General features: G+C 40.0%; 41 protein-coding genes and 4 long non-coding RNA genes across 94 annotated transcripts in view; 22 read left to right on the forward strand and 23 right to left on the reverse strand.

Moving 5' to 3' along the window:
- Positions 1 to 9155: 9155 nt before the first annotated feature.
- On the reverse strand, positions 9156 to 12069 carry LOC107219592 (cdc42 homolog). Of its 6 annotated transcripts, none has more exons than XM_015657852.2 (6): positions 11981 to 12069; positions 11137 to 11338; positions 10701 to 10810; positions 10153 to 10350; positions 9917 to 10067; positions 9156 to 9376 (listed from the first exon to the last, which is right to left on the reverse strand). In XM_015657852.2, the coding sequence occupies exons 2-5, from the start codon at positions 11312 to 11314 to the stop codon at positions 9978 to 9980; spliced, it is 576 nt and encodes a 191-aa protein (XP_015513338.1). In that variant the 5' UTR covers positions 11315 to 11338; positions 11981 to 12069; the 3' UTR covers positions 9156 to 9376; positions 9917 to 9977. The 6 variants fall into 6 exon arrangements, with proteins under 6 accessions (XP_015513338.1, XP_046592667.1, XP_046592666.1 ...); XM_046736711.1 differs by having other exon boundaries at positions 11137 to 11334; positions 11861 to 12038; XM_046736710.1 differs by having other exon boundaries at positions 11137 to 11361; positions 11861 to 12038.
- Positions 12070 to 13846: 1777 nt separating this feature from the next.
- Positions 13847 to 19490, reverse strand: LOC107219576 (sodium/potassium/calcium exchanger 4). Of its 2 annotated transcripts, none has more exons than XM_046737460.1 (9): positions 19444 to 19490; positions 16515 to 16736; positions 15998 to 16185; positions 15775 to 15922; positions 15282 to 15383; positions 15160 to 15210; positions 14868 to 15080; positions 14651 to 14752; positions 13847 to 14444 (listed from the first exon to the last, which is right to left on the reverse strand). In XM_046737460.1, the coding sequence occupies exons 1-9, from the start codon at positions 19445 to 19447 to the stop codon at positions 14110 to 14112; spliced, it is 1365 nt and encodes a 454-aa protein (XP_046593416.1). In that variant the 5' UTR covers positions 19448 to 19490; the 3' UTR covers positions 13847 to 14109. The 2 variants fall into 2 exon arrangements, with proteins under 2 accessions (XP_046593416.1, XP_046593415.1); XM_046737459.1 differs by lacking the exon at positions 19444 to 19490 and adding an exon at positions 19038 to 19297.
- Positions 19491 to 24105: 4615 nt separating this feature from the next.
- On the forward strand, positions 24106 to 32550 carry LOC107219596 (sodium/potassium/calcium exchanger 4). The gene is made up of 9 exons (XM_015657860.2): positions 24106 to 24237; positions 28237 to 28410; positions 29034 to 29221; positions 29495 to 29732; positions 29929 to 30063; positions 30346 to 30561; positions 31223 to 31324; positions 31505 to 31932; positions 31990 to 32550. The coding sequence occupies exons 1-8, from the start codon at positions 24213 to 24215 to the stop codon at positions 31846 to 31848; spliced, it is 1422 nt and encodes a 473-aa protein (XP_015513346.1). The 5' UTR covers positions 24106 to 24212; the 3' UTR covers positions 31849 to 31932; positions 31990 to 32550.
- Positions 32551 to 36650: 4100 nt separating this feature from the next.
- Positions 36651 to 43898, forward strand: LOC107219587 (voltage-gated potassium channel subunit beta-2). 5 transcript variants are annotated; one of them, XM_046736216.1, is made up of 10 exons: positions 36651 to 37670; positions 37776 to 37891; positions 38359 to 38585; positions 41027 to 41240; positions 41526 to 41653; positions 41739 to 41945; positions 42040 to 42137; positions 43104 to 43160; positions 43316 to 43564; positions 43640 to 43898. In XM_046736216.1, the coding sequence occupies exons 2-10, from the start codon at positions 37779 to 37781 to the stop codon at positions 43739 to 43741; spliced, it is 1395 nt and encodes a 464-aa protein (XP_046592172.1). In that variant the 5' UTR covers positions 36651 to 37670; positions 37776 to 37778; the 3' UTR covers positions 43742 to 43898. The 5 variants fall into 5 exon arrangements, with proteins under 5 accessions (XP_046592172.1, XP_015513331.1, XP_015513332.1 ...); XM_015657845.2 differs by having other exon boundaries at positions 36651 to 37891; XM_015657846.2 differs by having other exon boundaries at positions 36651 to 37891; positions 43355 to 43564.
- Positions 43899 to 48419: 4521 nt separating this feature from the next.
- On the reverse strand, positions 48420 to 58142 carry LOC107219578 (sodium/potassium/calcium exchanger 4). The gene is made up of 6 exons (XM_015657835.2): positions 55735 to 58142; positions 52792 to 53228; positions 50510 to 50738; positions 50235 to 50426; positions 49838 to 50143; positions 48420 to 49741 (listed from the first exon to the last, which is right to left on the reverse strand). Exons 1-6 carry the CDS (start codon positions 55823 to 55825, stop codon positions 49416 to 49418), a joined length of 1581 nt encoding a protein of 526 aa, XP_015513321.2. The 5' UTR covers positions 55826 to 58142; the 3' UTR covers positions 48420 to 49415.
- On the reverse strand, positions 58131 to 65148 carry LOC107219570. The gene is made up of 13 exons (XM_046737978.1): positions 64988 to 65148; positions 64660 to 64732; positions 64516 to 64568; positions 64076 to 64111; positions 63210 to 63309; positions 62716 to 62780; positions 60192 to 60317; positions 59810 to 59885; positions 59653 to 59705; positions 59473 to 59508; positions 58560 to 58659; positions 58376 to 58445; positions 58131 to 58276 (listed from the first exon to the last, which is right to left on the reverse strand). Exons 1-13 carry the CDS (start codon positions 65042 to 65044, stop codon positions 58264 to 58266), a joined length of 858 nt encoding a protein of 285 aa, XP_046593934.1. The 5' UTR covers positions 65045 to 65148; the 3' UTR covers positions 58131 to 58263.
- A 2956-nt stretch (positions 65149 to 68104) lies between these two features.
- LOC107219590 (solute carrier family 35 member B1) lies at positions 68105 to 70017 on the reverse strand. The gene is made up of 2 exons (XM_015657848.2): positions 69434 to 70017; positions 68105 to 69063 (listed from the first exon to the last, which is right to left on the reverse strand). The coding sequence occupies exons 1-2, from the start codon at positions 69827 to 69829 to the stop codon at positions 68485 to 68487; spliced, it is 975 nt and encodes a 324-aa protein (XP_015513334.1). The 5' UTR covers positions 69830 to 70017; the 3' UTR covers positions 68105 to 68484.
- Positions 70018 to 70058: 41 nt separating this feature from the next.
- Positions 70059 to 72388, forward strand: LOC107219588 (formylglycine-generating enzyme). 2 transcript variants are annotated; one of them, XM_046736752.1, is made up of 4 exons: positions 70059 to 70827; positions 70923 to 71097; positions 71340 to 71523; positions 71846 to 72388. In XM_046736752.1, the coding sequence occupies exons 1-4, from the start codon at positions 70284 to 70286 to the stop codon at positions 71879 to 71881; spliced, it is 939 nt and encodes a 312-aa protein (XP_046592708.1). In that variant the 5' UTR covers positions 70059 to 70283; the 3' UTR covers positions 71882 to 72388. The 2 variants fall into 2 exon arrangements, with proteins under 2 accessions (XP_046592708.1, XP_015513333.1); XM_015657847.2 differs by having other exon boundaries at positions 70073 to 70827; positions 71772 to 72388.
- On the reverse strand, positions 71109 to 74641 carry LOC107219577 (SAP domain-containing ribonucleoprotein). The gene is made up of 7 exons (XM_015657834.2): positions 74404 to 74641; positions 73856 to 73952; positions 73678 to 73739; positions 73269 to 73499; positions 72973 to 73101; positions 72808 to 72879; positions 71109 to 72723 (listed from the first exon to the last, which is right to left on the reverse strand). Exons 1-7 carry the CDS (start codon positions 74452 to 74454, stop codon positions 72628 to 72630), a joined length of 738 nt encoding a protein of 245 aa, XP_015513320.1. The 5' UTR covers positions 74455 to 74641; the 3' UTR covers positions 71109 to 72627.
- A 1592-nt stretch (positions 74642 to 76233) lies between these two features.
- On the forward strand, positions 76234 to 78887 carry LOC107219572 (male-specific lethal 1 homolog). The gene is made up of 4 exons (XM_015657829.2): positions 76234 to 76889; positions 77342 to 78105; positions 78188 to 78406; positions 78595 to 78887. Exons 1-4 carry the CDS (start codon positions 76437 to 76439, stop codon positions 78683 to 78685), a joined length of 1527 nt encoding a protein of 508 aa, XP_015513315.2. The 5' UTR covers positions 76234 to 76436; the 3' UTR covers positions 78686 to 78887.
- A 1375-nt stretch (positions 78888 to 80262) lies between these two features.
- Positions 80263 to 82946, reverse strand: LOC107219581 (actin-5C). Its single transcript, XM_015657837.2, has 5 exons — positions 82440 to 82946; positions 82227 to 82361; positions 81722 to 82100; positions 81160 to 81395; positions 80263 to 81096 (listed from the first exon to the last, which is right to left on the reverse strand). The coding sequence occupies exons 2-5, from the start codon at positions 82350 to 82352 to the stop codon at positions 80707 to 80709; spliced, it is 1131 nt and encodes a 376-aa protein (XP_015513323.1). The 5' UTR covers positions 82353 to 82361; positions 82440 to 82946; the 3' UTR covers positions 80263 to 80706.
- Positions 82947 to 83402: 456 nt separating this feature from the next.
- On the forward strand, positions 83403 to 95267 carry LOC107219586 (protein shuttle craft). 3 transcript variants are annotated; one of them, XM_046738597.1, is made up of 11 exons: positions 83403 to 83630; positions 88939 to 90327; positions 90426 to 90599; positions 90818 to 91207; positions 91331 to 91612; positions 91822 to 92112; positions 92185 to 92648; positions 92755 to 93285; positions 93372 to 93478; positions 93582 to 93722; positions 94843 to 95267. In XM_046738597.1, exons 1-10 carry the CDS (start codon positions 83612 to 83614, stop codon positions 93691 to 93693), a joined length of 3759 nt encoding a protein of 1252 aa, XP_046594553.1. In that variant the 5' UTR covers positions 83403 to 83611; the 3' UTR covers positions 93694 to 93722; positions 94843 to 95267. The 3 variants fall into 3 exon arrangements, with proteins under 3 accessions (XP_046594553.1, XP_046594554.1, XP_015513330.2); XM_046738598.1 differs by having other exon boundaries at positions 95103 to 95267; XM_015657844.2 differs by lacking the exon at positions 83403 to 83630 and adding an exon at positions 88652 to 88797.
- LOC107219594 (histone acetyltransferase KAT2A) lies at positions 84313 to 88630 on the reverse strand. Its single transcript, XM_015657855.2, has 5 exons — positions 88536 to 88630; positions 86925 to 87922; positions 86250 to 86810; positions 85447 to 86171; positions 84313 to 85374 (listed from the first exon to the last, which is right to left on the reverse strand). Exons 2-5 carry the CDS (start codon positions 87893 to 87895, stop codon positions 85181 to 85183), a joined length of 2451 nt encoding a protein of 816 aa, XP_015513341.1. The 5' UTR covers positions 87896 to 87922; positions 88536 to 88630; the 3' UTR covers positions 84313 to 85180.
- A 1700-nt stretch (positions 95268 to 96967) lies between the features above and the next one.
- LOC107219595 lies at positions 96968 to 101708 on the reverse strand. Of its 7 annotated transcripts, XM_046738600.1 has the most exons (11): positions 101435 to 101705; positions 101219 to 101336; positions 100709 to 100919; positions 100475 to 100583; positions 100232 to 100333; positions 99679 to 99943; positions 99401 to 99562; positions 98716 to 99318; positions 98155 to 98588; positions 97854 to 98061; positions 96968 to 97742 (listed from the first exon to the last, which is right to left on the reverse strand). In XM_046738600.1, the coding sequence occupies exons 4-11, from the start codon at positions 100556 to 100558 to the stop codon at positions 97513 to 97515; spliced, it is 2088 nt and encodes a 695-aa protein (XP_046594556.1). In that variant the 5' UTR covers positions 100559 to 100583; positions 100709 to 100919; positions 101219 to 101336; positions 101435 to 101705; the 3' UTR covers positions 96968 to 97512. The 7 variants fall into 7 exon arrangements, with proteins under 7 accessions (XP_046594556.1, XP_046594555.1, XP_015513344.1 ...); XM_046738599.1 differs by lacking the exon at positions 101219 to 101336 and having other exon boundaries at positions 96968 to 97733; positions 101435 to 101707; XM_015657858.2 differs by lacking the exon at positions 101219 to 101336 and having other exon boundaries at positions 101435 to 101706.
- Positions 101709 to 102565: 857 nt separating this feature from the next.
- Positions 102566 to 104682, reverse strand: LOC107219574 (ribonuclease P protein subunit p20). 2 transcript variants are annotated; one of them, XM_046738604.1, is made up of 4 exons: positions 104482 to 104682; positions 104023 to 104191; positions 103911 to 103948; positions 102566 to 102994 (listed from the first exon to the last, which is right to left on the reverse strand). In XM_046738604.1, exons 1-4 carry the CDS (start codon positions 104656 to 104658, stop codon positions 102986 to 102988), a joined length of 393 nt encoding a protein of 130 aa, XP_046594560.1. In that variant the 5' UTR covers positions 104659 to 104682; the 3' UTR covers positions 102566 to 102985. The 2 variants fall into 2 exon arrangements, with proteins under 2 accessions (XP_046594560.1, XP_015513317.1); XM_015657831.2 differs by lacking the exon at positions 102566 to 102994 and having other exon boundaries at positions 103735 to 103948; positions 104482 to 104681.
- On the reverse strand, positions 103175 to 103700 carry LOC107219575 (transmembrane protein 203). Its single transcript, XM_015657832.2, has one exon. The coding sequence runs from the start codon at positions 103698 to 103700 to the stop codon at positions 103287 to 103289; it is 414 nt and encodes a 137-aa protein (XP_015513318.1). The 3' UTR covers positions 103175 to 103286.
- A 120-nt stretch (positions 104683 to 104802) lies between the features above and the next one.
- LOC107219573 (cleavage stimulation factor subunit 1) lies at positions 104803 to 107825 on the forward strand. The gene is made up of 4 exons (XM_015657830.2): positions 104803 to 105015; positions 105577 to 106474; positions 106654 to 106747; positions 107027 to 107825. The coding sequence occupies exons 1-4, from the start codon at positions 104945 to 104947 to the stop codon at positions 107269 to 107271; spliced, it is 1308 nt and encodes a 435-aa protein (XP_015513316.1). The 5' UTR covers positions 104803 to 104944; the 3' UTR covers positions 107272 to 107825.
- Positions 107826 to 108134: 309 nt separating this feature from the next.
- LOC107219593 (putative uncharacterized protein DDB_G0271982) lies at positions 108135 to 114316 on the forward strand. Of its 2 annotated transcripts, XM_015657854.2 has the most exons (4): positions 108136 to 108312; positions 108950 to 109057; positions 109781 to 110494; positions 111473 to 114316. In XM_015657854.2, the coding sequence occupies exons 1-3, from the start codon at positions 108256 to 108258 to the stop codon at positions 110459 to 110461; spliced, it is 846 nt and encodes a 281-aa protein (XP_015513340.1). In that variant the 5' UTR covers positions 108136 to 108255; the 3' UTR covers positions 110462 to 110494; positions 111473 to 114316. The 2 variants fall into 2 exon arrangements, with proteins under 2 accessions (XP_015513339.1, XP_015513340.1); XM_015657853.2 differs by having other exon boundaries at positions 108135 to 108312; positions 109781 to 114316.
- Positions 114317 to 124487: 10171 nt separating this feature from the next.
- LOC107219571 (cadherin EGF LAG seven-pass G-type receptor 1-like) lies at positions 124488 to 204626 on the reverse strand. The gene is made up of 8 exons (XM_046738489.1): positions 204111 to 204626; positions 200913 to 201123; positions 159834 to 159939; positions 131725 to 131984; positions 129684 to 129785; positions 129209 to 129395; positions 127077 to 127163; positions 124488 to 126868 (listed from the first exon to the last, which is right to left on the reverse strand). The coding sequence occupies exons 2-8, from the start codon at positions 201089 to 201091 to the stop codon at positions 126815 to 126817; spliced, it is 975 nt and encodes a 324-aa protein (XP_046594445.1). The 5' UTR covers positions 201092 to 201123; positions 204111 to 204626; the 3' UTR covers positions 124488 to 126814.
- A 17680-nt stretch (positions 204627 to 222306) lies between these two features.
- LOC107223928 (cationic amino acid transporter 2) lies at positions 222307 to 263758 on the reverse strand. The gene is made up of 14 exons (XM_015663786.2): positions 263011 to 263758; positions 249205 to 249355; positions 246023 to 246176; positions 243826 to 244056; positions 237254 to 237462; positions 234926 to 235097; positions 233377 to 233560; positions 232301 to 232425; positions 231988 to 232238; positions 231668 to 231913; positions 230170 to 230314; positions 229693 to 229786; positions 229183 to 229310; positions 222307 to 228639 (listed from the first exon to the last, which is right to left on the reverse strand). Exons 2-14 carry the CDS (start codon positions 249349 to 249351, stop codon positions 228299 to 228301), a joined length of 2427 nt encoding a protein of 808 aa, XP_015519272.2. The 5' UTR covers positions 249352 to 249355; positions 263011 to 263758; the 3' UTR covers positions 222307 to 228298.
- Positions 262492 to 268414, forward strand: LOC107223924 (RPII140-upstream gene protein). 3 transcript variants are annotated; one of them, XM_046738490.1, is made up of 4 exons: positions 262492 to 262532; positions 265582 to 265836; positions 265949 to 266197; positions 266315 to 268414. In XM_046738490.1, exons 1-4 carry the CDS (start codon positions 262507 to 262509, stop codon positions 266433 to 266435), a joined length of 651 nt encoding a protein of 216 aa, XP_046594446.1. In that variant the 5' UTR covers positions 262492 to 262506; the 3' UTR covers positions 266436 to 268414. The 3 variants fall into 3 exon arrangements, with proteins under 3 accessions (XP_046594446.1, XP_046594447.1, XP_015519267.1); XM_046738491.1 differs by lacking the exon at positions 262492 to 262532 and adding an exon at positions 264828 to 264927; XM_015663781.2 differs by lacking the exon at positions 262492 to 262532 and adding an exon at positions 265083 to 265360.
- On the reverse strand, positions 266589 to 274169 carry LOC107223927 (twinfilin). 2 transcript variants are annotated; one of them, XM_015663784.2, is made up of 5 exons: positions 273876 to 274160; positions 273595 to 273672; positions 272535 to 273194; positions 272288 to 272406; positions 266589 to 267775 (listed from the first exon to the last, which is right to left on the reverse strand). In XM_015663784.2, exons 1-5 carry the CDS (start codon positions 273898 to 273900, stop codon positions 267605 to 267607), a joined length of 1053 nt encoding a protein of 350 aa, XP_015519270.2. In that variant the 5' UTR covers positions 273901 to 274160; the 3' UTR covers positions 266589 to 267604. The 2 variants fall into 2 exon arrangements, with proteins under 2 accessions (XP_015519270.2, XP_015519271.2); XM_015663785.2 differs by lacking the exon at positions 266589 to 267775 and adding an exon at positions 268671 to 271698 and having other exon boundaries at positions 273876 to 274169.
- A 713-nt stretch (positions 274170 to 274882) lies between these two features.
- Positions 274883 to 303932, forward strand: LOC107223926. Of its 4 annotated transcripts, none has more exons than XM_015663783.2 (14): positions 274883 to 275055; positions 275154 to 275217; positions 288391 to 288504; positions 288829 to 289028; positions 289124 to 289594; positions 289709 to 290216; positions 290343 to 291528; positions 291802 to 292146; positions 292337 to 292713; positions 292848 to 293144; positions 293338 to 293373; positions 293839 to 293999; positions 297853 to 302308; positions 302371 to 303932. In XM_015663783.2, the coding sequence occupies exons 3-14, from the start codon at positions 288407 to 288409 to the stop codon at positions 302456 to 302458; spliced, it is 8223 nt and encodes a 2740-aa protein (XP_015519269.1). In that variant the 5' UTR covers positions 274883 to 275055; positions 275154 to 275217; positions 288391 to 288406; the 3' UTR covers positions 302459 to 303932. The 4 variants fall into 4 exon arrangements, with proteins under 4 accessions (XP_015519269.1, XP_046594440.1, XP_046594439.1 ...); XM_046738484.1 differs by having other exon boundaries at positions 291802 to 292125; XM_046738483.1 differs by having other exon boundaries at positions 274883 to 275048.
- A 154-nt stretch (positions 303933 to 304086) lies between these two features.
- On the forward strand, positions 304087 to 304865 carry LOC107223925. The gene is made up of 2 exons (XM_015663782.2): positions 304087 to 304411; positions 304571 to 304865. Exons 1-2 carry the CDS (start codon positions 304170 to 304172, stop codon positions 304728 to 304730), a joined length of 402 nt encoding a protein of 133 aa, XP_015519268.1. The 5' UTR covers positions 304087 to 304169; the 3' UTR covers positions 304731 to 304865.
- A 109-nt stretch (positions 304866 to 304974) lies between these two features.
- Positions 304975 to 307930, forward strand: LOC107223923 (spermatogenesis-associated protein 6). Of its 3 annotated transcripts, none has more exons than XM_015663779.2 (8): positions 304975 to 305529; positions 305599 to 305958; positions 306024 to 306143; positions 306224 to 306324; positions 306491 to 306556; positions 306658 to 307071; positions 307202 to 307276; positions 307455 to 307930. In XM_015663779.2, exons 1-8 carry the CDS (start codon positions 305482 to 305484, stop codon positions 307594 to 307596), a joined length of 1326 nt encoding a protein of 441 aa, XP_015519265.1. In that variant the 5' UTR covers positions 304975 to 305481; the 3' UTR covers positions 307597 to 307930. The 3 variants fall into 3 exon arrangements, with proteins under 3 accessions (XP_015519265.1, XP_046594444.1, XP_015519266.1); XM_046738488.1 differs by having other exon boundaries at positions 306542 to 306556; XM_015663780.2 differs by lacking the exon at positions 306491 to 306556.
- A 118-nt stretch (positions 307931 to 308048) lies between these two features.
- LOC107223929 (nitric oxide-associated protein 1) lies at positions 308049 to 311182 on the reverse strand. Its single transcript, XM_015663787.2, has 5 exons — positions 309595 to 311182; positions 309183 to 309479; positions 308753 to 309059; positions 308427 to 308644; positions 308049 to 308233 (listed from the first exon to the last, which is right to left on the reverse strand). The coding sequence occupies exons 1-5, from the start codon at positions 310889 to 310891 to the stop codon at positions 308052 to 308054; spliced, it is 2301 nt and encodes a 766-aa protein (XP_015519273.2). The 5' UTR covers positions 310892 to 311182; the 3' UTR covers positions 308049 to 308051.
- A 173-nt stretch (positions 311183 to 311355) lies between these two features.
- LOC107225318 (MAP kinase-interacting serine/threonine-protein kinase 1) lies at positions 311356 to 406549 on the forward strand. 3 transcript variants are annotated; one of them, XM_046738486.1, is made up of 6 exons: positions 311356 to 311517; positions 366699 to 366789; positions 392744 to 392878; positions 398498 to 398854; positions 398955 to 399525; positions 399668 to 406549. In XM_046738486.1, the coding sequence occupies exons 1-6, from the start codon at positions 311500 to 311502 to the stop codon at positions 400116 to 400118; spliced, it is 1623 nt and encodes a 540-aa protein (XP_046594442.1). In that variant the 5' UTR covers positions 311356 to 311499; the 3' UTR covers positions 400119 to 406549. The 3 variants fall into 3 exon arrangements, with proteins under 3 accessions (XP_046594442.1, XP_046594443.1, XP_015521229.1); XM_046738487.1 differs by lacking the exon at positions 311356 to 311517 and adding an exon at positions 354727 to 354794; XM_015665743.2 differs by lacking the exons at positions 311356 to 311517; positions 366699 to 366789 and adding an exon at positions 382222 to 383751.
- Positions 352511 to 353816, reverse strand: LOC124294178. The gene is made up of 3 exons (XR_006904093.1): positions 353617 to 353816; positions 352760 to 353184; positions 352511 to 352581 (listed from the first exon to the last, which is right to left on the reverse strand). It is a non-coding gene; the product is annotated as an uncharacterized LOC124294178 (long non-coding RNA).
- Positions 406550 to 408255: 1706 nt separating the features above from the next.
- LOC124294177 lies at positions 408256 to 411167 on the forward strand. Its single transcript, XM_046738492.1, has 3 exons — positions 408256 to 408753; positions 409397 to 409541; positions 410419 to 411167. Exons 1-3 carry the CDS (start codon positions 408597 to 408599, stop codon positions 410552 to 410554), a joined length of 438 nt encoding a protein of 145 aa, XP_046594448.1. The 5' UTR covers positions 408256 to 408596; the 3' UTR covers positions 410555 to 411167.
- An 858-nt stretch (positions 411168 to 412025) lies between these two features.
- Positions 412026 to 416087, forward strand: LOC107225319 (S-phase kinase-associated protein 2). Of its 2 annotated transcripts, none has more exons than XM_015665744.2 (6): positions 412026 to 412244; positions 413382 to 413705; positions 414285 to 414570; positions 414655 to 415091; positions 415200 to 415327; positions 415459 to 416087. In XM_015665744.2, the coding sequence occupies exons 1-6, from the start codon at positions 412165 to 412167 to the stop codon at positions 415803 to 415805; spliced, it is 1602 nt and encodes a 533-aa protein (XP_015521230.2). In that variant the 5' UTR covers positions 412026 to 412164; the 3' UTR covers positions 415806 to 416087. The 2 variants fall into 2 exon arrangements, with proteins under 2 accessions (XP_015521230.2, XP_015521231.2); XM_015665745.2 differs by lacking the exon at positions 412026 to 412244 and adding an exon at positions 412396 to 412513.
- A 651-nt stretch (positions 416088 to 416738) lies between these two features.
- Positions 416739 to 419093, reverse strand: LOC107225320 (eukaryotic translation initiation factor 3 subunit G). The gene is made up of 3 exons (XM_015665747.2): positions 418937 to 419093; positions 417781 to 418230; positions 416739 to 417393 (listed from the first exon to the last, which is right to left on the reverse strand). Exons 2-3 carry the CDS (start codon positions 418226 to 418228, stop codon positions 416978 to 416980), a joined length of 864 nt encoding a protein of 287 aa, XP_015521233.1. The 5' UTR covers positions 418229 to 418230; positions 418937 to 419093; the 3' UTR covers positions 416739 to 416977.
- A 168-nt stretch (positions 419094 to 419261) lies between these two features.
- LOC107225321 (calcium homeostasis endoplasmic reticulum protein) lies at positions 419262 to 424557 on the forward strand. Its single transcript, XM_015665748.2, has 8 exons — positions 419262 to 419506; positions 420428 to 420598; positions 421286 to 421958; positions 422094 to 422165; positions 422392 to 422788; positions 422871 to 423277; positions 423435 to 423809; positions 424036 to 424557. The coding sequence occupies exons 1-8, from the start codon at positions 419488 to 419490 to the stop codon at positions 424328 to 424330; spliced, it is 2409 nt and encodes an 802-aa protein (XP_015521234.1). The 5' UTR covers positions 419262 to 419487; the 3' UTR covers positions 424331 to 424557.
- On the reverse strand, positions 424520 to 426295 carry LOC124294179. Its single transcript, XR_006904094.1, has 2 exons — positions 426190 to 426295; positions 424520 to 424887 (listed from the first exon to the last, which is right to left on the reverse strand). It is a non-coding gene; the product is annotated as an uncharacterized LOC124294179 (long non-coding RNA).
- Positions 426296 to 428161: 1866 nt separating this feature from the next.
- On the forward strand, positions 428162 to 429274 carry LOC124294180. The gene is made up of 3 exons (XR_006904095.1): positions 428162 to 428609; positions 428930 to 429005; positions 429076 to 429274. It is a non-coding gene; the product is annotated as an uncharacterized LOC124294180 (long non-coding RNA).
- A 9709-nt stretch (positions 429275 to 438983) lies between these two features.
- LOC107227032 (transcription factor cwo) lies at positions 438984 to 466003 on the forward strand. Of its 4 annotated transcripts, XM_046738750.1 has the most exons (5): positions 438984 to 439730; positions 454107 to 454236; positions 463039 to 463222; positions 463850 to 464083; positions 465134 to 466003. In XM_046738750.1, the coding sequence occupies exons 1-5, from the start codon at positions 439666 to 439668 to the stop codon at positions 465682 to 465684; spliced, it is 1164 nt and encodes a 387-aa protein (XP_046594706.1). In that variant the 5' UTR covers positions 438984 to 439665; the 3' UTR covers positions 465685 to 466003. The 4 variants fall into 4 exon arrangements, with proteins under 4 accessions (XP_046594706.1, XP_046594708.1, XP_046594707.1 ...); XM_046738752.1 differs by lacking the exon at positions 454107 to 454236; XM_046738751.1 differs by lacking the exons at positions 438984 to 439730; positions 454107 to 454236 and adding an exon at positions 461489 to 462331.
- An 857-nt stretch (positions 466004 to 466860) lies between these two features.
- LOC107227033 (elongation factor 1-alpha) lies at positions 466861 to 479311 on the reverse strand. 4 transcript variants are annotated; one of them, XM_046738748.1, is made up of 3 exons: positions 479187 to 479311; positions 468829 to 470196; positions 466861 to 468306 (listed from the first exon to the last, which is right to left on the reverse strand). In XM_046738748.1, exons 2-3 carry the CDS (start codon positions 470143 to 470145, stop codon positions 468238 to 468240), a joined length of 1386 nt encoding a protein of 461 aa, XP_046594704.1. In that variant the 5' UTR covers positions 470146 to 470196; positions 479187 to 479311; the 3' UTR covers positions 466861 to 468237. The 4 variants fall into 4 exon arrangements, with proteins under 4 accessions (XP_046594704.1, XP_015523538.1, XP_015523537.1 ...); XM_015668052.2 differs by lacking the exon at positions 479187 to 479311 and adding an exon at positions 471159 to 471357 and having other exon boundaries at positions 468829 to 470190; XM_015668051.2 differs by lacking the exon at positions 479187 to 479311 and adding an exon at positions 471159 to 471356.
- Positions 479312 to 483642: 4331 nt separating this feature from the next.
- Positions 483643 to 487336, forward strand: LOC107220834 (actin-binding Rho-activating protein). 2 transcript variants are annotated; one of them, XM_015659596.2, is made up of 4 exons: positions 483643 to 483904; positions 486140 to 486270; positions 486526 to 486775; positions 486876 to 487336. In XM_015659596.2, exons 1-4 carry the CDS (start codon positions 483887 to 483889, stop codon positions 486996 to 486998), a joined length of 522 nt encoding a protein of 173 aa, XP_015515082.1. In that variant the 5' UTR covers positions 483643 to 483886; the 3' UTR covers positions 486999 to 487336. The 2 variants fall into 2 exon arrangements, with proteins under 2 accessions (XP_015515082.1, XP_015515091.1); XM_015659605.2 differs by lacking the exon at positions 483643 to 483904 and adding an exon at positions 485536 to 485678.
- Positions 487337 to 492633: 5297 nt separating this feature from the next.
- On the reverse strand, positions 492634 to 783101 carry LOC107220827 (agrin-like). 10 transcript variants are annotated; one of them, XM_046738739.1, is made up of 28 exons: positions 722874 to 723915; positions 671062 to 672550; positions 656821 to 656856; positions 620099 to 620131; positions 571409 to 571618; positions 517048 to 517284; positions 510512 to 510727; positions 510147 to 510388; positions 509164 to 509350; positions 506532 to 506629; positions 504345 to 504459; positions 503414 to 503650; positions 502913 to 503206; positions 502248 to 502397; positions 501875 to 502135; positions 501543 to 501689; positions 501169 to 501405; positions 498511 to 498705; positions 498259 to 498432; positions 497151 to 497490; positions 496859 to 497086; positions 496174 to 496799; positions 495684 to 496095; positions 495359 to 495612; positions 494486 to 494582; positions 494096 to 494206; positions 493506 to 493680; positions 492634 to 493422 (listed from the first exon to the last, which is right to left on the reverse strand). In XM_046738739.1, exons 2-28 carry the CDS (start codon positions 672185 to 672187, stop codon positions 493165 to 493167), a joined length of 6696 nt encoding a protein of 2231 aa, XP_046594695.1. In that variant the 5' UTR covers positions 672188 to 672550; positions 722874 to 723915; the 3' UTR covers positions 492634 to 493164. The 10 variants fall into 10 exon arrangements, with proteins under 10 accessions (XP_046594695.1, XP_046594693.1, XP_046594698.1 ...); XM_046738737.1 differs by having other exon boundaries at positions 498259 to 498705; XM_046738742.1 differs by lacking the exons at positions 671062 to 672550; positions 722874 to 723915 and adding an exon at positions 781529 to 783101 and having other exon boundaries at positions 498259 to 498705.
- A 39365-nt stretch (positions 783102 to 822466) lies between these two features.
- LOC107223830 lies at positions 822467 to 825379 on the forward strand. The gene is made up of 7 exons (XM_046737979.1): positions 822467 to 822573; positions 823072 to 823191; positions 823375 to 823692; positions 823776 to 824008; positions 824272 to 824430; positions 824873 to 825037; positions 825137 to 825379. The coding sequence occupies exons 1-7, from the start codon at positions 822467 to 822469 to the stop codon at positions 825289 to 825291; spliced, it is 1257 nt and encodes a 418-aa protein (XP_046593935.1). The 3' UTR covers positions 825292 to 825379.
- A 1370-nt stretch (positions 825380 to 826749) lies between these two features.
- Positions 826750 to 833739, forward strand: LOC107223831 (sodium-coupled monocarboxylate transporter 1). Its single transcript, XM_015663649.2, has 12 exons — positions 826750 to 827683; positions 828805 to 828856; positions 828940 to 829007; positions 829144 to 829298; positions 829774 to 829914; positions 830004 to 830112; positions 830286 to 830395; positions 830800 to 830986; positions 831073 to 831159; positions 831250 to 831338; positions 831440 to 831559; positions 831928 to 833739. The coding sequence occupies exons 1-12, from the start codon at positions 827216 to 827218 to the stop codon at positions 832172 to 832174; spliced, it is 1833 nt and encodes a 610-aa protein (XP_015519135.1). The 5' UTR covers positions 826750 to 827215; the 3' UTR covers positions 832175 to 833739.
- A 7246-nt stretch (positions 833740 to 840985) lies between these two features.
- Positions 840986 to 843830, reverse strand: LOC124293850. Its single transcript, XM_046736448.1, has one exon. It carries the CDS (start codon positions 842616 to 842618, stop codon positions 841746 to 841748), a length of 873 nt encoding a protein of 290 aa, XP_046592404.1. The 5' UTR covers positions 842619 to 843830; the 3' UTR covers positions 840986 to 841745.
- A 40-nt stretch (positions 843831 to 843870) lies between these two features.
- On the reverse strand, positions 843871 to 873719 carry LOC107216923 (period circadian protein-like). The gene is made up of 11 exons (XM_046736443.1): positions 873465 to 873719; positions 870224 to 870304; positions 866871 to 867064; positions 846783 to 846992; positions 846320 to 846690; positions 846042 to 846235; positions 845775 to 845932; positions 845436 to 845683; positions 845147 to 845338; positions 844714 to 845040; positions 843871 to 844273 (listed from the first exon to the last, which is right to left on the reverse strand). Exons 1-11 carry the CDS (start codon positions 873554 to 873556, stop codon positions 844190 to 844192), a joined length of 2151 nt encoding a protein of 716 aa, XP_046592399.1. The 5' UTR covers positions 873557 to 873719; the 3' UTR covers positions 843871 to 844189.
- Positions 873720 to 878992: 5273 nt separating this feature from the next.
- LOC107224324 (receptor-type tyrosine-protein phosphatase epsilon-like) lies at positions 878993 to 894030 on the forward strand. The gene is made up of 18 exons (XM_046737980.1): positions 878993 to 879053; positions 879167 to 879273; positions 879393 to 879591; positions 880804 to 881348; positions 888203 to 888510; positions 888720 to 888990; positions 889076 to 889169; positions 889689 to 889765; positions 889861 to 889995; positions 890097 to 890237; positions 890472 to 890669; positions 890784 to 890980; positions 891051 to 891157; positions 891271 to 891482; positions 891626 to 891757; positions 891899 to 892053; positions 892297 to 892432; positions 893670 to 894030. The coding sequence occupies exons 1-18, from the start codon at positions 878993 to 878995 to the stop codon at positions 893742 to 893744; spliced, it is 3150 nt and encodes a 1049-aa protein (XP_046593936.1). The 3' UTR covers positions 893745 to 894030.
- Positions 882879 to 885983, forward strand: LOC124293852. Its single transcript, XR_006903725.1, has 9 exons — positions 882879 to 882964; positions 883033 to 883445; positions 883550 to 883727; positions 883997 to 884106; positions 884195 to 884409; positions 884495 to 884637; positions 884725 to 884879; positions 885057 to 885192; positions 885398 to 885983. It is a non-coding gene; the product is annotated as an uncharacterized LOC124293852 (long non-coding RNA).
- A 321-nt stretch (positions 894031 to 894351) lies between the features above and the next one.
- LOC107224336 (RNA-binding protein 45) overlaps positions 894352 to 897873 on the reverse strand; it is a 5142-nt gene continuing 1620 nt past the window's right edge. The window contains exons 3-6 of one of the 2 annotated variants that reach the window (XM_015664348.2): positions 897095 to 897873; positions 896521 to 896774; positions 896129 to 896260; positions 894352 to 894491 (exon numbers count right to left, since the gene is read on the reverse strand). The exon at positions 897095 to 897873 is cut by the window's right edge and continues 18 nt beyond it. In XM_015664348.2, the coding sequence (XP_015519834.1) occupies positions 896147 to 896260; positions 896521 to 896774; positions 897095 to 897873 (1147 nt within the window). In that variant the 3' untranslated portion in view covers positions 894352 to 894491; positions 896129 to 896146. Of the gene's footprint in view, positions 894492 to 894869; positions 895996 to 896128; positions 896261 to 896520; positions 896775 to 897094 lie in introns of those variants that run through there. The other variant, XM_015664347.2, reaches the window with a different exon arrangement.

The raw sequence follows: 897873 nt of genomic DNA on the forward strand, positions 1-897873 counted from the left end.
TATGTACACCACAGGTTTGTCGGGTAAAATCTAATTAAGAATTAACCGTATAAATCCAGTTCTCGTTTCATCATTACCAGGTCTTAGGCTTACCTCGGGCCCAAGTTTGTGTTAGACCTCGCAGTTTGGTTATTATTTGTTTTTTTTTTTTTTACATTTATTTTCTCAAGCAGAATCACAAAATAACGCATTAGAGAATTATACTTGGAATTCTCGCGAGTGATTATAATTAGGGTTTCCGAATCGATTCATCCGAGAACGAGAACGAGCGGGAACGAGACTCGTGTATGTGCAAAAGCTCGAAGGATTTCCGAGAGGATTTACGCTATCGATTTTGGTATTATCGCCGGATAACGTTGTCAATACCATTATCATTGTTACAGTTTCAGCCATGTTTTCGAGTTGGAGAAGGGATGATATAGGTAGGTTATTAAAATCTTACCGCGGGTAGTTTCACTGCAGAGGTTGCAGGTCTTGAAATGGATTGAAAATCATTAACTTTAATACAGAGGGTATGCAATGTAAATATCTGTAAAACGCATTACACTCAATCCGAATGATCACATAAAAATCGCACTATACCAAATTGAAGCGTTACTTATCGTTAGCGATCAGATGATCTGGTTTTTGTACTTGGGGAAAAAAAAGAAGGATTTCATTTATTGTCACCAGATATCCGTCGATTTGATGCCGAAAAAACGGGTCCACGCTTTTAGTCCTCGTGTTCAAGAGCATTTTCTGACGTCCGATAACATAACGGGTGTATAAAAGATGCGAAGAATAAGAAAAATATCCGGGTAAATATCATCTTCGCCGCGTTACTTTATATCCAGTCGAACCTGACGAACTCTGCCTTTTCTTAATTCCTAACGATCAGTGATTGCTCAACATCGCGTGCGGACGTAAAAGGCGGGATATATAGTGGTTTGTTTTTCAAAATGTATAATAATTCGAAGAGCTGCAGGGTATAACTCGAAGTTTACTACCTAAGTCTGCGATTAATCTGGCCCCACGCACATTCTAGAAGAGTGGGCGTCGTATATTGTAAAGCCGCGGTAAACACGCATGTTTGATGCATAAATTATTACACGCTTGCATGTGTGTAAAACACTTCGGCCATGCGGGTTATAATTTCTCCTCAAACATCGCCCGACACCATTCGCGAATCTTTCTCGTATCTTCTTAAGATTAGCACGATTCGTGTGGGATATAAAAGTAAATCGCAGACGATATCATTCATACATGTGTTCCGGTACAGGCATAATTAATTGCAAGTAAATTTGAGAAAGATTGTGAGAGAAATTTTTAGTTCCAGTTACCGGTCAGTCCTTAACTATTTTCATTTTTCACCACAATCGAAATATATAGTTCTAGGTACGAAATGAAAATTAGCTTTGTAGCTTTTACCGGAAAGTCTGCTATCCGTTACTATTCTTTCTCATAACGATCACTGTTGCTACATGCAACGATAAATTGACATTAAAGCCTTATTTAACTAAAAAAAATAGAGTGAACCGAACGAACTGATTTTGCGTTGCAGTAACCAAAAAAGGATCGACAATAGCGCAAAATTGTTACGCGTACCTCGTTTTTCGTAATTCCAGTAATATTCAAACAGTTTTCTTAACGATACCTGTTTCATTGAATTTTTCTAGTTACCGTAACAAATGAAATTTTTCTCAGTGTAGCATTTCTAATCGAACACCTTTTTCTACTTTCAACCAAGTTTACAGCTGGTGTACTCTGTTTTATGACAGGAATGTCTTTCCGTTATCGAGAATGCACTTGTACGCATTTTCACTGTATACGGTTACCTTTACAGACTATCCGAATAACCGTCGGATCCGAGTTTCTAAATTAACCCTTCAGTAAAATACTAAACTTACAAGTTTAAGACTACAAGATTAATTGTGTTTAAGAAATGAAGAATTTTATCGGTTTGTATCGGCGTTGCATACGTTATAATCAAGTACACGGATATGAAGCCATTATTCGAAATCTGTATACATACCTCAATACTTTTGGGCTCTGTTTGCTGAAAGATTTTGCAAAACTAGTTAGAAATACGATTTCGATTCGATCCAGTTTGCGCACTATACTCCTTCACGATCCCGTGCATCTTATAGGTACTGTAATTTCCGGCTAGATAACGCGGAGAAGCAAAGACGGTAAATAGGCAGGTGAGAAATGAGGGAAAACGTCACCATTTGCATGCCTGCAGTTATACATAGACAACTTACGCGGGTCGTGGTAAATGGAAAATTTACGGTCCCATCTCCCTCTTTGAAACCTAAATATTGCACGGTGTTAAATTAGGTTCATGGTCGCCGCAGCTGAACCTACCTAATGACACTTAACTTCCGTCTACTTACTTCTTAATTAGGGTCGGAGTGCAAGCTCGAAGACCGAGCCAGTATTATTCGGTCTTTTTTGGCCGAACCGTGTTACATAGAAAGAGAAACCAAACCGAAACCGCAGTCAAAAGGAAACAATTATTCTTAAGAACGGTAAAACAAATAAAGAACCAGGACGATGAATGGATTTCGTCCATGTCGAAGCATCTAGCTAGTTACAAGCAGTGAAAATAATAACACGAGATTTCGCAAGCTCAGTGAGTCTTGGCCGGCATCCCAACTGCGGGAGTGTGGACCGTTGCCAGAAGCATTGGACTTTTCAAATTCTGATAGAAATATGGTAAAGGATTCTCATTTTTTCACTTTATTTAGATTCCTCGCCCCCACCCCCTGTTCTTGTTCTTGTTGTTATTATTATTACTACACTGAGAGAAATTTTTATTTACGGTTACCGCTCAGTCCTCAACTGTTTTCATTTTTTACCACAACCGAAAAATATAATTCTATAGGTGCAAAATAAAAATTAGTTTCGTAGCTGTTACCGGAAAGTCTGGTATCCGTTACTATTCTTTCTCATTACGATCACTGTTGCTAGATTTTCTTGCAACTGTTGCGAAAATTTAATGCTTGTGCAACGATAAATTGATATTAAAGCCTTATTTAACTAAAAAAGTAGAGTAAACCTCAGAAACTGATTTTACGTTGCATTTAACAAAAAGGATCGACAGTAGCGCCAAATGGTTACGTGTACCTCGTTTTTCGCAATTCTAACAATATTGAAACAGTTTTTTTAACGATACCTGATTTACTGAATTTTTCTAGCTACTGTAACAAATGAAATTTTTCTCAGTGTACTGTTTAGTCGCACGTACCGAGGCCTTTGCGGTTCAGAGCTTCGTTTTGTTTATATATAATTGTAAGAATATTGCGGATACATTACAAACTGTGACAAAGTTCGAGATTATTCACACTTATTCGGCAATGCGGCTTCTGTGTTCTTATCATACGCATACCTACACATGTAATAATTTTCATCATAGAAAAGAAAAAATTAAAAATAATACTACATTGTGATGTGAATTCAAAGAAACCAGGTATAACATGCACAAACTACATTATATAACAGGATATAAACCTATGCATATACATATAGGGCCTTGTCGCAGGCTTATCCTGCGCCAAGTGTAATAGTTGTAACGATAATATATTATAACATTTATAGTAATAAGAATAATTCGAGAAAACATAATAATGTGTATGAAAAGACAAAAAAAAAAAGCAAAAAAAAAAAAACAAAAAAACTGTATCTCATAATACATTATAATACCGTATAACTTTGTTACTTCATAATATTATAGAAAAAGAGAAAATAGAATTTGGGACCTTCCGTAGAGATATGATACTCTTGTAATAAATCCGATTCTGGGGAGTGTAGGCGAAAGGGCGAAACAAACATGCAGCATTACATACATATATATATTATATATGTGTGTGTGTGTAATTCTTGATTTACTTTTTCTTATCGCCCGTACCTTGTATACCATATAAACAGTATGTTGTGTTAGTAAACCCTTGGAAAACGAGATTTAGTTGGATACACCTTCAAAGCGACATCTCATATTGGCGAGTAAGAGAGAATTATTGATCCAATTTACTGCAAACTCTTCAAAAGGAACACCTTTGATCTTAGCCCCGCAGCGAACCCCTTCCCCCCCACACAGAATCTGTATAACACTACACGCATACACAAGTTTAGTGTGAAATGAAAAAATATAATAGAAACCAACAACATTTTACTAGGTGATATTATAATTAGAGTAAGAAAAAATATTGCGTCATGCCTGATCGTACGAAAGGTATTATTTTATCTACTACTTAAATTATAAGTATAATTGTAAGCGTATAATGTTAAATACACCATAGTTATATACTCGTTCGTCAATGTGGGTAAATGGTGTGTTAGGTTTTCAATCATCTGTAGTGAATCCTCGATATATATACATATATAATATATATGCATATTATATATATATTAAAGTATGATATCCGTATAACTAACATGTATTTGAAAATATGCATGGATGGATGCGACGTGTAAGGGAATCTTTCCTGAAAAAATTTTCCCAGTAGAATGATGGCTAGTTTGAATTACCGGTGTGTTACCCGTTTATATAGTATATTATGATGAATATAAGGAGTTGAGGCAATGAAAAAAAATTACTTAGTGAATAACACATTTATTACAGATAAATCGGATAATTAGAAGACCTTTGATGCACGGTGAAGTTTTTCTCTTTATACGCGACTGCAGATTTGTGCTTACTTGAATCGTATAGTTATATACGGTAAAACCGTATTACACGGTGCCAACTTTAGTTTAATCTTGTTTTAAAGATTTGGATTTTGTGAGAATTACCATGTGTTATTAATAACAATTATTGTTATTATTGCATACATATATATATATACTTATATACATACAGTAAACTAAAAGGTGCCAAAAATTTCATTAGTGGGGTGAATTATTATACGGGGGGTTGAAAAGGGAAAAATTGCCCAGAGAAGCCTGATGTTGAATTTCGTCTGCTTTTTTTTTTTTTTTTTTTTTTTTAATGAATTTTAATTAACACACTGCAGACGCAAATGCGTCCGTCGGTTAATCAAGTACTTTATATAGTCTTTGACTTTATGGTACGGTATATATGAGACGTTTAATAACTGCCGTTTACCTAAACTGATATTACCTCCAGTACAACTAATCACAGACAATAATTGACCGACGGTCGTTTAACTAATTGCTTGCTTGTTATATGAAAAAAAAAAAAATATTTGTATTATAGAATTATTTCTCGATGTTGTTTACTTATTTCTAAGGCAATCCTTGTTCCACGTGCTGAGATGATTTCATACAGGGCAACCGATAAGATCGTGCGTTGCATACTAAATTTAACGAAAAAGAGAAGATTTCTTTTTGTAACAGCGTACAAGCTAGTCAAGAAGCAACAAAGAAAAATTAAGAAAAATGATTGAACAATACCAGAAATTTTATCGTTCAACCTGACGTAGATATATCTAGACAATTTTTAAAGTTACCGTCATCGGAAAAGCAAACGACGAATTTTTGTATACTTTCCGAGGCGGGAGATGTACAGCACAGTGTCCGATTTTAATTCCTATTTTTCTTGCTCTTTATTACATAGAAATTACAATAAATCTACGACGCATAGAAAGGATGGAAAGTTCTACTGTCATTGTGATAATATCTGGCAATGAGTCCGTATCACAGCCCTTAGTGTGATGCAATTGTAATTTTATCTTCAAGTATACAATTATATTAATTAATACACTTTTGAATAATTATGTATCATTTACAAGACATTTTAGACGTTATATAAACTATACGTATACTTACGCGTGGGGCAAATATATGATGACCAAGGAAAACGTTGTTCAATCGAGATTTCAGTGGAATTGTAACGAACGTCTGTTAAAGGTAGTGATTATTACATAACATCTAATAGCTTACGATTAAATTTTACCGTACGTTAAGCTGTATGCGTATAATATATGTATACATATATATTTATATATATGTATTATACATATGCAGGCACATAATAGAGCAATTCAGATATTCTATGATTTATTGTATTATGTTATATATATATATTATAGAATATAGAACATTGATATATATTGTTACGTATAAAAATGTTAATTTCAACACGAATCAGACGATGTTACGATCAATGGCCAAAGACGAAATGAGTTGTGTATATACATATATATGCGTATATATATATATATATATATATATATATATATATATACACACAATACAGATGTGTATATGCATATATATATGTATATATATATACATACACACATCGACGTACATAAATATATAATATATCCATTTAATTGTTAAATGAAATTTAGTTGTTAGATTGTAAATAAAAGCTTTAAGTATACATACACACGAAAATTGAATGTTGCGTTTAAGAAATCTACTCGATATAAAGCACATGTGACGTGTAAATAAACTGCGGCAGTATTTTCGAATGAAAATTATTTTCAAAGGGAATATAAAATCTTGTGCAATTCTGGCGAATCGGAATACGGGCCCTGTGATCACAAATTTTCCGAGCAAGCTACTCTGCACATAGATTCCACGTTATACATATACGTATATCTACATACCTGAATCGCAACGATGAGAAATGGGAATCACTAGAGTCGGCTTTTCAATAGCCGAAGCCTTAGAAAGCGACGCTTATAGTTGCGGAATGTGGATGTAGGATAATAACGAGTTTCGAGTCGAGTCGAGTCGAGTCATCCCCGAGCATAACGCAGAAAAATGAAAATATGTCAAACTAAACTTCGATACCGGCGAACGATAAATTCCAAGCCCACGTATTGATTCTTTCCGGTTCAACAAATAGTGTAAATTGACGTTGCATAAACGATCAATGCGTGTGTAACATACGTGTTTGATGAAAATATAAGTACTTCGGACGGATAAATAAATGAATAATTTTGCGTAATAATGATAAATGTAACAAGCAATGTTGCCCAAGTAAGTATTTGAAAAATATCTTTGTTTCTTAGCAATTAACGATTCCAGATCACGCAGGTAAGATTTTTTACACTAATAAAGATTATTAATTTTTAATTAATGGCATCTTAATTGCGAATCGAGGTATTTTACAAAGATTAATCATTAGAGGGATATAAAAAAAAAAAAATGTGACGACAGAAATGGAAATCATAACGAGCAAAGTAATTTAACAGCCACTATCGCACAAATAATTTGTTCCGAATAAAAAGTAGGCTTCCTTTTTAGTTATTCGCATGTATTTGTTTATTAATAATTGCGACAAAAATTGCATGGCATTTTTTTTTTTTTTTTTTACTCAGTGAGGTCGTCTCGTTTTTCTATCGTCCCGATTTTTTGTTTGGTTTTTTTTCGTTACATAATGGTTATTTACAAATTTGTTAGTATAAATTTTCACGTGATACAGATATTATTAATTATTAGTTGTAATATAGTATATATATAATATATATATATATGTACTATGTAGTATACATTGGAAAACATGTAAAACAATTTTTTTTTTCTTCTTGTTCGTCGTTTACATGTTGTTAATTCTGTATAATCAGATATTGGTTATACCTATTTTATACATAGGTTAAGTATTGTATAAGTTCACTGCGTTGTGTCAATAAATTACCGTATTCAGTATATCGCATATTGAATACAGATGTTCAGATATGGCGATTTTCATTCCGTTCATCTTCGTTAGTATCTGTAACCTTTTGCTCTCCATCAGATTTATATCAATATATTTTTCAATACTTCACGCGTATATAATCAGTCATTTCAATATACAATTATTTGATAGGATATTTGCCCAAATTACATGCGCATATTGCGTGTCGGCAACGAACAATTGTTACCTGCAGCATTTCATTATTCTTTTTCGCTATAGAGAAAAAATAACAAAAATATAGCGAGAAAAATGAAGAGCATTGATGAATTTATAAATGCATCGCTGACGTGAGAATGTCAAGAATGTGAAGAAAAAGAAAATATACATTTACTTGGCTTGTCGTATTCTTAACATCTTGACTGAGGATTTTCCATCGGAGAAGTGGTCAGAATCCAACAAGCTTAAGGAGGCTCCACCTTTTCTTATGGTGAACCACGGGTATCAATATTTTTTATCAACATGATTTAGTAATTAATTTTTTTTTTCATTAGCTCGTTAGTTGAATTAATTTTCTCGACTAAAAAATGTTGACTCATTGGTTGGAGACATCTTCTGGCGCACTTAGATTGGTATTTTACAAGTGCTAAACCTCCTTAAGTATAAATGTATTAAGATAAGCGTTATAATCGTAATGCGTAAGTATATAAGAAACTTTGAGGAAAAATATTGATATTTCTATGAGAAGTGATAAATTTATAAATTTTATAATGTACAATGGTATTTATGTATCATGTATAATATGCATTGACGAGTTCAAACTAAACTAATTTCATCATTTTATTATCAAAGTCACGATTTAAAGCGCTGTTTATATAAAGGTAGTCAAGTTACATTTTTATGTAACATGTTTGGGAAAAGAAAGATATTTCACGAAACTTGTATTATATATTTTTTGAAATTTCGCGTAGTTTTTTAATAACGATTGAATATAGTAACGATTTTAAAGTGCGACTAGGATCGAAATAAGGTATGCAGGAAATGAATAAAATGTGGTAAGACTGAAATTCTCTGTGAGAAAATGCTTCGTAATATTTAAAATATTGGAGTATGATAATTAGTGAAAATAGTGTTATTGGTTTTCTCGTAAATGCACGCGTCGATCACGTAACCGTGTAATTGTGAGTAAGTTATAAGAAATCGATAAGACGAGCGACACTGAATTCAACATTTCTGATTGAACAAAGTTATACAATGCAGATAATATACACGCTGTGTTAGATATAATATACATGATTTATTTAACTTACAAGATACCAGCACGGACGTACGAGGGAAGGGCATTCATAATACACACGCGCGATGTATTAATCGACAACTGAATCGTAGGTGTGTCTCGTCAGTCGTTTTCATTGTGATTCGAATAACGACAAACGCGACAATCATCGTGGCTTTCAACGTCAAGTGACAAGTGGACATTAACATTGTCACCGGCCGCAAAATTGCTCTATCGGAATCATAACGGAAACGGTAAAATATTCTCTCTGGCGTCCGTGCGCTTTTTGATCAAGAAAAAAACGGATTTACTTAATTGTTTCTTTCATTATTAATTTATTAAAAAATTCACATTAGTAACTTATTATTAAAAATGCCTTATTGATTACTCAATATTAGAGTGGCGTGGCTCCCTATTTAGAACTCATGGAGGATTACTCCCGTCCAGGATGGCTGTTTCATTTCATGTTTATGTGTTTATTGTTTTTGTTTTTATAGGATCATGAAAGGTATTCACATTTAATACCGTAGTCCATCCTAAACAAAAAGTAATTCATTATCTCACGAAGGATATTAATCTATCTTACCTGAGTATGGTTACCCTCAAATATATATCTAAATATTATGTATAATGTATAATGCGTGTTTGTAAACTAATTGCACTATAAACGTTCAGTGTTACATTTTTTTTCATTTTTTTCTATTTCTTTTTATAAATCGGAAAATACTGTCTCTTCCTCAATCTGAAGCAGCCTGACGAATACAAATCAGGCAATGCAGGGGGCCCGTCTTTGTCTCAAATAATTTGATAATCCTAGCCAACATCTGTTCCCCGTGAAAATTATTTCCATCGTTTTTCCGGAGAACCATTTTATTCCTAACATTCATATACTCATTCTTGATAAACTTGTGAATTATGATGCCAAGACGTATTTAGCAAGATTGCTGTTCATTTTGAATACATAAATACCTAAGCGTCTGGTTCCTTGGAATATCTTATGCCAATTGATCAATGGATACAGCATATATTGTTCAAGGCCTGTACCATTCTATTTTGATAGTATATTTAAAACTTACAATGTCGGGCACTATCAGCCGTGCTCGCGTAGTAGTGGGATGGAGATTAAAAATATCCTCCCTACAAAAGGACACACTTTCTTCTCCTAACAGGTTCTGGAGGTTCAAGTGCAGCCAGGATTGCTTCATCGAACACGTTCTTCAATCCTTTCTGTTTATGTACAATGTGAATATTTTAATTTTACAAATACATGAGGATTGACGAGATTTTGTTATGAATGTTAAATGACCCATACTTGCGTTAGAGCACTGCACTCGACGTATTTCACAGCCTTAAGCTCCTTGGCCAACTTTTCTCCTTGTTCTCCTGTTATCGGTTTTTGTTTATTTTTTGCAAGCTTTTCAATAGTTACTGCATCATCTCGCAAATCGATTTGAGTTCCGACCAATAGGAAAGGCGTCTTCTGACAGTGGTGCGTTATCTCTGGTACCCACTGATAAGACATAAGTACATGTTATTATTTTCAAATACACTCACCGGACAATATCAATAAAACGTATATTCTTGTCTATAAGTATTCGAGTATCGTGTAATTCACAAACACTGGAGAGCCTCGACAAAACTGCAAGTAGCGACAACATTTTATATGAATTATAAAGCCGATAATATTCGATACTGAGCAACAATCTGAGAAGTCTTTTTGCATCATAGTTGGGGTAAATTTTGATTTAAATGTCACTGCAAACATTTCAGGGTTGGCTACCGGTTCTGTTTTTTCGCATCAACTAAAAGCTCGCTATCACTCTGATATTCGTAAGAAGAGAATGAAAAAAAAATTCATACCTTCTCTTTAACATTTTCAAATGAAGATGGGGAGACGACTGAAAAACAAACTAGAAACACATCCGTTTGAGGATAACTCAGTGGTCGTAGTCTGTCATAATCCTCTTGGCCTGTAAAATAATGAAATTTGTGTTCGTATAAGCATTGAATAATCGGGAAAGTGATTTAGTGGCATAATTGAACATCGGTATTATAAATTTCTAACAAAAACTTGCTTTGAACAATATTTCAGTATCATTTTATCCATGGTAATCTATAGAACTTTTTGTAAACAAAGTTTCTCAGCAATTATCGATTTGTTTCCAATTGTGAATCTTCAAATCTAGTCAAAAATTTATCCTTCCAAAATCTGCCGTGTGAAGAACGATTCGGAACAAAAATTTCAAAATGCACTACAATTAACCAATAGAGAAATGAAGTTTGAAGTAATACTCACCAGCGGTATCAAATAATCCCAAGGTATATGGTTCTCCACCGATCATAACCGTAACTGCATAATTATCGAATACAGTTGGCACATACTCGGAGGGGAATTTATTTGTGGTGTACGAAATAAGGAGGCAAGTTTTACCCACGGCTCCATCACCGACCACAACACATTTTATTGTCTGCATTTTTGTCTTCTCGCTCTTTGCTACCTGTCAATAGACCGAATCATGAACTGGAATTTGGAATAGATAAGATATAAGTCTACTAAACCGTGCTTACAGGCAGTTTAGGAATTCGAAGGGTGATTCAGAGATGAAATAAAGGCAGAAATAAAAAACAAAGGGGGTGGTGAATAGACAAACAGTGTAGGGGAAAAAATAAAATAAAATAGGTTTCCGCGTGACAGGACTGACTAATGCTTGAAATTGCCACACAGCTGAGGAGGACGTACAATCATGTGAGCAACTCTCCTATACGTGAGATAGTAATAGAGTTAGGGGATAGCAATGCGATTGTCACGAATTATTGCATGCGTATTCATTACGAGCTGTAATTAAGTATAGAAATGAGAGGGAGATTGCGGAGTAGTTCCGGGAGGCTGAGACGCCGCTTGTGTACATCGGTTAAACCGAGGTTCTAATTGGAGAAAAATACGCATATGCATGGTGAATGTGTTTTTAGAGTGGCCATTTTGCTGGGTACAGGTACATTGTCAATTCCGGTCAACGAACCTAGGCTTGTACCGAAGTCAGATGTAACCAACGTCTCGTATGCAGTTGTGATATTGTTACGCTACACGCCCGACACTGCGGGGCGGTTGATATTTGATCAAGTAAATCCGAAAAACTCACAAGTAACTGGGCGTCGACAACACTTCACTGTCAGAAGACTATGTTCTTCATAAGAGAAGAAACTTTGGAAGAGAAATGGGCGCCGATCGGGTTTGCCAACTTCGCGCCATCTGGTGGGGTTACTGTGAATCAGGCGCGATGACGTCATCGGCTAACTGTGGCGAGAATAGCAAAGACCGTACATCCGCTCGCATCATCGTTTGCAGAAAAGGCCTGTGCTTGTAATAGAAAACGATTATCATTCGACCTAGTAGTTACAGTTTCAGCGTTGACTGAAGAATATAAAGACGGATACCCCTGGGTAAATTTTTGTGACCAGTTTTCGGCGGGCAAGTGGGCCCAGGTGGGCCTGGGAGCTTAGGAGGGTTTGTTCTATCGACTCTACCTAACGGGCTCGCACCGACATTTGTAGCAGTCAAAGTTGTGTCGGTATGGAAGCTTGAGAATGAGTCGGTACAAAGTGAGTACGTAAGACTACTTGTCGACTGCAACTTAGAATTGTCGATCAATTCGATCGTCCCCGTCCTACCACTTCCTACTACCCCACCACTACCAGCGCCTACCACTTCCTACCACCCCCTACCACCTCCTACCAGCGCCTACCACTTCCTACCATTTCCGAACACCTCCAACCACCTCCGACCACCTTCGTCCCCCTACTCCTCCATGTATTCTATAACATTAATATTCATAATTATCCCAACAACTTTTCATTTGCTCTCTCAATCTTGAATTTTCGTAGGCATACAATCGAAACGCTGTTTTAGCATGTCGCAAGTGAAGTATTTACGTAAGTAAGTACTGGCTTGGGCTTACCACTGCGAAGACTGTGTTACTCGGAAGGTGAATGCAGCCAGCATCATGTCGAAATCGGTAACTCTCTGATGTTCTGCAATAAGCTCTCAACTCTACCGTTGGAACATCTCAGGGGGTGCAAGCGCACGACGATATAAGGTTGTCACACCAAAGCCTATTAGGGGTAACTGTGTTTATATTCTTCAGTCAACGTAGGAGCTGTTTGGAGGTGGTTGGCGGTATCTTTACATTCTTCAGTCAACGGATTCAGTAAATGGTGGAAACGACCGATTCCTGCGGTTTTTTTATCGAATTAAGCTGGGGAAAGAAACTGTTACCAATTACAATCTAGTCGGTAGATGAAGGAAATTGGAGGTTGCCGGAGCCGCTGGATTGTCGGTCACTCAAATTTGTCCAGCAGCTTCAAACTGTTGAACGAAATAACCATGTAGAGTCGTATTAATATGAATTATAAATCATAACGCGTAGATAATTGAAAGAACAGACACTACTGGACGGAGCACTCTGTACCTTAAGTTGCTTGCAGCTAGGCGTATATTTTTCTTACCATCAGAGTATGCTGACGTTTGATTGCCTTCAATAAGGCGCACGGTAATTGATAAATTTTGTCTCATGATAGATATTTCAAATTCTTTTCCTCGCCAATTGTACAATGTATCATAGTTAGATGTCGGTAGTCAAGACTTATTGGTGTCCAATTTCTAACTTTGATTGGTGTGTGCAATCGTATTAATTTCTCATTATTCCTGAAACACATCGTGAATTTAATCCAAACAATTAAAACCGATTTATGTTTTGTTTTTGATAAGATTTTTGTAAAACATTTCACTTACCGAGATTGATGGAGATGCTAAAAATATTTCATCCTACAGTTTTTCTACAAGCATATAGCTTCTAATTTAAACATTAGCATTTCCCTCAATTTATGTATTTTTTCATGAAGTACGTGCACAATTATCCGTCGAAGTGATGAAGTTTAATTGATGTTCATTTATTCATTTTTTTATTTTTTTATTTAGTATTGATACAGACGATCGATGACTCTGGATAATGTTTCATTTTTTGATCAAGGGGATGACAACACGTTAAATAATGATTAATATTATCTAATAGATCACTACTTTCAAGATTAAGTTGTAATACTAGATCAGGGAACGTGAAATAAATTAAATAGGCATCGCGTGGTAATGTATAATTGTCTTTTTAAGATGCAAAACATATTTTATGAGACGACACAACATGCATTAATATATCAAGCCATAATATTTTGAGAAATAAAATTTGAGTATTTTTATACGTAAATGGTGCACGGGTCAGTGAATACACGTGGGTAAATTAACTGGGAAGAAAATATTGAGTTCGATTAGAGATGCGAGGATCAGAAATGCAGCATACATGACGAGACAGTAAATGCCAACCTTACGATCGAGCTTAAACTTATTGCATATAAAAGCACCGTATAGTATTACTAGCGTAGAGAGAAGAGAGACAGAACTATAGACGAGTCCCTCGGAGTTTATTTTCACGAAGTTCTCACCGGGAAACTGGGGCAAAAAGGCCGCCTTTACAAACCAGGGCAGGCCAAGGCATAGCAGTACGTCGAAGATGTTCGATCCTATCGAATTGCTTATCCCCATAGATCCGTGACCTGAAAGTAAAAACGTGGTGATAAGTCATTTGCAAATGTGACAAATTGATGACCAGGTTCAGCGATCCAATTTGACTGGATATAGCTTTGCGTCCTGTCAGACGTTTTTAATTAAAAATTAACTACGTTAAAAGCTTTTTTGAACACAGAAGTAGGCATGATGTACGTAAAAATTCCGACACTAGTTGAAACAACGTTTTCTTTACCTTGATTGGTCACGATCACACTTGACACAGCTTCAGGTACGCTCATTCCTGCAGCTAAGAAGGTCAACCCCATTACCGAGTCAGGGATTTCTAGAGTATCACCTGTGCAAAATGAAAATGTCGTTGCTAGGTTGGCACAAATTGTGAAATTTGGGTATGCGATATTTCAATGGTATAATTAACGACCTTTTATCCTGCGCTGCCTCTGATCTCTTACCAATAATAGTTATGAGCCACGACACAATGTAGGACATGGAACCGATCCATACAATGCACATCGCGAAGGTGTACGGGTACCAAGTCCTTAAGGAAGGTCGCCTGCAATCAGGTACTGTAATTAAGAGCATCAGGTTGATGGGCCACGTCAGGAACCACCAAACCTTCTCCCATCCAGCCTCGGGCCATTGTGTCAGATTCACTATCTCGTCCTCTGGGCAATAACAAGGTTCGTAATTAATTTGCAACTGAAATAGAATCAGCGATCGAGTTAGCGAAAATTAATAGCGTACCTTCCGTATCGTCATCCATGTTGTAAATTAAGGAGCTGCTCTTCGCTTTTTCTGTCAAAAGGTTGTCGGTTTCTTTGTTACTAATTCCTCGGCTCAATTACTTTTCACAATCTAATTCTTACCTGTTACAAGGAGCGGACTTTCTTCCGATAAATTTTTAAACATTGTTTTCCGCCCACATAATCCCTTTATAAAGGCGCCAAGTCGGCGGTTGAATATCATGGCTGTAACAGAAGTGGTGTCTTCGTAAAACTGGTTATCTTAGTCAAGGATCTACTTAGGAAAGTAAATATACGTTCAAAGTGGGTAGCCTGTTTGGTAGGATGGGAAGACACCGACTAAATATAGGATATTTGAAAATCCTTAGTCTCGCCGGGAAATGTAACCTGGTTACTAAGAGATACTGGTAATCAGTTTCCGATGGGATCAAACTGGCTCCACTTGCGGGGAAAAGTTTTCAACTTTGCCCAGAAGTTCCATAATTATTTCGAGAATGTTCCAAATGAATATGTAATCTCAATTTACCTCCGAGACGTGAGGTAGCAAAACAATCTATCGCAGTTAGGGAAGAATTTCTCGAACGACATGTGAGACGTATTGGGGTACTTGACTAACCGCAAATGTACACAAGGTAGAAGATAACGAGAATCAGAGCCTCGTACCACTCAATGCGACCGTCTCGAAGGGTCAGGATGAGTAGCACAACGGTGACTGCGTATGCCAATGAGTCGCGGCTTATCGGCCACCAGTCCAGCTTTAAAACCTGAAAGTCAACGGGAGTGTAACGTCGTCGAAGACCTCTAACTGACAATGAACCGGTCGCCAATGAAGTACAAACCTGGGTTGCAAACAGCCCGCAACAGGCGGGTACAGCAAGGATGTTGAAGACCGCAGACCCGACGATCGTCCCAACCCCGAGATCTCCTTCCGTGACGAAGGTCCCCACTATGTTGATGAACAATTCGGGACTGGATGTAGCCGCGGCCATGAAGGTCGCTCCTGCGACATCCTCGGTCATTCCCAATTCTGCGAGGAAATTAATGACGCGCGTGTAATTGGAGCACATACATAGGTATACATGTATATATAGCGGTGATTGCGGTCGAGATTAACAGTGGAAATATGCTAACTGAGTTAATAATATTCAATGTACTGAATTTAGATCGAGTTCCGGTTACACTCTGTGATGAGTATTCAGCGATAGGTAATTACAATTATGCCGATGGGGGATGTTCCGTGATGGCGACAGCTTGAGGAATTACAACTGTCCGTAGTAATACTAGAGAAATTACGGATCCCATCTACCTGCATTACGGAACGGTTGAAGTACCTAGTAGAATGGGCTGATTACTAACTGTCGCATATCATTTTGATCGATGGTACGAAGAAATCGTCGCAGACGACGGCGAGGAGGAGGAAGAGGTACGAAGCTATGGCGAAATGAATGGCAACAAATCCGTGCTGGCGTTGTTCCCGTGTGAAACCGTCCGGTGGAAATTCTTGAATAGCCGGTGCTGAGCAGTTGGCAGTTCCGAGTAGAGGATCCGCGCTGTCCATCCACAGGAGCTTCCGAGATCCTGAAAAATGGTATAATCGGGCGATGTGTGTATAATGTACGGCTCTGATCGTGAGTCACCGGCAGGGAACGATCGCACGGGATAAAGATCGTGCCTAAGAGGTAGGCTTTGGAATTCAGTAATTGGAGATTAAGCTTCCAAGAGACCGAAGTGAATAAGACAAAGCCGCTGTGGGCGATACCAGATTATTGAACGGATGAAATGATAAAGCTGCAGACAGTCGCGCTATTGTCTTAAACGGCTCTGTTGTGACATCCGACTTACATCTCACGTGTCCTGCAGGCCATTAACTTCCGCCCCTCTTCGAGGCAATTTCTTACCGCGCAACAGCTTGGAGTTCTTATTTTCTTGAACTGAACCTTAATTAACGCGTTCGGGACTGCCCACGATCGCAAACTGGCGCATACTCGCAAATCGTACGTTTATTTTCATCCATTCCGTAAAACGAATCGAATCAAAGGACATAGGAAAAACAAGATTCAGAAATAAGACTCGTCCTTCGATCGATTATAGCTGGTCAACACTCAAAATGTACTTTAATCGGTAAACACGATTATATGACTAACGTTTACAGATAATTCCACCATCTCGGTACGTATTTCAGATTGTTATTTGTGACAGATTATTATCCCAGAGATAGGTATTCTATTATTACGTATTGTTATGAATTTATGATAATTTCACGTGCTGCAATATACATATTATGTTTGTTATTAGGCATTTAATCCTTGTCCCCTCAGCAGATTTCACACATTGATTTCATTAAAATAGTGCCAAGGTGATTAAAAATACATAGACATCAGTTAAAACGCTCAACTGTAAAACGCCAGTTATTGTCAATAGTATCGTAACGCTATATCATATCGATGTGTACAGACATTGATATTATATTCAAGGACTCTCCCGTTATCGGCGAGTATGTAGGGCACAATTCATTGATCAAGGTCCGAGATTTGTTTGATTTTCAGGTGTGCGACATAAATGATAGTGACAAGTAGGTTCACTGTACTCCCACATACGATAAAACCTGCGAATAGTCAGATTATTATTACTGCAGATTTCAAAGAATATTTTATACGTGCCGATTTGCCAGTCTGTAGATTTATAATCATTAGGTAAACTTGATTCCTCGATAGGCGGCCTTATCGACGCGTCAAAACTACATTGCAACCTGTGTATATTTGCGCGAGCTTACAATGTGAAGTAAGAAAGGAGGTAAACACACACTGGACGGTAAATAGATAAATAGACAACCGAATGCATCAAGCGCCTTGCATTTCAACACCATATTATCCCTTCAACTGTATTAATTTTTATGACGCTAACGCATTCTTCGCAAAAACAATGAACGCGTATCGATTAGATTTTAAGTTAAGATATTGTGATGTATTCCATCACAGATCTTTTGATTTACGATTAAACTATATGACACACCAATTAGTTTCAATATTCTATCGATTTTCGATCAAACTTTCTGTACAGATTTCTCAACTGTTACGGATCACATGTAATCGGGTCATTGGCCTAGTCGGGAAATTACAGACTACTTATAGAATTCCATTGTGTTATTACCATTTAAGTGTCACTACGCGGTTCCGACTAATTGTCACGTTTGATTGATACAAATGTGACACGACAAAGTGCGCTGGAGTGATTGAACATATGTTTTCCAATTTTTGAGTAGCAAAAAGAAATAGCTCACTACTTTTTTTTAGCCTGCATTATTTTCGGGTGATAATGCCGAATGGACAATTACAACAATGACTGAATTTTCTATCCATATTCGATTGAATTTTCGATTCAAGGCTCATTTTCTCGATAATCTCAGTTCCCAGCTACACATCTATTATTATTACCGCCTACACACCCTTCCGGGTTTTAGCTATGCCTTAGCGATATTTATGGCTTTTGCAATCGGTAAATCAGTGTCGTCGGACTCTAGACTCGTAAATTTTCATTAATCCCCGAGAGCGGTGTGAAATATCGCTTCTATCAGAGCTTAATAATCTACTTTCCCTGCGGTTACAGCAACAAATTACTCCCACGATATTGGCTTTCTCGAGACGTAACTCGGCAGTTGACCACGATATAATTGAAGCTTGTAAAACAGAACCGAGGCGAGAATCGTCAATCTGCAGGGTTTGCCTCGTATGCGGCAATAAATATCATATTCCAGAAGTGTGCGGCTGAAGCCGGTCTCGCCTAGCAGTCTCATATCCTTTTTCAACGCGATATCCACCAGCAGCATGCTCGGCAACGCGTAGTATTTAACATTAATGAAGTAATTATTTAGTCACTCACCCAACGTGTCCTGATTTTCTGGACCTGACTCGGTGGCAATGAGGTGTGAAATACTGACGCAGAGAAAGTACATCGACGGGATGACCAGGACCAAAAGGATCCTGCATCCCACCATATGTCTGTGTCGCCTGGCCATGCAGAAGTATTCTCTCAGCGTAACGAGACTCGTTAAGTCAAAAAGAAGCACGTATGAAGGAAAGAAAAATAAAAAAAAAAATCGAAATGAAATTACAAGATCGTCCAGGAGCTTTAGAGATGCTGACCAACCGACGGCGCTTCTGATACTGTTCCCGATACATCGATACGTCGCTCAATAATACCTTTGAATATGAGCACTATCTGGGAGATAAGATATTGACTCGAATGAGCCATTTATTTAATATATGATAAACGGGACAATATTTACCCATAGTCGGAGGTTAGTTTGTGCACATTGGGTGCTACGTTGTATATCCATGCATACACCCATGTTACTTGCAGCTTGATCACCGATCTCCAGACGCCTGGAATTACTGAACAGAGATCGTCAATTTTGCAACATGTACGTTTCGATGAAAAGATTTTTTTTTAAATACGATATCGATAGACACACACACACACACACACACACACACACACACACACACAAGTTTCATTGAAAAATTGCACCGACATACGATTGAAGATCAATATTTTTCTCCTTACTTGGCAAAATATTGACGCGACTCGGTGAACGGGAAGCGATTTATACATATATATATATATATATATAAAAACCTTGCTTTTCAAAAGTTATCGACTAAATCTCCCTCCTTACACGTGACCTCGCCCATACCTTGTACCGCAGGACCTGGTTTTTTCCACGTTTCAGCTGTGGAAATTTTACGCCACTGAAGTATATACACATGGATCGTATTTAAAAAGGGTAAACCTTTTTATCTCAAAGAAATAATAAAAAATCTCAGAAGATACGAACGATTGACGGTAAATAATATACATGCATATACATACTGACTAAGCACAATACGATGCTCTGATTGTGACCGTATAATCCGTATTTTATAAATTTTTTGAAATTCTCAATTTCCTCCTTGTTTTTCTGTCCATCAAGTAAATGGTGACGGTTTAGCATAATATCTGAAAAATTCAAAACCGGCGTATTTATGACCCCCGTTCAGATCGGACAATTTTTTTTCCACTGACCTTTGACCCCGCGAGTTTCGACAGTCCGAACGGATTATACCTATATTGCTGACAATATGCAGCAGCATGCAACAGATATTATCAATCTTGTAGCGATTAATTTCATGCAGTAAGAATTTTATGAGGCCCTTAAAGGCCGAGTTTAAAAAAACATTCTCCTATTATAAGTTGTAAGGCGGGATGGAATCAGTTGAACTCGTTGCCCCCTGTAGAGTATAATTCAATTTACTTATGACCCTCTGTTGCGACGAGACAACCTCTTTTTTATTTCTTTCTTTCTTCGTCACCGCGGTTATACTAGTGCCGCATCACGTGTATAACATGTACAACGTATATACGTTGTATTTGTGTGTTCATACGTAGGTGCATGCGTTACATACGTTTCTACGGAGTATAAGTGTAACGTACTTATGTTGAGATTCACGTCTCCAGTCTTACAGGATGAGGTTGTTGTGCGTAAACACGAGCGTCACTTGGAAAGAGAGAGAGAGAGAGAGAGAATAAAATCAAGACGAATTATCGTTACAGTAATCCGGTAAAGTGCTTTTCAACAACTGGGTTGATCGATTACGAGGGAAAGTTTGCTCAATGATACTTTTTTTCCTCTTCATTTTTCATCCCACAAGCTCGGTCTACGTGTGAATCTGTTTGCAGACTGCAGTTGCGGACACACCTCATGAACCGATTAAACAGTCCTGTATCACAAGTTATACCCTCGTTGAAACTGTGTAACTTTGATTGCAACATTGTATGTACAGTACCTTATACTCGACTCGACTGTCAGGGACGAAATTAGAGCACCGTAAATCGGGCCCATATAGCAGCTGCTTTCATGATTGCGAGCCTTCCACTTAAGAAGAACAATTATTGTACGAGTGTGTGTATTACAATGCGTATATAGGATAGAAAAATAAGACATTTTTCTCGTAGGAATGTGAAATTCGAAATATGAATAATTACGCTCGCTTCGTGTAGTTACGTACAAACTTGACAAAAGGAGCAGGACAAATGTAAGGGGGAATTTTTCTCGAACCTTTGTCATCTTCCTCATCAAAGAGCCTCGGGCACGGCCAATATTTTCTGCCTTTTTTCAGCCGAGGGTACAAAGGTGGATAGGTATGCAAAGTGCCCGAGGATCGCTCGGTCTCTGCTCTCCTTGGTCCTGCCGGTCTCCCGTTATCCTGTTTTCTACCCAACGTAATATCTACGTCAGAGCATGACCGTTTGAAGAGACCGCGGGTGTTATCCTCCTTCTCCTTCTCGTTGGTCGAGCCCTTCCTCCCATCGTTAAAGTACCCGTTGCACCCACACCACCGAGTGCACGAGTGCACGAGTACGAAGGAGGGAATTCGAACGTGTGAGCACGTGTCGAGCCGTGCGTTACATTACCACCACCTTGGTGTGCATAAACGGGGGTGGGGTTGAAATTCCTGGTGAGAAAGGTATTCGCGAAGCACCAAATTCCGAATTATCTGCCGGCGAAACTTTAAGTAAAGAAATCAAACTTTGACGAAACATCAAAGTTTCGAACGGTACGAAGCCCAGAGCTCAAAGTTTCGAAGGGACAAAATGCCCAAAGGGCGTAACTCCGACAAGTCAAAGTTCCGAAAGTGCCGAAATGAGAAAATTTGGAAATCTGAAATGTCGAAATTTCGAACGACCGAACATTTTCAGTTCCATAACTTTCCGGCTCGGGGATATTTCACCACCTTGACATTTCTTTTCGTCGGGTAAACTACGTTGTTTCAGCATATTTTAATTTTCGGAATTTTACTCTATCGAAATTTTATCTTTCGCAATTCTGCTCTATCGGAACTTTGCTCAATCTTAGCTTGAATTTTCGGAATATTGCATTTCGGAACTTTGAGCCATTGGCTTTCCGATCGTTCGAAACTTTCTCGTTTCTTCAAAGTTTATTTTCTTTACTTCAGGTTTTGCCGCAAAATAATTCGGAATTCGGCGCTTTCGAAACTTTTCAAATTTTGAACTTCAACCCCGCCCCCATAAAATAAATCTGTGATTCTGCACTGTACCAAATCTTTTGCCATCGAGCCGATCCGGCAGGGCATCGGCTAACAGTCCCCGTTTTCAATATAAGCTCGACGCGTGTTGACGAGAGGTCATCTGAACCTTCTCGAACCTCGAAAGCTCGAAAGCTCGAAGGCTCGCCGCGCCGGGTCGAAGTTTAACGGATCGTCGGGGTCATCGGTCATCCGAATCGATTTGAAGGATGATGACGGGCAGATAATGCAGATTTCTTTCGCAAGCTCGTCGTAGTTTTAACCACTTTTACGCGGCAAGGATTTTAATCTCACAGGAATCAGCTGACCCTCTGAATTAGACTGATCATATGAACTCGAGGACCGCGACTTTGATCCTGCAGCTGGTGATATGCAATGGAAACCGGTACAATTGGCTGGCGTTGTAATGCATCGGTTAACGGAGTTTTTATCATCCGATCTGATTGATTTCCTGCGGCGGTCGATTATCGTCGAAATCACTCGAATCGGTCGTTGACCGTTAGACGTGTAATTACATTATACAATATTTCACACTAATAGCCTTGCAGTGATTGGAAATTATATCGGATAAGGCCCAACAACCATAAGCATGTATAGAGTATGAATACGAATCTAATTACTGTCTGATAAAAAAAAGATCTGATTTCGTGTATTGCAGTCATTCAAAATATGCAACTAACGTATACCGATCCTCCGAATATCATTCATTGTACAAGGAAAATTAAATGGATTACCGTGCGGGGGATTTGCGTCGTGGAGAAATAATCGAAAGAAGTATAAAGGAAAAAATTTAAAAGTACTGTAAACGTTATATATTTTTTCGACCGAAAGAAATATTCGATTGAAGAGAACGCAGCGATCGGTAATACAAATTTCTATCACCAAGTGAAACATTATTTATTCGAATTAGAAAAATATTTCTTTCGCCATACCTGATAAAGTCGACAAAATTTCTTTTTTGTACGAACAGATGTGGGCAAAGTGTAGGTGGTGCTTTTCCGCCTACGTCGCGCAGATGCAAGAGTTGAAGCATTATGTATATATGTATTCTTATCAAAGAAGCTTGCAGGAGAGATAAAAAAAAATAAGGATAGAGGAACAGCGCCGGCGATTTGTAATTTTTTCAAGTGCGGAATTTGTTACAGAAGACGGACAGAGTTGTTTCCTTATTCCATCAGGGTTATATGGTATTTTGATTTATATTATACCTGTACTTTCAAAACACACTAGCCTCATTTAGATCTAATTTTTCAATAAGTTAAAAAGTAACTTGAAGGTCAACATTTCACTTATTCATGATGGAGTTGCGATCCATTTCTGTCACCATTTTTGCACGAACGCTACAATATGAATCAATCTGTAGATAGAGGAAAGAGTCAAATAACCATCGAAGAAACAATTTAAATTCTTGATGCAAATCAATGAGTAGAGTATTTCATAGATACGCAAACACGCTGAAAATCCTGGGTAATTGACTCACCGACTTGATCGTAACGTTCGAAAGTTTTTTGGTACTTATTGTCGTTTAGTTTTTAATTTTATACCATTAAAGTCATCGCCTAAGAATTTTTTGCTACTTTTTCCAGGCATGGAAATTCCGTACCCCGTTCACATCAAGTGTGGATCGATCCAAATTGACAACAACGAAATCACCGGCGGTGTAGCGGAATAAATAAGAGTGCCGAGAGTTTGACGGGGAGTCAAGTTTGGTTTTGTATCGTTTGATTCAGTTTGTGAAATTGGTGGATCCACTTGCAGGGGTGGCCGGTCGGGTATTTAGATACGTATCCCACACACGTATCTAGTAATGCGACAGAGCAGTTTCATGTTTTCTATGCCAGTGTAAAAGTTTGTATAGTATTGAATCGAGTCGACCAATGCGTTCGCTGGGAGGGGCAGACGATTCAACAAACGATGTCGGAGTTCGGAGTAATTGTTAATGTAGTATGTGTGTGACAACGGGATTGACAACATGGATACGTCTGACCTAGGAGGAGGTTGGTTCGAACTTTTTTAGAATATAAATTGTATATTGCGTAGAGAATAACCGAGAGCCGCGTTATATTGAAGAAGATGTTTAACCTGGGATCGTTCGGCAAAGTAGTGTGATTAGTTTATTTGAAAATTTCGCGTCGATCGAATCCGAGCCCGGGACGAAGAAGCTCGTTAGCAGAGAGGAGCGCACGAGCACCGAACTAAAACTGCGCCGCTGAATGTTTCTCGGTTTTGTTCTATCACGTGTGCTGGTACATCCTGGAAGCGATAAGCGTAAAAAACGCTCTGATCGATGAAGAAAGAGATCGTGGTCAAGAAAGTGTCCTTCCTCTGCCGCAATCGACTCGAATCCCGATTGCCCGATTTTCAAGCTACGATTTCGAACGCCATCGTAGGACCTACGAGGCAGGAGACGATTTTCTAGTTTCAACGAGAATTAATCTAGTCAAATGGGTAAAATTGGTAAGGGATAAACAAAATAAATCTATCTGTGCTGTGTGTGTTTCTTTAAAAATGTTTTTCGTCCTCTTCGTTTCATATTCAAATTTTCTAAATTTCCATTCAAAATCTATTCGACAACGTAACAGCAACACACATCTTCGCAAGAAGTTTGCATCGCTCTACAGATCTTTGATAAAATTTAATCCCTCTCTGCTTCGACAAGTCGATATTAAATATCACGTACTTCATATTCTTTAACAGTTTATACTTAACATGTATGCTAAATTTCCAAACTTTTCCACTGACGGAGTAGTGCTTGAAGTGTCATCGAGCCGTCACGAATAAAAACGCGCTTGAATTAATTAATGCATTTATACCAGTTCTCCAATTGCTGCAACTAACCTCCGTATCAACTCTATGTCTCTGTGCAAGTAAATCTGAATCCATGATTAATACCGTTTGAAGAATGTATTTTCAACCCTGGGACGAGATTCGCATCAGCGATTCTTTGTTCGTGATCTAGGGCCTGAATGACGCGATTAACGACGATGGTCTTGCAGATTTTGGCTTCACAAGTTGTACAATGAACAAAATATGTCAATCGAATTGAAAAGTCGCAAGTGTTTCAAAAGATTCGCATTAACCATCGCCTGATACGTATTTCGGTTGCGTATTCTACCGCGTATTGTTCTCGGATACGTAAGTGCCGCGATTACAGCTGATGGCGCACATACGAAAGGAGTATGGCAAAAAAAAAAGAAAAGAAGGATAAGAAATATAAAATAACGGTAGAATAATCAGTAAATTACGATCGTCGGTTTTTGGGCAATAAAACTACAGAGCTCCAAGTAGATCTATTAAACGATTAATTGAGCGGGAATTAAGAATAGCTTAAGATTGTAATAATTAAGAAGTGAGTAGCTAGTTGAGAGAGCGGTAGCTGGTGTTATGTGTTACGTGTTATACTATACCTACACTTCATGCGGCGTACATTAGACATGAATGGCATCTACTATGCTCGGTTGAATGAGAGCAATTTAACTTCTTTAGGTTGCTTAATCGGTAGGAAGTCACATCAGTCATGTAGGTATAACCTACACAAGTCATCCGTACATCAGGGTATCCGTACGTAGCGGTATGTACCTACTTATGCCCCGCACACGCACACGAAAGCACGCACGCATTCGCGCGCACGCAGACGCGGAGAAGTCCCTGTAAGCTCCCCGTGCTGCAAGTCCGGCCACATCCAATGGCTCGGCAACCAGCTCGAATCGTCGGCGTAGTTATTATTTACTTATTGTTTATCCATTCGTACGGCCGGTCCAATTTCCACGGCCTCTCCGCCGGAGAAGTGGCGAGCCGCGAGGCTCGGCGTCGCTCATTGTCGGAAGAATCTGAAAATTCGAATACCGTGCATGAAATATTCCCGCCCACGCGACATTTCGCGTCGCTACGACACGCCAAAGACTCGTCTCTCAGAACAGGACATCATTCTCGCATTTCGAACCCTTTCGCGGTGTTCGGTGATCCTGGAAATGTCCTTGAATTTGTTAGGGATTTTTTTACCAGAAACCGTACCTTTCAGCTTTCAGCTTCGCCCGCTAGGCGGCGACGCGTTCCCGTAGGCGAGTTGATTCGTATAAAAAACGCGTTTACGCCTCAAACTTGAAAAGAAAAATTACTCTGAAGCCATTGTCGAGCGCAATTGATACTCGGTCGGAATAACTGCGCGTTGCTGTGAGCGGACCTGAGAACATTGCGACTTTAAACGAGCATTCTCGTGTTCCTACCGATTACGGAGCTGGTCACGCGGCACTTCGCACGGTTAAATCGTGTCGTGGACGGTTTAGCTTTAGACTTGAGCTGTACCTACCTTCGGTCTCAATCTAGTCTCCTTTAATCGCGCTTCAAGCAGCCGCTACCGAGAGAGTTACACTTTATGGCGGAGATGCCAAGGGGATAAATCCTTCTCAGGGCCTCTCAGAGCTTTGACGAAAGACTGAAAACTCTCCTTAAGCCTCGAGCCTTGGCTACCCGACGGAGGTGAACGAGATTGGTTATTTTCTTTATCAGACGATAACAACCTGTTCACAGCCTAATGCTTAACGGGGCATTACGTAAAACGGTGATATTTTACGACTCTCCGCGGTGATGGGAGTGGTGCATCCGGAACATGGACCCGACTGGCCGTTAACAATATTATAATTACTTAGCGAACTACCGATCCTCGCCGACAGTTTCCGATGGAACGTTAACGCTCTATGGCTCGCTGAGTACTACGATAAAATTAAAATGGTACCAGCCGTACCCTATAATCGTGAATGTACTCTGCGATCCGGGTCGATTACACAGACGACCTGGTTTTTTTACAATTAACCTGCTTTCTCTTAACCATCCGCATGCGATAAAAATTCTCAAACTTTTTACCAATTCACCGCAAGAATTATGCCTTGCAGTTTCAACGTTACACTCAACTTATCCCATTATTTGCGAATTGTCGGAGGCACGATGTTTTGCGACAGAATTGTATTGGCAAGGTGTGGACCTTTACAAGTCATTTCAACTTCATAATCCTAGGGTTCGATACGTACCAATGGTATATTGACTTCAAACGAACCTGTGACATTCAAATGGCGTCACAGAGTGACGAATTATGACGAAAATATAGTTTACAACTACCAGCGTATTATACGTACAAAATTTCAATGCTACGATAAAGACGTTAGATTTCACACGCAGCTCTTCGGTCTGAGGAACCATGATCTAAATTGTCGTCAATTTCAGACATTTGATTATATTCTCACGCGACAGAGCTGAGGTGTAAATGCGATTCGCGCTATCTGAGCTCCACGCCATACTCTACATTACGTGTAATTGATACGATAAGTTAATGAGATAACCAATAATGATAACGGGATCAAACGGCTCGACCGTTCGTAAGCACGCGTTAGTGATTGTCGCAGGCTGTTCTGTTCACTTGTGATAATATCTTCTTCGTGTAATGGTCCACTGCGAAAATTTCTGTGCAGTTATTTGGAGCATGAAATACTTATCCGCAATTTCGCCTCAATTTCACTCAATTGTCGAATACACGTGTTTGTACAAGACGTGATGTGCACCACGCGATCACTTGAATTTGAAATATAGTGTGCCAAGGTCGCAATCTCGTGTTAATCCACGTTTCGTTTCGCCGGAAAATTCTTAATCCAAAAATGCCCGACGACAGAAAAATCTCGAACCCAATCCAGGTAACAAATACTATTCGACAATATTCCCCGGTAAACAATGTTATTCCGACTTAATGGCACTTGTCTCTCTACCATTTAAACAAATTTCCCTAACCTTTTTTCCTCTGTTCTACGCAATCGAACCAACCGATCTTGACAAGCTTATAGCCAGGATTCTGATTTCAGAGACTTGTACATATTATGCTGAATTTGAATCGTATGCCAAGCTGTGACTCAAAATATATACGTACATGTACGATGGATGCGAATGATAATTTTTATACGATACAGCCTCAATGTCAAGGATTAAGATTGTGCTGGATTAATTTATAGGTATTAATTGCACACCACCCGCAATCGAAGACTTCCCATACGACCTCTTCAACGAGAAGCAACGCCAAGATGGGGCTGTGGTTGTTCACGTCATCGTCTCCCTGTACCTTTTCATCGCCTTAGCTGTAGTATGCGACAAGTTTTTCGTACCCGCAGTAGAAAAAATATGTCACGGTAAGCAAACGCTTATAAGTTTTTTCGGCGCGGATCTTCATTGAAAGATAAAGCCTTTGCCCGGTACTAAGATAACCCAATTTTAACTCAACAATAGTAAACGGAAGTGAGCGAAGACTGTCGGTAATTTCGTAAATTGAAATTATTTTTATACGTACATATCTCCTGTCTTTTAACGTTTTATTCACCTAATATGACACAAATTTTCAAAGCGAATCTGGTACAGTGCACATAACCGTGAGTTTATCGTTTACGTGCATGAATCGCGGTGAATTTGGTACGTATAAAAAGTTGCGCCAAATTTATTTTAATCACTTCTGCAAAGTTGCATTTTATTCGATTTTTTACTAGTACCAAATAAGGTTGGTGTTTTCAAATTGCAAGTGCGAAATAAAAAAGCGAGCTTCTATCAAGTACTTGCGGAAATCAGGACAGTAATTTTTTCTTCACCCAACTCTCAATTGAAATCACTCGACATCGTCGGTGAAATTTTTTTCTCCCAATTGACCTCGAAGAATTAATTTTCGTGATAACAGTGAGCTGACATTATGATTTAAAAAAAACTTTGTCAGAAGTTACGGTACCTGTTTGCGACCGATTGCATGTCGGAATTATTGTTCCAGCACTTTCAATGTCGAAAGACGTTGCCGGCGCGACGTTCATGGCAGCGGCGACATCTGCCCCGGAGCTTTTCGTGAACGCTATCGGAACCTTCATCACCGAGGGTGACATTGGCGTTGGAACCATTGTAGGGTCGGCCGTTTTCAATATCCTTGCGGTTCCAGCTTGTTGTGGGATCGGAGCTGGAATGGTGGGTATAACGTTCCTCCTATCGACCCCCTCACCCCAAACACCCCATCCTTCATCCCTTATCCGTCGATCCGCATTCCCCGTACACCCTCCCGACCCTTCCGAAACCATCGATCTAAGAGTTCCCCCTATATTAATTTCATCTGGGTTTACAACAAGTTCGGCATGTCCTTCGACATTTCAGATTCACCGAGTCTTTTAAGCGTCGCTTATTGTTGAAAAATACGGGAATGTAGACGGAGACGTTGGACGTAATCGATGAGCGATTTTTCAGGTCGTTCCCTTGGACTGGTGGCCAGTGAGCAGAGACTGCCTGGCCTACGGTGTTACCGTGGCGATCTTGATCTGCATAATCCACGACGAGCGGGTCGAGTGGTACGAGGCTTTGACGCTGGTCCTCCTCTACATCGTCTACATCGCCGTAATGTACTGGGACAAATCGTTCCAACGTTGCGCCAGGTTTCGTACGAAGAATAGTCAGCTCTCGTCCGAGGACAGTCACATACCCACAGGTGAGATGATTGCACGACAGTTTCATCAGCGGTCAACTTTGCTAGCGCGAATAGCGCGCAGTCAAAGGTCCACGAGGCGTCTAGGACGTTGGGCACAAGGGACCAGGAATCAATTGGCGGATGAAACTTGCACTTTCGGATGTGAAGGAGGAAAGAGGTATATACGTTAACTTGGTGAAATTCAATTTGTCCCCAGGAGATGCCGGCGAACTTCACTTATCAAGACCGGATAAACTTCAATCGCCAGGAGACCGTGGAGAACAGATTGCGACGATCGAGGTCCCCCTTCAGAACGGAGGAACTAAAACACAGGAAGAGAACATTGAACCGGGTGAGTGACGTCAATTCCAACCGACGGCGAACATTGAGCTCAAATTTTTTCATTCTCAGAGACAATCGGGAGTCACGGACAATGGGTGAACCGAGATTCACGCACAGTTTCACGCTGCGTAGAATAGCGTTCACCAAAGACCATATATATATATATATATATATACATGTATAGCCGAATTGACAAACGTAACGCGGCTAAACGATTCTGGTCGTTTGATCGCACCACGTTTTCATTCGGAATCCGGATTCACAGACCAGAACCGCGTTCGATTTTTTACAGAATACGAATACGAACTGTTAGTTTGGCCGGCACGTGGTGGATGGATAAGAAAGACTGCCTGGATCCTGACGTGGCCCATACATCTGGTCTTCATGTGCACCATACCAGACTGCGAGAAACCCAGGTTCAAAAACTGGTTCCCGATCACCTTCCTTATGTGCATCATATGGATAGGATCACTGAGCTACGTCGTGGCGTGGATGATCACGATAATTGGTGATTACGCTTGGAAATATATAGCATATATGAGGAATAACGTATTATGATGTCGCGTGGTGGCGTACTTGCCGTATTTAAGGTATTCCTTGCACGAACTTGAATATTTTACAATTTAATGATTTTTGTCCACGACAAAGAACGGATACGTGCCATTGAATTAGAAAAATTTCAAACCAAGTTACCGAACATTTATCCGAAAATTACGACTTTGAAAATCGTTAAATTTATACGGCACTTTACGGAGACGCGGTGCTGGTCACATTTCTATCTAATAATTTGTATACCGAATAATTCCAGATGCCTGATACAAACTGCCCTGTACGCGTGTAAAAGACGTTAAATAATCGGTAACGACGACAAAAACAGAAGCTCACCGAAATGCTTAAGAGGACAATAATGATAAAACTTGCAAAAATCTCGCAAGTATAAGAATTTTTGTAACCGCGACTTTTCGTTAGAAATTTTCGATTCTAGCTCATCGTTAGTTGTAACAATATAATTAATTATAATTCATATTCATTACGAGTCGGTCTAATTCACGTTATTATCGAAACGGGGCCCTACTTACGCCCCGGTAAAATACCGCCCTCCGCGCAAGGAATACCTTAACAGATCCCGTTTAATTCACCACCGATACAATTTGTTATCCCTTCATCAGGGGACACGCTGAAAATACCGGATTCAGTTATGGGCATTACCTTCCTGGCGGCAGGAACCAGCGTACCGGAAGCTGTATCCAGCGTGATCGTCGCTAAGCAAGGTAAGTAATCTCTTGTTCCAGCGGATGGGACAAGCCTGCGCGAATGTGTACGCGTTGTAGGTGAAACTAAATTCAGCACAGCGATGAAATTTCCCCTCGACAAGCATTCCGGGTGGTATAGGTAGACTTATAGGGCGAAAGAGGTTTCAGTTTTAACCAAAGTTTTGTTAAAACCCGCAGGACACGGCTCGATGGGAATCAGCAACTCAATAGGATCGAACACCTTCGACATTCTTCTATGCCTGGGTTTGCCATGGCTGATAAAGTCCTCCTTCTCGCCGACACAGCCTGGCAAGCATTACATCAGCATAAACTCCGGCGGGCTTGAGTACAGCGCGATTTCCCTACTATCGACATTGATGCTCCTCTACATAGCGTTCGCCTCCAACAAATTTCAGCTCGACCGGAAGGTTGGTCGGGCCTGCCTCTGCATGTACGCGGTATTTCTGATCCTGGCGTCCCTTATCGAGCTCAACGTCTTCTTCAGGGTGAACCTCCCCACCTGCCAGAGGACGGTCAATTGATCGCCATTTTCTATCCTACACCCGTCGATCAACTTCATTTTCATAACATAGTTGTTGTTATTATTATTATTATTATTATTATTATTATTATTATTATTATTATTATTATTATTATTATTATTATTATTATTATTATTATTAATATTAATGTTATTAATATTAATATTATTGTTATTATACTATCTTCGTAAGTTTACGCAACCAAGCTTACGGGAGAGACACGTTTTAAGTGGAGGTGCTTATTATTGACTACATGAGATTTTTTGTGTGTACAGTTCTAATGTTACGTAAATGAGGTATGTTAAACGAACAAAAACAAAAAAAAAACAAAAAAACAAACAGGAGAAAAAAAACGACGAGGAGGTTTAAGAAAAAAAAAAAAAAAAAAGACAAAAAACTACACAACAACAAAATAGAAAACAGAACATTTTGTACGTTTGTCATGTAGCGTAATATCGAGTGTAGATCTATCGCATTATATTAAATTATAACACTTTATATATATTTAGTCATATATGTATATGTATATACATATACGTGTGTATATATGTATATGTATATATGAATTCTTTAGTTTAAAATTGAGATGAAAAAATTGCGTAAGAGAAAGAAAACGGAATTGATTCCTTATGCTTTTCTTCTATTCGGAAGAGTTGTTCGCGCGGTTAAAGTTGCGAGATTAAAATCACATCGTTTCACTTGCCCGACTCTCAAGCAATATTCATTCTTCACGTATGGTAAGGTGGTCGATTTCTCCTCCTCCTTCTCCTCCTCCTTATCCCGAAGGACGAAAAGATACAGATAAGGCAGCGTAACTTTGCCAAGGAACAAGAAGCATGCTGTTTGGAGAAAGAGAGAGGGTAAGGGGCGAGATGGAAATCCAATAACGTAGATTCGTACGCCTCCCGGATTCAGAGTGTATGTGTAACTTATATTCCGAGTGAGCTGCAAAGTCAGACCATCAGAGTATGGAAAAGTTTCGCGTTATTTGCCAAAACGTACATACAAGCCTAACAAAAGTTCTGGATAAGCCTGCAGCTGTTCATTTTTATACTACTTTCTTGTAAGACTCAAACATTCGTTTATTTATCATTCAAGAATTTGGCAGCTTCTTGTCAACATTATTTAAACCATCTGCAAGAGATATTATACGCTAGTTGTGAAATTATGTAAAAACTGTGGGTTGAATAATTGACGAGCGTGACTCGACGTTTCGAATTTTTATCAAACGTCAGGAATTCAGTGCAAATTCGATACGGGCTCTTCGGAGTAAAAATTTCTGTAAAGTACGTATTACGTTTTTTTTTTGCATGTAAAGAACGATAATTAGTTGGCACGAATAAATGAGTCAGTATACGTAATGGAAAATTTCTCGACGCGATTGCTCTGTGAAAGAATTTTTAGTTTTTCCTTCTATTGCGTTTTGTATAATTTTGAAAGATCGAATCATGCGACGTTTCACAGTTGCACAGCTGTGTTAAGGAAGACTCTCTTTCAAAGGCGGAATCTGTTTCACGTCCACCTGGATCTGGGACGGTAAATACTTAGTTTTATTTAGTTAAAGAGAGCGTGGCTCTTACGTTTCTGCGCAGAAAACAAGAAAACTAGAATAGCTGAGTCGCCCCTTGGAATTCCTTCGTTCATTCAATTTCTCTGGCGTCAGTTTGTCTGGAAGCTACTTCCTCTGGCGCAGAACGAGCCATTACGAAGAGAGAGAGAGAGAGAGAGAGAGAGAGAGAGAGTGAGAGAGAAATTTGGATAAAGCGGAAGTGTGAAACAGGGAAAGTAGGAAAAATAAATGGTGGACGATGGATAATTATGAAGGTCGAAATTACAATGCCAAATACGTATACACGCGTTTGATTACGACTTCCAGACTTATCATATTTAGAATTAACATTAGAGAACTATGATGTTCCAAAGTTCCATGATTTTGAGACTGAGGCTAATTAAAATAATTAATAAACTATGTCAAATGAAAAACATACCTGCAATATGGTAAATTGTTACAAAATAAGCATGATGAATTGAAAGAAAATTTGTAACTCATTGTACATTAACGTTTCTACATTTGGATTCCAGCTAAGAGAATGTGAGGTGTATAACATAAAATACGGTGACTAGGATTTTAATAACGCGACTCTTTGCCGAACGGAGTAACTCGGCGTTGATTCTGTAAGCCGGATCGATATACTAAACGCATCTTTTCAGCAAGAGACCCAACACTCTACACCGCTTAAATACACAGGAATTAAAGCGTAAATTTGTTCGGTGGGTAATTGGAAAAAATTCTGTGTAAAGTCGAATGTTGAAAAAGTGCAGAAATTAAAGAAACATACGTCAACCGTACCGGAGTCGAGACCCGGGCGTATTTTCGCGAATTCTCGAGAGAACGCGAGCATAAAAAGCTCGGCGTTAAATCTTTTCCTCCTGGAAACGTCGGAGAGAAATCCAGCCGTAGATACTGGCGTAATCCGAAGCCGGTAAAAATTTCGTCATCTCTTTAAAAACGACGAATCCCGCGTCGATAAACGAAATGATCAATTTTTAATCTCATCATATCCTCAGGCTCTCTCGCTCTCACATTTTCCTCAACATCTTTGTCGCGAACTTCGCCGTTCCGCTTCTTCCGCCGTTTCTCTCCCCCCTCCCTTTATTTCCGTTCAATTGATCATCTCCCGACGATTTGTTAACCTGCAGATTACGCAGGTGAGTATAATCTATAGGCGCGTGGAAGGCCCGTCGCGGATTTAAAGTGGCGCTTTAAATCAAACCGGAAATCGAACAATGAAAACGAGTTTCCGTCAATCGGTCGGAAAGTCGTCAGGGAAATAATTTCGTTTGTAATTTCATTTCTCTGCATGTCGGGTGTTTTTTGTTAAGCTCGACGTTCGTCGTCTGCAACGGATAGGCAACCGAAGCCACGCTTTGTAACCACTGCATATTCGAATTGGCATATTCAATAATATTCATGCAGTTGGGGCGTTGAATGTCGAGTTTTTGAGAAAAAGCCCCGGGAGGTAGGTATTGCAGTTCCGCAGTCTCGTCGATCCTCGTTCCACCGTCCAACGTCACGGCCATATTGCCCCACATTTTCTCTCCGGCACGTAGCCCGGCACCCCTCAAGCTGCGTGCATGGCAATGAAATTTTAAGCTCGTCAGGCCGACATGAAAATTCAGGAATGCGTCAGACCGGCAACATTGTGAAACGAATTAGTTCGCCTTGAGTGTCTGCAAAAGTGTTTTGCAGCTGGGTTGCGGATCCTGACTCTCGGTCACCTTCCGAACCTTTGACCGGCGAACAATTGTTCGAAAATTGGGGTCATTGATGAAGGTATCGCTTTTTGGAGCTATGTTAAAATCAGCCATAGCCGCTCTGAATTTCGGGGACAGAAATAGTCTGAACACGCGATAAATGGAAATTCAAACAGCTCGCACGTAAGAGCTGTAAGAAATAGAGAAAGAAGGAAAAATATAAGCTACGCGGAGACTCGAGACAAGCCTATTTCTGATTGACCTGGAATTTGGCCAACCCAACAGTGCGGGCGGCAAGAAAAACCCGGAACACTCTTGACTCGACGACTAATGGTTGGACAGCTGATGACGGTCTAGCAACAATACAAGATGCCCACTAAGTTGTTAGCCTACCTTCAACGGATCATTTTGGCAAAGATTATATGTGTAGGTACGTGATTCACAGCCTGGTTCTACCTTCCGAGGCATGTTTCATCCAGAAAGTGTAACATTTTTTTTGACAACATTGTATCGCGACAGCTGCTATACACGTTGATACATCTACATTTCAGCGGATCGTCGCTAGATGGCGCTGAGGGCCGAGTTCTCTCGTGAGCAAAGAAATTACGAAGACGGGTGAGGTTAAACGGTACAATCGATCGGTAATTCGTGCATATCTCATTGAACGTAGGTGAAAAACGGAATCACGGTGACGACCGGTTTCGCGTTGTTCCCATTATTTTTATTTATTTTTTTTTGATCACTCATTCTTTTCCTTGTTTTTTCTCCATCGCCTGAACATTCTCATCGACCTCGGTAATTTCGGGAACAAAGGCGTAAGGCGAAAATTGGGAATAGGCCCCGATGCTCGATTGCACGGAAGCTGACAGCGAATTCAGGTCCGCATTGCGGTGCTGCCGTACGATCGTCGGCTCGCCCAACCACCTTTCGCCTGCCTTCCACCTTCCACCTTCTCACCTACAACCATCGGACCGACACGACGGTTTCCGTGTGGCCGCGAGGTTGGAACGGTGTGTGTTCCACGGGCAAAATACAGGCGTAAGAGGCCGCGGAGAGGCCGGGAATGCGAGTGTATGCCGTGCATGGACGGTACAGTTGCACGTACGCGTATTGTACGTATCTGTGTATTACGGTTACACGTAGACGCCTCGAGTCGATCCATGCGCCGTAGACTGGCGGTCGTCATGCGCTGGGTCACGTGATCCCTCCCGCCTTTCCTTGCACCCCCGCCCCAGCCGGGTAGACGCAACCCTTAGCGGGGAGGATTGCCGGCGCAGTGTTGCCTACCGCGCAAGGGACACAACACTAGCCGTTAACAAATATTTTTACTAAACTTTTCCTTTCAAATTTGTGTGTGTTTCTTTCTAAACCCATTATCGCAATTGCTGCACCTTGTATTAAAGATAAAGGAAACGAAACAAAACTAAAACAAAAAAAAAAAAAAGAAAAAAGAAAAGAAGACGAAGAAGAAGAAATAAACGATAATATAATATCTTTAAAATAATTTATTCGACTACGTTGTTATAACTCTATCCCTCGTATCTGTACATATGCATATGTATATACATATATGTATACGTATGTATATGTGTATGCGTATGTATATACATGCGTGCGATGTATAATGTAATAAACTTAATACTATACGAATCGTCGAATTGTTAAACGATGTATAAAAATTGAAAGAAACAAAAAAAAAAGAAGAAAAGGGAAGAAGGAGAAGAGGGAAAAGAGCAAGAAGGCAAAAGGAATAAATAACACATGACACACGTGTCGTGTGTACATATGCACGTATAAGATACATGCATATGCACGCATAACTTTATTGCGTAGGTGGTGCAGTACCGACGCTGTTCGTAGGTGTACCTATACCCTTAAAAACCCGCGGGGCGTATTAATAGTGAGACTCGAATGAAATCGTGTCACATATCTAGGCTCATATCGACCATTCGTTCCAAATAATTTAATTCGTATAAACCGTTAAGGTTCGTATAAATACAGTATATATATATATATATGTAATATGATAATATTATAGTTGCTAAGGAGATTTCTCTTATATGCGGTGCCTAAAATGATTCAATAAACTAGTGCCTAAATCGTACGTGCAATACATTAATTAATTCGTTCGCTTAAATCATTCTCGATATAACTATATATACATATACGACAAGTATATTATACATATAGGCGCATACATTATTTTAGTGCTGACATAGTACCTAAGCCTTGACGATTCTCGTTATAAAGATTCAAATTTTAAAATAGAATTTAAAATAATACTAATAATAATAATAATAATAATAATAAACGTAATCAATGCTTGTAACTATTCGCTTCAAAGATTCCAATGAATTATTTATTAATATTGATAAGTGCGGAGTGCAGCTGATCAGACGGTAAAATTGATTCATAATACAATTAATAATTTTAAAAAAACTATTTGAAGAAAAAAAAAACCAAAAAAAAAATCAACAACACCGTCGTACGCAGTAAAATAAAAATCATCCGAACATGAGACGATAAATTGAAGAAAGCTGCGTGTCCACCGCTTACATCGATATATCGTAACTATATAATATATGAGATTCGAAATTTGCTGAAAAGCAATTCAACGTCTTTGTGAGAGTTCTGCTAGAATTGGAAAATCATTAAATATAACAATGTCACAGCTGATGCTGTGCAGCCTTGGAAACAGTTCGAATGCCGGGAATGACACGAATAATAACGCTAACACAAACAGCAGCATGGAAGACGACGACTCGTATCCGCTTCCAACCATATACAGGTAAGGATATACCGCCAACGATATGTAATAATAACAACCGCAAGGTCCAAGTTCCTAATCCCGTAGTCAGAAATCGAAACCGCTACGTTAGAAAAAAGAAAAAAACGAAAATCTTTCTTTTTCTCTCGCTCCTTCGTGTAGAATAACGAATAGTGCACACGTACAAAAAGACCAAAAGAAAAAAAATAAAAAACGAAAATCTTTCTCTTTCTCTCGCTCCTTCGTGTAGAATAAATAGTGCACACGTACAAAAAGACCAAAAGAAGAAAAAAAAAAAACAAAAACGATACTATCCACGCGACTCCACGAATGCCGAATGTTCGACTTCCGTTTCTGCGTGGGAAAATCTCGGCTATAAAATGGATAATGGATACATAAGTGCAGAGGCCGAAAGGTCGCGTGGCCTGTATAAGTTAGGCAGTGTTCGATGCGGAAGAAATTCTACCCCATTTATGATGTTGTGTCAGATGCCGAGCCCCGATAGCGAGCTTGGACTGCATGGAAGAGTTCAACAGCGGGGGCGGCGGGGGCGGCGTCGAGGGGCTTGGGAACTGCGGTCCGACCGCTGGAACCAAGGAGCAACTTCTTACGAACTGCATCGCGGCCCAGGCGCACCGACTCCAGCATCCATCGCCTGGGATCCGGTACCGGAACCTGGGAAAGAGCGGTCTTCGAGTCTCGAACGTCGGTCTGGGTGAGCGTCGATGCGGGGGCGAGGAGAGGGATTTTAATTTTTCCAATTCAGGTCACCGGTCGAGAAGCGACGTATGCGTGTATTGTTATATATTGTTATAGTAAGGCGCAGTGCGTGATAAAACTGTACCGGCTTTTACACAAAGGCGACCGTAAACCGTCTCTTAGGAGCCGGATCACCGTGTTGCAGTGTAATCGTGTAACACGTAACATATCAACATTCAACATCCTCCGACTATCCGTCATCAGCCATCAACTCGGCAATTAAAATCTTTGCTCATCGCCGGCTCTATCATACGTCTGTTTATTCCTCTAGGTGGGTAGGTGGGTGGGTATCTGAGCGCGGATGCAACCTTGTTTGTATTTATTACTCGGCCCAACGGCCCGGCACGCAGCTCATCTCTGCACCAGCAGCCTCTCTCGTAATCGACACACCCACGAGATGTACATGACACTCGTATACGTATATTATACGTGTATACAGTGTATACAGTGTATACTGTTCAGAGCGGAAACATATTTACACTAGCGAGTCGTCTAGCGTTTGTTCGAGTGTTAACTGACGGAGTTTAAACCGCGACTCGAATCTGGATACCTTCGTGCTGTGCTCGGTGCTCTGTGTGCACTTGTGTAGATACACGCCTGCGACACTTATCCGGAATATATAGCCAACACGAGTCGCGAACATCCGGCCGAAGTTCAGACTTCGTTTTACTGTACCTGTCGAATAAGACTCATTTTACAAAGCCTAGGGCTTGAGGATGTACAGGCGTGTAGATTGAAATCGTCCTAGATCAATGCGAATTACATATATTACGAGGTCTGAGCCGATGTAGCGGAGTTATTTCACCTTTAACTTTTCGTTATTTTACATTCATTCTTATGGGAAAGCGTCAGGCTCACGCTTGTAACAGCGGTAATACAAGTGTTTGAAAATAAAAGTGAAAAGAATTTGCATGGTTTTCATTGAGCTAGCATGATTTTGAACTACACGCCTAAACAGCTCTGATCACGTCCGACCATTTTACAGCTGCAGTACAGATTTTTTAATTTATATCTTTGTCGATATTTAGTAGCTATAGGTCTGACAGGCGATATGTTATACAGCAGTGGTAACGCGTTCTCCAACTCGTGGATTCGGGGTTTTCTTTTACGACCCAATTCCACAGAAAAGTTACGGGGAAACTGACGAACATCAACGTTTCGACACTGATTTTAAAAGCGGATCTTACAACTGCACACGTAACCTAGTGATTTTCATAACTCGAATTCCCGGCTTCCAGGCTTTCGTTCAAGGCGAAATCACAACTGAACTATTCTTGCCGTAGTTTCGTTCGGCGTGAAATAGAGTTTGATAACTGATGAGTGCCGAGAACGATCGTAAAGCCGATATTAAATTGCAGGCGTATAATCGATGGCGACGCCATGTTGATCGTTACATCAGCGTTTTCTGATCTCCTTTTTTTTTCTCACATCTTCAGCCAAGTTTGCAGCTGTCCCAGCTTATTTTAAGCCAAACATTGGGAACTAGATAATCACTTTATTGCACTACGGTTACGACAAGTAACTTCGAACCTCACATATCCAAGATTGAATAGAATGACTTCGGCAGAATTGAAAAAATACGACCCAACATGCGGCGTGACGAAAGGTAGCGAAACCGGCTCAACGAACGTCACAATATTCAGTACTATAGGGCTTCGTATTTTCTTGCATGCGAGAATTAGAATTCCTTCCGTAAGCTGCTTATCTAGAGCGGCTTAGATTGAAATTGAGGTGGCTGAAGACGCCGGCAAGTAACCACCGTATATACCATCCGGAGCCGGTGTATGTACGTGTTGTAAATGATGCAGGAGGTTGATAAGGAACCCATTGCACAAAATCGACGGCCGTATCTGAGACTGCTCTGCTCCACTCAAGCAGCTTTACGAATCCCAAACTAAAACGCCCCGGTTTCTCTGCAATTAAGCCAGATTTTCCAGCCTTTACATCCGGATCCGACTTAACTTGAAGTAAATTATTACAATATGTCTGACAGTGAATTACGTTTCACCATAGTTGGCGTTCGTTTTTCATCGGTTCGTCAAAACCTTGACGGTCTATTTTCGGACCAGCCTCGTGTCCGTACTCGCGAAATGTCAAACGCAGAGATCAATGGACCTTGTAAATCTCTTGGACAAGATTTAGGTTCTTCTTCCATAACGACCATCCTCCTAGCGTAACTTATAGGAAGAGCCACTGAAACAGAATTGACCCATAATTTACCCGACAGCTTATCTGGCCGGTCCGAAAGCCAGAAATTGCTACTTTCGTCCGGTTCTTCGCTCCGACCAGCTTGCCTGCTGTGAATTCCATCCGAGTCGGTCTCTTTTTGGGGAATATTCCTCTAACGAAAAATATCCATACAGAGCACATCGCATTGAGTGGGTGATTGATCGACAGGTACCTGGACTACTTTTGGGGTTGGCAGGGGCGGGAACGAGGAAACCGCCGAAGCCGTGATCGCCCTGGCCTACGACAGTGGGATCAATGTGTTCGATCTGAGCGAGGCGCACAGCGGGCATCGAGCCGAGACCCAACTGGGCAGAATATTATCCCGCAGAGCCTGGAACAGAACGACCTACGTTGTTACGACAAAGATATACTGGAACACCAAGTGCGTTTTCCCGATCATTTATACACACCTGCATAGATTTACTCGATATGGAAAGAATTTCCGGTATGGGGGAAGTCGATGGTGGAATACGCCATCCTTATTGGGTGGCGTACTGCAGGTTGAGAAACAATGCTTCAGGTAAAGCCCAAACTTTAAATAAACTTTGGAGGGTACTACTAACGTCCAAAACGCCTTCCCCCAAAACCTGAAAAACCAGAAGTATAGTCAACGCACAAACGCTAACATTTCTGGTATTGGTTCCATTGCTGTAATCGTTCTTGGCAGGACTGAAGGACGAGGTCTCTCCCGTAAACACATTATCGAATCGGTTCAGGGCTCACTTTTACGGCTTCAGCTTTCGTACATCGACATCGTAATGATCCACAAGGTTGATCCGATGTGCCCGATGGAAGGTACGATTTAAACTGTGGTGGAAGTTTCAACGCGGTACCTGCCACCCGATTTTTCACGACATTGGTAAATCTCTGCTGCTTTCAGAAATCGTTCGGGCGATGAATTACGTGATAAGCAAGGGCTGGGTCATGTACTGGGGCACTTCTCGATGGTCTCCCGTTGAAATAATGGAAGCCTACACGAACTGTAGACAGTTCAATTGCGTCACACCGATCGTCGAGCAGGCGGAGTACCACCTTTTCTACAGAGAAAAGCCAGAACTCTACATGCCGGAGCTCTACAACAAAATTGGTACGTACGATATAGCAAGCCAATGGAAACTCTCCTGGCTCATCAATTCAAATCGCCAGTACGTCGAGTGTTGCATATGTTTAACGTTTTTCAGGAGTCGGACTCATGGCCTGGTCGACAGTCACTATCGGAATGGTGTCCACCAAAAGCGAAGACTGCGGAATGTCTTTCCTCTCCAGATCTTCCTACAAAGTAAACCCCAGATTGCCGATTAATGAAACTAATCAAAGCATTGCGTTTCACAAATAATACTATTTTTTTTTTTTTGCTGCAGTTGCGGTTTCAAAGAGTATTTTTTTATTTAAACATAACATCTACACACTACAGTCTCCTTACATCGTGCATGCAGAGAAGAAATTCTTACTCAGTATTTTTTTACGTTTATCAACATTCCACGTCACTCGGACATCGCTTTTTCTGCACTATGTCTCGTCATAGAGACTGAGAAATTCTCTACATGTTGAAATTCGGTCACTGATTCATTTATATTTAAACCGAAACATGTGGAACTGCAGGCAAACTCGTCTTCAACTGCATTACTGGTGGATTCAATTTGAATCGCACGAGTTCAGACATCAGAGCAACGATTATGTCAGAGTCCACGCAAAACGTTACTAGACACTTTATAATGCCACCTATAGATCAGTCGTATCATCATCATAAATATATCAAGAATAAATTTGCACTGAAATATTCTTGTCATGCCAGCACGATTAGCAACGCTTAGATTACAAAAATCAATTCAACTCATGCGGAGTTCGCAATATGAAAATACTTACCTATCCAAGCTCGCAGGTCTAGTAACGTTTACCGCCACGTGTTGTACTTAAAACCCATTTACTTATCTGCAGATCCTCGTTTCCCGTACTAACTTATAATCCTGGCTTCGTTCAATATCGATTACACGACACGAAGATTGAACGTGTGTTATTCTTGAGATGATTCTTCTCTCTTTTTTTCCACAATCAACCCGACGGTTCTCATTTAGTGCGGTTGCAAAACCTGCGCAAAAGAACTTCCAAATTGAACCTGCAATTTCATACCGCTATTAATATGCTTATTTTCAATTTTCCGTCTCACTTTAAAGATGTACTGTAATAACGAGATAGTTTACACCAAATCTGAGTCCCACGGTAATTTTACGGATTGTCGTTTCAGAACAAATACTCCTCGTTCAGTTGGACGGAAGATGAAACCCAGTCTCTGTACAAGGAGGTGAGTATAATAAATGTGTAGCTGTGAACTTGAAAGGAGGTTAAAAAAAAATGAAGCATGAATGTCGAGCTTATAGCGCACGTGCAGTAACCGATGTAGCAGCCTGCTTCACACCGTCTTTCTGTTTCCGCTCGAATGCTCTCCCAATGATGCAGTCCGATAAGTCAATGTCTAAACGCAACGAGTTTCCGCAGCAGGAATACGGCTGGAAGGATAAGTTGGCGGACGAAGAGACCCGAAAGTACTCGGACAAGTTCAGGGAGGTTTCGGCATTGGCCGAGAGGATGGGCTGTTCCTTCGGGCAGCTGGCGATCGCTTGGTCATTGAAAAATGAGAGTGTCCAGTGCCTTCTGCTCGGTGCAGCGAACACAGATCAGCTGTACGATAGTCTCCAAAGTTTACAGGTGAGATTATCACCAAGGAGACGATTATTCGGCGACGATTAGGCACTATCTATGAAACGATTAATTTTCTTCCAGCTAATCCCGAAGCTCAACGCGAGTATGATGAGCGAAATCGAACGGATACTCGACAACAAGCCGTCCAGGCCGCCAATGGTGTCCACCTTGGCACTCAGATGACAATCGATTTGCCCCCACGGAAGCAGTGGGGGATCCATCGAGGAGGGTGGCAGCCCGAAAAGCGAGGGTGGCAACAGCCAGGACCAGGAACAGACCAAGGAGACGACCAACAAACTTTCCTTCTGCGAGATCCAGTGACAGTCGGATCCATCCCCGACTCAAGCTTCCGATTCTGCAGCCCAGATACGACTTCCCGAACTGGCGTCTAACTGCAGTCAATGCATATGCCAGTAAAGGTCCAATTTCTTTGGTTCGAATGCGTTTCGACGAGATCGAATTTGCGGGCATGTGTACGGGCACGGGGGTGTAAATGATACTGCACCGAATCAAATTCGCTAATTATTAATTACCATTGTAGAATCGGACGCGAAATTCCATTGCCGAAAATTTTGGTTATACCTAGACTTGTATGCCTGTATGCAATAAGGCTGCGAGTACTTACATCGATAGATACCGGAACAATCTCTTGAAACTTGAAAGTCAATCATGCATGCGCCGAATAATTAAATCTCATTGGTCAGCGAAATCTTCCCGCAGCGAAATTCTTGTCTGCGATACAGGCCGGCCAACCTACGCAAAATGTCTACGTTTGAATTTTCAAAGAGCCTAAGCATTAAATTCCCACCGTTTTTTGAAGAATCAACTTTCCGACCCAATAACGAATGCTTCCCAAACCTTTCCGAGTCGCTACCTCAATTATTTGAGATTCTAACCTCGAAAATTCGCGTCAACCACATCGCCGCCAGAAAGAGTTTGACGGCTGAACCTCGTGATGGCCAGCCTGCAGGAACAGCCGATAAAACTCGCGCATGCGCGGTTCATTTTCAAGTTTAAACAGATTGTCCCGGTATATCGGATGTATAAATCGGCACAAATTTTACAATCCAACATTCGGGGATGGTTACGACGAAATATGACAATTCAATTGTCGTATAATTAGATCTGGTTGTGCATTGTATTTAAATACGATACCAGAATTATACGTATGTATAACGTACTGTGAAATATACAACATAATACGGACTTTTTCGCTAGAAGCGATTCTCTTTGAATAAGTATAACGTTCACGCGCTAACGTATATAATTTTAAGATCACAAATAATAGTTATAATGATTGTCAACAATGATTGTAGCTTTTAAGTTTGCAATATTGCCTATTATTTAAATGAAACGAAGAGGGAAGAGGAAACAAAAATACTTGTACAGTACGATCCATCCAATTTAAGCGACCTAATATATAAGTCGATAAAATGTGTGGGTGAATTTTTTGTATAAGTTCACCTCAATCTTAATATTACGATATCGACAACATTATATACGTATAAACGCTCAAATAAAAAACATAGAGTCTATTTATATGCTCAAAGTGAAAAAAGAACGCATGCAGATTTAAATCAGAAAAAAAACTAAAAACTCTGGTAAAAAATAATTGGAAATAAAAAAAAAAAAAAAATGAAAATTTATCTAATCTTTGAAAAGATTATTGTATAGATCATCTCCAGATAGGGCTCTACATCAGAGACTGCAGGGTCGAATCTAAAAATAAAAAATTGTTCTTGTCAGTACAGCTGTTGGAAAATGGCTGCGTACAGCAGGTAATACTAATTAAGGCACAGAAATTACAATCGCTAATTACCTCATTTGATACGCATCCGTTTTCCATTTGCTGATTAATACATAAGATACATCGTCAGATGGAGAGCAGAAAGGATCTTTTCGGGAGATCCAGTGATAGCATTCCGCAGGTTATAGATACATGTAAATATAAAGGTAATTGATGAATTTTTTCCGAAATTTTATCAAAACCCACACGATCGATTCCGAAATCGTTTCGTAAAAGTAAGATAGAAAAAAAAAAAAAAAAAAAAAAGATAATAAATAAATAAAAATAAACAAATTCAATGCCAGTGGCCTGAAAAATAGGTATTTCCAATTATATCGTTGTTTCTTATGAATCGTCTTCGACAAAATCTTGGATAAAAGTGAAAATAATTTTTAATAATACCTTATACAGATACCTGAATACGATCTACGGTTATTTCAACGTTCAAAGTCTATCTAACTATACGTGTTTAAACACCCAATGAAACATATTCCGTAAACAAATGCAAACTTTCCAACAAGGGGTGATTCCACCTATACATATACGTATAAATTTTTTGAATAACGAATGGCTGAATTTCCGCATATCGTCCTGTGTATATAATTACAATAGGAATAATATAGAATTTATCGTCCGGTTAATTTCGTTATTTATAACATACGTTACATAAATATTTAATATCAAACACATATATACATATACGTCGTAGTATATTTGCACGTCGCATCCATCATTATATAATTGCCTCTAGTGTATATGTAATGAAAGAGAAAAAAAAAAAAAAGAAAAGAAATCAATCGCTCATTCGATTAATTATTATAGAATTATGCAGATTTGAATACCACTAATAATCACCTTAACGATATTACTTAATGAACATTGACACTTCATCAAACTCTTATAATTATACGTACACTCGATACCCAAATAAGATAGTCATAATCAATAATTTGAGAGCAACATACTCATCACTCACGATTGTACCTAGATGCGCACGTGATCGTATAATAGGCAATTATATCGCCTGATCTTTTGACATTCACGATTATTACGCGTGAAATTTTCGTAACCAAATATGACCTAAGAAATTTCAAACATCGGTTCCGGTGCACATTGCGTACAATCGGGCACCTTTGAAAGTCTCTATATATGCATGAGGATATCACTTTTTTCAATAATTCTTAAAAAACTTTTACTTAAATTTCGATTTGCTCAAGTTCGAAATCAAATTGTGTACACTAATCGCCAGAGTATAACTGATAAAAAAAAAAAAAAGAAAGTAAATAGTCAAATTGGCTTACATTTTGATTTAGCTTGTATACATTTTATGGTGCAATATCGTTTGTTCTAGTTTTCTTCAAATTTTGCGTGAATTTGTGCAATAATAATGTGAATAAATTTAATAATAAAAATAACAATAACGACAACAACAACAACAATAATAATAATATTAATAATAGTAATAATAATACTGATATTGATGATAATAATACCAACAGCAACAAAAACAAAAATAATAATTATAATTATGTAATAATATTAACAACGGTATTATTATACAGTATACTTTTCCACCAAGTTTACCGCGAACGATTTGACGAAGGAAATTGAAAAAATAAAAACGAAAAAAAAAAACCAAACAAACAAAAAGAAAAGAAAACCAAAAATAACTAAAGAAATGAAAATTTTTGGTATGAGTATGACGAGAGTTTCGGAGTGCGCGGACCATCGGCCATATTATTATGTGACAATACGATGTTGTAATAAAAGTGGCTCCGCACCGGCTGTGATTTAGCTTTTGTGATTTGCGCGAACGACATAAAGAGCTGAGCAAACTATATCAGCTGTAAATAATATCGGAGAGATCGGAACGTTACCTAGACCATAGAAAATAGTATGCATTGTATATGTAATTAATTGTTGTAGGGTGCAATTAATATGGATCAGGTATTTCCGTCATATGATAAACATACAATTTGTGATTTTTCGGTGCACTCCGTTTTAAGATTATTATATAGAATATAATATCTGATTGTTTCTATCTTGTTAATTGAAGATGCAAATTGTTTTAATAAAAATTTCAATTGCTAAATATACGTATATGTATACTCTATACATATCCGTATATTACATGCATCATTTTCGAACGCAGTGACGTCATTTTATTTCGTCACCCCCCCCCCCCCCCCCCCCCGCAGCGTGTGTATATAAATAATAAGTATACGTCGTGCAGGTATATTTATAATTAAAGGAGAGGAGGTGCGTTTTTACGAATCACGTCGCACAATTTCAGACGAGAAGATTTACTCGAAAGAATAATTAAGATATTTAGTCTTATTGTTAGAGGCGAACGTTGACCCGGCTTTCATTCGATCCCTCAAATTGACAGGTGTAGAATTTATTAGATCTAAATTGTTTATCATTGTTGCCAGGCTGAATTAACAAAATTCCAATCTTAAATATATCGATAATTATCGTCACTGCAACAGGCTGATCATCAAGATTGTATCCAAATAATGAATTAGATTAAAAATAAATAGAACCTGACACACGCGTGTTGAAACAACCGCTGGTTTAATTTTCACTTGCAAATTCCACCGAGTAAATATTTGTCTAAGTTGAACGAATGATTAACTCGCAATTGGCAAACTCAATCACTCAAATTGTTTTCTTTCCTTCACTTGTTTATATTCACATTATACTCACCTTATCTACCTCGTATCGTTTCAATTGATAATGTTTCCCACGCGTGCGACATACGTGTCTTCGTTGGATTGTCTATGATAGATCGAAGTAAAACTTAATAAGTCAAAATAATTGATACCGCGCATCGTATAGGAAATAGACAAAAAATCGTAGCTCTTATAAGTTTCCAGAGTATTTATACAACGTAATTAAACCTATCTCTCTCTATCTAGATCGAAATACGAATAAAGGCAGGTGCATGATTTTAACAGCCGTCTGAGCGTGATCAGAAAATCTTTCCCTGCAAGATAAGTATTTAGGACTTCTCCAGGTGATGAAAAATAAATTCGTTACCGTTGTGTTAATAATTTGATAATAATGATAATGAGAGGTTGAAAGTAAGCTTCAGAATTTTTTTCAAACGGACAAACGAGGCGTAGGTAATAGTTGTCTTGTGAATTAAAATCGAGTCTCCTTCATCTTCACAGTACACCCGAAGAGTGATATATTTGTCCGACGAAACAATTCCTTATATACAGACTTATTCTATATTCTTACCGCATTAATATTAATTAATATTAGCTACATACATCACAATGCTTACTCGAAACATTGAATCGACTTGTCCTGCACAATATTGTGAAAGCACATTTTTCATCACAATGTATAAAAATAAATTACTGTCTTACAATTGTTCTACACATACACACGGCGGTTGATCGTATAACTTTTATTCCTATTCTTAAATTTTTCATAGAGTATTTATCAGTTAAGATTATTTCCGCGTCATTTTAAATTGATATCATTATTATCATAATTATTGTGCATTTTATGACCATTCTTAAAACATTACGAAATAAAAATGTAGCGAGACGTTTTATTCTTAAATATATGAAACGTACACCGCTGCCATACGCGTGGGATACACGATCAGTGAAAAGCACGGCTGATCGAAGTGCATTACCTCGGAATTACAGAGAAGGGCAATTAGAGACGTAGACTAGAAGGCAGCGCAGACTCGAAGGAAATTCGGGGATAAGGATTAAATGACAGCTGAAACGTGACCGAATGGACCAAGGGGATCAGGTGGCAAATGTAACGAGGTACGAGATAACATAAAGGATAAGAGAACTTGGTCTGCCAAGTTCGTTTCTCAACCATTGCGGACCGCAGGATTTGACCGACCTTCCAGCACTGGATACCTGCAGAACGATTCCAGCCCTTTTCGGGTTCCTCGACTTAGAGCCACACGGCAAAAGAGGAGCGAGTTTCAAGCTCGTGGTGGGATCGGGGAACGCTGTAAAGACAAATCACTACAGCTGGAGTGGTCGTAGTTTCTCCTTCACAGATTTGTCACCGCTGTACACGCGTGTCTCGGCTGAAATTTCAATCTGTCGCGTCACACATTGGCCAGTTGACGAAGAAGAAGACGTTGGACTCGAGGAGAACCGCGTAGACCAAAAATGCGATGTACATGACGGCGCAACCGACCCCGACCTTCTTGTTCAGCCGATAACCATTCGCCGCAATAACGCCGTAAAGCAATACCACGGTCACCATCAGGGTGAGAAAACTGTAATTAAGCGTCGCAGATATTATTTCAATGTTCGTTCCCAGTACCGTGGTCTTTATCAGCCACGGCAGACCCAGGCAAAGAAGAATGTCGAGAGTGTTTGCTCCGATCGAGTTGCTCAGGCCCATCGCACCGTCGCCTGTGCGAAGCAAAAAGGAAAGAAAAGGAAAAAACATTAATCTTTGGAGATGATTTTTTTCGCAAAACAGACAGCTTCGACCAAGAGGAGACTCACCTTGTCTGGCCATTATCACACTGGACACCGCTTCCGGCAAACTTCCTCCACCGGCCAAAAACGTGAGTCCCATAACAGCGTCCGCGATTCCTATCGTGTCGCCTACCACCGTTATCATCCAAGAAACGATGTACGACGTCACCGCGATCCAGAATATGCACATGAAAAACGTGAGCGGGTAAAATTTTCTCACTCTTTTATATCTGCAGTCCGGAACGGTGACGAATAGCAGCAAACGGAGCGGCCACAGAAAGAACCACCATATCTTTCCGGGCAGTGGTCTTTTCGGAATGGTGAACGGTGTGCCTGTTGGATAGATTCCGGTGTTCATGAAAGAACTTCACTTCGATCGACAATGAGAAGACGATGTATGCTAACGCGATAACGCGTGTGATACCTGGTTCCACATACTCCTCGACCGGCTCAGCGGCCTCGATTACTTTGATCGAAATTCCGTTGGTCGGTGGCTTAGCCATCGACGTTCTTACGGAAAGACTGTGTCTGTATTCGATGACCAACTCGCCGTGAAAATACGGCCGATAAGTACCGAAGGTCTCATTTTTCTCCGGAATATCCTTGGCGGGCGTTTCTAAAATCAGATACCGCGCTCGTCACTCAATGTTCTCAATTTTACTCCTGCCGCAGTGTTTATGTGGAAGGACCTGCGGATACCTGCGAGAGTCTTGTTCTTCTTCGTAATCTTTTCGATGCATTGATTAGCCCAACGCGAGGTCGTCTTGTCGCAAAAGAGAATGATGAAGTAAACGAAGTACAGGACCATCAGTAAGGTAGCTTCACGCCATGTAATGATACCGTCCCACATCATTGTTGCTAACAGTGCGATGGACAGCGAATAGATGATGCAGTCTCGAGATAGCGGCCACCATTCCATTTGAATACCCTGTTTTTAATAAATCGCTAAAGTCGTAACAGAAATCGGATTTGATCGGAGAAACATTTCTTGGGATCAAGATGTCAGTCGTCAATCTATTCTTGACTGATGTTCTGACGCACGTTCATTACGACCCCTTACCGTTTAACGTTACGATATCATCTCGCCTTCGATTGGTCTGCAGTGTGAAATTATACGGAGCTGTTATATTCTTGGGCCACCGAAGATACGATAAATCTATCACGTTTTTTCATCTCTACTTCAATCTGGCTAATAAGACGCAAGTGCTTATAAACGTGCGTCATAATTCAAATCAGAAGTTACCAATCAGTGATACCATCTAAGTTATTTTATTGGCCTGAATTATGTTGAGTAGATCATATCAGAGAAATTTCGCAGCATTCGGAAGTAGTGATAATTATATTAGGTATCTGCAGTGAAGTTGGACCCAAAATTGTTGCAACAGTTATCGCAGCTTAATATATTCCACAGATAAAATTCGTATATGAGTCATTTCGTGTTATATATCAAACACTTTGGAGGTAAGATATCGAGGAACATTTGTTATTTTCCTGTAATTTTTTTTTCTCTCTAACGCAAAATTTACTTTCGTGTTCAGTGTTAAAAAGGTAGTATAAAGATTTTACACATTTTAGAATATAACTTCTACTTTCAGATTTGACGCTCGATTCAACATAATGTTTTCTCTTATAACCATATGAGCGTGAATTTCATTGGTTGAATTGTTTTACTTTACTAATGCTAGTTGGAAAATTTTAACAAAAATATCCTAGCGTATACTGTAAACTGTTTTTTTTTGAAATAACCGAATATTGATATATCATATATTATTCTTTATTTGTTTTACGAAACTATCTTCCAATCAAAGTGGAATGGTTAACGATATATTTTAGAACCGCACGGTTATATTACTATTTTGAGAATTCAAGAAACGTGTATCGCCCAGACAAGGTCACATTTGTTAAAAGAAAGATATACGTAGTTTATTATTGAACTAGCATCTAGCGATGCCACAGCAACGTCAAAGATGTTCCCTGCTAAATGGCAGTTTTCCGATATGTGAGGCCACGCGTAGAGACATGATTGCAGTATACCAAAGTCTACAGTTTATCAGATGTAATGCCACTGAATAATCATGATTACATGATATTGCCGATATTTGAACACAAAAATGATAATCGACACTATATGATACCCAATTGTGTTTAGTGAAAAATAGTTTGGCAGGCATAATAATTTGTTAGCTAATTGATGAAAAGTATGAACATGATTGATGAGGTGATAAATGGGATAAAAAAATAAAAAATAAAAAAAAAAATGGCGTACAACAGTAAACCGTTTATACATTGACGTCAATACTTGAAAGAGTGATTGAATAGTCGAATGGCATAACTTTCGAATATATCAGGCATATCAATTATATGCAGAATTATCGAAATGATTTTTGATCTCGTTTAATATTGTTCGTGCTGTTATTTTCAGTTGTAAAAAACTTTGTCGTGAAACATAAGAAACGTATACATAGATCGAGGTTTTGTGAGCATTATAGAAACATCCAGCGATAAAAAAATCCGATTTGAAAATATACGATCTTATTTCAGGCGCTACCTAATTGGTTCACATGATTACTTTTTATCTCGGATATTTAATATTGATTTCGCGAGATTAACTTTGATTTAACATGAAAATTGCAAGAACTCAGAATCGATTTAGTTCTGATTATGAAATTTGCAGGCTCAAATTGCAGTTCTTGAGACTGTTTTCAAAAGTAAAATTATAACTGAATTAATCGTGCCATCTTTTTGTTTGGCGTGGCATAGCGCTCAGCAGCTGGGAAATCCCGAAAATAATTTTAGATCCGAAATAAAACGGCAAGCGCGTCAACGGCGGCCATGTTGATTATTTTCAGCACTTGAATTCCCCTGTTAAACGTTTGAAAGGCGTTTTTCTTCCAACCTTAGTTTTGTTTCTGATCGATACTACGCCCGATTTGCTATAGTGGATAATGATTCACTTTAAAAAAAAAGTAATTGTCTCTCACCCCAACTGCGGCCAAGCCGCCACAAGCAGCAACCCCGAAAGTGTTGAATACACCGGATCCGACTACCGCCCCAATTCCGAGGTCAGATTCGGTAAGGAAAGTTCCAATCAGATTTACGAAGAGTTCGGGTGTGCATGTCGCAGTAGCCATGAAAGTGGCGGCTGCCACATCCCGGCTGATCTTCAAATCCGTGCAAATGCAATCAACGGACGGCAAGAAGTAATCGTTGCAGACAAGGGCGACCATGAAAAATGCGTATACACCGGCAAAAAAATGGAGTGCGGCAGCTCCCTGTTCCCGCTGTGCTCTCGTGAACAAGTCGGTCGGAAAGTCATAGAATGATCTCTCCGTACAATTTTCGGACGTCGTTACCTCGGTCGTGTCTGCGTAGTCGGCGAAGGCCTGGAACCCGTCGCGAATTACACTCCGAGCATCGTCTGGAAGAAAAGGATACCGAATTAGCGCGGGATGGAGACGAATTAGTAAAATTTCACTCATCGGATTGCAACTTTCAAGACCATCGGCCATTTTTCATACAAATTTCGGTTCACTCATCTTTTTAAATTACCCACTTTTTCAAAGAGTTCCCGCCAAAGGAATGGCGTAGGGAATCACTCCATTTATTAATGTTATCTATCTTTATGTACCTACTACAGCTATTGGCCCAAAAATACTTTATATACAGGTTTTCCCCCTAAAGGCTGGCGGACGACGTTTATTACAATGTTATAACCTCTTCGTGATCCATGAACTACCATCAAAAGATGATAAGAAAATGGTGAATTTATGCACCTCGATAAGGGAGCCTGACAAAGGTATTCCGCGTCATTTATCTCACCCTTCGTACACACACTCGTCTTCCTCTATTATATAGGCCCCGGTTTCGAATTGCTTGGGACGAAATAAGCGCGAGGATATTACATATATGCGCCAGTGCGTATATGTGTGCATATTTATCCTGTATCATGGATTACTTAAGAGGGATGGGTACACTAGAATGACAAAATTTCACATTTTTCTTTATTCATTTTTCTTTGTATTTTCACGTAGCTCAGATCTTTGTCTAACCCCTTCCCAAGTGAAAGGTTAAAATTTTCAAAAATGACGGTGTTACAAAGAATTTTTAAATTCCAACTCCGAGCAGCTGAATGTATCGGGGTATCGACCACTGTAAGGTGTGAGGTATTTGTTACCAAATTGCCATTTCAACTGCTGTAAATAACGCAAATGTTTGCTTGAGTTGAAAAAAAAAACTTTGTTTTGCCGCAGTAAAGCAATCCTGAAACTTAACTCGATAACTATTTAGCCGATTCACTTGAAATTCGGACAGCATGTGCTGAATTCCTTTATCTTGGAATTGAGCCGACCAGATTTTGGATAGATTTTTTTTTCCACTTTTAAAACTGAAATGACTGTGCAAAAAACTGATGAATTGGTGTTTTTTTTTTTTATTTTTGTTCATACGGTCGTCATTTCTATAAATTTACGAAAATCCAAAATGTGTTCGACCGAAGTTCTAGTTTCATATCTTAACTTCAAAATGACGTTTGGTTTTTTTTGGTTCAGACTAGCCATTTAGCCGGAAGGCTGTACACCGCTAAAAAAAGGTTTTCCTTTCAACCAACTGCGACGGGCGCCATTTTGAATATTTTCTGATAAAAAATTGTCTTGGCAGATTGCGAAAAATTGGGAGAAGTACAGAGCCGTTGGAATTAGTGTACTATTGATACACTGTTAAAAATCTTGAGTACTTTTCGTGTGAAATTTCCCACGTTTCGGTGCGAAAATGGCAATTTTCTTTATTCAATTTCAGTCCTTAAGCATTTGCGTAGAATTTGCACCAAGTCATGTAAAGTTGCGGAAAATTTTGTGATTCGGTTTGATATTCGTGTAAATTTTATCAGCTTAAGTACAATTTGCACTTTGCCGTACGGACTTCAAACTACACGAAATTTATAACAATTTTTTTGCAGTTTAGTCAAGTAATTTGAGATTGATTGATCTGAAGATATGATACTCATCAAAAATATTATCAACTGTTGATATTTGATAGAGAGATATTGTTTTCAAACAACCACAAAAACTTCACTATTTCAGTCAGTTTAACTGAATAATTAACTCATAGAAATTAATTTTTGAATTGAATTAAGGTTTTGGTTGCTGCACAACGAGCACGTACATCGTATGTTGTGAAAATTCGCCTAGAATGAGTCCAAAAAGTTTCCCTACATTGACTTAAAAATTAATGAACAATTTATGCTTGATAATGTAATTCGTCCGATAATTTTAACCATTCAAGTTTCTTTCTTTCAACTTATAATGTGATCTTATATAAAATTTGAAGAAATAAACGCCGCAAAAATTTTCTTAACAAATCATTGCCACGAGTTTGATGTAAGTGGCACTGTTTTAGCTGCAATTTATGCTGTCAGTTCACAAACCGAGCCTCAATTTTGAGTATCTTATCCAATAGGAGATTTCACGCTAGATTTCAAACTGCATTTAAGTAGAAACAAAAGTGTGTAATCCAAATCACATTTATCTCTACAAAGAAATTGAAAAAGGGAAAAACAAATCAAATTCATCATACTTGCATTGAAAGTTAATCGCTGACAGGCCGGTTTCTTTTCAACGTAAAACAATTGCACAAGGCTTTCCGGCGATCGACACTCCGGCCTCTGCAATGTTTACATCAAAGTGCAGATAACTGCGATAAGCAAACGGTGTTAATTCGTCTGCAAGCCGAGTTTTACAACCTTGAAACAATTGTTCAACGTTTGAGAAGAGGAAGAAAAAAAAAAAAAACAACAACAACACGAAGGAAATCCCTGCAATGTTCTTTTCACCAGCCACCTCGAGTTCGGGAAAAGAATAAGTTCCAACGGGTTCATAGAAATTAAGCGTTGTACCGGTATAACGGATTTAAGATGGTGTAAGACTTACCGTAATCCGAGAAATCAACCGCAGCTGCCGCCAAAACGCCGGACGTAACGAGGGTGAAGAATACACTCCAAACGAAAGCACGAAAATCCATAACGAGGCGTGTGAATTGAACGGAACAGGTGAAATTAACAAGAAGTAACGGTGAAAAGGGAAGAAAAGAAAAATTATCACCATAAAAGTAAAATGATGAATTTTTATGTGGTTTCAGAATACGAATGGTAAATAATAAATATGCAGTATGTATATGTATATATCTATAAGTCTAAAACTAAGTAATTCGGAACAATGGCATCCTGTTAACGCATGCCATCGAACTGTCGGTTCTACGGAACTTAAGCATCTATGATAAATACGACTGATTACATCTTCCCCCACCGTTCAAATCTCATACATAATCTTTATCTCGCTTCGATGTTCACAGAGTGTGCAGCTGACATGTAGATAATGTGATTTTTAGATTAAAAATTATGATCGTTTTACTTTCGATGCAATCTATAGTACGCGTGAGTTAGAACGCTTTGCGATGAGACTAATCTCTGATGAACCGAGTACCGCAGACAGTGGCAAAGAATTGATTGAATCGACCATATAAACGGATTAAGTCGTTCAAGTGCGCGGAAACCCGGTCGCCTTAATTAAAAACAAGTCTCTCTCCCTATAGTTAATCAGACAAACAGTGTGCACGAATCTTCGCTGATGAACATAATGATTCGCCATTGACGTTGCATGGACATGGAAATGGGCAGAATTCGATCGTTTTCTTCGGCACAATGAGTCGTCCATGAAATAGATGCTTGCGTCAAGTGCTTGATAAAGGCCAAACAGTGTAAAAGTATTCAGAACGCGTTTGCAGTGAGTGAAGAATACGCTGCAGTGTTGTTGTATCTACAAACAAAGTTAAAATCCACCGTTTAGGTCTTCAGGCTCGTAAATTTTATCATCAGCCACGTGGCTCGAGCACCAAGAACTCCGTCGTTGATGCACAGGCCTGCTATCTTCATGATACACGTATGAAATACTAGCTGGTCGTGTACATGTGGTATTATTGTAAGTCAACCTGACGGGCAGAAATGACAGTGAACTTAAAACGAAAAAAATTAATAAACTACGACTGGTAGGTACATAATCAACGAAATTTATCGATATCTGGACATCGGTGTAAGCTGAGATTTTTTTTTTCAATCCGTTAATTCACAGGCTAGTTTGTCAACGTCACAGATTCGTATGATCTGTTTTTTTTTTCTTTTTTTATCAACCTGTCAACCACTGCCACGGACTAAACAGAAGACGTTATGGAACTGATTCCGGATTAGTAGATCAATATTTTGCACATTAAACGCGTCACGTTGGATAACAAAATATTTTTGCGACAATTTTTATCTTCAAGGAAAAGACAGTTCAGTTTCCAGATTATGCAGGAAAACATAGTAAAAAAGTAATTTAGTATACTGAAAAAAACATTCACAATGTTTGCGAGGAGGGATTATTTTAATCATGACGACGACAATATTTTTCCTTACGGGTATGTCATGACTATTAACTGATTGGTACATATAATGCTGTTATTATGCAAAATCTTGGAATTAACTTGTAAAAGAAGAAGCGGGGTTCCCGGTGAGAAGTTTCGATTCAAACCTTCGGTAAACTTTTGTTTCCTTATTTGTTATCAATACGTCTTAAAAGTGTTAATCTCATCGAAAAGAACAAAGACAGTATTTCCCAAAATCAGTGCAATTTGTGCACAATACATCGATGCATAACACCGGTCAACACCAATTTTGAGTCTGGGTTGTAGATGTCAAATTTTGATTTCTTCTACGTCGGTAATAATAAAGTTTGTTTCTGTAGAAACCAGAAGGATATTTACAATTTTAAGAAAAATTACCGATTTTCTCAAACATTTATTGGAAATAACAATCAAGCGAACTTCAGTTCTACGCTTAAGTCACATTTATTCAAAAATAATAATCAATAATAAACTAGAAATGTAAAAGAATTGATAAACAAAGTTTAAAAATGAATATTTTTCGTACTTCTTCTATTTTCGTATGGACTTTCTCGTATCAAACCCCAAATGTAATCTCCCATCACGCTCTCATTATTAATACCGAATCTGATAATGTTAATAACGATAAAGTCCATCGCATCTTGGTGAAAACATCTTCGTTTTTCTTGTGAACATAGACACCCATATATTTAGCTGTCAATCAAAAACTTCAAGACTTTATGAACGTAGAAGAGACAAAAACAAACTTTATAAGTAATAAATAAAGGTTTTGGTTATTATTCGATGCATAAAATCGAAATTTATTTATCTCAATAGAAACTCAAAAAAATGGTTTCTCACGATACACGTTAGTGATTGAACATATTATACTACATTTGAAAACTCGTGTCTATCACCTGCAGGGAAAAACTTGATTCACAACTCAGTACGTATCTATTCTTCGAAAAATAATCCTTATCAAGATTTTCTTCCATCGAAGGAGATTTCCGAGAATTCGCTGCAGTGAACCGTGCGAAGTTAGATCAAAAAGTACACCTGAAAAGAGGTAAGGGAGGCTTAATATCGTTTCAACACTTGCCCGTATCTAATTTCACAACTGTAAACAATACAAATTCGATATTTCTGCATACTCACATCTGCAATGGACTTTTGTCGTAATAGCATTTGTTAGTCTGGTATACCGAGTCGCAATCATCGGTACCCTCTGAAGAGGAAAAAATAAAAATAAATACAAATTATATTATAAATAGGCCATTGATATGGCGAAATTGCCTCCATCTCCAATTAGTACGTATCATTTCAATGTATAGATATTTACTGATTGTTCCACAGCTTCGAAGCACTGGTTCAGCCTTGCCCAATATTTCCTCTGGTAACATTGCGACGAGCGTGTCTACGTCGATTTCCCCGTCATCGAACTAAACATTAAACAATTAGTAGGTTGTGGTGTTATTTTTCTTTTCTTTTTCTCTCATCAAAACTATTAATATAAGCATAATACGCTCGTACGCGTTGCAAGTAATCATTGTGAAACGTATGTTGTCTTGTTAAATAAAATCTAGTGGATTATTGTTAACTCTTGTAAGCTAACTTTACTGACTCGAGACTTGTAAACTCAGATGACAATATACGACTCATTGGCGTGTTAATCTCTTTGACTCGAGTTTATTTATTTATTTATTTATTTAACCATCGTTAGCTGCCTTTAAATACCGCCACTCTACCAGTTCTCATGCAACGGATTTTATAATTATAATTATTATCGTACCCTACCGTGTCTTTTGTATAAAAATTGACGCTGAAACGTCTGGTGCCCTACGAGTATTTTTTACTACTGTTCATTTGAATTCAGGCTAGTTAGGGATTCACGCCGAAGTGTGAACTGTAAGTTTGTTTTACTTTCTGTAAAACTTGACTCTGATGTCATATGCCGGTCAATAAGGAAGAGCGATTAAGGATTGTATTACATCTAACTGAGACATTTTGCGTGATGAAATTGTTCCAATTAATTCATGCAACAGGTCGAATTAACGAAAATTGTATACCGTTCAAGATTAGTGAGGAGAATAAAAGCAATTTTCTTTCGAAAAGACTGAGTACAGCACGAAAATTGACGCTCATTTTTTTTACATTTGAAAAGATCGAAAGTCACGGAGCGTGTTGAGTGAATACCAATAAAAATTACCACGTAGCAAACGTGAATGTGTATAAAAATAATGAAATTCACTTACAGCAGAAATTTGATTCAACAGGCACAGCATGTAACACTGAAACAGAATCGTTGTAATTACCAAAAGCTAATAGCGATAGAAATAGAAAACAAATCCCTTGACGTTCGGTTTAAATGACTATACATACGAACGCTACAATGGAACTGCAAATTTAACAGAAAATCATTAGTTTATTAATACCTTCAACTTTGGGTCGTCTGTGAAATCGCCAGATCTGCACTTGATGATCAAGTCTGCAAGAAATAAAAAAATAAATGAAACATCAATCACCACGCGTTGACGCGATAACACGAAGATAAATTATTTTCAAATCGTTTAATCGCGTGATTTCACTTACCCTCGGCGACGCCTGTCTCTGCGACGCATGTGTTATGTAGCATTTGGGCCATTTCCTGCATTTCATCGCTCATTGCCTGTTAGGAAATTGTTCCACGTACAATTTGCAGATTCGATTTACAGCTGAGATTTCCGACCATTGGGAATCCCGTTACAGGAAAAAGATAGAGTTGATACGACAAAGAAGAACTGCAGTTTCGTGTAATGTTTTTTGAAAATTTTTCACAAAATAGGAAAATATAGAAAACTGGGCAATCTCCTTGCGAAAATTTAAATGGAAGATCGAAATGAAAGCAGAAACGTTAACGTGATCGCGCATTGTATAATCTGTACAGGAATTCGCAGCGGGCGAAAAGGGATTTATATATGAAATGCAAACTCACCATCGATTTGCCAAAAAGAAATATCGCGATAACAAGACCGTAAATAAGCGTGGACATTTTATCGCCGTTACGATACCAAACGATATTAACTATAATTATTTCTGATTCGGTAATCAAATACGACGAACATCAAACGTTGGATCAGACTTGCGTGACATTGATCAGGCATCTCCTTATATAGACGAGGGACATCCCTGCATCTACTTGATCTAATGAACAGAGATTAATTTAATGACATTTACGGCTTTCCGAGTGCAGCCTCAAGCACGCTTAAACCCCATCATTTTTATGAATACGTAATCGAAAACTGTATGATTACTGAAGCGATGCAAGTTCTCTCCACCAAGGCAATCCGCATCATCGATATCAACACTCATCGTCTCTTCTTCACCATTCCGCTGCACGTTGCAATTGCTTTGTTTTCCGAGATAGCGAATTTCATTCTTCATATTGAACAGTTGGAAATAATATTTCGAAGGAAGTTTAATATTGACGGAAAACTTCTCTTTCGGATATAAGTATACTTCACAATTGGGGGGGGGGGGCGAGGAAATGTAGATTATACTTTACATAACACTGATACAGGTAACGTGCATGTGTAGAATAAAATGATGATAAGGTGATTATCATCCGAGAATTGTTAGCAAAAAATACCGTTCAAGAATCTTTTGATTAATTTCACTAATAAAAACGCAGCACATAATCTCGAGAAATTCAGAAACCATAAAGAAAATAAATTTGCAACTGAATGCTGTACGAAATTCTTACCGTTCATACCAACGAATGGATGAAGTTTGAACTTTAATTTAAAAACTAGATTACTTGAAATTTTTACTTGTATTAAAGCTATTCTATTATTATTGTAAAATTTTCTGGGATTTCATCAACAAGAAAGTATTTCAGCATTTGTAGATATCTCTTTCGGCATCCTGGGATCGCGGGTTCGATTCTAAACTATTCAATTACATAAGTAAACGAACATCCGCAAAAACAGTACTCCTTTAATCACTACCTAACGAATGCAATGCAGAGTCCGTGTACTTATCTACGTAGTTACGTAAACGACATTTGATTTCTCTATTAAAAACGCTTCGTTCACTACTTGATAATCCTCTGCTCTGTTTACGGGAACAACAAATTTCTTTTAGAATATTTTCCGCCCCTCGTGTACCAATGTTTCCTTTGTATGCAACTGTACGCAGTTGACGACTGAGGTTTTATTTTATATTAATTACATTTAATTATGACAAGCCTCACAATCAGTAATATCACCAATTTACATTTATGTTCATCTTAGCAAGTGGCTCCAAGATGGAAATTAAGAATTTTGAAAATAAACGAACCGAATTTCTGTATGTTTTACGCAGCCTAGCGAAATTCTAAAGAATTATTTTGCAACTGTGAAATCGGGGTTTGTTATGTGTCATAAATATGTCGTCAGAAATTCCAGGGCGACGCAGCTATTATTATTGAAATAAACGGAGGGTATTTTTGCTAATTATTAACGCTTATATTGTGCCTAGGTCCGAATATTCCAAACAAAATTTCGGTTTACCGACATTTAATCATACCAATGCAATCGTCAAGCAATAGCATTGTGGTCAATTCAATATTGCACCTGATTCTACTTAATTCACCCGTTCATTACCCTGCACTAAAATCAGTTCCTCATATTTCCGCCCATATGGCGCCATCTTCTGGACTATTTGATAGCTTCATTGAACGTCACCGAATATGCATGGATCACAGAACTGTTACACAGGTTGCCTACCATTAGGCGCCCACACCTAAATCATTTGATAGCTTCATTAGTCATTACCGAGTATTCACGGATTACAGAACTGTTACACGGGTTGCCTACCATGAGGCGCCCACACTAACGGAACATTCACAGTCATTTTCTCAAGATATTATTTTTCCCTATAGGTATGATAACTGACCAGTATGCTGTTATTACAGAACGATCGAATAGACTCGAGTATGCAAAGAGGCCGGATTTCTGGTTGCAAGTTCTCATTGAATCCTTCGGTAAACATCTAGTTGTTTTCTTCTTTATTACCAGTACAGTTATATTTTGCCAATATAGTTACAGAAGTGCCAATTCAATTTTGAAGAATGACGTTATTTTTTGAAATCATTACAAAATATGTTACATACGTGTGTATACATGGGAACATACTATATTCTGTGAATTTTGGGAACTGATATGCACAGATGTTTAGGACAGCTGCATTAATTACCACGTTGAGGAGTGAACATATGATTACATTCAAAAATTTGCAATCTCACCAACAAATACTTGATACAAAACATATAGTATGCCTATTTCGGATATAATTCACAGTAAGGTTTTTCTCCTTCGAAGGAGGCTCCCGGAAATCGCTGCGAGTCGAACGAAATTATGCCAACATGTACAGCTGAAAACAAATGAGAAAAGCGTAATTATGCGTTAGTACTTGCCTATTTTAAGTTCCGCAACAATGAAAAATTATAAATTCGATCCCCCGCCAATCACCATACTTACGTCTGGTAATCCATTGTACCAACACTTGTTCGTCTGGAATGCCGTATCGCAATCATCGGAACCCTCTGCGAAACGAAAGAAGAAACATGAATGGGAAAGTTTCATGGAACAAGTATTCCAACTTTTATACGGGTGCATAAAGTAGAGTTTTTTTTTTTTACTTCGGTTATAAACGATAATTGTAAGTGTTACTTGCAATTAAATGTCAGTTTTATTTTTATAAGTATGATGATGTACGTAGACATTATATGTGCAACTACTTTGGATACGGCTTACGTTAAACAGCACTTCTTTAAAACTGCTGATAATTTGCTTTAACTTCGTTCATCGAATGAAGGAAGAAAATAATTATAATAACGAATTTATTCTTTACGAAACTAGTGTAGAATATGAATTTAAAAAACTGCCATCGAACTTTCCTACTGTAATAAGCCTTTAATGGTGATCGGTTTAGCTGGACCTCCCATTACTACGGATATCTTAAACATACTCACTGACTGTTCCACAGCTTCGAACTACTGGCTCAGCGTCGCCCACGACGTGCTCGGGTAATACTGCGACGATAGTTTCTACGTCGATGTTGCCGTCATCAATCTAGACATGGAACAATTAAATAACGTTTTGGGTGTTCCAACAAACGTGTCACTGTAAGTGAAGCTGATAATAAATCATCGAGGCGTGTTTAATATTGTCACACAGAATCCACCGGTTGTCATAATTTTTTCGATTTTTATATTTCATTATAAAAAGTTCAGAGATTGGTAACAGGATCAGTCGGACTAGGCGAAATTCTCTGGGCTTTATTCCCGCGCTACTCAATGGCTGTGGATACGGTGTGAGATGTATTTATACTGGGTTATAATTGGAATAATGGTCTTGCTATGTGTGTTTGAAGTTTGCGTTCATTGCGTGGTGTTAAACAGAAAAAAGGTGGATTATAAAGAAGTCTCTTTTAATAGCTATTGTGTAAAACGAGATTATTTCGCAATGAAATCGGTGGATAAAAGTTTTAAACCGTACGAAATGACTCGATATAAACTGACAATATCCGCAATCGTACGCGCAATCTGTAGTTGAAAGGATTTCAAGTCATATAAAATTATACGAAATCAGCCAAAAATATTTGTAACCATGCTTATGTAGGTCTTTCGCTGGAACTGACGAAATTCTTCATTTTTGGTACATTTTTTTTTTTTTTTTAATGACACCGTTCGATTTATAAAAAATGCCCCCGAAGTTTCAGATTTTCGTCTGAATTTCTGTTCGTGTTATAAGTTTTCAAAAAAACTAACGAAACGTAATACATTTATAACCATACTTCTATATTCTATAATTGATAAAAATAATGAAATTCACTTACACCGGAAATTTGTTCCAACAGGCACAGCATGTAACACTGAAATAGAACCGTTGTAATTATCATAAGCGAATTGCAATGGAAATAGAAAACAAATTCCTTGGCGTTCGATTGAAATGACTACACAAACACTTGCAATTACATGGAAAATAATCGAATGCAGGGTCAAATTTAGCGCAGGGTGCCAAGGGAGGCACCCCGAAATCTCTAGATAATAGAGGCCTCCATAATTAATTTTCGCAAATTTTGAACATTTTTTTTAATAATAAAATTTGTTTATGTGACCAATGAAAAATTTTTTAACTCAGAAATATTACCATTTATATTTTTATTCACTTCGATTCTGTTTAAAAAAAAACTTTCAGAAACAAGAATATCGAGGCGAAGGCCCGACTCGCCTAATTTCGATTTACCTAGCAGCTGGATTACAAATTATTGGTTACCTTCAACTTTGGGTCATCCGGAAAATTACCGGTTCTTGCCTGGACGATCAAGTCTGTAAGAAAAAAATATAAATGACCATCTGGTGATACGATAAAACGAAGAGAAATTATTATCGGATTGTTTAATCGCACAAGCTCACTTACCCTCGGCGACGCCTGTCTCTGCGACGCATGTGTCGTGTAGCATTTGTACCATTTCGGCCATTCCATCATCTGCCTGTTAAAAGTATAATCCACAAGTCTGAATTTAGATATGAAATTTCCGATCTTTGCGAAACAGGCGTTCGAATAAAAATCAGCTAATACGACGGTCAAAATTTGCATTCTTAAACAATTAGAATAGCAAAGTAAAATAAAGAAAAAATTTCAACGTCAAAGAAAATTGGAAAAGAAGCAGAAAGCTGCACACCATGAATCAAAGTTGGAATTTGCAACAACGAGTAGAACGAATTTACGCAAAATCAAAACTCACCATCGATTTGGCAACGAAAAATATCATTATAACAAGACCGTAACTAAGCTTAGACATTTTATCGTCGTTGCAATAAAAAAAAAACTAGGTCTACTAATTACTTCCTGATCGCTAATCGAACGAAATAAACCGCGCGTACTGGATCAGACTGGGGTGGCATTGCTCGGGCAACTACTTATATAGGCGAGGAAGATTCCTGGATCTACCTGAACTAATGAACAAAATTAAGCTAATGACATTTACGTGCTGCCGAGTGCAGCCCCAACCGCGCCTAAACCCGTCATTTTCATAAACACACAATCCAACACCGTGTGATTAGGTACTGAAGCGATGTAAGTTTCCTCCATCAAGGCAATCCGCGTTTGAGACAAGACAATTGGTAATATCTGATAAATGCTTTCAATTTCAGTATGTATTTAAAATGTGGAAATGACGTTTTACATATTCCAAAACAAGCAGATTTGAACGAGCACACTCTATTTTCTATTGAAAATGGAAAATAGTAGGTATGCATGGCATTAACAATTTGACAAATACCTCTATTGAAGTACTTTCGACTTTTACGGGAATTTATAGTGCTGTCAGTGCTATTCTTTCATTATTGCGACATTTAAACGGAGACAATTTTCCAAATAAAAAATCCCCGTTTAGTCTCATAGTAAATAGTATAATCAAAACAGGCAGGCTACTTGTTAAAAATACCGGGTTTTCCTAATTTTATTAACATACCTGTATCGTTGAAAGTATATACGATATATCCGGTAATTACATGACCGAATGGAGAGTTTTATTTTCTCGATTGGAGAATAGTTGAGTTTATACTACGTATCGAAATTCTCGTTCCGTACGACAAGATCGAAGGTTTATTTCTGAACCATCGCGAAAAACAGTTGCACACAATGAACTCCTTTTTTTTTTTTTTTTACTTACTAGTGTTAGTGATCGTTTGTTTCTATATACATAGCTTATGTTTTACTTTTCATTATTACTCTAATTTTATTATATGTTATTAAGGTTGTTCCGACTCGGTATCAACAATGTTGTAATTATGTTTCAATAGATGCATTAAATATGTCCTGAGGATGACTCCAATCAGGGTCGAAACGTTGACGGCAAAAACTTGTTGTTAAATAATGACCTACATTTCCAAGATCCACAACAGAACTCCCTTAATCACTACGTTAGTGAGTGTAACAAGGAATCCGTGTTTAACGAAAGTGGTTTCGTAACTAACATTCGGTTTCCTTAACGAAAACGCGACGATAACCTTTCTGTATTTCTTTCCACTTTTTACGCTGGAATCAAAATTCTTTGCAAATTTTGAACGTCTCGTGCGAGAATCTTCCTTTCAATCCATATTCGGCTTTCAACTGTGATTTGGTGTGAGGCTAATAATATGTAATTGTAACAAGAAACAGAATCACGAAAAAAAAAAATCTGCCCGATCAGGGCAAAATTTCGTTATTGCATGCACATGGAATTACGCAAGAATACACCTATGGCTGATTGTAAGACAATTACACGAAATTATATACCTATAAATACGGGCTGCAGTTGGTAAATACAGCTTCTAACGAGAATAACACAAGTTTGCATTTATATTTACCTTCGCAAGTAGTTACACGGTTCGATTCTCTCCATTGTTAAGTGGAAACCGAAATATAAACTATGTGCACGTTGCAGAATTATTAGCCGAAATTATGCATTCTTTACGATCCTCTATAAAAATCTGAAGAATGTTGTTGCGACTGTACAATAGGTGTTGTCTTTTTCGTATATCATGAATCTGTTGTTAGAAATTCCAGGGCGACACACAGTGGGGAATTTTCATGAAATCGTGGAATTAAATCAGGGCATCATCAGAATTTTGTCAAATTTGGTATACCAACGTTTCTGGGATTGCTGATTACGAATATAATATCAAAATTTGGTAAACAAAACGGCGGATTAAAACATGAAGTTCGTAATAAAATCGATGTACAGAAAATCCACTTTCCCTAGGTTTTCGGGAACGCTGATTACGAATCTGATATCCAAAATTGGATAAAATGTAGTACTGAAATTAGCTCGCCGGATGTCACCTACATTATTATTTTATGAGTATACAATTAACAGTTTTTGCAGAAATTAAACACTCGTCATTCTTTGTGGCATTTATTTATCAATATATCTTATAACTATATGTACCGTATATAAGTATTATATGTATAAGAAAATATTAACGAAAGCATATTTATTGCAGACTCAACCGCAACGGCCACTTTACTGATCTGAAAAGTGGGCCAAAAGTAGCGTATGATTCCCTCTGATACTTGTTCCTGCATTTGCGGGGAAAAAGTAGCACTTTTCAAGTCAATAGTAATCACAGTTAAGTCGGTAATAAAATCCTGTATGCAACATGCGAATAAACCAATTATTCCGTTGTTAGGTAACGTTCTATTTAGCGTATAGATATGCAGTGATAGACTTTTATAATATTTATACCCATTTCAATTTTATTTCTCTTTATTTTTGCTCTTAGTAAATTTGGCTGAGAGAAAATTTTATATACATATAGTTTGCGGATCGAAATATGTATGTAAAAAATAGTCGCCATCTAATTTTCTTAAAGGAGTATTCTTACCATTAATCGGAAAAACTTGATAATTGGAAATGTTGGAACAACGCTATAATCGTAAGTACTGTACAAATAAATATGTATAAGCCATATACATAAATGAATTTGAGCGCATTGCACTAAACGTTGTGATGTATAATCTGTATTATGCATATTTTGTGTGAAATATATATATATATATATATATATATATATATATATATATATATATATATATATATATATATATATACATAGTTCACAATCTATACGTATATAGATTGTGATCCAAGTAATTCCTTATATCATGTTCCAAATTGAAAATTTATACGTACTGATTATGAGATATACACACGGTTCTTACTGGAAGGAAAAAAATTACCAATGACTATTGTAATTTGTAACTAGGAAAATTTCAATTAAAAATTACGAACGTAATAGTTAGTATCGATTTTTCTTGGAACGACAGATTACATTTGTAATTTTATTAGAAACCAATTAATTACAAAAACGCCCAACACTGATCGAACTTTATAAATTTATTTCTGTTCGCTGATAATGTTCATCTATTCTAGACACCTTTTCGTCGCGTTATCAATTGTACCTAAAGGAAGTATAAAGGTGAAGTTGGTAACGAGACTGTAACGATGTTTAGGAAAAATTGTTATTTTACACCATGAAGTTGAATTTTAGTAAACCATGATAAACAAAACATACTCTCATTTTGAAAAGCTGACTCCTTCAAAGTGATCATAATTATATATTTTTAAGTATATATATTTTTCCCTGACGTTTCGTTGCAATTATTTTACTAACTTCAGCCTCATAAGAACCTGAACTAAATAAAAATTCAGAACCTCCAACATAATTCATCTATCATACTATGATAATATAATTAAAATCATTCAGTAGTTTCCTTTAATGGTACTTTAGTCTTGCCGTACATGGCGTCTAAGAATAACCCTGAGAAGACTGTAATCGTTGCCAGCCATTGTCTGGGTAATAAATTATTACCAAATAATAAAACAGAACCTAGTACAGTAAAGAATTTCCTAGTAGTAGTCATAACGGAACATGGAAGAGGGCCGAAATCTGACACTGTTAAGAATATGAAAAATTGTCCAAACGCTCCTGCTAAAGAGAAGGAAACGATGTGCCATAGGCAGTTTGGATGTCTCTGCATAAATGACAAGAATTGTACAAGCTCTCCTGACACTAGGATAACCGAAGTACTGAATATAAATGACCAGAAATTCATGTTCAGCATCATGTGGCCAGATTTAGATTTGTGCTCTGCTCGCATTCTTTCCTGTACCGCTCCAGTCAGTCCATCCATCGTCAATGACAGCAGCAGCAAAAACTCTCCAAAGCCCATTTGGCTTTCGGTCTGCTTGGTATTTGCCACATTGTCTTTGTACATGAAGAGAGCAACGCCCACAACGATCAGTAACACGAATAGGTATTTCCTCAATGGATAAACCTTAAATGAAAAATTAACCATATTTTTAGTTGAACGACACATCTTTGGTTCGAGATAAGAATTATCATTATTTTTTATCATCTCACCTCACAGACCAGTCACTCTTAAATTTGAATAAAACAGTATTGCGAATGTTGTTGAGAAAATTATGAACGAATCATGTTTTTGCTTTGAAAAAATCTTGATTAATACCTTGGTGGACAAGAGGAATATTTACAGTAGTTTTAATCTAATCGACTAGAAATAACAGACTTTGATGGGGCATCGACGTGTTGCTTTAAACATGACAGAGTAATACTGATATGAATAGGTAAGAGAACTATTGCAAAATCTGTAAAAGGTTTGAATAATCGACAAGTTAAAATCTCACCTTCCTTCCGAGCAGTACACCGAGTATCATAACAGGAATAGGCTTGCCAGCCTTGCCGACAACCTGAGTAGGATAGCTGACAAATTGCAAAGCCATAGTACTACAAACCATAGCGAGTAGATAAGTAAGCGAACTGACAGCATAATAAATTGTACGAGTAGAGTCTTCGCCTTGTTTCATAACAGTCAATAGTATAACTTTGGCAAACATGTAGTTGAGCAAACATTGGACAGAAACCAATGCGAACGCGAATGTGAATTTTTCGGGTTTGTCGGCATCTCCGTACTGTCCTCTGGTTATTTTTTCTTGAAGAACACCGAAATAAAAGTAACACACGAAAATACCAGCTGCACAAACGAGCAACTTTATTTTCGACGATTTCTGACTACCAGTCATTATTGATCAGTTTCTGTCAAACAATATCTACATGTATTCCAAACGGTATTAGAACCGCGACATATGCTCATCGAGGTTATACCGGACACGTCCACGTCTCGTCCACTTTAACTATTTCTTGCGGCTTTGCACACGCGACTGAACCCGATTGCACCGCGCACTTATTGCTCAACGCGCGGTTACAGTTTCAACTTCAACTGACGTTTCGCCAAGTGTCGCCTCTTTTCGTGCGACACGACGATAATGCGTCCGAACCATTGATAACGCGAGTTTGTAGATCACCAAATTCTACGCGGCCAATACTAGTTAGCCATCGATTCAGGATAATTTGTACCAAAACAATTGACAGCGGCGTTGACTGAAGAATATATCTTCAGTCAACGACAGCGGCGACGACGATTTCCATTCGCAGCGTCAAAAAGGGTTGTTGACGTCAGTCAATTGTTTTTGGAAAATGCGTGCCGTGTTTGTAGCAGTTTTAATCGTCCATACTTTCCTTATCAAGGCTGCAGAATCTGAGGGAACGGATTGTCAATGCGGTAAAGTATTGAATCGAAAAACAAACGATGATCAGAGCGGCAAAACTGAAGGTTTCTGTTCCGCCGGTGAGAGTGAAGCTTGCACTGTCAAAGAGAATAAGTACGAACAGAGAATCAACGCTCACGATGGAATGGCGATGATAAATTCGGGCACCTTTGCCGTCGGTACAAACCAACCGATATTCGTGGCCGACGGTGAGGGTCCAAGACGAAACGTAACTCTGGACGATTTCTACATTGATGTTTACGAAGTTAGCAACAGAGATTTCGAGGAGTTTGCCAAGGCTACGGGGCATCGAACAGAGGCTGAAAAATTTGGGGATTCTTTTGTGTTTGAGGGATTATTGAGCGAGGAAACAAAGTCTAAGATAAACGAGGCGGTTGCTCAGGCACCTTGGTGGCTACCGGTCAAAGACTGTAACTGGCGTCATCCTGAAGGTCCTGATTCCGACATACTGGGTGAGGTTTTCTTCTATACATAGGTAGTCCAAGAAAATTGGTGAGAAGTAGACGCGCTTCGATCATCACAATCTTAAACACGTTCTCTATGACAGACAGAATGGACCATCCTGTGATTCACGTCTCTTGGAACGATGCCACAGCTTTTTGTAAATGGCGAGGCAAACGACTGCCTACGGAATCTGAATGGGAAGTTGCGTGCAGAGGCGGACTTGTAACTGAACGTCTTTTTCCTTGGGGTAACCGCCTCACTCCAAAGAATCAACACAGGTAAGCTAGTATTGGAATTACGATTGTTCGATTAATTTTTATTTCATTACATCCTCAAATTCGGCGACGCACATTCATTTTTAAATGAAAAATCATTGACAATTGCTTGATTATTCTTCTTTTTTTTTTTGACAAAATACGCACAACACATTTATATGATTCTGTTAAGAAACATGTTACTTATCAATTATTTCTTTAATCTTATTACTAGTATAGAATTTTAATTTACTTTTTCCGTGCAGGACCAACATTTGGCAAGGAGTTTTTCCTAGCAATAATAGTGCTGAAGATGGATTTGTGGGGACAGCACCAATCACAGAATTTCCACCAAATGGTTACGGACTTTATAATATGGTTGGAAATGTCTGGGAATGGACTTCCGATTGGTGGGTAACTGAACACAGTGATAAACCTGCAAAAAATCCTGTAAGTATAACTTTCCTGTGATAACATACACCCAATACCCTTGCAAAAATGAATTCTATTCTAACACAGGAATGTTGCAATTGAAAAAAACTCTCAAAAAAGCTATGATTTATTGCTAAATGATTGTCCTAAGTCAAGATACACAATTTCGAGTACTGGTATTCTTAATAGTTTATGCCAAGCACCTACATTCCATGTAATAATTGTAGTTAAATTTCTCAAATTCATGATCAGTCAAAATTTTGTAGGTCGGACCGTCAAGTGGTACAGACAAAGTTAAAAAAGGAGGCTCATATCTGTGTCATGAGAGTTACTGTTACAGATACAGGTGCGCTGCGCGCAGTCAAAACACACCTGATACTTCTGCTGGCAATCTCGGCTTCAGATGTGCTATGTCGATTTAGCAATATCTGAATTGTACTTAGGTTAAAATATTTTGTAAATACTGGTACACATACGCATGATTGGATAAATTTTTATCAAAGTTTTGATTCTATTTTTAAGCCAGGTCCAAGTCTTCCAGAATAATGTTTGACGTTTAGTATACGTGTGTAAAGAATCATTTCGAAATATGAAGGGTTTACATTATTCCTCAGAAATTACGAACACGATTTTTGGAGCTCGAGATACAGATTTAAGTAGATTGTGATTGTAACCTCAGGTAAACTGTACGTATGGAAAAATGGTAATAAATTTTTCAGAAATTCCCAATCTATTATCAATGTTTCATTCAACGCAAGCACATTTTTGTGACAGCGATCAGCAGGTTATTTTGATTTTATAGGAGCCTCTGGACTTCATTTCCTATTACTAGAATTTATTTTCAGAGATTCCATAATTTTGGAATTATACATCAATAATGTTTGGCAATGAAAAAATTACCAATGCTATAATTTGATTTGATGTTTTTATTTTTTTTTAATTTATAAGTAAAATACTCTATTAGAAATTGATTAATCAAAAAATGTAAATATTTTCGATCCATATTGAATATTGAAAATTTCGTCTACTTTTTAATGACTGTTTGACTATTGGTTTCATTGAAAAAGAATTTCTTAAAATAACCTTAACCTAAAGTATTGTTTGAGTGTATGATATCGAGTATCATTTTACTATCTTAATTTTTTTTATGGGTTTTTCAATCGGCTTAACCTCACCAAATCTCGCTCGCCTCTTTTCTATTCTTGACTCCATTTCAGCCTATAAACAATAAATTATATGATTCATTTTAAAGGCATTTCACAGTAACTGATACACTGCATTGATTAAAAAACTGACACATACTTTTTCCATCACACTAGAAACCGAAGCGCCGAACCTTTCAGCTCTCTTTTTCAGCACCTCAAAGGTCGTATGCTGAAATTAATTATTCACGAGATTTTAATATCATCCCCAAGTTATAAGTGTTCCACGAATCTAACTGTCAAGCTGATTTTGTTCAAAACTTACCACTGGAACGTTTATAGATGCTGCTGACTTACTATTCTGCGTGTTTGAATTAAACCTGGCCGACCTAGCTTCTTTCTTTGCAGACTCAGATAGAGGGACACCAAATTTCTTAGCTCTCATTTCCAGTCTCTGTTCAAAAACGATAATTATCAGATGGTGGATGGATGGAGTATAAAATTTGCAAAATTAATTATTTTTTAACAAGTGCAATAGATGAAGATATTTAGAAGCTGTGAATTTCAGTTGAAAATGCAGGTATGTGACAATCACAAAAAACGTGTAGTTATCATTTTTACCTCCTTAACGCCCAGTTGAGAAAGTTTGATAACCTTCTTTTCAGGTTCACTTGTATCTGATTTATTATTATTCTCTTTTCCAGTTAGCTCACTTTGGATATCTTCGAGAATTGGATTACGATTCAGTACTATTTTTTTGGAATTCGCTGAGTTACTTTCTGTTGACAATTTTCGCTTTTTGCCCACTTCCTGTGAGTCGGGTTTACTAGAAAGTTCCTCTATCTCTTCATCCTACAGGTACATATCATTCATTTATAAAAACGGGAACAGATATACAAACTTGATTCAGACCTGGTAATGCATTATTATTTTAGTGAAGAAACATAATAAACCAATACATTTCAGAGTCTTATATTCGGAATATTATCAATATTTCTGAAAGCTAAAAGGACGTAAAAATATAACTTACTCCGAGAACAGCATCCTCATCTAATATTTCATCCGTAGTCTCGTCAAGTGATAAAGTCGAATCTGTGAAACAAAATATCGGTGGCTGTCAAATATTGAGTATTATTTAATGCAATTCATTAATCCTGGGTATCCTGTAATTAAGCTAACGATTATGGTTTGCATTTTCATAATCCTACCTCCATGCATTGCTAATTGAAGTCGTTCTACCAGCTCGGTTTTATTTCCAGTCGTGGGCAGTCCTCGTTGCTTCAACTCCAACTTTAAATCTGCTACCTGTAATGAATGTCATCAATTGATGCATCAAAATTATTCCCTGCTATAATTAAGTACCTCTCAACTATCGAGAGGTTGGAAAATTGTATTCAAATTTCGAAGAATCTATAATCAACGTTATAAATAAAACCTGACACAGTTCAATCCATAAAGGATAACAGTACCCTTTTTTACAGTAAAAGATCTTTGAGACTTGAATTACTAGAATTTTTCAAGTTTGATTAGTGCACCTTCGAAGCAAAACGTGTTCAGCAATTTGACAACTTTCGGGATGACGATGGTTTCATATATGAAAGTTAAAACATATTACTATTCGAATGACAGAACTCAAAGTAAACTTTCTCCAAAATATAATCATTCAGGGTGCAATAAGATGGTTGGATTCGTTGAGGTTAACGTAAATATTAAATACACAATCGCCGCATGAAACAGTGCTAATGTATGCGCATACCTTCATCTTGGATAACTCGGTTAATCCTTTCTCGTAAGAAGAATCAGCCATAATGAATTATTTTTAATTACTAATTTTCACAAGCGGCAAAACTTTTCGTATTTTATCTCATTTATCACAGAGTTTTGGTACAGGTAAACGCAACAGAGCAAGCCAACCGAAATTCGTAATCACAGTTCGTAACTGTGAAATGTAAGAGGATACGAAAGACCGGAGGAACAATGGCGAAATATAGTCACGCTGATCCCGCCAGTCTCGACCAGTGGCATTTAGCCACACTGATTCAGCCCTGTTTTATCGGTGGCGCGCTTTCCGGCTTGACTGAATTTCCGTATGGCAATGCCGTACTCCATACTGACCAACGGAAATTAACCTCGTTTCAGTTTTTCAAGTGAAATCTATTTTCCTTGTAGTACCGGGTCTGTTACGAAGATTCTAATTGCCAAAATCAATGTTTTTCGGAAGCTCAAAACAAAAACACTGTAACATTTAGAAACGTCGGGCTTTTCTCTGGCGCATCTGGCGGTTGATTGAAAAATAAATTTAGGCCATCTCTCAGCAATGTAAATAAGATAATTTGAGATTTGAAATCTGCGATAGATATTTCATCATTGGTAATTGCAAAAGTTATTCGAAAAGCAATATCTCGAACGGAAATCGAATTGAAAAATCGAAAGAGTGAATCAGTTCTAATGATTATGTATTTTCAACTAAGGTTGCACGTATTGCATTGATCGTGCCTGCGAATTCACTCGCTATATTCACAAAACAGCACTGATTTACTGCTACATGAAAGTCACGTAAGGCACGGATGAACAGAGTAAATCATTTGGTCTATAATTTGGAGTGAGATGACAGTCAATGAAAATTATTACACCCACAACTATTTGTGGCGATAAAAGTTCCAACCGCAAGTGTCGTGCCGATTTATTTATTTATTAACTCTTTAATCTCTTGCCGTTATAATACAACGCCAGGTGCAGATCCGTCCACACGGTGAACGTCAATTTTCTGATATTTTTTGATAAACTAAGTTCTACATAACATTAATATGATGTTTACACAAGCCGCCAAAAATTCGCTCGAGAATTACGACAAAGCGTTTCATCGGCACGCTTTTTACGTAACCTTAGCTGAACCCATGTCACACGACATCCACACTGGTCGGCGGCGTCGCATTAGGAATTGGCGAGCTAAGACGAGACACAGTCTCAAAGGACAACGGTTTATGTACGTGACGCGACAAACGAAATAAACGAAAATGCTGCTCCAATTCACAACCACAATCACAGATCAAGCGGAACGTATCTTGAGACCGTTCCTCGGCATCGATATCGAATTGAAATTCGCATTTCATTATAATATAGCTGTCTTGTAAACGTAATATTTCCGCATGAATTGTAGTAATTGAGTCTTATATGTATATAGTAATGACTTTAATAATTACTCATTAAAGTACGGCATATTTGATTAATAAAAAACATCGCGCTAAAGACTGATGATCTGGAATGTGCTGCACTCTATGCGAAGCTATCAGTGAACATCCTTCTCAGCAGTTGTAGATTTACCTTGCTGTAAAATTTCTATTGAAAGGCATATCCGGAGTATTTTTTTCGTCCGAGCTTCCAACAGCTTGATTAATGCATCGAATAGGTTGTCCATTCGTTACGATTATTCGTAAACGTGGAGAGCGGGAAGAATCTCGTCGGATGAATTCAAATAAACGGGGCCAGCCGTGATTGACGGGTACGGAAATCACGTGGTTGCAATGGCGGGAAATCGTTGGAGTATTTCGAGCCGCGTACGCTTGGTGTCTCTACTGTGAGAACGCCGTCGGCAGAGTTTTGTCAGTAAACATCTCGAGCCAGGGTTAAAATTGAGGGTGATATCGTGAGAGTTTGTCTATTTTGTAGAGTGAAAAGATCATCGGAGTCTACGTAAGATTGTTTAATGAGTGTGGTTGGGCGCGTGGTACGCTCACTGCGGCCACAAATGATCAGGAAAGTTCTTAACGAGGTTGTCACGGAGGGAAAATGTCAAACACCTCGCCAGTAATAAATGGTGAAAACACTGGGAGCGTGGATTTTCGGGAACTGCTTACGGCACCTGGAACTACGGCTAGTGGAGTTAACGCGGCCGCGGCTCGTGCGGCATACAACATGGTTGCAGCAATGAGCGAACATTTATCAACTAACGTGAGGCAAAACGAGTTCCAAACCGCTGCCGAGGATAGCAAGGCGGGCATATTAAGCTTCCCCTGCGACTTCGACCACATGTACGCGAGTATGACAGACGGCGGTGCCCCGGCGACATCGGCACTCGGTGTCAGCCCCCTCCGCGGCAACGAGGCTCGTCACCATGACCTCACCGAGGTCAAGCACCTCAAAGAACTACTACTTTTACATCTGGACCTGATACAACAACAATCCGAGCAAATCGTTACCAAGGATAAACTATTAGCGGCTCTCAGGCAGGAGAATGAAACGGTATACAAGCAGACGTTCACTAGTACTAATTGAAGTGTCAGTATTTATTTACAGAGATATAACCGTATCGCTATTTCCCTACAAGTGACGCTCCATGTCGCTAAACATGCCTTGGACAACAAAGTTGTCACGCACATGCTGAAATGTCATTCAATAATCTCGCTTCACCGTCAAGGTCATGCTTCATGTACCTGCCGTTGGGTGGCGTTGTAACCGCTACGTACATTTGTACACATTACAATATTCACGTCTCTGACGCGTTTCCGATGACATTGCTCTGTCGGTAATGTACTCTCGCTCGGTACCGATAGCGTTTCACGCGGAATATTTGGCTACCTAAATTTGAACAACTTTGTTGAATCTACTGAAAATTCAACTTTTGTAGGCTTGAAAGTCCTCATTCCTGCTCAAAACTAATATTTCCTACCACGTCTTGATTTTGTGTATTTCAGCTGAAGTTGCGTTTGGAACGGATGGATAGACGAGTCAATCTACAAAAACTACGATCAGATGTAACTGAAAATTCTGTATTACCTGATCACGCCGGGGCTTGTTCTCCTACCAGTCTGAATTCACCAAATACGGCATCCACTAGTGATCATCAGAGGAATACTGAGTCCGAGAATAGCAGTCCTGCATATAACGAGAGTTTTAAAATACGTTTGAATACAAGCGGAGGTATAACTACAGTTAAACAAGAGCCGAGTGAAAATCATGTCAAGAATGAATCCAAGCATGAAACTTTTCGACAAGAATCGAGTAGCGACTCTCGACATGATTGGGAAATTAAGAAGAAAAGGAAGTCCGAATCTAGTACAACATCAATTGGAAAACGCAAGAGAGGTGTATCCTGCTCGTCGACAGTCAGTAATGACACAACTTCCACGATACCAGACAACAAGAGCGTGACTCACGAGAATGTTAAGAAGACGGATAAAAAGGGAAAATCCATTACTAAAAAGGAATCCTTTCTAACAACGGAAGAACATTATTTTACATCCATAGGTGAGCCCAACTACACGTTAAGTCTGTCGGAACCTGTGCCTTCAGATAATAGTGCTTCTCTGGAGGTCCCAAACTGGAGGGTTAAAGTTTACACCAGCTGTTACACAATGGAGGGAACAGAAAACTTAGATGATGAAATATTTAACAAAAGACATCTCAAGTTGGAAAATGATGAAAGGCGTCGAAAGAGATGGGACTTTCAACGGATAAGGTAAGTGACAAATATTTTCCTACTTTGAATTTATATACGAATGGCAAGTTTTTTTTTTTAAACATTCAATTTTGATTTGCAGGGAACAACGGCATATCGAGAAGCTAAAACAAAGACAAGAACGTCAAAATCATCAGGCAACATGTTATAATACGAACCACACCGGACCATGCCCAACGCTACCGGCAGAAGAGGCAGTAAGCACATTGTGGCCAGAACCAGAGCAAATTCAGGGACTTCAAGTTGACTCACGACTGCCAGTTACTGCGTTTGGTGTGCCCATTCCCACCTTTACCCCAACGTAAGTTTCCTTGTAGTGCTAGAAATAGTTTTGATTTCAAATATAGTAACAGCAGTGATCCTAGATTGTACGACTTAACTTTAATCATTCATCTAGAGTCAGACTGAAAGTTAATCTGTGGAAAAACAAAAAAACAGGCCTAAAGCATATACTATCTTGTTAAAGTTCATTTACTGTTTGAATTACAGTGAATTCTCTTTACCATGGCTACATACAGCGAGGTCGAAGAATCGACGCACCAAACGATCTACAGGTAGAAGAAAATCTTCTAGAAGATAAGCTGGCACAGCGACAGGCTGAACTTGTTTTTAATCTAATTACTATTTTAAAACATAGCTGTAGCGACGTCTTCTTAATGATTTGTTTTTAACTCTGAAGTGCGTTATTCCTGCAGTGTTAAATAGGGCACCAAAGATGTTTTTACTCTTTATTTTTAATGAACGCAATGTACTAAATCGATAAACTACTGTTATCGATTCAATTTTCTACAATTTTCTTCATTTACAATCACGCCCACCTGCCACTCATCGATGCGTGTAACTCAACGCACGATTAAGATCATTTAATTTTACAACTTGATTTAGGTACCTAACATTTATCCATTTATTTGTAATATCTTGACGTACGTCGCAAAAATTTGATAAACTGATGTTCATATTCGAATGTAACTTTTCTGTAAAGCTTTGTAAATTATTACTTTTATTGTTGTATAAAAAACATATCATTTGTTTTAAGCTCTTTGATTCATTCGGTACATTTTAGACAAATTTGGCTTCATCAATTATTACAGTATCATTTTTTTTTTTTTTTAACTTTAACACATGTATAAAAGATACAAATGAAACTATATAGTATTAGCATACTATACACGTGAGAAAATAATGTAATGATTAGTGGTTAGAAATGGTCGTAACTAATTAAAATACAAAATTTAATATTTATCGCACCCTTTAAATTCTTTTAAGACGTAATGTTTATAATAATTTCTCATGATGAAACTCAATTCCCAGTTACTGCAAACAACGACAGTCATCCAAATCATAAACCAGTATCATGAAATCAACATTACAGAGGATTTTTTAACAATAATTCCATATTCTTACACGTGATAAGATTGGATGATACAAGTTCTAATAACGTTGGTTGTTTTTGTTGTCTTCAATAATTAAAATATTTCAAAGTGGTACATCATGAGGAGGGATTGCAACTGTTACCTCTGGCAATGTCAGTCGAAGACGACAAAACTGAAATATTCATGTTCAAATTTTATCTTGTAAGTCTTACCTCTCATATTCTTTTAAAGCACTTTTTTCCCAAGTAATAAGATTTGCAATTTTTATTGTTAAAAATCGAAATGCTGGGCTCAAACTAAGTTTAAATGACTCAAACTGTGTTAATGTAACTGATTATAATTTTCACACTGGATTAACAGGACAATTGGACAATGGACCATTGAACTACCAAAAATCATAACTTATATGACTATAACAATGATCAAGACGTGTATTCAAAACATACAAAAACTGGAATCAGTATTTCGACTATATAATTATTTAATATTCTCAAATAAATCGGTCATTACTGTTCTACAGAAAACATGACCTGACTAAAGGGAGGGGGTTAAATTCGTAGCATACAACTTGACATCTAAAAAAATCTATACAGATTATCTGGTGTGGTTAATTATGTTAGTATGATAATGTACTAATCAGAAAACAAGTTTTAATTTAGTTTCAATATAAAATACAATCTATACGTTATGTAAATAGAGTAAACTATGATGAAAGAGTAAAGCCATACATAAAAAAAAATTATTCGGGTCTTGTGCATAAATTTATAAAATTTTTATTTTTTTTATCATATTGTTTATTGGTTCAAATTTTCATATGCTGTATAAAATCGAAATCAATGAATATAATAACCTGAGGTGTTGACGTGTAACAATATATGGTGTGTAAATTTCAGTAATAAAAAATATTGCAGCAAATTTTTGATTCCCTGTAGTAGATTAAACTTTACTGATGTTATAAATCAAACTGTCGATTAACATAAAAATTGCGAAAACTAATCCTTGTTAAGGTAATCAAGGTTTTCTTACGTTAATGAAGAAAATATTTCCTCTTCACAAGTAAAAAGTGATATTAACAATGTGCAACAGGATAAACAATTGAATTTTTCATACAAGAATGTCATTCGCTGCTGCATTCGAAATTGGGTTTTCTTACATAATATACATTTTTATTAGGTACACATTGCTAACTTCACTGTACAATTGATAACGAAACAAGAAGAATTGAGCCTTAAAAACATTTTCGATGTACAATAGATGCACCTGATTCATCATATTCCTGTTTAGATATCCACATTTGTTGGAAGGTACTCAAGCTTGCAAGAATAGATCCTCCGATCCATACCGAATACTTTCTTTCTGGTGGTGCAATTATCTTTATTTTCATAGTCGACGGAGCCAGAGCAGTGATCTCCTTCTGCATTCTGTCCGCGATTCCAGGATACATTGTTGTGCCACCAGACAGTACAGAATTGGCATAGAGATCTTTACGAATATCAACGTCACATTTCATAATGGAATTATACGTAGTTTCATGAATACCACATGCCTCCATCCCTAAGAAACTTGGTTGGAACATTGCTTCCGGGCAACGGAAACGTTCGTTACCGATTGTTATGACCTGGAAAATAGAGTTCCAAAACAGTGTTCTATTTCAGCAGTTTCTATACTGGCGTTATCTTACCTGTCCGTCGGGCAGTTCGTAACTTTTTTCTAAAGCACTGGACCCAGCAGCTGTTGCCATTTCCTGCTGAAAGTCTAGAGCTATGTAGCAAAGTTTCTCCTTAATATCCCTCACGATTTCCCTCTCAGCAGTTGTTGTAAAGGAATATCCTCTTTCGGTCAAAATTTTCATCAGATAATCGGTTAGATCGCGCCCAGCCAAGTCCAAACGTAAAATTGCATGTGGCAGAGCATATCCTGTATTACAACGCAAGTTATTCATTGCAACATTTATATCGACACAAACTAATATTAAGATGTAAGAACTAGCATTACTCGTGATCGACATTATAACTCTAAGCCAATGGCGCTACACCAACTATTATTGCTCTTGATACTACCTTCCTTTTATAATGGCAACGATCACATTGGATTACATCTTATAATAGAATCTAAACGTTATAGAAGATAATTTTAAATTACTGTACATGCTGATTTAGAAAGTTAAGAATTACAATGACATTGAAAAAAATGTTGAAATTGTAATTTGGTTTATGTAACTATGACTAAACACTTCTTCTTACCCTCGTAAATAGGGACCGTATGCGATACACCATCTCCGCTATCCAACACTATGCCTGTGGTCCTTCCTGACGCGTACAGAGATAGGACAGCTTGGATAGCGACGTACATGGCTGGTGAGTTGAAAGTTTCGAACATGATCTGTGTCATTTTTTCGCGATTTGTTTTCGGATTTAATGGGGCTTCTGTGAGAAGTACAGGATGTTCTTCCGGGGCGATTCTGAGTTCGTTGTAGAATGTATGATGCCAAATTTTTTCCATATCATCCCAATTTGTAACAATACCATGTTCGATAGGATATCTTACTGTGAGTACCCCTCTCTTACTTTGAGCCTCATCTCCGACGTAACTATCTTTTTGTCCCATACCGACCATTATACCCTGGAAATATTGTAATAGTTGTTCATGAATAGACAAAAATGTGCAACATTACAGTCGAATCATTTGATATGATGTAGACTATTTGAATTTGAATACTACTGTGAAGTATTGGCAGACCAATGTTACCTGGTATCGGGGTTTTCCAACGATCGATGGAAAAACAGCCCTTGGAGCATCATCTCCGGCGAATCCTGCTTTGCACATGCCTGATCCATTGTCGACAACAAGTGCAGCCACATCGTCGTCACACATTTTAAAACACTAGAATATATAGATAACGTTTTAGTGAGACTCTGGGAATGTCAGTTAAAAAGTCAAAAAACATACTTCTCAACTTACATCGCGTTTGTTTGGGACTAATGAAACCAACTGACTAGACAGTACACGATCCTTGTGGTATGTTAGTCTCTCGTAGAGTGCGGAATTGCAGTTGAGAAAGGAGTTTTATACGATCTCCCTTCTCCTGCTCAAATGCTGTTGCTGTAATCAGGTCTCATCCTGTCTCTTGATTCTTGTATGCTCCAAATATCAGGATCATCATTTTCAGCATACTTATGTGACGAACAATTATTTTCCATAAGCGCGAATTAAATTGTGTAAAAAGATTCATTTCTGTTTTGTTCACTGCAACTGGTGTACAATTGTATGATTGTTATTTGAAAAATTGCTTAGTAGTCAAAAGCTGTAAGTTAAGTTGCAGTTGATTGATGAATTATTTGAAAAAATGAATTATCGTTGCTGAAGCTGCTGTACAACTAGAAAATAATTATAAACACTATTAAATTTGACTGTCTTACTACCATATTTTCGTAATGATGCAATAGTAGATGTGACACAAAATTGATAGGGATCCCAACGACTATCTTTAAAAAAGTACAAAATAGTATATGCACCAATTAGTTAATTGCACTTTACCATATCGCACTGATTGAACGCACAGTGCCTGAAGCAACCAGAGCATGCAGAATATTTTCTTTCCCTGCTTCACCTACTGGGTGTAAAGAGAAATTTATCGGATTCACTTCACATATTTGAGATAAAGCGTTTCAATGTAACAAAGTTATTGCTATTATTTTTCATCCATTTATCATTATCTTCTACAAATTGATCATATCAATCTGTACTAAACTGAAAAAAATTCTTTATTCTGTTTTCATTCACTGTTTACAGATATTGCACCACATGTAGAAGATGGGCAAGCTGATTGATGACTATTCGCGATAATGACCTTGAATCTGGTAGACTTATTGCTATTGTCAGCTTATGAAGGAGGTGAAATTTCAAAGAGAACAATTGGTGTCAGTTTCAATACTGAGTTACTAAATACGATTACGTTTCATAAATTCTGGTATGTAAAGTTCTTTCTGATTTCAAGTTCATGATAACATCTGACGCCCTCCAACCATCTCGTTAACTGTTCTACCTGCTATAATTGTATCAGAAGTCATATCAGTACTAATTTAGTGACTAACGTCATTTGACAATGCTGATAATTGCTATTTCTGTGACATATGTGCTTGTTAAAATATGGTAAGTATGTAGATAGAACTCAGTTTCATCGGTTGCGTGGCAGAGTTTCCCATTGCTGTGAAACAATGATAACAGCATGAGCTTTGTTGATAAAACACGATACTATTGTCTCGAAAAATCACTATTGTTATAAAAGTATAAAATTAAGTTGGGTATTCCCCGGTGCCAGGAAGATACATCTGCATTATATATCTTCTTCAAACATCCGGTTCGATTTATGTTATAGATACGCGAAAACCTGCATATTTGCACAAAGTGATCTGACAATTTTTCTGCATAAACTTTTTAAAACTCCAAAACTAGTTTTCAGTTTTTTGTAGAAAGTTATAAAATTTTTTTTCGAATACTGGAAAAAAAAAATATCCAAGACTTGTAACATCTGTTCAGAATCTGTTTCAGAAACGCAAAAAATGCAAGAGTATTATAAATCTTCCTACCAGAAAGAGATAAGAAACTTTCTCAAAGTAATTGGAACCCATTGCTGACCACAATAGAATAATTTGACTTTCTTTTTATATCTATTACTCGAATACAAATTTGCGATAATAATAAAAGAAATTCGTTTATTTCGTCTAAATAATGAATGAATCACGAGCAGTAGGAAAGTTTTATTCAAGCAACATATCATGACTGCTATCGTGAACTTGAGAAAAGCAGTGTTCCAGAGACTGACCATGAAGAGAGGCATTATTATAATCACTGCATTACATTAATTAATTACCTATTTGGCTAGTTACATTAATTAGACCATGAAGCAATGTAGTTGAACTCCAATGCAATGGTTGAAAATACCGTGCCCAAGTAAATTCTTGAATGTTTTACTCAGTCAATTTTTTCGGCAATAGTATTCAAAACCTGAGTTGTACATCGATTCATACGAAAATTCCTGGGACTGATTATATGAATTTCTCTCTCCTGCCGTAAATGTGTCTTTTAAGGAATTTCCAAATTGTCATTTAATCGATAGAAATATATTTACAAAAGTCAGTTATCTTTATTTAAACATATATTGTATGTATACTACATATACATAAGTATGTATATCCATGGATTATTCACTTGCAGCACCTGACCAACATTGCTTAAATCGAAATTGAACTAATCAGTAGCTAATCTTAATTCAAATTATTCTCCAATTTATGATAATATATACAGACGGCAAATTGTGGAATCACATTTTCGTAGTTCTTTACTTTGTGAGGCCCCTAGCTCTAAGAACAACTCAGATTAAACATATGTTTTACATCCTTTTGAAACCCGAAATATTTACCTACACAAGTCATTGACAAATTAATTAACGCAGATTTTCGAAACCGTATTCATTTGAAAACGATTTTCTCCTAAGTATCATAGTACGCAATAGCATACATCGGGTAACTCATAGTTTAGCATAATAAATAATAAAAGTGTTTAGTGCATAAAGCACAACGCGTCATAAAATCAGTACTCAGCCATCAGTTAGGTGAATATCAATGAGTTTGCACTGCATAATTAATACGATGCTGTAGAATAAATGGGGAACAATCACTCTAAACTTGATGAAGTCATCATTATTTATCCCAAAGACCTATTTCCTTCATTCTTGTTTGAAAATATTTTTCCAACGCATTGGCACATCTATAATATTCCGTATCCGGGCTGTTGTACAATCGACAATTTGTAAATATTCGTGTCATATCAGCTATAAACAATCGCCGAGTTACATAATATCTGGCCTTAAGACGGTCGCTCATAGTTTTTAAGTCTGAAAATATGACAAAATCATTAATCATCATTATCTTTATTACAATAATCGATGCATATGTAACATATTTACCCATTGGATATTTGATGTGATCATAATAATCAGGGACATCATTTTTATCAACAGGCTTTAGGAACGGCCATGCAGTGCTATTATTTTTCACAGTATTCAAAACACTTTTTAAGGCGTTGTATAATGAATCTGTCACATCCAAACAAGCCTCCATTGGCTCTGGTCCCTGCGTTCCTTTCGCGACGCCTCTCGTTCTTGTTTGAGCATAACTTTTCCATCCAGTTTCCCGTATTCCTGGGATAGATTCTACAGGAATTCCTCGCACACCCTCTTTGAAGCAGGTCAGGCCAGGATGCACCTTTTGTATTTCTTGTTGCCTTTGATATATCAATTTTTTGATTATTTCTTTCTGTTTTCTTATAACTGCAGTGAATTCTGTGTACACAATTTTAGCGTTAAGTTCACAGTGCATCAGAGTAGCACCTTCGTAGTCTTTGATATACCCTTGGTACATGGGTCTAGACATTTTTATGTCCTTGCTAAAACCCTGCTTCTTGAAGTACCCGATCGCAAATTCATCAGCAAACGTTAAAAAGTGCAGTATATTGTTTTTTATATGATAATCCTTGAGCATGTTCATCAAGTGTGTACCGTATCCTTTGACTTGCTCTTGACTTGTCACAGCGCAAAATACGATTTCCGTAAATCCTTGGGTTGCAAACATTCGGAAACAAATTCCACCAATAGGCCTACCATCTTTGATAAGCGCCAAAGTTTTATGTTTTCTGTTTAAAGATATTAAAAGAGAACCAGAAGTAAGAATGAAACTTGAAAGTTTTGTAAAAGAGATAAGAATTACTCACGGATCGAAGACTAGTTGAGATATATATTCTTTTGGCATTCTGGGTAATTGGTGACTGAAAACGTTGTGTAATCCTATCAACCAGAGCATAGTTTGCTTCGATACTGGTTGTGTCAGGCTGTTTCCAATGACATGGAACTCTATAATCTTTCGACTTTCCTCAATTTTTGCAGTTTCGTCTCTCGGCACATTTGGTGGGAAGACTGCGTCAGGTCCGCACATGTAGTTAGGATCATTTATCGTCGCTACAATTTCTGCTACAGTTTCTTCCGGCAAGTCTTCGAAAGCTTCTTCATTTTTACGTCTTTTCAAATCAGGCCTTCCCTCTGAGTGAGATCGTTTTTCAGGAAGTTTTTTTAGCCCTGGGCTTATATTTATTGTCGTATAATTGTCTTTGTCATTGTGCGCTACACTGATTTTCTCGAATTCACCAGGCCGTCGTGAGTGATTCCCCTTTGATTCTAAGGCAGCTTGTAAATGTGATGGCGGTACTTGTTTGAACTCTGGATCCCATATAGGAGAGCCATCAGAGTATATTTCTACTTCTAGCATAGATAAAAACCTGTGGATCAGAAAATGTGGCATGTAGTGATTTGGAATATACATTTGGAATTAGTACAATCGAAAGTTTCTGTCTGTTATAAATCTAAGATTTAAGGAAAAACGTTACACATACTTGGGAAAGTGCGTCAGGACTAGAACTCTCTTTTCAGGTGACATTCTGTCTCGTTCGCTATGACATTTGTCCATGAGTTGTCTGCAGACTGATTTGAATACAGCTTGAAGTAAAGTTCTTCCAAATACGAGTGTAGTATCGTAATGTGGTAAAGAATCGCAGAAAGCTGGTACATGACAAAAGACAAGCCAGCGTGTGTAGTTTATTTTATATGCGGGTGCTTCTTCGGCGTTACCAGCAGTTCTTCTAGCACTTGGAGTCTCGAAATTCCAATGATTTAAACAGTGCAAAAACATCTTGGCTAAATCGTACATCGCTTGCCATTCGCGTTGGGATAAATGGCCAAATTTGTAGAGCACAAAATTAGTTATAGCCTTGGCTATGCTAGGCCTCTCAAAAGGCGGCTGACCCAGAGGTCCCTCTATTGTCGGTTTAGTCATAGACAGGATACATTTTCGCAAAAGTTTAAATAAATAGTAATAGACTTTTTTTGTATCCGGATCCTCCTCCCTGTGCATTCCCATGAAAATGTTATCAACATCGATGACCATGCCGAGTAGTTTGTTAATTTCGTCATCGCTTTGGGATTGCAGATGTGTGATATGCTTTTCAAGCACATGGGTGCAGCTTCGACATGGATCGGAAAAGTTAGCAGCTGGTTGCTGCATGTCATTCTTTGGACACTTAGTCAATGGTTGAGCGTTCTTCCATCCGTTGCATTTGCACTCGTCGGCTTGGCATGAGCTGTAATTTGCCAGTTTCAATAGCTTTTTTAACTGGGGCCAATTAAAAACTTGATGTTTGCGTTGCTGAATCCTCTGCAAGTTGTTCTGGCGACTAGCTTGGTCCGTACCTCGTGGCGAACTTGACTCTGCGCTGTTACTGCTCACGAGGTTTTGAGATGTACTTGTCACGGACTGCACTCGATCCTCAGACGACATACCTGACATGGTTCTGGTAGTTTCATCCATTGAAATGATTTTCTAAAATTACTACACCTGAAAAATATCAAATTTATGACAATGTTTATGTTCAATAGCATGTTTCTTGATTTCCCAGATTTGTATAATGAATTATCAGTGGGAATTAAAATGTGTATTACTTTGGATTATATATTCAAATCAGAAATTATCGTATCTATGAATTAAAAATCAATTACTGATTTTTTACCAAGAAATAGCTGGTTATCGACTCTACTCATTGAAGGAAAATTGAATTTTGAACTTTGCGAGAAGGGTAAATTCAAGGTTACGCAGGCCGGGTAAATTGTTGACAAAACATTGAGACAAAGTACGTGATGTGAATTTGAAATTGAAGTCAATGCGACGCAAAATCGTTACGAAATAACCGAGATTTTCATTCGTGAGATACCCGATGAGTATAATTATCGTTGGCGCAATGTCCTTTTTGACAGTTTTAATTTTTCGCGCAAATATCGATGGCTGTGGGTTGTGCGTACAGCTGAGAAAAAAAATACTCTCAAGTAGGGATTATTTAATCATTTATCATCACCACGTCGAGGGTATTCCAAGTGCGGATAATTAAACATGTATGATAAATAGGTCTAAATTTACGACAAGAACAATAATGAATTGTAATATGTTTATTTACCAAAGCTTCCGTTCACATATTATTGTAACGCTGCGCCTCCATTTGTTACGTGATTTTAGTTCGTCCGAACGCCACGTTCTCAAGTGATTCGCACGGAGCGTTTGCCTACTTTTAATTTTGATTTAACGCTGGTAAGAAATAAGTAAAAATATTCCACCTTACTTTCCTTATCAATATTCGCAACGCTGCGCTAGTCGTCGGATTGAAATACCCCAAACACCCTTAACTAACCCGCGCACAAGTCGACGACGCATTTTATCAGGTATGTGCGTAAATTTACTCCGTTAAAAGATATTGGTTAAACTATGGAGTTTGGTTAGTTCGTTTGAGATCAGCTTATAACCAGATCATTGCACCATATTGCCCCACTCTTGAAGTTTGCAATCCTTCAACTCATTTCCAGAAAGTCGTTGGAGGCAAGCCACCCTCTGGTGGAGTCAGAAGCCGGGGAAGTCCCTTTGCCATTGCGGCATTGCCATGGCAAGCTGGGATGGGTCTTATTATGGGCCTGAGGACCCAAATTTTCATCGGTATTCGGACCAGGGGAACGTGGCGCGCAACTGGAGCTATTATCCTGAGAATGGCTCCAACGTGCAGCCGAGTATCTCGAACCTGGGTCAACAGCACTTAGCCAATGCCTATCAGGATCCGCAAATGGCTGGTGGTACTCAGTATGCAAGGCCACAGCCTTTCTTTGAGAACAATAGATCGCAGCTTAATCTTCCGCCATTCAAATGCAAAAGTGGGAACCCGAATGACAAACTTAAGAAAAAGAATTACCACGGTAAATTACCGTTTGTCCCTCAGCAAACGATTGATCCCAGTGTCGTTGAGAATTCAAACCTGCATGCAACCGCTGGTGAGTTTATACCTAGCTCCTTGAAGGCGCTGCAAACAGCTGGGACAAACTCGTCTGCCAGTAGTAGTGAAAATAATGGCAGAATTATGCTGGAAAATTATGATTCCTCAACTCAGCATTCGGGAAATTTGACCTTCCACGATTCGAACATGCCGAAAGTTGACCATGTGGATATTAGAAATAAGCGAGATAAGAAGGATAGGAAATATGATGCAAATAAAAAAGGCGATAGTTATAAGCAGAGGGATACTCAGGATGCTCAATATCAAAATACCAATTTGTTTAAGAATTCTGTCAGGAATCAGAATCCGAAGAATCGCAGATTCCAAAATGATAGGTATTCTAACACCAGACATTATTCGGATAATAGTTCTAATTATACGAGCGATAAGGATAGCGATAGAAGAAAATGGACAGGTAATTCCAGTGTTCGAGAAAATTTTGAAAACGGTTCATATCACGGTGAAGAAGACGCAACTCAATCTGTGGAGGGGACTGTTAATAAGCACTATAAAACCTCTAGACATGATAATACCCGACAATCTGGTGGTTCAGCCAAGTATTACGGCGATCAAAATTATTCTAGTCACAATTCTGAGATGAAGTACAGTCAAACGGGTGGTAAGAGTGTTAGAAGATATTTTAATGAAGATCGTGGAGAACGGTATCGTGATAAAAGAGACAGATACAGTGATAAGTATGAATCTGGGATCAGGGAGAAGAAAACTAGCTATGCAGATTACAATGGATACAAAAATAATTATGAAAGAGAGGAAAGAGGGGAACGGAGCAGAGACAAGGATAAATCTAAGGATAAGGATAATTCAAAAGGTATCAGGGATAAAGAGATTGAAAATTGGCGATACAAGAATGACGAAGATGTCAAAGGAGGAAGTAACATGAAGCGATTGAGTAACAAAAGATCGGAGAAAGGTAAGAGATCAATCACCCTTACTTTTGGGATGACATTTATTTTACAGTGTGTCATATCTGGAAATTACTTACACTCATTTTTTTCATTCTATGCACAGATGATGACGCCAGTCAAAGAGAACGTCTCACTGAACAGTTAAACCGAGGACAATTGGAATGTTTAGTTTGCTGTGATCGTGTCAGGCAGCAAGATGCTGTGTGGTCATGTTCAAATTGCTATCATGTGCTTCACCTTAAGTGCACCAAAAAATGGGCAAAATCTTCACAAGCTGGTAAGTAAACACTAGGTTCGCTGTGAATGAGCATTTCGTTTCTTTCAAACCCTTCGCTGCATATGTTTTACTCTACGATTTTTAATTGCAAAAGCCAAATTGTTTCCGTTTCTATGCATAATTCCTGAAAAGAATACTATTCCAATGAGTGATACAAATTCAGTCTAGAAATTATCACAATGATCTCTGACATATATGAATTTGCTATTTTGATACAGAAAATGGATGGCGTTGTCCCGCTTGTCAAAATGTGACAGCAGCTATCCCAGAGGATTACTTTTGCTTCTGTGGTAATACTAACAATCCAGAATGGAATCGACGAGATGTTGCTCACTCGTGTGGCGATGTTTGTGGCCGTCTCAGATCAAAATCAAACTGTGTACACAAATGTAATTTATTGTGCCATCCTGGACCTTGTCCACCTTGTGTTGCAATGGTTACAAAACATTGCGGCTGTGGCAGAACTTCGCAAACTTTAAAATGTAGTACTGGTACACCATTAGTCTGCTCTGCAACTTGTGAGAAACTTTTGAACTGCATAACTCATACCTGTGAGCGAAAATGTCATCATGGAGATTGCGGAGACTGTGAAAAACTCATCCATCAGGGTTCGTAATTTATGTATTTGTATCAACGAATAAAATAGAAATTAGTTATTGGAATTATGGTAATTTAATAAGCTAAACAATGTAGTGTTTTGAACTGATTACCTTCATCTCATGTGTTCACAGAATGTTACTGCGGGAAAAATTGTCGTGATGTTGCTTGCGTTGCTGATGTTGTAGCAAGTTACAGCTGCGAATCTATTTGTAACAAATTATTAGAGTGTGGTAATCATAACTGCAAAGCTTTATGTCACCCAGGGCTTTGCGAGCCATGTGTACTCAGACCAGAAGCTGTATCTCATTGTTGCTGCGGACAAACACTTTTAACTGAGCCACGAAATAGCTGTTTGGACGAGATTCCAGTTTGCGAAAAAAAGTGTTGCAAGCGTCTCAAGTGTGGGCAACCTAGTAAGTTGGCATACTTTTACACCTGACATTAATTTTCTCGTCTCTACGTATATGTGTTCGAAAATAATTTATGTATTATGTTATACTATTGTCAACGACAATGATATTCACATGCAGAAAACAAGCCATTTCTTAACTATAAATCTTGGATTATTTCTTAAGAACATATAATAATTGATAACACATGATAATTTCAATTTTTTCCTCAGGTAATCCTCACATGTGCAAATCCAACTGTCATCAGGGAGAATGCCCTGAGTGCGAATTGACAACAAAAGTGAAATGTCGTTGCGGCAACATGGACAAAGAGATCCCGTGTAAAGAATTGACGACCAAGGCAGATGATGCACGATGCCAGAAGCGATGCATAAAGAAACGTTCTTGCGGAAGGCATAAATGTAACCAGATGTGTTGCATCGACATTGAACACATCTGCCCGTTGCCTTGTACGCATTCTCTGAGTTGCGGAAGACACAAATGCGAACAGACTTGTCACAAGGGTAAGTGCCTGAAACTTTTTCTAGTCAAATTCTAATTGCTACATTTAACAATGTTAAATTTAAAAATCTTAGGTAGATGTCAGCCTTGCTGGCGAAGCAGTTTTGAGGAACTTTATTGCGAGTGTGGAGCCGCTGTAATCTACCCTCCTGTACCATGTGGGACGAGACGCCCAACGTGCGACAGGCCTTGCTCACGACAGCATGTCTGTGATCACCCTGTGCTGCATAATTGTCATAGTGAGCCAACGTGTCCGCCTTGCACAGTACTCACGCAAAAATGGTGTTATGGTAAACACGAACTGCGAAAAGCAGTTCCCTGTCATGTTAACGAAGTTTCATGTGGGTTAGCATGTAATAAGCCTCTTTCATGTAAGAGGCACAAATGTATAACCATTTGTCATCCTGGGCCGTGTGAAAAACCGGGGCAAGTTTGTGCTCAGCCATGTACAACTGCAAGAGAATTGTGCGGACATAGTTGTTCAGCACCATGTCATGAAGGAAAATGTCCTGAAATTCCATGTAAAGAGATGGTCAAGGTTAGCATAATTAATAAAAAGCATTCGCGATTCTATTTTAGAAATTCGTATGGCTCGTTCACCCATTGAGTTAATTTAAAAAAATTGTATATCTCCTATTTTCAAGGTGACGTGTCAGTGTGGACACAGAACTATGAGCCGAGCCTGCGCAGAGAATTCTCGTGAGTTTCAAAGAATAGCTAGTGGAATTCTGGCTAGTAAAATGGCTGAGATGCAGCTGGGACATTCCGTAGATTTGGAAGACGTTCTAGGACAAGGTGCAAGAAAGCAAAATCAGTTAAAAACTTTGGAGTGTAACGAGGAGTGTAAGATGATTGAAAGAAATCGAAGATTGGCGTTAGGACTGCAAATAGTCAATCCGGATCTAAGTGGGAAATTAATGCCGAGATACACTGAGTTTATGAAGCAGTGGGGTAAAAAAGATCCAGTCTTTTGCCAGATGGTACATGACAAACTAACTGAACTAGTTCAACTGGCAAAGATTTCTAAACAAAAATCTAGGAGCTACTCGTTCGAAAGTATGAACCGTGACAAACGTCATTTTGTTCACGAATATTGCGAACACTTTGGATGCGAAAGTCAAGCGTATGATCGAGAACCCAAACGTAATATTGTTGCTACTGCTGTGAAAGATAAGGTATACTTAATTATTCGCTACCTGTAATATTTTGCCACTTCACAAGAGCTATTCTATTTTGTAATGTGTAATTCATTCAACTTCAGTGCTGGTTACCAAGTTTAAGTTTACTTGAAATGCTACAACGAGAAAGTGGTCAGAGGAAAGTACCAGGACCAATGTTGAATTCTGCAACAGCTTCAAGCTCTCTCAGGTAAAATAACGAAAATTCTCTCAGACGAACCTAATATTGAGATGCTACGATTCTTTATCTAATTCAAGTCCATACACCAAATATTTGAACTTGTGCATTACAGGAACGTAGAAGTATTACCACTGCCTACTAAAAAAAGTCCCAAGGTCCAGTCTGCACCAGCGACTTCAAAATCACCTGAGCCTGAAATTGATTATTTTGACTATCAGGGTTGATCGGTTGGGTTCTGTAACTTAGTTTATAGGTATGTATAATAGTCGGTAGGCGGCTGAATTCCAATTCTAAAATTACTTGAACTTAAATGGAATTCTGTTGCAGTTAAGTCTTTTGAAGTATAGATAATAATCAAATTGGTAACGCAATTACAGTCCAGTAATTGAAATGAATTTGTAACAATGATGTTAATTATTTCCAATGATTCTTTTAGTTAGTCATTTAACTGGACATTAATTAAGTCTAATTCTCTGAAAGTTTCTGCGTATATAACAAAATATGCTTGGCTTGCTAAATTTGCGTTGGAGGTATGATTCATTGCACATGTTAAATTCTGACATATAATATTCAGTTTATCGAGGTTGGCTTTCATGCTATTTGATCTGGAATTATGTTGTCGCAAAATTTAAAAATATAATAGACGACTAATTCTCAGACATTAATCTCACTACTTATTAGTATTAATGAATGATACATTGATGATTAATAATTTCGGTTGTATCAATAATTGCGTCCTGACGTATATTTTGCATTACACTTTTTCAAAATATTTTTATCAAATCTTTACTGAAAGTTTGAACGTATCAAATGTATGTGCTATGAAATTATTCCAAGGAGACATTGACTTAAAAATTCTTCTCTGTACTTCTGCATTACTTAAGAAATCGGGTATCTGCGGTATTAGCTGCAATTAAGCAACCAATTTCGGAATCGTAACGTTATTTGAATATTGCATTGGATGAGTTTTATTTACTTCTTGCACAGTAAGTTTTTGAAATTTGACAGCATGAAATCAGAGACCGTATGAAAAAAATTGAACTTGAAACAGACTTATTTTCTTATTTGCTCTGGAATGATTTGTGTAAAATAATCTCTATATCATTTATTACTTGTATCATAAATAATGAATAATTAGGTTTAAAACTTTTTCATAAAATCCAACACAGTTGAATCGTTACTCTTGAAATTGCTTTGAATGCCACAATAGTACCAATGTAAACTTGAATTTAATGAATAAGAAATGTGTTACTTTTATGAAATGCAAAGAGACTAAAAATACTGTGTGTATGCCAAATAACTTCCAAAAAACATTGGCAATTATTACGTGGTATTACCTCTTCGTTGGTATTTATTGGTTTTTTTTTTTACAGTAGTATTGGATAATGAAATTAGAAACTCTCACTCAAAATTAGAATGGCTATTGCTGGGGCTGCTGGAATAAATTATACAACGGTATTATTTTGTAAAATTTTATTTCGTTTATATCAACTATATTGTACTTATCTGACTGATTCTCAGAGATAAATTTGGCAAGAAAATAGTAAGCCAACTAGCTTCTACCATTTCTAAGTTGTGCTACCATTATGTTTCGTTACATCCTGACTTTACAATTCACACTTTGTAACCACAGTATTGAAAACAAATTGGCCGAATGACAGCAATAGAAGGAGTTCAACATTTGGAGCAGTGACGTCAAATACATGTGTGCTTCCTATTTTGAAGCAATTAAGTTTAATGTCAATATTTATGATATTAGTATCACGAACAATCAATAAAACTTTGCTGTAACTTGGAAGCATATATTACATGTTACAATGAAAATATACCTTGCCCTCGAAATGTGTTGGTTGAGTGGGATATGTACTCGATATGATAATCTGGTGAAATACTTTGAAATCGTGCTATTGTAAACGCGCAATGAAAAGTCATTATTGTATCATTGAATACTGCTGAATTTTCTACTATTTACATTATATATGGATTCATTTAGAAATTGTAAGTTATGATATTAATTAGGAAGGGTCTCTAGTCCTTGATCCTGATGTCAGTAATCAACAACGCACATTTTACTATTACTAAGAAGCTACTGACGATTATATTTTTGATACTTTTTTTTGTGTTTAATTTCACATTTGTTCCGTTGCAATAAGCAGTAAAGTTGTCAAGCCAATGTTTTGTTACATTGTTGATTGCTGTATTAGAAATTAAGTAAGAGCGAAATAACTCTGAGATTTTACCTAATACGTGTATTATTATTATTGAACTTGAATAATTCAAGCAATAGAAAATATTATCAATAACTTTGAGATCTTGAAATACTGATATTGTTTGTCCACTGACAGTAATACTTATTTACATGCTACCTCAAATTGTGCGAATCCCTCCGAATGATATACTTTCATCAATAATTTGAAGCTCACATCGATCATTTTACATAAATAATTATTCATAGGAATAGCTTGAATGTAACATTTTTGTGATAATAATTTTCTTCTGCTTTTGTTTTCTTCTACAATACTAAACTCATTTATCGTAAACATTTAAAATAGATAACACGAATATTTGGCACATCAAACATTGATCATATATTTTTACCTAATTTACTATGTCTATACCCTACAAAAAAGACCCAGATCTTTTATAATCATGTAAGATTATAATTACAAAATTGTGGTTGAAAAAATTGTCATCTCCAATAGCCACAGAAAAATTCATCGTTATAGCATACTATTTGATGGTATCAAAATATCTGTAAGGATCGAGTGTAATTCCTTTAGATGCAATCTGTTCGAACTTCTTTTAGAATTTCTTCGTTCCAAAGGTGAAGACAAAATCTAGATCTAATTTTTACACCAACAAATTGGAGATGACTAAAATTTTACAATCTTACACAGGCATAATGAGGCCTTTCATAGTAGACATTTAAACGCATATCACATATAGGATCACAACACAGTTACAAGTTTCATTTGTAGTTTTAACCACTTAAACATCAAGTTTTAGTATTAAATATTTTTGTTGAACATTCAAGAATAGGGCACTTTCAAAGGGACTGCCTAAGGTGTAAAGGATATTTTGTCACATGATATTACTCCCTTACTCCCTACCAGTAACTAAACTAAGTTAAAGCTTTTGGGTTATATACAGTCTATTACCATTGCGGCTGTAACAAAATTATAACAGAATTATATAAGTGAACCGCAATAGTTCTGGAATGTCCGTTAACTCGATGGCAATATTATTGAAAAAATTTGTTATCATTTATTAATTTCCTTTTTTTTTTCATTTCGCCTTGGACCACCAAAAGGTCATAGAAAAATTAAAATATACACACTTACGACTGCGGGAAAAATATGTTTTATATTTCGTAACTAAACCTAATGTTAAAAATATAACTATCGATCAAAATAGATTTCTTGAAAAAGACTTTATGTATGAAGTGATATATTCTTTTTTCTTTTTTTATTTTTAATCTTTGTCAGTTGAACACAGTCACTGTTTTAAAACGTCACATGTAACTATTGCTATAATTTGGCTATTCAGTGCTATTTTCAGTTTTTCAATCTTCCATGGTTTCAACTTTTTTTTTTTTAATATTGATAAACATTTTACATACATCATATTGTTTTGTGAATCGTCAAGTTGGAAAAGTACAGTCTCACTCAGTGGGTGGTTTATATTTTTTAACAATTTAGGAAATCGAATGAACCAATTTGGAAGATAGTCATATCAGCAATTACTGTTATTTCATGCCACTCATCTTTTGAATTTTAAGTCAGAATTACTACCGGAAATTCGTAAAAGCCTCAAGAACTTTGTTACGTGCAATGATTATCTGTAGCAATAGTGCTTGAATTCAACATTTTGTTATTTATTTTTCAACATGAATGTATTTTTTTCAACCTTTCCACAAAAATAACAATTTCCTATCGGCGTAAACAACTTTCAAAGTCCTAGAGAGTTTTTGAATATCTACAGGCAGTTGAGATATACTTTCTCTTTTTTCTTCAGTCTATTTCAGAATGAAATTGAGTATTGCTTCATATGTAAAGATTTTCTCTTTGTTTCATGCGTAAGCTATAGCTGGGATAGGTATTCAGATACTGATGACGTGGGCTTACCGATGGCTGTTTAGTTATACTCGCCATAGCGCATCCCATTATGAGTTCCAGTGCTCGGCACAAGGTTTGATATAGTAGCCAGGGCCATGGCTGTGGAATTTGTGCTGGATTATGCCTTGTGCCAAACGTAGCTGTTTCTGCTAGAAGTCCTAAAAATATTAATCGTACAAAAGATGCAAGTGGTTAACCTCGCATTCAAAATTTGCTGGCAAAAGTCTATATTAGCTTAAAAGAATAGTATTAACATTTCTCAATCTTACCGTAAGGACCAAATATCCTACCAATATCTGCAACGCACAAAATTATTCCTAAAATTGCTGTAGCGTAGGTAACATTCAAGACTTTTCGTATCTGTAACTTTCGTGCTGCTGCTGTGTCAGCCTCCGGTATATGCAGCGGTGTATCAGACTTAGCTCTATTTACATATGCAATATGATTTAATATTGAGTGAAGTGTAAAATCAGCCCCCTGAAAGACATCTTATTTCGTTTATCGGAGATCCCAATATTATTAAATTATTTCTGGATTCAACAATAAGTCAACTTCAAATCTGTACGTTACCGTGATTCTGCCTTCCGTTGTTGCATTATCTGGCAGTAAACTGCTTTCTGCTGTAATCTCTTCGGGATCGTCTTTATACTTGTCATTTTTCCATGACAAATTTTTTTTCCTCGTCTTAGTAATTTCATCCTTTTCATTGCATTTGTTGTGTGTCAGTTTATTATTCATCAATGCCGCCTTCTCGTTGCAATCTGGTTGATCAGAATCGGATTCTGATTTTTCTTGTAGCTCAGGATTTTCAGGGACAATGCTATTATAGTGTGTCGGACTTTTATCCAGTGTTCTAATACTTATGTCACTACTCCGACGATTTATTATCAAAGGCTTGATCTGGAAAAATTCGGAATTCCTTCGACAGGAGAATTCTGAGTTTCTACGAGAGTCTAATTTTGTTGTCGTCATCAAACTGCCTATGTCCGAATTCCGTCTCGAACCTGTAATATTATAAAAATTAACAGCCATGAATTTCGATACATAAAAACTGCCTTCTTCCTGTGTTTTAAGAAATTTTACTTTGTACTTGAATTCAGCATTTCTGTCAATCTTTAATATTAATTTTACCTGTAGGGCTATGATCCAGCACGCTAGGCAGTCTCTGTTCTTCAGTTAAAAGCAATCTTTTCGGTGTTCTGTTACCAAAGTCACTATTCCGTCTCAACTTGGTTGCGAATTGGGAGCTGCGATTTTTTTCGTGAGTGAAATCTGAGCATCTTCTCAGGTCTTTGGTGCTACTAGCAGGTGTAATATTTTCTGAATGTCTCCGTAATATACTTTCCGGTGTCCGTGGTCTTTCTGAATTGGTTGGCTGCTTAATGTTGAACTCCGAATTGCGTCGTGATTCTGTAGAAGGTGATGTCTGTTCTTCGTTGATGAATCTAACGCTGCACTCAGAGTTACGTCTAGATGACCCAGAAATGTCGCTCCCTCTCCTACTTGCCAATGAACTTCGTCGGCTTGGGCTTGAAACTGTAATGATCGGTAGATTGGCAGTTGACGGTGTTGGAGTTGGTGGTCTGACATAAACTTCCGGTACGGTAGATATCGCTGGTATTGGTTGATTAGCTTGCGTTGACGGTGGTAACTGAATACCCAAAGCGGTTGATGAAGCAACTGGATCTTTGCGATTAGATTCCAGGTTCTTTGTTGCTATGTTTGTCGGGTGAGCTGAAAATATATGTTGTCACATTTATTTGGATCGATTAAATACTCACTGTCCTCGGTCCCTCTAGCGCAATGCTACTACTACCTTTCAAGCTTTGATTATGCTCAGAATCTTTAGCTATACTTCCAGGCACATTATTATCGTCAGACGCTCGCAGCTTTGGCCCAAGTAGAGTTGGTACAAGCGCCGCGGCCACAGAGGTAGCTAAATTATTGTAAGGCGCAAGCATAGCAAGCTGCATTATTCCTACAATAACATGTAAGATTACTAAATAGCTATTTTGCATACATTCGACTGAGATCAATGTTAAAAAAGACATTATGCTTGATTATATATTACTAATAATTGGCTCGATAACAAACCTTTTTGATTCATGTGAGAATTATCCCGCGTTAGCATACTATTTGGCACAGTTCTTAGTAAATGCATGACTTTGTAGCCAGCATGCAAAAAAGTCAAATACAGCATAATACTCCATACAAGGAATATAGTTTGAATCACATACTTGGCTATGTAATGATTGTGAAAGGCAAGGACGCCATCGCTTGCTATAATGCAGGAGAAATGAGCCGTAATTATTAGACTTAGACAAGATTCTTTCTGCAGCTTTTCAGGACCAAACTTGAGCTGAAAATTAATATGTATGCATATTTTTAATTACTTGACAAGGATTTACGTGAACATTTGAAGGACCGGTTTCAAACATCCTGTTCTTCGATGATATAAGCATACAACATAAGGCAATTAAGTCAACAGTACCACTAATATATCTCTATCAATAAACTTGTGCTGTTGCATTAACGACAAATGACAAAGACTGTTTGTATATTTAATAGTCAGCGTCTCCTGTAATTGCATAAGTTTTATCAGCTGAAGCACTATGCTCTTTGAGATACTGTAGAACGAATGTATCACCTGTGTTAGTTGAAGAAAAGCCAGTTGTATCAGGCAAAAAGCAGAAGTCACACATGGAAATCCGATGTCCCACATTATTGAGCCAATAACTCGAGGCATGGTCTAGAATGATTTTTTAAAGTTTTCCTCTATTATGAAAATAAGGTATGTACGTTGGCTAAGCCTAAATGTTTAGGGTGCCAAAAAAATGTTCTCATGACTTTCTGTTGAATCATTTGTATTCTAATATTTATCATCACTCACCTCTTTAAGATTGTATGGATCTATGAATAGACAACCAGACCTCGAAGCACCGAGTAAGCAAAGGAATACATTTATAGTTGACATAAAGGGGCGACTTGAAATAAGAGATCTGAAAAATATGAGATGATATACATTCTATGTACACTTGCGCGAATATTTTTACACCCTATTTACAAAAATAATTATACATTTGAGAAGGAATTACAATTAACGAACGACTGATTGTAATAATACCTTAAATTTAGTATGGAGAAAAATGTGTAGAAGCTGAGGACAAAAAAGAGGCACGCAAAACCATAGGTGTGTAATAAGAATATCCATCGTAAATCCTGGTTCACCACCACCAACGAAGGTGCGATGATCAATAGCTTGTCAACTGGTTCTGAACTTGATAAACTGGATACGCTATTTCTCCCTGGTACTGGTGTTGTCACATTGATAATACCTGTTCACAATATCGAGATGATCGTGTTTCACATGAATAGTTCACATGCTGCCACGAATCTTACTTCTTATATCAAGTTTATAGAGTACAGAAAATTGATATTCTTGCATAATTTCATATCATGGAACTCTCTTACGTACCTCCAGCGAGACGATAGGATAGAAGTATTTGATTTTGATTCTACCCTGCTAAGCCACTAGAATAACTTTAATTTCATGTTTGTCTAAATTTTATTAGCAGCATTGATGAAATATATGCCAATCAGTAAGGAGTTGCAAATAGTAAAATATTGAACTCACAAAGAGATAAATTGAACAATACTATGCTTTTTCATAAACTAGTTTGCCAAGCCAGAGTTATGGTTCCAGCGAGCTATCACACTTCTGCTTGTTAATTCTTTGCTTCTTATTCGATTTTCTAAAAGTGGCATACATACTTAAATGATAAATAAAAGATGTTATATTTCGTCAGTGTAAGAATAAAATAATAACAATGTTAATATGCTACAAACTCACCGTTGGTCCAATTACCCAGGTTGTCCATAATCTTTTGATATGAGCTCACCACACATCACTAGTCTTTATTGTCGCTCTTTTTTCAAACTCAATCAAGATTATCTGCCCAGTTAAAACTTTCTCAGCCAAGACAGGTTCAAGTATGCTAGCAGCAACAGGCTTTGGCTATAGAGTGCTTTGATTCACACCCCTTCCACATCACGTTGGGGTTTTCCGTCTCCCTTTGGTTAGGAATATTGATCTTGGTTGGAGAAGGGTAGGAAAGGGAAGTAAAGGGAGGCTGCAGGAAAGAGGGTGCTTGTCGTCACAGGCTACAACGACTAAATTGTTTATTTTTGGGATTGGAGTCGAGGCATTGTTAGGATCAATTTCCCCTGTTTAAACACTGACCGACAACCTAGGGTCAAAATGAATGATTATCAGAATAGAATAATTAACTAAAACTTAATTAGTTCTCAAATATGAATGAAATATGAAAGATAACAGAAATTATAATTATTATGCTATAATAATCAGTAATAATTTTACATCATCAAATTTTTTTAATTAGGCAAACAAAATGATACATTTACATCATTTTATATCGAGAAGTTGACGCATTTCTGATAATTCAAAGATAATTTAATGACTTGATTGATCGTGAAAATTTGCTTAATTTTGCTCATTAAACGAGACTAAATGGGATGTTTCATTCAATGTATACTGTAGTTGAGTATTGAATACCTGGTGTGTGTCAAGTACTGTTCACCACAGCTAACAAGCTCTATGTTTAGAATAGAATTAATCAAATCATTATTGGGGTATATTGGCAGAATATGGTATCAGAGATGATAACTGTTATTATAGCAAATACATTCATATTCATGTATAAGCCTGATTATATAATATTGCACTCCAAGTATTTCAGATACAAAATACTCATAATGAGACCATGATGGATTTTAATAATTTTTACCTTATTAACATGTAAGTTTTAGTAATACTCGCTTTTTACTTACTTTGTAATTCAGTTCCTAATGTTGTCAAGAACCTACCTTTTTTATTAGCAGTTTTAAATTATTGGCCTAATGTGATTGTTTTTTTTTTTTAACTATAGGTCGAAAATTGAACTAAGTATAACTGCACAAGTTATCCAATATTTAATTTACTTTTATTCATTGTATTTACACATCATACTTTGCAGGAATTTTGTATCTTCGGTTATTTGTACAGCTTCTGCTACATACGCATTTTATATTTGATTATATAAAACCTAAGTAAATTAAGATTAATCCTAATCTAATTTACATTATACTGCATTATTTAATTCACTGCATTGGGCCACAGCTAACAGTTGCGCAATATACATTAAAAAGAATCAAATGCGAAATAAACGATGTAATATTTATGCATAAATTTATCACGTATAAATACTTTTAGATTTTAATATCAGTGTACCAAGCTGGGATACTCGTTTTAAAATAATGTAATGTAATTTTCAATAGCTCCAAAAGTTAAAATTATGCCAAGCAGTGGTTTGGAACTTGAAGCATTTGACAGTCTCTTTCACTTCTAACAGCACTGAAATAAGAGATGAATATTTGACGAATAACAAACGTAATTATCTATCTGAGATATCATGATAATGCTTAAGGAAAAAAATAAACACAATTCTTACTTAAAATTAGTTTGAGAAATTTGTTTGAATACGCACTTAAGGGAACTATTTATGTCCATAAATAAAGTTTTGGTAGACACTAATGCACTTTACATCAGTTTATCGTATTGTGTACATAAGCTCAGTTGCAACATATACAGAAGATTGTTGTAAAGAAAATTCTATGACAGGATCATTTCTATCTAAAGCCCTGGGTCAGTGAAGCTGACAAGCCCTGACAGCAATAAGTTGTAAGAGAATAAAAACAGGGCTCAAAACTTCAGAATATTCCAGACTGCTTTGACCTGACAATTTTTTGCAAAGTAAATACTTGAAAACAAAAACTAACAAAAGAAAAGTCAAACTCCATAGTGCTCTAAGTATAGCACTTTTCATTACTCCATCCATTTGCATTCTTATGAAAATAATTGCACAAAAATATGTGTTCAAGCCATCACCGATAAATAATGGCGAGAATATAATCCACCAGCCTCCATTGCCTGCGAAATAATTGTTATCTATCTTCATGGCTAGCAAAATCGTAAATATTGTCAATGATACAAGATTGATCCATATTTCAAATATCGTTAAACCCAGCCAGTGCACTAATTCGTTGAGGGAAAATATCATCTTGAGGAAGTTCACAATGAAGAAAAAACAAATATCAAATATGGAAATTAAGCTTCTTCATTGTCTCATAAAATATAAAGCTTACATCCAAACACTACCTCAGACTGAATAAACTCACTTAAAATTAATAGTATGTGTTTATTTGAATGTCTCAAACAATGCTGTGCGGAACACTCGAATATGAATGGCTGAATTTTGCCGTTGATTTACCTCATAGTCAGCGTCATCTGTGATAGGCTCAAAATCATCTATAAAAGTCAAATTAATTATACCATTAATACTCAACAATTCAATGTTCAAATCCTAGCCCAGCTTTACCTACCAGTTATATCTACAGTCGACGTATTTATGTCCAAATCGACAGTGCCATGGTGATTTTCTTTCAATTGTAAGGCCAAATTGCAAGCTCTGCTTACCGCAGCACCAAGAGCATGAATAACAATTTCTTGTTCACCGGAATCCAGTAGTTTTTCACATTTGTTCAGCTGAGCCTTAAACAGAGTCGATAGTATTATGAGAAATCATGCATAATTATATTCTTGTTTACAATGAAGCAACAATCGTGCAAAATATAAGCAAGAATTTATAAATTCTGATAGCTGGAGCGTTGGAAATTGTAATTACCAGAAACAAGCTGAAAAGAGAAGGTACGAGACTGGTTTACAGTGTTTGTCAGTTTTCCAACTCCACACCATGGATATTTATATAAAATAATTGAAAAATGGTACGGAACATCATGTGATTTAAACGCACCAAATGAGGTTAGGGTGCCTGAGGTTACCTTGAAGTTTGTTTTGTTGGTGATATAGAAGTCCTTGTCACTTTTCGGTAAACGTGGCGGTAATCTCTTTCTTATAACATGTTCGTAGGTGGGTCGCAGTTTGATCTTAGAGTCCTTGATTGAGCTTTCTGTCAAATTTTGTTGACTCGATTCAACTTCGCTTTTCGCAGCAGCCATTGTGGCATTTCTCCTGTATCCTGAGAGGAGGTTATGCGATTGGCAATTCCTATGGAGAGAGTTGAGATTCTGATTACGATATCCAATCGTGCGACATGCGTGCGACTAACTTCGACAGGCAAAATGCATCAACATAACATAACCTCTCACCTCGCAGAGACCACGACGGTGACAGAGGCGAATCACGAATTGTCGTTGGTCGTATTTTCGGATTCCGTTTTGTGCCTGAAAAAATAAAACCAGCAAAATTCAGTCGCCGAAGGAGAATAGAGATTATCATTCAAACATGAAGGAGCCAGATTTGGATCCGAAGAATATTATTAAAAGCAGAGAATCGCTCTATCGGCTTATGATCAGGTAAGCAAATCTCAAATTTTTCACTACTTCAAACTTCTCATTACACGTTTTCGTTATGTTCAGACACCATTGCTTCAATTTGTGTTTTCGTAAAAAAATTACGGATAATTAACTAAATGGTTATTCATATCTTATTGCAAAACTAGTCATTTCATACGTCCCTTAGAGGGTTTAGAAAAACTGATTTGACAAGGTATCCAGCAATGAAAGTTTATACACCATAATTAGGGATATCGGAGGAATCGGATTTTTCTAAGAAAATTTTCAGATATAGAATATTTGCGAAAAATACTTCACTAATTTGCTAAGTTTTCCCAACTCCCAGTGACATCTTGAAACACCTTGCCTAACAATTACAGACTGTGATATCACAATATTAGGCAGAAGTTGATTTGATTTTCTCTTTCATTTACATATCAAATTGTAAGAGGCACAGTCTCACAAATCCTGCTGTTTACACATTTTTACATAAGCGTATGACTGGTCATTTTGTCGAAGTAATGAAATTGTGTTTACTAATCTATAAAGTGGTCTTAGTTATATGGAAAACATATTTTTCAGCCAACTTTTCTATGATGGTCATCAAACTCTGGCGGTTCAATTGTCGAACATGATACAAGCTGAGCCGCCTTGCCCACCTTCAGATAGATTGTTGCATTTGATGTTAATCGGTGCTGCGCATGAGCCAGATCGTACAAAAAAAGAAGTAAATAATCTACCGACATTTTCCAATGTCGATAATACTCTTGGTCCTGGTTTAGATTTAGAGTTTGAAACAGAGGCTCAGACGCAGGCACCAGAACCGGCACAATATGAAACGGCGTATGTTACATCGCACAAAGGAAATTGTAGAGCAGGAGCATTTTCGGCGGATGGACAGCTAATTGCCACAGGCTCCGTCGATGCCTCGATAAAGATTTTAGATGTTGACAGAATGTTGGCCAAATCTGCACCGGACGAAATGGCACCTGGTGATCAAACTGGGGGGCATCCAGTGATCAGAACGCTGTACGATCACTTGGAGGAGGTGACTTGCTTAGAGTTTCATCCCAGGGAGCCAATACTTGTTTCCGGGAGCAGAGACTTCTCAGTCAAGCTCTTTGACTTCAGTAAAGCAAGTGTTAAGAAAGCTTTTCGTACTATAACAGACGCCGACCAGATCAGATGCTTGTCGTTTCATCCGACTGGTGATTTTCTTGTTGTTGGAACAAATCATCCTGTCGTTAGATTGTACGATGTAAATACGGCACAGTGCTTTGTATCTAGTATACCCAGCCATCAGCATACGGCAGGTATAACCAGCATTAAATATTGTCTGGACGGTAAGACTTACGCCTCTGCTGGTAAGGATGGAAGTATTAAATTATGGGATGGTGTATCCAATCGGTGTATAAATACTTTTGTCAAAGCACACGACGGGTACGAGGTTTGCTCCGTGACGTTTACAAGAAATGGAAAGGTATGTTTCTTCTTTAATTTATAAATTAAACTGACGTCAATAATCGTGACTAAGGCAAACACAGCTGAGAATTATATTTACACTTTGCTGTCTTTGTGAATTTCAGGGATGTCCTTTCCCATGTCACTAAAGTGTCTTGGTAAAAAATATGAATATAAATTCTTGATATTCATTTTCAGTATTTACTCTCATCTGGAAAAGATTCTTTGATTAAATTGTGGGAACTGTCAACGAGCAGATGTTTGATTGCTTACACAGGTGCTGGTACAACAGGTAAAAGGTTTTCGAGTCTCTTTGATCTGGCACTTGAGATGTTAATCATAATTCTTGGTACATGTCAAAGTTTTTCATTTACGCGTGATCCACATTTACCAATAGATTAAAATTGTAACTACTTACAAAATAAAGGTTGAATGTAGTGGTCATTGTCATTTTCAGTCAAAATCGAAGTGTAAATCACGCTTATGTCTGCGAAACGAAAGTTCGTGCATTTTTGAAAAAAATCATAACTTGTGGTCATTTTTAATTATATCTTGTATTTTTTTCTCACAGGAAAACAGGAGCACAAAGCTCAAGCAATATTTAATCATACTGAAGACTATGTGATGTTTCCGGATGAGGCTACAACCTCTCTTTGTGCTTGGAATTCCCGAAACGCTTCCAGAAAGCAGCTTTTATCATTGGGTCACAATGGCCCTGTCCGTTTAATTGTACATTCTCCGACTGCTCCGGCTTTCTTAACATGCAGCGATGACTTTAGAGCAAGGTTTTGGTTCAGGCGAATGCCTACGCATTGAGGTGCGAGTACCAAAAATTAAATTAGGACCTTACCTTATTTATCATGGGAACATAAATATTCTAAGGAAATTTCACCCTTCGACATTGAAGGTACTGATATTTCTTTGCACGTTAGCATTAAGATCGTCATAAAATCAATGTCATTATTTTTCCTTCATTTTTTATTCGCAATTGATTTACTAAATTCATTGATTATTTTCGCTTTTTAAGAGACGCAATTCTTGGCCCGAGAACGTATATGAATCTTAATCTCGGTATTAATTGCTGAATTGAATACAGATAAAGCTTTGGATTCATCCCACTTATGTAGACAAGATGAAAATGGGAAACAGAGTTTCACCAGAATAATATATTTTTTCTGATTTCCCTCCACATCTATTTGATGAAGCCAACTTTTCCATAAATAAAATGCAAATATTTGTGAACGAAAAAAAAAACAATTATTCCTAGGAATAATCAATATCGTAAGTTAATAATTTGAAGTTATTTCGTTTTATTGTTGTTTTTTAAATTTTTTTTAGAGATAAACAAATGTATTTTTTTTCGATAACTATACAGTAAAAGTATTCGCAAGTACATAACTAGTTTTCGAAGTATTCACGAAAATTTTGAAAAATATGTTTAAAATACTTTGTACACCATTTGAAAAAGAAGCGTCAAAAATATTCACATTACTTCGCAGCTCTTACTATTTTTAAGTACGAATGATAAAGCGGCGCGGGAAAAAGCCGCATGCGGGAGCTGAAATGATGTTTGAAATAGAAATGTTTGAATCGGCGCAAGCGAACCCGCGGGTGTTTATAGTTCAGGAACGCGATGGGTGGTGGCGCGGCTCTCGTCCCGCTCTACGTTTGACGAGGTCACGTGACCCACGCTACCCGCCATCTTTGCTTATCGTATAAACAGTGCGACCGGGCTCCTTGCGATTTCTAGTAGTAAATCAGTGGTTTCCGTGTGTTTTTGAGTGATTCCGACACGAAGAAATGTCTGAGATTAAAGCAGAGACCAAGAACGATAACAGTGTCGACGATGTGTCTAAGGTAAGTACGTGAAAAGCAGTGAAAATCCTTCGTCAAGCCGAGTTTCCATGCCAAGGCGGCGTGTAAGTCCCTCAAATACGGGGCGACGCTCGGTATCTCGAAAATTCTCAACTCTCCAGTATGCGGGTATTAAGCAATTATAGGCTCGCTGTGAATCGTCTAGATGCAGAAGATTAATATTATTCGAGAAGCTCCTCTTAATACGCGTGATGTCATATTCAGCGATTTTTCAAAGCCGTACTATTTGTCCTTTAGTGGCAAAGATGGAGGATGTTTTTTTTATTTGCGCCTTTCGTCCGGAGTAGTCGGTGCACGCCGGCAGATGATTAAAAAGGCGGGAAATCGTTTATATTCCCTCTACAACAATTTTCCGTTAGCAAAGTCTAACAATGTTGAGTTCATTTTTTGTACCATACTCGTTGCGCTACAAGTATTTTCGTGGTAAAATCAAAATGGCGGGAAACAAAAAAGAAAGAAAACCAACGACATACATTGAAACAAACGAAACTCTTGTCTCTGTCCAACTCGCTTTAATCTTATCGCTTCAGTCAGTCACTAGCGGTTTCACCAGCTTACTTCAGAGACACCTAATCCCAATGATAAATAAACTGATGCATTTGTCCTCTTGTTTTCCCAGGACCAAACAGTCCAGGATAAACCAACTCCGACCAAAAATAAACGTGGAGGTTCAAAAAGGCTGTCGACCTTAGAAAGAACAGCCCAGGAAGGCGAGGCCATATTAAAGGTATTACTTAGTTGGGTTAAATTAACCCAAATTTTTTGCATAATCTACAGGGAATTTTCCTAAGATCCAAGAGGCCAAGGTTACACCCCCTTGCCTGATCAGTTCCCTCCATTTTGCCTCCCCGCCGGCTTTGCCTACGCGAACGTTGGCGGGGTAAAAGTGGGGGTAAAGCCCCAAGTGGGGGAACTAGAGGGAGAGGTTTCCCCCACCGCTTGCCCTACAAGCGCTCTTTATGAATTATCCTCGTATCATTCTGCCAGATTTATCTTACGATATACGCACGTACAGCACTTGAACTATAGTTTGTAGATAAATGCAGGTAAACTAGTAATCAGATATAGACAGTTGGTAACTTGAGGAAATCTTAGATTTGATTTTTTACAAAAATGCCAACTGCTAATCTGTCTTTTATCTTCTTTTATAATAAATTTTTAATTATTGAATTAAAAAAAATTATGTAAACTTATAACGGTAAACACGTACTCGGAACTGACTTATGGTTATCATACAATTTGCGATCAAGTAAATCGTTTGGCTTTCCGTTATGAATGTTTGTGTCGCTCGTCGATCTCACAAACTTTCAATTTCGATTCATTTGTGTGAGGAGTATCGAAGAAGAAATGTGAATCAGTCAATGTAAGAAATCTTCGAAGTTCTTTCCATGCTTTATAGTAAATTAAGCTGACTTGTGCCGCTTATCAATGATGATAAATTTTTTTAAAGGGACTAAACACTTCCGTTGGAGAGGTTGAAGGTAGAAGACGTACTCGCAGCTCAGTTCGTGGACTGGGGATACCAACGCCTGCTCCATCTCCTCCAAAAAAGGAGAAAAAGGAAACTGCAGCCAAGGGAACGGGCCGTGGACGCGGGCGACCGAAAAGGCAAGATAAAAACAATGAAAACAATGCGGAAGAAGAGACTGTGAATAATCAAAATGACAAGAGTTCCGTGGACGAATCGACAAAAATGGAAGTTGATGAAATCAAAGATGACGAAGTCGACAAACCATCAAGTGAAGAAAAGAGTCCCGAAGAGCCGGTAGAGAGCAAAGAGGTAACGGTAGTGGAAAAGAAACCAGAGCCAAATTCCAAGGATGAGAAAACGACGGAGGAGCCAGAGGATTTACGGGAAAACGCCAAGAGCGAAACAGATGCTAACTTAGTGAAAAAAGATGATAAAGATGACGAAATTAAGGACAGTTCGGACTCAAGCCAAGATGCGACGGATGCGCCAGCCGATGTTCAACCTCCTTCTTCACCTTCTTCGGAACCTCAAAAATCTGCTCCAGCTGCTACCTTGAGCCCGGCAACCGTTTCGCCGACCACCGCTGCTAACACAGCCACCACTCCAACAGGCAATACAACAACCATCACTTCTACCACCAATGAGGATAAGAAAGAATAACCTCCCTCCGCCTACTTTAACCACATCTTACATGTGAGTGTTGGACTGATTTATCATCTTTGTTTTTCAACTCTCGAGAGTTATTGGCCTCGTGTTTGAAAATCTCGATGGAAAATGGAGTAGAAATTTTGTCAAGATTGGTAAAAATTTGGGAAAGTGTGTTACGGCGTTGGAACGAACAATTTTGTAACTTTTCAGTCTCCAATGTAATTGGATTTTTATTTAAAATGTAAAACTTGTCGCGATTACGAAATTAAACGGTTCTGATCATTTATTGTTAGTTTCATTTATCATCATTTCAAGTTTCTAGTAAGTTGTGTGTTCAGATGCCGTAATATGGGTGGGGAGGTCTTTTCAATGATTATATCATTTCTAATCATTGTGAAATAGGCGTTTCATGTGCATACCATAAGATAAAGGGACAACTGATAGTTTAATCGAATTGAATTATTCAGTCGGTCTTTAACGTTTTGGAATTTATAAAACATGATCCCATCTTTCCTCGAGCTTTTCACAGTACACTCTATGAATTGTGTAAAGTTTTGAGTTGTATCTTTCTTTTAATGGATTCGTAAATTGTTGACCAGTCCTTTTCTTTTTAATTAATTTTACACGTTTTGTTCCGTAGTTTCACGAATAATTGAAAATTAAAAACAATCAAATACTAACTGTACAATGTTTATATGGAAATAATTGGTACCCAAATTCTGACATTAGGTAAATATATGGCTAGATAAGTTTAATTACAGAGAAAAAAAATCATACGGAACATAGAAAGGAAAACAGGCAGTTTTATGCTTGATTATTCATATCGTATAATTATACATTTAATTAAAGTTTAAAGACATTACTACTTTGCCACAAATCACTTTGCTGTGAATGCTCTACTAAATACTTGAAATGTGATGTTACAATATTAGATATTATTAACAATATAATTTAAAAATTGTACTCTTTGTTAGCAGGTAATTGCTTGGTTGAAAAAATTCTAAGATTGTAATGTTTTAACAGGTACCAAGGCGGCGCACACATCGGGGTTCACAAATCCAGTCCCCCTCCTCTATTTTAACTAAGTGACACCTTACTGTTAATCGTCATTCTAATCAGCGCATCTTTATTATCATAATATTACTATAATTATTATAGATATTGTTAATTTCTGAAATTGAGCATCTGAAAAGCAGTCGCTTTAGATCAGGGATGTTGAATCGGTCAATCGTGGCTATTAGGCCAGAAAATATATTTTATTTAATTCTGTGGTAAAGATGTGAGATTTTTAGATCGCACAGAGTCTCGACAGTGAAAGGTAGATCTCGGGATTGATCACGTTGTCCATTCCTGCTTCAGATGCTTATAAAATTTTATTCTTTTTTTTCTTCAGATGTAACTCAACTGAGGAGAAATAATAGATATTCACTTTTAAATATAAATTTGCATACATAGAGGTTCAACTTCTCGAAAACAACTTTATTGCTTGCCAATATGTAACACCTTTGATCACGATAGTTGTGCTGGTTAGCCGGCGTTAACAAAGTATGGTGTAGAGCATACATTGTTCATGTACAATGATAATATTATTGTAAAATATATTTAATATGGACTTATATAGATCCGCTGTTTTCAAATCCGAGCTCGGACCGGAGTTTTTTATTGAAAAAAAAATAAATAAAAAGAAAATATAAAGATAAAAAAAAAAAAAACTAATTAATCTCCGATCGTGGCATTGATCTGAAAATAGTTTTAATTAATATCTTTGTAGAAAAATTATTATAATATCTTACTTATGTGAATTTACGATTGAATGAAACTGAGTATATGAATATTATATGGCGAGGTGATCTGTCTGGGTCTTTTTTTTGTTTTTCTCCCTTCTCTTGTCATAGACAGAAATAAAATTTCTGATCATATTATTTGAAATGATACATCTGATTTATAGAGAAACACTTACCTGTTACGTCATTAAATCGATTTATTATCTTCGAGGATTTTTCTTTCCTTATTTCGTTCTCTATAGTAGACAAGTTTATTTTTTGAGGATAGTTTTTTACTCTATCGATAATCCGTTACAGTACTACCGTGCGTAAAACGTACATGATAGTGTTACAGAAATAGTTACATAATATTGCTTTTACGTCTTGTTTGTCGTTGCTTATTTCTTTCTATCTTTCATTTCCTCTCTCTCTCTCGTTTCGTTTTCTTTCGTAATATTAAGAAAGCTAAACAGTTTACGAAATAATATAATAATATTAATGATCTTTTAGACAAACGTTGAGAAAAAAAAAAAAATACTTTTTCGACATCACTTTGCTATCAAATGTATAAACGCATATTGTACTGTAAACATTACGTTACTTTTATATAAAAGAAAAACTAACAAAAAAAAAAGTGAAAAAATATCTAAAAATTCAATCAATTCTCAATTTTGTTGTCTGTCCTGGTCCAATATTAAATATGTTGATATTATTGTGTATCTGAACGGTTGTGAGTGTACAGATAGATTATATGATGCACTATATCCAGCAAAGAAGACCGCACGTAACGAGAACTTCCAATCACGTTGAGAATCAATTATTCTGTTGTTATAGTTGATAATTGTTGAACAGTTTTTAAATTAAGCGTCAATGAATATTGCAATATATATATATATGTATACACGTACCTATTGTTTGTATTCTGAACTTTGATAATCAACAATATCAATCATGTTTTTCTATTATTCGTGCGATTACCTCGCGTGGCTTCTTAAAAACATTCCAACAAGAAATAATATTTACATCTCCGTTTATAAATAGATCTTAAATAAATTAACGAATGTATCAGCATTCGTTAAACTAAATTGAGGACAATCGTGTTTTATAAATTGGAAAACAGATAATGGAGAGAAAGTAAGAATTGGAAAAAATCTTGTTTATAACGAAACTTGCTCGAGATGGTTGATAAAAAGGAGTAAGTCTAGTTTCTTAAATAATCGCTGTACTAGGACCTTATAGATATTATCATAGCCCGTGTAAATAGTGATAGCATGATGAAAGAAAAATGATGAGTAAGGCAGATTCAGAATTTGCTGACAATGAGTGTGAAATTAGGTAAGGATAAAATTTTTTGCATGTATCGCGGAAATTAAGGATATTTGATTGATACTTTGAAAAGAAACAAATGAAAAATTCGTCTTGTGGTCTCGTTGGGTGCGGCTCAGATTTAGCAATTAAGTATAGCGTTAACATATTAATTGAATGATTATTATATGAACAATATTGAATATAAAAGCTGATACCGTCGAGTTGACAACTCGCTGTATAAGTGTTAAGAAGTAATGAAATATATTAGCATTTTATCATATTAATATTAAACTTGACAAAAATAACATTACACGCGTATGAAAAAAAAAAGAGAAAAAAATATCAAATCATTAACGAATGAATTGTGGATGTAAGACATGCAATAGTTTTTATACATATTTTCCTTTGGGTTCGAAGCAAACTTTTTAACGAACTTTATTGTGTAGCTTTTTTCGCCGTTTGTTAATTCTTTCTAGGTATGGGTATTTGAGACGTACCTAACAATAAGTACTCCTCTGTTTCTGTTGACTTTATTGCTATTATTTTTATAGTAGGAGTTAATTGATGACGAGGATGATGATCATGATTAATCAATTGGCGATTGATAGACTTTTGTAACGAAATTGCTTCAATCAATAAAATCATTAAATAAGTTTTAATCTCACTCATATGACACGGTCCATCTGTGCCGGTCGATCAATGTTTATACATTACCGGAACCAACTTATCTGTTATCTGTTGATTATCAAGCGAAAAATTAGACTGCAGTGCAATGAACCGAGATTCAGTAAATTTTGGTTACGAGCCAAGTAAAAAAAAACAAAAAAAACAACGAAGTCAGTTTTCTATAGATTTAATATCCAAAAAGTATGTGACGTCTGAATTATATTTCAAAATCGATATAAAAACTAATTAGGACAATGATCATCAACCATTATTTTGTTTCTACAGGAAAATTGAATTGCTCAAATTTTCTATCTAGCTATAGATATGTGTAGATATGTGATATATGATAGATAACTGCTGTAGCGAGGTTTCGGTTTTTTTTAATCTCTTGATAAACGCTAAGCTTATTACTGTACAAGGAGGGGAAAATTGACGATGAAACGTTCTTTTTTTTATGACGCAAGTGACGAAAGACATCGCAACATTTGATGTTTCCTTCCTCTTTTTTTTCAATCAGTACAACAAGAAGACTAATATTGAGAAGCAATTCTTGTAGCAAATTCGACATTAAATTGGGTCGAAGTTATAACGTACAGGCCGTAGCTGCAAATTATACAAATCACAATAGACGGGTTAAGATTATCCCAAGTAACGGTTCAGCGGATAGCCGATAATTTATCGCATTCGAAAGGCTGCCTTCTCAATTACTATTGAATATACATACACGGATATGCACTGCGGATAATTTGGTTTGGCGTGTAACTACGAGAAACTCGTGTGCGTAGGCAATTCAATACTAAAACCATTGTCTCGAGACAAGCGCGTAAGTGTCGAAATGGGGATAACGAATACACTCTTCTTGACCGACTGAACATCACTACATTCATTCATTTCACACATGGGAAATCACGTCGTGTCTATTCTCCTTGTACGACCCACAATATTGTAATAAAGATCCCTAATATCGAAACGATATTTCATTTTTACGCTTTTCACGCTTTGTTAGCTGATTTCCACAGGACACGTAACGTGATTCGGGTTGAACTCTAGCGGCTCAGCAGCCTGTTGTTATCACACAATTAACGGTAACGCGGAAACTGTTAGGTAAAGTTTCACTGACGGTGATGCTGTGTAACAAAAACATGCTCGTCCAACTTTACTTAGGATGTACCGCCATCCGTACCCTCGACGTAAATTATTCTGATTGATGAACCAAGTTGCGTATGTACCGCGGAAGTTTTCTCCGGAACTCAACACGTAACGCCGGAAAATAGGCAGCTCTAGTTACATGTCAAACACGAAGCAATACAAAATTTAGCTTTCGTTCAACGCCCACTAATAGGCAACCGTAGCTGTAATTCGAATACGTAGCAATACGTCACGTAGCTTCGGTTGCCTACGTACTAACGCTCAGAGGGTAGTCTCACAGAAAACTTCCGTTACATATATATATATATATATATATATATATATATATATATATATATATATATATATATATATATATATAGGGGCCTAAACGTGGAAATGTGGAGTATAAGGGTACATAGAATAACTACCGTGGCGCTGATTGATACAAAATTGAATGTTGAGGTTATTTACACAGTTATACTTATTATATTTTAAACCAACTTCAGCTAACTTCGGATAGGCAATTTACGTTTAATAAGCGCCACCCATATTTACATCAAAAATCAGCTCACTTTTTATAAACCTAAGATATCTCTCCTTCTGTACACTCCATACGTGCATACGTAGAAACAAGACACTTTGGCGCCTACAGATAGGCTACCGGAGTTACAATTTGCCATCCCACGAATGAAATTGTAACCCTCGGTTGCCTACGTCTAGGCGCCGAGGTCGTTGTTCCCACGTTTGAGCCCGGTATAATAAGGTGTAACTCGGGTTGCCTGCCTCAGCCGCATGGGAGGATCCAACGAAGGAGAAACCGGCGTTATATATCTGTATAGGGGCAGAAAATTTTATCCACAGGGAATCCTGCTTCTCTTATCGTTAGTAAAAAGTTTACCGTTGGAGAGTGTTTTTCGTTGCAAAACAAGAAATCTCAAGAAGTAAAAGAACAACAGAAATGGGGGGGAAAAAAAAAAATGAAGATGGCGAAGAAAGAGTTTTCTTCTTCTCGTAAGCGAGTTACAGTACTCGCGGCTATAAATCAGAGCGAAGGAGAAGAACGTAAGCAGAAAATGAGGTGAACTCTGTACGAACACCTGCTGTGCTTCAGCCCCGTGAGCCTTGCGGTCTTGAGAAGCTCCATATTTCACCGGTCGTCAGATTTGCAGCGGACTGGCGTTACTCAAGAGTTGAAATCTTTTTTCGCACCACCGTTTCTCATTTTCTCTCTTCTGTCGCACGGCTTTTATCCACTCCGAGGAGAAATCTTCTCTTTTCAACTTATTTTTCATCATCACCCCTTTTTGTTAGTTCATCCTACAACTTCGGTCGCAGTTATAAAAAAGAAAAATTTCTCACACGTGTCTTGCCTTAGAATTTTTGAAATGTACGATTATGTTTACACAGTTTTGAACGGACTTCATTTCGCTCGTGTCATTATTTCTGTCCACTCGAGTAACAATATTGAAGTTCAAAAATCTGTACACCAACTTTTCTTTCCCAGCTCTATAGTCGTTTTATAACCAGATTGGACATTCAAGAATTTCGTTGAATACGTCAGCTTCCTTTTTGATAAAGTTATCACAATACCTATATATCTATATTTTTCTTGCCGGGTTTCGCACTTTTCATTGTGGCTCGTCTGTATGTAATAATCGAAAAAGTTTGAGCAATCAGAAGTTCTGAATAAATAGTTCACAGGTCACCACGAAATATCTCGAAATATACCTATAACGTAACTTCCATTCGCGAAAGTTTCTGCCCTTTAATTTCATGATTTGTGTACTTCGCAGATGGCAAAAACGAAAAAAGCTACCATAAATCCTCCTTTCATCCGTATCTACGATTTAAAATGCCGTGGGATGATGTATCGGAATTACCAAAAATGGACGGTGTAAAGGAACTGAAATCATTTTTCAAACCATTACAATGAAACTGTAAATGATCGAAACTTAATTTTTATGCGATTCGAAATCTTCAACATATACAATGACCACGCTAATTAGTAAAATTTATGTCATTCTACTTTTCATAAATTTTTAGAAATTTTCACCTCGCATTACAGAGCCGCGCAGTAAAATTTTGCACAATTCCGTACATTTTTTGTCGGTCTTTAGCACTTCTCCTTTAAAACCTACGAGACGATGTATATAAGCTCTGCGAAATCGTGAACGCGGTCGTTCGATCAATTTCCGGGCTTAAAGTGCACTTTGTGCACTTGGAAAAGCCGTCAATAAGTAGAGCTGAGGTATTTCTCTCGTCGAGTTTTAACGGTTAAAGCATTTTACGTAAAGGGTCATGGATGAAACGCGATTCGGCAGGTCTTTCGCACGCTGCACTATCCAACCTTGTAAATATTTAAAACTTGAGATTCAATTCCCCGGAAAGCCATCATCTGATAAAAGGTGAAACAGATTTGAAGAGGAAGAAAAGGAAAAGGCTGGGAGAGAAAAAAGCCTCCGCGCGGTGCTTTCTCCGCGTACGTTCTCAGCTTTCGCGCTTCGGATTCTCTCCTGGAAGCTGCGGAAATTCCTGAAAGGCCCAGGGCGCTGATATAAATCATTCGCTTCTGCCGCAGGTTCACTTTACAAGTCGAGAAAACTTCGTTTCGGAATACATACAAAGTAGGGTGACAAAAGTTCTTTTCTCCTTCTTGAGTTTCGCGTACTGTTGAGCTCGCACGAGTCGAAGAAATCGTTTTATATTTTATATCCCGGCTCTGTTCCTGCGGGATTTCATTAAATTATTTTTACTTTTATTATACTCGTTTCGCAATCGCATACAATTTGCTTTCTTATAGCCACGGTTCTGAATTGCGTTCTAGCTATCGTTTTGTTATTCGGCTTTGAAACTGATTCGTTTCCTACTAAAATTTCGAAAGAAAAAGAGGAAGAGAAAAGTAAGCTATGAAATTTTTCACTACCTGATGTCTGTATCGTCGCGAAACCACCACATCAAATTCTGCGTCGTCTCTCCACCGGCAAATACGCTTTTACTCGTCACGTCGGCCAATTTTCACTGAGACAGTTAATTCTGTTTGAATTTCATTTCATTTCTAGATTCAACCCGCCGCCCACTCCGGTTCCTCGTGTTATCGTTACCGAGAAACAATTCAAGGATATCAAACTTTCAACTCGCCCATCTGCCTCTGCGAAGTTCAAATAACGCATAATAATAATCTCTCGCAACAGCCTCACGTATAACACGCGATTTTTGCTACATTTCATTCGATCGAACATTTTCAACAGATCCGATAACTTTTGTGCCCTTTATAATTTTTGCAGTTTTCACACATACAAGTATACCAAAGTATTATACTTGTAATATGGCTCACTTTACAATACGACTTCTCGACGGATGATAATTTATATTCACGAAACGAACTGTACGTCCGTGATATATCAATCTGGGGTGAATTTAATCTTCAAATTGAATTATTCGCTCGTTATACTTTTGTCGCGGCTACGGTATAATTTGACGATACATCTCCTAGCAACGCAGAATCGTTTGACGCCACTTCTAGAGACCGAAATCGTTGGAATCGTTCTTTTGAATTTATTATACACGTATAATAATAATAATTTAATTATAAATTTAAAAATCTACCGTTTTTGTTAAAATCGACGTGATTAAAACTGTTAAAAAAAAGTGACGTACGGGCAATCGTTTTACTTTACGCTTGAGGTATTTTTATCCCACGTTTTCGACTCCGCTGTATATTTTTTTTTCTTTGCGTAGGTACTTTTTTCTTTCACATTCCGAAGCACGCGGGCTGCGTTTGATAATTACACCGCGAATCGTAGAGGACAGAATTTTTCTGCTGGACAACCCACGCTCGTTATTGAACAGCTGAGAGCTTACTCGAACTACAAATGCCACTAGCAGATGAAACGTACCGATGAGCTCGCGTCAACGTGATAATATTATTATCTTTCTAATACCCGAGAGACGAAAACTCAGATAGTAGTCATTTTTCGCAATATATAATTTTCAAAAAATTTTATACAGTTTCTATACATATCTTTGATGTTGAACCCTGTACTTTAAACGTCGCGAGAACAAGAAATGACTCGCAAGTAATTATACAGCAATCCGTACTACCGATGTTTACGTTAATAATAATAGTATTCGCAGTTCGTGCGGAGGAAACATTTCGTGCAAAATTCATTTCCATTCGCTGTGAGTTTTTTTTTATGCATTGTAAGATTGGAATACAGGCACTGAAGTGATGTGGGTATTAAACGAAAGGTCGAGGCTTTTCACCGCGGGAATATCAGCTAAATCAATAAACCATGAATAAACATAACGATTGTTTCGAAAAAGAAGGTATAAGAAAACAAGCAGAAAGAATAAATGTGAAATAAACTTTTACTCAGCCCGGTATTTTATCAGAGATTGTTACACGCGTTTACTTTGACGGATGTGGAAGAGAAAACTCGCAGACTCGCATCGTCGCAGTAATAAAAATTTTCTTACAAATTCAACTTCCGGTGCAACAGCGAAAAATCAGTTTAGCGTTATTCGGTTAATTGGCGCGTAATTGCGGCACAGTTGCTTACAAAAGAACAATCGATCGTTCCTGATTTCGCGAAACCAAATTGCGCCGATTAAGATTCAGCGAATTCAAAACATTTATCGAACAACGAGCCGTTAGTGCGGGATTTGTCAACTCGACGTTGTACGAAGGTTACACGTCCCGAGAGCTTAGAAGACGAAAGACTCGCTCAACTGATGAGGGTCCTCAGAGTTCGCCGAGAGGATCCTGCCGGTCGTCTGCAGGATCCTCGAGGACTTCGTCGAGTCCGTCCGCCTGCCTCCGGCGTAATAAAGACGCCTTAGAAATTTCGCGCAATTTTGGCGAACCGCCCGCGCCGTCCTTAATTGGCAGGGTCATCGATCATCGTCTGAAATACCGCTCGCTATCATAATAATACGTAGGTGAAGAGCTGCGGTGTGCAAATTCGATCGGGCGTTACACCCACGCCTGTAAGTAAATGTGCGCGGTGTGAGATTATTAAACGTGGGGAATTCTGGATAATCGGTCAAGCGGCGGGTCGCGGTTTATTGAGTTATTAAATTCACCTCTCATATAGGTATAGGCACTGTACAAGTCCCGCACTTCTGAACCTCCATTAATGTCAAACGCAATGATTCACAGATAGTTACGGTTCAGACGCGTCTCAAGAAAACCGCTTCGCGATATTTGCTCGCAGCTTTATTTTACTCGATCACTAAAGTTGTTGTTCAAATTTTTTCCCATTTTTCCAAGCTTGCAGTATCGACTTAATCAAATTTCAATCTCACGGTATTGAAGAAATGCTCGACTTGCATGATTACTTGGAAATGAGCTTTTTTAATTTTTGCACTTCGTTTTTAACCAATGAATTATTTATCAACTTATTGCACGTTAAATCAATTACTTTTTGCCAAAATACGTTCATTATATTCGATTGTCATTATGTTAGATATACCGAGTGTTTATTTCGAATCAACTGAAATTGAAGAATTCAGCCCGAGGGCGTTGCGGAATTTATAAACGCGGTAAAGAGCCGAGAGTGCGAATCACGATTATCTTTAATTTGATTAAGTTTAAACAAGACGGTTGCAGAATCGGGAAATTCTGTAATTTCTGCATATAAATCACCGCGAGCTGTGGAATGTAATCTTATCTTTGGCAAACTTTTCCCGATCGATCCTACCCGGGAAATAGAAGGAATCATTTTTTTTTTTGGGTTCGAAAATTGCCCGTCCTATTATATCAAAAATTCAATCGTCATTAATACCTCTCTTTTATTTATTTATTTTTTAAAATTATTTCTTTTAAATTTTTCGTGAAATTTTCTCTGCGGTTACAAGTATAAAATATTACATTCTATTATTTCTACAACGTGAATTTCACAGGCGAATTCCTCGCTTTTGAATTGTGCAATTATTCTACAACCATGATCGCGATCGCTGTTATACAAAATAAAAAATCTTTCCAAATATCCACTATCTATAGTCTTCTCGTTGCGTGTTCAGAAGTTTCGACAATCTCGTGCCAACAAATCCAGGCTCGCAATCAGTTTATATCTAAGTGTTTTGAAAACACGACTCTTCTTAAGTCACGGCTGAACGCCTGGCTAAATGAGGTGTGTACGCAAAACCGGAGCAAAAGCTCAGTCAGTGCTCGCAGCTTCGCTGGTGTCGTGACGTGATGAAGCGGTGTGATTGGTTTTGAATCGTATAGTGGTTGTGCAAGTAAGTTATAGAATTGAAATACTTGGCGGCGAGACTGAGTCGAAAAACATTAAAAATCGAACAACAAATACTTGAAAAGTTTAATCCTTTTAAACGATCTATAATAATTTAAAAAAACGCTTCTAATTCTCAAATTGTCATTAATACGTCGCGTCAGTTTGCGTTATTCGAATTTGCTCAGATTCATTCCTCTGAAATTTTGGGGATGTTTTTCATCAGTTCCCGTTCACTTATCATCGTTGGAAATAACGATAAAGGTAATGGAAATTTTAATTTCGGAAGGTATATCCTCTTCTCACCTTTCCTCGTTTCGAACTTTTTTTAACGGCCGCTATTCGTACCGAATTCACGGACGAAATTTTTCCCCTCGGATTCGCATGACGTCTTGACTTCCGTGACGCGCAGATTTCGCTCGACCTTCGCGTTCTCCAGGCGTGTTTTGGTTGCGTCAAACCAGCTGCTTTAGCTACCAGAGAGGGAAAGAGAGAGAGTGCGAGAGCCGCTGGATGTGCAGGTCGATGAGGAGGCTCCAGACGTCCTGGCGCCAAAGCTCTCCGGTTCTTTTTTGGCAACACGCGACTGAGTCACCCGGAGATATTCCAGTCCACAAGGATCGGGTCGTTGAAAATTACATCGCATCGCGTTTTCGCGTCTATCTCAAGCGATTCGTCGACGCGATTATTTACAATACTTAACGACTAGTGCAGCGCACTATGAACAGAATCAGCCGTCATCTGTAAACACCGTTTAATAAATTTTTTTTACACATCAGGTATTCGTCGCTAATTCATTCAACTCGCTTTTGGATCTTCGTGCATTTGATAATTATTTATAGCTTACTCTTCAATTTTCAATTACAATTCGCCTCTGTTAACGATCCTGTATAACTTTTACACCGACAAGTTCGTTGCTCACCCGGGTATATAATTGGCTTATAACTTTACACAAACAGATATTTGCACGGCGATATTATCGCGTCGTCTCGGTTACTTGTGCTCATTTCTGATCCTGTCAACGGTCTCGGCGTCCTTCGTCACCCTCAATATTCGTGGGTTGTTACGCTGTTTGAAATATTTTTTTATCGCGTCAAACTCACCTTTTACCCTAGCAAAAACCGAATCGGTCGTATCGTATTCAATTCTACATTCATTCCAGTTTCGATTTCTTGCTCGATGTGTTTTCTTGCAGAGTATTTTGATTTCGTTAAATATTACGTCCACCCTCGATTTTAACGTACCTTATAAAGATATTACCTTTCACACATTTTTCTTTTCCCGCCGTAAACTGAGGTTAATACATTCATCTCAGACGATGCGTATTTATTGCTATGCGAAAATCCGTTTTATGCGACGAATGAAACAAATAAATAAAAAAAAAAATAAAGACAATTCAAGAAACGACGCAGTTATGTAATTTCTCTGATTAATTCGGCTTTTTTAACGTTTAAATTGGTGGCTTTGAATTTTTCTCTCTTCCCGACCGCGTCGAATGAGATATTCTTACAATTGAGCCGGACTTGAGCAGAATCGTTTTCCGTCAGAGCTTTTCAACTTTTGTCTTGTGATTTTTTACCGAACATCCTGAGAGAGCCGAGGCTGTTCTGAAAGTTCCTACACGATCAAGCCATTAGACTTTAGGGTACTTCGCGATACTGTCAACGGTCGCTAGCGTAGCTGCAGGTACCTTTGTCACCGCCTTTACTTTCCGCCGTTATAATCCAGGGTTGAAAGGGAGATTTCCCTCGAGTAAATCTTATTAGTATATACCCATGTACAGGTGTGAGTATAATACGGGTGTACAATTTGTACAGGTATGTGTCACGGTTACGCAGCCGCGCTTTGTGGGCATGGAAAATCGGCGCTAGGGGGGGATGAAATTCTCTGTAACGATGATAAAGAAACCCTTGTACGATTATATACGCGGTGAATAAATGACGAAGACGACGATACGAGCCGGGCGATGGTAAATTTGGTTTAAGATTATCCGGGCGATTAAACGTAAAGATGGTGAAGAAAGTTTCTTCTTAACCCCCTCCCTTCGCTTTCTTTCACTTTTTTCTTCCCTCATTTATATACTTTTCTCGTCTTATTTACCGTGCGTTTATTTTTATTTTATTTCATTCGTACCGGGTGAATACAACGCGGTGTTTGAAACGCAGCTCTGACGTAGAAGGTTAGTCGAGGAAATGAATTTTCTTCCCCGACTGTCGCTGTATAGGCGGGAATAAAAATTTCCCTAGTTCTCTGAAGCCTCGAGACTTATTCTTCTTGTTACATTGGTGTGAATGAAATTAGTTACAAGTTAATAATAATGGTAATCTTTTGACAGCCCGCAGGCACGTAATCACAGGTTTCTTGTTTCAGGCACGAAATATACCAAGTTAATTCGCTCACTTACCTCTGACCGCGTTCGTTATTAACGCGGTGTAATTTTACGTTAATTCTTCGTTTCACCCGAAGTCAGAATTTAAATTAAAGAAGGGCTGATGATTTATTTCTGTAACACCACGGCGTGACGAGAGATATTGGAACATGAAACAATATGGCGTCGAGAAGCGCGATCAGCTGATCGTTTTTCCGATATTCCAACGCGTTTATCAAAGCAAGCGAATCCTCGTGCAAGCTGTCAGACTTGCGATTCGCCCCATCCATTTCACAAGAAGTAAAACACGGGTGAAAAAACGATTCTCAAAATTAAATACGGCGAGTCGCGAGGCTACGTTCTCCGCCATATTGAATCGCAATGGGATTCCGGAGTACACTGAGAAAAATTTTCATTTGTTACAGTAACCAGAAAAATTCAGTGTTTCTTTAGAAATTCTTTGGTAAAATATGAAAATAGTTAAGGACCGAGCGTTAACCTGAACTAAAAATTTCTCTCAGTCAATGTAGGTATACCAATAAGTTCTGACGTATGAAAACTGCGCTTCGTTGAAGTTTCAAAATATTTATTAATCATTACCGACTGTGTAATAACGTAAGTACGTATTATATGCGTATATGTATAAATTATACATAGGTATATATTTATATCTATTTATACACCTACTCCAAACCGAACTCAACGGTCGAGAAAGACACAGACTCGAGTTCAGGCTGCTGGTTGGAAGTAGGTATGCGTTTATACCCGCACTAACACACATCGACATAGAGGGGTGTGTTGCGTTGTATATTGCATGTTTGCCGAGCGGTTGTGCTTATTGTACATATGGCCGGTATTGTACGTTCGGTACGTATTTACCTAGGCATATATTGCACACACAGTATACACTATAAACATCGTCGCGGGAAACACACATGCGTGGAAACTTGTTTGCTTGCCTCTCTTGCGCATGGAACATCGCAACGGTCGCGCAAGGACAAAAGACCCTTTTCACACGGAACTTACATCTACACTTTATATAATACGTATAGATGTATCTTGCTTGAAGCCAGTAATAGACACTAGTCGGTAGTTTTCTCGTTCTTTTATATTATCGCTCTCTTTTTGTTTCCGCGCCCGCCGGCGGTAAATTTGAAAAGTCAACTTTATTAACTCACTGAAATCCGCGGAGTCGGATACAATGCTTAGGTTGGTGTACGGGCTTATCGGATAATTAACCTTTGTCCGTATGACGCATTGTGTCGCTGATTTGCTACCTTTATCAATTTCTCCTATCAGCTTATACCAAACTTCGACGTAACGTATCTCGGGTCTGAATCTTGGGTGTATACTGTACGTCGTTTCCAATATTACATCACGATTATTTGTTACGATGATTACCGATGTAATTCCAATTCGAACGAACCGGGGTTTTCATCGATTGTAGTTTATAATTATTACTGATACGTACCTAGTTTTTTTTTTTTTTTTTCTTTTACATCGATCCGACACACGCGCTTAATCAAGCAATCATAATATTGTACAATAATGTTCGATCTATCATCGATCCAATTGTGAGATTATTTTTACGATTATTACCTACTATCCATCTTTTCATGGGTAGATTTTCTCGAGTTATTAACAGTGATTATAGTATAAATGAATAGAAAAATGCTTAAATGTTTATAATGTAGCTGCAGCGGTTCCTCTCGATATGAATTATTAATCGCTATAATATAACAAACAACTTGTATCAATTATACATCCGGGGATCTTAGAAATTTTGATCAATTAAATTTTTGTTTTTTTTTTGCTTCTTGGCTATAATGTATTCAATATATTTTACACTGATATGTAACCCTATATTTATTTTTTTAATTTTTATTTTTCAGTTTTTCATTTTAACAACTATCATATATACTTTTCCATTATCTTCTTATTCCTCATAACAATTGTCGTTTATACATACATGTATAATTTTTTCTCGGCAAGTAGCATTCGCAACGTCTTAATTACGACGCTGTTTGATCTATACGCTCTTCTCTGCGTAAGAATATCTTTGAACATAACGTATATAATTTATTTCACGGCGTCGGAGTTTAAGGGTGGAATGGAATCTTTTGCTCTCTCCTCTTTACGGACCAGTCGCTTCCTCTCTTTACTTTTTTAATTTCTTTCTTTATTTTCTCAAGGCTCCGTTCCGTCGCGTTGTACGTATTATTATTGGGAACGAATGAAAATAAATTTTCTATCATACTTCGAACTTGAGGTACAATACACCGGTTGTCAAATAAATTTAGTTTCTGCAGGAACATTTCGTTTATATATACGCATACCTCTATGCGTCTACAAAAACTTGAGAATCTGGAAAAATCTTTCCACGTATTATATTCGCAGTGTTTAATATTTCAATTGTTAAATTGTTAATTTCACCGCTCCTGCGAAGAGTCAGATCCATTTTTCATTTCTATTAAGATATAGAGCGGTTGTCATACTACACGTAAAAACTACTCAGAGTCGATACAGACATGTTTCAGCAAACAATTTGTACGTGAATTTTTCAAATTCGATCCAACCATTTTCAACAATACAGAGTGCAAAGGTAGGAGAGCGAGGAGAATTCCTGTCAATTATTGAGCAGCCTAAGCCGTCAGGTTGTGCAAGCGGGACTAACGATTGAATACAAAGATCGTGAAAAAATAGGGGTATAGATATAATTATTATGTAAGGGGCTGGATCGGCAATTATACTTGTGATATAATATACTCTCTTTCTCTCTCTCTCTATATATGTATATATATATATATATGTATATATCTGACAGGATAAAAATGTGTATTCTCTTTCCTAATCATGTATCATATTTTTTTTTTTTGTGCGACAATGCACTTTTCTTTTACACCGGATCCGGTGCCGGAGCTAGAAGTTGCATACTCGACGACTTGGCGATCTGTGAAACAAGAGAGAGGAAAAATATATCTTGAAATAGGTTCTGTATAATTAACGAAAGGAATTTTACAAAATGGAAGTTGGAAATATTTTCGTCAACCACTTGAAATTGATAGTTGCCAAGAGAACAGAAAGAACGGAAACTGAAATCTAAGCGTGGCTTTCGAAACGAAATTATTTCCGCGACAATTCAAGAGATAATTAATTACCTGCTGTTTTGGTTGCTTGTGCGCTCGCCTTGAGTAGACTTTAAGAACTCGGCAGTTGCAGGCAACTGACAGAGCGACGGCCAATCCCTGCGACAACAATTTAAGCAATTAACAGAGAGTGGAAAGCTTTGTGGCTACGCCCACGTATACCTATAGAATTGCGAGCTAGGCGAAAGCTCGCATTGGCAAAGCTCGGTCCCCCATTGCTATATCTATGTAACACCGCGAGGATCGCGAGACAAAATGCTGCAACTTTGTTGCGACTCTCTCGAGCGTTGCGATCTTGCAGAATTTGCGGATTTATACAACGTGTCAGGTGTAAAAAACCAGCAATTTTTCATGCCCATCATTTGATCGTAAAATTCTCCAAGTTTCAATTTTCTTCATCAATCCATTTCCGAGATCATCGCGGGAGTTTGTCGGTGAGACCGACATTTTCCTCAAAACCTGTTGTTCGGATTCTAGAGTTTCGAAAACGTAAAGATTCGGCGAAATTCGAAAAAGTGATTTTCGACCGAAATCAAGACTTTTTTTGATCTAACAAAAGGTGATGAAGAGCGTAAGTAAAATTTCCCCATCGCACGTATCGACAACAAATTGGGACAATTTTATTCCTCACTCTTTCGAGACATTATTACCCACATATTTCCTTGCCTACGATCGGCTTGAAATTTTCTTAATCGGGGATTTTTAAGGCAGGGAAATCACACCGAAACTTTCCTCTTCCTATTCTCCTCTCAAAATCACGGAGGCGAAGCTATCTCTGGGGATTTCTGAAATGTTCGGTTTAACTCTGGATCGTGCAATTATTAATCGTTATTATAGTCATATAACGTCGATCCCGAGGGAATTGTGAAACGTCGCGTTATCTGTACCCCCGAAAATGTTGAAAATGATATTCTTCTTTTCTTCCACTTGTCTCTTTCTTTATCTTATTCCCCCCTCCTTTTTTTTTTTTTTTTTATTCATCCTCTTTCCGCGAGATATCTCGACGAGCGATATTAGGGATATTTTCTTTCCTCTCTTGTTTGCCCACCCCTCTATCAGCTCCTTAGAATCGAGAGCTTCAAAGCCGTCAAATTTACCGATTGGCACGCCTCACTGTAGGCGTATAATCGTTGAAATTCAACGACCTTTGACTGCCGCTCTCTCTCTCTCCCTCCCTCTTTTCTCGGATGAATTTCGGCCTTCTCTTCGAGCACTGCGTATTATTAAAAACGAATTCGCTCCGAGCGATTCTCCGTATTTATCTTGATGACTTTCACCCTCGGGATTAGAGAATCGCGGTGAGGGGAGAGGAAGATTGCTCTTTACTCGGTTTTGCTGCATGAACGATAAGACACGTGGGTGCGGATTCTTCTCTTTTATTTGTTTTATTTATTATTTACATTATTTTTAGTTCTGCATAAACTCGTACCTTTGTCGCATTTTTGCTCGATGAGGTACAACATTCTTTTTGTTTTTTTTTTTTTATTTCTTCGAAATTGAAAACACAAAAATGAGAGAAAACGCTTTCACAAATAGTCGTTGCATTGAGTTGCTTTGAATAATAACAATAATGACACTGAACTGCAACATGAAATTGCCTTGGTAAATAAATGAAGATATTTATTTTTCTTTTTTTTTCACACACTTACATTGTGATAACGAGTAAAAAAAAAAAAGCTCGATGTAGCCGCGATTTTCAGACATTCGTAGTAAAAAAGATAGAAAAATTTTAGTCAATTTTCAAGGAATATAATATCCCGCCCGATTCGCGTTCGTTGTTTACTTTTTTCGAGTTTCTCTGAGATTTTCCTAACTCGAGCTTTATTTTTATATCAACCATTTAACGCTTAATAATGAGCTGATATTTTTCGTCACTAGGCACAGATTTAAGCTATACTTTCAGCCTGAGTCGAGCTTGGAAAACAATAAAAAGAAGTGAAATCACGCGGTTTTTTTGGATGTTTAAATTCGCACATCCGAAAGTCTTGTTGCGATAGGATTTTGGACCGTGCTTTGCCACTTTAAAATATAAAACTCGCATCTTGTCATCGCTACGAGTTAAAAAAAAAATGGTTTTTTTCGTGACATGCGAGAGCACCGATTGGTAATGATAATCAGGCACGCGGACAGCAGGTTTTACATACCTGCAAGGAGTGACCTGTGCAGAACATGGCCCACAGGAATGGAATTTCCCAAATTCTCGCCGCAACCCCGCAACCAGCGACCAAGCCAACAGTTAAGCAAACCTTCAGGAACAAAACCAGCTGGAGAGTTCGCCTCTTTTTCATTTTCTCCCGCTGCTTTATCTCAAGCTGCATGCTGCACGTGTACCTTTTTTTACCACGGAAAGATACAAAATAGGGTGTCAACGTTTGTTTAAAAAACATCGTGATTAAAAAATTAAAAAATAAAAACAGAACACCAACGTATGAATCTCTTCAAAGTTATACAAACAAACGAATCTCTTGTTTATACTTTTTTAATTATAATTATTCGTCATACATTTTTGTGCTACCTTGCAAATCCTGATTTTATCAATAGTTTGAATATACAACGTTCTTTCGTACATTTTTAAGTTGAAATGTTTTTATTAAGCATTGACGATGCACAAATACTCACCTTGCAACAATGGCCGCCTTGACGAGATAAAATCCGGAGAGTAGGAGGAGAAAAATAACTGGTAATCCGTAAGTGTAGATCGTGGCTTTTTTTCCTAGAAACCTAAAAAAAAAAAATAAACGAGACAAATTTCGGTGAATAAATTAATAAACTCGTGGAATTCAAGACAGACGAGACCTGCCATCCGATAACGCGAATATATATCCGAACAGGGTTTGAGAATGTTTTTTCCCCCGCCTTCAATCCATCCGTTTTTTCCTCCACTTGTCTTGTATTTCCGCTGTTTGTTATATGTACAATATACGGCCGACGATAAATTGGATTGCGCGCAGCAACGTTTTACGGAAATTAAAAATCTAGCGAAATGAAAAAAATCAACAAAAAAATAAAAAAAAATCAACTAGGAACGAAAATTCACTTCCGTTTCTCTTCTGCCTTGATATATCGTTGTTTTTATTTGAGAGAAATTTTTAGTTTCGCTTACCGCTCAGTCCTTAATTATTTTCATTTTTTACCACAATCCGAAAAATATAGTCCTAGGTACAAAATGAAAATTGGTTTTCTAGCTGTTACCGGAAAGTCTGGTATCCGTTACTATTCCTTCTCATTACGATCGCTGTTACTATATTTTCTTGCAACTGTTGCGAAAATTTAACGCTTGTGCGACGATAAATTGACGTCAAAGCCTTGTTTAACTAAAAAAGCAGAGTAAACCTCGGAAACTGATTTTGCGTTGCGATTAGCAAAAAAGGATCGACAATAGCGCAAAATGTTTACGCGTACCTCGTTTTTCGTAATTCCAACAATATTCAAACAGTTTTTTTTTATCGATACCTATTTTACTGAATTTTTCTAGTTACTGCAAGAAATAAAATTGTTTTCAGTAAAGGCATAAAAAAAAAAATCGCGAATTTTTCGCACGTTTTCATTCTATCGAAATTTTTCAATGTACAATCTATGAAATCTATATTTCATCTTCTTCCCAACGACTTGTGAGAACTGATTTGATCATCGAGGTTTGTACCGTGCTGCATCAGTCAGTCCAATCGAGCAGATTTTCTTCTTCTTGCTCCGAGGTTCTTCGTCCTCATTTGTCACTTCCTACAAAAAGAGTTTCCTTTTTTTACGTACTTCCGTTCTTCCCTTTCCATTTTTTTTTCTCCTCCCCCTTCCACGTGTTATACGTTCTTGTTTCATTTTCCGCCAGGCTTCGCATCTTTTCGCATCTTTCGCCCTGATATCAATTCGATTGCAAATTTTTTTCTCCACACTACTTTTCGTACAGCTTTAAATTTCCGCGAATGATATGCGTTATGGAAATCGATACTGTCCTGAACCCACGTAATTTCGGCGCGTCTTTGAGGAAAATTGATCTATGAATGAATTTGGGGAAAAATGTGAACCTGCAGAGGTGCACGAATTGCGAATTCGCGATTAAGTGTACCAGGACCAAATGACCCAGAAGTGATAACTCAAACAAAAATAACACGTGTAAAAGTTGATTCAATTTAATATAGTTTAAGTTTTTCGTAGTTTTTTGTGTTGGGTCATTTTTGTACTGAGTTATTTTTCTTTTCAGTTATTATTGTTTTCGGTTATTTCTGTTTGAGTTATCTTTGTTCGGATTATCTATGACACATTATTTTTGTGTCGGGTGTTTTTGTCTTGCGTTACTTGTCTTTCCTTTACATTTATCTTAGGTTATCTTTGATTGGATTATCAGGTTATTTTTTGTTGGGTTATTTTCGTTTTGGCTGTACTTGTTTGGGTTATTTTTACATCGAATTACTTTTGTCTTGGGTTATTTTTATCTCGAGTTATTTTTGTCTTGGGTTATCTTTATTCCGAGTTATTTTAGTCTTTCCTGATTTTTGATCAGATTATTTTCGTCACGGGTTGCCTTGCTATTTGGTTAATTTTGTTTTGGCTATACTTGTTCGGGTTATTTTTCTCTTTGGTCAAGTTTATACCGAATTGTCTTTGCCTTCGATTATTTTTACACGCGTTGTTAAGGTCGGTCACCACGATCAAGGCGTCTCACCAGCAGTTGAACGGCGTCAAGTCGGTTACGTTCCAAAGGTCGCCAGACTCTTGGCTTTGTATCATCGTGGCGCCCCCGAGGCTGAGAACCGGGGCTCCCCAGGCGAATATGCTGTACTTTACGTAGGCCGGGGGCTCGTCTCGAGAGGGTATCGAAGCCACGGTCGCGTAAAGGTGGTGGCACATAGCCGCAAGCCAACAAACCACGCAGACTCTTATATACTGCAAGCTCAGGCCCAGCGAGATGCAGAGCTCAGCGTCCTGGAACACAGAAATTTGCGATTAGGATTATACTGCAGTTACGACTTAACGTCGCTTGTGTCTTCTTTTTTTTCTTCTTAAAAGTTTCAGAAATTACGAAGTTGCATAGAAATGTAAAAAGTTAAACTACGTTAGAATTTTTTTTCCCTTATAAGAACATTTTCTTTCCATTTAAAATCAAGTGTCTCGATTTTATTTCGAAGAAATCACCGACTATACTCTTGTTGTTGGTTTACTCATATTATCTCTGGGGTTAACGGTAAACCCTGTGACTGTTGAAACGTATAATTTTGAAAAACTGGTAAATTCGAAAAATTTAAAAAAAAAAAAAAAACCCTGTGACTGTTGTTACTTTCGGCTTGATAGGGAAAAAATTCAATTCATGCCACTGGAGCAATTTATGGAGCTTCCTTTATTCGAGTAACACGTTTGTTTGTTCTTATTTACAATTTTTTTATTCGTGTTTTCTGTAACTCGAAAATTCGAACATGAATGCAGCGGGTATACCATGATTAAAAGTTGAATGTCATAGTAATAACAACAACAAGTAACAACCGTGTTCCTAAAAAGAAACTACATCAAGTCTACGTAAATATAGGATGTTAAGTACAATATATAACGTCGTAAATAGGTAAGGAAAAAAAAAATATCTAACCGTGGAAAAATGAAAGGCGATTTTATTTTTAGTGCTTCAAGCTTCTCATATTTATATGAAATAACGTCATATCGTATAAAAATTTATATCACGTCTATAATATTGTTAATTTTATAGTAAAAGCCTTTTTATTTTGCTAGCCGTATAAGGCGGTTTTTACGACGGCTGCCCTTTAGTTGTAAAACGAGCTGGACGATGTATGCACATTTTTATATGTTATTTTAGTGTGAAGGTAAAAGCGAAGGACGCTATTGCGTGTATGTATAATATTATCTTTAAATGAATATCGATGAACGAAACTTTTATAATATGTTTTACCGTGTATAACTAATGACACAATCGTGTTTATTTATACCTATATGTTCACCGAGAGAAATTTTTGGTTCCGGTTACCGATCAGTCCTCAACTATTTTCATTTTTTCCCACAATCGAAAAATATAGTTCTAGGTAGAAAATGAAAATTAGTTTTCTAGCTGTTACCGGAAAGTCTAGTATCCGTTACTATTCTTTCTCCTTACGATCGCTGTTGCGAAAATTTAACGCTTGTGCAACGATAAATTGACGTTAAAGCCTTATTTAACTAAAAAAGCAGAGTAAACCGAAGAAACTGATTTTGCGTTGCAATAACCAAAAAAGGATCGACGATAGCGCAAAATGTTTACGCGTACCTCGTTTTTCCTAATTCAAAGAATATTCGAACAGTTTTTCTTTTAACGATACCTGTTTTACTCAATTTTTCTGGTTACTGTAACAAATGAAATTTTTCTCAGTGTATCAATCTAACTCTGCAGTTTGCTCAACGGTTGTCACGTTACAAAATAGCGATAGAAGAAAATATGAATAAAAAACTGCAGCGTCTTATCAACGTTTGTACAAAATCTACAACAAATCTCCGCAGAAGAAACACCGAATCAAATAACGTTCGAGTTTCGTACGTGCAGGTTTAGGATTTTTTTCTGGCGCGTCCTCCCAGATCAACTTTAAGTAATTTAAAAACAATGCTCTAATTTTTTCAGTCCTTCATCTCAACTCTAACCCGGGCCTATAACAGGATGGATTTCCCCATTTAAAATACACTTATTTCGGACACATTCTCGGCATATATTTTATTGTAAGAGTAATAAAGTTCAAAAAAATCTCTGTAAGTGGAAAAACGCGGACTCTCGTCAGACGGAGAAATATTTCCGAAAATCTGTGCGAACGTCGATTTTCAACAAATCTGTATTTTAAGAAAATGTAAACGCGAGACGTATCATCTGCAACAACAACAACAACAATAATAATGATACAGTAGCAAGGAGTATTTTTTAAATCCGGTGTGTATTTTTACTATGTTGCTTAAACGGTGCGACTAATTTCAGAATTTCTTTCAGATGTCGCTTGTAAGACAGAATCTGAAGAATTTATCGTTCTTCCCGACTTCAACGCGGAAGGTGATTCCGGTTTCAAGTGGGACCGAGCGAAATAGCTGACGTGAGAAATGGTGAGTGACAAAGATTTGAAAAAATTATCGAAATATATTCCTAACATTTAATTATGTCATTATATCAATATTCGATTTATTTTCATGCGATGATATACGTCGTATTTAATAATCAGTACTGTTCGCTCGTAAAAAAATTTTTTTTTTTACATTTGACAATCGAATGAAACAAATGTACTTCATTCGCTTGTAAACCGGAGTGAAAATGAAATATTCCCTCAGGTTTGTTATACATATAACCATGTATATATACATATATATATATATGGGTGATTTCACCATTTGTAACAATATGTAAGCAACGAGAAGGAAACTTTAACGGAATAAATGAATCGTCGACAATCTTGAAGGCGGCGTTTTCTATCAAATTGCAACGCTGGCAAAAAAAAAAAAAAAAAAAAGAAACACGACTCCCCTTCTTTTGTACAAGCAATCTTAGCCGCTTGATGAAATTCATACCTTACGAAGAGATCTTCGACGATATTCCGAAACGTCTCCGTTTGTAAAACTTGAAATAATTCAGTTTTGCAATCAGTTACTTTTCTCGCCCGCGGTACGAACGTCCCAAGGCTTTAGACTGATTTTTCTTTTTTCAACTATTTCTATACAACAAATATTTATACTCATCGCCTCTCGCTTGCTCCACATTCGTCTGAAAATAAAACTACCCTATATTAATTTACGATTGATTGATCGAACTCGACACTTTCTCAAAGCGTATCGACAACGAACGACTTTGACGATTCTTTTAACGTTGTTTTTTATTTCTCGTATTCTCAGAGATTTATTGAAAGGTTTTCTCGTAACGTTCGGTATTTGAACAATAGAAGTCAGGATCGAATTTTCAATGAAAGGCGAAAGTGAACAAACGAAGAGTTTTTTTTTTTTGTTTTTTTTTTTAAACAAGTTGCGAAATTGTCTCGCATCCTTGCAGCATTTGAGGTGGAATTTTCCGCACGATCGATAATATAAATAATATTGGAAAATGCACTCCCGTTGGTATCTAAAGAATTTTCTCATCGCCGTGTGCAGCAGCGAGTTTGTCGGGAAATTTTTCCCAACCTCTGGATTTCTCAAGAGTTACAGTGTGGGTAAGATTTTTTCGATCGCGTGTGCGTTTCTTACTGTATATGCAAATACATGTGCATTACAGGTAGCGAGTTTCAATACCGAGATTTGATGTGAAAAATTCTTTCGAAGATCAACCGAGCGGAGGCACGCTCTATGCAATTTATCGTCGAATAGAAACAAAACAGGGAGAAGACTAAAGGAAATATGTTCTAGAATGAAAAGAGGCGAGTTGAAGGAAAGGAAGAGAATGAAAAAAAAAGTTTTATGATAATTGTTTGCCAGTACCAGATGCATTTCGTCGTATTTGTTATACGCTTTTCGATACAAATTCAATTCCCCGTGTATAATAACGCGGATTGTGCTTTTTGTATTTTTCTTGGCTTTTTTTTTTTATTATTATGGAAAAACAAAGAAGAAAATAGTCGTCAACTCGCAATCAATTTTATCAGCATTAATATACTTGCAAACGTACACACAGGTGTTATAACAACCAATATTAAATCATAAGATCGATTTCAACAGAATATAAAATTTTGTAAGACAAAAGTACGTTTTTCGTACACCAGGTATATATATATGTGTATACTAGGGTGAGCCGAAAAAATTTAACCTATCGAATTTATGGTTTTAAAAGGACATGTTTAGTAAGAAAAGAATTCCCCCGTCAAATTCCCCGAAAAATTTTTAGCTCAATTTTAAAAAGTGTCGGTGGTCATTTGAAATTTCCCATTTAAACAACGCGCAAAAATTTTTTTTCCATTAAAAATACTATAACTTTTGTACCGTTTGAGATAAAAAATAGTGCAATTACATCGCCAGCAATATCCTGGGTGTAACAAACTAAGTTTCTTTAACAATTAAACAGAATATTCATGTTTAAAAATGTAATAAAAAAAATTAATAAATGATTTAAAACTCTACTCCTTTGACGAATCTAATTTATAAACAACATCTTTCACACAGCTTATTTCATTTTAGTTTCAGTTTTTTCATTTAGTATGGATATTTCCAATCATAGAGCCCTAAAACCGCATATTTCTACTTTTCTTCGAATTCCACGGTCCGTAAGTATACGAATTTTTGAGTCTGAAAAATCAGCTCCGGGGTCTTTCTTTGGAGAATTTAATGCCCTACAAGAATATTCGTGGAAATTTTTTTTCATCTCAAACGGTTCAAAAGTTACACCATTTTTGATGAAAAAAACTTTCCTCGCGTGTTATTTAAATGGCGAAATTTGAAATTGAAAATTTGAAACACCGTTTAAAATTCAGCGAAAAAATTTTCTCAACGGGAGAATTTTTTTCTCAGCAAATAGGTCCTTTTAACATCGTAAATTCGATAGGTTAGTTTCTTTGGCTCACCCTAACGTATACGTACGGACACATAAAAAATACGTAGCTTATACTCCCGGACGTGGTTAAAGGGAAGAACCGAGCCGGCTCGTGTGCCTAACTTATTGCCAATTAGCCCGGTCATATCTTTTGAAAAATATGGTATGATGAGAATGGTGGCTTCGGTTCAGAGCCGCCGTTTCCGGCTTCTTATTAAACACGTACGTTACGCTCGTACCTGCGGTAGAGAATTGCTGTGATCCGTCAAAGAAACTCGTCATGTTACATATATGTGTATAAATTGGGGTGAAGTCGTATAGCTACCGCGATGAAAGAACTAAAGAAAAAAGGGAGAAGAACCGAGCCGAGAAAATTATTGCACGCACTTTCTGCACTTGTCGGTAATATTAAATCTATGATATTCCTGTGTTTAATAATTTGTTCAAGACGGGTAATTAGAACTTTTCCTTTTTTACATGATAATGAAAATTTCCATCTTCTTAACGCTGCAGTTATATCAGCGTTCTTTTAAATCACGATTAATCGCGCGGGGTGAAAGATTTTTACAAAGGTAATTTACAAGCAATTCCAAGTCTCATCTCAACTCGTTTACAAGTCTTATACGTATATTTACAGTTACATTCGCACGTAACTTTGGAAATTCAAGTTAACCCTTCCTTCATCACCCAGCGGCGGTGATTGTAATAAAAAAATCCTTATGAAAATTAACGCCAAGACACGTTATTCCCCATTTTTCGATGTCATCATTTCTTATTTTGCAAGGAGAAAAATATAAGCGTGAAAACTGAAAAATTGCAAAAACAGAGAAATAATGTTTTCAACAGGTTGAATAATCGCTGAATTTTACAAAATCGGTGGAAGAATTTTTCGATTGAAGAGGATTGTGTATATTAATTACTCTCAAATTTCCATGTTAATATTATACCCTCACTACGTGACGAACAACGCTTTTAATTTATCGGTTATTCGTTAAACTGTGCTGCGGCACGTGAATTTTCATACCTGTGTACCTCGATTCTCCCAACCTATTCCCATGAAATGTACGCTTTCAACGGTTATTTATCGTTTCGATATGAGCGGACAACCTTGTTTCAAAAATCGTTCAGTGGCCGCCGAGCTGTGACCGACCGAGAAAATGGGTACGTAAAATTTTTCCTCATTCATTTTCTCCCTTCGCAATATCCAGCGAGGTCGTCATATTCATGAAGATATTTCTGCAGCGATTTCTCAAAATCCTTACACCGCGAATCGGCTCGACATGATTTTGAAACAGGGAGAAGAAAGAACCAAAATTTCCGAAGTTAACGTATTGTATAATATAATATAACAACGCGAATATTTTCTTGTCTAAACTTTTTTTGGTATTCTCTGAATTAGTATTATTTTTTCTGCATGTTAACCAACTTAATTGATTCATAACTTGGGATAAAAAATAATTAAATCATTGCGACTATTGAACGAAGTTTGCATCTGCAAATGTTAATGAGAAATGTGGTCATTGATCGACTCGATTTTGATCATTTTTATACTTACCTTGTTTTTTATTCCTTATTTATAGAAGAAAAGTATTATGGAAAGGGTTTCTTTCGCGAAAAGAAAGGATAAGTAAGGGAGGTGCAGAAATCGATGTTACATCGTTCGGGGCAGGGTTGAAGTTCCTAATTTGAAAAGTTCCGAAAGTGCCAAATTCCAAATTTTTTGCTGGCGAAACTTAAAATAAAGAAATCAAGCTTTGACGAAGCATCAAAGTTTCGAACGGTCCGAAACCCGAAGCTCAAAGTTCCGAAAATTCAAGTTAAGATTGAGCAAAGTTTCGAAAAGTAAAATATACTCACGCAGCGTAGTTTACTCGACGAGTGGGTGTAATAAATCAGAAAAACCGAAAATCAGAATTACCATGATTCCGAACGTAAAAATATCGAAAATCCAAAACAAAGAAGATCAAAGCGGTCAAGTTTCATCGAACCAGAAATTCACGGAATTAGAAATCTTGGATCATTCAAGATTTTGATGTTCCAGATTTTGATATTTTCTCATTTTGGCATTTTCGGAACTTTGACTCGTTGGAGTTACGCCCCTTTGGCATTTTCTCCTTTCGAAACTTTGAGCTTCGGGTTTCGCAGCATTCGAAACTTTAGTGATTCGTCAAAGTTTGATCTCTTTACTTCAAGTTTCACCACCAAATATTCGAAATTTGGCGCTTTCGGAACAATTCAAATTTGGACTTTCAACACCGCCCCCATTGTTGATCCTGCAAATAATAAAGTACAACAAGGGAATCCGTTCGTGTTTCGTGAAACGGGAAACGTGAAACTGTACAGTGTACACAGCGCCGGAAAATGAGAAACTCAGGGCTGGAAGAAGGCCACAAGGGGACCTTGCTGGGAGTCAAGGTTTTCCTCCTCCTATTTTTCTTCTCTTTCTTCTCTTTCCTCTTCATCCTCCAGCTATTCCACCGCTTCTCCACCCCTTCGGCTAGCTTATCTCGTCTTACACCCGCGTAACACAGGGAGCTTCGCCTGTTATAGGTATGCATTGAGTATTCTTTATTCACGATCGCGAGAGACGGAGGGTCGTAAAATCCTTTGCACATATCGGTTTGATATTACATGTATTACATCCGAGACGCGGGTTTACTCCTCCTCTTCCTCCTCCTCCTCCTCATCCACGATTTTACGCCTGTCTCAATACTTGCAGTATATATAGTATTATATAGGTGTGTATATATATGTATATATATATATATATATATATATATGCAACTGCTGTGATTTCCCCGTCGAATTATTATCTCGATTCGAAATATTTAATACGCGGTTTAACATATCATCCTGCACCGAATGTTTATCCTCCCGAAGTTTTCCCAACACGTCGATGAATTGGCAAAATGTCCTCATTTCGAACAGTAGAATTGCGAAATAATATTGCCAAAATCGGAACAGGTTTTCGATATTTGCATAAAAGTTGCTCATGATCTGGTCCAACGTAATCCGCATGAATAATCAAACGACAAAATAATATATATATAATATATTGCAATATCGTACACTTGGAAAAATTTAATTTGTTACAGTAACTAGAAAAATTCAGTAAAACAGGTATCGTTAAAAAAACTGTTTGATTATTGTTGAAATTACGAAAAACGAGGTACGCCTAATCATTTTGCGCTATCGTCGATCCTTTTTTGGTTGTTGCAACGCAAAATCAGTTTCTGATGTTTACTCTGCTTTTTTAGTTAAACAAGGCTTTGACGTCAATTTATCGTTGCACAAGCGTTAAATTTTCGCAACAGCGATCGTAACGAGAAAAAATAGAAACGGATGCTAGACTTTCCGGTAACAGCTGGAAAAATAATTTTCATTTTCTACCTAGAACTATGTTTCTCGATTGTGGTAAAAAATGAAATTAGTTAAGGACCGAGCGGTAACCGGAACTTAAAATTTCTCTCAGTGTAAATTATACACGTAATGTATCATTCGTTTATAAATCTATACGATGAGAATAATAATAATACATCGAAATATAATTATAATCGAAAATTGCAAACCAAATGCACAATCGGTATTTCAAAGGCGCATTGTATAAACATATAATAATATACAAAAGGCTATTCAGCTTTGAGTTAATTCGTGCGGTATACACATCGTGTAAACATATATATATATATATATATATGCATGTGTGTAAGGTATGATGTATTATTCAGCATCAAATTGGATCGCGGGGTATATTGTTGAAAGTTATTCGCGAATCAAGCCTCAATAATTACTCGGGTATGAATATATCACGTAGCAGAACAATGTGGGCGTAATACGCGTGTATGATATATTATTATTGTTAAAGTTTACAAATATGCACAATATCCGGATATTAAAGCACACTGAAATATCTCACAATTATTTCACCGGACTTACAAGCGTTCGAGTGTGAGTTAAAAGAAGAGAGAAATATAAGAAGAAAAACGAAAGAGAGAATGGAGGAAATGGCGAAAGGTTTTACGTACTTATTTACCTATGTATAGTTATGTACATACCTGTCTTAAACGTTCATACCGGCAGTTAGTTTACTAATAAAAGAAATAAAACTTACAACCCCGAGATTTCTGGAACGGTGATATTTTGTAATACTCGACAATTTTTCATTGTTTTTCCTTTTGTTTTAATCTGTTTTCTCTTACTTTTGTTTCGTTTTCTCTCTCCGTCTTCACCTTCTGCCTTTATCTTCGTTGCGTCAATATTTATTTATTCGCTTATTTGTTCATTCTTTATTTCACAGGGTGAAACACATTTTCAATATTTAAAGATACTTTGGTATCTTCACTACGTCGTGTATACGAATATTGAATTCTCCGCTGTACAAGCTACCGGAAGAAGCTTTCCTTCAAATTTTTTTTCTGCGCAAATCTAAATACGAATGTACGCACATTTGTTTACTCTCTGGAAATTTCATCAGTTATACATATAAATATAAATCAGGATTTACTTTTATTTTACATCCATGCAATCAAGTTTAGATTGAAAAGCTGAAAAGCTTTCGTCTCCGAAATTTGACTGAATATTTTTTTCCGAAATTCCAGTAAATATTAAAGGCGTAATAGAATTGGCACAGAATTGTGACGATCGTCAAATCGTCAAGTCTCGTTAGTTTTTAATATCGACTGGATATCAAACCTGTAGTTACGTAACACATACTTTCTTATTTTTCCCCATTACTTTCAAAATCAACCCATTTTTTCTTTCCCCTTTTCATTTCCCGTAATACAATATCGCAGATTTGTCCGCGTGGTTGAAATTTATTTGCAAAGTTCGCGTTGCGTTGCGGTGCTAATTTGAATTTTATCAATTCACAACAGTCATCGATTCGATGCTTCGCCTCGGTGTGATTCACGGATTATTGTTAATCCGACGTTGTTCCGATTACTAATTACTCGCTAACGCGTCTACGCGACGCAACGAATTGTTTCTCAACATCGTGACAAAATTTTTGCTAACCATTTCAATATTTGCGATAGCTTTTTTCTTCTTGTCTTTTTTATCGACATTCATCAAGAAAGAATAATACCGATCAAAATATTCGCGAAAGTTTTGCGATAAATTTTTAAGACCGTAACACGATTGTTGAATAATTAATTTTATCAACATTACAATATATACGCATGTCAATAAGTAATTTTCTTTAAAACTCTTGATTTTTAAATTTTTATCAAAACTTGAATATTTCTTTAATTTTAATATGTCGAAACAAATTCGTTTCATCAAGCTCACACGTGTTCCAACTTTCCATATACCTATATTCATATATTATAGGTAAAAAACATTTTCCATCAAGGGTGACGGAGAGAGAGCTTTTCGATTTCTATTTGTATTACATTATTTTCACGCAATATTTTCGGCTAATTCTTTCAGGCAGTGATTAGTTACGGTCGTGAGATCCTGAAACATCCTTTTCGCGGAAAAACAACAGGGACAACCGAGCTACGTTGTAAGAAGCTTAGGGAATGTCTATAGTATTATATGCAATAGAGCTTTGGCTCAACGTAACAAGATCCGACGAAGTCTTTCCCTTGCGAACACTGGAAAGAACTTTGCAGATGTTTCCATATTTTTATAGGACGGCGCTGTATTACGAATCCCGGTGATCTTATCCTGTGACGATCTTTTCACCACCGCACGGTGAAAACGGCTTTACATCAATTATTTCCAACGCCAAGCGGTTAAAACGCCCTCATATTACGCACGCGTCGTTTATCCTCGTTTATAGTCGAGCCCACCGTAATCCTTCGTTGTGCAGCTGATATCTTAACGCTGACCCCGATAATTCATCCGGCAACCTCAACCGGATTTTGCGCGAGGCGGCAAAATTTATTTATTTATTTATTTTTCTCCTCTTGCCAATTTCGACGAGTAAGCTTTTCTCGTAAAATTTTGAAATATGTTATTCATCTTCTTCATTTCCTTCCGACGTGATATGTTCATTCGTCGTTTTTTGTTTGAAGTAAAGTTGCTTATCTTCAATCAGGTTCGTAGTAAATTCCGTTTGAATTTATACGCTATACACATATATGGGAAATTCCATGCGAACCCAACGGACGGAGGACCCTCACAATTTTTGATTTTGTTTAAAATTTGTTCTGCAATTGCCCCGACTCTCGATTGTTTTGGATTTTTAACTCAACTGGTTAATTATTTACACACATTGAGCGTGGTTTTGAAACGGACCTTTTAAGTTCTCACAAAATGTTTTAAAACTGTATTTTGTTCTCCAAACGTTTCAATACCGGGCTAATCATGGGCCGATATTTTTTTCTATTTTGTTTTTTAGATCAACTAAAACGTTGTTTGAATGGTCTGGTAATTCCCAAAAAATCCTCAAACCTTCTATTTTTCACTAAGAACATTTCTAGATCGGTTTCATTATGAAGATGATAAAAATGTTGAACGTGCGAAAAAAACGGACAAAAATAGCTTCATAATGGAAACGATCTAAAAATGTTTTAAATCAAAAAGAAGAGTTTTGAGTAATTTCCAGACCGTTCAAACAATATTCTAGTTGAACCAAAAAATCGAAAGTGCTGGAAAAAAATTCGGCTCGTCGCATCGGCTCCGTCTCGAAATGTTTGAATTTTTATCAAGAATTTTAAACAAGATCATTTTTAAAATCACTAAATATTTATAAATGATTGAGCAGTTGGATGAAAAATTTGAAAAAATTCAGGCTACTGTTTCAGAGTTGGGACAATTGCAGAAAAGTTTTTAAATGAAATCATAAATGATGAGGATCGGATGTTGGTCGGGTTCGCATGGAATCGCCCATATATCGTTATACCCACATATTGAGAATGATATTTAAGATGAAAAGAAAACGGTTGGATATTATTAGACGGCCGAAGAACTTGATTTACAAACCGCCGTCGGGATCCTATTCCGACCTAATATTTTTCACCGACTCTCGAGATCCGTGAAGCATCGAGTGGGACTCTTGAAATTTCATTCGCTGTAGTATTATTCTTATTTCTGGAGGAGTTGAAATTTCGTAACTCCGCGATCCTCGAGTCTTATATTTCAATAAAACGAAATTTATCAATCGTCGATATTTTTTTACGCTCGAGACGACGACGAAGCAGAAATTATTTCCACCGTTTGATTATATTTTTCCGCAATTGTAAATTTATCAGCGTTTTAACGAGCTACGGAGCTGAGTCAGAATCTGTGGGATTCAATTTTCCGGAGGGCTTAAGGAAACCTCGGAAGCTCCGATTTCGCCCACCTTATTAATCCGCAGCAATCCGCAGGGCGGTTTCTGTTACTCACGATCAGTTGGCCCGAATTGCTGAATCGAGATTTCGATTTTCAACACTCGGCAAGCCGGCGGAAACTCTTATTGCGGGCTAACGAACACTTGGTTGGCCAAAAACCCATATCTTTTGTTATAATTCTATAACTTATAATATGAACTATTATAATATTAAGATACAGAAATCTTTCAAGAATTAGAAAAATAGGAAATATTGAAATTATGGAGAAAACTAGCTTTCGATATCGGTGATTTGTTTGAAAAAAATTCACTTACAGATTCGTTCGTGAAATCCAAATCGATGCAGGCTCGCATCTGATTCCGAAAATTATATATTATCTTCTACAAATTCACCGAGACACTTTTTCTTAGCACGTTAGCATCTTTGTACATTCAATTTTAAATCATTTCACCGATATTCATTGCACTGAGAATAATTTCATTCGTTACAGTAACTAGAAAAATTCAGTAAAACAGGTATCGTGAAAAAAACTGTTCGAACATCGTTGGAATTACGAAAAACGAGGTACGCGTAAACATTTTGCGCTATCGTCGATACTTTTTTGATGATTGCAACGCAAATTCAGTTTCTGAGGTTTACTCTGCTTTTTTAGTTGAACAAGGCTTTAACGTCAATTTATCGTTGCACAAGCGTTGAATTTTCGCAACAGTTGCAAGAAAATCTAGCAACAGTGATCGTAATGAGAAAGAATAGCAACGGATACCAGACTTTCCGGTAACGGCTAGAAAACTAATTTTCATTTTGTACCTAAAACTATATTTTTCGATTGCGGTAAAAAATGAAAATATTTGAGGACTGAGCGGTAACCGGAACTAAAAATTTCTCTCAGTTTGTGATCGATAAACGGCGATATTGATAATTGACTACCGAAAGCAAAGAAAATCCGATTCAGCGACTTTGCAGAAATTAGTTTTTTTAATAAATTAGTCAATATTTCGCCACATTTTTAATCACAGCTTGAGACGATCTGAAACAAAGCATCCATATTTACGCTTCAACTTCTAATTCCAGTATTTCATACTTTTGTTTGTTGAATACTTAATGTCGGCTACCTTGTAATGAAATTAATGAAAAGTATCGAATTTTGGTAAACCAACTTCCTTGCAGAAAGGATCCTTTCCAACCCATTTCAGGACATGCGAGTCTCGACGTCGCACATTGTAGCATCCATGTAGTACCTAAGTGCATTCATGTGGTTACATAAGAAACCATAGACGAAGCGTGACGGGGAAAAGTCTCTTTCACTAAAGTCATACAGAGTCGGGATAAAATCGACGCGAGACGGTATTGAATGCATTTCTTTGAGGGTGGAAATCAACTTCGCCTATTCGACGGGCTCTTAGAAGGCGAGCTGCTACTCGTTTCAGTCCATTTCTCACGTGCATCCACAGATCGGGATCTGCGAAGCCACGTATCCACCTTTACCGCGGTTTCTTCGTCGTAAGCCGGTCCGCAATCTCGACGAACGGAATTGAGCGAAAAGAGAAGACGCCGGTATGAAAGGTGTGTGGAGATTCGATGCAAATTTTGTGAAATCTCCACGGACTCTGACGCTGATTGTGAGCTTATAAATATTTAGTACACAACTTAATTGAATTCTGATAAAAACTCTCGGAAAGTCTTTTGCTTTTTTAATAAAATCAATTTGTAGACGCATTTTGTCGAAAATTTTCTAGCGCGAATCAAACATTTTGCTGTGGCTACCGAAATTGATCGAATAATCGTTTTCAAATTGCAATATGTTGTTTCCGATTTTCTATTAATTATACACTGAGAGAAATTCTTAGTCCTTAGCTATTTCATTTTTTTACCACAATCGAAAAATATAGTTCTAGGTAGAAAATGAAAATTAGTTTTCTAGCTGTTACCGGAAAGTCTGATATCCGTTACTATTCTTCCTCATTACGATCACTGTTGCTATATTTTCTTGCAACTGTTGCGAAAATTTAACGCTTGTGCAACGATAAATTGACGTTAAAGCCTTGTTTAACTAAAAAAGCAGAGTAAACCGAAGAAACTGATTTTGCGTTACAATAACCAAAAATTCAAACAGTTTTTTCAACGATACCTGTTTTACCGAATTTTTCTAGTTACCGTAACAAATGAAATTTTTCTCATCGCAAAAAAACGAAATCTCCATCAGCACGAGCATCAATCGTCCGATAAACCCGTTAACGCCGCACCCTTGAATTTATATCCGCGTCCTTTCAGCCGCGTTATAGTTATACCTCCACACGTATACCTGTAAGCCGATGGCTGATGTGCATTGCAAATTCTGCAAGCTCTTATACGAAGACCACTCACTGGCTGCGGGCAGAGCCGATCAATTTGAAAGCGCTTCATCCTGACTGACTGCCGTTTATAATTAATAATTCAACGGCAGGCCACGCGATCAAGTGCAACCTCGGCAAACAGTGATTCTGGAAACTTTACACAGCTGTATCTCTACCTACATACGTACCTCTGTACAATTTATGCGCGGCATTCCACGTCAAATAAGCCCCCTTCGATTATAATCATTTTTTAGGACGATCTTTTTACCGATCCAAAAGGGTCTAGGAATTATTTACAGATTTTCGTAATACGAAAACGCCATTGTTAAAAATTTGAAAAAATGCACAAAGACGCTACAATTTGAAATATGATTTTTAAACATCACACGATAATGGGATCTTAATATTTCCTACTTTTCTCGCAAGTTTTTAGACTTTCCATGCCGGAATTGGAGTTTTTTGTTTTTTTTTTTTTGATTTTTTTTCCTATTCCTTAATCTAAATAGATCGCGGTATCGTAAAAATAATATGGTTTTGCAATCCGTTCAGATCGAGACATCTGAAAGAAAGGAAAAAAAAACAAAACAATTCCGACATGGAAAAGCTCCAAAGTTGCGAAAAAGATGGTAAATATTGAAATCCCATTATCGCGTGGTGTTCAAAAATCAAATTTGAAATCATAGAATTCTCGGAATTGGTTTCGCGATTTTTTTTAATAACTTTCACCATCGGCCAAAGGAAATCATCTTGATCAAATCATGTTGATAGGAACATCGTCTTGAAAAATGATCAAAATCGAAGCAGGTGAGGTACACGGGCTGCTAATTTGACGTGAAATGCCCCATATGCAGGGTATAAAGAGGACTCTATACGTTCTGGCCATTAAGACACCCGAGAGGTTTTCAAATGCTTAACAGTCACGCGATTCAACGATATCCGTGTCATGTATTTGAAGCGAAGTTTCTTTACGATATTTCCTTTGGTAGCAAAATTTTTCTTTTTCTTCTTTTTTCTTCGCTTTTTTTTCTCTTGTTCGCTCTACTATCGTAGCAATAAAAAGACGTCCCCTACAAACCGACGAAAAAGTTCATAATTATGCTTGATCGGAGAATCGTTTGAAATTCCCGTGTAAAAGTGAAAAAAAAAAAAAAAAAAAAAACTGAGGGATCAGAATTTTCGGTCAAGTCGAGCCATTTCTTTTCTTCTCGTAATTTTTACGCTGCAATATTTAAATCTAAATTTTCTCTAATTACGTTCTTTGAATTGCACCGCTCGATATAATTATGTAACATTTTTTTTTTTTTTACACAAAGCAAGCATCATATATGCGTAATTGTGTATCATATACATTACGTGTTTCCGGGTTAAAAAATTATCGCACCGCAAGCTGTTGGTGAAATTAATTAATTTGTCTCTGAGGAGGCAGAGAGTATAAATAAGAACGGAAAATGAATGAATGCGGGAGTTGGTTTAATTCTGCTGAAAAGTTCTTTCCTTAGCGTGTTCTGAGTTTTTCCTTTTTTTTTTCCTTTTTTCCTTTTTACTTGTTTCTATTCTCCTCTTCTGCACACGTAAAAAATCGGATCTGTCGATCTGACTACAAATTACTGCATTACACACTACGTATTGGATTCCTGCAAGCTCATGCTCTATCCACGTTGCCACTAAAGCTTTGTTCTTCTCGTTTTTTTTTTATAAATGTAACACTTCCCTTTTTTTTTCCGGTGCACCGTTTTAGCCGAAGGAAACGGATCGGAATTTAAATTGTCTAGCATTGAATTATTCATGATTCTTCGTATCGTATCGTGAATACAAAAGGAAGAAGATCGTAGAGGAAAAGACGAAAAACAAATTGAAATATCGAAAAGAACTATGCTGCATAACGCACTTCGTACAACATGTAAGGTTCGAAAATCGGATTATGCGGTATTGTTAATATACGGGGCATTCCACGTCAATTCGATCAGAGTTTGATCCTGACTCTCTTGGATTTGGTTCCCGATTTTTTACACTGTCATTCAAACTCTAATTCCAATATTTTCTCCCTCCCAGCGCCCCCAGAACTCCTCAAACGATGGTAATTGGACAGCGATTGCGACATTTTTGGAAATTGTCATAAATTCTGTGGCCAAAACCAATAATATTTCAACCAAAATTGAAGCTGGCAGACAAAACGGTAATTTTGTACTCACTTTTTAACTAATTAATAATTTTTCTTTTTAGTCATCTTGTTGTTTTCTTTCTGAATTGTCAGAATTCGATATATCTTCCCTAATGAAACAACGACAATCTGGAGATTTTTATTAAAATATAAAATTAAAAATCAAAATGAATAAAAAAAATGACGTAGGACTTTTTATTTTTCTTTGAATTTCAATCGAAATTGGAGGTAGGGGGGATGTGAAATAAAATCGGAATGATTTTTAGAGCTGGAACAAGGGTATCAAAAATCGCGGATCAAATCTAAGTTGGTGAGGTTTAGACTCTAGTCGAATTGACGTGGAATACCCCATATATACATTATTTATTTATTTTTTTTTCAACAAGAATTACTCGTGCATGTGTGTGAAAATGGGATTACTTTTTGCATAGATGAGAGGTATTCTCGCAAGGTTTAGGTATATACTTAAATTTATAAGGTGTAATATAATAAAGTGTTTCGCCGTTGATCGAGTGGAAAGAACGCGATGGAGCGAAGAGATTTGTAAATAACGCGGTGAAAATGTATATAATACAAAGTTACGTTCCTTGATCAGAAATTTTCTACGTGTGTTTATGTGTGTGTGTGTGTGTGTTTTTTTCTTAATTTTTCATTCTCTAGCTACCAAAAATTGCAAAACTTGGAGAGTTTTCAAGCTGAATTCGACCTCCGTAATCCCAATATTCGAATTATATTTCCACGCACCGAAGTATTTTTGTATATAATTACCCGAATGCGTTATGAACAACGGCAACAACAACAGCAATGATAAAATGAAAAAAAACAGAAGGTACAAAATGATTTGTTTCACTTTTTTACTCTGGGAAATTAGACCTTGGAAAAAAGTAAAGTACATGTACAGCATGTAGCAAATTTGGCACTTTTTTTCTGCAGGCGAAAAGCCTTTAAACGTACAGGAAATCATAGAAGAGAGAAAGAGAGAGAGACAGAATATAATAGAATTGAATGGTGTTTATTAATGTATAATGTGTCGTACAAGAATGAAGTGGAGATTAAAACTGGGAGAGTTAATAAAAACAACAAGCAAATACCAGCGAATGTTCGAAATTAGTTGAGGAACAAGTAGATTCAAGGCCCTAGCTCATCATAGAAGTAGTAAAGCACAATATATATTCTAAAGAGTGCAAATAGAGACGGAGAGATAGAGTGAGAGTATGTATGGGAGAAAGAGAGAAAGAAAGAGAGAATTGAATTATCGCCTGTGACATGTTCGCAAACGTCTGACGGAGCGATGTACGCGACACTTGGATTTTTTGTGACAAAGGGTGAGGAGAAATTGAGGCGAGAGAGCTTTTAAAAATAATGGTATAAATCGCGTTGGTCATCGCAGTCTCTGACTTGTCCTTGTTAAGAGTAAACTTTTCTGAAAAATGTGATTAATTAATTTTTTTTCAATCACAATGTAAAGTATTGAAAACGATGTTTGCCATTTTCGTTCGTTAGCGTTGTTTGACGTTTCTTTGAGATTCTCTATTAACGTGACTAAATTTTCTGGATCGTTGGGACACCGATACACTTATCGGTAATTCAAGAACCGTGTGCTTTCTGTAAAAGACTGTACACAACGTATCCACTGGGACCGGTGAATTTTCAATTCATCTCGGGCAGAAAGCATGATTAAAAAATGTATCTGTAATGACTAAGAGACGAGTATTTAATAATAGCACATTATGTCACAAGGGAATAAAGTCAACTTTTATTCCTGTGTTAAATATTGGACTTTATTTTCCGACTCAACTCTGGCTGTAATATTTATTTGAAAATTCGGACTTTTAAATTGGCTTCGTATTCTCCGCAAACGCGTCTTAGGGAAAAACGTGCCACTTTCGTCCCGCTTTTGAGGTCAAAAATGTTAACTCTATGGTCGAGTCGGGAATAAACGAATATTAATCACACAAGGGCGAAGACTTGAGTTTTATTTTTAAATCAACTGTAATAAATTCGCCCTAACGGGCTGATTTTTTTCGTGAAAAGCAAAGATTTAAGCTTCTTTACTTTAAGGTACAAGTTCACATCTCATCCAAGGTTTTTGTACTCTTAAATTGGAATATCTATGGTCCTCTGCTGGCGTTTTAACCGGATCCTGAAAATCCTTATAAAATGTTTTTCTTCTCTTCTCTCCTTTGAATTGCATCTCGTCAAGATTCCGAGTTGGAAAAACGATTTATTGTTTCGTGCAGCGTAATTAACGAGCTTGATTTTTCTCCTCCCACTCGTCCGGTTTCAGACGTCGTCTACCTACTGTTTGGATAATAAAAGGATTGCCTGTTGATGCAAGGAACCACGCCTCCTGAGTAATGGTCCTTTATTGTCCTCGGACCGAGAACACAGGCATCCTGCAGAGTCGGGCCATTTTTCCTCCCCTGCACGGGTCAGGGTTTCATTTTTTTCTCGTTAATTTTTTCATTCCGCGAAAATTCCTCCGAGGATTTCTATTCCCCGATTCTACGACGCAACTTTCCGGTTTGTGCATTTCTATTATAAGTATTATATTCGACCAATGTTTTTTTTTTCCAATAGACTGAGAGAAATTTTTAGTTCCGATTACCGCTCAGTTCTTAACTATTTACATTTTTTACGACAATCGAAAACTATAGTTCTAGGTACAAAATGTAAATTAGTTTTCTAGCTATTGCCGGAAAGTCTGGTATCCGTTACTATTCTTTCTCATTACGATCACTGTTGCTATATTTTCTTATAACTGTTGCGAAAATTTAACGCTTGCGCAAAAATAAATTGACGTTTATGCCTTGTTTAAGTAAAAAAGTAGAGTAAACCGAAGAAACTGATTTTGCGTTGCAATCATCAAAAAAGGATCGACATTAGCGCAAAATGGTTAGGCGTACCTCGTTTTTCCTAATTCCAACAATATTCAAACAGTTTTTTCAACGATACTTGTTTTACTGAATTTTTCTAGTTACTAAGAATGAAATTTTTCTCAGTGTAGGTTTGATCATCCCTGAGGGTTTCAATTTTCAACAACTTCTGGGGGTTGTTGCCCTAACACCTTTGGCGAATTCTGTTTTCTTGTAACGGTATGACAGAGATAGAGAGAGAGAGAGAGAGAGAGAGAGAGAGAGAGAGACAGAGTTGGAGTGAAGTAAAAAGGAAAGTCAGAAGGGACAAACGGGAAACTTAATACAAGCGAGTCCTGCCGACGCCTAAAGGATTCGACCCTGCAAGGAAAATGAAATCTGTTCCGAACCAACTGAATCTAGGCTGTTCTTATAACTGCACGGATCCAACCTAACCCGATATAAATTTTTACTGAAATATCGTTCCCTTATAAGTCGGGTAAAAAAAAATTGCGAAGAAAACCTCCGGAGGCTAAAAAAGTTGGGAAAATGGAATTGAATCAACACAAGTCTCAACAACTACGTAAAAATTCAAAGCTGTGGATACAATATAATTCGATACACAAGTTATTTGCTGGAGCAAAAAATTTTAGCGCCGATAAAGATACGGTGAGAGAATTTTCCGCAACGGCAAAAATTTTGCAAGCTCAACCAACAGGTTTGCTACTACTTGGCTGTGCTTGCAGAATCTTTGCCGTCTCTATATTGACAGAAAAATTTTCTGCTTTATAATATCTTCTTCGAAACTCAATGTAATGCTCGATAAAGTATATTTTTCTTCATCGATCAAGCATCATACTTCCGTTTTGCGAAAACTTTTAGTAGAATGGAAAGTTTTCCCGCAGACGGATAGTTTTCCGATATATCAAGCTCGTTATTGGCAGGTGTATCTGTTTGTGCCGTAATCCATTTACGCGAAACCCATTCCGGGGCACCGAGTTAGGATGCATTGCACCGAAACTCCTCATTGTACCTACAACCCACCTTTGTTGCTGAAACGACGTTGTAGCCAGACGGTGAATTATCATTCCGATCTACCAGAGGACGCGTCTATTGTTTGCAGGAAACCCGAGTATCTTCAGAGCTCAGACGACGCTTCCCTTGCCTCGATTTATCGCGGACGTAAATGACAAATTTTGTGTTTTTTTTTTTTTTAGTCAATTTTTGTTTCGCGAATTTTTTCTACTCCGTATTACAGCCCCCAGTTTGTAAGGCTGCAAAGAAAAATCGCGGGATGACATCGAAGGTGTTTATATTGCAAAATACGATTATACGACATGATGTTTCGTCGCATTACATACCTCCACGGGTAGTTTACTCGTTAGTCAAAAATTAAATATTTATAACGTTACAGCGGTCGATTATTAGTCAGAGCAGCAACACGTCGTACAGCGATGAATATTACACGCTGTTTCAAATTTCCCGAAAATTCTTAATCGGAAGGACTTAATTGAACGGTGTGATTAATTTCCGTTGAAAGTGCGTCGCACGGCGAGGGGTGATTTAGATCTTTCGAAAAGGTGTGTGTGTGTGTGTGTGTACATATATTGTGTCATGTTTATCATCCGCGTTCTCCCGCGGGAGGAAAGTCAATTTCGAATCTTATTTCCTCTTCATAAGTAATTCCCCACCTCGAAGTTGGGTCTCGCCGTAGGAATTGCCGGATTTTTATCACCACCACCACCACCACCACCACCACCACCACCATCATCATCACCATCGTCATCACCATCGTCATCATCATCATCTTCATTTTCACGGTGTGCAGGTAAACGTAATACATTTTCCTCGTATAAGTTCCGGTTATGCAAACATATATGCATATGTATATAATGTATATAACATATCCATCCATTCTCCGTTTTCCAGAGCGTGAAATTACGCTTTTCTCTGTTTGTTTTTACACCCATGAACACATTGAGAGGATCTCGGTTGGTCTCTGGAAAATACACGACAAGCCGCGAGGAACTTGACACGAATATATCTTCGCCCCGGCGTCGTTTTTCACCGCTGCACATGCACCGACTCACCGAAGCTTAATTCCTCCTCCATGCATTTCATATGGAATTCACTTTTGACACCCTCCCGCGAGTCTGCACGCGACTTGACTCACCTCGGCTTGGCTCGCACACACCCTCGACGGAAATTTGTACATGCGAAAATAGCCCGCCCGTTTGCATTCCATTTAGCGAATTGTCGAGGTTATTTGGGAGAATTCAAGTAAATTTTTCTCTCAATGCAGAGAATGTCGATATCTCGTGCTTTACTTTTCATCATCTTTGGTGATATAAAAGAGTGTTGATTTCGGTCGAAAATTACTTTTTCTAATTTCGCCAAATCTTTGCGTTTTCGAACCTCTGGAATCCGAAAAACAGGTTTTTAGATAAATCTCGGTCTGTCCGACAAACTCCCGCGATGATCTCGGAAATGGATTGATGAAAAAAATTGAAACTTGGAGGATTTTACGATCAAATGATGGGCATGAAAAATTGCTGGGTCCCGTTCAATTTGAACTTTCCGTTCTACCGGAAATGAATAAATTTTCAATGTTTTACCGACAAACGTATACTTTTTCTTCCTTACTACTTTTTCCACATAAACGATCATGGTTTTCCCAGTTTATAAAAGAACTTTTTTTTTTTAATTTATCAATGTTTTGTATTTCAGAATTGTTTTCTAATTTTTTTTTTTTTTTCCCAAGATCTCTTCATCGTTCTATCGAGTCTTATCAGTTTCAGATTTTTCACTCGACCGTCTTCGAGATGATCTCGGAAGTTTGTCGGACAGACCGACAGACTCTTCCCTTTACACGATGATGAAAAGTATCGCGAAGAAGCTATTTTTTCCGGTTTGTTTTCATCGAAGAGTATTCGAAAGTACAAGATGCGCGCCTCGATTTTCTCCTTCAGATTTTCAATTCGAGTTTTCGAGTCGTCACTGACGTTGACGTTCTCCTCTAAACTCGTTACAAGTTTTACGCTGCAGACTTTGCGATATTTCTGTAAATGACGAGCGACGTTCAACTCGTTGGACCCGTTCCTTCAGCCTGGTTCTTAAATCATCCCCCCTCACATCGCCCTTCAACAATCTTCCACTCCTTCTTTCATCCCTCATCCTTACCATTTCACTCTTCCCCCCGCCCCAGGTCGCTTGTACGCCTCTTATCCACCCTCGTTAAATACCCTGCGACGCCCCTTTAGCACCTCGTGCTTTTCGTCTTCCGCACTATTATTCTCCTTATTTTTCATCTATATCGTATCATCACCTATCTCACCCGTGCCTTCAAGAACCACTCGACAAATCCACCTCGTTTTATCGACCAAACAGGAACGTTTCAAACGGGCTCGAGCCGTGCATTGCAACTCGTGATTCGAGAATTTATACATATACTTTTTCATCAATTTTGTTACCAAGTTTACGGTCTTCGCGTATTTAGTAGGTACTTGTCAAATTTTGTGTTCTTGTTCTTGAGCCGCGATAATTTTCCTCGCGAAGAAAAGTCGAAAAAAGAAAAAAAACAAAAATTGAGAAACCTCAGTTTGGATCAGATCTTTAATTTTCAGACTTTACCAAGCTGTGAGAAAATCTAGTATCTAATATAAAGTATATACATATATATTCTAATCTTAGTTCGGATTTCACTATGGAATTGCTAGTGATGATTAATTGCCACTCAGTTTCTTGCAAATCCTTCTTTTGCACCTTACTATATCAATTTATGTATATCCATGTACGTATGTACAGAGAGTGAGAAGAGTTTGGGTCGAGATGGTTTAGTATATCTACGTAGTTCGAGTATATAAGACGCGTGACAACGGTGAGTTGAAGCGTAAATCCTGGCCAGGTAAAAATTTTAACTTAATATAGGACCGAGAATACAAAGACTCCAATCACAATCTTTTTTATTCATTTTTAACATCGTCACCGTCTTCCATGTATATCTATATATCTGACTCAAAAAACCTCTCTCGTCTCAATTTTATTTTACGGACAATTTTCTCCTCACTCCTCGTTTCATTTTTTTATTTCAACATATGTGTGTTCTTTGTTATATATTTATTACGTGTGTGTGTGTGTTTTTTTTTTAATTATCAGGATAAGTTTGTCAGACCTGCGACGAGTAGTGTCCCTTTTATATCGAAACCATAGAATAAGGAACTTAAGAAAGGGTGGAGAAATAAAAGAAAAAAAATAAAAGTTTGCCTACACTGAGCAAAATTTAATTTGTTATAGCAAGTAGAAAAATTCAGTAAAACGGGTATCGGTAAAAAAAACCGTTTGAATGTTGCTGGAATTACGAAAAACGAGATACGCGTAACCATTTTTCGCTATCGTCGATCCTTTTTTGGTTATTGCAACGCAAAATCAGTTTGTGAGGTTTACTCTACTTTTTTAGTTAAACAAGGCTTCAACGTCAATTTATGGTTGCGCGAGCGTTAAATTTTCGCAACAGTTGCAAGAAAATCTAGCAACAGTGATCGTAATGAGAAAGAATAGTAACGGATACCAGACTTTCCGGTAACAGCTATAAAACTAATTTTCATTTTCTACCTAGAAGTATACTTTTCGATTGTGGTAAAAAATGAAAATGGTTAAGGACTAAAAATTTCCCTCAGTGTAGATTGTAGAAGAAACCAAAATCGGTACAGTACCAGGTATCATCTTACACGCTCTTCGAAATTAGACTCGCTTTTATGCCACGTAAAGCGTCGATGTGATTCGGTTCATACGCGTGTCGCGAATAATATCTCAATTCCGCGTTGCACGTATTCGAGAATTGATTGGATCAACATCGCGATTGGACTCTGTATCTCATCGGGGTTCGTGATTGGTCGGCAGCTTTGCGTGTTGCGCGTCGTTCCGCTGCCGCACATGAAACCGCAATCACGAGTTGCGATAATGTCTGTCGCCTACGATGAGAAAAGCGATATTCCCGGCTGTCTGTGCAGCAGGCCGAACTGTTCCAGTCGTTTGTAAGCTCTGAAAGCTGTTAAGCTACAAGGAAGTTCGGCCGGCGATCAACCATAATCGTTGGATCAGTGACGGAACTTTTTTTCGTTGGATTAAATTTTCAAAGTTTACGAAGTAAATCGTTCCATCATCCGTTCGCTCAAAGTTTGAAAGATGTATCGTATTTTTAAGGGGAAAAAAACTTTATGCTTGGATTACAGACGTCGAATTACCAAAAACTTGGGAGTTTCGAAGATGTTGGCAAAAAAATTTGAACAAGGAAAAAAATTTAATTAAATGGGGAAAAGGAAAAGAACAAAGATTAGTAGGAAGAAATTCTTTGTTCAAATTTAAATTAGACGGACCGGAAAATTCTCCGCCCCTTTTTTTTTTGTTGTCACTTGGTTTTTCGCCCCTTCGACTGCTTTAATGAAATTTATCATTCTTTGTTTTCTTTTCATCGATTTCCTTGTATCTCCAAGCATAGTTCACCGTGGTAAAATTTTCATTGTTTAAAGTTGGTATTCAATTTTAGCAAGGTTGGTATCGTTATCAAAATGAATAGTAACGTGTACTAGATATTTTGGTTACAGATACGAAACTGTCTCTAACTTTTTACCTCGAACCATATTAAATAAAAATATCTAAGGATTTTACACTGACCATAAGATTCTTGCTCTTTGTCGAAGAATTTTCCGCGTACCCTTCGTGAGAATCGATTTGCCGCAGGATTGTTTCATTGTATAATTTATGTAAACAATGTTCAACAGTTGGTTACTTGCCATGTAAATTTATACACCGGAAGGTTGCAGATAACATATTTTGCAGCATTCCGCACGTTTTCAACTGCCGATGAAATTTTCCACAAGCACAATTATACGCAATGAAATATATTAAAAAATCTCCAATTATCATGGATTAACAGTTGTTCGTTTTTCGGTCTTTGGGGTTTTCCGCAAATTAATATGCGAAGACTAACAATACGTAATCAGAAGACCGCGCCTCCGACATTTACTAACAATTTTTCTCCTCCGTTTAAATAATTATACTACTGTTACGAATCCGATTTCAATCAGTTTTACGAAATTATTCGAGTTGGTGATTGATTTCCCAAAGCTGGCTGGTATTTACAATCGAAGTGAAAATACCTGTGATTGCGCTCTGTGCATTGAGTGTATAAATTATTCGTAACAATCTGCGTGGAAATCAGCAGTCCGTTTCACAAACAGAAGCCGAATTACCTTCGCTAATTTTCTTCGTTAAAAAAATCTCGGGTACCGGTGAGTCATTTTTTTTCTCGTTTCCTTTTGCGCTTTTCGTTCGTTTTCTTTTTTCTTACCACTTTCTTCATCCTTTTCATAATTCTGGGGACAAAAACTTTTGTTGAACTTTTCGGGTGTCTTGCAAAAATTGAATTCCTTCTAACCGTACGTAATACGGCTTCTTCTATTTCCACCGAGCTTTAAATGTTTTTTCCCCTTACCCTTATAGAAACTTTCCTAATTGAGGTAAGCTGAAAATTTACAAATTCCGGGAATGTTTGGAGAAAATTGAAACTACGCTGACCGCCGCGAACCCATTCGATGTATTTACTCACTTCGTACGCATGTTCTTCGTTTCTTACGAGTGTAATTAAGCATGTAATAAATTGTTGTTGCAATCAAGCGTGGCAGTTAATTTTTTACGAACAAATTTCCTAATTTGAAAATCCAAAAATTAACGTTACCAACAGTTTTAAACATCGTTTGAAATAAAAACATTTCCTTAACAACACTGAGAGAAATTTTTAGTTCCGGTTACAGCTCGGTCCTTAACTATTTTCTTTTTTTACCACAGTCGAAAAATATAGTTTTAGGTAGAAAATGAAAATTAGTTTTCTGGCCGTTACCGGAAAGTCTAGTATCCGTTACTATTATATTATATTTTCTTGCAACCGTTGCGAAATTTTAATGCTCGTGCAACGATAAATTGACGTTAAAGCCTCGTTTAACTAAAAAAGTAGAGTAAACCTCAAAAATTGATTTTGCGTTGCAATTACCAAAAAAAGGATCGACGATAGCGTAAAATGGTTAGGCGTATCTCGTTTTTCGTAATACCAACGATATTCAAACAGTTTTTTCAACGATACCTGTTTTACTCAATTTTTCTAGTTAGTGTGACAAATGAAATTTTTCTCAGTGAACAATTTGCTACGAACAAGATGCACGTGATAGGTTATTTCGGAAAAAGAAGTTGCAAATTTCGTTAGATTATTAATATTATTGTCACTATTAAACATACGTAAAAGGAAAAGTGACGCGGTGTTGAAATTCGGTGCATGCAGAAGTCTTCGAGCGAATCACTGCAGGTGAAAAATCTTCTCTGCAATTCTGAGGAAGAGAGTGTAGCGAGGGGAGTGGGAAATGCGTAACGAGGAAAATGGTTACTGCAATCATTTGCCTTGGCGTCGGAGAGCCGTTGTGAATATTAAATTCCGAGGCTGCTTGCCGAGGAGCCGACAGCGCGGATTTCACATGCGGGGATTCCGCGCCGCCTAGGAAACCTGTAAACGAGGCTGGGTTGACGAATAAAAATCACCAACAATCGAGAGAAATTTAATAAAAATGTAAATTATACACAAACTTTACACGTAGGTGCCTGCGCATACTTGTAAACCTATAAACGCGGGGCAATTGGTATTTGTGCAGAGGCGAGAGAAGCCGACGCGTTGCGGGCTTAATTAAAGTCGCTTGTCAACCTCCGTCTATGTATATATACATACACGTGTATTATCTATTATGCGCATAACACGTAACACACACACCTTTGTGGTATTTATCGTGTTATATGCAATCGGAGAAGACTTTTTGCTTTTTTAAAAAAAATCTATTTGCAGACGCAGTTTGTAGAGAATATTCTTGTGAGAACACAATATTTTGTTGTGAATACAAAAATTGACCAGATAATTGTTTTAAAATGGCAAAAAATTTTTATCGAATACAATATACTTGTGAATACGAAATCTCTATTTTAATTTATTCCATTTAATGAAACAACACACTTTTCGTGGTATTATCATAATATTGAAGACGCTCCGGTGGATTCAACTGAATCGCTTCGCATAGTCCACAAAATCTATTCGGTGGATGAAGATTGGTAAAATTTACGAAATCGTGAGAGCTATTAATCGGTTACCGCTATCAGATAATATCTCGCAAAGTTGCAAAATACTCTCTGCAACGCGTTAAAAATCCTTTATCGCTAGAGAAGTGAGATGAGCGGTTGTTAGGAGGGACTCAGGCATCTGTACAATATAATCAGCGGAACTGAATCATTCGTGGTCTGATACCATCGAAATTTTAAGCTTCAACAAATACCAACCAACCTCATATACTGGAAACGTGACCTAAAATCTTTTTTCTTCCAAAACTCAGCCGAATTGAATAATATTAAAATATTTCGAGCCACCCGTTTTTCCAACATTTCGAAGACTAAATTTTTTCATTACACACCTACCGTTCAGGTTCCAAAAGCAAAGTGAGCGTGTTTCTTTCGTCGTTGCGACGTTGAAATTCTCCAACTCGTAATTACAGCGCTTTTCGATCGCGGATGAAAAGGGAGCAGAAGGAAACTGGCGAACAAAGCTAGAAGTAATTAGGGAGTGAAATTAAACAGGTATTGTCGAGATCCTTACCTGAACTCCCCCGACTCCGATGATGAACAAGAGCTGAACCATGAAGAGGGCTGCTAACAAATTCATCAGCGTCGTACCGGCGAGGCTTCGCAGGTCTGAGAATAAACTGAAACAAGGAATAAGTATGAACTTTTCATTAGCGCTGCGCCAAGTGAAAAAAAACGACTGAATTTAGAGGCAGGCAGTCGGTTTATCGGTTTGATTCAGGAAGCCGAAGGAATTTCGAGTAATTGTTTATATCGTAATTAAATTTATCACTTCTTAATTTCCGTTTCGATCCTTCGTTCTCTTCTCATTGTTAGTTTCGCATCGAGAAATTCTCCAGCTAATTATTTCGCGATATAAATTAACCGCTCGATGGAACCTTTGTTCCGTTTCGGACCAGTGAATTTTGTAGAAATTTTGTCTCTTCTCTTTTGTTTTAAGATTGATGAATCGACTGGACCGTCTGAATCAAAAGTTAGCAAAAACATTAGAATCGAATCGTAACAAAAATAGAGCTTTAATCAATTTGAACGTTCTGAGTATACAAACTTTTCTCAAGTCGTTTACGTAATATCTTAGCTTGTGTTATTGGATGTTGCACGGATTCATCAATTCTAAAAATACCGCGAATGTTGTTTCATTCGCGTAAATAACGTCGATTACGTTACACGTTTTTCTCGTTCTTTCCTCCCATTGTGATATTTAACGAATCGCGAATCACGCCAGGTATTCTTCGATAAATTCTTCTCAACGTTTTCGTGTTTTTTCTCCGTCACGCTAATCGCAGAACTGTAACCTCCGATTCTTTACAGGCGATGGAAAAAATTAGCAGACCGTGTTTACCGCGGCTTGAATAGAATTAATTGAGTCTGGGTATCGGCTACAAGTAATTGATCGGTAATTACAAGGCACTGACTCGTGTTCCATCCAAAGATTCGATCACCCTCATGCATACTGGATTCCCTAGCTGAAGAAGCGTATTCACTAAAAACCGCATTAGCTGATTGCCACGAAACTTTTTACTTCACGCCCATTCGTTGCTTGAAACAACGATTTGTCCGGCGCTTCGTCTCCGTTCACTATTTTTTCACCATGCAGTCATAGGCATAGTTAGTATACGATTGTCAGTTTTATAATTATCTGTATTAGGTATTCTTATATCCGGAAGTTCCGGAAGCGCCTAATTCCGAATCATTTGCTGGCGGAACTTGAAGTATAGAAATGAAACTTTGAAGAAACAACAAAGTTTCGAATGGTTGGATAGCCGACGGATCAAAGTTCGGAAAAGTAAAGTTTCGATAGTGTAAAATTCCGCAAATTAAAATATACTCGCGCAGCGTAGTTTACTCGACGAGTGGGTGTAAAAAATCGGAATAACCATGATTCCGAACGTAAAAATATCTAAAATCCAAAACAAAGAAAGGTCAAAATGCTGAAATTTCACGAAGCCAGAAATTTGTGGAACGGAAAATTTTCGATAGTTCCGAATTTAGATGTTTCGGATTTTCAAATTTTCTCATTTTCGTACCTTTTTCGGAACTTTTTAAATTTCGAATCCCCGCCCCTTGAAACGAGAATTTGAATCGGCGCGGAGTTCATAGACTTATCGCAAAAAATGAATTAATACAAACGTTTTGTTTCGGAGTTATTTTTCACTCTTTGCATGCACGCATTTTTTTTTTTTTTTTTAATTTACTTACTTCGTCGTCCGGGAATTTGGTTCGTTGAACTATTTTTTTCGGCGTGCATTATTCAGAGTTATTGTTGTAAAACGAGTATCACGTACCGGCAGCAGATGCCTATCCTCAAAACTTTATCACTACATCGTATGAATAATTTCAGGATCGTAGTTAATACCGTGCTTTGAATTAATTATGACCAATATACATGCGCGCAATACTAGAGAGAAAAACACAATTTAGTGAACGATTCGGTTTCTTCCCCCTTTTTTTACCGCAAGGATTTCACGTGACTGTATAAATTTTTTGCCACTGTTGTAACGAGAAAAAGATCCTCGACGTCAAAACGACCACCGCGGTTTTGAAAGAGGAGAATATGAAATTCATAACCGACTCTCTTGCCTCTCGCCATTCGTTAAATAGCTGAAATAAGTCTGGAAATGTCCAAGTCTCGTCACGGGTTTTCGATAACTGCTGTAAAATTTTTTCTTCCTTTTCTTTTCATACGGATATGATCGCTGAATATATGAGAATATTTCTCGTCTTTTCTCTCGCTGTTCCTCGAACTAATAACCTTGCAGTAGTTTTCAGATGTTGGTATCTTGCAGGAATATTAAACACGGGCAAAAACTTGCGCGGTAAATTAAATGTTGAATTTCAATTTGGAAAATGAAATAAATTTTGGGTAAAATTTTCGTAGGGGAGGAAAGGAAAAGAGTTATTTTCTTTTTCAATTTTATTTCCTATATTCAGAGATGAAGTGATACAAATTGCTTGGCGGCCTAGGAGAATAAGAATAATCCTCGGTGTTGTTAATCTTCAAAGCTTACGGCGATCGCCGCGCTCCAGAGTTCGGAGGTTAATTCAGTTTTCTCTCGGAGAGTTGTCGGTAGAAAGCTCAGAGACGAATTGCTGCCTGGGACTTGTAATTGGGGATTCAGATTTTGCCGGCTTAACCACGGGACGTAATCCACAACGGTTTTATCCATGATTCGAAATTAGTTCGGAGGAAATTTTATTATTATTTTTTTTTTTTTCATTTTTTAGACAAAGAAAAGAACGGAAAAATTAATTTCAATTCATGCAGTAGCGGTCGCTGTTGGTACCGATAAATATACGATGAACTTTTATCAATTTTGCCGGTATTAATACAACGCAGTTTATGTGTTTATATTTTGTGTTGAGCTGATAATGAAACATGAGAGAGAGAGAGAGAGAGAGAAAGAGAGAAAAAGAGACAAAGGTGAGCCTGATATTTCAAAGGTACGTAATAATTGAGCGGTTAAATTCTACCGTGCTGTATTTTTATCCAATGAATTGTTCGCCGAAGGGAATTAAAACTACCCCTTAACCGTGTCTCCTGTTTTTGCAACAAGTCAAATAAATTAGCCTCGTGTAATAAAAAAAACAAAAAACGCGAACCAAAAGTCCAACAAATCGTTATAATATTAATCCTTATTCAACATACCTCTGTAGAATTACTCACTTGACACACCGGGGTCGTTTGTGACCCAGTGTCAAAATTCGTTGTGAAAAATAAACTATTAAATATTTGCACTTGAAAATTAATTTTGAAATTCTTTAAAGGTGACTTGTCGAAATTTTGAAACTAATGCCAGATGGCGCCGCAGACCCGATTTTTTTATACTTAGATACTTTAAATACGAAAAAAAAGGCGTGGGGTCGTTTGTACCCAAGAGTGTCAAACAAGGGTTAAAGATAATTTGTAATTTTGAATTTGTTTCCTTCAACTGACAGGATTTATTCTGCTAATTTGACTTTAAGATGAAATCTACCCTCCCTTTGTCCTCCGTATCTCGGCACACTTTCATGCATTCGCAATATTCAGGACAAAAATGAGACGGAAGCAAAAAGAGATGAAACAGAATTTAGAAAAAAAAAAAAAAACAGCATGAAATAAAAATTGCGATGTTTAAACAGAGCGAAATTCATTCCGTTTTCGTTATCTATCTCGATACGAGGGGAAACAGTCCCGAGACAAATACACCTATATATATATATAATATACGCTTCGCGGATGCCTCGAGGCGTCGACATATCCTGCGGGATTCGGGCCGGGGAGCCTTGTGTGGAAAAAAGTTGAACGGCCCTGAGCACTTTGCGACTTCGAAGAGGTTCGGAAGACGGGATTATGTCGTTTGGAGCGGAACGAATAGGAGAGGACAGCGTGGCATAAGAATAAGAGGACCGCGGAGAGTGAAAGCTTATAGCATCCTGGAATAGAAACGACGCGAACGGTGAAAGGAGGTGAATTTTCCGGGGACTATACTCGATGCGACGAGGGAATCTCACCGTGTTTTAGTACATAAGGTTCGGGCTTCTGTACTTATGTAACGTGCCTCGTACCTACGTGGCGTATATTTATTACTCCCGCTTTGAAAGTCCATTAGCAAGATAATTGCAGCGAGTGCTAATAATAACGTATCAGGCGAAAGCGGTAATCAACCAGCTCTGCAGGTGAAATTAAGTTTGAAAATATGGGTCAGGGTCCGATTGTAATTATATCGCCTATCGTGCAAGATACGAAAGACGACGAGAGGAATTCGTTTGGTCAATTTGTAGGAAAATACGGATTGAGAATTATGATGCAAAATTATTTTCATACCTAGTCTTTCTTTTTATTTCAATTTTTCTCTTATTTTATTTTTTCTTCCTCTTGTTCCGCTGCTTTTTGTTATCCTTGTATTCCCAAATCGAGCGTTTGGTTCGAATTTCAACCTCCGTAGGGCAGCGATGTTTTGTTCGAGTTTTGAACGACCTGCAGGTGAAAATCTCTGTGGACTGAAATAACGACCGTCTCAAACTATCGAGCACACCCTTGTGCATCACCATTTTTGAAAACCGTACCGGAAGTGAACCTTGGAATGTACAGTCTGCAATTTTTTTTACAAAGAAGAACCAGTCGATTTTTATCTTATTATACTTGAGCAAAAAAAGATTCTTAACAATTAGAATAACAAGACTCTGTGTGAAATTGCATTTTTATACCTTATAGTTTAAGAAAACGAGTTTGTAAAAGTTTACGGAGATATAATTATCGGATCGAATACGGGACGCGACGCGCGGAATTCGGTGATTTTAATACGAATGAAAACATAAGAAAATGTTGAAGAAAATTCTATTAGCCGGGAAGTTTTTATCGCGAAAGCTTTTTGGACGTATAAAAAACGCCTTTGCTCTGACGATCGTGGGATCGAATTTCCGGACGGATGAACTTACGCAGATATCTGAATCGGGCCTCGAATCGAGCTGGCCTGCAGCGTTTACTCCGAGGTGTATTGGTGACGTATTCGATAGGCACGGCTGATTCCGTTGCGTATAATTAGCTTCTGTACACGTAAACCGGCCTGGCTGTTGTGTCTCGTTGGTTACGAACCAGCCCATTACCTTTGGGGTTGCGAATTCTCCGAGAGTCGGAAATCAAGACGAACACGAGCCTCGGGGCTTTGAACCAAGCGTCGTCTGCTCAAAGAGGATGGTTTGAAAAAATTATTGCACTTGCGCAGGTACAAGGAGATCTCTTTGATGATACAATTGGAAGTAAAAAATTTTCACGCGATTATAAACGAAAGTTTATACGATAAATATCAGTGCTTTGCTTCGAATCGTCTTAAGATTATTAGAAATCTAGTAGCATTTGGTCGGTTTCACTTCGCGACGCTTCAGGCTTTACTCGAACAACTATTTGCTACAAAATCGATCCTGAAATCGACCTGTTTTTTGAACAATGTTTTTTAACAATGCCAAATTGCTGAAAAAATTTTGGCGCTGCGGTAAATTTGTAGAAAATATTCGTTTCCATGAAAAGCGTCTATCGTAGGATGAAATTGAACGGATATGCGAGATTTTTAACGGTTTCCAAACGATTTGAAACCGAGCATTGATGTCTAACAATAACCGTTTCTTCATCATTCCAGCATCTTCCATTTGTGCATTTTTTAACCTTTCAACCATACGTTTTTCCTTGCAGTCAAATACCTTGAAACTGGGTATATTATAAGGGTGCTCGAGGTCGCTGGTTTGAAAAAATGAGGTCAGATCTGAGAAATTTTCAAAATTCAAAATGGCGGATCTGACATGAGCGAGTAAGATCAATGTTTATATTTTCAGCTCGTCCCGTCGGATCCGCCATCTTGAATTGTGAAATTCTGACGTCAGATTCGTTCTCAGCGACTCCGAAAATCCAAGATTACCGAGTTTCTCTTTTCTAATCCCCATAACCTTCCCACAATTACGTATATTCTTTAAAAACAGGCACTTTCAACACTTGGTTTATTAATATCGCTCACTGTATTCGCGGAATCATAATAACCACTTTTAATACATCGACATTGACGTCTTAGAAGTCGGATTATGAACAAAAACAAAAAAAAAAAAATGCCTGCGACAACTCAAAAATTTAGTATAAATCTTGAACAACCGATTCACAAAAGGTGTCCGATATACGAAACGCTGTGTCGTAAAGGGTTGAGAGATCTTCGTACCTTACGATCGTAATAATTCTGTAAATAGTCAACGAGCGACTATATCTTGTAACGAAATTTACAAAAAGTCTCGACTCTCAGCCAACTGCTAACCTTCGATTGATCCCCGCGTTTCAGTATAGCGCGAATATGCCTCTGCAGGGTGAAAAGCATATGGGCGGTTACCCGCCTCTCAAACTTACCCTTCGAATGAATTCTCTCGGATCGACCCTTTCAATTCGTCGATGTAGCGACGATTGGCTCGGGCGCGAACTTCCGGCACCGCGTGCCGCCTCATGGACCGGCCTAATCAACTCGAAAACGCTTTTACAATCCCTACCCGCAAATGCCTTTTATCAGTGTAGGGTTCTCCTCTTGAGTCCCTTGATGATAATCACCACGAGCCTCTCAATTTACCTCGGGAACTCTGATTATCCATCCCGGAGAACCGACTGGATTTGGAACTGAACCCTCCGGTTTGAGAGTAAATTTGCAGGCTGGCTAATTTTGAATCATCTGCATTGCAATTTTTACACCCGGGATGTAATTTAACTTTCACGCTTCGTTGACTGCTGCCATTTTTTTATTTTTTTTCCTTTTTTTCTTTCCCGCTACGTTGCAGACTCTCGCCCTTAACGATCAACAAGCTCTTAATCGATCACTTGATTAATTATCCTGATCTCTGGTCGGGCTCTTCGTTCAAAGCAGAAACGAACGAGCCAAGCAGCAGTTTTGCACGGTTCGTGTAAATGCGGGTTTGAGTTCGAGAGTCTCGTTTACCTTCGTTGGATTTCGGGCATAGCGGATTTCTCTTTTTCCGGACGCGAATTATCACCGTTTACGAAAAGCTCCGCTGCATCCGGGAATTTCCCTTTCGTCCACGGGCTTTTCGTTATCATCGTCAACGTTCCCAAGGGTGGAAAAAACAGAATCGTCATTGTTCTACCCCGTAACTTTTTACCCTCGGACGCGGTTCGCTGTTACATTTAAACAAATAATAATAATAATAATAATCGTGGACGAGGCGCCGTTTCCGGTCGAGAGTAAAACCCTCGAGTGCTTTCGTCTCGTTTCCGCGAAGCGCTCGGACTATCAAGAGGCGAATTCACCCGTCGGCCTGAATTTCAAAACCACTTTTCATCCCCCCGAAGTGTTTCGTGTGTTCTGCAATCTGTACCGCGAAATATGTTGAGAATATATGAGGAGGTTGTTAGTAAAAAATAAAGTACGAACGGTATGAAATTAAAAAAGTATACGGTTTGAAAACAAGCACGTTTTTATCGCGAATTCAATTCCGAAACTCTAAGAATCGAGCTTTCACGATTCGGTTTCAATGATCAAAACTTACAGATTTGTCCTTATACGGACGATGGGTGAAAAACTTGACAAGTACGATGAAAAGGGTGCAACGATGGCTCGTGTTCTAAAATTTCTATCCTCGACTATTGGCACGGATCGGAGTGTCGCGAACCAGTTAATGGAGATAGAACTTAGAGTGGGGGTGGATTCGTTGGGGAAAAAGTTGTAATTAGATTCTGGCTGTCGGAGCTGGAGAAACGGGAAAACGGCTCGATCGTATTGGCGATCCGAGTCCGACACCATTAGTAAGGCCGCCTTTCAACCCCTGAGGAAAAAGCGGCGATGCGGTCGGGTCTCTGGTCGCCGGGTCCATTAATCCATTTGCCACCTCCTTTAATGGTCCGGTCGGCGGCCCAGAAACCGAACGGAACGAAACGGAACGGAACGGAACGGAACTGTGCCTGACTTCTCGACTCCAACCCCGAAAGAGGCTTCTCCGCCCCCTTGCCGCTCCGATTTCCGCCCCTTTCAACCTTCGACCTTCGCCCTTCGTTATTCATGAATATTATTCATTCGCGGGAGGCGAAAACTCGAGCGAGCCGTTACAACGAAAAAATTTCTGACTGCACTGCGGTTACTGCACTGAGAAAAATTTCACTTTTTTATAGTAACTAGAAAAATTCAGTAAAACAGGTAGCGGTAAAAAAACTGTTTGAATATTGTTGGAATTGCGAAAAACGAGGTAGGCGTAACCATTTTGCGCTATTATCGATCCTTCTTTGGTTATTGCAACGCAAAATCAGTTTCTGAGGTTTACTCTACTTTTTTAGTTAAACAAGGCTTTAACGTCAATTTATTCTTGCACAAGCGTTAAATTTTCGCAACAGTTGCAAGAAAATATAGTAACAGCGATCGTAATGAGAAGGAATAGTAACGGATACCAGACTTTCCGATAACGGCTAGAAAACTAATTTTCATTTTGTACCTGGAACTATATTTTTCGATTGTGGTAAAAAATGAAAATAGTTAAGGACTGAACGGTAACAGGAACTTGAAATTTCTCTCAGTGTGTACAGTCCTTAACTAGTTTCGTTTTACAACGTGTTATATGGACAAAGTGAAAATAAGGATTTGTGGAACTGAGACCAGAATATTCACAGCTTTATACTTGGACATCCTTTTTCGTCACGAACACTGATCATATCGGAATTCGATGTTCGCGCTACGATAAATTCACGCTGTAAGGACCCTGTTTGATCGAAGAAAGTAGTTAAACACGGAAAAAGATTTAACGTTGCTGTAACAAGAAAATTTACTGTCGACAATTGTAATCAGAGTAAAGTGTTACTTGTACGCCACATTTTCCTGCAATTGAAACGTTATTGTAACGATACAGATTTTATTCGAATTTCCGAGTAAGCGTAAAAAATGAATTCTCCTCAGTGTGCAGGTTTGAACTTTGAAAATCGGGTTCCTTCTTCTACTTATTAGCCCGATTTTAGCGTGCCCGACAATTTATATTAGACCTGATTTTTTTTATACCCCGTGAAATATCGTCCCCAATATTCTCATCTCGTTTTCATTTTACTTCTGGATTAAATCCTTGAATTGTTAATTTACTTTCTCGACGAGCAGTATCCGCGAGAATCGATTTACCGTGCCGTGTTATATGGTTTAAACTTTAACCTTGCGCTTAAAAAAACATTTTATAAAATTTACGATCGTAGTTCGCGTTCTTCCCCCGAGTCTTTTCGTTTTTAGGATTTATGTACATGCGGCGTTCGCTCCGTAGAAGCTCTCTTACTTTCCCTCTTTTACACTCCAAATCTGATCAATATTTTCAAAGAGTCGTTATATTTTTTTCCCCAAGGTTCAAAAATTTCTTGTCGGCATTGTTTACACTCGCATTTGTTTACGCAGTTTCCGACATAAATTCGTTCGCCGGGTTCCAAATTCTATATGTTACGATAACATGTGTAAATATGTATACCTTACCTTTACAGTAAGTACCTAATATAATATATTTAGTATCACGTTCCGTTACAGAAATCCAGAAAACCGGACAAACTGAGGAAATCGAAATCGAATGAAAAAAAATAAAAAATATCTGCGATATGAATGACAGGACAATTTCATTTCATTTCTTGTGGTTGTTGTTTTGTTTCATTTTCCTTCAATTTTGCATAATTCCATTCGAAACAGCTGCAGCCTCAGTTTAACCGTGAAGAGACTAGCTGCGAGTCGGGAAGAGAGAAAAACGACGGCTTGAAATTCTTCAGCATTGCAGCTCCCGGCTATCTGCGGTTGTTCAGGCAAGCGCAGAGTTTCAAAAAATGGTTTCATATTAGTTTCACGTCCCAGAGACAAAACGTCGTCTCAACCAGCGGAATGACGCGATTCTTCAGGGGTTTTCAAACACCGACAAATTTTTCACCGTGTGTATGTGCGGCAATTTCATCGATTCTTTGCTGCGGCGAGGAAATTTTTAGCTTTTCATCCTCTTTCCCGTCTCGCTGTAATACTCAGCTTCAATTTTGGTAATGGAATTTTATCATTTTTTTCACCGAATTATCATCCCGCGAAATAACTTTCGGTAGATTTTCAAAGTTAGGCAATTTTCCCCAAATGTTCAACGAGGATTTTGATACACCCTCGTTTGGTTTTGTTTCGTTTTGTTTTTTTTTTTTTTATTTTTACCCTGAGGTATACTTACACAACCTACACAATCTCGGCATCCGTTCCCATTTCTTATCGCAGCAGATATTCACGCTGCAGGAAAATATATGTACAACGTCGGAATTGCACATCAAGTTTCCCCCTCTGGGATAAATGAGTTGCGATGATATCGTACTGAGAAAATTCTTCCAGGCAACGCCGGGGCGTGAATCTTATATATAAAATCATCCCTCTTCGTGATAAAGGTAATGAAAAAAAAAAAAAAAATAAATAAAAAGAGCCAACGATCAATATTGATTGACCAATTATCGTATCTCGTTAGCGAAGCTCGGCTCATTTTTGGAAAGAATTTCAACGATTTTCACGCCCACTGCGAGACACGGTATAATGGCTGGTGGATATTTTAATTTGCGTAGCTTTTTATACATCGCTGTTATATGACGTGTACACTTGACGCGATCGTCTGCCTAAGCGAAGAAGAAGAAAATAAGTCAAAACGAGAAACGAATCTAAAGAGAACGATCCAACGAATAGACAAAGCATTTATCATTCTGTCGAGGATTATATATCGTCAAGTTAATCCGAAGAGCGCAGAGCGCGGAGAAAAGTTTTTACTACTACTTTACGCACTATAAAATCAACTAAAATTTTTGGTTATGTGAAAATCCTGTTTGGTCGAATGTGTATTAACCCTGAAACTTCGTTCCCAGGATCAAATTTTGTTCCAAGTGAGTAAATAAAAACTAAATTAAGAATTTGAGGGTGTCTGGGTGGAGAATTTTTTGCTAAAATAAAGATGACGGGGTTATCAAGTTATGCCCATCTTCCAATCGTGCGAAATTCTTTTTTTTCGCCAATTACTCGACAAATTTTTATCAATCTTTCCCTCTCTTCTATACACCGCAAATGTGACAATTAAAATTCACCCCATTCACCGCTCAACATGTTTTATAACAGGATAAATTGCTTTCCCGATAATTTCAATATCAAACAACAGTGGTTCATCTTGCCCAGGATTTTCAAAAATCCGGTTAAAAATACGACCGTCTCGATTATACTACATTCCTGCTTTTGGTTAATTTTGAAAGTGTGAGACAGTTTTGGCAAATGAAAAACGTTCAGATCCTCTCGCTATGCCTTTACAATTTTTCAGCATAATTAAATTTCCATCAGGCTAATGAATTTCATTCGTTTTTACACAGCAGTTTGCGACTGTTCGAAAGAAACAGTAAAACAAATATGTTGGCGGTAAAACATTTTGCCGGGCAAAAAAATCTTTCCTAAAATAATGAAACGCGAAATTAGCGGAGTAATTATATTTCATTACATTTCGTACGTGGTACATATTCAAAAAAAACACAAAACACATTAGGTAAATTAAAAGAATTGATCGAGAGATTGTCATGAGAGGAAAGCATCATCCTCTTAAACGAGTAAAAAATGAGACGATGTCTCGAGGGGAGGAGAAAATAAGCGGTGGCTGAGTAACTTGGTAGCAATTTAAACAAACTGAAATAACTTTGCGATGACAAAGGTTGAACGGTAGGTTGGCTTTTCCTTCCCCGCGTTCAGTTACAAAGTTTTAAGTCGAAAGTTGTGGCCTGCCCAATTTACCTATACATCGTTGTACAAGAGAATGCTGTTTCTTGATTCGTAAATAATTGGACGAGTATATCTGCGCTGCGTGAATCCGTATTACCTTAAATTCGTTGCTTTTATATTCATACTCGTTCGTTCGTTCGTTGCCGGAGGTGTAAAAAGGAAAGAAGTCGCAGATATTGTGCATTAATTAATTTGCCCTTTGAAAGTGCTCGTCCCTCGATTCTCGGTTCACCTGAATAATAATAATAATAATAATAATAATAATAATAATAATAATAATAATAATAATAATAATAATAATAATCACCGTATCGTTTCAAAAAGCCGAGCCGAAGAGAAAGAGAAAAAATAGAACGAGACTCGGGCGCGGTGATTCAATTAACTTTTCCGCCCGATCCCGATTAATGAACCAAATAATTGTTTCCACGATCGTTTCAGGGTTTTATGTTCTTCCGATTTAATTCACGGGTATGCGTACGTATAATATAATCAATCTCGTGCCTTCGAAATCTCATTACGCGATTTAATCGACCTTTGTTTGTAAAATACATCTTTGGGTGTTGTCGGATACTTTTTGCAAGTAGGTTAATCGTTCGCAGTAAATTTTTGGCCCGTAATGAACCGTGAACCTGCGGAGAATCGGGTGAAACGATAAAAAAGATATTGAACTTTGATCGGACTTTCGAGTTAAAATTCGTATTCAATCCCTGACTCGAAACTTGATAAATTTTGGAACGAGACTTTGGGCAAGCCGAGGAAGTGGATTTCGAGTTTTTTCCCAACCCTCCAGGATCATTGTACGTTGATATATGGGGCATTCCACGTTAAATCGACGTGTCACCAGCTTGATCCCCTGAGATTCTGATCTTCAATGAATTTTTTGATTAATTTCGGTCAAAAATGATAGCAGTAATTATTCGAAGTTCTTCCGCCACTTTGTAAAAGTTTAAAGCGACTTGAACTATCTTTGAGAAGAAAACGGGCACTTTTAAAGTCGATGAAACTTTTTTGTAAAATAGGGGACTCGAAAATACATCTTTTCGTCATGATTCGAAAATGGGATGAAAATGCTGAGTATTGTGCAAAAAAAAAAACCATTTTCCTGGAATTTATTTTTAACGACGGTGTCTTGTAGCAAAATATAAAATAAATGGAAGCTTTATCGTTATGTAATTTTATTTTCTTTTTAATTCAAGAGTAAAAAAGAGAACACGAATTAATTTTTTTCGTATTAAGCACCGTTTCTTTCATTTTACTCTTGAAAAAAAAAAAAAAGGAAATCGAATTTTAATTTGTTTTTTTACTACAAGAAACCGTCATTGCAAATAAATTTCTGGAAATTTTTTTTTTTTTTTGAAAACGAAATATCTCTCGAAAACAATATTCAGCATCTTCATCCCGCTTTCGAATCATAGCCAAAAGATTTGTTTTCGAGTTCTTTATTTTACAAAAAAAGTTTCACCCATTTTAAAGAGTGTCCATCTTCTTGTCAAGGATATTTTCGGTCGTCACACTTTTGCAAAGTGGTGGAAAAATTTCGAAAAATTAGAGGTATCAAGTTTCACCGAAACGAACAAAAAAATCCATCGGGCATCACAATCCCAGGGGTTCGGGCCGATGACCCGTCGATTTAACGTGAAATCTCCCGTATATACAGGTACGCATGTCTGTATGTATTATATTATATAAATATGTACACATACATACGCTTCATTCGTCTTCAATTCACGCGGATCAATTTTTCACCCTGTGGATCAGGCAGGTCCGCTCTTTTCTTTATCAGTCGAGACTTATTTTCTTTAGAGTAAAATCCTACGTCTAACTCTCACCTTCCGTCTCCCTCGCACTCACCCCGAGTCATTGTCAGTTCACGGCAGAAGCTGACACGTGAAAACTCCTTTACCAAACACAATTCTTACATCGCGATGGACGTCGAGATAAGCCGAAGATAAGAATCCCGCTGGCTTAGAGATCGAGTATTGAGTCGTGGGTGCGTACCTATGTATGTTGTACATATGTGAAACCTTGTACCTACATACCGCGGTATTTTAACACGTGTATACCTACTTTTGTTTTTCTTCCTTTTCTGTTTCTTTTTCTTTTTTGTTCTTTTTTCTTTGTTTCTTTCTTCTCTCTCTCTCTTTTTCATATCTCAGAACGATGAGTTATCGATAAGGAAAATTTGTGCGTACCTGTGCGTCGTATATGTTTTTGTTATTCCGCGAAATGTTCATTGAAAGCATCAAATATTTGCGTGTGTATTGAGCAAATATTCCCGAAAGTTATTTAGGTAATTTTAACAGAATACACAAACCGCAGCTTCGTCTTCCGAATTTTTTCTTCAAACGAAGGAGACGGCTGATGAGAAAAGAGGAGTCGCGAAAGAAACAAAAAAAAAAAATAACAAAACGAAAAGACGAAGAAAAAGAAAGACTGGCTTTTAATTTTTCCTCTTGTTATATCGGGATTTGAAGTGAAATGAATAATTATAACGAGCAGTAAGCGATAGAATATTTTCACACGACAAAGTCCTAACACGGCTTATAAATTTTGTATCCTTATTTAACAAATTTTGAACAATTTCATAAGATTTTGGAAGTATTTTATTGAGATGATTTGTTAAAGAAATTTGGTAAAATTTGAAATAGAGAAAGAAAGAAAGAAAAATTTCATCACCTTTAAAAAGCTTTCAAGGATATATATAATAAATTCTATTCCGGATATAAAATGAACTTCGGAACGAAATCGAGAGAATAAAATTCATTCGTTCTATACTACGGCTACTTTTCTTACCCTTCCGGTGGAGAATTCCAAGCTTTATATCACAGCTGGAGGTGGAGATATCTCGACATGGTTGCACGTACGATTGCAGCGCTCTGATAGCATAATACTTGCGACAACGCTCGAGAGCTTTCAGCTTTAAGCATGACAGGGACGAAGTCAAGTCAAAGGGGATCAGAGCTATCTCGGGTTACTTACGACTGGATGGGCGCATATATAGAATAATACATGAGCTTGCACCAACGGGGGCCCAGACAGACATATTTTCCCGATTTTTCATCCGCCGACGCGTTACGTACGGATAAAGTATGCGCACGGTGCCAGAGCATTACGCACGCGTGTAATATTACATCATGCGCGAAACGCGTCTCTGAGAGGGAAGAAGCCTGTAATTCGAGTCCTGGGGTACAAGACGAGCCGCATCTTTCAGATTTATGGATGTATATGAATATGTGGTATACGTGGAGGGGCGGGGTTGAAATTCCGAATTTGAAAAGTTCCGAAAGCGCCTAATTCCGAGTTATTTGCTGACGAAACTTGAATTAAGGAAATCTGACTTTGAAGAAACGCCGGAAACACGACGGCTCAAGGTTCCAAAATTCAAGTTACGATAGAGCAAAATTGCGATAAATAAAGTTTCGATGGAGTAAAATTACGAAAGTCATAGTATACTCGCGCAGCGTACTTTACTCGACGAGTGGATTTTAAAATCAGATAAAAACGACTATCAGAATTACCAGGATTCCGAACGTAAAAATATCGAAAATCCAAAACAAAGAAAAGTGAAGGTGGTGAAATTTCACCAAGCCAGAAATTTAGGGAACTGACAGTCTTCGGTCATTCGGAAATTCGATATTTCAGATTTCCAAATTTTCTCATTTTTACAGTTTCGGAACTTTGACTTATGGGAGTTACGCGCTTTCGACACTTTGAGCTTCGGGCTTCGTACCTACCATTCGAAATTTTGGTGTTTCATCGAAGTTTCATTTCTTTACTTCAAGTTTCTCCTCGAAAAAATTCAGAATTTGGTGCTTCCGGAACTTTTCAAATTCTAAATTTCAATCCTGCTCCAATATATACGATTCACCTTCTCTGCATCCACCCAGCAGCCACATTTCAAACCCCTCAATCTTTCGACGATTCGTTTAATTAAAGAGAAACGCCAGCCTTCAGAGATCGTTGTACAGTCGGGAAATCTGAAGCCGCAATTTACACACATACATATATTCCTAAAATACTCACATCACGCATGCATATACGCATGTAGGTATGTGTATATATATATAAATATATATATAAATGTATATATAAACATATATATATATAGGTAGACCAAAAAGCTCAGGCGTCAAAGAGAACTCCGTTGGCCATTTAACATTTCACCTTTGAGTTTTAATTAAGCGTATGCGCACGATGTGAGGATTTTAAAGGAATGTTACGTTTTTTTTTTCATTTCTACGAAAATTATACATTTCATACTTTTCACCTCACGGCTTCGGGCTATCTTCAAAATTCATTTTCTCTCGCTGATTTCAACCGCAGAATTCGTGTGATCCCGAAACGGCAATGAAAAATAAAGTATACAATTTTCTTTTCAGGTGCAGATTTAAAATTCATTTTCGTTTCGATTATGATAAAAAATAAAAGTAGCTTAAAATATCGTTTAAATAAAATATCGAATGGTGAGTAGAGTTACAAATTTGTACGTTCAGACTCGAAAATATCTCTTCCAATTCCCGTGCACCGAAACAGTTGCAATGCCGTCGCCCCGACCGAGTAACGAATCACATTTCGTCTTACCTGAATCGATCTTCTCCTCAAGAAGCGTTGAAAAAGGGCGGCGAGCTAAGAATCTGAATAATTCATGAATGTAAGGAATCGCGGTCAAGTCTAGGAGCAGAACACGTGATCGCTATTGCCTCTCGATGATTGCGATCTGACGAGACACGTTTTTCCGGCGTTTTAGAAATTTGCGACATCACGATTATTTGCTTATTTCGGTTTATCACGATACTCGGTACAAGGGAACGATTCGTTTCGATCCCCGTTATTGCCACGGAATTATATTTTTGCCGTTTCGTCGTCTTCCACGCAAGAAGCGATAATCGCGCACCGCGATGATCAAAGATCCGTAAAACGTGGAATTTCGTCTTACGTTACACGTGTAAAAACGAAAGCTCGATTTCTTCAAGAATATTACGCAGGAGAGAAACGAACTTTGCTCCAAGAAGAATACTCGGTGAGAATAAATTCGCTCCCCGAAGGGTTGAGGGACGAAACTTCTACCGGATAATCTAATCGTATCCATGCAAAACGAGCCTGGAAAAGTCCCATCCTCATCCAGATTCGATATGTGAGTAGGGAAAGGCGAGACGCTCTTATTACGTGATATTTATTCAACACTGTAGCCCGTCGGTACTTTCTTACACCTGAGGAGAAATAAGAAATGCAGTCGAATAAAGAGTCGTCGTCACATATTTTACGCTATGGTAAAAAAGAAACTATACGCTTATGGTATACAAGGAGAGAAATTTTAAGTTCCGCTTACCGCTCAGTCCTTGACTATTTTCATTTTTTACCACAATCGAAAAATATAGTTCCAGGTACAAAATGAAAATTAGTTTTCTAGCCGTTACCGGAAAGTCTAGCATCCGTTACTGTTCTTTCTCATTACGATCACTGTTGCTATATTTTCTTGTAACCGTTGCGAAAATTTAACGCTTGTGCGACGATAAATTGACGTTAAAGCCTTGTTTAACTAAAAAAGTAGAGTAAACCTCAGAAATTGATTTTGCGTTGCAATAAACAAAAAAGGATCGATAAGAGCGCAAAATGTTAACGCGTACCTCGATTTCGTAATTTCAACAATATTCAAACAGTTTTTTCAAAGATACTTGTTTTACTGAATTTTTTTAGTTACTAAAACAAACGAAATTTATCACACGCGAAACAAATAAAACAATATCAACAATAAAAGCAAAGTCAAAGTCAAAAGAACAAAAAATTAGAAGAAGAAAAGAAAATTATCCTCTGAATTGTCAACATCACGTTCAATTCTTTTTTACAAACCAACAACTAACGAATATCACATAATCGAATATTATAGAAACAATAGAAGAGTAAACGTTTTTTCCGAAATCGGATCTACCTCCGATCTCATCAAGCTTCTAGATTCTCGGTATAATGTTTATGGTACATTTCTATACGTATAGGTATACACATCGAGCACGTGACGAGATGTTCAAACGTCGGCAAATCCGGCTCGAGTTCGTACTGATCGATTCACGTAGGTATTATATTTTCTCGCAACGTATCATATTATCCGCAACTCAATTTCGCTGCTCTGCATCCGTAAAACGACATCAGAATCCGAGGCTTCGTTTTTACTGACAAAAAAATTACGCGAAAGAATTTCGACCACGTATCGATCGTAGACCACGAATGATTCGGTTCTGCCGATCATACCGGAGAAACGCCTGGAGCCCAGTTTTTTCACGCGATTAATCTATTAATCGTAAACTGGAATTGCCTTTTCAAATAATCAGGAATTTCGATTAATTCTCTTTTCGATCGATCGGTTAATTTTCCTTTTCAATTATTCAATCGTTTTTCCAGTCAATGATCTTTTTTCAATTTTTTGCGTTCCCGACTAATGGTTTTTCCCATTAACCTAATTTTCCTTTTAACTAATCCGTCGTTCACGAATTTTGACTCGTCTGAATCCGATTAATAACAATTGATCCAAGCCAACGATTAACCGATTAATCGCGCAGCCTGCCTGTAAGCTTCGATCGCTCGTGATTTAGAAAGAAACGTACATAAATCACGGCACTCCAGAGAGTTCGTACAGCAGCGCAGCCCTTGGCGTAAATCACGCGCGTCTGCACGGAAAAGAAAAGAGCTGAGAATTTTGTGGCAATGCAATTCGTATTGAGAATAAATCGGCCCGGCGAGTATTTGCGTATTTAATGGGCCAGTTGCTACCCGGCTATAAAATTCGGCTGTCGGCACAGCTTTGATCGAAAGCGGTTGCTCGGTAAAAAAAAAGTTTGTTACAAAACTTTTCGGGATGAGGAATCGAGTATATACGTGGCGAGTTAAACAAATGCAGGGGAGTCAAACTTTCGCGTACGAAACAAGGCCGGGCTTCTCGCTAATTTAAATGTTTACAATGCCGGAATGTCCTTTTTCCCCACCTCTCGTTCTCTCTCTCTCTCTCTCTCTCTCTCTCGGCTTTTCCTTTATTTCCTCGTCCTTTTGGCTCGCCGACTTGACGTCACGTTTGCTTTGCTCGACTGCGGCCGCACCGTCGAGCTTTCCGGAGCTTTGAAACGAACGGATCGCCAATTTGAGCCGAGTAACGATGCGGAGAACGTCGTTTTACCTCCCGTTTGGCTTTCCCTAATTTATTTTCATATTCGTACAAATTCTCCCGACTCGCTTTCGGTGGGCATATATATGTATGTCTAGACACATATGTCAGGGTACTTGAGAAAAAAAAAATTATTTGCCACCTTCCACCATGGCACCTCCTAAAAAGTTTGTTTATGGTAAAACATAGATTCTGTCAAAAGATGAGCGTTCTAAGTTATGTGGAAGATCACGCTTAGTTGATTTTCCACTTTGGTACATTTTTAAAGATTACATTTTATTTTCATCACTTATATCAAGCATAATGTAAATTTACGTCACGAAGAAGACCAAAAATTATAATAAAATGTCTACAGTTGATGTTTGAGAAGCGTATCGGACGACTTTTTCATTATTAATTCACTCTCATAAATTAGTCATAATTCAATATGAATTTTCAATTTAGGAGAATAAGATTCTCGGTTGATATATCGTTGTGCTATGGATCGTGATATTTGGTTTGAATAATAAATGTTATGAAAGAAATAACAATCAAAGTGCTACAACGTGTTTCTTCAAAAATTCGAACAAATGTGTGAAAAAAGTGTAAAATAAAATGAGTCTGATCTTCCACATACACTGAGAAAAATTTCATTTGTTACAGTAAGTAGAAAAATTCAATATAACAGGTATCGTTGAAAAAACTGTTTGAACATTGTTGGAATTACGGAAAACGACATACGCCTAACCATTTTGCGCTAATGTCGATTCTATTTTGGTAATTGGAACGCAACATCAGATTCTTCGGTTTACTCTACGTTTTTAGTTAAACAAGGCTTTAATGTCAATTTATCGTTGCACGAGTGTTATATTTTAGCAACAGTTGCAAGAAAATCTAGCAACAGTGATCGTAATGAGAAAAAATAGTAACGGATACTAGACTTTCCGGTAACGGCTACAAAACTAATTTTCATTTTCTACCCAGAACTATGTTTCTCGATCGTGGTAAAAAATGAAAATAGTTAAGGACTGACCGGTAACCGGAACTAAAAATTTCTCTTAATGTCAGTGTAACGTAGAACGCTCATCTTTTAACAGAAACTTTCTTTTGACCTTAGCACACTGTTTGAGGAGTGTCAATGTGAAAATTCGCAATTTTTTTTCTGAAACACCCTAATACATACATGTATATATATATATAGGTATGTTTCTAAGGGGGAAAAATTTCACCAACGATCCGCGTAGCGGTCACATCGCAACCGCTGTTTTCTTCTAATCGGATTTAACCTCGGGTCGAATAACCTGTAAAAGTTAAATGAAACAATGCTCATCTAACGAGAATGAAATTACTTTTTCTACAATTACGTTTTACCAGAGTCTCGAAACTCTCTGAGGAGATATTATACATAATACAACAATATCGTGATTAGACTTTAAAACTGGCGCGAGTTTCTTGGTAGTAACTTTTCCAAATACAGGTATGTTTCAAATTTTTATATTCAACGAAGTCCGGATTATTTTTATCCTAAATTAATTAACCTATTGATATCATATTGATATAATTTTTCGTAAAAACTTCTCGTTTGAGTCCGTGACGATTATGCGTTGTAACATATTTTATGTCGGTAGATGACACGATAAAGCAAAAATAAAAATTATTCGTATTCACTTACACAAAAATTGTACTCGAGAATCCTTTGAAAATTTTTAAAAACGTTCTTTTCAAAATTACTTTCAATATTTATAAATTATTCAACAGTTCAATAAGAAATCTGAAAAAATTCAGGGCACTGTTTCAGAGTTGGGAAAATTGGGGAAAATTTTTTATACAAAATTTGAAATGATGAGGTTCGGACGTTGGTCTGGCTTGCGTGTAATTCCCCATATATATGTGAATCCGGAATCCATGTTTTGATAGAATCTCAATCTGGGACAGATTGCTTTCCTTCAACGCGACGGAAAGTCTCTCTTTGAAATTAGAGTCAAGCCTCACGCTAAGTCAACTTGGAATTCAGTTCAAGCTAAGCTATAGACAAGAGGATTATTGAATCGCGAGGGGAAATTACGGCACTTAAACGGAGGACTAGATTGGCTCGGGAACAAGTGACGGATCCTAAATCTTATCTAGTGATAAAAACTTGCGTGTAATACGCGTAATACTTGCAAAAAAAGTTTAACAAATTTTCAAAGATAACGAAGTCCTTCGGGATTTTTTCCTCGCGTAGTTTTGCGGCATAAGCACAGTGAGAAGACCTGATTGATTTGGCTCTCGGTCGTTCGGTCGTTTTATCCTCCGATTCGTTCTGTTTTTCCATCCCGTGATACCCGCAAAACACCTGCTCCGCCAATAAAAATTCTCCACTTTATCTCAAGGACGAGAAGAGGACACGGAGCATCGGTTTCGCGACTGAAAAGTAAAAGAGAGAAGAAAAGCGGAGGACGACCAAGGGCAAAGAGGAAAGAATTTCTTTGGACGAAATTCTTCCTCAACTGATACAAATGTCCGCGGTATTTTATTCACCGTCTCCATGTTTCGTAGAACACGAGACACGTCGCTGAGTCGAATTCGATTAACTTTCAAACGCTATTATTTCCGACATACTTCAGATACCTTTTTTCATCGAACACTTTTTTTTTTTGCTTATCGTTTAACCGACGAGCGGAAATTTTCTACCGTCGTTAAAGAATTGAACCCGGTTAAGGATGGGTCGAATCCACCGTCTGCGCGAATCAAAAGTTGGAAAAAGAGAGGAGACGACCTTATTGAAAAACTTACGGGCGATAACTTTGCGTGATGAATAATGAACGAAATAACCCAAGAACGTTAAAGACGGATGAAAAACACTGGAGACCGATCGTTTCTATGATTATTATTATGAAATTTTCACTTCTGACATTCGAATTTGGAACGAACGGCGAAAGTTCAACAAGGCAAGAGTGTCCTTCATTCTTGGGTCACGGTTGAGTAATCGGCTCAGTTTTTACGAGATAAAAAGTGTCGACCCGTGTGTTCCATCATCGTTATCACCGTCGACGCACTTTCGTCCTGGGGTTTAAATCCACTGACAAAAAATACCTCTCCGACGATGACCGGAACCTTTTCAAGCGTCCCGAGGGATGCACGAGGGTCTAATATCGGCGATTAGGACTCGCGGATTCGCAATTTCGTTCAATCGGGTCTCAAGTATACGAGCATTTGCCGCAATTTTTTCACCCACACTGTGAGAAATTTCAAGTTTCGGTTACCGCTCAGTCCTTGACTATTTTCATTTCTTACCACAGTCGAAAAATATAGTTCCAGGTAGAAAATGAAAATTAGTTTTCTAGCCGTTACCGGAAAGTCTAGTATCCGTTGCTATTCGATAAATTGACGTTAAAGCGTTGTTTAACTAAAAAAGTAGAGTAAACCTTGGAAACTGATTTTGCGTTGCAATAACCAATAAAGGATCGACGATAGCGCAAAATGGTTAGGCGTACCTACCCCCTTTTCCGTAATTCCAACAACGTTCAAACAGTTTTTTCAACGATACCTGTCATACTGATTTTTTCTAGTTACTGTAAGAAATGAATTTTTTCTCAACGGAGGTTACGCCCCCCCCCTCCCCGCAGGACTCATCGATCCCTTTTCTCACGTGGGTATCTACGTGCATGGCAGAGTTCTTCAGGGCCAAGAGCTGACTGAAATCAACGAGTGTCGAGCTCGAGGTCGAGAGACTTTCGGTCAATAAGAGTAAACTTCTTCAGCTCTTGCCGGCTGCGTTTCTTTCTCCGTCACTTCGAGCCCGTCTCGCTAATGGGACTGGCAGATCCGGCGGTCCCGTAAGGGCAAAAAGCACGGTCGAGAGTTCTCCTGTTCTCCTTTTATTTATTTTTTTTTTTTTTATTTCTTTTACTTTCTCTAACGGCGGTTGTAGTGCCACTTGTACACGAGGATGTTGGCCCCCAGATACGATGTTGTGCCTGACAAGATCGAGTAACCTTTGAGGTAACAGGGCGCGATATTTCACCCCCTTATCCGATCTCTGCCACATTTTCTTTCCTTTTATTTTTCCAACCCTCCGAATCCGCCACCCGAGTCAGGATTTAAGAAGGGGGAAAGTGCTTACTTATAAACTCCCTGGCTTCCATCCTGCAACTCTGCAACGGTGATAACTATAACTCGTGTTCCGAAGTGCCAATCGATTCCGATACTTATATACCTGCATGCGTTATGTATGTATAAAATATATATACATATGGGTTTCTTATACCCTCATTTATTTCTGGCCTGTCATTCGATCCCAGGATTTGACCGTATGGCGATGGCGTCTGACAAGGATGTGTATCGTTCAGAGAAATATACTTTTAGACACATTTTATAGCACATCTTGTCGCGGAGACACAGCATTTTGTTGTGAATAGCAAATTTAACGAAATGATTGTTCTACAATCGCTAAAAAATTTAATTGAATACAATATACTTGTAAATACGAAATCTCTATTTTAATTTATTCCATTTAATGAAAAAACACACTTTTCGTGGTATTATCAAAATATTGAAGACGCTCCGGTGGATTCAACTGAATCGCTTCGCATAGTCCACAAAATCTATTCGGTGGATGAAGATTGGTAAAATTTACGAAATCGTGAGAGCTATTAATCGGTTACCGCTATCAGATAATATCTTGCAAAGTTGCAAAATACTCTCTGCAACGCGTTAAAAATCCTTTATCGCTAGAGCAGTGAGATGAGCGGTTGTTAGGAGGGACTCAGGCATCTGTACAATATAATCAGCGGAACTGAATCATTCGTGGTCCGATACCATTGAATCAGCCTGTCAATTCACAAATTGCATATTTCTTTGTCGTCGTTTTAATGTGACACTGATTCATCCAGCATACCTAAATTACAATCAAAAGATAATTGTTTCAGTCACAACAATTAAAGAACCATTTTTCAATCCTCATAAAATTATTTCACCGTGTACATCTGATTTCGCAATCGCAACAGAATCTACGGGATTGTGTTGACAAACCTTTTCTCAGACGTTGTTCAAACATTTTGTTTACCGCGTACTGTAAAATCAATTAAACTTTTTGGTTATGTGAAACTAATATTAAGTCGGATGTATATTAATCCTGAAATTTCATTTCCAGGACCAACTTTTAGTCATTGCGGCCAAATTTTTTCTCTGACTATAGTGAAATAATATCTGTGAACGAAATAATTGTGAAACAAAGACCGAACAACTGCGGCTGAGGTTTGTCAAGTATAATTAGCGGGGAGAAAAAAAAAAATAAAAATTACGAACCAAAATGTAAATTTCATTTTATAGGAAGAAAATCGATTATTGTCATTCGTCAACTAAAACTGTGATTAGTCTCAGATTGTTAATTGCAAACTCACGAATGAATAATTTCTATAAAAATTTACGGTTAATTTACCTTTTTTTTATCCACATCGCGGGGATTGTGGTTGTGACAAAACTTGTGAAAACTGAAATTAGGCATCGATTCCAGTTCGTCTGTAATGCTCATCCTGTAAATCACGTCCTATATACTATATATGTATAATTGTATATATCGCACCCTCCCATGTTGCTCTCGATCATGGATGAGAGTAAACGCGTTTCTTATAGATGCCCTACCGAAACAATATTTACTCCGAGGTAAAACCGAGATTTCAAGGCTGAACATATTCGTCGATTAGATTTTCCTTGTACCGCTCGGAGGTAGATGTGTAGCAACTTACGGCGAACACTCAGCGCAGCTTTGCATCTTATATCTCGAAGAAATTTCATCCCTTGAGGCAATCGTTTTTTTCCCCCTTTTTCCCTCTTTTATAGACAGGGGAATTTGCAGTATAACAAGTTTGCAGAACTTCCACTCCTGCTGCAGGTGCGGCGGAAGTAAACTAAATTATTGTAACCAACCCGCTTAAGGGAGGCAAAATGCTATTCGGAGTGAGAGATATTCCTAATGCACGTACCTACCTCCTTAATACACCGCATCTTCTCACATCCTCGACATTTTCTCACCGCCAACACAATATTCCCCATCCAAGGATACGTCGATTCCCTTTTCTCCTTACCCACATCGTACGTCATAGGCTAAAATTGTCGTTGTTTCGATTCACTTCAAAGTCGTACGCAAATTTCCGTGGGAAAGTAGTAATCGCGGGGATGAAAATAGGAATGACGTAGCGCGATGCGAAACTTTCCTCCCTCCGACCACTCACTCCATATATATCCATATCATATTCCAGCCCACGCACTGTGAAGGAAAAAACACCGACCAGACAGCGCTACGCGTTTCGGTCAATGACGTATTATACAAAATGGATCCGACCGCTTGTCGTTGAATGGCTCGAAATTACACGGAGCCGCAAGCCGCCCGCTTCTCTTGCACGGTTGAATTATCCACCCCGTTATGAAAAGAGAAGTTCCCCGCACAGCGCTCGCTAATTGGAGTTAACGTATTTGTCGAGGTCGCCGAGAATCGAAGGACCGATTGATTGGTTTCTTGTTCTCAACATCTCGCCCAGCCACTTGTTTCTTCACCCCCTTTACTACCCCTCGTATCGGGGTCAAACGATTCGAAAAATCTTGTGAAACTTGTCGGGAATATCGACTCGGCCGATCGTCTACGTTACGTTTGACACTAGACTGATTGTGAGAGAAATTTTCAGTTCCGGTTGCCGCTCGGTCATTAACTATTTTCATTTTTTACCACAATCGAGGAATATAGTTCTAGGTAGAAAATGAAAATTAGTTTTCTAGCCGTTACCGGAAAGTCCAGTATCCGTTACTATTCTTTCTCATTACGATCACCGTTACTAGATTTTCTTGCAACTGTTGCGAAAATTTAACGCTCGTGCGACGATAAATTGACGTTAAAGCCTTGTTTAACTAAAAAAGTAGAGTAAACCTCAGAAACTGATTTTGCGTTTCAATAACCAAAAAAGTATCGACAATAGCGCAAAATGTTTACGCGTACCTCGTTTTTCGTAATTCCAATAATATTCAAACAGTTTTTTTAACGATACTTGTTTTACTCAACTTTTCTAGTCACTGTAACAAATGAAATTTTTCCCAGTGTCCAACAACGTCCAGATTCATGAAATCAATGTCATTCGATGTTGCCGATGCGTCTGGCCGATCAATTCCTGCGGCTTGTTGTTTATTTCGCGTGGATGTGTAGCTGAGTAAATTTGATATTGACTTGGAATTTCTTAAAATCAACAAGCCCGCCCTCGGCCCGCTAATTGCCTATTAGGTGGCGCAGTTTTAACCCGGTTAAAGGTGAACGAAGTTAAGTCTTCCTCCTCTCTCCACTAGACATCATCGTCGACCATCAACTCCCTGTAACTTGGTTACCAGCAACCATTTGCGACAACGAATAAAAGCGTATCTTCGTCACTGTCGTATTTTTAGAAGTTTATAGTTTGAAGAATATTTTTAAATTTTTTCACCGAAGTTAATAACAAAATGGCTGCACGGCGCATACAAGCAGCGAACGACCACGTTTTCAACCCCGTGGCGCAGATTTCTCGGTCAATTTTTGTCTATTCGACTTGAAATTTTAACACGATCTTTGAAACTTGTTTATCGATTCGAGCTGCTTACTAGATTTTTAAATCTCAATACCAACATTTTTTTTTATCGTAATCCTGTATAGTTGAAAACAAAAGAATTTCCCCAGCATTTGGGCAACGTTCGCTCGACTATGAAAAGGTATTTTTAACTCTCGAAAAAATTTCTATCCATAACAAGTTGCACATTAATGTCAGGAGATGCGCCACCGCCAAAGCCCTCGATTTCAAAGTCGTTCGCTGCTTGTACGCGCCATGCCGCCATTTTGTTAACAATATCAATGAAAAAATTCCAAAATGTTCTTCAATCTATAAATAACAAAGCCTTCGCACTCAAATTGTTCTAAATGTTTTCATTTTCTTGAAAAAATAGATGTGATTTTAGACCGTCCAAGCTGTACCCCCCCCTTAATTCGACAAATTCCCGCAAAGGGTGAAGAATGATGATTTATAATAATTGTTCGGGGTCGAATGTTGCTAATTCCGTCGAATCGATCACCGGACATTTATCGCGAAGTTAAGCCAAGCGAACGTTTTCATCTTTCGAGTATTATGGATTTTTCGTCAAACTTTCGCGCTCTATCAACGCCCCACAATTGTTCTATAATACGAATCCCCGGCAGTCACGTGCGTGACCTAGAAAATCCGAAAGCTCTGCAGGCAAGTTTCACGGCTAGTATTGCTGCACAGAGCAAGCTTTACGACTCGATTCTGCGAATATTGATTATACCATCTCGTTCTAGTCGTCCATTATACGTAGGGTACGTGTGTCAGACGGATACACGCTCGCACACATGCTAATCCCGGCATATTTCGCACGGATAACATCGCGATGTACGTTGTTTTGCTCTTCCGTGGTAAACACGGGATGCGGGATAAGCTCTGAGAAAGAGGAGAAAAAAAATTAAAAAATTTTAACAGATCCTCGTTACGATGATAATGTTCCGGTGAAACGAGGTTCATTACTTCAAGAATCAAGTGCGCCATCGTGGGAAAAAAAAACATCGGGAATCCTCCCCCTCTTGGGTGAAAAAAACACACACACACACACATACACCCGCGCAAGTACGCACTGAAAGAGGAAGAAGGATAAGAACGAAAGATTCAACTCACTGGAATTAAGGTACGCGTTTCTTCGAGAGAATAGACGATGCTCCTCTACAATCCCGGACCACGGAGGGAGGATGAAAAAGGAAAGAGAACTCGGGAAGTTACAACTTTCGCGGCTGCAGGCTTGTTCGAGTTTTGGTCAGGGGGCATCGATTACCTGGGGAAAAACACCCCGAGACCGGCTGTTCGTGGCCTTTAAAACAGGAACAATAGACGTCGGGGGCATTTGGATATATCCGGGAAGGTTCCGACCCGGTAAACCGAGCAAATTTGACCTTTATAAAAGGATACGTGTAGCTATGAACACACGATTGTTAAGTTGACCTTTTCTTTCGTGGGTCACGCATGCCGCACGCCTTGTTCTCGGTTCAAACATACATATGTATAGGGGTACGTTATTACGTTTGGACACACGCGCGTCGATGATAATCTTTGCTAAGCTATATGCGTACTGACAACGAGTGAGATTTATAGTTCCGGTAACCGCTCGCAATCAGTCCTTGACTATTTTAATTTTTTACCACAATCGAAATATGTAGTTCTAGGTACAAAATGAAGATTGGCTTGGAACAATCAGCTGTGGGATTGGTTTGAATTTTTAAAAACTGGTTTTAAAGCTTTTTTCCTCCGATGCCGGGTGGATCTCTATTTTTTACCCATTTAACCGACCTCAGAAGCTCTCCCCTTTAATTCTTTTTTCTCAGTTTAACTACCTATGTCAGCCAGCATTCGTGCGAGGTGATTCTACCTAAAATGTATATATATATATATATTTTTATATAGTACCTACCCGTAGTCGCCATTTTTTTCCGACTCCGCAATTAGCGAGAAAGCCTTTTGATTGCCGATGAAATGTTAATTACGGCTTAAAGAGAAGGGAATTAAGCGTTCCCGCACCTCCGCGGAATAAAATATACAGTCGAGGATAGATTATTGATCAGGGCACGGAAAACGATGAGAGCGGTAGAAAATTCTCGAGTGAATTGCATTTATTTTTAACTTTTTTACAAGACTCATTTTGTACGAATGAATTATAAAGTGTGTCAAATGGGTAAGCGTAACAAGTTTTCACCCAATTCCATACATCGATCGATTTTTTAAAAGCGAGTGTCTTTTTTTCTTTCCTCGTGTGAAGTTCTTTGAACGAAACACACGATTTGTATCATCCTTAATTATCCTGAATAAATTGAGAGGATATTCAAGCTGAACCAATTTTTTTATGTGAAGGAGGAATTTTGCTGAGTAGCTTTCACGACGCATTCTTGGATATAAAGGGTGAATCGGTATGGAATGGCGAAGGAGCTGATTGGCTGAAGGGGTCGAGTCCCATCCAATCATTCAGGATCCCATGGGGCGGTGAATAGATTCGTCGGTTTTAATTTTCCCCCATCGAACGCGGTGTGATGAATAATTTTCAAGAACGGCGGTAGTTTTATCAGCGTGACGCGACGCGCACGGAACGTGGGTTGGAGTCAAAATTCCGAAAGACCAAAAAGTCTGCCGGTGGAAAATCGAAACTTTTAACATACGAATTTTGAAACAACGAACGATCAGGGCAACGACATTGCGATTTTGGATAAATTACCCGGTGCGATAAATGTTTTCTTGTGAGTTAATTTAACCGAAAGTTCTTTTATCCCATAAAGTATTTTCAGAACAGTCTGAATTACGAATGAACAATGCACGGAATGTAAAGATGTAGAAAAATGAAAGTTCCAAAATTAAAAATTGATAGCGGCCGATTATTCGAACAGTCGTAAAAACAAAAAAATTATTTGTCGAATATCAAAGTTCAGAAGGAACAAAATTTCGATCCGCAAAATGCGGAAGGACCAGAATTCCGAACGGACGAAATACCGAATGTTCTGTGAATTCGGAATTTGTGGAATTCGTCAACTCGATGCTAGTTTTATCCAGATTATCTCCTTATATCGGACAATCGTTTGTGTCATCTAAAAAAAAAAAACGATCTTGTTGATGAATTCGGGTTCCTAAATTTTCGAAAAAGGCACGAGTCTGACATTTGAAAAGTCGACTTTTTGACTGTTCGGTATTTTTGCAATTCCAAATTTTCCCCGTCTTAATCTTGCCCATTCGCAGAAAAACAAAGTCGGGTTAAATTTATTTATACATATTTGCGATCTCAATTTTTATTCTTTTACAAAACAACTTTTCGTATTTACGGTCCTTCAATGTTTTCAACTGCCGTTAATTTGACTTTCAGGTATTCGCGCCGTCGAATTTTACGGTCTTTCGCACTTTCTCACCCCACTACTCTGTCATACGAGTACAGTGCAGACATCCGAGGAGACGAAACGAGCGAAAAACGAATTCACGGTTCTGTGTTAACCGACTAAACTGCGGCGCCGCAAACTCGTGCAACTATTTTTAATTTAGTCAATTCGCAAGCCTCGCTTAACGCGCCGAGCGGAAATAAAACATCGATAAACTCTCCGACAGCTCGTCTGACAGAAACGCTCGATCATCGTATGGACACTCGGTGCCCTTCGATCCCCTTGGAAATGAATGAATAAATGATGGAGCTTACGTGTCAAGGTCGAAGAAAGCTCGCCATCTTTCATATATATATATATATATATATATATATATACACATATATATTTGTACACGCGATATTTCGCTTTATCCAAACGCTGTTTTTTCGTCCTTTATTCACCGTCAGTGTAACAACGGCAAGCTCATGGATGTAGAAGTAAAGAGCTGGACTCGAAAAGAATGGGCATCAAAGTTCGCGAACTATGAATTATACCTACATCGCATGTAGGCGTACGGAGGGCGCGGTTTTTCAGTACGATGCGACTTTCAAGGATGAAAATAAAAAAAAACGTTGTTCAATTTAGCTCTGTACAGCTCGTTTATTACATGAGACACGTTTTCTCTCTCCGTACTAATGAAAATTAACTCGTTGCCTCGTTGATTTACGGCTCGTGGTAGTTCGGTGAAAATTTGCGGCGAGGTTTAACAGCCGATGTTGCTAATCGGCCACACCGCGATATACGAACAACTTGAGCAAATGTTTTAGCCGGCGTGTTGCACAAGACATTTGCACCGACACGCATACATGGACCCGGATATTACGTCACAGTCGCAATGCGGCCTCTTACAATTTTAGCTTATCCTCGACCGCGTCGCATCTTTCATTCGCTGTGTACACCCAATTTAAACTCGAGGATCCTACCTCGAAAGCTCCGAACGCCCCGACACGTGTTCGAAAGAATCTCGCGCATTCCGTTTAGGCATAAATCCTGGAGGGGTGCGTTTCAAATTGCTCGTATTAATTATTATACGGAACGGATGAGCTTTCCTGAAAGCTGTTCGTATTACAGCGTGGCTTGATGAGGACTGACGGACTCGAGCTTTAAAAGTAGGTACCTCCTGTATATCTGCCGAGCGTGGCATTAAAGTCAGAACATGGCCGGTTTATCGGAACGCGGAAAAACGGGGCGGGGTTGAAATTCCGAATTTGAATAGTTCCAAAAGCGCTAAATTCCGAATTTTTTTGGTGGCGAAACTTAAAGCAGAGACGCGAAACTTTAAAGAAATGTCAAAGTTATGGTTGGCACGAAACCCAAAGCTCAAATTTTCTGAAGGACAAAGTTACGCTCTTCCAGAACGTAACTCCGACGAGTCAAAGTTCCGAAAGTTCGAAAATGAGAAAATTTGAAATTCTGAAGCATCGATTTTCCGAATTATCGAACATTTTCAGTTGCGCGAATTTCTGGCTTGGTGAAATTTCACCACTTTGACCTTTCTTTGTTTCGGATTTTCGATATTTTTTATTCGGAATCCTGGTCATTCTGATTTTCGGTTTTTCTGATTTTTTACACCAACTACGCTTTGTGAGTATATTTTAATTTTTCCAATTTTACTCTATCGAAACTTTATTTTTCAAAACTTTGCTCTATCTTGACTTGAATTCTCGAAATTTTGCGCCGTCAGGGTACCGACCATTCGAAACTTTGTTGTGTGATAAAAGTTTGATTACTTTACTTCAAGTTTCGCTACCAAATGATTCGTAATTAGTCGCTTCCGGAGCTTTTCAAATTCGGAACTTCTGCTCCAGAAAAATGAGCTCGGTGGATAAAAGGCACTGCAAACCATTCCGAAGTTTCACCGCGACGGTATTCGCTGTGATGATTTTTGTACGCATGTGCGCAACTGTAATCATTCGAAGATACTGACTTGGAAGAGGCAACGAGCGTTGGTTCATCTTCAATATTCCATGAGTTCAACCATGCTGCTCTGTTCTAGAACTTTGGTGCTTGGGATCCCTTATGCATAAGTTGTACAATCTATACATACATACCCACGTTATGCAAACGTACATTTCCCCCCCATTTTCGCTTAATATTTCAGCCCTCTGGTCATGTTTATAAGATGCTTTCTTAGCTCGGGGAGATGCTCTAGATTCTCAAAACTTACGGAGAAAATTTACGCGTATTGAACATTTCAGCTTGTATAAAGTAAACAATAAGACGAGATTAAATAAATTCTGAACTTTAAGAAATTTGGTGTTGAAATTGGTTCGTGCGAATTTCTATTGAACAATTTCCGTGCTCAATTCGAAAATCTATTAGAAGTCAGTGTAAAAATATTATTAACAGTGTGAATCTGTTTTTTAAATTCCGACTTTCTTACTTTTCTATTCAAATTTTTCCCCCTGCGTTCGATCGATCAAGCGCGAGGATGATTGATCGATCGTTTTTAATTCAAGGGTAAATTCACGATCGCCTAACTAGGCCATTCGCTGTCTGGAAATTGAGTGTAGGTAGCAACGATCTATAGATCTATATACCTGCACGTAACAGCAGTTACGGAACCTTGATGTTTTTCATCACGCAAACGAATCGTTGCCTTCCCGTTTCCCCTCAAACGAGGAGATATCGTCGTCTGAATAATTGCAAAAGGTTCCTTGATATTACTCCGTCAACTCGGAGCGAAGAAGGGCTCAAAGGTTTCGAGATATCTTCGAGGCGAACAATAAACGCGCGTGCTAATTAAAATTTAGCAATTAAACGAGCAATAAACTGAGCAGTGGAAATTGTAAAAATTCGACCAAATAATTCCAGGGTATAATACTCGATTCGCAAGGGGGCGGGAATTTTCAAACCGTCGAATTACGGACTCGTTCAAAGCTTGTTGATTTGAAAAATGACGCCTACCGCCTGCAGCGCGTTATCGTCCGAAATAAAAAATTCAAGACAATTACTTCTCTCAAAGAGTATACGCACGATTTGAATCAATATTTGCAACGATATTGTTTGGTTACATTGCTGTAATTTCATAACTGACGTGGAAATTTTTCGTTAAAATCGTTTTTGTTTTTTTTTTTGTTTTTTTCTTTTGCCACTGGTACAACTTGGCTTACATTTTTTTTTTTTTAATCAGGTTCAACTCGAGCGTACAGTATTTGAGAAATTGAATTGTTCTGAATTTTTGATTTCAATTCAACACAAATCATCGCGCGAACGATTTCGTGCCAAACAAATGAATTTATATTTACTGCGATAAACTTTTTTGATAACAGAAAAGATTGATTTTTTTTCGCTCAAACTTACGGTAGAATACTGTGAAACATTTTAAAGGATCAATTCCTAAAAATCAGCTTCTTTTCAGCGCGTCAAACGGGTCTCTCCTTTCAAAGGAGACTTTAAAAAGGCATCAAGCACCGCGCAGTTTTTACAGCTCGTTCAAGAAAACGTGTTGAAAAGCGTAAATTAACCCGAGGCTATGATCCTTATCGAACGGCCGGAAGCACGGATGCGTCGTGACAGTTTGTTTTGTCCGTACGTGCACAATCTACGTGTATAATCGCCCGATTACTGGAAGAAGACGAAGAGGAAGGACGAAGTCGAGGAAGAAGGGTTCGTTGTTATACTACGTTATACGGGAACAGGTTGACTTTGTAACTCCGGCTACAAGTTTCGGTCTTCGAACGCAACGTCAATTTGCTTACGAGGCAGCCAACACTCCTGGATCATAAATCACCTCAGACTATAGTTTCCCGTACTCTCTGATTTATGTAGCGAAGGCTAAGCCGAGCCGCTGCGCAATGTCCTTCCATCCTTTGTATACCTAATCCCTCATCGCCGGTACGTGTGACACAAATGTGCACGCGTGTGTTCGCCTAAAACGTACGTCGCAAAATACCGCAAGATACCTTGATCTTAGAAGATTTTTTCGAGATCGTTTAGGATCAGTATCCGACATTCGAGATTCGGAAGTAATCGTGGAGAGATTCGAGAGATCGAGGTTCTAATTACACAAGATACCGGAAGTCGTTCACTGATCCTGAGAGAAATCTTTAGTTCCGGTTACCGCTCAGTCATTGACTATTTTCATATTTTATCGCAATCGAAAAATATAGTTCTCGGTAGAAAACGATAATTAGTTTTCTAGCCGTTACCGGAAAGTCTGGTATCCGTTGCTATTCTTTCTCATTACGATCACTGTTACTAGATTTTCTTGCAACTCAACTAAACACTAAAAAATTTAAGTAAAAAAGTAGAGTAAACCTCGGAAACTGATTTTGCGTTGCAATTACCAAAAAAGGATCGACGATAGCGCAAAATGGTTATGCGTACCTCGTTTTTCGTAATTCCAACAACATTCAAACGGTTTTTTTAACGATACCTGTTTTACTCAATTTTCTAGTTAATGTAATAAATGAAATTTTTCTCAGTGCGCGAAGTCACTCTTAGGGAGGCTGATAAGTGAGTAAGGAGCTTTTTGAACATCGATTTCAGGAAAATGCTTGGTCGAATAAACCGCAATTACCGCGATATAATTATAGAATTTCAGGTAAACCGAACAAACGTGCGCTCGGAAAAAAATTTGGTTGTAATGACCAAACTTTGGTCCTGGCAACCAAATTTCAAGGTTAATGTACATCCGACCAAACATTATTCTCATGCAACCAAAAAAAGTTTAGTTGATTTTCTAGCGTGCGGAAAACAAAATGCTCTAATAATGTCTAAACTGTTTGAAACCACAATCCCATAGATTTTGTTGCGATTGCAAAATCGGATCTACACGGTGAAATTATTTTGAAAAAATTATCGTATTACTGTAATTTTAAAAAAGTAATATTCCATTAATTTTGGTAATAAAAAGAAAATACCGTTCTTCCACGAGAATATCTTTGATAAAATTTGTCCAGAAACTGACTTTTCTAAAAAGCAAAAATTTTCCTCCGAACGTGGGATTTTCATTGGTGTGTCTACTTTAATCGCCCGAATACGTAAACGTAACCGAACCCATTACGGTAGGTATAAAAAGTCAGGTCTTGAACTCAGGTGCGTACACTGAATTCCCGAACGATCAACCCCTCGGGAAAAGGTGTCCGTGTCCCGCCGCCCCGTTCGCACATTTATCTCGAATAACGGCGAAAAGGCGCCTTTTTCACTCTCAAGGATAGAGGCTGGATGGAAGGGAAAGAAGCTGCAGGATTGGGACGTGAGGCAGGCAGCGCGGCTGGTTTCACGAAGCACCCGGTTCATCACGATCCTCTTTTCACCGGCAGTGCAGCCACGGTTTATTGCAAGCCGGTTAAACGAGCTGCAGGGGGGAAAATCAAGCGATCCATAAAAGCTCGGATTGCAGCTGCAGTCCGTGCCCTCATAGATCCTGCTGATCTGGTCGAAAGGAAGGGAGAGAAAAGCAGACTCGATTCTTTCTGTCGTAGCGAGCTGAACCTTGGATAAGGCAGGTGTACCACACTGAGAAAAATTTCATTTGTTACGGGAACTAGAAAAATTTAGTAAAACAGGTATCGTTAAAAAAAAAATTTCATTTTGTACCTAGAACTATATTTTTCGATTGTGGTAAAAAATGAAAATATTTGAGGACCGAGCGGTAACCGGAACTAAAAATTTCTCTCAGTGCAGTTATCGACACGTTCAGACCCAATCATCGGACCGTTTACTTTCAAAATTTATAACTCGACGGCACAAATTGTGAACTTCACGATGACTAAAATCAATTGCTGGAGATTTCGACCCTGGGAATGTGTTTTTTGATCATTTTAGAAGCAAGGATCGAACAGATACAACCAAAAAAGTTCGATAACTGGAACACTCGCCTCGGTAAAGTTTTTCCTTTTCTCAACCAATTCTCGGCACTGGATATTATTCTACAACGGGAAAAGAAAACGACGCGGAGGTTCTTCCAGGTTCCAGGTCGAATCCGCCTATGAAAGCTTACTCTTTCATTTCCCGTCAATTTCCGCATTAGGGCACTCGATCACAGAGCTTTCTACCCTTCGCGTCACCGCTTCCGTCAAGTGAGAAAAGAAAATAAGTGGAAGAAGAAGGAGAAGAAGAAGAAGAAGAAAGACGGAGCCGAAAAAGTTGACGCGAGAATTTCCTCCGACTCGCGGGCAAAATTTTGACCCGTTAGCCGTTTTCGTTTTTGCGAAAATTCCGTCGAACTCCTTTTTATTAATTTCCTCCTATATTCACTTACCCGTCTCTGCGGTGTCTCCGTCATGTTTCGGCACTTCAACTTCATAACCTAACCGGGCACTTAGGTTATACCTCGACGTTTCGCTCGTCATCCCGAAAGGTTTCGAGACCCCCGCGAAAGCTAAGCTTGCAGCGAGGCGCGTGGAAACTCCGGCACTTCCAGCTCGGCGCCACCCTTCAATTTGTGTCACTCAGATGAAGGAGAAGCTCGCACACCACGTGCGTTATTGCCTATCCAACCTAACGTCACCTAACGTCACTTAATCAACCTCCGACCCCCTGACCACATTCTATTAACTATTACCTGAATTGTTCCCCGTTAATCGAGGGAGAGAAATTTCACCGAAGGTCCCTGACGCCCGTTATTATTTACGATACAGGCACGAATGCGTATTGTTAAGAAAATCCGTACATCGGGGCTTTTATAATACAGAAATTGTGCGAAATTCGCTGTCGTGTCTGGAGAAAAATTTACAGTCAATTAAACAGGGTGAATTCCTCGGTATAATTTATTGTTATAAATCAATTTTGTTTTAGAAAAATATGTATTAAATGTATATATATATATATATATTTACGTTGGTATGTAAGACAACACTTTGATTTTTCCACCGCAGTATTTGGTGAAATGAGATAGCGATAAGCAAGCATCGTTTGTAAGAAACCCGGCATATTAATAACACATGATTGGCCGATTATCCTTTCCCGGGTTTTGAAATGCAAACGATACAAATGTGTAATGTGGAATCGAAGGCGGTGGAATCTCTGAATATTTCTATCCCCGCCTTCGCTTATTGTTAGTCAAACTTATTGTTAGATATATATGTATGTGGTATAAACGTGACCTGTTTCAACTGTTTCAATAAATATATGCGGATTATATGTATTCTGGTATATAAGGCGTTAATTAAGCGAGATATTGGGTAAATCGGTTTTGCGACTTGGAAGTAAATCTTTCAATTTTTTAAGAAATCCTTCGGCTCTGGCGAGCCGCATCTGCTACCATTTCTTCTCCCAGTTTACATGTAAATTTTTTTTTTCCAAAATTTATCAATGTTTTATATTTTAGGATTTTTTTTTTTTTTTTTTTTCGAGCTTTTCTCAAAACTTTTTCATTCCTCCGCAAAGTACCGTCAGTATCAGATTTTTAACTCCGCCGTCACCGAGATAATCGCGGAAGTTTGTCGGACAGACTCTTCCTTTTCCATGGCGATGAGAAAATATCGCGAAAAAACCGTTTTTCCGTCTTATTTTTGTTTCTCCGTGGAATTTTCATCCGAGACTCGTGCGAAAATGATCAAATGCCCGAAGCAAGAACCGAAGCGATCGATCATCCGCGAACGGGAGTTGAAACTCCGAAGGTACACAGACGAGCGATCTGTGCCGTATAATAGTGAGAATGTTAAGATCGGCGATGATAACTTCGATCATATTTCACGCCCGATCCTTATATTCGACGGTTATATATCACACGTGCGGTAATTTACAACGGAGTAGAAATTTTTTTTCACATTTTCCTTCTCTTCCTTTCATCCTTTTCGCGGTTTCCCGAGCGCCGCGTGAACAAAGCCGGTTTTATAACAGTCACGGGGATGCCGATCGTTTGAATGGGAAACGCGCATGATGTATGAGCCCCGGACCGCGATGAGGTACATACGTCAGTTTTTTCAAATCTACCTTATACCTCCCACATCCAGCGCGTCTGGGGGACGAAAAGACGCGGTTAATGTTCCCGGAATTCAATTCACATATCATCACCCCGTAATCATGATCTCCTGGCGCGTCACTCGGCGCCCTCAGGATTTAATATACGTATACAGCCGCAGCAGCCCGGCGCCTGGGTTAATTTCCCGTAAAAGAGGTAAAAAAAAAAACAAAAAAAAAAAAAACGAAAAAAGAGAAACAAAAAAACTAAGCAATAACGAACGGCGTAATTCACCCCGAAAATTATCCCCGCTCGCGGATCTACGTCTGGAATATTTTTTTGGTTAAACATAGTACATACATACATATACATATATATATATATATATATATGTGCAAGAAAACCGCCCGAGCAGATAATTAATTACCATGCGGGAGTAAAAATTTCACCGATATAACCCCGGGTTATTGCCAGAAATTGCTTGCTCAGGTATCAGGAACGAAACGTCCAGGGTAAATGTGTACACGTATTAACGGATCCGTTAACTTTCGTCGAGTTCTTTTTTAATGTAGAGTCGAAATTTCTAACGGGCTGCAGATAGGTATGAAAATCCTTTAATTCTCGGGCCCTTATAGACCTCGCCCTGATCAATTTTATCATCTTTTCGAATCGGACCCCCGACATTGAGTTGGAATTCTGATCTTTTCCGATCGTGAAATTCGTTTCAATGCGAGTCCTCAAGATCTGCAACAAATAAAGAAAAAAAAAAAAAAAATATAAATAAAAAACGAAACGTCCGTTTCGACATTTTCATCGTTTTCCGTGCGCATGCGAAGGGTTAAAAAATAAACGGTTTCTTATTTTTTTTTTCTCTCTCTCTCTCGCTTTGTTCGAAGAAGTTAGTCGCTTCGGAATGTAAGCTCAAATTTTGTAAAGTATACGATGAAGATGAGATGAGAAATAAATTTGTATGAATATTGAAAAGATACAGAGTGTATTCGGAAAATTTTACTTTCAATACATATAAATACGATAATTTTTATTGAATAAACGCGATGATCGGGCAATTCAAAATCTCTCTCTCTCTCTCTCTCTCTCTCTCTCTCTCTCTCTCTCTCTCTCTCTCTCTCTCTCTAACTTCTCTAGAACGGCGAAGATTTTCCGGAATAACACGTGATTCGACGCCGAAAACACCGACGCAGAATAGCTCCGTTTTTTGCATAGTCTCTCGGAGAATGAACGCCAGCGAGAGAAATCCCGGAGCAGATCCTCGGCCTATTACACCGACCGCGGGAAATAAAAGCGGTCTGAGATCGTATCGAGGGGCAAAGAAAGGGAAGAGGAAAAGAGAGAAAAAAAAAAAAAAAAGAAACAGAGTTAAATACTCGCTAATTACGAGACGGGAGAAAATTGGTTCCCTTCGCGCTTGCAAGAAGTCGTTTTCCTTTTCCTTTTCTTTTTATTCTTCTTCTTCGTGATTCTTCGTTTCGTCCGTTGCGGAAACAGGAGGTGTACAAGAGGAGAAACGAGCGAGGAGAAGCTTCTAACTAAGTACAGAAATAAAAGTCGTATTAATGGAATTTCGTTTACGTGTACGGGCGCCGTGATTCTCGATTTCGGTTGCCGTATACAAAGGCCTTTGTTAACCTGCGGCGGGAGCTTCTGAAGTGACGAACCGCTCTGTGCTTACAGCTTAGCTTATCTATTCCAAAAACGAACCGTCGAGGCACCCTGCCGTCGACCAATTTGTTAAACGAATCACGCTTGTTGCAAACGTCGATTCCTCGAAGCAAACTCAAAGTTAAGGCACGAGTCTTATTCATTCGTTATCCCAACGAACAACCGGGCCGAAAGCTTCTTCTGTAAATTGCTGGGAAACAGGGGCGGAAAATCCTGCGTGCAGAGGTGCAAGAATTTAATCCTTCAAATTCGTATATCGTAAGGTAACATTTATCGTATACGGATGATATTTATGCCGTTGTAGACACAGGGCAATCCATTCTCACAGCAGCGTGACAGAATGTGAAACGGAATTTACGGATGAAAGAGAACGTGTTTTTTTTTCTTTTTTTACTATCTACTTCTATTCCTCTCTTCATTTCGCTGCTCGGGCTTTCAAAACGTATTTTGTCTGAGCACCTGGATTTCAACGAGTCAGCAGCTGTCGTTTAGCAAAAACGGTTCAACAATACCTACGCGCTCGCTTTTAGCTCTCCTCCTCTCACTTTACTTTTATTCTCTTCCATTATTTTGAATTTTTCATCTATGTATAATGTATACATATATACATATATATGTGCCTAGATAGATGCCATACGTACAGCAAAGAATAAGGTCCAGCCGTACGAAGAAACGTCGCAATTTCGTCGCTCACCTATCTACCTATCTACATATGTATACAGATGTGCTTTCCGCACTCGAATGAAAAAGAAATAGAAGAAACTCCATACGAGAAGCTCCTGCGTATAAATCGGCCATTGGATCGATGGACATTTTCTTTTCTCAATCTTGGAGGCGACGATTTTCGTTTACGTCATCTTCTCTTGCAAAAATATCCTCAAAGCTTGGTCCAAAGTGCATTATAAGCATGTAAATACGTATTAGGCGTACGTGTAAGCTGTCACACACAAGCAACTTTTTGCCCCGCTAAATCCCACGGATAAATAATCCGGCCGTTATTTTCTACTTGCACCGACCAGAGAAATTGTGATAATGATTCGGCTACTCCGTGCAACTCTTTCAAACACACGTTTTATCTTACAGGTATAATTTGCTATTTTGGATTTAAAAATTAACAGCCGCCCGCGTGAGTTGAATACAATTCCCTCGACCGATGTGGCAGATGTTTTTGATAAGGACGATTACAGTGAGAAAAATTCAGTAAAACAGGTATCGTTGAAAAAAACTGTTTAAATATTGTTGGAATTACGAAAAACGAGGTGCGCCTAAACATTTTGCGCTATCGTCGATCCTTTTTTGGTAATCGCAACGCAAAATCAGTCTCTGAGGCTTACTCTACTTTTTTAGTTAAACAAGGCTTTAACGTCAATTTATCGGCGCACAAGCGTTAAACTTTCGCAACAGTTACAAAAAAATATAGCGAGAGTGATCGTAATGAGAAAGAACGGTAACGGATACCAGACTTTCCGGTAACAGCTAGAAAACTAATTTTCATTTTCTACCTAGAACTATATTTTTCGATTTTGGTGAAAAATGAAAATGGTTAAGGACTGAGCGGTAACCGGAACTAAAAATTTCTCTCGGTGTACACGATCCATTCGTCCTTATTTTCAGGGCCAATGAAACAGCGCAAGCATCGTTGAATTATCTACTTGGACGTAAATTCGAGTGAGTCAAGAAGATCGCCGGAACGAGGTCCGAGGATACATCGAATTGAATATCGGACGATTTCGTACCTGTAAGTGATAAACGCGAAGACCAGCGCCACAAGGGAGAGACTTCCTCCCAAAACCACGATCAGGCTGAGGGCTCCGTCTTGGTCCAGGGCGCCTCCAATCCCCCCGGAAATTCCTCCCCCCGCCAATCCCTTCGCCTGAGGGAAGCCGTGCACAACCCCCGTGTAAAGAGTCTCCATCTCGTGTAAATTGATCGGCTTCAATTCGTCATCTGAAATTTAAATGATCGAGAAAATTGGCGGGTAACGAGTATTTATAAGGACACGTTTCGAAGTCCTCCGTTTTTAGGGATTTCGCGTGTGGTGGAAAGAGTGTATAAAGATTGGAAAAACAAGTGTACCGCAGTATCGAATTTTCGAAACTTAGAACGGCCAGAATATAGAAAGCATCGCAATGTACAGAATCATTGGAACGAGTGAAAATATAGCAGACTAAAAATGATTCAACATCGGGGCTTCAATGTTTTCACCGCGTTCATCCACTTTGTAAATTTACAAGATTCTACAGATATTCGCGTCTTTGAAAACCCGACATTGTGATTCTTTAATTTTCCGATCTTTCGAAATTTTCACACCCTGGACCTGAAATAAATGGTCGATCCCAAATTGACGGTGTAAATGCATCTCGAAGCAATAATTGAACGATATTAAATTCTCCAAAGATATAATAAATCGCAGGTAGAATATAACGGTCAGGAATAAAAAAGCAGCCTGGAATTGTAATAAATCATTCTCTCTCTCTCTCTCTCTCTCTCTCTCTCTCTCTCTCTCTCTCTACTACAAAGCTATGAATAGCCGGTGCAGGACGTTTCGGGAACTGGATAAAAGGCCCCAATCGAAGGAAAAGGAGCACAGGTGGTACCTATATACCTCTAGATATAGCTTTTGGAAGGGGGATCGAGCGGCCGAGAAATATTGCCAATAGATTCGATTGCTCCTTCGTCGAACGTTGCGTGACGTGTAGGAAAAATTGGGGGGAGGGGGGAGGGGGGAGGGGGGGGGGGGGGGGGGGGGGGTGAGGAAAAGGGTTGGTTATCTTTGCGGTGATAAAGATTATCGGAACGCGCGGCGCGGAAATATCGTATTGATGTGACCGGATCGGGAGTTGCAGGGCATTGTGAAAGGGTTTCTTTGTCAAGTTCGATATTACAGCGTCGAGATTACTCCGGCTCCCATTATAACATACGTACATATTATATATACATACATACGTACTAGGACCGTTCGCTTTTCGCTAACAATTACCAAAACTAATCGATTTTCGATCGTTATTTGCCCGATTAATCGAACGCCTCGATTGTTTTACCTCGTAATCGGCTTTTTATTTTACTCCCACGAACGACGAAATACTAAGATTCCTATTTTCTAACAATGAGTGAAAGATAAATGAATATTTTCGCCATAAATTATCGAAAAACTTTTCCGCTATTAAGACTACGCGCGTACTATTTACGAAATGTTGGTTTCAAATGCAGCGTTTCAAAAAAAAATACGAAACAATCGATTAATTTTTACCGAGTCAATCGAGTCGTGTTCGATTATTTTTTTTTTTTTTTTTTGGAACCGATTAATCGATGCGTAGATTATTTTGCGCCGGTTTTAAAAAGTATCAGGGAACCCATCGCGAAGGGATTACTTCGCGCAATTCCGTTACAACGTCTGTTTTGCGAGGGTATAATTTTATTGACTTTCGCGAACTGAATATAACACAACAACGGTCGTTTTACTTCCGCAATGTTTTACTTAAACTTATCTTTTTCTTTCCTTCTTTCTTTCCTTTTTTCATCCCTCCAGCCACATCTTCGGAAAAAAAAAAAAAAAACAAAATCAACCCCTGAAATAATAAGGGAAGGTAAAAAGAAGGCGAAAAATCTTTTTAGGATAAAATATCCCGACAGACTACTGACTTTTTCTTTCGTTTTCTGCTCCAAACTCCGTCGACTATACATAATGTATGTAACTCGGGTGGAAGGCGTATAACGCGAAACGAAAATTCATAGAACATCGCAGGATATAACGCTATATGATATTATATTTATCCGCAGAGTTGAAAAAATACCTCACAAAATTCAAAAGCAATTATACATTTTTCTCGTCGTTTTTTCCTCTTGCAATCAAACAGAGAAAACAAACAAAAGTTGTTTTGTTCATCCTCCTCTCGTTCCTTTTCCCCTTGTTTTTCTTCGAACGAACCGTATTAACGTAACGCAACGAAATTGAACCTTCTCGCATTTTTATTACGAGCTCCTTTTCTCCGGCTCTGAGGGAGATTTTTTCTAATGTTTTTTTTTTTCCTTGTTTTATTTTCAAATCTTGCAATTTCCGTTCACCAGCCGAGTCTGTTTTTGCCTTGCACGTTTTAACGAATATTTCCTCTTTATTTTTTGTCCTTACCTTTCCTTACCTTTCCTTCCGCTTCTTCGCACCGCCAATTAACCACTCGGTTGTTTAATTACCAAGCCAAAAGTTACGATATGGAAGTTACACAGTTTTAATTATCGGAAGCAGCCCCCGAAAAACTTTTCCAATATTTCTTCCCGTCGCCAGTTTTACGACCCTGGGATGCATAAAAAGTCTGTTTCTCCTTTTTGCTTTTCGTTTTTTATTTCTCTCTCAGTTACACGTATACGTACATCTGTCAAATACGAAAATTGGCGGTGAGAGTGTAGCGGAAAATGATAAAAAAATCTTTGAAATTTTCAAACTCATTAACACCGTCTTTGCTCATTTGTTTACTTCTTTATTTTACAACGATGTTGTGATTTCTGTTCACAAATTATGCGTGATCTTCTTGTAAATACGAGTATCGGGCATTGAAATTGGCTGCTACGCGGCTAGTCGATCAAACGGGTCGTCTCGGGAGGAAAATTCGAATTCGAATTCCATTCGAAGGACAATTCGGATCAGTATTAGGCGATACTAGAACAGGAAATTCAATCCCGATACCCGGGATCGGTGCGATTAGAGCACTCGCTTCGCGTCGGGGGAAAAAAAAAAAATTGCATGCAAGGTACATCGAGGCACGTGCGGAATTCCAATTGTACAATTGTACGCGAGGTGAGTTTTTATCGAGGAATTATGAGGAAACGAGAGGAGGTAGTGGAAAAAATAGGAACATTTCTGCAAATAGTTGAAATTTATTTTCTCAACGAAGCGATTAATTAAGCTTTATTATAATGCAAGAGTTCAGGTCGCTTACCATGCGAATTAGATCGAGAGCCGACGGTCGAACTTCAAGAACATAAAACGAAAGAAATTTTCACCCTAAAAGAAAGTTCGCACCTCTCGCGATACTTTTTATTCAAAAAAATTGGCAATTTTTCCCCGCCCTCTGCACGTGTCGGTTAAACAATTATCAGCACGTTTTCGCATAAGATCCGTTACTTTTCAAAAATTGAAACTGTTATTATCGTGGAATCTAGGAAAATTGTGAGAAGTGAAAAAAGAAAAAAAAAAAAAAATAAACTTCGTTACTACGAGATTTGACCAAGATGTTATTTACAATCTACCGCAATTAAGACGCGACGAAAATGAAGTAAAATTTAATTCTCGCGTAATTTTCCCGCTTCGTGTATTCTTTTTTTTTTTTTTTTTAATTTGTAAAATTCCCGCGAACGCGACCGTTTTCTCAGACGTTGGTGGAAAAATTTTCCTTAAACCTCGAGCGCATCGACGAATCGGAATGAAAAGCCGCGAGTGTCGGCTGTGCGGTTGGCGTGCGACGCGCTACTGAAGCCTGTATCGCGTTTCCCCAAGTTCATCGTGCGCATGTTCATTCGGAAGTGGACAGAGAGACCGACACGTCTGACTGCCAGACATGCCGACGCGCCTACAGGGACGTGCATGCACACATACCAGGAGCGCGAGAATTCCGCGCTTCGTCGCATCGCCGGCGTCGAATTCGAAGGACAAGTTTTCAACTCTCAAAGTCAAAGACGTGCGTCGCGATTTTCGAATTACAATAAATTACGCTCGATTGTGGGCGATCTTTTCTGAAGTAAAAAAAGAAAAACGAAACAAAATAAATATTCTCCATTTTTTCACTAGAATTTTAGTTACTTGAACGGCTTCTCTCCCCGAACTTAATTCTGTCGGTGAGAACCGACAGCTGGAACGAGTTTCACGAAGTTTGAAAGCTTTCATTTCCGTCATCGCGATTACTTTTCAACTCTGAGAGAGAAACTGATTTCTTTTTTTTGTTTTTTGTTCCACTGAAATAATCCACAACGCGTGTCTTTCTATTCTTAAGAGAAGGCTCCGGTTGTCCTGGTCGGTTTCAACGTTGACGTACCTGCATATATATATATATATATATATATATATATATATATATATATATATATATATATATCTCCAAATAGCTAAGTCTACGTATCTCAAACGCAAAAAGGGCTTGACAGCCCCATTCTATATTCACATTTCTGAAGAAAAACACTCCAATGCGTTTTTATTTCAGGCTGAAATAAAGAAATGGCACGGACTCTACGAATTTGCTACACTGAGAAAAATTTCATTTGTTACGGTAACTAGAAAAATTCAGCAAAACAGGTATCCTTTAAAAAAACTGTTTTGAATATCGTTGGAATTAGAAAAAACGAGGTACGCCTAACTATTTTGCGCTATTGTCGATCCTTTTTTGGTTATTGCAACGCTAAATCAATGTCTGAGGTTTACTCTACTTTTTTAGTTAAACAAGGCTTCAACGTCAATTTATCGTCGCACAAGCATTAAATGTTCGCAACAATTGCAAGAAAATATAGCAACAGTGATCGTAATGAGAAAGAATAGCAACGGATACTAGACTTTCCGGTAACGGCTAGAAAACTAATTTTCATTTTCTACCTAGAACTATAATTTTGGAAATAAAAATTTCTCTCAGTGTATCGCGATTTTGTAGAATCCGTACCATTTCTTTATTTCTGCGTCAAACGAAAATCTGTTCTAATGTTTTTGTTCAGAATTGTGTATAGAATAGGACTGGTGAGCCCGTTTTCGCGTTTCAGAAACGTGGACTTATTGTTAAACATTTTCGATGCGCGGAAGATAGCAGATTTTATTGAACTCACCTTTTTTATTTAGGGGTCCGCGATGATTCGTCGGAATTAGAGAAGGGGAATAATAATATCGGTATAACCTGTAAAGTAGGTCGGTCGTGGAAATTAAAAAGGGGAAGGTCTGACCTCGGTCGAATTCCTGTCGGAGAGATGCGTTAATTGCCTGTACTTTACTTCTATGCCTATAACAGAACCGCTCTGTTTCTCTCCCAGACGAAAGTGTAACGAGAAACTCTGCGAACCACGACCAAGGTGCCCTAAAATTCGTCGGAACAAACTCGGCTGTCCGTCGATTCCGTTGATTTGTTTTCCTTGTTAATTATCCGGAAAGTGCGCAGTGGAAGAGTAAAATATAAGAAATTTTCAGTTCCGGTTACCGCTCAGTCGTTAGCTATTTTCATTTCTTACCACAATCGAAAAATATAGTTCCAGGTAGAAAATGAAAATTAGTTTTCTAGCTGTTACCGGAAAGTCTAGTATCCGTTACTATTCTTTCTCGTTACGATCGCTGTTGCGAAAATTTAACGCTTGTGCAACGATAAATTGACGTTAAAGCCTTGTTTAACTAAAAAAGCAGAGTAAACCGAAGAAACTGATTTTGCGTTTCAATAACCAAAAAAGGATCGACGATAGCGCAAAATGGTTACGCCTACCTCGTTGTTCGCAATTCCAACAATATTCAAACAGTTTTTTCAACGATACCTGTTTTACTGAATTTTTCTAGTTACTGTAACAAATGAAATTTTTTCTCAGCGTATGAAAAAAAATACTTCAGATCGACGGAAGTTTTTTTTTTCTCTCTCTTTCCAATCGTGCATTAATATTCCAAAATTCATTACTAGCTTAAAAGACGATTGAAAGCTTTAAATAGAATATTCAATTCCAATGAGGCAATCGGAGGAGAAAATCGGGTAGTGTATTTTTGGAATTTTGAATATTATCGGCAGCGTGACATCGAGAACGGAAGTGTCTTCGGTTCGATTTTCACCTCCCCTGCAGTTGAGTGCGAAACACGGTAATTTGTGCAGAGTTTTCGAGGGTGAATTTATGAGCCGTTTGTTAGCCGATATTACCCGGGACACAGTGTAGGTATAGTCGTGAATTTATTCGACGGAAGGACACGGACGGCTAAACGGCGAGATGAAATTCTCGCATCCCACATTCATCACGTTGAAAATATTTTCATAGATCGTCCCGTCTCGCGTGCAGCATCGCCAACTCGACGTTCCTCGAATATCAAATCCCCTGGCAAACGACACGACTGCCGGGTGACGGATATTCGTCAACCGGATCATCACGGAATGCCGAGAACACTTCGACGATGCTCGAGGCCGGCGAAGGGATTTCGGGATAATCGCCTAAACAAACGCAAAGTTAAACTAGGAAGGTCCTGTCGCCTATCTTCATCCTCTCACTTAAAGTACCGACGACGTACATCCGGTCTTATCATCTCAAGTTGCGTCGATCGGCTGCTGACGTTTCGGAAAGACGGAGGCAGCTTGGAAATCGAATAAGTTATTCCGAATCGTTAACGTCGCTTTTCACTGATTTTTATCGATTTCCATCCTTTCGTGTAACTTGCACTGATTGCAAACCGCAAACCTGATTCTCAACGATTTTCGGATAGGACTGAATTACAAGATATCATTGGAAATCGATACGGAAATCAACGAAAGGACACGATCAGACGGAACTCGGGAGAATTTAGATGAAATCACATGAAACCATTCGAGGTTTACGGTTTTTATGATTTCTTCAACCTTGTCGTGTATAATTTCAAAGGATCCTCAACGATTTCAGCTTTTTATTCACCAGGCGCCTCGTTTTTTTTTTCAAGAAAATTCGAATCATTCGAGTTTCTGGGATTTAAAATCTGACTCTGACCTTGTAAATTTACTATTTCCTTTGATAAATGGTCGCTCGGTTGCAGGACGAGGCTAAAACGTGATAAGGTTTGCAGGCTGAGAAACCCGAGCCCAGATTTTGGAAACTCCCAAGAGTTTCGATTCTCTTTGAAATCTGATCGGGAAGTGTTACGCTTTGAAATTCGATAGAGCAATCCTTTTTTCACATCTCGAAATGAGATGGTACTGTGGAGATTTTTAACATCTCTTGAAAATCTCGAGAGTACTTAGCTAAGGGCGGAAATTTTCTCTGCAACGAGTAAAAATTTTACGCGAAACCCTGAGCCTTTAAAAAAAATCCCACAGGCGTAATCCTCGATGAAAGGACTCTTCGAGTACCTTGAATTGTGGACGCAGACTCTGTCTGAGATGATACCAGGTGAAATCGGAGACGAGTCTGACTTCGTCTTCTCAGGGCGTTCCTGGGATTCTTAAGAAAAAAGCCCCTCATCCCTCTGCGGAATATGTACCATAGAACTCGAAAATCCTGGCGTGTCCTGTTCGGTTTCGGAATGTCTTGCCATTCTCTCCTCTATCCGAAACTGATCCAACCTTGTTACGATAAGTCTAAGTTATAAGAATACGTGAGACGGTGAAACCATTTTTATTTTACCTGGTTCCGGAAAAGCTCTCGCGCGAATATTCAATGAAATATGTTTTCCTTTTTTTTTCGTTCAGGCCAGAGTAAAAACACATGGATTCTTTTTTCACGATTCAAAGAGCGTTTTCTCCTTTCCTCGTTTTTATTTTTCCTTCCTCCTTTTCCCGCCGTTAATTGTTGTTCAATTTTGCCCCGTTCCTCGTTTCCATTCCACCGAGTCATAATTATCTTTGACAACGATCCAATTTCATCCTGCAGCGTGAATAAATTAACGCTCGGTCGTCGTTTCGAATTTACGCATCGAGCTTTCCGCTGTCACGTCACAACGATATTGCTAAATAGGCAGACGTCTCAAATGCTCGTCCCAATCGGTTTACATGATATAATCTACACATAAATACGAATCAGAAATATTCTTCCGTTTCGCTTTTAATCGCGTTTACGATAAAAATGTATAGAAAAAATATCTCGCGAGAAATTCGGTGACAAAAAGAAAAAAACAATAAAAATTTATCCTTCCGCGTTGATTAATTACGCATTCTTTCGCGTGTTGTTTTCGTTGTTCTTCTTCTTCTTCTTTTTCTTCAGCTTCTTTTTTCGTTGTACACACCGCGAAAAGAGAAGAAATAAAGTTTGTCTCACCGCGCGCGTCGATTTGTCACCTTTATCGCGTACCTACAACAGATAACGTTCCGCGAATATACGAAAGCCGTGTAAGTACGAAGTGAGCGGATTCGGCAGCGGTAAAAAAAACGTTACGATCAGACTCGGCGAAAGGTTGGATTTGGCCGCGTGTTACGAGGTGTTAGTACAACTCGGTAGAGAGAATGTTGCGTTGTTTCGTTCCTGTATAGGTGATAGGAAACGATACATTTCCGGTCCTCACCTCACCCGCGGTAATGGGGAAGGCGATAGGATCCTTCGTTCCCTGCAGGATTCCTCTCTTACCTCAAGGATAATAACCCGAAGATTTCGCATCGTGAAAAATAATGATTCGGTACGTCCGGAAATTCCCGACGTAATTTCGTCGAATTAACTTTTATACTTTTTTGACTCGACACTCCACGTTACGAATCTTGATGGAAAATTATTAATCACGCTTCGTTATTCTTGTCCGAGGATTTTTTTTTTGACCCGTGAAAATCGTCTTCGGCACAAATTATTCCGTTCCTCCTTCTCCTTGACATTTTTTCACCTTTCGGATCCCCGGCGTACTTCGTTTTGCCACATGTACGGAATATCGCCTGATTATCGCGTTCGTTTTTAGCATCGATGTTGATTTTGACATTTGAGCGATCGCCGAAGGGTGCCGATGAGGAGCTGATTTTTAATGCGATGAATAAATCACAGCGGAAAAAAAAACCCGCGCGTTCCAATTATTATCCTTGATTGTCAGAATTGCTGCAATATACCTGATTCGACCTATCACTTAAATTATCGGTATTTACAATTTCCCGAGAATTAATGCCATGGGTACACATGTACGCATAAATGTATTTGCCCAATTTATCGATGAAGGCCCTGCGAATCAATATCGTGTACTGAGCTCAGAGCTTGGAGCTTTTTCCGGCCGGTTTTATCGCCGAAATTAATTATTCCACCTGTACGTAATGTCGAACCGAACTTGGTTATTTGCGGGGAAAAGTTTTCGCCGCAAACGAGGCCAAGCATAAAACTATACTCGTTCGTTTTCGCAACTCTTCGTGTGCATATTGTTCAACACTAACTGCAGGAGTAATTTCTGTGATCATTATTCCTTGCAATTAGGCACCCATTTATCACGTAGCCCTGACGCATAGCTAGCCGGTTCAAAGCAATTATAAAAGCTACGATACAATGTGAAATGATAACAAGATGAAACGAATGATAGAGAAGAATATTGAATTAATTACTGTCTGAGGCAAAGAAACAAATTCGCTTGGCTTCATTCAAGCGATGAAAATCTTCGAAGATTCATTCCTCGTGTAAATTTGAATTGTTTGAAAATTGTTGAAATTTAAAACTTTTTTTTCTTAGTACCAATTCGAAAATTGAATGGATGAAAGATACCCCTAAAAATTACCAGCAGAGATCAGTTTTTTTTTACGATTTCTCGACAACGACGTAAGTCAGAGCGGTTTTTTTTTTTTGGTCGGTACTACAAAACATCGCAGAATGAAGAGGATCGGTTCATAAATACACCTCGAGTACTTTCCTCGTAAATGCAGATGGAAATAGGAGAAATATGAAGAGAGCGTCTTGCGTTCGGCAAATATTATTCCTAACATGGTTTCAAAATCCGTGTGTAAGCCTTCTCGGTGTAAGCCTCTGTGTGTGTGTATAGTGAAAACGATTCAATCCTTTGCAAATATCGTCAGCGACCGGGAATGCTTCGTAAACAATTTATGCGTCCGACGTGCTTTGCATCCGAGGTAAATTAATCAGAACGCCTTCAGGGCTTACCGGACGAACTTCGGGGGCGTAATCTTTGACCTAGCGTTGAAAAGCTCGACTGGTCCACAGAGTCGGAGGGTTAGCCGGAAAATAGAAGCACGCGTTACCCTTCGTCAAAAGGATCTTACAGTCGCCAGACGCGACCGACACAAAGGATGCCGTGTTAATGGTTTTCCCATTTCTTCTACCTTCTCAGTTTCTTTCGCATTCTTACCCCGTCAACGTACTGCAGCCGTTTTTCAATCCTCGAGTTTCTAAAAACCACAAACCCGCTTCGCTTAGGTTCTATTTTCAAGTTTCGTCCTATTCTCGTCGCAGTTTCTCTCCGAGCAATAAGATGTGCTAAGAAAATTGAAAATAATTCCATCCAAAGCGCAGTCTTCAAAATATCTCGAAATTTCACTGATCCCTTTCTCTACTAATTAATGCGTGTATAAGTGAAAATTTTACTTACCGGATATCTGGATAAAAATGTCCGTGATGCATGGTCTTGGATTTTGATGTTGAAAAGGAGCGTAAGTTACGACTGTTGAAATTTTTACCAAGACCTTGTATAGAGGATAATTATGTGGCGCTTGGTTGGAAGTGTGAATAAAAAAACCCCCGCTTAAAAAAAAAAAAAAAAAAAAAAGCAGGTAATTGGCACGATTCTGCAAAGGAAAGTACGCAGTGCAAAGAAGAAACGAGGTGGTGAAATGCGTTTATAATGCAACCGGCGGAAAGATCTCGGCGAAGCGCCTGCAGCTGTTACAGTAGAATTTCATTATGAGAACGTCGTCGCTTCTGTCAACTCTGGCCCATGGAGAGTGGGTAGGTACGCGGTTATACAGAGAGAGAGAGAGAGAGAGAGAGAGAGAGAGGCGTGCAGGCGTGCGAACGAACCTTACATGTATCCGGACGGCTGGGTGGAACATCGCAAGCTGTGCTTTCGGGTACCGGTGAGACGGTAGATTGGAGTTTCACTTTAACGAATGTCTTCCGCGCTAAATCAATTTCATGCAGAATGGTAATTAACGCTAACCGAGGTAGAGCGGGGGCGGGGTGAAAGAAAGGGAACTTGATTGCGCGGAGTCTACTGATATCAGGGGAGTGTATAATAACCGCGAACAATTCGCCCGGAGCCAATTTCGTAGGTCAACTTCATCCCTCAACGCTGATTGGATCCAGAGATCATTTCGCGCTATTCTTTCTCACAGTATCTGTGAATGAGCGTGAAATAGACAAAAGAAGAAGAGATGTGAAAAGAGGCGTGGGGGGGGGGGGGATCACCGAGGGTACAAACTCGCCTAACTTCTATCCTAACCGCGCGTTAGCTTTTTCTCAATTTCCCGAAACTTTGTTCCCTGAAAATCTTTTACGGACCCGGTTGACGATAATCGATTCGAATCAACTTCCCGTCTCACTCGGCGTCTGTATATTTGGATTTTCAGCGTCGATTCCCGCGACGCTAAGTCCAACAAAAAATTCCCACGAGTCGGTTATAACTTCGCTCGGTCAGCCCGGCAAGTCTTGTACCGCACAAGTTGGCTGTATAAGGTAGAAGCAAATGTCTCCCTGGGGCTGTTCCAAATGTCACCCCATCCGTTCGTCTCTCCCAAGGGTGGGGGGCGAAAGCTACGCAATCCTAGGAAGACCGGCTTCAATGTTTCACGTGACATTCGCGTTTGCCCGGCTGAGTAACTCCCTTTCCATGTACTTCAATTTACATCCCCCACGATTTCCATCCACCTCCTTTACTCGCCGGGTAAGCAAACAATCACGAATTCTGACCCAAAGGTACCTATTCGATGTACTTTGCACGTCCTATATGGATTCATTTGCACACGCCCCTTTGCTCAAACTTTCCTCCCAAACAACGACAACTAATTTCAACCAAAGGTTATTGACCATCCTTTTTGCAAACCTTCCGCAACTTCGCGCTCTCTGATGTCTTCGACCATTTTTCAAAATTCTTTTTCCACACGACAAAAACCGCCAAAAACGTTCACAATTTTCATTCAAGAGAAGTGTAAGAGAGCAAAGTGTGACGAACCAAAAGTTTAGAAATATTTCCCTAAAGCCAAATTAGTTACATATTGCTATAGGAACAAACCCCCGTTATAGATGATAACTAATTTTAAACACCGAGTTTTAATCGTCTCATTGCATTAACATTACGTTATTATACTCATACATTTCAGCTGAAAAATCCAGATCGCTTGTCTGATTCCAGTGAATAATACCTCGATTTATTCATAAATGAATTCTGTTCCAATCAAATCGTCTGACAAAAAGTTAGTTTCGGGATTTCAATACTATAATATTCGATCATTTTTACATACGATTTATTTTTTCGTCTCTTTCTTACGTAATTTTATCAAATTTAATTCGATCAGTAGCTCGAGTTGCACTTCTCGAACTCTTGAATATTCTCTCGCGTTTTTGTTCCTCCAGATTTTCGTCCTGCCCGTATGTTTCATACAGCCTTATATAACCTGGCGTAAAACCGCATGCGTCTAACCGCAATCAGACCATAATTCAATCAAAGCCGCAAGAAGGTTAGACTCCACCCTGACTCTTGAGTAAATCCAGCGAAAACCGTTGGCCGTCGCGCATTTCCTCCGAGGTCTCGATTAGGCTGAATATTTGGTATCGACCTGGCATAAATGTAACGTAAATCCTGAGTGAATATACCCAAGGATCGTTATTACGCCGTCTCTCGGTTGTCGAGGTGGGCATAAAAAGCGAAAAAATTGGCAGATTTCACGCCAACCGGGTGAAACGTTATTGTCACGGGTAGGAATGACGTCTGTTAAACTGTCATTTCACTCCTCGACAAGTTGAAAAGCTTGCTTCGTACTCCACGGTTCCTCGTATATTTCACGGATAAAGAGTTCCGTTTTACGCTTTGACGACTCGCTTTGAATTTTGTCCCTGTCATGCATCCGTTTTCGCGGTTAAAAAACCTAAAGCCAATTATAAGGGTACCGATATGTCGTGGAAACGGATTATTACCCGAGGCAAACATCGATTTTCTCCCCGAGTACACCACAAATACCGACTGTTTCGGAAATTTCGTTCTTCGCGTTTGCTGCTTTATATACGTGAAAAGACGCACTTTACTAACAATCAATTCACGACAAGGACATAATCGTTAGCTCGTAGGTCCATTCTTCGGGAAAACCAGCTGCCGTTTGTCGTAAAGTTGAAGGTAGAACTTAGCTGGTATAATGTGACTTTGCAGAGCACTGTTCCTCTTAGAAACCGTGTCACTTTAGCCTGAGTTTCGAAATCTGCGAAAAACAAAAACTTGTCGGTAGATTAAAAACGCAATGTCATTATTTTCGAACCAACTCACGACCAGCGAAGAATGAATGGTGAAAAAAGCGCCTCATTCAAATGGAAGTGGCACGTCTACCGAAGATATCGGTACTTCGGGCAATCTCAGGAAGTTGGTGATGCAACCTGAGAACCAAATTCCGACTCTGTGCCACCGAAGCTACAGACCTAGACGCCGTGTAAACGGCGAAGGAAGAGGGTCCATCTTAGAAGCTCCTCTTTGATCGTGATCAAAGACGCAATAACAATCCTTGCTGCTGTCGTTACCCACATGTCCCTGGGGCTTGCCTAAACCCGAGTCACTAAAACAGGATACATTAAATCGCGGGTATAGGCGAGGCTGTCTGTGCTTGAGAGGCTGTTCGACAGCTACTGGATAATGCAGGGATTGACATAATTACTGCCAGAGTTTGCTCAATGATTGCCCTGCCGCGTTAGGAGCATCGCCAATACGACGAATCCTTGCCTTGATTACCTCAGACGGGGATGAAAGTATGACACGTCAATTTTCGTCAAACGCCAACGGGATGCAGATACTGGAAAGGGCAGTTCCGAAGGTCCTTTATTATTGTTCTTGGACTATCGTTTCCGAGCTTGATCGTTTTTAGCCCTCGAGGAAACCACGGAGGGAAAAACTTGTCGTAAAATAATGCATAACGTAGCCGGATGGCGATATTCGTTTTTCCACCCCCTAAGTTGGCAGAAACTTTCGGCCACATTCGTCTCGCTCCTGTAACGGGGTCAGGGTTCCCGTAAATAAATAGTGGCCCTGTATTTTGGCTGGTTCTTACGTCACTCGTTACTCGACCCTGGCCATTGCTGGCATCGATCGCCCCTAAATCATTTATTCCTCGTTCCCGTCTTCGGACGACTCCTAGACGAATTTCTAACGGAGAATATCGACAAAAAAAAATTCACCTTCTCGTCCAGCGATTTTCGCGACTGACCTAAATCAACAAGTGATAGGAATCTACAGCGACGGGCTGCCAATAAGTAGGGACAAGATTGAGAGACACGCGTGTGCGCCAAGATGAATAACCGCGATCTGCTTTCTCGGCGACAAATATTGTCTCCTCAATACGCGGAGATTTCGAAATTCCTCGAGAGATTGACCTCGCTCAGTCTGACCTTATTGACGGAATATTGTCTCTCACTGTTTGCACGCTCGAAGCAATCTTCTGCGGAGAATTCGAATTCGAATACCTTGAGATCTCTCCTTCCCTTTTCCACTGTTCCACTTCGCCTCGATGAAGATGCAGTATTCAACTTCAAACAGCCGCCCGTTCACCAATTCAAACTTCGAACCAAATCGCGACTCACAAACGGGACTATGTGAGAAGAAATCTCGAAAGTGGAAGTGGATTCCTGGATTTGAACCCTACGTGCACGCAATTAATATTTATACAACCGAATCATTCATTCCAGGGGTGAACAAAAAAAAAAAAAAATATTCTTCTTATAAATTTCTATCGAGATAAGTGAATTTCGATCTTGTACATTGAATAATAACCAAAACCTTTATTTATTACTTATAAACTACGTTTTTGTCGTTTTTACGTTGATGTATAAGTCTCGAAGTTTTTGGTTGATAGCTAATATGAGTGCCTATTTGGAAGAAAAATGAAAATGTTTTCACCAAGATGCGATGGACTTTATCGTTATTAACATTATCAGATGCATTATTAATAATGAGAGCGTGATGGGAGATTACGTTTGGGGTTTGATACGAGAAAGTCCATACGAAAATAGAAGAAGTACGAGAAATATTCATTTTTAAACTTGGTTCATCAATTCTTTTACATTTTTAGTTTATTATTAATTATTGCTTTCGAATAAAAGTGATTTAAATGCAAAACTGAAGTTTGCTTGGTTGTTGTTTGCAATTGATGTTTGAGAAACTAGGCAATTTTTCTTAAAATCCAAAATATCCTTCTGGTTTCTACGAAAACAAACTTTATTAAATAAAACAGTTTTTCCATTCATCAGTTACGTAGAAGAAATCAAAATTCGACATCGACAACCCAGGCTCAAAATTCGTGTTTACCGGCTTTAATCGTGCGGAAAAAATCAAACTCTTTACAGAAAAGTTATTTTCTCCCGAGGCCCAATTAGCTCGAGCGTAATATGACACGGAGATTAACGACCGATCTATTCTTCCGTATGATATTAGGTAGCGAATATTAATCGGCCAAACTTTCACTTCGCATGAGATATCAGAGTACACTGAGAAAAATTTAGTAAAACAGGTATCGTGAAAAAATCTGTTTGAATATCGTTGGAATTGTGAACCATTTTGCGCTATCGTCGATCCTTTTTCGTTAATTGCAACGCAAAATCAGTCTGTTCGGTTTACTCTACTTTTTTAGTTAAACAAGGCTTCAACGTCAATTTATCGTTGCGCAAGCGTTAAATTTTCGCAACGGTTGGAAGAAAATATAGCAACAGTGATCGTAATGAGAAAGAATAGTAACGGATACTAAACTTTCCGGTAACAGCTACAAAGCTAATTTTCATTTCGTACCTAGAACAATATTTTTCGTTTGTGGTAAAAAATGAAAACAGTTAAGGACTGACCGGTAACCGGAACTTGAAATTTCTCTCAGTGTAGATGACGACGACAGGGACCTTCGGGGGTCCTAAAAAATTTACCGAAATTTCATATTCCAGCTGTCAGCGACGGTCCCTGACAAACGAAGCATTTAATCCGACATGTGGGTACTCGCATGTTCCGACCACCTGCTCTCCACTCATATTGCACACAGGGAGCTTGAATTGCGATCCCCTTCGGCTGTTTTCCGCCTCGCGGTATAATAAGTTTCGACCTACGCACATCCGGGTTCCGCACACGGCAGGATTCATGTTATAACCTGTATCATGACTCGCAAACCTGCAGAATAGTCGCGAAATTGACGGCGCAGTGCTGTGGCTGCTGAAAGAGGAAAGAGAGGAGAACGAAGGAAGGAACGAGGTAACCAGGAAGGAAAACATCAGGGTTTTGTGCCAAGGAAAAATAGCCTGAGATGGTCTCCTTCGACGCTTGCATTTGGTAACCATTGTACGAATCGACAAAAAACTGTAAGCAATCTTCAAGAGTGTTAATAATTGTAACAGTGCTGACGAACGCCATGAAATACCGTGTCTACTATATGCTAAGAAATTAGAAACGGATAAAAAATACCACAGTTTAACCGTCTCGAATCTTCCCATACTGAGAGAAATTTCAAGTTTCGGTTACCGCTCGATCCTTAACTGTTTTCATTCTTTACCACAATCGAAAAATATAGTTCCAGGTAGAAAATGAAAATCAGTTTTCTAGCTGTTACCGGAAAGTCTGGTATCCGTTACTATTCTTTATCGTTACGATCACTGTTGCTATATTTTCTTCCAACTGTTGCGAAAATTTAATGCTAGTGCAAGAATAAATTGACGTTGAAGCCTTGTTTAAATAAAAAAGTGGAGTAAACCTCACAAACTGATTCTACGTTGCAATTACCAAAAAAGAACCGAAGATAGCGAAAAATGGTTGGGCGTACCTCGTTTTTCGCAATTCCAGCAATATTCGAACAGTCTTTTTTAACGATACCGGTTCTACTGAATTTTTCTAGTTAGATACTGTAACAAATAAAAATTTTCTCAGTGCACGGTCAAAGTCTTTCTCAGGTTCGTTGCTGTTCCATTCGCGTTCGGCATCGTTGGCATAAGAAACACCGGAGGATATTCTTTGAACGGTTTTTCTAAAACTCGTTACACGTACGTGAAATCTCTTCCACCAAGGTACACGAAATTCTTGGGTGTTCATTGCTGCGCAGCTGTGGAAGCTTCTTATTTTTTGATTATCATTAAGCCTTATTGAAGCGAATGAAGAGAGAAAAACGGCGCTGTCAAATCATCACCTTTCTCCGTCCGCGGTGAAGTTAGCGAGCTTTTCATACTTCAGGTATAATACATCGTATTGTGAATGTTCGTCCGGGCGTGCACGAGGTAAAAACACTCGAAGAATACGAAATAGGCTGCCGATTCTTCGCCGCCTCCTCTGTTCTCTTCTCACCTCATACGGATGAGCGCGAAATTTCATTTCGCGAAATTCGGGAGCGGGGAATTGCGTTTCGGTGTTCCTATTTATCTCGGTTCTTTTTTTTTCTTTTTTTTTTTTACGTTTTGTTTTTTCTTCCCTTGCAGATTGAATCAAAGCTCCTCGGGCATTTCGCGTATCCGTTCGACGCGTAGAGCTAATTTGAAAACCGCCGAATTAGAACCAGGGTTCGGAGTCAAATGCCAAGCGTAAATACACATGGGAGTCTCGTGTTTATTCAAACTGTTGAAATTGTCGAGTAGTGTCCCCGAAATTCGTCAAACTGGAAATGCCGGCTTGAACGTCCCGACGAAGATTGACGCGAAACCTCCGGACGGGTCGAGCTAGATTCAATTTGTCATTCGCCAATTTCGGCACTGTTTACCCGTGTTTACTCACTTCGGGACAAGTGCCAGCTGCGCGCAAGCCGCCCGAAAAACCCGCTAATTCACTCCCTGCGTTTCTTTTCCAACTTTTTTCACCCTCGGGAAAAAGAATCTCAATTTTCGTGTAATTTAAGGGCACAGACCTAATCCCGGAAACAATTACACACGAGGTGTGGTAATTGATGGGAAATTCGATCCGACAACATCCAACAATTTAACCGGGGAAACAATTATCGAACTAACGAACGACTTTCCTCACCATTTAAAACCTTTCACCTTTCATCCTTTCTAGTCGAGGTTTTTTCGGCGAGCCTCTCTTGTTCAGTGGCTACTATTAACCGGTGTAATTGTTAGGCACACACACTTTTCACCCACACACGTATTATATATACTCGAGTACTCGTCAAGTGCCGGGAAATTAAAAAGGCCGCTTAAAATGCGTAGTTAATATAAAGCGAGGAAAGCAATTACTTTTCACACCTCTCGGAGCTTAACCCTTGTAAACATGTTTACAGATAAGTTCTCTTGTCGAGAGTTTAAGAGCACCTTGATTTTGATCTGTGCTAACTTTCTGCCTTTTCTTACACTCCTTATTTTTAGCACAAAAGTTTTTCGCACATGGAATTTGTAGGAGGCGGCTAATGACTTGCAAATGTTAACACCCGTTTTTCTACTTTACGGTATAATTTTATTCTTCGAGAATTCGTAGGCATTTTTATGCTGCCAACTTTCAACTCCGTTTACTTGGAATGAAAATTTTTCTGATCCCGGGAATCCCCGATAATTACCCCTGGTGAATAACTTTGCTAATTAAGAACGATGCAAAGAACATCAAAGTAAGTAAATACCAAATTTCGCCTAGGGTGTTAATAATGTGTCGATGAAACGAAATTCCTGACGGAAACTCGCTTAGCCACTTTTCACCGGCTCGTTTTCACAGCGCTCCTGTTTACTTTCGTTCAATTTAATATCGTCGCGGAGTTGTGCGTTGAAGCTGTTCGTTCCAAGTCTCCAAGCGTTATATAATGATACGAAAAATTGTATATACTAACTGGGCAGAAAGGTGCGTTTGGAAAAATACAACTCACGCATTGCGCAAATGTGTTTCGCAGACGAGAAGTAAAATTGAAATGATAAACAAGCAACTTTCCCAAGAGTCACTCTACGGCGAAATGAACGCAGTTTAGAAAAAAAAATTTGATAATCGAGTTTGCATTTCGAAACTGTAAATGACGGGAAGGAAATTAAAATTCAACCCCACCTTTCCACCCATGTCTGCAAATATTGTCCTTTCCACAACGGTCTTAAAAGCCTTGTATTTTGTCATCGTCATTTCGCGTCCTTTGAAATTTTCGACGATTGACCAATGCGAATGCGAAATTTGGCGAACGAGGGAACCCCACTTTACTTCAGAGAAGTCTAAGCTTTGTCACCTTCTGTGAAATTACGGTAATCAGCGAGAGCAAATCACGGCTAATTTTAGCTCGCGAAGCTTTCGTCGTGAATGGAATTCGAACTGGTTGAAAACATGTCGCGAAAGTTTTCTCGAAAAACGGCTTCTGCAAATGGCCAAATTTGTCGTCCGGATACTTCGTTCTCTCTTGAGAAATCATTTGCAACTTGTTCATGTCAAGCATTTCAATCTCGTTCCGTCTATCGTACGATACGTTCTTCTAAATATATAAACAACTGTGGCGAGCAACAATATTTTACTCAACGATGGTGACCAACTCTCCACTTTATATACAAAATAATCACGATGGCCGGGATTCGGGTGAATGGAGATTAACTTTATCACTTGAAAATATTTTTCAATAATCACTTTTATTTTCTATACCCTTATTGATATTAAATAACGTAATTAGTTAGTTACACAGGGTATATATATATACATATATATCGTATATATATTTTACATGGAAAATTCTATCCCCTTTTTATTCACCTTCCGTAACATTTCGAACGTAATTTTTATCCATTTTCTTTTTCTTGCCTACCACATCATTCGCTTATATATTTATATCTCATAAATTTATCTTGTTATACCTTTCAGCCACAATACTCCCCAAATTACTATATTCATTTCTGTGCATACACGGTATGATGCTCGCGGCATATTTATCAGTTATAGTGAAGGTAGCTGAAGGATATAAATACCATACCGATCGTTGTTATAATTCGTACGGCGTTGATTAATCGATCGACATCGATCCAAGCTTCCTGGCCAAATTACAATATATATGCGTATTATATTATATATCGTTATAATACGTGAGTATTAGTCGCGTGCGAATGAAATTTTCCTCCTTTTCTTAAATCCAATATATTATAGGTACAGGATACAAGTTACGTTACGTTACGTTACGTTACGTTACGTCAACGTTGACCTCGCGTACTTCGAGCGAGTTTAGATTCACGAAGTATAATATTGATAATAAATTTATATTTTAAATTTGAATTTAAATCTATTCGTAATAACGGTAAAATGTTGCAATACCTCGCTTTAGTAATAAATTATAATATACAAGGTTTAGTACGTGTCTATACAACAACCAGTTAGAGAGAAAATTTTCTTATTGTTAATTTTTTTTTTTTTTTGTTTTTTCTCCTTTCCGTTTTTCTATTTTTTCCCACAGATCGTTATACAAATTTTATAATTTTGCGTCTAGCTTAAAATCCACTCATCTCGAACGATTCGTAAGTTTTTAGTTTTTGTTAGTCGTTTTTCTTTCTTTTTTCTTTCTTTTTCTCTTCGATTCAATCTTTACCTTGCATTTCAATTGGAAGATGATTTTTATGTCGATGCGCCTTTGAATTAACCATAACTCTCGCATAACTTTTCATCGCCAATTAAAGTTACAGTTATTTCAAAATACAAATAACATATACATACATGCACGGCATCCCCTTCGAATATCACGTTAAATTTTATTCGAAAAATTGGTCAATTCGATCTGTAAAAAAAATCATGACGTTGGTCAGTGCGGATAATTAAATATTCGATTCGTAAAAAGAAACGAAGAGACAACAAACGCGAGAAGACGTAGAAAGGAAAACGGAAAAAAAAATTCCCGTTTGCTTGTAATTTTATCGGACACCCTGCATATATACATAGGTTAGTATATTATGACAGGCCTTTTCCTCCTATCTAAGAATTTGAAATTCTAACTAAAAAGCAAAGAGCGTTTTTTTTTTTATTCATTATCATTGTTGTTATCACTATGTGTAAATAATAATTTCACATCGTAGATTGTTCTCGCCTATGCGTGAGAAGAAATAACGACGTAATCTTTGATGAAGTTGAATAATTAATTTTTTCTCACTTTCGCGATAAATTCAAAGAATCAACGCAGATACAAATATAATTCTTTTTTTTTTTTTTTATCTATAATATAAATTCTTCCGTTTTATACAAAGATAAGAAATGAAAGAGGGAAAAAATTGTCAATGTAAGAAAGTACAATGTGCTGTGAATTTTGCATGTATTACTCGAACTTCAAGGGTATAATAAAATGATGAATATCGTTACGTTAAATATATGTATATTTTTTTTAATGCTTGTCATAAGGGCGGAGAAATTAAGTTTCATACTTTCAGAAAAATAGATCGTTATATGTATATACCTTGTAATTTTCCACTACATCTTTGAAGTTTCGAAGGAATCTAATATTTATTATGTTTTTTTTTTCATTTTTTTTTTTCTTCACAATTCTTTCTAGCGTCTGGGGTACAGGCACTGTTCTTGATAAAATGTAATATACGTATAGGTATATATGTATGTGCTAATAATGTATGTTCTTACTTGATAATAGCAATAGATTAAAAATGAATTTATTACATCGTTTTCAGGTTTCTATCTAAGGAATCTAATATCGCATCATTTTACCAGAATATTCTTGTCATAACGTTCTTCTGACGCGACGTGATTGTAAAATTCTGTAGCACGCCCATAATACAAATTATGTAACATACTGTAATCGATATTATGTATGTGTACATATATATATAATATATATATATTGCACGGAAGTCGTCCTCATTTTTATTACGTGCATAGGTATGGTTCATTTTGTTTTTTTTTTTCTCTTTTTTTTTCTCACCGCGGTTATCAAGAAACTAAGAACATTGGCGCTATTCGCACTAGACACTTACACACGGAATGAAATTTTTTAATAAATTAAAGCTACGCTAAACTTGAACTATGTAATCTATATTAAAAAAAAAAAACTTCGAAGATTGAAATAATTATGCACGATATACAGCGAAAGAACTATACATATGTATATATTATACTTATACATACAATATTTATGTATAATAAAATTAAATACAAATATATTGTGTTATATTTACGCACGTATTAGCTCATATAAGCTTTGATGTAATATTACTTTTCAAAAATCTTTCGGTTGGTTTCTTTTTTATCATTGTTTCAACTAGATTCTTTTTTTTTTTTTTCTTAACAATTAAGACTGGATTCCTTGCGCTCCTCGTCATTTCACACGTTATTAAAACAGCAGCTCCGACAATCTTAACACTATATTTCTATAAGTATTGACGAGATTTTAATTATAACAAATCGTCGTAATTTATTTGCTTCTTTTTTTTTTTTTTTTTGTTTTGTTTTTTTTTTCAGTTCTTCTACTCTTGAATCGTCATAAATTGTAAAGTTGCGCATTCAAAATATTCAACAGTGTAATATACATTTACAATAATTTATCAGGTAATTAATGTATATATGCGTACACAGGGTGTTTAACGTACAATTTTAGACAACCTTTGATTTGCTTAGCCTCTCACTCTCTGGTTTTCTATCTTACATGGAAAAGAAGCGTGTATTCATACGGGATATTCGGTACAGGAACGGAGAAACCGAGGAAAAATAAATGCGAGCAAGTCATAAACTCAGTGCTTGTGAATCATAAGAAAAAAGCGTCTAAGCTTTGCACTGGTATTTAAACTACTTTTCGAGAGCCAACTATTATTCCGACTATTTATAAATTTGCAGATTTCCGAGTCTAGCCGAATGTTATTTGGTACGAGGGTCAATAATCGCGTTTCGAATCTTATATAAACTTTTAATGATATGTATAACGATTAAATATATATATAATGTAATAGTAATCGTTGGTAATATATGTATTTTATAATAATAATAGTGACAAGAGTCAGAAGGACCAAAAGCACTTTTGCGTGATATGTTGTCGAACTATGTAAACCGCTAATTACACATCGAACGTCTAGGTGTATAATATAATATATTATGCATTATATAATATAACAAGTTTTTGCTTTAATTAAATTGCAATTGTATATTAATATCACCCTGATAACGCTTATATGCACAACAATATACATATGTAAGTATACGCATAGCGAATCTACCGTCTACTAAACAACAGCTTAAACCTAATATTATTAAAATTATTAATCCGATTAAAAAAAATTCCAACGGTCGTCTCTTTGAGCCCATAATTTCTCATTCAATCCGCCGCTTTCGCTCCATAATATACGTAACATCTAAGCTACATCTTACGTAATCTACGCTGTTACGTATGCTTTTCATATTGTGTATATATTGCATTGATTAGTACCAGGTATGATATAGGATCGAAGAAGCGTAATTACTTCGAATTAATTAAACACACTAATTCGCTGCGAATTTTCTAATTAGGTGTGCGACGGCTGTTGTTCAATTTCAGCGAGTCGTCACATTTACAAGCCATCTGTTTCCGTACTTTCTCGCTTTACGTTGACGATCGTTTCATTTTACGATTATACTTACGCGATCGGGTGTAATGAACCAAGTGTCGTGTAATTGATCCTCCGCGGTGTTCGAGGTGTTGCAGGTTTGACAAGGGTGGCATGCGAGGATATATTTGTTTTTCAAGCGCCGATACCTGTCTTTTAACCGCAAAGCGGAAAAAATGAAAGAAGATCGAAATGCATTAATTAACTGTGTATATAGGTATGTATACGGATAGAGGGAAAGGTTAATAATTTTCGTGTATATTTGGTGGGGGAGAAATCTAAATAATCCGAAGATGATTCGAACGAATCTCATACCGTAATTTTTTCTTTAAATTTGTTACACATTGCAGGGTGTGGGTGTAATATTGATGAAAACGTAGCTTTTCTCTTTCTTCAATAATTAAACGTACATTTTATATAAACGTGGATGTAATGGAAGAGTATATAACCGTATTTTTCTTTTCGATTTATTATTATCGTTTAATTTCATCTTCGTCAACACGTTTCACAAAGTTAGTCGGAAAAGATTTCAACAAGTTTCTTCCGGCTAACATATATATCATATATATATATATATATATATATATATATATATATATATAATAGCAAATTGAGTAGAAGAAATTTTTCAAGAAATGCGTACAGTCGTAAATTGTGTAACTGACGTATCTACCGAAATTTTGGTTTAATAAATCATTTTTACAGCACTTCAACCTCATTATATTGTTTATTGTGTAGGTAGGTATGTATGTTGTATAGGTAAGTATATATATATAGGTATAAGTTTGTTTCGAGGTGAGACGTATAGACGATGTTACATAAAGGTTTAAGCTTTAGGATTGTATAACAATGTTGTAACATTAGGGAAAGACTAGATTTAGGCGATATTAAGTGGCTCTCCTATAATTATAGGTATAATGCATATTGTATATACTTACAATCTTGACTGTTTTAAACTAGACAGTGAACTTAATGAAATTACATGCGTAATTATGAGTTAGGTATAATAAGATGATCTTGCGTATTACAGGTATAACGGAAAACTTGAAGTTTTTTTTTTTTTTTTTCTCTCATGTCCTACAATACAAAATAGTGGGCGTTTCTTCATTTCTTTTTTTCTTCGTGTACTACAAGTTAATAATTATAATAACATGACCTATATCAACAGCGCGTGCTTTCACATTATTTTCCCTTTTTCCGTCTACTGAATTTAATTCTATCCTTGTTGTTTTTTTTTTTTTTTTTTTTGTTTTCATTGTTTGTCACATCACGCGTCCAGGCAATTTTTTCCTTTTCCTTGCTTTCTATGTAATATGTTTCATGATATATATATATATATATATGTATATAAGCAACGAATTCGTTAGTTATAAACTCGCGCGCTTATAGCTTTTTGCTTTTCTTTTTCGTCTCTCTTTTCATCATCAACAGTTGTACACAATGATAATATCATCGATCGTAATCACAATTATATTTCATAATAATAGTATGTCAATATCATATTCATATATATGACGCGTTCCATGACATCTCGATCGAGATTCTACGTCGATATATCAGATTAGCTTTATAATTTTTTATCGGAAATTGTACGACGAAAAACGTAATCGCAATTTTTTTCAGAATGTTTCGACCCAGCGTATCTGAAGTACAATTTGAAAACTTTAAAATAAAACACTTGCTTTCTGAAATTTGATAAAATTCAGAAAAATCTCATTAAATGTAACAACATTTTTGTAAACCTATCGGAAGATGGAGATTTCATAACTTCAAAAAATCAATAAGAAAAATGAAAGAAACAAAAATTATTATTATTGGATTGCATTTTTGACATAAGGAAGAAAATAAAAGCTCATTTTAATATGGGCCGAAAAATATCTATTCAGAGAGATCTGAGTCATCAACGCAGAATCTTGATCGAGATCTCATGGAAGGCCCCATATATATACTCGTATATATGTGAGGGTGGTTCAAAAAAGTCGACAAATTTTTTTTTTCAACGTCACAGCATTAAAAGTTGTAGGAAGAGGAAAGATTTAAGATGCCTGTTAAAAATTAAGCCCTTAATTTGACTATTCAGTGGTTCCAGAATGCCGTTTTTCATTTTCCATTTCATTAACACGCGAAAATAATTTCACTTTCATTCTGAATTTTGTAGCTCAGTAACGAGGCAACGTACGTAAATGTCCGCTGCATTTCTTTTGTATAAAATTGAATGTTCTAGAAAAAAGGTCTGTTATAATTTTTCGATAACTCAACTCTTTTCAAAGTTATTCAGTTGAAGTTAAAATCATGTGAAAATTCACTTTCTCTCGAGATCAACAACGAAAATACTAGACTTATCACAGAATATTGTGATTTTTCTGTGCAAAGCATTACAAACGCTATAAAATCATGTCATTAAATTAATTTTTAATTCGAGAAAATTTATTTTTTGCTCAAAAACGGTACTTTTAAAGTAGAATTACATATAATACGTATTATTACTTGCAATAATTGGAAAAGAAATTTGCCTACCTTGAAAATTAATCGAATGACATGATTTTACGGCGGTTTTAATGCTTTGCACAGAAAAACCACAATATTCTGTGATAAGTCTAGTATTTCCGTTGTTAATCTCGAAAAAAGTGAATTTTCGCATGATTTCGATTTTAATCTTGAATAACTTTTGAAAGATTTGACTCATCGAAAAATTATAACAGACCTTTCTCCAGGACATTCAATTCCTTCGAAAAATCATTATCGGATATTTATGTACATTTCTTCGTTACTGAGCTACAAAATTCGGATGAAAGTAAAATTATTTTCGCCTGTTAATCAAATGGAAAATGAAAAATGGCGTACACTAAATATTGACATTAAGGGTTTAAATTTTAACAGGCATCTTATTTCCTATTCCTTCAGCTATTTAAGGTGTGAAATTGAAAAAAGAATCAACTGATTTTCTTGAACCATCCTAATGTACATATTTATATATCGAAGTAATTGGATCAGGGAACTCGGGGAAAGTGCGACCTAGAATTTTCCAATCGCAATCAGAAAATTACATAACTGTTTACTTTTAATAAGTATGCAGAAGTAAAATTTGTATTCCGTACAACGTACGATTCGATTGAATTTTACATCGAAAAAACAAGCTAACAAAATTTCGGTTACACTAACTCCGGTTCACCTTGGTAATAATAATAATAATAATATTAATAATAATAATAATGATAATGATGATAATAGTATAACAGTAACATTCATAATGACGATGAGAATTCAATAATGATAATATTATGTATGTATTAATGTATATATTGCCGCAATTATTTACGCTATCATCTGTCCCGACAGACTTTTACAGTACAATCAACAAATTACACATCTTTTGGAGAATCGTCGTAACCCTTTGATGTAATATTATAAAATTGCAAAAAAAAAAATACTCGCAAGATTGTACATTTGAGCAATTAAAATTGGTCTATACAAACGGCCTGTGTGTGTATAAATACTTGACAATTGTAACGCTAACGTAAATAAATTATATACGAACGAATACGCCGGCTGTGTGTATATGAACCTTTTTTGCGGCAATAATGAAGCAGAAAATAAATCGATTCTCACAACGCTTGTCATAGTTTCCTTTCGCACCGACGCGAATATGATTCACGGTTTATCCCGATTATGTCGGGCGAGTATGTACCAACAATTTACCCGAAAGAATCAGCCAATGGGATATTGTGTAATAATATGAACAATAATATTGATAATCCCGCAATACCTCTAGCAGTGTAATATTATTATTTCATACTGCGGCGTATCATTTTTCATGTTTCCTTCGTTCTCAACGGTATTCTACGTGAAATAGACGGACGCCGGCTCTCTAGTCGTCCCAAGTCGGGAAAGCCTGCTCCGATACGAAAAGCACGTTCGCCTCTCCGGCGTTTCCTTGCGGATTCGTTTTCGCAACGTGACTCGGTGTCCCCCCGAAATTCGTGCTGCCGAATACCGGCTGACCGAAAGCGTCGAGCTGCTGGCCCTCGTAAAATCCACGCTCCGTTCCCTGGCTGCTGTTGAACGTAAAGCTCGAAGCTTTTTGTTGCTCGGTCACCTTCAGCTCTATGTTTCCGCCGACGGAATCTCCGCTCTCCGCCGCGTGTTCACCGCATTCCTGCTCCTCGAGGGTGCTGTGCTTTATGCCGTAGTAAAAGTACATTGCGAAACCTGCGGGAATCGAGAAGAAGCGGAGGAAGTCAGGATTTGCGATACCGACGCGAAACGCCGGGGCGGGGTTGAAGTTACGAAGGTGAAAAGTTCCGAAAACGCCTAATTCCAAATTATTTACTCGCGAAATTCGAAGTAAAGGAATCAAACTTTCAAAAAACAACAAAGTTCCGAAATCCAGGATTCCGATAATTCAAGTTACGATAGAATAAAATAGCGAAAAATCAAGTTTTGATAGAGTGAAATTCCGAAAGTCAAAACATACTCACGCAGCGTAGTATACTCGACGAGTTGGTCGGAATTTCGATGTTTCAGATTTTTTAAGTTTCTCATTTTCGCAATTTCGGAACTTTGACTTGTCGGAGTTACGCCCTTTCGGAACTTTGAGCTTCGGTTTCCGGACCATTCGAAACTTTGATGACTTTCAAAGCTTGATTTCTTTATTTTAAGTTTCGCCACCAAAATATATGGAATTTGGCGCTTTCGGAACCTTTCAAATTTTAAACTTCAACCCTGCCCCGAAACGTCTCTCGTTCAACTCACCGATTATCATCCAAATCGTGAATCTGACCAGTGTCAGGATGCTCAGCTTGAATATTAGGTACATGTTCACCGTCACCGCGATCGCCGGCACAAACGGAAGTCCCGGAGTCATGAACATCAGGCTATTCCTGAAAATAAAATAATTTTGGATTTCATGTTACTTTCATTTCACTTCCATGTCTGAACTGCTCCGGTATAACAACTTCATTATAGATCCATGATCGAGTGTGAGAGAGATCATTTAGAAAAAAAAAGAAATTAAGGAGACAATTGTAACGTTCGGCTAAATATGTACATTGAAATTACAGTGTTTTCTTTTTTTTGTTCTCTAGACAGCAGAATTTGACTTCGCACTAATGTGATTTTTGTTTTTTTTTTTTTTTTGGTTTCTGACCAATCACGAATCAGTCCCAAGATTTACCGAATCAGCGAATCACTTCGCATCTTTGCGGCGTATTTACGCACTGCTTAGCTGATTTTGTATAATAAAGTAAAAATGACAGGTATTACCTGTTTTGGGGTTTTCTGCTGATGGCCAGTAGGACTCCGATTATTGCAAATAGGAAAATGAAGGTCAACAGCGTCGTGAAGGTCCCCATATTACCTGCGGGCGATTGATTTGAAGAAGATAATAAAATCGTATCTACGATCCTGTCGTACACTGATTAATTATTATCGAAACAAATCCCTTGTCAATAAATTTACAGTTGCTAAAAAATTCTGTCAAACGCGTACCTATCGTTACAGAAACGTTCCAAATATCGTTAGGGTTACAAGTAAACCTGGTACAAGTAACTAGACATATAGAATAAATATATTTAGAGAGATTAGCGTTTCGAATGATCGCACAGTAATTAGCGCGACTAATTTATACGAAATTTCAAAGGCAAAGAGCTGTAGTTACGGATCTGCAATAACCGCGATACGACGATTCCATGAATTTCGCACCCTCTAGTTGCTTTATTGCTTTGAGTTAGTAAAACTCACCCATTCCGCAGACGATGATCAAGTCGAATATCAGAATTAATATATACAGCACGCCGACCATCTTCATAACGTAACGACCGGAGGCCTCAGTCGCTGGCCCCCTGTCAACCCAAGGGAATATCGCTGGACAGAGGTACTGCGCTGCCTGAGGGATACGGAGAGAGGAAGAGAGAGAGAGAGAGAGTGAGTTTAATTAGCTTAATTATACCAAGCCTCCATCGACACGGCTCTAATTGCGACACTCCGTATTTTCAAGTAAAACACAGCCCAAGAGAAAACTGCGTGCTGTTACATTTGAAATTCAATGTCACGGTGTAACTTCTTTGTTTTCATGTGGGTGCTCCTTGAAAAGATGATTTTTGAATTTCTACCAGTTCGTTCATCGAATCGGTTACAGATAGTTAAAAAATGATTCCTTAATTATTTCACATTTTTGTCCGAACTCTAACCCGTACCTGTAAGAGGGTGAATTTCCCCATTTAACCATTTCAGGGACACATTAAATCTACTCAACGGATTTTGATGAAAATTGCTACAGCGGGGATTCTTCGGTCGCTGATTATCAATTGGAACTTGAAATTTGAAAATTCTAAACGTCGGATCGAATGTGGCAGACCAAAATTCAAAATTTCATTCCATTTTGATGAAACTCCATATTCAAGGGTTTTTGAGGTCACTGATTACGAATCTGAACTTTTATTCCCAAAATTGAAAACCGTGGATTCAATATGGCAACATCAAGTGACTATTGGGTTTTTTGTCCCTCATATTGGTTCCGTCGTTTTGAATTTTGTAATTTCGAGTTCAGATTCGTAAATGGCGACCCAAGGAATCTCCTCAAACCGAATTTTATCGAAATCTGTTCGGTACATTTAATGTACCCCCGAAATGGTCAAATCGGAAAATCCGCCCTCTTGCGGGCACGGATTAGAGTTGAGATAAAAATCTGAACAAATTAGGGAATCATTTTTGAATTATTTGGAGCCGATTTCGGGCCGGGCCGTTCGAAATTCAAAAATGACCTCTTTAAAGACCACCCTAGTGCACATACGGATATGGTGCCTACATATTATGCACACACCTAACAAATAACGTCGAAGACTACTTGAATTCCCAAATTTTTACGAACATAACGCACAGCCTATCCACCCAATTTTCACCGCACCTTAATCGATGAAATACGGAGTCACGTAGTTGGGTCGTAAGGATAGTATATATAGGTATATATATATATGTATGTATACGATAATCATTCGCTATTCATAAATTCATGTATTCACAAATGCAAGGTATAATATATTAGCCTATGTATACGAATTGAGCAAAAATGCTCTGAAATTTATTATTACAGGGAAACGAGGTAACGAAATTATTCGTAAAAATCGGAGGCCGAAGTTGTCGAAGCGGAAACGATCAAAGTCCGTGTATAAAATACGAGATTTCGCAATTTAAAATTCTGAAATGCCCCGCTGAGTCGAGAATCGAATGACGCGAATACCTGGAGACGACGCTGAAGGTAGCTCAAGGGTGGTCCGATTATCGGCGTGTTCCCGGGGTACTGATGACTGCTTCCGCAACTGGAGCCGGCAGCAGCGGCGTGAACACTGCCGTAGAATTTGTTTTCCGTGCGATCGCTGACGAGATACTGATCGTCCTTTCCCAGCCCTACGTCGTCCTCCTCGCCGCCGTAAGTGTCGTCGGAGTCTGGGGATGAGCTGTTGCACCTCCTCGTGATCCTCCGTACCTGCGGTGAAACGACGATCAAAGATCGCATGCACGATCGAAGGGCAATCACACGGTCACCCGAAAACCCCTTACCATAACACGCTGGTTGTTCCCGGGGGCGGCTTCCGCCGGTGCACCGGAAATCGGGTTCAGCGCCGTCGTCAGCTGATCAGGCCTGAGGTCCTTGCCATAGGCCACCTGGCCATTGGACTGGGCTTCCTTCGTCGGCGATCTGCAAGGCGTTCGAAGACTCTGGGGAAGCAGCTCGACGAGATTCGTGGAGTGCGGCTGGTACCTCAGGATCAGGACGCAGGTCGATACCAGCGTGTAGGCGAGAAGGGTGCCTGGAAAGGGTGCGAGGTTCCATTCCAGCTTCGTCCCATTTTCGTCTCACAGTAACACTCACCTATCGACATCATCTCGACGAGGACCTCGAGCTGTATCAACAACGCGGCGAAAGCTGCGCAGATACCGGACACGAAGGTGGCCAAAGCCGGAGTCCCAGTCGTAGGCCAAACTTGACTCAGTGTCCTGGAAAACGGCAGATTCCGGCATAGGGTTAACAGGCCCAGTGAACGGAGGATCGTATTGACATCGTCGTGCATGTATGTATGTGTACGGTGAGTTTCTCTGTCCTCCGGAACGATACTTGCGCCTTATTCAACCAACTGGAGTTACAGCTTCCATTTCGGCTTGAGTGTCGTATCCTGCCAGTCGTCGCAAACGTCGAATACCATTTGTTTTGACAGTGTCGAATATCATTCGTTAAGATAACGTCGAATATGTCGAATACCATTTATTACGATAACGTGGAATATGTCGAATATCATTTGTTTCGATAACGTGGCATATGTTGAATATCACTTGTTCTGACAGCGTGGAAGACGTGGAATATCATTTGTTTTGACAGCGTCAAATATCGTTTCTTTTGACAGTTTCGAATATCATTTGTTTTGACACCTTCGATTATCGTTTGTTTTGACAATGTCGAATATCGTCTGTTTTGACAACGTCGAATATCGTTTGTTTTGACAACGTCGAATATCGTTTGTTTTGACAACGTCGAATATCGTTTGTTTTGACAATGTCGAATATCGTCTGTTTTGACAACGTCGAATATCGTTTGTTTTGACAACGTCGAATATCGTTTGTTTTGACAACGTCGAATATCGTTTGTTTTGACAATGTCGAATATCGTTTGTTTCGATACCTTCAGTTATCGTTATTTTCGACAGCGTCAAATATCGTTTGTTTTAACACCGTTGAACATCATTTGTTTTGACAACGTTTGGAATGGCCACGGCGAGATACGATGCTCAACCTCTAGCGAGAGCTATAACTTTGGTTGCTTGAATAAGGCGCACGCAGCTTTCGGCGAATAGATAAACTCACTTATATAATATATGGAAGCTTTTCTTCGATTGAATGTTCATTCGCTGTTGCATGCAGCTGCACCTAACACGCGGCTCGGTGCAAACTCACCGGAATATCAGACCGTCCTGGGCCATCGAGTAGACGATCCTTGGCATGGGAAACATGCTGCCGAACATTGAGACCGTCAGTCCTGCCAATGCACCGACGGCCACGATGTACTTGCACTTGTAGGCGCCCACCTCACCGAACATCTCCACTAACGCAGAGTCCTGGTCTACCTGATCGTACGGAACTGTAAAGCGGAGAGACTCGTCTGAGCTTTGTGCTTGAGAGTTTACGACCCGTCGCGTTTCAACGTTTCGCCGATAATGCTTCCGCACACTTCTAGCGAAGATGCGGAGACAACATAATAAGAATTACATGACCCTGGAACTTTTCACGTTACGTTACGAAGGGTCGTATGTCAGCGCGCTTACGACCACATTCCATTTCAGGCTGCACGCGATATACTTTTACACCGGTGCAATACGGCAAAATATGCTCTTCAAGTTCGACAATTCTGCAAATCGTAAAAATCACGTACCTGTAACGGTTAATTTTTTAACTAGAACGACGTTTTATACTCGACTGGAAACAGGGTTTATACACTTACCACTTCACGGACAAATTATTCGTCGAGCTTGGACGAAACTGTAGCCAACATGATAATGATTTCCACTAAAGATATTATAAAATATTTGATATTATCAATGAAATAGTTGGTAATTCACTATTTCTGGCGACCTCTGCCGATTAATAACAGTTTTACCCAAGCCCCTCTTTGTTATTCTCAAATGCCGATATAGCAGTTATGCTACGGGTTACACGTACGAAATTTTTGATCCGTGTCATTCGATCCGTGAAAATTTGATCTTAAAAAAAGGCACCACTACGCGCCACTTGAAATCAAGAATGCAACGGAGAAAAAATTTATGTTCTACACTTTTGTCCCATTGTTGTGGCATCGTTTGGGTCCAAACCGTTCGAATAACGTGTGGAGGGGAATTGGCAAGTGCCCGTACCCTGTCTGGAAGCTTTCCGTCGACGTGGCAATATTTTGAATGACCAATTTTCTGCACCGACGTCCCGGTGTACCTTCGCTATGCGTACAGTTATCTAGCGGGTTAACCCTTTTCTGAATTGATATCACAGCCGTTAACACAAAGAATGTTTACTGCGTATCTACGCTACGTCGACACGCGTTATAGACTGGATAACAGCCTGTCACAGCGCCTGTTAAACATATTCAGCGCTGCGAACGTGTGAAACGAACCCCTTGCAAATTAAGGGATGAACTCTGGGAAATCGCGCACGTGCCTGATACGATACACCGTCATCGTAATATTCTAAACAGCTTCCATTCCGATGGTTTGACACTTTGCAGAATGCGATGAAACAATCTTGGCATGATGCAAGTACCCATTCAAGTTGTGCTTCACCCTGGAGGTTTCGAGGCTCAAACTGGCGAGTATTTACGATAAACTTTGAACCAAGACAACGCGTAAAATTTACGAGTAAACACCGTAAGTAATGATATACTTCAGGGGTGTTGCTGTATACGCTTATACCGTAAAATGCGTTTGCAAACACGGGGAAAATTGCATAGGGAAAAAATTACCAATCAACGTGAGAACCATGCTGCTGGTCACGTACGCGATGAGGATAATGACCAGTGACGAGACGATGGCGAGAGGTATGCTTCTCTTTGGATTCGTCGCCTCTTCTCCCGTCGTTGCTATGATGTCGAATCCTATAAACGCGTAGAAACACGTAGCGGCGCCAGTAAAAACCTGGAAAAGTAACGTGGATGTTTTTTTTTTTTTTACATCCGACTTGGTCGCACTCTAAATTTCACATTACATACGCCCTGGTTTATCCTCGTCGTACAAGACTATTCGCTTTCACTTGGTTTAGCTCTTATCTCTCCGAACGACGTCATTTGTCGCTCAAACCCCGCGACCGAGGCGTATATTCTACTTCGGTTTTCAGTCGGCCTTATGGGGTATTAAATTTCACCCTGTGTCGAGTTACGGTCGGGAGCAAAGCCGCGGATCACATACGCCATTGTATGCCTGTATACGATATGTAAATTGTATGATATACACGCGTCACGAGGAGAATTTGCGTACGTTCGAAATTTCCACGAAAGGACACAGACGTATCGAATTTATCGAGCTTTACCCACGATACGCCGATATCTTCGTATCTATGCTTCGATAGAAAAATTCTACCTATCAATTTTCGTTCTTTATACATCTGTTATGATATGGTTGCCGTTGTTTTCTCTACTGAAATTTCTGCTTTGTAAATTAGCTATCTCGTCCCTCTCCCAACAACGGATAATTAATATTTCATCCTTGAAGCTGCTGAGTGCCTTACGGTCGTTTTCGCATTTTCAGCCGCCTCTCGCGAAGCGAGACCCCGATTTATAAACACTCGTTAAAATACATTTCCTTCACTAAATCAAGTCCAAGTCTTGCATCCACCTTTGCTTTCCTCCGCTTCTTCTTCTTCTTCTTCTTCTCGTACTTCTCCCGACGGAATTTTGAAATTCAGAAAAATTTACCACTCTAGTAGGGATTATTTTTTATATTTTTTTTTTCTCTCTCTTCCACTATTCCTCTTTCTCTTTCTACACGTCTAAAAGAAAGACCTGATCAATTATTTCGTCCCCAGCTACCGAGGATGAGGAGAATTTGTCTCGAAAAAATTACATATCTCCACACTAGTCTCGTCTCAACAAGTTAAATTACGGTTCGTCGAAGACCCGTCGCAGTCTTGACCCAATAAATATAGGCTGCGGATCAGAAACGAACGTTGGAGAGAAGACGTATAAAATAATGCGAAGGTTGAGGGAAACGCGCGTTTCGTTCGCACGATGAATTTCGTTGTAGATACTGCCTGTTTCGGTCCGTGAATATCAGGCATTGATTAAAAGTTTCGAAAGGAACGAGTCGAGGGATGATACCGGGTAATGTGAATGCCATGAACACGTTTCAATTTATTTGACATAGAATAAACAGGGATACCGGAGCTTTGTAGGTCGCGTAAAATAATCGGATAAGCCCAGCTTACACTGTTATACAGGTGGAATTTTACAATATCGAACGCTCCGCCGCTTCCTTCCTCCTGTATGTGAAACTTTTCTATTGTTTCGCTTTGATAAAGTAGACAGTGTTTGCCCCCGGGGCAAATGCTGCGACCTCCCTAGTTTTCCCGGACCGCGGAGTCTACTTATTTCTCCTTATTTTTCCCCCGTTTGTATTAGGTGCACGCGATGTTTGGCTTGCGGTAATTCCTTGTCCACTGGCGATTAAAGAAGACACACAAAAACAGAAAAACAAAAAAAAAAAAAAAGACACAGATAACATCCCGATTACGAGACGCTACATTGAGTCATTATTCCATCAAACTTTCAGCACATGTTATACTGTCATAAAAAAAAAATATTACCCATGGTTTTTTTTTTTTTTTACCTACAAAAAGTCTAATCTTTCTAAATATAATTGGTTCGTTTTTGAATAGACTTTTACAGTAAACGGTAGAAATAGAGATTTTTTCAGACTTTTTTCTAAACAGTAAAATTATTGTACTCAGAGAAATACTTGAGAAAACTCTATATCTTTTTTTTTTCATCCAAAAAACGTGACTTTTCGGCTATTGTAGGAAACTCATTCGAAATTGAACCCCAAATTTCGAAATTATCAAACTTTTTTGTACCCACTACAAAAAGTACTACAGGTAACGTTTTGGCATTAGATCGCTCAGCTGTAGTTATTGTTATTAGCAGTAAAAAAAAACCCTTTGGAATTTTTCAACTCCTGAGTAAATCGTCCTTTCTGTTTCAGCCCGTCATCGAGTCCTTTAAAAGTTTTCTCTGGAACGGTATTCGCTCGAAGTCGGCCTGTAATCGACGGCGAAATTGTGTGACAATGAGTATGCTCACCCCGCTCCAACCGTATGGAAGGAAACCCTTGTGCTCGGACCAGTTACTCGTATCAACGTAGAACATTCCGGCGGCCATGACGAATACCCAGACAGCGAGATTAACGGCGTTCAAGACGTTGTTGAATACGAGGGACTTCTTGACGCCAGCAGCGAGGAGTATCATCATCAGGACGGTGATGACAAAGGCGAGGAAATCCGGTGGGTGTCCTGAAAGTTTAGAAATTCATCATCGCGTCGAGTATTGATCAACATATTTCTCTTCCTTTCAACGCAACGGCGACAATTCTCACCGTCAAACTTTGCGCAGAGAATTTCCGCTGCAGATAAACGCTGTTTATCGAATTCTAACGTTATTGTCGCGCTTTTCTTTCATTCCGTGTAACCTGTCGTAACATTTTTCCATTGATTTTTCTTCGACAAGCTTTTCGATTCCTCTCAAGATTCGTACTTGTTTGAAAAAATGTTTAAGTAACAAAAAGAAATTCGTCAATTGTGGCGAATTTATTTAACACTCCTGTACGATTCTATAACGTGATGTTAAACCGTGTTAATTTTTTTTTTCTACAACTCTTTCCAAAAGAGGGAAAGTCTTTGAATTTTCTATTAAAGTTTTACCCATCTTTTTTCTCGGCAAAATTCGTATGTTTATCATGAATTTCTGATCTCCATTGTCCTGCAAACTGTAGACGCGTTGATAATTGATTCTTTATTCGTGTTGTTATACGCCGCGTACCTGGCATGAAATTGAAATCTGACTGTACGGAAATTCATTTTCATTCCCAAGAGTTCAGCAAAGTCTGTATACCGAAAAAAATTGTTTTAAAAGCAATTCATCCCGTTTGTTGATTAAACTACATCGCAGTTGTACCAAACACAGGCTCAAACTGAATTCCCAAGTTCATTTAGGTCATTAAATTTTTAATAAGTTCGTTTGAATATTTTCGTTTCATCAACGAAAATGAACAAGCAGATGAACCAGCGAATAACTCGGTTGCTTGGAATCATACCAAAGTGGATGAAAAACAATGACCTAGTATTTTTAAATATTTTAAAAAGAGACTGCAAAACTCATTTTCAGGGCGAAAACTCCAAAATTCATCCGGAGACTTCCTCTGATCGTAACCATCGCACGATGTTATATTTTGAGGAGTTGCTGATCGAAATTTCTACCGTCGACCTTAATACACGAGCGGGCTTGGATCGTCGATTAATTAGGGGCTGATCAATTTATTATACACGATGTTCGGCGACTCGATACATCGGCCCAGGACCGGCGGTCATGCCTGGCTGCTTTTGCGGTCTGTATAATAATTTTTGATACTTTATGGGAAAGTGGTTTATGGTATATCGGAAACGTCGAGGTCCGAGGCCCGCAGGGTTGGGTACATTGGAATCTCGTTAATTACTCAGAATAGGGTCACTCGAAGCACTTCCGTTCACTCCACGGCAGCCAGCAGCCAACCTCCGTTCGATTGCCAGCTTCCGGAGGCAAAGTATAAAGCCGAATGGACAATGCCAGGCTTCGATTGTTCTCCGGTGAGCGTAACATGGGTGTTTCAAATCAGGACAACATTATGTACTTTCATTTTTTTTTTTTTTTTTTTTATTTCGGCGAGAAGAACGACATCTAAACACTATTTTTTACTGTTTTTTTTTCTAATTTTATTTATCGCAAAAAAACTTTCCCGAAGGATAAGACTTTCAGCCGAAATGTAAGAGATGCCTCACAGCACGTAACTTTTTTTCATTTAATTAAATAACATGTTGAAAAAAAATTTACTTTTACCACTTATTTCACGAAATTTTCCATAACAACCGCGGGTACAGTCTTGTCTGGATGTAATTGTATGGATGATTAAATTCTCGTCAGGAATGATAATGCCTCTCTTTTACGTCGAAGCAACCAGAAACCAGATGTTAGCATAATCAGGACTTTTTGTACTTTTTCTACAAAGTGGGAGACCGAAGCCGAACATCCTCGATATTGGAAAACAAACCCGATATTATTTACATTGAAATGAAGCCAGATCAACCGTCGAACCGTATTACCGGATGATTTTTTCAAATACTACGAAATAAGTGTAACGACGAGGAAGAGTCAATGCATATACCATGAGGGACCTCGTATAGACTTGAACTGAAAATCATGTTGTTTGAAAGGGTTTTTCGTAGCTTCAGACCTTGATACATCAAGGAGAGCAGAATATTTTTCCAATCTAAAAAAGTCTGCTGCATACATTACGATGGAAGAGCCACGCGGAGAGCAGAAAAAGAGCAGATTTTACTCAATACTGCAGGAAAAAAGGGACACATCAAGGCTTGTGGTTAAAAAAAAAAAAAAAACATATGTATTAGTTATATTTTTCTATATAAACGTATCAGATTTTAGTCTATGCATAGTGGTTTTCACTGTTTCTCGAGTAAATTCTGTATTTTACGAAGCGAATTTTATTAGAATATCTGCTACGTCCCTCTTTTTCTGCAGTATTTTGTAAAATCTGCTCTTTCATTATCTCCGTGGAGTCAAACCACAAATGCACATGTCGCCATTTGAACAGCGGCTTGTACAAACGAAGAGAGCGAGAGAGTAATCCGGAAACGGAATGGCCAGGGCGGAATTTCTCTTCCCGTTTTTCAACCCCTGCTGAATTACAATGACACGGGAAGAAGATTAGGGCCCAAAAGGAAGAAGAGAGCTGCATCGCATTGTAGACGGGCGGTCGGGTACGGAGTGTGAAACAAGCTTTTGCCACGACGATCAATGCCGTCCACAGGTGCCGGCGGATTGGCTTTTCGCGCAGACGCGAGAAAGCGTGTGTCGCAATCGCGATTATTCGTATCTGCCCGTGTACGTATGCGCGTACGTGCATTCGCATGCCTTTTCTATCGTCTAGCCGCGTTGCGACTTTGTCGCGATCACCGAACACCCCGAGGGTTATTTTTAACACCTTATCGCGGGGTCCGCGCGGAGAATCCGTAGAATTTTTCCGCGGAAAGAGAAATATCGGATTCCAGAATCGTCTGAGGCGGAAATTCCACTTGACATCGAAATCGCGACGTCATTCTCGGGGATTTACGATTCTCTGCGATCTTTATTCCGGAGACTTTTGTCCCTGCGGCGAGATTTGAGGGACGAAGGGTGAGGGCGGAAATCTTGATTTTTACTAAAAACTGCGAAACGAGACACAGCCGAGGAAGGAAACGGAATTTCAGGGTAAACCGGAACACTTGAACTCGAGATTTGGACCCTTGGAATTACGTCTCATTGTGCGATTTCGTAAAGCTCAAAAAAAGATAACTTTAACGCGAGGTCAGCGCAAAACTCGCTTCGCTTTAATTACCGATAACACAAATTCGCGATAAAAAACAGTTTTCCAAATCAGGGCAGCAGAAAAAAAATTTCTCTTTCTCGAGTTGTGTAGTACTTTTTTGATAAATATTGCTTTTTTAAGTCATATATGAAAATTTCGAAATCTACGCTTACTCCTAGAGTCGTTGACACCAAATCTTACTAAGACTATTCAAATGTCAAGGGCAACAAAGCGACTGTTGACGAGTGTAATCAAAACTTTATATACATCTAGTTTTATTTCATTCAACCTGTGGTTTCCACCGATTTTTCATTTAAACAGAGTTTCAGTTAAATCTGCTGAATGCGACGTGGCGTATATCATATGAATGTCGTTTTACATTACATTCAGGATTACTTTCACGAATATCAACACTCCGATTAAAAAACTTTCCGAAAAAAAAAAGAAACGCAGACCCGCGTAATTCACGTTACAACCTGTTATCACCTGCATCGCCTTTTTCTATTTTTCTCGACTCTTCTACCTATTGGATGAAATTTCAGCTCTCGTACCGAAAGTTTTCCGTGAAACTCAACGCTCAACGCCAGCAGATAGGCAACAAAAGTTACCTTTCAAATGCTCGGCAATACAAAAAACAGCTACGGTTGCATATCTGCAGGCGTTAAGCGCGTTGCGTTTCACAGAAAATTCCCGGTACATTCATTACGCCCAACGACACTTTGGTGAAAATATAGCGCATCGTGACCCGAGTTTAACTACATTTCTGGGCAGCAGCCCGACTCGTGAGTCTTTAATAAAACCCGACTCATTCACCGGCACGTAGAGCGAGCGGTAGGCGGGGTGGGTTGGCAGATTATCGATCTCCTCCGTATGATTTCACGGGAAAAGTCCCTGACGTCACAATATTTCAAGTGACATATATCCCAGGAGTAGGTAAGTAGAAATACGTAGTCCTTGGATCGTGGAAAACGATGAATGAAAAGCCAGAGACTTGAATCAAACGGTGAATTCTTTCCCGGGGGGGAGTAATTTTTAATTTCGCTCTACGCGAGTTGAATATTTCAACAACAACCGTCGAGTGCCGTCAAAGAAGTTCGGATCGGCAGCCCTCAAACTCCGAAATCAATTAAAAGTTAAAACCTGGGAGACTCGGTCTCTTGTCATCGACATTGCCGAGGGGCAGAGACCTCGGTATGAATAGGAGTCCTTTCTACTCACCGAAACTCGATGGGGAGAATCGGACCGAGATGGCAGGGAAGTATATTTTGCTTCCTAAAACGACATCGCTGTCAGGGTTCGGCTAAGGGAGCAACGGGAAATAGAAGACTGGCCCGCGTTTGCATTTGTGCTTTTCAACCAAACAAGCTCTTGAGAAGATCCCTCGAAGCCTCCGGTGGTATAAATTTCCATTAACCTCCGCAAGGACATTGGCTGAAAGATCCGCGAACACCGAATTCGGGTAAACTGAGAGCCCTGGATTCTCGCTGAAATTTTCAACGAGTTCACTTTGAGCTCCAGTCGTCTATACCGTGAATATAGAGTTTTGCACCGTGGACCCAAACCTTCGCCAGGAATTCTAGTCACGCAAACCTTTCCTTCCGTGCCGTACAGGCTGCTCTCGAAGTCTGGACGCTGTCGACCCTCGTTTCAAGGACGAAATACTTCGGCCCTGCAGGGTGCAACTTCGTTGTAATTTTCCTGTTTCTACGTGCCGTGGAATTATGGATTATTGTTAAATGAGGGATAAAACACGCGGCTGATGAATGTTATTTTCTCTGTATGACATGCCTGGAGGATAATTTCCATATTGTCAAACCAGGTGACCGACAGTTGATTAAAGTTTCAAACCCTCAGACCTGATGGGTCTGATGAGTTTCGGTTAGGCACATTATTGTTAGAGTCAACGGAACCAGTACGTCACGGAATTTGATTAACGGTACAAGATCCCGAGTCGAAATTTAACGCTTGCTTTAAACCCTACGTAAGGCTTAAGGATAGTAGAGTAGATTCTATTTGAATGCGATATCAGACCCTACTTTGACGCTAAAATTGTTCGAAATTTCCCGATTTCCCAAGTTCAGGCCCAAAGCAGGGTCTGTCTAGAACCTTCTTTGATCAGCCAGAACCTGCTTGTTTGAAACCCTTCTTTAACGCTCAAAATCCTACCCCGCTGATAAAGATCCATCGATTTGGATGCATCGAAAAAATACGATTAAAACTTATGAAATAAAATTAAAATCCTGGTAAATATGAATTGGTTTACACGTGCGTTTAATCGTATTTTCTGTGTGTTCGATTAGTTGAAAGGGTTTTTGTATTCGTCAGAACGTTCATTAAATATAGTTGAAACGCAATACATAATTTGCAAGTATTATTGAAACCTATCGATATTTTCTCGAAATGGCCATTGGATGATTTATTCATTGTGAACACTTGAATGTCGCTGTTATAATAATATATCTATACAGAATAGCATCAAAATAGGTTCATTCGTCTCCTCAGAGAGTTAAAGTGGGGTTTGTTCTTTAATCTTTAGTAATTAGAGAGTCAATGTGAGATATTTAGGTGCAGTTTTCTTCAAAGTAGGTTTATATGAACCTTGGTAGGATCAAATGTAGGCGCTAAATTTCGACTCGGAATGCCAAATTCAACGAAATATAATAAAGTCAAGTGTGTATTTCTAGTTTTTCTGAGCAGGGCAACCCTCAGTGCCGAAACGTAAGATTTGACTTCCCCTTGTCTATTGACTTTGGGCGCAAAGAAAATTGATACATTATTCAAGATAAGGTCTATAAACTTTGCAAATAACTCAAAGAGTAAACATCAAATACGCGAATGTACGAAATCCTCGAGTATTTACAGTTGTACTTGTGGGGAAAATTTGATATTTCCGCGTCGCTTTAAGGGTGGTCCCGATAGGAGAAATGATAACCTCGTCCCCCGGCCCGGATGAAAAAAGCTCCTCCGACTCGAGCCCATCTCGCATAAATCGGAGAGCTTTCTGACACGTGAATCGATAGCGTGACCGTGGTTCGTAACCTGCACGTGCCGTTTCTACGGCCAACCAAGCCAAGCTGTTACATCCGCAGGGATAATGACTGCGGTGATTGCGAAGAACGAGAACGAGAACGAGAACGGTGCAGTGCAGCGGCCTGTAAGGTGCAGCCAACTCGGTCACAGCAAGGACGAAACTGCAGTGTCGAAGCCGCGTTCACGACACCATTGATCGCTCCTCCTTTAACCGCGTCCAAGAACTTACCGAACATGGTGCCGACGCTGCCGGCGATCGCCCCGGAAACGGCGCCATTTGCAAGGGCGTCAAGGCAGGCGCTGAGGGCGCAAGCACAGGCGCTGGTGCCGATCAGGTACTCGAGGATCATGTTCCAGCCGATTATAAAGGCGATCAGTTCCCCAACGGTGACGTAGCTGTAGACGTAGGCGCTCCCCGAGGTGTGAGGCACCCTCACTCCGAACTCGGCGTAACACGCGCCTGAAACGACGATCTTGTTACCTTGTGGGAACGAATTAATCGACCGTCTTCGTTCGTACGAGAAATTTTTTTATTACTATCAAAGGTCGATGATAAAAGACACTCACAGATGGTGACGCTTCGGCACTTTGGTCGAGGACCTCTCTGGAACTGTAACATTCATTGAACGTAACTTACGTTGCAAGTGATTCATTTGACGACAACCAAAGACGAGGAATCACCTTGGTTATCTGGGACAACGATTGTCGAGAACCAGTTGGCGTTGAAAATAAAATAAACGATTCAAAACCAATGGTATACTTACTAATTTGACATAAAAGGACCACTTAAGATCAATCGCTGAACCTACTCGAGCATTTTAAATGTAAAGAAAACCAACATCTGGAAGCACGATTAACCTTAAGTGGTCCTTTTATGTCAAATTGGTTTTCAATTGTTTGTTTTATTTTCAACGCCAATTGATTCTTGATAGTCTTTGTGCCAGATGACCTTAGTACTTCCTCGTTTTTTGTTCATTGTTGTTCGTTATTGTCATGTGGATGATGTACAACGTAACTTAAGTATGTCAAATAAATGTTACAGTTCTGAGGAGGGACCCCACCAAAGGGCTGAAACGTCAACATCCATGGATGCTTGTTACTTTATGTTCGACGGTATAGTTACTGCGGCGGAAAAACGGGATGTAAAAGGCGAGGGTTAAGGGTTTGGGAAAGGAACGCGTGGAGGGATTCAAGGTGCCCCCTAAGGATTTCGAGCTTAGCCTGTTCGCCGTTTCCGATCACGGGTCAAAGGTCAGCCACCACTGTAACCGGGAGCTGGAGAAGAACCCTTAATTCTACCCGGCCTGGTGCGTATCCCTCTTTGTGCAGCAACCGTCGGGGTATTTGCGGGGGCGTAAGAAACGTGACACCGCAAGAATTAACGACTTTCTTTATTCATGCGGGAATAGACGCCGATGTTTAGCACGGCGTTGCGGACGACGAATCGTTACGTCGACGTTCACGCGTCGAAGCAAATAGAACAAAACGAGAATTCCAGTTTTTTAACGTTTTTTAATCGTTCGCTGCGGGAATGGAAAAGTAATTTTGGTTCGTCAAATCGTTCGTATAATGTTTAAACGTTCAATGTCAACCCCATTTTTCACGGCAGTAGCACCAGCAGCAGCAGAATTGGTATACGGGGGAAAAATTCTTTCCCTCGATCTTATTCGCCGATGTGAAGTATATTGAAATTTTCATCAGCTCCGAGCCGTTCATGCCTCGGTGAACTTTTATCAAGCGTGTACGGCGCAGGTGCTAGACAAGGAGAAGTGAGTTACGTTATCTGTCACGTCCGTGTTCGTAGGAACCTAACCACTCACCGGGAAGTGAACGATCCAGGCAATTCAGGGAAAACGGAAAAGACCGTTTCGTTTGTCTACCTGTACATAGGTGTGTACCGTGATGGTAGTGGCTCACTCCGATGGCCCCAACAACTCGTCAAGCAAATGATTTCAATTTGGTGAATTCTACCGGCCCTTGACCCGCTGCGTGGTAAATGGAATAAGGGTGAGGTGATCGAGATGTCGAGGCTCACGAGGAATGTACTCGAAGCGTGTCTCTTCATTCCGTGACGTACGTTGTGGTACACAAAAAACCATCAGACACGTATTTTTACGTACCCATTCGGACGTTCGAGAGGTAAAAGTCACCTCTAAAGTTTACTTCCAAAACTAAATGTTTTTTTTCACGAATTTCAGGTGGTTTCATCCTTTATTTTTTTAACCTAAATTTCAGGGGTGGCTTTCACTGGTCTTGAACTGCCGAATTGGCACCTAAAAAAAATACGTGTCGAATGTTTATTGATGCGCTGCAAGGCGACGCGGAGTGGGACAAAAAATCGGTGAGGTACTCTTCGGATACTTTCCAGATCGTAAAGGTTAATGCGAGGGGTGGAAGGACGGCGGTAAATCGCTTTCTGTACAGACCGGAAAATATCGAGGCAATGGCGGCGATTATGAAAGAGATTACGACGCCGGGTCCTGCGACGCTGCGCGCCACCATTCCTGCCACTAGGTACATCCCTGTGCCGACGCAGGATCCAACGCCGAGCGAGGTGAGGTCCAGGGTGGTGAGGCACTTCTGTAACAGAGAATCATCGGGGCGAAGTTACGGTGGTGAAATTCCGTCGGGGCTGGATGGGAGTCCGAGTTATAGAACTCCGATCTGTTTCTCAAATTCAATTCAATCATGCGTGAAAATCTCCCGATAGATGTATATACCGAGACAATCTCTTGAAACTTGAAAATCAAACGCGCATGCGCGAGTTTTATCGGCTGTTCGCGCAGGCTGGCCATCCCGAGTTTTCAGCCGTCAAACTGTTTCTGCCGGCGATGTAGTTGATTCGAATTTTTGAGGTTAGAATCTCAAATGATCGAGGTAGCGACTTGGAAAGGTTTGGGAAGCATTCGTTATTGGGTCGGAAAGTTGATTCTTCAAAGAACGATCGGGATTTAATGCTTATGCTCTTTGAAAATTCAAACGTAGACATTTTGCGTACGTTGGCCCGCCTGCATCATAGATACAAATATCGCTGCGGGAAGATTTCGCCGACCAATGAGATTGAATTATTTGGCGCATGCGCGGTTCATTTTCAAGTTTCAAGAGATTATTGTATATATATATACAGTAGCGCTCAGAAGTATTTTGACAAAGATAGTAGTGGAATTAATTAAATGCAAGTATAAACTATAAAAATCAATACTATTATTTGTTGAAAGAAATTCGGTGTTCTGCGTAATTGTTAAAAATGAACTCTCGATTGCTCGAAAATAAAGTGAAAATAAAGAAAAGTAAGAAAAACGATTGATCAAAGTAATTACGAATTTCGTATAATCAAAATACGTTTGAGCGCTACTGTATATATACACCGTTAGAAAAATTTAACCAAACATAATGTCTCAGCAGGTCCGCTTTATGTTTAAGTTATTTGTTACATTTCTGTTAGTACCTGAATACGACACAAATTATTGTAATTTCAACATTGAAATTGTCGTATCAACATTTAATTTCTACCTTGTACTTTTCTTTCACTCATAATAATACATTAAAAAACGTTTACATCAACCCAAAAATTTGAGTGGACCTGCTGGGATATTTTTTTTTCCAACTGTGTATTATATATACCTAGAGTAGAGGTAAGACGGGTAATTTCTTCTCGTATGGATCCGAGACTCGAAGATACGTGCCTAAAGTTCTCCCTGAGAGACGAAAAGCTCTCAAGAGATTTTCTGATTTTCTTTTCAACAAAACCGTCGTAAATTATTCAACCATTACGTAAGCGAGCTTTTAATATTTTATCACTGCGACGTGGCCACTCCGATATCCTCCTCACACGATCTTATAACACTTTCAGGCACCGCATATCAACCAGGCTGCATTATTTCTGCGGTCTACTCAAAAGTCGGTTAATAATATACGCGTTAATTTTTCAAACTTGGAAAATAAAGTATTTCAGGGGTACCGGAAGGAGTGCGATCGCCTGCGTACTTCGGTAAACAATCTTAAAATCATTCATAAAACCGAAGCCATTGTGCAAATGGGAATTCTTTCGTTACGATAAACATAATCTTCAAGGAAATGGAACAGCCGTATGTCGTGACAAAAGCACCGCAAATGCGGACAGGTGGCTACATCGCTGTTTCGTGTCGCTCTTGAATTTGCCTCGATTCGGATCCTCTAACAATCTCCTTCCCTTTCCCGTTGCGATAAGAATGCTAATAATGTCTATGATAAGCGTGTGCAGAAGCACAGCGACAAAAGACGTGAACAAAGGCGAGTGTGAATACCTATAATAACTTAAAACTGAAAATTAGCTACAATGTTAAACTGCTTGAGATAATTGAGAACGAGTAGATGTTCGGCTTGAAAAGTGAAATAAGAAACTTCGTAATGCCTATTGATCGAAAAAAACCCGAAGATTCCCGAGGGATAATGTTCGGCCCGTTTGGCGGGTAAAAAAAAGAAAGAGAACATGAAAAAAAAAAAAAAAAAAAAATTGTCCGTAAACGATCCGAGAGGTCTAATTTCATGCGATTTTTGTCAACTTCTCGCCAAGTAAAACGACAGCCCCTAATTGAGAAAAAATAAATCACATCCGGTGCGGCGGTTATTTCAAAAGTTTTTTTCCGCAACACATGCGCCGAAACTTATACCAGAGCGGAATAACTTATAAGTTTTGAACTGGGTGACGGACTATTTGGTGAAACACAATAACCGGGGGGAACTTTGTTTTTCCCGATACAAAGGAGTTGGGTGCAGAAGCCGGGCTTGGATCGTTGGGAAACGGTAAAAAAAAAAAAAAAAAAGTCCCCGGGACCTCGAGGTTGTCCCGAGGGACGCGAAGCCCCTTGGTCATACGCGTTTCTATCGGTGTAGCTATTCGTTGGTTTTTTTTTTCTTTTCTTTTTTTTTTTTTTCATCGTGAAACCCGGTTTTGACAGCGAATAAAAAGAGAACCCGATCCGCTCCCCGTTAAAACTTGACGAACGACAACGAAACGAAACAGAAAAGTGACGGCTTATGATTTGCTGTAGAGTAAAACGATTCGCGAGACTTCTAATCGTTTTTTGTGCAGGGGGGATGAATTGGGGATGAACAAATCTTCCATTCGGGATAATTCGACGAGCATACTCGTCACGCAAAATCTGTGTCGCGAATTTTTCCCAGCTTGCCTGTCAGCGTTTTTTATCCGTGAATGACGAAAAATAATGAATTATTCGCAAGTTCGTCACGCAACTCGGTCTTGTAAAATATTTAAGACATGTTGTGGCTCGAGGGGCGAGAAGCTCAATCAGTTTGACAGCTTCTCTCCCGGGCAACGAAACCCCGCGTCGGATCCGAAGCTTCCGAATCTTAATCCACTTCCTCGTCAAGAAACGACGAACTCGTCCCTTTCCAACCGTTTGAAAATCCACACGCAAGGGACGATTCGCCGACTCGGCGATTAGAGAATTTGCAAACTACCCATTCTCCGGGGGATACCTCTAATTTCATTAAGAATAGAATCAAATGACTGCGTAATCGTCTCTAGTTGGACTAGGAAACTGTTATTCGGTGTCAAAACTCCTACTAATTAACATTAAATTAACTTTCTTCGCTTATGGCTTACCTGTAATTTCTGTTTTGAATCGGGTGGTTCGGCCGGTTCGGGTCCCGGTTTTCCATGGTCACCCTGGAGACCTTCTATGTTCTTTGTCCGTATTAGTTTCCCGAAGAGTTGCAGGCCCTGCTCCCTGTTCATCATTTCCAGCTTCATGTTTCTGCAACAAGGAAATTAGGGATGCGTAAATTTTAATCAAACGTTAAGGGGCTAACTAACACGCAATTAATCGTCGTTAACGAAGACGCGAGATTGTCCGAAAGACAAATCCTCCGCATCGGAATACCCAGTGAAATATCCTGTGCGCGAAGATCATGCTCTTAGATGCAAGCAAATTTTAACGACTATCATCCGAGGAAAGAGACTCGCATTCAAAGCACACATCAATGAAATTAACTCGCACTTGGAATTTCTACAATCCGCAGGTCGCAAGTACAAATCCCTTTATATAACCGAATAAGTGAACTTTCAAGAGAACAGATGCTCTTCGCACGATTCCTTTCTTTTTTTTTTTTAAGCTATTGTCAAATATCAAAGCGGCTGCTTACCTCGTACATTTCGCCAGAGAGTCAAAAAGGAGGAGAATGATTTTAGCGACAGGGAAAAGACTTCGGCCAAATTCTGCAAAGACAGACTTGAATATCGTGTCGAAGTTGCGATCCACGAGCAAACACGCGGAGCTTAAAAGCTCGCCATAGCTTAGAGAGAGTCCTGGCACTCCGAAGGAATCCACCGAACGTCACGGAATCCCCCCCCGACTAACCAGAAATCAAATGTACACACCGAAACTAAAGCTCGAATCGAAATGTAAGCGGGTTGGTAGGCACGTCAGCCTTTCCTCGAAATCCACAGACATCCTAAACTCGCGAGGGATATCCACTCGTGCCAGAATGATTTGTATGCTTGGAAAGCTCCCTAATTACCGTCCATTCAGACGGGGATTATTCGCGTTAACAAAAGCGTGTCACGTCACGGATAGGTAGAGAAATCGAGATGCAGATATTGAAAGGGGCCAAAGCGTTAACTTCCGTAATTGGCGAATACAGTGAAATCAAAGATCAGTCAAATCGTAGTAATTTGGATACGAGAAATGCGGTTTCTCAGATCGTTCGACGAAATACTCGTCGTCAGTCACCTCGCTAAATTTTCACTTCAGTAGCCATCGATAATTAATCGATCGTAATTATATGAAATTTAAATTGCAAGCTTCCGGAATCGAAAGATCTTATTCAATTCATAGCAGCTTGCGACGCTTGAAATAAACAGAAACATCAACCGTTCGAGGACGGGAAGCTTAGAAATAATTGCAAAAACGATTCATCAAAATGTTTTTTTTCACTAGACAGGGCTTTTCTTTTTTAAAAAGCTCTTTACGGTCCGAGAATTTGGCGAATAAACTCAGAGCGATCCTTCTCAAAGTTACCGGGTTAACCGGAACTTCCGATATTAAGGACGATCCGGATTGTCCGGAGGTGCCGGAGTATCCGGCTGTAGGTCTTAGGTCGCAACGCCTGAGTACGTTTTCTACTTGAATAGCATTTGCAGTTCGAGATGCGCTTTGTCGTATTATCCCTTAAGATCCGGAAGGTTCGAGTTTCTACAGGATGTGTCTATATAGAATGGCGGGGGTGAAAGGTACAAGATAAACTGGAATCTCATTCCTCGAATAAGGGTAAAAGGATTTTCCGATATCTCAAGGAAATACGGTGTTCCTCTACAAGTGTAAGGATCGAATGATAGAAACATACTCGACTAACCTCATCCGATACAACGCTGGCATCTTGTTTGCTTCGTCTCTTACTTACGTCTACGTGTATTGTACGGTGCCAAGTTGTTAATGGATACGAATTTATTTACCACTTAAGTTATAATATCGTCAAGGAGACTCCGACGGTGAGGAGTTTCTCGTAAAGTGATTAATGTAGTCACCGTTCGGTGGACTACGAGAACAAAAACTTTGTTATACCGTGCATCCTATTTTGGTGAAAAACGTTTACCTACTTAAATCTTGTAAGTAAGAAGGATTAGGTTTAAATTGACGGGCTTCGTTGAACGTTCACGATACAACGTTTCGATGAAACTCACGATACACGATCTTTACTTGTTACGTACTTACGAATTTGACGAGGACAATTCTCCTTATGGATCACGACTAGACTAAAGTTTGTTAAATCGTTGAAGGGTAAAAATTGGTCAGAAATTCTAAACTTATCGTTTCTCTGTTTTCAGACAGAAAAGGAAGTTATCATCAATTTTTTGTCCGACGATATGTCGAGAACGAGTTACCCGATTTCAATGACTTTGATCACAATCGACGCGGCTTTTCCAAACTTAGAACTTGTTTGTTCAATTATTCAAATAACACAATTCTAAAAAATCAAATACCAACGATGATATTATTTGAAAATGAATGAATCAATTCCAATGAAAATTGATACTATCAAGGTTTTTGGGTCGCCGATCACGAATGTGAGGTCAAATTTGAAAAATTTTTAATTTAAAAAAAAAATCGTCATACTTTCACGTAATACGGTACCTGGGTCCTTTTAAATCGTCAATTACGAATTCTCAATTCGCAGTTCGAAATTCGAATTGGATATTAGTATTTGTTTTTTCCTGTGAACGTGGAACCTGCAGTATGTAATTGGGAAGTTCGAGGGCTGGCTCACGGCCAGCCTAAAGCCACTTGTTTTTCTTTTATGTATTTATTTCTTTTTTTTTTTCTCTTTTTTTTTTTTTTGTTCTTTTTTTCAAGCCAAACAGTAGAAATTTATGATCAACAAATAATTTATCTTCTATCCCTGTATACATGTACAGTATATAACTCTTCATCTCTGCCTGACACAGAAAAAATTTTTCACCCTCTCGTCGTGAAAAAAATTCTGAGACACAAAAATTCACCCTTTCAATTTTGAAACCGGGCGTTTAACGAAGGGATAAAAAGGCGAATTAAATCCGGTGCGAGCGTTGAAATATTACTTCAAGCTCCCGCCTCGTTGATTGAATCGGTTCAAGTACGCAGCAACGAGTGTACTTGGGATTACAGACGCAGACTCCTGAATACGATCCTGTTAAAAAGCGAGGAAAAGGAAAAAAAAACAAAAATAAAAAAAAAACAAACAAACAAACAATCCGCTGGCCAATCGTGAAATAAATCGTGGGCCGCTCCGGGGGTCGTATTCGGTAGAAAATTACTGAAATAATCTCCAACTCGTCGACCGGATGCCACCCGCGGACAAAACCGCGTTATCGCCGTTGTAACGCCGCGTTATCGAGCCGATGCTACCCGGCTGATTTTCATTGTATTGTTCAAGTCAGCTCAGCGATACGACACAGTAAATTCTTGCAGTCTGTTCCCCGGGGCCGTTTAACTCGGAGGTAATTTGCACGATCGAATTACGATTTCCCCTCTCAGTGTGTGATCGGTTTTATTGGATCGCTTCGTCGACACGTTGCCCTTTTATATTTGCACTCTGAGAAACATTTCATTTCATTGACGTAGCTGCTAGGAAATTGTAGTAAAATGGGCATTTTTACAACAACGATTAAAGTATTGCTAGAGTTGAAGGAAAATTTTCAATCGAAAACAGTGATTGCAACGATAAATCTATTTGATTAGTTGACTGCAGGTTTTTCGTCAATTTACATCGGTCGTTAACAACGTTCAAATTGATTTTCATTCGAAGGATCGGTTGGTCAAAACAACCGTTTGTATGTGTAAAATCGGAGTTCAGGAAATCAAACGGTAAGATGTGAAAGCGAATTGAATTAAAATTAAAAGCATTCTCCTTTTGTCAGGGAAGAAAAAAAAATTTAACCAGGCAAATATCAATTCTTTCTCGTCATATACGAAAATTCCAATTCATTTTAAGATTTTCATAAATCAGAGTTCACTTTATTCACGATTCATCAATTCAAAATAATACGGCCTTATTCATTTGAACCCGTCCTCAATAATATCGTTTTCAATGTTCTTGTGATTAATTACAATAACTTAAGGCAAAAACTCAACTCAGGTTATTGGCACAGAGAATTCATTAAAATCGATTAAATTTGTAACTCTTCACGATGAAATTTTCGGGTTTTCGTTTAATCGCGCCTTTGATTTCGGCATTTATTTATCGACATCTTGAAAGTCCACATCAACGTTTAACCTTTTACACGCGTGCGGTGTGAAATGAGAGAAATTAAAATGAAATAAAGGAAACGTTAATAAATGGTCCCCCGGAGCAATCGGGAGTGTGTTTTTATTCGACCGCGTATCTCGGGGCGAGCTAATGTTCGGTGAATTCTCTCCACGGAGACACGTCGAGCGAATAAGGGCTAAAGGTGGGAGAAAAACTCCAGGGCGCTATTTTCTTTCGGACTTGTTTGCGCGACCCTTCCTTCCACGGACTCACACTCGAACGGCTCGGTTATAATTACTTGAAACGAAACTCTGCCAACACATGCAGACGGTGAGACAACCTGTTCCCCCCGATAAAGAAGACTAATGTCGCGGCTTTTTTTCCCGCAGGGGACAAAGTGCGATTACAACCCGATGCTATTATTTGCACGAAACTCTGGTAAGAAGGGCAGAGCACCGGAATTGCAGAAACAGCATTCAAATTTTACTCTCTCTCTCTCTCCCTTTCTATTATTTTCTTAATGCCTGTGTCACTCTAGTTCTAGCGTTCTGTCCTTTACGATTTGTTACTTTACTTTATCTCATTTCTTGACCCTGTTTATCTTATTGCATGCTTATGTTCTCCTAGCTTTGTCATATTGTTTGCCTGCTGAACTTACTTTCTTTATTTAACGCTTCTTCCTTCTGTATATACACTGAGAGAAATTTCTAGTTCCGGTTACCGCTCAGTCCTTAAATATTTTCATTTTTTAAATCAAAAAAGTATCGACAACAGCGCAAAATGGTTACGCCTACCTCGTTTTTCGCAATTCCAACAATATTCAAACCGTTTTTTTAACGGATACCTGTTTTACTGAATTTTTCTGGTTATTGTAACAAATGAAATTTTTCTCAATGTATGTAATATTTTCTTTGTCATTTTTGCCAATGGCATGCCAAAGCATGATAAATAAATCAAACCAAATCTCTCTTTCTCTCTCTTTCTTTCTCTCGCCGTGCGATACCTCTCACTTTTTTTTTTACACTCTCACCGAGGTTGTATCATACATTTTGTATACCTGTATATTTTCATCTTATTGTTAAATCAAGCGAGAACGAATGGCTTGCACACATATTTCCCTGCCTGTCATATCCACGGTGGAATTTTTCGATTTAAATTTCTCTGCATAACTCGTTTAGAAAAAGAATGTATACGTGTATACGTATGATATAATGTGAAGAAAAAAAACAGAATTATAGTACAAAAGTCTAGCGAATTGAGACTTGGAGATGTACGCGGAGATAAATTCTCTTTCTGAATTTCTCAGAATTCCGTAATATACTCGGGCTTCTTTTTTTTTCAACTTTCTGAAAGTCTTTGTACGGTTTCGCCGACTTTTTTTTTCGTCGTTTATTATTATCTGGAAAATTCAACGAATTTCTTCATTTCGGGGCGACTCAAAGAATTCATATATCATGCGTACGATTTCATAAAGAAAAAAACAATGCGAATAACGCCAACTCGTAGCACTGTACAAAGAAAGTAAATTGAAACGTAGTAAATGCGGAATAAAAAAGTTCGTCCAATTAACTGATCTGTAACATATTTTTGGTGGAAAATATACGTTCCGTGGGAATTCTTTGTTCAAATCAACGTCCAGATTGCACGTCCCTGGTCCACCACTGCCTGCACCTTATGTACGAGGATTTTTGCGCTCACCAGAGCAGAATGTGTATCAACGTACGCTACGCAGTTCGGGTGACGACCAACTCGAAAAACTCGATAAACACGGTGAGCGTGAGTGACACCGATTGATAAATTCCCCTTCGGACGAATCTCCTCCACAAAAAGGGAAAAATTGGAAAAGGGGGAAGAAAAACTGTAGGAAAGTTTTGCCGCACGAATCCTGGCAGCGATCGATAAAGCCGCATTCGCCGCCGGCTTTCGAAACAAAAGGTTTTTCCCAAACATATATCATGTGCTTAAAAAACGCTAATGGAAATAAGTGTTCGGCGAGTTTCGGAGTTCGAGCACCAGCCGACTTGGAAACGAGATGTGCATTGCTGACAGGGCTGATCGACCCCCCGAAACGAATAAAGAATAAACTTGAAAAATTGTTAAACCATTCCTGTGTTTTGGACAGGAAAAGGCTCGTCGGCTATATATTCCTATAACTAAGGAACGGCCTCGCGAAATCGATAGAACCGGATACAGATACGCCTTTGGATTTGGCAAAGGCTCAGGAAATTCGGAACTCCAAATTTGCATATCGAATCCTTCTCCGCTATTTACTATTCCGCTAGCGCAATTTATCTCCGTGTTTCTTCTTACACGGAAACCCGTACAGACTTACAAACATACCACTGTCTCATCCTGATTCGATTACAGATCGCGAACAGAGTGCCCAGTGTTCGGGAATAAAGGGTGCAGAAATGTACATACCGAACAGAATTTTTGCGGGACTAATTAAAAAGGAGAATTAAAAAGACTGCGAGTACCATTTTTCATTTTTGTTTCAAACAATTTTGCGCTTCGGAAAGTACTTATCTGCCATGGCGAGTGTTTGTTTGGTTTTTTATTTTTTTGGAATAAAAATGTCACCTACGATCTTTTTTTAAATTCTCCTCTTTGATCCTGCGGTGAATCAATCGACGCGACGGTTGTCGACGGTTGAAATACAGAAAGGAAAAGAGCGTTTCCTTTACGGGAATTAAAGGCGTTCGTTTCCCTTGCGCGATGAGAAAGGAGAATCGTCTTTCGGAATATTGTATAACACGGCGCGGTGTGACGGTGCGATAAAAGAATACCCGATACGCCCGAAACGACAGCGGAAAAGGACATTTCAAGCGCTATCACACACCGGGTAACGACGCCGGGTCGGAGATGGAACTCTGACCGCGTATCTCATTTCTCTCCTCCTTCCTTTTCCACTCTCGTTTGCCTCAATTTTCTAGCGTAGTAGAAAGACACTTGAAACGGAGAGCCAATCAGAAAGCGCACCGCGAGTGCCGACATGCAATCAGCAATTCTTCTCCTCGAAGATCAGACATATAGCGAGCAGTCCTGCGGGCATTTGATCTTCGCGCTTCTCTATTATTCCCGTTTTCCCACGTCTCCTTATTACTTCCCGCAATGCCTCGTCTCCTCTCCCTTATCACGATATCCCTCCCATCATCCCGTTTCCAACCTCTCACATCTCTTCTCTCTGCTTCCCCGTCGAGCCTGCGTTAAATCGACTCCTCGCGCGTACGGTCTCATCGGCATCTTCTCCCACCCACCCGTTCGTTCCTTAAAAAAATAACCCTCCCCTCGGAGGAATTCGAGAGGGTTTCCCTTCGCCTTGGCCAATTTATTTACACACTAGCACACCTCGTCGTCGTCGAATCTGGACTCCTTCGTCGTTCTCGGATCAATCATCGGACCCGGAACACGCCTTCGTTACGACATCGTTAACCGCCTCGCAACAGCTGCGCTTCAGAGGCTGACCGTACATTTGCTCCGACTACTGCCGATCATGACGTGGGGGGCGGCTGAGGGGGCGAAATATGAAGTGGTCGTTAGCTCGAATTGCCGGGATTGAAAGAGACCTCGCGGGCATTGAAATGGTAACGCTGGTATGAATCGGCTACACCGTTTCCACATCCAGCCACTCGATCAAAACGCGGTGCGACAGACTTTTAGTCGAAAGCTTATGACACGTTTGAAACGGGTTGAAAAATCGTTAGGAAAAATCCGCGGACCTTTTGCCTGATCGGTGTGCATAAATATACCTGTCAGGGGAAAACCATCGGAGGTAAACTTGTAGCCGCAGGTCATCGATCGATCTGTCTTTAGGTGAGAAATTAATCAAGCCAACCCGCACGCGTTTGCCGTTTCCTCCCTGGTTTCGACGAACGTTTCCGACACCCCGCATCTGCTCTACGCAAGAACATTTCTCACGGTTAACCGAGAACTTCGGACCCTCGGACAGACACTGTTGACAGATGGTAATAGCTCGGAAAATTATCGCATCAAACATTGATTCGGGCCTACTGCAGTTTCGGAATAGATGTTGCAAAGATTTCACGCAAACAACTGCTCATGTGAGAATACGACCCTGCAGGCGCAAGTGTTTGACGCTGTTTAAATTAAGTTTAAACTCACGACTGCGTTCGTTAAAATTTGCGGACTTGTTCTTGGACGGAAAAATGAAAGTGAAAGAAAAAAAAGCTGTTGTTTTATTATCATATTTTTTCCACAATTTCAAACGCACGAAACAAGTTTAACTGTACACATGTATACCCTGAGACGTGTTACTGATTATTTTTTGTCAATTGAACGCGACTCGGTTTCAATTTAAAACAAGGTCAAACGAACTGATATCGCGGTGCAGAGGTAAAGTTGTGAATTACGGTAAGACGCGAGGTGAACTTAGTCCCCGTTCAAATTATAATTGCTTCATTAACCGTGCGTCTGTCGCATCGCTCTCCCAACTCCTTGACAGAATTATAACTTGGCCTCTTTGTGGAGTGCGTATATATATATATATAAAATATCCTTGCGAGATCCACGAAGCAATGCGGCTCAATTAGGATAAAAACATAAGCCAAAGCTGAGGAGGACAGCGGAGGCTGCTGGGATATTTCCTAATCCGGTAACGTTGCGGAATCAACGTTTCTCAGGTGTGTCTCGGCTTCCTAGTCACGAAATTTCGTTCTCTCGTGTATAGAAAAACCTGGCATTCGTCCAGGCACGGATTGTGTTTATGTGCGGTGAGTATAACCCATCGAACATTACATTTCCTCCCCAGCAACGGAGATTCCGCGTCTCTCGCTCGCCGCCTTTGATATCCGTATACCGTTTTCGTCTGTTATACGTATGTACGTATACAGGTATACAGGTGCGTGTATTTTCTCACCATGGGAATACGGAGAAGGTCGATACCTGAAAGAGAGATAGAGAGAGAGAGAGAGAGAGAGAGAGAGAAATAAAAGGGATAAAAAAAAAAAAAAAAACGCGAACACCCCCTATTCAAAAGAGCCGTATTGTCCGCGGAAAACGGTTCACTTGTCGGCTACGAAACGGCCGACTGCCAACTCGAAATATCTCTTGGCAAACACTCCGGGGGTTGCGGCTTTACCTTCCGGAGCGATGGTCTCTTCTTTCTCATTCCGATCACCCGCGAAATCACCTTGCTGGGACAAAGTTTTACACCTTGTTCGACCCTCCGTTCGTTCTTTCCTATTTTTCCACGACTTTACAACGGCGGTGGAGAAATTTAGGGGAAAATGAATTCCGATTAGCGGTATTATTCAATTCAAACTGGGAAAGAGTGATTGTAACGGTGCAGTGCTTTGGATACGTGAGAGAAGGGAGAAAGTTTCTCTTCTTTGTATAAGTATAATCACTGTACATAATGGATCTCGTTAAAACCTCCGAGTTGAATTTTTACAGCAGTGCTTCCACGCGATGTCTTGTATTTCAATTTACATTTTTCTTTCAACTGATTGTGAATAATTAAATACGGTGAAGGACGAAACAAAGTGCTGAAGAAATTGTTGAACGAGTCAAACGTCGGAGAACCTTCAGACTTGTGACACGTGCGTCGTATTTGTGGAATCGAAAGCAACCAGTTCTTAACATGGCACGTTTGGACCCAAGTATTGACCCTTTTATTTTCCAAAATTATAAACTGCCGGCACGAATCGTGAATTCCTCGATAACTAAAACCAATTGCAGATTATACACTACAAATTTATTTCTTGGTAATTTTGTAACTAACGATCAAACAGATACAACCAAAAACTGTCAGTAATTGCGACAGGGTCGATAACTGGTTACACACTTACCTCACCTGTCTGAGCGCGCATAATTAAAACCGAATTCGAGACACGTTCTGCATATAATATATAATAATATGACGGCTCCGAATGCAGCGGACTTATCCCAGCTCATCTACACCCGACTCTCCCAACTTCCGGCTGTCCTATTAGCGTCAACCCCCCCATGGCATGCGGCAGCTCTTTTCTCCCATTGGCCGAATCGAAACAACTATAAACCGTAGAGAGAATTTAGAGAATTGTAACAGTCACAGCATCGCCCTCCAGGCATACACGGAACATCTCTTGTTGTACGAAAGTCAGCATTGCGCGAACGGGGATGATAATTGTTAGAATTTACCCAGCGAATTTCATCACGGCTGTATTGTTACTATTATTGTTGTTGTTACATATAAGCGTTTATGTTATTGTTAGACGTATGCTTAATACGACTGTATCACTGGCTCGATAACAAGACGAGCACTCGTCGCCTGGCGCGTGTCACGCGTATTATACAGCGAATGTCCTGATAAACCTGCAGGTTGTAATGCCGGTACCCGGAGGGAAATATTTCCGTTCCTACGTGTAGGGTGGCAAGATGGCGGGGTATCGACTCTGCGGCCTTGCAGTAGTCGTGTCACCGTTTGCACCGTTCGTAGTTTTATTTGCGGACGAAAATATTTCGTCCTGAGGTGAATTACGGACGGTAACGAAGTAAGGATAGATTGGCGAGAAAAAATCTTTTACGACCAGATGATACAGAGAGGAATGTTAATCTTGACGCGTGTCAACGATTTTCAATATCTGACTATAGCTATGATGTAATCCAGCCCCGGTGCAACGGGCCGAAACATCGATTTCAAATTTCACAAAGGACATTCCGTAGGGCACAACTTTGTTTGGTATATGCTTGTGTTGTAAGGCGTGCCTTCCTCGTTACTCATTCCGACGAAGAATTTCGCAAATCCGGACAGCTATCGTTCGCCGCGAGTATCTGGTTGCGTTGTTGCCTGAAGAGTTTTTCGCTAAGAGAACGGTAGTGGGAACGAGACAAAGAAGTAATCCAGGATAACGAGGGTCCTGGGAACATGGACGTCGTGGAGGAAACGCACACAATCCGAATCGTTAATTGGGAGAGATATGGGTTCCGCTCTTGTAACGATGGTTCGTCGTTATCCACGTTGTAAGGCGGTATCAAAACGCCGCTGCAGCGCTGTGACAAAGAGTAGTCGCTGTTTTTTTCTTTTTCATTTCATCTTTTATTCTCCAAGCATCCGCAATCGGTGATTGGTGACTTACCGCATGACAAGAGGATCGAAATGTCCCAACGGCGAATCCATATCGAATCACCATCTCAACGATTTCTCGCGCGTATTTATCAAAGTAATAAAAATCTATTTCAGGGACCCCAAGCTGAGAGCCGGAGACTTTTATAAGAAGTAGTTAATTTTCCGATAGATATGTCAGACCGCGTGCGGTATAGGTGTGAGTGTATATTACACCTATACGCGTATAACTTGTGACAAAGGTGAACCGCCTCGGTGGGTCAGCCGTCGGTATAATTAACGACGTACGTTATTGGTAATAATTAATTACTCCGTAGCTAGCCAGCTAGCTCAGTCATTGCGGCGAGAGAAGTATAATACATATAATTGTGTCGTAAATTTTGAAAAGCAACAGTCGGTGTCGAGTTCAACAAGGACGTACGGAACATTTGACGCGTTTCCATTATCAAATTAAACATCGTAAGTTTGCGTAGCCGTGATAAATTATGTAAAAGCTGATTCTATCACTGCCGAAGCAAAGTACGAATTCTGGGACTGGGACATGAGCTTGGAAGCCAATGTCCTAATCCCGGGTAGAAATTTAGTCTTGATCACATTCGGGCGTTGGACCGTCACCCTCTTGGCAGACGCAATTAGCTTAAGATAATAATCTTAAGATAACGTTTATCAAACCCAAGGTAACACGCTGTATGGTTGGCTAGTCCCAAGCTACCGTATCGTTACTTGGAGCTATTGGCTCTCTCGGATCAGGGTAACAGGTAGGTACGTAACACGCATGTAACCATGTTACATTTCCAAGATCGAACAGTAACATTATAGTCAAGTATCGGGTCTTGCGTAACATTGCAGTGATAAACAACTGGTCACAGAATTTACACCACATCTATTAAATCTGGTGTATAGGAGTAACTCACAAATGTTACATTACAGTCGTCGATATGGATGCGACGTAACCGATGTTCTTTAGTCGGTTAGAGTTACGTTACATCTGTTATATGAGAGTAATCAAGTAGTATTGCATCATGCTTATATCGATGCAACGTAACCGATATCGGGCTGCTTTGTGTGCTCATGTTGTCTGACCGAAAGGAAGGTCCTTTCAGTGTTCCTTCTTCCGGTGCTGTCATGGTAAGCTAAAATTCGGCGTGCACGGGTGAAAAAAAAACATGTAGCGCTTCACTCCTGTGTGTGAGATCATGGGCTTGTCATCCAAATTGCCGCGAACTAACGAAATGGCGGGTCTAACCGTCGGTTAAAATTGGAACAAGGTTATAATGATTCGTAAAGAAATAGTGTGATCTTCTATTATTGGTAGGACTAGTGACTATTACGGTACCTCGATCGCCCCTAAATTTTTATATTTTACTGTAATTATTAGCAAGCGATAAAGCAAACATTCGTATCAAAAGGTTCTCCGTGCAGAATCGGTAACATCAATGGAGCCGAGCCTCGGCAAGAGAAGCGAAAACAAGGGCATCTTGAATCCCGTTATCAGTTTACATTTCGCCCCCGCAATAAACTCGCAGAGAACAAAGAAGGAGCTTTAACCACCGATCAACCCTCCGGCTCGCCTCTGCGGTACGTTGTAATTTACCCCGAGCCAATTCGGAAAGCAGTTATATTTCGGCTCTGCGTATACGCCTAATGCTTCCGAATTTGTCGAAAGCCCGGTACAACGGAGTCTGATTTAAATTTTAAACGGTTCCACTCAGCGGAAGGGACGCCCGCGACCGGGACTCGAGTGAAATCGAATATTTATTCATATCATATCGCTTTTAAAAACGATGTAGGGGTAATTCGTAAATTTCCACCACTCTATTCAGTGTCGTGAACGGTGTAGAAACTTGATCGATCCGCATTTTTCACTTATAACAAAATAGTCAGGTACACAGAGCCCTGGGAAAACGGGCACCTTGATACGAACAATCATTAATTATGCAGGTGGGGTGGTACGAGACCTGAAAACTGACACTATGCAGCTGCTGTTGCCCTTCTTGCGGAGAACTGCATTATGTTAATGATGCACGGGGAGTTGTTGAACGCAACAAGACATAATCGGACGAAATGGAACCCCGATGAATATCGAAGTTCGTTTACCGCAAACTCTACTCGTATCTCAGAATGAGTACAGAATCCTTGGAGGACACGTAAGAAAAAAAAATAAAAATATACTTCGAAACATTCTGAAGTACGATAAATTACTTAACTAAACAGGCTATTCATCGCAGACTTTATTTACAATCGGCCCGGAAACGCGACAAATTTTTATAAAATTTCTTTAATTGTATCGATTAAGCAACCATACACGTTCGAGATGTCACTCGTCTTCTTTGCTTATTTTTTGGATAGTGACGGAGGTGTCACGTTACCGCTAATTGTTTACGTTTGTAAACGATCGTCTTGTCGTAGCTACAGGTAGAAATTCATGGGTATATTCATAGGACGTATACCCTTCCGACTGGTCGTGGTAATTTTGTCGTTAAATACGTGCCTAATTGCCTTATCAGTCTAGTTCTTGCGAGTCTATTATTAGGTTTGTATCTCTGACAAAGTGGCTCTACGTTATATACATTATGCAATACGGTTTGAGGGAGCTGAATCATTAATTGTACGTATTCGACTTACCCGTTGCCTGCACCAGTCTCCCGAGAATATTATCTTCGCGACACAAATCACAGATTTATCAATCCTTTATTTATTGCGTCAAAAGAAACAAGTAAAACAAATAGAAAACCAATTTTATTTCCAAAATCACCACACTGTAATTATAACTTAGCCAACTGCTACGTTCAACGAATATAATTTTTTTTTTTTTCCCCCTCCCCGTTTAACGTTAACGCGGTATATTTCTTACAACATGAATTTATAATTTAATATCGTATCGTAGATATGCGTGTACATAGAATTGTATTTTTTATTTTTTTTTTTTGTTTTTTATATAATTAAAATTATTAACTTTTTAACCATAACATATATGTATATATATTTTTTATTTTTTTTTTTTTTTTTATTTGTATTTTTCCTTATATATATAGTTTCTTTATGCTTGCTCCTTTTTTTTTTTTTCACCCCCCTCAACGACTACGCGAGAGTCTTTTTCAACTAGGATAAAATGATATGTATTATATCTCCGACTAGTGTTAGCGATCGGTCAGCGGTGTAACGGATGCATATAATCCAAGGTGCACACTTTTTCGGTTTATTTATTATTTCTATATTTTCTTTGTTTTCCTTTTTTTTTCAAATACTTCGGCTTTTCCCTAAACTAATGGAATTTCGGTTCTGTGCTCGTTGCGTCGAGTCACATTTTAGTGTGACACTGGCGTTGCGCGGTACAACCACACGGTTCGCAGCCGTTCCTCGCTCTTCGGCGCTTCGGAAACCACCCCTATCGCCCCTGTTACCTTTTCCACCCCCTGGCACACGCCGGCCGTCGCCCCCTCCACACCCCAGCCGCCGGCGGTCCTATTGACGTGCGAGTTTCTACTCCCCCGGCCCTCGCTGCCACCGACGGTCTCCCTCCTTCATCCCTGCCCCCGGCTTTCGGGGGTGGAAAAGAAGCCTGATGTAATGCCGTTACGTCACGGCGCGTCTCTGCCAGCACACCTAGCGGTACACTGAGGGAACCACGGGATTAGCATCGTGCGCCGTTTTTCACCACCATTTCCAGCTTCCGGTCTACCCGCCGATTTAAATTCCGTAAAAAAAAAAATAACTATGATTTTGAATATAATTTAAAATATCCAAGTTTCGATAAACTATACCCGTGACCAATATACAATTCAATGCCCAAGAGAATATATTCAAACGATATAACGCAATTATCGCTGAAATTAATTCCAAAATTTTTCCATGTGATGCTTCAGTTTTTTATGAAAATCATTACTTACTGATTTTTTAGTAATTTGCTGTTACTCGTGATATTGTACTGGATATATGTCAGAATTTCACCAAGTATGCTCAAGAATCATAAATAGTTAATACCATTCTTCTCGAGCCAAAGTTAGAAGGAATATAAAAGCAGTCGGTTCGGACTTAAGGTATCTATTTTCGAATCTTTATCGAAACTGAAACAAATTATTTTATTCGATTCTATTGCATAGTTTTCTAACAACAACGAATTGATCTTACCAATCTGAACTGAATTTTCTTAACTATAGCACGTGAAACGTTGCAGGAGGCTCAGTCAAGATAAGAGATATAAATGGGTGCATTTTATATGCACCTCTCCTTCCAGCCGTAATAAATCTAGCCTCTAATCTCATTGCTGTACTGTACAGCAAACTGCAGTGATGCATTTTTCATACAACTACGGTAGCTTTCAAGCTTTAAATAATCGATGTTACCGAATCGCGCCTTAACGTCTGCAACCCGTAAGCCTTGTGTGATTATTCGCTGCCTACAAAACGGCAACATCTATGTATAAAATCAACCTCTTCTTTTTGATGTTCAACCTTTCAGCATCGATTTTTCATCTTCGCTGCAGATCTGTATGCAATTCTTACGTGAATCTTAAGCTGAAACAACTTATTGAGGTCTAAGGTAACTTCTTCCCGTGACAAAATCATTAGCCAAATTTTACCGCTGGCTGATCGGCAAAAAACAAACATTCATTTTTTTTTAACCTCGGGCGGATCATCCATCGCGCATGCCCCTGACATTTTGGAGATATTTTGAACTGCTAGTTTGGCCAATGGCGTCGTCAAAATTTTGTATCTTGAGTTGTATTTTTAGGTTATGTTACATCGCACCATCCATTGACTTGCAGAGATATCGGGACCAACAATTCCCAATTCAATAGCTACAAAATGTTAAATGTCGCGGGAAGACGAATACCGTATCTGATAGGTATACATTTACCGTTTTGGCAGTATGATATACCCGATAAAACTGTACAAACTGCCAAATCATTTAACTCTGATGCGAACGAAAATGAAACCGGCTGGGATAGGTTAAGAAACATGTACAGTCTCGAGTATGTACTTGTTTTATTAATAGTAGACCTTCGTTATCCCGCTTGTTACAATCAACGCACGACACTTTCATGTGTCATTCTCAAAACTAATTTTTTCCCTTTTCAAATCGTTCTACCCTCTGTTGCCTTCAATTTGTTCTTTGTTCCTTTCTTGACATCCGCACATCGAATTGTCTTCTATCTTGTCAATCCATTAAATAATGCAGCCGTTTACGTTACAGCGAGTATGGAAACCGAAGTCCTGAAATGCACTTCGCTGTACAAGCAACATTTTTTGGAACGTTTGTTGGACTCGTATATGGAGGCTCACTGAATTCACGTATGGCGTATGTAAATTTCATGGAGAGAAATCAGGCGACAGCATTCACAAACATATTCGAGGCGAAAAGAAAATTGCAAGATACTGTTACAATCAGTTTTGCCAAGGGTGCTTATCACTGGGCATGGAGAATCGCCTTTTTCACTGGCTCTTATGTGTGAGAATCTTACGCTAAAATTTCACGCAACAAACTAATCTAGTATCTTAGAATATTTTGAGTTTCAGATTTAGCCAACTACAGTCGTCCTAAAAGTATGTTAAAATTGTAGATTACTGACAACCTCGATCGCAGTTTATCGTGGCAAGTCATCTCTTTTAGAATATGTAACTGCGGGTACTATAACTGGAGCGATGTATAAAACAATGTTGGGTCCGAGAGCAATGCTTGTTGGCGGAGCTGTGGGAGGAGTTTTCGGCGGTGTAGCTGGTGCATTGTGTTTAGCATTGTTAAAAATAAGTGGTACGACGATGGAGGAAATCCGATACTGGCAATACAATTGGAAGAAGAGCAGAGACAAGTGAGAGACGGTCACTGATTTGAACGTGCCGTTATCATTTTTCAAGTATTTTTAGCTCACTTACGTACAGTGTGTATGAATAAGTCGTTCTAATTAAAGTATTTTCTCTCATTACAGGCGAATTCAGAGTTCTATGAGTCGCGTTATCCAGCAGCCAACAGACATCGAAATGTTGCATGACAAAAAAGTGGAAAGTCTAGAGGTGCAAGAGCAAGAGGTTAAGAAAAGTAAAGCATAGTCACTCAATTTAGGTAGGTCTATTTCCATTGGTCTTGTAGATATTAGACTTTATTCGTTGTTATACATAATTATAATTTATTTTAAATTGTTCAGAGAACAATTATAATTTAATTAATAATTTCTAATAATAATATGTGGTTTTTTCTGTTTCTTTAAAGTACATTATATGTATATAACTCATGCAGACTTAATTCACTAGTACCTAAGGCAACGGCACATTTTTATGATTGCTAAAATTGTATATGAGTACGTTTAAGAAAATGGGTGTCGATCATGTGCGAATTATATTTCTTTACGTTATTTTCAACATTAGTTACACCTGTCTAACCCAATACTTGAAAAATTTGTTATATTATAACATGTTAAATTCTCAATCCTTCAAATTGATGCAATTTCCTGCAAGTGATTAAATTATGATACCTTGGATAACACAATTTTTATATAATGATTATAAAAATCGCTAATCTTATTCTCTATCACTGCAATAAACTATATACCGATTGTGCCAATAAAATACATAATCAAATTTGAGCAATTGCTGAAAAATGTCTACTGATCCCTCTAATCGAATAATTTGAATGTAAAATTCTGATCTACAGCAGCATGCATGTTCACAATGAAACGAAAATATTCTTGATAGAACACTGGTCATAATTCGCAAACATTGAGAGATATTCCTAATTCGATATTTTATGAGCCCTATTCTGCAGGCAAGTATTAATACTGAAAATTTCCATGCTCAATACTAAACATAAGTTCTGATGGAAATTCGAGGCAGCTGTTTATTGCATAGTTTTGAAGTTAGCAAAGTCGTTACCGTGTATGCAATAAATACTACATATGCTCACAGAATAGGCCTGATAATCAACGACATATACGATATGCAAATTAGAAATGTATAGAAAAAAAAAGTTCTTGTCTAGTCAACTTCATTCGATCAATATTTCATTGTACACTATAAAACGAAAACCGAATTTTCCCATTTGGATGAATAATAAACGAGAAATGTACTAGAAGTGAATAAAAGCACTGAATTTGACAGTCAAAATTAAGCAAAGAGTAATGTTGCGGAATAAATAGTAATAAAGCGTTGGGCAGTTTACTAAAATCTTACAGCCTGCTTGAATTTGTTATTGTCCTAATTGTATAATTCATCAGAGTTTTATATTAAGTTTCTTGTTCTGCAGTTTCTGGAGTTTGAATCTTGGTCAAACGTTTAGCACCTCTGTTTGGCGGACCTTTGGGTTTGGCAAACTTAGGTCGGTGCAAATTGACTTTCGGATGTAATTCCTCTTGCAAAAATTCCATGGTTAGTTCCTTTCCGTCATCAATCTCAAGCTACAGACCGAAAAATTTTGCATAAACAGAATTAAATTTCTACAATTTTCAGTAACAAGAAATAGAGATACTTGGACGTTTCAAGCTCAAATTATCATCCAAATGTTACGATTGGATATAAATAATTTACAATAAAAAATCATGGTATACCAATGTCAGGCCTATACTGTAAGCTTATAAAATATAATTACTAAATATTAAACGCTATTACGTACCCGTACGATGATGTTATCACCCTGGCATTCATTCCCACCTATTGAATTTTATTTGTCTATTTTCATTTACAATATACGTATATAGCAAAATAAAATTATTGAAAGAACTGTGGATTACAGTAAGATATTGACAAAAGCAAGAAATATTCTTTTTAAATTGTATAATTGTGTTTATTATTCATAATATATTTAATATTGGCAAGAATATACAATTTATTTGTTCATAAGAAGGAACCTATAATGTTTTTAACAAAATTTTCTTTATAAATAATCAATCAATACAATGAACGCATCTTACAGAATAGGCCTGGCCTGGAACAGTGGTACTTATAAACATAATTTGCGCCTGGGCGAACGTGTGCGTCTCCCCCTTATGCATATATCGGAACACAATTTCAAATTTTGAGCGTCGTATAGAAAACCATTGGGCCCGAAAAAATTTTAGTATAGTTCTATCATACAAAACTTAGATGATCACGATTTTTCCACAAAAACAGCCCATGTAAATTTGTGATATGAATAATACCGTAAATCGTTTCTGTTATTCATATTTATATGGTTTACTATTCAGATAGAAAAAAAATATACAGGAAATATCATATTCGGAAATTCGATGAATTCAATCAATCGCCATTGTATTTCTACATTGAGCGTTGAGACATATACTTGCAAAAAGTTATTTCAACAGTGGCGGGGGATCTGGGGGGGGGGGGGGGGCAATTTCTCAAGATAGTTTGTGACTACGATAGGATTACGAATTCACAATTATTTTTTCTATCAAAGGTAGATAAAAATGCAAAAAAAGTGACCACGTAAATTTGCATACTTTCAATTTCATGTTTCTTTTCTTTTTTAACAAGTCCCAGATCATAAGTTAAAATCCAAAGATTTCTAAAACGCTTATAAAAAGCTACAAGAGTTAAAAAATACACGTCACGAAAAATATAATGCCTCTCGAATATCATCATCTTGTTGTTGCCTATCTGACAACTCTCCCACTCTGTATAACTGTGTAAATTTTGATCAATATTATGCTAACTTTATACATAGATATAACAATTTTGGCAAATTCGAATCACGATTGATCAGTTTCGCTGATTGTATCGTTAATCATAGAACATTTAATCTCCAATTTCGTTTTATATTCCTTTGATATCATGTCTGGGGAAATATTTATCGTGTAGTAATGTATACTTGTATCAGTGATAAAAAAAAGCTTTGTGCAACAAGATTGGGCAATGATTCTTACAGGCAATGATACAGATATATCACTCTTAACCATTGGACATCAACCCAAAGTGCTTGGAAAGTCAAGAGATAAGATGTATCTATTAATATCGTGTAACTAATAAGAAATAATTCTTCGATAATAACTCAAGATTTCAAAGAAACATATGATTTTAAACTGTATTTAAATCAGCTGCGTCAATATTTTGCATAGCAATAAATACATTCAGTAGATATTCGTATTTAGTTTTAAAAAAAAAATTGGTAAAAATTGTTGGGTAAGGAAATAAGAATCAAGTCATCTGATTTCGTTTGGTAAAAACAAGATAGGTACATCAAATCCATTATTTCTCGGCTCTAATATTAGATTTTTCGAAAATCTCAACCGCTAAAAAAATAATCCATGATGTTTGATCCAAATTTTAGAAAATTAAATTACCGTTCAAAAACAACATAGTTATTCATAAAATGGCTTTGTCGATTTAAAGAAAAAATCCAGATTAAATAAGATACGAATGTTTGAGATAGAATTTTGAAACAATCAGTTGATTCGCATCATAAGGATTGTTTGGTTCTTACTCCGCACTCAAGGCTCACAGATATACAGCAAGTGGGATGTGCTGCGTTCAGTCTTACGTCGTATATATATTTGTGAATTTTAATATGTCATATTATTTATATATAATATAATAGTATAGAGTATAATATATATAACGCAATATGTATATATATATATAATATATATTATATACATATATATTGTTATCGTCACTATTAAAATGCAAATAACTCGATAATGTGGAATGAATATAGCTCAACTCTGACGTTAAACAATAACATTTGCACATTTTTTATCATTTGTCAACACAATGTTATCATTAGAATATGCAGAGCAGTCAGGTTAGTGGCGTTAGCTAGCTAGAGCACATGGAATTCTTTCCTAACTCTCTAATAATCACATTCAGCTATATGTGGCTTGCTGAAAATACTAAATTATAACAATACCGTCCTACACCGCTTAAATTCTATTTAGTGTCGACATTGACGTTTGGAATTAAGGCCCTTAAGTTTCATCTAAAGACATTAATAGACAACTTATATGTACGTATCACTTGATTTGAGACTAGGAACTAATTTGAGACAAGGTATATTATATACTGGGTTTTTATACATTAAACAACTATGTGCGAGTAATTGCTTTGTTGCTCTTCTTTCTCATTGTTACGTGTTAAAACTCGCAAACGGCAAAGATCGCGACAGATCTATCAGTTTCAACCATTCTGAATTAATTTGAGTAATCAATAAACGTATTCGTTAGTGCAAGCTACCTGAGAAATAAACTTTATTTTATTTGTCATCACTATAATATAATATTTTTATTGATTAAATATTTTTTATATATAGTTTTTTGATTCTGGTTATGTATGCACGACTTTTCCAATAAGGTAAAAATCCTCCAGTTAATGCATTAACTCAAATCTGGCACGTGACAATTTCATTATTATTATATTCAATAAACCTAAGGGCTAAAATTCGGCAAGTGACAAAGCGCCAAGCTGCTATCGAGTCTACAATGCGACTTCATATGTAAAGTGTACTAACATTAATATATAGGTACGAAAATAATGTACTAGTAAAATATTTTTGATGCGAACTTGTCATAAAAACCCAGCAGTAAGGGCCTATTTTCCAAACTGTTTGAGACGTATAATTTGTTGCGATGAAAGTTGATAATAATCTCCCTCCAAAAAACAAACGAATAAAAAAATGATACATCATACTCGTTCAAAACAAATCTAAATAGTTATTAGATATATTTTCTGTACGTAATATTCTTTTCTTTTTTTTTTTCTCTCTCTGTACCAGAGATATATAGTATATACGAATTACTTAGACAAGAATTTGGCTTACCAATTTTGGTATTAGAATTTAGAAAAATACACCATTTGGTCTACTCTAATTTACTAAATAGATGCATGTTATCACTTTGAACAACTAATTCTAATAATCCAGAGATGTTGGTATCAGTAAATGCGTTTACTTTTAGAATGTTTTCAAATTTCAATTCAATCTACACAATAACATGTAGAAAATTTTATAAAAACAATATTTCCTAACTTGGAAAATCAAAATTTGTGGTGTAATCAGCATGCGTTGTTCTTGTGGTTGTTGTTATTCCTAACAAATTTGAGGTTGACGTAGTTTATCGATAATAGTTTTAACTGCAAATTTAATGTTTCCAAGTGGAAATCATATCACCTCCCTTTGCAATGTCAGAACCGTTTTTGAAGCAGCAAATATTAATTGGAGAACCTGTTAACTCAAGACGCACGAGCGTTTTGGTTTAGATTTTTTATCAGGTATAGTTTGTGGAGGGGCAGAAGGTGTTGACGGAGTGGCAGGAGTTGTTGCTGCAGTTTCTTTTATGGTAGGAGGATCTTCCAACATGTCCGCTAACTCTTCGCCGCTATTTACTTCCAACTGTGATTCGTTATATACAAATATCCAATCAATTTCAACGATTTCTCCTTTTAAATTTTCATATATTTGCATAACTAAGTAGAGTCGGCACAAACTAATTTCTCCGAGTCCAATAAATTCCCTGCACTGTCACAGTTTAAATGAATTTCATTACTTTCCAATAATTAATTCCAAAATTTACGCGTCATCCGTTATGTGATCACAAGCAAGTGTGAAAATTAGTAAGCAAGCCCACTTTTGGAAAATGGAAATTGCTGCTATACTTTTCTCAATGGTACTTTATAAGTTTCTATATGTACTTTACAAATTACACAACTCGAAACAATGTAATGCCAACATCTGGCTAATATGTAATTTGCACAATTTTTTCCTGTTGATTTCCTTTCATTTTTTTACAAAAGTGTGCAACAGTGGTCTCTTTTTCAGATTATCTGTTCTGTACAAAAGCTGGAGATTATTGAAATTCAATTTCCAGGAATTTCAGTCACCCAAGATAAAAATACATGTTCTCGTCGAGCATTGCCCTGTTATATACCCACAAAGCTGCGACCCTGAAAGCGTTTGAATAGAGTAACTTAATTTGGCTCACCTTTTTGATTATGTTGACTCCCAACGATTGAATAAGATCTAGAAGGGGTCCCTTGCACGAAGAGTACAGCATTCGTTCTTTGATGCTGCAACTGTACCCGGGCATGCTGTATATGAAAACTGGAAGATATAAAGTACAAGATTGTAAAAAAAAAACTGTTATTGCAGAAATACAGTGTAAATGATCTCCTTTCATCAAGTAATACCAAACACGTGAGCCAATAGTTCATAAAGGGCAGAATGCATACCGATATTCTCCATGTAATCACCCTCGTGAGTGTGTTTGAAGTTGTATAAATGATATCTGGCAGAATCAGCTGGCACTTTAGTTGGCAGTTTATCTAATGAGACATCACAGGCCATGACCAAATGTATCTTCTCCTCTTCTAGGTCGATTTTCAGCTGAACATACTCGGTAATTCCTTTACCAATGTCGTTAATGGCCTGCTTGGCTTCTTCCGTAACAGGAAAAGCGACACCGCTCAAAGTCTGCTGTCTTGTTTCAACACTGTAATCAGTGTGTACAGAAGTTTTCTTGATCTCAGCCAGCTCCTCTTCAGCTGTTGTCAGGGGCGCGGGAGCAGCGTCGTTCCTTTTGTGCTTATGGTATCCTTCTAGCGTAATGTCCTCAGGGACTGTGCCATGCAATTCTTCCTTGAAGGAAGCCGTTCCAAATTCCTGCTTGAGCGTAGCCTTCGTTGAGGCGTAAAGCATCTTTTGCCTTATAGACGCAGTGTCGGGTGACCAAGAAATGAACAACCAGTCATAGCCGGAGTCAGGCGATTTTGTATCAAGCCGATAAAGGATGTAGGTTGGCTGGTTTTCGACAATCAACGGTTTTATCAGCTTGTCGTAGTCGTCCTGCCATTTCCCGACAGCCTTGGAAGAAAAGGCAGGTACCAACTCCTCTGAAATTATTATTTGATGATTAAACTTGATCAAGTTTTAGTAATATAGCATGCCCAGGCGCCTGGTTAAACCCTGAGTTAGATTGGCTCGTTTGGCAGCAGGAATCATATGTAGACTCAGCTCGTAATTACCAATTAGTCTACTGTCAAATGTGAATGACAGCAAGAGGGAGAGAAATAATGAGTGTGTGTTAAAAATTGGTTGGCTGAGGTGATGCAGCAACTAGCATGAACATTTTATTTATAGAACTTTTACGAGTTTCTCGTTATGTTGTCTATACGGGAAGCATTAAATTTCGCGATAAGCGTCGCGTACCGGGAATCGTTATAATAAAAACGAACTACAAGGTATCATATAAGTCCATTACAAGTGTAAAAAACAATTACAAGGTTTCCTCACCGTTTTCGATGGAAACTTTGAGCACGCGTATCTTTCCATCTCGGCATTTGGCAAATAATTTCTTGAGCGCTTCGTTGGCTGGAAAAAAAAAAGAGGACGAACGTAAATCACTAATTAGATAGAAAGAGAAGGAAGGAAGAAGAAAAAACGGAGGCGAGAGGGACCTGTTTTGAGGTTAAAAAAAAATTGCTCGTAATCTTTCGAAAAACGATTTCAAACGCAAATATCGTTCGATCGCATAGCTCCACCTCGTTTTTTCCTCATACCTCGTTCATCGTTACCTTTGATTCCCGTTTGATGTGACATTATTTGCCTGATGAAGGTATCTTTCACCTACTGCGGAACCAGTCGAACTATTATTTTTTCCCACCCACTTCAGACGGCTGTTCTCCACAGTACTTCAGACCACTTCGGACGACCACCTATGCCTACAGAGATGAGCGTAAGTCGTTCGCGCAATGCCAAGGACAGCCTCTGATTGGCCACGCAAGTTCATATAGATACGGATCGCTTTGCGCAGCCAATTAGAAGCCTCGTCAATCTCGCATCCCGCAATGTCATTCCGTAACAAAAGATGATAGCTGTCAAAAAATAATATGCGGTTCTTTCGAATACAATGCAATTCCTCAAGAACGAGGAAGTTTGCCCGCCTTATTGATCGTCGCCAAAGATTACGTTGTGATCTTATTCCCCCGAAATTTACGGAGCTACTTACATACTAATATATACGACAAAAAAATCTCTGAGCCAAGCGTAATTTTCATCTTAATTATATTACACATATAATGCGGTCAACCACATTTATAATGAAGGACTCGTATGTTCAACGAGGGTAAATGTAATTTTAGGCTTAATTGCTAAAGTCAGTTACGGAATCTGATCAATGGTTGGTCACTGCAAGGGCGTGATCTGTACGATTGTTGTTTCATGCAACACGATGATGCGTGACCGTTGCATAACTCGACGGAATAACGCTGATTAAACACATTTACAACACATTGCATGGAAAACTAGGGTAGATTTAAATCTGCTGTGACAGCGTACCGATACTGGATATAATCATTTTTTGAAGAAACCAACTCGTCAGTGTTTCAATAACATGTTTATCTGCGCAAAGTAAGAGCGATAATTCGTTATCTTTCGCTATCAAATGAGTAAATAAACGAAAGACCTAATGTAAACAATTACAATGGCTTCCTACATATTCGATGGTAGTTTTCGAATTTCCCGCCCGTAGAGCAGCGCCACTCTGGTTCACGGTTCCGCGTTCCCTACTTCAATTCCAAAATTAGTAAATAAAGATGGTGGCAAAGTTTGAGCCGTGTGGCGTATCGCTGCTCGGAAAATGTCTGATAAAATGAGGTGGAAAATAAAAACCGGAGTGATATCGTCGATAAATAAAAACGAAACAAGGACCCAGTGTTAGGGGTGTTAGAAAGGACACCAGCCGACGTGTAAATAGTGTGTTTATCTTTTATTTCGATATATATTTATATACCACGATACACATACAGGCATATACGTATATATTATCTTTTCTTTTCTACAATTTATGTAAGGCCGAGTAACCGGAGAGGAACTGCAACAAAAAGAGGATAATTTTTCTCCAGAGTTCAGAGCAAGGTATAAATTTTATTCTATTTATAGTAACTCCTCGAGAGCCTTTCGACTTTAACTCCGAGTTTCGTCCGCTCTAACTCAGTCTTAACGTACACATAACTATACCTAAAGTTACGCGAAGTATCCCCTAAGGTGCGATGAATAGTACTGGGTAAATAAAAGAAGGCGATAATATATCTATCGTGAATGAGAGAGAATAGGAAGCTTGTGTGTATACGCAGGAAGAAATCGCGGCGTGGTTAAGTGGGCGTTTTCGATTGCCCAATAATAATTATTCTCTCTGGTTCAAGAAAGGCAATACCCGTATACCTATTCGATCACCCACGTTTAAAAACTCGGCGTACGGTGCGTGCCGCTGATTTATTTCTCATTTGTTTCAATGTAATTGTCTCCAACCGATCGTCAGAGTTGAATAATCGACACCGTTAGAAAGGGCCTCCTCTAAATATCAACCTGCTATTTTTAACCACCAGAAACCTACATACCGAAGTCCGATGCGCGACAAGAACACACTTTGACACATTTTACCCTACCTACGCTTTCGGTTCTGACAATCCCGTCGCAAACTTCCCGATACGTACATATTTCCGATTATTCATCGTCATCTCCAGTCGCGTCAACTTTTATTTCCCGGAAACTTTATTCACTCTGCGCAAATACCGACGTGACATGGGTAATAATAAATGACGATCAGTTTCCCATCAACTCACGCGATACCTTCGAACGATTTACTCGATAGAATTAGGTACTAATTTATCCGGGGGCCCGATTTCGATCTTACCCCAGTTTGTTCGAGAAACTTATTTCGGTTGAACCCTCTTCGGCCGCTTCTTGCCTCTTTTCATTTGGCAAATATGCGTGCAGCGCGAAAAAGAGGGAAGAAATGAAATATTCCAACTGAGAAATTATATCGTAACGTGACGATTACGCGGGTACGGCTAACGAGTGCATATTTTAAACGTAGGATTTCCCGCCTTTGAATACCCGGCGTAAAGCAATCGTGATGGACAGTCCGAAACGTCGGTTTCGAATCGGAACAGTTGACGCATTTTTCACCCCACACTCATTTCCATTACACATATCAGCCGATTAAATGTTCAATTTAACGAATGAATTCTGAGCCAAATCGACGAACTTACAAAATTAACATCATATTGAAACGGCTACCGCAGAGGAGAATAAATAATCCAAAATTATTTATATTCTCCCGTGAATCCGAGCGTTGGAGTAATCATTAAGAAAAAATAAATCGATCTATCAGTCGGGGTAAAAAAATCACAATCGTTGTCTCGCTCGCGTTCTTTTGCCTTTGAATAGTCTACGTGTAATATACCTATATAAAATACATGTTGTACATACCAGTAACCGTAAGGACATCCAGTGGTCATAGGAGACGTTAGAGGAAATTTATTTTTCGCAAGACCACAACGATTGCGAAGTATCATGCATAATTTTATTTTTGTCAAAAATATCACGCCCCGTTCACTTACTCCCGACATTCTCAAAATAAACATATCACGTACGTATACAAGTATATCTATGGGTATAGAATTGTTAGATATTCGGGACAATTCCTTCTTCTTTCTTTTATTCTTCTTATTCTCTCTATGATTTCTGCTACGAAGAATTCAATAGTCATTCTTCGCAATACGGTTATCATTTTATGCGCAAGCATTACATCTTGATATTGGTATCTAGTCCTCAAGCTTTTCCTGTCGCACAGGCCATATTATATATATATACAGATATATACTTCGTGTAAATTGAAATCTTTTTTGGAGTAAGTAAGCTTCTCGTAGCAGCAGCAGCAGCGAAGATAATTGAAGAAAAGAGAAAATCAGGCCAACAACATTTACTTGCGATTTATTTTTATTCAAGATTTAATCTCTTCTTCTCATTCTCTCTCTTATACTCGCTAACTCGTGTTTTTTTTTTTTTTTTTTTTTTTTACTTCAAACACATCGTCAGGCAGCACGTACATACGCGTAGATACGTATATATATATATTTCCAAGAACGAAACGATGACCCACTTGAAGTATTCCAACGATCACTAAGTTTAAATAAAAAGAAGAAAAAAAAGGGGGGGGGAGGGAAAGAAGTTATAAGAATAATAATAAAGTAACTTAATTGAACGCTACACGATACGTATGTCGCTGTTTTTTTTTATTTTTTTTTTTTTTCATTTCACGTACGTGAAATGTGAATCACGAGTTGATGACCGCAACCTTTGTGCCGAATTACGTCACCGATGAATATCCTTGTGTCCCCCCCCCCCCCCCCCCCCACTCTTCTCATCACTCTCATATTCGAATAAATTGCCGATACATTGTGCACGCTACTATGCGACAAGGTTGCGAATAATGTACAACTTAAGTTATATTCCTACAACTTAAGTTGTACTAGTCTACTTTTTGGAACCTTGACCGAATGCGCGGTGTTACAATAATAGTCGCTCTTTTAATAATATCGAGCTTTTATTACTTATTATGTTCATGAAATTTTTATTTTTTTTCGATTTCTTAGAGAATTATGTGTTACGCAGGTTGTTCGAAAGATCGATAACGCTTCGCAGGTGAATTCGCGTCGAAAGCATGGCACGGTTTGCAAATTAGTCAACTTTATGCATTCGGGTCATTCGATGTCGACTCGTGAGCGAATTTTATAACCCCTCGGATATTTCCGCAAATTTTTCATCGTGGCTTCGAATTTTACACTTACTTGCCGAAATCCTCTGAATAATCGAAGAAGAGAACTAAAATAAAGTCTGCAAGTGCCATTTTTTTTTTCAAAAATATTCCCCAGACGAATTCAAGCAATGAATATAACTATGCAGCGAAAAAAAAAAAATACGGTGTTTTTTCGATCCTATTGAAACTTTTTGATCGTAGACAGTCACAGCCTTTTTTAATTCTCATTTTCAATTATTATTCTTGAACTAGAGTCGTATTGGAGTAAGTGATTGCTACGTTTTTTTTTTCTTTCTCCTTTCTTCTTAGATCTTAACTATTTCGTACAGCTTCCATTTTTTACCAACGCAGTGTAAATTGTATGTGCTTTTCTTAGTTAGCTTACTGTTCAAACCGCCCTGCTTCTGTTCAAGATAGAAACGGATTGACGGGTTGTTTGAAAGACGGGCAGCCGACTCCGAATCGAATCTCCTGCGCAGAACCCATAATCGAAACCCCGTTTTCATTATTTAGTATCATTTTATCTCTTATACGTTGTTATTCTCAAATGCATCTCTCCAACTACGAGTCAGCGCTGCAAAATTTTCGCGAAGATAAAATTCACTTGATAAATGTCTTGCAGAGATTTTTTATTTTTTTTTTTATAAATTAATTATTCAATCGTAAAACTGATAGAAAAAAATTTTCCAAAGAGTGCTGCAATGTATCTCCTCACGTATCTATCGATCCTCGACGAACAAAATCGTAACCTGTAAAAATGCAAACACGTTCGATAAATTGATTAACAATTTACCCGCGTCGTTAGGGTTCAATAAAGTATTTCAGTTTATTTCGAGTCATCGCATAAAAATAATAGATGCTATAAAAAAATTGAAAAAAAAAAACAAACCACAAATTTAACTTTGTACACTTCATCAATTTTTCACAGCTGAAAGTAATAATCAATATTTACACATTTTTCGAGCTAATTTATTTTTCTCTCATCGATTGCTGTCGGTACATAAGAATTTCTGACTTGCCTGATTAATTGAATCGTTATTCTTGGAATGAAAATAACGAACGTGAAATTTTACGATAAAAATTTTTTCTATTACTGGTATTACTGGGCAAATCGTGAAATCGAGTTTCTGCAGCAACGGATTTACGCTGTCACAAATTTTTCGCCAAACGATTTCAGGGGTTCTGAATCGGGGCGATAATCTATCATGTCCACACAGCTGGTTAAGGTGGAAGGTCGAAAAGGCCGAGATAAAATTTGTCGGGCAAATTTGTTTAAACGACATAGAGTGATCGCAAATTCACTGCTGTGTATAATGTAATATACGTTGCGTACACGATGACTATGTACAATATGTTCATTCTTCATACATCCATCCTTGGTAAAACGATACACGACCTCTGCTTATATGTATAATACAGTCTATCTGCTCACCGAGTGCAAGAATATTATTATTATAAAATAAAGACGGAAGTCTCTTAATTAAAATACCTATATATCGTGTATATAATGTGAACCAATATACAGAAGCAGGGAAACGAAATCGTTGTGGTTATTTGAAAAAAACGATAATATAGTAATGATATTTAGAATTTTAAGAAGAACAACAGTTGTATGAGTCAAGGATTTATTTGATTATCTCATCGAGTTACCGTTCTTCACGGGAAGTTGTGATTTCATTATTCAAATATCACTGCTATCAGTAATCAGTCTTTCGGTTTATACCGTCTTCAACGGTTTGAATTTTTTCTTCCGGAACCGAAAAACGTGGTTCTGGGTTTAAAATGAAAATGAGTTTTGAGGCAGAAACCGGAAAATCTACTACCTATGTGTTACTGTTCTATGTATTTGATTACACTGAGAAAAATTTCATTTGTTACAGTAACTAGAAAAATTCAGTAAAACAAGTATCGTTAAAAAAACTTACTTAAAAAATTTTCGCAACAGTTGCAAGAAAATATAGCAACAGCGATCGTAATGAGAAAGAACAGTAACGGATACCAGACTTTTCGGTAACAGCTAGATAACTAATTTTCATTTTTTACCTAGAACTATATTTTTCGATCATGGTAAAAAATGAAAATAGTTAAGGACTAAAAATTTCTCTCAGTGTACGGTCACTCGTACTGTATATTCATTAGGTTGAAGTTAATGACGTTAGCGTGACAATATATGTTTAGGAAAAACTGTTATTTCGCAAATTTAAGATTATCTGAAATTTGTGAAAAACCTGAATAGAGCAAATCGTGCTCATTTTTTGAACAACAACCTCCTTCAAATTCATTCTAAAATTGCGAAGTAACGATTTAACTCGTAATGTTTGCTCAAGTTAACGTTACTAACTTGAACGTTGTTTATTTTCTCGTAACTATCGGGGTAATTTGATATCGGCGTAAGAATAAATTCTTACCGAGATCCTGTCTGAACGAAAGAAATGTAGGAAATTAAACGAACAAATTTAAGGTGTTATTGGTCGGATATTCTCACCGAGACTCACTCTTCGTTCAAAATATCCGTCTAATAAAACCTTGACCTAACAATAACCAGAAAATTTGGTATAATTGACAACTACGACCGTACACGTGTAACATTCCTCGTACAAAATTGTCTCGTATAATTCCAACAGGGTTAAAACCGTCGTTGCAAAGATGAAAGTTGACCGAAATCGCTAATTTCCTCGCGTGGTTTCGGAGCAGCTGCCTCCCGTTTTATGATTAACCTACAGCAAGCACGACGGTAGGCACAGAGTGACTTCTAAAACGGTCCTCCTCCCTCCGATCGTGCGTAAAATATTGGCACGAGGTTGGGAAAAGGCTTACCTATAAACGAGCGATTGGATCGGTTAAATTAATCCTGAGAGGGATCGGCGGACCGGTCGGGGACGAATGACGACGAATGACGAATGATGGATTATGGGTTTCGGGGCTCCTCGGCTTCTCTAATCTTCCCGATGTTCTTCGACGAAGACGGAAAGAAGCATTAGGACGCGGTGCTTCAGGATCCTGAGCCATGCGACACGATCTTCGCACAAGCTGTCGTCTAAAAATATATCAGTAACGCCGATTGAGTATCGAGAACGCCTTCAAAACGCGAACACGTGCGCCTCGCTACCTCGACGCTGCCAATAGTCCGGTAAAAGTGGATTGCCCATGTCCGAGTTGCTCCACGGCACAATATATATATATATATAATATATACACACGTATATATATACATATACATATACACCCAAATCTCAAAAGACACTGGCATGCACGAAATTACGCTGCGGCGGTGATGAAATTCCGATTAGTGATAGTATTGAGGGTGCAGTTTCCGCGCGACGCTTTTATCGATAATATCGAACACTCGAGATTCCAATTTTTCGCATACCCGCGCGAATGAGTTTCTTTTTCTTTTATGCCGTACCAAAATCTGGATTAAATTTTGGAAGCGTATTCGAAAGTGTAATCGAAAAATAGTTTATTCAAAGGAAATACTTATTACAAGAGACATTTGTTTAAATTCCAAATGGTTATCATACTTGTGGCAAGAAAAGTTCATTTGAAATGGAATGAGAGAATTTTTTGAATCGTTAATATTTACCTGCCAAGCGGTATTTGAGTAAATCATATCTTGGATCTAACTTTGTTTTTCCCAGTGGCAGTTACGATCGGTCCAATTAAACAGACGCATTGTTACACAGTTCATTGTATGTATTATGTGTTACATATGTTAGCTGTACCGTAAATAATATGATGCCGTTGATAGCGTGACCGAAAATTGGAATAATTACTGTAGTGAAAATAATAAAGGATAAGGAAAGCTTGTATGAGGGAATCACGCAGACGAAGAACAGCTGCATTACAGCGGAAATAGTATCGCTGTCGTTTACCGGGGTTATAGCTGTTCGGAAATCCGATACAGAAGAAGAAGAAGACGAAGAAGAAGAAGAAGAAGAGGAAGAAGAGGAAGAGGATCCGAGGAGGAGGAGCGCGTGTTATACGGTGATAACCGTGGCAGGTTTATACGGTAATCCATCGGACTGCATCGTCATTCGTTTATTTAGAACGTGTTTTTTTTTTAGTTCTTTTTTAACGTTTATGGGAAACATGGCATCGTATAGTTTCGTTGGGTGGGAGTAAAAGTGTAGAAAGATCCAAAGATACAAGGGTTAAAATACCGAATTTTCAATTACGCGACAATCTATTTCATGGAATTTCAAAATGTAGAAGAAAGTCGCAATATGGAAATGTCAAAATGTAGAAAAATGAAAGTATCCAGAGCTAAAATATATTAATCGTCAGAACGAACTAGAATATAGCAGTAAACAATGTAGAATCGTAGAAATCCTGACGATTCTTACATATTCTGCATTCTGATGACGCTTCTATCATATTACAACTATTTCTATATACACGATTTAAAATTCTGTGAAATGGATTTTATTTTAGAAAATTTGATATTACGTGCCTTCTGTTTTCTTATATTCCTACATTTTTACCCCAACCTAGTTTCGGTCGTTCGTCAATCCATTTCTGGAAATTGATTTCACGTCCAATGTTATATCTGATGAAACAGAAAACTAGAGAAGAAAAATGACCAGGCTGAAGTTAGAAACGTTATATGTATAGTAACGATTCACGTTTCGGAAGACCGGCAATTTAGTAATTTTAGGAATCTCTGGAATTCAGTAAATCATAATAGGGCAAAGCGGTAATTCATATAATTTCAAAACTCGTCCACTTCAAAGTCACAAAAAAATTGCAAAATAGTAAAATGGCAATTTTTTCCCCCAATATTTCGTCAAGCCAACGTCGTAACTAATTTCTTCAGCCCCGTGAAAAACGCGCTTCCAGCTACAGTAGAAAGGTTTGTGTTTTTCTTTTCTCTTCTTTTTCTTTTTTTCACTTTCCTTCCATTTTTGGTGGAGGGACGGGGACCATGAACGCAGGATATACACTTAGGAACGAAAACATATCTCGCTTGCATCTACGTTGTAAAAACATCGGTTCCATTCCATTCGTTGCAGGTTATTATAGTTCCTTGCAGGTTCGTTCGTTCGTTCAGACGGTTGCGCGTTTTGCATATAAGAGCAAATCGTTAAATGAAACACAACTCGGCGACTCTGCATGCGCCGCCCCCGAGTTCATTTGCGGGTAGATTCATCCGTGTGTGCAGGCATCTGCCTCACACACGTGGATGCATGCATCCGTGCATCTCTGTGTGGAAAACACGCAGAAGAGAAAATCGACACGAGGCATGAATGCAACCCGCAGGCTTGCTAAAATATGCAGACAGCATCGCGTTATGTCCACCAACCTAGCTGCTTTTCGAGGTATACGAACTTGTGCAAACACCAACCCTCCACCTTCCTTTTTCCCTTCCCGCATCCGTTTCCCTCCTCCTGCTTCTTTCGCTCAACTGAAACTCCGTCTACGGTGGATGTCTAACGCGTAATGTTGCTGAAAATTTACAAATATATAATACCGATACGTTATGCGAAATTTCATCAAATTCTGCTGTTTCATTTCTCCTCTGGTATCATCTATGTACAATATACACTGAGAGAAATTTTTAGTTCCGGTTACCGTTCGGTCCTTAACTATTTTCATTTTTTACCACAATCGAAAAATATAGTTCTAGGTACGAAATGAAAATTAGTTTTCTAGCTGTTACCGGAAAGTCTAGTTTCCGTTACTATTCTTTCTCATTACGATCACTGTTGCTAGATTTTCTTGCAACTGTTGCGAAAATTTAACGCTCGTGCAACGATAAATTGACGTTAAAGCCTTGTTTAGCTAAAAAAGTAGAGTAAACCGAAAGAACTGATTTTGCGTTGCAACAACCAAAAAAGGATCGACAATAGCGCAAAATGGTTACGCGTACCTCGTTTTTCGTAATTCCAACAATATTCAAACAGTTTTTTTTAACGATACCTATTTTACGGAATTTTTCTAGTTCCTCCAACAAATGAAATATTTCTCAGCGTTCGTTATACAAATTATTAAATATCTCTGGCTTCAGCGTTATTATACCCATGTATTTCATACACAGAAAACCTGTCAAATGCGCAGAATTTCCAATTTATTATACTACGAAAAATTTGACGCAATCAGAAAATTGTATTTAATAACAATTTAAAATCAATTTTAGAGAAATATTTACTAATCATTCTATTAAGTGAAGAGATTTTTTGTTATACAGTATTGCAGAAAAGCTGAAGAAGTTAAAGAGGAATTTTTTATACTGTAATAATTTTCGATACTTCGAGATTGATTATGTGTTCACTTTTCACGAACAGTTGTACATAAGTATGTACAACTTATTTGATCCTACTCCTCTTTATTCATATTTGTTTAAATTCATCTCGTTCAATCATACATCGGTCAATAAAGTCTATCAAGATAACACCGTTGTTTTACCAATTATTTCACCAATCGTCAGAAAATAAATGTGCCTTGATTTTCCGTCTGAATATACCAGAAACCATCGACGTAAATCTAGAAGTAATTTAAACGATTGAACAAATAGTTTAAAAAAACAAAATCGAATAAAAGATTAGTTTTTCTTCTTCTCATGCTTGGCGCATTCGGGTTTGTCAAAAAAATTCGAGTTTCGGACCCCCGGTGTTCCTGAGTCGACTTCCATTAACTAATCGAACTATAAATCTATGCTTCCAATCGTTGTTAAATTTTTTTCCTCCGTACTTGTCAAAGTATGGGTATAACGCGCGAGCCTGCAACCTTTAGGAGATGATAATATCCCCGATAATATCAATCGCCTAATGCTTTCGGGAAATTGACACAGCGTTATACTGGAAGAAGGTTTTCTTGTAGTCGCTCAGAGATTATCCTGCATCAATTTACTGAGAAGAAAGTGCGTCTTTTACGCCGAGAAAATGTAAACTGTTGTATTCTGCAATCGTGCAGCGTAGATCGAGAACTGGGTCGGATTCATGCCTGCCTACTACTCTTTAAAATTCATACTACCGTTTGAAATTCGTTCCACGTGTTCGTAGGAGAGACCAGAGCCAAAGTTGCTGTATGCATGCGAGACAAAGTGGATATTTTCTGAATATACAATTCGCAATGCTAAAATGAAACGATACACCTTGGTTTATACCTTCACTCATCATATTTTATTCCATCGTGTACGCCGAGCAGTGTTTTTCTTTTAGAACTTGTAACCGCGTTCGAATAATTTTTAAAACTATACGCGTTACACGTATTACTGCAGAAAATTCTTCGCTTTGCCTGTGACACCGTACACGTTCAGGATGAATTGAAACCGCTCCTTTTTCCCCGCAATGATTTATCCTGCAAATCGTGACACCGATATTTCAATATTACATGATCCGGTTTTACTGGGATTTGCTTTCGCCATCATTATTATTCGCTTATACATGCCGCATGTCCATATATAAAATACACATTCGATCTTGGTCAATTAATTACTTACCATCTACGTCAAGGCACGTATGTATAGTACGTACGTATCGTATGTAACGTTTCTGCTTATACATGTGTGTAATACGTCGCGGATAATTTTAGCCATATACCAGTCGTCGGAACTGACTAAACAGTCTTCGCGGGTTCTGTAACTTGAATTTTTTAATTGACAAACCGTTTTGACATGCACAATGTTCTAGGTACATTTACTAGAGTTATTACCCAGTGTTGCTTAATTTCATTAATTATAATTGATACGTCATCTCGGGGTATAAACTATCTAATCGTATAAAATGAAATTTCAACTGTGCAGATTTTTTCTTCTGCCATATCGGCACGAGCAGACAGCGCCGGGGTTAACGAAACTTAAGTTCACTTTTAATTATACCGATTAAAGTGATCGTGACTCATCATCTCATCACTCCATATGCTAATAATGTCCGATGCAGTTACAACTGCAACGCTGCACTTCTAACGACAGGAATCTGCGTCTGCAGCCATACGTCTTACATACGAATTGCAGTTTGAATTCTTACTCTGGGCTAAAATGCGTGTCTCTAATCTCAATCAAGAATCGACCCTCGTCATTTATACCGCTTCAAAACTTGATCAAAAACGTACAAGATACTTAAAAAAGAAAACAAAAAAAAAAAAAATCGCTGTGAAAACGTTGAAACAACGAATAATTACAAAACATTTTGCTTTTCCAAAATTGCTTTTTATAAAATGCCACAACTTTTCTACGTTACTTCTTTGGCTGAAACAATATTTTGGCATCTACCGGTTCACGCTGGAGCCAGTTTTACTCCATTGGCCAGTGACTTGTGACGTCACAAAGAGCGCGCGCGTTTCAAACGATAACTACGATGAAAGTTTGAATTTCTTCAATATTCCTTCGTTCTTTTTCTTTCTAGAAGTTCGAGAATTAATCAGTTTCATATTCCCGCGGCGCTGTGCCTAGGCGAAGAAAATAAACGACCGAATAAAAGAAATTGATCAAACTCTCTGGCTGTCTCGCGAATTCAAACAACCCGTTGAACCTGGGTTTACGGACTTGATGGCTAGCCGTGGCTTCTGCAAGGTCCGCGGGCTTCCTGGACGCCGGACGAACGGCTCTCGCCGGTAGAGGTGGATGTGTAAAAGCCGGCAAGGCGACACACGGCGTCTCGACGCCGAAAATAGCCCTCCGCATTCTCTCTTTTCATCTACGTTCGTGCCCACATCCATACAACCCAAACTTATACCAGCGACTCTAAGCGCGTCATCCGCCGCCTCTCGCAGAGACAAAAAATGTATCGCCTATTTATTATGCCCTCTCCCTCTCTCTATGAGTCTTCTCCCCTACCCTTCTGCACCCTCTTCATGCACCCTGTGCATCCTGTGCAGGTTACAGGAAATATCGGACCTTGCCAAAGACTGTCCGGTATTAGTCCGAACCATCCGTCCCAAACGAATGAATTTCAGTTTTAACATATCGCAAGAGATTATCAGAAGCTTGTAATGTGCGTATAATGTAGGTATAATCAACTATCTCGTCTGTATAGTTATGCTTACGTCAACAGGGGTCGCCGCTCTCCGCGAAACACGCTTGATCTAAATCCAAAGCTTTCAATCGGATTTTAGAGGACTATAGATAGGATCATCCGTAATCCGTGAATTATTTTTATATGATTCATCGGGCTCCTAAGAGGTCTGCGCGTAATCTGTCGCGTTAATCGTTGTATGTTAATTTTGGATTTCTCAATGTATTTTAGAGGAATTTTCTGACCGGATTTTTTATTTTTAAAACAATCGACTCACCGCTCTGCCTACTTGACAATCCATTAGTCGCACTGTTCTAATGCAATTGTACAGTTTCAAGTACCCGATAGAGTCGCTCTTGTATACCGGCATAGAAGTGTCCAGACCCTTACCGTCATCATCATTGAGGTGCTTCTTGACCCATATTTTGTAATTCAGCGAAATAGGTTGAGGAGAAAACGATTTTTCTCTTCCTCACATTTCTTGGTTTCAGTGTGTGCAAAGATTTAAAATTTTGAATTTGATTCTTCCTTCAAAGCTGTGGGAGTAAATAAAACGCTCCAACGGAAATTAAAAGCATTCACCTAACGATGAATTTATGCGATGTAGATAAATGGGTCAAATTTTACACCTGGGTAACTGAAGAAACAGATAAATCCGTGTAGGTATACCTGTGGTTTTAGGACGTGGGTAGTAAGCTGGGATAGAGTAGCAGAAAGAAGAAAAAGAGAATAGTCTACACATTTCTTGGCTTTTTGAGCAAACTTTTGTTATTGATGCCCTGGGGAATTGTTTGCGATATCTATAGTTCGAGATAATCTCGTAGAAAATCCCGTCGTTACTCGTCTTTTAAAGAAAAGTGATAAAAACTTTTGCGCAAAAAGCTCGGCTATAAGCCCAGCTGAAACAAACTTTCTGGTCATCGGTATGACAAGAAACTGGGTGAGAAATACGACTTACATTTCTTTTATCTAAATATTTACAATTTATTTCAAATTTTTTACCCTTGACCAATTGTGGCGTGGTTGGTGATCATGCGTACAATTTTTAATGGTACGAATGGACAAGTGTCTGAACACTCCTTGGATTTATTCTACAATTTACCCGGACTCCCAACGATTTATTCAGCTTATTAATCACTTCACTTAGCCGGTTGTTTAGACATCTGCAACAGACATGCAAATTAATTTACCATTCTTCCCCCAGGAGCCAAGTAATTGATAATCCACGAATGTCTTCAGAAATCTAGTGAATGTATCACCAAAGATCTTTAAACTAAAACGAAAAAAAGCAAACAAAATATCTTTATTCTTTAACATCACATATACAAGGCTTACATATCTATAATTCTGTTCAAACATTCCTCAGTGCCTTACATACATTTTTATATATAGGTATATACATTGTCGTATAATTAACAGAGACGAGAACCGTCTAGTGATTTGATATGATAGTACTGGGCAACCATGGAATTTCTATGTAATAATTAATATTAGACTGGCAGTCAGTAATTTGAACATATTTTACATTGGTTTCAGATAAAAAACAGTCAAGATGGTGGTCGGTGAAGCAAGTATACACAATATAATGGGGGGGATGGAGAGCACAGGAGGAGTGCGTCTTCACAATCACAAGAGAAAATTAAAACAGCGGTAAGCATATAAAATAGAATGGTCTCACTTATATCCTTTGATATTTGGGATAACATTTAAATTGGAACTGTAGCTTTTCACATTATAGCGAAGAAGCCTCATTTGTTATGTAGATTGAGTGCTGGTTAATTCGTTGTTGACATTTATTCAAGTAGCCTGCATTCCGTGCCAAGATATTTGATTGAGAATTTAATTGTTGGCACATCTAGGCGCCAGACAGCCATCCGAATAAAAATAATCATTCCTGCGATGACTGAGCTTTTTTTATAGTAAAATTCTGTGGTTATTGTACATTCATATTTAATGTGTATTGTTTTATTTTAGATTCGATATTATTAAAAAACTAGGACAAGGCACCTACGGTAAAGTCCAATTAGGTATAAATAAAGAGACTGGCCAAGAAGTTGCTATAAAAACAATAAAAAAATGCAAAATTGAAACTGAGGCCGATCTTATTAGGATACGGAGAGAGATACAAATCATGTCGAGTGTACAGCATCCCAATATTATTCACATATATGAAGGTAAATAAATGTTCGAGCAAACACATCGTTATAATAATGTGAAACTTTCAGGTTCGCTGCTCACAATGTTTAATAAATTATTTGATTTCTTGCAGTGTTCGAAAACCGGGAAAAAATGGTACTCGTCATGGAATATGCAGCCGGTGGTGAACTTTACGATTATTTAAGCGAGCGAAAAGTTCTCTCAGAGCACGAAGCAAGAAGAATATTTCGTCAGATATCCACAGCTGTTTATTATTGCCATAAGCATAAGATTTGCCACAGAGATCTTAAGTTGGAAAACATACTATTAGACCAAATTGGAAATGCAAAAATTGCCGATTTTGGTCTCTCAAACGTTTTCGACGAGCAGAGATTGCTCAGCACTTTTTGTGGCAGTCCGTTATACGCTAGTCCTGAAATTGTCAAAGGGACACCTTACCATGGACCGGAAGTTGATTGTTGGAGCTTGGGAGTACTTTTATACACATTAGTTTACGGTGCCATGCCATTTGATGGCTCTAATTTTAAAAGACTAGTCAAACAGATTTCACAATCGGACTATTTCGAACCAAAAAAGCCATCCCGTAAGTTGAACATGTCCATTATATTACAACATTATCCATTCGATACAATTTCAGAAGCAGATATTAGATCCTTCGATGATGGTTAGGCTATACTATCTATGACTGTGTTTTCAGCTGCCTCCCCACTAATCAAGGACATGCTGACGGTTTGTCCAACGAGAAGAGCGAATGTTGAAAAAATTTGCACACATTGGTGGGTGAACGAAGGCTACGAACAAAATTGCCTCGATATAGCAGAAGATTTGGCAGCTCAAACTCCGGTCAGATTGGATCTGTTACTTTCATTGGTACCTCAGTCAGCTAGTGCTGACAAATTAGTCGTAGGCGATCAGCAAGCCACTGGCGATGCGACCGGCAATATGTCCAGCGAGACTCTGGTTCCAACCAGGTGTCATTCCGTTGGTAGCTTGATGGAATTAGATCAGAATAATTCCGACAGAAGAATAAGAGAAATGGTTGACGAAGAGCCAAGGTCAGCGACAACTGGTGATGCCAAAAGAAAGTTGGAAACTACGCCGTCTATGGACGAAACAGCCGCGGCTGGTGTTAAAAGGAAAGAAAGATCCAGACGAAAAGAAAGGACGGAGGAAAGGGAACCCAGGCAGTATAGATCTGGCACTAGGTACGTGATTGCTTTTTCGCTTTGTACAATAAAGAAGTTAACAAAGAGAAGCGAGTTACTTCATATTACTCTTTTCAATTTTAGTACCCACCAGTGGCTCACAACATATTTTTTATTTTATTTCAGACATTATTCAGCTCCTATACCAAACCCAATAGAGGAAGCAATGGAAGTGGATCCATCTGCGCTGGTAACTGTTCCTACAAGTAAAACAGTTGATATAAACCAACTCGAAGGTGCGGCAGCTTGCCTCGAGTTGATCGAAGAGTCGAAAGAAAAGGCACTCAGTCATGAACGAAGTAAAACACCGGTAGTTCCGACGCAAGAAGCTGACGAAACGATAGGTAAAAAGTTGTCGGATGAAAAAGTAGAGCTAAAAGTGCAGACTGCTGTGAAACAAGATGTAGACAGTGAGACAGTGGATATCCACGAGGAGGAAACTGATGCCAAATCAATACAAAAAACTGTACAAAGTAGCCCTGACGATAAACCAGTTGTGACGTCTAATGACACAAATGAGAAACTCTCTCAAGATAGCCAGATTGAAAACACCAAATCTGAGGTGCTGACAAAGGGTATAACTGCTGCGACTGAAGCTGAGAATAACGATGTTATGCTGAAAAGTGAAGAGTCTTCTTCCGAAGCTGTGGTCAAATCCGAGGAAGTTAGTAAAGATGAGAAGAAGCCTGTAAAAAAATTAAAGGAAAAATCACTTTCTCTAGATTCTGATGTAGTTAATGACACTTCAGAAGTACCAGCAAGGCCAGTTGAGAGACGTCGATCTAAGATCTTTGAAACTGCTGAAAAATTTAACCAGCTGGCAGCTACTACCGAAAGTGATAAACCAAAGAAGATTTTCATTCCTGGAGTAAACGTCGGAGGTGCCAAGCGTGCCTTTGAGCGCAAGGCCAGTCTTTCGTCAATCACACCACCTCAAACTACGAAACACAGTGCATCCAAAGTTATTATCGAAGTGCCTGCAGTTGCAAGGGACGATAAGATACCGGAAAAGATCAGCAACACCCCAAGTACGGAAAATAATAACAATAAAGCGGACAAATGCTTGCAGAGCAAACTCGAGGAAGAGAAGAAACGTGCTGTAGACATTATCACCGGTGCAATCGGTAAACCACCGGTAATGAAAAAAACCAATGGATCACCTCCAACTTCTCCCCAGAATCATAGTGCCAACAAATTAGGACTGAAAGTGCAAGTCGGACCAAATGACTTGAGAAATGCCACCGTGTCAGTTTCCACACCTGTTGAGACTAAGTTCCCATTCGAATCAAAGCCAGTTTTGCAGGCAGAGGCGGTGAGTTATCTGTTAATTCAAACAGGGCATCACTTTGCAATACCTGTATCTTTGTATACCTGTAAATGCAGATAATACTAAAATTCAAAGTTGAAGTAATATGATGAACGAAGTTTTTGTTCATAATTTTTATAGGACGAGAGAAAATTTAAAGTAAAAAAAAAAATATTTCCATTTTTCCTATAACACAGATATAACATTTCTCTCTTAAGAATAAATGTGCGACGCTAATGACGTCTTGAAAGCTAAAAAATGTGTTATTTGTTTTATCAGGTGCCAGGTGCGGTTGAATCATCAAATATGAGTGGCTCCGTTCCAGACGAGCCAAAGAAGTCGAGTAAAATGGAAATCACTTTGAAGAGTGCCACCTTACCCAGACCGAGAAAGACTAGCAAGGCCGAAATTACATTAGCTGGAGTCAAATCAGCAGACAATACAGCATTCAAATCCGAAGTAGAGGCCAAGATTGACGCCTTCCATCCACAAAAATTGAGAACACAAAGATCAGAGGTTGCTTTCCCAGTCGCTGCTGCCGTACCTCAGGCTAACAGAAGCTCCAGCTTAGAACCAGAAAACAGGATGAAAAATATACCAAAGGAAAGAATTATACCTATTCAGGTATACATTTTATTGATTCTAATAGATAGATTTTTCAAGGGAACAAAATATCTTAAGCCTTACCTTTTCAATCTTTTGTTGGAAGCTGCTTTTGAATATTCTGCTAAAATGTATCCCAGTAAAAAAAAAAAAACAGTAATATAATAAACCATAATTTATTTATAAAAATTGGTGGACTTCTTTCCGTTAGGTTGAATCTGGGCGTCAGCTCCCGCAGCAAGGACCATCAACGCCACCGTCGAAACCACCAATGCCGCAACGCTCCATGTCTCAACGATCAGGTTCACTTTCTCGCCAATCTACTGCTGACTCTGATACCGACAGTGCTTTAGGCTCGACTACGGGACCTGAACCAATTCGAAAGAGTCCTAGGGAATATATAATTCCCATCGCAGTAGAGGGTGGTGGATATGTCACACCCAGATCAGGCAGTTTAGAACCTGAAAGTAAGGCGAGCACACCGACTAGCACTAGTGCGCCCAAATCAAGATTTGGACGACCAAGAAGAATGAGTTCTTTATTATCAGATGCCAGTGAAGATGAATCTCCGTTCTCAACATTGCATAGGCAAGTGCAATTCGATTGAAAGAATTCGGTTATATTCATCATCATAAACGATATGTAGCTAAAGACTTTTGAATGACATTGATTCAAAATTACTAACGTCATTTGATTATAAACTAAATAAATATCTTTTACAGAGATAACGATGATATTTTGCAACGACATATGCATCGGTTAAGAAGTTCCAGACCATCTAGGAAAGCATCGGAACATGCAGATAGTTTGTCATCAGGAGAAGATGACGACGACGATGGATTTGAACTTTTAACTGCAGAAAACTTGTTTTCCACTTTATTATCTAGAGTTAGAAGTTTGACTCAAAGACTTAATGTAGATGACAACAGAAGTACAGGATTTCCAAGCAGCAGACTACTCGGTAGATTAGGATCTAATTCGCCGCAAGGTTTTTGGGGTGTTCATGAACCATTATCCAGGTAATACGGATTGAAATTTCCAAAAATTATATTCCATTGCATTAAAATTTGATATGTGTTAATGATGTGATATCAATTGGTTATATTAACACTACCATTTGCTTTATGCAATTAAATCGGTATTTAAAACATTTCTTAGTAAATATTGATGGAGTTAAAAATTGCATTTAACAAAAATGCTTATTTGTGCAAGCTACCAAAGCTATACCGAGACAAGGACTGTAATAACGTGAGTCCAGTCAGAGAAATTCTTAGGGATTTGGTGAATAGTTACTTCTTGATTATAGATTGCACAGTTTGTTTTTTCTCATACATGATCACGGCTGATTCTTAACCCTCCCGTAATATCGAAAATCTTTTCTTTGCCTGTTATGCATCACACTTCCAATTTATCGATATCGAAAATATTCGCGTCTCTCCCTTACGTACTATATCCAAATTAAAATTCCCTGAATTTTGTTTCCTCCACTTTTCCATTATCTAAAAACTGCTAATAGTATACGTATTACCTAATAGTTCGAAACACTAACCATCACTCATATTCATGTTTAAATGAACGAATTTCATATTGTTTTTAACACCAGTATTTTTCACTGTTTTTCAATTCTCATTCATCACACATTGTGGTAAAATATTTTTATTCCGGGATAACTTTTCCGCGTCAATGTTGATTGAACTTTGTCCTGCGATACAGGCGGTTGTCAGAGTCGCAGTTCAGACGTTCGTTGAGTCGTGACACGGATAGATTTGGCAGAAAGGAGCCTTCAAACCCGGGAACTCCGAACAGTCCTGGCCCACGTAATACACCCTCACGAGAGAGCATCTTTGAAATGGGTAGCAACACACTTCCACGAGGTAAAAGCGTGCAATAGAATGTGTGTACAGCTCACCGTGGAATATACATTACCTTTTCAAACTCTGTATATTTTTATCTATTATACTTTGAGTGCAGTAATTAACTGGTAATTTTTGCATTTTGAGGAACAATAGCATACAAAAATGCAGTGCAGTGTCTATTCCACGATGAACTATGAACAGAATACGTATTACATTGTATAATTGCGTGTTTGACGATTATATAGAATTTTAAAGTGATTTAACAGAAGCTAAAATTACTTTTGTTTTTAGTACATTTTAATGAAGATTTGATCATTACAATTATTACAATTTATACAGTTGTGAAGGTGGGTATTTAGTTACTGTTAAGTCATAAAAGCATCCTGTTGAATTTTATCACTTATATTATACATAGAACTTCCAGAGTGAAAAAATTTAACGGGAAGATTGCCATGCATCTCCTAGTACCTAGCTGTCGTCGAGTCGTTGATAGACAAAGCATATGTATATTTTTTTTATATTCATTTACCTATTACTTCTCTGTTTTTTCCTTCGAATAATTTTATTTTTGCTGTATATTTCTTAGGTATATATAATTATATACATGTATACATATAAATATTCTTTTTTTTCCTAATTTTCGCCTTGCCATGTTTTTTGCGATTTTTAGTTTTTGGTACTAACACTAGTTTAAATAGAGGAATATATCCTGAACAGGTGGGTAGTCAAGGTATTACCAAAATCTCTGTTTTGTATTACATGTTAATCGTATGGAATCACTTTTAAATTTGTTATGTATCCATAGCATAGAATTTGACTATCTTACAATCATTCTACTTTATTTTTCCCCATGTAGTCTCACTGTCAACACTGATGAATGATATTATCATTTTGATACTTCAGGCATGCTCAGTTTCTCGTTTGTCATTGTATCCAAAATTCTGAACAATATTTTAACTATCCATCAGTATATTTCGTCTAACCAAGAGATTATTTAGTTCTGTAGACACCAGAAACTCAGTATAGTACATAACATGTGATCATACTTTATCCAATGAGATAGGAAATAAATTCGGCAATTACTGATATTGATTACTATTTACCTGAAAAAAGGCATTGAACAAGTTTTTTGACATATACTTTCTCAACTCTTTCTGTTGTAACTTCGCACATTTAGTTGTAAAAGCCAATGATTTAATAAATTTTTATTAGTCCCTATTTCAACATTGGCAAAATTCTAAGCTATGGAATCAACGTTATGAATTCTGTGCGGAGTTGAAAAATCGAAAATAAAATTGTCGGGTCACAATTACTGTTTGTAATAAATTGACGAATCAGTGGATGCTAAGAGCGAACAGTGCAGGCTAATACATGTGCAGACAAACAAGATTATACATTTACCTGAGGTTCGTTCTTGACATTAATTCTTTGCTATATTAGCACACTGTTCACTAAAACAATTTTTTTCGGTATCATTACTTCTGCCGTGAAAATCAGTAAGTTATAAACAATCGTAATTGAAATCCCAGCCCTCTCTGAATATAAAACCTCGTAACAATTATTGTATTGTTTCTGTCATGTACATTGTTGATTTTGATGAACCAGTAACATTTGAAGTAGTTGACATATTTCCTATCTCACTGAATTTACTAGTGTTTGAAGCATGGATGCACACACCCATATATACAGAAGAACAAGAACTCTCTTCCACTATTCCTAAACGTCCTACTAGTGAAAAATTCAACGAAATATTCAAAGTCTATCGTCGACTCTTCAAACAGTTATTAAATCTAATTATTTATTTTCTGCTGGCTGATATTTGACAGACTATATTTTTGGTACGCCACAGTTCATATTGTGCTTGCTTTTGAATGATGCAACTCCTATTGCTTAATCATTTTTCGTAGATATTCTATAACAATGCCTTCTCGGTCCCTTCATTATAGCCAATTGAAAATGACCACAATTACTGTTAAACTTATTAATTAACGAATGATACAAAACCGTAAAACAAGATATCTGCACTCACATATGTAAATCTATGTGCATCCAAATTCTAAGTAGACTCTATCAAAAATGATATTCACCACAATGTTTCTAAATAAAGTACGTGTGCAAGTAAATTCAGTTCAATTAAAAAATAAAAGTAGCTCTATAATCTATTGCAGATAAAGTCGTTATTGTAATTAGAGATTGCTATCAGATGATAATTTCTTAAAGGAAAAAAAAATATCGAAGGCCTTGTTTGTTTGTATAATTTTTTTAGTAGCAAGTAAGTAGACTAACATACAGAAAAACACAACTGAGCCACTACCGAAAATATACTCTACAATTGTCAGCATCAGCTTTCTGTGGTATAATTCATTGACGGTCTTTTATGACGGTTGTTGCAGCGACCGTGCGAGTGACTCTGCGTAGGCGGGCCGACGCTAATCCCCAGTAGAAAAACAAGTTAGGTACTATACTATACCTAATCTAGTAAATCTGTCCATTTGACCACATAAAACCAGAACCTTGCCAATGTACCACATACACTTACCCTTGTTTTCTCAAACAACTGTTCTCTTCGATATTAGTGATAATGTATCAAGTTCATGCTGCATCGGATAGAAAAATTGTACACGAACAAGACATAAAGGCGACGAATCGAAAATTTCTGCCATCTACTTTAAACATTTGTTCGAGAAATAAATACCAAGAAATATTACACAATGCTAACTGCTGTGAACCTTTGAGCTGAAAATCTGTTTTGTTCGTAAACCCTTGTTGAAAATAAAAGATATATTTGTTCATGATTTGATTTATCCTGGAAAATATTATTCATGACAAAACAAGCTTGACTGTGTACGAAATATTATCGAAACGATTATAAATGCAAATGGTCCATTTTTATATCGATTTGTCTCCTAAGACTCGTTAAACGTTCTGTATTTTTCATTATTTTCTTTCATTGAAACCGCTATAAATCATCGCTAGCTAGATGTCCGAAAAGTGATTTTCAGGATAAATCATGTACGAGGCCTAAACATCATACACCATGTGTATATAAATTGAATATTGCATCTGCAGTCTTTGAAGTAATCTTGTTATAGGAAATTTATAATGATAGTTACGTAATTGTGTAATACAAGAAAGGACTAACTGTTCCTGACTTGTCAATCTGAACTGGCTAATACTTGTTGTGTTTTTAGAGTTTAAATAACAATGTTTTATCGTTTCACAATTCGCTCTCAGCATGCTTTATTAATGCTATTTATAGTGTACTAAACAACCTATTTATGTATGAAGAAGTAAATTATGCTACGCTCATGTAAAATTTCTTTTACCTGATATTGAGATTCATCGTTCTAGTAGTTTATCACACTGTAATGCCGTTATAGGTGTAATACAAAATACTACCGTAATTCGGAATGAGCATCTATGTTAATTTCATGTGACGTTTCCACGTTCGGATGTATGGGACATTTTCATTTCTTTATATCAATATACATACATCTTTGATTCAAGCAGTTGAGTACATTTTCCACAGTAGTTTTCCAGTAACAGAAATCTTCCATTTTCTACGCAATCATAAAATGAAGTAATTCTTAGTGTTACATTTAGATGTTTGAAACGTATACATCATTTAAGTTGTCATTATGTAATAGTATTTAAAGCGTAGATAACGATGTGAGAAAATTTCCAAGACATATATGAAGTTATTTATTAATTTTTTCGAGAGATTTTATAGGAGAGTTTATGTACGTACAAATAAACGAGTGTACATACTCAAAACATAATTTGCTTTTCTGTATATCCTTATAAATATCCATTACAGGTGGTGATATATGAGCTGCATGCCATTAGCAACATTTTTATATGAATTTTTCAGATAAAAATCAGCACGAAAACACCGATGCCGAGGTATCGCAAATTCGGAAGCAGGCGCAAGAAACATTAGAGCAAAACTTCACGCCGAGCTTAGCACGCAGGTTGAGTAGACATTTCATTGAACAAACAAGGCAATCGTTACCCAGATCTCCATCGATACCTCGCGAGAAAAACTATCAATCGCCTACTCAAAAAATGATGAATTCACTCGAAGGCTCCGATATAGAAAGTCAAAATCCCAGCTCTACAACGTCGGATCAAACAGAATACAGAGGAAAATCAGCTGAAAGAAACATCAAGAGATCGAACAGTTTATTGGTATCGCGGGACCTGGCTGACAAGCTAGATTACCGATCACCTAGAAGAAGCGTCAGCCTATTTGAGGATGATGATAAATCACTACCACCGTTACCTAGACACGTCATGACGCTTGGTAGGAAATACAGAGATTCAGGGAAACCCAACAATGGCGCAATACGCAGAGAAAATTTTCAAAATTTTAAAAATGATAAAATTCAAGAGGAAACCTTGGATGAGTCATGTAAGACTCCTAATATCAAAGTGGATAGTGTTGTCGATGGTTATGAAATTGGTCAAACTTTGGAGGGCAATTCTATGTCTGTGTCTAGTTCCATTAATAATTTCGTAGATACTGCATCTAGCATGTCAGCAAAATCAAGTGAAACATCTCCCAATGCATCAACATCCAACTTGATGGATTACAATTACTCGTACAAATCTGATGCATCAAAAGATTTCGAAAACAGACTCCTGGCTGCAGAAAATCTTATAAAGGAATCAAAGCTGAAAAATTTAGGCCCATCAAGTCTTGATATAAATCTTAACTCGAGTTACAGAGATATGGACAAGTGTAACAAAGAAAGTCTTGGATCTATTTCAGAAACCAATAGTGCAGACAAGCGACGTAGTTATATTCCAAGCCTACGATTGAGATCCGGATCATTGACTAGAGACCCAACTGAAAATAAAACCCGTCGCAGCTCTTTCACTGGATCACAGGATGCGTTAGGAGCCAGAGCTCCAACTCCAGAAAGATCGATACTAAGTAAATTCTTCAAACCTGACAGGAATAAAGATAACGATACTAGAGGAAAGCATCAAAAAGCTGGTGGACAGCGTAGAATATCGAGATTTTTGCGACCTGATTTCTTTGATACACCTCGCGAAGAAAGTCAATATGTCAAAGAAAAGGAAGCACAAAAAGCTGCAGAAAATGAGCGCAGAAAGTCAAGATTTATTAAGAAGAAGAGCGAGAGTAAGGAATCGAAAGCGGACAAATCTTCAGAAGCAAAACCTCCCAAAGAACTGAAAAACGAAGCAAACTCTATCACTAAAGAACAGTCAGAGATTTCATCTAAGGATGATAGATCAGATAGAGATATTAGCTCTATCTCAGAAGACACAAGGCCAAGGTTCGAGAAACAGTCCACGAAGCACAGTTTCTTACATTCCTTGGAGAAAAAGCTTGAAAAGTTTAGATCAAGCGAAGATGCTTCAAAATCAGTGGTCAATAACGGTAATTTAATTGAACAAAAAATTCGATCTTTGCGCGAGAGTTCTGCGCCGCCGAAGGAATGCCCGTGCACGGAGTCCAGTTTAATCAAACGAGCAGTTAGCGTAGAAGATTTACCACTTTATAGTGCAAACCTAAACCCGTCGAAGGGTAAAGTAAGCTCTGTACTGGGACTATTCAAGAATACTGATACAAAACCAACCTCCAACGGGCAGCGACCACAAAGCATGATATTCAGCAAGTTGAGAAAAAATCCCTACAAGGGTTCTCATTCTGACTCAACGACTGATGCAGATCTTACTGCTTCGAGTAAAATACCTACAAAAGTTAGTAAATCCGATTTGATATCGTCCAAGAAGAAATCAGAAGAAACAAAATCTATATCTAAAATGAAACCAAATAATAAGACTTCTCCTCCGAAGGAATCACCCAGAGACACCCATAAATCCGACAGACCATCTAGAAGTGTTAAAAGTTTTTCCCCAGAGAAAATAAACAAAGAGCTTAAAAAGTCCAATCCTGAAAAAAGTGTTGATAAGAAAAATGATTCTACAGATAAAGCAAAAACTTTCAAGACCAAGTCTCCAGAAAAACTTGCAGACAATCGATCTGAGCAACTTGAAAGAGTTGGTGATATAAATCAGGCTGCAGGTGAAATATTTCCTGTCGAACAGTCGAAAGCTATTTCGTCGGACAAAACAATGGATAATCTTGAACTTGAAGGAAGAAGAAATGACAAAGTTCGAAAGATTGGTACAACATCCTCCTTAGTAAAAAATGATTCTGTAAAAGGTATTGAAAAAGTTGATGACGGCGAGAAAAAAGCAAAAAAAACTGTCAAAGCTAAAGAATCCGGTGGAAAAGAATCCGGATCCGTCGATGGAACTAAGAAAAAAAGGATTGTTAAAGTTATCAAGAAAGTTGTGAAAAAATCACCAGACAGCTCGGAAAGCAAGTCTGAAGCTAAGGAAAAGCCTCGTAAATTATTGAGCAAGAAAAGCACCTTGTCATCCGGTGAAGTGAACTCTGATACACAAATATCAAATGGTATTGATAATTCACGAAAAGATGACCCTAAATGTAAGTTGGAAAACAATACCAGCAAACCTGATCCATTGAAAGAATCTAAAGCTCCCGCAAGTAATAATGATAAAAATAATGAAGCATTTACAGAAAATAATACACCAGAAATGTCTAACAAGTTAAATGAAAATTCAACAAATGGTGTGGAGTCAAAAACGAATAATTCGTTGTTAAACAGCATAAAAGTTATGGAAAAAAATCAATCCAACAACATTCAGGATGTTTCACAAGCTAAATCTACAGATTCACGGTCCAATAGAAATAGTTTGAAGCTAGACTTATCAAAAATTCCACAACACACATTCAGGAGTCCGCAAATTTTGAAGAAAGACTCGGTGCAAACGGAATTGCCAAAAACTAGTCCAAGTGTAGAAACGCATTTACCAAAGTTATCTCATGGCAAAGCACAATCTACCTCGCCGGAAGATGCGAAGAAGTTGATACAAAACCTGTCAAAGATAACTCATCACGCAAACATAACAGGAAACAAGATCGTCATCGATAAACCATTATGCGCAAAGGACATGGAAAAGCTTCAAAGTGACGCTGACGAGTGTAACATTGAAAGCCGTGAAAATAGCACTTCTCAATCTTCGCATGACATCAGCAAATCATTCAATTGCCCAAAACTATCTCACGATCAAAACAAAACCAATGACATTAACTTTACTACTGCCGAAGTGTTGCAACCACTTCCTGACACAGTACTCAATTCAACCAGGGTTACGTGTCATCAAGAGAACGAAATTAGCAATGCAAAGAATACAAATGGATGTTCACAGGAAATAGGAATATCAAAGAAAAACTTTGAGTTAGACTTACCTGTACTGAACCCAAATCCTATTCCTCCACCAAAGGAAAGTCCAATCGAGCATCCCGAAGAGATGTTTTCCCCTACAGATGATACAGAGAGTTTTGATTCCTGGTCTATATGCTCGGCAGATATGAACCAGAGCCGGAGCGAATTACAATCGCCAACTTCACCCGCACGTTCCCCATCTTTTCGAGCAGATCAAACCGAATCAGTAGGGGATAGAATAAGACGAAGAAGTTTCTACTCGAGATTCAATGACAGGAAAAGAAAAACATCACTGAACGCTCCTCCGCCTGGAGTGTCTCTTCCTGTCAGCACAACACTCCCAAGAAAGTTCAGCTTTAACGGACCGCGGGAGAACGATCATGATAAACTGAATAGCTACGCATCACCGACGAAGAGATACCAGGAGAAATCTTACAACATATATAACAACGAAATTCAGCCATTTAGAAGATCGCCAATTGACAGAGACAGATATTCTGATGTGAGTACGGCATCAGTATACACCAATGATTTAAGATCACCGAAAGAACAATATGGAAGCAGTTTGAGTTCATCTTACGATCCACTGCGAAAATATACACGATCTCCAACTCTGTCCGATTCGTCAAGCATACGGAGGAAATGTTATAGTACCGACTATGGTACGGATAATAATGAAGCAACATCATACAGAAGTCCATTGTCTAGTTCCTTATTGAATGATAATTCATTAGAATCATATTCTAACAGAAATTTCAACACATTGCCAAGAAAATACGGTTCAACTGTGTCGAGTTCGGAACCGAAGACTGCTGAGTATTACGAAGAATTATTAGCTCCGAATAATTCGAATTACTTAACATCGAGGAAGACTCCAACGTCTGCAGATTCACTGAGCACTCGTGAGAACGGATACCACAACGGAAATTTAGAATCACCACAATTCAAGGCTGAAAAATGGAAGATTACTGGGACCGATGATAAGATGGCAGAACTGAATCTGACTGAAACAAATAATGGGAGGCTCGGGGACCAAATAAGGTATGATTGATTTTCACCGTTCGACCTAACGCTTGAATGTCAACATTTAATTTTGTTCGCAGCGACAAGAGCCAGAGCGTCAACGAATCTAAGGATCTGTCGTCAACAATGTCTGAACCTCAGCCGAGTACTTCCACTAACCAAGAATAAAATTTTCCTTATCCGTATTGATTCCTAAATCTTATAGGGATAATCAAACGCCAAACAAGTATTCGAGCATTTTTAAGTTACACTAATATTTTTCAAAACAACTTGCCAGCAAATTAATAATATTTCGTTACTGATTAGATCTTTGTTTGAGTCAGACAACAATATTATTCAATAAGCGAAGAGAAACGAAATAGATGCACAGTGATGAAAGTGGGTAGAACACTAGGTAATGAGAAAACTGTAGCCTTTTTATATCAAAAATACGTAAAATTTACAACGAAAATTTGCGTTATATGATCGCTGCCTATCTACGTAATGTCGACATTAATGTTGTAATAGAAATATTATACGCAATGAAGTAAACGTAGCATTGATCTACCAATCAAATGTAGACTTTCACACATATTTAGATGGTCAATTTTTAGCACTATTTTAATCAGGTATCGTAGTTCAAGGGACTATCTGAATGTGTTTGGATAAATCTACGTTTGACAGATTTTTTCAGTATAATATACTTGCCAAGTTTGCCTGATTTTTAGTATCCCTTGATAAATTATCAAGTTTTGAGTTTCTAGTTTTAGTTTATTCTTTCCTTTTTATATTTCCTGTCAAATGTATACAAGTCAATATTTATTTAAATTATTTATGCTTGTGATCTTGATAATTAAAGTAATGTTAACGTTTTCAATGAAAGTTTATTAAACAAAAAATTATGAGCCCTTAACGATTCGTATATAATTGTATTGCATACATGAAGAAAAATGTTATAATTAATTCTACGATTGATAAATTAATACGTTTTGGCTCCAATGTTTATAGGAATATAAATTAAAAATTTGGCAGCTATTGCAAAAACAGGAGTTTTCCTTGTGATTCGAAAGGTTTCATTGTGATAGCAGCATAAATACCAGCATTATAATAATTGCAGTATAATTGACTTAGTTTCCAACTTGCGTCAAGATATACTGCAATTTTTTTTATAACATAGATGTTTTTAGCTAATTTTTTCTATTTGTTCGCCCTTAGTAAATAATGATTCGAATCTCTCAGAGTCTCTTGGTAAATATACTCTCTAATTGATGCCTATGGTAAGATTTATCAAAGAATCGACTCCCTAACAATTACCAAGGGACTTCTATGTTTCAAATAAATCATCGAACAAAAATCTGTAGCTTGATCCAATTGTAACATTAGACTGTTGGTATAACGACAGCAGTTGTCGGAGACCATAGATGTCAATTCAAACAGTCAATACTGCAGAGCCTAAGCAAATCTGTATTATCAGCGCGTAGTTATTACGCTGAATATTTTTACAACAATCATTCGAGCCAGTAATTGCAGATGAAGAGAGTCGGTCAAGCTATTATTAGCATACTTGCAACCGCTCTCCGACTGGTTCATAGTCTTCTGCATGTTATGTACGTGTTTTCTATCGATATACATATTTTAAAATAAAGTGCAGAGTTAAAATGAATTAGTCTTTCGTATTCTCACCCAGCGATCTTGTACCAGTTTATAATTGATTTTGGTAAACAATAAGACATACTTTTGTAGCATTCATGTTACACAGATCTGCAACTATTTTCAAGCATGTCAACTGCAGATTTCGTTATGCATTTATTGAATGTATTACATTGGCAGTAAACATTTTCAGTATCAAATTCTACTGTACTAAATACAGTCTGTGTTGGAGTAAATTGTGTAGTTAATCATGGATCCAATCAAACTAAGATTTTATGTGGAGAAGTATGCTAAGGAGAACCGAGAAACCAAATTGGTTGAAACTTTTTATGCCACACCCAAGAATAGGTCAATTACAGGAAAATTTTATGCAAAACATGAAGCAAATACATCGATGAATGCTCCGCAAGAATATATCGATCTTATAGCCAAGTCCGTGAGCTACGTGCCAAAGGACACTTATAAATATCGTCCACCCGCTGTTAACATGGAGTAAGCAAATCTACCACTCAATTTTAAGTAAAATAGACGTATTACACTTTACTATCATGAATTGTACAACTTGAATATAAAATAAGAAGCACCTCTTCTTTGATGCGTCATCAGTTTCTAAAATGTTACATAGTTTATAATTGTGCTGTTTTATTTTAGCTACGGTTGGTTCACAGAGCCATTGATACCAAGATCTAAAGATCCACGGCTATATTTTCCTGCCAAGCAGTGTGACTTTATAAAGAATGAGTTACTGATAAGACATCAGAATAAAGGTGTTCCGGAGGAGAAATTCAAGGGTGTTCCATTTAAATCTTGATACCAATATAAGGGTATTTTTATTATTCTTGCATCCAAACACGCTTTCTGAAATACATTCTATTGATTTATTGCAACGGCTTATCGCGGTTTAATTACGGGTTATTATTATGAAATAAAAACGTGGTAAAAAGTATCAACAGTATATTATCTGACAAGAGTAAAGATCACATGTATGCATAATGTATGTACGTATTATATGTATATGCATGCAGAGAGGTAGTAGATGCATGTTCCACAAGATGAAATTCAGGTGAATGCCAATTTCGAAGATATCAGCTATTTTAAACTGGATTGCATTGACCTTGACCAATTATGTGGGATACATTTTTTCATTAGCATTATAAACATTGAAATGTTTTAGCAATGAAATCGTTTGTTGCTAGATTGAGAAGAAAATTTTCTGAATAACCTGTAATAGTGTAATTTCGTGACAAAGCTCTGCTGCCAATACAGAATGTATTACGTTGTGATGTACATACAGTTACTAAGCAACAAACAATTCTTGCCAATCTCTTCACCCAAGATGGCCTAGAACATAAAAATTGTGCACGTCTTTATCCGACGTGTCATTATTCTAAAGTAACTTTTTATCGACACCTCGCGATAGTATTGTTACAAATTTCATAGCTCTGGAGATTTTAATTAGAATGGAGGAGAAAGTCGATTTTTTAGATACAGAGAGGTACGCTTTTTTTATTTAGATTTGGTCAAATTGACAGTTCTAGTTTTCTAGCCGTTAGACTGATATCATGGCGGGAAGAGGCTTCTCTGTCAAAATAGAGCTGGACTTACATGCGGTGAGTATGATAAGCTGCACTATCCATCGTTCTCCAAATTCATACTTATTTTATTTACAATATTTTCAGATAACATGTCCCGGCGTATGGCTTTGTCCTAACGGGAAAATAGCTCTTCAATTAAGTATGTTCAATAATTGCATAGAGTCTCACCAAATAACACCAATATTTCCGTTACTTTTTCACGACAAATTCACGTTCAACAAAGTTTTTACGGGAGTAACAACGCTCGCAGATTTACAGCGCTCCTTGGAAGAAGAATTTTTTTACGCAGAACTAATACAGTGGTCTAAGCCTGATAGTCGGGGTGTTATTTTAGCTACATTTGAAACAAATCTGGTCGATCTTTTATATCCAGCTCCGTGCTCCAAGGGCTTATTGGCCGGAGTTGACGTCGACTTGTTAATGGAACCCACTAAGTACTTTCCAGTAAGTTCTCTGCCTCCATCCTTGTAGTATTAAAGTGTAATTCATCGACTTTTTTCAAACATTAGGGAATACTGGCTCCAAAAATTGAAATCTCAACACGCACTGTGATCGAAGAAGTCGTAGGAATTTGCGATTCAACTGCTACTGGGGCCCATGTCGTCAATCCAAAGATGATAAACTCAAAGGTATTATAATATTGTTGAGGTTCCTTTACCTTCGCATGTTACTTTAAAACAGAAATCTAAACTCAAATACATTTTTGCAGAATGCACCCTGTTTTTGCCGGAAACCTCCAACCAAGGGTATCATCAGGCAACGCAAGGTTTGCCACAGTCAAGGAAGGCACAGATCTCAAATATGTCGGAAGTAAGTATACTTCATCTCGATTTCTGAGTATAATAATTAGTTGCCAAAATTCACCTCAGATAAATACTATTTCATTATAAATACCAATGTTTTTCAAACCTCAGACTTGAATTTTCCTGAAGCGTAATAATCAGAATAGATTTCACTTATCATTGATACGTTATAGAGGTACTAGAAGAAAGAATTCGGCTACGCGTTTGCTGTCTCCTTCTTACAGACCGTGCACAAGATGGTAATTAATATACGAAAGGATAGGGGGATGATATCTTTACAAGACTTTAAATGATTTCTCTGTAAATTTGAAAAAAAAATTGAGAAACATTCATTTTGTAGTTGCAGTCAAAAGACAAGCAGTCTTGAGATTGAACGTGTATATTCGCCAAGTGCCTTGAACAGACGCTCGGAATCCCAATCAGACAGATGCTACCATGGGATTAAAAAAGTACCAAAGTGTTCCTGCCCGCCGTCATCCCCACTAAAAAATAGTGAAATCAATGCGATTCGCGACGATTCTCACGTCTTTGAAAGCTGCGCAGTTTGTTCAAAGTACAAGTGTTACTTTGCTTGCAACTGCAAAGGAAAGGACGCAGGATACACTTGCAAGTGTAGAGGGAATTCACCAAAGGTTCATGGCGTTAAAAACACCTCAGATTATGTCGGCCATTCCTCGTTGCAAAAAACGTACGGTTCCTGTTTGTGCAGACCCAGCAGTGCACCAAGTCCACGAGAAGACCCATCGACATTGCTGTGAGTTGAATAAAATAATGATGAGATTGTAACTCGACCAGTTTACTGCTGATATTCACTGAAATCCTTCGAAACTCAACTTCAACAATAATCTATGAGTAGCGTTATTGAGCGAATACTCTGTTTTCAGACTGAAAGCAAAAATCAAACAACTACAGAAGGCTAAAGCAAAATTGTCCTATATTTGCAACAGCAGGGAGGATGAGTAAGTTTACATAAATATGGTCTAAATATCTGTGAGTTATAATTCGAAGAGAATAATATAGTGCTAGAGTCCTGCTACTATTTGTAATCAAATGAATGAGGCATGACAAAAATAACAAAGGAGAGATAAAAAATACGTTTAAAAAATGTTTGTGACTTATTTTTTTTCCACTTTTCAGCACGTCCGAATTGGATCAATGCTGTGACCATAATCATGACAGAAGTAGTGGAAGACAAGGTTTCTACAAAAATCTAGAGAAATTTTATAAAAGAATGTATAAGCAGGCTAGAATGCGGGCAGAAGAAGTTGACCAGGTGTGAAGTAGAATGATAGCTACACATTGAAGGATCGGGAAAAATCCGAAAAACATGTCTCTTGTTAATTGTTGTTAAATCGTCTATTAATCAAGTAAGAAAAACATTGAGTTTGCAAACTATATATATATATACACACACACACACACGAAGTCATCGTGGCAATGATAAAAGTGTGCAATTATTAGGGTAGAATTTAACATTTACAAATAAAAATTATATACATCTGAATAATTTTTAATGTCAGTAATTATTCTACAATACATTAAATAAAGTATTGAAATGTATTTAAATATCAGTAATTGCTATAAATAATTATTATCGGACGTTTTGAAGGTTCCAATTCTGGCTTCCGTTGCTTTCTACTACATTGCTGTGAATCAACTGATTAAAACATAATTCACTAATCTGAAACAGATTTATCGCTTTGTTGTTCCTACCGCAAACACGATATTTGGTTATTACCCTCCAGTGTATACTGGTTTATGACGGCGATATACTGGAAGATCCCTGATTTTTGTGCCCCGTAACTTAACTGAATGTTTCAGAAGAGCTGGAGTTCTTAGATGGATTCCTCTCCCTTCTGGTGTCCAGCCTCTCACATTTGCCGTCTTTTCTGGTCCAGGAGTAATAGCGACCCAACCTACAGTGATGGAAAGTATAAACAAGAAATTTACTGTATTTGTTATTCTTAGATACTGAAATACATTAGGAGAATCAATTTCAATTGCCGTAAGCCAATAATAACTTTTTCAAAACTAGTGAATATCGTAACTTGCAATATGAATATATTTTTCTTAATCAGATCACTAAAGGATTCCCAGAAAAATATTTACCTGCACTTGAAAGTATAACGTCAGCCGCAGACGTGTCCCATCCAACTCCGGTAATTTCAAAATCTTTTCCTTCCAAGTGAGGCCACTGTTTCAAACGCTCAGGATCATTCGAAGGTACAACAAAAGCTTTTGTGGACAATAATTGATCGTAAATGTGATCTGCATCTTCAAGACGACACATAGTCACCGGTAGCTTCTCACTCGCGAATACCGTGATCCTGAGAAAATGAGAATTTTTATTTAATAAATATCAGCCTTGTCTAGTAATCAGAATTCGATTCAATGGTGGTGGTTGCGATGAAAAATTGAAAAGATAATGTAACTACCTGATGAATGAATCACCATCGAAATAATCCAGTCTTCCTAATCCACCCAAAAACATTGTGTATTTTGGTTTAATTATATATGTCCTGGGAATAATCATTTTCTTTGGCAAAGTAGCCATCAGTTCATCGGTGGTTAGCAAATGCAATATTTGATCAGGTTGTATCGTGCCTGGTGTGTCAAAACACCAGTGTGAATGTTTGTAATCTCGTTTGTCTATGTTTACACCCAATCTTTTCTTCTCAACACCCATATTCGAGGCGTCTTCATCGTCTGTGTCATTGTTAGAAAAAGTTCTGCCCATATGTCCTGGAAAAAAATTTGTCTGTCAATCTTGCCTAGCGGTAAAATGAGGAAAAAGGAGGTTTTGTTATTGACATTTAACAGCAAAATGTATTATCAGGCTGCTATTCGCTCCCGCCATACACGCACCAATTAACTGTGCATACTTCACATCTCCCGTTTCACGAAGTCGTGTCCTTCTAAGATTCTCCTCCAAAAGGTGGATTTCATTCTCACGCTTCAATCTTTGTGCTCTCAAACTAAGGCGATACGCAGATGGTCTTAAAATTGGAAATTTCAATAGATTCAAAGTTGTTCCAGGCCACGGAGATATGGTCGCTCTTTGGATAAGATCAACGGCCTTTGACTTGCAGTAGTCGGACTGCAGCAACATGTTGAATAATGTCGACTTTCCAGAATTTGTGCATCCAATCAAATAAACATGACCTGTAAAGTACAGCAATAAATACCAGTCAGTACAGACATATTCTGAAAAATTATCAATGAACTATAAACGTAAAACAATTTACTGGCGTAAAAATACTTGTCATATCATCGTTACCTTTGTATTCCCAAATCTTGTGCAATTGATTGATAAGTTCTTCAATGCCATAGCCAGTTTTTGCAGATATTACGGAAACGTGTTTAATGTTTGCCTCGTGTACCCCAGTTTCGACAATAGCTTTTGACAAGGATTCGATAAGATTTGGGATAAACTTCTTTGTGTCTCGGGGCAGAAGATCAACCTTATTGCCGACAACAAAGACTGGTCTCTTGGTACCAATGATAGACAATATATCGGGCCAAATGCTACACGGGAAGTCCATCAGGTCAACCATCAAGATGACAGCAGCACGCTTGTTCTTAATAGATGATAACAGTCTTGGATACTCCTCAGGAGTAACATTAACGGCGAGGGAAGTATTGTAGTGCGTCATGAAATGACATCGTTGGCAAGTGAGAGATTTCAAATCCTGTGTTTTCGTCGCTAAAAATATTTCCGATGGCAGATAACCCGGGATGGCCGAATCCTTGCAATGCAGCAACGCACCGCAGCCACCGCATGGTACTGAACTAACTTTGGAGTTTGGATTTGGAGTCCCGTAGTTTAATTGCCAGTTTTCGTCTTCCTGGCTGTCGTCAAACTCCTCATAATCCGTCATCCATTCGGGTGGAATTCTAGCCAAGTTGTCAGCGAGCTGAAACGTAGACTTAGTCTCAGTTTCCTCGTCCAAAGTTTCGGAGTCCTCGACCGAGTCTGACGATTGTGCCTTTCTCGTTTCCATGTATTTTTCATACAGTTCTTTGTACTCCATGTTCAAACCGTTGTGTTGTACTTGTGGATCTTTTTCCACATCCGTTTCAACCGGATTGTATTTGTTTGTACCGGAGTAAGGCATGTGAACCGGAATGGATGTCGTAGCTTTGTTTTGTTCGTCGACAAAATTTTCTAAGGGTTTTTCAACCTCTCTCGGTCGAAGCTGGTCCACCACAACGCTGTATACCGGGGCCTCTGCTATACTCTTAAGATGCTGAGTCTTCGCTCGCATCGCCCTACTCTTATTGAGTGCCACCAGTTTTTTGTGACCAACTGCTATTTTCTCATAGTCTAGATACTCGCAGAGCAGCAGCTTCTGTCTCACCTCGTCTGGCACCCCCGATTCGGTGTCGACTTCCTCTGCGTTCACATTGTCAGTTTGCGTGCTCGGCGACGAGTTACTCGCAGTTTGAACGCTCCGCCACGAGCGGCTGTACCCGGTCTGTCCTAACCTCAAACAACTTTCGCTGCCAATTTTGCCGCGTTTACAATCGTGCAAATACCTCATCGTGAAGCGTAAAAATCTCCGCGACGAAAGCATGACGATTTCTAAATGAAATGAGGCAGTGTCACGAATCCGTTTGCGATAAATACACGTCGAGCAATTGTCGAAATTTTTTGACAGACCCACAAGTTGCGTGGTTTGAGCTTTGGTTTGAGCATCTCACGATATGTCCTGAAGTCGTTCGACAATCGCACGCAATATCGGCCTTAGTCGACATGTTCGATAGTTCTTCTGTCCTTTGTTTTTTCATATTGTGTAATAATAGTGAAACAAAACTACAGTTAATTATAACAATCGATGAATAATATCGCCCGTGAAAAGGTTTGGAAAATTATTTAATACGCCTCTCATAATTTCCGGCTCCGTTTAACTGTTGTCAATAAAAGCCTACAAACAATGATCCCTTCTGCAGGATGTGGTCGCCGGCGTAAGTGCGCAACAATCGAATGAAAAATAGGGAATTGGTAGTCGTAAGGGTTGCTTGAATGGGGTGATTTATTTTGAAAATATCGGCTACGGTATCGATGTGCCAAGTCCCACGTTTCGCGCATTGATTCACCAACTGGTAAGCGGTGAGCACACGTGGGCGTGCTGGGGTCGTTATAGATGGGCTGAGAAGTGCGATGTGATCTACGAGCAGCGAGATGGCCGGGCCGGAGAAGGTACGTAAGAAAACGTCTGATTTTCGTAGTAAATAAGCATGATAGCCGCAGGACATTCGTACCACGCAACGGCGTATCAGGTCCCGGTCATTTCGACCCTCGCTCAAATCTCGCCAGGGTTCATTTTTAAGTGAAAAACTACTAGATTGTGTCTGGACGGGTGCCGCGTCGGCCATCTTGGCCCTCCCATCACGCATAACGTTTCTAGAAGCCGTGCGTGCATGTGTTGAGGATTACCTGCCGGTATTATGCCTATTACGTAGCTCTATCACGTATTTTTATTACGCTCTCGTAACCTTGACACCGGCAGGGTATAAACCCTTCCTTCACATTTGCGGAGAGACATGCATGCGTACATCAATTTTCGTATTTATCTTTGGCTAAAGTATCAGAGTGAAAGTAAATAAATAACCGGCATGTGATAACGTATGTGCGTTCACTGTACACACGGCGAACATTCGGTATATATATGATGTCGGATTATACGAACGCGAACGTTTGTATGCATAGATAGGTATAAAGAGATATTTCTTTACCGTGAGAATATATGACATGTTTTCCGTTCAACCGATAACGTTCTCTCTTAAAATACCTATCTACAGGGTTCTGTTCGATTTAGAATACCGTATACAGTGATTACCATCTTGACGAATTCGATTCGACGATAAAGTAGGTATAATAATAACGTTGCGTGCGATGGAATGTTATTCAATCTATAAACCGTACGATGTTTTGTAAATACGCAATACCTACACACGCACTGAATTTTATACTCATTGTATACCGTCTGATAATATGACTGTTCTATAAATAGTTCGAGATCCCCGTTTGTAAAAAGCGTACTTTCTATGTTGTTGATAACGTGCGTTGAAAGAGACGACGACGAAAAATACGAGGAAATGAAGAACGTGCTGTTTTGATAGCGGTCGCGTGACGTTAGTTAGTCGTTTGTTGTTTGTTAGTCACTTTCTGCGGTATAGTTAATAGCGTGCCGTATATATGAGAAATCACGTCAACAAACGCGGGATGAAAAACGAGACGTCGTTATTTACATTCGTTACTTTAGCGCTCAAAGATGATCGACCTTCCAGGTTCGAAGTTTTTGTATCGATGATCGCAATTTCCGATCCTACGAAACGATGATTTGTAGCTAATCGGCATTCAACGCACGGGTGTTAGTGCACCAGGGTATGAAGTATTTAGAAAACAACACCCGAAGTAAATTAGTATACGAACGGATGATGAAAACTAGTTTGGCTCTAGCATCGCAGAACACGTAAACGTCCACGTTCTCTAAAAAGAAAATACAATCCTATAATCCCAAGGTTCTGATTCGCTTCGTCGAAACACGAAATAAAGAAGACCGAAGCTGATAAATTTGATCTAAGAAATGAAGACAATGTGAAATTTATCTTTCACTCATTGTCAGTGTGATTACAATGAACAAATTTGTTTCAACGATGTAGAAACGCAAGTTTAAACAGGTATTGATCATATGTCTGTAAACAACTAGTCGTTGTAAATTATTAACCCGAATTTACTTTCCGCCCACCGGGTATGGAGTAGATGGAGCAGATTGTTTGGCGAATATCATTGTACAAATAACAAAGTGAGTTTTACGGAATTATATTCAGGCTAACATTATATCTTTGAGCGTTCGGCGTCCCCGAGTTTCGTCTAATTGTCGGATTGGTTTGAGAGCAGCTGATAATAGCAGCGTAGGTTTATTTATCATCGACGAATTCAAAACGCGGCGAATAGAGGATACGAATACCGTCGGTGGTTACGCAATTCGGGACTAATTGTGAGAGTAGACGTAGAGAGGAGAAGAAGAAAACCGGCGGGGACGAATGAATACAACAATTATCCTCTCCTCGAAGATTTGGAGAGAGAGAGAGAAAGAGAAATATATATATATATATATATGTATGAGAGAGGAGACGTATGGTCGCCGGAAACCTGTTCATACATGTACATACATGCATACATACATCTAAAAAGCGGCGTGGGTCAAATAAGAGTAAAGAGTGGGTCTCGCCTGGCAACCGAGCGCATTGTGAGCCGTTCAAGCTGACGCGACGTCAAGGCTCGTTCGTTGTAGGCATGGAACGTGGTCTGTTTTGGAGTATTTCGAATTACGTTGATTCTCGCCAAGTACCAGTTCGAGTTTTCTTGACAAACAGGAGAGAAGAATCACCAGTCCCTTTTCCACGGGATGAACCTATTGTTATATATATTATATATATATAATAAACGATCCGAAACAACGTTTTCCGTATCGATTAAGAAGAGGCGGCAGTATTCGGCGATGTTTGAAACGAGCGGAAGTCCGATACACAACCGATAGTCTGTAACGACGAATGATTGAAGGGTATTGAATTGCAGTGTTCCATTCCGAGTCGGAGGTGGATTTGGATTCTCGGTAGAGTTTGAATGAATTGCGGTGAACGAGCGAGTTTGATTATTATTATGAGAAACAAGCAGCAATTGAACAGAACCGCTCATCTTTGTAATATACGCAATTAAACGAATTTGAGGATTGCGGCGACGGAGGAAAGAGGCAAGCTCTATTTGCATCGAGTAATCGGATAAATTCCTTGTGCTAAAATCATCGGCACACGTTTGTAGCACACTTACGTTCGTAAATGTGAGAAAGAAATGCACACAGATATTAATATGTGTGAAAATAATCGTATGGTTGAAAATTTTTCCTATCCCCAATTCCCGATGATACGTTCGCAATATTATAATTTACACGAGTTTTATACTTTTATATTCCGACTGACCTATTCGTTATATGCATTATTATATTTACGCGAAAACGGGCGGTAATATTTACCTAAGCAGCTACGTACATGACGTATGGACGTAAAACGTTACGAATTCGTTGGCACCATTTGATGTTTATAATTCAATTTGATAATTCGGTAAAAGTTGGCGGTAACGTTCGTAATTCGGTAATAAGAACAAACAGTAATAACGCTGTATTATACGTATCATGCCGTGTTTCAGGATCAGAGAACAATCGTTTTTACAATCAACACGCGCAATTACATACTTATATCATTTGTATAACGAACACTGAGAAAAGTTTCATTTGGTACAGTAACTAGAAAAATTGAGTAAAACAGGTATAGTTAAAAAAAAAAAAAAAAAAACTTTTTGAATATTGTTGGGATTCCGAAAAACGAGGTACGCCTAACTATTTTGCGCTATCGTCGATCCTTTTTTGGTAATTGCGACGCAAAATCAGTTTCTGAGGTTTACGCTACTTTTTTAGTTAAACGAGGCTTTAACGTCAATTTATCGTTGCACAAGCGTTAAATTTTCGCAAAAGTTGCAAGAAAATATAGCAACAGTGATCGTAACGAGAAAGAATAGTAACGGATACTAGACTTTCCGGTAACAGCTGGAAAACTAATTTTCATTTTCTACCTAGAACTATATTTTTTGATTCTGGTAAAAAATGAAAATAATTAAGGACCGAGCGGCAACCGGAACTAAAAATTTCTCTCAGTGAAGAAAAGAAAGGAATAGAGTAAAAAACAGATCGCGTTCAAAAACTTTTTCAGCGCTTACGCTTGCAGGGACTGCGAATAAGCTGAGGGGCCGAGGCGATAATCGCGAACCCACAATAAGCAGTGACGAGTGATGACTTGCGGTAACAAGTTCACATACGTTCTCTGACCGAGTGCGGAGCAGCGCTATTTGGGCTATAAGCACTTGTACGCAAAGGATGCACCGATAAGTGCAGCGATAGACTGCAGTCAGTGGCCTGCCAACGATCATGCAAGCAAAGGTCGCCACGGCGAATTAGAGCCGATTTACAATCGTCTGCTGCGCACACGTGACCGGTTGAAAACCATCCAGAGTCCGCTTTAAGATGATGCTAGAATTGGTATTTACCGACCGAGTAAAATGTCGCCTGTTCTACCATAACCGGAGCTCGCGTATCGTTGATCATCTTAGAAACTCGCAATTGGCGCACTTCTGTACCAAATTCCGAACTCAAACATCTGCGAATAACGTTGTTTGTTTTGTGAAACAACAATGACGGAAAATTTATCAGTGTAAAGAAATTATTTTACCACCAAGTTGCAGGCGTACATTTTCCGGACTCGTTATTGCGCGAATGAAAAAAGTTTGTCGATATTTTTTTATCGGCATTGCACTTGCGGAATTTCGATATCTGCTGCATTTCTTAGTGATTCGTTGGCTCTGATAATTAACATTGAAATGACCGTTTATAGCAGATTCCTGCTGTACTTGGTTAAAATACCGTGATTACAGATTTTCGGATTACTCTTTAACGGATCAATATACATACGTAAAATCGCACTTCCTTCTTACCATTCAACAATTCAGGCATTGTAGAATACCGTTTTTTTATATATTCCTTCATCGTACTGACAAAAATCTGCAAAAAATCGCCTTTTTTTTTACCGTCATATCGATACCGGTACAGTAAGCTACCTTTTTCAAATCTTCATCGATTTCTGTAAACCAAGCATCATTTCGTTAGTTATAAATCGTTTAATACCATAAGAGGAATTTATTTTATTATTTGCATCGTTTCCCTCCCTAGTAATCCGAAAACTCGTTTCAGAGCATTCATTGACAGCCGGCGGTATACGAGTGAAAAAACAGCGCCCCTTTAAGATTCTCAATTCACAACCTACACCCGAATAAATTTCGATAGATTTCGTTGATTTTGTACGATGCCAAAGTTAGTATCGTTAACGTTATCGAAAGGCCAAAACAAAGATTACTATTTTTTACTTTCAATATACCCGAAGAAATTGAATTTACAAAATCTGAGTTCGACGATGCTGTATTAAAAATTTAATAAATTTCAAGTAACCCTAAAGCTGCAAAATAATGACTTCTTCCAAAGATGTATCTTTACAATTACGTTACAAACTTTATTAATCGAACTTTAAACTTGTGCATGATTTCATCGTACATGGCATTATTATTGTTACAAGTTCATATATCCCCGGTAATTTCTCCGGTCTGTATACTTTATCTATTCTTATTTTGTTTCTTTGTTTTTTTTCTCTTCTCTCTTCTCTCCTTCATCCAGTCTATGGACGCGTATTTCCGTATCGCGAGACGACCGATCCGCGAGTCGCGGCGTCTCGTCTATAAACTTCCGTGCTAAAATAAACCCAGGGGGAAAAATGTGGCGTGATAGGCTCCGCAGTTGGATCGCGAATTGTTTATTAACGATTTCTGGCATTTGGTCTACATTTTTCAGCCCCCTTTCCGCGCGCCCTCGCCCCTCTCCTTCTCTCTCTCTCTCTCTCACTCGGTCTATAATCTATCAATCTGTCCGCTGTCGCTAACTTTTTGCAATACGTCGCCCAGAGAGACGCACTCATAAGCATAAGTGACCCTAGGATTAACGACTTGGATCTTGTCCTGTACTCACGTGTATTAATAAACGGCGAACTGGTAGAAGTAGAAAGTAATTCTAAAATAAAAATAATAATAATAATTAGAATCTAAATTTGAGTTTTAACAGTTCTCGTAATGATTTCTCGTACGGCTTCTTAGCCTTCTCGGCTCTTTGTACGGGCCAAACCTGTAGTCTTCTTCTTTCCCCCTTTTTTTTTTCTCCGTCTTCTTTATCCGTAACAAGGATCACGGCACAGGAGGTTCTTAACCACCTTCAAAAACCTGTTAGGGCAGCCAGTTTCGTTCGACGTTAATGTGTGAGAAATCACGAAAGTATAGGTCTACGTATATGGACAGATTTACGTTCGTTTTATACGTGTTGATAAAACGTAGGGTCAGTCTCTGTTCTAAATTGTTTGTTTTTCTTCTTACTTTTATTTTTGGGGCTCCAATATTTGGATTCTCGGTTCTCGCGTTGAAATATTTTAAAACTATAATACGAACCGCCCGTAATTATAAGTAAAATTTGTGAAAATCGTAACGATATTCAACTAAAAGCTTACGTAGAATTCGAGTCGTAAAAATTATATTACGTATTTATGGACATGGGTATGTAACTTTGTTTAACAGACAAAAAAATCTACAATTTTTAACGGAAAATAGTCGGACGTAATGTTACATTCTGTTTCTTTAACGGACCGTCGATTCAAATATTTAACGAATCGAGGCCTGACACCTTAATTCTGTTTATCCTCGCATCGTCCGTTTTGTTGATTAGACAGAAACGTGCGTGGACACCGTCGGTTACTCACCGTCTATACTTTTAAGCTTAGAAAACAACGACTTAGGTAACACGCAGGCAATTACATTATAATAATATTACGCGAATAATTTTATTTAACACGATATGGGCGAGAGAGTCGGTTTCTTTGCGGTAAGTCGTTTAAAATTATGCGCATTGATAATTAATTCTTACTCCTCTTGAAAATAATTCTCAAATGATTTACTCGCATGTTTATTGTCCGTGAATACGATCGTTATATACGTATTACAAACGAATCAAGATCAAGTTTATCGGTTTTCTTGAACCATCCACGTTGTGAAAATCAAACTTTCGTTCGATACTTTCAGCGGTGTTAACAAACGACCTAATAATTAATCCACATCCGCAGTGACGTTCGAAACAATTGTATGGTTGAAAAGAAAGAAAACATTACGAGGAAGAAGTAGAAGAATAAGAAGAAAAATACCCATATTCTCGTGGACAATAACATATCCAATGTCGTAGCTGCTGCTGCAGCTACGTGACTAGAATCACAGAGCTTGGCGGTCGTATTGATTTAATTAAAGAGATTACACTCGTATACAGTCAACTCTAAAAGACGTTTCTCACTTAATAATAACTTTTGACTTTCTTGTTTGAACAGCGATTAAGAAAGGAAGAGAGCAAAATTTTTAGCTTCTTTCATCGCGTCAATTTGTAATAATACACGTCATCGAAGTTTCGGTATGTTCCACACTGAAACTTATCGCAAATTATTATTTTACTACGCAGCAGTTGGCGACGTTGAAGGAGCGATAAATCTTTTTAAAAAATTAAAAAACTAATACTCGCCTTATTTTGTACAGAAATTCTGTTTCCGTAACGAAATGGAACAAGTTAATTACTTCCACTTAACTGCACCACGTGCTGTGGAATAAAAAAAAAAGTCGCGGAATAAAAAATTCTTACGTCAATTCGACCGTTTATTGCTCCCGATTTGGAAACCAAAAATAAAAAGCGAAAGTACCCAAAATGAAGGGGGGGGGGGGGGGGGCGTGGGGGGGGGGGGGGGACGTTATTTACCGATCGTGTATACAAATTTGTATATACATGTATGACGTGAATCTAGGTCAGGGCTACCGGGTGTCGAAGCTGGTCTGTTTGCGCCCAGCTCGTGTCAAGATTAAATTGGCCCTCTCTGCTACTTGTTTTGCCATGTGTTTCGGAAGCAAATGGGCGCATGTTTAAATATTCCGCGAGCATTATCAGGTGGTTATAATTATATGCACTTAGAATCAGGCATAAATCTGTCGATGATCGTGTAGTTTAGCGAAAAATTTCTTTCGTTTGTTCGATACGACGATCGACGGAAAATTGCACACCCGAACATCGACGAGGTTGAAGAATTGAAAAACGTGAAATAAATGAAGAACAAAAAAAAAAATTTGATACAGCATTTCGGGATTGAAAAAGCTTTCTCATTGAAGTAATTCTTCTTCTCTGTTTATTGATGCCTATAATACGTGCGGATTTAATTCTTGGCAAAAACAAAACAAAAAAAAAAAAAAACCTGCTATTAAAGTGGAATTACATATGTTTCATATTATTACTTGGAATGATTACAAAATGAATTTACCCAAGTTGAAAATTAATTGAATGACATGATTTCATAGCGGTTGAAATTCTTTACAAAAGAAACCTACAATACTTTGTCATAAGTTTATTAATCTCGAAAGAAAGTGAACGATTTCAACTTTAATCTTGAATAAGTTATGAAAGAGTTGAGTTATGAAAAAATTATAAGAGACCTTTTTTGTAGAGCGTTGAATTCCCTGCAAAAATATGTATCGGACGTTTATGCAAACTGCCTCGTTACTGACCCACAAAATTCGGAATGAAACTAAAACTATTTTCGCGTGTTGATCAAATGGAAAATGAGAAATGCCGTTCAGGTACCGCTAAATGTCAACATTAAGGGCTCAAATTTTCACAAGCGTCTTATTTCCTCTTTCTACAAATATTAAAGGTGTGACTTTGAAAGAAAGAAATAATCGTCGAGAAAAACGTCGCATAAAATAATCGTCTTACCGCTGAATTCCTCGCACACTGAGAAAAATTCCGTAAAACAGGTATCGTTAAAAAAAAAAGTTTGAATATTGTTGGAATTACGAAAAACGAGCTATGCCTAACCATTTTGCGCTATCGTCGATCCTTTTTTGGTTATTGCAACGTAAAATCTGTTTCTGAGGTTTACTCTACTTTTTTAGTTAAACAAGGCTTCAACGTCAATTTATCGTTGCGCAAGCGTTAAATTTTCGCAACGGTTGGAAGAAAATATAGCAACAGTGATCGTAATGAGAAAGAATAGTAACGGATACTAAACTTTCCGGTAACGGCTAGAAAACTAATTTTCATTTTGTACCTAGAAGTATACTTTTCGATTGTGGTAAAAAATGAAAATAATTAAGGACTGAGCGGTAACCACAACTAAAAATTTCTCTCGGTGTAACACTGTGAAGCAATGTGCATATTTACGTATGAATCGAATGGAACAGTGGCTACTTTATGTAACTTCTAGCCATTGTATTCGGAACAAAGTTTGATTAAGTCTATCATCATGTTACGTGTTTGATTAAATTAACCGAAATATTTATTCACTATTCCGCGTGCCGCTGAATAATTTAGCTGACAATGAGTCGTCGATCATGTCTTAGCCTCTCAATGTTGAGAAAACATTTATTCGATTTGAACTGCGACAAATCGTCCCGCGGAAAAGGTGCAGCAGCAAATGCGTGGGTGTAATCGAATCACCGAAGTCAGACCTTTTTTACCGCATGGAATGCATAAGCGACGAGTTGTAGAAAGCTGACAATGAATATGGGATTATTTTTATAGGATATGTGGGGCAGGCAAATGATACAGGCATTTACACCGGATGCGCTTTTCAATCGCGCATAAACAAGAATCACTATTTATGTGCACTTGTACGTTTACCTACGTATGCGCCTAACCTACGTTTGCGAAATAATATCATTGACGGCGGGTCGATGAATAACTGCAACTGCACCGCGTTTGCATACCGGTTCCCATTGTTCGAATGCCTTGCATCTGCGGACGCTGCTGCACTTGATTCGAGAAGAGTAAGTATCGGGCGATACGGATGCACGATCATCAACGCTTTTCAATTTCATGCACTGAGAGAAATTTTTAGTTCCGGTTACCGCTCGGTCCTCAACTAATTTCATTTTTTACCACAATCGAAAAATATACTTCTAGGTACAAAATGAAAATTAGTTTTCTAGCTGTTACCGAAAAGTCTAGTATCCGTTGCTATTCTTTCTCGTTACGATCACTGTTGCTATATTTTCTTGCAACTGGTGCGAAAATTTAACGCTTGTGTAACGATAAATCGACGTTGAAGTCTTGTTTAACAAAAAAAGTAGAGTAAACCTCAGAAACTGATCGACGATAGCGCAAAATGGTTAGGCGTAGCTCGTTTTTCGTAATTCCAGCAATATTCAAACACTTTTTTCAACGATACCCGTTTTACTGAATTTTTCTAGTTAGATACTGTACAAATGAAATTTTTCTCAGTGTGTCGATTATTCTGCGTCACGGTTTGCGCTTGCGTATGCAATCATAAGTCTCTGGCGGTGTCGCTGATAATACAATAAATGCACTCACTATCCTCCCTCACGCCGGTTTTTACCGTCATCGTCATCGTCGTCGTCACGCATGCACGTATGTCGGTGTTACACGTCCAGCTACACCCAAAGCGTATCAGTCAGGCGTAGCCTCGAACCTCCCATCGGCTCGTGCGTCGCATCACGTAACTTTGCACGCACGATTGTAAGCGTGCCAAAGAACGAACCTGTCACTGCACAGAAACTTTGGAGTGACATCGTTGAGCCTTGTTTACGGAAATTATCCTCCAAGATAATTTGCACCAAGGTTCCGGCCGCCTTATCCCCGATGATCGCTGTCTCCGCGCAATCGATGGAAAACTACGTTTAATCGATCGGAATATATTAATACTTCGTAATCGTACGTTTTCAATCTGCCCAAGATATCGATCAAATTAACACCAACCTATCTACCTGCCTCTTCTTTACCATTTGGGTCAGCACTCGTCGCGATGTTGCGGCGAGATTAAACGTCGTGTATTTCGAGAATCCATTATACAATCACCTGCATCTGTTTGAAATTTTCCTCTCATGCGTATAATACGCACAAATTGCTTGTTTTTTTTTTTTTTTTTTAATTCCGTGACGAGCAATGTAAATACGATCGTAAAACCGTGAGTCAGACTTTTCCTAAACCGTCCATGTTACGATGATTTTCGAGGTATTTTATTCCTACCTACCAAAACGGCGCCCACACGCGTTGACATTGCATTTAGTTATTTGGTTGAATTAGCGCGCGATGTATTATATGACCCGTAAACTTTCTGAGACGTAGAATTTTGCCTTGAACAACCCACGGAATGATTAAAAACAAGAAAACGTCACACCGTTGGATTTCTAATTAGACGTTTTAATATTATTAAATACCTTTGCCTAATTGTTGAGCGAAAAAGGGGTAAAGAATAACTTCGCGATCTCGTTTTTAATTCACCGAAGACTGACGGTGAAATTTATATCCCCGTTAGAGGTTGGGTTTTTTTTTTTCTTTTCTTTTTTTCTTCCTTCAATTGCTCGTGAAAACTAAACGCGATTTTCTTCCGCTGTATGATTTTCAAGTTTACACTATACCTAATAACAACAGTGTATAACTATTTCTTACGGCGTTTTGATTGTATTTTTCCAATTTCTGAGGACGGTGAAATGATTTTTTTCTTTTTTTTTCCCCAACTTGGACATCAAAATTTTGAATGTGATCTAATCAAGAATTGAAAAGCTTACAATTGTGTTCCTGTGACGCGTTGATGATGTCTAAATTTATTGTTATTCCCGTTACTCTTTGCTAGTTTGCGTAAGTGCGGATGAAATTTTGTGACGGAAAAAAAAAAAAATTATCAAATCAAGCACCCAAATCTTTACGGCGATTAGTATCCAAGTTTTATCGACGATTCGGAATTCTTGTACAAGATATTTAAACTATTGCCCGAAAACCTAAACATCTATTATCTCGGCAGAATTGTTATATCTTTTTCGCAAGATCCCATTTGACCTACTAATTATGGTTAGTGATAAGAAAGGGAGATATATATATATATAGAGAGAGAGAGGGAGTTAAAAAAGAAAAATAAACAAAAACAAGTCAAATCAAGTGAAAAACAAGATTGCCGAGTGCGTTACTCCGCAGTTCCATATTTTACGTATGTTACACATACACGTCGTTGTCTTACGCAACAGTTGAGTAGATACCACGTCCTACGTTTATTATCTGGCGCTAAGCTGCGCCGTTAAGCGCTTAAAGTTGGAAAGAGAAATACTGTAAATATTGCTTTCTTTATCCGAGTAAACTGATGTAATAACATAACAGTGGAAGTGTTGCGTGACCCCGACCTAACGCAACCCAATGTATTGTCATACGTGTTTTAGAATGTGTACTAGAGTGAATCACCAAAAAAAAAATATATTCCGTTTTTTTGTTTTTTTTTTTTCATCGTGAATTCAGCATAAAAATGTTGTTTATGATGAAAATAAAATTTCATGCAAATATCAGCTCGATCGGATAAGATTTAGAGATTCCGCTTTCGAGTTTTCGTTTTTACAGCGAAATAACACGTGAAAAAAAATACTTGCGATAACTCACCGTCGATTTCTCGCGTGGAAATATGGACGTAAATGAAAAATATCGAGAGATCCTTTTTTTTTTATAGGCAACAAAAAAATGATTGAAACTTTTGTTTTCCCTGAATTCGATACGATTGTTTTTGATTTTTTGATTTCTTTGGTTTTAAGTCGCAATAAATTCTCAAAATTGAATAAAATGTCCGGAGACGATTTTTGTACTAAATATTGTTGCCTACAAAAAAGGTATCTTAATTTTTTTCGTTTTTACTTATATTTTCGCGCGAAATCTACGGTGAGTTAAGCCAAGTATTTCCTTACGTTTTATTTCACTGTAAAAACGAAAACTCGAAAGCTGGATCTCTGAATCTTATCCGATCGAGCTAAAATTTGCGAGGGATTTTTTTTCCATCACAAACAACAGTTTTGTGAGGAATCCGCACTGAAAATTTTTTTTCTTTTGCTGAACCTAACCCTCCCCACCAATTCACGGCTTCCTGACGGGAGGCGGAGTTGAAATTCCAATAATGAAAATCTGCGAAATTTCAAACGCCCGAAATTAGAAAATTCCGAAATCACAAAGCCCCGAAAGTTTGAAATACCGAATTTGAAAAGTCCCGAAAGGAACAAAAGAAAACCTGTTTTCAATAACTTTCTTTCGGTGCTTTTTTTCACGGGAATTGAATTTTTTGGAATTCCCTAAATTTGGGAAATTTCTATTTTCGGAATTTCAATCCCACTGCGCCAACTTGTCGGTCTTTGTTCACCCCGCTCGCTACTCTACAAGGTACAAGGACATATCGTCATCCTCGTCAAATTTCACGGTCATGGCCAATGCCATTGTATCCGTCACGTACACCGGTAGCTGTGCGTTTATAACAACTCGACGGAAGAGTTTCACGGCCAATTTTTCAATTTGGTCATGGAAAAAGCTGAAAATATCAGTTTTCTATTTTGAAAATTGGAAATCATTTTTTGAGTCAACAAGTTTACTTTTTTCAGCCGAGAAAACAAATTTTCTTAAGCCGACTTTTTTGTACGTTTTTATATTTTTCACCAATTCGGATTGAATTTCAACCGAATACAGAGTTGGTAAGCCGAACGATTTAGGTTCTAGTAACTTACTAAAACAGGGAAAATGTCTGGTAAAACTAGGTTCTTAGGTCCTGGAGAGCCTGGAAAAGTGATGGAATTATTTTATAAAAAATTTCTGACCATCTTGTACAACGACCCCGAAATTTCATCAACGTTTTTCCTTGTTTACAAGTTCATAGAACAGAAAGCGAGGCTTATTTGCGTGTTTTTTGATATCCGTTTCAAGGAATTGATTCAAGATTTCCAAAAATGACCGATTAACTTGGTTAAAACTTGATATCTTCTTCTTCCTTGCTGTGGTCGAATACTTTGTAACATAATTTGCCGCCTAACAGAAGGAGAGTCTTAAAATAGGAGGCGACAGTTTATAATTAAACAATGCGCCATACTCGTACATTATTTACATTAACTCGCTAGTTTATCTGGTTATTTACCAGTGCTGTGCAGTCACCGTTCGAAACGAGATATCCTAGGTCAGCAATACTCGATTGTACCTGAAATAGAATGTTCAAATAGTCACGCTTCGCCTGCGTTTTATCTTTACTGTTCACCTGTTATCGCATCCTCGGAAACTTTATTAATTCCCGGATGATTATGGGAAGAAGGAAAAGAAGATTCACAGTGTTGTTCAACTTCTCACGTACGGTTTTGGTTCAATTAATATCGCGACGCCGTAAAAACTTTCCAATTTTTATTTACTTTTTTTGTCAATAAAAATCGATGAAAATTCAAGATCGATGAAAAAAAAATTATTCATCATGGAATCGGTAAAGTCACGCTTAATATTATCAGAGACTCCGAAACACGCCTCGTTGTCTAATGGGGAACATTAGCCCCTAATGCTAGACACGTAGTGCGTATACGCCAGGATATAATTGAACAAATATTTACGTGACGTCAATAATGTATGACTATGTGGTAACAAGTACAGGAGCGTTGATGGTCGGTGACAACTTTGGGCAAATATTATTGCAGTGTTGACGTGTGAGTAGTTATGTGTGTACATCGTATTACATGAATTAGGAAATAGTGTCAGGGTTTTATCCCATCTCTTTAACTTCACCCCATTATCGTTATTTTCTTACTCTCAATCATCTATGATACATATTCATGCTAGGTATAATAGAACGAATACAATTTTTTCAATCAGAATAATACAGTTCGGTATTATCCTCATAATTCTATAAAAGTATTGGATACTTTTCTACGTATTTCACAAAATTTTCATTCTCGGTATTCGCTTACCTTATTCTAACGAACATTGGAACGTTTGGCTGTTAATTCTCGCTGCTAGCTTCAGCCTCGTTGTAATAGAAGATGGTAGAAATTTTAACTTCTTTTGAAACATGCACTAATACAGTGCCTTTTTTTAGAAAAAAAAAGAAAAAAAAAAACTTCTCGTCGCGGGACTCGCTGTAATTGATTCATGTCACGTCTTTCGAAGGCTCGGTTGGTCGGTTGGTCGGTTGCGACTTTTGTAGAGTCAAACTTGAATGAACGAATAACTAACGAACCGTGAAGAATAACACAACGCGCCTAATATCTGTGGACATAATATTATACACAATTTTCTTTTTGCTATTTTTTTTTTTTAACGTTCGACGACGATTATACGATGATAGGACGATGGTTCGTTCGCTTTTTTGTTCTTTGTTCATCGATTTCGAATAACCCGCAACACGACGAACATTTAACTCGCGCGTTCCGACTCGGATCTTTATTGCAACACGATTGAAAGTGAGAGTTCAGTGACTCGATCCAACGTTTTCGATTTCGCACCGTAATCTTACACGTGCTTAGACCTCTTCGATAATCATTCGTTCATTCTAATACTACGGAAAATTTATAAAAAGTGCAACGATCTCACGGGGAACTGTAACGACTTGTCATTTTGTCACATATTTACCGTAGAATTACTTGCTCGCCCGCTGTTTCCGGCTCTGAACTTTATCTATCGCAATGTATCCTCTGCCTCGGGACAACAATATACGTCGATCGATCGCTGAAATCTTTGCAGGGTTAGTCAGTTTCTAACAGAGTCAGGGCGGCTAGGTGGTCTAGTGGAGTAAGTCTCCGGTAAAGCATCGCTAGATACCAGGTTCGATTCCTGGCTCCGTCGTTAATTTTTCAAATTCACCAGTTGTTCAAATTTACATATTTTCAACAAAATTCTCTGGTAGATTAATGATTTGCACACCCGCATCTCATTTATTAGACGGCATTGCCCGTCTTACGGGCTTCTCATCGGAAGCAAAGGATTGAAAGGGTAAACATAAACATCTACACACTACAGTCTCCTTACATCGTGCATGCAGAGAAGAAATTCTTACTCTTAGTCAGTTTCGTTCGCGATCAGACCTAGATTTTATTTTTTTTATTCTTTATATCACCGTTTCATTCCACTTTCAATCTATCTTCGAAAAGATTTTGCTGATTATCGATTGTGCAATCCACTAATTATCGATGTGTGTAAATAAACTGAATATAATTATCGTTCTTTTGGGAAATTGGGAATCCGAATTCCGAAAATTTGTGAGGTAACAACTTGGTCTAAAATCCAAGCGAATAACGGCGCCCGTTATCTGCGTCCTGAGATTCTTTCGTCAAAAAAAAAAAAGGAGGACGGAGATTTTTGTATGGTTTTTCCGAGGTTTTCCGTATCACTTGATCACAGGGTTTCATTCGAGATCGGTTACCTGTTGTTGTGATTTTTCGCGGGTGATGTGCGGGAAAAAAATAGCGTGGAATCTCTTTTCTTAGGAAAAACTTGTGCCGATCCAATCCGAGTGAGAGAAACGCGACGTTCCGCGGCAGCTTGGTCAACACTTATTACGAGGCTTTGTATTCCTGGCGTAAATATAAACTCGTGTGTTAATATAGCCGCTGGAACGCGTTGCGAGGGAACTGCAGAAGCATCTAGGAACGATCAAAGACAAGAAATAAAAATGCGAGAATATGATGCGGCGAGACTGGAATGCGAAAACACACCGGTACGTGGGCACGTGAATTTTTTGAACTTCGAAACAGAGACGCCTTTGCCGTTTCGTTGTCGCCATATTTTTCTTTTTCTTCTTCTCCTTCTTCTTCTCTCGGAACAAAGCCAATCACGAACGTATGCATGTGCATATTGTCGACTTTACGCGTTTCATTGTAGCTTTCCAAGGTGGTCATCCTCGCACTGTTATATTTGTACGGTATAGTACTTGAAAATATAAAAAAACCGATAATCGGTACCTAGAAAAGTCCAAACATAGCAAGGTTAAAAAATGGAGAAATTGAAAATGTAGAATCGTCATAGATGCCATATTTGTCTCTATAATTCTACATTGATTAAGACTACTCGGGAAAATATAATGTAAAGGTGAAAGTACAGGAGTGTAAAATGTAGAATCGTCAAATTTTTTATATCTTCGTATAATTCTACACGTATTTGTTAAAAAAAAAAATTAGAAAATAGGAAATTCGAAACGTAGGAAGGTCAAGAGATGCAGAAATCGAAAGTGTAGAATCGTCAGGGATTCCATATTTGTCTCTATAATTCTACATTGATTTAGACTATTCGTGACAGTACAATATAAATGTCAAGGTAAATAATAAAAAAAGTATAGAATCGTCAAAGTTTCTACATTATTACAATTCAATTCCTACATATCCCCCAAAAATAATCCGCATTCATCGAGACGATTCAAAAAATGTTTGATTTCGTCCGTGTTTTCACCTTTTAATGTTTGCAAATTCGATACTCCGTAATAAAACAATTATTCTACCTCTCGACCGGCCCGCCAATTTTCAATGCCGATAATATTCTTCGGTTACGTGAAAACTTAGTACGTGAATTTATCACTTGACGCGAACAATTCCTCGCAATACACACTGGCTGGATATCAGCCAAGCTCGGTGTTTCCACCTTCCTTAACATGTCCGAGATGATCGCGGGATGTCTCGCGTCGTCCAGTGAATCGATGACGTTGACATCGGAAGGCTTTAAACTCGGGGTTTTTGGCCTTTGGCAAGGCGGTTGAACCGAATTATCATTATTATAATAATCGGCGATAACTGCGGTGGGAGAAGAAGATACCTGTAAGAAACGCTGACCGTTATCATGTATGAAATCTCGGTTCTACGAGGGGGGAATTTTTGAATTTCAAATGGACATTTTTCAAATTCAAACGCTGCTGCCCACCGCCTATACACGTATATTTCTATATGCGGAGCGTGCACGTTGTACGTTGAAAACGTCGTTTTTCAAACGACGCAAAGATCAATGGACCTAATCTTTATCCCGAGAATTCGCTCATCAATCGTCTGTCTTCTCAATCGTCTGTGTCTAGGTATACATAAATGTATTATTCCAGTAACTGGCAAATTTCCAGTAACTGGAAAATTCAACGACTCTGGTGCGTGTGTGTCTGTATACGTATTATAAATAAGCAAGCGACGCAGCTTTTCACGCCGACTATAATACGCGCCCTCCGATGACACGGCTAAATTCGTTTTCGAAATAACCGAACAGGGAAAAACCTGCGAGTAATTGAAGACAATTTTAAATCTCGTTATTTCTATTTTACCGTCGGTGTGAAGGTTGTATAATAACAACAACAACAACAACAACAACAACAACAACAACAACAACAACAACAACAACAACAATAATAATAATAATAATAACAATACACCGAGTTCGTCGCCAAATTAAATTAAATTCTCAATCGCATCAGTTGAAATATTATCGACAGAAATACCTACATAACTTTCTTGAAATGAGAGATTTTATTTCATCATTCGCAATATCTATAACTATAACCGTCATTCGATGATAAATTAAAAAAAAGAAAAAAGAAAATTAATGCGGTTCCTTTCAAGTGTATTATATAAGAAGAGGTGATCAGGCTAATTAAACATGGCGGAATTGTGTATATACTTACAAATGATTGACCAATGTTTATCGTTGACCTCGTATAACTGTGTGTAGTGACATGTTGCACAGCGTCATCAGGTTATTAAATATTTTTAGAAAAATTGTGTCCTGAATAATCGCGCGAAGTTGCGCTACGCAGATGTGATGTATAAATATCGTATCTGTAATGTCTTGGACGCGATAATAAGCCGATCGCAGCAGCGACTGAGGTCACACGGCGCGTTGCATTAATCTATAAATTGGAAAGCCTGATAAACTAATGTGGATAAAAAATGCGGTACAATTTTATTTATCTTTATTGCAAAATCAACCTTTGATCGTTTTATATCAGTAAAGTATTCGTAGAATTAATTAAAGTCGTAATCAAACGAAACGGGGAGAAGAAACATTTACCCCGTGCGTTTAGAAGATTTGGAAAATAATACGATGATTCGGGGTTTCGTTAATCTCCTACCACACATTTACAGGTTACCGATCATTGTCAGTCTTAAACTATTTTCATTTTTTACCACAATCGAAAAATATAGTTCTAGGTAGATAATGAAAATTAGTCTTTCAACTGTTACCGGAAAGTCTGGTATCCGTTGCTATTCTTTCTCGCTAGTTCGTAGAACTTCTTCTACGCGTAAGAGCCACGTAGGTATTATGTTTTTAGATACGCACGTATCGCATTGCACACAGTATTGAATATTCGCGGTGTGAAGTTACACGAATTTTATGTCACATACACGCAAATACAGACAGACGTGTTTCTTATAACTGCGAAAAATGCATTGCCGAGTGCGAGACCTTCTCCTTTTTTTTTTTTTTTTTTTCTTCTTTATTTTTCACCTTTTCTAAGGTAGTTGCCGTGAAACACGAATCGATATTTTTTTATTTTATCTACTTATCTTTAAATTCACGCATTGTCGAACAACTAATTGTAAGATTTTTCTAAGATTGTAAGAAAGGAAAAGACTGTAATTATCAACTGGAAAATAGATATCGATTTTCTATCTCAAACGATTAAGAAAAAATCGTTGAAAGTACAATCGATTCGTTACACGATTTTAATAAGCGGAGGCTTAGTTTTTTTTTTTTTTTTTTTTAAGATTATTCTCCACCATTCGGCTGATTGTAAGACACTTACTTTCATCACGTTGATATCGGTAAGTATTCCATTTTTCAACACTGCACTGATATCGATTTTGATTAAAGAACAGCAATATAGAATTTACCAAAAATCGATGTTCAACCTCTTGTTTAAAATTTCATTATTCTCTTATGGTGAATTTTTAAGAAAATCGTTGTAGCTTTATACCAATATATATTGATCAATTCTAAACGTTCGACCGTCTCATAATCAAATCAAGGGGAAGTCATTGAATTTCGACTCACCAACTTAAAAATGACCCCACTGTATGTTCACCGTAGATTCCTTGCGATAAACATACAAATTAATCTGATTTGATCCAAGATAATTAACGAAATATCGTGAAGATAGTTAATTGACACACATGATTTTTCCAAAAATTCAACCTCAGTCACTAAAATAAATACCTTTTTTCATCGCGCGGTATTTACCCATTTTTTTTTTTTTTTTTAAATATCTGTGTCTTTAGAGTGACTCTGTCAATTTTCAGTTGAAAATATTTGACGATCTTTTTAGTAGAATGATCCATTTTCCAGTATCTTGTTGTTTTATGATTATTTTTTCATATTCAAAATGTCAATTTGCTAAAAATAACTAATTTTCTTTGAAATATCACAGTTAAGGAGTATTCCGAAATTTTCTCAAGTTATTAGAATCGACGGAAGTCTTCAGTAACCCTGGTCTGACACACCAATGTCTTACACAGTAGGTGTGCAGCGTAAGGGTTAAGTAGACCGATTTCGACGACGTAGCAGATAATATGCTGACTCGAAAAACTCAGGATTAAGGGAATATCAAAGCTTCAAGTTCCACCTAAAGATTTAACGAATCGTACTTTACACTTTTTTCTTCTCCTGAGCGATAGAATCGCTTCAAACTTTGGAAAGTTACAAATTTGCGACTGAGAAAAATTGGGAAAATTGACGAAAACAGACAACGATGGTGAGATTCAGGTGTAAATTAGCATTCCGTCACCTCAAAGCGTGTGAGAATCATAAACGAGTATATATTTCAATGTTTCCTTAAATTTTTTCCGACTTTTCCCATTCACCACAAAATCACAATTTGCAATCCCTGCCATTTCCCAAGGTTCGAGACTGTTTTTTCTTCTTTATAATCGAAAAGAGAAAAAAGTTTAGGTAAATCAGTGCCGCTCGCTCAGTCGGTACTCCGGAATCCTTTCAAAAATCCTTCGACAAGTTACTTACGTGTTCATTCCACCATAAAATGACCGTGAAAACTCCTGGGTCAAGATCATCGATTAATTAATTCTCACTCGACGGTGAAAGTATCAATTATACTTATATACAGCAATAAGGCTATCACGCCGATTCAACAAAAAATCACCACCGCCGATCGATCTTTCGGTCGATTGCGCACCCATTGGATTTTCGATCATGTCGCTGATCCTCGCCGACGATCTTAGCCAAGTTTAATAATTGCCAAAGTGTAATTAAATAATGATATAATATTCATTACACGGTGGATAATGTGACAAAGTTTTTTATCCGAAATTTCGATGTATCGAATAAGTTTTAAAAAATCTTTTCGACCACAATCGTACGATCTAAAACGTCACGAAAATCATGTAAATCACCGAGATGTGTTTTTTTTTTTTTTGTTTCTTATTCTAGCGATCATTGATCGACGATCACGATTCCCTTCCCGCAGAGGTGGGTGAGTTTTAATAATTTTGCTGATTTCAACTTCCGGGGGAAATTTTGATCTCGAGATTCAACGTTTCTAGCAGCGAGCCGGCCGGTCCTTGTCCACGTGTATTTATAACGACATGGAGTGGGAATTTTGCCAGGGAGAACAACGGTGGAAATTCTACCGAGGCGAGATTTTCTGTTTTGTGCCACATTATTGAACCTCCCATCTCCTCGTCCTCCTCCGAGTTCTCGTTATAACTCTAAACGTGTATTACACACACACACACACACACGCACACATATATATATATATATATATATATATATGTATATACATACACGTATTACTGTAGAGACGTCAATGCACCTTGCAACGTTTCGAAAAGATGGCAAGACTCGCGTCCGCCATTCTGTTTGTAGTTTAAAACACGTCGTTATTGTCCTCGAGATAATACGCGGTGTGTATGAGAATACATAAAAGTAGGTGTATATTGGTGTAAGGTATATCTACTTGCGCATAGCTGCTTAAACCAATTGGCCTCGATCGCGGCTGACTCTACAACTGTACAACCACGTCAAATATTTTCTCCATTTAATAAGCACCCACTATGACTTTACTGAGAAAAATTTCATTCGTTACAGTAACTAGAAAAATTGAGTAAAACAGGTATCGTTAAAAAAACTGTTCGAATATCGTTGGAATTAGGAAAAACGAGGTACGCCTAACCATTTTGCGCTATCGTCGATCCGTTTTTGGTTATTGCGACGCAAAATCAGTTTCTGAGGTTTACTCTACTTTTTTAGTTAAACAAGGCTTTAACGTCAATTTATCGTTGCACATGCGTTAAATTTTCGCAACAGTTGCAAGAAAATCTAGCAACAGCGATCGTAATGAGAAAGAATAGTAACGGGTACTAGACTTTCCGGTAACGGCTAGAAAACTAATTTTCAATTTCTACCTAGAACTATATTTTTCGATTGTGGTAAAAACTGAAAATAGTTAAGGATTGACCTGTAACCGGAAATAAAAATTTCTCTCACAATCAGTGTGTGCAGGGTAGTGAAAGTTGTTACTGATAACCGGTGCACATGTATAATCACATTGTCTCTAAAGGAGTCATTTTTCTTACGCGTGAAAATACCGTCACTGTAGCTACGTGTAATACTGAACTTATTAGCCAGCATTATTCCAAGTGCCGTGTACAAAATTCGAGCAAACAGTGCGATGCACACCCAATCCAAATTTATAAACGGTCGACAAATCTTTTCAACTGCGAAAGATGGAAGGAGAGAAATATGTTATATTAAAAGCAGAACAAGGCACTTAATTACTCAACGCTGCCTCCATTCGCTGCATGACGCAGCGTCTCTAACTCGTAAGCTTTTTTTTTATTATTATTATTACTATTACTATTATCATGGTTATTATATTTTTTTAAATTTAAGTTGGAGAAAAATCCTTTACATGTATCGCAATCCGTTTTTACAACATTGTAAGGTGGGGGTATCGAAAAAAAAAAAATAAAAAATAAAAAAAAAGTATCGATAAAAATCTCACGTCCGTCGTTACAAAAGTTGTTATGAAAGACAACCATGAATATTTGTCTCACGGAAAGAAAAGATTGCGGTGAAAAAATTTTAAAAAATGTTGACACGTTTGCTAATTATATAAATACAAATATCCAAGTATTCTTTTTTTTTTTTTTTTTTATCGCAAGATTACTCACAGACTCGGTAGGTCTGGTAATATAACGCGACAGATCTAGGTCGTCAGTTTTTACGTTATTTTGCGAAAAATAACTAAGCAACGATTTTCGAAGGTAACGATTGGAAGCGGAGACGTAGCGATAATACAGAGAAAAAATTCATCGTGCTATCTGATACGAAGACATTTGTCGGAAATACACGATACGTGTATACAGTGTTTTAGAAAATCATACTTTATTTATACAGCTTGACGTGTATATCCAGGTATAATAAGCAGCGACAGATGAAATTGCACATCTTTTGGTAAACGCAATTCTGCAAAATATTACAACATTGGCCTGGTCATAAAATGTTGAGAAAAAATTTGTGACAACAGTCGTTGCTCGGTGTCCAAAATCATATGCAAAAAAGAAAGAAGAAAAAAAAAAACATCACCGAACGATGAAAATTGAGAGTACGAACAGTTCTCCTCCCCTTCTAGTAAAAGTTGCGCAAACACCACGAGGCTGAAGTTATTAACGTTAACGTGACGATACGCAAGAAGAAAAAATCATTATTGGGCAATTTTAGGATGACTTTTAAGGAATTGGCTTTTCATAATAAAGGTATATTTTGCGTATATTTTAATACTTTACCAAGTTCCGATGTTTCCTAAACACGCATCGTTTCAGTAACGTTATTCTTTAACTTTATCCTCATCACATGCCTACGTTACGCCCGTGCGAACTTCCACATCCGCTGTTCGATGTCGGGCAACCGTCGTAACCTAGCGGCAGGTTGAAGGTCGACATGTTACGTAACCGTTCAGCCGATCAGGGGCTTCCCTCTTCTTGGGCTGGGGGGGGGCGGCGAAGACTACGACCCAGTGATCACGGAAGCCAACTTCGGGACTACCGACCTGATATTGCCAATATTATGTGTCCAGGATGGATTTGATGCTTTTCCGTTTACTCTTGTCTCATGGGTGCTTGCAGCTTACCGACACACGGCCAGACGCTGGTGTTACGGTGATCGGATTAACGACGCTTCGCTGTTGCTTCGACGTGCGCTCGCGAAATCATCGAGGGTCGACGGACCTGAAGAAAATGAGTGAGAAGAGGAAGAAAGAGAAGAAGAAGAAGAGGAAGAGGAAGAAGCACGTTGAATTGTTCAGGGTGGCCACACTCTTGGAAAACCTGAAATTGTCAGGGGATTTTTAATTTGGTAATGGAAAAGACTGAAGATGTCAATTTTCTATTATGGGAAGTGGAGATCATTTTTTGAGATAACAAGTTCACCTTTTTTTCGTCGAGAAAAGGATCGCGTTATATCCTTCTTCGATTCGAATTGAATTTGAGTCGAATGTAAAGTTTACAGACTGAACGACTTAGGTTTTAGTTGATGGAAAACCTGGGAATGTGATGGAATTTTTGTTACCAAAAATTTTAAGCCACCCCGATTGTTCGTACTTCGGGCAATTTAGACTTTCGGTGACCGATGTAATTGGAAAAAAAAGAGGATACTGGAGAGACGGAGAACCAAAGAGTGAGCTTTTCTTGGAATGAACCTGTTCGCTGCACTCGTGGATTGAAACTCCTTGATCGAAACCGTAAAACAACATCACCGCTACCGTCGGCTAGAATGAAACTTTTCCAGAGAGAAGGAACATTGTTATTCGATGAAAATGCGTTATTCGTGAGGAATCGAACGTTTTCGCAACGGAGCTGAACGGATCGTCTCCGTAGGAGCAAAACTTTGCACGGAGCATCCTAATCGTAAGAGAATTGACTCGTTGATAGCGGTGAACACGCGAAGACGTCAACACTGGTTGCAGACCTCAAACCGATGTCGGTACAATACACGATCTATATATTACCGTGAAATCGTTTACTTATCCACCATGGGAGATAATTCGCGTTATCGTCGTTGCGACGAGGACGACAAAGCGAATTGGGAGGCGTAAATTCGAACAATTGATCGACCGACAAATATCCAATTTACTCTTCGCACAGCAATTAACACGAATGAACGAACACGTACTCGTGTACAGAGTTATTTCGAATAGCGAGGAATCGAGTACTCGCTAACAATGGACGGTTTCGTAAGTTGTTTGGCCCGTTGGTATCCAAGCCATGGCGTTCGACGAGGAGAGCTTATCAGGGTTTGGCTGGGGAAAAAAACCTCGTGCGTAGAACACCTTTCGCCGTATCACATGCGTGACGTGCGAAAATGGATGATGACTTGAAATTTCGTTAGTAGGGGGATATGGTCGCGAAATATCGATAATCTCGTGCACTGAGAGAAATTTATAGTTTCGGTTACCGCTCGGTCGTTAACCATTTTCATTTTTTACCACAATCGAGAAATATAGTTCTAGGTAGAAAATGAAAATTAGTTTTCTAGCCGTTACCGGAAAGTCTGGCATCCGTTACTATTCTTTCTCATTACGACCACTGTTGCTAGATTTTCTTCCAACTGTTGCGAAAATTTAACGCTTGTGCAACGATGAATTGACGTTAAAGCCTTGTTTAACTAAAAAAGTAGAGCAAACCTCAGAAACTTATTTTGCGTTGCGATAACCAAAAAAGGATCGACGATAGCGCAAAATGGTTAGGCGTACCTCGTTTTTCGCGATTCCAACAATATTCAAACAGTTTTTTTTAACGATACCTGTTTCATTGTATTTTTCTAGTTACTGTGACAGATGAAATTTTTCTCAGTGTGCCGATATCGTTCATTAACGCTACCTATGACCTTTGTCCGTTGCGACGAAACCATTTCAAGACTTGATCCGAGGCTCTAACGCTGTAATTTCGCCATTTTCAAACTCATTGTCGATCGGCAATAATTCTGGTTAGAAATGTCTTCGGAATTTTAATCATGGTGTCCATTTTTTTCCCCCTATCCAGAGGTGAACACCCCCAGCTTTATATAATCTACGTACACTCGTGCGAGTGACTTGTAATGTTCGACGGGACTTCGAATTAATCTCCCGTAGGAACGAAATAGTTTTCAATTTCAGGAAATAATCTAGAGTTTGTAATTGTCCTGTCATGTGATAATTGATAAAATCTGGGTTAATTTACGGAAAAACAATTTAAACAAATAGCTTTTCACACTAGCTTTTAGGTCTTGAATTCCATCGTAATACTTTTGGTATCCTCTCTTGCTCGTCAATGTGTCGACCTTCCCATTGTATAAACCGGTCATTTTCACTTCCATACAAGTTCGAAGCGGTTTTTTTTCTCTCGGAAGGAAAAAAGAATGCTATAAAAATACGATTTTTCAAATTTTCGGTGAAACTCTACAAATTTGTACTTTGTAGAAACATACAACATACTCTTGACTCCAATCGTATTCCTGACACACCCGTAACAAATATTATATGTATATTACATGTTATACATGTATATATATATAGATCGAAGGTACGTACCCAGCAGCGATAAATCTTCCTCTTTATCATCACGATATCCTTTAAACATAATCATTCCGAACGGATGTTCCTATCTACCAGGCTAATCTTTCTCGTGTTCGGACTTGTGTAATGCTGCGGTACCATAACAAGAAAGAACAATAAAAACGTATATAATGTCGTAAACTCGTAGATCGTAACGCGTGAAAACCGAAATCGCGATAAAGATAAAGTGATGACCCAGTACGAACTTTTGATTAAAAACTTCGAACAACCGATGCTTTTCCTATGAGAAAAAGTAAGGCTTTCTAAGGGTGGGTAAATATGGAGGGGAGAAGAAAAATGTAAATTTTTTTTTTAATTTATTTGAGGGGTGACACCATCGAAATTCGATATTTCACTCTTCTTAAGGACAGGTCTGGAATACCGGACAATCTCTTGAAACTTGAAAATCTACCGCGCATGCGCGAGTTTTATCGGCTGTTCTTGCAGGCTGGCCATCCCGAGGTTCAGCCGTCAAACTCTTTCTGCCGGCGATGTGGTTGATACGAATTTTCGAGGTTAGAATCTCAAATAATTGAGGTAGCGACTCGGAAAGGCTTGGGAAGCATTCGTTATTGGGTCGGAAAGTTGATTCTTCAAAGAACGGTCGGAATTTAATGCTTTTGCTCTTTGAAAATTCAAACGTAGACGTTTTGCGTAGGTTGGCCCGCCTGCATCGCGGACAAGAATATCGCTGCGGGAAGATTTGGCCGACCAATGAGATTTAATTATTTGGCGCATGCGCGGTTCATTTTCAAGTTTCAAGAGATCGTCCCGGTATACGTATGCACTTACAACCGTGTAATAAATTATTATGACTAGATAGTAAACAGATGAAGCTGTTATTTGTTTTGTTATACCCGTAAATTACATTGCTCGAATGATGGTATGTTTTCAACATGTATTGAAGACATTCCATCGATCCCGTGAATTCGAGAGTATCTCGAGCTGATGAAATCGAGTGAAAAATCTAACACGTTTCGCGCAACCACGTGTTGTTTTTTCATCATACTTCGTATCTAATTCGCGGGAGGCTTCTGCGTTTCGTTGTGTTGTTCCTGCGTGACTCACTGCTGGAATTTTACACGCGTTAGATATGCATATAACAGAGAAGCGTTACGTTTTTATAGCTCAATCCGATTTAAGAGGATGGGTGACGAATTATTCCGTCTAAAATCGAAATTTCCACGCTTTTTGCGTCACGCGCAAATATCGGCCAATTTTCAATCAATCAATCAATCGTCATCATCATCATCATCGTTATTATTATTATTATTATTATTCTTATTATTCTTATTATTGTACTCTAAAATTTGATTTTCCAATTCTGGTACGAATCGCGATATGTATTAAGGTGAGAAATTTCGGGCGAGTTATTATCGGTTGTGAAATCAGATTTCCAAGAAGTCATTGAGAGCGTCTCAAGTCAAGAGACACCTGGGATATATTATAGTAAGTGCGACGACCAGACGCTTAAAAATAAAGTCTGACCAAACCATTCCATGTAATACAAATTCCGGTGAGAGCGGTGAAATTTTCCACGAGACTTTTTTCTTTTTTTTTTGTTACTTTTTTCAGGTTTTCCTTTTCATTTTTTGCTCTGCCTCTGACGTCTTTCATTCTATATTAGTTTCAACTTGGTACTCGGGACAACGACTCGGAATATTCTCCCGTATAATTTATTTCTCGATAGACGGATGACGAAACATTCGTCTCTTATTTTACAAAGCTGGGTACGCTAATAATTGCAAAGATTCCGTGAATGATGAATGAACTCTGGTTAAATTTTCGCTCGTTTCGTTTTTTTTTTTTTTTTTTTTTTTTATCGCAAGATTACTCACAGACTCGGTAGGTCTGGTAATATAACGCGACAGATCTAGGTCGTCAGTTTTTACGTTATTTTGCGAAAAATAACTAAGCAACGATTTTCGAAGGTAACGATTGGAAGCGGAGACGTAGCGATAATACAGAGAAAAAATTCATCGTGCTATCTGATACGAAGACATTTGTCGGAAATACACGATACGTGTATACAGTGTTTTAGAAAATCATACTTTATTTATACAGCTTGACGTGTATATCCAGGTATAATAAGCAGCGACAGATGAAATTGCACATCTTTTGGTAAACGCAATTCTGCAAAATATTACAACATTGGCCTGGTCATAAAATGTTGAGAAAAAATTTGTGACAACAGTCGTTGCTCGGTGTCCAAAATCATATGCAAAAAAGAAAGAAGAAAAAAAAAAACATCACCGAACGATGAAAATTGAGAGTACGAACAGTTCTCCTCCCCTTCTAGTAAAAGTTGCGCAAACACCACGAGGCTGAAGTTATTAACGTTAACGTGACGATACGCAAGAAGAAAAAATCATTATTGGGCAATTTTAGGATGACTTTTAAGGAATTGGCTTTTCATAATAAAGGTATATTTTGCGTATATTTTAATACTTTACCAAGTTCCGATGTTTCCTAAACACGCATCGTTTCAGTAACGTTATTCTTTAACTTTATCCTCATCACATGCCTACGTTACGCCCGTGCGAACTTCCACATCCGCTGTTCGATGTCGGGCAACCGTCGTAACCTAGCGGCAGGTTGAAGGTCGACATGTTACGTAACCGTTCAGCCGATCAGGGGCTTCCCTCTTCTTGGGCTGGGGGGGCGGCGAAGACTACGACCCAGTGATCACGGAAGCCAACTTCGGGACTACCGACCTGATATTGCCAATATTATGTGTCCAGGATGGATTTGATGCTTTTCCGTTTACTCTTGTCTCATGGGTGCTTGCAGCTTACCGACACACGGCCAGACGCTGGTGTTACGGTGATCGGATTAACGACGCTTCGCTGTTGCTTCGACGTGCGCTCGCGAAATCATCGAGGGTCGACGGACCTGAAGAAAATGAGTGAGAAGAGGAAGAAAGAGAAGAAGAAGAAGAGGAAGAGGAAGAAGCACGTTGAATTGTTCAGGGTGGCCACACTCTTGGAAAACCTGAAATTGTCAGGGGATTTTTAATTTGGTAATGGAAAAGACTGAAGATGTCAATTTTCTATTATGGGAAGTGGAGATCATTTTTTGAGATAACAAGTTCACCTTTTTTTCGTCGAGAAAAGGATCGCGTTATATCCTTCTTCGATTCGAATTGAATTTGAGTCGAATGTAAAGTTTACAGACTGAACGACTTAGGTTTTAGTTGATGGAAAACCTGGGAATGTGATGGAATTTTTGTTACCAAAAATTTTAAGCCACCCCGATTGTTCGTACTTCGGGCAATTTAGACTTTCGGTGACCGATGTAATTGGAAAAAAAAGAGGATACTGGAGAGACGGAGAACCAAAGAGTGAGCTTTTCTTGGAATGAACCTGTTCGCTGCACTCGTGGATTGAAACTCCTTGATCGAAACCGTAAAACAACATCACCGCTACCGTCGGCTAGAATGAAACTTTTCCAGAGAGAAGGAACATTGTTATTCGATGAAAATGCGTTATTCGTGAGGAATCGAACGTTTTCGCAACGGAGCTGAACGGATCGTCTCCGTAGGAGCAAAACTTTGCACGGAGCATCCTAATCGTAAGAGAATTGACTCGTTGATAGCGGTGAACACGCGAAGACGTCAACACTGGTTGCAGACCTCAAACCGATGTCGGTACAATACACGATCTATATATTACCGTGAAATCGTTTACTTATCCACCATGGGAGATAATTCGCGTTATCGTCGTTGCGACGAGGACGACAAAGCGAATTGGGAGGCGTAAATTCGAACAATTGATCGACCGACAAATATCCAATTTACTCTTCGCACAGCAATTAACACGAATGAACGAACACGTACTCGTGTACAGAGTTATTTCGAATAGCGAGGAATCGAGTACTCGCTAACAATGGACGGTTTCGTAAGTTGTTTGGCCCGTTGGTATCCAAGCCATGGCGTTCGACGAGGAGAGCTTATCAGGGTTTGGCTGGGGAAAAAAACCTCGTGCGTAGAACACCTTTCGCCGTATCACATGCGTGACGTGCGAAAATGGATGATGACTTGAAATTTCGTTAGTAGGGGGATATGGTCGCGAAATATCGATAATCTCGTGCACTGAGAGAAATTTATAGTTTCGGTTACCGCTCGGTCGTTAACCATTTTCATTTTTTACCACAATCGAGAAATATAGTTCTAGGTAGAAAATGAAAATTAGTTTTCTAGCCGTTACCGGAAAGTCTGGCATCCGTTACTATTCTTTCTCATTACGACCACTGTTGCTAGATTTTCTTCCAACTGTTGCGAAAATTTAACGCTTGTGCAACGATGAATTGACGTTAAAGCCTTGTTTAACTAAAAAAGTAGAGCAAACCTCAGAAACTTATTTTGCGTTGCGATAACCAAAAAAGGATCGACGATAGCGCAAAATGGTTAGGCGTACCTCGTTTTTCGCGATTCCAACAATATTCAAACAGTTTTTTTTAACGATACCTGTTTCATTGTATTTTTCTAGTTACTGTGACAGATGAAATTTTTCTCAGTGTGCCGATATCGTTCATTAACGCTACCTATGACCTTTGTCCGTTGCGACGAAACCATTTCAAGACTTGATCCGAGGCTCTAACGCTGTAATTTCGCCATTTTCAAACTCATTGTCGATCGGCAATAATTCTGGTTAGAAATGTCTTCGGAATTTTAATCATGGTGTCCATTTTTTTCCCCCTATCCAGAGGTGAACACCCCCAGCTTTATATAATCTACGTACACTCGTGCGAGTGACTTGTAATGTTCGACGGGACTTCGAATTAATCTCCCGTAGGAACGAAATAGTTTTCAATTTCAGGAAATAATCTAGAGTTTGTAATTGTCCTGTCATGTGATAATTGATAAAATCTGGGTTAATTTACGGAAAAACAATTTAAACAAATAGCTTTTCACACTAGCTTTTAGGTCTTGAATTCCATCGTAATACTTTTGGTATCCTCTCTTGCTCGTCAATGTGTCGACCTTCCCATTGTATAAACCGGTCATTTTCACTTCCATACAAGTTCGAAGCGGTTTTTTTTCTCTCGGAAGGAAAAAAGAATGCTATAAAAATACGATTTTTCAAATTTTCGGTGAAACTCTACAAATTTGTACTTTGTAGAAACATACAACATACTCTTGACTCCAATCGTATTCCTGACACACCCGTAACAAATATTATATGTATATTACATGTTATACATGTATATATATATAGATCGAAGGTACGTACCCAGCAGCGATAAATCTTCCTCTTTATCATCACGATATCCTTTAAACATAATCATTCCGAACGGATGTTCCTATCTACCAGGCTAATCTTTCTCGTGTTCGGACTTGTGTAATGCTGCGGTACCATAACAAGAAAGAACAATAAAAACGTATATAATGTCGTAAACTCGTAGATCGTAACGCGTGAAAACCGAAATCGCGATAAAGATAAAGTGATGACCCAGTACGAACTTTTGATTAAAAACTTCGAACAACCGATGCTTTTCCTATGAGAAAAAGTAAGGCTTTCTAAGGGTGGGTAAATATGGAGGGGAGAAGAAAAATGTAAATTTTTTTTTTAATTTATTTGAGGGGTGACACCATCGAAATTCGATATTTCACTCTTCTTAAGGACAGGTCTGGAATACCGGACAATCTCTTGAAACTTGAAAATCTACCGCGCATGCGCGAGTTTTATCGGCTGTTCTTGCAGGCTGGCCATCCCGAGGTTCAGCCGTCAAACTCTTTCTGCCGGCGATGTGGTTGATACGAATTTTCGAGGTTAGAATCTCAAATAATTGAGGTAGCGACTCGGAAAGGCTTGGGAAGCATTCGTTATTGGGTCGGAAAGTTGATTCTTCAAAGAACGGTCGGAATTTAATGCTTTTGCTCTTTGAAAATTCAAACGTAGACGTTTTGCGTAGGTTGGCCCGCCTGCATCGCGGACAAGAATATCGCTGCGGGAAGATTTGGCCGACCAATGAGATTTAATTATTTGGCGCATGCGCGGTTCATTTTCAAGTTTCAAGAGATCGTCCCGGTATACGTATGCACTTACAACCGTGTAATAAATTATTATGACTAGATAGTAAACAGATGAAGCTGTTATTTGTTTTGTTATACCCGTAAATTACATTGCTCGAATGATGGTATGTTTTCAACATGTATTGAAGACATTCCATCGATCCCGTGAATTCGAGAGTATCTCGAGCTGATGAAATCGAGTGAAAAATCTAACACGTTTCGCGCAACCACGTGTTGTTTTTTCATCATACTTCGTATCTAATTCGCGGGAGGCTTCTGCGTTTCGTTGTGTTGTTCCTGCGTGACTCACTGCTGGAATTTTACACGCGTTAGATATGCATATAACAGAGAAGCGTTACGTTTTTATAGCTCAATCCGATTTAAGAGGATGGGTGACGAATTATTCCGTCTAAAATCGAAATTTCCACGCTTTTTGCGTCACGCGCAAATATCGGCCAATTTTCAATCAATCAATCAATCGTCATCATCATCATCATCGTTATTATTATTATTATTATTATTCTTATTATTCTTATTATTGTACTCTAAAATTTGATTTTCCAATTCTGGTACGAATCGCGATATGTATTAAGGTGAGAAATTTCGGGCGAGTTATTATCGGTTGTGAAATCAGATTTCCAAGAAGTCATTGAGAGCGTCTCAAGTCAAGAGACACCTGGGATATATTATAGTAAGTGCGACGACCAGACGCTTAAAAATAAAGTCTGACCAAACCATTCCATGTAATACAAATTCCGGTGAGAGCGGTGAAATTTTCCACGAGACTTTTTTCTTTTTTTTTTGTTACTTTTTTCAGGTTTTCCTTTTCATTTTTTGCTCTGCCTCTGACGTCTTTCATTCTATATTAGTTTCAACTTGGTACTCGGGACAACGACTCGGAATATTCTCCCGTATAATTTATTTCTCGATAGACGGATGACGAAACATTCGTCTCTTATTTTACAAAGCTGGGTACGCTAATAATTGCAAAGATTCCGTGAATGATGAATGAACTCTGGTTAAATTTTCGCTCGTTTCGTTTTTTTTTTTTTTTTTTTTTTTGTTTTTTTCTTTCCATACTATTCACGGCCAGCGCGGCGTTAGAATGTTCTCTCTCAATGCTGTGTGGATTTTGCGACGCGTAGTTTAAGCGCTATAAGTCAGCCCAGAGCAGCTTCTGTGTCCCAGTCTCTATTTTACAAATAGTTAACCCGGTTCTTTCCCCAATTCAAAATAATACGACCGAGCGTTCAAAATTAGATAAAGCAAAAAAAAAAAGAATTAATAAAAACAGTTTTTACTAAAATATTTCCCTCGTCGGTACGGAAAACATCAACGTTATAGGCAATTATTATTATGTATATATATACGAAAATGTATAAATTTCGATGTCGCTGAATCACGTCAACGAAATCTGTGGTAAAATTTTATAGTTACACACCTATACAATTTCGTTTTTGCAAACGATTCTCGATCGTCGGACACGCGAGAAAATCAATCCAAAGAATGTTGTTATACTGGTTTGAGAAAATGAAAAATGAATGAAACAACAAATAACGTCTATAATTCACTGTTCTTCGGTTTCAACTTCGCGTCCTTCATTCGTTTCTATTTCTTTGTTCTATAAATTAAACTTAACGACTTGTTATTTATTTATTATATAGACTTTCGTATGGGTTTTATTGCCCCCCCCCCCCCTTCCCCTCTCATTCGCTGTACAATGCCAGCTTCCAAGTACTCCAATCATTTTTCCTAAGACCACGTAATATGAGAATAACGTAAAAAAGTACGATTCTATTCATACAAGTATTATTCATGATGCGTATATCATAGATACGTAGTTTTAGAATCGCTCATGTTTCTGACGACGAAAGATATGACGTAACGCCAATTTCTTTTTTTGTTCATTCACGGCACATATTAACATACGCACACACACACACACACACGTATATGTATGTATATTTTCTTTTTCAGCGATTTTTGTCTATTTTTTGGCATATTCAAATTTTTTCATCAACTTCATAATGGAACCGGTCTAGAAATATTCCAAGTGAAAAAATAGAAGTTCCGAGAATTTTGACGGAAACTTTCAGAACGTTCAAACAATGTTTTAGCTGAGCAGAAAACTTGAAAGTGTTGAATAAAAAAAAAAAAATGAAAAAAACATCGGCCCATTACGTGCCCGGTCTTGAAATGTTTGGAATAGAAAATACAGTTTCTGAGAATTGTTCGACAATTTGAAAAAATAGTTTCTTTTCAAAATCACTTTAAATATTTGTAGATAATTGGGGAGTTGAATAAAAAATCTGAAAAAATTCAGGGTACTGTTTCAGAGGAGAAAAAATTGTAGAAAAAATTTTGAACCAATTCTGAGGTTCTCCATAATATACATAATGTGTATAATCTATATACATAGATGCGTATGACACGAATCGACTTATGTAAAGCCGAACCTACCGGGCGTGAATGGAAGAGGAAAAGGAAGTTTGCTGTATGGCTACATACGTGTACATAGTAGACACAAGTCGTCACTCGACTGTGTCAAACGCAGCGTTAGAAAAAGCAAAATGGCAATGCAAATACCTGATAGATAAAAAGAAAAAGAAAAAGAAAAAGAAAAAGAAAGAAGAAAAGAACAACAGTAAAGTAAAAACGAGAGTGAGAGAGAAAAAGGAAGAAAGGAAGGGAAGGAATTTTGTTGTTACAAATATATAGTTATACTGTTCCGCGTTACACGTCGTTACCTTCGCCTTGAAATCTCTATTATTTTATTGTATCTACAGTATTTTATTTGTGTATTATATACCCACTGACACTGCACAAATGCGCAGCGGTTGTGTATATATATATATATATATATGTATATATATTTTATTTTTTTATTTTTGTCACTGTTACCTACTACTGAGTAACGTGAAAGAGTGAACCTGTATTACAAGTACAATTTTCAAATAATAATTATATCACGATTTCGTATTTTCTTAGTTTTGATAAAAATTTGCCTAGACGATAAAAGGAAAAAAAAAAAAAATAAACAAATAGATAAAAATTTGCGTTATTAAACAATAACCGCATTACAGTTTGAATTATTGACGATAAATTTCCCTTGCCATGTATGTATATTTCGCGAATTATACAATTTGAATAATTTACGCGTAACACGTACAATATTTAAAAGAAAAAAAAAAAAAACAGAGAGAGAGGGGAAAAACCGGGGTTCTACTGTATAAATCCTTGTCTCCCCGCTGAAGAATCTTTCGATTTCTGCGACGGAGTTTGCGAAACCCGCGCAGCAACGACCGCCACCAAACTTACAATCAGGCATTCACGACTATGGGCGTAGTTAAATGTGTGCATGCATGTGTCTGTGTATGATACGTACATGCGTATTTACACCGCACGGTCGTACCATGAGACAACGTAAACGAACGAATGCGGTAAGAAGGGAAAGGGGGGGGGGGGGGGCATACAACACACGCGTATGTATTTTTGGCGCGTAGTTTTTGTTTTTTTTTTTTGTTTTTTTTTCTTTTTATATTTTTCTTTTCTTATTTTCTCTTCGGCACACGCTTCGCAGACGTGTGTATGTATACATGATACCACAGATTCACGTGGACAGGTGTGTGTTACATACGCGGTACGGGCGATTTTGGAGCACGTGGTTACTCGCGAAATCCTTGACTTTGTCGATACGTTCGCACGTGCGGCTGCTGCCGGACATTGCGTCTCTCTCTCTCTCTCTGTTAACTCCGTGATGTTTTTTTTTTTTTTTGTTTTTTTTTGGTTTTTTATTTTTATTCATTTTATCGCCCATTCCGCGCACATTATTGCCACGCTCATCTTTTTCCACCTCTACATTTCAAACTCTTGACAAAATTCCCATCGCGGATGTACGATGTGCGCAGAATAGGTAGTAATATATATATATATATATTTATTATATATATATATATATACACATTGATATATCAAAATCTTACGTCTGCGTATCGCGTGCTTTTTGCTCGATAAAAAAAAAAAAAAGAAAATAAAAAAAAATGAACAACAACAACAACAAAGAAATAAAAATATGAAATACACATTCCTAACGATTCTACGCTTGTTGAATAATCGTTGTTAAATCGTACACACGTGACGGTGTACAATCGTCAAATTTTACGGATCCACATTTTCGGCTGTGTAATCCTTCTTTTTTTTTTTTTTTTTATTATTTTTTTAACAGCACTAACAACAATCACTCCCTCCTCGTCGTTCCATTTTATAATCTTCTTCGTCTCGCTACCCCGCGTTGTTCGCGATTCATCCTGTTTCACAATTATTCTCGTACGGTAATATATATATATATATATATATACAGTCACGATACGTGCATACGTGTTACAGGTTTACCCCGCCGATGGATGATTTAAGCTCGTGACTATGTATGTGCTTACGTAACACATACATATATACCTAATCATGTGTAATAGCACGTCATTTTCTCTTTCTCTCTCTCTCTCTCTCTCTCTCTATCTCTATCTCTCTCTTTATACATATGCACATGTAGCACATATTACAAGTATATACCACGCATATCGTATAGAATGGTTATGTTGGTATATATGTGTGTGTGTGTGTGTATATATATATATACATAACGTATCGCATGTTTACATGTAAAACTCGATGTTACGTGCGATTCTAATTTTACACGACTTTCCTCCGAAATTCGCCGTTTTGGCAAATCTATGCTTTTATATATGTATATATATATATATATATATCTAGGTATATATATCTAGGTATATAATCTTCATGACTGCTAACTCGATCAGCGCTTTGCGTCTTATGACCCGTCTTTTCATCTTCACGCTTTTGAAGCGATCTAGACGACTGCGCAAAAAGAAAAAAAAAAAAAACCTGCGAATTCTTACTTTCAGCTTTCGTTTTCGGTGTAAAAAAAAAAAAAAAAAAAAAAATCACAATTTTATTCTCAAACTCTTCGTTCTCGAACATCAAAATTCACGGAAAAAATCAGGGCAGCAAAACGACATTTCTTGCGTGACGCTAGAATTTTTCTTTTTTATTTATTTTTTTTTTTTTTTTTTTTTTTTTTCATCCAAACTTTAGATATTAAAAAACAAAATCGAATTTTTTATCCAAATATTGCTGTCTTGAGTCGTGTATGAAAATATTGATAAAATAAGTAACCGGTGACAATTTTTAAATACCGATTGCGAACGCGGTGATGCAAATCTATGTTAAAGTTCGCAGCAAAAAATATCTTTTCTCCGCATCGATTCCCTGTAATGTAATCTTTTCATACCGTCAACTGATTACACTATACACATATATACAACATATGTAGGTATAAAAATGTAACAATTGTTTTGATAACAAAAAACAAAAACAAAAAAAAAAAATAAATAAAAAAATCTTGCGACGTGTAGATAAGATTGCCTAAAATTCATCCGCTTCCAGAAGTTTTACAACGACTGATATATCGATTAATTAATTGATGAAGTGTCTGGCAATAAAGTACCTGTGTTATTCTTTTGTTTTATATATATTAAACACACGCATGTATATATTCCAAACGGAACCGTGACATTGAACGTCGAGTCGCGAGTTATCGCGCGTTGAAATTAATTTTTTCCTCTTGTTTTGAAATTAGATAACCGCAGTAGCAGGCAGAAAAACGTAGTGCGTAGAAAGTGAAGCACGTGGCCTTTGCAGAATGGGAGAAGTTACGATGGCGTGGCGAGAGAGAAAAAAAAAAAAAAAAAACAAAAAAGAAGAAGAAGAGGGAGAGTGGGTAAAAACAAATAGAACAAATTATTTTTATCTCGAAAACCGCCGCTGCGCGGGTGATAAAAAATCTCACGGACTTACGAGTCTGCTTTTATTACGTACAAAAGTAGTACATACGTATATGTATACATATGTTGTATACCCACAGTGACCTTGTGCAAAAAAAATTTGTTGCATAATACAATCGAGTATAAATATGTATTACACACGGATAAACGTCATTCGTGCACTCTCAAATTTATCACCTATTTTATGCGTTCATGATCGTGAAAATATTGCGAACGAACGATGAAAATTTATAAAATATATTACAAACATAATACAGTCAACAATTGTAACGATTTTAACAATGTGTTTGTTCAGGTTCTGAAATTCGCTTGGGTGTAAAAATATTTTTTTGTAACGTTCATGGTCAAGGGGAAAAAATAAAACGTTTTTATATAACTATCGTTCGAGCTTCGGAATTCAAAATAATTTTTACTAATTGCCGATTAACAAAGATTTGGAAATTGATTTTTAATCGACAAGATTTGAAAATTGAAGAAGCGAAAAAACAATGATGTTTATCAAATTAATTATCTACAAGATATAATTATATTCTGGGGAAAAAGAAAAAAAAAAAAACACGCGAATAATTTATTGAAACGACGGTTTCATTTTACTTTTTTAATTACTCACGACCATGTTATAGATCTGATATATATATTCGATGTTGATCTATGCTCGCATTCTCTGTATACATAACAACAACAACAACAACAACAACAATAATAATGTAGGTGTATTATACGTAAACGGCAATGGGTCGAAAGAGGTAATCGGAAATTTACTGTTGCGTGCGAGAAAATCCCTTGAAGAGAGAGAGAGAAAGAGAGAGAGAGAGAGAGAGAATTTAGCATGTAAAGATGATCGCGGCAAACACGCGTATCAAAACATTAAATTGAACCTTGGCTACGCCCACGCAATACACGCTCAGTGATAGGCACAACATATGCTTTATAACCCTATCACGCATATAATAAATGGCTAAATGGCGATGTGATTGTAAAATGATATTGCGTGTGGTGGAAAAATTCGTCTCATGCCTCGACGTATTATTTATGTACTTATGTATAGGTATGTATATGGGGGATTCCACGTCAAACCGACCGGTCATCGGCCTGATCCCCCAGGATTTTAATGACCAATGAATTTTTTGGTTCGTTTGGGTCAAAACTGATATATCAGGATTATACGAAATTTTTCCACCATTTTTTAAAAGTGTGGTGACTCCAAAATGTTCTTTACAGTGAGTATATATTTTTGTAAAATCAGGGACTCGAGAACACATTCCAGGAAAAACGATTTCTTTGAAAAACAAAAATTAAACAAAATACATATATATATATTAAATATATTTCTCATTTTCATCCCCTTTTTCGAATCATGACGAAAAGATGTGTCTTCGAGTTCCTGGGTTTACAATAAAAAATTTTGATCAATTTTAGAAATCTCCGTCTCACTTCTCACTCACAAAATCACTTTAACAAAGTGGCGGAAAAATTTGAAAAAATTAAAGGTTTCATTTTTGACCCAAAAGAAAGAATACGTTTATTGGTCATTGAAATCACACGGAGCCAGACCGATGACTCGTTCGTTTTACGTGGAATGTCCCATATATGTATACGATATTACAGACTTACCTTGAGAAATAAAATATTGAATACATAGAGTAGAACGAAAGAATATTTGTATAATGTATAAATATATTGTGAAAAACGTTCGACTTAGCTTCGTCTATTTCTTTCACATCACAGATATATATTTATTTATGTGTCTATTTACACTTGACTATGTTATATGTAACACGTACGCTTGCCCAGTGTTACAGAAATGTTTATTTTCTATTTCGGCTCGGACTTTATGTATAAACTTTTTTTTTTTTTTGTATTGTTTTTATTTTTCCCCTTGAAATTGGCAAAATTTTGTCCTTGTAATTATTTTCACCGACGTTTGCGGAAACGCCGTGCAATAATTTGTAGTTTTTTGTTTGTTTTTTTTCTTACGTACGTATAAAATTATTACACGAACTCACGTTACACGCAGAACGTGGCTGAAAAATATTTTCTCCCTTCCTTTTTTTCCCTACAAATCGTTGCGAATTCTAACGTAGTCGGTAATAATAAAACAAGCTCGAAAGAACTTGGCGGAATAAAATTGAAATGCGCAAGGATTTTGGATTCTTCTTTTCACCTTTTTCGATCTTTAAAGTATATTATAAATATCATTGTATGAAACGACGGTGGCGCTTTAAAAACAATTAAATACTATTGCCCTAAATTATAACACGTTATTATATGTGTATTAATATAACAATCAACATGTCAGTGCAGAATACCTTGAATAATTGAAATTGCTTACCTGCGCCGCAGAATAAATAAGAACAAGTTTAACCCGGTGAAATTGGAATTTCTTTTACATGTATACATGTGTATTTATTTTCATACGTGAAGAGTACATGTACATGTAACACGCACAACTGTAATTTTTTTTTTTTTTCACACGGACCAAAGTTTGAAAAAAGTCAAAACCTCTGCTGTAAAGACAAGTCTTTCTTTCTTTTCAATTTCTAGAAAAAAAAGCAACAATCTTTCGTCGTATTTTTGAAATTCAATTTAGCGAAGCTGGAGACGCACCAGCAGCTGCAGCCTAGAGACAAATCATTCCGGAAAAAGACTTTGAAAATCGGTTCCTCTTGTTACGTACTGGATGGGTATATTTAAGCTCGAGATATTTGAACTCGGGAAAGTTTTCCTCAATCCGTGAGCTTTCGGTGTCATCCGATATCCTTGAGTGTTCTTTCACCCTCCCGCTACTCGCTGCTGGTACATCATCCGACACCGGGGTAGATTTCCTTTTTATTGAAAAACCAAACCGAATAAAAGCATAAAGACGACTCAGAAGGCAGCGAAATTTTCACGAAGATCTCTTTTTTTTTTCTACCGATCGAATCAAGAGCTCGCCTCTTTTGGCGGATTGAACAATGCTTGAAAAAAGTTAGTTTGAGATACAATTTGGTCTTTTAATATGTGAAGTAAGGGTACGAAATTATTTCGATGACGTGAAAAGTAAGAAAGAAAAAATTTATATATTTATATATTTTTGTAATAATATTTTCTTTTCGTAACTTTGTTGTACAATAAAAATTATTTTTAATACGTCGAGTTTAATATTATCAATATTACGGGTAGGAAGAAAAGGTTTCGTTAAGTGTAAAAAATGACTTGAAGATATTTAATATCAGGATTAAGATTTCGTTTTAGTTTCTTCGTTCATTTTTTCTTGCTGCCTCATCATTTTCCTTTTTTTCTTCTCTCTTCCATTTACAGTATAAGCCGATTGTATCCACTCAAACGAGCTATGGAAACGACAGAATTGTTGCTGAAAAAAGGAAATAAAAACTTGATAAAAACAAAAAACTATTGAGGCCAAAGTTGAGTTACGGATGAAAAAAAAATTACCGATTACGGAGCTTCAAGAAATTCAAATTTTGGTTTTTCAGCTTATTTTTTTGGTCTTTGCAGGTGGAAGAATAAAGATATAATCTTGTTTTACTTACTTTTCAAATCTGTATGTGTTACGGAACAGGAGGGGTAGAATTTCGGCAAATCGTTAGTATTTTTTTTTTTTTTCCAAACCCACAAAAGATATAATTTCAATAGCAATCATACAACTTGACAAGATCCTCAGAAAAGTATCTCTCTCATAAAAATAAATCTTATTATTCGGAATTTCTTCTTCTTCTTCTTCTTCTTCCGTCCCTCATTACGCGACGATTGAGGCGGATTATCAACCTTTATCTTTCTTCTTCCCTACTCGACTTTCAACAAGATGTTCAGCATACCAATTATGACGGGATTTCAAGCTTGTGGTTAAAAAATGGTAATTTCTCTGCTTGAATGTAATATCTGTACGTATTATAAGTATACGACGGCGAATAAACCAGAATGAGTCATCGGCTGCAGATTCTTTTGGTCGGTTTATCTGTAGAATATAAATTATTTACTTTTTAATCTCGTTTGTTTCATTTTTATTTTTTTATTTTTTTTTTGTTCTCCTTTTTTTCTACAAAAGTACAACTAGAACGTGACCGTGCATCGGCATCATCGTAATCATAATCACAATAATTCCTCCACTCCCCCTGGGATAACCGACTTGACACGTTTCTCTCTCTCTCTCTCCCTGTAAAGTTTTTTTTTTTTTTTTTTTTATTTTTTATCTCCCAAGTGATAAAAACTTCCCACCTTGACCAACAAATAAATTGCGTCTCCGCCTGTGTGGAAAATTCGCAAATAATTATCATACCTATATGGATATGCAGCGAAAGAGAAAGGAGCTTGAATCTACGTATGCCGGTCGTACAGGTTACGAGTTTTACAGGCACGCGGGAGATGGGGAAGGATCTCGGTCTCTTACTTTATGAATAAAGTCAAGGTTCTCGATCCGCGTCGTTGCGCTGCCAGTTGATAAAGAATTCCGACAATTATTAGGTACGGATAAACTATGAAGTGCCGAAATTTTCATTTTACTTTTCAGATCTCTGAGCTTCGTCGTTTAGAAGGAACGAATTTCTTGCATCGAATTTCCAGCACGTATAATAATTTCATTCGAAAAACATTTTGAAACCTAGATTTTTATTTTTATTCAGTTTTTTTTTTTTTTTTTTTTTTTTTTTAATAAATTAATTTTCCGAACATGAAACTATACCCATTTTCGGATAGAATTTTGTATTATATGTTCGGGATGATCGGAATCTTTTTAATACAATAAACACGTCGCATCAAGTCCGTTTAATTAAACGCGTAGAAAGATTTGAAAATGGAAATATCACAATATCGAATTTGTGTAACACGCTAAAATACATTTTACAGAATTTCAACGTATTGTAGGCAGTCGAAATATAGGCGTGTGAAAATTGCAGAAATGATAGGCGCAAGAAAAACAAAACATCAAATTGCAATAATTGTAAAGATTGTAAATTTTTAACCGTTCTACGTTTTGACTTTTGTATACTTCGAGTTTTTCCATTTTTGAAAATTTTACGAAATAGAATTTCGCTTCTTTGATGATTCGATATTGTTCACTATCAATTTTCCGATCTTTCTGTATTATGTAGGATAATTTTATTTTATTTTTTTTTCACACGATACAAAGTGCTCAAAATTCGAAAACAAAAACTCTACAGAAAACTGACAACGACCGTGTTTTTCACGAATATTAATTAAGGCTTGGAGGTTTTTCCGAACTTAATTACACGCCTGAGAACTTTGTATCAAAAGTATAACCACATCGGAACTTCCCACTTGCGGAATGATCGATCGGTGTTTCTAAGCGCAAAAAATCAAAAACACGTTTCGGATCACATAATTCACGGTTAATAGCTCGTCGATACGAGCCGTTTCTTGTACATGCCAATATTGTCTCAGGATCACGTGCATTAACAGATAAATACATAATGAACGAGAAGGAGGAGGAGGAGGAGGAGGAGGAAGGAAGGAACGAACGACGCAGTAGTCGCGCCTTGATTCGAGTCGTTGATCACCAGGCAACCTTTTGGCCATTCAAAAACGAGGAGTACGGTAGTTTTAGTCTCTGTAAGAACGGCGATTAGTCATACACGGTTTTTGCTGCGGTGTAATAATATAAATGGAATCGTTAGCTATTTACATATATACACATATAATTGGCTAACGATTCCATTTATACATACGTATATATATATATATATATTTTTTTTTTTTCTCTCGCCCTAGTTTTACCTTAATTTTGATAACAAAAAAACAACTCCCTAATATAATCAGATTTTTATCTCAACTGTAACTCGTGCCGGTAAGAGGGACGATTTCCCAATTTAAAATAAACGTATTTCGGACGTATAATAATAATCAACGTATATTTTATTTTAAGGGTAATAATGTTTTAAAAAATCTTTAACCGCAAGGTTTTAGTGGGCATTGGTGCTACAATCCGAGAAAAAATTCACATAATCGTATCTGCTAATATCCACGAATTGCACATCCTCGAAATCTGACTTTTTTCCATTTAGAATGGAAATTTAAAATAAAGGCACGGCTTAGAGTAGAGATAGACTGAAAAAATTTAAGAATTGTTTTTAAATTATTTAAAGTTGAACTGGGGGACGGTACGGAAACAAGTGTGTATACGTTATAAAGATTTGAAACATTTTGTATTATTGTTAATATTATTACAGTTTTCTTTTTCAATTGAAATTTATTTTAAATCAGGTTCAAGTTCGTGAATTTGACGGAATAATATAATATGAAGATGAAAATTTCAGTCAGTTTAGTTATGTCGAAGAAACGTTCGCCGAAAGAAAACTATTACTTGATTACCTCTTGATTATAACTAATTTGAGGCTTATTTTTCTTTTACATGCATGCTTGTAATTAATTTTTTGCCGATCATGCAATCTAGCCAATCGTTTTGTCAACGTTTTTGTCCGTAAAACGTTTGGTTTTCTCAATTACAGATATTCCAACGAAATTTCTAATTCCAAATAATCAGTGTCAGGTTAAAAATCCAAGAAGTTTGTCAAAACGCATAAAATCTATTTTGATAATATAATGTATCGAAAGGTCACGAAATTGATGTGTAAAGAAAATGCTGAGACTTTGGTTTCTGTATTCTTCCCGTATTTCAAGCTTTTTCATTAATCGCGTTATATTTCGATCTTTGTCGTTATTTCATAATTGACTTTTGTTTCAAATAATTTCATCCAGAACGTGAAAGGTTACTGCTCTCTGTTTTATTATTTTTTTAAAAATCTTCTCTCTACTCCTCATCGTATCTTTTTTTTTTTCTTCTTTACTTTTGGAGCGTTATAATCACAAAATCTCAAAGAATAATGTAGAACTTATCCATTATCATAGAAACAATGACATCAAACTCGTCTCCGTAATTATCACACATGTAGCATTTTCGAGTCAATTTGTTTTTCGATTATCTGATTTTATTTTTCTTCTTTATTCGGCTTTCTTTATACTTACACAGAAGGATGAACACGGTCGATGGTTTCACACTGCCTGGGTCAGGAAAGTTCATTGGCTCTTTTTCAGGCGTTCTATCCTACCGGGTCGCCTCTCTTGCGAGCGAGGAAATCAGCCATTGCAGTTATTTCATTTTTATACCTACGTAATATTATAAATTGACGGGAGGGTTCGAGTATAATTGCTAACATTCAAAGAAAAACATTCAACGAAAAGAGTGGGAGAGAGAAAAAAAAATTCAACCCTTTCGAAATTCATTTTACTTTGAAGTAGATCGTCGACGACTGACTGAATAAATCCTCTAATGGAAGATGTATGAAAATTTGAATAGAATTGAAGAAAAAAAATTTGAAAAAAAAACACTGTTTTTCAAGTGGATTCTCACATAAATTCATGATAACACTGGCAGAAAAGCGAAGATGTGGAATCGTACGTACCGACTTTAAAAAACAAGATTACGACGTGAATTACCCTAAATTGATCACGTATGGATCATTGTGTACACTAAGAAAAATTTCATTTGTTACAGTGACTAGAAAAATTGAGTAAAACAGGTGTCGTTAAAAAAACTGTTTGAATATTGTTGGAATTAGGAAAAACGAGGTACGCCTAACCATTTTGAAAATTTCTCTCAGTGTACGAAAAGAAGAAGAGAACGTGAATTACTCGATGTTTAAATTAATTATACTAACAGCGTATAAAATTAATCGTCGGGAATAATTTGAATTAACGAATTATCGTACACGAACTTATTACTTATACATGCTAAAATTTCTTCATCCGTTATAAAATCGAATAAAATTAATTGAAACTGCTGTCCCATTATTGTATACATCCGATAATTAATCAGCCTGTAACTCTTACGCGTCGATCTTTATAACGATTCACGATGCGTGCACATTGCATGCATTCATGCATGTAAAACCGATCCACTCTCACACTGCCTCGGCATTCAGGCTTCAGTGTGTATGCGTGTGTGTGTGTGTGTGTGTGTGTGTGTGTGTGTGTGTGTGTATATATCGCCGCATAGGTCAAAAACCTTATAAAACACGGGGACTGTTACGGACACGTCGTGGCCCGTCCCATCATGCTGTCACTGCGCATTCATCGCCGACACAGTTTTATAAAATCGTCGCATACTCTTCGTCTTTTTCTTATTTTTTTTTTTTTCTCATTTCTCATTTCTTGTCCCCGATCGCTGCATCGGCAGTTTTCTATCGCAAAACGTCGAACCATGCGTTATAAATTGTACAGCGTGAAAAGATTTTCCGGAGTCATCGTCCTCGTTACTCGCGACGTCGATAATAATTATTGCAAAACACCACGGTGTGAAGAATGTTCGTGAAAAATTCACTGGCAGAAAAATTTGGAGGTAAGATAAAATACAATAGGAATATAATACGCATCGCGATGATGAATTGTGTTGTACAGTATAAATGGATTGAAATTGGTTCGTCGTATTTAACGTAGGCGTCACATGTATCTGTACTTACATCGAATGAAATTAATTTCATCCGCGTGGCCTGAAAACCTTGGCGACAAAAATGCAAAAGTTTCTAATTCTAGAAGATATCTGTAAAATTTTTTAACCGGGGATAAAAATTATTCGAAGATTATCCTGCATAATTACATATATATGTATTCACATGCACCCGTTTTCGTTTTATCATATTTATTTACAAATACACGCATATACGTTATGTAACTGATAATACGGACGAAACAACAATCGTAATATATTTAGCGACTAGAAGGAGTGAAGGGCGGGGGAGGGCAGTGCAAAAAATAAAAAATATTAACCTCATTGTGCGTTGTTTAAATTATGCTTATTGTAAATTAATGTACCGTACGTTTTTTCCAATCAACTAGCGAATCAATTCTAATATGAAAAATATTACCCCTCGAGAGTTTTTTCTCTGCTTGTAATAATGTAAACGATAATAATAATAATAACAATAATAACAAGCATTTTTAAAGTTTGCACAAACACATATATAATATCCATGCTCTAATTCCAATTTCTGTTTATAATAATTACATTTTTTATTTACTCTGTCTCTCTCTCTCTTCGCTGCTGAACGACCTCTAATTTTTATCGCTCTTTGAAGAAAAATTTTAATTGAAGGAAAAAAAAAAAAAAAACACCGTCACGTATTTTCTTAATATATTATAGAATAAACGATATTATACGATGACTATTATACGACAGCTGTACAAATACGCGCGCGTGCGTGTGTGTGTACATATATGCATATAAATAGATATAACAGTTCCTGTTCCGCCCTTGGAAATGTTTGTTTTCGAGCGTTGGTTTGAATAACAAAAATTTACGAAAACGACAAAAAAAAAAAAAAAAAAAAGAAGGAAAAATGGGAGAAAAAGAAATGAAATTAATAGAGAAAAAGAGAGAAAAAACCACGACCAAGAGTAGACGCGTGTACGTTTTGTATTTGAAGTGAAAAAAAAAGAATACGAAATACAAAAAAAAAAAAAAAAAAAAAAAAAAACAACACGTGATTACATGTTACAGCGTTGATTGGCCGAAGACACACGGGATGACTAATAGAAAGTCTCCGCGTCTAGTCGGCGATATTTGAACGCAATCTGATTGGCCGATGAAACGTCGCGCATCTCTGACGCCTGATACGTACTTTATACCTATATGTATATATGCGTGTAGGTAATATTTATAATATATGTATACATACTCGTCGTCGAAACGCTAATAGGTATGCATATAGTGTGTTGATACTTACGCTGCAAACACACACGGAGAGACGCACATCGAGTTTGCTGTTATTCCGCGGTTACTGCGTTTGCAGGCTGCGAATTAATGCTGTAACATGTGTTAGCGTGTGTTGTAAAAAAAATGTGTATATATATATATATATATATATAATGTATTATTTTTTTCTAACGTAGAATCCCGTAAAAACTTCGTTCAGGTTTAACGAAAGATTCTGTGAAAAGTTGAGCGCGTTCTACGTTATGTGGAAGATCGACATCGATCGATTGTTAGCTTTTTTCGAATTTATTTATTTTTTTTTTTCGAATTTGAATTTGCGAGGAAACACGTTGTAGCCCTGCGATTATCGTTTCTTTCTTGAAATTTATATTGAACCGAAAAATATAGATTCGTAACACAACGACATATCGACCGAGAATCTTATTCTCCTAAATTAAAAATTCATATTGCATTATTACTATTTTATCGGATTCAATTAATGATGAGAAAATCGTCGGATAAACTTATGAAACGTCAACTGGAGACTTGATGTTACTTGATGTTAGCGTGGGTCGTATTTGTGACGTGAATTGATATGACCGTTGTAAAAGCAATGAAAAAAAAAAAACAAGACAGGTTTTATTCACGATACTACACGAATTTTGAAAAATATGTATAAAAGTGAAAAATCAACCGAGCGCGAATCTTTGGATGGTAGAATCTTTTTTTTTTTTTTTTTTTATCCAAACCTAAATAAACTTTTCAGTGGATGCCATAGTGGAAAATCGCAAATTAATTTTTTCTGCAATAATTTAGAATAATTATATCATTACAATGTATAAAATTGAGGTGAATTAGAAAAATCAACTGTAGATGATCATATTATGTAGAAGGGATCAAAACAGTCGATTCGCGATTTAATCTCGGATTTGTTTATTCATTATACGTTTATCGCCGTATGCTCCATAATTGTGGCATTATGTAACGAGAAGATCATTGAAGAAGGAGAAAAAGACGGAGGGGAGGAGTTTTGAGTGGTAGGATATTAACTGGTAGGAAATCGACAAAATATAGAATTAGAAAATAACTTTTGAAATCGTAGATTTATCATAACATGATGGGAGCCTTCTTTTTAGAGCTTTCAATTCCGTACAAAAAATATGTATGCAAATTTCCTGTACGACGCGTCGTTAGCCAGTTATAAAAATCTGAAAGAGCAAAAATCATTTTTCCCATGTTATTCTTCTGAGAAATAAAAAAGTACGATACGGAACCTTTTAATGTTAATATTAAGAGCTCAGATTTTAACAGGCGTATTTTTATACCGAAAAATGAAACTTTTGAACCTGCTCTGAGATAAATTTTTAGTTCCGTTTCCCGCTCAGTCCTTGACTATTTTCGTTTTTTACCACAATCGAAAAATATTGTTCCAGGTAAAAAATGATAATTAGTTCCCTAGCCGTTACCGGAAACTCTGGCATCCGTTACTATTCTTTCTCATTACGATCGCCGTTGCTATATTTTCATCCAACTGTTGCGAAATTTTAACGCTCGTGCAACGATAAATTGACGTTAAAGCCTTGTTTAACTAAAAAAGTAGAGTAAACCGAACAAGCTGATTTTGCGTTGCAATAACCAAAAAAGGATCGACGATATCGCAAAATGGTTACGCGTACCTCGTTTTTCCTAATTCCAACAATATTCAAACAGTTTTTTTAACGATACTTGTTTTACTGAATTTTTCTAGTTACCGTAATAAATGAGATTTTTCTCAGTGTGTTTGGAGTTTGAACAGAATTTTAAAAATTTGTTTTTAACCCTAATATATATATACGTATATATACATATCGATGTATTTACAATTATACACTTACGTACATCGGATTCGCCTTCGATCGGAAACGACGACGACCTTCAAATTTTCGTCGACACGTGTCGTTGGGGCAAAGATTTCGCATTCCGCGATTCGGATCTTGCGCGGTGGCCTTATTTGTTTATTTTTAATTTTTTTGTCGGTATTTTTCGGTTTTTTTCTTCTTCTTTTTTTACAAATCTTCATTACCGTCAAATCGGCGCGCAACAAAAAGGCAACGCAACGCGTATACACTCGAGAAGACGCCCGTTTATGATACTAGACGTATCTGAAAGATTCCACCTCTGCACAATCGTGCCAATCTACCACGCACCTAAATATATAATCTTTACAAAAATTGGTTACATATTACGTATGTGTACGTATTTATTTTCACGCCGCGGATCAAGGCCAGTAGTATTTAAATCTCTCTCCCGGAATTTATTGTCCCATGATATATATAATGTATATGTATATATATTGTTTTATTTATAAATATATATATATGTATTTATTATACCGCTTAAATTTAAATCGTACATTTAAATGTAAGGGTTTTTTTATTTACCAATTTGAATTACAACATTACATGCCTTCGACGTTGTCTATATTCGTCGAATCGTTGTACGTTCAGTTCATCATTTTTCTTATAAATTGCAAAAAGGATTTATTATCTCCGGTAAAAATCAATTTTAAAAGGTCATTTTTTCGTATTTGATACTTATTCTCATATTTAAACGTGTAGCTCGGTGAGAACGGCATTGGGGGAGAAAAAAAAAAAAAGTTAAAAACTTCACATTCTTACCACTCTTGTCACGGACACCTAATCCTCGAAACTTTTTGAAAAGAATTATCCATTCTTTACAGAAGTCTCCTGCATCGACGAAAGCAATTCTCAATTCAAACGGTTGAAAAATTATTCATATAATCCTCCGTGCAAAAATTCATCTTGAATTTGAAAATTTTTAATCGATTTTTCCTACAGCGTGATTTTCAAACTCAATTTATGACAAAAAAAAAAAAAAATTAAAAAAAAAAAAAAATATCCTTCCGCGAGAATTTTTTCCTTCCTATTTATTCAGCAACAAGTTTATGACGATACGGAAGTGGTTGTAAAAAATATTGCTTCCAAACGAAACAGTCTAATTTATATACATATGTATATATACTTTATTTCTTGTCGTCTCTGTTTTTATCGTCGTTATAAGTTTCACTTCTATATATCCTCTCAATAAAAACCCTATAAATCTTATTTACACGCCGCCGATCACTACCGCGTTACGCTTTCGCTCATACATGTACAACGTGCAGTGTGTCTGTGTGTGTGTGTGTAAAGAAATGAAGGAAACATACAAGCCGCGATATCGTTGCCGGTAGTGCAATAATTGATCCGGTACGAACTGGGCGAACCGTTATACACAATTAACAACAATTTCGTAACAATTGTAGAGCCGAACAATCGCCCACTGCTAATGTTTCACTAATCTAACCTAATCTAGCTTAACCCACTTGTGTATTATGTATTATTATAAACTTGTTTGTCTAGGGTCGTACATACATTATGTACATTTGCCTAGATATGTGTAATAATAGTGATCGACCGGCGACGAGTCTAATTGCGGACCTTCTTCGTTTTATTTTGAAATTAAAATTGATGCCATCGATATTCCGACTGTCACGACGTCTTTTTCGCGTTTTTGTACCGATCGCGTGTGTTCTCGTATAAGTGAAATGACACCTTGAGGTGGGATTGAAATTCCGAATTTGAAATGTTTCGAAAGCCCCAAATTCCGAGTTTTTTTTTTGTGGCGAAACTTAGAGTAAGGAAATCAAACTTTGACGAAACATCAAAGTTTCGAATGGTCCGAAACCCGAGGATCAAAGTTCTTTGCTTCAAGTTTCGCCGGAAAAATAATTAGAGAAGAGAAAGGAAAAAGAAAAAGTGTTTTTCAATACGAGGATAAATTTGAAAACGAAAAGCAATTGCAAAAGGGTTATAAATAAATAATTGCGCGTTAACGGTGTCGGCGTGAAATTACAATTTTTGTAAACATCGATTCGGATTCACGATTTTGTACAATTTCTCGTATCCGTGATTCCCAGTTTTTCATTTAACGATTATTTCAATTCTGTCACACTTGTACGCTGTAATTATTATAACGGTTTGAATTTTGTTCACCTGTCGATTCGCGTTATTAAAACCGCAGATTTCCCGCAATAACGCTTTTCTCAACGCTGATCACCGATTCCTTTTATTACGTTACATGTATTCTGCCGTGTAATAATTCATCTGGCGATTTGGAATTGCCGACTTCCATATCGAGTGAATAACCCATCGATTATGCTGATTGTATGCATGTGTGTAACGCATTAACGCGGATCTATTCGACGTCTCAGAGATTAAAAATAACCGTATCAAATCCGTGATTAAAATAAACGTATCTTCACGCGATGGATAAAATTTTTTCCGACTACGGTAGTAAAAGATTCTCTTCATATTTTTCACCGATTCACCGAACATCGACTAATTTCAATTCGTCCTCGTTTCCCGCAATCAATCAAGGGTTCTGAATTGCTTTTTAACAACCCGCAATTTCATCATTCAATAAGCTTCGATTCAATATCTAAATTATACCTATAATAATAATTATATTTATAACGGAATTTATCAACTATAGTTTAAAACTGTAACATATATATATATATATATATATATACACACACACACGTATAAGAACTCAAGCAGCGTGTTTTAATTCCTGTGAAACATAAAATAGCACGATTTGAAACGTGTACACATATCGCTACGCGGTATGAGATCGTTTAGGAAAGAGATACAGGTACGTGAAAAGAGTGAGAGAAAAGAAGAGTAGGAAATTTAAAAAAAAAAAGAAAAAAAAAAGACGTTCAATAAGAACATATGTGCCAGACTCGATTTAGCCACAACGCAATGCGTCGTACATGTACGCAAATGAATACACATGCAATAATATACACGCGCTGGTTCTCTGAACGTACATAGCCTATTATATTACATATAGTGTGTGTACAACTATGCGACGTTATTGAATTGATAAAAATAAATTAATCACCGTGTTAATTTCCATATAATAAGTAATTTAATGGACGATAAATGTTTCCGCAACACATCGCATCGGATTTCGCAAAACGTTACAGAGAATGTAAAAAAAAATCTCGATACGCGAGATTATATTACAATCTGGCGAAAAATAGCGATAATTGTAGAAGGGCGAGGGGGGGGGGGGGGGGCAACATATGTATATTGTTGAAATTTTATACAATAATAGTAATAATAACGATAGTGATGATATTATAATCGTGACGAGTAATGATAACTGTGAAGTAACTTTGTCCAATATATTATACATTAAAACAATATATATATATACGTAAGTCTCTAACCTTTTTAATGCGTAGCTTTTCATGGCTCGTATATGCTGTTTAGCGTTTTTATTTTTAATAATAACTTTTTGTTTTATCGTTCTTACAACGAGGTTACAAGATTGTCTTTTTCTTTTCTCTCTTCTCTTTCTTTTTGCACTCTTTTCGACTTTTTCCTCCTTTTTTTCTTTTTTCTTTTTTTTTCTGTCCTTTTTTTCCCTCGCCCTCCTCCCCCGGCCCGAAAGAAGACATGTGACTAAACGGTTATATTTGCACAATTGATTAAACACTCGTTCGCGGCTATAACGACACGCGATATATTTCACCGCGGGTTGAATATTTTTTTCCCCCTTCCTCTTCTCTTCGTTAGAATTATTATCTGCGGCTAATGTTTTTTTTTTTTTTTTCCAATAAAGGGACGTTGCATATAATTATAATAGTAATACACTTCCATGAGTATATAATGTAAAGAGAAATTGTTATTTGTTTGTAATCGTGAATCATATTACTTATAATGAAATTTATTGTTATGTGATTTCAACAAACGTTGTTATGCGTTACACGTGCTTATGTTATTTTAGCACATGTATGTAGGCGCGTACTTGCATAGAAATGACTCATCGAGTCGCCAATATTTTCTCATTCATCCTCATCCAGCACGATTATAATTATAAAAAAAAAACTCTCCTGAAACACGAATCATAGTCGAAATTCCTTGCCGCGCTAATGTTTAGATAGCGGAGTCAAAAATAGAGATAGCCAAATTTACCAAGCGACGTTTTAAACGGGACAAATTCATCTTCGTTATACTTTTTTAGAAAATTTTTTACGATTATTTTCTACTCGGTACGAAATTTTGATTAAAAACCTCGAAAAACCGATTCGTTTCTTATGCGAGAAAAGACTTTCTATGGGTGGGTAAACATTAAGGAGAAAAAAAAATATTCAACATATTTTTTGAATTGTTTAGAAACAATTTCAGGCGCGCGAGCGTCGAAATTCGATTTCACTCTTCTTAAGGAGAGGTCTAATGTACGTGTATATATATATATATTAATATATATAATATATATATATATATTAATGAAACAGAGAAAGAGATATTACCGTAAGTTATTGTTATTACGGTCAAAATCGTCTTTATATGTGTTCCATGTGCGTTACGTCGCATCTATATTATACATTATTATCGTTCAGGCCTCCTTTCGCTGCAGCAAAACGATGACTAATTGTAAAAGTACAACTGATGTGGGTCATCATTTTCTTTTCCAAATGGGCGGGGAGGAGCGGTGAGGGGGGGATTTATTCGCGTTAATTAGTGTACAATTTAGGTATTACTCATATATTGTATACGAAGTGATTAGATCGTTTAATTAATCAACTGATCGAAATTAAAAATAACATTCGACAAAAAACGACAATTTAAGTCCAGTCTCGAAAACAACGGTAGGTATAATAGAATGAGAAATAAAAAAAAAACAGTGGGTTGCGTAACACCGAAAATCAAAGTGTCGATTACACACGGATAGGTATTATTTATGTGGTAAATGCAATCGCCAATCGGATAAAACTCGAAACGATAAAGATAAGCGGTTTCAACATTTGTATATGTGCGTGTGTTCATGAATATTTTTTGTATACACGTATTACAGGTATAATACATTGATTGGTGGGTGAACGAAAGACGATAAATAACAAAAACAGAAGTTGGCATTTCTTTTCTTTTTTTCAAGACTTGTCTGGGAATTACTTAGAGATATAACCCAGAATAATTATCAATCGCAAAATCAGTTTTTCAGGTTTACTCTACTTTTTTAGTTAAATAAGGCTTTAACGTCAATTTATCGTTGCACAAGCGTTAAATTTTCGCAACAGCGATCGTAACGAGAAAAAATAGAAACGGATGCTAGACTTTCCGGTAACAGCTGGAAAGCTAATTTTCATTTTGTACCTAGAACCATATTTTTCGGTTGTGATAAAAAATGAAAAAAGTTAATTACCGAGCGGTAACTGGAACTAAAAATTTCTCTCAGTCTAGGAAAGTGGAAATGTAGAAAGATCAAAGTGTGGATCGAAAGCCATGATGTCGAAACTTCAGAATGACTTGGAATACTGGAGAATTTTGACAATTCTGTCTTATAGTTTTTCGTACTTCAAGCTTCTACATTTCGTCTCTTCTGTATTCCGACATTTTCTACACTTGATATGTAATTCTATGAAACGGATTTTTGCGTTTTTAAAAAAAATCGCTAGAATGATCTTTCTACATTTTTACCATCACCTATTTTTATTTACCGATTATATTTATCTTACATTTAATTAACCCTCACTCGTTTTCTGATAATATTCAAAATTGGGGTACATATTTCTCTTCGTCGTGCAGACGGAAATTTTACATGATCGTGAATTTCGTTTTAATGAATGCATATTGTTTACTCGAGTTCGACGAGAATTTTTCTCAAAAATATCCGTCGTACATAAATTTGAGATATATCCGAATCATTTGTTTCAGGAGGAAGAGGTTTCGTTGTTGGTCGAAGGTAACGAGGAGGGGACTGAAACTGCGGAGAGCGGAAGTGGCAATTCAGCATCTTCGTCGCCAGGTAAATATTTTGTTTAATAATATACCGATAAATCGCTTGACATTGAAACCCAAACGATCTTGTCGCATATTACATGATATAATTTACATCCATTATCCAAATTGTCGTTCTCGTACGGATTGCCTTGCCGTTGGAAGTTCGTTCGACTGTGTTGAAAATGTAATTGAAATTAAAAATAAAAAAAAATAAAAAGAAACGAGAGAACGAGAAACGTTGAAAAATTCTCGGGAAAAACACTCTATAAACAAATAGTCATCCCGTAAGGCGTGCCAGTGTTCGATATGTACACATATTTACCTGTCGCAACGTTACGAATCGAGTTCTAATATCCGGAAATGTCCAGTTTCTTTTCTTCCGCTAATGTTTATTTTCCTTTTCTCACTCGTTCTATATCTTCCTCGCAATACGTTGTTACACGCCTCTAAACGGGGATAAAAAAAAAAAAAAAAAACTGAGAGAACTCAAACACGCCGCAGACTTCGAATCGTTGTCTGTGGCGATGATTATGATAATAATGATAATAAAAATAATACCAATAACAACAATGATGATAATAATAAACATTACATTATCATACTCTTGAAATGCGTAGAGGTGTATATATGTGTATGATAAATATAAAAGTGAAATGACTTTTTTCTCTCGAATGAGTAATATTTCAAACACTGCGCAATACATTCACCGTGCACATGGATGTAATATACCTGTAAGGTAGGTATGATGCGTTATATTTATAAATAAATATTCACATAAATGCACGTTTAATGGTGTATATACATTAGGGTGGTCCTTATTTTGGGTAAGTCGGAATTTCAAACCTCTCACCCCTTGCATATCTCCCATTTGCCAAAAAAAAAAATGTGTGCAAAGTTTAAGCCCAATCGGACAACGTTTACCCGTGGCCCAAGAGGGTCAAAGTTTAATATTGGAGCCACATGGTAAAAACGAGCTTGAAGGCCTTTATTTAAGTAGACCAGCGAAAAAAAATCGTAGCAGGCTATAATCCACAAGATTTCTAACTAAATTCACAACTAATTGAATGTACTGATACCGAGTTCCGCCAAAAATTTCTATGTCGAGTTGTAGATGTACGTATTTGTAGATGTACGTATGTTGTAGAATTTACGCACTTACATCGACAACTCGACATAGAAATTTTTGGCGGAACTCGGTATCAGTACATTCAATTAGTTGTGAATTTAGTTAGAAATCTTGTGGATTATAACCTGCTACGATTTTTTTTCGCTGGTCTACTTAAATAAAGGCCTTCAAGCTCGTTTTTACCATGTGGCTCCAATATTAAACTTTGACCCTCTTGGGCCACGGGTAAACGTTGTCCGATTGGGCTTAAACTTTGCACACATTTTTTTTTTTGGCAAATGGGAGATATGCAAGGGGTGAGAGGGTTGAAATTCCGACTTACCCAAAATAAGGACCACCCTAATATACATATACCGGCACAATCCGTTGAAACTTGAATATCAGCCGCGCATGCGCGAGTTTTATCGGCTGTTCGCGCAGGCTGGCCATCCTGAGTTTCAGCTGCCAAACTCTTTCTGCCGGCGATGTGGTTGATACGAATTTTCGAGGTTAGAATCTCAAATAATTGAGGTAGCGACTCGGAAAGGCTTGGGAAGCATTCGTTATTGGTTCGGAAAGTTGATTCTTCAAAGCACGGTCGGAATTTAATGCTTTTGCTCTTTGAAAATTCAAACGTAGACGTTTTGCGTAGGTTGGCCCACCTGCATCGCAGACAAGAATTATCGCTGCGGGAAGATTGCGCCGACCAATGAGATTTGATTATTTGGCGCATGCGCGGTTGATTTTCAAATTTCAAGAGATTGTCCCGGTATACACCTATGCACAGTAAACTGTAATTCAGTTCTTTAAAAAAATCTTCAATCTTTACGCCGCATGTGTTATGCCAATTAGTCGATATTTATCAACTATCATAATTTTATAACAATAAATTACAGTTTCACCGTTGTAAACATAAACGCTTAAACACTTTTGAATAAATCTTTGGAACATAGAATTAATTCAAAATCAACTTTTCATCGAGTTGCAGCTGAATATTATGTGATACGGGCAAGTTTAAATTGCAAAAGTTGTCATTCCCAACATTGATAAAATTATCTTTTTAAATCCACTGAAACGTTAAAAACAAATGATAACTTTTTTTCTCTAGAAAATTCTTTTTTTTTTACAACCAATAGCTTGCTCTCTGTAACAAATTGAAAGAAAAAAAAACGTGTCGTCTCGCGTAGGGTTTGTCCTGAAAATCGGAGATACTTCATAGACGGCTTACCCGAATAATACTACAAACCTTCGGGATTTAAGAAATACCCGAGACATCGACGAAAAAAAGTGGCCGAGATGACGGAGAATTTCTTACAACGTACAACATTTTATTTCCACCATTTTTTCGTTAATTCTATCGTTCTAAAACTTTTTTCACCAAATACTTTGTACTCCAGTTATTATAATAACTTGAATTTCACAGTCGACGATGAGTAGAATAATTTTTATTCCTGATATTGTTCTTTATCATGTTTTTCTATCTTTCTTTTTTTCTATTAGACATCATGGCAAAGTCGATTTGATTTCTTCGCTTTCTTCTGCCAATATCTGGATAAACGTAAACTAAATTGCAATAATATGCATTCTTTTCTACCTCTTTTGACGTGTATAATAATTCAACGGCTCCATCTCGCCGCACGTATACAATTTTTATTTATACATATATGTACGTTTAACGTAGGTGAAGTGGGTATTTGGGTGTGTGGGCAACTTGATTTGGGTTAAGAATGTTTTTCGCATTAAGGGTGGGGGGGGCTCAAAGTTCATCGACCTGCGGCAAAGAAGTTTCTAAGCGCGCGTTAATCGCAACTTGTTTACCAAACAGCCGGTGCAAAACTTTATCTAGGCATTCACCTTATTGCACATGTGAACCTGTTACACGTGTACTTATAATATGAATTTTACGGTTCTTTGACGAAAATCGAACGCACGGTTTTGCCGCTGACGATCGTCTTTGGGTGAAAATAAAAAGGGCGTTCAGCCGGGTAATTTGTAATAGTAGAAAAAAATTTCAATCGAAAAATACTGCCAACACTTTATTTTTTTTTCCCTACGGTTTACAAAATTGTTATTTTCACAATATTGAAAAAACAATGTATCGTGGAGATCCTGCAGGTTAATGTTTTATTAGGTGTTTAATGTTTCAACTATTCTATGCCAAGAGAATTGAAAGAGTGGGGGAAAAAGAGAAAAGATTGACCCTACAGTTGTAACACAAAAGTTTTTTCAATGCTTATTTTTAATACGTATAGTAAATTTTTTTTTTTTTTTTTTTTCCTTACCTTTTGCCTTACAATTATTATTTCAACAACTGTCACGCGGATAAATGAATCGGTTTTGCTTTATTTTTCCTTTTTGATAATCGTGTACAGAAATTCATTAATTTTCACTGGATTGTTGAATGAAATTTATTTAAAAACTCCGTGCACGGTCTGCAGAATTTAAACGAATTGTATTTATTTTTACTGGTAATTAAAATTCAGGATTTAATTATAATATATGGTTATAACGTATTGGTTAAGATATATGGGAAAACATGTCGATTAAGAAACCAAAACAAAAAGTAAATAAGTAACAAAACTAAATGGAAAAGATCGTCTCGTTTAAAACGCGGTAAAAAGAAATCATTTAAACAGATTAACAACGATTGTTTACAGTCGAACGAAAATATTTATAACCGCGCGTGCGTTGGCGACAATTTTTCCTAATCCAAAACCAAATGTTGTTCACTGAAATAATATCAACGTTAGCTGTATAAATTGCTCTGTCCATTAAGCGGTGAATTTAACCTTCAGAGGGCCGGCATTTTTCCCTTGAAATTCGATATTCTTTAGAGGTATCGCTTTTGTATATAAATAGTCAACACGTCCGGTGGAGTTGCCGAGTTATCTGCTGACTTCTAAAAGAACCGGGCCCTCCGAAGGCCCTGTAAAGGTTAAAGCGGGCCGAGATGAGCGGTGATTTCTAGTGAATTAAATTTAAAATATCCGTTTTACGCCCCGTTGGTTAAATTATTTATTCATGAAATGCAAACCCGTCAAAATTCAACTCCTCGAATCACTTCCAATGACGGACACAATGAACAATACACTGATTTCGATCGCGTTTCGAGGAAGATATATTAATTCGTCAGATTTTTTTATCGACAATAAGATTTTAATCGGTATATAAATATATTTCTGTTATCCATGGGCGAAGCAAAAAACAAATCGTCGATTTAAATGTATGGGTAAAAGTTGATTCTCTTGTATAAAAATCTTTTGTTCATTCGATCGACATGTTTATGAAGCGGTAGAGATAAGACAAAAAAAAAACTTTTTATTTCTACTAATTTTTTCGTGCATCGGCATAAATATAATAATATGTGTTCCGTACGTACGTTTTCTTGGAATGAAAAAAAAATTTAAGTGAAAAAAAGAAACAGCAAAACTTGTCGCCGTGGCGTGGAACAAAATCTTTGCTTGATTGAGAAAAAAAATTGACAATAAAAAAAAAAAAAAAAAAAAAGAAGAAAATCAAACAAGTTTTGTTTTTATCGACGAACGGATGTTTGTCTAACGGTGTATGGCTATGAAATGCTTCAGAATTTTATAGTTTTTTTTTTTTTATTTCTTCCACTTCCCACTGTTACATGTACGTTACGCCGTTCACGATTCTCCGTTCACGCATGTATATGTGTTGTACAAATTTGATACTTAATTGCGCGTGAATTGATTATTTTCTTCTTTTTTCTTTTATTTTCCTCGATGGTTTTTTTTTTTTTTTTGTTTTGCTTTCAACCTTCTCGATTTGTCGAAATCAATTAAAAATTCTGACGCAATAAAACGGCGAGAGTACGTACGGAGTGATGACAATGTTTGCGAGTAATGCCAAACGGGTTTATTTTCTCGTTTCTTTGTTTTTTTTTCTTCTTCTTCTCCTCTCAATAATTATCTGCGCCAGCAACAACGATATATTTCAAGTATAAACGGAGAAGAAACGGGAATAAATGAAATGAAATTAAATGAAATGTAATGAAGAAACCTCGTTCAATTATTACTTTCTTATCTCTACTTTAATATCGGTAGGGAAAAATCCAACGAGTCGAATGCGTTACGAGCGCGTGATGTTACATCTGAAAATTTTGCGTCAGAAAACCAATCGTCCGTTTGCCTTGCAACATATGTATGCTAAAATTATGCGATTATACATTTATTGCAAATTTATTTATTCTATATGTATAAATTTGCTAATCGCAAGACTTGTGGCTGGTTTCGTCCTTGGGAAGAATTCCGGATGATAGGTAAACCGCAATTACAGTCCTTCGCGGCTTTAAGTTCCTGCGTATCATCGCGCGGAGTGTTTTAAACGTTTTTTTTTATATTCCAATTGTTGTTCTCGTTCTCCTTCTTGTTTTATACATGTATACACTTATAGTGTGTGTGTGTGTATATATGTATATATATATATATATATATATATATATATATATATATATATATATTTTCATGATAGAAATTATAATGCGAGTAAAAAATTTAAACAACGTTATCTTGATTTAGTCAATTATATTCGTACACACACGCATTGCATGCAAGCGACGTGTCGTTATATACGACTTACAGTAAATAAAACGTTTGACGAGTCACTCTAACGAGTGGAAAACAACGGATCAACCGTATACACACACACACGGATACACACATTTTTATATATATATATGTATGTGTCTACCCCTACATATGTATGCATGCACGTACGCAAAGGTGCAAAGACACCGTCGTACCTAATATGTAGACACGTTTAGTAAACATGCCTACGTGCACAGTGTTCTTCTATCCGCATCTAGGCGAGTGTGACGTAGAATTGATTCGCGAAACTAGCGCGTATTTGACTCTACCTATACATACTGGGTATACTATACACGCATATATATCTATATATATATATGTATATATATGTTTGTATATATATGTATATGTATCGCACTCATTATTGTCAATTGTCACCAACAGCCTTGGAGAAGTTTCGCGGCGTATGTTTCATAGTTCGCTTTGTACACAGGCACACACGTATAACATATATTTGTGTAATAACGCGGGCGAAAAATTATACGTGTCAATTACCTGCAATGGAAGGAATTTTTCATACAGGCATAAGTGCGGCGAATTCGAATGGAAGAAAAAAAGAAAAGATAAAGTAAAATCGGCCAAATCGTAATGAAAGAAAATTAATAAAAAATGGCAATAAAAAGCACTGCTATATATATATATATGTGTATATATATATATATATATATATATATATATATATGTGTGTGTGTGTGTATATATTATTATTACGTATAAAACGATCACGTCGCGTATCGCCGGAAACTGTTGTATAAAATTCCGTTGAATGTTGCCACGGATTTATCGTTAGAATGACTCGGAAATAACAATAACAATAATCTCTGACAGATAGCCTGTTTTTTTTTCTTTCTTTTTTTTTTTTTTTTTACCTCACCGCAAGAGATCGCATCTGAAAAATAAACGCGTATATATGTGTAACAACAACGATAATCTTTCCGGATCATGAATTTACGCCGAATTATGGGTTTAGTTAGTAGAATCGTGTATTTTATTTTACTTAATTTTTTTTTTTTTTTTTTTTTTATCACGAATCGTGAATCAACTAGATCGTATTACGTAATTAAACCGACCGATAATTTGTGAAAATTAATTGTCCGTTGCATCGTAATATAGGCAGAGCGTGTAGCGGGCGAGTGCAAGAAACGTCGTAGTGTGAGAACGGAAGAGAGGACGCGTATCCCTCGGTCGTTGCACGCATCGGTTATGCATACACACGTGCACACATATGTGACGTTTACGAATACGTATACGCGTGTAAAGACGTACCGAAACATCGTATACGATACTTGGTAGTATCGTCTAGAATCGTCGCCTAGTCGAGCATCAGCGTAGCGTTTGAGGGATTTTTCAAATTAACGAATATTCTCGAGCATCGACGAACGCCTAACGTGTAGTGATTTTTGTTACGTAATTGCGTAATTCCCGATTGTGTATCGGTTATTATCTCCTCATGAATACGTAAGATGCGAGCTACAGACACACACGGTTTCTTTTCACCTTCTTCTCTTGTCTGTGTAATTTTTATCGACTTTTGTTTTTTTTTTTTCCCCCATCCAGACTCACCGATCAAAAACGATGTTGTGATATTTCGTCTATAGTATAATTTCCCGGAGTCTGTCCGTCACGGTGTGTTTCTCCCTACTTTGGGCCGGTCAATCGCAAATTCGATGGCTCAACGATTTCTAAAACGAGTCGATTTCGTGTGATTTCTACCGATTCCAACGATTACGGGTGATTTCTCAGAAATCATTGATTATTCTGGCCTGTCGAGAAATGAACATTTATTAATTATCACAGATTAACAGTAATTAAATTACGATTAGGGATACGTGGGTATTAAATCAACAACATAGGTTGTTAATGAAATTGAAGTAATTTTTTTTATTCTCTTATAAACATTTTCATGAATACTTAAACTTTTTTCACTTATGACAGGAGACAAATGCTTGCTTATTAGTTGGAAAGTGGATTAGTGATTCTCAGTGATTCCCGAAATCACATGATTTTTTTTTTGCTCATTCCCCGTGATTTCCTATACATTTTGAGAAGTTGCGAGGAAATCAGGAATCATACGATTCGAACGATTTCTAACGACTTCTAGCGACTTCTGGCCATTCCCTGTTAGATTTCGGATGAGATGGTTCAACGATCCCTTAAGTGACCAACCCCTCGTTAAGACCACTCAAATATTGACTGTAACTGCAGTGGATATCTGTCATTGTCTCTTATTGTCACGTATATTCCTGCGTACACGTGGTCTCTCTGTATGGCAATATATTTCTTCGCATTCAACCGCGATTAGTTTCAAATTAACACCCGGCGCGTTCATTCTGTGAACCGAACGCGTTACTTCCTAAACGTCGCTTTTCTGTGATATTATATGTTGTGAGATAACGTTCAAATTGTTTCTGGAATTAGATTTTCGCACTTAATTATACCTTTTTACGTATAACGCGATATAACGCGAAACTGCACGCACATAAGTTGATCGATATAATGAATTGATACGGAAATTTGATTTTTTCATACGACTTGCTGCAACTTGTCAAGAAAAATTAGAGAATGATGTTGAAAATTACGCCCAGTCTGCAGGAAAACGCGTGGAAAACGGATCTGTACAATCTCGTCGTTTTTTTTTTTTTTTTTTGCTTCCTTTCTTCTTTCTCGTTTCTTGTTCGTCAACTCGCGCGGTGAAGTCTTCTCTTTTTTGTGTTTCCCGCACTGTGACGGGCTCTGTTAAATAAATTATGAATATACATACGATGTATATAACATGCATTACACAACGTACCAAACATCGAACCGTTCAATATTATACAGTTTGACCGATATCTCGAAAGAGCATCTTTTTATTGATCTTTTGAACGGGTTTGAGCAGCGACTCGGCACAGAATTTCATAATTGTTTTTGCGGTGGAAGAGTAAGGCTGTTACTACGTAAGCGTGTAAACTAATGATAAAATCAATGGTTCTAGATCTTACTATACGTAGATAAATTGACGGTCAAATTCCCCCCTTCGTCTCTTTCCATCTTTGTATACGCATTAGCTGTACGCATGGTATGTAGTTGTGTAGATAAGCGATTGCTCGAAATAACTTCACTTGTGTTCGTTACTTGTAGGCACGAATCTTGGTCAAGTACGTGTTGCGTAATCGTCTTTTCGCCGACGAGAAGTAAAACGGTGTGCTTGCTTGTTGTAGAGCAGAAGTGACAAATTTTTCCCAGAAGATCGTTTCTCCTTCGTTAATTACCGTCAATTTTCATCTTCAATTTTATTATTCTCTATTATTTTCTCAATCGAACGTTCGAAATATTCAAATATACACGGAAATAGTGCAATACTTTTTTTTATATCACGCTGATATATTACGTACATAGATACTATATGTGCATATGAATACGATGAGAATGATACAAGTAACAATTTCAAACTTTGTGCGTTACACGTATATAGATATGGATGAGTGAGTGATCGATAATAATCTTCCAAAGACAATAACAATAATAATAATATTTATTAAAAATAAAAGATAGTCGTAGGAAAAAAAGTGATCGTAAGCCTTCACTGATAATGAATATTATACCAGGGATTATCTCACAGATTCGTATCACATTTTCACTCGTGTGCTTCTTGCTCTATTATAGAATGCGAGGTTATGACTACCGACTTACGATTATACCACTGCTGCGCATTAAACAATCATTCCCATACCGCAATATCTTTTTTTTTTTTTTTAATTAAACTTTATCTTGCGTCGAAATGAGGGTTAAAACCGAGGCGCATGCGAATTGTAACATAATGTGTATACTTTTATCTCATCCGTTAGCTCTTTTGACTTAATTATCTTACTTTTGTTCAGATAAGTATAAATTGACAGAAAAACAATCAAACGGAAATTTGCACGCGCTGCAAATCTTACGTGTAATCGTCGTGCAGAAATGGGGGATGGCAATGATTTTTGCCGGTAAAAGAGTTCATAATATTGTTATCCGACGTAAACAGTTTCTCATCGAACGATTCCGTGCGCAGTGTTGGCTTAATCATTTTTTAATTTGCAATTCTTTCGTTTGCAGAGAAGATAACAAGTGAAAAGTTGAGTTTCTTTTTTACTGTATCAATTTTTCGCGTGAGGATATCTCGAAAATTAATGACTTTGGTATGAATTAACACAGTTCTTTCTAACTAATAATTGATTAAATTCTGACCAAAATCGGTCGAACCACCCCTGAGTTTATGATAGTGAAGATGGAAATCCTTTAGTCGCCAGATTTTTATTTTATTATTTTTATTAATCCTGATTTTACGAATGAATTTTTTTCACTATTCTACCTCTTATTAGGTAGAAAAGAACTCTCAGACTGAAAACGATTTCTTCCGCGGTCGATCGAGACAAACATGTCTCGGATTTTGATATTTTAAACTAATTTTGTTAACCAGCAGCTGCTGCATTCTTATCAGGTTGAAGTTTGTGACGTTGTTGTAATGATGCATATTTCGAAAAAGTCATTATCTTGCAACTTTAGGATTACCTGAAATTTAGCAAACCGTTGATACACCATCAAGAAACTGAGATTTTCTAAATTCAACTTCTTCACTTACTCCAAAAGTGAACAATATTAATTTTTTCTTTCATCGTTTCGATACGTTAACGTTACCAACTTAAACCTCGTGGATTTTTGCAATTACTTCAAGCGTGAGGGATCCATTGTTATTCTCACTCGGCTTTCGACAACGGGATTCCAAATTTCAATCGCAAAAAAGAATCTCAATTCTGTCCACGCACACATTAGTGTACGCCTTGTGCAACGTGCATATACCTGTATATGGCACACATATGTATATCTACTTGGGTACGTATATAGGTGCACAGTTTTGTACACGAAAACGCACTTCGTTGGTGAATGAATTCACTGTCTTCCAATTTGAATTCCGCACAACCTGGTTCTTCGGTGCTTCGGGAATTTGTGTAAATATACATTGTTATAAATATAATCCACATCCATTTTATCTATCTATAGATTATAGATGTACGGACACCGGTGTTTTCCTTGCATCGATGTTGGTAGACGCAGTTCAATTTCTTACCGCACCCTTATAGGTGTAATAATATTACGTTTCCTTCCATTTTTGATCCACGATTAAACCATTGTGTCATAAACTATTTACAATATTTACTTTTTTTTAACTTTCTATTTCTCTGATTTTAGAGAAAGAAGCAAGTTTTGTCCTCGATGGAGAAATGAAAAATTGAGTTTTCACCGGATCTCCACGTTTCAAGTTTTTAGAGAATCACCTCCAGTCATTCTGGGATGGACGTTTTGTGTCTGTGTATGTATGTGTGTGATGAATATTTTTTTTCCGACGATATGTCGAGAGCGAGTTATGTGATTTCAAATGTGTTTGGTTCGAATCGACGCGTCTTTTCCAAACTTAGAACTGATTAGATTTTGGCTTTGATCGGTTCAGTACCTTGTGAATTATTTAGATAAAAAAATTCCAAAAAGTAAAATAAAAGTCATGATATCTTGAGAATGGATTAATGGATGCGAATGAAAATCGGTGTTGTGAGGTTTTTTGGGTCGATGATCACGAATCACGAGCTTTGCAGAGAACTTCGACGGTCCTTGAAATATAAATCACGTGTAATAATGCATAATAACGATTTAGTTGTGAAATTTTTATCCACTTTTTTTATATTTTCTTTTCTTCTTTTTGGCCGAATCACAGAATAATTGGTTGGCCGTTGTAGGTCAAGTTTATTTATTACTCCACTTGAATTCTCTGAAAGCACATAACTCGATGCTGACTGTATAACATTTGTAGATATCTCTCTGAAAAGCCTGGGTTTAGGGTCTCTCCCCACAATTCTCACAGCGAGAAGAAATCACATCGATATTTAAATACTTCACAATTCGTGCGTAAATGTATTAAACTTTGATAAGAATTATCAAATGACCGTTTATCCATGAAATTTTCTGCGAAAGAAAAAATCGAAACGACATCCTTTCGCTTGAACGCAATTAACAAAATTCTTGTCTTTTCGTAAATTGTCCGTCTAGCCCGAAGAAGGGGGAAACCCGACGCTGGATTTGAGAACTGCCTGAAGTGGCGTTGGCGTGAGCCTAGAATAAGGTAGCGCATCGGAACGACAAGTGTGGGTAGGCATGAGGTGGTGTGTATTTAAAATGCCTCATCATTGGTTAAACCGGTCGGTTCACCGTTCCCTTGGACCAAGTCGCTGCATACCCGGCAGCCTGTGCACCTATCAACTATCATGTGTACATGTGCACACATCGTTTCCGAAGGAGAGAACGTGTCGTTTTCCTGCTGTAAGAAACGCTGGAGACTCACGAGCATGCCGAATCAGGAGCCGATAACAGAGAGGTAGAAAATCTTGGCTGCGAAATAAAAAAACACCATAATAACAACAACAAAAACATTAATAATAACAATAAAGAAAAAGAATCGTTTCGAACGAGCACTATCATTGCGCTATCGAATAATATGTTTATCTCGGTTTCTCTGCCGCTTCCGGAAGCGTGGTTTGCCTAATAAAAATACTCGGAAACGTTGACCTGCGGAGTGCATCAACCGAAATTGTGAGATCCTCCTGTGCTGCTATAACGTAAGAGGTGAAAGGTTTGAGGTTGAATAACACGCTCGGAATACGAGGTAGTTTTGTGCCTTCCGGTTTAATGTTATAGTTACTTATTTCTTGCGATTCCCCCGAAATCGCTACGCGTATAAAACACTCCGCGTTAGATTCATCTACGCGTACATTATTATGTACGTACCTTTAAGCTCTGAGCATCGTTGGATGTGGGATAGGAATATAATATATTCTATAACCGAGCATTGAAGAAGGGGAAACGAGGGGGATCGACAAAACTAAACACACACACACACACGACGTTAAAGTTCCGTCGAGAAGCGTACAGATTCCACGCCGTATATCGTATACCTTATACCGCGTCAGCGGAATTATTTCTTCAAGAGTAAACATCACTGCCGAAGTGAGGATTATCTAGCGAGGTTTTTTCGCATGCGGAGTTTCATCTTCTTATCCGGTATAAAAACGTACCTACGCGCAGAGGTATATTGCCGAGGAAGTAACACAATCAATGTTCATTTGTTGTACAATTTAACATTCCCCTTAGATAATTAAGATTTTTGCTACTGCGGTAACGCATCGGGGACTCTCGGTGTTACAGGCGGGTGTAACTGACGTGGACATCTTTCGATTAAATTCATACCTACGTTATATTTATTTAACAGCCAGAGGCGGTGAATAAAGTTTAAGAGGCTGCGTGTACGTAGAGCGCGATATTATCGGTCGTGCGTGAATACACATCGGCACACTCTGCATTCATCGTGCACTGAAAAAAGAATCGGCCGCGGTGATGGCGACGGAGGGAGGAGGGGAAGGGGTTTGGGGGGGCGCACCCGAGTCACGTAGTGCAGGATCGTTCGTTCTCGAAGCATCGTCGTAGATGAGCACATATAGTATTATATGTAGTGGCAGAGCTGAGCGAACGCAGCCAATGCTCGCTGGCATACGTGGCCGATACGGGACGAAGGCTGCGCGCGCAGCAGCATCACAAAACAAATGCCACGCGACCATCGGCACGGATGCGACCGTCGCCTTCGCCTCGCCTTCTCTCACACGACGATGCTCGTATTTCCGCAACGGTTTTCGAACGAGTTCGCGACCTGATGAAACCGCGCCGATAAATAATTTGTCGCCGTTCCGTTTCTCATCTCGACCACGTTAAGAGTGCCAGGCGAACACCTTTTTTTACCGTCCGGAACTCCGATGCTGCGAACAACCGCAGACGTGGAGGCGTGTTTCTTTTGTTTTTTTTTTGTTTTTAATAATTCTCAGAACTATTACGCGACGACTCGGATTTCCGAACATTATACCTGGTGGATAGATTGATTCGTACGCGAGCGTAACCCCACTCGTCAGGTGATAACGTCTTGTATCGCAGAACTTCACTCTGTCGGGTTCTCAATCTCAACCTTGCGTCGAACCGTGTTTGCATATGTATATATATATATATATATATATATATATGGATACGCGACACGGAATGTTGTATATCCTACCTATGCGTATAATCAATATTGGAAGAGAAAATTACCAAGAAAAATAAAACCTTATTTGTTACGTCTGTATCGAAGTATTTTCTTCTATCCTTCCCCTTCCCTATCCGACCTCGTTGATTAAAACAAAAAAAAAAAAATTATTATGTCTGCTTTGCGTCAATCCTGCGGTTTGTTGTCGCGAAAGATCGTCGAAACGTAAATAATAATAGTCTGCCGTTGACCTGGCGTGATTTATTATTTGAGATCAGTTATTATCGCATATTTTTATCACGGCTGTAAGAAAAAGGAAAGAAAATGGCTTCCTAAACATTGAACGGTTAAACGTACGAAGGAGTCTGCGTTACGTTGGCGTTTCAACGTACGTTATTATACGTATGTTTTTTTTTTTTCACCCTATCGTCGGATCGGTATGTTATGTCGTTATAATGCACGAATCGAACGTGGGATGGATAAAACAAGGCACAATGCGCGGTACGGCAGGACTGATGTGAATTCAGCTTCTTACATACACATTTACATGCAGCCAAGGATCACGGGACAGGATTTCTTCCTACACGTTCGCTTGCTTGCATGACGAACGCGTCGTGCAACCAACACCTGTGGCTACAGCGAATCTCAACGCTCGTTCATTGTTAGTTAGGTTCAGTTGAACAAATTCAGGATTGTTACCTTGCCTAGCCGTCCTGCAGCTGCACGTCGACGCGAATCTGAATGCCGTCATGGAAAACCAGAAAGGAACTAGGAAAAACAAAAAAAAAAAAAACAAACGACATCAATATTCGCCAGTCGTGTGAAGTTAATCGAAGAATTTTGAATTTTCGTAGATTGGAAAAGTTACCGTTTTGGCTAAGTTGAGCTTGTCGATTGGTAAACCAATAGAATGATTCTAATCAGTTGTGAAAAACCGGTAAAAATTAACCCTAATCGGGTCACATCTTGGTAGAATCGCATGACAGTCGCAACGGGTAAAATTTACCCCAAAAATGTAACAAGAAGATATCTAGGTATTGTTTTTAGAATTTCAGAAAAAGCTCTCTCAGTTTTCCTAACCAAAATTGAATGTCTCAATATTGTAAAAAAGATATCGACAAAGTTAAAGTAACTGCCAAGCATGTCGGAAAAAGGCCTTTATTTCGCATAAAAGAATGATACCACGACGCCCATTTCCACGATTAAGAGACTCTACGACGTGTTTAAAAAAAAATGTTCAGTGTGAAATTCACCACCACCCCACCCCCATTCCCTAAATTACCAATTGCGATTTAAAAAAACAAAAAAAGTAATAATAAACAACAACACAACAACAACAGCAACAACAATCATACGAGACAGAAAACGAACTTTTCAGTTGAAAATCCATCAGCCGACACAACGTATATATATTCTCAGTACGTTATATACACTCGTGTCTGGTGTGTAATCACGTCATGCAAGAAGGAAGGAAGGAAGGAAGGAAGGAAGAGCCTCAAATTGAGAACCTCGATGTGCTACGTGACGCAAGTGAGCCGCGAGTTGCTGCAGAGGGCGTTTGAATGGATGAAGGGGGTGGGGCGGGGGGGCGAAGGCGGCGTCGGAGGGGAGGTAGGATCGGGCGATTTGGAGGGGCGTGAACGGGGGGGTTAGTAGTCGGGCGGCCATCTTGGCGAGGCTAGTCGGAAACCAACTGCCGAGCAGTGAGGGACGGTGAACGAGACAAGACCCGATGTGCTAGCCGAAGGAATTTTTGCGCTTCCGAGCCGAATTGCCGCTGCGTGCGAGAGAGGCTGAGTGATAGCGACAACGAATACACCACGGGGTTTCGAGTACATATTCGAAAGCCTATTTAAGACGGATAACCACACGTTATCGGAGAGCCTGACTATTTCGAGGTCAGCTTTTCTTGTCGGCAAGTTTGTTGGAGCGGTTTGGCGAGCAAGAGAGGGAAGGAGAAAAAGAGAGACAGAGAGCTAAGGCGAAAGAAGAATATATAAGGCGAGATATAGTTGTGAGAGGCGTCGGGATCCAAAGGGTTGATTATAGAGAGAGAGAGAGAGAAAGTGGTTTTGACCCTGCTGATATCGGATAAAATCGTCGATACGTCGGCAGCTGTATAAGAGGGGTAAAATTTAAAAAAAAAAAAAAACCCGAGAGAAGGAGAAGAAAAAGAAGTGCAGTGCCAAGTCTGTGATAGTATTTATTCAAAAAACGAAAATAATTAAAAAAAAAAGATTTAAATAAAACTAGATGATTGTTTGTTTAAAGGAGAGTTAAAAAGTAATAATAATAATAATTATCAACACCACAACAACAACAACAACAACAAATTTAAACAAACAAACAAATATTTAGTCGAAACCACGCGAAGAATAGATAGGATTTATATTTATTTATATCTGTGATACCCTAACTGATATATATTATAACCTACTTGTTGAAGAGGTGTGTAAAAAAAAAAAAAATAAATAAAAAAAAAACGAGGTAATAATCGTACCAACGGAAGGAGATCGAGAGACGAAAAATAAAAACGAATCACCAGCGTAAGCAGGTATCCACAGAAAAAAAAGGGTATATACATCAAAGGTATTTAAAAAAAGTGAAGGAAAACAATAAAAGTTCTACCACCACTTCTACCGATCTGACGTACAAAGAATTAGACGGTGTTTACAACACTTGTATTTAATCGTCAGACCAACGCAGAACCGAGACCCGAAGAATATAAATATCAGTAATACCTGGTTGATGTAAACGGTTTTAATTTTCGCTGATTTTCCGTTCCACCTTTCTCGCTCGGAGAAATAAAAAAAAAAACAAAAACAAACAAAGCAAAAAGAACCGAGCATAAAAAAAAAAATCGCTCTTGTAAATATATCTACGACTGACTATTATTTTTTATAATTGTATTATAATATTATAATTATCGATTGGTATCGGTGCAAAGATTTAAACATTGGAGAATAAATAAAAATTGTATATAAACAATTTAAAGAAATCATACTATTATCGGCTGCGTTTTCGGCCTTCGGATCGTTGCGCGTCTGATAAAGAGTTTAGAAGAGGAAGTCAAAGAAATTTAGGCTATCAGGACCACCGGAAGCAAAAGAAAACACTTTTTCAACATCTCGCCGAACAAGATGGTCGAGAAAATATTGGAGGAACGTGAAGACGGGCGGCAGGAGTCCGGAAGAGGTGAGATATTCAGATAAACATAAGAATCTATGTATTCGTCGCCTTGCTTATATTTCATAATCTCGTTGACACGTATACATCAATTTTGATGATATTTGCTGTAAGCAGAAGTGCTAAATATTTCCGTCGTCCTTTCCACACTTCCCGTTCGGAGTGTTTTTCGGTATATCGTTATCCGATCTCGGGGCGGGTCTCGATAAAAATCCTTGAGTTTCAAGGATCGACGGATGGATCGTTTGGTTCGATGATTAAGTTAGCAACTTTAACGACAAACGATACATCGGGAGGAAAATTTAAATTATGTACATCGTTCGTTGCATATAATATTGTAATGATTTTTCGAAGAGTTTGCTTTGCAAAGAATATATTTATATTTTGTTAATTGTAATGGTTTAACCAAGTTTCAGACATTCTCAAATGTCTAAAGTAACGATTTTTCCCAAACATGCATCGTTTGCAATAAAACGTTACTAACTTCATAATCTTCGATGTTTAGTAGACCGGCACACCGGTAGCAATTGTTGCCAAACAACTGACTACGTGTTAGAACGAGCCTCCGTCTTCCGCGAATCAAGTTCGCTTCCCCCCCCCCCCCCTGCCTTTATCTCTATTTTTGATTTTCCTCTTTGCAAAATTTCCGAGAAGCTTATCTAAGGCAGAAAAGAAATAAATTGCCTTTGTTCTATTTGCGTGTGCGAGGGTGTATACACTTGTTGTCAATGCGATGGAGAAATATGGAGAAAGAGAGAAGAAGAAGAAGATGTAAAGAACATGACGATGATAAAGAAATTTCTTTGAAGAATCAATAGTAACGTTGCGACGGCCGACGCGAGTCGGTCCGTTTATACTATTTTTTTTCTTCCGACTTTCACACCTTGCGGGGGAAGAATAAAAAAACTGTCGAAACGCGCAGAAAGACTCGCTATTCGTCAAGTATCGCCGATATAAGGAGTTGACGGACAACATAATGGCTTGTCTCGATACCCGAAGCGATTACGATCGCTGTCGGACGCTCGTCAAAAAACTCCACCAAGTTCAAAAAAGGAAAGAAAGAAAATAACGTTGGGTTGAAGTTGGTAACGTTATTGCAACGGAACGTGTCGAGGTTAAATTATTATTTCGCTACTTTGGGATTGTTTAATACTTCGTAAACCTTCACGAAGCGAAGACGTGAAAACAATTATCTCCTTGAGTATTATCAAGAAATTAAGAAAATAGGGATTTTCTCCCCAATGTTTCATTGCCTTAACCTTTCGATTGAAGTTGGTAACGATAACAAAAGTGTACGTTTAACGAAAAATCGCTAGTTTATTGACGGGATGCAGTTCCAAATTTGGGAAACAGCGAGTTTTCCTCACAACAACGTATCGCTGCATTATAACGTTATTAATTTCAACCTCGTAAGAAAGACGAAATTGTAAAAAGGGGCAAAGAAAGAGAGACGGAGAGCTTTGTAACTAGGAGATAGTAAGGTTACGCGAAATATCTGCGACTGTCTTTCCTTCGCTCCTCGTTTGTTTCTCTTATAAATGATTTCGGAGCAGATGTGGGTTAGTCGGTACGTGCCTGTATATGGCTGCCGAACAACGGAAGCTCATGGCTGACGGTGCCACGAATACGAAGGACAAAGGGCCGCCTCCTAAACCAACCGAGGCTGTTGCGCAAGCCCCGAGTTGCCAGGCTTAAAGGGAGTCTCCCGGCCTGCTTTAAAAGAGACAAAGGAAATACCTTGACGAGAGACTTGCTTCCGAGTCCGAAATAAACCATTTCGGCGTTCAGTGTTGCTGCAACGAAGGTGAATCCTTGAAGCAGATTCTGTCACAATTCGGATATTACAAACTTTTGTCTCGTTGTCATTGAAATTCCATTATCATCTGCGAAATTCGATTGTTCTATTTCTTGACAATAAATTGACGTCCTGTTTTTGCCATTTCGATGATTCTCGTTTCATTGTTCTTACTTTAGAAGCGCAAAATTTACTAACGCGATATAAAGATTGAGAAGAAGATAAAGAGAACAAAAAAACCGTGTTTCCGTACGGCTCGTATCGACGCAGAGAGTAAAATTTTGTAACGCGTATGGATGTGGTGTAGGAAAGACTTTCTAGTGTCCAGATCTTGTATGTCGTTCATTGACCGGTCATGCTTGTGAGAAGAAGCGAAGCGTTTATTCTCGATCTCTGAATTCTATCGTCGTGTGGCGCTGAGAAAAGCTGGGTTTTCAAGATGAAAAACGAAGGAACAAAACAAAAAAAAAAAAAATGAGCCAGGTATCTCAGCAGAGAAAGAACGAAAAAAACCGATCCAGCCTTTGACGTCGCACACTCGAGAGTGAGTTGCCTCATCATTTGGCGCACCCAGCTGGCGTAAAATCGCATAAAAAACAGTACAATATTATACTCGTGTAACTTACAATTTTTACGTACCTACTTGTATCGCGGATCGATTTTTATCGTCACCTAAATACAGATATTAACGCGTAGAGTGTGACGTCTTTCAACGTTACACGCAGCTGCTACGAATGAGGAACTTAACGATATATACTTATAAAGAGATAAACTTGCCGGTTGTTTACTAATCTTTACGCGCTCGATCTAACGCCACGTAGATTAAGCAATTCTCTGGTGGTCAATAGTTCGTTCAACCTTTCGCCAAACTCTCCAACTAACCCAACCGCGATGTATCGGGTAACTCGGAGATATTAGAAGGTCTCTCCGTGTGTGTTTGTTTGTTGTAAAATAAAAATCGGAAAAGAAGACTTTGCTTGTCTTTCGCGCTGATGATTACCGGCTTCCCTGTACATCATTCATTCATTCATTCACTCGTCGATATAAATTTTTCCTCTTAATCCGTATCGAGTTTATGGCACAATGTCTCTCTCCCCCCCCCCCCCCCTCCCCTTTTTCTTTTTCTTTTTCTTTTTCTTCCTTTCTCTCTATGCATATGCGTAGGTTTGTGTAACGTATCTTCGGATTTGCAGTCGTCTCGCGAGGAGATCGTCAGGCGTCGTTTTCTGTGCCAGTCACTGAACTCTTGACTAGCTGCTGCTGCTGGTTTCTGCTGCTTCGTTGGTCGTTGTGCCGCAGCGGCATTAACAGACCGAGAGAAGTCGTCCGTCGCAACACAGCTGAGCGTTTCTCTGCAGAGAAAGAGACTTCGTGTGTACGAAAATACATTTGCTTTAAATAAAATGTCGACCGTTTCAACGATGAAATTAAATGCAACCGCGACATCTTTTAGATACACCGAACACGGTACGAGAATGAGATAAAGAGAAAAAAACAGAGCGTCAAATGAGGTTGTTGGATGATATTTTCGAGTTTCATTTCGAAGTATATCATTCGTTAGACTTCTCCCCCCTGTTTTTCTTCTTTTCATCGACGTTTCGCCATTACTCGCCGTATAAAACTTGGGGAATTTTTTTTAATTTCGAATCCATCTTTCGTTATATACGCGTGTAGTTTTCTTCCTACTTCCGTTTCGCTTGGAAATAGAAGGAACCAAAAAGAAAACAAAAAAAAAAAGAAAAAGAATTAAATGAAGTACAGATGATGTAAAAAGTCGAAAAAAGAAAATGTGGCGGGGTTGAAAAACAAAAAAAGAAATTTAATGCTCCGCAGGTGGAACGAACGGAGTTGTACAAAATGGCGACTCGATGCCCCTCCGTAAGTTATAACAGTTAGCGGATACTGTATTATACGCTCTCATGTGTGCGTACGTACGTACATAAGGATAACCGAGCGACTGACTGACTGGTGGCTGTTCTCATTCCAGTCGCAAGATTTCTCTTTAACCTACGCGAGCGTTTATAAAACGAGTGAACGAACTAAGAAACAAACGCCCACTGCTGGGTGCATGCTCCTCGTACCTTGCCTTGCCTTCCCTTCCTCTGACATCGCGATTCGCGTTCGCTAAGCCGGTTGTTAGTATATCATGCGCGTTCGAAAATTTGTTGAGAAATCGATGAGTCATAGGCATACGTATAATGTATAACCCGCGCCGAGGCATAGATTCTGTTATAATAACGCGAAAGGAAGTAGAAGGAGCAAAAAAAAATATTAAAGAAAAAAAAAAATGAAATAAAAAAAGAGACACAAGGCAGAAATTAGGAGAGAAAGGAGAACGAGGTGAGGTTCTTTGGACTCTGTGAAAAGGAGAGGAAAAAAAAATAAGAAGAGAACATTCGATGCGGAGAGAAAAAACGAAACTTTGGATAAATTTTTGCATTCTATCAATCTTCGTCGCGTTGTATGCGGTAGGAAATGTAGGAATTATGCTTTTCTTGCTTCTCCGAAGGAAAGAAATTTTTCAAAGGAAACAAAAAAAAAAAAATGCTCCGTTAAATCGAACACGGTGATTTATTTTTGAAAACGTGTAAACTTATGGGAAGTATTTCTTTGACTTGCGGAAGTCTCGAAATAGATCGTGTATGATACGTAATTCTATTCACGTTATGATATACAAACTCCTCGCGGTGCTCGTCAGAGAGATATTACACGTCGTGATGTGTGCTGCAACGCTGGGAGATATTTTTCTTGCAGTATTTGGGTATTCATTTTGCGTATTGAAGATATTACATTATCGCACGTTAAGGAGAAAGAGAAAAACGTTGATGATATTGTGTTAATTTTTTACGACGAATTCGGAAAATCAATTTCATGTACAGGTATCACTTCCTGTAAATGCAGTATAATTTTATAATGTTATAATGTATCGCCGACGTTCGTTGCTAGTCTAAAAACAGCGCCCCCCGAAGCACGTGGTGAATTTGTTGCTAACCCGACAGCCAACTTGACCTGACCTGACCTACAGCAGATCTAAAAGCGGTTCGTTGGGGTCAAAGATCTCAAACTGAGCGTCGAGTGTTTGGAAAAGATTGAAGAGAATTTAATGGAAATAAATTGTACAAATAAACGAAGAACCTGATATTTAAACCACGAACAGATCCTTTAAAGGTGCGAGTAGATGATTATAACAACTGCTGCATCCAGCTTTTTAAAATTCTTTTTTACGTGGTGATAAAGTTTTTATTCAATTTATTATCCTACACACACACACCGTATACGACTGTTGCACGCGGCTATAGCAGCAAAACGTTTTTCAGTCTCTAATGCATTCGATAAAGGGAACAACGGGGGAAAAACGCAGCCACTCTCAAAACCCTCGGAAGAGTAATTTATCACATGAATTTCAATTTATCAACGTTTCGTAATTAACCTCTGATAAAATAAAATGGCCGTAGTGTTTAATGCTCTCGCAAGAAACGACTCTTTGCCTTAATCTTCTAACACGCTTACGACCCAGAAAAACGATGTCACGGGAATTTTCCCGTCCCTCGAGCAACCGTCGAATCGCAGATTTCGCTCAGGGACCCGAGTTTCGTTCCAGGGAAAAAATTTTCCGGCGTTTGCCAATTTCCGCCTTTTCAACTCTCTTTATTATTATTATTATTATTATTTTTTTTTTTTTTCTTCCTCCCTCGCGTTTTCGTTGTAACAGGGTTTCGTCCTGACCGAGCTCTACCTAATTCCGTTCCTCGATCCCCGGGGACGAGTCCCTGCTCAGGGTGGCGTCAGACCGGGAAAACCGGGAAAAAGTTATTTTATCGTTGCATCCCTCCCAACAATCATTGAAAAACTCCAACCGCGCTTCGTTAATTCAGCCGAACTTGTTTTTAGAAATTGGCAATACTATGTAATTTGAATTTTTATCCTGGCCATCTTCTCCTTTCTTGTATATAATTTGAAACCCCGTTGGTAGTAAAAGCGGATCAACGTTTTCGTAAATTCGGTAACAAAAATTTAAGAGATGTTAAAATTTTTTGCGGGAAAAATCAGGGAAATATTGAAAATTTATAGAAATTTAATTCAGCATAATTGTTACTATCCTCCAGCTGCTACGAGTTTGGAAAATTTTTAACCGCGTTTAGTGTACGTTATTTATAATAATTTCTTCAATAATACCGAAACATTAACGAGTTTGAAATTCGTAACGTGAATTATCAACTAAATATCGAACGTAGTTATAGAAAATGGCATCTAAAAAGTCGAGTTATCAAATTGTAATTTTTTTTTTTTTTAATCTTATTTTATTTTATTACCGGTTTGCTGGATTTCAGTCAATCTTATAAAATGACGAACTAATAACGATCTTACTTTTATTTTGAATCGTACAACATATTCGTTAAAGCTTACACCAACTTCGACCTTACGAATCAAAATGCATATTCTTTTTCCAGTTTCGTTTTTCAATGCTGGTGCTAAATTTTTTCTTGGAAAACGTAGCGAAGGGAAAAAACCTCTTGTAAAGTCTTGTTAAATAATTCTTAAGATTATCCCGATCATACAGCGATGAGAGTGCAGATGTACAAAGAGGTTTTAAATTATTTTCTGTATTATCATTATTACTACGAAGCTATAGCATCATTTACTAGCCAGGCTGTTTTTACTCCTTTCACTTTTCAATGCGACCGCACGAATATAACACACACACACACACACATGTATCGGATAGAGAAATTTTCGCGGTTCTTCGTCGCTGCACAATGACTCTATTTTCTGTTTTTCCTATCATTATAATATCCTCTTTGTCGCCTCGCATGAGACACGTACGTGTAATCTCCACACCGTTTGAAGCAGCGCGTGTGTGTGTGTGTGTGTGTGTGTGTGTGTGTGTGTGTGTGTGTGTGTGTGTGTGTGGGGGGGGGGGGGGGGGGGGGGGGGATATAGAGAAGAATGACGCCATGTTTATTATTATTTGTTATTATCTCATCGTTAGCACGTGTTTCAGCCTCGTATTTATTTAAGACTCTGGTCGTTCACAATTGCACCCAATTTTTTTCTGTCTCGTATTAATTCTATTAACTCCCCTCCCTCCCTCCCCCCCCCGCCCCACTTTTTTTTTTTTTTTTATAACTCTTCATAATTTCCTCCGTTCGACGACGATGTTAAAAAAAAAAAATAAAAAATATCGCGTGTGGACGCGTGGACGAGTAATTATTGCGTCTTTGTAGTTTGTTCTGTAGGCTTTATACGCTGCTTAATTTTACCTACTTTTTTTAAAAATATGTATGTATATTTCATTTTTCTTTCTCTTTCTTTACTACCGCCGCCTGTTTCAACTCCGAAGCAGTCGTCCCTGCAGTACATATATCACACTGTAATTACTAACACCGTGATTACTTCTCTAATTAGTAAATCATTAGTCTATAATGAATTATTAAACTGTTATACTATTTAAAGATCGTGTATTATCTATTCATCCCTCTACTCCACCTTTATACATGTATATTATAAATATTACACAATCGCCGATGATTTAAAATATGCAACGTTTGTCGGTTCGATGAAGTTATCTACGTTCTCTCGTTATTTATTTTCACAATTGGCTTATTGTACTGTAAAAAAAAGGGGGGAAAAGAGAGAGAAAAAACAAAATTGAAAACTTGACACCAGAATTTCGACTTGAGAAATTTCGCTCCCTCTCAGTGACATTACTTTTGATTGTTTTTCATTTATTCTCATTCGATTACTAAAGTCCCTTTTTTCCGAGATCTCTTCACTCGACGAAATTACGGAGTTGTGACGGATAACAAATGCCACGGCCCCTGATGACCAATGTCAAGTGGTTCGATAAATTTTTATTATCCGACCGAGAGAATGCTGCAGACAGTGAAAAAAAAAAAAACGCAGCAAGGTGCAACGTTGCACGACAGTTTTTTTTTTTTTTTCATTCTCTTGTTTTGTACAATGGCCGTCAACGACGCAACACGTCCTCCTATAACGCCGCAGACTTGCAGCGTCTGCGTCTTCTCTTGTTACATTGCAGGTCTTGCACTCTTCCAGACTTGCACGATAATCTATAATTATTAATGTCTGGTGTTTAAAAATTCCCCACAATTTCCTTCGCTCGGTATTACGTTTCATTTGTTTGTTTTTTTTTTCTCCCCCCACACTTGATACAATATTTTACATCAGCGAATTTAAAATGGTATTATAAAGAAAATTTTCGCTGATTATAATACAGTTGGATCGTATCGTCGGAGGTAGGATAATATAAACGCACGATTCAATGTTGCGCTAAAAATATCACAATGTGTCATTGTTTAATATATATAACAATACGTAACGTGCGGGAGTTTTCTTTCATCGACAATTTTTCACATTTAGTATTATTTTATGCTGCACCGTTGAACCGGCGATCGGGATCCAAAGTCTCAAAGATCAATGGATCGCGTTGTTCATGATTTGTATGTAATTTAAAACACCCATTCAGCTTCGCGAAGACTGTATTAAAGTAAAACAGATAAAGAAAAATAAAGGGTGACTAAACGTGCGAGTATGTTAGACAGCGCAATTAATTAACTAATTCGTAAAAATTGTGCCTTTTTACTCTCGTATATAATTACTGTGATAATACATTTTTTTAAAATTATTTTCCGCTTACTATTCATAATACAAGATGCGATTATTGCTGGTGTACGTACCAATAATTAACGAACAAACGGAGGCCCGCTATTTGGCGATATTTTTGTGAAATATTTGCGAAAGCGAATTGAAAAATTAGGAATTTGATAAAAGGTTGAAGTTGGTAAGGTTAGAACGGCGAAAGTCAGATTAAAATAGTTGTGACTATTGTGCATCTGTAGGAAATACCTTCGAAGGTGTTGCATATTGTCAAAAAATGAATCCCACATTGATCATACTATTATTAGTATTGTTATTGTTTATTTTTCTTTAACAACGTTTTCTCTTATCTCTCGTATGTTGAAAAATTAAAATATCATATAAGGGTGCACAGCGGACGTGTGTTTCGTTGCGAAAAGTGTAACAATTTTTTTTTACACATTTATATTTGTTGGTTGTCAAGGATGGCACTCCAGCTTTTATGACCGAACCTTTTTCATTCATGTACTCTCTTGACGAACTTAACCTTTCGTTCGATTGTCGTTGTTTAATCATCTTATCAAAAGTTTTCCTCTTTTTGTTTGTCAGGCGATGGCGGTTGCAGGGAAATCGCGTCCAACGGAGAATCCATGAGCGCTGTTCAAGCCCGTCAAGAAGAAGCCAGGCGAAAGAGACGCAGGAAGAAACGTTCCGGTTCGTCTCTTGTCTCATCTTGTTTCCAAGGTTCGTAAAATTCACATATCGTATCTCACCGGGGGTTTAATTTTATGTAACTTTTTACGTACTCACTTCCGGTACGAATGGATTATCACTGTCGTCATTAATTTATATACAGAGCAAAAGCAATTCAAAGGAACAACGAGCGCATGGGAGTTGGTAAAGAAAAATAAAAAAAAAAAAGAAGAAGACAAGTATAAATCGGGGCAAATTTGGAGTGAAATTGAAAACAAGGAATCGTGGGAGGGAATAATTCTGTGAGAGAAAATTACCCGAGGATTCGGTTTTAAATTCTAAACCCTGGAACGAAAATAAATCAAACTGATCGTTGGTTCCGAGAATAGAATGCGGATTCTCTTACGGTGGGGACAAACCGAGACGGTCTTACGCACATCGGGCATATTGCATGGGTCTGTTTATAAACACCGGAAGTTGCACGATATGAAGGAGGAGGAGGAGAGAGGATCGTTCGTCGCGTGGTTAGGCTGGCATCTCGTATCGTACAAATTGACCGCCTTTGTCGTCCCCTTATAAACGAATTTAAAAAGAAGTAATACTAATAAAGATAATGACCAACCGTGTCTCACCGGGATTGATAAAAAAAATGTTTTGTAGTTATACGTTGTATGTAAAATCGGAGCGGAAATTGCAAAGCCTCTGATTCAAGAACGCCTCAAAGTTTATTGTCACTTGTCTTTTTAATATCGTATAACGCTTACTAACAGGGAAAAGAACCAGAATAAACGACTGGAAATTAATTTTAGTATCAAACGAATCGCGTGATACGTAATAACAATGGACGAGAAGTAACTTGGAACAAAGCTGCTTCGGTGGTGTCGACAATGCGACTAACAAATCTATACGGCAGGAGCAAATAGTTCCACGATTCAGATTAAATCTGTCAATAAACGTAAAATCTGTGTTTGATTTTTACCCGAAGCGTTTCTACGGTTTTCTTTATCTCTTTTTTTTTCTTTCCGTCGCTTTTCTTACCGCGTGGATAATTGTGAACCGAAATTCTTGGAGCTTGCGTCGAGCGAATCAGTCCGTCACGACAGATGAAGAAAAGAAGAAAAAAAAAAAAAAACAAAGAAATGAGAGGTCTGATTATCGTGAGCAACAACAACGAGCACGATAATAACCAGACTGATATTGTTGTTTATCAAATGCTTGTTGTAAAACACTGCATGGAGTGTGATGTAATTAAAAAAAAAAAAGAAAAAAACAAACCATCACCGGAATACAACTGTATCTTTTACCAAATTTTCCTGTCAATACGTAGAATTTTGATTCTCGTTTTTTCTTTCATTCTTTTTTAAATACTTGAAGAATTCCATTCGCTCACCACCCTCGACCAACGCATATTATCTACCTTTATACGTCATACGTATGTAATGTGATATATCTGGGGAGGGAGGGAGAGGAGCGGAGAGGAGCCGGCATTATCGGATTTCGAGTATGCCGAAGCGCGGACGTCGGGTGTGGGTGAGGGGGGTGGAGGAGGGGGGCAAACCAGCAGTTGCTAGGCGCTCGCGGGTCGCTATTCAACCTGTATACATACATATACTTGTATACATTCGGCGCCCGCTGCTGTTGCTGTTGCTACTGCTGTACAATTTCACGGAATACGCTCTAACGATGAGCCAGAATCGTGTAGTCCTTCAACGAATTCCCTCCGTTGGTACATGCGCATCCCACAAGCCTGCATACGCACTGTTACACGCACACGCACACACACATACGTACGTTTCAGCCTTCGACCTTGACATTACAAAGAGGGATTAGAGACGGTATGTATACCTATATATGTATACACGCATGTACGTTTCAGCAACAGCAGCAGCACGGCATCGGGTGACTAAGGTGACCGTGATCAATTGAACCTTTTGAAATTTTCTCCTACCCCCCCCCCCCCCCCCCCACCTTTTTTTTAATTAGATTTATTTATTGACGTTAACTGCCGCTACTAATATTGCACTCGTATTGCACGCGTGCATTCAATTTTGAACTAGTATCGTTGATTTTAAAATTCTTTTGAATGCGAAGGAAACGTTTATCACTCACGTGATACGGTGTATTATGTACGTATTATCAAGTCTGTTGCTTTCTCGTCAATTTATATCATGTGCGAAGTTGTATACATACCCGTGTAGGTATGTATGCGCGGAGATAAGATTACATCATTGAAGGATCTGTTAAATTTTTATTCATCTCATTTGTTTGGGTTTTACACGTTTACAAACTGTGGTGGGATAAACGGTGAACACGAAAAACGCACACACACACGCGGAACGTGGCAGTGAAATTTGAAAGAAAAAAGATGAGTGAAAAAAATTCAATCATTGTTTGCCAAAAGGATTAGAATGCGATAGTGAGTTATCTTACCGTAATACGGCTTATTGATGTAATTTTTCTTTACTTTTCACTTCGTTGTACGGTTAAATGAGGTTGATGTATTTATCTGCGAATATTTTTAACTTGTGACACTAATTCCACTATCCTATCGTTAACCCTTCAGGACATGGGTTATGAGATTTTCTCTCATGCTCAACGTAGATCTCAAATATCTTTTAAAATTCAAATGGAAAGACTACTTGAAAATTTTTGTATCTTCCTATAATTTAGTTTTCTAGATACACATTCACTAAAAACTGTTTTTTTTTAAATCAAAATTGCGAAAAAAAATAATTTTTTGGAGAACATGAGATTTTTTCTCATGGCCAGAGTATTAAAGGGTGAGAGATTTTAGCTTTCGTTTCTTTTCGGCCTAGTTCGGGTCGTTCCGTAGTATGCGTCCGCCATACTTGTTTACATGATACATATACCTAAAGCATAATTGTGTAATGTTGTGCTGTGTTATCTGCTTTCAAAAATGTACAATTTATAATTTAATTGTTGATATTCATTAAATGAATATTATTAAAAGGTGTTAAATAAACGTAAGTCAATATTTTTGTTTTATATATAACCCTGACAAATACATTTTATGAGTACTTAGATCTCAGTTATTTTGCATTGTGAATATTTAATTGATATTACTTTAATAATAAATTTGCGCAATTATTTTACCTTAAAAAACATTGAAAATTATAAATAAATGATATTTTCTTAAGAAAGCTGTATTTAAAATATACTGAGCGCATGCGCAGAAGCCATGAGATTTTTTCTCATGGCCAGAGTAAATAATGGCAGTCAAAACACCCATGTCCTGAAGGGTTAAATACGAATTTAGATATTATTTCTTTTAGGACGGAATGACGACGGTGTTGTATAATAAATATTGTTTCATTAGCTTTATTTTCAAGTCGCCGCTTCAAGCGATTCTGCTGAATTTATTCTCGACAGTTTTCAACGTTTATATTAAAATCGATTTTATGTACATATTACAGTATTCGTACAACTAACTGTAACAAGGAATACTGCACAAATGTTACCGCAATTCGATTCCTGCTTAAATAAGTTACATGATGGACTGAAATTTTAATTAGCGCCAGTGTCTAAATTTTAATGCATAAGTACATGACATACATAAACTCGATCGGTGATATTAATTAACAACTGGGAATTGAACGCGAATCGATGTATGTACAAATATATGTATAACCAGAAATGAAGAGGGATGAAGAGTAAACTGCGTATGAAACTTGCTTTTGTCAATTTTTTCTTTTTTCTTTTCATCTTTTTCTTGTATCGTTGCTACGTCTTTTAACTACCGAATCATAAATTTCCTAACTGTCACGAGTATGTATGTATGAATTTATATATACATACACGTATACATACGTATACATATGTGTATACATTATACAATGTGCATATACAGTCTAGTATATCAAAGAACGTATTTTCATCGCCCGGTGTTTGCTATAAAAGGAAGTCAGTCGCGAATGGCAAATCTCGTGACTATCGGTTAATTAGTTCACCCATTCAACGGAAGCAGTGATCGATCGATTATCTGGCGACAGCAAATCGATGTGTGTAAATTGCAACTAGACACGTTGATTTTTCATTTTATTTTATCGTATACGATTGCCGAGCTAATATTACAATGTCGGCTTATAATATTATTAAGTTATCCCCTTATCACTCTGCGGTGTTACATATATTGCGACTTGGACTCTCTGACTCATCTTAACATGACTTGTGAGCGATTAATATTGCATACTGCTAATGTGTGTCGATAGTGGGAACAAGCTGTAATGCAGATATTCGTGACGACGAGTGTCGAGGTGATACTGTTCGTTTTTTCTCTCAATTTTATTACAACAATACTGCTAATGTTTTAAATTTTTTTTAGGAAAAATGGTCAAGTCACAGGTCCTCTACGTTTACGAACAATTTCACAAAATTCTGACGAGCGTAATTTAAGTCTGTCGAACGGAAGCGGAACTCACGTTTAAAACTTTATTTTCTTACTATTTGGCAATTAGTATTCGTCTTGCGGTAAATTGCGAACGCAAATTACATGTACATATATTTTGTAATAAACGACGGAGAGATTATAACGCGAAACGAGTTTGTCACTTCGTAGAGATTCTTGATTAGGTCAATTGAAGGTTGTTCTCTTATTATTATTGAAACACTTGGTAAGTGAGACTGTACGAGAAGCATGGATGTGTGTGTATGAGATAGAACGTCGAGAGGAATCGCAATTTTTCAGTGGAATGTTCGAGCCAGCAAGGCGGTATGTTACGAAGGAAAATTTCTCACACTAGTCTCGCGAGTCGTGCAATTCTTCAGTGTGTGTGTGTGTGAGTGCGAAAAATTGCAAACCGTCGTCGGGAGCATGTAGAGCAGTTTCTCCTGTTTACTTTTTCAATTGTGGAAATCTTTCACACCTAAGCAACTCTGTGTTTTTCGTAATTCCGTGTATATATGCATATGTACATACATACGTCCTGCGAAGAACAATGTTCGTTATTACTGGTTTCCCTGACAAACAATCGTTTCTTGTCTATACGTACATTCTATCGTTAATAACATACACCGCCGTAACGATTCTTCGTTTTCTTCTTCTTTTTCTTCTGTCGGGCCTTTGACTAACTCCGCAGTGATAACACCATGCATGAGATACTTTTCACATTCTCAATATTCCTTATATGCACTCTCGAATTACAGATCAGATACGTTATTCCGATTTTCAAACTCACGCATTGTCATGCTTGCAATCTGATGAACAGTTTTTTCTCTCAAGATTAACTTTCGAGAACATTCATTATCGTCGGGTGTTATTCACCCGACGCGTGTCTTCTTTCATTTTTATATCCTGTTTTTGTTCTCATTCAATCTTTTTCTATATCTCGTCACCTTGTGTAGATCGCTTATATGTCGATATAATAAGATACAGTCGTTAAGTTGAATAATGCCGCTTAAGATTTTGCCTCTCACTCGCGCTTTGATAGGCCATTACCGGTATGAATTGATTGAATGTACGTATATACCTGTTATTTTTATTTTAAACAACGATGTGGCGATGTACAGAAAGTGCATAAATAAATTATAAGGTCAAAGAAATAGACGAGTTGGTTGTCAGTTGAAATATTGGTCAAGTATTTTTCAATTCTCACCTTTAAAATATATTGCTAAATATATATGTATATATTATTTTAATTTTTATTGTTTCAGAACTTTACAAGCTTACCGGTGAAGTTCTTGGGGAAGGAGCGTACGCTTCTGTGCAAACCTGCGCTTCCCTGTATACCGATTTGGAATATGCGGTTAAAATCATTGATAAAATTCCGGGACACGCGCGTGCCAGGGTATTCAAAGAGGTTGAAACCTTCCATCATTGTCAGGGACACGCCAACATCATACAACTTATCGAGTTCTTTGAGGATGACGAGAGGTTCTATTTGGTGTTTGAGAAAGTAAACGGAGGGCAGTTACTGAACAGAATTCAAGAGAGAATTCACTTCACCGAACGTGAGGCGAGCGAAATTGTCAAAGAGATAGCCAGCGCCTTGAATTTCCTCCACAAGAAAGGTAAGCGACGGAGTATGCTTGAATCTGGCGTGTGGAAAACTGTCGGTTCAAAACAATTGAACGGCGTTATTTATTCCCCATTTTATTTTAATGATTTCAGGAATAGCGCACAGGGATCTAAAACCTGAAAACATCTTGTGCGTCCATCCGGACAAGCTGACGCCCATAAAAGTTTGCGACTTTGACTTGGGCTCAGGGATTAAGTTCAACAATTCGCTGTCAAGCCCAATTGCAACACCGCAATTATTAACGCCTGTCGGTAGTGCTGAATTCATGGCACCTGAAGTGGTCGAAGCTTTCATCGGCGAGGTGAATTCTTACGATAAACGCTGCGACTTATGGAGCCTGGGTGTTATCATGTATATACTGCTGTGCGGATACCCTCCGTTTTATGGAAATTGCGGCACTGATTGCGGCTGGGAGAAAGGAGAGAATTGCCAGTCTTGTCAAGAGCTTTTATTCACCAGTATCCAGGAGGGTAGATACGAATTTCCTGACAGGGAATGGCGATGCATTTCGGAGGATGCAAAGGACTTGATCAGAGGATTGTTGGTCAAGGAAGCTCACCAAAGACTCAGCGCCGAGAGTGTGTTGAAACACCATTGGATTAATCCTGGACCAACAGGCGAGGAAGGGGGTGACAGGTCGCTGACCACTCCACAAATTATTAGGTAAGAATTTCTCCTCACCGAATGTATCTACGATTATAAACATTTTCAGTTCACGTTGAAAGAAAAAAGACAACAGCCACCCCGATAAACAAAATTTTGATAAAAAGTTTAAACGCAATTTATGTTTCTCCAATCTTTGCAGAAGGAATAATTCAGCTCGTGAATTGTCGGCATTCGCGGAATCCGCTATGGCTGTTAACAGAGTCGTTCTACAACATTTCTCAGTTAATTTGGAAGAATTGGCAGAGAATAGAGAGCCGAGATTATCTACGTCTTCGACCGATGAGGACAATCATCCGTACGGACATATGTCGGATTCCAGCAGCGAATTGTCAGAGCATGGAAAAAATTGCGTCACTCATTCCTCGAGCGAGTTTGACACACCTCGGGCAAAGTCGTGTTCCGTTCACTCGAGCATTGACTTGAGCGATTTGAAGATCATCGGCAGGAATCGACTCATTGGTAAGGAGTCTCTCAATCTGTTCGGGCTTTCACCCCCAAGCGAGAGCAGACTGATGCAGAGGAGACTCAAGGCGCGTTCAAGTCTACTCGAACGTCGCACCGACTCAATTGTAGCGTCGCCAAGTGGCTGATAGGCGATGTGATGATTTCAGATTTGGAAACTATGTCATCTTTTGTCGCATCTACTCGTATCAACGAAAAGAGAAGCTGAGAAATTGTTGATATACGCATTAAACAATGAGAGGAAATTTTTTTTTTTTGCTTTGATTCTTAAGGAAATTTGAAATTGTAATTGAAAATTTTCTTGTTCTGCGGTTGACGTTAATACGGCTATGATGATATTGTAGCCACTCTTCCCCTGACGTGGCGTTACACTTTTTCGGTAATTTGCTTTTAACATTTTTTATTTATTATTATTTTATTTTATTTTTTTTTTTTGTCACAGTTTTTGTTAATAATAAGAATACCTATGAAGTGGAAAATTAATTCTAAACTTGAGAGAAAAACAAAAATAAAATACGAGAGGAAAAAAGTTGAAAACATTACCGCCGAGGCTGAAATTATCTGATGCAAACATTCGACACAAAGTACCCACTGACACGTATAAATTTGATAGTGTTTCCGATTACGTACGTTTAAATTCAGACTTTGATATCGGTATATGGTAGATCTGTGAAAAATATGTACATGCATATTATTACATTTTGAAATTCTCTCACTACTACTACTATTCTACCTCTCTCTCTCTCGCTCTCCCTCACTTTTTCTCTGTCTTGAATATAATTGTGAAAGCCTTTTTACATTTCGTTATTTTATATGATAATTTTTATTCAATCATTAATGACCGAATTTTGTAAATTGTTGCCCGCTCTTTGGGAGCCCGGGGTGCACTGTAAAAGGTTTGCTCATTAGGAAGGTAGAGGGTAGATTTTAAGGTTGAAGCAGGGCAGAGTCGCGGTGGGCGAGAAGAGAGAAAAGAGCAATTTCGTAGGTATTGTAAGAAGATTGATAAAATTGTAAAATTATCATTGATTAATCGTAAAAAGAAGAAAGAAAAAAAATGTTGAAATTTGTACCTGTACCTTAAGGCAGATAATTGAAACAAAAAACAAAAAAAAAAGTAGATGAGTGTAAAAATATAAAAAGTGCAAATCAGTAGTAAAAGAGATAAACCTGTTGCGACGTTCGAGTCTCTGTTGATGATGAATTTAAAGATTTAAATCTATTAATTATTGTGTAATTATAGAATTTTAACGAATCAACTACCACCTTTCCAATGGGTTTGTACAACGCTACTTGATATGTAACATTGTAGTATATATTGTAGTTGAGACAGACACAGGGAGTTATTTTTGGGGATCATTCATGGGAGTTGGATCTGTAGTGCAAGTTTCATTTAACGGTCAACTCAGTCATGGAAATATATTGGCGTATTTCTTCGCAATATTATAAAGAAAAAACAAAATTTTTCAAACGATTATTATTATTGTTATTATTACTATTAATACTACTTCTGATACTACTATTAGACATATTATTAATAATATTATTATATTCTCAAGTAACAGTATTGTAGGTTTGTTCATTCTGGGTATGCAGGATGTGCCGTGTTGACTCCAAATTCGGAACTTTTGAATTACGTCCGTTGATCGTGTTTTTTTTTTTTTTTTTTTTTTTATTGGAACACTACCTTGCACTATTTTTCCAATTTTCCACCTTTCTTGCGTCTTTTTTTTCTGAGATACGAACCTGTGCATTTGTTGAGAAAAGAAGTCGCTAAACATTTTCGTACTATTGTATTACGGCGAGAGAAATTGAAGAGGTAACTCAGGGCAGGCCCAAGAGCTGTATAAACCCTTGTATTACACTTTCCATAGGAAAAAACCAAACAACAAAAGAACAAAAAATAAGTAGAATATGAACAAAACAACACTTACACTGGCACAAAAATATACTGTACAAATATTTTCACGTACTACAACTGTATTGTATTAACCGATGTTACTGGTTATCGGTTAGGTTGGTCATGACAAATTTGCACAGTTATTTACAAAACAGGGAAAACCATAGAAAAAAAATTATACGTTTAATACACACTGCGCAGTGTTGGAAAATTTCTGAGCGAATCTCTGTGAAATCAATTTCCGCCGACGTGACTAAACTTTGAGCAGGTGGACAGTTGCAATTAAACCAAACAACTGTCTTGTTTTATAAGTCATGAAATGACTGCTCAGGAACTGTCTGACAAAATATTCGGAGAAAGACGGGAGAAAATGAAAAGAAAACACATTTTGCAAAGAATAATAGCGATTGAACTAAGTTCATCGCCAGTTGGGAACTATTCTTTTATTTCCTCTTTTTCGAGTTTAAACTCTTACGATATGTTGTTTAATAATCATTGGGAATAGTTTCGAGCTCCAATGTGAATGAAAACTTGTCATTTCCTTTCTTTTTCTCCTCCCTTTTTCAAAATGAAAATATTTAATCGCGTATAATTTTACGCGAGAAATGTTGAACCGCCGTAGAAAAAAAAAAAGGAAAGAAAAAAAAATTAATAATAGCAGTAATAATATTAATAATAATAAAGGCCATAATACCGATTTAACGTTATTTCTAACGATTTTTGTAAGCGGTAAATGGATGCGAGTGACATTGAATGGGAAAGAAAGAAAAAAAAAAAAAAAAAGAAGAAAGCAGGAAAAAAAAATAACTACTAGCGTAAGCACTTTCTTGTATAGTGTTATTATGATGTAATTTTAAGCCTTCCCCTCGTTTATACCCAACGTGATCTTTAAGTTTTACGCAATGCCATAAAGAGGGACAAATTAATTATTAATAATCATTCATTCGTTTATAAACACATCCTTGTTGTACGCAGTCACATATTTATTTACATCTTTTGGACTTCAATATTGTAATAGGTTTATTTAGCAAGAAAATTGACAGTAGATCAATTTCTTACGTACTTGTACATTGCGTTTATACTTTTGTCGTTACTACAATATACATCTTACGTATATTTTCTATACCTATACGTTATCGTTTCCAGTGTCCAAGAACGGTTCTTACATCGTCGATACCTTATAGGAAGTCATTTTATTGCATCGTAATCAATACACTTGTCCCTCGATATTGCACAGCGGAAAACGACCCTCAACCTGAATATTGCACTTCAGTTTAATGTACAAGCTGTGTTAAGGAAAAGACAAAAAAAAAAGAAAAAAAATGAGGTGTGAAAGAGAAGAAAGAAATGTATGTTTTTTCTTTCGTTACAGTACGATTTCAGCAGTTTGTGTTGATCCGTTGTAACATTGTCATGTTGATATATAAATGTCCAATCAAGGTATGTAATCTGACTAACTGATCGTGTAATATTTGGGCTTGAGGACAAAGAAAATAAGAAAATTGCAAAACAGATGAAGTAAATAAATAGATTTTCATTACTTTTTTTAAATAACGCTCTGAGAGAGTTCGAGAAATAAATATGAAAAAATGAAAAAAAAAAAAAAAATAATAATAATAAAAAATCATGAGTCGTTTTTTAATTGGTTGTACGTTTTTTTTTCTTGTTTTTGCCATACTCCTTAATCACTAATCTTTCGTCTCGGAATTATCGTTATGACTTAGGTCTTACTTTTTTTTTTCTATTGAATTCATTTTTCCACTTCTTCGCTTCACTTCTGTAACCTCACTCATATTTTATTTCAAGCACATTATGTATATCTCTAAATTACCCTATATCTACATACATATAATGTACAGTCAGTCCTCGCGAAAAAATCGTCAAATAACGAACGAATGAGTAATACCTAATGATAATAATAATAATTGATCGATGTAAATGCTATGTAAATAATGATACTTTAACTCCTTGTACGGTGCAAGATTTTACGAAACTTAGTTGTGATAACTAGGAATGTAAAAAATTTTATCCTGATGCAATAAGTTCATAAAAAAAAAATCGTCGAATAAATCATAGCGTCAACTCTCTGCGATACTAGATCGTCTGACGATAAGTTTTTCAGGTTTTTCAATATAGTCCTGTGAAAAATGTCTGTTCCCGATATCACTACAACGCAATTTCAACACACATTATAATAATGTGTGAAATATTTACTCGGGAGCATTAAGCGACTAATTGCGTAAAATCTTGGGTTACCTAATTAATTTTACTAACTTCGTATGATATGTTGAATGGACTACGAGTGTACACAACAAAGAGCTATTAGTACACGCCTATATGATAGATATAGCGTACCCTAGTTTCCCAAAAAAAAGAGAAAGAAAGAAGAAAAACGAAAAAAAAAAAAAAAATACAAATCACATTTAGAACAAATTATTGCAAAAAATGTTGAAAAAAAAAGAAAAAAAAAACATTTAAAAGGAAAAAAAAAGAAAAAAAAAATGCCAAAAATATAATTTTTTATTTTTCATACCCGTAGACATACGAATATATTTTTGACGCTGGTGAAGAGATTCTTCGAGAAATGCAATCGTCGCAATATAAATAAATATACATAATAACATACATGTATGTATATGTGCAACGTGTGAAACTTTCGACCACTGCATTTCTGGGCGAAGGCATAATTAGTATTAGACGATGTTTTGTACTGGGGCTGCTTTGCTGAAGACCTTTGTTAGCGAACGAGGCCTAAAGGTGGATCGAAGTTATGTTCGAGTTGCGTGTAGAAATTTATAACAATGCCAAATGTCGCGAAAGAGTGAAAATAATTTGAAGGAAAAAAAAAAAAAAACACAAATTTCATTTTTAATGTTCAATTTGTATCTGCAAATGGGATACATAAATACACAGATGATATATCGTCGGATATTTTTTTTCTTTTTTTTCAAGGCTAGAACATTCTTCACGCAGCTTTTCATGTGTGTAGTAAAAAAAATTCGATTGTGTTTAAAAAGTGCAGAAGAGCATCAATACATAGAGGTATTTTTCAAGGCGCAACTTAGCGTAGTGAAACACAAATGTTGAGACTGGATTGTGAACGTACAAACTTTATTGTAAACCTAATAATAATAAATTCAAGATTTATTGAATTAAATACCGAAAATTTGAATGTTGGTTTTTTTTTTTTTTTTCTCCCGTTTCTTAACATAGCTCCGAAGCTCTTCGAGTATATATAGCTTTGGCTCTTCGACGAATAATTGATAAAAATGGTTTGCCCTTCCCCTTCCCCTTCGCTCCCTCTTCCCTCACCTCTTTTCAAAATCCGATGAACCTGAATGACGGAGAAAAAATGATTTAAAAAAAAATGGTATCTCCGGAAGGAAGGTTTGGTAAAAGAATTTTTCATTCACGTGTAAGGCCCTCCACCTCCTGCCCTCGGTTTCTTTCATGCATCATAAATAATTACTCATTTATGTACCATGTATATGTATGTACAATATATGTAACGTTTTTATTTTGTATAAGAAAAATAGAATCGCGCCGGCCCAAGAGAGAAAAAAAAAAAAAAAAAAAGTTGTGTATAATAGTCGACGAAAATTTGCAAAAGGATGTTATTATAAGTCTGGTAATGATTAATTGCCGCGATGAAAAATTGATCCAAGTTATGGAACGGCGCTTGACGGAGCGAGCATATATTGATATGCTGTGCAAATTTGATAATGGAAAGTGAGACGTATCTTTGATGCCCGTTGTAATAAAACTATCTTGCACCGTCTCATCGCTTGGTTCAGATTAAACAGTAATGTGTAATTATACCGGTGTGACAGGGCGACTTTTTTCATGAAAATATTGAAATTAAAAAACGGTAGCGCCGTTTAAGTTGCAAATATTGTCGGGCCCTTGAAAATTAGAAAACAAAAAAAAAAAAAAACAGAAAATTAACAATCTCATGTACATAAGACGAATCATTATAACCGCAAATAAGAAATGTAATAAATCTACGATAATAATGATACTATTAATATGAATATTTTTAATTCGTTGCGCTTTGATTTATAGATTTATCTTTATTTGCGAGTTTATATGTAAAGTTTCCACTTTAATAACACGAGCAGAATATTGCGTATATCTAACATCAAGTTTTATCATGAAACAATTTGTAATCGATTTTAAAATCGAATATATCCACTAGAATTAAATCGGAAACATTTTTCAACAAGAACGAGAAAAAAACTTTCTGTATCGCTTGTTTCGCGTTACTTTTGCTGCGAGAACTCAAGTCTCGCAATAATTTTCATACTTGTGATTTCGTCGCAACAAAAGATCGCAATTTCTGCACATAAATGAGCGTGAAATAAAATTATCATTATTTCATCCAACAATGTAATTGTTGAACGTACATCGGAAACTTGCTATAGTATTGTAACTATACAGAAACGCCTTATGTCAAAAAAAAAAAAAAAAGAATCGGCGAATTACATATGTATCGTATATGTACGTATACTTAGTCTACACTTCAGATCTAAAACGTTATACATTTCAGAGTACATGTACATATACATGTCAAAGGTTTACTAAGTGCAAGAACACAAAAAAATCGATGAAAATAGGCGGGGATAACGAAATGAAAAGAAAAAAAAGCAAAAAAATTAAAAATAAAAAAAAATTATAAAACCAAACAATTATTAAGATAATAGAGAAGAGATGTGTCTCGATGGACAATGTTTGATAACTACTATAGACAAATGACCGCAGTCTTATAATGTCCGATATCTATGATTAAATAGCTCGAAAATTATGCGTAAAATTGAAAAAAAAAATCTAAAGTTAAAAGAAGATCACTTGTCCGTACACAATGCAGAATAACGGTAACGACGGAAAAAATAAAAATTGTAGTGATTAAAAGAGTGCTATATACATTATATTTAACCGTAGATAAAACTCAGCAAAGAATATTATACTTTACATATACACGAAAGGGTGAGAAAGTTTTTGTATTGCATTGTATTGTATTGTATTGTATTTGTCGCAGATGAGAGGGAGTGAATACGGAGGAATATAATAAGTATAAAATCGTCCTTTGATTGGTAATGCAAATAATAACAAAGAAGCAAGCATTTTGTAATTTACAAATTTATCGTAGACTCTTAGGTGAAACTTACTTGTATTAGGAAACAGAATGCTTGACGATTTTGTATTTATATTGTATTTGTACTGCATTGCATTGCATTGTATTGTATTGTATTGTATTGCATTGTATTGAATGCCTATATTATTGCTTTGTTTCAAAGCAAAGTCGAAAACGAAGTCATAATTGCGCTTTCGAATTATCGAACGTACACGTGAGTCACGTAAAAGCAGTGGAAATGTGAAAGATACAAAGAATGGTGAAAAAAACCCGAGCATTTTATAGATACCTCTGGTGGTGCACCTAATCTAACCATTATTAATCGTACTTTAATTAATATGCATTATTAATGGGGATCAGTATCGAAAATAAAATGCAGAAAAATAATTGAAAAAAATACATAACTGAGAGTTTTATTTCGACAATCCTTCCGCCGTTAATTCGATCGCATTTTTTTCATTTAAAAAAATTATTACGAAATAATTGCCTCCGTACGTGCCTCGCACATTGTCAGTAAATCTATGTCACGCACGCGTCGCAAAAGTTTTATGTACGTGTATTTCAACGATTTATGATATCTTTATAATATAACGATTTATGTTTATCTTGGATAATCCTTTGAGAATTACGTGGAATTTTCTCATCACGTCTGCAACATTATAGTTCTACATGATGGAAAAGCACACGCGATTATAGAGCTTACAATATAGAAGCTACACGACTTCATCGCGAAAAATTTGACGAATGAACATGAATTTCCAGAGCATGAGGCATTCAATTTATCGTTCATATGTGTAATAAAACATGATGCATGTCGTGTGGAATGTTCTCGGCGTCTCGTGAAGCTTGTTATTTTGAAATTTTCGCAAAGTATTTCATAGTTTCGACCTTGTGAGAATTTGCGGAATAACAACACGTTTTTATCACGAATGAAAAAGGCCTGTAAAGAAGTCGTGACGTCTGCATTATTAGAGTAAATGAAGCCGTCACTTCGTTTATCGCAGTTGTCGGCTAATAAATGTTGATCAATAATCAATACGAACTTTGTATTGTATCAGAATTGCCTGTACCGAGAATATGATATTTCAGTGCAATTTGTTGTCCCTCGTGCAGGATTATACCTGTAAGCGCGAGTAACTGCGAATCGAATCGAATCGGCTTGGGTAACGTTCCGTGTCGCAGACTCCTTTTACGACGAACGTTTACAGGTATAAATAGTTTGCGATAGTTAAACTGTAAAATATATGGCAAATTGGTAGAACTGTCAACTCTCTAAGCGTCGGTGTACACGAACGATAAAACCGAGGACCTGCGATCACCAGCACGAATGCCTCTGATGGCGAGTCTTCTGTAGAATCGAGAATGTTCTCCGGCTGACATGCACCCAAATTATTTACCTCCATATCAGATATTGATCAAATAATACCCTTACAGGGTGTCCCTCCCTCCGAGGATTTGTATAAAATGAATACCTCTCGTACGAGGAGCGGTTTAGAATCAGTTTTGGAAGGAATTCTATCCCGACAAGAGCTCATGTCATTCGGGGGAAATTGGGCCGTGTTTTAGATTCGGAGTATGTCTGCTGGGAAGACAGAATCAAGGGCGGATTCTGGATCAACGCGGTCGGCTCTGAGTCCGCAAGCAAAAAAGAAGGAGCGACCACCCTTCAAGTTGTGTTTCGTGAAGCAACAGGAGAGCGGTCGATCAAATGTCTCTATTTGCAAGACAACCGGTAAAGGAAAACGAGTCGATTTTATTTATAACAGCGCGTAAAAACCGCCCAATTCTTTATAGTTTTCACGCGCGTGAATGGAAACTCGCGTTTGAATTATTTGCTATAAAATTCACAATGTATGAAATATACTGAATAAAAGTTGGGGTATAAATCAACTTCCTGGTTTCATAAAACTCATTTTAGTTCGTACAGCAACAGCGAATGCTGATAGTCGTTATAATAGAAACGAGCAATGCCCTGTTTTTTATTCCTTTCTTTTTTGTTGTCATGACTCGGTGCAGAGTTTCAACATGAGAAGTCTGTATGACTAATTCTTCCTCAAACTCTGTATAAGAAGAAAAAAGACTTTCTTTGTTCTTTGCGAAACACATTCGATGGACGATCAAATTAGTAACTTGTTAATATTTGATTAATCTCGCTGAATATCGGAAATTTTTACATTTACATTTCTGATTATTGTCAATTACTGATGATCAATTAACTGAATTGAATTTCAGAAATTTCAGACATTCTTACCGCTAACTTTTTTCTGGTACTCATAAATTTTGTCCGTTTCTATCGCCGGTTACATTTAAACCAACGATAAGTTGCAGATTTATGCTCGATATTCTGGTTGTTTGGTAGTCTGTTCTTATTCCAGCCAACGTATTAACTCCGAAATTTTACTCTCGCGATGCGGAGCCATGCGATTCTCCTGAAATCAGTCAAACAGTGGCCAAAATCACCGAGGAAGAGCAAAGAGTCCCCAAGACGGTCCACCGTTGGCCCCTTCTTACCAGCCATACGTGAGTTATCAAATCTTCAAAACAGACAACAAGAATTAATGAAATAAAATGAAAAAAATGATAGGTGTTGAATATTTGTTTGTTACCGCCCCGGAGTTACATTACATTAAATAGTATAGGTATACAGTACACGTAGGTTGTGAAAGTCGGTATTAGGTATGTCCTACAATTAGCACCGAAAGCTGTAATTGCAACTTTCTCAAAAGTAAATTAAAAACCTATTTAATAGTTAACATATTAATCTTTCTCATGCGCGGCACGAACTGCTGCGCTTTCCCTATTTGATATCGGATCCAGTATTTTCCGCTTATTTTCTTCTCATTTCTACTGTTCACCCGACTAATCTTGAACTTCGAGTTTACGGTTCGGTGCACTGAACTTTCTTTCCAGATCTAAACGCGTCGCGGTAACATTTGTCGCCCTACATATTTTCGCCTCGAATACCGTTGTATGAACTCAACGAATATCTCAAGTTGCGAATGAATCGGATATTACTCCAGATTGGTACGCTAAATATCTGAATAAAAATAAATTTACGCCTTTGCAAAATATAACAATAATTCTTTCGAAGAGAGAGTAAAATCCTTGAAGCAGATTGATCTCCGATTCTTATTCTTGTAGTTGTTAATTAATTTTTAGTAAATTTTACTTTCAATTTCTTACTGTAAATTAAATCACCGTCTTTTGTATCATATACGCAGGTATGTCAAAGCATGCGTAGCCAATTTAGATATTGCCTGCCACTCCCGCCCATTATACATATAGTACGTACGCTGTACTATATCTGTACAAATCTACTTTCTTGTGTGCCTGTAACAGATAATAGTCCTCGATTACCACTATTATTATCGTTGATAAAATAGCTATTTTGTTCCAGGTATGGCTGGTGGCACGATAGGGGAATACAACCGACAGACCCACGCTTCAACTTTCATAAGAAGACATCAGACATGGTCAGCTACCAAATGAGGATCTACGCCATAGACAGGAAGTTGAAGGGTCTCGGTTATTAACCTACGCGAAAGAGTCGGAGCCCCTATTGTGGGAAAACCTAACATTGTATAATATGATAGTGCGGTTAGATTTCTAAAAAAGTCTGCATACTGTAAAATTTCAATTTTCCCGTACTGACAAGTATGCTTATAGTTTGCACGACAAAAATTACATACCTAGAACTGCAAATAGATCGGTCGTAGTGTTTTCACGTAATATCTGATTTTCGGCAAGGCTAATCCTCAACTCAACGTTAATTGCGCCTTGATTATTAAGTCAATTGGCATCCTTTGACTGGACGTAAGCTACGTTCTAACCGAGGGTACGATCATTTACTTTGGAATAGATTTTATTTATAAGCATATTGGCCACAGGCGCGATTAAATTTGTTCAATGTGTACAAAGTGCGATACGTAGTCCAGAATTTATCTGATAACGTATGCTTCGTCTCCAATGTTTGAGAAAAACTTCAATTCTATAGTGGATGGAAGTTATAATATATCTTGCGAGTAGTTTATTAGACTGTCTTTATTACAGTATTACATAATACGAATGTCACGAATATCTTGTACATTAGTTTTTATTTTTGTTGATTATATACTTATTTTAGAAACGAATAAAAATAGTAGTATAGTCAGACACGCAGTGATAACGGGAATAATAAACTTCATTTCTTCACCTGCACGAGTTGCGTACATTATCTTCATTGATGTGACTCGTACGAATAATATTTTCAATTCAAAATTACGCAAAGCGCAATTGCTTCTTCACTGCCTCCAAGAAGGCGCATTTTATTATAATAAGACCTAATGTGGATATATCTTTATAATTTATTATCGATCTCCTCGGTATAAAGTATAGGTATAAAAATATTTACTGAGCATTATATTCACGATAAATTATTCCTCACCCGACTATTTATCTATACACATGTTTGTATTTTTTTCTTGATAACGAGGCGGACAGTAATAGATTTCGTATTTCGAGGTGGACAGTAATAGATCGAGTGGAATATCCCTGTGAATTTGAAAAAAATTTCATGGTATTATTATTTTTGTAGCAATAATTCACTGAAGTACGGATTTCTCAGATTAAAAATTTTAGCCAGATTGGAAAATTCGCGCAAAAACTAAAGTGATATACTTGATGACATGCGTTAGTGGTGAGAAATTTTAGTTGCCAAAAGCTCGTCTCGTACATTTTTTCACTCAATTACAATTACAGTGCCACGTTTAGTATGAATTATCTCCGTTTAATCGCTACTACGCGTAGCGGTTGAGCAACCGCGTCGTAGCCAGTGGAGTTAACGCACTACAAAACGACGATATAACAGGCGTACGTGGCACATTTCCGTTTTACGTACGAGTGTGGAGCGTGAAAGGGTTTCGAAGATTTAAATTTTGGCGGGATAGCGGGACCACCAATCGATACTTGCAAGTCGATACAGTGAAGTCGATGGAGTTAAATGAACCAATAGAATTGCCGGATTTGTAGTGACTCCATATTTCTCGACGAATCTCGAACTAAACCGGTCAATCGGAGGCCGCCATTGGCGATTGTTTTATTTTCTGAGTCCGTGTCGCGATAGAAAAAAAAGTTAACGTAGAAGCTTGTCAATATTCCGCCAAAAATGAATCCCGGCGTGGAAGAGGACACGCGACTTCCCGAGGATTTAGTGGATGATATCGATGAAATATCGCCGCCGGAAAGGTAAGCGAACGCTCATAAATACTGTCGGTAATTTCAGGAATTTCTTCAACCTTAAATTATTCCAATTCCGGCTGTCCGACATTACCTGTTGCTTTGGAAGCGCAGGTGCCAGTCTTCCGCGCAGGTGAGGTTAAGAAATCCTTGCTTGGATTTTCGACCTCAAATCACAACAAACCTTCATACTGACCGGGTCTATATTCTCAAAGTCGTTTACCGCGGTTAACCGACAAAACCGAGGCTGCAATGGACCAGAACAGTTGGTTCCACAGGTTGTTTTTCCCTCCAAAAATACGCACTGCACTTGGGCCCTTCTCCCTTTATCGTGATTTATTTTTACGGTGAAAAGTGGCTACACCTATACCTAGTTTTTGGGCAGATGTTTAGATTCCGTGTTCAGAGAAGCAACAAGTGACCATCTTGAAACTGATCCCTCGTGTAGTCGAGCTTAGCTTTTAGCCACGAAAAAATACGGATACACATTTTTCACCCTATAGTTACACACGTTCATCTTCTTCGTATTTGCCGAAAACTTGAGTCGGCGTCAGAAATCCTTTATTGAGAAAATTTACATTTTTCTGTCAACTTAGGCTACTGTGGTTTTGTATATCAGTTTCCCCATTTTGTCTTCTACCTTGTTATCTGATACTCGATTTCTTTGTGTATGAATATTCTCTGTCTGCAGTCCTAGACAAAATCCTATCATATCACAAATAATACTTATCACCCAGTCATTCAATTTTTTTCTATCTTCAGTTATTGTTTTAATTTATTTCATATCGTTTTAAAATCATCAAAAAGCATTGTTCTTAAAATTAACAATTTCAAGCTGGCTTCTCATTCTTACAGAGTATCCATATTCAACGAATATGAAAGTATGCATTAACGTTCAACGTTGCAAAAGTAAAAAAATCATGGAGACTAACTTCAAGTGAAAAAAAATATTTCGACGTTCTGTGCTCAATTGAAGAACAGATTTTATGCCTAGCCTATATTTAGGAAAGTTAGAGACAACTATTTACCGTTTTGATTAAATTGATTCATGGTACTTACAGTATTAAAAATGCTCATTGTATTCATTGGGCACTTGCTTTTTTTATTGTCTCTGAAATTGATGCATATTTCATCTACAATCTTTAGCAAGCGTATACGGTTGGATGATGGCTCTAACAACAATCTCAACAGCACGTTAAATAGTGCAACAAAAAACAATACACGCTGGACTTGTGCAGGAGATACAAGTCTGGTAGAGCCAGAGATTCTGGAAGATATGGGTGTCAGTATGTTGGAAGACGAAGAAATGAGTGGCGGATCAGTGAAAAAATTGAAAACACACGAGTGCACCATCTCACCAACTGGTTCTCAGAACAGGAGAACGCAATCTACAGAGAATGGAGATATTGTTTACGGAAGTCACAGTACCATGTATCGAGATTCAAGTTTTGAGACTGTTCATTTAGAGAGGTAGGTAATATCCCTTATGAAGGTAATTTTTACATTTTCGATCTGTGAACAACCTTAGCAGAATTGTGATCAAAGCCCATTTGTACATTATGTGGTAGAACTTAGGGATCCAATAATAGGAATGAGATATCTCGCTTGTGACTCATTCTGTTTTGAATTCTTAGCTACTGTTAGAAGAGAACTCATTTCATATTATGCAATTTTGCAAATTACAGTTTCCATACCACAGTAATGAAGTAATAGAATTCATGAACTCAGTTTGATTTATTCTAATCAAGGTTGAAGGTAGTAACGTTATCGTAACGAAACATTGGGGAAGTAATCACTATTTTCTTAATTTTACAATGATTTTGAAGGAACTAAGATTTCGAATCATGAGTGTTTTTATTTTGTTATTGTTTATTAAATTTCAGACAATTCCAAAGCTGTCAAATTTGATGCTATTTGATGTTGTTTTTTCTCAGCATCAAACGTTACGATAATGTTACTAACTTCAATATGATTAATTCTTGAGACGAATGTTCATTTTCACGGCTTTGTAATGATTGGTTATTAATAAATTTAATAACTTGTTCACAGATCAGAGAGATCACAAGATCCATTTGAGTTGGAGGATGCTTCTGTATATTTGTCTATCGGCAATGAGTCTGGTTATTCGTCAAGAGTTGAAACAGAAACATTTGGAGACATGAAACAAAGTTTCAGCAAAGATGAATTGGGAGACATGGTAGATAAGAACGGATTGGATCAATTTTATTTGTACAGACGAAAGAAAAGACCGTCTATTACTGGTGAAGATAAATTCAACAAACTCTCTGACGAAATGATTCTGATGATCTTAAGGTGGCTTCCGAAAAAATGCTTGGTAACCACCATCTGAATTTTCTCTACAACGTGCATTTCTGTTTCTATTTTTACGTATTTAAATATTTGTATAATCTGTCTTCAGGTGCGTTCAATGCTTGTTTGCAAACGATGGTGTCAGATTGCCCGTGACGAGGCATTGTGGAGTCGTTTAGACCTTGGTGGTAAAGTTTTGGGAGAAGGAACCCTGGGACATATCCTGCCACGAGGTGTTCAAACATTGAGACTGGCTCAAGCAGAAATCGCAGACCCAGTATTTCAGCCAAGCAGTGAAACTCTGAACGAAAATTACGTCAGTAAGCTGCAATACCTAGATTTGTCAATGTCCGTTATATCGCCTGATGGATTGGCAGCTTTGTTATCCGTGTGTAAATTTTTGAAAAAATTATCTCTCGAGAAATGTACACTGAATAGACTTTGCTGTACTGCTATAAGCAAAAATCAAGACTTGGAAGTTCTAAATTTAACCATGTGTGAAGGAATTGATATAAAATGTCTCCAGGATGTTCTAAAATTGTCAAGGTGAGGTACTTGCTTCCCAATTTATACTTGTTATTTTTTATTTGAAAGCTGTAATCTCAGTCTTATTTTCATTATTGTTACCTGTATAACATTTCTTGTTCATTTTAGATTGAATGCTCTTAACGTTGCTTGGTGTGGCTTGGATTTAGAATGTATGACATTACTTTGTCGACAATTACCAAGCACCATTACCCGGCTGAATATTGCCGGATGTCGGAAAACCATGACAGATGATAGTAAGTATATAAATATATAAATATAAATATACATAATAATATAAATATGTATAATAATAGGCTATTAAATACTATGACCCTCGACGAAGTATTTAAAAGTTTGTTATTTATTTATTGACTTATTTTTGCAGATGTCAAAGAGTTGGTAAAATGCTGCCCGCGTATCATCGAACTCGATATGAGTGATTGTACAATGCTTACAATCAATGCCACCCAAAGTCTATTAAGCCTCACAAAGTTAGAACACTTAGCCCTAAGTCGCTGCTACAGTATTCCTCCTACCACTTATTTAAGACTAGCTCACATGCCCTGCCTAATGTACCTGGACGTCTTTGGATTAATGGCCGAACCTACTTTAGATACACTGCAAGCAAGTTGCGGAAATACTGAAATAAACAAGTTCCTATACAGTTCAGTCGCCAGACCGACAGTTGGTGTTAGGCGAACGAGTATTTGGGGTCTTAGAGTTAGAGATTAGGAAGCTAGAAGAATTGAAAAAAATCTCATTTAGTGATTTACGAAAAACCAGAGAATTCGACTAGTAGTAGGTATAGTTGATTACAAATCGCGTTTTGTCGCAGTAACTGAGAATAAATCGGACTTAATCTCTCGTAAATACGAGTAAACGATTTCTTGAAAACTGAAGTAATAATAATAAAGTAAAAAGTTCATTAAGGTATGTATTTCGAAAGTAGTGCCAGAAAGCGGTAATAGAATTGATTTTCATTTTTGTAAATAAATTCTCATACAAGACGATTAACACAATAACATAATAATAATAATAATAATAATAATAATAATGACAATAATGTTGTTAATGATCAGTCAATTATCTGCCAAATGTGCTTACTTGTTGAATATCAATTTTTTTTTTGTATAAAATCGCGAAATTCAGCACTGTAAAAAACCTGTAATACTTTGAAAGGTAATGATTATTTTTATAAATGATATTAGGAGAATTTTTCTTTCTTATTTTTATGTCACACAGTCCACACATTGTAATCTGCATAACGTGAATTAATGAATTTTACAATGCTTCTCCCGACATGAGTGATGTGAAGCGAGTTTGATTTCTTGTGATTTTTTTTTTTGGAAACCCATGATACTAGATGTAAGAATGTATGTATACTATTTTTAAGATGGATAGAAAGGAAAGTCCTTTGATACTAAAGATAATTCGGTATTTTCCTTTCTTGCATCAATATAGTACCGAATTTTCCTGGAAATCCGGGCTTACTGGATGATTATATTATTGACGACTATGTGAATTAATTATTATTATGTATATTCTATAAAAATGAATCATTATGGTTAATCTGAGTTCAATTCTCTTTTGCTTAGTTTTCAGCAATACCCAACTCACTTTAAAGTTATTTTGTTGCAAGTGTGTAACTATCAATAATCAGAGGAGTTATATTTTGGACAATTTATTAAAGAATCAAAGATACAACTGCAGAGATTGCAAAACAATACCTTGGTTACTGAAACGTGGAATCCGTTCATTCAATTTATATATATATATATAAACATTGAAATATTTGATTATAATTTATTACACAAGATACATATCAATAGGGTCTTAACGAATGATCAATTATTGCGTCAGAAGGATTTAATCTTGTAAAACGGAGTCACATGCGCAATTGACATCTAATTACTTTGTGTGGGGGGTTTGGACCAGTCCACATTTAAAATAAGGTGATCGTAACCATGTCCATGTAATTGAACAATAGCTTTAGCAGCATCAGCTCGGAATTTATAATGAACATAAGCAAATCCTTTACACGAATTAGTTAGCTTTTCCTTAGCAAGGTACAGTTTTTGAATTGGTCCAAAAGGCTTAACAAGCTCTTCCAAATCGGCGTCGGAAGTGCTTTCAGAGAGGTTGGAAATTCGGATCGCTGTTGTATCGTCACGCTTCGTCATCTGCATCGAATCTCCACGTCTATTACCGCCATCTCGCATATTGGGTGGTACGTATCTACTACCCTGAGGTTTATTTAGATCAGACATTGCTCCAGGTGCTCCTGGCACTCCAGCTGGTTTCTTATCATCTGGAACTTTACCTGGAGTAAAACATTTCAAGATTATCAGTAAATTAGAAAGATGGACTGAGAAAAGCTTAATTCTCTTTTGGTACCGAACACAATTACTGGTTGAAGGTAAAAATATTTTAACAATTGAATGGTCGGTTCATCTGAGGAATAATAAAATGTTCAAACTTTAAGGACGCAGTTCTAACATTTGGAAAAATGTTTCCTTTGAGACAAAAACTTCCTGTTACAGTATAAAATCTCTCAGTATTTCGTCTTACTTTTTCGAAATTTTACTAATACCTATAAATCTATTCTAATCGCAGAACTTGTATAGCGAGGGCTCCTGAATATTATAAAGTTTTTGGATGAGTGAATGCAAGAACTTCAAATAATGGGTAAATATCAGTATCAAGTTACCTCCAGCGAGTATAGTGTCTTTGTAAGGACACTTTGAAGTCCAGTGATCACCATTGCAGTTACGACACTTGACGACACCCTTGTCCCCGATACTCTTCAATTTGTCAAGTGAGTCTTCTTCGACCTTGTTCTCTTCTTCCTTATTTGAAATGAACTGCATGAAGACATCTTCTGCTCCGACAGTTGTGGCTGGATTTGGTCCAGGTCTGTCGTCCGAGGAGTCTCCAAACTTTGCCCAGTTTTTCCGCACGGCTATAGTCTTTGATACTATACGACGTTCCACCTTATATGTACGGACAACTTTTACTTTCTTATCGTCTTCGTTGTATTTGTATTCTGTAAGGATTTTGAATCCATTTTCATAGACCTCTGTCGGTGGTGGCAGTGCTCCTCCTTCTTCCTCAACTTCATCTGCCCAACTGGATTTAACTTCTTCTGTTACCGGCATGTCTGCAAGTTTGAAAAACACCTCTAATCTAGTAGATGGGTAAACAATAGTGTTGGGCCAAGTATATCAATCCTAACGTTTTTTCTACCTTTTACTAGTTGTTTCTCTTTAACGTTTCACATGTCTTTTAATTGTAACTTATCAAACTTTTCAGCCTCTAGAAGAATTCCAATTCAAGCGGAAGACTTTCGATTTTAAATTACTATCAATTTCCCTGTACAGGAACCTTCGATTGTTAAGAAACATTTGTTTACACCTGATTGATTAAGGAAGTGTAGATAGCGAACGGAATAATAGCGAGCAATTTACAAAGTAAACGATCTTCATAAATTTATAAATGTATATTTAGGATTTCAAAGAATGGTGGAGATCCAGAATATCTCTGCGTTTGAAAGGATAGTACGACTCAGGATGGAGCATTGAACTATTTGAGGTTAGGGTATCGCAACGTCTCGAGTATTGATACCCATCATTCCAATCAATTCATGAAAGTAGCGTCGATTAAATTTAGAAACGCGACACAATGATTTGGCAACTGGAAGACTCTTTAACCTGGTAAAATGATCGTAACATTGTAGAAGATACTGAAAATTGCATTTGAGTAGATCAACCTCACGTGTCATAAATTTTGGAATCTCAGCCGGCGTTGAGCACCTTAATGAAAAATGATATGGAATAGCAGATATTACTATTATATTACAAACTTACCTGTTCTCCGTGAGTAACGGTATCGGTGTAACGAAACGTAATACTTGGAAGATTTTAAAAGAACTTGACAACGCTTCGTCGTACATATGTCCGTCGGATAGACGATCAGCCAAAATGGAAGAAATGCCAGTGGCGTTGGGGGCGATCGCTGCTCCCTCTGTGCGTTACATCGAAAACTTTAGCGACGAATGTAGATGAATGGCTATAAGTTGTCTGTGGATCACGGTGAATGCAGCCAGCATCATGTCGAAATCGTATCTCTCTGATGTTCTGCAATAAGTTCTCAACTCTACCGTTGGAACATCTCAGAGGGCGCAAGCGCACGACGATTTTCGGTTGTCACACCAAAGTCCACTAGGGGGACTGTCTTTACATTCTTGAGTCACCGGCGAGGGAGACGAAGTGAAAAAAATGGCGATGTCTAGCGTTGTCGCTGTATCGTGAGCATAATGGTTTTCGGCACAACATTACAGTTGAAAATACGATAGAGTTTCATTATTAAGTGTGAATTATTCGTTACACGACGAGTCTCGAGTACCCACGAAGAAGAAATGGATCAGGCTCCTGCAGGTAGAGAAAAAAAATCACAATCCCAAGAATCAACGAAGCGCGGTATTATTTCCACACTACGTATCACGTATCAATTAATTTTTCGGCTTAATTTTTCGCCCATCAATACAATATTACTCTCCACCTTTACAACTTGACGAGTAAATACAAATCACTGCAGATTTCTCTCACCCTGTGCTACACAAACATATCGTTGTGTACAGGAATTGTATTAGGTTATGTGGCTCCTCTCACGTCCACCTTAAAATTGCCGAAATCGGCACCCCGATGAGAATTTGGAATTTTGATTTATTACTAAGTATGACTATCTACGAATCTTTTACAACACTCGGCGAAATATCGGTGATTATTTTTGTTTTCCACGTTCACATTCATTGTCCGTTCGCTGCTTTCTCTCCTACAATCACCCTTCAAGATATACAATCTGTTAATCAAACCTTAGGTATGGTTATGATTTTAACAGGGTAAATATTTGTATTCCATATTCATTTCACAACACGTAATCGACATCTAAATTGCGATCAAACAAGTCTGGAGAATCTTTTAAGTTATATCATAAACGATTTGTCTCAAGAGAAATATCTGATACTCTTCAATACCGCAATAACATTATATTGATATCCTTATCTTGATATCATATCTTGTTCTGCGATGGTTACATATTGTTTCCATTTATATTTTAAAGTTAATAAATAACAGGATAGCTATCTAAATGTTGGATTATTTTTTATATCAGAACTGTAACTAGGATATTGTACTTATATGTCATAATGATTTCTTGAATATTTTAGAAAATAATCTGTCTAGAAAATAATACCGGGTAAGATGATGATCCTTTTTTTCCATGAAATATGATGTAAGCTTACATTGTTGTTGGATGCCGATTGTTCTAACAAAGTTCTGTTTTAAATGATTTAATAGACACGGACTTGCGCAACATCATAGACAAGCTGGCTCAATTTGTCGCACGTAACGGACCAGAGTTTGAGCAGATGACGAAAAACAAGCAAAAGGATAACCCGAAGTTTGGTTTCCTGTTTGGCGGAGAGCACTTTAACTACTATCAATACAAAGTGACAACGGAGCAAGCCAGTAAGTGGGAACAAATCCCCTTAACAACGTACAAAAAAAGGTCTTCGTTCAATGAGCTAGAAGCAAACCCAAAAAAAAAAAAAACAAAAAAACGACTATGAGAAAACGTATGAAATCGTCAAATGAACAAAACATCACCACCGTGCAATGAGATGAAAAATGTCATTTGTGCAAATCAGGACATCGTTCAAGATTTTGGGAATCGTTATTTATTATAAGACTTGAAAAAAACTAGAAATGTGAAAGGGGCTTTCTTAAAATACAAATAAGAACAAGATGTAGCTTTAGGATTGTTATCTGATCCAAGATTAGATCGGCAAGGATACAAATGTTTAAAATACCAACTACTTTTATGTTTATGAAGAGTACTACACACTGCCGCAGTAAAATCTGTTTTACATACATGCTCCTGTACTCAACTGTTTGGTGTAGCACGATGAAAGAAAGAAAACAACACATTCTGTGTTCAGTGGCGCTTTAAATTTAACAGTAGACTTAATGCATTCTTACATGATGCCAGAAAAATTAATATGTGCCATTCGAAGATATTCATCCAAAAAACAACCGAATTAAAAATGACAAAAAAATAACAAAAAAAAAGTAAAAAACATGGACCATTAGTTTATTTTTTCAATATCATGAAGAAATGAAAACAAATTGCAATAATCCACCGTCATTCGTTTACAGTTTTAAAGCAAAAAGGAATAAATCCAATGCAAAATGCCGACCCACGTTTAAACGTTTCGCAGCAGCAGCAAACAGCCGCGGCCGTCGCTTCGCCACAAAATAACGTCAGTCTTGCCTCGAGCCTGAGCGCTCAAAACAACGGTTTAAGCCAAGTGGTCGGGAACCCAGGGCCCGTTATACCAGGGATAACTGGGGTACCCGGAGTATCCGGAGTTCCAGGACCAATCGGAGGGCCTGGAAATGTGGGACCACCTGTTGGGGCCATTCCTGGACCAATAAGGAACGTGAATTCGCCGATCGGAGGAGTTAATTCTGGTGTCAATATTGCCGGTCCTTCAGGTTGGTTGCGAAATGAACTTGCGCAGCTTCAGTCACAGCAAGCTACACTCCGAGAACAAGTTAGGCAATCTGAGCAAAACCTCGCTGCCCAACACGCCGCTTTAATGGCTCAACAACAAGGGAGAGTCGAGGAGGCTGTCAGACAAGCTCAAGAAGCATCGCTGCAAAATAATGCTCAGCATACAAACACTGACCTTTCTGCATTTGATTCTGTACTACAACCCATTATCGAGAGCTGCACTAAGGACAGCATCAGTGCCGGAAAGGCTTGGATACTACAGAATTCTATCACAGCACAAAGCAATCAAGTTATCGCTGAGCATTTGCTGAAAAAGTATGTATATCTGTTCATCACCATTTCTCGATGTGTTTAAAGTTATCAAAATTTCACATCAAAGCTTAGCCGGCAACAAAACCATATTAATTTTTTTTTTAATCGAATTATAGTAATTTCTGTAATAAATTTTAGAGTAATTCAAGGAGCAGCTTTCAGCCAGAAGTTACACGTGATTTACTTAGTAAACGATGTTCTTCATCATTGGTAAGCACACAAGTGTATTTCACAAAGAGGATTATTATTTCAAAAGTTTATTTCGACTCAGTGCTTACCTGAAGGTAGGATAAGCAGACTGGTCAAATGAATGCAAACTGGAAATGCATATAACTGGTTTATAAAAGATATTCTAGAATTGGTTCTGTACCTTTTTATCCAACACATACAATATAATCATGTATACATTATTGTAAATCTTAAAACAATTTCTTAGTGCGAGGAAAAAATCAATCGATCTTCGCAAAGCAATGGAAAGCGTTGTTGTCCCGATGTTCTGCAACACGTCATTGGCTGCTACCGATGAACAGCTTAATAAATTGAACAAACTTTTAAGCCTTTGGGAATCTAAAAATAATTACTTTGACGATGGAATAATCGAGAAGTTGAAGCAACCGAGTATATCTTGGTCAGAATACCAGGCCAGTTTAGTTTCAAAACATGCAAGTGCCATTACACCAATCACCACATCAACCAAACAGACTTTTGAAAATTATCAAGCTCAGCATCAGGCCTTCATCAATCATGCTATGAGACAAATTCAAACTATAGAGCAGCAGAAAATTTCCATTGATCAGCAGCTTAAAGCTCCACCACCTCCGCCACCGCAAATGGTAAGCTTTGTTGTAAAATAAACTGATATTGCATATTCAAAAAATGTTTCGCGCTTCTAATTAATGAAAATGTTTTATACAGAACCAACCAAATTTAAACATACCACCAACTCACACTGGGCCGCCTCCTCCAATGTCTGGTGGTGATATGAATTTTAGTCAGCCCCCACCAGGCTGGGGAGTTCCTGGGGCTCCGGAACCACCTCCGTTTACCAATGTTCCATTACCGGACTTCTCTAAACCACCACCTGGCTTTGGCCCTCCACCGATCATTCACGAACCATCCATGGAAGATCTTATGCCTAGTATGCCATACTTCGAATTACCAGCTGGCTTAATGGTCCCACTCATCAAATTGGAGGACGGCGAATATAAGTCATTAGATCCAGATGCTATAAGACTTCCACCACCGGCTCCACCGAGTGATAGATTAGTTGCTGCAGTCGAAGCATTTTATGCTCCTCCAAATCACGATTCACCCAGGGATAGGTAAATCAATGTTTAGTAATAATTTCATGTTATACCGACACATTTACATACGATATTCAGGCAAATACACCAATTCACAGCGATGTGACGCTGATGTTAGGTATATTACTATTGGACTAAATGCATGCATGCTTATATTGTTACTATCGAATTTTAGTGACGGCTGGGAGAAACTCGGTCTGTATGAGTACTACAAGGCGAAAAATGCGGCACGCAAACGAAAGGAGGAAGACATTCTGAGTGGATTAAGACAGAGGTCTCGATCACCGTCCCCTATTTTAAGGCCACGATCTAAAAGCCCGAGTCCGCCCAAAAAACGATACAGAAGTAAATCTCGCAGCAGATCCAGGTCTAGATCGAAGGGCCGAAGCAGATCTAGATCACCAACGAGTAATCACCGGCGCAATTCCCGTAATAGTAGCAATCACAATAGCAGGAGTAGGAGAAACAGAAGAAATAGCAACAAAGAAAGGAGTCCAGACAGCAAGCGAGGGGACAGATCTGACCGAAGTCCTACGCCACCTAGTTTTCTGTAAGCATATTTACGTCATTATATTTTTTTTAAACTTAATTAGTGAGTTAAAATTATTTAAAATTCGCGTGGTTAGTTTCCTTGTACGATTTTTCGTAACTTTGTCAAATGGAAAAATCAATTTGTTGACTTTTTTCGATATAGTTCCGGTACAAAAGTACATTTTTCATTCAAATGAATTTTACCAATATGTGATAACGAAATGCTGACTTATACACTTCAATAGGGGATCAACGTACAGCAAAGCACAGCAGGAGATAAGTTTAGATGAGAGTAATAAAGGCCATCAATTATTGAAAAAAATGGGATGGGGTGGAGCTGGTTTGGGTGCAAATGAACAAGGAATTGAAGCACCGATATCAGGAGGGGAAATACGGGACAAAAATGACCAGTACAAAGGTGTTGGGATTAATTTGAATGACCCGTACGAGAACTTCAGAAAAAGTAAAGGCCAAGCTTTTATCACGCGAATGAAAGCAAGAGCGGAGGAAAGAGCGGAAGAAAGAGCAGAACGAGATTGAATTATTTTATAATTAAATATATGATATTGTCTCTAATATCGACATTGTAAGACAAAAGTGCGGCTGTTTATACGTATACTCACGTGTACGTACTTGTACGTGTACATAATATAGATGTACACAGTGTAACCGTTGCTTGTGAGCAAAGGAACAGAAATGAAAAGGGAGACGCATTTTTTTACTTGACGAAGGAAGACATTTTCGTAAAATAAAAGATTTTGCATTCATACCATTTGGTATAAAAACACCCTAAAACAATGTGGAATAATTAAAAAAGACTTACTACGTTGTTTATTGTTTCATCAAAATGGAAACTTAACGATAGCCCCTGATTTTTGCATGGTCTTTAGTCATGGTCAAAGCTTAAAGATTCTTTGACTTTTGAACGATATTATTTATTACTTTATCGTATTCAACCCCGGCAATATGTGTCAGTTTTTATATGTACGGATCACAATGTGTTTTCTTACACGAATAACTAAGTCTACACAGTTATTTCATCGTTTAAAAGTTCGTTAGCTATTTGCGAGGAACGTTTCACAATTTTAACTGCTATTCTGAAACAACACAAAAAAAGAAACAACAATTAGTAGAAAGGGCGCATTCAAGCATCAACAAGAATATTATGTTATCAAATGATGTGTACAATGTCAATACGTTTACAGAAATTTGTTCATAGAATGAAGATAATCTGTACGAAAGGAGAATAAATAAGAAAAAAAACGTTACAGAATTTAAAAAAACGAATGCATGCTTGTATACTACCAATTTGATTTACCTGATCAGTAAAACAAATTTATGGATTATAGAAATCACGAATAATTAATGGCGGATTGTCTTTCGATTAGAATCATGTAAAAGGATTTATGTCAGTTAATTGTGGTTCGCTGTTTGAGCTAAGATCAAGTATTGATAAAACTTTGGTTATTTGCGGTTGGTAAAAAGACTAGTGGTTTTTGATTTTTTTTTTAACTACCTAAAAGTCAATAATTAGAAACAGTGAAGCTTAGTTCAGGCATATCTCGCATAAGAAACAAGAATAAAAACGAAAAGAAATCATGGTGGGTTGAAATATTACATTGTAGCAATGAAGAAAGGAAGAGAAAACTTAATCAAAGAACGGAAAACTGCCTATACCCGTATACATTACTCATTATTTATAACGTACATATTTTGCATTTCCCATTACTGATTTTATGTGTTTATTATTTCGAGCTGAGAATAGACTCGTTATCATTAATTTACAATTACAGTTGTTGAAAGTATAATATGTATATACTCAAGTCAGTGCATTTCTCTCCAGGAGCAACAACATGCCTTATTTGAAAAAATGTTGAAAATTCAACAACTGTATTTATAGACTTAATTAATCATTCTGTTGAACTTAACTACATTCTAAATAGCTCAAAACTAAATACTGTACAGTTGGTATAAATCTGTTAATAATAAATAAGTAATAACAATAATTATAACCAACGATGTGCAAAAATATTTTTAATCGGTTATTCCGGTGAGTGTTATTCTGCACGTGCAAAAAACTTGTAAGATGGAAAAAAAATAAATAGGAAACCGAGAAACAGTATTGGGCCAATAAGAAATAAAAATTAGGAAGTACAGAGATCAATTTTTTATATTTATCAAATGATTTGGAGGTTTGGATAATCATAAAATTTTGGCAGACGGTCCGATACATTACGTGCTGGTTCAAGATAGATGCCTTCTATTTTTTTCGTTTATCTGCAATTTTTTATTTCTATGATTTGGAAAATTTTCAATTTTCTCCGATCTTGATCAATTTGTGAGAGCAACTACGCGCATTATCTACTTTTAATCCGCATTGTAAAAACTGGATGACGTACTGATCTGCTGATGACATCGTACGTTTCGTTCAATTTATCACTCAAGTTTATTGTGTATTTTCTTGTAATGACAGCGGTGAGGCACTACGATGAACTGCTATTACCGTATCACACTTTATACAATGGCGTTACCAGTACGTAACGTTACGTTGATTCCTGGCTGGTGGTATAGTTTCTGACACCGGAACATTTTAATAGATAACTTAAAACTTCTCTATGCTTGGTAAAAGAAGTTTGCTCGCAACGAGATCAAAGTTTCAAAAACATGTCTTATCGCGGTTAGCGTGTTTCTGCCTTGAGAACACATCATTGAGCATAGATATAATTTGACCGTCTGCAAACGAGCTTCGAGGGGTTTTAATCTTGGTTGCCCCTTTGACCCCCCCCAATGAGAACTGATAACCAAACTGAATATTTCCAATGCTGAACCGGTTTCACAGATATCTCGGGCACGTAAACAGACCTCATGATCAACTTCGCAGCTTTTGCTAAAGCACAATCTTGGAGTTAAGCCGGTGCAGCTTTCAATGAAAACTAACACGTTTTCTTTTCCCGTTTTTTTTTTTTTTGCTTAATTTTTTTCCTCTTTTTTACGCATTCGTGTTGAGAATTAAAAAATAATTGTACAATAAGTGAGGACTGATCAGCGGAATTGAGCTTACCGATTTTCGAGCGACAAATGATCGTTGTAGAATCAATTTTTAGGAAGCCTTTCTTATCGTTTGGGAATTGTGAAAACTAAAAAATAAGCCTACTCTGAAATTCGGTGGGTTGGATTGAGAGCTGCGAAGATGCGATAAATGTTTACATTTTTCCGCTGTAGGTTTTCAGGAGTTCATCGCAGCGAATTGAGATGAAGCGCAAACCTTTTCTTGCATGAAATAACGTGGAAATAGTGTCGTAATTCATTGGTTCCATAATTTTTCAAAACCATTTAAAATTTTCTGGAGAAATACAAAGATGTTAGCCTTTCTTTCTCTCTGATTTTTGGAGCTGAAAATTTTTGGTCTTAGAATTGAGTTGAATGTCCCTTTCTCGACTAATTGGACGTCAGGTAGAATTTAACAGAAACAGTAAAAAACATCGTAAGATTAACAGGTGTAAAAACACTGCTGTTGAGATTCTGACTTTTACTCTTTGAAAACATTTTTAATACCCTACTCAAGCAGGCTCTACTTGTAAATCATCGTCTCAAATTTATTCTTCAATCGTATGATTATATCGATGAGCTCTGAGTCTGGTGTATCGGACCAACGGCAGTTACGGGTACTTGGCTGTCGGTCCAAGGTCACATTCATGAAATTACTTGGATCATATGATCAGCGATGGGGTTTTCCGAGCTCTTTAATACTGCAAAATCACTCTAGAAGTAAAATTGCGAGGTCATAACGGTTCCGAAAGAAAGTAAAACTCTGCACTCCAAGCATAATAATAGAAATACGCGAATAATTAGCCCTCTGGTCTGGACCTGGGTCATTAATGACCTGGCGGTATTTTAAAAGTTACGCTCCTGCGAAGGGAATTTGTTTTCTTTTTTAAATAACTATTTATCGATTGTAGATATCGCATTTGCGTTTGCATATCCTTACTCAGGACATTCCGACGATGCCAATTTACTATTAAAATTATAAAAACTAAAAAATGGTGCAGACTAGAGTATCAGCAGAGTATCGTCGTTGCGTACCCGTGACTTGCATTTCACTCGTCACCGGATGCACCCAAGTATGCAGATATTACCACATGATCGCGGATTACGGCTTTGTTAGGAAAGGAAGGAATTGCGGTAATGGCGTAAGTGCAACGTGATCAAATTCCGAACAAATTGTGCGGGCGAAGGATTGACTGAGAAACATGCGACGTGTGAGAGAGCGCGATTCTCGAAGGAAAGGACCTCGGCTGGCCGACCAGTCACGGGGCTCACCACGCTTTTACTCACGATCAGCGCCGCGCAACACGTGCGCAAAATGTGCATTCAGGGTCCGATTCGTTGCTGCAAAGATTCCATTTAGGTGTAGTATTTATAGTCGCACGTAATGCGCGCTTGCACATGAGACCGAGAATATATTGTGCAAACCAGGGCGTGTGAGAACATCCGTGTTTTCCGTTCGAGCTTTCGTTGCGAAAGTTCTACATCAGCTGCGCGCACGTTTACGTTTTCCAAATGTCTGCACGGGGTCGCGACGTTACGGCTCAAGGATAATCGGATCGGGCCACATAATTTCCCCGTAATTTTTGCAACCTCGCTGAAAACTGCAGCAATCGCTTACTGCACAGTGCGCGTAGCCACTGATCCGGAACTAAGAGAAACGCGACTCGCAACAAAACGTCGGTACTCTTGTTTTAATTGACCAAGGTCGATGGAAGGCTGTTAACGTTATAGCAGGCCGTCGTTCGCACGCTGAATCGCAATATCTATTTCGGTACGCCATATAACTATCGATGATCAAAAATCACGCGTTCTTAGCGTGATGTTTGTTTCCGAAGGAAATACAACATATTTTTGGTAACGACCTGACAACGATTCACCATTGTCAGATTCTCGGTGATAACTTAATTTTACGTTATACGCTATACGGAAATAAACCATCAATTTGCTGTCGTTATACGCAGTTGTGTCGCCGTTTCCCCAGGCTGTAACAAATTTTAGAAACAAACAATCTAACTCGTGTGTACCAAATATAATTAGCTTTCAAAGAAATAAATTACGATTTCACGCGTTGTTAAACTGCTTCTGTTGCAGGTTTTTACACGTATCCGAGAAGTTGTCTAATTGTCATCGGACTATGTGACGTTGCTGCGTAACGATACTCAACCAGGTATAATATATCTCTGATAAATTGATTCGATGTAGCAAACTGTGTTCAACGAAATGAATAATTATTACAGTGTATCTTGAGAGCGGTGAATTCCGCACACGCCTCACATTACGCTCGATAAATTTTCAAACTTTCCTGTATACGTTACGATAAATACAAGTTGCAGAGAGGGTTTTACGGGGATGCCCTAGTCGATTTCGACGTTGACATTTGTATCTTCAAATATGAAAGTCTGCGTATTTCGACAGCGAAAAAGGACTCAACAGCCCCACTCTGTACACAATTTTGAACAAAAATACTCCAATATGTTTCCATTTGACGCAGAAATAAAGAAATGGCAATAGTAAATTCATAGATTCGAATTATGCCCTCTAAAATTCTTATAGCCTTGGAGAGTTTGCATACTGTGAATTGGTGCAAGTATTTGTACAAAAATTGAACGCCACGGACAGCATTCTTGAGAAAGTATAATACATACAATCGCGGTTGAGTTGCGAAATTTATAATACGCACCTTCGGCAAGAGAGTCGTCGAATCGTTTCCAGGAAGTTACGAGCGTGCTGACACGTTGCAACTTGATTCGTGCAGATTTGGGGGATTACATACATCCGGTATTCAGCTGAGAATTCAATAACGACGCTGAAGCAACGCATGGCAGTTATATGTCCTCAATTTTTGCTTACAATAATCGCAGAGAATCGCTTAATTTGTCTCTGACCGTTCAGTGCAGTTCCACACGTACGCCATTTCTGTATATTACAACATCGTCGTTCATGCTTTCGCGTAGAAATGTTAATGTTGCCAAATGGATTATACTTGAAGTGCGTTTAAACTCTGGCAAAAAATTTCATGTGACTTTGCGTTACGACCGATATCTAGAGACGTAAGATTTTTCATGCTCCAAAAACGTCTTACCGCAAGCTTACGTAACGGAGTATAAAACTAGTCGTTGATCCTCAGGATGAATTTATCCGCGACACGCGATAGACAGAACAGATAGTAAGCAGATGATTCGGAGACGTGCCGTTCCGATACCTTCAGTATCGATAAGACTGATAAAAGCTGGCTAACCAGCCGTCGATTAGGCCGCAATATAATCGGCGAGTAAAGCGGCGTTTTGAGGATAATTTTATCGCCAAAAGCCAAGTGAGAAATGGGGTCAAGGTGTCAAATTGTGGCAAACACGATAAGAGTGTTACACACGAGCAGAAGGACTCACGCACTCGTATTACACGTCTTATGTATAATGTGACTTTACGCTTTGAAAAACAAATGACTAATGTAAAACGAACGGAAGGCAGGGGAAAATCTCTGCGGCTACATTTGAGCTTATTGCATACCGTGTGTTAAAGATTTCCTTGGGAACGTTTCCGTTGAATAAGTAAGAAAACCGCCGTGCAGTCACGTATGCACATGGGTACGTTACCTACTGCACGTGTCACAAGTGACGGCTATTAAAATTCGATTACCGGGATAATTGTGATTTTATACCGTAACTAGTCACTTAATAAGCTCTTTCTAGGCCGCTCTATACGTATATCCTTCTCTCTCTCTTTTTCTCTCTTTCTATTTTTAGCGGGGTCAAGATACAAATTGTCAGAAGTATACATATAGATACGTCACAGTTTGCGCGTTACTGGCTATGCGTCAGCTGAACTTACACGTGTGGCTCACGTATAGTACTTACAGTGTTAGCAGTCGTTAGTGCCTTATTATAGTTCAGCACAGAGTTAATATACCGAGACGTATATAATCGGCAACAGTTCGCCGAATGAATTTGTTGCCATTCCTCAAAGCCAAGATTTCTATACAATGAATTTTGTAAACACCTTATTATTTTCAGTTATTTATAAGAATAATTACACACCGTTAAAGCTGCTTACAATTATAATGTATGTTAATGTACAATACATTGACTTTGTTGTATACAAGTATTTATGCAGTAATAACAATTTATATCAATCACTTCTTACTCATGGTTATGTCAAGGTTTGACGGGGGTTCCTACAGCCGTCCTATCGCAAATATTCATTACACGTATGTGTACATTAGGCGTTTATTTTCAATCCTGCGTTACGTATATACGTCTTGTAATTTTCTTCGGAGAACATTTGAAATGTTGGTCTTTAAAAATAGACTTAAGATTACCTATATTTTGGAGTACTGAGATTCGACCCAAAGATCATCAAATAGGAGTCTGCCTTATTTTCCCTGCATGATATCAATTTTTCCCTTGGCATTCAACGAAATCTAACAACAGGCGGCTCGATATTCGAGTAATTCGTCCAGACTGATCAGCTGATTCTCAGTTTCGACGCCATATTGAGTTTGGTTAGGTCCGTATGCTGAGTATCAGTTATTCGACGAAAGAAACATCCAGAAACTTTGGTAAATTTAAATATGAAATTCTTCCAATTTCTAGATGGAGAATTGCTGTAGCGTCGTGGTTACGTCCGAAGTGAACTGCGTGCTCGGTGAATTGAAACGAAGAATTATTAATCAGGTAATTTGTATGAGATGGATGGCACGTGATATGGCGCCGAAAAGAGTAATCAGCTCATCGTTCGTGGTTATAAATTTTTCGATTAACGCACTGCGAACAATTGGGTTTTTATCCTGTAACTTTGAAGCGAACCGGGCGTAAAAAATTGTCTAAAAACAACTTTGATTACTCTATTATGAATGCCTGGGAACGGTAAATATATAATTTTCACATGTCGGATTGCCGTGGAGATTGGAGAATTATTACAATTAGAAAAATCGGCCATAAACCGACCAACATAACGGCAGTCAGCCTAAGAAGTTGTGAATCGTGTGGTCAACTGTCGCGTGTCTATCCATGTATACACACACCGCTAATATTAGCTCGTACGTTCGAAAATAACTCGTCTATATTCGCGAGTACCGCGATGGAAAATACGAGCTACGTGGGTAGGTTGAAAAATACGACGCATTCGTCCGATATACGGAATGCATGTAGGTACATACACATGTATGTATAACAGGACGTCGCCGATTGATAGGTAGGCCGAGAATTATTTTCGGACGAATCGTTTAACGTCGATTCTCCCTGTGTAGAATGTAATCCACGGTGCACGCGCGCGAAGCAAGTAATTCCGTCGGCTACGTCATTCCGACGGTCACCCAGCCAAACAGATCGCGTGACTGCAGCGGTTGATAACGCGAGTGTCACGTCGTCGCCTTGGTTGTGTTAATGTTGTTAATGTCGGAGCAGATAGTAGTGCAGGCGCTGTATTATCGTCCCGCACAATTGCCCCGATACTTTGTTTTTCAATCACGTACGTGCCGCAATTGCATCGAATCGTCGTGTCGAATACAGTAGAGAAAAAGTAGTACGTGTAATGCGATCTTCGCAGTTTTCTCAATCAACGGTCGACGCTCTACCTCAAATCACGTAATCCCTGGTAGGAATAATTTTTACAACCTGTCCACGACGAATTTTATTTTACGGTTAAGTAGAGAAATTCAAAATACTTTCGTGGTTTTGTCAGAGAATTTTTTGCGAGTGGGGAAGCCGCCCTATTGAGAGAGATTACTGTAAAATATCGTAGAACTTTCTAATTTTACCGGAATGATAAATGTTGGTTTTATTTCGTAAGACTCACCAAAAGTGACTATAAATATACGAAAGGTTCTCTAAATCCGTCTAGATCACACTCACGATCGAGAAATAAGACGATCCGTCTTCGGACGTAGCCCGCAATTATATTCGGTACTTAAGTTGTCTGCAACAAGTTTTCCTTGTGGGAGAAATGCGACATCTAGCCGTAACTCGAAAATAATATCTCATACCGTCTCATAAATATTCGTTAATCTTATCGATCTAAATCGAACTATAAAATTGCCGACCGTCACAATTTTTCGTAAAATTTCGAGTTTACAAAAAGTTGTACTTCTCAATGAAATTCTTGGAATAATACGAGAAAAAAAATGTACGTTGTCTGGATTCGAAATTGTAATTATTTTTTACAGAAAATTATAGATTTTTATAATTTTTCGTAGAAATTTGTAATTTTCTATGCAAAATACTGCGATTTTTGACAATTTTCCCCAATGTTGTACGTTTTTTAGACGATTTCCTACGATTTTCTAATACTTCCTACAATCTTTAACCAACTGAATTTTATCGTAGTTTAGCGTAGAGATTATTTTCACCACGAACAGAATATTTGTCCAGAGTGAAAGCGACGATTACGACGAATAACAACGTTGCGCAACACGCTGGACATCGAAGGCTGCATTGCTTGACTCAATTATTCGGATCGTGCTGTGTTGACCGAATACGTACACGAGATACTCGAGTCTTTCCTCTTCACCAAATTCACTTGCTTACTTGTTTTGTGCTGGAAAGCTTTGACTTCGTCTAAACAGTGCGTGCGTGGCACGAAGCACTTGTGCATAGATATATTTGTTCAGCATCGATCGCAAGTTTCGTTTTCAGAACGGTCTGGTCATGACACATTCCGGATGTCCGGGGGTTCCCCTGAAGATCTTTAGGTTCTGAGACGATCGGGACAGTGGAGAATTTTGGCCGCGAAATAGGTGAATCATTCATGATGGTTGCGACTAAACGCTGCTGCAGCGCTTATTTATAACCGATTTGTCAGTGTCTGTTTAACGTTCGGCCTTTTGATATTACGCACATGTAACGATGGCCTTTCTGCCATCGCGGTCATGCCACTGTTCAGGATCTAGACGTCAAGGAAAGCATTGAAGAATAATCTACAAAGACGTACACGATGACCGATTTTTTCGCGGAACACAACGTAATTGTTGCAGAAAGTTGGACATTGTTAAAAAGCAATTTTGGAAGGGTTGTATTTCAGGGTAAATCGATGGCGGAAAAACATATTTTCATGTGCAGAAGTTCACTCGAGCTACTTGAGAATCTTAAATAAACTTAAACAACTGCACTTAATTGGTACTTGTAAATGTGGGGTAATTTTGAAGCTTGCACGAGATTTTTGCAAGCCGTTAGAGTTCTAGTTCATCAATACGGTCACACGTGTCGCATCATTGCCACAGAGGAATTTGTTTTAACGATATTGTCGTATTATATTGTAAAAGAAACTTGTGCAAGCGTACAAAAAAAATTTATCTCTCGTTTCAGTTAGTACCGAGATTTCTCTAAACTGCACGGATTGGTGACCTTCGAGATGACGCAATTCCAGAGCGAAGTTCTCGCCCACGTTATTAAGTAGTCGGTTATTACAGTAGAATAATCGTCCCGTTCACGCTTAGCTGCTAAGTTCAGGATAATTCCCCGTATCATACGCTCGAGAGAATCTTGGGCAAACATAACGTATCTATATCTGTCTTCGCCTCAACGACGCGACATGTTGCTACGAGGAAAATAAGTACCAGTACCAATGCAACGGCGTGCAACGGTTTTTACTCCCATACCACCGCAATAACCGAGAGGATCGAAGCACCTGCACTTCGAACTGGTTCGAACCTGCGCTTCGGAATGGTACCAACCTCTCTCACTCACACGCATCTTCGTATCCTTCTGTCCGTGAGCTCGACGAGTATATACACACCTGACACGTGTCCGTCGCTATTTACCTCGCATCGCCGCCGGTGAGGTGCATTAAGTGATGCACACCGGGTGGGAGTGGAATACCGGGAGGATATTTACGGTGTCGAATGGTCCTGGAAATTATCCTTGAAATTTTCTTGCGTCCTGAAAATGTTCTATTTTTGATGTCCTTGAATAACCTGATAATATCCTGGAAATGTCATTGAATTTGTTACGGATTTTTTACTGGAAATCATGATATTAGTTATTGCTCTGGTAATTGGAGAGGAAGCTCGCGGCTAATTTTTGATGCAATCAGCCACGCCGTAAGCGCATACAAAACCAAGGAAAAATCATGCCGCAGCTAGGACAGGAGGACTTCTGTTCGCAGGGGAGTTTTCGAGAATCGGAACTACCATCGCCTTCCGTCTTACGGTATCTGCGATATTATCAAAAGTCAAGATCAAAACTCCGATAGCAGCGTGCCTGCGTGTTGATAAATCTGATTCCGCGGACGACCTCCAAGTCGAAACCAATCAACCTCCAAGTCGTAGAGTACAGGGCTTAACATCCTCGTCTGCTTTCTAAGCTGCGTTTTGTTACAGCTATATTATTGGGATTCTCACTTTGAAATGCCTCATCTGGTGGAAAAAAATCGAACTAATGCAACCAGGCCGTTAACCACGTTTTTCCCCGCGTGGATAGTACAACAGGTATGTATTACTGATTGATGTTCAATCAATTTACGTGACACGAGTAATTTGAAGCCCCAAGAATGACGATTTGCCTTCATCGCCTTCGTTAAAATGAAAAACTTAGGTTATGTGGTGATAAAATGGCGTCGAAAAGCAGTCTCTGACGTCACGGGAACATGTTCCAATTGGATCGTAGGCCGAGCAGTTTTTCCATCGAGGATGCACGATCATGTTCGAACCCCGGATAGCCTGCATGAGCGTAAAACGACTCCGGACACCGAGTATCGGACGTTCTACGCACAGCGCATACCTAGGTATCCTAGGCGTCACAGGTATTATCCGAACGTGCGCTTAGGCCGTAGCTCTTTTTCAGAAAGAAGTGTAGCAAACAGGCCGGAGCGAGGAGAGCGCGTGACGGAACACGTGACCGAGGGCACACGGTGCTCGCGTGACAGGCCCCGTGACGTCACGCGCACGTGTCACACAGCGTGGAGAACGCGGCGACGGCGACGACGGCGAAGCCTCCCTCCTCCTCCACCTCCTCCTCCTCCTTCTCCTCCTCCTTACAGGACGCCGGACGGGAGCTCGACGTCTAGCCATGGCCTAAACGGTTCCCAGTAGCGTATCTCTTTACGGGCGAGGGCGTCGCTGGCTCGGAAGGTCGTCGAAGACGCCTCTTTCCCGGGTACGGAAACTCTCGCAATCGACCTAAAATTCGCTTCGGGGTTTTCCCGCGACGAGTTTGACCCCCTCCCCCCCCCACTTCGACCGAGATTTTCCGGGGAACGCGAGGCGTCTCCGGAATATCGATTACTGTTATTATGCGGAACGTTTTGACACTGTAGTCGTGTGCAGGTGTTGATGAAAAACGTTTCATTCCGAACGGTTGAAAAAAAATTGTCTTTTTTTTTTTATGCGAAACTGATATATAAGTTATAAGAACGGTTTCAACACTGATGGGATTTTCCAAAAACAAATTCGCGTAAAGGTCTATTCAGTGTTGTCGATACTATGTTTTCTTATTATTATTGCAACATTAGAGCTGTTTGTTTAGTTTCAAGCCTGCCGCAATTTTTTAGTTTAACACAACGACTTGATATCAATTCATCGTTGCACCAATATCAAATTATCGCAATAGTGGAACGAAAACATAGCGTAATTGGTGACTATAATAAAAAATAATGTTGGCAAATTATACTTAATTTTCTGCTCACGGTCAGAAAACTCATTTTCATTTTTTATCCAGATCGAACTAAGTATATGTTTTTCGGTTATGGTAAAAAACTGCAAATAATTAATTCTCTTTTTTCATATGTATAACTTTGCTGTTCGCGGAACAAACAAAGCACGCAATTATTTGTACCGTGCGTCTTCGTCAAGCCTTAACATTATTGCGTGTTACTCTGTGCTATTTTTTCGCAAAAATCAATCGGCAAGAAAAAATATCCGAGAGAATCTGCAGAAATTTTACGGGCATTAACTCTGGAGTACAACTCTCATAGAAAAATACATATCTCCGGTGATTTTTCACCATGATTTTAATCGATTGTCAGGATGACTCGGTGTAATCGAAAAATCGACAAAAGATTCGCAAATATTTGTCCGTCTAGCAGGTCTCTTCGACGTTTTCATTCCGTTCGTTGAATTGTCCTTCGAAATTATGTGTAATCCTGCAGACAGGTATGTACCTATACGTCATCGGTCTGGCTTGGAAAACGGATACGTAACAGGATGTCGTAAACTTGTATTAGAACATTTATAGTAATGTATAGTGCGTGTGTATATATATATATATATATATATATATATATATATATAAAATATACCTGCGTTATGTAATTTTGCCATTCCGTCGTCGTAATAATTTAATTGTGGCGAGTACATTTTCAAGTGTACAGATTCCATAGAACGGTACGCTTATAAAAACTTTAGAGAAAATAAGTATCAGAGCCAAAGAAGAAGAGCAAAAAACAGTATAAAAATTCAGAAACACGTTGGAATTGACGCACTTTATCGCGGCGGATAGCATTCGAATTAATTCAATTACTTCGAACAGGTTACACAAATTCCAACCGTATGCATTACGTCGCGTTTTATATCACAGGATCAAATCGAGGGTCAGCGACTCTATTTATAAATGGTTTTGGGTAAATTATCATTTTTATGCTGATTATATATACACGAAAATAAAATTGCAGCGCCTTTTTTTCTCCAATTTTTTTTTTTTTTTTTGGGTTCCTATAACTGTAATATAGGAATAAATTAGGGACTTGGTATTGGGCATGCAGATACTCAAAGAACAATATTTATAAAATCTGTTTTATGTATGAGGATAAATTCCTTTCGTAGACAATATCAAATACGGAGCTAAAAATGCGTTTAGCCGCATGTTTATTCCCTTGCCAATATAAATGTAATATTACAGGTGTGCGAAATGTTTCAGACTATTCCGTTATATCAGTAGAGAATTTCCACTGTCATTGTTGTCTCGAGACAAATACCTTAGCGTTTGGATAATGCGAGTATTTGGTCTACTGTAATTACAAGAGCATTTGTTTTAGGTGAATAACCAATGGATCAAAGCTCGATATTTCGCTTTCATCTATCAGTTGGAACAACAACCGAACAACAATAGTACGCCATGTATTTGTTATTCTCGGTATGAAATTGACTATCCAGCGAATCACGGTCTCGGACAAGCTGCTTAATTTCGTTTTTCGCAAAGTCTGGCGAAGTAGAAAATAAGAATTCTCAAAATGCTGAACAATTGTACACTGAGCAAAAATTTCACTTCTTATAGTAACTAGAAAAATTCAGTAATACAGGTATCGTTGAAAAAACTGTTTAAATATTGTTGGAATTACGAAAAACGAGGTACGCGTAACCATTTTGCGCTATTGTGGATCCTTTTTTGGTAATCGCAACGCAAAATCAATATCTGCGGTTTACTCTACTTTTTTAGTCAAACAAGGCTTTAACGTCAATTTATCGTTGCACAAGAATTAAATTTTCGCAACAATTACAGGAAAATATAGCAACAGTGATCGTAATGAGAAAGAATAGTAACGGATACTAAACTTTCCGGTAAGGGGCCATCCATAAATTACGTCACACGTTAATGGGGGGGGGGGGGGGGAGGGTATCACCATAATGTGACATAGTGTGACAAGGGGCAGGGGGGGTCAAAAGCTTTGTGACGTCACATGTTAAAATTTAAAATACTAAAACACGAAATTTATATATAAAGATTATTTAATAAAAATAAGAAAAAAATGAAAATAACTGTTTTCTTTTGATTGTTTTTAAATACATGCATAAGTTTGAAAAATTTGTGACGTAACGTCAGGGGGGAGGGGCTCAAAAGTTCTAAAATTCGTGTGACGTAATTTATGGATGGCCCCTTAAACAGCTAGAAAACTGATTTTCATTTTCTATCCAGAACAATATTTTTCGATTGTGGTAAAAAGTGAAAATAGTTGAGAACCGAGCGGTAAACGGAAATTGAAATTTCTCTCAGTGTATCGAGGAAGGAATCAGAGACATGGTTAAAATACAAGAAAGCTGAGTGCGTGCCTCCTGTGGTGGGAAAAATTTTGGCAGTTTCTCTGAAAGACTGCCTCTGCCCGGCTGCTTTTCTCCATGTGAAAAACAACGCGTGGCTTCAGATAAGCTAGGGTCGCACCTGTCTCGGCTGCTCCCACCAGATCGACTGCATGCCAACCCGAGGCTCTCTGGCTCCGTCATGAGAATCGAAGTACGAGGCAGGCGCGCGTGTTATACCGTAGCCTGCTTGCCAGCGATCGACACGCGTGGTGTGTGCATCGTGCTTCTCTCGAGGCAATCGCATCGATTCAGATTTATTCGCGTCGTAAAAGGAGCGAGAGAGAGTGGGAAGAACGAAGAAAGAAAAAACAAAAACAAATACGTCGGATAATTCAAAGTTTTCAAAAAAATTACGGTGCCTGGGCCCGTGCGAATATTGAAGTAAATTGCACTAAGTAATAAAGCGAAGTTGAAAAAAATTTCATCCTTGCGAACATCTTCGCGTATTCTTCGGGGATCGGAGTGAAAAGCTGCCTTTTCATTAACGTGCGAGGGTTCGTTATAGAGACGATTTGTTTTGTGATCCGCGTGAAGTGAAATCGATTAATCGATTGGTATAATAGGTATCTACCTATCCTTTTTCGAGTGGTGGAAAATTTCGGTCGGATAAGAAAACCGTATTTTCTGCTAATTGTACAGCTGCTGTATAGTTACGAATATCCATAATTGTAGAAAAAATTGTGCTGCGTGAGAGTGCGGTGATAATTGTATTACGTTAAACAAGTTTATACTGGTCAGTTGTCAGTAAAGTGTGTGTATAGGTATACGGATATTTGTGAAGTGCGCTGCGAACGAGCGTGGTGAAAATATTCTATGCTTCAAGATGATGGAGACTCAGCATTATTGGGAAGAGAATTCTGCGCATTCTATGCAAGTCAAATATGAAAGGTGAGTAAGATGGTTGGATATTTGAAAAGGAAAACTCCTCGAAGCACATCTAACGGATTAAACGCGTTTTCACCATCGATGCCCGTAATGGAAAGTATTGCAGGTAAAAATGGTGGCAGTCGTCTTGCGCATTCGTGTCACGTGATGACACACGCTTCGAAGAAAGTTGAGTCAAGTGATGAAATCGGTCGAACCTGCCCGAAACTCGCGTTCTTAGGGTCGCTCGATGTTCGTCTAATTGCAAGAAGAGAGCGTAATAAATATATGCTGCGTCGATCCTTGTTCAGCGCTTGGGATTTCCCCCCGAAGATATTGAGCGGAGTGATCGGAATTGCATCATGTATTTATAGGCTTTTAAGCATTCGCAGTGTAAAGTGTACAAATCCGTTTGCTCTCTCATCTCCGCCTCATATCGCGATATATTATAAACATTTTTGACTGAATTTTTTTTCTCAGAATCGACAAATTTCACGCTGATAACAGGGTAATCTTATCTAATTTGCAGGCATTATATCCGCGTTATCCGTGTAATAAAACGTGTCGTGTAAAACGTATCTGCACGGCAGTGTAATAGCGTAAATTTTTCACGAGTAGATAATTCGAGTGTTCAACGATTTGAATCTCCCGCGCCCTCAATGATGAATTCCTCGATTTGAATCAGAGATTCCGTGTCCTTCGCTGCATCCGATATTTATTCAAATAATACGAAACGCGTAGCCCGTCTAAAAATAAATCTCAACCTCACCTTTCATACCTCAACGAAGCGAGATCGATAAAAATCTCCTCGCCCGTTTCGCGCCGTGATATAATATTTTCCGTACCTGCGTACGATACTTGTCGTTGGCACGGCGTAACGTAACCGAAGAATACGAGAGAAAAACAGGTAGACAAATTAAAAAATATCACCGCAACCCGAAACATTCGGGATGTAATAAATCCCGAGGGTAATTGACGTGATATGTAACGAAAAATCCCCGTCAGCTCCAATTCAATCTATTACTACGCGGCACTCGGATCGTTAAACTTTGCTCCCCGTTGGGTGAAGCGCAAGGCGAGCCGCGCAAAGACGGAAAATTTTACGTGTCAATAATGCGCGTAACCAAATGTGGATAATCACGCATATACATACGCCGAGTAATTTCTGGAAGTTTGCGCGTTATCTGGGGCGGAAATATCTGCTGCCGTTTTAAAATTAACGCGCGAAAATTATCGATCGCAAAAAACTTGCCGATTACGTACACCACGCGTGTATGTAGGTACAGCGACAAGGACGTGGGGTTTGCGAATTTTTGCGACGGGCTGGGTAAACACCGCGAACACGATGACGAATCGTTTGATACCTTGGCGAATAAAAGACACGCGGCTTACCTGCGGCGTAAGGCGTTTGCAAGCAAATACAATGGGAGAGAAATTGGTGTATAATGATTCAGGGGGGGGATTGACTCCTGTTTCCGGTTTCGTTTGCTAAGCGGGCAGGAAATTACTCGCCGCCCGAAAAAGCGATCGCTCTGACGTCTTGGAATATCGACTGACTGTTACTGCAATACAGGATAGCATGTATATTGTTAAAGACCTCACACCCGCAGGCTCGAGTCACACTTAAAGTGTCTCATGTATATTACAGAGACGCACTAGCTCGATTCAGGAATATAATTTATAAACGCTTTAGCTAGAATATATCGTATCGAGCGTGGACTTCCATTTGCGGTATACAGACGGGGAGAATCATGGGGGAAAAAATTGATGAAATACCGTCTAACGAATTTCTTTCGCCTGCCTTGGGTCACGTACGCGGATTTCCGCGACGGCTTAAGGGGGGGGTAAAGGTTTCAGCGTAAAAAAAAAAACACTTTTTTTGTGAATTTTTTTTAAAGTATGGATTGAGAAAATTTATTCAAACCTTTGGTACATTATTAAGTATACTTTTAACAATATTCTGTAATTTTTTCATGCGGAAATATTGAAAAACAAGCCGGTGACAGAGCTTGCCCCGGAACGTCTTAGAAAAAAAACAATTTACGGTGTTCACTGTATCTCGGTTGGAAATTATCCGAAATCAAACCCCATTAAAATTTAGTCAAAGTATCATCAAATCCTCCCCCCAACGTTCTATGATTATTTTGTTTTCATTTGAAAATTTTTTGTGGCCATCTAAAGTGTAAGCGGCTATTTTCCACGAAAAATTCCGCCATTTCGTGGGTGGGAAACCCCCTTAATGTAAAAAAAAAAATTTTAACTAAACGTTGGGGGGAGGTATTTTATATGTAGAAAATGTGTACCAAGTATGAAACGAATCGGTCAGGTAGTTTTTAAACGGCAGTGAACACGGACTTTGAAAAGGTAGTTTTGAGAAAAAAATCACAAGCGCACGATCGAACGTACAACGACAAACTGACGCTCGTCTCTCGTTTTAAAATATTTTACAGTGTATAGTATATACATACAAATATAAAATGATGTGTCTTTATGGCTTTACTTACCTGTCTTTACTGAATAACGATAATATTTACGATAGAAGTGAATAAGCTGTATACCTGCTGTCAGAGCTATGGTGTTAAAGGGCAGGAGACTAACTAGACAATAACTTCAAGAGTTTTGCTCAGATCGACTTAAAATTTAACGCTCGTGCAACGATAAATTGACGTCAAAGCCTTGTTTAACTAAAAAAGTAGAGTAAACCACGCAAACTGATTTTGCGTTGCTATTAGCAAAAAAGGATCGACGATAGCGCAAAATGGTTAGGCGTACCTCGTTTTTCGTAACTCCAACAATATTCAAACAATTTTTTTAACGATACCTGTTTTACTGAATTTTTCTGGTTACTATAAAAAATGAAATTTTTCTCAGTATGGGTTTATATCGCTTACAACCAGGCGATGTCCGAAGTGTGATATAGGTATTATAATAGGAATCGAGGGCATTCCGAGACGAAGCATTAAAACAGCACCTGAAAATCACATGTTACCGTTATCTGGCCGCTGAGAGCTTGCAGCTGCCGTTGATGTCGGTGAAATTCCTCGGCTACCGATATCGTCATCTGCGATCATTGCGCCAGGATATAGCTTGTAATATCGCTTAACTCTTACCTGGATAGAAAATACCAGTCTCGGCTTACAGTTTCACAGAAGAGAGAATTCCCTCGCTTGCAATTGGAATTCTCTCGATGCTTCCAAAGTTTTCCGTTATAAAACAGCTTTTTCAATCGTCATTTTCCAAGTATGTTTAAATTCCAGTTACACGTCTCCTGAATTCTCCTCCACACCTGTCGCAGTAAATTAAGCGAACTCGAATCGCGACAATTGTTGTTATAAATTTTGCTGCAGCTGTACGATGTTTAAAATTGCGTCAAAAGCTGGCCGTCTTGCAAGTTGAGTGAAATTTCTGACGCACACCGTGCAACGTTTCATTCGTAAATAATTGTCAAACTTACGTTTGTTCGCAACGACGGGAGGAGCGCGGTTTAACGTATTCAGAATAATGAAGAGAATGAAATTGGATGAACGAAAGATAATAACAACTCAAGATTACAAGCTATGGATCCGACACAAACTGGGTCGTGACAACGTTTTCACGTCGTCCGTCATAAAATACACGATAGTAAACCACTCGCGTCACGGGTTTTTCGTATCAGTGATTCGGAAACAGCAAACTCGGCTTAACTTGTATACTGCGTTAATTTATTCACCGCTCCGAGTTATTAAATTGTACACAGAGATATCGGAAGGCTGGTTATTTAATTGAGCTGAGAAAAATGACACTTCTGATTTTACGCCAGGGAAAGTGTCTGTAATAATATTATACAAATGAGCTAGAAGTTTTCGATGCGATGTCGGTGCTGCAATTATCTTCTCTCAAAGTATCACGTGCCTCTTATCTCAAACTCGAATCACCTGATCACCCGATCAGAAAATCCAGGTACAAAGTGCTCCGTGGAGATGAGTTTCGTCCAATTAAGGCTGCAGTTTTATTATCATAACGTATACAACATTATAATCGCGGACTCCTGTGAATTATTAAACACACTCGGCTTGCTAACCACTTAAGATATGAAAATATCTGCGGAATGCGACTTATCAACGTCTGTATTATTTTTTATTCTAGTTATTTGTCTGCATTTCAAACCGCTGTATAATTATTTATAAAGGATGTTTTGGGCTATATATGTATACAAATTTTTATCTCAATGATTATCAACTGTGTATAAAGACATCGCGTCACGTATGAAAAAAAAAAAAAAAACAGTCGGTTAAACGAACGAATAAAAAAAATCCTTATTTTCCACAGATCGACGATCATATAGCTTTCTGTTGTTTTTTTTTTTTTGCTTCCAATTGTACACAGATATATGTATATGTATTTACCGAGCGTGAAATATACGCGAGATAATGATTTTATCAAAGCATAGCAGGTGCAGATTTTCATCACACAGATATATATATGAGGCTAACTACTTCCTTTATAATTATTATTTGATATAATTCTGTTATACGGTGGGTGAATTTGTACACAGCGGCGTATCTTCGCTGATTAAATTTAAAAAATGACAAATAGAATTCACTCCGTGTAATCTTGACGCCGTTGATTTACACAGGGCAACAAAAATAAGAAATACAAAATTGGTAGGCTTAGAACAATTGTACCCTGTAAAGGCACGTAGCTGTGAAAAGTACAAGGTACACTTGTGAATATCACAATTATTGATTCACTAATTTAGCCGAACGTTATGGAGATTAACAAGGAATTGGAAGGTGTACTATTATTGCTCTGGATAAGAGAACGGTATTTTACAGTGGGTGTATAAAGTCGCGCAAAATGTACACAGAGTGAAATTTATCACATAAACTACAGTAAAAAGTATTACGTACAAATATCGAGGAGTGATTCACAAAGGAGATTTGTTTCGTAACGGGCAGGTTATATCATACGAGACGTTTGAAGATAATGAGAGAGATATTGAACAAGAGAATATTGGGGAATTCCAAAATATTTTATAACATTTTTCACACATTTTTCACGAATTTTTATGATGTTTGAGTCAAGGAAACCTGGTGCACAGATATACAGGTGTGCGCATATTCACAGCTCTACTAATTCACACCGAGAGAAATTTTTAGCGATACCGCTCAGTCCTTAACTATTTTCATTTTTTACTACAATCGAAATACACAGTTTTAGTTAGAAAATGAAAATTAGTTTTCCAGCTGTTACCGGAAAGTCTGGTATCCGTTACTATTCTTTCTCATTACGATCACTGTTGCTAGATTTTCTTCCAACTGTTGCGAAAATTTAACGCTTGTGCAACGATAAATTGACGTTAAAGCCTCGTTTAACTAAAAAAGTAGAGTAAACCGAAGAAACTGATTTTGCGTTGAAATTACCAAAAAAGGATCGACGATAGCGCAAAATGTTTAGGCGTACCTCGTTTTTCGTAATTCCAACAATATTTAAACAGTTTTTTATAACGATACCTATTTTACTGAATTTTTCTAGTTACTGTGACAAATGATATTTTTCTCAGTGTATGTATCGGTATAATATTAAATTACAACGTTGAGTTTAATGGAAATATTTTACCACTTTTTTTCCACGATACCTACAAGTAACCTTTTGAAATTACAGATTTCAATCTTGTCCTCAAACGAAATTATGTCACTTTTATTTTTCTTTTAAGACCACATGATTATGATTTTTTCCTTTGGAAAAACAAGCCTGTATCATACAATTTCCTCCATCTATCACACTGTATATTATTCTTACAGTCGTAACTACTGTGAAAAATGACACCTATCTTGATAATTTTTTATCGATAAAATAAAGATGGTTAAAGAGTATAGAGAGAGAGAGAGAGAGAGAGAGAGAGAGAGAGAGGAAGAGAGCGCGCGATAATAGAGATTTCAAACCAAAGCGCGATTTTATCTTTGACGTAATTTATATAGTAGGTGTAGGTACTCAGATTATATAGCGCTTATATTGCTGCTGCAGCAATTCGTCACGAGCAAACAGACACACACACACACACACACGCTTACGCACACGAGTTAACGTAACATATATGTTTATAAAAAAAGATAATTATACAAATTGTCGTAGAAAAACACGATGGAAAATTTTTGAGACAAGACGTTCTTTACGATAAGATATTGTCACCCGTCTACGTGATCGTTTACACACTATATATATATATATATGTATATATGCGAGGAGATAACAGACCCGAGGTGCGTTAAATAGACCATTACATTTTATACGGACGTTACACATTCACTGTACAGGCAAAATGTCAGTCAGCTATTAAGTGTATATTACAGCTGTACTTTCACTGCGTTCAATGCTAAAGCAATCTCAAGATGATCGCGCATGTTATATAATATACGTTAACTAGTTTTAAATTCGATCTTGCGAAAGTTTTTCTTCGAGACAATATTAATTTGTGTCCTTCTAAAAAAGGCTGACGGGTTGTTGCATGTATGCAAATACGCTGGATCACGATTCGCTGACAATTTGAAGACCCAGTTTACACAGACTTTCGTCAGCTGCTTTTAAATTGTCGCGTACTACTTTCCGGCGAAATGTGCAAAAAAAAAAAAAAAAGAACAGATAAAAAAAAAAACTTACTTCCACCGTTTCTGTAAAGGAAAAAGAAATTTGAGATTAAATTCTTGTTTGCAAATTAAATATTTTCACGCGGCTTCGTGTCTTAGCTCTTAAAATTAAATTATGTCGCGAAGATTGTGCCGAGGGGATTTTGAGAGGTTGATTTTGTAATTGTGACTTACACGTTCCACGTCTATTTTCTTAAAAGGCGTGCTTATTCGTCAGTTGCTCGTGAACGCGGTGTAAAAATATTAACCTACATATCGGCGCGAAGTGCGAGCTGAGCGCGTGCCGTGCAACGTGACTCGACGTTGCTGATTCGTCTAAAAAAACCCGAGTATTTTCCGCACATGTTATTATAACGCGTTAAATATAATACGTATTAACACACGTGTGTGTGAACGGTCGATTCGTCGCCTGCCTGAAGGATCGATTAGGGACACTGCAGGCAATTGTGTAACGTGTTAACAAGAAAAAAATATCGATATTGCCACGTTAATTGTGCCACTGCCGGCTGGTGCGCATAATTGTTATACAACGAGTATTGAAAAAAATAATACGAGATTCTCGGAGACGGAAGCTTTATGCGTCGAAACATTTGAAACTGAACACGTAACTGCATAAAAATCATTTACTCTACTCGGATGTTACAATTTATTCGGCAATAAATCTCTTGCCATATTTTACCGTGTCGCATTATTATTCCGCGCATCGGGTATATAATATAACGAAATTACTCTGCCTGGTTAGGGTTATTACAGGTGTAGAGAGTTGGGTGGGAATTTGCTAAACCATGCAACTCACGCTCGAAATGCATAAGTGCGTATCGTATGCTGAGTGCGTAACGCACGACTTCAAGTAACGCTTATGATGCGATTGTACGTTCTATTCGTGGTTGGCTGCCACCAGCCGATAATTGTGTTTTTAGCCGAGTCACTGCTGTTTGCATATTCGATACCGTGATGAGCATATGCGGCGATCGTGTTCAAATTTTTATTACATATCGAGTGAAAAGTTTTTTTACCTGAGAGCACCGTGTGTGTCTGTGTGTGCAACATTGCAGACTTAAAATCGCGTGTAAGACTCTGTAAGAAAATTAAAGAGGTACATTTTTATCTGTATTAAATACATTTGTGAATTAATTTTCGAACACTTGTGAGCTACATTTTAATTCAACGTAAAAACTTGGAATTGTATAAAATATTCAGAGGTCAAACGACGACGACGACTCGACGAGCGCTTCGGAGCTTCAACAATTTTTCGATTTTCCCGCTTTTCGGACAACCGACGACTCGCGAGAGAATCGAGCCTCCTAGCGGCGAGCGCTGAACTCGCGCTTTGCGATTCTCGTATATACGGATATATCTGAAGTTGGCGATGTTTAGAACAGTTGCAATGTCAAATTGCGACACATACGGTTATTAAATATGAGTTATGATTATTTGAATATAATTGCCGCGTATGACGCACTAGTCGCGCGGTACTTTTCTCCTACGGACGATAAAAAATGTTGTTATAAATTTCGAAGTCGCTATCTGAAACTGTTACGTGCACTATTTCACGATTAAGATATACCGGGAAATCACTCGGAGATAATTCCAGTTCCACTACCGACAAACTGCTCCGGCCTCGCCCTAGCGAGATATTTTAGGATTGGGTCGACGCCAGGTCAATGTCTTTGGCCAAAAAAACGAGGAAACTATAATTTCAAAACAAACGATCGCGCGTTTGGCTAAAGATGAATTAAACAAGATTGCTCATCTATCGCTGCTTAGGTCCCGTACGCATCGGCTCGAAATCAGCGCAGACTTCAAACCCCAGTTGTTACAAGCCGCTGCACGGCCAGTTACAGGGGTTAAAAAAACCCCACCTCGGATATTGCGACACTCGCTTCAGACTCTTCCTGATTGGCATACCCCGTTTTGTCAATCGAATTACCAACTCGCCCACGGACAGATTTATTTGCGGTTATCCTTTCTTGGAAAAATACCGCTCGAAAGCTGTTTATTGGCGAAAACGTGGGATCCAAAATGGCGCAGACGCGAGGCATGAGACCTGTATTCTCTGAAATCTAATTCGACACGCGATTTGAGATTGATTAGCAAACCTTTGAACAGGGTTAACCCATATCCACTGTTGCAAAGTGTAAAAAAACTCGCGAACGAAGATTTAGCGATATGCCGGAGTAGTAAAAATGTAACAGTCGATAGGAATCGCGAAAGCGCGAGGTTCCTGCACAGGATCGGCGGGGGGGGGGGGGGGGGGGGGACGCGAGGCGTGGCAGCACACGTGATCGTGCAAAAGTGAATGGCCGACGTCGCGACGTCGTCGTCGCCGAGAGTGGGACGTAAGGTCGGCGAAGGACGCTGCGGAGATATTTCAACGAGCGAGATTCCGATCGGTTTAAACTCGAGTGGGTTATAACGTCTACTAGGTATATATATATATATATATATATATATATATACACACACACACATATATTCATGGATCCGCCGCTTATCTCGGTCGAGTCTCTTACCTTTTGTAATTATCCGCTGTGCAGGTAGAACGGTCAGCCAAGGAGGCGAACGATTCTCGTTGACGATATGTGGAATAATTATTGAATATCTACCCACGCGTCGTTGCAGCGAAGGAGAAAAGAACCGAAAGGCGGGAGGACATCCATCAGTGCCCTTGGATCAAACAATTTATTTACAATAAATTAAAATCGGATCTATCACAACTGCTAGTTGTTCTCAGAGCCACAGAATGTAGGAAAATTTAGGGTACGGAATTGCTTGAGAAATAGTAACGGGACAGCTGATATTATTTCCACATGTTATGAATACGTGTTACACGTACCAAAAACATGTTTATCTATGTGTATACATACTCGAGTGCATTCCACGTTCTTTCATCACTTATGTATTGTGTTGAGAATACCTTTTCGATGATTTGATTTGATTACGAGATATTGAGAATTTAGAAAATTCGTGTTTTCGCAGTCTTCGATGATTTTCATAAAAATTCAAAACAAACAGATGCTTACAGCATTGCGAAGATGAACTTAGTTATACACGGATTTTTTTTATTTTTCACGTCTTTGAAACTTGTCGAGAAACTAGCAAACTGGTTTGATTTCACTCGACGACTGCTTGTTTCGTCGGGAAAACTATTTTGCAATAATTCACGATAACGTATGATGTTTGTTTTCGTCAACAGTGAATTTAATCTTGATGCTTGTTGAGTAGAATCAATATCATTACGACCATGTAAAATTGAATATTTACCGCCACCCACGTGATAGAAAAAAATTGATATCGTAAGTAGAGAAAAGCCTTCGAACCGAGAGAAGCTATCGTGGAATAAAATAGAACAAATCTGTTAGTTGTTTACCCATTCTACAGTGATTTGAAATGCAAATTCGATGCATTCACCGCTCTAGTTAAAAATTTTTGTAATTTTTTCTTTCATTGTTAGGAAAATCCTTCTACAAACTTACGAACACGAAAAAGCTTGAGCTATATCAGTTCATAAATAATGCTTTTGTACGAGGAATCGATCGTTTCATGATTTCAATATATACGTTAATCTATCGTCCATGTTTAAGTTCCTTTTTTTTTTGTAATAAAATTTTTTCCAAATTCTTTGGTAGCGATTCGATGCTTCCAATTTCTCATTCGCGGTACGTAAAATATAAGCGACAATTCGTGACTCGCAGTACCGTATAACTTCACATGTAATATACAGTTACTCGAGAGAAAATGTCATCCACGTGTCCGTGCACGCGCGCCGTTTTGTGCTACAACGAGTACACCGATCGAGTTTGTTACCGTTGTGACACAGGATGACAAAGCTTCTGTACTAGAAACACACACAACCTACACGCGTATTTATTTGCCGGGATATAAACGGCCGTAACTAGTTTATGGTATGACATATAATCCAGATTCCCGTCAGTGTTTGAGTTGCGTTCAAACCACGTGATTACAGGAAGTACACAGCGTGTTGCGCACGTTGTTTCCGCATTTGCCATCCAATATCGAGCATTTCTTCCAGGGTTCTGCGCACGTATCGTGTTTCAGTTTCGCGAAATATATCCATGAAAAAAATTGTTCATAAAAAAAATTTAAAAAAAAAAAAAAAAAAAAGCTCCGAAGAAAGTTCGAGATTTTCGGGCTTCGCGGTCAATTGGAAAAGACTGACCAGGAGGTGTTGAAGTTTTTTTTTTCTTATTTATTTACATCTGCGTTTGGCTTCTGTTTCGAACAATCTGTGAATTGTGAAATATACCTACGCAAGCTTCTTATTGACGATTCGCTTTGGCGCTTATTCAACACAGTTATCTCCAATTTCATGGATTTTTCGTCGCTGCTGGCTCTGATGTTTTCACGCAATTCGTCGTTACATTCGAATTTCTTTTCCGATCCTTATCCATCGTTCGTCGCTCCTCCCACCTTCGGCAAAGTGTTTTCGGTGCTGTTTGACGACTCCTTGATATGCAGCGACGAGAGCTTTCGTCGTTTTTTGTCCACTCCATCCCGCGGCTATTTACGGTACATACCTCCGTAACTCTATGTATAGAACAAAATCTATATTCACGCAGCTCGATTCTCGGCCGTCCCGGGTTGTTGACTGTTACGCCGGCGCTGCCGAACGAACTTCGGTCAACCGATACCGACGCGGACTCGAATCTATTAAAGCGACAGCCACGGCATGAGTTGGCGGATCTGACGAGTCCCAGAATCAGAAATGCGCGATCCGAGTTACGCGCTTTTTCTTTCCTTATTTTCCTGGCTTTTATTTCGGGAGGCGGACGACTTTTCGAGATTGAAAATTGTAAAAAGAAGCCTTCGACTATCGAGGAAATCATAAATTTCAAATGTTGGAAACGAAGCGAGGAACTTGGACGATTGAAATATTCTGTGAAATCGGAAGGATTAAGATCGAGATAGGTGAAATAGTTGCTGAGCATTTGAATGAAATTGCTATAATGCATAATGCAGTGAAAGCCGAAATAATGAGGACGTATTTTTTGTTTTTCGTTAAAAATGATAATTTTTCATGTTACAGGTGATTTAATTTCACTGATTTTAATATAGGTATACAGATATATCTTAACATGAGTGACGTCACAATGTTATAGTTTTCAATCTGTTATATTAATGGTAATTTTGATTCAATCGAAAAAATAAAAAATACGTCCAAAATATTTTTTTCCAATCTACAAGAATATGAAATAAAAAAATTTCATTCAAATACTCAATTGTCGTTCCAAGTTTCGCAGTAAACGCTAAAGTATTTCAATTCAATGATATTCTATTCTACCGATTTTCATCTTATCGCGTGCTAACGTTCATTTTCATGCACCGAGAGAAATTTTTAGTTCCGGTTACCGCTCGGTTCTCAACTATTTTCATTTTTTACCATAATCGAAAAATATAGTTCTAGGCACGAAATGAAAATTAGTCTTCTAGCTGTTACCGGAAAGTCTGGTTTCCGTTACTATTCTTTCTCGTTACGATCACTGTTGCTAGATTTTCTTGCATCTGTTGCGAAGATTTAACGCTTGTGTAACGATAAATTGACGTTAAAGCCTTGTTTAACTAAAAGAGTAGAGTAAACCGAAGAAACTGATTTTGCGTGGCAATTACCAACAAAGGATCGACGATAGCGCAAAATGGTTGGGCGTACCTCGTTTTTCGTAATTCCAACAACATTCAAACAGTTTTTTCAACGATACCTGTTTTACTGAGGTTTTCTAGTTACTGTAACAAATGAAATTTTTCTTAGTGTGGATTTTTCAATGATTCGTTAGCGTTTCAGGTGATTTTCAGTGATTTCGTTGTCACATCCTATGAGGAAATAAGTGAAAAGCGACGAGAACTCTGAGAAATAATTGTAAATCAGGGGTAACACTGGAAACGATAAAAAATTACATGATAAGGTAGAAATCAATGTCGATGAAATGGGGTCATTGTTTTGATTTCTAAGTGAACGGCGCTCCGGCTTCAGGGCTTTTTAAACCTCGTTTGTGTCAATTTATCGAGACTTAGGTCTTATCACGAAAATCACGGAATAATCCTGTCAAAATCAAGACTCGTTTTCTGAAGATCATTTCGAGATCAAATGACAGTCGTAATTGACGTCAGATCAAGATCGACTTGCAGGGACATCGCGAAACTTGACAACTTCCTAATATCGGTATATAAGCGTGCATTATAACCGTATAGTACACGTATTACACACACTCTAAACATCGGTAAGTGACGAAACATACGACAGGAGTCATAAGCGTAGAACAATCGCGTTTGTATCGATGATTTTTATCACTGTCCGTCGAAGAAACTAGGTTCCTCAGAAGATATCTAACAACAATATCACACCGGCAAGGTGACCGAATCTGTATTTTTCCCTCCTTGACGTGTAATACAAATAACAGAATCCGCCTTGGTTCACGATCGCACACAAGGCAAATAGACGCGTGGCTCGAGTTGCTGACGATTTGTTTGAGCAGCGTGAAATTGCATAAGAAGAAACCCTTGAATCGAGGAGTTTGATTCTGTCGGTTTATTTGTTTGTCGTTTTGCAACTCGAGGTGCAAACACGCCTCATCGCGAACTGCAGAATTAACAACATACACAATATGCGGGTACGTTACAAGTAGAGAAAGCTGGGTAGGCACGTGGATTCCGCGACGAAATTAGCCGGCGTGTAGTTAGTTAGGTACGTATTTGTACGCAAATACTTGCCATGTACTCACTCACCTCGGCGAAGCTGGAGGGGGCAAAGTGCAAAAGGCAATCATAATCGAGGACTCGCGAATGGCTCAACTTCGCTCTCGAGTGCTTATAGCGGAGAGTCACGTGCCGAGTCGCGAGATTCGCATCTAACAAGGTCGCGGCAAGGTCGTCGCCGTCGCCGCAAGGACTTGCGCCCGTGTGCGAAAGGAAGCGTGGCGAGTTGGGAAAAAAAGATCAAGAAGCCGAGGAATAAGAAAAAGAAAAGAGCCGGCTACGCCGGGTTTTCTGCCTACCGACAACAACACTCCAGGATTCTCGATTATAGGCTATAAACGACTCGCCGTCGGCGAAAACCGGTTAAGCAGGTACCTGCAAGCTCGACCTTTAATCGCGTCTCAATTTCTTACCGTAAATTATTACAATTATTGTAACATTCTCGCCAAGTTCAAACTATAACGGACAAAACGATCCGATCTTTATGTCGCTCGACTTTTAAATTAAACTCTTTTGTTTACGACCAACTCTTCCACGATGACGACGACGATGCGGATGATGATTCGGAGTATTTTATGTACCTACTCGTTGCGATTCACGCGCGTGGCAATTGCAATCGCGACCTTCGGTAAACTCGATTCGCGTCTCGCATCCCGGAATTAAGCTCGATGATCCTGCGGTTGTGCGGATATTAATACTTACCGCGGTGAATTGCACGAGGAATTTTACTTTCCAAGTTAATTATAATTCAACGATTATGATTCGCGTCGAAACTTTCCTTTAGCTTATGTATTATCAAGATCGTACAACGATCAACGTATTGCATACATTGTATTCGCTGATTATAGTCAATTTAATCGAGTATCCGTATATATGGCATACATATCATGTTACGGTATGTACATTCTACATACAAGTAAACGTATACGAACATTTGTACGAACACACAAGATTTGCGCATAATTCTCAAGGAGGAATAACGATGCAGCTTTTAAAGGAGCGGAATTTTTCGTTGGCCTGATTAGATATAATTAAAATTATTTATACAACGTGTTGGTTTCAGTCTCGATGGAAGATCGTGTAAGGACGAGATTTATAGAATGGGCCTTGGGAACGGTTACTGCGAAGGAAACTTGAACTTTGCCACCGCCTCCGAGGACGATGAAGTTTACACAAAGAAAAAGGTCTCCAGAGTAAGTATCATATGCATACATATGTATATGTATATTTCTTGCCATTCGATCCCAACGCATATTATTACGATAAGCCATTTACTGGAGTAATTTATTCGTGAGCACTCTTCGCCGACAGGTGTAACGGATTTAGAAAAAAAGACAAACATGTTTTCCAGTATTTTTTCTATTCCTTTTTTTCTTCTTCCTTTCTTTCATCATCGAGAGATGGTCTCGGAGTCGCTGCATAATTTCGTCGTTTTTGCACACCGACGGTGAAAAAAAATACATACAAGTGCCAATCGGAGTGCAGATAACGCGGGTATCCTTGAACAATACCAGGAAACATTAAGACCAACAATTCACCGCTGAGCGTCAATCAATTACCTGCGGAATTTGGGTCATGATAGAAAGCTTTTCCGTGTTGTCGAATCAGCAGTGATGCAATATACGAAACAGCCGAGCTAAATCCAAGGCGGTCACGTTTGGATGGAACAAAAAAACTATCGAGCTAAAGATCGATGAGTAAGCAACGCGTAGCATCGCTTTTATGGAAACCGCGACCGTCCGTTTCATCGTTTTTTTACTTTAAACATTCGCAATACGACGAGGCGTAATTCAGCTCTGCGCTTCGAAATTTCGTATATACATATATTCTCTCAATTCAAACGTACAGAGTGAATTCCTAACGACTGCATACTCCGGCGTCTGCTGAAATTTAATGCGCATGCGTTACAGGTGGAGAGCGGTCGTTTGGCAGGCCCACCAACTGTCTTTAACCTAAAAAATTTTAAGCAGCGTTGCCACCGACGAGGGTCAAGATTTTTGAGGTTACTTACATAGCGTATAAATTTATGATGGTTGGTCGACCTGGCGAACAGTTGCTCTCGGATTGTACTGCGTGAGAATTAAATTTTAGCAGACGACGGAGCGTGCAGTCTCAAAGTATTCACTGTGTATTAAAGAAAATTGGAAAAGTTGACGGCCATCGAATTTTATGCGTTATCAATCGTTTAAAAGAGTTCTATCGCAAAATAAATTGGCGGTTAGAAAGTAATGAAAATTGAAACACGAGTAGCTTATATCAACATGTAAACCTAAGTCAGTTGAAATTTCGTTATTTAATACGTATTTTGCGTCATTTAATATGTAGTACTCTTAGGGCAAACAAATTTTTTATCGTGTTCGATCACTCAATAATCGACGGTTTGACGTCGATGAAATTCACTTTTAACAGTGAAATAAATATCCAACGAAGATTTTGAAAAAAGTAATTTTGCCAGAAGAGTACGTGTTAAATTATGCAAAATACGCGTTGAGTCACAAAAATTCATCCAACTTATCGTTGCGTCTTCAGCTATAACCCATGTTTCAATTTTCGTCTCTTTCTAACCGTCCGATTCATTCGTCGCGACAAATCTCCCTCGCCAATTTTAATCCCCGAAAGCTGTACGCACGAACTAAACTGCAATTACTCACGTGTAGCGGAAAACGAAGTAGAAAATTTCGTCACTGGTAATCCCGGCTCACTCTCGCGAGTCGAACCGGATCGCGTGCGGCGACACATCGGCACCAAGGCTGCAACACGCATACACGGACACGCAGACACGTGAAAACCGTAGGTCAAACGAGTTTCGAAACTCACAAGAATTTCAATCCGTACGTGTTGTGCGCACCAAGTCAGCGAACGGCCGTCGCCACCGGTGTGAATCATTCGCCCGATCGTTGCTTCGTTCTTCGAACATGTAATCGGCGAACGAAAGTTCCTTGTCGTGTTCGCCGACACGTACGCCTCAAGGAAGTTCGTCACTCCGTGGAAAAAGTCCGCGGGAGGGTCCGTTTCAGCTCTTACCAGCTATTCGTGTGCTCATCTGATACATCCTGTCCCATTCACCGTCTTGATCGTGGAACAAATCGTTGTACAATTTTAGAACGACTTTCCAAGGAGTTGGCTTTTCAAAACATCAGCATGTTTTATTTTTTATGATTGACCAGATGAATTTCGGACAATCTTAAGGTTGCGAAGTAACGATTCTCGCAAATTTGCATCGTTAAATTATAACGTTAATAACTTCAATCTTTGTTGAGTACGTAACGTATTTTTATAAAATTCTTTATACTATTGACCGATTCGCCAATTTATTATCAGCCAGCTTTTTCGGGCGAGAAAATTTCCAACTACCTCTGCAAGTTATCAGCTACACTTTTAATGCCAACTTCGTGCTAGTTTTGGGCACTAGTTTTTAATAATTGAACGGTTCACCAAAGTAGCAGGTCACGAATTCTCTGGTGTTCCCTGCACGCGTTTTCTGCACAATTCGTTACACCGTATAACGAATAATTCCAGCCACAAATGGATCGAACGATGCCTGTAATTAACTGTAATATCTCTGAGATAACCGGAATCGGTAGATCGTAATTATCCTCTACGAATTTCCTCGAGTCTAACACTCGACTTACAAATAATTAATAAAGTCGAAGGATGCACTTTGACAGTTGCATTTTCATTCCGATCTCGGTCTTCTGCCTACTGCCGCAGTTCTCCAAGAAATTCAACGACAGTTTGAAACCTGCGGCTTATAGACAGCAGAGGATTAAATTAGAGAGCCCAGGCTGAGTAGCTTCTGTACGACGAAAAAGAGAACGGGAAATTCGGTCTCCGAGAAGGGCGTGTATAATTAACACGCGGGCACTTAGTGCGTCTAGTTGCAGCTCTCGCAACATTGTCGGCACCGAGATTCGTACCTCGAAACGTTACGTCATGCGTTACAGAAACGGAGCCGTCGCACTGATTCGCACACACCTGCAAAGTATAGAAGTTTTCACCGCAATGGCAATATTTGATCAATCACAAGGTCCGCTTGATCTTCGTCGGCAGATCCGAGGATCCCGGAGTCGAAGGTCTCTGATGATTCTGAGGGCAGACGGGGAGACTAATTGGCGTGACCTTCGGCGTTTCCAAAGGTCATCGTGGTTTTGCCGAGAACGAAAGCTAATCGAGGACGGCAGGCGGGGTTACAAAACAGGATCGTCTTTCCTCCGGATTCAATTTGATTGCTTTGGCGCACGGCTTAAGGTCATGTAGTTAGTCCTACCTTTACCGACCGGGTAAACTCGCCATTTTTTTTTTCTTTTTTTAATATGTAAAATAAACAGACGAACGCGAAGGGTTGAAATTTCGCCGATGGATCGTTCTTTCGTAGCGGAATTCAGGAAAGTTACTCATATCCGGAAAATCGTGAAAAAATTGTGTAATTTTTTGATATTTATTACTATTCCCACATTTCCCGTATTATTTTCAGGGGAACGCATTTCATGTAGGAAGGCAAAGGGTGAGTTTGCTCGGTCGGTAAAGGTAGGAGAACCGCGTGACCTTAAAACCTTGCGACACCGCAGAATTACACTCATCATCTTTATTTGCTATATTATACCTACACGCGCGCGTGTTTGAAATTTAGAAATTCGCAAGACTCGATGACCAGTCGACGTAATTCTTTGTACACCCATGATTATACCTGACATAACATTGACTCTGTATTGACACCTGGAATTTCTCCTTCATCTCGTTTTGCACGAGCTAATAAACTCCCACGGTCACTCACAATGATCCAGCGTTGACGGGTTTCTAACCGTAAGGCGAAAGGATTCCATCGCTGTAAAAGCGGCCAACCGTGTACGTAATTGGTGAAAATTAGGGCTGATTATAGATTTTCTGCTTGATTTCACCGCGTCTGTGAATATCGAATTGCGGTATTCATAACCGCGAAGAATAAGCAGAGATCTGCCCCGATATAATTCATGCACATAGTTGGTTCTGTAATTCAATTGCTGGAAGTCTCGAATCCGTTGTTTCTCTGCGGCTGTTTTCAGTCAATCTGTTCTTCTCTGCGCACAGTTAACAAACCGATCGATCGACTTCTTTTTTTCGCTTCTGTACAGAATTAAACAATTCCATTCGTAATACAATGCAACGCTGAGGCGTATAATACAGCATAATACAACAACTCGGATTAACGTTTGAATTCAACCTCCGTTATTATCGGTTTCCCGTTGCGTGCCAACGGCAACATCAGCTACGAGACCGGAAGATGATCATCGTTTTATTCTCTTTTAAATCGCATATACGATTAACGAATATTCTGAAACCATAGAAGGTCGCGTTTTTACAAAAACGGCAAGAGCAGAAGCAAAGGGGAACAAATAACGATTACCGATCGGGGAATTTCGTGACTAGATATTCGACCAATTTGGCAAGACGTTTCTATCAGAGCTATGATCGTCGGACAAATGTATATTAACAGGTGATTTTTGCGCTGTTTACCTTTAAATTTGACAGTATATATTATTACAACAATCGTCTTTGCATGAATAATGTAACGTTTAACCCAGCTTTGGCAACAATATAGAATGAAATTATTTAAATCGGAAAGGCCGCAGGTGTTATGTGTATATAAAAACGCATATTACCTACTTACATTAGGTATACGGTAATCTGTTGATAAGTTCGAGAAGCTTTTGTAACGATCACCGGCGAGCGTGTAAACAGACGACGCGTGTTATAAAATTCTCCCGGTTATCTCGCATGCATGCATATTGCAAAATATACAAAATGTAAATATAATACAATTGCGACGGAGATTCGATCCTGGGGAATGAAATTATTTAAAAAATGAGAAGAAGAAGAAGGAGAGAAAGGATAAAAAAAATCGCGATCGCACAATGTTGTTGAATTTTTTAACGTGACAAAAATTCCGATCACGGCACACGCATAGACGAATACGTGCGTGCGGAGAGATGCCGATAATACAAGAGACCGACTCGAGGTAAACATGAGGAATCAACGACTCGGTACGTGATTTGTTCGACCCGACCGCGTTCCGCCTCGCACGGTGATACGCGTGGAGGACAGGAAGATCTCTGGCTTCGTTCAGAGTCTCGTTTCGAAGATAAGAGACAGCCGAGATCCAGCTATGTCTGGATTTATCGTTATAAAACGCGGAGGCATTCGACCGGCCGGCCAACGCGGTCAAATCGCTCGATATTTCCTACAGCGGAGCCGAGATGACGTTTGTAGAGCAAACACGGCGACGCTCGAGGTGTTCGCGGAATAAGAAGAAGAACAACGAGAAGAAGAAGAAGAAGCGAACGCGAACCGGTCGAATCCGGATACTTGATAACACTGTTCGCGATTTTTCTTCTTATTTTTAATTCAAGCTCGTTTCATCCCCTCCCACCCTCACCTCCACCTAATCGTATCGCTTCATACTTTAATTACAGTATTTATCATCGTCGTTGTAATTCCCAGTGTAACAGATTGCGGGCAAAATGTAAATCATAATCACGTGCGTGGGTATAATGAAAAACCAAGGGAAAAAAAAACAAGAGAAATTTTATCGTACACACGTGTAAAATGTATGTGTATATATATATATATATATATATATATATGCGTGCGTACGTATTACGCGCGTATGCACAAAAATTTGACAAGGATAAGAGAAATTTTGTATAATAAGGTGTGCAAAGATTCGATTATAGTATATCACAGGTCGCGACATGCCGATATTGATAATATTTTACGAGTGGAAAAGAATTTTATGATGTATACACGACATTTTATATAATAATAATACATACATACTATAATACAACATTTCGCCCTTGATTTAATTGCGATTCTCGCTAATCATATTATTAAACACGCGTTGCGTAATTGTATTGCTGACGGGAATTTATACGCGCTCGAGGCGGTCTGGACGTGTAAATACGTGTAAAAAATAATAAAAGATACGAAACAAACATTTCCACGAATCACCGCGACACTCAAATTGTTACGAAGCACGCGTTGTTGCGCTATCTCGCGTGTAAATAAATATTATCGAGGCATAACAAGTGTCGTTGCAATATTGTGTATTCATCCCCTAGGAATTCCAAGTAAGAGTATAAACTATTGTAGTTGTAAAAAAAGAAAAGCTGCAATTATACAAATAGACGAATCACGAAGCGACCAACGACCAGAATTATAAATAGAAATTGCAACCTGAAAACGGAAATAGAAATGAGAACGTGATCGCGGGGACCGTGCGTGCGGATTAAATATATTATTATTGTTATTATTATTGTAATTGTATAGGCCGGTACGCGTGATGGTAAACTTTCCGCAAGCACGCGGTGAGGGTTGCTAAAAGCTCGACCTTTCAAAGTCTGCCAAGCCTGCAGCAGGGCTTTGTACGTATACATTGTTGGTACATATTTCCCGGTTCTGTTTTCTTATGTCTGCGAAATTTAGCGAAATTCCGATTTGTGCAAATCGAACAATTGTATTATTGTCGCAGAGCGTATCCGCACGAATCGAGCGTTGTAATTTTAGACAATGCATGCTCCGAGGAAACTTTCCACGGAATTCCGTTACCCGCTATCGAATCGTTTATACACCTGCATGTACGCAGATCTACATTTTACGCATGTGTGACGCATTTTCACCTGCAAGGCGAACGTTTGTTGTTAACGATTCGACGTTTACGCGGCTATTTCTCAACGCGTTTCGTGCGTTCTGACTTAAAGAATTAGCATCGGGGAAGTTCGTCGTTCTGTTCAAACTTCGTCGCAGTTTGTTTTTTATATCCTCGGTAAAAACACTCGACGAAGAGCGTAATACGCACGGAATGAACGATACTGTAGATTTTACATCTCCTGTGGCCAATGTATGGATAGAAATTTATTGGAGTTAAATATGCGGAAATTGTGGCAAGATTTACAAATCCGATAGTAAGAGTTGCAAAACTAACATCAAGTGTTACAATTTGTTGAGGTAGATCTGCCACAGTCGATACTTAGATTTGACTTGAAAAATGTGCCGTTCGTATATTTACCACAGAAGATGTAAAATCTAGGTTAAATTTTTTTTCCGCTTGCGCTTTTCTTAAGCTCAGCGATTGTTTGCGATTGAATGAGATTCTTAAGCTCCAACTGTTGCAGTTACACGACCAATCGTCGACTCTAATTACGCAAGGAAACAATTAACGAATTAATATCGAGTTGCAGAAAAATCTGTTTACATAGAATTGCAGACTGCAGAAAGTTGGAGTGTAGATAAAGTTTAAATTCTACTTTTTGACCTCGACCAAAGAAAGAAATGTTCCTCAAATTCTGATCTCTGATTACGATTATAAATACGCGGTTATCGGTCTGGAGCCTCGACGACAATTCGATCGAGACAATAATCCACGTGGTATGATTCGATCAAAAGTGGAACATCTATTTGTATCATTCAACGAGTCTCCTGAATTGGAAATCTCAACGTTTTTCCTGCGTAACAATGGCCTGTATTCAGGGTGTATCAAAACACTGGTGAAAATCTGTACTTGTCACAAAGCGATGTGTTTATATCAACCGCGAACAGGGGGTATTTATATCGAGGATAATGGAAGAGGGAAGCTTATATTCAACGTAAAGATGGGTATTTTCTGTGCGCGTGATCGCGGCGAGAGAAAACTCACGTGTCGAACGGTGAGCGCCACGTGACGGGGGGCCGGAAATTTTGCGTCGCTATTGAAATGGGAGGCGGCGCAAGCTCCCGCAAGCTCGCCGAACGAGACTACTTGACGGCGACTGACGCTCCACGGGTCATTCAAGTTTTAGCAGCATCTCGAGCCGGTTCTTACCGCTCGCCCGACTCTTATCCTCGTTCTCGACATTCCGTTCTGACAAACAACATCTTTCAACAAGTGTGTCCGTGCCGCGTCGCGAATTCGTGCAAACCTTGTTTCTGCGTAACGTTACTCATTGCCCTTGACAATAATTTACAATTAAGAATAAAATATAATAAATATATACGCAGCGGCGCGCGTTAGTCCGAAATTGATTAATTTTCTTAATCCCGTGATTAACACAGTAAACTGCGACTGATCCAACGTATATTACAGTTCGTCGAGTTGTGTACAAAATGGTGACAAACAGTATTTCGGGAAACTGCAGGGACATCAGTGATAATTATTACGTCGTCGATGATTACAATGTTGACAATATTTTGAACGTGCAGTTTTACGCGTCTCCGACATCGAGTGATCGACTATCTCAATCACCGCCGAGGAAAAGACGGTGCATGAACAAAGAGGTGAAATGATGAAAAAAAAAAAAACGAAAAAAAAAGAAAAAAAAAAAAAATAACACCAACGAAAACGATGGAAAAATCGTGCCAACACGTATCGCGTTGTAAATACGGATCTATCTGTACATGCATACGAACTCTTTAAACTCGTAACACGTTTCACGGGCTTGGCGCAAAACGAGTAAACTCATTATACATGTTACTGGCGTAAAAGTATATCCTGTATGACCTAAATTCAGGTACAAGATGCTCGATATAAAATTCTTGGAACAGTGCTCACGAGACTGACAGTAAATCCTATCACGTCGAATTTTATTTTATTCAATTATATCTTATTCATTTCCGTTTCTTTAACTCCAACCGAAACTTTCGACGAGTGAAGTTCAAGCAGTTCAAATTTTTTTTTTTTTTTTTCGGATCCCTATGTTATTATTACGCACGTAAATGGATATGTATTTTTAATTTTAGATCGCGTTTAGAACTTTTACTTTTTTCACATCCCGATGGAACAAGCATTGAAGTATATAATCGGCGAATATTGATCGAGTTGTTATTATTATTTATTATTATTATTATTATTATTATTATTTACTATTATTGTTATTATTATTTATTAATGTTATTATTATTTATTATTGTTATTATTATGATTTTCTTCGTTGAACAGAAGAGAAGAAAAAACGATGTTTTATTTATTTTCTTTTGTTCTTTAGCAAGACCCAATGTCTCACAGGATCATCGAGAAGCGTAGAAGGGATCGTATGAACAATTGTTTAGCCGATCTTAGCCGCCTCATACCTGCCGAGTACCTTAAAAAGGGACGAGGCAGAGTTGAGAAAACTGAAATCATCGAGATGGCCATCAGACACATGAAGTATCTGCAGGGTGTAAGACAAGGTAATTAATTATACGTCTGTTATACCTTTACAACTGAACAAATAGAATCTGGTGTGTGTATACACACTGTGACACGCGAAATGATGAATAAATTTCTCACACAAAAATCTCATCGTCAGTTATCCGTGGTGAAAATGATTTTTAGGATTTTCGACGAATTTTCAGAGAAATTGGAATGCTTCGAAAATCTAAAAAATGCCTAGTTTCTCGTGAAAACTTGTAAGATTGTCGCGAAAATTTGTATTTTTTTTTTTTTTTTTTCAATCTACAAGACAGTACAATTTTTAAAGACAATTAACAATTCTTTTCGACATACTATGCAACATTTACAGTTTCGTACGAAAGAAAACGTAACGTTTCGTTTTATAAACATTTTTTTTTTTATAAAATTTTTTACCACCGATACGATCTGGCGAATAATTCTCGGAGCGAATCGAAATCTGACTGCGACGAAATTTAATTGAAATCCGAGTTGGTCGAGTAAAATAATTGTCTGTTTAACATTCGCATTCACATCGCACAACGTGACTCATTGTCGATACTGCGGGTTTTTGACGACGATGAGAAGACGAGGAAAGGTGTAAAATCGAACCTGAAAATTACGGTCAATTCTTCTCTCCCTTTCAGACGTCAGACCGACCGTAGCCACGGTCCATTCGCACACCGACGACAGCGTCGACAGCGTTTCGCACTCTGCGACGGCTTCCTCGGCAGCTGACCACTACAGACTGGGCTTCCAGGAGTGTCTGAGCGAGACGATGCACTTCCTTGTTGACGTCGAGGGCTTCTTCGCCAGGGATTCCCTCTGCGTTCAGCTGATAAGCCACCTACAACAGCACTGCGACAAAATGTTGGCAGCAAGTGAGTGTCGATAAATTAAATTGCGGTTTATAATGTTGAACGAAAAAATTGCTGTTCAAGGGTACAAACACTAGGGTGATTCATTTTTTAAACTTCAATTTTTGTTTTTCTTTTTTTTTTTTGTTTTTTCTTCAAGGTGCGACTCGAAAAATTATCGTAAAACCTGGAGAAAATACGAAAATATTTCGAGGTTGTTACCAATTATTGTAATATTTTTTATTCATTCTTATGGACTTTATATATGTGTCGAAGCCAATGGAGACCTGTTCGTTCCATCGTTCGTGGCTATCTTATTTGCGGAATCGACGAACTCACAGTGTCCGGAATCAAGACCGATTTGTCTGGAGGCTTGGGTTCGACTGCTATGGGTACCCCTATTGTTTATCAATAAGTTTCCCTCAATCCCGTGACTGCGACTACGTTTGTTGTTTATCCCTGCTCACAGTAAATCAACTCTCGACGGATAACTCAAACTCGTTTATTATCGATCACAAATAATGCAGCGTAACGTCAAAGAAACAAGTACAGCTTTTACTTCGACTTATATATATATATATATATTAGTTTATTTTTTTCTTATCGTGGCCCAATTCATCATTGTTTATAAAAATTAGTACTGAAAACGAAACGGGCACATTAAGGTGATGCGATACTTCTATTTCGTTAACAAAAACTGTTATCCAAATTTCTTCGGGACAATTAATCTTTCGGATAAAAGAGACGAGAACAGCCAACTGTTGACTGGCGAACGATCGATCGAACCACGATAAATAAATTTAAAAAAAAAAAAAAAAACCGATACACATATAAATCCGTAAGGTGTACGCATAAAAATAAAATAAAAAACACTGCAATAATTGTTAGCGTGCCTGTAAATACTTTCCCACCTCTTCCAGGTTTTACAACGGTTGCTTTCTTTCAGCATTGGTCGCAAATTTTTTTCAGCGGCATTTTGAAAAAAAGTAGCTAAAATAAAAAAGAAAATTGAAAAATGAATCACGCCCATTAAACGCCAGTTTCTAATCCGAACGTTTGTCCTCCGCCTCTTAGGTGACAGACTGGGCCTTCCGCACCCGGAAATGCCGGCATCCAACGGCACCGGAAACGGGGTTTTCCTTCACACCAGCATTCCGGCGAGCTGTCCGCCCAACAGCCACTCGGATCAGGGTTCGAGTTCGGGGGTGAGTTCCCTCGGTGATCCGGAGCGTCCGTTGCGCCCGATTATTCCGGCCCCGACGATCGTCAGCGACGACAGCAACCACAGCACCCATTCTCACAGCAACGCGTTGCCGGCGGTGTCGAGGCCGACGAATTACAAGTTCAAGAGTTCGATAAAGCAGCGATTCTCCGCGGAGAGGGTCAAGTCCCACACCCCGCCCACCCCGGAGAAGGCCCACGGGGTGCCGATTTTCGCCCTTCACGAAGCCGGCGCCTTTTACATTCCCCTGACCGTCGAGGCCGAGCTCCTCAGGCCCCATCTCACCTTCACTCCGGACACCGGGCCCGAAATGGTTCTTCATCCGGTGACGATATCGGTAAACTTCAACCACTCAGCCCCTCCGGCGTGGTCGCATCACAGTCCGACGCATCAGCAAACCTGAAGAGGATACTTTTCGTTGTTTAAATTCTCTCGCAATGTTGCATATTCGCAGTGTATGTATAAACCCCGGGATGAGAATGCTCGATTGGCGGTTTCCATTTTTTTTTTTCTCTTTCCTTTTTTCTCACGTCCTTCTTGCTTTTTATTCTCTTCCCCAACTACCGTCTATGCGCGAAACTTGTGAAAAAGAATATTGTAATGTATGTTGTATACAATGTTATACGTGAATTACAGCTGTGAAAATTCTACAGCTTATATTCTGTAGTGCACGAAGTGTAATCCGTCTGAGTAAAATAGAGGGAAAAACAAAAAAAAAAAAATACTCATCATCGAGTCTGACGTTCGTATGTAAAATGTGATGATGATGATAAATAAGGAAAAATAAAAAAAAAAAATAACAAAATTAAAAAAAAAAAAAAAAAATGATAATAATAATAAAAAAAAAAGAAAAATAGATTTATATGATGAAATTGAAGTTGAAAAAATAACATTGATCGTTATCGCTAAAATCGGTATTTCAGCAGTCTTTTCACCCCATCGTAATAATTATATTTTCTCTGTAATTACATATTACAAAATCCTATAAAAAGATTCGATCACGGACCAAGTCTGCGGTATACATTATATACAGTTTGTAGATAATAAAAAACATAATTCTACGTTATGTGATAAAAGTGAAATCTGATCGATCGAGAGAATATTAATATTGTATACCTATGCTATTTAGAGGGTTGCTCAATGTTGACCCAAGCTTGCGGTATTATCGATGTATTAATTATCCTAAGTGAGAATTCTGTAATTTTCTGTCACACAACGACTCTCACGTGTATAATATCGCACACATCGACCTGCCACGATCTCTCTCTGGAATAAATTATACGTATATAAGCGCGCGTACTGACGATTAATATATAGACTTGATAACGAAGGACTGGGTCTGCTTGGAGAACCTCGGTTGGCCTCAGGAACTAAAGACTGACCGAGACCTGCATTACATTGTTATAATAATAATAACAATTATTATTATTGTATAAAACCGTCGTGTTGATAATTGTACATACATGTAATATGCGTATATAAAGTATATTATTGTTGTATAGTGTATAATATCATATTGTATTTAGCTGTAATATACTTACATGTTACAAGGTTAAGAGAAGAAAAAAAATAAATATAATATTGTGTTAATAAATTATATTTACCATAAAAACGATAATCGTCGAGCGATTTTATTCATTCCTTATAGTTTTCGCAGATTCTATCGTACGCGTTTAACCTAACTTTTCATAAATCATCATTTCTTAGCTTGTCAAAATTTCTAGCTCTATGCAAAAGGCGAGTATTGATAATTTTTCTTCGTATTATAGGTATTTTATCAAATGTACTTACGCTGCTCGGATAGATTATTTTTTTTTTTTTTTTTTTTTTTCATGGCGAATGAGGCAACCTTCGAGTTTTTTAAATTATTTTTTTTTTTTTTACGTTTTTTTTTTATTACATCAACTTGGTATTGGTTCAAGGGTCTAAACAATCGTCGTTTGTATATAGGGAGAGGTGCATATTGTGCACCGAGGACACGGGGGATATTAGAAAGACCTTTCTGTATACAATGATCGTACAAAGTTGAATTGAAGGATTGAAAATACGGTTATTAAAAATATTGTTATAGTAAGTCCAGCGATCTCTAGGGATATATATAGATAAATATGGGTATATTAAACGGTAAAATTAATCGTAGCAATTCACAACCGAACATCATCTATTACATCGACAATAATATAAACAATTGTAATACCTTCTTTTTTTTTTTTTTTTCTTTTATAACAAATTCCTTACAACGATAATACAATCGATTAAAAAATGGGTATGTTTCGTGTGACGGCCGTTCGTGTCGTGTTCTTGTACCGCAGGTACGGAAATGTGACACCTTCTTTTCAACGTTGAGAAAAAAAAAACAAAAAAAAAAAAAAAAACGGTAAGAAACCAAGTGTAAAGGAGTCTAAATCATTCTCCCGAAAGCGAGGACGAGAAGAAAGAAAAAAAAAGTGGAAGAATTTGAAAAGTGGTCGCGTACACGCAACGTTTGTCATAACACGGCGAAGAATTTTGCACATGCACGATAACTATGTTAAACACATCCCGATACATTCTTCAAGATTAAAAACCTAACTACGGAGTTGGAAAACTGAGAGTATATGTCGTAATGTGTATGTAATACGTTTTAAATTCAGTACAACGTTGTGGAACGATTAAGCGATTAGGAATATCGACGATCCGGTGAAAAATCCTAGCATATGTGGGGGGTGCGAGGAGCATGGGTGAACTGAATGTGAAGGTTCGGATATATACGGGGATTCAACACTACCGGGTAATGCAAGGGGGGTAAGTATAAGCACATATTCCCAATTCTGCTCGTGCAGGTATTATTCATTGTTAAGCAAGAATTCGAAGGGATTGCTGCCGTAGAAAATTGAGCCCTGCAGTTGGTTCGCCTTGTCAGGACTCTCGACGGACGCCAACCGACGAACTGCGAGCTTCCGAGGAGGTCTGATGGTTACTTTTTCTTCTGGGCCTTCTCCGCGGCCTTTGTTACCTTCCCCTGAGTGTCCTTGAAGTTGACGCTCTGTCGAAAGCAGGAGGAAATTCGTCATCGTGTACGTCTCATATATTTTCACATTTATAATAGATTTTACCACATTTTTCGTACGCAAATAAACAATTTTTAGATTCTCGGGTGCCTGAGTCGTTAATTCATTTATTTCTATGCATGTTGTAAAGAATTGACGTGAAAATACTCGATTTTTTATTTTGTAACGTAGACAGATGAGGTTCTGATTTTCTTTTCTACGTTTTCTTCGTACACCGATTGTCAGTGTACACAGTTTTGTACTACATATTCTTTTCAGAATTTTTCGTAAGCTAGTTTAATGAAAAAAAAAAAAATAAAAATTCTGTCTGAATTTCGTAACTCCGATTTCAGAATTGTGATCAGCGATCCCGAAAACTGCGGATCGTATTTGATTTTCTAAATTAGTTCGGTAGGAAAATGTACCCGTCAAAGGGTCGACGGTATTTCGAAATGCAATTTCCTGTGAAATAAGAACTCGCAGACCGTGCGAATAACGCGAGAAGCTGAAAATCTGACCTTGATTACTCCGACGGCAACAGTTTGGCGCATGTCGCGTACAGCGAAACGTCCGAGGGGTGGAAACTCCTGAAAAGCTTCGACGCACATCGGCTTGCTGGGTTGCAGCATGACGATGGCGGCGTCGCCGCTTTTGATGCTCTTAGGATTCTCCTCGGTAGTTTTGCCGGTCCTGCGGTCGCACTTCTCCTTGATCTCGGCGAACTTGCAAGCGATATGAGCTGTGTGGCAGTCGAGAACGGGGGTGTAACCGTTGCTGATCTGTCCCGGATGATTGAGGACGATTACTTGAGCGGTAAAATCAGCCGCGCCGCGCGGCGGCGAGTTCTTTGAATCCCCGGCAACGTATCCTCGGCGAAGCTCCTTGACGGATATGTTCTTGACGTTGAATCCGACGTTGTCGCCGGGCAGAGCCTCGGTCAGAGCCTCGTGGTGCATCTCGACGGATTTTACCTCCGTCGTCAGGGCCGCGGGGGCAAAGGTGACCAGCATACCCGGCTTCAGGATCCCAGTCTCCACCCTGCCGACGGGAACGGTTCCGATGCCGCCGATCTTGTAGACGTCCTGGAGCGGAAGTCGGAGCGCCTTGTCCGTCGGCCTCGACGGCGGCAGGATGGCGTCGAGAGCCTCGATCAGACACTTGCCGTCGGCGTTGCCGTCCTTCCTCTCTACCTTCCACCCCTTGTACCAGGGCATCTTCGGCGAGGGTTCGAGCATGTTGTCCCCGTGCCATCCGGAGATCGGTACAAAGGCAACGGAGGCCGGGTAGTAGCCGATCTTCTTTATGTAGGAGGATACCTCCTTCTTGATCTCCTCGAACCGGCTCTCCGAGTACGGCGGCTCCGTCGAGTCCATCTTGTTCACACCCACGATCAGCTGTTTCACCCCGAGGGTGAAGGCCAGGAGGGCGTGTTCCCGCGTCTGTCCGTTCTTCGATATCCCGGCCTCGAATTCCCCGGTCCCTGCCGCCACTATCAGCACCGCGCAGTCCGCCTGACTGGTCCCGGTTATCATGTTCTTTATGAAGTCACGGTGACCGGGCGCGTCTATTATCGTCACGTAGTACTTGGCCGTCTCGAACTTCCAGAGAGCTATGTCGATCGTTATTCCCCGCTCCCGCTCCGCCTTGAGCTTGTCCAGGACCCAGGCGTACTTGAACGAACCCTTGCCCATCTCCTGGGCCTCCTTTTCGAACTTCTCGATCGTCCGCTTGTCGATTCCCCCGCATTTGTATATCAGGTGGCCGGTGGTCGTTGATTTACCGGAGTCCACGTGCCCGATCACCACGATGTTTATGTGGATCTTCTCCTTGCCCATTTTCAACCCTCCCGTATCTCGGCCAACTTCGCTTCGGTCCCGGATCTGAAACTTTTTAACAATCGTCAAAACGCCTTCGACGAACCGTTTCGGACTTTCGCAGATGTTAGTTGGAAGGTATTCCTGCGATATCGATGAAAATGTTGCTTCGTATTGGGAATTTGTTAACTATCCATACATTCGGTTCGTTTGCAAATTTCCTTTTATTCGAATCAATTAATATTACGATACAACGTCAACTGTATCTAGCTCGGTGACGTGTTTTGCGATTCTTACGATATTTCAAATACGGGGCTGAATCGAGTCACTTGAAATTTGAAAACAGTGAGTTTCCGATATATACGTATAATAAAAAAAAAAAAACATCAAAACCGAAATTAATAAACCACTGGCAGGACATAAATTTCCGAAATTCACTCGTTCATTCTGCCGACAATTCGTAACCAGGAAAATAATTCCTCAAGTATGCCAGAATTGTATTTTTTTTTATTTTTTTTATCCTTACCGGCAGCTTATAACACCAGACTAAACATCAACAGAAGCCAATTGACGATTACAAACGTCGCGCTATAAGTTACTTGTTGCTGGGGTCAGTTCGCGTATTTATAGAATACGTAATAAAATAATTGCTATCCAAGAAAAACAAAAGTTAAATACCGATCGGGTTTCTGGTGCGAAAATTTCGTTCGCAGATTGACTCGAAATTCTCCAGAAAAAAAAATGAAACTACCGTAGAGATATCGAATAACTATTTTTGGCAATACTCGATCAAGGCCTACGTTAAGGTTGAAGACGACTACTTCGTCCCGACAACGTTTACACGAAAGGAGGCATCGGCAGTCGGGGTTACGCAGTTTGCTAATTTTTTTGTCTGACAACCCCAGAAATCAATACGTCTCGGGTTGATCGGGGTCTGCCGGCTACTTTCCTCAAGCTGGATAGAGTTGTGAAATTTTCGCACAAGATACGGTGTAACTACGATCTACGAATAATCGATACGGTTCTTTACTTACCGGGTTTGCGTATACCGGTAAAATACGACGTTGATTTACTTATTTTCGTTGATAAATCCGCGAATATCTGGAGACGTGAAATACCTCGCAAATATCCTCTGCCATTCGCATCGACAAGAACTCGGACTCTATTGCGACGGCGTAACAAACATGGCCGACGGTTTTGCGCACACCAAATGCAGCCGGATATTTCCTTGGTAAGGATCATTATTATAGAAAATGAATTGATAAACACCGAGGAATATATTTCGTCCCGATGATCGGTTGAACGTTTCGCGTTTTAAGGGCTCGATTATTATCCTTTATTACCGTTATGTACTCACGGTGATTTATCACCTGGCTGTTTAATTGTAAATATACATATATATGCATCAACAAAGGCTGCTAGGTACGTAAAGCCTTTGTTAATTTATAATACCCAGGATAATTGGATCCAGATGACAATTATTTGCGCGCGATTGGCACCGCGCGAGTTGCATTTTCCTTTCATATCTGACAAACGAGAGAAACCTTCGCGGATGCTATAATTTATCCCCGGTACGCGTTTGAATTGAAAATCAACTTGCAATTTGCAACGTACAAGTTATTCCCGTTACTTACGAGCAATCACGCGTGCCAATCTCGGTACTCGGACAACTTTAACGATCGCTCGTTAAATCTCGATTATATTCATTCCGTATTTATTTAGATTACTGTAAAGTTAAAAAGACCGTAAAACGATCGCGAGCGGCCAGATGCGAAAAAGAACAAAGAAACCGCTTGAATAAAATCTGCAATTGAACTCGTTGCCCCCTTTTTTTTATTAGTTTCGTCTCCGTCTCGGTTGATCTTGACGAATGATTACAAAGCCGCGGAATGAAAAAATCTCGCTCTCGTGGCTTTGATCCAAGGATAATTTGCAGCAAATTTGCGATAATTATTTGCGATATACTTATTTAGGAGAGCGACGTACGCGAGTGAGTGAATTAATATCGCAGTTTGAAGATGAAAATTTGTTCCGTTTATTATGGCACTCGAGATATTTCTGTGAGGTTAACGTTCACCAGATACAAGGTAGTCCCGAATTTATTGCCAAACCTTTCCGAACGGAGTTGAAAAAATCCATAAATACACCGGCGACGTCTGGCATTCGCGTTTTACCGAGCCGCGAATGGCGGAATTCACAGAGTGCAAGAAAGCAGGGAATTCTGGGCCAGCAGGGAGAGCGATCGATGATTTTCGTGATATTTATGAAAATCGTCACAAGCCTGACGGATGTCATCGATCCTTCGTCGATTGAATCCACGCGGCGCAAATAGTTTATCCCCACCCAACGGAAATTACCCGCGTCTTGAATCGCATCTGCGCATTCTGCAGCCTTTGACGTCGGAGCGTCTATTAAAGGATCTGCTGCTCTATTTCTGGGCTAATTCGTCAAGATATAGATCAGCGGGTGGTGCAAACGTGTTGACATGCACTGTAGGTATACCTTTGAAACGTGCCGGAGAAACGGAACATGTTCGAATGCGAGAAGAAAGGAAAAGAGAAAAAGGAAGAGAACGAGAAATAAAACAACATATTGACGATGAATGATAAAAAACAAAAAAGAAAAAAAAAAAAAACTGCAGGGAATGATCCATAGTCATATAATTCGATACGTATATATACATGTGTGTGTGTGTAAGTTTGTTCATACATATATATTATTTATCCAAACTTCGCGCAGCTTCAGCAGCGACGTCAGAGATCTGGAAACATGGAGTGGAATCCACGCGAGAAAAAGAGGCGAAGGAAAAATGAAAGACATGAAAATACGGGGTGGATCGAGTCGATTCTTGAGGCAGGCCACTGTGGTCTGTGGGATTTGCAAACGTGGGAGTAGGTGGTGGATGATTGTGAGAGAAAAATCTTTGAGAGGAGCTTGTTTTCGTTTACATAAGCGTCCGGCAGTTATTGACAGCATTCGAATTGGGCCGATGCCAGACCCAGAGAACCTCGCGGACGTCACTTTTCGCGGATCCGATCGCGATATGTCGTATTTTCGTTTTTCGGAAATTCGGGTGGGAGGCACGTGAGCCTCATGCCTTAAAACGGTCCGTCTTTGACGGACTGTGACGCTCGTACTTGCGAAAATATTACACACCTCCCTAAATTCCATGGACGTTAGTCCCGAGCGTTGAGGCATCGCGGTTCATCCGGTTTGCGCAAAAGACGAAAAAGAAAAGTTGAGAGGAAGAGAGATGGAAGAACGAGTGAAGTCACTCCGAGACCGAGGCAACGTGCTTCTTTGTTCTTCGACGCCGACTGCTAGTAATATTTAAAGACAAATTGAACCTCCTTGAATTACGTCGGAAGCCTTGAGTGTAAAAAAAAAAAATAAAAAAAAATTGAGGAAATGGAGAAAATTCTACTGGCAAAAAGGATGAATGATTCGATTATTTCACGGAAATTCACGCTTCCAGTCTACGAAATCACCAGAAGTCCAAAATTACCGGCTTTATTTTGCAAAGAATTTATGAAGAAATGATTTTTTCCCATTTCCACTGACATCTTGTCCGTGAAAAAAACATCAACGATTCTTTGATATTACGTAAAATGTTACAGGAATATAATGTATCGAGCAATAAACATTCATTCCGAATGATCAATTTCGCGGTATTATTGCACGAGGTAGTATACGTATGTATATTTTATCGAATGGTAAACATGTTCCGAGATGTCGCGATTGTTCTTTTAATTCGTGATTTCGCAGAAAAGAATTCAAAGATAGCATCGATCGTCTTTACTTTTCAATATTATTATTGTCCACGCAAAAAGCGAAGCCCGATCGAAAACTCCATCTACGAATTTTTATCTCACAGTTGCGAACGTATCTTCCGAAAATAGATGTATAAAAATTTACGAAAGAAATGTTTGATCATATATTTTGATGAAAACAATCGACAAAAAAGGAATAAAATAAATTACCGTTCGGGACGGTTCACCATTATTTCTGCAAAATCGCGTGGTTTTCATATCTTCGAAAAAGAAAGAAGAAATTCATCCGAATACATGGAAGCTGCGGAAAATTATCTCCGAGGGTTTCCCTCCTCCCGGTTTTGTTGAAAAATATGGCTCACATCCATCCCGCGGGATCGCGAGCGAATAAGCGACCTGTGTCCGGGACCCGGATGTATGGCATTGATTTTCCGCCCAAGCTCAGTTTACCGGTGTAAGATAAAGCGTGCAGCTTGCGAGAGGACGTTGATGTGACATTTGTTATACATACGTTGATTTTATTATTATTAAATTATACATACCTCGAGGAATAAACACGTGCCATTTTAATTTCTCGAGAATTGTTCGCGTCAATTAATTTTTGCAAAGAGAAAATTTATATCTTTGTTTATCTATTAGGGCGGATCAAATCCGGGAAAAATTCGGCCGGATATCACATCCGGTGTCTCTAATACGCGGGATTCGTTCGCTTGGCGTCGGGCCAGCGATAAATCTTGAGAAAGCACGACGGCTCGACCGGGATTTCGGATTCTGTCCTAGAATCGGACAGGCAATCAAAATTGTGAAACCGAGAAATATCGGCGGGGGTCAGAGCCTCGAGGCCTTGGTCGGGCAGGCGCCAGCCTTCGACCTCGACATGCCCGTCTATTTCATTTCGGGGCTTCGGGTCTATTAACCCGGGAACATCTCGAGCACGTGCCGCGGCGTCGATTATAAAGGATGAGAGAGGTGCGATCGATTGAAAATTAAAAGTCCTTCGGTAAAAGAAACTTTGTACGAGGTGTAACGCCGGGGTCGCTGGAGACCTCAGGTCGAATTCGAAGAACTTGAAGAAAACTCTGGGACACTCTTTGAGCGTTGTATTTCAAGGCAAATTAGTCGGTTTTAGCAAAATGCAATTTTGAATGTGGAAAAAAAGACGATTCATAAATTGTGAAATATAAATCATTCCACTCCGAAAATTATAACTCGCTAAATTTTCATTACTTTGAGCTGAAAATTGACTGAGCAAGTCTCTGGACACAGATACCTGTGTGAGAAAAAAAAAATATGGTGATATCGGGCGATGAAAAAAAGGTATTTATTTGACAGACGAATTTTGTTAGTTACTATGACAAATGAAATTTTTCTCAGTGTGAGGTCGAATTTTTGGAAAAATAGTGAATTAATGATTTTTACGACTATAATTCGGACGTTTTTGACATTTTGTCATTTTGCATTTTAACGCATATTTGTGCGCATGAAAGAAACTGCACCCGGTCACAAATGAGAAGATTTGTAGCTTTTCTCTCAGCTGCAGGTACGACGCTGAAGAGAAGATTGATCTTGTTGTATAACACGAGTTTGCGCTACCTCGACAAATGTGTTTCTATGTCGAACCTGTGGCCCCAAAAATATCGCGTTCTTCACCTTCGAGATCACAGCCATTCCAACCTCGTGTTCTTCTTCGTCCGTTCAGTTAGCTTCGCATAACGTCTTTCATCCGCTCTTTCTCTTTTTTCATTGAATTCTTGCGATTTCCTGTTTATAAATCGGTCGACACTGAATGTACGGAGATAAAAAAATAAGGTTGCGTGAATTCTTTCATCTCGTAATATCTAATGCCAACTGATTAAAATCTACGTACAACGAAACCGTCAAAAGTCTCATTCTTAATGGAATCTTAATCCAATACTTGCGAGATTGGTAATTGTCGAATATAAATTCTGCGCTGTATCTTACGAAAAATTTGGTGCTCTTACAGACGCAGCGTCGGCTAGTAAGAAATAGAAACTGCGTCAACCGATAAGGAAGCTACGAAGAAGCGAAGTGCGCAGCAATGGATATTTCGAGTCGTTGAAACGGCGTGAAAAAATGAACCGTGTGCACAGGGCTTAATTTGGCTGACGATGAATCAGGTGGTTGGTTGGCCAAAAATTAATACTTTTTGCTCATTTTGTAACGAGATTGTCGTGAAACCAGTATTTGACGAACTATTGTATTCGCAGGCTCCGAAGATCTCTTCGACGATAAGAATGTTGAAAAAACTGATTGTGAAATTGTGAACAAAAGCTTAGATATCGATAATTCATTTAAGATCGCTTCAAAACAGTTAAAAATCTAGTATCCAGATTCGTTCGTGCTTAGTAGACGATAACTTATTGAATAAATTGAGTCGTCAAGTGAAATCGAACAAATCTAATAGATTTCAAACAATTTTGTAACGATCAAAAATGAACCATCGATAAAACGAAGCTCTCGTTTACGATTCCGTTAATTTCTATTCTCGTATTCCGAAAGTTAATTTCATCACAGCTTTCGAACACAATTATTCGATAAAAACTTATCGTGCAAATACTCTCGTGTGATAAAATTGATGAACAAACAATACCGATTTTTGGCGTGAGTAATTTCTAGAAACCGACGTCGACGCGTATTTGTTATAAATAATCCGCAACCCTCGTAAATTACGGACACTGTTCGCCTAAAAATGGTCCATACTCACCCTGTGATGTTCCTTTCTACGCACTAGTTACTCCGTGCGCGTGACGTTCGCAAAACGTTTGAAACTGCACGGCTTCTCGCGTGTGCGGGAAATCTTTACATGAGTGGATAAAAAAACTTGGGATGTGTGCGTGGCACGTGGTTTTCCCGCCGCTTTGAAGATCGAGATACCTTCTAAAATCGTGGCAATAGTCACACACGCCAGAATGTCATCTCCGTGGTTTATGATGAGTCAGTATAGAATTCCGCCTTGCGAAATTCACCCCACTGACTAGATCTGCGGTCTCGCCTAATTACTTCAAAATTCTACTCAGCCAGCCCAGCAACCGAGCTTGCCAACTCCGCCGCACCTGTTTCATTGTCCCGTCGACTCATCCACGCGAACACACACCGAGAAAAATTTCGTTTTTGTATTAACTAGAAAAATTCAGTAAAACGGGTATCGTTGAAAAAACACTGTTTGAATATTGTTGGAATTACGAAAAACGAGGTATTTTCGATCCTTTTTTGGTAATTGCAACGCAAAATCAGTTTGTGAGGTTTACTCTACTTTTTTAGTTAAACAAGGCTTTGACGTCAATTTATCGTTGCATAAGCGTTAAACTTTCGTAACGGTTACGAAAAAATATAGCAACAGTGATCGTAATGAGAAAGAATTGTGTTTAATATACGGTTCTCAACTATTTTCGTTCATTACAATAATCGAATAACATGAGTTCTGGGCACAAAAGTAAAGTGAGTTTTGTATCCGTAGAAAAAAAAAAAATCCAGTTATTTTGTAACGTATCTTGTCGTGAAAAAATGTAGTAAATTAAACGACCAGATTTAACATTCCAATAACCAGAAAATATATTATCGGCAATTACAATTACACCAAACACGTTACTTGTACTACATTTTCTAGTAAAATTGAAAAAAATATCCAAACCGTTGTTGCAACTATACCAACCAACTTTTCTACAATTTCCCGTTAACTGTACGAATGAAATTTTCCTCATCGTATATAAACGCAGATTTGATTTCAGCGTTATTGCATGGACGTGACGTGCGACATCCATATCTGCCAAGTTGTTACGCGTCAACGATCTAACGAGAAAACAAGAGATTAGGGAGGGAAAAATAAAAACAGGTAGAAAGAAGACGGAAAAATTGAAGGAAAAGAGAAAAAAAAATAAAAAATTCTCCAAAATTAGATCGTCCGCGGTCGTTAGGGTGCCGGAAGATTATTTTTACTCCCTTTTCTTTTTTGTTTTGTTTTTTTTTTTTGTTTTCATATTACAACGACGTCGTTGACAGCCGACGGCGACGTCTGATTCGCGTGGGTCGCGAGGATCCGGTCGACGCTCGCGGATTTTGACGTTGCGTATCGACCATCAATGAATTTTTCATCTCGGCGGACGTCGAGTAGCCGCGGACCGATCGCCCTGGAATTATTTATACAAAACACGTTGAAATTTAGAGCCACGATAATATACAGATATAATTATATGTGTATAAGCATACGTGAATACATAATATATGTATACCTATATGTATGTATATGTATATATATATATATATATATATATATATTGTTGTGTTAGGTAATGTTTCTACAGAATTCTGCTTCTCTAATTTTTTTTTGCCAACGCTCATTGTCAGCGTCTGTCGCTTATGTGCGTGTGTAGCGTCTTACGTCATCGTCGGAACACCGGCAATCGGTGACGACGCAAAAATTCTAATATTGCACATGTGTATAACATATATATATTCACACATATGACGTATACATATCCTAGGGTGGTCCGTGTTTTCGACTTTTTCGAAATTCTACCGGGAAGTCCTCTAAATTGTTTCTAAATAATTATATAGAAATATCCTCAAAAGCAGAGATATATCTATATGAAAATCTGAACACTCTCGCAAGGTTTGTGAAGTTTGCAATTGGAAATATACACCAAGTTCGATATAAAAACCGCCCCAACATATCAATAATAATAATATACTAGAGAAAAAAAGAATTCCCTCTCATTTTCATTTTTCAATGAATAAATTCTGATTCTATACATCTAATAATAACCGACATCTTCATCTATCATAATTCTTTTTCTCTTTTACGCTGATAAACAAGTCTCGAAGTTTTTGATCAATAGTATAAGCAGCAGGTAGCGGCACGTCGAAATAAAAAGCAAACCTTATCTACGAATAATGCTATTTCTTTTTTCATTAGTTACGTGGAAGAAATCAACATTTGACATCTGGCACCTAGACTCGAAATTCGTGATGACCGTTAAATTATTGAAGCACAGTCGATTTTCTAATTGTGTTATTATGCGACGCTAAACGGCTTAGCGGATCGTGATCCAGACCTTTTTTTACCCCCCCCCCCCCCCCCTTTGATCGCTTTTTTTACCCCCCGATGGTCGCCCGAGACTACATGGAAAATTCTTATATAGGTCCTCGAATTTATCACTATAATATATATAAGTTAAGCATTCGGAATGCCAGAGGTATTGCAGCCAAACTTTTTGCCAAATAATATATCTGCAATATTATACATAATAATAATAATAATAATACATTTTTTACCTCAAAACTATGACCATTGCGTTACGCAATCGGTACACTGTTAGAAAAATTTAACTACACACAATGTCCCAGCAGGTTCATTTTATATTTCAGTTATTTCTTAAATTTCTGTTGGTAAATATGACACAAATTGTTGTCATTTTCAACATTTAATTCACACGTTGTACTTTATTTTTCGAACAGTAACACATTATGAAACGGTTAAACGAACCGAAAAATTTTAGTGGACCAGCTGGAGAATTTTTTTTCCAACCGTGTAATTGCGTTCAAATTTTTTAAATTACGATCCAAGTACTTTACAGAAATCCGAATCACGGCGATGAAATTAACCTGGCACTAAATTGCGCCGCGTTATCACCGGAGAAAACTATTCTCTGAAATATGTGCCAGTTCTGGCATATCAATAAACTTTTCCCGGAGTGGGGATCGTCCGGGTTTTTCCACCCCTTTCAGCCTGCGATTAAGAATATCTATATTCGTGAAGAATTCGGTGATTACGAAACCTAGTCGAAGAATGAATCGCGATGTTTGAGGGATACGTTGTAAATTTGTAACGCACGTATCGCGGACTCGCGAAGAAGCTTGAACGTGGAAAAATACGATCAGTATCGTTCAGAACTGATATTCAGCTTGCGTCGCACCGGTTAGCTGTACGAGACACGCGGACGAATCGTGTTAAACACTTTGTTTTCTCGGATTCGATGTTGTTGCACACACGTGCGTTTGCGCCTCTCTACTTGAAACAAACCGATTTTTCAATATTTTTCCAAGCTTTGGTACAACGGTTGTGTCAGTGTTTGTTCGCGCGGAGCTTTAATCCGGCCTCTCGAGACGCAAAACAGGATTCAGGGTCGTCGTGTTGTTTTTGGACGGAACCTTCGCCCCGCGCGCCTCAATTATAGCCCGTCAACCTCTCATCGATAATTCCTTCTCGACGTATCCTCCCGCTTTTGATGCTTCGAGATCACAACGAGCGAGAGGACCAGATTTCCCCGTCTTTGTAAAACTGGCCTCCGCGCTCTTTTATCGCTTCCAAAACACGTGCGGGGCAATTTTTTTCACACATTATTCATCGCTTTTAACTGCCTCGACGGTAATATTGGAATACGTAACGAGCCGATTTGATTTCGCTGCAAGTTGGCGTGATTGGTTACAATATTGTAAAAATAAAGAAAACGAGCCATTATTATAGAGTGAAATCGAATTATTTTACCAGATTTTTAACCATTTCCAATTTGGGCTTTTGTTTCACAGAATTCTAGTATATTATATTTTTATATTTTCAAAGAGATCGTGTTTGTTGTTTACGAGTATAAAATGATTCGCCGAATACTCGATCTACAACTATCTTCTAATAAAATTGATAACAGGTACACTTAGAGAAATTTTTAGTCCTTAACTATTTTCATTTTTTACCACAATCGAAAAACATAGTTCTAGGTAGAAAATGAAAATCAGTTTTATAGCTGTTACCGGAAAGTCTAGTATCCGTTGCTATTCTTTCTCATTACGATCTCTGTTGGTATATTTTCTTCCAACTGTTGCGAAAATTTAATGCTTGTGCAATAGGGTGGTCCTCGTTTAACATGTTGACGAATTTATTCCGGATCACCCCACCAAGTCAACTATAAATAATTCTAAAACAATTCACAATTTTTTTCAGATTTTTATATCAACCGTAACCCGTGCCTGTAAGAGGAAGGATTTCCCAATTTAAAATACACGTGTTTCGGACACGTTCTTAGTATATATTTTACTGTAAGAGTAATAATGTTCGAAAAAATCCATGAATGTGAGATTCTAATAAGCATTAGTGCTACTATCTTAGAAAAAATTCACATCATCACACCAGGTAATATAGACAATTGCATTTCTTATAAATAAAAGGAAAAAGTCAAATTTCTAGGGTCTGCAATTCGTCGAGACTGGTTGGTACGATGATGTGAATTTTTTCTCAGATAGTAGCACTAATACTCACTAAATCTTCGCAATTACAGACTGATTCGAACATCGTCACTCTTACAATAAATTATATGCTGAGAATGTATCTGAAACAGGTGTATTTTAAATGGTGATATCCATCCATTTACAGGCACGGGTTAGAATTGATATAAAAATGTGAAAGAATTAGGAAATTGGTTTTGACTTATTTATAGTTGATTTGGGGGGTGGTCTGAAAAAAAATCATCAACACCCTAAGTAAGGATCACCCTATTTAACTAAAAAAGTAGAGTAAACATCGGAAACTGATTTTGCGTTGCAATTACCGAAAAAGGATCGACGATATCGCAAAATGCTCAGGCGTACCTCGTTTTTCGCAATTCCAACAATATTCAGACAGTTTTTTTTTAACGATACCTGTTTTACTCAATTTTTCTCGTTACTGTAACAAATGAAATTTTTCTCAATGTACCCATCTTCTTTCAGTAAACAATTATTTGCAGTCGGTATGATTTTTTTCCATCGTGAAGAATAGAAGATAATTTAAGATCATCAGACTCGAGCTCGTACTGGATAACGCAATTAATCTCAAACAAGACGAGGAATTTGTGCTATTCGTGCAGAAGATAATTTTCTCCTCCGCGATCGGACTCGGAACTTCATTCAGAACCCTGCAGGGTGTCCCCACATCACGTGAGGTGATTTAGATTCTTGGCATCCGCGTCGCGATTTATCTGCAGAAAATATCTAATACGCAGCTAAGCGTGAATCTGCATGAGAGTTTGAAAATTGGATCGAGTTTATGTTTAGCCGAATACCGAAAGGGGCCGGCAATAAGCGCGGAGCTTGATTGCGACAGGCAGTTTCTGCGAATGTGTTGAGTGCATCGTAAAGATGAGTCTCCCGCTTTCGTACGTCACGTAGCGATTCATTGAGGCTTTGGCTTGTTGTACCGGATTTAATTTTGTACTTCCGCCGGCCGTCCGACTCTAGGAATTTGTTTATTCGAGGGAACTCGCAGAGGATCGGCCTGTATAGGAGATTCTTGATCTCGCGCTGCACGGAGGAGCGGGAATAAGATCTTTTACACGTTAATTTCGAGTGATTCTTCGCCCTCACGGCCGGCCAATTCGACACGAAATACGGCCTTGGATACGGCCGGAATGTTTTCGGATTCCAGAATCTACATCCCGAGGCATGCAGCGAGAGGCCTGAAAAAGATTTGACGCTTAAAATTAGCCTCGAATACTCAAACGCAAGCCTTGAATAACTCGGCGCCGATGCGTTGCTCCGACTCATCCCTCTTTTTTAACTGCAGGGCAGGTCTAACTTTCTCTTAGTTTGGATTTTGAGAAAACATTTCTCTTTCTATATCCACGGATTTTTACCACCGAGTAATCTCTACTCTACACTTCTTCGCTGCTTATAATAAATGTCAAGAGAAAAAATATACCGCTGGTTAAAGTTTAGGCTTCGATCGTATAAACCTGAAATTATTTCAAGAACCGGAAGCTGAATTAACCCCGACGAGATGTCGTTGAGATAGAGAATCGTACGAGAATCGACTGAAATTGAAATTTCTTACCAAGTCTCGAAAGCAATCGGAATATAATTCAGAGCTTTCCGATTGCCACGTTTTAATCGCTCCTCAAACGATTAATCGTTAATTTCACTATTTTTCACACTCATTATGGCGAAACTTGTCACATTTTGTCCGATGAAAATAAATGAAAATAAATGTAGAAACAAATTGGATAGATTTTGGTTCTTTCGTTCGACGATTGATGGTCGAAAAATTTACATCTACCAGCCGGATAAGTCGACTTGCGGCTTTTTGAACGGAATGTCCATCAACGTAACTTACATAATTTTAAATATATCAGCACCGATATTTCAACGAGATTGATTACGTTAATTCGCTATTCCCGAGTTTCCAAATCGGAAAGCTTTCGCGAAGACGAGTTCCTTTGTAAAATATAAGAGACTGGCGAATTTTTACATTTACGATCGTAGGATGGGTGGGACCCTAATTTTTTTCGTTGACATAAAACAACAAGAGAAAATATATGCTCAGCAGACGCACGAAGGATGAGGTTATCGCTCTCTCGGTATTTTCGACATCCGAAAAGTCAATCCCCCCGAAAAAAATTCCTCAATAAAGTCAACGGATAGTAATTTAACGTTACCGATCTACTTTGATAATTTTCCGAACTCGGCCGGAGGTGAGATATTAAATCGAGTTGTGAAAAATCGCACTCCCGTCATTCATGCGGACGGCCAATACCGAAGTTCTGAAATTGGCTCGGTACGCGCGGACAATAATCGGCGGACTTCTTCGCCGGTATGCGGCTACGGTAGGTACATATAGATTTATAAATACACCTATAGAGGCCGAAATTATTCCCCCGCCGTCGGCGCACGCGAAGCTTAGGAGAGCTCGCGTAAGTATAAGTTTTTTGGGGGGAGATTTTAGGCATCGACGAGCTTGTTATAAAAGGACGCTCGGCATCCCGACGTCTTTACTCACTAAGCACACGCTGCTCCGGCAGAGCTAGAGACTCTCTGTGAAGAAAAAAACCAAGAGAGACGGAAATTATTAATAAAATATATTGTTCTAAGCATTAGTTTCAACACCATTTGAAATCTCGTTATCGAAGAATCAACATCGTTATTATCGCGGTTGAATCGTTTTACCGAATTACCGAACAGTATTATACAGTAATTGTATTTGTGTTGTGAAGGATCAGTGAAACTCGACGATGTCATCGGTAATGTTTGTGAGTATCGCCTTATCTCTCCCTGCTTTTCCGGCACAACAGTTTTCTTTTTATTCGCCAATTTCGAAATCCCGCGGAATTTTATCTTTCAAAATTCGAGAAACGAAACTTGCTCACAAATATATCGTATGTGTGAAAGAAACGCGCCAGTCTTACCTGCCAAAGACTTGTGCAAACCACAAGCACACAATGTAAGGTTCGTGCGGATTCGGTTCAGTTATCGCAATGATTGGCACGCGAATGTTATTCGCGAGTCTGTACGATGCAGAAACACAAACGATAAACCGCTTTGGTAACACCGTCGAACTTTCGCCCCCTGCGTGCACGGAGACACGTGTCCAATTATTTATTATACCCGTATCGGTGAGGTAACGAATCGTTCGCCAAACTGCGCGTGAAGGTATTTCATTCAAGATAAATCTAAAGAATCGCGTATATACGCGTTCAAAAAATTGGCAAATCTTTTCCCCTGGAACCGCGAAAATCACATCTGGCTCCGATTCCAGGGTACAATGGAATCGCTTTTCCCCTTTTCGCAAGCTCTCCAAAAATTTTCCCGCCCATTTCGATCCAGCTGCGTCGCGACGCCGGCGTCGCCGCGAATCTTGAATCTCGTGACTCTCGCGTATCACGTGCCTAGCGTATGAATGCGATGTTCCGAAGCTAGAAGAAGAATAAGAAGAAGAAGAAGAAGAAGAGGCGTAGAAAGACAGGTTGAACCTGCAGACTGTTGTCAAGGTGCCACGGAGATGGCTTTTATGGTCAGGGACATCGCGAAGCCCGGTTGATTGGAGCCAGGCCAACAACATTCCTCGTTCATTAGACGATCAGCGTCGATCGCGACAACCTGCGACTTACTCTCCTCGCGTCTATTTGTTTCCCACGATTTTGCCACTTTTATTTCGTTTCATCCGTTATATTTTACTTTAACCAGCTCATCATCGTCGCCGTCTAGTCGATTTACGTAAGGTCGTTTTAAATAACTCACTTAGTTTGCTGTTGTATACGCGACTGTACCAACGCCGATTGAATCAGCACGTAGCACTGGCACTGAAAACCTCTGCGTGGTATATTTAGAACCGTACAGATACACAAATCAGCGTGAAACGTTATGTTTTATTTTTTATTTCTTCACGAATCAACGTTCACCAACGGGATCATAGAATATAGCCTCGCATAGATAACCTTGCATCGGCTCTTTCTGCAACTCCATATATATATATATATATATATATATATATATATATAAATGTATACAGAAAAATACTCATTTTTCATCATGAAATTGAGCACGTGAATATTTCGCGATAAATAATAACATCCAGGCCGCAAATTTTTATATCTAGAACTGGGTTGAGCGGAAATCAAGATCAAGGTTCGGTTCACAGATATTATTATTCCTTTTCGAACTAAAATAAAAAAATAAAAAAAATCAGACTTCTGAGAGAGATTACTGCAGTGATTTGTACTTGTGCATTTCATAAAGCAATAGTCTTAAAGAAAAGTCTTCGATCGATACTGTATTTGTTCATCGGTGAATGAAACGGTCGGAAAATGATAGCGATTCGATCGATTCAAATTTACTATATCGGTTCGGTTAAGCGAGTAACGCATAGTAGCTGAAGGTCAATGTCAGACTAAGATTAGAAGCCCCTTTAAGAGCGGGCATAAGCGGCTTGCTTCTGCAGGTTGCGGCAGTTACTCCGCGACTGCAAGCGGAAGAGTGCAGTTGTTGTATGTTTGAACAACGAACGCGAAGGGAAAATTGTAACAGGTGCGTGATCGAACCGAGTGACACATGTATCGTTGGTTGTAGATTTGGTTGAACTAGATACTTTATCCTCGATGGGGAAAAATCAGCTTTCCTTGTTCTTCTTATTCTCTTTCTTTTTTTTTTTTTTTATTTTGTCTTTTAACAACGAATTCGATTTCGAATCTTTTTACGGACTTATTATCCTCCGATGAAAAGGAAGGAGAACAAGGAGGGAGAGAGCGATAAAAGAAGTGAAAAAAGACCTCGCTTGTACGGCGGGATTCGAGACTAAGCCGGTATTCAAGCTCGAAAGCTCAGTGCGTAAATGTTAAATAGAACACTTGAGTCAACGACCGAGTTATTTTTGGTGCTATCCAAGTGGATTCAAGCACCGTATACGCGTCAGTGTATTTCTAATTATTCATCAAGGCGGCAATCGAGTCCGTCCGGTATTTTAAACAAGCCGATTTCCGCTGTTGCAGGAATCGCTCGGCGACAAGGTGGCCATGTTCAATCAGCAGGCGACCAGGCATCAGGACACGCAAGCCAAGAACCCCTTCACCTCGGGCTTGAATCTGCCCAGGCCAAAATTCTCCAAGGAAGAATACGGCCGGTAAGTCAGAGCTCTGTCACAGCTTTTTGCTTGCTATCAATCGGCCCTTTCGGTTGATCGTTTTTTCGTAATTAGTAATGCTATTGATCGATGAAACGATTGATTTGAAGGATCGGTTGGCCGGTTAATTGAAAAAACGGTGAATCGAAGCTTCCGATCAATCGATCAATCCCCCAGCCTTTATAGTTCTCTGCTCGATCTCGTTTGTTTCTAAAAATTTTCACAAACCTTTTTCGTATTCTTTGGCTACTTCAGACCGGCCGCTGGATCGCTGTCCGATATTCGGGGGCGAAAAGCGTCGGCCCACATTTACAAGGAGATTCTTGAGTTGTGCGAAATGATTTACCAGAACGGCACTCCCTGCAAGGATGAGCCGGATATAATTGGGATCACCTTTGGCGATTTGTTCAACATTTACGTACACATAAACGACAAATGCGTCGGCCTTCTTCTGAGGGCCAGAAAACAGAACTTTCTTCACTTCGAGGGCGAGTGTCTGTTCCAGGTGAGCTGATCCTTCAAATTTTTTTTTTTTCTTTCTTGCGATTCAAGCACCTTTTCCAAATTTATCACGCTTTTATTAATACTTCGTTTTTATTTTTCAGAGGCGGGATGACAACGTGCCGATTTTCCTCACAAAACCGATCGCCGAGATCAGGCAGATCTTCAAACAGAAGCTCGAACAGCAGCGGATAGAAGCCCAACAGATAGAAGCTCAACATTTATAACCTCCGTATAATCACCCTGTTATTTGGACGATAAATAATTTGTCACAATTATTTATATCTGTTATGATATCGTGCGTTATTATGCAGCATGATTTTCCTTTATTTCTTTCTGTTATTTATTTCATTTTTTTCTTCTCTTTCTTTTTACTAACCAACAAAAAACGACCATTATTTGTAATCAACTGATTGTAGTTTGTAACTCGTGAGCGTGACTGGAAAACGTGGACCGATGTAAATATTGTATACGAGAAATTGTATAAGGCATGTTGCTCTAGGTTATAGTACAATAAATCAATTTGTAAGAAAACAAAAATAAAAAATCAAACCGTATGGAAAAACTAGCACATTCCTTTACCGACCCTGCTTCGTTTCCACTCTTCTCTGTCAACTGGCGTTGCAGAAGCCGAGAAATGATTTTTCCAAAGATTTGCCGGTTTCTCAATTTTTGCGTACAATCCGCCTGAAATTAAAAAAAAAAAAAAATGCATATAGACAAATATATATATATATATATATATATATATATATATATATATATATATATATATATATATATATATATATATATATATGGCAGGACGAGAGAAACTCATGAATGAATGAGTAAAATCGGCAGAAAATATTTCAAGGTAATCGCATATAATTTATATTTGTATATACAGTCACTTTACAATGCGCATCATTTTTTTCTTGTTTTTTTTTTTTCTGTTTTCTTCGTTCAAATGTTATTTATCGTTTTACGTAATATCTAACTAATTCATTAGGTCTCAGACATCGCAATGGACAAGGTAAGATGATGGTATATAAAGTAAAAAATTCGTTAGGTATTAAAAACTGCAGTGCTTAGCGGTTCCTCTGGGCCTTTCGTCAAGGGACGAAATTATTACCGGAAGAAAAGTAAAACCATGCAAGGTGTGTAGTATGGTACTTATAGCTTTTCACGAAACTACGACGATCGCTATACGCCTTATATCGGTTCAATCCCCGAACCGTGTTGATCGATCCGAAATGAATCAGCCACCGTCAAAGTTGTAAATTTTACCGTTATTATCAACATCATTTCAATTATCTTGTTAAAATTAAAAACGCTCCGATAAATCGATACATATAGTGTTATATATAGGCCGATTCGGTTTAATTACGCAGCTGCACATTTCGCCTGCAACGGTGATTTGACAAAAAGTTGAGATGTATGAAAGTTAAAAAATCATTTAAAATCGCAACCAATAAACTGTACTCGTTTGAAACATATTATTTTCAATATTATTATCATTAAAATTATTATTATCATTATCATCATCATCATCATCATCATCATCATTATTATTATTATTATTATTGTTATTATTATTCAGCCTTGCAAGCGATATGGGAGAGGTTTTTAATTTATCATATAATTTAATATATTATATAATATATACATATATATGCATTTTGCATGCATATATATATATATTATATAATAATAATAATAATACATGATACAATACATAACACATTATCATAACGCATAATTGATTTAATTTAAATTTGATAATCATTATTTATACGTATACGTATATGTGTATACATATATAATGTCTATTTCGTGGTATGTATAACGATATCATTATACTGGCCATCATAATATTTATACATAGTTTGTATATGTATATCATATACCTATATATGCATACCATATATGTATAACGAGCGTGCGGCGATATGTTTTCCGATAATTGAAATATATTCAAGAAATATTATACGTTTGACAAACCACTCCTCGAGTTTGGATACAAAAACGTCTAGGTATACATATTGTATGTATATAGGTATACGGATATGTAGAATTTGCTCGCGATTTCACAATTTTCATATTACGTAGATAACGGTGTGTGTACGTAACGTATGAATCGACGCGTGATCGTCTCAACCGTTGAAAGGTTGAAAAATTTTATTTATTCATTAATTTTTTTTCTTATTGTTTTCTCCACGCAACACATGTAGGTATATTTACGCATATGTATAATCTCTATACACGCACACTTGAGGCCGTTTACTGACCGCTAAAATCACGTTATATTGGTATAATAGGTACACGTAAATGACATCCATCTATGTCCAATCCATTATTATTATTATTATTATTATTATTATCATTATTGTTGTTATTATTTTTATACCATTCAATATTCGTTATTAAATCAAACATTATACATCTTTAAAACATCATAGTGTAGATCCTTTTTTTTGGGAGGGGGGGATAGAGGCCAGTTTTCTATACGCGTCTTATTTTTAATACACTATGTATTTAATATATATATATATGTGTGTGTGTGTGTGTGTGAGTGTGTGTGTGTGTGTGAGTGTGTGTGTGTGTGTGTGTGTGTGTATGTATGTATGTATGTACAATCCATGCGTATCTGGCATCGGCGTATATACCTATGTATAATTATTATTCATAATTCGTTATTTCATTATTTATTATACAGCACTTACTAATCGGTTATATGTATACGTACTATTTAATTCAATTGCAAGGTCGGCCACTATTTGACGTTTTATAGCTTTTTCATAATTCATTGCATTACAGGTAGACTTATCAGGCGTTCCACAACAAATCGACCTACGTATGACCCTCAACATCGGCGGTTTTTTTTTTATTTTTAAGTATGATGTAGAGTGTACAAAAGAAAACATCTTTTACCGGGTTTTAGATTTCTTCAAACTCGGGATTGATTTTTATTGCTACCGAAAATATGAGATCCTGATTTTCGAATAAAAGCCCCAATCGATTGGCTTCAAATTTGTCGTGTGAATTCTTTGTTAAAAAACGAAACTTTTGAAACCGATTTGGAATTGGGCAAGTGTTTGGCTTAGAAGCTACAGGAGAAACAAGTAATTGAAAAGTGAGTAAACCATAAAAAATACAAATTTGTATTTTTGAAATCTACATTGTAATTCGATTACCATCAGTTTTTAATTACTTGTTTGGCCTGTAGCTTCTAAGCCAAAAGCTCATTCGTTTCCATCGTGGTTTGAAAATCTTTGTTTTTCAACAAAGAATTCATGAGAAAACTTTAAAGCCAATCGATTGGGGCTCTTCAGAGCAGCAAAAATTCAACCCGTGGTCCAAGAAATCTAAAACTCAGTGACAGATGATTTTTCGTGCACTCGGTTTAGGATGGAATGCCTCATATATAATATATGTATTAGTTTTAGACGTGTAGCGGAAGGTGCGAGTTCGGTTCGATTGATACTCTTCGTTTCGTTCTTACAAACTTCACTTTTTTATTCATTTATTTATTCATTCCTTTTTCTTCTCTCACGTTTGTACAGTTAGATATTTTATTACTTTTTCTACTGCAAGTGAACATGATGAGAAAATTATTTTTTGAAAATAAATTAATCATGTAAACTTATGGAAATCGTTTCAGAACAATGATAGTGTTTCTCAATATTTATATATTTATTTATATACAAGGTACACAAAATTAGTATGTAACGTGAACTAGATTCTCGTAAATTTTAATAAGGTTATTGAAAATAATGCAGTTTTCTTTGAACGATATTGATATGAAAGAAAACTTGCGATATGTTTCATGAAAAAGCTCGAGAATTACGGTCATTTAGCAGCTGACCTAATCTGTCGTTTTTCGATTTCTATTTTCTTCAACAGTGGTTCCCAACACAAATAATGTACAATTATTGTACCATTGTACTAAACACAACGTATTTATAAATATATGTTAGACTGTATCGAAAAAATGATGTTGGCTAAGTTTCAGCTCTTAATATTAATATTTAGAGTTGCCTCATCGCGATTTTCTATCCCCCATTTAAATAACATGTCCATAAATGCCCTTTCACCTTAAATAACTTTTGAAAGAGTAGATTTATCATAAAATGATAATTGAATGAGATCTTTTTTGTAGAGCGTTCAATTCTCTACAAAAATATGTTTTGGTCTTATCAGTACACCGATGCGTCGACAAGTTACAAAATTCCAAGATTAAAAGAAACAAATGTCCCATGTTATTTAAATGGGAAGTAGAAAATTGCGCCGACGCACTTCTAAATATTAATATCAAGAGATGAAACTTGGATAGCACCTTTTTTTCGTCATTTCGAACAATATTTTCGACTTGAATTTTGAAAAAAAAGATCAGTCGAAATTTTGACAAACTCTAATATATATTTATATTCACTGTATGGTAATTTATTTATTCGTATGCAGGGTTTCGGGGTGTTTTGTCTATGTTCTAAGCCTAAAACACGGCTCAAGACCCAGCGTCGCGTCACTCTGGGCAGCTCTTGCGAGATTAGGATGCCCGTTTTATATAATTTAAAAAAAGTATCGGCAACGTTGGGCCTTGAGGATTAATTTATATGTCAATTCTTCTAAGCTAATATTGTTCTTATTCGTCATTCACCCACGTATACAATATATAATAGTATTATTAGCCCCGATAAAATATTTTACCAACATTACAATTTAACGTGTATACACGGCTGGGGTTCCGGCAGGTTTGTTTTCACTTTATTTTCAACAGTCATTTTGGGAGCTTAGACGATTTACGTTCACTTATGAAGTCTGCGCTCAGCGAAGCCAGCATGTCGGAAATTAATTATAACATTTATCTCACCGAGCTTGTCTATACAGAGAAATATTGTTTCAAAAAAGAAGTACTGCTTTTTTCTCAGAACCAAGAATAATGCTGCCTTCGCCGAGACCACAGGGTTGTTAATAATGTCACGCATATTCGATTCGAAGTTCAGGGGCACGTTAATTTTCATCTAAAGGAAGAGCGTATTTTTCATTTTTCTAGAGCCTATTACAGCGTTGCGAATGATTTACTTTTAACAATCGGTATATATCTCTGTGTCTCACTTTCCGAACGAAGTATCGAGAAACGATAAGTTGCACGATTTCGGCTAGATTAACAGTAAATTGTGACGTGAGAATTGTATTTTATCTGCACAGTGTTAAACTATGAGGATTGTAAAGTATTATCGAATCGTTGAGAAAGTAGCGCAGAGATGATTATTTACACACGCATTAATGTTCGTTCCAATTTATACAAGTGTTTCTGCTTCCTTGTTAAACGTCGAGTATTATTATACTGTATCGTAAAAACAATTAATTATAGGCGTAAGACGCGATAGGTTTGTTTTACGTAAATCGTCCGTCAAATGGAATGTAACGTTATATTTATTATACGTATTATATATAATATATATATATATATTCGTTTACAATATATAAAAAGCCTTTTTCCTACGTAAAACGTTTTATATATAATACATATATATACGTATACACATACATGTATGTATACGCATGTGTATATATTTATTTACGTATGTATAACCTTCTAGCATGATAAATCAACGTTTCTTAAAATACATTTCTTCGTTTTGTTTTATTATTCATTTTTATTACATTCAAAGTTCACAACGTTAAATCTCTCTACCGACACTCAAACATAACACTGATTTTTATTTCTTTATTAGTCAGTCTTGGCATCAATAGTATGTATATTATATGTATATACACATATACGATATATATATATATATATATATATATATATATATATATATATATTTTGGATATAAATTAAAATGTTTATATTTATTCCATTTATTTGTTTGTTTATTTTATAATTATAACTCAATATTAAATTCATTTACGCGTGTTATTGTATTTATATGCATTATAGTAATTGTTATGTGTTCAATTCTTAAAAATATATTATTGTCTTTCGATGGAAATTTTGACGCACCGATTCTTCCACACAATTTAAAATTTCATACTCGACGTATGTATAATTATTACTTTTATCAATCGCGCAATTTGCGCTGCACGTATACAAAAGCACTTTTGCCGGATTATAAAACCGCTTAAAAAAAAAAGAAAAAAAAAAATCGCACAGCTTCGAATTCGCGCTCATCCGGTGTCCCGTAGCTTGCGAAATGTGTTCGCATTCGTTTGGCAAAGCGCGTGATGGGAATAGCGATTTTAGAATCGGAAAAAGAGATTTGATTTGGTCTATTTATAATACTTTTTTCTCGTCTCCAAACAAATCTACAGCACTTTAGGAAAGAGCCGAGATTTTACTTCGTTCGTTTAGTTAATTTAATTTATTTATTCATTTATTTTTATTCGTTGATGCGCACTTTATTATCATACGTCGTTGTCGTGACAGAATCCGATCTTCCGTCGCGCGAGCTGAAGTCTCCTCTTGTCGATAACGAAATCCGTGACACAAGCCTTGATCCCCTCGTGTCCTGGCTTACCGCCGATAAACAGTTTCCCGTTGGTCGTCAAGAGCGTCGATTCGGTGGATATTTTCACCGGCGGCAATTCGTCGATCTGTATTACCGTCGCCCTCCGACGTCGCGACGCTTTGACGTGATGAAAAACGCCGTCGTCGATTCTCGCCTGAAATTTCAAACGATTAGCAAGATGAAAATTTGACGAAAAACTACGACGACGCAAAGCGATCTCTGCCTTTCGCGACTTACTCGACTCCTCAACGTCATCTCCTCGGTTTTGCTCTTGTACGAAAGCACCACGTGTCCTCCCTGCAACGACAACGCCAAATGTTCGGCCTTCCCTCTTCCTATCCAGGCAATCAGTCCCTCGGGATGAGTCGTCCTCAGTCTCAGTTCAAATTTGTTCGACTGTTGGCCTCTTCGTCTGAAAAAATGGCGTTGCTTCATTCCAGGATTATTCGAGTTGGAGAGCTTTCGTCATCGTCATTCGATGAATTTGCCCGCGTAAAATGCGTTTCCAAGATCACAGAGCACACATAGATATATATGTATATATATATATCATTACTCAGCATTACAAGCGTATAATATATATATATATATATGCAAGTATTTTGCCACGAGCACCATAAAGTAAAAAAAAAAAAAATTATTTCACTCTCTCTCCTTTAGCAATTGTCGTGAATTTTTTCTAAAATACCACCGATGAAAAATAATCGTTAATTACTGAACATACCAATGAAGAAACGAGATTTGCACCTAGGTTCTAAGCGCTAAGGAAGGCCTGCGGACTCCGCGAAACGAGCTAACAGCGAATACAGATATCGGTGTAAACTCACTCAGTGTAATCGTAACTTTCGTACTCGTAGTCGTCGTCATCTTCAGGATCGTACTCCGAGTATGACTCGTCGAAATACTCGGCAAAAGTTGTGATGTTAGTGACGTTAGGACTGGGGCGTGTTCAAATTGGTTAGTAAAAGTTAGCCGGGTTTTGTTGCACAAAATTAATTCAACTGCCGGCCCCCCCCTCCCCCTCTTGCCCCCCCACCCCCCTCCTGCCCCCTGAACCGTTTCCACTTTAAAATTCGTAGACTCTACAGCCGGAGCCGAGTTTGATCCAACTTTTATCATTAGTTAGTTACTGCAGATCCAACTTGTAGTGAGAAATTTAAAGTGAAAACCGGAAGGAGGGAGCCGGCCGCCAATGCTGCTTTCTAAGGATCGCTTACCTCCTGCCGTAACGGTGTTTAAATTGCAAAAAGTTGTCGCCTCTGAATCTGACGGGTTTCTCGGATATCTCGCTACTCGAGATGTCGTATCCCGTGACTGGAACAAAACGATATGCGTAAAACACTACTCGGACACTTTCTGTCCATGGATTTATAAAGGCGGGGAAACTTGGGGAAAACCGATTTTTTCAATTCGATTGGGATTCGTCCTACTCGAGGGTGTGTGAATCAAGCTTTATTTACATTTTTTTTTTTTTTTTTTTGTTTCATTAAAATCGATTAGTGGCAGACATTTTTATTGGCAATAACCGCGAACGTTTCGTTCGATGATATGTTTGCGGTGCTCACGGTATCTCGAAAAAGAAAAGCCCAAGCCGATTCAGTTCAAACTTGACTAGCATAAACTTGGACAGTTTGTCCTCTTCGCCACGAGCCCGATTCTTTTTGCAACTGTCCGATATTTGCCTCAATTACCTAAATAATAAAGTTGCAACAAATTTTACCAAATCATCGAATTCCAATTTAAAACGATTGTTATTTTGTTAAAAGCAGAAATTTGGATTCCGATGAAGAGGGTAAACTATCCAGGAACACTGTCTCTAAATTCGAGGTAAGTCCGTCAAGCAATTTTCGAGATAACGTGGAAATTGCAACTTTATCGTCAATAACAATGCTCCCTCATTACCGATTGTACGTGGTAAAAACAAAAAAGAAGAATTGCATTCGATTCTCGATTTATACGTAGTTTTGAACGAAACTAAGCCCAATCGAATCGAACAATCGTTCGTCGAGATAGACAAGTTCCCAAAATCCACCCCTTCACTCGTGTACACTTCCCGATCCCCGATGTCTCGCCATCTTTCGTTTACTCACAAAATTCGCAATGAAGACCGTTGTACCCGGTGACGCATTTGCAGAGATAACTGTTGAGCAGGGGCAGACAAATGCCGCCGTTGTGACAGGGATTCTCGTTGCTGGGACACGGGAGACCGTCGTAGAGGACAGCGTTGTGCTGCGTCACGTTGACGGCGAGGTTCTGGTAGGTCCTTCCGTTCACCATCAGCCTCTGAACGGCCCCAACAAGTCCGGTCCAAGCTCCCGCGAGCTTGTGCACCTCGTGCCAGTGCCTGTAACATCACGAATTAGAAGTTCGATTCGCGTCGCTTCGGAGTCTCGGCTCGCCGAGACAACCTCTCACCTCACGCCCCCGATGTACAAGGGCATCTCGAGGTTCAGCTCGGTCAAAGGACTTCCTGACAATCCCCTGGCGACGGTACCGTCGTTCAATTGCAGAAGACCTTCGCGGCCGAGTCTGCTGATTCGTACGCAGTGCCAAGTGTCGAGACTGACCGGATCCGGCGAGGTGATGTTAGCGATGCCGCTACCAAGGTTGAACCTGAACTCCAGCCTGCCGTGGACCAGGTTCAGGCTGATGAAGTCGCCCCGGCCGTTGCTAAGCTGACCGTTGTAGAGAAGGAGACCGTCGCTCGCTCGCGAGAGGAACCACATCTCGATAGAAAAGACCTTCGACACCCCCTCCAGGCACGGTAGCTCAAGGAAACCATCACCGGAGAGCTCGGGTACCAACAACTCGTTGAGGTCAGCGTCGACTGTGGAGAGACGTCAAGGGTCAAGGTCGTGACGAAGGTGAAAAGGCTCCAAGAACCAACGTATAAATCTAAACTCACGAGTCTCGCAGTGTCGTCCGGTCCTGCCTGGTGGACATTTGCAGACGTAGCCACCCTGCGGCAGGATGTCGCATGTGGCGCCATGCTGGCAGGGTTCGCTGATGCAGGGGTCGAGGGACTCCTCGCAGTGCTGCCCGGTGAATTCCGGGGTGCAAACGCACTTGTAGTCACGGACCTCGTACTTCTCGACCGCGTAGCTGGGTCCGTAGCCGTTGGTGAATCCATCCTCGTACTCTAGGTCGTAGTCGAAGTCGCAGTTCAGTCCGGCGCACCGTTTACGGGAATTTTTCCTTGACCGTTTTTGCTTCATGGGAGCACAGTGGGTACCCTTGCAGACGAAGCCCTTGCCGACTTTCCTGCCGCAGTTTTTGCCCCTGCACCTCTTGGTGGTCACTTTCTTCTTGCACTCGTGGCCGTCGCACAGATCTTCGTCGAAGATCGGTTGGCAGGTGGCTCCGTTCTGACACGGCAAATTAGCGCAAGGATTTTCCCTGCACTCTTTAACCCTGTGCGTCTCAAGTACGTCCTTGTCGTGACCCACGTGAAGGTCGACCACTCGACGGTTTATCTCAAGCTTTTGAATGCAACCGAGGAGACCGTGACTGGTTCCGATGTTATCGCGGACTCTGTAAATACCAAAGAGTTTTAGCAACGGTGGTAAATCGTAGCGGTAACCGAGGCTCACTTTGTGTAATTCGTCGGCATGCTGCCGACGAAGGTGTCCTGGTTCAGGTCCAGGGATTCCAGCATCCCCTCGCTTTGTCCAGTGACGTCGTCGCCGCCGTTGAAAATCAGGACGCCGTCCTTGCGGTACCGCTTAGCCGTCACCTTGTGGAAGGTCTTCATCGTCGCCTTTTGCGGTGAGGTCAGGACGACCGGCCCGTTGCCGAGGTTGTACCTGAACTGAACGTACCTGGGGAAAGAAGCGCAAGCGTCGATGTAACGCCGACCTTTGAACAAGGTCGAAGTATATTTACCCGTCGACTATCGCCAGCGACACGAAATCCCCCGATCCGTCATTCTTCTGCTGATTGTAAAGGATGATACCGTTCTCGGCGTAGGTCTTGAACTCCACCTCGATGCTCAAGGTGTGGTAAGCCTTGAGGCGATTCATCCTGACGAAGCTCTTGCCGTCGAAGGACGGCAGGTCGTAGTCCCGCTTGTCAATCTCCGCGTCGCAGAGAAGACCGGTGAAGTTTGGTCGGCACAGGCAGACGAAGGTCGCGCTTGGAAGATCGACGCAGGTGGACGACATGTGACAGGGGTAAGACAGACAGGCGCGAAACTCTTGCGTAGGCGATACGGGAACGTAGTTTGCTGGTGGAGTTTCGAGAAATTTTTAATACCAAGAGATAAAATATCAGACGACACGTGTAAGTGGTAAGAAAATCCGCCAAGGATCTCTGACAAATTCAATTTTTCGCCAACACACATTCAAGTGAAGAAAGGCTATACTGTCAAGACATATTTAGCCGTGATAAATAGACGAAATCCTTCAGAGACTGAGCTTATGAACCCTTCGGTCGGACAATGTGCCAAGAAACATGTCGCTATGAAGTTTCCACCTCGTCGAGCCAATCCCATGATCTTTGTTTCTATTTTCACCTCCACTTCATCGTCACCGAAAAGGAAGATATCCCAGATCGATATCTCCGATTCGATTTCTCTTGCAATACGTTACAGTAGACTAAAAACTAAGCGGCACGTATTTTTTTAACACTGTTATCAAACACTTTAAGAGGGTAAAACCACCCTCCGAAGCGCGGCTTGTCAAGGATTGATTTGGCGGTTTCACCCACAAGAACATAATATGTTTCAACCAATCCGGCTGGAAAAGTTCTCTCGTAACGAGAAATGAAAAATGTAATTTGCCAATGAAAAAAAAAAACAAAAATAAAAAAGACATCGACCCTTGACACGCTTTACTTTGGAGCCTGGTTTAACCCCGTCAAAGCGTTTAATGGCGGATGGAAAAAAACACGCGTCTCTTAATTTTTGGTATACTTTAAAATATTGCGAATGAAATCGAATCGGAGCGATCGAGGTGGTATACCTTCCTTGCAAGAGCCACCAATTCCCACTCACCGAAGCACTCCTGCCTGTCGCTGGTCTCGGCGTATCCCTTGGAGCAGACGCAGCCTCCGCTCATGCACTCGCTGTTCGGTATCGTGCAGTCCTTGTCGTCGCTGCACAAATCACCGAGAAGGGCGGTGACCACGCGAATGGTGGCGGGAGTCGGCCGGTAGGAAGCTGCGACCCCTTGAATGCGAATCGATGGATGAGAAGTGGCCGCGAGCCGGACGCTCGAACGAGCTTTCGGGAATTCCAAGCACTCACCTTGCTTCAGGTTCTCTCTGTCTATGGAGATGGTCTCCTGGTGGGCTCTGTGGGTGTAGTAGTACCTGGAGTCCGGTTCGGGAACGAGAAGATGTCGGGTAGATTTTGACAGCGGCGAAATCGCGGCAGCTGGTTGAGTGTACTGAACGGCGGTGAAGCGTTTTACCGGAAAATCGGTGTTCACCATTGGGTCGTCTGAAAATGGCGATGAAAATTAGTCGCCTTTCGGTGCGAGACGCATCGCCTGTCTTTCCGAACGGAGAGGGTTGGGAGGGGATTGCGGAGAACGATATATTGCGACATCTTCTGCGCGCGGTGAGATTATTAGATTAGGAAGTGAATATCGTGACGTGATAGCGAGAAAAGCGCGAGGCAGATTAGCGAAGCCTTCGGCTAAGCTTTTCACCTCCGAGTTTATTTTCATTCGTGTTTCTTTGGCGCTGTGCAGAGCTTTGCTGGGTAATTGCTCGGCGGACAAATATACTTGCAATTTGGTTCTATACTGATGGAAAGTCTTTCGCGAATACGTAATATCTTGTCTCGGAATCCCTGTTTGGCAAAGTGCAGTGTAAATATTTTATTTCCAAAGCCTCGTCGAGTCTTCGCCTTTGCACGAACGCGCATCAACCGTGATCCTACAGCCTTTTTACCGTATGGATAATGCGATGACAGAAAGAATCGCTCCTTCTTCGAGATAAACGCTCCAGGGATCAGGCCTGTATAATTTAAAAGAGTCGAAGCGGAGCTTTGCAACGATCCGCGGATCGCGGCAGGCCGAGGGATTTAATGTAGTTTTAATTACATTTCAATTTGAAGTAATTCTCTGTTGATTATTTGCCAAGCTCATTGTTAGATCGCTTCATATTTATTTCACTTTATTTAATTCCTTTTTCTCTCACTCCCTCTTTCCTTTTCCTCCCCCAGGCGGGCATTTATGGTATTCATTTCCTCGCTTCGCCACGCTCCGGGAATTTGCGCGGACAAAAGACACGAAGTCGTATACCTATATATGTAAAAGAATAAACGAACCCGGGGAAAAAAGGGAACAAATTTTTGCATACTGGTTTACAGTGAAAAAAAAGAGAGAAAAAAAAAAAGAAAAAAACAATAGGGTGAAATTTTGACCAGAAAATACAAACTTCGTAATTCTGCGGGTGCTTGGACGAAAGGCCAAAAATATTTGGTCTATGCCTGCGTCTTTAAGAAAGAAAAAAAAAAAAAATCGTCCGTTCACCCTCGAGATAATTAAGCGTCCCAGCCAAGAGCCCGGAGTCTCCCTTACCTCAGGCTACCCGGACTTAATTACTTATTTCAGAAGCCCGGGAGGACGGATTGTTCGGTTAAATCAATAATCGTGTCAAGCCGCCGAGCTTGCGTTTAGAATGAAATTTTCGAAGGCTAGGGAGTAAAAAATTCATCCGATAAATGATCGGGACGCAATGTCGGAATGGCCTTCGCCAAACTTTGAATGATTTATGTATTCCCATCGATTACACGCCGTGTTATTTATAATTGCTAAAATAACTTGGACGGGCGCGTTTCGTACGCGATAAATAAATGTCTTCCGCGGAGCTAGAAGAAGGAGTATCGAAAACCAATGATGGAAAGAATAGGAAAAACTCTTACAGGGACGATGAGGAACTTCTTCCGAAGAAGCACGTTGCAGCGGTAGTAAATGCTTTTCGTAATCTAATTTATGTTCAACTTTCCACGGGCATGTGCACGAAGCGGAGTTGGCTTACTTTTCAAAAGATTGACTCGAAAGAGACCCGGCACTCCGGAATTGCAGATGGTCCCCAACCCCCGGCAACGGGAAGCGAACGGGAACGAAACAGTGGCAATAGAAAATAACCAAGGCAAAGAATCTCCTCGCAATTCGAACTGCGGATTTCTCTTATAAATACATATACATATATATGTATCTTTTTTTTCTTATTTTTTATTTTCACTCGGGTCAGAAGCTCCCGTCGCTTTATATCGGCAAATTTTACTCGTTATTTATTTATACAACAGAGTCTATTATTAGGTAACGACTTTTTAACCGAGAAACTTTTCATCACGTTGTAGACGTTGTTATTCCTCCTTTCAACGGATGTATTCTGTAATATTTCCTCCATTCGTTTCGTTTTAATTGTCATTCCTTTCACAGAAACAAGTTCGGTTCGTTTATAATAATAATAATAACAACAACAACAACAACAAAAATAATAATAATGAATCTCGGTACGGCAGGTCGAGGATCGAGGTAAATTCATAAATTATTTTGTGTTAAAAATTAGCGAGCGTTTATTGGTCTGGATATGATTATACAAACGTACGGTTAAACGTGGATCACTCGAGTACTTCTCTCGCGATATGAATAATATATAGGTGATATATATATATACATATATACTATCACATCGCGCCCACATAATATCGAACTCCCTGCTATTCTATAGGTATGTGTATATACATATATACTCACAGTAAACACGACAATTCTGATGAAATTTTTCTTTTCTAACACATAGAGCATGTATACGATTTAGTTGTTTTCTAGTTCGAGACATTGAGAAAAAACGCCGAAGAGGTCGCATGTTTTTTTTTTTTTTTTGTTTTGTTAGTAGTGGAGGATGTAGGGACCGGATCGGTAGGGATTTCTTTCCGTGAACACACCTCGACAGTGGCCGAATGCCTGGGTAACGACGTCGGCCTGATGCCGACAGGCGTAGAGACGGAGTTCGCACTCGTTGTCGTAGGTCTGACCGTCGCTTCCGCAAACCGGAACCGTCGGCACGTCGGTGGGACAAGAAGATGGACAGACGCAATGCGGTCCACCGATCTCCGAGCAATGGCCGCCCGAGTAACACTCCAGTTCCTCGCAAGATTGAGGCAGCGGCGGAATCGTGTCCGCTAAGATATACGAATTAGTTTCTCAGAGGCGTCGATTTTCATTCGATAAATGAATCCGGTTTGTTAAATTAAAACCGCTGCACGAATCTCTCGACGTTTTTCAATACTCACTAACGATTTACCGGTTTCTGCAATACCTGAATAACACCCGGTCAACGTCAAGACCTTGTTGTGATCCGTGCATATCGTGCATTTTTGTCCCTGAATTTCGGGCTTGCAGACACAGCGACCCGTCATCTGTTCGCAGTCTTCTCTCACGGAGCCGAAGAGCGAGCAGCCGCACGCTGAAATAAGAAGTGAGAATTGCAATTTCGATGTTTGAACAAGATGCTTCCGAGCTCCTCGGAGTTATCCTCAGGTATTTTCAAGCACTTTGCTACGACCCGAGATCGAAAATTCAAAGGTCAAGCTTCGAGATCAGAGATATCAGGGCTTGGATAACGAGACACTCCAAAGAGACGTTTCTTACGAATGCACCCGGGGTGTCCCTCGCTGATTTTGGGCAATCCCCAGTAGCCGGGCATGCATCGGTCGCACTTTACGCCCCCGACGCCAGGCTTGCACTCGCATTGTCCAGTTTCGGGGCTGCAAGTGTCGGCGATGCTTCCGAGTCTGTTGCACCCACAGAGGCTGGGACATCCGGCCCCGTCCGGACCAAGAGCGGCGGTTTTTCCGTCCGGACAGCAGCCGTGCCAAGAGTCGGAACATTTCTGTACCTGGACACCGGGACCTGGAGAACAGGAAAAAGGAAAACGGTTCGTCTCGCGTTTTGATCGAGTCTGGGAAGTCGCGTCTCGGCGCTAATTTTCTCGAGCTGAAATAATTCATCCCCCCTTGCTTACCTTTTTTGCAACACCGTGCGAACCGCGTGGTCTGATGACAGTAACTCATGCTCGGACAGTCTCTGCGCTGAGGACCGCTACCACAGTCGTATTCACGACCCTCGGAATCGACCAGCGGAGCGTCTCCGTTGCAGGGGCGAATCTCCATGCCTGATTTTCGGAGAGATAAATTCTTAATTGACGGACAATCATTTTCTCGGTGCATGTGTGTAATGGAGAAAAGCTGATATGTAGACTAGAAGATATACTCGTGATACGAGGCACTCGCACCTTAGGGTGTACGGAGCAAAGGGAGAACACGATCATCACGATCGACTGTCGAAAATTTATTAATTAACAACGGCATTGAAATTCCATGAAATGTACTCAGCGTTAGATGAATTCGACCTCTGTGTGTATACCGTGTATATATGATCGCGTTCTTCCCATAGGTACGTGTTCTCGATACGTGTGTTTGATTACGAAGCTAGTCCCCGTCACGTGCAACATACCCATGCGTCTAAATTTCACCGAATACTGAATGTGATTGTGCGATACCGTGTAAGGGAGTAAAAGATATTCGGTTAGTTAAGGATCATGCGATAAATACGCCTGCGGCATGCTTGTATTACGTTAAGGGAAAAAGGGATGATACAAGAGGTAATTTATAAGCGGATTAATCGGACCTTGGCAAAGATCGAGGGGTCGAAGCCTGAGTTCCTGTTGCCTTTGACAGGCCTCCATTTTCATCGCGCATAGTGACGAGTAGGTCCTCAGATCGCTACCGCATATAGGTCTCATATTCTCGGCGGATATCGCGGCGCAGTCGAATCGGCAACTGCACCTCGGAAACCTGTCCGGACCAAGTTCGCAGGTCGCCTCAAAGTCGCAGTGGATGTCGCGGCAGGCCTCGCGTTCCTGGCTGTTTCCTCCGTCGAGGTTGGTGCTCAGTCGCGTGACGGGTGCCGTTGATATCGTTGCTAATTGCGATACGGGGCGTGTAGAAAACGGAATATAGACAGCGAGAAAGAGAGAGAGAGAGGGAGAGAGAAATGTTAGGCGATTAGTGAGGCGGGGTTAATCGCGAGCGTCAGCTGCCGCTTGATTGGTAATATCGGGGTCACGGGATGCTCTCTCTTTTGCGTAGTTCAACCTCGAGGGGGACGGATGAATCAATTTGAACTTACTGAGAGCCGCCACCGGTGACTTTTCCCCGCAATCACCGTAGAAGGTGACGTGAAGGGGCGGCAGGAGCGGGTCCCGATCGCAGGCCGATTTCTGTAGCTCGCACTCCGAGGGGTAGGTCTTCGCGTCGCTGCCGCAAACCGGTTCCCCAACGTCGTCGGGGGGACAGGATTCCGGACAGATGCATGCGCCCCCGACGCATCGAGCCCCGTTCTCGCAGTGAATCCCCGCGCAAAGTGCTGGATGAATTAGTTATCGTGTCACCACCCTGTCTTTCCTCCTTCGTGTTCATTTCTTATTCATTTTTACCCCAGTTGTATTAATGCGTTTACGTTATACATAAGTTAGAGAGGAGGACTGCAACCACCGGCTGACGTTGTGTTACAGCTACTGTACCACGCATGTATATATAGACAATCGACACTTGTTGCGTGTTGGTAGAACGATATTTTCGCTAGGTTTGAAATCAAGTTCCGGTGAATGAAAATTTTCCATTACGGCTCCGACGTCGGGTCGCAATCGATGCAAGCTTTCTAACCTATAGCCCGTATTTAATTTTAAAAGTCTTCCTTAACCATTTTCATCGCACTACATCGATTCCATGTGAAAATATTAACGCATCGCAGCTTGCAGTAAGTTGTTTCTACTCTTGTACTGGTACAATTTACCCGAAACCATTTGCTGACCGTAGAGATCATGATAAGTTCTAGGTGCCGTATTGTTTCGGAGTCGTGCTCTTGTGTAATTTTACGTTCATTCTCAATTTTACTCCGAACACGTTAATTATCGGTGAGAGAAATTTAGGAGATAACAAAAAAAAATTATCACGCAACGAGTGACGACGGAGTTAAATTGTGGCCTTGGGCTTGGTTAAGGCTTAAAGCTTAGCAATTCTCAACAATTTTCAGGGAGTTTGCATCTGTTTTTTCTTACCGCAGTCCCCTTTGTAGCTGACTACAATCAGCGTCTGCGAAGCGCAGGATGCCTTCTTCAAGGCGCACTCGCTGAAATACGTCACGCCGTCGGTACCGCAAACCGGCATCTCCACCTGGAATTACAGAAACAATCCGCATTAAGGATCAAAGGAGACCTCATGGGAATGTCGAGTTTCTCGTAAAATTCGAGTCAATTTCGATGGATGTTTGATGTTGAAAAAAATTGACAGACATCCGCAAAGAAGAACCGGCTAATATTTCAATCAAAACTCGTAGATAGGAATTCCGTCTTTTTTTGTTTCGTTATTCTTGAAATTTGTGTAAGAAGATAGTGATAAAAAAAAGGGTTAAACCAGAAAATGAACATTATTTGAAATCAATTCATTTCGTTGAATGAATACGGTAGCAGAATGGCGAAATTGACGACGTACGGATCAATCGATTGTTTCCTCTTTTGTGCACAAAACTCGCCTCTCAGGCATTGAATTATTTACTGGACAATTCACAGATCATTGTAATTATTCAAATGAAATATCTCGAGCTTTCCGCGTCGACGAAGGTAAATATATAATGAACATTAATCACGATAGAACAACGCGTTACGTATACGTATATAACGCGACGTTTCAATCACAGAAAAAAAAAACCGTAGTAAAATCAAACGTTTTGCGCAATAGGATTAAAAAAATTAAATAAAAGCATTTGAGAAATGTTTGAAACGTTGCGAAAACTCGGCGAGAGAAATTCACCTACTTCCGACACTTCAGACGCTTTGAGAATTGCATACTGCAGTTATACGGTGAAACGGCACGAAAGCGTAGCAACGTCACGTGTGTAGAGTTCGTAGTTGAATAAAACTGTCGATGTTCTAACGGTGGGAATATCCGCGCAGTTTAAAACGCTGCAATCTGCGGGATGCACCGTGGATCGAGTCGATGGCGAAGCCGCGTGACAATGGGGCTCAAAACAGGGAACAGAAGGGGATAAAAGGCGAAAGGAGAAGAGCGCGGTTTCTGTAGGTAAGGAAAAAGTGAAAAAAAAAAAAAAAAAAAAAATGGCGAGTCTGGCGCCCTGCGGCTTGTTTTGCTCCTGCGGCCAGAACCGCGTCGCTTCGGCTGGATGCTGACTCGCCAGATCTCTCTCCTCCCCTTTCAGCTCCTGCCACGGTTCCCGACGTACCTTTTCCGCCGCTCTTTAGTTCCCCGCCCCATCGATTGGCATTACGGTGAAACCACGTAGCCGTCTATAGACCGGACAAATAGCGGTGTACAGCGAAATCGGACGCGGGCACGAGTACGAGGCGCTTAGGGAATCGTTTTCGCGACGTTCACGACTCCGCGCCTGCAGGACTGGGGGCGGCGATACTCGACGGGAATACGAGATGATTTACTCAGAGTTTTACACGGGCTTTGTCGACCCACAGCCTCGTTCGCCAACTCTCGCGTGTGCTCCTGCATCGCGAACAAATCGTCCGTTTTTCGTACAGGCGAAAAATTCACCAAAGGAATAATTTTTGTCTTCCCCGAACCTGCACATATCTCGCATCGACTAACCGCGCCGACGAAGGCTGTATTTTTTTTTTTTTTTTGCTTTCTTTCAACGCTCAAGAAAATTGCAGGAGGATCTTGTTGCGGCTTCTTTATCGAACCGCTGCATGCATGCGACGCAAATTGCACGCAAGGACCGTTCAAAGCTCTGACAAAATTGACACCCTTAACCCAGTTCAAGTTCTTTCCACGATTCCAGTGGCTTTATTTCACTGTGAAATGATAGGCTTCGAGACTGTATCAGTGGTCCTGATTAAAATGCTTTTTACTTTCATTCGATCGTGTGAAAATCGTGAATTCAGATTCACCGTTTTGCGGTCAGATTTTTAATCGTCTCTGATCAAAATGCGTAATTTTTTTTTTTTTTTTTTTACATTCAAAAGTGTACTTTCACATCCAAACTGGTTCGATAGTATCAAAAATGGAAGACGATGTGAACGTTTTTTTTTTTTTTTCACTGTAAACAGACTTGAGAAACAAAAGTAAAACATTTTCACGTTTTCTGGAAACCGAATCTCTTCGAATTCGCCATGGAGTAACTGGAAAAAGCACGTTAAGCAAGGAACGTTCCTAGAATCGTGAACCTCAGATTTTATCCGCGAAAAAAGTTGGGAGTTCAAGTTGAAATAAATTCTTACCGCATTGTCGCAATTCCATGGACAGACACATCTGGCCTCTCCGCTGCTGTCGCTCTCGCATTCGGCGTAATGGTCGCATTTCTTATTCTCGCAGCCGTCTGGAACAGAGAGTATGAAAGAGAGAGAGACAGAGAATGAGTCGAGCGGAAGGGCGGTTTGATTAATCGAGTGAGCGAACAAACAACGAGCACAAGTGGGCAGGAAGGCGGATGTTTGAAGGGGCAAGACGGCGATATCGATTCTAGCTCGAGGATTAAACCGACGGGGAGGCGGCACAGAGGGTGCGAAATTATCCCTTTACACAACCGCGGCAAAACGATCGTGTCACGCCGGGTGCATTTTGCTCGCACAGTTTGCACGAGATACACGATCGCGATGATCGGCTTTTTGCTATAAAACAGCGAAATTTGTCCCCGCGCAACGCGCCGCTTGATTGGATACATCCTGTTTTGCGTTATCGGTATCCCGGCTAGCTTTCCATCGGCTTTGTTATTAGCTCTGTGTACACGGTTTTCATCCCTTATCCAAAACCGATCGAGCCTTACGACCGGTCTATGCAAATATCGGTACACCAATGGTACACGGACAGGGTAAATAATCGTTCGCGATTCCGACTGGCCGGTACGATCCTCTGACGGGAAACGCGTCCGCTTCCGTCTGCCGAAAGTACAATACCGCGTAAAGAATGAGGAAATGTTCCACGTGTCGGTTCGGCTCTTGATGATCCCATCCTCGATCTACTCTACAGAGTTTCGCACGCGAAGCCTGCTACACTCAAAGGGTTTTGCCGGAAAACTAATGGACAGCAGGCGCGGCTCGTTGTCGGGTGAAAAAAAAGTTTTTGTAAAATGCGAGACTTTGAATGGAGAGGGGAAAATAAAGGAGAGCACTTCGGGCAACGTTTCGCAAAATCGATGTACAAGGGCTTGCGAGTATATTCCGTTGAAAAATTCCTCAGAGCAACCTTCGCGTTGTTTCGTTCGAATCTTGAGGTCGATTATCCGTGTGACATAGATCAGAGCCCGTGAAACGTCGACCAATTTGCGTGATCGTGAAAGAATAAATTATACATCGAGATCCTTGCGGGCGGAGATGATATCGGAACGATTTGAAATTGCATCGTCGCTTCGCGTGATCGAACTTGTATTTAGAATTCATTGAAATCCGGTGCGAATCTCGCAGGCTGGTGGATACTTGCACAGCACGCGACAACTCAAACAGATGCATAGATACAGCCACGGGTTCGACGCCTCGGGGGAATGCATACAGACTGCATTGCACAGGGTGCACACGGAGAGGGTGTCTCGTGATATGGATGAGACGCCGTACGTTTTCATCCTGGGTCTCTTGCAGCGATGCCTTGGAAAAGAAGGAGCAAAAAGTCGTGAATAACGCGGAAGCGAACGTGCAGAACGTCGGATTTTCGCACCTCGGGCACCGGGTTAAAGGGTTTCAAAATTCATCCCCCAAAGTGAATATTAGTAAAAAGAAAAAAAAGAAAATAATAACCAAAAACATATAATAAAATAAAAGAGATTTATCGTCGCAAGAGGCTTACGGCTCGTTATGTTTTTTTTTTTTTTTTTCTCTTTCTGACACAGCAAAATCGTCGAGTTTAGCCGGATGAAACATGCGACAGATTAAAGAAACATTCAAAAAATCCCTGCCGGATTGTCAACTAGAGCGAAAGAGAGAGAAAGAGAGACAACGTCGAAGCGCGTGCGCGTGTAATTTGCGTTGCAAATGAACCGTGGCTGCGGACGCCCGGCATGCTTTCACCGAAAGAGCCGGAGGGTGAATATATGCCAGAGAGTTAAATCGGTCAACCCTCGGCAAGCGGGATTTTCCCGGAGACGGACAGCCGGTCGACGACGGGTGTAATAATCGGGGTTGATTTTTTGCTTTTGGGGTTTGATAAATGTTCAGATTTCATTTTGCTTCGGCAGGGCGAAGATGAGAGCGAAGAGACGCGGAAGGTACAAGATATTACGTACAAGGTAGGTACGACGGATATGTACGCGAACGGCGAAAAGCTCTCTCCACTACCGCCGCCATACCGATTCAACAATAGAATTTTGCTTTATTATTTTCCTCGCCAAGGAATGGGATCCCCGCTATGCGGAAGAACCCACGGTGCCGTATTTACAATACCGTCATCCTCTCTCTTTCACTCATTACGCTTCACGATCTGTCCTTCTGCATTCGGGGTATTCCTACAATACCCGCCCCGTTGGGTTTCGAATTAATTAAGGAGCGGCGGAGGAGATTTTCAGGAAACCGTATAATATAACGTACATTTTTTACTAAAAAAGACAAACAAAACGAGATAAAAAAAAAAAAAAAAATAAAAAAAAAAAAAACCGCAATCCGCCAGACGAACCTTGAAAGGAAAGAGAAAAAAATGGACGAATTTACGGGCACCGTTTTTCACATAATTGTGCAACTATATGCATAGATCTATTATACATTGGAGGTTCTTGCTGAATCGCAAGGTATTCCCGACATGCTAGACTTTCTTGATCATTCAGGACTGATCGTAAAAAGGACGAACTAGTTTCGCGAGTCCGCAAGCATTATTGTACCTGTAACTTTATACGTGTATACACTGCGTACGTATATGTATGATACTTACTGCACAATCCTGTATAGAGAACTCGGATTTCTCTCCGATGTTGACAGGCCTCGAGGCGAAGTTTGCACTCGTTGCCATAACTGATACCGTCATCGCCGCAGACAGGGTGAAACTCGGCCGAGCAAGTGGGACACTCGCAGACCGCGTTATCTCCGTTTTCAGCGCAAACAGCGCCCCATTGACAAACCTGGAAATTTCAAGATACATGCGCCGACATTAGTCGGAATATCACGAGATGCACTTCGATTTCTAACTCCGTTTCGAAATCGGTGAAGTTAACTTTGCTCTCAGGAGCAAGCAATCAACGCCGTTGCATCATCGACTCGAACACGGCGAAAGACATTGATCGTTAAGTCGACACGCCGTCGGAAAAGTTTTCACGACAAGAAAGATTATAACTGACTCTTGAGCGGACAATTTCCCGAGTTTCATCCTTGTCTTCTTGTTACTTCGACTTTCGAGGATATGATGCTGCACGATGACGCGGAATGGGGAAAAACAGAGAGAGAACCGTCTGTCGGAGGGTCTCAGAGAGCGTTTGAAAGGCGTAAAGACGGGCTTAAAGCGACTCGGGATGAATCGGCGGGACAGTCTGAATCAAAAGTTAAGAATAGAGCGGTCGCGGCTTGAAGAATCTCGAGGAATGCTATTTGTCGACAAACATTGAAAAAGTACCAGAGCTTGTTAATTTTTCAAGGTCCCAACTACGAAGCCTCCCCTCAACTTGTCGACAACTAATCAAACATCCTGTTATATTCGATTTGCTTGAGATTCAGTTTCATCAAACCGCGAGAGGGATGTTTTTTAAACTCTGTTAATTTTCCTCCGCGTTTTCAAACTTTCGATTCAGACGGTCCGAAGGTTGTCCATCCTGAAAAGTGGCGCAAAGAAAACTTCCGTAAGCCGCAGCAGGTATTCATCAGTGGAATAATAAAGAGAGTTTTTGCGTTACCGGATGCTGGAAGGCCTCCCTTCTTACCCACCTTCTCCGAACAAGGTCCCCTAGAGCCACAGGCGCCAGTGTAGGCCAGCTCGATGCTAGTCTTGGTGATGCACGCCTGACGTTTCATCTCGCAAAGCGATGTGTAAGTAGATCCGCCCCTGGCACAGACGGGCCTCATTACCGGCTGACATTCCGGGCCGCATTCGCACGTAGCGATTCCGTAACGGTTGATGGCGCACTGCTGATAAGACCCGCATTTCGCATCGTCGCACGGATTGCTTCCTGCTCGAGTGACAAAATAAAACCCCCGCCCCCCCCCTTACCGTATGAAAAGACCTTTTCCTTTGCGGTAGAAAATCAGTCGATCACCGCGTCGTAACGCGCATGTATTATGTATGTACTCACCGGAGCTGCAAGCGCCCAGGTAAATCTTCCTCAGCGGTAACCTGGACCGACAGGCTTCCTGACGAAGGCTGCACTCGTTCGAGTAAGTTTTTCCGTCGCTTCCGCAAACCGGGGAAAACTCGAGGCCGCACTGTTCCCCGCACCGGCAAACCGGCTGCCTCGAACTGTCCAGCTGACAAACTTCCGGCTCGACGCACTCAACCCCGGCACAGGGATCTGAAAAGACGTTTCTCATCATTTTTAACCATGTATGAGTAGAGTCGCGATGAGATAAAGATTCTGTGTACAGATTCCTGCACCGACCGTTTACCGACACTATTAGAACGTTCTGGAAGTGCGCCAGAGTGGGGATATTCCCTCACTCTCGAACGTTCCAGTGCTGTCGGTAAGAAGTCGGTGCAGGAATCTGTATTCGAAACTCGCCCTACTACCCTACATGCATGAAATTAACACGCGAGGAGAGAGAGAGAGAGAGAGAGAGAGACGGAGAGAGAAACGCCCCGCATTTCGGCGCTGAATTTCGTTTCCTCCGTATTCGATGTATAATTACACGATCGAAGGAAGAAAATGCAGGCAACAGGATACGAGGGAAAGAATAAAGAAGAACAAACATTGAAAGAGGTGTACAATACAAGGGGAGTGAGACGCGTTTAGGGTAATGTTGCGTGCAGTAAAACGTGCCGCGAAGAGCGCGTGCAGGGGGTGGTTTTATTCCGAGGCTCGTTGTAGGGGAAGGAAATTTTCGAAACAAATGAACCCTCCAGCAGCGGAATTCCATTATCCGTGTGATCTTGGCCACGGCGGCAAAATCCCGCGTTTTCTCCTCGATTTCGATGCGGATCATGGGGCGTCGCGACGCCGGGTAGAGGGAGAGTTTACCCGCTTCGCTGGACTGCAACTTAAGCTAACCCCCGGGAACACGGTTCCTCTTCCAGCGAAACTTGCCTCGTCGGCTAACCGGGCATGCGGAAACCGGAAACGGAACCAAACTTCCTTCCTGGACCCAACCTCGGTTGCTTTAGAATTTCGACCATCGAACCTTGGAAGAATTAGAAATGCACTCGACGAATTATTTCTTCTTCGTATGCTCCCTTCTCCTTCCGCCTTCTGGGAGGTGCATTTTGCGAAAGAGAAACAAGACGAAAAAGAATTAAAAAAATAAAAAAATAAAAAATCGCGTTTCAAAGCGGCGAGATCTCGAGCTTTTCGGTCCCTCGCCTTTGAAACGCTTTTATACAATCTTTTGTCACCCCAAAGTTACGCGAGACGAAAGAAAAATCGCGCGCACAGTCCTTTCACGCGGTGTATGTATACGTATGTATGGTTATAATGTACATATGTAAGTGGTAAGGAAAACGAGAAAGTACCTACGTTTTAGGAGGAGAAAAATTCTCACGGGATATTTTTACAAAAACCAAAAAAAAAAAAAATAAATTGGTAAATTCAATGAACGTGCAGAGGATTGCAGAGAACGATGGAAGAGAAAAAATAACACTAGGTAAGGGAATCGGAAAAGAATTATAGTTAACTTTGTTGTTACATTTTCGTACAGATACATTCTCTCTTACACGTGTATTATAATATATTATACCTATACATATACGCGAGAGTATCCGAGTAACTGATTTTGCCCTTCGCGTTCAGAATGATCCGAGGCTTTCAAGTTGTTTTTTTCTTCTGTTTAAAATTCTCCGAACGACGCTGAAGGCGATTGTTTTAAAGTTCGACGAAGCAAGACGCGATTGCCGAGCTTTTTCCTTCCCCTGCAGGATCTCCCGGCATCCCAGCTTATACAGCTATTCCCGCATAATCTTTCAAGTTTATACTCATCCCTGCAAGTTTTTATCCCTTATTCGTGCAAGCCTGCAGTTTCTTGTAGCATTTCTAAATATTTTCATCAAGAGCCTCGATTTTGCTAACGCTTAATTTTTATTTCTAATCTTATTTCGAAGTCCTTCGTGTACTCGCAGGTTCAACCCCGTTGCTATAAATGTAGCGTATAGGTATACGTATGCAGTACATAGCGCGGTGTAAGAGAAGTGAATTATTCGAAGCACACTTCATGCGGAGGTTTCAACGTTTTCGTCGGACAGATTCACGCTAGACTCCGATGTTATATTACACGGAAATTCCACGCCTTTGATGTTCCCTTGGCGAAGACACGCCTTTCACTACCGTCGCGTAAAACAGCATAAACTCGGTACGATTAATAAGTAATCCTAGTTCAGCAGCCATCCAGCCTATGCGAGACATTCGTCAGCGGTTCTGAATTACTGGAAAAGCCTTGAATAATGATTCCCTGGCACTTTATGTCTCAATGCCATCTTATTAATAACGACGTATCGCCCGTTTATAACAGTTCGGAAAAGAGAATTTATAATTGCCGCACAGAGAAATTATTTCATCAGTAGTTTGAAATTTTAAATTGAAGCAGATTGAGTTGGAACTTGTTTAAAAAATAAACGGGAAAAAGTTAAAGGATCGTCGATTTAGATAAAGAAACTTCAGGTGTAATTATAATTTTTAAAATCTGAGATCGTTGCATTGGTCTCCTTTTTGTTGGTACCAAAATCGTTGATCTATGCGTAAAAATTGAAGGGTGAAAAATGGAAAAAACATTACTTGCAGGAATTTTTAATGGTTTTTCAAGCAAAAAGAAAATTCTTGTAGATTCTGTTATTTAAAATTCTTCGGATTATTCAGTCATATTCCTATTCATAATTTCACATTATGTATCAATGAAATAAATCGAGAGTCTTTGCCGAAGTTCTATGCACAAAAATAACGCACCTCGGAAGTTTGCCCCTGCATTCGTTCCTTTATTACACAGGGAACCGCTGCAACAAGACCCAAGTCGGTCGTATCGTAAAACCCGAATTTAACGACTGTAAACGAAGAAGCGTATAAAGACACGGCGTTTCGTCGCGAAGAAACTTACGCCGTAGAAAGTATAGCGGAGGAACGGTTTCTTCCGTAACAACGGTTGTGAGACGGTAAGGTCGCACTGCAGTTGGCTGAAGGAATCGTTGATACAATCAAACACTCGTTTTTCCTCGCCTGTTTCCACCCGTTTTTTTCATAATAAACCGAATCTTCCTACTGTGCATACAGCCGGCGTCTTGGGAGTAATGACAGAACCGCCTTTAACAGCACTTCGGGCACTTGCGTCTTTACTGTTCCGCAGCCTCTTGAGCAGAGTGAAGTTCGAACAATTCCACGGTGCCTGTATAATGTAAATTACCGGAGTCGTTGACAATTCCCGGTTAATTATTCCCATCGTCCGTAAAAAGATGGAATGAGACGAAAAAAATTGGCGGCGACATACTTCCGACTTGTTTCCGCTTCGGGCGCCGCACCGGAAAAGCTTGATCGAATTTCGAGAGAACGGGGCGCGAACTCAGAGAGGTGGGAAAATTTAGTTGAGACCATTTTACCCGGTGCATATATATAACCGCTTTGTCCTTATTTCGGAACGTTCAGGCGTGAGAGGGAACCGCCTTAAGTCTCTTGCGAAAAAGTTACTCCGCATCCAGTCTCTCGGTTCTCTCTTCATCCGCTTCCTTGAGGAGAAATAAAGGGAGGCGAACGGATTCGTTTTCAATTTGAATCGCGGACCCGATTCTCCTCCTCCGTACAGGGAATCCAAAGTATTCTATATTATATCCGCTGGCTGTGAAACCAACGCGAAGAATGCTAAAACTTTGAAAACTTTTTAGCTAATTTGATTTATCGGGTATGGAAGAACGTCATGGCGCGAATATCAAGGGAAACCTGCCACCAGCTCCCATCTTTCCAACGATATCTTATCGCGAGAAATTTATTATCGACTCTCTTTTAGCGACGGTGAAACGATCCCGCGTTATACCGGCTCTTGATTGATGAACGGCATTGTTGGATCGTCTTTCAATTCCCCCGGTTTCGAATAAATGCTTCACCGCCTCTCCTTTTCCTACCGCAAAGCGGCGGCATACCGCGTTGAATAATTCGTAGGTATATAATGTACATATACATATATATATGTATATACGCGTATACACGTATACATAGATATGTCTGTAATATAATTTACGAGAATATGACTCTGCTTTACTTGGAATTATTGATCGATCATACGCCCTGTTGAATTCTAGATTCATAACGCTCTAGAAAAAAAAAAAAAAAAAACAACCTCGAAAGATTTCGATATCAAGTGTACGCGGAACGATTTGTCAAATGCGTGTCTGCCCAGGAAATAACGTTTACAGAGGGTATCGTAATTCTTTCGAACATGCTTGCGGATGGTTGAAAAATGCAAAGAAATCGGAACTGCGGTGCAACGTTGACGGGAATTTGTCGTTTTATTTTTTATTCCAAAGTAACCGTGTCTCTTTCCTCGAAGTGAACTCACCGTGGTTCGAAAATTCCGCCAGAAGATGGCCGGGTGAAGAAACTTTTCTGAATGTAATAAAATATTAACGCGTCAATATTAGGTCCGACTCCGGAGAAATAAGGTTATATATCTACGGTGTTTTGTTTTTCCCTCGTACTTTTACCTATAGATGCACCCTCCGAGCGACAAGAGGATGTCGCGGCGAGGTGAGATAGATAAATGATAGCCCGAAAGCGAATGAATGACCGAGTGTGTTGGTAAATTGGCAAAAACAAAAAAAAAAAAAAAAAAAACCACGGTTATACCTGCTGTTCGGTAATTACCTGCCATAGGCGATAAACGACCGCTCATTAAAGAATTCCTATCCCTTGCGCCGATCCGCTTTGACCCGGATGAATCCCGAATGCAGATGTCGAAAGGGTTGTTAGCTACACGCCTTGTGCTCCCGCCTCGCAGAGGGACTGTCGGGGAATATTTAACCAACTCATTAACAGCTAGTTTCACCCAAGTCTGGTACACGAACCCGGACGCTTTCCGGAACCGGAAGGGAAAGGGGGGAGCGAGGGAGAAAGAGCAAGGGAGCGGGGAGTAGGGGGGGGGGTAGGAAGGACGACTTACTTAATCCTGAGTAAACAGCACTTTCCTACAACCTGCAGCCTGATCAAACATTTGTCCCCACTACCCGCCTGATTAAACGCAAGGCTGTAGCCTAGCGCTAAGTTTGTCGGCGCTGCCGCTGCTGCTGCATCGGGGCGAAGCGACTCGGATGCAACGGTGCATTGACGTGCGGAGAGAGAGAGAGAGAGAGAGAGAGAGAGAGCGAGAGGGGGGGGGGGGAGAGGGAGAAAGAGAGACTGCGAATCGTCTATACATCAAGGTTTCCGGCTGACTGCACTCGGACTCACGTCACTGGCTCGTGCCGCTAATTTATCATTGTCTCTCTATGTTTGGGGTTGGTTGGATGGTTGGTTATACGCACGTGACGCGGAGATATCGCGTTATGCACGCGAGTTCTACCCTACGCTCCACACGAGCTAGCTAACCAACCGCGTTTTTGGGGGTGACCAGAAAACCCGCGGCTAGAGTCCAGCTGTTCGCCACCGGAACCGCTGACGTGTGTTATTAGTTTATTCGTTTGTCAAGTTCCGATACGGGCGCTTTTGTTTTTAACGCTTTGTACTTTGTGCCTACGGCAATGGATTTTTGATCGGGAAGTCGAAATTCTGAATACAATTTTTTTTCGTTGTTTTTCTCAGCTCTCGAATTCTGTGAATAAGTTTTGTACATATGATATTGTTACGTAAGCGGGCGAAATAAATAATCGGGAGGATTCAAAAGGACTGGGGTGGTTTATTTGGGACAAAAGTGCAAGGAGACGTGTGTCGTTTTTAAAGTCCGTTCAAGGAATAATCCAGAAAGATCCTCGTTGATTTCAAGATACGATCGTTGTCCGGGAACATCAGATCTTCATTTTGATTAATTAAATGAATACATGCATATTCGAAGGGGGAAACCGTAACACTACTATTAATAATATATGTATATGATAAATTCGTACCTAAACGAAAAAAGATGTTCTTCTAGCAATTTCTGACGATCTGTTTCAAAATCGGCTCTATGTATCGAAGCATCGAGCTTTTTTACACAAGAAACACGTTAGCTCATATTTTTTTCCCTGATGACAGGTAGTGATATATAAATATCAAAAACGGAGGTTAGATTCAAAAACGTGATAAAATTTACGAACAGGTTTCTGGTAAACAACAAGGCCTAAAGGCCTAGAAATTGGAGGATTTCCATTTCTTAGCGAGCATAAACAACAACGAAAACGTCTCGGTTAAATTCGGATCGAAATTTCAAGCATCGGTATATCGTACACAGTTACTCCGAGTCATATTGGGGGATTCAGAGATCGTATCAAGCCCTCGCGAATGACCCTAGACCCGAAACGTTCGGTCGGTTTCTAATTGCCATTGTCACAAGCCACTCCAGGGGATATTAAACTTTGCAAACGAACGTGCGATACAGTTATTCGCGCTGCATTGCGGGCACATAATACGGGGTCAGGATCAGAACGAGGACGTGGACGAGGACGCGGAGGTGAGAGCATTAATCGTCAATGCCTTCGGGGCGAGAGATTCGACCGATAAAGCTCATTTCTACTCACCGCATTTGCCACGGAAAGCGACGGTGACGTTCAGCCCTTTGGTGCAGGCGAAACGGTTCAGCTCGCAGAGATTAGGGTAGTCGACCCCGTCGCTTCCGCAGACGGGAGAACCGCCCTCGTGGTCACCGAGGCTCGGACAAGAGGTTGCGCACTCGCATTTAGCGTCGGAACCATTGCGGGTTCGAACGCACTGCGCTCCTTGCGAACAGTTGAGCTTCGTGCAGGGATCCTTCAGTTCTGGGAACAAAAAATTGTCGGAGACACATCAGGCTAATTCCACTGTAAAGTACAATCGTTGATGTTCGGGGGGATCGGATTGAACCACTAATTAGAATAGAAACAGAGACTGAGAGAGTCGAGTTCGGCGCCAGAGGGGTCAGATTTGTTTTCCAATTAATTCAGACCGACTGTGCCCAAAAGCTTTCCCGATTTACTCGATACATCCCTCCGGTAATTAATTAGTCATATTAATGGTCGTCTCGATTATCCCGTCATTCGTTGCTCCCCTATCGCGTTATGCGATACTACGAAAATCCCACTTCTGACACAAATTCAACGATTTCGTTGAGTCAAGACAACCCGCGAGTTCTCCGTGTTTCTCATTTTCAACCTAACCCCAATTCCGACACATCATTATTCACTCTCAGGAATAAAGTTATTCCGTTGGAAACAACTGATCGCAATAATTAACTAAACTAACGATTCGAATATCAATAGCCGTTTGTAAACCGTATTGAAAAAAAAATAAAATAAAATAAAAAACACCAACCGAACGTGCGGTTTTTATCTGATACGTCGCTATAGAAACACTTGACTAATCGAATTTTATAATATTCTTTTATTCTTCTTCGAAAAGTAAACAGCCAGGGACATTAATCAGCGAAGAGTTTGCTGCGAACTCTCGGAGTCTCTGCTGCATTTAGTCGCCGTAGAAATATCAGCGAAGGTTGGAAACACTGGCACGTTTTTAATTACTAAGAAAGCCATTAGCCCGAGGTTCTATATTTAAATTGGCGGATAGACGACATATGCCTGCACATATTCTGACTTCGTAAATTCAATTGTATAAGGTACACATAGAGCTGGAAATGCCATCGCGAGTTTGATTAATTAATTAATTATTATTACAGCTTGATCCAATATCGAGTGTTTCACGGAGTTAAGCGGATTGCGTCAAATTGGCAAAGCAGATTTTATGCAGTTATGCGTCTCGGATCAGGTGGTAATGCAACTTCTCTGAGACGGAAAATACGATGGTGCTAATTATGTTCGTCAGGTGGCTTAGATATTATACCTTTTGGATAAATATAGCAGCAGCTCGACACGGCTATCGAAGTACAGATCAGGATAAACGTGTTCATTTCGGAGGTCTGTGTCTATATACGATATTTTTTTTTTTTTTAACGTCGCAACGGATGAACGGTTACTCGAGGCTATTGCATTAAACTGAAATAAAGCTTCGTTCAACATCAAGGGTTTACACGGTACGGATTACGGCAAGCGGATAAAGGTGTAATTTAAACTGGTTAATTTAATTATCTCGTCATATTATACTATACGTTCCTGGCAGAGATATTTCGTTAAACACCCGTTACGTTCGGCGCGTTGCCCGATACGCACGTTAATTCGTACAGAATGCTTTTTCAAAATAAAAAAAAAAAAAAACATCCGTTTGATTACTGTTTGTTTTTACGATATAAGACGTTGTTGATGAAGTTTTGTGAATTTCAGACTGAGCTCCGCTTCAATAAAATAAAAATATAAATTTTATTTAGAACAAGATTCCCAATTTTATTTACAGTTTTATGATTTATAGTTTCAGGAACATTCTAGAATTTTTTCATCGAAATTATTAACAAAAAAGGCGGCATGGTGCATATAAATAACGAACGACTCCGAAATCGAGGGCTTTCACAGCGTCGCATCTCGTGACATCACTGTCCGAGTTGTAACAGATAGAAAGAGAAAACGTTCGAGTTGAAAACATCTTTTTGAATTCGAGCTCAAAGCCCAAATGATGAGTTTGTGTTTTTTTTTTTTTTACTTTCAAATATACCCGATTACAAACAAAAATAAACATATTTGGGCCAAAAATCTCCAAAACAATTCTTACAAAAAAATTTCTGTTATCAAATCTCAAAACTTTACCCACGATCTTGAATCGGTAAACGGTTTTTTAAAGATTTTGTCAAAGTTTCAAGTCAATCGGACAAACGTGTGCCACCGTTTTGTTATTAATTTCAATCAAAAAAATTCTACATCGTTCTTCAAATTACAAATAACAAAGTCCTCAAACTGAAATTGCTCGGAGGGATTTCATTTCCTTTGAAAGAAAATTAAAAAAATAAAAAAAAAATTACAAACAGGTATGATTTTAGACCGTTCAAGCTTGAACATGCAAAAGGAACCTTGGCTGGAGCTGCGCTCGGCTCTGATTAACATGAAAATGACACGGTAGTCCTTGGGAGAGGGCGGTGGCCGGGGTGAAAGAATAATTAGCGAGGGTAGAAGGCAGAGGCCTCCGGAGATCAGAGGCAGCGGTCAGGGAGTCAGGCAGATTAGTGGTCAGACGTTAAGCGCTAAGTGACGCGAACCCCGGTGCCTGGTTATCGGGCACGGCGGCTGACTGCAGCTCGGTTTTACTACCGAAACGCCAAGTGGCAGTTGTTGGGTGGGATCGCGGGCTGCCCTAGGACCTAAAAGTTAATTGACCACCCTGCAGGCGAATGTTGGAAAGCTCCGGGAGAGTCCGCCATTGGCGAAGGAACAAAGACGCGGGCCGTGGGGTAAAGTTTAGTATGAAAGGAAATAAGAAACTTTTGCCTACTTTTGTTATACCGTTATCTTCCTTTGTCAGCGCACGCCAACCTCGCGTTATAGAGGAATGACAATGGGGGATGTAATTAGCGGTTAAGATCGGTAATTAATAGGATGGAATTCAAGAGATTCGCCTCTCTGTGTAAGCTTAGTTCTGATTTTTTTTTCTCTTCCTTTACCTTTTCTCCAACCTTTTTTATACCCTGTTGCTTTGTTCCCCACTCATCCGTACTGCAATTAACAACCGCAATTAATTTCTTCGGCTGCCTCCGCAGACCGACGCCTCTTCGAGACAAAAGTATACTATCGTCTCGGCTTGTCTCTGTACAAAAGAATGTTACGGAAAAAAGACTATTCGGTCAGGACGCTGAATGACGGATAAATTGACAATTTAAGTTAGACGTTACTCGAACTTGGAGCAGTTTGTATAATCAATTTGAATTGATTCGGTTAATTCCGTATTAAGACACTATTCAACACAATTTCAATGAACTATCGTTTAATTCAAGCCAATAATTTATTTGATTGAAACAGTTTCAAACAATCTTGACTCGTTAAAAGACGAATCGACTCTGAAATTTCAGTGATTCGAATTCCAGCTATTCTCTGACGGATCAGTCGGGTTTCAGTTCACTTGAAAATCTTTTTTCACATCGCTTTGTCGTAATATCAGTTACAATTCAATCGAAAGAATGTGTAGTACATAAAAAATAGAAATAGTTTCGGTATTTCAAGATTGTCAAAAATCCAGGAAACCATCGTAAAGAAAAACATTATACTCGTATTTATCAAACCAGACTGCTTCAAATATCAATTTGAACAATATTTGACGCAAGTCTTGATTCCAATGTCGGATATTCTTTGGCAAGAAGTTTCGTCGCAGGCAGAGAAACGCGGTTAAGCTTTGTCCGTTCCCTTCGGAGTGTCCGTTGAACGTGGTTCGAGATAATATATTATGAGAAAATGCACGTCGAGCACTCCACGCTTATATCGCTACGTTATTTGCCCCGGTTTTTCGTTCGCGGTTGGTGGGCGTGAACTTCGTTGCACATCCATGTAGGTGCATACAACGAACGTGCTTACAAGCCGCGGAGGACGGGTACCTATGAACTCGGCCCTTTTTCACCCTACCCCCCCCTCAGGATGTCGACCGACCAAACGAACCCTGCATATACGCGCCGTTAAAAGCAGGCTGCACTGACAATTATGTCGTGAGGTAGTGCAGGCATTAAAAGCACAGAGGACCGACGCGAACGGGTTCGAAACTCGTCCGGAGTTCCATGGCCCTCTGCATTCGCGTACGTACGATAAACAGTTCATAAACCTCGCGTTTCGCCGCCCTATTTCTCTTGCAATAATTCGAAACGGTGAACTAACGCAGGCGGGTGCAGAATCATTTCAAAAAAATTCCGCCAACGAATTCTAGGTGTTGTTGATGTTCTTGTTTTCGTCGTAAATTTTTATACGGACAAAATACCGAGCGAGTTGAAACGATATTGCAGGGTGCGTTTTTATTTGTTGTATTTTTAGATATATCAGTTCCGGTATTTCTGTTTTTTTTTTTTTTATTTTTAAATCCCGTAGGATCTGATTAGGTACGTATTACATTCTCAGCCAGTTTTGAATGAAATTTTCACGGCAATTCAACGACTGTCGAACTCATCATAGAAGGCACAGTTTTCTCGAAAAATTTGCGAAATCGTAATACATGGAAACCCGAAAATTGAACATTTTTTAAATCGCATTGCGACTGTTATAATCTCTCATTTCTCATTTCACGTTATTCCACAGGTTCAATTCCATGTGAAATTTCGACGTTTAATTAATTCGGCGTCAATTCTGACTGACGGCTGTTACAACCGAATGAAAAAGGTTCCGGGAAAAATCAGTATTGAATATCACGGGGGTTGGTTTTTGGTCCGTCGATGTACGCCTCTCTGTTTACGTGCATCAATCGTAGTCGCGCAGGGCGAACGATGTGGTCGGATTTGGTCCTTGGTGTCTAGCTGAACGATGTATGCGATCGGAAGGCTAGTTTAAGCCGAGGGTGGGATTGCGTTGAGTTGAATTAGCGTTGGGTCAGGTGAGGTTAGTCTGGTGCTGCTTAGGTCTGACCCAATTTGGCAAAGAGCCATGGAAACAGCTACGCCTGTCCTTTCCCATTTCTCCTCTTTCTCCTTTCGTCTTCCATCGCCTGTCACCGCCTCAAGTTTCGTCAGTCTCGCAATAAGATCTAACAAAATTGAGTAAATCCTCCCAGCGAAATTCGATCACTTCGGGTATTCGTTTTGAAATCGATTTAAAATCACAATTCACTTGTGTTCACTTTCAAAGTTGATTTATATTGAAAATGAAACGAAATCAGTAGCAATATTCTTGTTTCAAATTTTTGTAATCGATGTTATGTGCGCGTCGACGAAATTTCACCGGGATAATGGAGGGATAATCGATGATAAATAATAAACGTTGAACAAGAGATAGAGAAGCGATTGGAGCAATGAAATTATTCAATTTTTCATTTACCAGGATTAAAATTTACCCAGCAAACGCACCTGCAAGTCTTACACAATTCCATCTCTCTGTGCTATTATTCAACGTCGTTTACGCGGAGATCGGTAAAAAGCGATCCATACGAATGCGAGAGACCTTATTCCCCATTCCCCGGCTTCTAAGCCCGCCGTCGATTTTCTAGGGAAAAATTTCAAAATGTCGCAAAAACGCGAGTTAATCGACTGATTGTGATGGAATTTCCCCGTACAGTCACCGATTACCCGAGGAGCCGTTCATTTTGGGAACCAATTCACGAATGACTACGAATCATTGACGTTGATATCGAGGGATTGATTTTGATTTCCAATAATTTCCATGCATTCCAGGCGATTTCAGGTGATCTCCAGATCGGATAAAATCACAGAAAATCACAACAAGTAACTGAAAATCGATTAGAATGTTGTGAAATGATTCGAATCAGAATTAAAATCAGTTGAAGAACTATAAATCAACGAATGTAAACGATAAGGTATAAAAATCAATAGAATATCAATAAATTGAAACTCATATTTGACGATTTCCACGATATATTCAGCTCTATTGTGTATAAATTTCAACTGATCACGAATGATTTTCAATGAGTTGAGGTACCTCGATTGATTCCTGCTTAATCCATCTAACATATCAATCATCAAACTTCCTGTTAATTTACAATTAACTGTCGAATCGTTAAATTTATGACTTCCTCTAGCCAGCGAATGGTCCGCAGCCGGACCAAATCTTCCCGCTGTTCGAATTCTGGCCGAACTCGGTTACGCCAAACCCTCATCAAGTCTAGTCCAAAGACAGACCCTCAACCCTGCATTGCAGACAAACTTTCCGTCCAATGCCGGCTCGTTCGAACGAAACTTGCTCGGCTTTTAGAGCGTCACGGGGTCCTCTTGTCTCTGAAATTATCATCGGTACGAGGATAACGATTTCAACCCCCCCCCCCCCCCCCCCCCCCCCTTCAAGGAGCAATTTTAAGTTAGTCGTTGTATAAACGACGCCTCGACACGAAGGCGCGCATGCATCAAATTCGTATAACAAACGTCCGTCCGGCGATGTCGTGTCTGACCTCAACAAGTTGTCGTACTTTAATACTTGTTTCGCTGCGCCCAGTTCGTGGACTTATCTTGTTCTCGTCGAGGGTCGGATTGTCCAACTGCTCGCTTGTCTCCGTACCGGGACGAAGGCTATCGTGTCGACGACGGACGCTGTTCACCTCTTATCTGACCCTCTCCTCCCCCTCCCCCCCCTCCCCTTCCACTTAAATATCCAAAACGCGAAAAAACTCACACTCGCATGTCCACGACACCTCGGAACCTGCATTTATCTTTATGCTAATTTAAGAGTATTCCCACAAGCCGCGAAGTCAGGTTCCCCCCCCCCCCCCCCCTTTTTTTCTTTCTCCTTCTCGATCACACAGATACGGATTTTTTAAACTGACGAACACGAATGTTGTATCGGTAATGACCGGCGATGAGCGAGTAATATTTCGTTCTGTATTGGAGTTTTCTCGTTTCTTCGAAGCAAAGAAAAAAAAAAAAAAAAACATGTATGAGAAACTGTAAGAATACTTTTCACCAACCTTTGTTCGAGGTTAATGCTGTTGGAAAGCTTGCCGCGAGAGTTAAGGATCGTGAGATTCGATTGTTTGAGATTGAAATTGGCCACTTTTGGATTCGGTATCGAGATATACATAATGGGTCGGGAGGGGGGGGTGGGGAGGGGGAGATAATTTTCAATCACATATTCCAAAGGCCATGCGACGGTGTGTTTTTCGGGGAACACCGGGAAGATCGAGTGGGTAGATTATGCGTAATATTAATAAAAGTTGAGAGTAGACGATCACGAAAGCTGGAGGGGGAATTTAATATCGTGAGATAATAATTCTCGATCGATAATATACTTATATATATACATATGACACTGTATATAAGTGTAGGCGTCAGAGGTCGGCGCGTGGTCGCGTTGTTGAAAAGAAGTCGACGTTTAATCGAGTGGACGACTCGAGGATCGAGGCATCAAAGCGGGTCTCTTGTCTGACTTTTTGAAAAAGCAAAGATAAACGAAGAACAGAAAGCAAAAAAAACAAGAAAACAAAAAAAAAAAAAGAATAAAGAAAACAACGACGCGGCGCCAGGAACAAAGTCCATTGTCTCGTCGGAATTGATTAGAGGGTCCGATCACCGATGATTGCCGAGTTGCCGCACTGACAGGCGTGACGCTCAAGCGTCGCGACGCCTGGTCCGCAAGGGGGTGACGAGTCACTTTAATATTGACAGGTCATGGGATGAGAGGGGGAAATCTTTGACCCGGATTCGTTGCCGTCTAAGGGACCCGAGGCGAGCACCCGCGATTAAAGTTTAAGGGAAGATCGCGTCCTTCGGCCTCTCGCTTTGTCCCCTCTGATCGAGCAAAGAGAGCTTTCCCGATCCCACGTCCTTCCCGTCTCGTGGTCACTTATTCCTCATCTCGGCTGTGCTCTCGGACGTATGAATATTTACGACCCTTCAGTCCTCCGCGACGCTCCCGTCGAGGGTTTGAAACGAACAGTCTGAGACTCGGGATGCTCCCTTCGCCGCTGTTTCCGCTTCGCCGGAAGTACGAGAGAGGCGGGTGGAAAGAAACGTGAGAACGAAGTCGAGGAGATGTAGACAATTTTTTCGAACAAAGTTCACGGCGCGTGTTTATTTGTTAGAAAATTATCAACACAGCGTTTGTTATTGGAATAATTATTTCACCAATCCTATTTTACGGTGACCGCACGCACGTGCTTTTTGATATTTCTCGTCCAGTCGGAACGAGCGTGAGCCCGAGGCCGAGATGCTTTGTGCCAAAGTAGGTATGCGCTGCATGCAGCGCGGATGAAAAAGGTGGGATTTTTTATTATTTTTTTTGATTTTTTTATTTTTTGTTGTTGTAGCGTTGTTTCGCCGACGCTTTCCAACTCCGGGAACCCAGACGAATCACTGTCTGACGCAAGAAACGAGACCCCTGCTACGTTTCTACCAGTTCGCATTTCCCCAGAGCCTCGGAGGAGCCCCATTATTTCTCTCAGCCTCTACCCGCGCTCTTTATTCCTCCTCTCCTCTCTTCTCTTCTCGACCCTGTTACGCTTCTTTACGCGGTCAAGATTTCTCGCCCGACAACCGTGAAATTGATATGAAATTATCCGTTATCCCGGGGTAGTTTCTTTTATCCGTCCTGGCTTTTCCACCGTGAAAGAGTTTCAAAGGTTTTAAGCCTCTCGCGATTCTCCGGTCGTATTTTTACGAAGAAGAATACGTATAAACAAGGTCGAGACGGAGGGAAAATAAAAGCGGGAAAAAAAAAAGAGGCGAGTATAAGAACGAGGATATAAGAATAAGAAGAAAGCTCGGCGAGTCGGGTATGCAGAATCACGCAAAACTTTGAGAATTACCCCACGGACCATAAATAAGAAAGAAACTGACGGCGAAACGGGGCCGGGGGGAGAAAAAAGGGGGTCGAGACCCCGTCGGGTCTGGGATCAAGGGACACCCGATCCGGGATCCCTGGCTTGAGTTATGAAGTGGAAAGGAACGAGTGATTTACCGTGAAACCGTTGATAAACTGCGACCGATTAAAATATGGTTCTTTGCCTGCCGGGGGCTTGATCATCCCCCGCTCCCTTTGCCTCTTCTTTTAATCTCCCTTCGTCGCTTCGCAACAATTCTCCCTGCCTTAATCCTGCGTAAACAATCTTTCTTCCTAATTTTCGCAAAACACCCGGGTGAAATTCAACGACGAATTTTCAGAGAAAATAGCTTCCGTATGTATATCGGCGATATAATTGTTCCGCACATTTGGCTGATTGCGAAATTCAAAATGGCAGATACCAGATTACTAAGAGCATAGAACAAACGCAATTTTCATTAGGAATCGCCGATCTCTCTCTTATCTGATTCAGAAAACAGGTCTCCCTGATTTGGAAACCGATTGCCGAAAAACGTGTATCAAATAATTCAGTGCAACGTCCGAATTTCACGATTGTTTAATTAACATCGAGGCAAGTGTGCCTTGATTAAAGGCGTTAGGCGGATACCGAGACAATATAATCGCCGCGATAAGCTCCCGTGTCTGAAAGGTATAAACAATCCGATTCCACGCTCGTATTTTCATCCCCCTTAGGAAGACGCGCCGGGTGCAAGGGACGTTACATACCGGATATTACTGCGCGTGATGCGCATGTTCGAAGTTGTCTATATGCCCGAATTTCAATATGTATTACACCTACGTATAATATAAATATGAAAATAAATATATGCACCAGACGCCCTGTTTTATTTATGGTTTATCTCGTCCCGCCGCCATCGCGGATCGTTCGACGCAGTCTCGAGTACACAAGGTTGCGAGTATAGCCAGCATTGCAGTTTACACTGCAGGGTATGCATACCTAAATCAAATAACAAGCAAGTGTGTACGGGAAACGCGCTCTCAGTTATCAGAACCGTTGCGAGTGAACCTAGGTACAGAGGATTGTGGCGTTTAATTTAAGCTGATAAATCGAGAGAGCGATGATTAAAGTTTACTCTCTGTGACGATTAGCTCTTTATCGAGAATGTATAATGGCGGTGATTGTTACTCCTAGAAAAGTGGCATTCGTGCAACCGGTTGATATTCACACCTACACATTTCTGTATACCTACGTGTTATATTGTAAACGTACAAAGGACTATATCGCGTGCAACTCGATTGCTTCGCTATTTTGTTTTTTTTTTTTTTTTCTCTTCTTCTAGCATATTTATTTTCCTTAGAGTTACACGAGTTATACTGAATCAGACCGAGGAGTTTATACGGCGCAGAAATTGATTTCTCGCACTGTTAAACGAAGTTCATATATAATTTGTTACGACGGTGTACTCTGTAGTATTTTAATGATTTTACGAAGAAGAAAAGAAAGCAAAAACTACCCCTTATAAACGAGAGCATCCCTGCACTTTAATTTTTTCTTTCTACTATATATGTACGTCACAGCCGGCTGCAGATATCGTGCTGTTATTTTAGCCGAGCGTCTGGCTTTCGTTTTTTATTTTGTCTGTTTTTTTTTGTTTTCTTTTTTTTGTTTTTCTTTTTGCAACCCCCGTCGTGACGTTTATGCGACAAATTTAAAGCTTCAACGCTGGCTGGATTTGAAGGTATTTATTTATGGCTGAAGTAGTAGCTGGTAACGCGTTGAGAAATGCGTTTTTATTCGTCACGTACTTTTTCTCTCTCTCTCGGTTCTGTTTCGTTTCGTTACGTTTCATTTTTTTTTTTGAAGTTTTTTTTTTTTTTTTGTTTTTTGTTCCTTCTCTTCCGAATGATATTATTACAGACGGCGGGCGTGTAGCGAAAAACATTCTCTCTCGTTCACCGCGCAAACTGCACCGGCACTACCAACCACTTTGTAATTTGTCGTTTTAATTGCTCTGTTATACGTGTGTTTGAAGTCGCGGCATTATAATACCCTGCGCAACGTGGCCGGTTACGCTTTAGTTTGCCAAATTTTACTATCAATTTGTTATTCCGCGCGTTTAAACGGGCAAATTAATAATACCGCGTTGGTATTGTACAAAGATATACCGTGCCTAGTTGGCGAACGCTTCATCCCTCCTCGACGCGAAACGAACGACGACGAAGCAAGGTAAATAAAATGTTTTGACGAATGCGGTTGTCGGAAACTTTTCCGTATTTATTTTATACACATGCATTTGTGTGTGCGTGTCTCTACGTGTATTTCTATGTACGTAGATTATAACCGTTTTTCGGATATATATTGGTATAATAACATTTTGTTCAAACTTTCTACCCTCCGCATATACAGTCGATATTTTAACTGGTTATTTTCGTGTTAACGAGTTGCTCATGCTCCTGCACCGTATGACTATTATTTTTTGCTTCAGTTCCGTTGACGCAACGCTTCACGGAAATTAAATTTTTTTGGAAATTACACTACACCTTGCAAAAATTCGTAAGACTCCCTACAAGCGAAGGACGATTTTTACCTACGCGTATACGTATACCTGCAATTCAAGTTTCGACCATGTTGCAAATATTATTGTAATTTTTTACTCGTTTTACGTTTTTTTGTTTTTTTTTTTTTGTTTTTTTTTTTTACTTATTTATATTCAAGCGGCAAGGGTAAGTTCAGGAGAAGGGTTCAACCGCGAAAATTAAGGGCACAAGGGATCGAGAAAGACAGAAGTAGTGGTAGAAAAAAGAGGGAAAGAAATTCTGGTTTTTTTGAAATCCGAACCGAGGTGAATAAAGATTTATGAGGAATAGAAAAAAAATGACTCGGTGAAAAAAGAAATGGGGGTAGGGGGAGAAAAAAAATTGAAACCTCGAGTAACACGTGACTCCGCGAGGTCACACGAGGTCACACGAGGTTGCGCGAAAATGTGTCGTGATTCAATATGGCGACCTCCGTAGTAGCAGGCCTGAGACTTCTTCGGTCCGTTTAATCGTTGGAAACACTTTTTTTCACGGCGTTAGGTAAAAACGTTTTCACTGATTTGGCACTTTCGAGGAAGAATTTGAGCCGTTTTTTTACGCCGCAAGGACACCGCCGGCTGGATATCGAGACACTGAGATTCGCCTCCCTCGGCCTCCGAAGCGAGGCGCTGCGAACTCTGATATTGATTTTCGCGGAGAAAACACACACGCGTTGTAAGTGGGTGCCTACGACACGCCGGAGTGCATTGCTCGAGTCCGAAACCTGGTCCATCGGATGCTGGGGACACCCTCCACCCTCCACCCTCCACCCCGAGGGGCGATTCGATCGAGGGAGTTATAAGTTTAACGGTTGAAAATCAAATTGAAAATCAAGGAAACTCGAATGACCGAATTATTCGATGAGATGCAGACGAGGAAATCGGTCGGGATAATCGGAGTCATTGGTAATCGTTGGGAATCAATTGAAATCGAGCCGCGAGGGTTGGAAATCATGGAAATCGTTGAAAGTTTAATTGCGGCAAGCGCGAAACTTTGTTTCGATTCAACGACGTTCCATCGATTTCCATGGTGACTGCCGAGTGAACCGTACGTTGATTTCCAATCGTTTGCCATTTTCGTTCGAGGTCATTTAGAATGGTTTTTAGTCATTTTATAGTATCCGGTGATCACTGAAAATCATTACAGAGATACGGAAGTCACTGTAAAAATTGGGGGCAACGTCGGAAATTGGTGGAAATTATCTGATACACTTAAAATCAACGGACATCACTCGAAATCAATGTTAATGAACTGCAACTATTAATTTGATTTCCAAACGAATGGCCCCTCGAGTCACCCTGCAAAATATCGTTCTTAACGTTGATGCCGATGCCGATGCTGTGAGTTTCGAGTTATCCAATTAATTCAATGGCTTATTGCAAAGTCTATCGAAATTAAGCTTCCCTACTTTTCGGAAAGATTCGATTCATCTAAGCGTGGATTTGTAGGTACAACAACAGTGATTCGTATTGAATTGAATCAAGATGTCATGCTTCACGTGCTACTTTAAAATATACTTTGTAAAATGCAGAATTTACTCCAGAAACAGTGAAAACCACTGTGTGCAGATTGAAATCTGCTACATTAATAGGGAAAAAATATAGCTGATTCGGGTATTTTTTATTAAAAACCTTGACCAAAGCCTCTCGTTTTCCGCAGTTACGAGTAAGATCTGCTCTTTTTCTTTTCTGCGTGTATACGATGAAAAGCTTTCGATCCAATGTAGAGAAAGACCGGATTTGTCCAACGTGCACCTTTCAGATTATCGTTGTTTTTTTACTATTTTTCTCGTCTTGTTAGAGAGCCATGTTCGCGGTAAAATTCCGTTAGAGAACTCAGTATATAAATAAATATATATGTACACATGTAAACTCCGATACACCGTGGATGAAAATAAATTTCAGCCGTTACACACGGCGATATTTCATTTCCCTTCGCGATGTTATCAAGCTGAAAAGTTCACCCATTTAGTTGATAATATCACCGTTGATATTTTCATCGTTAAAATAGCAATTCACAGTGATAATTATACGAGTAAAATACACACTGAGAAAAATTTCATTTGTTACAGTAACTAGAAAAATTCAGTAAAACAGGTATCGTTAAAAAACACTGTTTGAATATTGTTGGGATTGCGAAAAACGAGGCACGCCTAACAATTTTGCGCTATCGTCGATCCTTTTTTGGTAATTGCAGCGCAAAATCAATTTCTTCGGCTTACTCTAGTTTTTTAGTTAAATAAGGCTTCAACGTCAATTTATCGTTGCACAAGCGTTAAATTTTCGCAACAGTTGCAAGAATAAAGGATACTGAACGACCGTTTAGCTCTCCTCGTAAGTATAATACGAGGGATGTATCAAAGGTTCATTTTTCTTCATCTGTCATCGCGTTCTGACAAACGATTTTCACACCGACTTATAGCTCGCCCTGGGCAGCCTGCTCCGTGGTTGCAAGAAAGCCGGCTGGCGCGGATGTGATAAATGATCATCCGACCAAACCTATTGAAACGTGTTTTTGGCTGTTCTTACATTATTAAAAATCCTAACAACCCCCAGCCTCGACGAATAGCCGGAAAACACAAACAGATTTGGATGTATCTAGATTGAAACCAATTATCGGTTTTAACGAAGCTACGTACTAATTCACAGATGAAAATTGCAGGAATCAATAAATTCAAAAACACGATACAACCGCAGCGGCATGTTACATTGTTTGGTAACCGAGAGAAATTTCGTTCAGAATTATGAAACCACTTTTTCCGTACAGGAGAATAAAGCCTTTTCTCCCAATCAGTGATAATCAAACAATCGAAAGATTCTTGTTGAAATTTTATTCCTTGGCCTGGACCGAATCCAGTTGATCACTCGCAATCAGCGGCTTGTGCACGTGCGCTAAATTTCGAGCTTGGACTAATTTAAGGGACTTACAATATTCAGGGTTTCAGGATCTCAGAGATTTTGTGTAACTTGAAGGATTTCAGCGGTTTCCACGAAGTTCCAGTCAGTTTTGGAAAAAATTCAGCGTTCATCGCCTCGTCACGGGAGGGCAATTGACGTGCAGAGTTATTCCGAATGAGGCAACGTCAGCTCGAACAATACGTTATAAATTTCGTTCGTCCCATGGCTATACCTAACCTAATCGGCTCGGTAAACTGCAGCATAACGCAGACAATAGTGCAATTCTGATGCGTCCTGAATCGTGCAGTCCGCAGGATTTATCCTTGGTAACAGAGGGTTGATACGTCATGGAGGCCGGAAATACATCGGCGCGGTTAGCCATAACGGTGGTAATGGTGGAGATTTATTGTTGCAGTGAAACTTCCGAGCAGCGAACACCTTCGAGGCTGAAAATATTGTCCGTTATCGAGGAGCGTCCGCTATTCGGAACAACATCACCGTGTAAATTGTGCAAAGAGAAGAGTCGCTGTAACGGATTTGCGGCTTACGTGAAAGGAATTAGCGACGCGATCGCCTGTCGGAGGAAATCCGCAGGTCAAAGTTTACCCGTGTACGTTATATGTATAAAATTCAGCAATTCCGGAAGAAGGGACCGACGAAAAATTGGAAGGCGCGCGCGCATTTCTGCCGGGATTTCCGGCACACGCTCGATTCCCAAGACCCGGAGTGCCTACGCAATACAAATTTACCACGACCCTCACCTGACGTTTATCGCTCGATCAGACCGCGGCGCCAAATCCAACAACCCGAAGCGGAACACACGGGACATAATTAATGCGTTGGGTAAATAAGTAATTAGCGACTCACGGTTCCACGGTTTGGCCAATTTTCCGAGCTCGGGTTTGACGGTACAGGGTATCCGTTTCGTTTTACCGTACATAAAGCTCCCCTTCGCCCCCGGATGATAATATTTTCACTTTGAAACACGCGCAAATTATTGACATTATTATTACGGTTACCGTTACCGTTACCATTGTTGTTATACTTGAAATATCCGTCAGATACACCCCCGTCATTAAGCCTTACCAATCCCCTGTTTTCCCTTTCCTGAAAAATTTTCACGGAATTTTTATCACCCGCAAAGAGTGTGCGTATAAACACGCCAACGAAATCGAAAAACTTTGATTTATTTCACCGAGAGTTTTTCACTCGCCAAACAGGGCTTATTGCGTTGTACAATTTTTCACATTTCTGTCGAAATTTTTCAACTATCGCTTGATGTCGGAATTGTTTTTGAAAATTTTAACACTCTCGGATTTAGGGAGGATTTTTCTTTTTGCTCTATTTTTTTTTCTTTTTTTTCGTCGGAACTAGATTGAGGTCTTATTCGTTGAAATTAGAACAATCCATCTCGTTTTCAGACATTGAAAAATGACGCACGATGATATTTTTTTCTAAAACTGCGAATAATAGGACCGACCGGTTGAAATTTGTTGATCTCAAATCTTGTCAAAGAAACAAAGAAACACGAAGTGTCATGTATTTTTGATATTTTGGATTACGCTATTTGTGAAGATAATAATTTGGTCGTTCGTTATGATTTTTCATTTGAAACAAAGCCGAGTGAAATTATTAGCAGGCCGTAAATAGAAATGAAAAAAAATTCGGTCCAATTATTTTAAAAAACTACGCTTCATACGCACGTACGGATGGTAGCAAATTTTTTTTGCAACGAAACTTTCCCGTTGATCACATATTTCCATTGAATCTAGTTCAATTACAGATTTTTCACCAGTTTCGTATTACTTTTTTTCTCCGATTCGTTTTTATTCAGAATACTACCGAGAGGCGTGCCTCGAATGATGATGATGACGAACGCCGCATGAGACTCGAGAGAAATTTCGTTCACCCTTCCATATAACGGAATTTAACAACGCGTAGAAATGTATTATAGGTATAATACGTATGAGGTAATGGTGTCTGAAGACGCGGATATAGAAGGCCTAATTTCGAACGGTATATGCCAACATTTCGGCACCGCTTCAGACAGCCAAGGAGAATCTTCCGCTCGTTTAGGGGCCCCATAAACCAGGGTCGTAACAGTTTTCCTTCTGCAGTTTCTCTTTGAATCCCAAGCCGCCGAATGGCTGCCCGTAAACATTGCGGCTATACCAACCCTCAGATTTCGCGACGCTTCATGATTCACGAAAATTTTGCAAAATCCTCGAGAAAATAACGCGGAGAAATGAAGCATGGGAATCACTGTTTCTTCTTCTTTCGTTTGACATTTTTTTCTCCTTCTGTCTACCGAAAAAATCAGATTTCTGTTGCGCGAATGCATAGAAAATTGGGAAATAAGAATAAGAAAAAAAAAGCCCCGAAGCGTCACATCTTGAAACAAATCGCTGCGGGAACTTGGAATGCTTAATATTACCGAAACTTACATTGTATATGTATGGGTGTATGTATAAAAGACGTTTCGCACCAGCTCAGCCATTTTTTTTTATCTTCTCAGATCTGGTCCATAATTGGTTACATACTACTTAACTACTCTACTACTTAAAGTTACTCTCTGAGAATTTTTCCTGATTTTGTAATTTACTAGTTACGGAAATGGCATTTTTTTTTTTTTCAACCCGTGTATCACGGAAGATTAAAGTCGGGCAAACAAAAAATTTTAACACGAAAACGTTATGTTTTGCCATGAACTGTTTAATGCGATATATGTGATAGTTTTGATGCCATGCCAGTATAACATATGTCGCATCAAATAGTTCATGGAAAAGAGGAACTCAGATGTATTTTAATTCACCTTTCTCGATAACATATTTATTCTACTCGGCAAAAATGTCGGGTTCCACGATGCCAATTTTTTTCATACGTTTTGCAATACAGGAAAATCAAAGGTACGGCATTGGTAGAAAAAAAAAGAAGAATTTCGTCAAACATATTATATATATTGCATTAAATAGTTCATGAAAAAACATTACTCTTTTTCATGTTAAATTTTTTCAAAAATTTAGAAAACTAAAAGAAAACATTTCCAAAACGAGTAAATTAAAAAATCTGAAAAAAATCAAAGAGAGCACCTCCAAGAAATATTACCAAATAACGAATTATGGAACAGATCCGAGGGGATAAAAAACAAGTGACTGATTTTGTGGAGAACGCCTTATACGTATATGAGGCAAGCTGCGCTTATATACGCAGAGTATTATACCGAACCATCTGCTAGTTCAGACAATTTCGGTAAACAAAACTTCCAACTTATGATTTCTTCAGTTTTATTCAGTTTTTCTGCCTTCCCCCCCCCCCCCCCCCCCTTTCCTTCCTTCCTTCCTCCGCCGAAGGGTAAGTGGAAAAAACAAACTTTTTCACGAATTGCTGCCGTGGGAGCCGCGCACGTGCAGCAAGCAAAGGCTCGGGTCAATCTCGTTGAGAAATACGCTTATATTCACTTGCATTATATATAATACGAGCGTAATATATTTTCCTTCCTTATATACGAATAACTCCAATGACATTTTCGCACCCCAGAAACAAAAAAATCTAAAACGACAATGTCGGAAGAAAAAAATGGAGACGATTTGAAAATCTGCAGTACAACAACGATGCGTATTTATAAATATATATACATATAATTACGATTAATTATAGGTAATTAAATCGGTCAACAGGTAGACAAATTTTTCATTTTATTTTTTGTAGATTGATTTTTCCTTGACGCTTACTTCTAGATGGACTGAAAAACGCGCTTCCATACTTTTCTTAAACTTTGTTATTTCGCAAGACGAAAAATCTGTCACCTCAGGGTGGCTGATTTTTAGTAAATTTGCCAAACACGTAATGTAGAAATTGAAATCCATGAATAATTAGGTATCAATCTAACACCGTAGATGATGTCAAATTTCCGCATAGACCATAAAAATTGTCTATGCGTCCGTAGTACAGCTGCTAACTGGTAAATTTTTGACAATTTTCCTACCACCGCCATGTTTTATCAGCGCAGATCCGTCTTACAAGTAAGAAGTACCGTCAGCTTCCTCAAATTCGAGCGTTATCTCTCACTGAATTCGAAAATACCGCTCTTCCGTTGAGAAGAACAAATGTTTCGCAGAACATTATCAATCTCCTCCACTCGTGAGGTAAAATAAACGAACTTAAATCCCATAGACAAAAATCGTGTAGTCTGCTCTCTAAATTTGAACAAGTGAATATTCACTGATTCCCAGTTATTCTTAAGTATACCACTGGAAGAAAAACAGTGCATACGGACCGACGTTACGGTGTCTTTTCACCGATATCCCACTGATTTTTTCCAGTGGTAGACTTATAACTGATTCACACTTACAGAGTGACGCTGGTGTTAAAAAAGCTACTTCTGGCCCTTTGGAATCCAAATCCATCCAGCATCCGGCGCGCGTCACGCGACGTGCATCATTCGGGAAACGCGAAATACCCGCGTTGCAAGCAGGATCGCGAATCGGTTCTCTCGTCGCGAGTCCTTCCGGCACTCCGCGTTCCTGCACCGAGCGACGCGCATCCCTTGCAGCCAATCCAGAGCCGGAGCAGCCGATCGAACGGGCCGGCATATCGCGACCGAATCTCCCGGTAAATCATATTGATTCCGCGTTAAAACTTTGATTTACGATAGCCTGTATGGTGCAGGAAAGCCCGCGAGTCCCGTTCGAGGCTCTCCTTTCACGTCCCGTACGTCCTGCAGACCCGGGGTGACCTCGCTTGGCTAGTACATCAAATTTATGTATAGAACGCGTTATACCGCCTCGGTACCTGCTGCAGGATACCCGCCTCGCGTTACACGACGATAAGATCGCCGTACCGTGCGCACCCTCCAATAATCTCTTCTCGATGTATACGACCATCCGCGCCAAATTGCCTGCCCCTGCCCGTTACCCATTTCTGCAGGATTTTCCCCCTCGGATACCGACCGGGAATGATCGCTGAAAGTCATCGGCGAAGCTCGAAGCCACGGGGAAACACCGCGGCCACAAAGCGCGTTCGTACGTTGGATATTTGGGATGTTCTTTGGATTGGAAAGATGTTTTGTTAGCGTCCAGCGGAAGGAGAAAATGGTCTTCCAGTAGGCGGAGGAACCCGAAGAATTCACATGGAAATCGGCTGGATTTTCAGTACGTTACAGTACGCATTATTCGGATCAAAAGTTCTCATGGACACAAGTCCCAAGAATCGGTGGTTTCCGATGTACGATATTCGGAAGAAGGATTTCTTTTTATATAAATGGATTTCGTGATTTTCATGAATTATAAAGCTTGGAGGAAACTTGAAATAAAACAAATCTCTCAAGAAATTGCGCAGTTCATTATCAAAGACAGGCAGAAAGCTGTCATTGATTTCATCCGTGAACTCGCTGGGTTACTGGAAGGGGATGAATGGAACGTCAGATTTTGCGCGAAGAAAGAGACCCTCCGACTCTTGCAATAATCGAGTCGTTCCGTTTTTCACGCGTCCGCGTCTCTGCAAATCGGCCGTGCAGCTTTTGAGTGATATATTTGATTTCAAGTCCCCCTTGAAGCTTTCTAATTCGTAACAATGACGTAATCCATAGATATGAAAAAATCCACAGACCCACCTTCCAAACTTTTGATCGGGAGAATACGTACTATAAAATACTGAAAATCCATCCAATTTCCGTAAGGATTCTGCGACGTCCTTTCCGACTACGGTCAACCGAACCAGAAAACAGATGCCTAGATAGGTATACCTGTGTACACCTCTGCACAGCGTAAACTTTGAAGAACTATAATAACAATAATCATATCGCAGTCACAACCGCAGTTGCCTCTCGAAGTACGTTGGTAGATACATGTATACCCATGTACGCCTCTCAACTGCGGTCGTAACATCAACATAATTTCCGGAGTCACCGGGCGCACTTTCAATGAAGCACGAAGTACGTCGGGGTACGTAACCAGGGCTCATAATGCCAGAAATTCGCTTGGAATTTGACCAAAGTAACCTTAAACGCCACGCATATGCGTACATAAATTCCAGGGCCTTGTCTAAGTGCTTGTAATGTGCATAAACGGAGAGGCGAGAGAGTTAACCAGATCTGATTAATTCTGCACCTCTGCTAATTCTTCTCGGTGAGGATAAGCCGTTTTCCGCAGTTCCCGGATGCTCGGATCCATTAGCTCGGTATATCGATGCAAGCCAATGCTTGAGACAGCAGGATCGTTCGTCACATTATCCTTCGGCGTTGCTCCACCGTGCCGGGGTTCGAGTCCCGGTTATGTTTCCATGCCCTACTTAGCTTTGACACGTGACGTCAAACGCTTCCTCCATATCGCCGGAGCAGTCCGCACGCTCTGTATTTTGATTACGGAAACTCCTTCTCCTGCAGGATTCAAACCGCAAACGCTCCTGCACAGGATATGGGATTTCCCGATTCACGTTGACGTGAATCCAGACCTAAAGTCTTATTTTTGCCAACGAATTGATGAGAACGAATTAAGCAAAATGTCTCTGTTGTGTACGGATTCTCAGTAAATTGGGCGGAACGCTTAAGAATTAATATCGATCATCAATTTGAGAAAAGATTTTCTACAATTCTACAACGTTGAAAATGTTTAAACCCTGTGGTGTTTGCAACCTGATTCCAGTGTTTTTGAGCTAAATCCGAAGTCCGAATTACAAAACCTTATCTCAAATCGTTCGTGTTTTATCTTTGCCTCTGTTGTTCAAATTTCCTCAGAATCGTAACTTTCCCAAAGTCTGCCGATGCAGTATAATTCACATTCACTGTAATTGGACAAAGTGAAAATTTTCTTAAAACTTACTTCCGTTTCGCCAACTTCTAACCCACATACCGATTCATCCCCAATCTCTTGTCTCTTCGATTGTCCGAGGTGAAAGATTCGCCTTCGTTGAAGCTTGTCGACTGAATTTCGCCCTTCTCCCTTACACCCTGAAAGCTGCTGATCGTTAATGTGAATCGGTGCAATACAGCCGGTGCAGTTGGTGACCGGAGGGCGTTCATCCGTGTGGAGAACATCGCCCGTATGGTGCACCATGGCAGCTGGAAATGGTCGACCAGGGTCGCGTTTGGAGGCGGCATGCACTCCGCACTGAGGCAGAGCTTCGTTCAACCTGCATCTCAGTACCAGCAGCGTTGCAGATAGCGAGCTATTTTGGTAAACTGGAGTAAACTGGAGGCTCCAGTGCAGCAGCAGCATGTGCTACCTGCAGCCGAGAGAAGGCACAGACAGAGAGGAAGAGAGAGAGAGAGAGAGAGAGAGAGAGAAAGTCACAGCCCGAAAGCCACGGTACAACACCGCTCGAGTCCATGTACGCGTAAATTGGATGGGAAATTTAGTGGTTTAGCTTGCAAATATCCATTCGCTCGGGGTGATGGTGCCGCTGTTGGTGCGTAGACGTCGCTCCGCCGATACATGGTGCATTCTCTACGCGTTCGTAAGTGGTGTGGACGTAATTGTACACGTCGTGCATTGGGATACCTGCACGTGTTATACCTGTACTCTGCGTGTATTATACGCGATATATACAGAAACCCGTATACCTGTGGATGTTTCGCTGATAGCATTTATTACGCCTCGGTTAAACCACGTTCGCTATGGGCAATAGACGATGCAAACAATTAGAGGGGACAGCTTGTACAATGTGAAACGGCATATTTTCACTTGAAATTTTTTTCCCTTTCAGCACGTCACTCCGCGTTGTTTCGAACGGTGTTAATCCCGATCCGACGTTTGCCGGATCGTGTTTCAACACCGTGAAATACGTTCCATCATATTTATCGCAGATTTTTCTTGTTATTTTTTGTTTTTTTTTTTTTTTACTTCTTTTTCAAATGGAAATTGTACCAATTTTTCAACCCAATTAAGGCAAAACGGCGCCACGTGTTTATATATGCAAACTCTGGCGAACAGCGAACGGTTCTCGTTTTATAATCAGAATAATATTTATTGTAATACGAGGTGTGTTTTAAACTTTTCTAAGAATTTTCCCCGTGTATCGGCATAATATTCACACGTAAGAAATCCCTATTTACACGCATACATGTAGAACAACATCAACAGGTGGTTTTCCGAATGAATTTTCATGGCATTCGACGTAGAATTTCTGCAGGCAAACTTCATAGTTGGTAAAATTCAATAACTCGCAATGGATTACGCATATATACCGAAAATACATGATATAATCTTATGTATATATATATATATACATATAGTGGGGTAAGAAGGTATTCAGACTGGGGAGAGTAACTGGTTAGGTATATCCACGTTCCGCGGTGATGTTATACGCGAGTTACGAAGCTGAAAGACGTCATAAGTCGTGCTTAACATCTTCGCGGGGACGTTATATAACCTGCAAGTTGGAGAGAAACTTTTTAATTTACTCGTTTACCCTGAAAGTTTCTACAGTTCACAAATGAAAGGAGATGTGTACGTACGACGATCTTTTACATTGCTGTGAAAGCAACAACGGAAAAATTAAGAGAAAAAAAAAGTAAAAATAAATAAAAGAAAGGGTGAAGGTTTTCTCGAGATAACGAAAGCGGAGAAATTGTGCACAGTATTGCATGATTCGCAAATCGGAGGCCTTTGCGAGGAAGAATAAGAAAATACATGTTTTGCCGTAGACGAGGGGGAGATGAGGGTAAAAAAAAAGGGGCCTCAAGACCCTGACCCTAATTCCTAATTCGCAAGACCACGAATGGAATACCCCCAAGCTTTATCCATCTAATGGACGCCCGCATTGCCCAGGAAACGGTAAAACGGGGAAAACGCAAATCTGCATAAATGATATACTGGGAAACCAGACAAAGGAGCTTCGTTACGGCTGCATTAAAATTTAATAAAATATATCTGCGGGGATTCTGGTGGATGTTCATCCGCACCGCCAAACAGCCGACTAGTTTTCTGCCTGCTTCCAGACCCCGGGGTCTTATGCCACCTTGGATTGTAATTTACGCAGAGAATTCGGCTTCGACGTAACCGGATAACTCGGTTTCCCATATAAACTCATCCCCCGCGTCCCATGGCACGCTCAACAGTCACACCCGTAACCCTTGCCATCCTCATTTAGCGTTTCGTGTCTTGAATCGTCGCGACTTTCGATCATTCGGTTTCCTCAATTTCTCGTAAATCATCGTTTCGAGGCTGAACGAACAGCTCTGTTATGGAAAATAAGCAAGTGACTGACTAAATCGACCGTTTCAGAAAGGATGTAAAATTTATACTCGAGAGCGGAGTAAACGTGTCAGCTAAAGCATCGGTATTCAGGATTATATAATCTAAAACGTATGACTGGATTTAAATTGACGTTAACAATTTTTACACTCAATGACCTGACGATTCAATACTCGATCATTTGCAGTCAAATTTACTCAATTGTTGAATACCTTTCTAATTAAATTACATCTTTTTCGTCGAATAAAATTGCATGGTCTGTGTCACTAGAAATGATGTTATTCCTTGGTTTCGTTTTTAGGCTCAACATTCATTCCCGCCTTAACGCTAAATAGAAATCATTTAGGAAAATCTATCATAGCTGAAGGCACTTGACGAGGCCCGATATTATCAATTTATACACTCCTTCGTTTTTCTCCGGTTAATATAACTTCCCCTGTTCTAACTTGCTCCTGCAGGATCAGCCAGAGGTAAATCGATATCCTAATCCTTAATGCCGGTAGGTATTCCAACTCAACGGTTGAGTTAATCTCGAGTTAATACTTCGGACTTGGAGCCCATAGTTAGAATGCTGGTATGCGGGCAACTATACACGAGAGTGGTGATCCACTCTCTCGCCTCACCGCAAAGACACGTAATTGAGGAAATACGTACGCGTAATAATAATCATTTACGTATTATATGTATAATATTATAACAGGCTTCGGAAATTGACTATCCTTACAATGACCCCAGGATGTCTATTCGTCGGTAGCGTAGCGAAACATTGAACACAGAATCGAGTTTCGCCAGTCCTGTGAAAACCACCTTTTTTTTCACAAGAATTGTAATTCAATTTTATCCTGCGAACACGCTGCCCGAGGTTCTATTCAATTTATTAACGCAATTGACTCGACTAATTGAACGAGACTCGGAAGAGCCGATTTGTTTTCAGGTATAAAATAGAGGGAAAAAAGTGCCAATGAAAAGAAAAAATGGACGAGAAGAACGAGAAAAAAAAATAAATAAATAAAAAAGTAACAAAGTTGACTGAAAAATACTGCACGAAGGCGAATAATCCTCTCATCTCTGCCAGCGAAGAAGAAGAAGAGGAACAAACAATCGGGATAATTGTTCGGTGTGTCCGTTTCAACGAACTGCAACTACATCGGATCTCCTTCTTTTAATTTTTGTTTCCTGTTTTATTTTATTTTCTTTCGCATGCATTCAATTTGGCGGATTGGTTCAATTTTATAAAATTAGCAAACGAGCTTCTACTCGTCGCTTTGTACAGTAACGAGTTACATGACGTTCGTTCACTCGTCGGTGATTGCCGCGAGCAGGGAATAAAATGGCATAAAATGTAATAAGAAAATAAAAAAATAAAACCTTTGCCACTCTGCAGCGTGCTTCAGTTCGCTATCGTTTGTCCGAAAGCGATTATTTTATTTAACGTATCATTGTGGCTAGACTAATGAACGGAACAGAGTGAACCAAAACGCATTTGAAAGCTGCGTATTTTCGCTTTGAAACACAAAAAAGAATTTCAAATTATCTTAACAATTGACACGTGTAAGTGTCACGTGAAATTTGGCTTAGCAGTGACTTTTTTTTACCAGATTTAGTGTATTTATTTTTTTAGACGTTCGGGAACGTTTTTATTAATTTCTCGAAAACAACAAGTTGATTCAAAAATCCGTTCCATAGGAGCTTAGAGGATATATTGACGATTTTAAAAAGTCTTGGTTTTTGTGTTTCAGATATTCCACACGTTAACACAGACCGCCAATTTCTTTATAATTTTAATGAAAAAATGGGAAAATGTTCTTGAAACTACAAATAATAACGCCTCCAAAATCAGATTGTTCCAAATGTTTTCATTTTACTTAAAAAAAAAAAAAAAACAACAATCTTAAAACTAGGTATGATTTTAGACCGTCCAACTAATACAGATGGACGAATTTACTTCTCGATCTTTTTGATCATTCTCGTTTCTACTCTTTTCCATGACGTATCGTTATTGTTATACTTTTTTATTCCGTCCCTTTTCTTCTTCTACTTTTCACGTATACATATAAAATGAAACGAACGAAGGCGCGAAAATCTCCTTTGTCATCATCAACCGGAAGCAACGTGCAGAGTGGAAGTAATTTGAAACCGGGGTGAGGATTTCGCTTCTAGGCGTTATATATCCCGGGCCGCAGAAAGGGGGAAATTGAATGCCCGGCCAATTATTGACGATCTCGATGAGGTCTAATCACGTTTCCTGTTTCCTACTTGGTTTCCTGTTTCCTTCCTCTTTCTCTTCGGCAATCCTCCGTCATCAATCGACTCTTCAATGTGCATTTCTTGTACATGTATATTATGTCTGTAATAAAAGCGGTTCTGCGATACCATGAAACGATCGCGTAAAACGCGGCTGTAAAATAGCTCGACGAGGTTTATCATATACATACATACATATATATGTATGTACATATGTACACGCTGACAAGAGCAAGAAATTACCCGACCCTTAGGCAAATCAACTCAATACACAGTAAACGAAACCTTCCGTTCCGAAGAGAATAAACGAACCGTGACCTATAAAATGATCGCAAAACGGTGACGGTTTATAACTATTGTCGGGGAACGAAAGCCGCTTGGTAAATATTCACACGTTATTGTTCGCTAAAAAGTTATCCTGTAGATTACGTTAATTCGAACCGCCAACCCCTTCGCCTCGATTATCCTACCGCACTAAAATTAAAAGTTTGACAAATTAAATTGTCCAGTGGTTAAGCCGAGAAACAATTCCGATTTATCGCCACCGCAAATATGTTTGCAAATGCCTGCAATCCACCCCCCGGGCCGAAAGTTGTGTAATCCATTTGGATTTGAAAACGCGGCTAGGTTAAACGTCGGGAAAACAATCGCACGATGAGAGTTATGTATCGTTGCGAATTTGAAAATGGAGGATAAGTTTCTTTTGTCTCTTATTTCGAACCTTCAACTGTTGCATCGACACACTCATTGTCGGTCAGACAATTGTACAACAGTCAATTACTGGCTTAGGTACTAGAAATTACCTTGTGCTGTTTATTGTGCGAGAATTTGAATAACATTCGTTATTCTCTAGCTATCCAGGAAGGCGTTCATTTTGTTTATAAATTGTGGAGTGGACGATGCAGTCAAAATATGTTGGTAACAGGGAGGCAGGGATATGAATGAAAAAGTAAGGAAACGAAAGGAGGGAGGTAGAAAAAACATGGGTGAAAAGAAAAAAGAACTGGGTCGATGTGACGATCGCGGGACTGACGCTAAACGCTACGTAAATCAAAAAGATCCCGGATCGTGATGGCCTGGAAATCAATTTTCGTAGAAATGCACGTGAAGTACACAGCGGATCTAAGCTGTGCGTTGCAGAGTCTTGAGTGCAAACGGCGGGAAATATGAAGAAACTGGTCATAGAGGTATAAGCGGGGTTGAAGTTTCGAATTTGGAAAGTTCCGAAAGCCCCTAGTTCCGAATTATTTCGTGGCGCAACTTGAAGCAAAGATGAATCAGATTTTGACGGAACAAAAGTTTCGAACGGTCGGTAACCCGACGGATCAAAGTATCGAAATGCAAGATTCCGGAAATTCAAGTTACGACGGAGAAAAATTCCGAAAATTAAAATATACTCATGGGTGTAAAAAATGAGAACAACCGTAAATCAGACTGATCAGGATTCCGAACGTAAGCGTATCGAAATCAAAAACAAAGTAAGATCAAAGTGGTTGAATTTCACCAAGCCAAAAATTCACGGAACCGAAAATCTTCGATAACTCGGAATTTCGATGTTTCAGTTTTTTAAATTATCTCATTTTCGAATTTTCGGAACTTTGACTCGTCGGAATTACGCCCGTTCGGCATTTTGTCTCTTCGAAATTTCGCCCTTTCGAAAATTCGATGTTCCGTCAAAGTTTGATTTCTTTACTTTATAACTTTCGCCACCAAAAAACTGGGAATCTGTCGCTTTCGGAGCTTTTCAAATTCGGAATTCCGATCCCGCCCCATGAATATCAGCGACGTCTACAGATCTCATGCACGAATTCAGTCATTCTTATACAGTGTCACACCGCGTGTCAGTGTGTCGGTATATTACAATATGTCTAAAGCGTAATACCACACAAACTTCGTCAACTAATGGCTGTTGCTGAAAATCTTTGGTAGGTGTACGTATATATGGTGTAAGGTGGCCGGGTGGGTGGCTGTAATAATTACCCACCACCCTGGCGTGCCATTAACTTTGTAGAAGGATGGCAGGTAGGTAGGAAGGTAGGAAGGAAGGAAGGTACTACCGTCAGTTGACGACTTCTCGGTGTAGTTTAACAATAGATTGAGAATTTCGTGTCACGCGAGAGTCGAGATAAACGCAGTGTGACTCGGAACTCCGTTAGTTTGCAACGTGTCTGCGCAAAGTGGCAATATCGAATTCGCTAACAAAAATACTCTTTGTTACAAGTAAGAAGAAAGGAAAACTAAGCAAGAATTAATTCAAGAATATGAGGATCGCCAATGTTATCATTCCTTATCATTCCATTCAGCCTGCAAAACCGTGCAGTATTTTTTTTATAAACGCCAACGAGAAAACTGTTAATATTTACATCGTACACTGCACAGTTCTGAGCCGGTGATTGCTAACCGGAAAACGGGGGAATTAGCTCTTGCAATGTTCGTTTCACGTAGCTCATTTGCTATAAAGATCTCTTGGCACGGATGATTCGGCTGTGAAGCGATAAAAAAAAAAAAAAAAAAAATTTGCTTCCATTTTGCCTTTTTTTTTAAACTTTAAATATTCATTGAATTTTACAAAATAGAGCCTGCAGATTTCAATGCCATAAAAACGAACAATTTTTTTCCATACAGAAGTACTGAGAAAAATTTCATTCGTCTAGTTACTAGAAAATTCTAGTAAAATGGATAAAGTTACAAGAAAAGAGTTTAAATTAATGTTACGATTAAACAAGAAAATGTGATGTAGATATAATTATTCACTGTAATTACACTTGTATGTATAAAATTTTTTGAAAAAGAACAGTAACGAATACCAGATTTGCCGGTTGCTCAGAATTTAAAATTTTCCGTATCAATAAGCCGACCGTTCTGTCGAGTTTTCGTATTTGAATAAAAACGCTGTTCCGCGATAACAGACGAACGAATCGTCGTACGATCACCAGGCCGAAAGTCGGAAATGCGCGGGGGCTTGAGAAAGTGGCAAGCGAAGGGGTTGGAGGGTGGCGAATTCGCCCTTCGGGCGGATATCCGCGTCCCTTCCTTGCGCTGCAGGACGGGCAAAGGTACGAAGAAGATGGAAGATCCGGGGTTGCAGGATTGAATTAATTTGCCACCGGCTATAAAATCAAATCACGGTTGGAACGGGAGCTTTGCGCCTCGCACCTTGCAGCTTTGGGCGCTGGGGCATCGTAAGTAACTATGCGAGGTGAATAATAACCAATTCCGGGTGGTGCCCGGCTGGATTATTAATGGCGTGAAATTGAGCCTCGAACCCCGGTCTCGTGGAGAGCAAAAAAAAAAAAAAAAAGAAACTAAATAAAAAATAAAATACAAAAAATAAACTCCCAGTACCTCCTCGCGAAGACAAGTTTTTGCACTGACATTTGTCATTCGTTATTGTATTAATGTTGCACACGTAATATACATTATATATGTTTAATATGCTGCACGCCGGGGACGGAAGACCGGATTAAAAAATCGCTGAGACAACTTCGAAAATTGTTACGGATTTGTCGTATAATGTTTGAAAATTGATAACACAGAAGAAATGATGCTGTGATAAGGGTTGAAATGTGAAGCTGCGGAGGTTGATGAATCGAATTTTATTTAAAAAAAACATCGAATTCTTGACGGGTTAAAGGTAAAATAAAATCCCGCCAGCTAAGCCAAGTAACACAAAGAACCTTTAGCGATGTTCAAAAATTGAAAAATTCCATTACATGAATATTCCTAATTAAAACTGTACAATTTTGATAAATTAATGCTCGTTTTGCTCGTCAATGGAATTTCTGCAAATTGCCTGAGAAATGACATTTTAAAACCTCTGTAACTGTATTTTTTTTATAAATAGTGACAATCTAACAAGCATTATAATTCAATGAAATCAGTCGCACAGTGCGTTTTGGTCAAACAAATACGATCGTTCAATTACTCTGAGCTTACTAATGATAATTATTGAAGAAAAATTTCCTCCGATATTCACGCGTATCAGATATTTTTATGCGTCCAAAAGACGGTCCTTGAATGCGAAAATTGAACTCACTAAATTGTATTCGATTAGTGGCCCGTAACAAATGTTACACCAACGGACTTCTTTTTCTTTCGACGCGTTTTTGTTCGGACCAAAGCCGCGTTACACCCTCGAACGAGACATTAGGCGATACTTCTCCGAATCTTATAAAAAGCGAGGAAAGAATGGATGAGACATTAGGCGTCGAGAGGCGTGTATCGCCGCCTCTTAGGTGCCTTTTAGCGAATTAGATGTCATTGTATATCTGCGGGGGCGTAAAACCGATGCTTCCCGAAATTCGGCATGAGAGTATGAACTCGGGTCTTTTACACAAAACTCCGAAGAAAAACATTTCGAATGACGAGCCGCGACTTTGCTGGCTGGTATAATTTACGTTTAATATTCAGTTCGGCGGTTGAAACTTGTAGGGTGGGTGGGGGGTTGAGTTTCCGAGGGGTTGAAGGTGCAGGGTGGCTGGTTAAACCTGGGTCTCGTTTTCAAGGAAAAAGTTTCTGTGCTTGCAACTCGGCAGACGCAGACGGCGGTGGTTAATTCAATTTCTTTTCTTTTTCTTACCGCTGTTTTTCTTGTCCATTTCTTTTTCTTTTCGAATTTTTTATTTTATTTTTTTTTTTTTCCATCCCCTTTAACAATTTTTTTCCTCCTCCTTCTCCGTCCTCGCTCGTCACTTGGCATTTTCGTCGCTCGACGCCGCGTCGCACTGACACCGTTTCCCCAACGGACTTTTCGACGATTTAATTAGAAAGATCACATCTACCCGTCAGCCCCAAAAATACTGGATTCAACGGAGCGTTATTATAGGAAAAAATCTCTCGGCCCTCGAGTATTACCGGTAAAAGTTTAAGACGCTCGTTTCTGTTAGCTATGTACTTTTTTCTTTTTTTCTTTTTTTTTTTTCTTCATCATTTTCATATTATACCGTAGCTAAGCGTTGGGTAATATATTTTATACGCATAGGCGCGAGTTTTTACCAGTCTCATGGGACAAGACTCCTTTTTTTATTCGGATGAAGCAAAACGAATCAAGTCGGAGCTCTTCTGCATGGAAAGAAGTCGAACAAAAATTTTTTACATCGGTATTAGTCACGCGTGAAAATTTATCCTTCGTTTTGAAAATCGTCCGTACATTATATACGTTCGCGCAGTTTCATTCGCAGATCAGAATTTACTGCTAATCCGTTCGTATGTACGGATATTTTGTTTGCATACCATTGGCATCGACGATATATACCTACACATAATATCCTACCTATAGATAAGCACGTAGATACGTTATGTATGCATACAAACAAATTATGCACATACATCGCGATATTTTGTTCAATGAGTATAGATTTACATGTGTACATATGTGTCTATATACGTATATATGTACGGTATATGATAAGCCAATTCGTTTTCCGTTTGCCACGAGTTATTAACGAATGGTTTCTGCATGCAGATAGGGGCGCTAAACAACGGTTGTTTCTATTTCATTGGGGCGTGTGTACGGGTAGCTTCTATGTGAAAATGATATAGTTTTATTTTATATTGAACGAAGTATAAATGAAGTTTGAATCAAACGATCGATACAACGTATATGCAATATGCATAACGTATACAGGAGCTGATCTCGTACAGTTTTCCTCGGTAGAGGAAGACAGGCGTTTACAATACACGTATGGAGGTACATATGCATGTACGTTATACATACATTCGGAGGCAGGATGTGGGTATGTAATTGATGATGGAAAGCGAATGCAACGCAATCGGGCAATAATTGACTAGGAATAGATTAAACTCCGGCGAACGTACGTGCGGCGTGCAACAATTTGATCCTGCACTAATATATTTATAATGTAAATACGTTATTTCGTCCGCATGCTGCTGCAGAGCTTCGCTCGTATAACGTATATTTCAGCTGGAAGAGAGTTAGTCCGAAAATGAGATCGGATAGTCGGTAAAAACCGAAAGAAGACGAAGGCCTCGCGGTTTTTTACAGGATGAACAGAACTCGACTCTTGGAATCTGCTGCCGCTGCTGCTGAGGGGCAATCCTGAAGGACAAATGTCTCCTTGAGAGGGCCAGAAGCGATGCCTGGGAGTCACCTTCACCCTTTAAGACTCGATCCGTATCAGCTGGAATTAGGAAGCCTGGAGTCGGACAAGTTGATCTCCCGGAGGCCGGTCTAGGTCCATATTTTAGCCCCTCTTTCCCCCTTTCGTCTCTCTTGACAAGCTCGCGTAACCCGCGCATTTTGTGTTTCAAGATTCGGTGCCGTTGTCAAACAGAGACGAGGATTGACAGGGTAAAGCTCGCTGGTTATACGCAAGCACCTGCAGCAGCGGTTGCGGATGATGTCTAGTGACATCTGTAAATTTACAAGCTGAGAATATGAATTTATAGATTCTAGACGCTTCGGATTTATACGAAGTAATTGTATGAATTAACCGTGTTCCGTGATATTATAATTGTGTATGATTACATTTGTTCAATACACTTTTTGAAAACAATTATGCAAGTTATTTTTGAATGAAAATCAGTGTAAATGAAGTAACAAAACGAATCGTACTTTCATGCCTACGTCAATCATTTTCACCCACTCAAATCCTTGAAATGTCATTCTATAATTATATTTGCAGCATAGCGATTGGAGAAAAAAGGAAGAAGTATTTTCGATGAGTTAACCTCTATACTCATTTCAAACTTTTTATAAAAAATGTTTAATTTTTTCACAATTTACTGGTGTCTCTATATACAATACATTCCATATGTAATCATGTCATACCGTGAAATCGATGAAACGCTTTTCAATTGATAAATATGATACACGAATCCGTGAAATAAATACCACGAATCAAATTTCATACGCGAAGTGAAATTTTTTCAATCCCAAAACCGAGAATAAAAAAACGGACACTTGTAAATTGTTTCGTTCTTAATGAAATATTCACGGTTTGCGTACAGACACTTTTGACAAAAAGTTTATTTTTTATCTCTTGAGTGCATCCGCAACTTTTGCAACGGTGTAAATTTGAAGGTCGGTGGATGCGCTTATTCCTCGGTTTCAAGTGCTGCGTCAAAAAGCTCCCGGATTATCCCCGTCTACTACTTACAACTCGATGCGGATCACATCGTAACACAGCCTCAACGTTGCATCGCGATGATAACGCTAGCGATAAGAATAATAATAACAACAAGCGACGAAAAAGGGGTGGAGGGGGAAGATAAAAAGCTTCGGCGAAGCTCGCGCTTATAATAACTTTTTCACGTTGTCGAGAGAAGCGACGACGGTGGTTGTAACGCAGAGCGCAGTTGGGCTCGCGGGTGTCTTGCGTCGTGCCAGAATTAAGTGGTAGAATAATTACATGTCAGCCGCTCCCCGCGCGGCAAACAACCGCAGCGTTATACTTTTCCTACTTTCCTTCGTCCTTTTTTTCTTTCTCTTTCTCTCCCTATGTGTTCTCACGTTTGTTTCTTTATTTTTTTTTTTTTTTTTTGTTTCGTTTTTTCTCTTCTCTCTTCGTGTTTCAAATTACACCCTTTGTTCCTGCAGAGGTTTCTTCTTCTTCTTCTTCTCCTTTTCGGCACTTTCTCCCTCTGATACCTCTTATTTGTTACGTAGGTATGTATGTACGTACCTACACACACACGTACATTTGTTTTTCACCTCAACGTGTAACTCGCATATATATATATATATATAGTATACGTATATACAGACATTTTTCTTTCTTTCACGTCTTTGGTCAGATTATCCACGGACCTGGTGGCCCCTCGTCGATGTGTGACGAGTTAATGGCTGCATTTTTTTCCTCTCTTCTTCTCGCTTCGTTGTGTCGTAATTCTCTGTTTTTTTCTTGTTTTTTTTTATCTTCTTTATTTTATATCCAGCCAACGGCGCCTTACAAAGGATTTGGACAGAGAATATTATCGCAATATTATCATCATCATTCTTGGAAACGATGAATCAGGCTTTTTGACGCTGACTTTATCTACATCAATTCATAGATATGAGTATACCTACTATTAGCTCGAATTCGTTTCTAGATTTTACTTCACTCTGTCACATTGAATTATACCATTTCACCAATGCCACGATTAAATTGTGGAGTTCGATATACAGCTATTCAGAATCTTACATGGCCAATCGTTTTATCGATAGGTTGCGGATAATTTCTTGCGTACTTTAATCCACCGTCGAAATCTTTGGCAAGATTGTAGCAGCGATTATTATACCTGTATTGGATATAGCGTATCCATTTCGTGCGGCGACGTAAAATGAAATGCAAATTTTCGGGGGCGGGTCAGAATAATGACGAGGTGTAGGTATACATGATATCTCGGTAGAGTCTGAAGGAAAGGTCGCGTCGTCTGGTGCGTTATAATTTATTTCAATTATTCAAATCCCTTCGAGATTGGCTTAATTCGGCAAAGCTGCTTGGTTCAATCGGGAGAATCCCGAATTCATACGCCCGCATCTCATCGTTGGGAGTTTACTTTTTCTACACGATTCGTATTTCATCTTTGCTTTCAATTCATTCCTATACCCATCATTATTCCTGACTTTCTGCAAATCCCGTCGATAATGCGATTACCTTTCAATCATACCTATCTATATATATATATATGACATGATAATTTTCAATCAAATTTCATTATCGAATTTATTCGATCGACAAATTAAACCTTTGCTCATCGGAATCTAGTGATATCTTAAACCTATACTGAATGGATTTATTATTAGGTAACTCGCGATTTTTCATTCTCGATAATATTCAAACGAATCGAATATATTATACGCGTCGGCTTATCGTTCGCATACAACGAACCCTCCCCCAACCTTCGAGGTGAAAAGAAACGCGAATCACAATTATTTTCTCGCGCTTCGGCGAGAGAAAATTTTTTTCATTATTATTGCCTGGTATTATTATTATTGTCATTGTTATTATTATAAAAAAAATTTCAACAAGTGCGTGAAGAACGTACTCATTCATCGTATTGTTACACCTCGTATTGTGTAAAATCCAAGTTTTTCCAGAACGAGGTGGTAAAGAAATAGATCCGATTAATTCGGCATCACGGTTTGGAACTTGCGACAAAATTATTGCTAATCTTGGCACCTTATTCATCTCCCCGACGTTTGAATAATTTGAAAAATTCGATCAAACAGGTATGAAAAAAAAAAGGCGAGGATTCGTTCCGGATCCAAATACAAATAAAAAAAAAAAAAAAAGAAATCAGCCGGAAGGTTTGAAAATCGCAGTTAAATGTGGAATTATAAAGTACCTACATAAAAGTAGATATACTTATATACTCGTAATAGTGCATCAGGGAATTAATTCTACTCGATATACCTTAACGACTCTTTTGTTCGACGTTCGTTTGTTCATACTTCGCGCGCTTCCGTGTTTCCAGGTGTAGAAGAGGGGCGGAGAAAAAGGGGGGGGGGGGAAAGTCGGGTGCCTTTGGGGTGGGAAGGAAGGGCGTGAGGGCGAGGAGTAGGTACTGATCAATAGTTTTACCGGCTTTCCTTTCTCCTCAATGTATATAATGTATTACGATACCTGCATTAGCGTTTTAGTAGGCGTTCAGGACTCTCCGAACTTGTGCGAAAGTATCCGCCGAACACGGTTACGTTATATTGCACTTTGCAGCTGATTAAGCGAGTTGTGTTTTTTGAATGACACAAAAAAAAAAAAAACATATGCATACATATATATTCCTGTGATCGCTGCTATCATTTACGTTATAATTATTTTCAACGAGGAGTTATTTTTTTTACATTCAAACTCGGACTGTTAAGGTGGATCGAATAATAAATATACCGCAAATTGTGTGACGTTGCTATAACATTCCAATTATAAAAATTTTCATTAGCCCTTATTTTAGAAAGTAGAAAAAAAAAAAAAAAAACACCGCGTGCAAACACTTTTCGCATATGGGGATATATTTCCGTACTCCGATGTATAAGTTTAAATAATGTTAGCGTCACCCGGATAATTTTTCCCACGCATCGGCTGACTCGGGTTATATATCCAATCCATCCATTTGCCTATCCACTTTTCTCGGCAGCGAATCGATCGACCAGAAGCTTATATTACCCATCACAGGAGTGAGCTTCACTTTGCGCGGTGGTGATAACCTTAGACGCCACCCTGCGACGTTATAAGCTCTCCGCCCCCGAAAACTATCCGCAAGGGGAGGGGGGGGGGCTGAGGATAAATGACGGGGAGAGAAATGTTGCCGCTTCTGCTTGCTGCTGTTGCTGCTGCAGAGGACGAAAGCTCGCGGAGAGACGTTGTCGGGGGAAAAAAAAAAAAAGAAAATTCGGGTCATGCGAGATGGAGCTTTTTTCTCGATGCTTGCCCGGCAGCTTGCAGCTTGCCGTGCGCTAAGTAAAAGTTCAAAGTGGGAAACAGAGGGGTCTGAGGTTTCGGTTGGGTTCGAGGTCAGGAAAAGGTTGTGGGGGTGAGGGTGGGGGTGGGGGAAGAGGTGCTCGAACTTTCCTTGGGAAAAAAGTTTGAGCGGTGGGAATATGGGGGGGGGGGGGGGGGCGGGGGAGCGGAATGATTTCTATTTGGTAACTTTTGACAAAACTTTCTTTCACGCGGAGAAATCTTTCGACGGACACGAAGGAAAGTAGGAGAGAAAGAAAAATGGGAAAAAACAAAAGGAGAATTCTTATATATGTATATATATATATACCTACTTTCGGCGTTTCGAGGCTAGCGATGAGGATCGGTTATCCTTCCGTGTTCTATCCGTTGATCGCCGAATTGAAATTAATATAAAATTATCGCGGTCGAATACCTGCACTTGTTTTTTAATGAGAAAAGAAAAAGGAGAATAGGATTAAGGAAAAAACAAAGAAATGAATCACCGACCCAATCACGCGACGCGAAGTCAGCTGCAGGATAAACACGCTCGACATTTATCTGCTTAGGTATATTCGGGCACGGAGGGTGAAAACGTCAGCTGAGCTGAATCTGAATTTTTAATTTACGAAATGTGATCACCGCGAGTATATATGTACATTGCGCATGTAACTTCAGGGCGCGTTATACACTTACAGAGTCGGGGGGAAGCCGACGCGGCCTGCCTGCACGATTTTCCAAGGCTGTAAACTTTTACGAAGATGAAGGTATGCGCATGGGGGATGGGATATGGGCTAGTGTAAGGATAATCTATGATAGGAGAGCGACAGAGAGAGAGGAGAAAAAAAAGTTCTATGAAGAAGAGTTTGGCACTTTTCAGTGCCCCAGACCCACCACCGTATAAAGTCGCGTCGTTCGTTCACCCCGATGAATTTTCGTCGTCTCGCCACCCCCGCAAAGTCATCACCATTTAACAAAATATCCCCTCAAAGTTTCAAGACGGGGTGGTTTAACCACCCAGGGGTTAACGGCGTGTGGTCCGAAAACTCGGTTTTAAACACTCTGATTGTGGTATTTCGAATTTGGTAAGGAACTGATTGTATATAGCTCTGCAAAAGTTTACGCGGGACTGCTTCACGTCGTTTATAGGGTGGAATGATTTATCTCACGACTGTGGATATTGTCGATGAATTTGAAAATCTTTAATCTGAGTAAGTGTACGGATGCAGGATTTCGTTTGAGGAGGGGTTAAACTTGAGCTTGGATTGGGTTAAAAACTAAAAAACTGTTAGACGAGGTAAAAACTTTTTTCCATTATCATTCTGTTCCTTTTTTCGCTCTTCGGTGTAAACGCGGTTCGGGAAACTCGTATATTTTTAAAACTAGACATTTTTGGTCCCGCGGTGGGTTGGCTAGAATTTTTCTAAGGTTGTAAACTTTTACGAAGATCGAGGGACTGCCGTCGTCGAGCCGGTTGAGCCGGGACAGAAAATGGGCAAATCAAATTTGGGAATATGTTCAAAGTACAAAAAATTCCCGGGTATAAAATTCGTTAGTAAGCGAGGAGAAGCAGCGGCGATGAAAAGTTTCATTTTGTGCAGAAATATTTGATCAATTCGGTCAACGCCTTGAAATTATTTTTCTCCCTCTTATACCTTCTTACTTCTGTTCAATTCTGCGTGCAGCGAACGCGTGCAAAAATGCGAATAGTAATATCCTGTAACAACTAAGATTCGTAACGTGATGCGGGAACATAAATGCGGTCAACAAGAATACTCGGTGAGCTTTTAATCTGGACAGAAAAATGAATAACAGCAAAGCGAAGGAAGAACGTAATTCCTTGCTTGCTGATTACTCGTCGCCTCAAAGGTTTGCGATCGGAAATTGCATTTCTGTATATACGAAATTCGCGTGCTAATATAATCTAGGGATGACATTTTTCGTTCATATCCAGGAGTAATTAGTAAACTTGAAGCGATATCAACGACAACGTTTGCGAGGTATTCTTTTCATCATCGGTTTTTATTTATCTATGTATTTTTTACCACATCGTCGTCGTCGTCGTCGTAATAAAAAGAGATTCATAGTCGCGCAACCAGCGATTCCAAAAGTCAGGGGCTGAAATTATCGCCGACGAATAAGGTAAATAAATAAATGAATAAATAAATGAATAAACAAGAGAGACGGCGGCAATTCGGATGCCCGAGGATGGATGAGGGCTAAGGTAAATAGCAATTAGGTGTCCCGATCCTTTGATCCTTCGGAAAATACTAGCTGTATACATACATCTGGTTGGCCGGTCGACGATGGCTGCAGAAAGCGAGTGTTGGTCCCTGGATTTTGGAGCTAAACGAAAAGATCGCGCTCGTACCGAAAGCGAACGGACGAGTAACGCACAAGAAGGGAGAAAGAAGAGATATAAAAATGTATGAATAAGTAAAACGAGGAGGATTTAAAAAAATTTAACACGCAGAAAATAGTGTGAATCTTTTTCTGTTCACGTTGAAGTCTACTTTTTATTACACAACCGCGGTTCGCCGCTGTTTGACGATCGTGCACGATCAAAAGTTTTCTGCAATGGAGGAACGTGTTCGAGGAGAAGAAGGATGATATGACGATAATAATAAAGAAAGAAAGAAAAAAAACTATCATAAAACACCCGTGCAGAGAGCAATACCAGGGTTCAAAGGAACGCGGCAGATGGAGAGGAAAAGAAACGTAATACGGGAGAGATAAAGAGAGAGAGAGAGAGAGCAGAAAGAGAGAGCGGGGGTGGGAAATAAAAGAAGGGCACAAAAAAAAGAGGAAACAGCCAAGAGAAACCACAAACCATTCCGAATGCCTTCCGGCTATACGGAACAGTACAGATGTGGGAGAAAATGTCGAAGGGTGAGATGGCTCGGAATTTTTAACGACGAGGGTTGAATTGCCTTCAAATTATCAACGGCCCTTCGAGGGTCACCGGTGACCATCACTCGACGCCGCATTGTCCGAATTGCTAATCCGAATCGCGAACTCGAGGTAATTTATGTGATTATAGGGGAGAAGTATGCCGAGGATAAGTGAAAAATAAACGTAGGATTTGAAAATCTCCCCTTTTTCTTATAATCAACACGTTTCTGAAAGTGATTTTACATCACGTACGAAGCGTTGATTTTTCTCGCGTTTGCTACACTCGGCACGAGTTAGTACGGATTTTTTACAAGTTAAAAAACACCGAGTTTCGGTGAAGTAATTACAGAGATATACTAGGGGAATATTGTTCCTCAAGAATTGGGACAACGAACTTGGTAAAGACGAATGGGACTCGATGTCTCGATCAAAAGTCAGGGAGAGAGGAAAAAATAGTTCATCAATTTTTAACCCATGTTATTTGTGCCAACGAAGGTGAATACGAACGAAAAATATCCATATAATATGTGACTTAAATGAATTTGAACGTATTCGAGTGACGCGATATAAAATATCAACTTTCTGAGGAATGATTAATTGACTCCGATCCGATTGATCCGATCATATTATTATTGATTCCTACTTTGTTCACCGAAAAGATCTCTGGAGATCACCCGAAAGAAATATGATTTTTCGAATTACTTTCACGTCATTTGTGGAGATTTGGTCAGTGAGAAAAATGAGCCCTGCAAAACCGTTTACAGAAACGGATGAAAATCACCAAAGTTGAATAATTTTCAGCCTTCTTTTTTCTCAACTCGCGTTATTCGAATTTGTTCGGATTAATTTCTAACAGACGTTTCGAATGTTGTTTCATTCATATTCACTGTCATTTGCGGAAATAACAACACCGGATATCTAAACAAGATTGGGATAAGCAGTTGCGATAGCCGCTAAGCTAAAAATAATCGATGCATCGATTAATCGAGTCCAAAAAAATAATCGAACATGACTCGATTGAATTAATCGGTAAGAATTAATTGATCAATCGATTATTTCGTAGTTTTTCGAAACAGTGCATCTGAAACCAAAATTTCGTAAATTTCAGTACGTAGTCTTAATATTGGGAAAAAAAGTTCTCTGATGATTAATAGTTTCATTGAAAATATCTTTCAATTTCAGGTAAAAATATTCATTTATCCTTCACTTATTATATCAAACAGGTATCTTAGTAAGTGAGACAATGATAATAATTGATACTCCAATAACACAAATTGTTATTGCGTCGCATCGTTTATGGAAGTAAAAAAGAAAAACCCATCATGAGGGAAAATAATCGAGCATACTCGATAAATCGGTTAAAAATAATCGATTAATTTTCGTCATTCTCATTACACGGTTGTGCATAAATTTCTAACTGCGTAGGCTGATCGGCGATCAATTTTGGGGAAGACGTATTCATAAAAGGATTATAACAACGTGGAACCGGTATTGAGCCGTATCGGCGTGTACAAGAGAAGGTTGCATGTATGCATCGGTATCGGTACAGCCGTAACGCAGGCATGCAAAGGAGTCGGTGGATGCCTACCAAGGGTGAGGTCTCGGGGGCTGGTTAAACCCGCCGGTTCGTTGGGCCACCCCTTGACCCCCTGACCCCTCCTCGAACCGCGCCCTGACCCGAGACGCGAAAGCACGCGTTCCGCAGACTTGAACCCTGGTTTCAAACTAGTTGGCTCGGAGCCATGCATATAGAGGCGTTTGCTAATAAGTGTACCGTACAGTCGGAGAGCTAATACACCGTCCCCGAGGACTGACAAATGCCTTAATACCTGCCATCGCCGATATTTTCTCTCCTATGTATATATTGATATATATACATGTATATGTATACCTTCTTCGCCTTTTTCCTCTTTCATTTTTTTCCTTTTATTGTTCGCGAGACGAATGCGGCAAGATTCACGGCCTCGCGCAGTTTGCCGAGATTTGCCACTTTTCTAATTCTACCCGTTTTTCGCATGAATTATATTATATATATACGCGTTGAAAAACAAGTTGATATTTTATGCTTATTATCGAGGATTTCGTGTGACTATTGCTCGAGTGCTTGCGTTACGTTTACTCGAGTATACGGATGCGTATGTGCGCTTGCACTGAGAAAAATTTCATTTGTTACAGTGAGCAGAAAAATTGAGGAGAACAGGTGTCGTTGAAAAAACTGTTTTGAGTATTGTTGGAATTACGAAAAACGAGGTACGCCTAACCATTTTAGGCTATCGTCGATCCTTTTTTGGTTGTTGCAACGCAAAATCAGTTCTTTCGGTTTACTCTACTTTTTTAGTTAAACGAGGCTTTAACGTCAATTTATCGTTGCACGAGCGTTAAATTTTCGCAACAGTTGCAAGAAAATCTAGTAACAGTGATCGTAACGAGAAAGAATAGTAACGGAAACTAGACTTTCCGGTAACAGCTAGAAATCTAATTTTCATTTTCTACCTCCAACTATATTTTTCGATTGTGTGTAAAAAATGAAAATAGTTAAGAACCGAGCGGTAATCGAAATTAAAAATTTCTCTCAATTTACGGATCATCAGTGCCATATTATTTTAGTCAGCTATTTGTTTGCGACGAGTTGAGTCTCCTCGTGTGGTCTCCAATTTCCATGCACCGATTGTTTGTCGTGGACCCTTAAGCCTTAAACTCACGTATATCTGACATCACTTGTCGCGGCATGTACGAGAGCTTTTTACATACTAACTGTTCAAAAACCAACCGACGCTCTCGTCCAGGTCCAAGCCAAGCAATTATCCTCATGTTTGCGCTGTTTGCAGCCCTTTTGTCCGTCCGGAACAGGATCAAGTGTCAGGTGCCGTGGTGGGCCTAAGCGAGGATACGACGCCTGTATCCTTGAAGTCTGTTAATCGCGCGTCAACGTCAACTATGTATCGTTCCCAGGGGTTGTGCGTACTATCAACGCGATCAATCTGAATTTCGAAAGGCTTAACCACTTAACTGCCAAGTCGTCATAGCGGTGTCAAGAACGACCGTACCGCAACTGCCAAGAATCGTGGAATGACATCGTAAAGTAACCCAATGTTTTTGGGTGTCTCGGATGAATACTTAATTTTGAAGGCGTGAGTTGGGAGTATTTTTGGGGGTAGGGAATCCGATTATTACAATGAAAATTTATATTTTCCGCGCATTTATACACTTTTGAACCCTCGAAGTCTACAAATTTTTCATCATTTTCTCAAACTACCATCTTCTTTCTTCGGGATGAATTTTTCTTTCGAAAAACATTGAATAATAATATATCCAAGTCCAAATACGCGATTTCAAGAATTACCGAGTAATTTTTCTATGTCATAGTCAGACCGTATAATAAATCACATTGACTCGGTGATTCTTAAAATTGCGTATTTGGACTTGGAAATAGTATTATTCAGTGTTTTTGAAAACAAAAATCTATCTTGAAAAAAGTAAATGATAAAAAAATTTGTCAACTCCGACGGCTCGAAACTGTCTGAACGCGAAAAAACATAACTTTTTACAGTTATACTTTTACAGTTATTCCGTGTACTCAAAAATACTTGAAACACACGCTTTTAAAAGATAATATTCACCCGAAACACCCAAAAACATTGAATTACTTTATGAAGCCATTCCGGGATTTTTGCCAGTTACGGCAGTTGAGTGGTTAACGAACTTGATGACATTAAATCTAAATAGGGGGTTGTTTTCAGTCACACTTCGTGAATCTCTAGTGACCGAATTGATATTCCCTCACCTTGACTACCGTGTGATATTAAGCTACAGCGTGGTGTCAATTTCTACGCCCGGTTTATTTTAGCCATAGACAGAAACGAGCATATTGAGCCTTATAGGATCGAGCTGAATTGGCTTGCGCAACGGAACAGGACTCTCTATAGTATCGGGTGTTAGTTGCTTAAAATTTCGCACTTCGATAAGTTGCATTTAAGTCACTTGTTCTTACTCCCTTACTTTAATTATTTACTTTTCTCTTATCTGGGGCTGCTATACGTACACGTATGGTTAACCCTTTACTCCTTACTTCAACTTACTACTGCTTCGGATATCACCAAGGGGTATTCCACCTGTCGAAATCGCAAACCACTTTGGACAAAAGCCACTTTAAAATCGCTTGAAGTCACTTGCGTCAGTTCAAATCACTCAGAATCACGTGGTAATCGCCTGAAATCGCGTGAAATCGCACGTGCATTCACTTGTTGAACTCGCAAACGACTTTGGAAGGCAGTCACTTCAAAATAGTTTGAAATCACTTGAAATTGCACGAAATCGTATGAAATCCCTCAGATTGCTCGAAATTGATTAAAATCATTGAAATCGTTTGTCATCTGATCTACGAGTGAACACATTATCGACTATAACTATTAGAGTGCTTCAAAAAAACCGACTATTCTTTTGTTTTTCGAAGAACATTGAAAAATCTTCCGAGTGTCCCTCAAAAATGACCTCGGTAAAATATGAGCTCTTAATATTGATATTTAGACGTGGCGATTCTCAATTTTCTATTGCCCATTTAAATAACATGAGAAAGAATTTTTTTAAAATTTAGAATTCTATTGTTCGAAAACGAATCAGTGTGAAGATATAAACAAAAAAGTCGTTTCGGAGTTATCAGGCTTCAAACATCGAACTGTTTGAAATAATGATGTTATTAATTTATAAATGCTACAAAACTGACTCATATCACTTAAATACACAATATTATTGATTTTAAAATTGGAACTATAGACTTTCAATGAAATTTTAATTAATAAATTTCATTAATCAACGATATGAATCAGTTTTGTAGCATTTATAAATTAATAACATCATTATTTCAAACGGTTCGACGTTTGAGGCCTGATAACTCCGAAACGACTTACCTTACGCAAATCTTTATTCAGATCTTTTTTGTAGAGCGTAAAATTTCCTACAAGAATATGTTTTGTTTATATCTTCACACTGATTCGTTTTCGAGTAATAAAATTCTAAATTTTAAAAAAATTCTTTCCCATGTTATTTAAATGGGAAATAGAAAATTGAGAATCGCCACCTCTAAATATCAATATTAAGAGCTCATATTTTACCGACGTCATTTTTGAGGGACACTCGGAAGATTTTTCAATGTTCTTCGAAAAAAAAATATAGTCGGTTTTTTTGAAACACTCTAATAACTATAGTTATTTCACTTTATTTAATTCAAATTAATTTTTACTAGCTGTAAAACTCTCGCTCGCTAAAGCTCACTCGGGATCTTGGAAGTCATAATTCATTAGGTAAATCACCTGGGGCGCAGGAACTACGGTGCGCTTTTCCTGGAGGTCAAAATTCACCAGGTAGAGTACCTGGAAGTCGTAATTCATCAGGCAAATCACCTGGAGCGCAGGAACTACGAGGAACCACGGAGCGTTGGTCCTGGAGGTCGAAATTCACCAGGTAAAGGACCTGAAGCGCAGGAACTACGGAGCGCTGGTCCTGGAAGTCGTGTTTCACCAGGTAGCGGTCCTGGAGCGCAGGAACTAAAGAAAATTACTCGTAAAGGTCAAAAGTCACCAGGTCAAGGACCTGGACAGCCAGAACTACGGAGCGCTTGTCCTGAAACTCGAGTTGCACCAGGAAGCGCAGGATCCAGGAGATAGAGAACCCGGTACTCGAAATCTGCGGAGCGCGATTTTCACACGTCCTCTCTACTGCGCGGTTGTTTCCAGACTGAGGAATTCGGTTAGCTGATTTTCTTTGTCGACGATTACTACAGATCGTGACGTCAAGTGAAAAAAAATTTTGGGTGACGTCACTTTCTGAACATCCGAACATGCAAACTTTGGTTTGGAACTTTATTACTATGTATGATGATTTTATTTATGTTTCTGGTTATTTTGCTTTTGGCACTTCATGCCGTACCAGAAGATCTATCCCCCTAAATATCATTCCACCTTTCCAATATCAATTGCACTCTCACGCGTAGTTCATTCCGTATATGAATGGGTGTCTTGATTCAAAGCGAGAGCAAACTTCTGCTGCCGGAAGCAAGTGTGAACTGCAATTTTCACTTCTACCTATCGGTTTTCTATGAAATTTCACACTTGCACCTCAATTAGCCGCATCACCGGATGATCGGTGTACCACGCCTTTATACGCACCCATACTCGTGCAATTTTTGCTGAATGATAAGCCTACAAGGAAAAATGTAGGAAAAATATTGTTTATATTGTTATCAAACAATTCCAAGGAATCACTGCGACTCAAGTTTTTGGACTGCGTAAATTAATTTTCTGTATACAGGCGTAACAATTTGATTCTCATGGTTGACCGCTCGAACTGGCGAGAAGTTTTTCGCCTGCCCGTCAGGCTCTTGGGTAACTCGATGGAATCTAGGATTAGCTAACTTCTCTAACTCACAAGGATCGTCTTGAGGTTAAGTTGAGTTACGACAGATTAACGACGCTTTCCTTGGATATTGCAAGGAAGATTCAATTCCGGAGTCGAACAGCATCGACGCGATGCGCGAGAGAACGACAAACGATGATATAACGTAATTAGCTGAGAAATATTTGAGAAAATTATTGATCGAGACAGCAATTGAACCAAACGAAGCTTATACATGATTCACAGAGACGCAGATAAACAAGATTCATTTATGGTTGCTCAAAAAGCTCGATAAGAAACGCGAATAAATGACAAATATCAAGAAGCTTTCGACACTGATAGTCAAAGGAACAACATCGATCAATGATTTTCCAAGCGGTTGAATTCAGGATTAAATTGCAAGCATCAGGACTTGCTGGAGGACCGAGGATCCTGGATGACCCGATTTCGTCTACTTACTGCAGGATCCTGCGATTGCTCAAAAAACGTGAGTCACATTTTCTACTTGTGGTATCGGTTTCGTTATGAGATTAACCAAGTTATTTCCACGCGTCCAAATAGCTGTTCCAAAAAAAATAACAAAAAAATAAAAAAACGTAAAACCGACCCCCCACGAACGTGGGGTTAAATTAGTGAAAAGTTTCCGGCGAGTACCGAAATTTCGACAAATTTAAAACGAATGTCTTAATCCGGGAGTAACGAAACGCCGGCGGAAGTTTCAATAAGGAAGGCTGAGTTATGCTTCGCCGTAAAGTCCTCCACCTTTTTCCCTTCTATTTTTGCGCCGCCTGCTGCATCTCTCTCTCTCTCTCGCGCGCGCTCTCGCTTAGACTCACTATCCTCTTCCCTCTATCCCAGTCAGCCAGGGATCGAGTCGAGGGGCGCACGAGCTAATCCTGAATAATAGTCGGAACCATTTTTCACCGGATTCAAAGTAACAATCTGTACCTAGACATTGAGTCGCGGGATAGAAGCGTTTCGTAGCGGTGTGTGCAGGGAGAAAAAGGATCCAGCAGATTTACCTCGAAACTTGTTGTTTTCCTTTGGTTTTCGCATAATCAGGAATTTTTTTATCCGCTGGCGGAAGACGTGACGGATGTTGTGTGGTTGTACTTTTTTTCTGTTTTTACAATTTTTTATTTACAATTTTCCTAACTCGCGACGCACGACGTCGCGATGAAAAGTGCGAGAATACGACAGAAAAAAAAGAAGAGAAAAGAAAAGAAATCGCGGGTATCAAGCGAGACTCTTGACTATTATATTATATGTATCAGGGTGTTTCGGATAAAAGTAATTTACGATTTTTCATCGTGGCACCCCCTAAAAAGTTTGTTCAGGTTAAAAGGAAGATTCTGTCAAAAGACGAACGTTTTATCTTATATGGAAGATGACGCTGATTCGATTTTTCACATTTCTTTGCATTTTTTTGAATTTGTCAAGAAACACGTTGTGGCACTTCAATTATTATTTCATTCCCGACATTTGTATTCAAACCCAAAGATCACTCGATCCATAACGCAACCATATATCAACCGGGTAATCTTATTCGCCTAAATTAAAAGTGCGTATTAAATTATAACTATTTTATGAGAATTAATTAATAATAAAAAAAGTCGTCAGATGCTCGTTTAAAATATCAACTGGAGAATTGATATTTTTTGTGAGGTGAATTGATACATCCAGGATACTTCGTAAATTACGGAAAAAAAAAAAAAATACAGGAACGTAAAAAATCAACTGATCGCGATCTTCCGCGTAACGTAAAACGCTCATCTTTTCACAGAGTCTTTCTTTCAACCTGAGAAAATTCTTTAGTCGGTAACACGGTGGAAAATCGCAAATTATTTTTTTCCGAAACACCCTAATATACATATATATATTTCGCGTCGCTTCCGTTGGATCTTGCAAGTATGTATGTCACGTGAAGGAAACACGGCGAGCATTTCGTTCACGCGGCGTCGACACGCAATTTCATATCCGCTGAAATGTCCCGCGCCCGCCCCTCCGTCCCACCATCCCCTGCTCGCCCCTTTACCTACCGCCGGGGAGATCCTGCAGGACCAAAAAATACCACCAAGGATTCTGTACGTACGATGCCGTGTATCTGTCGTTTTGCCGAGTCGGCTGCCATCCCCCTCCCCCCAGCTCTCTCTCTCTCTCTCTCTCTTCCTTTCTTAGATACGTTGTAATACCAGATAGTGCACAGGCGAGTGTATGTATAATAATAATAATATATATAACATTCTTGACTTCTCGCGAAATTAGTATATAAATTAGGATAATTTTCAATCTCGAGTGCCGAGTGTGTCCGTAGGTGTAGGTAAGGATAAGTTTCAACCTTTTTGCTAATTTTTCCTCCCCCTTCTCCTCCCGAGAATCTCGTCAGACGCGACGACGTTCAGCTGAGCGTTAAACGCTGGGCGTCTGCAAGCAAGATCCGTTTAAATATACGAAGACAGAATTATTACGCGAGGGTAATAAGTAATTATTTCCAAGGACGTTTGAAAGCTTCAGTCCCTCCGCCTCCCCCTCCGACGAGGTGATGCCTTCCGTCATTTCTGCCTCGCTGTAAGCTCTTTACCGGCCTTTTAGTGCCGACGCTTCGTCCTGCGAAAAGCTGTCTTTTGCACTTTAATTGGAAACCCTTGTGCTTACACATTTAAAAGGCTAGGTTGGTGTGCCGGAAATCGATAAATTTGTTTAATGTGCTTGTACGATAATGGTCGCGTATTTTCGCAGGAACTTATCAAATTGATTTACGTAGTCGCAACCGTTTGGATGATTTATAAAAAAAAATCACAGAGTAGAGGGTACTAAAAATTATCAACAAAAGTTTCGATCGACATTTGATTTGTAATCGATTAAAAATAATGAAAAATCTTATGGATTCGTTCGTTTCATTCGGAAGATTAGTTTTTGTAAATTGTTTCTGCAAAAAATTTACATACTGCCATTAATCATTAATCGCAATCAGTATCGATGTAATATGTTGTTAGATTAAATGTTCAACGATACAAACGTGATGTAGAGAGAGAGAGAGAGAAGGAAAGCAAAAGAGTGTTGCAGTGGGATTGTAGAAAATACAATTTTAAATAAATTGAACCATCGATTAGAGTAAAATCGAACAAATCCCCTGGATTTGGCATAATATTTGAGCGATTGTAAAATTGCATTGAACTTCGATGCTTCTCATTTTTGTACTTTCAGACAAAAAATCGTATAGCTTCTGTATAGATAATATAGATAAATTTTATAAATAGTTAAATAAAATTATTAAAACGTACGGATTTTCACCACATGAAATTGGTTTTAAAACAGAAATTTTTAGCTCAATTAAACGGTTATAAATTTTTCACACCTTTTTTTAATTTAACGACACATTTTCTTTCCACTTTCACGAGTCTGTCGATGCACGTGATAGACACACCATTTTCTGATCGCGGAGAACTGCCCCGAGGGCTTGAGCATTTCTCCAGGCGCTGTGTCGAAGTCTGCGAAATGTGTGTTCTTCGAAACGCGTCTCTTGGGACGGAGGGGTAAAAGGCGATAACGGAGAAACAAAGATTTACCTAGAAAATGCATCGCACGGTACGCGTGCAGCTGATATTCAATGTGCCAGATAAGAGACGGGAATACGGGTCACATTGTAAGGCGCGAGATTATACCGATGTATCGATTTTACAGATTATATTCCCTCCTCAGACACGTGAGCTCGAGCTTTTGCCCGAAAACCTCGCGGCGCGTAGGCACGAAAAATAATTTTCTTACACTTTTATTTTTCCAACCTTATCCAATTACAGCGGCTTCTCGCCTGCCCTTTGTGCCCTTTCACCGTCCCTCGCATTACGAGTCTTAGAAATCGTCCAAGTGTCAGGTATACTGTATACACTGAGAAAAATTTCATTTCTTACAGTAACTAGAAAAATTCATTAAAACAGGTATCGTTATGAAAACCGTTTGAATATTGTTGGAATTACGAGAAACGAGGCACGCCTAACCATTTTGCGCTATCGTCGTTCCTTCTTTGGTTATTGCAACGCAAAATCAGTTTCCGAGGTTTACGCTACTTTTTTAGTTGAACGAGGCTTTAACGTCAATTTATCGTTGCGCGAGCGTTAAATTTTCGCAACAGTCGCAAGAAAATCTAGCAACAGTGATCGGAATGAGAAAGAATAGCAACGGATACTAGACTTTCCGGAAACAGCTAGAAAACTAATTTTCATTTTCTACCTAGAACTATATTTTTCGATCGTGGTAAAAAATGAAAATAGTTAAGGACTGAACGGTAACCGGGACTAAGACTTTCTCTCGGTGTATACTTCGCGCGTATGGAAACAGCGCGCATCGACTATTTTATATTATTACCACAGAGTAGAGAAACCAGCAAGGATTAAACAAAAATGAAATCGAATGCCTAAGGGAGATTGAAAAGTACAATAATATGACGTTACTCGTGCCGAGGCTTAGCTGTGCCAATAAACCAATATTACAAAATAAGAGACATTCGATTGCTCGTTAAATTCTCAATTACTGTTGTTATTATTCGATCGAAAAAAGAAATGGTATAAATCGAAGGCGTGATGAGAACAGCTTGCATAAAGTGGACGGTGAGGTGAAATTGATCAGGTTTATAAATAACGATGAGAGTTACGCAAGACAGGTGGCGAATCTCCACTTAAGCCAATAAAATTAATTCAACTTTTGTTTCTAGCGTTTTTGTTTAGCCGTCGGCGAAGAACAAGAGCCTGGGAGCTTGCAGGGGGCTTCCCTAATTGAAAGCATGGGCTAAGCTCTGGAGGGCGCGTTTCAATTGTTTTCGACACGCTATCGGCCGCCATCTTGGCCTCCCTTGGGCCAGACCGTGCGCTCGGTTCAACCATAACTTCTCGGTTCTATAGAGTCGGCAGCTTCGCTGGATATCGCGGGGAGTTATCGCTGATATTATATTAAAGGCAGGAGGCGAATATCGCGTTTCGTTTGCCGGCGACGGCTTTAAGACCGAGTGAGAAAAAGCGGAGCTGCAGTTAAAGAAAAGCGAGACGAGTATTGAAAGTTTGATTTTCAAGTTAAGGCTGAAATTTCAGCCGACAGTTTTCCTCCGCGTAAACTCTGACTCTCGACCGCATCACGTATTTAGATCGCGTGAATATTGAAGCTTCGAGGGAGCTGCAAAAGTGAAATCTTAATATTTCAGAGCGCACCGTGGACTGCAGAAAAACGAGGAAAGAATCTCCTTGAGCCGCCAGGATGGTGCAGGTAGGATATTTCAGGACAAGATTTCGGATTTTATGATCCATTCGCGTTTCCCTCGGTTTTGAGGAAAAGGCGGCGGCGCTTGTTTTTTTTTTTTTCTTTTTTTTTTTTTTTACTTCTAATCCCGCGAAATTTGCGAAACGTATATTTCTTTTTCAAAAAATGTATCAAAGAAAAGCGAGGAAACCTCTACGTCGGGTATAGAAAAATATCGCCTCTGCAATATTCCTCGGAAATTTATCCTTTCCCTATATTTTCCCGCCTCGATTCGTTGGCCGCGCGATTTGTCAAATCGAATTACGATACAGCCGTGAGAGAATTATTACAGTCCCGAGAGCTGTGCGCATGCAATACCAGTCGGCGGCACGCGATCATCAGAGAAAATGCTATCTGACCCCTCACCTCTGAATAAAATAACACCATTTTTAATAAAGCATACAGAGAGGATCTATACGGGGTAGCTGAAAACGGAAAATGCCGCGCAGAGCGTGCAGCGGCAGGAATTTGCGCTGAATAAAAGATCCCTTTTTGAATTCACGGGCGTGGAGGCTAGATTACGAGATGCTTCGAGCAAATCTTCCGGAGTGTATCGCGCGTATTGGTTAATTCATGGGCCCACTTTCCCCCTCCGTACTATAAGCAACGCCAGAAGAAAGAGGGAAACTGCCGAGAGTCCGTATAGTGTGCAAAAGAAAGAAAAAAGAAAAAAAAAAAAAAAAAAGAAAGAAAGAAACCGAGTACTTACTTCGCAATCCCTTTTCCGATTCGGCATGCATATTTTTGCACCTTTATTTACATTGATGGTAGCGCGGTATCATTGTCATCGTTGATTCTCAGGAATAAAACTCGAGAGCCTTTTCCTCTTAATAGAGAAACTCCAGATTTACGATCGTGCATGAAATCGCGATGCAAAGTACAAGTCGTAACTCGGATGCTTTATACACGTATATAACGTGATAGGCGGATGATAGGGAAGAAAGGAACAGGACGTAATAACAAATGTCGTTAAGGACAGGTGCACACTGGCTATTCTATCGTGCAACCATTTGTCGTTTAAATATGTATATCTGCCTAGATTGCTGTGTTCAGCAACGGGATTTTGAAATTAGTTTATATCGGTATTGATACAATAAAACGTGGACGGCGTAACGACGAACGGAGATAAGGTAGAGTAATCGTTCCTTGTCTATGTTATAATCGAGGAGAGAGAATTAATTATTTATACACATGCGAGTGAAAAATTTCACGTGTCAAATCGACGAGCAACGCTTACCGTAAATGTATGATAAAACAAGCGACGGAATCGCCAATTTTTAATATCCCCAAAAGAGAGATCGATGTTTTGCCCATCTGCTCACGCACACGCGTGATGAGAGAGTGAGGGGGATAAATTCACTCGGCAATTAATAATAAATTTTGTTTGGCATCGATTAATCGCTGTCCACAATTTTAATGGTCTCTGAATTCATAATTTAAAAGCTGTAGCGCGGCGCGCGTTGCCTGTAAAATAATATATGACAAGGTTTAAACAAGGATTTGGCGATTTTGGAGGGAATCAGGGAGCCTTGACGAGTGATTGAGTTGTGTTTTCCCAGCCTTGTTTCCTCGCGATCATCGCCTGTGATCCTTCGTTGAAATTCGGAAGCTTTTTTTCCGCGCGGATATTAGCAACGTGTGTTGTATGAGTGAAAAATTTTCACAGTATATTGAATATAATCAAGGGGATGAAAACAATTGACGGGTAAATATAACGAGATGAAAAATACGCGTGTGTGTAGGTACAAGGTTGTTTGAAATTAGAGGGTAGGTATAGAGACTTTTTGCCTGCAGGTGGATAATTTGCAATCACCGTACACCGATGGAATTTTTTTTTTTTTCCAGTGTAAAAAGAAAATAAGAAATTCAATACGCAATTGATTAACTCCGGATTTTCGGCTCGTATCAACGCAATCAGCTTTTACTGTATAAATAATGAAAATCGTTGTAATAATGACAGTAAATTTGGATGAAATAAGCCCGCGGTGATGTAACCAACGATAAAGAAAGCAATCGCAGAAATTTGCAGTCAGTATGTCGCGCTGGGGGAGGAAAATTGTTATTTTAAAACCGTGGATTCGTAACGGCCAAGGGAAGATATCGTTAATTCCAAATCACGTTTTCACAGACCAACTCGCTGGCTGCAGGTATACGATTCCGACTCAGAATCCCCTGTAAATTTGCATTCCTTTATAAATCCGTTTCTAAAATTCCTTCGGTTCTCTCGAAGCGCGTTAATTTTGTTCATTCGATTTCCTCCCTTCGTTCTTGTTCATTCGATTTTTTTTTTTTTACCTTTTTTCAAGTCTATCCGATTCTCAACGTTGCGACGTGCTTCGCTACACGGTGGTTTAAAAAAAACGAATCAGATTTGTCGAGCAATGTTTCTGAAACAGTCCGACTTCTAACTCCGCAGCAAATCGTAGGCTTAATGTGCTTATGTACTGCAATTTGTACGAGTAAAGAGCTTGAGAAGAAAGAGCTTTTCATCGTAAGCGTATCGCGAAGCGCGATTCGATCGTTTTCACAAACCTGTAAGAAAGCTGCAGATCAGATCAAAATCTCGTATTTTCCCAGCTGCTTGCATCACACATCATGCGCACCTATCCCCTTGGCAGAAACCCTCAAAACCCCCATCTGATCGTAAAGCTCTGCGTGAATTTTATGACAAATATTCACTCGGAGAGAAAACGTGTCTACCTACAGTTTAAACAGCGAAAAACAAAAAAAAAAAAAAAAAAAGAGAAAAAATAACGGTCTTTCAAGGTCCCGTATTTGACAGGTAAAAATTTTTCACCGTCTATCGCAAATGTGAAAAATATTCCATACATACATAGAAGGTTGTCACCCGCCGTCGTACCGCCTTATTCTTGCCGGCTTGATGTAACGGTCGTACCACTAAACATTTTATCTTCGCCGGCATATGATAATAACAATATAGACTCACCTCTACGCGTGTATCCCGCAGTTTTTTCTCCCGAGGAAGAAAAAAATTGGTCCATATTTTTGATCGAGCTTCTTTTACGTTTCTACGTGTATAACCAGCTTGTCTTTACGTGTGAAGGTATGCCTGTGCGTACATGTGTGTAAGCGTATGTACGCGTACACGGTCGAGGGACGTTTCGCGTTTACCTCGTCTACTATCCACCGTTTGTTGGCATCTTCATATTTTATGAGCAGGAATTTTCCACATTGCTTTATTACCGCCCCACAGATGTTTCACTTCTCTTTTCACGACGGCAGCTTCGACTCCAATTGCATTGCATTACGAACCGTGTGTACTCCTCGTATATTCGCGTGTACGTGCGACGGAACGCACAAAAGACGTCGCGTACCGAAAAATTCGATTTTTCACCGATCCCAGGAATCCGGAATACCGAATCAATGGAATCTGTTACACGGTGTAACAGAAGCCGAATATCGATGCTGCAAGCTCTAAATTCTCAATTTGAATTTAAATCGAATATCTCAATCATCCGTCGCTCGCGATCAAACGAAACATGGAACGGATTCCATTTTTGTTTCAATTACCATAAAATTCGGCTGTTGGACAGCCACCCTCGCTTTTTTCTCAAAAATATTTTGCCACCTTAGCGACGAATGTCAGCGATATTTCCGCTCAGCCAGCTACCGCGCAACGCGGTTGGCGATTTGTGTACCGGCTATGCTTATACGGAGATGACGAAGACGACGACGATGACGATGATGATTATATTAGGAATTAGAGACTCACCGCACGCTCCTTGGTATTTGACTCTCGTGTTTTTCCTCCGATGGCAGCTTTCCTGACGAAGGTGGCAGTGATTCGAGTAGGTGACGTTGTCCGATCCGCAAACCGGTTGCTGGGTCGGCGGACAGTCGACCGGACACTGGCAAATCGCTCTCCCGTTCTCGGAAACAACGCAGGAAGCTCCCCAGGCGCAATATGTCTTTTCGCAGGGTTCTGAAAGCGAAAAATTGCGAGGAAATGGTTAAAGGAATGTTTATAACGCGAGGGAGAGTTCAAAGAGGATACTTCTCCGCGCTTGATTCACGATAGGAAGTGGATTTGTCGCTGGAGGGTGTTCGGCATTGTTTATCTTTACGGTGAATCTACACCCTGTATCCGGACTAGGTGAGGTACTTTATGCAACGACTGTCCGCGTCTGGCTTTAGAAGGCGCTATTTGTAACGGCCGGGCTTTTACGTTAAGGAGCTTTTGTCCCCTCCCGCGTATATTTAGGCACAGGGAGCTTTTCAGTTTCCCTCTCTGTATATCTCCGTGCCTCGGCTAATTCCTGCTATGCCGGAAGTCGCGTGATTCTGTTTTTCAAGCGTAGGCTTCCTCAGCGGCAAGGCAACCAAAGTTTCGAGGAGATGCTACGCCGGCTTAGACTTTTCGACCAAGCTTTTGCAGAGAATCCCGGACCTTCCGGGAATTTTAATGAAGCACAAAATACAACTTAACAACAACTCGAGGTACAATTATTACTTTGTTTTCCCGTTTTTTTTTTTTTTTTAGCCTTATTGCGAAACGCTTTTTCCCCCTATCCGTTCAAAAGTCGAAGGGGATGACCGAGACTCGCGTTTCAAATCTTCCGGGAATCTATTCCCCCCTCTGTTGTTTCAGGCCAAGATACACGTCTTGAGGTGAAGCAGTGCCGAATCGAATTCCGAGACTTACACGTATCCGTGTAAACGGATTCCGACAAGATAAACACGCGTGCAGCCGTCAGAGACGCGTCGCGTGGATGAGATTAATTCTCGCCACCATCGCTGCATTAGGGCTAATTGTCGGGCGCAGGGTTTCGCAAATATTGGCTCGATCAGGGGCCCGAGAAAACGTGGAACTCGCTCGCAAATCCCACCTTTTGAATCTCCCCGTACGTACCGTGTTAATTTAATCACCGCGCCGTCACCCGAGGCCCGGCTAATTCCATCAAAGGTCAGAGAACGGAAAGGGCTTCTGACCGCTTCGACGAAATGATTTTACCCGGCTACCTTGCTCGAGGGTTGGGACGAGAAAACTCGGCGAGAGAGGGGTTCTTACCGGTGTTGGAAAGGCCCGAGAGAGGATCTTTTCCCCTGATTAGTCGCCGTTGTCCGTACAGACCGAGGCGATGCGAGAGCAAAGATGCGAGTCGGAGAGTCTACCTCGTCGAAAAACGATTTCCCCTTTTCCGGTCAAACGGTTCGGTCGACGTTCCCGATGGTAGGAAAAAAACTCGTTAATTTCTTCGCCCAAATTTCCATGGCTGATTCTTTCACGGATTCATCAAACTTGCCATTATTTTTCTCAACGAATTCAACGTTTCCGATCTTACCGCGAGTCTCGAAAAGCTCGCACTGGTCACTTCGTTCATACGCTCCCCGCACTGAGAGAAATTTTTAGTTCCGGTTACCGCTCGGTCCTTAACCATTTTCATTTTTTGCCACAATCGAAAAATATACTTCTGGGTAGAAAATGAAATTTAGTTTTCTAGCCGTTACCGGAAAGTCTAGTATCCGTTACTATTCTTTCTCACTACGATCACTGTTGCTATATTTTCTTGCGACTGTTGCGAAAATTTAACGCTTGCGCAACGATAAATCGACGTTAAAGCCTTATTTAACTAGAAAAGTAAAGTAAACCTCGGAAACTGATTTTGCGTTGCAATTACCAAAGGAGGATCGACGATAGCGCAAAATGTTTACGCGTACCTCGTTTTTCGTAATTCCAACAATATTCAAACGGGTTTCTTAACGATACCTGTTTTACTCAATTTTTCTACTTACTGTAACAAATGAAATGTTTCTCAGTGCGTGTCGAACCCTGGAGGGATCGATTTTTCATGCGAAGGGTGCAGCAGGCGGGCCGGTTAAAGCGGCGAATAAAAAAAGCAGCACCACGTTCGAGAGTCGCCCGCTAATCCTTCCACGAGCAGTCATTAATATAGCCGACGAGTTGATCCCGCAAAAAATCTCTCCTGTCTCAGGTTTAGCCAATCGCGAATCCCGCGGCTCCGCCATCTTTCGAGTCACCTTTGGTTCCATCGAGCGGTTCGCAACAAAGGAAATGCCTTGCAAGTCACGCCTCGCAAGTTATAATGGCAACTGAGACAGGCATATATATATATGTATATGTATATATATATTATATATATGTATATATATCCACAACAAGCCACTGTAGTGAATCAGTAATCGTGGAAGTCGACAAGCTTTTTACACCGAAAATGCAGGGTTGATTAGAGAGCGCGTTAACGCCCGTGAAAAGTCACAGTTTTGTCGGCAAGTCGCGTGGCCTGAAAGAAGCCGACAAAGAGAATGAAGAAAAAAAAAAAAAAACATTAAGAATTCGAAAAATTGTAAAAGTAAATCAGGCCGCAGCGGCAGGATATCGACCCGTAACTTACCCAGGCAAGATCCTTCGCTCCGCTCTAATCATCGACTGGTTACCTCGCAATCTATTTCACCGATCTAATCAGCGACTTTCATAAATCACCCCCACGTTTCGTGTTTCAACTTTCCTCGTTGCTCGTCGAATAATAATTGCCCCGGGAAAAATACATGCCGTGTACTAGTAGTAGTGTGATATATTACACACGTGTCTCTTTTCCTCTGTAACAATTATATCGCGTATGTACGCGTAATTTTATTCTCGTGAACGGAAGGAATTCACTTATACGGGGTGATTCGAGCCGCCTATTGTTGCAGACGTGCCCTCGCAGTCCGAATGCGGTGCGCGCTCAGCTTCTTAGAGAATATACATGCAAATCGATCGGTACAGGTGAACGTAAGTTGTGTAAGCCTTTCGATACGAGATACATTAGTTCCTTCTTTCTATCTGTTTCTTGTTTTTCCGTGTAAAAAATAGTATCGCCCTTCCGTCGAGACGGGGGAGAAATGGATATTACGGGGGTGGAAAGATAATGCGCGCTGCGTGCCAAGTGGAGTGATATTACCCAGGCGTATAATATTATTTCACCAATCGAACTCGACTCATTTGCAACTTATTCATGGCTCCGAATTCAGAGACGATAATGATCGATAGTGTATGTAGCGCTACGAATCCGAATTTCTCTTTCAGCTTTGAGCATAAAATTTCCTCGCTTCGATCGCAGATCGAGATTGTAATGAATATTCGGTTAAATAGAACCTTGAATTTCAATTCAGGCTTGTAATATGAGGGTCGAAAAATTATAGCCTCAGATATTATATATTCGATAAGACGGTCGATTATCAACCCGGTACTTCTCAATGGCAGACATATGAATTATTCACTGTTGGGATAATACACGTTACCCGGGATATCCAACTAACTGTGTTATAGTTAGAGGCATCCTTGCAGGTTAAGGGCTTACCTGCGGATTAGATTGATAATTAGTGGGGAAGGGCAAATTGCAGACGGTCTGTTGTTGAGAAATATTGACGCGGGGATGAAATGCGTGTTGTACACGCAGACACGCGGATCAAGTCGCACATTCGCAGGTATATAATAATACACAACGTATCTGGGAGTCGTTAATCCACGTTGAAAAAATTGTCGACTCACTTTCGAAAATTGAATTACACGTGTAACCTGAAATTTTCTTCTTACCCGTCAATTATCGTCCGTATAACTGTATTAAATTATTATGCGTTAAAATTCTTTTCAGGAGAATATCCGCGTTGGAATGTCAATTATTTCAGTGGTTTCTGTGATTTAAGGCACGTCGCAAAAATTTCAGGGACTGTATATCGCCCGAATATTGGCTCTCCAATTATAATTTAAGGATCCTGAAGGAATTCAGAAGCGCGCTATATACTTCGCGAATATCATAGAGTTCCACGGTTGAAATTATAATCACTCTATGTACAGTAGTTATATTCTGCTGTCAATCTTTTTTGCTCGGTGAAAAATCTCGTTTATAAATTTGAAAAACCGAATAGAAAATAAGACTCTTGCATTATTTATTTTTCTCCACTGCATCCGGTAAAAGTCTGCATCGAGTTGCAGGGGTCAACGTTCTCAGCGAAGCTGAAATTCTGGCTGGCTGCAGGTGCATTTACTCCCCGGGTCGTAATATGCTTGTGGCGTGACCTCAGGTTGGTATCGACAAGGCGCCATTTAACGCTTGGTAAGTGCAAAATTTCCTCACGTCAAGAGGGTTGCTACAATTTTCGCTGAGGGGCCTCGGCCCGAGGAAGAAATGGAATAAGAAGAAGAAGAAGAAGAAGCCAAGGATTTGTGTAAAAATGTTGTCGAAAATTCGAAAACTAATGGTAGTTTAACAGAGCACGAGAAGAGAAACAAAGAAAGTAATGTAACAATTAAGATATATCGTGGAAATTGCACGAGTGTAAAGGACAAAAAATAAATCAATAACTAGCGAGAGATGGAACGACACTCGGAAGATATCTTTTGATAGAACAAAAAGCGAAACGAAACGTTAAAAGTCATAGGAAATTAAACACCTGACGTGAACACAACCACTCAAGCCACTCGCCCCACTCCTCTTCGATAGAGAAAGAGAGTTAGGGAGAGAGAGAGAGAGAGAGAGAAATGGAGGGAGGGAGGTTCGACGACTTTCAGGGAAAAGAGAGGTCGAATCACTTTTCGCGTCCATTAAAGAGACGCTTTCCACGTCATTTTACGGCCGGGGTGCGAAGCAGGATCGCGTACGTCGGGATTTGAGGTAAAAAAAATATGGGTACCTATCCTGAGCTTAAAAGCGGTGGCATGTCGCTGTCGAAGCTTGGTATAATTGTTATGACCGAAGAAGCGAGCGGCGATGACAGACACCGAAAGTCCATCGATGTGTCTTTAGCTTTTCATCCCCAAAGAACAGAGCGGTATTTCGGTATTTTTGCCTACGATCACTTCGTCCTCTCAGCTTTAAACAATTTCTAAGTAATTCTTTTTCTCCAATAACGCGCAGGCGCGCAGTCTCGGATGGATTAATTCTCCCGGATTGGATCAACTTTTTACCAAACTTATGCCGCGGCTAGCTTTGGGGCCAAGTGACGTGGGTCAAGCAGACAAAGCCAAGGGTGTCACTAGAGACTGTGTCTATCCGCACGGTATCCAGCGTTAATTTTAAGCCCTGCTGTCGCGTTTTTCGCATTCGCCAAAAACAGTGCCAAAATATGTCTAGTATGTCTGTGCCATGTGGCGGACGAGAGGTTCGCCTTTTTGCCGATTTCGTATATTCGACCAGCTCGTCCCTCTCCACCATTCGTCCGGACTGTGCACTCCATTTGAGGAACGGCTCGATGGATGCTCGGCGTATTAGTCGGTCTGGGCCCGTCTTCTTCTCTGGGTTAAGAAATGTTTACTCCTCGGCAAGTCCGCTGCTGGAAGAAGACCGAGGAGGAGAAAAGGCGGGGTGTTGGAACGGTGAGAGATGAGGTAGACAGCGGACGATCAGGGCTTATGATTATGTTAACGAGGTTGTTATAGGGGGTTGGGCGGCCCGGAGAAGGCGCGTCGCTCTCGTTCGTTGCGTCAAATTCTCGTTCACCCTTCTTACGTCCTACACCCTCGTAGCACCGGGTCTATCGGCCATCCGTCATGATCGGTCTTGTCTGACGGCAACGGGCCACGGCTATTCTTTGTTCGGAGAAGTAGGGTGAATGCGAAAATAAAATCAAATAGAGGAGAAGTAGCATCGAGGTGCCAATTTTTTACGCTTGTGACCTCGCAAAATTTTATCACCCGACCAGGTACTTCTAGAGTGGTATACACACCGGTTTGACGGACGGTTAACCGAGTCAACCACGTCACGGTGAATTCGACGACGTGGTTCGAAGCTTGGTTATGCTCGATTAGCAAGTGGGATTCCGTCGATCCTCGCGATCCACTCGACCTTTCCAAAATTCAAAGTATCTCAACCGAGTGAATCGCGTCAAATTCCACTTCCAAAATGTCGATGAAAATTATTCACCAGAGATCACGATAAGCTGCTCTGACAACTGACAATTGAGATCGAGACCGGAACTGTAGGACTGATCATCGGCTGCGTTGAGACGAGCTGAAACAACTGACTAATATTTCAAGCGGAGAGACGGTGCATGTAACCGTAAATACAATTACCCGACAGTGAACGATCGATCCGTGCGTACAACCTTCTGCGCGATTACTCTTGCGGAATCTGGCTTCTTAGGTTACTGACTGATGCAGGAGTGAAATTAATTTCTGGAAGAGGCGGCTGCGCGTTACTGTTGCTAGGTGCGTATGTACGTACCTTCCAAGTGCACGTTACTAGCCGGAGAAACCCTAGACCCACTTTGAGCGTAGTAAGATGAACTTACAACGTATCCAAACCGCCTGCCAACGTACGGCGTTATACGAGCAACTCGGCTGTAACCATGGAACGTAACGAGTCCAACAAGGCTGGAGACGCGTACGTTCGGAGCATTACACGTGTGCCATATAGTCGTTTTCTCACTCTCTCGGTCTTTGCCGACCCCGGTGAGTGGCTGAGGGTCTAATTAAGTGCTATGTGAAATAATTACGTTCACTCAGAGCTCCGCAGTTCGCTGAAACCGGGACATCTATAGCTTTGCCCCGGGCACGTTAGCGCCTACGCCCCGTCTTATCCCTACGCATATCCTTTAAAATCGTCATTTCCATCCAGGCTCGAGGCTGGACAATGGCTTCCCGGCGGTTAAAACTAGTGCTTTGTGTTAACGCGCAAAGTCTGAGTTGCAGGTTCTTCTTGAAGGCGGTAGAGAAGACCATAATACCGTGTAGCTGTTCTAGGACCCAGAAGTTAGAATCACTTCACAGAGCGTTAGCTTCTTTTCCCTTACTAGGTACACGTAGTACTAAAGAGCAAATCAAAATGGCTTGAATCAGCCAACTTCAGACTACCGTGGATCGTTGTAAATGTTAAAAAAGAGTTTCGGACACTGTGCGGTTGACGTACTTTTTCCTCCGTCGCTACGGACGTACTCTACAAAGGTAAAAACGAACTGGAATCGCAGTGTTGGGCACGTATGGGATAGGGGTGTAGCTCGTTCGTAGTTGACCGTGAGAAAACTGTATCAACCATTCACCGTGGACTGTCCGTCTGACCACCACGGTTCTTGCCAAGGTGTAACATTCGTCAAATTGAGCAAGAAGTGAAACAGGAATTGTTGAAGCGGTCGACGTCGTGGGCGAATGGAGTATCTTACTAGATATATCTCCTCGATCCTCTACGCCCCTTTCTCTGTTGGCTTCAAGTTTGACTACGGCATTAAGTACCGGAATTAATAATCGACTGGTATCTGTTTCTCGAGTGTCGCGCTATCGGTGAAACCATCGGGTGGATAAACGTTCAAATTATTCCCCAAATCCCGGCGTGTAATATTAAACAAACATATTTTCCACCCTCTACCTCTCTTTGATCGGTTGCTATCCGATCCTAAATCCTTTGACAAAGGGGACATTCAATAAAATTCGGATCCCGGAACTAATCGGGTTTCGAAGCAATAAAGCAGTTCCGATCGCGATTGGAAATTATGAAACCTCCGTCCTTTTTCCATACGCCTATACATGTGCGTTGCGGTATTTTTCGCGCTCGTTTTCGGTCAGATCAAAATCGGTCGTCACGATCGATGCACACGTTCCCGGAAGAATATCTTGCAGATATATATAAACTGTCGCCGCGCGGTGAAAACGACAAAATAAAAGGGACGGGGTCGACTCGTCGGACGACAACATCGCCGATTGAAATTGTTGTAATCCGATTTGTCGGCAATTTATTTGTGTTAGTCGCCACCTGACCGCGTCCCGTCCGTCCATAGACCTCGGCTTCAATACTGGCTTACGTACACCGAATCGACTGTATTTGCACTGGCGGGAACCGGAGGGTAGCCGCTAAATCTGAACCGAGAGGGGAACGAGAGGAGGAGACATAGAAAGGGAACCCCGGAGAGAGAGAACATCGAGAAGTCGAACAGAGTTTGATGGGGTGAGAAATCGGAGGATATAGGGGCGCTCGGATAAAACTTAATTAGCAACAATCCGGCTGTCGAATGAATCGGATATGCGACACCTGCCCCTCACAATCCAGAGACTGGATCCAGGTGAGTGCTAGATCTATTCTGGGATTCGATCGGCACATTAATAAGTCCGAGTGCATAATTATTCGGGGAAAGGTCAGTCTGCGGCTAAGTTCACCCTGTTCGGTTGAAACGCGTCTAATAATGAGAGTCAATGCGAAACGGCCGCAGACTATATTCTCCGAACGCAACGTGAGGGTTCTGCTTTTGAGGTAAATATTCAAGAGCCATGACATCTGAAAACCACCCATAATGCTAGCCTCGAGAAAAACAGAGTTTCGAACTTCCGTGAAACCTTCAACCACAATACGCGGCTAACGAAGAGAGGTATAAAGTGCCTTTCGCAATCCTTCCAATAACTAATCACGATAGGTGTATAATTTGCGCTTAAGCTAATTAGTTCCCAGGAGGGCGATCGATGAACGTCGTCTATACGTGTTATCCGCACGGCAACTTTTCCACCTGGATGCAGGTGACATATTTACGCGCGGTGAGTGTGCCCCGTGATGCCATGACACAAATTCACCGACGAGGAACTGAGACCGTTGAACAAAAGCTCGTGATCAAGTGGTTCCCATCGGCTCTTTGGGAGTCGGAGCTGAATCGAAACGAACAAGAAGCGAGGAGGGGCGCTGGGACAGTGACGAAGGCATCGAAACTATCGTCGACAGGATATACGTTGCCTCTGACCGACCTCGAGTTAACTCGAGCGAGAAGTGAATGATGGGCGAAATAGCGGAGAACCATTGCGGGGGTGTGCGTGATGTGGCCGAGCAGCCAGGTAGGTACAGAGAACTCGATCGCCCTCGCGCCCCGTTACCACTCGACATGAATACCATCTCGCGTGGCTAGGTACGGGAATCCACTACTAATCAGGCCGTTTCCACTTAATTTGCCTGGGTAATTAACCGTCTCACTTGGCTAGGCTGTATCTAAACCATTCCAAAGCCGGAGCAGCACTCTATAATGCACGCAGGGCTGGAAGCTTGCGGCTTCGGTGTAGACCAAGCCATTGTGCGACCAGCCTGCAGACCCGCATGGATTCCTTCCGAGGAGTCTTAAGCACTTCGCCACTATCGTCCCACCCACGTGTCCAAACACATCTTACACCGCCCTCCGAGTTTACCCCGGATCGTAGAACTTTGATGGTCCATTATACTCGAATCGTTTGAAATCGGTTAATTATAGAGTGTCGTTTAATGTTTTGTCAGTTGAAATTGATTTTATACTCTGCAACGGTGTGGGATGGAACCTTTTGACCTTTTTTCATCTACGAATGGTATCATAGCCAACAGGAAACACTTGACAGTGGAGAATCAGTACCGCGAAAGGTAATGCAAATGTTTTATACCTGCATCGTGATTTTCAGGGGACACTTTTACCGGGGGAAATTTCATCCCCTGCGTTGCGCAACACGAGCTGAGAGCGGTTGATTGATCAGTTTCACAGTGATCGATTACAGACGAGGGTAGGTATAGGCGTACGGCGTGGAGGTCGAACCGGCTATCACTTCGTGACAATGGAATATCGACACTGGAAAGTGATGCGAACACTACGATGTAGGGAAGCGGGGTTGAAACGCGCTCGATATTTCTATTTTAATTAACGAGCTGCCGTCGCTCCTTACCCTGATCCTGAAATTATGCAATAGCTGGGAATTTGCGCCCAGGAAAGACAGTAGTCTTTATGTCAGGATTGCCGGTATCCAGAAAATCGCGACAGTGAGCGAACGATGCCCTGTTTTTTTAATATCGCACCGCGTTCGACACGCGGTATTTTTTATTCAGTGGTCAAGTGGCCAGATATTTATACTTCATTAAGGCTTTACTCACGCCGATGAACCTTACGAAAAACCTTTCCTTGCCAATACATATTTTAAAGGTCAAGTTGACGAATTACCATTAATAGTCGATTGAATATTTTAAGGAGTAGAAGGATGACAACAACAATTAGGATTCAGATTGGTATCTAAGGTACGTTCAATTCCGAGCCTATACCTCTCAGATTCTGAGTGGTATGGATACGTCGACTGGTTTCTTTGATCCCATTTTTTCCCCATTCACTGGTAGGTATAATAATACACGCGCGCAAAAAAGGCTGGCCGACGGTGAAATCTTGAGTGCAGATGAATTGGGCTTGAGTGGCTTGCCAAAAAGAAAACTCGATTACAACACCGGGGAAAGAAACGTGGCCCGGTAGCAATATTGCGCGGAAATGTTTCGTCGCATCTCTGCAGGACTCAATAATTGAAACGGAGAATTGGAAAGAGAGTAAGTACAGGTTTCCAGGTGCCGGGATGGAATGCAAATTGAATTATGATTTTGAAAAGTTGGTCGAACAAATATCGTTGGCGAAAAGTTATTCATTTAAGTTTCGACGATATTCGTTACCCGTGTATACGTTCCATTTATTACGCGTTTGTTCCATCTCGTCTTCACAGAAGTCCAAAACTTGGAAAAGAATCTGAAAATCGGTTACGCAACTTGGTCCACGTATTGAAATTCATGTATTCGAAACTTGATCTCGTCGGTTTCGAACGGGTGGAATTTCAGGAGTGACTTTGTGCAGTTGCAGAAGTTTCCTTCGGAGACTTTCATCGAGGGCATCTGCACAGCGCTGTGGTAAACTTTCATCGCTCTCTATCTTCCAGGCTTCCGTGCCTGTCCGACAAATTCCATGAAAGCTCATCTCCGTCAGCGTTGACAAAGCGCACGGCCAGCCGAAGACTGGGCAAAGTTTTAACAGCCCAAGACACAAGAGTCACAGCTGTCGCTCTGCGAAATCGACAAATTGACACGACCTCGGATGACGACAGAGTGACGAATGGTTGGCAATTAGCTTTCCAACCAGACCATGTCAGAACGGCCAGGTGGAATTTAGAACGGAAGTGAAAACCGCGGCCGTCGTTTCGTCGGGCGGCAAAACAATTATCGTCAGGGGAAATTTTCATTGTAAGAAGGTGAACTTGAATGCAGATACGGAAAGCTGCATTCCACTTGCGGAATACCCTGCCACTGCACTTCTCCCAGCAGCACTCGCCTCGGCCAAGTTTCATTGTTTCATAATTAGTCCTCGACTTGGCTCCTTGTTAGCGTAAGGCTGATCGCTGAGTATATAATTACCAGCGCTGTTGTTTGCCTAGAAATTCCAATTTCTTAGCTCGAGAACTCGGCTCTCTGGTTCGCTGTTCGTTTTATATCACGTAGGTAAACAAGAACTCTGTTCCAAGTCCCATTTCCTCAGTTCTGATTAGATCTCAGGTCCGTGAAATTTGATGCGTACTTGCACAATACATGATCTTGATTTATTTCTTCGTTTTCACGATCACTGAACTACTCAGTAATTAAAAGCCATGCAGATCATCGTCGCTTCCGCTTCTAATTGGACTTCGAATTATATTCCCGCAATGAAACACCGTAATATTACGTGAGGTGTCCGTGATAAAGGAACAACGCATCTCACGTCAACCTTACGGCAAATGAAATACGTGACGTATTCCGCATGCGGATTCTTTTATGTAAGGTGCGATGGATCGGCCGGTGCTGCTCGCATACGTCACGTCCAAATTTCTCCGTTCTTGTGTTCGTTTCCAGCGGAACATGATGGCCACTCGTAAAGGACGATCTTACCTCCAATTTTTCCCAGGACCCTTGTCCCCTTCAGCTAGGGAAATACGAAATTTTTCAGATTATTCTTTCCACCTACAGGAAAATCGAATCCCGAGTGCGCAGTTTCTTATGATTTACGCTACTTTTCTTGCGATTTTCATGCCACTTAGCTCAATCCTATGTTCCATTTGTGCGAGGTGTGTAGATATGCGCGGAACGGGGGCGAAACTTAGCTCGGAGTCCGAATATATCATTCACGGTGAAATATTCTCCCAAGAAATATTGGCTGATGGCGATTCCGTTAGCTTGAAGGCCTACTTACGAAATCGTCTTACGATTTTACGGATGTTAGTTTGGACTTGAGTTTGCATCTGGGAGAACGCCGAGAGCTTTCCAAATTCGAATTCTTGTGGATACCGAGCTTCGGAATCGATTAGAAGCTGAGTATTCTATATCGCGGAAAAATATTCTGGTAAACTACGAGCGCGAAAATCAAAAGATTTGAATTTTTTATAGATATAAATTTTCAACGGAACCAACGCTACATTGCGCAATTTATTTCTGGATCCCCAGGTGAAATTTAACATCAAAATTCATATAATTTACATATCGTTGAATAATATTTTCAAAATATTGTATTTTAAACCGAGTCCATATGCTAATCGCGGCATCGTACAGTATTGACTTGTCAATTATTGATGAAATCACGCTGACGATTCTCACGGTTTGCTGCAGGCGCATACGCGTGTGTGCGATATTGAAAAATCTGATTCCATTTCGACCAACGTGCCGCAGCGGGCCAGCTTCAATAAACCAATAAATAACAACAATCATTCGGGGGGAAAATAGAAGAGAACAACCAAAAATTGCAACCCTATGTATAATATATAATATATACCGAAAAAACCGATCTATCCGAATATAAAATCAACCTGTCCATGCAAAGACCTTTTATTTGTAGCGAGTAAATATTCATCTCAATTTCCAATAAAAAAAAAATCAAAAATTCATACGCAAAGTGCCACAGGGAAGGGCGTTTCGAACCGATACAAAAGTACAAGTCGCGGAACATTGAACGTCAATATCGCCTCAACTATGGACCAGAGGTCGATATCATTCTAGGGTATCTTTTCACTCGGTTTTTATCCACCATCCAGGGCAGCTGCCCAGAGTGTAAAATAAAGACCGACCTCCTCGCAGCCTCTTTTTCACTCCTGTTAACGATCAGCGTCGAATCGTAACGCCCGTTTCTCACCCTCCCATCAACGCGTGAAGAGCCGGGATACAGAAAGTGGTTTTTAGAACAGATTGGCAGCAAACTTCTCGTGAGATGTTCGAAATTTTTCAGTTGCAAATAAATTCCTGACCGACGACAAGTATTCCTTTCACCGAATTCCAGAGTTAAAAAATAGGGAGCAGGTGTCGTCCCTGCGGGGACAGTGCCGTACGAGTTGGACTGTCAAAGGGTTGATGCGGGCCTTCATTGTTCGCCGGGGCGTGAGACGAAGGGACCAATGGGAGAGCGAGGAGAAGGTCGAGAAGGTCAGATGGTCGAAGGCTGGGTGGTGGCGAGACTCGTGGCATGGCCTTGAGGCAAATGAAACTGACCGGTGAAAAAAGTCATGTTTGGCTTGTTCCATTCTGGTCCAATTCGATTTGGTCGAAAGATCAGAAGGAGGGATGAATGGGATGGGGGGGAAGGGTTCGCCCACTCTCGGAGGCTCGAGAAAGACTGGACTTGTCAAACGGACAAATACGTCCGACTTTCTCGAGGAGAAGGATAAGGAGAAAGAGGACGAAAAACACGCGCACGCATTACACACCGAGAGACACGCGTCTTACGCTTACGTCTCTCGCCGTCTTCAGGGGCTTGCGAGAAGATGGCTGATAACCGTTCCGAAATGGGTTTTTCCCTCCCCTCCTCCACCTCCTCCTCCTCCTTTGGCCTGGAAGTCAATTCTTTTCTTCTTATCTATCCCTGCCCAGTAACAAATGACGCCGGCAACGAGGTGTTCCACCACTTCGATGCTAGTTCGTATTCCGGGTTGTACGGAGGGGCGGTTTTTCCCTTTTCGACCTCCTCCACTTCCTCGGCGGCCTGTTTCAAGAGCTATTATTCGCCAGCCAGATGATGCGGTGCCATTTCCACCGTAAAACGATACCGCCAATGATCTCCGACGTCTTTCGACTTCGGTAAGCTCTCGGATAAATCTCATCGTCATGTTTAGTCAAGAGAACTAAGAACGAACATTTCCAACATCCGTACGACAGCTGGTTCGAACAGCAGAGGCGGAGAACAGAAGGATGAAAAAGCACACGTCCTAAGGATTCCTCTTTTACCCCATAAGTTCAGTCGACTGATCCCACCCCCCATATATGGTATAACGTATATCTACGAAACCTTTATCCGTTCGGTGGCAGAAAAAAAAAATCGTTTTCGGACTTGGAAGGACGCTTATGAAGCATTGTGGGCTATTAGCGTTTCAGAGGGAGCAAGAAGGGGCAGCTTAAGGTGGCAGAGAGCGATGGGGAAAAACGAAGACAAGGTAAGAAACCCAGGCAGCTTCTCCTGCCAGGTCGTTGAAGTAACGACGCGGTGCGGGTACAGGATTTTGGAATCCGTCTGGCCGTGGCAGAACATCGGGAGTAATGCTCCCAAATAATCATTCAATTATCACGTCAGCTAGCCAGATACTCGGCATCTCGGATCAGCGAGATAAGGCTCGTGCATAAATTCATAAATACATCATTTATGAGGCTGTCCTCCTTGTAACGGGAAGACACGATTCACCCTCTCCTGGCGATAGTCGCTCTTCCTCCTTCACTTGACTGATTTCACTGACAGGTCCGGGCCTCGATCCGTGGCTGCAACCCCGAGTTCAGCGTGCCCTCGGTTTCTGCTTCGGATATCTCGCGGTTAACGTATTGGCTGATGGAATTGTCTCCCCGGCGTTCGATTCTTCTCTGTTCTATATCCCGGTGGTTTATCGACTCATTGTCAAATGAAGAAACACCGACGTGGACGTCTTTACAGAAGCCCGCTATTCGCCACGATAAGAGACTTTTATACATGACCGAGGAATCAGGTCACTGATCGCTGAATTAATGACCGAATATCATTCCAAAGTAGAAATCATGAGTGAAAAAAGGAACGAGTCTCGCGAAAGTTTCGTGTAAAGTATGTTCAATGAAAAGAACATGGATCTTCAAGACATAGGTGCAACGTTTATCACTCCTGATACAAGGATCACGGATCACGTTCAGATTTTATGCTTGTAACATCGGTAGCTAGTCCGCATGATATTTTGTATACCGATATCGAGAATTGAGATGGAGAAGGGTGCCAGTCAGAGTCGGGTTCGAGAGGCTCTTCAGGTTTGATTCTGTAGGATGTGTTTCGCCTTGTAAGATTGCCGGGAGGATAAGCGGCGTAAAATATCTATCGGGATACAATAACGGACATATCCGGCTCTCTGGGGAGGCTTAAGAGAACCGCTTGTACCGTTTATGGCACTCAGACGGTGCTTTGCGGCCGAGTGAAGCGCGGGGGACTTATTATTGGTGATATTGTCGAAGGTTATATATCCACATATATTATTTATACACGGATCGATGTTGTACAGACGCCTGGAACTAGTAAAAGCTGCTTCTGTTGCAGCTTCGGTCAACGAATCGAATCGATCAACGGCTAATCCGAGTGGGAAAATATTCCCACGTTACTTCAAATTCAAAATTGTGTAACAACATCTCACCGCGTATTGTTACATCTAACGTAAATCTCATTCGTAATGTTTTTAAGAATTCCAATCACGTCGGTTACAATACTCGAATGTCTTGAGATACGTTGATACTCCGGTACTCGATTATACCCTTGTAATTAATAGCTGAAATGAGATTCTGCAATCGACAATTCAAGACCATTTATTGATGTTCTAATTCGATGTCATTGGACAATATATCACTTGACGTTAAATGGTAGTGCCTCAAAGGTAGCGAGTAGATCAGGTACTGACGTCATCTCTGTCTTGCTTCGAGGAAATACTTCCCCTCACTTCTGGAGCAGTCGGTGTTATGCGGGATTCCCGTAAAAAGTCGTTTGATACATTGACATCAGTTTGAATAAAGATATGCGAAAAATGACAGCCGGCTGTACTTTTAAAAGTCCTTGGATTCGGCGTGTGAAAAGCCGGGGGTAAACAAGCTTCCGTGAAACTGTGTGCGGTGGTGGTAATTTTTTGAACAAAATTCTTTTCAAGTGAAATCGCACCGTTCGTGAGATACGGCAGGATGGAGGAATGGGGAATGGGTACATGTGGAATAGAATACAGAGAAGAGAGTGCGAGAATAGAGTAGAATAGTATAAAGGTTCATTGTGTAGCCGCAGAGTTAGATCCTCAGAGGGCAACAGGCATTATTGAATATATTTGGATAGAGAAACGGGGGAGAAGCGGCAAATAGTTCCAGGGATTTAGATGGAATGCAACAGAGCTGGACAGTGGGATAAACCGATTTCCACGTGGCTTAGAAACGCAGGTATATTACAACTACCCGATGATAAAACGCGCACGACCCTTTCACAAACGGTACGAATCGTGCCAGATTTCGAGCACATTCAAAATTCCCGCCAGGTAGAAACGTTGGTTAAAAATTGAAGAATAATAAGAAGTAGAAGAGGAGGAAAAAGAGGAGGAGGAGGAGGAGGAGAAGGAGGAAGAATAAAGAGGTCGTAAAAAGCAGGGAACACATCCGTTCCTTGGCTGCACGAGTATATAGGTATGTACAAGGGTATGTAAGGTATGTCGAGGAAAAACGAGGTGGAAAAGACAAAGGAAGTGATAAAAGTCGGCAGTTAATCAGAGCGAGAAATAGACGGACGGACGGATTAAGCGGGAGAAGTTATCGGCGCACGACCGATACTCAACTTTAACTCAAACGAATAAGGTTTTGGCGTGTTAATCACGATTATGCACCCGGACACAGCATACAATTTATTTAACTGGCTTACTCGAGAGACTCGAGAGATACGTAGCGAGAGCTGAGGAAATAACCAGCGCCTCAAGAAATTAACTTACTCAAAGGGTAAAGAAGGCTGCGATTCTGCGGAGGTGGGACTTCGAACCCTTTGTTAAGTCGAGCCAATTGCCAGGGTAAAAAACAAGTATGTTCAATTTCTAGGAGCCGTTGCAGTGTGCTTTGACGGTAAAAGCGACGAGACTGACTAGATTAAAAAAGTTCCCCTCTACGATGCTCCTATTTGCTACTCTACCCCGAATTCCAGCTTCCACGAATCGACCAAAATCCGAGCCGAGGCCCACTTGAGGATCTCCGAGAAGGGGTGAACTCGACCCGTTGTTTCTGCAAAGTACTTACCAATTGTACCTTATACGCGTTCCCGTCGAGTGTTTAGCAGGCTTGAATTTCACCGAAGAGCGTGCTTGGCCCCCGGGGGTTAGAGTCCCGGGGAGATAACGCGGAGGGGGTGAAACGAGACGGGAATTATTCGTCGAACCGAATTCGGCGGGCCGATCTGAGCCAGCCGAATGAAATCCAGCTGCACCTACCCCAACTCAGTCGAACTAACCCCGAGCCAACCCGATCCGACTCTCGACCTGACCCGCCTCAACAGGACCTGGAGAATTCCTCCGTCTCGTCGATTAACCGGCGGCGAGTTCGCGGCGGCCCGAAGCGTGCTAAATTTCAATCTGCAAAATCTCATTAACGAAAATTAGTTCGCAATCTCTGGGATCTCCGCGAACGCGCGCGAGCTTGCGGGCAAAGATCCGGAGTGTAAGAGCTTATAGACACGTAGGTTTATTCTCTGGGGGTATAAATACGTGAGTGAATCGACGTAAGTACCACGGCGCAACTTTCTCTTCCACATCGCAGTTGTAACCGCGACGGAGGTAAAGCTCGGGGGTAAAAAAGCGGGGGCATAAAAAATTACCGGCGGGCAACATCGCGGACCAAATCAAGGGTCAGCATGGGGCCGGTACCTAAACGTGTAGCCTTGCTCCCGTTTATCCCGAAGCGGGAAAGCCGGGGGGAGCGGCGGGGCCAATCGTCGTAAGAGTCATAGCCCGCGATATTAAGGAATAAACTGACCCCCTCGGTATAAACGTTACGATTATTGTCCACCCGGGGTTATGACGCGTTTCAGGTAGCAGTTGTCCGGTCCGCCTTAAGTTCTTTGGCCTCGTCAGACCCGACGAGCCTCCGGGGTACGACTGGTCACGGTCCGTGCCTCCGGCAGATTAACCGTCGACGACGATTTCGAGGATTATTAAAAAGCCCTTGCCCCAACGGCGGGCAGACGACGCTTGTCTTCTGCACTTCCGACACTCTCGGTCTTATTGTTAGTATTCGGTTCCAGACGAGGAGCTTTTCCTTTTTAACTCGAAGGATGATTCGTCTACACTTTATTTGCTTTTGTTGACCTGAATTTTGGACACCATATTCGGAGTCACAACGATCGTAACGAAATTCTTTAGTGCTAAAAATTTGGACCGTTATCGAACAATGGTTTGCCGTAGAACATCGGAAACTTAGTATCAAATGACGCAGCATTGAATGACTGTAAATTATCGCAGTCTGTAGAAGTGAACTGGAGAGTTTATCTCACGTATAACGTGTGGTTCGGGTGATTGAGAAACCGGTGTACACAGAGTATGGCACGTGTGTGCGCGAGCGTGTGTTTGCGGTGTAAGTCGTAGAGGGGCCGTTGAAAGGTGGAATTGGCGAGGACAACGAGGTCGGATGAGAGTCAGAGGGCAATCGGGGAATGGCGAAGAGCAATCGATTCGGCGAATTGAATCCATCGGGCCGGATAAAGTCGGCGCTTAAATCGATTGGCAGTTGATGTAAATAAAAAAGGGATATTCGGCTGTTCTGGATCTGATGTGCAGCGAGGAAGATATCTCGAATCTCCTCTCTTTCCTAGTTGGCCCTGCCTATCAATGGGCTCCAGGCCAGCCGAAGAAAAGCCTAATGTAACTGATATTACGTTTCATTTCGGTTCCTGCACCGGGAGACAATTCCCCCCGCATCCGAAATCGCGTATACGCGGTCCCCGGGGGCGGCAAACGGGCGGGGGAGGGGCTCAGTGAAATTTTCGCGAAATAACCAGGCATTATCGTAAATTGGGCTCACGCTAAAACGACAATGGCTCAAGGCGTGTGACGTTATTACGTACGATTGCGTAAACGCGATTTCTTCCCGAAGCAACCAGCCAGCCCAGCATCCGCATCTCTCGCCCGGATTCGCGAACTCCGGCATCGCCGGAAGCCCTCTTTTAACCGCATCGCGAATCCCAATTTATATTCCACATATTTCCCACGGCGCAACGATACGAGCCGCTTAATTGCCGCGTCGAATCGCCGTCCATAAAAAGCTTGAAATTGTCCAATATTCACGCGTGCGTGTTTAGCACCATGTTTGGTTATTCGGTTATCGGCCACGGTTTCGGAGTTCATTTCAGGTCCGACGAACGAAAAGGCCCTCGAACACTTTCTTCGGCAACGATGTAAAATTTATTACACTTCGTTTTTACTCCGAGTTCAGAATCGTTTCAAAAGGTTATATATATATATACGGTAGGACGGCAGCAGTCGAGCCTGTGAGATATGGATTTTCTTGCTACAATTGTACGCGAGGATCATTTCTCTTCGCCCTTTATCGTTCGCTGACAAATGAATTTTTTATCTACGACAGCTCCGTGTTGTTTACTTGTTGAACAGGGTCGATTGAGAGTCGCGGATGAATTGCGGCGAGCACATTGCAACAACAATTTACAGTTTGAGAAATCGGTCTGTTTTGTGTTCAAAACTGAAATTACTCGAATTGAAATCGCGTTTTTTCCGTAAAAAAAAAAAAGAAACATGTCCAACTCGCTTTTCTCGTTTCGCACAGCTTTGAAGTTTGATACCAAGTATACAAGATCAGACCGCGATTCGTGGAGAGAGAAATAGCGAGTGACTTATAAGTTTTCACCCACCATTTCCAGAGCATCACTGTAGGCACGTAAAACCACTGTAGATAGTTAATTGAAATTAAATATCGTTCCGAAAGTTCCAACGCGGAAGTAAGTTCGAGGAAAAAGCGATATTATTTTAAGCCGTAAACCTTTTCGCCTTCCGATCATGTGAGAGAAAGAGACGAAAAAATTACATGTGGGAATTGACGACGTGGTTGTCTTGCCGAGGTAGCTAATTACGGCTAATTTTAATGAACCAACCCAGCATCACGCTTCCTCTGCCTTTAACAAAAAGGGAAATGATGTCTGTCAACTTATTTCGAAAAATTCTGAATTGAAATATGCACGAGAAGTCAGGGATAATCGATAAGTCAAATAAAACACCCCTCGTCAAACTTCGCGGGTATTTTAGGCTGGTTTAATCCGGGAATACTTCTTTAGCTATTCCTCGTATCGACAATCGGTTACACCGCAAGGCTGCCGGTGCCAGCCCTGAATCTCGGCGACGTTGGTTGATCTTTCCGAGCCAATTAATCGAGCGTCGGTTATCCGACATCCGCTATGCCTGACAAGAGGACGAAATTTCGCCCGCCGGGATAATTCGAGGGATTAGCCCTCACCTTTAGGTGAAAATCGGTGGAAATTAAGCACGGAAGGCGAACGTCGATGCCAATGGACTGTTTTGCCCGAATTAATTTTCGAACGAGCTTTCAATACGTCGAACGGGGTGCGGGAACCCCCCCCCCCCCCCCCCCCCCCCCCCTCCTATCCCGGAGACCGACGGACGGGGAGAGTAAGATCCTTTATTATTTTAAGGAAACGCGCGGTATCTTCCCCAGGACTCCGCAAGCTGGCCCGGAGGAATTCACCATTTGTATTCATCGATTTCTGAGAGCGAATGATAAGGGGGGATAAGGGCGGGGGGAGAAAAAAATGAGCCGAGGAAAAGAGAGAAATGTAAAAAGAGAAGAATGTCAATTTCGATAAACATCCGTTTCGTTGGCCCTCGCTTCCTTCCTTCCTTCCTTCCTTCCTTCCTTCCTTCCTTCCTTCCTTCCTTTCTCGGCTTCTCCCCGCTTTTCACCCTCAGGCTTTACTTTTCTCACCTCGCTTGAATTTAGCTGCCGAACGTCGTTTTCCCACCTCCGAAGCCCGGCAGAAATACAAACTCTGCACTTGATTTGCCAATTTCGTATCACTAGCTCACCCTCTGAAAGCCACTTCGCGACGGTACTCCAAGGGCGATAAAAACGCCCTACGACCGTTCTTTCCAAGCCAAAAAGAATTCGAGCAACATCCATACAGGCACTGGAATAAACAATGATCCACAAAAATTCATCCATTCGCGATTAATGCCGAGGACCGTCGGTTTGAACACCGTAACGGCCGACGGTAAAACACAATAATTAATGCAAGGAAGATCCAAATTTCACAGCCCTCCGAGCGTAACGCGAAATTGTCCAGTTCACTTGGAACAATTATCTAATGCATTCGGTTTTACAATTATTTCATCTTCCCGTTTCAATTCGAAGAAGGGCGAGACATTACTCGATCGGTATTATCGCGAAAGATCATATTAAAGAAATAAAACTATCAGCATGATGAGTTTTCCTTTTCATGTTCTGACGGTTTCCTAGGCGCAGGAGAACCTGCGCGTTTCGAACGCCCCTTCATCCCGTGTCCCGTCCGTCACTCGAGTTCCCGCGTCCTCCATTACCATTTATACGACTCAATTCGCACCGCACAGCCCCTTGACAGACTCTGAGAGTCCTGCGGGTGGCGGCGGAGGTCGGGATAGGGACACATGCCGGTCGAGGAGGAGGATATTAATAAAGGAGAGTAGAAAACCAGTCGGTGAAAAATGTCACGGTAGAGAGTTTGTCACGGGGCGGGAGCCGGAAAGGGCGGCTGGAAAATGGGGGCATTCGTCACCCATTGAGGGCCAAGATAGAGACGTATTGAGAGCGGAAGATGAAAACCCATTGTCGATTCTCGGAGGAGGGTCAGCGGCTTGAACGTCCGGCGAAAACTCCGTCACTCGCCAAAGTTCACACCCCGTATTTCGCATTCCTCTCACCCTCGGCCCGCCCCGACGAACAATGAATAGGTATTATACGAAGGCATACAACACATCCGCGGATTATACGTACGATAACTGGTCACGAGCCAGCCGAAGAATGACTCTGCGCGACGAAAAGAAATCAATAATGAAATGAACAAAGGACACGTCCATTCCGCTTCGGTGCGAATTGAATTGATGTTGAAATATTACGGATGTGATAGCCGACGGCTTTAATCCCGAATACGCGTCTTATGTACCACGATGAGAATTCGTGGCCAATTGTCTATATATATGGCAGAAGCGGAAAGCGGTCGAGTTGCTGACAACCCGTAAGAATGAGTCGTTGAGATGGGGGGGGGGAGTACAGTTTGGTCGGTCTAAAATCATACTTATTTTTAGGAGTTGTTTTTTGAAGAAAACGAAAATACTTTAGCAATTTCACTTTTAAGGCTTTATTATTTACAGTTTCAAGAACATTTTACAATTTTTTCAATCGAAATTAATAACATAATGATGGCACGGCGGATATAAGTAGCAAACGACTCCGAACTCGAGGACTTTTGAGGTGGCTCATCTCCTGACATCATTATCCAACTTGTAACGGATAGAAAAAATTTTTTTTAGGTATCAAGAACACCTTTCAGGGTTCGTGCTTGTTGGTAAATAATATTTATAAAAAAATGTTGAGACTGAAATTCAAAAATCAAGCCACTATCTCGAGCCGACAAATAAGTTTTGAAGATTGTGTCAAAATTTCAAGTTGATCGGATAAAAATTGACCAAAGAATCTGCGCCACCGGATTGAAAGCATAATCGTTCGCTACTTATATGCGCCATGTCGCCATTTTGATATTAATATCGATGAACAAAATTCTAAAGTGTTCTTCAAACTATAAATAATAAAACTCTTAAATTCAAATTGCTCTGAATGTTTTTATTTTCTTTTTAAAAAAAACTTCTAAAAATACGTACGACTTTAGACCATCCAAACTATACTCCTCCCCCCTCTCCACCCTTAATACTACTTCGATCAATGACGTGGTCCATCATTTTTTCACACCTTAGTTCACTCGTCCCAGTCACTCTGTTTGTAGTCAGTGACTTTCGGGGCGTCGATGATCGCTTTATGCATTTTATCCTGTCCGTCAACAAATCACTTTGTTCTGGAAGGATCGGTGGATTGATCGTTTCAATTTTCATTTTTGGCTCCTGCACGCCGCGTGACTGCTTTTTAGCGACGGTGAACGAGATTGACGTGAAATCCCACGAGTAATTCATTCGTCGATGGGCAAAGTCACCGCCCTTCGTTGGGTCTCGATTCGCGTTGACGCGACATTCGTGATATTTTCGTAGGCGTTTACGACGACTGCTGGCAACTTTTTTCGACGCGAATTAAATTCTCTGGTTCACCATTTCGGCGCGGAGGGTGATTTGCGATCCGCGTGTGCTGAAACAGCTCGCAGATAAATGAAGACGAAGACGGAGCGGGGAAAATCTGTGCGCGAGGGGCGCATTTGAGGTCGGACAACTATTAAATTCGGCATCTATCATTGTCAACAAAGATGCAGAGAAGGAACGGAAAAGAATGTTCGCGGCTTGGAAGTGAAAGTAAAGAAAAGAAGTCTTCCGAAACCTGGAATTCCGACGAGCTGTATCACGTGTGCTTACTGGTGGAGAATTGTCCCGAATCGTTAGATTCCCGTCAGGGAAACTGACCCTTCTGGAAACAAATGAAGGTCAGCCCTCAACGGGGGACAATTTATTCTCCGCGAGTCGCCAGTCTTCAGAACTTTTCGCAAGTCGTCCTTTCAGTCTGTCCTTCTCGTTGTTAAATATACAAGACGGAAGCCGAGTTAGTTGCGACTAATTAATCTCACCCCACGATTCTGTTTACATCGAGGAATCAGGATTCTCGTCCCGCAATCCGATGCTCCGGTTTCGGTAGTTCGGACAAATTTTTGTTTTGCGCAAATCAAGGGAACCGCAGTATGTTACGAAAACTGATTAATGCCGGATGAAAATATCGAGTTTTTTTGTACTATAGTTTTTTGAATTCTCACTGTTTCGAAAAATTCGTGGAAGGAAAACCAAAAAAAAAAAACAAATAAAATTCGACATCGTATCCCGTTGTTCCCGTTGTATAACCGAACCGCGCTGATTGACGATAGAAAATTATCATTGTTTTCGATCGTTTCAAGTCTTTTTTTTTTTACTACGAAAAGTGGAAAAACGAATTTGGAGTCGGACGTTCGCTGGCGAGGCTGACACGTGAGAATGAGTTTCAGTTATTCCATGCAGAGCGGGACAATCCGTATTTATGGAGACAGGATATTCCCCGATTTCCGGGCTCATTCCAGGCCGTCAGCTCGTGCGTTGCGAGGCATCTTCCCGAGGGAATATATTCCGGAGGGTCACGTCAAGCCTGACGTGGAATTATGAATCGCCGCTGCTGATTTATTCACCGATTGAGAAATAAGCGCGTAAATGTGGGACGTGAAATGTTTACGTACACGCGTAAAAAATTCGGCCGACTAAAATTCATGCCTAATAACGAAACGGAGAAAAAAAATGAAAAAATGAAAACCGTCCCGTTGAACTTTTCGAGGATGAGAGGGTCGGCCGATTATCCTGCCGAAATGATGTCGCGATGTTCCTGGGAACGGGATTCTGGTACGGTTGTATATATTTGATAATTGACGTCAAGTGTACCGCGTACAGCAGCTAGGCTCAGAGACGTTGGTAAACCGTCCTGGACAGCATGAGAGAACTCTGTACATTTGACGTGAAGTGGACCTCCGGAGAGGCAATCCGGGGGCTCTGACAGTCCCCGGGACACTCGTGTTGACAGCAATTAGACGTGCAGTGGGCTTCAGGGGATTTGTCAAGTGGTTGCGGCGGAGCGCGATTGCGAAAATAAACTGGAACTCTCGGTCGAATCGATCCTTGAACAGGAATTCAATTCAACCTGGCACTCGATCAGTCATTCGGGCGTTGTGGCTGACATTCGAGTGATAATAATCGGAGCTGGGCCCGCCCGTTTTTCCGAGTATAATATCAGTGTCTGGCTGGCTTCTTCGCTCTCTCGGGACAATCGAAATCCATTTTTACCCAAGTACCGCGACGCAAGTGTCGAGGAGTTCGCGACCACGCGCGAGAGAACCGTACAGCTGAATTTGACGTTATAATTATTAATGCATTCGTTTTTCAATTTTTCCATTCTTTTTCACACTCTGCTATTTCCCCCCAAAATTTACCCACGCATCGGGTTATTATTTACCATCCACCCCGTTGCGAGACACGTTTATTCCGCATTAATCGCTGCTGCTGCTGCTGCTGCTGGGAGAAGAAGGCGAGGATTTATTAACTGGCGGCAGAGCTGCAGGTTTATAATTAAATACGTGATCGAAGTGAGAGACATCCGCATCTTCGGTACATATATATATATATATATATATATATATATATAAGCGGGGTGAACGGAAAGCTTGGAGGAAAAGCTGCGCGGTAAGTAATCGACTTGGCTTCTCGCTAAAACCATTACACAACACGTACAAAGCAGACTTGAGATAAATCGAGTAGTTTAACGAGCTCGCCAGATTACTCAGGAGCGCTAATCGTCGTTTGCGGTTCTGTGAAATAAACACACAAGCCTCGAAAACGATATTCGCTTCGATATGAGGAAAATTTCGTTTGCGTTTTACGCGCGTTCCCAAAGTATGAAGACTCCTTTATTATCTGGTCCGAGTGAATATCTTCTCTCCGCAATTACTACACCGCGTTCAAACAATAGGAGAATCGTGCTTAGAACGAATTCGCGGTGGGGATGATTCTAATATATTGGAGTGAGGAGGCGAGTCCTATCGCAAAAAGTGATATTATGCAGTCGCAATTTTCCCCGCGGAGCAAATCTCCGAAGATGAAGTTTAGAAATTAAATTTATGAAAGTCCTGCACGGCGAATACCAAGCAGCCATCCACCTTCTGTCGACGCTTAACTAAACTCTCCTCTCTCTTCTTCGGACCGCGAGCTTGCAAAGAAGCTGGAGAGGAGAGGAGAGAGTGGCCCAAAGCCCTGTCTGCAATATGGCGAGAAAAGGAGAGAGGACACCCTGTCGGGACAAGATATAAGAGGACTTCCTCCTCTCGCCGCGCAGGATTCCTCCCCTCCTCCAAGTTCATCCCAAGGGAGTCGCTACGTCCCTTTATTTCCATCCTTCCTCCCCGTCGCCTTTACCCGCCAGGAGATTCCTTCCTCGCGGAATCTTTTACCAAATGGCAAGATCCTCCGGGTTTGTCTGAATCTCCCTCTCTCTCTCTCTTTCGTTCTCTCTGTCATTGCGCGAAATCAGCGGAACGATTTACAAGCTATTTGAAATCGGATGAACTTGATTTTTTTTTAAACTAAAAACCACTCTGCCTCCCAGCGATTACAGGGTTGATGGAAATTGCGATTTAGACACGATGCAATCAAGGCAAGTTGTCCATCAGCCTGAGCATTTTTCCATATAGCTGCGCGATTCCGAAAATTTATAGCACGTCGAAGTATCAATAAACGTCGATAATGTTCTCGATTTTTGATCTACAATAGTAAGCCTAATCAGAATCAAGATCTGGGTACATCAGACGTTTCTATTTTTTATCGAATAATTTCTCCTTGTACAGTTATCATCGATCGAAGAAATGTAGTGAGAATATGATCCTTTTTCAACGCCTCAACCAAGTCACAGTTACGATTGAACCGAATACTTCATCAAACGTAGATATAACTCAAAATTAAGTAGACGTCAATGTCACGTTTGATAAATTTATTGTCGTTGTTAATCTGGAATGAAATAGCGTCCCGATTTCGACCCAGATAACGGGGCGGGATCGTATCGCGACACGACCGACGTACCGACGCCAGTAAAACCAGCCTTGATTACTAATAACAAGCAGCTGCGTCCCGGACCGGTGCTGCTATTTCTGCTAACGTAAAACCGATAAAAGCTTGCGGGGCAACCAATGCCGGAAGCCGGAATCTGAACCGGATCTTCGTCTCGTCGTACACTAACGGCGGTGATTCGCGTTAATTTCCAATTAATTGAGAGAAATGGTGTATCTAGCCAGGGGTTGGAGAAGTTCGGAGCGACTGCGAAGAGGGAGGGTTGAAGGGGGGAGGAGGAGGGAGTTTCGACTCGGAGCCCGCGGAGGCACTCAGCGGTGCTGAGCAGCCCACTTAACCGTTAATAGCTTCTACCTTTGTGCCGCATCTTGGTACCGCTGCTTTGGTCTCTCTTATCGATACACGTGAGTCTGAGGGGCAGGTGGTCCCCGAACAGGGCTGCGATTCCCACATCTCCCGCCTCCAGCCAGCCTCGATGCAGACGCAGCCGAAACTCCGGCTAGACTTCGGAGTGACAGACGTTCGAGCTGGACGGAGAAATTGCGGAGAGGCTCCTTTACCGAAGAGGAATATGCAATTTGTGATAATTCAGGTCTGGAGCCTGAAGGAGACGGAATTTCCCACCGACCGATGGCGGGGAAAACGTGTTGCGGCACCGCGAAGAGGGTCGTGTCTAACCCAACTAACTGTAATTGGGGTAAATTAAAGGGGTGGGTGGTGGTGGGTGCTCTCAGAGTACGGAATATCAATTCGTGCAGAACTTGCTCTTTGACGACGGGCTTTTGATCCGGAATTTCTTCGGGAAGTAATAGGGTTTTGTTGCGGCTTTCCCGACAGTGGTTAGCCGTCTTTTCCTAATTAGTCCAAGATCAAGTATCGATCGGATTTCCCTGACAATAAACTTTCCAACTCAAGTTAGTCGGGAAAAATTTACCGAGATTCAGGCTCGGTGATAGTAGGGAGAGACTATTTTACAGTAATATAGACGTGGGTGATGCTCTTCAAGAATCATACAGAATTTTGAGTGAATATTGAGTTCGATTCAAAACTTATTCGGGAAATAATCGGATTTCATCGTGGCTTCCCCGACAACGTTTCCCTTCCTCCGCCTGATCCGGGCCATGTCGGACATTGGTCGGATTTCCCTGACAGCTAAATTTTCGACTAAACTAAGGGGGGAAAGAAAAATCCAAAAAATTTCCCCAAGTTTCCAGTTCCGAAATACATGTAGGGAAGGGTGCTCAGCTGAAATCTAATCGGCGAATCACACCCGTGACAGTTAGCTGTCAGGTAATTTCTTGGGCCTCGAATTCTCCATTCAGGCAGGTCGTAATTCGACGTGGGGACGACGGAGTTACTCCGGCAAGTAGGCGGAGTATATCAGCGTTATTCCGGTATATTCTTAGGGCGGGAGGCAGTGGCGCCTAGAGCGTATAACCCAGGTAAGAGGGTGACATAAAATGTTCAGATTGTTCCGGGGGAGTTCGTCCTGCAGGGTGTAACACGCGGTGTAGCGGCGGTATTCCATTCGTCTAGCCCGTTACTTTCTCGGCTGTCGTAGTCGAGCTACGCTCCGAGTAAACAAGAAACTGCAACGACGATGTTAACCAGGTTCCGTAATTGCGTGGCCGACGGTGTCTCCCCGCCTGTCTGGCGAGAGATATTTCTCCGAGAGAGCGAATATTCCGACGGAAGGTCGCATTCCGCCCTTATGAGCCTCCGGGCCCGCCCTTGACGAAATATGTGCCTTAGCCTCCTCGCCTCCCGGCCGCGAGGATCCTCCGAGGAGCGGAAAACGGCGGAGAATGAGCTCTCCTGCATCTTACCACTCCGTACGCGGCGGCCTAGTAAGATTAACTTTTAAAGTGCTTTAAGAACCGCCCGAGGCTCTTGGGTTTATTACTCAATTCGGATGATGGACGAACTGGGCGCAGAAGCCCAACTGCAATCCAAGAGTCGGCTTCGCCCTCCTTCCTCCTTACCGGCTCATCTACGAGAGATCGGGGCGAGGGGGTGGAGGGCACCCCTTGCCGCAAATTATACGAACTCCGTAGATGGGTAAAGAGGCATTTCGAATTCGGCGAAGCACCCCGTTTCTAAACGGATCTTCGAACCTGATATTATGTGCCCTTCGAGGTTGAACACGTTCAAAAAGTGCTTGTATTAAAGGACGTCCCATTTAAAAGGAGTCATTCGAGTATCTCGAAGACTAACGATCTCATCAAAAAGTTTTCCGAGACAAAAGTTATCGAGTTTCAAGGATCGGGACTTAAAATTCCAATATCAGTTGTGCTCGCGAAGTGGGCCGTTATCGAGAATATTTTTTTAAATCGAGCAGCGCCGTTTTCATGTTTATTTTTCTTATCTGTGTAAAAAAAAAAACTTGTAGCTTATTCGTTCATTTATCAATTTACATTCTGACGATTTTCGGCTGAGATTAAAAACTGAAGCGACCAAAGTTCGAAGAAAACTGAGCTTGTTGATTTCAAAAAATAGCCGTTTTCCCGTTTTCTATCTAAAAAAGAAAAAAAAATCGCACTCAACAAGCAGATGACATTTTCTTAGAGACGCAATTTCTTCACTCATCGATTCGTTGTCCTCAGATTTCTCAAAACTTTACATGGTTAAAATGTAGCTGCATATTCTTTGGGTGAAAAATGTGAAAAAAAGAATCCAATAACAAACTTACAGTTTGTGATAGTACAAGTAGATAACTCAATGATTATTACAGTCTTGAACGGGATGATCGGTAAATCTAAACAAATCGATTCACGGAACGTGGAATTAACTGCATCGGCATCTCCGTTCCAGTAACTCGAAGAGAGGATTACTGATCCGACACGGTGCGATGTCCGGCCGAATGTGCTTCAGTACTCATGCACCGGATTACGTCCCAGTGAATTGGTTCCCGACGCTCGGCTGCTTTCATCGGCATCGATACGCTGCAAGGTAACCATAACGATGTTTCACCCGGTCGCAAGGAGTCGACGTGTAATTTTGCGGGGTCTTTCAAGGGCCGAAAGACGCGCAACCCTCGCCCCTTGTCTTGAGACGTTTAACGCCGTCGTCTGCCGTCGTCGGGTTTCGGGATCACCCGCGTAAGGTAAACCACCGGGACGGAAAAGGGTGCACCCCATTCAGAGCGACGGGGGCAGAGGGGGGTTGCTGAAGTTTATTAAGATTGAGGACTTCATTCGCAGTAATTCCAGGAGAGTGTACCTCATCCTCCAACGCCACCTTTTCGCGAAGAGCAGCAGAGGGAGACGGAATGCATACCGAGGCTTGCAAGCTTCTCTCTACGTTTTATTCTGCTCATCCAGTGTCGGCACGCCGCCCCTGAGCAGCAGCAGTAGCAGCAGCCTCCGGCGTTTACAATTATTATACGCGGAAGCTAAGATATTAAAACCCTATGGTGACAAGCCGCCCTTCCGCTTTTACCCTCAAAGCCGGAGGACTCGGTCTAGCCTAGACTTTGGATTGTGTACCAAAAGTAAAAAAAGTCAGGGGTAAAAGCACTGTAGGCGGAAAGGGAGGAGACATTTTTCTACTTAGAATCGCAGGGGCCCAACACCGTTTATGCAAAGACGATTAATAAGATCGAGGGGAAATTTGCGGTGATTTGTTTTAACCGTCGGTATTCAGCGGATATTTTTGGGGCTCGTGTCAACCTGTGAAAATTTCAAACACGACGAATTTTGACGGGACGAAACGGGCTGCCTGTTGGAATAACCGCTCCGCATCGTGCCTCATAATTATCGGAGCATGGCTTAAACTGCAAGTGGGAAACTCCGCGGTTACGATCAGGCCGAGCCGTAAGTGGCAATGCTAGTTGGTAATGGCCGGTGTGTCATTGTGCAGAACCGGGAGAGCCGAAAGCTCATTTGTAGCGGGGCCAATTCGCGGAAGCTGCCCCGGCTGGTTTCGTATTTATAAGCGAGGGTGCGGGGGGCACTAAATTCTAATAAGTGGGCGGAGGAGCAGGTCGAGTTTTAAGTGATATTAATTGGCCGACTTTGTATCGGGGCTGCTGGAAATGCAGCCGATGGTAGACGGTCGTAATCCGAGGTTCGGAGGGCGATTGCTTATTGGGTACGTAAGGCGGACATTTTTATTGCTCGCGAGAATATTCATTACTTTACGGTAGCGAGTGATGTTTAATTGGCTGCCATCGCGCGATCAGTCAGTTTCACGAGGAGGGGGCGGATTATAGGCATCTGTAAAATCCTCCGCGGGGATGACGCGCCGACTTCTTTATCCTTGATACGCGGGGGGTCGAAGGGTAATTATTGTGCGCGAGAATTGGGGAACAAGGCTGCAGTAGCGGGCGGCGATAAGACGCGAATTTTCGCATTTCACGGAATTATCGTAAACTTGTGATTTCAAGACTTTAGAAGGAGAGAAGGAACGACGACGACGACGACGACGACGCGGACTGCCTGCTTTACAATTTCTCTTCAATTGTTAAACGCGCTGAGGGTTGGCTTCTAATCTTTCTTGGCAGGGAACAGCTTACGCCTCGCTCAACGGCCCCTGAGCAGTTGATAAGGAGTGGAATAAAAGAATATCAAAGAAAGTGAGACAGTGAGGAGAAGGAGAGATTGAAGAAAACGGGAAACCGAAATGAAGACGGATGAAAGTATACAGAAACATTCTTTGCCGTACCTTACCTATTGTTCGACAAAAATTGAAACGCCATGTAATAACGATATTTTGCTGCAGTGTGTTAAGAAAGACGTCGAGCACTTTTCGTTATATACTGGTTTAAAATAACGTTCAAATTTTCACCCTGAAATTTTCTTTTTTTTTTTTTTTTTTTTTTTTTATTTTCGAAAACTTCGTTGTATATCCGCTATAACGTACGATTTTCTCTAATTTTCTTTTATTCCACCTCGTAAGAATTACAGGAATAAAAAATTCACAGACATTAAGATCCGTGGCAAAGTCCTTTGACAAACGGTGGAACAAACGTAGCGATGATTCGCCCGAAGCGATAAGAAGAAAAAAAAAAAAATCCGTCAACGGAACAACTTTTCATGTACCGTGAATATTCCAGCCACCGTGAAAAGTTGCGGTCTATAGCGTGAAAATTTCAACAGAGGCGACGTAAAGTCTCAAAGGCGAAGCTAGGATAGTGTAACGTTCTTTGAGAGCTTCGTAGAATGTGTCCTTTGCAGTTTGGCTGCTTTTATTTTCCATTAGCGTAAAGCCGACGCGACGCCTTCCTTTGTGAAACGGTGGCGAAAAGTTGCCGCGCAGCGCTCGAGATACACGCGAGGTGAATGTGGCTACCGATATTCTATACAACAATTTAGGCGGCCTCCCACGCTTGTCAAACTCTCACACACGCACATACGCACGTGTAAACACCGGCTGATGAATTAGGCGAGGAAACGGGTCGGCTTAAAAGTAATAACTGTGCGTTTGCCACCAGCCGTGTCTATTTGGTGTAGGTATGTAAAATAGCCGAGGAGCGAGCGGCGACGATGATGACTTATAAAGTCGAGACGGTAAAGTTTAACGTCTAACTCTGCGCGTCGTTGTTACGACCGAAAAAATGAAGGACCAAAAAGCGAGCAGGCGAGCAAAAGGCTGTGCAGGACTCCTTTCCTAACACTTTTGTTATGAAAATTTCACGAGCTCCCGCCCAAAATTATCCTCATTAAAGCGAGCCGGTTAGCTTGGAATACCCCGAAGGTAAGGTCCCATCTACCCCTCAACGAGAAACATATTCCCGGTGGATCCGGGATCCTGCGGGAACGGGGGAGTTTTTCGGTATCCGTTCCTGGGGGCCTCAATTATAAGGTACAAAGGGAAAAAACCGAAACAGAGGAAATGCTTGCGGATGTCATTACGACGAATGTCCGAGATTCACTCATCGCCGAGGTTTAACCTACGAGCGACATAATATCCTCCGGGAAAGTTTTCGTTCCTCATCAGAGAGCGATGTTAATTCGAGGATTTATTTGACAGGTTCTTTGTACTCCTCGATTCGTCGGAGGATCAGAGAGACTGGATTGCTCGAGTGACGCCCCCCGGAGGTCTTGGAAAAAGAGGGAAAACGAAGGGAGATAAAGAAGTAAAAAAAAAAAAAAAACACGACTCGGGAGGTTAATCTCGCTTGCCGACTTTGGCTGCTCAAATTGGAACCTGCAGATAAAACTGACATCGAAACGGTTTTAATCACCTGTCAACGTCGAATAATAAATTGAAATCCCGCGCAACTTTTCCCAGTCTAATACAACTTCCGGCTGTCCTCGTTCATTATCCCCCCCCCCCCTCCCCTCTTCACTGATTTTCTACATCAATTAGCAAGCTCGCAAGGATCGTTATTATATAGGAAAGTATTATTTATGCAGAGAATTATGTAACGGAAATGTGTCTTCCTACCAACTTACATACATATATATCACTGCCTGCGGGGTATTTGCTTCAGGAGAATTGAGTACATAAAGCGTCATTTATGGCGAACAAACTGTCGGTGATACCGGGACAGTTCAATAACCCCGATATCTCCCCGAGGGTAGATCACGAATACGGTCGACGTTATAGGTGTATTATGTTTTATGCAAGAGTTGCAGACGTTGTAATACGAACGGTATCGAATTACGGAAATATCACATTTAATTGCTCCCGGTTTATGGACTCGACACCCCCCAACTGCCGCCCCTCGGCGAGAATCCATTTTTCATCATCCGATACTCAAGGAGACTCGCACTTTTTTTCACGGCTAAAAATTTTCGCATATCTGACTTCGCTATCCTCTGAATGAATAGTCTTGGCGGTTATGCCGATAATATGTCACACTACACGTTATTCCCAGCAGCGATAATCCGAATTGAAAACCTGCTGTTAATCGAGTCTTCGATTAATTTGCGCACTATAATTGAGATCATAGGAGTTGAAAAAAAAAAAAAAAAACACACGCACGCGCAATTTGCAGAACACATCGTGGAATAAACTGCTGACGAAACACAATTATTTCGTTGTTTGTTATTGGTTTTATAAAAAAAAAAAAAAAACAACTTTGCGGTTTTAACTTTTTTAATTCTTTTTCGTCCATTACTTTTTTCTCTATTATCAACCGATTCTCCAAACGAGTCAGAAACTATTCTTACCCCAACTTCGTACGGACATCGTTACGACAAATACCTGCACTGTGATTTTGAAGCGGTGCGAAACGAGGGTGTGATTTTCTAGGTTTCCGCGAGTGGCGTCGGTGTGGGTTTGATTTTCCGCCGTTATTGTCGGCGATATCGTTGCGAAAGGGGCGGTGCTGATGCGACCCCTGGGCGTAAGTAGATTCGTTTTTCATAAAAGTATCTGACACTATAGTTCACGGAGCGTTCGGCCGTTAGTGGACATAATCTACTTAACCTTTGTGGCGTTATACGACTCGCAACAGACTCGCCGGGTAATGCGAATTTTATTATACGACGGAGCAAATTTCGCAAAATTAAATTAAATTTTAGTATCAGGCTATTCACGCGCGCATGTATGTACGTACGTATGCGTATGTAATACAAGCGCGAACTTCCCACTTCGACCCCCGAGTCTCTTTGTCCCTTGCGGATTAAACAGGGGCAAACTTTTCCCTCCGTTGCTTCTTTTTATTCTTCCTATTTCCCCCTCTCTCTCTCTCTTTCTGTCTCTCTGTACCTTTTGTCTTATTCTTCTTCGTCTATCGTATTTTACATTTCAGTTACGTATTTTTATTATTTTCAACGTCCGTCCTCCGAGTAAAATTTCCGAACTTCGTTTTACCTTGACCTTAATTCTTCCGAGTATTTCGTGAAGATAAATCTATCATCTTTTCCAACTTACATGGAACGAACGGTGGATAGAGAATAACAATTCGTCCTACCGCTAAAAAATTGAATATCGTCGTGAGAGCACTTGTCCTAGTTAATTGCATAGATATCGCAAAATTGGTACCAAAAAAAAAGAAAAGGAATGAAAAAACCTCCCCTCACTTCAAACGCAACGCAATATAAGTATAGCGGGAGAGGTCTGCAGTTCAAAGGTTTGTCCGGATCGTTTCCACACGTTAATTCCGCTTTGTTCGACTGCCACAGTAGCTTGTTTAATTCCCTTCTCAATTCCCCATCCCATCCCATCCATCTACACGTATTTATATAAAATACATTTATCCAGCTCTGCATCGTTCGAGGGACTCGGTGTATGCATCGGTCGATGAACGGGAATGAATTTGTCAACCGATGAAAATAATCGAGCCGGATGCAGCGATTGGAAAAAGTCCTTACGACATCAGAGCCTGGTTGTCGGCGCCACTTTATCACAAAGTAACCAAAGTTTCTAATTTTAACGAAGGCGAATCGTAATTCTTGGGGTTTCAAATAACGCGTGTAGCATAAATTAATTAAAAATAATCGATAATTCGATCAATAATCATTAGTTAGATTTTTTTTCCACCAGACGACGCGCTGCAAAATGACAATCCCGATAGCTACGGCACGTGTTTCAGTGAACGTTGTAACGTAATTTCCGACCACGTAATCCCGCAGATAAAAATCGCCGCCTTTCGATCCCCGCCATTGTTAAACTTGCAAAAATCTTCCCGGATCGCGATCAACGAACAAGACCATCTGCAATCCGGCTGCAATCGCGTCTCTCGAGAGGGGCGGACCGAGCTTTTTGTCTCCGTTGCAAGGAAAAGCTGGGGGAGTCTGTAAATATTTGCATGCCGCAACCGGGCGAGTCGGGAGTCGGTCGAGTGGGCCTCTTCGACGGAGACAAGAACCCGGACGGTGGTCTCTTCCCCGTTCCGTCTGTATAGCCTCTCCGATGTCTGCAGACTGCAATTATAATATGCACCCTCTGTATGGATCGGCTCGCTGCAGCGTTTTATGATGGCGCTGCGGAAGATAATCATTTCCACTCGTCCCCGTCGAGGGCTTCGCGGAGCTGATTCTCGATGACACCGCGTCATCGAAATCCTCGGCTTGAACGCGGACTCGAGCCGCCCTATAATTCCTGTCGAAGGGATGAAGCGATACCTGCCCTCCTAACTCCTTGAGCTTATAGCTACGTATTTCTTATTATTTCGCTCCCTGTGCAATTGTTGCGATTTCTATTCCATCCTCCGCGATCGCTGACGGAGCAGAAACCCGAAGTGTTCAACTGTAATCGAACGAAATAATATGCCTCGATTACGTAAACGGAGAAGCAACGATTTTGGATCAAATATTTTTTAGACTACTCTTTTAGTCTTTTCACTACCATGTGACGAAAGGTGTTGTGCAGCCCAATTTTTATCTTCCACTTTATTTTATTACGGTTGTTTATTTATTTGGTTCGCTACGAGAAGTCTTATTTAATTTATCGTTAGATATATCGGTGATTTGTTTAAGATGTTTCCTTTTTAGTTTTGTGAATTTCTGAAATTTTCAGCTGGTTAAATCCTGGTCTTTAGTTATCTGGAAGACTTTTCCTTTCAGATAAACTAAAGTTGCCAGAATCTCTCTGATGAACTTTTACAACAGAGGTGGAACGACTTAAATTGAACAATGAATTCAAATCAACTTTTCCAGTGAACTTGATGAAGCCAGCGAGATGAAATTCGTAAATAACTTTATTTATTATTCACAAAACGTCTCAATTTCCACAACATCTTTTACCGAATGCTTTCTCCCCCCTTTTCCCATCAATCCCGTGAAAAGAGCGTTGTTTACCAATCTTGAACTTATTTTCTACCAATCAAACACTCACAAATAACTCTAAATTAACTCAGAACTAATTTACAAACTGTAAACCAACGACCGAGCCTTTCCTAAACAATCAAGGGTATTGCAACCCCGCACGAAATTCATCCCCGACTGACGAGTGTTCTCCGATTGTAAAGAAGAATTTATTTCCCGCGGGAAAAATCTGTCTCTCGACCAGAGCTGCGTGCGTGTATCCAGAAATATACATATATACATAAAACCGTAACTCGTTATCCGGGAAGAAAGGCTGCAGGACGCATGTGTGGTCCCTGTACAGGGAAACTTTTGTCGGTCGGATTTTGCTTTTATTCAGCCACGGTACTTGTTTCATGCAAATCGGATCGCGCGGCGGCGGCGGCGGCGACGGAACTTTGATGCAGCCAAGCCGCATCCGCATATAGCGGGTCGGACCGCAGATACACGGACGAGAATCCGCACGGACCGAACACATTCGCGAATTGCAGAGCCGTCAGGTGATAGTGTGCGTTGTACCTGGCCGGTAACTACTTTAAATTCGACCCCCGATCCCCCGCCACCAGGTTACAGGCTCCGATGGGGGTGAGGGGGGCGAACTGCTAAATTGAAAACTAAATTTTATCCCGGAGTAGCTGCACGGACAGACCGGATATGTAGGTACGTATGTAGGTACACCGGGGCATCCTGCAGGCCTGCTTACGCGGAGATTCTTACCCCGGATAAGAAAAGTTTAACAGTCAAAGTTAACCCGACTGGATCTCCAGTGCACGTGTTTAATAAGTCAGTGTAGAGTTAGAGCGGGTTGAGCTCGGTCGATATAAGGAAATCCTGAAAAGCTTGCGTTCTTTAGTCCGAGATATCGAGCATTTTCCTCATCCTAGAGGTTGCGAAAATCGAGGCGGTATGAGGTGAAAATTATCGCAGACGCGGCGTCTCCGTGATATTTCATTGTATATACGTGTACGCAACAACGCATCGGAAATGCACTCGAGGTAATTAAATTTTGATGCTGAGAAACGCGCGCGTCGAGACTGCAACAACGTTGGGTGAAATCCTGCAGGAATATACCGGCTACATATGATTGCTCATTGTTCGTATTCAGCGCGGCTTGTCTAGCACCCTTTGCGCCCCGACCCAACCGAATGCAAGCTGCAGTTCGCAGCTTGCTGGTTACAGGCTGAAGCAGTAGCGGCGACGCTTCAACACCCGGGTCGTCAAATGCGAAGCCAATTACGAACAGAGCCCTTAATTAACAGGGACGACGACGACGACGAGCGTCGGCCTACCATTTGCAGATAGCTTGTTCCTCTGTAATAGAGTCGAAGTGCAGGGCTTTGAAATTTTATTTTTTTTTTGAATCGCTGCACAGATTCAACAACTGGTTGGTGAATTTTTGAGCGACCTGAACGAGGAGAGGCAATTTGGTGCGACGGTCGAAGTGTATTTACATCAGGGATGGGCAGCCTTGAAGTACATTTGTACTTGAAATACCCTCAGTAATTAAGAAGTAGCCTATACTTGTGTACGAAATATCGAGTTCTGATGCACTTCGCGCTGTGTGAAATACAAAATACTATGCACAAATTTATTTCCTACTTTTTGAAATAGAAAATACTAATTAAAGGTTTACTGTTGATGTAACACCTTACATGCTGATTCAGGATTTTGTGACGTTCTTAAATACCTGAAGAATATTTTGTAGGGGAAAATTATCACGTGCGTACTTGAAATAGTACAGGAATAGTTGCAACGTAAAGTTTTGGAAAAAATTTGTTCATTTTCTGAAACATATAACGGTAAAAATGAGAATGAAAAAAAAAAAAAATTATAAGAATGATAAAGAAGAAGCTTCAAGTTTCTCTGGCAAATATGATAAATATCGGAACTATAATTTCAAATTTTATATACATCAATAAAACAGCTGCTGGGATGACCGATATAACGGCATAAATTTGTATGATAACGATGTTTAGAAGAGAAAAATGCCTTTGCCAACTCAGTCTATTTTTCGATCTATGTACTTTGTAATTACAAAAGTACTACAATTATAAATTACAAAGTACATCATTGTTCAATACTTGTTACACCGCTCGATAAAAAATCCATCTGTACTGGGTAATTGATAATTTGATCGGTACTAAGTAATTTTTTACTTCTCTACTTTGGACTTGAAAACTACGAACGTGCCCATCCCTGATTTATATAACCGTGAGTAACTTGACTTGCGACGCAGATGCTGAATTCAATAATACAGTTGAACAGTAATCGGGGTCCTTTCACGGGTGTTAATCGGGATCGAGATCCGTGCGAACGAAATATTCACGTCTCAATTGAGAAATCCCAAAATCCAGATTTCTCCAATCAGGCTATCTTTACAGTGCGTTGTCTTATACAATTATACACTTGACGAGTTGAGGTTCGATTGATTTCAAGCGGCGTTTCGCAGAGCGGCAAAATAAACGAATGGTAATTGCCGGCAGCTGCTGAAGAAAATCCGTGCAACCCGATCTCTAATTAACAGAGCCGTGCTGTCCTCGAGTGAGAATTGCAGATGTCTTCGCGGAGCAAAGTGACTGAGGCAGATGATTCCGTACTCATGTTGGATTTGGCAAATTGTTAATAGCATCTCGAGAGTCGAGTAGTACTACTCCGTATGTGCAGAAAACTTGAGGTGTAATAGAGCATCAACTTGGCACAGGATCTGCACGCTGCTGTGGAAACTGATACGAACTTGCAAGGCAAACTATCGTTGCAGTTTAACGCTGCCAACACTTAACATAAACACGAAACACAAGAGGAAGAAGCTTCGAGTTTCGCGTGGATTTCAACGCCGGTTAGTTATGGAATGGTGACTGAGAAATCGGTCGAAAGGTGGGTCGATTTTTCAAGTCCATCTTGGAGAGTCTCGGGCGTCACTTTTTCGTCAGGTTTAACCGTCGCCGATGACGCGTCTGGGCGACAATAGAGTCGGAAAGTTTACCGCGATCGTTATTCACATCTGCGGTAAGGGTGAAACAAGACGATAAAAAGCCGGGGTGACTGATCGTCGTTGGTAAATGGCGAGTGAGAGGTTGAGAAGCTCGAAAGTTGCCAACTATAAAAGTTGTTCCGTTCGTGGTTTTTCTGGTATATCGAGAGATGTACGAGGATGAAATTTCGCCGAACCTCTCGATGAAAGGGGATCAGCGAAGCGCTGGGAAAAGAAGAAGAAGAAGGAGAATAAGACGGAGTTCGAGCCCTTTTCAATTAAGTCGACCGGCGAAAAGCACGCGGGAAGCTTGCAGGCAGCCCGGGAGTCAACCTTGATCGTCGAAGGGTCATAAAAGGACAGTTAAAACTTGCCCACTAAAATTTCGCCGTGGTTATAGACGCCGGATCACATCGGTCCCTGTATCTACAGCCGTTTAACTACGGGCTAGGTTCACACGGCGCCCTGAACCCGCAGACTGACGATGGCTGGTTTCATGGTTTCCGCGGTTTTTGTGGTTTCATAAAGCTCTGCTCCAGAAATTACATCCCTTCCCTTCCCTTCCCCTCCGAGGTTCTGACTGATCACGGGAACGAACCTGCTGCTGCTGCTGCTTCGTCGGCGAAAAATATCATCCATGTTGCAAAAGGTGAAAATAAATACATGTACACGGTATATAACGGGACAATCTCTTGAAACTTGAAAATCTCAAACTCTTTTTGCCGGCGATGTGGTTTGTACGAATTTTCGAGGTTAGAATCTCAAATAATTGAGGTATTAACTTGGAAAGGTTTCGAAAGCATTTGTTATTGAGTCGGAAAGTTGATTCTTCAAAGAACGGTCGGAATTTTAATTTAATGCTTAGGCTCTTTGAAAATTCAAACTTACACATTTTGCGTAGGTTGGCACGCCTGCGTCGCAGACAAAAATATCGCTGCGGGAAGATTTCGCCGACCAATGAGATTGAATTATTTGGCGCATGCGCGGCTGATTTTTAATTTTTTTTTCCTTAAACTCGCTATCGTTTTTTCGTTCAAGTACCACAGTGAAAAAACCCCACCACGATGCACTTGCATATTATATTATATTTTATTAAACATTATACGTATATATATATATATATATATATATATGTGTGTGTGTGTGTGTAAAAGTACATACTTCCTGAAGTTTCGTGGAAATTTTTATCGTCCAAACTTGAATGCCTCGGGGGCGTTCGCCGTTATTATACGCGGTTTCGTAATTACGAAAAGTTCCCATGATCCGACTGACGCGCGACGGCGTCGACCTTTGCTTGATCATCGATCGATCGGTAAACTTTTACGAGCTCTTCAACTTTCATATATTAATAATGTACTCGTGACACAGCTGGAACGAGAGACAAGAGAGGAATAGTTCGACGGTCTAGTTGAACCACGGTCACAGAGTTTGATGAAAGCTCGTCTCTTCCTCTCTCTATTTTTACACGGTTCAATTTTAAACCGAAATGCCGTTATTCCCTGGCAATATGCAATATCGATGTAGCTGCTACACCGCATCATGCGGGAAAGGCAGTTCGGTATCGGTGATCACTTGGTGTAATTGATCGATCGCTCTGCAAACTGCGCGTAATATATCGGGAGAATTCAGTGCGCGCTGCAGCGATCGAGCAATTTCGGATCGAGATTTGTCGCGACTAATTTAGTCTCGCACAGCCTGATGGTCGCGGGAATGAATTTCAAACTTCCTCGTTGCGGTGTCTGAAGTTTTTTTTTTTTTTTTTTTTTTGTAAATTTCTTTTTTATTTGTTTTTGCGCGTTTGTTTTTCACCCGTTACAGAGGTTGACGCGTGGCTCATCAATCAACAAACAATGCGCCTACATCAGCGGCATCTTTGCATCCGTGCAAAAACTATCGTAGGCATACAACCTTCTGTAACTTGGTAGCTTATGTATAGTACATACTTGTCTGTATATAAATGTATATAGGTATGTATAACAATGGAAAGTTTGCCCTTTGTCACTGCAGCGGAAAGAGAGCGCAGTACAGACGCGATGTAAAGACAGGAAAGTATAGACAATGTCGGCAAAAATTGACACGTAGTCACTGCCGTTATGTCTGAAAGGCGATCCCAGATCCAGCGATTCATGTGCCGGCTGAAATCGTCGTTTGCAGATATGCGTAGATGTATATTATACATTTGGAAAGATGATTTTTGGGTGCGGAAAAATTCAGAAATATAAACACTGCATGCGGAATTCCAATTCAATCGCATTGATTTCGAGTGGCTTCCATCAATTTACAATGTTCATCTCGACGGGCAATGATTTCCGAGTGTCCGAGGCGATTTTCAGTCATTTCCGGATTGAATGGAATCACAGGAAATTGAAACAAAACGCTCCAGGGATTACCCGGAGTGCTGGAAAATGATTAGAAGCAAATGAAAATTACTCGGTAGGCTCGAAGTCAACGAATTATCATCTGCGATCAGCTTAAGATATTTTTGTAAAAAAGCTCCTCACTCGGTAGAATTGTTTTTCATCAATGGAAGAGAGTAGAATTTGACCAGACTCTGTTTACAAATACACACTATGGAACTTTGTTCGGTCATTCTGTAGGTCTGGGACGATTCCCGGATCCGAGTTGTAAAAGCAATGGGAGAAATGGAAGGGGAAAAGACGGGGAGAAGGGCTGAATTTCAGAAACGGAGAGGCATCGGTGACTGCGCCGCGCATGGAATCTAGGAGTAAAAAGAAAGCGAGTAATACGAAGATAGCGAGGTTCGAAGAGCGGATAAACCGAGTGCAGCAGAAGCTCTTGCGGGAACGGAATTGCACGAGTTAAGTCCGCAACAGGGTTACATGTGCTGCAGGAGATGATTCTCCTCCTGCGGCAACATTGTGGAACAGGACTCTCGGGAGATCCGGGATCCGCGGGAGATTGATATCCCGTAATCGCTGGCTCGAAAGCGGCTTTTGCCAAGTACCTACCAAATGAGCCACCACGTTGCAGATGTCAAGCAGAATGGCCTCGAGTCTTCGTTCAATTTAAAGCCGAAGCTGGATCAGTCGGCCGGGCATAAATCTGTGAGCCAAAAATCGGAACATCTCCCAAGGAACCTGACGGGGGAAAAAGCTCGACTAGAAAAGAGCGCTTTATGCACCCCCGTAAACGGATGTTCGAAGAATTTGACCGAGGTCCATCCAGCGTCCGCTGCCGGGATCGCTGAAATATCTTTACTACCTTATTCATGACTAGAGCGAAGGATCCGGAATAGAGCTGGGTTTTAAAGGGACGGGCGACAGGATTGAAAATCCCTAAAATTCCCGGAAAGTCGCGGCTCGATGGTCGGCGGTAGCCGTTGATCGCCACTTTCCTTTCATTCCGTGGAATTTTTTCAGCTTTTCGAACGATGCACGGGACTCTCTCTCTCACTTCGTACCTCGGAACCGAGGTAACGAGTCGAGAACCATAACGACGTCCGGTGGCGATCGGTACGTTGTTCCGTGCGTTTGAAAATATTTTTCCGTCTTGCTTCGGTGCGTCTTTTGATGAATTCGAGCCGTTCGCAGGAGGGAGGAAATTACCAGCAACGAAAGACGGAGGCCATTTTGCGACGGGAACAAAAGACGCGTATAAGAAGCTTTATCTTCGGTTTGATTCCGCAGCTGGCTCTCGTCCGTAGAAAAAAACGACGTCGAGAACGCCGGCGTCAAGTGTGCTTTAATTTTATTGGGACCGACGCGTTTTAAAGGACCTTAAAAGCCGGCGGACCGCATACTTCGAGGACCTTGACGTGAAGGATTCGGCAATAAAACGCGTGTCCTTTGGGCGTCATAAATCCCCCGTACAAGGAACCCTGCTCACTTCGGGTAAATGGACCCCAGAATTTTCCGCCTTTCCGTCAATTCGTAGAACGCGGAACGTCGCGTTGACCGTCTTATTTGGATCTATATAATTGATACCCGCGTCGTCATAGTTTTTTCTACTATAAAGGTACCCGGAAAAAGGAAGAGAAGAAAATAGAAGTCGCGCCTTAATTTCAGCGAGAAGTTTCTTTCCACGCTCCAAGGGTGAAACGCTCCCACTGCAATAAAGGGCGTCCTCGCCCTCGGCGGCTGGTCTGTCAGAGAAATGAGAAGATTGAGAAGGGCTCAGCGGCGTCGCATCTATCCGTATATACCACCATATAGTGCGTGTACACATAAGCACACACGGTGCGTCTTGTGGGCGTTGATGGTTGACGCGGTTTTACTATACTGATATATCATCGCCGCTTCCTAAACCCGGACAATTTATTATCACCTGCTGTACGCGCTGTCATTAATAACAATAAGAAAAAGGCCGCCCACACGTGGCAAATATATACTATTATAAGCGTATAGTCGTGTAATTTTTCTCGAGCAGTATTATATTATTAGACTGTTTCAAGCTGGGGCGATATTACTTTTCAGCTGCTTGTTATTCTTGCTCGAACAAGGAACAAATAATCCTCCCAACAAAGTATAAACGAGACTTTCGGTTCATCTGAGACTGAACTTGACCGTCCAAGTGTTTCGTCAAAAAAAAAAAAAAAAGAAAAAAAAAGAACGATGAATGTAAAATTACGCTCCAATCCGAAAGATTTCACACAACACGGGTCAAAGTTCAAGGGGAATGGAAAAGGAGCATTCAAACCACACCGCAGACCCGTAAAACTGTAGGTCACCCGGTTTGTTCGCGTGAGCTGGCCGTGAGGGATATACGAGGATGAAATCCCGGACTTAGGGGACCTGCGGAGCCTTATCTGAGGAGGTCCTGAATCTGTCCAACCGATACCACATACTTACCTATTTTGATAAGACTGCCGGGGAATGACGTCGTCCGGAGTAGAGTTGGATTTCTTACCGAGAGGAAAATAAGTGAAAATTTTCGGGGTTCGTCGAAGCGGTCGTAGTATATACGTAGGTATGTACCCGGCTTACAAGAGGCGAACCAATTTAAACAACCCGGGGAGTCCGAACCTCGGCGAGGCTTATATGCGATCCGAAAAATACTTTATTATACGCCCTTTTGGTCCCTTTCATTTCTTCGCCTATTTCCCGTTTATCCTTTTTCTTAAGGGGTGTTCCAATTCTTTCCGAGGCGAGGAGTTCCCCTTTCGAGTTTCCCTCTCTTACTCGATTTTCAATTTTTCTTTACGGTCGAATTGAATAATGAACGGGGTACTTTGTCAAAGATGTGTGAGTAGTCCTGTTTCTCGTAGAATTTGTATAACTAATTTGAAAAAAAGAAATGAATAAAGAGATAAACATAAAAAGTAAAATAAAGAAAGGAAGAGGAAAGAACGAGAGCTTTCGTTCAAACGCAATTGAAGCGAAACATTAATTTTCGTTTTCGCCAGGTGATATATATATATATATATGTATACATTTAAGGGTGAGGAAACCTGCAAAGATTCGACCCATCGCCGGGTTTCCGGTGTCATTGAAAACTGTATAAAGCGACCGATGGAACGGATAAAAGCTCGTGAAAAAACGCAAAGCTGAAAAGCGAGGCAGTGAACAACGTCGACTCGCGCGATCTCGGGATGTGGGAATCTCGGTGAATTTGACCTTTGACAATGAGGTAGAGAGATCGGTCGCACTTATATGTGTAAAAAACCCCTTTTGTTAGGCCGTTTTATTCAACAATGAAAACGAATTATCATATCTCTCTCTCTCCGGCGTGTTTCGGCGTTTTTTCTTTCCGTCGTTCCAGCCTTCAGGGGAACATTGATAAATACAAGAGAGGTGGATAATTTTTCTACAAGTGTTGGAGACGCTTGTACTTAAATTCGCAATTTTAGGTATAATCGAGAATAAAAATCAAAAAAGGCTATCAAAAACCCGCGATTTTGTTTCACGGTTCTATTGCAGCGTTCTCTCACTGACAATCGAAAAATGTAGTTCTAGGCACAAAATGAAAATTAGTTTTCTAGCTGTTACCGGAAAGTCTAGTATCCGTTACTATTCTTTCTCGTTACGATCGCTGTTGCGAAAATTTAATGCTCGTGCAACGATAAATTGACGTTGAAGGCTTGTTTAACTAAAAAAGTAGAGTAAACCTAAGAAACTGATTTTGCGTTGCAATTACCAAAACAAGATCGACGATAGCGCAAAGTGGTTAGGCGTACCTCGTTTTCCGTAATTCCAACAATATTCAAACAGTTTTTTCTAACGATACTTGCCTTTTCTAGTTACTGTAACGAATGAAATTTTCCAACACGGCATTTGATCCTGCGGAAAAAGGGGAATTCCGTATCAACGACAAAATTCGACTGATTGTGAGTCTGTTTGATGGACGTATAGATACATTTACTCGTACTTTTTCCCTCTTTTTCTCTTTCCCTGCAGCGGAAAACACGAATTCGCTAATATTGCTCGGCGCGATAGAACAAAGAAGAATAGCTGTGAGGAGAAAAGCACGCACTCCTCGTGTAGGCGTAGAAAAAAAAAAGAAAAGAAAAAGAAAGTAGAATCGAAAAGTAGAATAAGAGGGAAAGAAAAAATGGTAAAAACTGCAGCAGCGAGTATCGCGAGAGGAAAAAGCAAGAGTAAAACTTCTCCTTCGCTTTCCAAAGCTCTCTTCAGAAAGAAGAAAACACCCTGCGCTTGCACACGCTCGACGCGGCGGTACGAAGACAAAGAACGGATGCGCGCTTGCATTCGAAACAAGGGTCGCTTACGTTCGCCGTTTGAATGGAAGGATGGACAGGGTTTAAAAGGGGGGGGGGGGGGGGGGTGTGGAAACACGGGGAGGGGTTTGTTATTCAACTTATGAATCGAGGCAGCGTTGATCCGGGACAACGAGCTTTTAGCGAGCTGACGAGCTGGCTGCACGTCTCCTCGGAGAAGGCCTTAGCTTTTTCCAATGTAAATTGGAAAAGCAGCCCCCATTATGAAATGATTTAAATGCATTGCTTTTCCCAAGGAGAGTTATATGCGCAGGTACCCAAGCGTTGTATATTCGTAATATGGATAACGGAATATAACGTACACAGAGGTACTTAAAGCTTAAAACTTGAAGCTTCTGCGGGACGTTGTTTGCTTATTAGGTATATATATATATATATGTGTGTGTACGCGATAGTTCTCTTTAGAAACAGGTGTCGCAGACGAACGAACCGTTAGTTTTGATCTTCGTCATTCTTCTCGTCAAGCTTTCGCGCTCCGCGAGTCTCCCAGTGTTATTCTAAATATCCCTCCCCCGTGAATCGTTTCTCCTCGTCGTTAAGTCAGTAACGAACGGATTACGTTTCTCGCGTCTGCGAATTGTCTGCATCGCACGAGTATTTCTCGTTTTCCCCTGCAGGCTAGTTTAGCTCTGTAATAGTCACCGGATACTTTCTCGGTACTGCGTAAGCTGAGATGACTGTAGCATTCTCGGAGTTAGAGGAAACGTTAGACTAGGCAAGCAGGTGTTCTCAACTTCACGAGGTACGTGCAATATTACAGTCGACACCCGCGGCTTTCTCTCGGAAGCAATTTTACCCCGAATTCCCGGCAACCCGAGTCGAACCGAGGAGGAATAAGAAAAAAAACAAAAAATTAAATAAATAAAAAGTAATAAAAAATTAAATGAAATGAAAAAAATTTGCACCCTGTTGAGGAAATTAAAATTAGGGTTGCAAATTGTTACCGTTTATTAATAAAAACACAATATAACGCGCGATCTCCGAATTTCGGTAAATAACCAACGGCGATATGAACATTTTTTCCAAAAAGCAATATATACGCGTTAACATATAATATAATATTATACGTACATACATATATATATATATGTATATACATGTATATACATCTCATCTCTCGCTCTGTATTACCAAGTTATCTCGCGACTCTCCTGCTGTTCACCTAATAACTCGAGGTCGTAAAAAAATGCTCATTTTATATTGCAATTAGCTTTCCCAAGTTGCTTGTCTGTGTTTTTTTTTTTTTTTCACCATGCTTTTCCTTCTTTTTTCAACTCCCCTCTCTTTCCCGTCGATTATTCTCTCCACCGTTGTGCATATACAATATAATTTATACGCAAGGGGAGAATATTTTTAATTCGAATCACGGGGTCGCGGTTTATTAATCTATAGTATTGCTGAATTTATTATTTCTCCACGCAGGCCACGCGGAAATTTCGCCTCCCGCCGGTTTTTTTATTTTTTTTTTTTTACGGAAATTAAAACGGGAGTCGAACTTTTGCAATTCGTTTCTCGAGTCTGCTCTAGGATTCACTCTGAGGGTCGTCTCAGACTCCAAAAGTCCGAAACTTGACTCTGCCATGACTAAACTATATAAAGCGGTATTTTCTATGCAGTGAATTTCGTTAGTTGATAAAGTTGACGTACGAATCAGTTCAGAAACAGTATTGATCGGAGAAAATTAATCAACTCCAGAGTTCAATTATTTGGAACATTCCAATGAAAAAAGCTTTCCTCAAATTTTCGATATCTTACGTAAGTTTGCGTTACTAAAATTTGTTGGAGAAGTTGTTTCGCCGCAAATAACGTTGTTACTGGATGGATTTCAACCGGTTGTTTCTCTTTTTCTAACGTTCAAACAAATAATTTTCTCCCTCCCTCATTTCTCGACCACCTGACCTAATCTCTCCGGCCCTTGGCGACCGAAGTATAATAACAACCAGCTCGAGAAAGAAAGTTCCGTGCAGTAGTTTCCCGTGATACTTTGGTTTTCCTGGGTCCGAAACCGGCGAACCTGCAGTCTTCGACCTCGTCCTCATCCTCACCCTCATCTCCGCCCCGTCTTCGTGCCAGGTCGTTGTCTTCGGGAGTCGCATCGGATCACGTCGGATTACTCCCGAGGAGGCTAATCAACCAGATTGCCGGCAATTTGCCGCCCTTATCTCCCCCTTCACCCACCCCGACATCGCCCTTCGGGCTCCATTTTGAATCTCGAAAAGGGTACCGAAACTACCCCGAACTGCTCGGGATTGGTATGCCGGGATTTTTCTAGTCGCGGAATTAGTTCCAACAAGGAGTTAAAATGCATGCAGTAAAAACATCGACTTCAAGCAAGGAATGTGCAACGCATCGTTGGACGCGCGTCTTCGGAACTAGTGATAAAAAGTTCTTCAATTTTAGGTATTTCGCAAATTCGGCAACGACTGGTTTCAAGCTACTTTTCTGCACTACGAATTACTGTACAGATTATAATATGCTGGGCTCGAGACATTCCGCGTTCAACGAGAGGTTGCTATTTTGTATCGTTAGAAATTTGTTAGAAGTTTTCAACTCACCCACGCTGTTACTGGCGAAATTTAGATCCTTACCTAGAACAAGCAAGAGAAAAAATTTTTAATAGAGCACATCGGGTACCCGTATCTAGAAAATTTCTAAATTTGGTTGCGGTGGACATGAAACTGTAACTTGTAAACTGCATGGATAACGAATGAAATTTATCGTCAAGGTTCTATCGTCAGAGGAGTAAAATGATGTCCAGTTTCACGCAATTTAAGGAAATGTTATAGTCAGTACCTTAAGCGACCGAGTAAAATTGCACATAACTCGACTATTACTCGTGCTTACGCAACACTGATGCAAAAAAGCTGCGAAAAACGGCATCCTAGACACAAGGCCAATAAAATTGTCAGAAATTTTTTTTTACATCGTACGAAAATAACACCAGTAAACGTATAAACATTACAGTTGCGTGAGACGAGACTTGTTTTTTTCTTATGTATTTGTATTAGTGATGCGCAGGCGTGGATAATTATTATACTCAAATTAAATGAAATTTTACTCGGTCGCTAAAGACTAACTGTGGCATTCCCTCAACTTAATGTTGTAAACATGTTATAGATATACAGGGTAGTCTTTGTAACCGTCCCAGGTAAATATCTTGGGAACTAGAAGAGATACTAAAATTTTTGAATTAGCCTTCAAACGCTCGATCAGCCGTTCATAGTAAAAATATGTGTTTTTTATCAAAGACTCGAAAGTAGCGCAATTCACAAATCGACCCACTTCGAAATCCTCTACATTTGAATCAATCTTTTTCCCGTATGTTTTCTAGTTTTCGAGATATCGCCTGGAGTGATTAAAAAAAAAAAAAAAAATACCACCTTGTATAGTGTAAAAAAATAGAACGGAATTTATTACGATGGGACAGTGTCCCTTAGGTGGCATCAAGTAGTTACATAATTCCTGTTCACGAATTCTCATGAATAAATATACGAAAAACTCAACAAACGAGAGAGTCTCGAATAATTTTAGTATAAATAATACAGTAATATAGCATACCATATTCGAGAGAAACAAGAAAATAAATTAGCACACACAAGCAACTCGTTCCAGAGCATTATAAATGTAGTAAGACTACACAGGAATATACTCTACAAAGTTACGGCTGAATCAAAATATCCACATTTAATTCGAAATACAATTAATCACAAGGTTTTCAGCATAGCTGATTAATTTCGGGTCCCGCCAGTGCGATCCGGTCTAAATATAATCGTATCGGAAGATTGGCAGACAGAAGCAGACGCACGCATATAATCTAGCCTATGATCCACACCCGCGGCACAAGTTTATCTCGGATCGCCGCAGCGTCAAAACTTTGATCACGTTGAATCGAAAAGTTGGCCCGCGTTACTCAATGTGAAGCGTAAGTGTAGGTATACGTAGGCAAACAGCGGATGCGGGGGCGAGTTTCGTTCAATGATTGATTAGAATTTCCACTCTATTCACCCGGATTTTCGCACCTCGTAGTCGCGATACTCGACGCGCCGACTTCCAGATAAGACTGCGAAGCATCTGCAGGTCCCGCGGCTTTGATCACTGTCCTCGTTAGCGTATCACCGTTTCTTACACTCGATTCCGGATCAAAGGTTCATCGCTATTTCTTCCCTCAATCCTGGCTTCGCATTTTCGTAATCAAGTAATTTGTCGATCCAATGAATTCCGGAAAGGGAAATAAATATATTTCTCGCGTACAAACGAGCACGGTTTTTGGGGTTTGCCGTATGATTTTAAAGTTTATTATCGTTCGATGAAACCATGTAAGAGTAGACCAAAATCAGATATGGGAAGTTGCATGCAGGGTCATTAATCGTAATTAAGCATCTATTGGCCGGATGATAAAATCCACATAAAATCCATCAGTTGCTTCAAAGCGAAATCAGCGAATCTGCAACTGGAAATGAAATATTCGATTCATTGACATATTCAGAGACCCGTATTTCAGGATTTTTCCAGAGTAAATTTTTCACTACTGGCCATTCGCTATTCAAAGTTTTTCCCAGTAGCATCGTTTTTCAGCATTTTCAATTTCAATGAATCGTAATTACGATTTTTCACTAGTTGAGTGAAACTCTCCAATCTTTGAAAAATTTCAATTCCATCAAGATCGGCAAATAATGAGTAGTCAACCATATTCGCAATAACGTTAAAAAATTCCACCGATTTACCGCCATCAAAACATCGTTTGTGCATCATTTCGCTACAGTTAAAATTATTCTATGCAGATTAACATCTGTTTACCTGCAAAATAAAAACGAAAATTTACTGAAATTTGACAAATGCTTGAGTGAATGTAACTTCTGTATAAAATGATGCATCGCACGATCTAGTCGGGATAATTATTCAATTAAAATACGCGACGATCGAATTTTTCAATCCACACGAAAGATTTTTTTTTTGAGATGCATTGAATCAAACAATCGATTTCACCCAATCAGCCTTTTCAAGTCCACGCGTTGTTTTATAATTTTCATTATCGATTCCGGCCTCCTTTCCTCGGCTGTCGATTGAACCGAACCGCCAGTCCTACCGGAAGTTGATGAGCGGCATCGCGTTTATGGGGGTCCGGACGAGAGGCGCAAGGAGTCCCAAAACGCGGCGACTCGCGGGAAGGTACGATAAATGAGGGGATTTAGCTCACATCCTTTGTGGAAAGGGTTCGACCCGAGGGATTCGGGGGCGTCAAGAAGAGACACATCGTCCCCGGCTGCCACTCTCGCTAAATTCGCAAGCGGGGATGCGAGGCGAGGCGAGCTATAAAATACGAAGGTGCCTGGTCCTCGCGACGGTTTTCAGCTCGAGATAAGGCCGCGTGATCGCCGAGAGCTTTCGGCTATGTTTTATTCCGAATCGCGCACGTATCCATGTCCGACTAAACTCTTTCCCTTCATTTATCGCGAGGACCGCGCCGTCTTATCGCCGGTCAATTTCAACTGCGGCTGCTGCTCTCGTATAATTTGTCTTTCCCGAAGTCGCGGGGGCGCAAATATGAAAAAAAAAAAAAAAAAAAAAAAAAGAAACAAAAGTGGATTACCGCAACATTTCTCGCCTCTTGCAGCGGCTTCTCTTATACTGGTTCGGCTATTGTCTCGAATTAAATTTTTCCGAGTGCATATATTTGTGTGTGGATTCGTGTTTTATGTCAAAGAGAAAACGACAGTTTACGGGGTGACGGTATTTCAATCCGTTGTACTGTTATATTTAATCACAAGAATAATGAATATTTTTTTATTAAATTGACAAGTACATTAGGTTTTCAGTCAAGTAAATACACCGGCAATGTCGGTCGAAATGAAAATTAAACGAAAAAGATAAAATCAGCAGCTATAACAATGCGCGGAACTCTGTTGTATAATTTTCAATCCTTGCGAACAGCGAATGAGAAAAACGAATGTAATACGCGGTTGGAAAGAAAATCACAGCAAACATACGAATCTAAGTATTTTTCTTCCGATTAGAATTATCTCGTATCACCTGCGATCCGCGATTCTTCTTCTTGTAGAAATCTTTTGAAATTTGAAATGTGCAAAGAGAAGTTGATTCTCACCGCTGCCGAGCTGAGAGTAAAAAAGAAAAACAGGGACGGCGCATCTACGGCGATTCCGAAACATTTTTTTTTTTTTCTTTTTTCTTGTTCAGAACAGGCACAGAGAGTAGGTCAAAGAGCGCTGAGCGGTAAGAGTTGAAAACGGTGAGAAAGAACATCGCGGCTAGCTGTCGTAAGGACAAGATATTAAATGGGCGACCGCCGTGTGTTGCGGTAAAGTGTTAAAAGCCGGAAATTCCGAGTCTCGCGTGAATTCCTCCTCCTACTCCTCCTCCTCCTCCTTCTCTTCATCTTCCTCCTTTTTCCGAACACTCGCTTCTGGAGAACAGCAGCCACGGCCCTAATGCACTTTGGAAAAGAAGCCGGGCGCCGTGCTTTCGCGAAAATCTTCAGCGCGAACGACGAGTTGAAAAGTGATGAAAATTAATTCGTCAAAGGTAGGTCCGACGGGAATTTAACCCTTCGTTAACAGCCGGCCAGCGGAGTTTATTACGCACGCGGATAGATCGGCGCGTCGGAATATCGCTCGCTTTTATCCGCCGTTTTATTTTACACGGTATAATGCAGGCAGGCCGCTCGCTTACGGCGAGATGGAAAAGGTGGACGCTGGTCTATAACGTTCCGTAATTTGCGAGGGTTTTGGCATAACGGGATATGACCGAAAGTCCGCGATCGTGAGATTAAATTTTTATCGGACAAAGGGACGGTGACTTGTCCGGCTCGAAGATCGCCGCGGGTTTCCAAAGCCCGAAAGGGGTTTCGAGTCGCTCTTCACCCCCCCCCCCCCCCCCCCCCCCCCGCCTATACATGCGCTATGCGCGATCCATCCAGGGAATAAATTTTATTCCGAGCTTTGCGCGCTCTTTTGTTCGCGATTTTCCCGCGTCGCGGTATGAGGTGAAATTTTATACGCCGAGGTAGAGAAAGAATTGGCTCCGAATTCGCTTTTTTCCGAATATAGGTATGATTTTTTTTATTTTTTTTCTTAATTCGCGACCGCGAACCCGCAGCGAACAAACGAACGAAAAACGCCACGTCCGTCGACTCGCCGAAATGTCTGGCTGATTTTTGTCATCCGTCTCTTATTAAATGTCGCGAAACGAATGAACGCCTTCTCTTACGAAATTGCTTTTCTACCCTTGTGGATTTTAAAAATCACTCTCTTTTCTAATATTCCAAAGGACGCTGAAGGGACGCTTGAGATCTTTCGCTTATTGTCACTCTGTAATTAAAGTCATAATGTTGCTTGAGTGTGATAAATAGAACCCGCGGTCTGAATAAAAATGTATGAAAAAAAAAAAAAAAAAAAATGAACAGTTCAAGAAATCATTAAAAATATGTACGCTTATTGGTGAAATCGCGTGAAAAAATTTGAGTTACATATAAAATTAGCTAAGGTATCAACGATCTAAGAAGAGCCTGTTACGATTTAATTATACACCGATCGGAATAATCGAACCCTATTCTTTTTAATACGATTCCAATGTTTTCGAGTTTATTTCCTGTAAAAAGAAAAAAAAAAAAAAACGTTGCAAACCGTATATTATCTTTATCATTATCTTCTGCCGAGTGGCTAAGAATAAGAATAGATCTGTGTAGGTAACAATTTTTCTGTTTCTTTCAATTTCCAATTCAGACGGTGAATTCGATTCATCCCTTGTTCGGTATATACGAAAAAAAGAAACGAAAATAAGAAAAAAGAAAAAAGTAAAAACATTTTGCGGCCATTTTTTTTTTTTTTTTTAAGTCAGCGCCGCTAAAAGGGCATTAAAATCTAAAGGGACGAGGACTCGGATCGCAACGTTGTCGCAGGTATACGTAGGTGAACGTGTAGGAGACGAACGCCTTTCGTGCGGGTCCGCGTAGAAAAGTGTTCGGTTTACGATGGCTGACCGAACTAAACGGCCTTGCGAACGGTATGAAAAGCGAGGAGTATTCGAACGCTTTATAGCCCTGTAGCCTGCGATTCGGACGATTTCATCGGGCTGCGATACACGTGTTTCATTGCGGGACTCGCAGCTCAACACGACAAAGTTGTTGGCGCTTTGATGGACGGTCGCGACTCCTTTCCTTATACCTCCCATGAAATTTTCCTCTTTTCTCTCTCATTTTCCTTAATTGTTTTGGACTGTTTTCTAAAAAAACACGAGTTTCCCCTGAGAATTTGGAAAATATGCGATCAAGAATTTTCTGTGTTACCTGATCACACAATGAGAGAAATTTTTAGTTCCGATTACCGCTCAGTCCTTGACTATTTTCACTTTTTACCACAATCGACAAAATATAGTTCTAGGTACAAAATGAAAATTGGTTTTCCAGCTGTTACCGGAAAGTCTAGTATCCGTTACTATTTTTTCACATTACGATCACCGTTGCTATATTTTCTTGCAACTGTTGCGAAAATTTAACGCTTGTGCAAAGATGAATTGACGTTGAAGCCTCGTTTAACTAAAAAAGTAGAGTAAACCGCAGAAATTGATTTTGCGTTGCGATTACCGAAAAAGGATCCACGATAGCGCAAAATCGTTACGCGTACCTCGTTTTTCGTAATTCCAGCAATATTCAAACAGTTTTTATCAACGATATCTGTTTTACTGAATTCTTCTAGTTACTGAAACATTTCAATCTTTTCTCAGTGCAGTATATGCATATCCATACAGCTAAGATGAAACAATAATTTATGAGCAACGCCAGCCACTCGCGTCTCTCTCTCTATCTCTCTCTCTCTGTATATCCTGCAGGCTGTGTATTGTATAAAAAGGAAATTTCACAGTCTTGCGATATTCATTCGAAATAAAATACTTTTAGGCACTCGTGCGTTTTATACCGTTATATAATATAATGCGTTCGTGTATATTATGTACATTATCCGTATACGCTTGTACTGCGTACATCACGCTGTTATAAGATATCGCATAAGAGAATACCTCGTGAAATTGCCTCGCGTAATAAAGTAAAGAGAGGGGAAGAAAGGAAACAAAGGTACAGGTAGGTATATAAGACAGAAAACGGGTTTCCCCGAAAATTGATATACCTACGTGACTTTAGGACTTTCCGAGTTTCGAATTCACAAGGTATAAAAATTCACTTATTTGCCCGCTTCGAAAATTCCTCGGATAAAATTTTTCTTCTGTTTTTCAAACAAATTCAACAGTTCACTGAGATGTAAATGTACGTACGTAAGACTAACCGAGATCAACAAGATATTCGTATCAATTCCGGGCGAAATCGAGCGAGTATTTCATATTCCAGGGCATACGTGTAGCTGTCGCAGCCTGAATACCGATCGTTGTTACGTGAAAATCGGTAAGAGTCGAGAAATCCTTAGTATCGAGATCTACTGAAATATTCCGTAACCAAGCTGCCGCTTCACGATCCCCTTAGGAGACGGAAACGAGCGCTTCGGAGATCACGAGATCCGCGGTTGCATCTGGATCGGTAGAATAATATGAAAGATCCTTCGCTCGTCATTCGGGGGCGGGACCTTACAGACGTGCAGTTTGAATAAAAATCGTGCTTCGGATAAGGGTGCGGGAAAAGTGTAAGAATTGCGCGAGCGCCGGTCTCACGTTAGAAATTCTCGTTACCGTTCGGCCATTGCAGCTTGCAGCACATCGCGTGAGCTTGGCGTGTAAGGGATTTTAAGAGGGTGCGAAGAGAAGCGAAACGGTTGAAGGACTGCGCCTTTTATTCCGCCGTAATTCTCACCTTTCGAGAGAGAGAGAGAGAGAGAGAGAGAGAGAGAATTCGTACCCCTCCTACAACCCTCCCCCTCGAGGGTGATATACATATATTCATACCTTGCAGGCATCATGATTATTATCTCAACTACTATTATTCTCCTTAGGCTATTGTCCCGGGTCCAGAAACGGCGGGGTTTCCACTCGGAATGACGTTAGTAATTCTTTTATCGACTCGCCCCCGTCCCCGAGGTTCACCGCCGTTTCCAATATACGCACACAATGACACAGAGGAAACATTCACCCGTATACCAACCTTTGCCACGAACCGAATTGCGGAGCACGCAACCGAAAGAACAGAAATCCTGCGTTCGACTCGCTGTGATTTAACGCTCCCTGTGTCGGCTATTCAAACCTTTCTTATTTTTCCGACCAAGGCTCGATTTCTTATACCCAACGCTTATATACGAGTAACAAAATTACCCTGCGTTAAGTCTGGGATAAATCAAGTTCAACTTTGTCTCGCCGATCGATGATTGAAGAGGAGAATTAAAAAATATTGCAAGTGTCTGCACCCGAATGTTTAAGAAAGCTGAGAAAGACTGTTTTTTTTTTTTTTTTTTTTTTTTTTTTTTTTAAAGGTCTGTTTTTGTTTGAAATAATTAGTTTGAGGTGGAAAAGAAAAAATCGCGAATATATAAAAAAAAAAAACAAGGTTCACAATGCAATGAAAAAATTCTATTTATAGACGTAAATTAGTCAATTTCGTTCTATTATCAATTTTGCGTTAATCTCTTTCTGTTTAGGTAACCTGCATAAATTTTCTTTTTGTTCAATAAACGAATAAATCAGAGGTGTGTAAACTTGTATAAATAAGATTGTAAATATCAATTATTCTTAATCATTAATTCATCTATAATTCATTCGACAATATTTTTGTGACTAGTCTTTTCTCTAAATAACAACAGTTTTTTTGTTTTTACTTAGCCTTTAGTTTTAGAAAAAATGTGACTAGACTTTGTTTAGTAGAAAAAAAACAAAATAAAAAAAAAATGTAGATTTTAAAATTGGAACGTGCCGTTGGATTGAAAGTGTGAAGTACGAAGTGCCGATTAGATGTTGATTCTTCGGCGTCCTCACCTACTTCTTTTATTTTTATTTAGGTAGTAGTCGTGCTATTTAAATTGTTACAAGTTTGACACCGCGGAATACGATCCATACCTCAACACCGGGTAGATACTATTCGTAGAAAGGCTGCGGGTATGTGAAACAATCTATGGAAATGTAGAATTGAAAGGTGGATGGTGCATTGAAAACAAATGAATCGAGTCGACAAACGAGTATGAAAGCTCTACGGATGCAGCCTGGGGTGGAAAGCCAGGCCGCTGCATTTTGCGCTGTTGCGGAGTCGAGAGATGCAACTTTTCCAATATTCATGCACGTTCGAGTATAACGGTAATGACGCGGTTGGGGAACATTAGACCCCTGCAGTTCGATTTCCCGGGCGTGCAGCGACATCTGCATAGGCTGCAACTGCCGCATCCGATCGCATTTAACGTCGACGAAGAAGAAGCAGAGGCGATTTCACCGGTCGCGTTCCACTTCGCTTTACGATTCGTTCTGCAATTGTTATCCGATCGGTGACGACAATTAACCAGGAATTAACATTTACCCACTGCAGTCTGTGATCTATTTTCCCTTACTCTCGTTTTTTTTTCTCTCTCTCTCTCTCTCTCTCTCTGGTTCTCTGATTATACACGTTCAAATTTCTGTATTTATGACGCGTATTTTAAAAATTACCCACAGACGACACATACGTTCGGTATATTCAAAGAGTTTGACACAAGTTGGGAAAACGTGACCCGGAAAATGTTACAAATTTCACCGCATGTCGGTGTACAGCACGCTATGTGTGATATTGTTTTGATGAAAAGTTTTCGAACGTATGTAAATTAATTTATGGAAAATAAATTGCACGTACTCCCGGGATTCCGGGATTCGGGACGCTGATGAAATTTTCTATGTACGTATTTACATATGCGTTGTGTATCTGTTACATGTTGAATTCTCGTGATCGATTTATGGATCAGAGATCTGGGATTTTAGTGATCAGGTGAAAGCGCGTATCGATAACGTAATAACGATGCGTTGAAAAAAAAAAATTGTTATTTCGGTAACTTAAACTGCTTAAAAGTCATTCAACAATTGCGAAACAATGATTTTTCTGGTACCGTTTCGTTACTTTAACGTTACTAACTTCAACCTTGTGAACATTACTGTCCGTACAAACGTATTTTGCAAAATCGAATCCGCCAACGGCGTAATGCAGAAGTTTAGTTTAATTGCATTGAATCGTGATCAGCTTCCATATTTTTTTATCATACCAATTTGACGAATAAAATTATCGGAGGTGTACAGAATTTCGAATAATTTCTTAAACCCACGATATTTGAGTTTTAAAAATCTGTAATACGTATAAATATGTAAAAAAGTATAACGTGAAACCGCGAGAATATAGAAAATCGACAGACTGGCTAAAAAATTTTGGCAACGCATGCAAAATTGACAAAACAAACATTTCAACGAAACGTGCGGTTCGTTTCTTCGCCGTGGAATATTGCATTATCGTTGTAGGTACCAGAAATGTTCGCTACAAGTAAAAAGTGGTCAGAGGTAAAAGCGCAATTACGCAGGAATGATTCGTCGGTTTATTACAGCAGTATTCGTGGCAAGGGCCTAATTGGCAGGAGTGATCGAAGCGTTGCCGTTTGAGTGGATCGGAATTACAGGGCAGGTGTGCGTGGGTGATATTGTTTGTCCGGGTGCATCATGCAGGGGTTGTACTTTGATGCCCTGCATCCCGGCACGCCTGGAAGGGTGAAACAATGCGGTGAAAGGGGAAATTCACGTGTGCATGCGGAGTCGTAAGCACAATGGATATCGTCCGGTGTTTGAGTGACGTGAAAACGCGGACTTCGCCAGGAAAATTTCACACGCCGAGCTGCAGCGGACGTGGGAGAAACGCGAGGAATTTAAGGGCCGTTAATCGCTGCGTATCGACGGTTAAAAAAATTCGCCCTGATGCGCGCATGATGTACGAGAGAAGTGCGGGGATTTACCGGTATAGCGGTTTGTCGGTCAAGAAATTTACCGATCTATTCGTATTGTGTAGGGGGTGGACTTGACGGCGCCGGAAACGGGATGGGGGCGATCGGAACAAAAAGAAAATACACACTTATGTGAAAATTATTACTGTTACGTGTATCGCTGCAGATAATTTGAAACGACCTACGCGCGATTGCATAATTTCACTGCGAATTCTCTATAAAGCTGTCAAGAGTTTGATCACGCGTCTAATCGAGCAGTGAATTAGGGTCGAGTTCGAAGGGTTGACGAGAGAAAAGAAAAGGTAAAGAGAGGAAAAGAAAAGAAAAGAAAAATTCTCTCTCTCGCTCTCTCACTCTTAGAGAGGGTTGAAGGGTAATGAGCGGCGAACGAGCGGAGCGAAAGCTCGTTTCGGAGTGAAAAGGCGTGGTGTATAATATAGACGAAGAAGAAATAAAAATCAGAACAGTAATTCAGCCCCCTAATCGCGACGCTGAGTTTAGCCCCCCCTCCTCCCCTCCACTTTCCTTTCCTTTCCGCCCCTGTACTCCAGCTCTAAATTATAAAGTCCTCCACGTTGAAATTATCATTTGAATGTGGAACGCCCTGCCACCGCGAAAGAGCGAGGAGTTTCTGTAGTAAACTGCGCTAAAGCTTCAAAGACGACGCCAAAGGTCCTCGTCTTAAATCCCCGCATAATTATACGACTTGCCTGCGAAATGCTCGCGATTCCATATAAATTATTTATATTTTTGGAGGTAGAAATGCTGAAAAACTAAAAAAAATTTATCAAGAGAGATGCAGTTCACCCTTTCCCGCCCGTTTTTCAATCCAATTGGAACAGCTGCTATACAATATTGATACGGAAAGGTTCGCAATAAGCAACGGTTTCAAAAACGTGTAAAAGTTCTTTAAAATCAAGACTCTAGCTTATCGAATTTCAGTACTTCCTCGATTCACAAATCGCAGAGTTTTATTCGGAGGTGAATCAGTCTAATTCCTGTAAAAAGACGTACTTATAATCAGAACAGTGTACTTATACACCAAACATAAAAATCTTAGGAACGCTTTTGAAGTTATCCTGCTGTGAAAATTGTCGGAAAACGGCGTATCGATCAACACTTTCAGTCACACATTTTTCCACAAAATATTTACGCCATGGCATTCTGCAGAACTGTGTTACTCGGGGATCGCTGATCACGAATCTGAAGTCGGAATTTGATAATTTCAAAATCAAAGATGGCGAAGCGATACGGCCGATGTAAAAGCGATTAAACTGTAAAAATTCAACGATTCTAGCCGAAACTTGTTACTCAGGGGTGTTTGGGGTCGCTGATGACAAATCTGAAGTCAGAACGAACAATAAACTGTGCACTTTTTGATGTGGGACGCTGAGCATCCCACCGTAACTGAAAGGGTTAAAATGAGTGCAATCTATGAATACATCGAATTGAATATGTCAGGTAAAAAGCTTTAAAACGAGTTATACATCTTATAATTCAGCCGAACAATCTCTGCAAGTTTTCTAAAATTTTCCCCGACCTCAGTCTCGGAAACGAATCGCGAAAGGGTGAAACACCCCCCTCGACAAGATCCTTAAGCATCACGGACACGTTTGAAAAGAAAATTACCCGGCAATTCCATCAGGCTGAACAAGGCGTCGGGCATCACGAGAGAACGTTGAAGCTTCGTTTTGCCAGTCGCTGCGTTATAATGCGCGTATAGATAGAGCGGAAGGCACACTCGTATTCGCAATAATGGAGTCACTCGAGAACTAACATTATACCTACGGGGGGAGAACTCGTCGTTTCTGCCGTGTATTACAGGAACTGTTTTACCAAGGAGCGCACACACTCGTACCCATTGCACCGAGCTCCATTCCGGAAGGGCTGTTTGCACTTTCCAAATTGCGATATACGCGCACAATATCTGCAGTACCGTGGTTCTCAGCCTTCCTTTCCACCGCAGTCGAGATTAGCTCGCCAATGATCGTCGACGGAATTGTTGCGCCTCGTCTCTGCGAAGGTTCCGGAAATCCGTGGAACACGTACCTACGTTTTACGGACTTCTCTATTTGCTCGCTCGAGTACGCGTCGTGAAAAAAGCTGAATAAGAAGAGCAAACAAGAGCTTATTAATACGAGAGGTATAATAAATGTCCAGCTGCGCTTTTTTCAATCGACATTTTCTGCTCCTGCACGCCGCTTGAAATTTTTATCCAACGAAAATAACTCGGTGTTCAGTTTTAGTATTTTGTAATCTGACGTTTTCGGATATCAGGTTTTCTTCAAACAATCTTATCGAATTACGAAGAAATTGTTTCGAACGTTTCGATAGACCGACTCAACGAACATACAAATTACTACGCATATTCGAAAAATCACGTTCAAAGACACGGGTGACTTCGAATTTGATCAACGACGCTATAAGATTCTGGAATATTGACCCAGACGTTACAATACTTGCACTATTCATTAATCGACGATTTCAGTTAATCATTTTTTCGATTAATCGATTAACCGAAGCTGCCTCGTAATAACTTTGCAACTCAATCACTACACGAATCGAAATCGTCGATTAATCGATCAATCTACGCAAGTTTAAACAATAAAGCGATATGTAATTCCTTGCGGGGAAAAAGGCGAACCGTTCTGTTTGCGTGCGTACAAACTTACTCGCACATGCATGTAACGCACTTACACGTACGTACCTGTATTATACTACACAAAGGTCACGCAGACGAGAACCTTAAGATTATTTTTTTAATATCGCCCGCGAAGTAGCTGATGCTCTTCGCTCTTCGCCGGATGGAATAAGGCGAGCCGACGTACTAGACTGCAGGGCAAGAGGGGCGGAATATGAGAGGAAATTAATTTAGAAAAGAAAACAGGCGATATTGGTTCATTTGAATATCGCGGTCGATCGAGCATGCTCATCGCAAACCTCCCGTGCACAAAGACCTTCGCCGCGAAGGTATTATGCCGACGGAATCCGGAGGAGCTTTTCCGTCTTGGAATATCAACGATATTCTTGCAGAAAAATAATCTTTATAGAATATATGCGACAGGCGTATATAATATTCCACATATTACATTACGCGTGTATTAATTCTATTATATTACATATGCAGCAGCGTAAACTGTGTTATTGTGATTGTTATCTAGTGAAAATTGATTACTATTATTCATCGAATGGAAGAATCAATTTTTATTTCACAGTACCGTATAAGTTTGGTAGATTTTGACAGGTTCATGCTTAACTTTTACCGTTTGAACGTAAAAAATTACATTTTACGTATGCAATTGATTCCTAGGCGTTGCGTAGATCAATTTTTCAGCAAAACTAGGTGACTGTTGTACGAATTGAAGGTACACAGTCGGTCTAAAGTCAAATTGGACTACCGATGCACCCCGAGTCTTACAACAACTAATTGGTTTCGTGGCAAAAATTGACGTATGTGTTGAATCGTCTATCGGTTATGAATTAGTTACGTAAAATATGGTTTTTGATGACAAGTAAGAAGAAAACATCCGCAGCCATGAATTTTCCAAGACAACCGGAGAAAATTGATATTTCTTCATTCTGCGCACTGACGCGTTTCCGTCACATATTATAGTTCTCTTATTGTTTAATTCGCAGGGGAAGACATTCCCAGTTATATACCTTATACACATGTACTCAACGGTCGTTAAATATTTCCGATTATTCCTCTTCCATTAGCATTGGATTATAATTATGAGAGGAAAATGAAATGAGGAAAATGCCAATAAGATTATATAACAGACTTGCTTATAAATTCCGATATGCACTGCTCGTTATTGCGGGGGATGGTATAAAGGGGCGAAAAGTGAAAATAAATTTACCTTATTCTCTTGTCTATCCAATTCCGGGTCACGTGAAAGACGCGTGTTTCTAGAATCCCATGAATTTATTCACGAGGCATTTTTGCAGCCGCTGCTGCTGCACATGTATCGGTAATATTGGAGAAGAGTAAATTATTCATCTTCCTCGGATATCGTGTAGCGAATCAATTCATACACCCTCGACAAATTGACAGCTGTACAATGCTTCGCGCATTTCAATTAGTCGCCTACGATTTATTCCTGAAGGACTCGGTGCTATTCAACGAATCGTGTCTATTTTGTCCGAAATTAATATAAATGAACCGCTCGAATTTGATTTTGTTAAAAATTTGGCGTCGTATTTCGATCGTCACACGTCCGATCGCATTTTCCGTACCTCGGTTTTGATCCTCCGAAACACGTGTCTCCGTGAAATATATTTCCGTACTTGCAATCGGATTTTCACTTACATCAGCACGCTTCTGTAAGCTTCTATACATACTACGTATACCTCGTATTATTCAATTCGAGTAAATTTATAACCGAGCACGTTCGTCTCCATTAGGTAGCAGCTATTGATTCGCGCGTCGAAAAAACCAAGAATAAATTCGTCGAAAAATATAGAGAAATTGATTGACGTGAATAGAGAGAAATTGTCGAGCGTGCTTCGGTCGCGATATCGAGAAAACGAATTTTCAGTAAAAATTTATTCTTGATTCAATCGGCCGGCCAATTTATTCCCAACTTTACACACTGTAAATAGTGCAAAAGCTCAAGCATCGAAGGCAATGGAAATCCATAATCTCTCAGCTTTGATTATCATCGTGAATAAATTCTCGCCGCATTCAGTCATTGGATGAACCAATTAATTACGAGCAGAGTTCCGGTGCCGTTTCTTTTTCTTTCTTTTTACTTTCAACTTTTATACGTACATAACCGTGCATTTTGATTTTCGAGTAAATCACATCGCTTGTTAAACCGCGAAAGGCGGTATAATGTATTATTAAACAAGGCCAAGAATTCTTCGCCGTTTCCGCGTCGAGATTCTGGATTCTGCCCCAACTCAGCGCCTCGAGCCCCAGCTGCCTAATTAATGGTTTTCAAATGAGCGGACAATTGAACGTTCCGGTAAATGAACGAGGCCCTTGCTCTGCAGCGATATTCAAGTGGCTTTTCCCTTTTTCCGGGGAAAACTTTATGGCCTGTGGATATTCAAGGGCCGCCAGCTGCTGGGCGCATACCGCACTTTATAATTCCGATCAATGCCGAGGATCCCGAAAAACAAAATTTACGAATATCCCGACCGCACAATGACCAAGCGAAAAGGTACCGGAGAGATTACTCGAAAAAAGGAAAAATTCCTCCACGATTCGCTTCCGCATCTCGACGAGTCTCGTCAGATAAGCGTAGGTCCAACAATATTTCGATCCCAAGTTTTCAAAGATTATTATTGATAAAAAAAGAAGAGAAATTTGTTTGGCGAAACTGTCGTTTTCCTAAACTACAGTTTTAATTACCTTGAAATATTTTTTTTTCGTTCTATCTAGAGAAGAATTTCACGATTTTCGAAAAACAGGATCGGTCAATTTTCAAGTCCTTAATCAAAGAAACCGAGTCGTCGCAAGCTAATGAGGATACACGTTCCATTAAACTGCAGCGTATCAAACTGGCGATGGCAATTAGCAGCGACTGTATCGCAATAACACGAGGAGTAAAACACCATGGACGAAATACATTATATTATACAACGCGCAGGCTATAATCCTGGGCGTATTTAACCGATAGCAATAAACTTTTTACATCGTTGAATAATAAATTTGTATACATATACAGGGTGTAATTGTAATTTACGATATTGAAATAGCCCGTGTAAAAGTGACGGGTATAAGGCGTCCCGTATATTATACACGCGGGATATTTTATACGCGCGCTCTCGTATGCAGGCAGTAAAATACGACATATTAATAACATACGCCCGCACGCTTCGCCTTGCCTCGCACTATTTGCGATGCAATAATCGCGACCGAATTTCGCGCAATTCTTATCTCCGCTCCGCATACTGTTCGGTATTATACTGTACGTGTAATAATAAGGTAAAAAAGAGCGGAAATTGTACCGCTGCAACGATTCTGTGCCGCCGATACTTGCGCCAGTTTTCTTTTCCCTCGAAGCCGTAGAACCGGTGAGCCGTGATTCTCTGAGTATAGTTACATGTAATTTCTACCGGCTTTCGATAAGGCAACGTTTACAAAAAATTACAGCTTTTCAACCGGCGAGGCTTGAACAAGGGGAGCAATTTTAACTCCAAGGTATAACGGGTGTACCTGTAATGTTTGTACGCGAGTGCGTGACGGTTAGTGCGGTGTAAGTAAACTGAAAATTGACCAATCCCGTTCACCGAGCTTTTGCTGGTCGAGGTAGAAATTACGCGGATACTCAGCAAACAGCGAACAGCGGACGAATGGAAAAGTCAAACATAAAGGTATCAAAAATTATGGACAATTTTCTCAGCTTAGTTCCGCACTCTTTTGCAATCCGTTGGCTGCGATGCGGTTTCATTCACCTCTTTCGGTGAAGTATTAACTTGTATGCGAAAGGATGTCAAGGTTTTATTTCTTATCTTGACAGCTTGTCCTCGATAAATCAGGCAACGATTAAATGAGAGGAATCGCCGTAGACTGATTCAGAATAATCTTTACCCGTCTCAATGCTTCACTGAAGCTTTCACTTGGTTTCAGGAATTCGTAGATCGGAATTTGAAACGAGGCTCAAGTTCGTAAAAGGGTTGATTATAGGGCAAGATTTATTTTTGGAAAAAATCGTCGTTTGACAATCTTCGAACCGTTGGAAATGTTCTGTTTAAAATATGATTGAGGATAACGTGTTTATATTTTGGGAAATCGGGTAATTCAAGTTCAAAGTCATTCTCAAGTTTCAAAATAGCGACGAGTTTTCAACGTTGTGTTTATTATACGTCAACGTAACTTCCGTTCGAAAAGTCGAATTGACTAAGATATTGATAATTTGAGAGAAGGTTTCTTAAACAGAACTTTCAAGCTGATTAAGCCTTGGTGTTTTTGATCCAATTCTAATATTTCTAGGCGGCTAATTTTTCAGGCTAGATTCCCACAAATTGTGCAAGGTACATTTTTGAAAATGACAGTATTTTTAATCACTCGTGAGACCTCTGTCGATAATAAATAACCCCAAAAAGACAAATATCGAATAAAAAATGGCAGATTTCAATCATTTGGAATGACCCAATGAGCTGAAATCTTTTCTCAAGTAGTTGATATTCCAGCTTGTATTATTCGAATTTCTGCAAATTCATTTCCATCAGATATCACAGATGACGTTAAATTCATTACCACCACTGGCGCGAATAAAGCTCCTACGTATTTTTTTCTCTCCCTAACTTTCGGTTTATTCTCAAAACCGCGATTCGTGCAGACGGCAAAAATCCGTACGCATGACTTTAACGAGTGTTAAAGATACGAGATTCGCAGTAAGAGGGCGTCGAATTCGTCGGTTTGAAAAGTTTTTAATAGATTAGTGTGGATTGTTAGTTAGAAAAAGGTGAGGGTACAGAGGTCGAGGTATCCGGGGCTCCGAGTAGGGCGGCAATCGAGTTGCTTTGGGATGGAAGGATCGAAGGCAAGGGAAGGAAAGGGAAGGAGATGCGGTCGAGTAAGTGTAGCTAACCACTCTGGCTGCGGGGTATTAATGGGAAAAGTTGAGTTTTATCTTTTAAACGCTTTGCAACACCCCGCGTGCAGTATAACTATACACACGTAGTTTTCAACTTTGGCCATTACTCTCGCGAGGCGGTCTTCCTGATCCGCGTTAGGTATAAGGAGCCGAAAAAATGTTCCCCTCTTCCTCCTATCACGTCGCAGTTCCCCTGGGACGGGAAATAAGTAGAAAAAACAGGACGTCCCGCCCCCTCAACGGCCAGACGGACGGCGGCGGCGGCGCACCTAAAGACTTTTCCTTCCTATACTAATTGGCCCCTCGAATTGGTTTCTCCCCGTCTTTTACCCGCGGCTAAATTGGCTCCTGTATCTTTATTGTCGTCCAGCGGCAGATAAGCCGCGAGCGAGGAAGCATCCGGCTCATATAACTAGACCGCGATGCTTCTGAGAGACGATAATGAAGAATCTACGTAGTTCGGATCTCGCGTTCCTGCTCTTTCAAAACTTACTCTTGTCGCACACGGCGTGCAATCGCTACTTTAGGTCGACTCATTTTTTCTCACCTCTCACCGCGATTATACTCCGTGTAATAAAACCTGTTTCGAAAACGGGCGTTTTTTTTTATATACTGCGCTTAGAGTAATCAAAGGTTGTTGAGGGCAGACGGCGAATCGAACCGAGATAAGTTTAATTAAGTAACGATTCACGCTTGACTTCTGATTCTCGAATTTCTTACTATCGTTTTTTGATAAACCTTTCTCATTTCCGCTGCTTCAAAATTTAGGAAGAATTTTTAAGCGGTGCCGAGATACTCGCGGCTGCACGGAGAAGAAATTCATTCAAAAACATTGATGTCACAAATTGAAGGGTTGAAAATAAGATTTTGCATCGAAGAAAATTGAATTGATTACCAAACAATTTCCCAGCATTCCAGGTGATTTAGAGTAATTGTTTTTGCGATATCCTGTGATTTCATCCAGTCAAAAAAACCCTCGAACATTGTTTAGTATGCTCGAAAATCAACGGAAATCAGGAGTAACAATTGAAATTGATGAATTGAAAACATTCGTTTGATCTCCAAGTGAGTGGCTTTCGGAAAAGTCAACACGACACTTGAGGGAATGTTCGACTTGATTTTGTCATGAACTTCGATATCTCTAAATATCAAGGTCCACGGATCAAGATCGCAAAAAACAGAATAACACCCGAACTCTACATGAGATGCTGAATAAAAACACACAAACACATTTCGAGTTTAAGCTCAAATAAAGATAAGATATGAAAAATACGAACGTATGATCGCTATTCCTTATTTTTCACACCGTTTCTGTACTTTTGCTCTAAAGCCGAAACGCATCGTTTCTGTTCTACACAGTTTCTGAGGTTTACTCTACTTTTTTAGTTAAACAAGGCTTCAACGTCGATTCATCTTTGCACAAGCGTTAAATTTTCGCAACAGTTGCAAGAAAATCTAGTAACGGTGATCGTAACGAGAAAGAACAGTAACGGATACCAGACTTTCCGGTAACGGTTAGAAAACTAATTTTCATTTTCTACCTCGAACTATATTTTTCGATTGTGGTAAAAAATGAAAATACGTAGTCAAGGACTAAAAATTTCTCTCAGTGCGGCCTTTGTACACTTTTTTGCGTTGCGACGGAAATCTTCCGATAATAGCGAAAATAGAGGAAATTCTCGCAGTCGGTAAGGACTGCCTAGAGCATCCCCTTAACACGGCACGGTTTCGGCGACACCGTGGAAGAAGAGGTTCGCTCTCCGGCGCAGAGACCGTCGGGCTATTTACCCAGCTTTAAGCACCTTGTATTAGACTTTATAATAGATGGCACCCGGGCTTCTTGCGTATGTTAATAATACGTTGAGCCTGATATGTGCAGGGGACTAAAACCCCGGTGCATTGCAGCATTGTGGGACGAAATTTATACCCGGGACAATAGACATTATGCATTCAACGCTCGGAGTGGGTACACACGTATAATACAAAGTTGAAGAAGAAGAGGAGGAGAACCGGAAGAGAACAAGGCGGTTGAGAAATTCAATCCCTCCGCCACTGCACGTCCGCCTTACCAGCCAAATGTTGAGTGTATCGACATGTGGGTTCACGGTGTCGTGCATAAGGGATGTTCGGGAGGAAAGGAAGAGAGATAGAGAAGAGACGCAGATTCGTACGAACGACGTTTCGCTTAGGCGAAACAGGTGTTCTCGAAAACGAATTACGACGCGAAAGCGGCACCGCGGGTGGATAAAATGGAATCTTGAGAGTTTCAAGAATCTTGAGAATTTCTCAATTACTACATGATATCGAGCGCAGGTAATATAATGCGGAATAAACTGCTGACGGGTACAATAACGATTGTTATAACGCACTTTGTCATTTGGAAAAAACACTGAGCTTTTTAATGGACGCGGTAAATTATTTAAAAAATAAATTCTTCGTATTCGAGCGTGTAAATATATACCTGTGAAAAATAGTATATTCCGAATGAACGAGAGTGAAAAGAGAAAAAACCAGTCAACGCTATATGTTGAGGTAAACAACGTCACAGCATTGCGGTATTTTTTCAACTCTGGAGCAAACAGATTCTCTTTCCATTCAAGGATCCGAAAGCAAGTTTACCGAATTCTATTCCTGCGTATTCGAGGTACGTTGAAAAAAATTTCATTTGTTACGATAACTAGAAAAATTCAGTAAACAGGTATCGGTCAAAAACCTGTTTGAATATTGTTGGAATTGCGAAAAACGAGGTACGCCTAACCATTTTGCGCTATCGTCGATCCTTTTTTGGTAATTGCAACGCAAAATCAGTTTCTGACGTTTACTCTGCTTTTTTAGTTAAACAAGGCTTTAACGTTATTTTATCGTTGCACATGCATTAAATTTTCGCAACAGTCACAAGAAAATATAGCAACGGCGATCGTAATGAAAAAGAATAGTAACGGATACCAGACTTTCCGGTAACGGCTAGAAAACTAATTTTAATTTAATTTTCTACCTCGAACTATATTTTTCGATTGTGGTAAAAAATGAAAATAGTCAAGGACCGAGCGGTAATTGGAACTAAAAATTTCTCTGAGTGTAGGCAGTGATAACAATTTTTTTTCTATTTCTCCGTACGTATGTTTCTATTCCAATGACCAAGGACAGCTGAAACACTCTCGACGGTAATTTAAACAAACCTCAAGTGGCATTCGTAAGTCGCGTCTACTGATCGGAATTATCGTTGATTTTCCAGACGTTCGAAGGGGTGAAATTTGACTGTGAAACGAGAGGCGGATCGAGGGGTGGCTATAATTTCGGATTAATTAACTTCCGGCGGTTCGTGAAGCGCGCGGATCCGCGGGCCACTTAGGGTATAATACAAAATCTATTTAATCGCGTTATAAAAGTCCTCCCACGGCAGCATCGAAGCGCACACCGCTTTTAATCCGTCAGTTAAGTTTAACCGAGCGTTAAGTCTTAGCCCAAGAGTGAACGCAGCGGCTTCTGGTTCCGGGGGTTCCTGCAGGTTCCACTCTCCTGGCCCTTGTATATTTATACACCCACACCTTGCGCGTATAACTTGAAGAATGAACAGAAAAAGGGATTAAATCTAGGGTGTATCAAATTTCACAAGGCGCCGAGTTTCACCGAGCTTTAAATGAATATACAACGTATTACTCGCAGTTCCGCTGTTCCGTTCCACGCTTATGTATATGCGCATAGATTATACGTATGCATAGCGTCTATTCCCCGCAAAATTATACTCCGCCACTTACTAGATTGTTATATAACAGATGTACGGACCGCAGAGGTACTCGCTTCGAATATCTTAAACCCACTTTTCTTATTTCAATTAAATTCACGTCAACAAGTCCGCGGAATCTCCGGATTAATATCTCGTTTCCAGCTATTTTCGCTGTTTCGATTATACCTGTATAAATTTGTCCGATATTTTTTTTTTCCCTTCTTGCCTGTTGTTACGGAGGTTGGTGGTTCAAAAATTGATACTTTTCACTCACCTTGTTAGGTTCTCTTCAAAAGTACACAAACAGGAAATACTGGAGTTATAAACGAGAAACTTACGATTCGATACCAATGCTTCAAAATCGTTGAAAATCTATCCGGCCGACTCGTTTTGGATTTCACTCTGTGACAGATCGTTCTACACAGAAGCTAGATTATTGTCTACAAGTTCACTGAAATAATTTTCACTTGGTTAAATATTTTATTTTTCAACATTGCATCGATATTGATTGCGATCAGCAAATATCGATGTTGAACTGACTACTCACAAAACAAAGGAAATCGGATTCAGCGATATTGTAAAAGTGAAATCTAACAAATCTACGAGACTTTTAACACTTTCGAAGCGACTTTAAATTGATTATTAACGATGTCCGATCTCTTGTTTATAATTCTCGTGTACTCTGATTTTCGTAGCTATTTTCAAATACTCAATGTACCCCGTCTACCATGTACATAAAATCATTTGAATAGAAATAGAAATTTGGCAAAGCAGTCCCTTCTTGAAAATCGCCCCCTAAAAAAAAAAAAAATAATAACAAATTATCTCTATAAATTCGTTGAACCCGGAGGGGTTGGAAAAAATGGCGGCGTACGTTCTCAAAGTTCGCAAGTTCGAAATTCCTCGGCTGTTCGAATTCCAAATTGGCAAGGGATGCGCAGCCAAGGGGAGCTAAAGCGCCCCTTATTCGGAAGGGGCGACGCGCTAAACCCTGGGAAAAAAAACGAAGATTAACCTTTTGTCTACGAAGCGTTCCGGGGGTGCCTTTGTCCGAGTTGAGCACTCTGTCGCGACACCCTGTTTTTGTCCGGCGTGGCCAGCCGCGACCCTCTTCTTCCACCCCCTCGCCCCTCGCCGCCCTTAACGTCTCGACCCCCGATGACCCACCAACCCCCCGTTTCCATCCCCCTGGGAAGTAAAATCCCGCACCGGGGATGAAAATGCGCGGATGGTCTTCTCACTTCTTGCTCAAAAACCTTGCCGACTGCAAGCGTTTCGTGCAGCTTCCCTTTGACCCGTGTAATAAGGGATGAAAAGCGAATGATGTCGGGCTAATATATTTCGGGGTAATGGTATTATCTCGTTTTACTATTTCACGTTTACTGATGCAAGATGTGTTCGCAGGGTGCTCCGTAAATGGCGGGTAGAAAAAATTTCATGCCGATCGATTGCGGCTATTCATTCGAAAATTGGGTTTCCGTGTTTTAGGGGGCGGCGAAAATCAAACTCGTCGTTCAAAAAATGTTAAATACGGCGAAAAATTTTCTATTTTGTACGCTCTACGCCATACTTAAAAATGACAAAAAGTCGCCGATGGTAAGGGTCGTACGTAGCTCGGTTTAGGGTGAAGTGCCTTATATGTATATATATAGCATATAGCGTTGGGCTTGGAAAATTAGCATACTAATTAAGAATGTAAGTGAATTTTCCCAAGATTATCTTGCGACGCAACAAAGCTGACTGTTCGTCCGTTTTTAGGGTACACATTTTTCCTCGCATACAATTATTGACACGAAAATTGAAAATCGACGATCATAGAAGGTAATTGGTATTAACAGGAATATAAACTCAAAACGTGATGTTCAAACTTTGGGCCAAGAAATTTTTTAGAATTACTAATTACGCGTTTGAATTTAAAATTCAGATATTTAGAATAAAAGATGAAAAAAATTGCAGGCATTCGGAATCTCTGAATTTTTCGTTTAATTGCAGATTTATAAATGACCTTACGAACTCTTGATCTTTAAATGCTCGGACAATCGGAGAAAAAGAAAAATGCGTACCCTGAATGCAGGTTAAACAGCTTGTTTTGCTGCGTAAGTAGCTTCGTCAATATGTGCGCTAGAGTAATTTCGGTTATCCTACATCGCTATCCTCATTTTGCATGCACAGCACAGCTGCAGACTCGCTATCTGCGACTTATGAGACACTGCTAGATAGAAGTTTCGGTGCAAGCTTAGTTCGGAACTAGTATTACTATACATACATATGTTCGAAGATATTGATTTTAGACAGTTGAAATTAATCAGCGATGAATCTGTAAGCCGTTAAATTATCTAGAACAAATCTGAAATTTGCCATGATTTTGTTCAAAACTGACACTTTTCAACCAAACGCCAAGAAAGTAGATTCATAATTTGAATATGAACAGAGCTATTAGAAAATTTTCTTCCTTGAAAGAAAAGTTCATTGAACTGAAATAAATTTTCATCAAATGAAACAAAATTTTCTCGTTCGCGCGTTGGGTAAATTATCGAACAGATAGACAATATGAACAAAATCATATTTTTTTTAAAAGAAAATGAAGAATTTTTTACCCTGTGCGCATAATATTACCCAAAAAGAGCAAGTGCAGACGAGTACGATTTAAAGTGCTTAAACCTTAAACGCCATAAAATAAACAGGATCGGATTTCCGGAATGCCATGGGTGAAAAGTACACAAGAATACGTAACACGGTGAAAAGTGTGAATAGCGGAGATTTCGACAAAGACAAAAGAGGCTCTCTCTCTCTCTCGATTTTTCTCCCTCTCATCTCCTAAATCGCAAGAAACATCGAACCGCTTTGTCAAGCGCAAGTTGAAGTTTAAATTAGTGGATTAAACTCGCGTTAAGTTAACGCGGCCGGGTCGGCGGAGCCGGGCGAGAAATGTGGAAGGTGAGTTAGAAGTAGGATGTAGAGGGGCGTTAGGGGGCGGAAAAGGGGCGGCTGAACCCGGCTCCGGTAGTCAAGTAGTGTGACTGAGACATGGCTCCTCGGAGACCCGGGCCGAGATTTATTCGAAGGGCTATTTGAACGGGGGTTCGACCTTAGTCACTGTTTCTTCGGCGCCTCCCCCTCGCCGGCTCGCCTCGCGTCTTCATCCCTCACCGCCGCCCCCGCCTCCCGTCATCCCCCGCATCGGCCGTAATCTCGGTCATGCCGAAATTATACCCGGCTAATCTCTCCCGCCTGAATATAGGCAGGCATCGACGCGTGTGCGGAGTTGGTTATGCAATGAGAAAAATTTCATTTGTTGCAGTGGCTAGAAAAATTGAGTAAAACAGATATCGTTAAAGAAACTGTTTGAATATTTTTGGAATTACGAAAAACGAGGCACGCCTAACCATTTTGCGCTATCGTCGATACTTTTTTGGTTATTGCAACGCAAAATCGGTTTCTGAGGTTTACTCTACTTTTTTAGTTACGCAAGGCTTTAACGTCAATTTATCGTTGCACGAGCGATAAATTTTCGCAACGGTTGCAAGAAAATATAGCAACAGCGATCGCAATGAGAAAGAATAGTAACGAATTTTCATTTTCTAGCTAGAATTATATTTTTCGATCGTGGTAAAAAATGAAAATAGTTAAGGACCGAACGGTAACCGGAACAAAAAATTTCACTCTGTTTACCCACGTGTATAACCGGCCGTTAATCTACACGAGCAGATTTATTTATACATTATACATGTACGCAAAAGTTACATCCGTCACCGATATTTTTTATTATTGTTTGTACGATTTTTTTTCTTTCTTCTTTCATGCCAGTGGCACGAGGTATTGCGTTTTGTGCAAAAATACGTAATTCTATCTATCCTGTGTTCCCGTACGTCGTACGTTTTACATTAACGATCAATGCCTGGTGCAGAATAAATTCAAATTTGTCGTTTTTCGTGCGTCGGGTTGTATGAATAATTATTATCGAAACTTGTCATTTTTTATCGACACAAAATGTCCGCCACGACTGTGCAGGATGGTCTCAAATTACGTATTTGTTCGTTTTCCGTTGCAAATTTCATCATTAGTATCGAAAATTACGTATCACACTTTATTTCCAAATAATTTTGTCACGTTACGTCATACCCAGCTCGAAACAAATCTTGTCGAGATTTTAAAACACAAATCTCAACTGTGGCTAGTTGTAAATTATATCAACCACTCGTTGATGGTAAAAAAAAACGTATAAGTGAAAAAGAAGTAAACAAATATCAGGAATACGTTTAAACGTTCAACGAATCGTCAAAACCGTCATAAATTGTTGCTAAACATACACATGTTCGCGCAGATTTCAGACTCGAAGTACCTACTCCATTCTTCACCATCGAGCTTTCTTCCGGGTGAACGGGTTGTAGCTTACCTATAGATATACACATGTATAGGTAACTCGGAAAAAGTTTCCCGACTCGCCTGCCAAACTACCCGCGCCCTATCAATTCCCCAATTTCTGTCCCTTCCTGCGAGTTTCTGGTCAAATCGTTGTTTGTTTTTGGTACATCACGGTTTTATCCTCGTAATCGAAATAACCTGTTATTCGAACCAGAGAATTCTATTCCCTTATTCGGTGACTCGTGTTCCATAGGACGAAATATACGTAGGTAATAATATACTGGGCGGTACACTGAGAAAAATTTCATTTGTTACGGTAAGTAGAAAAATTGAGTAAAACCGGTATCGTTGAAAAAACTGTGTGAATATTGTTGGTGTTACGAAAAACGAGGCACGCGTAAACATTTTGCGCTATCGTCGATTCTTTTTTTGCTAATTGCAACGCAAAATCGGTTTCTGAGGTTTACTCTACTTTTTCAGTTAAACAAGGCTTTGACGTCAATTTATCGTTTCGTATCATTTCGTATCGTCCTCTAGCTCCTGTATCAAAAAATTGTCCAATTTTATCTTCATAGTCTCAAAGTTTTCCTTTTTTAACAAAGAATTCATGAGAAAAAATTGAAGCGAATCCATATTTCTTTTACTCTTTACATCGTACTTGAAAATGTATAAATGTTTGGGGTGGAATGCCTCGTATAAATTATTAAAGAAAACCATCTTTAGATTAAGAAAATCATTGGAAATTCCTAATCGACGTAAATTCAAACAAACTAGAATCTTTTCAATCTTCTTCTTTCGCGTGGTGTGAAGTTTACATTATATACGTAAAGCTTACAATTTGTTTTCAAAAATTAGTAAAAATATTCAAAGTCGCGATTACGAATATACGCGAGTAAGGGTAACTCCTTTCACATCATAGATACATATTTGTCCAGAATCATAGAAAATAATACTCGGCAAACCTCACGAAAGTGATATTTTACAAACTAAAATGAGAAATCGAGTGAATGTTTTATGCCTGTTACACTGCAGTAATTAAAAAAAAAAGAACAAAATGGAAAACGTGTTTAAAAATTGAAAATCGTTCGATCGAAATCCGCACGATTGGTAAAAGAAATTCGAAACTAAATTAAAAAAACCAAGTTTATAAAGCTATCCTCCTCTTGCCTCTTGCCTCTCGGAGTATCTGCCATTGCGAATTTTCTTCTCATCGTTCAATGCCAGAATGAAAAAGTTATTCGTGCGGGAAAGGTATACAGGTATACAGGTGCGGGTTGAAGAAGGAACGACTCACGGGTCGAAAGGTGTGAAATTATTCACCTGTTATACGTATATACAAGGCTACTTGGCTAACCGCGCGAATTATTATACAGAAGGTAAAAAAAAAAAACAAAAGCTTTGAAAGTAAACCTGAACAACCGCCGCGCGGCTGCGAATGCAATGTGAATAAATTCTCTTGGCGGTCCCTTCGCGTGTGACGCAATTCATGAAAGTAAGTGCGGTTAAGCTCAGCTTGCGTGAAGAATGGAATAATATATGTGAGTATATCGAACAAACGGCGTATTCACACTTTCTTTGTACACGGTTAAAATGGAATTAGGCAGGAATCCAGTGACATTTTTCACCGCAATTTATAATTGTAGATATTGTAAAAATAATCGGCGTTCGGAAATATTCGCAAATTCCGACTATGAGTATAATTTCTTGAACAATATATAACACATGATATTATGAAAAATTGTTTTTTTTTTTTTGTTTTGCTTTCACACTCTGATACGTTGGTGTTTGATACGAAAAAAAAACATCAACCCAAAAGGTGAGCTATCTAGCTCAAGTTGAACAGGTCGCTATTTTAATTTTTATTTTCCATCCATTTAACTTGCGGAAATTTCACTTTTTGTTAAAAGTTGAAATACTCGTAAGCTATTCAATATTTTTTAAATACTTAGTAATGTACGTCTGAATGATGATAGCTATGCTTTGTCACGGGGGCTTGGAAAGCTTGAAGAATAAGCTTCATAGATCTGTGCATGAATTTAAAAAAAATATTGAATGGTTCACGAGTAATTTAACCTTCAACGAAGAGTGAAATTTTCTCATGTCAAGTGAATGGGAAATAAAAATAAAAATAATGATCTGTTAGACTAAAGCTATAAAGTTCATCTTTTGGGTGGACTTTTTATCAAACACTAGCATTTGAGTGAACAAGAGGGAAATTTTTTTTTTTTTTCATCAGGATTTTGTAGCTCACAAACCAATTTTAATGCAATTTAAATTTTTTCTTATTTAGGACATGGAATGGAAAATTGTAAATTATAATGTTTGAAAAGGAATTTACCATTGAAAGTAGAATCAATTTCAGTACGGTTATTTATCATTGAAAGTAGAGCTTTACAAATTAAAAATTGTCAACTGACTTCCTTCTTCATAGAAAATTACAAACTATAGAATTTCTATGAACAATTTGATGATATTTAGTAACAAGTCTCAACATTTCAACCGTAAACTGGAAAAAAAAAAATAGTTGACTTTACTATAAATTGAATTTTGAGCTTGAACAACTTTGGAAGGAGTCACTTTATCAAAAAATGATAAGAGACACTTTTTGTAGAGTTTTCACTTTCCCATAAGAATATGTATAAGTCATTTGGATTTTATTATTGCTTTGTGAGCTACAAAATTCTGAAAAAAAGAAAAAAATTTCCTATGCCATAGAAATAGAAAATAGAAATCCGCGATGAGCGACCTCTAAATATTCATATTAAGAGCTCTGCTTTTGACAGGTATCTTTTTTCACTCCCCCCCCCCCCCCCCCCCCCCCGCCGCCCAAGTACCTATTACAGAGAGGATTTTGAAAAAAAAAAACCGATTTTTTTGAACCAGCCTAACATATATATATATATATATATATATTTATACACACGTTCACGGAGAATCGAAAGCTGCAGCTTCTCCGCGGAATTTCGCCGGGTTTAAGCTCTGCGGTTAATGCTTTCGAAGTCCGGAGGGAACCGGGCGGATGGTAATGGCGAATCGAACCGCGGGTCCGAGCTGACCAAAACGCTATTCCGCTACTTAGTGCTTGATAGGTTCCACTTAGGCGTGGGTCCGGCAATTCGCCCTCGGACCCCGCAGGATCGGCGTCTGGCGTTGCCATTTGCCTGGAGTCTTTGCTCCCGAAGGTTCGCCGTGTCGCCTGTTCGTCCTCCCGTCCCGAAACCCTTCGTCGAATTATACAACGTTGGGAACGAATCGCTGACCGTTTCGAATCCGGAACCACGACGATTCGGTTCGCCCGGTTTCGGTCAGCAAAACGGCTTTACTGCAGAGAATAATTGACCGCTTGCAACGGCTAGGAGAATCCTTCTCTCGCCGAGCTGTAATTGCCGAGCCTTTCTTCGCGCGGGGCTCGCGGAGGATAAGAGTTTCAGAAATTTCGGGTTATATTTCACCCCGACCGCCATCGCGATGCGGTCATGAACCGCGTTTCCTTGCGTCGAGAACCGCCCATCGTCCAACCCCGGCAAAAAAGAACCCTGACGTGTGAAGCTGGAATCCGAGGTGTGCGTTTTTGCCAACGTTCAAGCTCGTCCCTTTCTTTTTCATCCGCGAGGAAACTGCCGGTCATTTCCCTCTTCGGCAGTGTCCTTATTTTCCTCAGAACTCTAGGAATCCGTGGCTCGCGTCAACGAGGGAAGGCTCCGGTCGGTCCGTGGGAGTAAAAAATTCGCGGATTCCATCGAGTGGATTCGCGGGATGTTTGGACGTGATATTTTTACCCGAAGATACGGAGTACCTGCGAGATTTTTTTTGTATCATCACATCGGGGCTTGAACGCGCCTGTAAGATATTCGGATGATAGGAGAAGAGACGGCAAATTGTCAAAAATGAAAATTTCCAAACGATAAAAGGGTGAAAGACTCGAATTTTCAAAAAGGCGAAAATCTAATCGATCGAATTTTTAGGTTCGGAAAATCGAAGCGTAGAAACGTCGCAACGTGTAAATATCAAGGTATCGTAGAACGTCAAAATATACAGAGCCTACATCGTCCGATTGAACAATAATAATGCGTACAGAAATCAAAAACACAGAGAATGATTAGAATTAACATAATTTTACAGTGTTTTAATATTTTCTCACGCATATCCCGACATCCTGCATTTATACATCGAAATGATCCAAGAAACAGATTCTTAACCCTCCGTAAACTCGATATCGCAACCCTTTTACCGCACGAGCATTTTATTATCATTCGACCGCTACCCTTCACCCCTGCACGTCACAGGCGTCACGTTTGAAGTTAAATTCACGTCTGTAAGGGCGAGTCGCGATTATCCAGGAGCGGCTATAGCGACGGTGCGTTGCCCCGGGGGCAACCGATGACAATCTCATTTTCGTCGGTTATCCGTCTCTGATCTACTTCTAGGCGTGGCGTTTTTATTACGTTATTTATTCCTCTTTATCGTGCTCGTATAACGCGCGGCGGGACTGTTATACACACACCCGCCCCCGCCAACCCCCAACGACCCCCGCCACCCTCCCTGTCCCTTCGTCAGGTTTACGACGTCGACGTCGCGCGTCTGCCAGCCGTGCCGCAAACAGAACAAAAGTAGGTACCAACCTCGGTGGCTGCACTCATACACGACACCGCTGTACGAGAGACTCGACAAAGTCGCACATATTCGCGGTCTCACAATCGGGACCGACACAACGCGACGCGAAGCGCGGTTATCAGCTGGAAGAGCTTTCGCGAGGGGATGAGGACGACTTTAATGAGGAAAACCCGGGCCAAGGCGACTCCTAGCCTTCGCGCGAAAACGGACGTTGACTGATGGTCGAGCCACCCTCAAACCACCAACCCCAAAACTCCGTCTAAACTCCTCTCACCCCACTCTCTCTCTCTCTCTCTCGCTGGATGCTTTCTTGCGACGAGCATAAAAATTCTTCGTCGCGACATTCTATTGTTCGGTTTGTGTATGTATGTATATATATATGTTATATGTATATATAAACATTGTACACGGGCAGAATATGTATAATACCGAGGTGTTACGCGTATTCGTGGCGGGTGTTTTTTGAAACTATGTCAAGGCCCGTTTCAAGCAAGGATAGATCACCGCGGATTAGATTTTTTGATATCCGAAGACTGTTAATGCCGCGTTATGTTTCACACGATGGGAATAAAGAATATTCATTGGCCGTGGTCCTTGCGTTATCTAAGAATTAATAATTTAGCTTTATTCGAAGAGAAGGCAAAACGGTTGTTAATTATTGTATCTTCGAAACGATTAGAAATCCATTGATTCCATAGTATACACCTTTGGAATCGTTGAATCAAACCACTTTTGAAACTCTTTTCAATTTCATAAAATTATATACTTAACTTGAGGGAATAATAATCACAGTAATCGTTCTCTTTGAGTTGAAGACAGTGTTTCTTGTACAAGTCAAATAAAACAAAATTATTCCGTAGAATCAGAGAATTAGACTTACTGCAGTGTGTTCAAGATTAAATTCTTACAGTTTTTAATCGCGGTTTGATTGCAATTCTTTTGCATAACTTCTTCTAAAACGAGACGTTGGAATGAATAAACTAGCATTTCCGCTTTCCTTTGTGCATAGCTGAAATGACAATTGAAAAATATTTCCACGACTGCAGTCTGAATTAGCGCTTGATAAACTGCAAGATTGCGAAAAATAAGAACTCGACGTTGTATTGCAGAAACATGCGGTTGCAGTCAAAGCTCAAAGGCAGTGACGTTTTGTTTAAAAAAAAAAAAAAAAAAAAAAAAAAAACGCGTTGATATTTATTCTTTATTTAAACTTTTCTCGACTCCCGGTTCTCTCGGCGTTTCTCCGCACAGCGATCCGACTCGTCGGTTCCCTCTCTTGCAGAGCGCATGGCAAAGGAGCCTTATAGGATAGCGTCGCGAGTTCCTGACTTCCCATAAATTCTGCAAGTAGTGGTTTACCGTTCCTCGTTTTACCCCGTTTCTCCTCTCTTGTACTTTTTTACCTTCTAGACGGGAGGCGGGATCCCATCCTTATACGGGGGTTCGGCTTCAGCGCCTTGGAAGCAATTTCTTAGCTCTGAGCCCGGGTCGCGGAACTATTACAGCCGCAGTCACCCCGCGCGTTTAACGTTTTCACATTCTAGAAACGCGACTGAGATATGTATATACATACATCTATATACATATATACATATACAACACATATAGGCAAGGATTTATGGTATTTTTCAAAATTCTACAGGTCTTACCCGGAATTCTGAGGATGTCCAAAGAATTTCACTAGTCTTTGTCAAAATTCTGTAAATTTTTCTCAAAATTGACCCGACCCCAAATGTGTGTTCTAGTGCATTCGGGTGTCTTCGGGTATGTTCGGATGTATTAGTGTGAGTTCGAGTGCATTCGAGTGTTTTCGGGTGTCTTCGGGCGCGTTCGGATGCGTTCGTGTGGTCGGTTCATATATGTCAGGGTTCTTGGATTCCTAACACGGCAGTGGCAAGGTATCTTCGTAACATAGTATACATATAATTACATTTATGCGAATTACGTACGTTTTTGGTAAAAGAAATAACATCGCGACAAGAATATGGCATGAAAATCTTGTAGTTAAATTACCTTCAAGGACGAATCGATATGACGATCCGTGCATGAACGCGCTTCGCCTTTCCGGTTCGTTACTTATCGATCTTCGTCAATACCGATTTTACACGTATCCGAGTGTTTTATTCCTCGGGGTTTCGAGAGCCGACGAATAGACAAGAATGTATTCGCTTGGGGGGGGGGGGGGGGGGGGGGGGGGGTGAGAGTAAGGATATTCCTGGGTAAGAAAGGACATTACGGCACTCCAGCTCTGCGTATATCTTCGACAATGAGAGCAGAAAACCCGTGACAAATTGTCTTCGCCCATCTAGGATACAGGCACATATATTAAGATTTAACCGTGAGGGGTAAGCCTGTTTCAGAATAAGAACGACAAGGAGAAACAACCCCTGCGTTTCGGTTGCAGGCGACAAAAGGCGAGCACTCAACGAAATCCCGGGTGGCGCGTGAATTTAGCCGCACAGTCATCTCACGCTCCGATTATGCATCTCATAGTTTTTCTGACCCGTAATTTCCGCATTTCTCCCTCGGGGTAACGGCCGGATCTACACGTTAAATGCAAGTCACGTGATCGCGTTGCGGCCGGCGTTCATCGCTAGCTAACATCCAGCGTAAGCGACGGAAAGTAATTAATTTCCTCTTTTTTTTTATTTTTTTCTTACCTTCTCTTTTTTCACTTCTCTTCGTCGGAGAAGAATCGTTTGCGCCCGTTTATCCTCAGCCTGTTACAGATTATTCTTACAGACGACATAAAAGTTAGCGACGCCTCGATGTGGTGAGAATTTTAGACATACGTGCAAACGAAAATTCCCAAGTCAAAACGATCGGTGTAAAAGCGTCGAGAAGTTTTGATGATACTGAACGGTAAGATGAGTGAAAAAAACGTTGAAAAAAATATACGTTATCTGTGCCAAGGATAATTAACGATGAGAAAAAGCTTCCCGATATTGTGTAATAAAAATGAATCTGATTGCGAGCGAATTTGAATGTCACAAGTTAAGGTGTAAAGAATTTTACAAAAGGTTTTACGATCAGAAGAGAACTTTAAAAATTATCGAACTTTGATGCTTTTTGTCCAATTATAGAATGGTGTTTTTTTTTCGCATTTTTCAAATTTTTTTTTGGTGAAGACACACGTTGTAGCACTTCAATTGTTATTTCTCTCCCAACATTTATATTCAACCCGAAAATCAAGATCCACAGCACAATCGCGTATCGTTCGGGAATCTTATTCTCCTAAATTAAAAGTTCATATTAACTTATAACTATTTCATGAGATTGAATCAATAATGAAAAAGTCGTCAGACACACATCTCAAACATTAATTGGGGACTTGATATCAAAAGTGTGGATTTCTTCTTCGCGACGTAAATTCGTATCATGATCGACGTAAGCGTTAAAAAAAAAAATGCCATGCACGATCAATTCTTCATCAATTTGAAAAATGAACTGAGCTCGATCTTTCACGTAAAGCAGAACGCTCATCTTTTGACAGAACCGTTCTTCCAACCTGAGAAAACTTTTTAGGGGATGCCATGGTGGAAGATCGCAAATTATTTTTTGCTGAAACACCCTAATACATACGTTACGATTTAACGTGTAATATAATTTTGACCTTACGTTACCTGATACATACGTATATTCCAGACTGCCGCATATGCATTCGAAAAGAAAAATTTTCTCTACACACATTTTCGACACACATATATTATTATCTCGACGCTATACCTACGTAGATTTCTCGACGTAGAACGCGGTGCAGAATCGTCTATCTAGCGAGCGTTGTACAATTCCCGAGGTGAAAAATATCTTTTATTTGTTACTGAAGTACCGGGCGGATTCAAAAAACGTTATTTCACGCGAAGGTTCTATTTTATCTCCATTTTTTCCCTCGCCTTTTTTTCTTTTCGCCGTCGCGAGGTGGATACGGATCGCGAATTGTGTGAGCGAAGGGTTCGAGGGTGGTTTTGTTCACGTTTTTCCTCTCCCTTTTCCTTTTTTCTTCCTCCACTCTCTCTCTCTCTTTCTCTCCCCTCCGTACTTCCGACTGCCAATTATTGTTTTCTTACTTTGCTTAATTAATTTTTTCAACCAACCGCAGGGATTTTACCACCGCAACGAACCGAACTTCGCGAATCTCCCGTTTTCCGTGTTGTAGCTGGGCGGGTTATATTATTAGTCAGGCAGGTACTCCGTGGTTTTAGAAGCTTAACATTGCCGAGTAATTTGCATTATTGTATTATTCCGGACAGTAGGAATCCCTTGGCGCGTCTCTGGCTTGTCCCTCGCGAAGGGTGGAGATTATAAACTCCCGATCCGTCTTACGGGGTTGTGAAAAAAAAAAAAAAAAAAAAAACTCAATTATAAAATTTCAAACAGATTCTTTCTTCGTCTTATTATTTATACGCCACGAACAAACCTCCGCGATTAAAACTACATTCAATCGCGCTGAGCGTTTCATGATTGCATTTTTCCTTAAAAAATGAAAAAGCTCATTATTATACGCCGCGAGACTGTTCCTGGAACTTGATCAATTTTTCAGACGCGATCTACGCCCATTCCTACAATTATTAGTACATATATAATACATACCACGTGACCTGCACGCGTGTGCTTCGCCGGACAGCCCGATCATTTCTTTTATTGTAACTTATCGGAGAATTTTCGTTATTCAATTTTGTTCACGCGCGGATGTCTTCATCTGTTTTTTTTTTTTTTTTATATCTCTTATCTCGATTTCGTCAATTTTTTTCCATCGAGAGTTACCGCCGGTGTCCGTATGTATGCGTATTATATCCACTTCCCAATTTATAGCTACTTTCACCCCCTATCTCGTACAATACCGGCGTAGAATATTTTCGGCAAAACTTTTGGCATACCTTTTTTCGCATCGCACTGCTAAAGAATATGTAACCCAAACTCACGCAACTTAAATACGTATATATATACGTATATATAGATATTTGCCCGTGGCGAATGAGGGGCGCCGAATGTTCAAGCCAGCTTTCGAATACCTTTGCGGCAATTCCACTCCGGGCTCTGCGTCAGCTATATTATTTCACGCAGATCAACTGGCTAAAGCGCGGCTTAAACGTTGTTGAAAATTTGACCAAAGCTCGCACTTTAAAGCTGTATAAAGCGTAGAGTAGCTTGCGACTTGAAATACTACGTACTTATAAACTCTGTCCTAAATCCATTTCCACTTTCCCCTCCTTTATTAATCATCAATTGGCATTTGGTTCGAAGCGGAGGGTGCTTTTTAAAATCGTTGATCAGTAAAATGTAATTTGAAATAAAGACCTCGCGCTGTTTCCTCGAGCAGCTGCTCGAACCCTCTGAAAATTATTACACCGGGGGAGGAAAAATTCCGGCTTATCGGTGCGCGAATAAATTGCGGCCGATTATGCTTTGCCGATTTTGTGTAAATTTGTCCGATTTCACGGGGCGGTTTTTTCGTCCGTCGTCGATTTTGGCCGCTCGTCGTCGATCGTTCCTCCACATTACGCAGCGAAGGGACGACTTTACGCCACCTATAACCTGCACCAACCCCCGATTCTCCGATTTATGACTGGGAATAAATTGGCTATCGGTACTTGCATGCAATGAGACTACTTACACGCCAAGATCGAAGGATGCCGGGTAATAAAAGTCACAATACGGAATGGTAATTATTACCGTTGTATCGCACCTTATTTCATCGCTCGTTCCGTTTTCCGCCGTCGGTAATTAACACTCCCGCTTATAGTCAGTAATTATATAGTAGAATTATTACAGCACTGCACAGAACTCCGAAATCAATGCGATCGTTAAATTTAATCTGACAAATTGCGATCCTGAAGTTTTATAATTTAACAAGCGAAATGTGAGAAACGAATGCAGAGGATGCAACGTTATTCTGTTCCAATCAAAAATTGATACGTGTTCGTTATGATGGTTATTATTCATGCAGATCGTTAGTTTTACAGCTTCGATTATACACATATACACGTGGCTTAAATGTGATTCGTAATTTTGCGTATGCACGAGTAAGAATAAAACCGTTTACGATATTTAATACGAATACATTATACATAAGCGAGAATTTATTATTTTATTTATTTATTTTTTTGTTTTTTAATAAAATTATATGAACTTACCCTCGATAACGGGATGCTGGGGCTTATATGACATGTCTGAAATAAAAAATTGTTAGTATTAGTGAAATTAGTTACCATCGCAGTTATTATATGTACATATTACACAGGCATAATGTATTATGTGCAAGACTGGATTATTATAGTGATATTGCTACCGGGATATATAACGTAGCAGGATTCTCACCACCAAATTATTACCCTAGCGCACGATATTACGCAGCTGCATACAGTACGTATCATACTATATATATTTACATTTCGTACGTACATGTATAAGCATGTGCAATTATTACACGAATGCAGCATAGCCAGCACCAAAGTTATATACAATTTCATACAATAATCACTTTCCATGCTTCTACTATAACTTAAACTTGATTTCATTCGATTCTGTATCATCAGCTTCAATTGTTCTCGCCTTTGTTGAGACGATCATTACTGTTATCATTATTACCGTTGCGCATAATGTCCGGCAATTTTGGCGAATCTTTATTACATCGTTTACTTTGTGAGTAGAATTGCAACTGTCGATGTTAATTCAAGCTTAAAGTGAACATACCATGTGAAAATTATTATTGCGGTATCATATGCGTTTTAGCAATAAATTTTCATGCATGTGCGGGTCTGGAGTGAATGCGATCGGCAGATATATACCGTAATATAAGTTAAATTCACCTCGTGACAAAGTATAAGAAACATCGCAATCCAGTTAAAATCGGTTGAACTTATATCACTGTAATCTGTACTCGGATGCGAGAATATTTATTTCGCTAAAATTGTAGCCCGCAGGGCAAGGCGAGGACTCTGGCGTTTCGTTGACGGGGAAAACTGGCGTGACTACTTTGATTTCCATCGTTATTTGAGGCTGCGACCTTCTTTCCGCGGTGTTTTCAGTCCAGCTGTCGGATACGTCGAGCCACCAGAATTATGAACGGTCTGCAGACGTTGTAATTGCACGAGATAAGCCGTTACAAGCAGCGAAACACAGCCGAGTATAATGAAATATCGCGAAAGCACGTGCGGCGTGCAAGGTGTAATAAGAATTCATCCAATCAACGGCTTGAAATTTACAGAGCCACCCGATTATCGCGATCCCATTCCCAAAGTGTATTTCTATGCGAGCCGATCGTCGTCCAGCCGGGACAATCGCGCTGCAATCGTGCAGACTTGGTGAAAGTCGAGCTTGCGGCGCGCAAAAAGTTCGGGGACGACGGTCGGTGTTAATAATTCTTCGTCACGTCCGGTCGCAGGTGTGCTGGCCCGTCATTTTCCCCGAACAAAGTAGTCCCTGCCTTACCGGCAGCTGTTTGACCCGAGGAGCAAAACTCCGAGGCCTGAAAAGCTCGCCTCCTGGCCTCGTTAATGGACATTTCCGTCTGTGCGGCGGTCGGCGAAACGCCGCAAAGTTCACGCCCGTACATATTATTCATGCGCACGGCTATCCAGCAGTCTTGCATACATATGCCCTGGGTCAGAACTTGCGGGAACTTGAAGTTACTTCGATATTTGGACCACGGTGCAGTCTGCAATTCGAGAGCCGCGATCGCCCGCCGGAAATTGCTACTAATTAAAACGCGACCCGTGCTTTCGACGGGATTAATTGTCTCGCTTCTAATTTCGGCAGGACGCCTAAGGGTCGTTTCACGTGGGCACGGATTGATATTTCGATGGTGGGTGGGGGGAGAAATGACGCCCTGAACGTGATTAAAACTTTGGCCGATACACGCTGGGGAGAAATATTCCTGTTCACGTGGCGGAAACACCCGGAGGGGGTGGAATCGGGAGGAAGAAGGTCGCGACCTGGAATCTGGGGGTGATTCTGGCCACTCGCTCTACGGAAACGCCGAATCTGACGATATGTATGCAGCCCGGCTCTCGCGCGAGTTATACCGACCACCATTCCAATATCCCACCAATACTTCCGCCGGGATCGCCGGTTTGACACACACGCGGCGAACAGGTGATGTCAGTTTCGACGCCGATGCGAGCCCCGGGTTTTGGTCGCACGAGTTTTGAATGTATCGGATTTTCTCAAGAGTTATAACGTATGATACCGTGCCACTCGGTGATTAAACCCGGATGACGCCGGCGTTGGTTTCAGACTCTCCCAATTAGTATTTTTACACTCGACTGATGAAAGAATTTATTCAAGGAGGCGTTAAATTTTTGCCTTGAAAAAGATGAGATAATCAACCCTCGTCGAAAATGCCGAATGATCAAAGAATTCGGCTTAATTATTTTTCTGGGGTTAGAATATGAGGAAACTTAATTCGGAGCTTGAATAATGTTACGACTGGAACGTTATTACTGGAAAAATTTGTTCTTAAAGAAAAAATGAATATCGTACAACAATTTTTCACATTCTGACGTCGAAATGTTTCACGTTATGACAGTTGAAGCATTTGCAATAATCGTTTGTACATTATTTTTCGATACCAACTATTCTCTCCATGCATGATCCGTTGGGATATTGTTTATATTTTTCAGTTCGCAAAATCGATGCAACTTTTCAATGAAAATAAAAAGTCCATCAAGCGGCGATAATAGAATCGAAAATAAACGCAAAAAGTATAACGAGAACTGTAAAATAATGCGAAGATAAAAAAATACTACGTGTACGATTCGCTCTTATAATGTAGGAGGAGCTTTTCGATTTCGGCAGAGTTATTTTTGAACTGGATTCACTCGCAAGAAAACTCCCTAAAATCCATGAAACATCATGCAATGTCAAATTATTCTCTTTAAAACCGATGAACCAGGTTGTTGCTTTTCTTATCTTGAGAATTTTAGGATGACCTCGGAGAGCGAGAGTGCGGAAATTCCTGAAGCTGGTTCCGTAACGTTCCGAGGTTTCCGATCTCTCGGCACCCGGATGGATGGATCGAGGTCTCCCGGCCAATAAAGGGAATTAGGTGTAATCCATACAGTTTCTATCGGACCGCGAAGAGCGTATATTTATCATCTGGCACTCGGCGCGTCCGTGCAATAAACTTTGTCCGTTCTTTAACCGTGTGGCGAGCCTGTGTCCCGAAACACGTTTCACCGGGTCCCGATAGCCGGCAGGATCATCGTGGAAGGAGGAAGGAGGAAGGGGATGAAGTTGGGGTCAAAAGCGCGAGCCGAACCGAATCGAACCGAATCGGAGCGGCAAAGTTTCCCCAATTTTTCCGACGGCTGGTGCAAAGTTTCCCTGAAATATTACCGGAATCAATCGCAACCTTTCGCCGGTAGTTTCCGCGCACGCAGCCCACCGGAGAAATAATAAATTTGAGCCAACGCAACGCAAGCCTCCGGATTGGGGGCAGTTTTCTCTCCTCTCCTCTTCCTCTCTTATGTTCGGCTCGATCGCTTTTCGCCTGTTCCTGTCCCCGACGTCACCCGGCATTATACAACATAGACCGATATCGGTAACAAATAACCCTCCGGATCGGGAAAAAATTTTATTGTCACGCTGTCAGATGCCGTCTTGTGATCCGTGAAACCTTTCTCACCGTTCAGGAGGTCCGTAATTTGAAAATCAACCATCGATCAATTCATATCTGGCTACAACTCAATTTTTATAATATTTTTTTTTTTTTTTAATTTATAGAACAGAAATTAATGTAATTATCTCCTGGAGTTTTGAAATTCAAAATGGTGAAATATATATACGTATATATATAATATATAGTTGAAAGGTATACTTTTGACAAATTCACTGACGACTAGATTTTTATTTCAATGCAGTTGATTCAATATTGCCATTCGTTTATCGTAACTTCCGTATCGTTGCAATTTTTAAGAATTTAACGCCTTACGATATTCAAACGATGAAACGAAAAAACTGATCTGAGATAAAAATTAAACGCTTGCAGCTCTTACTTTTAACTTTGTCATATATTTTCATTCAGCTTCGATTTTGAGGTAACAAAATGATCTCACTAACCTTTATATAAAAATTCAAATTCGGAGAAATTTGCTTCGAATATTTTCAAATTTCTGATTGATCCGAACAATAAACCCAACATTCATCATCAATTCATATTATCGATACCATTTGTTCGCGGTATGAAAATAAAATACAATCTCATGATATCATAAAAAATCTCCCTGCACTCGTTCAGCAACGTCTGACCAAACGCGGAGTCTCATCACTGCTAAGCAGTATCGCCAGAAACGGAGTGACGAGCAGCGGGAAATTTAAGCATCAAGACGCCGCAGCGGGCTCTGTTCTTATTAGAGGAGGGAATAGAGAAACGGCAGAAGGTGAGAGACGGTTTGACTATTGTCTCTGTGCACGGCTAATTCGAGGATGGCGTCTATGGTATGCACTATACATGATATACAAGCGTGTATAGATATATACGGAGGGCAAAACCGACCTATCCTCAAGTAATTTCGTATTCCGGTGAAACTGCGTTATTAGCCTAGCGTAATAATAATTCATCCGAACCAATTGAAGATGTGGGAGGGGGATGGTGGGGGCATAAAAGGAGAGGGGGTGCCGTTGGCGTTATCGCGCTAATTGTAAGCTCACCGCGCGTTCGTGCAAGGGGTGTTCAAAGGTCGAGAAGCGAAACGGGATGTTCGAAAATCATTGTGTAAACACAGTTTCGCATTCCGAGGACGCAATTGCCTGTGAAATTTTCTCTAATCGTCGTGTAATTATACGTATAATGTATGAATTTTATTAAAGCGTGTACACGCGGCGAAAGTAACGATGGCGTTGAATCGATCACTCGACACGTTGGTTGATAGAAAAAAGTGTCGTGCGGAGTAGATAAAAAAAAAAACAAAAATGCAGCTTTCGAATTACGACTGCTGTTGTATGAGGAAAAAATCCCGTCGACGCAATCCCGTGAAATGAGGAAATCACGCTCGTCACGTTTCATCCTGACGAATAAAAATAACTGGGCAAAAATCTCGGATAGTTCTTAAGTACGCAATAAAGCCCTACGAGGTATAATAGTACATTATGTAACGAGGGAATAATCGACTTTTATACGGTCTCATATTTTTTCGCAAATGTGTTAAGAGGGAATAATATTGCTAGTTTCGTCCCGTTTTTACGTTTCGAAAAATTGAACATCACGGTCGAGTCGGGGATAAGTACACATTACGGGTTTTTCATAACGAAATCAATTTTCATTTTTCCAAAATGTTATCCCTGAAAATTTTGTCTCAGTTGAGAGAAAGATTTTGGGCAAAAACGAGTGTTCCGCGTTACGTGGAAGATCGTTGTCGTTTGATTTCTTTTCCTTTTTTTAAATTTTTTTCGAAGATCGGGTCCAGCCGTCCTGATGAAATACGGCGGGTTGCGGGGTGTGCGAAAGGGTGCAACGATAGAGGCGCGGGGGCGGTGGTGGCTGAGCGTCGGCAAGGCGAAGCCTACAGGATGACTTTGCATGTAAGACACGTCCGCGTCTCTGCCTTTATGAGCGCACCCCGCCTTCAGCCTCCGGAGAAACCGGAGCGGCATGTCCTCGTGTTCAAAGCCCGCAGACTCGCCGGAATCCATTGGGACTAGGGTTACCCCGATCATATTAAACGCTGGATCGCGAATATCCGCCACCCCCGATCACCCGCTGTCTTTGCTTGCGGAAGTGACGCCCGCGGATATTCGCCGAAAGCCAACACAGCATCGTAACCCTCTTCAATTTTCGCGCTCGCAAATTAGAGATCGAGTTGTCAAAGCGGCGGAAATTTCAGGCGCAAGGACGAGAGTATAATTGGCGAAAATTTGAATGACGCGGTCCAGTGCGGTTGAAATAAGCGACGGTTGATTTCTTGGATGAAAAATATCGCGTGATTTTTCATTGTTTAATGCGCAGGGCCCGGATCGATAGAGCTTTGAAAGCTCGATGCCGCATGCATGGATATATGCATACTCGAGAAAAAAAACTTATCTTATACGGAAATGCGATTGGTGGTGGTTTCTTGTTAAAAGTTTGCCCAAAAAATGTGAAAACTTGGACGGAAGCTGTATACAGTTCTGTGGGAAAATTTGTCGGATTAGGGATCAGGGATCAGGGATTAGGGATACCCAAGATCGTATGATTAAACGGGATTCTGCTCGTGGTGCGGAAAGTTCGTTACTGCGTCTTCTTATCTTCACCTAGGATCCAGGGAATCAGGATACGATAGCCGAACTATAACACGTGTAAATGTGAACGATGAAAAATTTTCTCCCGAGCAAAGGGTGGAGAAAATTCCCGAACCCCAAGGGCGGAAACTCATCGAGCTTTTCTTTCCACGAATTTTGAATTATTTCGACTAGCCATTATCGCTTTCGCCTCGGTTATCCGCGTGTCTTTTTCTCCTTTTATAGCGAAGAAACAGCGTCGAAGAGCGAGAGAGTGGCGTAGAATCGAGGGATAAAAAAGCCCCATCGAAAGCTACAGCTAGGGGTGGGTAAGCAGGATTTATCGATGTTAGACTTATTAACTCCGGATTGGAGTTAACATTAATCTTGGGACGAAGCTGCTCGGTGGCGGTGGTTGTAGATTGACATTCTCACTCCCCCATTCTCTTTCCCTCTTTCTCTGCCTCGAGCAAGTAGAATAGCCAGACGGTAGAACGGTAGAAATATCGAATTATCAAAGCTCTTTGACTACAGCTATTCGAAAATTATTGTGCAACAAGGAAGGTGCTTACTAATTTTTAAACACCTATCCTACCTTCGTTATAAAACCATATTCGTTTTGATTCGATCAGGTCTAGTTTTTTTGTCACATTTACTGCCAGAAGAATTGAATGTTTATTGTTCTGACTTACCTTTTTCGATTCAGGGTGTTTTGTTAATTACTATAAATACCATTTAATTATTTAAAATAAATAACACAACAGCCTGAATAAAAAACGCCAAGTCAGAACGATGAACGTTCAATTTTACTGGCAGTAGCTGTAACACAAAAACTAGACCTGATCGAAACAAAATGAATATGGCTTTACAATGAGAGTAGACGAGTGTTTTAAAATTAGTAAGCACCTTTGTTGTTACAAAATTTTGTTGACCACTGTACTGTAACACTATAATATATATCATATATAACCTCGGTTTTGTTCATAAGAACTATAGTTTTCAAAATACTAAAAAAATGATATTACAATAAAACCATTCGTACCTAAAATATTCTAATATTAATTCCATTGCACTGAGCCTTGTTCCTAGCATAATAAGTTAAAATTTTTCATCTTATGCCCCAAAAAATGAATATTTGACGGGAAGTGTAATTTGACCGTTTTATCGTTTGGCTATATTCCACTACCTTTTAACACCCACTGGAATTCGGCATTCCGGCAAGAAAACGCGAGGCGTCGACTGTCGAACATTCTCAAGCGATTGCGTCGGTATATCGCTGAAAGTAATACCTTGTACAGGGATTTTACGATCGCGGTGAAATCGCCCACTCGAAACTAATACTCTGCACGGCCTAAGTAGGCCGCAGATTCTCAGTTGATGCTATGTAAAGACATAATACGTTTCGCTACCAGCCGTTGTAACCACCCGCTTAACCGACTCTGCATGTGTCTGGTTGCAGTATGTGAGCGTGGCTCCATGTGTTTATACACCCGCATACATATACATGTATATTTATACATACACATGTGCATACATATACCATAGATATATGTGCGTACGCATGGGTTTATACCCATGGCTTATTGTAGCGAACGAGTAACGGCATCGCCGGCCCTCGAGGCATTTCAGTTTCGGTTTGGGAACGATAAACCCGTCACGTAGACACCATAAACAACCATGGGCTGTGCGACGTCCCGGTGCCGAGTCTCCCTTGCGTCGTTTTAGCCGTCGCGATTTATTTCCTCCGTCACCTTTTCTCTCTAGCGAAGTTGGAGATTTTTTATTTTTTAATTTTTGTTTGTCTTTTTTTTTTTCTTTTTTTTTTTTCTTTGGGTAGGGATGCCAATTTGGATATCGGCGAACGACTCTGATATTTTCCCCTGGCATTGGATAATAAAACGGACCACGCTACGAATATATTTTATACGTACCAAATTGCGTTTTCATTTTTCACCTACTCGGAACGCGCGGATTACGTCTGTTGAAAAATCGAACCCATATTTCAGTGAACGATAAAGTAAATTTTATTGTGCTTTAGGGAAGGAGCCTGAACTCTTTCGGATATCTGGACAACAATATTGTCGAATTCGGTAATCTAAGAAAAAAACGAATTTAACTTCGACCCATAGATATATATATATATATGTGTATTCGTATGTATAAGCAAGTAACGAACACGATGATGGGAACAACAACGGCATGAGCAAAGGTCATGTATATGCATAATAATAATAATCACTTTATGGGGGTAGTTTCCGGTGTCCGGCTGAATAATCGATCGAAATTTACAGATTGTTCGTACAACAGCCATTTGGAAGGGTGATGGGCGCCTAGGCGTCGGGTTGATGCGAAATCGAATTTCTGGAAATCCAGATGCAAAATTCTGTCGCTGCTAGATCAGGGTGGAAATTCCTGTGCCGTTAAGCCCGGTGACGTGAAGAGAAGCCAGAGCTAGCCAGGATACGGTAAATGTATTGTCGACGGACAATGCCGGGGCTGATTGCGGGCGGTCAGGCGAAAACTTGACCCGAAAATAAACTGAATCGGTCAAATGCTGTCCACCCTCGGCAAATGCAGCCACTCGGAATGCTCAACAGGGTTCCGAGGTTCCAGCCCCTCGCCTCGCGGTCGGTTGGTGTGTGTGTGTGTGTGTGTGTGTGTGTGTGTATATATATATATACATCCATGCATACTCACTCCGCACCCTCTGTATATTCCACCATTGTTGAATCAAGTGCTCCACTCTATATCGCTACTGAAATATCTGCATGTATTTCTCTGCAGCCCATTCCGCTGCTCGCTCAACCACCGCCTGGCCTGACTGTCTAGTGACTACCGAATGCTGCAGTTTGCGGCCTGCGGCCTTCGAGTGCCGCGCGATCGACGCGTTTTAGACGTTTCAACCTCGTTCCGAACGTTTTTTATACCCCCGTTCCAATATTCATCATCCTCAGGATATCTGGTTCGAATTACATGCGAACCCAACCGACTTCTGACCTACACCATTTCTCATTTTGTACAACATTTGTTCCGAAATTTTTCCAATTCTGTGACAATACCCTGATATTTTTCAGATTTCTTATTCAACTGATCAATTATTTATAAATATTTTAAGTGATTTTGAAAAGGACCTTCTTTAGAATCCTCAAATAATTGACAGATGCTGTATTTTCTATTTCAAACATTTCGAGACCGGGCTCATGTTAAGCCGATTTTTTTCTATTTTTTATTTTTTTTTTTTTTCCAACACTTTAAATTTTTTGAGCCGACTAAAACATTGTTTTACTGGTCAGAAAACTCCCGGAAAATTCTCGTACTTTCTATTTTTCAATTAAATCATATTTAGACCAGTTTCATTACTCAGCGATTTGTGTCTATTTTTTTCTTTTTGCACATTCAACTCTTTTATCAAATTCATAATGAAACCAGTCTAGATATTTTCTAAGTGAAATATTGAAGTTTTAAGAATTTTTCGGGAATTTTCAGACCGCTCAAACAATGTCTTAGTTATTTAGTTATGTAAATAGTACACACTGTACAGTAAAATTTCAATTTTTCTTCTTTTCCGTTCCGTCAGAATCGTAGTGTCGATTTTTCGAATAATCGAAATCGTGCCATTCTTCTTCGAATTTCCAATGCTTCTCCTGGACGTGAAAAAATATCAAGGCCCGAGATTTTCGTGTACGAAACAAGAGACACTCATGAGTCGGGAAAAATTACAATTTTAATGGCTAACGTCGAGAATCCGTGTAAAATTTGCTTTGCAGTGTAAAAAGTCTTTTGTTTTATCGCGTGGACTTTATTTTTCTCTCAATTTGATATTTTTTTTTTTTCAGTAATTTCGACATTTATTGCATCATAATAATTTAATAGTTTTTTTTCAAACTGGTCAACAGACGGGTTCTCGACGAAAAAAACCAATAAATACACATCGGCTATCATGCTCGTTTTTACTAAAATCATCGTCACAATTGAGCTGTTTTAAATACGTTAATAAATTCACTTTACGCAACGTTTAATTATTGTTATTGTAATTTTTTCCAGCGATTCCTACGTCAAACGTAGCTACCGTGCAAAGTTAAAAGACTTCCTAACGCGAATTATTGGCTTTTGAATTAAGCTTTACGGGCCGGAAAACATCGTTTCTCATCAAACTTCCATCGACGCAGTCACGTGCCCAAAACGTCGGAGGGTATTCGTTGGAACGGGTGAAAAATAGAGACGGTGGGACGAAAAATAGCTACGGATCGTAATAGGAGCAATGAGAGAAAGTGGTGGTACGGAATAACAATACGATTCAACGTCAAAGAAAGGGTAATAATGCAGGAGAAGAAGAAAAGTGCCGGGGGAAGTGGAAAAACAGAGAGAAAAATAAGAGAAAAAAAAAATAAATAAATAAAAAAATAAAAACAAAGTTCGAATTTCAAATCAGGACTGGAGGCATTCATCAAAATTCAGTCTCTTTGTATTTATGTACGTGGTTTATACCTGAGCGCCACCCGTCGGGGATCTTGAAATCAGACACTTTGTATTCTTTGGGACTCTGGTAGACTAACAAGGCCACGACGCTTCTAAATCTCCTGTTCCTTTCTCGTAAGCGATAAAATGAAGAAGAAGTACGGACAGTATTTTCGTTCCTTCGTCCTAGGCCCCCTTTTCCTTTTCATCTTATTCTCTTCCTCGTTCATCTCCCGGCCCTGCGCGTACGTATAAGGTACAGGATCGTAAGGGATGCAGGGCCACGCGAATCGCGACCCGTGTAAGAAAAAAGCTTCGAGAGTGAGCGAGCGAGTGAATGAGTGAGTGCGTGTCACGTGCCAAGCATTTGTATTCGGATACCGAGTGTGCCTTACGATCGTTCGCCTATTCTTTTCTTATTATTATCCTCCGCTCCAACGAAATGCACGAGATGAAATTGATCCCGAGATGAGGATTTTATCCGCGCAATAAAAATTCCGTACATGCGACGCGATATTATAAAGTAGATATCTGATACTCACTGTAACGCGCTCTTATAAATCATGACAATTTCCCCGATTAGTAAGCCCGCCGTTTCGGGCTTTCCCGTAACACGCTGACTTAGCATATTCGGATCGCACGTCTTCTTTCACTTCGGCGTAATACTTTCATCCTGTACGCAATACACTTTTCATCATGCGAATCTGTTTCCAAGACAAACGGGACGATTGAATCGTTCAAAATTCAGCCGCCGCGCCGGTAAAAATTTTTACGTGCCACCCGACTTCCAGGCTGCCTCATAGTTTTTGCCACTCGAATAAGGCGGAAAATTACGTGAACGCGTCTTTTAACATGCGTCAGACGCTACGTTCGAGGGGAAAAGTAAAGTAAAGTAAAGTAAAGTAAAGTAAAGTAAAGTAAAGAATCGCGACGTCCAAGTTCGAAAGAAAATTTTCAGACTTATGGGAAATTCGTTATCTTTGAAACGCCCCCTTTCGAAATGTTTCCGCGGAAAAATGTAGAAAAATTTATGGAAAAAGTTACACGAACTTTTATTATTATTATTATTATTATTATTATTATTATCATCATCGTCATAGTCATCATCATCATTATTACTATTATTATACCCTGCACGTGTGCGACAACTTTTACAGTAAGTTATTCTTTATCCCAGGATAATATAGGGCGAAAATAAAGTTTCGTTGAATATACGAATTTTTTGGTCGAAAATTCATTACTCTACGTTGACAAAATTTTAAAAACATTGGGTTGTAATTATTTTTCTTTGAAAAAAAAAAAAAATCAAATAAAACAAGTGACGTTACCGTTATTGATGTAAAAAATTTTCACCGAAATCGAGAAAATCTGAATGAACCGTTTGGCTTGCGAATAGGAGACGTTCTCTCGCTTCTACAAAGGCAGACACAAGACAAACAATGCTAAGAACATCAAGGTTTCAACGTTTGACCAAGAAGTTCCCTTGGGATCTCAAAGGGTCAAGGCTTACGCAATCCCTCGGGCGGTTGGAATCTCCACGTTTTCTTACTTTCATTTTTCAGGTCATGAAAATGCGATGAATTTATTTAGGTCGGTACTCGGGTGTTCGGAGGTGAAATTCGAGTAGGTACCTGTAGGATGGATGGAAATTTATCTCCAGGATAAACAATACCTCCTCCTTTTTCTTCTGCTTTTTTCTTAGTTGTTACAAAGATATTATAATACGCGTTTTCAGAACGCGAAGCGAGAATATAATAGCGAGTATGTATATAGGAATTACAGTGTTGAAGGGACGGTTGCACGATGTTAAACTTATACATCGGGGTGTTTCAAATAAAATAAAATATCGGTCTTCTTACGAGCAGACGAAGAAAAAGCCTGCTTCTAGTCTAAAACGAAGCCTCGAAAAGACTGGGCACTGTAGCTCAACTTTAAGGCCGATCCGTTTTGATTTTTGTAGGAAAAGAATCGAGAAGTCATTTTTAGAACACGTTCAGCATGAATTGTTTGTTTTTTTTTTTTTTTTTTTTTTTGTTCGGCTATAAACTATCTTCTTGACATCCACCACGAGAAAATACTCGTTTGGTATGATCGTTGAAAATTAATTTGCATAATTTTTCAATGGCTATTGAAAATAACGACTTATGTACATATGTCGAAGATTATTGTTTATTCCCGATTCAATTGTAATGTCAACTTTTTCGATCTGAAATGCGGGATAAAAGTAACATATTTTGAACTCTCAACTTTTACCGGAAAAATATATGTCACTTTTGTCCCTATTTTCAGGTCGAAAAAGTTACCACCACGGTTGAGTCGGGAATAAACAATAATCTTGCAATTAAACAATTGTAAGTCATTATTTCCAATAAACATCGTAAACAACAAGTGAAAATTAATTTTCGACTATCATACCACACGAGTATTTTCTCGTAGTGGATGTCAAAAAGATAGTTTATGGCGAGAAAAAAACAAAAAAAAAATCGTGCTAAATGTGTGCTAAAATCGACTTCTCAATTTTTCAATTCGAAAAATCAAAACGGCTCAGCCTAACGCTTGAGATATAGTGCCCGGCACTTTCAAGGCTTCGTTTTAGACTAGGAGCAAACATTTTCGTCACCTGCTTGTAGGAAAATTAAAAAAAATTTCATTTCAAAACACCCTAATATATATATATATATATATATATATATATATATATGTATATGTATGATATAAAGGATGACCGATATCTGTATTTAATTGCGACTTCTGACAGTGCGGGACACGCATAAATATCGAGGCACGAGAGTTAGACTATTAGCGATCCGGTACCGGGAAGCCATAACCGCGCCGCAGGACTGCCATTAATTATTTTAGGGTCTAACCGTAGCGGACAGCTAACCGTCCCGAATCGCGATCAGTGCTCGGGGAAAACACGTAGGGAAGATACGTTAGCGATGATATAACTTTACCCCGCGGTTTTATACGCAGGATTGACAGTCTTGGCACGTAGGCGTAAACCCGGTATACGTGTATACATATTACATGTGCACCCATGTGCGCACGCACACACGGGGAAAAATTCTGGCGGAGGAATCTCAATGCGTAGAAAAAGAATGGAACAAGAGTGAAGAATAAGAGAAAAGAAACGCGGAGCAAAAACAGGAACGAATAAAAACAAAAGATATTGCCGCTGGCACTCTTGCCGCAGTTTCAAAGCCGCGAGTTGTCTAAATACTTATTTCGATCATTTTTTCTCACACCTTGTGAACGTTCGCCAATTTTCAAAAAACGGTGAGAACGTAATCGCGTCATTACAGCTTTTGTTTCTGTAATGATCTTGGAATCTTCTTAGGGCCTAGATTATTTAGTAGAAAAAGAGTGATGAAAATCGGAACTTTTTGTACCCGAAAAATCGCAGAGATACCAAAGCGGTTAAGACGCGCTGTTCAGAATTTTCGCTAAAAATTTTCACCGATCTTAGTGTTAATTATACACTCGTGTAACTCGATGTAACGACTTTGTATCGACGTAATTTTGGGAAAGAAAATTATCGAGAGAGAACAAAGCTTACCAGAGTTAACGCGGTAAAAATGAAAAGGCTTTTAAGCTCGTGCAAACAGCTATACAGCAATAATTCAAAGTACCACGTGCTTCGAGAGATTTACATCTCAAACAGTATCGACGTCAATTACAACAGCAAATACACAAGACAGACCGTACACGTAGGTATTACTCACAGTTAAAGTAGAGTAGAATTCCAGCAACGAGGACGAAAACGACTACGAGAAGAACGAGTAGAAGCAGAAGAATGGTTGGCCTGCACCAGGGACTCTGTCGAGCCTCGGTTTGTCCGCCCTTGGGCGTCCTCTTCTGCTCAACGACGCTCGACTCGCCGCTGACGTTGACAACGACACCCTTGTACGTGTACTGGGGCAATTTCTTATCGGCAAGAAACCCGTGATCGTCTTCGGGGTCCGAGTAGACCCCGTATGCCTCGAAGTTGCTCTTCCTATACCCGTTCGCCTTCTCCAAATTGGCCTGATCGGGGTCCCGATGTCCGGTCCTCGCGTCCCTGCCGCTTCCCTCCCCAATTTTGAGGGTCTGTTCGTACCCCTTGGGCCCCTCGAACCTCTGGGTGTAGCTCTGCGGCGCTATGTCGTATTTCGGATCGTAGGCCGCGGCCTGAAACCCGGCCTTCTCGGCCAGGTCGTACCCCTTGGGTCCCGTCTCGTACCGAGGAAGGGTCCCGTAGGCCTTGTTGCCGGGGTGAAACTTGGGGTCGTACTTCCTGGGATCGACGTCCCCGCCGGTCGTTCCGAGCTCGTAGGACGAGTCGTGGGTCCGGATACCGGACTCGTAACCCTTCGAGGTCACCGGGCCCCGTTCCTTTTTCTCGAGCTTGAGCGTCTCCTCGGCGTACCGAGCCTCGTACTCGAACTCGGGTTCCCCGATCTCCCGCGAGTACCGCCGTCCTTGCAGGTACTTCGCCTCGTAGGGGGCGTCTAGGTCCGATTCCTGATAGGCCCGTCTATCGTACCGGGGCCCGTTCTCGTCTCGCTCGAGGGCCGCCGACTTCCGGTCCAGGGTCCTGCACCCGTAGGCTCCGGAAGCCTCCCCCTCGTACTCGAAGTAACGAGATGACCGCCTCTCGCTTCCATAGTCCATCGAGCCCTCGACAACGTTCGGCAATTTGCTGTTCAAGTTTTCTCCGTTACCTAGACCTCCTCCTCCGTTCACGTGGCTGCTGCCACCGCAACTCTCGGCATGCTCGACGAGGTTCGGTAATCTCGACAAGGGGTTGTTGCTACCACCGCCCGGCGTGTTTTCGGTTAGGTCCAATTTCAGTCCGTTGTTTCGTCTCATTTTTATTAACGATTTGCATCGTTGCTGATCACTGCTTTACCTTTTTTCCTCATTAATTGCAGTTCTTCGATGCAGTTTTTACGTTTCCTCTTCTTACCCTTCTTCTTATATCTCCGATGCGGCGGTTTTCATCGCCGTTGGCTCTCTTCTTTCGGTGTACAGTCTCGCAATGACGAGACCGACGTATGCGGGCGCCCTTTGTACACTCACGAATTACAAACTGCCAGCCCGCACCTTGGGGTTGGTTGTTTGGTTGGTTGGTTAGTTGTTAGTTGTTAGTCGTTAGCTTGTGCAGGTTAGCGGCGCGAGCTTCGTGCAGGTTTAGTTTGTTAGAAGGGCGCAATTAGCGCGGGCAAGACCAGTCTGAAAAAAAGAAACAGAGAAAAACTCCGTTAAGTACAATAATATGTCTTATGTACCTCACGTGCTTGTGAGAAGACACATTTCCAAATTTCACCTTACGCGATTCGTCCGCAATTTATGCTTAAATTGATATCTGGATTCACAATCGCAAAAAGGGTAGCGAATTTTTTTTTTTTTTTTTCAACCGTAAATATACCAAAAGCAATGAATTCGAAGTCATTGTATATGCCTGTGTAATCGTACTGATATTTCCTCCTTTCTTTCCACAATTCTATTCAGTAATGAGAGATTGCGGCAATCGGAGCAACCGCAATATTGACCAGCGTTGTATCATGTGTGACGAAGGTGGACACCGGGAAAAGGAAAAAGTTTTCGCATATCTTCGATATAACCGACATTAATCACAATACTCATAAAAAAAGGGACACGCAGTAGACCAGAGTATTTCATCTAGTCAGAAACATCGAATCAAATGGACCACACGTCTCACACGAGGATCATGGGATTCCAAATACTGACTGTGAAATCCATCCACATCTTATCGATCTTCAACACCACCGACTTTGATTCATCCATCTTGGAACGCTGATGGCGCATATCGTATCCATGGTTGGGTTATTATATTTTCGAATTATCGACAAATAAATATTGTTTTAACTTTCAACTATAAATTCATTTCTCAATTCTCAGCGTATCTTAACAATAACTTGATGAGAAGAGGAAGTGACCAGCGTTTTTTTATATCGCATAACGGCGTATTTTGAAGTGTTTTTCATGATCGTTGAATGGATGAATGAGCTATGTTCCTTTTCCGTTATTGTACCATAGCTGAATAAAGTTCACAATTTATATTATTAATAGCTCTCGTGAATTAAGGACAAGTCATTTGACATTACCGTGTTTTCTCCACTTGTTTTATTTGAGTATATATCGTGGTAAATTTAGTCAAGTAATCGAGAATTGATACATTCTAATAATAGTAAAATTCTACCTCGGATACGAGGTGAAAAGGCATATCGGATGGCGATTTTCCTCTCGTCTTCAGCCCGATTACATCCGCGACACGCGATCCGGCAGTATAATGATATTCGAATATCCTAGCCGCTTGAATTGGGATTGGAATCAATTACCCTTCGTGCACCATTGAAGCGGGCTTTGGGCTAAATCTTCATCGGGATGGGTATTATTTAACAAACATAACAACTCCTAGGTCCGCATGTGTGTAACACAGCTCCTCGCGAACAACGGAGGTAATTATTCTCGGCTTCTATTCACCTTCGACGTGTAGCAGGATCTCCAATCCCTCGGGTTCCACGGGGTTAACCCGATCCAGATACTTAATTACCATTAATATAAACGGAGTTTGTGGATGGCTAGCGGGAATTCGCCGATCGAAACCATCGGGGCCAAATCCTCTTCGCGTTTCGTCCTCGAGGTAACAATTATCGGAATTACATTAAAAGGAGAGGAAATGGAAATCGAGCATGGAGTTACGATCGAAACTGAGTTTTACAAGTAAAATATTGTACGTTGTAAGTATTGCTGTGAAATTACAAAAATCAAAAACGAACAGGTCCGAACGGGATGCAGTAAATGTCTATACGTTCGTGGCTTGTAAAATTTTCAACGGGCTAACCAAAGTAATAAATTTAACACCCAAAGGCGGGGAGTTCGAAGGAGAAGGTTGTTCTGCATGCAAATATCATTAGTTCCGGGGTGTAACTTCATTTGCGTATATTAAAGGGGTGGATAGCGCGCTTTATGCAAACCAGGCTGCGGAAGAGGAGAGTAGAAAAAGAGGGAAGAGAGAGAGAGAGAGAGAGAATGAAAAAATAACAAGAGTTGAAATATGAATAGCGAGAAGTTGGCGTTAATTATAATCGGATCGAATAATGACGGATGCGTGACGAAGGATTTTGCAATGAGGAAAAATCGGGGAATTACTGAGAAATAAATAGAAAGCAAACGCACGAAATCGGTAATGATCGTTATATTCCAAGACTAAACGGTCGGGGAATGAGATGACTGGTGAGATATTGTGAAAAAGAAAAACAAAAAACAAGAGAAACACAAAAAGAAAAAAAAAAAAAAAAAAGAATCGAAGCCTAAAGAAAAATAATCGGCGAAAAGAACCGACGGAAGAAAATCCACAATAAGATACGCTCTCGAATGTACGCGCCATTGAACTTTACTCGTTTTACGACTTCACGCCTGAACGAGTTACGGCAAAGCGTACCTACTGCTTCCTGAAAAATCTGCACTTTACATTTTTACGGAAAATTATGGCGAGTAAGAAGAAGAAGAAGAAAAAGAAGAAGAAGAAGAAGAACGAGAAGAAGAAGGAGAAATATAAAAATAAAATGAATTTTCAAGAGATGGAAAATGCTGCTTTAATGCTTCGTTGTTAAATGTTTCTTTTTTTTTTTTTCTTCTCATTCTGTGGTTCGTCAGTTATAAAAAAAATCAATAAAAATAACAGTGATAATAAAACTACGATGCAGTCGTTTCCCGATTTTAAATAGCAAATTATTAGCGTCGTGGGTTTCTTATCGCGTATGCGAAACGCGGATGTTGTTATCGGGAACATTAATAAATGTATAACCCATTCGTTTATTAACGTTTTGAGCTCCGATACAGTCGAAGATGAAACAAACTCCGTTATATCCAAGGAATTGGTATCGCCCAACTATTTCATTTAATGAACCGTCGTCGAAACTTTCGAAGGTATTTGAGGGGTTTGCGGATGGTACTATATTAAGGGAGGGGGGGAGGAGGGTCTGAATTTCTGACCCCCTCGATCCCCGGCTGAACTGAGATCCTTATGTACGTAGGTACGTCTGATATCCGTGTACGTAGTTATGTACTCGGGTTATGTATAAACTCGAACGATCTACTTTGTCCGAGATGATTCGCCGAGAAATTTCTGCAGCAACACCGCACACCGCTATTAATTTCTCGTTCTAATTAATATTACATACCCGTATAAATCCTCGTACAGTGATATGTATACATACACATTATGCATGTATTATATACTCGTATACATATACTCTGCAGAACAGGAATGACGGACCATTTCAAGTTATCTGCTTGCTATACTGCCGCTCACCCCGAGGGAAGAAAAGTTTATTTTCTCCTTATTCCGCTTCTCCTACGTTACTACCTTCCTTTGCTTTCTGTTTTTTTTTTTTTTTTTCTATTTATTTGTTTATTTCTTTTTTTTTTTCTTATCAGATTTTTTTTTCCGCTGTTTCTTCCCTCTTTCAATTTCTTACCCCGGATTACGGTCCTCGTTTTTCTTTTAGATCAAGTATATATCGTACCGTACAGCGAAGAAGTTTTGATTTAATGATAAAGTACGCGTTGTAGTTATATAATATATATACAAGGTAGAAAAGGTCTGAGGTACTTTGGTCGAGGAAAATGCACAAGTATATAAACTGCCGCAGCTTCACCGGACATTGTTTTTAGTATTGAATTTTTCACCACTAAAATTGAAAATGTCGCAGCGTAAAGAATACAGAGTATGAAACAGAGTAGGAATAAAAATTGTAATTGTTAAGAATTTTAACAAACTCTGCGATATAATAATGCATCGTGTGTTGCATATCAAGATTTTGGAATCAGATGCATCTTTACAGATACGGATGGGAGTAAAGGTAGAGAAAAACAAACCGCACATCTCGATAAAAATTTCATAGCATCAAGTTTTCTCAGTTTTATATTGTCTCGTTCTCTTTGTCCTTCTCGCCAGTATTTATATTCCCATTTGAACCCGTTTATTTGACGATTTGGCCCGTGGCGAAGCACCGCGACGACGAGCGTTTATATCTCTGCACCCGCAAGCTCAGTTGCATAAAAAGTTTTGAATTATTTATGTTTTTTCCAGAGCGCGTGGAAGCGCCACGGTGCGGCGGTATGCAAATGCATCGGGTTGCGATATTTTTTTTTTTTTTGTTTTTTCTTCGGTTTTTCCACCTTTTATCCGCCGCACCCCGCGGCCCTTCCATTTTTTACCGCACCTTTGAATGGCAAATGCAAACGTCCAACGTCATCTCTATACGCGCCGCTTTTCCCAGCTTTTCCCGCACTCTTCAACACCGTTGTTTGCAATCATGGGGAAACTGCATACATGTATACATTATACGCACATTATTCCGCAGCGAGGAATTTACAAACGGGGAAACGGATCGCGGGAAAAATCATTATCTCGCCTGCATCCGGTTTATACGCGTTGCCGGTGCAAACCGATGGTTGGAATACATCGACCCTCGAGCCGTAAAGGGAGCTCGAATCGCTGCTTTTAACTCCCGTGAATCACGACCCGCCAAGGGATGGAGCGATATATTGAAGGGGATGGCTGGCAGGAGTCTGCATTAGACTGATTGTCAGCGACGCGGTAACGAACCTCAGTCAATTCACTTTACAGCTTCGCTGCAAATCTCGTCGTGGGAATCTCGCGTTTGCCACGCTCTACGTGAAATGTTTTATTACGCGTGCTGGAGCGAAAGAATCGCGAGCATTTTCAATGATTTACCTATGTACGTATGTACACTGAAGGAAATTTTTAGTTCCGGTTACCGCTCATTCCTTAACTATTTTCAATTTTTTACCACAATCGAAAAATATAGTTCTAGGTGTAAAATGAAAATTAGTTTTCTAGCTGTTACCGGAAAGTCTAGTTTCCGTTACCGTTCTTTCTCATTACGATCACTGTTGCTATATTTTCTTGCAACTGTTGCGAAAATTTGTTTTTTTTTCAACGATACCTGTTTTACTGAATTCTTCTAGTTACTGTAATAAATTAAATTTTTCTCAGTGAGACGTACAGAAAAATGATTGTTTGAATTCACAAAATATGGCGAAAGAAATGTCATTTGATTCAACAAAAAAGGCGGTCAGAACAACACGTTGTATTATAAATTTTTTTTTTTTTTTCTTCTATTTTTGTTCAGAAAATGCGGACAGAATTGCCGTGATTAACGACGGTGATTTTTGAATGTTCGTTCCCGCCGCTCAAAAATTATTACATCCATTATCTACTCTTGAGATTTCGTATTTTCTCACCATTTGTCAAAGTTAACTCGCCGTAAAAGTTAATTCCCTTGAGAGGTATAATCCACGCGTCTGCGCATCAGTGTCGAAATGATGCCGGAAAAGAAAGAGGATAAAAAAAAAACGTGCACACATATATAGATAAACTGATCGAGCAACCTCTCTTTCTGCACAAATTTTGCCGAAAGAACACGGAGAGGATCAATCTCTGCCAGGCTGAAAGTAACAGGTTTAAAACGAGCTTTACATAATACAGCAAGCCAGAAGAAGGAGCAGCAGAGAAACTTGTCATCCTTTTTCATCCCCGGATCTGCATCTCGGTCCCAAATATTTCGTAAAATAAATTTTAGCTCGTTTGATTTTTTTTCTTTTTTTTTTCTTTTTTCGAAATGCAGTCGTTTTCCATTTAGATACTCGAAACGTAGCAAGTTTAAAGTAAATAAAAATCTAAAATACAGAATCGTCAGATTTACTCTCTGCGGCTGTTTTGTACAATTTTGAGTTTTCTACCGCGGATCACTTTTTTTTTTTCAAAAATATCTCCCGATTTTAAACCTCTGGTTTTTGGCTCGTTAAAAATTCGACATTTCGACCCCGCTGTTATTGTCCCGGGCGTAAAAGAGAAGAACTTTCATGCCGTTGACGAAACGTTGTAAAATCTCTGAGAGCAGGATTCGGGGCGAGAAAGGATCATGCGCCCCGAATAGTTAGTCGCACCCTGCGGATATGGCGCTTCTGTGTCCAGCGTCGCCCCCATGACACCCAAGGGTGTGATTCGACTCGACGTAGGTCCCGAAAACTTTTCAAGGCTCCGTCACGCCGCCCCCTCTCTTCTAATAAACCCAAAAACACGGACGATACCAAGCTGCAGTTTCACCCTCGCCTCTGCCCCCCCCCTCCCTCCCTCCCTTTTCGTCGGTCCTAAGGGGAAATTATTTGCCAGCCGGGAAACGTTAAGGGGTTTCTAATGTCGGGGCGGGACGCAGCGGAGACACCCGTGTGATATGCCTCCTTGTATAAAAACGAATCCTCGCATCCTCCCGCTCCTCACCCACGTGATTACATAAATTTTTCGGCTCCCTATTTACGCCACGTGGTTAACTACGCAATTATCGTTCGCCATTTTTCCTCTTTCAAGTTTCACGTTTGAGGAAAATTCATGCAGGAACACATCCTGGCTCCTTAAGGGGTTTTCAAGGGTCAAAAAAAGAGGCCAACATAATTTCTCCTCATTGAACGAAGGATTTTTTTTTTTTCTTTGATCACTATTTTATATACATTTTACCGAAAACTTTACTTTTTTGCATACAGATTTACCAGAAATTCCAATTTCAATTTTTTTTTTCCAATCCTTCGTTCAATCACGACCCATACTCACGTACCAACAAAAAGTATTCAGTTTTTTTATTTCAGATGAAGCTATCGTGAGTTATTCTGACCACTGCGAGGATATCTGTTTTTCCAAAAATTTTCAAAATTTTTAGACAACTATTACCTAAAATATTGTTCAAGTATTTTCTTTTACATACATATATGAAGTTTGAATAAAATAATATTTTTATTACGTATATAACAAAAAAAAAACAACTAGAGAAAATGTGGTTTTTGTTTTTGGCCCTTCAACATGAAATTAAGGATGATCTGGATGAAACATTTTATAAATTTCGTCGCAAAATTGAGATCGTGAGGTGATCTCGCAGGAATTCGGAAAGATAAAATTTTGGAACCTTTCTTTTCTTGGACCTAAATTTTTAGACCAACATTTTTAAGAATCAGTATTTCGTAAAAAATTTGTCAACCTGACGATACGAGAAAGTTGTAATATTTTCGACTGGACCAAAAATCCATGCAAATGTTCTGGACATATTTTTCGGCTTTATTTAACATTTTTTCACTCGACTATAAAGCTTATTATACGTTTCAACAGCTAACGTATATCTACCTACTGCGCGGTCTACCTGATATTTAAGCAAACTTCAGACGCTGGACATATTTCCAAATATCCAAGTCCACGTGTATCATCGATGCGAAAAAAGGCATAGCAGTCAGATTCGACATGAAATTCCGAACAAAAACATCCCGAGAGTCTTTGGTTCCATGTTATTTCTTTACTTACATGTGAAATCAGAACTTTTTGGTATGAGTGTATTCACAACTGCATCTCGAATTGGGCTGTTACGCCTTTTATCGCATTCACAATCTGTGGACTTAGATATTTGTAAATATATATACCAGTATACGACGATATCGAGTAAAGCATGCCCTTAACGCGTTTCCACGCTAAATTTAACGTTTAACCGCCCACAGATCGTTCAGGGTGAAATTGACTGAACATCAGCATCGTTTGTGCGAAAGCACGTGAGCCATATGCGGGCAAGAGACTCTCTTTCTCTCTCATTTTGTGCGCCTGTGTGCGTCCATTAATCGCAGCGATTATATCAGCCCTCGTCGCTTTCTTTCGCCCTAACGTTCATAAGCATACCATGACACACATCGATGACGAAGAAAAATAAAAGGAAGGAAGAGAAAGCCAAATTTTTAGTTCCGATTACCGCTCAGTCATTAACCATTTTCATTTTTTACCACAATCGAAAAATATAGTTCTAGGTAGAAAATGAAAATTAGTTTTCCAGCTGTTACCGGAAAGTCTAGCATCCGTTACTATTCTTTCTCATTACGATCGCTGTTGCTATATTTTCTTGCAACTGTTGCAAAAATTTGACGCTCGTGCTACGATAAATTGACGTTAAAGCCTCGTTTAACTAAAAAAGTAGAGTAAACCTCGGAAACTGATTTTGCGTTGCAATAACCAAAAAAGGATCGACGATAGCGCAAAATGTTTAGGCGTACCTCGTTTTTCCTAATTCCAACAATATTCAAACAGCTACCTCACCGATACCTGTTTTACTGAATTTTTCTAGTTACTGTGACAAATGAAATTTTTCTCAGAGTATCTCACACGTATCATATCCAAAAAACGTGAGTGCAACCGAGCTTTATTCGTCTGATCGGAGTAGAAATTTTTCCATTCAATGCCTGCTGTTATACGTGTATAATTGTTAAACTGGCGACGTGGTTTCTTCCTCAAAAACTTGGAGGCGTGTGAGCGCTTTCACAGCATCAAAGAGCAGGGAAACAATGGTTACGCCCTTTCTTCGTAGCGGTTCTAACCGAATCATTTGTAACAAAGCTGTACGGCAAGTTGAAAGGGGAAGGATTGTGCAAATTGATTAACAAGACGATACGAAAATCACGCTAGGAATGCGATACGTTTTTCGCATGGCTTGTAATAAAACGCGTGCATGCCTTTCGCTACTGCGTCGTCAGTGCCTGCCCGGGAATTGTTTTCTTTCCTCGTTTGTTATTTCTTATTCGTTTCCCCGTTTTTTAATTATTTTTTTTTATTTTCTGCGTTTTCCGAGCCTTGTTTTCGCCCGGGGATGAAAGAGAGGAAAACACGGTGAGCAGAGCGACAGGCCCGCGCTAATCGCGGTTGGTTTAAGCCCCGCGATTACTTAAAACGAAAGAAAAAATTCTCAAGGAGATAAATGAACGGTTGTGTCTACAAGCCGCGGTCAAGTTGAATGAATATATATATATGTGTGTGTAATAATTATATTATACGTATGCATATAGTGGATTACAGTGGAATCATGCGGTGGTAAAATCCACTTCAAACACCGCCATAATTATACCGAAAGATAAACACGTAACTTTAACTCTCCGGTTATGTATGTATGCACGTGTATGGACAGCTTAACGTGCCCAACTTCGCAAAGAAGAGAAGGCAAATAATGGCGGAAGAATAACTATCGCAACTTACTTTTTAGTCCGCTGCAGAGGTAGGCGGATACATCGAATTAGCGAGTGCAGATTATGCTTAGAAAAAAACGCTGCGTATGGATAATAAAATTACAGACTCTGCCAAGTCACTGCTGTACGTCAAATATATGTATATATGTACCTAATATATATATATATATATACATACGTATAGTACATACCTGTATTTGTGAACTGATTTTAATTAGCTTCGCACAAATTTACCCCCTTGATCAAATGCTGTAGAGGGTTTGGTTAAAAACAAAGCAGCCCTTGTAATTAAACTTGTTCCAAGTTTCACAAAAGGCTAGGGATGAAGGGTGACCTGCGCTTTCTTCGATTCTTAACGGCTCGATGCTCATCGACATCATCGTACTGTTTAAAGGGTTTGTAGAGCTGGCTGTTTAATTTAACCCGAGCGAAGACTGGACGATTTCGTAATTTGGAAGAAAGTTTGATCAACCGTACGCAATTTTTTTTTTTGCAGCCTAGTTCGGAGAATCAGAAAAAGAAGTATTGCCAATGTTGTTCAGCTTTTTCCTCAACTTGGATCGCGCTACAAAGATGACTGCAAACTGTATTACATGTATTACACGTAAACGCAGAATGTTGGTGAGGCGAAACGGGTGGTAAAAAGAAATAACGTATGAGAAAAAAACTGGAGAGATGTGTCTGGACGGCGGACGACTCCCTCCACCTAATTCCACGAAATCCGGCGTGATTCCAAGCTGTCCAAGTCTGGATGGGATTAGAAGAGATACAGCGAGAGGATTTCGCCTGGCGATCGTCGCATTTTTCTTACACCCGCAGGATCGGCTCCCTGCAGTTTCGCCGATTGGGGTGAGGGGTGAAAAAGCGAAATCGGCGAAACGACAAGGAGCGGTAAAATTAGACGCAGACTAGAGGCGGAAAAAGGGACGAGCGGAGGGTGCGAGAAACGAAGAGATTATTCCCTAAATTACCCTCTTTGTACAAAGAGAAATATATCGGCGAAGAAAGGGACGAAAGGGTGCAGAGAACACCTTAAAGAGGTGCGGCAGTTCCGTCGTTCTTGTCGTCCTCGTCGGAGTCGCGCTATTGGGTGCAGAATTTTAAAGCCACGGGCAGCCCCTCGGAAAAATATAAAAGACAAAATGTAATCGCCGAGTGTAAAAGGCCCTCGCAGCTCCTCCTGGAAGCGAGGAATAGGGGCGGGGCAAGATGCGGGGAGTAAAATGGTCCCATTCGCGAGATAACCGTAATGTATTCCACGAGCGGGATAAGGCTATCTTTTGCTGCCTTCTCCCGACTAACTCCCGGGAAGGCTCGCAGTCCTCGGTTACGGAAGGTAAACTCTTCTGCTCTGCACGGACCAGCGATCCTCCTTGGTCCTGCAGGCCGAGTCGTCTCCGGCTGTCAGGTCTTCGCATCTAAATGCAAAACTTGTAACTAGCCTCCGGCCCTATCGCCGAGGCGGTAATTATTATACATCGCGATATGAGTGTAAAAAAAAAAAAAAAAAAATACGGGTAATTTTGAGTAAATTTGTGCTCTAACCACCCTTGGGTAAGAGACAAAGGTGGATTCTTAATGAACTCGAAGGACTTTTGTACAGAGATTAGAAAATTATCTTCAGCTGTTAGTGAAGTAGATACGCAATTTCTTCGAGTGAGTTTCATCGACTTGCATGAGATTTTAGTCGAGTCTGTAACGTCGTCCCACCGACGGAGAGGCGTCGTTACGTGTCTTGTCTCTCGTCTCAATCGCCGTGAGAAGCAGAGCCGTTCGTGTTAAGGCATTTGGCGAACGGTTCGTCACGGCGCCGAACCGAGCGGTGAATGTTTTATTGATGAAAGAGCGAGGCCGGATAGAAATGGTCTGGGTAATATAAGGTACAGAGGTTGAAGAGTGCCAGGCCGGGAGAAGGGGATGAGATAAGGGGAAGTTCGCCTCGGTTAGATCAGCGCACTTCAGCGAGTCTGTGTTACACCATGATCGAGATAAGTTCCGAAGCTGAGTCGTCAAATTCTCTTGCTTCAAGGCCTGCGGACTACGCGGCGCTAGATCGAAGAGGTCGGTAGGAAGGGAGGGAGGGAGGGAGAGAGAGAGACTCTTTCGAAGCGAGGGGTTGGGGATGGAAAAGATGAGAGGAGAGGAGAGGAGAGGAGAGGAGAGGAGAGATTCAAGGCGAAACATGACTGAAGCAGGAGAAGCGAGACGGTTCGAAACGGAGGGGTTGCAGCGTCGCAGAAACGTGCGGAGTAACGTAATTAGTATCGAATTAACGGAAGTCTTAGACGATAATGCGGGAAGATGAAAACGGATTTCCCGTCGTCTCGAGTCACCGAGTGTCACATCAGGAATGTAATTTCGCCCCGAAGAGTACGAGGAGGTAAACGGTGTCCTCGACGAGTTGAGGAAAGTAGGAACAAAAAAAAAGAATAAAAAGAAAGAAAGGCGAAAAGAGGGACCGCGAATAACCCGAGAAAATACTTAAACCCAAGTTATTGCACGGCTCCAAACCGTCTCATTGTCCTTCTCCTGCGTTTACCGTGATTCATAAAACGTAGCCCATAGAAGAAACAGCGGTAGCTCCTTACCTCGTTTTTCACTGGGAGTTGGGGTGAGACCTCACAGACATTTCAGGTAACTCGAAGGACCGCGACGGCTTCGGCATTCCGCAAGAGTCAAGTAAGTAACGATAATTGTTGCGGAAATAGAGAAAGAGAGAGAGAGTGAGAGAGAGACGTGGAAGGGAATGCGAATAAAAGGAGCAAAAGGATGCCTCGACAATCGGTTCTGGGTGTGAAGTTTCATTCCCCTTTTGCTCGTTACACGAAACCGCAACGTGTTGCCCGCGTAACATTTTTATCGATTCGGTGTTTCGAGTAAAAACCGTAACAGTTTTTCAACTGCCTTAACGCCCAGCCGAGAATCACCTCCGATGAATTTCAACCCGAGCAAGTTTTTCGAAATCGCGATTTTTACATTCATAATATTTACCCCGCGGCAGGGGAAAATTCTTTGCTGCTTCTTAAACTCGCAGAATAAAATGCTCGAGATTTCGGGTGAATTGCGAAATGTGCACCTTGGAATTGTCGTGCGGGTAGAATCGTCCATGAAATGGAAAAATTTGTATACCGGACGGAAGAAAAATATAAAATAAGGGTGAAACATGTAATCCGCTACGCTACGTTGAAAAAAGCGATACGAATATGTAACTTGTACGCTTATTCTTATTGCATGCTTGAGGGGAAATTGCGCGGGACGAAGTACGACTAAGAAGTATGCGGGGAAAAACAGTTGTTTGAAAAAGTTATATTAGCCAGCAGGATCAAATCTCATCCTGAATATGGCAGGCTCTCAGGATCCGTAGGCGTTCGTATTGCCTTGCCAAATATCAAGCGTCAGGCGTCAAGCCGTAATACGAACTTCGAATCGTCTCGAATACCGAAATTCGAATACAAGCACGAAATAGCGTCATTATTATGTCTGCGGAAGCATATTTTGCAAAAAGATATGAAAAAAAAAAAAAAAAAAACTTCAGGAGCGGGATGAAACGATTTTTCTTTCGTCTTCGCATTTGAGAATATTACAAGAAGAAGAAGAAGAAAAAGAAGAAGAAGAAGTAAAGAACTCAAAGAGATATTTGACGTAGACAGTAGATTGTCAAGGTTCTTACAATCTGCGGACGATCCGCGGGACCGATTCTGTGGACACGGACCGGAAACGAGGGAACCGCGACCGGAAACGCGGCTCTCCCGAGCCGGAAGTCACGTTGGGAAAAGGATAAGATCGCTCCGATCCCCGGCGTCCAATACAACCTCATTTTTCCCTGCCTTTGTCCCAGCGATTCACGCGTGAGTGGGGATGTGGAAGATGGAAGGGTGAATATATGATGGGTGGTCATGGGGTGTACATTATACCCATAAACCATGGGCACATCCCCCTTCTAACGATAAATTGCATATGAAACTCTGCTCCTCTCTTGTCTGCTTCATAGATCGAACTGATTCCCATAAAGAGAGAGAAAGAGAGAGAGAGCGGGCGGCAGCACATATAATTGATAAGGGGGCAGCATATCCCTTCGCAAATGGAGAACGCCAACCCGCGGTTGAAAACGGTTGGTTATAACGATATCAGGGACAAAATTTACTGCGCCGACAATTCGAACTGTGCAGATAATTAACTTTCGGTACTTTTCCCGATAGTTTTCATCGTGGCAGCACGTAAGGGGTTAATTATACCTTCGGAAAAATCTCATTTTTTATACAGTTAGTACACCGAGAAAAATTTTTCTCAGTGCAGAAAATTTGAGTAAAATCAGTCTATCGTTACAATGTGTAACGGTTTAAATTATATCATACTGGACGAAAATGTGGTACAAGCAACTATTTTTAATGTATTATAATTATACCTGTCAATACTTAAAATTTTCTGGTTATTACGTGACGTTGACATAAATCTATTCTTTCGCTGACAATGAAATGAAATTATGGTCACGTATAGTTACAATAATTTTTAATACGAGTGACTACAACAAACATAATAAATAGTTTAGCGCATACTAAATTTTCTGCTCGCATCAACAGACCTAATTTTCATTTTACACCCATAACCATGTATGCATAAATTTATACTTTATCGGTTATGATGTAAAATAAAAATAGTTAAGGACCGTGCAGTAGCATCTACCTGTTGAAATATACATTCCTCTCAGGTGCGGATAAGGGTGGACATTAGGCTATATCAGTTGCTCCGGAGCAACGTGTAGAGTTCGAGCCGTTTGAGGGTTGGAAGCTTAGCCGAGGGTGGAAAGTCGGACGTGCCAAGGCTCAGGGGGTGGCCAAACGGTGATTCGACCAGACACGCATATCTCCCTGATATATTGTCAGGGATTTTTTCATACCCGTTCACCGTGCATCTAGGCCTTTATAAACTTTTTTGCCATTCCATTGCAGCAACAGCACCACCACCACAACCACCGGCTTTGCAGTTCGGAGCTCGGAATTCCGTTTGATAACCCCTCGGCACCGCCTGTACGTGAAAACCGACAATGCGACTTGTTCGTGCAGCTCGTTTACTCTGGTTTACACGTTTTAGGTTACACACGCGCAAACGCACGCGCGTCGGTTCACTTCAAAGAGGACTCGGATTCTTTATATACTTTCGCTTATACGGGAACGAATGCCTTTTGTCAAATTGTCACAACAAAGTTTTAGGTATGACGCTGTTACAGCTCGCGCTGTCTCATCGGGTTAATTAACTATCAGAGAATGATTAGGAAATCTTTTCTGATATGATTGAAAGAGCTTTCGTCTATGATTATGACTGCTAACGTCAATCCTTGAATGTTATGGTCGATTTACTGCAATTTTCAACTGCAGTTGTTGGTTTTTTCCACTGATACAACTCTCATGAAAATGATAAATCAACGCGAATTTTTCGATACATGATTTCAAACACAACGTTTTACTTTCCGGGTAAACCTGATTATACTTCCCAACTTTATAGGATTATCTGTAATCGATTAAACCACAACGTAAAGCATTAATACACCTTGCGCGCAAATAATTTGCAAACCAGTTAAATTCCTTAAATTTTATTCCGAAACTTCGAAACAGTGATTATTCTTTCAACGTTAATATTCGTTATATTCGCAGCGTTGCCAACTCTAACCCAACTAAAATTTCCCCATCATTACACGTATTCGTGAAATAGAAACGATATTAAAATTGACTGAAACGTACAGCGATATAAAAGAACGCCAATTTTTATTTCAAGACCTCCGTCACACGCGTAATGTACGACATCGTGTACGGCGTGTCGTTAAAATTGAAGACCACAGGGTCGTCGTTTTAGGGTAGAAATAGTCGAAATCGATCGTCGCGAGGAAGGGTGGGAGGGGTTAGTGCCCGATTCTGTGCGCCACACCCTTGGCCCAGCAGGACTCGGGACTCGCCTGCCCGGAGGGCATTACTCATAGGTAGGGTCGGTATATTATACGGGAAGGAAGCGGCGCCCCGTTGATCCTGAAGGTTGAGGGGGGGGAAGGGCGTCGGGACGTTGGGATCGGGAAGGGAGGAAGAGGCGGACGACACGAGAGATGTTGAACAAGGCGTCGTCGTCGTGTCGAATTAACCCGAACCCGTCAAAGATGCTAAATATTCTCCGATCCGATCGGAATCTCGCGGCGGGTGTTTTGCGATAAGAAGGTCTGTAGAACAACCGGTCGGCGAAACACGCACCCTGAGAAAAAAGGCCACGTGCGGAGAGAATTCCGCGTCACTCGGCCTTCCGATTTTCCCCCGAATCGCCCTCCGGCCGCGCTAATCACTTTCGTTTTATGCCGATAAGGGGTATCGGATACACCGCGACACAGGATTTTCGAGCACGCGATAAACGGACATTTTTCACAACTCGTCGTCCAAGACGTAGCTGCTCTCTCTCTCTCTCTCTCTTTCTCTATCTGTCTCTTTCACCCGGGCCGCAACGCCGTTCTCCTAATGGGTTCGGCTTCGTCGCGTTCCTCGACCCTTGGATACCCGGAAGTACCTCGCATTGTTTCCAACCATCATTCCCTCCGACTCATCGTCAGCGGTTAAATTCTCGCGCAGGTCGATGGACGGTGACAAATTTCATCTTCACTCGACAGCCGTGGTCGCCGCTCTCGTTTGGAAGTGCCTAAAACGAACACTGAAATAATGGATGAGCCAGGAAAAGCTTGCCGACAATTCGACGCGAATACCACGCCCAGATTATGACTTTCGAATAATCTGTTTCGGTCAGAACGTTGGGGAAATGTTAAGTATTGTAGAAACTGTGACACAAAGTCGAACATGTCCCTCCGTTGAAATGCCATCCGACGCATATTTTATGCGATTCCTGAGGATAAAAAATGATACCTCTGAAGTAGCTACGAGTCAAAATTTGAAAACGGCATTTACGATGAGCATAAGAAAGCGTTTGGAGTTCCGAGTTTTCCTACGCGTAATGAAAATAATTGTATGTTCTTGCAACGTCGCGACATTTTTGCAATTCCAGAAAGTCCGGCAATCCGTTTCGGGTTTGTAAAAGATTTTCTAACGAGTTGACAAGAGGGCTACAAGGGTAATTCTTTGATATTTCAAACGAGCGAATCCCGGAGCCGTGAAATCAAAGCGAGACGACAACCGAAAATTTACGAGTACCGAAATTCCCCTCTCAAGAGGATTTCGAATCGCTCCTCATCGGGCAGTAGCTAACCACAAAGGATCTCTCGCGCACAAACGTTATCCTCCACCCTTTCCCTCTTCGGCCCATTCTGATCCTTCATTCCCTTGGACTTTGGATCCAACACGTGTGTTCGACGCTCGGCCACTCGGCGGCGACGCCCGATTGAACATCTAATTATAACGTATGAGTCGATTAGGGGAGCGTGATTAGCCCCGCGGTAATTGACCGAAGCTTTCGAATGGCTCGCTGCACTCGAAGGGCCCCTTCGAACGTGGCGATGCGATCGAGAGAGCGGCTTTTCCGATTGTAATTTCGAACCGCGCGAACAACGCGGACGAAACTTGCAGGCACGCGCGTGAATTATTATCGTCAAGGATAAATCCCGCGTTAAGAGCGCGCAACAACCGCGATGATGGAATACGCATTACGCAACAATTAACGGCTTGGCCGATACCCAGTTATTCGACAATTTGCACAATACGTACCTACCGCAACGCAATTACGTCAGAGCGGCACTTTGCGGGAAGAGGTGAAAGCTCCGGAAGTTACGGTCCGTTCCGGACCTCGTTATCCTTCCTGCACCCGTGGAATTGCGAGAATCTTGCAAAATTCGAGACTCGTTTTGTACGAATGCAAATGAAAAGAGAGAGACGGACAATCTCGACTCCGCAAACTGCTACGGTCGTGTGTAATGGAAATGCTCTTCCAAAGAGTGCCCTTCACCTTTTTTTTCATTTTTTTCTGCCTTTCGAAAACGAACGATCACTTTGTGAAATCGAATTGAAAATCTTTGAAAATACACCCGTACATTTTTATATATATGTTCGTATTGTTCAGACCCGATTTAATTTCTTATCGCTTTCCTAATCTTATACAAACAACTGATTAATTTCACTCAAAGCTTGAACTGTCAGCGAAATAAGAATGGATGCAGATTAGCCGCAATTAAATGACGTCGCGTCGTCTTCCGGTACCGACAATAAGAGTGTCTGCCGGTACATCCGCGACATGAGATCAATAAATTTGTCCCCCTTTTTGACGAAGATTTTCCGGTCGGTCGAGGCTGACAATGGCGGTGTTAAGGGGGTTGATAAATTTCAAACCGTCAAAGGAATTCCCCCGGTACATAAGAGGGTTGAAGAATAAACAAACAATCTCTCACTCCCGGCACACCGAGACAAGTCGCGAGTATCTACACACCATAATTTCCATGCCTATGCATGTATTCGTGGCGACTTTAATGTAACCCGGTTTCACGGCATATTTTATTTATGAAAAAACCCGTCACGTCATCGTTTTACGGTGTACAATTGATTTCGTCTGCGTATAAAACGCGGCGTTAATTCCGCAGTAAAGATTGACGTTTCAATCACTATCTATGACGGGGCTCCGTGCAACTCGGTTTATACATCGGACAATACCTTCGATGGAAAGCCATTAAGAAGCGGTTGCACCGTGTCGCCGGAACGAGTAATTATTGTACGATATAAATGAAGGAAAGATAAATATAAAAAAAAAGGAAATAAAAAGTATAAAATTATTATTACCTTTCTCCCTATACAATGCCGTCAATTCGCGCGAGTCAGCGATGCGACAGCGTTGATCTTTCGCGCTAATGACATTTCGGTAAAGCGACGGCAGCTCCTGCGGAACGCAAACTAAAATCATACACGAATATATCCCAGGAGGCAAGAAACGGTTGCATTTCTCTCTGACCTCTCTGTATAATATGTATATTAGCGGTATACGTCGTTGAATTTCAATGAGTAAAATCTAATTTAATCGTGGCAATTAAAACGGCGGGTAGGTGATATGCACTGTGTTCTGTACCGAGGATGTGACGAGATTGGTCAAACGGGATAAATGGCACTTGGCTTTCCTCCGCTCTCTGTATATCTATCTCTATCTCTCTCTCTCTCTCTCTCTCTCTCTCTCTCTCTACGTGAGTGCAAAGCTTGGCTTGCATGGCTGCGTAGATGAACTAAAATCGGATTAAAGTCAACGGTGGCGGGCACGGAGTCCTGTTTGTGTACCGCACGTATATCATATCCATGTGTGAGTGCAGTTCTGGAGGGTGGACAGCCTGCGCTGGTTTACGCTAATTACCTAAGTAATTTGAATTAAAATTCTTCACAGATCCTAGCGCTTTACGATTTCTCCGGGGTTTCTCGTTTAACCTGCGGGGTCATCGTATTCATTACATACAATAACCGAAGCAACCGCGAATCGTCGCTGTTACGAATTTTTCTTTTTTCATTTTTATTTCGCCTCAGAAAACTCGTCGATTTGCATTTAGAAATTCGCGGTTACTGAAAAGCTCGATCTTGAATAATTGTTGTCAATCCAATTGAAGTTGGAAACACTGCAACGAACGAACGAACACACGGCGAATAAACGGCAAAAAATTAGGGAAGGAACTAAGGGTGGAAAAAAATACCAAGGGCTGTTCCTAATTCTTCCACTCGGTTTTTCTCCCCCTCGGCGCGGGTGCGATGCGCTCTATAAGGATCACGCTCGACTTGTTATAAGAAGCCGCGTTCCCAGCAGCTCTAGCAGCAGCTTCAGACCGTTGACGAAGGCCTCCGTGAATTCAGACAGGCAGCCCTGGCTTGACGTCGACGCGATTTTAATTGGAAGCTTCGCCTCGACTCGCGGCCTTGCTAGTTAGCGTCGCGACGCCCGTCGTGCTCGACGTCGAGTTGCCGAGGACGAAGGGCTGCGTATCGTCGGAGGGGTTCGAACGAGGCGACGTTTTGTCACGTCTGATTCTCAAAGGAACTTAGAGAGGGAAGATCTGCGCCGTTTCGCTCGGTAGGGATAAAAACGATACGCGCGGTTTGAAAAGAATTTAACGATATCTCGTTAAGATCATGATTCGATGTAAGTATCACGAATCAGGAACCGATCGGAGCTTTCATCCTGGCACCGTTCAAGCATACGTACGAAATTGTGTTTTCAGTGAAACTGACCGATTAGGCTGTATTTGTTATACCGGAAATGCAAACGCGATTGTGTAACAAGAAATTATACGAGAGATATCGAATCTGGGTGGGTTTCTCGACCATCTCTGCAGCCTTGCGGTGTTATTCCGAAGACGGTTTGCGGAAACTTCCTACTTTCGTTTATATCGTCCGCAGATGGAAGTTAATCTTGTCGTGACGAGAACTCTCGCGGATATGGTGAGTTGAGGCGTGATACTCGGAAAGCCAGACTAAGAAAGATGGAGATAGTAGACAGAAATACGAAGGATCCAGAAACTCCCGAACGGAATACGGGAGGACGAGGAAAAGCAGTCGAGGAACACCGAGCAAACTTTCGTTTGTTTGGTCTTGCTCGCCTCTAGTTTACGCAAGAATTATATTTACCCCATCTTACATCCAGAGTTTCCCTTTCCCGCTTCTCTTCTTACTCTCTTCCCTCGAACATCCTTGCGACAAGTAAGGATGCGCCTCCGAGGATTCCCGCTCTCCGTTTACCCTTATATAATAAACGTGTCTACGAATGTTATCATACGGTAAGTAACCGGGATTAAAGCTGATATCGGGGAGGTTTTTGCCTCCCGATTCAATGTCCATCTTCGAACGAATCTAAATCACGCCAAGAATTTTGTACTCGCGACGACGATCAGGCTCCGAAGCGTAACATTGAAGTCTGTGCGAAACCGAAGCACCGATATTACATCGAAGGAGAACGCATACCGGGTATTACACATATCCGACAAACTGATCTCTGCCAAAAGCTGTTGAACCGAATCATTACTCCGGATTAAGCCAGCTCTGCGTTATCGAGCTCGTCCTGAATCCGATAAATTAGCACGGCCCGAAGATATTTGACAGGATCGCGAGTAATGCTGGCTGGATTTTAGGAGGTACGTTGAATTATAATCGTGCCGCATCGTTGCGAGAAATGAATTGACAGATACGTGTAAGCGAGTGAATGAACGAATGATGGAAGGTTGGCAAAAGAGCAAAGGATACGGGGGATAATATTTTTGGCATGAAAACCATTTGGGCGAGCCTGCTTAGTTCCGAATTAAGGACGTGTGAAGACGAGACCATCGATAACCTGGCGAGCGTAGCTGTCACTTACAGGCAAACCGGCGCCCCTTTACCCGCCCAATTCCACCACCACGGTGGGAGAACCATTGGCGTAGATCCTATCGCCGTGGCAAATTATTGAATATTTTGTTGCGCCATCACGGTGTAAGGAGGGGATCGAAATACGAGAACGATAACGGGTTGCTTTTTTTTAACACGCAAAATGAGAGTGAGAGAGAGAAAAGGAGGAAGTAAAATTACAAAGGTATTATACCGGCAGTTTGATTCGTCGATTGGTGCGAAAAACTCGTTTGTGAATATTGATGCGACCGGCCCACGGACGGTTAACGCACGGAAAGTGCGACATCGTCGAGAGCTTTGATGTCGGGCTTCAAAGTGGATGAATAAATATCTCGTCATAGCTGGCGTCGAATGTTCATTGAAGAAATCAACGACCCTTTCACCGAACGAAACGTCGAAGCATCTGTAAAATTTTACGCGACGCGAAAAAAAAAAAAAAAAAAGAAAGAAAGAAAAGAAAACGAGTGAAAAAAAAAATGTCAGACAACAAGTAAATTTCACAAAACTTACGATTCGAAGACAAGCGCTCGATGGGATTGAAGTGAAAAATAATAACACTCAGGCGAGGTACAGTCTTGGTCCATTTTGCTGTGACTATGTAGGGTATAGAAGGGATTTCAAAGATGGAATCGATTGTCGGAAGCATTTCTTCGCTCCGATTCACTTTACCGGACGAGCCGAGCTGTCATCGTCCCCTTAGAAAACCGAGATAAAGGAGTAAATAAATCGTTGATAAAACAATATAGTATATAGTTAGATAAAATGAGAGTGAAAACAGAGTGGGCAGAAAAGCATTGCTTTTAGACAACCACGACTGTTGTGACATCCGCCGTTGGTGAGGGTAGAAAATAGACGGTAAGTTGCGAAGCGGAGCTTTTTCCACGCGCTGCGTCAAAAGCTTTCGTCGGTTCGGTCAGCGTGAGCCATTTTTTTTGTTCTTGTCGAAAGCTCGCCAGCAAAGAAAAATTGTAGCAAATTAGAGCTTGCATATCGAGAAGAAAGCTCCGGGTAATCGAATTATCGCGAGTAACTCTCTACGCCAATGAGTTCCGGTCGAGCCGAAACGCTGTAGCTCATGGAGTAAGATGGATGCCGTACTTCATTAAAGCCTCGTCGCGTCGTCTCTGTTTCTCCTCGCAAGCCTCGGCACGACCACAGAAGAACGGATATTTCTATACACGGTGCTTGCGAGAATCAGGGACTTGGGGGAAGGAAAATCGAGACCGAAAGTGACACGCCGATCGGACTAAACGGTGCCCTGAAGATGACGGAGAAGAAGGCGGCGGAACGTCGATGATAACGAAGCAAACGAATCAAGGCCGGAATAGAATTGAATCGATCCGATTTTCTCCGACGATTGGCCTTAGACTGCACACGGCTCACATATCGGCTCCATTCAATCTCGAGTGGCTATAGGAGTCGTCGTCCCTTGGCAAAAGCGGCGGCTTCCGTCTCTGGAATTGGATTAGGAATGTCATATCTAGGGGATTATATTAGGAGGACATTCGGGCGCAATCCTTCCACCTACTCTCGAATACCGGGGATGTGGATGCGGATGTGGATATCCGCGTTTACGAAATTCGGCCGAGTCCCTGGCATGGGCGTGGAAATAAAAATAAAAGTAAACATAAAAATGAAAGGACTACCACGCACGCACGAAAAAAGCCGACACGGGGGGATGACGAGGGCGGGAAAAGCCGGGAAAATCCCTAGCAATAGAGAGGAAGGGGAAGGATCAATTCACTTTGAGTCTCGTTCGTTAGCTGCACCGCTTTTCTCCTCCCCAGATCCTTTATACCTAAGAGCAGCTCGCGTGCGGATCGAAACGTTATGAAATTTCCCCCTGAAGGGAAAAAAATCGATATTCACTGATACGCGCGAGGTGTGAAATGTGCGGAATTCTTACCGCCATCTTAATCTCGCCTCGCTTGTATTCTTTCCAAACACATATAGACACAAGTATGCATTATTATTCCGGAATTGCGAACGCACAAAAAGGGACCATCGTTTCAAATCACCAAACGACAATTACTTAGGTGGACGCCCTTCGCTGTCAGCAGCTTCTTCCTTCATTCTTTCCTTCCATTTTTACTCCACAGAAAAGTGAAATAAAAACGGTCTTCACTGCTCGTAAAGAGAACTCGTCGTTATTAGTTCCTTCTCGCATTTCTTTTCCTTTCCACGTTATATTTTCAGCCCGAAGAACTGCCCGTGCAGTTAGTTCATGATTCGCAGGTTTTCAACTTCTCCACTAGTTAAAAGTTGTATTGAATTCTGCTTCCTCCGAGGTATAAAAAATGTGAAACGAAAGCTCGGTACCGGTCGTAAGAACAGGTAAACCACGGAATTGCGAAAACTTTTTCTTCCGAATCGTCCCGAGTCTAGACTCCGATTTTAAGACGAACGTCGAGTGAAACGTGGAGATCGGGATGGCGCGAATCCTCGCATTCATTTTCCGACGACGTTACTTTTTTGACAAATAAAAAAAAAAAAAAAATAAAAATAAAGAAAAGAAAGCAGTGGAAACATCCTCTCCCCCCTCAAGTCCCGACTCACCCTCGGCGGTTCGTTACCGAGATGAGAGTCTAGACGCCGAGGGTTGATTTCAGGGAGCCGAACCGTGTAACGTAAGGTCAGGCTCACTTCACCTCTCCTCTCTCCTCTTTTTGACTCTCGAAATTCACCCTCGCCGCGTCGGTGTCGTGCCGATGCGGGGGCACGTAACTCTCGTATTCTTCCACCCTGCAGGGTGTCCATGTATAGAGATTTCGTGGGGTTTGGAGATGCGGGAACTAAAGCAGTAGCAGCAGCGGCCGCAGCGTCGTGTTTCACCCGAGCCAAGTGCTGTATTCAGGAACTGTGCCAAGATTCAACGATTCCCAGACTCTTCTGCGGCTGTCGGGTCCGCTCTGTTCGCGCGGTGGCTTATTTCTACCTCGCGTTTGTTTGTTCCGAAATATGAAAAACCCGGCTCTGCAACGCTGAGCTTTCCTGTCATTGTTATTCTTACTTTTATTCGGAAACGAAAGGGGCGTTGAACGCAACAATCCGCACGTAATCTTCACTTGTTCGTGTTACGTTCGCACGGTGGAGCTGAAAATTTGCTTGCATAACGTATAATCCCGGTGACTTAAAAGCTGCCAGGTATTGCTGAACAAGTCGTCGATACACGTACGGTAGAACCTCGGTCATTCGAATCCTCAATTATCCGAACCGTGAGTTGATTCATTCGAAGGTTGGGTTAAAAAAATATGTTGTTGATGTTAAATATACGTTTTGGCTCGTTAAAAACCGCGTTGCAGCTGTTCGTCAATTGAAAATAGACAACTGTGTATAAATCCATATTAATAAAATGAGCTTTCGGTGTTTGAAAGAATTTAAACGTGTACTCAGATGTTTAACACAGACTTTTTGTCGATACAATTATTACTGTTGTCTACATTATCATCACGTAAGACAGAAATTCTTTCCGATTATACAAACCAGGCTCTGTCTCAATTAATTCGGATAATTATAATCGAAGTTCTGCTGTATTCCCGAAACGCACGAGAGCTTGAATCATCAATTTTTCGGTACAGACACTGCGTCGGACTCTAACGACGTTCGATTAGAAAAACCGTTACTCTTCCTTACCAGAGGTGAAAAAAAAAAAACGGTCATGCTTCGATTCCGTCTTCACGAAGCAGGGATGCAATCGTGCTGCAGGAATCTAATTTTGAAAGGCGGTAAATCTTCCGGTGCAGACAGACATCGAGAGTTCGTTCTCGGAGGTTCGTCGTCGTCCGGTAGAATCCGAAAGTACATCGGTGTGTCGTGCATGTAAATTGCACGGTGGGATTTGGTACTGGCACCTGCCTACTTTGTACAATTGCACCGCGTATCTCCCCTCCTCCCTCCATCCCTCCCGTCCCTCAGCAGTTCGCGAAAGCGGAACGAAAGCCGGAGGCGTACCTGACCTGGCGACTGAATTACGACTCGAGATGAATCACTCAAGATTTTCTTTCTTCGCGGGGGTTGAATCCGCGTCTTCTTATTGCCCGGCATTCAGGCACTAGTTTTCGCATTGTCGTTTTCGGATATTCAGCGAGCGTTAAAACGCGATAATAATGCTCGAAGCACACCGGTTCCAAGGCACGTGCGAAATCGGAAATCGGTTTCTATTAATAACCGAAAAATTTCGAGATGCGAGGCGAAAAAAAAAAAAAAAAAAAAAAACTTTGAAAGACACCGCTGTAATCTGGCTGCGAACCCGTATCCTAATTACAATCAAGCGCCGAAGGTTCGGGGAAGCAAACACCTTCCTTCTTCGAGAAGACGATACGACGACGAGATGAGAAGTCTTCCGAAATTTTGGTCCTCTGATGGAGAGAAACTGTCAACCCCGTTTGCCTAGCCGAGCCCACCTTTCGCGCCCACCTCCACCTCCGCCTCGTCCTTGTCACGCCCCACATCCATCCGGCTATCCTTTCGCGCCATTTTCCCACCATTCAACTCACGGTCCTTCTCTCGTGCTATTTATCTCTGTATACACGAACCCCCGGAACACTGCAACCGAGCTGAAACCCCGACAAGCCTCACTTAAATACACTTCCTCACCCCCGTCTTCATCCGACACGCGACCCGCTCGCGCCTCATTAAGCTAGCCCTCCACCCCCTCCCCTCCCAGTGTGTCTTTATCTCTGTCTCACACCCCCGCGTTCTTTGTTATCTCTCTACCCTTCGCTGGCCGCGTGACATTTTTTTTTATTTTTTTTTTATTTTTTTTTACCGTATCCCCTTTGCGGCTACCTTGACGCATGTGATCGTGTTACGAGAGCAAGAGTAATAGTGGGAATTGATTATACCGTCGGGAATGACCGTGTTATGGAAGGGGAGATAAAAAAATACCCCCCGTAGCTCCCGAACTTGTGCAATATATCTGAGAAATTATGTCAACAAGGTTTTCCCCGCTTTTGCCCCTTGGCCATCGTCAAAGTTCAAGTCGGAGTGACGCGGCTCGGCAGCTGCGTCTTGGCTTTTAACCCGGGCGGCCTAGTTTTCCCTTCCCATTCTACTTCTCTCTCTCACTCTCTCTATCTCTCTCTCTCTCTCGGTTTGTCGACGACGTTGAATTTTCGTGGCGTTGTGGAACTCGGGGGGCAATTTTACAAGGCTTTTCTGCCTCGCCTACCCGCAACTCCCTTATTCGTAGTGTTTTAGCGGTACGTGAAGGCACTCCGAGAAGAGGTGAAAGCGATTGAAGAAAAAAGATACCGGTGGTACAGGGTCGTTGATTTTATACGTGGGAATTGGTTACATTCTCTGCAGCCACATTTAATTCGTCGAGATGGGATTGCGAAATTGAAGATGCATTTAAGGAAGCCATTATGTCGCGGAAACTGATTAAGTCTGAGCTGTAGGTTCTAACGATCAAACGGTACAAAACATGTACGTTGTATATTTCAAAATATCTACCAGACCTTACGGTGCTCGAAAGCAGAATCGACATTTTAACAACATCATACCGATCGGCAAATTTATGTTTTATACACAAATATTGTGTTGTATACACTTTGTACCTACATAGGCACGTACAACGTGCGTACACACAGCGTGTATAATGTACCAGGAACAAACAGCAATTTGTATCTGACACTTTACTCGCGAAAATCTAAGTATAGAAAGCCAACGCTGCAACAACGGCAAAAGCAACAGCGGCATAAACGAGGGAGGAAAACGATCCCGTCGGGAAAATGGAAGCATGGGAACGGGGCGAGGAGAGGGGTGATCAATTTTATACTCGCATGACGTATCAATTTCCGCGATTTCGCGACAAAGCAATCCTCGGTAACGCCATCGATGCCGTGGCTGCAGTTTTAGGCAAAAATCTGAATAACCCTGAATCACTGAACTTTGTGATAATTAGCGTGCACTGAGAGAAATTTTTAGGATCGGTTACCGCTCGGTCCGTAACTATTTTCAGTTTTTACCGCAATTGAAAAATATAGTTCTAGGTAGAAAATGAAAATTAGTTTTTTAGCTGTTACCGGAAAGTCCAGTATCCGTTACTATTCTTTATCGTTACGATCACCGATACTATATTTTCTTGCAGCTGTTGCGAAAATTTAATGCTCGCGCAACAATAAATTGACGTTAAAGCCTTGTTTAACTAAGAAAGTAGAGTAAACCTCAGAAACTGATTTTGCGTTGCAATTACCAAAAAAGGATCGCGGATAGCGCAAAATGGTTAGGCGTACCTGGTTTTTCGTAATTCCAGCAATATTCAAACAGTTTTTATTAACGATATCTGTTTTACTCAATTTTTCTAGTTAATGTAACAAATGAAATTTTTCTAAGTGTGGAACCTCCAGCACCGTTTCCTCTTTCTCCTCCTTCAGAGCTTGGGCGCCGCCGCCTTTTGGTCGGAACAATGAACACAGTAGCACCAAGACAATGACCCTGTTGCGGAACAAATACGTCAACGTCTCTAGGCGCATTGTCTCCAGAGTCTAGTGTTTACCGAGCCTCTCCTTTACTTAGACAGCGGATAAGACGCAAACGTACCCTGCTACGGCCTCTAGGAATCTTGTCACCTTAACGACCTCCTCTTCGAGAGTATTACCCCGGGATTCCGTACCTTCACGTTCCTCCTAATTGCAAACTGCAAGAATATGCCACAAGTATACGACAATACCTTCAATATTTGCTCGAATTGTTTTAGGACCTCCTTTATGTACGTATACGCCTACCTAAGTTCCATCGACTTCGATTCAAGGAGGAGTAAAAGCATTGTCGAGTCGATGGCTGATCAAACTGACGTAGCCTCGAGTAGAGTGGAAAAATTTTACTCGGAGTTACCACTTTCTACGATTCTATATCCGTGGACGATTGACTAAATCAAAAGATGTTTTTTAATTACAATATCAAAGGTAATTCGCTGCATCATCTAACGGTTGTGGAAAAATCTTTTCACTCCAGCTTCTTGCTCAAATAATTTTCAAATTAAACGATCACACACTGCGGTGATTTGAAAATACACTGCGTGGAAGTCGACGTTGCAGTTATCCGGAAATATTCAAGTCGCGGACCGAAGTTCTTTACCCGTACGTATCACGATGATACCTTATAAAAGTAAGTACATTTCTATGTTGGAACGAAAGGTGAAAAGGAGTAAAGCCGGGATGGATAAATAGACAGATAGATGGATAGATAGTCTTCTGTTTTACGGATGGAAAAAGATCGGATAGAATTTCCTTTTAGTGACTTCTGTCTCTTGGCTTTGGTCGTCGCTATCTCGTGTTGATCGCTTCAGCATCCTAGATACGAACGCCTCAACGCTGCAACTGGCACGGAAACGCGGTGCATACAAGACATCTCCATTTAAATTCTCTATCGCTTGATCTTTGTCTCCTCGTTCGCCGTTCCGTCCTTTTCTCTTTTCCGCGGTATTATATGTTCTTCCATCCCCTTTTGCCAAACTGCGAAGACGCGAAGCGCCGCGACGTCTTCAGCCATACGGCGTGGGGCGTCGCGCGCTCTCTGACATTTATATCGCCGATAGATGTTGTGACTAGAGAGGATGACACGCCCAGCGTCTTCGAGCGTCGATTTGAAACGTGAAATTCAGCATTTCTTACACCCTCTCGTCACGACGTCGCTCCGAGCATTTCTCAGCCACTTTCAGTTCGGTAAAAAGATATTCAAACGGAGATATCGACGCCTCGATTCGACACGTTGAGAATTCTATTTGCAGAAAAAGAAAATTGCCTCCTTTCATTCAACAATCTACATACATATAATATACGTATACATATATATATATACATATATATATATATATATCTATATATTATATTCTACAGCGCCGGCTGGGGAGCTAAAATTTTGGTAAATTATCGGAGTAGGTAAATTCGAAACCTTAAATTGTTCCTGCGCTCCGCAACAACCGCGTGTTTGTGTAAAAAAGTCTAAATTACATTTCATTATGCTCTGAAAGTTGAGAAAAAAATAATTCAAATACACACACATACACACACACACACGCACACGGACACGTAAACGCAAACGTATGTATACTGTAACTACAAGGTACAGCTGGTGAAACTGCGCGGTGTAAAAAAGTATCTTGCAGGCGGAGCCGACACACCGAGCTAGGTTGAAGAAAATTGCGTGTAGTGTATCAGTAGGAAAAGATCTGAAGAGCCTTAAATTATACGAGTATGCAAGGCTGGAGAGAGGAAAAACAAAAAAAAAGAAAAAACAATAAAAAAAAAAAAATAGGAGAGTAAGGAAAAAGAAAAGTGGTTGGGAATGAAAAAAGAATGCGGGAATATAGAAAAAAATTGCTTTACATACCCGGGCGGACCCAGGCAGTGCCTGTCGTAAACACCCTTCATAGTAAACACAGGTTTTATTTACCTTGGGTAGCGGTAAGCTACCCTTATTCTCGGCACCGCGCCTTACTCGGCAAACCGGTGTGTATAGCGCCTCTCTCTCTCTCTCTCTCTTTCTCATTCTACACGCGCATACGACATATGTATATACACATATATAGACGTACACAACGGTGTCTCGAAAGTGTTTTGTATTACCCTTCCCTTTACTTAAGGTGTATACGCGTGACATTTACTTCCCGAAACAAGATGAGAAGTTATAAAGCCGCGGGAAGTGGAAGGATCGTTTGTGCGGGAAGCGGAGAAGAGACTCGGGGGTTAAAAATAGCGCGTAGGCGTTGGAATTAAATAGCTTAAGAGAGAGAGAGAGAGAGAGAGAGAGAGAGAGAAAAAAGTTTGGAGTTCGGTAACGGCGGCTTTACGAGGTCGCAAAAACATCACAGATTCGACTTTAGAGATCCGTATGGATAAAGACTGACAACGAGAGACCTCAGAGTTGTTCTCCACTTATGCAAACTCGAGACCGACCCGGAACAAAAATACAGAAAGGAACAAACCGCGCCTGTGCTCACCGAACGTCGCGTATTTCTCATTCCTCGAAACTTGCGCTTCTTCTCAACCAAGACGGAAAGCTCGCTGAAATTATTATCATCCCCTTAAACTTGGTTGCAATTTCAACCGAGTTTATCGCGGCATGAATTCCGCGTGGATACGACTGTTCGCGAAGATGCGGAGAATAAAGTCGGCGAGACACGCGACACGTGCTGTAAGCTTCGGGCGATGAACGGCCGACCCCTGAACTGTTCAGTCAGTGAAAAATGCGGCGTTGAACAGACGTCTTCGAAAGTTAGTTTTACACTCGCAGTTTTTCGATCGGGAAACGTGAGTGGATCGCTCGATAAACCGCGCCAACTTTGTTGTCGTACGTAAAACGGTTACGCGTAACAACGAACAGCTTTGCACGTGTCAGTGTACATGCATCGCTGTGCAGGAACGAAAAGAGCGCGCGCGTTGATATCGAAGCATTTCGAGGGAGAAAAATTCCACCCCCTCCGGCAGCGGCGACGGCGTCGTTTTCATCCCCCATCCTCGGTGCTGCAAGCTTCGGCGTCGATGCCACAGGCATCGGGACATTCGCTCAAGACGTCGAGCAGTTTCACGTTCCGAGAAATTGTAGTTTGAATACAATTTTCCGCCCGAAACCTCCCCGCTGGGAATATGTAATATTTCCACGGGTTTATCGGCCTCTTACCTCAAGGCGCGCACCTGAAGACGGGTGATTGCCGAGAGTAAGGCCTGTCTTTAAGGGGGTATTCTAGTGTAGAAATTTGAAAAAATCGATTTTTTTTTTTTTATATTTTCAAAGCTTAACCTTTCAAGAATGTGTCCTTAAAAGGACAAGTCAAAATTTCAATTATTTTCAGAGATATAGCTATTTTAGTGACACGTCTTCAATACTGGCTCGGCTGGAACGAATTTTACTCGAAACTTTAAACGCGTTTTTCTCAAAACTACATTTTTCAAAACGGTTGACATGATTTCTCAAGTTCTATTGAACCGATTTACTTGAAATTTGGTGAGAATCTTCTCAATACATGTCTCTATCGCACGAACTATTATTATAACGAAATAATAATTTTTACTATTTTTAAAAAATTCAGAAACGTCCAAAAAAGTCAAAAAAAAACGTATTATTTTTTCGGACAGCCGTAATTTGGCAAAAAAAAATTTTTTTTCGACTTTTTTTAAGTAAGTACGATAGCTGCATTTATGTAGATTAATAATCTTTTTTTTTTTTTTCTGATTTTGAAAATGCTTGCAATCGTGACAACATTGGCGCGCCATTTTTTTTGTACCCCCCACTTCAACAACTCATAGCACTTTCAATTTTGTATTTTTTGACTTGTTTTTTTTTTTTTTTTGTAATCGTGAAATAATAATAAACGCCTGATAAAAAAATGGATGGTAAAAATATTTTTTGTTTTTTGTTTATAGCACTTCAAAAAACACCTCAAATTCATGCCTCTACACTAGAATACCCCCTTAAGCCCATTTTCTATAATCTTTGCCGGGATAAAAAGACGACGACGCGACTTGACAAACTTTTACCGAGGATAAAATTTCACTTCTTACACCGAGAGAAATATTTTCTTAATACCGCTCGACTTAAAGGTCATATTTTATCAGATGACAAAAATTATTCTCCGGGGTAAAAAAAAGAAAATAAGTTTTCGTCGTCGTGATTAAAAAAAAAGAACTCTACTATTTTTGTCGATTATGATCGTTGGTAGTTGATTTTTTTTTGTTTTTTGCATCTGTTGCGATGATTCGACGTTTCGTTTATGAGGATCATTTTGTAGACAGATTCAACGTTGCAATAAGGATAAAATCTAATATCGACAACTGTAATCGGACTAACGATCAGTATAAGTTACTTGTACCAATAATATGAGAAAACCATTCTTGTAACGATATAATCCATTCCAATAGAATTACCGATTAGCACAAACAAATGGAATTTTTCGTAGTTACACATTTCCCGACCCAACCTCATAATATATGTTATCCTTCATCCATTTTTATTCCCTCGCTGTTCCGTGAGAACATCGTATATCTTACGTGTAACTGCGGCTTTAAGAATATGTGTGGCGAAAATATGCACGAGAATTTCCACGATAAACTGGAGGCGAAATGAAGTGACACCGTGATATGTTTTTCACTGCAGCTTCGCAATGTGAGCCTGCGAAATAGAAGTCGAGAGAAAGAATTCCGCTGCTTGTAGCGTTTTGCTTTTATCATTTTCGTCATCATTATATCTTTTCTCTTTCCAGCTCGGCATAGAAACGCTTGTGATTAAAAATCTTCGTCATAGCCTTCGTGCTTGAAACTTGATGAAAAAAGTTGCGATAAAATTGATTTAAGATCAGTTGAGATAGTGTCGAATCTTCGAATCGATGCTACAGATAAGAATTATCAATTTTAGTTTAGTTTAGTTTTAGTTTTACGTCGCAGTATATGCGTAATTGTTTCTTGTTTTTTCAAAACAATTTGGAAATGGAATGAATTTCGTTAACGATTCGATTGTTTCAAAACTCTCAACCAAATTTCGATACCGTTTCTTTCCGCATCATGGAATTGACCGGAAGAAAATCAGAGGTACACTTGCGATATCGAAATGAGAAATTCGATCGTGTAAAGTTGAACCGATACCCGATATTACACGAGAAATGTATGCGTATAACGTATACACGTGCTGTATACGAAGAGGAAATGCAAATATATTTTCGCGAACGGTATGTTCGCTATTGGAGTAAATTTTTCGAAACGGTAAGCAATTCGCGAAAGATTTGCGGGACGTGAAACGGCAGCGGCGGGATACGAACTCGACTGAACGAAGAGGGGTTTTCGAGAACCTTAAGAAGTTTAGCAGGCAATGTCGTGGAATATAATCATGTCGTTCAAGATGGAAAATATCTCCCTATGTATACACGTACGTACAGAGGAGATACACAAGCACCGCACGTACACGTGTAAAATTTATATACCTATTAGGGTGGCCCTTAATATTGGTAAAGAAACATTTTTTTTTCTCTCACCCCTTAAATCGATTCGAAATACTAAAAAATGATTTTTAAACGTGAAATCCGCTCTTAATTTTAATATTAACCCGTCCCCCAAAGGCCCTGTAAAGAAGTTGAAACCGATTTTTTTATCAATTTTTTTATCATTTTGCATATATACAATGAAATAACATCGTGGGGCAACTTAAACTAATCTAAAAGTAATTTTACCGCATCCCGCACATTTATCTGAATTTCTTCAAGGTGATACGGACATTTATTAGAGCAATGTAAAGATAAAACGGTGAATTTTTGATATGTTATTAATCGCTAATAAATGCATATAAAATAATCGTTTTTAATTAGATGAAATCAGAGATTATTTGATTTGGGTTTAAGAAGCAAAAATAAGGAATGTTTTGAGGAAAACTTTTCATGTGAAAAAAGGTGAAACTTGTACAAAAATGAGCTGGAAATCAATGTAACATCTCCGATCATAATTATTGCCAATCTAGCGTTGCGGTTTTTTGATCCGATTATTTTTCAATTTTCTCGTATCAATTTCATGTCAATAAAGTAATGCTGTCGAAATACGGATAACGGCATTGATTTCTGCATGAAAAACTATGAACACTTATTTTTTTTCAAATTTTTTACCTTGATAATTGATCTCAACTCCTTGAAAGGGCCTTTGAGGCACGGTTTGATATTAAAATTAACAGCGGATTTCACGTTTAAAAATCATTTCTTAGTATCTCGAGTCTATTTAAGGTGTGAGAGAGAAAATAATTTTTTTTACCAATATCAAGGACCACCTTAATATCTATATACCTACGCGAGGTGCGACGTACGTTCGTAAAAGGCACGTGTAAACCTACAGACGTCGAGTGATGTTAAATCCCAAAGCAGCGGAAATATCGCATACCTACTTGGGGGAGATTGCGGTTCGCCTGGTTTTAATTATGAAACACAACCACTGCCCGGACTGCAGGGGTTAAGAAAAACATGGAATTAGGCAAGCCGCCAGTAACCAAGTTCATTATCATATATGTGTACATGAATATCATTTCCCTTAATCAAACCGACTACCCGCCGGTGAGTTTCGTTCCGTTTCAAATTGCCCGTGTATATTATATGCAGGTGTGTACAATTGTACATATATACGCAACAATGTTTCGGCGTAAACACGTTGCGCTGCACAGGTTGTTTGTGCTTGTCTCACAAATCATAAATCAATGTTTGACGAAATAAACGAGGCCAAACACGAGATCCTTTATGCAAAATTTCAAATATATTCGAGGGTGTGCAAAGGAGCTGCGGCAATTTATACACACGCTCGTGCATGTATTAGACGTGATATGAAAAGCGTGTAACAGCGTGAAATCGTTCGATCGATATTCAAGAAATCTAAAATCTCTCGGGAGCAGCAGACTGAAGTTAATCTGTATATATATTTTTTTTTTTTCTATTTAATATGATAAACCAGAATTTATATTATCGCACCTGCAGACATGGCCGATTATTAACGTTTCTTCTCAGCAACAGTAATAGCAGAGCAGTAGAAGCAGTTTAATGATTTCGACACAAAGATTCAGCGACGCGGCATCGAGACGCCTGAAAAAGCTGCGAAGAAGAAAAAAAGTTCCACACCGTCGTGAGATCGAAAAGTAGATTAAATACGGTGCAAAAAAATTGAACGTTAAAATTAAGCTATTACGAATTTTCAAAGCGTTTGAAAAAAAAACTTTGCGATCAACGGTTGATAAAGCGTGACTTTCCCTGGAAGTTTGGCGGGCAGTCTGCAGATGTGTATAAAACACTGCGTACAATATAACGAGAAGGGCAAATGAAATACGGACAAAGACAGAGCGAGAGGTGAAAGAGAGAGGGCGGACTCATATTAGCTAATACACAAGTTGGGCGCCACGTGTTCGGGTGCTTGAATTTCTCTTCTGCAGGAAGGAAGTATACCTTGGACTTATACAGCTTGACGAGATACTGCAAAGAGAGAGAGAGAGAGAAGAGAGTGAGAGTCGGAATGGTTTGCGCAAAAGCTGGAAATTAAAAACCAAGGATCAATACAGGTGTACGCATACGTCACTCGTCACTCAACCAAGAGCTTACAATAATTGCCGTACATCGAATGAGGAAAAATTCGTTTGAAAATTCCTCGTATAGTTGAATGCGAGTAAAAATGGAAAAGCTCCGAGAACAGAGAGCAGGAAATTCCTTTCATCTTCGTGTCTCGTAGAACCTGTCGTAAATCTACTTGGCGTAATAATTAATCATATTAAGGTCACCGCCCTGTGACACGTAGACCAGGAGTGAGATTTTTTTTACGAGAATTGAATCAAGTCGGGCAAGGGGGTGTCTATTTTTAGCCGCAAGATCGTTAATACACCCCAACCGAGAGAGAGAGAGAGAGAGAGAGAGAGAGAGATGCACTCTCGGCGCGGGGTTCAATAATTCGGTTGATAGACAGGCACGTTCTCCTACAGGTATAACGTGTATGTGCCGGAAGAAGAGAGGGTCGGTCGTAAAGTGAAGTCTTAATAACGGCTTTCCTATAATAACGCGGCAGAGCCTTCCGTTCGCTTTCCGTTCCACCCACCTTGGCTCTAACGTTTCGTAACGCGGATGTCTGCGTGCGGCACCGTCCGCGACACGGAGAGGAAATGGCCGAGGAATGTGGACGGAGGCATGTGTGCGAGAGAAAAGAACCCGGATCCCGTGTCCGTAACCTGGATACACCTGAAAGGCAGGCCTCAATCCCCACGCGATAAAACGTTACCTTATACCTTGTACCTCGTACCTTATCCTCTCCGTCCCCTTTCTTCCCCGCCTACATCTCCTCCTCTATTATCTCTTGTATAGAAAATTAGAAGCCGCTGACCGACGGCCGCAACATTGCAGTCGGTCCGAGGGTGCGGCCGACCCTTGCGTGCCGCCGCAAGACGCTAATAGAATTAGGAAAGATGAACTTCTCACTGCCTATGAACGGACGAAATTTCTTCTTCGAGAGGAGGGAATTTTCTACCACCTTTCGCACACACACGCACACATGTACCGGCAGGATTATACGCACCGATTAATAGAATACGTGAAATCAGTCGCCTGATATAACTGACGATTAGTCGGCACACATCACGCGGATATACCTAGCTTTGATTTAAGGATGATCAGGTGAATGTAGAAGGAGACGAAAATAGAAGGGAAAAAGGAAATAGGAAGGCGATATAGGACGAAATTAATTGAGACTGTGAGGAGGAAACACGGGGGTTCTTCGTTTCGCCTGACCGCGCAATGACTCGTACTACTTGTTTTAGGCAGTCGGTATAAACTCCGTCATTGTACTGGCCGCGGGATGTTCATCGGAAGGGGGTGAAAATGTAGGAAGATCGAGAAGTAGGAGGGTCGCAATGCCCGAATTTTCAAAAACGCGAACGATCTGTTTTCTATGTAATTTCAAAATATAGAAAGGCGAAATACAGATTCGTCAAAATGAATGTAAGAATTGGATTCATCGCCGTTCTTACATTTTAACTTTTCTACTACGTTTCATTCGTTATGAAATTCGTTACAAACGATTTTCCACAATTTCCCTCTCATTTTCTAACACTCCAAAATTTCTCTCCTCCTTTAATCAAGCTTGACAAATTTTGAGATACAAAACACAGGACATCGATTACATAGTGAAAACACAACTATACAAATACAAACTATGACGCAGAAATAGAAAAAGGAAAAGAGCAGAGAGAACGATCAACGAAAAGGTAGAGAACCTGCCCTTCCAGGGTCTGTATAACATAACAATATAACTTCGTAGGAGAATTCTCCAAATCGCTGCGGAGTCTCTCGTTGTAGGTACGCTGGACCGAAGAGCAGTAGGAAAAACGGGGGCGAGATCGAAAAGAACGAAAAGTATACGGTACAGAAAGGAGAATGAAAATGAGATTAAAAAAGTAAAAAAAAAAAAAAGAAAAGGAAACATCGCGACCATGGGAAGAGAAAACGTTACTCCAGCGGCGGAAGTCTCGAGGGATGCCCGCGCCCTGTGTCGACCCTTGGTCCACGGATACAGGGCTGGTCAACCCCTACAGGGCGAAGGGTCTCTCGACGAGTGCAGTCGGGCTCTTAGCCCGCGGAATGCCCGCCTATCTGGACGTGAAATAGCCGAAGGGCGGAGGGATGTAGGCGAGTTTGACGCGGGCCCGAAAGCGTCGGAGTCGTTGTAAGGCCGAAAGGTCGACGACACCTTTCGCCCGCTTTACGAGCCTCCCTAAAAACGCGAAGTCGCGCAACATGCCCTCTTGATTTTACGCCCCTAAAATCTCCCCGGATTTCGAGGCTCGCGGTAAGAGCACGAATGACCCGCGGTTTCGCCTGGCGATAAAAATTAGGGGTTTTTCAGGCTAGAAGGGATGAGCGGGGATGCGGGAAAAAAAAACTGACGGCGAAATACGGGTTGGGGGAAAAACTGGAATTGCTGATTCGTGGAAGGAACGTAATATCGAATTTTTATGGACTTGGATTTAAAAGTGTGGAAAGTTCAAGTATAGGAAATTGAAAATATATCGTTTGTCGAAATACAGAAAGACAAAGTATGGAACAGCAAAATCGAAAATCTGTATACGATTTTATATTATTCGAGAGGAATTCTGGCGATTCTACAGTTTGGCGTTCTATGGTCTGACCTTCTTAATCTTTTACTTTTCCATACCACTTTTACTTTCCATAATCACAAAAATGGAATCGAAGAATTTTTTACACTAAAATGATCATTCCCATAGATTCGTTCAAACTTTCATCAGTTTTTACACGTTTAATGTGAACCAAATTTTGTTTGAATCACGGTTGATCCCCTTTCGACTTACTATCGAACGAAACAAAATTTTCTTTTTCTCAAATGACTGAGAAATATCTCACGCGATTTCAATACAAATCCATCGGTTTCTAAGTTAGAGAAAATCGCATCGATTCAGAACAAAATCATTAGAATCCGTTTATTCGTTCTCGTAATAACGTCGATCAAAAATTGATTCACGCACACGACGTCAATCTAAGAACGGCTATTATTTTTTGATGATTACCTATAAAAATTTTCGCATGAAACTGAGGCGTATTGTAATCAACGTAAATGCTTTTTGTAACGTCGTTGAAATTTTTCCAGTTAACCAAGTCGCGCAGTGTGTGGCAGTAAAAATAAACCGTGACATAAACTCGCGTATAACTCTTCGATAGCCTGTCGAAGAGTTCGGTCTGTTCTTGTTTTTTTCAAACTGAAGTAAGACCGCGGAAGTAAAACGTTGGCTATAAAATTCGCGTGCCGTATACCCGCAGCTTCACTTTCCGAAGTTGAATCCTTCACTCGGGTTCTTAGTTCAAAATATACAGATAGGTATGCATACGACTCGAAGAATACATTTTTCGACGCATCGATCTTTCCCCCGAAGCGAAAGAATAATTCAACCACAAACTTGCCGTATACAATGCGCTTGCCAATACCTTCGCAACTCTATTGCTTCCGAGTTCGATAAACGAATAGTGAGGAAATAAATTTCTGATATTGAAAGGGAAAATGTGTGTTAACTTCGGTGTAAAATTTTTAGGAAACTACACACTTCGAATATGAGATTTTAGTACTAGAGAGAAACAGAGAGAGAGAGAGAGAGAGAGAGAGAGAGAGAGAGACGTAATGCATTGGACCTGCGAGTTTATATTTCAAGCTTCTTCTTTCCGGTATAATTAACCTTTCATAATTAATCCCGGTCGGTGCTGGAGCTTTACTGACCTGACATTCTGTCTCTGCAGAAAATTCACAAGCCATCGTTTAACAGCTGACACAGATATGCGAAAAACGAAAGAATTGACTGTTCGTCGTATAAAATTGTGACTTTCTATTTTCCCGTCTCTCGCGGATTCTTCTGTTACATATTTTTTTTTTTCCGATTCCCGTCAGCTAAACCGCGTAACGTATTCTTTACTGACTGACGCGAGGTGATTAGGAAAATTGTTACGAAAAATATTAAACCAGACATCGAAACAGGGTATTATAATAAGTTTCAGCGTTGAAGTGTGGACGTCAAGAGAGCGATAAGGGGGGTGGGGGGTTATTTTTGACTTTTAATGGGTACTCACAGAGCCTCGACCGTATCAACTGCAATAAAATAAAGGGACAAACAGGTTAGGGTAAAAAAGAAACGTGTACCACGAATAGTTTCCGATTCGTTTCAATCACGAAACACTGGTGCGTGCAACCAAAAAAAATAAATAAATTTCATCCCCGTTTATACCGCGTCAATTTTATTTATTTTTATTTTGCCCTTGAACAAATCAGAGACACTCCACACCGAATCGTTGTGTGTGTGTGGAGCGAAAGTAAATGCGGCAGGATGAGTTGAAATGATTTCTCTCACCAGCTGCGATTTCAAGGAAGGAAGGAAGGATGAGGGAAAAAAATACAAAAAAAAAAAAAAAAACACCCCGTTCGACGAGGGTTGTTGGCAATTGAGGCCGACGTATCGACTCGGCGCGGGGTAACGAGGCTCTTATCACTTCGGTGGCACCGGCCCGAGATCAAATAACAACCGTCGAACTGACGCAGGATAAGAGGTAAGTAGTTTATTATCTACGAGCAGCGATCCTTGCGCGGATTTTCAACCGGGGATGAATTTGCAGCCGGCGGCAGTGGAGCTTTTCCAGCTTAGAGACGACGGCGGGTATCAATGTCAACTTTCTTTCCTAACTGCTTTGTCATGGTTTGCTCAACGAGGCTCTGCGCCGAGCGACGGCGGGGGTGAAAACGACATCGGACGGATGACGGGTACAAAGGGTGAAAGAGATGACGACGTACTGACGCCACGCAAGAAACAAGAAGGGGATGAAATACTGCGAGGGATTGATCGGGCCGAAAGTTTGGAATATTTCAATCCCACAGCCGCGGTTTATATGCCGCATTCAACGCTCCACGATTTTACCCCTGCATTCAAATATCACGCAAATTGGGATTCCTTTACTCTCTCAGATATGTGGCGAGGGGAGTGTGTCTATTTCTATTCTTCAATATCATTTGATTCGACAAAAAACAACGAAATTTCCTGTCAAATGATACAAACATTTATTTCATCATATTTAGTCGCAGTTTTTCTTTTTTTCGTGTTACAGGTACTAACAAATCAGTTTTAAGGATTCAAAGTGAAAAATTTTCGAACCTAAAATGCATTCGAATTTAGAAATGCCAAGGGCCTTGACTAATCGACAAAACGTAGCGAAGCCGTTTCGATTAGTTCTACACTCATTACGAACCCTGTTCAAACTGTCCCCTTGCATTTAGGTTAATTTTGAGTAAGCAATTTCGAACTTTGAGGGGACGGATGTGAAACCGTAAACTCGTAATTTCCGTCGCACGAACATGCAATTACGCATATTATACGGAAACAAGATTCGAAGCCGATTCTTGAACTGGTGTACAACGAATTCGGCATCAACACTATAATGGCGCGCATTAATTTCATTTCTCGAAACAAATGGGCCGAGCCTGGTTCTCCACTATCACTAACAATAAGGCGCATCGAATTAGGAAACAAACAGCCCTCGACTTGAGTTGAGAAATCGTACGAGCTAATAATCATTCCGACAGCAAATGTTTTGATAACGATATAGAGTCGGTTCAGGTGGAAAATGATCTGTCGTTAAACTTGGAATGCAAACTGTACAAAACACTTGAATAAAAGCTTTAAGAGGGTGCCCTGGTCGACTTCGACGTTGACGTATGTATCTCCAAATATCGAATTCCAGGTATTTCAAACGCGAAAAAGAGCCTAATAGCCCCGTTCTATACCCAATTCCGAACAAAGGCACTACAAGAAATGAAACGGATTCTACGAAATCGGAATAATAAATTCGTAGAATTCAAACCATTCCTTTATTTCTGCGTCAAATGAAAATGTGTTGGAATATTTTTGGTCTAGAATTGAGTATAGAATGGTGCTGTCAAGCTCTTTTTCGTCTTTGATATACGTGAACTTCGATGTTTGGAAACATCACCGTTCATTCTGAAACTTCAACACACCTACCCAATTTCTCGAAAAATTAATCAAACCACACGATGCTTGTGGTCCAAATATTGAACAAAGCATTCAAAACACCAATATCAAAGGCTCGCCGATACGATATCGAAGTTGAAAAAAAAAAACGGATAAAATAAACACAAACCCAGCCCTCCCGCGAAGGCTAATGAGTTTCTGAATACATTCGGCGACGGCAGGGATAATTTCAAACGCACCAAATTCGCCGGGCGGATCGGTTGGTAATCGAGAGGTGAATTTCCGTAGACAGATTTTTCCGCCTTCCCTATTGGCCGAAAGTCGATTCTGACTCGGCTGCACGCGTTTCGCACGTGCGCGAAATTACCATCGCATGGGGGGGGGGGGGGGGGAAGGGGGGTTGATATACGATCCGGATTTCCCCGAGAAATTCGATTTTCCCCGTCAAACATCGCCGGCAGGTTTGCTGCAGCGCGTTGTCCTCGACGACGTCGAGACCGGGTTGCACCCCGATCACGATTTCGCCATATTTCAGAAGACTGCACAGACTCTCTGCAGCATCCGCGAGCCCCGGAGCCACGTGCATCCGCACCGTTCTTTAATCAGACTCTCGTGCAGCTGCGGTAAAAAAGTGGAACGGTTCCAGAGGAATCCAGAGATCTCGTCGTGATGTTATTAAAGGTGATTTTATTTAATTTGGAAAATTGGAATCGGTACGAGCGAGAGATTCAATTTTCATTTTATACAATTAATACGACGTCCTCTTACGTAGGAAAAAATTAAACATCTTTCCGTACAAAAGCGATCGCTGTCTTGTTTGTTAATTAAATTTCTAATCGCGTTGTTTCAACAACGAGCTTCAGCTGTAATGAACGATGAAATTATTCGTTTTTATTTCCTTTCATCGAAATTCTTCCAACATCTCCGTCACTCGTCACCGAAACATTTTCTTCCTTCGAATCCGCTGTTCTCAAGTTCTTTTCAAGCGTCAACGACGACGTTTATATTCCGTAAAGTCGTACCAGCCGCCTTTCGCGGAGAATGATAATTGGATGAGTTAATTAGCTTTCTAAACGAACCGTGACGTCGCAAATTCCGGTAACTGTTTCCATACTTCTCCCCGGCACACCTTGAATTCCTCGAATCCCCGTGTGGACGTGTTATTGAAAACAAACGGCAGCCTAATTACGCAAATTTGATTTTCTTATGCGTGACCCGATTTGACGACGGTCCTTTCAAAGTCCCAAAAGAGACCGGATGATTAAAAGTTTCGACAACGATGCGGAACGAAGCGAATAGAGAGGGCGGGGGGAAGGGGGGGGGGGGGGGGGATGGACGAAAAAAAAAAACATGACCACTTCAATAATCGTAAAAGTGAGCCCGCGGAGAGAGAGAATGACGTGGAATCGTAAAAGAGCCGAGATAGATAGATTCGTGCAACGCTTGCGTGTGTTACACAAAGTATGTAATATATCTATAGGTATAAAGGTATAATATATAATTTATGCACCCCGCGATACGTATAAATAGCACACACGCTCATTAAGTTTAGCGAAATGTTTCAACGTTTTGAAAATAAACGAAGAACCTCGTTACCTGAAATACGAAAGAATTTTATGTCCAGTTATCAATACCACCGTTTAAACGTATTTTTTTTTTTCTTTTTTATATTTTAAATGTCTTCCTCGTCTTTTGTTTACATTTTCATTTCTCCCCAGCACGAAACGAACAGTTTACATATTTTCGTACATCGTCAAACACGATTCCTGCATCACGCGTTCCGATATTCATTCGCAACCCTTATATGAACGAGATTCGAGATATACGGAGGGTGGGTTTTATACAATCCAACCGGAAATAACGCACAGAATTCGAATAATCTTTACAATAGAATTTCAACCGTACGGACACAGCAGCGATGGAACAAGAAGAGCTTTTGTGAAAGAGAACCGAGCGATACAACGTACATGCCGTAAGAAGATTGACGAAATCGGGTTGAGGGATGAGCAAAAATAAAGTAAGTAGAGGGAATGGGAGAGAGAGAAAGAGAGCGGCGCGGACTCTCTCAGCGGTATAGATATGATCTGGAGTCCCTTGTTTGCCACCAACTAAGTAGTGCAAATACCGTCGGGTCAGCCAACAACAAACTCTGCGGTGTTGACACGGAGATCCCCACCGACACGCCGCATACACACGATGTGCAGAAAATATCTAGAGGAGGAAAGGGGCGAGGCGAGGGTGCTTTAGAAGGCACGTGTCCACACATGAATTAGGGGTTGAATACGGCTGCAGATTTTAATTGCTAATTGAAAAGCGCGACGGCGTCGCGACGAACGCCGTCATTTCGTGTACGCTGTGCAAGGTTTTGCCTTTTTCGTACCTGTAAGAAGCAGTGATTAAATATGTAATACGATCGAATAAAGAGAATGATAAATTTATTGCAATTTGTACGGAGAGGGGAGAAAAAACTGTGTAAAAAAATCTCCGCGATACAGAATATTTGTGGAATTTTAATCTGCGAGAAAAATTAGTCTGGAAAAAAAATTATAATAGGTTTGAGGGAGACTGGAATTTGAAAATCCTAAACGTGATATTCTAACCTGCATAAAACGTTTACTCGGATTATTGACATATTCCTTGTAGCTCGTGTGATTCAAATTTGATCAAACTGCCTATCATTACGCGGTTATAATGTTGTTATGTCCATGTTTACAGCCGAGCACTATTGTCGGAAATAACATTGCGCCGGAGATTTTCGAAACGTTTTTCTTTTCTCCACCTATCAAATTTCGATTCATCCTTAATACCGCAAGCTCCGTTTCATTTTTGGAATGATTAACGACGAAGCCCCATCGACATATTTGTCTATCGATTAGCAATTTGGCTCAATACCCAGCAGGGCAGCCACCCGTCGGTCAGAAATCTAATGAAAATTGGCAGCCCTTAATTCCGAGCATCGCTGGAAAGCTCGGCACCGCGTGCAGCCGGCAATACACGTACCTGTACCAACAACGTTTCGTCTCTCCACGCCGATTGTCAATAAATTTAATCGACGACTCCGCGTACGTGGAAATAATACACCCGACACACGAGCGTATCGTCGACACGCTGCCCGAGTGGTTATCTCCGCGTGTGGCATATCCTCCCCCCCCCCCCCGCCGCCGCCCTCGCCCTTGCCCTTGCAAATCGCGAATTCCACCGTGCGGCGGAATGAAAAAGCTTTTTTCCCGGCTCGTTGCGAGGGGTGTGAAAGAAAGAAGGAGAGAAAGAAGAAAAAAAAAAGAGAGAGAGAAGGAGAGGGAGAGTGAGATAGAGAAATGAAAAAAAGCTCGCGGGTAAATAAGCTTTCAAGATTCCTCGGCGGCGAGTCTCGGTGCCCTCCCGACTTCTAAGCCCGGCTCTCGCTCTTCGGCCCTGCAGCAGCACTTATTTCATGAATCTTTTACTCGCGTCGATGCGGATCGTCTGACCTTTGCCGCCGCAGGAACGGCCAGGAATTATACGAAGGGCTCTTTCGCCCCGAGTGGGGCAATTAGCATCGGACAGATACCCCGTCGTCTCAAGGGCCGAACAACTCCTGCAGCGGGTCTCGGCATTCTCTCCTCGCTACGCATCGCTATTTCAAACTTGTAGCCCTCCCTGCACATTGAATCAAGCGGACCCTCAAGGGCCCGCCCGCCTGTAATTAAAATTAGAGCCCGAATTATCGCCGCTTCAACTTTCAGGTCCGAATCGATTTTTCACCATATAATAACAGATTTATACGAAATGTAAACGAAATATACCGAGTGGCGAACAAAGGGGGCGAAAAAACAATAAAACGGAAAAAAAGAGGTTTTAAACACAGCAGTCGTCGGAATGAATCCGCTGTCATCGACAGAAACGGTTATTAAGGAAACAAAAAATTGAATAACTTTCAAAATAAATTAACTCTCGGGGAACGGAGAGAATTACGATTGTAAGGAATAAAATAAAGAATAGAAATGAAAAATTTCAAAAGAACGGAATATACCTATTGTGTGGTAGCTTCTTTTTCACTCCAAGTGTGAGCAAACGTCAACGTGGCGCATTGTGCGGAAAAGTTTTACGATGCAAGAGATATTCAGATTTATCCTCGTAAAGTCTCATAAAAAAATATAGATGCGAAAGAGGTGAAAGGAAGAGGAAGAAAAAAAAAACGATCGCAAGTAAAGTTAGATATGTGTATAATACGTTTGTTTTTTATGAATAACAACGTCGATAAATTTCCATCGTTATACGTGTACACGCTTTTCGGGATTCCCCTCTTTATCGATACATTCGAGGCGTTTATGTGTAAGTATCGAGAACAAAGAGCCACGTACGTTTCGTGCAATTGAAATCAGACAATGAACGTGGAAAATCATCGGGAAATGAAAAAAATTGTCATCCGGTTAATTTCGCGTAAAATAGTCTTTTTTCTCCAACTTCCATCATCGCCGCGTTTTTTCCTTGAAAAGTAATAAGCTGTAACAAAATGTAACACACCAGAATCAGAGCACTAATTTTTAAACAACACTTGTTCAAATCATTTTTGCATTTAATGTTTGTACAGTTAAGAATAAATACGCTCGTGGAAACGCGAGACGATATTCGTACGAAACTAATGCAATGCCTCGGAATTCGAGAGTAAATTTCGCTGAAACCCAAACCGTGGAAAGATTTTTCGAACACGACGTAGTAATATGAAGTTATTTTGTGAACTAATAAAAAAAAAAAAAAAAAAAACGAAAGGTTTAAAAAAAGGTGGTGCAGAATTACGTTGTATACATATTATTCAATCAACCTAAACGAATTTCACGTCTCCGTAGAGATTAAACCATTTGTAACTATTTATGTGCAATAAATATGAAGCAACAAAAAAGCTGAAAATAATGATAGAAGAATACAATTTCCGGACGATACACGACATCGCGACTACTATATAATTTAACGCCGCTGTCACGGTTCGCCGAATGGGTGAAAGTTTTGTCGGCGAAGGTTCAAGTATATCCGTATAAATATACATATACATGGTTTCGGGGCAGGGGTGTATCATAAGGTATAACGCGTAGGTATAATTCGAGGAGTGAATCATCCGAGTTAATTAAAACGAACAGCAGAGGCCGCGAACCCGCAGAATAGTCGCCTCCGGTTTTCGTCCGCTTGAGTCCATCTCGGGGTGAGTTTCTCTTCCGGAACGAGAATTGAGTGCCGGTCGCATTGAACAACGAACGTACAACGTACATACACGATTACTCGGAGTCGGAAAATGCAGTTGGGTGCGTTTAGTAGGAAAAAATCGATAGAGATCGGTTTTTCGGATAGCACCGATCAATTTTATTATAAGGTACGGGAGCTTTTTGTTTGGGGAAAGATAGGCGTGAAAATTATTTGTGGAAACATCGCCTTCGGCGTTCCGTTTCGAACGGGGCAAAAAAGACGCGCGAAGACTCGAGGTACTTCCGATAATTAAAATATCTTCCCCCGCCTCTCCCACCATCACGAGTCTCCGTTTTCAACTGTGCAGGTTGTGCAGCTAGATCCGGGAATCTCGGGAAGAGGGGGGAAAAACGGAGGAGCAAAAAGAGAGAACTCGAATTCAGTTGAATCGAATGGAGATGCAGACAATGGGGAGAGAAAGACATGCTGACAGTAGCGATCGCGCTAGTATCCTCCAAGTTTCACCGACTCTTATTAGTCGAATGATTGTTATACAGCCGCGAATGGAAAGTGCAGAATTGCAGGATTTCGATCTTGAATAGAATTAATTATTATACAGAAAATTGCTTTTGTCGCCGTTGAGAAATTCACTCTGCCGTCATTCCCTTGTTATTTAATATACGGTGTGTACGCACGTTAGGGCGCTGACAAAAATTTCATTTGTTACAGTAACTAGAAAAATTCGGTAAAACAGGTATCGTTGAAAAAACTGTTTGAATATTGTTGGAATTACGAAAAACGAGGTAAGCGTTACCATTTTCCGCTATTGTCGATCTTTTTTTTGCTAATCGCATCAAGAATTCATTTTCTACCTGGAACTATATTTTTCGATTTGGGGAAAAAATGAAAATAGTTAAGGACTGAAAATTTCTCTCAGTGGGTGTTTGAGAAAAAAAAACTTACAATTTTCCACTCTTGCACCCCCTAAAAAGTTTGTTTAGGTTAAAGGAAAGATTCTACGTTATGTGGAATATTGCGCTCACCTGATTTTCCCCCGTTTTTTCATTTTTTTTTTTTTTTTGAATTTGTTAAGAAACTCGCTGCAGCATTTCAATTGTTATTTCTTCCCGACATTTATATCCGACCCAAAGATCACGATCCATGACACAACGATGTATCATCCGGGAATCTTATTCTCCTAAATTAAAAGTTCACATTAAATTATAACTATTTTATGAGAATGAATTAATAATGAAAAATTTGTCAGATACTCTTTTCAAATATCAACTGGAGGCTCGATATGACGAGTGTGGATCATCTTTGCGACGTAAATTGATAATACGATTGATGTATTCAATAATAAAAAAAAAATTTAATCACGATGCTCCATAAATTTGAAAAAATGTATAAAATTGAAAAATCACCCGAGCGCGATCTTCCACATAACATGTAACGCTCGTCTTTTGACAAAACCTTTCTTTCCACCTAATAAGACTTTTTATGGTGTACCCTGGTGGAAAATCGCGAAATACTTTTTTTTTTAAACATCCTAAAAACCCTGTACATCAATAAAAGTGGAATAGTCGATCTGAAATGATCAACCAAAAATGATGGACCCACCTGCCGGCTCGCAAATGTTAACTTTCGATATTCGCGAGCAAGTTTTGTACCCGCCCACTCATCCAACCAACCGAACAATCTTATCCCCCCAGCTCCAGCCGGCCGAACTCGGCGTCCTTCTGTTCTTCTCTTCTTCAAACTCAAGTTAATTAATTATCTATCAGGGTAGAAGACCGCGCTCTTCAGCGAAAATTATCGATACCTCATGCCACGCGAAAGTTTTACACCCAAGTTCAATCGGCTCCGCCTCGTTTTTCATCATATTACCTACAACGAAATTTGATACCCGCTGAGAAGAAGAAGAAGAGAGAATGTTGAGAAAAAAAGAGAGAGAGAAAAAGGCGGGAGATAAACGGAAGTTGGTATACTTTAGGAACGCACCGCATCTTCAGTTCATTCTGAATGCCAAAGAGCCGCCATTTTTTCCAACCATCTCTAAAACTTCGTTCCGCAAATCGTGGATTGGCCAAAAGAGACGATTCGAATCCCTTGACGATATTCGATAAATCTTTCGTTTCCGTGAGGGATAATTCAGCTTTAAAAAACTTCGATCTGTTCTCAGGATCTCAGAAAATTTTCGGCGAACAGGTGAAAAAAATCCATCCAGTCACAGTTCTGGTCTTTATACAACAGCGTTAATAAAAAATCAGTAAAAATTAGCAGTCGTAGAAAATTATTGCACGAATTACCAATCACGCGGTAAAAGCGACTGGTCAATTTTGCGTGCGATTTAATACCCCGTAAAGTTCGACATTTGTTTTCACGTACATACCTATAACGCAATATGAAGGAACATTGTCTGGATAATCGCGCGAAAGTGCACTCAAATTAATTGGGTTACAACACTTGAAGCCTCGCGCAGAAGTTCGCGTAGGTATTGACAATTACTGACGAAGTGGTATATTATGCAATTTCGAAGCTGTGATTGAAATAACGACTCGATAATGAGGACAAGTGCAGCCCTGCAGCTTCACGTCACAGAGCCTCTCTGTACTTGTCTTGCCTATATAGGCTATAAACGCGAAATCGGGAGGGAATGAATTGTCCGGAGTGCAGTCTCGTCTATGCAATTACATTTCCTGCTACGTCCAACTGACAATACAACGCGTCTCGTTCCGCAATTTTGAACGGGAAATAAACCTGTCAGGCGTCTCTGCATTCATCTGCGCAATTATTTATCGGTCCACGGAAAATTATAACTATTTTAATCACAGTCAGCCGTGCAAGTGATTGCGATTCTCTAAATGCCGCACAGGAATGACTCGGTAATACTGACGATAAAGCTGTGAAGTTCGAAATGACAGATGTTGGTGAGAAATTGTTACTTCGAATCTCCGAAATTCTCTGAAATTCGGTAATTGACCGTAATTAAGAAAAAATGTGGTATTTATATTTTGCAAAATCAACTCCTTCAATGTCGTATATTCCTGAAATCGAAGATCAATGACATTTTTTGAAATTTTATCTTACACTGACGTTACTATAACTTTGACCTCGTTCTTAAAAATTTCCCTCAAACGTCTTCATCGAGGACTCGAAATATTTTTACTTGTCAATTAATTTGAAATTATGGGACGAGAATCGCATACCTTAAATTCTAAAACAAATCGAAAGATTTTTCAGCAAATTAATTGTAAGTCGCTTTCGAAAGAATTGAATTTCCCATTCAATCGAAACGATTATCTTCCATGAAGTCAATGGCCATGTGAATTTAGAATTCGATCTTCCGGAGAAGAAATTTTCAAATAAACGTTTCCATGGAGATTATTTTTTGATTAGATATTTTTTCTCTGCTAGCGTAGAGGCATCCGCTCAAATTGCAGCATAAACTACGCGCGCTGAACTAAACGGAGTAAAGTTAGACCGCCGCCGCAAAGAATAGCCAAATAGTTGTCCGTACAAACATGTGCCGGTGTACAAACAGATTATAGCCACACACGAAACGGAAAATAGGCGAGTTGGAGCGTATGAGAAAACGTAGAAAAGCGCGGAGGAGAATTTCGTCGGGATTCCAAGATCAGGTACGACTGGCATCGTGCAGCAGCCGCCAGTTCGGTCCCTTTTCCAAGTATCTCGAGAAACCTCATCTCCTTTCGCCAGATTCTAACCCACCCCCATTGCTGGGGGAAATTTAGTCCGTCCTTATTTGCTGGGATGAAGCTGAAATCAAGTCAAGAACTGATTTTCGCCCTGATGCAGGGGTTGTGTAAGCGTGATTGGCGCGCGTTGAATCTAATCGTAAGTTCCGAATGGCTCTAATCGTCAAAAGTTCCTCCGGTGAATTGTAAAATTTTTCAAATTCCGAGTCTTGACGTTTACATCAAGCTTCGATCGAAGCCTCAAGAGTTTTCAATGGGGCTGAAGCGACGATAGATTGAAAAATAATCGTTAATTTTTAACTTGACAATGACTTTAAAAGTGGTAGAATTTTTAAACTGTCATACTTCGTTTGCTTTGTTATAACATGGTTTACTGAATTCCAGTCATTTCAGACCTTCCGAAAAATATAGAATAACGATTTTTCCTAAAAGTTCATCGTACGGTAACTTATCGATACCAACTTGATCCTTATAACTTTCATCTACTCTGATATTTGATTGTAAACGAATGCTCAATGTACGATTATGAACGTGAAATGCAGCCTCGAGTTTGCCACTTCTTGCTGTCGGATAATTTACCAAGTTTTATTTATTCCTCAGGACCTCATTGTCAGAGCTTTCTTAGAGACGGATATAAATTTGAAGCACCGCGACGTCTTGAACTGCGATTCGAACTTTCGTCGTTCGTCAAGCCCGCTGCACCGAATGAATCCCACGATCCCACCGTGATTTTCGACGCCGTTCAGCCGAGCCGGGCAATAATTCATGGATAATTTACCGTCCGACCCTCGGTCGGCACACAGTCTCAGCTTTTATAATGATATCAGAATCGTCGATCGCGGATCGCGTGCCTAGGCGCGATATTGCATCGAGAACCAGCCGAGGTCGGCGGGGTTACGAAACGGCAAAACGCCGTGAGCGATTGGGGTGAAAAAGTCGCGTACGCAGGTTTTGATCTCGGAACAGGGAATCGCTTCTCGGCCCGCAAGCTCGCCGCAGATCGGAACCTCCCTCCAGACACCTTGGATCGAAAAACAACGCAACGCGGCTATGAGAGAGCTTAGCCGAGGAGATCTGATCCCCGCGATGCATGACCGTGTAGGTATTCACGATCAGCGTAACGGGGGGTTTAACCCGAGTCACAAACCGGTCGTAACCCGAGCTTTTACGAGCGTTGCAATGTTGGGGAATAAAAATGCACGAGGTTTACACGTCACTCGGTGCCGTTGATCGATTATATACCGGTAAAGCTCGACGAACGTGACGTATAATATTTACCTGGCTGGACGCAGCAAGTAGAGGAGCTCAACGTGCGAGGCGACCTCCAAGCGTCGCCGAGTTTCCCAAGTGTAAACATTCCTTTTTCAGCCTCTCCGGCCAATCCGCAGGATAATTGTTTAAATCCGTTACACAAGAGAGGAACAACGAAACGGCAATGGTCACCACTTAATTATCACCGCATGCAAAAAACGCGAAAACGAATTCGCCACACCACAACGACGATACGATACTTCGTTACAATAATGCGTATACCTCTTCTACCTTTAATCACAAAATTTCGTTTCTCATTGAATAACACTTTTCCTCATCTCTGATCCGCGGCGCAGCGATTTGCGAATGAATTATTATGCCCGGCGCACACATGGCGTATTTTCTATCAACATTCCACTCACCTAACGAGGGGGATGAAACGACGGGAAGAGGGAGGGAGGTGACTGTAGGGTGGAGGGCGCCCACAGATTAGAACCGACAAACCAACATTACCGCGACAATTACAACTCGGGGAACTGCACGCTCCCAACACGCGCACAAACTTTGACATCCACCCCCGTTAAGACGGGGTGAATTTATTCCGTAATTCGATTCGACGTTTATCCGCCGATTTGACCCTGGCTATTTTCCATCCCGGTAACGGAGGAAAAAGTACGCTTCGGATCTGAACGACACTTCGGAACGGGATTGGGAAATTTACGGGACTCGAGGGTGCTTATATTCGCTCATTTCCGCTCGATCCCCGGGCCGTTATCGCCCCGTTTCCACTATCTACACCCCCGGCGAATGACTGCGTCGATCAGTGGTGGTTCGGTTCGTTTCGGTTCAACCCTTCGAACGCGACGGTCACTCCGTCGTACCGAAGAGTCTCTTTCCCTAAAGTAAGTCCCGGCCTTCCACCCTCCGAATTTTCGGGAACCACGGAGTTTTTCGATCGAAATCCTCCCCCGGAAAAAAAGGGGAAAAATTTTCTATCCTGCGGCCGACTTGCGATTTGAAGGACGCGACGCGTGCCGGCCGTTGCGACTGAAGCAGCTCGCTCGCTCGCGACGGGACAGCCGGCAAACTGAACCTCGGTCGTCGGGGTTCAACCGACGAGCGTCCCCCACCCCCTCAACCCCCGCCACATGCGATAGTCCGTCTTCGTCGGCCCAGAGGGGTGCCGGCTCTCGCGCAGGCGTCAGGTGCCGTTTCTTCACCCCCGCTTACGCCGGTGGCATACCTACCTGTGCAAAGACGAGCTTGCAAGCACCGTGCGTGAGTCGATGATCCCCTTACGGCTTACGGCTAGTCACAGTGCGGGCGTAATTAGAGGAGCGAACTGGGAATGGTTGGGAGCTGTCGAGATTCTCGGGTATTTCTTATTTTTATTTTATTTTTTCTATTTCTATTGTTGCTATTTTATCTCCTGCTTTGTACACTGAGAAAATTTCATGGCAACGCGGTTACGAAAAATAGATAGCAAGCAACGAACTGTGTAAACGTTGCAACGGCTAACGTGCAGCCGTTATTTGTATGTTTATAGAGTACACTGTTAAGAATGATTGTATATTTACTACAGATTTACCGTACAAAAGAGTTGTCAATTTACGAAGTTACGTTGCAAGTAAATTACTATCTATTTCGTTTTTTTTTTTTTTTTTTTTTTTTTTTGGAATGAGAATTTTTGACTTTACGAAAAATTGTAAGAATAACGCAAAACAGTAATTTGAATTAAATGTATTTACATATGAAATTGAAAAATATCGTTTCAACGAAACAACTTGTCAATTGTCTAATTATCGTGTAATTATTTTGAATCAACTGAAATCGTAGAACTATTTCTGTAAACGTTACACGGCGTGAGGAAAAACAAAAATACAAAGAAATTTATCTAGTTTGTTTTGCCTGGATTTGATGGGGATTTTTTTCTCTTCTTGTTCCGAGGGAAAGTTTTTGATGGTCATAGAAACCCGTGTGCCGCACGCGAATGAAAAACCAAGACGCATCGATATACCCGAAAATCACTACAACGTTTCTCTTATCTACGTAGCACTGCGGCTGTTTATCGACGTTTCTTTCGCAACAATAACACCACGCGGAGAAAGAAACAGGCTTAAAAAACGTAGACGAAATATGTGGAGAATCAAATATATGTGACACAAAGAGCTTGCAGTCAAGCGAGAATTGCGGTTTCGTTTTTCTCTCGCGTTTCGTCGTTTCTCGTTCACAGAATCGCAAGCTAGAAGTTTATATTACGTGAGTATTAAACGATTTAGAAAACGACTGAAAATGTGTTCAGGTTTTTGAATAATCCCAACCGGCATGATTTCGAGTAAAATATTTCACCGCGATTAGATAGATTAAATCGAGGCTTCTTTATCGCAGATTGTAAGCGGTAATACCTTGTAATTATTTATATCATTACGAACGCAGGATTACATCGTCAAACGTATATGAGAAAGTCAAAATATTTGGAAGGGTTCGCGGGCTTTTATGATCGAATTTTTTTTTTGTACTGTAATGTGAAATGACTATTTATCGTACGGGTTCTTTTATTTATCCATACATCCGCCCAGTCGATTAGTAATATAAACTAGGCTCATTCGAACCGCGGGGCAATTTCGATATTACGACAAGCATTTCGACCTACTGCAGATGAATTCCGATAATTCTACGTCGGGTGTTACGAAGTTGCGTTTATTCCCGGGCAACCGGTGACCGTTTTATTGTAGAAATTAAAAATTCGATTCCTAAAATAATCGCAACCCTCAAAAATCTTGGACAAGTCATCTCCCGCGGGAATCGCATTTCTACGCGAAAGCGTGATCTTGATATTCGATGTGAAATGTAATTTGCCGTCTCAGTGCGTCGGACACTTTATCGCAGAATTATTAACTCGAAATTGGCGAGGTGAAAGGTGAAAGGCGGAAATTGTTGAATTTATCGAATGACGTCTCTCCGTGTGTACGAGTTTGTATCTACAACCGTTATATATATATTATATATAAGAGTATAATATCGTCGTTGGTTAATGGATCGGCGATTATTTTGCAATTTTGTCCCGCATGAATAAAATCATTTGTCTGTAAGTAATACTCTATTATTTTTTCAGTGTAATAACTTATGATAAATCGATGACCGAAAAACGCGGATCCATTATCACTCCCGCCGCATGAACGGAGGATATATGTACGGAACCGAAACAATTATCGACGATCCATCGTGTCACGCCAATCCGCTGAAAAGTCGGAATATTATTTTCGCCAGGGAAATCTGAGACGAAGAAAAAATGCGAAAATGACCTCCGATGGATCGGATTTCGGATATTACACAGCGGCTGTAAAGAAAACCCAGAAAAGTTTGAAGCTGTCGAACGGAGTTTACTAAAATACTATCCATCAAAGTTAGAGCAGACGACGACGATCAGCCGAAACGCAGAGATAATCCGGAAATTTTTAGTCCGGCGATGGTTGTTTAATAAAGTCTCCTGTCTAAAAACGTTGTAATTTGACAGCCCGACTCCACCTTCCACCTCCCTCAATAATCTAAATTCCATGCTGACACGCGAACGTCGCATTTATGCAACCGAGAACCGACTATGAACAGAGTTGTCAACGTTTGATGCCTCCTCGCTAAAAGCGACGTGGACGTGATCGATTCTTTTTCTATATATATAAACGGACAAATTCATTTCATCCGTGCCGTACATATTCGTGCAAGCTTCAGCTTCAAAATTGCCCTCTGCAATTTGTAAAACCCCGTTGTCAAAATTCTTCGCCAATGCATGATTCTAAATAGGTACAGTTTGATCTGGTGTGAGTTTCAGTTTTTTTTCGAAAAACTTCTTCTGTGTAACCACGTTTCCGCAGTATTTGCCCGCATCATCCAAAATCGCAGCTCGGTTCTCCCTCTCTATTTAAAAGTATAAAGTAAATGAAAAAGAGATAGATAGATGGACGTTTATTACGTTCACAGTGATGTTGGTCAAATAAATATCGACAGAAAATTAATACAGGATACAGTAAAAACAGAAAAAGAAAAAGCAAGTAAGCACACAGATAAGAATACCTTGCAATAGGTAAAATCAAAAAAATAAGAAAAAGAAATTAAAGTGGATTACAGTAGAGAGTAAAATGGTAGGTTAAGTCAAGGGATTAGGTAAAATGGAATTAAAGCTAGAGATAACAGGTAGCGTAAAGTTAAGAAAAAAAATGAAAAATGAAAGTGAAAACTGTCTACCAACGAAATGATTTTCTTGAACGAAGAAAATGAGCTATCCACCAGGGAGAGAAAAAGATAGAAAGAAAAATAAGTAAGAGAGAAAATCTTGTTCAAGTCCCTCCGCAAAGGTAAATTGAGGGGATCTGGAGGATCGATCGAACGAAGGAACGAAGAAAGAAAGGAATGGCGAGGCATGACGATGCATAGAACGGGAATTAACCGAATCGCGCATTAACCATGCGAATATATTCGCAAACTCGCGCTCTTCACTCGCTTCGCTGCGGATCAACCCCGCTCCATTGCTGATACTATCGGTTACCGGATTATTACAGCAAATTGTTCGGGTTCGCCTCGACTCTCTCTCTCTCTCTCTCTCTCTCTGCTCGGCGCGTGTATCGGCCCTCGGTAGGAATTCAGCGCAGCCCTCATCCCCAATCATACGGTAAATCCCAACTTGGGGAAAGTCTCGAGTCTCGAAGAGGACGCGACGTCCCTCCTTTCCCCATGCATTATGCATATCTGGATGCATGCGGTCCGATGGTGCACGATCGTAATACCCTCATGGCGTCACATACTCCCTGTACCTACCGCAGCTTTTCTCTCGTACGCGAAATTTCTTCTCGACGATTTTTAGTGCTTTTTTGCTTTTTTCTCTCACTCTCTCTTTATCTCAAAATACAGACACTTTTACTACTCAGCTAGCAGGGGTTTGGTTTCTAGCTCGTAAGTTGTTCGTAAATGCAGCCGGCCGGATTTATGCACAATACTTTCTATTCTTTGGAAGATTTTTTTTTCACAAGCATGTCGGTAAGTCGAATTTCAATACTTTTGCGTTTATTTGGTTACGATATTATCGAAGGTCGGATATTTGCCAAATTTATATACTTGTTCGTGGGCTGAGACGATTTTTCTAGAAACAAAATTCAAGGTAAAAAATACCCGCTGAAATTGTAAACGAGAGCTTCGATATCGACCTTCCGTTTCAAACCATATTTATAATGGTTGAGAATGCAGTGGATTGATTTAGTACTTCACTCCATAATGGTTTATTTGGTTGGAAAAACTCTTTTACACAAATTCACGGGAAGAGTTTATTTTTCCTTGTCAGTCGTAACGATAAAAAATCAAATATTTACCGATAAAAAAAGGAATAGGATAAAAAAAAAAAAAAATTGCCTCAACGTAATAATCCATCTTGAAATTGCAAAATCAAACAAATCTATTACTTAATATTAATTATAAAAATAAAAGTTCCATTTTATAATTTTACAACGCGTTTCTTCCTCTCGGAGTTTTAGACAAACATCTCTTACAGATCTAAGGAATATGTGAATTTGTTAAATCGTCAAGGTGCAACGACGATTTGTATAAAATAAGCAAAAGGCAATAAAATAAGCAGAAACGATCATCAGGATCGGCTGCGTCTTTCGAACCTCCGTTTCGCGCTTCTTCGACAAAGCGATACCGGAAGTGTACAGTCCCCAATATTCACAATCGCGAGGGTTGGGAAGTTCGAGGGTTGCGTAGACATACATAATCACATCGGGTTGGAAATTTCGGCGCGTGAGTGATCGACGGCCGATTGGCAGTGCGCGGGCATTAATTAACGTCGCTGATGTAACTCGTTAGCATATTATCGCGTAGAAACAGCCGTCGAGGCAGATGTCCTGGGTGAAGGAGTGTGTCGAGGATGAAGAGCCGCGGCGCTGCCCTAAGGGCACGTTCCACTATCAACCCTCGATTTCTAGTACCAGCTGATCCGGGCTTCGCGACTAGGAATTTTCACCAAGCTCACTCAGATAAGGCGATCATCAGGCTTGCCTTACCGTCTGATCAGGTACGCATCAGACTACCTGCACTGATTGTGAGAGAAATTCTTAGTTCCGATTACCGCTCGGTCCTTAACTATTTTCACTTTTTACCACAATGGAAAAATATAGTTCGAGGTAGAAAATGAAAATTAGTTTTCTAGCTGTTACCGGAAAGTCTAGTATCCGTTACTATTCTTTCTCGTTACGATCGCTATTGCTAGATTTTCTTGCAACTGTTGCGAAAATTTAACGCTCGTGCAACGATAAATTGACGTTAAAGCCTCGTTTAACTAAAAAAGTAGAGTAAACCTCAGAAACTGGTTTTGCGTTGCAATAACCGAAAAAGGATCGACAATAGCGCAAACTGGTTAGGCGTACCTCGTTTTTCCTAATTCCAACAATATTCAAACAGTTATTTCAACGATACCTGTTTTACTGGATGTTTCTAGTTACTGTAACAAACGAAACTTTTCTCAGTGTGATCAGGGACTGACCTGAAATGTAACGTGCTGATCCAGAATGCCCTGACAAGCTGGATCAAGGCCTCATCGATCATTTATCACGGCAGGTTGATTATCGATTTTTTTAATTAATGCAACAAACTATTTAGTTTTGTATAGATACGAAGCTGAGGCTACCAAAAATGAGCAACCGATATCTGTAGCCAGATATCTGAAAAAAGTAATGAATTACGAAATAATATTTCACGAGATTTGCCGTTAAATGGTCACACGTGTGTTTTTTTATTTTTAACAAAGTTCAAACAATTCCGCATAAAATGGCTGTATTATGAAACTAATCAAGTTAACCTAAACAAATTAAAATTAACATTGAAGGGATTCAATCCTCACAGTCTGCTCCAAGAGTACAAGATTTTTGAGGGGGGCGATTTTACCATCAATGCCTGTCAGGGATCAGTCTAGGTTGGATCAGGTACGTCGTAGTAGAGTTTACTTGACCCGAGCCTGTTGAAGGCACGTCCTACTCTGAAATACCCGATTTCAACCTGATCAGAGTCTGCTGGGACGTCAGGCTAGCCTGATGAAATTTCTACTCGGGTTCGGAGGAATCGAGGGTCGTCATTTCGCGTCTGATTTTCAACCGCGATGATCGAGGACAAACTCTCAATCCGGGAAGCTCGTCGGGGTTAAATTTTTCGGTTTTTACGATATACGCGATTTCTATAGCGAAATCGTATCGACGTTCGGTGAATTCGGGCAATGCTGCCGGGTTTGAGACCCTTGGTAAGAACCCGTTCTCGCGGCAACGAGAATACCAAATCGATCCGGGACGATCCTTGACTAGGGCGTCTCCCTTACGCCGTACGGGGTATTTTTATTTATTCTTTTTCCTTTCCCTTCTTCCTCCTCTTTTGCGCTAAGAAACGTCTCAGCTTCGATCTCACCGTCTCTCGGTGACACCCTTCCGAATACGGCGATAAGACAGGGTTTCGGGAACGCGAGGCTCCTGGCATGGATATATCAAACGGCGAATGGAGTTAACCGATACTGACACCTGTCAATGTCAAATGTCTCTCTTTTAGAATCGAGAAAGCACGAACACCGGTATACGGGGTAACGCATTGTAGTGACGATATTCCAGGGTGTTAGAATTAGACGATCCAATCGTAATGTCGTAAAACACAAGCCGAGGATGCAATATCTCTTCGAACTTCTCAACCGTCTGCAAACTCCGACAAATTTTCACTTCCAATCTTAGCTTTCATACTTATTCACAGAATTATTGAAGTGCTGACGGAATGATCTTCGTTTTGGCGTATACGGCAAAAATGATTAGGTAAAGAAAGATCGAAAATTTGAAAATCTAAAACGAACCCTGCAGAACTCGACCTGTGAACGATGAAAACCTTCGGAAACTTGGGGACACATGATTGAGTCTCGCATTTCAAGCATCGGCCATGAAGCCACCGCGTGGAGCTGTCAAACCGAAGTTCTTCGAGTGTCTCGTACAGGACGGTACAGATACCTATACCATACCAAACGTATACAGTGAATTCAAAGAAACGTATAAGGCACTGGGTTCCACGTACGGTCCTCGTCCTCGGATATATAAATGGATTGAGCATTTGGCGAAGCCGGCGAGTCTCGCGCTCTCTTCCATCGTCGAAAAGAAAATGCGCGGTGTCTGCCATCGGCATCCGGGGGTTGATTCGAGGGATGGAGGAGGATGAAGAGGGGGTGAGTATTTCCCGGCGAATGTATCTGCATACCTATACATACGTGTGTCGGACCGTCAAAGGAGAGTTTTGCGAGACTGGCATTCGCCCGCTTTGTGCCGCACGAAGTTTTCCACCCCGCGTGTTTCTGCCGACGCTTCTCGCGTAGGTGGAGGAGGAGGAGAAGGAGAAGGAGAAGGTGGAGGACGCTTTTTCCCCTCGTCCTACAGCGGCGAGGCTCACCCGCTCACCTATACACGTGTTTGCAATGTTAAGGAACGAAACTCGGTACCCGAAAGCCGCCCACCTCACCCTTAACGAAATGTACTTACGCATGCATATATATATATATACATATATATATATATATATATATATATATATATATATATATATATATATATATACACATATATATACCTGTATATACAGTACGGGGCTCGTATTAGGTGTCGGTTAGTTCGGGGCTTGGCGACAATGCAATTTACCCCGCATCTCATCCCGTCTCGGCCCCCCACGCCCACTTTACCGAGTCCCAAGCGCGCCCCCGGAATTCGGTGGAATTGTTTCCCCCTTTCCGTAGGTTTTTTTTTTTTTTTTTTCGTACGGAAAACACGGAAATTTCCAATTTTATACCCGCCCTTTTAGTCGAGCCGAAGCGAAGCTTCGGCAGTGACGCTTTTCGCACGGCACATATGCGTACGGATCGATTCACGAAAAACGTGTTGAAAGGGTGTCGAATTGCGTTGTCTCGATACGACGCCGAGGAGTTGGGAAATTTCTATTTCCATTTATACCTGTAAGCTTCGGGCTTCTATTTCTACAAATAAACGAACTACAGAGAGCTTTGCATATGCTTACAATTCCGGATTATACGCACACAGAAATTTTTTGCTTTTTGTTTTTTTTTTTTTTTAAATCTATCGAATAAAATATACTTTTAAACGCGAATCTTTGGTTTTAACTTATTGTTAGTCAATTTGATGAAATAGTAATTATTTTACAGTATTATAAAACTATTGAACACGCTCCTAAGTCACTTCGTACAGCCCACTAAATCTATTCGCTGAATAAAGGTTAGTAAAGTTTACGAAATCATGGGAGCTACTAAATGACTACCGCTGTAAAAAATTTGTTGAGGTGTTAAAATACCGGAGTGTTTTTACCGAGTTTAATATTAAAACCCACGAAACTGAGGACGTTGAAAATATCCCGTAATTTGAGAAAACTTGGAAGCACATTTCGTTCCATCTTTCCATTATACCTTGCGCCGTGAATTCAACAAAATAACAACACGTTTATTCGTGACTTAATATACAGCGATTGGAACAACGAAGGAAATCTAAATCACGATGACTTTACAATATCGCACCGGTACAAATTTTGGGAAATTCTCTTCAACAAGCTTATATAATTACTTAATTACTGTCAGCAGCTGATCGACGGCCGCACGCGGCTTGTTGGCGATCGTAAAAAAAAAAAAAAAAAAAAAAAAAAAAGCACATACAATGTACAACACACGTCACGGACGAAGAGGGGACGGGGTGCTGATGGAAGAATTTTTAATTTCACGGTCGTATGCGCTGATAATAATGACGGTAGCGTGCGACGACGGGACAACAAGAGCGCCAACAATGCGGAAGAAAACATCGATTATCCGAGGAATATTCGATCCTCGTGAGCGTGCAGCACGGCGATACAGAGGCGCGGTCCTTTTTTTTTTCTTTTTAATTTTATTACGTTGCTCTTTTTTCGAAAACCTTCAAACACCCTCGCGGAAAAATTGGCGCGACGCGACGCGACGATCCGTCCATTCAACCGGCGAGTCGCAACATCGTATCCCTCGATATTGCGATTTGCGATGCTGTGGAATTCCAAAATGGCTGAATATCGCGCGCACGTTACGCCTATCGTATCTAACGCTGTGACGTTTGCATGAAATATTTACAAAAGGGAAGAGGATCCCCTACTATGTAAACGTTTACACGCGAGAAGCGATTAGATTTTCATGAATCTTTTCGCATAGCGTGCATTCCGAAAACGTTCTTCTTAATCCCCGTGTGTATTTATGCACGTAACTCCTGAGCTCACTTATGTTTCGTTTGCTTTGGTTCACCATTTCGCTGATCATAATTCTCGTGACAAGCAGGAAAAGTCGTATCTCGGCGTAATGTTAAAGGACAATGTGACATTTTGAAACGAGAACACTCATCCGGTTGTTTTCGGACGGGAATAGAATAGGAAGAAAACGGATAAACGGATATCGATCCGCCTCTCGCGATTACATAATAGTGATAACTGATTTTTTTACAGAATACACGTTCGCCCTTGCAGGTTACGGAGCCAAATTAGCCGCCCTCGCGTAACTTTCACGACAAAAGCTCGCCTCGTTACCGCCTGCAGATGTAAACCGAGTAACACGTTGCTGGTAGGTAATATAAAGAATATAAAAAAAATATGTTTCGCTCAACAGCGCTATGCAGATGTTCCACAGTGCAGGTGAAAAACTGCCACAAACTAGCCCTCGAGATTGTTAGAGTGCAGGCGAAGTCGCTCGGGAAAAATGCTCGTAACATGGCTGAGTTGCGTAACGTTGCTCGCTGATCGATGCGCGATACCCGATTTTTCATAACGTTAAAGCGAAGCCACGTTGGGGGGAAATAAATCTACAGTGTCTTTGAAGTAGTAAAGTTTTCAAAATATCAATACGTTCGTCCTTGTTACGATTTAGTGAATTTCAGACGTTCCTGTAATTGTGAAATAACGATTTTCCGGAACGTTAATCGTTACAATTACGTCGATAACTTCGGCTTCGTGATTTTTCACCACCTGCACGCCGGTGAAAATCGTCAAGACAGATTTCCAGCCAACCCCCACCGACAAAAATATCGGGGCGCGTGACACGCGACGCGTCGGAAACCGCCCTCCAGGTCCTCGACCACGCGTCGGTAAACACAATCGCGTAATCCGTTCGGCTCCAGGAGGTCCGTCAGCGACGAACTCTGCCGCAGCCTCCATCCCTCTCATCCGAAGCCAACGCGAGTGTCCCGCGGTGTAATATCGGCTTGTTTCTCCGCAGCGTTTGTTGCGGGTCGCCAGGGCGTCGCAATTAGCCTTTGACGCCACCCGGCTCGCCGTCGGCTTCGTTCCCTTCCCTGCAGCGAGCGACGAGATTCGCCGTGTCATTGCAGGGGTCAAAGTCATTCGTTTTTATTTTGCGGATACATTTTTATTTCGAAAAAAAATATTCTCAAAACATTGTGGAGAATGATCGGGGACTGAAAGAATTACCAATTAAAGTCGACTAAATTTATATTCAAAAATAATGCAATCAGTCTCGGAAGTCTGTTTGTACGATAAATTTTACAGCCTTGCAACATATTTTTGTTCGGAAAAAAACTAATCAATTCAATTTTGTTGAGTGTGATTTCAGCTCTTATTTTTCACGAGTCATAGACCGTATGATCCTAGTTCTAAAATAGTTGCGTAATTAAAGTGTTAAAATTTGTTAAATAAAAGTTTTGCAAACCAAACGATCTGATTTTATATGTATTTTTATACGTTCTTTAAAATTGTTGAGTTGGAACTATTGAAAATTTTATCGATAATCGTTCAAATACGTGAAACCTTTAGACGAAGTTAATGCGAGGTATTCAATTCAATCTGTCGGTACGAAAAGTTGAACAAATATTGCCAATTTTTCTGACAAAATGAAAAATTCGACATTTTCTAATATCTATGATCAGTGCAGACAACCTATAATTACATCGTAGTCGATACAAGTCCCTCATTACATTGCAAAGCAAACGAATTCCGACTCGAGTTTATTTTCAATTATACAATAAGAGAGAAAAAACAAGTAAGATAGTGAGAGAAAAAGAGAGAGAGAAACGGGAGAACGAGTGAAACCTGGTAGAAACTTGAAGAGACGCATTGTTAGAAGCGCGTGCCGACATAAGTTAGTTTTGTCGACATACATCATGGCGGCATCTACCAATTTCGTCCTTGTTCTTGTTCTTGTTGTTGTTGCGGCGTTGTTACAACACGCGGCTCGAGTTTCCCGGTCGGAAAGTACGAGCGTAGAAATTTCCATTTTAACTAAAAGCAACTTCTGGAGGTGTACAGGCTCCGGTTTATTGAGATCAATCAGCGCACGCTTATAAATATACCTACATTGCATAATATCCTCGAACCGGCTTGGCGATCGATCGGCCCGAGTGAAATCCCGGGAAGTCGGAAAACCTAGAGGAGCGAATGGCGTTCGAGGATTAAGTCGACCCGATCATCGGACGCCGAGAAACCGGATGTCGATATCCAATTTCCGGTGAAGGGACCGGCTAGATCCTCTCCTCCTTTACGCGACTCTCTCACCTCGGCTTCTTTTCACTTATTCAAACCGATACCAAAATGCGGTCGGCGTAAGACTCGGAGGAAAACTCGGAGCTTTTCCACCCCGCGAGAGCTTCTGCTGTACTCGATTTCGGACGAAAATTTTCACGTCAAATTTAACCTTCGACGAAGGGTTGCGGGATAATCGTCGGATAGGTTCGATATCGATGAATCGATTGACACGCTTCGATGCAGAAATCGATGGAGGATCAGCGGCGTGTAATCGAGGAGATGTAATCGGTGTTAAGATTCGCCCCTCGATACCACTTATCCTATGCTCTTTAATCTCTTCTGCACCCTCTCCTCCTTTTCCCAAAAACTAACTTGCGCGGAACGCTTCCTTGCTTCGGGCAGCAATATGCTAAGAAGTAGATTAAGTACATAAGATGATTACCGCGTAAATTCCGTTCCCCTTTTTCCTGCCACCCCATTCGTAACCCCCGTGCCGTGGAACAGAGGTTGAGCGGAAGTAGAATTGAAATTGTTATTTTAATATTTATCACGCCTCCCGTAAATCCCTCCGTAGTGAAAACCTCACGCATAACCTTCTCCCCTGATTCATCTCCTCTACTCTCATCGTCTAGACAGACCTTCCGGCTCTCTCGCTCTCGTATAATTAAAGAATCCGTCACTAACCGTGATTCTTTGATTCTGAAAAATTGTGTATAGTTCATAGTTTCGTCTAAAAAGTTGCACTAAATTATTTCATTCAATGGTATTAGCAAATTCATTTTATTTTAGCATATCGTTGCATAAAATAATTGCACTTATATCATATACGATAAAATTATTAAGTATTAGTTCGTATAACGATCAAAATTCTTCCAATCAAATGAATTCTTTTTCCCGGTTAAAAAAAAAAATAAAATTTTCCTTCCACTCCGTATCGATAACGAAAAATATCCTCTATTCGTTGCCAAGTAAATTGCGAGTCTACGTAAGCCAAGGAACCAGGCGTTTCCAAAGACAAACCCAGTATACGATGTGTAATAATCGAAGGTGTGATTCGGGATACTTGGGAATTTCAATTAAGAAGAGACGATCCTAATTGATTATACGTCGCCTGGACCTGTACGCACCCGTTTATATAGCATATATATATATATATATATATATATATATATATATATATATACGATATATGTAATTACACCCGGCAGTTATACCGCGTGTATCTGCGTACCGATAACACCGATATATATAATGACGGTTGAATTCGAACAGCGGCTAGCGGTTGTACGAAGGCTTACCCTAAGTCCGTTATCAGTGAAACCCAGCCGGTCTTCGAGCCGGTATATCCTAAGCGAAGTCGGGGGGACGAACCGCGATTCTCGATTACCGGGGATCCGGCAGCCAGCGATTAAAATCAACCCAGTGCATCTAATGGCCTCATCAATTTTATTTCTGCGACTATACGAACGTCCGACCATCGCGATTTCCTATTTTTACCCGATCCTTACCGACGCGCATCGGATCCTTGGGCGATACGTAATTTAGTATAACGTACATAGATCGCGAATTAAGGAGGCAATGCTTCTTCTTCTTCTTCTTCTTCTTCTTCTTCTACTCTTTTTTCCGACTCGTTATATCGACGTTCATATTTTACTGCCAATCAAAACCGCGACCCCTTTCTCGCAGTTTTCAGATATCGTCGTTAGAAGTCCAAAACGCGCAACGGCATCAATTACGCGAAAATGCGAAATAGAACGTCAAGTGTGCGAGGGAATTCTGATTTCCTGACGGGATAATATTGCGATCAGGATTAAAGGGGAGAGCGGATGTAAATTGATCAGTACGGTTGAGCTGGCGGGAAGAATTCACTGGTGGTAACACTACAGTCGATAAAATTGACGATTCAGCCACGTTTATCCCGGGATGATTTCATCTTACGCTTCACTGACCAGCTGCTCGCAAAAGCTGGTGATTTCGCACCGAGATACAGAGATTTTTTTTTCTTTTCTCCTTTCTCCTGTCCACAGCGATCAACGAGTATATTGCGAAGCATGCGTGGAGTGTTGAAATCAATCTACGCGCCAAACTCGTCGTATTTTTTTTTTTTTTTTTTGTATCGTTAGTTATTTTCTGTCTAACAAGAAGAAAATAAGTCAAAAAAACGAAAAACACACCCGCAACAGGAAAAGGAAGTGAATATATATATATATATATATATATATTATATACATACATGTGTGTTGACATGAAAAAATTCACCTCAGAATGCAATAAAAGATGCGTGTACATAAAAAAAAAATGACCCTAAGAAACGTGGTATGAAAAGTTTTGACAACACGTACGGAGATGAAAGAATGATGTTATTTATTTTTTTATCGATCATATCGTCGTCGGAATTTTCCGTGTTTGCACGAAAGGTCCGAGACATATGTAAACACGTGGAACGGGTACATCCGGTTGCGATGTACTCTTAATTTTCGATCCTCGAGATGATAGAAAATCTCCGCCAGCGTAAGTTTTGCGAAGGCCTTTCTCCGCGCGCGGATTCGAGCAGTGCGAAAAGCTCTTTGAGGTGTTTTTGCAGCTCGACCTGAGCCGGTTGACCGTATCGAGTGGAGACCCTGGCCGTCGCGTCGGGCGTGTTCGATCAGCGTAAAGCCCAGCCTAACCAAACCCAACTCTAACCGAATACACCCGTCCAGCTGCCTCGTCGTCTGAGCAGATGGAATTTTTCAAGTCTATTTTCCTGCACGCGATATCAAATTCCGAAGCTCTTCTTTTTCGTCTTCTTTCTTCTTCTTGCTTCGATTCTTATGCTTCTTCGTCCCTTCTTCTTAATCCTTTTACGCTTTTCACAATCGGATTCTACACGTCCATATTTTTGAAATAATACGATTAGTGAACGAGACTTGCGCCAACGGCCGTTTCTGATGCATCAATATCCGATATAATAACGATGAAACGATGCAAGGAATGGGACGAAGGAAAATCGCGGTAATAATAAAGACATTCCGTACAGCTGATAATGCGAGAACACAGATCACGTCGGGACTTGGAATCGAAATATCCGAGCCACTGCGCCGGAGCTTTTTCCATTGACAGGTTCCGCAATATCGCGGGACATTTTCGGTCGCTATCTGTCTGCATCCACGGTGAAAATTTGATACTCCAATTACTCGAGTTTCAAAGAGTCACGGTTCGGACAGGTCGACGTTTAGATACTCCATTTCCGAACGATTCGTGATGCTTGGTTACAGTATTTCACCCTGCCAATTGAAATGAAACTGTGAAACCTTAAAGCGAATCGTTTAACACGGTATTCTGTTATCGGACAACGAGAATAACGGCGAGGATGCAAAAATGAGCACGAGTATAACTTTTTACAACGAATTTTTTCTCTCTTTTTTTTTCTTCTTTTTCCTCATACCGCATTATAATTAGCTGAGGTAAAAATGATCGAGAGAGAGAGCCAGCGGCGCGTATTTTGCCGGGCAATAATTAAGCGGCGCTAATTCCTGCGGGGTAACTACTTGGTAAAAGCAGCGACGAGCCACCCAAGATACACTTGACTTAAGCACAGTTTAATACGGTTTAAGTTCGCCGCGTTTGGACGGGGACAAGTTACGCCTAATCAAGCTTCACTTTAACCTACGAGCCCCTGCACGCCTCCTCCCCCCCCCCACCTCGCTCCTCCTGAAACTACTTGTCCAACTAATAATCGTAGAGGATATCCTTCCCAGTTGAAAGTTACTTCGCGCCCGGTTTCCTCTGTCTCTCGCGAACCTTCTCCTTCTGCCCTCCGGCCCTTTCCCTTTCCCTTTGCTTTTGCCTTGAACCCCGTGCCGCCACCATGGACAGAAGGAACACGTCCCTCTGGCCACGTATTGGAAATTGTCAGATAATGTTACAAGGCGTTTCGAGGTGGAGAGAAGCTATGATATCCTTCCACTTTCTCTTCTCTATATTTATTCCAATTCTATTGTCTCATTTCTCGCCTCAGCAGCTAGCGCTTTATACCGACGCGACGGCCCGTATTTCATCGTTGGGTATATAATGTTTACCTAGAGGAAGGCTTTCGGGAGCGCACTTATGTGCTACAAAAACTCCCCGCTCGAATTACATTGACCCGAGGTAAATTTTGTCGGGAACGTGACCTCCGAGGAATCGTCGTGTCGCGGCGAAAGTGGATCGTAACGGAAAGCCAAAGAACCGATCGGTTCATGGGATATTTGAATTGGAACAGATATTTTCAAGCGTTTTTCAGACGTAATCATTCACTTAGGGTGAATTCGTAAATTTTAAAGCTAAATGTCAAACAGTCATTCCTAGGAACTTGAATGACTGTGATATTCTTCGAAATAACGAGGAATCGATAGAGCTAACGAAAATCATTGGCAACCATTGCGAATCACTGGAAACGACGTGTCACCGCTGCAAACGTTGGAAATCATGGAAATCGCTGCAATTATTTCTATACGACAGACGCGAAATGATTTCAATACATTGATTTCTGTCTTCGACGATTTCAAGTCTACCGAGTGATTTTCATTGATTTCCAGCGATTTCCCAACATCGGAAATGATTGAAAATCGAGGATAAGATTGGAAATCAATGAAAATAAATTGGTAGCCAGAAAATCAAGAAAAATCGCATGATAAGATGAAAATTAATGAAAATCACTCGTTGATGAATCGGAGTGATTAATTTGATTTTAAACTTCCTTTTCATGCTGGATATTCCTCGGTTCTGTTGCTCTCCCGAATTTTTCGTCGAAAGCTGTCCATTACATTTTATCGACGATTCGTCCCTCGACGAATTCCAGAAAACACAGAGTTAAGAAAGAAAATAGTACGGAAAAAAAAACTGTCGTCATCGGTTACCCAAGCGGTGAGAATTGATGGCGTGGTTATATTTGCGTCAGAAAAGCATGACAGTGGTAATAAGCGGTGGTCGACTCTCCCTTGGTTCGGTTTCCAGCAACGCGTTCGAATGAATTACCAGCTCGTTTGTCACCCTTAGCACGACCCTTGCACCACCGGTCCGTAACAAATATGCTTCCGACTCCGAGAAATATTACTTATATCGGCAACATGTGCACATACGCTTAAATGGGCGTGAATGCGTGCGAAGTACAAACGCACAGACGATTTCAAAGGACTGCGCAGAATATCTTTGCGGGCGTGTGCAACACTTTCTCTTCAAATAACCTGAACTGAAATAGGTATCGGTTTAAATTTTTCTATAAAGTAAATATAATGGTATAAAAAATATCGTACGATTTAGAAATTGGAAACTCTTTATTGGTCAATTATTAAAAACGAAAAGTATGCGCGAACTTGACTGATGATCATTTTCTAGAAATATTTTAACGGCGGTCCACAATTTTTTAATTCGATTCAAGCAAGAATTGTTCGTCGTTTTTTGTAATTCTTTTGCACAACGGTTAGTTTACGAAAGAGCAAAATTTTCTGAAACAAAGTAAATTTAAATTGTAACCTATCGTACCTATTCAAATTTAATAAACTTTTTTCTCGGCGCGAATGAAAATTAGCTAAAAGCGAGAGTAAATTTCGTGATGTGAAAAAAATTGCGCAGCGTACCTAAGAAGAAAGAAAAATGTGTTTTAATTACCAATTAGTAAGAAAGTAATGTTTTGTTAATTCAAAGAAATGCAGATGTTTCCCAAGATGAAAAAAATCATTATTCCGACCACTTGTTTTACGCCAATTGAAATAAATTTCTTGTTAATCGAACAAACACATTTATCTCGATATTTGACCCCTCTACGCGGTAAATTCAACAAATTCAATTCCTCCGAGTGCGGTTAAGGGAGAATTTCGGATGGGTGTAGGTATAATAAGGGCGGATGCGTCGAGTATTGGAGAGATCGAGCCCTGATTGATCGTTAACTTTTCACTCAAGGCCCAAGAGGCAAGTTAAACCGAAGGCCGAAGGCTTCCTGCATCGTATACTATACGTCTATATAGGTGGGTGTACAGAGGAGCGAGGGAAGAAGGGCCATTACCAGTCGGAAGACAGCCCCGCGGGTCTGTATAAGGAGGGCTTAATATAAGACGAACCCGATTCTTGAATTAGGCGGGGAAAATTATATCTTAATAGAGTTTTGGAGTTAGTTCACACGCCGGGTCGCGGTCGCCGTTTGTAAGGGCAGCTTGCGCCCGGCCGCGGTTTCGAACTCCTGCAGGAGCGTCGGTTCTAAGGACGAAGGACGAAGCCGAGGAGCTTGAAGAGCGAAGGGAGCCGCTGCACGGCGAGGGGTGTGTTTGACCGTATTAACCGCAGGGTGTGTTTGCCGTGGGCAAACGGGCGAAACCGGTAATTATATTTGGCGTCGATTCCTTGGGCAAACAAAGCTGCGGCTGGTTACCGATCCTATATACCCATCAAAGAGAGACGGAGAGAAATAGATTCCGGCGATCCGCGACCCGTAACGAAACGATCTTAACAACGTACCTCCTCCGGGATCGAGAGCGCGTTATTACATCGTTTCCGTTTCGAATCGCCCCGGGACACCGATGCTCTTACGCCGTTACGCGGGGGCTTGAATTTCGGCTTTTGAATTTCGTGCCGTCTAAAACCATCTACGCGCGTTACGGATACTCGAAAGAGAATTCAAATAATCCCCACAAATATTGCCGAGCGAATTTCAAGAGTCTGATTGTAAATTTGCCGGGAAATTGTTTTTCAATTGAGTGAGAATTAATTTTCAAAATTTCGATTACAAGTTTCATTTTTATCATTCTTTTCCTCGTATTTATTGCAATCTCGATCACATCATTTATGGATTATTAACCCGACAGTAATTGTTTCTAGCCTCGTTTATGACGGTTGAAATTTTTCACGTTCTGAATAACCCAAAAACGTTCCTAAATTTTTTCTCGATTCGATACAAAAACTTGTTTTCAAAATTAGGCGTGAACGAAAGTTTCTCGCAATACGTACACATTGTTTTATTTCGAAAGGATTTTTACACATTTCAATGATCGAAATCAGGTTTTAGCAATATGTAATTTTTTCTCCATTTTCCTAACAACGTCGGTTATCAACATATTTGGCACACCGAGGGATGTAATACGGCTTGAGCTACAGCAGCGTTACAGCGAACCTCGAGTCGCGGGCACTCAAGGGACCTCTAGCTTTCGTTAGTCCGCCACCATGATGGCCGGGCAGCCCGGAACCCTGGCCAGTTTCAAATTTATGAGTGGTACCAAATAATTGACGGCAACGCAGAAAATCCCCGGAATTTAGGATTCGGGCCTCGACTTTGGCCCAGTTGTACGGCCAGGTGTATATAACACCGGAAGTAAACCAAAACCGCAGTCGAATGCGTTTCAAATTAGCGATATTTTTTTCTCTCTCTCTTTCTTCTGTTGTTTGGAAAAATAAAACTTGCATGATAATCAATACCCCAAGATCTTGTTTCGATTGATTGGGAGAAACAAGAAATTGCCAACGAAGTGTAAGGGAACAATAATTAATTTTATTTGGTAAATGTTTGAGGAGAAATTACGCTTAATTATACCAATTTAGTTACGGGTCGATTGAAAATCAATTTAACCCACCTATTCGTATAACGCGTTGAATAAAAACTGTAATTCGCGAAGCAGAAAGAAGGTCAGAAACATAAAAGGTTCGAGTGTCGGGAATCTAGATTCAAATCCTCCCCTATTTCATTCACACGTCGAAATTGAGCGTCTTTGAATAACTGGAATATCTCTTGGGTGGTTATATTTGGATATAACGCAGGTGGGCTCGTTGGTGTTTCGTTTGAATAATCGTTTAAAGCTTTGATCGCATCGCAGGATATTTATAATTCTTGGTGAATTGAACGAAGTCGAAAGCGACGCAAGAAAAACCCAAGCCTCGTTTTCAACAGAATTTCTTTCGCGATGAAAGTTCACAGGAAAAAAATCGTTCTACGTAAAAAGTTTATTGTGCACAAAAATGACATCAGTTTATAGACGCAAAAGCTGCGATTTCTGTAACAATTTTCACGCCGATCTGATGCAGCTGTGCCGCGTGATACGAAACGAAGGAAACTGATTGAGCTTCTCAATAAATAAAGCTTAACCCGAACTCTCGGTTATACTTTCGTATTCAGCTCATCTTTGAGGCATGTACCTTACGTAAAATGACCGGCAATTTGTTACCGCGATTTGAATTCACTCGAAAATCTGAACAACGTTCGCTAAATTATTTACTGCCCGCCTACCACTTATCATTTTCAAAGATATTCCAATTTTTATGAAACAATCATTATCATTAATCAATGATTGCAATTCAATTTGGTAATGCGATTTGCTTATTCAATAGTTTACCTGATGATCTTAAAGTCATTAACAATGAAACCCATGTTAAAACTAAATTAACGAGACGGATATTGTTAAATACGTAATAAATAACTATGATCCTGTGGATACGTAACGATGTAAATATCGTGCACTGAAGTTTATATGTTTTTGGTAACTTATAAATTAATTTTACTTTCATTAATGGATGTCACGCTAGTTCAAATCTTTTATTTTTATATCCTAACAATTAAAGTTTTAATTTCTATGTTTTTTAGTTTATAATCCTGTTCAACGAAAGGGTAAAAACTACCTCTGTTGGAATTTACTCTATCCTGGAAATAAACGAATGAATTCATTGAGCTTCAGAGAGCCAATTTTTCTTTATTCGATTTACGAAAACATTGAGTCCTCGTCGTTCTTCTCGTAACTGAGTTGCGAGCATACATTATACAGGAAGCGTATAAACGAATGGTGAAAACAGAGTTGCCCGAAAAGATCCTTGAATCTTTTATTTCTTTATCCGGTACGTTTGTCACATAGGTTGTACGTCACGCGAAGAACTGATCACTCTTCTTCTTCTTCTTCTTCTTCATCTTCTTCTTGCTTTCTATTTCTTTCTCATACGAAAAGTCTGGACCATATTTCTCAGTATATTAGGAGGCACGTTCTGACATATATCTTCAGAAATGTATACCTGACCGAATTCATCAACGCCTCTCGCCCCAGGGCGGCCCGCTCCGACGCCTCAGGGTCGTCTCGAGGACGTCGCGACGGCTTTGCGCCGACATTATTTAGCCAACCTAGGTACACAAGGTAGAACCATATCGATGCGTTGCCTCGGGGCGTAAACGCCCGCTGCGTGTAAGCAGGACCATAGATACCGAGGCGAGCTCATTGCCGAAACCACCCTCTTATTCACCTTCGATAAAACCCCGCCTCTCGACGAAGACGTAGATACCCATTAAATACGCAATGCCGGGAAGACGACAACCCGAACGAAACCTGAGGAGGTTTTACGCACCTTCGGCGAACGTCGTGCGAAAGTTCTGAAAATGAAACCCTCGTCGGTTGGTTTGAATCTACGAACAAGTTCGCGTTAAACTTTCACAGATTTTATAAAGAATTTAGTTGCGAGTAGGTCAATAAAATTCTAGGCTCTGATTCGCGATCAAAAAAAAAAAAAAAAACAAATAGTAACTTGAAAACTTCATAACTTCGACACAAGTTTTGAGATTCTTTCTCTGATCTTACCAAGATTTTGATGACCATTTTATATTAATTATCTTTTTCTTTAAGCTGTTCGTTAGTTCACTGAGAGAAATTTTCAGTTCCGGTTAGCGCTCAGTCCTTAACTATTTTCATTTCTTACCACAGTCGAAAAATATAGTTCTAGGTAGAAAATGAAAGTTAGTTTTATAACTGTTACCGGAAAGTCTAGTATCCGTTGCTATTCTTTTTCATTACGATCACTGTTGCTGGATTTTCTTGCAACTGTTGCGAAAATTTAACGCTTGTGCAACGATAAATTAACGTTAAAGCCTTGTTTAGCTAAAAAAGTAGAGTAAACCTCAGAAACTGATTTTGCGTTGCAAGTACCAAAAAAGGATCGACAATCGCGCAAAATGTTTACGCGTACCTCGTTTTTCTTAATTCCAACAATATTCAAACAGTTATTTCAACGATACCTGTTTTACTGAATTCTTCTAGTTACTATAACAAATGAAATTTTTCTCAGTGTTGAGTCAATTGAATCTTTTCTAAAACACGTTGAACTGTTGATTGGATCATACCAACGCCTAAATTTCGGTCCTCTCGATCATTTTTCAACAGCTATCATCTATAACGTACAGCTGCAATTCATCCTATATCAGGTGAAAAAGTTGAAATCTATTTTTACGTGAACTTCGTGCATAAAATCCGTGTATGCGAAGACACTCGGGATATCTGCACCCTCGAAACGGCGCGCGGGTTATTTGGCGAGAGGAAGAGGAAGCCACGGGGCTGATCTCGGGTGAGATTAGACGAGAGGCAAAGCTAGTTGCCGGTCGCACTAGGTTAGCGCCTGGCACCCTGCATACCAACCAAACCTCGGCGGAAGTTTGTCCGCATCTCTCTCGACTCGTTACGCCGGACAGCGATTTCTTATGGCCTCGACTGTGCAGTTTGTTGAGGGGATAACGCAGGATAACCGCAAGGATAACAGCGACCTCGGTTCACGTGCGTCGTCTACAGGGATGCCCGATTATCTCCGAGATCTCGAAACTCTCTGTTTCAGGTGCTCGTATCAATTTTCATTTCGATCGATCGAGCCGTTGCTCGGTCGTAATTGTTCTTTTAGCCAAGAGAACAAAAATTGATCAGCCTAATTCTTTTTCTTTGGAATATTTTTATCCAATTTAAAGTCGTATCAAGAGTGCGATCTAGTCAATACAATGTCTGAAAAGAAGAATAGCGAATTGGAGCTTAACAGACAAAATAAAAAATTAAAAACTCGACGGATTTCTGTGGAAAAAGTTTTGAAATAAACAACATTTTACATTGAATTGAACCGTTGCCTTTTTTCTAATTAAAAAACACTGTGTCGTTCAATCAATTTTAACAAATCGCATCTCGTGTTATTTTGTAAATAAGTTTTCTACAAATCGTGTGAATAATCATTTGTAAATGCAACAGTTTTCAACGATTTTCTGATGCAGGTAACTTATCGGACATCAATTCAGTTGCTCTTTTACAAATCAACTCTTTCGTACTAACGCTTTTTTAACTGACTTGTGAACGCAGCTAATGAAGCCTTGATTTCAGAGGATAATTAAAAACGGTTGTAAATGCCAGTTTGTTTTAAATTAATTTGTTTCATTACAAAGTATGTATATGTATATATGTATATAGGTATACCATCAAGGCCAAGGTTTTCCAAATTAAACAAATTCTGTGAAAGAAAAAATGGCACTTGCAGTCTTTTTCAATTGCCCTCTTCGATTCGTTTTCCATCCACTACGCATTCGTTACACCCCAGAAAATGGCATCGAATCAATCGTTGCAGAACTGCGTTACACTTTGACGTAATTACGCGTCCACGTAACGGGGTAAAGCGGGCATGTAAACTCGAGTCTCGGAAAGTCGGCTCCGTTCGAGTGGCCAAATTATAACAACTTTCGGTTTAATTGCAATTGGAGGAAGATCAATTAGACAGTAGGTGAGAGTCAGCGGACTCCCGAGCAGGAACAGGAAGCGGAGTATCCTCGACGAGCGGCCGACCTAGGCATCCGGATTAAGACATAAATAGTCAGCTGAGCACGGGAGGCCCGAATTAAAGCAATAAATAAACGTAAGGCTTAGCCCTCTCCCTCTCTCTCTCTCTCTCTCCCTTTCGCTTTCTCTTTCCCTCCCCCTCCGCAACCCGCTCCGACGTCCGGGGATCGTTGAATCTTCCAAAACTCACCCTCCAAGCTGCTGCAGGCTTGAGGTAGGTATTAAAGGCATAACGGCGAGAAAGGGAGAAATATATTAACGCTATGTTACGTTACGCGGAGACGACGTGGGGATGACATATGTCCGAATGACGCCGAGAGGACGACGTGACGTGTTCTTCGCGGAGACTTTTTTCCAAGAGATTCTTCAAATTTCAGCCCCGGGTTATTCGCATCGATAAATTCGCTATACGTGTGTATACATTATCAGACTATATCCGTTATATTTATTCTTATCGAGGGGTTGAAAATATCCGACATCGAACAACGACGATACTCCACACAATGAGAGAAATTTTTAGTTCCGGTTACCGCTCGGTCATTAACTATTTTCATTTTTTAACACAATCGAAAAATACAGTTCCAGGTAGAAAATGAAAATTAGTTTTCTAGCTGTTACCGGAAAGTCTAGCATCCGTTGCTATTCTTTCTCGTTACGATCACTGTTCCTATATTTTCTTGCAGCTGTTGCGAAAATTTAACGCTTGTGCAACGATAAATTGACGTTAAAGCTTTGTTTAACTAAAAAAGTAGAGTAAACCTCAGAAACTGATTTTGCGTTGCAATTAACAAGAAAGGATCGACGATAGGGCAAAATGGTTAGGCGTACCTCGTTTTTCGTAATTCCAACAATATTCAAACGGTTTTTTTTAATTATACCTGTTTCACTGAATTTTTCTGGTTACTGTAACGAATGAAATTTTTCTCAGTACAGTTTTCATCATTTCCTAAACTCAGCTCTCTTCTCCGAACGTTTTGTTCGACCCATTTTTCTGTAACAATAAGTCAACAGGTCGTAGACTAGGAATGCAGGCGATATTCGCGATCAAGTTTGTATCCATCGATTCGCTGGGATTTTGAGAATACGCCTTGTAGGAATAATATTCCATACCGTAGTGTGTGCATGCTGACCCGGCAGCCGACTGTTCGCGAAAACTTATTAGCTAAGCAATTGGATTAGGTCGACTAAATTATGGCTCTGGACGAGGGTGGTTGGCCCGAAGGGGTGAGAGGCGAGAGGACGTAATTCGGCGTAGTTCGACAATTTATGCAACGTCTTTTAAATATGTATTTATACGAGAGGGTTTTCACCGCGTATAATATTATAAGGAATTCGATTACGTGTAGAGTCATTTCGTATTATCGACTATTGCATTATAGTTCAACGCGTTGTGATCTTATCCTGTATGAGATATGTATTTTCGACCGCTTGCTAAAATTAATGCAGGATATTCTTGCGACTGTTACAGATAACGCAAAAGTTGAAGAATAATCGAAATTCATACCGTTAGAGAACCCTGAAATACAGCGACGCGCGGCAGGTTTTAACCGCACCGTGAAACATGAAATTTTTAATGAAATTAATAGACTCGAAATGCGAGTGAAAATGGAACGCCCGAAATACGGTTGAGTGACCTCGTGTCCTGCGGAAATGTGCAACGAAAATCTCTCCGGTATTGTTTTAGTTTCATGTATGCATTGCTATTTTGTGGCAATTAATTGAAGTCTGGCCAATTCACCGGCGCACAAAGGCCGTTAATTTAACGATGAATAATTGGGCTCCATTATTCAATTACACAAGAGTCACAATATCCGGCGATGTGTGTCAATGAAACTATTGAACAAACCTTGTCTGCTATCATGGTACGTAAAGTATATGCATCGATCACGCGTATACGCGATACGAGCTGACGTTACTCACCTGAAACAGAGAAAATAAAAAATTATAAAACAGTGAATAATCGTTATTTTTGCAACGGGAGTAAGAAGAAAAGAAAAATAAACCGCAAGGAACGAAGAAAAGTCTTGCAAGATACCTCGATATCGGTAAGAGTGGGAAAAGAAAAAGAATTAAAAGAAAAGAATTAGAAGAAGATAAAACTGGGAAAATATGTGAAATTTCATAGCCCCCACATAAATCAATCAAATGCAAATCGGTAGCCGATAAATCCGCGGGCGCACCGAGTAATAAAATCGTATCAATCAGCTTCAGAATCGCGGATCGCTCTCGCCGCGTATTTTTCCCTGACACATTTCGAAAGTTCCTGAACTTTATTCGTCGCGCAGTTTTGGAGTGTGGGAAGAGGGTGAGCGGAACACAGGGGTGAAAACTTTTAGAAATCCCAGTAGCTGCCGAGGAGACGAAGAGAAAGGACGGCGGTGGTGGAGGGGGGGCCGTGGGGGAGGAGGAAAAAAAGTTGGCCGGCAAGTTTAACCAAGTATTCGGAGTATTTCAAGTATTGCCGATGAGATTCTGCACGGCGGCAGTTATATAAGCGCAGATCAATCTGATTCAGTTACACAGAGGCGCGGTATGCAGATAAGTGTACCTATCCATTGGAAATTAGGAAAATGCCGTAGCCGTAACCCTGGTGAAAATTTCTATTGCTAAGAATTTTGACAGAAATTGAAACATTTCGTATTGTTTCGTACATAATTGTAGATATATGCATAGTTTTTCGTCAAGTATTGTTAATTTTCGTTAAAAGTTGTAGTATTTTGTAGATTTTTTACTTATAAAATATAAATTTCGTAAGAATTTCCATGAAAATTCTTATAAGGTCGTAGAAACCGTTTTCACTACCGGGCTGTCAATATAACGATAACTTTCCTGGCTTTTTATTAATCATCCCTTCCTCCGCCTCCGCGAGACTAGCACTGCTGCTTTATTACGCTAATTGAAGTGCTTCGAGGGATGATCCGCGGCCGGTTTTATCGAATGGGTGACGGTGAAGGGGCGGAGGAGATCGAAGACGCGGCGCGTGAAGAAGGGCAGATTTTTTAAACTCCTTCGGCTTCGTCCTTTTCTTTCAATTTCTCTTTTTCGAACCGTTCGCTACTCGGCGTCGCTTCGAGGGGAGGCCGGTAACCCTCGATTCGCGTGTCTCCCATCGACCAATCTGTGTCGTGCACCTTCCTATTACGCCTGATAAGGCAAAGTAATTTATTTACCGAGCCAGGGGATGCCGGCACGCCACTTTCACCCTCTTGGCCCTCTCGGCCACCCGCGAGCACTTTCACGGCCCTCCGATTTCAACCCCCCTGCAATTCTTTGCCCTCTCATCGGCGGAAAACAGACTTTCGTCTCTCGAAAAGCGAATGTCTGGCTATCCTCACCGATAACTGCATGGTATAATTGTTTCAACTTCAAGAGGAAGTCTATTTTTCAATCTTATTTTAACTGCGGATAATTGTGCTTTGAATATTAACGCAGAATGAGAGAGGATGAAACTCCACGAGTGAAATCGAAGACGGGCAGATGTTACCGTGAGACGCAAGCTTCTCTTACCTTGCGAGGAGTCTCGCAGATTCCTGCAGCTGCTCGGTCGGTATACGTTTCCAATCACCGACGCACGGTAAGCGATCGAGCGAGTATGTCGATCTAGAAGATTTCCTCGCGTTTTTGGATCAAGATTTTGAAGAGTTTTCTTCACGAGAACACGATACAGAAGTACCAAACTGTGGTTGTGTTTCCATTGAGTAATGTAAACTGTTTCGAAAAACGAACTTTCGCTCTGCGCGTAATTTTATACACAGGCAACTGCAGTGTTGCGGATTGAATAAAACAGAGATCTACGGAGGGAACTTATCCTTGAATTATTTCTCGTAAAATTTTCTCCTCGCTGCGGTTTTTGGCCCCTCGTTCTTCAAGGACACGACGTTGAAAAATTGAGATAAAGAGAAAGGGAAAAGGAGAAGAGAAATCCCACAAGACACCGCGTCGAGATCGTGCAAATCTGGTCCCATAACGATAACTCAACGTTTAACGGCTGCGGCTGGAGGGTATAAAGGAACCACCACCTCTACATAAAGATAGCCGGAGAGAGCCAGGAAAAGTAACAAAGATGCGTCGAGCTCGGCCACTTAAATAAATTAACCCTTATCTCAAGAGAAAAGTTTTGCGCAAAGTTTTTCGTTTCTGGGTCAATTTCCTCAACATAGTTTGCGTACAAGATGCAACCGACGTTACATTTTCACCCAATGTAAAACGATCGGTAACGGAGAAGTATAAGCCGGTATTCCGCGCCCCCAACGAGTCGACACAAACCGGCAATAAACGGATTTTGATCGATTTTATGACGTCGGGGTGAAACGACAGCGCCAAGAAACGTGACCGTAGATTAAAATCTGATTATATTCCGATATGACGTCGACGTCACCGAGCAACAAATTAAAGGGCGGGGAGGGTTAGAAGGGGGGTAGGTGAAATTTTTTAACGGGCGTAATTTTTAACTGCCAATAAAAGCGGGGAGTTTATTACTGTGACAACGAGGTGTGGGATTACGCTCTTGTAACACAGGTTCGAAAAACTTGCGGGTCTTCTCTTTCGCTCCGTTATATTACAGGCGCTGAATCAGGGTTGAGATCTTTATCGTCCCGATAAACGGAGCCCCGAAGAAACTTATCTTTTTCCCCGTGTGTATATTGCGTGCGTCGCGAAAGTGGAAAAAAATGATGGTAACAAAATAACGAACGAATAAATAATACACAAGCTCGTATATTTCTCGATACGCCGGCTTCATCCTCGCGGTCGATTCTTGTTTACGATCGGTAAAAAATCGAGTTTAGCGCCCTGCAGGGGCGGGAATATTTTTCGATCCTAAAACGCGGCTCTACGATCCGTGCGTCCGAGTGCATCTGGACTGCACTCAAGTGCAGCGACACACTTGTTCGATCTAAGGAATGGTCGGTAAGTTTATCGCGGTGGATTTTATATACGCGCACGGTGTTACGGAACGCGGTCTAGGCGCGACACTTAAATTTTCTCCTCCTCGAGACGAACACACTTTTCAGCCTACACGGGATAGCGCACAACGTATAACTCTGTGGGCAGAAGGATGAGAGAAAAAAGCATATTTATTCCGGCGTAATGATCCTCGTAAGGTTTGTAAACTACACGCTCGACCGCGATACGACTCTACGACTGTCGCGGCTCACGCCGAGGACGCTTTAAACAAGTAACAAAAATAACACGGTACCCGCAACACGCATCCGTATCACCGCGTGCATTCCCACCTAGCTCACCTACCTACATCTCTCTTGCCGCTAATGAGAACAATCCTAGTTCATACTCTCCGACTGTTATTTGGGGACAAATTTTACACATACGTTTGATTCGAACTGAATTATTACCGACAACGTACGGACACCGTTTTATTGTAAACCGATTTCGCGGCTCGAAGTACCTGTAGAACATTTACCGATTCGTTTGTATGACGGTTCTTGAAAATTTTGGTCACGAAATCTCGAATTTCCCGCTTCTCCGAAGCGTTGGAGAGTTGTTCTAATCAGAGAATCAGCCTCGACCACTTACAAGTCCATGTCTGAGTTTGTGGTCGATTTTTCGTCCGATGATATTTCGAGAACATATATGTGACGTTTGCTTAGGTACGATTAAATTTATAGAACTGATTAGATTTTTAGCGAATTCGGGTAAGCTATTCCCAAGTTATTTGCAATAATATTTACATTGTTTCAACGTTAATTGCTCGAAAACGTACGAACTGATTTACGTTGATTTTAGTTTGGCTTAATTTAACTTATAGAATATATATGAGAGTTTGAGCAAAATAAAATTAGCCAACGAAACCATTTCTCAGTTTTACGCGAAATTAGCAAGCTATTCTGAGAGAAATTATTATTTTCACAGATAACGAGAACGGGATGAAATTTTGTTTTTATCTCGTTTTGTTTTCAACAAAATGCAGTACGACCGGACCTTTTTTTTTTTTTACCGAGGCGTTGCACAACTGACCGGAATTCCTGTAGGTAATAATTAGAATTCTAGGTCTGTATATACAGGTATGCGTGAAACCCATCTACCACACCTCCCATAATTACATTTACGATTCAGTTCACCCAAGGACCCTAATTAAGGATAGGAAAGATGAACCTGCAGCGTTGCGTAAAAGAGAGCGGAGTAAATTTTTTGATCTGCCGGAATCGATCGGATTTTCACAATAAAGCGAGATGAAAAGAAGAACGTCGGACGTATAAAAATAATAAAACGCGCATTATCCCAAATGAAAGAGCAATCAGGTCGCGGTGAAACGTATATACGACGTGTACACGCTGCGACGAACAATAGTCGGCGATGGCTGAGCTTCGTCGGTAGGAATTATTTATTGGGCAGTAAAAATTTGAATAAATTTCCTCAACCCGGACCGATGGCTGGCTGTCTATACCGCACGTCCCCGTAGTGCCATAAATGGTTATTTATTTTCTTAATTCGGTGCGTATCCTTTATCCGTCTCCCGGTGCAGCAGCCATCGGTAGACGCAGGGCGATATTGCAACGAGTTTTCGGCGAAGAACGGTAGGTTATCCATTTGGCTGTAAATTTTCACCCCTCTCGGCGCCGTTGTAAATTTTCGCTTCACCTTGAATGGGAGGCCGGTGGAAGCCCCGTATCCTATTTCTCTATACTCTTTTTTTGTGAGTTCGAGGAGGCGTCTCTTCTCCTCTCCTCTTCTCTCTTCTCATCTCTTGTCTTCTCTCCTCGATGTATAGACAAGGCCGCGCCGCTCGGGCGTTGACGATATTTATGCCTTCTCCCGTACACCGGCATTCCTTCTCTTAGAATCTCCTTATTCTCAACTGCCGATGGTCCATGCGTACCCTGGCTATCTCAGGCCCAGGGTTATCCTTTTAGTTTAAGACACCGGTCGGGATTGCGGCTGCAGATCCTATCTTGCGATGATCCGTCCCACCGGATCAAGAGCCGAGGGAACAGCGGTCGAAGAAGGGAATCTAACCCTGCGAAAATTCCCCGCGTGTACGCCATCGTTCATCGAAATTCCGTTTCCGATGTTACGTCGCGTTCATATTGCCGGGGCTTAAGTAACGCATTTCGATTTTCGAGAACGGCGGCGGGGAAATCGGGCGGATCGGAGAGAGGCCGAATATCTGAAACCGATCTCGCCGTAAATTGTTCGTATCTGAATCGAAACACAGAGCGGACGGAATCACCCTTTCTTGGAAAAAACAACAAGGCGGCCCGTGACCGTACGATAAATTTGTAAAACCAATTTAGGGATTTCACCGCGAGGCGAGGATCGTTGGATCTCGGAGTCGGGACTCGAGTCGAGGGCATCGACACTCAAAAACCATTATCTCTATCACGGTCTTAAGGATGTATAGGCAATTCCTCTATCGCCTGTTTACTATCCTGCACACGATACTCCGACTTCGTCTTCGACATCCCGCGTGTTCGACGGCTGATCGAGGGTGAAAGCTGCATTGTCTCAACGGAGAATAGAATTAACAGGCGTAAAACCTGACCTACGGACAATGACGGTGTGCTTTGGGAGAGAATTATAGAAGCGCGCGAGCGGATTACAGCGTAAAGCAATTAGGAGAACCTCGGGATAAAAACCACGACGATGATGCCGATCATTCGAGAGTCTGTCTCACGATCGACTTCGACACCAAGCTGGCAATGAGACCACTAATCCGGGATACAGGATTCCGGTCCGCAAATACGGATCAGGAACCTTCGAAGTTGCGCGAATATTCGGAGACGTATATGTATAAGGAGGACAGGATCAACCGTTTAAGTTTATCCGAAATCAAACGAATGAATCCGATTCGTTAATGTTGATTTAAAATTATTTCTATTGATATCTATTTCAGCGTTTGATCCTCATTGATTTCCAGTGTATCGAATGATTTATATATTGATTTCCAACGGTAAGCCTGATTGCCGATAATTTCCGAGAGTACAAGGAGGTTTTCAGTGCTTTGCGAATTGGTTGAAATCAACGGAATGCCGCACAAATCACCGGAAAAATCGCGTAGAACGCTAGGAAATCATTGAGAATCAACGAAAGCACGTGACAAGATAGAAAGCGATTAAATATTGATGAATTGAAATCATTTGACGTGTACCGCAAGATTTACAAAAATTTCCATGATTTCCAATGCCAGCCGGGCGATTTCTTAAACGCCATCTCAATAAAAGTGATTCTCAATAATTTCGAAAAACTTGAACTACCTCGATTGATTTCTTCTTATTTTGAAGAATAATATCTTAGTGATTTAAATTCCTTTTATTTACAATCCGGTTTCGAACTGTTAAATTCATTATTACCTTGAGTAACTCTGGTGAAATATGTATAACAACGAAAAAAAAAATGAAGAATCCAAAGAGACTCTGTAGACTTTGAATCGCTTCAAATTCAATATTAGATTAGACGACTTCAGGCCACATTTCAATACGTTAAATTCCGAATATAATCATAATAATCATAAAAATAATAAAATGGAGAATTTGCTCGCAAATCTATCCCATTTGTGTCAAAACGGAGCAACCGCCTTGTAGTAATTCGAAAAACGACGATTCGTCCTATATCATCAAAGGAGAGGAAGTTTGAGGCATTAGTTGTCTGCTAAACGATAATACTTAATGATCGATTTAAAAAAAAGTTCAATACGTACTTAATATATACGCAACCTGACTTGGATAATAATCCAGCCGCAGTCGAGCTCCAACATCCAACCGTTAAACCGTTCAGAATTACAGCATCTCGTATACGTCTACGATATCCACCGACAATTATTACACCGAGCTATTTTCAATAACCGCAGTAGGCAGTTCGATATATAAGCTTCTAGAGCGAGTAAAGCCGCTCGGATAATCCAGACTAATGCTTTCGGCGTGAATCGGCGAGGTTAATACGACGATGCAAGCCTGCAGACGCGATTGCAGGGGGAGAAATTAAAAGTATGATGATTATTATCTCAGCGGTATAATATTATTATTAACGTGCCCGATATCAAGCGGCAATGAATAAGCAATACCCTGGCGATAATTATCGGCCACAAAAGCTCACCGCCGCTTCTCCCACGAAGCTCCTCGAAGCTCCTCCAAGGAAGATGGGAATTTCTTCGCCTACGCATCCGATATTATTTCACCTTTAATTATTTCTCGATCTGCTCGAGGCGCCAGGGTGTGGTGACCAGGGGCAGCCGGCTAATGCGCCGAGCTGTTTGTTCGGGGCCTTATTTTGACGGGGTCCCGTTCCTCCGAGGCCCCGAGTCGACACGGAGCGCGTTATCCTTGGGGCCCGGGTGCCCGGCTCGTTTTTCTCTGCAAGTATACACTCGGAGCTGTAGTAATGCGGTACACGCGCTGCGCACCCCGTCCTGGCTATATAAGGTAGCTCGTAAAATACGCCAAGTAATAATCGGTCGGCTGGCCCGCGATTCTTTTCGTACTGTATGTACGACTGAGTGCATCGCCGAAGAGTTCGAGCACGCATTCCCGGTTTTCTTCTCATCTCGCGACCCGCTGTCTGCCGGAGCCTCGCTCGACAACGACTTTTTATCCTAATTATGTAACGATGATCAAGACTCTTGGCGATTTAATTATGACGCGGGATTTTAAACCGAATCGCCCGCCTCCTGAATAAAGAAAAAAAAAAAAGGTCAGTGGTTCGTACCTTCTTTTTTAGTATGCACTTATAATTGGGTAACTTGATTCCGGAACTTGATTGGAATTAAGGAACATATTTTCTTTTTTTTGTTTTCTAAATAAATGTATGATAATTTTGTGTGTATGAGTAACTTGGAAATCACTGTTAATTTAACGGAATTGTAAAGAAAATTACGAGACTCAAAATACTGACGATCGTGAGAATTTCCTTTCTCAAATACCGAAGGAATGAAAAAGCACGAAAAATTTTGACGTACCGTCTTCGGAAACGCTAAAAAAAATCAATCCTCACGTTCGAGAAAATTTCATTTCGTAATAATCGTGTTAGAAAACTGTAATGAAATAAATAGGGTTTTAATATTTCTGGAATCGTAAAAAAATGTGTGTATTTTGGTGAATTTTTCAGTTAATAAACTCTTCGACATATCTTTATTTATTGCGACTGCATCGTCGAATGATCGCTGATTTAACAGTCGCAAAATTATTATACACGTGTTTAAAAAGAACATATAACTTGAAAATAGCTCCGAACTGCATGTTTGTAACTTGCAGTAAAACCGGAAATCTTTTGCGTCGCGAAATATCGAAAGCGGCATTTCAATCCGGCTGCGGGGCATAATTTGTACGAACAGCAAAGGTGAAGTAAAAGGACGGTCATGGAATGCCGCAGCATTTGCAGCGTGTATTAATTGCAGGTATAATATAATAATACGAGTTTAAGCAAGGTATAAGCAACGTGTCACGAGGTGGAACGTTTTAATCGTGCAAATGCGAGACGATGGTTTGCTACTGTGTTTCACATGGCGCAGAACGAGTCGTTTTATTCCTAAATTATTTTTTTTTTTTTTTTTTTTTTACGTCAACTTCACGGCTCCTTGTGCAGACTTTAACGATCACTGAGAAACAAGAAAAATAATGAACGTAAAAATACGGTGGGAAAAGTAAATAAATAAAGGAAGAGAAACGAAGAAGCTTTTCCTGCGCTAGTGCAGCTGCAAATCGTCGAAAGAACCCTAAACGTCATTTCTTACTTCTTAAGCCTCGGCCATTAATTAAGCCTGCAGCCATTTAACCGGCTCTCGATAAAGCGATACAAAATACACGTCGCAAGTTTCTTTATACCTGCAGCAAGGTTTAAAACGCGACAGCGCTGATACTTCAGTGTTATCATCATTATTTCCACAAGCGTGAGATCCACAAATCCATTTCCTTACCTTTGCGGTTAATTAATCTGCCGGACTGTATCGAATTTGTTGGTGTTACGCAGATTCCGATCTCCGCGCGAATATATGCCCGTAATAAGTCGCTTTCGGCGATCGAAAAAATTAACTCCAAAGCTCGCGCGTGGGTGCGAAAGATTCTCAAAGTTGCAGTGTCGGAACACGGTGAAAAATAAGGCTGCATTTCGCTTCTTCCCTTCCCTTTTTCTTTCTTCTTCTTATTTGCCCTCGTACAAACGACATAATTAAATAAATTCCCTTAATTTGCAGCGTGCAGGCGCGCCTCGGATATCAACCAGCAGCACCGTGCTGAGGGAGCCGTCGAGATTGGCCAAAGATAGCGAAATGCCCGCGCCTCATGCTCGAGCCGGGCGCTCATTTATGACTTCGGGTAATAAGGATATTTTGCATGCATTAACGACTAATGGAGGCAATAACGGTGCCGTATATTCCCTTTCGCGTCGGCCCAGCAGCCTCTGTCGGTAAGGCAGATCGGAAAATCACAGATACACTGAGAGACATTTTTAGTTTCGGTTACCGCTCGGTCCTCAACTATTTTCATTTTTTACCACAATCGAAAAATATACTTCTAGGTACAAAATGAAAATTAGATTTCTGGCTGTTACCAGAAAGTCTATTATCCGTTACTATTCTTTCTCATTACGATCACTGTTGCTAGATTTTCTTCCAACTGTTGCGAAAATTTAACGCTCGTGCAACGATAAATTGACGTTAAAGCCTCGTTTAACTAAAAAAGTAGAGTAAACCTCAGAAACTGATTTTGCGTTGCAATTACCAAAAAAGGATCGACGATAGCGCAAAATGGTTAGGCGTACCTCGTTTTTCCTAATTCCAACAATATTCAAACAGTTTTTTTAACGATACCTGTTTTACTGAATTTTTCTAGTTTCTGTAACAGATGAATTTCTTCTCAGTGTAGATCCTTTTTTTTCTAAATATTTTGCGTTCCCTGGGTCTCAACTCTCTCGCTGATCTCCGCCGGTGTGATTCCGACGTGATCTCTAAAACGGAAGAGATATAAAATTGTGAGGGGGATGATCAGCCTCCCCCTGAAATGCGCAGCACTAATCGTTGGTCGATGCAGGTAAATACTCGTAGCGATATCTCCGCGTTATCTGGTAGTTGCACAGCTGTAACGTTACAGCTGGTATATTTCCGTCGGCAGGTGAATGCGTGCGTGTAATACCGCGTAAGTATAATATAAGGTACTCGTGACTCGCGGGCCGAGTTGTAAGAGGATATGGGAACTCGAAATCGGTCGGCTTCGAAGAGAGCTAAGCTCAGAAGAAAAATGTCTAACTTTAAAGAGCGAATGCCGCCGACGCCGCCACTCGAAGTCTACTTAAGATTATTAAAACACTTAAAAATCCTCCCCGAGAGAGTTGCACGCGGGTAAACGTATGACTACTGTTTCTGGAATTTCTTAATGAAGCCATGCGTCCGCTCTAATATACATACAACGTACGCCGCACACAAAATTCCCAGCTCCGGCCGGCTCGTAAAGGCTTCTTACGGTCAAGCCTAAACGCAAACGACTCCGTTACGAGAGAAACCGAATTTACAATCTCTCAACGCGCTCTTCGTCGTCCAATTATCGCCCCCCGTTTCACCCGAGGGTGCACGGATTTACGAAAATCCTTTTATTTCCCAAAAAAATAAGCAAAAGCGAATGACCGAACTTATATTATTCCACCAAACGAGAGGCTCTGCATTCGATCCAGATGGAACCCGACACTTGTGATTCGGCGCTGATAAGAAAACCGCTTCTACCGCTGGCGACGGCTATTGCTCGTTATTAATTGTCGCGCAGCGATTTGTCGTTCCCATGATTTTTTTATTTCTTTTTTATTTTTTTACGCAACAAAAAAATCCGAGAATAATGATTACATTGAAGTGATTCATATACTTAATCAATTTTACGTCAGATACAGTCGTACGTCGAGTATTTGTAAATTACCAAGATCTGTTAATAATGTAAAAACAGAAGACACTGTAATTGTGAACAGAAGCCCGGGCGTCGATGCTTCGTTTCAAATCACTTAAAATTTTTCCAAATTCAGTCGATTCTTTCGATCGTACTCTACGGTGGCTCGTTTTATTCGCAAGACTCTTTTCTGCAAAATCGTTGGAACAGATTTCTTTTTTTTTTTTTCTCGGTAATCATTCATTGATTGTAGTCAATATCGGTGCAGTGTTTTAAAATTAAATATTCAACGATACCAACAAAATATGAAAAATTGTTTCACCAACTTTACAGAACATAGTATCCTCAATGAAATAAGCTATCGTACACTGGAGTCGATCTGGTTCAATAAATTTTTAATAATGCTGAAACGTTAATGTTGTTTTGTAATTCAAGTATTTTCAATTTTCATATTTTTAAACAGATAGATTACGAATAGTATAATTTTATAAATACTCAAGGTACGACAGTCTTTTGAGAAGATGAATAATATGTAACGATTTTCATTTTCGAAAATCAAATCCAAGATCGTCTTCATCCCGATTTTTTTTTCATCACTCACATGATCCTTTTCATGATCTGCGTGCGATTAAAGCTAAAATTCGAGTAATATTAACATTGATTCTATTCAATATGTCTTCTACGATGCACCAGTGACAAATTTTAACTCAATTTCAATGATCCTGTATAAAACCGAGAATCGTGGACAGTGAAAGAAGACCAGAAACGCGTTGTTTGATCAGGCAAAGTCGAAGAAGTGTGTTGCCCACTCAGTTTAGAGAAAACCGAAGTGAACATTGAGCTGGACGTCCGGCATGAAGCCGACTTAATGCACCCCGCCTGTTTATCTTGAGCCACGCCGGCGTGGTGTTAGTCGAGTAAAATCAGTCCGAGAAAGAGAACGAAAGGAATTTTCGTCATAATGTACCAATCGAAGACATCGTTCTGAAATGATCGCGGAGAGCTTGCTGCGGTTAAATCGCAGCTGACTCGGTGGCTGGTGACGTTGAAAATGAGCCCTATAAAGATAGGTTTATTTTACTCTTCTTTTTTATTTTTCTTCTTCTGTATCAATTTTTATTGGTTAGGTATCTTATTTTTATGGGTTTCTTTTATGCCTGGGGGATGTCTACGAGTTATAAGTAACAAATCGTGTATCTGCCTGCCAAGGATAACGGGCTTTCCGCAGGGGCTCTTAATAATCCTTAATTGAAAGGATGCAGCCATCCGTTTGATGGACTCGCGGAGTTAATCGCGCCGCGTACTAAGACGCCTGGATATCGCCGGCTTAAGCTTGCAGAGTCGAGTGTACGTCGGTGGATAAATGACCGATACGTTGGCAGGTAAGAAACCCAAGTGTAATGAAGCCGGGGTGAGGCGAATGAAGAAATTGAAGGAAAGTCAGGTTTTCAATTCGCATCCGAGGCTCGCGCTGACGGACGACACACTGAGAAAAATGTCATTTGTTACAGTAACTAGAAAAATTTAGTAAGACAGGTATCGTTAACAAAAACTGTTTGAATATCGTTGGAATTACGAAAAACGAGGTACGCGTAAACATTTTGCGCTATCGTCGATCCTTTTTTGGTTATTGCAACGCAAAATCAGTTTCTTCGGTTTACTCTACCTTTTTACTTAAATGACGCTTTAACGTCAATTTATCGTTGAACAAGCGTTAAATTTTCGCAACAGTTGCAAGAAAACGTAGTAACAGTGATCGTAATGAAAAAGAATAGCAACGGGTACTAGACTTTCCGGTAACAGCTGGAAAACTAACTTTCATTTTCTACCTGGAACTATATTTTTCGATTGTCGTAAAAAATGAAAATAGTCTAAGACTGAGCGGTAACCGGAACTAAAAATTTCTTTCAGTGTACATGCAATCGACGCGGTTGGATTTCGATGCTCCGGGACCAATTTGTCTTCGAAGTTGCGGCGTGACAGGCCAGAAATTTAAATCTCGAAATCCACGCACGCCTCGCCTCACGAACTTCTAATTCCATCCGACGCTAATCCTCACCCTAATAATCTAATTTAAGCTTTGATTGACAAGCGAAGATCCGGCACTGACTTTGTTCCAATTGCAGCGGGAGGCTAACGAGCGATGACCGGCTGCTATATACAAACGGTCAGTAATCGTATATACGCCGGCATAAATGATGAGAAAATTAGTGTTTCCAAAAATAAAGTACAAATCATCTCTTTCTTCACCTTTCTCACTCGTAATGCCTTTCGTTTCTCCACTCTCGCTCTATCTCTCTCTACCGCTGTTTTTATTTATTTTATTTTTTAAAATTTTTTTCTCGTACGGCCGGAGCGAGCGAACCGTTAATTGCAGCTTTTGAGCGTTAACTACTCGTTCAAAAATTATCTTTGACTCGTCGTTAAGCATCCGCTTCAGCGAGGCGACACACGAGGCATTCCGCCTACTTGAAAATTCATTCGCCGGACGCGATTGCACGTTTGGATTTATAAAGTCTATACGTACTTCGATCGAATGGCAGAAGAAGAAGAAAAAAGTGAAGAAAATATGTATATACATGTGCCATATGCGTATCACTGTTCAATTAACAGCTCGGAATTAAAGCGGAAATCGTTTTCAACGAGACGCGAATGCTGGCGACGACGAGGAAACGGCTTCGAATGTTGCACCGGAGCAATAAAACTTATACTGTCGGCAATTGATCGGTCGTTAAAACTAATTCCGTAACCCTTCATGCTGGTATCTATGAAACTCGAGATAAGAGGAAAGTAAGAGAGTACATAAAGCAGAGGTATTTTTATTTATTTTTTTTTTTTTCTAGCAAACGGAATAGCGCGTGTATATAATTATGAAAATACTATTGATAAAATTAAATAGCAAAAATAATGTATGTAAGTAGTTTCAATTCTTGCGATTGCGAAATAGTATGTTGTGCTACAAGTGCGGAAAGCACGCCCATCGACACGTTATTTTTTCCGAAAACCTGTGAAGTGAAAAGTGACCGCATGTAATATAATAGTTCAAAAGAAGTGGATGATGGGCAATCAAGAGGTCCAAACGCACAGACTCTGCTTCCTGAAACTTAATCTGAACGCCCAAACTTCAGGTTGAATTCAACTCAATGACGTCACTGGCGGAGCGTAAGGTCCGTGCGTAAAGTTATGTTATCGGAAAGTGCGCATGCGCCAGCGTCGTTTTACCGCACTGTCCAGAAATTGGACACTTTACGCACGCTCCACAAACTTCAAAGATCTAACTTTCCAAGCATGTGTTGAAAAAAAATATATATAGGTATGTATACATATGTACGTATATAATTTCTACGTCTCCGTTCTGAAGAACTGCATTACACCTGATGAATTTAGAAGCAAAGCCGGACCTCCGGGGCTGCGAGGCGTTATCGAGTTAACGACAGGTGCAACGATTCGCGGCTTTAAGATGAGTGCTATAACGAGCCGAAGTACCGAGAGCGGTATAATCGTATACCTACTCGTTGCAACTGGAGCCGAAGAGATTCGATATCTGTAACAGATCTTTGCAGTGGCAAATGAGAGTCGGCTAGCGCCGCGCGCAAGGAATAAATATGCGTGCGGTAGCTGCGGCGGATTAAGGTAAACCATAGATTATTAAGAGCTGGTCGCAGGTTATCTCACGGCCGCGTATAAAGAAGAGGAATCGAGCCGAGCGGCCACTTCAATAAGCGCACTGTGCCAAGCTCTCGGACAACTCAGATCTTAATTACATGCGGGCATCCCGAGGTCCGGCTACTCGTCGAAAACCTGCCACCTGAGTAAGTGGAAAGGAATATCGAGCCGTCGATCGACCGGAGAACTATGCACGGACGCAATGGATGGGCTTCCGGCTTCTTCGGACTTCGCTACGCTTTGATCCACGGGAGCTTTCCGGATTAGCTTATGCTGGGGAGGGGATCGGCTTCATCTCGTCTCATTCAATTTCACTCCATTTCATTGAATCACTTCTACATGCCCGGATGTTGTGGGTAATGGTACCGGTCAAAGCGAGATGGAACAGCTACTCGTCGTCGCTGAGACTTTGATCTTGGATCCGTTTATCTGTTACTCACCTTAGGATCGCTCCGCTACTCCGTTACGGCTTTACGTTCATACGACTGATAATCAGTCATCAACGGCGATGCGAGGGTAGATCGAATTCTGTATAATTTATCCTTCCAATTTTCTCGGGTAAATGAGGGAAATGAGACCTAAGGGCTGCAAAATCATCGATTCTTGTGAAATTTCAAGTACGCTGAGCTCTGTAACGACTCAATTTGAAAACTATAATTAAATGTGCTGGAAATTATGCACGGAAGAAATGCAACGTAGATTTTACGTCTGTTTCATTGAATACATGGCCGGCACTTTTTCGGAGTCAAATCTACATCAATTGGGGTAGATCTACCCAAGCATATCGTAACTCTTACTCTGTTTGTTTTGTAACTCTTATTATCGAATTTGTAAGTCTTGCCACAATTGCTGCAAATTTAACCCGAGAAAAGTGCTGTCCGTGTATACACCACGAGAGATATAATATCTAGAATGTTTTTCTTTCCGTGTTTCGTTGCAGAGAATACGCAGAAATTTGGTCCGGTTTTGTGTGAAATTTTTCCACCGCGTTGTGCATAAACCGTTACCTTTAAAGTCTCACCTTGCAAGCTCCCGATTTCCACCGAGCGTATAAACACCGTTTTAAGAAAAGTGGTACACGAAGAGAAAGGTACGAAATTGATCTGCTACACCTTCGCAAGTCGCGTCGTTTCTTATGTTGAGATTATAATAAGCAGGTACAAGCACGTATGTGCGTATACGTATATATGTACGTGTAAAAGAGCGCAAGAAGAATGAAGACGACGGTGGTCCCGAAGGGAAAGGTCGTCTCTAAGGTGGTCGATACTCTTTTAAGCCTCCATTCTTCCTTTTCCTCGTTTTCTGCGTCCTTCCAGCTCTCTCGCTGTTTGTTTTACGAAGAGGAGTGAGCACACGGCAATCAGGGAAGTACGTAACATTGTCGATAGAGCGGGGCGAGACCAAGAGGCGGGCAATTTCGCGGGCATTTTAATCGCCGAAACGCTACCGCGAGCAGACTGCCGCTGTTACTCGATATCGGTGTACACGTATGTACAACACCACGTCGAGCAAGGTGGTAAACGGCACGCGGTGGTTGCATCGAACGACGGTCCGCTGCTGCACACCTCTCCGTTCGCCACGCCTTGCATCCGCGAGTCACCGAGCTGGTTAATTGCCGCTTCTCATTTGCATAGAGGTTCCCCCGGGTGTTGTTCCCGACCGCCACCTCTGCCATGCCTGCATGAACACCTAACCAGAGCTGCAGAGTCGCTCCTCTGATAAATCCCCGCGAAAATCAAAACCACGTTTTCGCATCAAGCACTCGTGGAAACCCTCAAAGGCGACCGTTTTCACTGTCCCAGGTCATTCCATCGTCACGATTTTTCGTCGGAAGTCGGTTCAGACAAATATTGGAAGTCCTTGTCTTGGACAGTAGCCAAATGTACCCTAAAGACTTCAGCTCTTGTTTACAACAGTCTTTCCAGATATGTATACCCGATTGAGTCCAACCATGATGGACGTTAATTTTTCGCTATGAGCCAGTGCTTTTCCTATCACTGAAAAAGGGGCTTGGTAATCGTTGGCTTATCGCAGGCCGGAAGAAGTCAGAGAGTTTTCAACGTGTGTGTTTCAGCGTGTGGTAGAAGAAACAATATAACCGTAAACGTAAACGACTGCAGACTGGCGCTTGGCAACCTGGACACAACTTAGGATACAATCGGGGCTCCCTGATGGTGATAAAAGCGAGTAGTAGGTGCAGGTAAGTATAGAGATAGCTGCATTTGCGCCGCCGCGTCACAGCGTCGAAGCGCTTGGCGCCGACTCTTTTCAAACCGCTGGAGGCAGTGTCGGCGATTTCGATCGTCAGATCCGCAGTCTCGGGTCTACACCGTTGATAATTCATCCTCGATAACAGACGGCGATCGGTCTTCGAGCGTTAATCGTTCGCCGCAGCAGCGATCGGGTGTGGCTCGATGATCTGCTAACTCGTCCCGTCTGAATCTCGCATTTTTGGTTTTTATTTACACTACGCGGAACTCGATTACCACTGAGGCATGACGCGTCCGTGTGAAGGGGCTTCGACTCTCGAGGCTCTGCTCGGAGTGATTTGTTCGAGTCAATTATACCTAGTGGGTCGGAGTTCCAGTTCCACTTCCTGAATCGCACTTACACGACCATCGTCTAAGCCTACGGGGATGTTCCCATCGAAATTATCGGGCATTTCACACTCTATCGAATTATAACATGATCTTGAAATTGTCGCGAGGATATAACGCGATGGATAGATGATCGAGATCAGGATCAAGAACCCCGGAACCGGAAATTTTTCACTAAATACCTGCGATCGTGTCGCTGGCTCAAATAAGTTATTCAAACGTGAGGAAATCCTTGAGGAGCAGGGTACCGGTCTTCGAATACAAAAACAGAACGCGTGCTGAATGAATAAAAATTGAGGTTTCGTGTTTCCGTACAACAGCTGGAAACAGAAGCAGCATGTCACGATTAAGAAAAGTCAGTGAGAAGATGAGTATGATTGCAAAAAACACAAGTTTAAAGTTTCGTCGATGAGCAGGATCCAATTGATAATGCATGTTTAATTTTCCACTAGAAAATAGAGTGAAATAAATAAGCACCAAAAAATACACTACAGAATCGAATGCGAGGATACAAATATACTCATACACCGCTTAATCGGTTCTCGAAAAATCCTTTTCATGACATCTCGAATACGCTTAATCATCAATTCCAGGTGATTCAGAGAGCTAGCCGACCTCCCCGGTTGGCGGTAGGCGTGCGTGGCAAATCTCGAAACAAACACTGGGTAGATTCCGCTATTTAAAATCACAGCGTGAAACGAATAACCGAGGTTCGAGGGTTCGAAGTATCATTTGAAAATATGTGGACCGATTAGGAGTCGCAGAGGGGGGTGCCTCTCAGCACCTTCTTCTGTAAGCCCCGACCGCCCTTGGACTCCACGACTTCTTTGGCATTGTGCTGCATCTGATGGCTTGTTGCGCCCCCGAATATATAATTTATGTGGCGGCGATTCGAACCTTTAAATACGAGCTTAATAATAGGCTAAACGGCTTGTTAACCTTAATTAGCCGTAAATCACCCTTTAAATTAACCGTGCAGCACATGCAGGCTGTAGGAAATCACCATCAATATCATTATAACCTCAAAGGAACAATAAGCCCGGGTTATACGTTACCCTGTACACGCGGTATGATTTATGCCACTCGAACAATGAAAAATGGGAAAAATACCCGCTCCACTGTTCGCATCTCGGCTGACCCTTTAACCCCCGACGCTCCCGTGATCCAGCCACCTTCAGTCCTTCCAAAAGCAGGTTCTAGAGTCGGAGTTACAGATTACTTGGTTCTTATGACCCACTGCGAAGGCGTGAAGACGAAACAGGTGTTCGATATTCAAGTTGGGGGAACATGGACCAGGTTCTTCTCACGGTTTTGCATCTTTATTGTAACCCATTCCCCACCATTGATATCAAAGTCAAAGAACAGGTCGAGCTAAAGTTTCATTTAGCCTCATCCCCGAGCCAACATTTCAAAAACGAACCGACTGCAACTATTCAAACATCATCACGATGCTAATGTCCTGCATTCCAAGGCGGGATTACCAGCCTAGTTTCTGACGCAGACGATGAAAATTTTCATCACCAATTTCAGCTTGGTGGCTTATTCGAATGAGAATAAGACGCGTGCGTGCAGCATGAGTATACCAACGTGATGATGCGGCGTTGATCTGTGGCTCGATACTAATCGATGGTTATCTTGGACAACGCGCAGCAGCAGCAGCAGCACCAGCAGCAACCGGCGTCGGTCGAGTGCCATTAATATGATCTACGTCTGGGCTCAGTTGGCTACCGATCTCGCGTGTGAGATGGTATCTTTAATGCTGGTTGCAGGTTCGTTTGGTCCGTAGTTCCGCGGCGCGGTGTAACTAACTTACATATAGATTGGGCCCCGACTTCTTCGTTTGGATCCTCGAGAGTTTCGAGATACGTAGCAATTGTGGCCGGAGGGCGAAGGGTGAGCAGAAATTACATTTGCATAAGCTAGCAGCGGCCCGCTTTTCGTACGACGTTTCACGTCGAAGACGCAAGGCCCACCTCGTCGACGACGCTGTCGTGTAACGTCGTCTATTTGTTATGAAGGCGGTCCTTCCACCTGTCTCACGGGCATAATGAGCTCACTGAGTCCCAGCTCTCTTCACGCTTCGTACTCTTTTATTATTCATCTCCCTCTGCCCCGGCTCTTATCTATATCCGACCGCCGCATAACCAGGGCGGCAACTATTTCATTCCTACCTCCAACGGTACAACGTGACTGCTCCGAGTTTGACAGGTGGTTGACAGTAATGCCACAAAGGCAATACCTCCATCCGGAGCAGCGTGTTCAAACCATTTTCAACGCTCGAACACAGCTGAAACCACGACGACAATTTGAATCGCATTACAATGGCGGGAGCCATTCCGGCCACACCTTCGTGCGATGAAGATCCGTTTCTTCCGACTATCCGTCAAACGAGATCGGACCCCAGTTACACGATTTTAAAAACATCCGATTCGAAAAACGATGTGCTCGGGTCAATTGGATTCACAGTCTGTTATCCGAGCTTCGTGGAATCGAGAAACAGCTTCTTCCCATTCCTACGTATTGTCAAGCACGCGCGATTGCAGAACCAAGGAGAGAAAGTACGCTGCGTACGTGCTTAGAACAAGCGAGTTGCAGCCGGGAAAATAGCAAATTGTGCTAATTCGATGATTTGCATAACTTTTCTGGAGATGAATGGATGCACGCTATTCCTGGAATTATCATCGGGTCTTATCATACTACGGCATGATTTTCAAGTTCACTCTAACCGATATGGATTACAAAAATGAAGAACGCACCGACGAGTTTGCGCACCGTGTGATTGGGTTGAACCCGAAATAGATGGTTGAATTCGAAAAACTGATCCACGCAGCGAGGGTTATGATCCCTGAAGGTGGGTGTGACGGATAACTTGAGACAACTTCACGCGACTGTAAGACTTCGTAACTTTGAATGACTTTTTACAACTTCAAGTGACTTCGAGTGACTGACTTCGAAGGACTTTTCTTACCGTGTCGACCTAACTTCAAATGTGGTTAACCCTCGATCCACGCCTCTGCAAGTTTTTATGAAGATTTGAAACACGTTTCCTGACCATTTAGCCGCCTCCAAGATTCCGGAATTTCAACTTGAGGTCTTTGACGCGACAAAGATAAAGGGAATGCAAACTAGCCCGAGAGCCTACGCAAGCCTGTCCAAGCATCCAGGTCTTCATTTCCACGTGTGACGTATAAAAATAACCGAACAGCGATATTTCTCTCCGTTGAAAGAGCGAGTCGCCCCCCTTCTATACAACAACGTCCAGCGGTGAGTTAAGACAGTGTAGATATTTGAAACACCTTGTAAACTCGAAGGACGTTTTTTGCGGGATCGTTTCAACGGCGGGCGTGATCGGAGTTCAGAGGTCGAATAACGGGGGTCATAAAATCGCTGATCGTCATCGAGGACGCAGAGTGGCGAATTCCCGAGAAGCTCTTCGAGCACCCCGCGCGAATCCTGACCCTTTCAGTTCCCACGGACGAGACGAGCGATAAAGACGAGATTTTAGGTGCAATCACGCCGGATTTACCCGAATCCCAAGAGCCGTTCCGAAGCGCAGGGATGACCGCTCGTGATCGGTAAAGACGACCGGCTGTTTCGGGTGGCACAATGAAACCGGGAGATAATAAAGCCGGGGGGGAGGCGAGGTATTAAATTTATGATAAATTGTAATAACCCGCGACATTCCTTACCGAAAAACGTCCCGCCCACGCGCGGAGACGGGAAACCAGGACCCGGAGGACCGGAGGAAGGCAGGCAGGAAGAAAGGTGGGGCCCGTCCGTGGAACAACACATATTTATGCAATAGGGCCGTGTGTGTACGAAGGCCTACCGGGACCCATCCCCGGCCATTAGATACGGCGATAGAGATGAATTGAATTTGATTATAGTTCTGGGTCCGAGCATATAATTTCCCTCTGTCAAAATACGGAGCTTTATATTAGCTATAGGCTTCGCCGGCCGATGTCTCCCAATATTTACTTTCGTATTTTAGGAGAAGAACAAGATGAAATTTGCTGCGGAGAATAGAAAAAAAAAGGGATCGCGGCTGGAGTTGGGAAATTTAAGGAAAGCGTACCGCGACGCATGGATTGTGAGCAGGTTCGTACCTACAACGTCTCGATTGGTACACCCGTACCGGTTTATATATCGGCATGGCGTAAAACCTGTGTACGTAGGTAATGCCCGATGCGGTACGTGCTGCGCGCGTGTACAAACACGGATAATGTAAGCCCCGTTCCACCCGTTCCTTTTATTTTTTTTTAATTTTTTTTAATTTATTTTTTTTTTTTATTATTTTTTTTCTTACACTTTTTTCCCATCTTTCTCATCTCTTCTTCTCTCCCATTTATCCAACGATATTCGGATTTTCATGTTTTATTCATTAACTGCTCCTATAATAACCACTATCAAATCTCGTTTATCCAAACATCCTATTCCCGGCTCTAGCTACCATTTTTCTCCTTATTTTCCCTCTCGTTTTGTTCTCTTGTGATTTTTTTTGCTTTTTATACCTCTTCGCTCTTTCAAACTGAAAACGATTTAATTTTCTCAACTTCTTGCATGCATAAACATGAATTTATTATGCTCAGCGTTTTTCTACTGGCGTTGTGCAGCCTGTATGTTGTATAATATTAAAGGTACACTAAGCCGTGTTCATTTGAACGCTGGTATTTAACGCACAAAAACGGTCGCTCAAAAATTTATAGCACAGTTGACGGCTAAATTGTATTTTAAAAAAACCAACACTGGTTATACAAGCGTTTTTTTTTTTTTTCTTCTTTTTACTACTCTCGTGGTGTATTCAGTTGTAACTCAACCGTAGTTAGTATTTTCGACAGTTAAGCGACGCAATTTCCATACAAAATTTACAACTGTAATAGAAAAAAATTTAAATCAATTTCTAACACGTTTTGAATTTAAAACACCAACTGTGTTCGACAAATACGGAAATCTACATTTCACATGTTACCCTCATTATATTCAATTTTCCAAGATCCTTTCTATACACTATTCACACAACTCAGCCCGGAGTACAAAAGGCAGTGATCATCCCTTGAGATAGGGAGAAAGGAGTCAAGTAACAGGTGACTCGACGGTTATTTTGAAACACTTAAAACACCGAAACAGTCCTAAATGTCGAGTCGAGGTGGCGTCGGGACGAGGTGCGTTTAAATTTTTGCGCCGCAGGAACCTAAGTCCCCGGGGTTATAATTTATGAAATATAAATTCGACGGAGTCAACCCCTAACAAATTTGACCACACCCTGCCACGCCCTTCCGTGCTCTTTTCTTCTGGTCCTTTGTTTCCATCGTCCTTTTGCCGGAGCGTATTCAACAGGCTGAGCTTTGTTTCTTCCCCTGAAATTGTCTGAAAGTTGTCTTCTGAACCTGTCGCTATCGTTTCTTTATTCTCCCTCGATCCCTTCGCTCTGTAAGTGCACATTTGTCTCGACGCTCCATTTTTGACGGTCAAAAATGAAAGGGACCATTCATTGCTGCAGCCGAATCATTTGTTTGGTGAACCGATTTTCGACTCTCAAACCCTTTCATGTCTGTCCGTCTGATCGAGCTCCTTCATTTATTTTCACTAATTGCCTATCGATTCTCCTTTACGGTGTTTTGTACAGGTACACGTATGCTACAATACACCCGCCGCCCATCTTCCATTTCGTTTCAAGCGTCTCTCTCTCTCTCTCTCTCTCTCTCTCGGAGGTTTTAACAATGATCCAGGTATAATAGCGGCCTTCCTTGAAATTTTCAAATTTCTACGTACGAATGTCTAATTATTTTTTGCGGTTAGAAAGGATCCGCGTGGGCCGTGCAGGCAGATCCGGGTCGCGGCGCCCGCGTGCATCTGTAAAGAGCCATATAGCGACGGTGGTCATTAATTATTATCCCTGATAAAAAAGGGGGAAAAAGAAATGAGACGATATTTCAAAATAAAAGAAAACCGTCAGATACGTACGATCGTTAAAACGAAACTATCTCCTCGAAGCGCTTCGTCTAGGCCAACTTCGCTCCTTCTTTTATATGCTCGGTATTTCCGGTGCCTCGTCGTAACTCTTAAAAAAATTTAGACGATTCGCATGATGCGTGAAGGCTCAAGGGCAGGTTATAAATTGATCATTTGTAACAAGGATATATTCATCCGACAATACGAAAGAAAAGGGAAGACAAGGTAAACAGAAGTCCTAGCAATATTATCAGGTGTTTGCTTTTTTAAAATTCTTATTTTTTTTTTTCATTTTTTTTTTGTTTTTAGAATTCTCAGGCGAAAAACAACTCGAATAATAATTACGACGTCCTTGCGTATAGGTATAGAAACGCGGCGAAACGCTTGCGTACACAATTTGCGCAATTTCAATGGGGAGTCGGTAACCAAAAGCGCAATTAAATCTCGCGGCTCGTTCGGTTGTGCGACGATACTTATGGAAGAGCGGTGATTCACTGTTACCGCAAACAAAGAGCTTCGGTCGGCGGTCTCAGCACGAGATGCTGTACCTCCGCACATAATATCGGTGAAGTCAAGTTAAAGTAGTGACTAAATTACAACCGAGAGAAGGAGGTAAATTTGCGGTCGAAGCCGAGAAGAGAACAACGCAAAACGGACCGTTCGTTTTGCGGCCGCAAAGATAATTCGAAATTCCCGCGGCGTGGATAAGATTCGAGAAAGTGAGAGAGAAAGAAAGAGAGAGAGTGAGTGAGAGAAGGAACGGTGATGGTTCTCACTGGGAGAAGGATGATGCAGGAATGTGAGAGGAATAAAAAGAACCACGCCGATGCAAAGCTCGAATCTCCGGGCTCGTTTGTCATATTAGGCGAACGGATGACGCGCTTGTGCCACGGTTCAAAATTCAAAGACGCCAGGAGAGAGATCGAGGATCCGGTTACACCGGGAAACATGGTTTTAATTTGAATTTGTAACATGGACCAAGATTCCATTCCTGCCTTATATGAACCTACCATTCGCCCGCTTGCCCCCGAAGGTTTAGCCGCTGCCCCGCGTTCCGCAGCGATTTATCCTGCACAAGGCAAAGGCTGATCCTCAAGCCATGGTCCGGCCTTTAACTAGCTAGATATTTTACTTTTGATATAACGTAAGACACTGAGTTTCGGCCCGCTGACCGAACGCGCCTCAATGCAGCTACAGACGTTCGTCTACCAAAATTCACGGCTCCAAAGCCGCGCAAAATATACAGAACTTGAACTCCCGAGAAAAACCTTCTTTTCGGGTTTTAAAATATCCGAGTCTCTGATCTTTTCACGGTCAACTTTCTTCTATTGAAGATATTACGTAACTATTTAGGATGAGAGATACAGATATGATGCAATATTTTACAACTGCAGAATAATTTCCACTGTGCGTGTAGGCCTACTTTGAATCGTGGCCATTTTGCATCGTTACGATAATATTTAAAATAGTTCGAAATTTGAAAAGAAACTTTGTTTTCAACTGATCAAAGAAAATGCTTCGAACGTGTTTGTGAGTAAAAAAAAACTTCTCGCGTCGCGAAATTGAGAATTCTTGGTTACAGATGGAAAAAAATCACATGCCAGATTCAACGTGTTTTCTCCTCGAACACTGTGCATTGATCAAGAACAGACTCGGAGTAAATGTTTCCAGATAGCCAAATAAGGTTTCCATTACTTTTAGGATGAGCGCAGTTCGATTTTTCTTTCAGTTTTTCGAGAATTCTTAAATTGAGTGGTTCCAAAGTGAATCACGCCGAGAGTAGAACTAATGCAGCTGTTCGCGTGCACGGAAAGCGGTCGCATTGTGAGTCAATGGGATAAAAAAGAAGGTCTTCAAGTTACCGGAGCACGGCGAGCTCGAAATCAGCTGAGAAGTAAAAATGTTACATCTTGATTACGGGCTGAAAACCCCTGGCTAATGTCGCGTGTAAACTACTTTTATTAGGAGGTTAAGAATTTTAATTTCCCGAAAATAGAAACTGGTTTTCTTCCTCTGTCACAAGTGTGTGTAACGATCTCCGAGAGCCGGGCCTATCCGCACCATAATGTGGCCCCAAAACCGTCCACCCACCTCACGTGCCTCTTGTACATGCTTGTCTCACACCAATGCGGATCTGACCCCGCGAAGATCCACGTCTGAGGATCCTCGTGTCGTGGGCGAGTTGTTTTCACGTTATAAGAAAGGAAGAAAAATAAGAAAAAAAAAAACACCACGACAAATTTAATATCTCCGATGCTCGCTGCGATGCGATGGACGCGTGTCTTCGGTCGATCGGCGTCACCGCTTGAATTTCGACACTGGATGGATCGACGCAGCGGCGACGTAAAAAAAAAAATCCCCCTCGAACAAAACGGCGTTTTCTTTTTCTTTCAATTTTAGAATCATCTGGTACACCGATTGTGAGTAGAAATTCTTATGTCGACTGTACACTGACGGTTCCAGATTTATAGCTGATGAAAACTTCTTCAATTACAGTGTACGTCGAACTAAGGTTTTACTATCGTTTGTCCATTTACGTAGAGTTTCACAATAAATATGTTGAAACTAAACGAACTTTGTAAAATCAACATTGTTTTGTAACATATTGAATGACTTTCGACGGTATAAAATCTTTTTTAACGATACAAACTATTTCACTCACGCCACATTACACAAGTGGGTATAAAATTTTCTCTCTCTCTGTAAATGAAATTAGGAAAATCATTCCGCCCAGAGCCCATAATTTTCAGAATTGACCTTATCAAATAAAAAATTGCAGGAACTCAATTTCGATTTCAAATTATAGTAGTAAAAAATAAAAAAAAAATTTTCAACAATGCAAAACAGACGATCGTATATTTTTATCAGTATTTATTTAGCAGATCAAATTGTCGGATCTTCTCCGATCTTTTTTCGACTTCATCGAGGCTCGCCGGTTCCGACGTCTCACTTCCGATGCGGCCCGTGTTCAAGATCGTTGACTTTTCGAAAGGGGAATTTCAACGCGGTGCACTCCTCACGAGTACGGCTAGCCTGCAGGATTTTCCTTGCATCCGAGTCTTTATTCGGATGAAACGGGCAGAGTAATTCCTCGCCTAGCGGGGGCCCGAGGAAGATAACCTCGCCCCGTCTCGTACAAACTCCATCCGAGGACGATAACTTTCGGCCGTTATGCCTGCCTACTCCCGCTCTTTCCGGCTCTAAACCACGCGAGTTGCTCAATCCAATCTGAATCACCTATCCTCTCTACCTCGTCTTGCCTGATATGCATATATTTCTATTAACCGTCGTCGGCCAGATCGTTCAGATAAGGATTCATTTACTCTCACCATTTTTACAAGACTCAGAGCGGGAGACTCGCTTGTCCATCGGCTACAATATGCCACGCGATACGATGCTCACGGGCTTTTAACGCTGTAGCTTAAATGCGCATTACACGTCTTCGCTCGGCATATGAAATGGAAAAGTGGCAATTCTCGGTTGTAGTTTTAAAAGATTGGATGCTCTTTACAGTCCCTAATTCCACTCCGGATGACTGCGGATTGAACATACTCGAGTCGCCCGATTCCTTCAAAAGCGATTTCTCATTGCATCGATCCGGCCAGGTCAGACACGTTGTGTCTAGGTTGAAAATTCTTCTTCGTGAACGGTATTTTTTTCTATCCTCTCCTCTGAGTTATTGAGAATGAAAAGAAAATTTTTACGAATCGTCCTAAGCTTATATTACAGCTGAAGAATTATTAAGCCCTGAATAGAATTTACAGCGAAGTTTTACCCAAATATTCATCTAACACGCTATAATCGAATGAAATTAATTTTATGACGTTATTGCAATGAATACCAAACATTTTTTTTTCAACCAACAATAATCACAAGGAATATACTTCCGAATTATCCGTAGACAAGTAGATAAATACTTTATAACGTGGTTGATGCAAATTTTTTTCTCATTGTTAGTGCATGGGGTGAAATATTCGTAAGAATGCAACCTTCCGAAGCGATTGTAGTTGGGCCGCAAAGCTAATATCGGCATGCGAGTCAGGTGCGAGAAAAATTCAAGGGTCCCCATCAAGCAGGGGGACTACTTTAATTCGCTTTTCGAGGGGCTGTAATTGAAAGTTGTTACGCTCCGTATTTTACGACTTTGTCCCCGAGGCATGCAAAACTCAGCTTTTAAAGTCCACCGCGAGGCGTTTAAGGGGGGCAGAAGCCGATTATCAACGGTAAAAAAACACGTGTCCCCCCTTCGTTCGGCTAATTAAGACCGACTAAATTCGTCAAAATTATAACAGCATGGTAGCGATTCCGCAAGATGCAGCTGCGTAGCGCGAATCTTGATATTAAAACGCGGATTAATTGCAATAACGGATTGAAATAAATAAACCTCGACCAATTACGTGCGTATACAATAAATATATACGATGCGTCGAAGGATTCTCCCAATTATCGCAAACTTTATACCGCATACTTACGACCAGAGGAAATTTGTTTCGCGCGGTGAAAAAGCTGATCACGGGGTCGTCAATCCTGTACGAATTTATTCCCATGGTTTCTTAAGCCGGCAGTAAAATAGAAACACGTTTGTCGCATTTGGCTTGATTTTCAATTAACATAAGTCGGGATTTCATTCGGCACGAGCCGCTGCTCTTTTCGTAGAAGCGAGCGGATGAAAGTAAAAAGAAAAAGGCATCCATCCGACAGCGGACTAATTGAGAGAAAAAAAGTTTTAAGATACAGATAGGTGCAATAAAAGTGGTCACGAACTCGAAACGCAAAAGCCGAAAACAAAACAGCCCCTGAAATACGGTGAAACCATTTACCGAAAATATTTAGAAAGCTAATAAATTGGGCCCGACGGTATCGGCGAGGATGGGACTGACCGAAGCTCGGACAGGTCGTCCGGCTCGATAACGCGATTGGGGCTCGGGTCGTCAAAATAAATGAGCTGCAGCAACCAGTTCGGAACAAATTGGACGAGAGATGATCCTTCGGTCGCATATCTCGGAACCAACCCCGGGGGCAAATTTTGTCCGTAAGTAATGTGGAGCGATGCGATGCTGGCTGGCCAGCTGCGGCGAAAAGCTTCAGGCACGGATAGGAAAAGCTCTCGGTTATAGCGCCAGCTGCCGTAGCAAAAAGGGCGACGGTGTAACGGAAGCGCAACGCAACGCAACGCAACGCAAGGCAACGCGACGCGACGACGAGGCGTCTTCGATTTTCCACCGTCAAACTCTCTTCCTTTTTCTCCGAATATTTTTGGATTTTCATCGCGTCGAAATAGCCACCTGACTCACGACGCTGTTCTATTCTCTTGGTAAGCTCGCTGATGGCGCTCCGGCTGAACGGGTGTTAAAAGCTTTTATTGACGAAGCTCGCGACGCGACGTTGAATCCGAACCGGATGCGAGATTCCCGCTCGATCCTCGTAGCTATCCGGAAAGTCGTAATCGAATTCTAAATACCCACTTTCGACGCCCATAACCATTCTTTCTTGACGCTCTGCACCCGGTTTCTTGCACACGAAGACCAATTTTTTTCTTCTTTTATCCCAGAACGCCGATCCAACACGTCACGGAAACCTCGGCTTCAAACGCTTAAACTCGGATTACTCGATTCCACTTGACACTTGTCTCACTTAAAAAAAAAGGCTAGAATTTCGTTGGAAAAAACTAGGATATTTTGTATATTTTACACACAGAAAAAAAAAAAAAAAAAAAAACGATGAGTTGAAGATCCCACGACAAGATTGATTAACCCGTAACAAATTATACCGAAGAAATCTTAAACCGAACTAGAAAATCCGAGTGTTAAGAAAAAAAATTCAACGTTTTTCTAAGAATATCCGAATTTTTTTAGTGAAATTTTCACAGATAGTGACGTGAAGAGACGCTACATACGCTCGCAATTTCAAGCCTGTAATGACTGGCACAATATTATCTCTGACTTTCCAATACTTCAATGACAATATTGACCGGTAAAACCAAGCTGCATGATTTCACATTCTCCTTAGCGGTTGCACAGTGCAAATCCCTGCAGCGATAAGCGGTGAAAGAGACGGAATAATAGCGATTGAAATGTGAAATCAATTCCCTTGAGGTCTTCGGCAATTAATCTTATTTTCAATCAAACGAATGCAACGCGAACGCGACGACTTGCCAAACATCAGCCGTCGTATCGACGGCACTTTTTCACTCCTTCGCTCCCCTGCAGTCTTGGCTAATATGCTCAACCGAACTCTGAAGCCGTGCCAAAACGTGCCGTGAATAAAATATGCCACGCTCTACGCGGAATTGATACCGCGAAGTAAGGGGAGATAAAAAAATGGTTCCCTCGACGTTGAAGAACATTACAAGATTTCGCAACGTGTCTGATTAGTCGCGATGAAATCGATTCGATTCGTCGAGTATTTCTCAATTTATTCAACAAGTATTTGTGTAAAATGCCGGGAAAATTCTTCGAGTATTCCGAATGAGTAGCCTGAGATCGCATTGCACCGTAAAGATGGCAAAATAAATTGATGTAACTTTTTCTTATTTTACGTAAGTTTTGATTTATTGTATTCGTGCGGGCATTCCAATGAAAAACGAGGAGCTTTTTCGACTGTGGGTCAACTGTGGGTCTCGAATTCGATCCAATGATCGTTACGAAAGAGTTCAGCTATTTAGAATTCATAAAGTTTGATCGATAAAATGGTGAATGGTAAATCGTCATTGAAACTCATTACGATAGTCGAGAAACTTTTTTTACAATCTTGTCTTGGATCCTGATCGATATCTGATTCGATATATTCTGACGACGTAGTAAACTGCGAAATTTACGCCGTTGATATTCAGCACATTTTGTGAATCGGATTTCCAGTTTGGCGAGTGCGAATATTCGCTGCTTGACACGAGCATGCGGAAAATAAAGGAATGGAGAATAAAAACGAGAAGCCAAAAAAGGTGGTGAATAGTTGGCACACCTGGCGATAGGTATGTGGATAGGTGGGGCGTGGTGAAGTTGGTACAGACGGACAACTGCTGGCAGAAAACGCGTAGGTCGAACTGTATTATTCCGGTCTTGTTGCGTTCCGTCCGTTCAGCCGCCGCCGGAGAAATGCGGCGCGTTGCCTGTCGTGTATTGAAAAGTGCGTCAAGTGACGCGATGTGCGTGGGAAGTTCACGTATAACCGCAATGTGCATATAATATAACCATGCATGCATGGGGTACCAGGTGTAGTGACGCGGCACCGACATCGGCAAAAAACCAGAAATGTCGATCGACAGAAGGACCGGAATATCCAATTTTCATTGATGCGAAAAACTGGTTCGTCAAATCTTTAAATGCGGAAAGTCCAAGTATAGAAAATTGTAAATATAGGAAATTTAAAACGTAAAACGAGAAACTCGAGTGAGAGAATCGAAACTGTCAACATTTTTAAGTTCCTATAAATTGAGTTTTCGCTTTTTTAAAAATTCGGTATCGTGCCCTTCAATTTTTTTATCTTTCTATATTTTTAGCCCGCAGCCGTCGCCGATGAATTTTACCTCGTGCTTCCGCAAGCTCGCTCGCCCAATTCAATAATACACTTAAGTATATCACATAATAGATTTCACAATTACTCGGCTACAAATTCTGATTTACGTTTTCAATTTTTACGACGGCCTGTCAGGAACTGCTTATAATAATATTAATTCAACGTCGAGCAAGTTCCTCTTTTTTCAACGCGTTACGTTGCTCGCACATATGTCGAGGATGTTTCGGTCACACTTACAACTTTTTTCGCAGGCCATCTGCTCTCATCGCGTTTAATACTTTTATGCTTGTTTATCTTTTCCTATTATTTCCTTTTTCTTTTCTTACTACTTTTTTTGTCTTAGCAACTTTACGAGACACGCGTACAATGTTATTTTCTATCTTAGGTATATACCGTTGCACAAGACAGCTGGAATTATACATCAGATACAGTTGTCAGTCAATCATTATCTCACGTTGTTTGGTTACGTATATGCTAATTCTTCTGCCACCTTTAGTTCCCATTTTTAAATAACAGTTCTGATTTCCTACAAGATATGCATTCGTAACTTGTGCGTAATCTTTGCTATGGTAGATTTTTTTCAGCGTTCAAGCAATTGGTATTAATCTGCTAATTTGTAGAACTTCTATTGAACAACCTATAATTTATACATCGTGTACTTGTATATATGTATAATATTTTGCTAGTAATAAACATCTGTCATAATTATTATTCAATTAAGTGGTAAAAAGTATACGTATGTATAAATTTGTATTCATGACAAAAGGGAAACTCTGATAGACGATTTTCTACCTACTTCCAGGTATTCATTTCGACTATTTTCTTATCGCGTCGAATCTTTGAGTCACTCGACCCAATTCTTGGTTCCTGAAAATTGCAAGAAAGAAAAAACTACGCCAATCGAACCGATTTTCGAGGTCTTTAAAAATTTCAACCAATTTGGAAATACGCTATAGACCGAATCACGTCGCACGCTGCAGCAACCTTCACACCGTTAATTTTGCAAGAGAAAAAAATTGCGCACAGTCCGACGTCGTTGCGTTGAATGATTCGATACGTATACCTATAAAAGATAAGAATGTAGCCAGAATAGATAATGCGTAGATATGTTATATAAGTGATTCCTTCGTTGGAAATAATCGGCCGAATTGATAAATATGACTTTCCGTTATCTCGTCTTATTACGCACTTCTGAGATCCCGCGATGGTAGCAGCCATGCACGGCTGCCGCAGCTTCGGCTCGAGACGATAAATTTATTACCGTGCGGCGCGTGGACCAAACGACTTTACCTACACACACACACACACACACACGTATACGCGACGTGCGAGTACACATATGAGTACCTGTGCTGTACCTGCGCCATGTTCACGTGCCTAACGCGCAGGGTGCAACAAAGTATGCGTTGTCATAAATGCGTAGAGCTATTACAGAGGTAGAACGCACCTAGCTAATATTCAGCTTTACGATTAGCCGAGCAGCAGTTCTTTGCCGCGTGTCAATTATACGCATCGATCGAAGAAGATATAATAATGCGAAAATGTTTCGCTGATGTTGATTACTTGTAATAGTAACGAATAAAGATGATTTTCATTAGAAACGAGATTAGCACTTGCGGTGAAATTGATTTGCAGCAGCGTGCTGCTATCGCTTTCGAAGAAATCTGCCCATGCTTCGGAAATTGTTCGATACCGCGTTACTCAAAGTCTGTACGAACAGAGCGTTGGTTATAATGATCCGTGCGGTTTATTGGTTGAAAAAAGAACAACTCGTAAAAATTACCGAATCGTATCAATGCAGCTTTCAATTCACTTCCGCGCCGTGGCTATGAAGATAAATGCGCAACGTCAGTTTGAGAAATGTTCTTTCGTATACTTAAGCGACTTAACGATGAAGACGAGTCTTCACACGGTTTTCGCTGAAATTCAGAAGGGGTGAACGAGGATCATTGGGTCTTTGAAAATCCGTTCAGATAACGCAAATGATACCGATGTCATTGAAACGAAGCCTCGCAGCTTACCTCTGACCGCAGCGTTGAGACGATCCAGATTGGAGATAGTCAGTGGAACGGGTCCAAAGCGCATTAAGACCCTGCCCCGAGATCCATCTTGACGATCCGCTCTTACGCCCAAGAATATGCCGGTGTAGCTCCTGCGTACGTAAGCGCCGCAGGTGCTGTTGACGGTCAAGTCGACGGTGGAGTTAAGGACGCCCTTGATGGCCCGTTTGACCCTGACGTGTAGCTGGCCGTTTCTGAGCTCCTTAATTTTCCCAGTGAAAATGAAATCCGAGTTGTGAACCTCGTGCAAGAAGCTCGTATCGTTCTTGATCGCGTTAGTCAAATTCACCCGACACTCGAGGAGTTCCTTGGTCGTCAGTCTTCCCAGGACGAGACTCGACGCCGAGACGAGGAGCAGCATCGGCAGGAGGAAAACGCGGACCTTGAACCCGTCCATCTTATCCAAGATCCGGGCGGGTCACATGGGTGGGATTAATTAATTCCCGTCAAAATCCCCGAAAGCTCCGAGCTTTCGAGCCCTTTTCAGACCCTTCTCGCCTCTTCGAGGCACCGTGCGTTTCACGGCGTTATGCAACAGGTTGGCGCCGACGTCCCACGCGAGTTTTAGCGCGACCACGGGTTAACAGTTCTTCAACTAAGATCCCGTCTCGGGAACCGCCGTTCGGAGATGTTGCTGGTATCTTCGGTTAATTAATGAGGAAGGTAGCGCGCTGCTGCGTCGTCTTTTCCTACGAACTATCGCTATTTTTACATCTACAACAGAGAGCTGGCTACAGGAGAGAGAGAGAGAGCTCAAGTTTTAGACCCTGGGTACTCAACACTGACGTGAAACAACCGAGGATGATTTTTTATTACCAAGGTACAAATTTCTTTTTTCCATCCAGCTTCCTCAACTCGGACCATAAACACCGTTCATTCTCATTGTTGTAATTTTTTTTTTTTTTTTTTAATACACTTGGGTGGGTTCTTCCGAGGTGTGAACGTTTACGTATTCGATAAACGCAGAAATTTATTTTCAATCACTGTGTTCAAAGTTAAGACCGTTAATCAGGAAAAAATTGGGACTCTTCAACGTTGATTACGAAAAAAAAAAAGAAAAATCATTACAGCAGAACCGAAGACGAATAATAAGAACTGTGTTTTTCGTCACGAATAAATTATCGATACCACTAAAATCACACAACACATTAACTAACAGATAGTTTATTTCACATCAACGATCTGAAAACTAGTCACATAATATGTAAATACATACACGACACTGATTGATAGTAACGCTAAATCCATTACAGAATGAGAACAGCATTGCAAGTTTCCGTCTGGGTCACTGAACTGGTGGGTGGAGATTAAGAATCACTGATTCACGCTGGGTTGTTTTGAATTTGGCGGTACTCCGAGGGCGCGAAATTCAAACTCTGAGGCGCGAAATTCAAACTCCCAAGAGACAACTCGGATCGGAGATGTTCGAGTGTCAAAGAGCTAGGCGATTAGCCTAGACAAGCGCGTTCTCCGAGGTTGAGCGAGCTGAGTGAGCGATGGTGGTTGGTGGCTGGTCGCGTGGAGGCACGCGCTGAACTGAGGGCGAAGCGTGGACCCTGCATCTACGTTCCAGCGTAGGCGGTAGTGGCATAGGATCCGGCGTGGCGTACGCGGCGACGAGGACAAGGAGGAGGCGACGGAGGTGGAGGTGGAGGTGGAGGTGGAGGTGGAGGTGGAGGTGGAGGTGGAGGTGCGGAGAGAAAGAAGAGAGGACTCCCGCTCCCCGGAGTCGCCACGCGGCCGCCGGACACACCTATGCGTGTAACGGGTGTCACCTTCGTCACAGCTGATCCAATCTGGGTGCCGTGTATCCGATATCGGTTACCTATTAATCCCCCGCCCTCGCCATCTCCATCGGCCCCCCTTCCCCCCGAGCAGAGCTTACGCTTCGCGCTTATCAAGATTTCCACTTTTGGTCCTCAAAATTTACCCACCTCGTAACTCGATACCCTCCGTCGCATCGTATTGTCTGTGTATACTCTATCGATTACCCCGACTCTAATCCCGGACCGATTTATACCTCGGCGAGGTTTCGAAATCCACAATTATCGAAAACTCGGATGAGAACGAGACCTTTTTGGGATTTATGGACACCGAGAGGAGACACGTTCAATTGTACGGCTTTCTTCGTCCGGTTTTTCTTTCTGGATATTATAGAGTTTGTTCAAGCATTTCTATAATTGGATTCAAAAGTAAAATGATACGGTATTGGCTGTCTCGGAATTCATTAATTTTGTGCGAGTTTGAGTGATTCTTGTAGTTTTATTACAAAAGCAAATAGTTCGACTGCAGTTTTTAAAGCTTATATCAGGATTCTCTCGAATTTTAAAAAGCTGACCGTTTTCACTGACGGTTTCAGAAAATTCTTTCGCAAAATCAACTGCCGTCACTGTATGAATTGTGAATTTTTGTCACAATCAGCCTACACCGTTAACGTTTATTTACGTTTCCGTAAATTTTTTTGCTAGTTAAATCTGTACTAGCAATCACGTAAGAATACAATGAAACGAAACGAAAGTTAATTATTTACTGCATTAAAATTACCTACCTGTATATAAAAATCCAACCGCGATTAATTAAAACGCAGTTGAACAGAAGTTTAGTAAAAATCCTTCGAAAAACGATATTGCTAACTGATCAATGGATTCAATACGAAACTCGGACCGCGGCCTAAATTCGACTCCGCAGGTGTCAGTAATTGATAAAAATGAGAATCGAACCGAAGTTCTCCCGCAGCTCAGATTAAAGTATAATAAGTAGAACGAAAGAAGTATGCAACGCTCTTGAATTAATGCCCGCTCGGAGTGAAATTATATACCTTCACAGACGCAGACGCTTCGACGTAGAGGCTTGTGCGCGATCCGCGTGAAAGAGCCGCGGCAGCCGCATACAAACGCAGTCTCGGATAGGAATCAGCGGGATACGAAGAGCGGGCGGTTGCAATAGGCCTAGCAATATCTCACTCGGAAAGGGTTTACGACAACTGCAGGAGCGGGCCCCTCGGGGGGGTCCCGGGGGAGGAATGACGGCGCGCGCCGCGTTCGCCGCGTACGCGAGGAAGCCGCGGGTACGTCGGCCGCGAAGAAGAGGTACGAGATCGTCGCCGCGGGTCCTGAATCCCGACTGCGGACTGCGGCAAGAATTACCGCTGAACGCCGACGTCCTCGAAGGGTTCCGGAAAAAATCAGCAGCTTCAGGCCTCACGGCTCATTATCATGCGGATGGGCGATGTACGCCTGTGCAGGATTCCAGACGCAATGTTCGTGATCGGGAAGAAGGTAAACAGTGAAGTCTTTGTGGAGCTGATGAAGTCTTACGAGTGTTGTTTCAGTCAGGAAATGTTTTGCTTGATTATACGGAGAAAGTACGGAAAGTCGGAAAATGTTATTTACAGATAACGTTCGAGTATTAATTATAACACTATAAATTTTCTCGCGGATTAATTATTTCGATGGGACCCTAGTTCACCAAGTGTCTTCAATGAATCAGAATCATGTACAGAGAGTAAAAGGAAGGAAACGTGACTGGTCGCATGTTTCGGTCTTGCAATGTCTGGACCGTAAATCAATTTGAGAATGCTTAATAACCATTTGAGATTGAAAGTTAAAAGTGCCAGACCTTAACATTCAATATACATGGCTTAGAGTAGATGTAACATTTTTGGTCACTTTCGTACCGTATGTGGTCATCAAATTATCCACTTTGGGCATATTAATTGGTAGTAAATGAAAGCTTGACGCCAAATGGCAAAAAAGTGTTAGGGCGGCTTTAATCGCTGTAAACTTCGGATTTTTGAACAATCGAGCGGTTTGAGAGGTTCCATTTCACAAATCAATAAACGAATAGAATTCTGGTACCAGAAACGATCCAAGAAATATGAGGTACTATCATATAATCAAACGGACAATACCGATTGCCGCAAGGTGAAAGTTGCGCATCCCCTAAAGCCGGGTTATTTTCGAGGTCCCGTCGACGTCAGACGTCAAGTTGGTAATTGGCGAGGGAGTAAATCGAGGATAAGAGCTGCCGTGGATGGAGGATCTGGAACACATCTGACCAGCTACCGCAACGCGGTGTAGTACCCTTTCAATTTTCAAGAGCCATAACTCACCGCCACCCCCACGAACGAGGATATACTTGCGGAGACCGGCGAGTAAGGCGAACGACTTATCGCCCGGAGTATAAGATAGGTACGAACGGCTAAACCCCCGTCCGAGTTTTAGTTTTCTGCGTGTGCGTGTACTTAGCATAAGTCCAAGACCCGAGGCGCTCTCTCATCGTATTTCACATCTCTTCTTCGTTCCCTCGCGTCCGTGAAAGCCTCTCGCGAAGGTGGGACTACGCGCATATTCGTGGCGGGTCTTGTCAGCCCGGAAAAGGAGCTCATTTACTCGTTTGTAACTTATCGTCAGAGTGACTTATTGCCCCGTCGTAGCTGTTCAGGGTACTTTCCGAAGGTGGAGTGCAGGCGGTAACACCGAGCTGGACTCGCGGCCAGGTAATTCCCTGAAATTAAGTGCTCGCCTCCGCGGTCTTACTCCTCTCGGCATCACGGACTCACCTCACAGCGGAAGATTCATCCGTAGCTTCGAAAGCCGGACGCCCTTGCAAGCTCCACCGCCGTTCCATTCCTCCGCCAAATTGCGGTGGACTACGTTCAGATTGGCACCTTCGACGACCATAGAGGCGGGAATCATCTTCGCCTCCTTCCGCACGTCTCTGAGGAAGTTGATCATTCGACTCGCTTCGTGCTCAATCATCCGTGCGAAATGTCTGTTCGTTTCCAACGAACGGTGAAGCATCGTCAACTACCTGCATCAGGAATCGATCGTACCAGAAAACACTCGAATGAAAGGGTTGCATTAAGTCATCGTTTCGTATTTCGGCCGCCAACAGACTTCGAAAGACTTCCAAAACTGTTGGAATGAAGACGCGTTGAGACTCGATGGTGATTCGGCGCAGGTATAAGCGAAGTTGGGAAGAAAACGATCTAAGCAAAGGGAGAGACAGGTGCTCCACGACCCTAAATCTAACCGGACATGACACGGGATGAAGTCGAGAGATCCTTTATCCCAGGACCACTTAGTCAGTTCGGTAACGCGGTGCGGATGGAAGAAAAGGTGATTCTTATCAGTGGTTTTGTCAGTGGTTCGGATACCTCGACATGCGTTATAGGCGTGGCTGCGCAGAACTTGGACCGAAGGAACCTATTAGGCGAGAAGAAAGTGCGAACGTTTGTACAATATGAGGGGTAATTATTGTCGGTGAATAATTTCCGAATCACGTAGGTATATCCTACCGACGACGGACGGAGGCTCGTCGACGCCTTCGCGGAGCAGGACGTGTACGCGCGAACCTCGTCAATGGATCTAAAATATGCAAATGGGTTCGAGATCCCTTGATTTAACGGCGGAGCTCGGTGGGTAGGTATGTACGACACGGCCGGGGCAGAAAATCAAAAATTGCCCGGGGCGCCGCTCAGCCGCGCGTTGCGCACGGGACAGACAGCATGTTCGGCTAATTACAGATCCCTGATTATACCCACCTACCTGCTGCCTGCATGAAGAATCTTGAGCGCCGCGCAGAGCGCGCAGGACTAATAAAGAAAAAATAAATTAATAAAGGCCCGATCTATCTCGGGGTGAGGATCTCCCCCGCAGCCAAAATAGTGTTTATTAATTTATTGCTCCGGATCTGATAAGCCCCCGGTGCATTCGATTCGGCCGGTTGTAAACGCTTGCGCGTAACGTGTCCGTCATTCACGATGAGGCCCTAATATACGCCCGCCTAATTTACACACCTACACTGTAATTCCGTCTGTCTAATACGCGCTTCGAGGTAGCTGATAGCTGCCTTGCTCCGTCTGATTCGTAATTACCGATTTGTAAGCCTTACACTGCTCCTGGAAGTGATTCGGAGAGAGGCTGAATCAGGGACACGGGCTGCAGGACTTATCGCCGCTGGCCGCTTCCGCGTGGGATATTCAGGATGGACTGGACCGCCTCTGCCTTCTCTTATATTATGCATATCCCGGCTGCAAACGGTGACGCTCGATGATCTATGCAAGCGTTCGCTCATTCCGAGGATATAAAGCCTGCAGAAAATGCGCCGCAACGCGAGGTCAGATCGAACTTAACGTAATGTGGCGCAACCAGTGGTGAGATGACATTTGCCATGAAACGGTGGAGCGAACGGAGAGAACGAGCGCGTGGGTGAGCCAGACGAAGACTCTCCGGTAATTAAAAACCGAGAATAATGTGCAGTCGTTGAGCTCGACTGATTTGATGGATTAGAAACCGAAGCTCATCAGCGGAACCAAGATGGCAGGTTTAAAACGAAGCAAATAACCACGGTACAGAAAACTTTAAGCGCTAGTTCCGAGTTATCATTGCCAGTCGAACGGGATGGTCCCAACTCCAAGCCGTGAACGATCATAGTTTCATATTCCTCAAGTTCGCCAGTCCAGAAGCGTTTGCTGATCATAGTGAGTCAGAGCCACCAAGTACCAATCATAAAATATTGCATGACATCAAGCGCGCAACAAACGAGATTGGCAAATCGTGAAATGGCGCCTCGTGACCATCGCAAGAACGTTGCTGTCCGGCTTCGAGTGCCGTCATTCAAATGCGCGGTTAAAGGAAGAGCGGTTCAAGTGCCCATAATAAGCATACGCACAAAAACGAATCCGTAGAACTCGTTCTAATTCCCGTGTCCTGGACGAGCGGGAAACGGCGAAGACTTTGGCTTCGTCAAGAGGGCGATGACCTTGACGGGAGTAAGGTCGTTTGTAACTTTGCAAGAGAGAAGAAAAAATGTAACCGGGTAGAAATTGTCGCTGAGTATAATGTGAGAGCAGGCCGGAGAACGGACACGGCTGTCTGTCACAGGTACGAAATTACACCCTTTTAAAATACCACGGCACAAAGACCCGAACGGAAAGCACCACCTCTGGAAAGAGGTGAGGGAATTCAAACGAAGAAAAGAAAAAAACAGGGCCGCGAATCTTTGACGCGAATTTTTCACCTCTTACATAAATCGGAAAGAAAAAGTGACCAAACTGTGATCGAATACTTGAGAAATATGTAGCTATATGTATTTTCGTAGAAAGTGTGTGTTGAACGATTACATCTGATAGTAAATGAGACAAACATTCCAGAGATTTCTTGAGATTTCGAAAAATTCGCAACAGCGATCACGGATGAGTTTAAATCGTGTAATGCTTGGCTGAAATCCTTGGTAAGGATATATATGAAATCGCTTGGACAGATCCATAAATAATTCTACTCAGTCCGGTCTCAAAGAGCTTAGCCTGAGATTTACGATGCCCAACGACTCGCTGAGCACAATGGGAAGTGGATAGAAAATTAGGAAGTTGGGGATGATGTTTACCCGTGTCACCATACGCGCTGCTGTTTACCAACCTGACACCAATTTACATCACGTTTGTCATCCGGAGGTCGAGAAAAAAAAATTAAAATAAAATGGGACAAAGCGAAAAAAGAAGAAGAATAAGAGAAAGCTCGCTGCTTTCGTGAACAGCCCCATACATTCCTATAGTGCATAAATATGCATCGCGTACATTATTGTAGTCCTGGGCATACATGCCGCACACGTGTCCCGCGCATATGAAAGCGGCAAGAAAGGCGCTTAGAAAAGCCAAATCTTAAGACCAAACGGAAGACACTAATTCCACTAATTCTTCCTCTACGAAAAGATTATTATATCTTCCGAAGGTGGACCAACTACAGCAGCCCTCAGCGAAGCCTGTACTCTGGGTGAAAAGGACGAATGGTGGACAAATATGGGTTGGGTGCTGCATTCGCAGGAGTTCCGACACGTTTGTGTGCCCTTCTCATTAGACGATACGTCTCCGCTGCTCCCACGCTTCCCTTCGTTTCGTTCGCAACGACACCCTCCTGAACTCCACCAAAGAAGAGGTATCGCAAACTCGAGGGAATCATTAAACTCCACATTTTTATCCATCTCAAGAAGAAATGTGTGGTGAAAAAGTTCTCCTCAACATTGATTTAAGCTCAATAAACCATTAGTAACGTCATTGTGACGATAGTAGTCAACACTACCATATTTTGGGTACCTATAAGTCAAACGCTGCACATGGCAATCATGCATATTTTTCTCTCTGTATTGGAAGGTATGAGATACAGACGATCGAGCTACTGCCAATTGGTGGAGCTCGATATTCGTACACCTCTTCATTTTTGTCACGTCATGTCAGTGAAATGCAGGTATATTTCGATTTGAGAGGGATTTGCAGTTTAATATTTACAATATGTGAGAAGTAAGACAAAAAACGATGTCCACATTCGATTACTTGTTTCACCCATTCCTCAGTTTCGCTTCCGACTTGGTCAACAAAGAAGAAAAGGGTTTAGAGCTTAAAGGACTGACACCGAATCGATGACCCTCCGACGGCGTGTGAAAGTGCAGTCCCGTGTTTAAGATCCTTGGAAATTTCATCACTCTTTTTTTATACAGACTGATCAAGGTGCGTACAGGAGGTTCTCACGGGAATGAACGATCCTTAGATAATGGTTCAGTGCCGTGAAAATTATCGAGCCCGAGAACTATTGTGTCACCCCGTATTATGCTTTCGAGATTCTCTCTCCGGCAGGCGACTGTCAACGAAAAGTGCACGGGCCCCTCTAATGGGAGTTTTGTGTCAGGGGGGACGACCACCTCACCGAAATAAAGCGGTACGTGGGTGGGTGCAAATTATGACTATATACATTATGTGTCCTCCTCTCTCTTTCCCTCCTCGAAAATTCCGGGTGAATTCCGCCTTCCTCGAGGCTTCGGGCCTCGCGCGACGCGCGCCGCATGTAGTATAAACGGACCCCGAAACGGGCCCCCCGATTCTCCGAAGGTACATACGGCGAGTCGCTCACACGCAAGCTGCCGCTTCGCGGTGACCATTATGCCCACGTATATGGTTCGCGAGGCGTTCTTCTCCGGCCGCGGGGGCGTTGGGATTTCATCCGTAAACAATTTTCTACCTTTTTATCTCGTCCCTGAATCAACGCGATAATGGCACCACCGCGACTGCTCCCATCTGAACTCGAACTTACTGCAACTTGTAAAATACAAGCCCCGCGAATTACGAGTTACGTTTCTGGTACGGCGTCAAGATACCGTCCACCATATTAATTCCAGAGATCGGAGAACCCAACAACTACCGTTCAAATTTGTTTCGAGTAGTCAATTTTCTCAGATTAATTCTAAATAAGCTCTTTCCAGAAACGCAAGGACTCGAACACGTCGAAGGGTTTAACATGCTCCGCATTCAACCAAGCAGAATCGTTGGCGGGTGAAAACTTGACCTCAAGTCTCCAGAAGGTAACCATTGAATTTAGTTAGTTGCCTGCTTGTGCCCCATATTGGGGACCAGAGTTACCACAGATAAATCTTGAACGAATCACTCACTTGGCAGCAGATTCTGAATGTGGACGTTGAAAGTGTTTCTCAGTGAGTGTCCAGAGGGGTTGCAGTGTGGCTACTTTAAAGGGCGTTGGATTCGGGCAACTTCGGAGTTGTACGTACGAGTCTGCGTAACGAGAGATAAGGGACACCACAATATGAGATTCTTGGGTTATTACGAAGCCGAAGCATGCGAAGGACGCGCAGGAGGCGATAAATCTTCCTGGCTAAAGTCACGCCTCGCCTCGCGGAGCAATACGCGTTGGCGCAACGGAGTTGTAGTAGGTGCAGGGCTACTCCGCACGACCGCAACCGGCGTTAAACGCGACGCTCCTTCTTCCGTGCCCTTCATGCAAATTCTCATCAGATACCGACCAGCCACTCTACACGGCTCTATTACTCGCCACTTATCTTTACTTGTTCGCCATTTTTACCTTTTTTACTTTTCTTCTCCGACGACCGGAGTCGGCTGGACTCGATGAAGTTTTCAGACTTCGCGAGTCTCTCTTCTTTCCTCCATCTCTTTTTTTCTCTTCAACTTCGCAAACGACGATAACGTAATTGGCGCACAAAATTATCTGATTTAAACCCACATCCAGGACTGCTACACCGTGCACTTGCATTCGCGCTCACGTATTCAAGAGTGTCCATCGGGCATGAGATGCTTTCATTCTTCCCTTTTCTACACCCTTGAAACGAAAGGTTTCAGAGTGACAAACGAACGCTGAGACGCAGACTGCTTGGCAGAGATCGAAAGGGAGAAAAAGAAAGGAATTTTACACGAATTTTTAGCTCCAACGAACCAATTGGCTAACGGAAATTTCCACGATGATAAGTTCAGTCCCTAAGAATAATAGTATCGGACGAATTGCATGCATCAGATTGAACAACCGTGTAATAATCGAGTGATTTTCCTTGGCCAGTTTCCTGAAATCTTCAAAATTGTCGTCAACTACCGAAAATTAATAAATCAAAACGAATTTCAATATCACCCATAATTTCCGATAGCGTGAAAAATGTACCTAATGCAATCATCACCTCACTTCGCCAATTAGATCCCAAGAAAATGAACTACAATTTTTCGCCAAACCAGAATCGAAAGAAATCTAAACAGTTCTAGGAGAGAGTAAAAAAAATAACATACCCTGGAATATTTGAATGCGCAAAGATCTGATGGAACCGTGAATAAACTACGTGGACATATTGATGACGTAGGTTCTTTGTGACCACGGTTCAACAAGGGGTCAAAGGGTAGATCCTGCACAGTCAAGGTCTAATATTAGCGGTGCAGGATAGAGTCCCGATGTAGACGTCAGTATCTACCTACACACGTATGTGTATATAGCCGGAGTCCCGTGGAGAAGTTTCAATAAACACGAGACACGGTGATTAAGGAGCGGGTAATTTTGTTACGAACGAAGAAAAGCTCGCGTAAAGCACCCACTGTCCCTGAATCGAGCCCGATTGTAGACGCGGAGTTGGTGGGTTTACCTGCATACAAGCACGAGGGGCATTATGCAAGGAGCACGCGAGACTTTAATAGCGGCTCTTTAGTCCGGTACGATATGACCACTTAAAAATGCGTTGAGGAAGGGGGTATAAAAGGTAGATTCCTCGTGTGTGAAATAAGGCTCTACCTATGGAATTCCATTAAGTATGTAAAGTAGTGTCATATCTGGTCGCCGGTTATAAAAAAGCATGCCACACTCGGACTCGGACTAGCTAGCCTCGGCTGTCCAGCGCGTGCGACTGCAGACTCCCTTTCCGCCTCCGCCAACGGCGTACATCCATATCTATGTGTTCATACAAGCGCACACACGAATTTACACAGGCAAAAGACGAGCGACTTGTGGGTGGATCCACGTTTCAAAAGAACTGAGGAGAGAACTCTCGGTATCCCAATCCGGCCATCCGCCTATATCCCATTCCGGATAACTCTCTCTTCCTCTCTCATCTCGTTATCACACTCCAACTTTCGTGAGAAACCTCTCGCAAGCTTTCATCGCATAAACGCGTCGACGTCCAAAGCTCCTTAGCATCAAAGTCAACTCGCATTCAACGATCGGAAAATACGATCCAGATCTTTGTCAACCCCTTTTTATACTCCATGGTAGCTCAACTGGCTTACCCTTCGAAGCTTTTTGGTGAAGGTACAGGTAAAGAGGTAACGCCGAGTCTATGTATACCAATTGTCTTGACAGACAGGAAGAAGAACTGTTTTCAGAAGACACTGGGACGTCATTCCACCGCCAGATCAACATGAGCGTACATGGTTCGAAAGAAGGAGATCATGGACATGAAGAACCTAGGAGGGTCCAGATATCATGGACGACAGTCTCGTCGAGGCATGAAATGAAGAAATTTGCCGATGTAAAGAGACGCCGTCAAGAATGCCTGACGGGCATCGATAAAGGTGGATAGTTATCAGGCACGGGATATAATGCAAGTCGGCGGGTTTACCCGTACTCGTTCACTCTCGTGCTCACACACGCAACGCGTGGGAGAGCCACGCGACCAAACGGGTTCCTCTCTACGCAGCGGTGGTACCAACTAAACAGACTGTTGAATATTCAAACGTTCCCCGAGAACGCGGCCATCCACTCACTCCCGCTCCTTGGACTGCGCTCCACTCCGCGTCATGGTCGACGTGTGCTGTGCACCAAGGTGAGAGCTAAAATGACATCACGAAAACGTCTGTTGCAGTCGCACCTTCGTCCCAAGATGTTGCCTGTTCCAGGATTCACGGCTCTGAAGGATTGAAGGACCTTCGATCAGTCGCTGCTGAGCTGGTAGCGCACGAATGGTCTCGGGGTGAGCCATCAACTCGAGCCGGTAACCGAGCGAATCGATTTTCTCGTGGAGAAATATGCAAGGATGGTCCGCGTCTTCCGCATTCCGAAAATGTTGTTCACCGAAGAGGATACGCGTAGCGAAGAAATCTGTTTCACATGAGATAAGCGTGCGTTACGTGATGCGTGGAGGAATCTCAGATGCGGCCTAAGATCACAAGCGTCTGCTGGCCGACGAGCGACATAACGCGAGTCTTTTTCGTAACGTGGTAGCTTCGATGACATGACGTTTATTACAGACATATTTTGACACACGTGTTGCACACAGTGTGCGACGTTTGAGTGTAATTACATGCAAGATCCATGTAAAGTGGGACGTATACCACAGCGCGGTAGTAATCACGAAGGGAATTTTGAGCAGTAAAGAAAACGATAAAGAAACCCGTTGTTGCTATACATTACATGTCTGTACTATATGCCCCTCTCGTTATTTTCTATTGATGGATAAGACTGGATTCATTTCTATACAAGTTCCCACAGTTGGATTTGGACGCACGTGATAAATGTGCTGGAACTCAACTCCGGTCATCAGCCCGATGATCACGATTGTGATTTCCAGTGTGAGAAATTGAATGGATATCTACATGCGTTGTTGTCGCACTTTCGTCGTAAATCTTTCCGTCCGTCCGTTAAGACCAACGTTTCTTCCCACCTTCTTCACGCGTTATCCTGCATTTTTTTCAACGTCAACCAAATCTCGGTCGTAATATGATGAAACTGTATTAAAACTGTTTCTCAACAATGTGTTTCAACGTCAACGAGGTTTGCGGATCATTTCCAGGTAACCCGGAGTAGGTACAAGTACCTAGAACTCTTCGATGCAGCGATTATCTCACCGATCGCAACGCTGAACACAATTAAATCGAATGATCTAAACGTGAATCACATTTTGTTCATCCCACTTACAACCAACCATTGCGTCGTACGCTCCAAGTTCCTTTCGATTTAAATCGTACAAGTTGCACAATCTACCTTTACATACCTGCGCACAATGAGCGTAGGGTGAACATGACAGGAAACAAGGTGAAGTGGAATTCGAAGTGAAAAGACATAGTACAAGTGCACCGATCAGTGTTCATCAAAGACGAAGAGTCCAAGAATAATTCGGCATAAGCTTGGACCAAGTGCCTGTCGTTGCTAATGGAGTCGGTGACTTGGTGAGTGGTGAAAACTTTTGTAATTGGTAAAGAAGAGACAAGAAATGAATGTTACTGAAATCTCTAATTAGTGTAAGTAAGCAGTCTGGAGGAAGTTTATTTTCAAACACATTTAACATGATAATCCGTACCGTTAGCCGGATCTCATTATCGGATCGGTAAAGAAATCCCACAGCCGTGTAGTACAAGAAATACATGTATCGTAAAACGAAAACGTGCGCCCCGGGTCAGGCTTGGTGAAATTGTAAGACCACGTGCTCGGTAAGACAGGTATACACAAGCGAAAAAAAAAAGTGAAGCGTGCAATAAGTGAGCCGGACGTTTTGTTATTTTAGTTTTCACAATTTTTTACTATCCACCATGAACAGATATGGGCATACGATGATCTTGATAAAAGAGTCACGTACGAAAGCGCGTGAAGAGTATCAGTCAAAGAATGGTATACGTGGCGCGGGACAAATTGGTGTCTGCGGCATCACCGCATGGCATGGCATGGCATGCTCTGCACGAGGAGAAGAGAGATGACGGGAAGAAGGGAGACCAGGAGGACGTAGGCGCGCGACAATTTCGACGAATGTCCAATGTGTAAATTAGATAGTAAATTTCGTCACAAAGAATTAGTCACGGCTTACCGAAAGGAGGACGTAAGAAGAGGCCAAAAACAAAGATGGGAAATAATAAGAGAGAAAGACGAACCTCGGTGGAGGAGAAAAAATTCTAACCAAAGCTGCAGCAGCAGAAGCAGCAACAGCAGCACCAGCTTACAGCTCACGAGCTGCTGATTCCTGATGGCTGATGGCGCAGTGTCAGATGTGGTGTGGGTGGCAGATGAGAAGTACAAACATCGTGAATATAAATCTACCGACAAAACGAATCCCGCCTTCGCGTATCCACATACAACACTTCGTACTATTCGAGGCCTCCGCACTTCCTTGTACAAACAAATGCCCCGGCTATTATATGTGGATAGCTGTTCACACACGCGTGCGGAATCCACGTTCGGGATAATATTGGTACAGTATGCGGACAGGGAAACGGTTTGCGCGGAAGCGTGACGACACGCCCCGCAGCCAAAAACCGCCTCTCCGATGAATCGGGCTTTCGAAATTTACTCTGCACTTTTCACGTTCTATACAGTCACGTATGATCGTTATTTGCCTCAAATATTAAACGTCTACTTTCTTCGGCAAATATCTACAGGTATACGCATAAGAGGAAATTTTCTACGCAGACAAGCAGTCTCAGTTGTGAAGCACGCGATCGGGACGTTTCGGTATTTCGGATATGGGAAGAGAGGAGATTTGAAAAGTACGGCATGTCGTGCATTAACGGTGGCTCGCGAAGACGGGAAATAAAGATTCTAGTTGCAAGTCTAAACTCTCAGGCATGGTTCACGTTCTACCTGATTTTGTTGTTAACATTTGCTCTGGCGTTAGCTTTTATGCTTGAAATACTTCTCCTTAACTCTGTGACTTCGACTCTCCCTGTTTGTTATTTGTATGTTTTTTTTATTATTAATGCCTTCTTTTCTCAACTTCGTTCTCTGTGTAAAACCTTATAGATACGTTTCTTGGTTCGGATTGTGAAATACACCGCTGCAGCGACCTTTGATCCTGTATAGAAGCAGCTTTTGCCCTGAGGTATATAATACGTATAATAGGTATAAAGCTGTGGTGAAAATCGCTTCACCGTCGCCGTTATGTTATTATCGTTACGATATTTTTATTTCTATAGTCATTTTTATTCAGAAAACAATTAGTACGTCCACATGTATTACCCACGCCTGCCTTAATTTATTGCCCACTCTCATCCCGACTGCGGTGTGTACAATAGTGAGCCATATGAAAACCCATAAATGAAGCGATGCTGAATAATTATACCTTTCGCGTAAAGGATTTCTTTGTGTATATCTTTCGATAAAATTTACCTGTATAACTCTTCCGTTGCAAAAAAAAAAAATTGTTTCCTTCCCTCGAATAACTGAAATAAGGTAAAAAGAAACAAAAAACAAGGAACTAGATATAGGAATTGTCTCAAAATTGAAGATTCGTACACGTTGAAGTAAAAAATTTTTAAACAAAAATGGAGTGCAAATAAGAAAGGAAAAGTGAAATAAAAAGCAAAAGTTCGGCGAAGACGATCGAGTCGCTTAATCGGCAAGTGCAGGGAGGAAGACTAATTGACTGTAATTGCCGCCCACTTATGCGTAAGAAAAGTTGACGATTACGAGAGGACAAGGTTCTGCTCTCTATTGCAAAACGACGAGGCGTGTGCGAAAAACCGTAAGACCAAAAAAATAAAAAAAATACACAAAAATGTACAACTTTTTATTCGGATGGATCGAGGATCGACGGCGTCTCGATTATCGCAGGGCATTAAATTCTGTCACGCGAACTTGGTCAAGCCAAGAAGATTAATACATGCTCGCAAAAAGGTGACGCTATACAAACCGCGTGCATTATAGATATAGGTATACGTATAATATACACGCAGAGTTTGATCCGGCAAAGTGTAATCCAATGCACGCACGTCTATATCACGTGTGTATATATGTATATATCTATATATATATATATAGAGGTATAATGAGTGTGAATAAACGTGACGAGATTCGGAGAAAATTGACTTAATATTCAATCGACACGCGATAAACGAGTACACATGCGTATGTCAGGAAGGGAACAAGCTCCTTATCGCGAGACGTCTTTCGCCGGGCGATAAGACTCACGAACTAATCAAGTCATATCACATTATCGTCATTTGTTCGACTTGTACCTACGGACCTGATCCCGCTCCTTGCGGCTGGTAACTCTCGAAACTGCTTTTCTGCTTTTCTGTTTCTCGCCTTCTCTCTGTCCATCTCTCGTGTTAACTCTTTCTTCTTATCTCCGTCCTCGAATTTCCTTTCCACAACTTTCTCCGGCAGCTCTCGCTGCAGCAAGTCGGGAAGGAAAGGAAGGTGAACACTGGCGCTTCTTCTCCGACCGGGCATATCCACCTATAAAGTATAAGTAGTGATACGGCAGTGAGGCGTGCGACCGACTAGCAGACTCGGGTAAATGCGTCTTGCGACACGAGCAGACCTCGTCTTTCCTTTCGCCATTGGTAGGCTGCTTTTCTTCCCCCTCGCCGCCACTTCATCCTCGTATCTTTTATTTCCAACTACTTTTTGCCCTCTTCTCCCGCAATGGTCGTTTGTCGTTTGTTCGCATCATTAGAGGCTCGCGTGTGCCAATTTGCCACGCCCAGATACGAGAATTCGCACCTTCGACCGGCAGATATGCGAAGCGAACGCGTCCCGAGGCTGCTTGGCTTGCCTGGGCTTCGCTTCTCTTCTCTTCCTCTTTTTTCTTTTCACCTCATCTCAGCTTTTTGCCCTCCCCCGTCGCATCCTCGCTTTAACCACTCTCCTGGAATTTCATCTCCTTATTCCTCTTATTATTATTACACTACATACCTGACCAAGACCCGCGTCACCGTTGCTGCTGTCAGCTCTTCTTCCTCTTATCAAACCACCGACAACGAATTTCACGGGCCGAATTTTCAATTCTCAATCCCCAAGCGTAATCGTATCTAAACCATACTTTTGCCTGTCATCGTTTTGCTTCGCCTGAAAGAACTCGGAGATAACCGGTGAGTGCTGGAACTGATCCTTCGGCCGAAACGAAATCGCAAGCGTGTCAGCAGCCGACAACTTGATTTTTTTATCCCCCAACTTTTAGTTTTTCTTTATCACGGTCCTATTGATCGTATCGGTCACATCCGCGGGGGAATCAAATCTTGGGAATCGTTGAGTTGTTCCAACAAAATTCACCTGAATATCCCCATTTTTATCGTTTTCAGTACCTCGTTCGTTAGGTAGGGTGAATTTTTTTTCTCCTACTTTGTAATAACAACAGTAATAATAATAACAATCTAAAATGTATGCAACGACTTATGGGAGATATTCTACGCTTCGAGAGAGATATTTTATACGCAGACACACACGCGTAATATTCACACCGGTGAAAAAGGAAAGGGTAGAAAAATATACGACGCATAACTCGTGTACGGTCAACTTGCAGGAGGATGAGACCTCGGAGGTGAAACAACGGCGGACCAGGACTGGCAATTAAACTCGTTCGAGCCGCCAGCGACGTCATTTCTACGTCGGGTATCGCTTGTTGCCAATAAATCGGCTCCTAAAAAGACAACCGTGAAAACATGACCTCTGGCTCTCGAGGCCGGCACCACCACTTTACCCTCCTCAATACTCGTACACCCAAGATTACATATTTCCACTCCACATAACCATTATGCGAGCCCACATATCTCTGCCTTTCGTAATTCCCTCTCAAATCCCGATACGAACAACGCTGGAAACGGAATTGGAAAATTAAACTTTTCACGGTGATATTTCCGAATGGACCCAAGCTTTTGCTACGTGCAAAATCATTGGCTATTCCAAAAACAATCACCACCGCAGGGGGGAAGACGGAATTATGTCGATACAAACGAAAATAACAGGCTATTTCGACTGTAGTTGAATTTGTTCGTTTCCTATATTATCAACGTAGTAAGAGTATTAATGAATTAAGTAATTTACCTACGTTAACGAGTGAAAGTTCCCAAAATTCAACCATCTAATCTTATGATCGACCCTCTTAATGGATGAAACCAAATTCTCGGATAAAAACGAATTTGGATAGTGCCATACTTAATTATTAATTCCTGCCTTCGCGAACAATACCACGGCAGAATTTACAAAAAAAAAATTTCTCCTAAATGACTGCACCTTCCTTGACTAACAAAGAAGGTATCCCAACTTGATCTCCCTGATTTGATTTCTTTTGTAATATGTTATAGTAGACTAAAAACTAAGCGACACATATTTCTTTTTTTAACTGACATTAAACACTTTAAGGGGGTGAAACCACCATTCAAAGTAAGGCATGTCAAGCGGCGATTTGGCAGCTTTACCCACAAGAACAAAATATTTTTTAACCAATTTAACTGGAAAAGATTTCTCATAACCATAAATGAAAAATGCAATTTTCTCAATTAGTCAAAAAAAAAAACTTCCGAACCACTCCTTGACATGCCTTAATTTGGAGCGTGGCTTCACCCCCTTAAAGTGTTCAATGACAGATGAAGAAAACACGTGTCGCCTTGTTTTTAGTCCACTAATACATATTACAAAAGAAACAAAATCGGAGATATCGAGCTGGGATGCGTTTCTTGTAAGTACAAGCGAAACGGAGCGTTCATCTCGCTTTTTTCGAAATGGCTTATTCTCCCGGTTAGCCAGCAGTAACCGAGGTAGAGAAAGAGGAGAGAAAAAAAAAAAGAAAAAGCCCGATCTCGCCTCGTGACTAATTCTAACCCAAACTAAGACGGCCTCGCCCACACGGGGCGAAGAAGGCGCAACAAGTCGCGGGCTTCTCGGGTCTAATGGTGAAGGGAGGTCGGTCTCGTCTTCTCCACCTCTCTCATCTCCGGGACGGTAAATCTGCTCCCCGGCTGCAGGCGCGTGCTGGAATAAACAAAGACGGATCTCAGGAGGCACAATGGAGACCGGAAACTGAGAGTGCAGCCACGGGCACCGCGTGCTGGCGAGCTAGGCGAAAGCTGGTATTACACTAGGCTTCGAAGTGGGCCGCCACTTCATCTGGATAAAAAACGAGACTCTGGGTCCGAATTAGCCGGTGCAGGAGAAAACCCCACGAAAGGATGACGGAGGCTGGAGTCAGCCGTCCGTGAAACAGAGAGGTGCCTTGTCTCTTCCTCGCCTTTGACCCCCACACCAAGAGAATTACGGCCTACCGGCCTACGAGGCTCCTCGCGACACTTCCCAAACATTTAATTATGATTTACGCCGCCTGCTTTTCGGCCCGGATGGGTAGCGGCCTGTGCATACCGACATGCATTCCCTGCCCGGAGGCTTTAAATGGATTATAAAAAACGGAGGGACGGGTAAAGAATCGCTCGCGGACTGCGGCTGAGGGTTCGACCGATCGATGTCGAAACTGGATCAGGAATTTTTCGACTCCCGGCTGTTCGATAAAATTTTATTACGTCTTCTTACACGTCTCGATACGCTGTAACGCCGCTATCCATCTCGCCAAGTGCGGCAGCTGCTGCTGCTGCTCCGGACACACTAACGAATTCGGTAATAAATTAACTTTTTACACTGGTCCCCGTGGCATTGGTGTATGTAGAGCGTAGTTTATTTTCTTCTCCTAGGCCATCGGGCCGTACTTCGAAACACCAAAAACACGATCAAAGGCATCCGAAAATCACCGTCTGGATTACTCTCGTGTAATTTTTTACTCTCGTATTATCAATATTCCTAGCACGAGGTCCTCCGAAACGTTCGTGTAATTTGGACAGCCGTGATTTCCACGCTTCTGCAGCCTCGAAATTCATCGTTTCGTTGTCTCTTTTTTTTTTCTGCAGATTTGTTCATCGAGTGGCTTCACCTTTTACTGATGCTGAATCAAAACAGCCGGGAGTAGCTGTTTAATTCGATCATTATTCATTATCGGAATATCAACGGAATTGAAGTGAGGAAAAGTGACGGGAAATGGAATGTTAAAAATAAGGAATAGATCTACGGATCGATTCAAATTTACAGCATCTTTGAAAGAGAATTCGAAGATAAAAACAATGTAATTTTGGAAACAGGAGATGCAAAGTATCGACGATGATAATTTCAACCACCCACATAAACGTCAAGCTGGTACTGAATTATCGTGCCAAAGATACTCACTCACAAAGAAAATTATTACACCTTGCCCCAGACCCGACCACGATATTACGAAGCCTCGACTTCACAAATTCCTTTCTAAACTCTCCCAAGTTCCCACAGCTAAATCACACTTGGCCAATATATTCGAATACCTCGAATCTTCTATGCGATGCGTTCATGTGCTACCATAACATATCAACTGATCAGGATCCTTAAGATCCATTTCACACACCTTTATAATCTTTACTGAAAGTGATCAAGAATACTTAATGAAGCCGTTTGCTGAAAAAAATGGAGCTGGGAACTTGATAGCCCAAGAGTTTAAGAATTCCACGAGTAATTTCCCTGTTCGTTTAACAAACCGCGAGGTGAATTTCTGTTCGAATTGCACCTCCAAATTAAGAAACTGGATAAACTGCAACCGCGATGAAAAAATTGTATCAACACAAAAGCTGAGGTATCACATATGATAGAAACAAGTTGCAGAAACATCCGTGTACCAGACAGTGTAAGGGTTGGATGGTATCAGTGAAATTGAAGGAGCGATACGCAGCGCCGAGTAACGTGATCGTCGGGGGCGTGTAGAAAAACATTGTTACAGCGAGTGCGTGGCTATCGGTAAAAGGCATCTCGTGCAAACGGCAGCAGCAGATCTGTACGATCTAGGATCGGCAGTAGTAGAGCAAGCAGGGAGCGGAGATCCCAAGAGAGTATCGAGTGTTGCCCGGCCCTCGGAGGATGAGAGTATAAGAATAAGAATGAGAATGATGATGATAATAAAAGGAATAATAAGAATGGGAGGAGGAGGAGGCGGAGGAGGAAGATGTGCGCGTGGACCATGCACGTGTTCTTGGAGCCCCGGGCCTGTACCCCCCCACCGATCCCTCGTAAAATTCAACCGTGTGTACGGGGCCTCTCGTATGTGGGTGTCCATGGTCCCACGCGTCTAGGTGGGGCCCGCCCGGTCATTACATATATGGTGGGTACAGTCACGGAAGGCCTCGCGTCATGGGAACGTCATCGTGATCGCTCTCGCCACCGAGTGTTAAGAAACTAATATTACGGATTACGTCGATCGACTGGCGGCTGGATTTACGAGCCGAAGGATCGTCGCTCGCTCCAAATTATAGAAAAGTTGCATTATATTTTTCCACAATCTTTCTCGCTGGTCATAGACCACGAACTGCTCTCAAAATTTCATCTTTCGGTGAGACGGGACAATTACTCCTGAGGCCAGGTGTACACCGAAAAACAGAGGCTTGTGAAGTCACTCAAAGTCACTTGAAGTCATGAAAAAATCATCTAAAGTTACCAGAAGTCATAAAGTAACTAGAAGTCACGAAGTTGATAGAAGAAATGAATTTACCTGAAATCGTGAAGTCGCTGTAACCCATGAATTTTTCTGAAGTCATGAAGTCACTTGAAATCTATAGGAGTCTTGAAGTCTGGTGTAGACCCAAATCCAACAGTTGTATTTTCCCCTGTTTTGCTTTTGTTCGTGGATATTACATCGCGATTATAAAACACTTTCAGCTCAGGAAGAAAACAGTGTACTAAAAATCTACTTGTGGTAAGAATTGTGTTGGAGAATTCAAATAAACGTCGTACTTCAAATTCATTCGTTGCTATTTACCGTAAACGAATTTCAGTATCCTACCCTTGTCTCCGTGAGAGTTCATTAAAGTGCGATAACACGAACCCCTCATTCGGTGGCAAAACGATGCGAAGCTGGATAATATCGTTTTTTAAACTTTCTATGCATAATATCTTTCAACTTCCAAGTTACCATATAGCATGATTGTTCCCTAAAGCCGTTTCTCAAACCGTAAATTAACCATATCAAAACATTCGTTTCATGTATATGCGTGAATGTAGAAATTAAGCGGAGGTATAATATTTGAAAGACCTGAATGCCCGAAGGTAATATTATGAGATATGAGACTTATTACGACACTTCGCTGGAGAGAATTTCCAAGTATAATTATGCAAAGCAGTTGTCGTACGGAATTAGATCAAGCATTGCTCAGACTTCGATTGTACGGAGAAGACAATTTCTACCGCACGCTATTATATCTACCGACATGTTGCCAATTAACAATCTACCTATTTCTTACTGATCCAAGATCAAGCTTCTGCAATCCCAAAAGCAAGTATTCTCGAGCAATTGATCAAAGACTCGCAGCACAAATAACAAAGCTCAAAATCGTCTGAACACAAGTTTTATATACCTTCGAGAGACGTGAATGAGCAGCACCGAGCAGCGCGCGGCGTGCTTTGAATATTTCTATGGCACCTCAAGGTAGCACGGCAAAGTAGCAGCCACCATGAGAATGGAAGTCGGAAAGGAGTGGCAGGTGTGCCGCATTTCGAGGTGAGATTTAAACGAGTCACTATAACAATTGGGTTTCAAACACGCCAGATGTAAAACAGCGCTAATATCGGGCTCTTTACACCCGTTCGTCTCACCTGCAACAAAAAGCAGGATAAAAAGAAGAAGAAGAAAAACAATCAGTATCGAAGCGAAACGCTGATGAAATGAAGCGATTGAATATCGATTAGTCGGTGAGCTTGCGTGCTCCGATTCGTAGCCGAAATTATTCCCCCTAGAAAAAAGACAGGCATCGAGGATTTAGAATGGCAGGAGAGGAAACCCGTGCCTAATCATAGTAATAACGAAACTGCTCCTAATAAAGATATTCCAACTTCCGTGCGCCGATAGGTAATTGGGACAAAACACCGGGTTGGATTCCCGAGTAGCGATGTTCCAGACACCGGCGAAGGTGTCTGGAATGAAAGTTTCCCCGACGAGTGTACCGCGGCTGCAGGATAATCGTATGCAGATTGTAGGGCGGGATTCGGAGAGGCTTGTCCCCAAACTTCGCGTGCAAGATTATACACTCGAGGCTCCGCTCGGGCTCTCGAAAAAGGGAGAAATCGACGGGTTAAGAGAAAGATTAAAAGGAGCTGTCCGTGATGCTCTCGGCTCTCGAGGCACACATCCACATGGACCGAGAGTCACGCCGCCTCGCGGAGGTGGGAAATACGGCCTGGTAATTCTATACGTAAGTGAATGATATTAGCGCGGTAACACGTGTACCAAACTCCTCCGAAACAACCTCTCGTGCTTCCGGTTTTCACGCTGCTAATCGTTGACGTTCCCGTATCACGCGAATATACGCTATACTGGAAAGTGAATTCGATACACTGTCAAGCGAATCAGACCAAAAAGAACCTTTGGTGCGCAAAAACATTTCGCCAGGTACATCAAAAATGTTGTCATTACCCACTAAAATACCTTCTCTGATAAAAAATTTATCCATATAAACACCTCATACAAGAAAAGATTAGTATTACATACTACCGCCAAGTACGTGTTCGTTAATTCTCGATAAAAGCATGATTCAAACTTAATCCTTAGCTGTCACATCCATCGGAAATCACTTTGCTGCCGTACTGGGGTCAGACTGAGCTTCAACTTATCCGACTTCAAATGATATTAAGTATGAATGAAAAACAAAATAACTCATACATTGATGAAAATTCTGAAAAAAATTACATTGGTACGTGAATAATAGCGTGCCTCTTTCAAGGCATGATGTGTACATGAACCGATAATTATAGAATTTGATTTATTCCTCAAGGTATTTTCCTAAAAAGGCCCGCTAATACCTTTTAATATTTTAATTTTGTTTTTCTGGATTCTCATCAACGTATGAGTTATTTTATTTTTTATTCATAGTTAATTATCGTTTATAGTTGGATAATTTTAGGGTCAGTCTGACCCCAGTGTGGCTGCAACGTTATTCCCAATAGATGTGGAAGATAAGAGTTGAGTTGCAATCATGCTGTTATCGTGAATTAACAGACATGCACTTAGCATTCGGTATACTGTCAAGTGAATAGGTATAAATCGTTGAGAGTCAAACCATTCACACCGTCACTCACATTCAATGATCAGATTTCATTAGTATAACATTCCGGATTTATAAGGTAATTCAACCTCAACGACTTTCACCTATGCATTAATTAATTAACATTCACTCGGCCAATTGTTCTGAACTTTAAACACTCAACACCAGTTTCAATCGATTACAGATCCTAGCCTGGGAGTTAAACGACTGAGTCATATCACATGTATTCGAGGCTGATCACCCGATCCACAAACAAGTTTCGTGTGATCGAGATTTTGCAGCAGCGCGCCATGCAGATCATCCGGTAATTTTTCACTGCGCATTCGTGTAACTTTGCATATGTACAAGTATAGAAACAAGTGTACCGGGAAGCGGCGGACTGTTACGATAATTGGCGCCGGTGTCCATAATTCAGAATTCATAACGAAGGTGAATTTACGCATGCAGGGTCTGGCAGCTACACGGTCTTACGCAACTGAAATTAATATGGAAAACAGCGAGAGACAAGCAACTCCGTGCAGGCATTCCGCCATAGTTTATCCGGCAAGCTGCTCGCCATCCTTAACATCATACATACATAGCAAAAGGGTATCGTGCTTGAACGATTAGTCAACTTTTTTATAAAATCCTGCATTTGTCGATCTGGCTTTTGATTTACTCGATCACTAAATTAGTTGCTGAGTTTCGATTTTGAGCAAGTTTGGGAGGCAAGTGTTTTACACTTTAGACACTTTAGGATTTAGAGATTGGTGCCTGTACGCAGATCAGAACACATTTGTACGCTGTAAAAGAAAATGGCGTGAGGATTTCTCCTGGCTATATAATATAGGGACGTCTCAACACTATCCGATGATGATCTTCCAAGTTAGTCAAAAAAATTGTTCTACAGAAGTCCGCACCACAATTTCACCAGCGCTGATTTTTACAGTATAGGTATTGTTCGTGGTCATCGTCTTCGATAACACCTGACGAATAGGACGACAACCGGTACTGAGGTAACTATGAAACCGGTACATCTATGCAGGATCAAAGACCAGGACAACGATAAGGAGCATCCGAAACGGGGTCCTTGGACAGAGAGAAGATAAAACAGAATGCGGGAGAGTAGAAGAAGGTTGAATAGAAAGAGAACATCGGGGATGCACGAGGGGCCGAAGAGTCGCTCGGGCGAGTCGTTTATTATTGATAGTTACATTGCCGCAAGGCCAGCGGGGCATGTTCGAAATTAATTTTATACACGAGGAGAGTTTCAATATATTTGGCTGGTATAGTGCATAAATCAACGATCGAATGCATTAGCTCCACCGGCCGAAGATCCCGGTCCTCCGTCTCGTCGATGCGTAGAAGGACGCTGCCCGTGATGCACTTCGGAGAGGCGATCAGCCTTCTTCTTCCCGTGATGGTGCAGCGCTCGAAACCGCAACTCGACGAAACGCCCACGCCCCGATCCCGGCGCGAATTAATACTCGAATACGAAGGTGGAGAGGAAAGGTTGGATCCATCCGCGCCAACTGACAACCTCCGAGGGCGAGGCGGCGAAAAACAATCGAGCATGTCCGCGTCTGTCTTCGTCCTGCGGCGCAGGATCACCGCAGGATCTCGAAGGAAAAACGGTGGGAATGCGATTTGCAGAAAAGGGAAAAAATCCTCGTTGAGGTACGAAGACTTTGGTGTGCCGACGGCGACGCGACCCAGGAACTGGAGCTTCCAGCCGAGCCAGGGGTAGATCCTTGATAAAGGACTCCTGATCCTCGAATGTTTACAGGGAAGAAGCGGTCTTCTTTTGTTTCAAAGCGCCCCGCCGCTGCAGGAGGAGATGAGCTTGTTGCCTGGCGAGCCGGGCGCAAGTCCCAATTACGGCGTAACTAATGCCTCTTAGCTTCAGGCGGTTTTCAAAATTCATCAAAATAAACCCCGCCGTTATACCGTTCGTTGAGGATATTATTCACTCCTTGTCGAAATTCTTATGGGTTGTATGACTTTCGGGCTGGCCATCTCAGCGCGGAATACCGACGAGTTTCGAATTCAAATTCAAGGATATAATTAATTAACTGGCTCTAATCCGGTTGAACAGCTAAGGAAGACTCGAAGCTGACAGAAACTGACCCAAAGAATGCAAAGACTCGCTCTTGATACCTTGACATAGCGTCGGTTTGACCCACATCTTCATAAAGAAGATTGTATAAAAGCTTCCCGAGCTAGAAACTGAACTTGAAATGAAACAAACCTAATTAAGCGATGCTTCTTGATTTCAGATTTCTACGGATCAAAGATCGTGGTCGGAAATAAGTACCGTACGAACAAAGAGACGACCAAGATGTGAAATGATCGGGACCTGAGCATAAGAATGTGATATCATATCAGGCATAAGATTCGAGTCGTAGAAGAAGTTGACCTCTTCGGAAACAGCGTCGTGGTGTGCAGCCATCATCATATATCAGAATCCTTGCGCGTGTCACTTATGCGCACGGATGTGAAGCGTTGACAGGTAATTAGTAAAATCTCCTCAACGTCTACGGTATGCATCTCATGTCGAAGTAATTCTCATTATACGACGGTCACTGACAGGTGAAGAAAAATTATACTCGATGCTACTTGAAAAGTTTGCCTCGGTCGAAGCTCCGCGCTTAGCGATGCATTCATTCGGTCATCCGTAGGCCTGTGTAGATGTGTGTAGTACACGCATGCACACGAAGATCAAAGTTCCGTGTACAGAGAAAAGAAACCGAAAGCAGCAAAGTCCGTGTGTATAATCTTAGTGGAATTTCGCGTGGGTAATTTTTTATCGTTTGTTTTATTCTCATGATTTTATGCTCATTCGTTTTGTTTCAGAAGAGGAGTTCACCTTAGTAGATAAATTGGGTCAATTTTTCACCAAAGAGCATTTGATATTTGAATCGTATCCGCGGACCGAATTACAAGTTCGTCGGTTACCGCGCTGTTAGTTTTACAAATGCCTCGGCTTTCTCATTATAACCACGACTGCCCAAGAGGGGAGAAGAGGATTAATCAAATTTATCAAATTAATTGCCAATTAGAAAATTTGTTGGCCCCTCGCACCGTGTACTATTATACTTTCGGATGTCGGTGCTGCCGCTGGTGGATGAGGACTAATCTCGCACCAGGGGCCAACAGCTGTAAAGTTGTACAACACTTTCGGCGTCGATATGACGGACGACTTTCGACTCTCTGCCCTCTCGACGAATGACGGGCAATTGTTCAGTGAGGTAAAGGGAGAGAAGATGACGAGAGAATCAAAAGATAGAGAGAGATCGGACGTGAACCTTGGAGAAGAGAGGATGAGGAGGTCTGATAGCTCGTTTCACAGCTTGATTAAACGCTCAAACTCGCTTAGCGCGTCTGTATTAGCATGTAACGTGCGTCCAGCAAATGCAAAATAAAAGGAAGAGAGATGTCGTAAAGGAGAAAATACCAATCGGGGAAAAAACCGAGAGACATAAACATCGTTCATCCTCATAACCGCGCGCTGGCTGCATGCGCCGATTCGAGCTGCAGCAACAGCTTCTTCCACTTCTTCTTACTCTTGTTCTTCTTGCTAATTATAAGATACTGATACAGGTTGGAATGCGTATAAACATCGAAACGCTTCCAAAAACACCGGGGCCAATTATCTGCTACCGGGCGAGAGAAAACACGCCTCCTCGTAAACCAGCTGTCATACAGCGCTCTGCGACGATGCTTCTCCATCCAGCGATGATGGAGGTGCACTTCCCACCGCCAAAATGGCAACCGAATGGTGACCCGGGAGCCGAAAGCTTAGCCTGCGTTAAAACGATAATCTGTAGCGAAATCGGAAGGGATCTTATCCTATATTAGAACGACTACACTTCTTCTTCTTCTTCTTCTTCTTCTTCTTCTTCTTCGGATCGAGACATCGAGGCTTCGAAATGGAGCCGTCGAACCCGGGTGCGGCGTCAGAAACGGAACCGAGAGTCTCGAGACGCGACTGTAAGAAAGCTTCGGTTTAATTTTAATTTAAAATCGTTGCCTCAGACGAGTGGGACCACCTACGATTCGTACGTAGAGAGCGGCTCTCCGTTCGAGAGAAAGAGAGGAAGATCAAGAGGAAGAGAAGGAGAGAGTGAGAGAGAGCGGGAGAGCTGAGGAAGCGTGGCCGAAGAGAACGACCCGAGACTCCGGGACTTTGGTTAGACCTAGCGAAGGCTCTGAACGAACATCCCGGAGTGCTTGTTCGGCGGGATTCGTTCCTTTACCCACATCAATTACCGAATGTCCGGACCTGAAGAAACGTTGGCTAAAAAGCCGGGATCGGCAAGCGGGTTTTTGGTCATGGAATGAAGAGAGAAAGTCAAACGTTGATTGACCCCGCGGCTGAGAACAGTGTAATAATAACACAACGCACTTACGGCTGGAATCGTCGATCGACGGCGAATCGGTTACATAATCAATGAGGAGAATCAAGATCGATTGAACCGAGGAGAGTCTGCAATCGACGGCTCAACCGCAACGTAGGAAGTTCACCGAACAATGGGATTAATTAATCAAAGTGGCCGAGGGCTCCGCTTCCTATGATAAATCCATGAAGCCAATCCACCCACGTGCGCGGCTCGACCAAGTCAGCAACCTGCACTGTAATAATTAACGATAATCTACTACGGCGCTCTATTCCGATACGAAACCCGATCGAACGAAGTCGAAAGAATCAGACTATGTGTCACCGCGTTCATCGCTCGATCACTGATCGACGTATCGATGATCAACCGTCCTCATTTGTCTTGCTCTTTCCCTGGAGTATGCGAAAAACATGCATACATATTATTCACAGTCAAGTATGAAGCGTGAATTTCAAGTCGTATGAAAAAGCTCTGTATCATCAATTTCGCACTGTTCCACGATGGAAAGTTCGATCTTGACCTAACAAGGAAAGATCCCGAGACGTACCTCACCTCACCTTTCTTGGGATGAACTTCGGGGCAGGTTTTCACCTATTGAACGGTCGAATTTGTGCATGAAAGAAAATACGCGCCCAGCGTTTGTTCGCGTCTTACAACGTGTCGCGAAATGAAGAGAAGCGGCGTCGAGTGATTTGGTCGAGCGAGGAAAGAGGAGAGCCTTCACTAGCGAGATGAGGGTTCTGGTCCCCAGGTAGCATCGAGGGACGAGGTTCGAGCTGGATGGGCACTATTGTTGGGACCTCCCACAGGGCCCGCGACTCCTTGTCATCGCTCACGTCCCGAGAGGGGGTACGGAAACGGTCGCAAGACGGGATGGAACCACCGAGTCAAGTCGCGGAGAGCGCGTAATTATTTCGTCGTAAACACGTGCCTAATATTCCACTGCCAGAGCGAGATGACTCGAGATGCGCGGTGAAATGCCCCGGGATCTACGCGGATAGCCAGGATAATAATTCTTTCGGTTGTAAGGTCGTCGTCGTCCGAGAAGAAGCGTTGCATCGAGGATGTTTAAATTCCTCCTCGCATACAACAGACGCAACACGGCCGAGACATTTTTCTTTTCTCCCTAAGTGCCTCCCTTCGTCTTGGTCTTGTTTGTTCTCTCCTTTCTTTTCCCTACCTCGCTCGAATTAACCGGCGACAATGAACGCCTGAATCGCCCGTGATTAAACTGGCATTAATTCTACTTATTGTTAATCGTCACGCGCTGTTTACACGCGGGCTTTATAAAGCTCAACATCATCATCCCGAAGGGCAATAATCCTTGTGAAAATGTTATTTTTGTGATGTAATCATTTCTGTATTATACATCTGACTTTTATATTCGTGTTTAAAATGTATCCTCATGGTAAATATTCAAATTCATTCTTTTACGAAGAAGGTATACTAATTTATATATTTATTTAAATTTCTGTTAGCTTAATTTTGGTCGGTTGAATTCTGGAATTCTTTTGAGAAATTCATAAGTTAACCGGATCTCTGAATCGCGCTTTCACTCTTGAGGAGGAAAATTTTTCAGGAAAAAGCTTCATTCACATAAAAGAATTGATTACTCTTCAAAAATTGCTTTCATTGATTTACAAGTGTCTCTTTCCCTTCTCAATCGTTTCTCGACAATCCCGAGAAAAAGGAGCGAGTTGTTCATAAAATCTGAACTATTACCATAAACTTCGCCAATCAATAAGTCATATCGAACCTCTAAACAAACTTCGAACTATTTGAATTAGAAACGAAATAGTTTGCTATTAATTCTCGGATCATCTTCATTTCGAGTTAATTTGATATTGTAATATTATCGCCTTAATAAAGAATTTAATAACAGAAATATAAAGTAAATAAATATAAGCATAAATCGTACCATTGCAAAAAAAAAAAAAAAAAAAAAACCCACCTTCACAACCCAATATCGACCTTCGTGTTTATTATGAGAATGAAGAAACTCGCGGAGCACATAAACGCATGGTTGAGATTTCGCAAAGCCACATTATAACTAACCAATATCTTACGAATAATTTGCAAAAGTTGATCACGCGTAAAGAAGATGTCGCACTCGTCCGTTTCACGAAGGCTAGTCGAACTGCGGTAGGTGATTCGGTTTTATAAATAAAGATTTCACTCACCTATACCTACAGCTGGTATAACTTCTGACGTTGAGAGCGGAACTGGAGCTTCTTCTTCTTCTTCTCCTTCTTCTTCTTCTTTTTTTTCCCGTTGAGCACTGCAGCACTTCGACACACGCGCGACGCACACAAACACAAGCGAGACAGTCGGCGGCGCTCGGCTGCAGTGACTTGGGCATATATTGACTGGGAACTAATTTGACCGACTGACTGACTGATTGCACGCCAGTCTGGCTGCAGAGGTGCAGCCACTGCAAGCTTAGGGACTGCACAGGCAGATTGGACGGCGACCCACGAGTCCACAATTGCGAATGCAATGCAATGAGACCGCCACAGACCGAACGGTGTTTAAAAATTCACACCTCTCCCGATCTCGAAATTACCCTCCTATGGTGTTTGTTTTCCCGCACCACTTCAAAGTCGCACACCTTGTAGGACGGTTTTCATAACACGGTGTTACATGTGCGTACGAATTGAAATTACGGTTACGTTGCCAAAGATCGAGATCGGGGGAAACGGAAGAACGACGTTCGCTGACTCGCTTCGAACGACTGTATTTACTAATGATTAACTTAGTTCTTGACCTCTATGTGTTGAATGAGGGGTAGGTTCTTGGAAATGAAGGTCGTAATAATAACGTAGAAAAAACTTGTTGACGTTTCGGCCCAAGGTGAGATTAGTGGAATTTTTCGATTAATTCATTAACTACACTCGTTTCTAACCGACGCATACAGACGAGTATTCGACGTACACATAGGAGAATATCGATTAATCGCACAGCACTAGTGCATACCAAATGACAATGTGAACCACTGAGGGCCCGATGTCCGGAGCTTTATAGAGATAATTGAGCCTGTCCAGAAACCTGACAGTCGCGATTGATCGTCGTAGAACAGCGTCGCGGGTGAATAAAATCGAACCTGAACGGGGTAAACAGTCAGACGTAGAGTAGCAGGTAGGCAGGATTAGTTTGTCAAACGTGTGCGATCGATTTTCCTTCGCACGTGTACACACGAGTCGAGTGACTTTCCAGCGAATGAGCGAAACCGTGTAAGAAATCGATCCGTCGGCAGTTATTGCGGTTGTTGTTGTCGTTACGACCTAGCGCTGGAAATTTACGACTCGAGAGCTGGAGAAATCGGTAGCTTTGCAGTTAACGATCTCGGAGGGGTTATTTTCTTTCTTAATACTTTTTTCTTTCGATCGAAATCGCGTCGTCGTATCGCAAGCACTCCGGGATGTCCTCGGCTCGCAAAATAATATACGATCAAGGTCTCGAATCGTAAAAATCTCAGTAGGATCGAGTCTCGTGTCTGCGTTGTAGCCGCATTATATACAGGACGTAAAAAACGCGGTGAGATATTTTCGCGGGGGTGGTGGAGAGCAGCCTCCCTAAATCGCGATCGCGTTCCGCACGCGAATTATTCGCGGACGCGCCGGGACCGCCGCAAATGAACCAGTAGTAATAAAATAGATACCCGCGTGCCATTGTCCGCGAAATATAAACTTGAATTTTTCTCGTCCACCCTCATCCTCCACCTCCTCCTCCTCTCCTCCTCGAAGCCCCGGGACGTCGCGTCGGTTCCGTTGTCGAGTGTTCAGGACGCCGCGCCGATGGCGGTGTCTGTCGACAGGAGAGAAACAGTCCCACGTAAAGTCCACCCACGGCGCTAATACCAACAAACTCGAGATTTATAACACGGCTTACTTTAATATAAAGACCAATTTATTTAGCCGCATGTGAAACTTTCTTGCGCGCGATTCATGTCTCTGCGACGAGGCTTCGGTATCATGTCTGCATCCGTGTGCGTAAGTTGCACACACGTTTACGGCTCGTACGTGTGTATAAATACTATATGGGGTACCGGGTTTGTTTGTTGTACCCACACTCTCTGGGCCCCTTCAACTCCCCCAAGGCCCAGTCAGCATCCACGCACCAAACCACAAAGCAAAGATTGATCATCGTTGTGGATTGAGAGAGTTTTAAGACACTAACGAAACGCTAATGGAGAGCGGTAGCCATTGTTTGACTACCGAACCTTCAACCGTACATACATTATACTTGTGTACAACACACCCCTGCACTGGTTCACGTGTCAATTAAACAAACGTTTTCCCTGCGTTACATGAAATGTAATCGGTATGTTTAGGCTTTTTTGCTCTTCGTTCGGTAAGCGGATAAAATTTGCATGCGAATTAGATTCACGTTAAAAGTATACGTATATTACACGTTGCAGAGATAATTAGTGTCGTCCTTCGCTCAGGGATGAGGAAATTTTTTACTCTCACAATACACAAACGTATATAAAAAATAAAAAATCTAACTTTACAATGATTCGATCTGATATAATTCAACGCACTAATTGAGAACTCAAATTTTTCCACTGCTGATTCGAAAATTTTTCGCTGCGAGATTCGAATTGTTTAAATTGAAGAAAATTCTGTTCTTTCCGCCACCGTATTTTGCATGGAAAAAAATTGATCGAACGCGATGAGGAGAGAAAAATTTTAATTTTTAAATTATTCGAATATTTTCTTTGTATTCTTGAAAAGAAAATGCAAAGCTTGTTGATTATAAACCTGTCATCGTTAAGCGTAACAATTTTCGAAACCTTGCACACATTTAAATATTCAGGAAATGTTTGGGGGCGTCCGAAAAAAACTTTTTCGATCACCTCAAATTGAAAGGTTTTGTAAGTCGAACTTCGGTCAATTATTAATAATAAAAAAAAAAAAAAAAAAACTTTCGAATCAATTCACTGCGATAAATTGAGCCCGTGATAATAAAAAATCATTAAGGAAAAACCCCTCCTCATGAGTTTCGGATTTATTCAAAACTAGTAAAATCCGTTCCCATATCGCCTCGAGTATTTAGATTTTGGGGTTACACGAGCGGGTGAAGTGGTAGTCAAACCTAACCTCGTCCAACAGGAGGCCGCAACATCTACCGGTAAGTGCTGGGTAAACAGAAACACGGTTTCGTGTAAGAGGCTGAAAGTACGAAAACTGTTAACAATACGACTAACTAGACGAGACATCCCGTTTCGAAGACCAGCTTGACCGTTTGCTCTGTCTATCCTCGAGCTGTTACGTCACGCATCTGCCTGCGGCTTGTACGCTGTCATAGAGAGACGAACTTTTTCCCAGAAGAAAGCGATTTTATACTCGTCGTTATTCGGCCCGATTTCCGTTCCAGCATGTTTCTTCTCGAATGGCTAGTCGCGAATTAATATATCAAGCTTCGCCTTTTCTCAGAAATTTGCAAGTCAAGAAACCGCACAAGATATCTTAACAGGTAAAAAGAAGTAACAAAACATTTTTTCATGCAAGGAAATGAGTTCCACTTATCGGTTTACGATGAATAATTAGTTACTGAACAGCGACGGTAAAATTTTGGGACAATTCAGAGTTATAAAGATGTTTCGAAAATCGAGGTGGAAATTTTTAAAAATGTTCAGAGTTCGCTCGTTCTTAAGTTATGAAACTTGGAAAATATTGAACAAGAGCTTCTTTGCCTTGGGCAGAACAAGTTTCCAATTTGATTTACTAGGAGAAGGAACTTCTTCGGAAACTTTTTTTTATTACTAAAATCAATTAGCGGAAACTTTGTTACAATTCTGACATCATCTCGATCCAACCCTGCTAAAACTTATAATTGAATTTGCTAATTCCCACGATCGGACTTTACAGTTTCGATGACGAAAATGATTCGTTCCGATTGAAATCAGAACCCCATCGAGACTGAAAATATCCATCTATTTTCGACCTAAGTTTCTCCAAGTCCCTCTATACGAATCGACCAAATGATGACAGTACCCAACTGTACCGATTTTTTTCAAGTACACCGAAGTAAATATTTACTTGCGGTTACCGCAAAGTCTTTGATTATTTTCATTTCCTCTCCTGGCTGATTGAAAAATACAATTCCCGGTAGAAAATAAAAATAATTACCTCTAAAAGATGCCGTAAATTATATGTGTCTCGTATTGGCAATAACCATAAAATTACAGTATTGAAAAAGTGAATTTTCCCTCATCGCGGACGTCAGTATTGAACGGCGAATCAGGCGTACGAGAAGTTTGGTCCCCACCGGATCATCGCCGAGGGCGTCGAAGGTGGAGAGGATCGCGTTGATGATGGCTGGTGAACGGCAAGGGACGCCTACGAGGCGCAGGCGAGGCGCGGGCAACACGCTCGAGAAAACGCCCTCGGACATTCTTTATTGTTACACCGGCACGCGGTGTGCGCGGAGTGTACACAGCATCCCGAATTCCCCCTCTCCATTTGGTTCCCCGTCCCCCTCGAGCGCTGCCATCCTGAGAAAACTCGCGTGTCCGAATGAAGAGACCCGGATTTTACCGACTTTCGGGACGGCGTTTACAAGCGGGAACACGCGCTAATAAATTCAACCTCACAAGTGCATTCGAAAATTGTATATACATATAAGGGCAGGCCGAGGTCTCGTCAGCGCGTTTCTTCCGTTTCACCGGGTCGCAGGTACACGAAGTGGATCGTAAAGGGGGAGTTTTATCGATTGCCGATGGATAAATCAGGGCCCCTCTAATCAGGTAACCACACTCGCAAGCTTTTTCGGACGAGATGACGCAGTCCCGTGAAACCGGGCGAGGAAATAACCTCGTTCCCGAATTCTTTGGACCAGTTAAACCAGTCTCCGGTTTATAACCCGCGAGGATCGAGACGCTCCAGGATCGGTAGGTACGAATAGTTCGGTGTATGCCGGTGTGTATCTTGAATAAATTTCACGAGATTACACGGGACGAGGGGGTGAAAACAAAACTAAGGAGAAGAAAAGCTCCCCGCATAGCGCGAGGATAAATCAAGTTAGCTAATCAGACCACTTCATCGGGGACCACTTTTCGGTAAAATATGAGACACGATAATGCGGCCGGACGGATCGCGTGGCTCTGGCATAAAAAATCAGGCCCTTTCAAAAATCGAATAATCGACCGTTTGACCGCTCGTTTGTAGCTCGCGGTCTGGAGCTGGAACCGTTGGAACGGTATCGGCGAACCCTCGTACACGATCCCCGGTCTTCTGCATGCCCGCCTGTGTGGTCCTCGATCGGCAGTTAGGACTCATTTGGGTTAATCTAACTCCTCTCGGGCGTGACTACTAACTTAATAAATAACATTAATTAGCGGCGATAAATCAGCCCTCGGGGCTTCGACGCTCGCTTAACACCGAATCGCCGACTGCGATACTCGGGGGTTGGGGTTATAAGCCAAGCGTACACAACGGCCACCGAATCCCAAGGATTTCAAGCATCTTAAGTGCGTAATTTCGGAGGTATTCGACGCGTTTCGATCTGATATCGGTTATACCGGCCCACGATCTTCGATCTATCCTCGGGCGCTGCCTCTCGCACATTTCTTCGGCTGCTTTATACGCTTTATTCCCGCTCCGTAGGTACTCGTTATTGTTGTCATTTCTTGCACGCGTGATTTCCTCGCACCTTATTTTTGATTCAGACTGATTTTACTGGTGCGGGTAAAAGCGGAAAACCCAAAAATCAGAGTGGTCAGAATTCCGAACACAAGTATATCGAAAACTCACAATCGCGAAAGAACAAAGTGGTAAATGTTCATTAAGCCAGAAATAATGGAAATAGAATATAAAAGTATCGAAATTTGGAGTTATAGAATTTAGAATACACAACTGGCGAAAATTTCGAAAGGCCATTAGCGGAACGAGGCAAATGCGATTACTCACAAACTCTCGGATGGATCATAAAGTAGAATTTTCATCTATTCGAATTCATAAATGCGAAGAATCATCAGAACGGTTAGAACTCCGAGGATTAATCTCATGGAAGGCTCGGAATATGAAATTGCAGTATATCAGAATCGTCAGAATGAAGAATCGTATTTATATTAGAAGAGTCAACAACTCATATCGCATTAGAAGCCAAGAAATATAAGTATATGATATCAAAAGAATTTGTTTGATTTTGAATATAAAACATTTTACAACTCAAAATAGATTGGTTGGATAGACTCGGAATGTGAAATTCTGGTAGTAAGTCATTTATACGGTTACTTTCGGAATACTGATCTTTCTGAATTTTACGATTCTGAATAATGACCCTTCTACATTCTGTATATCTGTTTTCCGCCTTTTCTACATGATGAAGTTCTAACTTTTATTTTCATAATATTTGGACATTTGATAATATGAAACCTTCTACAAATTCATTCTCTACAACATTGACTCCACAGATTATTAAATTCTGCATTTCTGAATTCTTGGATTAACGTTTTCAGAAGTAAATGGATTCGGATGACAGAGCCCTCTACTAAATACATTTTAGGTAAACTGCAGCTTTTTATCGAGCACCATTCGGGGCTTATAATTTCTGATAATATCTGTTCGCTCATATTTGTTATTCGAGTTTATTAAATTCGGAATTCTGGCCATTCCGATTTTCGTCTTTACTGATTTCTCACCCCCACCCTGATTTAACCCCCCTTCTCACCCCTGCGTGATTCATCTCGGTCGAATCGTCCCGCACGGTCTTGATCGTGACCGATTTCCGCATACGCCGAGCTTTTTTCGTTCGTTCGTCGAAAAAAGCTCGGCGTATGCGGAAACATCGGCCTTTATAATTATATCGCGATCGTGCATAGCGAGCAGATTAAATAAGCGACGTGTAAAAGATCGAGGATTTAAAACCGCGCGCTTGCACTGCGGGCAAAATACGACGTGACGGCGGCTCGAGTTGCGTTACATCCACGTGGGATTCGCGGGTACGGAGCTTGAGGATCTTAACGAACCTGTCCAGTATATTGGTCAAGTTATGTACACAAGAGATGGTGGATTTTTTTCACCGGATAATATCGCACGTCATAAACCCGCGCCTTTGCGCGCTCATGTTGAAATAGGATTTTCACGACTTGGCGCGATTTATCGGCGAGGGTGGCAACCTTTGTGCACGCATCACGGCATAACGCTTTCACGCGTCAAATTCGCCAGTCACGGTTGGATCGGATACCGCGTTCAGAGATTAGGAATATATTTGTCTCACAATCGGAAGCCGTGCTTAATGAAATATAAATATCTCGAACGAACTTTGCTCCGCATCCTCTGACCTCAATCCCCTCGGTCTAATCTTCTCTGAATCACCGTTATGTAAGGCTGATTTAGCTTTCCCCTCCGTGCATAATGATCGACAATCCACGTAATTAGCATACCGCGTAGCTGCCTCTGGGCGTAATCGAACGGATTTTATCCCCGGCCCGATTGGACTCGAGTATAACGATTATGACAATCGCGTCGAAAAAAGAAATGGATAACTTGACTAATTGAGCGAGATATTTCTCAAATCGTTTCACGAGGTGAGAGAGATCCTGTATATGCATACACGGATTAGGAATTAAATCATGTGGAAAATTTAAGTCGGAATATGGATTACTTTTGTAATCCGGCTACTCGCGGCATCGAAATACGAAAGAATAAGTGGTTTATACGCTCGTATTAACCGTGTTAAGAGACAAATCGTTAAAACCAGCTATAAATTCTTAACGCTTGATTTTTTCAATTTTTTCTATTTTAGAATCAGGTAATCCCCACAGACCGTAAAAGAAATCTAACAAAATTGTCCCTGATCGGGTTGACAACGCGCGCTCCTCACCCAGCTGTAGTCGACGAGAAACGTATCTATTTTCTAGTATTATTTGACAGCCAACGAAAAGCGTCTTCTGTGCCTCCGTACGGCTGGGGTTAAAACAACATCGTCTATTTCTTGTCCATCCGTGCCAAAGGTTTTTCCGCTACCAGCAGCCGCGACAGCGAGCCGTTCTCTTCCCATTATTATACACGAAGAGAGAAGATTGAGAGTGGGAAGCACATTGAGTTAAGTCGACGACCACCAGAATGTCACAACAACCTTGCGCGCTTCTATTTCAGCTTTTCTAATTCTCCCTTTTTCCTAGCTCGCTCCCATTCTGGCTCTCTTTGGTAATTTTTTTTTTTTTTTTTCTCATCTTGTTCTTCAATTCTTTTTTATTGTCCTCGCCTTCTCTCTCCCTCTGCGCACTCTCTCCGTACCCGCATCGTGCCTTCCAACCCTGTTCCGACTCATTCTTTTCCCTGCAGTCGGCTAGGTATGCACGCACGTATTTATATCCTCCGTCCGGAGGTATAAGGTGCATCCCGGGTAGGATGCGAATGCGGCCCCGAAGGTACCTAAGTCGGACTAAAATAGGTCCACCAGGAAGGGCTCGAGATACGGTCTATTTATGCCCGTCGTAACCACCGAAACGTGCACTGTCACTAAACGCGCCTCCCCGCTTCTTGGTCACACCCTTCTCTTCAATTCTCTCGCTTCTTGGTCAACCCACTTTTATTATAGTTCAGAACGACGCGCGTGCGTTGATATACCGTGAGGACAGTTTTCAGAATGGAGGTTGATTGTAACGGATGAGAATATTTAGAATATAGGCGGGGAAGCGCGGGGCTTGGATAAATTTCAAATCAAATTACGATCTGCTTCTCGAACACGGCGACGAAAACCGAGTCGATCGGGAAAACTTGAAGAATTTCTTCCGGATTGAAACTTTGGCGTGTCAACATGATGCATGATTTATTTGAAAACTTCCAACTTCTGAGTGAGTTTTTTTTGTTCAGACTAATCTCAAAACTTGAGTTACTGTAATAGATTTAAAATCAAACTCGATTCGGATTCAATACACTTTATTTCAAAAGTTTTAGTCGGTTGAATATCTACTGCGAGGATTGTTTCAACCAACGTCGTGCTGATTTTATTAAAATTTTCGTTCTTTTTGATGACGGAAAGGAATTCCAAGTTCCACGATTCAATGAATCGGGTTACGGTGTGTGTAAAGATTCATCTAATTGCTTATTTGCTGGCAACTTTACACGTATTCCAACTTCGTAAGGATATACACGGTGATCACGAATCACGGAACGGCAGGAAAATTGAATTTTTTATTATCATTGACGAGGTAGAACGGGAAAAACGATCCTGGAATAATAATAAAAGTAATAACGAGTCTTTTGACGCCTCGTCAAGCCGAGTCAGGGCTGCCCCACCCACGGCGGGAGCCTTCCTCCTAATTCTTTATTTATCTTTTCTTTTTTCTCTCCCTGTCTTCCTTTTTGAGAGCCACTGTGGATAATTGGGACCGCACCCACAACGGTCAGCTCTCCTCCGGCCGTCCGCAGCGTCCCGAGAACACGCGTGTCCGTGGGCCTGATGCCCATTCACACAGGGGACCGTGGGCCGGGAGGGCCCAATCTCAATGCATCATCGGTATTGTCAGCCGCTCACCGGCCAGATTTATTAACATAAGCTCTCTGACGTCCCTCAGACCTGCTCGCGGGCCCTGTGACGAAGGGACGAGCGACGCACGAATTTGTAACACAAATTGGCCGAACGCCTCGTAAAAATGAAACCCGAGAGAAATAATGACCCGTCCGAAGGGCTTTCCCCTCTCCCCTCCGCCTCTCTCTCTCCCTCTCTCTCTCTCTCTCTCTCTCTCTCTCTTTCTTTCCATCGTATTTCCAACCGTTCTTCTGGTCGGAATTAAAGTGGGTCAAAATTAGCGGGCCCAGGAGTGAAGGAATGGGGGCTGAAAACCCGAAGCGACAAATACTCCACCCGGTAAGTTTTAATTGATTGAAACGGAGACGAGATTGAGAACTTAGATCGAGGCGAGTTTGTGTCGAGGCCGCAAGGCGGTGTGTTATAAACGAGACTGTGTAAACGGTGGAAATACCAACGACGTGTTTTCGACGCTGTCACGGTAACGACGGCGCTCTTGGAATTTCGTACAATATTCATCCGACACTTAATTACTCAAGTATTTTGTGAGGAGGGTAAAATTTGGTACGAAACAACCCCTGGCTTCGGGTCTCAGGAGGCGGGCGTCAATACCTTCCCGGCGCTTTGTGGAAGCCCGAGAATTCCCGGAGCCTGATAAACCGACATGTGTATAACGATAAGCCTTTTTATACCATACAATCCCGAGATTTCTGGGACCCGCACTTAAGGCCCGGTACAAGTGGGCGACGAACCGCCGTTTTATCGCGCAGCGAGTCGAGTTTTGATCGAGTGATAAACGAGCGTCTGCAAGAGAAGTCCTCATAACGCCCGACTTCACGTCTTAGATTTCCATCGCCGAGAAAAATGTCCTCTCTCGGTCTTCGGTTCGCGAATTTTTCGCAAACTCCGGGCCCGTTTCACAGATCCTGAACCCCATCGACGCTGGCTCGTAAAACGTTGGGAATGGACGCTTCCACCGCGTGCTGCACGTGCACCGAACCCTTGGAACGCGTTACACATCCGGTACCAGTTGAGTGGGACGCAGACAACATGATCAAACACTTTCCCAGGTCAGTGTTGGCCCTTCATAACCACTACGCATACCTATCTACTCTCCTGCGACACTCGCTATCGCGGCTTTCACACCGTGGAAACAGGATTATCATTCACCCGGCACTTCTCGAAGCGCAGGAGCTGGCACGCGGACGAGCCAAGACGACACTGGGAGATGCTTCAGCACTGCGAAAAAGTCACGTTTCCAAAGCCCCTTCCCGATATTCCCCTGCAAACGAGGGAGGTATTCGCGATATGGATTTCTTCACCACCATTCGCGAGTTTTAACCGAAATTTTTACCGCGGATGGTTCAATCGTACATTCGTTGACATGTAAGAGCGGAAACGTTCGAATTTCAGGCCCGTTTTTATTGGCATCTTTACGAAGCCTCAGCGAGACATGAGCCGTTTTATCAACAGGAACTTAACAAGACGATTCTCTCCGCGTTGTTCAGGTACAGGTGCCTGCCTTACATCGTTCTATGATTCTTCTGACAAACAACACTTCTCCGCAGGATGATCAACAGGGGTAAGTCCTCCAAGGAAGTCATTCTATCCGATCGGTTGTTCAGACTGAATACCTTCGATTACCTTAGTCGGAAAAGCCTCGTCGATGGGCTGGAAAAATACATTAGGTAATCCATTAACATCGCAAATTTGCAGTCTGTTCATTCAATCATGTCTTTTCGGTGCATATTGTGTTCAGATCACTTGCTCCTTATGTTCAGCTTCTAGGCTTTCCACGCTGTCGAAAGCCAAAAAGTTTTCCCAACTCTACCTCTCGATTGTATTTACACACCCAAAGTTTCTCCGACCAGCCAGCAAAGGAGAATAGAGTCATTCTGCATCGACGGTTTGGGATTGTCACGAAAAGAAGGCCTTCGCCTGGTGACCGCACTCTTCAATTCGCGAAAAACCGTGACGCATTTTTACTGCTGGCGAGCTTTCAAGCGCACTGAAGGACCGCTGCTGGTGGATACGGGTCACCTGGCGGGTTCTGGCCTCTACAAGGACAGGGTGCCCAGAAAACAGGACTGGTTCACGGCCATCGGTTGCCTGGACGCGCTCACCACCTTATCTATGAACTACGCGTACCTGGCAACGCCCGATGGAGACCTGCTCATCGCTTTTTCCAAGTGATTATCCCACGGCTCTGCTTAAAGTGGTCGGGGACAAAGTTTTTTTTTTTTTCTTTTCTTCCTTTCACAAATGGCAATTGCATTGGTGACGAAGTAACGTCTTCTGGTTTAAAAAAAAAAAAAAAAAAAAAAAACAACAACAAATACAGGAAAATCGGGCTTCACTGGCACTGGCTTCAGCTGCTCTGCCTGCCGGAGGAAATTCCGAAAATAACTGATCCTGGCGACGGTGTTGGCGGCTATGCTATCCCTGACCTTGCTTGGATGGAGGCGAAACTTTGGGCGCCATGCCTGAAAGTTCAGTTTGTTTTCGGTAAGGTTCTGTAATTAGGTCACATTCGCCAGTTGTAATGAACTTTAGTCTAAGTCCGGCTCTTGAGACAATAAAGTCACCAAATACTGTACGATGCAAGAATAAACTCATCGGTGAATGAAAAAGAAAAATGTTTAAAGCATTTCGAGCAAATTGGGATGCAACTTCATCGGTACTTTTACCCTAAAGTTGACGCAATAGTGAGTAACTGATAGAACGATCCAATCGCACCATTATTATCTGATGATAGATCAACCTTTCAGTTGGTATTCCGGAACATGAGAAGCACACAAAGTTTCTCACGAAACACACTCCGGTACACTCATTCGTGATGTCAACCGACATCGACTTGCAATTCCGCCAACCTTGGTACCTCGGCTGTACCATGAAAATGATCTGGACGTGGTACCCGAAGACTTTGGGTAAATTGATGACTATGACAAGCATGAACATTGCGGTTTATGAAAATTGTATCAATTGGATTCGATAATGAAAAAAAAACCGGAATTTCATTTATAAAAAGAAAAATATCTTGCTTCTCAGTTGCGATAACTAAAGGCAGAAAAATCGTTGTTTCTCCCACTAACGATGAAAGCACGTTACATCCTCTCACAAAAGTCAGAGGTTTTACTGCTGCCACCTACTGGCTAACGGTACGAGTTGCATGAACTCCGTTCAGACGATCAACGAATTCTGTCGATACTCCAGACTGGATCAGTTTCTAGATTTTAAATTTGGTTTCACATATTTCAGAAATAATCAGATATTCACCATTCGCTTGGGTATTGAATCATTGGGTTTCGTCGCATCGTTATAAGCGTGTAATTACACGTCATTAAAATGATGTCCCTAATTTATTTTCAGTTTACATTTACCTACAGCTGTGGCATCATCGTGAGATTTTCGATACCGAGTTGAAAAAGCTGTTTCCCCTTGTACCAAAATTAAGGGTGTTCGAATTCGTTGGTGAAATTCGCAGGATAGAAACTCTCTGTGCGATGTGTGGCCAAATTCGGGACGAAGAGTGCAGTATGTAGCATTGTTATAACCGTTTACAGAAAACAAAAACAAATAATCAATTCTAATATACTTTTACTGACAAAAAAAAACGCTTATATGTTGTTACAGAGGTTAATTACCTCAGCTTTCAGCTTCAATATCCAATAGCTGATCAAAGAGGTCGCGAAGAATGGAAGAGCGATATAGACGGTTTGATAAACTGCTTCAGAGACACGTTCAAGGAAATGAACGTCAAGTTCGAAGTGAGCTTTTATCCGTGTTAAAATGAAAAGCACTGGATTAAACGGCAATGAACCTGCTCCCATGTAACAGCGTCCGTATTTATGTAGGGTGACGTCTATGTTCAATAAAATGTTTATCGATTCTTCATTCATTCTTTCAATTCCACACCTTCATCTACAATTAATCATTTGTACCTGCCCGCACGGCCTTACAAGTTGCTTTACTTAGAGAAGCGAAACTCCACTTCAATTATCTTTTAATTTTTCAAGCTAAAGTTATACAAAACAAAGTCCCCCACTCGGTTCTGCCTAACACTCATGGGCATTATTTTTCTTCCATCTCTCACTCACGTTCTCTCCCTTTGCGATTTGTTTTTAATTTTGTACCCGTGGTTTGATGAGAAAACTTTATATCAAACTTTTGCCAAAGTTTAGACTAATTATGAGCTGTTCACTCGGTGTACAAGATTTTCGATGGGTCGAGAGGAAGGCGAAGCGCAAGGTTGATAACAATTATCGAGTAAAAATTGGACCAGCTAAAATACACCTAATGACCGTAACATAATTAACAAACTTTCTACCGAATCGAGAAATGAATTTTCAAGTGTTTGACTAACGTGGTTCGTTATGTATCGTCTCAATAATCAACAATCCTGAATGATCTTTTTTTCTTGTTTCCATTCAACACTAAACAGGAGCTATAAAAAGAAACTCCAGGACCTTTCCACCGGTGTTAAGAAGTACGACAAATCGTATTTCACAATTCTTTCACTACCTAAATGATGAAATCTCTTCAAACTTTGGAATAGGATAGAATTTACGATTGTGCTTATGGATAGGCTAAGAAAATTTGGAAAAATTGATGGAATCACTCAAGTAAATTACAGCTAGTATTTGCTCAATTTTATGTACGCTAGTGCAACTGAATCGAATATTTTTTGTATGTTATCATCAATTTTCCAAACTTTTCTCAGTCCACCGACAAGCATAATCATAAGCCTTATCAATTGCCAATGTTTACAAAATACATAATTACTCAAAAATGGTAAAAATTATAAAATGCGATTTGCCGCATTCGACGGAGGTCCGACATCCCCTCAATCATCCGGGAAGTTCCATCAAGCGGAAACATGCAGAAGAAACGAGGCGATATTCTGGTTCGACGACAGTAGGAATCAGCTGTTTGGTGTCAGCATCAAAGGTAGGATACTGTAAGGCATATATTTTGATCCTTTGGCCGTACGTCTGGTTAGCCGTTCGAACAGCGAAGTGTAATTACGCTAATAAATCCAAACGTTTATATTTAGGTCGCATTATTCACTTAAGGAATACTCCGCAACGGCCGGCTTACAGGCCTGCAGGACCTCCCCACCCCCGTCACTTATCCCCATTGCCCATTTAACCAGAAAATTGTCATGATCATACAATGCGTACCGACATCGTTATAGTTATTATAATAGCTCGGGTATCTTGCCCGCTCACGCAAAACAGAGACAAGTCTATCCAAACGCGAAAGTGGACAGTCGCAGTTCTTTTGTCTCCTCAGTACTGCAGGACGGACGCGATCTGCTCTTTGCGAAAAGCTCTGAAGAGGTCGAGCTTCTTACTTCAGAAGATACTCAAGTCTGCTCGAATCACGCGTAATACTTTTTGCCTTTTTTACCCTAACGAACAGTGTGCACAAACATTCGTTCACCAATTGACCAGGCTATTTTCGAAATCCAAACGCGAAATAATTTCGACTCCATTCTCGGGGTTTCTTTTGTTGATTTATGGTAAAGTTCGTTGTGGAATAAGGTGACGAGTTTAATTGGTGCGAATTAATCGAGATAATTATCCAGATTAGATATTTGGTACTTATAAATTACGGTTGGTGAGGAAAGTCGAAGGTTCCTCTCATTCGGACGGACGAGCATTTTTTGCAAGGGAGAAACTTTTTTCGCTAAAGTAAAATCATCTCTCCGTAATGGCATCCGAGGGCTTGGCCAACGAGCTATTGTCAGATTTAATGCCGACTGTTCAGGAGATGAGTCGGTCCATGCAAAACTTTGGGTTTCCCGACTACGCGATATTCATCACGATGCTGGTCTCGTGCGGTGCCGTCGGGGTCTATTTCGGATTCATCAAAAAATCATCGGGCGAAGACGAATACCTTGTCGGTGGGAGGAATATGAGCACATTTCCGGTCAGCCTCAGCTTGATAGCCAGTTTTATATCCGGCATTTCACTCCTCGGAACCCCCACCGAGGTCTACGTTTACGGTGTTACTTACCTCTTTGTTGGTGGCGGCGTCGTCCTCATGGGTATCGTAATGACCACCGTTTACCTACCAGTTTTTCACGACCTCAAACTGACCAGCACCTACGAGTACCTTGAAAGACGTTTCGACAAGAAGACCAGACTCTTCGGGTCGGTTTTATTCACTATTGGAATCGTAAGTTGAATAAAAATAAAGTATACAATATTTTCACTCGATTTAGACTTGCTCAGGAATGTTACGTTTCAATTATCGCACATACTCAAAAGCTTATACAAGATGCAATGATAGTTTCACCAGTATTGAATCGCATTTTTAACTTTTACTACCATAATTGCCAAAAACTGTTGCAACAGTGTTAATATTTCCAAATCTAACGATTACAGTTCTGGACTTCCATGTAGCATTCAATCAAGAAAATTTTTGCCCTCGGTGAAAAGACCAAGTTTTGCTTAAAATCACCCTAAGATGTATAAATCGGCAATAAAATTTATCATCAAGTAGTTATTGTGTAATTTGCCACTCGACTAACCACTGGATATGAATGGTAACGAATATTAGAAAACAAAATTTAACAATTGCGTTGTGTGAATGAAAACAAGTGCCCAGTTTAACGTGTCATTTATATATCGTGTTAGACGAAGCTTAGATTTCTTGCGTTGATAGTCACTTTGTCTCCGGAATTTCCGTTTTTTCTCTTAAAAAGTCGAACGCCCAACTAATGAGAACGTACGAGTGCAATTACTCGGTTCTTCGGCAGCGCAGCTGAAACGTGAGCCCACAGGAAGCTCCTGGGAAATTGGTCACGACTCGCCTTACTAATTATAATAATTCATGTGTAGACGCGATAACTGTCACGAATCAAGGGTATCATGACCGGCCGCCCACTTGCGAATTCTTAAGCGTGCCTATCACGTCTCGCAAACTACGCGCGGTCAAATTATTGCTGTCAACACATATCGCGCAAGCTATGTTTCATGCCTGAATCTTTCGTAAAAATGATCTACAATACTGGGTGTACTCTGTGAGCCTTCGTCTAAACTAATTTCATCTAAAATCCCAAAGACGTGGACGAAAGTTATAAAACAGCTGATAAATACAATAATTACCGATAACGCCAAGTTTCAAATTGTACATCCTGCAGCGCATTCTGAATGTCCTTGTCGTCCTTTCTCATACCCGTGGATTCAATTATCTCCAGAAGCAAATGAAAGAGGGAAAGAACCACTAGCTAAAACTAGGAGTGATTCAACCATCCAATTTATGCGCCAGGATTTATCTTTCCTCTTCACTTGCAGATAACCTGGTTACCCATAGTGATCTACGTTCCAGCACTGGCTTTCAATCAAGGTAAAAATTACGTTCGAATCAAATAACGATTGAAACTGAATTCTTACAAAGTGACCTGAGTACCACTTCTCTTCATTTTTCAGTTACCGGAATAAACGTTCACGTCATTACGCCCTTCGTGTGTATCGTCTGCATCTTTTACACTTGCGTGGTAAGCATATTGAGCAAGATTTATTTCATAAGTAGTACCGTCCCATTATGCTGCATTCTTGTTCCTCTCAATTGTGAACGCCTCATGATCTGTCCAACTTGTTAATCTATTAATACTCTTCCATCCTATTGCGCAGGGTGGTCTCAAAGCCGTTGTTTGGACAGACGTCATTCAGACCGTCGTTATGTTTGGCGCAATACTGCTGGTCATCGTCAAGGGTACCCTAAATCTGGGTGGCATGGAAGTGGTAATCCAGAGGAACTTGGAGTCCGGAAGACTCGAGTTACCAGAGTAAGTACGAGCGGTAATATGCCCGTCCATTCAAGCACAAGGTAGACGAAACGCTACCAAAATCGGAGCGGCCCCATCCACCTGCAATAAAAGAAACATGTATTAAGATCTACTCCCACCACAATTAAATGTACAAGAAAATCGAGTCTGTCAAATTAAAATTGCAAAGACTCTAGAAGTGGCAGCTGGTCTCAGCCTTCGATCGAATCCCTTGTCTGTAATGGATAAACACGTTTGAACTTAAGTACATTGACCTCCAAATGCTAGCAGGGTCAGTGGTCCAAATTATGACCCATCAGCGGTTCAATTCAACAATTCTTTCGGTCACTCGTGACGTGTACACAGGCACAGCTGGAGTATATTCATAGCTCGTAGCTTATTACCTTGTGGATAAACAATATGTAAACGATACCAAGTTTTTTGTTTTTTAAACTTTCACTCACCGAACGTTCTAACGACCTTCGCACCCAATTAGCACGGACTGGAACCCCCTCACCAGACACACGATTTGGGCATTGATTTTTGGCGGCTTTGGTCACTGGCTCCAGACGTCCGCCGTAAATCAGAACATGATCCAGCGTTATCTCTCGCTGCCAACGCTCGTCGCAGCAAAACGGTAGGAAGGTGATCTCCCACTAAACCCTTTGAAGACGTTTTAATTAACGAAAGTGATTCGGAGAGTTAAATTAAAATAAACTCCCTCAGGGCTGTCTGGATCTTCATCTTTGGCGCCCTCAGTCTGGTAGGTGCCTGTGGCTACGCCGGCATGCTCATCTACGCCACTTACCACGAATGCGATCCTCTCACAACAAAGGTGAGGTGCAATTAACTGCGTAAGCTGGAATTAAAACGAGTCTCAGACCGATCAATTCAAAGAGCAAAGAAACCCTGCCCTCCCGGCTTTGATCTTCGCGAGATCAGAACACGGTGTCTGGCCGTGATCCGTCCGGAATAATATCGTATAACAATGTATCTCGCCCCATACAGCTCGCTCGAGCCAAAGATCAGCTGCTCCCCTTATTGGTGATGGATATCCTCGGCGATTATCCTGGACTACCTGGCTTATTTGTCGCCGGAGTATTCAGCGCTGCTCTCAGGTTAGTTGAAATGACCCTCAACGATGGGAAATATTCTTTGACGCGTAATCTATCGTTCTTCGCAACTCGCTGTCTTGTCGCGAATGTCTACTACAGTCTTTCGAAGTCGAATGCAAATGAAAGTTGGTGTCCCTAAGCCTCCGCCTCTCAGGGAAAGCGGTTGTCGTAAAGTAGACATCGAGTCGTTTATTGAAAGTCTTCCAAACTTGACATGATAATATCACCATTACGAGCCGAATCAACACTCGACAATATTTGTATTTCGAATGACTGGTCAACTTCTAGAACAGAAATAAAAATATCGAAGATAATACCGTTCAACGATAGTTCCGATCACTCAGTCATCAAAAGGAACATATGTATGTATATTTTTGTCAGTCCGCCATCATCATTGATATTTTTAGCTCACTGTCGACGGGTCTGAATTCGATGGCAGCCGTGGTGATAGAGGATTTCATAAAACCATTTCGGAAGAATGCGTTCAGTCCTAAAGTCGCTGACCTTCTGATGAAATTGACCGTTGTTACTCTTGGAACTCTTTGTGCCGGACTTGTGTTCGTTGTTGAAAGAATGGGCACCCACGTTCTTCAGGTAAGCGGTAACAGATTCGATAACTTCTGCTCAATCCGAAAAAGGATTCACGGTGTACCTCGTTAAAATCGTTTTCGATTACACAGTTGTCCATGAGCCTGGGCTCGATTACTAACGGACCGTCTCTAGGAATCTTCACAATGGGTATCCTCTTTCCGTGGATAAATTCAATGGTAGATAACTTTGATCTCTTGTCAACTGCCATATGGCATAATAGATGTAATCCGAATGACCTAATTAGTGTGATTATTGGATTTTCGAAGGGAGCTTTGATCGGCGGTGCCTCTGGTCTGGGTGTAATGGCGTGGCTGAGCATCACGGCACAGGCTGCCATTTCGTCCGGTCATTTGAGGTGTGTATTTCGCGTGCACGCGTGTACGTGCGAGTGGACGTAGGAAATTAATTAACGCCCGAGTTCATGCGCTACCAAGGCTTCACGTTCGCTCGTTTCAGGTTCGATGAGAAGCCCGTAAGCACGGAGGGCTGCACCTACACCTTCCCAAAAGTGGAGAACCTGCTTTTGTTCTCACCACCGAACGCCGTCTTGAATGGAACAGACGAAGTCATTGTCTCGTAAGTGAGATTCGCCGGTTCTTTCCTCCTCGTATACGGGCTTATTACATAATCGTAGGAGCCACCCACTCCCGATCTCTGAGTTCACAATGCAGTCGACTGTTGGATACAGTCCTGAACCGGCGCGCAGCTGCCACGGCTGCTTGGAAATTCAGATTTCAAACTTGAAACTTTATTATTTACTTATTCATTCCGGGCATGCGGCGACGCTCTTTGGTCTCTTCACTGTCCTCCATGACGGGGGTTGTACAGTCAGAGCACGGAAAGTGTGGCAAACGGATTAAGGAAATCGGTTCGACCCTCAAAGTCGAGACCATGTTTCGCGGACTCGCTGTCGACGCACTTTCGATTTAACCCAATTGTTTCAGAGAGCCATGGGCGCTGTATCGTCTGAGTTACCTCTGGTACACGTTGGCGGGTGCGCTCGTCTCGATGAGCGTCGGTTTGTTGGTGAGTATTGTGTCTTCTCAAGACACAAAGAAACTGGACCCGTTGCTAGTCGCTCCGTTCGTCAGGCGATACCTGAAAGCTCGTACACACAACGTTGATGAGGAAAATATGCATCGCATGATCAGCACTAATCAGTCTGCTGAGGAGGTCCCGGCAAAACATTGAAGTTACATTGCAGATGGTACGGTACTGTATTGCTACATACGTGGCTCCCTGATTATTGCTAGAACTAAATTTCTCGGTTTGCAGTAAAATTTTCTACCCACGCCCGTAAGGTTGACTGTAATTTTAGATATTGCAACGGTAGCACAAGATGGCACTATTTTTCGGTTGATTCTGCAATATTTACTGTGAGTCAGGTTCAACTAATATTGTGACGCGTACTGCCGTGCCGCAGTTATATTTTATTTCGGTGATTCAAGGAGTATTTCTGGCGCAGTTTTTCTTAGTACGTGGGAACAATGGATGAATCTCGATGAGAGCCTATCCATATTTTTTATTTGCGAAGGCATGGAATTCTTGTCGGTACTTCTTGCCAGTAATCGTTGGGTCGTAAATTTATAGCTGAACTGTAGACGTCTGTGAAAACAGGCACTGCCAGAAATGATGTTTGCAGTGCCTGTAATATTGATTTGCCGGCGATTCGAAGGATTCGAAGCGACGGTGATTTCATACATAATATATCATATTTTATTCTCGATATTCGAAATCAATGTGAATTAGATCAGAACATACAAATAACATTTATAAATTATAGGCAATCTAATTTTTAACATATTAATACTGAATTAAACTTAAATTTAACACGAATTACGTGCACTGCAGGCATTCGCGGTGTTATGATTACTTTCAATTAATTTATTTATAGTGAAGTCAAGTCACTTTAGTCAATCTAAAGCTGAGCTTGTTTTTCACACAGCTGCTATTTTCAAGGTACATTTGTTTTGCTAAATAAAAATATGATGGGTTATCTCCGTAAGGATGAGCTGAGCATAAATAAATTGTGTTTCCACTGTTGGTATGCATGTAATTGTAGCTATGTATAGTTACTTCAATAATTAAATTACTATAGCATTTTTATTTTAAGGGTTAATTTTTTAAAAGCTACATTATATTAGATTTATTGGTCAGCACAAAAGTATTATACTAATATGCGGCCACGTAGAATAAATTCACCGGAAAATGCATTCGAATTCAAGAGAAGAATTAGAAAAGGCTGTAAGTGGCATTATAGAAAAAAAAATTTCTTCAGAAAACACTAACCCTGGAACATACATGCTTTTTAAAATTATTTTTATATTCAAGCAAATGGCATTCCAGCCTGTTTTAATTCTTCTCTCCGGTTGTTACGAGGCTACACTTGAAAATACATTAATACTAAGTTAATTGTTCTTTTCTTTTTTTGTATTTTGTCTTTTTTCTTTTTTTTTTTGTGAGTTCTTTCTTTTTTTCTTCTCACTTTATTTCTTACGATTTAGAATTGCAGTAAATTTAGCTAATTTTGTTACCGATGAACATAGGTCATAGCCAGTTTCTTATTATATACCTTTGTACTGTAAGTCAATCTCTCACAAGCTTCGGAAAGTCATACATGTAAGCGGGTTTTTCTCTCTCTCTCTTTGACAATAATATTTGTGTTGGAAATTAATTATTTAAGTTAAACGAATTTTCCTATTACGTGTACAATTACGACTACATGTATGTCGTATATAATATATATTAATATAGTACGTGCACGATGCTTTTACTTAAATTTTTTTAGTTACCTACAGATAATGTTTATTTGGTCCGTACAATGAGACAGCCAGCTGTAGCTCAATGAACTGAGTTACGCATACGTGGTTGTACATGATTCGCGAAAATGTCAAAGAAAACAAATAATAATAAAAAAGTAAGAAATCCTGTCATGAACGGCGATAAATTAAGTTCTATTTGCTAGAATGATAAATCAATCTGATTGAAGGAAACACAGATGTTGATTTTGGTTTGACGGATGAATGTTGACCAGAGTAAATGATGAGATATTTTCTCTCACCGTGTGTATAAATTTAATATTTAAATGCTTGTCCTCAAGCCTGACGTATGCAACACTGAAATACTTACTTGCACAATAATTTACCGTAAAGCATTAGCCAACTAGCGCCACAAAACTGACAATCATAAAGTACTGTGAAATACAAAAATCTGACTGATCGAAAATACAAGATATCTGCATAAATAAACAAATCACCAAATTCAACTAATGTACCCAAAACCAGTCGAAATATGTTTTGGATAGATGGTTGAAGTCATCGTGATCCTTCGAAATTTCAATAAATGAAAATTAGGCAGAAGCTCGAAATCTCACATATAAAAACCAATGTTGATAAGTATGAGTATATAGAATTTGTGCTAAAGTGATTATTTAGCGCGCTTATATGTGATATGTTTTATTATGAGACGTAAAAACGTGTAAAATTGCAAGCTGTAATCAAACTACAACTAGAAACCAAAATCTTCCAAGTAATAGTAATCGACCATTGAATATCAGCAAATTGCACGAAGCATTTCAAGATGTTATATTCTCTATGAATTAATCTCCTTACAATTAAACAGATAGTTACATTTCAACCCAATGTATCAGAATTAATAATATATATGAGGTATTCCATGCCAACTGAGAGGTCATTTTCCCTCACCCCCGCCAATTTGCTTCATTATTTTTTATATGATTCTACAACCTAAAAAAAGCACTTACCGTTTGTTTCAGATTTTTCGTTCCAACCATTCTTTTTTAAAAAATGTTACAAACATAACAAATGTTTTGTATACATACAAAATATGAAAATTTATGCCTCTAAAAACACATTTAAAAAATACAAAAAAATCAATTCTCCACTCTGAACTATGGCTCAAAATGTTTGTTTTGGGACCCAGAAATTATGTGAATTTTTGCAAAAAAAAAAAAAAAAATTGCGTTTTTTTTTAGGACCATACAAGGGTTTGTAACATTTTTAAAAAAAGAATGGTTGGGACGAGAAATCTGAAAAAAATGGTGAGTACTTTTTTTATGTTGTAGAATCATATAAAAAATAAAGAAGCAAATTGGCGGAGTTCAGGGAAAATGACCTCTCAGTTGGCATGGAATACCTCATATATATTAGGGTGTTTCGTTTGAGACGACTATCTTTTTTTTCGCTCCATTCCCGGAATATCACTCTAAACATCCAAAAAATAATTCTCACCAAAGATTAGCTCTTGATTTTAATTCTAAGTACTCGCTAAATGAATATCAAGTGACCTTTTTTAGGAAATTGAATTCCCTAGAAAGAAGCCCTACAGAATTTTACTGCAAGGTTAGTGGCTTACGAGAAAAATGAAAAGAACTATGGAAAAACTATGAAAAAAATATAGGTGCTTTTAAAGAGCAAAGATTCTTCTATAATTTCCACCTATTACCTAAATAAGGAAATCTAAAATTCATTTAGCGAGTACTTAGAATTAAAATTAAGAGCTCATCTCTGGTGATAATTTTTTTTTGGATGTTTGAAGTGATATTCCGTGAATGGAGCGAAAAAAAAAATAGTTGTCTCAAACGAAGCACCCAAATATATATACATCCATTATTTTTCAATCAAAATGTGCACACCACTATCAACAATTTTGCCGTCGATATTTTTACTAAAAGTATTCTTCAAAAAACGAATTTCCTGAAATTTTCAGCTGTACCGACCTCTTCGTTTTCGATTTATAATTTTTATAAGGCTCGAAGGCCATTACTTTCAATGCATCACTGTTTCCGGAACTCCGGTCCAATTTTCTTTGGAATGGACTGATTTTCTTCATCTTTCAATGTTATTCCCAAATTGCTAAGAAAATTTTAAATCGGTAAAACAAAACACGAGAGCTGTACGATTTTTATCCATGAAAGCGCATTTTTCAGGAAATCCGTTTTTCGAGGACTACTTTCAGTAGAAAAATCGACGGCGAAATCTATGACATAACCGGACACTTTTTGATCGAAAATGAATGGATGAACCCATTTACTTACCATTTCTTAGAAACTAGACTTAACGTTTTTCTCTACAGAGAAAAAAAAAAATTTTTACACCTATATTCCAACTTCAATATAATGTTATTTCATTGTTATACAGTGTTATTAATGACGTAAATATACTTACCATACAAATGTTTGGACGACTTTTATTACTAAATCATGTTGATGTAAATCAAAACTGAAACACTTGTTTCGTCTTATTCTTGAGTTCACATTTCCCTCAATTAATTCTTTTCTCGCCCTCTATGGGAACGTTGAATTTTCAATGGTGCCATTAATTGATTACAGTTCGATAGCTGCAAGTGTATACCTATAATTAACTTTGACTACGACACAGGCGTTGTACGGTCGTGTCTAGGATTGAAAACTTTTTGAACACGTTGAATTTTCTCAAATTATTTCTATCCTAAGTATAGTCATTTTAAAATGACGTTAGTCGGTACAATATAATGTAAAAAATTCAGGCATAATAGCCGGGACAGGTATTCCTTCAGAAATATGTTCAATCTTGTGCACAAGTATTCTAAAAGTTTTCGCAAAAATGTACTTGATTCGTATGCGTGTATTGATTTTTCAGAAATATTACTACTTCCATAATTTTCATGGAGAAAAATTTCTGATACCTACAGTTACAAGTACCTTTTCTGTCAACACAACTATGGGCTATTCCGCGTCAACCGGATCAGTCATATGTCAGATATTTTTTTAATTTGACATGTGGATTGTGTAGGGGGAGTTAGATTTTTGTGCCAAAGCGCGAATCTCATAATGCAAAATTCGATTTTTTATTAACAATAACAAATTAGACTCCCATTTTTTTCAAAAATTCATAACTTTGGCAAAAAATTAGATACAATATATTTTTTTTTCAAATTACGCGGAAAGCTCCATAGAATTTAAAAAAAAATACGAAATGGTAAAAAAAAGTTGTTATCAATTGTTTATTTAACAATTAATTTTTCGAAGATTTTTAAAACAGTGACTGAGACGATCAAAAAATTTTTTTAAAATTCTGACATGTTCCTTGAACTGTACTACAACCTGTGAATTAATTCCAGAGGGGTCTTTTTCTTCGTTTTCGAGTAAAAAATCATTAAAGGTGTCGATGCGCATGAAATTGCGGCGCGCCGAGTCTCTACGTAATGGCGGGCGGCCAGTTGCCGTCCACCGCTACCCCGCGGTGGCGTCGCAGCGTTATTTTAGTCATTTTCACGATGTAGGATATGATTGAAGAATCTGAAAAAAATACTGTACCTTCACAAGGCCTGCTCAAAGCGATAAGTGAAGTTTCAAGAATGTGTTTTTCACCGTTTTTTTACTACAGAGATTCAAAATAACGATTACACACCATGAGAGTGCACATAAATGATAATAATTACATAACTTGCTACTTATTTTAAAATAAAAACACATTCTTGAAACTTCACTTATCGCTTTGAGCAGGCCTTGTGAAGGTACAGTATTTTTTTCAGATTCTTCAATCATGTCCTACACCGTGAAAATGACTAAAATAACGCTGCGACGCCACCGCGGGGTAGCGGTGGACGGCAACCGGCCGCCTGCCATTACGTAGAGACTCGACGCGCCGTAATTTCATGCGCATCGACACCTTTAATGATTTTTTACTCGAAAACGAAGAAAAAGACCCCTCTGGAATTAATTCACAGGTTGTAGTACAGTTCAAGGAACATGTCAGAATTTAAAAAAAATTTTTTGATCGTCTCAGTCACTGTTTTAAAAATCTTCGAAAAATTAATTGTTAAATAAACAATTGATAACAACTTTTTTTTACCATTTCGTATTTTTTTTTAAATTCTATGGAGCTTTCCGCGTAATTTGAAAAAAAAATATGTTGTATCTAATTTTTTGCCAAAGTTATGAATTTTTGAAAAAAATGGGAGTCTAATTTGTTATTGTTAATAAAAAATCGAATTTTGCATTATGAGATTCGCGCTTTGGCACAAAAATCTAACTCCCCCCACACAATCCACATGCCAAATTAAAAAAATATCTGAAAGATGACTGATCCGGTTGACGCGGAATAGCCCCTATTCAAATCGCCGGGAGGCAGCAACAAATTTTTTAAATCTGTTTCATATCGTTTTTAAGTATTTACACTTTTTCACAAAGCGATTTTCTAGAGTTGCGACCTATCGTTCCATTATTTTTTTTTTTTTTCTGTTTTTTTCCATCCTCTGATTTTTCTCCCGATTGTACATTTACAGATCCAAGGAAAAAGTGAAAAATTCACATCGCTACACAGGCGACAATGATTGACGTTAACCAGAAACCTGAAGTTTGTACTTTAATTATAGGATCAAACGAACTTACCTGTAAGTGAAGTTCGATCTTAATTGTATGTAGCGCCTCTTCCTCAAGATCAGAATGAAGTGCCCCTACTATGCACCGATGTCGCCACAATCTTTATAGTTCAAGTTTTTTGTTCCGGTCCTATTCCATGTATATTCCGGTACGCAACTCATTTATTCAAAGTGCTGCTGTAACCCTCAGGGTTTCTAATATATAATTAGAAAAAAGGGGAAAACCTGTTGGGTGGGACTGATCTGTTCGGAAGAGGCGCTACATAAAATTAAGATCGAACTTCACTTACAGGTAAGTTCGTTTGATCCTATAATTGTATTTTGCGCCTCTTCCTCAAGATCAGAATGTAGTTATTTAAAGTTCGTTACGGCAAATATTCCATGACTCAGAAATTCGATATCCTTATATATTTATTTTTCAAACGTGTTATACAATGCTTCTATCCAAAATCGCTTTCGCAAACATGTCTTTACACCCTACAACACGACGCTCGTAGAACCTAGCGAAGGTCCCCGAACGTTCTGTCCAGCCGGCGGCTTTTCTAATCGCGTCTATATTGACCCCACTCTTTTTCGCGGACGAAGTCGATGCATGACGAGTGCTGTAAGCATCAAATACGTCTGTATCTATCCCGCTTTTCATGAGGGTCTTTTTGATCCATCTGCTCAATGTCTGGGTCGATACTCCCTTGTGTGGTTTTTTCAGAGCTACAAACAGTCGAGTTTCCTTTCCTCGTAAATCTTTCGTCTTATTTAAGTACGTTTCCAGCACCGATGCTGCGCAAATACATTTATTCTCGATATAAAAAGGGATGCTCAAAACTGGCTGTGCTCTGTTTATTTTCGAAGTCTTTAACCACACCGGAATTTTAATTTCGATCAACCCCGTTTATTTTTCTATATTCCGAATATCGATGACGCGAGTGCCTGCATACGCTGCGCTGTGACTAGTGCCAACAATGTAACCAGCTTGAGGGTAAGTCTTTTTAACGACATTTCTTCGTTCGGTCCCCATTGCGCAACGTGGTTTAAAACAAGTTGTGGGTCCCACGTTGATTCGTATTTGGGCTTCGTCGGTCGGAGATTCGCGATGCCCTTGAAAAGTCTCCGTACTCTGGCGTCTTCTCCCAACTTGGGCCCCCGCAACAGCGCAATCGCGGATCGGCAGCTGTTCAGTGTGCCATAAGAAGCGCCCTTCTCAAATTCGGCAGACAAAAATCTTATTATTTGTGACGTGTCACATTTGTACGGATCTATGCCCTCTCCATGGCAAAATGACCACCACTTTTTTAGACAGCTGTCCTATTGTCTGAGTGATGAATCCGACAACGAGGAGAGCATAATAGAAAGTGCTTCCTACGGCACGCTTCTCCTCTTCAGCGCTTCCCGAACAGCCGTCCTGCAACCAGGGTAATCCTCCTCCACATCGGGTGCGGTTGTCTATCGAGAGAGCGCAAAAGGTTGACGTTCGGTTTAAAATAAATTGGTTCGCAATCCAACATGGCAGTGAAGACGGGGAACCAAACCTGAGCTGGCCAATACGGTACAATTACGATACCTCTAGCACGGTCGTCTCTGAATTTTCGTAAAACGCGTAAAATTATTGCGAACGGCGGAAATGCATAACAAAACCATCGGCTCCAATCTACCGTGAATGCATCCACCGCAACTGAGCCTGGGTCTCGCGACCAAGAAATATATAGCCCACATTTTGCATTTGTTCTTGTTGCAAATAAATCTATTTCCGGCTCCCCCCATCTAACTTGAATCTCGCGAAAAGCCGAATTCGATAAAGCATATTCTGTTTCTGGCTGAAGTCGTCTCGATTCAAAGTCAGCTTCATAATTGTCCCGAGACGAAATATATGATGCGAAAATGTAAATATTTCTTCTCTCGCACCATTTCCAAATTGTTTTTGCTAGCCTACTTAACATGGGAAATTGAATGCCGCCCATCTTATTGATATATGGAAACGCGGTAGTATTATCGATTCTCAATAATATATCGCAGTCTTTTAGGTTCTTCGCGAAACATTTTAAGGCAAACATGGCCGCCAATGATTCTAAATAATTAATGTGGTGAGCTTGTTCTTCTTGGCTCCAGTGACCATGCGTTCGGTTACCTTCACAACACGCCCCCCAACCGGAGCGCGACGCGTCAGAGGAAATTTCGTGAGCTGCTTTAAACGGCGTTATCGAACGTACTGCTTTGCGAATGTGAATTTTCCACCACTCAAAATCTGCCTGCAAATCGTCTGAGAGATACATGCGCGCCTCAAAATTTCCGTGATTCGCCCCGAGAGCCAAGAATTCTGCTCGCTCAAAATTTTTCATGTGAACCCATCCGTACTTCAATGCTGAGCAACACGAACCTAGTGTACCGATTAATCCCGCAAATTCTCGGATTGTACAGCGGCTCATCCTACTAAATTTTTCAATATTTTGTGCAATCTTGAAAACTTTTTCTTCCGGAAACCTGATATCCAATCTTTCGGAATCGTAAATGAACCCGAGAAATTTAAGTCTCGTCGAGGGAATTACGTGACTCTTTTTTTCATCAATAACAAAACCTAACTTTTCAAATAACCGTTTCGTTATATGAGTATATCTCAAACATTCCTCATATGAGTCCCCCAGAATCAATAGATCGTCTAAGTATATTACCGATAGTAATCCACGCTCTCTGAGATGCAACACTGCCGGCTTAATTAATTTTGTAAATGTGTACGGAGCTCTGTTCAGCCCGAAGGGCATACACGTAAATTGATACAGTTTTCCTTCGAAAATGAACCGTAAAATGTTTTTATCAGATTTCGCAATCGGAATTAGATAATACGCGTCCTTTAAGTCAATAGTCGTCATAAAACATCCGCGAGTTATCATTTGCTTTACCGTTTTACCGTCTTCTAATTTAAAATGCTCCGTAGCTATAAATTCGTTTAGCTGTTTTGAATTCAATGTAAAACGGTGAGAACCATCCGGTTTTGGCACGAGAAAAATTTTTGAGATGAATTGTTCGGTCTCCGACTGACACTTTTGTATCGCGCCTTTCCCCAACAACGTTACGATTTGTTCTCGCATTACCTTCCTTTCTTGATCCGACCACCGAGGCTCGGCAGGTGGTGTGTGTTGGCCTACCTTTGATGTAAAAGGTATTCTATAGCCTGTGATCCAGCTCAGGATGGTTTCGTCCGAGGTTACTTCGAGCGAGCTTCGTTTAAAAAAAGCTAACCGACCGGCCAATTTACATACGTTTAATTGTTTTTCTTCAGAGGCTGACGGTCTTTCTGCTGATAACTCCTCCCCAGTGACGTGGACTTGTTGCCTCGGTTGTTGCGACTTTGTTGAGGCGGGCCCCTCGAGTTTTTTGAATTTTTTCCTTAATCCGGGTTGGCGGGCTGTTTTAAATCCTTCGATGATTGCTGTAAAACTTTAGCAGCTTTTATTTTTTCGCTAAGTTCTTTCCCAAACAGCCAGTCGCTCGATGACAAATCTTTCAGCGTGTCTTTGAACGGTGCCTTGATGTTTTTCAGAATTAGACTCTTCCGGATCGATGTTCCGTCGTGTTGCAGGTCCGCCAGAAGTTTTGCAACGCCGTTGAGGGGTTCTAAATATTGCTTCTTATCCGGAAGATTCGATTTGATCAGCAGATCTATAACCTTCCCCACGCCGGCGAGCGAAGCAGCGACCTTTTTTTGTTTTTCGACAATTCTTTCGTCTCTTTTTACGACTGTACTATCCAAGGCTGCCTTAACCTCCAAATTCAATTTGGGAGGATCGATGAAGACACAATTATGCGGAGGCGAAATCTTTTTCAAAAACCCTTTCCGTTCCTCCGCCGGGAGACCCTTCTCGATAATTTCCAGCCAAAGCGCCGCGAGATGACTGTGCACCGCCGGTGCTAGCATTCGTTCCGGTCTGAGACGTTCTCCGAACACTTCCAAGATCTCTGCCTCCAATTCGGTCTCTTGTGTCTCGGCTGACACCTCTCCCGTATCTGGCTTCGCATTGGCAATAATCGCGCCAGTCGTAATGACTGGGGTATCCGCGACCTCTTGAGTGTTCGGTTGAGCAACGTTTGTTTTGTCGCCGGAGTTTCCCTCCTGTGGGTCGAACGAGGAAGATATCGAGTGCGCTCGTGAATGCGAATCAAAATGTTCTCTCGGTGACTCGCTTCTCGAGTTTCTTGCGCGATCCAGAGAAAACTCAGTCCCACTGCGTCTATCGCGGTCGCGACAGCTCGCAGGATCCATGTACGAATGATTTTGTTCTCGTTGATAGGAGCGACTACGCCTAGAGCGACGATCTTTGTCACGACGATTTGCATAATCGTCGTAACTTTTATCGTCACTGCGATAACCTCCGCGGTCTTGGCGTCGATGTAACCTTGGTGAGACGTAATCATCGCGATCTCTTCTATGAGATCGACTCCGTGTCGAACCCCGTCTTCTATCGTACGTTAAAGCGAGAAGAGAACAAAAACAAAATAAATCGGCTTGTTTATATTTGTCTCTTGTTTATAGAATCTAGGGTTATTCGCTTCCACGAGTCGGTTGCATACCACTACGTGAAATATTGTATAAGGCCGGCGGATCTTACACTCGCGACCGTTGGACGATCGTGAGACAGAATCCGCATGGCGTAATGTACAGGGTTATGTACACATACGATGTTGCAGACATATGGTTTATGGTTGGACCAAGAAAACACATTTTTCCCTTTCGTACAATATCGAATCCCACGAAGAATCTCAAATGCTCACTACGCTTGTCTTCATGGTTTCCGTCTATTTGCTTTTGAAATTGTTTCTCCAGCCATTCGACTCGATCTTGTAGTTTCTTTCGATCCTCGTCGTCCGACGTGCGATGCCTGTGTTTCTTTTTTCCCATTTCTCTTTCTTTTTCCTTTTCCAATTTCTGAGTAAACGTGTGACGTGATCGGCACAAAGAAGAAAAATGAGTTGCGTACCGGAATATACATGGAATAGGACCGGAACAAAAAACTTGAACTATAAAGATTGTGGCGACATCGGTGCATAGTAGGGGCACTTCATTCTGATCTTGAGGAAGAGGCGCAAAATACAATTAATTTAACATGTAATCATTTCTCTACTTTCTGCTATACTGTACGCAGATTTTTGATGGTTCAACGATACTCACTTCAAGATCTTTGATACTCTTTTTTATAAAGAGATAATGATGGGTGATTTTCGTCGAGTGTTGATTAATCGAAAAGAAATTTTTTTTCCTCAGCAATATTTTATTGCAACGTTTCGATCGGGCTGCAACCGATCATCTTCAGGCTGAAAGTAACATTTCTTAAGCATGGTGTTGACCTTGCCATGCTTAAGGAATGTTACTAAATTTAGCCTGAAGATGATCGGCTGCAGCCCGATCGAAACGTTGCAATAAAATATTGCTTAGGAAAAAAAATGTCTCTTCAATTGACCTACACTCGACGAAAATTACCCATCATTAATCCTCCAACGATCGCTAACTTCAAAATATAAAGAGATACTGACAATGTAAATATGCTTTTTCACTGTTCATACTATTAGGCATCAGCCTGTGTGAATACGATCGCAAACGTTTTGCGATCAAACATACGACGCAAAAACTTTCACCATACCGTTCAAGAAAATTTTTCGTTTTCATCCGATTCGCCAGATTCTCGTATACTGTCACTTTCGTTACTGTTATTACCTATAGTATATATTCAACTGATAAAATTCCTTTTATAGCTGGTGATTCCTTTTTTTCTTACAGGTATATATCTTGATTTGACACTACTCTAATTACACTGAACCACCAATAGCTGCAAGGCTCTACGAAGGTGGGAATTGGGCGTTCTCCTCATGAATCATCATTAGCCTCCCATATTCCATAGAGCAGTGCTGCTCCTTTTTTTGCTGTAAAATATTTCATACTATTTTTAAGAATTTTGTATCGCAAATTTCACAGTAAATTTCTACAATCTACTGTCACTCACAGTGATTCCACGAAAATCTCCCCAAGACACTTAAAACTCTACGCTAATGATAAACACAAACACCACAACACATATAGGTATATATATTGTAATACAACGTGTACGGCTTTTAGTCAACAAGACTATTTTCGGTACACAGGAATAGTGGTATAAGGCAGGTACAATAGCCGATAGTGGAAGCATTAGAAATTGGAAGATTGAGCATAGACCAGAAAATTGGTAACATGCAGTATTTTTACGAGAGGGAAATAGAATGAAATGACGAAGAAAAGGAAGAAAAAAACCAACAAGGTAACGGAAAACACCTCCGAAAGTTTGGAAGGGTTAATCCCTTGATCACCGCCGTTGACGGAAGCTCACCTCCAAACTGTCCTCCACCGCTTCGTCGGTGCTGGCACTCTCACTGACAACGGTGCCTTCGTCGAGCATAATCTTTGTGCCAAAACCCTCCAGCTCTAAGTCAAGGTACAACTGGCTAAGCTGGTCGTTGACAAGAAGTGGCTGAGTGAACTTTTTCAAAACTTTTTTATCTGCCTCTAAAACCTCCTGGAGTGTCTTTGAGTCCATTTGGTACCCGTAAATCAGCTCTGGAGTCAATTTGACTCCATCCAGCCATGAAGGCTGTTTCCGTAATGCTTTTATCTCTTTGTCGCTGTTCGAGACATCTGTCTGTTTGCCGCCAGTGCTCTGTGAAAACCAATTACATAACGTGGTCAGCATCATCATCAATTGAATTTGGCCATGGCACGGATCGACCGATTGCACGACGAGCCAATTGAAGTAATTAACATACCTTTGACTGTTCCCTGGTTTCCTTTCGGTCCAGGTTCAAGCTGCTGCCGTTACTTTCGTTCCAGGAACTGCTACAGAGACTAGAACATCTTGAATCGTCCTCGTGATACTTTGCGGATTGATCTTGTTTCACGATTTTAGCCGTGGGACTATATTCATCACTGCGACATTTGTGTTCACCGAGAGATAAGACCTTCAGAACGAATATTCAGAGTTCAAAAACATTCCAAGGCGCCTTCTATCAAACAGATATTTTCCTCTTCTTGGAACTAAATGACATCTAATTTTACCTCTTTCGAGCACCCCGACTCCGCCGTTATACTTTCAGATTCCGGCTTGACGCTCGCTGCTTGACTGGCCAGTCGATTTTGACATGGAACCTGCCCGGGCTCCTCTACTGGAGTATGGGTAGTTTCGCAAACGTTTTTCACCGCTAAATCAGACTGTGGAATTATAAACGGCCTGTATTCGATCCCCATTGCTGTTGGTATCCCCATAACTGAAGGATAAATTGCCGTACCAGTTGTGAGATAATGGTCTAAAAAATCGTAAAAGGTATACAAGCATTTAGCGACCCTCTTGCTACCCTCTATCGTGCCAACGAATTCTAATTTTCGAGAGGAACTCACTGTAAGGAGTTTGATGTACTGACTGCATTTGCACAGATAGGCCAGGATGTTCCTGAGGAATATACGTCGGTACGGATCCATTTCGCAGAGTTGCAAAGTAGTAAAGTGGAACCAGTTGCATAATCGTTGGATACATTGTAGGTAGTTGCGACAACAGGCTGAAACGCAAATCAAGGAGTTAGTTACAAAGAATTACGTGATACCAAAGCTCAGGTCTCATTGCAAAATAAAATGTTATAACACTAAAAGCGGGGTAACGATACACACGTTTGTGCCGAGGTACAAGGTTGCGCTGTTTCAGCCGATGGAACGTCAACCGAATCGTATGGCCGTGCAGTATGGTTTGAACTGCTGTGAGCGTTGATGACGGAAGGTTGAACAATGCTGGCACTGGATACTGCGGCATTCAATGCGACTGGCGTTGAATTATTGACTTTAGAAATGTTGTCACGTTTGGAAACCTAAAGCATGTGGTAGATTTTGATGATTAGAAACAACGTCATACAATATCCCGAGATGTAAGCTACCATCGTCTCGTTAATCACCTTGCCGTCACGACCATTTTTGATAGGACTACCAGTCCTCTTCAAGGTCAGCGTTTTGCTTGGACAGACAGAGTCACTCGACTTCTCGATGACAGACTTTGGTCGTACATTTTTTAATTTATCGCTCTTCATCGTTGACCTGATTTTTCTGTAATGCTCTAACAATAAGTTCTCCATGTCCTCCTTGTGCTTTGTAAGCGAGGACTGTGTCAGCGTGGATAGCTTGAAACTCGCAGTGTCCGTCATGACAGAAGTGTCTCCTTGGCTCGCTGAGCTGGATTGGCTGTTTGAACCGCTGCTCGAATTTCCAACACTTTCACAGCCACTTGCCTCACTCCCATTCTCTGGAGACTTGCATTTCCTCGTAGGATCTGATACAAAAATTATTAAAGCATTCGAGTGGATAGTCGTGGAACTCATCTCATGTGGATTCCACATCTCTGAACTTGAAAATGTGACGCACCTGTCAGGATTTCACTTTTGGCTCTGTAACCCAGGTACTCGTCCTTAGTGCTGCTTAGTACGTTGCCATTCACTTCTTCACCTTCGTACATGGTAGTAGTGCATGGCTGGCTTTTGTAATATCTCTGTAACTTCTCGTAATAATTAAGCTGACTATAGGTAGGAGATGTTGCGAGTGACGATTTGCTGTCAAAGTACGGCCGATCATTTCCTGCGGTAAGTATCCAAAGGATTAGATTGTACAGACCAACAAAAATGCTTATTATATCGGCACGTTATTCGTGGAATCGAACAATTGTGTTCTCTTTAAATTACTTTGGAGTGAAAACCGCGCAACTCGCATGATGACGTGAATATTCATTTTTGAGTGAACTTTGCCACGCCAAACGCTTGGCGAGTGAATCAAATCACTCTAAATTTGACTCGATGGGAGTGAATATTCACTCTATTGGAGTGAAATATCCACTCGATTTGGAGTTGCACAGTTTTCACTCCCGTTCAATGTTTTTTCACTTCAATACATTATGAGAGGACCTAAGTTTTTCATTCCCCTCATCCGTCATGTTCCCGATTTCAATTTGAATTTACGGTGCTCTGTGTATCTTACAGTTAATACCTATGTACTCTAGCGAAATTGAACTGAACTAATTTATTTCTAGTTGCAAATCGTGATCTCCTTACTCTGACAGTTCCGGGTGCCAAATTCCGAACTCACCAGCATACAAGATGAGGTTCATCACTGATTTACCGACGTATCAACGAACCTATAAATATGAAATAGGCAAGCCTATATTTGACTCGGCGTTACGGCGGACACGTAAAGTATGGCTTACGCTCATTACCAACTCCTATATGTGGTTTCGTAATTGTACACTAGGATTTGATCTCTTACGAAAATCGTATTTTCGGTGCGACTTATAGGGGTTATATACAGTTAAAATTTTCAAAAAATCGATTTTTTTAAATCTTATATTCGTAATGTACACCAGGGGACAATGGATCTGGGACGGCTAATTTTTTACACTAGATAGTTATGTTGGCAACACAGAGAAACCTACAGCGCCACAGTCGGCGGAGCGCGAAACAAACTCAATCTCAATAAACATAACATAACCCATGACCGTCGAATCTAACCTTAGAATATCGCGGGGTTAACGACTTGTTAGATTGACACGTATTCGAAGGTAAGATTCGACGGTCATGGGTTATGTTACGTTTATTGAGATTGAGTTTGTTTCGCACTCAGCCGACTGTGGCGCTGCAGGTTTCTCGGTGTTGCCAACATAACTGTCTAGTGTAAAAAGTTAGTCGTCTCAGATTCATTGTCCCCAAGTGTACGTATATTTAAGTACACACACAGAAAATTTTTTGTCAATTCGGAATGTATTCTCGAAGTGGCAGAGCGTGTGAAACTAGCAGGCCAAAGATCCTGTGATCTTTTCGTGAAAATGAAGTGTAGCAGAGAAATGAGGGCATCTTCTAAAATGCAAAAGTCGAAACCAAAGAAGCGAAGAATTGTTTTTAATCCATAAATAGCTGCAACGGATGAAAGTAGTTTTAGTACCTCTGCGAAAAATTTCAAAACGCAAGAGGAAATCTTAGTACCACGTGATTCGTCTGTTGATTATCGAATTTTGAGCTTTATTACAGTATTTGCAGCAATTTCTGAATGCGTAAAGTGTAAAATCTGTGACGGAAATGTTAAGTTTGAAACTGCTTCTGAAGCAGGACTTGGTCTTAAAATTGTTTTGTTGTGTGATGAGTGTACAGTTCGTACCATAAATTCTAGTCCTTTTTATCAGACATTCTTATCAGGTAAATAGACGTTTTGCTGCTTCGTTTACCTCTGTACACGATGATGCCGACGCTCTGACTGAAGGGAAGTGCTTAAAAACGTCGTATGCACAGCAAACCCGGTCAGTCATGACCGAGATATGGTTTGAGGCACAACCTATTAAGCTTCCCGTGATGAATTTTGACAAACTTTCAGAGCAAAATGTGAAAAGGCACCAACGGCGTGGTAAATTACTTCCGAATAGTGTACGTACAATTTTCTGCAGACCATCAAATTCTAGTAAAACTAATGCACACACTTGTAACCCATGCCAACGGACTCAAATTTCAAAATATCTATATCTACTGAAAATCCCTCAACCAACCGAAATACCGATTGTTGAAGCAATTGTTGGACAATGTTGAGAATATGAAGTATTTTCCGTTCACCGTTCGCGTGCCGCGATCCGTCGAAAACACAAATTGCTCAAGTCGGGCAAGGAATCTACGACTCAGAAATTGAGCGACGTTTTCAAACCAGTAGTGACTCCGTTGCAAGAACTGATGAATGTTACAAAAGATACAAAACCTGTCAAACAAGAAGTGGCAGAAATTAGAGAAGAATTAAAGCAGACGAAAAATGAAACGACCCCGGAGATAGATGATTCATTTGTTTCGGCAGGAGATAAAACAATCATCGAAACTCCTATTGACAAAACCGAGGATGAGTATTTTGAAATTATGAGAGATGAGAAGAGGAAAAGTGAATTGGACAACGTGTACGGTGTACGCAACCTCTTAAACGATAGACCGATGATTAGTGATTCGTTGGTAAGTTTTAAGAGTGACCACATCGGTATTAGTGACAAGTTTTACCCAAAAACGAATGGTTTGCTGGAACTTTTGTCCAAGAAGAAGGTTACACTTCCAATTCGACAACTGAAATATTCACGACTAGAGGCCCGTCCCGGCTTCGCACGGGTGGGCATAAGATTTTTTTTATATTTTTACCTTTTATTTATATTTTTTTGCTGCTTTATTATTATATTTTTTTAAACGCGGTACTACATTATCTATTTATACTTAAAATTGTACAAATAATAGACAGTAAAGCGTGAATAAACAATTCATAATTAGTTCTGAGAAGAACTTTTTAACTTGGACAAAAAAACGTCCGCTGCGTAGGGAGCCGACCGCGCGAATGAGCCGCGCGGTTACCTATTTCATAGATGTGCCCGCCCCCCCGCACCGCTGCAATGCCTGACTAGCATAGAAAAGGCGCTGCCGTGCCGTGTCGTGGCTGATCTGTGACTTTTTAAATTCCTAATATCTTTTGAATGGAATATACGATTTGAAAAATTCAAAAAGTAATCTACAGGTATCGAAACAATTTTGAATACAAAATAATTTATTTGAATAAGGAATAATAAAAAGGTATGAATAACATGCACAACGCGACAGGGTTTATTTTTTCTATTTCTATGACTTATTAAATTCGTAATAACAATTCAAAAAGTAATCTATATGAATTGAAACAGTCTTGAAAACAATATGATTTATTTGGATAAGGATTTAAACAGGAATGTGAATGGTGCGGTCTAATTTTGGTCGGTATATCTATCAACTTTTAAAATGTAAAAAGTGGTTATTGTGACATAACGATAATAGTTGGACATATGGTATCGTGAAGTTTTTTGTATATATTGATATGTTCTTTAATATTGTAGAACATACTTTTGTTTTATCATCAATAGTTTCCGTAGCGCATGCGACGAAAGACGTTTTAGGGAACTTTTTTCACACCTTGGGTTACGTTACTTGAGTTTTAGTAAGGATCCCTAATCTTTTCTAGCAATAAATATAGCCTATGTCACTCAGGGTGAATGTAGCTTTCCAATGGTGAAAGAATTTTTGAAATCGGCACAGTAGTTTTCGAGTTTATTCATTACAAACGTACACACACACAAAAATATAAAAATACAAATCTTTCCTCTTTATAATATTACTATAGATATGGATACACCGGATAGAAAATACCCATCTTGTGACGTACAAGCTCAAAGATTATCAAAATCAACCCATCGCTAGCGGTTTCTACGAACAGGAGCTCCTCCAGGTTGAACATCCGGACATATATCTCGTGGAGAAAGTGCTCAAGAAGCGAGGAAAGAAATTAATCATTAAGTGGTTAGGATTTGATACTAAACACAATAGTTGGATAATTGAATCTGATGTGTAACATTATGAACAAACGATTTCTTTAAAATAAACATATGTTTTTATTTTACGCCCTATATATAGGCAAAATTTTATTTCACACCCCAGATACTAAAATGCAGTAATTAACCATAAGGCTCAGTTTATCTGCACGTCTTGTAGCCCCACGGAAGCGTATCGGTCGTGTTTGGAAATACGATCCGCTTATCGGCCTTCCAGCTCACAATCAGTGCTACCTTCTTCTGTTTTATGGTACAGACCTGATACTTCTGACTAAGTATAAGACTCTGATACTCGGCCAACTCTAATATGTAGCCAAATTTCGCTTCGGCTTAGATGGTAAAAACATCAAATTGCCCTCAATCCGATAACCATTCGAAGGAACTGCATGGCAGAGCAAAGTTCATCGTAGCACCGTATAAATTATTAACGTCAAGGTACATGAGATATGATTCCTGTAGCTCTGGATTGAAAGCATCTGTTATTAGCCTTTGCCTATCGATTAGAGCATTGGGACACACCACCTCGAATTCCTTTTTTATGAACATAACCATATCTATATCAGTGAAAAGCTCGAGTTCAGCATCGCGTCAAGTGAAAGACCGGGCGCCGTGTAATAATTTAAAGGCTCTATTTTGTAACGTTGCCCAACAATTTTGTTGCAACTTTTCAAAAATATTAGCCAACAGAAAAACATCAGCTTGCAATTACAAGTCTGAATATCCCCTCATCGTTTTCATAGATTGAAAGCTTGCCAAACTTTACATACATGTGCATAATCTTTATCCGAAATATCTTGGTTGTTCAATTTTGAATAAAATTTTTCCTTAGGTGGCAACTGCACGCCCCCGAGTGTCTCTCAATCATCCATGTACTCGTACGGAAGAATAAACTTTCCTGGTTAATTACTCAAATCTGACGGAACTGGTGCAAAATTTACGTGTAATTGTTTCTTGATTACCATCCAAATCCGTTGCTCATATCTAAAGGCTGTCTGCCATGAAACGGAACGATTATATGAATCGAAAATTTACGTCCGTTCCGAAATGTACTTTTCTTTGTTAACAGGTAGAAGCTGAATAGTACCCTCGAAAGATGTAGCCAATGGTTTAATCAGAAAATGCGAATCGTAACCTGACAGATTGTGGAATATCACTGGGATAGTATGTGAGTTTTGATAATTAAAACTACAGCCTTGATATGCTCACGGTACTTTCCTGTGAAATGACCGTGATCACGATGTTTCACGTCTTTCCTCTAACTCATTCACAAACCATTAGATGCAAGTTTCCACACGGTTGATTTTGAATGTTGAAAAGGAATCGTCAAATGCGTAATGAAGGTAATATGCTATACTGTATGGAATATGCTTCTGGTAAATTGTTCTGTCTTTCGACACTTTAATATGAGTAGGTTGCCGTAAACATTCAAGATCCGCATAAATGCGGAACGAAACGGTTTCTCTATGCTTGGAATTTTTTTAATTTCAGAATCTTTTCCTTCTCTGTAGGTAAACAATTTTGGACTTGTTAATCGAGATGAATTTCGAGTCCAAGCAAAATGATGGACTGTTTTTTTTTTCACAATTTCCCATATCAAAATCGTCATCGTCAGTAATTCCGGTTTTTAACACTAAAACATGAATTACAAGTTTGTTAAACTTATTCACTCTCAAGTGAATCGGTACTATTTCTCTTTTTTTCCTGTCATGTTGGTCTATACAATAAATATTAGAGTGTTTCAAAAAAACCGACTATTCTTTTTTTTTCCAAGAACATTGAAAAATCTTCCGAGTGTCCTTCAAAAATTACCTCGGTAAAATATGAGCTCTTAATATTGATATTTAGAGGTGGCGATTCTCAATTTTCTATTTCCCATTTAAATAACATGGGAAAGAATTTTTGAAAATTTAGAATTTTATTGCTCGAAAACGAATCAGTGTGAAGATATATATAAACAAAACATATTCTTGTAGGAAATGTTACGCTCTACAAAAAAGATCTGAATAAAGATTTGCGTAAGGTAAGTCGTTTCGGAGTTATCAGGCCTCAAACATCGAACAGTTTGAAATAATGATGTTATTAATTTATAAATGCTACAAAACTGACTCATATCGTTGATTAATGAAATTTGTTAATTAAAATTTCATTGGAAGTCTATAGTTTTAATTTTAAAATCAATAATATTGTGTATTTAAGTGATTCACATGCACTCAGCAAGAAGTAATGCAACTTTTTACCGTCGTAAGGTTTTCTTGTAAACCTCGTCGTTTTCGTACTACGGTGCAATATTTAAATTGTCTGCTTTTTATCAAAAAACGAAATATTTCTGGGAAAAAAAATCGCAAAAATTTTTCTAAAAAACGGAATTGAAGCTTAGGCTTCCCCCTTTATGACGTTAGTCGGAGAAATGCATAAAAAATATTTTTACTGCAAATGGGGTCCACTCACAACGGAACAAAAAAACGACTAAAAATGGTCGTTTTCAAAACTGTCTGCTAATTGTCAAAAAAATCGTCAAAATTTTTTTAAAAAACCAAAATGTAGGTGAATCTCCTCTCTTTAAAATGCCGTTAGTCAAATTGGCCTAGGCCAGCTACCGGCGAAATGGCGTAAAAAACCGTTCCGGCCCGTTTTCCAACTCTTGTCCGAAAACTTTCCGCCGGTAGTGTATACTGACACAGATAGGGTTCTATGAAAACACTCCATTCAGAACCGATGAAAGGGGCACTCCTAGATTGCATAGTGTTACAAGCAATATGATGCTTTGTATAATGTATGCATGTATGTGTGTGAGTGTGTCATAGAGGTGTAAGAATGAGCTGATAAATTAGGAGGTCAGTCGTGATGTGAGTGTTGTCAGAGTAGTTACTCTGCTTCCAAAACAACTCTGTTTATAGTTTGATTTCTATGGCACCTTGAATACACCCAAATCAAGTTCTAGTTTGTGTATTCATTTTCTACTACTCCACCCTTGGTCGTAGATGCATTAGTTGCAACACATAGAATTAACATAATTTAATCCTCGTATCACTTTTGTTTCCATTCGGCAAAAATCATATATCACCTATATTCTAGGGGTGTGCCAATAATTCTAAATCACGAATAATTCGACAGTAATCGAATAGAGAAGAGTACAATTTCGAAATTGTACTCTTCTCTAGCAAATTTTTCTCGCTAAAAATATGATATGTGTATTTCATATCAGCAAAAATGAACGGCCCACCGTTCAAAAATGGCTAAGTGAATGTAATTCACATTAATAGCCACATACAGCACACGTGTGCACATATCAACAAGCTTCACACACAAGTCAAAAATGTATCTCGTCGCGACGAATTTCAAATGTAAACTAATCGAATAGTTATAAGTGATATTCCATCTCATTTTCGAATCGAATAATTTGAATATCTCGAATAATATGAATAACTCAAATGTTTCACATGATTTGATCTTCACAGCTCACTTCAGCGAAAATCCAGAAACGTTAGTAGCATAGCTATGAGAGTTCTACTTACAGATTCCTGTTACCGACACTTACCGACATTCTCTCCAGACTCAAACCCTTTCCCGCGATGACGTCACAGTCTGCCGTACCGACTTGAAGGCAAAACCGTGCAACCTTACCGACAGTTGTATCGGTAGACGGTAAAAATCGCACTGCCTTACCGACAATTCTTATCGGTAGAACGTCAAAATCGTGCTGTTTTACCGACCGAAGGTCAGAGTCCTTATGTAGTGCTCGCCTGCCAACGGTAGAGGGCGCAGCGGGGGGCGTGAACTTTTTCACCGACCTGGATGTCGGTTACCCGTCCCGCATTCATTTCCCATGATAGGACTGTTGATTTGTAACATCAACCACTTCCAATTCTTTTTCCACAGTAGGACTGCTGATATGTAACGTCAACCACCCCACATTCTCTCCCATGGTAGGACTGCTGATGTGTAACATCAACCACCCCACATTCTTTTCCCACGTTGTCAACCACGCGACATTCCAAAATTAATGGTTCTGAGAATTGTTTTTCACTTACTCGGATGCCGGTTTGATATTAACCACGTGACATTCTTTTTGGCTTGTAACTGTCATGTGAACTCAACGATGAATTTTGAACGGGTTCAGTCAAGACCAGAGTGCAAGGTCGACCGATAGCTGCGGTACATTCAGAGCCTGCGGTGTTGGGTTACTATCGCTCTAGGAATGCTAAAAGGTGCGCGCGCATACACAAACATACGGACTGCTGTCCTATAAAAAGGACGCTCATCAATGCAAACGATCATTAAGTTTCAACTTGTCAAGTATACGTGAGGAAAAAGCTCAAGATGGAATCCGCGAAGTGTTTGAGATTGATCGATATTATGGAATCGGCGTACAAAATCTTGGACAAATCATCATCAACAGCAGAAATTCAAAAATCGATAAAATTCGGAAGTCAAAATATTCGCCTTCTGAACAAAATTTTGCGAAAGGCTTCATCGATTCGAGAAAAGATGAGAATTATCACAACGATCGGACTCTTGAAAGTGCTCGCCGAAAAATTCAAACGTCTTCAGAAAACGGGTGGAGGTACGCGGAAAGTAAGAAGAAGCGATTGAGTTCACTGGGAAGATTTGGAATCAGCTTTCGAGGGGAGAATTCGAACTGGATCCATCGTCAATTGAAGCATAAAGATGTGGAGAGATTTCTAAAAGACGCAAAGGTACTAGCTGTGACAGGACTAAAAAACGCTTTGAAGAAAGACAGGAGCTTGAAAGCCAACGTTATCCTGGCTTGTAAGTTTGAAGTTAGAAAAGATGATCACACGGTGGAAGAGATGAAATTTTTTAATACGAGAAATGAAATCATCCTCCAGATAACGGATATCAACGAATGGTTCATCGAAAACGCGACGGAGCGTTTGTTGAAAAAGGTGGAAGATTTCCAGGAAAAGGATTCAGGCTGGTCGCTGACTGAAATAATCAATTTGACTGTGAATATCAACAAGTACGTGCCACTACGAGGCGGTGTGTTCACATACACCTCGTTACCTAAGCATATCAGTGATAAGAAGGCTGTGGTAAACATCAGAAACAACGACTCTTACTGCTTTCTTTGGTCGGTCACCGCAGCTCTGTTCCCAGCCGACAACAACAATCCCGACGCGACCAGCTCGTACCCGCATTTCAGCTCAGTGCTACGGTATAATGGTATAAAGTTTCCTATGTCTCTAGACAAAAACACCATTTCAAAATTTGAGAAGCTTAACGGTCTTTCAATTAACGTTTATGGCATAGACCAAGGTGATCGGAAAAAAAGTGAAATAGTACCGATTCACCTGACTCAGAATGAGTCTGATAAACCTGTAATTCATCTTTTAGCGATAGAAACTGAAATCACTGACGATGACGATGATGGTGATATGGAAAATTATGAAAAAAATAGAATCTCTCATTTTACTTGTATTCAAAATCTGTCTCGATTAACAAGTTCTCAGATTTCTAAACGTAATGGTTGTACTTGGTTGTGCGATAGATGTTTGACTTACTTTCATTCTGAAAGATGTTTGACAAAGCACAACGTGGATCGCATGAATTTAAACAAAACCAAAGTTATTCTACCTACAGAGGAGGGAAAGATACTGAAATTCAAAAATTTCAAGCACAAAGAAACCGTTCCATTCTGCATTTACGCGGATCTAGAATGTTTACTGGAACCTACGCTCAAAAAGATGGGTACAAGAAGAATTTATCAGAAGCATCTTCCGTATAGTACAGCTTACTATCTACATTGTGCGTTTGACGATTCAACTTCAAAATTTAAAATTAATCATGGAGAGACTTGCATTCAATGGTTTGTGAATGAGTTAGCGGAATTGGCACATTCGTTAGAGGCTTATTTCAAAACTGTTGTACCGATGGAACCGCTCAATTTCAATCAAATTAACGAATTTCATTCAACAACAGTGTGTCCCATTTGTGAAAAACCGTTTACACTCACAGACGTGAAACATCGCGATCACTGCCATTTCATGGGAAAGTACCGTGGTGCTGCTCATCGAGGTTGCAATCTAAATTACCAAAATTCGCACACTATCCCAGTGATATTCCACAATCTGTCGGGTTACGATTCGCATTTTCTGATCAATGCACTGGCTACATCGTTCGAGGACCCAATTGAGCTTCTACCCGTAAACAAAGAAAAGTATATTTCTTTTACAAAATATGTCAAGGGGACAAATATAAAGTTTAGATTCATAGATTCGTACCGTTTCATGCCCAGTAGTCTTGAGAAATTAGCATCGTATCTCGGTGATGATCAAAATTCAATCACACAAAAATTTTATCGTAGCTCAGATAAATTTCAGCTATTGACCAGAAAAGGAGTGTTCCCGTACGAATACATAGACAGTTGGGAGAAGTTCGAGGACAGACGGCTACCATCCAAACATCAATTTTACTCAAAATTAAATGATCGGGTTACATCAGATGACGACTATGCACATGCATGTAAAGTTTGGCAAACTTTTAACGTTCAAACTTTGGGAGAGTATTCGGACTTATATTTACAGACGGACGTATTTTTACTAGCCGACGTTTTTCAAAACTTTCGACAGAGCTGTTGGACAACGTACAACCTGGACCCGTTACATTATTACACCGCGCCCGGTCTATCGTTTGATGCGATGTTAAAGTGTACCGACATCGAGCTCGAGCTTCTCACCGACATAGATATGGTTATGTTTATCTAAAAAGGTATTCGAGGTGGTGTGTCACAGTGTTCGAACAGATACGCAACGGCCAACAATAGATATATGGGATAGGAATTCGATCCTGAGGTCGAAGAATCTTATCTCATGTACTTTGACGTTAATAATTTGTACGGTGCTGCTATGAGCTTTGCTCTGCCATACAGTTCCTTCGAATGGGTATCAGACTTCGGACAATGCGACGTTCTTACCATCTCGGACGATGAGGAGTTTGGTTACATACTGGAGGTGGATTTGGAATATCCTGAGGAACTGCATGAAATTCATAAAGATTTACCACTGTGTCCGGAGCACTATATACGTCCGATCTCGAATAGTAAGCAACCGAAATTGACGCCCACGCTACTTTCCAAGAAAAACTAAGTTGTTCAGTATAGCGTTTTGAAACAATGCTTACAATTAGGCTTAAAATTACTCAAAATTCACATAGTTCTCAAATTCAGACAAACCCCGTGGCTCAAAAAATACATAGATTTGAATACCGATTTGCGGAAAAAATCTCACAACGAATTCGAGAAAAATTTTTACAAACTGATGAACAACGCAGTTTTTGGCAAAACAATGGAAAATGTTAGGAAGTATAGAGATGTCAGGCTGATGACGAAATGGGATGGAAGATACGGTACTAGAGCTACTATAGCCAAACCTAATTTTCACAGCTGCATCGTTTTTGACAAAGATATAATTATCGTCGAAATGAGTAAGACGAAAGTCAAGTTGAATAAACCATTGTATGCAGGTTTCTGCATCATGGATCTGGCTAAAACATATATCTACGATTTTCATTATAATTATATTAAACGGAAATTCGGCAACCGAGCAAAATTAATGTATACGGATACCGACAGTTTGATTTACAATTTTACCGTCCCCGACATATACGAACATATGAAGGAGGACTTGCATAAATTCGATACGTCTGATTATCCGCTTGACAACGTTTATGGAATGCCTCTAGCGAACAAAAAAGTTCTCGGCTTGATAAAAGACGAGAATAACGGGAAAATAATGCTGGAATTTGTAGGATTAAGAGCTAAATTGTACGCATTCCGAGTCTTAGAAGATGAGAAAGACAATAAACGTGCCAAAGGTGTCAAAGGATCAGCGTTGAGAAAAATAACTTTCAACGATTATTTGGAATGTGTTTTGAACCGTGAAAATTTGTCTACAAATCAGCATTTGATATTAAGTCGAAAGCACGAGGTATACACCGTAGAAGAGCAGAAAGTGGCACTGAGCTGGAATGACGACAAGCGGATCGTGTTTCAAAACACAACCGACACGCTTCCGTGGGGCTACAAGCCTGCACCTTAGCTTTGTAATTTATAACTGTACCATGATGTATAAAATATTATTATGTAAGATAGTGAATAAGAACGCTGCGAAATATAAAAAATTGTACAACGATGCATATGTCTGTCGATTGGCTAAAAAATAAAGATGCATACTTGTTATGTGTCGGGTATAAAATAAAGAGGCACATGCGTTTTTACAAAAAATTCATTTATTTAATGTTATATGTCCGATTCGTTTATCCAACTGTTGTGTGTATTGTCAAAACCTAACCATTTAACGTATATTTTTCTTCCACGCTTCTTGAGCACCTTCTCCACCAGATAGATATCCGGATGTTCAACCTTGAGGAGCTCTTGTTCGTAGAAACCACCAGCGATGGGTTGATCTCGGTAGTCTTTGAGCTTGTACGTCACAGGATGAGTATTTTCCACTCGAGTTATCGCGAATATTTCAGTCGTCCAATTGGGAGTGTAACCTTTCTCGAAGACATTGTTGAATTTGCTGATTCGAACTTTGTCGCCGGATTTGAATTTTGCCGATATGGTAAGTATCGCTCGAAGCCCTCCGTACGCCTGACATAATAACAGTCTTTCGTTTGCAACGGTGACATCGGACGGTTTCATTCTTACGGTTCGGTGTTTGGCGTTGTTGTAAGCTGAAACCAAATCAGATAAGATATCCAGCCACTTGTAGCTTCCTTGCATGCTGAACCGTTTCCACATTTTACCTTTCAGCGTGCGATTGAAACGTTCACAGATCGAAGCCTTCAAATTACTGTACGTGGAGTAAAGTTTGATTCCGTAACGTGTCATAAGCGATGCAAATTTCGAGTTGTAAAGTTCCGTTCCTCTGTCGACGTGTAAATTTTTCGGCACCCGTCCTTGAACAAGCACAGATTCCATTGCCTTCGTAACATCATCTCCAGAGTTGCTCTTTATCGGTACAGCCCACGGATGCTTTGAAAAAATATCAATGACTGTGAGCATGTACTTGTAGCCTTTGTTTTGTCCAGCGTATGACGTCATATCAACAAGATCCGCCTGCCAGGTCTCGTCGATGCCGCGCACGTCTACACGTCGACGCGGGTAATTCCGGCGTGCAGGCTTATGCAGTTCCGTCACCAGTGCTTGCTTTTCCTCGTTCATATTCCAACGCTCTTAGTCGGGTGTCCAATTGAGAAATGTTATCAGCGTTTCGAATCGACAGGTCTCTGCCTGTTTTAAAGTCTGTGTAAAAGGTATCCAAGGCTTTCTCCGTGGTGAGCTCCAAAGCTTTGATCATTTGATCGAGGTTGTCGATTTGTTTTTGCAGCACGTTGAATTTTCGTCTCAAGATTTTTAAAGTTACAGCATTGTTCGGCTCTGCGGGATCTGCGACATTCCACAGTCTCTTGTTCCGTATATCGTAATGCCCGTCCGCTGTTATTTGAAATCCGACACCCGGAGGACCGCGAGTGCTCGCGGCCGTGTTTTTATCCAGATGCCGTCCAAACACGTCGACGCTCATCTCGGTAATGAATGCAAAAACGATGGGAGCTGCTTAATAAATGATTCCTGCTTCGCGTAGCTCTTCGATAATGGAGATTATTTCGTTATTGTGACTCGGATTTCCCGCTACCTGAGATGCCAGGAGTAAACGAAAACGCTCCACTAACTCGTTTGGATCATCCCAGAAAACGTATTCCGTTTCAACACTTTGTCGAGTGATCATAGCTTGCGGAAGTAGACCTTTACCCTTTCGGTGAGGTGATGGGGAATAATCCATCAATTCGGCAATGACATTTTTGAATTTGTAACTGTTATCGTTTCGAACAGCCCCATCGGATGAGTAATACTTTTTATGCGCGTTCGTTGCGAGGATTATGTTTTTGGAATTTTCCCGATCTCCGGCGCTCACAGAAGAACCGTCAGGCTTTTTTTTGTAATGGTCTTCTTCGTTTGAATCGACGCGCCCTGTTGGAAAACCTAGATAGAAGGGATTTCTCGAAAATCATCGATAATCCCTTCCCCCAAATATCGGCTAGCTGACCAGACGGCTGGTGAATTCGCTCTCTTTCGCCCCGGATCCGTTGGAGAGAACACATCGCGGACTACGACATATCTACTCAGCATCGGCCTCATTTCGATCTGATCATTCGAAATGAGTAAATTCTAACGTCGTGGACCACTTATCGATTCTGGATTCCAGGGTGAGGAGCCAACGAGGTATATCGTCGCAATTAAAAGATAAGAAGAATTTGTTTAGAAGCTTATTTCCTCTTGAGCTCACGAAATCAAAATCATCAATATTGAATCTTGTGAATGTTGAATGTGCGGATGTTTGTATGAGTGTGTGTGCGGAGCGGTATGACGAGTATTTATTTTTGTTCAAACGTTTATGTAAGGAAAGAAAAAAATTAAATTATAGACACGTGTCCGAACAATAAAAATTTGAGAGTAAAATTATTACATTTTTGAACAAAAGTTCCAGCAAACCCTTCGTTTTCGGGTAAAGCGTATCGCCAATACGAATGTAGTCACTCTCAAAAGATATCAACGAATCACCAATCATTAGTCCGTTTGAGAGGTTGCGTACCACGTACACGTTGTCCAATTCACCTTTTGTCTTCGCATCTCTCATCAGTGCAAAATACTCATCCTCGATTTTCTCGACCGGTGTTTCCACGATTGTTTCATCTCCTGCCGAAGCGAAGGAATCGTCATTTCCGAGACAGTTTCATTTTTCGTTTCATTTTTCATCTGCTTTATTTCTTCTTTAATTTCTTCCACCTCTTGTTTTACAGGTTTAGTATCTTTTGTAACATTCACCAGTTCTTGCAACGGAGTCACTACTGGTTTGAAAACGTCACTCAATTTCTGAGTCGTAGATTCCTTGCCCGACTTGAGCAATCTATGTTTTCGACGGATCGCAGCACTTACTTGAGCGATCTGATGTAGGACATCTTTTTGCTTAGAAATTTCAGAGCTCTGCATGTTGACGCAACTGAGTCTGCAACGCTACTGCGTCTCTCGCTCGAAAACGTTAAATTTTATTTCTTTTCCAGGCTAACAAAAGAATGGAATCCCCTCGTGTATCATCCTTCGTTGAGCTCAATGTCTTTGTCGATCACCAGAAACCCGTAGTTCTCACGGTTCCAGCATGCAGAGCACACACTTTTAAACTCTGTGTAAGACATATCGGTGTCTACATGGTCGTTATATGTATACGTGTCTCAGGTTCATATCGTCTTGTTTGAATAACACGAGTAAGTTTACGTTGTCGCGCACGAGATGTTTGGGAATACGCGCGTACGTCTGACAGAGATAGAAATAGTCAACGTCGTGATGTCTACCCATGCAAAAGTAGGCTCTAATATTGTCCTGCTTCTCGCACGCTACATCGTCAAATATGATTATTGCGTTGGGCCGTGCTTCTTCCGGTGTAATCACTTGCTCACGCTCGGTAAACGCAAAATACTCCGTATTCTCAACATGGTCCAACAATTGCTTCAACAATTGGTATTCAGGTTGGTTGAGAGATTTTGAGTAGATGTAGATATTTTCAAATCTGAGTCCGTTGTGATGGGTTATAAGTGTGAGCAACGCATTAGTTTTACCACAATTCGACTGTCCACAGAATATTGTACGTACACTATTCGGGAGTAATTCACCGTGCCGTTTGTGCCTTTTGACATTTTGCTCCGAAAGTTTGTCAAAATTCATCACGGGAAGCTGAGTAGGTTGTTTCTCAAACCGCATCTCGGACATGACTGATCGGATTTGCTATTAATATCCCGTTTTAAAGCACTTTTCTTCAGTCAACGCACGAACATGATCGCGTACAGAGGTAAACGAAGCAGCAGGCGGCAACATCGTGGCAAGGGTCTGGTGAATAAAATCATCAACAGCCTTCCAGTCGAATTGCATGTACCTGGTTATCAGTACTGTGGGCCTGGTACAAAATTAACAAAGAGACTCGCGCTGGGTGATCCGGGAATCAATCTTCTCGACGCAGCTTGCAAGGACCACGACATTGCTTACTCGCAGAATCGTGAAAATCTTGAAGTTAGAAACGAGGCTGTTAGGGTGTTGGCTGAGAAAGCTTGGAAACGGGTTCTCGCAAAGGACGCGAATTTGGGTGAGAAGGCAGCTGTTTGGGCAATAGCTAATACAATGAAAGTAAAATCAAAACTCGGAATGGGAATTCGAAAATCAAAAAATGTGACCTTGAGAAAAATTATAAATGCTGCAAAACGTTCTATGGTTCCAAGCAACGATGCAAACGTAGCTATCGAATCTGCGCTGAAGGGAGCTGAGAACGCCGTTAAAAAATCGGGTGGTAAATGTAAAGTGCGAACACCTCGCGTCCTACCAGTACCTTCAAAAGTCGGTGGTTTTCTACCGTTTCTGATTCCTATTTTCGCTGGACTTAGTGCTACAGGCGCATTAGCCGGTGGTGCGGCAGGTATAGCAAAAGCTGTGAACGATGCAAGTGCTGCTAAACGAGAACTGGGAGAGAGCAAACAACACAATAAAACTATGGAAGCTATGGCGTTGGGCAAAGGGCTTCATATGAAATCGTACAAAGCAGGTCTTGGTCTCCATCTTTCAAGAAACTAGATGCGATGCTACCACGTCGAGCGTTGACTGATTGGGACTTGTTGAAATATGCAAAAATCTTTGAGGTTCCGCATTTCCGCGGTGTTTTCATGCGAAACGAAATGCCCGAAAATATTTCCCACCGATCGAACTTGCTCGTGATAAAAGTTATGCTGTTGGCTTGGTAGAATTGTTAATCTTTAATTCGATTCCCAACGTTGATGTTGGTCACAATAAAATTTACGTAGCTGATAAAGTGATCACCATACCTACCGGCAGCTACGAGATCGAGGACATAGAGAAGTATCTTCAAAACGTGCTAAGAAATACAGATATCAGACTCGCCATCAAACCCAACAATAATACATTACGCAGCGAAATCACATGCAACCACACGATTAACTTTGAGCCGAACGATTCCATTGCTCAACTTTTGGGATTCACACCACGTGTATTGGAGGTTGATAAAAATTACGAATCAGACGTGCCTGTAACTATACTCAAGGTCAACGCGTTGCGAGTCGAGTGCAGCATTACAACGGGCGCCTACGTCAATGGACACAAAGTACACACTATTCACGAGTTTTTCCCGACTGTTCCACCAGGATATAAGATCGTGGAAGTACCATCGCACGTCATTTACCTTCCGATCACCGTCAGGACCATAGATCACGTTCAGCTCTGGTTAGTGGATCAAGACGGAAACCTGGTTAATTTTTGTGGAGAAGTTATTACTGTGAGACTACATATCAAATCGCAATGAACGATGGGAATTGTATATAACAGACTGTCAAAGAGTAGGTATATCAGTAAGTCGGCATGCCCCGATCAAGTCAGTCATCGATCGATTTTCGAACCATTAACACCTCGAAACGTGGAGTTCCTGATAGCTCTGGGTCTGAAACTGACCACTTTTGGAAGAGGAATTTCCGACAACTAAAAATGCGATTTTGCTGTTTCATCATCTGCTACGTACCATGGAGGAAGAAATCTTAAACATTCAAACACCAGTCGTCTTTGACGAATCCGTTGCGCATTACGAGATTCACGCTCACGAACCTTACGCCTCGTCAACTTTCAACAACAGCGATGAAATTCGAATCACCGTTCAGCATCAGGACTTATGCATATTACCCAGCAAAAGTTCGGTACATATCCATGAACGACTCCTCAAACCTGATGGTACAGCTACTGTGAACACACAGCTCGTAAACAACGGGATCTGTCATTTGTTTGAAGAAATTCGCTACGAAATCAATGCAGTTGAGATTGATAGAAGCAAGAGCGTTGGCTTGACAAGTCTCATGAAGGGTTACGCTTCCCTGCACCCTGGTCAGACTTGGCTGATGGAGAACGCTGGATGGCTTGATGTAGAAGAGAAGAAAAAATTAACCGATGCCGAGGGTAATTTTGACGTACTGATACCACTCAGCATGATATTGGGTTTCGCTGAAGACTACCGCAAGATCGTTGCCAACGCTAAACATGAGTTAATTTTGACGAGATCAAAAACTGAGGTCAACGCAATCATGCAGACTCAAGAGGAGGAATTCAAAATCACGATCAATGCAGTAGATTGGCTAATACCGTATTTGAAACTCGCGGATCAGAAAAAACTTAACCTACTAAATTTCATTCAGAGAGATCCGCCTATTTCGATGAGCTTCCGCAGTTGGGAAATGTATGAATATCCCTTACTTCCCACAACATCGAAACACGTTTGGACTGTGAAAACTTCCACTCAGCTTGAAAAACCTCGTTACGTCATTTTGGGTTTCCAAACAAGTCAAAAGAACGAGACCAGCAAGAATGCAAGTCATTTCGATCATTGCAATATCACGGACGTCAAGCTATTTTTAAACTCTCAATCTTATCCGTACGGTAACCTGAACCTCAACATGAGTCGTAATCTGTACGCGCTCCTGTACGAGATGTACACAAATTTTCAAGCTACCTACTACGACAAGAACCCCGAGCCGTTGCTGACAAAGAGTGAATTCCTTCGAGACGTCCCCTTATTCGTTATCAACTGTTCAAAACAAAACGCATCTTTGAAGTACGGACCTGTCGACATCCGTCTTGAATTTGAAGCTAAAGCCAACTTTCCCGCTGAAACATCGGCGTACTGCTTGATTGTGCACGATCGTATTGTCGAATACAACCCGCTCAGTGGTGGGGTGAAAAAGTTGGTATGAAGCTGACCCGTTCCCACCATCTCGCACAGTTCAAAAATGGAGCTTATCGTTGACATACAAGGCTTTCGTAGACCTTTCAACAATACCTTCACACTGAAAGAATTGGCTATAATTTCAATCTACTCGAAAGCATCTCCATCAATGTTTTTCTTCAAGCCACCTTACGAATGGGATTTACTGGACGTCAAATACAGAAGCCAAAATTCTTGGTTAGAACGCGATTTTCACGGTTTACCTTGGAGCTGTGGAACCATACCGTTTGAGGAAGTTGAGTGGCCCATTGAAAACAGGCTGTGCAAAACTGAAACCATGTACGTAAAAGGAGAAGAAAAACGAGATTGGTTGCTCAAAATTGTCCCCAAAGTTCAAATCATCAATATGCTGGATTTTGACTGTCCGTCGCTTCAAACCTTGCAAAAAACTTTAGAATGTGGGGGTGGTTGATGTTACACATCAGCAGTCCTACCGTGGGAAAGGAATTTGAAGTGGTTAATGTTACACATCAGCAGTCCTATCGTGGGAAAAGAATGTGGGACGGTAAGAAAGTTCTCGCCCCTGCTGCGCCCTCTACCGTTGGCAGGCGAGCACTACGCACAGACTCTGACCTTCGGTCGGTAAGACAGCACGATTTTGACCTTCTACCGATAAGAATTGTCGGTAAGGCAGTGCGATTCTTACTGTCGACCGATACAACTGTCGGTAAGGTTGCACGTTTTTAACCTCAGGTCGGTACGGCAGACTGTGACGTCATCGCGGAAAATGTTTTGAGTCTGGGGAGAATGTCGGTAAGTGTCGGTAACAGGAATCTGTAAGTAGAACTCTCATAGCTATGCTACTAACGTTGTAAAAAAAATTCTCGAATATAAAAACAGTACGGCATAACCACCAATTTTTTTTTTTGTGCGAAACGCATAAAAAATTGAATCCAACAAAATTATACAGTGACGATGTCGATTTTTTGAACGTCGATTATCCGAATCATCAATTATCAGAACAATAGAAAAAAAATAAAAATTTTTGACGGTTACGCTTTTATGCAGTTATTGTAGTAGAACATTTTTTCAACGTCTTAACGTCAATTTCAACGTTTCTGACCATATTTTCATGTCTCAAGCCTAGATACGATAAAAAAAAAAATACATACACCCGTCTGCCTTTTGCTTCTTTTGATATTAGTGGCAAGGTAAAAGCATTACGCATGCAAGGTCCCCGATATAGCTTAGGTTTTATTACCTTGTGCAATGGAGAATAAACTTGTCGTTGAGCTATTGTTAGTCTGAACCAACCTGTTTCTTGCGATTCCGTCTGCGGGGAAACACCAACGAAGGTGGAAACCGGAGTAGCTCCATCCTGCAGAGGTGACTCTTTACCTCCTTCCGGAAATTCGGACTCCGCTGGAGCAACGATGGCCGGCTTCGATTTTTTCTGCTTGTGCTCCTTGTCCTCTCGCTTGCTGATGGGCTGGAGTACAGCCACATTGCTGAAGAGGTAAGAGAGAAATATGGTTTATAAATGAGTTTAATTCGTTTCTGACACCCTCTTCTCTGACGGTTCAAAGTCGTACTTGCGCCAAATATTAACAGATAATCCCAAAATACATGCTAATGTTCAACTCGGATCGATTTTTCTTGTCCAGCACGAAACGCAGGCTCAATTCAACCGCGGTATTTTGGGATTATCGTTTCTTTTTATCATCATCTTACTCCCATCTCCTTCTCTTACATCTAAATCTGTTTGGTTCTCTGCTTTTCGAAATGGGATTACCTCCATTATACCAGGCAGTTCTGCCGGCGTTGTCGGTGAGTAGCTGATAAACCTGTTGGGATCAACAGAAAATTGAAAAAACTTTGTTGTAATCAACGTTTTTTCATCCCCTACATAGTACCTAATTATCGTCGTCTAAATTTCGATAATCAACTGTTTCTGAAACCTTATGTATACAACGCAGCTTGCCTACCGCGCAATTATACAACCAAGTCACGTTGAAATTACGTGAGATTTAAAGAGACACCCACACACACTTCAATATTTCTAGCTGGGAATTATTGATATCGATTACTCCGTGCGTTCAGCTTTATGCCGAGAACACATTTCGCTATATTTGCCAGCAGCTGCAAATACTCCATGTTACGTAAAAAAATTTTTATTACAAAAATAACCAACTAAATAAAATCCAAGTAGCCTACCGGATGAAAAAATGCGAGACGGAGTGTCAAATTATAATACCTGCGGAATAAAAAACAGATTTTACTTTCCCGCTTCCTGCAGGATAAAAATATCCCACATTAGAAACATTTCTCGCGAGAAGTTTTGAGAAGAATAGTCGATCTTTGTGTTATGCAACGAAATATTCTCGGCGCTTTCTCCGCACGCGGTCTCAGACATAGTCTGCACTTTTACCGCGAAATAAGTGCAGCCGTAACGTTACTTTCTCTGTTTTCATGCTGTTGGCTGCTCAACCTACGTTCGAGCTTCCGGGATTGACTTCATTGCCGGTCCGACCTTTTCAACGCGGAAGCCAACAAAGTTGGCGCTATATACTTATTTTCTTATTTATACCTTATCGTATATTGTATTTTATTTGTTACATTATTTGCCTTATAATTATACGTCTCACTCTTACAGAACTTAAAATAACTCTACTGTATTCGACATAAGACGGTATTGATTATAAACTTAGTGAATTCTGTCGCGGCACACTTTCTTGGTTTTCTTTTCGATGAAAAATCTTGCAACGGTAAGAAAAAAAATGATAGCTAAACATAAATGTATATTTTCAACCGTCTTCTCAATACCTTTCTTTCATTTTTTATGATTTCCTTCTCACTCTTTCTCCGCAGTTTTTTTCTTTTACAGCGTTCACGGGACGTTGTTACGAGCACGCGTTGTGTAACAAACAATGTCCACGTCCAGTCCAGAATTACATTTTTATACGCTGCAGTCTCCCATGCTTGCAAAAATTTCCAGACGTATTTTCAAAGTTTTCATTCCTTGTGTTTCATAACAAGTTTCAGTCGAGATACATAGAGTTAACCGAGATTCTTTGAAAACGAGTAGAAAATAAAAACTCTGAATTTAAATGGCATGGTGTGAAATACAAATAAATGTCTGACTTCCCATTTGCGATAAATTTAGTAGAGGATATATACATCTATACATTACATAATACATGAGTCTGATTTTTAGAAAATGCGAACAAAGAATTCTGTAAGGTCTGTTTGTAAGCCTACTAAGGTAAATGTGACTCATTTTCACATCTTTTTTTCACTAGCTTGATTAAGTAACCTTTACAGGTGCTTCATGGAAAGCAAAGATCGCGATGTCCGAAATTTTTTCAATATGTTAATCATTATGGTGAAGCTGGCAAAAGTCAATTGAAAAAACTGTCGCTTTTTGTAGGACCGAAACAATTATCATTGCAGGAAACTGAGATTAACGAATAGAGGAAATGGGAATATAAATTCACGAGGGATGATCGGGTTGTGCGCCTTTTTTCTCATCTTTTCTTTGCTTCTTATACACATTTACACGTACGAACACATGCATCGTAGGATGTTTTAAAAAGAAATAATTTGCGATTTTTCACCATGGCACCCCCTAAAAATTTTTCACAGGTTGAAAGCAAGGTTCTGTCAAAAGATGAGCGTTCTACGTTGCGTGGAATATCGGGCTCAGTTGATTTTTCACTTCTATGCAATATTTTAAAATTACAAAGTATCGTGAATAAAAAAATTTTTTTTATACAAAATCTCTTTTTTGACCCAAGCAAACATTTTAGGAGGAGCCACAGTGAAAAATCGAAAATTATTTTTTTCTGAAACACCCTAATACATTGGAATACACGTAACTCTGTATAATTAGAGGCGTCGACAAGGCCTTTAACGCAATACCTTCAGCCTTGCACGGATGTCGTTATTAATAATTGCACAACGGGCACGAATAGCCTGGACATGAGATTTTAGCTTACGAACGAACGGAGAATATGTGCTGTACATCGCAGATATAGCGAAGTTTAAAATTTTGGCTGACTCGTGCACTCGAGGAGAACTTGAATCTAAATTACCTTAAATTCACTCGCATTGTACGACTGATCAAAGAAGTTGAAGCCGTTGGTTCGTCGAAGGAAAATTGTGCAACAGTGCGAATTGACTACAGGTAAATAAAAAAAAAAAGATTTACTACAGCCATTTCTCCCACTTGTACAATCTTCAAGTCTAGCCGCACATGAAGCTACACGTGCGCTGAGTAATAGAGGTAGAAAAATGCGTCCATTAATGCACAGCGTGCATATGGATATACGTATAATCGGTATAATCAAGGAGTGGGGATGAAACGCTAGAATGGCCGATTGATAAAAGCATCCAAATAACGAATTATCAAATACGATGAAATCTAATTCGTAGAATTAATTAAGTGTATAAAGTCCGAATATATAAAACAGTGTCCGATCACGCGTTTTCAATGTGGTTGTGTAAAGAAATATATTTCTACGACAAGTGCAGGGTGGGATAAAAAATCAAATCCATGCAACATTAAATATCGTAGACTTACATCATAATAATTATCTTCATGTCTCTAACGTAACGCGAACGTAACGGAACTCGAAATCTCTTTTTTTTTTTTTATTTTATTTACTCACCAAGAACCAAGGGTCGAAGGATTTCCACCGCAGTAGCCGCTGCTTTCCGAGTTGTTGCTATGCCTCGACTTGGAACTGCCACTGTTGGAAAGATAAAATAGAACAAAGATTATACATCTCGAACCGATATCGTTTTCAGTATAATAATATTATTAAAAAATTAATCAGACGTCCAAAATTGAATTGGACGATTGGTATAGCATAGAAATTTTCACTTTTGTATCTGTATTTGTCAGTCGTCGCTAACCTATAATTCTAATAATTATTTACTTGGCGTGAAATTTTACTAAATTCAGCTTACGAAAGCTGGTAAATTAGAATGGAGCCCTAGAAATTTTCTTTCTGTAAATCGTATATCTGGAATGGCGTTATATGCGTGGCACCTAACACGTGACTCTGGGCAATCTTATGACTTCAAGGCTAAGCGGCTCCTACTTGCCACCAACACTTCAAACTTTTCGATGTTTCTCTCAGCGTCACTTTCCATAAAAGGTAACCATTTCCGATGCACCTTTATACTTGAGGTACGAAGAATAAATCAAAAAATTTCGCGTAAACTAAAAGTGCAAAGATTTTTTTTTCGTACACTCTTTAAAATGACTTTTCAATTAAATAGAACAGAATAATTGTTGCTTCGTTTTCCATTTTACAATTTAGATAAAAGGGCAGATAAAGGATTCGGTACCCCATTATTTACGTACGGCTCAGCCGTATAAGGCATATATCACATAGGTCCATCACGAGAGGAAAAGGATGTTTTCATACACCGCGAAAAACGTCACGTTGCGGGAAAAACGCTTATACGAGTTGAACTGCAAACACAAAAATAACTCCCGATTGACAAACATGATAATAAAAATTTCCTTTCCGTCGACACAAGTCTCTTTCAAAAAATGAATTCTAACGCCACGAGGCCTGCCTCGTGCTCGGAAAGTTGAGTGAAAAAATCCTTCTTCCTCACATGTTGAACACGTGCAAACTGCAGGCAATAATATCCATGTCCTTTCACCATCGTGGGAGCCAGTCAGCAATATGGCGTAAGTATCGCGGATCGAGGTAAGCGTAACTATAAACGAACCGGGAAATCGTCAGATAATTAATATTTTACATCTCGTCTGACCGTGACTTAAATTTCGAACAATTTATCGGTGTCTTTAATCGAGTGCCCGCAGGGTCTAATATTTTCTACTAAGTAGAAAAATATTGAGCGCGCGACGAGCCACGTAATGAAAATAAGTAGTAGCGGCAATGAGTGGTCAGACGTCGAAATTAGAAGCTTACGGATCCGCCTCAGGAATGATTATACACCTGTTACGATAGCGATATTAATACACCTTCCGACAATATCGGAGTGGGGAAATGTGTTAACCAGACATAACCATTGATGGTCAAATTCGGTTCAGGTCGTTTATTTATGACTAGGTATTTAAAGCTCACGTGACTCGTGAAACGATGGCTTTGTTCTTACCACGTGTTTTTCGATATATTTATACGTAGCGTGCTGAGAATATATTTGGAGCCACTGCGGTATATTCGTAAGGAGGAAATATAAATATAAATCGTATAAAGTTCAAAATAGGATGTTTCGTAAGTCATAGCAAATTTACTGAAGTTATCGTATCCATTAATAGTTCATTGAATGTAGACAGAAAATAGCAACGGTTATACAGTCAAGATCAATTTTATATCGTTGCACGTGAATCTGGTTATTACATCGTATGTTATATTTATATATAAAATGATTTGTCGGCCCGTGTTAATTTAATTAAAGAACGCCTACATAAATAATAAGGAGGCATAAATAGCATCACTCGCGTGTACTCGACTTAGGGTCAACATCAATTTCAGTTTTTAATCTCTTTCGAAATTCCATTAGCCCATAAGAAGAGTTGGAATTTTTGTGCAGATTTTTCAATTTGTACAGTTTCGAGTTCCGATTTTTTTTCTTCAAATAACCTCTCTTAAAAAATGACATTCTTCAAGGGGACGTGGGGCAAAAACGTGAGGTTTGACAATAAAATTTTGTTCAAATAAAATGCTCGGTTCGGTTCGAAATTTCATTATAAAAAAAAAAAATGGTAGAAAAGTCTAAAAATTCCGCAAAGGTGATTTTTTCCACCCAAGGTAAAAGAAAAAAAATGATTTTTCGTCAACGCATCATGATTGATTGGGCCCGATATTTTTTTCATGAAAAAATTGGTCCAAATCAATCATGTGGTAGTTATCGAAAAATCGATTTTCTTTTTAAGGGGGAAAACATCACCTTTGAGGAGGTTCTAGGTTATTTGACCATTTTTTTTTTCTCAAACGTCTCAACAAACTGACCGTCTTATTTGATTGAAATTTTATTGACCCACATCGCGTTTTTGCACTACGTCTTGAAAAATTGTATTTTTTGAAACAGGTTATTAGAAAAAAAAATTCACAACTCCAAATCGTTCGTTTTAAAAAATCTGGGAAAAATTCAGAGTCTTCTAATTGGCTAATGGACTTCCAAAAAAAATTCAGAACTGATCGAGAGTCTGAACAGACGAGGTTGAGCGTACATCGAGTTCCGCTGGCATGCCCCAAATGTAGGCAAGATGTTACACAACTAGAATTTGCCCTCTTCTTTGCTTACGTTGGCAATTACAGACAAGACGTTCTTATTCTGATATCTTCCGTATCTTACACCCTTGTATTTGAAGGTAGAAATGGACATTCGAACACCTTAAGATGTAAGAGCTTATACCGTACAAAGTTTGGTCACGTTATGCAACCATGAGTAAAAGCAGCGATTTTACTTCTGCCATTTTTTCTGAATGTAAAAAAAAAAAATTTTAAAACTCTATAAATGACTTAGACTAAGATCTGAAGCTCAAAATTCACGTACGTATTACCCCAACTTACCTTTTTTCAACCTTCCTTCCGACCAAAGTGGTCTAAGCGCAGAATTAAGTAAAACAGACTTAAATTGCCGATTCGAAATTGCCGAAAATAAACAGTCATCGTCGCGCTTTATTTTCATTCATGTATTAAAAAAAAACAAAAAAAAATGCCACATATTTTTTTACATTCCTATAAAATTGGATCGTATTATTTTTTTCTATCCAAAATTACAAAGAGAAAGGATCACGAAGATAGGTATAAACGGTGACGGTTTAAATCACGAATGGTGAAAAAAAAAAAATCTGTGTCTGTTTTAATTCACATTAAACTTCGTAACTACGAGTATAAGGAACATTACGCCGATGGGACCAACCTGTTTTGCGACTGACTGTTGCTGCAGCTCTTGGAGTAGACGGAATCGATCACTTTGGTATTATTGGTATTATCGACGGACGTTACCTCCATGGTGAATAATTGTCAATATTCGTAAATGAACTTGAAATTCCCCGCCAAGTACTGTGCGACTGTGTTGAAATATAAATATCGTGGCCACGTTAAGGAAATGATCGTCGTTCACACTCTTCGAGTAAAATTGAGGGATCACCAAGAGCCGGCTCTACGGATAAACTGTGCACCGGACGGTTGACGATCCAGTACTACGATCCCCGACAAGTCCACGATGTCTGGCAACCGATACGGCAATAACAATTTCCGCAAGAAACGCTGGGCACGTGGCGAGACACACGAGTCTCTGATCCCCCTCCCGGTCGCCGATAGCGGTTCGCCGTGTTTGGATTCGTAACAGCCACAACATTCCCACCCCAACACCACCCCCTTCCGATGAACGTGCCTCGGGAAACGAGATTAAAATAGCCGCCGCCAACCCCGTGCGAATTACAACAGCCTCCCACTCACAGAAAGTTCCAAAAGCGGGGGTGTCGTCTGTAAGGGTCTTCCTGCGAAACCTATTCTTAGCCGTGGGAAAGTCACTTTCGGATTCATTGCACCATCCGGATGCGCCACACGACTTATTCTTCGCTCTTCGGAGGAGGAATTTAATTTCTACCCTGCTCAACTCAGTCACAGTTTTTCTAAACGGTAATGCGGTTTGTCGGGCTTTCATCCCCTGTTGTATGTATGTACACTAGAGTGGCTCGACGGTAATTTTTTTTTTTATTTCAAGTTCCGAATTTTTATAAAACTTTTGTTCTCGATAAAAATAAAATCCCCTGCAAATTTCAGCTCCATCGGATAAGATTTACCTGACGTTTGGTAAAAACAAAAAATTATGTAAACTTTTATTTTCTCTGAATTTAATACGATTACTTTTGATTTTTTGAGCTCTTCACTCTGTCTGTAGATCGGTTTTTGTACTAAATATTGTTGCCTGCAAAAAAGATCTCTTGATATTTTTCATCATCGCTTATATTTTCACGCGACAAATCGACGGTGAGTTAAGTTGGGCATTTTTTTACGTGTTATTTCGATGTAGAAACTAAATCTTATTCAATCGAGCTGAAATTAGCAGAGGATTTTCTTCCATCGTAAACAACAGTTTTATAAGGAATCCGCACTGATATTTAAAAAAAATTTCTTTGTGAACCACTCTAAAGTGCATACGATGTGTGCCGGCACCTTTTCGGAAACTGATCGTCGTTATTCGCAACCGAATCGTTAACTGAGCATATTTGAAAATTGTTTTGTTTCCAATGTCCGCTCTTTACGCAATCAATTGTTATTGCGTGGCAACTGCTGTCTAAAAATAAATCCACAGACAGTGTCACATCACAGCTGTCAATAACCAGCATTTTCTGACACTTTCTTCTGAGAATACTTAGAAAATGTCTTGGGTTTTATGCTTAGTATCTACATCGTCGGATTATGTCGATTAGAAGACGGAAATGTTCACCGTTTTGAATAATAAACTCGAGGAAAAATTGTACAGAGAAAAAATGATTCCCAATGGGATTCATTCCGGTTTGATTTTGAAGATTAACACTTTCATCTATGAATATTATCTTTCTGCACGTAGTCGATACTTCGATTCGGAAAACCGGTGAGACGTGTTAGAATAAAAATGTTAGCACAAAAATTTCTGATTTCCTCCAACGGCCAACGCTTTATTGGAAAAATGTCGAGTTAATTATCGCATCCGCCGAAAGATTGTACGAAAAAACGTTCATTTTAAGCTATATAAAATCTACAGCGACAATTTCGCGGGCTGCGGTTTGTACTTGGTAACAATAAGTCAAGTTTCCTGCTGGAAACGACGACATTGTTTCCGACTCATGCAATCCGTGGAAATCCTTGACCAAGACCAGTACTTGAGGACTTGGAAATTAGACGAAAATAGTTTTTCCCGGACATGATATGAAAACATTTTGAACCAAAGCGAAGAAAGCAAAGCTTTGATACGGAATAATGGAATATGTTAATATCAGGTTCATGGTAGCTCATCGCCAAAAACCCGAATCGCCAGATCAATTTTCTTCGCGTCACGAACGTGTTGATTGGCACAAGTACTTAGGGCTGGGAGTTCCGTCTACAGTAAGCATAGCTGCTCTACGTGAGATGAGAAATTCCTTCAACAAATATTGTTCAATAGATTTTGTAAATTTTCTACATGAAGCTAACTAAACTCGTTACTTGTCTCTACGTCAAACGGAAAAGTATGAAGCTTCCGTTGCGGCAAACAATGGTTTGTGCGGTTTTCTATACTTTAATTATTCGTCGACAGTTGAGGATACTCCTCAGTCTTAGTCGGAATCAGAACGGTGTCGGTTGAATTGCGCCAACCATGGCAAATATCTTTAACCTTTAACCTATAAAAAATATTTTCGGATTTATATATATACACGTATATATATTCTAACGTTCAATACACACTAGAAGTTTGACAGTGAATATCTTCTGAACAGTGAGGTATACAAAAAAATTGTAAGAGACCTTTTTTGTAAAGAATTCAATTTCTTACGAAAATATAATATACATTTTTTTTTTATAAATAGCAGATACCGAGATATGTGTTTTTTTTCCTCACCATAGGAAAAAAATAGAAAACTGCGAGGCGGAGGACCTTCCTATTAAAATTAAGAGCTCATACTTGGAGAGAATGTTTTTGAGGTCTCTACCATCCAAGTTTTCGGAGTACAAAGTAAAAAAAAAATAGTCGATTTTTTTGGCCCACCCTAATATATATATTTTCGGATGTATACTCAGTTCAGGGGTTTTCCAATATACGTTACAATATTGTTACAAAGCGGAAAATTAAGAGAGGAAAAGGATTTATTTTGTGACGAAGCTCTCCTTTTAAAGTCTCGAGATAGACTGTTTTTACAATAATGTTGGTTGACGCAGCAACCTTATTCTTTTGAAAGACATAAGAGGTTTATGAACGTCTTTTATCTATGATGACTACTAGATCATTAAAATGGGGACAAAACGGGTGATTTCACCCTTTGTAACATTACTCCCCCCCGAGGAAAAGAGTCGTCCCGACTCGGAAAAGAAAAAACAATTGTAAAAGTGATCTAGCAGTCAGTGCTCGAAGGTGAGTTGGAGCTGTGGCTCTAAAAATTTGAAGACTCCCTTTTTACTATCTGGCATTTGCCCACAGTCTCAAGGTGAACCACAGAAAACCTTGAGCAGATAGTTGAGCAGTTCTTCATGAGATTCCTTGGCCGAAGACACATTGGAACACCTCAAAGAAGGAACTCGAGAACAGATCGCGTCAGGATGCTTCGGAAGGGCAGGAGACAGAAGGGATCCCAGAGGAAGAGATTTTCTGGTGTTCAAAGTTCTTGCGGGGATCAAGACAAGGACAGGTGAACCGACCCGAGGTTCCCTCCGGACACAGCACACCCTAGAGTTGGGAGGACAAAAGTGAGAGGAAGCGGATGATTCCCAATTCGCTAAGCAAATTTGGGGGGAAAATACGCGATTGATTGGATTTATAACTCATTCAATAGAAAGAAAAGGAACGATCTTGTCTGAATATCCGGAGAACCCAGGCTAAGACCGGACAAAGAGGCTGTCAAATTAGCTGCTTTCTGGGATGGACTCCAACCATTAACCTTACTTATCATGTTGAACTGACGTTCGTATAGACTCCAAGCAGACGAACCGTCATACGAACCGGGCTTCAAATTCGACTGTTTCGAGGGCAACTCTACAATACTCGCGGCAGGTACAGAGACCTGATTGAGTCCGAACGAGCTCTGAGTCTGCGGAGAGAGAACATTGACAGTACCGCGCGATTTTAAAAAGGCCAAGAACTCTGACTGAATATCCACGCTAGGATGAGACGACGCGACAGGAGGCTCAACTACTTCTGAAATATCACGTGACGAAAAATCGTGGCACTGCGGAAAAGAGCTAACCTGAGCTTGTCGCGAGACATGAGCAGGTGGAAAATTTTTAGCAACAGGGGGAATTTCGCCTCCCACACAAATGGCGTCAGACCTTGATTGATCCGGAATTGAATGAATGGAGGTCCTCCCTGCTGGGACCGGGACTGAAGGAAGAGAAGTCCTTCTACCTGGGGACGGAACTGGGCGTATTGGGAATTCCTACGGCCGCTCCTGAAGCTTCTGCACACCTTGCAGGATCCCGATCAGCGCCTGGGACACGATTTCTTGTTTTTGACGTTGTTGCGAGAGGAGTTCGTGCAGAAGATTCTGCTGTTCTTGTTGCTGCAATTGTTGCTGTTGTTGGTGTTCTTGTTGCTGTTGTTGATGTTGTTGTTGTTGTTGTATATGTCGCATCAGTAAATCTTGATTTCCTTGGATGATCTCTGCCAAGAGAGCTAGTTGGGGCTGGGGCTGAACCTCAGCTTCCAAACGAGGAGAAACGGGAGGAAACGCCGGTTCATGGGACGAAACGCGTCCGGCAGCTCGTCGCTCCGCGCGTGATGCTCTCGTCAGAGGAGATCGTTGCATTTTTTTGTATATTCTTCTTATCACTCAAAATCCACTCAAAACTCTGTCGAGATTCAGAAGAATCCCACTTCTGACGCCAGTGTTACAAAGCGGAAAATTAAGAGAGGAAAAGGATTTATTTTGTGACGAAGCTCTCCTTTTAAAGTCTTGAGATAGACTGTTTTTACAATAATGTTGGTTGACGCAGCAACCTTATTCTTTTGAAAGACATAAGAGGTTTATAAACGTCTTTTATCTATGATGACTACTAGATCATTAAAAAGGGGACAAAACGGGTGATTTCACCATTTGTAACAATATATGTACATATGTATCCGAAAATATTGATCGTGGAGTATAAAAAGTGTGAGAACCAAAGTTGAAGGAAATAAAATTCCACCCATTACGATTTTTTTGACAAACTTGATAGTATAACTCTGCAAATATTGATCCTAGCGTAAAAATGATAATGACCAAACCTGTGGGAAATTAAATTTTCAACAACTTTGAATTCACCATTTTTGCTCTTAAGTTGTAAATTAACGAGTTATTTCAGAAAAACGAAAAAATTGAACTTTAAATCAAGATGGCGGCGAACGCAATGGCGGGATTTTCCCGAAAATCGAGATGTAGACTTCCAAACACCCCCCCCCGAAGTATAAAAAAGAAAATCGCTCCCCCTAATTATTTCCATTTGAATGTCTATCTCGACTGGACTAATCTTAAGTTATGCCGCAAAGCCTTCAAATTTCCACATTCGAAACTGGAATTTATGGTGCTTCGCGAATAATTCTTTCTCCCTATTCTTGTTTTGCAGAATCAAAAAGTTTGAAACTTAGTGAACTCCTTGTCTACAGTTGTACATATTTGATGGAAATCTTAGAGATTTCAGGAGAAGAAAAATTGAGTGCAAATCGCCAAAAATTCTCTGTTATTCGAATATTAAAATATTGAGCCTTTGCTGCAGAGTTCAGAATTCTTATAAATGTATTCGTTGATGAAGAAAGCAATTAATGGTAACATCGCCAGATGTGTACTCTACTCCGGTGATTGTTAGGGATTAAATTAGTCCTTCGTAAGCGATTGAACAATTTATTGTGTCTTTTGAACCATACATTTTTTTTCGCAATCCACTCAACATTATTCCCATTAATTTTAGCTCCACTTGAACCACGCGTGTTGAATATTACGGCAACTGCAGCTTCATTCCACTACCCTACCAGTATTGATGAACAATGGATACAGATCATTCGCTACGAGATAAAGGTAACACAAAGCATTCGCGAATGTATCAATAATATCGAACAGTTGCAACTTTCTTGATAAATTCAAATCCTCGTGATACTGCTGCTGAATGATCATCATTGCACTCTTGTCGTTTACAGCCGAGGAACTGGTCATGGAGTGAAAAAGTTGAATGCCAAGGAAATAGACAGGGACGTAATCATAAATCAGAAATCGCCAGTCTAGTACCTCAATCGTCGTACACAGTACGAGCTGTAATAACGGTGAAAAGTCCATTACACGAATGCAACAATAATAATATAATTGGGCCTGAAACGGATTTCACGACAGATATTCTGAGTAAGTGTATGTACTGCAAGATATGCATAATTTAAGGAGGTATTGTAGTCTAGATGTCTGCATTTTGGACTTGATATAAAAAAAAATATTCATATAATTTTGACCATCCATTTCTGCACAGATTTTTATTGCTGTTTGAAGAACTTCTAGTTAAATTTTTCAATTTTTAGAAATTTAACATCATCTCTGGATGAAAATATTCTTAAATGATGTTGCTATAATAATATGCAAAAACACTAAAATCCATTTCATCAAATTTCTAAACTAGAATACCCACTTGAAGAATATCTTTTCTCGATTAAAGAATAACGTAACGCCATTCGAATGAAATAGTGACAGGTGTCAACATATTTGAAGTCACTTTGGAACAGTTTGTCTTCCTGAATGAGAGGCTCCTTCCATAATTCGAAGTATCGCAGCTCAAGCCACGCACAGAGTATTTCCAGATACACTCCAATCATCCCCCTTCAACAGAAATTAACTCAAGTCGTTTACTGTTATTGTTTGAATAACTTAACAACGGCTTCCATAATTAGAGTCTCTAAGATCTCGTGGCTAATTATATCTGCCGATGGGCAATTTCAGTCAACACGTGATGCAGTATTGTTTATTTCTGGCGTCATTATATCCACTCGATCAAAGGCTTTTGATAACTGACAATGAAATGGAAGCAGACTGAGGGTGCGCCTACAGTGAAGTGACTTGGCCATGTGACATGGTCACACGACTGAGTCGAATGCATCGCACGTGCATCAGTTTTTGCAATCACACGCAACTGCGAATAATTTTTTATAAGAAATCAGTACTAAATACTATGTTCGACAATGATTACGTTCTGTCAGCTGCTACAGCTTAGATACTTGTTCACGTCAAAAGGTACAACAGAGGCCGCAGAGATTTAAGAGCATGCTCAAGTCTTCAGGATATGAAAATAGGTATAACGGGATATAATCTGGCAAGTGATCTCGTTGAAGATGGAAACTTGTGACATGGGTCGAGTGTCATTCCATCTGGACTTACAAATTGGTCACTCGACACGTCGAACAATCGTGTCGCACGAACAAAGTCGCCTGACAATCAGTGTAGAATAATACCTAATCAGTGTAAACGCAGCTTGAAAACCATCGCTATCGCATATATAGTTACGCAATTTTTAAAATGATGCACAACGTGATTAGTTTCGTTTTGATAAGTATCATTTGGTATTCACAGCAACCAACAACCCACTGGACCGGAAACCATCCTTAATCGGAATCGGCATTGTGGAACTACAGTGGACAAACCCGTGGATAAGCCGGAGTACTAACCCATGCACTTCTGCACCAACCGACTGTAATACCACGGTACTCGTTCAATTAATGAATTCAACACTTTCCGTCTGGCCGACGAAGATATTTCCAAATAATGCGGATGTTTGCATTGGGAATCGATCATATGAACTTTCAACTGCAACGACATACCGCTTTGTCGTGACAATGGTGAATAGTTACAAACAAACACTAGAGAGCGTCGTAGATTCTTGGATCCCGGCGAGCGTGGGGTTCGACGATAGGGATGAAAAACTGGAGGTGGAAGAAACGGACACTTCGGTCGATATCAGAATTCCCAAGATCCTGAACATAACGTCGGACAGCGTCGTGAAAATCATCGTAGAGGGAACATCGACATGTAGCAACCAAAGCGTCCCGCCGATCTTCAGAAAACTCTTGATCAATGGAAACGATTCCAGTAAGGCATGGATTGCCCAAAGCTTCGAGGTGAGTACGAAAACAGGTCAATTCTTCCTCCAGCGTGCCGTATTTTTTATCTGCCAATCCTGCTGTTTTTCCTGATACGTTTTAGGATCCGAAAAACGTGACTCAGAAATACTCGATTGAGAAGATCCTGAACGATAAGAAATCGCCGAGGTGTCATTTACGTTCTGCAGAAACTTATTATGTTATCGTGGCTGTCGTTAACAGGACCGGCCAAGTGTTTGCGAAAATATCTTCAAAACCTATCAATCTAAAGACCTTCAAAGCTAACAATAAGCAGACCTGGGTGTGGTTTTATATCGTTTTGATACTAGTCATTTGTCTACTTATAACCACCCTCGGAGTGTTTCTTTTCTACACAGGCCGGTAAGCATGTCCTTTAATCTAACCTAATTTGAGTCAAAAAAATTGAAACCATTAATCTTGAGTTCCAAATACTTCTCAGGAAACGAATGAAATCACGTACAATGGACACGGATGAAGTAACCATGATCACGTCAATTGTTACACCCGGCGATTAGCAGTTCGACGGCTGTTCACATCCAGTCAAGCTGAAACAGTTCGAACAATACGTGAAGAAAGCCGTTGCGGATAGAGAACTTGAAATTCAATTCAAGGTAACGAAATGCCGAATTATTATACCAAACTTTTGTAGCCGAAGTACTCACATACTCGTGTACCAGCAGTAGACGGCCAAGACGTACTAGAGATACAACTTGGTCAATGTATCTCACAATTAGGTTTCGCTGTACATTTTTCTCACATCCACCATTATCATTGTGATAGACTAAATTAGCTTTTCATTTAAATACAATCTATGTTATTCGAGATGTTTTTTTCCATGTTACAGAGTCTACCAACAGGACTTCTCCACCCTCGCCGCTTTGCAAGCTTACCGGAGAATAAGACAAAAAATAGAGATGAAAATTTTATAGCTTGTACGTATTATTTTAATTATGTTTGCTGCGAATAGAGACCTGAAGAGAGTCCTACAGAATTGTGCGAATATGTTGGGGGGTAATGAACGGCTACATTGAATGCATCGACACTTTCCGTCTGACGTCCATTTATTTGCTGGATAAAGCATCCATAAAATTATTGTACTAACAATAAGACAGAATAATGTCGATCATTTCTCAATCAATTGATTCACGTGAATAGTTGGCACAGTCAGAACAGACGACCCTAACGATCTCGTGAAATGTATGAATGCCAATCCAAAACATGAGATTTCACGTACTGACCTACGCAGAAAATGTACTTTCCCTGTTCACCCTGAATCACATCCCTCCGATGCAATTGACACGTTACTGTCCACAGATGACCATACGCGAGTGATTCTCGCCAAACGTTCCTGCAATTTTGGCTCCGATTATATTAACGCGAGTTACATACCGGTGAGGCAATAGAGGCTTGAATCAAAATCATTATTGAACAGCCGTGACTTGCGGATCGATTTACACGTGACACGTTGCATGATTCAGGGCTTCTGCAAAGAATGGGGCTACATCGCAACCCAAGCTCCGATGCCAGAAACGGTGGTAGATTTCTGGAAAATGATCTGGCAGGAGGAAGTTCTGATCGTTTGCATGCTGATGAAGATCACCGAGGGTGGACAGGTAACGGGGCGAGCTCTCATTAATCAAATTTTACGAATGCGGTACTTCAATGTGTGTTATTCTTGTAGAAAATATGCAAGCAGTATTGGCCAGAAATTGGAAATACAGTGGAACACGGTCGGGTAACAATTTTGAACGTAAAGCAGCGCGTCTACGCCGATTACACTCACAGAATTTTCCAGGTGACAAAGTGCTACGAAACATACTCGCGACAAGTATGTTTTAATCACCTAATCCGATATCTCCGGCATCAGCATTTCTTGGCATTCCACTGTCTCTCTACCGTAGATTCACCACCTTCACGGGATGGCCGAAACAAGAAGTGCCGATGTACTGGCATTCCGTCGTCGAATATTTCAATGAGCTGAGGGGTCGTTCCTCGGGACCGGGACCCATACTCGTTCACTGTGCTACGGGCACGGGCCGAACCGGAACCTTTATTCTTTGCGACATCGGTCTCCATTCCACCGCCGCTGAAGGGGTAACTATTTGGAATTCCAAAATTTACGCGTTGGTGGTATAACTTGCGCAGTGATCACTAATTGGACATGCTCGATCCGTTGCAAACGGTGGACTTGTTCGCAGAGGCCGACAAGATGTACACTGCTCGGGCAAATATGTTGGAGAATTTGCAGCAATACATATTGGCGCACTTACTGCCCATGCAATGCTTGCTTACGTTGCCCGCGAAACTGAGTTGCAGTCACGTCTCCAGGGCGGAAATTGAAAAAATGAAGATAGACTTGAGGACCCATATGCGGAGGTGCGTATCCGCGAATGAAAACCTTCTTCGGCGTCACGTCGATGAGAAACCTGTCCATCTGCCTGAAATGAGTAACTATAAAGAAATATTGCTCGCCGACTCACAATTCAATGGGCAAAGAAGAGGGATCCAAAATTTTTGGACCTATTTACTAGTTCCGAAAATCATAGCGAAGTCGGTGCACAGTATCTGTGAATAGCTCACCCAACACTCTACGAACCGAGTAAATACAGATGGTAAATTTGAATTTTCACCTTGTGCCGTCACAGGCTCGGAAACTTTGTTTGGAAGGAACAAGCTCTACGACCTTCGTGCGAACCGCTGAAGTCACCGAATCCAGATCACTTGCAGAAAAACAGATTTCCGAAATTCATACCAGGTTAGGCATTGCCCACCCGTCGTACCGTTGTAACATTACATACTAGAAGTATTGTTAGAGGGTAACAATTTGGTTACATTCCCGATAGTGACTGATAGTTTGGTCAGCCTCAAGCGGTATCCACCTGATGCAACCGACAGCGATTACATCAGCGCGGTGAGCATCGATGGGGTCAAGGTTAAAGGACAGTAGCTGGCCTCCCAATTGCCTCTACGGCCGACCCTTTCCGATTTCTGGCGACTGGTTGCCGAGAAACGAACTGAACTCATTGTAATCCTGCAAAGACCCAGACCGGAAAGTCTCGTGAGTACCGAAACTGAAATGCAGAATTACTCGCGACTCTATGCCACCGGTAATCGTTACTCCATTTCGAAGTACCCGTAATCAGATTTGCAGGATTGCGTCGACATCATTCCCCGGAAGATGAGTACGCTCAGACCTGTGCCTCACATTGAGGTGAAAACGAAAACATTAGATCACTCTAACGAACATTTCACAACGGATAAACTCCAGCTGACCGACACGTCCGAGGTGAATGTCTAATTTACCAGCATCCGCTTTCTCTTCGTCTTTTTCACTCACACGTTGGTTTTCTTACTTTCCGATTACCTCTGACAGGAAGAACCAAGAACGCAAAATATCACTGTACTGACCTGCAAGGGCTGGAACCTCTCTGAAGACGAAGATCCTCCACAGCCTAAGGTCCTGGTCAAACTATACATGGCCTCGGAAAGGGTTCAACGGGTATAAAGTCCTACCCTCGTTCTCTGTTAGTGAGTAATTGTTCCAGCAATATTTATGTCGTTTGTCTCTTGTATTTCAAATCAATGTCAATCTACTTGCATCCCTGAAATCATTTCCGGAAAACTCAGATCGATTTCTTCACGCGCCATCGAAGATGATCTCTGACTGACAAATATGATACCTGATACAATCGTTTTCATTACCAGTGACGGCGTCACAGAGTGCGGGCTGTACTTGGCTCTGAGCATCCTACTGGAACGTATGTCCGTTGAGCAGGAGTGTGACGTAATTTCGGCGGTCCATGCGAGACGCCAATTCAGACGAGAGTTCGTTTACTCTAAAGTCAATCGAATTTCCATCAATTGCATCATTGATTTTTCGATCAGTAAATATACGCCGGTAGTAATTATTGTACGCAAAGGAGAATAAAGTGTAGAATGCAGCATGAACGTGGCAGTGAACGCGACAAGCTTTCAATATGAATTATGACTGCAAATATGGAATACAATATTTCCAAACGACCCTAAGCGCGTTCTTTGTGTTTTAGGCTCAGTTCGAGTACTTGTACGATGCGGCACTAGAGTTTGTTCAAGACTTTGGAAATTACTCCAACATGGCGTTACGTCCGGTAGTGTCCCGGACAGCTACTTTCATCTCTTAACCATGTGATCTCATACTTCTCGCCCTGTCTCTCCATCTCTCACGTCCTTTCGAAATCGCCCGTAGGTACCTGAAACGCATCTACTCGCTTACTTGCGATTCCTCACTTTACTCAGGCCTTCGCCAAACCTCCCCCGTTTTTATACTTCACTCGCTCTTCAACCAAATTTCTTTAGATGGGCTATGAGACCTTGTTATAATCTATTCCGCACTCATAAATAAATCAGATATGCCATACACCTTCAATCCACCAATATCCCATTAATATTTTCCTGTGAAACATCACTTCCGCAACACATATCAACCGAAACATCATAAAAACCTAGAGGTAAGATCACTTTACGCTGGAAAAGAGCCTTCAACAAAATCAATAATCCCCAACGGATGTATGTACCTAACAATGACCTTATTTGCACCAGAAGATGCTTGGAGACAGTATAAATCACGCTCTACTGTGTCAGATTAATGTCTAAAAATATGATACCATGTATGTGATACCAATACATATAATGTATTCAATTATTGACTATTCCGATGTAACTGTTCGTCATCTATGATCATCAAGATCGAATGCTGAGACGTTTCTAGTATGAAAATAAAATTACTGCTATGGAAGAGTACAGCTTTTGATCTAAAAAATTGTATCCCTTTAGTCGGAAGCTGATTAACAAGGTAAGAGGAGAAGGAGCTTTTCGTTTTTGGACAATTACAAATTTTACCGCTGCTGTATTTTCAGAGATGCATTTCGTAAATACTATATTGCGTAGCGAGGAACCGAAGACGAATATTCGTCATGTTAGGTGGCCGCAAGCCAAAACTTTGAAAAGGGCAGAGACTCCGATTCAAATTTGATTTCAACGTGAAACGAATAATTGACGTGCTCCAACACGTGTGGAAAACACTATTAGTCGTAAACTCACTTCACAATCAAGTAAACTACAATAATGTGTTCGTTTTTTTACAAGATGTGTCCATAATTGTAGCACGTCAATTATTTATTCCCCGTTTCAATCGAATTTCAATCATAGTTTCAGCTCGTGGCCACCAGCCGGCCGATGTGGACACCGAATATAACGAATCGCAAATACGCAAGGCGGGAAGACCGCTGCCTCCTTGTTGCAAAGGATTATTTGCATAACAAGAGTATGTTACGCGTTTTTTCACGAAGCCTAAAATTGAGGTTAGGGTTGAGGGTTTTGCGGTTTTCTTACGAACCGAATCAACCTTCTATTCATATCTGACAAGCAAGGTCAAGGTATCGGTACGAAAGCTCAGTACGATTGCATACAACGAAAGTACACAAACTTTTTATTCCAGACTAATGTTTGTTATAAAGTGTAAAATACGCTTTTACGCCCTGCCTACAGCTGATAAACGGTTCCGCAACCTTCTAACTGATATAGGCACGGTTGCGGTTGACGACAAAACATTAGACACGATTGCTGGTTGAATTTTACTGTATAAAAGTTGCGTTCACTTCGTCGGCTGCAGTCATGTGAATTCTAAATGGTTTCAGACCCACACGAATCATCAAGTGATCGCTGAGGTATCACATTAACGTAAAACATGACAGTGAAAATATGTACCTGAGAATCCTAAGCAATGATCTATAATAAGAAATTCAGACAGTACGGCGGAAATCAAGAGTCCTCGTATGGTTTTATAAATCCCAGAGTTCAGGTTACTGCCAAAATCCCATCCGCCGATTGGATGTCCGAAAATAAATTTGAGTAACTAAAAGATTTGCGTCCATGGAAAGACTTGATTCCCTCCGTAGAATGATAAATCGGACGTCGCGAACGGAGAAGCAGGATGGAACATCCTGTGGACTTACGGTTTTTGCGGTTTCTTTCGAAAAAATTATTCCTTTCCCGACGGCTGATGATGAGTGGAATTCTCAGTCTTGGTCGAAAGCCCAGTACATGACATTCCGTATTCCGCATCGATTGCATTGCGTGACGGTATAATATCATCAGTATTCTTCGAACGAGTAAAAAAGTATAAAATTTAACGGACGGACTAGAATTCTTGTGGAAGATTGAAGTTACTGTGTGAGACGATAACGTCGAATACGTACAAACTTGAATGAAAAGAGATAATGTAGAACGGAAAAAATTGGTTTCACGTTACTCGTACGACCGAGAAAAAAGTCCGTTGCGAAAAGAATGTAATCAGTTTTTACAATGCTATTTTTCTGGAGGCTTACGTTTGTGATCGCAGTTTACCTCACGTCACTAACGGTGCAGAGTCGCGGGGAGATCTTCGTTTTTCGTGAATCTGTGCAAGCTCATGACCTGGAAGGTATACAACATACTTGTGTATCGGAAGATGATCGTTCCACGTTAGTTTGGAATCAAGTCCTCGACGATTCAACAAGTAAGCCTAATGTTAGATTGGAACACATACGTTTACAACTTTGATGGTGAACGATTCTGCCTGGCTTTAAAAAGATAAGCAGCCCATCCTAGTATGAACAGTATAATGCATCGCAACAGCATGTTTGTTATACCACAGCGAAAGCTTGGTAAGCCCTTGAAATTCTTAACACTGATCTTAAAGTTAAATGATTTCAGAATTCTCCGCCAGCACCAACAAATCATATTCGAAGTGAGTACGAAAACAGATCAATTCTTCCTCCAGTGTGCCGTATTTTTTATCTGCCAATCCTGCTGTTTTTCCTGATACGTTTTAGGATCCGAAAAACGTGACTCAGAAATACTCGATTGAGAAGATCCCGAACGATAAGAAATCGCCGAGGTGTCATTTACGTTCTGCAGAAACTTATTATGTTATCGTGGCTGTCGTTAACAGGACCGGCCAAGTGTTTGCGAATATAACTTCAAAACCTATCACCCTGAAGATGCAACCATCTGGTGTTTCGACCACCCCATCACACATATCAGCGCATATATGTGTGTCAAACGTAGAACAAAGTTGGATCTGGCTTTGTATTTTCTTGATTTTATTATCCTCCTTCCTGTTACTCTTCATTTGGCGCCGGTAAGCATTGCACGATTTTGACCACATTCTGTATCAACGCTTTTCCTGGATTCAATCATTCTTCATAGTCTATAATGGCAGAGGCATAACTAGCCATCCTGAAACTAGTCAAACGTTAATATCTTATTAACCACTTTCCAATATTAACCATTGAAGAATTTTTTTCGAATAATCTTGTCACTGCTCAAGTTGATCACTTAACATTTCAGGAAATTCCTAAAGATTTTGAGGCAAATACAACGAGAGGATGTCATTTCTTATTGGCAGCGTATCATGGATTACGTAAAGCCCGTCACTACTTGCCCTTTTCGATCAGGGCCATTATCTCTACACATATCACCTGTCACAGATCTGTTTCCAATAGGCAATAGCCCAGAGCTATGCGGAGAAAATTGTTACTCAATCCCAATCTCTGTTCAAAATTTCGAAAATTACGTTAAGGAATCCATCATTACCGGTCAATTGAAATCACAATTCATGGTAACAGTGCTTAAAATTGTGCAATACCACTTGTGAAACTTCGTCGTAAATTTTTAGTCCGATCACTTTTCTTTTTGCCCTTCAGATGTTTCCAAGAGGTCTGAGTGATAAGAGGCGACACAAGTATGGATCACTGGTAGAAAACAAAATCAAAAACAGATATGCGAACATCATACCATGTACGTATTGTTCTTAACGTCGAAAATTGCATGAAGTTTCACACAAATACATAGGATACACATGATATTGTGATTATCTTTGAGGCATTCGCGTCTTATCTGTATGAAAATTAGAAATTTACCTTCACGATCAGTCCCATGGATCCGGTTAAATTAACTCGGGTGTACAATTTATTTTCATTATTGATATGCTCATGTAAAGTGAGTTACCGCCCAGACGGCACACGTGTCAAAATGTTGACTATCGTTTGGCTAATTAATGGTTGACGACAAGTCAATTTACAATCCCCTTGTACACTATTGACGGTCAATAGCTAATCTCGCAGACATTCGAGAACGTGTGGTTGTCATGTAGTCAGCTATTGGCTGCAATTACACTCCCTTTATCAGTCTCCGATTTGTGGACTTGATTTTCTGCCAACAATAAGTCAAGTGTGAGTCGGCCGTGTGCTACTTGGGTATTCATTCATTTTCACACCATCATTATATAATGCAAATATTGTTCACGAACAATAACAGATGACGATACAAGAGTGATCCTGAAAAAAATTCCGGGCATTCCTTGCTCCGACTACATCAACGCGAATTACGTAGAGGTGAGAATGTGGAATGAGAATGTTTAAATACCAAATAATAAAGAAAGCTTGATTGAAAGAAAAACTGATTAGATATCTCTTACCTCTCGTCGCAGGGCCTCGACAAAGAAAAGTATTATATCGCGGCTCAAGGTCCCAAGCCAGAGACCATCGAGGATTTCTGGCGAATGGTTTGGCAAGAGGAATCCTCCGCGATTTGCATGCTGGCGAATATAGTCGAGAGTGAGAAGGTGAGAAAGAGAAATAGTGAATATACGACAGTAAATAGAACATCGGCTATTGAAACCGAGGCAAGGAACCTAATCCCCATGAACTTGTTTCTTTTTCTCAGATTAAATGCACGCAGTATTGGCCAGAATTTGGAAGCCGCGAAACTTACGGTGTCATCACTGTATTCATTGAGAGTCAGAAAGTATTTGCCGACTATACTTTCAGAACCTTTTGTATCAGTCACCAAGGGGAAAAGCGAAAAGTAGGATAGAAAATCCCAGACGGTAGAAAAAGGATGTCTTAAAGGATGTCTTACCCGCCATTTTCTGACGTCTATAAGACCCCGAGGACATCTTCTGGACGTAAGAAAATGGCGCATAAGACATCCTTTAGATGTCTTTTTGACGACTTTCAGTCTTGGGCTGTTCGGGATCGTTCAGATCTTTCAACCTTTGCGTTTCCGCAGCTTTAAGCAAGTGATCTTAACGCTCCACAGATCCAGCATCTGCATTATACGGGATGGCCGGATCACAAGGTGCCTCTGTACGTGCATTCCGTGATTGCATACTTGAAGAAGTTGCTCAGAACGCCCGTCGGAAGAGGACCCATAATTGTTCACTGCAGTGCAGGTGTCGGACGAACAGGTACACTTATACTGTGCGACATCTGCCTGCGACAGGCCGCTCAAACTGGGGTCAGTACTTATATGTCATTGGTTGTAGGTTAGCATTTATACTGAAGAGCTTTCACGGGCTTTAAGAATAATGAACTGTAACGCCGACAATTACAACGGAATTTATTTTTCCAGATCGTCGACGTACTTGCGCAATTTAAAAAACTTCGTGACTGTCGCTCCAACATGGTAGACACTGAAATGCAATACGTGTTTGCTCACATTGTCATGGCCGAATACTTGGCCGCACAACCTACGGAGATACCATGCAACAATGATTTGCCCCTGGCTATAGAGAGCATAAAGGAAAAATTACCGCAGCACATAGAAAGGTTCGCGTCCCAATTACAAAAGTAACCGTTATCCGAACACGCGCCTTTTTATGTTTATATCGCATTTTAGGCTTCGTAACACCGTTTGGCAAGATCAGACGCTGTGTCCGTGGATGAGATCCTTGCCACCACTTCCAGAACACCTTGTGAAAAACAGATACCCGGAACTTGCACCAGGTCAGACAACAAGTACAACAACTTGGGCCATGTCAATAATTTCTAAACTATATACCGTTACGTGTACGATGTATCAACGATTTAACGTACGTATATTTTCATTTCGAGTACAGACTGTTCCAATCTGGTCTACCTATCACGTAATCGAGCGCACAACTACGATGATTACATCAGCGCGGTCACGGTCGATGGATTTAAATTCAAGAAGCAATTCCTCGCCTCCCAATTACCCATGGCTTCGACGATTTCAAACCTCTGGAGACTAATTGCTGAGCAGAAGGTGGAGCTGGTTATCATTTTGCAAAAACCTGACCCCGACGATCCCGTGAGTATTAGACCAAAAAATTCCGAACCACGGACAAGCCTCGCGTGTACCTAATCAAGGATCCATGGATCAACGTTGCATTTATTTTTATCAAAATACGTGTAGCCGTGGACGTTTAATTTCCCACTAATCTATTTTTGCAGACATGCTGTGACGTCATGATGAACAAAGATTCGTTCAATCCTGTACCCTCCTTAAATGTGGCAGTGAAAACAAGCTCAGACCCAACGAAATCTTTTCATATCAACGAGGTTCTACTCACCGACAAGTCAGGGGTGTGTTTTACAACTTTTATAAAGGATATTATTCGAAGTAATCGGACATTTGTCGATACGCCTTTCGGTAGAGGACTATTGTTAGTAAACTCGGTTGAAAAAATTTCACTGAACATTATCTGCATTTTCTGTTTCACAAAGGGTTCGTCAGAGTTTCGTCAAGTTACAGTGTTGACATGCACGGAATGGGGTTTAGGACGTGGTGGAAAACCGCCACCGCCAAAAGATCTGGTTAGCTTCTGGATAATATCGGAGGATATTCATCGAGAACAAGGGCCAACGCTGGTTCTTTGTCAGTAAGTGACAACTGATTCATTTATTTGTAAGAATTAAATGTACCCTCTTATCTATTGGATATCTTGTAGCGCGGTTTTTCCGTTCATATCCTGCGTGACAAATATTTACGTAATTGTCAGAGTTAATACAGACATTTTCTGTTTCACCGGAAGCCGGTATGCTGATAAAAAATGGCAAGAATAGCTACTTATTTCCTTAAGTAGTCTCGCCTTTTTCTGCACCGGAATTGTCGTTATTTTCAGCGATGGCGTCACCGGCTGCGGTCTCTACTTGGCTTTGAGTTTTGTCTTGGAAAGAATGGCCGTCGAACGAGAATGTGACATCATTTTAGCCGTTCGAGCTGTTCGTCGGGCAAGACCGTGTTTTGTGCAGTCTCAGGTAAAGTCAATTCACAATGGACCCGTATACAAAAATTCTCGTCAAAATTACCCCCCCAAGAAAACAAATTGGTTTGCCGATTTGTTTCAATGCTGTCGCCGAAACTCGTACTCGGAGGAAATCGGTCAATGCAGTAAATTCGCCTGACTAGTATTTCGCCGATTCAGTGGTACAATAACAACAAACCGGAAAAACAGTTTTTTCACGATACTTTTCATCACCATGAAAAGGAAACTCTGTTGGTCTGTCCGACAAATTTCTTCGGTGACCTCGAAAACGGCCGAGTGAAAAATCTGAAACCGATAGAACTTGGCAGCTAACTGAAAAATTTTTGAATGAAAAATCGAAAATAATAACTCGAGTCAAATCACTCTACTTGCGTTATTAATTCAAAGAGGAAACACGATTTCTTAGTTCACACGCGATAAAAAATAGAAAAAAATACAAGTTATGATTATCACAAGCTACGAATTTTTCAATACTTGTAAAAATGTCTCTTGAAGAGTGGTGTATTTTACAAAAAAAATTAAAATAATACATGATTTGAAAAAAACATTTTGGGTTTAAAACTGAAAAACTGAAAATGAATTTCGATGTTTTTTCATATTTTCTTCATGAAGTACATCCCAAAATGAATAAAAAGACCTAGCATTTTGTTCTATCTGTTTTTGAAAAAGCTACGAGTACCTATTTAAAAAAAATAGTGCAAAATTTTGAAAAATTTATTCTGATTGAACGGGTTCAGACAAAAATCTTTAAAAAATTCGAAAGACTGCTTTCAGTAGGTATAAAAAAAATAGATTTTCAACGAAATCAAAAATGGTCGGGGCCACGGATTGGTCGGTTTCGTATGGAATGCCCTATAGATTTATCGGTAAAATATTGAAAATCGATTAATTTCCGGAAGAACCGGAAATTCAAATTAAACGGGACATGGCAATTCTTGATGCCCATCACTTGATTGTTAAATCCTGTAAGTTTCAAATTTTTTCGTCAAACCGCTTTCGAGATCATCGCAGGAGCTTGTCGGTCAGACGGACAGAACGACATCCAGACGACATTTTTCTAAAAACCTGTTTTTCGGATATTAGAATTTCAAAAACGTAAAGACTCGTGAAGATCAGAAAAAGCGATTTTCGACCGAAATCAGTACTTTTCTGATATCACCAAAGGTGATGAAAAGTAAAAATCACTAATGCCAGCCTAATGACGCAAAGCATATTTTATTTTATCACAGGAACAATTCGAATACTTGTACAACGCCGCAGCGGAGTACATCAAGTCCTTCGAGACGTACGCTAACTTTGATTGATTTGTCAAGTTACAATCAGCTACAGTATAATAATACTGTCAGTAAATACTACATCAATAAACATACATCATTATACATCACAATTATTTCAACAACAAAATTTTAGATGAAACATATTAGACTGTGGCGTATCGAATACTCAACCGAAAAAAAGACCGAATATACTTAATTTTGTTCCAGCATTTATAATGACTGACCGTTTCAGAATAATGCAAGTTCATACGGTACCATATGCTTAATCACGACATATTTTTGCTGTCGCTGAGAGATATCAAAACCACATAAAAATTTTCTTTTTTCACGAAGAAAAAAATCAGTTGAATTAATGAAATGGACGAACATAGACAGCCGAATAGAAAATTAATCGCTACAACTCAACACTAGTCGACGTATAAGTGACAACTAATGTTTAATTGCAGTATTTAAATATTTATTCGGCCGCCGGTTATCGACGATTTAGTTGATATAACTGATTTTTTTCAGTGTATGATGAATCTGAAATTCAAAAATTATTCGACGAGTAGTTCAAGGTAACAGGTAATATTTTAACGAGGGAGATTATGATACAAGTATCTCTGGGTTGTAAAGACATTCAGAACGCGATATATCACGTATAAATATATACTTTATTTTCATAAAAGGTCATTTTCATTTCAATAATACGTATACTCGTACTAAAAAAAAATGTATATACATTGATTTTTCAAATTTATCACAGTCTTCAGGTACAGGTTTAGCTTGGATTTCCTGCAAATAAAAAACATATTTATGAACATTTATTAAGGGACATTTGATCAACAGTCACGTCAGTGGGAAATCAATTTTCTGCATAAATAAGTGAGTAAGGTCATTGGGAAAGTTTTTATAGAGAATCTGTATTTGATATCTTATGAACAAGTCAGTTACAGTCATGTAATTTGTAAAATGTATCTATCGTATGTAGCATATGATCGTAAATAGAAAATTCAACCGCGCTCAACGTTGCGATTACAAGCTTAACTAGATTTTCAATGTTATCAATGTACGGCAAGCATTTCATTAGTCTCGAGTTAATTGCATCTAATGCAATTAAGAGTAAAAATGCGCAAAGTCATTTCCTGAAATCACATTACTATTCAATCTGACAAACGGTTTATTGTGGCCTGTCTGCCATCCGATTGGCAATTGCTTTGGTGTATTTTATTTTTTTTTTTTTTTTAATACTCTAGTTAGGTATACGACTATGTATAATGAATTTTATAAATTTGTAATAAGAATTCAATTTTCAATCAGTATTTTGTATATTAAAAATAATTAAATATGAAATACTCTGTACGACACGCTTATTAATCGTATTTCTGCCCGTCAGTTAACATTTCTGATTTCAGCATGAAAATCCTTGTTATCAACCATGTACATACGTAGTATTGGTCAAATTCCAATGAAATAACACGTCATAATTAAATATAAAACATTTACCGCGATGCATTTTATAACCAATATAATACCCCTTCAACTCTTGAAATTTGAAAAAAGGAAAATTCTCGCTGGCGCGATTAACTTGATTGCTGGGCCAATTTCAATATACGATGCACTGTGTGAGTATCAAGTATTGCATCAACGTTTGGCCAATGTACATACCGTACTTCGTAATAATTTGTAGTAAAGTAAGACGATTTTCAACGTTAATATTAAACGGATAAAATTGGTCCTGAATAAGAGTACACAGGTATACATAACATATTGAGAGACGGATTTGGATGAAAAGAAAAGATTGTAAGATTGAAATTTTTTTCAAATCTTTTGCAGATTGTTTCTGTTAAGTAGATGTAAAATATTAAATACAACGATGAATAAAAACACACACATACACTTGCACATACACACTCATGTACTGCCCCCCCCCCCCCCTTCTGGTGTCACTATAAATTAATATTATGCCGTTTGTCTATGTCAATTCAGTGAAATCAACTTTGATCTATTCTATAAAACAAAAATATATATATATGTGTGTGTGTGTGTAAATAAATATACATCACTGCTTGCACAGGCCTACTCGGAGCTATGGTATCGAATAAACTGAGCAAAGTGTAGTAATAAGTATGGATAAGTAGAGTAAAGTTAGTTTTCAGTAACGTTTGAGTTTTCCAACGTAAGCGATTGTATAAAAGTAGGTTGAAGTAGTTTCCTTGGCTGCAGGCCCGACGTGGTCAGTGTGTCTTAAAATTCGTCTCATTTGTGGCGTGCGTCCAGCTTGTGTATACCAGTCAGTCTGTGGAGACAAATAGAAACATTACATTTTTTTTCGCTGCCAAGATATAACAACGTCCGACAACATTTACGAGGGTACAAAAAGAAATTCGCAAACGTGCGTTGCTTCGGTCTCGGTGCAATTTGTTACTTACGTGTTGTGTAGAACATCCTCAATTTTCATCCTCGTCCATTCGGAGACGCTTTCGACGATCGTCGCCCACGTTCCTCTCCTCAGCTTCCAACACCTTCAAACGTGATCCACAGATCTCTTGTCCGTGCAGTGTCTACAATTAAACATTAAACTACCTTCGTAGAAAATTTCCCGTTCGAAAAATTAAGCGGTAGATTTCTCTACAACGAAAAGAAAGGTAACACTGTAGAGCAAATGCAAAGCACTTAAGGGCATAACGAATTGGTACAGAAAAATTTACGCATACAGGTCGACATCATTGGTGCTCGAAAAATGATTTAACCACAAGTCTCGGAATTATCAACACACAATATTAGAATACCGTTATCGTAATTAGAAAATTAATGAACTGACCTTAATAGCTTTGTCCGCGCTTTCGGCAGACGCATATTTTGCGTATCCGCAATTTTTTCCAGGAAGCATATACACATCTATCAAGTTCCCAAATCTACAAAAAGCATCTTTCATAGCATAAATTGGAGGCACAGGTGGTCCACACACAATAAAACATCTCTTAGCAATTTCTGCATCAATACTAGCCATTGGCTCAACGGGTGGAAGTTTTATATTCACTGTATGTTCCAAACCTGTAACCAACGGACCAACACCTGTTTCGTGCGATAAAATTCGTATTAAAAACAATGCTTTGACACTTGGCAACTTAAACTAATCTTAATATAGAAAATGTAAAGTAAAACGTCTACAGACTGTCGACTTTGATCTCACATCACATACTCATTCTCAATGAAACTTAGGCCCATTCAAAATGTGGCGTATTTTTTGCTAGACACTAATTTTCATAATTTGAACCAATAATAATCATATAAATGTTAATGAAAAAGGAGCAATTTTACAAAGTTACCGTTAGTTTCTGATATCAAGTATTTTGAATGTGAAATTAGTTTGATATTCTGGGATTCATACTTACTTGGTGCCGTAAGACCAGCAGCTTGAATCAATGATGTAGCTTGGGCAATAGTTTCAGCCAAGTGAGCTAAATCTGTTCTTGTGCCAGCTATACCAGATGAATTGGAGGTGCCAGGTTTAGCTGTACTTCTCTGAGGACTTCCACCAGTCACATCAGGTTTTACAATCATTCTGTGACCGGGAGGATATTCGAAACCGTGAAACTTTTCCCTAGCGTAAGCAGCAGCACTGGAATTTGAGTAAACCACCGTCGCTTGCCCTCGCGGCATTCGATATCTCATGTCCATTTTCAAATGACAGTAATCTAAGCCAGGAACAATGTCAAAAAGTCTCCAAAGCTGGTCTTGATTCAAGGCCGGATGTGCTATGACCTGTAATCGAGTATAACCTTCTGCATTCGGATAATTAGTTGCAATCTCCAGGCTGATGCTACTTTTGCCAAAATTACTGGTGCCGTATCCTCCTCCATGGCTATCATAATTTGCAGAGATACCATTGTTATATTTTAAATCGCTATGATCCGGTTTGGGCTTCTTTGGCTCAGCAAAGACAGCTTTGTACTTTCTGTCACACTCTTCGAATGCCTTAGCTGCACTTGATACCTTTCTGAATTTGACATAGCCGAAACCTTTCGATTCATTTGTAATCCTGTCCTTGACTACCGTTACGTAATCAATAGGACCAAATTTAGAAAATTCCTGCTGCAGTTCTCCATCAGTCATTGACTTTGGTAGCACACAAAACAAACGTACCCACCTCTCCTCCTCGTTTGTTTCTCTG

Source organism: Neodiprion lecontei, chromosome 4 (assembly GCF_021901455.1).
Source record: "Neodiprion lecontei isolate iyNeoLeco1 chromosome 4, iyNeoLeco1.1, whole genome shotgun sequence".
Taxonomy (NCBI): domain Eukaryota; kingdom Metazoa; phylum Arthropoda; class Insecta; order Hymenoptera; family Diprionidae; genus Neodiprion; species Neodiprion lecontei.

Bases quoted from the DNA above. Each gene is read 5' to 3' on its own strand.
- LOC107219572 (XM_015657829.2), top strand. From the start codon at position 76,437: ATGTCAAACACCTCGCCAGTAATAAATGGTGAAAACACTGGGAGCGTG. The intron at 78,106-78,187 runs GTAAGTGACAAA...TTTGATTTGCAG, and splicing joins TGGGACTTTCAACGGATAAG to GGAACAACGGCATATCGAGA. The intron at 78,407-78,594 runs GTAAGTTTCCTT...TTTGAATTACAG, and splicing joins ATTCCCACCTTTACCCCAAC to TGAATTCTCTTTACCATGGC.
- LOC107219573 (XM_015657830.2), top strand. From the start codon at position 104,945: ATGAAGGAGCCAGATTTGGATCCGAAGAATATTATTAAAAGCAGAGAA. The intron at 105,016-105,576 runs GTAAGCAAATCT...CATATTTTTCAG, and splicing joins CTCTATCGGCTTATGATCAG to CCAACTTTTCTATGATGGTC. The intron at 106,748-107,026 runs GTAAAAGGTTTT...TTTTTCTCACAG, and splicing joins CACAGGTGCTGGTACAACAG to GAAAACAGGAGCACAAAGCT.
- LOC107220827 (XM_046738737.1), bottom strand. From the start codon at position 672,187: ATGAGACGAAACAACGGACTGAAATTGGACCTAACCGAAAACACGCCG. The intron at 501,690-501,874 runs GTAAGAAACGTC...TTCTTATTTCAG, and splicing joins GGGACACCCCGGGTGCATTC to CGTGCGGCTGCTCGCTCTTC. The intron at 496,800-496,858 runs GTGAGCCTCGGT...TGGTATTTACAG, and splicing joins ATGCCGACGAATTACACAAA to AGTCCGCGATAACATCGGAA.
- LOC107219570 (XM_046737978.1), bottom strand. From the start codon at position 65,044: ATGTCTAAGCTTAGTTACGGTCTTGTTATAATGATATTTTTCGTTGCC. The intron at 59,706-59,809 runs GTAAGTGAAATC...TATTTCTTGCAG, and splicing joins AGAGACAGGCGTCGCCGAGG to ACTTGATCATCAAGTGCAGA. The intron at 58,660-59,472 runs GTAAGTGAATTT...TTTAATGTTTAG, and splicing joins TGTTGAATCAAATTTCTGCT to TTCGATGACGGGGAAATCGA.
- LOC107219575 (XM_015657832.2), bottom strand. From the start codon at position 103,700: ATGATATTTTCCCTCAACGAATTAGTGCACTGGCTGGGTTTAACGATA.
- LOC107219593 (XM_015657853.2), top strand. From the start codon at position 108,256: ATGTCTGAGATTAAAGCAGAGACCAAGAACGATAACAGTGTCGACGAT. The intron at 108,313-108,949 runs GTAAGTACGTGA...TTGTTTTCCCAG, and splicing joins GTGTCGACGATGTGTCTAAG to GACCAAACAGTCCAGGATAA. The intron at 109,058-109,780 runs GTATTACTTAGT...ATTTTTTTAAAG, and splicing joins AAGGCGAGGCCATATTAAAG to GGACTAAACACTTCCGTTGG.
- LOC107219594 (XM_015657855.2), bottom strand. From the start codon at position 87,895: ATGGATGAAACTACCAGAACCATGTCAGGTATGTCGTCTGAGGATCGA. The intron at 86,811-86,924 runs GTATGTGTAACG...TCTGATCCACAG, and splicing joins GTCCTGACGCACTTTCCCAA to GTTTTTATCTATGCTAGAAG. The intron at 86,172-86,249 runs GTGAGTAATTCT...ATCTTTAAACAG, and splicing joins TCTCAACTAGTCTTCGATCC to AAAACATAAAACTTTGGCGC.
- LOC107216923 (XM_046736443.1), bottom strand. From the start codon at position 873,556: ATGGAGGTAACGTCCGTCGATAATACCAATAATACCAAAGTGATCGAT. The intron at 845,684-845,774 runs GTGAGTTCCTCT...ACGATTTTTTAG, and splicing joins AGTACATCAAACTCCTTACA to ACCATTATCTCACAACTGGT. The intron at 844,274-844,713 runs GTGAGCTTCCGT...AATATTTTACAG, and splicing joins CGGTGGAGGACAGTTTGGAG to CAAAAAAAGGAGCAGCACTG.
- LOC124293850 (XM_046736448.1), bottom strand. From the start codon at position 842,618: ATGGATCCTGCGAGCTGTCGCGACCGCGATAGACGCAGTGGGACTGAG.
- LOC107227033 (XM_046738748.1), bottom strand. From the start codon at position 470,145: ATGGGCAAGGAGAAGATCCACATAAACATCGTGGTGATCGGGCACGTG. The intron at 468,307-468,828 runs GTCAGATTTTCA...TGCTTTCGACAG, and splicing joins TTGCCGTCGGAGTAATCAAG to AGCGTCAACTTCAAGGACAC.
- LOC107224324 (XM_046737980.1), top strand. From the start codon at position 878,993: ATGTATTCGTTGATGAAGAAAGCAATTAATGGTAACATCGCCAGATGT. The intron at 891,758-891,898 runs GTGTGTTTTACA...TGTTTCACAAAG, and splicing joins TACTCACCGACAAGTCAGGG to GGTTCGTCAGAGTTTCGTCA. The intron at 892,054-892,296 runs GTAAGTGACAAC...CGTTATTTTCAG, and splicing joins CCAACGCTGGTTCTTTGTCA to CGATGGCGTCACCGGCTGCG.
- LOC107219596 (XM_015657860.2), top strand. From the start codon at position 24,213: ATGGATACGTCTGACCTAGGAGGAG. The intron at 29,222-29,494 runs GTGGGTATAACG...GCGATTTTTCAG, and splicing joins GTGGGATCGGAGCTGGAATG to GTCGTTCCCTTGGACTGGTG. The intron at 30,562-31,222 runs GTGATTACGCTT...TCCCTTCATCAG, and splicing joins GTGGATGATCACGATAATTG to GGGACACGCTGAAAATACCG.
- LOC107219574 (XM_015657831.2), bottom strand. From the start codon at position 104,658: ATGGCTGCTGCGAAAAGCGAAGTTGAATCGAGTCAACAAAATTTGACA. The intron at 104,192-104,481 runs GTAACCTCAGGC...ACTCTGTTTAAG, and splicing joins CCAACAAAACAAACTTCAAG to GCTCAGCTGAACAAATGTGA. The intron at 103,949-104,022 runs GTAGGTAAAGCT...TGACTTTTATAG, and splicing joins GTCGACTGTAGATATAACTG to ATGATTTTGAGCCTATCACA.
- LOC107219577 (XM_015657834.2), bottom strand. From the start codon at position 74,454: ATGGCTGATTCTTCTTACGAGAAAGGATTAACCGAGTTATCCAAGATG. The intron at 73,953-74,403 runs GTATGCGCATAC...CATTCATTACAG, and splicing joins CCGAGTTATCCAAGATGAAG to GTAGCAGATTTAAAGTTGGA. The intron at 73,740-73,855 runs GTAGGATTATGA...TTTGTTTCACAG, and splicing joins TCAATTAGCAATGCATGGAG to ATTCGACTTTATCACTTGAC.
- LOC107223929 (XM_015663787.2), bottom strand. From the start codon at position 310,891: ATGCTTTCGTCGCGGAGATTTTTACGCTTCACGATGAGGTATTTGCAC. The intron at 309,060-309,182 runs GTGCGTGTATGG...ATTTTTTTCCAG, and splicing joins GAAGTATGCACAGTTAATTG to GACATATGGGCAGAACTTTT. The intron at 308,234-308,426 runs GTAAATATTTTT...CCATCACTGTAG, and splicing joins CGTTATACTTTCAAGTGCAG to GTTGGGTCGCTATTACTCCT.
- LOC107225318 (XM_046738486.1), top strand. The intron at 392,879-398,497 runs GTTCGTAAAATT...TTATTGTTTCAG, and splicing joins TGTCTCATCTTGTTTCCAAG to AACTTTACAAGCTTACCGGT. The intron at 398,855-398,954 runs GTAAGCGACGGA...TAATGATTTCAG, and splicing joins GAATTTCCTCCACAAGAAAG to GAATAGCGCACAGGGATCTA.
- LOC107219595 (XM_015657858.2), bottom strand. From the start codon at position 101,462: ATGGACAACCTGGGTAATTGGACCAACG. The intron at 99,944-100,231 runs GTGATACATTCG...ATTAATTTTCAG, and splicing joins CTTTTCTTCAACTAACACAG to CTCAAGTTTGGTCCTGAAAA. The intron at 98,589-98,715 runs GTAAAATTAATA...ATAATATTACAG, and splicing joins GCTGGATCATAGCCCTACAG to GTTCGAGACGGAATTCGGAC.
- LOC107225321 (XM_015665748.2), top strand. The intron at 421,959-422,093 runs GTATGTATATCT...AATAAATTTTAG, and splicing joins GCTGAGCATTTGCTGAAAAA to AGTAATTCAAGGAGCAGCTT. The intron at 423,810-424,035 runs GTAAGCATATTT...ACACTTCAATAG, and splicing joins CCTACGCCACCTAGTTTTCT to GGGATCAACGTACAGCAAAG.
- LOC107223925 (XM_015663782.2), top strand. From the start codon at position 304,170: ATGGATCCAATCAAACTAAGATTTTATGTGGAGAAGTATGCTAAGGAG. The intron at 304,412-304,570 runs GTAAGCAAATCT...GTTTTATTTTAG, and splicing joins CCACCCGCTGTTAACATGGA to CTACGGTTGGTTCACAGAGC.
- LOC107227032 (XM_046738750.1), top strand. From the start codon at position 439,666: ATGATGGAGACTCAGCATTATTGGGAAGAGAATTCTGCGCATTCTATG. The intron at 454,237-463,038 runs GTAAGTATCATA...TTTGTTCTTTAG, and splicing joins CAAAGAAAAAGGTCTCCAGA to CAAGACCCAATGTCTCACAG. The intron at 463,223-463,849 runs GTAATTAATTAT...TCTCCCTTTCAG, and splicing joins TCTGCAGGGTGTAAGACAAG to ACGTCAGACCGACCGTAGCC.
- LOC107219587 (XM_015657845.2), top strand. From the start codon at position 37,767: ATGTCACAGCTGATGCTGTGCAGCCTTGGAAACAGTTCGAATGCCGGG. The intron at 43,161-43,315 runs GTGAGTATAATA...CCAATGATGCAG, and splicing joins CCCAGTCTCTGTACAAGGAG to TCCGATAAGTCAATGTCTAA. The intron at 43,565-43,639 runs GTGAGATTATCA...ATTTTCTTCCAG, and splicing joins ATAGTCTCCAAAGTTTACAG to CTAATCCCGAAGCTCAACGC.
- LOC107219590 (XM_015657848.2), bottom strand. From the start codon at position 69,829: ATGACTGGTAGTCAGAAATCGTCGAAAATAAAGTTGCTCGTTTGTGCA. The intron at 69,064-69,433 runs GTGAGATTTTAA...TTTTCATTTAAG, and splicing joins GTGTACTGCTCGGAAGGAAG to GTTTATCCATTGAGGAAATA.
- LOC107219578 (XM_015657835.2), bottom strand. From the start codon at position 55,825: ATGGATTTTCGTGCTTTCGTTTGGAGTGTATTCTTCACCCTCGTTACG. The intron at 53,229-55,734 runs GTAAGTCTTACA...CTTTTCTTCCAG, and splicing joins GGTTGATTTCTCGGATTACG to ACGATGCTCGGAGTGTAATT. The intron at 50,427-50,509 runs GTATCCGCAGGT...ATCTGATTTTAG, and splicing joins GAAGAACAAGACTCTCGCAG to AAACGCCCGCCAAGGATATT.
- LOC107223928 (XM_015663786.2), bottom strand. From the start codon at position 249,351: ATGAAGCTGGAAATGATGAACAGGGAGCAGGGCCTGCAACTCTTCGGG. The intron at 232,239-232,300 runs GTGAGTGTTACT...CACCCTTTCCAG, and splicing joins CGTCGAGATGATGTCGATAG to GCACCCTTCTCGCCTACACG. The intron at 231,914-231,987 runs GTAAGGGGTTTT...GTTTCACCGCAG, and splicing joins GGAACAACCAGCGTGTTATG to GTACGGAGGATCACGAGGAG.
- LOC107219586 (XM_046738597.1), top strand. The intron at 90,328-90,425 runs GTAAGAGATCAA...TTCTATGCACAG, and splicing joins TAACAAAAGATCGGAGAAAG to ATGATGACGCCAGTCAAAGA. The intron at 93,479-93,581 runs GTAAAATAACGA...TGTGCATTACAG, and splicing joins ACAGCTTCAAGCTCTCTCAG to GAACGTAGAAGTATTACCAC.
- LOC107223923 (XM_015663779.2), top strand. From the start codon at position 305,482: ATGGCGGGAAGAGGCTTCTCTGTCAAAATAGAGCTGGACTTACATGCG. The intron at 305,530-305,598 runs GTGAGTATGATA...CAATATTTTCAG, and splicing joins TAGAGCTGGACTTACATGCG to ATAACATGTCCCGGCGTATG. The intron at 305,959-306,023 runs GTAAGTTCTCTG...TTCAAACATTAG, and splicing joins AACCCACTAAGTACTTTCCA to GGAATACTGGCTCCAAAAAT.
- LOC107223927 (XM_015663784.2), bottom strand. From the start codon at position 273,900: ATGTCACATCAAACGGGAATCAAAG. The intron at 272,407-272,534 runs GTATGCATTCTG...TATATCTTCCAG, and splicing joins TGATTACATGGAGAATATCG to TTTTCATATACAGCATGCCC. The intron at 267,776-272,287 runs GTGAGCCAAATT...TTCGGTCTGTAG, and splicing joins GAGTCAACATAATCAAAAAG to CTTGAGATTGATGACGGAAA.
- LOC124294177 (XM_046738492.1), top strand. From the start codon at position 408,597: ATGTCTGCTGGGAAGACAGAATCAAGGGCGGATTCTGGATCAACGCGG. The intron at 408,754-409,396 runs GTAAAGGAAAAC...TTCTTATTCCAG, and splicing joins CTCTATTTGCAAGACAACCG to CCAACGTATTAACTCCGAAA. The intron at 409,542-410,418 runs GTGAGTTATCAA...ATTTTGTTCCAG, and splicing joins CCCCTTCTTACCAGCCATAC to GTATGGCTGGTGGCACGATA.
- LOC107223831 (XM_015663649.2), top strand. From the start codon at position 827,216: ATGGCATCCGAGGGCTTGGCCAACGAGCTATTGTCAGATTTAATGCCG. The intron at 829,299-829,773 runs GTAAGTACGAGC...GCACCCAATTAG, and splicing joins GGAAGACTCGAGTTACCAGA to CACGGACTGGAACCCCCTCA. The intron at 830,987-831,072 runs GTAAGCGGTAAC...TCGATTACACAG, and splicing joins TGGGCACCCACGTTCTTCAG to TTGTCCATGAGCCTGGGCTC.
- LOC107219576 (XM_046737459.1), bottom strand. From the start codon at position 19,173: ATGGCCAGGCGACACAGACATATGGTGGGATGCAGGATCCTTTTGGTC. The intron at 15,384-15,774 runs GTTAGTCAAGTA...CTTCTGTTACAG, and splicing joins CTACCTTGTGTACATTTGCG to CCATGATATTCAACCGCCGA. The intron at 15,211-15,281 runs GTAAGAATTAGA...ACCTTTTGACAG, and splicing joins AAGTCCGCTCCTTGTAACAG to AAAAAGCGAAGAGCAGCTCC.
- LOC107223924 (XM_015663781.2), top strand. From the start codon at position 265,194: ATGTTAAATGTCGCGGGAAGACGAATACCGTATCTGATAGGTATACAT. The intron at 265,361-265,581 runs GTATGTACTTGT...TTTACGTTACAG, and splicing joins AGAAACATGTACAGTCTCGA to CGAGTATGGAAACCGAAGTC. The intron at 266,198-266,314 runs GTGAGAGACGGT...CTCTCATTACAG, and splicing joins TGGAAGAAGAGCAGAGACAA to GCGAATTCAGAGTTCTATGA.
- LOC107219581 (XM_015657837.2), bottom strand. From the start codon at position 82,352: ATGTGTGACGACGATGTGGCTGCACTTGTTGTCGACAATGGATCAGGC. The intron at 81,396-81,721 runs GTAAGAAGAAGT...GTTGTAATACAG, and splicing joins TACGGTCCCTATTTACGAGG to GATATGCTCTGCCACATGCA. The intron at 81,097-81,159 runs GTAAGATAACGC...TCTATTTTCCAG, and splicing joins ACGAACTGCCCGACGGACAG to GTCATAACAATCGGTAACGA.
- LOC107223830 (XM_046737979.1), top strand. From the start codon at position 822,467: ATGGACGCTTCCACCGCGTGCTGCACGTGCACCGAACCCTTGGAACGC. The intron at 823,693-823,775 runs GTGATTATCCCA...AAATGGCAATTG, and splicing joins CTGCTCATCGCTTTTTCCAA to CATTGGTGACGAAGTAACGT. The intron at 824,009-824,271 runs GTAAGGTTCTGT...TCAACCTTTCAG, and splicing joins GAAAGTTCAGTTTGTTTTCG to TTGGTATTCCGGAACATGAG.
- LOC107219588 (XM_015657847.2), top strand. From the start codon at position 70,284: ATGCGTGCCGTGTTTGTAGCAGTTTTAATCGTCCATACTTTCCTTATC. The intron at 70,828-70,922 runs GTGAGGTTTTCT...TCTCTATGACAG, and splicing joins TCCTGATTCCGACATACTGG to ACAGAATGGACCATCCTGTG. The intron at 71,098-71,339 runs GTAAGCTAGTAT...TTTTCCGTGCAG, and splicing joins ACTCCAAAGAATCAACACAG to GACCAACATTTGGCAAGGAG.
- LOC107220834 (XM_015659596.2), top strand. The intron at 486,271-486,525 runs GTAAGTCAGAGC...TGGCTACTTCAG, and splicing joins TCCAAGGAAGAATACGGCCG to ACCGGCCGCTGGATCGCTGT. The intron at 486,776-486,875 runs GTGAGCTGATCC...TTTATTTTTCAG, and splicing joins AGGGCGAGTGTCTGTTCCAG to AGGCGGGATGACAACGTGCC.
- LOC107225319 (XM_015665744.2), top strand. From the start codon at position 412,165: ATGAATCCCGGCGTGGAAGAGGACACGCGACTTCCCGAGGATTTAGTG. The intron at 412,245-413,381 runs GTAAGCGAACGC...TACAATCTTTAG, and splicing joins GAAATATCGCCGCCGGAAAG to CAAGCGTATACGGTTGGATG. The intron at 415,092-415,199 runs GTGAGGTACTTG...TGTTCATTTTAG, and splicing joins GATGTTCTAAAATTGTCAAG to ATTGAATGCTCTTAACGTTG.
- LOC107219571 (XM_046738489.1), bottom strand. From the start codon at position 201,091: ATGGAGACTCTTTACACGGGGGTTGTGCACGGCTTCCCTCAGGCGAAG. The intron at 129,786-131,724 runs GTGAGACGCCTT...TTTTTTTTTTAG, and splicing joins TTGACGCCGTTCAACTGCTG to GTTTCTAGGAAAAAAAGCCA. The intron at 126,869-127,076 runs GTAATTAATTAT...CTTGTTTCACAG, and splicing joins ACAAGCAACCAAAACAGCAG to ATCGCCAAGTCGTCGAGTAT.
- LOC107223926 (XM_015663783.2), top strand. From the start codon at position 288,407: ATGGTGGTCGGTGAAGCAAGTATACACAATATAATGGGGGGGATGGAG. The intron at 289,595-289,708 runs GTAAGTTGAACA...CTGTGTTTTCAG, and splicing joins CGAACCAAAAAAGCCATCCC to CTGCCTCCCCACTAATCAAG. The intron at 290,217-290,342 runs GTACGTGATTGC...ATTTTATTTCAG, and splicing joins CAGTATAGATCTGGCACTAG to ACATTATTCAGCTCCTATAC.
- LOC107225320 (XM_015665747.2), bottom strand. From the start codon at position 418,228: ATGCCGGTAACAGAAGAAGTTAAATCCAGTTGGGCAGATGAAGTTGAG. The intron at 417,394-417,780 runs GTAACTTGATAC...GTTTTACTCCAG, and splicing joins AGACACTATACTCGCTGGAG to GTAAAGTTCCAGATGATAAG.
- LOC107219592 (XM_015657852.2), bottom strand. From the start codon at position 11,314: ATGCAGACAATAAAATGTGTTGTGGTCGGTGATGGAGCCGTGGGTAAA. The intron at 10,811-11,136 runs GTGAGTATTACT...ATTATTTTACAG, and splicing joins GGGATTATTTGATACCGCTG to GCCAAGAGGATTATGACAGA. The intron at 10,068-10,152 runs GTATGGGTCATT...GTACATAAACAG, and splicing joins AGTGCAGTGCTCTAACGCAA to AAAGGATTGAAGAACGTGTT.